The sequence below is a fragment of the Myodes glareolus genome, chromosome 17 (assembly GCF_982192425.1).
Source record: "Myodes glareolus chromosome 17, mMyoGla1.1, whole genome shotgun sequence".
NCBI classification, from domain to species: Eukaryota; Metazoa; Chordata; class Mammalia; order Rodentia; family Cricetidae; genus Myodes; species Myodes glareolus.
The window spans coordinates 16,617,668-17,771,100 of record NC_142042.1 but is presented as its reverse complement, the minus strand read 5'-3'; the positions used below and the strand labels follow the sequence as shown (position 1 = coordinate 17,771,100).

General features: G+C 38.0%; 4 protein-coding genes, 2 long non-coding RNA genes and 1 pseudogene across 21 annotated transcripts in view; 2 read left to right on the top strand and 5 right to left on the bottom strand.

Moving 5' to 3' along the window:
• LOC146891179 (uncharacterized) overlaps window positions 1-4,116 on the bottom strand; it is a 5,578-nt gene extending 1,462 nt beyond the window's left edge. The window contains exons 1-2 of the long non-coding RNA XR_014997788.2: window positions 3,138-4,116; window positions 1,387-1,458 (exon numbers count right to left, since the gene is read on the bottom strand). This is a non-coding gene — a long non-coding RNA (uncharacterized LOC146891179). The remainder of the gene's footprint in view (window positions 1-1,386; window positions 1,459-3,137) is intronic.
• Window positions 4,117-14,200: 10,084 nt separating this feature from the next.
• Pdha2 (pyruvate dehydrogenase E1 subunit alpha 2) lies at window positions 14,201-15,811 on the bottom strand. The gene has a single exon (XM_048456934.3). The coding sequence runs from the start codon at window positions 15,746-15,748 to the stop codon at window positions 14,573-14,575; it is 1,176 nt and encodes a 391-aa protein (XP_048312891.2). The 5' UTR covers window positions 15,749-15,811; the 3' UTR covers window positions 14,201-14,572.
• Window positions 15,812-265,758: 249,947 nt separating this feature from the next.
• Window positions 265,759-605,026, top strand: Unc5c (unc-5 netrin receptor C). Of its 2 annotated transcripts, XM_048456914.3 has the most exons (17): window positions 265,759-266,312; window positions 460,153-460,374; window positions 496,868-497,011; window positions 513,857-513,960; window positions 535,190-535,370; window positions 539,055-539,222; window positions 541,570-541,734; window positions 556,001-556,057; window positions 558,013-558,204; window positions 558,881-559,225; window positions 562,024-562,111; window positions 571,267-571,435; window positions 573,657-573,890; window positions 587,081-587,230; window positions 588,335-588,499; window positions 597,627-597,805; window positions 598,555-605,026. In XM_048456914.3, the coding sequence occupies exons 1-17, from the start codon at window positions 266,189-266,191 to the stop codon at window positions 598,718-598,720; spliced, it is 2,853 nt and encodes a 950-aa protein (XP_048312871.1). In that variant the 5' UTR covers window positions 265,759-266,188; the 3' UTR covers window positions 598,721-605,026. The 2 variants fall into 2 exon arrangements, with proteins under 2 accessions (XP_048312871.1, XP_048312872.1); XM_048456915.3 differs by lacking the exon at window positions 556,001-556,057 and having other exon boundaries at window positions 265,760-266,312.
• Window positions 605,027-607,977: 2,951 nt separating this feature from the next.
• Window positions 607,978-909,470, bottom strand: Bmpr1b (bone morphogenetic protein receptor type 1B). 8 transcript variants are annotated; one of them, XM_085677630.2, is made up of 14 exons: window positions 909,202-909,470; window positions 817,178-817,244; window positions 738,344-738,408; window positions 728,868-728,962; window positions 648,987-649,146; window positions 640,796-640,898; window positions 640,187-640,289; window positions 635,968-636,064; window positions 634,862-635,000; window positions 628,430-628,622; window positions 627,361-627,658; window positions 616,437-616,612; window positions 614,283-614,413; window positions 607,978-611,598 (listed from the first exon to the last, which is right to left on the bottom strand). In XM_085677630.2, exons 5-14 carry the CDS (start codon window positions 649,127-649,129, stop codon window positions 611,473-611,475), a joined length of 1,509 nt encoding a protein of 502 aa, XP_085533756.1. In that variant the 5' UTR covers window positions 649,130-649,146; window positions 728,868-728,962; window positions 738,344-738,408; window positions 817,178-817,244; window positions 909,202-909,470; the 3' UTR covers window positions 607,978-611,472. The 8 variants fall into 8 exon arrangements, with proteins under 8 accessions (XP_085533756.1, XP_085533760.2, XP_085533755.1 ...); XM_085677634.2 differs by having other exon boundaries at window positions 640,796-640,893; window positions 909,207-909,293; XM_085677629.2 differs by having other exon boundaries at window positions 909,207-909,292.
• Window positions 811,641-812,331, top strand: LOC148119334 (large ribosomal subunit protein uL6 pseudogene; annotated as a pseudogene).
• A 75,959-nt stretch (window positions 909,471-985,429) lies between the features above and the next one.
• On the bottom strand, window positions 985,430-1,151,727 carry Pdlim5 (PDZ and LIM domain 5). 8 transcript variants are annotated; one of them, XM_085677620.2, is made up of 15 exons: window positions 1,151,601-1,151,727; window positions 1,148,051-1,148,190; window positions 1,105,051-1,105,202; window positions 1,066,029-1,066,071; window positions 1,063,667-1,064,085; window positions 1,057,700-1,057,714; window positions 1,055,371-1,055,388; window positions 1,054,972-1,055,144; window positions 1,054,604-1,054,640; window positions 1,035,405-1,035,592; window positions 1,007,330-1,007,504; window positions 995,088-995,268; window positions 993,186-993,306; window positions 990,384-990,499; window positions 985,430-988,391 (listed from the first exon to the last, which is right to left on the bottom strand). In XM_085677620.2, the coding sequence occupies exons 2-15, from the start codon at window positions 1,148,144-1,148,146 to the stop codon at window positions 988,302-988,304; spliced, it is 1,824 nt and encodes a 607-aa protein (XP_085533746.1). In that variant the 5' UTR covers window positions 1,148,147-1,148,190; window positions 1,151,601-1,151,727; the 3' UTR covers window positions 985,430-988,301. The 8 variants fall into 8 exon arrangements, with proteins under 8 accessions (XP_085533746.1, XP_085533748.1, XP_085533747.1 ...); XM_085677622.2 differs by having other exon boundaries at window positions 1,063,667-1,063,758; XM_085677621.2 differs by lacking the exons at window positions 1,055,371-1,055,388; window positions 1,057,700-1,057,714.
• LOC148119333 (uncharacterized) lies at window positions 1,037,074-1,040,384 on the bottom strand. The gene is made up of 3 exons (XR_015735298.1): window positions 1,040,203-1,040,384; window positions 1,038,170-1,038,301; window positions 1,037,074-1,037,325 (listed from the first exon to the last, which is right to left on the bottom strand). It is a non-coding gene; the product is annotated as an uncharacterized LOC148119333 (long non-coding RNA).
• Window positions 1,151,728-1,153,433: the final 1,706 nt, after the last annotated feature.

Genomic DNA, 1,153,433 nt, shown 5'->3' with positions numbered 1-1,153,433 from the left:
AAAAGATTTCACACTAGTCAGATTGCTATCGTAAGTATGATGTCCCATACTACGCTTTGACACAATGAAACTCTAAATTAGTGGGAAATGGTGAAGTGCAAAATAAATAGATAATAAGTGTGGATAATAATAAGTAAAGCATGCTACTAACATATTACCTATGTAACATGTATGAAAAACTTTTTAGATCTAGTGTTATTAAAAATTTTTCCCTGATGGCCTGTGTAACAAAATAACTGCAATGCATAATAGATTTGGGGCGTCAATTAAATAGAAAACCATAAAGAATTTATGACAATTGATTCACAATCTAAATGCCATTTGAAAAAGTTAAGGTAAAAAATGCTTCCACTGAGAAAGATACATAAGAAAAAAAAAACAAGGCTTTATCAGATTTTAGGATATGTCAAAAATGGGAGAGGGAATGGAAAGATGGAGCCAGCATTTGAGATCTTTTGTAAGTGTCAAGTGTAAGGGGTTTTATTTGTGTCACTTCCAATCCATAGAGCAGTGTTCCAAGGAAAGCATGACACTATCATTTTACACAGTGCCCAAGAGAAGAAATTGTCACACAAGAATACACAACACAGGCTCAGCTAGATCTGAACCTCAGGTCTAGTTGAGTTTAGTTCTTTATTAATTCTTTATGCTCTGGTCGGAGCTCAAGTGGATTTTATTGGCGGGGGGGAAGGGGGAGATTGTTTTTATTTTGTTTTTCTGAGCATAACCATGTGAAAAAATATAAAAATAGTGAATTGCCTATTCTTTTATACCTCAGAGTTTGATTCTGTAGAACTCTTAATTCTGCCTTTAGCAATGCAGAAAGATAAAAGAAAGCACATGAAGGACGAAGAAGAATATTGAAGAAATGACAGGTGGTTATTGGAGAAAAATATAAATCATAGAAAATACGATAATTACAGCAAAACTGAGTTCACAGTGTTCTCTCAACTAATGGCAAAGATAATGCCTACCATAGGCATTTTTCACAGAAAATGTAAGGGGGTATATTTCTGAAAATGTTAAATATCTAACTTTCAGCAATGCCATAAAGGTGATAGAAACTTTAGGAAAACAGAGGAAGTTGGGTCATTGGAAACATGCCTTTGAACGGAAGCTGAGACTGTTCCTCTCCCAGTCTCGTTGATGATGGATGACCACAAGGTGATCAGCTTCTCCATTATGGTGTAGGGTGTCAGCACAGATTCATAGTAAAAGAACCATATGACCAAAACCTGAAGCTACTGAGAGCACCATAAACTCAGCATTCTTTAAACCTCTATCATCTGTCACTGTGTTGACAAACTTGTAAGAGCCTTAGTTGAGTTTCTCTTACTAACCATGACCAAAAGGCAAGTCGGGGAGGAAATGGTTTCCTTGACTTACACTTCTGTGTTGTTGATCATTGAAGGATTTCAGGACAGGAATTCGATCAGGGCAGGAATCTGGAGGCTGGAGCTGATACAGAGACCATGGAGAGAAGCTGTTATGCACAAGGAATTGATGAGTTACTCTTTAGGCAATTATGTGGGTTACCATGGGGAGAATTCTCTGAGCCCCCTTAACATGTTTCCTTCAGATTCTAATGGAAGCAAATTATATTCTTTCTGAAGTTACAGCATGGCTACAGTCACATTCAGATCAAGTGTGCCACTGAGATCTAATAGCTCTTACGTTCCTGAAAAAAAATCGTAATAATTGTTTCCTCCATTTTCCTTTCTTTTTGTGACAGGGTGATACTTCATGTAGTCCTTGGTTCTGAAAACAAAGTTACTGAGTACAGTCCAGCACAGTAACTATACAGGCACAATTCTCTCCCTTTAATAATTCTAAACTAAGACAGCTTAAATAACACTTCTGCCCGGAAAGCTGACTTTTAATAGAACATTTGTGTATAATTGAACTCCTGCTCATTGTTCAAAAGGTCACGAGGCTTGAATGTTCTTTTTCTTTAGGTAAATTATTCAGCTTAAGTATTTATTGGCCTGTCAAAAGCAAAGTATTGTACAAGCACTCTTTGTTACTCTTCAGTGTTTCCTAATTTGATTGTATTCTTTTCTGTGTATAACCCCACCGGAAAAATCTCCATCTTCTCTCCTCCAATGCCGGTACAGGGACCTCTATATTTGCTCTGTGCACTGCATACTCTGCATATCAGTGTCATGAATCACATAGACAGGAATTTATTCAATGGGAAAAAATTACAATACTGATTGAATAGAGACTTTGATTCTCCTTTCAAGTTTGATCCAGTTTTTTTTAAGTATTTGAGAGCTTTGCATTAAAGGAATCTTCAATAGGAAAAGGGAAGCAAATCTTGAAGACATTACTAGTATTAGATTATCTATGGTTTCCAATATTAGAATAAAATGTGTATCCTCTAGCCCTGTCCAATTAGTATGTATACAATATCTTTGTGATATATGATAAACAGAAGATTGAGCAATCATAGTTCTAAATAAAATTTGGGTGCAAATTAAGGGAACTTATTTTTCCTGCATATTGTCTTGCTACCCAAATATTGTCTATTTAAACCCTTCTGTGTTGACTTCAATTTTCAACAAAGGCTAAGGGAAAAAGAATGCTGAATTTGGAGAAATAAATTGTATGTGCTATTTTTGTTTTTATCTGATAAGAACACACTTTTACTGACCTACCTACATGCAAGATAAGAATTTTGTTTTACTGTTTGTAGATTAAGGCTTTCAAATTTTATTCTTTTTTGACAAGCTATATAAAAAATAAACCAGAAATTTCAATTAATTAATTATACTATGCTACAAGTTACTTAATTTCTTCACTTAAGTTTTACAATACCCATTTGTGTTAACATTCTTACAGAGGAATAAGTGGAGATACACAAGGTGAGGTCAGTTCTCAAGAAATCATCTTTGTTGGCTGCAAAGGTCATGGTATAGACTGATATATAAGTGATATTAGGGTCCGTTCTCTACTTCCAGAGGTGGGACCTAAATACTGGAGAAGGTTCATTGTTTTTAAAGAACAACAATGATATAAGGTGGTGCCTTTAGACTTTATGCAAAAAACATTGACTTCTGTGATGATCCAAAGGACACCTAATGCCAGCTGCACCATTGGTTCTCTTGCCCTTATTTGAAATCACTTATTCAACTTACCTTTTTGTTCTCTAATTTAGAATGTATTTGGCTTTTTGTTGTCTTTTTCTTTCTTCCTTCTTTATTATCTCTTTTTTTTCTTTATTCTTTTCTTTCTTTTGCTAAGGGATAGCAAAAGATCTGGCTTAGTTCTGAATGTCATTCTAGATTTGTTTCTTCTATTTTTTTAATTTTTATTTTTCCATTCAATTATTTACACTTCCTTCCCTCCTCCCAATCCCCTCCAGCTTCCCCACACTCCCTCCTCCCTCTCTGGCCCTGCTTGAGAGTGGGCCCAGAATCCTGGCCTGTGGGAAGTCCAAGTCCCTCCCCCACACATCCAGGCCTAGGGAGCTGTGCATCCTTATAGACTAGTGTCCCAAAAAGCCAGAACATGCCATAAAAACAAGTCCCAGTGCCTTTATCAATGGCTTCTCAGTCAGCCCCCATCATCAGCCACATTCAGAGAGTCCGGTTTGATCACATGCTCATTCAGACCCGGTCCAGCTGGATTTGGTGAGCTCCCATTAGAACAGGCACACTGTCTCACTGGGTGTAACAACCCCTCCTGGTCGTGACTTCCTTACTCATCTTCTCCCTCCTTCTGCCTTTCAACTGGACTTTGGGAACTCAGTCTGTTGCTCTGATGAGGGTCTCTGTCTCTATCTCCATCCATTGCAGGACGAAGATTCTATGGTGATATTCGAGATAATAATCAGCGTGATAGTGGGGCAAGGAGAGTTTAGGCACCCTCTCCTCTGCTATCCTTGGATATCCCTGTGGACAACTGGGATCCCCTCTAGAGCCAAGTCTCTTGTCAACCCTAAAATGACTTCCTTAATGTAGATTGTAGGTACCCAGGTCTTTTTCCCTTTTCTTCCTTGGCATTTCCCAGGGCTGTTTGACCTCTGGCCCCTGGAGATTCTGCACTAGCACTGGCTTGAGGGTAGCTTAGAAAGAACTTGGCTGTCTTTGTTATGGTAATTCCACCTGTAAACAAGGTTGCAGCTCAGCTGCAGGCCCTACAGCCCCCCCCTCCCCCACCTTCCCCCCCCCCCTCCCATAGCTGATTCTGCCTGAGGAGCTGGGAATGTATCAATCTATTCTACTGCTCTTGATGGGAGGGGGCCATGCCCTTTTGAACCCTCTTGCCTCCTGGTATAAATACCCGACTTGAGTTTAATAAAGGGGCTTTTTTACTCTTTGGCAAGCGAGTAGGTCTCTTGTGTTTGTCTGTTTAAACCCTTAGGACAATCGTCCATTCTCGTGGCCCTGGTTCAGGAAAGCGGGCTCCTGGATTAGGCCTGGGTATCCACAGAAGGTGCGGAGGCTTACAGTAGATATCTTCTTCTCTGCTGCTATATCTACCCTTCCTCCATCTCCACCCTCCCACTCCCCAACAAGGTTCATAGCAGCATTATTTGTTGAACACCAAAGACACTCCACTTGGAGTTTGTCTTCTTGGCAAAACTGGCCTCTGGGCAAGGAACTGCCCATACCTTAACTACTGACAAAATACATAGTATCCAAAAATGGATAAGCAGAACTATCAAATCTTGCCAAGACAGGGTAAGACAGTTTTGAAATATTTCTTGCCTTTAAAAATAATCTGTCGGTTATTTGCCTTAGCCAAAGTTGGTTGTGTCAATGCTGCAGACGTGACTTTGGGTGATTGCCCAGGTAGCCAGTTGTCTCTGTGATTTGTTGCATATTTTGGAAGTTGTTTTATGGTACTTCCTAATGACTAAGATAACATTATTTCCCTTCTCAGATCTTCGATGGGGTTGAAGACTAGATAAATGTAGCTACTTCCCTCTCATCACTTGGCCAAGTTATTTATTATACAAGACTTAGGATAGTTAGAATAGGATATTTGTTCTTATTGTACATAATTTTGTAGTAGGTTTAGAACTCTCTTACTTAAACAAAAGGGGGAGGTGCTGCAGGAGCTACTTCTGCTCATAGCCTTTGAGGTACCCAGCCCACTGGGGTGTGGTGTCTTTCGCTTTAAAAATAAGCAGCGGCAGCCCTCTTGCTCTCTTGCTTACTTCGGATTCCGCTTCTGACTATCAGACGCTTTTCCTGTTCCTGCAGGAGGCTGTTGTCTAAGATGGTGATCTGTAAGTTTTTCCTTTTAAATAAATAACCCTTTTATTAATCTTAATTCTGAGTTTGCAAGGGATTGTTTTGTTTTGTGACTTACTCCATCAGCCAAATAACAGGTTAATCCAAAGAAAACCATATATAGATCCTCCTGGAAATTGTAAGCAAACAAGATTGCAGGACAAAAAGCTGTGAGCATGGGGGTGGGTGTAAAGGTGGGGTTAGTTCAGGGGAAGGGGAGAGGGGATGAGGAAAGGGAGAAGGGAAGGACTGGTAAGAGATTTCTTGTGTTCTTTATCCATGATCATTTTGCTATTGTGTTTCTGTTGTACTTGGGTAGACTTATTATAAAACCTGTAAACTTTCAACCTGAGAACACTTCTTCAGAATCCTAAATTCTGCCTTTGATACTAGACCTAACTTTTAATCTAAATAAAGTAATCTGGATTTCATGACAGACTCAGGCTAAAATATTTCCTAGCACATATCATGATATATTCTTTACCTTATTTTACTATAGAACATGAAACTCAGTATTGTGTTTCTGATAATCTAAATCAGTCAGAAATGTTGGACAAGCATACTGAACAATTGTCCTTTTCTCTCCCTCTCTTTACATTACTCTATTTTCCTTTTGGTTATTGTAGATTTTTATAGTCTTTTTCCTGAAAATATTTTTTATACAGCATTATTCTAATTATGATTTCCCTTTTCTCAACCCATCCAATATTTACCCCAGCTCTCCACCCATCCAACTTTGTACCTCCTTTCTCTCTTTAAAAAAAACAAATAGGCAAACAAACAAGCCAAACAAAATGAAAAGGCATAAGAAACAAACATAAAACACCATTGTAAAAACACAATTTTGGGAAATATACTGTACACAAAATACATATATATGTGTGTGGGTGTGTAGCAATATTAGACAAACAGTCTACAGAAATACTACTGAGTTCATTTTGTGCTGGCCATGTACTACTGATCATGGGGCCAATCCTTAAGTGTGGTTAATACATCCAGTAAGAGTCCATTGGAGGAAACTGATTTTTCCTTTGCAAGCAGGTGCTGAGTAGAGACAGACAACTTCCCAGTTGGAGGAGAAAAATGCATGTCTACATCCTACTCTTAGCACTTGGTTTTCATCTAGCTTAGACCTGTTCAAATCCTGTACATGCAGTAAAGTCTCTGTGACTGTAAGTTCATATGTGTGTCAGTCGTGTTGTATCTAGAAGACGTTTTCTTGGTGCCATTCACTTGCTCTGGCACATAGAATCTTTATGCCTCTTCTTCTGTTTAGTGCTCAGATCCAGAGGGGAGAGGTTTGATTAAATAATGATTGTCCCAAAGTTTTTCATTCTCTAAACATTGTCCAATTGTTGACCTCTGTTAATGGACAACTGTTTTTTGTTCCTAGTTTGTCATATGCTTAGAGATCTGTTTGCCCCCTCCAGCTACTCTTGCCTGACAAACCTTAAGACTTTCATATTCTTTCAATGCCTTCGATTAAACTGCTTTCGTTGTTACTTGTTCAATTAGCATGACTGCATTTGACTGATCAGTGTATTTCTAACTTCTGTTCATATCAGACTTTTACTGCTACAAGCCACAGCTTGTAATTCAGTAATTGCTCAGCCACCTTTACATGAGCAACTTACCAAACCCAAGGGCTTCGGTAAAGGTTTTTAAACCCAAAAGCAAGACTTTTTTGGCATTATTGTTTTGTGAGTGAGTAGCTAGCTGTTCTTTGCTGTAAATTTTCTTGATAGCTAACATTCTTTCTGGTACTTATTTGGGAATTAATTACCACAGTTCAGAACTGTTTCCTATGCCTTTGAGCTACCTGAAAAAACAGTTTCCCACTGCCAGACCTCCATTCCCCTCTCCTAGGTAAACATGAAGATCTGCCTTCCTGCGATTATATCTATCTGCAGGCATTTGATCAGTGCTTAGGATCCAGGAATAGAGCATTCCATTTAAGATATTCACAGATCTTCAAGGATATAGAATTACTACCTGACCAAACTGCTGCTCTGATTTTAACTCACTCAAAAGATTCCTAACTGCTTATGCTCACTTTCATCTCAGTTTACTGATGATTTTGGTTCAGGAAAAGGATGGCTTGCGTTTTACTCTCAAGGACGGTAGAAAAGATAAACTTCATCCCAGATAAAGACCCTTAGCAACAATGAACAGAACATCTGATAACAGAATAGCCTGGAACTGATAATTTAGAGACCTAGTTCTCTTCTTGCTTTGAGCAGTAAGTCTAACTCCAGACGTAGGCCCGAAGAAACTGCAGCATCTAGTATATGTGCTATCAGACCAAGAGCTATCAGCTTCCCCCATGACTGGTTATATGGGTTACTTGGTTACCCAATTCTATGCTGGTTGGGAGAAAAGAAGTGGCACACTGATTTAAAACATAATCTGTGCCCTATTCATAATTTTACTAAAAATAAATCTTTTGTTCTTTTATCTACCACCTAATAATGTAACATAGTACACTAATCTTCCCCTCTAGAATTTCCTGATGATGTAATTCCTTTCTTAACTAAATTCCTCCATTAAGGAGCTCACTGAATGTGTCCTAGCCACTCCCACAGATCTGTAAGCCTATGAAAACCTTATCTGATTTCCTCTGGGACAAAAAAATTCTGGCCCTGGAAACTGCTAGGGCTGTAGAATTGCTGGTTTTAAGTGTATATATTACTGATAAAATTCAATGAGAAATGATGGATTGAAAAAAAGAAAAATAAGAAACATGAATAGACAAAACCTGTTGTGAGTTGAATTCCTTACCCTCATATTTTTAGCATTACTTTAGCTCATCCTGGCGACTGTAACTGAACCCTGAACAGAAGCCTTAATGCCTAGAACTTTAAGACTCCCTTAATTTTGTTTTGACTACCTATTGCTAAAAATTAACTGAATGATTGAAATCTTTGAGGCAGTAATTTTTAGTGCATTGAGAATCTGGCCCTGGATGGCAGGTGAGTCTGTCTTTTTACAAAACACTGAGGTCACTGGCTAGTGTCCATGTAGCAGATGAACTTCCAGAAGGTCCAGGATCACTTATCATGTTGCCTTCTCAGGTTATAGTAAGGTAGAGAGCATCTAAGACTGTGATTGAAGTTCCTAGTCATGGCACTTCTAACAGGAGCTTCCTGGTGATATAAGCTTCTTTATTTAATTTATTATTATTAAAAATTTTCACCTCCTCCCCTTCTCACATTTCCCTCCCCTTCTCTCCATTGCCCCTCCCCCTCCCTCTCCAGAACCAAGAAGCTCTAGTTTAATTTTACTCTTTTTTATTAATGTCAACTTTTCACCTATTGCACACTTGAGAATTAGTGGAAGGGGGAGAGTATATTGCAATCCAAAAACTAATTTTCAAAATATAATTTTTCCCATATGGATTTCAACTTCTGCCACTCAAAAATGTGACATCTTGAACATTTTTATGATTTAACATTGTTTTTACAAAAATAGAAGTGTGATACATAATCAGATATAACAAGGGAGTTACATCGATTTTTGCACAGTTTTAGTGCAAAAAATCGATGCTTCAAATGTTATACACAGATAGAATAGCAGCTAACTGTGGTCACTACTATTATTGTATGGTCCTGGACTAGTAGTCAAGTTTCTACAAGCTTGCTGTGGGACAATTATTTTACCCTGTAAAGATTTGTTTATTGTACTTGTTGAATAAAATGTTGATTGGTCAGTAGCCAGACAGGAAGTATAGGCAGGGTGACTAAGCAGGAAGTAGAGGTGGGGCAATGAGAACAGGAGAATTCTGAGAAGAGGAAAGCTCAGTCTGCAGTTGTCAACCGGACACAGAGGAAGAAAGATGAGAATGCCTTGCTGATGAAAGGTACCAAGCCACATGGCTAACACAGGCAAGAATTATTGGTTATATAAGTTATAAGAGTTATAAGAAGTCTTAGCTAAAAGCTAACCAGTTTATAATTAATGTAGTAGACCTCTGTGTATTTCTTCGGGCTGAATGGTTGTGGGACCAGGTGGGACAGTCATCACAAGCCTTCTCTTAGATATAGGTAGAGCTTTAGATTCTTGATAGCTAAGGAATTAGATGACATTTTCTTTTGTTATACTTACTTAAAGTACTGAAAGAAAACATAGCAAAACCACAAAGGTAATAGACTTATGGAAAACTGTAAGGAAGAGTCAAAGCACAGGATTATATATAAATTTTCCATGGTTTAACAGAAGACTCATTATGGCAAATATATCTGTCTTGTAGCCTATAGTCCCAACACTTTGGTTATGGCCAAAGGAGAACCAAGAGCCCAAGAGCATCTTTGACTATATATTAAACTTTAGACTATACTGCTATGTGTCTATGGTCACAGACTTATTTGCATGAGTAACACTACTTGTGCTCAATGAATTATTAATAACAAAAATAAAAATAAAACTAAGGCATGAAGTTGGAAAGCAGACAGGTGGGTTGGGCACTATGAAAATTAGGAATAAATCAGTGGTGGAAAGGTATGATCAATAACATGGTATGAATCTGTGGAACTGTCAAAAATTAACAGTCTTTAAAATTAAAATGAGTTTATCTTGGGATACATAAACTCTAACACACACACAGTGTCTCCTGTACAGGACAGGATCACCGTCCTCATGAGCTCATAGCAGCTGTGATAATATGTAGAAGACTTGCATAAAATCAAACCACTAAGCATTCCAGCAAGAAATGAGATGTGGTTCATTAGGCTTGACCTCTAATTGAGGAGCTGTGGATAGCTGTGGGTAGTTTTCAGGTGAGAGAAAGTGGTCTTTAGGAGTGTTGTGATGACTAAAGTTATGTTTTAAGTTTAAATTACTGTGCTTAAGAGATCTATACAACAAAAATGCCTCTACCCTGTAAGCCCCACTTTTTCAAGGACAAATAACTTCCTGGAATGTTGGGGGCTGTTATTTGTGTAAGATAATCTTTATGTTTCACTTCTGTGATCAAGCTTAGTTGCTATAACTGCACAGGATGTGAGTAGGAGGCGAGGAGGCAAGAAGTAAGGCAGGATGGATGCTTGTCCCTGATTGGATGAAGGCAGAAAGTACATAACCTTTGGGTTTTGCCTTTAAAACCCTGACTAATGTAATGTGTGGTCATACTCTAAGAATATTGGGTATGAACCTAACTATTGTTCATTGTCTTGACCAGTAATTTAACAAAATTTGCTTCAAATTGGGGTCAAAAATCATGGTAGAAGTCTTATTCTTATCCAGTGGAATTAACAGTGTGTCTCCTTGTAGGCTGACCACCGTGTCTAGAAGTATATAGACAGCACAAGTTTTAGCTGATAGATTACTTGAAAAAATACCTAAATAAAAAGGACACAGATACAGTGTTGACTTGAGATGAATCAAGAGGAGGAGCTGAGGTGACTATGATCAGCATTCATTAAATGAACTTCCCAAATAATTTATATATATTTTTATATATTGAATATATATATGTATGTATATACAAACATATATATATTCAAATAGGTAATATATATGCATGAATACACTCAGTTTCAAAGTGCTTCAACATTATCTTGAATTGATTTATTTCAACATATATATTTGAGAGAAAGGTGTGAACTTTCACAATACATGATCCTTTACTATTCATATCCAAAGCAGAAACCAATATTCTACAAACTAAAGGATAAAACAGAATAATATTATTTAACCATGAAAATAATCTAATGTAGTTATAGGACTATAGCATGAATGAAACTTGAAAACACAATAAGAGAAAGCAGAAGGGACAGGATGCTGGAAAGGGCAATTTATATAAAGTATCCAGAACAGAAATAGCAGAAAAGAAAAAACAGATTGTTTTCTGAGGAAATGGGAATGATTGAAAATGGATATTCAGGCTGAAGAGATGGCTCAGCCATTAAAGCCTAGGCTTACAACCAAAAATAAAAATGAATATTCATTTTTTCTTTGCTGTGACTAATATGTCCTGGAATCAGATAAATGTTGATTGTGTAACTACAAAAATACACTAAAACTGCCGCATTGTATATTCTTAGAAGGATCAATTTATTATTTGCAAATTATGCATGAAGAGTAACTCACAAAATTTATCTTTAACTTTTGCTGAACATGTGGCTTGTTATTTGTACACTAGGCAAGCAGATACCCACTTATTCTCAGTAAGTTCTCACATCAGTAGTTCTGTTATACACCTTAACTTTTCAGTCTGTAACTGCAAACATACATAGCCCACCTTTCTAGAATATCATACAGACTAAACTTCTTTTCTCACTTTTTTCTCATGTTAAGGAAATAAAACTATTATTATTCCTAACCTGGATCATTATATCTTATAATATGTAAATAAAATTGAGCAAATATAGAATGGCAATTTAGACAGGAAACAGAAAAAAAACTTCTAGATTTCTACTCATCCTTGGTTTTAAAGCCTAAAATGATTGCTAGGATTAGTTAACAGATAAAACTTGACCTTATCAGTTAAGGTGGAATTTATTTAATGGATAATCACAGAATTATATAACAACCAACAGTAAGATTATCATCCCCGAAGGTATACAAATTCTGAACATCTTCTAATAATGAAACCCCTGCCTAATGAGATTTTCACTGTAGAATGGGACAGAAATACTCTATTCTTCTAACATAGGAAGATTTGAAAATTTGTCTGAAATTCAGTATCCATGTATCTTAATTATTTATGACTTCCTTATCGATAAAATACTTACCTTACTTTTTGATGACCATAAGGAATCCATTATGCAAAATACTTTAAAATTTATTTTATATGATGTTTGTATAATTTTATCAGCTTGCAAACATATGGAAATACTAGAGGATTATGATGAAATGTATTGTTATTAGAAAACTGTATTTATTAACTTGGAAGATTTTTATTAAAATCTTTTTTTCTAACTATAGAGACCTGGTTCTAGTATCTCTGAATAGCTACAGTATTATGACCATATTACATGAGGTAATAATATCACTCACTTATAAATACCATCTTGGGACAGTAAGATGACTCAACAGATAAATGTTCTTGCTACCTAGCTTGATTTCCAGAACATACAAGATGAAATAAACTCCTCCAGGTTGTCTCTGACATTGCATACATGTAACATGTACAGTACAGTAAAACAAAGGAAATAATAAACACATTTGTCTCTGTAAACTTACGATTTTGAGGTTATCTTATTTGCAGAATAGAGACTGTGCCTTTATGTTTGTGTTCAAGGGTTAATAGAGAAGCCCCTGAGCTTTTGGCTCTCCATTGTATTTCTTGGGAACCAGATTCTTATATTAGCATTGGCAATGCAGCAGGATCTAGAGATGGGCTTCTGCACATGCCTGTGAGAAATTATATTAACTGAGATGGGACACACACACCCCCCACCACACACACACATTTTTGGTGGCACCATTTCCTAAGACAAGGGATCCTGGACTATTAAAGAGTGAAGAAAGAGCTGAGCACGAGAAGACCTTCTGTAGGTTTCAGACTGTGAATGTAAAGAGAGCAGATCTCATGAGCCTCCCCTTCAACTCAACTTCCCTACTAACACGAACTATTACTGGAACTGTGGGCTAAGATGGACCTTTTCCCCTTCAAGTTGCTTTTGTCAGAGTGTCACAGTGACAGAAAAGAAACCCACATTTCTGTTTATACGAGCAGATGCTGTGAAATAAAAGGCTTTTGTATGCTCCAGAAAGTGGTACTGAAACCATTAGATTTCACTTCTGGTTTCAATTAAATCTGTCACAGAAGAGTAGCATATACCAGACATCAAGTTTGAGGGGATTTAAGGTCTACATAAATGTAACCAAGGAGTAGTGTTTTCACTATGTTTTGGTATACTAACTGATAAGGTAATGAACTATAAATAACTGAGCCTCTATGATTTGTCAGGATTTTCTTCAGTAAATTTTAGTATGTATATACTTAGATGATCTAGAAGATATCAGTCAACAGCAGCAACTTGCAATATGTACTTTATAGCTACCTTTGAATGGAAAGTAGAGTTGAATTAAGTGCATTAAAGTCATCTCTTTAATTTTACTTTCTCAGCTTTTTCATTTTTATTCTTTTTTAATTTTTTTGCCCCCAGCCCACCCAACCTGCTCCCTCTAGTTCCCATCCTTCCATCCCTCCTAACCCCTACCCTGCCTCCTTTTCCAGTTTATTCAGGAATTTTTTTTCTAGTACTTTCTCAGGGAAACCCATGCATCCCTCTTTGGGCCCACCTTGCTGTCTAGCCACTCTGGGGCTGTGGGTTATAGGATGGTTATCCTAATCTTACTTATAGGACATTCCTCCACAGCTCGTGGGAGTGCAAACTTACACAGGCAGTTCGGAAATCTGTATGGCAATTTCTTAGAAAATGGGGAATCAGTCCACCTCAAGACCCAGCTATACCAATTTTAGGCATATACACAAAGGATGCATGATCATACCACAAGGATTCTTGCTCAACTATGTTCACAGTATTATTCATAATAGCAGAACCTGCAAACTTTCTCAGCTTTGAGGGGTAATGGTGTTTGTTGTTTTTTGTTGAAGAATTCGCCACAGCTTTCAAATCTAGAACACGTGTAGCATCAATGATTGTAAAGCAAATATAACATTAGCATGAATATTAACACAAATAAAAGTCCAAGATTTTGTTTACATTTGCCTAGTTAGTACACTACAAATACTATAAATAAAATGTTATGAAAACAAAAACAAAACATCCTCCTTTTCTTCCCTGTCTTTGCCCTATTAAACTTTTCTGGGAAGTCAGAACAATATCACATATGCATGCCTTCTACGAAAAAACAGTGTGTCCATTACTGGTTAATGTATAGCAGTTGTTGCAAGAGGCTTAGCAGAAGAGGTCCCAGGTGCCTTAAATTCATTCTCCTAACTCGGGATATGACTTTACACAAAGTCATGGCACTGGAAGGAAGAATCAAGTCTATTTCATAAAAGAACAGTATTTATTTCATGACTAAAATGAAATCAAACAATTATGACAAACTGGGGAAGTTAATGATTTTCTTATTTTAGCTTTATAAATTGAGATTATAAATTTAAAATATTCTGAAAGACATTCATATTATTTATGATATAGTGCTTTTTAAAGTTACAACATAAAATGGACCATCCCTTTAAAACAAATGCTTATCTTCTAATCCCCTTAATAAACTATTAATCTATCTTTATGAAGGTTTACAAGACCTTTGTCTTTAATATTTTATTTTTTCCTCCTTAACCAAACTGAGAAGTTTCCTAAAGTTCAACGTAAATTTTTCGCTGAAGAATTCTTAACATATCTATGAGTAATCTCTGTCTAACTGACAGACTTATACTTGATCCATTTATTTGTACCACGAACTTCAAAAGGTGGATTGTGGTAGTAGAGGTGATGAGCTAATTCTTCCAAAGCTGGTTCTGGATCAGTTGTAGCAAACTGGGCTGCTTCCTCAACTTCTTTTCTCACATCTGCATCGATTTCCTTCAACTCTTCAATGTTGCTGAGGTTGTTGTTTATCATTCTCTCTCGGAGAAGCATAATAGGGTCACTCTTACTTCGCATGTTGTGAACTTCTTCTCGTGAACGGTAACTGATCCCTGGGTCACTCATACTGTGTCCATGATAACGGTAGGTCTGCAGTTCCATCAAAATGGGCCCCTTTCCAGATCTGCAGTGATCAGCTGCAAACTTGGTCGCCTCACGGACACAGAGGATATCCATTCCATTCACCCTCAGTCCGGGGATAAAATTGCCTCTCTTGTGGTAATCAGTGCTGGCTGCTGCTCTCTCAGTGGCCGTCCCCATTCCGTAGCGGTTATTCTCACAGATGAAGACACAAGGTAATTTCCACAAGGCCGATATATTATAAGCTTCGGCTACCTGCCCCTGGTTAGCTGCACCGTCGCCATACAGAGCCAGGCAGATCTGATCATTTCCAAAGTATTTACAGGCGAAAGCGACACCAGCTCCCAGGGGTACCTGGGCCCCAACGATGCCATTGCCCCCGTAGAAGTGCTTGCCGTACATGTGCATCGAGCCTCCTTTGCCCTTGGCACAGCCTCCTCGACGTCCAGTCAGCTCGGCGAGAATGGACTTGACCGACAGACCCCGCGTGTAGCACAAGCCATGAGCCCGGTAGGACGTGATGACATGATCCGTGGGATTGATCCCCGCCTCCAGCCCCACGCAGCAGGCTTCTTGCCCGTCACACAGGTGACAGAAACCACGAATGAACTTCTGCTTATACATCTGGTCAGACTTCAGCTCCATGCGCCGAATCACCTGCATGTTCCGGTAGTATTTGAGGGCCTCCTCTCGGGTGAGCACGGTGGAGGTCGGAGGGCCCTCTTCCAGCCGATACAGCTCGCATTTCTTAATGTCGCAGGTGGTGTCGTTGGAGAAGTTAACGGACGCCAGCATCCCTCTCATAGCCGGCTTCTGGGTCACCCCAGAAAACACGTGGGACACCAGAGCGGCCAGCATCTTCCTCATGGAGAAACGCGAGGCCCAAACGGTAGCGGCTCCAACGATCACCCTGTGGCTTCGAAGATGGCGGCCCAGCTTCTCTGATGCAAGAATAGCGCGACCCAATTACAGCGCGCCTGAGTCAGCAAACTAGAAGCCACGCCCATGGGGCGGGTCCTCGGTGCCTTCAGACGGGAAAATGGAGATCTCAGACAGTTCATCTTGGTTAACACCACCATTCTGACCCCACAGTACCTGTCTTTTCCCTGTACAACGCAGTAAGACTCCTGACCGAGTGAGGACAAGGGCTAGCCTACTAGAGACTTTGGGTTCAGTCTCAGCACCCCAAAATTTGGACAGTAGCTGTGGCGTGCATTCCTGTGATCTCAGACACTAGACATGGAAGCTTGCAGGATTCAGACTTCAGTAGTATTCTCAGCCAACCTGATGCCTTTCTGTGCAACATCCCTCCTGCCTCATCCCAAAAACAAAGAAGAGAATTCAGAAGGAGGAAAAAAGGCAAAGGTGGGCAAGACAGAGAAAGGGAGGAAGGAAGGAGATGGGGAGAGGAGGACAGGACAAAGAGAGAGACAGAAAGAAAAGAAAAATGCCTATATGGCATCATTCTTCTTTCTTCTAACTTTATGTTTGTTTTGTTCTTTTGATCCTTTTGTTTTGATTTTTGAGACAGGGTTTCTCTATGTAGCAGTCCTAGCTATCCTAGAACTCACTCTTTTGTAGACCAGTAAGTTGGTTGGCTGGCCTCGAACTTACAGATTCACCTGCCTGGGCCTCATGAGTGCTCAGATTAATGGCACGTGCCACCACTGCCTGGCCTAGCTTTATGTTTTTAAAAGAGAGGAAAAATTATTACTGTCTTCACATAATGACTGAGAAGTATGTTCATATACATTGAGTACATATGTACTCAATCACTCATATACAGCCTGATCATGGCCTGCCACTTGTTCATGGTGCAGTGACAGTCTTACTATTTTCTTTCTAACGATATAAAAATTTTGAATGATATTTTTTTGTGTGTGATTTTTTTTAAAGTCCTAGGAGATAAGTCAAAATATTTCTTCCTGCTCCTATTTCTCTGTTCTTTTGGATCTTTAAAATACAGTTGGTAAGCCTACTCCATTCTATACTATTTTTATTTTAATTAAAAAAATGAAATTGCAAATTATGTGTAGCTTACACTATTTAAATGCTAACTTTTCGAATTAACTTTGCCCCTAAACTGTTTACAAGCTAATACTCTTGAGAAAAACGAGACTTTTCCCCTCAGACTTCTGTTACAGAGCTGAAGTCACCAAACCTTAGCCTGAGGGAGGATATTAAACCTCTGTCGTCTATGGGCACTGGACACAGAGTTGGATTCCACTAGAAAGTTGGCAGTACATCCGGCTCTTTACCATTTGAAAGTAATGCATTCTGCCTGGATTTTTAACATATTCTGGCCATCTTTTTGTTGTCACTAAGGTGAGCACGGTTTTTCCTGGTCTTAAAGTTATCTCCCACAGGTTTCCAAACATGTTTGCTGCTATATTTTGCTTGGAATACATCTACATTTGACTTCTTGGTAAGGGAATATAAAACTATCCCCCCCCCCCCTCTCTCTCTCTCTCTGTGTGTGTGTGTGTGTGTGTGTGTGTGTGTGTGTGATTTTGAGAGAGTAGGGTGTACCGTAGTGCATGTGTGAAGGTGGCAGGACAAATATGTTAGATCCAAAACATTCGCCTTCAAAACAGCAGTGCCAGGGACAGAGTTCTAAACGGAAAGAATTTGTCTGGAGAAACAGAAACCTAAGGTGATTTGTTGTTACAAAAAGCAGATTTCCGAAGGGATGGTTTCTATTTACAAGGAACCACCCTTATTTTTTCCCAAAGGTCAATTACATTTGGCTAAGGCAGCTAGTTCTTAGTCAGTCTGCTTAGCCTATATCAGCTGAAACAAGATTCTTATTCTCCATATTAACTCTGTTTGCTCTCCCATCCCCCTAGCCCTCAGATATGGCCATGGTGGTTTGATCCCCAGTGAACCTTTTCTCAGCTGTGAATCAGTCCAGTTTGATGGTTTCATTCGGCCCTGGCTTACAAAGTTGTAGGGCCAGTTATCTCCTTTCACCATAACTTGGGTTCTGAAGATTGACCTCTGGACAGTAGGTTTAATATTTTTTTCCTAGTAAGTCATTTCACCAGCCCTAGAGGAGCCAAATTCCCATAATGTAACTTCTAATGATGTGTCCATGGTTCATCCTTAGACCCACACCTGACACTGCCTGGAGTGCCGGGATCCAGATTCTGGATAGCCTAGAGAACAGGTTAGAACCAGACATGATTAAAGAAAATAAATGTCAATGTAATGATGCCCACTGCTATACTCATAGTTTGGTGAAGAGCCCAGTAGTCATCAGAGAGGCTTCACCTAGCAGCTGGTGCAAACAGTTGCAAAGATCGTCAGAGGAACATGAGGCTGAGCTCAGCAATCTGACTGAAGAGAGGGAGACATAATTTTAGGAACCAAAAAAGTCAAGATTACCACAAGAAAACCCACAAAAACAACTAACCTGGGTTCATAGGAACACTCAGAGACTGAACCAACAGCCAGGGGGCCTTCGTGGAACCAACCTAGGACCTCTACATCTTTGTAACAGCTGTGTAGCTTGGTCTAGTAGTGGAACTCCTAGGAATGGGAGCACATCCTGTCCCTATTGCTTGGACTGGCTCTTAGGAACCTATTCCTCATGCAGCCTCAATACATGGGAGGTATTTACTCTTACTAAAACTTGTTGTGCAATGTTTTGTTGATTTTCATGGAAGGCCTGCCTTTTTTTCTGAATAGAAATGGAGGAGGAATGGATGGAGGGGTGTAAAAAGAAGGTTGGGGAGGCAATGGAAGGAGAGAAGGAAAGCGAAACTGCAGTTGTGATGTAAAATAAATAAATAGATTTTTTTTTTTTTAAAAAAGGAATGTACCATGGAACAATACGCTAGTTTAAACTGTGATGCTGCCTTCATAATAGACTTCTTTTACTGTGTTTAGAATTCATCTGTTGGAATTTGTGCTCTGGCTGTGTTGTTTGCTCTGTCTTTGATAGTTAGCCCGAATCGGCTGTTCTCTCTCATTCCTGAAGATATCTTCAATCCCCTGGGAGCATTATATTCATAAGAATGAAAAAACTGACACTGCAGGATGGAACAGTAGTGTTAATGGGTCACTGAGTGACAGCTGAGACTTCTCTCAGAGGGATCCGCCGGGCTTGTGCTGCCAGGAACTCAAGAGCTATACAAGTGAAAGTGTGCCAATTTAATCTTGTCACATGTAGCCTGGGCTGCAAAGATAGAGCTCCCCTTAAAAGTCCAGTGTGATAAGGCTGAACCAGAATCATGCCAGAGGAGAACATGTAAGATGGACTCGTTTTACACCAAGATCTGATCAGGATAATTAGACACAAAATATGAAACTTCCAGAAACCCTTTAGACGTGGGCTAGTCTTTCTGTCCCAAATTCAACTTAAAGATGGACAGCTGGAATCTTGTATGCAGAATGCAATGTGCAAGGATAGTAATTGAATTGGTTGATCTCAATGACAAGTTTTCAGACTTTTATTACTGTTTCCTCAAACTCATGCATATTTTCAAAGACAAATTGAAAATTCTAGACATCAATATAACAGTTAAAAACTGCTTGGGGCAGTTGTTGATTTTCAACAGACTCCTTACATGTTCCCAGCTAGACTCCATGCAAATTAGTCATGCACTACAGGGCCAGTGGTAGCATGTTCTTAAGAGGGTTCTTTTTGTCTTGTCATTGTTTAATACCATCTTCTTTGTGAAATAGAACTAAGAAGCCTTTTGCAAGTTCCCTTCTGAAGTGCTTTTGCAATTAAAATCTCCATAAATTCTGTTTTTAATTAATGCTGAATCTCACTTTTAATCCACTTCAAATTAAAGGAAAGCAGATGAATACTTTTATAAGGACACTGGCAGATATTTTGCTTAATTAACAAAAATGCCAAGACAAGAGAAACCAGTGATTGTGGTCGCAGTCCCCCATGCCTTGGTGACAGCTTTCCTTTCATGACCAGTGGATGATCTTACAAAGGCATTTCTGAATTTGTCTTAAAAGCATGATTCTGCTTGCATCAACAGCCAGTGAAATACTTTACTGCAACAGATAAGGGTTTAGGAGAAAAGAACAGTATGAATGTTTACATTTCTCTAGCAATAATTGCACTTTTTCACCAAATGTTAATTGAAAAAGCTGTTAAAAAGTGAATATGTTCTTGATAAATAATATCAGATTCTCATCCTTATAATTAGTGGCAATATACTTTTTCATGGCTCTGATGTTTGGCAATCAAAAGCGATGAGTAAGAACACAGTGCGCAAATGAGAAGTTATATATAACTCAAAGACAATTTCTCCCATTTGTTCTATTATTTTATCTCCCTTGGAGAAGAAGGAAAATATCAGAATCATATATTTTACAAAATAGTGACAATTTAGCAAGGCCCTTTTTCAGTGTTACAAAAGTAAGGCTATTTTAGAACATTGAGAGTTCTGAACAACATTTTCATTTTCTACTTAGCTCAACTATATTTCTGCAATGCCATTAACTCACAGATCAGGAGAAATTGTCATTAAGAGAAGGGGAAGGGGGAAGAATCCTCATTCCTCCAGATGATGACAGTAGAAAAAAAATAATATGGATTAACGTTTTAAGCAACTAAGTAAGCGAACATTATTATTCTCCTAATGACCAGAGTGATATGACTTCTTTCTACAACGTCTCCAAATGATAGAATTTGGGACCTGTAATTCAATATGTCAAAGTGAGATAAGAAATACAATTTTATGTTTATAATTGGCTGACACAATATTCATTCCAAGCATCTCCATTAGTAGCAAATTTATAAAAGAGTCAAGAATTTTAAACTGACTTCTGATTTGTTTTTGGAGTTATTTTGTAAATCCACAATCTTCATTCAAATTAAAATTCATCAATAAAGTAAATGTTCTTGAAAATCAAGGTAATCATGAAAAACTTCAGGTTAGAGCTAAGTCTATTTTTACCTCCTCTAAACGTTTTTGACTCTTACATATTTAAAATGCCACATCTCAAGTTTTTATTTTCTAAAAAAAATTTCTATTTAGAATGTTGAATTTAGTAACTGTATATTAAATTGGAAAGTAAAGCATGAACTCCATATAGTAAATGGTGAAATGAGAGCTTATTTATGTGTGTAACCAGTCTTTTATGATATATTTGACTCATCTAATCTATATGACTACACTAACTTTTTAAAATTTCTTTACCAGTCTTCTACTTATAATAGCTTTGAGTAGGACATTACTACCTAATGTTATTGTGCCCCCCAAAAAGCATGATTTATTAATGTTTATACTTAAAGTTTGTTACTTTGAAGAAGACCTAAGAGACACTAAGGAAAGTTTAAATAGGAAGAATTATTGGAAAAATTTGAGGACACTGCTGCCCCCTAGAAGTAACTATGAGACAAACACTGGATAAGTTCCATCAGATCTGAAGAGAAATTGAACGAGGAGAAAATAAACTGTGTGTACCACCTTACCTCCTTTTGTGGACTGCATCTTTGCTTTCCTTTTCCCTATGCTATGCCTAAGATGGAGTGAGATGTAATCCATCATATTCCAAACTGAGATTCTGGTAAAAATCTATACTTACTGATTTATAGGGATTATCCGTGAATGTGTACAGAAATACAAGTATTTATTGTTACTGGTTTTAAACAATGAATACAAACTTTTGAGTTTGTTGTGGTTTGAAAAAAAGAATGACCCTCAAATGGTACGGCCCTATTAAGAGGTCTGGCGTTGTTGGATTCAGTGTGTTCGTATTGGAGGAAGTGTGTCACAGGGAAGGCGGCTTAGAAGTCTTTTTCTCAAGTTTCACTCAGTGTGTCCCTCAGTGGACGTCCTGCTGCCGGCAAGATGTAACACTCTCAGCTCCAACACCACATCGGTCTTCATGCTAACATGTTTTCTGCCATAATGATAAAGGACTGAACCCCTGAAATTGTAAGCATATCACCCCAACTAAATGTTTTACTTTATAAGAGCGGCTGTGGTTTTGGTGTCTCTTCACATCATTAAAAACCTATGACGAGGTTATCATGTTCATTAATTTGACAACTAAGGTACAGTTGTAAATGTTGTCTAGTCAGGAAACTTACATCTATTTGTTAGAGAAGCAGATAATCCTATTATTATGGGCATTAATTTAAGAATTAAGGTGCAGTTGTAAATGTTGCCCAGTCATGAAACTCACATCTATTTGCCAGAGAAACAGATAATCATATCTGTTTATTTGATTCTCTGAGTTCAGAAAGTCAATGTGTCTTGTTCCTGATTCCCATGTGAGGGAACTAAGGACTATGGAGAGTAGATGAGAGAAAGAAATTACAAATGTATTTGAGGGAAACAAAATATCTATTCTTATCCCATCTTCCTGAAATGTCTTCTCTGTGTCCCCTCTTATTGTTAAGCACTAGAAATGTAGAGAAAGACAAACAACCCTTTTTCTTATTCCAGTTTATATGAAGAAGTAAGACTGTGATATCTCCTAGCTTCTCTGGCATGGTCTAGAGGAAAAAAGAGAGATCAACACTGAATGACAGAGGAAAGGACACATGAGCAGCTGTTATGGAGGCAATATAAGGACTGCATCCCAGGCGCTGGTTACAATGACAGTTTGTCTTATGAGAATTAAAGATGAGTAAATTAAAAATAAAGTACTATAGAGCAACACGCAAACTAGAAAATAAATTTTGTAAAGTTGCATTGTCTCCTTTAATTTGATAATTCAGCAGAGTTGAAAACACACTGGGAAATATGAAAACTTGAATCTTGTAATTACACAATTCATTATGAATATCTTGTTTCAAGTGACCTAAGACAATTCAGTCAGTAGATAGATGCTTTATGCAGCCTTTCTTATGTAAGAATCTTTCTGTTCCATGAACTCACTGTGTTCAGATGGTTGAACTGTATCCATCACTGTGAACCTAAAATGACTCCAAAGGGGAACCTCAATGCTAAATTAGAAGTCCAGAAGATATTGCCCACGTTAGTAAAATAAAAGTATGTACTGGGTTTTTCAGCTCAGATAATAGAGGCAATGATCAGAAGGAGCCTATTGAGTAAGCCACATCATCAGGTATTGCTAAGCAAAAACCACCACAGGCTGGGTAGGCTCTTTCCATCCACTTGATCTCTGAATACTACATGTTGCAATACCTTGTAGTCAATATACTATTTGTAATCCTACATAGCCCTCTTTCTCCCTTACTCCCTGTTAAAAAAAAATTAACATCTATAAGAATGGATTGCATTTTCTTCAATAGATGGTTAAGAGAAACCCATAGAGGTAACAGATCAGTAAGCACTGGGCATGTCCTCAGGGCCTACATTGCTCCTAAGAAGGACCCTGTGCTTCCTACCCACACAGAGACCTCTGCTTCCCAGTCACAGCTGCTTGCTTCCTGTTAAAACTTTCCTTCAGACAGAACTTCCTGCTCATCTCAGCAGAGGAGGAATCTTATCTGGAAATCTAACTCTGGCCTTTGTAATATAACCTTCCAATTTATCATAACGCTGCTCCGCACTCCCACAACCCCACCAGAGCATCATCGATTTTGTCTTCTTTGGATTGCTTTCATGCTCAAATTTCCTTATCCGTAAGTAGATCCCAGAGACCTCGCTGCCTCTTTTAGATTTCAGCTTCTATTATTGCTTTTATCTAGTCAGGCTCCACAGATATGTTGCCTGCACCCACGGTCTCCATTTACTTTCCTCTAATTGCTTCCATATGTTTCTGCAATCTGTGTCATCAACAATGAACTGAGATTTCTCACATCAAGGCCTTGGCTGAATTTAATGACAACTATAGTATGATCAGTCTCTGGAACTCTCCACCTCCTAGCATAACTGGCTCTCTGTGGATAAATCCTTACCCAGACTCAAAATCAAAGAGACATATTTTGAGTCTCATATCACTTACAAGCATACATCATTTCCTAATATGTAAACCAAGGCCCCAAAGTAAATGTGGATCTAAAGCTTAATGATATGTGTGCTCTCATCTTGCCAACTTAAACAATTATCCACGAGGACTCGAATGCCTTATTGCTTGCGTTTCTACCAGAAAGGAGATGCCAGTTCTATTTTCAACATTAGCTTCTATTAAAGATGTATTTTAAACTTTGTGCCCATTTAAACCTGAAAACTTCTAAAAGGAAGGGTTTCTGCCCTTCTTATTTTTTAAAAAATAGCTTTTCAGTTTTCTTGTCATTATCAGAGACATATTAATTCACTGTATCCTTAATTATAGTGTCTTTACTATAGTATATAGTATAGGATAAGGAAAAATCTTATCCTGTCAACATTGGGAAACAAAGACAAAAATCGAAGAGTAATGAATGTTATCAGCTGTCCAGTTTTATTTTTCTTTTCCATTTTTACCTTCTGCTGTGATTAAAGTCACATTTTGAATTGTAATAATTTCTTGAGTTTTTCTTAATATTATTTAATAAGCATTTTGAAAATCACAAAAATTACTTAAAGGATCATTTTCTCCACTGGGAATTATCTCCACTATATGACTATAAGTATAGCATTTCCCTGTGACTGGCCACTTAGGCTACTATAGAGCTTATCTTCGGTGTCAAGCTCTCTATGCATTAGGAAATCATCAATATTTTCAAATTAGTTGCCAAGGATTTCACCAAAAACATTTAAAGTCTTTTCTATACCACTCTCTCCTTCGTTTAGCTTTTTACTTGTATCGTCAGATATTGTGATTAGCTATGTGTTGCTTTTTGTGTGGGTGTGTGATCTTATATTTGAGACATCAGAAATTGCACAATAAGAAGAGGTGACTTTACAATTTTATCTTATCTATTCTCTTCTTTCTTTTTCTGTATAGGAAGTGAAAGAAAAAAAGAAGGGAAGGACAGGTCTAAATTCTTATCCACTCACTCTTCATTTTGGTTATTAAACATTATATAATTATATAAAGTTTATCAGACTAAACCCTTTCTCATTACACTTCTTTTGATAGACTAAGATTTCATGCCCTATATACAATAGATTTTTTGTAATTATTACATTTTTATATTATTAAGATAACAAATAATATAAATTTTGATTATATCAAACACAAATTAGTAAAAATTCCACCTTTAATGTATTTACTACTTCCATATAAGAATATGCATCTCTTACCTTATTAAGAATTTTACACACTGACATTTTGTGATCTTCTTGATAAAAACCCTAGACATTGAAAAGTTTTTTCTCAGACTGGATGATGACTGATAACAGTCAGTTAGTTAAGGAAATGAGTTTGTTTTCATACTGAGCTATTCTGCAAGGAACCTTTACAGAAAGGTTTTGGTGGGTATGCATTTCCTCCATTAGTGAATCACCTAATACATGCCAAGTTATATTGAACCCAAACAGGAATGGAGTAGAATTTAATTAGGCCTCTGATAGACCTGGGCAAGAACATAAGATCCCTTTATTCTCTCTATCCAATCTTCTTCTGAAAAGGCATCCTCTTCCCCCTTTCCTCTTTCCTCTCTTTTTCTGTCCCTCTATCTCTCTCTTTCTCTCTCTCCCACATACCCCATTAACCTTATACCCTCCCAATACCCATTACATAAATTCTATACCCAAGCTCCCACAGCATGGCATATTTGTTTGTCTCCCACCCACCACATCCTCTCCCTTCCACAATGGGACCTGTCAGGGTCACCATGACTCCATAAACCACAGCACCTACTCTATCAGGGTCTGTGCTCCTATGCAAAGATTAGGGCCTTTGAGAGAGAAGAACTGTGATGATCTGCCACCTATGCTATGCTTTCAGGAGTAAGACAAGCCTAACTAGTGACTAATTTTATTTTCCAAGGTCACCATTTAAACGTAATGGTGGGGGAGAAGGGAAGACAGAGGGGAGGAGGAGAGAAGGGGAAGGAGGAGGAGGATATGAGGGAACAAGATATATTAATTTAACCCAATTTTACTAATCTGTGAATTGTCATGTGGCTGTGACTTACCAAGTAAAGTTGTGGCATCTGTCTCCAGCTGGGCTACATGGCTTCTGTCAGACTCGGCCTTTCTTTCTCCCAGCATTCATTTCATTCTCCCCATCCCTCACCTAGCTCTTTCTGCCCTGTCTGCTGTGGGATCAAAGCAGTCCTTTATTTACCAATGGTATTCACAGCATACAGAGTGGATGAGTGATAGTATGAGCAAAAGGGTCAGGACCATGATGAGGATACTCACAGAAACAACTGATCTGAGCTAGGAGGAACTCAATGACTCCAGACTGACAGTGGGGTAACCTGTATAGGACCAAACTAGGCTCTCTGAAAGTGGGTGATAGTTGTATGGCTAGAGTAGTCTGTGGGACCACCAGAGTGGGACTAGGATTTTCCCCTAGCATTTGAACAGACATTTTGGAACTGATTCTTTTGAAGGGATACCTGGCTCAGCCTAGGTATAGTGGGGCGATGGCCTTGGTCTTGCGCCAAAGTGACATGATGGATTTTTTTTTTTGACTTCCCAAGGGAAAGTTTATCTTTTATGAGGAGTGGGTGCTGGGAAGATACAGGAAACAGAAGAAGGGGAGGGAGTGGGAACTAGGATTGGCTTGTAAAATAAGAAAAGATTGTTTTAAAATAAGTTTTTACAAAGTAACTGTCTTTTTTTAAACGACTGACTTAAGATTAAGAAGACTAATTAAGAGGTCCAGACAGTTGCAGAACTCCTTTCTCTCCCTCCCACCTGTTCCACTCTCCTTCCTCCCTCTGGTTCCTCCTGTGCACCTCAGTGAGGTCTGTTCTCTACTGCAAGAAAATGGACCTCCTGTTGCTCCTGTTTCATTGTTCTTGGCTTTTGTTTTGTTTTCTTAGTGGTGACTCATTTCTCAGTGTGGGTGGTGAGTTCTGTGAATTTTTTAGTTGGAACCAGAAAAAGAAAATTAATACTTGGAAATGTTATCCTTCTAAAATGTACACCTAGAAAACATGACAATGATAATTCCTTAAATGAGTCCAAATGTTAATTATAAAATGAGTACAGAGAACATTAGAAGTTTATATCTAAAACAATCATTAAAAATATAGAAAAGGATTTCTCTTATGCTTGATTTAAAAAGTAGTTTGGTAATTTTGGTAAATGTGAGCCTAGAGAAGAAACCTAAAATGCTTAGTGACTGCTATCTAAAATCATGTAGAAGACAAAGTTGCATGAGTATATCAAATTGTAGGTAAGAAGACATTTTAGGTATTTTCGGTGGTGGGGGACATTGTTGTTTGTTTGTTTGTTTGGTTGGTTAGTGGGTTGGTTTCAGTTTTTTGATCATGTTTTGTTTTGATAATTATTTTCTTAAAAAAGTAACATTTTGGAGGAATTATGGAGAAAGAAGTTGGAAAAATTATAGCACACTATAAAATGAACAAAAAATTTCTCTTTTGCTTAAATAGTTGGTCATTTGTTCCATTACTATGACAGCATCTGTACTTCCTTCCTGATGGCATACATTTTGTTATATAAAAAATCCAAATACATAAGCAGTGTGTATACATGTATATGTATATGTTAAGTCTTTAGTCTTTTGTTATATAATGAATCAAAATAATTATGTGGCATTTAAAATATTTTAATATATTTGTAGAAGAATCATAATCTTTTCTACATATACTTTAAAAACATGAATCTGTATTTCCCCTACTATGATTAGCCAAAGTTAGCTCAATATTAATCAAAATATGCAATCAAATCTGATTCTATCCAAACATGTTAGCGGCATCTATTAAGCACACACACACACACAAATACTCTGTTTAAATCTACAGAGATTTTTAATATGAAAAATGTATAACATATAAGGAAAGAAATACAGATGATGAATCATAGTACTGAAGCAAATGATCCACCATATAGGCAAAAATTAGTTAAGAAAATATTTTTACATTTAAGTTGCTATAATATCAAATAAACTTCAGTGTCATTAAAACTTTATTTCAGTTGTTTAAGATGTTGGAGCCTTGGAGATATATGTATGTGAAAAGAAAATGCCTCCATAAAATCTGGGCTTAAGGCATTTTCTTAATTAAAGTTGATGGGGGAAAGCGGGCTCTTCCCATTGTGTGTGGTGTCATCCCTGGGCTAATGATCCTGGATTCTGTAAGAAAGTAGGGTAAGCAAACTATGGGAGTAAGCCAGTAAGCAGCATTCCTTTGAATCAGTTCCTACCTGGGTGCATCCATGCCTACCCTCTATACTTTTGATGATTAACTGTTTCAATGAAACTGTGAAGGAAATAAAGTCTTTCCCCTCCATGTTGCTTTTTTAATGGTGTTTGACTGCAACAATAAAAATCCTAAGTAAGACACTAACTAATCTTGTCTCAAAAATGTAATTGTCATTTCTCAGTAAATCTTCCAAGAGCTAAGATTGCCAGGTTGCAGTGCCCAAATATTAATTAGAGAAAAACATTCTACAAGAAAATGTAGGCGGGCAGTGGAGAAATAAGGTTGATATAAAGCTTAGAAATAACAAAGAAGAAAAGATTTAACTGAATAAGTTTTATTTTAATTAGGGTAAAATGAATGGTAAACTAAATAAAATCTGGAAAGGAGGAAAGAATTTGAAATATATTCAATTATAAGAACTAATAATCAATAAAGAGAATAAAGAAATAATGATCCAGAAGATGAAATTAAATATATGTTATGTATAGAAGAGGGAGCCACGGGTCAGTCTTAGGAAGGATCTAGTGCATAATTACCCTTCTGATAAGATATGAGAATATCTAAAAGGAAAATTACAATATATCAAAATTAGCATGACCAGACTTTCCACAACTTCTGTGAGAATGGCTCATTCTTGAAGCTTTTTCATTTCTTAAAGGAGATGTCTTCCCTTAGAGTTTAGCAGACAACCTTCATTAAGAGAGCTAGCTTAAAGGTAGCTTAAAGTGAGAGCAAACAAGATATTTGGAAGAGATCTGTAAGATGGCTTTTGGAAGAAAACCATGTACAAAGTTTAAGGGCTGCTATAAGTGTCAGGAAATGGTGGACAGTTTCATTACCATGTGATTTAGTCTGCAGTTACCCATGCAATAATGAGCACAGGGAGCTTGGTGCTAGATGAGTCTATAAATGGTACCTGTAAAAAATGTATAGAAGAGCTTCTCAACTAGTCCTTCCATACAGAAAGTTAGAGAGGCATAGTCTTATTTCTTCATACTGTGGGATCTGGCTTCTTGGATTGCCAGTAAATTGAAGGGACATGCCCAATATCTAACAAGATGTATAACCCCAGATACTTCAAAATTTTGTAGGAAAAAAAAATCTGAATCACAGCCACAAAAAGAAGCCAAGTTGGAAAATGGTGTAGGAGGTCCTTCTGTATTTGTGTTGCTTTCATTGATTGAATAAAGAAGCTGCCTTGACCTTTAGATAGGGCAGTCCTTAGGTGGGTGGAGTAGACAGAACAGAATTCTGGGAGAAAGAAGGCAGACAGGGAGAGCCACCATGGAGTCGCCAGAGTCAGACATGCTAAATCTCCCCGGTAAGTCATGACCTTGTGGTAACACACAGATAACTAGATATGAGTTAAAGCAAGATGTGAGAGTTAGCCAATAAGAGGCTAGAATAAGGGCCAGGCAGTGGTTTAATTAATACAATTTCCATGTGGTTATTTCAGTGGTTAAGCTAGCCAGGTGGCTGGATGCAGCCTGCTCTCCTTACAACAGAAAATATTCTAAAAAGATGTGATATGAACTGTCAAAGTACATTTTCTCTTATTTTTCCACGCAAAATCTCACTGTTAGTAATAAGGTTTACAAATGTATTAATCATTATTTCATAAAAGCAAGAAGCAGACACACACACACACACACACAGAGAGAGAGAGAGAGAGAGAGAGAGAGAGAGAGAGAGAGAGAGAGAGAGAGAAAGAGAGACATAAATAGCAGCAAAAGAAAACCTACTTGAAAACACATTTTCCCATTGGTTTTTTCTCCATAGTACTCACAAGTTTAACATTCCTAACCTGTCTTTGAAATCTACTTATTCTATATGAGGGAACTAGCTTGCGTAGGTAACTACTAGTCTTCTATTTATTTCTCTTTGGACTGTGAGGCCTTCTGGGAGTTAAAGGGTTGTTTTTGCTCAAGAAAATATCCCCAGAGTATATTTTCTAATCTATTTCAAATACTAGATGGCTTATATTCACTCATATTTGGGTCTTCTATGCTATTCTACTGAATAAAAACAACTGAGAGGTAAAAGACTTCTACAATAAAAACTTCTACATTGAAAGAGATTAAGAAGGCATGGACAGACCTCTCATATTCATGGATCAGTAAAATTACAAGTGTGAAAATGATCATACTACCAAAAATATTTTTACAAACTGAATGAAATCCCCTTCAAAATTCCCTTGACATATTTAGAGGAATTGAAAAAATCTTAAAGTGCATATGAAACCATAAATGACCTTGAACAAGAAAATTATTCTAAGCCAAAAGAACACTCCTTGAAGGATTATCATACAAGGCTTTAAGCTATATCACTATAGAAGTAAAAACAGTATGGTAATGGCATGAAAATAGAATTTATAATGTTATTAATAAATATATTAGCAATAATTCACTTGTTAATAAATTAATGAAACAGAAAATAATATTCAAACTTTAAGGGTTCATGTAATGGAAACCACCACCTGATACCTAGTTAACATGCAAAAAAATACACAGTGGAAGGAGAAAGCATCTTAAACAAATGATTTTCAGAAAACTTTGACATGTAGAATAATGAAGTCAGACCCATGTCTATCACCAAACTCCCCCCCCCAAAAAAATCAACTCCCAATGCATCAAAAGCCTCCAATCCTTGTACTTTCAGGACAAGCATTTTATCCACACAACTGTCTCCCCAACATCACACTTCTTAACAGAACATGGTGTAGTTTAGTGGAGGAGACTAATGTTCCAGTTACATACTCTCCCTGTTGGGTAAGTAGACATACTGTGATCTGAGAAATGACAGAAAATTTCCCTTAAGGAAATTTCCGTGCCTGAATAAACTACTCAGGTTTTCCAAATTTACAGATCAAATGATTTTCCTGTGGAGCAAAATGAGGGAAAGAAGAGAGAACTTGGAGATATCCCAATGTTTGAAGTCATTTTACATGCAAAGAAGCAGCAGGAATAAAGACCCATGTCCCTACTGTTTTTATTTGCCCTAATAGTAATCAATACAATTATTTCTTTAAATCTATAATAAAATAGACTTCAAAAGCTTACTGTATTTTAAAGAGAGACCTTGATCTAGTCTCTTAGTAGGAAATATTTGCCAAAGGTCAATGCTTCCTATTATGCAATATCTCTCATTGGGAAGCAATCTCCATAGGCAGGATTTCCTAGTAGCTGGTGTTCCTTAATATATTACTTTCATTTTATGGGAGAAAACACTTAAAAGCAAAATATTAACCTCATGGTCTGGATTGGTTGAGCATCCCTCCCCACTGAGCACTGAATGGCTGTAGTGTTCTCTCCCCCATTCATACGAGATATTCTCCTTTTATCATTGGTTTTGTTTTTTACAGTCAACTCTGGTATGGTTCCCAAGAGAAAATTTCTATAAATAATTCACAAATTCAAGAAACTTTAGGGCAATATATTATTTCCTTTATATTAATCTTTGTAGTTGTTAGTCTCTTATGTGTAATTAACAAATTAAATTGCATTATAAGAATGTATTGCTGGACTAATATATTCTGGTATGTTGAACATTTGGAGTCTTGGAATATGTCTCCCATACATGATATAAAAACACAAGCAAATAAAACGAGTGCTCTTAAGAGTTCTTAAGTATTTTCTAAGCGGTGGCAGCTCCTTCAGTTGTTAAAGGGTTCCAGATAACCCAGAAAAGCTCTCAAACTCTCTCTGAATTTTGAAATATTAGAAAAACGATAAATTAGTTGAGAGAGAAAACAACAACAACTGTTTCTGGTCATGGGAAGTATTGTGTTTGAAGAGTGAGAGACAAGGAAGTGCACAGTGTACTAAAAATCTCGCTCATCAGACACTTGCACCTAGAGGACATTCAGTGGGCTGTGTGTTAGCAGACAAGGCTAATGGCACTATTGGCATCAGTAAACTATAAAGTAATTTAATACAAGAAACAGCACATAAAATTTTGGTAAAAGTGAGTATTTCTTATGATTCTCATTGAGGTAAGCTTATGGTCTGATAGTAAATCTAGATATAAATTTGAGCAACTTTGTAAATCATGTGATGTGATGTGGTGTGGTGTGGTGTGTTTTGCGGGAGTGGAGTGTTTTCTTTATTGTTCTTTTGGGAGGATCTTTTTTTCTAAGTAGAATATAAGTGCTTCATAAAAATTGAAAATAGAGCATCCTTTAATTACCCATGCCTTCACTCCCCATTGATTTCCACACCCTGTAACTGCATATAAGATGAAAATAAATCCAAGTGTTCCATGCCACACATACCACACATGCCTCATTCTCACATTGCTTAGTCTTTAAAACTTAAAGAAAGAAAGCTTAAAGATTTGCTGATGAAGGTGTTCAGTTAATTAACAAATAGTAAAGTAAGAAACACTTATTTTAATTACTCTCTTCCACATTTCCTCCCCTGAGGACAGGCCCTTTTCATAAAAGAACTTTGGTACTTTCCAAACAGGGTGGGTGATCACAAAGAACTTGTAACTGCTCTAGAAGGAACATGGAGAAACAGACAGGGCATTGTCTATTTATTAATGTATTACAATTAGTCGAAATGGGAAGTCTATTTTATTTTCAATACAAGAGATAGTGATTAACCAGGTAACGATATATGCATTCATTCAATATGTACAGTGAAGTCCTACTTAATGCTGCTTGTAGAATGAAGTCATTATGTTCAATGAAGGGGCTATAATTTCAATATATGTGGTGTACCAAAGCAAGCTCAAGGTTAATTTCTTTCCCTTCATTTAACTAAATTCATTCTAATACTCTGTAATATTCCATTTGGAGTTTCAGAATTCATCCTTCTACTGATTAGCTACAATAAAGAATTTCCCAAAGTGTACAAAGTTATTTTTAAATAAATACTTGCCGTGACCTTCAGTATTCATTATATTGGAATCTAGGAAGCCAAACATGTAATTATACAGTAAATTTGGAGTCTAAGCTTAAGTTAAAATATTTTAATTTTCACCATATGCTTCCTCTAGTGTAATTATAGAGTACATGGAAAATACACAGCATGTATTTTGGAGTTTGTCTGAGCTTTTAAGATTTATTTATTTCATTTTATGTATATGTGTCTATGCCTACATATCTCTATGTGCACCATGTTCTCACAGGTGCCTGCAGAGACCAGAGAAAGCTGTCAGATGGATGGGAATTAGAGTCACAAGCAACTACATCAGATGAACCTAAGTCCTCTGCAACAGTAGAAAGTATTTGTAACTGCCAAGCAACCTCTCCAGGCCATTTTGAGAACGCTTTTAGGTGATAAAGAAAATATCTATTACACAGATGTCTTAAACCTGCTGATGTAATTTGCTTTTTTAAAAACACTGATGAAAAGCAACAAGGGGAGAAGTGGGTTTATTTGACTTACAGGTTAGAGTGTGTCATCACAGGAACCTAGGTAGGGACTGAAGCAGAGACCATGGAAGAACACTACTTACTGATTTGCTTTCCAAGGCTTTCAATTTATTAATTAATTGAAATTCTGCACCTTTAGGTGACTCTGTTTTGTGAGAAGTTGACAAAAATGTAACCAGTCTACATGCTGACAAATGAGATACAGAATATGAGCAATTATTGTTTTGTCTGAGAAGTACTTGAAAATGTTCAAATTTATACATTGCCTCTGGGGAAATATTAAAAATACAGGATAATCAGAGACTCACAACATGGTGGGGGAACATGCAGAGAATGAGGGACCTCGGAAATTTTTTCCTAAATGGAATGTCTCCATTAAATTTCGCCCCTTAGGGCTCCTGTAGAGAAAGAGAAGGAAGAGGAGGACATAGTGGTGGAAAGATTGTCAGAGTCAGAGTGTATCAGGGACACCAGAGAAACAAACCCTTCTACACACAGCAGCACCAACAGCACAAACATGAACTCACACAGAGTGTAGCAGCATTCACAGGGGCTTCTCTGATCTGGGCTAGATGGGGTCTCAGTGCTGAGAGGGACACGGACACAAGCCCTCATCCCTAACCCTCTACCTCCAACTGATAACCATTAATAAGTGGAAAGTTAGTTTTCTCCAAAGGAGGCTCTCCGGATTTATAAACCACTCTTCCCTTGGGGAAGTGGAGTGGTGAGACAGGGTCTCATTATGGAGCTCTGCCTTTGTAGGACTCTCTATTTAAGCCTGCCTGTCCTCTAACTCAGAGATCCTCCTGCTTGTGCTGCACAAGTGCTGAAATTAAAGATGTGTACCACCATGGCAACCCTACAAACCACTTTTAAAGGCAGGCTCTGTGCTCCACAGTAGATCGCCATCCCAAAATTATCTCAATGGCATTTTCAAAGGTTCTTTGTCTTGTAATGTTTCTTCACCTCCACCTACCACTTTGATGTCTTTTACATATACATTATGGTTTCTGGTTTAGTGTTTTTTACTGGATTTCTCTGTGTGTGTTTGTGTGTGTGTGTCTTCATCAATATATGTTTTTATAATTGTTCTTTGCCATCTTTTCTTATATATTTTTTTGTTTTGTCCTATTTCCATGTCTTTGTTTATATTTTTATCTTATTATATTATTATTTAAGATGACTATTTGTTTTCTAAAGAAAAAGAGAACTAAAGGATATAATTTGTATAGCAAGGGGAGGGGATGTTCTGCAAGAGTTGGATGAAGGGAAACTGTAATCAGAATATACTGCATGAAAAAGAAACATATTTTCAACAGTAGAAAATTGAAAAATCAAAGAAAATACAGTAAAATCAACATTGTATTCATTCAATGATATTTATTAAGAGGTCATTATGAGGAATGAGATGCAATCAGAGAGTCAACAGAACTCACTCATTTGGCAGTATAGTATACAAAGTCTTTGGGTTTTTACTTAAATAAGCTGGACTCATAGAAAGTTTGAAAAGAGAGGTAATAAAAATTTTAAGAAGTATATGTAAATTATACTTTATAATGAACTTTAGATATAACAAGTAAATTAATGCCAGTTGCAAAAGAAGTATAGTAATTACAGATCTGTGTTGAAAATGTGCTGTAAAGTTATAGTTTTTCTGAATTTAAATACAAGCAAAACAATTTTTTAATTTGGCACATTTCTATAATAAAAAATAAAATCCAACTTAGCCTTGACCTGTGTTTTATATAAGAGTGGATTTTTTTCTAAGTTCTTCCCACATTTGCTACTCATTAGAGGTTTTAATCTAAGTTCTTTCTATATGGTCAAGAGCTATGTGAAGTAGAACTTTGCTGAAGATAGTTAGATGTAATTAAAAAGCATTTTGCTAATACTTTATATACAAAAAGGCTTTAGACTGTGCAGACCAGTGGGGTGTCACTGAATATCTTCCCTATGGTTTTGGACTGATTCTGAAGAAATGGAAGAAACCGTTATATTTATCTAGTCATTATATACTCTGTAAAGTGTTTGTGTGTGTGTGTGATGTGTGTGTGTGCGTGCACACACGCTCACGTGCACACATGCATGCACAAATACTCATATCAGTGTATATGGGACTCTAATATTTAATTCCACATAGAAGTGTAGATAGAAAGAACGGTGATAGGAATTTAATGTTCCATTGTGCGTTACATATGAGGATATTTGAACATAAACTCATAAATTAAGAATTAGTTTATAGAATTGGGGTAATCCACATGACATAAACATCAAAGAATAGTATGATATTATTGGCATTTACCAGGGTCATTGTTGCTTACTGTTATTTAGAAATACAAAGTTTTGATATTGAAGAATAGTAAGAAGATTATTCAATCTGGGAGCTAAAGCATCACAAATACTTCAATTATGGCTTTGTGGCAAAGAGCATGGAAACCCAAGTACACTGATGATGATCTTCAAAGATGCAAACGTGCTGAGAGATGCTTGTATGATTGATGTGGATCATGAAGCCAAAAGTAGACATTTCTAGATTATTCACCCAGAAATATCAAAGAACAGTGGAAGATATCTTAAAGAATATAAGGTCAATAAATCTAGAGGTATTGTTTCAGACATATTAAGTGTGAAATGTTATGAAGCCATTTGACTGGTTAGGAGGTAACATGCCTCAGTCAAAAACTGTGAGCTGGATCTGTAGATGTGAGTTCAGCAGCACAAGTACTGGCACTTTATGGAAGGCAAGATAAAATATTGAAAATGTGTGGTATTTAAAAGAAGAAAAGTAAAACACTAGAGCTCTGGGGTCACTAGTTGCAAAACAACATGAAAAGAAAAATATATCCTGAAGAGAAGCATAAAATATGATAAGCATGAAAGAAAACAAGAATCAAAACTCTATAAACCAAAGAAGGTTTTGCTAGGGAAGAAGGAAGTTATCACAGTCACAAAACTGTGGTCAGACAGGTGGGCAGAAGCTTTATTTCATTTCATTACATTTTTGGTCAGAATATTGAATTCACAGATAAATCCTTTGAATGTGAGATAATTGTTTTTGAAGCATTTGTTTTACTACACAGAATATCCAGTGTCACATGTATATAAATAAGTAGTTAATAAAAGCTTTAATACAATCCAGAGTATATCATGTTATTATGGATTGAACTTAGGACCTCACACACACTATGCAAGCTGTCTATCATTGGGCTATAGTCCCAATCCCAATCTGAATCATTTCAGAGCAAAAAGTTCTAGTGTTTAACAGTATATATTTTATATGGTATCATTTTTATTTTCTTTAAATATAAAAATATATTGTGGTGGAAAATGCTAATTACATTTATAAATAATCATGTTTTTTCTATTTGTCATTATTCTTGTTAATGATTTTTTTATTTATAATACATATATTACAATTTAAAAACCTAATTACCCTATTTTCTGATAAAATAAACATTAACATTAACTATAAACTGCCTATGACTTAATCAGACTACTTTGCATATAATCAATGATGACATATCTAATTTATTTATAATTAAAAAATTTAAGAATATCTAATAGAATGTCAGCTAATGAGTGTAAAATTGCACCAGAATTTTTTAAGTAGTTCTATTCTTGGTTATCCAACATTTAAACTTTCAAAACTTGTTGCTCAGAAAAAAAACCCATCATTAATGATTAAAGTGTTAAATTTTTAGGCATACTTTCTTCTCAGTAGTCAGTAGTTTGTGTAAAGATTCAAATTCCTTTTGTATTTATTTTACAAAAATTCAGGGTTCATAATCTCAAATGCTCAACACTGTGGATTTAGTTGGTCCAATTTACCAAGAAGCTTATTAAAGCTAAATCAAGATGCTGTGTCTTGGCTGAAGGCAAGAGTTTTCCCCCATACAATGTTTAAAAAATGTTGTGGATGGAATAGAGTCATTAATGATTACTGTGGAAACAAATATATTTAATTGCTGTGTAATCCATATTTGTATAAAATATCCAGTTCTAAACATGGTTTTGGTTTTTAATATAGCCTGTTACCTCCTATATTTGTGGTAGTCTTCATGACATTTGAAACTAGGATTAAATATGCATTTCCTCATTCTCCTAGAACTTGTAAGAAATTGGACTATATAATTGCAGGTCCCATTTTACTTTCATTGTTTAGATCACTGTTTTAATTGTACATCCCATTATAAGAATTATAGGACTAAACTTGAGATGGTTACCATTACAGTGGCATTTAGGTTAAATATTTAAACATAGGAACATATTTTCCAAGCTTACAGGCATATTTTTCTCATATGTTGGATATCCAAGTATGACAAAATTGCTCTTCTTCTTCTTGATCTGTTGTTATGTTTTTGCTCAAAGTTTTAAAAGGACTAAACAAATTGTATGAGCAGAAAGAAAAAAAGTGAAAATATCAACCTACTATATTTTACTATGTAGAAACATAACCAGGAACACAAGGTCAAATCTGATATACTCATGATGGCTTTAGAATTCCTGCCCTTCATCAAGCTCTCAGCTGATTTTTGTTTGCAGAGCTTTCTCCAGCTTCTCAATGAAAGATGAAGGGCAAAGCTCTCTTCCATTTTGTCTTTTCTCCTTTTGAGTCTCAATTTCAAGTGATGAAGGAAAAATCTGCTCTTTCAGTTGAGTTCTAGATAAAATGAGGAACACCACGGAGAGTCGGTCTCTCCGATCAGAATTATTTTCAAAACTGGACTTAAATACTGGGAAGCTGGGTTTGACTAGGAAAAAGAAAAATAAGTGTTTTCTTGTCCAAGAGAATTTTATAATTCAGTGTTATGAACTAGGCTTTCAGACTTGTAGTCTGGGAGTTGAAGTATAAAGTACAGAAAATATGTCCTTGGATTCTTCCAGCTCTTCCCCAATTCACTTTTTGGTGTATCTACATCTTCTCATCTTTCCTAGAAATGATTAAGATTAGATGATGAAAATTTTCGTTCTTTCAACCTTTTCAAACTCCAACCTCTGGCTTTAATTTTCAGGAAGGGGAAAATAAATAATAATGAATTCTCATTAGGAAATCAAAGAACTACTGAACATGAGAAATAGTTTTAAGGGTACAAACTGACTAAACTTGGCAGGACTTTCTCTGATACACTCAATTTATCCAGTCCTTTCAACAAGGATTATTTGTCTTCTAGGTGAAATCTCAACTTCACCCACTTCATCTCTATCATTCCTCTGTTTCTCTCTCATCCCTTCTTTCCCTCACTATGGTGATATATTTTCTAAGCAAATTTGTATTTTATCACTTGTCTGTCAGGGCTCCTTATTGTACCACTGTCAGTAACTCCAGGTCTGCTTCTAGTAGGATGAGAATTTTTAGGGGAAAAAAGTTTATATTTTTCTATCCAACTTTTAAGTATGAGAAGTAGTCTTGCTCACCAGTAGAATCTTCTCACAAAAGTCTTAGCTCCATCCCAAGACTTGATTGGTGGATCCTAGTATTCTTAGATAGTTGCAATTACACTTTTTTGTCAGTTCTAACTTAATTGGGTCACACCTAATCTCCTCTTGTAGTGTGTTAAGTTCTCCTTCATTAACTCACATGCATCCCTAGCTACGGTTCTATCTCCGACTAATGAGACTTTACCCATCTGTTGGTGCCTGGAGCTTCACTCCATGATTTTGGTTGATGGCAAATAACCATTAGAAAGAGTGACTACTAGAGCTACTAGAGCACGTGAATATATTTCCATGAGCATGAGTCCCTATTAAAGAGAAACGCACTGACATACCCGGTGTAACATTCCAGAGGCCAGCAAGCTGCCCTTAGACATGGGTGTTCAATTAGGATCTTTTTTTGCAAATGTGTTTTCATATTTATTCTTCTCAGTCCCCAGAGAACTTTTCAAGTTTCTTTCTATTGCACATCTGAAATTATTTCATAGTTTCACTTGCTTTGCACAGATAATGTGATACTGGTCTTCTGTCACACACATCTTCTTCTTACACTAAAGCGCCACATATGACTAAGTCTCGTATATTCACTAGTCTCGTATATTCACTAGTATCCACCCAACCCCTTCATATATGATCTCACACTATCTCATGCTGGCCAAGAATTCTCTAGCTATCTCAGTCTGCCCTCAAACTCATAACAATCCTCCTATCTTATGCCACCCATAAGTTCTGAGATTATAGGTATGTGGCACCATAACCTAATGGTACTTATTCCACACTATAAAGGATTTAAGGTATTCTATTTAGAACAGATGAAGTTGCCTTGGTAAATTAACATGAATCAAGAGAAACTGATTAATCAATTCAATTTATTGTATTCTACATTACAAGCAAATTCCTTTTACCTTTTTTTTTTTTACTTTTCCTAGGGAAACATGTTTATCAACTTAGAAGTAAGCATAATGGAAGGAAACTCTCGTTTATATATTATTTAAGATATTAATGAAATTGACATGAGTAGGTACCATGCAAATATTTAATTTTTATCTATGTTATCAATGTTTGCATCTATATTTTTTATCTAGACTCTACATTTATAACTATTTGAGAGTGTCCTTGTACAATTAGTAGTTACTGTCCATTATTATAAATAGCAGTCTTAGCACTCAGTGATCACAGCCAAATTCAGAATTTAAAGGAAAAACCAAAGTAATTAGTTGGTGATCCCAAAGGGTCAACTTCCATTCTGGACTGAATCCAGCTGGAGTGGGTGCCTAGAAACAATTCCTCCTTTGGTCTTCCTTCCTCTATCTTTGGCTTCCTCTCAGTTCTGATCTCTGTATCATAATTCCATCATTCTGCAGTGTCTTGAGATCAAGGCAAAGTGATAAATCCATGGCTACATCCGGATACAATAATAATGAATTCTTATATTCTCCAGATTGAGGAAAAAACACGTAAGAATACTAATATATCAAACAAATGGGACAAGAAGAAAACAAAGCATCCTCAAAACCTGCAACAAAAGAAGTTTCCTCTTGATTCATATTGATCTCCTGCCTCCAAAAGCATTGCATCAACTTGATAAGTGACTGTTATAAAAGACCTTCTTGGTGGGGCTGGTGAAAATTTTGAGAAGAATGCGTAAGGCAAAGGCAATTATTTTGCCCAGTTATGCTCTCCCACACCCCTTCCCTTCATCTTGTTTTCTTTCTCTTGGTACTTACATGTAAGTACATTGAGGAAGCATAATGTGTAAATAGTAATCACATCACATTTTGTTTTGTCTTGCACCACAATTAATAAATACATCCATAAATGCAATCATTCACTTTAACTCCAGAGTCTTTACTAGCTTTATATTCTATTTATGAATCATACCATAGTCCTGGGAAGTCAGGGACAGTCTCGATTTGGAAATAGGATGCTCATTTTATTATATGAATCAAAAATTTGACTCTATGTCACCATTATTCCTCTCTCCGGAATCTCTATTAGCTAATATGTTTTCTCTGTGAAAATTAGAAAGGAGTGCAACATTTTCTGAGGTATTATAAAATCAGTCGAACAAATTCCATCTGGCCAGTAGAACACAGCTGAATTGTAACGGCCTTCCACCAGCACAGTGGATTCAGATAATACAATAAATAGTGTCACAGACATACCTGCACATACATAACCACATAGCATGCCCCGTCTACATACCAATGTGGAAGAGAGCGAGAGCACTATCGGTTGCTTTTCATTCTCTTCAGGATTGCTTTCTGACACCATAAACTTCCTCCTCCACAGACAGTTTAACCTGACATGGTCAAAGGGGTAGAGGAAGAAAACAGAAGGGTAGTTGTACTGGTTTATCAGGACACTGCAATGCCATGGGCTACGCTGCTTTGTGAAAGTATACTCTTCAGTGAGTAATATGTTTTCAAAGCATCTTACAGGTTTTCCATTGAGTTTTCCCGTAAGCTCTCTGAATCTACGATGATACACATCAATCTTCAGTTAGATACCAAGGTCTCCTCAACATACAGACCCATCTTTCTGCTACTGATTCTTGTCTTGTGATGAAGATCTGTGAGTGGAAAATACAATGTGTTCTTTCCCAATACTTCTTTTTTCCAATTGTGTTTAGTATTCCCCAAAACACATGCACTTTTTTTTAGCAGACTCCCAAACTTTGGAGTAAGGATCCCACAGAAGCAAGACTTTTCTTATCAACCACCAGACACTTAAAATTCCCCAGCCTAAAGTTACTTATCGCTACAATTAGAATATATTCAGGCTCTCATCATTTCTGTTTTTGCACCAACAGAAATATTTCATAGCTATCCCATGGGTCTACCTCAAACAAACTTGATTACTATTAGAAGGTAGCTCCCACTCCTACTTCTTCAAAGATATATTACTGGGGGTGTGGGACTTGAGAAATTACAGGAAACTTCTGTATCTAAATAAATTTCTTTAGTAATGAGCTCATAAAATTGTCTATAAAAAGAGGAGGCTTTGCACAAGGCACTTAGTCTCTTGTTTAACTGACCACACAAATTTATCCTCAACTCATACATGAAGCAGTAAAAATTGTGTTCCTTAAAGGCAGTTTAAAAAACACTTGTCATAGGGGAGTAAAAGATCCCCCAAATGTTGGTAGTTTAAATAATATAAGATTTATATGTTGCTATTCTTGTGCTCTTAACAGCAGGGCACATTTCCTAGATGCTCTGTGATGGAGGCCAACAGTCCAACCACCATCTAGAGCAATGATGGATTCAGTGGCAGAAGGAACAGGGCACAGCACAACCCAGTCTGGATTTGATTTACAAGGCTTCACTAGAGTTAAACAGTAAGTCATTGTCTTGAGGGCAGGGATAAGAAATTGCCAAAAATACATACTCTGTTATATACTCTGGTCTCCAAATCTAATGGTCAATGTCCAAGACTTCTTTTCTTTTGCTACCCCACTCTATTAGACACAGACAAGTGATTCCTCCATTTTCAAGACACATTAGAGAATTTAAACCTACTTATGTATCTTAATTTATATTGTTACTCTTCCTTTCAGTGCTGCCTGAGATTCAATGTGGACTTCTATTTATCAACATTCACTCTCTCAGAAGTCTAGGAAGGCCTAGGAATGACACATCTAAAGTATAAATCTTTAGCACTCAATTCTTTCCCGAGTTTCTGATCACTGGATCCACCAAGCCATTTAATATTTGCACTGAGATATGTAGAGTCTCTCACAAGTTCAATACAAGCAACTTTAACTTCTTTTTTTCAAAGTTTATTAAATTATGAAAGTTTCCATTTCCGCCCCTCTTCCCAACACTCTCCCACTCCCCCCTCCCCCTCCTCTTCCCTCTCCATCCCTAAGAGCAGTCAGGGCTTCCAGCCCTGTGTTCCCAGTTCAAGTTCCTCCCCTCTCCCTCCAGGTCCAGGAAGGTGAGTATCCAAACAGACTGGATCCCAAAAATCCAGTATATGCAGAGGAAACAAGTCCCAGTGTCATTTTCAATGGCTTTTCAGAAAGGCTCCGGGCCAGCCACATTCAGAGATTCCGGTCACATTCAGAAAATCTGGTTGGATCACGTGCTCGTTCAGTCCCAGTACAACTGGCTTGGTGAACTCTCATTAGATCAGTCCCCTTGTATCAGTGGGTGATCGCACCCCTCACGGTCCTGAGGATGTGGAGAGAGGGGAACTCTAATCCATTGTTGGTGGGAATGCAAACTTGTGCAGCCACTGTGGAAATCAGTGTGGCGGTTTCTCAGGAAACTGGGAGTCAACCTCCCTCAAGACCCAGCAATTCCATTCTTGGGAATATACCCAAGAGATGCCCTATCATACCACAAAAGCATTTGTTCAACTATATTCATAGCTGCACTATTTGTAATAGCCAGAACCTGGAAACAACCTAGGTGCCCCTCAATAGAAAAATGGTTAAAGAAGGTGTGGAACATATATACACTAGAGTTTTACTCAGCGGTAAAAAACAATGACATCTTGAATTTTGCATGCAAATAGATGGACATAGAAAACGCTTTACTGAGTGAGGTAAGCCAGACCCAAAAAGAGGAATATGGTATGTATTCACTCATAAGTGGATTCTAGCCATAATTAAAGGTCTTTGAGACTATTATTCGAGATCCTAGAGAAGCTAAATAAGAAGGTGAACCTGAAGAAAATCATGTACTTATCCTCCTGGAGATTGGAAATAGACAAGAGTCCCAGGTAACCTTGGGTGCATGGGGGGGGTGAGAGGGTTGTTGGAAGGGTAGAGGGTTAGAGAGAAGGGAGTAGGGGAGGAATGGGGAAAACTCGGGGGACTGGGATGGGGGGAGGGAGGAAGGATGTATATGGGATCAGGGAAGAATATATCTCAACTAGGGGAGTCATTTTAGGGTTTACAAGAGACCTCTCCCAGGTCCAAGGAGAGATCCCCAGATTGTTCTCTGGACAGAGGAGAGGGTGCCTGAACCGGCCTTGGCCTATAACCATACTGATGAAGATTTTGCTTATCACCAAAGATCCTTCATCCGACGATGGATGGCGATACAGACGGAGACCCACATTGGAACACCGACTGAGCCCCCCATGGTCCAAATGAGGAGCAGAAGGAGGAAGAACATGAAAAACTTTAACTTCTTAATTTCCCATCCGAAATCTGCTTACTCTTGGTCTTTCTCACTTTTCAAGTAGACTAAGTCAACCAGGTGTTCTGTGTCATTTCCTACTTTCCTTGTGAGAAAACAGTGAACTGTGTTCTATAGTTCTTACATAACCATCATTAGTGTAAATTGTGAAATACCTATCTTTTAAGTATATCCAGAATATGTTTTCTTATTTCTTTGATAGATGGTGCCTCAAATAAGCCACCTTCATCTTATTTCCCTCAGGCTAGTTAGTGTTAGTGTACTGTTCCAATTTCTAATCTCTGCATCCTTTCCTCCACCCTCCTTCCCCAAAATCTACCTACAAATTCTATTTAAATGAATCTTTAAAATTCTATTACATTTGAAATAGAATTCAAACTGTTACTTGAGAGACCAAAAATAAACCACATTTTAAAATTATAATTTCATTACTCCTTTACTCTCTTGAGCTCCCTGACCTTCCTTATGTAAAACACAGAGAACACAGTCTTAGCCCAGACTCTGTCCTTTGCTCCCTCCTGTTGTGCACAACCTCCCCACAGATACACCTACATTTTTCACTCCCATGTTTCCATAAAGACCTCCTCAAAAAACACCCCATTTACCCATGCATCCCTAATACTCACACTCTGTCTCTCCCTGTCTCTGTCTCTGTCTCTGTCTCTCTCTCACACACACACAAACAAACACACACATTCTACATATATATATATATTGCTTATATATACACAGAGAGAGCATATATAACATACCTATATACATTTATCATCCATGTCCTCCTAACTTGAATATGATTTAATTATCTCAACAACATGTATAACACTACAGTTTTTGTTTTATTACCAATTATCCCTACCAGAATGCAAATCCCAGGAAAACTGGTCATTTTTCTCTTCTCCACTATACTTTGCCATATGTAAACTAGCTTTTGATATATAACATTTTCTAATAAGTCTACTTCTGAGTGAGTAACTAAGTATATGTGTGCATCCTCAAGAGTCCCTTCATTTTGAACTGTTTATCACTGTGTCTATAGAACTGAGTCTTATGACACACAGGGGTGCTCTATACTTATTCAGCAAATGAATACGTGGAACTATGATTGTCATAGAGGAAAATATACATCTATGGCAACGTAAACATAGATCTTGAATTATTCTTCAGCACCAGTGTTCTCTCCAAGCACTGGGCCCAACTCGTAGCACTACAGAAGGAACTGCTGAATGTCCTGAAGAACAAATGAATGTCTAGAACAAACGTTCCTAGAAAGAACAGTCCTCGCCACCCTTCATATATCAGACTGACACTACAGACAAAGTGAAACTAGAGAGATTATATATGTTTACAAGGAAGTGATCAATGATTTCAAAGAAAAAATGTAATAGAATGATCAATACAGAAGTCAGATCACAGAAGAGTAAAAATTTAAAATTATAGTGAGTTAAAATCAGGTAAGGTTTTAAAAAGGTCAGCAGAAAAGCAAAAGCAGAGAAACACATCCAGTGGAGAGGAAAATCAACTGAATTATTTTGCCACCAGGGCTCATGATTCCTCAATGTGTTTCCATGATGAGATTACAGGATTATAATTACAGTCTATGTATTGTGAAATGTTGCTTTCCATTTTTTTTCAGCTATGGGGCATACAAAGCATACCTGATACAGAAAGAGTGACATCTGTGGCACACAGGTTGCATTAATTTTTATAAGACTTCACTGAATACATTAAAAACTATCCCATACAGCATTCCTTTCTAGAAATGGGAAGTATATTAAGTAGTCTGAGATAACAATAGCAGATTAATACTGGCACAGCCTCAGGTAGATATTATAATAAAGGATTTAGTCTGATGCAGTTGCAAAAATACAGAGTCAAGCAAATTTTGTACTAACTTCTACTTGCCACCTAGTGGCTTTAATTAACCTGTCTTGTGAGTCACTGAGCCTTTATGAATTCCATTTATATTGCATTGTGGGGATATGACATTTACTTCTTCACACCATTTTGACTTTTTTCAATTATTGCCATGGAAAAGTATATTGAGCAAATGTCACTGTAAAGGAAGCACTGACCAAGTCATGGAATTCCTCTGGGTGACTGATATTGAGTGCTATAAAGTAGCAATATACAGAAAATGCCTGTGTTTTCTTAATAAGACTGTAAGTCCAGAAGTGGTACCCTGTTCTTGCTAATTAAGTGACTTAAGAAAGATAAGCAACTGCTTGTAATTTGGAAAACATTGAAATGTTTTTTTGTGTGTTTGAATTTTCTAAGAATTACAGAGAGTTATTTTTATCTACGAAATACCAGAATCATACTTTCATGATTTTGATATTCATAGAATAAAAGATGTCAAGCTCTCACTTGATCTCTCTTAGGTGCAATAATATATGTCAGTGACTAGTAAAGTTACTGCATCAAAACCATTTGCATGCTCCCAAATTCCCAAAGCTCCCGAGACAAAGAAGGTTGTACTTTGTAAATACTAACAAGCTTTCAGTAATTAGGGCAAATTTGCACTTGTTTGTGAATGCTGCAAAAAGATAATATTATGAACCACTACCCTCCATTAAGATAATATATCTCTTTTAAAGATATATAAGTAGTAGAAGACTTATTTTAAAGAGAAAATATGGATAAGTCCCAGAGCAATGCATTAAATAAGCATCAGGTGGAATTCAGAGGCTGGAAGAATTGATTATGCTACTTGGTTGCTCTCCTGAGGAGAATAAAGGAAGCAGGGACATGCTCTGTTACTCTTTGCGTGTGGAAGAGAGTCCTGGAAACAATATGCTGACATCTCTGCCATGCAGATACTCCAACCAACAACTCTGCTGAAACAACCATTACCATTTGCAGGCTTTCTGAGTCTACTGATTGACAGCTACACAGCGTGTTGTAATGGCTTCCTCTTCGCTAGCCAATTTAAATGAAAAAGAAGCAAAATTACATAGAACGGAATGAGGATCAAAGGCCAAAATGGAAGATGGGGGGAAATGATGAAATACAAAACATGCTTCACCAAACATCTCATACAACAATAGCAAGTGGATCCTTCTAAGTACTAGTTAGATTATGAACACAGCCTGTGGTGCCTCTGATGTACTCAGACACTTCATCATTTAATTTAACATGCTAGCAGTGTTTCGTTGGCAGCTCCCATTAACAAATTCTTATTTTAGACTCTGTTTTAATGATCCCAACTGTCTCTATTGGTCCTGATATGAAGAGATTGGGCAACCACAAGCTTTCTGGCGTCTCTGTGATTAGCAATTCTCACCACTTATATCAGGAGCAGGTCAGTCAGTGGTTTTATTGGTATTTCACTTCCCATATGACAGCTATTCCAACTGTATATGATCATGAGCTCTCCAAGACACATAATTTCTCTTGTGCATGTTCAACTGTAGGTTCCATGGATATGAAGCACCCACCATACAACAAGTACTATTTAAAAATTTCTGAGGAACATCAAGAATTTATGTATTTAAACCAAGTTCCAGGAATATCAGAAAAGATGTGCCCTCCACAAAGGACTCCTTAAAGAGTTTTTGTTAATCATCATCTCATAACTTAAGTATTAATTTTAGTCAAATTGTGAAGACTTTTAAATGTCTTGACATAAGAAGTGTTACTGGGTTTATTTTAATGATATTCTTTTTTTCTCCAAACTAAAGATGGTATAATGAAGTATGGATAATTATATTAATTTATACTTAATGGTTTCAACAAGTAGTATGTGCAAGAAGCAAATATGTTCTCTATATATTTAGTATCATCATTTATTCTTTAAAGAATTATTAAATATTTACTAAGAAAAATGGTTGGATATTTTGTTCAATAAAGATTTAGACTTCAGTTCCTATATCTTTGTAATTTTCCCCTAATTGTTTATTCAGATCAAATTCACATGAATTAAAATAGAAGACTAGCATTTATCATTATCCACATATCTTAAGAAAGTCAATTAATACCATCTATACCACTCAAAATTGAATTGGGTATCTTAATTTTCCATAAACTCCAAACATGTTATTTTTAAACAACATAAGCAATGTTAATTAATATTAATGTTATTGGAATTATTGATATTCCCTTTTTAAAGATAAGTTATATTTCAACATTTAGATTGTATCCTTAGGCAACAGAAGTCTATTGACTTCTTTGAGGAAACTGACTTCCAAACAACAGAACTGACTAATTATGGCATTCATGAAATTGTTTTCCCAAAATATAGCACCTTAGTGTTTGAGAAAAAATCGTTGAGAGCCAGATTTCCATTGCTATGATAAAATATTCAAAGAAAATGTAAAGTTTATATTCTTTTTGCTTTGTTTGAGAGATTTCAGTTCGAAATCACTTTTCTTGTGTTTGGAAATTGAGTGAAGTAAGACAAGGAAGGGAAGATATGGATCGGGAAAAGAAGCTTACCTTATGGTGGTCAGGAAGCAGAGAAACAGAGAGGAGGGGAGGATAGAATCTCTAAGGAAATATTTCGCAGGAATCTCCACTTTTGAGATTTTTCCCGTCTGCTAAATTTTGAAACCTCTCAATAGCCCATTAAATTGCAAATGCATCACTGGATTACTAAGCAAATGAGATTGTAGCCCTTATATCGTAATCACTTCCTCAAAGCCTGCTCTTGAATATATTTTGTTGGGTACCATGGTTTTCTGTCCCACGCTACCGTCTTGCCAGCAAGAACCATGCGGGACACTAGGATTCTTCTGCAGAAAAGCTTTAATGCGTCCTGAGAGAGAGAGCATAAGCTTCCAAGGCAGAGACCCAGGACTGAGGGAACCCAGCCCTTATATAGGAAACAGTCCTTGCTTCGGACGTGTCATCCTTGGATTGGTCCGCTGTCTATACCCCAGATTATGCCTCGGGAGTAGGCAGGGACGCAGCAGTGGAAAGTTACCAAGCACGTGTGCGTTACCTTGTTTACCTTGCATTGAAACCGGATGCCAGCACCATCTTGTAATGGAGTATGTGGTTGCAGTCCTCTACAGTTTTCACATGGTAGTCTAGATCGAAGCTTTCAGATCCTTTCCACGGAAAGAGCAGAGAAAGAATACACCCTTGTTGTTCTTCCTCACTTGTCCAAAACCCAGTGAAGAGAATGATTCTCTGATGTTCTAAGATCACATACTCTCATTTTACCTAGTTCTCTTCATATACCTATGAAAGGAATAAATAACACAGAGAAGAATCTGAAAAACCCAGCCTTGTTAAGTTCCCTTGATTCTTAGCTGATATTCTTGAGTAATAACCCTATGTGACTGCTCCTTTTCAAACACAAGCATAAAACTGTATTTTTTCCCATTTGAGAGATCTTCATTCTTATAGGCATCTGTGTCAGATGAAACTTACTAAGTAAATTTGTATGTTTTTAATATTAATGTACCTTTTATTATCTCTTTTCCATGAACCCATAGTAAAGATAGCTTAATTTTTCTTATCTATGTCACCCATAGGAGACTGTTAGACTTCAAAAAATTTGTAGAAAAAAACCTTAACTATTACTTTTACTATTTAATGAATTCTATAGCAAGGCACTACAACACTTCTATTATATGTCATGCCAATAACTCCTATGGGGTTCAGCAAGAAAAATCTCTAAGAAACAGTGAGTTCTGGGGAGTGAAGTGATAACAGTAATTAGTTTACATAAGAACCCCCATCATGCTCCCAAAAGAAACAATTAGCAAGAACATGGGTCTCCTGTTCTATTGGTGCTTGAAACTGCATACAGAAACTCAGACCACCAGCCAAGAAAGCCAGCCGTCCATACATATTACCTCAGACCATGCCCTAATGATCCACTACCCAAAGACTGTTGGTTGAATGAATTCCAACAACACTGTATTAATTCTTTGAAAACAAAATATATTTCATATAATTTATTTTGATTGTATCCACCCAATATTTTTCTCTTTAATTCTAACTGACTTCCCTACTTGTACAACTTTATGTCTTTGCTTAAAAATATGTTTAAGAACCCATCCTCTCTAGTTTGTGCTGCCCATATGAGCATGGGGTCATTCACTGGAGTGTAAGTGACCTACCAGGAGACACAGTCTTAAAGCAAAGAAGCCATAAACAGCTCCTCAGTCAGGGGCCAGGCCTTAGGAAGCACTTCTTGTTTCATGCCTGACTGTTGTTTGACTTACTCTTGTCTGCAATTTTAAAGAATATAATAAATATTAAGAGGTTCTTTGATCAGAAAAAGTCTTAAAGGGAAATAGAAAAATCGAACACATGAAAGGTAACGGAATGTTGTGCCATGAATGATTTATAAATTTTCTCCTAACAGGAATTATGAAGCCAATAATTCAAGACAATTATTTTATTTGAGGATAAAATGATTGGTGTAAAAGAAAGGAAATACCTATAAAGAGCCACATTATCCTCCAGCTCATCATTACATGCTACCACAGTTTACTCCTCGTGGGAGACCGGAAAGCCTCATATGGTCTGAAAGAAGCTCTGCAGAGAGGCAGCAAAGAGAACAATTGTTTCTCTTCTCTTACAATTCATTGGTTGAGGACTGAGGTCATGTGTCTCACATCCACATGGGAAACAATAAATAGATGGATCAGTATTGCCTGATGAAACTGGGAGATGAAAAGTAGGATGCAAGCTAGACACTAAAGATATCGTCTACAGAGGCCAAGTAAACAGAGAGTAGAAATACAAATACATCTTTACAAACACTAAGAAGGCTTTGTTTCTAAAGCACATTATCATTTTTTGGACACACAGTGAAGATATACACCAGAGCATAGTGTGATATTTCAGTGCATATATACAATGTGTAAGGATTAGATCCGAGTAATAGGCATATCAGTCGCTTCTAAGATTGATAATTTCTTTTTGATAGGAAGCTCTTTTGAAATACAAAATTAGTTAGTATTAACCACAATTGTCCTACTTTCTCTAAAACAAGAGAAGACATTTCCCCTGCTATACCTCTCTCTTATATCTCTGCTAGGTTCCTGTAACCACTGTTTTATTCTGCAATGTAAAATCAACTTCTTTTGCTTCTTTTTATGATGAAAAAAATCTGATATGTGGTTGACATACTTCACATTACATATTTTTCTATAGTTCCAGCCAGGCTTCAGCAAAGGTAGGATTTTAATCACTGAATTATAGTCTATCATATATATTTATCAGATTTTTTGTTCATTCACCAGTCAATGGGCACCTCTGTTGATTCTGTCCTCAGTCTATGTTGACCATTGCAACAATCTAAGGGTTCATAAGATTCTTTAGCATTTCAAGTCTTTGTATTTTTTACACAGTGATGGCATTACTGGGTCATATCAAACTTCTATTTCTTGTCTATGGAGGTCGATCTATATTGTCATTGATAATGTCTGTACTAATTTACAATTCTATCAACAGAACATGGAAGTCATTTCCTTACATCCATTTGAACATTGGTTGTACATTTTTATAATATGATAATAGGATTATAACTAAGAGGCTATCAATAATTATTGTGGTTCTGATATAAATTTTCCTCAAAGAATGGTGACATTGAATATTATTCCATATCTACAATGGTCATATGTGCATAATTGTATACATGGTATATATATTTTCTTTAATAAATGTTTAGGATGATTTGTCTTTTAATCATTGTTCCTCATATATTCTAAAAATTACTGTTTTGTTGAATGAATAGATTGTGAAAATTGTCATCCACAGGCTCTCTTTCTATTGATTGTGTCTTTTATTATATGATTTTTAGTATATTTTATATACTATATATATGTATTTATATAGATTTTTAGTATAAAATCCTAATTTTGCTGTTTACATTTATTTATTTATTTATTTATTTTACTTTATATCTCTACCTCAGTTTTCTCTCCCTCCTTTCCTCCCTCTTCCTCCCCTCTCCCCTCTTCCATTCCACTCTTCATCTTTTTCTGTTCAGGAAGGGGCAAGCCTCTCATGAATATCAACAAAGCATGTCATATCAAGTTACAATAAGACTAAGCACCTCCCCTTGTATTAAGACTGGGAAAGGCAATCCAGTATGAAGAACAGGTTTCCAAAGGCCAGTCAAAGCATCAGGGTCAGTCCTTGCTTCCAAATTAGGAGTTCCACAAATAGACCAAGCTATGCAACTGTCACATATATGTAGAGGACCTAGGTTGGACCCATTCAGGTTCCATGATTGTTGGTTCAGATTCTGTGAGTTTCTGTGAGTCAAGTCAGTTGTTTCTGTGATATATGATACATTTGACCCTCCTTGCTCCTACAATCCTTTCTCCCTCTTTTTTGAAGGGTTTCCTGAACTTGGTTTAATGTTTGACTGTGGGTCTCTGCATCTGTCTTCATGAGTTACTCCATGAAGGGTATCTGTTGACTATTGGGGTACTCATTAATCTGATTGCATGAGACAGCCAGTTCAGGCTACATATCCACTACTGTGAGTAGTTTTAGCTGGGGTGATCCTTGTAGAATCATGGGAGTTTCTCTTGCATTAGGTGTCCTTTCTTTTTCTTTCTTCCTTCTTTTTTTCCTTCCTTCCTTTCTTCTTCCTTCCTTCCTTTCTCTTTCTTTCTTTCCTTCTTTTTTTTTTGAGAATTACTCTCTTTTTTAATATTTTATTTAAAAGTTTCGTTTTCCACTTTATATCCAACCACAGTTCCCTTTCCCTCTCCTCCTCTGACTCCTACCCCACCTTCCCCTCATCCATTCCTCAGAAAGGGCATCACATCTCTGACCACAAAATACCTCTCTCTGTCAGATTATCTTTTTTAGTAATTTCACCCTTCAACCACCCCCAACCAGAACCCTCAAGGTCCCATCCCCACCTGTCCCCAGGCCACCCAGGAGATCTCTTCAATTTCTTCTTCCCAGAGAGATCTATGCATCCTCACTTGGGCCATTCTTGTTACCTGGCCTCACTGGTTCTGTGGATTGTAACATGCTTATTCTTTACTTTACAGCTAAGATTCACTTATGAGTGAGTACGTACCATATTTTTTTCTTCCTGTGTCTGTTCTTTACTCATTCAGGATGATTTTTTTCTAATGCTATCCATTTGTCTTCAAATTCTTGAACACAATTCAATAATGTCTTCAATTTGAAGACAAAATTCAATTTTGAATTTTGAGTAATGCTCCATTATGCAAATGTACCACATTTTCTTTATCCATTCTTCAGTTGAGGGACATCTAGGTTTTTTTTCTAGGTTCTGAGTGTTAAAAGTAAAGCTGCTTTGAGTATAACTGAGCAAGTGTCATTTGATTTGATGGGGCATTCTTTGTGTATGTGCCCAAGAGTGCTATTGCTGGGTTTTGGTTCCCAATTTTCTGAGAAACCACCATATTGATTTTGAAAGTGGCTGTCCAACTTTTCACTCCCATTAGCAATGAAGGAGAGTTCTTCCTACTCTACATCATCTCCAGCCTGAGCTATCACTTGTGTTTGTGATCCTTGCCATTGTTCCTGGTGTAAGATGAAATCTCAGAGTCATTTTAATTTGCATTTTCCTAATGGTTAAGGATGTTGAACATTTCTTTGAGATTCTTCTGTTGAGAATTCTCTGTTTAGGTCTGCACCCCATTTTAAAATTGGATTATTTGGTTTTGTTGTTGTTGTTGTTGTTGTTGTTGTCTAGTTTCTTGAGTTCTTTATATGTTTTGGAGATCAGCTCTCTATTGAATTTGGGATTGTTAAAGATCTTCTCCCATTCTGCAGACTGCTGTCTTGTACTGTTGAAGATGTCATTTGCCTTACAGAAGTGTTTCAGTTTTATGAGGTCCCATTTATCAATTGTCAATCTTAGTTTCTTTGCTACTGGTATTCTGTTCTGGAAATTGCCTCCTCTGCCAATACCGATTCTAAAACCACCAAACCCACACTGCAATCAAACCCCTCCCACTTCCTCATCCTCCCTGTGGCCTTCTCCAGATCTCCGGCCATCTCCATCATCCCAGGAACAGTCAGTACCAGTCAAAAGAACATACCCAGCAGCTCTACCAGGAAGCCAGGCTGATAGTAGGTACCCCAGAAGACAATGCTGGCTTTACTCAAAGTCAGACCAGACCTAGAACCCTGAAGCACCCCGCAAAACTCAGCAAAGACACCCACTGGACCAGAAGACACACTAATTAACAGAACTATTGGCCACATAGGCCAGAAGACCAGAGAGGAAACAGAAAGCAAGGAAAACAATACCCATCCAAGGATGACAAACAAAGGAATCCACCCCTAGTCCTATAATCATCCCAAATCCAGCTGCCTAAACTTCGGTGCAAGAAGACAGTCAATAACAAAAGGGTAATATGTACCCACCAGAACCAAGCTATCCTAAGACAGCAAAACCTGAATATTCCAAAGCAGCTAAAGCACAAGAAAACTTCCTTTAAAATAACTACTTGAAGATAGAGGTCAGTAAAAAGGAAATGGAAAAAAAATCCCTTGAAGAAATTGAAGAGAAGACAAACAAAAAAAAATGGAAGAAATAAATACATCTCTCAAGTAATGTCAAGAAAATCAAGAAAAAACAAACAAACTGTTCAAGGAAACAAACAAGACTGTTCAAAATCTAAAATGGAAAATATAAGCAATAAAGGAAATACAAACTTGAGGAATTCTAGAAATGAAAAACCAGGATAAGCAAACAAAAACTACAGATGCAAGTATCACCAACAGAATACAAGAGATGGAAGAAAAAATCTCAGGTGTTGAAAATATGGTAGAGGAAATAGATTCATCAGTGGAAGAAAATGTCGAATCTAAAAAAAATTCCTAAAATAAAACATCCAGTAAATGTGTTGGTAAATTTTAAAATCATATCGAGAAAACTTCTCCCAGACCAGTGTCTCTTAACATTTCCTCCAGGTTTGTGTTGAGTACCAAGAAAGGATGGGTATTTTTGATTTCTTGACTAAGTTGAAGTCTATGCAAGGTGAGACATAGTAGTCTAGTTTTATTGTTCTGTGTATGTCTGCCTAAATTTCCAATAAGACGTTTTGTTGTTTTTTTTTTTTTTCTCCAGTGTGGCTCCTTCTTGTCTTTGCCAGAACCCAGTTTGATTTAAATACATAGATTTATTTAAGGAGTCCCTATACTGTGTCAATGATCTATGTCTCTGCTTATAAACCAAAGACATTTGCTGGGATTTAAATCTGAAGTGAAATTATTAGTTACCTGCACCATTTTGGACATATTGTGGCACTGTCTCACAGAAGATGTATGCCTCATTAGAAAACAGAATGCACCATGTTTCATTCCCTCTGGTAAGGAAAATGAGGTCATCAGAGGATCTGAGAGACACAAAATTCTTCAATTCAAATTTCCTGTAATAGCTTGGTGTAGGAAGTGCATATAAAGAATATTTCTATTGAGTGTACAGGTATCTGTAAAAGTTACTTGGGTTCCCAACTTCAAGTTATAGGAGATCAGAAGACTTTAAAAGAAAAAATAAATGCCTATTCTTGGAAGGCCCAGTGGACATCCCACAGTGGGGAAATCCCCCACAGTAGAACAGTTGCATGGGATGTTGAGAGTCAGCATGGTGTGGGGGAGAAAGATTCACACCCCCAATGCAGCATCTGCTCACAGCCTAAAAACAGAGTCACACTTACCCCTTCTGTCCATCTGGCACCCACAACAAGACTTAATTCATCCCCAAATTAAACACACTCAGCTATATTATGGGAACAAATTTTTAAAACTTATTAGTGAAATATAACTTTCTTTACCCTGTTCAGTTTTCTGAGAGACTTTATATGTGGTTCATGACATTTCTGTATTTAAAAAAAATGTTAAAAATAGAATGTCTCTCATTTTACTCAAAAAAAGATACACTGTATTTTTGATAATAATAGCAGTTTCTCAGTTTAATTTGCAAATCATAATCTTTATTTGCGTTAGAAATAATTTAATGAAAAAATAGCCCCATTTCACATTGGCTTTATTTTTCAAGAAACCAAGAGTGAAAAAAAAAGACAGAGAAAACAATTTATTATTTGGGTGTGCCTAGAAGAGAGCTGTCACTGAATTCCACATTCGTTGGATAAATTAAAATACACTGACTGCCATGGTGGGAAATCACAGATTCAGACGCCCAGTCAGTGTGTGTGTGTGTGTGTGTGTGTGTGTGTGTGTGTGTGTGTTCTTTGCTGTTAGAACTTACAACATTAAAAATTACAGTTTCAGACATTAATAATTAGTTATTATCACTTATGATTTCTTTGCTAAGGTAAGAGGGTTCTCAGAACACAATGTGTCCCATTGGTTGAGGATCTAAGCACTTACAAAATGCAAATATTTTCATTCACTTGCATGCCAGATGATGTTGGTTCTGGGACCAGGCTCTCTAGGTGATTTCAGTGATGACTGCTACCTGTGGTCTCTTTGTGTGACCTGGGTGAGAGTGTCATGTAGAAATGAGAAAGAGAAACAAAGGCTGCTGGGAGCTATGTGGCATTTTAAAATCAGCTCTGGAAGTCATGCTGCAGCATCTCTGCTGTTTGTTATTGTTAGAGGAAGAGATTACTAGGGTCTTCCATGGTTAACTGCGGGACATATCAAAAAGTCTACTTAGCAAAAGAGGAGAATCTAGGTCATGCTGAAAGAATAGGAAATGGAATTACACTTAAAATATGCACACATTTTTGAAAAGTGCAATATTTCACTGCATAGTGTAGAATTCACTGACCCTACATCAGAAAGAAACCCTTTCAGCTGGACTGCACCCAGAGTTTATGTTTTCCCAGACTGGATACTGTTTTGAAGGAGTTAGAAAGATTTTGAAAGAATTTTTGGAACTGATTTTTTCTAAAGAGCTGTGAATGAAAAATACAAAGAAAACAAGCATGAAGACAGTAGGATTTTAATTGACTCATGAATGTGACAATATTTTCTCTCTAGACTAGTGGTTCACAACCTGTAGGTCATGATTCCTTGGGAGTCAAGTGGCCTTTTTAAAGGGGCTGCCTAGGACCATCAGAAAACACAAATATTTACATTAAAATTCATAACAACAGCAAAATCACAATTATAAAGAAAGAAAAAAATAATTTTATGTTTGGAAATCAGTACAGCATGACTACCTGTATTAGAGGGTCACAGCATTGGGAAGGTTGGGAATCACTGTTCTAAATAATATTATTTCCAAAAATAATTAATTTTCCAATTAGGATTATTAGAGAATGAAATCCATTGAGAATTGTTAGTATTTCATGCATGATTTATTCTGAGGATAAAATATGTAACTCAAAACATTGAGAAATAAGATTACATTGTGTAAATTCTCAATAAGTAAAAATTAAATCTTCATTTTCTTGTTTTTATTCTTTTTTTTATTCTTCCCTCATATAATACATTCAGACCACAGCCTCCCCTCCTTTTATTCCTCCCATCCCCTCATCTCATGTCCCCTGTCTCCCAATCCACAGCTTTTCCATTTCCCTTCAGAACACAGCAGACCTCCCAGTGATATTAACTAAACACTACATAACAAGATACAATAAAACTAAAGAACAGCAATTTTACCCATACCTCTCACTATGACCTTTAGTTATTTTGATAAATAATTTTTTACTTGTTTCCACTTTAGGACTTTCTAGCCATAAAGCAACTCTCAAGGAATTCAGAATCAGGCTTCTATTAGATTCTGAAGACATACACATACATACACATGCACACATACAAAAAAAAACATACACAAACACTTGAAAGGATTGCTACTATATCTGATCTGCAGTAGATATAAAAACATAGTAGCATATAATTCATGTTATGATTCTTAATAGCGATAATTGATACTAAATGAGATTGCCATGTTTCCAACTCTTCCTAGTTAAAATTTAAAATGATAATTATTAAGTATCAAGGAAACAAGTATCACTCCATAACAGCAGCTTCTCCCAGCATTTCTTACTTCTCACCCTGCACCCATGAATCCCTCCCTCCCAAGGGCAGGTCTCCCATTTCCCTTCCTCTAATCTGATCCCTATATAAAGTAGCCATTTTGGTTAGGTTTCTCTCTTGGCCTCTTGGCGCAGTGACCTTTCTTGGTCTGCAGTTCCTCTTTTGCTCTCCCTGCCCCTCTTTCCTCTCATGGTTGCTTTAGTTGGCCAGCCATATCAGCCTCAACTCTTCTGTCTGCCTGCTTTCTACCTTATATCTAGAATAAAATTTTCCCAATACTTTAGAAGTAGTCATGTCCTTTTCTTTTTCATTTTTTTATTCAATAGTAAATCTTTCCTAAATACAATCAATTTAAGTGTAATAAAATTGCATTTTAAAGACAACTAAATAATGGACCCTATAGAGTGAATTTCTTAAAAACAACCTGTCCTGTTGTTAAGGTATTAAAACAATGCTGTTCTTGATATTCACAGAAATTGTTAATCAAATTATTATTAAGTAAGAAAATGAGAAACAATTAAAACATTTGCAAAAAAGTATTGAAATATAAATTGGATACAAATAAAATGCATTTGTGAGAAACCAAGAAACAATATTTCAGATTCTGAAAAAAAAGGTTTTCAAGACAATTGTCTGAGGTTTTGCTTCTAATCCTATTGCATGATCCTATTTCTAAATGCTCCCTCTGTTTCTGGAGATCCCATACCCAACCTCTCTATATTCTATCTCAAGTGCTACTTACTTCTTATATGAAACTCATTCTGGATGCTTCATGTTTTAATCTCTCACGTCTCAAAGTGAACTGGTCCACCTATTTTGACAAGACATTATTTGGGGAATTGTGCATATTCATTTTCCCCTCTCTTCTCCTTAAGTGAAACTGCCAAACAAGTCTCAGATTATCTCTGTAAACTCCCAAAGGTGACCACTTCCTGCTCTTCTATTCTGAATAAGTTTTAAAATATGGATACATGTGCTGGTCAGGATAAAAGTCAGATCATTCCAAAATGATCAAAAATACACTGTTCAAAAATCCGTGAAGGTTCATAGTTGGGTACAATAGCTGATGACTTTTCCATCCAATAGCGTACATAAAATTTTCTGGTATTGTCAAAGGTATCCAGTACTCCGTGAGTTTTAGAAAAACAGTGCATGAAGTTGGGAGGGCAAGTAACAGAGTGTTATGGAACAAGCTGGATTGGGGGAAGTGGGGTGCTAGATTTGACCAAAACATGTGATATTTATAATTCTTAAATAAGAAATACTTTTATTATAATTTTGTGTAGGCTGTTCACAGTTTACAGGACTTTGGAGGTACATGGAACATTTGGGATGGTTTTCAGAATCTGTCCTTGACCTCTGCTTCCCTCAACACTCAACTTTAATTTCAAGGTCCAAATTGATTATGGTTTCTCTCTTCACCATAACTACATTGCAAACAGAGGCAGTGACAAGAGAGAGAAATAGAGGAAACTTTTTCTTTTTATGGTCTTTTACCAGATGGGTTCACTACGTCTACTGAATAAAAGCTTTTTTTAAAAAAAAAAATTCTTCCTGCCACAATAAATACAGTCAACCTATATGTTCTTCTGAAACTTTAGTTAAAATGAGGTTTCAGAGATTAGATTTTGGTGAACATTGATTCACCTCAGCCAAAATCTTAAAACAGGTATGAAGGCGTAAGTCACAAACAATCCCACACCAGTTTGAAATTATGATTAATAGAATGGTTATTTATTCAAAGGGGAAAAAACTTACAGATTACCGTCCCAGACAACAGCCCCTCTGCACCAACAGGAAAGGAGTCTAGGAGCCGGAAGCAGAGCCAGAAGTCAGAGAGAGAGGACAGCCTCTGCTTTTTTTAAAGAGAGAGAGACCACGCCCCAATGGGCTGGTATCTCAGCGGCTATTGGCTGAAGGAGCAGAAGAAGCTCCCGCAGCACAGGTAGATTTTAGTTTTAATCCTAGGTCTAGAATGTCTCTGCTATTAGGAATCTCAGACATAGAGTATTGAATACTTTGTTTAGACAATAGATGTGCTCAGTAAATGAGAACTCATAGGGATTCAAAGAGCAGAGATAGGCCAGGTGGTGGTAGCACATGCCTTTAATCCCAGCACTTGTGAGAAAGAAGTAGGTGGATATGTATGAATTCAAGGCCAGCCTGGTCAACAGAGTGAGTTCACGGCCAGTTAGGGATACCCAGAGAAACCATGTTTTGAAAAAACAAAGAAACAGTAACAAGAACAAAGCAGAAACAATGATACATAATCCTTGGGGTTTAGAATGGGAATTATGATTGGGGTGTTGAGGTAGAGAATAACATGATGATTTAGGATATCATTGAATATCCCAAGAGCCAAGGAATAGCAATAGAACATGGACTAAATATATTACAACTTCTTTTATTAACTTTTTGTTTACATGTAGTCATATATAACCAGTTTTCAGATATCAAAAACTTTTGTACTTGTAAGTATTAAACCAAGCATTCTGTATTAATCTTGATTTTTCTTATACTGCCTGAATGACATAATTGCCAGCCAAGTTGAGTGAGTTCAGAGAAGAGTCAAAAGGGGGAAGCGTTATTTTCCTCCACTCATTGCTACTACTTTCTGGGGGATAGTGAATGGTTAAACTAAGTTCTCACTAGTACACAACAAGGTAGGTTATGAACATGCAGTATATGTCCAGAGTTAGTAGTTTAAAGGAACCCCCTTGGAGTCCTTATAAAGTAGCCAAGGAAAATGCTAGTTTAAAACAGAAAACCAAGTAGCTAAGGCTATACTCCACTTGAAAATCTAACAATTAGATAATATATATTGAGGTGATCCATTTTTTGGAGGGAAAATGGCTTTTTTCTTTAAAGAAATAATAAATATTTTATATTATAAAATTTGTATTTTAAGTGGTAACTTGAAATCTAACAATCATTTCATATATGTAAATATATACAATATAACATATATATTTTCATATAAGTTTCCTTAAAAAATCCTTTGCCTTCCCCCTTCATGTTTATTCTCTCCAACTCATTCACTTTCTCCTTTGTTCTACTTACTCTGCTTAACGTGTATCATGGTTCATAAGAACTTCAATAATCTTCTTGCGCAATAAAATCAGATGAATGAATATTAACTCTCACTGGTGAGACTTTCTCCTATCAGAGGAATATCATTAATGACCACAATCATTACCAAAATGATTATTATTATGATGTAAGAACTCTGGACTTCAAGATTAAAAAACAAATGCAAAGTCAAAATACTCTCCGTAATTGAATTATCACTGATGTAGCTCAAAAGCTATATCAACACACACACACACACACACACACACACACACACAGGTGTGTGCACACACATACACTCAAACGACCTTTTTTGGCAGAATGTCAAACACTGAGCTTAAGATCTCAATGTTTCTTACAAACCTAGGTGAGATGATATACATGCAAATAATAAATCACAGAGGAAATTTAAGATATTTTTGGTAAGTCCAAGATGTAGTCCACTGTTATTATGAAGTGCAGTTCTTCCACTGATATGGTGTAGTATAGTAAGATTTTTTTTTTTCAAAAGTACAGGTGTGTGCTTGGTGCCAGGATGAACATGCAATAAAATAGCCACGCTTTCACAGATGGCCATATCTATACAGATAATTATGTTTGATAAAACGTTTTCATTCAAAAGGATTCATAAATGTGGGGTCAATACAACTAGGTGCTGAACAGGAAGAATGATTTAGAATTGAAGTCACTTTAGCATCTCTGTGACTAATAAGGTTACCAACACACAAAATATTTCATACTGTCTGTCTTCCCCACTATTCCTTCCAAAAGGATGCCATTTAATACCATTATAAAAGAAAGTCTGGAAGAGGAAGTTATGCCTTTTAGAGCAAAATTTTATTCATTCAGTTCAGATCTAAGCAAGAGAAATTTTAGTTGAGGTTAAAGCACATAAAAATGATAACCGCAAAATAGCAAATTCAATTATTCTTCATAAGAATAGAAATAGGGCTCAGAGTCAAAGCGAAAGCCATCAGGCAGCAAAAGCATGACATTCCACAAACAATCAGTGAATTTCCAAAACGTGGTAGAACGTCAGCAATGCCACCGTTTGATTTGCTGATTCAAAGTGCCTGGCCTTAGGGTTAGAGAAATGTTTCAGTGGCTAAGTGTTGGGACCAATTGAGTCCTGGCCTTCAGCTGCTCTTCCCTGCTAGAGCCTTCTAATTGAAGTTACTAAAAGCTGTGCTTTGTTTAGAGGATCAGAGGATGGGATTTTCACCTGTCGGCCATTGACTGCAGGATTTTTAAGCCTCCATGGTGTTATTAAAGAAGGGCTTTTGTACCAGCGATTGGAGGTCCGTGTTTTGGTCAGTCTCTGCGCGTGTTTCCTCAACCTCCAGCCCCTTGCCCAAAGTTCACGAACTGGATTCTAGCGCATCGAGCACAGACTGGTAGCGTGGTGCACAGCAGTTAAGAGCACCGGTTGCTACAGAGGGCAGAGGTTTTATTCCTAGGACCCACATGGTTACTACAACTGTCAGTAACTCCAGTTCCAACTGCTGTCTTTTGTGGGTAGTGCATGCATGTCGTGCACAGACATACGTCTAGGTAAAGCACCTGTACATGCAATATAACAACATTTTGAAAATCAATCTGCACTGAAGTCAGGAAGATAGAATATCTGGGTTCCTTTATAAATGCTATTTTTTTGAAACTCGATTACTTTATATCGAGGAAAGTCATCTGTTCCTTGTATTCAGTCCTTTCTAGTTAAGTTTGGACAGATCTCCTATACTGAATCCATGAACAACGTTTTTTTGCCCAGCAATGTATGGACAATTTTATACATATTGAAAAAGATGTGATGCAACAATCATAATTGTTATTAAGTACAATTGCAGGTAAATGAGTTTAATTAGAATACAAATACATGCAAAAATAAACCTTTTTACATTTTTTTAAATTTATGCAACAAAACTATAGTAAGATTGAAGTAATCAATACATTATTCCTGATGACTAGTCCTAGTTTAGGCTAGGCAAATTTCAACATTTCTCAAATAATGCCACATCTCAGTCTCAATATCTGAATTTAACCAACATGCATTATTCATGCCCCACTACAAGAATATGTGTGAATCTGAATAAAAGAAAGCAGTAACTTTGTATGCAAAACACAAAGTGAAAATCTGTGTATTTGTAATAAAGAGGGATACCAAACACTTTTTTCTTGTTATCGAGTCCTCTCTCTTGTAGAGAGAACAGGGCAAAATAAAATGCATACACTGTGATTTCTTTTCCTTTATAGAGGGAAACAGATTCCCTTTGTTGCGTTTTCTATCTTCAGCAAGTTTGGTAGCAACTCCTCAAATATTTAATATTAAATCATGTTGAAAAATAGTGTAAGCAGAAGATATCCAGACTTGAAAGACAAAAATGAAGTCTCTATAGTGAGAAAGGAAGCAAACAGCTTAAAGATTACATTTACTAAGGGGTAGTGAATTGTATTTGCTGGAAAGCAAATTCTTGCCTACAGTGACTCCCCCAGTCTTTCCTTCTGTAGGTCATGATACGCTGACTTTGATAGGGTGGGCCAACTGAACAAAATGTCTTCCCCAAACACATGGATTGAATGACATTTAAAGAAGAAGACAGAGATTTTCAGGTTAAAATGCAGAGCATATAGAGATGCTGTTTTCTCAATTTTGGAAACTTAGAAGCACTACTTAACTTACAGCTGGGCCACACAACAAGAAACTATCCTGTGCTTGTTGATTTTGCTGGTGGGATTTTAAGAAGAGAACGATCACCTAACATTTTGGGTTGATTATAAATGACTAAATCATTTATCCAACTATTACAAAACTGTTGTTTTATCTATATTACACCCCCACACATAACTCATACATGCATGAGTGCATACATGCACACACACAAAGTGGGTAGAGGGAGAGAGACATTGACATTTTCCAAACAAACCCTTTTGAATTGAAATCTGGTTCTAGATAACTAAGTTGATTCTCTTCCTTCTTAGATAATTTTAAACAGAGAATTGCTTGTGTAAACATTTGACTCTTTAGAGACACAGGAAGCAGCACCCCTTCACTGTTTATCTGTTTGTTTTTATTTGTTTATTTGTTTATTTTTGTTTTTATTTTTACTCCTTCTTCAGGAAATGATCTCTAGTTCAGAAAAGTCCCCAGATTTGTAAGTAAGTCGATTTTCTTAGAAACCCAATGGCAGCAAGTCATTGGGAAAGTTCTTTCTTTGAGTTTGAGCTTCAGTAGAGATCCTGCGGCCCTGGCATAAAAGAGACAAAGCACCTACCCAATTTTATCAATAGGTTTTGTCTAAAAACTTTCTATTGAGTTTCCCTGAGATGATTAATAACTGCTTCCTGAACAGCTAGCAATGAACTTGGAGTCCCAACATCATCCGACACATGAAAACTTTTCTCAGGCAAAGTAAAGCATTCAAGTATATATTATTATGTTTACACACTTGGAATCTTAGGTCAAAAGTGAGGAAAAAGTGTTGATTGCTTCTCATTGGTAAAACAGACTCTGGTACGGTATAATATACATGTCATAAAGTTCATCTTGTAAAAAATGCATATTTTAAAACTGAGAAAAAGATATACTGCATCTCTTTTCATTTTAGATGATGAATAATAAATAATGACTATCTAACTAGTATTAAAAATTGTTTTAAGAACAACAATACAAAGAAAGAAATAATGCCTTCCTATTTCTCAAGATTGATTATCAGAACTGAGAAAAAATCCTATGGAATGTTCATACCATCCAGTTTTTAACGTTATTTTACTCTCTTCTCTCTCTCTCTCTCTCTCTCTCTCTCTCTCTCTCTCTCTCTCTCTCTTTCCTGTATTATGATTTACATAAATATCTGATTGAATATATGGTCCCAAGGCTGACACAAAGCTTTAGTTATAAAGCACTCTCTAGCTCAGGAGTGTAGTCATTATTACCAACTTGCTGCAGAAAAAAAAAGGTTTACTTATTCTGTTATATTAGGATGAAAAACTTTCAGAGATGTGACTCAAAAAATTATAACAATGTATGCCAGTCAAAAACAACAGTTTCAGGTAGAGGTATGTGTCTGATGTTAATCATTGCATTATCTACATCCTTTTGGTCACTTAAAATAAAAACTCTGCATGATCCAACTTTGTGATGAAAAGAAAAAGCAACAATGGTAAAATAAAATAATAAGTCAAGTGGGCATTGCAAAACAGGCACATGTGCTGATTAGAACTAGGATTCTAACAAGGGACAGTTATCAAGTTTTGAAAGCGGCCCCTGCTCTCACTCTCATGTTATAGTCTGTGTGATAATCAATGAGTAATAAAAATCATAAATATATAATCATAACTTTTGAGAAGAAACAAGCCATGTGCTTACATATGCAATAAAGTACTAAACTTCATTTAATGACATTACAGCACATAACTGTGATGTAATGTGATATATTGAAACAACACATATACCACATATTCTCAGTAAATATGCAGAACACGTAGGTGTTAATATAGTTAAATTTAGCCTACATTAAAGAACAATTGCCTTAAAAAGTAATATGTCAAAACATACATCAGATATTAGTGAAAGTTGTATATGTGAACATATGTGGAAATCCCTATTTATATTGTGGTTGTATTCCTAGTTGTTACAGGCTTATGGTATTGAAATCTTCACTAATACATCTCCTTAATGTTTGCTTTGTACAGAACTATGTAACAATTCTGAATCTCAGATGGTTACCCTTTTAAAGGCTGATCAAGCTGATACTTTTACTTTCTGATTTTCTGTTTCTATAACTGAAACTGTGTGTCCTGTGCGTCATATACATTTTGATATTTATATTAGTCACTTTTTGTACCTTGTACCTTGTCCCTCAGGGATCATAGCTACAGCAGATTCTGGCTGTCCGGATGCTCCTGGGCATTTTAGTATGCCAGGACTTTCCTTTCAAAATAAAGTTTTCCAAAGATTCTGCTCTCTTATTCTTGAGCCAGAGACAGGAATGGGGTCTTGCCAATGTTTACCTGCTTTATCAAAACCCTTCTTGCTGTCCTGATGTAGAGCTCTCAATTTCCTGCAAATAGTATTAGTTTCTTTAGCAATCAGCCCTGGCTCCAACTTGAAATATAATCTCTTGCTGACCACACTTTCTTCAGATGGCATGACTCTGCTTTCGATTTTTGACTTTTACTGTAACTCTGTTAGAATGAGCCAGGCTCAGGCTGTGTTAAAATTACTTGCTCCAGATTAGTAACTAAATTCAGCCCACAAATTCCCCTGACAAGGTTTCAAATGTTGATGAGTACTTCAGCCTAACATGGCACCATGGCCACTAGATGAATCCCCAGAGTGATCTTTTTCGGTTTTACACTCCCATGGACAGTGTATTCTCTGCATGTTATTGGCAGGCTGGTAATCAGAGTTCATGTCAGGTGAGGTCACTAAGATGTACACCAATCTAAACCTTCCTACTCCATTTCTCTAAAGTTGTTGGAATATTGCTTGTAATTTCTTTCCAACGCCTCTGGACTTCATTCTCAAGGATATTACAGCTCTGATTCCACTTCTCAGTATCAGTTTGCTGTAGTAACCACCTTTTTATGATTTTGACAAAACATTCAATGAAAGCAAGGCAAAAAGATTCATTTTGGCTCATTGTCATGGGTGTTTCAACCCATTGTCCCTGTGTTCTATTGTTTTTGGTCTTTGTTGCAGTTGAATATACACACGGACTAGCAAAACAATAAATATGGTCATCTCATAGTAACAAAAATAAAGTAACACAGAATAGATCCAGAAATAAGATATAACCTTTAAAAGCCCCATCTCTACCAACCAACTTCTTCCAAAAAGGACTTACCTCCTAATAGCTGATTCAGGTAAGAACTCATCAATAAGTTAATTCTATTAAAATGACTATGTGTTAAAAGTTTGGTCTCCAGATATTGGCTCATCTGCGAGGTCTTGGTTCATGTTAGGTCTAGATAACCTGCTGAGAAGTTAGAGGCAAGGAGGGAAGTAGAGAAAAATGTAGAGCTCAATAAAATTCAATTAAAAAAAGAAGAAAAGAAGTTAGCTCTCTCAAAAACGTGACAATCCAGTTCCAAACCGTCAAATAATAAGCATTTAGGGAAAAATCTACTATCCATAAAACAAGAATCATCTGCTTCTGTGTGTGCCAACAATCTCTTCTAAATTGGGGTGTTTAATCATTTTATGTTTAATTTAATTATTAAAATGGATAACTGTATGTCTCTCATTTTGTCTTTAAATATATATCTTCTGCTATATGTTACTCTGCTCTCCTTTACTCCTTCTAAAGTTATATAATATCTAACAAAAAAGTGCTAGAAAAAATATGAAAATTCTTTTCTTTTTATTATTTTATTATGTTTCTGCAAACCATTGTGTTGTATACTTTAAAATAGGTGTTTAAAGTTATTGTGCTTTCAAATATATTTTTTAATTTTATTTTTTTAAAAAGAAAACAAACTATCTTTTTTATTAAACATACCAATCCAAGTTACCACTCCCTCCCCTCCTCCCAATCCCTCCAATTACCCTCCCATCTCACCCCCATTCACTTCTCAGAGAGGGTAAGGCACATTGCTTTGGGGAAGGTCCAAGGCCCTCCCTACTATATCTAGGCTGAGAAAGGTATCCTTCCAAAAAAGAATAGGTTCCCAAAAAGCCAGTATAAGAAGTAGGGATAAATCCTGGTGCCATTGCTAGTGGCCCCTCAGTCTGCCCCAGCCATGCAACTGTCAACCCCATTCAGAGGGATTAGTATGATCCTCTGCTTTTTCCTTCCAGTCAGGCTGGTGTTGGTGAGCTCAGGCAGACTGTTTCATTAAGTGTACACATTATGGTCTTGACTTCTTTGATCATATTCTCATTCCTCCCACTCTTCAACTGGACTTTGGGAGTTCAGTCCACTACTCCGATGCAGGTCTCTGCCTCTGCTTCCATCAGTTGCTCTATGAAGGCTCTATGATGATATTTAAGATATTTATCAGTATGACTACAGGCCAGGGCCAGTTAGAGCATCCTCTCCTCTATTGCTTAGGGTCATAGCTGGGGTCATCCTTGTAGATTCCTGGAAATTTCGCTAGAGCCAGTTTTCTGGTTAGTCCCATAATGGCTCCTTCAATCAAGATATCCCTTTTCTTGCTCTCTTCAATGTCCTTTCTCCATCTTGACTATCCCGTTCCTTCAAGTTTTCCTTGTACCTCCCCTTTTCCCCTCTTCACCTTTCAGCCTCCCTTCTATCCCCCCTTCCATATTCCCAATTTTGTCAAGTGATCTTGTCTATTTCAACTTTCTAGATGAATCTATATATGTTTTTCTTTGAGTTCACCTTGTTACTTATCTTCTCTAGGATCATGAACTATATAGGCCCAATATCCTTTGTTCATAGCTAGTATCCACTTATGAATGAGTACATACCATATTCAAGTTTTTGGATCTGGGTTACCTCACTCAGGATCATGTTTTCTAGTTCTATTCATTTGCATGCAAATTTCAAAATGTAATTTTTTTCCCTCTGAGTAGTATTCTAATGTGTAAGTGTGACACATTTTCTTTATCTATTCTTTGGTTGAGGGACATTTAGGTTGCTTCCATCTTATGGGTACTATAAATAATGCTGCTTTAAACATAGTTGCACACATGTCTTTATAATAATATGATTATGCATATCTTGAATTTATGCCCAAAAGTGGTATTGCTGGGTCCTGATGTAGATTGCTTCACAATTTTCTGAGAAATCACCATATTGATTTCCAAAGTGGCTGTACATGTTTGCATTCCCACCGGCAAAGAATGAGTGTTCTCCTTACTCCACATCTTCTCCAGCATAAACTATTTCCCATATTCTTGGATAGGTAACATCAACATAATAAAAACGGCAATCTTACCAGAAGCAATCTATACATTCAATGCAATTCTCTTAAAAATCCCAACACAATTCTTCACAGACTTTGAAAGAACATTAATCAACTTTATATGGAAAAACAAAAAACCCAGGATAGCCAAAACAATTCTGTACAATAAAGGAACATCTGGAGGCATTACCATCCCTGACATCATGCTTTATTACAGAGCTACAGTAATAAAAACAGATTGATATTGGCACAAGACCAGAGAGGTTGACCAATGGAACCAGATATTAATCCACATACCTATAAACACCTGATTTTTGACAAAGAAGCTAAAATTTTACAATGGAAAAAAGAAAGCATCATCAACAAATGGTGCTGGCATAACTGATGCTAACATGTAGAAAAATGAAAATAGGTCTGTATCTATCACCATGCACAAAACCCAAGTCCTAATGGATTAAAGGCCTCAAACATAACTGTAAACAATTTTAGAGAAGAGAGATTAAAAAGAATTATTTTGTCTATTATGGCCATCTACACAAAACATTTAAAAGTATTCACTCCTTTACATAGAACCTAAGTTCTACACAAAGTACTTTAACTTCACTTGAAGTACTTCTTTTGAAACCTTTATAAAACCTCATCTTGTATCAACTATTGTTCAAATTTAAAATTTTGGAAAATATCATTTTTATTTAAGTTTTTGAAATATTATTTAGTAGGACAAATAATTCTTGTTGGATTGTTGTTACAGTTTTTATCTTTAAGCCCTTTCATGTAACCTGTTGTTTTTGACAAATATTATTTATTTTTTTGGGTATCCTTTGTGTGGTGAAATTTGTTTGGGTTCTAACAGATAAAGCTTGCCTGAAGATCAGAGTACAATGCTAGTCATACTAGTTAGCGATAGAGGTCAGGCAGGTTACTGATTTTCTTAAATACGTAGGCTAATTTTTGGTCAAATTTGAAAATTTCCAGCCAATAACTCTTTTTTATGCTTTTGTCTTTCTCTTTTCCTTCTAAAATGATGTATATTGATACACTTAATGGTGTCTAAATACCTTTGATATTCTGTTAAATATCTTCTTGTAATTTTACCCTCTTTTTTATATTCAATAATCACAAATGATCTATTTTCAGCTTTTAATTATTTATTTTACTTGTGACAGTCTACTTTGAATTTCTCCTATTGATTTTTTCATTTGTACACACACACACACACACACACACATAAATGTACACACATGTATATGTACACACACTATCTGGCTTATATGATATTCAGATACTCCATTAAATTTCAATTCCTTTCAAAAGGAATGCTAGCTTGCATTTATTTTTTAGTGTTTTTGATATGGGATTCCTCTCTGTATGCTGTGAATATGATTGGTTAATAAAGAAACTGTCTTTTGACTGTGATAGGGTAGAGCTAGGTGGGGAAAACTAAACTGAATGCTGGAAGAAATGAGGCTGAGAGGAAGAGGCCATGTAGCTCCACCAGAGACAGGTGCAGGTCGCAATCTTGCCAGTGAGCCACAGTCACGTGGCAATACACGGATTACTAGAAATGGGTTAAATTAAGATGTAAGCGTTAGCCAGTAAGAAGTTAGAGTTAATGGGCCAAGCAGTGACTCAATTAATACAGTTTCTATGTGGTTATTTTCATTCTGGTTGGCCAGACAAACAAGTGGCCTCCTACAACATATTTTCAGAATTCTATAGAAGTTATGTCTTCTGCAAGGATAGCCAACCATATAATTACAAATGTGTTATCATGAAGCACAGCTAATGTTGAGTCTAGATAACTTGAACCAATATGGCTTTCAATTGGTTGATAAATGTGAACATTTTTTTAAAACTACATGCAAAGTTGAAGCAGTTTACAAGTGACCCTATGTTTTAACTTTTTTTTTGAAAGGTTTTCTCTGTAGTTTTGGAGCCTGTCCTGGAACTAGTTTGTGTAGACCAGGCTGGCCATTGTACTTTAACTTTATAATAGTGAAGGGTCGCCTGCTCAGTCATAGACTAAGTAGCTATTTTTCTGTGGTCTCTCCCAAGCATATTTCACCTTTCTTATGACCTGGGTATATAGAAACATATAGAGGAATATATCAATTCTTTCTCTCTCTCTCTCAGGTATCTATTTGATATGATGACCTAAGTCATGCCTTAATTGATAATCAGAATAATAATCTAGAAATAGCTTAATTGTTATCATTCTTTGGTTTCTGTCACCAATGTTAAAATTGGTTTTGATAGCACTTACAAGAATCAGTTTTCCCAAGTTCTGTAAGTCACATTCTCTTTCTACTACATTGAGATCACTTATCTTGCAAATCTGCTCTAACAGGAATAAGTCACAGGCTGTTGAGCTTCAAACTATAGCAGTGTATGTACAGGCCTAACTATCTTGCAAATATGTCTACATATTTTGCATGAATTTGCCAAATTTCTCAAAGGAGATGGAAGAGTTTGTTGTTGTTTTGAGGGAAGAAAGTCTTTGTGGCTCTTCATTTATATATTCTCCAAGTTTCATAGTAAAATATTTAACATCAATTTAACCATATAAACATAGAAGACTAGCAAGTTTTTCAATGGTAATCTTTGAAGATAATTTGCCATCCAGTTTTGTCAAAAGCCATTAAAAATCACTATTTCTAGAAACCTATAAAGGTACCCTTGGATTCTTTATTCTTTAACTTCCATCTCACTTTTCATCATCGAATTCTTTGATATTCTCGAATGTAAATATTCAAATTCATGGAGAATCATGAAGAAAGAGTTTTCTCAGCATGAGGGGAAATGACTTTCTAGTGGACTTTTTTTTAATGGATAAAAGTCTAACTTTTTAGAAACTGCAGTGTAAAGACAGAGGCATTAGAAATAAAACATAACATAGTATTTAAGACTAGATCCCATCACATGTAAGTTTGAATCTAGCCCTGGGATATATAAATAAGCTACTTGAGAAACCCTGTATGTTGGCAGTTGATATAAGCTGCATAACAGAGTGTTCTGGTTCCATCTACATTTCTGTAATTAACGTCTTTACACAAAGCAACTTAGGGGAGAGAACATCCATTTTAACTCACAGCTCCACATCATAGTCACTTAATATGATGGTTTTAGATTCATCCGTTTGCCTGCAAATTTCAAGATGTCATTATTCTTTTCTGCTGTTTAGTACTCCATTGTGTAAATATACCGTATTTTCCTCATCCATTCTTCAGTTGAGGGGCATTTTGGTTGTTTACAGGTTCTGGCTATGACAAACAATGCTGCTATGAACATATCTGAGTGCATGTCCTTGTGGTATGATTGAGCCAGGACCTCTGCTGGTCCAGGCTTGAGTTTGGGACCTCCGAGGGAGTAGACTGGAACCAGATACCTTTTCAGGACTGGGCTTAAGCCAGGGATCTCTATAAGAGTGGGCACAGACCAGGGACATTCATGGGAACAATTCTGAGTCAACAACCTAGACTGGGGCAGGCCTGAGAAGGTGAACTCCACAGGAGCAGGTACAAGGGAGCAACCGCTGAGGAAGTAGGCTGGAACCAGAGATGAGTAGGCAAGAACCAGAGACTTCTGAAGGTTCTGGCATAAGTCTGAGACCTCTGAAGTGGTCAGTTCTTTTTCTTTCTTTGCACTAAATTCATATCTACAGAAAATTCTGAAAAAAACTTCATTAATGCAGCAATTTATATCAAACTCCTTATAGTTAATGATGTCCAAGAGCAAGGATTTAGATAAGAATTATCTAAAGCAATTAATAGTTTAACTCTAGTTTATTCAGAGTTATTAATTAACAAATGTTTTATACTTATGAGTAGACATTCACTTAGAATGTTACCTAGCATTTTTTAGGTGCTAAGCACACATATTAGGTGCTGGAACCATAGGATCATACAGTAAGGGAAGCTTATGTCCTAATAGATATTATATTCTTACACTTGAAGTTTTTTCCTAATGCAAAATTTAAATATGTAAAATACACATTTTTGTTCAAAGTTATTAAAACGTTTAAAGGCTAATGACAAATGTGGAAAATCATTTACAGTGATTTTAACTCATAAAAGCAGTGCTTCTAAAATAGAGAACTCACATAGATGTATAAATGCTAATTCTCAAATATAAAAGGTCTATTGTTTATAAGTAACTTGCAAAATTAAAATTACTCATAGTACTTGGCATCATGTTAACAATTATGTAAACACAGCCAAAATAAAGCAGCCATTTTATGTACATAATTTGCAATAACTTTATATAGTATCCTAAATATTAATGATTATGTTCTCAGACTTGTGTCTTAGATTCCATATGAGTAACACTAGTTTAATATCCTGAGAATATCTTTCTTTCTTCTAATCTTAATTTGTAAAACCGAAATTCTCAAAATAAACACATTTAGTAGGCGACTGAAAACAATGTTTAATCAGGAAAAAATTTACATCTCTTTCCCCCTAAACCAGTAGTTGTCAACCTTCCTAGTGCTACGACCCTTTAAAACAGTTTATCATGTTTGAGTGACCCCAACCAAAAGTTATTTGCATTTCTATTTCATAACTTGTAATTTTGTTGCTGTTATGAATTATAATGTGAATATCTGTGTTTTCTGGTGGTCTTAGTCTACCATTGCAAAAGGGTCATTCACCACTCACAAGAAATTCACCACCCATTGCATTAAACTCTTCTATTTATGAGAAACCACAGTAAAATATTCTAATAAACATTTTTTTAGTCAGGGTTTAATAATCTCTAGTTGTTTCTTTCATCCGAGTAAATAACATTTTGTTCTTTTTGGGTGAAAATATAAATATTAATTAGAAATAATTTGTGCAATAATATTAAAAAGTAGAAACAAATTTTATGATTGTAAATGAAGGTAGAGGCAGGAAATGGAGTCAAATAAGAAACCAACACAGGAAATAGAAGTCTGTCTGCATCCAAGGACATGCTCTCAGTCTTCTTTAAGTAGTAAAAATTTATTCAGCCGTAGTTAATAATAATGTATTATTTTACAATTCAGAATCTTGACACTACCAGCCATTTTAGGTTTACCATTAATTGACTTGTATCCCTTTTTCTTTGTGATGTAATGGTTTCAGTGGGTTTATTTTAGTATCTTTTTATTTTTGATTTTATAAAAAAGAAAACAAACTATCCTTTTTTTATTATACACACCAATCCAAGTTCTTACTCTCTCCCCTCCTCCCATTCCTTCCATTTAACTCCCCACTCCACCCAACATCCACTCCTCAGAGAAGGTAAGGCACATTGCTTTGGGAAAGGTCCAAGGTCCTCCCTACTATATCTAGGCTGAGCAAGGTATCCATCCAAAGAGAATACGGTCCCAAAACACCAGAACATGCAATAGGGATAAATCATAGTGCCACTGGCAGTGGCCCCTCAGTCTGCCCCAGCCATGCAACTGTCAACAGGTCTCAGTGTTCTTAAGAGTTGAGATGCTCTGTCATGTCCAGGAAGGCCTTTGTACGGTGACTTGGCAATCCAGGCCTGCCCATTCTCGTAGGAATGGGTCAGTATTTTCAGTTATCCTTTGTGCATTGCGATAGCTTTTATTCTTAGTTTGGTGAACACAGGGGCTTTGCAAATATTATCTCTTTTGATCAACCCATTTCATAAGTATTCAAGCAGAAGCTGAGAATACTCAGAGACAATATTCCAGGTCACATTGGTAATGATGTAGTTCTGGTTTCTATGACACATCTACACTTTGGTAGGGTCATAAAAAAAATTCTCTTAATGACTATATCCTGTGCTTCCTTTTTGGATAGGTTCTATTTTCTTGGAATTATAGCAAACGTTTTATTGTAAATAAGCAAGCCCAATACATTTTTATTAGACCAAATATTTGTAGGAAACTCCAAACAATATGCATCAAGATTCTTAGAAATAGTTCAAGCACCAGAACTTTAGAATAAAGGATGAAAAAAATCTTTTATTGTGTGCATACCTGGGAAAATTAATAAGATCAAGCTACTTATCAATCAGATTAAGATTGCTGGAGATTAATTCTTTATTTATTGAATGTAATCTATTTTTGAAAGAAAAATAACTTCAAACAGAAAGATTACAAGTGAAAAACAAATATGGGCCTTAGTTTAATTGCTGCGACTCTAGGAATAGGGACAGAGAACCAGTGGCGTACTTATTTTCATACAAAGTGACTAAACTTTCATATCTAAAGGATTATATAATTAAAACCCTATTTATTTAAAATGCAGAGTACAATGTTTAGTTCATACAATGTACTATAAAAAGATTTACTGTAAATGTTAATTTAAAAGGCATAACAATTGAGCCTCATACCTTACTACCTTATTTTCTCCCCAAATACATTTTAATTCTAGATTTGGATAGTCAAGACTAATGTGAATAAAGTCTGTGGACACCTTGGTAATAACATATGCTCTTGATTTATAAAGAAAGACGACATCACAGTGGGTGTTGGAATTACCAATGATCCTTGCTACGTATGTGAATTCATGAATTCTCTTGTGGGAATTCTGAGATTCAACATAAGTCGTCTGAGGCTAAGGGACATACAATTTAACTGACGGTTGGATGATTCTGATAAAGATAATCTTAAAGCATATTTTCTAGACCCTTGCTTTATCAAACATTGCCTACCGCGTGAAACATTAACCTAAGTGGTTCTTTCCTTCAGATTTTTACACCCTTGGCAGTCCTTCAATGTCATCGTCATCTTTGCAGTGAGACCTCCATGTAGAGGCTGATTTTTCAATTAAATGCTATTCTACTCAAATTTAAATCACACACATCATTTATCACAGCTGTTAAACCTGCTGATTAAATAACTTTTACATTCCAGTTTAGAAGGGTGTCATTTCAATGATGAATTGAGAGATGCCTATAATGTAGCTCATCTGCTCATTACTAGCTAGCTGTCCTGAGTGTGTGTTTGGATTACGACAGCTTCAGGTGCTGAGGATGAAAAGAGAAATTGGAGAAAAAATGTATCAGGAGAAAAACAACTGACCAGTAGGAGGGTCAGGCAGAGATGCCTTCTGTCAAAGGAGGAGACTGACTGAAACATTGACTTACATCATTTTCTGGCGAAGGAGTTCAGTTTTGTCAGACTAGTTTAACATCACAGTAGAGACACAGAGGTTCTGTAGCGGCAGCCACAGTAACAATTCTCAGTAATAACATGTTTGAGAATGAATCTGTGCAGCATTCGACTGTGCTCCACACTTGAATTTATCAACAATTCTAATTTCAAGACTACTGTCTGAAGTAGGTAATAAGATTTCACAGTATTGCTCAAATAAGAAAAATAGGTTACTCAAATCCCCAAGAATCCAGGGAGGGAACTGGAATGCAAATTTTCCAATGTGCCATGAGAACTGTAACAAGCAAAGTGACCCGAGAGTGTGCTGCTTTCACTGAAAAGAATCTACATGGGAAATAAAATTAATCAGAGCAAGGAGAGTTCATTAGTTGAATGAAACTAATAGTTAATGACATCAGGCTATGATGGCCTAAGGCGTTCATGGGGACGCCTGGGGAAGCACCAACAAATTACTCTTCTCAAACACCCCTTCCTTCATGTTATGGATAGGATGTCTTTAAGAATGTTGATACCATTGATCAACTCAGCTTTCTTTCATATCAAATCCATTCATGTGTTCCCGAGCATAGTCTCCAGTCACTGTGATTAAATGGACTTTTCTCAAATTTCCTCCCAGATAAACTGAGAGACAATTTCACTGAATGACTTAGTATATCAGTTGACTAGTCTGCACTATTTATGGATCCTTACTGATACGTGTATCAGTGATTAAAATATTTTTGTTTTTTTAAAGTCTCTCAGTTGTACTGATCTACTTAAGCCAGGGAAAACTACAACAAAGTAATAAATACCATAATCCACTGGAAAAATAATTTTCAATCCTGCTTTGTGTATATTTCTCCATATATATATATACATATATATATATAGAGAGAGAGAGAGATAAATAGATAGATGGATATATATATATATATATAGAGAGAGAGAGAGAGAGAGAGAGAGAGATTATGTTATATAAGGCAAAGAGCTGAGTGCTCTCTAACTTGCTTTATGCTCTAAGCAACCATCTCTTTTGAGTGTACTGCGCGATGAAAACGTGAAAATGCATTCAGTAATATGTAAGAGAATCAAACACCTTTCTCTAAAAAACAATCAAACAACACTCACAAATAACAGAAAGCAATCTGATATTTTAAAAAAAATGTCCGTCAACATACAATCCTACTTTAGAATTCATAATGACTTTTTCTTGTTTCTTTCAGCTTTTTTCTTTTGAGTAATTTCAGCTTCATAAAAAAATATTGTGATGATTGTACAAAGAACTTTCAAATATGTCTTTCTAGCTATCCTTATTCCCAATTTCTTCTGCTGTTATTTATGAATATTTTGTGGAATATTCTCAACTTGAGTTTTTTCAATGGTTTTCTTTCTTTTCTTTTCCTTTCTTTTTTAAAATTTGTTCTGTTTTTTGGAGTGGGAGTTCAAGACAGGTTTTCTCAGTAGCTCTAGAGCCAGTCCCTGGAACTCGCTCTGTAGACAAGGCTGGCCTCGCTCTCACAGAGATCTGCCTGCCTCTGGCTCCCGGGTGCTCAGATTAAAGGTGTGCACCACCACCACCCAGCCCTTCAGTGATTTTCTTATTCTCAACTGTAATTACAGATTTTTTTAAAAAAAAAGTGTGCAGAGGTGAAGTACTATTTATACACATCACATCAAGGTCATAATATTATTCACACCACTATCCTTGGTCATCTTTCTGGTCAAAATAATATCTTACTCCACTAAAGCCATGTTTGTTGTGTAACTAATTTTCATCCTGGTGTCTTGGGAAGCAAGCATAGTTCATACCATAGCATGAAGGACAAGGAGGAATGGAATAACAGCTTCCACTTCTTGGAGAGATGTATATCTCTTACTAAACTATTTGAATTTTTTTCTATGAGGCATTCATACCTTCTCTCATTTGCATATTTGTTTGAGCATTTAGAGTACTCTAGATATTTTGGAGAGGGGTTATTTTCTGTATTAAGTTATAATCTAATACTCTGTTTGATTTTATTGCTCAAATTGTTCCCTAGCTTTAGTCTTTTCATAAGTCACCATCTTTTTGTTTATCAAATATTTCCTTAATTCCTGGAATGTCTTTGATTCAGTTCAAGTTGTTCCTTTACTTTCAATGAGTCACTTGACCCCAATATGAATAGGCATGACTCTGAAAATTCTGTATCTGTTTCAAACTTGGCTAAGTGATTAAAGAACCTGCCATAGAAATGCAGTTCCTTTAAAAACACAAAGAGGTAAGGTTGTAGAAAAATGAAAAGAAAAAAGTTAGTAAAACAACCATAGCCACGCAATGAATGGGTCTTCTGATTGGTTTCAGAATTATGGACAAGTAAGGTCCAAACACACTATATTTGCAGTTGTTCACATGGGTGTCATTCATATCTTTCAGAACATAATTTAATATATAACCTCTGTTAGATGGAAAGTCAAATTTTCTTCAAAGACTAAACATTCTCTTGTCCAAGCCCTGATGACCCTCATTGCTCTGGTATCTGTAGAAACTGCAGAATTTGGTCTTGATCTGTGCTGCTATCATGGTATTTGTTCACCCAAGGACATGATAAATGGCTTAGGAACAACATAGCTCTTATGCTGTTTTCAGATGTAGTCATGACTATGGGATTAAACTATGCTAAAGTTTAGGACTTGTCCATGTAGTTTCATATATGATAAACTGAAGAATTGTGAGCTTAGAGAAATAATAAAATTAAATTTTCTTGTATAAATGCCATGTTTGTCACGCAGAAGAGAAGGGTGTTATTTATTTATATTTCACACCCTCAAAATTAATATCAATAAAAATAGTTTTTTTTTCTTATGGATGGTGGGATGTTGTTGCACACAGACCTAGGTACAAATCTCTAACTGTTTTGTCTAAATCAAGGAATATCTTTCAGTTTCTTGTTCTCTCATCTGTAAAACTCTTTAAGAGTTTTGTAGGAATAATACAAAATAAATTGAAATGTCCAGCAGTATTTCCAGTGAAGAGTTTAAATTCAGTAATTTGTAGTTGTTCTAATTGCCAATCAAAAAGCATTCACTACTATTATAACAGTTAAGATACACCACCAGGCTATTCTTCATGTTTTCACAGTACAAAATAGAGCATTGTTTGTTCCCAAAATATGCAAATACAGATATAAATTTTTCTGTACCAATGGCATGTTTCTTTCAATCCTATCCAGTTCCAAAACTGTGAATCTCTAAATAGAGTTAGTTCTTACAGTTTATCAGGTCAATCCTATAAGTTACTCAGACCTTCAGTTTGTGACCTATGTTTCTGACCAATAAGCAATAAGTTCTTATGACCTCCTCTTCATGTTCCACAAACTCGCTAGAATAGCTCACAAAAATTAGAGAAACAGTACTTCCATGTTTTATAGCGGATTGCAAAGTACACAGGAATGAGGCATATAATAAAGTGTCAGGGCATGGACACGGATCTCTCATGACCTTTCCTAACATCCTGTTTGTCAAGCACTTCATGTGCCAAGTAATATGAATGCTTTCTGGACCCCTGTTTGGGACTCTTTATGGAGTCCTTTTTACATAAACACACATGATAATTCATTCAGCTTCAAACAACATTCCTTTTACCAGAAGACAGTGGATAAAAAAGAGAGTTCCCAAGACTCTGTACATTGCGGGCTATTAATCACTTCCCAAGATTTCTCAGGTTTTGCCACATCATAACAGAAGATGCTGCTGGCCCTAAAGAAATGCTAAGGGACTAGGAGCACACTGTCAGTCACAGATTTCAGAGACCAAATATTAAACTAAAAGATACACTGAGTTCTCCCTTACCCAGGACATTCTAAATCAACCAGCAACTCTACAAGCAAAAACGTAATATATTTCTAACGTTACAATATCACACTGCCTTGCAAATGCCTAGTTCAGATTTTTCACTCAAATAAACGTTTTTGCTCAGGTGATTGAGCTTAAAAGAGTTCAGTGAAGCAGTATTAAAAGGGATGAACAAAAAATAAAATGCCTCAGAATGTATCTTTTTACATATGTATCCTGTGTGCAATACAACCTTGAAGTATAAACTTGAATTTTCTTGAGAGTCAATTATTTAACTTTTTTCATGCAAAAGCATTTAAGATATTTACTGACCTTTGACCTCCAGAACTAAGTAGCATAAATTATATCCAAGATATATGCCTTTCTGGGGGTTTAGCTTCAAAAGATTATTTTGTATTTTCTCTCACTAATGTTTGACTATTTTGTAATACTTATTACATTTGGTATAGTCACTCTTATAAAATGCTATTTTTCTATAAATCTGTGGGAAACTAAAGTTTTGAAGATAAAAGCAAGCCAAAAGAGATTTATCTATTAGACAATCTATCTTTAGAATGTTATGGATTTCTTGGGAAAATATCTCTGAGATAAAACTTGCTTCAAGAATGTTTGATAGTATATAGGAGCTTCCAGAAAATGTTATCCTTCAATAAGCATAAGCTAACATTTTTACTTCTGAAATAAGCTTGAAACCCCTTCCCATCATGCAGATGGCTTGATATCCCTTACTGAGTTCAATTCTAAGTCATCCTTTCTCATGTTCTAGAGTTCCACGATAGATGTTATTAATAGAATCATCATTTGTATTAAAAATCAGTTAAAATATTAGTCAGGGTTCTCTTTAATAAAAGAACGTAGAGAATCAATCTCTCTAAGGAAATTTATAATGGTTTACAGGTTGCAGCCCAGTTTTTCCAGCAATGACTGACTAGGAACTAAAATTTCAAGGCTCTGTAAGTTGTATGGTTCACAAGGCTGGATTTCTCAGCTGGTCTTCAATATATGCTAGAATCCCAAATTAGTTGCTCTAATGACAGGGAAGAAATGAGCTAGCTAGAAGGTTGGGCAAGCAGGCAAAGAGCAAATGTTTCCTTTTTCTATGTCCTTATATGGGCCTCTAGCAGGTGTGGCACAGATTAAAGGTGTATCTGCCTACGTCAAAGATACAAATTCAAAGTAGATCTACCTACTCCAAACTAAGAAAATAACTTCAGAGGTGTGTCCTCTGTTTTTGGATTTTAGTTAATTACTGATGTAGTCAAGTTGACAACCAAGAATAGCCATTAGTTAGCTAATATTTTGTATATTTGTCTCCCCTAAAGCATTCAGTCAATATTTAGGAATGAAGGAGGAAAGTGAGCATGCTTGTCTCTGAGAAAACACTCAGTTAATATTTTGGAACGGGGGAGGAAAGATAGTGTAGTAAACAAATAATTTTTATAGGCATTCCTGAGAACAACTACCAGTCCATGGATTTAATGTTGAGGTGAGCAACCAAAGGCACATTGGTCTAAGTACTGCCATGTTGACTTCAGACACCATTTTAACTGTAGGGTAAAATAAAATTCAGGTTCCGAAGCCCTAGGGGAACTGAGAGCTTTCAATGGCTGACCAACCTCCTCCCTAAATCATCAAAATACTTGTTAAGATTCTTTAGTTCTCTGGAAGCATTACGGCTGTTCATAACCTCAGAAAGAACAAATGAATCTGATTGGCTGAACAGAAAAGCTTGCATTGAATATCGATTGACAATGATGGAACATTCAAGCAAGCCTCTTATCTCTAAATCCTGATTGGTAGAAATTGTAGCTGTAACTTGACAACAAACATTTGTGATCTTTTTTTGACCTTATAAACACCTCTTCTGTCCCTGGTCGGGGCTGTTGGGAGAAACAAGGCTCCCAATTCTTTGTCCTGCAGCTCTCATACAACAGTGACCCACTCATGTGGTGAGTTATTAAAGTCTTTGGAACCCTTATGTGTTATCTCTCTCCTTCCTCATGGTGCATAAAGGGCCAGGCCTAACGAAGTTACCGTCTTTTCTCTTCATTTCTCCCTTCTCAAGTGGGTCTCAACTAGGAAGGACATATTTGCAAACATATGCACTTAGTATTTACCTCTTTCCTTGTTTCTCTATTAACAGTCAATAGTTGAATTGTTTTTGCTTTTGTTCTATCTATGTTAGAATACTTGCTAATTCATCACTGATAGTTTCCGTGGTGTGTAAGACGTTTTGTTCAAAGAAATTTGAATCTGACAGCTGTTATTGAGTAACTTAGCAAAGTGGGGAGCAGCACTTGGATGCATCCATCAGTTCTGCTCAGCCTCCCTGACAGTGTCGAATCAGTCTCCACTGAGACTGCTGAAAAAAAATCAAAGTCCAGTGTTCCAAAGCTCCTAATAACCTCCTTACTGCCAAAATGCATGACTCTCCAGTTTGTCTTCTTGATTCCTTTCACTCGGTCTCTCTCCCTTCAAACAACCCTGCCTAACTAACCTTGAGAAAAGTAATTATGTCCTCAGTATTGATTAGGAAGGATCCATATTTAATTATGTGTAGCATGTTCTACTATCAAACTTCCAGCCTGGTTCACCAGAGCCTAGCAAGTTTTATTGTTGTAAACGGTATCAGCCATTTGGTTAATGATCTTCCTGATAAATGTTGATGCTTTCCCAGATCCAGCATTTTATGAAGAATCTTGTCATTTCTTAAGGTCATGGCTGGATCTGTCATGAAGGCTGCCTTGAGGAATGTTTCTTTAATGCAAACGGAATTGTTATTAAGCACAGTGGGCCTGTTTTGCAGCCATCCTGGGTGATTCATACTTCGCACTATGTAAAATCCTGAGATCAGAGTTCTTGAAGTTCAAATAATAGTCAGAAGCAATTGCACAGTAACTGATTGCTAAATTGTGAATGCAGTTGGTCTATTCAGAAGAAAACTGCTTCCTGCAAACCACCTTTTGTAAGAAAGCGCTGTGTCTGCCTTTGCTTTCGACAACTGAAATGCAATTTCAGATTTCATTACTTCTAGAATTTTAGTTCTCAATGTTCTCCGTCTTTTTAAATGTCAGTCTCTTTTAAGCTTGTTATGAACTGCTAGGCTAAAACGATTTAGCCACAATTAACAAACAAAATGTTCAAACAGAACAAAATGTCACGATTTTACAGAGTTCCCAAGATACAAAAAGTACCAGATCACTCTACTTTTACCAAATAATGACAAACCGTTAAACTAATAATAAATAATAAATATTGGAAATATATAACAATACTATGTTCAGTTATGTAACATGAGGGGGGCCTGTTTGTTTGTGTTTTTAGTCCTGCCCAGTCCCCCAGCTGTTTAGTCCCAAAGTAAAATCACACAAGAGATCTCTATAAGTTATAATTCCGATTGGCCCATTAGGTCAGGCTTCTTACTGGCTAACTCTCTCATCTTGATTAACCCATTTTTCTGATCTATTTTAGCCATGTGGCTCAGTACCTTTTTCAGTGGGGCAGCTCACATCCTGCGGCTTCGGTGATCTGGGCAAGAGAGGGAGGAATCAACTTCCACCTCCCCAGAATTCTCCTGCTTTCCTTGCATCGTTTCCACTTCCTGTCTGGTTTTCCCACCTACATCTCCTGCCTGGCCAATCAGCATTTATTTAAAACATGATTGACAGAATACAGACAATTCTCCCGCACCACAGTTAGATAGTATACAGCAGATTATAATATTTAAGATAATATACTCATCTGTGATGTTTATTATTCTGAAAATATGCTAAATAATTGGAAGCTATATTGTTATTTATACCTGACATAAAAACAGAAATGAGAATATTGTCAACTAATATATAATTTTTAATAAAACTTCTGTGTTTCAGTAGTATAGTGATTAAATAGAACATATTACAAAGAAAACTTAAACATTATGTGTTCATTCCTACGACAATGTCAGTTGAAGATTAAGGTCTCTTGAAATTTACCTTATGCTTAAGTGTCCTTTAACAAGTCAGACCCTAACAAAACTTACATCTAAAACTACACCAGACAACTGCTTATGCACCTTAAAAAACGCACCTTTTGCTTTCCTGAGAGAGCAAAACATATCATTTCTGTATCAGAAGATTTAAAAGTGATAATTTTTCAAATACTTTCAATGGCTTAGAAAATTTAAGTTTGTGTTAGACACAAACATCATACTAAATACTCTATCTATATTCATCTAAACCACAAGACACTGCTAAACATGTGTCTTCCACAGAAGATGCAGTGAAGTGGTGTTCTCTACCTGAGGAAGTTCGGTTTTTGAAATTACTAGCATACTCTTTAATGTCTTCACTATCAGCTTTCCTGGGAATTTAAAGCTTTGTGCTGCTCTCTTCTAATCATTAGATATTACAGATATCCTTGGGTTCTTTCTCATTCTTTTTGTTGGTACACATTCAGCATTTGCAATGATGCATTTATCACTTGTCTCTGTAGCATGCTCTCTGAGACCTTCATATGTGTATACAGGAGTAGAGCCATTTATATAGCACTAAAAGTTTCAGTGTTTTGAATAATTCCATGCTGATTTTCATAGCTTAAAAAACAAATTTCATTTTCACTATTAGTGTATAAAAGTTCTTTTTTACATCCTTGTCAAAATTTGTTATATTTTGTTATTTTTAATGATAGCTATTTTGACTCAATGAAATCTCAATGTAGTTTAGTTTGTCTTTCCCTAATAGCTAAAGATGTTAAACACTTAATATATATTAGGATGTCAACATATTTATTGAGAATCTAAATTTCATTTTTTGAAAACGAACTGTTGATTTCCGTAAATCGAGCTTTTTGGTTTTTAGATATTAATATTTAAGTTTCTTCATGCAGTGTGAGATACATGCACTTGCAATTTGATAGTTAGAAAAAATTTCTCTGATTCTGTTGGTTATATCTTCACTGAATTGAATTTTTTTCTGATGAAAAGTTTCTTAGGTTCATGTGACCCCATTGGTCAACATGGGTATTATTTCTTTGTTTCCTGTACTCTTTTGTAGAAGTTCAAATGAACACATCTTGACACATATTTCCAATGCTTTCACAAATTCAGTTGTAGATTATCTGTGTTCTACTTTAAATTCATTTCAAACAGGCATAGAAATGTTGTCTAGTTTCATTATTCTATATGTGGAGATTGTTTTCCCAGAACTGATCACTGACAGGCTGTCCTTTCTCCAATGAATATTTTACTATCCCTATAAAAAATGTGGCTGTAGTCATATGAGTAGATATGCATGCAATCCATTCCATCCCATTGACCTCTGTGTCTATTTTTATTTCTTGACTCTGTAGTATAACTTGGAATTGGACCTATGATATCTCCAGCCACTTTGGTTGGGATGGTTTGGATGATCTCAGATATTTTGTACTTATATGTGTTTTAGGATTTTTGCTCCTTTTGCTGTAAAGAATGTCACTAGAATTTTGATGAAATTGCATTAAATCTATAAATCTCTTTTTAGTAATATGGCCATTTTAATTATTTTAACTATCCTAATCAGCAAGGGGGACATTCTATCTTCTTATATCATCTTTACTTTGTCTTTTCAATACTTAGCAATTATGTTGTTAGAGATCTTTTGTTTCCTTAGTTAAATTCATTCATCCTTAAAAATAATTGAGGGTATTTTTAACAGGATTATTTAATATTTTTGTCCTCTACAAATTCATTACTGCTATCTAAAATTGTTGCTGCTTTTTATAATTTGATTTCATTGCATGTTATTTGAAGTGTTCTTTATTTCCATTTTTCAGTATAGACATCAGGGTCTTAGTCCTCTTGTTATTATAGTTTTATTTAACATGGACTTATTCTTTTACCTTCAATTATGAAAGTTAATTCTAATGGGCCCTATGATCTCAACTTGCAAGTTCTTTTTGTCAGTCTTTGAAATACATAATTCCATGCACTCACAGCTTTCATAGATTCTTTTGTGACTCTACTGCGTTTCTGACAGACTTGCTCTTATATATGACTTGCAGCTTCTCTCCCTCAGTTGTCAGTGTTCATACTTTGTTCTGTTTGCTTACCATTCTCACCAGGTGGCATAAGGGGTTCACTCAAAGTAGTGTCTACTTGGCATTGCATACATAGTTTGTGTTTGGATGACCATCCATCTAGTTTCCTAGTTTGGAATTCTTTTCTAAGATTTTATTGAGTCTACTTTTTATTCCATTATCTTGTACTTCTTGACCTTCTTCCAAGTCCATGATCTACAAACTTGAATATACCCTGGTTTCAGAACATATGCTCTGGTAATGTTCTGCTATTATTAGCTACTATTAAATTTCAATATTATTAGTATCTCTAGTCTGATTTCTAAAGCACCCTTTTTTCTTTGGCTCTGAAACTCTTGCTTTTACATTACCACTTACCTCTCAAGGTGGGCTGCTGCCCAACTGTCATGTCTGGCTTGTTCCTCATATATCAGCTCATTTCTGATGCTTTCTTGTCATTTATTCTCAGTGTGTAACTCTATGTGACTTTGATTATTTCCAGTTGTGGCAAATATATAAACTGAAATAGAATTAAATCACTTTCCCCATTCCTTTGTTCCCTTTAGCACCTTTTAGCAATCCTCCCTCAAACCCTTTCTATGACATCTTCCCATTCTCAAGGTGATAGCTGATAGTCATAATGACTGTAGATGTTATAACTCTGAGGGGAAAGGTGCCCTGAAAGTTCGAACCAAGACAAACCATGAAGTCACATCACACAACAAACCTCACACAAGAAATTTATTGGGAAAGAAACCATCCTAGGGTGGCTGCCTCTGCTCAGATGAGGAACAGCAAGGAACTAAGCAAGAGGAAGATAGGCTTTCTATAGGAGTTTTTGAGGGATGGGAACAGAACTTTCCAGGGTGACCTGGAATTGGTGGAATTTTTTTTTACCTGATACTAGCTAGGGAAAGGTCAGGGATTAGGGGTTCCATGGCCTAATCCTGGATTTTTATTTTTAAGATAGAGCTTGTCTGCCTGAATCTTGAGAGGCTGGAAATGACCTTTACAGCCATTAGGGTTGTCTGGAGGAAAGAACTTGATCACCTGCACCTGCACCTTAAGGTGCTAACAGCACCCTCTGCTTCTGTTTACTATTGATGAGCATTCAGCGGTGAGGGATGGAGAAAAGGCATTTTCAGTAGACCATTTCCTGCTGCATGGGAGTGTGGAAGTCTTTGGGGCAAGCTTGATCTCCACCATCAGAGTACAGATGGGAGTTGCAGGCCTCTGGCTCCATAATTAGATACTGGCAATCCAGTAATAGCAAGTGATTAAGTCTGGTTAGAAATCTTTTAGATCTGTTGTTGAAGAACTTTAGACAAAAAGTTTGTGAGACAGAATGAGACTAGTGGGATTAAGCAAAGGAGGAGATGGTGGATTAAGAAGGGTGGTAACCAATTCCATAGTGGACTTTCAATGGTTCGCTGGTCAAAGGCGTTAAACTGCTTATTATATTTTGGGAGAGCAACCTGGAGTGTCAGATTTTGTCTTTAACTATACTTGATGAGTTGACATAAAAGCGGTAATCTTCCGTGAGGAAGAAACAAAGGCTGACAATGGCCATATAACCAAGAGCTGAATATGGCAGTGTCACTGAACATGTTAATGTGGAATGGGAATTTTGTCTTTTTTTAAGTCCCACCCCTAGACAAAGAACTATATACAATTAATGACTTTTGGGAGAAGGAGAATTAGCCTCTCCAAGTGAAAAGCACCTTTATACTTCCTTTACACACTATCATAAACAATCTGACTCAGAAGGATATAAATATAAATATGTTTTTAATTATCTGTGCTTACATACATTCATATATATCTATATAACAATGATAAACAAATGCTCGGTGTTCCACAGTATTGCCACAATCCACAGAAACTGACCATTGTAGTTGAGGTCCCTTGATTTCTCTAGTATCTTTAGGAATACCCATTATTGTTTAGACTTCAAATTCCTGAAAAAAAAATCCAGTTGGCTGACTCTAAGCAACATGCATTTGCTCACTGTTCTACGGAAGAATTGAAAGGAATTATCTATTCCATTCCAACCACAGTACTTAGAGCTGGCTTTCAGAACAACTAATGAATTCCACTTCAACTCTTTAATGTCCTCAAGCCTTTCTTTAGTATTAATTCAAGAATAATCCTAGTAATGCTTATGGGGTTTTCAAGTGTTCAAATAATCTTAAACAAAGCAAGTTTTAAGGTTATGACTTGTCTCCTAATTTCCCTGGTTTATTCTCACCTCTTAATTATTAATTTTAGTTTTCCAAATTGTATATACTTTTATTTCAGTCCTCATGCCCAGAATTCCCGTTGCGTTCAGTTCTGCATACTTTGCTTCCTTTCAGCTTTGAAGCCTCTGTATGGATTTTACGTTTAAAATTTATTTAAATTTAAATCTGCTGATAAGATCCCATTATTTTGAGCAGGTTAATGATTTTGTTCTTTGAAATATCATTTTGATGTAATATGTGTTTTTTTCAGGTTGTCTCATTTTTCAAGCTATCATGTTAATGTATATGATATAACCTTAATATAACAGACATTAATATCACAAAGCAGACTCTTTTCTCTTCTCCTTTATTCACAATGTCATTGTTTAGACTTCAGCATTTAACACACAAGACATCCATTCAGTTTTAACGATATCCTTTGTGTAAATTTTGTATGCTAGGGGGTTCTAAGCAAAGGGAATAAAAAAAATTAACAAGATGAAGTGCTGGTTCCTAGAGAGCTTATTTTTACATGGAAAAGAGATAATACTCAGAGAAGAAAAATTTACCTGATCAGATTTTAACTAATGGCAAGGCATAAGGTGGTTAAAACAGACTCTGAAAGCAAATTTCATTTGATTAGAGGTCAGAAAGAAGGAAACAGGGAGGCATGCTGATAGCTGGAAATAAAGCAAGGCATCTAGAGATAATCACAGATGTCAATGTCTGGGGAAAAGGAAACATTGTGTTGAGCAATAAGAGTACCACTGTCGTTGAGGCAGAATATAAGAAATCTCAGGATGAGTATACTGCTAAGAGAGATATAGGACACAGTTCTTGGCACGGACTTTGGGTTTTATTTTAAGCATGATAGACTCAGGAGGATTTTGAGAAGGACAAATTTTCTGATTTGTATTCCTAAAGATCATTTAGAATAACTAAACAAACATCTTTATATGGAGCAAAAGTAGAGGCAGGGGTGTCAGTCTGAAGATTCATTATTGTCTAGGCAGGATGTGATGCTAGCAGCTCAAGATTGGTAGAGGTTTGTAACTGTATATGTAGTTTAACAAGAGCTTTTTGGAGTGGATGTCATTACTGAAGATGGATAAGAAGTACAGATTTGCTGAGAGTGCTTGGAGGGAGAAAAAGCAGGAAGGAAAGGGATGTGATTCTATTTAAAATATACTTTTACAAATGGATTTCTTTTTTAAAAAAAGAAGTTCATATTTACACCACAGAAGCCCCTTCAAAAATATGAAACATAACAGATTGCCAGTAGGTATCAAAGCAGAAGTATTGATAATTAATTGAGCTTATCAATTTAAAGCAAAAGGAATCAGACAATAGTTGTGGATATGCAGGAACCTTACATAGGGATGATAATTTGGAGTTACTATATCAAGATAAAGGGATCTACATACAAGACAACGGAACACGATTCTGGAGGATCTAGAAAACAAGCCTAGGAAAGACTTGAAAATGCATGTCAAGTGGCCGTCTTTAGGGCAAGAAGAATCAGTGCTTTAGAGTGGGTGGGTGGTCTTCTTTCTCAAATGCTCCTGAGCATTCGGTTGAGAATTGGCAATTTGATAAGCTAAAGATCTTTAGCAGCCTTGACAAGAAAGAGTTTGGAGTTAGATTTGTATTATAGTAAGCAGACTGAGGAACAGGGGCTGGGATTACTGCAATAGACTGTAAAACTATTTCCTTGCACTTTCGACCTTCCTTGTTATGGACAGACAAAAAACCACCAACTCCATGGCTCATTCAAAACAGGCAGTGAAATCTGCTCCTCTGAAATTGAGGATTCATCCTCAAATGTTTGTTTTTGAAAAAGTCAAATTTTCAAACCCTTGCCAATACACATACCTCTCTAGCATTCACTTAAGATTTGTCATTTTGGACCAACTTTCCAGATATCTTTAGTGTGGCTGACTCTTTGAATGGTTGAATATTCCCTGTCTCATTTCCTGCTTTCATCTCTGCCTGATGTTGTAACTTACCTCCGTATTGTTAGAAAGCTCCTATGCCTTCTTCAAACGTCTAGGGGCATTTCCTGTGGTAATGTCCTTGCATTTCCAACCACGGTGCTCAGTAAATAATACTAGACTAATAAAGGGAATATTTACAAGTATTTACCCCTGGCTTTTGTAAACACCACAGGATTTGTAAGTTTTTACCTACCCCAAATATCTCACAAACTGGTAAACTGAATTCCATTTATATGTATGACGTTAGTAAACCTTTCCAAGTGAGTGTCCTTAATATTCTTCACAGGGAAAGATCCGTGATTTTAAATGAGGCAAATTCTAAACAATTCTAAACATTTCCCTGTATATCTGCTGGCAAATCAGTATGCCCTGAGGAGTGCTACTGATCACAGCATCTCATGGCATTGGTGTCAGGAGTGAACCCAGAGACATTCCCTTTGATATTAACCTCTCTTTAGAATTGATTTTCCTCTATTTTCATATCAGCACCAAAAGAGTTAGTCCTGTTCATTAACTCCATCCCGATGTTTCTTTGACCTTGCAATATTTTAAAAGGAGGAAATTAGCTAACTTAGGTTTAGTTTTGCTTACACTGAAGCAAGTATCTTCCTCCTCTTGGCTTCTTTGTGTTGTTATCCTTTAGATCAAAACTTCAAAGAAAAGGGCTGATGGATCAGCCACTCATTTACCGGAGCTAGATTTTCACTTGCCACCAGCTTTTCTACTCAGATGATCCTTTCATTTCGATTCGATCTGCACCTTTGATGTGTTTAGTTCATGCATGGAGAGAGAATTATTGTGTAGTCTTTGCTTAAGAAATGTATTCCATCATGTCCTAACATTGCAGGAAATACGAAGAGTGGCTCCATTTGAACAACCCGAGTGTTCCTAAACAGAAGTTCTGGAAGCAGAAAGTAATGAATGAGACGGTTGTACCCGAATCATTGAACATTTCAGTTGCTAGGCATCAGAATGGATCACATCAATTTTACAAGGATGATTGCTGGCTGAGTACCAACTGCAACATATATTTCCTACATCTCTATTACATGACAATAAACAAGACTATAAGCCAGTAGGTCATGCAGTGTCCAAGAATCTGGGATTTGATAATACGTAGGTCTGATCCCATTTTCTTTCCTGGGATGATGGTAATAGCAGCAGGGCCCATCTTGCATTTGTACTGAGATTGCAAAAGATGAGATATGGAGTACAGCAGTCTTTATCTCATAGTTTTATAAGCAACAACTATCAGAATTATAATTATTAGCAGGTTTAGATTGCTGCAAACTACACCTGTTGCCACAGGCCTCCAGGACATCCACCAGGCCACCATTAGTGTTCGATGGGAGCCATGGAAGTTGTAAGAAAAAGTGGTTGCAGATTTTATTGCGGCTACATAGAGGTAAAAACAAACAGTGTCACTAATATCATATACAAATTATTAATAGAAGATGGTCTTGCTATTCTCAAGCGATTCCTCAACTGTTCTCTGTAGAGTAAACATGGTGTACCTATCACTGAGGGGGTGGTAACAAAGGTTACCAACCTCCACCTAAATATGCACTAACCTGCCAATTTTCAAATTGTAAGAAGAACCTTAGGCAAGACTCAATGCAATAGAGATTAATTCTCCCCTATAAACCAGCTTCGTAGCACAGAGCTTGCGTGAGTCATACATATCTGGACCTTGAACCCACTGGTGCATTCAGAGGAAGCCAAAGATTAATGTTTCATAAAGAGCTGGTCAGCTCTGGCCTTTTTAATTGCTGGGTGGAGGCTGGCTATAATTTGATGCCTTAGGCCCCTGTCGTCTTCCTGAATATTCCACAAAAGAAATCTGTCTTTTCTAAACTGTTCTAGTAATAGAGGATAGATGACTTTATTTTTAACTAAATTAGAAATTATCATCCTATATCATGTTCTGGCACATATTTGTTAATGTTGTTTTTCATATCAAACAGTGGGTTATAAATCTAAGAAATTAACATTTTCTTCTGACTTCAAATAATTAAAAAATACTGAAGCTACATAGCTAATAATACTAAGAATACCTTGCTGTAACTAAAGATATAACACATGCTAGAAATTGAATATCTATTTATTTATTTAATAACATCTCCCCCAATTTGGAGGTAGATGTTGTTAAAAAAAATCCGTATGCCACAAGGAAATCAAACACAGTATTGACTGCTTTGTTTATTGGGAGGTGCTTGGTTTTTTTGTTTGTTTGTTTGGTTGGTTGGTTGGTTGACTGTTTTGGGGCCTAGGTTTTAAGGTTTGACTCAAGATACTTATCTAGGATTTCTCATTCAGAACTTGTTGTCCTAAGATAAGCTGTGAATTAGATCAGTGTTTTAGTAAGTTTTCTTTTGCTTTCTCAACAGTACATGAAACACGGGAACGTAACATAATTTTTAGACTAATGGTTGTTGAGGTTGGAGAGTCCAATGTCACAGTTCTGGCATATGCTCAGCATCTGTTGAGAAAGGCCTGCTGTATCCTAAAGTTGACTTTGTCAGATGGAAAGAGGTAGGGAGCCTGTTAGCATTCTTCTGTCTTTCTTGTCATCAAAGGATTCCATCCCTGAGATGGTACCCCCCTGATGTCATCATCACTGGTGCCCACTATAGTGAGGTGAATGAAAAATGCCCTCGGTAGATTCTGACTCTTGAATGCTTTGTCCTCAGTTGGTAGTGCTGTGGAGAGATGAAGAAGAAATAATCTTGAAGAAGAAACAGGGCTTTGAGAGATTAAAAACCAGCCCTATTTTTAGTTTTCTCTCTCTGTCTTGTAATTACCAACTTTCAGCATTCTGTTTCTGCAGCCATGCCTGCTGCTTTGCTGTCTTGCTTCCTGCCATGATGGACCTTCTAAAACGGTGGTCCCAAATAGGCTACCTTGGTCATTGTGTTTTATCATAGTAACAGAAAATAGCTAATACACTCACAAAGGCAAATACTATTACCCTAAACTTCAGGGGTGACATTTAGAACATTGCAAAATGTGATTACAAGCAAGTTTCACACCACACTTAACCTGTATTTCCTTCCCACAAAATATGGATCATTTTTAGAATCTTCTTTTCTTAGATATCAAGAGATCATTGGACTTTGCCAGAGATTATGTTATGATATTGCAATAGCAGAAATATCATTGAACTACCTTTGGATTTTCAGGTATGACCATAATCCATCTTACACACTTAGTCAGAATCAACTAGGGACTTTACCACATACTAACAAAAAAAAAAACCAGCTGAGTTCCCAAAGAGGACAGTGAGGTAAAGCAGATATCACAAATATAGGTATTGAATACGGCAGCTCCTTCCTGTAATTCTAAGACTCTAGAGGCAATGGCATTAGAATTGTTACAAGTTTGAGGCCAGGTTGGTGTATGATATGTGCTCCAAGTCAGGGGTAGTTACTGACTCAATAAAAAAAAGAAAGAAAGAAAGAAAGAAAGAAAGAAAGAAAGAAAGAAAGAAAGAAAGAAAGAAAGAAAGAAACAAAAATAGGAAAAAGAAACTGTTACCAGAAAGCAGTTTCCTCTGCTTGCTCTAGGAGCTAAGCCATGATGTTTTAGTCAAACAGTGAAGGTAAAAGCTGGAGCTTCCGAAGAGAAGCAAACACTTCAGAAGACCCACCTAAAATAAAAGGGAGGAAGAAAGAAAGAAAGAAAGAAAGAGAGAGAGAGAGAGAGAGAGAGAGAGAGAGAGAAAGAAAGAAAGAAAGAAAGAAAGAAAGAAAGAAAGAAAGAAAGAAAGGGAGAAAGAAAGGGAGAAAGAAAGAAAGAAAGAAAGAAAGAAAGAAAGAAAGAAAGAAAGAAAGAAAGAAAGAAAGAAAGAAAGAAAGAAAGAAAGGCAAGCAGAGCTATGCTCGTCCAACAAGCCTCCTCTGCTTCTCCCTGGAAAACAGAAACCACAAGAGACAGAAACACACATCCTTTACAAGCCAGCTTAGAACAGAAAAGAAAAAAGAAAAAAACTAAAACATGAGGGTTGATCAGAGTGAGAATTCTATAGAAAAACAGTAATAAAATTACAAATAAGCAGTTACCAAGTTTAATGAATAGTCTCTTGTGTTTCTTATCAACCTTTTTTAACTATCTTATGGATTCGTTTTGGTGGGTTACATTGTAATAAAGTAGAAAATTTGATATTTTACAATCAAAATCTGTATACTAATTGACTTAATATATAGTGTGAGACCATTGATATTTTTTCCCAGACAATTCCCAGTTTTAGTATTAAGAACTTTTGTATTTTGTATTTTGTTTTAATTTTTATTAGGTAATGAGAAAAATCAATATATGAAAACAAGTGAAATTTCACCTGCCAACAACTTTTTTGTATGGAACAGAAAGAAAATAGTATTTGAATCTAAAGTAACATAGTCCTGTAATAAATGAAAATGGCTGTATGTCACATAAACTCTTGGTAGAAATCTAAGACTTTATCTTAAATTCTACAGAGACCCACAGTGTATATTTCTAAAATCTTTTCTTGACATTATTAGAGATGCAAACATTCTGTAAACGTATTAAATCTCTGAAGAATCTATGTTATTTTTTCCAACTATTTTAGCTTTATATAGAAAACAAGGAAGTAAATAGTATAGAGGTTTCAGGGTGAAGGGTCTTGGGACATAAGAGCCAGCAAGTCACAGATCTGAATGCGAGCAGTTTACTGGAATATTCTCACCACATCATCACACATGGGTACTGAAACAAGCTAAACTGAATATAAAGGATCTCAGCTGGCTCTGGTTACCATTGACCTTCTGAACTGCTCAACACTGGAATGGGAGAGCTGGTCTTGAAGCTCATCCCTGATCAGTTATTAGAATGTAGGCTTTTCCTCCAAAAGGCATAAATTGGGCTTTGCATCTTTCCTCAACTGAAGCCAGCCTCCAAGGAAGATACAGTCAAATGGTGTCAGGCTCTAACTGCCCTAGAATTACATGGACAGTTCTCAGTATGAGTTTGGGATTTGGGGCATCTTCTACACTAACAACACTCAACATTCAAGGAGTGATATATAGCAGTATAATGATTATACAGATTTATTAGTTGCTATCAATAGTATTTACAACTTCTTTCACCTACATCACACAAAAATGTCATAATATATAATTTATTGTTCAGAATTGACAGTCTTATTTACAATAATTACAACAATTTAGTGATTTTGTGAAAATATATTATTTGATTTCTGAGAATATATGAACAGGAAAGTTGACCAAAAATTTTAATTCTGTTTAAAAAAAGCAACAACAAAAGAAATCCTCTACAACTTTGGCTAATTCATGGGAAGAATGGGGAGATAGAGTTAATCATATGTAAACATAACTTCTAGAAGTTATCTCCACTCCTTTTTAAATACCATGTAAGGATAACATTTAATTCAAATAAGTAAACATAATTTCAACATAGTTCTGCACTTAAGAATTGAGAAAAGAGCTGGGTAGTTATGGCACACACCTTTAATCCCAGCACTTGGGAAGCAGAGGCGGGCAGATCTCAGTGAGTTTGAGGTTTGCCTAGTCTATAGAACAAATTCTAACACTTGCCTCAAAAGTAAACAAAAGAAAAATCAAAACAAATGAACAAACCAAAAAAAAAGAGCTGAAAAAAGAGAAAGAGTAAAAAACCACGTCATAGAACTCTACAGCAGTCTCTCCTATTTCTATTTTCCAGGAGGTTTAATGTGCCCCACAATTTCATCCTCGGCTCTTAACTGCAGTGCTCAAAACTACAGGGGAAAAAAAAAAGCCTTGCTAATATAATGAACATAAGCAAGTATTGTGGACCACCCCCAGAACAACCAATGAAATCATGCCTGATACAAGAGATAATATGAATTGAATTTAACAGAAGAGATAAACTGGTTTGATCTCTAACTGCAAAATTATGTTTGCAGTAGAACTTCTGTGCAAGGACAAGGTTTGATTCAATTCAGATAACTACCCTATGTTTCAGATTTAATTCTGACATTCTTAGAACTCCGAAGTACATAGGCTTCTAAAGTACAGGACCTGAAAGATTTCCAAAATGAAGATCAATTTAAAAGTGCAACAGGTACACAGTTTTGAGTACTGATTGTTTATAATAAAGGGAGCATTGTTACCAAATTGCAAAGCATAACTAATAAACTTAGGGAATGCCTTGAAACAAACCAATAAAAATCTTGATCCATATAATGAACAAAATAATGAGGATATGGAATGTGCCCAGCCTCAGAGTCTCTGCTGGTGAATATGACGAGTGATGGTAGGAACTATGTTAAGGATGAATCATTTCAACCCAACCAGCTTCACACTGAAGAAAAGTTAGGTTGACTTTCTCCAGAGAATTCTACATACTAATATTTCAGCCATTGGCAACTTATTCATGGGCACTGTTTTCGTGACCTGTGGTTGACTTACCTTAAACACAGAATGAAGAAATGATTGATAAATACACCACAGAGAGCAGCTTCCTTCATTAAAGGAATACATTAGATTAATTACTGGTAATTTATGCCATTACTGTTACAATTTTCATATAAAACCATAATGAAGTACTTAATATTAAAAATTTAGAGCTCAATAAAAATCAATAAAAAGGAGAGAAAAAACAAAATAAAAAATATTATGTGTATGTAATGTATACATTACAATGTAAACATATACATATTTTGTTTAATTCATTTTATTATTTAAAATTTAATGACTTATGAAAGAATATTTTTCTTGAAATTAGTATTTCCAGGGAAACAGCTCAAGAATATGGGACTTTTAGTGCTTATTGAATTTTTTTATGAAAGAATTTTTATTTCTTTCCTTATTTTTTTACTTTAATGTAACTAAACCTGTTCAGAAGAGCTCATTTAAGTTACTTCCTTTAGAAGTTTTGTTCCCTTCTGCAAAAAATAACAGCAAATACTTCCAATTTCTATTGCAGTTTTTCTTTAAAAGACTAGATGGCAGAAATAACAGTTTATACTAAGATAAATACAAAGATTCCTGGGGGAAAGTCAAATGAAGCCTCACTTCAGACTTTAGTGAGCAGTGGTCCTTGGTTATGAGACTGTTTCTCTGGTCAGAGCTCAATTCAGCACAAGCCACCGTCTCTGCTAGACCTTGACTCCAGACACTCTATTCTACTACTTCTGTATTTCAAGTCAAATGTCTTTATTTCTTGCACACACAGTGCCAGGGGTGACTTAATTAACACAGACATAGTGGCACATGCTACTCATATCTGTGTCAGAAATGAGTTTACCTTGGGCCTAAAAATGAAGTCTAACTCCTTATAATATAAATATAAAGAATGAATCAAATGCTCATCTTTATTTAACTTAACACTTCCTCTACAAAACAACTGAATAATCACAGCCCAATTATAGCATGTGATAACAGTTGTTTGCCAATTCTAATGAGAAAAATAAAAGACAGAAATATTGTGTGGGGCATTTTAAGTCATCTGTGTCAAGTCTCTACTATACTAATTCATTGTCTGGGTAATTAAATAACTATACATTTACACACAAGGGTTTTTCTGTACAAAAACACACATCCTTAATATATGTATATAGGTCCAGACTAATAATAATACTATTATTACAGTATTCCTTGTGAGAGTTCAGCATGAGCTATCTCTAATATGCCAATCCACTGGAAATGTTACTTCCTTTTCTAACAGCTTGTTCAAATCAAAATTAAGTAGATGCCAAGTTGATGTTTTGTCTTTCAAAGAGTTTACAGTAAAACAATAAAGCACTCTTACCAGCAAGATCCTGCACTGATACTTTTAAAAAATCAAGGTCAGCTGTGCTTGAGCAGCATCTGGGTCCTTATTTCGTAGCTATCAGCAATTAACCGTTGAGATTTATGTTTCCACTCACTTAAGTGTAATTAACCACTTAGGCTCACATAATAACCAGGGATTTTTTTCTTAAAGCTTATGAAGATGTCTAGAAACCAGTATTTTCACCTTGTATCTAATACGTGTCAATTCAGAGAATGGGCATGTATTCTAGACTTCTTTCCCATCCCGTGTTTTGCTGAGGTACTTAACTGCCAATTCCATGAGAAAGAAACACAGAGCCAAGCTTTGCTTTAGAGGACTCGTTGCTGCTCTGAGTTGAGAAGTCTAGAGACACAATGAAGGGGAACATTCTGATAAGGACATTTCTGCCCTGAGTAGAAATGTCAGAAAGAATGAGAGCAGAGGGGAGTGCAGCCAAATGGGCTCAACCCAAGGCAGGGACAGCACTGTTACCATTCCTCCACTCTCTTACTTTTTTTCAGCTCAAGTTCTATACACCCAAACTCAAAGCACACAGTAGGTTATTGTCTAGGATGGGTTCAGGAAATGACAGTAAATTACCTCATGAACCCTTGCATTCCTTCAACCAAGAAATAAGTACAAGCAATGAGGATAGATGCTTAATAACTATTTCATGAAAAAATAATTGTTTCACAGGCATTAATATGCACTACTTAAAGTTGGGATACCCACTGAATAGTTAGTGGAAAGTGTTTGCCAAGACATACTGTGAATGATTCTTCTTATGTTTGACTAGCATCATTTTTCTGTAAAATATTGAAAATCAACCCTCATTACACCTAATTATATATTTAATATATTGCTATAAAGAATGATTGAGATCAATTTTGTTTTTTCTATAGATTACTTATTACAAAAATGTGAGTGCATACACATCAAAAATATGCTAATCCCAAAATGGATAAGCCTGAAAATACATACTTAAGAGCCTGTAAAAATGAATATATATTTATTTATAGGACTGACTCAAGATGTTGGATTCCCCCACCTCCATACATTTTCATTTGAACCATCTGTAATTCTATTTCTAGAGAACTTAATTGCATCTTTATTTGCAAAACCTGAGGGAAATTATTCAGTTATAAAACATGGGATTGTAATAATCCCTGAAGTACATGCTTAATTTATTTACTTTATAGTAATGCCTATCACCACGTTAAAAGCACCTTTAATCCTCAAGACATTAACACCTTTTTGTTATACTTGCCTGAAACCAAATTGCTGAAAATAGAAACTTGAATTAATAAGCTGAGAATTTCAGTCAATCTTTCAGATTCTTTTTACCTGATGCAATGGAAACTGCCATTTGATCACTTCCATGTGTGATAGAGTTGATCAGTCTTACTCCAGGATCTGCCTGGGTACAAAATTTCAATGTATTTGCATTCTTACTTTGAAGGTCAGTAGAGTCAAATAACGAATTCAACCAATGAAAAGTGAGTGAAATGAAGATATTCCACTCTGGTCTTTGTGGAAAAGCTTATATGCAGTGCTCTTTGTAACTGTCCTGGACCAGCTCACTGAGATGATGATAACAGTTCCCAGCCCATGGTAAACATGGAGTCCACCTACTAAGGATGACAAGCAACTGTCAACTGCATTCTGTGTCGTGTATGCACAACAGAGAGAAGAACATTGTCACCCCTAGTCTCCTGTCATTACTTTGCCTGAGAAACAACAAAATGCTTTTTTTTGTGTTAAGGCTTACTATGTTAAGGCTGATCTATTGTCCCAACTTTCCAACATATACCTCTAAATAAGGAGAGTTTTCTTTTGTCTTTAAACTATTTATGTTTCCTTCATTTTCTCTTAAAATTCAGGTTTTCCATCAGTTCTTCAATCATTTGAAGAGTTAGCATGAAACCATGAGAGTGTGTCATGCAGAATTATCCAGGCACTTGGTTAAATTAGAAAAGACCCATCTGGTTTACATTTGGATGTGTATCACCTCATTCAGTTCAAAGACACGCCTCTCACAATTGCTTATACACAGAGTATGACAGGGAAACAAAAGCTGGGCTGCTCATGGAAGACCCCAAATGTCTTTAACCACAAGAGTTTTGGCATACCAAATTCTCTTTATACTGAAGAGTCATATAGGAATTACTGTTCATGCCCCCCTCACTCAGGGCTAGACTAGCAGACTGGTGTGATGGCCTTCCTAGATCTGTACAGCTGGCTCAGATTTAACTGGCCTCTCTCCCTCTGACTCTCTGTGTCTCTGTCTTTCTTTCTCTCTTTCAATATAAATACATCTCAGAAATAAAACAAAACAAACCTTGTACATCATAATTGGCAATTTTCAATGAAACCACAATTATTGCCAAGCTCCATCTCTGAGCAAACAATGTTAGGCATTCATTCTTGGGAAGCTTTCATTTTTATTACTGATTAAACAATAAAAAGTTATTATCCAATAGCCCTGAAAACTAAAAACCAAGGTCAAGGTTTTGAGACTGTGAGAAAGGATTTCTGTGAATCCCTCTGAGTTTAAGGTGATTTGCTAGACATCTTTGCTGTTTCTCACCTGGTATATACTTCATCCTGATCTCGGCTTCTGTATTTAAATGAGTTCTTCCCCTATCTTTGTCCATAAATTTCCTTCCTGGGTGGGAATCAGTTATACTGTATAAGACCATCCTCATCATTTCAAGTTCAACTGGTTACTTCTGTGAAGACCAAATTTCTAAATGAGATCAGCTTCTGTGGTACTGGTTTTTAGAACTTTTTTCTTTCTAATTTTAAATATTTTATTCCCTTTACATTCCAACCACAGTTTCCCCTCACTCACCTCATCCTGTTCTGCTCCCACCTCCTCCCCCAAACCACCACCCATCTACTCCTCAGCATGCGTGAGGTCTCACATGGGGAGTCACCAAAGCCTGGCACATTAATTTGAGGAAGAACCAAACCTCCCACTGCATTTAGGCAACCCACCATAGGGGGCTGTTCATACACCAGGGCTAGATCCTGGTCCCACTGCCAGGGGCCCCTCAGACAGACCAAACTGCATAACTGTCGCCCATAAGATGAGGGCATAGTTAGATCCCATGCAGGGAGTTTTAGAATTTTAACACATCATTTTTAAGAGGGAAGAGTCAGAGTTCAACTGACAGGTTATCCAATAATCAACACATGATAATATTTCCTTTGTGCTTGAAAATCATAGGGGATTTTGTGATGAAGTACTCTTTTATTAACATGACATAATCTATGTAAATCATACATATGAATTTAAAACATCTTTTCTGTTCTGAAAGTCTCATGAAATCCTAGGAGATTATAATTAAATGATGCATCAACCCAGTGAAAATGCCGTAATACAAGAATTTCGACAACACCATCCAAATGATCAATACAATTGTCACACACTCATAAATAGACTGAACTGTTGAAGAAGCACTATGGTGGTTCATTTTATTTTTCTTTTTGAATGGACACAGAGATGGCTAAAAATCTGTTTAAAAGAATATTTCAGAATTTCTGTGTTAGGGGAATAACCCAAAAGATTAGCATTTGAACTGGTGTGCTGAATTAAACAAAAGGCGCTCCCCATGTGCACTGAATTGTCTCATCAAGTTCTTTACCACCTGAATTGGAGAAGGTGAGATACCTTCCCCATTCCTGGCTGTGATCTTGGTTATCATTCTTCTCTTGCTTTAAGTGTTCATTTTCCTAGGCCTCTATTATACTCTTGATGGAATATACATTCATTAACCTCTTGGCATACAGGCCTATAAACCACACAGCTGATTTTTCTAGAGCTGTAGCTTATGGATGGTGGGATATTTGAAGATTCAACCCTAATATTTATGTAAACTGATGCTAGTTTGTATTACATTTCTACATTCATTCATTCTCTCTCTCTCTCTCTCTCTCTCTCTCTCTCTCTCTCTCTCTGGCATTGGTATAGAAACTATAATAAGTTTGAAGAGAGTAGACTGGTGTGCCAAAAGTTTCTTTTCTATAGGCCAGATCCCAGCTCCATACAGATACACACACACACACACACACACACACACACACACACACACTCCCCCCCCCCCACACACACCTGCAGGACTGCAATCACACAACTGGGAAAGTTAAATGCAGTAAGAATATAAGTAGTTGAAATACAGAAGTGAGAAATAATTGGCTCCAGCATAGGCACTCAACTGCCAAAGGCATTCTGGGTCTAGTTATGTTAATGGACTACAGAGTCAAAGCATCATTATGAATACTCTTAAGTTGCAAACCCACACTATTGGCTAGAAACAAACAGATGAAGCCTCCTAATACTTACTAGATCTGCAGGAACGCAAACATTCTAGGTCAAACGTTTACAGATCTAACCATGAACACAAGTAGGAAATCATAATCCTGCAGCAAATGCCCATGTGAGCCATCTGATAGAGACACAATCTTTTGAATGGAGGAAGCTTGGGTGGACTATGTACAATTCCATTCTGCCAGTCTTTTCAGTCATTTGCTTCTAAGAGACCTATGATACTTTACACTTCTGCTAGCTCCTTGTTCTAGGCAAAAGGAAATAATCAGGCAAGAGTGATGGTATATAACTGCAGTTCCACCACCCAGGCGGTGGGAGCAGGGCGATTATTAATTCAAGGCCAGTAGGTGGATACTTAATAAAATTCTGTCTCTAAACTAAACAAAACAAAAATCAGGCAACTCATAGAAAACTGGACATGGTCTCTGAATTGACCCAGATTTCTAAGGCCCAAAACATTGTTATGCTACACCAACCAGTTTTGGAGCTTGAGCCATTGGCAGTCAGGATCAAGCCCAATTCACAGTGCATCCTTGGTATCCTAAATACATCCTAAGGCTAGTCTATCTAGCTCCAGAATCCTTAGTATGGATAAATAATATAATAATCAGCTGACAGAAACCCCACAATGTGGAAAAACCTGCAGTCAAACAGCTGTCACTACCCAGAGAAACAGCAGACCAAAATCAACTTCAGAGTTATGGGATTCCAGTGATGAGTGCTATCATCAAGACCTCAAAATGGAAAAGACCAGGAAGTCTCAACCCTAAAAAGAACTAGAAACAACTAGGAAATGCTCAGAGCAGGAGAAATAATCTTTCACAGGGAATAGCATAGCCATTTGTTATCAGATGCCAAATGGTCAGCACCGAAAACATCCATAAAAAGTCACATTACACGGACTGAGCAGATTATATTTGGAATATATGTGCAGCAATTAATAAAAAAGAGGCTGTGAATTTGACAGTGGGCGAAAGGGGTAGGTATATGGAAGGTTTTGGAAGGAGGACAGGGAGGGGAAATGAAGCATTTACAATCTTAAAAGTAAAAAAAAAGTGAAAAAGGAATTCATAAAATTAATTTTCTTACAAGGAAGAAGAAAAGAGAACTTGAAAGACTGCAGGGCCATGAGTCACCACCACACTTCCCTTCAATGTTTTAACACAGCCTGAGTAGGCTAGCTGCATTAGATCTTTTCTGTGGAGAAAGGTACTATATTTTTCTCACTGAAAAAGTCACTCTAGATAATGATTTTCCCTCCTACACCCATTGTTTTGCCATAATTACCATCCATGGCTGAAATTCTTTATCTACCATAACTATATCTTATGCAACGTTGCTCACATCAGAAAACTGGAGAAAGTAAAAAAGGCAAGAAAGTAAAAAATGCAGCAGTGCATCTGGTCCACAGAAACCATTCATCACTATTGTCTCAATATCCTACACCTCCTGGAAACTTGTATATTGAAATCTAACTCCAGATTGAGGCCTTAAAATTTGAAGACTTACTAAATGAAAGCAAAACTCTTACAAACACCTTTATTGGCTGTCTTAATAACATTTCCTTTTTGTGATAAAATTCATTACTTAAAAAAGAAACTTTATACTTAAAAGCCACCTAAGAGTGAGTATAAGTCAAAGAAAATCAGCCTACAAATCACAATTCCAGAGAACTTAGGCAACAATGAGGACCCTAAGAGAGACATACATGGATCTAATCTACATGGGAAGTAAAAAAACAAGATCTCCTGAGTAAATTGGGAGCATGGGAACCTTGGGGGGAGGGATTAGAGGGGGGAGGGGAAAGGCAGGGCGGGGAGCAGAAAAAAAATGTAGAGCTCAATAAAAATCAAAAAAAGAAAAATTTCATTTTGATCACAGTCCATCATGACAGAGAGTATTGGGGATAGGACCCTGATGCTTGGGATTGCATTTTATTAGCAATCTGGACTCCGAGAGGGATTATCTCTAGTGCTTAGTTCATTTTCTTCCTATGTAATCCACGACACAAGCCCAAGGGACAATGTCACCCACAGTTAGAGTGGGTATTCCCAGTTGAGTCATCAAACTATGACCAGGGACTTATCTACCTTAAATAACTTCTCAAAGATGTATCTGAACACCTTGGTATGCAGGTACTGTTTGGTTTCAGATACTATTGCAAGCACTACCCATCACAGCTTGAGCCCCTGCAAACTTGATGGGTAAGCAGACCACTTTTGTTCCGTAAAAACAAGTGTTTTGTCATCTTAGTTTGACAGCTATTCTATAATAAGACTTTTGCACTCAACTGAATTTCATAAGTACCTATGATCTTAACAAGTTCAACACCATTTAAAGGTTTCATCTAAAACTCAGGGCAATCTCTTGAGTTAACTATGAACTACTATAAAAAAACAAGTTACATGTTTCAGTATACAATGGGACAGATTAAACACTCCTCTTCTAAATGGGTACGCTGGAGTGTAGCAAAGAATAATCCGTCCGAAGGATTACCAAAGACCAGAATGGCACCCACAAAGTCCTGTAGCTCCATTGACAACTCAGACTCACCATGGGATCAGTTAGACCGGGCCCTCCAGACCTGTGGCCTGAAGCACATAAACCTCTCCTTTGAGTCAGTTCCACTCTGGACATGCAGTTCTCCTCTATGGACATCCCACAGCTCTGGTAACCCAAGCATGCTGGAGTCTCCTTTGCATTCTTGGCTTCCCCTTCCCAGCTACGTGCATTGGCCTCCTAGGGACCCCTTACAGAGAATCCAACGCTGCCATACACTGCGTGATCCCAGTAGCTCTCTGAATCCCTGGTGCAGAGCCCCATGGCTTCCCTCAGTCTTACATTTTTGATGCCTACAAAACCACACAGAGTGTGGCAAGATGATGCTGGCTAGCTGTGCTGCCAACTCAGGATGGATCCTGGCTCCTTTGGACCATAACTGCTTCAGTTTCTACACGTTGACCCTGGAGAAACACTTTTCTGGGGATTTGTTCTTAGGAAACATGGAATCCCCAAAGCTGCGTTCTTAGCTCAGGCTCTTCTCTCTTCAAATGAATTCCCAGTTTCATAAATTGGAGGCTCTAATGAGTGAGATCTTGCCTTTGTGGAAGTTGGTTTGTTTTGCAAGTACAAAGCCGATTGTTTCTCTTTGACAGCTACAACCTCTTTTACAACATTTGCCTGTTATTGGGCCAGGTGTTACAAGATACTTTGGCTTCTTTTCCAAAGAACTAAAATAAACGTTTGAGGCAGGCAAAGATCAGATATAGCTTCGCTTGGAACACAGTTTGCTTTTGAGTTTATGCATACCCTCTCTTGTAGTAATGAACTTGGAAATCTACTTCCTTCAACTGCCCATAATGTGGACAAATACCCCTCTTTAAACAACTCATTTAGCAACACCAGCACCCCATCAATTCTCCTACTTTTGGACTTCACATACTCCTAGCTTTGAACATTTACTCTGATATCAATAAAATTTTGACAGTTTATATTCTAGTGTGTTGCCCAAATATCCAAGTATGAAGAATGGAAAGAGGGCTTATTTGAACCAACCTAGAATTGGGTGTGTGTACATTAAGGCAAAACTGTGTTCTCTGTTAGTCTCTTAATAATAATCTACTATTTATCATATTATATCTTTGTAAATTTGGATGTGCACATAATTAAAATCGGGTACATTCTAGGAAGAAAAATGTGAAGTGAAGAAAGGATTACATGGTCTGAGCTAGCAATCAAAATAGAGAACCTCCAAACTACTCCCTTAGTAACTACGCCCTTTTCCTCTTAGACCTTGCTAAAGGAAAGCCCAGGCTGCATCCTGGAACTCCGGAAACCTCTCTTTTATGTGATCTCCTGTGACTATAAACTACCTTGCCTATAGAACCTGTACTATAGCTTTGCTCAAATACTGTTTTATTTATTGATTTTTGTTCAGCTCTTCATTTTTCTCTGCTTCCCTCCTTGCCTCTCCCCTCCCCTTCAACTCTCCCTCAAGTTTCCAATGCTCTCAATTTACTCAGGAGACCTTGTCTTTTTCTACTTACCATGTAGATTAGATCTATGTATGTATTTCTTAGAGTCCTCATTGTTGTCTATGTTCTCGGGGATTGTGATTTGTGGGCTGGTTTTCTTTGCTTTATGTTTAAAAACCACTTATGAGTGAGTACATGTGGTAATTGTCTTTCTGTATCTGGGTTACCTCACTCAAAATGATGTTTTCTATTTTTAAAAAATATTATTTGCTTCTTTTGTAAGTCAGTATGAGGTTTGTTTTCAATTCTTTGAATAAGAATATAGCAATATCTAGTTCAGACCTCGACCACCAATACCAGGCTCATACATATCAAGAAATAGCAATGGAACTTTCTATAAGGTTTGTTTAAAAATATACTGTCAAGATTGACAGTGTACCACATGAGCCAGAGTACTTCAAGGCTTCACTGTTATTTTGAGCTCACTTTTATGGAGTTCAAGAGAAAGAGGAGTTTGATTACTAAAGGTATAATTTGGGTGGCTTCTATTTTGAATCACAGGTTTCAAGTTATACAATCTTTTCTCTATGGTGCATGTCACTTCCCATAATGCACATGATTTTAATCATAAGCATACCTAATTATGCACAGACCCAAAGTGGTAAATAGGGGATTTTTCTCTAAATGCTCACTTTCAAACACAGTTCTTCTTATTGCATGCACCAAAAATCTGTTCTGGTTAGACTGATCCGTGGCACATAGTTCCCAAATGTGTTCTGGATATGTTTGAAAAAATTTAGCATTTGTAAATTACAGATAAGAAGGACAACTTATTTCTAGTGTGTAAAGCAGGCATTGTTGATGCTTCATGCATGTGTGGGGGGGTGGTACTAGTTGGTTGCTAGGCACTATTCTAGCCTATGTTACAATGTCTTAAGCAGTACCAATAGTCTTTTAGGACTGAAAGCTTGCTTCATTCCATCAAGCGAACATGCATGACCATACAGTGTGATTTCACAAGGGAGAGGGAATGTAGTTTGGCTCATGGAAAAAGCAATTTTTGAATATTGTTTATCATTAATGGCTATCAGTATCCTTAGTTATGAATAGAAGATATTCTATTTCTTCGGAAAATCCTGACATAAGCTCTCAACTTTTAATCATATGAACAAACTTCTTTTATCCTTATCATCAAATAAAATGTGTCATGCTTTTTAAATGTTTACTGTCCCCAGAATACGTGATAGATACAGAATTAGAAAAAAAGGTCATAAAATTTGCAAAACTAATTCTTGCTCTGAAGAAGTTCAAAGCAGTTTGAGACAGAAGAAGAAATCAACAAGAGAAACAGTTATAAAAGCTTCAAAACTGATGCATTACCATATCATAAGGATATGGAAATTTAGAACAGAGTGCCATAACTTTGCGAATAATATTTTCACAATAATAGCTTTCCGGGTAAAGTGTGAGCCACTTCAGTGAACAGCAAGTGTGTAGCTTTGTGTCAGGGTAGCCAGAGAGGATTGAGAACAGCCCCATTATTCATAGAAATGACACTGTTTTCTCACATGTGGCTGAAAAGAAAGAGAGTCAAGAGGAGGGAGCGAGAGAGAAAGGAAGAAAGGATGAAGTGGTAAATTGGGAAGAGGGGGAAACCTGGTGTAATTATGGAGCAGACATTAGTGTGGGTTAGCTGGTGCACTGTAGGAGAGGGGCGGGAATCCATGCTGCAACAGAGCAAGGTCTGGTCTAGACCATGAAGTCTTCATATACTATGATAAACTATTAATTTTAAAATTTAATTTAATTAATTTATTTATTCTATTATTTTCACATCAAGTATCTTGATCCCATTAATGCCCCATCCCTTCACATCCACCCTCTCCCATTGTAATCCCCGCCCCAAAAAAACAATTTAAGAAGAAAAAAAGGAAGAAAATAAAATGAGAAAAAATTTAAAAGGAGGGGGGAATTTAAAATCTCATCATGGAAGCTGCAGTGTGACCCAGAAAGTCACACCTTATACCCCTTCATCTCTACACCTCTACTTCCAAGTGTTCATTGCAGAGTCATTGGTCTAGTTCCAGTTTCTTAGTCCCCATTGCAGGTTCGATGTTGGACCCCCATTAGGACCTTCTCTGGACATCCTACTGCCATTCTGTGCTGTGGAGATCCTGCAGCTTAGGGTCTGCGGGTCAGGTCCCTTGAAGTATTCCAGCAGATAATAGATGGGGTGGATGTTTGAGCAGGCCAACAACTTTGGGTTTGGGTCTGGGAAGCTGTAGAGTTGGTCAGTCAGGTTGGAAATGGGAGCAGCTCTCCTGTGGTCATTTTGGGGCTGGCTCACCTACACCTGTGCTAACAGGGTTTGCTCTATTGTGCTGCCCTGGCAAGGTGCAGGCCCTACTTTGAAGCTTATGGGAATCAGGGACAGTTCTTCCACTTTTATGACCACAAGGCCAGTTCTCCCACCTTCCTTGGGCTTTGATGGGTGGGGAGAAGGCTTCTTTTCTTCTACCCGTACCACCACAGGACAGATAAGAAATATGGGCAGCTCTCCCATGCTCACAATTTTGGATCTGGCTCACCCACACATGCACTAACAGGGTTGAACCAATAATGTAGTACAATGGAATGGATGATCTTAGAGTCAGAAAATAATGCTAATATTTTATAAATTTCTTAATTGATATAATAACAGAGTACAGAAGTGGTAAAAGGAGAGCCTAAAAGGGATAGAGAGGGAGAGAGAGGCAAAGGGGAGAGAGAGGGAGAGAAAGTATGAAAGAGAGGGAGAGGTGAGGGGAAGAGAGACTAAGATACTTACATCATAGAATAAAACTGTAGATTAAAAACTGTTAAAAAATATAGAATACATTGAATTTAAAAGCTGACAGAAAATGTGAAGTTGAAGGAGAAAAAATGTTTTTATTTTTTCATGTGGATTTTAACTTGGATATATTATGAAATATCTAGTATAACAAGTCAGAAAATAACCTCCCTTAATGAAATGTTTTACTATCAATTCCATTCACTTTCAGCATTATTTTTATCCCTGAACATAAACTGTGTTATCTGTTCCAAATGACTATCTCATAATGTTTACTTTTTATGTTTTTGCACCGGGATAGGGAAAGACATAACACTTTAATAGAGTTGGTGTATTTGTATATAAGAGAGAAATCCATATTTGTGTAAAGAACATAAGAATCACAAAAAGACAACCATGGTTTCCGTTTTAATTAAAATTTCTCAATGTAAAATTAACTCACAAGTTTCCTTCAACATACCTTTTTCAATCTATCCCAATGTTTTCCAGAGAAATTATTAAAAATACCTATATTGCTGTGAAACTAGAATTAAAATCACAAGATAATTTCTTTTATTTTCTTTGAAAACTAAACACTTTTTTTTCCTGACAAATGTGACTGAGGGAAATATCTAAAATTTTTAGACCCATAAAATCTATAAGCACATTCAAGCTAGTCTATCTAATTCTCAACAGTGAGTTCTTTCAAGGTCCCGTGGAAAGAAAAGGTGGAAGATGGAAGAAGACAGAGAGAAAGAATATAGACAGACAGACAGACAGACAGACAAACAGACAGACATAAAGAAAGAGAGTAGGGGAAAGGAAACAGAGAACCAGTTGTGTTTACACTGCAGAACACTTAATACACTTGGAATATGTGGTATAGTGGTGTCTATTCTATAGCATTTAAGCCGAGGGACTTAACACATGTATTAGTTTTTATCTCTAATACAGAATGTGTAGAATAAGGCCCCTCATAATTGCATAGGGCGATAAGACACTCTAAATGCATAAGAAAAACAAATCCCTCAAACTGTCATTTGGCAAGTGTGATTGAGTGTGCTGCAATGATCACTTTGCATCCGTCTGAATGGGTACACAGGGCCTCCTTTAAAAGCACTAAGTACTTAGTACAGGTAAAGCAGCAAATTCTTCTCCAGAGAGTAGTTCTACACAGGCTGAGTGGTGCTTGTGGTAACTCAGTCTAAATGGTGTCTCCTCAGCTGTTTTCAATTGTCCCTCTATGGCTAAGATGGGCTTCTCAAAAGCCTGTGTAAAGCAGAGAGAGCTGCTTGCTCTATCTATACCTTTCATTTTTATATGCTAGGAGGGAAGATAAGTAGTCTCAGTTTATGTGAACACTACCATCATTGAAGCCTGGGTAAGAAAGAGATAAGCAATAAGATTTGAGATAATGATATGCCATAAATAAGGGTTCCTAAGTGAGAGCTACCTATTGCTCCTAGCACTGGAGGACAATTGGAAGTTACTGAGTCCTGCTTCATATGTAACTGAGCAAACATCTTTATCCTTCTAAGTACTCTACCTTGGTGGAGAAAGATGCTTTCAACTGAATATGTGCTGCTCTTGCAAGTTGCTTGCAAATAAGATGCCTAGGTGCAGGACAGTAGGTCATGCACTCATACGGGTGATCTACAAAGAAAACACCGCTTGCTGCATAACAATGCATAACCAGCAGCTATCCTTACCCATCCAAATTGGGAATCTACTCTAATAAAAAGTAGTACTCAGAATTCTTTTCAATTTCCTTGTCCTGGATAAAGAAATTATAATGTGCCTACTTTTGTAGGTTTCTGTGAAATTTAGAACTTTTATTTGTCATTGAGATTTCTCAACCTCTATGCTATTAGCATTTAGGACTTGCTAGCCAGGCAACCTGGCTGAAGACAACTGTGAGCTCCAAGTTCTGTGAAAAGTTCTGTCTCAAGGGGATTAGTTGGAGGATAATAGATCAAGGCACCCAATGCCCCTCCTGTGGGATCTGCAGGTGTGTACTATGGGAATATACACCCGAGAACATATACAGACACCGTCTATGAGAGCTACCAACTTCCTAGAAAAGCTTCAATAAATTAATATTTATTATTATATATTATAATATATTATTATATCAACAATTACATATCATTTATCCTCTACTATATTATATATACTACAATATTATAATGTTATTTATAATTCACAATAATATAATATTTATATGCATTATAATAATATATTATATGAATATAATGATATATATGAATTATTCATCATATTGTATTTATAACAAATATATGTGTGATGTTATATTCACTACATTATAATATATGATGTTGTATTATAATATTAATGTAAATATAATATACCATCCAATATATTAATATGTAATCAATAAATTAATTATTTTCATTTGTAAGAATTATCAACACACAACTCAACATTAAATCTATTTCTCAGTTTTCTGGACATGACATGATCTTGTTGCACTCTTGATTTCACAGCAATTGTGATTTTGCACATAAGATCTGGGCAGTGTGGAGCCTGTCAACACCCTGCCATCCTCTTCTTGGATTTATCAGCAGAGGATGGCTTATTGGCAGATAGAGACATTTTCTTCATTGTTAAACAATTGATAAAAAAATGCTCCTTTAAGCAAACAATTCCAGGATCCTATAAACAACCTTAATAAATTTTTGTGACACACACACACACACACGTACAATCAAAGACACAACAAAAGCCACAAAAGGTAAAAAATCAGAAATTACATTATTTTGGAAGCAGAAGGTGCTGAGCAGAAGTAGTGGGCCAACAAATGGTAATGGATTAATATGTTCAAAGTACAACATTGTCATAAGGACTCTTATCATTATGTTTAATTAAAATATGCTTATAAAACATCTATTTATTGAAGCATCAAAAAGAGACCAATTTTCGGGAAAAATAGCAGAAGAACAGATGAAATTAAAAACCATAAACATTTTTGAAGGAAATCAAAGATTAAAATAAATGGAAAGTCATCCTAGTCCATAGATTGAAATCCTAAATGCTGGTAAGAGAGCAGTGCTCATAAATTTCTGTATAGATGTAATGCGATTCTCTAAAATATCCACCTTGCCTCATTGCATAAATCAAAAACATATTCCTAAAATGTATGCATAAGTTTAAGAACCTTTACATTGACAGAATTAATCTTGACAGATAAGAAAAATTAGATAGCCCATTCTGTTGAACTTCACACCTCTCTACAAGACTTCAATTGTGAAAACGGTGAGGCTCTGGAAGAAGGTAAGCACTTAAATTAACAGAATAGGTTGCCAGTCTAGAAAGGAACCTTCATAATAGTGATTGTCAGACAAAAGCAACATTTTAAGGAAAAATGAATTCTCATCTCAACAAGTGATATTGGTGTCACTATACCTATATTCTAGAAGATAAATATGACTCCCTTATCAACATATATGAGTCAAACAACAAGAACCATCAGCAATATACACAATATAAATTTATAGAATTTGTGAAAGGAAAATTGCAAGTAAATTTTTGTTAATTTGTGTTATGAAATCCTCTTCAGAAAGGACATAAAGAGAATATTCAGTGAAAGAATATAAATTACATTTAATTAAAGTTTTTTTCTACAAATGTTGGCATATAATATTAATTTTTGTAAAGTTAAGAATGTAGAGTAAGAATGACAGACAGTGGCTGCATGTCTTTAATCCTAGCATTTGAGAGACAAAGGTAGGCAGATCTCTGAGTTTGAGGCCAGACCATTCTACAGAACAACTTCCAGGACAACCAAAGCTACACAGAGAAATTCTGACTTGAAAAACAAATCAAAAACGGGGGGGGGGGAGGGGAGAAGGATGGGAAAGAATAGCAAATATGAAGCTGACAAGAATTATACTAGAAATATAAGAACATTTTAAAAATTAATAAAAATGTAGAACCATTAAAAGTGGATAGAGGATTTGAATAGATATGTCATCCAATAAGATACAAAAATGGTCATTAAAAATTCTGTTAAAGAAAGGTAGATAATCTTTCCTCTCCACACCCACCTCTAAATCTGGTCTCTTAGTCTCATTCCCAGCTCTGTACCTGATTGCCAGCTGTGGCATTTCCTCCCTCTCTTCTGGATTCCTAGGGAATTTAGCAGATCCTGGTGGCATAACCTGCTTGTTGTTCTTCCTCCTCTGAAAGATCTGGGTCCCCTGCCCCTAGCCCATCTCTATCCCTAAGTGTTAGCTCCCAATACCAAGAAACGCATTCTAAGTGAACTGCTCAGTGGCCACATCAGACAGGATCTCAGAATATTTTCTATCAGGCAGTCCATAGCCATCACACTCTCCTGAGAACCAGAAAGGGTGGCAGAAATCAAGGAATGTAACACTCATGGAACAAAGACAAGACCAGATATCAACACTTAGACTTACAATCATCCCAAAGCTAGAAACCTAGATACCAATATATAAACACAGTCAATAACAGTGAAAACAACATGTCTCCATTAAGTTCAGCAACCTACTCTGGTAGGCCCTGAGAAATGCATTGCTATTTTACTAGCATTTAGGTTTCTAGTCAATGAAGTTGGCTGGCATGCCTTTCCACTTACTCAGATATACTGATGCACAAAACAAGGCTTTCAGAATAGTTTTTATGTACATGTTAGAAGTCCTTAAAGAGGAAATATCAAATCCATTAAAAAAGAAATTTATGAAAACCAAGCAAATAGAGGAATAAAAAAAAAACTTTCACAATTCGCAAGTAGAAAGAGATTAAATACAGAAAGTCAAAACTGAAGGAAAACTGAAAATAAAAAGTCAGTAACTGAAACAGGAAAGTAAGAGGCAAGCCACATCAACAGACTACAGGAGAAGGAAGAAGGAATCTCAAGCATTGGAGACAAACAAGAAAAAATAAATACCTTAGTCTAAAAAAGCAAAAACAAAACAAAAAACACATTAACATTAGTTCTAAAATTAATACAGGCCCAAAACATCAAGGAAATCTGGGACACTATGAAAAGACCAAATCTAAGAATAGTAGGAATAGAGGAAGGAGAAGAAACCCAGGTCAAAAGCACAGAAACATATTTTTGACACATCATAGAAGAAAATTCCTTAAGCTAAAGAAGGAGATGCCTACAAAGTTACAACAAGCATGTAGAAAACGAATAGACTGTAGCAGAAAAAAATTTCACTTGTTAAACATAATAATCCAAACACTAACTTTACAGAACAAGGAAAAGATATAGAAAACTGGAAGGGAAAAGCACCAAGTAACGTATAAAGGCAGACCTATTAGAATTGTACTTGAATTCTCACTGGAGACTAAAAACCAAAGGGGCCTGGAAAGACATTCTACAGACTCTATGGGACCACAGATGCCATCCTAGACTATTATACTTAGCAAAACCTTCCATCACAATAGATGTAAAAATAAGACACACCATGATAAAACTGAGTTTAAATGGAATCTAACTACAAATTTAGTCCTAAAGCAAGTACAAGAAAGAAAACTTCAAACTTAAGAAGTTAACCACATCCAAGAAAATGAAAGTAATAATTTCATTCCAGTAGATCAAAAAACAAGAAAACAAATGCCAACCACAACAAAATAGTGGGACAATTGCTGCTCACTGATAACTTTCAGCATCGGTGCTTCCAGTTCTCCAATAAAAAGACACAGACTAACAGTATCAATTTGAAAACAGGATCAATTCTAGTGCTACACCCAAGAAACGGATCTTAACATCAAGGATTGACAGAATGAAAGCTATATTAAGAAAATGGACTTAAAAAGTAAGATGTAGCCATTTTAATATCTGACAAAAAAGACATCAAACCAAAACTAGTCAGAAGAGATAGTGAAGGTCACCTCATATTCATTAAAAGAAAAATCTATCAAGAGGACAGTGCAATTCTTTTTTTCTTTACTTTTTAAATATATCCTGACTAAAATATCTCTTCCTTCTTCTCCTCTTAGTTCCTATTCACTTCCTCTCCTATCTAGATCCACTCTCTCTCTGTCTCTCATTAGAGACAAAAAGGGAGAAATAACTACAAACACTAATGAAATCTAGCAAATCATAAGAACATATTTTTAAAACCTATACACCACCAAATTAGAAAATCTAAAAGAAACAGATAATTCTCTCGATATATACAACCTACCAAACTTAAATCAAAATTAGATAACTAATTTAAATGGACATATAATGCCTAGTAAAATAGATGCAGTAATTAAAAGCCTACCCACTAAAAAGCCTGTGTCCAGATGGTTTTAGTACAGTATTCTACCAGACATTAAAAGGAGACTTAACTCCGATAATTACGCAAATTATTCTGTAAAAAATAGAGACAGAAGGAACAATGCCAAATTCTTTTCATAAGATCACAGTTACTCTGATACCTAAAGCTGATAAAGACCAACAAAGAAATAGAATTATAGACAAAATTCCTTTATGAATATTGATGCAAAAAATTCTCAATAAAATATTTGCAAGCCAAATCCAAGGACACATCAAAAACATCATCCACCATAATCAAGTGGGCTTCATTCCAGAGACACAGGGATGTTACAACATACATTAATAGATAAAAAGCAATCTACCATATAAACAAACTGAAATATAAAAACAACATGTTCACCTCTTAAGATGCAGAAAGATCGTTGACAAAATCCAACACCATTTTATAATAAAAGTCGTGGATACAAGAGTTATAACTCAACATAATAAAAGAAATTTACAGCAAGCCTATACCCAACAGTAATATAAATGAAGATAAACTTGAAGCAATTCCATTAAAATAAGGAAAATGAAAAGATTTTCCACTCTCTTCATACGTTTTCAATGTAGTACTTGAAGTCATGACTATACCAATAAGGCAACTAAAGGAGAACAAACGTATATACACAGTTGACAAAAAAAATCAAAGTATCTTTATTGATATATGACATAATTGTACATGTAAATATTCCTAAATATTCTACCAGGAAACTTCTATAGCTGACACTTTCAGAAAAGTAGACAGATATAGAATTATCATGCAAAATTTAGTAGCTTCCCAATAGACAATTATAAATGTTCTGAGCAAGAAATCGGAAAGTTGAGCAGTGGTGGCACACCTTTAATCCAAGCACTCAGGAAACAGAGGCAGGCAGATCTCTGTGAGTTTGAGGCTAGCATGGTCTACAGAAGCTAGTTCCAGTACAGTTAGGGCTGTTACACACAGAAAGCCTCTCTAGAAAAATAAAGTAAAACAGAAAAGAAATCAGGGAAACACCCTGCACAATAGCTTCAAAAAACAAAATATCTTGGGTAACTCTAATGAAGCTAGTGAAAAACTTGTATGAAAAATATTAAGACAGTTAAGAAAGAAATTTAAAAAGATATTATAAGATAGAAATTGCCGGAGGCCATGAGAATATACAGTATGTGACAAGTAGTGTTCAACAGATTAACCTATAAATGGGTGATTCTTTGTTGGGGAGCCCACTTGGAAAGGTTGTGAAGTTAATGGTTGTAGGTAACTGTTTGTCTCTGCCTATATTTTTTTATCATGTGTCACTGAAAATAGCTATTGATATTATCCTATGGCTTGTGTGTTTACCTTGTGAGAATATTCCATCTCCTGTGCACAGTAAGGAAGATGATTTCTACTTAAACTATATAATTCTCATGAATAAAAATAATACTAAGATATTTTTCATTACTCAGACTGGCATAAGAAAATACTAGTATTCTTAGTCACAATGACAGTTGATTTTAGGCTTCAGAAAAAAAATGTCAAAGCAAATTGGTTGCCCCTGTAAGCACATACCTGGTTGCCCCTACTGACAAATACATTAGATCAATTTTCCAGGTACTTATTGTTGACTCAAGGTTAGAGCTTGAAGCAACTTTAGTATACATAAGTTTCTCAGTAATGGACTTTCTGCTTGAATTCCCAACCTCAAAGTTCATCCAACTAACTGTTTATTATATAAGTCCTGAATTTCAATGTCATTTTCTGTCTGGGAACCCTGATCACTTAGGGCTATATGCATGGTCAAGCATTACTCAGTCTATTCAGTGTGACATTTCTAGCCTGAGAGAAACTGTATGATCAGCTTAGCTCTGTTTCTTACTGATTACTCACGAAATCCTGTGTGACCCTGATAATGTAGTTCATATTAGTCTAGAGGATTTGCTGTAGAGAGAGAAGAAGTACGAGAGAAGTGTGAAGGAGATGTGAGGTGGAGTGTGAAGTGTGATGCAGCTGTATGTAGAGAGATGTAGCTATGTGGGGACAGTGAGATTTTCAGAAACAGAATTTTTTTAAGATGAAGTGAAAGAGAAGGCAACTATTAGAAAGTGTGTGTATTCTTATTGACCCCTCAGATAGAAAAATCTAGCCCTCATCACTTTCACGGATATTTTTGCATACCCTGGAGGTGATCCTGGAGCAGGTTCTCCAAAATAACACTGACAAGAAATATCGCCCATGTAAATGAATTTGTAGGATTAGTATAGATTTTAAAGCCATCCTAACAAAAGCATTTTACATAGTCAATGCGATCCTAATTAAAATTCCAACATAATTGTTCACAAATCTTGAAATGATTCATATGTAATCACAAAGTCTCTAGGATATCTAAAACACTTCTGAATGATAAACAAATCTGCTTGGGATATCATAATCCCCAATCGCAATTTCTGCTGCAGAGCTATAGTAATAAAAACAACATGATATTATCACAAAAATCAGGCACACTTATCAACAGAATAAAATTAAAGACACGAAAGTAAGTCCAAACACCAATAAACATCTAATTTTGATAAAGAATCCACAAATATAAAATAGGGGAAAAGAGAGAATATTCAAGAAATGGTAAAATAATGACATCTTGAAATTTGTGGGCAAATGGATTGTTCTAGAAAAGATCATATTGATTGAGGTAACCAGACCCAGAAAGACAAACATCATATGTACTCACTCATACATGGCTTTTAGATATAAAGCAAAGAAAACCAGTCTGCAATTCACAATCCCAAAGAACCTAGACAGCAAAGAGGACCCTAAGAGAGACATATATGGATCTAATCTACATGGGAAGTAGAAAAAGACAAGATCTCCTGAGTAAATTGGGAACATGGAGACCATGGGAAAGGCTTTAAGGGGAGGGGAGAGAAAAGCAGGGGAGTAGAGAAAAATACATAGCTCAATAAAAACAATTTTTAAAAAGAAAGCAGAATAAGCCATAGGTAGCTTATTATATATTATATTATATATATTATATATTATATCTATTATTATATATTATATAAAATAATACCATAGATAGAAATGCATGATGCCATATGAAAAATAACCTTAATTTACACTAATACACAAAATATCCTAAATAGAAGGAAGAACATATACTCAGTATAACAAAAGTAATCTTATATGTGTATCAGTGTGCAAAAGTATCTTAAATTGAAGTAGGAAGAAATATGAAGTATAACAAAAACAATTTTGAGTTTGTGTCAGTATACAGAAATGTCTAAAACAGAAGTAGCTTATGCTAGAGGGACTGGCAGATCCATGTGTGATCTGATGTGACATATATATATATATATATATATATATATATATATATATATATATATATATATGATGATTCCTGTTCCTGATTATTTCCTGTCATTGTATTAATAGTAAAATTAATTCTGATTTTTCAGGAATAATTTCAATGGTTTCACACATTTCTGCATATTGATAATCATCAACTATTAAGAGGGTCTGTAAAATCCAGTGATACTATGAGAATGGCATATAATTCTGAGTTTTGCACTGATGTATAAGGACTTTGAGCCATTTTACTTAAATTTTCTAATTTATAACCTGCCTTTCCTTATTTACTTGCATCATAATATAATGTACTTGCCTCGGTATATAATGTAAAGCAATTAAGAGTTCACAGTTGATGTCTCATTATTTATACTTTTTGCGATTGGATTTTTTGTAGACCTATTTTATATCCTCAGTAATTGATAAAATCTCTTCCCTGTTTTTTTTTCTGGAGCAATTTATAATCCCCAGCAAAGCAAAACTTTCTTTACTTCTTCAATAGGCACTAGATCCTTTGATTGTTCTAAGGAGGAGTTTTTCTCCAGAGTTACAGGTAATTACTGGACCACATTTGACATGGGTGCCTGATAGATACTCCCCAAGGCACATCCTGATAGTAAATGGTTGTTTTGTTTGTCTCTTGTCAATATGCATTTGTTGGTCCAAGGTCAGCCTGTGCCACACCTATGCATATTCCAGAAGGCAAGGATCTTCTGTTTGGATTAGAAGAAACATTGTTTCTAGGAATGCTCTGTCCAAAATCCCTTTTTAGGTGACCCTGTTTGCCACAGATAAACATTTGACAATTTCCCTTTATGCCTTTGGAAATCACCTCTTCTACCCAAGACTCATCATAGTCAAGAGACTCAGTATTGACCGTTTGTGGGACCCATTCTTCCTTGGGTACTAATCTCATCTTTAATGGTATAATTATCTTGTTGCACTGTAAATTAGCATTTTCCAAAGTCAATGATTGAATTAGTACTCATTAAACTTCTGGATCTGATTTCATTCTATTTATAGCTAAAGTTAATCTTTACAAAAATTCAAGGAAAAGTTTTTTGAGCCCTGTGTACCTTAGTATATGCCTCAATTCTCTTCCCTGATTCTCTTGTCCTAAGAATTTAAGGCTGATGTTCAGCATAGGGACAAGGTGTGTTCATAAAATGTAGCCTGACAATATCAGCATAATGGCCCTCACCAAGTATTTGACATTGGGAAATTTCAAAACCTCTAACCTTACCTTGCAGTTCAAGTCGCTTAGCTTCTTCCCTCAACTGTCTTTTCCATTGTAACAGGACCATATTCTAATACTGTTGTGACTAATTGATTCCTATTGTTTGAGACAATTTTGGTACAAGAGGACCATGTACTCATCATCTGCCTCACATATGATGAATGCAAGTCATAGGAAGCTATTGCTTTCTTATTTTTTAAAATCTATTATGTGTGTAGGTTCCCATTTAAGTTCTGTATATCCTTTGTAATAATAGTCATTTGGTGGCTTTTCATAAACGGTAATAGGACAAATCTTGGTTGGGGTACCAACAACCTTAGGCCATTCATCTCTAATTCTAAGAAACAATTGTGAAATTTGGTTGCCAGGTAATGAGGGAAGGATCTCTGTGATTAAGTCAGGTTTATTAAACATGTACAAAATTTAAAGTACACTCAGAACAAGGCTGCAATGCTGCTGCTGTTTCGGCTGCTTATTGTCTCATTCCCAGGGGCAATCAGGGAGGTCTGACTAAGGTCAACAATCTGCAGTTTCAGCCAGCCCTCCTCAGTTCAAGAGCCCATAACCCTTACCCCTGGGATTTTATCAGGTCACGTATCTCCAGAGAGGACCACACCCATTGGGACAAGCACAAAATCAAATATTATATTAGGTTCAGGGGAATGAAGATAGGGTGATATAAGCTAAAGGTACATAATTTCTTATTAAGATATTGAAATGTTGCCAAATTAGATTGTCATGAGCCTTGTGTAACTCTGTGCTTATAGTGACAACATTTGAATATAGTTGTCTTTAAATAAAATTCATGACAGAGAGGGGAATGTTGAGTAGTCTGAGATGCCACAGCACCTGCAGCATGAGACATTGACAGACCACAGGCAAGAGTGGTGAAGAGAGTCAAGACTTCTCTATCAGAGTCAAGTTCAGTAAACACAGCGAATGTCATTGTATTTGGCTCATTTTGCCCTGTTCACATGGCGACACAGTGTTCCAAATTACACCTGCAAATGAGGGTTGTGTTATGAAAAACGTGTTACAATCTAAAGTATAAGAAACTCTAAACATTCTTTTGTCAAATGTTAAAAATATAAAGGAGTGACTTGATAAACGTTATTTCATCGTTTACTAAAGAGGAAAACAATTTCTCCTCTGATTAGTTGAACTTATGGCTTACTTTTACAAAAATAATTAAATCTTGACCTTCCTCTCTTCCCCCCTTCCCCTGGGGCCACAAGATCTCCCCAGAGATGCTCCCTGGCACTCTGAGCCTGGGTTGTGGGCTCAGTCAGGCAGGGGCAGTTCCTGTGCTTTGAGAGCCTGCCTGACAGGCAGACCCTGAATCACCTCAGCCACATTCCTGGCCAACAAGAGACAGTGATCTTCTAGCAGACATCCATTGGAGGAGGGATGAGTTTGCTCCTGGCCCGAGGTCTTCGACTAGGAGGAATTCAGACTTTCCCCACCCCCCTCGACTTTCTGGTCGCCCTGCAGTGGTGGCTCCACCCTGCAGAGCTCTCTCGAATCCCATCCCAGCCTTCATCCACGTACACCTTCCTCTCTTTCCCCCTTCCCCCTGGGGCCACAAGATCTCCCCAGAGCAGCTCCCTTGCTTGCTGGGCCAGGGCTGTGAGTGCAACCCGGCAGGAGGGAGTGCCTGTGTTTCAATAGACTGCCTGAGGATAGGTAGACATTCTGTCAGTGAAGTCCCTGCCCAACAAGGGAACCTGACCTGGTACCAGAAGATCCAGTATAGAGCAGTTGAAGGAAAAGATGGGCAGATGCCAAGGCAAGAACTCCTCCAACAATCTAAAAAACAACATGAAATCACCAGATCCCAACGACCCTACAATAGAAGGACTTGAACCTCTTAATTCGGAAGAAATGGGAAAAAATGCCATGATGAAAGCAATAGAGTCTCTTAAACAGGATATGAATAAGTCCCTTAAAGAACTGGATGAGAAGTATAACAAAAGGATTGAAGAAATGAGTAAAGAAATGGATGAAAAGTATAACAAAAAGTTTGAAGAAATGAGTAAATCCGTGAATGATACACTGGGAAACCAAGAAAAAACAATCACACAGGTAAAGGAAACAGTTCAAGAATTGAAAACTGAAATGAAGGCAATGAAGAAAACACAAAACAAGGGCAGGATGGATATGGAAAATCTAGGTAAACGAACAGAGACTACAGAATCAAGCATAACCAGTAGGATACAAGACATGGAAGAACGAATCTCAGAGTCTGAAGATACCATAGAGAAAATAAATGCTCAGATCAAAGAAAACAGCAAATCCAACAAATTCTCATCACAAAACATTCAAGAAATCTGGGACACAATAAAAAAACCAAATCTAAGAATAATAAGGATTGAAGAAGGAGAAGAACTGCAGATCAAAGACCCAGAAAATATATTCAACAAAATTATAGAAGAAAACTTTCCCAACCTAAAGAATGATATTCCTATGAAGGTTCAAGAAGCATACAGAACAACGAATAGACTTGATCAAAAAAAAAAAATTCCCTCGCCATATAATAATCAAAACACAAAACATACAGATTAAAGAAAGAATATTAAGAGCTGCAAAGGAAAAACGTCAAGTAACTTATAAAGGTAAACCTATCAGACTTACACCAGACTTCTCTATGGAAACCATGAAAGCCAGAAGGTCCTGGATAGAGGTACTGCAGAAACTAAGAGACCATGGATGCAAACCCAGACTACTATACCCAGCCAAGCTATCATTCACTATCAATGGAGAAAACAAAATATTCCAGGATAAGAACAAATTTAAACAATTCGCAGCCACAAACCCAGCCTTACAGAAAGTAATAGAAGGAAAATCACAACCCAAGGAATCCAACATTGCCAACACTGCCTACAATAACTCAGACATCTAGTGACCCTTCACGAGCTTAACTCAAAGAAGGGACACATAGAAACTCTATTAAACAAACAAACAAACAAAAATAGTAACCGGAGTCAACAACCACTGGTCATTAATATCACTTAATATTAATGGACTCAATTCACCTATAAAAAGGCACAGACTAAGAGATTGGATATGAAAACAGGATTCAACATTCTGCTGTTTACAAGAAACACACCTCAAACACAAGACAGACATCTACTCAGAGTAAAGGGTTGGGAAAAGGTTTTTCAAGCAAACGGACCTAAGAAACAAGCAGGTGTAGTCATTCTAATTTCCAACAAAATTGACTTCAAACTAAAATCAATCAGAAGAGATGGAGATGGACATTTCATACTCATAACAGGAACAATTCACCAGGAGGAAGTCTCAATCCTGAATATCTATGCCCCTAATATAAAGCCTCCTACTTATGTAAAAGAAACACTTCTAGATCTCAAGGCAGTCATCAATCCACAGACACTAATAGTAGGAGACTTCAACACTCCTCTCTCACCAATGGACAGGTCAATCAGACAGAAACCTAGCAGAGAATTAAGAGATTTATTGGAGGTATTGAATCAAATGGACTTAACAGATATCTATAGAACATTCCACCCAAATAGGAAAGAATATACCTTCTTCTCTGCAGCTCATGAAACCTTCTCGAAAATTGACCACATACTGGGTAACAAAGCAAACTTCCACAGATACAAAAAAATATTAGTAACCACCTGTGTCTTGTCAGACCACCATGGATTAAAGTTAGAATTCAACAACAGTGCTACCCCCAGGAAGCCAATAAATTCATGGAAGTTGAACAGTCAACTACTGAATCACCCCTGGGTCAAGGAAGAAATAAAGAAAGAAATTAAAGTCTTCCTTGAATTTAATGAAAATAAAGACACAACATACTCAAACCTATGGGACACTATGAAAGCAGTGCTAAGAGGAAAATTCATAGCACTAAGTGCCCAATTAAAGAAAACAGAGAAAGCACACATTGGAGACTTAACAGCACACTTGAAAGCTCTAGAAAAAAAAGAAGCTGATACACCCAGGAGGTCTAGAAGACTGGAAATAATCAAACTGAGGGCTGAAATCAACAAAATAGAAACAGAGAAAACAATCCAAAGAATCAATGAATCAAAAAGCTGGTTCTTGGAGAAAATCAACAAGATTGACAAACACCTATCCAAATTAATCAAACGGCAGAGAAAGAACATACAAATTAATAAGATCAGAAATGAAAAGGGGGACATAACCACAGACACAGAGGAAATTCAGAGAATCGTTAGATCTTACTACGAAAATTTATATGCCACAAAGTTGGAAAACGTAAAAGAAATGGACATTTTTTTAGATAAGTACCATATACCAAAGTTGAACCAAGACCAGGTGAACAATCTAAATAGACCTGTCAGTCGTGAAGAATTAGAAGCTGTTATCAAAAATCTCCCTACCAAAAAAAGTCCTGGACCAGATGGTTTCAATGCAGAATTCTACCAGAACTTCCAGGAAGAGCTAATACCTATACTCCTTAATGTATTTCACAATATAGAAACAGAAGAATCATTGCCAAACTCTTTTTATGAAGCTACGGTTACTCTGATACCAAAACCACACAAAGACACAACCAAGAAAGAGAATTACAGACCAATCTCACTCATGAACATTGACGCAAAAATACTCAATAAAATACTGGCAAACCGAATCCAAGAATACATTAGAAAAATCATCCATTATGATCAAGTGGGCTTCATCCCAGAGATGCAGGGTTGGTTCAACATATGCAAATCTATCAATGTAATCCATCATATAAATAAACTGAAAGAAAAGAACCATATGATCATTTCATTGGATGCTGAAAAAGCATTTGACAAACTTCAACACCCCTTTATAATAAGGGTGTTTGAGAGATTGGGTTTACGAGGATCATACCTAACTATAATAAAAGCTATTTACAGCAAGCCGACAGCTAACATCAAATTGAATGGAGAGAAACTCAAAGCCATTCCACTAAAATCAGGAACACGACAAGGCTGTCCACTCTCTCCATACCTCTTCAATATAGTGCTTGAAGTTCTAGCAATAGAAATAAGACAACATAAGGGGATCAAGGGGATTAGAATTGAAAAGGATGAAGTTAAACTTTCGTTATTTGCAGACGATATGATTGTGTACATAAGTGACCCCAAAAACTCTACCAAAGAACTCCTACACTTGATAAACACCTTTAGTAATGTGGCAGGATACAAGATCAACTCCAAAAAATCGGTTGCCCTCCTATACACAAAGGACAAAGAAGCAGAGAGGGAAATCAGAGAAACATCACCTTTCATGATAGCCACAAAGAGCATAAAATATCTTGGGATTACTCTAACCAAGGAAGTGAAAGACCTGTTTGACAAGAACTTTAAGTCCTTGAAGAAAGAAATTGAGGAGGATACCAGAAAATGGAAAGACCTCCCCTGCTCTTGGATTGGGAGAATCAACATAGTAAAAATGGCAATTCTACCAAAAGGAATCTATAGATTCAATGCAATCCCCATCAAAATCCCATCAAACTTCTTCACAGACCTTGAGAGAACAATAATCAAGTTTATATGGCAAAACAAAAAACCCAGGATAGCCAAAACAATCTTATACAATAAAGGAACTTCTGGAGGCATTACCATCCCTGACTTCAAACTCTATTACAGAGCAGCAGTGTTGAAAACAGCTTGGTATTAGCATAAGAACAGAGAAGTCGACCTATGGAATCCAATAGAAGACCCGGGTATTAACCCACAAACTTATGAACACCTGATTTTTGACAAGGGAGCTAAAGGTATACAATGGAAGAAGGATAGCATCTTTAACAAATGGTGCTGGCATAACTGGATGTCAACCTGTAGAAAAATGAAAATAGATCCATATCTATCACCATGAACAAAACTCAGGTCCAAATGGATTAAAGACATCAACATTAATCCGACTACTTTGAACCTGATAGAAGAGAAAGTGGGAAGTAGTCTACAAGATATAGGCACAGGAGACCACTTCCTAAGCAGAACCCCAGGAGTGCAGACAATAAGAGAAACAATGAATAAATGGAACCTCCTGAAACTGAGAAGCTTCTGTAAAGCAAAGGACACTGTCAGTAAGACAAAATGGCTGCCTTCGGACTGGGAGAAGATCTTCACCAACCCCTCATCAGATAAAGGTCTGATCTCCAAAATATACAAAGAACTGAAGAAACTAGACAATAAAACCCTAATTAACCCAATTAAAAAATGGGGTACTGATCTGAACAGAGAATTCACAACAGATGAACTTCGAATGGCCAAAAGGCACTTAAGATCATGCTCAACCTCCTTAGCGATCAGGGAAATGCAAATCAAAACAACTTTGAGATATCATCTTACACCTGTCAGAATAGCCAAACTCAAAAACACCACTGATACCCTATGCTGGAGAGAATGTGGAATGAGGGGAACACTCATCCATTGTTGGTGGGAATGCAAACTTGTGCAGCCACTGTGGAAATCAGTGTGGCGGTTTCTCAGGAAACTGGGAGTCAACCTCCCTCAGGACCCAGCAATTCCACTCTTTGGAATATACCCTAGAGATTCCCTAACATACTACAAAAGCATTTGTTCAACTATGTTCACAGCAGCACTATTTGTAATAGCCAGAACCTGGAAGCAGCCTAGGTGCCCCTCAATAGAAGAATGGTTTAAAAAGGTGTGGAACATATACACATTAGAGTTTTACTCAGCGGTAAAAAACAATGACATCTTGAAATTTGCATGCAAATGGATGGACATAGAAAACGCTTTACTGAGTGAGGTAAGCCAGACCCAAAAAGAGGAACACGGTATGTATTCACTCATAAGTGGATTCTAACCATAATTAAAGGTCTTTGAGCCTATTATTCATGATCCTAGAGAAGCTAAATAAGAAGATGAACCTGATGAAGATTATTTAGCTATCCACCAGGAGGTAGGAAATAGACAAGAGTCCCAGGTAACCTCGGGTGCATGGGGGGGGTGGGAGGGTCGATGGAGGGGGAGAGGGCTAGAGAGAAGGGAGTAGGGGAGGAACGGGGAAAGCTTGGTGGCCGGGGATGGGGGGGGAGGGAGGTAGGATGAATATGGGATCAGGGAACAATATATTTCAACTAAGGGAGCCATTTTAGGGTTTACAGGAGACTTGATTATATATGGGATCCCAGGTCCAAGGAGAAATCCCCCAGATTGCTCTCTGGACAGAGGAGAGGGTGCCTGAATTGGCCGTGGCCCATGACCATACTGATGTATATTTTGCTTATCACCATAGATCCTTCGTCTGGCGAAGGACGGCTATGCAGTCGGAGGCCCACATTGGAGCAAAGGATTGAGCCCCCCGAGGTCCGGAGGGGGAGCGGAAGGAGGAGGAACATGAAAGACGAAATCAGTACTGCGAGGGATGCTATCACCCACTGATACAAGGGAACGGATCTGATGAGAATTTACCAGGGCCAGTCGGACTGGGACTGAACGAGGACGTGATCTAGCCAGATTCTCGGAATTTGGCCGGATTCTCTGACTGTGGCTGGCCTGGGGTCTTTCTGAAAAGCCATTGACTATGACACTGGGACCTGTTTCCTCTGCATATGCTGGATTTTGGGGATCCAGTCTGTTTGGACGCTCGCCTTCCTGGACCTGGAGGGAGGGGGAGGGAGCTGGAGCTTCCCACAGGGCAGGAAACCCTGACTGCCCTGGGGGACTGAGGGGAAGGAGGGGGGGAGTGGGGGGAGTGGGAGGGTGTTGGGAGAGGGGGCGGAAATGGAAACTTTTATAATTTAATAAAATTTACTAAAAAAAAAAAAAACTGAGTCTGGAGATAGACTAAAAGGAAAAGGCTAATACTATGCTTTCTTTGAAGTGATATTTTAGGCAAATGAGCAGGCAAGCTTGAAGGATGCTATGTAGAGCTGTGAAAGTCTGGAAGTGTGTGCGTGTGTGCGTGCGTGTGTGCGTGTGTGTGTGTGTGTGTGTGTGTGTGGTAGTAGTAGTAGTAGTAGTAGTAGTAGTAAATAGATGACAGACATGCTTTACAGTGTTTTGCTCATGATAATCTTGGGAATGCCTGATGTACTGTACTGACTGAGAGCTTGGGGAAGCTGACTGTCTATAGCTCTTGGAAGGTACATCGGAAGTACTTGGTAGGTACTACTTGGGAGGTACTGTGTGTGCTTTTCCTGGGCATTCACACCCTCTTAGCTTTAAAACACGGATCAGGTTCTAATACCCCTGCCCCTGACTTTATCTTCAAGTTCAGACTTCTTAGTTATCCTTTTATCCTTTCCTTATGTCAAAAGCTTATTTCTAAAGTACGAATGGTTATTAATAGTAATATCTCACTACTCACTCATATAGAAAAGGCATATTTAAAGTGAAGTTTATCTTGCAATACTTATCTGGCTTTTTATTTCATACCCTACTTGGGAACCTAGTTAACATTCTACTGACCATTAAAAAGTATAAAACCAGAGATAAATCAATTACATTCTTCCATTGTCTGTAAATATGACAAAGATAGTCTATTCTTGCTTAGTGTGCTAACTAGTGCCTCTGCCAAAACAAAAGAATTTTGATAACAAGGGAAGCAAAGTGTTACTGGAATAAGTGGAATAATGAGACTTTCTGATATGCACCCTTAATTTGTAAATTGCAACATTTCTTCATTTTGACATGTAGAATATTTTAAGGCTAATCTACCTTATCTGCAACAAGCACGCTTGGGTTTGCCTTATGTATGTAAGTGGGCATAGGCATTTTTCTCAAAGATCTGATTCCAGTTAATGCAGTTATATGACTCACTGTATGTTATTCCCTAAAAAGACATTTTCAAAACCTGACCCAATGAGGGAGTTAAATGCCTATCCAACCAACTATACTTGAAGAAGGGTTGTTTCTTTATTTCTTTTTGTTTATTATTTACTTATTTTTGTTTGTTGATTTCAGTCTCACTCTGAAGTCAGGCTGGCCTTGAACTAGCTGTGGTCCAAATAGACCAACCTCCATAGTACTGAAATTATAGACACATGTCACCATGTCTGGTCAAACAAGTCTATGCTTATTTTAAGTAAATTATTTAATTCCACTTTTATTAGAAGAGCTTCATTTTGTATACAACAAAAGTGAAAAATTGAAAATGTGGTCATAGGCCATGAATGAATCAAGGAGAGCCCACTATCCAGCAGCGCTGAATTGTTCTCCTTGTAATAACTGGTAATTATTTGAGTCTCCTTCACATTAATAACAGAAAACATTCTTCACTTCCACGAGTCAGAGCGTAGACAATATTGTTTCTAGTTCTGGAGGAGAGCAGTTAGATATGTGTGTTCTATGTTACCATCCCTTCTCTGTAGTAGCTCCCTGGATGCATTTTAGAAGTGGGAGTACAGGGGCAGCTCCATGGACCATGGTACTTCTTATCCAATGGTAATCACCAAGCCTGTCAGCTACTTTCTAACACATAGAGGCAAGAAAACACAAATCAGTACTCCCCAGGGGCCCTTGCAGTTAGGAATTTGATGGTAATTTTGGTTGTAGCAATCAGGGCAGACACAGCAGGCTTTCAAATTATGAAGAATGTGAAGACTATATAGATCCTCCTTATGATGGCATATATTTCCCATACTAATTAGAGGTTTTTCAATCAGTCATGGTCCCGGGCATCTTTCTCCTCTAGCAGCTACATGACATCTCTTTGATGCTTCTTACTCTCTCTCTCTGTTTATCTATGTTCAGTATTTCCACCTGGGTTTACTCTGCTAAGCCATTGGCCAAAACAGCTTTATTCATTATCCAATAAAAGCAACACATATACAGAAGGACATCCCACATCATCATGAGATGAGGAATGCTGTGGGAGAACCTTCTGCTCCTTCAGCCAATAGTCGCTGAAATACCAGCCCATTGGGGTGTGGTATATTTCTCTTTAAAAAAAGAGCAGCAAGCCTCAGCTCGGCCTCTTGATTCCGGCTCCTGCTCCAGCGACTAGGCTCCTTTCCTGATGGTTTATGTGTATGTAAGTTTACCTCCCAAAATAAATACCCCTTTAAAACCTAACTGGTGTGGGATTGATTTGCCATTAGAGGAATGTACATAATTTGTTTTTGGTAAGTATGTCATAATGTAAGCATATACATATCATTATGTTGAATAGCATAAATGAGTAAGTTTTTTGTAAAACACAAAAGCATAGCATATCTATATTGTGTGTATGTGAACATTTGAATGTATTAGGACATTTTTCTCATGAAATCTAAAATTTTTGCAAGAAAATATTTAAAAGTGGAACAAAATTTTTCCTCAAAGATTGAGGTCCCCAACGTATGGGATTAAAAATGGGTGCGACCACATACTCATCTTAATAATACTTTGTAAAGTCTAATAGCAACCCATAGGATGTGATTTCAGCTGTCATATCTATCAACCTACTTTGTGCATTGAAATAATCAAGTGGGAAACTCCTAAGTTCACCACTGTGATGCCCTAAGACAATTGGGGTTTAAAATACTTTGGTAGATTTCTTAAATGTTGAATTGCTTTATACATTTATAACCCTTTAATTGCAAAAGTTGTGTTTGCATAAATGTTCATGGTATGCTAATAAGGATTTTTGCCAAAGCAGGGTGAAGAAAAACACTGTGGCCACACCCTTGCACAGACATTATCTTTTGCACTATTCCCCTTCCTGTTTTGGTGACTCCATCCCATGCATTATTGTTTACACGACTATTTAATTAAAGCAATTATCAGAAAATGATCCCAATTTCTTCATTACAATCCTTCCCTTTTCTTAGTAGTGCTCAAAATTTACATCCTTTTGACAATTAGAGCTTCCAAACAGTTACTAAAGCGTTTTATATCTGGGTTTCATTAGTTCATATTAAACGATTCATTGGCTTGGTTTTCACTTCAGTGAACCCTCTCATAAAATCTGTGTCGACATCTTGGTGATATAGCATGTGAAAGGAAATGAATTAATACATCAGCAAAAACACTGCCAAGATGACTATCTTAACACATTTTATTATCCCATGGATAAACTTGTCATTCATAAGAGAGCTCTATCATGATGAAAAGAGTGAGAACTCAAGGCAGTTCTAAGGTTGAAGGGATGAAATGAACACGGGCTCTGCTTTCATTTATGGAAGCAGGTGTGTAGTCAGCAAGTCTCTCTGGAGAGGCATTATTCAGCGAGCAGTTTCCCAGGATTATACAAGTTCCCATTAATGCCTCTGCAATTAAGGGTTTTATGGCATTTTACTATTTGGAGTCATAATTTTAGACTGGTGCATAGATTGCATGCATCTGCGAAAGGAGCAAGAGTGAAAGAGGCTTGACTTGTACAAAGCACGAAGTGCAAATTAAGCTTCAGTGTGGTCCAAGATGATGGCCTACATTGCACTCTGCACGTCACTTACAGAAATGTGCATGTCTGTATTTTGATATCTGAAAGCACAAACTTGAAAAATAAAAACACTTAATAATTTAAAGGATACATTTTTCTAAGGTTTATTCTTAAAATCTTAAATAATGTTCTAAAGAGTTAATACAGAAAAATGTAAATATATGCTTGCAAAGCACATCATTTATAAATGAAGAAAGTAATTATATACAATTATATGTAATATACAGACATATTTTATATATACATATACATATATATATATATTTACATCTTATTGAGAATAAGAACTTCAAAACAGTTCCTAAAATCTTTTATATCTGAGTCTCATTAGGTCATATTAAACAGTTCATTGGCTTGGTTTTCATAGCAGTGTATCCTCTCATAGAATCTGCTTAGACACGCAAACACGCACACACACGTGTGTGTGATTTAAGTGCTTTGACTAGTTATTGACCATATTTAACAGTACACTGAGAAAGAGTTAAAGACATAGAAAAATGGGCCTCAAACTCAAAACTTTGAAAAACAGCTACACCCATTCCCCTCAAAATTTACAAAATAAAATAAAATTTTGTTTAGGGAAAACTAGGTCCCCAAGCTATCAAAAATAAATAACTAGACAAAGTTACATGTCCTAAGAGATAAATATGCCTCTTTAGAAACTCTAAAAAGGTATAAACATTTATAAGAATATGGTTATGATGCCAGGGGCTACACCAACTGACCAAAGGTAAATTGCTTTCACGTTTTCTGATCAAGAGACTGGCTTTTCTGTCTGTAAATTGAATTTGTCACAGGAACAAAAATAAAAATAAAACTTCCTTTTATAGCAATGGGAACTTACACCTCTGACTCTGCAACCAAGAGAAAATGAAGGTCTGAATACTTTGGAATCAAGGCGACCATTTGTTCAAAATGTTAGAAATTCTTTAGCCTGTCTAATATTTTGAAACCATAAAATTTTTGATGGAAAAAATACTTGTCCGTGTATAAATTCTTGACCCACAAATGACAGGTGTTTCTTAACTTGCTCAGTGGGCATTTGGATGTCTCCTCTTTTTTCACACCCTACTCTTTGACATAGGAAAAGAACACGGCTATTCTTTTAGAATGTGTTGTTGCCTTTTTCTCTAGTCTCTCACTAACTGTCCATTGTTCTGTCTGCCTCACACTTCGGTGTAGATATGGATCTGAATGAAACAACTCCACTCCATGTTCCCATTTTTGTACCTATTACCTGAATGCTTCAATTTTGTGGTTTTCATTCATTTGAAATTCTATAGGTCCTTAAAGAATGATAAATAAGGAGCGAAAAATTTAGGATTAAGCACTGAACTTGCTAGCTACAACTTCCCTGAAACTAAATAATATTTGAGTCTCAAATGTTTTGCTTCCTCATCTTTAGAGAGTAAAGAGGAAATGAGAAAAATAACACTATGCATTTCTGGCAATAACAGAGTATGTGTGCTGTGAGCACTAAGAGAGCGCTGCCAAGGTCTTCATTATTTCTATGACAAACCTGGGCCATTTTCCCCATGTTTTTCCTGTGCAAGTGTGAAATACCCCATACAGGGTCACATGTTCGAACACCTGTTTCTAGGCCAGGGATCAGTGGTACTGACTTGAAATGTTGTAGGTCTTGGCAATTGAATGTGATTCCCTGGGAACAGGACTTTGAGGGTTCTAGATTGGTCCTGCTTCTATTTGTCCTAAATTTAAGCCTATAGACACCATTTCATATTACATTGTTAAATTTGTTTCCATGAGTTAGTTTCTTCTTTCAATTTTTTTATGAAGTCTTTCTATCACTTGGAATACAAACCTTTGCCAGAAATTCATATCGTCTTTTTCTTTATGTTCCTTTTTTTTCTAATTGAAAATAGACTTTTTTTAATATACTATAATCTTATACATACCCCTTCAATATTTCCCCTACTCTCCTCATATCTGGCCCTTTCTGCTTTTACTTAGAAAATAAAACAAGCATCCAAGGAATAAGAATAAAATAAAATTAATAAATAAATTAAAACAACAACAACAAAACTAAATCAGAATAGGACAAAACAAAGTTAGAAAGGGGGCAAAGACCCACATTGGAGCACTGGACTTACCTCCCTAGGTCCAAATGAGGAGTAGGAGGGAGAGCGTGAGCAAGGAAGTCAGGATCACGAGGGATGCGTCCACCCACTGAGATGGTGGGACTGATCGGAGCTCACCAAGGCCAGCTGGACTGGGAATGATGGAGCATGTGATCAAAATGGACACTCTGAACATGGCTGGCAATGAAGGCTGACTGAGAAGCCAAGGACAGTGGCACTGGGTTTTTTATTCTACTGCATGGACTGACTTTGTGGGAGTTTGTTTGGATGCTCACCTTTATAGACCTGTATGGAGGGAGGAGGACCTTGGACTTCCCATGGGGCAGGGAACCCTGACTGCTCTTAAGACTAGGAAGGGAGGGGGAGGTGGGGAGGGGGAAGTGGGGAGGGGAAGGTGGGAAGGAGAAGGTGGGGAGGGGGAGGGAAAAAAGAAAAAAAAAGAAAGGGGGCAAAAGAAAAGCCACAAGAAATGTACATAGACTGAGAGGCACAAACATTTACACACACGGTGGACCCATAAAAACACAAAACCAGAAGACATAACAGATGTGAACCTTTAGGTACAAAAAAGAAAAAAGGGAAAAGAAAAAGACATAAATCTCTGACTAATCGTTATGAACAAAGAACATCCAAATGTGCCATTGAGCTCCATGGTGTTGGCCATCCATCCACTGCTGAGCATGAACTCCTACCCTTTAAAGAGTTTGTTTCCCCAGTGAGAAGTCCTTGGAGAAATGTAGCATGAATAATAAAAACTCAGAAACAAAAATTGGGGTTCAACTCGAAAACCAGAAAAGCTAAGCAGCCAGGCCAATAGAGAAGTCTTACCTCTGCCAAGGCTGGGCCACCTCAGACTAAAGAGACTAAGTCTCTCTCTCCTCCCATTATATGTTTCCTCTAGTGCTGGGATTAAAGGCCTGTGAATCCATAGGACTAGGATTCAAGGTGTGAGCCATCACCACCTGGCTTTCTTTCTTTCTTTCTTTCTTTCTTTCTTTCTTTCTTTCTTTCTTTCTTTCTTTCTTTTTCTTTCTTTCTTTCTCTCTTTCTTTCTCCCCCCCCAGGGTGACTTTGAACTCCATCTGACCCTGTCTCCCAAATCCTGGGATTAAAGTTAAAGGTATGTGTCACCATTGTCTGACATCTAGTGGGTTTTGCTTTGCCTATGGTCTTTAGGCAAGATTTATTTATCAAACTACAAATAACATATGCTACAGAGAAAACTAAATTTTCATTTGCAAAAGGCTATCAATTGATTAGAGCTAGTTTCTGGGTTAAGGATGGGGGCTTGTGTGCACTTCTTTAATTTCTAGGACCTCAACTTGTGCAGACCCTTGCAGGCACTATCCATGCTTCCACAGTCTCTGTGAGTTTATGTGTGTGCCATCCCTTCTGTGTCTTGAAGGCATTACTCCTTCATGACCACTAATCCCTCTGGCCCTTCTATTCATTGCATCTTTACTTCTTCAGAATTCCTTGAGCCCAGAAAAGATGGATTTGATGGAGTCACCTCTTTTTTGGCTGAGTGTTCCAGTGTCTTCCATTCTCTGCATATTTTATGGCTGTGGGTCTCTGCATTTGTTCCCATCTACTGTAGAAGGAAGCTTCTCTGGTGATAGCTAAGTAAAGCAGAAATCTCTGATCATAAAAGAATGTCATTAGGAGTCATTGTTGCTATGTTCCGTTAGCAGAGTTGTATTTCACTGTTTCTCAAGCCCCTGGCCTATCAAGTGTCAAGTCCTTGGCAGCATTGGGTACGGGTTCCATTTCAAGGAGTGGGCCTTACCCCAAACCAGATATTATTCAGTTACTCCCGCAAGGTTTGTATCACGATTGCACCAGTGTATCTTGTAGGCAAGATACGGAAGGGTATGTGATTGGGTTGATGTTTACCTTTCCATTTTGATAGCATGCAGAGTACTGTCTAGTACCATGAATACTAATCCATAGGGGTGAAGGATCAAGGTAGGCACCAACTCATATTTACTAGCTTCAATGATTTGTGTAAGGGTCTTTAACAATAGTGCCTTGCTGTCAGTTTGTGGAGAGATGCCAATAGCCTGTACAGTAGCCTTGGTTGTCTAGGGTTTCCCATGGGAGCCCTTTCACTAATGACTTAATTAGATGTAACCCAATCCTGGGACTGGAAGTTTAATTTGGTAAAGAGTAATACCCAGTTGGGATTCTGCCTCCTTGTTATTTGGTGATTTAGATCACCTTCTTATATATTATTGGAAGTTTCTACTGCATTAGGTTTTCAAATGACCCCTCAAATGATCTGTAGTTTTAGTTGTCTATTCCAAAATTCTCTCCTTTACCCTGCTTCTGACCTCCTCCTCCCTGTTTAATCTTTCCATTCCAACACTCCTCCCAAAATGTCCATCCATAACTGCCTATTCTATTTCTCTTTCCTAAGGATATGACTCCCTGTAATTCCTGTGTTCTGTAACTAACTTCTATGGTTCTATGGATTGCAGCTTGCTTATCAGTGAATAACTCAACAGTTAATACCGACACAAAAATGATATCATACCACATGCTCAGGATAATAATTTTTCTAGTTCTATCCATTTACCTGTGAATTTCATGATTTAATTTTTAATGGTTGAGTAATATTCTAATTTGTAAATGAACCATATTTTCTTTATCTACTTATGAAATAACAGGTCATATTGGTTGTTATTTTACTGTTCTAGGCTATTCTGACTGGAGTAAGATAAAATCTCATAGAAGTTTTTACCTATATTTCCATATCTAAGGATGTTGAACATTCTTTGAGTGTTTCTTAACCATTTGAGTTTCCTCTTTTGAGAATTCTCCATTTAGACCTGTATCTAATCTCTAAATTTGTTAATTGTTTTGATAGCTATATTTTTCGTTCTTTATGTGTTTTTTAGTACCGTTCTACTGAATGCGTAGCTGCTAAAATTTTTCTTCCCATTCTGTTACCTGCCACTTTGAAGGATAGTGCCCTTTGCCATACAGATGCTTCATGATATCCCATTCATTGTTAATCTTTGTGTCTGCACTATTGTTCTTCTGTTCAGAACTTCTTTTCCTGTGTAAATTGGTTTAATATTATTTCTTACTTTCTCTTCTGTCAATTTCAGTGTATGCAGTTATATATTGAGGTCTTTGATCCATTTGGATTTAAGTTTTGTGCAGGGTGATAATTGCTCTATATGCATTCTCCGACATGCAGTCATCCAGTTTGACCAGCACCATTTGTTGAACATGCTGTCTGTTTTTTTCCAGTGTGTATTTCAGGCTTCTTTATTAAAAACTCTGATGAATATACTTATGTGGACTTACTTCTAGATCTTCAATTTTATTCCCTTGTTCATTGCGTCAGTTTCTTGTCCCAGTACCGTGTTCTTTTGTTACTGTAGCTCTGAGTGCAATTTGAGATTGGGGATGCTAATATGACCATCAGTCCATTTATCATTTAGAAGCGTTTGCTAGTCTGGAATCTTTTATTTTCCACTGAACTTTGAAATTATCAAATTAAGTTTTCTTGAAGAATTATGCTGGTATTCTCATGGATATTACATTGAATCTGCCGATTGCTTTTGATAAGATGGTTATTTTTCTACATTGATCCTACAGATCCATGAACATGGCTGATCTTTCTATTTTCTAATTCTCTTCCAATTTCTTTCTTTCAGTATATTAAAGTTTTGTTTAAATCATAGAAGTCTTTCATTTCCTTGATTAGAATGAACTCCAAGATATCTTATATTATGGGGGCTATTGTGAGATATGTTGTTTCCCTGATTTCTTTTTCTTTTTTTTTTCTCCATACTGAAGAAAGATTTAATTTGGAATTTTAAAGAAGAAATCTTACATGCTAGCAATATGTTTCTGATCCCCAATTATACAAGAACTCTATAGATATTCATAGAGCTTTTTAACACATACACACGATGTTTAATAGGAGAAGAAAAGGACAATGGGATATGTTCTCTTGTGTTGCTTGCCAAAGAATCAACAGTCTGTGACAAACAATTTTTAGAACAACCTTCCAAGTCTTTCACAGGAACACACTCAATGGAAACTTTTCCCTTTTGGAAATCTATAAAGTGTGAGCAAAGAGGGCCTGGGGAAATAGCAAAGAGGCTGAGAGCTTGCATTGCTCTTTCATAGTATGAGAATTTTGGTCCCAGTACAAACTTCAGGGCATCTGATGCTTCTGGTATCCATGGACACTGATGTTCAGGTGTCTTTATCCACACAGGCACACAAACATATAAACAGAATTTAAAATCAGTAATAATTCCTGGTAATGAAATGTTACTTGTCTGTTACCTAGTTTTCAGAAGAAATATTGCTAAAACAAATCTGAGGTTTTAAAAATGGTATGTGTATGTGTCTGTGTGTGTGTGTGTGCGTGTATTAAATGTGTTCAGGTGTTCACAGAGGCCAGAAGTGGGCATTGGACGCCTTTGAGCTCCATAGGTGGTTCTGAGCTACCTGATGTGAGGCTGGTCATAGAATTATTATCTTCTGAATGACGAGGAAGCATTCTTTTCCATTTAGCCATTTTTCCAGAAACCAAACTAAGGCCTGTCTAACCGTGGGAGTGAGTCTTAGGAAGCCAATCCAGAGCAAATGCTAAGTCAATCATGATGTCTTAGAGGTAAGGTTTTTTTTTTTTATCTTTTGTGAAATTTTTTTTCAAAGTTTATTAAATTATGAAAGTTTCCATTTCTGCCCCTCCTCCCAACACCCTCCCACTCCCCCCTCCCCCTCCTCCTCCCTCTCCATCCCTAAGAGCAGTCAGGGCTTCCAGCCCTGTGGGATATTCAAGTTTTTCCCCCCTCCCTCCAGGTCCAGGCAGGTGAGTATCCAAACAGACTGGATCCCAAAAATCCAGTATATGCAGAGGAAACAAGTCCCAGTGTCATTGTCAATGGCTTTTCAGAAAGGCACCGGGCCAGCCACATTCAGAGAATCCGGCCACACTCAAAAAATCTGGTTGGATCACATGCTCGTTCAGTCCCAGTCCAACTGGCCTTGGTGAACTCTCATTAGATCAGTCCCCTTGTATCAGTGGGTGATCGCACCCCTCGCGGTCCTGAGTTTTTTTTCATGTTCTTACTCCTTCTGCCCCTCATTTGGACAAGAGGGGACTCAGTCCGGTGCTCCAATGTGGGTCTCCGTCTGTATCGCCATCCATCATCGGATGAAGGATCTATGGTGATAAGCAAAATCTTCATCAGTATGGTTATAGGCCAAGGCCGGTTCAGGCACCCTCTCCTCTGTCCAGAGAACAATCTGGGGATCTCTTCTTGGACCTGGGATCCCATTTATAATCAAGTCTCTTGTAAACCCTAAAATGACTCTCTTAGTTGAGATATATTCTTCCCTGATCCCATATCCATCCTTCCTCCCTCCCCCCATCTCAGTCCCCCAAGTTTTCCCCATTCCTCCAGTACTCCCTTCTCCCCTTCCAACAACCCTCTCACTCCCCCCCAAGCACCCGAGGTTACCTGGGACTCTTGTCTATTTCCTACCTCCTGGCGGATAGCTAAATAATCTTCATCAGGTTCATCTTCTTATTTAGCTTCTCTAGGATCTCGAATAATAGGCTCAAAGACCTTTAATTATGGTTAGAATCCACTTATGAGTGAATATATACCATATTCCTCTTTTTGGGTCTGGCTTACCTCACTCAGTAAAGCGTTTTCTATGTCCATCCATTTGCATGCAAAATTCAAGATGTCATTGTTTTTTACCGCTGAGTAAAACTCTAGTGTATATATGTTCCACACCTTCTTTAACCATTCTTCTATTGAGGAGCACCTAGGTTGTTTCCAGGTTCTGGCTATTACAAATAGTGCTGCTATGAACATAGTTGAACAAATGCTTTTGTGGTATGATAGGGCATCTCTTTGGTATATTCCAAAGAGTGGAATTGCTGGGTCTTGAGGAAGGTTGACTCCCAGTTTCCTGAGAAACCGCCACACTGATTTCTACAGTGGCTGTACAAGTTTGCATTCCCACCAACAATGGATGAGAGTTCCCCTCTCTCCACATCCTCTCCAGCATAGGCTATCATTGGTGTTTTTGACTTTAGCTAATCTGACCGGTGTAAAATGGTATCTCATAGTTGTTTTGATTTGCATTTCCCTGATCGCTAAGGATGTTGAGCATGACCTTAAGTGTCTTATGGCCATTCGGAGTTCTTCTGTTGAGAATTCTCTGTTCAGATCAGCACCCCATTTTTTAATTGGGTTAATGAGAGTTGTAGTGTCTAGTTTCTTGAGTTCTTTGTATATTTTGGAGATCAGGCCTTTATCTGATGAGGGGTTGGTGAAGATCTTCTCCCAGTCAGAAGGTAGCCTTTTTGTCTTACTGACTGTGTCCTTTGCTTTACAGAAGCTTCTCAGTTTCAGGAGGTCCCATTTATTCATTGATTCTCTTATTGGCTGTGCTACTGGGGTTCTACCTAGGAAGTGGTCTCCTGTGCCTATGTCTTGTAGACTACTTCCCACTTTCTCTTCTACCTGGTTCAAAGTGGTCAGATTAATGTTGAGGTCTTTAATCAATTTGGACTTGATTTTTGTGCATGGTGATAGATATGGATCTACTTTCATTCTTCTACAGGTTGACATCCAGTTATGCCAGCACCATTTGTTAAAGATGCTTTCCTTCTTCCATTGCATACCTTTAACCCCCTTGTTGAAAATCAAGTGTTCATAGGTTTGTGGGTTAATATCTGGGTCTTCTATTCGTTTCCATAGGTCGATTTCTCTGTTCTTATGAGCAGAGGGCCATCGGAGGGGTGAGTTTGCTTCGGGCCCGTGGCAGGGTCCCGGTGAGGAGAAGCTTGGGCTTTCCCCAATCCCATAGACTCCCAGGTCACTCTGCAGTGCTGGCTCCCCCCTCCCACCTGCCTTCCCAGCTCCCATCCAGGTACAAAGTCCTATATTTCTCCCTTCCCCCTGGGGCCATAAAATTTCCCCAGCTCAGTTGCCTTGCGAGCTGGGCCTGGGCTGTAGGCGCTTCCCAACAGGAGGCAGTTCCTGGGTCTTAAAGGCCTCCCTGAGGACAGGTGGACCAGGTGCCAGATCAGCGACATTCCTGACCAGCAGGGGCCCTGACTTCTAGCAGAGGGCCACTGGAGGGGTGAGTTTGCTTCGGGCCTGTGGCAGGGGCCCGGTGAGGAGGAGCTAGGGCTTTCATACCTAAATATAATAAAAGCAATATATAGTAAGCCGACAGCTAACATCAAATTGAACGGAGAGAAACTCAAAGCCATTCCATTGAAATCAGGAACAAGACAAGGCTGTCCACTCTCCCCATACTTCTTCAATATAGTGCTAGAAGTTCTAGCAATAGCAATACGACAACATAAGGGGATCAAGGGGATTCGAATTGGAAAGGAAGAAGTTAAACCCTCGTTATTTGCAGACAATATGATAGTATACATGAGCGACCCCAAAAACTCTACCAAAGAACTCCTACAGCTGATAAACACCTTTAGTAATGTGGCAGGATACAAGATCAACTCCAAAAAATCAGTTGCCCTCCTATACACAAAGGATGAAGAAGCAGGGAGGGAAACCAGAGAAACTTCACCTTTCACGATAGCCTCAAATAGCATAAAATATCTTGCGATAACTCTGACCAAGGAAGTGAAAGACCTATTTGACAAGAACTTTAAGTCTTTGAAGAAAGAAATTGAGGAGGATCCCTGATTTCTTCTCAGTACATTTGTCATTGTATATAGGAAGGATACTGATTTTTATGTGTTAAATTTGTATCCTGCTACATTGTTGAAAGTATTTATCAGCTTTTGGCGTTTACTGGTGCCATTTTTAAGTCATTTTTTATAAACTATCATATCACATTTTCCAATAAAGAAGCTTTAATTTCTTTCTATCTTATTTGTATCCCTTTTATTTCCTTCAGTTCTCTTATTGGTAATAATAAGTACTATATTAAATAGGTATGGGGAGAGTGGGCAAATTTGTCTCATTTCTGATTTCTGTGGCAATGTGTACTGGATAGTTTTATGTCAACTTGACATAAACTAAAGTCATCTGAGGGGAGAGAATAACAATTAAGAAAATGTTTCAATAAGATCAAGCTGTAGGCAAGCTTGTAGGGTATTTTCTTAATTAATGATTGATCAGAAGGACCTAGCCCATTGTGCATGGTTACAACCCCTTGCAGTTGGTCCTGGGGTTTATAAGAAAGCATACCAAGCAAATCCTGAGAAACAAGCCAATATGACCTCTTTATCACTTCCTGCCTCCTGGTCAGTGCCCTGTTTGTCTTCCAATCCTGACTTCTTTTAGTGATGAACTACTATATGGAAGGATAACCCTTTCCTCCCCAAGTTGCTTTAGTCATGGTGTTTCATCACAATAGTAACCGTAATTGATACAAAATGCTTTGGGTTTCTCCCCATTGAAATTGATTTTGGATATGGTCTTGCTCTAAATTGTCTTTATTATATTGAAGCATGAAACTTTTATCCACAATATCTCCAGGAGTTTTATCATGGTGTATTGAATTATTTCAAAAGCCTTTTCTACATCTGACGAGCATGTGTGTTTTTGTCTTTATCTCTCTTTATTATGATGTATTACATATATCAATGTGTATGTGTGTTGAACCATCTCTGCATTTCTGGGGTGAGGTTTACATGATATTCCTTTGATGTGTTCTTGGAATCTGTTTGTAAATATTTTATTGAGTGTTTTTAGTGAAATATTTATTTTTATTACATTTTAAAAAAATACCAATCCAAATTCCCACACCCTCCCCTCCTCCTATTCCCTCCACACATCCTCTTACCCCAACTCTCTCCAATTTTAAGAGAGGGCAAGACACCTTGCCCTGTGGAAGGTCCAAGGTCCTCCCCATTAGATCTAGGCTGAGCAAGGTATATATTCAAAGAGAATAGGACTCCAAAAAGCCAGTACATTCAGCAAAGACAAATCCCAGTGCTACTGCCAGTGGCTCCTCAGTCTTTCCCAGTCATACAACTGTCAATCATATTCAGAGGGACTAGGTTGGTCCTATGATTGTTCCTTCCCAGTCCTGCTGGAGTCGGTGAGCTCCCATTAACTCAAGTAAATTGCTTCAGTGGATAAACCTCTCATTGTATTGACCTCTTTGCTCACATTCTCATTCCTTCTACTCTTCAACTGGACCTTGGGAGCTCAGTCCAGTGCTCCGATATGGGACTCTGCTTTTGTTTCAATCTGTTGCTGGACGAAGGTTCTAGGATGATATTTAAGATAATCATCAATCCGAGATAATTAGGCATGAAGGAGATTTCCTAAACAACGAAAATACTATTTGCTTATTTATTATTAGATAGCAATCTATTTTTAAAATTGCAGGGTTAAAAAATCACAGAAACTAATTATGATTCTTTAGTGAGGTGGTTTAGTAACAACTTCCCTTCAACTCCCTTTCTTCATGAGAGTCAGAAAAGCCCAATTAAAGTATTTCATTTAATCCCTTGAGTAGTAGAAAAATATTTGAGTTTTTTTTTTCTGGATGACCTCTTCAAAAGCTTGCTTGGCCTTCCTTTATATCAGAGTATCTGGGATTTAAGAACATTTTAATGCCTGCTGGTGATATTGTATTAGTCAGAACTGGACTATCACTATGTGCATGTCTGACACAGGAGTGAATGTATGCACATGTACTTGACTATGAAGAAATATGGATCACATGAATGGTGTGAGCATCAAGTTCTGCCTCAAACACACTAGAATGCTGTTCATTAGAATTAGCTTCCCCTGACTTTGTCTTTCCCAACTTTATTAAGCTTTAATTATTTTGACAAACATAGTCATAGCACAAACTGTAAAATTCTATAATGGTACAATATGAAAGAATTAACAAAAATAAAATAAAATAACTAGTTTCCTAAAATAATAGGAAGACTATTATACAGAAATTACTGGGAAAAGTGATAGCACATTTATTCTTTTAATGTTCATATCTCATGCCTTTTCTTCTCTCCAGCACTTCCCAGGTACCCTTCCTCAAAACCCTCCCATGCCTCCCCACTTTTAAGTTGTGCCCTTTATCAACTATGACTGTATTTGTTACATACATCTATGTATTTATGTATTTAAATACAACTTGATAAGTCTTTTAGTTGTTTGTGTGTATGTGGCTTCTTTTTAAAATTATTTCAGATGCTTTTTTTACTTGCTCAGTTGGTAGGGCATAAGACTCTTAACCTACGGGCTCTGTGTTCATGCCCCAGGTTGAACACCAATATGTTGGACAAAGGCCACTAGTTAGTTCCTGGCTGCTCAGCCTGAAATAATCACACAGAAACTATATTAATTAAAACACTTTTGGGCCTATTAGCTCTAGCTTCTTATTTGCTAATTCTTACATCTTAATTTAACCCATCTCCATTAATCTGTGCATCACCATGAGTTCGTGGCCTACCAGCAAAGTTTCAGCATGTCTGTCTTCAGTGGCAGCTCCATGGCTTCTCTCTGACTCCACCCCTCTTTCTCCCAGAATTCCCTTTAGTTTTGCCCACCTAGCTCTGTTCCTCTATAGCTCTGTTGTCGGCCCAAAGCAGGTCCTTTATTAGCCAATGATGTTCACAACATACAGAAGGGAATCCTACATCAATTTTTAATTTTAAAGCTGAGTACTCTGCATTGGACAACCAATAAGGATAAGATTTTGAACAAAATTTTTGAAAGATGATATTTCCTTACAAAATACTAAATTAGAGATTTAAAGTATTATCGTAAAAACTTATTAAATTATATTATCATTTTTCATTATACAATTTTACAGTATTATGTTTTAACTATTACAACTCTCAGTCAAGAGAGTTTTAACTGAATAATACTGACTTAATGTGTTTATAGTAAGCCACACTTTTGTCAAATACTTATGCATTTTTGTCATATATGGAGAACAACCTCACAGTGAACCAAATTATAGATGCATTGAGGAAAAATTTTGGCAAATCACCTAAATACTCAAAACTTTAGTCTAAGTATGGGAAAGCTGTATTAGTAGAGAAATTCTCTGTACACTTGGGTGTTCAGATTTAATGATAAAAGAAACCCCTGGGCTCTCTTCTGTGTTAAAATATATCTTAAGGAAGAAAGAAAAAAACATTAATTGATTCATGTTTGTCTCAAGTCACACCAAACTCGTTTAATAGTCATGATTCTCTGGGACTTGTCTCTTTTACTATGAAAAGAGAAATGCTTTTAGCTCCAAAAGATTGTTTCCTTGGGATCTTGATTGATGTTTGATTTAAAATGTAGCAACAACATTTGTTGCTGAACAAAAGACTTTAAATTGATCTTGTGATATAGTATAGAAGATATCTCTAAACACAAGATTCATGTGGGGAAAAACATACAAGTCATGTCTACATTATTGATAAGATAGGGACTCAAGTCTTCTAGGCATTGAAATATATCGCCCAATATCAGTTGAAATGGAACTAAGGTTGGAAATAAGGTGAGACTGAATTTAATTTTTTAGCAGCTCTGAAGGATGTTATTTCCCTGGAACTCAAAAACCAATGTCTTAATGTCTGGATGATGTCTATACATGCTAATTTGAAAAGCATTAGAAATCAAGCGCCATGAGTATAATATTGACAATGAAATTGGCTCTGTAAGTGATCTTGGTGAAATACTGAGAAGACAAGGCAGAGAACTTCACATATTATATGTTCTATGCTAGCAATGGATTAGGTTTGTATATCGCCCCCACTGTTACTATAGACACTAAACTATGTCACTCATCAATTACATAATAATTGTAAATATTCATCAGCCTTCTGAAGAATATTTCATGTAGAGAAAATGTATTTCTCTATCCTCTAGGAAATTAGATTTCTCAATATAATTTCTCATATTTAAAGTGTCTACTTCTAAGTCGTAATGTATCAGGGGCTACATCTCAGATTATTAATGAAAAATATTCATACACTATAGTCCTTCTCTTGCAACTTTAAGAATAACTCAAAAGATTTTCCATAAGTCCTTCATGAAACTGCGTAGGGAACAGAGGTTAATGACTACAATCTTACACTAACTCTTCTAGCCTTATACCTTTAACTTTCTTACTGATTTTACTAATTTAAAAATATTTGTTTTTAATAATATATACATTAGAATTAGAACTCTATATGTAAGCAGTAAAAATTAAAATAATATTTTTTAAATTTTATATGCAAACAAAACTTAATCAATTCATTCTATATGATGCCTAAGGAACTGTAAGTAGTCTTAATTTATTGAGCGTGTTTTGATATTTATTCTGGATTGATACCAAAAAATGTAAAAATATAACATTGCTGTCTGAAACATATCAATATATAACAACTAATTTTAACACTCTATGTTTACTAGTAAAACTTATCTACTGGAATATGAAATAAATTTCAAGAGAGTACATAATTGTATGTCCATCTGTTCTAAATACACAAAGGAAAGCTTAGTACTTCTTTTATAATTCCATGACCAATTTCTCAAGATACACAACAAGTCGTCAAATATATAAGTACATTTTTGATTATCTATCAAAGGGCTCAAATAACTGCAAAAATCAGTATGAAAGTGTTTGGAGGATCAAGCCAAAACTCTCTGATAAACCAATCAATTCACTCAGTATGCAACTATAACTCTAGTATAACTTGTTTAAATAAAATTAGATCCTCTTATGGCATAATCCCCAAATAATCCTCCAGTGTCATTCCTTTCAAATCGTTAAAGCATTTGAAAGATTAAATATTATAACGGATTGCTTTCAAGTTTAATCTTAATCTTGGTATTAATTCTTAGCATATTATTGGCAAGCCAAACAAATGAAAACAAGCCATTCTTTGTCGCAGAAAGACAGTTATCACGTAGGTAACTGGAGTTATACTGTGAAGGGAACTGTTTATGAGTTAATTGTGATTCCGGAATAAAATATGCAACTATGTATAATGAATGAAGATATAACATTTATGAATGTTAATATATTTGTGAATTGTTTCTGATTGAGTTTCTTATCTCTAATAGCATCAATTAAGGTAAAATTAGCTTAAGAGGTAAGAGGTTCAGCTTTAGACATAAGGAAATAAACTCTATCTTTGTTCTTTCACGATGGCTAAGTAAAATTCTAGACATGAACAGGAGACAAAGTCTGAAGAATTTTATGAGCAGAAGAAAGGCTGGGATTTGATGAATAGAATGGTACCAGGATTATCCTTCTGTTTCTCATACATTGTGGAATAGATTCTGGAGAACTTTGACACTGGCAACGTCAGTAGGTATAGGCAAAACCGACCTGACAAATGCCTCCTTCTCTCATGGAGCTAGGATGAGAGTGGTCTAAAAAATAACCTCTTTCCTTACTAAGAAACCCAGAAAAGGATGGTTTTATTTTTTTTTAAAGTTTATTAAATTATGAAAGTTTCCATTTCTGCCCCTCCTCCCAACACCCTCCCACTCTCCCCCTCCCCCTCCTCCTCCCTCTCCATCCCTAAGAGCAGTCAGGGCTTCAAGCCCTGTGGGAAGTTCAAGTTCTTCCCTGCTCCCTCCAGGTCCAGGAAGGTGAGAATCCAAACAGACTGGATCCCAAAAATCCAGTATATGCAGAGGAAACAAGTCCCAGTGTCACTGTCAATGGCTTTTCAGAAAGGCACCGGGCCAGCCACATTCAGAGAATCCGGCCACACTCAAAAAATCTGGTTGGATCACATGCTCGTTCAGTCCCAGTCCAACTGGCCTTGGTGAACTCTCATTAGATCAGTCCCCTTGTATCAGTGGGTGATCGCACCCCTCGCGGTCCTGAGTTTTTTTTCATGTTCTTACTCCTTCTGCCCCTCATTTGGACAAGAGGGGACTCAGTCCGGTGCTCCAATGTGGGTCTCCGTCTGTATCGCCATCCATCATCGGATGAAGGATCTATGGTGATAAGCAAAATCTTCATCAGTATGGTTATAGGCCAAGGCCGGTTCAGGCACCCTCTCCTCTGTCCAGAGAACAATCTGGGGATCTCTCCTTGAACCTGGGATCAAAGGACACCGTCAGTAAGACAAAAAGGCTACCTTCTGACTGGGAGAAGATCTTCACCAACCCCTCATCAGATAAAGGCCTGATCTCCAAAATTTACACAGAACTCAAGAAACTAGACACTACAACTCTCATTAACCCAATTAAAAAATGGGGTGCTGATCTGAACAGAGAATTCTCAACAGAAGAACTCCGAATGGCCATAAGACACTTAAGGTCATGCTCAACATCCTTAGCGATCAGGGAAATGCAAATCAAAACAACTATGAGATACCATTTTACACCGGTCAGATTAGCTAAAGTCAAAAACACCAATGATAGCCTATGCTGGAGAGGATGTGGAGAGAGGGGAACACTCATCCATTGTTGGTGGGAATCAAACTTGTACAGCCACTGTGGAAATCAGTGTGGCGGTTTCTCAGGAAACTGGGAGTCAACCTCCCTCAGGACCCAGCAATTCCACTCTTGGGAATATACCCTAGAGATTCCCTAACATACTACAAAAGCATTTGTTCAACTATGTTCATAGCAGCACTATTTGTAATAGTCAGAACCTGGAAACAACCTAGGTGCTCCTCAATAGAAGAATGGTTAAAGAAGGTGTGGAACATATATACACTAGAGTTTTACTCAGCGGTAAAAAACAATGACATCTTGAATTTTGCATGCAAATGGATGGACATAGAAAACGCTTTACTGAGTGAGGTAAGCCAGACCCAAAAAGAGGAATATGGTATATATTCACTCATAAGTGGATTCTAGCCATAATTAAAAGTCTTTGAGCCTATTATTTGAGATCCTAGAGAAGCTAAATAGGAAGGTGAACCTGAAGAAAATCATGTAGTTATCCTCCTGGAGATTGGAAATAGACAAGAGTCCCAGGTAACCTCGGGTGCATGGGGGGGTGGGTGGGAGGGTTGTTGGAAGGGGAGAGGGTTAGAGAGAAGGGAGTAGGGGAGGAATGGGGAAAACTTGGGGGACTGAGATGGGGGAGGGAGGAAGGATGGATATGGGATCAGGGAAGAATATATCTCAACTAAGGGAGTCATTTTAGGGTTTACAAGAGACTTGAATATAAAAGGATGGTTTCAACATTGCACCACTGCCATTTCCTCTCCCCCAAACCCCCTGGGTATTAGGTATTAGCTGAGACCAGATGGAAGGCCCACCTTTCATTGCCAATGGGAAGAAATGGGAGCGTTCTATTTTACCAGGTGCTTTAGTGAACAGTCTTGCCTTACAGCCTTACTTAGTTTCATTCAATAACCGCCTAACTCAGGTGGCATTCAATAACCCCAGCTTTGCTGTTGTTACTGATGGGTCACTGGGGAGATTGGATGTTTCTCTGTGCAGACAAAAGAAATTTAGAGATTTCATTCCTCCCATCATAAAAAAAAATAGTTTGTAGAATGAGCCTATAAAGGTCATTCTTCAAATCTTTGTATGCCTGGGTACCTGAGCATGCCACAGAGAAACTCATCATGTTTAACAGGTAACAGAATTGAAAGTTAAACTGCAGCATAGAGAAAGAGATCCTTTGCCTCAGGCTAAATCACAGGAAAGAACAGCAGAACGGCAGCAAGAAGACAGGAAACTGCATTGTCACCAGAGTCAAAAAAGGAGTCCAGAACTTATATATTAGTCCTGAGCAACATTAAAATCAAAGGTATAAATTGGATACACAGCCTCATAATATAACTTCAAAAGGTGCTTAGGATAGATTAAAAATTACTTCCATCTCAAAAAGAAGGACAAGTGTCCTGGATTAAGAAAATATGATTACGAGGCACCCAACACATAGAGAGTTAACTGTCAAGGACTTTCACAGATCTAGCTAAAGACATTTCAATGTGAAATTATACCACTTTTTTTTTCAAAGATTTATTTATTTATTATGTATACAGTATTCTCAGGATTCTGTCTGCTTGTATGCCTGCAGGCCAGAAGAGGGCACCAGATCCATTACAGATGGGTGTGAGCCACCATGTGGTTGCTGGGAATTGGACTCAGGACCTTTGGAAGAGCAGGCAGTGCTCTTAACCACTGAGCCATCTCTCCAGCCCCAAGTTATACCACTTTTGAAATAAGAGGAAACATAAAAAAATTAAAAAAATAGAAGGAAAGGAAAATAAAGAATCAATTGAAAATTATATCATACAAAAAAAAAGAACAAGAATAAATATCCCTGTGGGGATGTGCAATAGCAGGAGAGAAATCAAAGACAAGACCATCAGTGACTATGAAGACAATTCAACAAAAACACCAATGAGAACAGAGGGGGGAAATACACTGAAAGCTAACAGATCTTCAGAAAAAAACATCTTAATTTTGTGTCAGATGACACAAAAGTCTGTATCAGGAAGAAGAGGAGAAAGGGTATCAGCATGAAAAAGTATTTGATGAAGCAAAGTCTAGATTTGTCAAGAGGAGTGAGTTTACATATTAAAGAATATGAATAAATCCCAAGTCGAATAAATGCATAGCAGTCTTCTCTCAGGCATACCACAATTGTCCTTTGAGAAGCAGCAGACTATCAAGAAAACATCTAAAGCAATCTGACACCACATTTATGTCAACAAGGATATAACAATGAGGACACTAAGAGAGACTTGCATAGATCTAACCTACATGGAAAGTAGAAAAAGACAAGATCTCTTGAGTAAATTGGGAGCATGGGGACCTTGGGAGAGGACTGAAGTGGAGAGGGGAGAGGCAGGCAGGGAAGCAGAGAAAAATGTAGAGCTCAATAAAAATCAATAAGAAAGAAACAAAACCAACGAGTATTCAACAAAAGACGAGTTTGCATCTGAAACCACGAAGGGCACTGTGCAGCTTAACATGCACCCACACAGTTACAAATGCAAGTTATCAAATCAAATTATTTTCCTTATTAAATTGAAAAAAGCCAGATTAGAATTATGAAAAGTGGACTTAGTTAAACAGTATTGACAAAAAAGAAAACTTTACCCAAGCTTAACATTTACAATTTTGACTGAAAGTTAAATAAACTCCAGAATTAGCTGTCTCTTAGCACGGGGACAAATTTAGACAGCATTTCTGCTACCTAGTCAGAAGTTTTACATAAGAAACCAAAGTGGGACAAAAATGCCCATTTCTCAGATACAGCCCAGCCACTTCATTTGAATCACTTGGCAATCTGTTATCAACTAAATCCCAGCTACACCTGTCTCCTACCTGTTTAGCCTGCTGGGTCAAGTGTAAGGGCCTACGACAAAATTAAGGGTCTCCTACAAATGCTATTTAGGAATACTGATGCGAGCATAAACTATTACATCCCGTTAGAGAAGAGTATTGGTCAAAGTATATTCATTATGTATGACATATTATACAAACCAAATCTATATGGATGCCTATATAACATGATTAAATAATTGACACTATATTTATTTCATTAAATAGTATGTAGCTGTTAAAATATTTTCAAAAATATGGGCTAAAAAGAGTCCTTAAAATTAAATAATTGAATACGATGATATATTATTGAACTGCCAAATTATAAAGAAAACTATGCTATTATATACTAAGTATTTGTAACTTTTATAAGGTGGTTTAATAAAACATTGAAGAAGAAAATTTATTTGAGTGTTACTAGGGACCAAGAAAACAGGCAATGTGTTCCAAAATAAAAGGTAAGATTATCATGTAGACTTCACAAAAGGAGATCATGTCAAACAATTGTTTCAGTTCCTTTTATCCACATAATAGGAAAGCAGAAAAGATCCTTGCCTGGAGTTGTTGGTGTATGCTAGTGTGCAATAGTTCACCTTCTTCCTCAAGGCAAAATGGTGAAACATTTCCAGCTTCTTCAAAGAGATAGGACAAACACCATCGAGAGCTCTTCTTGTGGGTCACTGGGAGATGGTGCAGCAGTGAATTTGGATCAAAATGTTCTTGAGCACTTGGGGAAGAATTACTCCAGGACATATTGTCAATCTTTCCTGTTATCATTCTGTTCCAAGATCATCTCGAAAGAGGTGGTGGAAATATTTCCAGGTGAGAAGCTGTAGATCTTGAGTAAGAGATGGTGTGGGGTGATTACATTGAATCTTTATTACCACAGAGCAGAAAGATACATTAGGATTATCTAGGGATAGAAAAGGGAAGAATAGAAAGCAAGAGGGTAAGGTCCTTACCTGGTCAAGGGAACTACATGGTGAGTAGACCTTGAGGAATAGGGGCAGTGTAGAGCAAACTCCAAAGAACCCTCGAGGATATACCTAGAAGAAAGGTTAGTTAAAAAATATTATTGTTGATTTGACCTTGTTCACCTTCTACCTCCCCACACATCTCTCAGTAGTGTCTTTTAAGTTTTGAGCCACTAAGATTAATGAAGGCTATTTCTTTGTTTTATTATTATTGCATTGTAATTTATTTTTCTCTTAAACAGTGTATCCGAACTGCAGCTTTGCCTTCGTCCATTCCTCCTATCCCCCCCGCTTTTCTCCCAGAGAAGAGAAGACCTCCAAGGGACACAAACCGAACATGTCACATAACCAGTTAAGACCATGCACAAATCCTCTCATCAAGGCTGGACGAGGGAACCCAATAGGAGGAAAGGGGTCTGAAGAGCAGTCGAAATAGTCAGAGACATTCCCACTGTTAGGGGTCAAACCAAGCATGTTTGCAGAAAACTTAGCTCAGCATTATGCAGGCTCTACAATTGTCACCTCATTCTCTGTGAGCCCACATGAGTCTTGCTTAGTTGCCTATCAACTCTGCATGGCATGACACATGTCTAATCCTTTTCATTCTCTCCTCCACCCACAACTCTATTTAGACATCTAAAGCTTTGACTGAAAAGATGAAAGAGGAACAACATGCAATACAGAGCAAAGGGAGAAAGAGGTCCCATCTCCTAGTGCTACCGCATAGTCTATAGTAGGCAACTGCTTAAGAAATGGAGAACACCCAGTGCTTTGAATAAAGATGAAATGTTAAATATTACAATAAAATAAAAGTATTAATATCTGACTGGAGATTTCCTTATCCAAAGTTATTTAGGCAAGCCTGGGGACTTGTCCTAAATTCCATTCTTGTAAAGAACTAGGACTAAAAGTTAGTCAACAGAATAAATGTAAGGAGACAGGAACAGATGAGAATAAATATACTTAGTGATCATGTCCCACAAGACAAGCTCCATCTACATGGCAACTGTATTGGTAAGAAAAAAAAAAGATGTTGGGACAGTTTCTTACATAACATTACATTTGAAGGGAAATGATGGGTTTGCAAAAGCCTTACATTTTCCTTTTCTCTCATTTTGATTTTCTTTTACAAGATCAGTGATATGTGCTTTAGTTATTAATCAAAATAGGATTTGTAGATTCTTAGATTTCTTGGGAACCAATGTCATTATGCAATACATTTTTGAAGTTAAATATATAAAAGACTTTTAGATAAATTCTTGCCCCAAAATAGCATTTGCACTGACAGAAAAACAGTGACATGTATATGAAAATGATGGTTAACTGTCTAACTTTCCAACCAAAGCATTAAGTATCACCTTAACATCATAATTTTGAAGATGTTTTAGTTTCAATAATCCAATTAGTGAATGATTTTGCTTGTGTGCTTATGGTCCTATATCTGAGTCACTGGGAAAGGGGAACATACCTTTCATGCTTACAGACTTCTCTTGATGACTTTCTACACACATGCACACACATACCATATTACATAACTCTTTATCCGTAATAATATAACTTATTTATTAAACTATTCTTGTAGGTATAATCTATAATTCATTTATTTTATCATCAATAAAATGTTTCCAATCAATTTTCCTGTAAGTAATCTTTTCTATTTTAATTGTTCTTTTATATAGTTAAGGGTATTTCACCCTGGACAATCTGAATAACTTGGTTTTAACCATTGTTTTAATTTTCTCATTTGTTCAAATATTCAGTCTTTTTTGGAAGGGTATGGGCATGTAATCAGTCATTTGACTCTTTAAGAGCATAAAGTGCTACATCAGACTGAAGAGAGGATGTTTCTACTACAGTTTCTTCTTTCTTCAAAGTACAGAACTGAGTATAAATTTTAGATAAAGTGAAAGTGTCTTATATTGTACATAAATATTAAAAATAAATCAGCTGAGATGCTAGTGTCAATGGTTCTGTGATGTGGGAAATATGGCTGTGCAACCAAGCCTCATATGAGAATTGGAGCATGGAGAGATTATCTTTTTTATGTTGATTAATGAACCGGATGAGATCTGCTCCTGAAAGCAAAAAAAAAAAAATGACTAAAATAATAAAAAAATTTAAGAAGTCAATTATCATTGAAGACTGACTTTACACTAAAAAAATATTAAAATACACATGTGCAGGATAAGGTGTGCATTCATGTACTTGGGACAGCGTAAGAAGTGTTGATTCTCGATCCATGAGCACTCACATTTGTGTGTACTGCTTTTAAACGAGGATAGACCACATAAATATGGAAGGACAATCACCCCTAGACTGAGCTACATCATATCAACAGTGATATGGCAGACTGAAGAGGCTCATTCTCTTGCTGACTTTGAAGAAGGAAGTCAGGTGGCAAAGACTATTATAGGGAGCAGTGCCTAAGAAATAATATTATCAGAGTCAGGTGACAAAAGGGAGCAGTGCCTAAGAACTAATGTTATCATTAGAGCTGGGCTGAATCTATAAGCTCATCGGAGGTCCCTTTATTTCTCATCTTCAGAAACCACTCTTACCAGTCTTCAAAGCAAGGATCTTATGACATAAATCAATTCATCACTTTCACATTTGAAATTTCTGTCATTACACCTGGAAACTTCACTGTTTTATGGTCAGATGAGTTGCAATTGAAATTCCATCTGATACTTTAATATCTCTTTGCCATGTCATATTTAGCTATTCTAGAGATTATGGTGGAAGTATCCTTGTGGGAGTAATTTTCTAGCAAAACCCCCAGCCCAAGTGGCCATGAGCACAACAAAAACATGTTAAGACAGGAATTTCAGTTTTAGATGGTAATTCTAAAATACGAATTTCATTACCAGAAAATTTTAAGCTATTATACTATAGAGCAAAAGTTTGTTTATGTCAGCTCTTCTATGCATATATTTTTCTAAATAAGACAATATTATGAATAAGAATGTATCTAATATAACTATATACTTTAGTAAGGACACTAAGTGAATTTAAGACACAGCTGGTATTTATTTTACATGATTTTTATAGCCTAGACAGTGATATCACTGACTAATTTTTAATGAGAAAATGAAATTCTTATGAAAACACAGGGCTGTCAATATGCTCGAATTCAATAGCTGAAGTCGGAGTCCTCCAGATAGACCAATGACTCGTGGCAATGAACACTTGCAAGTAAAGGTGGATGGACTAAACGGTAAACTGTGTAACACAAAGGGTCACACTACAACTTCCATGACAATATTTCTCTCTCTCTCACTTCTCTGGGTTTTTTTTTGTTTGTTTCTCTTTTGTTTTGTTTCTTTGTTGTATTTGAATTTTGGCTTTTCTTTTAAATTTGATTTTGTTTGTGAGGGCAGGTTTCAAGGTCAAAGGTATGTGTAAGGAGCTGGGAAGATAAGTGGGACCAGAATGCATGATGTGAAATCCCCAGAGAATCAATAATAGTTTTAAAAAATGTTATCACTTAGCTATCTGATTGAAAAGTTAAAACAATATGTTTTTTGAGGCAAAATAAAAAGAAAACAGAGAAACTGTATGATCTATCTTTATTTACCCAAGCATACCTTACAGAAAATGCAAATCAGTTCTTCATAGAATTAACAGTGATAACAGCCATTATTTACAAAACTATAAATCCATTGTTTCTAGAATTTGAAGAACAATTCCCATTGTGTTTCTTTTACTGAATATATATTCATGATCTCTTAAAACAACTGTTTTCTCTGTCCATCAATTTATACTCAAAGACAAATTCCTTTCTGGTTCAAAGTATATTCTATAATAATTATGTATACAAATTAAATAAGAATAAATTTTACTATAGAATGGTTTTGTTGTAAAAATGGGGAAGTAAGTTCCATGCCAAGGAACAGCTATAAAGGTAAAGATATTGAAATATATAGTTACATACATATGATGGAATAACCTTAAACTTTAAGCTTATATTTTCATATTTACAACGTCTGTGAAACCAGAGTACATTTTAGGAAGTTAAATAAGTCAGACATTGGAACAACAAAAATCTGCATTATCTCAGTCATATGTAAAATCTAAAACTACATAGAAACAGAGAGTAGGAAAGACAGTAAATACAAACAAAAAGAATGAGAAGATGCCAGGCATGGTAGCACACACCTTTAAAACTTCCAACACTTATGAGGCAGAGGCAGGCAGTTCTCTAAGTTCAAGGCCAGCCTGGTCTATAGAATTTGTTCCAGAACAGACAGAACTACACAGAGAAACTCTGACTTTAAAAATAAAATTAATGAAAAGACACAGGTAAAAAGATAGGATGCTGTACTTACATTGTATGAACAAAACCAAGGACCCAATGTATGATATGAGGATTATAGTTAACACATAGTGTTTTATATCAATAATTTGACAAAAAAATAGCACAGGAAAGATTATTTGGCAACAGTAATCATTGCAGCATTTGTGTGTGAGTGAAGGAGTAAAATGTTGCAGATTTTAAATATATGTAATAAAATTGGTTACTTGAATTTAGAAAAAAAAAACCTCTGGGACAGATACTATATAAAATTGTCCCTTGCATTGTATCTCTCATTTATTAGAGAAGAATGAGTAAAATGTAAAATAGAATGAGACTCTATTTTGTCTCAAGAGTTTCTTAAGAAATTTAAGTCATAGAAACTTGTATAATTATTTGGATATCATTATATAAATTTGGGATTTACAGAGAAATAGAGTGAAATTCTGGATTTCAAGATAATCTGTGTTATCAAGATCTTGAAGATTCTAACAGATCATATTTGTCAATACTCTTGTGTTGTAGAATGTATACAATTTCATCCAGAGGCCTTCTGATCTGCAAATTTAGCCAAGCAGTTGTCTAGTACTATAAACTAAGCCTATAATGGTTGTATCTGTGATAAACAAAGATTAACATATTTGTATCATCTCCTTAAGTTTGAAAGAATATAACTATCATAGTTTTTACACTGCACTGAGTCAAAGTAATCTAAACATAACTTTTAATGACACTGGACAAGTCTTGCAGGTTGTATTTGAGTTTTACAACATTTTGGTGAGTGATGTATCTGTGACAGTCTTAGATAAATGTCTCCATTGTAGAACTGGGCTGTTCAATATGTTAGCCACAAGACAAGAAATCACTATGACAAATATATTAAATAAATAAATATATTAAAGAAAAATTTTGTTGCACTAGGTGCATTTCATGAGCTAAATAGCCACATATAACTTGTTCTCCATTTCAGGAGTCTATATTCAGGGCATAACTCTGGGCAGTTCATTTGTTGGCTCCATGCATTTCTGTATTCTGAGTTCATGAAGCAGAGCTTCTCAGACATATTAAATGTAATGCACATGAGTAAAATGATGGTAATGAAACCTGTGTGTCGACTTTAAGAAACCAAGAGAACATCTGAAGAAAATCTTAAGCCAGTATTAAGTCCAGAGAACTCAGAGCAGTAGATACAATTAAGTGCCTTTTCAAAATACATTCTGGAAATAAGGCAAGAATAGATTAATATCTGCTTTTTATTCAGACATGTAATTTGCTTTTATTCTAATGGGCCAACATTCATGTCAGAGCCCTAGATGATTCGGATACTAAACAGTGCAAATGTGATAAAAATCTACACATGTTCAGTAATTGCATTGACTTGTGCTAACAATGCAGAGTTGTATTAACAAAGGACAATTGAAAGGCACCAGTTCACTAAAGCTCTTTTGAAATTGGATGCAATCAGAGCACATTTTGATTCAGAAGATAAACATGAAATTCAATATTTCATGATGGAGATTATGCTAATGATCAGATCATCAGATTTAGGTTTTAAGAGCCCTGAAGATCAAGGTTACCGCAGGAGCATCCAATGTTTGTGACAACATCCAGCACAGGCACCAAAACTTCATGCTGCTGTGCTTTTCAGGTGTTTAGAAGTCCATAGCCTCTAAGTCTCGTTCATTGACCCACCCAAAGATTCTGTGAGCCCGCTTGAAATCTTGTAGTAAGTCATATTTCTTCTTGAGTTGGTCAGAGCAAATTTTTGTTCATTTCAATAAGGATCTTTGACTGACACTGTGCATTTAAATAGTCATTATATTTTTAATTATCTCTTTGTGAATTAATCTATTTGTGGTTATTTGTATGAGGTCAGAAGCAGATTTCAGATCCCCGTGGAAATGGAGTTATCGTCAGGTGTGAACTATCTAACATAGGTGCTAGGAAACTGGGGTCCTCTACAAAAGCATCACATACTCCAGTCTTTAATTTAGCGTTCCTATAAACAGAGGACTCAGCACTTATAACAAATGCTAAACAGAAGCATTGATTCACAAAAGGAAGAACTAGAAGTAAAGCAAAATAAACATTTTGTCTTAAAAACATGTCTAACCCTGCAATTAAATTTTAAGTAGGAAGCTAATATTTGGAAGAGATCTTTATAGATATAATAATAAATTAGAATAAATTTTTTTGGTCTGGAAGCCATATTTATTTTTTTCAAATGCCTTTACTCTTTAATTACATAAAAATTAGAAATGTGAATAATTTTATATAACATTCACAGACGTATTAACCATTAAACATTTGCCCATTTTTTTTGTTTTTTTGGGGAGGTAGAAACTATGTTTATCTTTTTTAAAAAGGGATAATAATAGTGGGTAATAGAGTGATTATTTGTGAGCCATTATTTATGGATAATTTACACTGGTATATTTTTTATATTGATACAAGTTCAAATTATATTTGTTATTTCTGTTTACAATTTTTGTGCACCTATGCAAAGTAATTCTGCCAGATTTTATACATGCCTGTTTCTACTTCTGTTTAGGACACATTGTATATTGATACAACCTTTAGGATATCTTTTTGTTTATACAGTATTCTTACCTCTAAACAGGATACTTATATATTATTTCCATTTAGCTTAGATTTTAATCTGTGTATAACTCAAAGAACTATCAATAGTAGGAACACAAGATATAAATAAATAATACTCAAAATTTTATAGGACAATTAAAGGGAAATGGAGGAGATTCTTATCTTTATATTTTCAGTCATTTCTATGTGAGCTTCTATCGATAAGAAGGATTGACATTTCAAACTTAAAGATATATTATCAGGTTCTGCGATGGTACTGGCAGAAAAAAAAGGAAAGACACACAGAACAATGGAATAAAATAGAGTACCAAAACATGAGTACTTATAACTACAAGCATTCGATATTTGATGGAGGTAAAAAATATACTAGAGGAAAGACAGTGTCTTCAATAAATGGTCCTGGGAAAATAGGATGACCTCATCCTAATTCAGAAAAATTAAATCAGACCCACATCCATCACTATGCACAAAAATTGCCTCCAAGTAGATAAAAATCTCAATTTTGGGAAAAAAACCCTCAATTTGAAACTTGAAATGCTAAAACTGATCAAAAAACTCTGCAAGATGCAGTCATAGCAGTAAAAGACTTTTTGAACAGGATTCCATTAGTCAAAGAACAATGGACAACAATTGACATGCAGAGGCCTTCACAGCTACAGAAACAAGCAAATGAAGAAGAAACCTACAAAATGAGAGAGAATTTTTTGCCAATTATGCATATGACAGATGATTAATATCTATAATATCCAAAGAACTCAGAAAATGAGTCTTAAAAACTTTTGATGATCACTTTTTCCAATTTAAAAGGCCATTGAAGGCCTAAATAAAAGTAACTGGGAAATTTTGTTTTCTTGAGCTGGGCTATCCACCATCTCTCCCCTTAAACTTGTTGCCCTTATCTATTTGAACTCAGATAGACTATCACTGGTTTCTGGGTTCTCCAGAATTTTGATGGACGTTTGTGGCCTTAATTACATGAGCCAATGTCCCTAAGAATTCTCTCAGTAGATATCTTTCTACATAGCTATGCTATTGATTGTGTTTCTCTGAAGTATCCAAAGGTCTTCTCAGAACACGTGTGTTTATGCTTATGACTTCATAATTGTCACTGGGCTAACATGTAGTGCTATTCCACAATTATTTCCCCATCATTCTGTAGAGAAGACATCTCACCAGACATTCCAAGTGTGGTTCAGAGAAACTTATGTGTTTCCTCACGATCCAGGTCACCCATATAGGAGATTCCCAACATAAAGATACGTCACCATAAACCACAAGAAAAAGTTCACACCTGGGTGATTGTATGATATTAACTTTCCTTCTATGAATCCACAACCAATCCTACGCAGTTAGATTCTGAATACTATTTTACCTTGACCTAGCACAAACTAAAAGACACTCCACTCTGCCTCAGAGAATAATGAAAAGAAGGAAGCAAAGTTCATTTTCGAAAGTACTAGTGCTTCAGTTAATGGTTGAAATATTCTTGAAATCTTTAGCATGATGTTCAGGAGGATGGCATATGGGATTTAAGGAGTTGGATGTAAGGAAGAAAAGTGGCAGGGAGCAGAACAAAAGACCGTGATGGTAGCTGAAATTGTGGGGGAAGGTCTCCTCTGAAAGTTTTCCTCATTATCTCAAGCAACGTGACTCCTGACTGAGGAGTACAAGGTCATCCTATGAATTTCTGTTTGAGCTTCTGGAAAGGGGAAAGAGTGCCAGTTTGCTTTTGTCTAGTATTCAGATAGAGGTTTCTCAGCGTGTGCTAATATAACAGGCTAGAAATATCTCTTGTATCAGAAGGAGGCATAAGCAGAAAACTAGGAACAACTGTCCTGATGATGTAGATTGGGAACCAGGGGTGCTGCCTTGGTGGCAAGAGGCATGGGGGGATGCCAGGGACCAATCAGTAGTTCACACATTCAACAAATTTTCATAATCAGGAATCAAAAATCAGTCATGACCTCATTAGTGGGAAGTACCGGCATCAGCAAGAGTTCATTGTTGTTTTGATATTTTTCTCTCCTTAGTCTTGTTAAAATTCTGCAAGATTTACTGTACTGTAATAATACATACATGTGACTCTTTCAAAATTCCGCATATCTAAATACTGTCTTTCCTGGTACCAGGAGTTTTGGATGAAAGGATTACACTCACTTTTCTTTTATGGGGCTGATCAATATGTAGTCCTGGAGAGCAGACTATGCAAAGGTTAAATTGTGATATGTAGATGACCCCAGGAGTTTGAGGACTTGCAAGTGATCGTGCTCCATCTAGAGCAATAAAGGTCATGTCAACTGGAGTATTTTTAAAGACCCTGTTACCATGCAGTTGTTTCCTAATGGTCTCAGATAGCCTCTGGCGACCACTGAGCACCAACAGAAGGATGTCATTTATCACCTCCTACTTCAAACCATAATTCATGTTTTTAGTCCTGTACCCTCTTCTCCAGCTCATCTCCTTGTACAAAGGGCTTCTCCCCTTGGGGCCATTCCTCCCATGATCCCTGCCACATTACATAGGTCACTCTGTAATCAATCATATCAATAACGAAGTCACACATCGCTATCGCTCCATGTTTCTTCTCCTGATTGTTCATGGAAGTTTTGTGTCTGTTGAAGATTTTAAAGGTCATTACTAATGATTTGATCTTTGCAAGGATGTATAGCCACTTTATATGGCAAAATCTGGCAACCCCTCCTTTCAATCATCAATCACACCATAGTGATTACAAAGGAGCATAGTCAGAGAAGCCCTTGACCCCAGGCACGCTGCTGTTGTGAGATCAGGGCTCTATCATTAAAATCTTTAACTCCCCTCACAACCATTGCTTTTATATTCATTCGAGAAAGATGTTTATATTTGTCTCTATAGATCCATTCATGCATTAAGTTCATCTCAAATATTCTTCCATTTACTCCTACTAAATACGTGGAATAGCAATGATCTTTAAAATATTTCCTATGTGATCCTGAGTTAAGTCTGCAAGGTTATATTGGAAGAAAATAGCCTTAAAATCTATCAGATCTTGTTTAAGTACTTATTCTACCAGTTACTAACCACATGGCTATAGACAAAAAAAGTAACCATCCTGATTTCAGATTTTATTAATGTAGAAGTCATTCTCAACTTCCATGGTGGTGAGATATTTCTAAGACATGTGTATAAAGTACATTTATTTACTTTAAAACTAAAACTATTTTCATCATTTGTGAATACTAGTCTGAAGCATCAAAGTCCCTAGACTTAATGCCCGTGAAGAGCCTGTATAAGATAGTAAGACAGAGAACACCTATGCAGAGATATGTTCTAATTTTAGCAATCTCAGGTGGATAAAATTTGATAATTGGACAAATCTAACACATCCTACTGGCTAAGGTGCAATAATTAGTTTTAGAGATACTGCACACTTTGAAATGACAAATAATCAGATTGCATTGCTTTTCTCAAGAAAGCATATATTACTGATGACGGCAGGAAATTCAAAGTATTTCATTGTAATATTAAAGTGGGGCATAATAATATGACAAGAGTTTAAGAATAACTTTTTAATCTCTCTAAATTCTCTATAAAAACAGAACATTTAAAATAGTAAGGTCTAGAACAAATCAAAAATCTTAGAATCAAATAAAATAAAAGAGAATAAATCCATGAAACAGAAAAGAAACTGGGAAAAAAAAACAACAAATCACAAAATTGGCTCCCTAAAAAGAGTGATATTATTTAACCAGGTTGATAAGGTAATTATCAGTACCTGAGAATGGGGACAGATGTAAATGTAGAATTAAATTAGTGTGATTGCTACTAGGTTCCTTTAAAATAGTGATGAAATTTATTCTCAAATGGATGGTGATATTGTTGTACAACTCAGTACACATGCCAAAATCCATCAAACTGCATTTTAAATGAGTAAATTGAATGGTATGTGAAAATACCCACAGGCAGCTTCTGCTTCAAAATCAATTTCAGCATATCCCCTGCTTGTGAAAATAGCATAGTGGTCAAAGCCTTATGCTATAGTAGTAACATGCAGTCAGTGGAAAGAAGAGCCTTCAGTGGTCCTGAGTTAGTCAACAAGTGTCCATTCTCCAACACAGAAGCCCCGCATTGCAAAGTTCAGAGGTAAATGAGAGCTGAGAAGTAGATACACACACTCCAGTCAACAGGTGAAGGAGGCGTTGGAAGGGCGATCATGTGGCAGCCTGGGCTCTGAATGCTGGAGAAACCAACCAGTCAACTCTAGCTGACTTTCTGGGCATCTTTGAAAAGAAGCCATTCAAAATAAAGATTCTACTGCGGAGTAAAATATGGTGAAGCAAGGAAAATCTGAGTGAAAATGAGGGAGACTCAGGCACCCCAGAGCCTGGAGTATAGGCTTCTTTGTTACTGAGTGTCAGGTGTTAACCACTGGTTAAGAAGTTCTAGACACTAAACTTGACAAACATCCTTTATGTTTTAATTTCTCTGCTAAACAACAGAAACAGCAGTGGAAGCACTAACTTTTACTTATCAGCTTTCCTCAATTAATCTATGCTTTTGCATTCTATTTTGGGATGCTTTAGCGGAGACTTGAAACACTTTACCAACTGCCACCCTGATAGGTCCTGTCAATAGGATGAAGAACTAAATTGCTTGTTCATGTAGTCACATTCTATTCTCCACCCACCTGAAGATAAAACCTAACATTCAATTGTACAGTTTAGGAAAGTGTAGTAGGCAGTGTTTTCTACCAATTTACCCACTGAACCTCAAAGCCTTGGCCGGGATCCTGAGTCTTGAACTGAGAACTATGAATGAAGTATCCATAACCCTTTGATGTTTCTGAGCTTTTGTTCCATGTAGGGCTAGAGACCCAAGTTCCATTCCCAGATCATACACCGAGGCTCCAAACAGCTGTGTTCTGAATTTGCTGACTACAACATGTTCATCAGAAGACATTTCTCAACTTGTCTAAAGTACTGACATTCTTCATGTGATGGTTCTGCAGCAAACCTGTCTCTACTTGGAAGATGGTAAGGAAATCGGGTGGATCTTGAGACAAAGCCAATCCTGCTGCTATTGCCTCTGAGACAGTGTTTAGCTTCTGCTCTTAATTGACTTGGGGGAAACAAGTGTGAAAGCAAATGAAGGACAATTACTTTGTAGCACAAAGTAACTGCCATGTGTTGTTTATTTCTAGCCTCCCAATTCTTGGGGAGATGTGTGTGAAGACAAATTCTAAAAATTCATCCACACATTCATGGAGGGGAGGTCAAAACATAACTCTTGATCATGACAAATTATTAAGATGGATTCTTTCATCAGAGGCTTTGGATTCATTTGCTGACTCCAGCTGTTAGTTACAAGCAGTTTGCTTTCAACTAAAACACAGAGAGGGACGTGGATTACAGTTGATGCTCTAGAAATTTTTTGTTGTTTGTTTTGTTTTGATTTAGAGATAGGGTTTCTCTGTGTAATAGCCTTGGCTGTCTTTAACTCACTCTGTAGTGCAAGCTAGTCCCAAATCACGGAGATCCATCTGCCTCTGGGTAGCAGAGAGAGATGAAAGTTTAGGCAGGCACAGATGTGGGGGTAGATTTTTATATGTAATGTAAATGTTTGATTTAATTCTTTGAGAAGACTCAGAAGATGAATGAACCTTTCATGAGGTATTGAGAAATCCATCACACCGGGTAGAAGTTTCTCCCAGGGCAACAGGAAGGACCAATACTGAAGTCACCATGACCTAAACTCAGAAATACACATCATAGCATCTGTGCTATGTAACTAGTTATGCTGTAAAAGGTCATAGATGTCACAATACATAGATATTTGAGGTCATAATGTTAAAAAATGAAGATATTAATGCTTTGAAATATAGGCACTATGTGTATGTGGATTTGAGTTGAATGAAAAGAATATAATGATAAAATTAAAATATAAATTGTATAATAGACATATTTTAAAATAAAAAGCTCCTGCTTTTTTTTTACACATTCCAATTAGTTATCGGTTACCATAGCCAAAGAGAATAACTGGTTCTAATAGGTAAATCCAAATTTAAACTGAATGTCCATGTCTATGTGCTCCCTGCACAAAAGAAATTGACAAAAATGTTTGAAAAGCTTCTTGAGTGTAATGATGGTGGCTGTACAGCAGAGCTGCTCTTCAACAATTCTATGTATATTTTATTTATAATAAAGCAAATTCGTGTTTATATTGCTATTATTGGGAACCTGGATTTTCAGCAATGGATGAGAGGACATGCAGATAAGGAAGTCATGATGTTATGTATAAGTTGCAATTTAGTGAAGACTGTATGCATGCCTTACATCTTCTGAGGAGAGGCCTACAAGTTACAAATGAACTGTCTCACCTGATCCCACTAATATCAATATTATACTCTATTTGAAGAACTAAGGGCTTACTGTAAAGTTATTTTGGATTGGGAAATGAAAATAAGGGGAATCTGAGACACTTTGCCAACTAGATAAAAAAGAATCTATTAAAGGCCATCAGCATTAATTAAATATAATGACCAGGCAATGAGTTTAAATATATCAAATATTACCAACTATCTGGACCTTTAATATTTCCTGAAAAAACAAAAAGCCATAGATGAAAAGAAAGAAAAATGAAGACAATTCACCATCCACTTTTGGAAGATGTCATTGATAACTTATTATTCATTGTTTTGAATGCTGGATAATATTGAAAAGAATAATTATATGTGTATCTGTTTATTCCTGCACCTTGAGAAATGTCTTCTGATGAACAGGTTGTAGTCAACAAATTCAGAACACAGCTGTTTGGAACCTCAGTGTATGATCTGGGAATGGAACTTGGGTCTCTAGTCCTACATGCAATATTCTTTACTTACTAGGCCATCTTGCCAGCTTTAAGAAGTTATTTTATAGGGTAATAATAAAATCAAAAATTTTTCATAAAATAGACTTTAATTTTAGGTATATCAACAATGTTCATCTAGATGAGAAATAAATACATACATCTATATACTCCAAAAGATTAGTGATAGAAGTGCTGAATATTTACAGAATAAACTATTTGATAACTAGAATTTGCTATAAAATTAAATTTAGGAAGTTACTATATCACAGGCAACAGAAATTGATCATGAGTAAATTAAGACTGGTTTTATGATCTTTATTTTTAAATATGCCTGAAATTTTTGAGAATGAAATTCTTAAATTAAAATATGAATCTTACATGTTTTCTAATGTTTGCTATAAGGCCACTGAAACTGTCCTTTATTATTGATGTTTGTCTCATTGCATGGTAAGAAGTCTCATAACAATATTAATTACATGCTTGTCAATTTCTATAAGTAAAGTATCTTTTATCTGTTTTGTTGCTGGCACTTTGGGCATCAACAACCTATGGATTGCTGTATGGCTCCATGCCCAGGCTCAGAGACATGAAGCCAGAGCTAACAATGAAAGCAATGACTAAGTACGGTCTATTATTTACCTTCAGTCAGATGCTTAAAGGCTTCAAATTCAACAATTAAGCAAATTACACTTGGCTTCCGATAGTCACTTAGTTTTATAACCTATTGACTTTGATAGTCGTGGAGAGCATAGGCGGTAGTGAAACTTGACTTACATAGGGATAAAGTGATTGTGTCTGTATCTTATTATTCTTGCACTGCCAGCTCTTTGCATACTGCCTGACACACAGCAAGTAATAAATAAATTTTGATTTATCTTGAAAGGAAAAGAGAAAATCATTCAAGGAAAGAGAGATAGGGAATGGGAGGGAGAGTCGTGGAATGAGGCTGTTCCACTTATCTATTGATGCAAGGAGGCTGCAGGAGGAAAATTCGCAAAACTTGACTGGCTCACCAAAATGCCTGTTTTCAGTGCCCATGCTTCTGGGATGCCTGCTAAATGGAACTGTTGAACGTGGCTGCACTTGTTTAGCGGTGAGCTTATCTAGGCAGGGCTCAGGTGACACACCTAGACTGATTTGGCTCTGCTCTGTCTCCTATACTCTGGCATACTAGAGGAAGCATGTTCTCTGAGTAATTGCAATAGCTCAAGAGAGAGAGGGTAAGTCTGATGCATCAAGAACATTCCCAGCTTCTGGCCTTTCATGCTTAAGGCACTCAAATGACCCAGTTCAGATAAATGACAACTCTCATACACTGTTCAGATAGATAACAATGAGTGTTAGTACACAGAGCAATGAAGTTTGGGGCTTTTTAAAAGATACATAAGACAAAGGAAATAATGAAAAGTGTTGAAAGAATATTTCTCCTTTTTCTCCTCTCTTGACACTTGTGCCATTGGGGTACAGGCACTCACCCTTTCATTACTTCATCAAGTGCCTAGTGAACTGTACCTCATAGCCAATACCTGAATAGAGCATTGCCACATGGGAACTATTTGAAAAACAATTTTGATTGAAGTCTTTGCCTACATAGCCCCTATCTGAGGAGTAGTTGGGGTTTGGATTGGGGGGCAGAGGGTCATGGAGATGGGAGGGAAGAAGAACTGGGGCTAATATCTAACAAAATCGACTTCAAACTAAAATCAATCAGAAGAGTTGGAGATGGACATTTCATACTCATAACAGGAACAATTCATCAGGAAGAAGTCTCAATCTTGAATATCTATGCCCCTAATATAAAGGCACCCACATATGTAAAAGAAACTCTTCTAGAACTCAAGGCAGTCATCAAACCACACACACTAATAGTAGGAGACTTCAACACTCCTCTTTCACCAATGGACAGGTCAATCAGACAGAAACCTAACAGAGAAATAAGAGATTTACTGGAGGTACTGAATCAAATGGACTTAACAGACATCTATAGAACACTCCACCCAAATAGGAAAGAATATACCTTCTTCTCTGCAGCTCATGGAACCTTCTCGAAAATTGACCACATACTTGGTAACAAAGCAAACTTCCACAGATACAAAAAAATATTAGTGACCACCTGTGTCTTGTCAGATCACCATGGATTAAAATTAGAATTCAACAACAATGGTACCCCCATGAAGCCAACAAACTCATGGAAGTTGAACAGTCAACTACTAAATCACCCCTGGGTCAAGGAAGAAATAAAGAAAGAAATTAAAGTCTTCCTTGAATATAATGAAAACAAAGACACAACGTATTCAAACCTATGGGACACAATGAAAGCAGTGCTAAGAGGAAAGTTCATAGCACTAAGTGCCCACCTAAAGAAAACAGAGAAAGCACACATTGGAGACTTAACAACACACTTGAAAGCTCTAGAAAAAAAAGAAGCTGATTTACCCAGGAGGAGTAGAAGACTGGAAATAATCAAACTGAGGGCTGAAATCAACAAAATAGAAACACAGAAAACAATTCAAAGAATCAATGAAGCAAAAAGCTGGTTCTTGGAGAAAATTAACAAGATTGACAAACCCCTATCCAAACTAATCAAACGGCACAGAGAGAACTTGCAAATTAATAGGATCAGAAATGAAAAGGGGGACATAACCACAGACACAGAGGAAATACAGAGAATCATTAGATCTTACTACGAAAGTTTATATGCCACAAAGTTGGAAAATGTAAAAGAAATGGACATTTTTTTAGATAAGTACCATATACCAAAGTTGAACCAAGACCAGGTGAACAATCTAAATAGACCTGTTAGTCGTGAAGAACTAGAAGCTGTTATCAAAAATCTCCCTACCAAAAAAAGTCCAGGACCAGATGGTTTCAATGCAGAATTCTACCAGAACTTCCAGGAAGAGCTAATACCTATACTCCTTAATGTATTCCACAATATAGAAAAAGAAAAGTCACTGCCAAACTCCTTTTATGAAGCTACAGTCACCCTAATACCAAAACCACACAAAGACACAACCAAGAAAGAGAATTACAGGCCAATCTCACTCATGAACATCGATGCAAAAATTCTCAATAAAATACTGGCAAACCGAATCCAAGAACACATTAGAAAAATCATCCATTATGATCAAGTAGGCTTCATCCCAGAGATGCAGGGATGGTTCAACATACGCAAATCTATCAATGTAATCCATCATATAAATAAACGGAAAGAAAAAAATCATATGATCATTTCATTGGATGCTGAAAAAGCGTTTGACAAAATTCAACACCCTTTTATGATAAAGGTGTTGGAGAGACTGGGGATACAAGGATCATACCTAAATATAATAAAAGCAATATACAGCAAGCCGACAGCTAACATCAAATTGAATGGAGAGAAACTCAAAGCCTTTCCACTAAAATCAGGAACTCGACAAGGCTGTCCACTCTCTCCATACCTCTTCAATATAGTGCTTGAAGTTCTAGCAATAGCAATAAGACAACATAAGGGGATCAAGGGGATTCGAATTGGAAAGGATGAAGTGAAACTTTTGTTATTTGCAGACGATATGATAGTGTACATAAGCGACCCCAAAAACTCTACCAAAGAACTCCTACAGCTGATAAATACCTTTAGTAACGTGGCAGGATACAAGATCAACTCCAAAAAATCAGTGGCACTCCTATACACAAAGGATAAAGAAACGGAGAGGGAAATCAGAGAAACATCACCTTTCACGATAGCCACAAACACCATAAAATATCTTGGGGTTACTCTAACCAAGGATGTGAAAGACCTATTTGACAAGAACTTAAAGCCTTTGAAAAGAGAAATTGAGGAGGATATCAGAAAATGGAAAGACCTCCCCTGCTCTTGGATTGGGAGAATCAACATAGTAAAAATGGCAATTCTACCAAAAGCAATCTACAGATTCAATGCAATCCCCATCAAAATCCCATCAAACTTCTTCACAGACCTTGAGAGAACAATAATTAAGTTTATATGGAAAAACAAAAAACCCAGGATAGCCAAAACAATCTTATACAATAAAGGAACTTCTGGAGGCATTACTATCCCTGACTTCAAACTCTATTACAGAGCTACAGTATTGAAAACAGCTTGGTATTGGCATAAGAACAGAGAAGTCGACCTATGGAATCGAATAGAAGACCCAGATACTAACCCTCAAACCTACGAACACCTAATTTTTGACAAGGGAGCTAAAGGTATACAATGGAAGAAGGAAAGCGTCTTTAACAAATGGTGCTGGCATAACTGGATGTCAACCTGTAGAAGAATGAAAATAGATCCATATCTATCACCTTGCACAAAACTCAAGTCCAAATGGATTAAAGACATCAACATCAATCTGTAAAATGAATACAAAATTTAGAATTAAATTTTTTAAAAAAGAAAAAGAAAATAAAGGTCACATGCCTTCATATATGAGCTTCCTAGTCATTGTATGAATTCAAAATTTCTGGGTGACACTTTCTACCACATTCTGGCCCAGAACTTTTACATAGAAAATATATTTTATTTGTCTCTCTCTGCCATCAAACCACCACCAACAAGTCATATTATTCTATAGTAATGCATCGTAGTTGTTATTGGAATGTGATAAATATGTAGATCTGATGTAACTACAAGAGAGAATTTTACTCATACAGAAGCCATGGTGTCCATCAAAGTCTTCCAGGATAGCCATGCATACACAGTGCCAAACACTCAATGATCATAAAAATCAGAATGAATAAGCTTATTTATAAAATTATTAATTACAGTATTCTTTGAAGCTTGCAAACTGGCAATCTTTCTTTGTACTTCTCCTTTAGTTACAAGCTTCATCCACAGAGCTTAATTCAAAGTCACTTTCAGACTGGAAATTTCAATAACTTCCATTTCCAATAACACACTTCTTTTTATTTCCCAGGTGATCTACTAACTTCAGTTTGTATAATGTATTTTATAGAAGTATTTTCCCAAACCAGTTGTATAAACTATATCAGAAATAAAAGATCACCATCAAACCTTGCACATAAATATTCTGGATATAAATATTTAAAGTGTTATGAACCTTGCCTGATGATTGAAATGTAAACAGTGGTTCAGTTCTGTGATTCAATACAATTTGACTGTATTTGCTAAACACTGACATTTAAACTTTCTTAAACCACCAGAAAAGGATTTCAATGTTTTCTAAAGGTTTTGTTTCTACATACTCATTATTTGTTACTTTATTTTTATATTGTTTATTACTGGGTATATATGTATGTGTGCTGTATGTTGTTGTTGTGTGAGTGCAGGGGCACATGTGAATGTCAGAGGGCAAATTTCAGGAGCAGGTTCTCTTCAAACAGTGTGCAATCCAGAAATTAATTCAGGACTTTTTCTCAGGCAAGTGATTTTACCCATCTCACTGGCCCTACATTGTTATTATAGTTGAGGTCAATGATTACTAATCTCATCCTGTATGGACTGAATAATAAGGAGTACTAAAGTGAATTAAATGTTATTCATTAGTTAATTTTTACCTCTCCCTGGCCTGCTGAACCATTTATAATAAGCAAAGGCTGAAAATAAAGTTGATATCTAGCTTACGTCTCATTTCACAACTTTCACAACTGTCTGTGTAGAAAGAGTTTATTTTTTCTTGTTCAAAAAAGTGTTTTGGTAGAGTTCGTTTCTGATTTGAAATTGAAATGACGCTTTCTTCAGAATTGTGAGGATGCTGTTAGTCACCCGTGTACTGTTTTATTTCTAATATGACCTTTGTTTTCAAATGAAAGCTTCCTTCCTCTTCAAAAGCTAGTGGATTCTAGGATGGGGAGAAGCTGCTATTCTGTGAAAGACCACTTTTTTGCTGGAGTTCACATTTCAATATTTCTGATGAAAAAGCTGATACAGCTAAAGTAATTTCTCTAGCTTTGTTGCATCAGTTTGCCATTTTAGAAATGCAGTAGCCACGGGAATTTAATGGGAAGTGTGCCTTTCAGTGCAATTTTAACATGCCTCTTAATTCAAACATACTGAAAGATAAGGAAACATCAGACCAAAGCAGAATTAAAAGCAAGGCAATAGGCCTCCATAGCTGTGTTTCTGGCTCAGCACCTACAGGGTTATCCACAGTATTGTAGTGCATTTGTTTCCTCTCATGTCCTTTACAGTAGAAAAAGAATGATGTCTTTGATTAAAATGATTTCAGCAAAGAATGAAGCAGAATGTAGTCTATCATAGTTAAAACCAGTTTCAAAGACGCATTCCAATCCAACATGTAACTATCTGGTACCTACATATAAGTACTGCCTTGCACTGCTGTTCAGATTAAAACCTTCATACACCACAAAGGAATAAATTCATTCATTCTGTGAAATAACACTCTTTCATCCTGCCTAGGAAACCTTGATGTTGGCAATCATAACTGTGGATTTACATTAGCAGTTGGTTTTGCTCATAGAAAATTATATTTATAGATTGAAGATTTAAGATTATAATCAGCAATGATCTAAGACTGCTCTCTTTTTCGATTTGTAGTTTCTAAAATAAAATGCTCAGCTGTCCCCACTGCTTGGACTAGCTTTTTGGAACCCATCCTCTTTGGATGGATACCTTGTTTAGCCTAGATATAGTAGGGAAGGCCTTGGTCCTTCTTCAAACAATGTGCCTTACCCTTCTCTGAGGAGTAGATGGAGGTGGGGTGGAGGAAAAAGTGTAGGGAATGAGAAGAGGGGAACAGAAACTTGGATGTGATATGAAAAAATGATAGTTTGTTTTTCTCTTTAAAAAAATAAAATAAAAATATAAAATGCTTAGATTACTTCTTCAACACAGATAATTTAAAAGATATACATAAATATAAAAATTTTGGTAAAGATTTTTAATTTGGTGTATGTGCGTGTGCACATAGGTATATATACACATATATATTTTACTAACTTCACTAATCGAAACTGCAAAACAGGAGTGGAGAGATTACTCATTGGTTAAGAACATGTACTGCTCTTTCAGAGACCTCAGGTTCTGAGCACCCAGGTTGAGTGACTCACAACTGCCTCAACTCCAGCTGACCAGAAACCTTCTTGTGGAGTCTGTGAGTGCAGGTTCTCATGTGCACATACCCTCTCTCTCTCTCTCTCTCTCTCTCTCTCTCTCTCTCTCTCTCTCTCTCTCCTCTCTCTCTCTCTCTCTCTCCTCCTCTCTCTCTCTCTCTCTCTCTCTCTCTCTCTCTCTCACACACACACACACACACACGAATGCATAATTAACAATAAGTAAAGTAATTCTTAGAAAAAACTTGCAAAACAAAACTTACTTTCAAATTTGCCTTTTTAAAAGTGTGGTGAGCTTTTATTTTTATTTATTTTTTTTAATTTATTAAAAATTTCCACCTCCTCTCCCCTCCCATTTCCCTCCCCCTCCCCCCACTCCCCATCCTCCTCTCTCTCCAATCCTAAGAGCAGTCAGGGTTTCCTACTTTGTGGGAAGTCCAAGGTCCTCCCCCCCTCCTTCCAGTTCTAGGAAGGTGTGCATCCAAACAGACTAGGCTCCCACAAAGCCAGTTCATGAAGTAGAATCAAAGCCCCGTGCCATTGTCCTTGGCTTCGCAGTCAGCCCTCATTGTCAGCCACATTCAGAGAGTCCGGTTTAATCACATGCTCCATCAGTCCTAGTCCAGCTGGCCTTGGTGAGCTCCCATTAGATCAGTCCCACCATCTAAGTGGGTGGACGCACGCCTCGCGGTCCTGACTTCCTTGCTCATGTTTTCCCTCCTTCTGCTCTTCATTTGGACCTTGGGAGCTCAGTCCAGTCCGCCAATGTGGGTCTCTGTCTCTATCTCCACTCAATGCTGGATGAAGGTTCTATGGTGATATGCAAGATATTCATCAGTGTGGCTATGGGATAAGGCACCCTCTTTTCTGCTGCCCAAGGAACAAGCTGGGGACATCTCCTTGGACACCTGGGAACCTCTCTAGAGTCAAGTCTCTTGCCAACCCTAAAATCGTTCCCTTCATTAAGATATCTACTTCCCTGCTCCCATATCCACCCTTCCTCCATCTCAACCATCCCAATCCTCCAAGCTCTCCCCAATCCTCCCCTTCTCCCTTCTCTCTCACCATCTCCCCTTACCCCCACCCTACCCCTCCTCCCAACTTTTGCCTGGCAATCTTGTCTACTTCCAATATCCAGGAGGATAACTATATGCTTTTCTTTGGGTTCGTCTTCTTGTTTAGCTTTTCTAGGATCACGAATTATAGGCTCAATGTCCTTTATTTATGGCTAGAATCCACTTATGAGTGAGTACATACCATATTCCTCTTTTTGGGTCTGGGTTATCTCACTCAGTAAAGTGTTCTCTATTTCCATCCATTTGCATGCGAAATGCAAGATGTCATTGTTTTTTGCCGCTGAGTAAAATTCTAAAGTGTATATGTGCCACACCTTCTTTATCCATTCTTCTATTGAGGGGCACCTAGGTTGTTTCCAGGTTCTGGGTATTACAAATAGTGCTGCTATGAACATAGCAGAACAAATGTTTTTGTAATATGATAGGACATCTCTTGGGTATATTCCCAAGAGTGGAATTGCTGGGCCCTGAGGTAGGTTGACTCTCAGTTTCCTGAGAAACCTCCACCCTGATTTCCAAAGTGGTTGCCCAAGTTTTCATTCCCACCAACAATGGATAAGTGTTCCTTTTACTCCACATCCTCTCCAGCATAGGCTATCATTGGTGTTTTTGATTTTAGCTATTCTGACAGGTATAAGATGGTATCTCAAAGTTGCTTTGATTTGCATTTCCCTGATCGCTAAGGAGGTTGAGCATGACCTTAAGTGTCTTTTGATCATTTGCACTTCTTCTGTTGAGAATTCTCTGTTCAGTTCAGTGCCCCATTTTTTAACTGGGTTAATTAGAGTTTTAATGTCTAGTTTCTTGAGTTCTTTATATATTTTAGAGATCAGACATTTGTCTGATGCGGGATTGGTGAAGATTTTCTCCCAATCAGTAGGGTGCCTTTCTGTCTTACTGACAGTGTCCTTTGCTTTACAGAAGCTTCTCAGTTTCAGGAGGTCCCATTTATTCACTGTTGCTCTTATTGTCTAATTATATATCATTATTTCTGTTGGATAGATGTTTTGTCTTTATGTATGTCTGTTTGCCTTCCTTGTAAGGTCAAAAGGGGGGGCATCACATGCTCTAAAACAGAAGATCTGGTATTGGTGAAACATTGTGAGTACTGGGAAGAGAATCCAGGTCCTGTGCAGGAGCATCTAGTTCTCTTAAACTCTGAGTCATTTTTGAACTCTGATGAAACACAGTTAAGAAAAACTTTCATCCACACTCTGGCAGTTGGGGTACTGGGTGCTGTGATCTGACCAGTCTAGACACACTGCCTCTCTAGCATAAGATAAAGCCTGGTACAACTGTTTAAATTCATCTAAATTCTCATCTTTTATGTCTTCTCACAAACTTAATTCTTCTTGTCCTTATAGATTCCAACAGAAACTCCAGCAGTACAGAGGAACATCCTAATGTTTGGTAGTATTAAACAATTACTCCAAATTGTTTCAAGTGGTAGAAAATGAATCTGGGCTTCTATTTTGACATTGTATCTTAGGCAACTCCTTAATCACTTTGTGTTTTCACTATTTCTACTACTGAATTCCACACTCAACATGTGTAGACAGTGTTTACAAATTTTTTGCTCTTAGGCATGTTTCGTAGAGCAGACAGTCCGTTTTTATCACCAGGTAGCTGCCTATGCGTAATTGTTTAAAAATAGTAATAAAAGTACCTTGTAGAGTCACAACTTCTGATATTTACTAAGTATCTTATGCCCAATAACTCTATAAGCAGTTTCAGTTTTAAATGCTTTTTTGTCAGTAGACTTATTCTAAAAATCCTCTTCAAAATTGTAGTTCTGCCGTTTTCCAACCCAGTTTTCTCTCAGATTGAACCCCACTTAGTTTTCTTTCTATTGGGAACCATTTGATATGTGATACATGCATATTTGCTGACACCCCTCTTTCGCTGACCTAAGGTCTATGAAGTAAGGTGTTTGGTTTGCTTTATTCTCACCTGGACCAAAATAATACCTGAAATATTGTAGAAATTTTGTAAATAATTATTAGAACAACTAATTATTGAGTGGCATAATATGAAACAACTATCACAGAAAAATTATAAAAATCAAGATGTTCACTATAATGACTAAGATGATGGTAGTGAGAAAGAAGAAATCAAACTAAAGCTAAAAACACTTACAGGATAAACAAGGGTCAACTAGACAGCTTAAGTGGTATACACATGTTGTAAGAGGCTGAAACTCTGGTTACAGTCCTCAGGACCCACACTCAGAAAAAAAAGCAACATTCATAGGTCGTCTTTGGACCTCCACATGCACATCACAGTGCATGTGACCTCCCCCACATATAATAAGTAAATAAATATGTTTAGAGAAGAGATAATCAAGATAGATCTTGCATAACTAACTAGACAAACAGTAGAAAAGTCTCTTTTACATTTGCAAAGATTTAAAAGATTGCAATTGGTTTCTCATAACTGAGATGTAAAAAACTTACATTGTAGTATATTATTTCCTTAATGTGCAAAGAAACTGCTTATCTGACTTGTGAAATGGCAACTACAATGTATATCAGGCCCCACATTCTTTCCACAAGACATGATTGTTTGTCAGATAACATCAAACAGATTTATAAAGCAGTGTTGTCAATGTGAAACTTTTGTTAGCTTTGGCATCTATGGAAGCCATTTATGAACTAATGGTTCTTTCTGAGTATTACATACTACTAGCTTTTCAATTTTTTCTGTCAAATTTAATACCGATATGATGTATATAAACTATCGAGTAGCAAGGTTTAACCTTGAACAACATTCATAGTGGGTAATGAGAAAATATAATGATAAGCTATAAAACACAGGGACATGCCATATCAAGGGTTTGATGAGTTTAAGCCTGTTGTATTTGTAATCTATCTATTAAATGTTAAAATTGATCTTTAGAGCTATCATAGTATAAAGGTTTCTCTAGCACTTAGGAATATACAAGGGGGAAAATCTGACTTTCTAAACATTGTAAATGAAATAGAAAGGTCATTTAAGAATATAAGTTTGAAGCTTCACAGAGCAGAAAGACTAGCTTTCAAGAATACCCTCTTACTCGGAAATTTAAGTTTGAAAGAATATCTGCAATAGCATGCTATTTCAGTTCCCAGCGCTATCCTTTATTAAAGGCCAAAATGATGACAAATATGTCTCAACACACTATTTGTAAATAAAGTCAAGCCTTCATTAAATTTCAACACCCGTGCCTTAAGAAAATTATCAATCATCAAATAAATAGGAATAACAATTAGCTGCCCTTTGATGTGTCTTTTGTAATTTTATGAGACGCTTGGAAAATGATTGGCATGAGTTCCAAGGAAATGCCTAAATTAACTCTGAATAGACTGACTGTTAACCCAATTAAAGAATGAGAGCAAATGAGAGGACTATGATATTATACTTTCACCCAATTATTTTTGTGCAAGAAATTTGTTGTTTCATTTATAAAGAATGTAAGGCTTGAAATCTAATGAATTTCTCATAGTTTATTTTTTTGTTGTTGTTTGCTTTTGGTTTTGTTTTTCAAGACAGGGTTTCTCTGCAGCTTTGGAGCCTGTCCTGGAACTAGCTGTTGTAGACCAGGTTGGCCTCGAACGCATGGAGATCCACCTGCCTTTGCCTCCCAAGTGTTGGAATTAAAGGCATGCACTACCATGGCCTGGTTACTTGGTCTTTTGAAATTGGCATAGATGTTATTTTACGTTGCCACATTAGTGTTAATATTTTCCAGCTCACATCTAGCTCATCCTGGGTTTCTCATAACTAAAACCTGACTTTTAATGGAAATCTTATCCACTGTCTTATGTTTAGTAACTTTAACCTTCTAGTAGTCTATACATCTTTATGTGAGCATCGTCTCATCAGTTTCTATAATTAATTGGTCTCTTTCCTGATCTGGTCCCAGCTCCTAGTCTCACTGTTTTCTAATCACATTGACTCCTCAGTCACATGTTGGTCTTCCCTTCACATTTTACTGAGAAAACAGAAGTGCCTATAAAGTTTCCAACATTTCTTATCCTAGTTCTACATCTTTTGTGAAAGATTTACGTTACACCAACTTATCAAATGTCAATACCTGTAACCTTCTGAAGGGGATTGGGAATTCAAATAAACCATCCTAGACACTACTACCTTTCTCTACTGCTTTTTGAAACCATCCTTTCCTTCCCCAATAGCATACAAATGTATTCAAGTTTAAACCTTTGAAAACTATTTCCCCGGAAGCTATACATTTTCAAGTCATCCAATTACTTTTATGTCTACTTATTGTATTCTGTAAAATGTAATTTGTGAGAATCCTTAGTTCTGCAGCGTCTCCTATGTTCCTGCCTGAACATATACCACCACTAAGGTTCCCCCCAAAATGTCACTGATCAATGAATAGGGTATTTATTTGGGTCTGCAAGAGCACCATTTAACAGAACTGGTCATGTCTTCCTAAGCATACACTCCTCATGTGGTTTCTAAGCCCTACCTCTCCTTCGACTGTCCCTGAACTTTTCTGAATGTTCATTTCAATCTTCCCTGTTTGCCTTACCACATCATCTACTTCTAGAACACAGAATTTTGGTCCCAGTCATTGTTTTTTCAAAATTCCTTGGGGCTCTTATTTCATCTCACACCTTTGCAAAGTTATAAAATAACAACTCCAAGTCTCAGCCTGCAGCCTTAACCTCCCTCTTGCTTGTAAACCTATCTGCCACATTTAAGTCTTTACTGGGCTATCTAATAGTTAGGTGAAAATTACCAACTCCTACAGCCAGCTTCTAGTTCATTTCCACCAAATCTACACTTCTTTCTCACGTTTTCCTCCACTAAATTGATTGTTTCATACAAATTATAGACTCTCTTTTATTCTTCCTTTGTCTTATTTTGTACATAATGCAACAGAATACAGTACAACACAACACAGCAGTTTCAAGATACAAGTACATTCTTTAAATAATTGCTTATTACACTATTGTCATCACTACGTTGTTCCTGACCATTATCATTTTCAAAGTTTCTGAAATGTTTCTCAAACTGAATTGCCAGGGCTTTCCTCTGTCCTCCATCCTCATCTACACAGAGAGAAGTAAACTGTAATTTTGGGTACAGAATTGCAATTCTGTGCTCAAAGTCCCTAGCAGCCCTACTTCATTCATAATAAAAGACAACATCCTAAGCATCTCTTAGATCTGATGCCCAGAGGAAATTTTGAGCTTGTTTCTCCACTTCACTTCTTTCCTTACCTCTAGTACTGGCCTTAATATCTTTGCAAGAAGTGTTAATGCTTCAGATGCTATAATTTCTAAATTTTGAAAACTGTGTGTCTTTAGTGTGCATACATGTCTGCATACAGACACATTGGTGTGTGGGTGCTAATGTACATTGGCTCATATATATATGTATGTGTGTGTATGTTTGTGTGTGTATAAATAGTTAGCTGACATCAAATATTCTCTCCAATAGTTCCCCACATAATTTTTTAAGGGAGAGTATCTTACTGTACTTGAATTCATTGTTTCCTGATGTATGTAGGTGGATCTTCTGTATTACACAGCCCACTGCTCCTTCTTTTACAGTTTTCATATCAACTGACTAGCCAACGTGCTCCACAAATCCCTTGTCTACATCTTTGGAGTGCTGCAATTGCAGGTGATCACCACACATTCTTGGGTTTAAGTGATATATCTTCTCCATGAAATGTTGTTCCTAACACTAAAGTTTCATGCTATCTCTGCTCTATTTTTATTAGGTCATTCAAGATACAGTTAGTTCTTGCTCAATAGAGAAACACATCCATTCAACATATCCTATTTCTTTTATTTAGTGATATGTATTTCCATAGCATGCATCACCATCTGATATATAATTTATAATATATTTCGACCTCATCAAAATAAGAATAAGTCCAAGTAAAAATAACATTTTGTTTATTACTTCATCTCTGATAGTAACAAGTTCTGGGTCAATGGCAAGATTCCCATGTCTTGATAAATAGTACATTGTCAGCAGATATTTACTGTGTCAGTATGGTTTATTCCCTTTCACAGCCGAAACCACCTTTGCACTCCTAACTTAAAGATAACCGGAGACACACATATTTATTTTCAATAGATGTCTTTTCAAATTTTTTCCACTGGTATGGGCATCCCTTTCCATTTTCACCTTGGTCTAGTTATCACTGACAGCCTGTAATTTAAAACTGACCAGAGTGTTGTTCCTTGCATGCACGAACTTTTAGATACCCCACCACTGCTGTAGGTGGGCCTTCTGTCTGTGTGTTATTTTCATTGGTTAATAAAGAGACTGCCTTGGCCCTCTGATAGGACAAAAAATTAGGTAGGCAGAGTATACAGAACAGAATGCTGGGAAGAGGGCAATGAGGCAGACGCCATGGAGCCAGCCACCAGGTCAGACTTGCTGAATCTTTCCCGGTAAGCCACCACCTCGTGGTGCTACACAGATTATTAGAAATGGGTTAATCAAGATGTGAGAGTTAGCCAGTAACTAACTCTCTAGAGATAATGGGCTAGGCAGTGTTTAAATGAATACAATTTGTGTGCTGTTATTTCCGGGGCTAAGCTAGCCGTGCGGGAGCCGGGTGGGATGAAAAGCAGGCCTGCCTGCAGCACCTCACTACACACCACTAAAAGTGTTGGTAATAGTTGACCCTAGGATCTAAGATTTAGAAAATAAAGGAAAATGGGCGGGACCCTTGAGCTAAAATGACGCCATCCACTCTGCTTCAGATAAAAGAGAATAAAACTGTAACAATGCCTGCTTAGTATTTGAAACAGCTAGGAAAAATTTGTCCCAAGATTTATGCAAGAAGTCACCTTAAAAAGCTTAAGCTCCTGATAAGGAAGTCAAATACAGGAGGGCTCATTTCATCAAAAATCAAGTAAATGCCTTTCTCTGAGGAGAGTAGTCATCTTTAAATACTTATTTAGTTAGGTAGTTATGTATTTTACATACCAACCACAGTTTCCCCTCCCTCCTATCACCCCAGTCCCTCCTCCAACTTCCCTCTACAACCCCCACATCCACTCCTCCGTCTTCTCCATTCAGAAGGGGTAAGGCCTCTCATGGGAGTTAACAATGCTTCGCATATTAAGTTGAGGCAGGAACAAACTTCTGCCTACTGCATTAAGGCTGGGCAAGGCATTCCACCATAGGAAATGCGTTCTAAAGAGCCAGCTCATGTATCAGGGACAGGTTCTAGTCCTACTGGTAGATACCCCACAGAAGACCCAGCTACACAACTGTCACACAGATGCAAATGGCCTAGGATGGTCCCATGCTGTCTCCACAGATGTCTGTCCAGAGCCAGTGAGCTCCCACAAGCTCAGTTCATCTGACTTTGTGGGTTTCCCTACATGATCTTGTAACTCTTTCCCTTGCTCACATAATCCCTCTTGCCTATCTTCAGCTGGACTCTTGGAGCTCTGCTGTGGATCTCTGCATCTGCTCCTATCAGTTACTAGATGAAGGCTCTATGATAACAATTAGGGTAGTCTTATTACAGGGAAAGGCCAGTTCAGGGACATTCTTCATTGTTGCTAGGAGTCTTAGCTGGGATCATCCTTGCGGGTTCCTGGCACCTTGCCCAACTATGATTATGGAAGGAAGCATTATTCATAATAACTAGAACCTAGAAGCAACCCAGATGTCCCTCAGCTGAAGAATGGATAAAGAAAATGTGGTACCTTCTGCAACTCAACAGGAAAAAAAAATGATATCATGGAATCTGAAGGTAAACAGAACTATAAAAAATCATCCTGAGTGAGGTAACCCAGACCCAGAAACAAAAATATATCACTCACTCATAAGTGACTACTAGATCCAAAGCAAAGGATAGCCTGGCTACAATCCTCAGTCCCAGAGAAGCTAGGTAACAAGGAGGACCTAAAAGTGAATCATGGATCTCCCTGCAAAGAGGAAATAGATGAGATGTCCTGGGTAAACTGGGGGAAGGAGGTATAGAGTAAAGGGGATGCGGGGATGGGGATGTGAGGGATCACGGTGGTCATGTTGGGAGTGGGATGAAGGGGAAGTGATGAAAGAGATATCTTGATAGAGGGGGCCATTATGGGGTTACGTAGTCATTTCACTACACTGTTTCTACTGATAACAAGTGATTTTCCAAGTTCTGATTGGATGGAAGCTAGCTAGATATACTTTGAAACAGAATCCAACAGTAGTTTCTCAGAAAGAACCACAAAGCAAATATTTCTGGTTTATTGGCCATGTTCCATCCCTGTCATATATTATTTTTTAACCACCTTTAAAAAATGTAAAACCATTGTAGTTCTGGGAATTCAGAAAAACAAAATTCATACTAGATTTGTCCAAGTGGTCCCAATTTTTAAGCTTCTGTTTTTGAGTTTAACATCTTTTGTAATAAGAAAAGTAGGTCAACTGTAAGATTCCAGGAACCCAAGAGAGGAAAAAAATGAGATATTTAGTAGGAGAATCAAAGGTTAATGCTAAAGAATGGACTAGCTAAGTAGCAATCAGCATCAGGAAAGAAAAAATAGAAATGATGAACATCAGCCACAGTTGGTTATATGATATATATATATATATATATATATATATATATATATATACATATATAGAGATATAGATATATATCAAGCACCAGTGCCTGAGTACTGGCAGACTGAGGCATATGAGTGGATGCAGACACAGTATAAAGGAGATTCAATAGCAGGTAATAGAAGATCTGAAAGCTAAAACTAAAGGCATGAATCCTATTCACGTCCTGTAGAAAGCAAGGTGTCTGTTGATTTTCTCATGGGAACTATCCAGATCAAGAAGCTTAGCAGATTTCTAGCATATTTTTAATGTGTTTATAATTTTATTAAAGAAATAATATATACAGTTTTTCTTCCAAGTACTGCAACTGGAGAAAGGGAGAGAGAAGACAAGTGTCCAGGAACCACTGTCATTTAAGTCAGAAAATTGCAACAATTAACTGGCTTTATACATACATATATATATATATATATATATATATATATATATATATATATATATGACAAATCTAATCAGGGGTCATTGCAGTGGTAATTATTAAAGAAAGTAGCTAAACCAAATGTGGGAGTTAAGATATTCATCTCCTACCAATAGTACAAAAAATATATGCCACTGTGCCCCCACTAACTGGCACATGACGGCTGAAATTCAGATTAAATAATCATCTCATCTCTGAGGGTACACCTCTTATGGTCCCTGCCTTATCATGAATGCATATGCAAAGATCAAAGACAAGAAGACAGAAAAAAGTTATTGAACCCATGTATGTGCTCAGCCAGATCTCTAATAGATAAGGCCTTCGAATTGAGGTTTCTGGGAAAGGTATACAAACATGCTAATGGATACAGGAGCACGTACTATCAAGACATGGGTTGGATGTGATGAGCCCTTGACTACATCTCTTTCAATATAGTCACAAAGCTGCCATGGAATGCAATGGGTTGTGGTGTATGAAGGACATGCTTCACATTCACCTGACTCCTGTACATATATAGACATAAGACCTTTTAGGCAGTCTTTGATTTGGCCTGAGAAAGGATATACAGAATCTGCATATGGAACAGGACTCCACTTTGAGGGAAGTTGTCTGCTTGTGATGGTGAGGTGCAGTGCTAAGCTGACTCCAAGAGACAGAGAAATCTTGGTGGTGTTGAGCTAGTATCCTGACAATAAGAAGGGCAACATGAAATGATGCAGCTGTAAGAAACTAAGACTTGCAAGGACCAGAAGGAAGCTATATGTGGAGTACCATAGACAAAGGATAGGCTGTTTTGAGCAGACATCTCATCTCCCAAGCGCCTGTCATGTCGCAGGTATTTTGCTGGAAGTGATAGATACTGCCTTAAATAACCAGATTGACCACCATGGTGTTCCAATATACACTCAGGTGGCATCATTACAATAATAATGAGAATGTCCTGAGTTCCCATGTCAGAGAGAGACTGTGGCAAGACCATCATAAGAAGGAGTTCTCAAAGCACCTTTGTAGAGTTATAGTAATACTTTAATAGAGAAGTCAAACCGATCTCAGAGAAATTGAGAAAATTATTAAGTACAAATTGGGTATCCATTATACAAAATAATCAAACCTAAAATTGTTGCAATTTTTATAATTTTTCCATATTTTGGAGTAGCTTTATAAACATGATAAGATACCTTGGGACCCACGATGGGACACAAACTAAATTTAAAATTCATATGATTCACATATACTATATAAACACAACCCAAAAGCAATTCTGCACAACATTTTAAATGGGTTTGTTCAGGAAACAAAATTTTATGGCTCTGAATTTTTATTTTAGTGCAATGCACCTCCTCAAATCTTTCATTCTGTTTTTGAACCAGGGTGCTCTGTCTTTACAGCCACTTCACAAAAGCTCAGCTAAGCCCCATGTCCTCATCTCAATACTGCAAGTCATTAAGAGCTCGGGCTCAGGATTATCATATCCTAGTGCCAACAGTTGCAGAGATCAGCAAGTGGAACACCATTCAGTGGGCATCACATTTTAGGGTCATATGTGGTATGTTCTGCCATGACTAAGTTTTCTGTCCATGGTGCCTCAGAATCACTGTTCTTATATCTTAAACACAGTCCTTGTGAAGCACTTATGACTTATTAAAATGAATAAACAATAGAGCTTAACAGAATTAGCAGAATCTCAAGACTTGATGAACCCAAACTTCTTACTCATGATCAGAGACAAACTACTGTATGTTCTCTGTTTGTTTTATTCCCTTTTCCATTCAAGTTTAGGTATATATTACTAAGTGTTAATATGTCAACTCACATCAAAAAGAAATGTGCCTGGTAATATTGCTACATTTGAAGCAGGGATAGCGTTTGCACACATTACAGAGGTGAAGTGGTAGAAGGACTTACATCTTGTATAAATACAGAAGATTCTAATGCTATAGTAATTACACAGCCATTCTCCTAGCCTGAATATTTTCCCCACTGCATAAATCATTTTCTAAGGCTCATATGGAATGTGCTTATTATCCCCTGTGCTTTTCAGAATGTTTTGTCACTTGTGAGCCATCTTGAAGGTCTACAAAGAGAATGATTAATATTTTAGTTCAGAAGTGCCAGCCTGCTGCTATAGGCTGTCATTCCAGCAGGGCATTTGAATGTGATTGTGGGATGTGACTGGCGTGGAGACCTCAGGTTAATATCTACTGTCTTTCACTTTCAATTTAAAGCATAGATTAAGGATGATTTGCTCTTTTTGAACATGACAGAGACCTTTGGAGATGAAATGTCTTTAAGCCAATTTGGTTGCTGAAGTTGTTGGGCTGAGTCCCTGAGGGTAAACATTATGGTGACTGCTGAGAAGTGGCTCTCAAGTTCCCAGAAATGACTGCTTTTTCAAAACAGCAGTGACAGACAAGAATATCAACACAGTGCTCAGCAGCATTCCTATCCTTTACTAACCGATCGACTCATACCCAGAGAAGATTTTTCTAAGCAAATGAGACAAGAATTTTCCCCATTCACTATACGTGTGTGTGTGTGTGTGTGTGTGTGTGTGTGTGTGTGCACATGAGAGCACACATAATTTCTTTTTATTGATTGGCATGCCGTCCACCCATATCCACCATAGTTTTAAACTAAAGCCTTCATAGTTTTTAGTAAACCCTTAGTTTGTCTTTGGCTCAGCTGACAAACGGTCTGATGTATGCTTATAAAAGCAACTCTTTCAATTCTTCCAGTATGGAGACACAACATAAACTCAACAACAACTAAAGCATGATGCAATGAAGTAAATATAGTCTGAACAAAAATAAATAAACAAACAGATAGCTAAATGAATGAATGAATGGATAAATAAAGCCTACCCATTAATATGCACATTGATTTTTTTTTCTACTGATTCAGAGCTTTGCATACACTAAACGCTCAAGATATGATTGCTTTGGTTACATTTTATTTGTATTTTTCTTTGAATCACACGAATGAATGATACAATTTTTCAACCTTCCTCCCTGGATAAGGTTTAATAAATTGAAGCATACACATTTCCCTGAAAGGGTGGCTGGTTTCTAGGTATTACAGGCATAATCTATTCAGTGACTGAACAACATACGAATATTTCGTCATCCAAATCCTCTTGAAACTTCGAGTTTCAGCACAATCTCAATACAGCAGAATCTTGAAATAAAAATGCTGGTTTAAAGCAGTAGGAAAAAAATTAGAGCAACTCTAAAGATATGACAATGAAAAGGCAAAGCCTGCCCTGTAGGGCTTATAGGACCGCACTGGTCTAGGCTGGTTTTCTCCAAGCAAGGAAATGGGCATGGGAAAGGTCAGCAGGAGAGAGGTCAGGGGAGCCTGACTGTAAAAATTTCACTAAGGAAAAACAAATACAATTGTGTCAGGTATTTTCATTCCGACCTAATTTCTTCCGTGGCTTGTGCAATACCTCAGGTTAATTGAATCACAAACATGCCTGGGGTGAGTTTCATAACTCTTTTACGTTGGTTCCAATGTTATGTTTCAAGGGTAACCCACCCCTTTTGAACACAAGGCTTTACACATGCTAGAGAAAGCAGTCCACCCTCTAGCTGCAACCCTAGCCTAAAGGGATAAATCATTTTAAAGAGTTAAACGTGCATAGAGAGCTCCTAAGAGGGAAACCTAGACTCTGAAAAGTAGTAAGTGTTTTCAATGAAATCCTACTGCTTTAAATCAACACATAACATTATTTTTCATACCTGAATTGTGATTAGATATACATCATTGGCCTCTCCTGCTCTAGTCTCAAGATGTACCAAGGGCAGCGTCTGAAAAGCCATTGTGTTGTGTAGGGCCTCCTTCATGTGGAATGTGTATAGGGTTACTTCTTGACTAACTCTGGCAGGGACACTCCACCTCCCAGCGTTTCACTGTGATACAGTGAGGTTAGAGACACTGATCTCCAGTTTCCTATGGTGATAATGATAGATAGGCCAGAACAATGATCTCCAAAGCCCAAAATGCGATACTTAACTCCATCTGACTGTTAAAGAAGCAAACGATCATTTAAATTGCAATACTGTATATCATAATTTATATTGTGACTTCAACTTAGTAAAAAGGAATCTCTAAGGTTTTTAAGCTCGGACTCTCTCTCCCACATTCATTTCCTCTCCTCTCCCTCTCTTCCTCACTGTCCACTTGAAGGATTTCCTGAAGCATGTAGCAAGCATACACAACTGGACCTAAAGGAGTTGCATGTATACATGAGTTATGTGTGTTACACTGTTTACACTGGCATGTGGGAGGAAGAGATTTTTGTTGCCTGATAAAAAGCAAGAATAGCAGCCGAATGGGATCTGAGAATAATAAACGTTGAGCTTCAATAACTGACATTTAACATGTTTACAAACCACAAAATTTCCATTAACATAAGCAGTGTTATCATAAAGCAATAAGGCACAACATAAAGAGACACACATACACAAACAATTTCTGTGTGTCTCTTGTATCATTACTGATGACACTAGCTACCCTTTGGGAGTCTTGGAGGCTGTTTCTACTTAGTCCTCCTAGTCCTTAGAATGGTGACTGGTAGAGGTCAGAAAAGCACATAAACCGTGAGGGTCTTTTTCTTTTAAGTGTGTAACTAAATTTCCCTGTAAAATATTGTGCTTCAGGACTTCTTATTAGCAGAGTCAATTCCTGCAAAATGTCTTATATAGTAAACTGTGAGGCTCTAAAGACACGTTTAAACTCTTTTCTTAGTTCTCAACAAAATATATTAGTTTTTAAATACATCTTAAACATATTTAAAAATCAAGATCCCTTGATTTTTCTAAGTATCTTTGCTAATCTGTAAACTTTGTACTTTGAGGTGGACCTTCTAGTAATTCGTGTCAATTAGGAAGGCCCTCCTTTACACCAGATGGAACTGAGGGAACAGAACAAAGCATGGGAATAAAATGTGTTTCTGAACCCTTCCTACACAGCACTTTAAACAAAGCTGTGATTTTTTTTTAAATGCTAAGAATTGAGAACATAACACCTTGGAGTTAACATACTTAAACTCAAGCAACTCACAGTAAAAGAATTCACTAATGAATCCCTTACCAGAAGCATTGAGTTCCTGTCCCCATGAAATAAATAGGGCAGTCCTTGGTTGTGCTGTCTTTTAAGCCTCTGTCATTTGCAAATGAAGAATTTGCAAATCTTGATTTCTTTGTGTCCCCTTGGAACTAGCTTGTAAGACAGCAAGCAAAAAAATGTCAATGCTCACCTCTTTGAAAAGTCCTAGTGTCTCACTAACTGAGATCTCCCCTTTAGTATGAGGAAAGTATTGGTCATCATTGAGATGTCTGCCTTGGCACCCAGAAGGTTGCCAGTGGGGGAATGGTGAGTGAATGAAAGATCATCACCTGTGCTGTGAGCCACAATGGTTCTGCATCCTTTAATAATCCCCTGTTCTTATGATCTTACATTGGGTTCCTTCTAGGAGACAGACTGAAGAAAATGAATTGAGTGTAATAGTTTTTGGAAAGTGTCCAGAAAGTGTAAGTAGACAGTGAAGGAAGGCAAAGAAGGACTTTCTCCAAGTATGTTGATGAGCAGATTGCCAAGATAATTGGCATAGTCTGTTGATAGCTCAGCTGGGCTGTGGACTTAGGAGAAAGCTCATAAAGGAAGCTGCAAACTCATCTCACCCCAGGAGCGAGGAAACAATTGATCTGCTGACTGAAGGTTGTACATCCATGGTTCAAGTCTCCTCTTGAAATTAACCATTCGATGTGTCTAACTCACCCCTCTAACTCACCCTTCAGAAGACTGAGAAAGACAGCCACAGGGATTTACAGCTGAAATCCACTGGTGTGTACAAGATGGCAGATGCAGAGGACACATAGGAAGGTTCCTTCCTACAAAACAATAGACTTTGTTAAGTCAAATTTTATATGGCAAAACAAAGACAGACTGAAATGTGTCAAGATAAGCCAGTGATGTTGACTGTAAAATTGAGACAGAATACCCTACATGGTATGTGTTTGTACTCAGATAGATGAACCATCCTTTATATGCTGCTGAGCAAATACTTATAATCGTGTGATCCTGACTTTCCCCATTTTGTTCAACTGAATCAAGACCAACTATCATAAAACACTATTTAAAAATGATCTTTCATTTCTGCCATCAGCCTGATCAAAATGTATATAAGTAGTATAGAGAAACAAGATAGCTCATAGCATCTTCTTAAATAAGGTAACTGCCACATGCTTGTCCAGCATTGAAAACACTTTCTTATTTTTATATTTTTTATTATTGTCAACTCAGATATTTTCAGCCAATTTTTAATAACCATGTTCCTAAACCAACTCAAGTTGAAAACATTTTATTAGTATTCAAAAGTAAGATGATAATTCCACCTTGGCACATGAAAGGCTCTAGAACTTTCTGTGCTCATCAACACTGTTTGTGAGAACAGCATCTTCAACAACTTGCTGTTTCCCAGAGGTGTCCCACATATCCTTGTGTTTAATCTTCCTATGGGGAAAGTTCAGAGCTCTCAGTATGAAATGATTTAGATGCTGGGGTTTGAAGGAGGAGCATGCACTGAGTAGGAGGTTTTGGATGGAAGAAATTATCTGAGATGGTTTATTAGTACATGATTATCCTTGAAGTCCACAGGCCCATATGGCCCCAGCCATCTGTGTCTGCCCACATAGGAACTCCTGAAGTGCTTCTGAATACATTCAAATGTTCCCTGAGGCACACACAGCTTTTAGGGCATTTCTTAAAGTCCAAATATTCAAATCCTCACAGGAGGGCTTGTTAGCAAATCTACCAGAAGGGATTAATAGTTTTTCCAAATTTCTCGTTCTTGGTTTGATTCTGGTAGGCTCGATTGGGTTGGGTTTCTGAGACAGGGTCTCACTATTTAGACCACATTGGGCTAGAAATTTCCACATAATATAAACAGGATGCAAGTTTTTGGCAACCCTCCTAGACAGTGCTGAGAATACAGGGGTGAGTAATATACCCAGTTCACTTCGCTGAACTGCAGAGACATACTGAGTGTCACTGCTTTAAAGTCCTCTCCACCAACAGCTATCAAGGTGTTTTAATAAACTTTCATTTTAATGATTTCTAGTTTCTACTCACTAGTCAAGATGTGTGGGTCATCTTTTCCCACACTCTATTCCCAACTGGAACATTGTGTTGGATACTAGGGGAAAAAAACTAAATTTTAAAATTATAACCAAGTACAACCAAGTTTTCCCAAGACACAGATTCAGTTACTGTCAGAACCAACACACCTTTGTTCAACTAGTTCCAGAACATAAGCCTGGTCACCTATTATATATCAGGAATGACACTGTGGCAGTTCTCATACAGACAGGGTTGTGGTGGAAATTAAAAAAATATATATGAACAAATAGATTAAAAATTATCTTACTCATTTTTCATGATTATTTATTGATTTTCTAGGTCTTCGGCTTTTAGTAATCACTAAAATCATATGAAAGAATCTGATGAATACTATGAACGGTCTACACAGAAAAATGTATAAAATTTCAGAATGTTCATAGGCACTTTGACACACTGTTTTGTATCCACAGGGGTTCATAGACCTCCAAGTGAAAACAGGCTAATGCAATTGCTGACCCACTGTGCCTAGAAAAATCAAACACATATCTGGTTCTTCTAGCTCTATCTTAGGGTACTTGAAATTTTATGCCCTCCGACAAGATGTTTAATGTCTGTGAAATTTGTTTCTCTTCGATGGTTGTTGAAGTGATCACCAGACATTTTAAACCACAACACATGCTATGTCCTTAATGTCTACTTCTGAAAATACTTCACCATCAATTGTTATTTGGTTTATAATTTTCAGCTTCTGTCTGGGAAGGGAAGTTAAACAGAAATTTCTAAGTTTGACTAAAAAGAAATATAAGAACACTGATTTAAAATTTTTTGCATACTATACATGATATTTTATAAGAGGAGAATATTGTTTAATTACAATAAGGTGTAATTACATACAAAATAGTAACTGATATTCCAAAATCTTTAACAGTTTAAAATTATGTTCAGTGAGGAAAACACATTTATATGGGTGAAATTTTGAATGGACACATTTAACTTTGGTAGAATTACTTCCACATTTAAAAGATTACACAGTGACAAAAGGCTTAGCAGAAAGAAAGAAACATTCCCCAAACAATTTTCACAGCATCTAGGGGTATGCTAAATAACATCTGAATAAAGATAGCTGGCCTTGCGTGGCCCCCACTGAGATGTTTATATGTTTGGATTGATTTACGAGAAAGATAGAGTCGGTGTTTATATATTTGGATATATTTGTTTTAAATATTTACATTATATTAACTGCTTAAGCATTTAGAGCATGTCAGTGGATTCCTCTTGAAGTTTTGGTGGAAATGAAACTTGCTGGATGAGAAGCCCTTGCTGAGCAGAAAGGAGCTTATGTTGTGAGGGTGAGGTGAAGACAGTGTGTGGGTAGAGCTATCCATTCTAACTAAGCTCACTTTACTCACTCATAACATAAAGTACAACAGGGCTTCCCTAATCTGGGCAAGAGTCTCAGCCTTTTCAAAAGATGCCTGTATTTCCTTTAGCCACTCCATTTTCATTGCAGCCACTCTATACAGAAACTTGAAAATTTCCAAGCGTGTATTTGTAGTTTCCTTTGTCGATTATAGAACTTCACTCAGAGCTGAAAAGCCTGCTCCCAGCCCTTTTGGAGATAGATATGGCCACTTCATCTTTAATTGACACAACAGAAGGACAAGTATCTAGTGGAAATTGTGACAAATCTCCTCAATGGCAGGATATACTCTTGGTCTCACAACTGATTTCTCTACTCGGGGGGAAAAAAATACGTTGGGGGAAGTTGTGTGCCTGTCTTAATTTATCAGTTAGAAGATAGTGATCTTCTAAAGAAACAGAACAATAATGTACAGGTCACCTAGGAGGCTACCTAGCTGCCAGGCTTCTGCACAGGGTTAATTCCACCTTCCTGCAAGCTGAATGACAACCACCTATGGGGTCATGTGATCCAATGTGGGGATTAATAATAATTTGGGCACAGAAAATGTTTCTGAACACACAGTGAATAAAACTTAGCTTCAAACCATATGCTTAATGAACCAATGGTATTTCCAGCCAAACCTACATTTCAGCCCAGGTGTCCACTGTAGGGGCAGCTTGCACACTTTGTACTATTCCTGCCTTTGTGTTGTACAAAGACAATGCCTGCTTCCTGAAACAAACACATGGAGTGAAATTCAATAGTGTTCTGTGTTATTCTATCATTTTTGCTGTACAAACAAAATATTCTGCCTTTCTAGAAATAGAATGGGTAATTATACAAAAGAGACATTTAATATTTCCTTGCCTTAATTCCTCAGCATATTAGAATCAGATTAGAATACCTCTGGATTCTATTATTTTAGGATGTTTTGCTTTATAAATTACCATTTGAGTCATGAAAAGGAATCACTAAATGAATTTTGGCTTGGCATAAGGGCAGAATTTACTACAATTCCTAAAATGATTTTAAACTTACTTTTTATGTTTTCTACTACATAGTTCTGTAAATAAATCCGCATTCTCAGAATTAACAATTATAAAACCAAGCTATTCCTCTATTCCAAAAAACATTGAAGATGGTCCACACTCATCAAGTGGTATCAAATGCTCAGCCAAATGTTCATGTGAAAATAAACAAGCACATCCACCAAGTCAGCATGGCATTTGCTTTCATCTTTCAAAGTTAGTGATAATATGTGTGTCGGGGCCAGTGCGATGGCTCAGCAGGTAACAGCACTTGCTATCAAGACTAAGACTTGAGCTTGCTCTCTGGAACTCACACACACAAACACAGTAATAAAAATGTAGTAAAAACTATAGGTGCAGCAAAGTATTCTTTTACAGTGTATTTCTTTATGTGTTATCATCAGTAAACTTTTGGTTTGTATAACTGCTTTATAAACTTGCCTAGATAGCTTTGGAATTATAGAGAAAAGAAATTTCAGATACCACCAAAAATTATAGGCTTCTGTCAATTCTACTGGTTTCCTTCCAGAGCTTGATGGTATTGCCCTTTTGCTGAATATGCCACACACTTGAGTCAAAGAACATGGAGAAATCAATTTGGTACTCACCTGGAAGCTTCATCCCTACTGGTTAGCGTTTATAATGTTAAAAGATAATATATACAGTACCAGAGAAGTAAAGGAATCACCAATATTACCTACCTGTGAACCCTGCAAGCTACGGTGATTGATCTTTAGAGACAGACCCACTAGTGCAATAGTGGTTCTAATATCATAGGAATAAATAAATACTTTCTTATTGGTTTTAATGCATGATTAACAAATTGGAGCTCATACCTAGGTTGTAAACCTGTGGCTAGACAGATCATAGGCCTTAGGGACAATATAACATTTTTACCATACTAAGTGGATACTGTATTAAACATCCTCCTAGTGATTCCTTATTATATCCGTTTATTAGTGAATAGGGCTACCCTTGTCAGAGAAGCTTCTTTATAGAGATTGTAGAGAGTAATACAGAGACCCATGACTGGTCAAAGTGCAGAGAATAAACTACTATGGAATGCTTACAACAAAACTTGATATGTAATAGGAGAAACAGGTTGCATCCCGCCGCCCGGCTAGCTTACACCTGAAATAACCACACAGAAACTGTATTAATTAAATTACTGCCTGGCTCATTATCTCTAGCCTCTTATTGGCTAACTCTCACATCTTGATCTAGCCCATTTCTAATAATCTGTGTATCACCACGAGTTCGTGGCTTATCAGGAAAGATTCAGCATGTCTAACCTGGAGGCTCCATGGTGGCTCTCTCTCTGTCCTGTTCTCTTTCTCCTAGATTGAGTTCTCTTTTCCACACCTACCTAAGTTCTTCCATATCAAAAGGCCAAGGCAGTTTATTCAACCAATGAAAACAACACATATACAGAAAGACCTCCTTTACCATTGATATCTATATCACACCTTTCCTTTCATGTCTCAGGAATCATAGTAGAAGAGGAAGCAGAAAGATTGTAAGAACCATAGGCAGTGGATGGTTAGACTACAAGGTCTATAAACCAGTCACATACATGAAATTTCAGCAGTTGAACTAGCATACAGATGATCTTCCCCATCTCAGTCATGCCAGACAAAATGCCAGTGTGGAGATGGGAGGTGGACACAGAGTTCGCTAGGTAAATAGTGAACAACCGCTAGGAAAGAAGAGTAGGCATTTGAGGGGGTGATTCTCCAGGATCTAGGACACCTTCCACAGAAGACCCCCCCATGAAAGAGTATAACGGAAGGACAAGTTGTACTTAATCAGTCTTAAAAGTTTTAAAGAATAAAAAATTGGATGGGTAGAGATGGATCTCATGTGTGGAAAGAGTCAAGGGGGATATGGGTATGAACCAATGTATTATATGGAATTTTCAAGGAACTATGAAGAGTAAGAAAAATATAGTAAAACAAGAGGATAGGATGAAAATCAGTCATTCTGGGAAAGTTCTAGAAGTCATACTCCAGACCATGCACCCAGAATACAAAAGCACTAAACTTGTGTATTTGATTTTTTATGGAATCTTTGAATGCAACAACTCCGACTTTCAGTGTTTTCACTATTAAGCCTTTAGGCAGATTTCCTAGCCCACAGCCTGACTCTGGCTTTCTGATCATGACCTCAATTTTTTTATTCACTAAGCCAACTATCGCTGAAGAATGCTTGTTATTTTATTTTTATTTTTAAAAAGACATTTTTATGCATTTGAGTCACATTCTCTCTCCTTGCCTATCTACTCCCATATCTTCCACAGCTCCCTACCCTCCCAACTTTAGGCTCCCTCTCTCCCCTCTATTTTTGTCTCAAAAAAGAACTCACAAAATACAAAACAATTATCAAGACAAACAAGCAAAATAACCAATAAAAATCAATAATTAAAATGCTAAAAACCAAATAAAAATCCTACAAAACAACAAGAATAAGGAAAAAACATGGAGTCTTGGGCATTGGCCTGCCCTGTACTGTGCTTGATAAATTCAGTAAACTCTGTTAAAAGAAACAGACTTTCCCTTTCCCAATAGATATCAATTACAAATAGTTTCTTGGTTAGGGGTGGTACCTGATGTCCACTTCCTCTTCCAAGTGCTGGGAACCTGTGCCAGTCTTGTGTATGCTATCACAGTGTCTCTTAGTTCATTTTATGTCAATCTTGTTGTATCTTGAAGATGACATTTCCTTGGAGTGATTTGCAACCTCCAATTCTTACAGTCTTTCTGCATCATCTTCCACATGGACTCCTGAACCTACAGAAGAAAGGTTTTAGGAAGCCATCCCCTTTAGTACTGAATGGTCCAGAAGAAAAATATGCTAGTGCTTATTGCTTAGCTAGCAATTGGTGATGGATCAAGAAACATAAAAGATGTGTTTATGGGGCTTATAGGACATCAGAAGAGACAAGCAATGAATGAACAAATAATATATAAATAGAAACTGGAGGATTTTGTGTAAATGATATGATAACTTTCAATGTAGGATCTTGATTTGGAATTAGCTCAAAAGGAGGATTCTCAAAAATAATGCAGTCATCAAAACCAAACAATACAGTAATCAAAACCAAATAATACAGTAATCAAAACTAAACAATGCACAAAGTTACTAGGAGGAGAGTTTGAGAGGGAGATAATGCGCAAGTAATATTATTTGGAAATTAATTGAATTTCTTGAACTCATCATTGCTAAGGATTAAATCACAAAGTCAGGCAAGATGTAATAGTTTGGTTTTGCTATTTTCCCCCTAGATTGAAGATTGGACATTATGTCTCTGTCTTAGAATTTTATTATGTTAAAGTTGAAACCTTCCTTTTTATATAACAGAAAAGGGGAGGTGATATGGGATTCCCTCTGTATGCTGTTATTACCATTGGTTAATAAAGGAACTGTTTTGGGCCAAAAAACAAAAACAAACAAACAAACAAACAAAAACAAAGCAAAAAAGCCCACATTGTTAAGAATACACACTTCATTTCACTAGGCCTAAGTGCCTAACCACCTGAGACTCAAAATCCTAGGCTCTAATTTATCAGGAAACCTAGCTCAAATGAGTGAGTATCTTCCTTGAGAATTTGAAACTCAAGTTAGATATTGAAAAAGCTAAACTTTGGCAAATTGTTCATTTATCCTATGGAATTCTTTGCTTGAAGCAATCTGAGCTTTCAAGATATGGGACAGTCACTTGGGAGTTACAGGGTATAAAATGAGGAAATTATCAGGTTCATAAAGATTTCAAAATTTAATTCTACCACAGATTTTAAGAAAAACAAGGAAAGGAAAACAAACAGCACTCATGATACTTACATAGTAGTTTACTCTCTATGGCTCTGCTTAGCTTTGGAGGAGTTTGTCCTTTGATATGATTATGGGGTCTGGAGCTTTTATCAGACAGCCTGGCTTTAAGGACTGCATTCCACTACTTACCAACTGAGAGGCTTCAGGCATTTTAATTAGCTGTCATAAGCTTAAAGGTTTTTATCTGTGATATTAATTGTACCAAAATTAAAACGATGGCTGTGAGGATTAAATTACATAATCCAGATTAAGCATTTATAATGGTGTCATTAAATGCCAATTAGAAGAGCCCAAAACAGGTTAGTTTTACTCAGTGAGTGACCAAAAATAAATAAATAATGGGTTCATCATATAAAGTGTCTAATTGTACACAGTCAGTATATGGGAAGATGAATGTATTTTAAAATGACAAATAAATAAAACTTGCCCATTTTTCTGACTCTGTTAGGTAATCTTGCTTTGCCAGAACAAAACTTCATTTACTTGAGTAATCATAAACTCTGATTGGGCTTGAGTGATTGTACTTATTAGTAACAATGGGGTGGGATCAGAAAATGGGTCAATATGCAAAGTGCTTGTCCTACAAGTGTGAAGACAAGAGTTGGATTCACAGGAACCCACATAAAGCATGTATTTGTAATTCCAGTGCTTCTACAAGTGGATGGATGGCAGAGAGAGAGATTCGAAGGACAGCAAGGCTGATTAACTGGCAGTTAACAACAAACAGACCCTCCTCAAGGAAGAAAGGCAAGGACCGATACCTGAGGTTAAACTTTGCACTCTTCACATATACTGTGGCATGCTTGCACACACTCTCACTCACAAAGATATAGTTAAAACTGCTTAATAAGAGCACCCACCTAAAGGTGTACAAAGAGTTAATTTTGATACTGAGCATTCATAAAGGGAAAATATAGGAAAGTTTCATTACACTAGAACATTAAAATTCTTGAACCATCTCCTTTCTATATATTGATTAGGATGCTGTGTTGAAGACATTTGAGAGAAAATAATAAAGAGCTGTAAAGTATTTAAAAAGGAAGGAAGGAGAGATTGAGGGAAGGAGGGGGAAGAAGGGAAGAAAGGAAAGAAGGAAATATGAACTATATTTCTAATCTGAGCTTCAGAATTAATTTCTCACCCTCTTTAGAAATGAAAATATTTCTTCAAACTCTATTCTTTATTATCCAGATCTAGGAAGGAAACTATCTATGACAAAAACGTTCTCATTTTATGTTAGTTGCAAATTAATGTAGTATATTTTACATCACTTTGTAATAAATCTTATAAGAGGATAGGGCTTCCAATTAGAATTTGAATATATTACAGCAAGATGACATTAAGTAATACTGTTAGTATGTTAACAATATTGCTCAATTTTTTGAAAAAATATTTGTCATAGCTCAGGTTTACCTCAAACATCTAAATATGCTGCTGAGAATAACCTTGAACTCCTAACTTCCTTCCGTCTCCTCTCAAGTGCAGACATATGGCACCACACCTGGCAATGTATTTGATTTTAATTCATGGGACTTAAGTAATTTTTTGGCAACACCGGGTGTTAGACCCAGGGCCTCATATGTATTAGGTAAACTCTCTGCCACTCACTACACACCAGTCACATTTTTAGTTTGTATTTTGATTGGAATCTTACTAAGTCATACTTGCCAGTCCCAAATTCATTCTACAAACCACAGGTATCCTTGACCTTTGACTCACTTTTACCTCATCCTCTCAAGTACCGGAGGAAAAGTCTTACACTGACAGATCAGACTGAAGCAAAATGTTAATGACTGAAAAGCGACAATAATCACTTCTCATTCATTCTGTGTATGTCATTTATTTTCCATGGGAAATTATGTGCTGTGTTTTCATGCTAATGGAAGTAATTTCTTAATATGATAATTTGGTGATACATCCAACAATATCTTACTTGAAGAAGAAAACACGCTAGAAATGAAAATAAGTAGGATCAAATAGATAAGTACAATGTTTCAATAAAAGCAAGGATAGTGGAGTTACAGAAGCAAGATAGAAGACAGAGCTTAAGGGTACCTGTATATAAATATAAATTTATGATTAGTCTGGTGACTGGAATAGAAATAAGTTTTCTCTTCTCAGTGCATGACTATTTTCTGTGAAATAAACGGTAAATTTCAGCTGGTATTGCTTGACATTGGGAGAATGAGTTGACTGGGAATTCAGAGGGCACTGCCCTGAAGTGCTGAGAAAACACTTGAAATTTGACTTAAGCCACTAAAATGTTTCAAATAGAAATAGAAATTATTATTGGAGGAGAAAGTAGATGAAAGAAAATATTATCTTGTAGTCCTAAAATATTGATAAAGTGGGTTTTTATTTTTCACATGATATTGAAAGAAAGCAGAGTTGAAGAGGAGCAAAACACTCAAGTTGACAGTGTTCTTAACAAAAACTCTCTGCTGCACCTTGATTATGTAACTAAGTGAGTCAGGGACAAAGGAGTCCTTCACTGGATATCTCAGACAATTGGTAGGGAAAATCAAATGGCAAAAGCTTCTGTACATGAACCAGAAGCAAGGAAACAAAGTGGATGTTTGAAGTGATCCTGATGTATTAGATACCTGTGGCATGATTACACAGTACCAGAAAAGAAAAACAATAAAAAGTTAAGCCTTTGTTATGGGGCAACTGAACAATATAGTTCTGACATCTGACGAGAATTTTTCAAAAGCAAGATGTAATAAGAGCAGAGTGAACATCTGGGCACAACTAGAAACTGTTTATCCCACGGGAACAACTTTAAAAAAATATTTTTACATCATTGAAGCCATTCTGTCTTAGTAAACATAAGTTCATGTTCAAAAATTATAGGTAACAGCGTTGGATTTGTAGCTCAGTGATAGAGCATTTCCCTAGCATGCAAATTCAATTTCTTGCATTCAATTCCTGGTTCTGGAAAAAAAAGAATAAAAAAAAAATCACAGGAACACCTTTCTACACTTTCTTATTTATAAGATTTTATAAGAAATACAATCTAAAGTCATCTTATTAAAAAAGTAAGTAAAAGAGACTAAACAAACTGTTTTTTTTTTTAATTTGGTGAGCTAGATGTAAACACAAAGCTGAATTTCTGGTTAAAAAAAACTTTGGAAAACCAGAAATATAAATTGTATAAGCCATGATTAATGTACATAGCCACAATTGTATAAATAGTTACTTCCAGAGAAGCAGCGATGACTGGCTATGATACACCCCAACTCTCAGAAAGTTTTCAGAAAAGCAAAAGAGCAATTAGATTAGCTCACATCCATGGCAGGAAAGTTCTAGACATAATTCTATTTTCAGAAATGCAATCTCCTGCAATCAGGGCAGCATTAGTTCTCACTAATCTAGAGAGTTCTTCGGGAAGGACAAATAAATGTTTGGACAAGGAGGAACTGCTGCATAATTGTTTCTGACAGGAGAAATTTCCAAGATGTTATTAAGATTCTGTAACAGAATCAGATTTTGTTATCAGGGCAAGAAAAATGAAGTGCTTGTTTTAAAAATCTATATAAAAGTGGCAGTTGGATCCAAATTTCTAATTTATGTAATGTTTCTTCTTCAGTCAATCTCAGGCAGTTTTCAACGAAAATAAAGATTTTATGTGAAATATATCATTAGGCAGCATTTTCATTCAAAACTGTCTAGGAGACCCTGTGTACTGTGCAACTGTCCTGGAAGATACCTTGGGACTATCCTTATTTTGAAAACACAAGATTTCTAGGCTTGAGCTCTGTGACTTGGAAGCACAATGGCTGCAGTTGAGGGACAGCCGAAGTGCAAACTGGAGCTGCTTCTTTATTTTCATTGCTCACACTGGAAATCCAGATCACTATGTTCTGCAGAGAGATGCCACACCGTCTCACCAAGGGGCAAGATGAGGGACAACTACGTGGAAGAAGGCAGAGTGAGAAGGAAGTCATGGAGCCACCAGCGTCAGACATGCCGAAACTTTGCCAGTAAGACTGCCACATGGCGATATACAGATTAATAGAAATGTGTTAAATTAATATATAAGATTTAGCCAATAAGAAGCTAGAGCTAATGGGCCAAGCAGTGATTTAAATAATATAGTTTCTGTGTGATTATTTGGGGTCAAATTTAGTTGGGTGGAAGGAAACTAACAAGTAGCTCTCTCTTTAAACACAAATAATCTAGTTACTTTGGAACACTGGGAGCCTTATGGACATCAGTGGATAAATAGTATTTGTGAGAAGGAAAATCTGCAAAGGGAAAGAGAAACAGGGAGGAAATTGTGTTAGACATATCAATCTAACTGCCAGCAGCCTAGAATAAACAAGCAAACTAACAAACCCCTTATTTTAATAAGACTTTTAACTTTGAAATCAGGGTACTCCACGTGTCAAGTGCACATTACTGGTCCCATATACTTTTATATGGTATGCAAGGAACAGAAAGAACATCTGATTTATTTCTTCACGGATCAGGAAGAAAACTGATAACTTATGTGTACTTTTTACATTAGATCAGATTCTTGAGCAAGATCCCCTGGACCTACTTCTGGAGTCACCTTATCAGAAAGATAAAATGTCTACACAGCAGGCTAGAAAGGACATTGTGCTGTGTGCTATGATGGTCCATTGGGTTTCTAGATCAGTACTTGTCCTACTTGGACAAGACAGTGAAACAAAACTGAAGAAACAAGCTAAAGCTAAAAGCAAATCATTATAATTCATTTTCTGAAGTAACGAAACTGCCTTATACTTGATAAAAATTTAACTATCAGTTGTGTAATTTTGATATTAATAGCAACAGAATGTGCCAGCATGTAAGGCACCATACCTGCTGACATTTAAACACACAAAATTACCATAGAAACCATCTCTATGTGAAAGGAAAAGGGTATTCATCTAACTTGGTCCCACAATGATGCCAATGAGACTGGCTATATTAAAACAATAATTTGAGAAAATCTTAGTCAATTCTCAGTATCTAAATATTTGTCACAAAATTTCAATTTTCTTGGCTTGTTATTTTCAGATTGTAAAATAGACTAATATGGTAGCAAACTCAAGAAGTGATTAGAGCTGCAAAACGGTAGTTAAGATACACAGCTGGCAATAAATTTAAAAGAAGCATTCCACATTTTCAAAAATAAAGTGTAACACGTCTATTAATAAGACGATATAGATTGCATGTAAGAATTCTTGGAAATTTAAACTTTGTCAACTTCTAAAATTAAGTAAAGTTCAACTGTTTAATTCAAAATAAAGTTTTTGCCCCTGCATTCTATCAGACCACCAAAGATTAAAACTGAATATCAACAATAACATAAACAACAAAAAGTCCACAAACTCATGGAAGCTGAACAGCTTTTTGTTGAATAACTGCTGGGTCAAGTAAGAAATAAAGAAAGAAATAAAAGACTTCATAGAATTCACTGAAACTGAATGCACAGCATATCCAGATTTCTGTGATGTAATGAGAGTAGTGCTAAAAGGAAGGTTCATGGTACTAAGTGCTTGCATGAAGAGATCTCATGCTAGCTACTTATCAGCACATGTAAAAGCTCTAGAAGAAAAAGAAGCAAGTTCGCCCAAGTGTAGATGCAGGAAATAAACAAACTTGTGGCTAAAAATCAATAAGATAGAAATATAAAGAACAATACAAAGTTGCAATGAAAGAAGGAGCAGGTTCTTCGAAAAAATCAACTAGATAGACAAACATTTATTCAAAAAAAGACACAGAGTGAATTTCCAAATTCATACTCCCAGAAACAAAAAGGAGGACATAAAAAAATATACCAAGGAAAACCCATGAAACATTAGGAGATCCTTTAAAAACCTGTACTACACAAATTGGAAAGAAGCAGGCAAATTTCTAGATATATATCATATATCAAAGTAAAATTAAGATCAGATAAGCAATTTAAATAGACTTATAATCCCTAAGGATCTGGAAGAAGTCATCAAAAGTCTCCCAAGCCAAAACATAAATGCAAAAATGCTCAATAAAATACTTGCAAACTGAATCCAAAAACAAATTAAGAAGATCATCCACCATGGTCAAGCAGGCTTCATTTCAGAGATTCAGGGATGATTGATTATACAAAATCAGTCAAAGTAATCCACCATACAAAAAAAATGAAAGAAAAATAAACTAAATGATTGCCTCAATAGATGCTGGAAAAGCTTTAAATAATCTACCACCCCATCATGAGAAAAGTCTTGGAGAGATAGGGATACAAGGGACATACCAAAGCACAATAAAGACAATGTACAGGAAGGCTATAGCCAACATCAAATTAAATGGAGAGAAACTCAAAACAATTCCACTAATATCAGGAAAAAGACAGACTGGTAACTTTTTCTATATCTATTCTATATAGTATTTGAAGTTATAGCTAGAGCAATAGAACAACTAAAGGTGATGTGGGGATACGAATGGGAAATGAAGAAGTCGAGATAATGTTTTTTCAGGTGAAATTATAGTATAGAAAAGCAAGCCCAAAATTTCTGCCAGGAAACTCTATTGGGGCGAGCTCTTTATTCGTCCCTGCCACCTAGAAACAAAACAATGACACAAAAACTGTATTAACTAAAACACTGTCTGGCCCATTAGTTCTAGCATCTTATTTTCTAATTCTTACATCTCAATTGAACCCATTTCTTTTAATCTGTATATCACCACGAGCTCATGGTCTACCAGCAAAGTTTCACTACGTCTATCTCTGGCAGCGGCTTCATGGTGTCTCTCTGATTCCACCCTTCTTTCTCCCAACCTTCAGTTCTGTCTTCTTTGCCTACCTAAGTTCTGCCCTGTTGTAGGTCCAAAGCAGTTTCTTTATTCGTTAACCAATAAAAGCAACACCTAGACAGAAGGACATCCCACAACAGAACTCCTCCAGTTGAAAGCACCATTGGTGAAGTAGGTGGATACAAGATTAAATCAAAAAATCAGGAGCCCTCTTATACAAAAAATGACAAATAAACTGAGAAAAAAATTATGGAAACAACACCTTTCATAATAGTCACTAGTATTATAAAATATCTTGTAGAAATTCCAACCAAGCAAATGGAAGACTTATATGACAAAGTCTTCAAGTCTTTGATGAAAGAAATTGAAGAATATATCAGAAGATGGAAAGATCTCTCAAGCTCATGGATTGGTAGGATCAACATAGCAAAAATGGTCATCCTACCAAAGGCAATCTACAGATTAATGAAATCCCTACCAAAATTTCATCTCTATTCTTTACATATCTTGAGAGAACTCAACTTCAAATGGAAAAAAAAATCACAGAATAGCTCAAACTATCCAGAACAATAAAAGAATTTCTGGAGGTATCACCATCCCATATTTCAAGTTTTACTACAGAGTTACAATATTAAAACTCACATTGTACTGTCAGAAAAACAGTACTGATCAAGGGAATCAAATCAAAGACCAGACATAAATCCACACGCCTATGGACATCTTGTTTTTTTTTTATAAAGAAGTCAGAAATACATGATGGAAAAAAGATAAGGCATCTTCAAAAAATGATTCTGGTCTAACTGGATGTCAGCATGTAGAATAATGCAAATTCATCCATATCCATCACCCTGAACAAAAATCAAGTCCAAGTGGATTAAAGATCTTAACATAAAATCAGATACACTGAACCTAATAGAAGAAAAACTGGGGAATAACCTTAAACTCTCTGCTACAGGAGACAACTTCATAAAAAGAATTTAAATAGCACAGGAACTAAGAGCAACAATCAGTAAATGAGACCTCATGAAACAGAAGCTACTTAAAGCAACAAACATCATCAATAGGACAAAAGGCAGCCTACAGAAATGGAAAAGATTTTCACCAACCCCGTATATGGCAGAGGGCTAATATAGAAAATATATAAAGAACTCAAGAAATGAGAAATCAATAAACCAAATAAACCAATTTAAAAATGTGGTACTCAACTAAACAGAGAATTTTCAGCAGAGAAATCATGAATGTCTGAGAAATGCTAAAAGACATGGTCAACATCCTTAGCCATTAGGGAAATGCAAAACAAAACTTCTTTGAGATTCTATCTTACATCTGTCAGAATGGCTAAGATCAAAAACACAAGTGGCAACTCTTGTTGAAGGGAACAGTCCTCCATTATTGGTGGGAATGCAAATTAGTATAGCCATTATTGAAATCAATGAGCTGGCTCCTCAGAAAATTGGGGATCGATCTCTCTCAAGACTCAACTATCCCGCTCTTGGCATATACCCAAAGGATTCCCCATCCTATCACAAGGGTACTTGCTTTACCAAATCATATTAATTGCAGCTTTATTCATAATTACCAGAAATTGAAAACAATCTATGTGTTCCTCAACTGAAGGATGGGTAATGGAAATTTGGTACTTTTACACAATAGAGTATTACTAAGCTGTTAAAAGCATTGGCAACATGAACCAGCAGCCAAATTGATAGAACAAGAAAAACCATCTTGAATGAGGTAAACATAGTATGTTCTCACTTACAATGTCACAATAAACATTGGCTATTAAGTAAAGGATAATTCACAAATCCAAAGAGGTTAAGTATCAAGGAAGGCTCAAGGAGAGCACATGAATCTTTCCAGAAAGGGGAAAAAGAATCAAATTACGGGTGGACTGGTGACAGGTGTGGATGGAAGCAAAAAGAATCAGGTGGGAGGTTGGTAAAGACAGAAGGAGAGAAGACTTGGAAAATGACAGGAATTGGAGGTAGGCATTTGGGGAGTAATGTAGAAACCTACTTTAGTGAAAACTCCCTGGAATCGAAGAGAGTGATCTTAAAGAAGCCTCCTAGTAATGGGAATATGGATCCTAAGTGGCCATCTTTTATAGCAAGGCAAAGCTCCAAGCAATGCAAATGGTACATCAACCCAGCCACAAAACCTTCTACCTAAAATCTGTTCTGCCTGCAAAGTGTGCTCAGGCAAGGGTAGCACAAAACTTGTGAGAGTGGCCAACCCATGATTGGTTCAACTTGTGGCCCAAGCCAGGAAAGAGAGCCCAAGCTTGACACTGCCTGGATGGCCAGGAACCAGAGGCAGGACAGCTGAGAGACCAATAATAGAATGAAACATGACAGACAAAAACAAAAATATAATGACATGATTCCTAACAATATTCTGCTATACTCATAAATTGGTGCCTTGCCCGACTGCCATCAGAAGGGCATCATTCAGCAATAGAAGGAAGCAGATGCAGACACATATAGCCAAAAACTAGGCATAACCAGGAAAATCTTCAAAAAAAAAAAAGAGGGGGAGAAAAACTGTAGAAGTCAGAGGGTTCAAGAACATCATGAGAACACAGTCCACAGAATTATGTAAACAGGGCTCACAGAAACTAAAGTGACAAACATGGATACCGTATAGGTATGAGCTAGTTCCTCTGTATACACCTTATGGTTGTGTAGCTTGGTGTTCTTGTAGGATTCCCAACAATGGGATTTGGGATGGATGTCTTTGACTCTTTTGCTTGCACTTTGGACCCATTTCCTCCTGCTTGGTTGCCATGTCCAGCATTATATGAGGGTTTATTCAAAGTATTTATGGTATCTTGTTACACTATGTTTGGGTGATACCCTGAGAGGCCTGCATCTTTTCTTTCCTTTTCTTTTCCTTTATGGAAGTAAACAGAGGAAAAGTTGATGTGGGGGAGAGGGAAGAATTAGGTGAGGAACTAGAAGGAGAAGTAGGAAAGGAAACTGTGGTTGGGATGTCAAATGTGAGAGAAGAATTAAAATTTTACAACATGAATTAAAATAAACATTCTGTTTTTCCTTTTTCACGTCTGATTATAAGTACATTTTCCGATGAAGACAAGGTAAACATTAGGATGATGCATAAAGGAATAGTTCTATTCAAGCAGTTCTAAGCAATTATGTAATTCTAATATATTCCTTATCTGTGCCTAATTAATGTCTGTATATTCATGCTGACTTTTTCAGCTTGCTCCAACATACACTCTCTGTTCTTAAACATTCTCTGTTCTCTGTGTCCCATGAGGATAAGATCTGTGGGACATATAAACAAAATCTTCTTTAGGATTTGGCCAATAAAGACATGGTTAGGTGATAATGAATGTCAAGTTATTCATGGGCTACTTCGTCACACCATGGGCTGGTATGAGTTGGTTTCCTTCCAAAGGCAACTTTCCTAGAACTTTGACTTTGTTCATGAGTTGGTGTTTTCTTGTGTGTTCACCCTCTTCAGCCTATGATATTAAAGTTATAAATTAACAAAATACCATAGGAGTGAATAAAACCTGAATGAATGTGAGCTGTTGACATGGGCATTGGTGGGCCAAGAACTCAAAAGCCTCAGCTCCATCACAAACCCCTCAGAGAAATGGCAAGCATGGATGTTGATTGTATATGTAGAAAATGTCCATTATAGCTTTCTATTCCTGGACATTCATGGCCTAAGAATGGTTCCCCTACAGAGACATTGTGTGCTTACATTAGCATGACATGTCTCCTTGTTCAGCTACATTAGATAACTCTGACTTTTGTTCAACTCTATAAAATGAAACAATTAGCTCTTAGGGTGTTGGGGTTTCTCCATAAGACACCCCAATGTGCTCAACTCCAAATTTTTGGCATGTCTGCGTGCTTATTTGTCCTTCATTATCTCCCAACTCTAGTCAGATTCAAGTCTGCAGCCTTGTAAGGGCATGCTGATTGTTTTTATAAGGGTGCTTTTTATTGCATTATTCTCAATTATATTGTTTAAACACTTTACTTGTTGGCTAAAAAGACATTGCGCAACAATATGGACAAGACATACTCACACACATTATATAAGTCTGTTTCTCTAAAAGAACCCAAACTAACAATTCATTAAATAAATGATTGATTACATTTAATATATTCACATTTATTGTGAAAGTATTAGTGACTTGTTTTCTTTTAACACTTTTTGCTTGATCTATATACACAGGGAATAAAAATTTATGAATTAAACACTAGTTTGGCCATCTACAATTTTTCTTCCAGTCTCTTATTGCCATATTCCAACCCATGTAATAACTACATAGAGGAAGAGTAGCACCCTCCTCACCCAAATACTGCATGTGGCCATACAAGCTTTATATAAAAGAACTAAAGCATAACACATACCCTATCTCTTATTCTAATACCCTTTGTCTTCTTCTCCCATGAGCCAGTGAGTGAAGGACAGTCCTATGTCCTGCCATCAACTAATGTCTTTATTCTTCACAGAAACTCCTAAAAGTTCTTCAAATTTCTCAATGTCAAATTCAAAAGTTGGTCTTTTTTCCAGAAAAGGTCTCTTTTCTACATCTTTTGTTGGCATTTAAGAACCTCAAACTCTGCTATGAACTTCAATGTAAAAGCTTTTTTTCCTACAAAATGTAAAATGCCAAAGTGATATTTACAGAACTGTAAATATCTTTCTCATTGAATTTTAGAGCTATCATATAGAAGGTCAAGAAGTCAGTCCTCTGAAGTTCTCAAGGAAGTTAGAACAAAGTCAAATGGGCAAATTTCTTATGCCAGTTCACCCTGCTGGCTGAAAATCTTTACTGTAAAAATTCAAAAGAGAAGCCAACATGTCAGGGCAAGACTCAAGGGATTATAACTCCTTTAGTTTGTGGAAAGTCAGCCTTGACATTAAAATTGAGCAGGATCTTGTATGGGTATAGTTATAAACACCTATATTCAGAAGAATGAGGCAGAGGAATCAATTGAGCACGGGAGTTTCAGGCAAGCATAGTTAACACAGAAAAATCCAATCTCAAAACAGACAAACAAAATGCAATCCAAAAATTGTAAATAGAGTAGTGGTGTGTAACTGTAGTCTCAAGAGAACCATGAATGCATGGCTAGCTTACATAGCAAGTTCCAAGTCAGCCAGAGCTAAATAGACACATCGTTTCTCAGAAAAAACATACCACAGCAACAAAATAGTCAATAACAAAATATGTAAGTGTGAATGAATCCATATCTCTAAATAAAGACTATTCTTTTTATGCATGACTTTAGAAGGCATTATGTCCCCTTCACAGAGCACTTACTGAGTGTTAGTTTTCAGGTCTGGAAAGATGGCTAATCAGTTAAAACTACTGACTATTCTTTCAGAGGACCTAGGTTCAATTCTCACCACCCACATGATGTCTCAGCTCCCTCTATAATTTTAATTCCAGGAGATCTGGTGCCATTCATCTTCTGGCTTCTCTAGGCACAGCATACACACAGCGTATAAAAAAAATTCTTGTAAAACAATCACACATAAAAATTTATAGCAATATCAAATGTTGGTTTTCCACAAAAGTTTAATACAACATATAAAATGTGTCCACATGAGACAAATCAGATTGACTCTGCTGTATGTCATAAATGTTCATAAACTCCTATGAAAATAGAGCAATCCTGCCAAATATTTTAAGTGGTGTTGGGCAATAGGGAAAATAATGAAATAGATTTAGACAATTCTATGATATATTTGAAAAATGAATGAAATTTGTTTAAAAATAGAAATAGTTAGCAATGTTATAAAGTACTTTAAAGAAGAGACTTAGCTTTGTCTGCAGAGTGGATACTCAAGAAGTAACACTTTGACTAGATTTAGGACAGTGGAAGTATCAACCTAGGACTTACCATAGGTACAGTAAATGCTAACTAGAAAATGTGGACCTAAATTTGATAGGCAGTAGGATGCTATTATTGAATGTGTTTGGGTTTATTATTTTATTTTGAAAAGACATGATTAGAGAATGTCTGAGAAAATCTCTTTCTGGAAGTTGTGTATAGACTGAGTTCAAAAGTAAATAACTGATCAGTTCAGGGCTGGTAAGATCGTGTGAGTGAGTATGACATGAACTGGGGTGGCTCCACAAAGATGAAATAGAGAGAAATTGGAGGGGTAAAAGGCAGTTAGAGGCAGTTATAAGGGGGCTCATAATTGACCAGTTGTTATCCTTCAAAAGTGACAAGTAAAAGACACTACACTCAAAGCCAAGATTTTACCAATATCTAACCAAAGGGTGTGTGTGGGGGGGGGGGGGGGGATGAGTTTAAATTCTTACAAAATAAGTTCAGTGATCAAAGACATCAAGGTGGCCATATTCTAAAGTATTATCAGGAAGTTTCACGAAGTACAAAGGATACCAAAGAGATTGTATTACAAATTTAAGAGGCAATAAAGAAGAATGTTTGGAAACACAAATGTAGATATGACTAAAAGAAGAATAAAACATAGGCATGGATTTTTGGAAATGTTTGTAACTAACACAAAAAGTCAATCTAATTAAAAAGAGACACTAAAGACCTTGCAGAAGTGGTTAGAAATTCAGAACTTAGAGTACTGTCGAAGTATTACATGGCGTTTAAGAAGTTAGATAGATGAAAGTTCCACTCTGGCTCTGTTCCTCTTCTGAAAAATGAGAGTAATTGTACTGCACATCCTGTAAAAGTGTGGAAGATGGGATCCAGGAACTCAAGTTAAGTGTGCATTGCCATCAGGACAGAATTACTATGCAGTGCATTTTGTTAATAAACAACTACAAAAGGGTAACTTTTTTTTCTACCAAAATTGAAATGAGAAACAGATGTTGTGTTATTATAATCCCATCTGATTATAATATAATTATAATCCCATTTGATACAGATATCAAAAAGTCAGGAATTGTAAATATTCTTCTCAAAGAGGAATAAAGCTGAATCCTAGTTCTATATGACTCTAGAATACTTAGTACAAAGTGATTATAGACCTTTAATCAAGCGATTTGGAAGCAGATTCTTGGCAAGGATTCTTTTAGAAAGTCTGTTCAAGAGTGTGTTTTTCAGTTTAATTCCTGAAAGTTTGGTTCCATCTAATACAAGGCAGGTTTCCACAGAAGATTTGGAGAAATAATTTAGAAGAGTTGCTGTTGAGCATGAGTATGTGTTGATTATTAATTAATAAAACATTCAATGGGATCTTTTTGCCCAAATATTTTTCCTTGTAAAGGTTTACTACACAATGAAGTTTCTTTTATTGTACTTTCTACAGAGTCTACAAAAAAGTAGTAGAAATCGTGTTATTTTCATTTTGTCAAGAATTTAGTTTCAGAATTTCCATTACGAGATTAAACTGGGAAATGAATGAACTGACCTACTACTACTGGCTCTCTCTTGATTAGATGCCCGCTTCACTAAGATATAAAATATTCTCGACCACATAAAAGAATAAACCATTTTTATTATGTTGACTAAACTCCCTGAACCAATACAGGACAATGATGGAATATTGTATGAGTCAAGGTTCTCCAGAGAAATAAACCAATAGAATGTATATGTAATTGTGATGGGATTTATTAGATTGGTTCTTATGATCAGAAGATGGAGAGTTTTGCAATGGCCAGCTGCAAGCTGGAAAGGTAAGAAAACAGCTTCGTAGTATATGCAGTTCAGAGCTTCAGAACTAGCAGTCAAACCATGCAACTCCTGGGTGAGTCTGTGCAATCTCCCAAAGATTCACCGAGTAAAACAAGCACCTCCTTTGTGAGCACCTGAAAGCTCACCAAAGAGTCATTTGTGTGAGTCTGCATTTAGTGACTGAAAAATTTAGAATCTTATATTTTGGGGAACATCACAAAACACACCTGTTCAATAAATGAATTTAATCACCCATGAACTTCCCTCTTCTGTTTCCTGGTCCAACTAGATCCCCAGCATTTCAAAGGGTGACAAGACATTGAGGTTTCATATGACTTCCTCATTTCGCTGACCTATGTGACAACCATTTACTTACAGAAAAATCCACATGAATACACACTTTCAAGCAATATTGACAATACAAATGATAAGAAAATATTGAAGATAAATACTGGTAAAGCCATATACCTAAATATACAGTAAAAAACTTATTAAACTTTGTCTGTAAATTCTTTAAGAAGGCTGTGTACTTCAAAATTTGAAAAATTGTAATCTAGCATGCTATTTATAAGAAACAAACCAAATCATAAACAATGATATAAAAATAAGATGTCAGCAAGCATTAGTCACTGAATATGATATATGCAATAGGTTTAATAACATCAATTAAGGGAGGCTTCAAATTAAAATGATCAACAAGAAGTATTGATCACTATTAGAAAACAGTAGTTTCAAAGGACCAGGAACCTAGACATACCAACATGTATGTCTTTGGTTACATAGATTGAAAAGTTTAAATCAGTCATCAAAAAGTGGGATTTTTAGTAGATGTCTCTTAGTAGCTGATAGATCAAACAGAAAACAAATGCAGTGAAATTAAAGTTACTTGTGTACACAAGATTGCATTTTGGAAAGATGGGGATGAATAAAAATATGTCCTACAAAATGCAAATCCCTGATTTTCTGGGTACAAGCTGAAGGAGGAAAGGAGTGCCTGCTAATGGCATCAAGCTTAAGAGGAGAAAGCCTGATCCATTCTGATATCAATTATATGGATGATACTAGGTACTATGGTACTCTACAGTTTAACTGCCTTCATTTTAAGATATGTATATTGTATCTCAATAATTTTTTGTTTGGTTTGTTTTTTATTTTTTTAGGATACAATTGCTGGGAGTTTTCTCAGCAGTTAAGAACACTTCTTCCACAAGCACATTAGTTGGAATCTCAAATGCTCACATCAAATGCTGGATATGGCTACACATGCCAGACATCCCAGTATTAGGAGGAAGAGACAGGCAGATCTCATGAGCTAGATGACTAACCAGCCAAGCCCAAATGGTCAGCCTGGTTTAGTGAGCTATCCTGTTCTGTGACTTTGTCATGATTTTAAAATTAAGTTACTCTTTGACAGAACTTCCTGTCTGACTCGTGGAGAAAAGACAGAGTACAGAAGTTTTCCAACTACAGTTTGCCCATGCTCTTCAGTTGCATATTTTAGACTTACAGAATCCCATTTGTTTCTCAGGTCTCTTGATATGGAGTAAAGAGAACAGAAGATTCTACTATTGGCTTGTTTTGATGTGAAAGGCCGAGTAGTGCACAAGCCTAAACTATGAATAGATGACCCATTGCTCTTATTGCTCATTGAGTAAACAGACTCAAGTTTGTACAATGATGAGAGTCAGCTCTTCAATTATCTACAAATGACAATATTTAGCAAATCCTTAAAGTGATCTGTTATTCCAAAGGCCAGTGATAGAGGACATGGAACCCTACAAGAGTCCTTGAGAGGCTAGGGCTCCTAATCAAACCGTTCAATTGCAAGGCAGGCTTTGAAGGAATACATAAATATTCAGAAATGCACATATAGTGGTTTACTAGGTGAACTTTAGAATTGTGACTACTTCAATTGTGTCACATGGGGCTTTGAAAAATGGGTTAATGAAGGAGATGGGGACCAAAATGTAGGTCATGAGATATAATGCACTGATAAGCAAGCAAAAAGTTCTGAGTGGGGAGGATTTCAGTAGTGAACCTGACCAAGCAAGAAAAGGCAAATTAATCTTCTCGTCAAAGCTTTCCTCTCAGATTACATACAGAAAGAATTCCTCATGTAATAAGCCTAAGCCATAGAAGTTCCAAGTAATATATTTTTTTTTTTTTTTTTTTTTTTTTTTTTTTTTACTATTTTCCGCTGGGTGTCAAACACTGACCATGGAGGCTATCTTTTCTGTGGTGTTTACCTGTAGGGCCCTGTCTTCCCTGTTCCTTGAGGCCTAAGCACAGGATGCAAGAATTGTTTACGCTAACCAGCTTAGCTTCCCCTGCTCATTCTGCCAGCTGGAGGGAATTAGTTCAAAGCCTTGTTTCTGTCATTGCTATGATAATTTCACCTGCTAAGGAAGGTCCTCACAGGCGCCCTAAATCTCCTCCCATCTGTCTGTCAGGGTTCCCAGATCGATACCCCCTACATGGAGGCTCCCTCTGCTGGCACCATGAGGTCAACACCCCTCTTCTCACTCCCAGGTGGGAGGGGGCTCTCGTCCTCTTGCCTCCAAGTATATAAGCCTATGTGTGCTGAATAAAGATTGACATTTACCCTTTGGGCAAATGATCAGGTCTCTCTGTGTGTCGTGTGTCTGTTTACAACTCCTAGGATATTGATCCAGACTCGTGGTCCGGTATGGGAAGCGCACCCTATACAGGAGAGTGAGGCTTCACAGATAAGCAAGGGACATTTACCATAGTTGACTTTTATAGCTAAGAAATATTTCACATTATAAAACATTTACATAATATGCATAAGTCTAGGTATACCCATGATTAAATAGACATTGATTATCATAAATGATGACTTATAAAACACACATAATAAGAATATATTTTGAGTTCAGCATTTGAAGATACAAGGGGAAAACCTAAAATTCAATAACATAGAAATACTAAGTGGTGAAGGAACTCCCACTCTGAGCTAGATGAGCAAAAGTTCAAGTCTCTGTTTTCTTTTTTTTTTTTAGTAAATTTTATTAAATTATAAAAGTTTCCATTTCCGCCCCCCCTCCCAACACCCTCCCACTCCCCCCACTCCCCCCCTCCTTCCCCTCCGTCCCCCAGGGCAGTCAGGGTTTCCTGCCCTGTGGGAAGCTCCAGCTCCCTCCCCCTCCCTCCAGGTCCAGGAAGGCGAGTGTCCAAACAGACTGGATCCCCAAAATCCAGCATATGCAGAGGAAACAGGTCCCAGTGTCATAGTCAATGGCAAGTCTCTGTTTTCTAAAACATGAAACCTAGCTGTAAGCTTTCAGACTTGCGTTTTCAAGATGGTGACCTGCCACAAAACGTTGATAGCTCAGGATCTTGGATGAGCTCAGCAAGACTAAGATCTGAGAGAAAGATGTGAACATTTGGCCCTTGTATCTCTGAGAGGACATAATAAGGTCATTTCTGAAACAACAAAGAGAGAGAGAAGGAACAGAAAACAAGAACAATAAACCAGGAAAATGGAATAGCTTTTTCCAGGATAAAGAACCATTGTAAGAGAAACTCTGACAGGAACTGGAAAAGGAATATATATATATATATATATATATATATATATATATATATATATATATATATATATATATGTCTCTTTTCCTTCTGTATGTCTTCCTTTGATACCCTGATTGCAATCATCTAACAGGCAACCAGATAAAGAAGAAATGTGTTTTCCCATGTGTCTCAGCAGAATAGTGTCTGGTAAAGAGTGAACTTTGTATTGACAGCCAAAACATAGACCAGACATCGTGTCTTCTCCAACTCTCTGCATTCTTCTGTACCTTTGAACTTTTGTGCAACTACATTTTTTCTTTAGTATTACAAAATATATATTCTTTCTTGAGTAAAACTGCAATCTCTCACACTTTCTTCTCCCAAAGGTAGGAAACCCATGTGAATAGGCATTATGAGCAGTGTGGGTAGACTCGACTATATTCTGTGAATGATAATCACAGTACACAACTTTGGCAACTATTACCACTCTATTAAAGCCTAAACAACTACACTGGCATAATGAGTAACACAAATCTAAAGTGAAATACTAACAATCTTTTCTGAAAAACAGTAAAAACAGCATGCATATACAGCAAGCTAGGGGAACCGTGCCTTTTATGTTCTCATCCCTGTAACTGGTTGATTTGCTGTAATTTTCCTCATTTCTTTCTTTATTTTTATCTTACTTTCCCCCTCAGCCACAATGTTAGTATTGTGTGTTGTTTTCTTTATTTAACTTGACATGAAGAGTCACAATTCTATCCCCCAAAGGATCTGAAAGAATCTTTTGTGTCTCAAATAGTTCTTTGTCCCTTCTTTTCCTTTTTCTTTCTTCAATCATTACTGTTCTATGAATGTTGTAAGTAAGTACAATCTGATAAGTTCATTTAATGTTGCTCATAGCATATATGTTTTAGTAATGACAACTAAACCATTTAGGGGACTCATTCCAGGACAACAGTTGTTATCACCTCCCTCTTAACAGTCATTAATTGCCTCTATATTCAGGGACAAATCCTAGTCAAATTTTTCCCATCCACATTGGCATGCCAATTGGAAGTTTTATTTTTTACAACTTTAAGTGTTCAATATCATGGCACCAAGGACATTTATATTGCTGCACAAACATTATTTTCCATCTCTCAGATGATATCAACATAATTACCTTTAACTCTGTAGTTGTTAGTCCCTCCCTACTTTCTTCTTTAAAGAAAGAAATGAACTTTTGAGTCACAAATTCAAAATCAAACTATTCTTTTTCTAGTATTATATATTTTATGAGTTATAAGTGATCTCCTAGATCAGTTTTGAACATTGCAATTGAAAATGGTTTAAATTGATGAATAAAAAGGCAGTATCACACAGAATTAATGTGGAAGTAACAAGTAAATAAGAATATATTAGTAATACTATTTATCAAACTAAACACTGCTACATTGGTGTGGTATGTCTCTCTGTACGCTATGAATATGTTTAATTGCCACTAGTTAAAAAAGAAGTTTATTTGGTCAATAGTAAGGCAGAATAGAGCCAGGCAGGAAATTCCAGCAAAGATAAAAATAAAAAAAAAAAGGCAGAATCAGGAAAAGACCAGCAGCCACCAGCGATGTGAGGTAACAAGATATGAGCCTCATAGTAAAATATAGAGTAAAAGATATGGAGTGGTTCATGTTGTAAGAGCTCATTAATAATAAGCCTGAGCTAATAGGCCAAAGAGATTGTAACTAATATTAAGCCTCAGGGTGGTTATTTGGGAACTGGCAGGCAGGAGAGATACTTCTATTTACAATACATTGCATTTGTTCTATGTTATGAGAAATCATATGGACGAATAGTTCTTATAATCTTTGGCCTCACTTCTATGTTTAAGTACCTAGAATAGTGAAAAACTACAATTTTGTAGTATCACTCTTGTATTTTGCGAAACCATATGTATGTAGTCTCTTTTGTAAAATTTCCATCATAGTAACACAACTTATTATTTATTTAGAGTATATATAATTTCCTTTTATAGGTCACCAGAACCTTCATGTTTTATAAATCAAAAGAGAATTTTTATTTGGAAACAAAAAATCCTGATGTTCAAAATTTAAAAGTCATTATCCTCTGCATGTGTAGGTTATCATCCAGCACATGGTCAGGGGCTGTAGGAATCCTCAAGAATGTTTGCATGGACACATGCATTCGCATTTTCTTTTTTCCCTGGGTCAGAGACATGCTTTCTTCAGTTACATCTCCACTGCCTGAGTGCAAAATCTTTGCACCAGTTTTTTGGGGGGATAAAATACTTGGTTTTGAATAATCAAAAGTATTTACCCATATAATTCATTATTTTTTCCCCATTTTAAGTTGGATTCCTCCTATCTGAAAGACGATTTCATTTTGCATGTATGCATTTTCCATTTGTGAGAAACAAAAGATATTTCTTTTAAAATAGGAGTAAAAACTCTCCCCTGTGTTATTTTGGGTGAAGATTTTTTTTCATGTTAGTAGCAATTTCCATTCCATTTTATGGAAAAAGCATGTTAACATAAAATGCATGCTGTAGTGACTGTAGTGACACACTGCCCCAAAGAGGTAGGGCACCAAACTCAGATTAAATACGTTCTAACCAGCCATATACTGTAGAAAGGAGCTGCGGGCAGGCCTGCTTTTCATCCTGCCCAGCTCCCGCACAGCTAGCTTAGCCCCAGAAATAACAACACACAAATTGTATTCATTTAAGCACTGCCTGGCCCATTATCTCTAGAGAGTTAGTTACTGACTAATTCTCATATCTTGATATTAACCCATTTCTAATCATCTCATGGTAGCACCACGAGGTAGTGGCTTACCGGAAAAGATTCAGCATGTCTGACCTGGTGGCTGGCTCCATGGCATCTGCCTCATAGGCCTCTTCCCAGCATTCTGTTCTGATTACTCCGCCTACCTAATTTTCTGTCCTATCAAGGGGCCAAGGCAGTCTCTTTATTGACCAATGAAAATAACACAATATACAGATAACCCTCCTCCATCATTTCCCCTTTTTCTGTTTAAACAAAAAAGAAAGGCGTTCATTTTAACATAGTAAAATTATATATAACAAAACAGTTATCAAGCAAGAAATACAGTCATAATATTTATAACTATATTTTTATCATAATAATGGAGAACTATAACTATGACTATCCATTTTTTAACTCCATCAAAGACTCCAGAAGGATATATTACCTAAGTAAACAAGAAGTAAGCAACTTTCAAAACTCTAGAAATGACAGAGACATCTCGCTGCCTGGACAGTCATCCAAAGTTTCTCTGTATCGTTGGGGCATCTATTTTTGGCATTTAGGCCCATAATATCCAGCAGACATTTTCATGAAGCAGGAAATTTCAAAGGCAGTTTAGTCACTATCTGCTGTGTCCCGTAGAATGTCTCGCAGACTCTTTTATGAATCAGGAACCCCGAAAGATCATCTCACCTTCAGGCAAGTTTAGCAGTCCTCTCTTTGCAGGTTCTCTGTGTCCAGTTTATACAACAGTTCAGGCAAGAGCAGTTTCTTGCCCAAAATGGCTATCAAACTCCATAAGGAGCCTCTTTGATGCCCATCTTCCTCTTGAAGTAGATTGGTGCTGCCAGGAGCAGACGTGTCCCATTGTCATGAAAAGTCCTAAGTTATTAAAACATTAAGTGTCATGCTCTGTAGTCTTTGAAAGATATGAAGAATGCCTATCTGAAATATATCTATGTACATCTAGAAAATCAAACTAACATTACTACAAGCTTGACTATTATCAATGATTATCCATTAACAACCTATATTTTTAATTATACATTATATTTTTAAATGAACTACATAATCACAATACCTCAATCAAGAACAGAAATATATATATATAACAAAATTGACCTTAAAATCCATATCAATGAAATTATTTTTATCTATATCATATCCCCCTTTAAATGTAAAAGAACATTTATAAACAATATTTGGGAATATGGACGTAGTTATTTCTCTCCAAACTTCTTCCTGTTGTATAGGGGCACAGTTAATCAGGTCTTTTATGGTATAACCTGTCTGCCAGGTTCATCTCAGTCGGCAGTTGAGTGAAGAAATTTTTTGAGGGTGTTCACAGAAACCTTTCAGGAGGGCGTGGTCTATCATACCATTTTGGGATAGAAGCAATCCATAGGGTCTCATCCTCTGTGAAAACAAAAGAAGAACCTCCTTTCCAAAGTATCATATCCTTAGATCCAAATTTAGAAGCCAAGGTATTTTCAACATATCTATCTTGGATTAGTTTAGCAGCATTTATAAACAAAAGTCTTTTATCAGCTGTTGCTCCTTCCTCAGCATTTAAACAATTTAAAGAGAGCATAATAGCATACAGTATCAAGATTCTCTGTATATTTTTTATCTTTATTTTAACCTCTATTTCTTCTATTTTTATTTTTACTTTTTGAGACAAGTTCTCTGTATATCTTTGTCCTGGAATAACTCTGTAGACCAGGCTGTCCTTGAACTCATAGAGATCTGTCTGTCTCTGCTCCCCAGTGCTGGGATTAAAGGCGTGTGCTACCACACCTTGAACTCAGAGATCCTTCCATCTCTGCCTCTCAGGCATTGGGATTAAAGGTGTGTGCTACCACACCTTGAAGTCATAGAGGTCAATCTACCTCTACCTCTTGAAGTCACAGAGGTCAATATGCCTCTACCTCCCGGGCATTGGTATTAAAGGTGTGTACCACCACATATAACCATTCTCTTTTTATTTTAAGAACTTTAATTTTTATCCTGTATTTATTTGTAACATACTACAAACTATTTAGAGGTTTTCTTCGTCTTTGAATCTCTCTTTACTGTATATCTCTCCTTTTTTTCTGACCACATGAGCCTAAAACCGTGGCTTTGACGGCTGGATCTAGGCCATTTCTTAGCTTTTCAGCTTCATGGTAGAGGTACCACTGGAGCCTTTTATTGCCACAACTCTATGGCATTTCAAGGTCCCTGCCAGCAAGCAAGCTGGAGTATTCTGCTCATAGACTACATTCAGTCGGACTGCCTACCTGAAAGAGTTAGAGATTGCCCTGGCAGGACAGCCCAGAAAGTCGGCATTTTAAAACAGCACAGCTTTTTTCCTGCTATTGCTGAAAACCGAAAAGCATGCGTTAAGCTTTTGATCAACACCATTTAAGTGTTTTGTGGCAGGACCTCTTAATGAGCTGCAGGCTTTTGCAGCTAAAGCTGAGTCAGGAAGCCTCTCTTAGATGAGAGTGCTTGCTTGTCTCTATCAAGCAGAGCAGACCCGAGAAATTGTTGCTACCAAGAAACCATACACAATGCTGTCATTTTGTTCTAGAATTACTTGCCAAGCTGTCTCAGGCTTTATGTGGATACAGTTGCCCCACGTTGGGCGCCATCTGTAGAAAGGAGCTGCGGGCAGTCCTGCTTTTCATCCTGCCCAACTCCCGCACAGCTAGCTTAGCCCCAGAAATAACAACACACAAATTGTATTCATTTAAGCACTGCCTGACCCATTATCTCTAGAGAGTTAGTTACTGACTAATTCTCATATCTTGATATTAACCCATTTCTAATAATCTCGTGGTAGCACCACGAGGTAGTGGCTTACCGGAAAAGATTCAGCATGTCTGACCTGGTGGCTGGCTCCATGGCATCTGCCTCATAGGCCTCTTCCCAGCATTCTGTTCTGATTATTCCGCCTACCTAATTTTCTGTCCTATCAAGGGGCCAAGGCAGTCTCTTTATTGACCAATGAAAATAACACAATATACAGATAACCCTCCTCCATCAATATACTGCATGTAAATTATTAAGTGAGAGATTTGAGCTCCTGGTTTTCCTCTTGAGGACATTAGTTATTATTCTGAAAGGAAAGAAAAATGATATTTCCATTTTCCTTTTTTTGAGTGCCAAATGTAAAGTTATTTTTAACGTATTATATTCTAAAAGGTTGAAAAATACATGATGCAAAGACTCAAGATCCATATTGATTCCTGAGCACAACATTTTTTGCCTGATTATCTAACCTGAGACAAAGTTTACAGAGTAGAGCACTGAAATAATCAAAGCCTGTCTGCATGCTGCTCACTTTGTGTATCTATTCAAGAAGAAAAGGAGGGGAGGGGAGAGAAGTGGCAGAGGAATGAAGGAAGGGGAGGAAGAAGGGAGTTTGAGGAGTAGGAACCAATAAATTATGTGTAAGAACCTCCCCCGACTAGAGCTCCTTGCGATGGGATTATGATCTTATAATGTGAATATACACTGACGACTTGATTTTCTAAAACTTCCTGACATTCAACACTTATGTGGGAACAAGTTAATGAGAACTTTCTAGATAATTTTTATATTCTTAAAAAATTCTTTAAAAATTGTCTTAGCAATTTTCCCCATGAACGTATTATAATGAGTTTATTCACCTTCTCCAAATGCCTTTAATCTATTAAGAAGGACCAGGGTTAGTGGGGAAAACTCCTGAATGTCAGATTTCTTTGCAACTCGTCCTAAGGCAATGCATCATTTTACACAAAATGAAGGTGGTTTCAGGACCTGTCTTGACTAGTGATATGGGGCACTTAGATGTGAGAAGGAAGCATCTTGTTTCACTTGTCTCTACAGTCAAATCTAACTACTGGTATTTATAGTTTTGGGGTAGGGAAGGGGTGATCTCAGCCACAGACACAGGAGAGATAAGCAGAGTGTTTGCAGCAGAGAACCAGTCTTGAGGTGATACTAAAGAATAGAAGATTTTGAAATGGGAAAAATAAGCATCACTAGATAAAGACAACTCTTATTCTACCAATAAAAATAGAATAAGTTTAGAAAGTGTGTCTCTGCATGTTTTTCTTTGGATTCACCTTCCTATTTAGCATCTCTAGGATCAAGAATTATAGGCCCAATGTCCTTTATTAATGTATAGAATCCACTAATGAGTGAGTACATACCATATTCATCTTTTTGGGTCTGGGTTACCTCACTCAGGATAGTGTTTTCTATGTCCATCCATTTGCATGCAAAATTCAAGATGTCATTATTTTTTACCGCTGAGTAGTACTCGAATGCGTATATATTCCACACTTTCTTTATCAATTCTTCCATTGAGGGGCTTTTAGGTTGTTTCCAGGTTCTAGCTATTACAAATAGTGCTGCTATGAACATAGTTGAACAACTGACAAATGCTTTTGTAGTATGATAGGGCATCTCTTGGGTATATTCCCAAGAGTGGTATTGCTGAATCCTGGGGTAGGTTAATCCCGAATTTCCTGAGAAACCGCCACACTGATTTCCAAAGTGGTTGCACAAGTTTGCATTCCCACCAACAATGGATAAGTGTTCCCCTTACTCCACATCCTCTCCAGCAAAGGCTATCATTGGTGTTTTTGATTTTAACCATTCTGACAGGTATAAGATGGTATCTCAAAGTTGTTTTGATTTGCATTTCCCTGATCGCTAAGGAGGTTGAGCATGACTTTAAGTGTCTTTTGGCCATTTGAACTTCTTCTGTTGAGAATTCTCTGTTCACTTCAGAGCCCCATTTTTTAATTGGATTAATTAGCATTTTAAAGTCTAGTTTCTTGAGTTCTTTATATATTTTTGAGATCAGACCTTTATCTGTTGCAGGGTTGGTGAAGATCTTCTCCCAATCAGTAGGTTGCCTTTTTGTCTTAATGACAGTGTCCTTTGCATTACAGAAGCTTCTCGGTTTTAGGAGGTCCCATTAATTCAATGTTGTCCTTATTTTCTGTGCTACTGGGGCTATACGTAGAAAGTGGTCTCCTGTGCTCATATGTTGTAGACTACTTCCCACATTCTCTTCTATCAGGTTCAGTGTGTTTAGATTGATATTGAGGTCTTTAATCCACATGTAGTTATCCTCCTGGATATTGGAAGTAGACAAGATTGCTGATCAAAAATTGAGAGCCTTGGGGGTGGGAGTGGGGTGGGAGTAAGGGGAGATGGGTTGAGAGAAGTGAAAAGGGGAGGATTGGGAGAGCTTGGGGGAATGGGATGGTTGGGATGGAGGAAGAGTGGATATGGGAGCAGGGAAGTATAGATCTTAATTAAGGGGGCCATTTTAGGGTTGGCAAGAGATTGGACTCCTGAGGGGTCCCCAGGTGTCCAAGGAGATGTCCCCAGATTGTTCCTTGAGCAGTTGAGGAGAGGGCACCTGAACTGGCCCTATCCTATAGCCACATTGATCAATATCTTGCATATCACCATAGAACCCTCATCTGGTGATGGATGGAGATAGAGACAGAGACCCACATTGGAGCACTGGACTGAGCTCCCAAGGTCCTTATGAGGAGCAGAAGGAGAGAGAACATGAGCAAGGAAGTCAGGACCGTGAGGAGTCCACTGTGATGGTGGGGCTGAGCTAATGGGAACTTACCAAGGCCAGCTGGACTGGGACTGATGGAGCATGTGATCAAACCAGACTCTCTGAACATGGCTGACAAGGAGGGCTGACTAAGAAGCCAAGGACAATGGCACTGTGTTTTGATTCTACTGCATGTACTGGCTTTGGGAGAACCTATTCTGTTTGGATGCTCATCTTCCTAGAACTGGATGAGGGGGGAGGTGAACTTTGGACTTCCTACAGGGTAGGGAACCCTGAGTGCTCTTTGGACTGGAGATGGAGGGGAAGGGGGAATGGAGGAAAAAGGAGGAAAATGGGAGGAAGGGAGGAGGTGAAAAATTTTAATAATTATAATAATAATAATAATAATAACCTGAAAAAGAAGAAAGTGGGTCTCTGGCCAGGTGGCGCTGGTGCATGCCTTTAATTCCAACTCTCTGGAGGCAGAGGCAAGCAGATCTCTGTGAGTTCAAGGCCAAGACTCTACAACAGTTCCAGGACTAGAGATGGGTCTTGTGATATTTGGTGATAAACTTGGATAGCTTTTGTCCTTGTCTGAAGAGTTTGCCTGAGGCTAAAGTGAGGATTTTTGGTTAATTCCATTGGTAGAAATTCTTGAAACAGCCTACTATAGATTCTGTTGTGTGAATAGTAGTGGTTATTCTAATGAAGCAAATCAAACTGAGAAAGGAAAAAAAAATGTGTGAAAGGAAAGTGGAACCAGAAAGTAAATGAAGTTAAATCCTCTCTTCAAGAAGATACATGGACTAGGAAATGGAATAAATGGTGTGGTGACTTCAGGACAACATCCTTCACATTTAAGTTTCTAACTTGTGAAAAGTAACAGAAGCAAAGCTTAAATACAGGTATGGAGGGACACACCTTTAATTCAAGAACTGGAAAGGCAGAAACTGGCAGATCTCTGAGTTTGTGGTCAACCTTGTCTACAGAACATGTTTTAGGACAAAGTAGCTAAGATAATAAAAAAACAGAAAGGTGGTGAGATGTAACTTTTTGGAGGAGGCCACTAGTTAGTTCCCGGCTGCCTGGTCCAGAAATAATCACACAGAAACTGTATTAATTAAATCCTGCTTGGCCCATTAACTCTTGCTTCTTATTGGCTAACTCTTACATAGTAATTTAACCCATTTCTATTAATCTGTGTATTGCCACATGGCTCTGGTTTACCAGCATCTGTTTCCAGCCTGGCTTCATTGCTTCTCTCTGACTCTGCCTCCTTTCTCCCATCATTCTGTTTAGTTTTTACCCACCTAGTTAATTTCTTCCCTACCTTAGGTCCAAAGCAGATTCTTTATTTATTAATGGTAATCACAGCATACACAGAGAAATCCCACTTCAGCTCACATTTTCCGTTTAAATAAAAAAAAAAGGTTTTAACTTTAACATAGTAAAATTATATATAACAAAGCAGGTATCAAGCAAGAATTATGGTTACAATATTTATATCTACTGTATCTATTATTATAACTAAGGAAAACTGTAAGTATAAATTCTTCAACTCCTTCAAAGAATCCAGAAGAATATAATATTACCTAAGTAACAGGAAGTGCATTGCAAGCAACTTCCAAAACTCTAAAATTGACAGAGAAATCTCGCTGCCTAAACAGTCACCCAAAGTTCTTCTGTACCATTGGGGCATCCATCTTCAACCTACCTACCCACAGTATCCAGCAGATTTTTCCATGAAGCAAAAAATTTTAAACACAGTTCTGCCTATACTATATGCCAGTATATGTATATACACATATACTGGCATAAGTATATGCTATACAGTATATACTATTTCATAAAGCAAGAACTCTGAAGGATCATCTCACCTTGAGGCAAGTTCAGCAGTCATTTCTCTGTGGGTCCTGCATCTCCAATTCATCAAGCAGTCCAGGCAAGAGTAGTAGTTTCTTGCCCAAATGACCAACCAACTCCATAAGAAGCCTCTTTAATGCCCATCTTTCTCTTGAAGTAGATTGTTGCAGGAGCAGATGTGACTCATTCTCATGCTAAATCCTAAATTCTTAAATCATTAAAATATTTTAAATGCCATATTCTGTAGTCTTTGAAAAGTTTGAAGAATACCTCTCTATCTGACATACTTCTCTGTACATCTAGAAAATCTAACTAACATGGCTACAAACTTGACTATTATAGATGATGATCTATTTACCTATATTTCTTAATTATACATTACATTTTAAAATGAGCTTGACAAACATAATACCTAAATCAAGATCAGAAATGCATATACACAGTGTAACCAAATTGACTATAAATTTGTATCAATAAACCAAGATCCATATCAATGCAAATCTCTATAGCATATCTCCCTTTAAATGTAAACAAGCATTTATAAACAATATTTGGACATTTTGACGTAGTTGCCTAGACTATATCCTGCAGATTGGGGTGCTGTTAATCAGGTCTTTCATAGTGTATCCTGTGTGCTAGGTTCATCTCAGTCAGCAGTTGGGTGAATTGTTTTTTTTTTGGGGGGGGGTGTTCACAGCAATCTTTCAGGGGTCATTGTCAATCAAACCACATTTGCTTGGAATTAATCCATAGGTTCACATCCTCTACGAAAACAAAAGGAGAATTTTTTTCCAAAACAACATACCCTTAGACACAAATTCTGAAATCAAGATGCCTTTTTAATATGCATGCTGGTTTAGTTTTGCAGCCCATACAATAAAATGTTTCTCTGTCTTTAGCTCCTTTGCAGTAAAAAAAATTCAAAGAAAACACAAATATATAATCCAGACTCTCTTTGTATATTCCATCTTTATGTAGCTTTTCTTACTCTATTACTTTTTAATATTTATTTTATTATCTTCCAACACTGTGAACCATTTAGAGATTTTTTTCCATCTGGATTTATCTTTATTGCATATCTGCAGTTATTTTTTGACCATATGTGCTTCTTAAAATGCTAAGCCCTTCTTATGAACTTAAGTGGTGCCATTAATAGGGAAAATACAGTACTGCCTTCTTGACCCACCCAGTCCAGCCTGGCCGAGCTGCTAGCTGCCTCTGAGAGCCACACACATTGCCTTATCTCTAGGCACACAACCAGTCCATGTTGCTACCAAGCAAGTCAAAGGACGTCACTCACAAACACCATTCAAATGCAGAGGTCCAGCGGTCATGTTGGTATTATCTCCTCTGAAAATCTGGTAGAATCTGTGCTAAAACCATCTGGCCCTAGGCTTTCTTTTTGTTTTTAGTTTTTTGTTTTATTTTTGTTTTTGTTTGTTTGTTTGTCTGTTTTAGTTTTCTTGGTTGGGAAATTTTCAATGGTTGCTTCTATTTCCCTAGGAGTTATAGGTTAATTTAAGTTGTTTATTTGATCTTGATTTTACTTTGGTAAGTTTACTTACCTACCAAGAAAATTAACCACTTCTTTTAGATGTTCAATTTTGGTGGAGTACAGGTTTTTCAACTGTCCTTATGAGTGTCTGAGTCTCCTCAATGTCTGCTGCTATGTTTTTGATTTGTTAATTTGGACAGTCTCTCTTTCTGACTTTCAGTTAGTTTAGATAAATGCTTGCCTATCTTGTTAATTTTCTCAAAGAATCATTTCTACTTCATTTAGTCTTTATATTGTTCTCTGTGTTTCTATCTTATTGATTTCAGCCATCAGTTTGAATATCTCTTGACATATACTCCACTTGGGTACAATTATTTCTTTTTGTTCTAGAACTTTCAGGTGTGCTGTTAGTTGCTAGTGTGTGATCTCTCCAAATTTCTTTTATGTAGACATTTAGTGCTATGAACTTTTCTTTTTGCACCACTTTCATTTTGTCTCATAAGCTTGGGTATGTTATGTATTTATTTTAACTGAATTTTAAAAATTCTTTAATTTCTCTATTTTGACTTATTTTTTTATTCAGTAGATAGTTTTCAGGAGTTTTGAAACTTTCTGTTATTGTTGATATCTGACTTTGATCCATTGTGGCCTGATAGGTCCATGCAAATACCAGAAAGAATTTTATGGGAGAGTTAAAGGTAGACTATTGTTCAAGAGAAATAAAAACATAAAAGTAAGAAACCCCAGAGAAGTATAAATTTTACAGCACAGAATATCTAAGTGTGCTAATTTGAGAAACTGTCCCTTCTTTATATATGCCAGTGTCTTAGTTGGGTTGGCTGTAACATGAGGGCCGGCTTGTTGGGGTTTCTGTCCCACCCGGTACCCCACAGCTGGTAAGTCCCAAAGAAATCACAGAGTCTACATTAAGTTATAAACTGATTGGCCCATTAGCTCAGTCTTCTTATTAACTAATTCTTACATCTTATGGTAACCCATAATTCTTGTCTATGTTAGCCATATGGCTTGGTACCTTTTTCAGTTGTCAGCTCACATGTTGCTGCTTCGGTGATCTGCGCAGGAGTGGTGGAGGGATCTTCCTCCTCCCTAGCCTTCTCCTATTCTCATTGCCCCACCTATACTTCCTACCTGGCCAATCAGCGTTTTATTAAAATACATGAGTGACAGAATACAGACAATTCTCCAGCACCAGTTGGCTATGGCTGTGATGAAACACCATCACCGAAGCAACGTAGAGAACAAAGGGTTTATATTACTAACAGTTCTAAATAACAATTCATTATCAAAAGCGGTGAGAGAAGGAACTCAGACAAGGCAGAAACCTGGAAGCTGTAGCTGAAGCAGATGTTATGGAAGAGTGCTACTTACTGACTTGCTCCTCATGGTTTGCATAACCTGCTTGCTTAAGGAACCCGGGACCAAACACCAAGAGGGTAGCATATCAGTAATGGTCAAGGCCCTCCAACATCAATCACTAAGAAAATGTCCTGTAGGCTTACTTATAACTGGACTTTATGGGGGCAGTTTCTCAGTTGAGACTGCCTCCTCTGACGATTTTAGATTGTGTCAAGTTGACTTAAAACTCCCTAGTACTCTGTTATTCTCCTGTTTCCTAAATACAGAGTAGCATACATTAGCCATGATCTCAAGTGTGTAAAATAAACACGAAACTTAATGAGTCATCACGTATTTTTCAAGTTGTAGAGTCGCAATGCAAGTGTTTATCTTACTTATTTATATACTTTCTGTGAGTACACCCATTTCACAGTTCAGACCAATAGATCTTACCCTGTTTGCTGTAAAACAATTTACAGAGCCTTGCTTTCAGGATGAGTCACACAAGGGAAAGGAAATCCAAACAACAAATTAAAAGTCACGAGAATGCAAAGAGGTCCTGAGAGCCTAAGAAAATATAAACTTACTCATGCATATCCTGGAATGACACCACTCTTTACTGAATTTGCTCTAACAGAATGAGTCACAAATGCAGTAAAGTACTAGAAAACAAACATCCTAGTCACATAAACTCAGCATCCTCACATTCCAGATCCGCATTTCATCTTATTGTTTCTCTGTACCATGGGGGAAAAGGATAACACGAGAAGATACCTGAGATGACCACATCGCCTGATCCCACACAATCAGGCTACGGGGCATGGGTATGGATGACATGAAGACCACTCTTTAGCTAAAGGATGGTCATCCAGAAGTGATGGGCCTAGATAAATTCAGCTTGTTTTATTTCAATCACTAGAAAAGTTACTTCTTATCTCTCTGTCACCATGTGAAACTAGGTCTCTAAGCTACTGTAGACTTGGATGACCTGGTTTGTGCGTCTTCACTTTGGCAAGTGTCCTGAGCATCTCCAAATTGAAAAATAAATTACCTTCAGTAAAAGTAATATGCAGTTCACAAAAGCACAATGTTTGCTACAAGTTGCTGGTCATCTAAGATTTCATATTAAATCTTGTTCTTATCGAAATATTAATGCTGCTTGACTGAACAAGCACAGGCTTATTATATAATATCTAAAGAGAAATTTCCTTTTCTTTTTCTCTCCTGGTATACTGCAACAACCCTGTTTTTCTCAATTTTTAATATCATTTTTATCTCATTTTATCATATTGTAGTCTATCTACAATAGATAGACTATCTACAATGGATAGGCTTTGTAGGAATATATTGTTTCTTGTTGTTGGAATAATTAAAAAATATTTTAATAGTTTTCACTATTCTAGAACCTTAACGGAAACATCTATTTAGTTAATATAAACACACAAGAAAAAGCTGAAAAATCAATCTGAATATAGATATATTGCTTCCAAATTATTCAGATCTTTTTGGTTTCATTTTATTTTGAAATAAGGTCTCAATATGCCTGGGTGGCCTGGAGCTCAGCATTAAGCCATGATAGGCATGGAACATGTTGGTTAGCAATTGAGGGTCTGGAATTCACTATGTAGACCAGGCTGGTCTGGAATTCATAGACATCTGCCCACTCTTTATCCAAAATCATAGAATTAAAGGCCTAAACACCTGGGTAGATAGATATATAGATATAGATATATTATTTATAACATTAAAAGTAGGAAAAATAAATATAAATAAAAATGATATTCTGGTATCTAGTCATTTTCCTGTGATTTCTTTTTAAATTTTTAACATAAATAAGAAACTGATAAAGTAAATATATTTTTAAAGATTGACATGTATATTTGCATATATGTATTTGATAAATATATTTATATCTACTAAAGGAACTTAGATGTTGGAATGGCTCAATAGTACTAAATAATTAAAAATCAAAACAATAGAAGATGGGGGCCACCCAGTGTTGTAAGATGTTGCTTGTTTGTTCCTGGCCTCTTAGACCCAAAGTAATCACTTGTTTGGCCATTAGCTTAAGCATCTTTTTAGCTAGCTCATATCTTAAATTAACCCATTTCAATTAATCTGTGTATTGCCACGTGGCTTTGGCTTACTAGTAAATTTGTGTCTGGTGTCTGACTCCACTTTGGCTACATGATGTCTCTGACTCCACCTTCTTTCTTCCAGCATCCAGTTCACTTTTCCCTGCCTACCTCTTCTCTGCCCTGCCAGGCCCAAGACAGATTCTTTATTAACCAATAGTATTCATAGAATACAGAGGAGAATCCTACATTAACCCAGTTTTATTTTATAATTTCAAATATTACAAATCTAAATTGAGTAATAAATTTTTTGAGCTTTATTTACTTAACATGAGCATATTCAGTATTAATTGAACTAAAATATTGGAAAAAATTATGTAACTAAGTATTTCAACAAAACAATAAAGCAGAAATACCTAATTATATCCAATAACTATCTTCCATAATTTAGTGTAAATTGTATTATTGTTTATACTAATTTGACATTAATAAATCAGGAAATTATTTATTTGAATATATTTATTCTAAACAGCCAAAGACACTGATTCTAGTACATTTTGTTCCTTTGCTCAACATTGTTGTTATTATTTAAGCATGAATTTATTTGTTAACACAACCAAAATGATCAAGCATCTTGCTTGAAGTTTCTTCTCATGAACTCATGTTCTTCAAGCACTCATTCACCTTAATCTTGTATTAGACAATTTCATCAGCCTTCCCAGCTCATGCCACTCTTGGATCCATCACATTTGTATCCTAAACCTTGGCGATATACCGTAGGCTATTTCACATTGAGCACAATGAGCTATTTCAAATCAATATATTGTCTAAAGAACTAAACAACTTTGAATCAATCTGTTCCCCAAAGCCATGTTCTGTAAGTCTTTTACTCTCATTTTCATTGCTATTAAACCAATGTGGACATTTTATTTAATTGATCAATATTGCCAACATTTCTTCAAAAAACACTTCTAATGTTAATGGACATAGTTCTTAATATTCTCCTTTTCCTATTCATAACTTCATTGGAATAACTAAGTACAAGAATCATAAATTTGATGTATTAGTTCACTAAGATTTAATTTTCTGTGGCTCTCAGCTTTTACATTTGGTTAAGGTTTAAGAGCTCAAAGTATTATTCTTGACAACATGTTAAATGTTTGAGGTATGGATGTATAATGGAATAAGGCAATAAATGTCTTGTGTCCATATTGATTTTTCCAGATGACTCCGATTCGAAACTCTTGGCACCCAACAGCCCAATATCATTTAACCATGGCAACCTTTGAGTTCCTACAGATAGTGTGACACTTCCCCACTTAGGTATAATCCTCAATAGGTCTTGGTGACAGTGAATTGATCTCCATCCTCTCAAACTTTAAGGTCAGTGTGTTGTCAAGTGCCAAATTTCCAGAGATCCAGGCAGTGTTCTGCCACGTCCTTCCACATCTGATAATATTGTCAGGAAGAAGGTTCTTTTTTATGAATGGATGGACAATCTAGCTCAGAAACAAACAGAGTCGCATCTTCTTGCTAGACATATTAATGTGAAATGTTTGTGGTGTTTTGATGCCCCTCGGAGATTTAGATACACCTCATAAAACACTGAAGGCATAAATAAGTAATGAAATCAACTGAGACACTTATTGTGCTAGGCAGGGTGCTAGAGAAGTCTTGAAATGGCACCATCTAAAGGGGAATGGAGATATCTCATAGGACCATTTGTGTTTATATTCCTATACTTTCCTTGGCATACATACTAATATCTGTTGATGGAGTATTATCTCCTAGAGCCCTTAGACCTGACCAGGACACAGAGCAGATTAATCCCTGAACTGCTTTGATCATCTAAAGTTAAAGGAGGAAGGAAACAGATAGAAAAGGATGAAGGAAAATGAAGTGGATGAAGAAGAACAAATAAGTTCTTACTGATAAAATAAAATTCAAAGATTAAAAGCATGAATTACACAGCTGAAATTGTGGTTCAGCATTTAGAATATTTGTTTGAAGGAGCTATATTTGGTTTTCAGAACCCATGGGGTTGCTTATAATCATCTTTAATATCAGTTCTAGGGATCTGCTACAACTTGTGACTTTCATGAGCACAAGGCACATATGTTGCACACACACATACATACAAGCAAAACAATTACACACATAAAATAAAATAAAGAAACCAAAAAAGCTTCATCAGTTGTACAAGGATGCTATTGGGAAGCAGATCCATCACCACTGGGCTTTGACCTTCTATACATACATTTTCCTACTGAAGAACGTTTTTCTGAATCAAGGAATGAAAAGAAGAATAGTTCACTTTTATTTCTCTCTATTTCTGTGGTTAAGGAGGTATAATGATATTAACTACATTATAGAGTACATTTCAACATATCATCTTCTTTCTTCAAAAGTGCTAATGGAAATTATTAGACAGAATTCAAACAACCTGCATTTGGGTGACCTTGTAAATCCATTCATTCTATCAACTTGGTATGACTAGTTTCATTATCCTGAATTTAATATCACAGATATTCCATCTGAATGCATCCATTGCATAAATCATGTTGCTATTTATTCATTGTTTTGTTAAGATAATAATCCTAATAATCAAAAATAGTTTCTATCTATCTGTCTATCAATCTATCAATCTATTGAAGGGAAGGGATGACATGGAATGCATTTGGAAGTAAGGGGACAATCTGTAAGAGTTGGTCCTTTCTTTGCACACTGTCAGTCACAGAGGTCAGACTTAGGTTCAAAGGCTTAGCAGAAAGCAATTTGGGGATTAGGAAAGCTCATTGGCTCTGGAGATTTCTTAATCATCTGTTAAAAATCATGTATAAAATGCCTCCCATGTACTGAAGGTGTGGTTTCCAGTCAGTGAACCAAGCAGTTGTAATGTTATTGGATAACAAGGGCCCTGATCAATTGATAAATGGAGCCATAATTTGATGGCATTATTGAGAAGCTATAGAAACTTGGAGGTGGAGTCTAGTTATAGGGACTGAGTTTCTGGGAATGTGCCCTATGAAAATGTATCATGTGCCTGGACCTCTTCTCTCTGTCCAAATGACAATGACCAAAACTATACTAACAATCTAAAAATCTCTATGCCCACAGATGTACAGGGTTTTAATCAGTAGTCATCAACTCAACAATGACCTCATGTATTTAAGAAGCTTACTCTGTAGGAGCAGTAATCTAATGAATAACTCTCTGAGGCTGGGGCAATGGCTCAGGAGGAGTTAGTTCGGAGTTAATTCTAACTAACCTGCTAAAATGCTAATATTGGCAATATCTACAGTCTCTAGGTTAACTAAGTGACCTTGCCTCAGTGGAGAATGTGTAAAAATGCATGAAGAATGATTCCTGACATCAAATTTAGGTCTCCGCATACCTATGCACATGTATACACCCATCTCCTTCAAAAAATGTGCATAGAGACACACACTTACACAGAGAGTAAAAATGGAAAAAAAAAGAAAGAAATAACTGTAACTATCCATTCCACAGAAAATCTTTTCAACCCTTTTCAATCATTAGTCACTTAATCACACATTTCTGTTTTTCCTTTAAAACACCATAAATAAATAAGCAATTGAAAAAATAATCCTGGCTCATTTTCCTCAAATAGAAAAAAAATGATTTCATAATCTTCAAAACTTTGTTTCTAATACAAATAAAATTTTCTGGTATGTTCCTAATTTTTCAAGTTGCTGAAATGTCTGTAATGTTAATTGGGACATTTGTCAGTTGTCAGCCTGTTCAGTTTTTCAAATTTAAATTCAGTTCTCAGCATTCATTTTTCATATTATTTAATATTACAGAGTGCACCCTTTTAAACTGTATGCCCTACATACAAAGCATCTGGCATAAATAACAAACCTGAAGAAACATTAAATAATTCAACTAATTGGCCTGTGCTCTTTGAAAACAATCCATAGGCCAACAGCTTCATCTTGAACCAAATAAAAAATTTTCCGGGTACAAACAAAAGCCTTCTCAGAAGCAGTGAATAAATGGTAAGTTTTAAAATTCATATATACCTTTGGTACAGATTTTATTAGATTAAGAGGCATTTCAGAAGAAAAATACATTCTATATCCATTTTATGGTGTTATACAATTGCTAACAGATTTTGAACTACCATGTGAGTCAAGGAAAAAGCATTACACCTTTGAAGGACTTAAAAGCAATTTGGGGAAATGTTATTTGAAGTCTCCAAGGCTGCTAAAGACCCAAACACATGGAAATTTATTCTCAAGTTTTACTGTCCATAGTTTTCTACAGACCATTGACCATCAAATCTTTCTTCTCTTGGGATTTCTTTCATCCATTGCTGTACATTCTCTCTTGGGTCACAGCCAGGCTGGGATGCAGTTATGATGGGAAGTTCTGCCTGGCACTGTTACTCCACTCAGCTGTCAGACATTCTACTGCTGCCCTTGGCCTTCTTGACCATCTCATAGAGCAGCAAAGAAGAAACTCTCATCTTAAATCCTTAAGGCATATAGTCTTCAGGGTGAGGATTTCTAATAATAAAAGAAAGGCAACCCCACCTTTTGCCCCCTGAAGTTTCTAGCAGATTTCTGGTTGTTGTTTCTAGAAGCTTTTAAAGTCAAACAACACGCTAGTTGATTGCTGCTTCATACCAGAAACTGTAGTCTAATTTGTGAATTTTACCTGAGGTAACACTCATGACTGTACTGTTTTGGTCTTGCTGAATAAGGAAGTGAATTGAAAATAATTGGGGTGAGGAAAAGTTTTTCTGTTTCTTCTTTTATGTTCACTTTTTTTTTTTTACTATCTTTGTTTTACTTTGTGGATATATTGCCTCATATTGTTGCATTTATGTTGTCTCTCTAGGTGGACTATAAATTGCTCAGGCCAGTGAAAAGGCTGTTTAATTTACAGGAGACTGCTTCCCAACTCTACACGGAATGAAACATGCTGAATAAGATTCTTTGAAATAAATAACTGGGAAATTCATTAATAGCCACTTGCTTTCAAAGACATATACTTTATAACTGTTACCCATAAATTCATAAATCTAATTTTCATGCTATCAAGATGAAATTGCAACAAATCTGTTAATGTTTTCAAGGAAAAATACTAATTTACATTCTTTCTGGATACCTAATATATGATATACTTGTAGTATTTTATACAACATATATATATATATATGTACACTGATTATATTATACAAAAATGTGCATGTGAATGTATGCATCATGAAACATAACAAGTTACCTGTAAATTGTAATCACGGGGTAGCATGCTTCAATTAAAGTAGTGTCGTCAAATAATCAGGTAATGTTTAAACTTTTATTTCATGGAATCACCCAAATAGAGAAGGGGTCAATAGTTTAGTGTGGAAAGCAAACAGTGTGTGTCAAGTGCCCATTAGAGAAGATCACGAGTAATGCCTTGGTATTAAATACCCTGTGGTATTTAATGTGGTATATAAATACCATAGCTAGCTATAACATGGAAAATGGTGAAGAAGGCTTGAGAGATCTTTGGAGATGTAAATGGATCACACTATAAAAACTCACTCAGGACATATTAAGAACATTGGTCTTTCTTTATAGAGATGTGGGGCGCACTGAGGGTTGTTAGGTAGAGGGCATATACGGTTAGATTTTCATTTAGGGGACATTACACTGGTGTAACTGAGGATATTTGAAGCCCAGATAAAGTAAAAACAAAGCACTTTCTTAGTAGGTATGTGGTGTGCCAGGTAAGGGCTGATGCAAAAGGTATTGAGGACAGCAATGTTTATACTTTCAGTATACATACCTTCTGCAAACTGTTTCTTCCTGCTTGCGGCACCTTTTTTTGTTTGTTTGTTTGTTTAAATGACTATTGAGTGGCACCTGCCACTGCTAGTCTCCCATCCCCAAGCAGATGTCATATTTAATTTGGCTGTTTAACCTAGCAATGCTTAATAGTAGCCTGGCACATAGTAACTACGTCATAAGTATCCATTGAAAATAAGAGTATTCAAAATTAAAACTGTCTTATCATCTTGAATGAAAAATAAGGAGAAAGATACTGTATAGCCTATATTTGAATGCTGGATTTTGAAATTTTTAAAGAAATTTAAGATTTCTATAAAACCTTAGAATTGCAGGAATTCTAGAATTAAATATGCCTTAGAATGGTCTAAAAGAGAGTTGCCTTAAGTAGGTTCATGATTGATAGCCTCATACCTTATAATATTATTTATTCCGTCATTAAAGAACAAGACCTTAAAAGTAATTATTATATAAGACAAAACCCTGTATTTATTTCACATACACCATTAATCTTGAATTCTGGAGCAACAAAAGAAAATCAAATATGCTTATTATTCCAAAGTTATTTAAATATTTAATGTTGTTTCCGCTAACCCTACTCTTTCCAGATGAGATAATCGTCAATGGCTTCCAGAGCATGGGTTTCATGTGTCTTAAGCTCAGGATGTGGTTTTTGGGAAGGCTGTCTCTGGAGACTGTGGTCCCCCAGTGCTCCTCAAATGCACACCTGCGAGTGAGAAGCACCACGTAGTGTGTTGTGTTGTGATTTGTGTGGATGTGTGTGTACACAGAAATCTTCACGTTTTGAATTTATGAGATAATGTCAACACCATGATGCCGGTATAATTTGCTCCTCACTGTGTGCAGTGGGTTTTATTACTTGTTATCATTTGTTCATTATTTTCAAACAGTTTCAAAGCAAAACTGGCATTAGACTTGTCTAGACCGGGCTCTCCTGATTCTTGTACAAGCTTTTGCATCATTTGATTATATGGTCCTCAAGGCCTCTAAAAGCATTGTTTGTAAGTGAATGCATGATTATTGCCGAAATATACTGCCATTATCAGCGAACCTGTATCAGATTTCTGGGAAAGATCCTGAACTATGTAACTGTGAATTTGTTGTACTGAACTAGACTGGTTCCACACAGATGCACAGGTTGCCATTGTAGCCCCAGCTCTCTTTATATAAAACATGAGTCATCCACAGAACAGGCATCTGTTTTCTGAAAAACAATTTCAAATTAAGAACCTTGTCTATTTTAATTAGGATAATGACACAAGCCACCCTGGTATAGTTATTTTCTCTCATCTAATAAACTCCTCTCTAAAGATCTAAAAATGTATTTTAAACACATAAAACAAAATCATAACCAATTATCAAGGGCAGCTGTGTTTTTTCATCTGCTTACAAATTTCAACCCAGATAAACAATTTGTTTTAACCACTGTATCTAATGTCCTAAAGTCTAATACTATAGGATAATTGAATAGGTTTTAGCTATATAATCTCACTGAATCTGACCCACTATCAACCATAATATATCATTAAACAGTTATTGCTATAAATGTTATATTGGAATCATGGAAAACAACTTTTAAAAAGGCAAGAAATTAAATTTTTTAAGTATCTTATTTTAGTATTGTATTACTAAATCATCTAATAATAACAGAGTAGGACTTACAAGAGAATAAATGGATATAAAAACAGAAAAAACAAACATCAGAATAAAATACACAATCACATATCATAAAATTAAAACGTATTTTGCTCTCAAAATCAATTGAGTGTCCGTCCACTCCATGCAATGCATTAACCTAAGAATGTTAATTTAAAAATGAAAGTATTTCGTTGTATAATTTAATCAAAATAATGTGTAAAATACACATGTCTTATATAATATACATTTTCACATGTGCATGAGGTTTTTTTTTTCACCTGTTCTCTTTATTTTTGAGATTGTATTTAATTGCATTTTCTTCCTCTAAACTCCTCCATATAACTCTGCTGGTTCTCATGAAAATTCATGGCCTCTCTTTTCATCAATTGTGATCATTTACATATATGTATTTGTATATGCATATGTATTTGCAAATATAACCTGTTGATCTCATACAATATTGCTTGCACATATGTTTTCAGAGCTGACCGTTTGGCACTAGGCAACCAATTGGTGTGCTCTGCCCCAGAAAGGACCATACCTCCCACTTCCAGGTTCACTGTGCATGTACTGTTCAACTGGAAAAAACTTAGGCAACCACATTCATTTATTTGTTCAGTTACTAAATTTTCACAAACATTACATATAATTAAGTCCAAGTTCATATTCCTGGCATCATTTTTCCATGTTAGAAGTTCAAGTACTAGAACAACAATTATTTCTTGATACAATAAATATTCTTAGGTGGTGCAATTTAAGAAAAATAAGCCATTTTGCTGGTCATATAAGAACTTACTCCAAGGATCAGTTGAGCCAGTTTATTTCACTAATATTAATTTCCAGATTGCAATTTTAGGAGTTCAACAGATTTCCTATTATTGTAGCAAGGAAGAATTCTATGAGGACATCAAATCTATCCCTATGTTTGTAAAATTTTTGCCTTGCTACCATCTCAATAAACTTTGAAATCTAAAAAATTTTCACAGAAATTTTAGTTGACTTTTAATTTTTCATACATCCAAGTACTTGTAAATTATATAAATTTGAACATAGTTATTGACATTTTAAAATAAAAATTTTATATTACTTACAAATATAGCTAGCAGAATTTAAATATGGCATTAATTTTATATTTACATTATCTATGTCTTTAAAATATGGGAAAAATCTCTTCACCAGTTAGAAACATAAAATTGTGACTTTTCTACCCCAGCTTATAAATCCAGTCCACGTATACAATTTTACTTAAATTATTGTTTTAATTTTCTGTCTATCCCTATCAAACTTTTCTGCAATGTGATATGTATATAGATGGACATTTAATTTAAAAAAATTATCCCTCTGATTACATGGCTCTTATATGCTAAAAGTTTCTTACTGATATATAATTACCATGATTAGATGCAATGCAACTTGAATATATTATGTGTTTTGTCATGATTATTACACATAAAAACAACATTTTATATGAAATAAATTTCTTGATGAGATGGATGCAGGTTTTTTTCCTTCATTAATTTGTGTAGTCAAGAATGAATATTATTTATTGCCAGAATAAGATAGGGTTCACTATCAATTCCATTTCATTTGATCTATCATCAAAGAGCAAATCAATTAGATACTCCTTCAATTTTGTAGAAAGCAAAGAATTAGATACCATCTGACTTGCAAATGAATTTGGTATTGTTATTAGACTCTTTATTTCCTTTTGACAGTCACTTACATTTGTAATTGTCATCTTGGGCTTAGAGTAGGGCTTCTGCATCAAGACCATTCGAGCATGGCTGCAGTACAGCCTTAAAAGGTTGTAAACCCTCCACCCTGTGAAGCCAGAGACTGACTTTTGTAAGAGGTAAATGAGGAAGAGACAAGGCTCAGATTCAAGTGTAAGTTTTTGCAATCGTCAATATTATTTGTTGGTACTTATGGGAACAAGAAGACCTTTTCTATTGTTCAGCTTTCTAGTAGCTAAAAATCCATTCTTAAACTACCTGGAGAGATAGCAACATTTATTCCCAGTGCTCTGTGGACATGATAACACAATCAATTTTTCAGGTTCACTTGAGATATTCTCAGTTTGAAGTGGAGGCAGGACTGTGGAGGAAGGGTTCTTACTAACGCTTTTTAGTATTCAAATCCTTGGTTGTTCAGGTCAGAATGAACTATTTCCTCAGTTACTAGAGATTCAAATTCATTAAGAACTGAATTTGTTTCAGTCATACCCTGATTTCAATTATTCTCTTTAGTGGCATAGGGTCACATTTCAGCATCTTGTGTCTACACTCAACCTCATGGAAAAAACAACTCTATATTGATCATGTTTCTTTGGGGTGATCAAGGCATCAACTGTTAAAAAAGAAAAGGTGAAACCCTGATAGAAAGGGCAACTTCAAAAGTTGTTATCAGGGAAGAGTAATGTACATCAAACCAATCACAAGACTGAGAATGTGCCACATGCTAATATAAGCTTCCTAACTGAAAATGGCAGGTTTTCCCCATCTTCTCTCTGGGAAAATCCTTTAACCTTGCCAATTTTCTAGCTTTGTGTTACCTCTACCATTGACATTAAGTCACCAGATATCACAAATTCTATATAACAAGTGTATTGGTCTTTTCTTTGGATTTGTTTTGTCTTTATGTGGACACTGATAATATAACATATTTAAATGTCTCATCAGTTGGCTTACTTTTTAAAAAAATAAGTAGCTGTCTTACCTTCTGGATTATGGAAAAAGATAAAGAAAAAAATGAGAAAAAAATAATTTTATCTAATTTTATCAAATGAAACAGAATGCTTTGCATGTATAATAATTATAAAATTAGAACATTTGCCTTTCATGAACCAGACCAGTAGTACATGTTTATTGGAATATGGCATTTAAAATATTTAATATCACTCACTGAAGCAGAGACTCCAGTATGAATAACCTTTTAAACACTTTTTTTAAGATTCGGGTTTTTTTTAATGTGTGTTTGTCTGTATGTTTGTACGTGCACCGTTTGCACACCTAGCCCTCAGGGGGTCAGAAGTAGGCATTGCATTAGATAGAACTGAAGTAGCAGACAGTCTTGACCTACTATGTGAGTGTTAAGAATCAAGTCCTGGTTTTCTGGAAGAACATCCAGTGTTCTCTACAACTGATCCTTCTCTCTAACCTTTCCAGCATGGATGATAGATATACTTTAACACTACATTCACATGAGCACATAAATCAATAACACATGTTCCAAGACATGTATTCCACTAAGATAGTTATTGTGGGAGCATCAGTTTTCCTAAGAGCATCTTTCATTCTAAAATGATCTTTATCATAACATTATCAGTATGTTTTTTCTAGTCTTAATATTTATAATTATTCCTGAGACTAAAACTGCACTTTAAAAAATATCTCTGGATGGGATATTTTACAACTATATTCACAAAGTAAATATTATTTAACTAAAATAATTTGTATTAAGTGGTAACACCAAATTGCTTTCAATATTAATTGATAATTTGAGGAATGTGTCCTACGTGTGAATTAAATTTTCTACCCAGACTTTTAAAAATAACTTTATTGTGAAGGATGATGTTTCTCTGCTTTCTTTCTCAGCCCATTTATCATCTGTGTAAAGGAGGGCTACTGATTTTTTTTTTAGTTAATCTTGTATTCTTCTATATTATTGAAAGTGTTCATGAGTTGTAGAATTTCTCAACCTAAATGTCCCTTGACTAAAGAATGGATAAGGAAAATGTGATATATTTACATAACAGAGTACTACACAGCAGAAAAAAAATAATGACATCTTGAAATTTGCAGGCAAATGGATGAATCTAGAAAACATCATATTGAGTGGGGTAACCCAGACCCAGAAAGACAAATATGATATGTACTCACTCATAAGTGGCTTTTAAACATAAAGCCAAGGAAACCAGCCTACAATTCACAATCCCAGAGAACTTATACAACAATGAGGACCCTAAGAGAAACTTACATGGCACTCGCCTGGTCACAGAAGATAGGAAGTTTAGGCTATGCATCTGCTATTGCTAGGAGTCTAAAATGGGGTCATCCTTGTAGATTCCTGAGAGATTCCCTTTTTACCTGATTCCGAGGTGTTCCCCATTTCCAGTAATCTCTTTCAGTATTCTAACTCCTGCCCTACCCCAACCTGATGGTTCATGTTTCTATCCCCACCTGCCCTCAGTCAACTCACAAATTGCTTTTATTTCCTCTTCCCAGGGAGATCTGGGTGTTCACCCTGTGAGCCCTCCTTGCTACCTAGCCTCTCTGGGTCTGTGGATAGTCTCATGGCTATCCTCTATTTCAGTCAGTGTCCACTTACGCGTTTGTACAAGCTATGCTTATCGTTTGGTCTCGGTTCCCTCACTCAGGATGATTTTTTTCTAATTCCATTCATTTGTCTTCAAATTTCCTAGTGCCCTTGTTTATAACAGCTGAGTACTCCATTGTGTAAATGTACCACATTTTCTTTATCATTTCCTCAGCCGAGGGACATCTAGGTTGTTTCCAGGTTCCAGCTATTATGAATAATGCTACTATGAACATAGTTGAGCAAGTGTTCTCATGGTATGACTGAGGTTTTTGTGGGTATATGCCCAAGAGTGGTATAGCTTGATCTCGTTGCCCAGATTGTTTTTAAGTGGCATTAATTTAGTCATTCAAGGTGAGTGTTATCACATGTCAGGCTTAGTGAGAGGCAGTGAGAAGTCAGTAGAAAAATGACCTAGGTACAACATAAGAGTAAGTACAATAAAAGGAAAAAAACAGAGAAATGTGATGGAGAGAAGACATGAGGGTAGGAGTCCCCTGATCATTGAAGACCATTTCAGTGACTTGGAGTCAAAACTCAGCATAGAGAATGCAAAGAACAGGGGAAATGGAAGCATCTTTAATACAACAGTGATTCTTTCCAGTGGCACTTTTACAAACTCCCCTTTATGGAGGAGAAAAGCATTTCTTCTTCACTTCCTTCTTATCTCTCACCTTGTTCAAAAGGATCTTAATTTTCATCTTTGAGTTATAAGAACAAATATTAGCAGTCATCTACCTCAGGATTTATCTGGGGAATTTATACAAATACGAATAATGAAAGTCAATACTCTGGCTAACATTACTTATTCTTCTGGGATGGGAATCCTTCCCAGTTAAAGAACAGAGACCACACAAGAAGTGGAAATATTACCATTAATGTGTGTAAGAAAGGACAACTCCAAATTAGCACTATCCACATGTAAAAAAAAAAAAAACAAAGCTATTCATTTTTAAATGTGGTGAACTGGAGACCATGACATTCTAGCCTTGTCTCAATAAATTAGCTACTTCCACACAGATAGTTTCCTGTCTTAATTAATTGTTTAACTTTTTGAGTATATAAAAGTAATGTGTATGCAATAGGAACTATGTACTGTCCAAACAGCCTTCATAGTTTTCATTTTCAGGAAAGTATCTAATAAGCTACATGATAGAGTCAGAACATGGGGGCTATGTTGGGCAATTTTGTTCAAGAGACTAGTGCAAGAGTTATGAGCATGCACATTTAAGTGAGACGAGGCTAAGAGCTACATTACACAGAAGGTGATGTGCAGTGTGTTTTTGACTTACAACATTTTTAGTTTATGAAGAATTCACTGAGACATAAGTTGTTATCGAAAGTCAGTGCTATAGATTTTTGGAAAACTTCTACTCTGGCAGAATCTGTTCAAACATCAAAGGATGGAAAGCCATGGAATTTATTCTTCAAATAATCACACAGAATGCAAACCAATGTGTAAAGGAAAAGAGTGACTGCTCTTTCTTAGAGTTTTCAAAAATTGTTTCATAGAAAATACCTGGGAGATTTAACAAGATAGTAGCCTAAAAGAAAGACCAATAATAAGTAAGCATTGACAAGTACTGTTTTGCCCACGTAAAGTGAAAGGCAGGTTAAACAGTAAATCTGGAATTCACCAAGGGCTGCACTAACTTGAAGACATTCCAAAGAAGACAAGCATCATTGTAATCTATACTCTGGCCATTGGTTATGGAAAACGGAGTTTTGCAGTTAGAGTGTTGCGGGCAGGTGGAGGATAAGAAATTTGCATACGAACTTCTGTACTTAGATTTCATGAGAATGAGTGAATAAGGCACCTCCATACATGATTGGAGCAAAAATTACATGAACCGAAACCACCAGGGGTCTAGAAGAGCACGAAGTCAAACAAGGTGTCTGCAAAGCAGTGTTTCTTAAAGTGAGTAGGAGCCTATATTTCCAATCAAGTTCACATCCCTTCTGTTTGTAGACTTCATTCCTTGGGATATTTCAAAGCTACTTATTGCCTTACCTATTTCAGCGAAAGGGGTTACTGTGCACAATTAGCTCATAATGTCAAACTGGAAAATGATATGGAAGGGATCATATGAAAAACCATGAAAAGGAAGTCTTGAGCTACATCTGGGGCCTTGAAGTATGGTGCAAAATTAAGACTGGTATTAAGAAGGTCCCCAAAGTCAACACTCTGCTTTCTAGTGAGGAATTCTTTTATGAGGACTGACCAAGCCTTAGTATTTTCATCTTTCTTCAAGGGGAATATCAACAGAATCAGAAGAAACCAGAATCCAAGGCATTAGTAGAGAGCCTCCTTCTTCCAAATCCTTCCAAGACAGTCTAACAAGTATGCCATTCAGTGAAAGAGGAAAATAAAGGCATGGGAACACTTGGTCTTTGACATTCATAGTGAGAGAAGCAAGGACTCATATACTCACTCCATCGTTTATGCTTTTCTGTGTTTCATACCTATCCATTGGCTGTCCCCTAAGCTGGATGCATTGTGTTATGTGTTGAGGGCCAGAATAAGGAACAGCATCAGCAATGATTCTGCAAACATAAGAGGAGAGTGTCTGTAGCTCTGGGTTTCTCCAACACTAAGGTATGCAGAGAACTAAGAGCTGCCAGTGTTTGAGCACCCACTGAGAAATTCCGATAGTCAAGGCAGGCAGGAAACTGCTCTATCTTTCGATATGTTGTCAATAAATTTGGAAAAGGTTTTCCTCACCCACTGAAACCTGAACTAATAAAAGTGTAGAGAAAAGTTGCAGTGATACAAAATTAATAATTTTCTGAAGAAACAGGAATAAACCAAAAGAGAAAGTTCAGGGAAATGTGACATCAAAAGAAAGTGCTAGACTTTGGAGCAAAGCCCTGTTTAAATTCCCATTAGAATATTCCATGTACTAGGTGAGGTAACCTTAGAGTGATTCTTCAGACACCTCTGTTTCATTAGATCACTTCCAATTTCAAGACAAGAAAGAAAAGGGGCAGACAGGTTCCAGAAATCAACCTGCCCTCATGTGCACAAAACTTCACTGATGTTCAGCTCTGTTATATAAAATAACTTAATGGTCCCATGTAATATAATCTATACACAACCTCCCATACATGCTTAGTCATCTCTCCAGATTTATATGTGTAAAATGTAGGCACGGTTCTTCATAACATATTTAAAGGATTTTCAAAGGAAATATTGTCTTTATTAATTTTGATGACTCTGTATTTGAAATCTGAGTGACATGTTCCCACTAATAAACTTCTGCGTGTGGTTGCTCAGTTTAAAAAATGCATGTGAGATTTATTATGGTTATAACATATTATAACATATGTATATACATGGAGTCCATCCCAAATAAGAGTTGAGTGACTATGTATGATCTGCCTTTTGGTGATACCACATAATGAAAGTGATTTTGTGTTTGAATTAATCAAAAATTTAAAATGAGCCAATTAAGATAATGTTGGTATGTTCAGACGTAAAAATCATGTTATAGAAAGCAAAACAATATAATCGTACAAACTTCTCAAGGAAAGAATTCATTTTTTACTCTGTAGCCCAAATCAGCACATCCATGACATTTATGTATCTTTAAGTCATAAATCAGCACTACAGAGTGGAGGCAAGCAAGAGGCTTTCAGTTTCACCCAGGAAGCATTTCCCAGTGACACTAGACCTCTTCTAGGCCAAGCCTGCTCCCCTCTACAATTCTACCTGAAATGTGTATCTGAACTTTAGGATACCATCTGCTCACTTACAAATGAACGTTTTTATCTCCAAAAGGGCAGAATTCTGCACATGAGCATTTCACATACATGGCTGGAATGGGGATGAAATATACATCAATGACATAATCTTTCCAATGAATGCTGACCTGTCAAAAAGGCTATCCCTGTAATATCTTCTGAGGGAAGCATTCGGTTTGCTTATCTCCTTATCCTAATGAGATAAATAGTGCTACTTTGAGTACTCATATAGGTCAGAAATCTTTAGAAATGAAGTTTTCTATAAATTTAGCTTGGTTCTGGGAGACTTTCACCACACTAAAGCTTTGCAGAATTAAGAGTCCCTGCTCCAATCAGTTGTGGTTACTGGACTGTGTTGCTGGGTAACACCAACTTTGCTATACTTTCCTCTTATATGTACGGTACTCATTCCTTTTGATCCTGGGAATACATATCACTTTCCCTTGGCTGTTTATCTTTTTAAAAAAAATCTTGAGAAATTAAAGATATTGTTCTGTTTTCCACACAACCAAACTTCTAGGCTTTCTTTGCTGAAAGTCTTATCATGAACTTGTGAACATAAGGTACAAACATAAGTACACACGCTGCTCACATCATGTTATCATCAGATAATTGAATCATTTCACCTAGCATGTTTTTGCCAATTTTTGACTGTGAAATATGTTGAGTGAAATGTATTTCACTAAGTAATCATAGAGTACTCTCCCTTACAATATTTCTATGAGTGGATGCACACTTCAAATTATTAAGGAAATCAAACTAAAAAGTGCTCTACAAATACTTTATATCAAAAGTAGTAAACCTAGAAATGATTTTTGAGTTATCTTTTGTCAATCAATATTTATTTGTTGAAGTATGATGGTATTTTAATAGCTCACACCTAATCACATTTACTTTCCCCTACAACAAGTGAATATTTCGTAGTGATCATTTTGACCAAAATAAGAACTTGATAGTAGACACTCCTAAAATGTAGGCATCACTGTGCCAACCTTCATGTGAGCAAAGAGGGCAAATGATAATGCTAAATCTTTATAGGTCACAGCGTTAGCCAGAGGAAAAGCATCAATTGGAAGTCAGATACTTTTAGTTCAGAGACAATTCTCAGAAAGACCTGAGGACAATGAGAATGCACTAGTAGTTATGGTTTCTTCCTCTGTTTCCATCATCTTAGCCTTACTATATAAGATGCTCACCCATATTCTTGGCCTCTGCCACTGTGAGAATCATGGCAATTACAGTGGCATTCACAGTTGTGCCTGACTGAGTGCACAGCATCTTCATGTCTCTCTAATCCAAAATTACTTTCCAAGGTTCAGGATACAGAAAATATTCTAGTTTTAATTTTTTTCTATCCCGTTGAGGCACATCAACATGTGGCAAAGAAACACTGCTAACTCTTCTTATTCATTTATGGCATTTCCCCTACTGTGACTAGTACTTTCAATATTCTGCTCCTTCATAATTGCATGCCTGGTCAAAGGAAGTATATTTGGAGACAGGTAGATAGGCATCACAGAACATGTGCTGTTCACGACTGAAGAAAATGAGTCTTTTAACTGAATTTTTGAGAAATCAGCATGATGAAACAAATTTCAGATAAAGCAATAATCTTGATAAAAGCAAAGAAACTTGGGTTTTTCTACACCTCAAAAAACGGTTACTCAAAGAGTTTGAGTCTGGAGAGATAGCTTTAACTATATGAAGGACACAGAGTAAAAGGAGAGGTTCCAACATTATATATATATATATATATATATATATATATATATATATGTATATATATACATATATATGTGTGTGTGTGTGTGTGTATACTTCTATAACTTCCTTAAATAACTCATTGTACTAATTGTTGGAATAGTTAAACTTCTTTGATTTTTCAAGTAGGTTTTCTTCATATTATTTCTATCTAGCTTATAATAAGTGTTACTTGTGATCCTTGAATCAAATATTCAAAAGGTGGACTATCAGTTATAAATGGTTGGTGTTGAGTTTTCATGAAAGCAACCTGTCAGCTGACAAACAGATTAATAAGTGATGAAATTCTCCCTCTGGCTTCATTTGTAACAGAAACACAAGGTGAAATTTGTCTTTGAGAATAATCATGATCAATAGACTTCTCCAAGGTCTAAAAAGAATTGAAATTGTACGACACAACAGAAAATAGTACAGATTAGGCCAAGAAGAATATACATTTATAAAATGATTTTCTAATTGATTCATTCAATATGCAATTATTTTGTGGGTCTTTCAAGAGTTAAACAGAGAGGCAAATAATGTTGGAGGTTCATGCATTGTCTTACTTTAGTAAAACTCTACTTCTGAAGTTCCTAGTCCAAAGTGGCAACCCACGTGAATGAATGTGCCAAACTGAAGGTTTCATGGATAAGGGTTCCAAATTTGTAGCCATCTCTTAAACCTTGTTGTACAATGATCGACAATACCAGGTTGTCCTTGACTTTCTAGGGCCATCTTGTGTGCTATATTGGTGACAATCAGAACCAAGTCTTCCTCAACGCTTTTTGAGTTTTGTCTTATACAAATCTTTCAAAATAATATTTGGAACATTCTAATTTGAATTTTTTCACTTCTATCTGTATTTTTCATTTATTTTCCTCAATTATAATAATTCATTTCCCCTTCACATTCATCATTCCTTTTAGTGAAGTCTGCCAATGTATCACAGACAAAATACTTTACTGTAACACTAATGTAAAAAGCTATCCTAAAAACATTTTTTAAATCTTTCTATTTCTAATTGGAACTAATTAATAAATAATATAATGGGGCCTGGGGAGATGGATCCATGAATAAAGTGCTTGAATCATGAGGGCTGGAGTACAGATCACCAGAATCCAAGTTAGAAGACATGGTATCACCCTGTGTCCTGCAAGATAGGATTGAAAACAAGATGATTCTGGAAGTTAGCATCCAACCAGCTAGATACACAATGTGAAAGCCCAGGCCAACGAAGAAGTCCTATTTCAAACAAAGAAGAGTATCTAAGGACTGAGAGCAAAGGTTGTCCTCTGACCCCAAGAAGCACATGGTCAGCTGGTCCTGCACATACACTTACATCCACACATATGAATGCACACACACACACACACACACACACACACACACACACACAAATGTACATACACAGAAAGAAAATATGGAACAAATTCCCTGTGGGAAGTTGTTGGTGATAGCATGAAATGAAAAATCCCCATACAAATTGTTTCCTTCTTCATCTATGTCATAAACACAAAGGTCAAATACTTTCTTTTGTCTGATTTAATCACATTGTGTTCTGATTGGGTTATATGTACCATAATATCATTGTTTTCCATATAATGACTTGTGATTAACAGGGTTGTCTGTTTTGAATTGCAAGCTCTAATTTATGGCATACTTCTGTAACATAAAGCAGAGCACATTTCTAACGAAAATGTGTAAATAAATTCAGGATAAAATTAAATTAAAGATACCAAACACATATAAATGACTTAGGCTGCATCTCATAAAAATTTTAGAAATTACTGCTTTATTATTTTAAAAATATTTATTGGTTACCTATTCTATGCCAGGTATGCTTAATGGCTAGGAAAAGAAAATAACAAGTGTGCTTGTGAGCCTTTACCTTATTACTTGAATACAGCATTTCAGTCCCAATGAATGCCAGTAATCCTAAAAATCTATGTGTCCATTTCACCCCTTAAATCCTATTTTTAATTCTTTAATGCCTTTAATTAAGTTGAGGGTAATTTATTGCTGCAAGTAGCTTAGCAGGGTTACCTAGCTTATTCTTAATTACATTATGAATATTTAATAATACAGTGTTTTTCATCCTATATTCTGGAATAGCAGCCTCCATCTCATTTGGACATCTTGAACATGTTCTCTTTGCTCATTTTCTGTTTATTCCTTCTGACATGTGCTATGTTGCTGTTTCTCATCTGGATTACTAGAGCAGACTTGTTATGTATACTCTGTGATTTTCTTAAAACTTTAATTCAGACTACCCATTTCAGAGATGTCGTTATGACATCACGTCATCTTACAAAACCTTTGATAGCTATCTAGTGTACACATCCTATACAAGAGACTGAAGAGTGAAGCTTTGCCTGAAGCTTCACGAAGAAACTCACGATGTGCACCTCTATGGAGATGCATCCAAGAGTGAATCTCAGTCTGGCACAAATTTAGAATAAGCAAGTGAGTTAACTCTTCTAAGCCTGAGTTCCCAGGCTTAAAATGATAATAATTACTATATAATATTAGTGTGTGTTATCAAACATTCAAGCTCTATCCATCTTGTCTTTCCTTGGTTCCTGCTCTTTCTTCATCCTGGAATACCATATTTTAAAATTCAACAAACAAAGGGGTTTATCGAGCCCTTATTGAAGATCACTGATTCATCAATCTCATGTGGGTTCCTTACCCCTAATCTCCTCTAGTCATGGTATACCTACACCTTTCTTACTGTGTTTCCCAGTCACAGTAGCTGGCTGATCCTGTCTCCTGCTCATTATTATTTCAGGGAGGTAGTAGCATCTTGTTGTTCTTGAGTTTGATGGAGTATATGATGTCTCACAAGGAGAAAAATAGACACTGTCAGCATCAGGCTTCATGAAGCATCACCCTCAAATCTAAAGACGGAACAGTGCAAACATTCTTAATTCTTGATCACAAATATTAGGACTTATTAAATTATCTTTGACCTTGCTTAGTCTCATCTTTGAGGATCCCAGCAGGAGACACTAAATCTCAGGCTCCAGCCCCCAAGTCTTGTTATGTTTCTCCAGAGCTGGATCTGGTGGTGTTGGAGGCTGCTTGTTCATCCTGGCTGCCCAGAATCAGAATAATCACACAGAAACTGTATTAATTAAATCAATGCTTGGCCCATTAGCTCTAGTTTCTTATTGACTAACTCTTACATATTAATTTAACTCATTTCTATTAATCTGTGTATCACCACGTGGCTGTGACTTACCTGCTAAAGTTCTGGCATCTGTCTGTGGCAGGGCTACATGGTTTCTCTCTAACTCCTCCTTCTTTCATGCAGCGTTCCATTTAGTTTTCCCCACCTAGCTCTGTTCCCCTAGAGCTTTGCTATAGACCCAAAGCAGTTGCTTTATTAACCAATGATATTCACAGCATACAGAGGGAAATCCCACAACATGGTGGCTATCTACAGAGTGGACAAAGTACATAGATAACAGAGTTAAATATGGCAACCCTGACACACTATAGCACCTGCTCACTTTCATTGAATAAACTAAGTCTCATGATTAAGTGAGTAATCCACAATTGCAGTTGCTGAGACCACAGAGGTATAGACAAATGGTTGTGTCCTAATTTGATTTGTGTTTCTGTGAGAAAATACTGACCAAAAACAACTGGAGGGAGGAACTAGTTTATTGTATATGCAATTCTGTCATAGTCCATCATTAAATGGTCTGAAAGCAGGAACTAAAGGCAGGAACCCAGAGGCAGGAAGTGAAGTAAAGACTACAGAGTAACGCTTTATACAAGCTTGAACAGTTTGCTTTCTATACAACTCAGAATCACCTGTTTCAGTGCTGGCACTGTGTATAGTGTTCTGGGACCCTCCACGTTTATCAGTAATTAAGAAAGTGAGCCACCCATATAAGCTTTCTTGTCAGACAATCTTTAGACCACCATCCTACAAATAATGACCCAGAGACGTATCAATTAATTATGAAAGCATGGCTCAGCTTAGGTTTTTTTCAGACTAACTGTTTTAACTTAATTAACCCATTTTTTAATCTATATCTGCCTTGTGGCTCAGTTACCTCTCCTTAATATGGCACATCTGACTTGCTGTGAGTCTGCTGATGTAATCATGCTACTAAATTCCTCCTCTCAGTTTCTCTCTGCCCAGAAGTCCCACCTAGTCTCTCCTGGCTAGCTATTGGTCACTCAGCTCTTTCTCAAACCAATCAGAAGGTATCTTAGGCAGAGACATGTCATTCCAGTGTACACAAACATTCCACAACACACAAACATGCCAAGGGGCTCATTGGATAGAGGAAAAGCATCAATTCAAGGTCCCTCTTCCAAGGCAACTCTAGTTTGTGCCAAGTGGACAAAAACTAACTTACCAACACAGTGTGGCTTGGTGATTCTATTAATAAGGAAGGGAATAAAGAATGAGAGATGCAACTGATTACTCTGTGTGTTCTGCAACTAGCTTTGTAAGGATAGGATTCCCTCCTGATAGACTCTGGGAAAGCAAATATAAGACAATGAGAAATTATTTAATGTGTTTTTAATATGGTAAAATGATGCATTTTGCAATCTAGGTCATTCTGGGAGTTGTGGGAGGTAACTGAGAAAGTGAAAATACACACATAACCGGAGAATTGTTAAAAGATTGTTTGGAACCTGCAGTTGTGTGCAGTTGTATGCTAGTGAGGTTAAGAGGGGTGCTACAGACCTGTAAATGGGAAAACCATCTGGTTAGTGGGCGACACAGGGAGAAGAGAGATTAAGTCTAACAGTCAAAAGTTTACTCCACAGTGGTATCATGCACATAGGTAATCTATAGTTATAGATTAAAGGAGACTAAAATCTACTTTCGTTGATGCAGAGGCTTCTCTTTATTCCATTAAATGTCATTTCTTCAGTCTGCAAAGTAAGAAATGCCACCATTTTCCATAAACTGCTGCAGGAGTACCTTCCACTGCTTCAGTCAATAGTCACTGAAGCACGGGCCCACAGTGCTGCAAGAGCGCCTTCTGCTCCATCAGCCAATAGCCACTGAAATACCAGCCCATTGGGTCGTGGTATATTTCTCTTTAAAAGAAGAGCAGCAAGCCTCGGCTCGGCCTCTTGGTTCCAGCGCTTGGTTCCGGCTCCTGCTCCTGGCTCCTGCTCCAGCGACTAGGCTCCTTTCCTGATGGTTTATGGTGTATGTAAGTTTTACCCCCCAAAATAAATACCCCTTTAAAACATAACTGGTGTGGGATTGATCCACCATTATCTGGCGCCCGAACGTGTGGGTTTTTCCCCCCTCGTGGCGTGGGCCAAGCAACCAGAGCCACACACCACTACTGGCTCCCGACTAGTCCCAACCTCGGGCAGATTGGGGAGGGAACTTTTTGGCTTCTGCTACCCCTATCAGGCACTGTCTTCCCTGCCACCCGGCTGAGTCCAACGCTCGACCTGCGCCGGAGCACACGATCTATGAATTTAACCTCTGGATTTGAGTGTATATATTCTAGAGTTTACTTCCTGGATTGACGCCATTGCCACGTGGATTCAGGTGCGCCCCCGCCACCTACTGGCAGGCAGCAGTCATTACAGGTAAGATTTTTCTTTTCGGTTGAAAATAAATAAATACATACATACAACTACAATTTCTTTTGATTGAAAATGTCAGAAAATATTACTATTCAAAAGTTCAATGGTTTTTTAATTGCGTTATAGAGGATATTCTGAAGGATGTCTCTGATATTCCTCTTACTTGGTTATTCCTGGGATCTGTTGCTTTTCCGGTGTTTGGCTATTTTATAAAGATGATACAGTCCTTACAGACTGAATCCACAATGCTGAGGGCAGAGATTAAAACCTTAAGGACAATTCAGACTGACACCAACCTCCTCAAAAGAGATTTTGGAGTTCTCAAGGAGGAGACTAGATCTTTGTCTGATATGACTCGGTCAACTGACCAAAATATCAAGAAGGTATAGTCTGATATTGCTTCTTTAGAAAGGAGCTTCACTGCTCTGGAGGAGGGGACAACCAAAATGACTCATAACCTCCAGTCCATGACTGTAAGTGCTGAAACATTAGCTGAGAGGATTATAACCATTGAATGTGAAAATCAGACTTTATCAAAAGGGTATGATAGATTAATTGACAGGATTTCCATACAAGAAGGCACAGTACATGCCATGAGGATTATGTTCAAGGAAGATATGGTATTTCTAACGGACAAGCTCCATGCCTTAGAATTATCAATGAAGATGATTGTGTCCAAGGAGGAAATGGTGTCTCCGACGGACAAACTCCATGCCTTAGAATCATTAATGAAGGCTTTGGAGCATAATACTGGATAGGAGATTCAGGATTTACAGAAGGCAGTGGTGAGCATATTTACTAAGATTGAGGAAATCATAGAATCTGATGAACAGGAGCAAAAGGTAGAAAGGCAACATTCACCTCAAAAAACTCTCAGTCTACATAGAGTTATACCTGCCTTTCCAGTAATAACATCAGGAAAGATAACCAGCTCCAAAAACCCTAAGGTCATTAAAGAACATACATGGGAGCCTATACGTATGAATGATCTGAAAGAATTTAAACAAGTAATTGTGAATTATGGACTACATTCATCCTTTGTTAGGGAGATGTTAAAATCCTGGGCTCTGAGCAGCAGGGCCACCCCTCAAGATTGGAACCAGCTCACGTCCGCTGTCCTGGAGAATGGACCTTTATGGCATTTCAAATGCCTATTCAAACAAGAGGCCAGACTTTTACAACAATAAGAATCAGCGAAAGGAATTAAGGTTTCTCTAGATCAAATTCTAGGGGAAGGACTTTACTCTGATCCTCAGGAAAAGCTCTTTATGATGAAAACATTTTATCCATATGTGCTACAGCAGCTCTAAGTGCCTGGGACAGAGTTCAAGACTCAGGTCAGAGAGTAGAATCGTATATCAGGGTCAAACAGGGTCAGAGGGAACCCTTTAGTGACTTTTTACAAAGACTAACTAAGGCTGTACAAATAGGGATACCTGATCCAGAAGCAACAAATATAGTAATTGAGTCTTTGGCTTATGAGAATGCCAACATAGAATGCAAAAGGATCCTGCGGCCTTCAAAGATCAGATCAGCGCCTTTGGATGAATGGGTTTTACATACAATGAATGTTGATACATTTGCTTATGGCAATGAAACATGGGTGCAAAAACAATTTCCAAAGATAAAAGGAGACATCAGATTACAAAATGCTTTCATTGTGGCAAAATGGGACACATGAAAAGAGACTGCAGACAATGGAATTCCAGGAATAATGCCTCTTCTAGGAATAACAGGAATAGGAGGACTCAGCCTTCAGGTTTATGCAGGAGATGTGGAAAGGGCAGGCATTGGACGAATGAATGTAGGTCAACAAGAGATAAACAGGGCAAACTCAATGGGGGGCCTAACGCAGACCCCCATGGCAAATGTGGTCCAGTCATTTCTGATAACTGCAGAGAACATGCCTCTTCAGGGAAATTAGAATGCCCCATGCCTGCTGTTAAAAGCGATAACGGCCTGGAGGATGAGTTAAATGTGGTGAATGAATCAAGAAATCTAAGAGGACAAAGTACATTATATTCTGGCAGACTTCTCTAAATGAACAAAGACCACAGCTAAGAGTGTGTGTAAATGGCAAATTTATTACTGGCTTACTGGACACAGGTGCGGATGTAAGTATCATTACTCCAGAATCTTGGCATCCGCGTTGGCCTCTTCAGGAGGTAGATATTCAGTTCTTAGGAATTGGAACCCTATCTCGAGTAAGACAAAGCACGAGATGGATCAATTGTATAGTTCCAGACGGACAAACAGGAAAACTAAGGCCATATGTAGCCAATATTGCAGTGAATTTATGGGGCCGTGACCTATTGCAGCAATGGAATACCCAAATTAACATTCCTGCTGCTTCCAGAGCCTATATTTCTGAGGATAATATAAAAGATATTACAGATGGCAAAAACCAGCCATTAGAGCTATACAAGAACACAACACAATTGATGGCCCTTCAGAGGTACCAACAGCCATGCCTCTACAATGGTTGACTGAGAAACCAATATGGACTAAACAGTGGCCTTTAGCTGAGGAAAAGTTACAGGCTTTAGAACAGCTGGTACAAGAGCAATTAGATGCTGGACATATAGAAGAATCTACCAGTCCTTGGAACTCTCCTGTATTTGTTGTTAAGAAAAAAATCTGGTAAATGGAGAATGGTGACAGATCTTAGAGCTATCAACAAGGTTATTCAACCTATGGGCCCTCTGCAATATGGAATTCCTCTGCCCTCCCTGTTACCAAAGGGATGGCCTCTTATAGTTATTGATCTGAAAGATTGTTTTTTCACTATATCATTACAAGAAAAAGATAGACAAAAGTTTGCCTTCACAGTGCCTACTTATAATAACTCTCAGCCTGCAATGAGGTACCAGTGGACCGTCCTCCCACAGGGCATGTTAAACTCTCCAACTCTGTGCCAATATTTTGTAAGCCAACCGTTGAAAATTATACGCAAACAATTTTCTAAGTCCATAATATACCACTATATGGATATCCTGATATCTGATCAAAACAAAGACACCTTAGAAAGGCTGTTTGAAGAAGTAAAAATAGTATTACCTAAATGGGGTTTGCAAATTGCTCCTGAAAAAATTCAGAGAGGAGATTCTGTTAATTATTTAGGTTAGAAAATAGGTTTACAAAGAATTAAGATTCAAAAGGCACAAATCAGGAGAGTCCAGTTACGAACTCTTAATGACTTTCAAAGATTATTAGGAGACATCTCCAGCCTACGACCAGCTGTTGGGATAACACCTGATGTAATAATTCATTTAAACAAGACCTTGGATGGTGATAAAGTCTTAAACAGTCCCAGAGAATTAACAGCCGAAGCAGAAAAAGAACTGACAATGGTTGAGGAAAAATTACAGGAGGCTAATGTGGATAGGGTAAATCCAAAGCTTAGTTGTATTCTTGTCATATTGCCTTCCAGAATTTCTCCTACAGGAATCTTGATGCAAAGAGATGATATTACCTTGGAATAGATCTTTTTTTACCACACAAACCAAGTAAAAAACTAAAAACTTATGTGGAAAAAGTCTGTGAATTGATTATAAAAGGAAAATTGAGACTTCGTCAATTAGCAGGTATAGACCCAGCAGAAATTATAGTGCCTTTCACTGCTGATGAGATAAAAAAGTTGTGGGAAGACAATGAACCATGGCAAAGAGCTTGTGCTAATTTTTTGGGAGAAATCAATAACAATTACCCCAAAAGCAAGAAACTTAACTTTATAAAGAGAACTTCTTAAATCCTTCCTCAAATTGTCCATGATGCTCCAATAACCAGAGCCCATACATTTTATACTGATGCTAATAAATCAGGGAAAGCAGGTTACAAATCAGAAGAATTGAGTAAAGTGGAACAAAGTCCTTATGATTCTGTCCAGAAGGCAGAATTATATACCATCCTTATGGTGTTTAGGGATTTTAAAGAACCTCTTAATATAATTACTGACTCACAATATGCAGAAAGAGTTATTTTGCATATTGAAACTGATGAATTTATACCTGATGATACAGAACTGACTTCATTGTTTATCCAGGTACAAGACATGATCAGGAACAGGCTCTGCCCTATGTATATAACATATATCCGATCCCATATGGGTCTGCCAGGTCCTCTAGCACAAGGTAATGCAGATATTGATCAATTATTGATTGGTAGTGTGCTGCAGGCATCTGAATTTTATTAAAAAAACATCACGTCAATGCAAAGGCTTGAAAAAAGAGTTTTCTATTACATGGCAACAAGCTAAGGAGATTGTAAAGAAATGCCCTACTTGCTCTTTTAATAACCAAACACCATCACCTGCAGGGACTAATCCAAAGGGTATTTAAAGGAATGAAATTTGGCAGATGGATGTGTTCCACTTTGCAGAATTTGGAAAATTAAAATATGTACATCACACCATTGACACTTATTCAGGCTTTCAGTGGGCAACTGCTTTAAGCTCAGAAAAAGCTGACTCAGTAATCACACATTTATTAGAAGTTATGGCCACTATGGGTATACCTGCACAAATAAAAACAGATAATGGTCCAGCTTATGTATCTAGGAAAATGAAACGGTTTTTTGCTTATTATAATATTAAGCATGTTACAGGTATACCATACAATCCTACAGGTCAAGCAGTTATAGTAGGATCAAATTGAACTATAAAAGATATGTTGAACAAACAGAAAGGGGTGGAAAATACCCCCAGGAATAGGTTACATAATGTCTTATTAACCTTGAATTTTCTTAATGCTAATGAGAAGGGAACAACAGTGGCAGAAAGACATTGGATAATGGAAAAGTCTGCTGAACTAAATCAATCGGTTTATATCAAGGATGTGCTGACCTCTCAATGGAAGCCAGGAGATGTGTTACGTTGGGGAAGGGGTTTTGCTCTTGTTTCCACAGGAGAAGATGTGAATACCATCAAAATTAATAAAGGTTATATCTGAAGAGAAGAAACCTCTTAGAAAGGAGAAATGAGAGCATCTACAATGATGATAACCATACAGGTGGTAAGAAAAACAAAGAATGGGGGCAGGGTTCTGTTCTTATCTCCACAGGAAAAAATTCGTCTTTGAAAAATTCAAAGGACCCTGGATGTTTGAATACTGACAGATGGAAAAATAACTACCCAATGTGAATTATCAAGAAAACTGAATAGGTTCTGTGAGTATGAAGCTCTGGAATATACTAAATCATATTTCTGAATTTATAGAGCTGGTTTTGGAGTTGGACGCTTGGCTCGGTCCCTCTCTAATTCCAAGCCTGTTGTTAGGAGAAAAACCCAGATTTTCTGGAGTTTCTGTCTTATGGCAGGAGCCATGATATGAGACAGAAAGAAATATGAGTTTAGAAAACATCTTTGCTTTTCTTCATATCTATCATACTTTTCATTGAATATGTCTATCATATCTTTCATTGAATATATGTTTGTATATGTCTATATAATTAATGTTTAAGTTTTCCACAATGAACAATGAGTTTTTTCTGCACTGACATTTGAAGTTTCCAGGAAGAAGATGGGACCCCCATAACAACAACTCCACTCAGTTGATATGACGTCATGATACTGATAGTGCTACTACAAGTCCTGTTCCGGGTATCAGCTGCACAGATGATTCCAACTTGGTTAGCTGAAATGGTGCGCTTCTTGTACAACATTCTGGCCAGACCTCCACAAAATACTCAGAGACTGTTTGCAGTTTTAAAAGACATTGATCTTGAAATTTAACCATCATTTTACTTTCACAGGATCCTCCAGAAAGAACCTTACCTCCATGACAGCTGGAAGTAATTCTAGAGGACGATGTCCCCTCTCTCAGCAAAGTTTGTTCTCAGGTTTAGGAACAATATTTAGGGATTGATTATAATTAGTATACGGTTGAGAGTTGGGAAAGGAACTTTATAAGCTCAGGGATCTTTTGAAAAAAAAGGGGGATAATTGGATAGATAATAATGGTATTTGTGAGTTACTGTTTATAGATAATTACATCGGCATATATTGAATATTGTATGTATGCATGCTTCTACCTGTTTAAAACATTTTTATGTATTGATATATATTGTATTGATATATGTATACCATATTGCAGTGTACATTTCTACCTCTGATTAAGATACTCATATATTGTTTATGTATTGATATTTATTGTTTATATTTGGAGGTCACTGTCCTCATTTATTGCATAGTTGTTTATTCTCTTAGTCTTTAAGTTAGATAAACGTTAAGAATTGTAGATCAATAGTCATCTATGTCTGTCATATTTATGGTTAGACTAATCAGGTTCTTTAGATACATAGAGATTATATATAAATAGTCTTCAACCTCTTCGAAGAGCTGTAGAAAATGGCATTTAATTTAATCTTAGAGTTCTGTGTAGTGAGACACAATCACTCCTGGCAACATCGACCTATTCCCGAGAGATTGTTGAGCACCAAAGACACTCCACTTGGAGCTTGTCTTCTTGACAAAACTGGCCTCTGGGCAAGGAACTGCCCATACCTCAACTACTGACAAATGCATGGTATCCGGAAATGGATAAACAGAACTGTCAAATCTTGCCAAGACAGGGTAAGACGGTTTTGAAAAATCTCTTGCCTGTTAAAATCTGGAAATGGATAAAATCCGGAAATGGATAAACAGAAGTGTTAAATCTTGTCAAGACAGGGTAAGATGGTTTTGAAAAATCTCTTGCCTGTTAAAAATAATCTGTCAGTTATTCTAGGCCTTAGTCAAAGTTGGTTGCTTCAACGCTGCAAACAGGTCTTTGGTGATTGCCCAGGTAGCCAGTTGTCTCTGTGATTTGTTGCATGTTTTGGAAGTTCTTTGATTGCACTTCTTAATTACTCGGGTAACATTATTTCCCTTCTCGGATCTTCTATGGTGTTGAAGACGAGATAAATGTAGCTACTTTCCTCTCATGACTTGGCCAAGTTATTTATTATACAAGACTTTAGCTAGTTAGAATAGGATATTTGTACTTATTGTATATAGTTTTGTAGGTTTGTACTTACTGTATATAATTTCATAGTAGGCTTAGAACTCTCTTACTTAAACAAAAGGGGGAGGTGCTGCGGGAGTACCTTCCACTGCTTCAGCCAATAGTCGCTGAAGCAGGAGCCCACAGTGCTGCGGGAGCGCCTTCCGCTCCATCAGCCAATAGCCACTGAAATACCAGCCCATTGGGGCATGGTATATTTCTCTTTAAAAGAAGAGCAGCAAGCCTCGGCTCGGCCTCTTGGTTCCGCCGCTTGGTTCTGGCTCCTGCTCCTGGCTCCTGCTCCAGCGACTAGGCTCCCTTCCTGACGGTTTATGGTGTATGTAAGTTTTACCCCCAGAAATAAATACCCCTTTAAAAGATAACTGGTGTGGGATTGATTCGCCATTAATAAACATTCTTTAAAGTTGCATATTCTATTTTTGTTATATTTTTTGAACTTTTTATTGTTTTTCCAAATACTAGTTACAACACAATACTGATATGCAGAAATCACAGCAACTTTTTGTTATCAATTCATTTATTTTTATCATTTTTCATTTTACCTTTTTGTAAATTTTGAAATTTATTTTCATTTGGTTTACATGTATACATTTGTAAGTGTGTATGTTCTGGACATTTGTGAGGGCTCTTAATAGGGCTGCTGGGGACTAAACCCCGGTCTTCTACAAGAGTCGAAAGTATTCTTAGTCATGAAGCCTTCTCTCCAGCCCCCATCTTTCCCTATTAAATTCTTTTCTTTGCAGCCTTTCATTTCTTTCTTTTCTTCTTCCATCCTTGGTTCTCCTGTTATTATTGCTTTTGTTTCCTTGATTTTTTTCATAAACAGTACCATATCTGCAATCTGACTGTACTCTTCATGAAATTCTGCCACAATGCTACAGATTTCCCAAAAGTTCTTATAATACATCCTAATGGACATAAAGGTGATGCCCTGTCCACCCTTTTGTGTCTTCATTAAAAAAAAACAAACCCACCCATCCATTTCCTCAGCAAATAAGAGAGCTAGCTACTTTCTATCTGTCTTCATATCTCCAAATATCTCCTAGGTCCTATTTTTTCACTCTGTACCTTCCTCTTGTGGTTCCATTCCATTGCCCAACACAACTGCTTCAGCCAGCACCCACAACATTATTCCAAATCTGTAACATTTTAAGGAGTCACTGGTCAAATTGTCAGGACAAGACAATGAAGCTACTTTGGCTCTGGTCTCTGTAAAAGCTGTTTCGAATGAATCTAAGGTTCCTGCACCCTGGAGACCTGTTTCTTCTCCCAACAGGGAAGCACACATGAGGACTAGAGGAGTAAAAGCCATCAGCATCTGTGAGAACAAAGGTCACACATTAGGGGCATCAAGAGCCAAGTCATTTAGAAAAAAACAGAATCGAGTTCCCAGAGCCTCCTTGTCCTGCCCACTCCCAGACTTCTTGCTGTCATAGATAAATAGCCTCATTGTTGGAGCCATGAGCATTGCCTACACAAGTGCCTATGCCTCAGTTCTAGTTGTCATCTTTCTATTATTCCTTCATTGGCATTGTCTAAGATCCCCTATAAAGATATGTTATCTTTATTTATAATTTTTATTCTATATTGTCTATTGATTTCATTCGTTAGTATATTGTGACTATTATCCACGTTATTCTTTAGGGGTCCTAGACAGGAGCTTCCTTATAAGGGTTGATATGATAGTATTCTGAATTGAATTGAATTTGAACCCAGTTCTTCCTGTCAGTTAAATGAGAAAGCACTCTACAAGGGGCTAGTGTTCTTCTCTTCCTAAGTAATGCTTCTTTTGCTACAGTTGTTGAGTTATGAGACAAACTTCAAACTGGTCTTTGAGGACCAGTTATACCATACACGCTACAAAACACAGGCCTGCCATCCTGGTGGTACTCCCTCCATTGTCTTGGCAGTTCTTTTATATTAATTTTTCTTTCCTGTTTTGATGTTTCTTTAGGGAATCCCTTTTCCACATTTTTAGCCCATGTACCCATGTATTCAGTTACCCAAAATGAACACTTTACACAAGGTACACAGATCAATATACTTCAATCCTCTGGTCATAGTGATTGCCTTGGTCAGATAAGACAAGTACATGCTCCCTGGATTTTTTTGTTGGCCAGAATAGGGTTGTTCTTTATGCTGATATTAACAATCCCAAAATTACTATAAATCTGGCACTTCCAAGCTCCTTGCACCTCAACCACAAGTCTCTATGGGAAGCTAAAATAGTAGTGAGCTTACCGAGGTCTGGGATACAGGTATAAGAATCAAAGCTGTTAGTGATATGTAGGTTCTTGGGACTAGAATATGATCCCTGAAATCTGAGTGGCATTAGGAAATATTAACTGTGTTACTTAGGCACTCTGTTTCCTTCTGTATAAAAATATCAACTCTAGGTTTCCCTGTGACCCCAAAGTTCATGTGTTGGACACTTGATCCCTACTGCTGTAGTATTGAGTCATGGATGCCTTCCAGGAGGTAACTGAGTCATGGTGCACTGTCCTCATGAATGCATTAAGTTATCACATAAGTAGGCAGTCTGCGTGGAAATGGGTTCCTTATAAGAGGATGAGAGGCCCATCTTCTCCTGCTCTCTCAAATCTCTCAATGTCTTTACTCATTCATTAGATGACCCAGCAAGAAGAAACCCACAGTTCCCAGTAATGCCATCTTAGATTTCCCAATTGCCTTCACAGAAATAGGGAGGTCCATTTGTGTTTTTCATACATTACCATTTTTAGTATTTTGTTATAGCATTACTAATGGAGTAAGACAATAGTGGGAATTTGTAATTCAATATTCAACGTGATAATTAAGAAGGTAGTAAAAAAGAGCTTAGAGTCATCACCTGGACATAGCAATTAATCCATAAATGTTATCTATTAGGAGCATAGACATTTGCCCCCCATAGCTTTTAAGTTGGATAGAAGAATAAATCATTATTTTTCTCAAGAGGTAGCTTAAGTCACGTTGCTTTCACTTGTGAAGGGTCTTGCTTAATAAAATGAACAAAAAGCATAAAAATTTAGAGTATATGGTTTATGAGAGACTCAGTCTCTCTCTCTGGGCTGAAAATAAGAATGGGGATTGAATCAACTGATTCTGCACCATCTGGCCTCTCTTACTTGAGGTTTATCAGTCACATTACAGGAGGGCTCCATGCCCATCCCCCATTCCTGCTTAAGAAGAGTTTTCCTTACTCTCATCCTGTTTATTCGGTGAAATCCTGCTTCAGTATAGCCAGTTAATAATATCTCCCACTGCAGAAAATTATTTTTAGACCTCCATAAAAGCACAAAATTGTGAAGAATCAAATACAAGGACAGAGATAAAAATGACAGAAACTATTTCTGTTATGAAAATATATGCTCAGTTCATTTTATTTAAGCCTTGTACTGGAAACTTTTTTTCCATAGTGGTTTAGAGTAAATACTATTATTACTAAGCAGCCCACACGCTAAATAGCATACTTTTCTTGGTGTAGATTTCTGGAGGGATATGCAAGGGATTTGCATGCTTAATTCCCATTAGCACCTGTCACTGGGATTTATTATCCCACAGTTAATTCTCCACTTACCGGAGCCAAGAAATAGGAAGCCCTTGCACATGTATTGAAAGGAAGCTTTTTATTTTGTTTTTTTTTTTTTCAAAAATGAGCTTCATTTCATGTTGGTTCCTTAAACACCTGCGGTATCCCAAACCTGAAAGGTCACATTCAGATACACTTTGGGTTCGGTTTTCTTCACACTTAATTTTTATTCAACAGTTAGAAAAGCCTACAGATCATTTAAAAATGAACAGGGTGCTATTCAGAACTTGGCTCAGTTTTCAAATCCACTGGCTCACACTTCTCTATTCAATATCCAAGAAATATTTATTGACTTTGTGCTAGGCTGTGTTCTATATTCTGGGCAGAGAGTGCTGAACATAATAGGAAAAATATCCTCCCCTTAAGATGCATACTTTTTATTGGCAAGTATTTATATTGCACATATTTATAGATGTACATACACATATAGATGTATAAAATAAGCATTCAGAAATGTGGGCAGATATGTAAAATAAGCACTACTTGGAAAATCCAAGCAGGTGAATGGAATAGAAGGTGATAACTTGCTTCTATTTCCCAGAAATTAGTCAGAATCCTGAGTAGGCAGGGATATTTGAGTCCATATCTCAGAGATTTAGTGAGCCTGCACTCAGCAGCCTCTGAAACACTGTTGTTTTCACGAAGAGATAATTGTGACAGTCAGTGACACTAGGCAGAATGCAGATACAAAGGCAGTGTGTGCCAGCCTGCATGCTAGAGCTGCTCTCCTCACGGGGCTTCCCCTGCCCCAGTTCATGTGCTCTGACTCTGCTGTTTCTGCATACCGTTTCTCCAACCCTTCTCCTGCCCTCTTTAGGCTGAATTTCAGTACTGAACCACTTTCTTTTCCTTATCGCTTATTGATAATAATTTTTAAGCAATAATTTCATGACTGTTTAGGGCTTCAAAGACCCAAAGCAAGAGGATGTGACCATTTTAACCTTTCTCACCTGCCCTAAACTTGGAAAATTCTTCCCTTGTGTACTTTCAGCCAACCAAACCTGACTGAATAGCAACTATAGATCAGGCTCTGTGCTAAAGACCCACAAGGCAAGGCATCTGCTTCAAATGAGTCAAGTTCTACTTTGCGGGGCGCGCATCCTGTCCAGCAGGAATGAACCCCACCAAAAACGAGAAATCCTTCTCTGGTCACATCTTTATTTGGAGCATTCCCTTGAGGAAAATTGGGGGAAGGGAAGATAGAGCAGGGACGAGAGAAAGCTTAGAGAGAGAGCGTTGGGCCCCCGAGGCAGCTGCTTTTAAACGGTGGAGCGGCTTGAACGCTGTCCTGATTGGTTAATGCCATTCTGCTGGTCTGAGCATGTGCAGGCAAGGGTGCTCAGCCCCACGTGGCTACCTCCAAACTGCAGGACCACCTGTGCCTCCAGGTGGCTCCCAACACTACTTGGACTTAAAAAGGAATGGTATAAAGAATAAATGAATATTTCTTTGACTTTGTCATTGTTTCAGACAAGTTCTTTCTGTATAGCCCTGGCTATCCTAGAGCTCACTGTGTAGACCAGGCTGACCTCAAACTTACAGAAATTCTTCTGCCTCTGTCTCCTGAGTGCTGGATGAAAACCACACACCACCACACCTAACATTTTACATGTTTGGGATCTTGTTTACACGCACTGAGTTTGCACAGAGATTTCTCTCATGGACTTCAAGCTCTTATCCTTCTTGGAGGAAATGAAAAAGAAAACCACTAGGTTTAATCATAGTCCCTTCTGGTGGTACTATTCATTACGGTGATGGGTTATCACTATCATCCACTCTGTGTGTGTGTATGTGTGTGTGTGTGTGTGTGTGTGTGTGTGTGTAAAATCTCCAGATAGCCATTATGATTCAAATGATTAGTGACATAAAAGTTAAAATTGCCATTTCACAGAAGCCACACTTCCAGTATCCAGATAGGTGTGTGAGCCAATAACTGCAATTTTGGAGAACACAGATACAAGCACACTCTCAACCTTAACTGAAGATAGCATTATGGAACAGAACTGGCTGAAGTAGAAAGATAAGCTGAGGATGTTCTAGATCAAAGAGTAATCAACAATGACTTTATGCCAGGTACTTTACCCACATTTAAACTTCACATAACCTCGCATATCACTCCTTTTAGTAGACCCATTTTACAGATTAGACGAAAAGACACTTGGCCATTTTGGCCAATGTCATCCACCTGGTAAATCAGTGCGAATTGATCCGCCCATCTGGCACAAGCATGTGACCTCTTACCTAAATATCATGATGTGGCCACGTGAGAAAGCTAAAGGAAATTAAGCGTTTTTAAATTGGCAGGCAGAGTCTCCATGGAAATAAAAAGGGGATGGCTAATTTTGTCAGTGTCTCTCCCAAGAGTGACGGTCCCCAGTCAATGAAATTCATCCACAGCGTACATAATGGGTAGAAGTTTCAATGGAACTAGGTAGGCAAAATCATGAGGTATTAGCAAAAATCTAGGAGAAAATTCCAGAAAAAGAAATCAAGGCATGCAAAGGTTACCTGATCTGCTCACCTGAACAGAGTTATGACTATAGTACAAATTAGTCCTGAAATTCTTTTCTCTCCCCCTTCTTCCTTCCTGCTCCCTCCAGTGGTGTGTGTGCATGTGTGTGTGTGCGCGCGCGTGTGTGTTTATAGATGATTCTTTTGCACTGTGATCTTAACTATTACATGATAAAGTATTAATTTTAAAATGCAGTAATCCTAGAAATGGATTTTTCTCACACAGATATCTTGTGGTGCATAACTAGTACGTTCATACGTTTGCCTTCCTTTTGTTTAGACTGGTCTAATTGTACCCGTTTATCTTTACGTTCCTCCTTCACCCTTACATGGGGAATCTACACCCTAACTAATCCTTCCACCCCGCCTCAATTCTTTCGGAATTGCTGCAGATTTTGTCCTCACTCGCTGCTGTTAGGAATTTGGAGGCTGATTCAAAGGCTCCAACATCATTTGAGTATCTATGAATTTTGTTCTGTCTGTTTTCAGGGAGTTTCTCTCAGTATTGCCTCGGCACTCTTTATATGCTGAATATCAGCAGCCACCAAGATGAACAAGCAAAGGAAGCAGTACCGAGGGAGTTTCCATTGATTTTTAGTTTTTGTTCCACTGCAAATAGGTCACAGGCTCGCAGAGCATAAAACAGCCTGACTGGCGCTGACAACCCAAAGATAGTGGGCTGGGGCACCGCAAACGCTCCTTGCCTTCTTTCCCATCTCTGAGAATAAGTTCCAGCCCGCCTCCGGCTTAATCAAGCGCAACTCCCCAAATCCTAGCGCGAGTGCAGTCCTGGGGCGTCTGGCTGAGGCTTGGCCGGCTCGGGGACACTGCCAGGCGGTGGGCTGAGCTCCGCTGGACGGGGCCAAGTGGCCTGAGGCGCGCCCGCAGCGCTGGCGGAGCAGGAGTCTGGCGCCCGGCGGGAGGCTGCGCTGCCCTGGCCGTGCTAGCCTCAGCTTCCAGGTGTCCCTTGTCAGCGCTGGAGCGAGTGATCAAGTGAACCCGGCGGACTCCACCTTCCACGCGGGGCGTGGATCTCACTCCATCCTCGCTTACATAAGGCGGGCGAGCGCGCTCCCGCCGCCGCCTCCCGCCCCCCCCCCCCCACGCGGAGTGGGGCCGCGCCCTCCACTCCTCCTCTGCGAGCGCCTCCCAGGACCCCCTCTCGCCCCACTTCAGGAGGCGACTGTCGCCGGACCGTTGGTGGGCGGGCGGCAGCCGGGGCGTCTCTCTCCTGCACAGGAGCGCCAGGATAGGAGCCAGGAGCGCCTCGCCCGCTCGCATCTCCTCCCACTCTCGCCACCTCCCCTCCACGGCGTCTGTGCGATCCCCGCGGGCGCGGGGACCCGAGAGCAGCGCCCGCTCCGCTGGCGGTGGAACTGCGGGAGCGGCCGTGCTGGCCGCGCTGCGCCTCCCAGCATTTCCCGAGTGGGGGCAGAGCACTCGCAGGCGGGAGACGTCAGTGGCTAGGCGCAGAGGACGAGGGACCTTCAAACTCCTCCTCGGAGGCTCTTCTCCACCCCCTTTGGCCCCTGCCCTTGGAGAAAGTGGAGTGTGGCGCTCGGGTTGCTGTTATTTCTCAGGACTGCCTGGCGGTGGCCGGATTCTGCCTCTTGCCCGGCGGGGCTCTCTGCTGTTCGCGTGTCTCTTGGTGGCTTTCCCCTTCCCCGCACACCTCTGCCGACGATGAGGAAAGGTCTGCGGGCGACAGCGGCCCGCTGCGGACTGGGACTAGGATACTTGCTGCAGATGCTTGTGTTACCTGCCCTGGCCCTGCTCAGCGCCAGTGGCACCGGTTCGGCCGCTCAAGGTAAGGGGGTCCACAGGGCGCGGCGGTCACCTCCCTTTGCTTCTGCCTTGCCTCTTTTCTGCCTCTCCGTCTCCCCGGTGATCCTAGCTTCTTCATCTGCCTGATTGCCCTCAGTGGAAACCACTTTAAATTCCACTTTCCCAACTAGTTATGAAACCTGGTTTTCAGTATTAGCTCCGGATGAGGATGGACCCGGGGTATGAAAGTGTGGCCGCCGCCGCCTCTGTGCCTGTGGGATTCTGGAGTGTCTTTTGCACTTTCAGCCCCACACGCGCACGTTGTTGCATACTGTACACATGGAGGTTTCCAAAGGCACTGGATAGTGGCGGTGTGGTGTGCCAGACATGCGCCCCGATATGCGTGGTGTGCAGAGACTTCCCGCGGTGTGCGGTGACTGGGCTTGCTTGGATCTTCTCCCATCTCAGCTAAGGAAATGTGTCTAGGACCTTTGGGCGCTGGTGCCCTCAGACTGCTGGTGGGGGCGTTATGGAGACGCTCGGTTCGCCCAGAAAGGACAGGCTTCGGATGTAACTGTCTCTCCACTGGCAATCTCTCCGTGTACCCCTCCCGCCAGGCGAACCTTGAAAAACTTCATACCCACAGCCCATGGTGGGGGACTCTAGTTGTTCAAGCCAAGTCTGCAACTCCCTGAAGAAGGGGCACTGCTAACCAGTTTATAGCTGACATTTTAATGCATGTAAGCCTTGAAGTAAGAGTGTGGCGCCCTGAGCAAAGCCGAATTAGGAGGGCAGTTATTCAGAGTTGGAAATGTGTAAAGGCGGAGGGGAGGCACCTAGACTGAGGGTCATCTTTTGGTGTGTGTGGGGGAAAGGGAGCGTCCCTTCTTGCTCAGAGAGTTTGAGTTGGTGCAGTTTCCAGCGTTTCGGTCTGGAAAGTGGGTAAAAGCAAGGCAGAGAGCTTTCTGGCTTATCTCCTGTCACCTAGGCATCTCATCCAAGCCCAGTTCCCACCGGAATCCTTCATCCACTTAAAAAAAAAAAAAGTATTTATTTATTTATTTTATGCCTATAGCCAGGAGGCGATATCACTTTGAAAGAGGCTGCAACTGAAAAGCAGTTCAGAGACCTTCCTGTATACACACACACACACACACACACACACACACACACACACACACGTCTGGTTTGTTCCTCTTCTTTTATGAATTTGGAGAGATGGGGAGGCCAAGTTGTAACCCGGACTCCTCAAGTGATGCTCCTAGACTGGTTTTTCCCAACTGCAGACTTCATCTCCTAAAATCTCAATACCCTGGTGCAGGAAGGGGGTGATGCATGCAGAAGGCAGCCCGGAGGCCAGGCAAGTCTGGTGCTCGCTCCTGAAAGAGGTATCATTAGCAAGGCAGTGTGAATCAGAGACAGCTACTTAAGAAGAATGTGGTTTTTTTTTTTCTCTCTGCTACATTGCTAAGTGGCTATGCTCATAAATCCTTCCTTCCTTTTTGGAATGACTCTCCCATTCTTGAGGGTCAGCTCTGCACACCCCCAGAGCACATCTGACCATTTTTAAGGAACTCTGTGTTGGAAAGCCCGTATTTCTTGAAATTGATCAGAAGTTCTCAGGACACTGGCCAGGAATGCTTAGAAGAGGACCTTAGGAAGCCTAAGTGAGCAACCTGAGGAACAGTTCTGGCAACAGCTATGTGACTCCTGCTGGAAACCCGTGTCATTACTGGGTGCACAAAGGACTAAGCCATTGGGGTTGAGGGGCAGAGTAAGAAATGGTTTGGGAGCAGGCAAGTTAAAGTCCCCAAAGATGCCAAAAGGAGGCAGGATCCCTGCGGAGAGCTTACAACAGTCAAATTAAAAAGACTGGGTAGGAGAAGGATCGATAGAGATAATCAAATGGGGGCCTGTAAGTGGATTAATATTGAAAGAAGGGAGCAGAGCCTAAAAGAAAAGGAACCCCGGATTCTCTTTGCCTCTTGCACGTTTTCTTCCTCTGCTCCAGACAAGGCAAAGACTGAGGATTAATTCTGATCTTAGACAGCAAAAGAAAAGCAGGTTCGGCAGGGTGTGTGTGTTTCTTGGTGTGGTTTTTCTCCATTTACTTTAGTTCAGGGAGAATAACATTTCTCCTTCAAATCACATGGTCTGAGAGGCAGGATTCCTACTTTTATCTTTGTTATCCTCCATGTTCCAGACCACCAGCTCTTCCTGTGTTATCTGTGCTACATCAAAGGAAGTGTAAAGCACAGAAATCTGCTATCAGCTACTGTCCCTGTGGCTGCTACTCATTAGCCAGGCCTGTTTACTACTGACCTGCTGTTAACACTTTCTTCTCAAGTCATTCACTGTAGGACGGTCTGGGAGGCAGGCTCCCATCTCCTCCCCTGTATCCTTTCTCTTTATTTTGCATTAGCGCTCCCACAGATACCCTCAAGGTGCCATTTGCTCGTTCTGATACCTTAATGACCCCAGTGGACTATTTTTATGAATGCAAGCACCAATGCAATTAGAACAGGGACATTCATTAAGTACTTTGCAATGTGAAGGGTTTTAATCTGTTGGAGCAGTACTGTGAAAATGAGAAGCTTTTGAAAATAAATATGTGTCCAGTTGAAAACAGTCTGGGGGGGGGGGAAACAGTGCTTAAGATAGAACAGAGAGAGTATCATTTGTGAGTGAATGAGTTTTGCAATTGTGGTTTAAAGACAGACAGCAGTCATTTTAACCAGGTCCTTGGGAAATTCTCTAAGCTGTAGGCAACAACGTTCCCCTCTCTGCATGGGCTCTAATTGTTTCATTGAAGATTTCTGGGAAACCTTCACTCCAGGGAATTTTCAGGGCTCCTGACTTCCAATAATGAAAGATTTTTACTAGAAAGAGGGGAGAGAGAGAGAGAAAGAGAGAGAGAGAGAGAGAGAGAGAGAGAGAGGTGTTCATGAATTATTGTCTTCTATCACTCCACCCTTACGCATTATAATTCCTCTTTTATCTGCCACCAACTAGCATTATGTGTGCTAACACCTTCAAATTAAGACCAGAAAATTGCCAAGGACAAGACAAAGATAATTCACATTGCATTAATTTATAGTGTGTTCAGAAAACAAGTAACACACTTCTCTTGGAGAGAAGGAAATCATACTTTCAGGACTTTATGTATGTTGCTGTGTTACTGATGAATTTGATTATTATTCTCTCATGTACTGCTCAGTTGGGAGGACAAATTCATGCATTCTCTTTGGGGATCTACAATAAGTGAAAATAGGCAAATTGGCCTTTGTTCGGCAGGTAATCCTGTGCATTCTAACTTAGTGATAAAAAGCCTTCAGAGAACAAACTTTCCAAGTACCTGCTTTAAAAAACAAAACAAGGAGTGTGGTGGTATACTCCTATAAGACTCCTACTGAAGGAGGCTGAGGCATGAGGAACATAAGTTCAAAGCTATTCTGTACAACAAAGCCAGACTTTGTCAATAAAACAAAGAAAAGAAATCATTACATTATAATAAACATCCTAGTTAAGCAGGGAAGGATCATTTAAAGTGTCTATCATTGCACCTTGGGAACAGATCATCATCAGAATTCATACCAATATATGCAAACAACTCTCCTAAGGATATAATGGAGGCATGAGATGTACTAGCCTCACTTTCTTGGCTTATTTATTGTTGAGACGTAAATATAACCATCCTCTAATGCGTGCAGTATACCTCCTATTAGCATGATTGGGGGAGAATGTGCTTCATTAGGCCTTAACTGCAAATAGCACGTTTCTGATTTAGGTCATAGCTTTGCTGGAGCAGCAGAGGGAGTCACTCTCAGGAGAAGCACTGGGGATTTCTGGATTTCTAACCATTTCTGGAAGATGCTGTAGGTAGAAGTTGAGCCTAGACTCCAGTCTTGAGGTTTCAGCCTAGATCACATGTAGTTGACCCTTGTGTCTGAGGCACTTAAAATCAAATCTGTTTCCATTTCCTGCACATTCATTTGAATGGAGTGTGTATTAGAAGTGATTTTCCTAATAAACTACTGTGGTACACTGGTATTATGTCCCAGACTGTGTTTCTTGTTGGAGTCTTAGACTTGAATATACTGTCTTCAACCTCAAGACAGACCTGTCAGCATAGCATATTAATTTCTGAGTTATAACACTGGGTTCAGATATGTTCCTTGCCTCAAAGAGGCCAACTTTCTTCCATTAGTGACAGTGGGGACAAGTCTAACATTTTTATACATAGAGGATTAATGGTAATGATTTGGTTGCCAGTAGCAGGGAGGGGACACTTGAGCCTGTCCAGACATATACTCTCATTCATTCTTCCTCCTCTTTGGCACTGGCTGGTAACTCATGAGCCACACACCTCTGTCCCCACCTGATCCCATCACTGGAATTACAACTGTGCACCACTATGTCTATGTTGGAAGTGGGATTTTCTTCAAGTTTATCAAAAGTATTACTTATATTCAGATCCACCCACTTCTTGATAATGAGGATTGAATCTAGGTCCCTGGACACGTTGTGCTAGGCAAGGGTTATGCCATGAGGCTGTAGCCTCATTCCTATTTACTTGGAGTCAGTGACTTTTTTATGACTTTGGGGAGGTACAGGCCAAGAACTGCTCATGCTGTATGCCTGCTCTTTCTGTTAGCCCAACGCCTCATAAGCTACATGTCCATGCTTAAGTTATTTAACTTTGCAGTGCCTTAGTTTCCTCACATGGAAGATGAGAAAATGTATGCTGTAGTCATACTAGGGTTGAATTAATAAATGTAAACCAACTAGAGTAGTAGATAGCTCTCAGGAAGTATTGTAATCCCTTTTACTAAGCCTTCCAACTTAGTAAAACACCAGAAAAAAGTGAGACAAAATGTCCCAGTACTTCAATTGTAGTGAACATTATAAACAATAAAGTCATTGGTATCTCTTTTCATGTCACTCTCTGACCAACTTTGAAGATAAAGCTAAAGATTTCAAGGGACCTTAATGTTTATTTTACTTATAGTTAAGACAAACTCATTTCTCCTGCAAAACTGTCATTGTGTTTTAAATTATTGATAGTGAAGTTCTGCACTTAACCTCAAATACCTTATCTTCACTCTGTTCTCTCTCTTCCCTCTTTATCTCTCTCTCTCTCTCTTTCAATTACCATCTCTCTCTGTCTCTTAATCAACAACTTCCTGCATCTCTGCTTGGATTCCTTTATTTTTCTGCTTGCTTGTATTTATTGCTGTTTGTATTTGTGAAGGAGGACTCCATGAATCTGAGAACTTTTATATAGAATGTCAGTTCCAGGATATTTTAAATACAAACTCAGTGACAGTTTTGTACTGCTGGGTTGAAGTTCATTTTCACAAGTAATTTTGAAATGCTGCCATATTCTTATTTGTAATTTTTTTAAAAAAACGTAGCCTATATTTTCTCTTGTATTTTGTCTTAAAATTTACAATGTTTTGAAACAAATTATTTTGTGCAAGTATCTCCGTGAACTCACAGAATCAGAAGTAGCGAATGTGTGTATCCACTCTAGCAGTTTGTATATGCCAAAATACTTTTTTACGAAAGTTTAAAATGTGTCTCAAGTGATTATACTCTTTATAATTAGAAAAATTAGAAAATATCAAGCCATAATTTGAGAATTCATTTAAAAGTGTTGGCTTGAATATGAAATGTGGCCTTTCTCCCATTCTGCGCACTACTGCCCCCACAGAATTATACAGTGAAGTTCTGAAATACACAAAAGAATGTACTAGGATTAAGGCACTTAAACAGACCTCCACACAGTACTGAAGCCCTGTGACATCAATTAAACCGAAGTTATAATCTAGAAAGTCAGCTACAACTTTGAAAGTGCCTAACCTGCAGATTTTGTCCTTACATCAGTATACCTTTTATTAGCAATGAACAGTACCTCAAAAGTGCTTTGTGTTGCAAAGTGAAGCATAACATATGAAAACTACAATGTTTGGGGAATACCCTCTGCTAATTAATCCACAGAGCGAGTCTTACTTTCCCATGGAAGAAAAGGGGAACAAGGTGAACCTTCATTATATTGGCATGCCAATTGGAGTTCTTCTTTCAAATACGAGGGATAGCATAATCCTATTAACATATGATATTGATTAACCAAATTTAACTCCAAAGTTCCATGCCTTATTTGTTTTAAATGTTATGAGAATAGGGGGCTTTACTTTCATTAATCATTGTGTCATGCAGCTCCTGTGGCTAGTTTCATTTCTCAGCAATTATGAGAGCAGTAAAAAGGTCTTGGAAGACAAGCACATACTTTTTGTCCAGTTATGGATGCTAAACAGAAACTCCTTCATCACATTTAACAGGCTTATTGATGAGTGTTAGAATTTCTCAGAGTTTTAATTGATTATTTAATTGTGGACAACTCAAACTTAAGTATAATTCATTGTGTTACTATTTTTTCCCTCATTGAAAAGTCTTATATAGGAAAGTTAACTAAAATAAAAAATAGGTTGGTGCTTATATACTAAAAAGTTTCTGAAGTCCACTTATTAAACTATGTCCAGGAACATAAATGTTGGCCTTTGCTTCTCGCAGTTCATTTCTACACAGTGTGTATAGAAATTACAAAAATATTACAAGATAATAATATAAAAGTTTTGAAGTAAAAACCTTGAGATAAAATTATCATGTAAAATTAACAGAAGTTTTATATATTCTGTTAGGCTGTATGACACAACACATTTCTAATCATTAGTAAAGAAAATTCAAAAATAAGATTAAAATTAAAGGAAGGAGTTTTTGATCATTCTACTTCCTATATGTTTACAAGTTTGTTACTTGTACATAAATAATGAATTAATTATTTTTAATGCCATGAACTGAAGGAGTCCTTCTGAAAAACTAACTCCTTTGAAATTAAGCAGATGGTCCATTTATTTTGAAAGAACCTAAAAATGACGGTGACCATAGGACTGCTATCTATTTTGTGGGTTTTGAGATCTCTGTTATCTCTAATCTAAGCCAAACAAACCCCAAATTACCACCTTAACAAAAACTGGAAGATAGGAAAGAGGAGTAAATTCTGATAACTCTGAGATTGTACTCATTTTGGATTTCGGTCAAAAGAAAAGTGATATATTGTATCTCATTGGAGTAAAGACTGCAAAATGTGCACATTGTGGCCACTCAGTGGGAAGTCTCCAGTTTAGCAAGTAGTTATGCTGTATCACTATAAATAAAACAACAACGACATCGCCTCTCCTTTTCTTTGCAATCTTCTTTATTCTGGATCCCTAAAATGATGAGAAACTGTGACTTAAATTGACTTAGAGCCTCAACCCAAGGACTGAAGGAAGCTGACACTTGCCCCCTCTTCACACACAGGGCCTTCACCTTGAAAAACAGAAACTCCACTCTGTGACTGCTTTCAGGAGTGGAGGGGAATCTTTTCGTTTGTTTGTTTTTATGATTCATTATTAGTTCAGTCTGAACTAGAGGCCTAAGTAAGATTGATTTCTCCTCATAATCTAGAAGAAGTTAATGATATAAAGCTTACATACAAATCATGTTGTCTTTCTCCAACTGACAATGGCTTTCCAAAGTGTTTTCAATGGCTGTGTTTGTTAAGAAGTTGTATCTGGATTTTTCATGTACCTTTTTGAGCAAGATGTGCTTGACTGGGAATTAGATGAGTGCTAATCTGAGACCCACCGGTGATTTTTTTTTTTTTTTTGGAAATGCGTCACTTAATCTGGAGCTACCTTGTTAAACATTGCCACTGACAACAATACCCTGTTGTTTCCGAAGACTCACCTGCTTGGAAGAAATCCGATAGCATGATACTCAAATTATATGGAAATTCTTAGGGACAATTGTCCCTAAAAATGACTTTGCTTAAGTGGAACTGACTTAATAGAATTACAGTGCATTTGGAAAGTGTTATCACTGTCTGCCTTTCCATGCTGAATAATATCTTTATTTTTATACCACTACTACACACATGTATCTCTCTATAAATAATAAAAAGGACTATAGTGAAACTGTTACCGTTTCCTTGCAATCACATGATTGAGAAAACTGGAAAGATGGCTGGGAAAATTTTCAGCTGTAGGTTTGCCTTCCCAGTTGCAAATGGGAGGGGTTGTTTTGCTGAATTTATTATAAATCAAATGAAAGACATGTATGCTATTTTTAATGAATTAAATAATTGTAATTTTTCTAGGATGATATTTCCAAACAGAAATTTTAATGAAATGAATAAATTACGAGGAGTAGATAAATACAGTTTGATAATCTCCTATGAACGTGTATGTGTGTGAGAGTGTATGTGTAGCAATATGATGTGTATTGTGTATCTTTAGTATCTTTTGATATTTTAGAAGAAAACATTTATTTTCAAAGAGAAAACAAACCTGTCTAATAGATGCTTTATTTTTACATATAAAGCTCATTTCTGAAGTTGATTATGAACTAGCAACTCAGATTTTATCACAAATTTCCTAATAAAAAAAACACATTTTACTTTGGCTTCCCTTTGCATGACTGAAGCTGTTGAGGCCATCTCTGGAAGAGAAGGAGCTCAGCATCCACAGCCTGGCTCCCAATTGCATGACCGGTTGTGAGGAAGTCAGCTAGGAAATAATGGGGTGCAAAATGTTGCCTTGGCAGATTGCTGAGTCATTTCATTGTGTGGTGCAGAGACATACCTGTCTCATCTGTTAGCCACAAGTTGTCTCCTGATACCAAGTGAGGTCTACTCTCTGTGGCCTATGGCAAACAGATGCAGAACTTCTGATGTTTTCCCCCATAGACTTATGATGGGCTCTCATTCACTGACTACATTTGAATGCTTATGCCCAGTAGAATATCTATTTTCAAGCAGGCAGGGGGAACAACTCTTGCACAGTGCCCTGAATCTTTCTGACTTCTCTAAGAGAGTCAGGGTTGTTCTGGAAGTGCCATCCATGAAGTGATCTTATACATGGGCCCACTGAAGGCAAAGTCAGCTGGGCTGTTATATATATGACAGTATTGAACTGGCATTTAAAAAGTCCACAAATTCTAGAATTCAGATGACTATGTTCAACATTCCATTATGCATACATTCTTCACGGTTGACATGGGGTTTTCAGAGCAAAACATGTAGGATACTGTGAAAAATGACAAAAGAACTATTATTCCTCACAAAGTTTTGTGATTACCAGTCTAAAAGTTAATGGGAAAGGTTGCCTGTTTAATGCTGAATTGCAAATTTAAAACGAGGATCTTAAAGATAACAGACTCCAGAGTCCTTGGGTTTATTTAGCATTCAGTGACAGTCACTAAGTTAGGGAAAGGAATGTTCAAACAACACACTTGAGGAAAAGTGATTTTTATAGGAAGGAACCATTTCTGCTAATAGCCAGTAACTGCACATAACCCCGCTGACATTAAAAGTCCATTAGCTAAGCCCAGTTTAAATACCAGCTGATGCCGTGTCAGCTAAATGTATGCTGGCATGTTTTCATAGAATGCAGTAATAGCAGTTCTGTATTGCCTTTCTAAACCTATGTACATTAAGTAAAACAAATGCCATCTGATAGTAGTAGGGGGACTGCTGTTAAGGAGGCAGAGGTTTGTGATGAAACAAAAGTAGCAGTCTCTGTAACAAGGAGATAATATGTGGCCGTGATGGCTTTAAACTGGAGGCTTTGAAAGAAATCATCTGGAGTAGTTTAAGCTGACATTCTAAAGGAGCTGTTTCCATAGGAGCCTGCGTTCACATAAGGTGCCCTGAGAAGTTCACTTAAAGAGATTTTTTTCCTGCTATTAGCTACAATGTTTATTTTTCCATATACTTTGAAACCACAGGAAGTCCATCCACAAACGGTTGTGTGTGTAAGTGGGGAGGCGAGTGAGGGTCTGGAAGAGAATCGCACGAAAGCACAGGTATAATTTAACACGCTAATATTTATAAATGATCCCTGGGGCAATATTTTAGAAGCTATGCAATATGTATGTGCTGTCTGCAATGAAAGTGAAGGTGGAAATGCTCATTTCAGGCCCCCACCGAATTCCTTAAAGATATTTCTCACTTTTAGAAAATTTTAGGCAAAACTTGGATACGGTTGATTGTTATAGACTCTGCAATCTCTTGTAAGTCGTCTGAGAGTAGGCTGTAAGCCAGTGTTCTGTAAGCGTGACACCATTGTGGTGCTGAACATGGCTGCTCAGTCATCTAGTGTGAGCAGAAACCTGGGCAGTAATTAATCAGCGGCTGTCATGCTCACACCACTCTAAAGCACTAGGAAACCTCCCAAACCTCCTCCCCCTTCCTCATTATCAGGCCATTAGCAAAACCCAGCATAAGTCTAGAGGGCGGAGCCCAAGTCAGCACATGACCCCATCACATGTGCATAAGCTTCCTGAGCATCTTCATAACGCTCATTGAAATTCTTATCATATTTTCTTGCCGTTGGGGTTCTGAGTTCTCTAAGCAAATATTACAACTTTTACTTATTTCTACCTTGAAATTAAGTGAGCATTTTTTAAGCCTTATATGTCCCTGTTTTTCTTGAAAAGAATGATAGCAAAAAAGAAAAAGCCTACTCTTTAACAAAAGCAGAGATTTCTCCTTTTGTGTGAATATATTCTTACACAAGCATCTCTTAATGAAATCAAGAAGTTCCCTTTAGTGTCACTAACTGTTTTAATTCATCCCAGGACACTGTAAATGTTCATTTTGAATGAATTGTGAGCTTCCATGGTCAGAGTTTATGAAATTAAATTACTAACCAAAATCCCATTTACTGACATATTATATGAAGGCCTTGGTGAATAATCTTGTCTTTAGTGCATAACACAGGCATTAATAACAGATGGGAACATGTCTCACTCCAAACAAGTGAACTTTGATTTTTAAATTTCTACCTATTTTTAAAGACTAAAACATCTTTTATAATGGTTATTTCCATACATTTTTTTCTTTTGTAGTGCTTGAAATTTAATTCTATTGTGAAATGAAAAGAGAATGTCATTGTATTTGGCTGCATAATAAATATGTACCCATCTACAAGCTTGTATCATGAAATTAAATTATGTTGAAAATATAACAAGATGATTGTAGATTGATTGAAATTGGACAGTTATTACATTAGTTTAGAGCAATTTTTTTTTGAAAATAATTTTGTGCTCTGTAATAGACTTGCTGTCTTGGGCAGTTTGAAAAGAATGCACCCCTTTTGGTATGACTACATTTTTCAAGGAATGGAGTAAACACATTCCCACTTAAATGTGTTAATTTATGCTTGTAAGGCTTTTCTGAAAATAGTTCATGTCCACTCTGAGACTTATCATGACTGCATTCACATAAGTAGATGGCTTTATTTCTCAAACCCTTTTTTTTCTCTCTCTCTCCTTCTGTCTCTTTTCTTGACTACCAGGAAATTAAAATCATACTGTTCGTATGTCTGTGCACACCTGGGAATGTAGCCTGCATCTGAGTGTTTGGGTCTGATAATTTTCAAGTTGAACAAAACTATAAAACATAACAATTTATTTAAATATTCATATATATGAACAGTGGGTATCCTGTGACAACTGGTATTGGAAACCCTGCCATTATGTCTGTGAGTCCCTTGGCAAAAATGAGTAAAGTGTGCTGAACCTTGTGTCAGGCAATCATGTACCAGTAAAAAATCTTAGTTTCACTTCACATTGGGAGCAAAATATAAGAATAATTGTAGTATCGATGTCGTAGAACTGTAGGGAGGAATGGGGTTATTCAAAGTGAAGAGCTAAGGACAGGTCTTGGCACTAGACAGGCACTTTGTACACTTTGGTCTTTGATATTGCTGTTGCTATTTTATTATCATAAGTATTTACACTATGTAACTGTTTTCATTTGGCATTGGACTGTGTTCAGTTGGGATTAATATCAAATGGAGGGACAGCTTATGGACCAACAGTAATGTTTTATTAAAGATAACATTTTTAAAAGAAATTGTCACATTTTGAAAGTCAAAAGCTATACTAAATTATGATACATTTTATGCTAAAGTACTTTGGAAATTATTATTTGCTTTAGTGTGAGTTTTTAAGAACACCTTATGTATATGAGTGTTTGCTGTGTGTGTGTGTATGTGCCTCTGGAAGCCAGAAGAAGGGATATGATCCCCGGAACTGGCATGCCAGTCATTTGTGCGTCATGTAGGTCCTGGGAGACAAGCCCTAGTCCTCTATAAGAATTAGAAGTGCTCTTATCCATTCAGTTATCTCTCTAGCCCCAGTGACATTTTTTTAATAGCAAATTCTGAATCTAGAACGTTTTTCAGCTAAACTAGCATTTGATAACTTTAGGTGAAAAACACCCTTTATTCTTTTTAAACTATGCATTGAAGTGTTTGTTAAATGGAGGTTAAAGACTAAGAAAAATTAATTATTGAACTCTACTTTTTGTCTAATATTTAAACTCTTTCTAAAGGAATTGAAACAATTAACCTTTTTTCATTATGTCAAAAGTTTTAACATTGCAAAGCATTTACTGATTCTAATATGAAAGCAAAATTTAATTAAGCTAGAATTTCCCAGCAAGGCCAGAGTTCTTCATATGCTCAGGGTATATATTAAGATAAAATCCAAAAAGAGAGAAGAAATTAATTAGTTGCCCAAACTCTTCAATGTACCTGCATGTATAGCGTGTACGTGTATGTGGGTGGGAGGTGTCTAGTTATTATTGGATCTGGTCTGCACTTCATTGAATTAAATATTGTAAATGGATCCAAGGAGAGACCAATGGAGCACTGCAGCTTCTCATAGGCATCCATCCACAATTTGTGTTTTGTAAGAACGAAAAAGAATATTTGCACAGATTATAGTCCTGCTTGCAAAAACATTTCTGGTGTGTGGTTATAAAGGGAAAATTTATGGTTGGTTGAATAATGACTGTATTTTGAGAAGAGTAGGGGCAAAGGAGACGTTTCCCAGTTCCAAAGACTATCCAGTATTGTATTTTATGGTTCACTGTAACATTACTCATACTTTTGTTCTTTTGTTTTATATTTTTTTTCGAAATATGTCCACTTGATAAGTGCATAACCAAAGAGCACAACACAAACTACGGTAGTTCTAGAACCATCAGCAACCACAGTGTGATAGATACATTAAACAATATAGTGAACAAGGGCTCGACATTCACCACATTAGACTCCTCCCTTAGGAGGCAGAGATCTCTTTGGAGTTTGTGTTATGCAAACATAAAATTTAATGTCATTTATTTTTTTAACCCTACTTTGTCCTTCCCCACTTCCCTAAATGATGTTTTAAGAAACATCTACTTTTTGAAAAGGGAAAGTTATAGGGACTCTATATAATCAGAAGTGTCATCTACATATTTAAAAACTCTTATCTTCATAGATCTTATTCTGTTGAAAGAATCCAGCAGAAGCAATCTGGAATGTTTTTGATGATTGATTGGCCTGTTTATCTGCTGTTTATCACTACATATAGCATTTAATTTGTAGTAGTTTTCTTGGAGGATTTTCAGGAGTAAAAAACACAGTGCCTAAGTGATGAGCCTGTACTTTTGATTCCTTCCAGCACGTGTCATCTCCTTAAGGTAAAATCAAGCTTCTCAATGTTGATGTTTTAAACACTAAACTGGTTTACAGATTGTCAGTATGCAATTGCTAAAGGTTTTTGCTTCATTTTTTAATGGATGTAAGCATTACCTATAGTTCCTAGAATAGATGATTTGCTATTATTTTACTGAATGAGTAGAGGAGCCATTCAGAAAGCTATGTTATTGAAACCAGAAATTATTTCTTAAAGTCCCATACAATTAATGTTAGCAAAATTTAAATATACTCAAATATTTAATGCTGTTGTATTAGGAAAGACGTATGTTACTTTAATATGGTCACATATAGCCATTTCACTGAAGTGGAGAAGCAAAGATATTTCTTGGCCACTACCCTCTGACCTGCAGAATGATGTCAGGTAAATGTAGCACCATATGCAGAGCCCTTTCTCTTCAAATGCTTGCCTGTATAAAGATCTAACTTCACATTGCTGGCAGGATAATTTGTTCTTCTATGTCTTACTTAACTCCGACAAGCTACTCTATAACTACAGGGTTATATTCTTCCCTCAGCAGGCACTTGCTTCAGGTTAGACATCTATGGTCCCAGTAGGACAGCACCCATACCTACCTACCCCAGGCTTTGTAGCAAGTTACAAATGGCTTAAAGCCATTCTGTCTTACCCCTTCCTTGGCCATTCATTCCCCGTTCTCCAGGTTTCACACACTGTTCATTTCAGTTTAACTAGGTCAGTAAAATGTCTTCTCACATTTAGCTTTACTGCTCTTCTCTTTCTGCGTTCCCAGCTACACATTAGATGGTCCCTAATCACCCTGTTGTCTTTAGCACATGACACAGGATTTGACACAAGGGTAGTATATAATATCCTTCGTTGAATGGTACTGAATAAATCCATGTTTTTGCATAAATAACAAAAGTGTGGCTTTTTTATTGACTACCCATTTTGGTAGAATTAGCTTCTCTCTTTGCCTCTTGATTTAAGAGTTCCTTGATGAAATGAAGTAACTGGGAATCTCTGGATGAAAACCCAGACAGACCGAAGAGTACGTTTCCACCATACATTAGGTACTAATGATTTTAGTGGGGGATCTCTAGTGTCCAGATACTGAAGACAGATCCCCATCCAGCATTAGTATTGGAAAGTGACAAAATGTTTAAGAGAAAGGACCTATTGAATTACTGGCCATGTGTTCTGGGAATTCTCTTTTCTCTTTTCTGTACTCTTCTCTTCCTGGTCATTATGGGCCATCAGGTCTGACCCACCCCTGCACTTCTAACAACTCTATACTGCCTTGTTAAAGACCACAAAATACCAACATGGCCAACGGACCATTGACTGAAACCTTGGAAACCATGAGTGAAAATAATTTTTCTTCCTTTAGGCTGATTATTTCAGAAATTATACCACAACCACGGAAAGTGAATAAATTAACCAAAAGGTCAGCTTTCTTCACTTTAGAGAGCCATTTCCATTGGATTTTCTATTCTACAGTGAGTTCGCTGATGAATTTTGATTCTATGATATATGAAACAAGCCCTAAATAATGACATACAAAAACATTGAACACAGCTGAACTCAGTGCCCCAATTAGTCTTCTGTAACAGAACAGGGAGCTGTGGAGGTTCACAAATCAGAAGTTCCTGATATTTGCCAGAGACTTTTCGCAGTTCTTCACTTGTTGATATTGATAATAAAAACTAACTTCCCAATTTTTATGCATCATTTATTGCTCTAGGGGATAGTTATTATTTTTCTCTCTGGCAAGATGTGAGAGTGTATATGAAATGCGAAGATGGAATGAGGCTGTCCTGTGGAGATCTATTGGCCCAGAGTCAAGATAACCAATCCATTTGCATCATGAATAATCACTATCCTGTACCTATTTTCTGAAGATATTTTTGTGGGATTATGACCTATTATTTTTATGTTAAATATTTTGATTTTTAGACTGGAAAATTATATAGTAAAAATAATATTACAAAGCATTACTGAATGAATCAAAAGTTCTTACAGATATTGGATTATGCTACTGTGCTATTCACGAAAAAATTCTGACAAGGAGTAACTCCTTTAAGACTACAGAAAACACAGCCCCAACTTGCCCTGGATAATTACTGTGAAGATCTATGTGGGGATTTTTAACTAGTGCTGTTTGTAATCAGGCAATCTGATGCTTGCTTTGCCATAGAGCAGAGGAAGTGGTAAGGAGACAGACCTGTAATTAGCAACATCAGGTGCCCATAATGGAATGCCAAAGAGATGGTCAAAGAGCAAACTCTGCTTCAGTAAAGACAGTCAGTTTAGACTCAAAGACATTTGAAGTTAAAAAAAGAAAGAGTTGAGAGCAGTATTAAAATAATACTTCTTTGTACACAAAGAAAAATGTAATAAACCCTTTAATGGGAGTTAACCTCTTCCCAAACACCTAAATGCTCTGAGGAGAAGGCAGCTAAAGCCAAGATGAAGACTGTTTTTAAAAAGGAATGATTTAACATGAAGCATTTTTGGTTTTAAAATGTTTATTTGTGATTTTAAAATGTTTTGATCTTTGTGTGATTAAGGGTCATTTGAAAGAATTGAATGGAAATGAGATTCCTTTTACAGAGTAATTTTCATGACTTCAAAGACACCAACTCCTGGTTTCATGATCATATAGCCTAAATCTCCTGTCAATTAGCAGTCTACTGTGCTAACGCATTTTACTTTTAAAAAGAGAGAGAAATATTATATTTAGAGGCTCTTAAATGAATAATAAGTTGTGTGGTAAAATATATGCAACAAATCATGTAATTAACTTACAGAAAAAATACATCTAGGTAGTAATTTATATTAACGAACTTCACTTAGTGGGGTTATTTTGATGCAACAACATATTTCACCATTTCAAACTAGAATCTATGGTGATGGTCTCAGTGTTAGCTTTGAGTTGTTGTTTCCACGTTTGTTTCTTGTTGGGCTTTCTGCTAAAATCTGCACTCTGAAGTCTTTTATGTCTCTCCATTATAAACTGAAGTGAAATTTTATATGGAGTTTTTTCCTTCCTTCCTTTCTTCCTTTTTTCCTTCCTTCCTTCCTTCCTTCCTTCCTTCCTTCCTTCCTTCCTTCCTTCCTTCCTTCCTTCCTTCCTCTCTTTCTCTCTGTCTCTGTCTGTCTGTCTCTCTGTCTCTGTCTCTCTCTTTCTCTCTCTCTCTTTTCCTTTCCCCTCCCACTATTCTCTTTTTTCTCTTCCCCTTCCTTGCTCACCTTTCCTCTCCCCTCAAATAAGGTTAAACTTTGGTTGTTTATGTCATGGAAAATGCAGGGAAAGAGGAGAACTCATGCCAGAGAAAAGCATGATGATAATAAGTCTCTTTAACTCCATTCATGCTCAGATGTGTCCAGTATCTACTTCGCAAGGAATATTTGCCTTGCTGCCTGATATGGACTTTATATTGACCACTATGGAAGCAACTGAGGGAGCTAGTCCTTTGCTGCGCTGCCTTTGCCAGGCATACCTTCAACTCCCACTGTACTTTTATGTCAAGCTCTTGCCCTACTTAAAAGGAAGATGTAAAATTTATTCTGGAAATTCGCCAGAACAGACCAGCCAGTCCTCAAAAAATGCAAAGGAGAAATATCTCTGTAGCTAAGTTAAAATAAACTTACCACAGCTGACAAAAGTTATGCTTAGGATAACTCTACCTAAAAAAATGCATCTTCATTACTTAAGGTCTCAGTTTTGTTCAAAGCAAATACCTAATATGGGAGAGTTTCAAGAATGACCTAAAAGAGGGTAGATACAAAATGAGAGGAAATAACGACTGCATGATGTATAACTTATCCATATATTTCACTTATTTGAATTTCTTTTACTTCGGGTTGTTGGATGAATTAGACTATGCCTGACATCAAAGCAGTAGTTAATAAAGTCCTCAACGTGTGTCTCAATAGCTGCCTGAGGACTCAATAGCAGAAATTTAAACTTCTCTAAGGATAAAGTTGTGACTGGGATTTTAGCAATGAAGGGGTCACACTGTGTCCTGGTCTTTTAACTTCTTGTATGTCCTTCAGACCCTAATGATTCAGTTTATATTTACTTATGGAAGGAAGTAAAAAGTCTAGTATAGCTGAAATTAGTTTTGTCCCATAGAGAAAAATGAGATACAACAAAATGAGTGTGTGTTTGTGGGGGGTGGTATGTGCATGTTCATGTGTATGAATGTGTATGCACACATGTGTGCACATGCACGTGTAGATTAGAGGAAAAACCCAAGGATCAGATCTTCAGGAGCCACCTACCCTGTATTAGTTTTGAGGCAGGGTGTCTTTAAAGTCCTGGAAAAAGGAAGGTAGGTAGGCTGGCTGGCTACTGAACCCTAGGGATCCACCTGGCTTCTGCTGAGAGGTAGAGATCTCAGGTCCTCATATTCTCTAGGCACGTACTTTACCAACTGGGTTGTTTTCGCTAAACATGCATTACTTGTCTTTAAGAAGCTCAAAATCTTCTTAGGGAGATTTAAAAGATTCCTTAAATGTTTGTAAAGGTATAAAATGGTAGGTTGGCATGGCTATAATTTAAAAAAAATAGTTTAGGAGAAATAAACACAGAGATCAATTTGGTCTGTTGCTGGAACTTTCTGCTGAGGTAAAAGCTGAGAGCAGCACTGCTCTCACTTACCTTGGAGAGTCCCCTGGAAAGGTCCCGTTAGAGCTTTGCTCTGCTGTGCTCTGCTGTGCACCATGTACACCACTTTCCATTTTGTTCCCCTTTCGGTTTTTCGAGCACCCCCAGGCTTCTCTTTTTAATGGTTTATTATTTATGTTGAAGTGAGGAGTTACAGAGACTTGCTCTCTGGTTTCTCGAGTCCCTTTCTGCTTACTCTCTTGGGGCTACATTCCATTTCAGAGTGCAAAATGAGCCTCCAACCCATATTTAGCTGTTTTATGACATACTCTTTAGCTGAGCCCCTTAGCCCAGACGTGACCACATTCTCAGCAACAGAGTTTGAGTGTGTCAAGTGGTTCAGGTTGGTTGTCTCCTTTTAAATATAGTTTTACATTTTGTAATTACTTGTTTGGATTTTGAGTGATGGTCTCCTTGGTACGCAAATGTTTAGAAAATGATGTAAATCCTGGAGAGGATGGATATGCAGATATTTCCCCATCTCTTTAAAGGTTATATGAGGGGAGGGAGTCTAGTGTATGAATCTTCAAGGGTGGGAAAATTGCCGAGTTAAACATAAATCACCTGTAGAACTACTTCGAAGACAGTAGTGAGAATTTCTACATTTTTTTTTCATGGAACACTCAATTGAAAGGACAAGGGGAATTTCTATGAACAACCTTGAAACTTCAATCTGAATTCAAAGCGTAAGATTAACTGTGTCCAATGTTTCCCAAATAAGCTTTAAAATATAGCTCTGTTTTGGTGTGACCAAGCAGTATTTGCTGTTTTTGTTGTGATGTTTTCATTGTAGCCTCTCCACCGGGGAGCACCTTTAAACTTTCCTTTTCTAGTATTGCTAGAGTAAACAGTGACTAGTATGCCAGCGAATGATTCCAAGACTCTGGCATTTTCCAGTTTTAGAAATGTGAATGTTAAAAACAAAAATGTGTGGAAAATGTGGGTGAAGTGTCTAAAGTGAGTTCATGGGACAGTGTCAGCCTCATGTGAGGGAGCTTAGCGCTAAAGTTGTCTCAATTGAATGAAAATTAAAGGACTTTATTTTATGTTTTATACTTTATTTATGTATGTGTACCTACTCATTGTATGTCTACCATGAGTGGATGTTGCAAGGAGGCTGCTGGCAAGTGCAGGTACCCATGGAGACCAGAAGAGGGCACCAGACTTGGGAACTGTAGTTACAGGTGATTGTGAATTGCCTTATATGGGTGCTGCAAACACAGCCCACATCCTTTGCAAAAGAAGCAAATGATCTTAACCTATGAGCCCTAGCTCATAGCCCACTGAGCCTTCTCTTTAGTCTTGAAATTTGATATTTTAGTGGAATAATGAAGTCACTGTTGAAATTTGAATGTTGGAATGCCCCAACAGCTCCATGCTGAGAATTTATCACCTAGCCTGTGGCCCTGTGTTGAAGGTGATATTACCTTTACAAGGCTATGAGGATGGGTCTATAAGAGATAAGACTTATCCCTAGTTCCTGTCTCTTGCTCTTTTTACTTCCATTCATCAGCCATGTGAAGAAGCCACTGCTTTGTGCTCTTGGCAAAATCCACGGACCTACCCCCCATGTCCTCCCTGTTCTACTGACTGAAATCTTGTGCCAAAATAATCTTTCCTTCTTGAATTATTCATCCAGGAATTCTGCAAGTCACACAAAAGTAACAAGTACTATCATCTCATACTTTCTCGAATGTAATCTATAGCTATTAATTGAAATCAGTTCTTTCACTTAGCACACTAACTACAAAATAAGTAAGTCTGGGATTGGCAGGATGACTCAGTGGTTAAGATCAAGCACTCTTGTGTAGAAACTGAGTTTGCTTCCAGCAGCCATGACTGGCTCATAACCACCTGTAACTCCAGCTCCAGGAACTCTGGCTTTCTGACCAGTCTGTCACTGCACTCATGTGCTCAAACCCACACCCAGACACACACCCAGACACACACACACACACACACACACACACACACACACAAAGGCACAAAATTTGAAAAATAAAGGTAAAACATTTAAAAGATAGGCAATTTTAAAAGCATATGGAAACAGCAGTTAAAGAAGTAATCCTGAATTTTGGTTACATGTTGGTGTTCCTATTGATTTGCAACTAAAAATCTAGGAAGGAAAGAAAAGGAGGCTGAGAATTACTCTGATATTGCAAAAAGTTATGTGTACCTACCAAACAATAACCAGAAGTTTTCTTTGCTGATTCTGTTTGGTAATACTAACTGGAAATTTTGATTTATAGTTATATATTTTTGTGTTTGAAAGTTATAGGCAAGCTGGTATAAAATGAGGTATAAAGATGGTGGTTCCAGACTGGTATCAGTTATACCCTGAGAACCTATCTCAGCAAAGTGTTTTAAATAGATAATGTTAGCTAATTTATTTTCAATAAATACAATGTATTAAAAATGAAGAATAAAATAATATCAACTGTTAAAAGATTTTAGCTTTTATTGTTGTAAAATAATTGCTATGTTAATAAATATTCATGATTAATTTTAAGTGATAGATTTTAATAACAATTTAATGTATATTAAATATTTATTTTTATCATTACTGGTATAATATTTGAAGTTGAAATTCTTATCATTTGAACTGAGTTTATTATAGATTATATATATATCTATCTACTTATAGTTATAAACAATCAAAGTTATATGATATTCAAAATACCAGTTATGGAGCTTTTATTCTTATGAACTTTGCAAATAAGGATAAATTCATGTATATGAAATGTTCTCAAATTTTAAATTTGGCTTTTATAAAAGACCTTATTTGTGTATATGTGTTACCTTACATGAGTATATGTGTATCGTGTGCATTCAGTAGTCCATGGAGTTCAGAAGAGAGTGGACTGACATTCTTGGAACTGACAGCCATTTGGGAACTGTGAATTTTGTCAAAACCTGTCCTTTGTAAGCACATAGAGTGCCCTTACTGCTGAGCCATCTCCCCCCATGTCTTAGTTATTTTTCTACTGTTGGAAGTTGCTTACAACTCTGATGGTGAATCCAAAATCCTGGTTAGGATCATGGCAGCAGTCTAGCCAGCATGGTAGTAGAGCAGTAGCTAAGAGCTTGCATCTCTGCACACAAACTCTGGAGGTATAAACTTCACAGCTCACCTCACTTCCAGCAAGACCACATGGCCTAGTCATTCACAAACAGTACCATCAACTCTGAAACAAACATTTAAATATATGAACCTATGTTCTCCATCACAATACACCAGGATTGATTATAAGTATCTTCACTTAAAGATAGTTTCACTAAAAGGTAGGATTGTGTTTGTATTAAAGGCATTTGGTACATCATATTATTGTCTTTGTAGTGTTATGTTACAACTTGAAATTAAACTGTTGGCTATTTGTATTTTTGAAAGATTAGTGAAAGCAGTCATTTTTTTGTGGTTATATGTTTGTAATGTTGATAAGAGATTTAGACATTTCTAGTCCACAAGTAAGTTTCAAATCGTACAGAGCAAAGCCAACATCGTGAAAATACTATTTTAAATTTTAACTTTAGAAAATGAGAGACCTATTTTGGAGCCATATTCAATTTTTCACTTGAATTAATTCATTATGAAATGATAGGGATATAGTTTGGTGATAATTCTTTTAATGATTGTTTTAATTATACGTTGATTTACTAATTAGAAAGTTTTAGATATTACAAGTAGTGAGTTTGTTCTATTATCAATTTCTATTTACACTTTAATTATTTCAACCTATTTCTGATGATTCTTTCCTTTTAAAATCTTTGTCATTGGCAAACACAAACTTATTGGGGAGCAGGACAAAAGTGTACATATATGTTTATTTATACAACATATGAGCAATCTTCTTAAGCTATTTCCCTTATCAATTTCATTCTTATTATAAAACTTCATGTCAGTCTTCCATCAGTAAGGTCTATAGAGAGCAAGCTGCCTTACTTTGAGTGAGGCATAAAGAGATCACATAGTTAATTGCCTACATTGAGTTACTATGTGCATAAATGGCAAAATTACTGATGACTGCTCCCTTTTAATGGGTGCACCATAAAGAACACAGCTAGATCATGTGTTGCCTTTTTAACCACAGGGGAGAAATAAGGTCTAGTTTATGGTGTTTTTTTAAAATTAAATACATTTTATTCATATCTGAAGAGTTGTCATCTTTCAGAAAGACAATGTTTAACTAAAATGGCTACCTTTCTATCTCTGCCAATGAATAGAAACCTTCCTCTGTGTACCTTTAGCTTTTCATCCATCAGATTTGAGTTTTATATTGTTCAAAGAAAGAAATAAAACAGTCTTCTTCTGATTACAGATGATGCTTGAAAAGTGTAGGAAGCAAAACTTGCTAAACAGACATAGAAACATGGACTATATTTTGACTTCTTTTCTTCCATTCCTGTTAGCTGCCACACACACACACACACACACACACACACACACACACACACACACACACACAGAGAGAGAGAGAGAGAGAGAGAGAGAGAGAGAGAGAGAGAGAGAACTGTTTCCAGATGACTCTTGATTTGAGAATGGTAGCCCCTCTTCCTAATAGCAAAATCTAAACCAGAGAGCCTTGGAAGTAATTTTCTGGATGTTGATTTACTTTTCTTAGTTAATTTCTACTTTAAGAACATATCGTAATTAACTGAATGAGTAAAATAATGCTGCTCTTTTAGACCAAAAGTTAAGACTTTAGAACAAGCTTCTTGAACTTCCGAATTAATTATGTTTATAGCTTGACATGTAAGTATTTCATTATGATCATTGACTTACCATAGTGGGTGTGAACTATGGTGGCCTCATAGGTGATACCACCTGAAAACATCACCGGCATCGTTCCATTTTCAAACCAGGTACAATTGCAGGATGTTCTCACATGAAAAAAAAATTGCTTAAGGATTCATTTCACAACTTGCCTCTTATTAAATCATGAGTGTCTAAGGGTGATTCTGTCTATGATTTAGAAATCATTTCAGGACATTCAATATGAAAATTCATACAGATTTTTAAAATATTTATTTTGGTTAAAATTTTTAGTGACACATTTTAAATTGCATGAATTTCACATTACCGTATTCTGTAAGATTTGCAAAAGCCATTTGATTAAATATTTCTAGATGAGGAGTATGTAAAAATAACAGCAATTGAGTAAATGTGTCAATTGTAAAGTAAGCTCACAGCTTATGGTACACTCACAGTCATAGACGCCATGAAGAAATCCTGTAAAAATAAGACAATATTGAAATGTTGCTCAATTATTTGAATGTAGATCTAATTTGTGTTAGATCCTTGAGCATACACAGGCGTTTGGGAAGAAGAATGAAATAAATATGTGAGAAACAATTCGTTCTCTTTTGTCAGCTACAAATAATTTGCAAAGCCAGCATCACAGGGGAGACCCTTCTTGAAATTGCTGCCCTTGTGTGTATTAAACTTCTTTTCGGCGTCATGTGCAATGTTCCATTTTTTGACAGGGCCATGCAAGACAAGACTTTCTCTAAATCAGCCAGGCTTCAGTGACTCACTAATTATGCATTTTTTAAAGAACACTTAAGAAAGTGAAACCCAAATGTGAAACTGACTTGCCTTGTGCTCTGAAACTTGACCCACCCAGAACATACATTTCGCAGATGAGGAAGCAGAACCCCTTGAGGGCGCAGTTCACACAGGTGTTAATGTGCACGCAGGACTACATCTCAAGCCCCTTGTCACCCAGCTCCAGCTGGTTTCTACCACACTGCACTGCGTCTTCCACTTCTCCAGACCCAGGTTTACATTTCTGGCTTTTGAGTCGTAGGCTCCCTTGACAGAGCCAGCAGTCACAAGCTCCAGTTCCTACCTTGACCACTGACATTGCATGAGTAAGTGGGCTGGGTGTAAGCTGATTGAAACCACTGGGGACCGAGACAAATCAAAAAGCAGAAGTACGTTTAAAATAAAACTTTCCAAGTCTGCCCTGGAGGTGTATAGATCCAATAGGTGGCAGCTTCTAATTATCCACCCCGCCCCAAGCCAGGTCTGTTTTACTTTAAAATTTCTTGTGCAAGGCAGGCCAAAGAAAACATGCGTGCAAGTGGACATTTGCCAGCTGCCTACAGACTGCAGCCTCTGTGTCTCCAGTGCCTGCCCCCTTCTCCCCAGCGCCTGCCCCCTTCTCCCCGGCATCCACAGTAATGATGATCTCCGTTACTTAAAACAGTCAAGGCATAATTTTTGCATTACATGTCTAATCTTTCCAATCGAGAGAAAAATAAAAACGGGAGAAACTGAGGCTCTACCAGGAAAATAATTATTTATTGAGGTTGGTGAATCATGTCTGAACCCACAACTAATATCCTTTAGCCTTGCTGTTGGCTCCACTATTGATCCTTGAATTAAAATTCCTGGTCAATAAAGAGAGTTACCAAGTCCATTTTAATTCAGCATCTTAGACATGGGGTGGGTCACCACAATGTAAAAAGTATTACTATACTCCAGAGGTGAAGAACAACAAAGCTTGGTATTTGGCCCTGTGACTAAGCATATAAACTATAATTACTTTAAGGGAGAGTACCATAATTTTTATAATTTAAAATCACAGTTCTATATTAATATAATTCTAACTGCTTATTTAGTTGGCTCCTGGCTAGGTCGACATGCATGTCTTCTCATTTTATTTCTGGAAAATAATCCCTTTAATAGGCATTAAATTCAGGCTTAAAAACTTTGTAGGTGATTGATACATTAGAGGTTTATTACAACTTGATTTATTATATATTTTGAAGTTATAACTCTGACTAAGTTCATATGTGATTTTTATATTGGTTCATTTTAGTTGTAATTGTAAAATGTGTGTTATCTTCTTCTTCTTTGAAATACAGCAGTATCATTTTAACTTTAGCAGAACTTGTTGAATTTAAACTTTTCAATGGTTATTTTAACGCTTGCTCCACACAAAACTGTGTGTATTCATAAGCTTTACCCTTACACAGTTACCAATTTACACTTCAGTCATTTATCAAAATGCACTATCTACCTGTGGTTTTCTCTCTGCCCTTACATCTGCATGCAGATATGATCAGTTGTGCCTAAAAGTAGGCAATGGAAGATCTCTCAGGAGGAGATGCTGCAAAGGAGGCTGTTTCTTCCTTGTTCTGATCTTCTTTACTGGCCCAGGGATCACAGCATCCTGCTGCTGTGATGTTGGCTGCTAAAGGCTCACAGGTGCCCACTTTCTTCTATAAAGAATAACTTTGGGTAAATCAGGAACAATTTTGCCTAATAATCTTCTTCAGGGTGAGGACTGTGCATGGCCCTTTATATTTTGGGGTTCCCAGAAGATAAGATTGAATCTTGAACTCTTGACTACAGTGGTGGTTAGCTGATCCTCTGCAGTCCTTTGATCCTCCACTGCCTCAGTGGAGGTGGTCCTCTCAGTCTCTTGTGCAGAATCCCTCTACCCAGCTCTCCAGTAAGCAGAGCCTCATGCCTGCACTGTGCTGTACAAAATGGCCTGTCAGCGAGAAGCCTTCCCTATCTTACGCTTCACTCTGGTGCCCAAGATTAAGCAAAGTCAGAAACCAGAAAAGATTTATGGAGTCTTTGGAACTTAGCAGTTATGCCAGGATATGTTTCAGAATATGTTTTTCTCTTCAAAAGTAGCAGATAAAGATAAAAAGTGACTAATACTAGAAAAAGAGATATGGTAGTGATTTCAGTAATTTGTCAGGGGGGCTATGATAGCTCTAAATATAGAGGTTTAATGTGATAACACAACCCTTTGTGATGTTGGAGGTTGATTCTGAAGTGAACATTTAAAGACTAATTGAAAATACAGAACATTTTTCTCTATAGAGCATAAACAAATGGCAATATTCCTGGTGGATTATTTTCAAGTTAGTTCCTTCATAAGGATTAACTTGGTAATATTTAGTGAACCTCTGGGTCATCTCCGTGTCTCCGTCTCCTCTCAGTACATAGTATCATTGTTCTTTTCTCCTACTACCTGTTACGCAATAGTTTTTTTTTAAATCAAACTTGCTTTGTTTTTGTTGAAAGAAATGTTAGTATTTCATATTAAGATGATTATAAGGGGGCTGGAGAAATGGCTCAGTGGTTAAGAGCACTGACTGCTCTTCCAGAGGCCCCGGAGTTCAATTCCCAGCACCCACATTGCAGCTTACAACTGTCTGAAAATCCAGTTCCAGGGGATCTGACACCTTCACACCAATGCACATAAAATAAATCATAAAAATTTTTTTAAAAGATTATTATAAGTCATGGTTATTTATAGCATGCCAATGTATGACCTACCGAGAGTTTTTATAATGTTTTGCATATATAATTTAATATATTAAGTTCAAGTATAAATATTATAAAGCTACATAATGTGCAAACAATGGCTATTTTTAACATGCAGTTGTTCATTCAGATAATTATTTGTGGAGCATCTTGGAAAATTGATTATTACTTAGTATAGACAATAAAATTGATCCAGAGATAAATTACTCGAAGAAATATGATAATTTTTTCCAAAGGATATTTTTGATTTACTTTCAGTTTGAATTTCATGAGGTTAAATTTTAAAATTTGTAACTGCCAGTTTTCTCATTCACCAAGTAAAGAGCCAATTGAAAGACAACATTAAATAGAAAATTAGGGTGACTTTTTCATATTCTATTTGGCCATGTATTTCCTGAACTATAAAATTGAATAAAAACAGTAAAAATATGCTGATTGATTTACAGAGGCCAGATATTTTAATGAGTAGCGTGGAACACATTATGAGAATTTATGACCCTTCCTCACTTTTTTTTTTTCTGTGTATGTTTACTAGGAACTGAATACGTCTTTCCTCCGAGAGTCAGAGGTTGGCATACTGATTCTCCACGGCATGACTTGCGGAAGTGAGACATTGAAGATGAAGTTAGCATCCTATGAACTCAGGAAGTAGAATTCTTAGCATATTTATGTGATTATAAAAAGAGTAAGAGTCAGGCATGTGATGCTTGCCTGCAATTTCATCACTGTGAAAGCTTAGGACGGATGGTTGTAAGTCTTAGGGAAGCCCAGACTACAAACTAAAAACAATTAGGAGACAGTAGAGTTCTTGTGCCAAGGACAGACCATGTAGGGCATACCCAAGAAGCAGGCCCTCACCAAGAACCAACCTCACTACCCTGGATCTCAGATTCCCATTCTCCAATACTATGAAAACAAATGCTTACTATCTGAGTCACGTTGTCTTTGAAAATGTGTTACCAACTGATGTCTTCATCAGTGCTTCTGTGGTGAGTGCTAGCGTAGGAAAATCCTCACAAGGCTTTATAGGAATGAGAGGTACCAAAATTAACAATTAAGAAAATAAACTTAAAAGTGTTCTTTCCATAAAATCATTTCTGATAACTTTATAAATCTGTTTGATGCTCCATTTTTTGATCCTTTATTCAAAGAAATAATGGAAAAACTTTGGATAAAAGCATTCATATCAGAATTCAGATAAAAACTTTCAGTACATTAAAAAACATTTTTACTGTTTTATAACTTTGGAGACACACACAGTAAATGATATAATGTCAAGAAATGGAGTGAGCCAGTGGCTTATATGTTTTCAAATGCCGAGCTTTAATCTTATGTTTAAATTATTTGAGAAACTTTATCACTCTAAAATTAATTAATTTGGAACAATGATAAATCAAAGATGTACCTGTAACTATATTTCATATCCTGTATGAGGTAGGTATGTGGTCCAGAAAATGACCTAGAAATTTCTGTCAAGCTCAGACTTACTGAACTCTATGACTTTGAGAAAGTCATTATAATGCTTTGAAGCTTCAATCTTTTATTTATCTCAAAGAGTTTGGGGGTTGAAAAGAGACTCGAGTGTATGCAGCTTCTTGGAAGCACTAGGAATCATTCTTATCATTTCTCCTTGGATGGTTTTAGATATTTCCCACGGTTTCAACACTTGGTGATGTGTGGGTTAATTGTTCTTCTGGGAGTGGACCTCCTTCACTGTTAAGTCAGCGTGTACTATGACCTTTTAAAAAACAATTCCTATGAAAGATGCAGGTATCTACATTTATGCAAGACAAAAATACTTTTAGTTCTGTGTGTAATCCAGGTTTCACGGTAAGTAGGACAGATATGGGAAGAAATGGGAAATCCATGAAGTTTCTGCTTTTGTTCCCTTATGCACTCAAGATAATTAAAAAGAATTAATGAACACTATCCAATTAATTCCATCTCTTGTATTGATATAGAAAAGTTTGGTTGGAAAGTAGATAGACAAGTAGGTTGATTTTACTTTAATGCAAGACATTCCTGGTAGCATACTACTCAAATCAACATTTAAAGGATGAAATGTTATTTTGGTTTTGTTTGATTTTTTTTTTCTGAATGGCAGGGATTGGGTAGGTGAGAGCATGATAGGTGTGTGCTAGAATTATCTTTTCTGATGATGTTTTCTAAGTAAGGGAACCAATATTTTGGGATCTTGGGCAGAAGTAATGGCGATGGTTTGATAATGAGATAATCAAGCCTATTTTATGGTCTATAAAAGATGAATATCATTTAATCACACTGAAATGATGAGGGTGGTGCATGGCCTGAAGGCAGCTCTCTGTTTTCTCTCTACAAATGGATTTTTAGTCCTCTGGGAGTTTCTAACCTTGCTTTCACATCCGAATACCCATTCTCATTTCTGAAGTGCCTCGTATTAATTACTGGGATTATTTTTTATCCAGTTAGCCATTATAATTCAGCAGGATCTACATAAAAATTGTCCAAGGACTTTCTTTAGTTTTCTTGTTTTTCTGTGTATGACCTAAAGCAAAACTTCCAATCATCAATTTAACCATGGAGGGATATTTTTGAAACGATGGTCCTTGGAAGTTTGGTTTCAAAGATAGGACTGGCCCGTCTCCCCACATTCTTACCCAATTTATATATGACTTTGGGAAATATTACTTTAAATCAGTGCCTTTAATCCTCTAGTATTAATACACCCAAGTCAGTACCCTTGGTTATATCTTTTAAAAAAATATTGTACAAACGTATTGATAAAGTACTGACTTTTAGGAAAGTAACTTCTTTAGTAAATATTATTAATATTTTATTTTATTATACATTGAACACAAGCCACATATAAAGTCAATCTTATTTGATTACTTTCTATAAATTAAATAGAAATATACTTATCAACGATGAAACAGCTAAAAAAAAACATTTCTCTGATATGTTGAAAATGATGACTAAGTCTTTTTCAAGAAAACTACTGAAGGTAGAGTCAGTTTCACTGGCTTTCTTTCATATTTGTAGATTTTAAATCAGACCATACAGTTTTCTTTAAGAGAATGCACATTTGAAGTAATTTTTAATGTAGTTTGGCTGGGTTTACTAGCATCATCACCAAGTTTTTGGGCTTTTGATCTCACTGTTGCATATGGGGTTTTATCTTTAGTGACCTCTATCTACTCTGGTTTTCTATTCATGGATAAATAGACTGTGGCAAGAAGAAAGAAAGAAGGATCTTGTTAAATGTAAATATTGGGGTTGGGGCAGCCTGTGATTTATCTGGAGTGAGAGAATGGGTCTTGTTTCTCGGGCACCATCACCAGTGATGTGTTGGCCAAGTACTAACAAGCATCCTTGCTTCAGTGCTGACATTTGGCTAGGCCAAGCCTCTCTGTCTGAGGCTTTATCAGTTACTGGACAAGTACTGCAGGGTTATGTTGAGCAGCACATTCACTATCTCAGGCTTTATTCCTCATTAAGAAAAAAAAGAAGAAACACCTTCTGCCCTAATGTGATTCCTGATTAGAGTAATGCAGTCTCTAACGTCTCCCAGATGTTTTAAAATCACTCTTGTTGCTTGCAGAGATTATAAACATGATTTTTCTACTGGTTTATTCTTTCTGGAGCAAACATTATCTTCCTGCTTGGAAAAAATGCTAAATCATAGACTCAATGAGTTACTTAACATAATTTACAGTCTGTTTGGAAACAGTGCTGAAATGCGGAGTTTGTGATCAGTGGCACAGTTTCAGAAGGAACACGTTTGCACCCCCTAACAGAATGGGATTCTGCCAAAATGACCAGATGTCTCTTCTTGATGGTGCACTTTCTTTGAAAACTGTGCCCCAACTCTGGCTTTTTATAGCAAAAAGATATTTTGCAATGTAAAATTGGAAAGAATATTAGCCTGCTAGTTTAATTCTTAGAATTGTTGCCTTATCTTGATATTTTGAAGAGCTCTTAATCTGATTATTCTTTGCTTGTTTTATCTCATTTTTGTATTGCTTCAAACTTATGTATTATTTGTGTTTATGATAAAGACTGTTAACAACCTCTTTTGCTTTCAACTATGTGCAGTGGGCACCAGGTCTCACAGTCAGGCAGTTTTAAATACTGGGTTTTTTAAATCATCTAGTTCTCAGGTTTAGACACATAAAGGAAATTTAAAAATGAAGATGCAAACTTCAAAGATCTAAGTATTTGATTTGGAGGAGTTCTCTGAGTTTATTTCAGGAATAATATGATATTGAACTTGAATTCGAGTTAAACATTTTCATAAGAATTGTGATTATTAGTAGTTTTTCTGGGTTCATAATTTATAAAGCAAGATTAATATATTTTGCAATTTAACGTCTACAATTAGCCTATGTTGAAGGTAAAATAGATGTTGTTATCCCTCCACTTAACAGGAAAGAAATGAGTGAGTGATGGAGCCATGAAACGTCCTGAGCCTTCTCATGCCTTGGTGCTGCCTATAATTCTCCATCCTGGAGACTTTGCTTCTCCTTCATCTAGTTCTCCCTGTGTGGCACTAACTGACAGTCATTTAGGGCATGGGAAGTGTCATTCTAAGAAGAGATTTTAAAATGAGTGGTGGAAATGTAGCTGTCTGTTACTTGGCTCTGCTAGAAGATAAACACCAGATGCCAACATTGATGTGACAGCGATTATCTAGGCTAATGAACACAGCGACAGGAGTGGTAGACTTGGGGGCCGTACTTGGGAAGGTTTGGAAACAGTGGGAAAGTCTGCAGCTCCATCACCTCCTCTATTTAGAAGACTCCTGTGCACACCCTGCAGAGAAGAGCCGTTCATGTACACATGCAGGGTCATCCACGAGCTTTCACGAGGTGCTAGCAGGATGTCTCAGAAAACAGGTATTTGATTTTGACTACCCAAAAGTATCAGTTGAACTGCAATTTAGTCATCTCACTTAGACTGATGGCCATGCATGTGTGTATCCCCCAGCTGAACCTCAGAAAATCAAGGATGGTTGAAATTAAAAAGTAACCTGTTCAAGTCAATCATATTTTCCATTTTTTTGCATTTAGAATTTAGAATATTAAAAGAGGAGTGTATACTTAAGACACTTCTGTGAAGAACTATATGTTAGGTCAATTGAAGATATTATATGCTAATGTCGTATTTGTTTTGGTTGTAATTACTTTAGTTTGAGACCGAGTTTCCCTGTGTAAACCTGGATGTTCTAGAACTATCTGTGTAGCACAGGCTAACCCGGAACTCAGAGATCTGCCTGACTCTGCATCCAAAGTGCTGGGATTAAAGGTGTATGCCATAATTTATGCCTGGCTATAATTTGCTTTATTCAAATGAGATAATTGAACACAACCTATTGTAAAGATCCACTCTGAAAATATGAGTAACATTATTTTCATAATATTGAGTTAAAGCAAGTATTTTGTGGGGGAAATGCAGTCCAAAAGCATGTGCAGATAGGTATTTTTGGAGTATAGAGGCACAATTTATGAATGTTAGTATACTAGTTAATAAAACATATCTTGGCACATGTGGTGTCAATACATGTCTGCACATATACTATGAATCAGTTATGGAAGTATTTGGCCAAAGTTAGCACATATTTCTGAGATATCTCTGTGCATCCCCACCTTGATTCTCTCAACTTTCACTTTGGCTAAAGCTACCAATCAACCCTAGAATAAAAAACTGTAATCTCTAAAAGTAAGAACTGCTAGAAATAATTTGGTGTGTGTGTGTGTGTGTGTGTGTGTGTGTGTGTGTGAACTTACCTTTGTTTCAAGGTGCACGATTTCTAATAAAATTCTAGCTGGCTGAGGTAGGTGTTCTTATTTAGATTGCTATCCCAAGCCTTCTGAATGCTAACTATCCACCATAATTACATAATTTAACTGTATTATCCTTGATTAACAGTTGCTTCTCTACTGTGTAGAAAAAAAATTAGATGCTTTAAATGACCCATTGAATTCAGTCTAAAAACAAAAACAGAAAAACAGGGTTACCAAAGAAAACCTGGTTTTAAAGGGAAGTCTACTATATAAGCTTTGTGGATTTTGGATTTTATTGTTGGGATTTCATTAAGACAACATGATTGCTCAGCATCGTCTCCAATAATATTACCTGTCAAATTTGAAAGTGAGGTATAACTAAGCTGCACCTCAATCAAAGATTCTTGTAACGATTTTTTTGAAGACTTGTGAAACAAGCATGTTTCATGACTGTTGTGGCATGATTATGTCATAATTGTTGGGACAGGCATATATTACATGAGAACAAATCTTGAAGAAATTTGGAATTGGGGATTAACATGTTAAATAAATAAAGCAGTTGATTGTGATCTAATATGTATGTCTTACAAAAATATATCTTTATATTTAGATATTAGATATACTTAAGATACTATGACATAGAAATGGAGAAGTAACAAGGAATAAATCACTACTAAAATATTCATCAGTTTACTAAATATTGAGTAGTTATTGTGTGCAGAGCACTGATTTTGTTTATGGAGTCTCATATACCATAAAATATATTAAAATAGTGTTGAGTTGCATAGCATTTTTTAATTCTGTTCACAATAATTATCTTGAAGGACAGAAACAGTAACTAAAATAAATAAAAAATTTTGGATGTTGTCAAGGAAGGTGTTATGCAAAATAAAATACTTGACTTCCAGAATTTTCATAATAATTACCCATGTAGAACATTTTCATCCACTGCTGAGATTTTTCAGAACTATAAAATTTGTAAATTACTCAGGTATTATGACTAATCACCAACTTTTTTAGAGGACTTGGCTTTGTTTTATGATTGCACCTACTGAGAAATATGATTTCCCCTAGTCTTACCTGAATTTTAATCTTATTTTAGTTATAAAATCTAAGCAAATATTTAACAAATATGTACCTTTAGTACATGAGTCATTGTTCAACATATTAAGCTCCTTTGTTGTAGATTTGGTCTTGGGTCATTATATGCCTTTGATAATTTCTGAATCCTGGTCTTGTACAATCACATTATGGGGAAAGAGACCTTGGGAAAATGAGAGCGGTATTACTGGAAAGGATGAAACTGGTATCAGATATCCATGTTCAGAAACAGGAAGTTTATCTGAGCCCAAGTTAACAGATTTGAGATTGACTCTGAAGTGTATCATCTGCCCAAAGCACAGGAGAGCATGTATTTATAGAGCCCCACATTCTATAAGCGATGTGCTTTAAAGTTCAAATTGTCAGGCAAGCAGTTTATCAGTTCTAAAACTAAAAATATAGCGACTGTCCAAACAAGTTAAATACACATTAAGAGGCTTGTCAGGATGGTTAACCATCCACTGCATCCAAGAAAAATATACTTGTTTGAATTTTCAAACTACAGAATATCTAAAAGTGAAGCTGCCCTGAAATTCTTATTTAGCCCCCAACCTTGCTCATCTATCTGCCTTATATTTGGTTCTATTCACTTATCTCTCCATCTATCTATCTGTCTATCCATCTATCTCTCTGTCACCAATCTATCATTTAATAGTATAAATAAAACATTCTAGAATGTGAATTTTCAATATTCTGTTCATATGTCTTGATAATATGTAAAGCTTGAACTTGTGAGGAAATTCATGGGTTAACATGAGATTTTTGTTTAGCGTTTTTCTACTCATGAGAGAAAAAGAAATAATGCTAATGCTTACTAATGCTAGCCATGCTGCATGAGTCTGGTAGATTTTTGTCTGTATCATTGGCTGGTGTAACAGAAGAAAAGTTGATAAGAGAAAATTGCCCTCTGACTCAGCAGGATTACAATATATTTGTTTCCTTAACCATCACCGCCTTATCATGTTATGAATGGAGGCACCACTTAGCACACCAAGCAAGAGTGTGCCTGGCATGCTGAAACGCCATCGAGATAATACCCATATTGCAAGACGTAAATAGATTAAGAAAAATTCAATATTTTCTCCCCTCTCCCACCAGAGCAGCCCGCATTAGTTGTTTCCTGCCATATAATTGCATTACATGCAGGGATGTGATCCACAGTTAATGGCAGTCACACTCAACTGTCACTTTGCTTTTAGCCTTGGTCACTCAGGGTAATTTACATATTTAACATCAGGACAGAAACTAGATTTGTCAAACCACTTGTGGAGATTGCCCCCCTCACCTCACTGAAACAAATAGCTGCTTACGGTTGGAAGTGTGGGTTTCTTTTTTCATTTTCTTTTGTTCCGAGGGGGACACCTTTGCCAAAGGATAAATCATATACAAGACATAACATAGGCATTATAAATTTATTAATTTATCATAGGCTATTGTGTCCATAAAATATTGATGATATTATTAAATCAACACCTCTGGAACTGCTCTTATTGCTTAAAAATTAAGTTTTAATTTTCACTTTTTAAAAATCAAATAAAAATTAATTTTACTAAGTAGTGTCAAATAACATATTTGTTTCCATAACCCTAGAATGAAAATATTGAAAACTTAACCAATCTCAGTTCTTTAGCAAATATCAGTAGAGGTAAGACATCTTTAATTCTCATTGACCTGTGAGAGAAGGCAAACGCTGAGATATCAGTATGTATAGAGAAACAGCAGTTAAGCACACAGGTGAGGAGGGGTTTGTTTCGCACAGGTTTGTATGCATGAAATTTGACATTCTCAACACTTCTTTCATACGAACTTTTTTTTGAACTATAAACTGTCTTTTTCACAGAGTACAATGTGCTGAGAAAGGGAATTAAACAGTCACTAACTATGCGGGAAACATCTCCCTGTTATTTGGTTGAGAAGTTCTTCATCAATAAGCGTAATTGCCTGACAGCAGTCTTCTCTTTACACCTTCATCTCTGTGTGTGTGTGTGCGCATGTGTGTGTGTTCATGCATGCAGTGTGCATGTGTGTAGTCACAGCTATGAAACGGAAAATTTTTTCTTTTTCGTATTTTTCACATACTTGCTTCTGAAGTTTGAGGTTGGACATTTCAGTAGTCAGTCCACTGACACTAACCAAAGAAAGTTCAGCTCCCTGGAGGCAGCATGGGAGCTCTTCCTATTCCAGCCAATGCCGCCTTCTCCAAATCCCCCTTCTCATATTTCTCAATCTAGCTGGTGTCCAGTGCCTGTGCAGTTTTTCCTCCCTCAGCTAATAAGTATTATTTGCTTCCCCTTCATTTTCCTGTCAATACAATAAGATCTTCACATACAACCTTCTTTGAATCTTCTTATACAAACAAGTCCCATCGTCCTTCCTTCTGCTCTCCGATGAAGACATTCACCAGGTTGTTGTATGGTCATTGATATAGATTTCTGCTTTAATTGATTTTCCCAATTGTGTGGTTCTCAATTCTTGTTTTCCTCCATCACATAATAGGAGATACTTCAAGAAGTGTTCCTCTAGTTTGTTGATGTACCTGAGCACTAATTCAGTTCTGCATGAAGTGGAATAGTAGCTCTTCAGGTTTTTTCTGATTGGAAAGATTTATTTAAATATTAGGATAAGAAGCCCTCTGTTATACAGACAAAGATTGTTGTTTGGTGGTGAAACTTCATGAATTTATATATATTTCTAGACTGCTTCCCCTGTTTGTATTTTAACTATGTTGAATACTTATACTTAGAATATTAGCGCTTTACCACTTCTTTTCATAACTTAAAGAGAAAGCTATAATTTTTCTTAATAATTCAGCAGAGCCAGTCTGGGCTATCTAAAATATTATAAACATAGTAAGGTTAAAAAAAAACAAAGTATATTTGATCCTAAAATTTTAGTTTTAGGACTTAAAGTATTCTGTCCTTAGATAATAAGTACCACAGTGTCTCTCTCTCTCTCTCTCTCTCTCTCTCTCTCTCTCTCTCTCTCTCTCTCTCTCTCTCTCTCTCTCTTACACACACACACACACACACACACACACACATACACACACACACACACACACACAGAGAGAGAGAGAGAGAGAGAGAGAGAGAGAGAGAGAGAGAATGCACAAGGATGGTTGACCTCTTTATGGTGCTTGGCTTGACTCCTGCTAATTTGACAGGGCCAGCATCGCCTCTTTCTGCCTTGCAATTATCAAAGGTTGTAGGGCGTTTCTCTTGGATAAATCACAAAATCATTAACTCCTCTATCACTGAAAGTGCTTCCCAGCTATTCTTTCTGTCTTTTCAAATCAATATCCCCAGGGTATCAGTGTCCTTTTCTATTGATCAGAAATTATGAAATCACTTCACCCCTTTCTCAGGGCTTGGGTAATGGAGTCCTGAAAAGGAAACTGATTGTTTCTGACAACTCAGCCACTTGCATGTCTGTGTAAGCATATGGGGCCACCCAGTAAAAAAGGTAGAAATTGCATTAGGAGAAGGTTGAGACAATTTTTTTTTAGACAGTGTTACTGGGTATATTTCATCAACGGTTCCATCCGATAACTTTTTTGTTAGTATTTTTTATGACCAAAGAATATCCCAGGTGGTGAGTCTAAGGAAGTCTAACGTGCACATCTCCAACTTGTATGGCAGCAGCGGATATCTGATTTCATTACAGCACATCCTACTTATAATAACAACTAAATGTGAATTTTTTAAAAAATAAAATCTTCGGAGTATATTAAAAACATTTTCAAATATATGTTTATCATAATATATGTACAATAAAATAAGAATGAGAACCTCGGCTCACAAAAGGCTATTTGACTTTTACCTTATAATAATTGTACTGGCATTCAGTGTGCGATTATGCAAGAGTTTTGCATGAAAGAGTAAAAGAAGGATGGACGAAATGAAGGAAAGATGGAAGGAGGGAAAGGGAGGAAGGAAGGGAGGGAGAGGGAGGGAGGGAAGGAGGAAGGGGGGAACAAAAGAGAGGGTATTTAATAGAACTAGTGGTTTCCAGAGCTATAGTTATTCACAGTTTATGACTGAGCTCAGTGTTGTTTGCCCTCTAGTGGTCTGGTTTAATGAACTTTAATCCTGGCTTCTGAAAGGTAACTATTTACTTGACAATACTAAAATATTTACAGAAAAGCATTAATAAAAGGACAATAAGTGGTTCTACCTTTCATAAATACATATCTAATAAAGTCTTATGAAGTGAAATCTATCAAGGAAGATTTGGGAAACCAACATAAAAGACTCTTATCCTTAGGGAAGTAAGTATTTCATGTGAAATTGATACTTTAAGACTAATATTACGTATTTTAGGGTCCTTTCCACATTCTACTTTCAACAAAATAGGGATAGAAGTTTAAAATTTTTTCTTCTGTGAGTCAAGTGTTTCACAGGTGAAAAAAATCTTCCTCAAAATATTATAATGTATAAAAGTAAAGATAAGTTTGTCCTTCATTTAGAATGTTTTATTACTTAAACATCAACTGACAAGTAAGATACAGGTGCCACTGGGTAATACTTAATTTTATTTTCTGCTATTCATATTATTCATGTTTGGGTATTATAAAATAGTCTTTTTGATTAAAATGACCTGCTATCCTAGCACAAAGTATGACCTAATGGGAATTATATTAAATGAGCAAGCATAAAACAAATATTTCCAGAAAGGATCTCTTCTCAACTCACTAATTATATACTAATTATCTTCAATCTGTATGGTCCTAACTACTTTTTGATTGGATTGGTAGCAGGGTGCTTACATTTTCAATATTCTTGCAAACAGCAGTGGTTCCATTATTTAAGTTACCTGACACCCAAATTGACTGGGTGTCAGTCAGGATTTTTTTAATTAAGTCTCTTTTTATTTGTTTTGTGCCCGCCTGTCCTTTCCTCACTTTGCTTTCGCTTAGAGCATACCTAATCAGAGTAAAGATGAGGTTTCCTTTAGAAACTGAAAAGTGAGGGGAGTGCAGAGTAGCAGAGAATTATAGGCTGATAGCAGGAAATCAGTCTACCTATGGACTTACAGTAAAACTTCATCAGGCCTGGGTTTGACTTATTTTACTTAGTAGTGCAGATATAACAATAATAACTACATTGAAAAGTAAGAGTAGAGAGTATAATAACTTCATTACACTTACTTTTAAAAAGCTCTTAAAACATCTTTTCTCTGGCTGTTTAGAGTTGTCATTGATCTAGCTGCATTAGTTAACTGGGAACGTAAATAAATATTCCTTCTGGGCTGTACTGGGGATCTCACCCCATCTTGCACATGTTAGACCAGTGCTTTAATGCTTAGCAGGACCCGTGTTCTGTAAATATCTTAAGATTTTGTTACTTCATTCATAGAATATTCTGAGCTTCATGTCTGATAGGAAAAAATAATGGTTGTGTGCCAAGAGTTTTTTGATATTTACTTGAATTCATTTTTGCAATTTAGGTTTATGGAGCAAATTTTTCTACAAATTTTAAACTAAAAGAAGATTCAAGATTTTCAGTGGTCTTTTCAACTCTGGAATATTTATTGTTAGTCCTATATTGACTTCTAAAAAGAAATAAAATATCTCTGCTTCAAAAGTACTTGGGATACTATGCTTAAAAGTCTTTAGAGCATTGCAGAGCCCACTAAATATTAATGCACAGTGTTTTATCTCCACGTGGCATAACACAAGATCCATGCAAAGTTTATTTGAGGAATCCTTTAATTTATTTATTTTCTAGAGACATAAAATACTGATTTGTTCTATCTTATTTGGGAACAAATAAAACCTGAGTAAGTCATTAAAATAAGTAATATTTTCAAAATGGAGAGAAAGGAAAACAGGTTGAAGAAGAGAGGAAAATCACAAGTCACCAAAAATAGAAAGCACAATTTCAAATGTTGCTTTGAAACCGCCTCCATCTCTGTCTGGAACAGAGAGTACGTACATTAGTAAATACTGCTAATTAAATGAATGTTTGCATGGGGGAAGACTACGCAGAGAACATGGGATTTGATGAGAGACTTTAGTCTTGTCACCTACCACATATAGAAAGCTGATAACTTTTAATGAAGAAAATGGGAATAGCGATAATGCCAGTGGCTGTCATCTATAGAACACTTATCTTGGGAGCTATTTGTTCACAATGTTTCATAACCTTGTGATATACGAAGGGGAGAGACAACACATGCCAAATAATGAGGTCTAAGACTAGTTCATTGAGTGAATGACGGTGCTGACATGCAAATATTTTACACCAGTGTGGTGACTCCAAACCCCTTGGTCTCCTCAAATTATACTGCATAAAGAAAATGGTATATAGGGCGAATCATCCTGAACCCATCTGAAAAATGGACCCTAGTTGTAAAACAATTTTTAAAGTCAGGATGTGAGGGCACCAGGAATGATGATGACGAAAACATGAGTTAGGGATTCTAGAAAAAAAAAAACAAAAACGCATTAAGCCTCAGTTTGACGTAATTGATTAGCTCACATTGATCCAGGGAAGTGGGGTTCCCTGTATCAGTTTTAGCTGATGGTGGCATTTTGAACATGAAGATAGAGAAATTATAATAACATTGACAAAACTGAAAAGCACATATAGTTGTAGGTAGGATGATTCGTCTGAATTTTAACGGTCTCAAGTTGGAAATGATGTCAGCCTATCGGAATTTTGTGACTGTATTGGGGAAGGAAGAAAAGGCTATAGAGAGCAACTTGGTGTCCTCAGCATCAATGTGATAGCTGACATCAAAGGAGGATGTGAGGTTTCTATGGCAAAGGATAAAACAGGAACAGCTGAGGCCATGGGATCTGCTCAATGGTACAAGTACATGGGGAAGAAAACTCAGAAAAGGAAGTCTTCAGGAAAAAACAACGATAGTGTTATCAACCCTACATAGAAAGATATGTTTTAAATAATAGCCAACCTTGTTGAGCAAGACCAAATGGAAAGAAATCAGGAGGGAGGAGTGGTAGTTAAACCATGTTAAGGGCTAGACTGTCTATCTGTAATAAGAAAGAACTCAGGAAGGCATTGCACGGCTTCCAGCTGTCATTTATCTACTTTAATTGCCTAGTGTGCATCATTAGCTAACTCTTTTTCTTGTAATGTTTGAATAGTTGGTCACTTTTCTATCTGAAAATTACTTCATTAGAAGTTAAAGTGATTTCTCTATAGTCTTTCTTTTTAAACCAACTCTCTGATTTACTGGAGGAAAATCTTAAACTGGAAAAGGCCCCAAGTTCTTTAAGTTTTCAAATACTGACAGCTCTAACTCTTAAACTCACAATAAATTTGCAGTAATTTTTAGTGACTTAGGATGCAACATGCAAGTGTGGTTTTTTTTTATCATTCATACCAACTGTTTACAATATAGTTTTCAGTATACTTAAAACATTACATAGCACAGTATCTGAAAGAAAACTGGACATAATTTTAATTTTTTCATTTTCTTATAAGGAAGAAAGCATTTTGTGTTTTTAATACGGTTAACTTTTTAACATCTCCAGATTGCTTAAGTTGTTACTGTTTGATTTTCCCCCTAGATTTTACATTTGTCTCATGCAACCTCATAGTCTTTTTGCTAGATGTGCTGTCCCTCAGTAGCAATTAGTCTTACACACCATGCTGGAAGTTTTAAATGTAAGTCACCATGTCATATATTTTTAACACACATTCCAATCAAAACAGCAGTTTTGAAACAGGCATGTGGCACAGTAAATGACTACTGAGTATTATGTTTAACTTGCCATCTAGGACCAAACAATGTCAGATAATGTTCATGGGTTGGTGAAATAGTTTAATTAGAGTATGCTGTACTTGGGTATCACTCAAAAACTGTTATTTATTGTCCCGCGCTTCCTCTCGCCAGCAAGAACCACGTGGTACACATAGGATCCTTCTGCAGGAATGGCTTTAATCCTCTTGGGAGCTAGAGCATAAGCCAACATGGCCGGGGACCCAGATAAGATGGAACCCATCCCTTATAAAGGAAACAGACCCCGCTCTGGACGTGTCATTCTTGGATTGGTCAACTGCTCCCAGTCCCAGGTGAAACCTTGGGAGTAGTGGAAAATACCAACACATGTGAGCTTTCTAGCTCACCTGGCGGTGCAGCGCCATCTATGGTGGAGAGTGTGGTTGCGGCCCTCTACAATTTATGATAACTATTATTCTGAACTTCATTAAAACAATATTCTAAATAAAAGTTCTGTAGTTGAAGCCAAGGAGAAGTTCAGTCAAGAAAGGTTCTTCCTTTTCAAGTCTAGTTATCTGAGTTTGGTCCCCACTGAAGCATGCAAAGGGAGAGGAGAATGAGTTCTGCGTAGTTTCCACTGACCAATGCTTGCAATCCACGGCATGTGCATCTACAATAGACATCACGATATACAACAGCAATCAATTTTAAAAGCTGTCAGAACATTATACCTCACATATTGTTCCAGAGTTGAACGTATGGCATTTACCTAGTACTTTTATTTCAAAATTGCTTTTAATTTCTTCATATAACATCTAAGATCCTGTCAAGTCACAAAAGGAAATCACAGGAGAATCTGAATTCCTTTTATCTACTCCTGTACTTGTTCAAAGACAGAGGCAAAATAACAAACAAAACAAAAAAAAAGTGTTGTAGTATTGTTCTGAAAGATGTAATCACCTCTGGTGGAAACTATGGCGTTTGCCATTCCAGTGCCTTCAGAACTTAAATTGGAGCTAGCAGTCTCATTGATCTATGGAAGGTCATACATACTCATATTTTTTTCTGCACTGCAGTCGGTGTCTTCATCAGTAGATTAAGACCCTTTCCAGAATAAAAATGCACTGTGCTCCCGTAACCTAAATGCGGCAAGTGTTAAGTAAGAGCTTTACAAAATCATGGTCAGACCAATTTGCTTTACCTGCTTAAATATCATGCCACCCAATGACTAAACAAAGTGTTTATAAGGCATAGAGTGTAATTAGGAAGTAAATTCCTGAGATATATGGCCAAAGGGGTTGAATAGCACCATTCCTAAAGATGAATAATGGCCTTTGATGAGAGCAGGCTATAACAATGGAGGCTTTGAGAGCCTTGCAAAATCCCAATTAAGTTACTGAAATGTTTCCACAGTTTATTTTTTTAGGATCTTTTCCATGACTACTCACTTGTAAAGACCTGGCTGTGGAAGGAAATTGGGCAGAGACTTTTGAATCAAACTCTTGTTTGCCTAGCTCTATTGACCTGGGCAAGGGGGGGCTACACTTTGGGGGTTGTAAGTTGTAAGTTTTGGGGGTTGTATGTCCTTTGCTACTGTTCTTAATTGAAAAGTTATTCTGCAATACTGAATAATTAAAATCAATTTATGGTAATCAGTTGAGGCAGGGATCACAATTCTGAGGTATTTGCTGATTTTGGTCTCTGATTCCAGTCACATTAAGGATTTTTTGCTTGAATTTTAAAGAGTATAGAGACTATGTAGGTTAATCAGCCTTGGAGATATAGACGAAAGAAATTAAACAGAAAGATGCCTGAGGCCACGAATTGAGAGAGAACAAGGTAAAGGGTCACATGAGAGGCATTGGAGAAAAGAAATAAGAAAGTGTTGTTATTGCAGTTTTATTATATTTTGAATAATTTTAACATATGATAATAGCTTATTTAAGATACTCTAGAAGAGAATATTGTTCAATGCCATCATATCATCAACATTTTAAAATTAATTTGAATGTTTCATATAACACAAATTGTCACTAAAGATTAATATGACTATATGCACATATATATGTACTTAAGCCTTAATGAAGTGGGGAGGATCTTGGTCCTGCCTCAACTTGATATGCCAGGATTCCTTGACTTCCCATGGAAAGCATTACCCTTTTTAAGAAGTGAATTGAGGGGAGATAGGAAGGAGGTAGGAAGGGGGGATGAGAGGGAAAGCTGGTTAATATGTAAAACAAATTTAAAATGAAAAAAATTTTAAAAAGAGTCCAGAGGCATGAATATGAAAGAGAGTTTAGTGAAGAGGCACATGGCAGGTGTCAGAGAAAGGAAAGGGGGAAATATAAAGAAGAAATTAAATATGGGTATTTTCAACCTGTTTGAATATTATACAGTAGGAACGTGAATGAAAACATCATATTGGATTTCATTATGTATATATTTTGTGTTTTTACCTGTGAATAAATAACAAATTTAAAAGTCATTGACCATTTTCAAAAGTTTTAATTTTATTTTCACAAATGAATCTTTTATTACTCCTTGTTATAATGTATCGGCATTGTTTTTGAAGATATAGTTCAACTATGTTTGCAGACTTGAAGATTTTTAAAACATTGACTTGTCTTTAAAAAATAGATAAAATCAGTACACTCTAAGTTTTTGATACAATAATCTTGATTTTAAATCCTAATAACTGACTTTAAAGAGTGATGCTAACTTGTTACGTTACAAAGAAGTGATTTATATCACAAATATGGATGGTTATCACAGGCTTGCATCAAGATGGTTGTCCCACATGGATTACTGTTAATTTGAAAACAGGAAGTTAAAGAAATGCTAACAGCATCTGCTTTCTTTTTCTACCATATTTAAAACGGAGTGGTGGATAATGTTGTTCAGAAAAAAAGAAATGTTTCCTATAGTAACAGGAGAAAAGCCAGGGTTTTCAAAGGCGGGAAAATGGAAAACCTTTTCCAAGGACCAGGGACGGGGAAGGGCTTTGTTCCTGCCAGGCACTGAATGTTCATTATTTCATAGACCATGACACTGAGACTTCAGGAACAGAAGTCTTGTTTTTTAGTGTGATGTAAACGGAGTTTAGAAAAAATCGCACATTGCAAAGCTGTAAGCAATTCTTCTTCAGGACTCTTAGTGCTATTAGGTAGTGGTGATTGACATAAATGTGAAGGTTCTTTTAAGTTTGATGTGGGACAGTGGTGAAAGAGAACAAATTATGTCATCATGTCCTGTATTTCCTTTGTTGTATTTTCTTTGTGTCATTGAGGACACTCCTGGAATTTTCCACTGAATATAACCAAGTTTAGGGGGTGGGGAGAGTAGAGCAGTTGAAATTGTTGATAGTAGTAAAGAATTTGGAGGAAAGGATATGATATTGAAGTTTCTCTACTGAGTTGCTCAGATGGTTTGGCATATTCTTCAAGCAAGAGGATAGAAATATAACACAATATCTTGTGTTGGTGCTTGATTGTTTTAGCTTCTCTTTAAATAGCTAAGTTTGGGGCAACATGTGGTTCAGTAGGTAAAGGCAATTGTTGTCAAGCCTGACAGTCAATTCCAACAAATTGTCCTCTTACCTCCACATTCCTATCATGCATGGTGTTTGGTGTACAACTGCAAGTTTGTGTGTGTGTGTGTGTGTGTGTGTGTGTGTGTGAGTGTGTGTGTGTGTGTGAGTGTGTGTGTGTGTGTGTGTGTGAGAGAGAGAGAGAGAGAGAGAAAGAGAGAGAGAGAGTCTGTGTATGTATGTGTATGTGTGTTTGTGTGCTTTCTGTGGAAGAAATTATCACTCTGAAGATATTTTCAAAGGCAGTATCAACTGTGAAATTCAAAACTACCTGAAACCTTTATCCTGAAGGAGAAATTATAGTTAACAAAGAACCCTGGACCCTGTCTGTTCCTCAGATTTTCTGACTCCCTTTGAGAATATTTGTACTAGTAATAGTTTCATGTTTTTAAAACTATTTTCTTTATAAATTTTTTACCAGTTAATCAATACATAAGTATTAACAAGATCCAATAATTAATTTTACTATATTGATCAACATTTCTATACTTATCAACATAACAATTGTTAGTTGGAAAATTAACGTTGTTCTGAAAAATGAGGAGTTAAACTGGTTGATAGCAAAGTGCACAAATAGAAATATTTAACGTTCTCAGGAAGCAGCGAACTTTCTCTCTTTCCAAATTGCTTATTTAGTAAAATAATATGTAATTATAGCATTTCAAGAATTATTGAATCTTTTTGCTGACAATAGAGCCCTAAGTATATCCTAGTGCAGCTTTCACTTTTGAGCCACTCACGCTCTACCTAAATAGTAATTGGGATGTGTTGGTTATAGTTGTTTGTCATTATAAATAAGGAAAAGTAGTAAATGTATTCTCATAGTGAGACAGAACCATTCTTTTAGACTTAGACAGTGTTAGTTCATACAGACTAGAGTGACAGCTGTACATTTAGGATTAAAAAGTAAAATATAATTGCATTATCACTGATTTCAGGATCCTAACTAGAGAACAGTTTCTAAGGACTGAGCTAGCCACACTGATTTTCACCTCTATTTCAAGTCCAAGTCAGGACTCATAACTTCACGTGTCTGTGGCTGTGTTGTCTCAACTCTGATGGAAATTATGTCAGTGTGAACAATATTTACTAACAGATATGAAGTAGCATTATGCTTGGAATTCCTCTGTAAATGCTCAGATAACTAATATTTGAAGTAGCCATTGAAGTTCAGAGGCTGGGGCATTTACCTTCCCACCTTGGCACATGATTTACACAAAGGAAGTAATATACTGAAGTTGTTCCTAAACCCAATCAAGGTGTTACCAGTGGGCTGAATATTTTTCTCCTTAAATAACCAGTAAGTGAAAATTGTTCTCTGGTACTTCAAAGAAGAATGTACTAAAAAGTATTAGCTAAAAAATCTTTCTGCCTGAGTGCATTAATTTTCTATTCACTTCATTAAAGGGAAAGTCTTGATAGGGCTGATAAATTAAAGTGTGTCCCTGGCAGACTAATGACTTGAGGAAGAACATGTAATGGTTCTCCTTAATCAAAATAAGAGCAAGCTGTTGTTTATCCAGCTAAGAAACCTCACGTTCTTTCTATGCCAAATCAAGAGAAACCCACATTAACATGGCTGATGAGGTATCTATAGAAAGTAAAGGGGATATGTCATTAATATGACTGAAAGTTCGAACTTCATTAGATAACCAGCTTACTTTCAGGCCCATGGCATGGTCTGGTCTTCTATTCTGACACCATGGACATCATAAGGAAAAGTAAGTCCTGGGCTCTGCCTTTGTGGAAGTTGCTATCCCAGAGAACACTAAATGGGCAAATTAAGACTCATAAGAATCCAAACTTTTTTGAAACTGGAGGGCCTTTCACAAAGTTAGCTCATGGATGACAAAGTGCCAAAAATAAAACCAAAGTGGAAACTAAGTGTACTTTTGATCACAGAAATGTGTTATATTTTTTGTAGAGTGTTTGAGAATATCCCCTCCCATAGAAAGTAAGTCTCCACAACTTATACCACTTCTGAGTTACCATGTTAACTGTTGTCATACCTACCTTTATGTCATTAACTGTTGAGCAAGCACTAAAATGGTTAAGTGTTCAAAGTTTGGTGTGATTCATTCTCATCTGCTGTATATTGAAATTCAGAACTATTAATAACCTGGTTTGCACTGCTCTAACCTTTGTGGCATAGAATCCTGTCTTGTTAAACCCCTACAGTGGACAATTACCCTTTTGTTCCTATTTTATGTACCAGTTACCTTGGCCTTCTCTAAATGCACACACAAACAGTTTCACACACACAGATAAGCAAAACACATCACACACAGACATACCAAGCACAAGCATACCACACACAGATGCATGCACACTGACACACACAGAGACACACTACACACACAGATACACATACACATACACACACACAAACTCACACACAAACACGCACATACACACACACACTCTTACACACTACCTCTGACTACACCTTAACATATACTTGCCTTTCTTTCTTGTTTGTTCCCTTTAGATAAGGCCAGGGACTTACTTTACTGTGGTAGGTTTTCTGAGTGGAGATTAAGGAGTCCAGACTTCCTGAGTGACTGCAGGATCTTCTTTTTAGCTTCTCAGGCTTCATCAATGTCAGTTGGTAAGTGAATCAGTACTTCAAAGCTGCTTGCTGGAACTTTCTTCCCGACCAGTTTGCTTGAAACCTGCCCAGAAGAAAGCTTTCAGAGACTAGCATGAGCTCAGTCTTTCACACTTCTATCCTGAGCTTAATCTCTCACAGGTGTATCTCATTTCCTACAGAGACCAAGGATAGTAAAGTAGAAATCGAATAGAACTTGAGAATGCTCTCTAATAAACATGGTAGCATGAAGGATCACTTCAGTGTTCCTCCACAGCCTGTGGAAAATGTTGATAGAGCAGACAAAGCAGTTGACTGGCTTTTGGCCTTCAAACTATCCTAAAGGGAGCCAAGACCAGGTCTCCAGTTGCCTAATAGTATCAAGCCAATTCCTCTCTGTCTACACACTATGTTCTTCCTACCTTGTGCTCTGAAAATCATGGCTTTTTCTAAAGTTGGAAATGATAGATAAGATGTGCCCTGGAATAAAAAGTATGTTTTAGGACTGAATATCTTCAAATATTCCCTTGTGCCTTCATCTTACTGGATGCTTGATAAACGTTTATTTTTCTCCATTTCCATGGTAACAAAGAGGTTCCATTATCCAAAGACTCTAACAGAGGAGGATGTTGTAGCCTTTCATGTGTTTGTTCCCCAAGCACTGAGAAGTACATTTTTATTTGTCTAAGTCAACAAATTAGACACAGCAAAGGAGAGTAAGATGCCAGAAGTTGAAGTAATGGTTCTGTGTATCTTACCCAACCTTTTAACCCTCATGGAATTGTATAAATCACTGTAAATAAATGAACTCAAAAATAATATTTTATAGGCAAAAAATCTGAACTCAGTTATAACGTTACATAGGCTACCAGAAAATATAGTTTCCATCCCACAAATATTTTGGAATAAATAAAATATGCTAGAGGAGATTTTCAGCATTTCTCTTTTTGAATTTGTGGAAATTGACTCTAAGTTCAAGACAGAGATAGTCAATTATTAAAACAACCCTGTAGCTATATCTACAGGATTTATATAGACTGATGTTTGCTCACACTTCCTCTTGGGGAAAGTTACATATAGTCTTTGGTGCTTGTCTTAGTTCTATTGCTTTGAAGAGACACAATGACCGCAACAATTCTTATAAATGCAAACATTTATTTGGGGTGCTAGCTTACAGTTCCAGAGGTTCTGTTGATTACCATGATCAGGAGCATGTTAGTGTGTAGGCAGATGTGGTGCTGGAGCTGAGAGTGCTACATCTTGAGAGTAACAGAAAGCTGGGCAGTGTTCTGAGCATAGGAAACCTCAAAACCCAGCCACACAGAGACATAATTTCTCCTACAAAGTCCCATCCATTCCGACATAGCCACACTTTCTAATAGTGTAACTCCCCATGAGTTTATGGGGCCAGTTACATTCAAACTACTACAGTGCTTATGAATAAGGAGTGTGTTTTTCTTCTTATGGATTTCATCTCACACTACTCTATGTTTTCAGCATATCTGTTTTTGGATTCTTTGCCTATGGCTTACTGGATGATCTTTTCTCCTGTCAGAATAACTAACACAATGTATTTTTTATTTGAAGTTATGCCCTACTTAGCTTTCTATTGTTGTAAACACCAAAGCCAAAACCAAATTGGAGAGAAAGTGTTTATTTGGCTGTCCTGTCATTGTCGCAGTCTATCTCTGAGGGAAGACAGGGCGGGAACTCAGGCAGGAACAGAGGTAGGAATCACAAAGAAAAAATGCTCACTGGCTTGCTCTTGTTTTCTTATGTAATCCAGAACCACATGCCAAGTGGTCACACTGCTGACAGTGAACCAGTCCCTCCTACGTCAGTCATCAAAGAAAATGGCTACATAGTCATGCCCATAGACCAGTCTGATAAAGGCAGTTCCTGTGACTCTAATTTGTGTCAAAATGATAAAAAAAACAAACAAACAAGGAAAAAGCAGAACTAGCTAGAATTTAAAAAAGCAAAGAAAGGATAATTATGAATGGTAGATGCAATTCTGGTTTAAACTTTAAATAGTTATTATTTGTGATTTATTATTTTATAAGTTTCATAATCTAAATCTGCAGTATTTTTGGGAACTATGAATAACAGGACCTTTTAATCCTTCCTGTGTTTCATGTCTGAGGGAGGTACATCATATATAATAGTTTCTAATGATTAAAACACATCAAAGTGTTTGCTATATCTTCATGGATAAGGAAATTGAGCATTGCAGAAATCTGAAGACATTTAAATGTAAAGTCTGGGCTTGGAATTGGGAGCTGGCAACCTTCAAATGATGATGAGGTAGCATCTGTGTACTGAATAGATTATCCATAACTATTTCAAGCACTCATATAAGACCTATACTATGTAGGATGCAGTGCAAAATGCTTACTTGGAAGTGCACAAATTAATCATAATAAAATGGACTAAAAGACTGAAATGTAAAAATAAATGTTATTTTGTTATCCTCTTTATTGACACATTACTTTTATTGAATAAATTATTTTTGACTAAGGATAGGCATATCATAGTCTTTAAAAAATGACCTAAAATTATTTATCCTTATAAATCCTTGAGATCCACAACACTAAAGGTTTAAGTTGGGTCACTTTCAAATATATTCTCAATACTTTTAATTTCTTGTAACCAGACCCTAATATTTACTAATAACTGCTTTAAAGGGGGAATATTTGCTTCCCTTGTACTTAAATCCTAGCTGCTAGTATACAATAACTGTCTCCATTGAAGACCTGTGGAAGTTAAGTTGAGCAGTACATGGCATGATTTAGTGATTAGTGCTGTTGAATGAGAAGACAAGAGAAGCAGCTTATGTCTAGCATGGCTAATACTGTTTCTCTTCAGTGTGTTCCTTTGGTCAACAGATTTTCAATTTTCCAGTGTATAACCTTTGTCATTAAAAATAATTGCCTAACTAGTACTTTAATTAATTGCTTCTGCGTGTAGTCTAAATACGATAATGTATGTAAAATTTCTTGAAAAAATGCAGTTATAGTAAATGAAAGTATTGCTATTTATATTAATTTTATTTTTAAACCATTTCTAATTTTTCTGTATGAATATAAGATTAATTAAAATCTGAATCTTCTGGTTGACATAGATTAACACAAAATATATTAATTAAGATACAAATGTGAGAGTTGATCACTAAAAGATCATTGGTGCTGGATTAAGAAAACGGGATTTTAAAACCCAGATCTTCCATTCTGCCATGTGTATTTGAACTTGAGAACCTATTTAAATTAGTGGATCTTTGGCTTTCTGGTCACAAAACCTGAACTGAAAAACATTTTATTAGCATATGTTAATTATATATAATAATGTGGCATTATACATGTACACAATGTATTTTAATAATATTCCCCACATTACCCTTTCTTGTGCCCTCTCAATGCTAGTCAATCCCTGCACTACCCATCTACCCCATTCTACTTTTATATCTTTGTAAAAGGAGACTGCACATTGGTTTCCTTGCCGCACAGACTGCATAATTCCACAAAAACTATATTAATTACAACACTATTTGGCCAGTAGCTTAGGTATATTTCTAGCTAGTTCTTACATGTTAAATTAGCCCGTTTCTATTCATCTGTATATCACCAAAGATTGTGGCCAATTGGTAATGTTCTGTCTTCATTATCCTTCGGTAGCTACAACTACATGGTTTCTCCCTGTCTCTACCTTCTTTCTTCCTCTATCTCTGCTTAGATTTCGTGCCTTGCCTTATTCTGCCCTGCTATAGGCCAAAGTAGCTTCTTTATTAACCAATGGTAATAAGATATGTTCACAGCATACAGAGGGGATTCCCACATCATGTCTTTTATTTTTTGTATGACTCAATGAGTTTTATTAGAGTTTTTTATAAAAGCATGGGTGAGTTTGCTCCAGTAGAATGTGGGCTTACCAGTGGCTATTCAACTGCACGAAATACTACTCCCTCCTGTGTTAACCTATGTCCTCAGGAGAGGTGGGTACTATGAGCCTTTCCTTCTTCTATGCAGGATGCTGACAGGTCCAATCTTAGAGAGATGTTGTGCAGGTAATCATAATTTCTTTGAGTTCATGAGTCAACAGCCATATCATATCTAGATATCAGTGTTCATGTCTCTAAACCTTTTTCTTCCAGGTGCCCTAGATTCTTCTCACACCCTTTTCAGAATATTCCCTGCATCCTGGAGAGGATGATACACTAACTCATTTATAGCCTGGTATTGGACGCTCATTTGTTCTCGGCACTTTGAACAATCAGGAATCTCTGCATCGCCATTGACAACAGCAAAAGAAGCTTCTCTGAACAAAGTGGACAGCAGATAATTTTTGAGTATGAAGTGTGGTGGTTATTTAGAAGGAAAATTGACAGTCATATTTTTTGTTGTTTGGCTAAGGAAACATGATACGCCCATCAAAGTCTGTCAAAATCTAGACTTTATCCATGTCTCATGTACTCTGTACTCTGATTGCTTTGAATTTCTAATGAGATCATTTCTATGGGATTAACGTAATCATTATGATGTCAGGAAAATATGGATTATTATTATTATTATCATATCTTAATTCCAAAGAACTTCATCATCTTCTTAAGAAATAGCATCAATACCTAAAGGTATAGTGCTTAATTTAGTTTTGAAATGGACAAAAGCTTCCCTCTGGCTATAAAAGCACTAGTTTTGTCAATTATGGGACAACCTTTACAGAGAAGCAGAACCTGACCTCTCTACTCAGTATAACTTATCTGTCTTAAACTAATATAGCTATGGATAGTAAGAACACTGCATTGTATTGTAGAGTGTTGATTTCACTACTGCACAGTTTCTGTGCCTTAATCTACCACTATTTCAGCCAGCATTGTTGACCCTGCAGTTACTAGCCTACTTCCCTAGCAGTGATCTGGCCACTTAGACAGTAACCTGCTGGGATTTCTGTTTCTACAGGTACTAACTCTGTTGCTGCTGCTAAAGGTAGCTTTAACTAAATCTCTATAGTTCGATTTATGAATAAGAGTCATGATTAAAGGGCTTGCATGCAAACCTCCTAGCTCAGAGGGCTGCTGGGCCGTAACTAGCTAACCTTCTTTCCTTGCTGGAATCTCTGAGAAGACCTCTGTGCCTACTCCACCAAGCAAGAAAATGGCACTTCACCCCACATCCCTCCTTCCTACTTCCTCTGTCTCTCTGTCTCATTATCTCTCTAGAATACCCTCCAATTCTCTGATTACTTTATGTGAACTAGTTTCTAACTAAGCCTCCTGGCACAAGGTTAATTTTAGTTAATCAATGCAAGTGCAAATTCAGGGTTCACAATACTATCAAAGATCCCCCAAAAGTTGAGACTCTCTCCAGGAGAAGGTATGTGATATTCTTCATTCGAATCAGGTTAATAAACTGAATATTATGTAGAAACAGAAAAATCATGTACATCTGAAATGAAATAAGGAAATTGAAAATGGATATGAGACATGAGGGGAAAACACATACGCTCTTTCTAACTTAATGACTAGCTTTTTTTCCACTAAAAATAATTAGAAATGCATGCATGATTTACATGTACAACTGCATTTTTTATTTTGACTATACTTGGAGAAGCATCCTATATAAAGCTCATTTTGAAATGGTCTCTATATGTGGTAGCTATAAATATTAATATAAAAGGTCAGTTTATCATAAAAGCACATTTTCTCCAATTAACTTTTTCCAAATAAATCTAAGGGAAAATAGCAATGAGCAACATTAATGAAGATTTCCACCAGTAAGGACCCACTTGTGTGGGTCCCACACTTCAACTGTGAGTACATTATATCATTATATAAGAATTTTCCTTTTAGATTTGGTTAATAAGGAGTTTCAATTTCAGTGTTGCCTCTTACAGAAAGGAGATTCCTCTTCTTCCTTCATTAGATTTGCTATTTCTCACATAAACTTAGCTTTTCAAAAATTGAGAACTTTACATACTGAGTGAAGGACTTTGGACACAGATGTAACTTTGAGATGCATCTCGTGAATGTTTATTCCTAATGACAGTACAAGATTGCCAATTCTACCAAAGGGTATGGAATTTAAAAAATGGCGATTATCCTGAGCAACTTGGAAGCTCTTTGTTTTGATATCAAACACTCCAAATTTTTGCCATTTAAAAATAATTGGAATAACTCATACATAAATAGTATGTATACATCATTTCTACTCCTCCCTCTCCCAATTTCCAACTCCTCCTATGTCATCACCTACTCTTTATCAAACTCAAGGCTTCTTCAATTATCCGTGTATATACACCCATATGGGTCTTTGCGCGTGCATGTACGTGTATGTGTGTGTGTGTGTGTGTGTGTATGTGTACACGGAACCTGATTCGTTGCTGTTCATGTATATTACCTAGGGCTGAGCTTTGGGTTTGGATGATTTATCAGGGAACATATCACTGTAGAAGAAATAATCACCCTCTGGCAGAAGCCATTAATTTCCTGTAGAGTTTCATCTAGATGAAGGATCTCCTAAGATTTCCCTGATCCGTATAGATATGTCGCCTACTGTTATCATTGCAATGGACATTTTTAGGGCAACCACATTGTTGAGATTTTGTTGGTGAAGCTTCTCTGCCATTTATAGAAGACACTTCATCACAAAATGCTCTGGTTTTTTGGTTTTTACAGTCTTCCCTCTCCCTTTCCCCTGATGTTTCCTGAGTCTTAAAAAGTAGAATTTGTGCTGTAGAACTGTTATTGAATTGGATGCTCCATAGTCAGTCTTTCTTGTGTTTTATACAGTTGTGAGTTTTTGTATGGCATTTGTCTAAAGCAGAAAGAGATTGTTTGATGATGTGGGTATACGGTGAATGTTTAGAGTACAGTTAGAGATTATACTGGTTTTGGAAAATGACAAAGCAGATTCACCTGTACAGTGATATCACCAGCCATAGGTAGTTGGCTAGCTTTCCAGGACTGACCATGAATTCCTTCCTGTTGAGTGCAGAGATTTTATCCTCAGCAATTCTCTTTAAAGACCCTGAAATCGCTGAATGAATCAGACGTTGTTGCTATTGTTATGCTATTTGAATATGAATGATAACACGCACACCCTCTCTGGACACTGCCACTGAGAGATAAATGCATTGTTCTTCAGAAAACAAGAGAAGCTGAAAGGCACTTGATTCATGCCTACATCTGCCTAGTAGCACCTCCCTTCAAGTTTGTGCAATATTCTCAGCTATATTCAGTTATATTTCCTTTCCACTTTCTGAACCAGAGGAGTGGTTTTCTTTATTGCCCTTTTCAATCTGGTGCACATTTTAAAGCACAGTACAGTGAGTCAAGATAACTAACTCCTACAGTTTTAATATCTCCTTATTGCATTTTGATATCAGAGTCTTGATTTAATCATGAAATGTACTATATATTTGGCATCCTTGGCAGATTCAAGTTTTTTAAACTAAGAAAAATGGCATTGTAATTGAAATCTAATATTAACTGGAACTGGTACTGCAGATATCCTATCTATCATGGCCTGCTGATTGTTTATTAATGACATACTTAGCCTTTAGGTTGGAATATTGCTGATCAACCAGACATCTTTAACTTTGACCTAGCAAAGTAGTTATTACTTCCAAACCTTTCTGAGTCAAGCAGGAGTCTGCTGCAAGCTTTTGTCAACATTTTAAAATTCCTGACCCATTTACTGGGTACCTTTAAGAGTGAGACAAGTTCTGCCTCGTTGTATATAGCTGTAAACGAATGCCTAAGCACAATTTAAAAATTAAAAGGAAAGATTTATTGGGAACCACAGAGTGTGCTTATTTTTACCATATGTACTATTGTTTATTTCCCATATTAAGAAATGTTGCTGAATTTTAATAAAGCTAACTATGTATTATTTCAATCCAATGACTAAAAAGTGTGTTGTTAGAAAAATATTCAGAAAAAATTCTCTTAAAAGATAGAGTGTACAGTAAAAGCTTAGCTTCAAATTCAGTATTTAAAAGTTCATTTATTTATTTATTTAATATTTATTTATTTGTTTATTTATTTATTTTGCACCCAGACTGCTGTTTCCAATCTTAACCCATAATTTTGGTAGCTGACCTACCATGAATTCTACATTGTGAATACGTTGTTTGTTCCCTAATTTCAGAAGATGTCTAATGCACTCCAACTCCAAAGCAGTTTCTGCCTCATTGCCTATTAGTCCTGTCTTCCTATTTTCCATCCCAAAGTACTCTCAGACTGAAGCCCCTGGAGTGTATTTTCACATTTACCTTAACTTGTTATTGCATACATTGTCTTTATTCTAATTTGGAATTTAACTTGTATTACATTATAATAAGTTTAGTTAGCTATAATAAGTTTATATATAAGTTTTGATACTGTCCTCAGAAGTGTCACATGTTCATTTCTCTAAAACATGTATCCAACGTTCGATCTGTATTGAGCAGATATTTTGATCTATTCTGCAATTGAAGAGAGTTGTTCAGCATCAACCTATAGCAGATTTAGATGCTAACCTAACAGAAATATTATTATCTACATGTATGTATTACCTAGATATCTAATATTAATACTTAGGAATTATTTGACAATTTACATAATTAACACCTAGGAAAGGAAGTTTTAAAAAAGTCTGAAATAGTGTCTAAATTCTCAACAAGTTTGTTCTCTTAAGGTAAACGTTGAATTTGTAAGAATTTACTCTGTTGATCTCATTAGATCTGATATTTTTCTTAGAACAAAAGTAAACTCCTCCCCAGAGCTCTCCAGTAGTAGCTTAATCTCCTTGGAAGGTGAGGTAGAAATTGTCTTTAATAATAATAATGTGTCTGAATTACTAAATATTATCTTTTTAAATCTTACATACAGTTGCAAGTTTAAACACACAAAGTAAACCAAGACCAAACCATGAAGGCACTTGACATGTATTGTAAGAGTGTTACCAGGACAGCAAACGGAAGCTAATCCCTCAGCCTTCAAATGGTGGCAGAGAACAACCATCAATTAGATGGTTTCTGCTAAGTGAATGGGTAAATTTTGACCAAAACCAGAAATGGCAATTTAAAAATGTATACAACAAAGTGCTGCAAAACTGTTATTTTATTCTCTTTGTAAAATTAACCGTAAATGGTAAAAAAGCATGTTAGAGAGAAAATTAAAAGTTACTGAAGGAGTGTCTAAGCTGCTCAATGCAAGGAAAATAATTGGAGTAGCTCAGCTAAACCTGGAAGACCTAATTTCTACCTGCAAATATTCATTGCTTCTTGAGAACATAAATCTGTCATATTAGAATATTTCTGTTTATGGCTTTTAAGTATTTAATAATTTACCACCAGATGGTAATTGTACAAATTAGTGAATTCATTGCAATGTTTCCATAAATATTATAAAGTGATTTTCTCTCTCCTGTCTTTCTTTTATAATGAATAAGCTCTTATTCACACATGTACATGTGCATATACACAAACTTTCTGATAAATTTTATATGATTACTAGTAATTAGATAATTATTATTAGAGTAGATCCAGTCACACTATGTATAATTTTTTTCCTATGGATAGCTAACACTTTGTTAGTTATAGTCTATATAATATGTGGTACTAATACATATATAATAATATATTACATGTTTACTTCTTTAACCTATTTTATCTATTGGCTATGAGACAAGCTATTTTGCCATCTAAATGTTAGCTAAACAAAGTCAATGATGGTATCGTTAATAGTGTTTGAACATATCGGTATTTGAGTAGCTATTTTTGTTGGAGAGTGAAACAGGTAGATGTCTTGGGATTGTCTTGGAAAATGCACTAATAAAATTCTTATTTGGGGCAGAGCTCATGTTGGTGTTTTATAATTGGGAGATAATGTCAGATGCATGATTTCCAGTCTCTGGAAACATTCTTAGAGAATGTCACTTCTAAGCTTAAATGAGTTCACTTATGAGTGAATTAATATAGATTTGAGTCCATGTTTTTTGTGCCAGTCCACTGGGTCTGCTTTAATGCCAAAATTTCAAAGAAAATCTAATGATTTGTCCTAGAAAATCAAGTAGCTTTGCTGGATTATCTATTACTAAACAGCTGTTCTATTTACAGGGATTGAAAATGATTATTACATCTTTGTCTCAGTATCTAACATATAGTGATACTTATTCTAATTTTTTCTCTTTTGTATCAATATGTGACTGTAATTATTTTCTCAAAATAGTGTCCTGTTTTTATTTTTTTTTGTTTGGATCTTTAAAATAGCATTTATGGACTGTAATGGGAATTTTCCAATTTTGTCTATGATTCTTGGTTTATTAACCAATTAAATAATCTACTATATTCATTTTTCTCCTAGTTACATGTAAATACTTGACCTTTATCTACTTTTATAGCTAATCACTGGAAAATATTATGTGTGTGCACCTTTGTATTTACCTGTATGTGTACCTCTGTCTCTGGGAAGGTGGAGATTGAGTGTGTATGTGTGTCTGCCTGTGGGAAGTCCTTCTGTATATGTATTGCTTTTATTGGTTAATGAATAAAGCTCCTGTTGGCCAGTGACTTAACCAAGAAAACCAGGCAGGAAATCCAAACAGAGATGTAGAGAGAGAGTAGGTAGAGTCAGGGAGAAGCCATGTAGCTGCCATAGGAAACAGACACCTCCACTGGAGACCACCGAATCTTTGCCAGTGGGCCACAACCTCGTGCTGATGCACAGATGAATGTAGATGGATTAGTTTAGGATATAAGAACTAGCTAGAAATATTCTCAAGCTAATGGCCAAACAGTATTGCAAATAATACAGTTTCTGTGTGATTATTTTGGGTCTGAATGTCCAGGAACGAATGAACTAACAGCCTCTGACTACATCCATCTCAATCTGTCTGTGAGTTTTTGTATGTTCTGGTGCTAGTAGGATAGCAGAGGACAACCTAAAGTCTCCTTCTCATGGTGTCTTCCAACTTTTTTAAAGTGTATCTTACAGGCCTGGAGCTCTCTCAGTAGCAATGGTAGCTGACACACAGGACCCCCTGTTTCTTCTTTGCAACGTTGGGATCACAACCTCCTCTCACTACCACACCTTACTTGGTAAGGTAGTTTCTGGGGACTTCCTGCAGGCCACCCTTCTGTCAGACAACACTTTGCTGACTCCAAGGCCTGGAAAATGTTCTGTTTAATTTTTTTTCGATTTTGGAAAGGGGGCAATTTCTGTTTACCTTTACCTTTTAATTTATTCTATATGTTAGGTGTTAGCAAATAAAGAAATCTAGCCCCTATCAAAAGATTCTTTTATCTAGCAGAAAAAAATAGCATAAAAATTAAAGAACTTATTTTCCTTGCTTGACCAAGGCCAGTGAAATAATACTGCATGGTTATACAATTTAAGGTTGTTCAACTGAAAACATTTTATATTCATATTATGTTTTATATAATACAAATATAAAGCGTTTGCTCTTTTTTGTGCTAATTAGAAACTTCAGAGAAAGTGCCTTATCTTCAGATGTTCTCATTATCAATATGGTTAAATGGGTAGATATATGTAGAAACAAAAATTACCTTTAGGCAAAAGATTTTAGATAGTCACTGAGTGACCCTTTTTCTTTCACATCTGCATTTTTGCAATCATGCTGTTTTTCCAGGACATTATTGAAGCTCGAAAGTTGCCCTAAAAAGACAAATGATTCTACTTATTTCTTATCTGACAGATAATAGACATGCAGAACCCAAGTCAGTACGAAAATGGTAATTATTTAATGAAGATTAGAATAAGTTAAACATATTTAAAAAGATGCCAGATGGACTCTTAAAATCCACACAGGGTCAGTGGCTCTTCTTCACGTCCTCATCCAGCACTTCCTCTTCATCCTTGAAGTAGAATCAGCACAGTTACTGTGGTCTCTGTGCCTGTCCTGGCTTCCCTCAATATCTTAGATTATACCCTGTTCCATACTCACAATATCTGAGTCGCACTGAATTGCTAGGTTCCTTAAAAGTACATTTCTTTTGTATCTGAGCCTATAACACCTCTGCAGTGAGCTGTATTTTCATACAGAATTCAGCCCTGAATGGTCCTATCATGGTTTTCTAGGTCTTGAAAAGTATATTTCTCATTTTCTTCTTTCCCTTCTTTCACTCATTTTGATTTCCCACATTCTCTCATTTTATTATGTCATTATCCCCCAACAGTCATGGTGTCTAAAACCAATTACCATAACAAAGAGGAGTATCTGCTAAGTCACTGGGTTGCATCAAATCTCTGTGAGTTGTTGTTGCTTTTACTAATTCGTTTTGTTTTAACTGATCTTTTTTGAGGATGCCTCTGGAAGCTGAAGAGCTTATACACTTATGTGAGAGTGAGCTCCCAATTCATCTAATAGTATCTTTATCTAAAGTTATCCAAATATTTGAAAGTTCCTGTGCTAACAACTCATGCCTCCTCCTGAGACTTGGGATAAAATTACTTCCAGATGGTCCTGAAGTCCCAGCATATTGCTATAGTTAACAAAAAGCTTTTGTAAATGGTATATTAACCACTAAGGGGCATGTGCTGCCATTAACTTGTGCTATGAGTTCCTGTTGTTAATGGTAAAATGTGCCTTTGCATGCATTTTTCTCTTTAAATCATATATAATTACAGTATTCAATGCTGAGAATTGCAATATTAAAAAAAAGACATGAAAGTTCTTAAAACATACTAGGCATGCTGTGAACAAGCATCAAAGTTTTAGACACTAAAAGTTAGAATATATGAAGTTGGAGATGATTTTTTCTAAAATCTACTAAAACAAAATAAAAAAGTTAGAATTATTCTTATCATTTGTCTTTTCCATGTTTGCATTATAAAGCTGAATTAATGACAAATCTTCCTTAGAACATTGTATTCTCACTCGTTACTAAGAATAATAGCAGCAGTAGTATATCGCATGACCAGCACTTTGTTTTCAAAGTTCTCTTTTGTTCAACAAACTCACTTGATTAATACGTTCAACATTAAATTTCCTGCTATTTACTCACTGGTTGCTTCCAGAACATTTTTAGGCCAAAGAGTGTTTAAAAGTCCTCTGCCATTATTGTAATTGCTGTAGGAGGCTGGGCTGCTTTGTGGATTGGGCTAGTTTGCTAAGGAGAAAACCGATAAAAGTTATTGCTATCGGTAGAAATAGACAAAATATTAATAAAGTGTTGAAGAAAATGAGATGGGGATTTGCCAAAATCCCGTTCAAACTACAGTTTTCTGAAATGAAAAACAATCCCTAAAACTGTATACCATAGCACAAGAGGAAGGGGTTAACCGCTAACAACTTGAAGGTCATAAAGTATACTTCCCATTAAGCTGTAGTTCCTCTTACATACGGACGACTTCTATAAGGTTAACAAGGTAACTTCCTTCTCTAAAGTATGCTTTATAAAACTTGCATGCTTTCTTTTAATTTAGATGCCAAATTTAAATTCCACTTGGAATGTTTAGGATATGGCATGGGAGAAATCTCTAATAACTCAACATCCATAGTTTTTTGCTTAAAACAAAAACGTTTTTGTTGGCACATATATACTTAAAGTAGACTAAATCAATAGAGAGCATAGCCAACTGGCTTACCAGTCCAGCTAGTCTGGTTCTTTGTTTAAGCCAAATAAATTAAGGAGAAAGCAATGTTTTACTTTGGGTGGCAATTTTATATATGAATATTTAAAAGTATGCCACAGATTTGCCATTTATATAACTATATCTTTCCTACCAAAAATGTACTAGAGATTTATAAGCCTATATTGAAAGGAAAATATGTATTTAGAGAGGCTCACATATATCTCAGTTATCCAATCAAACATGACATTCAGTGTCTTATGTGTTCAACAAGTCCATGCTGGTCCAATAGTGGGGCACATAGTGTATGAGTTACCAGGTATCTCAGAACAAATACTTTCCTCTCTCAGATGACATTGGTGCATCATCACCATAGTACATTTTGATAAGCTCTATAACACTCCAGTGTCAGGGATCGGGTAGAAGAGAATCTCAGTCAGCTCATGAAGCCCAGGATATCTTCTGGTAGCAGCAAAGCATTCGAAATATTTTAAGGCATGGAAAGGGCAACTCTAGGGATCAGATTTGAATTTGGGAATAATTGTAGTGGGGATAGTGTGGAGATTGGCCGGAAGGGATCTGTAGTAGAAATTAGAGTCCCATACACTTGAGAGACAATTGTGTTGTTTATGTAGGAAACAGGACTATGAAGAGGACAGCGGCATTAGGCAGGCTAAGGTGAGAGATCATAGTGAGGGAACATTAGTGGCTGGACTTTTAGAATGTTGGGGATGAGAAGGGACGTTAATTGCAAATGACTGTGGTTTTTAAGTTTGAAAATAAAGTCCCAAACAATGATGCTTGGTCACTGTCTGAAGTTTAGGAGAAGGGGCTAGTCAAACTTTCATCTTGTCTTGGTGAGTACAGAGCTCTTTCAGAAACATTTTTTACCTTAAGGTTAATATAATAAAAAATTCTATGATGCATATAATTTTATTGTATTTTATGTATATCTGACATTTGAACTTGAATATATCAAAAAGTAAAATGATAGCTCTCATAATTTTTTAAAATAAAATCAAACCTGATTGAATCAAGTGAAAACATTTCAGCAAAAGGTCTCCCCTTGAGTAATCTGATATTTTTCAGAATAAAGTATTTTTATGGTTATTTTTCAACATAAATTGATAAAACTATTCCCTTTACTATCCCAAGGCTCTTCCTTTCTACTGGAAATTTACTGGAAGATGGTACATTTATATGAGTGGGTAGATGGTGGGCATTGTTAGTAATTACAAAGGGAATATCTGGGAAAGAAAGGATCGAGTTTACAGAACTCCACCCCAAATCTTGTCCGCTTAAAGCCACAGTTGACACTCAATAGAAAAATTAATCACAGGACAATGCAAGTCCTAAACCAAAATGTTTCTTTCTTCTTTAAAGGTGATCAGTAAATACCAAGGTATGTTACCTTGCCTGGCTTGTGCTAATTTAGGGCCACATTGTAAATATTCATAGAAACATTATTTTTAAAATTATGCATAAAAAGCACAGAACAAAAAGGAAGTATTCCACAAATTGCTTGGAGTGAGGGGAACTCTATTAAAATTTTATCTGTTAACATTCTAGGGTTTTATATGAAGGATTCTATGTAGTTTGTTCTTGAAAATTCTATAAAGTAATTTATTAGGAACAGCAATGACTTTGTAAGCATCAATACTCTTTTTTTTTTAAATTTAACCATGACTAAAAGTGCATAGCACAAGTTCTCACCCAACATTTTTTTCCTATAGCACATATTTGTTGAGTAAATATCTAATGATATTTAAATCTAGGCACAACTTCAGCTCATTTATTACTACAAAAGTAATGAAAGCTGTCATCTTCTCCCTTGGCAGCAGATATTCAGGAACTCACAGTACGGTGCAGAGCACTTAAAAGGATATGTCTTCTCATTTGGCATTTGTCAGAAGAAGCCATTAATGCTATATCAGTTTACATTAGCTGGTTACTTATATTTTTGCAAAAAAAAGGGGGGGTCATACTAAGGAAGGGAAGAAGAAAAAAAATCATCAGATATTCACCACTGCATTCTCTGAGAATATCAACAGAAATTAGGTTACATTAGCTTAAACAAGTTATGTAAACTTGAACGAATCATATTTATCATTTGTTAACCATTTTAACTAAGGATAATTAAAAACATTTTTTTGAATTTTAAATCATTTTCTAGCAAAAATTAAAAACAGGAATTGGCAAATTGTCTGGCCCTATCTTCATCATACATATGGAATCTTCTTTCTACTGATCTAATCTTGGCCTAATCCACTTTCATTTCCAACTGAGTCATTCTAACTGCTTCTTAAAGTAGTTGATTTTTTTGTAACTTTCAACTTTCTTAGCCTCAGTGGCTTAACACCCAAACAGCTGTGTAACTTGTTTGCAAATGTCTACTACAAGTTGCTGAGTGTAAGGGTGTAAAGGAACTGGGCAGGAGTCTTCTTACAGTCAACAGAAAACTGCGGCTGGCAGCTGAAGTCTTCACAAAACCACCTGGGAACACTGAGAAATGAGAACCTTGAGGATTTTTTTCACAGTGAAGTTCATCATTGTTACTCAAATTTCATTGGCCATCTCTAGACCAGTGATCATAGCTATCGTCAAAGCTAGGCAGAAAAGGGAACTGAACGCTACTGAGTAGTGATACCACTTTCTGCTTTCTGTTTGAAAGCTCCAGTTCCCTATTACTGCAGGATCATCTCAACAGACCACATTAAAATCTGTTATCTCAGGGTGTCAGAATCTGCCAGTCTTCTGTGTGAGGTCTTTAAATGACACCAAATCATACTCTGGGGAAACACTAATGTTCTACTCAAAGGCACAGTGCAAACATTTGCACACTCAGTTGGCTAATGCCTTGACTTCTGTTTTATAATGTGCCCTTCTTCATTACCCCATTTGACTCTTCTCTCTAGCACTTGTCATTCTAACCTCTGCACTTGAATTAATTATTGTTGGATTCCTACCAGCTGTAAGCTACAATGAATAAGAGCTCTCTTTAGTTCAGCATTTAACCCCAGGTGCCTAAAATGGTGCTTGATGTCTTCGAATATAGATGGATGAGAAAGATGAATGGATTGACCACAGTAACTATTGGGAATGTGGTTGCGTCTGCATAGTTAGCTTGGCATTTGCTATTTTTCTAGCATATCTTTTCTCTCCCTTCTCCTTCTTCTACTCTATTCCTTGTTTCAGAAAGATATACTAAGATCAACCATATAAGGTCTTACGCAGTTTTTAATGAGATTGAGTTGAAAACAGTTAAAGAGCCGAGACCCAAGCCTGGGGCGCAGCCACCCTAGTGAGAAACTGTGTCAAGTGAAACTGCTGTGGGCTCAAAGAAACCTGATTTAAGGTGACTGCTTAGCATGGTTTGAGTTAAATTGAACTAATGAGAACAGAACATAGAATGATAATTAAATCTGTTCTTAGCTTAGTTGTCTTTGGTTGTGTTCAGTTTTGGAAATGAGACATCTTAGCAAGTTTTCATTTTATGTACTAAACCATGGTCTACAAGCTTAAGATTACAATGTGTTTGAGACTTCTAGTGGGCAGTTGCTCTACTTACATGATAAACAGAGAAGGGTTCGCACATTTAATAATATATACATGTTTTAGATGTAGAGTTACTCTGCATATTTGTAAAATAAAGAGTTAAAAACAGTATGAAAAGTGCTGATTTGACTTTAAGTTGCAAAATACAGAACATTAATATCCTTTCCCTTCACTTGACAGGAGATGAACTGTCAAAGGAAAAAGAGGGGGGAGGCTGTGTGAATTATTTGCTAGTATGAGAGCAATGATTTATTATGCCTGAATAGCACTGGACTTCATTGCCAATGGATGCTCTAATATGCCAGAACCAGAGCACAGCCATTGCATGTTAGCAGGAGGGCTCAGAATCATGGTAGTGATGGGCTGGTGCTTATAAAAGTTGCCTTGTGGGAATGCTAAAACCCCCTGTTGCTATTCCAATGAAGTCCTTTGTTGTCATCTGAAGAGTTTCCCACCCTCTTTGTATCTGACGCATAATAAGTAGGCTGTGTACAATGGCAGAAAACTATCAGTAGGTGGTCCTTAAGAAAACCCTTCACCAGATTTCATCATCCATACACACCAGCGTCTAGTACGTATTACTTGTTTCTGAGAACACAGGGACTAGTGATTTGAAGCCAAAATTGGCTAAAGTAATAAGCATTGTAGAGGAAAAAATTGAAACCTCACATATTAGTCACATTTCTGAAAAGAATATCTATATCTGTATATTTATATGTATACACACATGTATATATATGTATATATATATATATATATATATATATATATATGGAGGCAGGAGATGAACAGGATATTTACACTAGGAATTATGGGTCTAGAAACTCAGAAATCTCAGGATCTGCAGAAAGCCACCTACACAGTCTTGAGTTTTCAAGGCTTAAGAAACATGAGAGCAAATTTCCAGCAAGTCCAAATCTAAGAATAGAAGACCAATATCCCATTTTAAAGTTATTCTGGGAAGAAGAAAATTCATTCTTAGGAAGCTCTTTTGTTTTGTTCAAAACTTTGACAAATTGGGTGAAGCCCCACACTTTGCAAAGGTTGTGAATTTTATTCAACTCAGTGATTCAAATGAAAACCTCATCTAGAGTAATCTGCACACACCAAGAATACGGTTTGGCTAACTATCTGTGCACTTAAAATTAATCACTATAGCCATATGAAGAGAATTACTTTTTTCAGAAGAAGGTTGTTTTTCTGGAAGAAAAACAGTGATGTCTTAGGTATCTCATAAGCAGAGCTCTTCTCTATAAACCTGAGAATCTCAATCTCTGCTAAGGGCAGTTCATTCACCATTTCTAATTTTCTCCAGGTATTGAAGTTGTTAGACTCAGAGCTTCCACAGTATTTTCAATGCTCATCCAGGGAACTGAAAGGAAAATAGTTCCCATTTAGAAGACAAAACATTCTTCTACTTTTTGCTATTATTTATCCTACAAGGTTTTTCTCCTGCCTCTGCATTAATACCACTTGGGGAACATGTTTCTTACTTCTAGCAAAGTCTTTAACCACATATCCAGGAATCTATCTTAATAGTCTGAACTTGTATATTAGGTACCTGAAAGCACACAGAAAGAGTGGTTATAAGTCTTAAGCTAAAAGTAGAAACACAGGACAAAGAAGTGTACCTATAAAGACACTGGGAGAGAATGTTGACGTTTAGGAATGGCCTGGATGGTAAAAGTTCACACAAGTCTGCATTCAAGTCAGCAGAAGAATGAGATAAGTGTGTATACCCTGGTTCCCGAAGGCCATCTGAGTACATTTGGATTTGGAACATAAGAATTTATTTTGTCTACTTTTAGCAAAATTAAGGAATACAATGATATAATGCAAATTGAATGAAGAGAGACACTTCTGCTTGCTAAAAAGGTCTTGGGAAGTGTAGATCGTGTAACTTAGAGCAAGGATGTTCACTAGAAGTGCTCAATAGGTATTAAGATGCTCATTAGCATGATTACCCCTAAGAAAGGGCTGGGGAATGAAAAAATGGAAGCAACTGGGATCACTGAAACAGGTAGAGTGTATAAAACCTCAGTAGCTGATTACATAGAGTAGTGCAAATAACTAAAAAGTGGGAACAACAGATGATCTTAAAGAGGTAATAAGAAACAAGAAAAGTACCAGCCGCTTGTCCTTGTCCTGTGAGGAAGGTTAGTGACAAGCATGCAGAAATGGCCACCTCTACTTGCAAGAGTTCCTAAAAGAAGGGTTAGGGTTAGGAAGAATGCAAACAACAGTGGGAGAAACTTAGAAATCAGAACTTACACGTCAGATAAGGTTGTGAATTCAGAGAGGATTTGGTACACTAAAGAGAGTATGACTGAATTTAAAACACCTGGTGGCAGCATCAATAATAGCCAAACTTAATTGATCACCTGTCATATATGTTACACACTGTTCTAAGCATTTTAGACCATGGAGTGGTGATGTTTATTCATTTCAGAGAAAGTCTGCATAGTTGGAACAGAATTATATGACAAGTAAACACTATAGCCTGAAATTCAATCCCAGAAGTCCTGCTCTGTAGGTTCACTCATATGTATAAGGAAGTGCTCTTAAATATGAAAATAGTTAATGATATCCGTGTTTATATAGCCAATCACATTATTTCTTCCCTTTATAAAAAGAGTTATTCCAAATTCAGAAAAATTTAAACATAAAAGACATTTGAAAGTGTGTGTGAGTGTTGGGGGAAGACTGGGATACTGTTTACCAATTGAACTTTTAACAAACTTAACCAGTGAATGTTGGCTAGAGTAAACCTTTTCAAGAGAATGTTGGTACTGGAGACCACTAACTATGACAGGCTGATATCATTGCTTATAGGAAATTGGGATAGCTCTGTCTAACAATATTTACCTGTCTGTCCTGAGAAGTGATTAAAACACTTCATTAGCTTCAGTTTCTCAAGCCTACTTCCTCCCTTAACTTTTCTTCCATCTCATCTATTTCATATTGATTTCTTAGTTTAGCTTTCATGGTACATACTATTTCCAAAGTATGGTCTATGTATATGACATAAGGAGAACAATATAGCACCATTGGGTGAAAGACCACAAAGAAATCCAGCAGTTGTAGTCAGGAAACAAAATTGCCTCAGAGTTTCTTAGAGTGTTCTCAGTCTCCATATATATATATATATATATATATATATATATATATATATATATATATATATATGTATATATATATATTTTCCTTCTCAGTTATAATAACAATGGAATTTATCACTCTAGAAATAATGTCTCTATACATTTATCGAGTTGTAATCAGTGTTTAGTCTCTTAATCATACATGTGTCTGTGGTGTAGACATGTGTATGTATCATGGGGTGTCAGAATCAGATTCCAGATAAATATCCAGATAAATGAACTGAATGACTTCTTCACCTGAGGAGGAAAGAGGCAGGCAGGCACCGCTGGAAGTCCTGTACTAGTTTAAAAGTTCCCAAATTTCATCTAGCTACAGATGTCTTGTCTGCACCACATGCACAAGAGTAGTAGATATGCCAGGTGGTGGTAGCGTACACCTTTCATCTCAGCACTCCAGAAGCAGAAGCACATTAATCTCTGTGGGTTTGAGACCAGTCTAATCTACAAAAAGAGTTTCAAAACAGTAAGAGCTGGGTACTGAAACCCTGTCTTGAATCCCACCCCCACCAAAAAAAGAAATAAAATAAAAATAAAGATGTTGTGAGGAAAAGAAGTATGGGAAAATTCTTATTGCAGTAGCATATATCCATTGATATAAAAAAAGCCAGAGGTTTTGCTAGTAGAAGTCAAAGGTATAGAAGTGTACCTTTCTATAGTCATACTGATATGTGTGTTTTTTACAAAGGAGACCTAAAACCTTTTATGAGGAACAAATGATAGAAGAGTTCATATTGTTAGACTTTGTTTCAAGACTCTACACACGCACACACACACACACACACACACACACACTTAGACTTTGTTTTAAAGAGTACACACACACACACACACACACACAACTGTGAGAGTTTTATGGTCCTGATTCATTTCTAAATGATGGGAACTTTCATGCTGTGTTGAATCTCTATCTTCTTGCACAAGTTAGTATGCGGAAAACACAGGATCATTAAGCTGTCACTGCATCTTCATGACAAATGACGGTGAAGGGTTACTCAGTCCATGCGTGGGGAGACTCTCTCAGAGGTGAGAAAATGGTCTGTGTTCCCAGAGCTAGCAAGGTTTCTGGATTTGTGATTCTGGTCCAGCCCTCAAGTCCATGTTTTTCTCATTTTTACACAATTCGCTTTCTGCCTGTAGAATTTTTATTTTATATAAGAATTTACTTTTTAAAAAATACTTTATGCGATATGGTTCTTAGTAGCATATAAATATATTGTGATATTTTAGAAAGCTTTAGCAAAATATGACTTCCTTCTACATTTAGAAGGGAAGTGTCCTGTGTAGAAGCTAATAGACACCCTTGTTCTGAAATGCTGTTATCATTAGGCTGTGTGATTATGTGACTTGTGTCATTTTATCCTAATACCTTCTGGGAAGAGAAGATAGCTCACTGGCATACTCAACATGCTCCATTGCTTATGGGACTGCAAAGTCCCCCTGTGCTGCTAGCATTCTTAAGATGTCACAAAAACTGGAGCCCAACTACTTTCAGATGGAACTGTTTCCTGGGAAATTAAACTATGAATCAAATACAGAAGAAACCATGACTAATGCCTGACCCTATGGATGGTCTCATCTGGAGAACCCAGAAATGGACCGTGAGCACATGATGGATCTGAATTAAAAATAGAGATTAGGCCTTGATAATTTATGATTCTTATGGTCTAGGGTAAAACGTCCTTACTTATCTGAGTAATAATGAGAGCTGCTCCTTAATACAATACAGCAACCAAGGTAAGAGCTAACATGTGTCTGGTATAATTACAGGAACATTTAAAGACAGTTTTCCTTCTTAGAGAACTTTAATGGGGACCTTCTGGTTATAATTAGAGACCTTACTGCCTATTTATGGTTAATGACGGAACTGGTAATATTTTGAGTGAGGGTTTGGCAAGAAATAAATTTTTCTAAAAACATTTATTTTCAAAAGATAGGGAAAGCTGCTGTGAGGCACTCATGAGTTCTAAGGCCTCTCTGATGGATAGCTGTTTGCTTTGAGGTGAGAAAGCTAACTTTTAAATCCATTTTGTGAGTTAAAGGTAGAACAGATTTATTTTCTCCAGCTGTATGAAATGTGCTTTAATATCTTCTCATTGGCTGTGATTATTTATACCTTTTTATTAAAACAAATTGAGACCCTATCAGCTGAATATTCATCAGCGTCAGTTGTGTTTTCAAGCCACCATGAGCTTCTCAACACACGTCTTTACATTGAGTGATAATTCCTACCTCCTCTTGTAAATTGTAGCATTGAGGTAAAAGTGAGGCAGAAAATTATTTTCAAGATCCCACATTCTCCCTTTGATCATACAGGTGTAGATGGGCTTCTCAGACATTCATAACATCCATAATAAAGAGGAGAGGATGTACAGTCAACTTTTTTCATTTGGTGCTAAACAGTGACTTCCTCTTTGACAAAGCTTGGGAATCTGACTTAGTCTACAAGAGAACAGGGTGGGAGGTCGAAGTCCGTGGTCACTCAAGGGACTGCAGCTTGTTAGTGCACCGCAGACTCCACTGAAGACAAGAAGCAGAGCTACCTCCCTTAGTGGCTTTCAGAGATGGAATAAAGCAGAGCCAAGGAAGAGAATCCACATACATTTATCTTATGATATTGATAAATTAATATACTTTTAATACCAAGGCATTAGAAAGCAAACAACAAGTACAAATGTCAGAGAAGCGGCATATGGTGTTGAAGCGAAGAAAGCTGGCTATGACAAGAGTGATAGAGGAGCCGGAAGGGATATTTGTGTCTAGGCAATTAGGCAGAGTTTGTGAAATTTCCTGTGTCCTGCATTATGGTCTGTGTGTCTGTCTAAAATACTTATATGCAGCCATTTCTTTATATTTTTAGGTATGATTATAAACCTGTTTCTATATTATCTCGTTCTAAAGAGTTTCTGTTATATCCTTCTGCTTCTACCTTTTAAAGTATTATATATAATAGTGTATAACAATGTGTATACGTGCAAGTGTGCACAGTCACACATATGGTTGGTGATACTTTACTTTGTGTGTGGAATTGATTCTAGGATTTTCCAGAGGTATAGAAACCAGCAGATGTTTTTATGTAAGAAATGTGTATAAAAGGGCTTGTAGACTGCTTATATAATACCCCTGTGTACATCAAATGAACTCTAGATTATTAGTAATACTTAATAGACTACAGAGTCTACACCTATTTTTGTTATATCATATTGTTTGTGAAATAAAAAGAAAGAAAATCTTTAGATGTTGAGTCCACAGGAAAACTTTTCTATTTTTAACCCATGATTTTTAATCGGCAAAAGTAGCAATTGCAAGGCCAAGGTCCATTTATGTCTTTCTCTTTCAGCACACATTGAGTCATCTTGTTTGTGTGGTAGTGAAATGACAGAAGGCAAATATCTACTGAGGAAGGCAAGCAAAGTTTATGAATATAAAAATTGGTGAAAAATAGTAGTAGTGGCTCCTGAATGAAAGAAAACTCTTGAGTATTGAGTCACCGAAGAAAGTATTCACCAGTGAAGGTTAGGTGACATAAGAAAAGAATTGGATTCTGTGAAATATGACTTTTCACAACAGTGAAAATTGAGGTCTGAAGAAAGATGCTCTTCTTTCTTTCTTTTTCTCTTTCTCTCTTTCTCTTTCTTTTCCACTCGTTTATTTTTATAAACAATCTTTTCTCCTTTAGCTTACCAGTCCCAGTTCCCTCTCCCTCCCCACCTCCTACCCACTCCTCAGAGAGGGTAAGGCTTCCCATGGGCAGTCAATGAATTCTACCACATCAAGGGCAGGAACAAGGCCCTATACACTATTATTTAGACTGAGCAAGTTAACCCTTTCAAAGAGAATGAGCTCCAAAAAGCCAATTCAAGCACGAGGGATAAATCGTGGTCCTACTGACAGTGGCCCCACAGACAGCCCCAGTCCCACAACTGTCTTGTCCCTTAAGAGGGCCTAGTTAGGGCCTATACTGGTTCCCCCAGTGTCAGTGCAGAGTCAAGATGCCCTTTCTCATTGTAGCCTACTAGAGTTGAAAGCCTTGGGTTCTGTCCCTCAGGTAGTGGTACCTTGAAATAAAACAGATCCTCACATGGGAACTATTATCCAACAAACACTTCCCTTCTAAAATTATGTCATTATGAGACTCCTCTGGCCCCTCTCCTAATTAAGCCATTTGCAGCTACTGTCTCCCCTGTATAAAAGATTGCAATTCAAGGGATTAGATTTAGGATGTCGCAGAAACTGGAGAGTGTAATGTTCCCTGAGTAAATTCAGCAGGGGTCATAGCCTGTGACAATCTTTCTGTGTGACCATCTCTAGCGGATGTTCATCATCTGATGGCGTTCTTGAAAATGAGCACCTAAGAACGGGTCATTTTAATTTAACATGCGTTATACTTGTAAAAGGTGAACAGGAAAGTACATTAAAGCCACTGTGAACTCTAAGTAAAATTTATGTTAACAACAAATCTAAGGATAAATGTAGGAAGACTTTTCTGCAAAAGAGCAAGTAACATAAGGTTTATTTATAAAATACAAACAAACAATAAGCTTATAAGACAAAGATATTAGCAAACTATACAATGAGAATTTAGCTTTCCATTCATAAATACAAAAGATTAAACAAGGTCCCAAGTTATGTTAGATTGGTATGAGCTAGAAATTTTAAGCAAGTAAACACATCTATATTGAAAATCATTAAACAGATATTTTCTGTGCAATAACCTCAGATCCCAAGTTTCAAGGTAAGCGCTGAAGCCAATTATAAAGAGACAAACATTTAAAACATCAAAACATAAAAGAAGTCCCCATGAATTACCACTGGCTGTGAGGAACACATTAAGAGTTAAACCCAAAGGCTCTACATCACTGCCAACAAGAACGGGAGATCAGAGTAGCAGTTTTATCATTGATCGATTTATAGTTCTTTTATTTCGAGAATCAGAAGAGACAAGATAAAAATTTGTTTTAAACAAATGACCGCTTTGTTGAGTAGTAACATCTTTTAAAAGATTTTTACCACAATAGAATGGGCCAAATATCCTTGTAAATTACGTTAATGAGATAGAAGCTACTTTTAATGGAGGCTCTGTCTTTATGCTCTGCCTTATGCAGATTTGCCAGTTAATAAGGCTGAACAGTGTTTCTGTTCGTGGAAAATGAATCTGAAACAATTGTCAGATGATCTTTTTGGCATGCCTGGCTGGTGTCTGGAATGGCACTTCACTAATGTGCTATTACTCAGTGTCATTAACCCACATGAATGATTGAAAGGTGGAATTGTATCTGTACCGTGGGGCTCTGAAGAGAGAACAAGCTGTCGTGGGGAAATGACGCTACAAAGCATAAACTGAGCCATTCATTTTGGAATCCCATTCTTCCATCTTTATGTGGTCGGTTTAAAGATGTGTGCTATTTAAATATATGGAAAATAATGAGCCAGTACTACTACCTAAAAAAAAAATCGTGCCTTTGTTTTCATTATTGGTCCAAAACTTATATAGTAGGACAATGAGCAAACCATCTATTTTTCATAATCTTTAGACCTGAAAATTCTTGACAAAAAAAGATTTAAAAGGTAGAATAGTTTGATACAATGGGACATAGTTCAGATAATATTTTGAAAATTTTGATTAGGAATTAGAAATTTAAAATGTGAAATTCATGTTCGAAATGTGAAATGAAAATATTCTGTTTCATCTGATAAATTAATTTATATTTATGCAGAGTTATAAACAGTTTAAAAGAGAAAAACTTTTCTTTCATACATTTAAAATTATTATGGTAAGAGTATCAAATAAAATCTAAAAAATATTTTCAGATTTTTGTCTTCAGTGCATTTATTCTTCATTTAGCAAAATTTCAGAGAATACTCATATGGAAGGAAGGAAGGAAGGAAGAAAGGAAGGGAGGGAGGGAAGAAGGGAGGAAGGGAGGAAGGGAGGAAGGAAGGAAGAGAGGGAAGGAGAAAGAAAGAGAGAGAGAGAAAGGAAAGAGAGAGAGAGAGGAAGAAAGAAAGAAAGAAAGAAAAAGGAAAGAAAGAAAGAAAGAAAGAAAGAAAGAGAGAAAGAAAGAAAGAAAGAAAGAAAGAAAGAAAGAGAGAAATTGGGGCTGAAGAGATCGTTCAGTGGTTAAGAGAACTCTTGTAGAAGACCAACATTGGTTGACTTTCCAACAGCACTCGCATGGTTGATGACAACTGGCTGTAATTTCAATTCCATGGGCTCCAATGCCCTCTTATGGCCCACACATGTGCTGTATAGACAAAATATCCATACATACACATAAATTAAAAATAAAGTTCAAAATGCATTTTTAATACATTAAGGATGAGACTCTCACTTTCTGCACTGAAGCAGGTATTTTTACTCGCCAAGCTACCTTGCCAGTCCAAAGTAAAATGTTTTGACAACAGAGGGCAGTTGTTTTCACATACTACCTTCATGAGATCTACAAATAAAATTACCATGAGTACCCCCTAAAGGTATTAAAATAAAACATAAATATTCATGTATGAAAATATTTTGGCACAAAAATATAATAGAGCAAAGCGTCAAGGAAAGAAGTTCACTCTTCCAATAAACAACACAGCTATAAATGAAAGTAACGGTCAAGGTGACATGCCCCCATCCTGGTACACGAGTGGTAAACTGCTGTCAGTGGGACGCAGATTCATGCATAGGCTTCACGTTTTCATGCAAGCTTCCCCTCTGCTCTGAAAAACTATGTTCAATGGCTACTTTCTTCTTATTAAGGAACCTTCTTCCCAAAAAACTTGATGATTCCTAATAATCTTCGAAGTGTTGTCATCCTTCTAGTCATAGCTGATTGTTAAAATTATGTATCAATGTGTTTACATCCATAAAACCTTAGCTGTGCATGCCATTACTATGTTGATAATTTATTTATATTATTTTAATCCATTCAATTTCCAAGTAAAATCAACATTTCCAAGGAATTGCGGGGTTTTTTTTTTTCTACTTTTAATTCCAGCCTCCTTATTTCCAGTTTGCTACTTCCACCACTCCCTTAGAAACAAGGAATTTTTCAAGTTTCATCCAATTTTCCTGTATTTAAAAGTTTTAGAAAGGGTATTTTCAAATTTCCTGACTTAGGTTCATTTCACTTGCATAATGGTTTCTGTCATTGGATATTTTTTCCTCTGTTAAGGATAAAATATTAAAATGACTCTCTTGACGTTCACCATAATTAGAACTTTTTAGCACCATTAATCTATCTTGGAGAGAGATCAAATATTTCATGCCCCCTTTTTTTCTTTCTTTCTTTTTTTTTTAGTGAGGTAAGCCCTTGAAATGTTAAAAGAAAAATATAATAATAATTAGTTGTTTCTGCTGAGCTAAGCAAACAGACCATAAAGTTAATTTGGATTTTCAGGAAAAGTGTGTTCTTCATCACTTTCTTAAAATATTTGTCAAATTGGAGTGTTGTTTGTTTTTTTACTCTAGTCATAAGTGTTCATTAACCATAAAGTTTGATAAATTTCTGACTCAGCTCAATAACTATGACAAAACAGTCTTCCTTGGCGTACTCTCTGCACTTATTATTTATTGCTATCACCGATGGCAATTTATTTCCCTGGGCCTTCTGTGACCTATATCATCCACCACTATCCTTACCTACACTGGAGGTGCTCAAATTGCAGAATCTCTTCAGAAAAGCACACCCCAACCTCTTTTTCAGATATTGAGATTTCTCCTGGCAATGCCCATTTTCTTCAGGAGGCAATCGAAAGTTAACTGATTAATTGATCCATGCTAATTTGCACATTCATTCTTTCCCTGCTGTTTTAATGCTGGGCATCAAAGCCAGGACCTGTACATGCTAAAATGTTTTTCCACTGAGATAGCACTCCTGCCAGTTCCTTCTCTAAAATATTAACATTTCCTTGGAGGCCATTCTTGAAACAGTACATTTCATGCCAACAACTCAGCAGGCACAAGGTCTTGTTTGGCTTTCACACAATTTTGTAACTTTTCAATGCCTAATTTAGAAGGTGTTGTTTAACTGTGGGAAATCCTGCTACAGAATAATGATTCTGTAACAATTTACACTCAGAGACGATAAATATTAGGAGGTTTCTGCATGCTTTTCCTACTTCATTCCATACCTACTCACTTTCTCTAGGTATTTCTTTTTATATTGTAGAGTTAGATGTGGGCATATGTACGTATATGTATATGTTATATATGCATAAATAACATATATATGATATATCATACATTTATCATCATTAGTTTTCTAATTTCTAGAATATATATTCCGGTGCAGTCTAAAATAAACTAGTGAATAATTTTCATTCATTTCTATCATCCTTCTTGTTTCCTGAAATGATGGTACAGATATACACTAAAGACTCCCCGAGTCTGTTCAGAAGACTGGCTTTCTTTCCATGGAAAGAAAGAATATATACAGAGAAGCAGAACATTCTGTGATCCACCCCCCTTCGCTATTAAATTGTGTAACACAATGATCCAAATCACACTTTACTGAGTGTTTAATTTCCTCATATAACATTAGAAATTTAATGCCTCCCTGACTGTGTCAATGTGGCAGGTTTTACAATTGAATCTCTTGTTCCAGCGTTGGAGCTAGGAGGTACCGGTCACAATATAGCTTGAGAGTACACCCCCTGATGGGGATGGGTACAGGAGGGAGGCTCTTCAAACTGACTCCTTCATTTCCCTTCTGCAGTGATTTTAAGCTTTGTGGCTGTTTTAAATTTTTTATTGTTTACTTAGCATAGCCTGCAAGTGACCCGTACAGTTTTCATCTGGAACTTCATGCCTCCAGAAGGCTTTTATGATACCCTGAAGATGTGAGGCAGCAGGCTCAGGGCTCTCCCTGTCGCTGGGGACTCTCATCCAGCCAGATCAACTCTCTATGAAAAGCTTCAAAAGATTTTACTTTTCATTATTTAAGGCCCAATTGTACTGTTTGATTTAAACATTTGGGGCTTTTAAGGTTTGTCACCAAATTAAAATATCATTCTAAGCCCATTCTGCAAACATGTCTGAAAAATAAAGAAAAAAATCTGATTTTTTTTTCTAAACTTAGATAAGGGATGGCTGGGATAACTCTACCAAAGATTCAGGTGGGCACAACAAAAACATTCCTCATGCTCATGGTAAGAAAACAAGACAGTGATTCATAAAAGATATTAATAACTTTCACAAATCATTTCAGCTACAAAAAGATGTGTATTTACTTTAAGAAATGCATCAAAACATTTTGACTTATTGATAAAATGTAACTCTAATTACAACAATGCCAATAATGTATAAGCAAATGTGACTAGGTTCATAGGCTAATGGACTTAACATCACATGATTTTTTAGATTCTCTTGTTTCTTTTTGCTTTCAAAGGTCATTCATGTCCCACTGAGGATACTGTCAAATGACAATTCTAGTGTCTTGAAGTCTAATCAGACTTCCCTTAATGATACCAGGCTCGATACTTGCTGTCTTTAGCTCTTTGACTAATTCTTGTGTCTTAAAGAAAGATGAAATGGCTCTCAAATGCTCAGATTAAAATGCCAAATGCAACCCGTGAATCAATCGTAAATGACAAAATAAGCAGTAACAGTTTTAGTTCTGTCGGAAATAATTCATTGCTGTGCTGTCTGCCGACAATGCCTGTTGGTGCAGCTCCTCCCAGCAACCCCCCCTTATTTTTCACTAAATATGTTTCTTCAAGTAAACCAGTGAGGACTTCCTTAGATAAACTTTAGGTAATGGTTTGGTATCAGTAGTCCCCCCAATACATTTGATTGAATCAATGAAATGATATTTTCTTACAACCATCTGTTCCATATTTTTCTGTGGTGTGATTGGAACAGTGGCACTTTATACATAATGAAATACATATGGCTACACACTCCTAGTCTTTCTGCTTATATAAAAGTATATGTCTTCCTGCATTTCACCTTGGGTTACCAGAGAAGGCTGAATTGCAGTAAGAATTGGCAATTGTTTTATTTAAATGCTTTGCTGTTTCGGCTGAATTGTAGGGTTTATTTTTGTTTTGTTTTGTTTTGTTTTTTTAAAGCCATGGAGATTGATAAGGCTAGGAAAAGAAAGTTGGCTGGTTATTAACTCATTGCTTATTCTCTCCCTGAGTTTCCCCACACAGCTAGACCTGTCTTTTTGTATGAAGGACCCGGTAGGGAGGTTTGTAAATGAGGAGTCAACCAAAGGTCTGTTCAGTTAATGACCAAACTTTAAATGGATCTAGCTGTTGCTGTAAGCCATATATCAAGATTGCTGCTGTTTTGAGGGTTTACTATATCTGGGAATAATAATATCTTGCCATTTTCTGGATAATTTTGCTTTCTCCCTTTATTGGACTAAGCAATGGCAGTGGAGAGGGTCACTCACAATGTTGACTAGAAAGACTTTGCTTTCTCCCCTAGGTCTGCAGGAACAGTCTCTGTTCCACTTTCTACTTTTCTCATACAGTTTTGAGTCCTGGCCCCAGTCTCCTCATTTGTTCTGTGGGCCTCTGCTTCTGCCTCCTTGTATGTTCCCTGCTGATAGCATGTTATTTTCTTAAGCTGCGTCCTTTACTGAGCTCAGCTTTCTCCTGGCATCTGAAACCACCTTGTTTTCATTGTGGTAAAAGGACTCCTCATAGTTAGCAGTTCCCCAGTTCGGGGGGCCATTGGTATCCCTGTGAGCACTGCAGTTAGATCCTATGTCCAGGCTGCCACTAGGAACACAGGCCTATTCATCAGCCTTCTCTTTAGCTCTCTAGGTGGCTGGAAGCCTGGTTTTTCTCCAACATGAAAGACAGGGATTAGCCAGTGGGAGAGAGCCCAGCATGCTTCTGGGGGGCAACAGAGGATGAGTGTCTCCACCAGGAACAGATCAAATGATCATCTGTGATATTTCCAGGTCCCCTTGTTTAAAAGGCAGACAGATCAAAGACACTGTCACCTTCAAAGTTTTGAGGACTAGCAGAGCAGCCAAAAGGCCGTCACCCTGTCATGACCCCTAACTACTGTGGTTGTGAGGACTTGGACTTATGTAGTTTGACGTCTACATTAATCAGAGTCTGCAAACTCAAATACCACTTAAATATGCTTTTCTGAGTGTTAGTAAGAAGAGGACCATTCATCAGTTTTTTTTGAGTATATTTGGGCAAATTTGTCTGCATATATTGTTTTAAATTTCCCATGGAAATTCTGGATCCATGCTAGTGATGGCTGCAGTTTTTATTTTTATGCTTCTTCTCATTTTAAGAAATCCCTGAGTTGTTACAGAGGTGAACTCTCCTTCATTGCTCTCACTTTTCTCTGACTCTCCTGTAAGGCTAAATTACCTCCTCTCTGTTGCATTCCCAAGAACTTATCCTTGAACTTGGAGTTATTCCGAGGCAGTTCAGTTTTATAGTCTGGTTTGACTTGACCGTTCTCTTCACTGGGATGCTTTTAGGCTGATAAGGGCATTTCTGAGCAAGAAATGGTTCCTGTTTATGATCTTATCCCTAAAACCCAACATAGCACCTGGAACGTGTTTATCTCTCAAGTAAACATTTCTTGGATTTATCAGTAAATCCGTACTGTGCTTGGGTCATTGTGCTGTGGCTGGCTTGAAGGTTTATTTTTTGTTTTAGTTTTTGCAGTGCACCTTTATAACCACATATTTACTGTGTGTCCACTTGAGTATGATGTGTGCTCACGTACATCTTTCAGACATAGGCATTTACCTTTACAGAGGGGAAGTAGTTGAGTAATAAAAGAAATAATTTCCACATGCAATAGCACTTAAAAAGTAACAATGATCATTTTTGAATATGGTTCTATTTTGTGATATTTTAGCATAAACTTGTCTCTAAAACTTCAAGCCTTATCACACTGAATATCAGTATCTGTAAACAGGTAAAATGTCGGTATATAGTTCCAACTACCATTAACTAAACCATAAGGTAAACATTAGACAGTGAAAAGAAGCAATGAAATGATTTTGCTTATTTGACTGACCTTCTGCATTTGAAATAACCTATTTGATTGACTGAGAAAACACCCTAACTGTATCAGCCGCCTTAAAAACCCAAGTAACATTGAAGACATATGTGAGCACTGATTGACATCCTTCTGAGTGGCAGGTACTCTGTTTGGTGGGGAATCAAAAGGCACAGTTTGGGCTCCTCACCAGCATGGAGATAGGGGGTTTAACCAAACTACAGACTCAAGAGTTGTTGTCATTGTATTGTATTGTTTGCTTAAACAAACAAAAGCAAAGAAGATATTAGAGGTACTTTGATAGAAACTAACAAGAAACACAAACAAACACACAGACATCGTTTTAGCTACTGTTGTTGATATTGCTTTAGTCTCCTAAGTGCTGGGGTTGATGAGGAGATCATTACACCTGGTTATAGACTGGTCTTTAAAGCACAATTACTAAAAGAGTGTATGCATTTTTAGATTTATTTTATTGTGTTTTTAATTATGTGTTAATGTTATGGGTAAAATACGTGAGTAAAGGTACCTTAGCGTCTAGAGAGACTGTGAGATTCTCTGGAGCTGGAGGTACAAGCATTTGAGAATCGTTCAGCCTGAGTGCATGGAACAGAACATAGGTCCTCTGCAAGGAAGGTCTGTGTTCCAACAGGTAAGCTTTCTCTCCAGCCTCCAAACAGTTTCAGTGGGAAGCCTCTGGTCACTCATTGCCTTTGTGCTTTCTTAAAGTTTTCCTGAATTCAATCTAAGGAAAAGTAGATTTTTATAAGAAGCAAATATATTCTGCATTACAAACCTACCAGTGAATATTTTGAATTATTGACCATGAAGAAAGACATTTGTTACCAATAAAATAATTGCTAAGGTTCTTAACCTTATAACAGCTGTGTTTTGTGTTAGGACTAGCCCATGCATAGATAATAAATGTTTCATATTTGATATGAAGAATATGAAGTTTCATTATGATGACAATTATATAACAAGCAATCCCTGTTAGTTCTGATTATAGTCCGTTAGTGGAATTTCTTAAGGCCATTCTAGAATCATGGCAAGCTCCTAAAACAACACATAGGAGATACATTAACTTTTGAAGATGTTCAACCACAGTGATTGCTCAGCTTCTTGCAATATGACCCTCAGTAAAAATGGGCAGAGTCATTCACAGGGTTGTTAGAATATTTATAACTTAGAAAGAAGTTTATCAAATGAATTTTATTGAACTAGCCTGTAATTACACTCTATTTGTATATATTTATTGCATTTTTGTCCACCCATTTACAATGTGACCTATGCATTTGCAATATTCTCAGTCAATTACATACACATAATCGCTATCGAACCAAAACCAACAGTATAAGATGTAGAGCCAATGTTTTCTGATAGCTTAATGGGGTTTAGAAAGTTTATTCACTGACAGTAATCGCAAATCATCAATCTGAATGACTTTCTACAGTTTGAGACCTATTAATTTAGTCAGTTCTCATCGCAAAAAGGAACAAGGTAGCAACACAATACCTTATGAAAGGACTTGAATTCTAGAGTTACTCTGTTTTGTCTAATTTAGAAATATTTCGTGGTGGCTGGAGAGATGGCTCAGCAGTTATGAGCATTGCCTGCTCTTCTGAAGGTCCTGAGTTCAATTCCCAGAAACCACATGATTGCTCACAAACATCTGTAATAAGGTCTGGTGTTCTCTTCTGGCCTGCAGGAGTACATGCAGACAGAATATTGGATATATAATAAATAAATAATTTTTTTTAAAAAAGAAATATTTCGTGGGTCTGAAAAAATTAAAAAGTTTTAAACTGTGACCTATTAAACTATTTTTGACCCTGAGCAAAGACAATTTAAAATGGAATTCAGGGTTGTTTTCCATTTTATTATTTCATAGTTTAGATTAGGATGAAGACATCACAGGAAAGTTTCTAAGCAGGTGTAGGGGATGCAAATGGAAAGATGACAGAATGCTTTCAGCACTCTGGATCACAGGGTTAAAGGTGCCATGACATTTTTAGAGCACCAAAAGGGAATTATAATGAAGGTTTTTTTTATTGATTCATTAGGACTTAAGACCTAATTCTATGCTGTCAACTTTTCTGCAGGAATATGGGTTTGTGTTGGTCATGATATTGGACACCATTATAGTAAGCAAAATAAACAAGATGCATAAATACTATGTTTTTCCTTATATACAGAGTCAAAATTTAAGTGTTTAAGTGAATGTATGTATGTACATGTATGAGACATGAAAATAGAATGGAGACTGTATAAAAGTGAGGAACAACATAGAGAGGGTGGCAGGGGAACAGGAGAAAGCATTTAGGAAGGAAAGACCAAATAGCACACATTTTTCTCATGTAGAATCTAGATTTTCACACACACACACACACACACACACACACACACACACACACACACAATATAAGACAGCAGAAAAGACAGTATTCAGAGGAGAAAGTGAGAGGCAGGGTGGGGTCCAGGAGGGTAGCAGAGGAGTCAGTATAACCAAAATGCAATTTTATACATATATTATATATACTATTTAAACCACATATATGATATATACACCATACATGTGAGATATAATATATTAAATTGTCATAATGAAATAATTTTAAAGGCTAACTTGTTCAATGACAATGAATGAATCTTTCAGTGTCTCTACAAGCTTTACCTATCAGTTCTAGCTCTCAGGCTTTACCATTCAAAATTCTGTGGCAGAGGACTTAGATTTCAAGACTTAAATCAGTTTGATCCTACTGCTACAGATGCTGAAATACTAACAGCATTGAAGGCATGCACTAGGTAAGGAGTTAAACCAAAATCCTGTCTGCTAAGTGCTATTCTCCTTTGGGGATTTGGAGGAAATCGTTTTGTCCTTTTTTTTTCTCAGATGTGTGGAGGTAACAAAGTAAATAGGAATATTTGATATCATCACCACAGCTAGATATCGAAGACATAGACAGGATCCTTGTTTATATTTGTTTTTCAAGAAATATATTTTTTAAATCCTAAGAATATATGCTATATAAAAAATCATATGCTTTTCCACTTTTCAAGGAATATTTATTTTCTGTCAGTATGCATAACTTCTCTCAAAAATAAATAATAGAAAGTAGGTGAATTTTTAATGCTTCTCAATTCTACTTAAAACAAGTTCAATGTGATCAAATATTTTATGAATTTGTATAAGCATATAAAGACATTAATGGCAATTTCAGATTAGCTTCTTATCTGTTCATCTAAAATTATTTCAGTTGATTCATAATTAATTTAAGGTTATATATTAAGAATTTAAAATGTATAAATTTGGGGGGGACCATTGATGATGAATAGGAAAAGAATTTTTTGCTCAAGTTACTCAATGTATTCAAAATGTCAGCCATTTTTGTTTAGTTATGGTCTTTGAAAATACTCTCAATATTTTCATTTGCTTTAATTTCCTAAACAAATAAATCTCTTCCTCACATTTACATAAGAAAAACATTACTTTACCAGCATTGTTGAAGTTTCATCAGTGAATATGTTCTGCACATTAAATGTGACATACTATATAATTATAGGGTTTTAAAAACCAATCATTTTGCACCTTGTTATAGAACGTCCACATATCTGGCATTTACAATGTTCACATTTTGGATTTGTCTCTGAGTATTTGTAGTTATCCTCAAAATAATAATGGTATTTTTAATTTTCACTTTATCTTTGACTACTGAAATTTATATTTTAAATCAGGCACTTATCTGTTACTTGAAAATCTAATCTGAAAATTATTTATCTTGAGCACCAGAAGCAAATTAATCTCTTGTATATACATATGAAAAAATTTGAATGACAGTCAATAAAAAATGAAGATGAGACCACTGAATTTGCCAAAGCAAAATACTCTGTTTCATTGGAGCTGCAGTTAAATTCCTCCAAGTTCTCCATCTTTACAGAAATGTCTACAGTTTTTACTCAACTTGTTTGCCTTCTTTAGATCTAGAAAATCATGGGAAATTATCAGCATATGTTGTGTGGTTTTACTTGAATGCATTTTATCTCCTGATTTTTCTTATAACTTCTATCAGATACTTGATGGTTTATCTTCATTGTCTTATATTCACAACCATTGTGTTGCAACAGTTGAGTTTAAGATGGAAAGTGTCTTTAGAAGCAGACATTAAATAGTACAGAAGGCTATGTTTTCTACCTTTCCTACTCCTCATCCTTTACCCACAGGACACTAATCACCTCCCATCTAGTTTCTTTTAAACTTGTGGCTTTAGACACTGGTGGATTCATTCCTTTTGCTTAGGAGCTCTATCACGTGCAACGGAAATAATAATTTAAAATAAGAAACAATGTTATCAGTGCTTAAAGAGTTTGTAAGGAATGCAAAGTTATTAATATTCCATGAGGTCTAATATCTATAGTCAAGAATATTAAGGTCTGCAAGAGCAAAACAATTTCATTCTGTAGGCAGATGTTCTTGGATAATGATGGCTGTTAGAAAATCCAAGTAATTTATGAATGATGTTTGATGGATTTCAACCATCAGATGTAGAACACCAAATGAAGCAAAGGTAACAATAGGACGACTTTCATCTTTCTCTGGTTTAAAAGTAACTTTGCAGATGGAATTCACTGCTTGAGGTCCACAAGCCTTAGTTCATTCTCTTCTGAACAAGAGGTGAGAATAATTTGCCCTCTGTGGTCCCCGTTTCGGTGTTATATTGTTCTTGATCAGTATTCCCACTGTGGATTAAGACATATTTTTGTGAATATATGCATTTTTCATACTCTTCAGACTCTGTTATGGTTCTGATAGTTAAACTTTAACATAGCAACACAATTTTGCATTATTTTAGAATCTCATTCTAGACTGCAAATATTGACAAGTGCATATTTCTCATTTTTTATATAAAGTCAACACGTTTTTATTTGAGGAATTTAAAGTGATTCCATTCCTTACCATCAAGGTCACCTTTGTTTCTCTAAAACTTGAGTATTGCTTTATCTTTAGGAGCGCCTTTCTAAAATTCTTTTATTGTGGCTATTTCTTTTTAAATTTGCACTTGAATTGTGGACAATTAAGTTAAATGACAGCATGCAAGCACTACAAGGGAATGTTTGCTAATATTCCTTTCGTAGCTAATTGCAAATGTAGAAGCGTTCTGAAGATATGCTGATGGCTAGTGAGGGTCAGATCACTGGGAAATGAGTTTTAGAGGCATCAACTCTTTAACAATACATGGTATTAACTTCTGTGGCAGCCGTAAAGTGACTAACTTTAATGTCTCATGCCTTCAAGAATGCCTAGTGAAAAACACGCTTCAGCTTGGCAGGTTGAAGAGTGAATCAACTCTACCTCCAGCTAATTACATGGTGCACCCCGTTCTTCTGAAAGGTATCATTTCCCCTCCTCCACAAGTCCCACTTGCTTGTTTCCTTGCAAAGCTGCCAAGAAACTGTGAACAAATTTCATGTCTGAGTAACTGAGTGCTCGCTCAGTGACCTTGAAAAATTACTTGCATCATTAAAAATTCATGGAAAATAAAGTTTTTGAGAATACCCTTCTGACATGCTCTGACATAAAGAACCTTCCGTTGTGTTACTGTACAATCATGTGCACTTAAAAAAAAACAAACTTAAAAACAGCAACCTTGCACTGTCTGTGCAGGTTCTCCCTGATGTTCTTTGCTCAGATAGAATCATACATTTAGACAGTAAGATGCAAGCAGAGAGGAGACCTATTGATTCTCTAAGTCTCTGGAATATGTCAGCAGCACTATTTCAAGCTGTCACAAGATATCAAAGATCTTGCTTGTTTTTCTTTGAGGCAAATCTCATATAGCATAGAGCAGTAATTTTAAAATGCACAGTACATGGCCATTTTGAGCACAGGCAAGGATGAGCAACCAGCAGCTCACTTGAGTCTCAAAACTTCATCGTGTTTTGTGTTTGAAGGCTTGATGTTTCCTCAAAAGAATGGGAGGTGGAAAATAAGACTAAAGGACCTTATTTTTTTATTAATTAAATCCATTTCTTTGCAGGTCCACTCTTGTGTAGAGTACATACTGAGCACTCCCACGTTCTGCCTTCTCATACCCCCTAAGATCTCCATCTCCCCCACAATCATTGAAAATATCTTAATCCTAAAATAATCAATAAAAAATGATGTTACTACTACCATTTTACTTGGTCCATTCTTTTTCCCATTTCTTGCCTTTTACTTTCCTGGTCTTGATGAAATTAGTTTGGTAATTATGAATTTGGTCTACATTGTATTTATGGAATTTAAATGGGCCTGTCTTTGTCTTATCCAACATTTAGCTTTTTTATGCATTAAGTGCTGTTATGTAACATGTGCATATTGTCTAATATATAAACCAACATTTGGTTCCCTGGGTGATGGAATCCAATTTGTTTGTTTCATTCTCATAGTGTCATTTCCTCCTACAGAGGTTCTGACACTAATTTTAGTCACAGAAAATCTATGACAATCTGTGGTTCACTGTGTGACCACTCAGGCACCGTTGGAGGGGTACAACCAGCTAGATACATGTCTATGGCAAAGGCATCCTCCTTTCAAATCTCTCACTTCCTCTCCCATATTTTCCCTTAACTGTGATTCTTTTTGCCTGGGATGAAAGGAATGCGATCATGTGAAAACCCAGTTCCATCCATTCTCTTTCTGACTGTGCGGGTTGTTTCTAGTAACCAACATCCCCTCGGAAACCATGGACAGAAGTTCAGCAGTGGATGGTAAAACTGCTTTCCTCTAGATCTTGTTCCCTTTCTTTCCCCTCCATTTTTGAAAGGTAATTTTACACATGTTGGCTGGTCTGTGTGGTATCTCTAAGAAGTGAAGGGAAATAAGACCCTGTCCACAATACTTTGCGTTTCAATGACCTCTGGTTCCTTTCTGTGCAGTTTTGCAGAGTTGATTCCTTATAGTGACGTAGTTGGGAGCTTGCCTTCTCTTCTCGACCCAGGGTCTTGTGAAGACATGGGTACATATTTCATTTGTAAGGAAGGATGAGTTGTTTATTTTACTGAATTCCTGAGAAAATTGTTTTCTGCTCATTTCCTCTGTCCTCTGGGTAACACATCACATTCTTGCCTGCGGCGATGTCCACAGTTTGCTGCTCGGTGCCATTAACATACATCTGGGCCACCCTTTGTGTGGAGTTGCCCTCCCCGCCCCCAGTGAAACTCTCAGTGGTCTGGGACAGAGAAAGACTGCAATTTGCAGAGTCCATTATCACCTCTGGATGTGTAGAATGATAATGGAAGTGACAGAGGTGCCGCTGAAAATTGGCTCTTAATATTTCATGTGTTCACGCAAGGGATTGGAAATCTCAAGCTGCTCTTTAGGGAAAATCATGCATGCAGAAGGCTTTTTATTACTTATTTATTTATTTTTACCATTGGAAAGTTGTATGTAAAGGGTTGACTGCAAGGTTTCAAAGGAAGTGCTACAGCGTGTTCACCTTGTATTAGTGTACGTCTCAGTAGTGACTTAGAGGCGAATACTCCTGTGTAAAACCTGGTATACAGAGATAAGTCATTATCAGCCGCAAGGTGAAGATTTAGGGTGAAATTTTCTTTAAAAATGCACCACTTACACAGTCTCTTAAAAATGAGTTTTATCTTTGAAACCACAAAGACTCACTTTAAACGATTAGCTTCCAAAGTTTTGGTTGTTTCCCTTCAACTTCATATTCTCTTACGGCTGGTAACTTAAAATACTGTTGCAAAAGTTACACATGTCACAAAATTTTCTTATACAGGAGTACCTTCAGGTTATTTAGTATTTGGGGTATATAGGGTAAGGGAAAATAACTAATTCAGCCTCTGAAAGCCCAGAATTAAACACTTAACACTCACCCTGGCATATTACAATGCTTATAATTGCACTGAAGAAGTGTTTGTCAAAGAATTTTCTCGTGAAAGATTTAGCAGCTGTTTCTTTGCCAAAGCTGGTGTTATTTTTATATTTTATTACTTTTCATCAATCTTGTCTCAGACAAAACCGAAGAAGTAAGATAGGATTCTTTCCTAATAATAAAGGGCTGCCTATGGTTTGTAGTTTAGTAAATATTAAGATCTATCTGTATTTCCACTATGTAAATTTATGAGTAAAATGTCTAATTTATCTGCTTTCCAAGGAATGAGCATCAGTGACATTTGCTACATCACTGTTGACGGTTTTTAACATTTGGGGTGAAAGAGTACATGATGTGAGTTTTTCTGAAAATCAATGGTTCTCTCTGTTGTTGGTGTCAGAGGTTCTTTTGGGGAAAATGAACACCTCTTAGCTACACTGAGGTGGAAAGCAACACATTGTAGAAGCGGATTTTAAAGCTCATTTATATCAGCAATGCCTGCCATTCTGAAGGAGACCTCTATAGTCAGTTCATTTCCATGTGTCATGTCCCTCAGTTGCCGCTGAGGAGGGCAAAGAAACAAGAGTTTGATAGTCTGAGACTTTAGGGAATTCGGAGGTCTACACACACACTGCTAGGAGTGTGCCATGCAAATATCTACTTAAATTTTAAATTTATCATAGTTTCTCATGCAAATACAGTCCTTTTATTTATGAACTCAGTATTAACAGTTTTAAGCTTCATATCTGGGATTTATTGGATCTGCTGTCAAATAAAGTTTTAGACTCTTTTATATATACACTCTATTACATTAGTCTTTGGGACCACTGAACCTGATCATTCTTATGTTCAGCCTAATCCAGTTCTTGGAAAATTATAGGACCTCAGTAATATCTGTTCAATCAACAAAGGTGTTCTTTGGTTTTTATTAAAATGTAATAACAAGGTTATGCATGCATCCATTGACCTGTTTCCTATATACACCTTAGAAAATTCATGGCATATGACTTAAATTTGGTTTACTGTGAGATATGCAGTATATTTTGGGAAGTACATGACAGAATCAGCATTTTGTCATTAAAGCAGCAGTATAGTGAGTATGACATTAGTGGGATGGGGAGATAGCTCAGCAGTTACAGTGCTTGCTGAACTGAAATTTGGAAGCAATAAATGTCTGGTGAGTGTGGCAGGCTCACAATAGGATCTGGAAGGCAGGAATCCAGAGCAAGTTGGTTAAACAGGCTAGGTGTGCTGGGGTCTGATTGAAAGACCTACCCTAAAAAAGAAAAAGGTAGACAACAAACAAGGAAGAACTCAGATTATTAATACTTTGGGAAATAAGTTTGAGCAAGGAAGCTGATAGCTTTCCCTTACACCCCACTGATCAACTCACGAAGTTAACAAATTTCAACATTTTCAGCTGGACTTTAACTACAAATTATATATAACGCAGCAAAAAATTATATATAAGGCTTCCTCTTTCTGCAAATCCTCTGTGAATGTACTACTCAAGACTACCCAAAGTTGTTCACTGAAGAAGAGGATCTTCTTCCCCAAAGTGTGCATCTCATTGGTTTACATTGTCTTCATTAACTGATTCTTTTACTAATTCTCTCCCAGTATGCCTCTGTTAATTTAGAATGAGGTATGCTTAACATTTAATCCCCTCACTTTAACATTGCCCTGACTATGTATCACGGAGCAAGTTAGTTCATTTATTGCCCATTAGCCTTCTTGTTTGTAAATTAGTGCTACTGTGTCTTCCTCTGCATTTGAAGATGAAGAAACAGTTTTGAAACTAAATAAATCAGGGCTGTTATTCAGAATCTCTATTCAAATAAAATGAATGCTCATCTTTGAATCAACCTAAGATACAGAATTTCATTTTGTAATAATATCAGAATCTATATCTAGTTTCTAACTATTAGTGGGCCACCTAGGTTCAGTTTGAATACATTTATCTGGGTGAACTATAACATTATAAGCATAATACAATTTTATCTTGGTCCAATGGCTCAAGGTATTATGAAGAAAAATATAACAAAAAGGGTATGTTATTGATCAGGCTTCATCAAGATCAATATAGAATAAACCTTAAACACAGATAATGGCAACCATTTCAGTCTACTGAGTCCTGTAGAGGGGATAAGAAAAATAAAACAGTTAAAAGCAACAGGCAATTATACGGATAATCAACTCACACAATGGTTTAAGACTCACACCCCACTAAGAGACAGACATTCCTAAGGCCCCATCTTCAGAAAATGAGCTTCTTTTTAAAATGGTAGGTACAATTTGCATAGTCAATTTTACCCCTTTTTATACAATATTATGGGTGTTGACACAAATTCTCTTGGTAAAAGTACCAGGGATGTATAGATAACAAATAAGGTTGAACAATTATCACAGTGAGCCCCTGCACGTGTAATTAAGGAGCCTGTAAAAATCTACTCTCCCTAGCTATACATGCCCTTGAGCTGTTCAGAGCCTCCAGTGCTTACCTTCATGACAACATAACATGCTTGTCCTTACCCTCTGTCCTGTCTGCCAGTACCTACCCTGGTTCCTATTTGCCGGCTGCTCTTACTGCCTATTCTTCTGTAGCTGTCTTAATTCCTAAAATACAACATGAAAATAGTCCTGCCAATGTAGCTTTTCCCCACGGATTTGGGCAACTATTTTTGAATTACTATCTTCTATTTAATAGAATTGTTATCTCTCTTTCTTCATAACTCGCTCTCTGTTTTTATCCTTGCTGCTTTCTGCTGTTCTCTTCTTGATATTTATTAGTATCATAATAAATCAGAATAAGTAGACAATTAGAGGATTGTTTACTTAGAAATAAATAATGTCTGAATGAAGGCCCATGTATTTTAGGCATTATTTTAGAGTATATGTGTCATGGGCCAGGAAGATGGATAAATGAGTAGAGGTACTTGTTAGTAAGCCTACTGACCTAAGTTTGTTCCTAGAAACTCACATGAAAGAACAAGATCAGCTTATCCAAGTTATCTCTGTGGTCCACAGGAGCAGTCAGATGTGAATATCTATCATATATAACCACCCCCGCACACAGAAAAATAAATAAATGTAAAAGTAATTGAGGATATATAAATTTAGCCCATAGATATTTATTTAAATTTATTATTTTTTAATTATTTAAAGACGAAAGGAAACCTCCTCTGGAGGTTCTTGATTGTCTTTCAGGGTCTTAATATTCTTCTTAAGAAACTTTTGGTGGTATTTTCTTACTAATAACATGACATCCCTGCCCAATTTTTGCTCCATTAGTTATACGAATCACTTGTTCTTCCCTGGCTGACTTAGCACTTCCTCCATCTCCTCAAGGCCAGTATCTTGAACTCATACTGCTCAGAAAACTCATTTGTCAGGGATGGTGTGTGTGTGTGTGTGTGTGTGTGTGTGTGTGTGTGTGTGTGTGCACGCGCGCACGCGTGTGTGTGTTTGTGTGTGCGTGTGTGTTTAATGCACGGTAATTTTAAGTACATACTAACAACAAAATTGTCAAGTATGTGCTTCTTCTCTGAAGAGCTCCCTTCACACTAGACATATTATTGCTACACCAATAAATATTTACAGATTAACTGCCTGATTTGATGGTGAGAAGCAGCCTTGCTAAGAGCACCCTTATCTTACTGAATTTGCATATTTGCTGTTGCTGCGTCTATCACAAGGAACTATAAAAAACGCAAAACAGAAGCCTACATTCCTGCTGCTATCACAGAGTGCTAATAAAGGACTTAGCTGAAATCCACCTCAAAGAGAACAAAAGTCTAAGTGCGCCTCAGCTCCACCCCTCCCCATTTCCACCACTAATTTACTTAAGAAAAAAATGAAAGGTTTATTTTCCCAACTGATGTATCTAAAATATAAGAAGGGATAGACGAAGTTGAGCAGAAAAACCTGAGAATGGAAATATACAGTTGCAAGTGAGAGAGAAAATCCCTCGGTATACTAATTTATAAGGTGGTTCCATAAATTTGATATGTATTAGATGGAAATCTTCTCTAGCCTCTGCTTTGCAAAGCTTAGAAAAGCAAAGTACAACTAATAATGAAAATAAGTTGGGTGAGGTGATGGCTTTGTCATCTTTTTAATTGGATTCACCTCTCCTTCCGGACTGACACACTCAATGCTCTGCCTCCACAGCTGTCAGTTCAGTTCCCTCCAACACAATTGAACCTTGCAAGCAAGGCTCCATTAGAAAAAAAAATATCTACTCAGAATGGCTATTTATATGCTTCTCTGTACATTTCTAAATATAGCCGAAAAGTATTTCAATATGATACTTGTTTTTAATGGAAGTAGACTATTCGATTTTGAGATTGCTGAAGACCCCCAAGACAGACACATGATTATCTCAACTCCACCAGGAATTTTGATGCCTTGAGTTGGTGGAAGAAATAATTATTGATTCACTGTTGCAGTTCTGAGCACTACTATCCTTACACCTATGCTGCATTGAATACCCCTTGGCTAATCATTGAACTTCTTAAAAGAATTTAAAGGCAATGCGTTTGAGCAGCCTATTTGTCAGGCAAACAAGCCCTCAGTTTATAAATGGGATGCTAGGGCCCACCATGAACTCCCAAGGCTCCACAATGAGTAAGAGAGGCTAATAAGATGCAGATTGACATCTGCCAATGCTCTTTTCACTGTAAAAAGGGTAACTCCAGTTCCATTCCCAATGTTGTAGAGGGAGAAAGTTCTGTGTTTTTGAAGGAAATTCCATAGACTACAGTATGAACAGAATGGGACTGTTCCAATGGTTGCTCCATACCCAAGACTGAGGAAGTCGTTTTTTCTTTCAGGGCCCTGCGAGGATCTGAGAGACAAGGGATTGAAATGATAACTTATATATAAGAAGTTAATTGCTTAATTAAGAGTTGTATAAGCTTAGCTTGAGTCCATCTTTAGTGAGTAAAAAATGCCATGAGTCAGACCAGAACTGGCAAGACAAATCCCGCCAATACTTAGTTTTAAAAATTAGAGTCCAGACATACATAAATCTAATTTACATGGGGAGTAGAAAAAGACAAGATCTTTTGAGTAAATAGGGAGCATGGGGACCTTGGGAGAGGTCTCAAGGGGAGGGGACAGGCAGGGAGAGGAGCAGCGAAAAATGTAGAGCTCAATACAAATCAATAAAAAATTAAAGTTCAATAAATAAATAATAATAGAAAGAGACAGCAAGTGCAGAACTCAGATAAGGTTTTCTGTACTATTGCTGTGGGTAAAAGTCAGTCTAGAAACATCAATTTTTATTTTATATCTTTAAAGAAAATAGAAACTCAAAAGAAAAGATATAACACTGTAATTTAGCCAAAGGAACACATTATTAAATATAAAATTTTCTGCAAGTTCTAAGTGAAGACATTATTAATTAGGTTTCCAAAGATCCCAGACACTTAAGGACCTTGGTGGGAATGGGATGAAAAATAGTTTTGATCTCATAATATTGAACTCTATTTGAGAGTAGCAGGTACCAAAGGAATCTTAAAAAATAAAATACAGAAGAAATATTATGTTTAGTATACAAACTAACAGTATGAGTAGTAAAAATTGATAGATTCTTTGCACTCCAATTATTTCCAATTGTGGTTGAAAAAGAATGAAAACAAATATCTCCAGGGGGGTATCCTGATCCTTCTGAGAATTCCCAACATGATTCTATACCCTTTAACCTGGCCCCTTCCCATTCTCTCTCATGTTGAAATTACAGTCTTCTCCATAGAAATAGACAAACTGAGCACCAGATAAACTCATTTGCATTAGCTATTCTTTCTGTTAAGATGATTGGGCAGATTTCATATGGCTTCATTATTCTTATCAGTTGATCTTTCTCTGATCAACTTCACTAAACTCCCACTTTAATTTACTAACTCACTGTATCTCCAACAACCATCTCTACATGGTCACTGAACTAGAATGTAGGCAGTTGGGGGTGTGTGTGTTTGTGTGTGTGTGTGTGTAAATGAATGATTTGTTTATCATAATATCCCTGAATTAAGATAATCACAAACTTAAGTTTCTAATATGCTTAATGATTCAGGAAGAAACTATTAAGAATACATTGTTTACAGGAGTGATTGTGTGTGTGTGTGTGTGTGTGTGTGTGTGTGTTCTAAGAAAATTAGTCAAGGGAAACTTTGATACACATTGTTTAACATACAAGTGATGACATTAGCATCTATTACTAAGTGATTCTACATGAGACAGGTGTTATGTCACCTCACTCAAATTCCCAGCTATGAAAACAGAAGCAGAAGATAATATATTATTAAGACTTGGACCTTCAAGCCAACAAATTATATTTCTCTCCACTCATGCTATACTGTGAATGTAGGAGGAAACCCTTAAAGTTCATGAGACTCATGTTCCCGTGTCTTGTATGTAGAACACACATGTCAACAAATAGTTCTCTAAGATGATAGAACCCCATCTTTCCTCTTTCCTCTCTGATGGCTAATGTACAAATCTTTCTTCCTAGGATTCGATATTTTCAGTAGTTGACTGTACTGTTTAACTCCACCTAGGATAGGCACCTATTCTTAAACACTACTTTAGAATGCAGTCTCCTGATACAGACCAAATTTGAGTCCCGACCATATCATTCAACCAATGTACCATCTTAGTGAATTTCATCTTTGTGGCTCATTTAATTCACCTTTAAGAAAGTAATAATATCGTCTGCCTTTTGCTACGTTGAGCAAAATATGTAGTTATGTTATATGGTTCTATACATGTATATATTGGAAATATGCATGTGGATTATGTATCAAAGGATAAAAGCCACACCTATTTAATAATATCTATAAAACATTGATTGTTAGCTGAGATAGAGAAATAACAACCTGCATTAAATAAGTGACAAAACTAATTAACAATTACCTCATTAGTCAAATAATACACGCCAGGTGGTTTTTTCATCAGTAGTCCTAATAAGCTTCTTTACTATGAATTAAAAGTGAAATAAATTCATTGTTATCTTTTGAAGCATTATTTTTGAACACTGCTTTTTCTCAAGGAGAGGAATAAACTAATTCATCCATCAGAGTGATTTTTCTTGTCAGATCTTGAGTTAGCAACACCATCACTTGCTCCCATTAGGGAGGGTAATGATGTAGCCAGACTCCTTATTGGGAAGTAGATGGAACATGGATGCAACTTGAAAGTCCGACTGTTTTAAAAGAAATTATATTTTTACATCAAGTTTTGAACCTCTTTTCTTTATGCTTTTTTTGTTTGTTTATGTTTTTGCTTTGTTTTTGATTGTTGGTTTTTGAAGACAGGGTTTCTCTGTATAACAGCTCTGCTGTTCTGAAACTTGTTTTGTAGGCTAGACTGATCTCAAATTCACAAAGATACACCTGCTTCTGCCTCAGTGCTAGGATTATAGGAATGTGCCACCACTGTGTGGCTTGATCCAGTATCTCATGCATCCCTGGATTGAAGCAATCTTTGTGGAAGAATGCTTTCATGCCTTCAGAACCCAATTAAGAAATCAGAAATTCAAACTGCTAATTGCATATAGATTTTATTTCTAATGTGCACTCTTTGTTTTTTGTTTTCCTTTTGAAATCAGTTGAGAATTGCTTGACCTTAGTCTTTGTGAAATACTTTTTGGCTCCTCAAATAACTCTGTAAAAGTACAAATATATCAATAACCTTGAGAAATATTAATATTCCTTAAAATTTTAAAATTAACTTAATGATAGAAGCTATAGGTTTTATTTTTTAAATATTTTGGATCTATATGTTTTTGATGAACCATTTTAAAATTTCATTTTACCCTTTAACTGAGAGCCTCTTAAATTCCATTATGATGTGACAAATGCTATTCAAGAACAACAGAAGTCTCTTCCCCTCACTTCAGAGGGGTTGTTTTCTGCCCTGTCAAGTCTTAGGTATTTTAATCTTCTCAACTGTCAGCATTTCTACCACCCAATACATATCCTTAAAATTGTGCAGTTAAGATTATTTATGTGCACAATACTATCAAATTTTTATTGTACAGACAAAAGTAAAGTGGTCTCCACAAATGTCTTTATGAAGATCATCACTATACACAAAGTGTATTCAGATATAAAATGTTAAGTAAGAGGCTCAGTGAGATAGTTCAGACACCAAGCATGGTAAACTGAGTTCAGACCCTGTAACCCACCAGAAGAAAGGAAAGAACTGATTCTCACTTATTGTCCTCCAATTTCTACACATGTACCTTGGTGTGTGTACACTTACCCCGTCCCACATGAATATAAACATGCATACAAATAAGTATATGTAATTTTAAAATAGCTTATATTTTCAATTAAATAAAATTCAAAATCAAAGAACAAAATTTATCCCAATATTTGAAATAACTATAAGCCTATGGAACTGAAAAGAAACTAGTATGTCTCTTCATGGTAAATGATATAAACTATTGTTACAAAATTACTACTAATAAAGATTATGAAAAATGGCCTGTTTTTGTTGACTTGCTCATGTTCCCTGAGCAAAGTAGTTTTGAAGATGTGACTAACCTGGAGTGTCTATGTTTTCATTTGCTGTCTAATACTGCAGCTTACGGAAACAAAACACACAAGTTTCTTTCTACTGAGAAAATTATGGTTCCTTTACTCAAACTGCAGTTATGCACCTATATCCGGCATCTTTGTTCATGACGTATAGAAAAAATAGAAACAGCAGAACCCCAGATGGAAAACTGAACTAACAACTGCAGGTAGAATTTATGGTCACTAAGCACAGGTCAGAAATGTTTCCTAGTAAATATCATGTAGGAAGCAAACATGAGTTTCACTTAAATGAGCTCACCACTTGTCTTGTCTGAAGCCTTTCTCCTTGATTCCTTCCAACCTTCCAACCTCTTGAAGTGTTGATAGAAGAACGATACCAGGGAATTTCAAGAACAAGATCAGCCTTCTGTTACTTAGTGCTTGGGGGTTTATGTTTCCCACCCATTTACCAAGTTAAAGTGGGAGTGTCTGTCATTTAAACAGATCTGAGTGACATCAGCCTCTAAATTTCAGCATTCTTTTTCCCCTCAAATACTTAAATAGTCTACATCTGGATCCAACCTTTCACACAACAAATATTAATGAATGTCATTTTAAGTGAAAAAGATTTCAATCATTTGTTCAACCACACAACTACAGGCAAATATGTGATAATGACTTTGGAAGTATATTCTTCACCACTCATGATAAGCTCAATTAAAATTTAGCTTTATTTTGAAAAGTATTTCTCACCTGTTCGAACCGTCACCTCTACATTCAGGATCCTCACCATGTCCAATAAGTAAAAGGGTTGCTTGTCTTACTTTAAGTAGACTTTTTTCTTAAATCATGATAAGAGGGAGAAAATAATGCATCCTTTTCTTTGCCAAATGATTCTAATATTTCATCCTGTGTACAATTAAGAAGGCCTCTGAACTCTTGTTCTCATTGTCCACACCAGGCATCCTTATAAACCTTTTATATTCTAAAAGCCTGGGCTTTTGTATTAATTATCTGAATTTGTTGAGGCTAGCCTTGATGAAGAGGACTGTTCACAATAGACTACTAATTGCTAAGGCCTATAAAAGAAGGAAAATAAGCTGAATTTGGCCTATGAACTTGAATGATGTATGAGGGGGCTAATTTTTCCTGCTACACAACAAAGCTGAAAGAAATAGAGTATTGTTTTAGAGTTTTGGAAGACTTAACAATTAAAAGAAAGTAACCATATATCATCTCATGCATACTTGAGGGAGAAGGAAAGACACTTAGCATTAGGAATGGCCTAGAACTTCCTAATGGACCTCTGATGACTGCCGAGAAGGCTCATTGTTTACAGATAACAGGAAACGGGAAGGTACCTAATGGCTTATACCTGGAAAGCTAAATACCTTCAGAGAAAAGCAATGCTATTCTCAAATTTTGCAAATAAGTTAATCAAAGCAGCAGATGTACTGTTTTGCTTCCTGTTGACAAGCTTAATGGGGCATGGTCTGTAAGGCTCATGAGAGACACAACAGAGCAATTCACAGCATGGTAACCAGAAGACAGAGAGGGGGTGCCTCTGTCCTATTAGGATTTTTCTGTTCTCTCCTTTTATTCCATCCAGACCCACAGACATAGGAATGGTGCTGCTCACGTAGGTACTTCTTCTTTAGTTTGTCCTCCCCAGAACATCTTCACAAACATACCCAGTTTGCAGTTTATTAATCTCCTAGGTAATTCTCCACCCAGTCAATTTAATGATCAAGATGAAACCTTCACAGAGACTATTAAACAAACTGAGCTATAATAACCAATTTATGCCCCAGAACGTCTCAGATTATGTGTGCTTAGTTAGATTCCTCAGTCAGAATGTCAGTAATAATAGTATACCTATCTGTGTTTTAATGATGTTTGAAAGGTCACTGCTTAATTCTGTCATTATTAGTGAAGAATCAATATATATTTCTCAAGGTATATAGTCCCTATCTTTAACCAGAAACATATTTTCTGGTTTACAATATTGTCCTTAAGGTACTTTTGTACTTATTTTATTTGTAGAATATCATCAAGAAATTGGTTTTCACATAGTGAGAGGGGACCTTTTCCCTTGTTCAGCCCCTGGAATTTATTCTCATAATCTTCACTGTAAAATACTGATACAGTTATTTGGGAGCTTTTACTACAAGTAGAGAAGAAATGTGACTTACAGCTCCCATAGATCTTTGATTTTCACTGGTGTTTTTGTTTGAAGTGAGAGAATTGTGTTCAGGTTCCCCGCCATCTTTTTTTTTTTGTGGAGTATCTTATTAAAACAACAATAATTCTTTTTATTGTGCTGATAGCCTTCTGCAGAGCTCTGATCTAGTAGAATGGTACCAACATCCATAAACCCTGGGAGCAAAGGTTCTTTCCATAGTTTTTTTCATGGTTATGTAGGGAGGGATTTCCTCCAGATCATTCTTAAATTTTGAAGCGTGAATGTGATTTCAGCACTGCCTTATCTCTACCACCTCAATACGCTGCCGGTAATGTGGAACTTGTCATTCTGAAATTCTGGGCTCTAAAATGGACTCTGGAATGCCATCTATCCTTCTGTTGACTCTGCAGAAGTATTTAAAAATTTATTCTTAGTTGAGCCTTTTCTTCCATTACAGCCCCAGAAGGCCGATGTTTCATCAAGGTGATAGACCTTTATCCCAATGAGTGAGTCCTGCTGACTCAACTGTTTTTCAAAGCTGTAGGATGGAAAGAAGGCCAGCTATGGTTTGGTCTCCGTTGGGACTTGTGATCTAATTCTATAAAATATGGGAAAGTTATATTCACCCAAGTTTTCAATAGTTTATTGTATAACCTCTTATTCTATCATACTGATACATGATAAAGGGCTAGCTCTTCTACTAAATGTTAAGTAACTTCCCTTATAAAAGTCTGTCTTCTCCTTCTCTTTCGTGGCATTCATTTCATTTGCCATAAATATAGAATGGCTTTTAGTTTCTATGTATATGGTACTATGGTTAATGAATCATCAATCAATAAAACTATTCCTCTTAATAATTTAAAATCTTTTCAATTTTATAATTATTGAGAATCTTAAATTGTACAAAAACGACTATAATAATTTAACAACACTAATTCAACTATACAGGGCCATCTAAATATGAATTTTAATATCTTTTTAATAAAATATGATGACTATATTAAAAATGACATGATACACTTATGTAAATCTCTCAATTAGAGTTGCATAATTTATTTGCATCAATATTAGACTTATATTTGATATTCAGCTATGCTTTTCTTCTCTGTAAAATGGTTTTTGTTCAGCTTAATTGGTTTGGACTTGCTCTGTCAGGTATTTTTCTCTTTATTTCCTGGGGAAAGTTGCAGACCTGCTGTTTTATATTAATTTCCTCTTTTCTTTTACAAGAAAGAAAAGGCAAGCAAAAATTATACAGTATGTCAACAATGGTTTATTCAGAGTTTATGAGCACTTCAACAATATTTCCCACCCTCATCAAAGCCTTAAGAAAATCTCATGATACACAGCGTAGAAAACAGATCCAGAAAATGCATAAACCATGAAATTCTGTCAAATATTATTTCTAAAATAATTCTTTTGCCTGTGCCCTAAAAATATGCAGCATAATAAAGCCTCTTTGATACACTTCTACAATAGTTCACAAGCTTATTCTGTATTTCTATCCATTATAGATCCACTAGCCCCATGGTAATAATATGCACATCCCAGGAAGCAACTATATAAACAGAGTGGTACTGATGGTAGCTTGAAGGTGTTGACTTTGGTTCTGAGTTTCTTCTGGAGTTATTTAAAGAAAAGAACCTTGGGTTCTTGTCATAGGGACATACCTGCAGTTTTAGCAAGATATCTGCCTCAAACCACTGCAGCAAAAATCAACACCCTTCATCCACAGAGGGTCTGTGATTAGCTTTCCTGTGTATCTTTTAGTATAATACGTTACTTGGACAGGCACTTTGGTTACAATTGCTTTTGGTTCATTAATTGTGAAATTATTTCGCTTTTGCTCATGCTGAAGAATATTTTATAGTTTTTCCAAAGGAGTTGTGATGTTTACTTCCAATAAAATACTAGACTTTGGGTACTATTTTGTACTGAAGAATTGTCTTCTTAGGCAACAGTGAACAGAGACAGCAACTCTGACTTTTAACATATCTGGTCCTGCTTGTTCCTGTCAGGGTGCTATTTAGATTTCTGCTTCCACTAGAGAAATTTTAACACCCTTTCCTCTTCATCACTAGTAACACTTCAAATAGGAATCTTTGGACAATTATTAAAATGAAAATGCTTACATTTAAATGTTTAAACTTTTATTACCTTATGTCTGTTATATAAAACACTTGTAAATTAGAGTGAAGACCTTGGAAAAATCACACACATAACAAAAAATGCATTCAGTTCTGCTATAAGACAACATATATGTCACAAAATTCATAGCACAATATCGTGAAGTGAAAATCACAAATTTTATGGAGAAAATGGAGTTGTGGAATAATACTTTAAATTTGAATTATACATTCTAATATTGAGTGAGACAGAACTCAGTTACATAGTTAAAAAGTTTTATATGTATAAATATTTGGAAAAGAAGAAAAACCATAATACTGTATGCTTCGTGTTATAAGTGTCCTGATAATCACTTATCAGTGAGAGTCTTTGAAAGAGCTACAACATGAAGAAAATAATAAAGAAGCAGAGAATGATTTATCTGAAATCTAATAGAAAGCTATAATACTAGATATGACTGACTAGGTCTGTTAAAACGCATAGCAAACTAAAATTACCCATTCATGATTACCCAGTCCGTGAACATGTACTTTGTGTTTTCTCAAATAGTTCAGTTTGGTGGATATAGTCTGATGAGGTCATTTAATGTTCCTAACAATAAATAACCCAAAGCAAAACAGGAAGTTCATGTCATCTTCAAATTATTTCTTGATGGAATAATTCACATTTCTAAAAGAAGATTTAAAGCATACTGACTATACATTTGAGAGATGGACACCTTAATTTTATAATCAATAATGATGACTGTGTTCTTTTGTGAAAAGGGCAGAGCCATTTAATATTATTACTAACATCCTAATGTTAAAGGGTAGTATTTTTATTTTTCTATCCTCTGATACATAAAAGCAATTCCTGCCTCTTTGTCCAGATGGCTACCCTTCAAACGTTGTTTGGTGTAACCCTTAGATGTCTTTCATTTTTCTGATCTCTTACCTTCGGTCTCTGAAAAGTCTGCACCCCTGCAGTCCGTACAAACAACACAGGACTCTATGCTTCTAACAAGGGAATGAATGAATAGAACGTGTGCAAGTGTGAAATGTCGAAAATGTGTTCAGCCTAATCTATTTCCTCTTGCACACTTTTTGGTGAGAACAAAAATCTCCTGTGATGCATTTCTGCTCTCCAAGAGAAACTAACAAATATTGGTAGGGATGGACTTTGACAGACTGCAGTGCTTCTGCGGCCTTGCAGGGCTGTGCTTTCATATTCTGGAGCTAAACTGGACTGCACGGAGTAGAAACATAAAAAGTTCTTTGAGCTTAAACTTCATAGGCACTGTGGGATATTCAAGAAGGAGACCAATGGCGAGAAAGATAATATAGTCATAGCTTTGAACTTTTCCTGGATTTTACTTGCTACAAACCAAGTGAGAGTCATCTGATACTTTATTATTACCAGCTCTTTCTCCATGTAGGGAAACGTGCTCCACCATCAATACTGATAAAAGTGAAAGGGAGTTCACACATAAGAGAGAAGGTGGTCTGAATTCAGTGTGCAAAGGAAGTAGAGTAAGGCTAAGATCTACTCCAAACCTCAGCTTGGAGGCCACTTTCAATGGCAAGATTTCCATTCCTCTATGATTGACGTTTAATGCCCCTGTTGGATTTCTAAAACCCCGTTCAACCTGTACCATATTTATGTGTACCCATTTTTGTAGAGTGAGGAGGACAGAAATATTTGTGTTATATTTTTCCTTAAATATTCCCATATTTAACGCATTTCTTTTTGTGCCAATAGATAAATGAAAAAAAAAGCACTGAAACCCAAAACTTTGCAGAGAGGAACAGAACATTAATATACAGATACATTACAGAATAACATGGTGCTGTTTAGGAAAGAGGAGCCCAAAGGGGGCTGTATGTAATAGGAGGCCACTTCTTTGTTTCTGGCTGCTTAGCCCCAAAATAACCACACAGAAACTATATTAATTAAATCACTTCTTGGTCCATTAGCTCTAGCTTCTTATTGGCTAACTCTTACAACTTAATTTAACCCATTTCTATTAATCTATGTATTGCCACGTGACTGTGGTTTACCAGAAAAGTTGAGACAGAAAATCTGTCTCTGGCAAAGCTACATGGCTTCTCCTGACTCCACCTTCTTTCTCCCAGCATTCAGTATAGTTCCCTCCCCTTTCCTGCCTAGTTATACTCTGCCCTATCAACAGACTAAAGTCAGTTTCTTTATTCATCAACCAATAAAGCAACACATATACCGAAGGACCTCCCACACCAGAGGGCTACTTATTTCCATGAACATTCTTCTACTCTTTGCTTCTAGGTTCCTCTGGATTGGGTAACTAGTGAATTATAAATATATAGTCCATATAATCACGACACTTATTGCACAGCAAGCTATACAGAAGCATTATATATTGTGCAAATTTCAACATAGACAGACATTGAATAGAAACAAGCAAATGTATATCTGAAGTGCTAATAATAGGTAGGAGTGACGTAACTGGGTAGATTCTCTTTATGGGTAGGCAGTTAAGGCTGTCTTAAATAAAACCTTAAAGGAGATAAGGATAAGAGACAAAGGAAGGTTGAAGCTGTGCATAGAGTGTAGGACTAATGAACTCAGTGCTTATCTTGGAGTATTTGATAGTTTAGCTTCTACCTTGTGAGACTGGAAATGAGTGAACTGACTATGATCCATGGATGGGTATTGTGGGTCAGCTAGAGCTTGATCATACTTGAGAGAAGGTGTGGAATTAAACCACGATTGAAATTGTCACAAATCTTGAAATTAAACTCAACATTAATAAGGTATATTGTGCATAATTACTATGTAAAGAGTGAATATTTATTACTGATACGTATGTTTGATGTATGGAAGGAAATACCTTAATTTATATAACCTGCTCTGAAATACATCAAAACAAAGTTGCTAGGTAAAGGAAAAGATATACAGATGTGTGGTAAAAGCAAGTACAGGTACAGCAGCATCATTAATAAAATTTAGGTAGAATAGGTACAGGTGATCACTGTAAACATCTTTCAGACTTGTTGTATGTTTGAAGATGTTCATGATGGAATATTTATAGGACAAAATGCTTTCAAATGAAATTAAGAAAACTATGTAAGAAACATAATCTCTGCAACCAAAAAGAATGAGTACTTTAGTAAACTATGATTGGTATGGTTTTTTCTATGACTTCATGGAATTGATAACAATTTTTAACTAAGGATATCTGATAGCTATTTAAAAAATCAAGTTTGGGGATCATTTTAACATAATTTCACTATCAGATCTTTTGATGGTATATTATTTTAAGGAATATCCAAGAGTAAGGACCAATGTCTTAGGCCAGACCCTCAACCCTCAGTTGTCCAGCCTACCAGCACAGCAGAAAGGAAGAGAACACTGGAGTCTGTTAGTTTGATCAGAAATCTCCATATTAAATATTTTTTTGTGGTTTGCAGTTCACTGAAATGACTTGAAAGAAAGAAACACTGTTTCGTTGAAGTGTACCCAAAAGCCTTGGTGCATTTGGTAGCTTAAATTCGAACCTCTCTGAGTAAAAATGCAAGCAGCCTAGTGTGAAGACTTTTCTTGCATGGGTTGTTACCCTCCCACCAGAACATTCCACTGATAAATGAGTGTATCACAAATGCACATTAGAGACCTCCTTGTGTTTTCAATGAAAACATTTCCCTTTTGTTGATGTTTGTTCTCATTGACCCTTTTAGGTCAGAAGACAGAGTTTCTTTATTAAATCAGTAAATCAAGGGTATTTAATTGGCTCTAGAAACTTCTGAGTGCTCTTGGTCTATTCTAGCCCCAAACAGAATTTTGACCGACCACTGTGAATTCCGCTTTTCTAAGAAGGTAGGGGGTGAGGGATTATAACGGGCTCTCTGTAAAGTCAGTTGCTCATTGCCTTCAAAGCCCTGATTTTCTCGGTGTAGGCAAAATGCCAAAATCAATGTTTATGATTCACATAGAGAAATAATTTAACATTTAGAAAACTATAGGGTTATTTCACATTTTCTTAAAAAAAAAACAAGAGACTTTTAAAAAAATATGTCTTAACCTTTTTACAGAAGAACGTATTTTTATTCTCTAGGTTACACAGAAAAATAATGAGATTATTGTTGGCATTAGCAACTGTGCTCAGATCAATGGTTCTGCAGGAGCTATGAAAGCAGACTTTCATAACGAGGGCGAGTGGTGTGCGTCCATGAAAACTGTCCGGATTCCTGTTAGGGTAGCACTGTTGCTAATTAAAACCTAAGAATCCGCACCAGAAATGCTCAGGAAATATCAGTACTTCTGACAGAGCTGACCTTGAAGGCATTCAATTTCCTAAACTATCTTCATTGAAATTTTGTTGTTTTCTTTCTGTGGGTGCAAAGGGGTGTGTTTGGAGTGGTGTCGTTTTGTTTCTCTTCATTTTCTCTTCGTTCTGTTTCTTTGGGTTCCTTTCTTTTTTTTCTGTTCTTGTGCTTAGCATCATTATTACTTAATATGGGGCTTTGAGAAATGAGGGGAGTTGTTCAGAAATCATGCCTGTGGCAAGTATTCCTAGACCAGGAATGGAGTCTCATTTATCACCATAATTATCACTAAGAGGCTATAGGTCAAAAATGTCTTTCGTCCCCTGTGTTTCAGCATTGTCTACTAAGTTGGGGTTAATTAAAATGTCTCTTTAAATGTTCATTCTTGAACACACACACACACCACTTCTCCTCGAATGGGTTTGAATGCAATTGATACAGGTAAGTTACAATTTCACATTTGTGGTTAGAGCAGGAATTCTTGAGAATTCTAACTTTTCAAGACACAGATGTTCTACCTACATAAAAAGCTATATTCTATTCTAAGCAGTCTCATTTAAAGGACCTCCTTCTTATTCCCTTGATATTGTAGAGATGAAAATGTAGCTGTAACCTGTTTTACCCTTTAGTAGAATATATTTCCCCTCTAGCAGTTCTGAAGTTAGGATACATCTTCACTGCTTGGGAAGTTGATTCCAAGTGATGATTTCCCAACCTTGTTTCTGGAAATTTCTATTCAGTGAGACACCCATGGGACCCAGAAATCTTTCTTTTCACACACCTTTGGAATGCTTCTGGTGTGTGTATTAGATGCAAATATCTGTCTTTTCTTCATTAGTTTAGAGTATTGTTGGGAAGCATAAGGGGTGCCATGAAATATCATGGGAGGAGATCCTACACTGACAGTGTGGTAGTGCTGAGATTGGAGAGCAATGCTGGGGCTATGGAAGAGTTAACTGAAGAACAATTGAGAGTTTGTCAACTGCTATGTTGAGGCCACTCAAGACAGGAATACATTTCAGTGCAAAGGTATAGAAGACAAGGAAAAAGAAATGCTTTATTCATGGGCCACAAATGGAAGAAATGAGAGTGAGTAAAGTTGTTATATGAAGATAACTGTTACTTAATTATTCTCCTCATTAACTTTGTATCTTAAATATTAGGAAAAGAACAACAGCATGGAGGTAGGACAATATCATGTAGCATAGATAAGGTTTATATAACACTGTATGGTCGTGTTTATGCTTTATATCCTGTATGCTTAAGTATTTTTCCATTTTGAAAATTGAAAATAAACTGGACTCTTTAATTATTATTTTGAATACTTTGTATTTTAAGTTTAAATAAGTGAATATTTCTACATGCCCTGAAAAATAATGGGATACTCATTAAACATTGTCAAATATTAATCGTGTGAAGTTATTATGAAGAACTGGAGCTTTTTTAACCTCTTTTTTTAAGAGCAAGTTTTGGATGGCACCACAAGCAAGAAGAGCATTTTAAGGTTACACAGTCACACTCTGCCCCATTCATGTATGACTTCTTACTGTTACCGTATGTCTCTAATCAGTTCTCTCCTTACTTGTTATACAGATACATTATTGTGGCCCAGCACAGAAAGATTTTTATTAAGATATTTCTGCTATCATGCCTTCTATGGTTTTTGACAAAAATACATTTTCTCTTGACATTGCTGTAGAATCACATGCAGCACTGGTGCCATCCTTAAAATCCACCGTATTTTGTTTCTTCATCCATTCCTTCATGATTGATGCTATGAAGTGATAATCTTTATGCAGCTTTCATAGTGTGGCCTTTACAGAATGTCGTGAGTTTTGGTTATGTATCATGACTCTTTCAGAGGTAGGTAAATATGTCAGTCTCCTTGCTTTTAAGACTTGAGAACTCATTTACTATTAAGTTTTTAGTAAGTTATCTGTACTTGGTTTCTTAGTTAAAAATAATATGTGTTAAGTTATATTCTTCAAGAATTTTTGGTTAAGAAATGGCAAGAGACTATATTTGAAAGCAGGGATAATGAGAAAATAACCTGCAGACCAATGGAAGTTGAGCTTGAATGTAACATGTTGACTGAGATTTTGAAAACTTCTGTTCTGATTCTTGTAAACATGTGAACACTAGCTTACAACTTGCTCAGAAGAAGCTATCCCCCTTTTTCTTTTACTCCATTGAACTTGGAAAGAAAGAGCTTTGAATTTTTGATCTGCCCAATAGTTATCAACTTTAAATGACTCGATTTTATTTCTTTCTACTTGAACTAGATTAGTACCTGAACATGAAAAATACTACCATTAAAAAGAGTTTAGGAAACAAGAGAAAACTTTTACCTCCAAAAATTGTATGTATCTCCACATTCTGAAGACCACCCTGTGGTCTGGTACATTCCAGAACAAACTTGAATGTTCCGTTGTTTGCCTTAAAAAAATGCTGTTAATTAAAGTGAAGATGTAGAGTGCTCCAGAAAGTAAATATCAAACCCTAAGACAGTCTTTGGAAAAGGTTTCAGACGTGTCATCAGAATGCTCCCTTACAGTGTTACCTAATGAACTGGAAGGGATCTTGATTAGCAAATTAGCTTGCATTTGGTCTCCAGAGTAGTGAAAAGCTTGTTTGGGGTAGGTTCTGCCTCCTCAAATTGCCCTCCTTAAACAAACAGAGCAAGGGGGAAAAGCTTTTAGATGTATAACATGAAGCCATTACAAGGAGCTGCTAGTCAGCTCATGAAAGGAAGGAACCATTTAGTGGGTTTCCAGTTAAGGATCTGGGTGGTGTGGTAAACAGAATGGTAGATAATAGGCTCCCAGTGATGGCTGTCAGGACACAGAAAGCTGCAACAGCTTTGTGGGAAAACAGAATTGCTGGGTTTGTCCACTTGACCTTTACTCTGAATAGATGGGCTTAAGATCACAAAGGACTTTGCAAGGGGGAAAAGTGATTTGCACAGCTCTTTCCGTGCCTGAAACCCTTTTTAGAATCTGGGCAGTTTTGTTTCTCAGTATCCTCTAAGAGATCCCATGAAATTCCTATTATCATTCTGTAGGTATGTGTTATAAAGGAAGGCATCACTCACTGTATGACCATCATAAGTCTAAGGCTTTGGGAGATTGAATTTTGACAAGAAAGGTTTCCCTAACAGGGCCCCTAGTGTTCATGCACTCTGAACTACTTACTCCTATCAAACGCAGCCATTGATCCCTTTCTAAAATTCTGGATAATAGCATAATCTTATTTAAAAAAGAAACTCAACGACCATTGGAAGACAGCTTCTAAGTCAAATGCATGTACCTTGGTCTGCAGATGAAAGGCTTGCAGATCACCTGCCCACATTTTCAGAAATTTTGACTTGACTAAAGTGATTCATGTGAAAAGGATCTCGGAGATCTAGATAAGCACATGCTGAACAAGTGTCAAGGTAATGATGTGGTAGCCAACAACCAATTTAATAGTAGTTGGACTTGTAGGATACTAATTTTCTGCCTTGTGATGAGTGGAATTCAATTATACATTTTAAAAGTTGTGTTCTGTTGTGAAAAATCGCACTTCTACGGAAAAATCTGCATATTTGAGAGCAGAGATAGGATAAAATTTTAAACCCCCAAAACCAAGCAACATCAAAGCAATAGCAAAAAGTCGTTAATAGAACTAATCATGCTAAATGACAACGCTAAAAACTAATGATTTTAGTGAGCAATAATGAAAACCACAACACATTTCAAACACCAGAAGTACAATTATATAGAAAAACATCATTTCTAAGGGTCTAGAGAATGTATAGTACTCATACCATACATCAGTATAAACAGCAAATGTGTTGCAGAGATAGTTATGAGAAACAATGAGAAAACCATAAAACATGTAGCAGAAGCAACTATTTAGCATATTCTAGGAAGTTATTAATGTAAATGTTGAAATCCATGAGACACAAAATATTTGAATTATTTAAAATTCTTATAACATATTTAAAGTACAAATAAGTATAAATTTTTCAAAACCACATTCAATAATAAAGGTGGTATGGATAAATGTCCAAAAAATAAAGTATCTCTAAATTAAAATTTAATTTTAAAGTTTATATATGTATATACATATAAACTACAAAGAAATTCTTTAAGCAAAGTAATAGTTTTTTTTAATTGTTTTCTTTGCTACTGTATTTTTCAAAAGTTGGCATGTCAATCCTAATCCCTCATGCTTATAGAAAAGTTAATAAAGAATGGTTGTTAAAACAAGTGAATAAAATATTTAGGTCTATGGGTAGATAAAGGTAGCAAAGAATTTATAGTAATTGTACTTTTAATGTCTCATGGATGACCTTAACTATCTCTGTTGTTGGAAAAAATTCATGCAGAAAATGTTGTAGGATTTCTAATTGGTCTTATTAAATAAAAACCAAGAGTCAGATATTAGGGGGTGAAAGTTGAAAGATCAGAGAGGCAGAACAGCCAGCCAATAGAGTTCTTACCTCTCTGAATGATCAGATCAAATAGGCAAGATCCTGTCTGTAGGAAACCTCTGAATCCCAAGCTCCTATCTCCTCCAACCTTAGATTCCTCTCCCCACCCACCCAAAATCCTTCTGTCTCTACCTACCTAGTACTAGGATGAAAGGCCTGTGACTCCCAAGTACTAGGATTAAAGGAGTTAATCACCACTGCCTTGCTCCTTTTTCTCTTTTAGAGTGTAACAATCCTGTGTAGCCCAGGGTGACCTTGAACTCGCAGAGGTCTGTCTCTCTCTGCCTCTTGAGTGCTGGGATTCAATGTGTGTGCCACCACTGCCTGGCCCCTGTGATAAACTAGTGCCTTAGCTCTGCACTCTAATCTTCATGCAAGATATATTTGTTAGATCACAAACCAAATATCACCACAGAATATCAATTTAAAATTTGAAATACTGATATTAGAATTAAAAAAAATAGTGACAAAATGGTGAAAGCTTCAAGCTATACATTTTTAAATGACTTTATCTATGTGTGTGTGCATGCATGTATTTGTGTGCATGCACATATATGTGCATGCAAGTTTCTACAGAAGCAAGAAGAGGGTGTCAGTTTCTTTGGAGTCAGAGTTACAAATGGCTTTATCCCTGCCTGATAGGAGCACAGAAACCAAAATCTAGTCATTTGAAAGATCAACAAGCATTCTTAACAGCTGAACCATCTCAGTCATACCCAAATTGGACATTTTTGAAAATTAAAACTGGAGGTCTAGAGTCATTGTAGTGGGCATGAATGCTGCTGGCTTACAACCCTAGAGCTTGAGGCAGATTGTTGTCATCCTATGGAAACAAACTAGTTTCTTGGCTTAAATTGCCAGAGTTTGGACTGCAGTTTCTTTTGGTTTTGGAACATTTTTGTTCCCTGGTTTATACATCTATAGGAAAAACAAATAAAGGATCTGAAGATCTATTGGCTAAAAAAATATGCTTAATCAAAAATTTATTGTACTTGGGATGATGCCAAGAGCACTGAGCACTTCTGTAGTTCTAAAGCCACTGGTATAGTTCTTGAAATATATGAGGAGTCAGTATGTAAGAATATCCTGTGGAAGAGCTGTGTGTGTGTGTGTGTGTGTGTGTGTGTGTGTGTGTATCAGGAGTTGTTCCATGCTATTTATGTTATTTATCTATTTTAATGCCTTTACGATGTAGGATTCCCCTCTGTATGCTGTGAATACCATTAGTGAATAAAGAAACTGCCTTGGACTGTTGATAGGGCAGAACTTAGGTAGGCGCGGAAAAGTAAACTGAATGCTGGGAGAGAGAAAACAGTCGGTGAGAAGTCATGTAGCTCCGCCTGAGACGGATGCCAGAATTTTAGCTGATAAGCCAAGCCACAGCCACATGGCAATACACAGATTAATGGAGATATGTTAAATTAATATGTGAGAGTTAGCCAATGAGAAGCTAGCGCTAATGGGCCTAGCAGTGATTTAAATAATATGGTTTCTATGTGATTATTTTGGGGCTGAGCAGCCAGAAACCAACAAGCGACCTCCTACAACACCTTTATAGCAGCAAAAGTCATTCAATAGTTTTCTTATCATTTTAATACGAAATAAAATATGTAAATCAGAAGAAGAAAAACTAGAGCTCTGTTTTTTTTTCCTTTTAAAAGTAGCAGCCTTTTGGGATATAGACTGAATATTTTTAGTTCATATTTCATGTTTGTGGAGAGATTAGGATCTACCTACTTAAACTGTAAGTGTATTTCTATTAATTCTAGAAGCAATCATAACTATGCTAAAATGCCTATTTCACTAGTGTTTTCATCCTTAACTACAAGATTATTGAGGTGTTGGAGAATGTTTGTGTAGTGTTTGAAATGCCTGACTCTTATCACACCAGTACAAAGACAGACAGAAGCAGGAACCTTACCGACACGTGCAGCAGCTCACACAGGTGGATTCTGTGTTTTGTTGATAAGCCTGAGACTTTGTATACTTTTGAAGTCTGCTCTGTATTTTTAAGAGACATTTCTCCTAACTCTTTTTTAAAACATAATTTCGAGTTGTTTGACTCCAAATTTCAAAATAAATTAGTTAAAATTTATTAAATTGTATAGATTTGAGTAGAAAACAGTACTTTATTTTACATTGAGAATAAATTTCATTGACAGTGTATTTTAGATCTTGTAGTGGTTCATGAATAGAACCTATTGCATGCAATTCCTTGTCTTTATACTTCCGTGGTTCATGGTGTAAATGTTTACAATATAGCTATATTAAAAACTTGAGTTTAGAGCAGGCAATTTGGCTCTTCTTTTATAGAAACAGCCACTGGAAGATGTGAGAAAATGCAAGTTTGAGAAGGACTGTGTATTCTGGAAAATATGGTCAGACTGATGCTGTCTATATTATCAAGAGATCCCAACTTAACATAGATTAACCTAGAATTCACTGTGCAACCCAGGCAGGGCTCAACTTTGCACCAATCCTACTGTCCCAGCCTCCTGAGTGAGGGTTGGGATTATAGGCATGGCCCAGCATGCCTAAGGCCAAGTGTACTCCCCCCTCCCATTTCCAAAACAAATTCCTTTCAAAACACTCATGTGATTTCTAGTCAAGAAACTCTCTAGTGAAGTTACTATCCTTTCACACAGAGAACTTTACTAATGGAGCTCTTCAGAGGAATAATCAGCCTTAATAAAGTTGTTTTATGGGTTGCTGGAGGGGGATCTATGAGAAGAGAACCCCCCCAACCACCACATGTATATTTAATAATAATCTCTGTCTTGGAGTTTCAAAATCAGCACATTTAAGATTCTTAAACTGATTATTGATAATTGTATACTCTGTATATTTCTACAGCACTCCCTTGGATTCCATTTTCAAAGACTGTTATGCTTCATGCCCTTCCCCAGAGACTTCATCTTTCTTTGTTGCACTTTTTTTGTGTGTGTATCTGGAAAAGAAAACACACCTGACCACACTCACACGTGGAAACACACACAGACACAGCACAGTTATTCAGTGGCGACCACATGTAGAAAACTAATTAAAGGGAGCAGTGCATTAACATGCACACCGGGAAGCAAACTCCATTCTCTCTGGAGTATTTTCTCATAGAGAGACGAGGACTTGTCTTTGGCACAGTGGCTCTGAACTAATTGAGATGTCATTTTAAAAAGTCAGTTAAGGAGGTGGTGGGAGAGGCTTGTTGCTGCAAAGCTGTCAGCTCTCAGGAAGGCATTCTTTAGGGAAACCACAGCCCCTGGTTGTAGATCTAATCACTTGCGAGGTGGGAGAGAGATCAGAGAAATAAAACATCTCTGCAAGAAAAACAGAGAATGAGACCCGAATTGAAATGGGAAGATTTCTCATTTTAGAAAATATTTTCTTAACAGATTGCTCTAGCCGTCTGCCGTGAGGTTTCTGGTTAAATTAATGATGGTAGTGATAAGAATCGCTGGTGATGCTGTTTCCAGAGGGAAATTTTCTACAGATATTCTCTTTTCCTTTCTTCCCCAAATCTCAGGTATGACAATCGAAATGCTAATTGAGGCCAGAACAAGCCAAGGAGATGAACTCAGTATTCTATGCAAATGCAGACTATCCAGGAAATTAATATTTCATGTGTGCGTACCTCAACTAGTAATGTTTCCATTACAGACCTGGTGTCACTCAGCTGGGAGGCTGTTGCTGCAGCTTGTTGTCGTCAGTGAGGTCTTGAACTTCGCTTTTTTCTTGCATGTTGCCTGCTGTCTTGGGACCAGTCAGCATATCTGACATGCACTCAGTTGGCCCTAGCTGTTACCACAGATCTTTTACCACTGCAAATAGATGAGCTTGTTATGATCCAGAGGACATTATCAACTTCATCTCCTGCCTTGGTAGTCAAGTATTAGAGACAAAAGCAGCTAAGTGCCAGATAACAAAGGAATAGAAATATTTCAAGAAAGTTAGTTTTAAAATCCATGATAGTGACGCGGTGAGGACTCTTCCAAGCAGTATAATTAGCTGACTGAGACCTTTGGAAAACACAGCACACTGACACTTTGGGGAGCTAAAATAGTGATTTTAAATTATTCATAAACATTTGTTTGCCAAACATGATTATACTTCAGAGTCTGATGAAAGCTGTATTAACATTTAACGTTTCAGGGTACAGATACAGACTGAAACAATTTGGGGTGTTAATGATTTAGTTTTGGATCAAATACCAAATCATGATGACTAGTTAGAAACATACCAAGGAAACTGACTGGTCTTGTTTTTTTGTTGTTTTTTTTTTTTTATAGTCAACAATAGTACCTTAAATAACAGCAAGCATATAATTATATTTGTAACAAAGATGCTGAATTTAATTTATTTTTAGCTTTATTTACTATAAATGGTGGATGGGAGTGATATACAAGGTAAGACAGGCATATTAGGGAGCTCTTCTCCTTGAGCTATATGTATGACCTTTGATTCTGTTACTATCCTACAAAAATAAAGCAAAAAAACCTCTGAAGTTTAAAAAATGGTACTTAAGAATAAAGAGATGTGTTTACCTGCATTCTGGGATACATATTCAGAAAACTCACATGGAAGGGAGCCTTGTATATTTGAAAAATGCAGGGGATTAAACTGAAAATGAGAAAAGAGGGGTTTTTATGTTGTCAATCAGTATCAAAGAAGCATTGCTGCTTTTTTTTTCCTAGATGGTGTGAAAAGACAGAGAGAGAACATTGTAGGGATTGTGATTTCAGGATGTTGTTTCTTGTCTTATAGCAAGTGACAGAATGAAATTAATTCCAGGGTGGTCTTGATTTTAGGCTCCCTAATTAGAAGAGTTAATTACATGGTTTTATAGAAGTCTATCAAGCTAACTTTTGTTCTAGAATATTCTATTCCCTGTCAAAGGAAGCTCTTTTGTAAATATAACTTAAATTATTTCCATGTTCCCTTTCTGTCCTTCTTTCAATGTTGTCCTCTCTGATAGCATTTTCTACCATTGATGTCTCTCACGATGAGAAAGTAATGCTCTGCTGAAAATCTTAAAAGGAAATCTAATTTAAAAATGGAAAAATGCATGAACTTAGCCCGGGTTATCACTTTAAGGGAATATTTTGTACATTTTAGTATACGCACCAATAAAACAAAGACTTATAAAGTTTCACTGACATCTTTATCAATCCCCCTTTAAAAATAAACCTGTGCAATTGCTAACAGCTAGAACAAATTAGATTTGTAGAATCTTTGGAGTTATGAAAATATTGATTCCGTTGTTGTTCTGCGTCCCCATTGACACAAATACATCTGACATTCTCAATGAAATTGCGTTCAAAATGGGCCAGGGGTCCCTATAGTCTGTATCAGACATCTCAATGAGAAGAATAATGAAAAGAAGGGAAAACTAAAGATGCTGTCACGGTACTTGTTAAATGGTTTTTTTTTTTTTTATATCTGAGAGATGCTTAAACAAATTCTTAATATTTGCAATAAGTCTCATTGTTGATCTGATCATCTTTTTTTCACATGTATAGAAAGTCTAAATTCATTTACCAAATACTCATGAGATCTGATTACTGTGTTCATAGTTCTGACCCCTTGGAGGAAATAGATCAAGCATCTCCTTATCACCCAAGATCCATCAATCTTGGTAATGCTGTGCAGCCTTCAAATTCTCTTTGTATATCAGCTCTGGTGAACAAGGTTCTGCTTCTGTAAAGGCATTTGAGCTATTCTGAGCTTATATTTTAGAAGTTTAGTTACAGAGGGCAAAGGTCTTTCATTTAAGGCACTTTCTGTTATGCAACGTAGTATCAAGAAGTATAAATTGAAATTTTATAAATATTCAAAGGGAACCAGACTAGCAGCACTGTAGGATGAATTCCCTGAGTGCATAAGTTGGAAAGAAGTAGATTCCAATGGTTTGCAAGCTAGGGGCCAGAGACTGCATTACTGCAACACTTCTGTCTACGTACAGTGGCGCTCAATAAATATCTGTTTACTTTAATTGAGTGGGAATAAATAGCATTTACCAGAAACCCTTTGCTAGCAGACAGTTACATTAGGCTGCTGAGAACTGTAGCGTGTTCTCCCCAGAGTAGAAGGGAACATAGCCTCTTTTAGTACCCACCTTTGCTCAAAGAGGACAGTTAAGCTAGATCATCACGTGTGATCACAGTAAAGCAGCTTAATACAAACTAAACATACTGTTATAACAAGGAACCTATAGACAAAAAGGCAGACTGTGCACACCTCTGTTTCCTGGCACTTGGTAAGACAGTTTGCAGTGACTTTCCCATCTTAAGAAATCACTAGTTTCACCGTATAGGTGTGTTTAATAACAAGGCTACATTGTCGCAGTAATTTCCATGGTCTAAAACCTAGTGAGATGAAGAGTCTACTAAGAAACTGGATGGAGAACAACAGCTATAATCTTTCTCCATTAATCATTCATCACATACTCACATCCTAACATTTCAGCTGTTATGATACCAACTTTAACCAACCTATGGAGATATATATTCTGTCTGTCTGTCTCTATGTATGTGTGTGTGTGTGTGTGTGTGTACTTGTGTGTATGTGTACATGGTGACTATATATACCTGTACATGTTTGTGGAGAGGTACACATGGGCATATGGACTCATGAATATAGGTGTCAGAGGTCAAACTTGGGAATTCCTACTCAGTTCTCTTTATTTACCTTGTTGCGTGAGACAGGTTGTCTCATTGGCTGGGGATTGGCAAGTAAGGCAGACGGCCATCTAGTCAGTCTTGGAGATCTGTTGTAGTCACCCTCTCAACACTGGGATTATAAGTACGTGCTGTCATGCTATATGCTTCTTTTACTTTTCTTTTCTCCGTATAGATTCTGAGGATTGAACTCAAGTGTGCACACTCATTGTGCATGCTAACTAGGCTATTCCCAAGCACAGCAATCTGTAGTTTTGTTTATACTATCTCAATCCCTAATATCTGACTGTGGCAAGACAATGATGAAATGCATAAAATGTAAAGAAATTGTGTCTTAAATGGCGGGATGAATTCTTCAGAAATAAGCCAAAGGCATCGATACAGAAAGTCAGTGCACCAAGAGTTCCTAATGGCAGAGCAGAGGCAAGCAGTTGAAAAGTGGAGTTGGGAGGAACCTAGAGTGGCCAATAACTGAACAACGATGAGCGCTCTGTCTTGCTAGCCTCCGTCTGGAGAAAGTCAGACTTCCTCTTTCTTGGTTGCTGTTTGAAATCACCATTTTTTTGCACAATGGCTGGAAGCATTTGAGAACTCTTTTCCTTTATATCAATGACCAAGTGGCAGAGAGATGTTCATAGTTGGTACTGATTCAGGAAATGATGCTGATATTCATGTTATTAAAGTAAAATGCAAGCTTGCAGTTGTGAGCAATTCCCACCACCTGTGGGATCCCAGTTCAAATATGCTCATTTTGGCTCATGGTGTGGTTTCATCTACTGTGTTTTCTTTTCATCATTTCTTTCTTAAATTTGTGATTGTTCAAAATCTTAGCCTGAAAGAGGAAACTGCTCTTAATTTTTTTTATCAACTAAAAATGAAAACTTTTGTCTTGATGTTTCCCGTCAGACTTAAACAGGTTTTGAAATTGAGAACGGTCTGCACAAAAAGCACAGACTGATGTTTTAAAGTAGGATACTGTTATTTATGAAAATTAAGCTATGTAAGACAGGAAGATTACGTCTAACAAACTCCACTTGTCTAAAATCATGGGCCCGAGGGTTGGGTCTTTAGAGATCAGTCGATCCGTCACCTACAATGAAGACTGTGTCTTCTCAGGAGCAACCCATTCTAATCAATTCCCTACTGATTACTTGTTCATTTCTAACCTGTCATGCCTCCATATATGATAATCAAGTTTCTAACTACTCTGTGAGACGAACAATATTCTTTATGTTTTACTAAGTGGTTTTTGTTATTATTGCTGTTGGGTTTTGTTGTAGTTTATAATCCAGAGCAGCTAGTGGCTATCCATCTCTTGGAGGAAGAAGAGAAAACATAAAGAAAAAGAAGCATAGAAAGGCAAATTATACTTGTGGAAATGTTTTGTAGGAAATGATCCCACATGAGGATATAAGTCCATCTTGCCAAAGCTCAGAATTTGGCAATGTTTTAGGAAGGATGGAAATGCTCCCGGATCAAGTGAAATGAGATACCAGGTTTATCAGAAGATTATAGGACTATCTTGAGGAGAGAAAGTTAAAAATAAAAACAGATTCATAAAGCATTTAGCTAAAATCATGAATAAACCATCATTATTTATACTGGGAACATGTCTATGCTTGTCCATAATGTGTTGTGGTTGCTGGCTGGGAAGAGCAAAAGTCACAAAGTTCTTCGCATATGCAGCCTTTTTTCCCCCACTGCCCTCAACATCTTTTGCTTTGCATCCTCTGTACTCATATATAATTGCTATGAATGTGCTAGGTAACAGACATAGACAGAGAGAAGAATTGTTGTCGTCATGACAACACAACAGATGACAGCTATCTCTCTCCTTGTCCTTGAGGCACATGCCCTGGCCTGTGTCACATTCACCTGCTCAACCCCTCAGCTAGTCCCATTCCTGCTTGCTTTGCTCGACTTCATACATAATCATCAGATGAATGATAAAATCCAATGCCGAAATGTTATGTCAATTACGGAGACTTTATAGGAGGCTAATTAGCGTAAGGAAGTAAAAATGCTTTCCTCCTTTTTTCCTCTTAATTAGTTTTAATCAATCTGAACAACATCCCAAGGAAACATTTTCAGAGAGAATTAGAAAATGGTCATCAAGAGTGTGGTTCTTTCTGCTCTCTAAATTCAAAAATCACTATGCAACAAGTGGGAGATACCAAACACTGCGGTTTATTGATAATGAAAATAACCAAATGTGGGTTAAAGGGCTTCATGTGACGGGGAGATACACTTAAAACAAACGATGAAACTGAATGCACACTCAGTTCTCGCAGTGCTATTTATGTCAGATGATTAATTTTCCACTGGGGCAAAAATCTCCATTTGCAAGTCATTTTCTGTGTGCTGATAGAGATGAAATACTTCGTACTGCACAGTCCCTAATGGTGTTTCCTCAGAACTGTCTGAAGAAAAATACACCACGGAAAGAGGAAAGAAAAAAATAGTGTCAGTGAGCTCGGGGTTAACAGTGGGTGAGGGTGCATGGTTTGGATTACAAGGACTTGGGTTTAAAATGTATTTGTGGCACTTGCTTGGGAAGAGTTCTAGGGGTTCAGTTTGTTATCAGTAGCAGTAATGTGGAGAATCTCTTCTGCTAGGCTATTCTAAGAAAAGAGAGAGAAGGTAGATTTGACACTCATTAAATCTCTGGTGTACAAGCCTAAGCTACCCCAGTCAACCCTTTCTGATAACTTCATTCCATGTTTAGTCTGTGGCAGGGTCAACACTCTGCTAGGTGATGGTTCTTTCAAACATCATTGAGTCACACACACTATTAAGTGGCTATTTTTCTAAAAAGCACAGGCTATTTGAATCTGAAAGTCACTTTGTTCAGTTGCCTTGTGACTTGGATATGACATGTGAACATTTTGATGTCGACACTATCGAGTTTTGGAAGTGATTGAACATTTTTTTTTCATCCTGATAAAAGCATTCTCAAATGAACAAGACCATACTTCTTTGCCAAAACCTTCCCAATTTACATTGAATCAAGATGTAACTATTTTTAACTTTTGCACATTCCTCCCTTTCCACTGCCTGGCCGAAAGGAAAAAAAAAAAAAAAGAAAGAAATGTAATACTTGTGTGTGACAGCAAAGAACTTGTGTGTGACAGCAGAGAACGTTCATCATACCAGGACTTCTCCCGTGACTGAACACTGCTTCAACACAGGCTGCCTGATGTCTTCCTTTAATTCTTAAAGAAAACCATGATTCAAGGAGGACCTGGGGAGTGAACTTCCCTTAAACGTACTTCCTGAGGCAGCTTACACTGCAGATCTTCTTTGCAATGGTCTTCCTATTGTAAATATCTGTATTTAGCCAGTAATCTTTCTAAACACCTAGTCTACTTCCTGAACAAATAATTGTTCCCTGGTCTCTGATGGAAAGAGACTCTATTTTATTGTTCTTATTATGTTAGAGATTAAGCTAGAGTTTATGATTGGTAGGTGAGTGTTCGACCACCAAGCTTTGTCTCCGGCTCCAAATGTGAGCATAGTGCCCGTTAATTATTTTTCTGGCTGTTGTTACAAAAATATCTGACAGGAGACAACTTAAGGAAGGATTTGAGGGGGAGGGCGGCTTGGTGGAGGGCTTCCAGTTCAAGGAAATCAGTCCATCTTGGGGACAGCATGGTTGGGAGAGTGCACTGCAGCTAGTCCCGCTGTGCCAGCAGTTCTCAGGAAGCACAGCATGATAAATGTTGGTGCTACTTGACTTTCTCTTTCTTATGCAGTGCAGAACCTCAGCCCATCAGTAATGCCGCCACATTCAGGACGTTAAGGGTTGCTCTGCACATCTCTATGAAACCTCTCTGGAATCACGCTCATAGATAAACTCAGAGCTGTGTTTCTATGCTGATTCTAAATCAAGGCAAGCTGACAGTCTAGATTAACCATCACACAGTGGTTGTTTTGGGTTGAATTGGATTGGGTATGCTCAGTAAGGCCTCTCTGGTTTCCTTAGATAGCTTCCTAAGGGTTGCTTCTTACATGAACCTAACCCTTTATACTCTCTGCTCATTTTGCGGCCCATGGACTTCACAAATAATTTTTCTCTAAGATGCTTTTCCCTCAACAACTTTTGACAATCCTGTTATTAATATGCCCATATCTCTTTTTTATATGATATTATTTGCTTTTAAGTTGGTCATAGACGATAAAGAGACATAAGCATCTCCTAATTTAATAAGAGTTAAAAGAGGATTATTTTAGAGTAGTTTTCAAAAAAACCGAGAAAGCAGTTTTAATATAGGGGTCTCTTGTAGAATGATGGATCACATTTGGGTTGGCCTTTTATCACATACACTTTTGGAACTCCAGCAGTAAATCTACTCCATCCCATTTCTAATTCCACATCATGAGACAACATGGAGGTCTTTTATCTATCAAAGATGTTTCAGAAATGAATTTCATGTATATAACAGATTTTATTTTTAAACTAAGGTTGCCTGAATAAGCATAGCCATCAGAATTAAACTACAGCTCAGCAGCTATTATGAGTATTAGCTAAGGGCTAAAATAAATCAACAAAACAGTAAGTGCAAATTAACTACCACCTGATTAGTATTCTAGTTTGCACCTACTTGATTGTTTTCCTGGTTTGCTTGGTTTTCTAGGACAGTTCAGGTGGGGTTGAGGAGATACAGTGATGTGTGTTCTCAGTTGTTTCCTCCAAGGCTACATTTTAGACTGCCAAACTCAGGCCCAGAATATATAGATTTTGATTTTTCTTTTACTGAGTATTTGAACATCATTCCTGTAATGTATATTGGAATTTTGAAGATTAAAATATCATAACTAGTGTTAAAATGGTCAGTGACAATCCTAGGAAGGCTGGATTCAGAGTTTTGATGAGACTTTGGGGAACGCGGCACTAAGCTCTTTCTTGTAGGGAGGAAAAGAGTGCGTTCCATTGCAACTCTGCATGGGGACATGGGGCATTTTTACGGGAAGGAGTGCTGTGAGGGTTGGTGGGTGGAAAATTACTAAGAGGAACCCCCAGACATAAACAAGATTCTGGCTAAACTAATAGCAGGATTCTTGCTGTAGAGTGACTTGGATGAGAAGACATTGCTGAGAATGTGGGAGGACGAGAGATCTGACCAGATATCACGGATATCTGAAATAATCCGGGGGTGAGGACTGGAAGATTCTGGCTAAACTGACTCAGCAGGGCTCTCTGCTACGACTGGGTTTCCTGAGGAAGTGCACAGATGGGTCCAGCTGAAGATGCTAAGCCGTGACTAAAGTTTGGCTCAGCAAAGAATCTTTGTCAATAAGGAACATAGGGCGTGGAAAAGATGTAGACTTGATAGAGACAGAAATTAAGAGCTAATAAAATCTCTGGAATCCTGGAATTTTAGAAAATTACCTGTTTAGTTTTACAGTCATGGCTGTAGCACTCTTTTGAAAAAGTTAAAGGGGCCTGTGACAGTTCAGGTAAAGTATCAACAAGATAAATCCTCTGATAGCTTGGGACCCAGACAGATTTATAATCAAGGGAGAGGATTAGGGTTATATGAATTTAATATGGTGAGTAAATATTATTGTACTGAAGACTTGACTTTTTCTTATTTCTTTCTTGTAAAAGAAAGGTCACAATAATCTCCAAAATTCTTTTCTTTATCTTTCCAGCATAATTATCTGGAACATTTTCTTTCCCCCACTGCACTGTATAACCTTCTTGAAAATATGTTTAAGTTCAAAGACATTTTATTGAACCGAATAAATTACCTTGAACTCTTGTTATACATTTCTGCCTGCCCATTTGTGTCATGTGGATGAAGTTAGAGGCATTAATATTCTTATATAGAAGGGATTTACCTGTATCTTTATCAGGTACATTTGATTAGGATATAATGTAAGGGTTAGAGGAACCTGACATCCCAAAGTGTTTATAACCATATAGCCACAGAGGAATAAGCTGTATATAATGTTAAGTAAAGAAGGTTCGGGATGTAAATACTTTATATGCTAAGTATTTTCTCCTTATCCCATGTTTGCTGTATCATGTGCCAATAAATTTGGGTAAGAACAAAACTGCAAGTCATATATCCTAACAAAATCCAAACCATCAGCCTCCCCATTGAAACACCAGTTGAATTACCCGCTCACCCTCTGTCTTTGGAAACTGGTAGGCAGCCAAGGAGGGGTGTAGAGCATAGAAGCTGCTTTGGGCCCAGCATCTTTGCCAGTGTGATCCTCCAACTTCCCCGATCATATCTATGTCATTTTGTTAAACTTTTCCTAGACTGTCTACCTGGCCTGTCCTGAGGGTTGGAGGAAGGAAGCCAAGCAAGAAACTTGAGATTACAACGAACAGATAAAGTTCAGGGTTTTGTTTCATTTTTATTTTGTTATATTTTGTTGGTCTGTTTACTCTTTGACCAATATCTTTGTCTGTTTAGTAAATGAACATGGTGTGCTGTTTGGGATGGTGTTAGTCTAATCAAAAGAAGAAGCTATTGGTCTAGTGTGCTTCCTCTAGTTAAAGAAACAGAAAAATGCCGACGAATTTCAGTCTGTATTTGAGTCTGGGTGTGAATTCAGTTACAGTTTTTCTTTGAAGGGAAGGACTTCTCACTTCAGGACCATGCCTGCTGTATTCCAGATATCCAGAGAGCTCACTTATACCTGTGTAGTTGCGGGGGCGGGGGAATCACAGTGGGAAATCTAACGACTGAGGTAGCTGTCTGCTTCCCCATCTATCACATAGACATTCACATATGCTGTGTGGAAAGGTTGTCAACTCTTTGGGAAAAACACGTATTTGGTGAATTGTTATAAAAAGACACAAAAATGAAGTGTGTGACTGCTCAGAAACACTTGCCAAACTTTTATATTTTCATCTCTAGCATTGGGAAGATGAGTTCAGTTGATTGTTCTGCATTGCATTGTTTTTTAAGAAGGGAAAGGTAATGAGGACCTCTATACAACTGTGCCCTAATCAGAATAATTAGATGTTCGATCAGATCTCGCTGATGAGTGGCAATTCTGGAAAGAGGTCCTCTGTGGGACTATGCTGGAAGCTGGGTATCCTAAAGCAGGGTGGCTGAGGAGACATCAGGGAATGTAGGTCAATGTTCCCGTCTCTGCAGAGAGGCAGAGAAAGCCTGCTTGGGTTGCAGTCATGGTGTTATGAGAGGTATTGGAAACAGAGCAGGAGAGGTCACTCCAGAAAGCCGTGCAAGATATGCCTGGGGATTACTAAAGCAAATAATAGCTGTCAAATGTCAAAGTGGCTGTAAGACCCAGAGGCTGGGATACAGGAAGAGCATTCACATATGAGTTTGGGGTATTGAGTATAAGAAAAAAAATGGGCATACCTGAGGGTCTCAAGGGAATCTTATGGTTTAGGGCTGCCCTGTTTCTGGGCATAGATGAGAGGTAAAAGCTGGTACCTGGGACCATGACTGACAGCAATTGATCGCACTTTTTTACTTGCCTCCTTCCTGCCCCTCACACCCTCACCTTCTTTCCCCCTCACCCTCTTGCCACTTACCCTTTCTCACCCATCTTCTCTTGCAAACTTACATCCTCTATTTTCTCTGACAAAGGTGAGGTCAGAAGCCACTGACTCACTGTGCTAGGTCTCATTAGCACTATTTATATATTCATAATTTTATAGGCTAAGGCAATTAAACCATTTATGGAATCGGTCATGAATTTTAGATTTTTGGTCATCAAAATTGGAGGGAGGGGCACTTAACTTCTCACTTTTTGTCAGATTTTACCTAATGCAACTTCTTCTAATTCTACGCACACAATGTACTAATTTACCCAACAAACCTTTATCACATGCTTCCTAATATGTGCCAGGCATAGTTCCCAACACTTGTAAGAACAGTTACAAAGTGAAGGTCAAGTCCTTCAATGGGCTGATACTGTAAAGCACAGAAAAAAAGGCAAGTCCACGGTGCAAGGATGATGGGACAGCTGGAAGTTCATAAAGGGGACTGAGAAGGAAAAAAGGGGAGGGGGAATGAAGTAACAAAGGCTTGAGGCAGCTATAGATGTGAGGCTTGCGGAACTACTGATAAATAGTCCTAACCTGAATGTAGAATATGGGGGAGAAGAGCAGGGGAGAGAAATAAGGCTGAAGAAACCCTTGCAGATGCAAAGCCCATCTGTGAAATGCTAGCATCTGAAGAAATAAGTAAGATTTAAAGTGGAGCAATGACATGGTAAGGCTTGTGTGTTACAAAACTAACCAAAACCGAAACCCAACATTCCACAGCGTTGTGGAGAGAAAGGATGGAACTGAGCAAAGGCAAGAAGCCAGGGGAGGCCAAAAAGGAGACTCCTGGAGCAGTTCCCAGGAAATGCTAATAAAGGCAGAAGCTGCACACAAGCAGGAGGGCACCAGTGGGAGGAAAAATAATGAGTAGGGCAGGATCCCCTGTTGAAACCCCTCATAAAGCTCCAAGTTAATAAACAAGTGTGTCTTCTCAGATACTGCCTAGCCAACTCTGTGGATTGTACAAATAAGGAGGAGAGATAGTGATATAATTTAATTGTGAATTCCTAGCATGCTTAATTTTCTCCAGCGTAATCCAAGTCCATACTGTGACACATGAATTATTTAAAATACATGCACTTTTCCTGTAGTGTACAGATCTACGGTTCGATAGAGAAGGGTCTGATACTAAACATATGTGCACATTAATTTTTGAAAACCAGGAAACTAGAGAATCCGTACTTCCTGCAGCCATTTCTATCAGAAACCAAAAGAAAAAAAGAAGTAATATCACATACCAGAAATCTCAAGGGAATGGATAAAAGTGAATTTCAAGGAACAGAATTGTGGTCACCCAAACCAGATAACTTTCTTATAGTTTTTTCCCTGTGTGCCCCTAATCCAATAGACTGAGTGACTGACAGAGGACTCGTTACACACACCCAAGTTTCTTTTGCCCCCTAGACCCCAAACATAAATCTTGTTTCTCTAATAAAGACATTTAGGGCAGAAAGTTATGATAGTATCGTCAATATCTTAAAGTTAGATGTTCCAAGACATTGGAAGACATCCATCTTCCCTGTCCCTGTGATTCCCCACTTTTCCCAGGGGGGTTGGGGCTTGCGTTTTCCTTGAAATTTTCAATAAAAGATAAGAAAATAATTTCTTTTGGATCATCAGCTTTTCCCGCTGAACTCCTGCTAGGAGGATTGGCAGAGACAATTAAAGCAAGCCTTCACTTGCTTTAGGTAGACATCGTTATTGCCACATTTGTCCCTTTTCTGACAAATTGCATTATGCTTCTGCCCTCAGAGCCATTAGAAGGTCCGGAGGGAGCAGGTGGTGATGAGGAGGGGCTGATCGCACATTTGTCAACCCCGAGGCAAAGCCAGGCAAAGTCTCGAACTCTCTTTGATTTTGTATACTGGCTGGAGGGATGGGGGCTGACCCAGGGTGGGATACTTATTTGACTGCTGTCATTTGCCTCTAAGCAGAAGGCCACAGTCTCTCCTGTTCAGAGGGAAGGCAATGCCCCAGATCTGCCCAATAATTGCCCTGATTTCTGCCTAGGGCTTGACTTTCTTCTAGCTAAACATTGTTTCCCCTAACACTCTCCCCCATCGCTAACAAAGTGCCTCTTTCATTCCACCCTGGGCGGTACAGCATCTTTCACCCCGTGCATCAGCTCTGAGGTTGCTTCAGCATCACAGGCTTCCTTTGTAATCATCTCTGTAGTTCTTGCTCTTCTGTCCCCTCATTCCTCTGAGCTTAAAAAATAGAAGGGGATTTGAGTTAATGCTGAAGCATCTGTTGGACTCTAAAGGATGCTATAATGATTACACAGAAAGAGAAAAAGACAGGTAGTTCTTGGATGGAATCTGTTGGTTTTCTCTCTCTCTCTCATTCTCTTCTAATTCAATATCCTAGTAGATAGAACCCTACAATTAAAATGGTAGAGTGGATGGTTCAGTGAATCCAGGGTATATCAGCCTAGAAAAAAAGAGACAAAATACCTTAGACCAGTTGTTCTCAAATTGTGGGTCATAACCCCTTTGGGGATCAAATAACCCTTTCACAGGGATTGCATATCAGATGTTTATGATTGATAACAGTAGCACCATTACAGTTATAAAGGAGCAATGAAATAATTTTATACCTGGGGATGACTACAACATGAGGAACTATATTAAAGTGTCCCAGTATTAGGAAGGTTGAGAATCAGTGATGTAGAGAATCAATGTATCTGCCAAAGAGAGACAGTAATCTCCACCTAATAGACTGAAGGGTAGGTAAAAAGACTACAATACATAAGTAAGATACTATACTAACTGTGCATCAAGAATCCCAAGAATCTCCATTGGTATTATCATTCTGCCACTTACAAGGGGATCTTATGTTTTACAAGAGCAAAACCCTGAAAGTGCTTGCACCAGACAAAATTTAGATGCAGGCAGGAAACAAAACAGCAATCTTGTTTGGTAAGTGAGGGATGAGGAAAGACCCTCCCACACAAAGGAACAAAAGTATAGGTGTTTGAAGTATTATTAGGTATTGTGAAGAGCTAAATTGTAGTGGTATGTTATTTGTGTTTTGATAAATAAATCTTGCCTGAAGACCGGAGACAAAGCTAAAGTCACTAGAGGTCAGGCAATGGTGTCACACACCTTTAATCCCAGGATTTGGTAGACAGAGTCTTCTGGATCTTGGTGAATCTAGGTCACCCTGGGCTACACAGGATCAATGAAGAAATCCAGGTGGGTGGTGACTCACACCTTTTATTCCAGTACTAGGGAGTCATGCCTTTAATCTCAGCACTAGAGGAAGTATAAAATAAGAAGAGAGACATGGTTTGTTTAGTCCACAGTCACCTAGCCATGGTAGAGGTAAGACTTCTCTAGTGGCTTAACTGCTTTACTTTTCTGGCTTTCAGGTTAAACCCCAATATATAGATATTGGGTTTTTAATATTCATGCTACATTAAATAGCCTTTGGTAGATAATAATAAGAAATGATGGGACATGCTTCATTTTGTTGGCTAGTTAAGGACAGCCTTCTAAAGATCATGGTGTCATATAGCCAAGATCCCCCCATCTAAAATCTCTCTTCATTTTCGTTGATTTGAAAATATACAAAACAAAAAACTATTGGGCATGTAATTATAAACCTTTACAATAGCAATAGCAGCACCCACTTGGAAAATAAAATCACAAATCTGTATATGATATATGTAACTTTGTTACTTTTGTGCAGAAAAGGTTGTTTTTGGTTTCAAGTTAAAAACTGAGACACTGATGGCATGAGTTACGGCTCACACCATAATGTTATTAGTGAGAACGCTGAGGCAGGAAAGTTGTCTTAAATGTCAGAACATCTGAGATTCATTGGAAGTACATTCAGAAATTTTGGAATCTTTGTTTATGCTAGGTCATGAATTGAATGGGAAATGAGAGGATTCTTATTTAGTCCTGTTTGTCCAAAACTTAACTGAGATAGAGACGACAATACTCATGAGTCTGTCACCAAAACAACAGTAGTGATATCTGTCAGCCTCCTAATTAGTGTCTGAGATTCAACTAGTTTGGCAGATAAGAAAGTTCTTGCCAAGCAGAACCTCATAAAAATAAAATATTAATTGTGGTTTGAAATAATGGATCTTGATAAGCTCCGATACAATTGAGTTGTTTGAAAGACACTAATTTACCATGCTACCTACCTCTCCTGTGTTTTCCAGACTAGAGTCGTGACAAATACCTGTGGCATCAGCTATGAGCCTGTGCCCATATCGTTACATAGTGTGAGTGTTAGTCTCAAAGTTAGAGGCTCAAAGTGCAAAAACCTCTCCTGAGCCCTCTGAGCTCCAGAGAGATTCCACTATGGAGCAAGACCCTCAGCAGAGGGCCAAAGAAGAGGATTGCTTTCTCCTCTTAGTAGACAAATTAGAAGTGTTCTTTTCTCTTTTTATATCCTTTATATAGGTACCTGTATATATTCTCTGCCCTCTCATACATAATGCTATCGCAGCAGCATATTGGTATGATATTTTGTATAAAGAATATACCACTGCCCTAAACATTAATATTTTTTGTGATGTTAAATAGCCAAACCCAATTTCTCTTCTTGCAAAACAACTCAGTGTTCAATTAGAATATTTTAAATATTATCTTTGTTGCTTTTTGGTAACAAGTAATTTTATAGAAGGAAGCAAGATCTCTATTAAAAGCTTTCATGAAAGAGATTGGCAATTCTGAAGGATTCTGTAACATGAAGGGCCTGCTTGTTTGTGTTTCTGTCCTGCCCGGCCCCCCAGCTGTTTAGTCCCAGAGAAAAATCACACTGAGATCTCTGTAAGTTATAAAGCTGATTGGCCCATTAGGTCAGGCTTCTTACTAGCTAACTCTCACATCTTGATTAACCCTTTTTTCTGATCTATGTTAGCCATGTGGCTCAGTACCTTTTTCAGTGGAGCAGATCATATCCTGCTGCTTAGGTGATCTGGGCAGGAGTGGGAGGAATCAGCTTCCTCCTTCCCAGAATTCTCCTTCTCTCCTTGCATCATTTCCACTTCCTGTCTGGTTTCCCCCTATACCTCCTGCCTGGCCAATCAACGTTTATTTAAAACATGATTGACAGAATACAGACAATTCTCCTGCACCAGGATTCAGTAGTTCATCCTGTCTTTTAATGTCTTCAATTGAGAGTGGCTGGTTTTAGAAGCAAGAGTACTAATTAAAGCAAGCTGGAAGCATCCACGTGATGCTGAATCAAAAAGGGAGACTATAGGTGGGGATGCATAGCCAAAATTTGGGGATTTCACTCAGTAGTCCAGGAACATTTCATTCTGTGATGTTCCCCAAAGACTTTGACTTCATTAAAAACGTAACATGTTTGATGAATAGGAGAAATCTATGACAAGGAAATGTTTCTGCTGGATTTTATATTTGGTATTATATACTTCATGTGAAGTATTTATGAATATCACTCACAAATTTATCATAAATGTATTTAATAATAAATTAGCAAGTGTATACATTGTCTTTTATTTACAGATTAATTAAATGCATAATGCAATTTGACCATAGCAGCAAAATGTGACTGTTTTAAAGGCCGAGCCATTCCTTAGTTACTAAACTTTAATTCCTGAATCAACCTTTTGAACTCTTAGTTATTTCCTTTTGCTTTACTTATTTCCTTGTTATTACTAATGTTTTCGGTCATCCAAGACTAACCTTCAACCATTACAAATTGCACTTTGTCTTTGGTTTAACTCCCTTCCCTTTGCATGTTCTTTCTCCCTGTTCTTCAATATAACATAGCACCCTGTGGTTAAATTAGGATTAGTCACAACTTTCTGGTTACTAACCATCATTCGCAGGTGAGTCATCTCATCAGAAGTAATTTTTTGTAATTTGTTTATGTTTATTTAAGTTAAGAATTTGACCCTCTGCAATTGTGTCTGCTCTCTTCTACTCTGAATGCTTCTACTGTAGTCTGGGACCTGGGGAATGGGCAAAGGCCACTCTGGTTCTCTAGTTTTGTTTTAAGGCAATCCCTTTGGAGCCCCCAGCCTTATGTTGTAGCTCCAAACTTGTTGCCTGCCCACAAGCTTGTTGTCTTTTGCTTAGCCATCTGCCTTTTGAAACACCACAGGTCTCATTTTATGTTTTACTTTTAGAATGTTGGTAGAGCCCTTGAGTGTCTTCTTCAAAAAGAATGATTATTGAATGTAAAAGTTTGGTGCTCTTATTCGTCACACACACAAATGTGCTTTTCATGCAGCCAATTTTTGCTCTCATTCTCGTGAAGTTCTAGAAAGAGTTTTCTTATCTAAAATCTTAGCTTTAGTAAAACCTTCAGTATTTCATAGTTTTATTTTCCCATTTTTCATAACTTTTACGAATTTTGTCTAGTCTACTCCCCCTTGCTTTTGTTCTAATGTATTTGTAACTTTTCTGCCTCTTTCCTGGAATTTGGTGTTTCAGGAACCTGGTATGACCATTGAAATATAATCAACAAATTATATAATTCTTTACCTCCTTCATAAATCCTGTTTTGCCTATTTGTTATTATATATGTGGTGACTTTGTCAAGTCTAAGAATTAAATTAAGATTTAATACTTTAAAGGCAAGTACAGTTTTGGATGGATATCTTCTAAAGTAATGAATTTGTTAAAAATATAGTTTGAAATTACTCAGCTTTTGAAAAATTATAAATTTTAGTCTACTGTTTACAAGTTTTAATATTTTAATTTTACTTTTATTCTTGGTATTTGAGTTGTTTAAGCTATAAATTATGCTCAGAAATTTAAATGAATAACTAGTGAAGAATAAATGCTTATGAAGTGAGATAATTCAAGAAACTGACAGTTAAAAAAATTAAGGGTTATGGCCTATTTTGTAATGTAGCCTATTTTTTTGCCACATTCTGATAAATTTGGACTTTGCAAGTGATATCTTCCCTTGTTTCATCTTCTATAAGTCATGCCTACATAGTAATTGTTAGGTTTCATTAGAAAGAAGTGAGATCAACTGGCTTAATGAAATCAAACAGTAACATTTCAGTTGATACCAAAGACTTTGAAAATCCCGCCACAGTATCTATGGTTTACAGCACTGTCTCCAAGAACTCATGATATACAATGGGCACATTGAAAACAGGGGAAATTATGCCTCTCCAGACTAACATGAGGCAGTTGTAGTATCCTTTATTGATGAGGACTGACCATAGAAAGTAAGCAAACAAGACATTACTTTTTCATATCAAAATGTATTCAAACTGCCAGTTATTGGGGTTTCAAAAACATTGAAACCACAACTTGGCTCTAGTCCGAAGGTGGGTTTTTTCTGCTCCCAGTCATTTAAATGAAGGCAGTAATCTCCCCTCTGTGGTCCTGTGGAAGAAACTTCATAATGCTTACTTTTCTTTGTTTTAACAGAGACTCGGTATTGGGTCCCAGGACTCTGGGGGCGGGTAACCTATAGTTTTGTGATCATTTTGTATATTTTGTATGATTTTGGCAACCTTCTAAGGTTAACCCTTGATACTCATTTCTAATTCACCATGATGCTATCTATAGTTTGCTCTAGTAGGAAATAAAGTTCAGCAATCCCAAAAAAGAATTACAATAAAATATTAAAAGAATGATAGTAACCGTAGTGAGCAAAAACATCAGAAGTTAGGAACCTGAAAAAATTCTGTGATGAGGCAATCATGAATTTGATGAATCACCTGATGGTAACCTGTCACTGAATCCACTAAGGGTCACGGGCTTGATAGAAAATCACAGTAACTCTGCCCAGAGCTAATGATACCCCATGAGATCATGAAAGGTAATAATGCCTGCCAATGCTCATTTAGTAACTGAGAAAACAGCATCCCATAAAACTTATAAGGCCCAATCATCACATGGTTCAATAATATCTGCCAAGAAATAACTGTGCTCCTTTGACCTTCATATAGAACCTGGAAGGACTGTGTCTTCACATTAACTTATTATGTTTTGTTTGTCTTATTTTTTTATAGTACCATTTTCCTCACTTTATTATGGTTTTGGGAAGAGTTTAGGTTATCATAGATTCCAATATCATTTGCATGCAGTACATTTATAAATGAAACAAAGTTCAGCCAGGTGGGTACTTGAGTCATCAAGAAACTTATTTTCATCAATGCAAGAGGCTAATAACATAAATAGTATTTTTAAATCTAGTAAACTTTTTAAAGTTATCTCTGAAAGTGTGCACTTGATTTTGTTACATCTAAGTAACATGTGAGTTATGGCCAGACTCCTTCCAGAAGATTACCCCTAGTAATATACAGACATTGTATATTACTTAAGAACTGTACACATTTGCATTATTAATGCCTGTTCTCTCACTGATGGTATAACAGTGATTCTTAAAGAAAAATGAGAGAATGTTTATGCGCCCTCTGCTTCCCTCTCCCCCCAGTCCTTAGGAGTTCATCGACTCTTCATCAATTTAATTATTGTGTTATAACTGTCTAATGTACTTGCCACACAGGAGGCTAAGTAGTTTCCTTCCCCTAAGGTCTTTTCTACTGCTGGAAAGCAATCCATCTGTGAGTCATGCTGGTCCTTCAGAAATATCCTCCCATTGATTTCTCTACTGGAAAGATCTTTAAAAGATGATTCAAAAAACATAACATACCTGTGTTACTCTTCTTAAATTTAGATTGCAATGTTCTTTCTTCACATCTTCTGGAACACAGATATAATTTATACCCATTGAGTCCAAAAAATATTTTAAGTACTTTGCATGCATTTTGAAGAGCTGGTATCAACCATGTAAAAGAGCAAATCGCTAAAAATTCACAGTATTTTTTTGTTCATAGAAGAAATGCTTTAAAGTTATTTTAGATTAGTTTGCCAATTTGGAAAGAATCAGAGTGATTTCTTAAGGGTTATTGTCAAGGAACTGGAATTTCCTGTGGATTTGAAAGACGGAGCTAAAGCAAAGGTTTTGGAACAAGAAATTAAAAAGAACCACAGAAGACAGCACTTACAACTTAAAAGAGATGCACCATAGACCAAGAAGAGGTGATCCATAAAAATAGTGGCTAGGTTACATCTGAATCTGAATGGGCAAATTATTTTCTTTCAATAATAAAGAGTGGTGGTTAAAATATCTGCACTGTTTCCCAAAGGGAAGAAAGATTTTTTAATCTTAATAATATTTCTTCTAAAATAAATTTCTTCTTACTAAAGAAGAAAATTCTGTACAAAAAAATAATATTCAAAAAACTTCTCAAGATGACTACACCGTTACTGTAGCATAAATAGCCTGGTAGCATCTCAGTCTATTAAACATTATATTAAATAAAATTAAGGAATGTTTTGTGTATGACACCACCTTCAGAAATATATATGCACATAAATATCAAATATGACCGAGGTAGAATAGTTTTCAAAGCAATTCTTTATTGAGGTGGTTCTAGACAGGTCTGGAGAGATGGCCCAATGGTTAAGAGCACTGACTGCTCTTAAAGAGGACTCAGGTTCAATTCCCAGCATCCACAATACACCTATGTGTAAGTCCAGCTCCAGATGATCCAACACCCTCACACCAATGCAAATAAAGGCATGCACCACCACCACCCAGCTATAATTTATTTAACTTTATTTTATGAGCATCCGGGAGCAAGTTTTTGAAAGGTAGTGGAAGCATAATAAAAATTAGCAAATATTTATAGACTATATTGACTTGCCTGTCCAGGAACTTTCAGTAGCTCCCTAATGTGTGTCAAATTATGTGTGTCCTGCTCACATCCACCTTCACACTGAACTGATTCCAAAGTGTGAGTCTAGACTCTGAAGCTCAGCTGAGTTCTCAGTACCCTGACTTATGAAAAAACACATTTAAAATTGCTCTACTGAAAATTTTTACATTTTTTCTTCCCCAATTTTTCTCCTTCTTGTTGAACTTCTCCCCCAAAGACTTTGCTGTTGAAAATACCATTGGACATCAAAATTTTATTTCAAAGTCTTAATTCAGATATTCCTTGCCACATCCTCCCAAACATATAAATATTTCCAAATGTTATATTTTATTATTTTACTTATTATTTTCATGCATGTGTACATGATGGGTCTTCCTGTTGTGCAAACTTGTGGAAGTCACAAGACATCTTTGTGGAGTTGCTTTTCTCCTTCTGTATTTATGTGGGTTCTTGAGGTCTATCGGCGAATCAATCCCACACCAGTTATGTTTTAAGGGGTTATTTATTTTGGGGGGTAAAACTTACATACACCATAAACTGTCAGGAAGGGAGCCTAGTTGCTGGAGCAGGAGCCGGGAGCAGGAGCCAGGAGCAGGAGCCGGAACCAAGAGCCGGAACCAAGAGGGCCTGATCCGGATCTGCTTCTCTTTTTAAAAGAGAAATATACCACGCCCCAGTGGGCTGGTATTTCAGCAGCTATTGGCTGACGGAGCGGAAGTCGCTCCCCGCTGAACTGTGGGCTGGTATTTCAGCGAGTATTGGTTGAGGCAGCGAAAGTTACTCCCACAACAGAGGTCAAACTCAGATTGAATGGCAAGCACTGCCTGCTGAGACATTTCACTGGTACCCAGATCTTTTACTCTTTTTCAAGATTTTTAATGCCTACCACACAGACTGTCTTATTAATCCACTTAGTAATTATTGCCTGTGCCTGACTCTATCTCTCTCTCCCAAGGATTGATATGTTCTTGAAGTCCTCTGGAACACAGAAATAATTTATGCTCAAGTCTAAAATATATTTTAAATACTATACAGAATAGTTTTAAAAACTTGTATCTTATACAAAAGAGAACAAATAAAATCTCAGACCACCTTGAGCATCTCAGAACAAAAATTTTAGTTATTTTAGGTAGTTTGTCAATTTAGAAAGAAATAGAGCAATCTCTTAAGAGGATTGTTAAAAAATTGCTGTCAACAAACTAGGACTTCCAATGGGTTTAGAAGATCTAGCTAAGAGGAGACATTATTCTCAAGGAGTGGAAAGAACTAATGTGTATAGGAGGGAAATACAGAATCCAATCAAGACATAGAAGTCAGACACTTGTCCCTGCACTTTTGCAGAGTGATGGAGGGTTTGGATAGCTCGTGAATTATGTGTGTGTGTGTGTGTGTGTGTGTGTGTGTGTGTGTCCCCAAACAGCACCCTAAGACACTTGGGTACTATTATTTTTATAGTCTAAGGCTTTCTAGACTGTTGTTCATTTTGTTCCATTGTTTGTGTGATCAGAAACAGGAGGAATCATTAGTCTGTCCTTTGATTCTTCTGAAGAATTAAAGAAGCAAATGAAGAATTGTCTGCCAGTTACACAAAATAAGTCCCAAAGAGAAACAGACTTGATCACAGAGCACAGATTTAAACCAAGGGCTTTGTCGTTCGTGTCCAGAACATTCCCCTCTTAAGTCATAACTTCTAGCATGCCAGGATATCAGGCCCAGGCAGATTACAAAAATCTGAAAATGCACATCTAATGGATGTTATACACAGGGCAATAGCCTTTTAAACATCCAATCTAGTGAAAGGAAGCAAGATGATATCTTTAGGTTGCTTAATAGAATCAATTAGAAAACAGTCTTTTAAAAATTGAAGAAGATATTAGTCGAAATAGATAAAGATAGGATTAGTGGTTCATTGCAGTTCACAAAATGGATAAAATTGTAAAAGATACCTCTTTAGAAACAAGAGCCAGGATAACTCTGTACAAGCTAGGCATGTTCTCTCATCGACACAGGGAATGGCTATTTCTTTATTCTCCCCACCAATAACCATAGGCAGCACCTTTAAATATCGTACGTCTCTCAGGAAGTACCTTTAGCATACTCAAGCATAAACAATGTATCTGCAGGCTCAACTAATGATCAGTAGCTGCTGGTTGACAACAGTGCGTGTGATTAATGTACAGAACAATAAAAATTTTCATGTCCTCTTAGGAGAGGAGAATATATCAGACATCTTTGATTTAGTCTGTCTGGCTGTAACTTCTCAGGCCCTTGGTCCATTTGTTCTGCTCCAGTCACCTTCAAAGCTCTCATCCTCTCTGAGATTGGCACTAGAAAAATAATAATAATGTTATGAAAAGTCCATTAATATGTACATATATAGATGCATGTACATATGCATCATATACATATATGTATATATATATATATATACATCATACATGTCATCAAGTCTGTACTATTTAATTAAACTACTCACTTTGCTTAATACTTTCAACTCCCATAGAAGTTCACCTTAGCCGAGGTACCCTATGATGCACACAGTAGTCACTCTGTCACCAACAACCTGAAGTCGTAAAATCAGAATCATAATGAAAAATTATTTTATATTAATTGTATCTCATAGTAAAATGTATTTATTGTTTTTCCCTGTTTGCCTCTGACTCCTCGAGTGATGGGAATTAAAAGCATGTACAACCATACCCAGCATGAAGTAAAATGTATTTCTTTCAGTGAGAAAATACCTCTTTAAAAAATCAGAAATGAAAAGGCCTTACGATCCAAAAACTTGGTTTTTAAAAATAACAGAAAATAAAATTAGACTGTGAAGAGAGAAGGCATTTCCTGACAACTTGGCTTTGGATGGGAACCAGTTTGGCAGTCATGTTCATTACCCGCTGCTGTACAACAGTTGCCACAGAATTAGCAGCCGAGAGCAGCAGCCATTTGTGCTCTCTCTGCTTGCAAACAGCAGCAGTCTGGGCAGGGTCACTCGCCTCCCTGCTCAGGGTCTCAACAGGCTACACCAGGCATTGGCTAGGGGTGCTTTTTGTCCAGAGGTTCTACCTGGTGATCCACTTAGAGACTGCCTCATGTTCTTGGTGGAATTCAACGCCGTCTTACTGCTGGTCTAGGAAGCACCTTTACTGTTTTGCTCTGTGTTGTGTTATATTTCCAATTAGACTCGTCACAAACTCATGGTCCTTCTGGCTCTATCCAAAGTACAAGTATTACAGGTATGTGCTATTGGCAATATCTGTCCTCAGTCCCACATGCTGCTAACAGTCCCTTGCCATCTCCCACTCAAATAACATGACTTTGTATACCTTCAAAGTCAACAAGAGAAGGCCACGAAGTCTAGATTTCATAGGATTTAACCTACACCCGGGAAAGGTATGATATCACCTTTTCCATCTTTGGTTATTTTTGAGCAAGTTAGGTTTTTGTGCATTCCAGGAGGAGTTTGGGTAACTCATTAAACAACCCCAGTCATGTGCACAGCTTTGTCCACCATAGTCTACATGTATACACGTGCACTTAACTACATAATTTTTACATGTCTATACAGCTATGTAAAAAACTGAGTACCTTTGTATATAGCCATGTTAAGTGTAAAGTGCAATGGCTGAAACAGTAACTGGTACTTCAATAGACACACTTGTAAATACATGTAGGACTGTACGCTCTTGGGTTAAACAATGGATTATGATCCCTATAATTGTGAAGTATACAATCTGTGACCAGGAATAAATTGATTGACAGATAAAAATTCTATTCCTTTATGTAATTTTTAATTAGTTCTAAGACATACAGAGAAGGAAGAGAGCAGAGTTCTAGGAGAAAACTGAATGAGAATGATCTACTTGAGTTAGAGAACAATTAGAGAAAAATACTCTGAATTTGGTGATAAGGGCAAGCTTACTTCAGGAAACATCTTTTGGCCACCCAAACCATGCCTACTAGTTACTCAATAGGAAGAAAAGGAAACTGCCTGTGGTAATACACAGAGACAGGCAAAGCCGAATCCATTACAGCGGCTGGGAGGTGACCAGAATAAATACAAGACACGCCGATGATTAGATAGAAATGAGAATCTGGGAAAGGGCTGCAGATGACAAGGAGGAGGTGACAGAAATCTTAAGTTCAATGGGAAGTGTTTAAAGGGTTTGAACCAGAAGAGAAGAGAATGAGACTTAATTTATTTATGTACATATATATATATATATATATGTATATATATATATATATATATATATATATATATATATAACTAGAGAAAATGGCTCCCCCTTTGCCCACCCCTCCTATTACCTAGAAAGCATCCCTCTGTGAAAAGACCATCATGCTTTTAGGTGGTGTTGTTGAAAAGATTTCCCAGGTGGTCCCTAGGGAACGCCCTGCTCAAATTAAAGTAATTGGTACTTAATCACGTCTGCGATAGCATTTTAAAATGCTGCTATGGGCATGATATTTCCGGCGTTGTAATTTTTTTCTTCTTTTATAATGACTGCATTTTTATTTTAGGGACATAAACATTGTAGGCAATATACTTCTGTTTATATTTGTTCTCCCAATTTTGTCTAAGATTTCATGAAATGTCTGTGATATAAATAGACTCCTTAAAGTAAACTGGCCTGATTTTGAAAGATTTCACTGCAGAGATATGGAACACCACGTCTGCACTTTTTTTCCCGATATTCAGGGAAATCATGGAGTACAATAATATTTTCAAATTTCCTCTCCAGTCATAAATAACATTTATCCTGTGATTTTTTTCCTAATTAGTTCTAAGACAGTGTTTCTATCTAAAGGCTTTCTACAGGAACCCTAGTCCCACACAGAATTTAGTGCTGGCAAACAAAGGACATGTTATTTAATTGGTAGCGAAAAAAATAGCAAGCCCATACCACTGAGAAAGCACAGACTAAACTTTATCTCATTAAAAACGAAGTCCAGATGCCTTGTTTACTTGTGGTTAAAATTCAATGCCCCATTGTCTTCTGGAAATATGTAATCTGAAGCAGAAACATGAAACAGGAGATATATCTTCATCACTGTGTCAAAACAAGTAATTAAAAGGCAAGATTTCTTTATATATTTTTCAAAGGTATTTGTTAGGAAGCCAGCAGTGGTTAAGAATGCTAGCAATAGTCAATATGGAGAATTCTCTGCTATGGTAGGATTTTACCCATGGCCTGGGCTGAGTGAAATCTCAATTGCTGGATGAGAGAGTTGACCGCATCTTGATGAGCAAGCAGTTGAAGTTAAGACCAGTGAACTACACCTCACTAAATTGGGAGACAGTTAGTAGTATCTGGTCACCAAAAGAGGCAAGGCTAGGGTCATGATCGGGGTTTGGGGAGCAGGGATTCTCTTGATTATAACTAACTTTGGTTCAAGGAAAAGGCTGATTCCAATTGTCACCAGTAAGAAATACCTTCCCTGATATTCTGAGGAGCTAGTTTCTTTAGATTATCACAGTGATTTAACGACAGAGATAAGATCTTGATTGTAAATGTGGAATCCTTTGTTTCAATTTGCATATGTTTAGTGATATAAACTTCTTCCCTTTGGGGAGCCAAGAGGCATGTTATAGAATTGAACAAATATACGGCTAGCAGAGGGAAATGGAGAGCTACATTTAGCTATGTCTTATAGTGAAGTTCTATCCCAGGGGTACTATAAAGATGCCAGTTTTGAGGAATGGACGTAGAATTGGACACATTGAATTATGAAGATGGAGCAGAAGACAGACAGTGAATGCTGCCACGGCGCTAAGACATGACAGGGTTCTTAAGACACGCTCTGGGTCGCTGTCTCAGCATTGTCCACTAAAATCATCCTATGGTCTAGTTTACACACTAATTTAAATACGCTTCACTTAATGAAGGTTAAAATTGGAAGAACAGTACAAATCCAAGCATTATATTTTCTGTATGTGTTATGTGTGCATTTTTCAACTATCAGGATTTTAAGAATACTACCGGGCATGCGTGACTATTCAAAATTCATACAAGTTGCACAAGTTTCTGCTTGCAGTTTATTCTGATCAAAATACTTTCCCTATTTTGAAAGAAGGAATTTGTATATATCTTAAAATTAATTATTAGTATATAATACACAGTGAGAAATTAGGAGGGATGTAAAATAAGCTGCACTTTTGCCTGAGGGCTTAATTTAAAAGAATCCTTTAGGAGCTCCTGTGATTTCTTTCTGACTTTTCTCTAATGCTGCTATTTAAAAGTCATTGATGGGAAAAGCTTAGCTCAAGATCAGAAGTGTTCCTAATTGTTTAGTAGAAAGTCTAACAGATTGGTTCAAGTGTGAACGTAGCAGCCCATTAAATGGGGGATTTGTTACACTATCTCCCATTGCTTAAGTACTTGCATTCTTAGAACTGTAAATAGACTCTAGCTTATACCCTTTAGGAAAGCAGATAAAACCCATAGCAAAACATAAAGACTTTCCCCTTCCACTTGTAGCATTTGGCTACATCTTTGAAAGTGACAGTTTGCTCTTAAGCGTTGAGGTCTTTAATTCCTTTATGGCTAAAAGGTATTAGCACCTACTTCATAAAGTAGTTATAAATATTAGATGACCTAAATATAACCTAAATTAGCCCAATGGGAGCATGAAGCATTTAAGCAGTGCCTAGCACATAGCTCCTTCTCATAACCACTATTGATAACCTTAAAAAAATTACACTAACCAAAAGTAGAAATATTCTCTTTTAAAAAAGAAAATGCAAGTCATTTCACTTTTGTCTAGTCTCACAGACTTAGTTTATATTCCATAGACCTTTCAATCAAGTATCAATCAAGAATCCCTATCACTTCCTATCCTTAAATTACTATAAATTACTATAGATCTTATACAAGTATCAATACCGAATCTTATTTTTCTGATACTTAAGGTTTCCTTACTTCTTAGCCTCCTGTAACTTCTGAAAACGCTCTAGACACAGAAACCATTAGAAGCATACTTTGGATGTCTCCAAACACTTCTGAGGGCTCCTGCCACAGCATCTAATAGAAGAAGTTTTTTAAAGATGAATTTAGGGAGACTGGTGCTCTCTGAGAGCCCCGCTGGCACAGGGTAACTCAGGGAAACTCGGAGACAGCAGCATGAATCTTACTGTCCCACCGGAAGGGTCATGGAGCTTAAAAGAGTGTTATGCTTGGTTAAATAGCCTCTGTTATTGTTTATTTGGGTTTTTGATTGTTTGTGGCAGGGAAAAAAATCACATTTTTTTTTGTAATTTTATTAAATTATAAAAGTTTCCATTTCCGCCCCTCCTCCCACCACCCTCCCACTCCCCCCACTCCCTCTCCATCACTAAGAGCAGTCAGGGTTTCCTGCCCTGTGGGAAGTTCAAGTTCCTCCTGCCTCCCTCCAGGTCCAGGAAGGTGAGTGTCCAGACGGACTGGATCTGCAAAATCCAGTATATGCAGAGGAAACAAGTCCCAGTGCCATTATCAATGGCTTTTCAGGAAGACTCCAGGCCAGCCACATTCAGAGAATCCGGCCACATTCAGAGAATCTGGATGGATTGCGTCCTCGTTCAGTCCCAGTCCAACTGGCCTTGGTAAACTCTCATTAGATCCGTCCCCTTGTATCAGTGGGTGATCACATCCCTCACAGTCCTTATTTACTTTTTCATTTTCTTCTCCTTCTGCTTCTCGTTTGGACCAGGGAGTTAAGTCCAGTGTTCCGATGTGGGTCTCTGTCTCTATCTCCATCCATCGCCAGATGAAGGATCTATGGTGATAAGCAAAATATTCATCAGTATGGTTATGGGCCTAGGCCGTTTCAGGCACCCTCTCTTCTTTCCAGAGAACAATCTGGGGATCTTCTTGGACCTGTGATCCCATTTATAATCAAGTCTCCTGTAAACCCTAAGATGACTCCCTTAGTTGAAATATATTTTTCCCTGATCTCATATCCATCCTTCCTCCCTCCCCCCATCTCAGTCCACCTAGCTTTCCCCATTCCTCCCCTACTCCCTTCTCTCTAACCCTCTCCCCTTCCAACAACCATCCCACCCCCCCCCCTGCACCCGAGGTTACCTGGGACTCTTGTCTATTTCCAATCTCCAGGCAGATAGCTACATGATTTTCATCAGGTTCACCTTCTTATTTAGCTTCTCTAGGATTTATCTCACAGTCCTAGAAATGATTTGGTCATTTTCATATAGAAGGAATAATAAATTACTCTGTACCCAAGAAGTTCCCAATCCAGTAGGAAATACTCTGCTCATAACAGTGAAAGACAGGACTATAGCAACCACCACCACCACCTTTAAATCATAAATGAAAATGGCCTTTTCACTGGAGCATGATCTTTAGTTTTGATATAAAAGAGGAAGAGAGAAAACCTGCTGGGAGAAAGTTGTCCCAACAGACACATCCTGGGGAAGAACACGAAGAACTGCAGTCTGGTAGAGACTATTGCCTCTCAAACTAAGTATAAGGGTTCTTTGTAATATTTTTTTTTAAAAAATGAAAGTTTATATATGAGCATAAAGCTACTCACGCTGTGTTAGAGCCTGTACAAAAGACAAATAGCTCCATTGTGATGGTGACCAGCACTTTGACCACCCAGCTACATTAATAGCTCTGCTGGGCAATCGAGGTGACCACAGAAGACCACAGTCATACGTGGATAACTTTTGAGTCAAAGAGCAGTCTTTTTGTGCTGCAGTCTAGGCAATTGTCCAAGCCCCACTTTGACTCTACAGGACATGGCCCTCTTTCATTCTAATGTACACAAAACATGGCCAAATATCCAACCCACCACAGAGGACTTCTCAACACTGTTTACATCCAGGACAGATGAGGGAGCTGCAGAAGGGGGGCTGAGGAGAAATGAGAAGTTCACACTGAACCTTGGCCCTTTGAATTAATTCTAGCTGACCTATTTGAGCAATGATTGAGGAATCTGTTTCCATGTGCTCCAATTTATCCCCTAGTGAGCAGGACCTCATTATTTTTTGATGAAACATTCTTTCCTGCCTTTTGTTTTCAGTGTAATGTTTGGAAGGGAGGGAGCTATTTAGTTAGTTAGTAGTTAGTTACTTAGTTAGCTAGTTATTATTGGTCCTCAGTCCATTTCTGTTCTGTTATCAATCCTCCTAAGCTTCTGAGTTGTGTCTCTCTTTCTCTGGTGCCAAAATGTTCTTTCAAGCAAAGTGTGGTATTACACATACCAAAATAAGAATAAGCCCAGATAATGACAAATGAGAAAAAAAATATAGCAGATGCCACAGGGGTGATTATGAATTATTCTCACCCTTTCTGATCAACGTAAGGACAGATGTCATGACATACCAGTCTCAACAATGAACTTTTCTAGCCCAGTTCTTAGCCTATCTTTAGAAACAAGAGAAGCAACATTTGTACTCTTGCCTGGAAAAATAAAACATGCACCTTCTGGTAGTTTTCATCCTTTGGGTATGAAAATGTGCAGAGGTACATCTTTATTCCACCATGAAGAGTTTTCAGATGAGAAATGCTTTCTTCATAGTATATGAAAGATCTGATGACACAGTTACCTCCCCCAGTTTCTCCCTTCAACATTGTTTCAGAGATGTTAGGGGTGCTTTTAAAAATTGTTCCCAAAGCTTCAGAGGTAGAGGCAAGGCTTGATTTGACTCTTAAATCAAATAGAGTAGCCATATGCAGAGAAGGTGTATTATATAATGTTGATGTGGTAGTCTACTTATTCAAAGTACAACTGAAAGACCAGGCATCAAGTATACTCACTGTAACTCGGTACTTGCATGTAAGACTAGAGAAGGGATCCTGTAATGAGAGGAAGAGATAATAAGCAAGGTGGAAATGGAAGGTGGGAAAGTAGAATACAAATATTTAAAAAGTAGAATGGGACAAAGAGGTGGAAGGAAAGGAATGGGTGGGGTGTTGGCAGAAGTGTAAAATGAATTACAGGTACATATGCTATATGAAACCCATAACTTTGCATGCTAACTTAAAACTCCAATTAAAAAGTAGCTCAATGCAGACTTTCTTTAGGATATACCCAGATATCATTAGAATATACCCAGTTTTATACACACACACACACACACACACACACACACACAGAGAGAGAGAGAGAGAGAGAGAGAGAGAGAGAGAGAGAGAGAGAGAGAGAATTACACATTTTTTTCTTTTTTGTTTCTTTCTTTCTTTCTTTCTTTTATTTTTCTTTTTTTGGTACTCAAGTCTTAGTAAGCCATCCATGGGACACTTTCACTTCAGAGTGCTGCTGCCGTCACAACTTCACTCTTAGTTAAGTTCAAAACTGTCCTCTAGGGTTGATGCCCAAAGGTGAGATTTACAATTTAAAGAGTAAATTATATAGAAATTAATGCTTACATTCTGTTTTTAAAGAAACTTTTCTGTTTGCAATAGCTAGTGATCAGAACACATTTGAAAAGTGCCCATTTATATTTTAAATCTCAAATAAATAACTGGTCACACGGAGAAAATAAATGTATACTAAGTGTTCACCACATAACACTGAAAAAAATCATTATGTCCATAATTCAGAGATGGGATGAGTAATTAGACCACAGGAAAAAAAATGCCCTCATTCAATATTTAGAAGAAACACAAAATTATTTGTAAATGTAAATGGTACTCAGTGGAAAATCCTAATCAAGACCAGAGTGATCATTGGAATTACTTTAACTTAGAAATTTCCTGCAAAAGAATGCTGAAATGTAGTGAGCGTCTTGTGTGATTATTATGCCGGCTCACATGGTGTGTCTTAGAAGCTTTGTCAATTTTTTATTTAAAAAGCTTCCCTTCCATTTCCCCCCTTGATTGTTCCAAAAACACTCTTCCATCAGCTACTATGACCAAACTGTGACAATTCCATCTTAGAAAACTCAATTTACTTCTGTTCCCTCAGAATTTGATGTTTTGTCCTTTGACATCCTTAAGATAATAACTCTGAATATACTGGAAGGGGGAGCACAATTGCACTCAACAGACATGACTTTTAGACTCTTCCTGAACCACCTAATTCTTCCATCTGTCCCATACTCACCTTGCATTTTATCATGAGGTGACACATAATAGGTTGGCCATATAATAAATCATGGCCAATGACTTACTGTGTTTCCTTGAGGGTAGAAATCCCTCGTGTTTCTTTTCTCTTTTATTTCTAGGTTAAAGGGTGCATTTGTGGACATCTCACACCACTCATTCTGTTCTGAAGGAATTTCCCTGAGGGATCAAGAGATGTATATATCTTATTTATATCCTTCTGAGAGAATTTTGCTTTTCAATAGTCACAGGTCAATACAGCTTCAAACCTTTCAAGCAAATAACATATATTTATGGACTTATAAAACATATGGTAATTTAAATTTTCTTAAATTATTTCTTACAATTTTTGGTACTTTTCTATGACTCTATTTGTATAGTAGATGTACGATTAAAAGGGGTATTGGATTATTCAAGAACTTTTCATAATTATTCATCCAAGTGTTTAAATTATGCCCCAAATTTGTGCCATTTTAAATCTAATTAGTAACTAATCAGTTAATTATAAGAATTTCACTGGGCCTAAAAAACATTATTGATTAGTTATTTCCTATTGACTCACAGAAATTGCTAGAAATAACTTTTTAATTTAAAAATAATGAAAGATCCTGGGGTGAAAGAAAACAATCCTTGGAAATTGAATAATGTTTAGAATGGTATATACTTCTGCTTTAAAAAACACTCAATTATTTTTCAACCTACATTTAAAAACCACTGTGATGAACACTTTAAGGGTGTTTTTATTTTCATCAAGTTAACTTGACTCACTATATAGCTTATATAAAATGTGATTCATTCCCCAGCTTGTATAAAAGGACCAGTTGTAACAATTAAGGGATTAGTCACTTTTAAAGTAGTTACAACAATGCCTACTGAAATATTTATATAGAAATTTAATGACATATGCTGATTTTTACGACTGAGTATAATGTAGGTGCTATTGACACGGGAAGAAAAGGAAGATATATTGTGAAGATAATGATAAATATCTAACTGTCTAGCACGTCTCTTATAAATGATTTAATATGTGAAAATAGCTCAGCATAATTTTTATGATTGCCAGAAAGTGACAATCAGCATAATTTACTGGAAAATGATTTAGATTAGTTGCAGACCCAGGATCTTGAGTTTCTAAAAATGTGTTGCTTTGGAGTACATTTAGCCTCTTTGAATCTTTTTGCTCTATAAAAGACTCCCAAGCCTCTCAAGAAGGTCTTGTGAACTAAGTTCATGAAAGTACTATGGGAAATGTAAAACACTGGGTAAGTATTAACTTATTAGAATCCTTCTAGGAGTGCTGACTTCTGACACAGAAGAAGCTTTGATTGGTAGTGAGTCTCCTCAATGTTATTTAGGAATCAAGAGGAAAGGCTCAGAAAGGCGAGAAAGTTTATGCATATCTGAACTGCAGCTCAGGATGCCCGTTATAAAAAGACCTCCAGTCATTCACCTGTGTGTTCATGTGTGGATATTTAATTATGGTTTATCTTAAGTCTAAAGATTGTAACAAACACTGTTAAAGTTGTGTAGAAACAGAGTTGAAGTGTTTTATGAAAAAGCTGTAGGATTTCTTCACTGGTGATGTTTCTGCGTAGAAGTCATAGAGAGCTCTACTGATTCTGAACATGTTGGAAATAGACTGTGCCTTATGTTCATTGTCCTGCTCCTTTCAATCCAAGCACTTTATCAAATACTGACTCTAAGCCACCAGTGCTATTTGGAACAATGGAGTGAGTTAGATAACCCCTAAACTCTCACAGTTTTCTGTTTGACTTTGTGGTTGTTTCTCTCTGTGAATCTTCTTGATAATAAATCAGAATGCAACTTCTGTACTGTATCAGCTCAAGTGAAGATCACGATTGAAAAGCAATAACATTTTAGTACTCTTGAGAAATACTATTGGAGTATTTTAGGACAAGGACTACATTTACAATCTTATATTCCAGAAGAGTCCTGACCAATAAACTAGAATGGGTACTACATTATGAATGTACCTTAAAATTTTCATATGCATACACTGAAAAATAAAAAAGAGGCAGCTAAAATAAGTCTAATATTTTATTTCAGTATATCTGAAATGTCATTTCAACATGTAATCAATATTTTAAAACTATTAATGAAATATTTTACATTTCCCTTTTTAACAGTGTTTTTGAAATTGAATTTGTTATTTTATAATCATTAATTTATATGCTAAATCTTCATTGGAAGCACATGATCTGTATTTAATTTTATAAAATTTGCATTTGAAAAGTAAATTTGCATATCCAAGTTGTTCCAAATGTACTTAAAATTATTCTATCAAGTGAATTATCATTTTTTAATTTAAAAATTAAATCAAAAAGTTTAATTTAAAATCAAACTCACCTGTTATATCAATCAGGTTACAGTATTTCCAGAGATGTATGTCACTATTGGCTATAATTTAAGACGAGAGATTTTCAGAAGATATGTCAAGGTATCAATTGAAGATAGCCCTCTCTATGTGAAAGAGAAAAAAATCCATCTAATAATCTACTTTTTGTATTGTTACTTTGATAAATGCTTAGTAGCTAAATATTGCCACATACATTTCCTGGCACATAAATATTTTTTCTTTTTATACTGAATCATAAAGCCTGTGCTCTCTGGTTTGTTGGGGAAGATAAGACTTGAGAAACCATCTAAACTGTGATTGTTAGTGCAAAAATTGAACAGCTTCCCTTCCTAAAAGCTTTGAGTGGATTGTGGTCTCTATAACCATGTGACCTGATTTATAAATATTTACAGTATACCTATCTTTACTTCATTTGAATGGTCTAGTATAGTTAGGAACAAGTGGTTTTTTTTTTAATAATTTTATCAGCATTTCCTGTGTCTTGCAAAGAGTTTTAGGGGAAAAAATGACCCTTAACTCCAGAATCTCTTCACTGTGTAATAGATGTGTTTATTGATTGCTTTTACTATTAGAGAAGTATTGTTCCGTAGTTATCCAGGGGGTGTATGGCTAGGAAACTGCAAGCTTGACTGTGGAGTCAGATGGGCTGTGTTTGCATTGTGCTAGCTTGATTTTCAAACTGTGTGAATTTGCTCAGTTATTCCTTCCTTACAGTCTTTAGCTTCCTCATTCACAGAAATAAGATTATTCTAGGATTAATTACATTAGAATATGTATATCTGTGGCACAAAGGAAGCACTCTAAATTTGTAGGTGACTACCAAGGCAGCATTGTAAGCATCTTGTCTTGAACCCATCTCCAAAGGTGATAAAGAAAAGAAGCAATTGCTATAACCATGGTGAAGTAAAACTCAAAAGCACAAACCCCTGAAACTTGGCAGCCCAAAGGCCCATGTCCAATTTCTTTGGTGGCTGTTTTCAGTTAGTGAACATTATCTTTCAGGAAGCAAATTGGAATGTTTGTCAGTTTTACTCTGGGATTTTGATTTTCCCACCTGTTCAAAGATGACTAGTTTGCATCTGTTTTGATACACAAATTTATAAGCAAATTCTCTAAGAGCATTCCATGAATAATAGATCAGACTTTTAATCAAGGTATGGCTTTATGTTCCAAAAATTATAGCAAATATAAACATCATGAACTACATTGGCTAGTTTTATGTTGTGTCAGATGGGTAAATTACTGTCCTTTTTTGCAGTCTGATTATTGGTGTTTGTAGGTTTTTTTTTAATTTGTATCATTCTTCATGTTTCTGGATTCCTATTTCTCAGGATCCTTTTCTGTATTATTATTATTAATGTGGCAGGTTTAATGTTTATAGTGTTTGCATAAAAATAGATCATTTTTTGGTAGATACTCTTCAGTGAGTGTTAAAGCAAATGTACTTACCGACTGAATATGAAAAATATCCTGTGGAACAAATGTTGGACTATTCATCTCTTCAACAGAATTATTATAGGTTTTACTTATCTGCTTAACTGTCTTGAAAACTAGCTTGGAAATCATCCCCATGCTTTTGGGAAGCAGTCTATCATTTAGACATTTCCCACTGAAAAGCAAGCTCTTTGAAATAATCAGGTTATTACAAGTGAAAATATTTTAAGAAGGGGATCTGCCAGCTAACATAGAAAACTATACTTAATTGATGTTTAAGGCACATTATCACATGGGAAAACATCTCACTTTGTTCTTTGACAGGGTTGGTGATAGAAAGAAGTTCATAGCTAATACAGCAATGCTAGAAACATGAGGCGTTGTTGTTGTATAAGGCAGTATTTTACAAATCCCTTAGTGTTGAGCTGTAACATTTGAGTATAAATGAAAAAACAAAGTACTTGTTTTTACAGTTTGAAAGTGTTGTGAGGACAAGAGATTGTTGGAATTAATAATGTCAATATGTTTAATTTTGAGATATGTCTGTTTATTCTTAAAGATATTGTATTCAAGCACTAGAGAACCAGTTACATGAGCATGAATAGGTTTTTCCATGTTATTTGCCAGTGACAAAGGGTATATTTTTCCTTCAGAATCTAAGCTACTAGTCTTTAAGCCTCACATTTCCTTTACATAGATAGTAAAAAGGAGCAGTTTCTAGAAGACTGGAGTTTGGAATAGATAGGGTTGCAATAAATACCCAGGACTTTGCTTGAATCTTCATCTTTGTTGACACCTTAAATAGATTTATATTTTCAATCTTTCACATATCAAAAAAAATTCTCCTTGAGCTAGAGACAAAAAGACTTTACTATGTTAAGAGCAAGTGAGGCATAAGACAAGGCCTTTAAGAGGTAAGAGTATCTTCCTTCACAATGTGGCCATGGTGTCTTCCTCCATTGCTGTTGACTTTCCAACCCCAAATGCAAGTCACTGTATGCAAAAGTTTTTCTGACACCTATTAAAGAGACCACACACAAAAACTGAGCTCCCAAAGGAACACAAAGAGTTTTAAAAGAACAGAGGCAGAGACTGGAAACAATGAAAATCATTAATGTCCAAAGCTTGCAGGGAAGTTGAGCATGCTCAGAAGGGCCAGATCAAAGGACCAGTGAGTGCTACAGTGAATAAGGGACATGGCAGAAAACAATGAGGAGACAGGATTCCATAGCTAAGGTAACTGAAAACAGTTCACTGTATTGAGTAAAATGGAAAGAGATGGGAGAAACATGATCAAACCCCAGGAGAGACCCTGAAGGTCATAATGGCTGGCCAGAAATGGGTCAACACAAGTTTCAAATTAGTATCAGCTGTACCCATGGTTCTATTGAGAAACCCTCTGTAGAAAGGAGACAAGGGGTTGTTTGGAAAAGTCTAGAGCTTTGTGATGGCTCAACTTTGTGTGAACCTTAACTCACTCTTAAGTCTCTGACCTAAAAGCAGGTTATAGTCTTTGTGATAGTTTTGAAGCTGAGTCTATCTCTCTTAAAAAACACAAAATTATTTCCTAAGTGGGTTATTTATTAGTTAGTTATTACTAAGCAATGACAATTACCAAAATATAACCAAAGAGGGTAATTCCAAACATACTAGAACACACAAAAAATTTTAAGGCAAAAAGTTGTATTTCTTAGAGAAGGAATATTTGGTAATGAGAGAATATCTAAATAATCTGCCTACTATGAGCATCTGGTGAGGACTGGAGCTTCAGCCAGGAGCAAGCTCTGAGGATAAACTCTGAGTAGTAAACACAGTCCTTCTGTTTTCAGTTGGAAGAGTTTGTAAGAATCCATTCATGGAAGTTTATAAGCAGGGTTGGCTTTTACTTTCTAAACTAAGACAACCACCTACTTGGTATCTGTGGAAGCGTCTGCTGTCTGAAGTTGTGGAAATGTAGAATAACCCCTGAGCTATCAAAGTCCTCCTTCTCAACATTCATGAAGCACCACTGAAAACCATTTAAATTTAGTTGCTCAATAATAAAAAAAATAAATTTGGATTAAAAATCTAACTATTTCCAAAAACAAAATAAATTGAACAATACAACATGACTCATTTTTTTCTGTTTTTACAAATGCAAATATACTGATATTCTAGCTACTGAGAAATGCAGTATAACTGTAGAAACATACACTCATATCTGCATACATGTATGGAAGAAATCATGAGCAGCACAGTTGCACATTTGTTTGCTTTTCTTTATTTGCAAGTATGCCAAGCACTGGAACAGACACTATGTACTGGGGGGGGTCCATCACTGTGACTCTTAGTTTATCTATGTTTGGATACGATCTGACCCTGACTCTAGCTCAGACCAGCTTAGAATTCGTTTTGCACCCCAGGATGGCCTCAGTCTTATGGTGATCCTCCTTTCTTCTCATCCTGAACCATTTTTTTTTTCTTTTGAGGATATTTACCTCACTCTGGAAGTTCTGCCATTGTTACTCCTAAAGCAGGCCTGTCTACTCTGGACATTAACACAGTATCTCCCCCTTTTAAATTCTACCCAGTTCTTAACATCCTCCACCTCTTTTCGGTAGCATGAGGTTGTCAAGGTACAAATTGTATTCTTAGCTAGTCTCTCCCCCGCAGTACCCAGCTCCAACCAGAGATCTGAGTCTTTCAACTTGGCCTTTAAAGATGATGTGAACTTTGTTCTCCATCTTCTCTGAAGTTACTATTTTGTAACAGGCTCCCAAAGCCTCTCACTGTCATTCAATCTCTAAAGAATTAATGACCTCCTGCCAGGAGATCATTCAAATTTCTTTTTTATTAGCATATATTAATTATACATAATAATTATACAAAATAAAATGTCATAATTACTATGACATTTTCATATGTGTGGGTAATATATTTTGAACATGTTCAACTTCCATTATCCTTTCTTATCCCTATCCCACTCCCACTGATCCCTTTTCCTTCCCAACTAATTACCGTTCTACTTTTGTCTTTCTTTTTGGTGACCCAGTAAGTTTGATTAGAATAGCTTATAGAAGCATGGCAACTAATGGTGAATTCTACCACAGTAGAAAGTATATCTATCATTCCCAGCAGCCACAAACTGCCTATATGTCATCAGAGAGCGGTGGGGTATTGTGAGATGTCCCACCATCACTGACAAAATGTTCATGGGCCCACTTTTGGGCAGGTCTCTCATACGTAATCAGAGATGCTTAGAATTAATAATGAAATGGTCATGTCAGCTCAGGAAGATAATATTTTACCCCATCACTCCCTCTGGTGCCTACATTCTTTCTGCCTCCTCTGCAATATTCCTTGAATTGTAGATGTTCCACTTTGACTTGAACTTTCAGAACTCACTTATTCTCTGCATTTCGTTGCCTGCTGCAAAAAGAAACTTCTCTGACTTCAGACAAGAGCAACAGTATTCTTTGAAAATAAACATAAATATTTAGATAAGAAAATTTAATAAGAAAATCATATTCGTTGATCAAAATAACTGTAGTAGTTTCCCAATAGCGTCTGTGACTTCCCTACCCAGAGGTTTTTGACCTGGTTCACACCAACAGACATAGTTTTTTTGTGTGTGTGAGGCTGATAGCATAGTTTGCAGGGTCCCCAACTATATAAGCGAGTTAACAACATTTTTCTTCCAGAAGTCTGCATAGCGTCTTTAGCACTAAGGATCTAATCTGCAGATAAAAAGTTTTTGGTTTAGTGTGCTTCTCTTTACGTTGAAGTCATTGATCCATTTGGACTTGAGTTTTGTGCATGGTGATAGATATGGGTCTATTTTCATTCTTCTACATGTTGATATCCAGTTATGACAGCACCACTTGTTGGATATGCTTTCTTTATCCCATTTTATATTTTTTGCTTCTTTGCCAATCACTTATTTATAGGTATGTGGATTAATATCTGGGTCTTCAATTCAATTTCATTGGTCCAAGCTTGGTTTTGTGCTAATACCAGGCTGTTTTCAATACTGTAGCTTTGTAGTAGAGTTTGAAGTCAGGGATTGTGATGCCTCCAGAAGTTCCTTTATTGTACAGGATAATTTTGACTGTTATGGTTTTTTTTTTCCTTTTTGCCCTTCCATATGAAGTTGAGTACTGTTCTTTTGAGGTCTGTGAAAATTTTGCTGGAATTTTGATGGGCATTACATAGAATCTGTAGATTGCTTTTGGTAAGATTGTCATTTTTACTATGTTAATTCCACCTACCCAAAAACATGAGAGATCTTTCCATTTTCTGGTGTCCTCTTCAATTTCTTTCTTCAAAGAGGTAAAGTTCTTGTCCTACATGTCTACCACTTGTTTGGTTAGAGTGACTCTGATCTAGAAAACATCATATTGAGTGAGGTAACTTAGACCCAAAAAGACAAACATCATATGTACTCACTCATAAGTGGTTTGTAGACATAAAGCAAAGAAAACCAGTCTACAATTCACAACCCAGAGAACCAAGATAACAATGAGAACCCTCAGAGAGGCATACATGGATCTAATCTACATGGGATGTAGAAAAATACAAGGTCTCCTAAGTAAATTACGAGCATGGGGACCACAGGAGAAAGTAGAAGGAGAGGGGAGAGGGATGGAGGGGAGCAGAGAAAAATGTTTAGTTCAATAAAATCAATAAAAAAAAGAAAAGAAAAGAAGTTTTGGGTTTAGTTTTAGCTCGATATTTGTGTCTTGGAAACAAAGCATATGCTGTCTTTTGTAATAGAATCCTACCATCCAGTTCTAGTGGGCAGCCAAGAGCAATGAAAACAACCTGAATGTCTGGATGTCTCAATGCCCCTTTGTGATCAGCAACTCACAAGTTTAATAAAACAACAATTTGGGACCTTTCAAAGGTTCACACCAACTCTCCACTCATTACCTACACTTATTCACACGATGTTTACCCTACAGCATTACAAATGTACAGCATTCCCTTCACATGGACTCCTGCCTAAGCAGGAAATGCTTGACTAATCTGTTTAAACATTATCTTCTCTACCTCTCCACTGTAGTCCTATCAGTTCCTTTTGCTTAACACTTTGTACATTATTGCTGTATTTTTAATCATTTTAATTTCTTCCTGTGATACTATAAGTACTTTGTCTTAGCAAGACCAAGCACAGGACCTACCAGTGATCATTACTATGGAACTCTTCCTCAAATGAATTAGAATTTAAGAAGCAGGTAGAGAGAGGCTTAATGTTACAACAATGTTTAGTTCTCTTAATTGCCTCCTTAATGATACTCTTTGGCAAACTTATATAAATCTTATTTAAATATACACGTGCATATAAAATATGTATGTATATATATATATATATATATTTCTGTATAATAGGATATGTAGAATTAGATTTTGCTCATACTGATTTAATAAATGTTCATTTATGATGAAAGTTAGAGATGCCATTTACAAAAATTTATAATGGACTGAAGAAATAACACATTGAGAACATGTTTTCTTTCTTTTTAAATGAAAGAAACTAGAGAATCCTGGTTGAAACAGAAAGCATGGGGTCTAACTGAAAATTCAGAGGGAAAGTTGCCATGCAGGGAGGGCTATTAGCTGGTATAATGAGAAACTTGTTTCTCCACTAAATACAAAAGGGACATTTATACTAAAACATTATTGTACTTCAATTAAATTGTCAAAGAGAGGCATCAATGATATCATGAATACAATAACAAATCTGATACTCAGTCCTGTCTTGAGTGTGATTATTAAATGAAGATCAGCATTTGACTGCCTCACACTGGATGAGGGATAAATGGCCTGGCATTGCCTTACCACAGAAGTCTCTTTGACTTACTATCCTAGGTATTTATATCAATGTACAGGTAGATAACAGATGCATCGCTACATTGTTGTATAGATTCATAACAGTAATAATTAGTTCTAACATGCAAAATTCAAAACTCAAGAATGCTTTCTATGGGAAGAAATTTCAAGAAGAATGAGACAAATTATGATAAGAAATTTCTTTAGTTCACCACATTGTGGCATTTTACAGGATTCACTTTTAGAATTTCTAATTATGGGAGCCAGGGTGGAAGATGTGAATGAGTGTTTACATGTTTGTGAAGGGGTTCTAATAGATCAGGGGGTCAGATTCCCTGGAGCTAAATTTACAGGTGGTTGTGAGCTGCCCTATGCAGGTGTTGCGAACTGAACCCTAGCCACCAGGAAGCACAGTGTGTGCTCTTAAATGCTGATTCATCTCTCCATCATTTCATTGTTGTATATATTTAGTAGAAGCATTAAATTGAACCCATGTACACATATTTTAGAGGGGTTATTTTTGTAATATGTGACCTACCTCTTTTGATATAATAGCTGTCTAAAATCATATATATATATAGATAGATAGATAGATAGATAGATAGATAGATAGATAGATAGATATAGATATGACATGACCTTTGTTGTAAGAAGTAAAATAGGATTGAATATTGATAATTTAGTTTCTTCCTCTCTTTTTCTTCGTTATTTTCAGACCTGTTTTGGGTTGTGATCATACATCCATCTAGGCAGCACTATGCACCATTTCTCCCAGATATGCTTTTGTACAGGGCCTCTGTTATTGGATCCTGCTAACTGTGTGGTGAATGGCAATCGAGGGAAAGCAACAGTAGGAACTGCTGTGTATCTGCAGTAAGTTAATCAGATTTTGATACCCCAAAACTAACACAGCCCACAAGATTGATAGCCCAATGCTGCAGTAAATTGTTTCTTAGCAGGAATTCTACAGTTGCAGTGTAATTTGGACAATGGTGCATTTGACAGCTAACCCATCAGAAGCAGGGCACCCTGAGGAAGTTGCTCACTCTGCCTTCACATTCAGCCAGGCATTGATAAAGCAGTGGCTAAAAAGGAAATCAATTTAGACTTTAAAACATGGCAAGGCTATTTATCCTATTGCCAAAGGGGTGTATAGGTAGATAGTACATTACCCTGTGCGAGGGGCCTGTACTGCGAACTTACACAAATGAGGTGATAGATCACCTTAACTTCAAGGCAGGTGTAAATGTACTACTAATAGATTCATAAGCTTGATGAGAATTGCTCACAAATGATTGATGCACATAAGGTTACACCAGAGAGTTCTAAATTTTCTCTCTTGCAAAATAGAAGTAATCAAAATATGCAAGATGATGTCCATGGATTCAATGAGAAAGAGAAAGACCTTAGGATGAAATAAACATGATGTTTCCAGGTAGGATGTGCTTGAAAGGTAAAAAGATCTGAAGTCAATGAAGATATTTTCCAAGATTCCAAGAACACTCTAGGAATATGAATTTCTAAGGCTTTTTTTTACAGTGATTTTTATTTAGTACATGTTTGTAGTGATGAGAAAGTATGGAAGGAACATGATTAAAGAAATTTTGACCCCTAATGAGAACCTGTTATGAAAATTCTTTACTTAATTTTCTATATGTGTGTATGTGTGGGGTGCAAGCATAGATGGGTAGAGAGTGAGAAAAAGAGAGAGAGAGAAAGAGATCCCCACTGTACTTTATAACTAACTGTGATGAAAAGCCAGAAATGTGAACACTCAGTGGTCCCATCCCTGTCATCATACATGCTAGGACACTAGGGCCATGTAACTAAGGAAGGTGACTAGCAGACAATGCATAATGCCTACACCATATTGGCTGGCGACAGAAGTAGAAGTGATTAAAGGGGATTACCCAAAGAAGAACAACACTGGAAAATATGTCAAAGACCGGAAAGACAATGGACTGCAAGTTTAAATGACAAATCATGTTTGTAGCTTAGAGAAGTGTGGTAAGTCAGATTGATGCACACTAAATGTAAAGTTTGTATTTGCTTGGAAAACAAGTGAAGCATAAGTAACAAGTTAAGGAAAAAATATACTATGGAAGGAAACCAAGGGGTTAAGATGAAACAATTTACTTTCCTAATCTTGGTGGCCTTTGTCAATATGCAGATTTTTCATTTATGATATATTTGCTCATTCTAAATAAAACATTCAATATATCTAAATTTGTATTTTATTTATATGTAACTTTGAATTCTTCTTAATGAAGAATTTTAAATGTATTAGGCTTCAGGTCATATAAAATATGAATGTGTTCTGAAAGTTAGAAAAAAAAATGGTCCTGGTAAAAGAACTATGTTTGTCAAATGCTCACACCATGCTACTTGTGACATGTGCAAATACATCTACATCTAAGCTAAATTAACAGTTACTACATAGCTTCATCTAGGTGCCTGTCCTTAAGGGTAGATGCTTTGAAGACCCAACTTTTCTCATATAGTGATTTCCTGTCACTAACCAGCTGTCCTTTAGGCACTAACCACATGCATACTTTGTCATATACTCCTTGCCTAAGATCATAAGTAGTCATGTTAGTTAAGTAAGCTCAATGTTTTCAGTTACATGCAAACCTGAAGCTAATGGCTTAATCTTAGAAATTAGCATTGACTATTTCTTTCATTTTTATTGGCTTTTATTTTTTACTTAAAAGGTCACAAAAGTTTTGTCACATATATGGAAAAAGATATGAAAATTAGGCATTCAGGAAAAAATGAGATTAGTTGTCAGGGAATTTTGTGTTTAAAATATCCACTTAATATAAAATTCATTAGATACAATTAAAAATAACATATAATGATATGTAAGTGTACTCAAGGGTTTTAACAATATATTACTTAATCTCTTGCAATTTGACCATGTTAGTAAGACGTAAACTATAGATTGACTTGATTTTCTTTTCAAAATAAATTTAAATATTCTATAGTATTTTAGACAATAATTTCAAGGTATATTTTAAATTCTTTAAATAACTAACTATGAAGGTCTATGAAACAGGTCAGTGGGTAAAGCCTTTGCCATCAAGTCTGACATTCTAAATTTGCTCCTAGAAACTACATGTTGAGAGGAGATAATTTACTCCTATAAATTGTCCTCTGACTTCCACATATATGTAATGGTACACACACAACACACAGCAGGTATATAAATCTTATATATAAATCTATGTGTGTGTGTACGTATATATATACGTACACACACACAACAGGAGAACTAAAACTTAATCTTGAGAAGATATGGCAAAATATGATTATTTTCAACAAAATGGGCAAAATAGAGATTACTTAGTCTAGAGCACATAAAGAGAAAAGAAAAAGAAAAGCAAATTTTCAAAGCAGGAACCTTGAAGGACCCCAGAGCTTCTACAGAAGGAGAAGCTGAGAAGTGAAGCTAATGCTTTGATAATAGCAATGTTCTTACATCATGAGTCATGGGGCTCTCAGTGAGGATTGATGACTCTTATCACATCTGCAGACCCACTGACAGCTCTGTAGAGGTGGTTAACAAAAGACTGTGCCTGGCATATCACCTCCCTAGCTTGGGTCTTCTGCTCTCTGAAACTCCTTATTTTGCCTCAGAAGTAACAATTCCTTATCATTCTGTTGACTGTTGTGTTGGATCTATATCCCTATGAAACTAAATCATGTGAAAACAAACCCAAAATTCCACAAGGAACAGGGTCAACCTATCAGTGAAAATAATAGCCCATTTGAGCAAAGCTCCTTTCTCTAACTGGAAGGCAAGCTTTCCAGTGTCCACTGGGGATATTTCCGAAAACCAATTTGAAAGCTCACACATGTGTGCTGTGATTTTTAGAGAGCAGGATCTTCCCCATGGGGAATGGAGGGCTCTGTAACAGTGGGGAGAAAACGATAAACATGAGAAGACTTCACGAGCATGCTCAGAGACGTTTGTGCGTCATTTAATGTTATGTTTCTAAAACTTAGATAATTGCTTATCAGAGACTTAACAGGTTTATAAAAATAGTGACTGCTCCACTATCGTCACTGAATGCTCAAAATCCATTTTAGCAAACTCCCCAATAGTGCACAGCGTGCATCTGCCACTGAGACAAAAATCAATGTTTATGGATTTAGGAGTGTAATCCTATCACTTGTTTTGTGAGATATGATTTGAAATGTAAAGTACATTGAGACTTAAGTGAACTTGGAAGCACAGAGTCTCTGGGGCTAGTAGCCTATTTATTATTGATCAGCTATTGCTTTATTGTTTGTCTAACTGTCCCTGTTATCCTTCCCTCTTACACCAATAATCTTTAAATTACATGTATCACAATAAATAAAATCCTCGGAATAATTAGCTCCTCACTACAAAGCAGTTAATATGTTTACGCTATTTAAAACAAGAGCCTAACGATTGTCCTATCTAAGTCTTCAAGGAAAATATTGATACTATTATCCTCTGGCTGAAATATTGATACTAGTACCTACTGGTTGAAGTTTCCAAGCTTTCTAAAGGCAGCTCAATTTTTGCTCTGGTTCAGGTCACCCATGTTAGTATGTCAGCTAGTCTAAAGCAACCATAAATAGCCTTAAACCATTACAGTTTATATCATCAATAAACTGCAATGTCAATTTTTTTAGTTTATTTATTTTTAATTTTCTGTACATTGGAGTTTTCCCTGCATGTGTATCTGTGAGAGGGTGTCAGAAACCCTGGAACTGAAGTTATAGACAGTTATGAGCTGCCATGTGGTTGCCGGGAATAAAAATGGGTTCCTTTGGAAGAACAGCCAGTGCTTTTAACCACCAAGCCATCTCTCCAGGTCCGCAATGTCAACTTTTTAAAAACTGATTTTTTTTTCTGATTTAAAAAAAAATTTAAAATGACATGATTGTTCTACTCTCACATTGACTGCGAAAGAATAACTGAATGCAGTTTGAACTGTTTAAAGCTGCCAGCAGTTACTCATTCAAAAGTATCAATTGTTAAAATATGATATGTCAAGTTACTGGAAGATACTTTTAGTCCCCATTCATATATCTAGTTCAATATATCTAGTTTAGCAATAATTCATTAACCTTGTCATGATGCACTCTTACAAAGTAGGTCTTCTATAAGCCACATTAGTTTTGAAATGCAAAATGTTTGACTCATTTTGGCTTCTGAAATGACCATCAGCTAAAATAGCTTCAGGATGTTACAGAAATAGCTCTGGTTATACAGGCTTTCATCAGTTCTTTAATCAGATTTGAGATAAAATTCTGCCCAGTTTAGCAAATGCATTCCCATTAATAGATCATAACATATCTGAGAATCTAATTTTTAGTCCCTACTTTGAAAATCAGTTATGCTTTCCATTTAGTTATGATTCAATGCAAATTAATCCAAATTGTTTAAAGCATATTTGTTGGTAGGGAGAATATGATCTGCCAAAGAAAACTATGGCAGTCTCTATATAAATTCCCAAGTCTTCAATGTCTATTTACCAAGACACTTTTGCATTCATAGATAATAGGAACACAAAGATTATAGGATGCTGTCTAGGGTAAGGCAAGAAGGAAAGTCATTTTAGACATTTCCATCCTGACCCTGGAATTCCAGGAATTATTATGGGAAAGTAATTCCTGGAAGGGGATCTAAAAGGAGTTTTCTCTCAGCAGTGTACACTCTACTTGCTTAGAGGCATATGTATTTGTGTAATCAAGGCAAGCCATTTACTGCTGAAAAGTCCTTCTGAATATTACCTACAAACACTATGGCCAGTGTCCGCTTATGCATGCAGAAGTCTTATTTTGTCTTTAAAAGAGCAGAGTGTGATCTTATGTTACTATTAATCCATCTAAATGTAGGGTGTGAATACAGAACACATCTGCCATCTGTCAGATGAGAATTCCCTGGCCACCACACCCCCCATTCCACCCAAAGTCCTCTTGGGGCTAAGATAACTTAGGAGAGGTTTGCATTTGCTAGCAAGGAACGAGTGCATTTAGACTCATCATTAGAACCCATTACCTAACAAAATACATGTTCTTAAGGAGCGCAGTGATGCTTGCCAATGAGTTAATCAGCAAAAGAGACTATGAGAAGGTGAAATTAGCTGTCTCTGAGAATGATCAGAAGGCTTGGGGATGCCAGAGCATTTCCAGTTGCTATAAATCTTCTTCCAATTAGAGGCATTTTCTGTAAATGTTTCAGAATTCTATCTGGATTTGGTCTCTCTTGCTTTATACTTTGCTGTAGCTGTGGCTAGAAAACACATCAAGGTTTTCCAGGAGCTTGATAGGAGAGTTATCTATTTGAATAATTGATCATTCAATTAGTAAAGCAAATGTTGAACAGTTGGACAGCTCTTTTTATCAAAGCTGAGGGAAAGTAATTGGCTGTAGTTCATTATAAGGCAGAAATTTGAAAAGTGTGTTTTTAAAATAATATTAAATACAACCTCCTCTATCAAATAAGCTTGCTTACCTGCTCTATTGTCATTGTTTGATTTTATTTTCCCTCAGTGTTATTACAATCTACATATAATCAAGTCCCTCATTATGCTCCTTGAATATTACCAAATAGTGATTAGCTTATACATGTTGTATCAAAGTTAAATAATTCTGCAGAGTTTATGCCTACATGTCTTGAGCGATGTTAGTACTTTATGGTCAAGGCAAGGACAGTTGGACAGTTGTCACTGTGCTCTACAGGGACTCATGGTTGTCATCAACAGTAAGAAGAAACTTGGTTTTTGTTTAGTTTTTTTAATTTTCATTTGGTAGCCATAATTTCCTGCTTTGTCTCCACCTTTGGTTCAAACTTAAATTGTGTTTATTTCTGTTAATGTGGAGTGGACATGGACTACATTATTAACAATAATGGAGAAAATAGTGCATGTTATCACTGCAGACTCAATCAAGAGAAAAATAAGTAGAGGGGAAACAGAACCTCTGTCAAAAATTGATATACTCATAAGCCAGTTATGGTTATAACAAAACACTTTACAGAATCACTTAAAAATTTTAGAAGGTTCACAAGTAAGTTAAGGAAAAATTAATAGAAATTTGAGTAACTCCTTAAGGTCTGAGTTGATTGCTAGTCCACAGGTGATCCTGTTGGAAACCTACTTAAATATTGATTTACCAGCATGCCAGAAATGTAGTTCCTTATTCACAGGCAATATAAAAGTATTTTTAACACTTAAAAGGAGTTAACATTCTTTTGATCTTTTAATATTAGAGCAACACTTGTTTCTTAGACTAGAAACTTTGATGTACCACATTGTTCAACAATATAGACTATAGAACTGACAACAAAACATGCATATACATACCTATTTGCATGTACCTAACTATAGTCACACAAACATCAGGTACTTACATTGTTCTCTCTACAAATATAATTAATTATTAGATAACCCAGGGGCAATATTTAAAAGAAATCTATTATATATCTAATATACATTAGAGAGATATCTAATATACATTAGATTACTACAGCTTATATCCTGAATTTCTAACATATTTTTGGAAAAGACAAACCTTACACAAAGAAGTAGTGAGCATCCTTGATTTTTTCTGAACTTAAAGATACTTTCTGAAGAATGTTGCCACCAAAAACATTGCTTTTTACATTGCCACAAGTAATTTGTATTCTTTATAACATTAATTCTAAGGATTTTAAGAATTTTAATTGTTATTAAATACTTCAGTCTCAAGATACTTATGTGGTGCTTCATGTTTCAGGATGTCCTAAGGACATAGATTCTTTGCATGTCGGTTTTTCATGCTGTATTTCATTATTTGTTGCAGGAGAAATATTTGCCTATTTCTTAAAGGTATTTCTTTGAAAATAAGCCCTTCTTTTGATTTTGTCATTTTGAATGCAATGAAAGTATATTTTCTGTGATACTCAAGAATCTTAGAGAAGGTACTTTAATATTGGTTAATACTGGCTCTCTATTTCTGATTATGCTTGAATTTTAATATGAGTCTTTAATTATGCCCTTTATTACCAATTTGATGCATTTCTGTGATGAGTTGCGACACCTTTACATATTGTGGATGTCTTTTTCTCCAATCATTTTTAGTTCTGTTTGTTACTTATGTTACAGAAATGTTTATTGAGTTTGTACTGTAGAACAAGCCACAGTAGATGAAGGAAAGTTATGTTTAGTAAAATACCACTTGTTAGGCTCGCATGTACTTCAAGTATATGGTACACTGTTGTTTTTTAACTATTTCACATTCATTGAAATTCTCTTTAAGATGAATATTTAGTACAACATACTGTATTATTCCGATTTAACAATCACAAGATTTTTAACTTATTGCAAAGTAGTAATATGATATTTTGATATGTTTGCTTACATTTTATGTAATCAATTGTATTTGATTTCCATAGCTTCTTTGCTTTGTCTCTTTTTGTGAAGGAATTTGATTATCACATTGTGCCACATTGAGAACTAAGCTGGTGACTGGTTGCCCTGGGTCTTCTGCTCTAGAAGGTTCTCATTTTGCTCCTTCCCTGACTTTGCCTCCTCCACCCATTTTCTGTTCTAGATTATATTGTGGAACACCAGGACTCTTAGATCTCTACGTTACTGGGTCTAATTGGACCATTTCATATCCTGTGCTATCCCAATGGTAAATCTTACTGTACACTATGTAAATAAATCCAAAGGAGTGTAGAGCAGAAAAAGAGCTATTTTAGTCAGGAGGATGGGGAATGGGCAGAACTACTCTAGACGGGGATATCCATGGAGCTGTGGGTAGGAATACTCATTAAGCTGGGAATATACAGAGAACTGGCCATCTCTTCTCAACTCCAATTGCTTGAAGAATGATGTTTGGAAATTACCCTTGTAAGCAGTTCCTGAAAGGAACATTTGCCAAGACTGTAGGATAACAAATCTTTTATCTAACAGTTTATTAGCTTTGTTTGTAGCCTTGAAATATTCGACCATATGGCATGCATGCATCCATTTATGCTTTTACCCCATTTCCTAAAGAATGCTTATGCTATTTCATTACAAAGCATTTGTTTGCTTCTTGAATTATTTTAAAAATCCATTTAGGATTGATCTTGGAGGGTTACAGCTCTGAGAACCACTTCTTGGCTTTTTAACATTAGAGCAAGTACTTCTCAAGTCTGGATTGAGAAGTTGACTTGCTTATAATACAATTGAAGTGCTCAATCCTAATTCTTATGATGAGAACTGGAGGCCACCTACAGCTTATGTAGGTCTCATCTTCACTGACTGCATTAGATACTGCCATCTAAACAATTGCATCCCATCTAGAACTGCTTAAAAAACTAATATGCTATGGTTTCCTTTCCTCCCCACCCTCATTATTTCCCAGGTGAATTAATGAAGTGTCTTTCATTCTCTATTCAATATTCTAACAGCTGTTTAGCCAAATAGAGACCATTTTTTTTTCAGTATCTGCTTGTTGAATAAGGTCTTGTGCCAGTCACTGTATAAGTGCTGAATGTTTTAAAATGGTGAAAACAAACTTTAAAGACATGAGAGGAGGAAGCGATGCAGGAACATTGGGATGTCATAGTGACCCTTTGTCAATTCTAGGTAAACATAGCTCCGATTAACTCCTATAAACTCATGGGCCGACACATTCTCCCTAGGCTAGTGGTTTTCTGATTCTTGTGTAATGAAGGTGAAGGATAATATTCACTGACCAGAGAGGGTGATCTTTAGAAGAAAATATTTTATTGTAGGGAACTTAAGCTAAAGAAATACTGCAGAGTTCTGTGTCTCATGATACCTTCCAGAAGTGGGTTATCCTTGAGGGACACCATCTTTCCCCATTCTAGGTATCCAGTTGCCTCACAATTTCAGTCACTTTCTGAGAAGGGTTTGCAGACTACCTCGGCTCCTTTTGGGATAAAAGAGAAAAGGAATCCAGACCCTCCTTCTTTCTTGCCTCTGGTCAGAGCAGAACAATATATATTTTGGCTTAAATACTCCTGGTAGCTCAGGTCTCTGTCAAAAAGTAGGCTGCCAAGAGGCCTAAGGATATTTATAGCTTTTTGAAAAATCAAAAGAAAAATAAAAACTTCATTTTGGGCTCTTTTACCCTAAAACTACCTAGCCAATTTCTACCCTATGTTCTTATCCAAACCAGATAAAAATTCTATTAACAAATAAATAAAGTTAGGCAAAAATAAAAGCCACAAAGAGAAGTAGAAAAATAAGTACCAAGACAACTAACTGTCAGGAAGGGAGGGATTCTTTAGACAAGTAACAGTAGGGAGGAAACCTAGATGGGTGGATGTATACCAACTCACACATAGATGCTTTGGAGGGCATGAGAAGGGTCCCCAGTACAGTCAGTGAGCCTAAGTGAAAATGATGGGGAAGGGAATGGGAAGACAATGTCAAATCCTGGTAAAGAAGCCCAAAGCATTTCATGGTGTCAGATGGCATGTGTTTAAGTAGGTTTCAATGAATCTCTCTGGTTGTTAGAAAAAGCAGTGAAAGATGGCCAAGGAGAGATGAGAGATCACTGTGACTTTACACTAAGGGAACAATTAAATTTGAAGATTCATGCGAAAAACAGCATGATCCTACTCTTTGGACGATGGGCTGGCAGAATCTTCTGCTGGGGTCTGGCATCTGAAGCCACTTCCTATACTAGCTTTTCAGGAACCCAGGGAGTACTCTTCTGTCACATATGTATTCCCCTGATCATTATAGAAGACTTTCAAACACCTTTATTCAAAGTACAGTACAAAAAATCTCTATGCTCACAAACCACCATAGTTGGTGTTTTACTTATCTCTGTTATGAACGAATCAGATATAACTTTGAATGCGAAACAAGTATTGATTTAGAAACAAAACAACAATGTTGCATTACCCAAATAAGATGAAAGCTGAAAATCTGAGTGTTATATCCTATGTAATGTTCTTTGTTTTATCTTAGAATTTTTTGTTTGTTTACTTGCTTGTTTTTGTTTTTTCTGTTACTCAGTTTTACAGAATGAGGAAGTAAAAAGGGGGCAGGAATGAAATTACTGAAGCTGAATGTGGTGGCACAGACTTGTAATCTCAGCATTAGGGAGTTTGAGGCAGGAGGATCATGGATGCTTTGAGCTAAGTAAAAAGATCCAAGGAGGGGAGGGAAAGGAGTGATGGAGGAGGGGGAAAGAATGAGGAGAAATTGGAGGAAAAAAGAAAGAAATCCCTTTGCAATTAGCAACACCTAGTAGAATGGCTCTTGCCTGTTTAAAAATTGCTTACCTGATTGTTGGAGGTTGGGGGGGGGATAAGATAGAAGGAAAATATCACAGTACCCGATACTTCCACACTTGTGTCAGTGGGTTCGCCTAATTTAGGTCTCAAATACATGGATTCCAAACCCTTAGAAAGCAGCTGTTCTTCTCAATGTATTAAGCAATTTACTTTAGGTAATGTAGCCTATAAAATTTTAATTTTGTATTAAATAAGCCATATCCTTCAGCAAGCCTATTGCACCTTGATATTCAAAAATGAAATATGGGCATATTTAGAAAATTTCTTCTCAGGATGCTCCACTGGAGAAGGGTCAATAGTTTTTTAATGAAAGTAGTCAATGGCAATTCCTTGCAGGAAGCTCAAAGAAATTAGCATTAAACAACAGACATGGGTGTCTTGGGCTTTAGACAATTATGTGATAGGATTGTTACCTGTTTTAGCAAATAGTTTCAGGAGGCATTGCACTGAAGAGGCAATTCGCAGAAAACAGTGTAATTGCCCTGGCTCTTGTGATACTTGCAATTACAATCCAAAAACTTGGAAGACATGTAGCTAGCAGTCATGTACTAAGAAATGCAGAACATGGTCTTCATAAATAAATTGCTGATGGCTAGTAAGGGTTATTGCATTTTAATGTTGACTTGAAAGGGAACAGATGTTTTACTGGGTGGAAATTTGAATTAAATACCCATTTGATTTATAGCTTCTCAAGTGTTCTTTATGCTGTAAGCTGTGAAGTCTTTAGCTTACTCCTTCTGTGTAAAGTTATTTTGTGTAGTGCACATACACACACACACACAACACACACACACACACATTGGATTCTCAATGTTTTCTGCATATTAACTCATTAAATTTACATGGGTCATTAAATTTTAAATAGGTCTCAAAATTCTACCCATTTCTCACATGAATGCAGGAGATACAGAGAGGTTAAGTAACCCCAAATTCAAATAGGGACTAAAGGGTTAATTAATGTAGGGAATGACTGTGGAGGAAAAGATATGGCTTTAACAGTTGAATCTGCCACATCTTCCTTACGCTTTTTGCTTTGTTTTATTTGTTTATTGTTTGGGTATACTGATATATTTTTTGTGTGTGTTTTAATAAATAAAGCTTTCCTGAAGTTCAGAGAGTAAAACGGCCATACTGATCAGCCTTACAGACCAGACAGCAGTGACACACACCTTAAATCCCAGTAGCCACACTAGTTTGCTGCAGAAACCAGGTGGTAGCAGTGAACGCCACTAATCTCAGCCCTCGAGAGAATTATAAAACTGAAACAGCTCTCACACAGTCTCAACCTGAGATTCCTGGAGGCAGGATCGCCATTTTGGACAGAGGTAGAGCTAAGAGCTAGTGACTGACTATTATGTTTTTCTGACCTTCAGGTTGAACCCCAATTTCTGTCTCTGGGTTTTTATTAATTGTGCTACATTTGGGGGTCAAAGCCAGCCTATGTTGGCCAGGCTAACCTTCAACTCAGGATTCTCTTGCCTCAGCCTCCTAAACACTCGAAATCTAAGTATATTACCTCATGCCAAACTTCCTTTTTTTTAATTAATCAAAAGCTAGGGTCTTTCCCAACTCTAACTTAGATCCCATTTCATTACAGATGATTCCACTCCTCAACAAAAGGTCTTAAAGGCCTTAATTCATTTTTTTACCTTGACTATAGGTATCACAGGTGTTGTCGATCAGTAAGGGGGTCTACCTTATACACAGTGTATTTCTAAGATCTTTTCAAGTAAGTAAGGTTTTCCTCATCTTTTGCTTTCTTTGCTACTTTATGACACTACCGGTGAGACTTAATCAGTGAAAAATGCTACTAAAAATCACAGGAAGGAACTTGTTATATAGCTGGGGGAAGCTGCATATCTGGGAGGTCACTGAGAACAAGGAGGCTTTACATCCATGTTTAAAGGTATTCCCATTAAAAGGAGGAAACTGGTCATAAATATTGTCAAGTAGGTTTATCTGTTCCATCTGCAGCATTTTTATAAATAAAAACTGAAAAGAAAATCAATGTCTGCCTATTTTCTAATGCCAACTCTGGTTTATTTCACTGTCTAATTAACATTTGACATGGTAGGCAGTGTCTCAAGGCACAGAATTCACAGCTGACCTGAAGCAATCCACCCCTGTGATTTTTGTTAGGCCTTTTGAGTTAAGCTATGAAAGACAGTGTGTAGTTGGATTTTTCTTTGTGCCATCAGCTCACAAATAATGACATGGAGACTAATTATTAATATTGAAAGATTGACCTTAGCTTGGATTTTTTTCTCAACTAGCTCTTGTAACTTAAATTAACCACTATTTTTTAATCTACATTCTGCCATGTTATTTGTTACCTTATCTTCATACTGCATGCACTGCTTTCCATGCGTCTTGCTGCTAAATCTGCCTTTCTTCTTCCCAGATTTCTTTATGCCTGGAAGCCCTGCCTATTCTCTACTGCAAAGCTATTGGATGTTCAGCTTTTTATTACACCAAACACAGCAAAACATTTTCACATAGTGTATAAATACATTTCCCCTTTTTGTATAAATAAAAAGGGAAGGTTATAATTCTACAGAGTGAATAAATACAATAGAAAAATTATCAGGTAAGAATTATATTTGCAATGCCCAGTGCATTTGCATTTGGAAAATTTGGAGATATTACTCTATTTTCTACTCTATCTTGAAGGATCCAACATTTTATACCTAATCTACTATTACAAATTGTATTACCATCCTAAAAACATCCTTTTAGATCTTAAACATTTTCTTTTTTTAGCCCCTAAAATCTTTTTTTTTATTTTTTCCATTCAAAAATTTATACTTCCTCCCCTCCTCCCATTTTCTTAAATAAACAACTGAAATAGATTGGACTGCCAGGAACAGACATGTTTCACTGTTACAAAGCATCTTAAATGCCACATTCTGTAGGGCTTTGACGTGTTTGACGGTAACTTATTTATTTAAAATATATATCTGCTTAACCTTTAAAACATACCTAACGTGACTACAAGTTTGATTGTTATAGATGACTAACTACTAACTTACATTTCTTAGTCTAAACCGTTTGCAATAGTAACCTTTAGTAACTAGAATTTTATATTACATTTATATTCAAATGAGCTGCATAGGTACACTACTTTAAATAGGAGTAGAAACGTCTACAGTATATTAATAAAAATCTACTTAAATTTGTATCAATACATAAAAATCCACACCAATGTAAAATATTGAATATTAACAGTTGTTTTTTGCTTTAAAACTAGATTCAATAATTCAATAATTGTACAATTTTTTGGGCACCCAGATCCATATAATAACACAGAAGCTATATCAATTACAACACTGCTTGACCAATCGCTTAGGCATATTTCTAGCTAACTCTTACATCTTAAATTAACCCATTTCTATTCATCTGTGTATCATCATGCAGCTGTGGTTTATCAGTAAGTTTCTGACTGGTGGCTGGCATCTTCTTTGGCAGCTACATGGCATCTCTCTGACTCCACCTACTTTCTCTCCATCTCTCTGTTTGAATTTCCTGCTAGGTTTTATTATACTAAGCATTGGCCAAAAGAGCTTCTGTAATAACCAATAGTAATAAAGCATATTCTTAGCATACAAAGGGGAGTCCCACATCAAATAATATATCCTTTTATGCTATCGTTTCAATACCCCCACTTTTCTCTTTAGAAACAGATCCATGACTCCAACCTTTTTGTTTAGCTGTGTTTTTTGTTTTGTTTTTCCTGACCATGACCAGTAACAATTTGCAACCAATCTCCCCTAAAAAAGAAAAAAATATGGCAAACGTTTACCAAATAACCAGAAGTCACCCACCTAACCTATTGGTAATGTAAGTTTCATGTTATTTAGACTGCTTCCTGTTGTCTGGGGGTAACAGCATCTTTAGGGGACCCTGAGAAAATTGGAAAAATAGTCACATCTTGTGAGAGCTAGATGTACTATTTTTTTTATTTAGTCTCTGTGTATTGTGAAATCGTAGAGCTTATATGAAGTTTTGACTGGAGTAGTCTGAGTCTGAACCATCTCAGCTAGTAGCTTTGAAGTTGTTCTGGATGTATAATCTTGAGAAAACAGCAACAGAGGCATTCTGAGAGGCTAGATCACCTGGGTTACTTGTCTTTATTGGTATCTGGTCCTTCTCTGTAAACACACAAACTTTTAAAGATTTTATATATATATATATATATATATATATATACACATTATATATAATGCAGATATATATCAATGCAGATATATATATATATATATATATAAAATCCTGCATTAAAAGTATGCACAAATTATCGAAAGATGATTTTTTGCTCTTGTTCTATATTTAAGCAGCAGTGAGTTGCAAAAACATCAAGGACTGTTTTAACATTCTAGAAGTCCTGGTTTCAGAGAGAGCACTCGTTTATTTAAATATAATCCAAGATTAACATCAGCTGTTCTAAATTATTACCTGGTAATATGCATCCAAATGTCCTATATTTGGTATAACTTACTGAACATACCTTAAGTTCTATCACGTGCAGAACTTGAGAGATGAGAAGATACGTTGAGCTTAGCATTCATTAATTCAAGGTACAATGGGTAAAACAGGGCGAAGATATAGAATGAGTGTTGATCAGCTACACCCAGGAAAATCCAATCCTTAAAAGGCAGGTAGAGTTCAGATAATGAGCTAGTGGATACTTAGCACTTTTCCCATCTAGTGGATGGGTAAGCAGGCAATGTGTTTTTGTACAGAAGATACAAGGGAAAGCTTCATTCAAAGGGTTTGTTAATTAATACAATGGATGTTTATCGAACAGTTACTAGCCCTTGAAAAGTACTGATCATTTTCAATGGCAAGTATTTTGAGCACCAAATCTGATCTGGTCTAGTGGAGTCTAAGTTGTAGTGAATTAAAATTGACAATGCATAAGAGAAACAAGTGACTTGTCAGAGGGTGCAGAGGATAAATGGGGAAGATAAAGAAACAAACCTCATTCAAGAAAATAAACAGTACTGAATATATAGAGGGTCATAATTTTAAAAGGTGAATTAGGGTCAACAACTAGATTAATGCCAAGAAATAAAGTCGTATTTGATCAAAGTGAGTTAGGAAGATACTTGAGAGCTTGGAGAAGGTGAACTTCAGCCATATTATATGGACTTTGTCTACAAGTAAAACATAGCTTTAATGATACAGATAAAGAATAAGCAGAAAAGGACTTTAAAGAAAGTTGGTAATACAATAAGCTGTATTTGAAATAACACTCAGAAGTATTAGGTGGTGTTTCATTCTAGAGAACTCAGAGGAAGCTATGAGAATTCAATTGAAAGCAGGCAGTTCTAGAAGGAGGATGGGGTTTCAGAGATAAAAATGACAGGACTTGAAAATACAATGGTTGTGGTGGAGCAAGGCAAGGAAATAATTAAATTTTATCCCTAGATTTCTAACTTTGCTGAATAAGGGGAAAAGGTTAGACTTAATTGGTTGTATTTAAGCTAAGCAATAAAGGAAAGGTCTCTGAATTCTTTGGTAATAACTTATGCAAATAAAACTTCTTGCACATGGTAGGTGCATTAAAATATCAGCTTACCTTTTCATATTTCCTTCTTTCTGTGTGGACAGTGGAAGTGAAAAAATGCTACCTCTGTGTTTGTGTGACTGTGTTCAACAAGATGGCAGTTTGTACTTGACCCCTAAAATCTTTGGAAATAACACCCTGAAAGGAATCAGTGCCTACAGAAGGAAGAAATGTTAATAAAATAAAATAAATATTAAGAAACAAACCTTGTACCACACACATCAAGACCCACTCCTTTGGACATCCTTTCTCTTAGAATATTCCTTTACTGTGATTTACATACTAAAGAATTTGGGTAAACAATTCTAAGAGAAAAGGGCATATGTAATTATTCTCCTCAACTGTTTTAGTGAAATGCCTGCAAATAATTTTTTCTTAAAACAAGAGAATGTGTTGTGAGCATTTGAAATATACCTGGATAGTAGATGAGGTGCTGAAGGCATAGTTTACAGAAGCTGCCTATAAACTTCTTGTCTTCAGCAAGATTAACCTTTGGGAAGGTGAGTTCCAGCAGCTGCTTTTCATTTGGGTTATTCCGGCAAACTTACTGACATTTTCAGGAGGCTGCAGTGGAAGGCCCTCCAGTAGGCACACATTCAGTGGTATACTGTAATTTCATGTTTCCTGTTGAAAGTCAGTGTTTGTAAATGTTGTTATTGAATGATGTGTTTTTAACGAGGTTTGACTATTTAATATTGTAAATGGCTCCCTTCATAGACCTGTAGATGTAGATAAACCACAGGGGTTCCATGTACCAGAGAAACTAGATCCTTGTCACAGCGTCAAGCATTATTGGACCAGAATTCCAAAGCCACAGGAAGAATTCCTTTGAGAGTCAAATTCAGTCTGTCCGTGGTTTAGAAACAAACTTCCAGTGTCCCTGGTAGATGCCAGGAAATGTGGACTGTGATCATGCCATGTGATTGGCACCGCAGGAAAATGAGCAAGTGTCTTCGTGGCACTTTGCTTTGGGGAAATGTCTACTGCACCAAGTATAGAGGGCTAAGACCACAATATGACTAATATATGCAGAGAAGGTACAAAGGACCTGATTGCAATGCAACTCCTTGTAAATCATTGGCACTGATGCTCCTAGAAGCCTCTGCAGTATGTGTGTGAAGAAAGTATAAGCAATCTAAATCAAATAATCTTTATTTACTTACTTTATTTTTATTAATTTATTCAAAGTTTGAAACTGTGTCTCATAATACAGCTTAGTATAACCTGGAACTTTGTATAGCCTAGTCTTCCCTAAAATTCACAAATTTTCTTCCTTTACCTCCAAAGTACTAGGAGTGGAGACATGAACCGCCACACTTAAAATTCAGCACAATGCACTATGTGATATTTTTCCTTCTCTCTGGGTGGGTTGGAGTAGAAAGGATGAGCAACCCAATATCCTTTCTCCTTGTACAACAATCTCAGGACCATCAGAACATGGTAACCAGGATAACCTGACAGACAGTTCTATGACAGAGGCTTAAATAAACTGCCCAAACTGTTTGCCTACTAAGAATGGCCATTTTGCTCTGCATGTTCACTTGAATTACATACTCTATGTACAACCTGGTGGTTATTTTATTCATATAATCATTCACAGGCTTTTCTTAAGGTCTTAGTCTCACTGTGATAAACTATAAAACACTGTGCAGTAATTGCAGGGAGTCACCCACAATGGGTGGTGCAGTTTGCTACTTCTGCTGCTGCTAAAGAATGAAAGGCACAAATCAAGCTGCCAAACATAAGTGAGCAAAAGAAGGTTAACAGAGCAAAACAGCAATTAGCTGGAAACGAACACAAATAACCCTTCCTTTATCACAGAGGCCCCGGAGTGCACCCTCACTCTGCTTGCTATAGACAGCCACAGGAAATCACGCCGCATGTCCCTACTGTGGCCAGGAATGTATAGCCTTTTCCTTGAATGTCTTGGTAGAAAAGAGTTCTACATGTGAGTAGCGGAAAGCATACATCCAGGCAGGGCAGCTCGCTGGATCAACTCTGTGATAGATGCAGATAGTCTCTCCATGCAGCGGTAACACAAATGAAACTTGACCACGTAGAAAAGTTTAAACTTCCTTGCAGCTGCATCAAATACAAACAAAAGTTTGGAATGTAATTATAAAAACCATATGTCTCTATAGTATAATAATATGCATTCAGTATTAAAATACATTCAGTCTTTAAAACGTGTGGTTTTTATCTCTGAGTTTTGACTTCCTACCTTTTCAGTGCTTAGCAGCTAAGTGTGGCCAGGGACTAATTTTCTCTGCTCTTATTTCATCCCCTCCCTGTCATTTTATTTTATTTCTTTTCTTGTTTAGAAACAGGTCTCCTATAGTCCAGACTTCCTATACGGATGAAAGTGACCTTGAACTCTATGTTCTCTTACCTCTGGAGGGCTAGCACTACAGACATGAACAACCGTGCCTGGTTTATGTGGTGCTTGGGATGGAATCCAGGATTTCATGCCTGCTGAACAAGAGCTGAGTCCTATCCAGAGCTGGCAGTGTAAAGTTATTCTGCCATTTTTATTTCTAGTTCTTGGTGTGGTTTTGTTCTTCAAATTTTATTAAGATTTTAAATTGATTCATAATTCTTATTAATATCACAATGGAACCTGAATTGTAGTAGTATGTCTCCAGTTTGCTAGCTGTATTTTAAATTAAAGGGTTTTCAAATGTCACTACAAAAATAACAGTTATTTTTACTTAGATGTCAGGGCCATAGGGAAAGAAGACAGTTTCTAGCTTACTGAATTTTCTTCTAAATACCTCAGTGTTCAACTGAAGTTCCCATTTGGCGTATGTTATAATTTCAAACATCAGATAACTACATTTACTGTTATTTTAGACACCCAAATGTTTTTAAATAATGAAAGGGGTATTCAGACTGATGTTAGCAGGCTGTCAGCAAACCCGAGGCTCGTTCAGAAAATGTCTAGGTTCCTATCACAGTCTGCAATGCTTCTGTTAAAGAACCTATTAATTCTACATGTCTATCTGTCATCAGAGGAGATTTTTAGCCATTCCCAAGAAATATCATACACAAATATCTTCCAAGAGGTACAATCTATATTCCATTTCTAACACAATCTGAAAGCATTTTCTTAGAAAAAAACTTCTAAGTATTCCTTATAGCTAAGGAGTTTAGGTTGGTCCTTTATTTAAAACAAAATACTTACCAGAGTAGTGAAAAGTATTAACAGTATAACAAAGAAGATAAGATGATATTATTTAATAATCATTGTCTGGCAACTGATTAGTAGGCAAAGTTGTGTGGGCTCACTGGAAGGATACTGGAAGACCTTTTGTCCCATAAAATGCAAGGGTAAACCACACTTCAAAATCATCTCAAAGGCAGTGTGTTTCATGATTAGAACCCTCTGAAGTCATCTCAATAAGTCAAATCAAGCAACTTAGTAAATAAGTCCTGTCTTATGTAAGGAAGTCAGATTCAAACCAAAGTTCATTCGATGTGTCACTTAGGTTTGTAATGAGGTTATCTAAACCCATCTCACTGAGTCTCTACTGGTAGACTAGATAGACCAGGGCGTATTCACCTACATTTACATGTAAGGACACCACGGCTCTGAAAACAATGTCGTACTCCAGAGTTACATCACTGTCAGAACAGGTCAGATCTAGAAACTGCATCTTAGTACTTCTTCACGAGTTCTTTGTAATATGGTGTTTACACATGTGTGTATTTGATACACATCAAATGTCATATATTCATTTTATAAAATGTAATTATTTTTTCTTTCAAACCTTAATGTCATTTCCCAGGGAACAGAAATACACAATTAAGAATATGTCCCTGATACCTTACTATTTTCTGTCTCCTATCTGTCCTCAATATAACACATTTATGGGTGATATTAGTCAGCTAGAGAGTAGCTCTGCCCTCTGACTCAAAGCAAATGTTATTGTCAATAAAAATATCACACAACATAAGCCCTTCTTTTGGTCAATATTCAACAGATCATTGTAGCCCACAGAACAAGGGCTGGATTTGTGCACATGCTTAGCCTAGTACTGTCACTGAGTGACATGCTCAGCCATGGTCCAGCTTTAGGTGACATGTTGCAATGGGCTATGTTCCTAGGCTATTCTTTGATGTTTTGTTTAAATAGAACATTTTGGGAATATGAAACAACTTCAAGAATTAAAGGAATCTATCTGAAAGCGGCGAGGCATGCCTTTAATGTCAGCACTGAGGGGGCAAAGATGGTTGAAACTCTATGAATGTGATACAGACCTGTGAGGTCCAGGACAGCTAGAGCTATGCAGATAGACGAGCCTCAAAAACAATAAAAATTAGATAAATTAGAGGAACTCGGGAAAAGGATTGGGATTGATTTGTTGTTTTGTTATTGTTGGGTGTGCTGGAAAATCACAATTCATGCAGAAGTTTAGAATAAAGGATCAGTGACTCATCACTTAATAAATTTTGGATCAAACATAAATTGCATGTTGATTAGCATTATCAGCTCCTGTGTATCTTATGAATAGGTGCTAACATTTATCTTTTTTCATATCATATCCTAAACAATATTTGTCCCTTCTCTTTGGGAAGTAGTTCCAAGCTTCTGACATCCCAGAGAGTGAAGTTTTAGTACGTTTGCTCCAGGATACTCTGAAAACAAAATCTGATTTCTCTTCAGATGCGGGTGGGGGAACCCAATACATTCTATTATATCTTATAATTTAGATGGGGAAAATTGCTTTTCAGAAAATTCTTTAAAGTGAAGAAATCCTGGGGGGGACACATCACTCGGTACAGGGTAGCTCAGCCCAGGATAACAAGGAGAATATTGCCTTGTGGGTGAGAGCTCCTGCTCAGCTCCTGAGAGATGCTCAGTCATCCAGACAACCGTTGTCTTAGTGCTGTGCCCCCCTTTATGTTGTTGTCCTTCAATAGCTTTAAACACAGTGATATTTAGTGCATGTCTAAATTTAAATTTACATAGATGAGAGGTTGACCTGTGTTTGAAAAGAGAGAATCATTTACATTTCTTCACAGATATTAAAGAAGAAATTTTTGAACAGGTATTAGCCATTAGAAATAATATTATGGAATTAAATATTAAAGGGACTTAAAATATTCAGTGAGGTATTACTTGTTAGAAAAATTTGAAAAAGTACATCAATTACCATGTTTTATAGGTAGTCATGATGCCATCTTGGAATGATGAAGGAGATTTGAAAATGCTTTAAAATACAAAAATCTTAATGATTAGTAAGAGTCATTGAAGAGTTTGGGACAGTAAAATCAAAAGGGCAGTGATGAGGAAGAATTGGGAATGGTGTGTTTATTCAGCTTGTATTTCATGCCAGGCGCTGTTGTAAATATATACCATACAGAGACTCCTCAGAATAAGCACAGATGATAGAAACATCATATGAAGGAATGAAGAAGAGCAGGAAAAAAAAGGAGAAGAAGGAGGAGGAGGAGGAGGAAAAAAGAGGGATAGAGAGAAGAAATTAAGATTCATGTCCCAAATTGGAGTTAAGGGAAAGAAACATGTTTGAAATAAATCAGTTAGTTTTTGAGATTGCTTTATGGATGATTGAGATTGCCTGCGTGTTCTCCAGGACCATCTGTAGAACAGCATGTCCTTCTTAGACACACACACACACACACACACACACACACACACAGAGAGAGAGAGAGAGAGAGAGAGAGAGAGAGAGAGAGAGAGAGAGAGATTTAAATGTATTTATGTCTGTGACTATGGGTTCTCTTTCAAAATGTCATACCCCATAGACTCACCCCTTTTCCCAGTATAATAGAAAATTCAATACCAATGTGATGAGACATAGTGAAGTAATGACGTCATAAAGGATGGTTTGACTATTGGTATGTCCCACTGAAAACAAGCAAGGCCATACCAGAGTCAACCTGATTACCAAGAGGGCTACAAAGTGATTAGGAGGCATGTAGCATATACTCACAGATGTGGCGGGTAAAGGCATCTCTCATATCCCAGGCTGGACAGAGTGAGCACCTATGAGATTTTATCATGCTACTCAGAAAGGTGTGCAAATTAAAATCCTGACTCATTAACTTCTGAAATTTTCATTAATATGTTTATATTGTAGTTGATCATGAGCAACTCAAATTATAGAAAGAAAATAAGCAAATAAAAGGTGTCATATGTAGAATTATTCTGAATCATGTCCCTATAAACATGTCCCTATAAATAAACATAGCTCTCCAACATATCTATACTTCTGAACACCAGCAATTCAGTACCAATTTTCTGTTTAAAAAGGGGGTCTTCTTTTCACTGTCTCCAGATACTTGTGGCATGGGGAATTCATGACTGGGTCATGTACTTGCACCAGGAAAGAAGGGGTGTGTTTTGGCATACCAATTAAAACCCCCCCATCAGACTCTAGAACTTGTGTGTGTGTGTGTGTGTGTGTGTGTGTGTGTGTGTGTGTGCGCGCGCGCGCGCGTGTGTGTGTGTGTGTGTGTGTGTCCCACTGAGTTTAATTAGTTTCTTGTCCAGATAAGTTTCTTACTCATTGGGAAGGTTGGTAACAGCAAGCAGGGCCAGGAATTATTGAGATGATAATCGCAAGCTTGTTATCGGTTGGTCAATCTTAACATGATGGATCATATGGATGTGGAAATATATTAATTTCTCTTTAAACAAGCCATTTAGCATGGCACAATGTTGGATTTGTGTAACTTCCATGAAGAGTGAACTTCAGCATGGGTACTCCTCTGAAGGAGAGATGACCTGATCTTATGTGGTTTCTCAAGCTTACCCAAGGTATCAAAGGAAGCTGTGGGTGTTATTCCACCAGAGAAGAAATCTGGGCTTCCCTGACTGTTTCATTGCCCTTAAATCTGTTTACTTATGTGTGTTTGATGGTTTTATATGTTTCAGTAATGAAATTTAGATATTTTAATGTTCCACGGCCCTACTTAATCTTACCCTACTACTTCAAAAGTTCCCCTCTTACTTTCAACCATGATGGTGTGTGTGTGTGTGTGTGTGTGTGTGTGTGTGTGTGTATGTGTGTGTGTGTGTCCCACTGAGTTTAATTAGTTTCTTGTCCAGATAAGTTTCTTACTCATTGGATATAGGAAATTTTTATAAGTGGTTATACCATTGAAGAAAATGACAACCTGTCTCCCAAAATCCATAAGCTGCCAGTCGTCTCTCAGTGAGGTGTGTGGCTACAGGGTAGGTCCCTTCTCCACACCCATAATGACATAAATGTTAATGAGTCCCTTCTTGCACGTATCTTAAGCACTACCTCTGCAGTAAGTTCATAAATGTGATGAGGATATTGTATATATAATTTAGAAGTCAAAACTCCATTAAAATATTCCTATTGACAGGTCACTTCGGCCATTCACTTTTAACAATTAGGAACTTCTGTACACATGAAGAAAGCATGGGTTAAGCAGGCTGAAGATGAAAGGGAAACCAAAATTGTCATTTCATACAAGAGCCAAACTCAGTAATGAGGCCACATTGCCTCCAATCCCAGTCAGATTTAGTGACCGAGATGTCAGCCTGTGCACGCTCTTGCCACACTTCTCTACTCCGCAAACTTTCACGCACACTGGCCCTCTCGACCCCACGTTAAGATAACCATCACATTTCCTAACAGTTCAAGCCCACAGCGTTCACCGTCTTCCACTCTATTGGAAGCCCAGGTTTCATCGCATTGTCACAGCCTTCACTCATGCACTCAGCCTGAACTTGTAATTATGGTCAGAAGACAGGAATGCGGTGAGACTAGGGAGGGAGGGAAAGGAAATCTCAGTCGCACGGGCCGAGAAAGTGGCGCACTGGTTATAGCACAAACAAGACGCAGACGATAGGAAAATAAAAGAAGCACGCTTCCCCTAGTCCCCACTTAGCAGACGATGAAAGTGTGGGAGCTCCCAAGAGATGTCTGATTGCTATGTAATAATAAATATTATATTTATTATTAATAAATTAAATTTATTAAATAAATTAAATTTATTAAATAAATAATAAATAAATATAGGGCGCTATTTTCCCCTTACCTCGTCATGCCTGGGAAGAGTCAGATTTGTAGGTAATGGGTGATAGAGAATTCGTTTCCTTGTACTAGATATGTATCATGATTCTCCGAGAATATGGAACGACCAGAAGTGAACAGATAAATTGATAGTGAGCTCCAAGAGAGTATTTTTAGAGTCTTTGACTCAGTGATGTTTAGTTGATTTTCCAATGTATGAAGAACAGAGAGCTTGGTTTGCTTGACAGATCTTACAGGCAGTGTGCTCCCTGAAGGACTGGCAGTGATCTCCAAGACAGGCAAATCCCTATTACTGCCTTCCTTCTTTTGTACTTCCAACTTTTGGAAGGAGAATGTTTTCTTTGATTTGGATGTGGCTCTTTCTGTGGGCGAGCCAAGTGGCTCTCTGACCTGAGGGGCTCTGTGTGCTTCAGAGAGTCATAGGCTTAGGATGTGCAGGAAGACCATGCAGCAGAGGAGACACTTTCAAAGGGGCCATGTGATTCTGTGCCCGCATCTGCACAAGCAGCATATCCTTGAGGAACACAAGCTTAACTTCATTTTGTTTACTTTGTAATTTGGTTTTGTGGCAGTCCATCTTGAAGGTAGAGAGAGGATAATGATTTCACAAGAACTTGAGTTGAACCCAAGCGGAAGAAGAGGGAGTTAAGAGACCTGCCCTGAAATCAACCTGCTCATGTAAATTAGATTTGAAGAAAACCGGAGCATGGAAACAACAAATCAGTCTGACTTCTTTAAAAGGAGTGGATGAAATCATCCCCACAGAAGGAAATGTGTAACCAAATCCAGCCATTTGTCACCTCTTCATGAGACCTTGAAATAGCTCTATGGATTTATATTGTTTCCGAAAGACATGTGAGCCATGCTGGCTTGCCCTGTCCTGCTGCGAACCTTGAAATCAATCCTTTGCTCTTTCAAACTTTGGGGAAATGATATGCTGCTAATGTCGATGAACCTGCTGCACTCACAAATGTGTTTTCGCTCCTCGCGTTTACTGAACTGGAAGACAGGAAGGATATACTTTCCCGAAAAGACGTCTGTTTTCTGGATATGAGTGCCTTTTTGATATAATGCTCCCTTAATATGAAAGGCTGTCCAATCTCCCGCCCCACAAATAGCCAGTTCCTCTGTATTAGCAAAAGTAATCAACTCCTATTTCCTTTTAGAGACTTGAAAAAGGAAAATGGACAGTGTCCAAACACGTCCTCCTCCCACATCACAAAAGGCCAGGACCGGATTCTCAGTGACCCTGTCATGCCACAAATCATCCTCCTCTACCCTAGTTTCCTTTATTTTTTCACATTGTCTCAGTTTGTTAGAATTTATTTGATGGTAATTTTACCAGTGTTAATGCATAATTCTGTGGAACAGCAAATGATTTATGGGTTGCTAGACATTTTGCAGACAATGTCATACTGTTTTTTTCTATTTCATGAACTTGATTTGATTTACTAATTCTTCCATTTAATAGGCACATTACATTTTTATTTTAAAATAAAATTGTGTGTGTGTGTGTGTGTGTGTGTGTGTGTGTGTGTGTGTGTAGGTACACTAGAAGGCCAAAAGAGAGTTGAATCCCCTAGAGCAGGTATTGCAGGCTATATTGTAGTCCATACAACCTGGGTGCTGGGAATTGAACTGTGCTCCTGTAAATGAGGTGCAATCACACAGCTTCAGAACTATCTCACCATCTCCCAAATCAACTTTCATAGGCAATTAAAAGCAGTGTTTGCAAAATTTTCATAAAATTAGAAAGTTACACAAATAAAAAAAACAATAATAACATATTACTGGTATCTCTGAGGAGACCAGGGAACATGGATATTTGGGAGTTTGGTATATTGTTCATTTTTGTCTATATATAATAAATATTTGTTTCTATCTTCACGGACAACTTCAATGAGTGGATGACATATCAGGTAGTCCTCTAAGCCTCTGTACTAACTGATAGTCAGGAGCTATTCCTAGTGTTTATTAGCTGTGTATAATGGCAAGTTAATTCATTTCTCTGCCACTATTTTCATGTTTAGAATGTAGATAATGATGTTACCCATGGTGCCACTATGGGAAATAAATGAAAGAATATATGTAGAATCCATAATGGAGTATCTGGCATTTTGTAAGTGTTTTATGGATGTTTGTTTAGTAGTGCTGATAACATTGCTAAACAGTGTATTACCTGAGGAATTTTCCAGGACATGAAGGGCTAAGTCCTCTGTAACTCAGTCATGTTTACAAAGCCAGAAACATCTACGTTCCTTTCCTACTTCCTCTGTTACAGGTAGAAATTGTCTTGGAGGAATGCACAAATGCTTAATACCTAAGTATATATTCATTTATGGTATTTTAAAAGTTGTATCTCAAAGTATAACTGAGAATGAAACATTTCTTATTGTCAGGCATGATGGTACATACTTGTCAACCCAGCCCTTAAGAGGCTGAAGCAGGAGGATCATGAATTTGAGAGCAGTCTGTGTTACATAGTGAGCTCCAGGGTAGATTGGGCTTTGCCTCTCAGACTATCTCAAAAGCAAAACATAAGAATACTACCTTTACCTGTTCTGAATACAATGTAGCAATCACTAAACTGAGATACAGTTTACTTGGCATCAAGTGACTGAGAATCCTAGGGCTAGTTGCCTGTGATAGCCCTAGGTGTCCTGTGGCCGGCACAAGACTCTCTATGTCTGTTTGTTAAATTGTCAAATAAATACATAATTTTGAAGGATTACTTGTAAAATGTGGAAGTAGGCCGAAAGTACTTGACTACTTTAGAATTTGTTATGTTATGTCTAGCTAGAAAACAATGAATGAGACCATAGTTTGAGAATTAACTCTGTATTTTCTTCATCTCCACTTTTGTCTATTTCTGAATAGAAAATAACATTAATGGTGCTGCTTAATTCTGAGATCTAATATGATTTCCTAAAAAAACTTCCTGAAGATAAGCCCAGCTGTATTAGTTGTGTGTGTGTGTGTGTGTGTGTGTGTGTGTGTGTGTGTGTGTGTGGTTGGTTGATTTTAATTAGATCCCAAATAAAACTGCTGCCAAACAATAAGTCTTAAATTATAAATACCCTAAATAAGATCAGAGTTCTTAGAACTTTTTGTTTATCCATAAATTCTAAAGTTAAGATTTTGTGACTGAATTGTTTGTCAGGTCTTAGATGCTAATGCTTATGTGCAGCATCAAGGTAGATTTAGGTCTTCAAAGAGGTTGTTTTTTTTTTTCTTTTTTTTTTTTAATCTCATAAAAATAGCTCACCTCTTTAAACTTCATGTAAAGAGGGCAGGCTGAACTAAAGTGACAAAAAATTGCCCAGAGGGGAACACCAAATGAAAACTTCGAAGGAAACTATTTTCACCAAAGAGTTATGCAGATTTAATTAGTTATGGAGGTTAAGGGGTGGAGTAAAGGCCAAGGAGCCTGAAGGGACCCTGAAAGCAGAGTGTCCAGGAGAAACCAAGCCTCACGTGGAGAAGGAAGTGTCACTGCTTGAAGCTTTAATAATTTGGTGTCCGGGTGTCAAGCATTCTGATTTCCAGTGGCATTGGAGGTGACATTGAGAGACATTAGCAGTGTGCTGGAGGTGATCCTTACCCTTTCCATCTTCTTCAGTCTCTCGGGCATATTGTCCTTCACATCAGTACATTTTATGCTTCACTCAGTACAAGAATGCCACTGGTTCCATGCACACATATCTGATGCAAAGGCAGTGGTTCACAATCAGCGTTTGCTTCACACTCAATCTTGCTCGTCGGCAGAATTAACTCTTTCCTTTAATTACAGTGCCACCAGCAGAAACACTGTGGCCTAAATATGTCCAAATATATAAATTTATAGTATAAATACCTGGAGCTCAGGATAGCAATGCTGGTGCTAACAGCTGTGATGTGTTTGCTTCTACTATGAAACATCTGTAGAAATTTGAGTGTTGTAGAAACATCACCAAGCCCATAAATGTGTAGCATTGCTTTGTCTTCAACTCTGGAAATGTGAACTTATGTTAAAATTGCAGAACTGTTGTTGGGACATAACAGATTTATAATGTAAACAATTTTCTTGTAAATAATGACTCCAAGGATTCGGAGAGTATTCTGTGTAAATCAGTAACCAAAGCATGGGAGTTTTGTAAAACTCTATTTACAAAAAAAAAAAAAACCTTAATGTAATTTTAATAGTGAAAGAGGAATAACATTAAAAAACAATGATTTTTAAGTACTTATAACACATAATGTTCTTTGTAGTTCTTGAAGTTACAAGCTATAGATGAGTTCACCTCAATACACTCAATACACACATGCAACAATTAATTAATAAAAGACGATTTTGAAGAAGAGCAAGGTTTCAGTCTTTGGTGTTTGGAGGGAGGATCAGGAAGGGGAAATGATGTAATTATATTAATCTCAAAAAGAGACATAAATTTTAAAAATTAAAACACCATGAATAAAACTACCAGATGAATTATCTGCAAGAATCATGTGTAGAATGATAAACCAACAATTGATGATCGTGACTTTTGTATACCATACTGACAGGAAATGAGGGACCACAGTACTTTAAACCAAGGAGTAACAGTCCGACTTGGCATGTCTGCAGGAGGCAAAGGTTACTGCTTGTGAGACTTTGAAATATCCTGGAAAAAAATACTGCAATAGAATCAGACTCACAAAAAGTGTGCGGTCTGTCAATCACATAAGTCACACACAGAGAAATACTAGTTGACGTGTTTATGTAGGAAGTGAAAGAAGAAAAAGGCAAGAGTTAACCTTCAATCTCTGACGTGAGGCAAACCTGTAGTAATCTTTTTTTAAGTTTTGATGTTTTCTTTGCTCATGAATGGCCATGTGGACTTAAAGATGCCTGTTTTGTTTCTATATTAAGTCATTTTACTAGATTGAAAGAATAACTACTTAAAGTTGAGGGAGGGACTAGGAAGGGGGGAAAACTGCAGGCTGGGTGTAATGTATGAGAGAAGAATTTTACAAAATTTTGTAAGGAGAGTTTCAATATATATGGAAAATCTCAGATTTTCATTGTCATATCTTTTAATATGCATGATAAATCACATAGGCATATTTCAATGTGTTAATTTCAAGAGTAACCAGTATATCACATAAACTGAGTACTCTTATTAACCACATATCCCCACCTTTTTCATATTTTCCAATATTACAACATTTTTAATTTGGTGTTGTTTGTCTCTACTATTTTAGCTTAACCTTCTAAACATAGTACCAACATACACATATATGTGCACAAGTAGGCACACACACAAATATGTACATACACACAGAGTTTTGAGAATATTATTAAAATTTCTTGAAGCTAGGTTACAGGTATTTGAAGTTTCCTGGTCTGTGGTGTTGTACAAACATGAAATTTTCTATAGCAGTTAAGGATGTATGCATTATTTATGTTGAGATTGCTGTAGATGACATCAAATGTTGCCTTATAACACATAATGTTCTTTGCAGCTCTTGAAGTCACCAGCTATAGATGAGTTCACTTCAATAGAGAGAAAGTTTTAAAACCTGGGAGATGGTGGCTCTGACCTGAAGTAAAATCTTGACCCATTAAACTACATTATGCTGTTTGCAACTTAGCAACAAGGGATAGTTATTTTTGAGATTAAAAATGAATTTTTTAATGGAATTGAAACAGACATTGAGGAATCAATTCTGAATGTGGATTGTAAGCCATGAGGTATGTGGAAGTCAGAACAAACTCATGATCTCTTTTGGGGGGATATAGAATCCTCAAATTCCAATGTGGAGGGGTGGTGCTAAATTAGCTGGACATTGAATGAGTGTGGAGCCATGTTCTGTGGAACACTCGGATATTCTGGCAGAAGCTGTCGCAATTCCACTTGAATCCTGGAATATTCATACTTTTGTAGTTACAGATTGCTTTCCTGGTGTGGATCTGCAATGCCTCTGCTTTGGCTTGGTCTCAAACGCAGCAGTCTTTGGAGGAGAGAGTGACAGAGCCGTCTTTTCCATTGAGTGTCTCCTGACCCGATGGACTATAAGGAACATGAGAAATTTAGGTGAGACATAGTTGACAGGAATTAGTGCCTGGAAAGCTGTGGTTGGAAGTGGCCTTCCTGTCAGCAGCCCTCTCCTCTCTCAGGCTGTTTGCTTCCTGGTTGCCATGAGATGAACAGAGTCAACTGAGTCCCACGGTGATGGATACAAATGACCGTGCACTAGGTTATATATGTGAGAACTCAAGCCATAAGCTAAAATAAACTTTTTTCCTTCTGACTTGTTTCTTTCTGGCATTTTGTCAACAGTAATGACAAGCTGACTAATAAGAATAGAGTTAGGATTGAGGCTCTTATATAATCCAAATAAAAAGTGAAGGACTCTGTTTTTTAATTTATTTATAATACCTTAATAAGGGACCCTATTTTGACTGTGAAAATAATGTTGTAATTAAAATTGAAAAAAAAACTGATTTTAAAAGTAAGGTGAGTTTTAGGGGAAAGATTGTCCATCTAATGTCAGTGCTGAGGGCACAGTGTTGAGAAAACTGGAAGTTATCGTAATTTGTAGAGCTTGGAGATATATGCAAAGGGGAAAATCGGATTAGTGAACATGTTAATTTGAGATAACAGAAAGTAATAACAATAATAAATAACAGATGATAAGAAGAAATCAGATAGAAATTCCTTCTTAGAAAGGGTCATTTATTTGAATATTTTTGGTCTTGATTCTTTTTTTGCCAAGGAGACAAACTGAGCTGTAACCTTCAAGGCAAGAATGAAAAAAAAAATGCCCTTCAAATAAAGTGAAAGTGCATGAGTGTGTATGAGTGTGGTGTAATAAAGACTTCAGTGCCAGGATGTCTGTCTCCACGTGCTGGCAAGAGGACAGGAGGCTAAGACAGGAGACATTGAGGGCAGAAGCAATCAGATCAGGCAGGTCCTTGTTGGCCTGGATAGATACTGATTTCATTTTCAGTCAATACAAAGGCATGGGGGTTTTAAGGAAAGGGAATGGAGGGGAAGGTTATGTGTGTGACACGATCTGATAATTGAAGCCACTGGTGTGATGAGACACCCGAGGGAGAGACTAAAGGAGAAACTTTGAGAACTATCTGGCTGTATTTAAGAAGCAAAGGAGAAAGTGGAAGGTCAAAGACATAGGACAGGAAACAATCTAGTGTGAGTGCAAAGTCCCCAAGGAAGAAGAGGCTTATAAATGGGAAGAATGATGTAATACTTCAGTGTGTTGCACACACAAGAGATGAAGACAATAAAGTCAGATGTGCTGTAAAATTTCCCACTCACACCATGTTAGACTTAACCTTCAACATTTCATGGAAGAATACACTTAGTCCAAAACTAGGTACAGTTCCTGATAGATGGTATTAAAATTTGGATACAAGATAAGATTTTATACATTGGAATTATATTTGTACTTATAAACACTTGAGTTATGCCTTTGGAAGCTGAGGCTATTAACAGCTCAGTCAGTAAAGTGCCTACAGTTCAAGATTGAAGAACTGAATTCAAATCTCCTGAACACACACCACATGTACACACATACACAGATGTGACGGTAACCCAGAGTTAGCAGCAGCAGAGACTGGCAGATCCCTGAAGCTCAGTAGTTAGCCGACCCCGTCAAATGTATGAGCTTCAGGTTCACTGGAAGATCCTACCTCAAAGCTAGTGGAAGGTGATCAAATATATCCAACATCTTCTGCTTTCTATTCCCACATGTGAATGCACATCCACACGAACATATACATATTAATAAATACATATTTCATGCCTTCAGTGTGTGTACACACACACACCACACATACAGACAGACAGAGATACCTTTTAATACATATATTTCTTACTCCCATGATATTCGTTTATGAAATAATTCCTATACATTTCTGTGTTGTTCTGTGGAATTTCCTTAGGAATAACTACAAATTGAAAGAAGAGGACTTGCCATCTGGTAGGGACTGGTTGTATACAGAGGAGAAGCAATGAGAATGGGAGCCACAATGTGAGCTTAGCCTGGGTGTCACAGTCAGAGGAAGGAATGTCTCACCTGCTGTGAGGAATTAGGCTATTGAAGGGTATCAGCTGGAAGCTGTTGGAGATTTTGATGACTTGAGTTTTGCTAGCCAATATTTTTCAGTTGTACAGGTAAAGACTGATGGAGAACATCTTGGGGCCATCAGTTCTGCCTCAAGGCCTCCCAGTGATTGCTTGAGACAATTCAGATTGTCTGGTGGTGAGGGAGAATTGTCTGTATTCTGTCAATCATGTTTTAAATAAACGCTGATTGGCCAGGCAATAGGTGTAGGTGGGAAAACCAGACAGGAAGTGGAAATGATGCAAGGAGAGCATGAGAATTCTGGGGAGGAGGAAGTTGATTCCTCCCACTCCTGCCCAGATCACCAAAGCAGCAGGATGTGAGCTGCCCCGCTGAAAAAGGTACTGAGCCACATGGCTAACATAGATCAGAAAAAAGGGTTAATCAAGATGTGAGAGTTAGTCAGTAAGAGGCTAGACCTAATGGTCCAATCAGCACTATAACTTATAGAGATCTGTGTGTAATTTTTCTCTGGGGCTAAACAGCTGGGGGGCCGGGCAGGACAGAAATCCAAACAAGCCAGCCCCCATCATGTTACAATCTAGACAATTAATTTTTTTCATTCCATATTACCTATGAGCTTAATCACACCACAAACACACTTATAGGGACACATATGCTAACATGTGATAGCTGAGAATCTGATTTTGGCACACTTGACACAAACCCTGACTACTGCAGACAATTTTCCCGAAAGGACACCAGAATGTGGGATACAACTACCTTAAAACAATGACTACTCACATTGTTGGAAGACTTTTCTATAAATCCTTCTCATTAGTTAAATGGTAACGAAATCAACTCCAAGCTTATATTTCCTTATTTGTCTCTAAATGATTAATAGAGTTTTATAAAATTATTTTTAAACTATTTAAGCACTTTATTTAGTCACTCATTTTTAATTTATTTTATGTTCATGGGTATTGGCCTTCATGTGTGTCTGTACCAGTGAGTTGCTTGGTGACAGTGGAGATCAGAAGAGAACAATGGATCCTATAGAACAGGAGCTAGAGCTGGGTATATGTCACCATGTGGTTGCTTGAACTCCTATGAAGAACAGCCAATAGTCTTAACTGTTGAACAATCTCTCCAGACCCAATTTTTATAAAGTTCTTATTTGTGCTCTTATTTATTTTCAACTGCCTAAATTTCACCATAAAAATGTTGGTCAAGTAGCACTAACAACTAGGAGGAAGTAAGAAAATGGTAGGCATTTCCAATAATTCACTGGAGCTGATCATACACATGTAGCAATTCATTCTGATATGCTACAGTCAAGCATTTAAAGGAGAAAGTAAAGCACTAATGGATTGTTACTTAATTATACATATGATTTTTACTTAACAAAACTAATAAAATACTACTACTATATACTCAGATTACCATAAAATAACTTCTTTCATATGATTTCAATTTCTGTAAGTAAGACGTCATTTAAAGACAAAGTATAGCTTCAGCTACAACAGCTAGAACTGTACATATGGAAAATGATCATCAAATAATGAATTCTTGAACAAAGTAACAAAACAGTAGTAACCTGTTAGTTCAAAGTCAGAGGTCATGGGATGGAGAAATTTGAGGCAGAATTAAGAGAAAATGAAATGAGATTAGAAATAAGTAAATCAAAATTAAATATTTGGGAATACCATAGTCGTCAAATATGGGGTTCAGTGGGGTTGTGAAGTAAGCTTAACGGTGACAGTGATGTTGGTTTTGAAACTTGTGAACTTAAGGAGGCATCCAAACATATTATTCTAGGCTGACCCTATTCTTTTTTTTACATAGAGTTATGCAGTTTATCTCTTAATTTGCACAAAAGCTCAAAAGTCATACCAAATATTTATTTGCACCAACTTTAATGGATTTGATAAGACTTCAAATAAAAGACAAACATTTCCCCATCAACCTTTACACATTTTTCCCAGAAGTAACGACCTCTAATGTCAGCAAATACCAGCTACAAAGTTTTTCCTTATTCATCTTTTGACCTGACAGTAAAATCACCTCCATACACATACACACACTTACATGGATACAAACACCTCCTTTCTGATCACAGATAAAGCATACAAAAATTAGCCAAAATTCTGACTTATTTACTTAGCTCAACATATACAAATCTGAATCCTTATTTTATTAACTAAACAGTATGTCCATGATTAGCTATTTCAGAAACCTATTGAGTAGTGCTTCAGTTAAAGGTTAGTTATGCTCAATCTCATGCAAATAAATTCAAATGCATATGGTGTATATATTGTGTGGGCTTTAAATGAACAATACTCCATACATGTGTATGCAAATTTTTATATTGCTGTATACAATGTTGTTTCAAATGACTAAGACAGCCTATTCAGAAGTATATATTTTAAATCCTTTAGATTCTGATGTCTGTTTGTACTCTTGATATTCTACGTAAATGCACCTTCTTCAACCCCTCATCATTCAAATTTCATAAGTGACGTGCTTAGCAAAAGAATCTTATACTTGATAAATTTTGCGAAGAAGAATAAAAGAGTTCTTTAAATTTTTGTTCAGGTGCACAGTAGAAGAGAGGAGGTAAGTAAGAGAACAAGAGGTATTCATAGAAAGAAACCCAGAGATTAGGAGAACTTACCTGGGGCTTAAGAGAGCCCTTCTGTTCAGAAGTAGCTGAATGTCAAATAGCATGTTAACTTTGTATAATGCCTAGTAATAGAAGGACGTAGTTTGGAAAATATTTCTTTGAAAGTAAAAAGTTTTTCCTTTGAAGTTAGAAATATTCAGTACATCCAAAATATGTAATAGACTCAATGCATTACTGATTCAACTATTTGAATTTAAAGGATGAATCAAATGATATGTTTTTTGATATGTAGACCATAGCCTTTGTCTTCCAAAGGATATTTTAATCTAAATATTAAAAATAGCCTAGAGTCTTATTCAACCAGTTAATTCCAGCTGCTTTTTTGATAATGTATCATACATTATCCCTCTGATGGATGGGTGGCCAAATGCAGATAAAATTAGCTTTCCAGTCATTCATTTTAAATTGCTCTCAAGTTCTTTGGAAGCAAATTCCATTTTAGAAGAATATGCTTCAAGTCTCAGACAAAGAGATAATGGTCCTATATTTTATGCTATGAGCAATAACAGTTTAAGTCTTGTAGTTCAGAAATGTAGAAACTTATGTATTGAGTTGATGAAAATTAGGCCTTGATACAGCAATAAAACCAGCAACCTAAAGCTTCCAAGATTGATGATCAAAGCATAATATTTTCCTGTAAAGAATTAGGAAGAATGAAAGTCTATAAAGAAAATACATGATGCGCAGCTTTCCCCTCCTGTATATAAATGAAGAAGACAAAGCCTTATGAAATAATAGAAGCACAAACGCTAAAATTTACAAAAACAGCGCTGCCGCTGGAATACCATTACTTAGTAATGGTAGAAAGAGGAAAATCAAGTCAAATGTTAGAAAATAAAATAATTATAATGCTGAATCCACAAAAGTCAGGGCTCACTGAACTTACCACATAGAAGGGAAATCACTTTGTTAATATCAATAAACTACTCATAAGACCATATTTAACAATTTCTTTATTCAAGTCATTTTCCACAAATTGGTGCATTGAACTTCAAGTTGAAGTATACATTTTATAAAAAGTAATAATTTAGAATAATTTAAACACATTGCCCACGGTAAGTGGAAGTCTAAAGCTATTCCTCTTGTCACCACGATATCACCTCCAAATCTTTAGCTATGACGTAGTGAGGAAATGGAATTAGTGATCGCTCTGTGGGATGAAAATTTGGGGTCATCTTTTTATAGCTTCAGATTTTATGATCTGACCTTAATAGTAGCTGCAAGCTGTTTTGTTTGTATAGGAAAACCAGCAAGGCTCTAAGAAGTGATATCAGTAAGTAATCTATCAGCTCAGAGCAGAGTTGGCCTGTTGTTCTTGAAGGATTGGCCTCTGTATGGCGTGAATGCTCTTACTAAGGAAAGTCATGTACACAAATTGCACACATCATCAACGGCAAGCAAATTACTAAAGCCTAGGTTTCTCAGTCTAAACTTCCATGTCCTCTAGGAAATACTCAATATACTTTAAAAATATGTGAAATTCTCAATAAATTTGAGCATGAATGTAAACTAGGAATGGTGTCATGTCTGTCCAGACTTTGGGGGGGGCATATTGCCCACTTTATTTCATCTGTAAGTAGGGTTTGATTCTTGATAAATGTGACCTGTAATGCCTCAGTGACCAAGACCTCATTTAATATTCTTCTGCCATTCTCTCAAATCTTCATATATTTTAATTAGTATCCTTGAGTTTTTTTTTTTTTGTTCTGTATTGGGCCACACAAATTATACAGCAGGTCCTCTGTGTGTTCCCAGAACACATGTTAGGCCTCACACAACCACCCGTTACTCCAGTTTCAGGAGCTATGATATCCTCTGGCTACCATAGGTACATACACACATGTGTGCACATAAACTCATGCAGGCACACACACACACACACACACACACACACACACACACACATTTTTTAAAAACTTTCAAAACATGAAAATTAAAATGAACACAATTATAGTCTTCATCTTCTGGTTATTTCCATTCTAGTATTAAAGATTAGCTGTATATTTCAAAATTATTAACAGCTTCTTTAAACTGGGTGGTATAAAACCTAGAACTTCGCACTCAGCCTGTTTCTTTCATCCTATTTAGCCCACTCCATGTAGCTACTAACTCAAAGTCTTAGATTTTCTTAGCCAACTATCATTTCTGTACTTGCACTGAGTATTAGAAATAAGAAAAAATGTTTAATGTGATTTCATTTAGGCTATGAGTTGGAATTTCCAATATGGACACCATAGGAAACATTAAGCTTATAGACTACTGTTTTTTAAGTCAACTCTCTAGAGGGACACTAAGAGATGAATTCTGTGGAAATAATAATTATATGTAATAGAAATACAAGTTTTATCAAATGAAGAAAATGTTATTTCAAATGATGAAAATGACCCCTTATTATATTTCATTTCAAGTGTTAACAAATCAATACTATGCCAAGACATGGGCAAATTTCTTTCACTTGCAATGGTTATATTATGGTAAAACACAAAATTAAGGAAATGCCCAATTAGTTTGTTCATATGTATTCTAGATAGTCATTAAATCATCTCTTTTCCTGCTGGCATTTCACTGAGCTTCTTTTAGCTTGAAAATGTACATGTGATTTTTCTGATCTTCCTTTATTATCCATATTCTCAGTCATTAAAATAATGAGACTAAACAGGTGCATGCTATTGACTAGGTGATATAACTGATTTTTAGTATCTTAGGGATTTTTCTATCGGATAAGAACATACAAATACTTATGCTACATTACTAAATAAAATAGATGTGTATAGTAAGTGAGTACTTTGTCATCAATTCTTTTAAGGGAACAAGCTTCACTTAAAAGAAACAGCTGAACATATTTTATCTTTCACATACTTGAGTCAATGTGTAGTTTTAACTACACTTCCACGTTTATGTGTAAGCAAACACAATCTGAAAGGAAAGTGAAATAGAGTTACTATCTTGTTTGCTTTCATGAATAACAATGAAACAAGAGCTATACTTCAGTAGGATTTGTGTGTGGCATACTGTAGAGCTGTATTGATTACCAGCCTAGTACATCCTCGCATATAAAAGGAAGTGCTCTGGAAAATGACAGAAAGAGTGGGTAGGGCATTCAAGGCATCAGATTTGTGCAGACGGATCCGTCAATAGTTCAGTCCTTTGTCCCTTTGCTTTTCTGGCTCTGTTTATTTGATCAGTCTTGAATGATCTTGCATATTGACAAGTAGAGCTGAAATTGATATAAACAAGGTTATTCTTTAGTAAACTGGCACTGTGTGTCCTTGTGTGTCTACAGTGGAAAAACTAGAAATGATATCAAGAAGTATATCAAGGAGTTGAAAAAGAAAGAATGCCTAGCTACAGCATACATCATTTCCACAATTCAGGAATTGTCTATGGTGAAGCAGTTTAAAAAACAAGTCTTGCCTGTGATTCAAGTAAAGCCAATTTTTACTGCAAAACAGATTGGCAACAAATGGGTGTCATTACTATCTGAAAGCTATTCCATGACCTAGATGCAAAAAGTCGCAGGCCAGATTTCTTAGTGCACAGATGTCCATTTCACCAATGGCTAGCTCCCAAAACTGGGAAAGCAAGTGAATGCATAATATAATGAGTTTCAAGGTAATGTCTGAGCAGCCAGTCTCTAAATACCAATATCATATCATCTGTGTCCTACTGCACTGAGTACTTTCAGAGGTCTTGTAAAGGACATTTTTCACCTTTGACCCATGAATTTTAACATGCAATATTATCGTATTTGTGGACTAACTATACTTTGTTCTTTTCTGTCCATCCTAAAAAGATAAGTGTCATGCATAACAAATAACATAATGGAAAGAATTTTATCTTGTTATAAAGAGTTACTAGGCTTTATTAAAACAAACATGACTTTTCAAGCTTGGAATCATGTGGAATTCAAGTTAAAAAAAATACAGGAAGACTTCAAAATGTAAAAAACTCCCCAATGGTTTTAGATGAGATTTATTCAAAGATGTTGAAAGATCAGAGTGGAGGTAACACATTTGACAATTTTCTAAACTATAAAAATGAGACTTGTTAATGAGGAGGTTAAGCTATTTCCTAGTAGTCACATAATACCACATAACATCTGAAGTACAATTTCAAAATTATAACAGATAATATTTTACCACAGCTACACCAGTATCCAGCTTGATGCTCGTTCACATTTTCAGTGTTTAGACAATTTTAGTCTCAGTGAATATTTTCATCTGAATGTGTCAAATGCATCTTTGAAAGTAATGATCAATTTGAATCTGAACTTTCATTAATATTTTAGTGCCTTTTCCCAAACATTTGCAAAGGCTTTAAAGTTTGCTTCAAGTTTTATACCTCTAATAGAAGTGGTTTCTGTTTGTTTCAGTATTTATTTATTTTTTGGATGGTGTTGTGCTTGCTTGTGTGTCTGTGCACCATGTATGCAGTATGCATCAGAGGCCGGAAGAGGGCATCAGAGTCTCAGGAACTGTAGTTACAGAAGGTTATTAATCACCATGTGGATGCTGAGAATTGAACTGATGTCTTCTGGAAGAGCAGTAATTGCTTTTAGTTACTGATCCATTTCTTCAGTCCCTAGTTTCAGTTCTTAATAGTAACCCCGGGAAATACATAGTACATTGTGAATATTATAGCTTCTGTAGGTGACAAGACACTAAGGTTCATTTCCCAGTTTGCTAACTACCTCTTACAGTATGCCTTATTTTTCCCATGGATGAGTTTATGTCAAATATTTTCTTGAAAACAAATAGCCATTAAAAGTCAAGTTGCTATATTTTGACCTTTTCCACTTTCTGTTCCTTTACCAGATGATGACTTTTTTCATGAACTACCAGAAACCTTTCCATCTGACCCACCTGAGCCATTGCCACACTTCCTCATTGAGCCTGAAGAAGCTTACATTGTGAAAAACAAGCCTGTGAACCTGTACTGTAAAGCAAGCCCTGCCACCCAGATCTACTTCAAGTGTAACAGTGAATGGGTTCATCAGAAGGACCACGTAGTAGATGAGAGGGTAGACGAAACCTCTGGTGAGTTTGGGATTGTGGTACAGGGTTCACTCACTCCACTACACAGTTTTCATAATTCTACTTCAGGTAGCAAAATTGAAAATGCAGTTGTTATACTTTGGCAAAAGGCTTTGAATTAGTTTTAATAATTAATGCTCTCATTCTATATAATGCAAAGGAAGCCATGAAGAATAAATGCTTTATTGTTGTTGGAATACATGACTATTCAGTAAGAAACAAAATGGGGAGCCAATAAAGTGAATTAATACTAAATGACCTAACAAATAATGTCTTTTAATTTTCCTTGAATGGTAGTCAAAGATAAATATCCTGAAATACAGGAGTAAGGTGTAAATGGGAATGTGTTGTGCTTGTTGACATCACTGCCCAATTTGATCCACATATAAATTTGATATTACTTTATGTAACATTTTAATTTAGTCTTTGAAAATTAACGATCAATGAAATGCTTAAGATGTAAATGTTTTATCTCATTCTTACTAATTAAAATGATTGCATAATCTCTTATATTTCTCTTAAATTAGAAGGATAAATACCATTCTTCTGTGGCTTAAGTGTTTTTCATCTCCAGTAGGGAGAATAGCATTTTAAATGTTCAGATCTAGATCCATGGTATTATGATCTTAGCATATATATTGTAGATGTTATGAGTTTATCATCTAACATTTCCAAGCTAAAAGGAAATTAAATGACTGAAATGCAAAACACTTTTTATCTTATCTTTTATAGTGTCTGTATATACATATGTGTGTGTGTTATACATATATGCATGTGTAACAGATTTAGGTATTCAGAAATGTAAATAATTCCCAGTTGTGCCTAAGTTTTGGCTTAAGATGAAAAAACTACAGGCCAGCACATGACCGGTACTCTTTTCAACGTCTCCAGAAATAATATCATTTGAAAAGATAATGATTTAGGATGGAGACGAGGCTATTGAGCAGACTGAGAGGAGGCTACTCTAAAGAATATGTGGAACATAGATTTACAGAAAAAAGAGTGTCAGGAAATCAAGCAGAAGCTCTATATACTTTTTGGTCATTATTTAATCAGTATGGTCACCGACTATAACCTGCTGACTATAGAAACAACCGCTATCTAATCATGTGCAAGACTACATCAGGAAAATGACTCACCTCTCCCTCTAATTGCTGAGAAAATAACTCTACCAGATGTTGAAAAATCCCAAGTGAATTGAATTTTATTGACTTCAGCTCATTTATTTGTAAAGATTTCAAATACAAAGGTTTTTAATTTGTGCACGGTATCACAATGGAAAAAGGAGAATCTCGATGTATTTAGCCCTGTTTTTAGTAATTAAAGAGGAAGATTATAAATAAAAGTAATGCTCTGATATTTGGCACTCCCAATAACTTCTCACTAAGTAGTAGAGAGAGAGAGCAAGAAAGTGAGAGAGACACTTATATAAATACTGTTTTTTCTATGTACTACACACAAAATTAATTTTATGTATATCAATTAAAAAATACCTTTCAAGTAACAAGAAGTTAAAAATGATTACACATTTTCAATCAAATTCAGGATATATACGTGAGTGTAAATGAATGATTTGTGAGTTCAGTACCTATGATCAGAGAGAGAATCAATTGCAATATAATTTTGTTGACTTTTATTTCCAACTGAAACATTACAAGAAAATTAGCAGCCATCTTCATGCTGGCATGCTAGTCACATATAAAGAGGAAAACAGAAACTAGTGAATCTTTCCAACATACTAACAAGTGTTTTAGATAACATAAATCGTTAAGCAACATAAAAGTTATAAAGAAAGCAAAAATTATCATTTATAACATATGACATAATTTTGTACACATGAAAAACAGGCAATTTCAAAGAAAACTTGCAAAGATTGAGAATTCACAAAATTAGCTGGTTAAAATAGTATAATTCACTAATTTTTCTATGTGGATATAAACAATTCAAATTCAAATGCAATGAGGCATGTCGTTTAGAATATCAGCGTAAAAAAGAAATTGTATAGTTATAAAGTTAAGAAATTTTAAGGATTTTTTTGTTTGTTGGTTGTTTTTTGTGATACTGGAGATAGACCCAAGACCTCATGCATGCGGAGCATAAGTTCCACCACTGAGATACACACCAACCTTTTAGAGAAAAATATTTCAAATTCTACTCATTTAAAAATTTTTGTGTGAACAGAATACAAACATGTGTATATATTGTTCTTGAATAAACAGCACAAATATTTTGAGGTACCTAGTATTAATAAGTGATTCTGTAAGATTACCATGATTTAAATTGAATAAATTCTAGAAAAAGCTGGGTGAAATCTGAAATAGAAACACAATCAAAGAATCTTTATAAACATAAAATAAAAGACATTGAAAGGGACTTGATATTCCCAGAAGACAAAACACAGTTTAACAGTTCTAATTTGATAAAAATAAACTACTAAAATACCTAAGGACTATCCGAATGTGATAATGACTGTTTTAACAAGTTAAAAATTAGTTGATCAATACAGGAATTGGAAAAATAAGGAAGGAGGTTGGAAGGGAAAGAAATCAATATACAAAACATGTATTCTATTTCATTATTTAGAATAAGTTCTAGATTTTAGAGCTCAACATCCCCATCACCACCATCATCGTCACCATCATCATCACCATCACCATCATCATCCCCATCACCACCATCATCGTCACCATCATCATCACTATCATCATTTTGGCCATTTTTGGTTGGTTACTAGGGGACAGCCAAGCCATTTACATTAAAACACAAAATTAAAATGCCTTCTAGGAAATTGTTATGAAATTGAATTTAAAAGTATCACAAACAGAGCCAAAGAGAACATTTTTAAAAACTAACTTTTATTAACACTGATGGATATAAGTCAAAGAGATAACTTAGTTACTATGTAAATATCTTTTAAATTACATTTAAGAAAATGCACCAGCACCCAAAAGAAAATGGACCAGTGTTTGATCATGGAAAATATGCAAATTATAAGTAAGCATCTAAGGAGATGTTATCTAGTTGAAAACATGGATTAAAGACTTTTTTACTGGAGCACAAATTGGAATGCCCGTTTGAAGATAGCACCCATATTGAAATACATACACACTGTTCTTGTAAGTAAACGAGTCCTGGGGCTTCCTACCAGTAAAATTCTGAATGTCACAAGGATTTGCTGTTTGCCAGCTGCCCACCATGAGCCCTTGATTATGTTCATTCTTTGAATGAATTACTATAATGTCTTTTTAAAGTGAAGTTTTTCCACATGCGGAGCTGTGCAAAATTCTCTCAGATAAAATTGAACACAAAATCCAAAGCACAGAACACAGTACTCCTGGGGTAGGTATTACCATTGGAAAAAGAAGATACACATGTTTCTTTATAGAAAGTGAAATCTTCTGCATAAATGTACACCAAGAAGTTGACAGCTCAGAATCTAGGATGATGAGGTGAGACTTTTATTGTTTGACTTTTTTCAGTCCCTGTGAATATATTATTTTCATCATAAATAATGAAACCGTCTAAACAGCCCACGCCACTTTATTGCATCTCCTTCCCGCTGTCATAAATCTTCACGCTGGACAAACTGTGTTGAAATGTCTTGGTCTCTTACTACAGTTCTTTGCTTTCCTCCAATACCAAAAACTCCAAGAGTGAAACGGGAATAGAATTCTTTGTGGGTTTTCTTTCTTTGCCTGTGTGTTTCCATAAAAACTGATTCATCTGCAACTTGAGTTCTCAGCTTTAAACTTTAGCAATCTAATATTATTTTGAGGGAATCATGTTAGGTTTTTATAGCAACAAATATTAAAATATACTGTATTGAAATACATTTTAAAACAAGGAAATTTTCTTAGTATCTTTAAAATATTGTTCTTAAATGACAGAACAGACTAAAGACATTGCAAGTACATTCGTTTTTATAGATATCTCCTTAGAATACCATATGAAAATATATTTAGTACTGATCATATTTCCTGGTAACTAAGAATAATTAATTGCATTTAACAAAGTCTTTAGCAAAGATATTTCACATTGAAAAATTAATAAACATTTTTAAAAGTCTCTTTTTAATTTTTAATTTTACAAGTTAGCACCACTTCCCCCTCCCTACCCTTCTCCAGCCCTCCCATCTCCCCCCATTCTGCTCACCAGCCACTTATTAGGGGACATAAGGCCTCTTTTGGGGAATCAACAATGTCTGGTATACCAAGTTGAGACAGAAACAAGCCACTCCTTCCTCCTTCTCTTGTATCAAGGCTGAGCAATATATCCCATCATAGGGAATGGGCTCAAAAAAACCACTTCATGCACCCAGTGTGTGTCCTGGTAACACTGCCAGGCCCCTCCCCCATCGATCAAGCCACATAACTGTCACCCACATTGAGAGGGCCTAGTTTGGTCCCTTGTAGGTTCCCCAGCTTTCAGGCCAGAGTTCATGAGCTCCCGTGAGCTTCGGTCAGCTGTCTCTGTGGTTTTTGCAATAATGATCTTGACCCCACCTCCTTGCTCATATGATCCTTTCTCCCTCTATTCAACTCAGTGCCTTATACCTGCAATCCAGCACTCAGTGCCTTATACCCGAAATACAGCACCAACATGGCTTATATCTGTAATCCAGCATTCAGAAGGCTGAGGCGAGATTTCAATAAGTTCAAAGCAAGTCTGGTATACCTTGTGAGTTCAAGGTCACCCTAGGGTATAGCATAAGACACAATTTCAAACAACATCAAACAAAGTATCTCTTAAATTCTGAAATCATTCTGTGGTCCCTCATCCTCTAAAGTGTGAAGCAAATGATTATTTTCACCCACTTAGAAAAGTCATATCATTGGTCAAAATGAAGTGTACTGATTAAATACCCTCACTATACTTGCTGCTGTTTGCTATTCATCATTTAAACCAAGTTACATTACTTTAATTTGACTAAGAAATCAAAGGGAAGGCAAATGTAGTTTATAGTATTCAATATTCAGAAATTCTTGGCCTGGTGATACAATGATATATTTCTAGATACCCATCAAAATCACTTTGAAATACATATTTATGTTGATTTTATGTGTATGAGTGCTGTCACTGCATGTATAGATGGGCACCACCTGCATGTAATGCCTAGAAACCAGAAAAGAGGATCTGATCCTCTAGAATTGGAGTTACAAATACCTGTGAGCTGCCAGAAGGGTGCCAAGGACCAAACCCAGGTCCTCTGTAAAAACATCAGTGTGCTTAACCTCTGAGCCATTTCTTCAGTCCCCAAATCACATAGAAATGCTGGTCTGATCAAAATTTTATGGTTGGATTTTAAAGAAAAGCTTGGGCTCAGCCGAGTGCTTTCTATTTACTTGAAGTCTTTTCAGCTCTTGTTTCCATGGCACCTAAATCCGCCACGTGAAAGCAAATCGTTTTTTTCCAGGAAGAAACAAAGGAGTTAAGAAAGCCACCATGGCTTTTAAATTTTAATAATCTCTAATATTTTCTTCTTTCATCTTTATTTATTCTCAAATTAACTGAAAACATCTATAAGATCAACATAGCAACAATAAAAGGTACTGCGAACCTTCCACTGGCATGTTGTATGTCTTATGCTCTTTGACTATCCAATAAATCTTATATGATATGGTTTCTGGGGTGTTTGTTTTATGAATAAAGTTTTATGAAAAAACTGAGGCTCAATAGGAGAAAGAAGTTTGATGGGGAACCTTCTTCAGCCAATGGCCTTTGAGAGACTAGATCAGGTTGGGTGTGGCTTGGGCTCTCTCTCTCTCTCTCTCTTTCTCCCTCTTTCTCTTTCTCTCTCTCCCTCTCTCTTCTCACTCTCACAGAAGCAGGATGTCACCACAGGCCTCCTTTTTCTCTTGTCTGAATGGAGCAGTGATTCCAGCAGCATGCCTGGAACTTGGAGGTTCCCTCCAGCTCATGACACTTTGTGTTTGATCCCCAGTGCCATCATGGAATGGCAGCTGTTGTGTGTTCTTCACGCTTCCACCTTCTTTCCTTGCATTACTTTGCTCTTCTGCAAACAGTCCTTTGTGATTCTTCAGTATAATTTATAATAGTGTTAACTTGTACTTGAGATTTGGTTTATTGTTATTTTCAAAGGTATCTATTTGGACAATTAGCAAACACTGAGCATTAACAAGAAAAAAAGAAAGCTAATAGAGAATTTCTACCTGGGTATACATTCAAGTAGCTTGCTTCTATTCCAAAACTCACCTGCAGCCTCAAGCGGACACACTGAGTCCACCTAAGTCCTAAATAGTTCTTTCTCTTCTTGTGGTCTTATTTCTGATGCATGTCAGCTCTTCATCTAGTACCATAACCAGTAATTTTAGCTTCTTCCTTACTTTACCAACAAGATCAATAACTACGTCATTCTCCCCCGAATTAGTCTTCTGGGTCATGTATTTTTTGTGTTTATTTATTTTTGAGAAGGGATCTCTCCAAGTAGTCCATGCTAGCTTAAAACTTAGTATACATTTCTAACTAACCTTGAACTAACGATTTTTTTCTTCCTCTGCCTCACAGTTTCTAGAATTCTGAACCCCCTTCTACTTATTCAAACTCTTTGATCCTTTCAAAACAATACAGGCCTTTATTTAAGGAGAAAAACAGATGATGTTTCTCTATGACTGAAAGCCTGTGATTTTAAATTCTTATTTCTACCCACTGAGTATTAACCTTTATATATCTATTAAATTACTTGAGTGTACACATTTTTAGACTTGTCCTATCTCTTCACCAGTCCAATCACCAGGTCAGTCTAGGTCTTAATCATACTATCAACTGACTGCTCTTTTATAAAAGTCTACAATGTGGGCCAGCAAGATTGCTTCATGAGAAAAGGTATTTGTCATAAAAACTGGCTATATCCATTCTGTCCCTTTAAGCCTCCTAAAAGTGTGTGGATAGAAATGACTACAAAGTTAGTCCTTGACCTCCAAGTGTGTCTTTTGCCACATGTGCCTCCCCACATAGCATGTATACACATGTGTGCATCAATATAGACAAATGCATACACACTCAGTAAATAAAATAAAAATGTAAACAAAATTAAAATCTAGAATGCCTTTCTTTTGTCTATATCATAAATCACGTATTCCTGGAGTGACTTTATAGGCTAACCATTTCCTCACCAAGCTCCCTAGTCTCGACCCAATAGATTCTTTCTAGCACATCTTCTATGTGATAGGACAGCTTGGTGTTTTCTCCTATAGAGGTTCCTTGAATTACCTTAGTAGATGCTACTTTGTAAAATAAATTTAAAAAAAAAAACAGTGCAGTTGAGCATTTTTTCAGTGCTATACTAATTCTATTCCTCTTCAGGGAAAATTATAAAGTTATCTCAGTCAGCTTTATCTGCTATAACAAAACACCATAGTTGGCGTAGTTTATAACAATCAAAGGTTATTTCTCAGAACTAAAATCTAAGAAGTCCAAGATAAAATTATGGAAAGACAGGATGTGTGTTGATTGCCAGGTTTCTCACACGTGGTACCTAAACAAGTTGTCATTTCTAAGGACAGCAGTCTCCTTTCTGAGAGCCACACAGTTGACCTAACCACCTTCTAAATGCCCTCTACCCCACTCTAATCCTTTTCCCTTGGAAATCTGGTTTTAGTGCATACTTTAAGAGGAACTTGAATATGATGTGGTCTGTATAGATTATAGCATATGCATCTCAGCATGTGAAAGTCAAAATGTCCCTTACTGTCACACTGGGAGGTGACAGAGAAATGCTGCTGTGACATTGTCAAAGGGAAGTGAGTGGGGTTGTATGAATTGTAGTAGATTATATGTGCTCTCTTAAATTCCAAATCTATGTCTTAGAATAAGGATTTCAACTTAGGGTAACTGTGGGAGTTGTTTTCTTTAGCTTAGAAAAATTTTTTTAAGCATACTCCAGGCTCATCGTTAAATTGAGTGTAAAAGATTTTCTATCATTTTGACTTCTTGAACTTACTATGTCACATGGAACTTCACAAAGTTAGTCTGGTCAAATTCTATCCTCTGAGTAATTTTTAATGATTGAAAGAAAATACTTGTCTTGTGTATTTTCCCAATTTACCTTTCCTCTTCATCTGGAGTATGCTCCATGAAATCAACAGTAATAGCTGTGATTTTTATTATTGCAGATCCATGGTTACTTGGTGTTAGATATGTAGGATAATAAATATATGTTGAATGATTTATTCTTCAGAACATCTTCCTGCATCCTGAATCTGTCAAAATCCCTCTCATTCTTAAAGAAGGTTATTTAGGGAGTTTACATAGAGGCATCATTTCTCTTGCTTGTACTTATTCCATTTTTATTTGCTCCTGCATCATAATTGTATGAAATATAGCTTATTCTATAAGAAAGCACCAATATTTAACTATTTTGATGCACAAAACATGATTCATCATAAATCTTATTTGTGTAAGAATTATACTTTTTCCAGGTGGTATTGGTACAGCTTTAATTCCAGCACTTGAGAGACAGGCAGAGCTTGAGATCATCCTGGTCTTCAGGGCAATTTCCAGGACTGGCTCCGTAGCTACTGAGAAACCCTGTCTCGAAAAATAAAAAAGTATATTTTTCACATATCTATTTGTCTGTCTGTCTATCTATCTATCTATCTATTTATCATCTGTCTCTTAAGATACATAAGAATGAGATTTTATTGTTCATTATTTGCAAAAGAATTTTCTTCAGAAGTTAGAAGCATAAGGCATCAAATACAAGAAATGTTCAATAAGCATCTGTTTTGGGAGAGTATAGCTACTTATCCTGATAAATTTAGGTCACTGAAATTTGGCAAATGTTCTGATGGTGGATTTTTCTATATTATTTCATGAATAGGTGATTTGACAAATACATTAAACAGCTCAGTCTTCTGTTAGGAGTTTTTGTACATCCTGTGTACACATCATGGTATTTGTTATTCTCCGTAATCGTCTTAAACTCTGCCCTAATTAACAGAGCAAACATTTTAAAATGAATCTATGTGGGTTTTGTTTAACTTTATGTACATGTTGCATAAAAATGGAAAGTGTATTTCAACCCCATTCCATGACTTTTTAAAAATGAGTCATAGATATGTTGCCTATGCAAGCACAGAGTTGCCTGCCAATGAAGATAAATGATTTTGAAATATAAGTCAATTATTCATTTGACTTCCTTCTCAGAGGTACTCATTTCAGTACCAGAAACTAGCAACATTTTATTTTCTTTGTAATATGAAGCTGGCCCAAGGGCTGGGTAAATCAAAATAGAAAATTGATAAGGATCCATGTAGTAGAAGAGGGTTTTCCCAGAATCAATCTGTTAACTTCACAAGAGAAGAGTTGCGATAATCATGAGGAAAAACCAGTTATCCTGAATTAGATGCTTCTGACTACTCTTTGCCCATTACTGTTTCCAGTTGATTAATCTTTATTTCACACTGACTGAAATCAGTCTTCAACACGAGTTAACGTGGCTGCCATGACCTCAGCTGCAATTACAAAGATAAAGTTTAGTCAGAGCTGTAGGACTGGAGCTGCTGATCTTCCCTTTGATCTCACAGATGGGCCCCTGCCAGGCAGGTGATTTGAGCGCCTATGCTGCCTACAAACCTGGCCTCTGCACATATTGTTTACCTAATTCACAAGCAAAAGCGGGTGCCTGTCACTTTTTTACACTTCATGCTGGGATTATTTTTGTTCACTTTTTATAATTCTAATATTTGCAGATATCACTCTGATGCTTTCAACATTATAAGCTCTCTGCATATAATGGCAAATCCCAACGATAGCACATTTGCAGAACTAAAATATTTCTATTGTCTAAATTGCATATTACACAGAAAAATATAATAGCATGTATTTACTGAACAAATATGGCTACAACATTATTGTTAAGGCAAGAAGCCATGGTATGTTTCAGTTCGGTTTTAGAGAGTGGTATTTTATTAGGGAAAAACAAAAATTTTGTAAAATTATGTACAGTGAGTTTTTAAAGCAATAAAACCATTTTCCTCAAATTAGCATTAAGAACAAGGACTTTTGTCATCCAGTGTTTCTCTTTTCCCTAAGTCAAAAGCGTTGATTAATGTGATTTAATAAAATATACATGTATGTCAATATTTAACTGCATACATATTTCTCTCTGTGTGTGTGTGTGTGTGTGCATTTGTCCCTAAATGCAAAGAAAATCCTACCCCTAATGCCCACCCAGATGCTACAATAAGAAACAGGTATCCAAGGGCATCCTTCATCTAGGTTACTTGATACCCAAACAGGGCTTTTTGAGAACAACATTAGAGACTGTGTTGCTATGGCAATGTTGCCATTTGCCCAGTAACCATGCATCCGCTGTGCCTTCCAGTTTAAAAATGCCCACTTCAAAGTGAAAATAATACTAGTGTCAGAAGCTGTAGTTTATTTTTTTTTCCAACGTAACCTTCGGGTGAAATCCGACGTTAAGGAGGCTCTCTTGTACATTCTTTCCACGGGAAAGAGCACGGAACAGATAAAATATTCTGCTTACGGCACTCGCAGAGGAAATAACTGCACCTTAAGAAGTCGGCTTGCTAAAGCTTACAGAATCTTGTCTGCAAATCTAATATTCATTCTTTAGGGACTGGAGAGAAGGTTTCATTTATAAGTTGCTTAACACACAGGCATGAAGACCCTAGTTCAAGCCCCAAGACCCATGTAAAGCAACACCATGCATGATAGTATGTGCTCGTAATGCCAGCCCTGCAGTGGTAGAAGCAGGTCGATCCCTGGGGATCCTCAGGCTAATGGGAAAGGCTCAGGTCAGTGATAGACTTATAAAAATGATACATGTATACCTGGGCATATACAAACATTATCACAGGCTTGAACACGCATAGAAAACGTACGAACCTATTGCTCTTTTTGGTGAATTGCTTACATTCATCCAAGTTTCTATGCCATTAATTCCTAGTACTCACAATTTTCTTGATAATTTGTTCGAAATACTTACAGTAGTTTCTCTTTCTCCATACCTGAGATATCCTGAAACCTTGAAAGAGGGAATAGAAAATGGCTTTAGTTAGAAAATTCTACCCTTAGTGGTTACTGCCACGACTACAGGAGGAAGGCTTGACTAGATCTATATCCTGATCTTTGCCCCTACTTGCCAGCAATCCTGAGTCATCCCTTAGCCAGATAGTTTCCCCATGCCTGTCCAAAGGCCCTCTTGTGCCAGATTCTCTGAAACGTACACTTGGAAATACAAAGGCAGCATGTATAATGGGAGAGCTACAATTTGCCAAGTATCAGCGTATTTGGCATACAAAGCAAACACAGTCTGCAGGGAGTGTAATAGCTAGCAATGAAAAAACGATTCATATTAAAAGTCTTGTGTTCGCTCCTGATTTCACTGAAGGTTTAACCTGATTATAAAAGTATGTTCTGGAAGAGATTTCCCAGAAAGTAAAAGCAAGGGCAAGAAGGCACTAACAGGGCAACTGTTAACCCTTGTTGCTCTTGACAGTCACCAGGCAGAATGTGTTCAGACACCTATGTCCTGAACATGTCCTAATGATATTTACTTGTTTGTTTGTTTGCTTGTTTGCTTATTTATTCCTCTCATACAACACATTCTGAACATAACCTCCTCTCCGTCCGTTCTTCTCATTCCCCCCCACCCCTCTCTCTGAGATCTACTGCTCCTCCATTTTCCTTCAGAAAAGAGAAGACCTCCCAAGGATATCGACTGAACATGGCATAACAAGACGCACTGAGACTAGGCACAAGCCTTCTTGCTAATTATACTATTGGGCATAGAATCAAAAGTTTTCTATGCCTGCTGTCTGTGTTTCTGCCTATTCATCTCAAATTCTCCAATGAAACAGACATACAACCCAGCTCAAAAAATGTCAAACAAGAGACATTAGATTGTAAAAGCTTTACATAAGCAGTGGGCATGGATATAGTATGTTCACAAATCATGAATGAACTGGAAACTTGTCTAGAAACTGAAATTAGAGAAATAACTGAGATTCTGTTAAAGACTCCCCAGTGTAGAGGAAGTCAATAGGTGGGGAAGAAATGAGAAGGAAGAGACAGATTCTAGCATTTTCTTGGGTTTTTCTGCAGTGAGAATAAATGCATTTCTGAAACCTATGGCAGTACTGCATAGAGGTATGAGGGAGACAGCCTCTGCTTTCTTCAATCCCATATCCCTTGTCTCTGCCTAGTAAATGCTGAGACTGATGGACAACAAGCAGCCTTCTTAAGAAGGTGGGGATTCTCAACTTGGAATGAATTAAAGTCTATGTGGAAAAACCCAGGGCAATGTGCTGAGCCTACGGATGGCAGGGGATGAATGCCATGCTTCTTTTCATAGCTACAGCCTGGATATTTCTACACAAAGGTATCCTGTGTGTGCAATGATGTTAAAGACTAAGAAAATGCCTCCTCTTGCCCATTCTGACAGCATTGGTGAAACCAAAAGATCCACTTTTGAGCAGACAATTTGTCCTCAGTTTCTGCTCTGTCAGATTTTTTTTTTTTTGGCTACTTTCTATTTGAAAACAGATGGGGCATCCCTCTAGCTGCCATATTTGCTTAATAGAGTCACGCTCATAAGTTAACGCAGGTGAGGTGAATTCAAGCAACTGAAGTTTCCTTTCTCACAGGATAGAAACATGAATCTTAGCAGATCCACTCTTCCTCCCTCAATGACTCCAGAGAAACATGTGTTCCTTGTCCGATCCAGCTTCCCTGAGCTGGTGATCCCATCTGTGCAGTCTCTGTCTCCGTCTTTACCTTCCCTTCTCTCCTGTGACTGCCTTCTGTGAGGACAGTTGCTATGGACTTTGTGTTCACCAAGATAACCCAGGATAGTCGCAAAAGTCTCCTATGGATGACTTTTGCAAAGGTCACATGCCAAAGTGTGTGGTTCTCAGGGATCCTAGGGATCCCAGCAGAGATGTTTCTTTTTAAAGGAGCACACCCACCATCTAGCATATTTACCGAGTATGTATCAAGCAAATGTCCCAGTGAGTGGGAATGTGGAGCATCAAAATAAAAGTACCTGCCTGCCTTATTTCCCTGCCTTTTTTTTTTCAATTTCTAAGTACAGCTGTAACAGATGGCAACTGTCTTCTAGTGTTTGGTGTCAGATTCCCAAAGCTCCTATGCTCTGCCGTGCTGCACTCTGAGCCAGAGGCAGGAAACGAACTGCTCCTTCTGGCCCTACTTAACTCTCATTTTCCTCATGCCTACAGCATCCGTGCCAACCCTGCCCTGTTCTAGTCCCGGCCTCACCAAGACCTGAAGACTCTCATGATCACATTTTCCCCCATGTAGCTGCCAAAGCCAAATTGATATTCCAGTGCAGTTAAAGATCAATCTTCACTTCCTATTGCCCTCATCCATATGCGCACACACAGGCACGCAATGCCCAGGTTTGTATACACACCCCCTTCACACACACACACACACACACACACACACACACAAACGTGCACCCTTGTGTATGACTAGCAACACAAAAAGAATGCAAACACACTGTGATGTGGTCTTGCTCAGTTGACTTCCCAGATGGCTCCAGTTCAATAGATTTTTTTCCCCCTGATTTCCTCAGCTTCTCCTAGCAAGTCTAAATGGCCATTATGTCTCTTCCTGCACATTGAGATTCATCTGCAGCCACTAAACTGCCTCCAAAGTGTTTCAATTTTGCATGAGCACTAAGCTGGGGACTGGGATACATTACCCAGAGCTGAAGGCCCAGATCATTAGAAAGAGTATGTAAATCCTCTGAACCAGAAATAAAAAGTACAGAGATTTCCTCAGTGAAGTCCCAACTACAGCTTCATGTAAAGCACAAACCATTGAGAGGACTTTGTATGGTCCCCTTTACCTTCTCAACTTTACTCCTGCTTGTTTTAAATTTTGCTTTACTTGTGTTCTTCTTTTTAAGTAGTAGACCATCTATCAGTAACATTTGAAAGAGTAGGCATACTCCAACATTATTGGAGCCCAGGTCTCTTCTGTCTTAATAGGAATGATACTTCAAGGTAATTCTAGGAATTCACCTACCTGATAGATTTTTCACAACAAACTTGAAACCCTGCTGAATAGCAGAAAACATCAATCAGGAATGGATTTATGTAAGATAGATCAAGGGTTATAAATCTTATTTGTGAGGTTATGGAATAATGGGAGCATGAAAATTATCAAGGAGAAAGCAGTGATTATATTCTTATCTAACAGATCCATTCTTGGGCACTGTTCCGTCTTATGTGTTCTTTCCAATGGGCACACACATTTCTTTGTACATGATCTGCACTTTCACCTCTGCTTTCCTCCCTGTCTCCTCATCATATCACTTTGCTGGAGATAAACAGCAGGACCATAGCAAGCTCCAAATTTGCCTTCAATAGGCCAGCAGGGGAAGGCTAGAAACCTAAGAGTCCCAATGATTTGCCTACCTTGGGGGTGAGCCCTCAACACAAGCCCTTGGGTTTACCAGGTAGAGCAATCAGCATAGGAATGTTGATCTCCACCATTGTTTGGCATTTCATTAGCAGTAGAGAATGTTAAAGGGCCATGAACTTTTTGTTGTGTACTGCATATCCCTTCAGAGTCAGAAAGAAGGCTCTCTCACAAGCCTGCTCTGTCATAACTTCTCTAATCACCCTGGATGCATAGACCAAGTGAAGCTGTCTTTCTTTAGGATTCTGAGAGTGAACATGTATGCTGGATGTACACTTATAATTAGATACAGCAGTGTATTATTTATATCTAAGCACATTTCTAGGGACATTTATTAACCACAGTTAATTCAACGGTGCATAAGTAAGTGGAATCTGGCAGTAGTGCCGTTAAATAGGGATATAACAGGATATGAAGTATGCACATGCTATCTTACAGATAAAAAGAAAATAATAGATGAATAATATGCATATAAATGTGCACAGGGATGTGCACAGGTGCACAAATACACTGACTGTGTGATATGTCCCCTTCATGCTGAATCCCAGCTATATTTCCTGCAGTTTATAGATATCCTGCAGACTGATTGTTCCCATGCAGTAATTTCTCCTTACTAAAACACCATAATCCTTCTTGATGTTAGAATCATTAATCATAATTCCATACCTTACAACTGTAACTACATGTATTAAATAGTTTCCATTCATTTTCTTCCTCTAGAGATTGTTTAGCCACTATAGTATGAATGCATCATTTGACAGGAATATATTTGTATGTGTGTGTGTGCGCACACACACACACACACACACATACATGCATACATACATACATTCATACATACATATACACATACACACACATATAAGAGCAGAGAAGAAAACTTTGCCTGGAGATATAAACAAACATATGACTCCAGCTTTCTGTTCCATTGTCAATATCACACAGTCACACAAACATTTCTGGGAATTGAAGTCACAGTGGGAAACTACCACATTTCTTTCATTTTCTATCAAGACATTACAAATTTTAAACAATATCCAATATCAGGTATCACTCTTATATTGTTTCAAATTTAAATTTACTTAACTTTTACAAAAGTATCAAAATGGTTTGCTGTAAAAGAATGATAATGGACACACTGACACAGTGTTTCACAGTTCAGTGTTCACATGGGAAGTGATAGTTTGAATATATTTCATAGTATTTTGAAAATAGCATGGTGTATATAACAAGTGAGTTCTCAATTTTTTTAGTATTTCAAGTATATTGCAATTAAACATTTAGATATTTGATAAGACCTAAAATTACTGTAATTTTTAAAATGTTTAATAATCTGGAGCTAAGTCTTGAATCATGTTCCAAAAGCATTGTGTGATTTTTAGTTCTTCATTCATCTCCTAGAAATTTATTGGGAACTGCTATATACTAATCAGGATGTGTGTTAAATTTCTATTGTCACATTCAGACGTCTCAGCAATATGAAATGGCTCAATCAAATAGAACAAACACCTGTTTCCATGATAGTCTACAGTAGGAGGTCTACATGAGGGTCATGTTGTGCTTCCTAGTTGGGCATGACCTAGGTAGCTTCAGCCTGCTATATCAGTCATCATCTCTCTCTCTCATCTTCTGTAACCAACTACAGAAGGAGAAATAACAGAAGTACTCTATTTTTCTACATGTAGTTGTGTTAGTATAGACTTCATAGTATGGAAAACAATAACCCACATTTCATTTTGATTTGGGGAATAATAATATATCAATTGTGGTTTCTTGAAACTAAATGCATCCCTCCTGTCTAAGAGAGGCTTTATCAGTTACAGCACAGTGGGATCTCTCATCTCAGCCATTTCTAAGTCCCATTCCTGTAACATGAGGGCCTGCTTGTTGGGGTTTCTTTCATGCCCAGTTCCCACAGTCATTAGGTCCCCCCAAAAATCATACAGAGAATCTACATTAGATATAAACTGATTGACCCATTAGCTCAGGTTTCTTATTAACTCTTATAACTTATATTAACCCATTATGTTTAACTATGTGAGCCACATGGTGTGGGACAATTTTGTAGTCCATCAATTATATTTCAAATTAATGCTGATTGGCCAGTAGCCAGGTAGGAAGTATAGGTGGGACAACCAGACAGGAAGTAGAGGTGGGTCAATGAGAACAGGAGTATTCTGGGAAGAAGGAAGCTGTCTCTGCAGTTCTGTCCAGACACCAAAGAAGTAGGATGTGACCTACCCCCACTGAAAAAGGTACCGAGCCAAGTGGCTAACATAGATAAGAATAATGGATTAATATGTTATCTGAGTCAATTCTCATCAATAGTGAAAGACATGATTCTAGTGCCTTGTTGAGAAAATTGGTGGCAACTTTGAACACACTATTCTTCCGTAGAGGCTCTTGGAGTGAGAGGGGGCAAAGCAGAGTTCAAAGAAAACTCTTGTCAGACAACTATTAGATGTCTCGTTATGTTGAAATCAGGGGATGTTTTAGGAAACAATAAAAGTATTCTAGCTTCTGCAATTATATTGGCTAACCCACTAACTTACTCGGCTAAGAATTTTACATACTCAACCTTTCAACAATTCACTGACAGGAATTCTATTCCATTCCTATTGAAGAAAGCTAGGTTAAATAGGTGAAGGACTCTCCCCAATGTTCTACATCCAGTTAACAGAAAAACACAGGTTCAGCCATATCCCTTCCAAACTGCGTACTCTCAAACAATTCACACACAGTAATTAATAAGCTTTACCCAAGAGCAGCACTCCAGAGAATGGGTTCTGCACTTTGCCTGGACAAAACAGTAGAGTGACAGTGAACTGAACCCAAGGGTGTGAGAGCAGGGGAACCGAGCCCGCTCCTTGCTTTCTGCTACATTGGGTTAAGTTAGCCTGGTAGGTGCTGGAGATCTCTCCTGGGTCGTTAGGATGAGGGGAAGCTGGCAGGCTGACAAATTCAGCTTCTTCCCAGGCCAAGAACCAGGTCTACAAGGTAGCCCACCCCATCACCACCTCATCTATGATCTGCTGGAAAATGTGAAGGGTACAAGCCTACAGATCCAAAGTACAGGACCTCCATGACATAAGACAACAACAGGATATCCAAGAAGATCTTCAGTGAGGGACCAGTATTGAGGGTATAGCAGAAGCCAGAGGCCTCGAACCAGACCAATAACTCATTGCCATGAACACTTACAAGTAAAGGTGTATGAACGGAAGTGTCCACTGTGTGACTTACTGTGTCACACTACAGCTTCCATGTGGAGACATTTTTATTGCATTTTTTGTTTGCTTGCTGGCTTGTTTCGTTTTTTTATTAAGACTTTTTTGTTTTGTTTTTTTAATAAGGGAAAAAATATTTTATTTTTTATTACTTAAAAATAATACCAATCCAAATTCTCACTCACTCCCCCCTCCCAGTCCCCTCCCCCTACCCGTTCAACCCTAAGGGAATGCCATGTACCTCACCCTGTAAAAAGTTCAAGGCCCTCACTACTACATCTAGGTTGAGCAAGGTTTACATTCAAAGAGAATAAGATCCCATGAAACTGGTATACGCAGTAGAGAACATCCTAGTGTCGCTATCAGTGGCCCCTTTGTCTGCCCCAGCTGTCAATCCCCTTCAGAGGGGCTTGGTTGTTCCCATGCTAATTCACTCCCAGTCCTGTTAGAGTTGGTGAGCTCCCATTAGCTCAAGCAAACTGTCTCAGTGGATGACCCCCTCATGGTCTTGAATTTCTTGCTCATACTCTCACTCCTTCCACTCTTTAACTGGATCTTGGGAGCTCAGTCCAGTGCTCCAATGTGGTCATTGCCATCTGTTGTTGAATGAAGGTTCTATGGTGATATTTAAGATAATCATCAGTCTGACTTCAGGGTAAGGTCAGTTCAGACACCCTTTCCTCTATTGCTTAGGGTCTCAGTTGGTTCATCCAGGTTCATCCCTGTGGGTTCTTGGGCATTTTTCTACAGCCAGGTTTCTTGCTAACTCCATAATGGCTCCCTCAATCAAGATATCTCTTTTCTTGCTCTCATATCATGGATACCCCACTCCCTTCCCTCCTTCTGCTCCCCCATTCCTCTACTTTATTTTTAAATGTTGTTTTCAAGGGAGATTGCAAGGGCAGAAGTGAGGGGTGGGAAGATGAGGGGGATCAGGATGCATGGTGCAAAATCCACAAAGAATCAGCAAATAGTTGGAGTTCAAAAATAATAAGTTTTACCAACAAACCTGCATCAGTATCATCGTCTGTATTTTGACCTTAAAACTTGTTTATCAAAACCTAAGTGTGAAAGACAGAAATAAATGCAATGGGGTCATGAGAACAGCAGAAATGTTTGAGGTATTAATAAAGAAAAAATAAGGTAGTATGTTATACTTGGGGTGGTGTTTTAATCAGCTTTCCATCCAGAATCATTAAAAGACTTTCAGATTATAGTACGATTTTGAAAATATCAGAACATACAGTGATCTCTTACTTGCTGTAAAAAGTGGAATTTCAAAGTTCATGTTACAGATTGAGGTTGTCCTTCTTGAACTTGATGAGTTAAAATTGTGTTGTTTAGTTTTTATGAAGGAAGATGAAAAGAATATTTTCATTATATTACATCTGTATTTTCCCAGCCATTATATAAAAGGATGGAGGCTCTATAAAGCATGAGAACTATGCTGTCCCTTGATTTGGGCGTAAATGCCTACCATATTCAAAGTTTAAGTTACAGGACTTTTTTTCCATCTTCCTGGGAAGACTAAAGTTATAAAACTACTATCATGACTAAACATTTCTTTCCTCTAAAATATAATGGTATATCTCTTATATCAATGTAATAATGTCCTTGGGGAACTTTTTTCATTAATCTGTCTTTTTCTATGAGCCTTTAATATGTTTTAGTCATTATGCTGTACCTGATAGAACATGTAATCTGGGAGTATTTCCCCTGTGGTCCAGCAGAAAAGTGAATAAAGACTCTAGAAGGCAAGACTGACTCACCCATTCATACCTTAATTTAAACATGAAGTTTGTGTATTTTGTCCATAATTATTCAGAACAAGCCTACTTCGAAATTCCAATCCCATGGATAAATGGCCTGCTTTCCACATGTTGTTGGATACAGACATAAGGAACGAAGATGTTGTGGAACGCACTTCCACATACTGCCTGTCTTAAGAGTGAGGCCCCATGGGACTGGTAAAATCCCAGAGAATTTGGCTGAAAACAGAAATCTTAATAGTAACGACAGATATCAAGCTCCAGTTCTAATCCTATTGCCATCTTCTTCTTACAGCCCAGCGTGATTAACATCAATAAACAGAAAAATCTCATGTAATATTGGGAAATCAAGACTTAATAACTTTAAAATTTACAAAAAGGCAGGTGCAAATACTGAACAAGAATAATTTTCTTGCCCATATTTAGCCTGCATTGATAAGAAGTTGTTCGATTGCAGCAATAAAAGCCCCAAATAGGCCAAAATGTTAAAAACTCAGACTTTTCATTTTTAAAGGTTTTATTAGGAATAAGAACAATACTGGCTTAAAGAGGAACAAAACTGCCACCCCCAAAGACAGTACAAGGTATCTGGACTCTTGTGTGTGCCATCACTATGGGGTGACTGTGCTTAATGCATTATTCCAAGGCATTTGGAGGAAGTGCCGAATGAAAGGCCAGCAGTGCAAATTCTTATGCCTAGTGCATGTGTCTGTTTTCCTCCTTTATCAGTGCTCTCACAAGGTCACAAAAAAAGAAAACAGCTCTCAACACTTCTGATAAATGACTTGATGTAAGGTCATAGATCTAAAACAATTTTATAATAATTAAAATCAAAATTATTGAAATCCTCTGCAAATCAAATTACTAGTAAACACAGATTAATCTCCCTAAAGCATATGCCATTTTGAAAATTGTCATTTCACCTACTTATAATTTCAAGTCTTCCTGTTCTACACAGCACACGTTGCAGACTGCCACTCTGGGAGCACTATGACTCAATTCAGGCAGCAGTTACTTCTGTCCGCAGGACCCGTGAGCGCTGCTACTCTAACGGTCTGTGTATTTTCATTTGTTTTTATTTTTTATCATCTGTTCTATTCTCTTTCATGATATTCTTTCTGAATTATCTCTGATCCCCCACTACTTCTTTGTACTCAAACCATGCTTGGTGATAACCACATATGGTACAGTTCTTTTCTTCCCCCAATTTCTGTTTAAATCTAATTCACCATAACTTTCTTCAAAGAGCTTCGAATTTTCTAAACTTTGATTCCCTCTTATTAAATAGATCAATATAGAGGGTAGTACATAGAACTACATTGTTAGCTGTAATGGGAAGACAGACTATGCCTGTGTTAAGCAACTATTAGGTTTTACAGCTTAAATAAATTGGAGAATTAGTATAATCCACACAAGACAGACTTTTGTTCCTTACATAGAAAAAGATTTTTTTTGTCACATAATGTATTCTAATTATGCTTTCCCTTCTTTCAAGTTTTCTACTCTTTCAAGTTTCTTCCCATCTCCCCTACCATCTAGATCCATTTTCTTTCTGACTCTCATTAGAAACCAGACTTTATTTTATTTATAATATAATATAAAATAAGATAAAACAAAATCTAACACATAAGAAAACAAAGCAAGCAGAAGGAAAAAAGTCCAAGGAAAGATACAAGAAACAGAGACACACTCCTTAACACACTCAAGAATCCCAGAAAACACTAGCCTGGAAAGTATGTATGTATATATATATGTATGTATATATATGCTTTCAAAAGACCTGGTGCAGACCCATGCAGGCCCTGTCCATGCTGCCTCAGTGTGTCTATGAACTTCCAGCATGTTGACTCAGAGGGCATTGCTCTCCTGGAATCCTCTGTCCCCTCTGACCCTTACACTCTTTCTGCATCCTCTTCCACAGGGTTCCCTGAGCTCTGAGAAGATGGATTTGATATAGACCTCTTATTTAGGGCTGTTCTGAGATCTCTCATTCTCTGAACAAGATCTAGCTGTGGATCTCTGTATTTGTTCCCATTTACTAAAGGAGGAAGCTTCTCTGATGATAGCACTGATCTATGAGTATATTTCATCAGGAGGCATTTTATTGCTGCATTTGTTCTGTTTTAGAATAGTAATATGTGGTTCTTGGTCACCCAGAGGATGTTGGGTATGAGTTCCATCTCATGAAGTTGACCTGAAGTCAAATCAGATGTTGGTTGGTTGCTCTCACAAGTTTATGCCACCATTGCACTAGCTTAGTCTGAAGGCAAAACATCATTGTAGATCAAAGGGTTTGTGCCTGGGTTGGTGTTTACCTTTCTCTTCTGTAGCATGCAAAATAACATCATGTACCAAAGACCCTAGTAGGTAAGGATGAAGTCTCTACGTAGGCATCTTCTCAACTTCACCATATTCAATCAGTTTTGTAGGTGTTGTCCTCAGCAACCGGGCCTTGCTATCAGTTTGTAGAGTGAAACCTGTGGTATGGCAACAGCCTAGGTTGTTCGCGGATTCCCGTGGGGATCCTTTTGGCTTACAACTCAATTAGATGTAATCCAATCTGCACTGAATTTTTCATTTGATGACAAAGGTTTCATTTGAGATGGCTGATTGGACTCCCCCACTATTTCTCAATTTTAGTAGATCACCTTCATATTTGTATATATTTTTGGCAGCTTCTACTGCATTAGGTTTTTATACTGCCCTCCAAATGGCCCTTAATTTTAATTATCTTTTCTCATATTTCCTCCTACAGACTTTTAAATGGCAGAGCTTATGACTAATGCCTTCAGTGTGGGCAATAAGGAACAGGTTGGGAAACAAAGAAATGCCTGTAGTTATATATAGTTATATTGTGAGAATTACATTGATAATTCTAGTTGTGCTTTTAATTTTTAGGTAAAAATTCCCACTGTTTCTCAGAAAGGCTGTCATAATTTAGGGTTCTACCAATGTATTCAAGAACTTCATTTATTGAACACACTTGTCAACACTTACCTTTCATTCTTTGGAAACAATAGTAATTCTAACCCTGATGAGTGATAATTCTTGTTTTTAATATGCTTTCCATTTAACATCATTTATGCAGTTGAGTTTCTTTTCATGTATTTGGTTGCTATGGGACAATGATCTTGCACCCTGTGAAGATTTGTCTCTTGTACTTGTTTAATAAGATGCTGATTGACCAGTAGCCAAGCAGGAAGTTTAGTCAGGGCGAACAGAATAGGAGAATTCTGGGAAGAGGAAAGGCTCAGTCAGCAGTCATCACCCAGACACAGAGGGCACAAGATGAGAAGGCCTCACTGATAAAAGGTACCAAGCTTCATGGCTAACACAGAAAAAAAAAAGTATGGATTAATATAAGATATAGGATTTAATTAATAAGCGAGCCTGAACTAATCGGCCAATCCGTTTATAATTAATGCAGGCCTCTGTATGTTTCCATGGAAATAAATGGCTGTGGGAGAGGGCAGAAACATTTGGTACTTTTATGTATGTTTTTGAAAATGTCTGTTTATATGTCCTTTGCTCATTTTTTAACCAAGTTACTTTGCAATTGGCATTTTCTTCGTGCTGCCAACCAGCTTCCAAATAAACACAGAGAGAGTTATTATTAATTATGAATGCTTAGTCTTAGCTTTGCTTGTACCTCTAGCTCTCTTAACTTAGTTTAAGCTGTTTTTCCACTTCTGTATTTTGCCTTCTCTCTTTTAACATTTCTTTCATTGCATATGTCCTACTTTCCTGCTTCCTCCATGTCTGACTGACAGTACCCTGGCACCTCTCTGTCATCTTGCTTTGTTTCCCCCCCTCCCAAGCCTATATTCTTCCTTGTACTTACTCTCTCTGCCTGGAAGTTCTGTCTCCCTCTCTATTGCAAGTTCAGCTTTTCATTAGATCAACTGGGTGCCTTAAGTAAGCAAGTTAAACCAGAAATACACCTTTACATAATTAAACAAATGCAACACATCTTTACTTGGTTAAACAAATGCAACACATATTTGCATAGTTAAACAAATATTCCATAACATTACTTTTTCTTGATAGTTGAGTACTTTCTATGTTTAGGATATTAAGCTCTTATAACAAAGCTTTTCACTTGATGAAAACTTATTTCCTATTTTTGCTCTTCTTTGAGTGTCTGTTTTTGTAGCAATACCATTGCCCAAACCAGGGCTGCACACTTTCTGCGGTGCTACAGGTTAGAGCCATGGTTTTAAGTCTTTAATTCTTGCTGAGATATTCTTGCATGTGGTTTCTACATACTATGAGACATAAATGCCTATTCTTAATTCTTTTTCATGTAAGAATTTTACTATCATTAAAAAGATTGTTCACTGACCACTGTATATTTTTGGCATTTTGTTGAAACTCAGTTTGACTGTAAAGATGTGGTTAGTTTCTGTCTTTTTTGTTTTTTTTTCTTTTGGCTCATGTATCTGTATTCTTTCCAAGGCTGTGTTGTTTCTATTACTTAAAGTTGCTGTAGACTTGTAATTGTATATTGCAGTGTCTTCAGTTTCTTTCTATTTCTCAGTACTACATTTGGGTTATCTTATTTGGTTCCATATGAATTACAGGATTCTGGTCTTATTTTGGTTAAAGATAGCATTGCTGTGTTGATGGAGAGTGTATTGAATCTGTAGACTGTTGAGTATGGTAACTTTATCGCTATTACTTTGTCTAATCCATGAATAAAGGATATCTTTCTATTTGTATCATTTATGTTTTTATTAAATTTTTTAAGATGTTATTGTATTGTTTTTTATTCTCATTATTAAATTATTTCTTTGACTTGTTTTATTATAATTGGATTCACTCACTTCACTTTTCTAGGTTGATATTAATATACATGAACAATACTGATTTTTTTCTTTGTGTGTGTTTGTTTTCTATCTTGCAACTTTAATGAATCTGTTGCTTAATTGAGACAGGTTTTTTGGGGGGATTGATGGGTTTCTTTTTGGTGGAATCTAGAAATTTCTACGTGCAAGACAATTTCATTGTCCAAGAGTTAGCAGTATAATTTCCTCCTTTCCTCTCCGGATATAATTTTGTATTACTTTTTTTATTGATTTTATTGAGCTGTAATTTTTTTCTCTGCTCCCTTCCATTTCTTCCTACCCTTTAACCCTCTCCAATGGTCCGCATGCTCCCAATTTACTGAGGAGATCTTTATTTTTTTCACTTCCCATGTACATGTTTCTCTCTCTTATGGTCCTCATTATTGTCGAGGTTCTGTGGGATTATTATTTGTAAGCTGGTTTTCTTTGCTTTATGTTTAAAGTATGACATTATGACATATGATAGTTGTCTTTCTGGGTATGAGTTATCTAACTCAAATTGATGTTTCTAGCTCCATCCATTAGACTGCAAATTTTAAGATGTCATTATATTTTCTGCTGTGTAATGCTCCATTGTGTAAATGTACCACATGTTCCTTTTCTGTTCTTTGGTCAAGGGACATTTAGGTTGTTTCCAGGTTCTGGCTATGACAAACAATGCTGCTATGAATATAGTTGAGCACATGTCCTTGTGGTATGACTGAGCATCTTTGTATATGTGCTTTCTTTCTATATTTTGTCTGATTATTTTGGTAAGAGCTTCCAGTAAGAACTGTGTTAAATGAAAGTGATGAATATGGGTGTCTCCATCTTGCTCCAGGAATTAGAACAAATGCTTTCAGTTCTTCTCGAAAATATGATGTTGTTTGAGGGTTGATCAGATGTAGCCCTTATTTGTATCCCTTATAGGTAGCTACAATAGTCTTTATCAGTATACCATTTATCAAATACATCTTTTATTTATATAAAAAAGATGTAGCCCTGCTTATGTTGCAGTATTGTCATTCTCTGTCTTGAAACCATTGTTTTAACCCATGAATGGATGCTGCCGTTTAAACTACCTTTCTCATATCAAGATGTTCAGAAAGTTCTTTCCTTCATTTTGTTACTATGATATGCCACACCAACTGATTTGTGTATGTAGTGCTATGCAATCCTTTTAATATAATGAAGAATTCAACTTACTTGTATTTGGAGGATTTTCACATCTTTGTTTACCTAGGTCATTGATTTCTCTTTTTCTTTAAGTTTGAGAAGATTTTGAAAAGCACTGTATTTCATTCTTTAAATGTTTGGCATAATTTAGTAATGAAACCACCATTTCCTGTGCTTTCTTGGTGGGAGATAGTTTATTACTGATTCAGTCTCATCACTCATCATTGATAGGCTCAGATTTTCTGTTTCTTCATGACTCAATTTTTTTTAAACTTTATTTAACTTTATTTCATGCGCATTGGTATAATGATGTCAGATTCTCTTGAACTGGAGCTACAGACAGTTGTGAGCTGCCATGTGGGTGCTGGGAATTGAACCCAGGTCCTCTGGAGAAGCAGTCAGTGCTCTTAACCACTGAGCCATCTCACCAGCCCCCATGACTCAATTTTTAAGCTGTTCATTTCTTAAATTCATCTTTATCTCAAAGATAAGTAATGATAAGAAAATTACAGCCATATTAAAACTGATATACCACTATGCATCAATTCTAAATTGTATAATATAATGTTATTTACATTAGTCTACTTACAAATTGAATGTTATATTAAAATTAACATAAAATGTCTCAAAATAGTTAATTGTGTTTGTAATATCCTCCTCCCCTGCTATAGTTTAAAGATTATCAGGTAACTTTGTCTAATATAAACTGATATCTTGACTATAAATTTCTTTCAAGTTATCATATTTTCTTCATTATAGTGTGAGGTAGAGGTTGTTAGAATAAATAACAATGTTTAACATACAACATTCTTTTAAAGAATAACAAGGTGTTCTGTGATTTAATTTACATTAAGATATTTAGAGCTGGCAGGTTTCATATTTCAGATCAAATTAGTGAAGACAAATGGGATTAGGATCTGAATGAGAGCCCAAGACGGAGACTGCACTAATTCAATAAAGTGTTGTATTGCGATCCAAAGCACCACTACCTGCAACTATGAGTATTTCCCACCATCTCATGTCCTCCCTGTGAATGTCCTGGAATGAAATGTGGCAGAGATCTACAGTTCTTTCCCCATTAAAGGGATTGTAAAGAAGTATAAATTAGCAAGCCTGTAGGATACGATGTCCCATAACTCATTTTTGCCATAGGAAAGAGAAAGTCATTTATGAGGAATGAGAACTATAGCTCAGGCACACACATCCCCAAAGACTGTTTGATTGGGATGGGCTTCAGTGAAACACTCAGAATGTACCACAATTACATATAAGATATTTAAGAAAATATAATATGAAAGTGTGTAAATTTAATTAGTGACTTTTATTTGATCATTCAATGTATGTATATAATGTGTTTGAATCAAAATTTTCTCCTTTTCATTCCCCTGCAATTTCTCCCTACATCTTCTTTTCCTGAAAACTTAGTGTACACTTTTTTAAAAAAAACTCACTGACTTCCACTTAGTGCTGCCTGTTTATGAATGGATATAGGACAGCCTAGTAGAATATTTTTAGACTCTCAGGAGCTGTGTCCCTAAAAATAAAACAAAACTCTCTCTTCCTTCCCTAGCACACATCACTTGTCAATAGCTCTCCAGCTAGAGGTTGGGTCTCATAAGACCTCTTCCCCCACCAATGCTTAGACGTTTATTGACTAAATTCACTGCAAGTCTTGTATATGTACTCATAATCTCTACGTGTTCATATGTGAAGTGGTGCTGCCATATCTAACAAGTACCATTTCATTATAGATGTTTACTACCATTACAGTCTTTCTGCATGCTCTTCTATGTGATCCCTGAGTATTGCTATAAGAAGGTGTAATATAAATGTACCATAGTCTTTTATTTACTATACACTGACCAGTTGAGTCTTTGTATCAAAAGCCAGATACTTAAAAAGAACCATCACTAAAGAGAGTTAAGTGATGTAGTGATCTATTATTATAAAGATAATAATAGGATACAGTTTATTACTGTGTTCACTTAGCATAATATTAGTTTTCCCCATAAAATCTAAACAATCACAAGTTATTGGTACTGTAGTGGTGCTAGGTAAGAGTTACGACTTACATGGTTGCCTTTAAATCCAACTAGAATGTGCTTGGTTACTCACTAGCATTCATTTGTACCATTATTTGCTCCAGTGAATATAACAATGCTAGGCCAGATAGTACTGTAGCTTGTAAAGCATTGTAGCTTGAGTGACCAGCTCTTAGGGCTACACACAGGGTTTGAGCACAACATAGTAAGACTGAACTCACACATACTGTTCAAATCATGTCCTTTATTTCTTCTATTTTTCTGTTATAGTTCTAAGTCTACCTCTAAAGCTTCATTTCTATCTAGGTTATAATTTCTATTAGTTTCTAATTCCTTCTAAGTTCTAATTCTTCTCTTCTACATTCTTTCTCTATTTTAAATATGTATTTACAGGAAGCTCTTTGCAATACTAAACAAGTTACAAAGCTACCTCTGAAGGCCATAACACATTTCTTGAGTAAATGATTAGCGCAGAATAATTTACCCAAGAAATGCAAGACTTTAAGATTTCTGGTGTAAGATTGTGAATGGAGGGCAGAGGCACAGTGCCTGGTGAGAACAGTTACAGAGAGCTCTTCAGAGTCAGGTCTTTATCAGTCAGACTTTAGCAAGGGAAGAATTGACATAGTCTCTTAGATTGCTTTGTGATAATAATCTTGCTTAAACACCTGTGACTTTGTCCTTGTGCAGATCTGTAAAATTTTTACCTTCTGATCCAACATTCAGTCTAGTTTGAACTTACTCTGAGATAAAAATGATCTAATTGTGTGTCTTAGGCTGCGGAGATATTGTTTTCTATGTTAGTTTGAGTTAAGTTAAATAAACAAAGCAGGCTTTTAAGTGTCTTGCAAGTCTTTGTGGGACAATAGATCTAGTATATCCTAGTATATTTTCTATATATCAAAATTATAAGTTTAATGAGGAGTCATATTCCTGATTACTGAGAGATATATGTGACCATAAGGTTGAGATGACATCATGAGATTACATATTCACATCACCTGAGATTACACACTACAGTGCAAGTATAGGGAGACATGCTAGCTGTTTTTGTACATGTGAAAATACAGACAGCAGTACTAGTTTCCAGAGTCAGTGGTCCCATAAGCCTTGCTTGAATGGGATTCTCTTCCATCAGAGATTCATTTCTCTGGTGAGTTGACATCTGAACACTAGCTGTTATTGCTGTATACTCCCATGACCTCTGACAGTGGAGGTCCTAGGTGGGTGAGACTACTGTTTAACTTTCTTCCCTAGTACTGTGTTTTTTTTCCAAAGTTTATTAAATTATAAAAGTACTGCGTTTTTAACCTTCTAGCATTATAGCTAATAGGGATGACACTTCCATGTTGGTACTGGCTTGATTTCTTTGTTTTATGACTCAAGTGTAGGGTGTTTTCAGTAATAGGGTACCTGGAGTCTTCAGTACTAGGTTACCATCATCAAGTTCTGGAGGATAGGCAAGAACAATGGCAATAGCCAATCATGTTTTGGGGAGAGATCTGTGGGTCCCCACTGTCCAACAACTCAAAAGGAAGTAACCCATACTTGGTATGTGGCTTTGTATATGGTAATCTATGGTATCTGGGAGACACACTGTCTTCTTATATGGTAGCTCCATTTTAAACATTTTACAGATTTTAAGAGTTTGTTATTTCTCCCTATACTCTGACTATACTGCCCTTTCATTCCCTACCTCACTGAATTCTTTTTGTTCCATTATCCCCTGTCCCCCTTTATTCTATTCTCTCATTCCCTTGAATTTCCCTCATGGACCATTGCTGATTTCCTAACCTCTGTGGGTACTATAGTTCAAACACATATATCTGAAGACTCAAGTCTGGCATTCACATAGAGAGTGTTTATCTGTGTAGAGCCAGTTTATCTTGCTATTAACTTGCTATTAACTTAATTTAATCTGCTTCTCTTTATCTACCTTTTGCCTCAGGGCTTATTACCTTTCTTACTTCTCTTCATCTTATTTCTGCTGCTTCTCTCTCTCTGGCTGGACGGTGTCTGCCTGACTTCTCGCCTCAGGCAGGTCCCTTGTTCTCTCCTCCTCCTTCTCTCATTCTTCCCTTCATTCCGGGATTTCTCCTTCTGTTGATTTTCTCTGCCTGCCAGCATCAGATATTTCTCTGCTGTCTATCTATTGGCCGTTTAGGTTCTTGTTAGACCTATCATGTGCGTTAGGCAGGCAAAGTCAAACAAATACAACACATTTTACATAATTAAGCAAATGCAGCATAAACAAAAGTCATACAGTTTTACACTGTTAAAGTAACATTCTGCAGCAAACACATCTTTACCTGGTTAAAATAAAATCTACAACAGGGTAATATAAAATTTTAAACATTTCATTTCTCTGATGGTTATGGATATTGAGTATTTTTAAAATATTCTTTAGCCACTTTTTCTCTTCTTTTGCAAACTTTAGTTTCATAAACCAATTTATGAACCAGTTTTAAGTTTAATTGTTTGCTTTCTTGGTGTTCCGTTTTAGGGGTGACACCTTGCATATTCTGTACACTAACTGTCTTTCAGATATATAGCAGTCAAAGATTTTTCCTATTCTGCAGGTGGCCTCTTCACTGGAATTATGGTGTCCTTGACTGTAAAGAAACTTTAGAGTCTCATGAAGTTTTGTGTTTCAATTGTTGATCCAAATGCTGATATGACTAGTGTCCTTTTCAAAAGTTCCTTTATCGTGCCTATAAGTTGAAACATATTTCCTTCTCCTCTAACAGATTCAGGATATCATGTCTTATGTTGAGGTCTTTTATCCATTTGTAATTGAGTTTTATACAGGGTGAGAAAAACATATCTAATTTTATTTTCTACATATAGTTATTCAATTTCACTAGAACCATTAGTATAATGTTGACTTTTCTCTAACATGTATTTTTTTCTTTGACAATGTCACCTGTCAATAGAACCCTAATATTTTATCTGGGTCCTCAGTTCTATTCAATCGATTCATTGTTTGTTTCTATGTTAGCTATATGCTGGATTTTTTTATTATACTTGTGGTATAATTTGAAATCATTTATATTGATAACTCCTAAAGTATTATTATCATTTATGATGTTTGGCTATCCTGGGTTATTGGTGGTCCCATGTAAACTTTAATTTTTTTTAAGTTTTGATGAAGAATTTTCTTGGAATATCAATGGGAACTTTATTGAACCTGTAAGTTATTTTTGGTAAGATAAATGGTTTCATGAAATTACTTCTATCAACTCATGAACTTTAGTGCTCTTTCCATCTTCTGATATTTTATTTAACTTTTTAAATTGATTTTTTTATTGAAAATAGATTTTTAGAAGGTATATCCTGGTTGTGATTCCTCTCCCTCAACTTTTTCTAGTTCCTCCTCACTTCTCCATCCACCCAAATCCATATCCTTTCTTACTTTCTCTCATTATAAAATAAGGGGGCATTCAAAAGAAAAAGTAGAAGAAAAACAAACAAATGTAAATGAGACAAAACAAAGAAATGAACAAAAATCAAAGATTCAAAAAAAACCCAAAAAAATCTATATGTGTGTAAATGCAGAAGCACATATGTTTGAAAACATAGAAATCCATAAAAACACAAAATTGGAAACCATAATGTATCAACAAAAGGCCTATAAAGTTAAAATTTTAAAAAGAAAAAAGAAAGGAAAAAAATCCCTGACAAATCATTATGTGACAAGAAAACCTCTAAAATTACCATTGAATTCACTTTGTTTTGGCTACCTACTGCACTACATGGGGCCTGGCCTTAAGAGTGATTTGTATGCCCAGGAAGACTCCATTGGAGAAAACTATTTTTTTTTCATTATAAGTGTTATCAATTGATGATAGCTTCTGTGAGTTAAGGCTATGGGCTTGTGCCTACTTTCCCTCTCAACACTGGGACTCCTGACCTGTGCCCCAGTCTCTGTGACTTCATATGTGCCTTGTTTCCATGGGGTTTTCTACTCCCTCTGGCTCTTACAATATTTTTGCCTCCTCTTCCACAAGGTTCTCTGTGCTATGAGAGGAAAGAATTGATAATCATCCCACTTAGTATCTAGTGCTCCAATGCCTCTCATTCTTTTCACATTGTCCAGCTTTGAGTCTTGATATTTGCTTCCGTCTGCTGCAATGGAAGCTTCTTTGATGACAGCTGAGCAAGACACTGATCTATGATTATAGAAGAGATTCCTCAAAAGTCATTTTGTTATGTTCCTTTTGTGTAACAGTAGCCCCAAAAGTACCTGACCTATATAGTCTCAGAGTCGTAGCCACAGAAGCAGTGTCAGAGATGGGTTTCATCACAAGGAGAGGACCTTAGCCAATCAGAAATTGGTTGGTTCATTACACAAATTTCTTTCTTCAGTGTCTTAAAGTTTTCACTATCCAAGTACAGTTTCTCGATTAGAACTATTTTAGAAAATTTTAATTTGTGGGACCTATCATAAATGTTATTTCTCTGGTACTGGTTTTTGTGTGTTAACTTTGTATCCTACTACTCCGCTGAATGCATTTGTCAGTCTTCTGGTAGAGTCTTTAGGTGATTTTATGTATAGAGATAGATCATCTACAAATAAGGATACTTTAACCTCTTCCCTTTCCATTTGTATTTCCTTTATCTGCTTCTCTTGTCTTATTGCTGTAGTCAAGATCTCAAGTGATTATATTGAACATTAGTAGAGAGAGTGCACACTTCTACATTCTTCACAATTTTAGTGGAAATGCTTTGAAAATTTCTCCATTTAGTATAATGTTGGCTATGGAATTTTTGTATATTACCTTTATTATGTTTATCTAAGTCCCATATATCCATAGACTGTCCATGACTTTTATCATGAAAGGATGTTGAATTTTTTTGAAGACCTTATCTGTATTTAATGAGATCATATGACCTCTGCCCTCAAGTCAATCATTGTGTTGGGTTAAATTTATTAAATTATGTTGTGTGTAGATCCATCCATAGATCTCTGGAATAATTGTAGTGCTTTAGTATATAGCTTTTAAGAATTTATTTATAAAGTAAACCTTTCATATAATAAATTGACAGTTTCGGGCTGGGTGATGTTTTACCTGTGTTCTCAATTATACAACATAACAAAATATCTGACATTAGTGAACTTTTAAAGCATAGTCACTTGACAGGACTAAATATTAGATCACCATGGGAATGTAGTAGTTTAAGAATCAATTATATATGTATTTATGATCAAATTATAGTAATATACATGTTCATTGTTTTATTTATGTAGTCTCACAAGGATGCAATCAGAGAGTTGAACTTCTATCTGGACTTTCATATCCATTTTAACCTCCCTGTTATCAAGTGCTTGTTCATACTCATTGTAAGAGTTCTTGGTATAACAAGCTAATAAATTCCTTGCACTCTGGTTCCCAGAGAACAATGAAAGCTATTATAGACACAAATGACTGCAAACTTCAAACAGCCTGCATCTTTGAGATGCCACTATTAAAGAAAGTAATGGGAAATCTTTGATGTTATCAGATGTGATGGAAACCACTCATTTGTATTTGTATAAATTCTGTAGCACTCCCCTAACCACTAAATAACCTGAAACCAATTTCAAGTTCCCAAGGCTCTTCGAAACAGTCTTCCTTGGAAGTAATGCTGATGGTATTTCAGATTTCGAGACGGCTTGTTTCTTGCATCCCGGGACTTCAAGAAGATCTGAAATCCGTCTTTCAAAGAGAAAAGAGATTACTTATATTTCATTGAAGTCACTAGGCTCTTGCTTGATGAGCAAAATGTCACAAAATAAAATTACCTACAGCAATGAAAAAAAAACTGTGCATAGCTATGTAGCTGCGAGCCTTAATAATCCAGAGGATTTCAGGGAATTCTTAGCTCTAAATATTTAAATACTCCATGCTGCACTCCTTTCCTATTCTGCCACTGACCAAATAGTGGAATGTAAACAGTGTGGGCCATGTAACCATGCAACTGTACACAATTGTAATTAGTTCATGTGATGCTGAATTGGGGCATCTGTAAAGCTGAAGACAGCCCTCTATGTGTGCTGGATTCCAGTGCCCACAGGGAGCCTGGGCTACATAATTCAGAACATTCATAGTGTGCATAGCTCCAGTAGCAGGAGAGTTGGTCTGTGGCTTCTTAAAAGGCTTTGGATTTTGTGGTTAGAAACATTCACAAACCTGTTCAGTCTCAAGGATATAGTGGACCCAGTGACGTTCCACCATCATTTAATTAGGTTGCCAGTAATTACTTCCAGCAAATGGAAAGGGAACGAAACCTGAGGTTGTTATCTCGGGACAAAACAATACATATTTATATGTGGTTTCAATATCCGTAGCTGTTCTGCATTTTTAGAAAGAATCATTCTAGTGAGAAGTAAATGCACACTGCAGGTTTATCAGCCCTTTGGTGACTGTAGATTGCCTGCAGCAACTTTAAAGTAAGAGTTTTCTTTCCAATAACTGGACTTCCATGTAAACGGGGCATGTTTGAGCAGCAAGACAGGTGAAAGCACTAAACATTAGAGGGTAAGGAGAAAAGGCAAGTGGGGTTGAGAATGGAGACTTTCTTTCTTTGACAGCAAAGATGTCTAGATATCAATGAGAAAACTGCAACGAGGGTGGAAACTGGACCCAAGGAAGATCCAGAAAATAGAAACATTTTTGCTTAAAATTCTTGCTATGAAAATTGTTGCATTTTTAGACATTTATGAGTGCAATTCTTTCTGTCTTTTTCACAGCTTGATGAAGGGTTGGACTATGTTATTTACTGGAAATTACCTTTTAAACTGACTATTAAATAAATACAAGAGGGTTAATAATCTTCAAACTTTAAAGTAATATTACAGTATAAATGTTTGACAATTGAGTTGTCCCTTCAGGACCTCGTTCTGCCCTGGATATGCTTTCATAGACTTTAGTATAATTCAGTTATGAGGAGATAAGGGCCTATGACTCAAACCCCATCAGTTCTTGATAGAACTTCATTTCTCTATAGTATGGTCCCTATCTCTGTTGGGTACCAATGAATTTCTCTGATTTCAATGAAATTATTTGAATACATCTTAGGTATTATTTGGGATCCCCCTTTCAAGGTCACCAGAAGCCATACCATTTCCTGAAACCCATTATAAAAATATTTTTAGGCATCATGATACTTCATAGATTTTTAAGCCCTAAACACATGTATAAAAGTATATAGATATTGTCTATCTCACACATGTATCCAATAGACCACTGCCTAAGTCATCTGTGTCAAATACCTCAATGATATACAATTCTTTCAGAAATAAATCCAAATTCTTAAGCATTGAGTACAAGAATTCTCCAATTTAGCATATTCTATTACTTAGCAGGCAGGCTTGTTAAAAGCCCATAGACGGGCAGTCGCTTCTCGAATGATTTCTGATGAATGAGTCTGGAGTAAGGTCTGAGAATTTGCATTTCCCACAGGTTTTCAAGTAATGCCAGGAATGCCATTCTGAGAGTCCCACTTTGGGAACCATTAGAATACAATTGTCCAAACTGGACCCTTTTTTTATCTCTATATATATTTCCTACCTCCATTCTCTATAGCCAGGGTTTGGTGGTCTTTTTGATTGCTAATTTTATGATTTCTTTATTGCTGCTTCCTAAATGTTCGGTACCTCTCACCGTATAGTGTAAACAGAGTAACTCCTTTGTGATCCTTCTTTGTAGACTGAGATTTTTGTTATTTACTTTCATCTCTTTACAACTTATTTGCTGAATTCAACATAATTAATAAGTACATTAATAAATGCACAATTATTAAATATATTAAAATGCTATTGTTCCATTGTTAATACAAGCCTGCTTATATATATATATATATTATATATATCATTGGATATTTATAGTTCATTAAGGTTGGTAACTAACTTATTCATTAGAATTCCACAAGTGCCTAATAAAATACTTTTAATATAACTGATACCTTGTAAAGTATCACTGACCAATGACTGAATTAATGGGCAAAATGTTAATAAACAAAAGCAATTCATTCTGTCATTCTTACTATGTCCAAAAGCTCATGGCTTTTTTTTTCTCCCTGTGGGTGTTGTGCTGTTGCTCTCAATGAACACTTCATTCTGGAAATGTGTGCATTCAATCTCCAAGTGAAGAGGCAGTTGCCCACTTATATCACTCAGTTAATCTCTCCTGGTCAGTGCAAAAAGACATTGCAGAATGAATCTCTGAAATCATCTTAAGACCTCAGATAAAAACCATTGAAATGGTAATCCTTGGTTCAATTTTTGTTACTCAAAATACAAAACTTGGAATTATTTTAACACTGTAGCTGAAGACGCTTCTTTGGGATTTCATCTACATTACAATTACTGATAAACATGTGAGCTTCCAAAGTATTGTACAGGAAAACTTTTTAAAAGTCATGTATTCTTTCATTTCACTGAGAGTATAATGTATTTCAATAAAAAATGATGTGCTATCATATTTAAAACATTACTGTTAAAGTGGTTTTTAAATGATCACCACCAACTTTACAGATTTAGGTTATTTTCTTTCCTTTCTTGAGGGACTAGGAAGACTCCATTGTGTAAAGCTGTTTACAACATCTGGGCATCTTAGTCCTAACCTATATAATTAAAGTAGAATCTTGAGGAAACATGAAAGCCAAGATGATATCATTTTAGTCTTTTAACAAAGAGATCAGCCAGGTAGGAGATGATTATTATTGAGTTAGATAAGAAGAAATGCTATTTTGTGGGGTTATAGATTCACACCACTTTCATCTTCAGATGAATATTGAAGACTTGAAATAGCAAACAAAAACTAAATATGTGGAGTACAGTAACTGTACTCCTTCTCACATGTAGCTTTCCATCTGGAATAGGGTGGAAGGCTGATAGAGCCTATATTACATTGCCACATTTCCTCAGAAAATGATCGGCTGGAGGCAATATCTGGGTGGTGATCGATGGCTTCAAATGGGATCACTTGTTTTCTGTGTTGTTGACAGGTAGGTCCTCTCTTGACTTGAACTTTTGTTTCTCTTGTCAGGTCTCATTGTGAGGGAAGTGAGCATTGAGATTTCACGCCAGCAAGTAGAGGAACTGTTTGGGCCCGAAGATTACTGGTGCCAGTGTGTGGCCTGGAGTTCAGCAGGCACTACGAAGAGTCGGAAGGCATATGTGCGCATTGCCTGTGAGTTTTGCATGTGGACATGCTTGGGTCCAAAATAATGGGAATGGTCTAAAGCTTAGACAGTGGTTGATCTGACATCAAAGAACTGTGGTCAGCATCCCCATTCCAAAACTGTCCATAGAGTTCTGCATTTGAAACATAGTTCCTCTGAAATCACCTCAATTTTTTTTTTCATTCAAAATACTGAGGAACTCATTAGATTTCCACTTGTTTTTAGATCTGGTGGCTGTCAGACTATGAGAAAATCAAGTGTTGTATTTTGTTTGTTTGTTTAATTGTTGAACAGTGTTTCTGTGGAAACTAGAAGTTTCCAGGCCAGGGTTCCATAGTTATGCTGAAGCTGTGCTAGTGCATTGGAACACACTACCAAAACGTTCATTTCTAAAATGTTGCAGTTCAGAAGAGAGGGTAAAGGTGTCTCTCAAACAAGGGTAATCAGTGAAAATTAAGGAATAAGTTTGTTTTACATAGTTACAGAGGTTTCATTTTAAACCTTCTTTGCAGAATTGATGTGCCAGTCTGGAGACTGGGTCCTTCCCTCCACAGAGCCCTTCTCACATGTAGCTTTCCATCTGGAATAGGGTGGAAGGCTGATAGAGCCTATATTACATTGCCACATTGACAGTCTTTCTAACGAATGAAGTAAACACTGAAATCCATGTTTTATTTCTTGTAAAACTGCATTTTACAAAATCATTGTAGCAGGATTAATAAAAAAAAATCAGAGCCAGATATTGGGGTTCAAACTGAAGGTCAGAAAATTAAAACAGCCGGCCACTGACTCTTACCTCTACCTCAGTCTGAAATGGCCATCCTGCCTCCAGGAATCTCAGAATGAGACTGAGACTGAGAGCTGCCTCCTCCCATTTTACATTCTTCTCTAGGGCTGGGATTAAGTGCGTCCACCACTACTGCCTCGTTTCTTGGAAAACTAGTGTGGCTACTGGGATTAAAGACATGTGTCACCACTGCCTGATCTATAAGGCTGACAAGTGGGGCCGTTTTACTCTCTGAAGTTCAGGCAAGCTTTATTTATTAATCCCTACAAATTATATTTTGTGGCAGACGTCAATGTCACACTAATGTGTCACAACATCTCTTCAGTACTGACTGATGTCAACACACTCACATCTGGCCTCCCTCCCTCTTGATCTAGATTGGTGATGCCTCCCAGTGAACTAGCATCCTTCTGTCCCCACTTTGGTCCTCTATGCAATCAGCGCAGCTTTCCTAAAATGCAGGCCTCACTTCACTCCTCAATTGTCAGATAAATGTGAAATTCTGTAGCAAAACAACAGAGACTAGGTGGCATAAAAATCAGATTTTTTTTGGTGTACTTTTGAAGATTAGAGATCCAAGATCAAAGTGTCAGCAGGCTTGATTTCTCCTTGAGCCTTCTCTATACTTTGCACACAGTTGCCTTCTTGTTGAATCCTCAGAGGACTCATGTGATCCTTCCCTGGGTCTCTTTATGTGTCTCATTTCTCTTTCTTAGGAGACGCAAGCCAGTTTAGATTATGACCCATCCAGGAAGCCTTATTTTAAATTAATCCCCTCTTTAAAAGCCTCGTTTTCCAAATGCCATCACATTCTAAGCTACTGAAAGTTGTGATCCAGTATATGAATTGGGCAGGGAGACACAGTTCAGTGTGTAACAACTACATGCGTGGTCCATCTTTGTTACCAAAGCCGCCAGCTGTGATCACTAGGCTCTCTAATGTTATTTGAGTCTGAACTATTTCCGTTTTCTTGCCCTTCAACTGTAATTCCTGCCTTTTTGTTTCAGCCTGTATTTACCTTGGCGATTCTTAAAGGCTAATTTCTTCAGCAAACATCTAATCAAGTTTTTTTTTTTTTCTGTCCTTGGACAGTTTTATACTTTGGGAGTAACCTAGTGAGACAAGGTAAACTCAAGATAAAATAAAGAATGAGCAGGTAGGGACAGGTGATGTGTGCTGTGAACTAAACCAAACAGGGCCAGAGGAGATGATGTGTTTGGGAGAAGGAGGTCATGTAAAACCAAACTCTGACTCCCTGCTCATCCTGGCAGCAGGAGGGAAGGAGTTATGTATAGAGAGCTGCAGCAGACAAGTACAAACACTGATATTCCTGAATGACAAGGGAAAATAAAGGCCTGGGAGTCAGGTGAAAGTGGGAAGGTGAAAAGTTAGGACTTGGTTGGTGTTGGACATTGAGGGTTTAGTATGGTTCAGAATTCCAGTAGAAGTCCACACACATTCGGAATCTCAGTAGAAGTAAACACACACACACACACACACACACACATGCTCCGTTCACAGACTCACTGACTGAACACTAGAGAGAAGCAATGCTGAAGGACATATCTAAAAGTAGGAGTCTTCTACTTGGGTCCTGTGTGGCTCTGACACAGAAGGGAGCAGTGAAGTGGCTGAGATCAGGATTCTACACCAAGTCAAACATAAAAATAATAAAGGCTTCTGTTGAGTGTCTGGATGTGGGTGTGAAAGGACAGATGAAACACTTTTAGTCACAAAATGTGACACTTTTGACAAGGTCTCATCCTTGCCCTCTCTCTGTTTCCAGCCTACTTTGTCTTTGTTGGCTTGTCTTTGTCTTTGTTGGCTTGTTTGTCTTTTTTTTTCCCCCCGCAGTATTCTGTTTCACAATAATGTGAGCCTTGCAGTGAAGAATTCTATTTTACATAACCTTGTGTCTTCAGGGCTTACAACAATGCCTAGGGTATGCTATATGTCTATATGTTTAGTAGATGTGTCTGACTGGAACTCCTGATGAGGAACTCTGTGTGGAGCTCCTGAAAACCCTGAAGATGAATATCCCTCTCTGAGTCTGAGTCTGAGTCTGTATAGGGATTTGTTTTATGTCCTAAGTGTTGTCCCCATTAAACAGCTATAATATGAGACACTCTTAAAGAATAGCTATTAACAACTGCTCTTTGGAACAGCATACAAAGGTTTTTACAGACGTTAGGCTGAGGATTGAATTAATCGGATTGGGCAAAGGGAGAAATTGCACTATTGGCAATACCACAGGAAGGCCTGGAACTGGAATGGCCCTTGAGACAAAGGAAACAAGGCACCTCTGTTTCTCCACATTGACTTGTCAAAGGATATGGATTCCCTCTTCACTTCCTCTTCCCACCAGCTTAGGGCTCTGACTGAAACAGCTTCTTCACCCAGTTCACAAAAAGGAAGGAGGGCTTCATCAGCAACACCACCTACAGATGGGATCAGGCTTGAAAGACACCCTGATGGAACATCCTCACACCCTCCACATGGGATTTAAATTAATTCAAAATTAGCTATTAATTATACTGAAAGGGGAAGTGTGGTGGAAGTTAGTCTTTACCCCACTCTTCTACATACTCGTGAGTACTAAGCACAGTAAATATTGAAAATTGCAGCCTAGACTTGATACTGAATGAATCCATAACTGTTTCAATTAATTATTCCAAAGGCTGCAGAGTTCCACACTATGGATTCTCATCTAGTAAGTTTTGTAGGTCCATAAATGATAAAAAGATTTTGTTTTCAATTTTATATAGAATTGTGGAAATTCTTATTTTTATTTTCTATATCAAAATTAGGTATGTATATGTAAAACCTCTCTTTATTTGCTATAATTTTTAAACCTCACTCTTTAACTCCTTGCTTTTAAAGACTTTGGTATTTTCAAATAATCAGAGGCCAAACTCTTCTCGGAAACTTCTCCTTCTGGTGATAATTCTCAAGAGTGGTTTGCCTATAATTTTGTAATTAATTGAACTCACACGTGTGGTCAAAGTATACCATCTCAATCATGACTATTTATTCACCTAAGTATTGAGCATGATGAAACGCAAAAAAAAGGACTTCACTTTCCCTCTGTCAAGGGTACCCTCTACCCAGATGACCTTTCCCAAGCAGCACATTTGTGGATTCTGAGTCTTCCCCACACCAAATGAGTTTTGAATTCAAATGTGCTTTGACTTGTGATTCTAGGTGGATATTCATAAATATATGAACATGGATATGCATAAATAACAATTCCAGCTTATAGTTGTCACAGTTGAACATCATCATAAGGCAAAGGTTAAATCAGTGTAAACAATAAGCTCTCCCCTGATTATAGTCATCCTTCTCCATCCTCTTTCATTAAAAATCTCTGTTTTAGAAATGTATGAAATGAGTGAACTATTAATGTTTATGACCAACAGTTCACATACCTAAACTCAACCAAATAAAAGCCTACTGACACAATCTGAACAAAGGAAAAATGAGAAATTGAAAAATAAATATTTAGCAAACTAGTTGTGAACATACCTTCCCTGATCATACTCCTTGCTTTATACTAGAGGTGTCAGTTTTCCCTGGTAGAAGTAACTTCCCCTGCAGAGGGAAATGTCCCAGAAAGCATCCAAGAGCATACTCCAGCAACCACCCTAAGGAGATGGTGTTTGTTTCCCACATGTTTCTATTTCAAAGAATAGAGAACCTCAAGTTATAAGTGAGGGAAGGAGAATCCAAGCATGCTCTTGAGCAGTGCTGTCAAGGGAAGATTTAGGATCAATATTGTTGCCGTTATAGATGCTACAGCAGTGGTAGTGATGGTGGTTGTTCTTTATTGTTGTGATTCGGGAAGAAGAGAAAGATGAAAAGAGCAACTATAAATGCAACAGTGAAAGGTACTTTCCTCCAGACTGGGCTGTATTCTCAAATCCTAGTTCCTTCACTGACAAGTAAGACATTGGTCTCATTATTTAACCTATCTGCGCCTTAATTTCATGAACTATGACATGAAAATGATAGTATACCTTGAGATTAAAGGAAATAAATTTTCCAAGCCTGTAGCAGAGTGCCAGGACACAAATCAAGTGCTCTGTGAATGAAAGCAGGTGCCCATTCTACCAGCTCCCACAATTCCAATAGCTCTATTTATTTGTTTTAAAACTTATACATGCAAAGTAAATTTTAAGAATGAAAAAATTCTCTCCTTTCACCACTTGATGTCTGTCTCAGGTGTCAGTCCAGAAGGGTGACATTGTCTCCTGATTCGCACAATGTGGGGCCAAAATTCCTCCCCATGCCTGAGGATAGAAGAGTGAGCCAAGTGGGAACTGCTCTCCTACAAATCTTGTGACAGTAGGATGTGTGTGCAAGGAGAATCCATCTTCCTAGAAAGGCAGAACAGACTACTGGGATTCCTCTTCAGTCACATGCAGTAGCCTCTAAGTCACATCACCTCACAGAGGCTACTGACAGCAGACAGGTGGTGTCAGGCAGTTCTTGGAAAGGATAGAGAAGAACCAAGGTGACCTTTCTGCCTTCTTCCCATAGCTCACTGGGCTTTTCCACGTTGTCAGAATTGTCTTTTGACCCTCTTGGAAGTTTGCACCAACCTTTCTCACATTTGTGGTTCCATAGCATTTAGTGCACTGTCTTCTAGGATACCTGTCTCTAATAGAAATGTGACACCATCTACAGCAGTCACCTAAACTCTACGAGTGTCTATGTTTTCAAAAGTAAATTAAATAAACTTTAATATATTTTGTTTAGTCTTATGTGTACAAGAACATTTCAACCATATAATGTACAGAAACACATATCATTGAAACACTTAACAACTTTTCATACTAATTTTTGGGATCTGTACTGTGCATACTCATAGGACCTCTCAATTAAGATTGCCCTTAGGATATATGGTCTAAAGTTCCACATGGCTAGTCAGGACATATAATCTATAGAATGACCATAATAATATTAATGGAAGTGTTACTAAAGCACTCACTGTGTGTGTATTGACTGTTCAGTCCTTACAAAGACTCTGTGATGAGGGAGATTATTATTCACACTTTATAGGTAAAGAAAACTTCAAGCAGAAAGTAAAAGTTGTACATGAACCAAATTTATGCTTTAATCAATACACTGAAAACAAATAAGAGAGGATGTGACAACATTGTGTTGTTTCTTTTGGTCTTGATTTTAGTTTTGGTCAGGTGGAGGACAGCAAGATTATCTTTTCCATTAGATGAATTCCTGGAAACCTCTTTTATTTACAGTATAAAAATATGAAGGGTCCATGGCTTCCTACATTTCTTCTCATTGTGAGGTACATATAACCACACCCATTTGTTCCCAAAAGGCAATAGCATCATTCTACAGAGAGGCAATTTACACAAGCCTTTCTTTCCCATCTCAAATATTATTCCCCCATTTGAAACCAGCTCTCCTGCTTCTTTCTGTTGTGTTTTTTATTGAAACTGCCTCCTCGCATGGTTCTATCAGGCCCCCAACCCTGCCATTTTAAGCACTTATTTTTCTTTATATGATTTTCTCCTTTCTTATTTACTTTCCTTTGTGTTGATTATCTACCGTAGAAGAATACACCCCCTCCAAAGTTCACGGATTTTTTTGCTTTGGTGTTGTAACCCCAATGCATAAAATCAGTTCCTTGCATGCATATGATTGTGGTAAAAAATGAAGATAACAAACAAATGAAAATTTTTTGCAAACTGATGGTGCAATGCTGTAATTATTTTTATGCACACTTAGTAAAACAAGTTTGGTTTCTAAGGAACTCAAGGATGTCTCTAGGAAAAGATTGCTTCTGTGCTTCCCCATAGGTCCCCATAAGCCCTCTCCTCTTGATTTCTTCCAGCTTTTAGGGACTTCAAGTACACATTTCTTGATTTGTTATATGCCCATAGTTTATATTGTACCCTCTTAGAATGTCAGATCCATGTAAACAAAGACGTGTTATTGTTTAATAATTAACCAAATATATCTAGAACAAAATATACCTGGAACAGTGTAGGTCTCAACACTGTCACAAAGGAGCTAATATATTAGCAGTTCTGTGTTCAGATATCCATACTTAAAGGTACATGTGATGTCATAAGCGGTCATGTTGCTTTGTGTGTTCATAAAAATGATATCTTAGACCCTTTCATGTTACAGACCAATATCCTATTTGCTTGTACTACTTAGCATAAAAAATATTAAACGATTTAACCTAATAATGTACTTCTTTAACTAGGCATTCTAAATGACATGGGCCATACCTTGAACTTAATACCTTCTACTGAACAACTTGGCAGAATATAGCAGATTTATCAATACCAAAATAAATAGCTTATTCACTAATGTGTATTTTTTAGTTTTGGGTCTAGTTCTTTTGGCAATCATTGAGCTCCCAGTGTCCTGTTATAAATGAAAGGGTCCGTATTTTGATTTCAAAGAGATTAACTACATAGTTTAGACATTGTTATATAAGGGAGGGATTTTTTAAACAACGTTAGTCTTGTTTTATTTATAATTCAATAGTTATGTAGCAGTAAACAGTTTACTGTGGTTTATATGGTAAGATTAAAAACTAGAGCCCACGGCTGATATATCTTTACAAATATGTGTGCTTTTGTTTATGGGCAAGAGCTCTCAAGTTTCATGATACCTCACAAATTTGTGGGCATTTATAAGCCACATTTATTATGGGAGACAGACAAGTAACTGATAGAAAGCTGTTTCATAGTTACATTTGGGGGAAAGTCATTCATCCCTGTGTTAGGTGGGGAGTGTAACCCACAGGACTAAAATTTGAAATTAAAGTATATTTTATGCTATATGAAAAGGGAAGTTTATGGCTTAAATGCTTAATTGCCAAAGTATTATGTGCAAGCATTACATTCTTCTTGTATTCAGCAAAGAAAGCTATCATGTTTTGGAATGTCAGGTTCCCCATCCATAAAGGTGGCATGTTTCTTATTATTTATCCCTAAGACATACCTTTAAAAATATTGAGATGACATCTAATCATTTTTTTCTGAAACTAAAGATGCAGTATGAATATAAAAGTATGGCTTGCATGGCTGTTGCTCTCTTCCCCTTCTTTGTAATGGATGTCATTTGGACTTCTAACTCTAAAGCATTTTTTTTTCTAAAACACCCTTAGGTAAGACTATCTGAATACAAATGTATTTGTCCTATAAATGCCTTAAAGTCAAGAAATAAGAAAGAATGGCTGGGGTGGTATAACTTTACTTCAGGGACTATACTCACTTGAGATTCATCAGTTTAAATGATCTCAGTGCAATGAAGGAGAGAGCAGGCCCTGGTACATTAAAGGCATTGCCATCAGGCCCTCCTGCTGATATGCTTACAGATGCTGGCCTAACCTCTATCCTCATGTGTGAATTATGATGTTGGAGAAGTTCTCATGGTCAATTCTTAAGAAGGACCAAAAACTTTAGCTCTGAAACAGCAAAATGAGATAGAGAGAGAGAGAGAGAAAGAGAGAGAGAGAGAGAGAGAGAGAGAGAGAGAGAGAGAGAGAACCTATTACCTTCTGTCATTCGTCTTACAATACTGTGCTGATAACCAATATCACTGCATCCTTACACTGTGTCTAACTGTGTTCTAGTCACTCTGATTCCCCAGGAATCCTATTACACAAACTTGTGGTCACCCATATTTTGTCAATAACAAACTGAAGGAGAAGAAAAATTAGGAAACTAGCCTGAGTGTCCTTTTTACTTGTTGATGGATCCAAAACTTAAGCAAAGTCTTCTTTCTTGCTGCAGTCTGTATCAATGCACACAGCTACAGTCAGATGAACAATTATTGACTTTATAGTCCATGATAGCCAATATGAGTAGTTGATTTTGTCTTCAATTTTCAATGAAATTGTATTTTCAATTATAAGCAATACGAGTTTAATATAGTATTTTTATGATTTTTTTTAAACATCACAGATCCGATAATCTGTTTCTGTGAGAAAAAGCCATGGTGAACTTTTCAGGCCCTAAGATATTAAGTCAGGCATTTTTCACTTTTACTAAGTGCCCAAAGCTCAGAAGATGAATCTAACTCTCCCCACATATGCTCTGTTGCTTGCTTCTCATCAGCTATTTCCTGTTAGCAGTCAAATTTTGTGGTTTAAGCATAAATTCTACTCTACTGGGACAACATGATTAGTCCCTTACATCATCATTGGAGGACAGGTGCTTTCTTTTCCTTGAAGAACACAAGTATTAATGTCTCATGTGACTGCAGAATTATTTTATTTGATAAAGGAGCACTTTGAAACTACAGTAAAACATTTTCTTTAATGAAAAGTGTATTCAGTGCCTCTGTCCATAACACTTGTAAAAGGAATTAGTTGAGGAGTAACACAGTAGAGCTACTGTGTTTAATTAGTGTGTGGTCAGATGTCTGGCAAAATTATTAAAAGTGGTCTGCAGAACATCACTACAATATAAATGTCTATGGAGTTTGGGGTTTATGTTAATCTAGAGCCATTTTGTTGAAATAAGCTTAGTTAGAAAGGTAAGCTAATGTCCGAAGTTCAACTTCTTGGTGAAAGTTAAATGAGTTAATGCTATGGCCATCATTCTGAACACTTATAGCTATACTGACTTGAGGAGGCAAGATAGATGGGTATTTAAGAGACAGCATCTAAGAAGAAATTTATAATGATGAAGAACCAAGAGATCAGAGATTATCACATAGAAGGAGTAAGGGAAAGGGATTTTCATCATTGGACTTAGATGAAAATTCAGAAGCCATTGCAACCACTAACGCAAAAGGAGATGTAGCCGCAAGTCAAAATATGCTCACAGCCACAAGCATCAGTGACAAAACTGTGGCCACTCATTAAAAACATCCGGAAGAATTGTTACCCTGCCAGCTCCTTCCTGATGACCAAATGAAACCTATCGCAAATCTTTGCCCTATAGACCTGTGTGATGTGCTTATGTCAGCATGGAGGGGCTACACCAACAGGAACCCCATCCCCAAATCCACATGTGGTATAACCTACTCAAGTGAATAGCTCGAACAAGTGAATTAACCTCTCAAGATCTCAGACACACAATACATAAAGTCAGTGAACTGTACTGTGGGAGTTGGGAGTTTTATGCCAAAAGAAAAATCCCCTTCCTGTCCTTCACATAAATTTAAAATGATTTGATTCTGATTAAAATATTAGGAACTGAATCATTACAAAATATCCTACCTCCCAAAATATCTTGGCTGTTTTTTGTTTCTGCTTCTAAAATACAAAAGTAGGATAACCATAGAGGAAAGTCTCAGGGGTTTCTGTAAGGCAGGAAGGAGAGCATAAGAAACACTAATTTTCAGCATTTTTAACATTGAATTAATTATAGTAATGATCTCAAAATAGCAGTAGAGGCCTATAGAGGGCCTGTAGAGGCCCTATAGAGGTCACATACAGTTTATCAAATATTAGATTTAACCCTCTAAATAATTTAAACCGCAATTAAATTTAGGGTGTGGTCCTCAGAGACAGCATTCCTTTATGTTTGACGTAACAGAGTTGGGCAGAAAGAGAAAAGGAGTGTTTTTGTTTCGTTTTCCTACTCAAGTCTGTTAATAATTTAGAGAAAAACAAAAGTGGCCCATGTGAATGATAAGTTTCAAGGAAAAGTATCTATGCCCAGTTTTCTGCTACTTGAGTTCTGTTCAAAGTCCTTATAGACATGGAAGATTCAAGTCCTCTGTTAGACATGGTCAGTCACCAGCCAATAAAGAAAGGAGCTCTACTGATGCTATGGAATCGACAGCAAGGGCTTATTTTTAAAGTAATTAGAGCCACTACTCAAAACCATGTCTCCTTCATTACCCTCTGCTTACCATTATAACTGTGGTATTTGGCACTGGGGCACACATGGTAGACCAACCAATTGATCATCAATCTGTGATTCTCAGATGTTCGTTGTTTGCCTATAACCTGACAGGTTTGTCAGAACCAGATTCTCACAGGCCAACCTGAATAGAAGAGGTATATATTATCAGCCATAGTTGGAAATCCTTGGACTTCACCTTGTGAAGTTCCCATCAATCATTAGTGAGTCCATAGTTGTAACAGCCTTGTCTTGCGTCAATCACATTTGAGTAATAGTGACGGTACCAAACGTTCACATACTGTGATAAAATTTTCTAATGTCATAGGAAAAGATGAGGTGTGGTGTTAATGTTTGCATGGGCACTTGGTTATATTCTAATGTGACATTAAGGATTTTATAGGTATCCCTGTAGTTTTTGTAGACCTAAAATAGCTCATTTTTAGAATATTCACATTTGTTCCAGCTGAACAAACTTAGGTAAGGGTCATGTAGTCAAGTGGTAAAGTCAAGACCTAAAACTACATTTGCCTACATAAACCCTGCTCTTCCTCCCAATTGCTTCCAGACCTATTCTACAATGTTCTACAAAAATCTCTCTCTGTTTCATGATCCACTGAGCATATGCTCACCTTCTTGTTATATACTCACATGCAAATACATGTATGTATGTATGTGTACAACATAACATGGTTCATGATGCGTATTGATAAATTCTTTTTATTCAATTTTACATTTTTGGTGCTGGTTTTTATTCCTCTGACAAGAATTTATTCCCGTTCAGAGGGTCATGACAGTGTTTAGTGTCATTATAAGTGTAAATTTCTCTCTAACAAAATACCCAAGTGAATATTAGATTAACTTTAAGTGGACCATCTTCAAGTACTAGTCAAAACCTTTACATTTTGACTATGTAGTACTGAATGTTCATTAATGCACCCCTATCCTACAGATCTATGGTTTCAGCAGTTGATGATATCCCTCTTTTTGTTATAATAGATAAGTAGACATTCAATACAACAGACAATAAGAAATAAACATTCTAGGGATTTACAAATGGAGAAGGAAATAAGTGTCTTAATCCCAAATAAAACTGGATTCCCAGGTAAGGTTTCATGGAAAAAAATAACCAAAAGCATGCAAATTACATGAGGCCTTTTTTGATAAATAAAGGCTGTAATAAAATTTAAAACCCAGCGATAAACGTGAAATTTCACAAGAAAAATATAGAATATTACATACTAGAGTTTATAGGTCATTAACATATGGTAAAACTGTATAAGAAAATGACATTTAAAAACGCACACCTGAGTCATTATATTCTAGGGTTTTCTTTATGTAATGGTTATAATTACATATTATAATATTTTGTGTTTTAAAATCTTCCAAACCATATTGGCATTCAATACATATTTTAATTTTCACATATCCTATGAGGTGTAAATAAAAACAAAGCACAACCAATATCAATAATGTAACATTTTCTTTATGTCTTATTCCATGCAAATTAGAAATCTGTATTCCAACTAGAAAAGTCTACTGAAGAATAAATCATTAGAGAATTTGTCAATTCTCAGAACCAGTCTATCCTAACACCTAAGCTTTGTTTTCTAAAACTATTCTTTCTCTAGTAAATCCTGAAAGACTGGACATTTTTAACAAAGGCAGACTGTTCTTTGAAGCTTGGAATTAAAAAGTATCCTCTGCAAAGGATACTTAGACACCTGCTTAAATATGGAGACCTTTTCACCTGTAGCTCTTCCTCACCCCATTCCGATATCAACAGGACAATCCGTGCATGAATGCTGGTACAGCTTATCATACTCAGAGCTGAGACCTGTCCAGCGTCAACTTTCATATCAGAATCTTTATACATGCACTGTCAGGCAATGGTGCCCGATGGCCATCACTGGGGGAGAGACCTATTGTTCTCTCTCTTATTAATTAAGCCATTGACATGATGAACATTCTTGTATGCTGTTTGAGTATGAATTTCCCATCTGTTATTCTCTAGTTTTGTCAAAGTAATTTGGGGTACACTGAAAATAACCAGAAATTCAATTTTCATCTGCTTTTGTATTGCATATTACTCTTAAAATTTTATATAAGACTGAAAACTTTACTTTTATGATTATAATATAATTACATCATTTCTCCCTTCCCTTTACTCCCTCTATACATTCTATATACTTTTCCTTTCTCTTTCAAATTGATGTCCTCTGTTTTCATTAATTGATGAGGCATGTGTGTGTGTGTGTTTGTGTGTGTGTGTGTGTATACATGTACATTTCTAAATGCAACCTCAGTCTGTGTGATGTTATTTTTATATATGTTTTCATGATGAGCATTTGTCTTGGAACAACCAGTTTGTGTGTTTTTCTCCGAGGAAGCCTATTTCTCCTATTCTCAGCATGCTTTAATAACCTGTAGTTTTCGCTGTGCAATGCTGAGGTCTCCTGGTCTCTCCCTTACCAACTTTAGCACTGTTTTTGTTGTTTTTGTTTTGTTTATGTGTAGCCAGTCATGTTGGTGAGACTTTATCAGTGGAATTTCTGATATTTTCGACACTGAACCCTCGCGAAGCCAGCCTTCTCCTCAGTATCTCTTATCTGTATAGACTGAAGTGTCCAAAATGAAAGACTAGTAAATTTCTATTCCAAGTGTTCAATATTTTTTATAATTATTTATTTATTTATTAAAAATTTCCACCTCTTCCCCACCTCCCTTTTCCCTCCCCCTCCTCTCCTCCCCCTCTCCACCACTCCCTCCCTCTCTAGTCTTAAGAGCAGTCAGGGTTCCCTGCCCCGTGGGAAGTCCAAGGTCCTCCCCTCTCCATACAGGTCTATAAAGGTGAGCATCCAAACAAACCAGGCTCCCACAAAGTCAATCCATGCAGTAGAATAAAAACCCAGTGCCGTTGTCCTTGGCTTCTCAGTCAGCCTTCATTGCCAGCCATGTTCAAAACATTAAGAAGATTTTGTGGGCTTAAAGTAATGTTATTTTAGAAATTAGAGATTTATGAGGAATCTAAACCCAACCATTATGACAAAGTAATTATTTAATAGCTACTGATAATTTAGACACATCTATGGTCTAGGTTTCCTATGCCAACCTTTTTCAATCAAGAAACAATGACCAGGGGCTGGAGAGATGGCTCAGAGGTTAAGAGCATTGCCTGCTCTTCTAAAGGTCCTGAGTTCAATTCCCAGCAACCACATGGTGGCTCACAACCATCTGTAATGGGGTCTGGTTCCCTCTTCTGGCCTGCAGGCATACACACAGACAGAGTATTGTATACATAATAAATAAATAAATAAATATTTTAAAAAAGAAACAATGACCAGAGTCATGTGCACTCATGTGGCAGAAATCTACGACGTCAAACTTTGTACTATATCACAGCAGAAATTACACCATGCTGCACTCAAACGCACTGTTCCATAATCATGAACAATGCAGTAGGTGCTCAGAATGCTCACTTCTCCAGGTATGCATACCTCCCAAACTAATGACTTCTTTTCATAACTTTGCCGCATTTTGCTGATGACATTTTGCCATCTCCGTAAATTTTAGTTACTGTAGTCTCTTCTGTCACCTTCCTCTTTGGGTTTCCTCCCACCTTCTCATTCTCTATGTGTCATTTTTCCTGGGAGTCCTTCTGCTTCAATATTTCTGCCCTGCCTTCTTTAGGCTGTGTTCTGTCCCCTGTCAGAAGCATTGATTTCTAGTGTGTCAGACACTGCTGAGACAGTCAAGCCCACTAAGTGTTTCTCAGGGAAGGAGATGATCACCACAGTGAACATTTGGCATTTTTTACATCCACTTACTTTGACATATCATGAGAGAAAGGTAATCCTAGAATATAGTAAGTAGAGATATGTGGTGACAATGAGCACAGTGCTATATAAAGAACAGTTTCACAAAGAAATGACAAAGTCCCTAAATTTAATAAGCCTGTGGATTATAAACTATAACCGAGACATATGGTATAATTCCGTTTGAGCATCATGTAGAAAGACTAAACTCAGTATGCAACAAGGGAACGTTATCTTCCCCACTTCCTAGTTCAGCTCAACACTTTGGATTTTGATACAATGCAGTAACACCAAATGAAGCAAGTCTTGCCTGCTGATGCTCTCCAAATACCCAAATCTCCTGCAGTATTAATCTATATACATTGAGGAATTTCTCTCCTCTCCTCTCCTCTCCTCTTCTCTCCTCTTCTCTCTTATTGTCAACTATCCACTAAGTCTGTGACCATCTTATCCCCACCACTCTACACAATCTGGTTCTTATCTCTGACTCCTCACTCCTCCTATAATCCATCTGTTATAGTAAGGGTAATATGGCAGATGATCTCAATTATTTGGTCTTGGAGCATTGGCCATTGCTTACATTAATTAACATGCCTCAGCTAATCTTTTAAATCTTGTTTCTGTTTCTGACACATCTTCACCTTAAGCATCAAATTTTACCATAAGCATGTAGTTTTAAATATCAATTATTAGTTCAGGTGAGATAGATCTCTTCAGAGTTATTTTATGCAAATAGGACACACCATATAGAGAATGTTTTATCCTATAAAAGTTATCCGCTACTATTTTTGCCTACCCTCAACCATGCTTACCAAAACCCTCACCTCAGTGCAGATTAAAAAAAAAGCAGTCGTTACTGTAACAAAGAGAATATTTTTATATTATTGTGGGGGCACAAATGTATAAGAAAGGATTAAAAGGAGTGTATGGTGGTGGCAAGATATATAAAAGCATAGGTTAGCACATTCCAATATAGCACCCATTATTTTTCTGTGAGTTTATGGATAACTTAATGAGCATATTATTCATTTGTGAAACAGAAATATAGTTGAGATATCTTTCAAGTAATGATGATCATTTGAATCCTAAATATTCATCTCAGCAATACACTCAATTTTGTGATAATCCTCTCATAGATGCCCCTCTGACAGCACTTCTCTCATCCTTTGGAGAGGCTCTTGTCTTACCTCAGTTCATATCCAGCCATCGTTTTCTTACAACCACTAGAATCTTGGAAGAATATCTTCTGTCAAGAAATGCATCAATATAACAAATATATACATAATTTTTCCCTCAGTGACTTTTTCTAGACAGCAGTTTCTAGAAGGAACTTACAAGAGCACATGTGTAGAGTCTGAATTTCCACCCTGTAATTCAGTAGGCTACCATGGTTTTTTTCAGATTCTTATACATTTTTCAAGGACATAGATGAAAGGACAGAGCATTCTTTTTTTTTATTGAAACCCACTGATTAAAGTTAAAATACTGTTGTATTGTAAAGAATTGAGATGTACTTTACAAAGTAAAATTTGAGAGGTTCTTAAGAAATGGCCTGAATATATTTTGCTTGAGAAAAATAGACAAAATTTATTTAGAGTTTAAAGCCAAACTATTAAAAAGAAAATTATCTCATTCAAGGATGTGTTAGTTACAGCTGTCTCCAACAATATGTACCTGTGATGTCTGTAAGATGATAGGTTGGTTTCTGACATTTTCATCTCTGTGTATTTTCCAAAGCTGCTTCATCTTGCTATAATAGCTCTAACCGTACAAGCACATAATTAGGTACTTGGCATGTTTGAGAAGAAATGAATACTTAATCTTCTCATTGAAAATGGCTACATGATTAGAAATTAAATTCTTTCTAGACTATTCTCAGTAACTAGCCTTTGTTTTCCCTTGTGTTTTTTTAAGACATTTCCAGAAGTCATATGCCATATTTATGGATCCTCAAAGGGTCCCATTTTCTAACCTCAGCAGAAACTCACTTTTGATATATGAATAAAAATATCTTGAAGTTACTATAACCATAATAACATCAATTGTAAGAAAAAAAATATATGTATATATGGAATTCTGTCTTTAAGATTCAAGACATTACGGTTCTTTAAATTAAAATTGTGACCATCACAGTAGGTAAACAAGAAATAGTAAAACACAGTCAACGGATCTAAGTAGTTAATAAAATGATCTATAAAATATTTTTATTGTTGCTTAAATTCAGTACAGTTAAAAGCCTTTAACTTTCATTATTTCTTCCACATAGAATATTACTTCTCAGATTTTGGTATAATATCAACAAATGGATAAGCTATAAAGATGTAAAATAATAAATTGGGTAAAGTTTTGGCACTTTCTGTAAGAAGATTACTGTTATTTAGTTTTGACATATACTTTATTGCCTGAACCTTCTAGATCTACGGAAGACATTTGAGCAGGAACCCTTGGGAAAGGAAGTGTCTCTGGACCAGGAAGTCTTGCTCCAGTGTCGGCCACCTGAAGGGATCCCAGTGGCTGAGGTAACAAAAATGCATTGCATTTAGCAGTTGGCACTTAGTTATTCTAACAGAGTCCTAATCCATGGCTAATGGTGTAGTGAATTAGGGCATGGCATGATGAATGGTTGGTAATGGAGTCCTAACTGCCTGCTGCTGGCAAAACAGATTGATTAGGAACTGATTAATGACTTGGGAGTCAATTAGAATGCCCCACTGGACAAAAGTACAGGCAGCATGGTTTAATTTTATCATTTCCTTTCAGAACAATCAGAAATAGTGTTTTACTTTATCTGGCACCTATAGAAGGAGATGCTATGACTAAATGTGCCATCACTTGGATGATTCAGATGATGTTAAAAAAAAGATTAGTGTAAGGAAGTAAGAAAGATATGTGTCTGTCTGAGCTGCATTGCACATGCAAGTTTCTCAGGTTCTTATGTCATCATGGAGAACAGAAGAGCATATCCACTGTTATAGACATGATCACTTCCATCCAGTAATATTTCTATTAGCTTATGCATTCCTTTGGTTCCTCTTAAATGAAACTTATGGATGGCTAATGAAGTTGTGTGGGTTTTTTTGGGGGGGGTTGACTTTTTATTAGCAGCAATGTGTTGCTCTTTGAAAGGGGCTGTATTTGAGAAATTACCTTGCATGATCCAGAGGAAAATGCATGCTCCCCTGGGGACACTCACCATAATGTTATAGCATCCTGTTGAAGGAAACTAATACTGTATCTTTTATTTGTTAACAAAAAGCTTCAACCTCTAAAAAAAAAAAAGGTTCCCATTACATGATTAATAGACAACTACCTTATAGTGCCTAACATGATTTGTTACAGAGTTCTACAAATCCAAAACACTTTCATTTGAAAAATAACATAGCTGTTTATTTGTTAAGAGTCCTTGTTAACCTCAAAGAATCATGAAGTCATTTGAAAGTTTACTCTATATTGCATATGTGAAAAGAGACATATACCAGTTGCCATTCAGATCTAAATAAGGATTCAGTGGACATGCTTCGACTCATTTTTCATACAATAAAATCCTGAAATTCTCCCTCTCCAAGAAATAAAAAACCAATGTGAAACTTTTTAGAGATTAATTAAAAATCATTCATTTACTGCTGGATTTTCATAGTTTTTCTGTCTTGAAGATTGGTACAAAGTAGGAATCAGCTAAGGTATCCAGGCTCACAATAGCAAACAGAGCATCTGTTTCTTCTGAGTTAATATTGGAAACAAATTATTTGAAAATACACACAAAAAGGACTCCATTTTCCTGCCATAATATTTATCTCTGTTTCTAAATTACAAAACCACATATTTCCTTTTCACATATTTGCTTTTTACTCTGAAAAATGGAAACTATTTTCCCTTATAATGGGCATCTCAGGAATCATCTGCATCATATCAGAAATTGCATGATTATCACTCACTATCACACAATACTATATCAACATCCTGCTTCCCCAAAACACAGGCTGATTTAGTGTGGCTGAATGAAGGACACTCTTCTCTATCCAACATTTCATTTTAGTTATGCAATAGTACATCTGTTGCCTCACTTGTAGTTCTGAGGCAAACCTCCCCCAAAAGCCACTGTACGTTCTAAACATCCTAAGAGCAGCATGGACATCCATAATTTGACTTCTCTAACCATTCAATGGCAGCATAGGCACCCATAGCTTTGCTTCTACTCAAGACAGCTTAAAAGCAGAAGATCCTCAGAAACCAACTCTTGCAAAGTCTTACAGAGAAATCATGCTCCTCATGCTTCTCTTTTTTTTCCATCTCAACAAAGTAGTTCACTTTGTCAAGGAGTGAAGATTCATGACTTCAAACTAATTGGCTATGAATTTTATGTGCATCATCACTGGGGAAGAGTCTAATTAACATTTGGCAAGCTCAAAAATCATATACCCATTTGACATTCAGAGAACTATATTTAATACATATTACTTTTTCTTTCTATTTTTTTCATTCGGAAGAGAGATCAAACGTACATGCTTAAAAGCCGGCTAATAAATTCCTGTGTAGATTCTTTTTAACACCATTAAAATCACCAAGATCAGAAAGCCAGTGGATGTCTTAACATGACACTTTCCAGCAGCTGTGTGCTCAAGAGCAAGAGAAAAAATGTAAAAATAATGGGATGAAAGATAGCTTGGGAGCTAAAAGATTATTTGATCATTTTAGTTCTGGTAAAGATGCATTCAGTATTTTATTTTCATTTATTTGTTTAAGGGTTTTGAAGGCATAAATGTGGCATAAAATAAGTTGCTGATCTTAATATAAAACCAGCAGGTAAAATGTCTGTGTTTTATGATCATTAGATGAGCCCTAAGGTGGTATCCTAGATACCTGAGTGCTTTGCTTTGTTGCCATTCAAAGCCACTGCTTCTGAGAAAAAATCAGACAGTGACTGTTCAGTGAACACTTGGCTGGTCAAGTCAGGTGATCTTTGGTTTACATGCATGTGGATAGCTTCATGAAGGAAGGCACATTCTTTGCAGGTTATTAGGAAGGTGTAATTTTATTTTAGCTCTCTAAACCACACATCTTTATAAGAGTCTAGCCTCAGTTATGAACACACTGCATTCATGCATATGATGTCATAGGTGTTGCTCCAGTGACAAGAGTGGGTTTCCTCCATTTGGGCATCCTGTAGTCTGTTCTATGAATCAGCAACTGATTTCCTTGCAAAAGTCCAGGTTTGAATCCAAGCATGATCATGGTTTACCCTCTCACTTTAGGCATGATATTTAAACCTTTTGATCCAGAGCTTTCAGTCATGTAAGAAAGATAATACTATTTATACACTATGTGTTTGTGATATTTAATAACAGTGCATGAAAACTACTTAAACCTATTTAAAGCCATAGAGAACTATCAACCATTATTTATATTAGTATAATGTGTTATTAACTCCTGGAAGATTGAACTCAATATTATAGTCACTAAACTTTGCTCACGCTAAGCACTCTGGGATACATGGAGGAAGAACTTTTACTGGAGAATCTCCATGATACCCTCTATTTTCTAAAGTCATTGGTTTGCTTGAAAACCATTAGTGCTACAGATATATATAATTTAAAACAGGACTTTGCCTTTTGCTAATGCTAATCAAGTCACCGGCTGCTCACAATTTAAGGAAATACAGTCAAATACAATGGGGAAGGCATTTCAGCAGAAGCAGGAGACAGTGATTCGCATTGAAGCTACAGTCAGAAGAAAGAACAGGAAGTCAAGTGGGGATTACAAACCCCAGTGCCCATCCACTCCACGAACGGCAAACCCTACACCTCTGCCCCAGTCACCCACTTCCTCCAGCGAGCCTCCACCTCTGAAAAGTACCATGACATTTCAAAATAGAACTGTCAGTGTGTGGGTGGGGGGCAAGTACTCAAACACATGAGCCTATAGGGAACGTCTCACATTCAAACCATGGTACTGGAAATGTCATGGAGTTCTGCTGTCCTCACTTCACTCTAGCATTAGTTACTGTCTTTCATCTGGTCCTCTTGGTCCAACAATCCAACAACCCTTGGATTTTCTCCCAAGGAGGAAATTTGAGCAGAGGTCACTCTTCTTCTTAAGTCTCTCTCTCTCTCTCTCTCTCTCTCTCTCTCTCTCTCTCTCTCTCTCTCTCTCCCTCTCTTTTATTTTTTTTTCTTATTTTTTTTTTTTTAGAACCCAAGGGGGAAAAATGTAAGTCTCAAGTAAAGGAAGGATCAGCCAACGCTTACTTATAGTTCATTCACCCAGGAGGGGACAATGACTTTGAGTGCCTTCTGGTACTGATCCCTAAATCGTTAAATAAGTAAGATGTTTCAATCCCAGGAACAAAACACTGGGGTTTCAGAACTCTAGACCTAAACATTTCTTCCTCTAATCTCCTTTCTACACTCTTCCTTTCAACATTCTGCCTGTTTAACTAGGGGTGTTTTAAAAAATATTTAATAACTGCACAGCTTCCTTAGCATAGGCACAGAGTCCCAAGAACCTTGGACTGTATTGGACATAATACCATCAGCTGCTAATGCATGGTGAGAATGAATGGCTAAGGGACACTCAGCTATTTGGCAACATATTCAGAGCTGATTTAGCATTTAACACGTGGTGTGAGTAAAGGTGTGGCTGGATAAATGGCAGTTTCCACATACTCCGGTTTTATAATTGTGTGGAAATTCATCTATTTACTCTTCTATCTTATTATACTATGAAGAGATAAGGAGTACAATCTTTGGTGCTTATTTTATCTCTAATGACAGCTAATTAGAGGTCACAATAGATTCTCAAAGTAAATAAAACCTAATTTTAAGAAAAAGAAGGCATATTGAATATAATAAAGAGGTACCTTTCAGGAAATAGAAATTTCTAGAAGAATGATACCTTTTACCAATGGAGATATAACCCCATTTAGAGAACTCCTTGTGAGGTGATGTGATCCTTTAATCTGAACCATCAGAGCAGGATTCGAACTCACCAGGACCTGGATACTTAAAGCAAAAGACCACAGGAGATACTCATAATAATCTCACTGCAATGATGAAATAGACAAATTGAAAGAAAGAAAAAACAATACCAGAAATACTGTTGGGTATTTTCATATTTCATGAAACATTGTGTGGTATTTTCATAGCCCGTTGCTAGGATCAATCCAGAAATGATTCTTTCTTCCACTTTCTGATGGTATTAGACTCCATTTCAATAACAAATCTCTCTCTTATCTCTCTAAAGAAGCAGGAAAATTAATATGCTATAGAGTTGGTGCTGGGCTGTTCCCAAGGCATAATAGCAGCTCTCTATGAAACTAATCCCTCTCTGCTCGTTTAAGCTCATGCCTAGAAAATGTTGCTATCACACAGCAAGCCTGAGGTGCTTTGTCTCATCACATGATTCCTTCTGGGATCATTGCTTCAAACCATCAATGGATACAAGGCTTTTTGGCATGGTAGAAGGGACAAACCAGAAAATTTCACTAAAACCTGTGATTTGTTTCACCTTTAACAAGGGGATAATTGCTTCCCTAATTATAATTGAGCTATTTCTCATAGGAACTTAATTGGAGGAATGGGGCAGAGTGTTCAACTTATTGACCTCGTTGAGCTCAAAAATTGTCTTCTTATTTATCAACATTTTCATCTCTAATTAGCGGTGAGAAAATATGGGGTGAGGTGTGAAAGAATGCATTGTTTTGCCGAGTTTCATCATGATAAATAGGAAGCAGATTTTTTTTTGTAAGTAGATACTGACAAGACCAAAACCTACTAACAGCTAAAAGAGCTACCAAAGTGCATCATCAGGTGGCTTTCAGTCTAATTGCTTCTTAATACAGCCATTGAGGAATACCTCATGAACCATGCTACCTCTCAGAATTCATGGCAATGAATTTTCTGCCAGGTGCATTGTTTACCAAGAAATGTGTCACGTTCTTTGCAGGTAAGAGAGGCTCTGAGAGTTCTCGTTTGACCAGGAACCTTGCTCCAGTACCTTTAATGTTTGGTGGAATTTTTTCCTCTGTTGTATATTACAGCATGGAGAATTAGAAACAGGTTTTCAAAAGTCTTATATCTTCCTACTGGTCATTTAAGCCTTGCATTGCTCCAAGGACATTTTCTGCTGTTACACCTTTATGGTATTTTTCTCCTAATCTGTGTCTAATACTTAATACACTGAGCTCAACACAAGCCTGTGTAAATGTAAATTAATGACAAAATTAACATTCAACACATCAATTTACACAACAAGTGTAAGCTATAAAAGACATTGTCTTACCAGCTACAGATTTCAGGTTCAATTTGCAAACATGCATAGTGGTTCCTTAGAGGCTATAGATGAAAAATGCATATGATATCTTCTATCATCGATCTGTTGATTCAAAAAATATTTCCTGTAGACTCACTGTGCATCCAGTATTCTTATGATTGTTCTGAAGAGGGAAATCAAGAAGAAGGCATTTCCAGGTAACGACAGCTTTAGCTGTTTAGGGTAATAAGGCAAGGTCAGCTGTGTGAGAGAGGAAACCAAAACACAAGGTCCAATGAGGTGTTTACAGGGGGTTGAGAGGGTTCAAGAAAAGTTTCTCTGAAGAGAAAAATTTGCACTAAGATATAGGAGACAGGAAGGAGCCAGTCTTTAAAAGAATTGGGTCAGAAAGCTCCAGGCAGCAGAGGCAGTGGCATAAATACCCTCAGGAGCTGACGTTTTCAAAAGAAGGATGCTCTCATCTGAGAGTCAGCAACAGGAAGACATTCGGTGTCAGGGAAAGAGTTCAGGGACTCTGGTCATGACAAGTCACTCAGAACCACCTTTCCCTGTGTGGGACATCACCAAGGATTTTAAATGAGACATTTTCACAACCTGATACGTGACTTTAAAAGGTCAGTCTTACTACTACCTGGAAAATAGCTTTTCAGAGTATAAGAATAGGGGCGAGAACACTACCTAGGGTTCATGCTTGGCTCTCATCAATGTCCAAACAAAAGAGCATAGCTGCTTATTCTAAAGTGAAAGTAAAAGATAAGAAGAAAAGTGTGAAAACCAGAACATATATTTTTCCGAGCATGCCATTTAAATATGACTTTCCAAAATGAAGAAAATGTGTAAATTACTTGTTCTGTCTTGAGAAGATGAAATCTTCAATGCCCACCTTCAGCAGACCTTTTAGAAGGAGCTCCTTGTAGACGACCTGTAACAAGTGGTCACTAGAATCTGTGTCTACACCAAATACCGTCAGTGCCAAGAGCCAAGCCCTGAAGAGACTCAATAATAACAGGGCAGAGGGGCCTTTTATTTTAAAGACCCTTACTTGTTGAAAATGAAGTTAGCTTGTTTTCTTTGATCACTCCCCTGCTTTGGGATTTCAGAGACACTCCATATGCCTACAGTCTGTACTTACCTCAGTGTGGATGGGAAAAGACATCTCTAGAGAACAGAAGGTTTGCATTTCCTGATGATGGTCAAACAGCATAGTCTTGAATACTTTCCATTGGTTAAAAAATAAAGAAAAGAAAGGATAGGAATTGCTTATCCAGAAGTCAAACCCTTAGAAAAAGTAGTAATAGACTAGTAGTTCATCAATGGGTTTGTCTATTTATAGCCCTTTTATTGTCAAAAATTCAGCCTTTCAAACACAATTTAGGGCTTATTTGTTCTCTTGTGTTGTGGTGTCATACATAGTCATTCAGCTTAGGGACATTTTTCTGGTTTTTAATTTTATTTCTCAATTAAACTTTATTACTTTAAGTTCTTTGTCCATTTGCTTTTATCTCCTTGCTTTAACTTCAGTTTTAGAAGTTTACAGAATTGAAGGCTAGCTCGCCTCCACAATATGGTCTGTGTACGTTCAGCTCTCAAAAGCAATGAGCCAGACATATGTGCAATTAAGGGAGGAAAACAAATTCCCGTTCTTGGCAAATTCCTTCATACTGCAGAAGTTACAATAACTGAGCAAAATGTCACTGTAGTTTCCTTTTGAATTTTTTAATTCTTTGCCCATTTTATTTTTACAATTGCCTAAAGATAGAATTTCAGCTCGCTTGAACACTAACATTTCTGAGAACACAGAAAACACCTTTGTTTTCACAGCCCTGCTAAAAGGCATAAAGAATATTGAATAATGGCCATCAAGAAAGAAGCAGATGAATGTTTATTTTATTGCAGATCTGAGAAGCATATAACTGAATAACTAATTTGACCTACTACTGTTGAAATGCTTTCTTGGTTATTTGAGATATTCAAAAGGGACAGTAAGATATCTATTGCCAATGGAGCAAGCAAAAAAAGAAATAAAAGAATCCTGCAACTTCAAACCTGTGTGCAGGTGGAGCCAAACACCACTTAAGGGGCTATACAGTATGTTAGTTCCCTAGAGATGTCTTTTAGAATTGTCAAGGCTTCTTCCTCAGGATGCAGTGGATAGCTGTTCCATGTGGACACAGTCTTAGAGTTTCTTAGGTAGAATTTTAGGCACTCCCACCCTATACAGAACTACTTCATCAGCATCTGCATTTTGAGCAGTCTGCAAGTATGGCTCAAACTGAAGCCTTTCCCTGAGAAATATCTGGAAAAGCTGACAGCAATGTCCAACCCTTAAATACTGACTTAACAAGTTCTGTATACATTGTGATTACTATAACTTGTAAAAACTTCTCACATTTTCTAAAATCTATCATATTCTAAGGTGAAACAATCTAATGAATTAATAATAATAAGAAGAAGAATACTTCAGACTTGTCACTTGTAAACCAGTAGTGAAACTTGGCAGACTCCCAGAGGCTCTCAAATGCACCTTTGAGAAGCTTAGCTTGGCTGAGTGTGCATTTGATAATTGCCCAATAATTGCTTTTCCCATTTGTTTGATTAATGTACCTATATACGATTCTCTACCAAATCCCCACTCTCATTGATGTACACACGCTTCAGAGTTCTGTTGTGCTGTTTTCTAGTGCAGTGTTCTGGCACAGTGGTCCCCAATTTGCTATTAACAATATAACCTTTCTGATAGATGTGAATTTTTCTACATAATGGTTGCTGGAGTCACTTTTTCATCTTGGATGACATGTGGCAGTTTCTGTGGTTAATTAGGACAAATGTGCCAATTATGTTAATGTTTCTCCCGATACCAATCAGTGAATAATTAGACACAACACATCTGTCTTTCACAGGACAGGAAAATAGAAAAGTATAAGGTGCTTGGCTTCTTCTATTGACATATATGATTAATCAATCTCAGGGTCAGCAAGTTTTGTGTTAAAAGGGTACAAGGTGTCACTGGCCATTGAGGTTCTGAATACCTTCCAAAAAATGAGAAGGGCCTCTACACAGAATTTAAGTCATCTTTTCATTACAAATAATCACATTCCCCATTGGTAAAAAATGTAGTTATGTTATATATTTATCTCTAATATATCAAAATAAATACATTTTGTATAGAGGTATTTAAAACTCTCAAAAAGCAATTTAGCTTCATTGAAATAAAAGAATGTACTAATTCAGCCTTGGTACCTGAGTGAAAGGATTTTGAATATTCACAAACTACCTTGATATTCCAGCTTGGTAAAATCTCTGTTTATCTCTTTCTATGAAAGTAAACTTCAAAGACTTCTGGTTAGTGGAAAATTAAGGTTATTTCCATTCCAATTGTATTGGCATTCACAGTCCACATTTTGTAAGACTGTAGAGAAAGAAGTTGTATCCAAGTTATTTAGTACTATAAGCAATGTCTCCATTCTTGGGTTGGCACTGCACATATAAAGAAAAGACTTATGAAATCCACTTATTTTCTTTTCACACGGTCACAGAATGTACTAAAGTAAAGCTTGTGGATTTGTTTACAATTCAAAGTTTATATTTCCTAGTAAATATGATTTATATATTTATATATTCAACATTCAACAGTATTATACTATGTAAAATTATCATCTAAAAAATCTCATCGGGTACAATTCTGGAGAATGTATTATTGAGGTTTTACAATATATTATCCCACTTGGATTTTTCTGTAATTTTTATTTTACTTTTATCCACTTTTTTTTATACTTTTTTTGCTATAGAGGCTGATGCTTTAAAATTTAAGTTCCACACACTTAAATGCACTCATTATAATTAAACAAAACAAAAATCTCAATTTCTGTATTGTGAATCAAAAAACTCCATAAAAGATCATATGTGAATCATGCTGACATATTTCCTTTTTGCTCAGGGAATTGAGAAGAATAAAAAACTAAGGAAGAGATTTTGCTGATTTCGCTAATTTTTTTTTCGAAACCTACAAATATTTGAGTTTGATTATTCAGTGGTAAAACATGACATAGTTATATTTGTAGTAGAAGTTTTAACATAAAATCATGAAACACTATTAGGAATAATGTTTGAATGACAATCATACTTAAATAACTCCCCATTTTATACACACCCAGCTTCAGCTTTAAGAACATTATTTGGGGTCAGTATTAGATAGTATAACTACTGTGATATTTGGTTAGGAAAATGAGGGGGTGACTGAAAGTGGACAAATGAGTTGTCAATCATAATTTATCCTACAGAAGTTATAAGCTCTAAAAAGTTAAGTTATTGAAAATCATATAGATTTTTCTGTCTTTGTCCATGGTATAACTTTAAAAAATCAAATATAAAGTATTTAGGGAGATGGTAATAGACAATGTTTAAAATTTGAGGGTTATAAAATGGTGGAGTGGCCTCCCAAAAACCAACAGAAGCCTGGACCACTGAACAGTGTAGTTTAGTACAAAATCTTGCTTCCTCTAACAATACAGCCAGAACTACTGACCTTTATGAAATACCAGTAATCATTAAACTATAAAACCATGCATCTAAAAACCACAAATGTTGTTTCTCAAATCAAACCATACAATTTAAGTTGGCAGTTTTATACATCTTTGCTAGGAACACACAAGGGGGATAGTATGCCTTAATCTTGGATTGCATAATCAAGTTGAGGATCACTTATCTTCATTCCTAAAATCATTTTAGTGTTTGGAGAATTCCATGGCAAATCTATTGAACTGGGTGATGACAGTACCGGGGAAATTCTTAAGCATATGATCCTCCTACAGTAAGACCTGGGAACTTACCCTTATGCACAAATGCTAGAATTGCAACATCTCTTCTGGACAAATGCTGCAAGAAATTGTGGCTGTGAACTATGGACATGTCCATCACCAGGACAGATGACTAACAGAAGATTTTCAAGTTACATTTATTTATTTGGTTTGGGGCATGCCCAGGAGCAGTCTGTGGGTGGAGATCTGAGGACAATTTTCAGTCCTCAACTCTCTTTTTCCAACATGTGGGTCCCAGAGATCAAACTCATCATTGGGTGTGAAGAAAAGCTCCCTTAACTACTGAACCATCTCACTGACCTTCAGTGTGAGGATTTGGAAGCCAGTATTCATGGAATTTCCTACAATGGTAAAGTAAAAGCCATATATTTCCAAAATGTTTACTTTCCTGATAATGTATTAAAAAATTTAAAGATACATTATTTATTTATTTATTTATTTATTTATTTTGGTTTTTAGAGAAAAGGTTTAGAGCCTATCCTGGAAGTAGCACTTGTAAAATAGGCTGGCCTCAAACTTACAGAGATCCACTTGCCTCTGCTTCCCGAGTGCTGGGATTAAAGGCATGCACTACTATCACCCAGCTAAAGATACATAATTTTTAACAAAAACACTTAAAATACCCTATTTTGACTGTAGCCTCTGAGTTGAGTTTAGTACCAGAGGAAAAGCCATTAAGACTGTTGACTAGCTCCTGATTCCATATACATTCACTCTGTTATCTTAATAAATGTTCCTGCAACCTCTAAGTAGTCCTTCATTTTATAGAAGTAAAGATTACTGGCCAGTCTGTTTGATTCTTGCATTTTGTTCCCCTCATAAGAAAATAATTTCGTTTTGAAATTTGACTGCTTAAAATTGCGCAAATTCTATGTGGCCTTATTTGACTGATTCCCATAAGCAAATCAGATCAAATCTAGACAAAAGAATTTCTTGGGAAAATTTATTTGAAAGGTGTTGAATTGTTTTACTGGGTTTTTAAAAGTATAGTGAGGGTATTTTATGGCACTGCATATAATTACTATCTGCAGATATTTTCCTAAATAAGGAAAAATCTTAGAATGTAGAAGTCTACTCCTGAGTCCATTATTTTAAAACAAACAGCTATCAAGTTGAAAGAGAGATCAATGTGAAAAGAGATTGTGATTGATCCTGTATTTGTTATGCTTTTCATATTTGTTGAACATCTAGATGGGATTATCTAGAATTGGAAATATAGACATAACTTAACAAAACTTGGAGCTGCTGCTGATGGCTTGGAAATTACAAGCCATAAATGAAGTAAGGATATAGTCATCCAGTGCACAGAAGCCTTCGGGTCTCAGGCACAGTTGCAGTGGGGTGTCTGTGGAGATTTGAGAGTCCTCAAAACAGTAAAATCAGAGTCTTTTCAGAGGCTCTAGGCACAAAGATACTATAAAAGGCTCTTGTACAATTCTGGAGCACAAAGTTCAGAACCACTGATGTAAAAGAGAGAGGGGATAAAACGGGACCATGAAATGGATGCCTAGCAACATGTAAAACTTAAGAGGCCGCATTTTCCAAGGCACACCTAGGGCAGTTACTTGCCATAGCAAGGTCAATAAGAGAAGTTTCCTCTGCATTGAACTTAGGACCACTGGTTGTCCTTGAAAGAAAAATCTGAGTAGAACGATGGACATTACTCCAGAGAGCTGGCATCTGAAGATTGTGTGAACAAGTGAATAGATGGGGACCAACAGTATTGTAACTTTTATAAGATTAAAGGGGCTGATGCATGACTGTTGAACAGGAAAGACACATCAGATTAAGTGGAGAGCTATAGAAATATTGAATGCCTTGCTGGTGATGGAGAGGCTCAGAAGGTCTAAGCAGGAAAATAATATGAATCACCAGTGGCTACAGTTTCTGGGGGGTAAAATCTTAGCAACCTGGAATTGCAGATGGATTTTGGATGGTACATAAACCTTCAGGTTATTTCTCTGGATAAATGTCTTCTCTTCCCTATTTGCTGATGTTTTCAGCTAGAACTGTAGGAGCGTAATTTTGTTTGCTGTTCTTTGATTGAATGTTGAAACGGGATTCACAATGTAAGATTTTTCTTTGCAGAACTGTATCATGTTCTCACTCAGCATACTTGCCGCAGAGCAAGAATATCACAAACCACAGGATGTCCAGATCTAACATTATGAATTTCAGTTCCTGTGTGTGTGTGTGTGTGCAAAGAGGCAGTTTTCTTAGGATAGATCATAACGGGATGACGCTTGACTTTTTTTTTTAAATGTACCCATTGAAAATATTTTTAACCGTCTTTCATCTGGAAGTGACTAGAAGAAAATTTCATCCCTGAAGTCTGAATTAAAGTGATAGAGATCCTGAGATAAGTGTCATTCCATTGGAGATAGGGTAAGGAGAGTGATGTCACAAAGAACAAGTGTTGAGGAACAATTCGAAATACATACAATGACAAATAACTCATATATATGTATATGTCTGAGTGTTTATATTTATCATGTTTCTTATGTTTATTACCAAAGTAGAAATAAACATCAGATTTAATATTGATAAAGTATCAATTAAAAATACATTCTACATATGCTTTTAGAAAATGATGCAATGATGGCATCTTGTAACAGGAATAGAAAGCATTTATACAAGTTAATTTAATGCTGCATTTTAACATATGCCAAACATCTATTTGTCTATTCACTGCTTACTTAGTGTTAGATTATCATTTAAGATGCAATGAGTGGAGGTGACTTGAAAGAGGATAAATCTCACGGAAGGATAAAAGAACTCAGGAGTTAACATGTCTCAAGCATTTCAGATTAATATTATTTCGTTATTTTGAGTTCTTTACTTTTGTCTCATTCTCACCTCCTTTAGTGTATTCTTAATTAAATATTAATGATAATTTTAAAGTATGCATTATATGTTAGGCATAGAGTATTTGACCCCCAAATCCTTGTAAATTTAGTGTGACCTACAATTATTCTCATTTTATATATAAGCACCAAAAGTTGTATAGTTGAGAAACCAACCCAGAGTAGATACACATGACCTAAAATGACCAAGTTGAGCTTTGAACTCAATCAGTTAAATCCTGGTCTTTGAGACTTTAGGAAATGCCTTTTAAAGGAAGATTCTCGACTACACGGGGGATGATTCAAATCAAACATAACAGCAGAACATGCAAACACAACATTCTGTTATTGCTTTCTAGCTATTCAATTCACCTTTAATAAAACTCCACACTTTTTAAACCCTCGAGAAAATGACATCAAATATGTCTCTAGATGACAGCAAAGACTGCACTTATTGAACCCAAGAACAAAAGCCGAAGGGTGGGGGGCATCACTGCAGCCATGCCAAGTTACAGTTGATGGCAGAAACCTTTTATTGCTTTCTGAACATAAACCTATTTTTCTGTCTTCTTGAGTGTTTAATACACAGTTAAAGATAACTACAAACTCAGAAAGAGCTCACTGTTGTATAAATCATTTGACCAAGTGGAAGAGGTGGAATATAAAAGAAAAAAATTGTTGGAATAACCAAAATATGAAAAGAATTAGAAGCCAGAGCAGGTATTGAAATTTGACTAACCAAGATTGTATTATGAATAAATAACATTGGAAAATATAATTAATTACCATTCAATATGATAAAAATCTAGCACAATGAAAGCTCCTGGGACTTTTAAATAATTTTATTTATAATATATTCAAGGAATTACTTTAAAATGGAGGAGTCATTTTCTCTGGCACTGCTGATTCTTGAGCTAGCACATGATGCATATTTTTTAAAATTAGATGTTATAGCTCTTGCATATTGATTTCTCTTGCTGACTCAGATAGTCATTTTAAATGATACATAGAACTACTTTCATGTATTTTTCTCTATATACATTTAAGATTTTATGATTGCTATAACTTTATGTCTAAGCCAAAAATAATAATTAAATATTATTTCAGCCCACTTGCCCTGTAAATATCTTTTTAAATCAATATCTTCTACTTTAATGTTAAGATAAAGCTGACCCAAGAAAATTCCATCAGGATTTAAGTGTTTCAAACTCACTGTTTACAAAAAAAGAAAAGGAATGGAATTTTGAGTAATTAAACCGTTACTAGCACCATGCTCTCCTGCATGGATTCTTCATGAGATTGGATCAACCACAACTCACTATTTTGGCCCTCAGATTGTTTCTGTCTTCCATAACACTTTTCTGTGCACAGATCCCCAAATTAGAAACCGCAGAGTCCATTTCATACTCTTCTTTCCACGTACCATCAACTAAAGTTCTACAGCCTGTATCCAAGCATGTGCTCTTCCTCACCTACCCCCATCACTGTAATGCCCTTTACCTCTCAGTAATTGAAATCCCATCATCAAAAGCAAGTGAAGATGTCCACGCAACACCCCAAGGTTCCTCCTCCATATTTTTTTGCCTTGACCTCCCTTCATCTTAAAACGTGCCCTATTATAATTGGGCTATACCACCTTCCCTTCTATAGAGAACTCTCAGCAGGCTCTTGCATATCTATTGTTCTTCAGCACTTGATACAGTGCCTACACAGTCTATACTCAGAGTTTTTAAGATGAGTTAAAACCAAGATTGATCTTATTTTCCTCTATGGGACAGTTTTGTGTGTCTCAGAGACTGAGAACTTACCATCTAGCCTCAGATGACTTTGAACATCAGCTCCAACGCCCAAGGACTTCCCTTGCAGGTCACTCAGTTTATATAGGCAGGGTGATCAAACTTAGGGCTTAGTGCATGCTGGATACACATACTACCAACTCAAACACATACTTAGCCCTCCTTTTGTTTGTTTACTTGTTGTTGTTTTTAAATTTTACCAGGGTAGAGACTGAGTCCTGGTTGTCATTCATGCTAGACAATCACTCTACCACTAAACCACAGGCCCAGTATCTTAGGAAGCTATTTTGCAGCAGATTTTATTCCTAGATAAGTTTATAGAAGTTACTCAATCAACACCCCCCTTTATTAAAAATTCTCCAGCAGTTACACAGATTTAACATGTACTGCATAGACATCTCACTTTTGAAGAAAAACTCACTGACTGTAGAAAAGATAGACATAGATTCAGATAGGAACAGTGTACTGAAAGTCTCCCAGAGAAACTGGATCTCATCTTCTATCTCATGTAGCTCTTCTAAGGTCACATAGAGGTAAGACAACTATCCTCAAGGGCGCTGGGAATTTGAATTCTCATTCTCCAGCAGAAAAATAACCATAGCTAAATCTACTTAATTAAAATCATATTTAAGGGTCTGGTCCTCACTAAAAGTAAGTAGTCTTAATTCTGACAATAAAACACTCACAGGAACCTAAAAGTGTGTGTAACAGATTTCACTCCACAATATGTCCTGTTTTCATTCATATGTAAGGAAATCCTGGCTAAGTATTGACAATAGACCAGCTTCAGAGCATAAGAGAAAGAGACAGCAGTGATACCAAGAAAAAACAGAGCTTGGCATGGTAGCCCATGCCTTTAATTATAGCACTAAAAGTGCTCATATAAGAGGATCATGTATTCAAGGCCAGCTTAGGCTACATAGCAACCAAAAACTAGATCAAAAATCCATGCAGCTTATATTCTAGAGAAACAGAATGAGTAAAAATTTTGTAAAGTAGATGAAGAAAATAAAGAAGGTGGGAGGTTGAGGGTATAGGAATAAATGGTGGCTGAAGGTTCAAAGGCTGACCAGGAGCTGACAGACTGAAAATGTGATGCCTGAAGAGGGTCATGAGTTAGGTGAGGACAATAGAGCATTTGGGTATTTCAGGAAAGGCTGACTCACACAGATGAAGTGGCACCAGTTTATTTGGTATGTTGCCACCAAGAGCATTGGTTTTCATGGAAACCTCTGCAGCAGAGCCTACATACCAAGAGATAAGGCCATGGGAAGAGTCAAAGTCAAGCTCTGAAAGGCCAGTGGTTTTGGCAACATAAGGCTCCGCAGTAGTTCATTGTAAGGATTGGAGTTGACATTGAATTAACTATAGAGTCACTGGAAGTCAGGAAACATGGTATAGCATAGTTTGGTAGATTCCTGTGCCTCCCAAAATCTTGAGAAGAAAGAGGAAACTTAGAAAGTAAGATGCAAGATTCTTCCTGCCATCTAGGAGAAAAATGGTGATTTGGATTTGGAAGGGAGCAGGAAGAAGTGGAGGAGAAGAAGTCAGAATACTGTCGTAGTGCTCGACAGTGAATGGTTGGAGAGAGAGAGAAAATGCAAAAGACACCCAGAGAGTATTTTCAGCTAGCTGCAGATTGAACATGGCCTTGCCTGGATAACTGAAATAGCAGAAAGGGCAGGTTTAAAATGTCTGTTCACAGGAGCACTATCAGACAACTGAGTGTATGATAATACAGCAGATATATGAGGCCAAAGATCATGACTGGAATCTGGATTGAAAATAAGTTTGAGAATGATCTGCACCAGATGGCATGAGCTCATCAAGTGAATCTTGAGTACAAAAGAGAAACAAAGGAGAGATCAAGACCATGGTGGTACAAATCTGATCAAGAAAGTTGAGGTGAATGAGTGAGCTAGGACAGATCCTGGAATGTGCTGTGTCCAGAGAAAACAAATAGAAAGGAGATAAGGATTAACATGGCTAAGTGTGGCTGCCAAGCAAGTATGGTACACCCAAAGCGCTATCCACGTAGTATCAAAGTCACTCACAATGGAGGACAGTCTCAATGAAAGCGAACATGGAGAGAATTATGATGGGTTCAGAAGAACTAACGGCGTCAATCTTGTGGGAATTCCTAGAAGACCCGCAGAGGTGTGAGGCTGAAGAGAGGGGGTAATAGGTAGGCAGGGTTTTGTTTGGAGTTGTGAAAATAACAATATGTTTGTCTGTTTGTGGAAATTTTTCCAGAGAGACAAATAATTAAGCCATTTAAGAGAAAGGGAATTTCTGTGATTTACTCTTGAATAAGAGCATGATAAAGGGATAGAAAGCACCAATCAAGGCTGCCTTGTAAGAGTCCAGAGAGCTCCCTCAGATAAGTGAGCCATAGGAGTAGATAGGCTGACTGGTAACTTAGAAGCTATCTCCTGATTGCTTGTTCTCTATGTGATGTTAGATTATATAAGGGCATACAAGGAAGGATGAAGGACAAGCAAGAAACAGTCATCTAAAACAGTGGAGTCACAGATAAAACTAGAGTGTAATTCAGCAAAACTAAAGGTCCTTGTTCTGCTTCCAAAAGGTGGAGAAAGTGATACAGAAGAATGAAAGATAAAATGTAAGGTAAAACAGATGGGAAGGCCTGATGAAGAACTATTGAGCAAGGACTCCTACGGAAAAGAGACATGGAAGACAGAAAATGGCAAAAGGAGAGGGGAATTGGACATTGCATCCACAGTTGGGTGACTTGTACTGATATGGACCAAAGTTACTGATATGGACTGATGCTTCCAGAATGTCACTGTACACAAAGGTGCTCTGGAGCTCGTGTTTGCACGCCTGACTTGGGTCAGTGTGGGCGGTGGGCATCTTGATCCTAGGGTGATAACAGTACTGTCAGTCCAGAGATCACATTTTGAAAGTCGGTAATCTAACAGTAACTTATAACCCTTAGGAGAGATTAAATAACAGTGAGGGTAAAACTCTTCAGTCAGAGAATCCTTATTGGGGGGGGAGGGGTAAGATTTTCTTTCTGTGTCACATTTTGAACTGATGTATAAGAAACATAAACAAATGTGAAGCCAAAGTTGAAAACCTCTACAAAGAATGTGTGACCTAAGAGGACAATATTGTTGCAGGTAGATCTGGTATTGGGAGGAGGCAGGCAAGAAATCAGATGTCTCCTCTTTATCAGTATTAATATAATTAGAACTGTGCTGGATAAACTGACTATAACTCTGATACCTATAGATTACTACGAAAATAATGTAGGTATCAGATGATACCTGATGGCCTGATATTAAAAGCAAGATAGATGAGATAAATTGATCTGGACCAACAGTGTAAAATAGAAGCACTTACCCAAACACAGGTTCAAGGGTTCGTTCCACTTAGGAAACCAAATAATACCTTCCACTTAAGAAGACTCCAGGGGAAACACTGATATCAAAAGGCATGAACTTTAGATGGGGAACAGAAAAAGTCAACATTCTAACAAGATGGCGTTCTGGAGGATTTTGTTGCCTGGTTCCACGGCAGAAGAACAGTGACCTGTCTACACAGGACAGTCTGATCTTAGAACAGAGGGTGTAACACATCAGGGTACAGAAATGCAGGGTGGTGAGAGCCTTTACCAGTGTGTTCCTCTTCTTTTCTGTGTTGTTTTCCAATACTATAACCCACCATTCCTTAAAAGGCTGATATATAAGCCAAGTGGGAAACTGCTCAAAACAGAACTTCTGTGATCAAATCAGTCAGTAGGGGAGAAAGGGAGTGCCCTTTCTGAAGTACCCCAGGGCATCACTTCAAAACAGGGGCTTCTCAGGTCCTAGATGCTCTACCTCATGGAGACAATGGAATAAAAAGTGACTAAATGCATGAAAAAAAAACTATACACCAAACAATCAGGTTAGACTCTCAAAATCTCCTGTCAACTGTGTAAACAGAATTTTTTCTTCCATGTAATAAACTCTTAAAATAAGGTAGGGGTTTGTAATATCCCCTGGGATCTCTTTATGCCAATTGTGATTAGGGTAGGTGTGATTAGGGTGTAATCCCTGTTGTTACACAGATTATCAGTCTACATAGAGAAACTAGAAGCAAGATGTGGGCCGAAGGACTGAATAGAATCGTTCTTTAAGGAGGTGCTCCAAGAAAAATGAGCAGGAAAAACATGAGAAAGTAGAAAAAAAAGACAAGGAGATTGAAAATTCAAATATTATAATCTCAGGATCAAGGTTCCACATGATCCCATGCGAGAACCTCAGAGAATTGTACCGCAGGACTTATTCAGCTAGTACTTAAGAGTCTATGTATGCACAGAACTGTAACAGACAGGGAAGTTTTAGAAGAACATGTAAACTCACAGACACAGCCAAGAAAAAGAGAATCCCTATGTCTGAAGACTATCATTCAAGGAGGGGAAGCAGAATAAACTCTTGAGGCAAGACTTATTCTGAGTACAAAAATCAGCAATCCCACTTTAGCGAGCAAGAATGTTTTCTTTATCATAGGACAGATACTCAAGGACAAAACTAGAACAAGAAATAATGAAATCAACTATTAGTATTGTAAAGTAGATTTCCAATAGTTTGTTTTGAGACCTTACATACACACATATAAATATATTGCAGTTCGTTACTGGCATCCTGTGTGGTGTGCATCTAAAAAAAATTCATATTTAAAAATCTAGTCTTAAATGGATTCCAATCTCTTTCTCCCTACCATAAGTGCAAATATCAAGAATGTTTAACTGCTTGCAAATTTACATGATTACAAATAGTGACTCTTGTCTGTACCCCCATCCACTTCCTGTTTCTCAGGGGTATTGTTGTTTTTTTGTTTTTCCCTCTTAATGCTGGCTTCTTGCCTGTGGATTAGAGAAGTATAATAGCCCTTGCCTTCCAGAAGTAACTTACAATCGTGCTGTGTCGAGTTCACGGACAGATTTAGAGATTAATTTCTAGACTTCTTACGGTGTTGAAGAAGCTCTTTAAGGTTTTGAAAATGGCAACAATATTGACTCCCTCCCACTAAAGGTTACCTGTGTCCACATCCACTCTAATACAAGAGAGAAGTTTAGCTGTGGTAAATATCAATGTTGTTTTCCTTTATGGAAAAACTGGTTCACAGGGAAACAAATCTTGCCAGGATAAAAAATAGTTTATCCTCCAGAAGGACAGTTTGCATGAGAATATTTCTCTTCTTTTATTCAGAAAGGAGAGCATCACTGTTGTTAAATCAATAATATTTGCATAGCAAAACAATCGTTGCATAGTGTTGAATAGGCAGTCACATCTTAGGTCAGCTTGCCAAAAGAAAACTAAGAGCCACGATTTGAATACTGGAAGTACTTATTCAAAAAGAGATTTGAGTGTGATTTAGAAACTGTTTGGATTGCATTGAAGGTTGGTAGGGAAATTTCCCTTCCCCCCAAATCTTTGGGCTCATTGGCATCTCCAAATATGTCTTTGGCTGCATTTTAAGGTCTGTGCGTTTTCGGAGAAATTTAATCCATATGTTGCAGCGTAACACATCTGCAGGTAAATCATCTGAATGTTGCTTTATTAGAGCTCCATGACGCCTGAAAAGCCTTCTGAGCTTTTTTATGGCCTTACATTCTTTTCTGTAAGGCAGCAGCAGGTAAGTTGCCAAGAGTAAACAAATCAAATCGCAAAAGGTTTGGGTTAGGTTTGAAATGCTTTGCCTGTTATTTTTGATTGGGTTCTGTGCTTGGCAGTGCTCATTCTCCATCCTGCCTGCAGGGCAAAGTAAAAACAATTTGAGCACTGTATTTCCCAACTGGTTCATTGACATTTGAGAATAATGCAATACAGACAGAATCAACATGTTTGGCAGGTGAGTGATACTTAATATGACCTCAGAAAGCTACTTTCTTATGCTCGATGGTGGTTCATAGCATGAAACAATGTTGTACACACTACAAAACCCAGGTCAGGACCAGCAGCCATTCAGGGGTCCAGGTTGGGGATTTATCAAATTTTTCTCATGGATCTTTAGGTGGAGTGGCTAAAGAACGAAGACATCATTGATCCTGAAGAAGATCGGAATTTTTATATTACTATCGATCACAACCTGATCATCAAGCAGGCCCGGCTCTCCGATACAGCAAATTATACCTGTGTTGCCAAAAATATTGTTGCCAAGAGGAAAAGCACCACAGCCACTGTTATCGTGTATGGTATGTGAGCTTTCATGGCATGATCCAGCACGTGTCAAGCCATTCTATCTGGTTCATAATATTATTTTGTTTTAGAATCTCCATCTACCAGTCTCTCTTAGACTCTCTCTACTGTTCCTTCTAACCTTGTGCATGGTCAGTAACGTATACTAACTTCCAGAAGGATCCCAAGAGTGGTGAAGTCGTAAGCCTTAGTAACCTGCTGAACAGTCTGATGCTTCTTGGACATTTTATTTCACAAGGAGGATGAATACCAACAAGACCTGACTAAGTTTGGGACAAAACAAAGCACAAGACAGACCAATGATACTTCCGTTGAATCTTGGGTCAGGTCCACAATAACAGAAACATGGGAAGGATGAAACAAACATATTTCACAAGCACACTCATTGTCCCCCACCCCTGAACTTGCTTTCTTGCCTCCATCAAAGAACTATAGAGTCATAACAAAGACAACTGGGACAAAGGGACACAACATGGAAGACTCCATTCTCTGGCCCCTTTCACCTTGCTCATCTCTTAATCTATTGATTCTCTTTAAGTGCCAAACAATTCTACCCCTCATTTTGGTGTGACATCAACGCTTTTCCCTCCTTATGCGGTTGGTACTCCACTATCCCCTAGCTATTTCAGAAGGTGAGTTATTCCCCAGTTAAACTGTCAGCTGTTTGTACCCAAAAGTTTAGGCCATGCAGGTACATAATTCTCAGAACGTTAGTTATATTGACATATTATCACAGGGAAAACTAAACACCCAGTATTTAAGGTGAGGCTTCCTCTTGAACACGGAACCCGAGCTTGGCCTCTGCTCAGAAAATAGTGAAACTGTCCTTCCCTACTTCTGTGGTCAGTCATATGCCTGGATTCTGATGAACTATGAAGGAGGTACGTTCACTGGGCATATCCTGACAATTACATCAGAGAGTCCTACAGGAGATAGATTAAGATAACATATGGACTCAAAGAATATACCATTGCAGCTTTTTGACCATTTTCTTAATTTGGAGGCAATTTAATAAGAACAGATCAGAAGAGAGCACCCCAAATTTCCTCTTTAGCATATATCCAAGAGAAGTTCTAAGGAGAATTACTTCTCATAGACTAAAAGAAAATAAAATTCTTATCACTGAGAACAGAAAGCGGGAAGGGCTAGGGTTCTGTACAGATCTTACTCAGTTAACTCCTAGTAACCTTTTCAAAACCTACCACTCTTGGGTCCTCTTCCATACACACGTTTTGTTCTCATGGCACGTGTGGCTTTTTACATCTTTAGGATGTGCTCATGATGCATAAACATGTGTTGTATCTCTTTATGTGTATTTTTTTTACCTGTTGATCTATCTTATGTCAGTTTCTCATATCAAACAAAAAAGAAACCTCTATGCTTTCGATAGATAGATGATAGATAGACAGATAGATAGATAAAGAAAGATAGAGAGATACAGACAGACAGACAAGCAGAGATTAATTTGTTCCCTCTCCGACAAAACCATTGTGTGGCCATGTTACTGACAAGACGAGGAGCCACAAGAACAGAAATCACCATGATGTTCCAGAAGCTATACAGAGATAGTTTAACACTGCCATTTTAATTACAGAACAGAAGCATTTCAATTTTTTTTTAATCCTTTGATTACTCTGGAGTTTAATTTCCTAGTCCAGATAATGGCTATGTTGAATTGTAAGCAATTGTATTCCTTAAATCACACAAAATTGTTTTGTACTTTTCATCTTAATCGAAGCCGCCTGAAACACTTGATTAACAACATTTAAAATGCAAAGAAGCATTTGGGCCCAATCATCGAATGTGCCAATTGCAAATAACTAATGAAGGCATACTATAAAAGATGCCTTCTATAGGTATTTAATATAGATGCAAATCTATTTCTAGGTATAGCATGAGTTCAATACCAGCAAATGTAATAAGACCTTTGTTATTAAGAAGGATCACACATAAATAACAAACACTTTCAGAAAAGGGTCAGGACCAAAGATGAAGCAGCTAGGCCTTGATCACCAACTACTCAGCTTTTTAACCTATATTTTTTCAACCTATAGTCCTTTTCTCTTTCTCTGTAAAATAAAGGATGTGTCTAATATCTGAAAAATATGTCTAAAAGATACTGATTTTTAACCAGACATTAGGATGTCAACAGACTGGTAATTGTATATGTAACTCAGAATCTCACTCTCTCATGTTAGTAAGCATCATACATGAAAGCATTGTGGCATCTGAGAATGTAAAAAGCTTAGCGGGGAAGTTGATTTGGGAACCCCTATCTGTCAACTGCTCCAGATTTTCATGGCTTCATAAATTGTGTTGTACAAGGCACATAAGTTGGGTTCTTCGGTCCACAGAAACCTATGTAATCACCATTTCTTATTCTGAATCTGTTTTATGTCCTCTTTTTCATTACTGTCTCTTTTGGCTTATAAATGTGTAGCCATTAGAGAAAATTTGAAAAACACAGAAAAGACCAAAGAAGTTGTCTTTTATCCTATCATCTACAGACTGTATGTTTGAAGTCAATATGGTGTCACTGGTATTTTGTATGCATTGGTAATACATTAAGATAAGAGCTACACATATGTTACTTTTATTTAGTGTACAATGCTAACATTCATTTTTATTAGATAACCTCTTTTATCATTTTACTGGCTTGAAAATATACAACTTAACATTTTTCTATATTTAACATCATAGGTACTTCCAATTATTAATCACTGCATTTAAAATCTGTTATGGAGATATTTTTGTTCGTGTCTGTAAATACAGTCATGTTTATTTTCAGATTAATAGATTTCCTAGAAAATATAATTTGGAGCAAAATATTTTGCAAATGTAAAATCTGTGTTTCTTCAGTAGCTAATCTTCTTTACCTCAGCAAGCAAATTCATAAACTTTTTCCATAATGATTTAACTACCAGCAAATAATATGTTTAAATTTGCTTTGTTAAGAAAATTATATAAACACAAATTATTGAACTACTTTTTTAAAACATCGTGATATTTATAGAGACAAATGTGTGAGTAGTGTGGAAGTTTTGTTTTGTAATCACATATATGACCCCTCCAAAACATATCATAGTTAGTTTTTCTGCACAAGTTGAGTATCCATTTCAGAAGCACCAATCAAATTGCCAATTTATTTAAAAGTAGGATGCTGTAAATTTAACTCTGTATTTGGGTTCACATGTGAGTTTGTGAAACTGAATAAATTTCCTTTAAAAGCTGTGAAGTTTGAAAATGCTGATGAAAAATAAATTAATCATTTATTTTTAAAAGACTTTTATGATTTTATTTAGTTTCCATGCTTTGGCTCACAGCCTTGGCATCTGGATGTAAATATTTATTATGCGAGAAAAACTGTCAAAAGTATTATTTGGAGTTTAACTAGGTAAGGGGATTTTTTTTCAAAGGATATTAGTCAAGGAAAAGAGACACAGTCTTATTTATGTTTATAAATGAGCAACTCATGGAAAATAATGTCCTATATCTCAATTTAGATTCTTCAGTCATACAACAAAACTCTGAAATGATATCTGTGGCCTTTTGTAGCATTGAAATCTCGTTCTTTTTATTGTTACATGGGGAATGCCTCCAGTCTGTATTCTGTGTGTAGTTTGTATTCTGTACATTCCCACATGTTTAACCTACCCTTTGTGGTTTGTCTCATTGTAAAGTTAACGGTGGCTGGTCTACTTGGACAGAATGGTCTGTGTGTAACAGCCGTTGTGGACGAGGATATCAGAAACGTACGAGAACCTGCACCAACCCAGCCCCACTCAATGGTGGAGCCTTCTGTGAGGGGCAGAGTGTGCAGAAATTAGCATGTACTACGTTGTGCCCAGGTAAATACACAGTCATCTCTTCCCAAATAATTTCCACCATTCTAAATGTGTGTACTAGAACCAGATGACAAAGACATAATCTTAACTTATGTGTGATAAACATTATTTAAATCCATTCTGCATTTACCTTGCTGAGAAGTCACACGTTCCTCCAAAAGAGTCTGTAACTTTATCACCTAACCATGCAAAATGCTTTAAGAGAACAAATAACCATGAATATAATCCTGTGTTTCTCAGTATAACTGCTAGAGGCAAGATTATACATTCTGTAATTCAAATGATTTTAACAACATTGAAAACCACATAACGTTAGAAATAATAACCCTTGATCTCCAGCAAAACATGAAAATTAATTGGAACGGAAGTTTAGAAAATATTTTATCCTGGAATAGTTGATACATAGTGTCAGTTTCTAGGCAGCGGCAAATAAAATATCTGGAATGAATTAAAAGAAAGGCTAAGGTTTGTGACACATGAGATAATGGATTTGGAAAATACAACATAGCCACCTCTTTATTATCTGAACCTCTTGGTCATCTGTCTTATAAATTATTTGCAGTGGCCCCTACGCCAAGATTGCATCCCTCGGCCACTTGGCATCATCTTATAGTCTTTCATATTTCTACCAGCTCTTGACTCCAGGTAAATCCCAGTTAATAGCTACCCAAATCCAAATCAAATTCCAAATATACTAAAATGCCTACTCTTATAATATCTTAACACCAGAAGTTAAGATAAAACTGTTTTGAAATAGTCCATAAATTCAGTATACTCAATGATTAGAAATTCTGTTATCAATTTTGGGTGTTTGAATACAGAGCCTTAGTTCTCTTTGCTTTTCCCAGCTTTTTACTGCTCATCCTTTAATAGAACATTTTTCACAAGTGGGCAGGGAGAAAAATGTAATCTACAGATTACATTTTCAAGTATTGATTCCAAGTACCAAAATGTGTCCCTGTTCTGAACCTTTGAAGGCTCTTATTTATCGAACATATTTTTACTCATAGGTAAGTGTAGAAATTCATCTGATATCATACGTTGTCCCTTATTTCACCTACATTCTGACTCGTAATTCAGAGTCCATTCAATTTGAGTTGAAAGAACAATGTGACTGCACACATGCATAACACACACACACACACACACACACACACACACACACCACATATAAACACACGCACATATGCTAGTGTTTTAAGTAATAGGCACATATTATTTCATTGCTCTGGGTAATTGGGAGTTGAAGTATAGACAACTGTATTATGGAAAAAGTAATGTGTTCCTTAATGTTGCACATATGCATATTCATATCCCAGTACACATTGTGTAGTATATTTACTCAGTAATAAGACAGAATTGACTAATACTGTAAGCTACTGAAATTTATATTGTTTTCCCAGTGTTGAGAATTGAGTAGTTTAAAGATTCAATAAATGATGTTTGGCATTGTTTGGCGTAGAATTCTAGGTAATCATAAACATTTATGTATTTAAGAGGAAGAAAATCTAGTACTTTTTAATCTTGTTTTAACATTTTAATCCTACTTCCTTAATATTCTTAGAAGGATTTGTTTTGAAGTGTGACAGTTTACTCTGTTTTTCAAATTGATATCAAGTTGTATGTCCTCAAAATAGAGATATCCCAGCTCATTGTTACTGAACTTTCTTACAAGTAGTCTACCAAAATCAGGATGAAATTGGGTCCTTTTTTGCCAAAATGAGGGATTTACTTAAATATTGTTTCAGCATCAACAGAAATTGTACACTATCAAATAATGGAATGAACTCATAAAATCAGCTACAAATAATATTATCTTTACAGAAAGGTGTGGCAAAGGTTTCAGCCAAATCAAGTGACCTGTATGACAAAAAGAAAATAAAAAGAGTATAGAAGTCAAAAGACGGGGGAGGGGAGGAGACAGAGAGAAGAGAATGAATGAGTTCCTTGATCACTACAATTCCTTTGCTTCCAACCTTCATACATTTTTGCTCTCATTGTTTACATGACACTATAAATGAGGGAATCTTTGATTAAAAAGGAAACCCTCTGATCTTCCATACAATATCCAAAAGCCTCACCTTTCATGAATCAAGAACGGGAAGTGTGTTTATATGCTTGTGTAGCTCTTGATGTGTCCCAGAAAATTTCCTGGACCCTTGACTAGAGAGGAAAAATGCACAGAACTTCCACAGGTAGAGCATAACTCATTCACCAGAGGCTTAACTGAGTGCCAGGCTTCTCACTGAGTTATCTTCTTCCATTCTTGTTTTGTTGGAATCGAGTTGTGCTTCTTTTACCCTTTAAGTAATTACTTGTTCTGACCTCATGCTGGCTTCCCTCATGGCAGTGGATGGCAGGTGGACATCATGGAGCAAATGGTCAACCTGTGGGACTGAATGCACCCATTGGCGCAGGAGAGAGTGTACAGCACCCGCTCCCAAGAATGGGGGCAAGGACTGCGATGGCCTGGTCCTGCAATCCAAGAACTGCACTGATGGGCTGTGCATGCAGGGTAAGTCAAACTGAAGAAATGCAGGTGCCAAGGGGCCTGAGGCCAAGCCATTGGGACATCTTGAAGGAATATTGTTAATTGAGGATACTGAACAAGAAAAATGTGATGATACAATTCTATCTCAGCTTTCTTTCATAATTGGGAAAAACTAATCTCTCAGGAACCAGAATAAATAGTAATTGTCTGGTTAACAAATGATGCACATTGTATTGCTCTCACACAAGAAAAAAAATGAACAACAAGAACGAAACAATTCAGTCGTTTCCATGAAGAGGCTGTCATTCTTTCCAACCCAGAAAACTGTTAACACAGTTGTATTACCTTGCATATAAGAGTTCCTTAAACTTACCGTAGAAGCAAAGGATGTTTTTCAATAAGTGAGATATTTATTTGTAATTCATATTTGGCACTGAGTCAACATACTTGAAATTTAAAATATACAGGGTTAATAAATATTTCTGCAGGTAGTTTGATAAATATATAATAAATATAAGAACATCTTCCTAACCTCTTGAAAGTGCTAGATTTGTGTTAGAAATTACATCATGGGTATAATTTAGCTTATTTGAAGAAAGAATTAATGATAAAACAATATTTAATGAGCATGGAAGTTGGCTCAGGTGATATAATATATGCAATGAGCGATATTACATTTCTCATACCCTATGCATGGAATTTTGTCAATGAAATATGACTTGCGTTTACTACTTGAAAACTCCTAACCATTTGTTGAAGAACTCTTAGATGTTCAGAAATTACCATCTCTACTCCTGACAATGAATTAAGTGCATAGAATTGTTCAAGCAAATGGATTAAACAATGTGCCATAGTGAATCTGAACTAATGGTAGCCAAATGTTGACATTTCTCATGCAAGTTGCATGTATAATGAGACATATTCACAGAGGACTATTGTGTTTGTCATTTAAGAACAAGTACTTTGTTTTCATCACACAATGCAACTTTGTTTACTCTTCAGAACCTATATACACAAGGACCTTTAAAAAGAAAACTTAAAGTACAAATATATAATAATATTGCTCACATTGAATGAAAATCCAGGCACCTCTCAATTGCATTGCCAAGCATTGCCATATTCCTAAGCTTCTGATGATTGGGGAGAGCTACCATGTATCTCACTGTTAATGCTTAAAATAAATGTGAAAATAAAGAGAAGACAGCTGTTTATTCATCATCTGTCTAGAGATATAGTTTTCATAACCAGGAACAAGTTTTATTTGAGGACCAAATGTAAAAACGTGAATATGCCATGTTTTTTATTGTTTCATATTCTTCTTTACTATGGAACAAATTGATTGATGTAATTGAGATAGTTTGGGATGTTTTTCTCTAGTACTTTCATCCTTTCTCAATATAAAAACAACATTGATTGATGCAGTATCACTGGTTTTTGTTCCTTGTATTTAAATTCTCAGCAGGATAGTTTCCAAGGAATATATTGCTACTTGCTGGGACACTCGACTTTCTACAAAATTCTTTGTAAACTGTGACATTTGTCAAACATAAGACATTCAAACTAAGAACTCATGACTATTAGTTCCTCAATATCTGTTCACCTCACACAACCATAATAAAAATTTTTCCTCATTATTGAATATTTGCCAACAATAATAGCTGGCAGTGAGTGTACTTAGATTTTAAAAGACAGTTTTGGACATAGGCGATGGTTTTGTTTGTTTATTTGTACATTTTCTTTCTTTTTAAAAAACATCAAGTTTCTTATTGGACAAATACATTTTTAAAGTTTGGATTGAAGTCGTTCAGGTAAAAAGCCATCTTTTCCTGCTGCTGTGATTTCTTATGCTAGTAGTTCCTACTAAGTCAATAAACTTTCTCACTGTCCTCCTAGATCTAGCAGAGAATTGTAGTCTATACCACTATTGATTTCCTGGGTGATAAAACCACAGCAGAGAAATAGCTTTGCTGTATAATTACAGTGTTTTACAGTTAGAGCTTCTAGTCTCTGTTTCCCACTAAGCTTGGAATTTCTGGAGAAGTATTGCTGCCAAAGTCTTACAAAGAAATAATATTACCTTGGCTTGGAAAACAAAAGCCTTCTTAACAACAAAACTACAAAGCTTGAAAGAGAGACAATGTTCATGATAAGAAAAAGGAATGGACTAGAACACACAGAGAGTAGCAATTGCCAATGAGGAATCTGCCATCTAATATGCCTTTGCTTTGGGATAATTCATATCTTGAATATGTCATTTAACAATATAATAATATTATCTAAAACAAAGCTGTCCTACTCAATATCAGACCAAGTATGAAATAAAATAATTATACTAAAAATTATATATAATCAATCCCATTATTAATGTTGATATATTGCTTGGTAAAAGAAGCTCAGAGTTCCTGATAGATTTAAGTAGGATTCAAGAGTTGCCTAGATACCATAGTAATTCATTATTTTTCAATCAGCTAAATTGGCATTTAAGGTCTGTGAAAGGTGAAATTAATAGAAAATGCTGTTGTCAAGATTTTTTCATTACTTTCCTCAAAACAACAAAATTATGACACATTTATTTCTTTACCACCTAACAATAATATGAGCACCTTTGCTTCAAAATATGTTGACAATTTAGATAAAATGTTACAGACTTGAATATCACTATATAGAGAGGAGTGGGGGAGAGAGAGGGGGAGAAGAAGGAGGAGGAGTGGAGGGGAGAGCAGGAGAAGGGAGTGGGGAGAGGAGAGGAGAGGGGAGGGGAGGGGAGAGGAAGAGGGAGAGGATCTACAAGTACCAGAAAGGTAAAGGGAGAGTTGGCTGTGTGGCAGACACCAGAATAGCCAGAGCCAAAGTGGGTATGATTTGGGTCTTAGAGTGTGTGAGAGTCCGGATTTGCATTGGGGTCAGAGGCTTAGTGAAAGAATTGGGCTGAGACTTTGAGCAAGAACTTACTAAAGCTGCAATTCATTCATTACTACCCACCATGAAAAACAAGTAGAATTTTTTTTTGCCAACTATCCCAAAGAAACCACAAGAAAATCATAGCAGGGAAAGGAAAAGGAGGTATTCGTTTAAGTAAAATCTGTACTAAAACCACAATGCTATACCCAGCTGTGGTATGGAGCTTCAGATACACTACAGAGAGTAAAAATGGAAAGACTTGTAATTAGCATCCTTGGAGCAGCTTCTGAGGAAGCACAGCAGAACGTAAACCACTAGGCAGGTCCCTTCTGCAACCCTAGTGCATGGGTCTATAACAAAAAATTTTTTTAAAAAAGTCCACTCTTGAAAATTGCATGAAAATTGCATTAAAATGTGTAACACACACACACATATACACCCAAGCACATCCGCATGATTTTGTGAATCAGTTATAAAAGTGTCTAATATTTTGAATAGGTAATTATGCTAAATGTTGGTGCATTTGTAGTAGAAATTTATGATTTACTAGTAAATATTAAGATCTTCATAATTATTTCCAGAAAAAAATTAAAAATTATAATATGCTTGAACCTACCAAATCTACTTGAATGAATAGATTTCAATTAATTAATATAAACACTACATATATATGTACATGTGAACTGAAGCTATAAATTTTTATTTGTTTATATTATTTTTATTGTAAAGCCCGTTTTTTGTTCTTTGACTATTTCATGTCTATACAAAATATCCTGATCTTATTCTTCCTCTAACTCCTCTCACCACCTCACTCTGAACTTTCTGTGTGTGTGTGTGTGTGTGTGTGTGTGTGTGTGTGTGTGTGTGTGTGTGTGTCTAAAACCATCAAGTCCAATTAGTGCTACTCATACATGTGTGTGGGAACATTCACTGTGATCAAAGTGGCAAAATCCAGTAGCCACAAAAGAAGAAAAGTATCTCTCACTTCCCCAGCAGCTATGAACTGCAAAGAACTCTTAAACCAGGAGTTGGGCCTCTGGATTCCCTTCTCTCTGGAACTGTGAACTGGTTTGAATGTGTGTCGGTCTTATTCAGGCAACACCGCAGCTGCTGTGAGCACACTGCACACTTCATGGTGCACCCCATACTCTGGCTCTTAGCTTGCTCTTTCTTGGAGGCCTGACAATTGAAACACATGTCTCACCAAGGCTGAGCGCTCACAGTCATAAAGACTTTTTTTTAAATGTTAAAAAATGGTTAAGAAATGTATAATCACAAGGTGGTGGATAATGTACACACATTTAATCCCAGCACTCAGGAGGCAGAGGCAAGCACATCTCTGAGTTGGAAGCAAACATGGTCTATAGAACTAGTTCCAGGACAGCCAAAGATGCACAAAGAAACCTTCTCTTGAAAATAAAATAGAAAAAGAGAAATAAAAGAAAAAATACATAATGATGCACACACTAAAATATTTCCATGATCCAAAGCCAGAAAAGCCAGATTGGGATTTATACATGCATTTTTTTCTATAACTATATGAAAGTAAGCTTAGGAAATTATTGTTGAAAATTATTCTGTCTCTGGGCTTATGATATTATAAGTAGTTTTTTTTCTTTTTCTTTATGACTCGTGTTCTGCATATTCATTGTACTTGTCATTCCATTATGCCTCTATTTATAAACAACATGTTCAAAATGAAATGTGGAGGGGAGGATAGTGTCCCAGCATGCTCTGACAGTGGGCCCTCTGAATTTGAGATATACGAATATTCCTGCTTTATCTTAAGCTCTTGGTCATGTTGATTCAAATTTGATCATTAATAACCGTATTTAATAAAATACAAGCAGAAAATCTAGTAGAAAACCCAAGCTGACAAGAGATACGAAAAGCCAGTAAATCAGGTATTTCAAAGGCATGGGAATTTGGAACTGAATTATGGTTTTCCATTATTTCCTAGTTGCCTGTCATACACATATCACCCAGAGCTTGCAACAAGCCTTATTCTTAGAATGTTTGCTGTATCAGATTCATTGTGCAATGCTGTGAAATGACATTTGTACAACAGAATCCAAATAGTGAAGATATTGCCAAAGTTTCTCTAAATTTAGGCAATCCACACATAACAGTTCCTTTTAAGAATTTACAGAGAGAAACAGAGAGGAACAGAGAGACAGAGACAGAGAGGACATAACTTTTTTCACCTAAAACAAAACAATCAGTTGCTACTTAAACACAACACATTATAATTAAAATTTTGAGGAATTAGTGTGAGTGTACTAAAATACATTGGCAATGGTACTTGAAGGCATCAGAGTCTCTAAATCACCTCCAAAGAAATTGGACATTTTGTAGCCACACTATTAGTTTTTTAAAGGAATGCAATCATTTCAAACACTGGATCATTTTGATACATTGACCAACATGGATTACGTCAAACAAACAAACAAAATAATAAAGACACAATTTTTACTACTGAAAGTAAAAAAAAAGCATGTGTCTTGTTCTGATATGAGAAAGAAATAAGCCACATAATAAATTTCCATGTTTTTTATGTAATAATGCCTATTCAGGAGACAGTGCTGTAGGGGATACTGTACTGATTGTCTACTAACATATTTTAGTTTCTTTGTTATCCTGAAAATTATATGACAGAAGTTACTGCCTGTGTTTAAAGTGTAACTTTGAAATAGGATTGCATGAGATGATCTGATAACAGAGCAAGAGAGAGAAACAAAGGACATACACACACACACACACACACACACACAGAGAGAGAGAGAGAGAGAGAGAGAGAGAGAGAGAGAGAGAACAAGAGAATAGCAAAGCCCCGAAAAAGTCTTTAAATAATGCTAAGCCAATAAATAAACTGATTTTATGATGAAATACATTGGGATTTTTAAAAGCAGGTAATGCTTTATAATAGTTTAATCCATGTTTCTTTTCCTTTGGAAACTTTGGAAAAGAGTTATTCAAAGACTAAATGGTTCATGAGTATGTACTGATGAGTTCAATTGGTACATTCCTGCAAACATTCCTGTGGATTTTAGCTTTCAATCACATAGAGTTCAAATGTGAACTTAGAATTACTTCTTACCAAAGAGAGTTTATGCTATAGAAGACCTTAGATGTTGCAATTTCCAAACGAGGACTGCCTGGAATTGTGTCTGCATCAGTAAGCCCCCTGACTCTGGGAAATGAAAATGGTATGCATTGTGCAAATTCGCCTGTCACGCAGCTCTTCCATTATTTCTCACCAGAGGAAGTAGCAGAACTCTCTGCGTATAAATTTCAGTGTGGACACACTGCATACCAGGGCTCCTGCAGCCCCAGGTTCTCACAACATGGGGAAATCATTTACCTATCAAATCATCATTCCCCTAGCTTCAGAATAATGTGATTAGTACTGCCTGCGGTGGGCACTTGCTAAGGTGCTAGTCACTATCTAGCAAAAGTCTTGTCAACACAGCAGTTTGGTAGGAAAGCGTAGCTGTGAGTGCTAGACTGTGAACACTTTTATCCGCAGTTAAAAGTTGATGCCGTAGCCGTGTTTTCTATAATTCTCCATGTGCACAGTGTCCCAGATGGCAAATAAATATTCTGTCCATGGACTTCCTGTCCAGCACAGTCCTCGGCAGTCTCCAGCATAATCAGTGCGGTCTGCCTTTCTCCTTTCTGGTAAAACCTTTTCCTGCTTTTGAAAGCAAGGATGTGGTCGGAAATGTGGGACCACAGAAAACTGCTGAACACCTTTGGAGCCCAAAGAGACAGTGTGAGAAGACAAAAAGCTTTCACCTCAAGGGACATCTCTGGCGGGGGAGGGGGGCTCAGGAAAGATGTCACTATTAGGTGGCCCCAACAAGCAGAGCAAAATCGGTTTAGGGCAAGGCTGTTAGATTGATTCTTTTCTTTTATCATGAAAGTTAACAGAGCGACTATTTAGTGTTAAGTCACCTTTTTCAAAATTCCACATTATTGTTTTTTTCTGTCTAAGGTCTTTGTATGATATTATGTATGAGTGTTACCCCTCCACTTAATAATGTTATATTCTTTTTTGAAAATTTTGATGGTTTTGGATTCTCCATCATAAATGCACTTGGGCAATTGATGCTTAAGCTGGATTGTGAACTGAGATGAATTTCAAGCATTTCTGCTGCATCCACTGTGAGACCTGAGATAAGTCCTTTGCCCTGAGGGGTTGTTATAGATCTGTTACCTGTTTTTAGAAGGTATGCTTGGTGACTGTTACAAACAAGGCGATGAACCATCTTGGTGTGGCCAGTGTCCTCCAAAAGATGGAGTAACAGATAGCCATGGCAATCTCAGATGGCTGGCATCATGATAAGAACATGTTCTTTCCTATTTTTGTTATAACGTCTTGAATTTTACATATTCATTTACCTGGGATTCTGTAAACCCCACCAATAATAAACCCTCAGAAGAGTGGGTAAGGATAATAAACGACCTTGTGTGCTTTTAACAAAGTTGACCTTTGACATCATTAGTGCTCCGATGGGTTTATAAAATAAGCTCAGACTTGGGAAGGGGAGAAAAAGAACCTGGGCATGTTGATTTTTGAGTCACTCTTGAGGTTTAGCAAGAATGTTTGCATTAGAAAACATGTGATCAAGATGTGAATATCCCACATGTTAGGTTGGTCTGCAAACACTTGGCAAACAGACCAGGCAGCCAGGTCAAGGAAAAGGGCAAGTCTACCTGGAACAGATTCTTCTAATGATCAGATCTTAAATGAAACCAGGTCTTAGGAAGTTTTTTAGTGAGTGTATGTCAAATAGATAAATAAAACAGAAACTAACTAAAAATTTGGTGGTTTGAAAACATTAGTTTGAGCCAGGTGTGGTGGCTCATGCCTAAACTCTCAGCTCACAGGAGTTTAAGGCAAGAAAATGAATGTGAGCTGAGGCTATCTATTAAGTTCCAGACCAGAATGCACCACACAGTAATAGCCCTATCACAAACAAAAAACAAATCAAAACAAAATCAAACAAAAGAACCCCAAACTTACAAAGAACACAGTTAACACACTTGTGAACTGATGAATTGTGATGTCTAACTGTTGAGTTCCGGTGTCACCATCATCTCCGAATAGGATTGGTCTTCTTTTCTAAAGGTCTTACAGCTTCCTCCAGTCTATTTATATGCACATTAAGAGCATACGAATAGCGTGATATAAGACAGCAATGAGTAAACCATGAAAGCACGCAAAATCCTTACAAAGCCATAGTGTCTCCATTCTCCCTTAGCTTGGTTCCAATTTTAAAGAGCTGTAATTACAACAGCGTCTATGTGCATGCTTCTCTTTTAGATATTTGCTAAGTCTAGGTCAGGAATTTTCAAATTTTAGAGGGCATAAAATTATCGTATATTTTTTTATAGTTAAAGGAATTTGTTTTAATTTTAATTCTATTCTGTTTTCACCTAATGATACCCTGTTAGACTGTAGCTTAAATTGTTCCCGACTGTACCTCTCAATGTCAGACATGGCTAAATGGAGTCAAAAATTACTTGAGTTCAATTTAATTAATACTCAAAAGTTAGGAAAATAACCTCATAGATGGGTCTTTTGACTATCACTAGTAATTATTCTATTATGCAAAGTAAAAAACTGAAACATTGACTAGAAACTACTGACCCACCTGAGGCCCACAGATAAATGTAGGCGCCACTATACAAACTGAATCTTTCTCATTTTTACTCCCGTTACTATATCAGCCCTTTTGCCTGCTCTTACTGCTTTATCATTTTATTTGTTCTTTTTTTGGAGGGAGGGCTGGGAGTATACTGCATAGGCCTGATAACCTGGGTGCTGATCCTCAATACCCACACAGTAGCACATGCCTGTGGTCCCAGAGCTGGGGAAATGGAGACTGGTCTGGGTATCTGAATCAATAACTCCAGGGTGTGAGTAGAATGTTACTACCCATATTAAGAGTGAGTCTCCCGAGCTAAATTTCCTTTATCTAAAGTATCCGTCCCAGATATACCCAGAGGTTTGTTTCCATGGTGACTCTAAATCCTGTCAAGTTGGCAATCAAAATTATCCATTATAATAATTTTGGTATGAAAATATTAATTACAAAATAAAAGTAGTTAACATTAAATGACTTTAATCATAAAGCTAAGATAATTTTTCTATCAGCTTATATTCATACTTCACTGAAAGCAAACCTTATTTTTAAAAAAAAAACAAGAAAAATAAAAATATAGTTGCTACATTTAGGGAAAGTGGAGAATCTGGCACTATTCTCGATAATGCCCAAATGAAACACCATACAAAACGGGCTACATTCAGGCATGTGACCATACAGATACCAAACACTGGCCATGATCAAAAAGATATGTTGTTATTAAGATATGAAACCAAGGAAATGTCTCTTTCCATTTTAAGGTAGTTGGACATAGACTTTGATTTTTAAACAGTTGGACATCAGTTGGAAAATATAGGTAGTCCCATCCCTAGACTAATAGATGACCTTGAGTAAAATAGGAGTCACTTCTTTCTGGTCTCACTTTTCGGCCAGCAACCAGAAAATGGGTAGAGTGACAGCAGCAGTCCAAGTCTAGAGTCAACACAAATGGGAATGGGACACCCTGGGGTTAGACAAGGCAAAACTTGAATAGCAACATGATTGACAAGAATGTCTGAAATCAAATTTCCTTTGGTTGAATCTAAACTGGGATACTATTGGAATTATTCTTTCTAGCCTTTGACACATAGTCTCATTGACTGGGAGAGCTTAGACAACGTGATCTCTTGAAATGATGTTATAAGCAACCACAATATGCTTTTAAAGTCAAAGGGGCATTGCACTAACCGCTCAAGAGAGCTGCTCTTGTTTTTAAGTTGTTTGAAGTTCTTAGAAAGCTTTTCTCCATGATGAGGGCCAATAAGATGGCCCAGCAGCTGACAATCTGACTCCAACACCCAGATCATGTGGTAGGAGAAAAGAACTGTCTCCTGAAAGCTACACTGTGACCTCCATACATGTCCTGTGGCACCTCAGCAACAACTCTTACACACACGCACACACACACACACACACACACACACACACACACACACATATATACGCATATAGTATTAATATTTTTTTCTTCATAATGAAACCTCCATTCTCTAGTGCTCCACGTTAGGAAAACTTCATCTTTGAAAAGTAAAATTTCTTTAAGTATTCAAAGTTCTATTTTTTTTTAAGATATTGAAGGGTAAATGTAGCTCCTTTTTAGCCTTTGCTGGAATTGGCTCCATCTGGCCCAGATGCTAAGGCTACTGCATCCTGCCCTGGAATCCTGCCTAGGACAGAGAAAATACCAATCTGAGTGTTGTGACTTACGTGTTGAGTTTATGGAGTGCATTTTATTCCCATGAATGTTCATCTAATTTCAGGGCATGTAGTGTCCTTGGACCTCAGTGAAAAAAGGACAAAAGAAGCCCCCAAACATTGTGAGAATCCAAAGAATAAAAGCCAGTGCCTCTGCCCCCTTTCAAATTCCTCGCTGAGAAATGGACACTCCCATTTGAGAAATCAGGCCAGCATCAATTTTCACTCTGCTTCTGGAAACTTGCTCCTAAAGCATGTCACTGTATGGTTGCCAGAAACCAAAAAGGCCAAGCACAAACCCCTTTCAACGTAGACAGTAAAGAATATATAGTACTTAAAAGAGGACATTATCCATGGCTTCTCAGAGAAATTGGGCTCCTTGGCTCTGCAGTAAACAGGGAGCTGAAATTCAGGCAAGTTCTCTGAGGTCACTCATTAACTAGGTCACACTCATGGTACAAAACAATGTTCCTTTAGAACCCAGCACATCAGTGTAGTTTAACACTGTGCTTCATAATATATTGTTGTAACTGTTTGTCAGTTATTGATCAATTATAAGCGTTTTGTAAAACAAATTTCTCCCTTCTACAGCTATGGAAACCAGGATCTATAATATCCTATGTGGATCAGAAAACCGAAACTTGAGGGAAGATATCATTTGTCCAGCTTCTCACCATTTAAGAAATGGTAGAGCTGGACAAACAGAAGTCTGCCAGGCTGACGAATTCAAAACCAGGAACTCAAGTTGACTACCTTGTCCAGCAAGCATCCCTGGTGTTCTTTCATTTGTCTTCACTTTAAATATCAGAGAAGTTAAGTGGAATCCCTATGATATGAACTAGGTTCACAAGCGACAAAACAATCACTTGGTGCTGTGTTGTGCCGGACTTGTTATTTTTCATTATTGCTAGGACGACACTCAGCAGGGCCCCTTCATTAACTGAAAAAATGTTCTCTGTTGCTTCAGGGATGAGGCAGATGGAAAAGCATAAGAACAAGTTCTAGAAAAGGCTCCTCTGTTCTCCCATTTACAGGGTGAAGCAGTCATTCCAGCCTCCTAAGTGGCACTTTTCCTTAGGTAGCAGCAAAGTGTTTAGAAGGGATGGAAGTGGTTTCAGAGTTGCCTTCAACAACTCTTTGTCACTGTTTCCATAACACAGTAAATTGGGACTTTGAGCATACCTAATATTGGTCTGATTTTGGTTTTTCATGTAGGAAACTGTCAGTTTGCCTGGATTGATCCTAATTAGCTGTGAGAAATAACTAATAGTGAGTGAGACATTTAGTTTTTTACTACTTTGTTTTTCCAAAAGCAAATTCAAATAGTAAAAGCTATCTCCCAGCTGGGTGTTAAACTGAAATACTGTGGCTTTGCTCCTTCTGCAGTTCGTTTTTCGTAGAGAACCCTAAGTGACTTGTTTCATGTTTCAAACGCATAGTTTTCATTTCTTTTGTAATAACATTAAAACTTCTTTGTGGACCAGCCATCCTATATGATCTGCTGCTGTATATATCTATAATCAGACCACATTTTCTTTCTATATTATGAATAGTGATGATGATGATGATGATGATGATGATGATGACAATGAAGATAATAATGTTTTGAGACAGGTCTTAGGGAACCCAGGCTGATCTTGAATTTTTTATGTAGCTGATAACTTTGAACTTCTGATCTCCCTGCTTCTACTGCCCGAGAACAGAGGTTACTAGTAGACATCGCTACTCCTGATGCTGTGTACATGTTCAGTGCTGGGGCTCAAACTCAGGGACATGCATGTCATAGCCAAGCCTTTGATGACTGTATGCCTAATTTTTAATTCACACTTTCAATATTTAAAATAATCTTGTTTATGGTGTCATTTGCTTCTTATATGCCAGAAGGAAAACTCTGGGAAGTAGGAAAGTCTCTCACACCATTGAATTAGAACTCAGAATATTGTAGAATTCAAGAGTAGCCACTGAATGAATGGTTGAGTGAATGAATGAATGAGTGAATTCTTAATCCTTTGCCTAGAGTTAAATATAAGTCTCATAATCAATGCATACGATGGCAATTTAGTATTGAATGGTCTAGATCTAAATCAATACAAGATATTAGAAAATAAAGTAAGAACTATTAATTTCAATTAGTCTTTGTTTTGTCTGCCAAGAACAAGAATCTAAGGGAAGTGGGAATATAAGCCTTCAGGGACAACCAGGACCTGCTTTGTGGAGGATATACTTCAGAGCATGTCATTTGTCTCTGGGTTGAAGCTTTCCTTTCATGAGTTTTGGGCTTCCTGCATACCCAAGCAGGACCCTATAAGTGTTTACCAATATTTTCCAGGTCACCATCAGAACATTTCCAAGTTTGTTTTACACTCATGTCCTTGTCTTGAAGCATGTAAAAAAATAAGTTTCTTAGCATTTCTCTGTGCAGCATCCTTAATTCCAAAAGAAGGGCTTCATCCTCGGCTCTGCATCCATAGCAATAAACCAGGTTTGCCCTGAGTCCTTGGGTTTCTAAAGTCTCCATTTGTCCCAGTTGTCCTTTTATTGAGTTCACAGACTACACATGGAAAACAGCTATTACCAGACAGAGATGTTTAAAAATGAAAACCAAGCTAATACATGGACTCCGACAACTGGAATAAGGAATATAATATTTATAAAACCAAGTAGGAGGTTGCAATCATTGCTCTAAAAGAAAGCATTAAATATTAATTCAGAGCAAACCTATCTGTGCTCTGGCAAGCCTCACTTTCATTAAAGTAGCATTGTGTGTTTCCCCGGAATTAAATCCCAAATAGGTAAATAGCTGATGAGAAGTGAGCGCTCCGCTGGCTGCAGGAGAGCTACCTGCAGTCTGATTTAGAGTTGCCCTTACCATTCAAACCTTCCAGACCTTCACTTTGAACTAATTAATTGTGATTCTTCTGGTTCCTCTCTAGCTTTTTGCCCTTGAGTATTACTAGAAATGTTTAATTCACATGCTCATGTTCATCTTCATTTGATTAATCCAAATGGCGCTACGTTATTTGATTAATTCACACGCTGCAGAATATTAAATCTTAGGAAACACTGGGTGCCAGTTATAAGTTGGACTTACAGTTCTTTCCACAGCTTTCTCGTTGAGAACCTTTATGTCCTCATTTTTCCCGTTTTGTGCCTATTTCCCTCCACTTTGCATTGACATTTTTAGTGTTACTTTGCTATTCTCATTGGTTCCCTATGCAGAATGCATTCAAAAGAAAAAGGGGTCCTTACCATGCTACTTCTGCATTTTTAGTGGGGCGAGGTAACTAGTTGTTATCTGGCCAATGTAAAACATCCCTCCTAAGACCTAATAAATTTATTATCTCTTAGTCCAATTGATTTTCAAATGATTTCAAATAAAAACACCCAGTTGTCCTTGTATTGACACTCTATACAGTACCCAGACAGTCTCGATTGGATTCCTATTAAATGAAAGGGACAAGCAATGACCAAGAATCTAAAAAGTGAACCTAAGATGTTGGCGAGGTGAGCGCTGCTGAGCGCTGCTCGGCTAGGTAAATGGGTATTTAGCCTCTGACCAGTGACGACAGACCTGCTTTAGTTCTGTGAGACCAAAAGCAAGCTGTTATGATTAAATGAAAAAGAAAAAGAAAACTGTTCAGACTCTTCTGGGCATGTCCTGGGAATTAAGGCATATGGCAGGGATAAGGAAAAAAAGATTTTCCTTATGCTAATGACCCTCGATGTCTGAAATAAATTAGATCCATTAGAGTTTATGCTCAATAAAAGAAAGACTTTAAGCACTCCAAACTTAGTGAGTCAAGATCAGTTTTTACTCTGAAATTCAATCTGTCTACTTATTGATTCTTAGTGAGGCTCCAGAGCAAACAGGGGGCACAAAATCATAATTCCATACTCTGCCAGAATTTTAAAGGACCACAGGTTTCTTTTCCTTTTTTCTTTAATTAAACTATTTTTTTCATGCTTCCTATTTTGTTTTCCTTCATTAATTTGATTTTGTTTCCATTTCTGTTTCATCGTTTGTATGTTTTTTGTTTCTTTTCAAGGATTCATTTACCCCATTTCAACTGAACACAGAACCCAGAATGAATATGGATTTTCTTGTAAGTTTGATGTTTGGGTTTTATGCTGGGAAATAGTCCTCTAACATTATTGCCCCTGTTCAAGTTTGCCTTGCGTTGGCTCGCAGATGTGCACACAGGAAATAGGAGCCTAATGTATTCTAACATGAAAAGCAAATTAGATTTTCAATGCTGAAGAGAAGAAAGGGTCATTTCAAGTCGCTGCCAGCTTTCAAAGCTATCAGTCTACCATTGGCAGCGCGAGTCCCCATCACTGAGAAAACACATCGTGAAATTGGCTGGCATACATAAAGGGCAGAGTTCAAATACTAAAAAGGAAAGGTTGACGAAATGCAGATCTGTTGTGCCATAAATCATGAATAAGTAAAGTCAAGCATTAAGGATTAGATATACTATTCTGGTCCGAGTCAAAATTTCTTCCTCAGGGTCGCCAATAAAACCCCACGGCAAAGTAGAGTCAGCATTTTGAAAGCAGTGTTCACAGAATGAAGATGATCGGGGTGCTGGAGGGGTGCTGCTGATACTGGCTTGATTGAGGGGAAAGTTGAAATACTGGGAAGGGTGATGGTTTGGTTTTGAAAGGGGGCCCTTTCCAACAGTAGATTCATATAAACTGCCGGTGTAATTAAAGACACTGGGGCACAAGCATTGAGTAATTGCTGGGAGCCCCTGGCAGATTAAAATGATGAGTTATTTCCACACATAAACCTTGTAGCTCTGTGTCTTCGGAGAGTGAAATGGTTTCCCAAATTTTAGAACACAAAACATAGAGATTTGAAAGTCCTCTCCAGCTCACAATCAGATGTACATGTATATAAATTGGCCAGGAAGTTTTTGGTGGTTTTTGACTACCTACAGCATCAACAAATGACCTCTTTTACAATGAGGAGACCGCAGGTTTGTTTGGTTTGCTGGATATTTCTCCTGGGTCTAAAACAAAGACTTAACAGTGTCAAATTGATTAAATAAAACTTTCATTTATTTTTATGTTTTGTTTTTGTAATCAGGTTCTGTTACCTCCTCCAGTTCTAGCCAAGCATGTTTCATGCTACCAAAACACCAGACAGCACCTATAAGAATTCTCTCTTTTGCTTTACCTAGAAACAGTCCCCTGAGGACGGCACCTTGTGTTGGTCACGTGCTTACCTGCCTCTGGCAGTAGCCTGACCTGCCAGATCATTGACCAAGACCTTTTACTCTTCAACATCTCACAGAGTTATAGTTTATTCCAGTAATGAGAAGCTTACATGGGAAGCTCTGACATGGGCCCAAGAGAAGCTCAGGGTCCTGGGAGATAATACTGAGTCTGCATCATAAATTAGAACTCACGTTAGCTTCTGCCCCAGATCTGGGCTTCTGAAAACACATGTTCCTAACCCACCATGTTCTCTCCTCACACTTGCTTGGATGTATTGCCCAGTTCCAAAATTCCCATCCATTCTTGCGCTAATTTAAGCAGAAGAGAGAAGAGCATATAGGAAGTAATTTTATGACTGGTGTCAAGTTAGAAAAACATCTTGGTTCAATCCACATAAGATTAAAATCATACCAGATGTATCTGACAGTGTTTATTGGTTGTTTTGTTTTGTTGGTTTTTTTTAAAAAAAAAACTGTAAGTGAATTCAAAATTCCTCCTAAACTTTTTCACCTGAAAGGAGTAATAAACATTTTATTTCCTGTAGTTTGGGATAGCTTGGGATCCAGCTTCTTTAAATGCCTACCAATAAATAGTCTGTTATGCTGCCCAATTACAAGACAGATTAGTGGGTGGATTGACGTAGCGTGAGAAGGAAAAAGAAATCAGTGATAATTTCCCACTGAAAAACCATAGCCATTTTATATAGCTTTTGAAATAGACTTGAAATTAACCCATAAAAAAATGGCAATAAATGTCTGAAAAAATTACTGCAATACATATGTGTTCTGTGGGAAGTCTCTCGAAGCAGTTGGTCGGATGTTTCATTCTCTCTTTCCAGCTGCTCCTGACTCAGATGATGTGGCGCTGTACGTCGGGATTGTGATAGCTGTCACCGTTTGTCTGGCGATCACTGTTGTGGTGGCCCTGTTCGTCTACCGGAAGAACCACCGTGACTTTGAGTCTGACATCATTGATTCCTCAGCACTCAATGGCGGCTTTCAGCCTGTGAACATCAAGGCTGCCAGACAAGGTCAGTGAGTTTTCCGCCCTCTGAGTTATGCCCAGGGGGAGCAGAGTGACCGCGTAGCTTCAAATTCGGTTGCATCTCCGTCATCCAGTCGAGCTAGAGCATAAGTTGAGTAAAGGCGGAGATTTTGGTTGGCTTTGCTCATTATAGGAATGAAAACATTGATACAGCAAATCAGAGTTGATGAGACACACAGATCATTTCTGGTTTGTTTGTCTGATACGTACCTCTATCCTGCTTCTTAACTTGTATTTGAAAGAACTATTACACTGATTCATTGATTTTTTTTCTAGTGTCTTTTCCCTTTCTTATAATGCATTTAATACAGTGGTGTACATGTGAATCCAAAGTTAGCATAGGTAAGCAAAACCATTACCTGATAGTGACTGAGTAGCGCTTATTGTTCTTTCTAAACTGTTGAAATGGCCAAATGCCCTAAGTGTCATCATTAAACCTCAAGGAAGCATATCAGAGAAGCAAGGTTACCCATGAATGGACAATGACAAGATGGATACTGACGCTGTACTTGTCCTGTTTCCCAGCACCTTTGATGTCTCTTTCTGCACTGTTAGCAGAGCAGCTTTGCTTTGGCTTAAAGGTGTGAAGTGGTTTCTCACTAATCTAGCTTGGTTCGAACAGAGAAAGCAAATGGAATAATTCTTTGCTCTTTCTGACTCAGATCTCCTGGCAGTGCCCCCGGACCTCACGTCAGCTGCAGCCATGTACAGGGGACCTGTCTATGCTCTGCACGATGTCTCAGACAAAATCCCAATGACCAATTCTCCAATTCTCGACCCACTGCCCAACTTGAAAATCAAAGTATATAACACCTCGGGTGCCGTCACTCCTCAGGATGACCTCTCTGAGTTCACCTCCAAGCTGTCGCCCCAGATGACCCAATCCTTGCTAGAGAACGAGGCTCTTAACCTGAAGAATCAGAGTCTTGCGAGACAGACTGACCCATCCTGCACAGCGTTTGGTACCTTCAACTCACTTGGGGGTCACCTCATCATTCCTAACTCAGGTAATTCTTTACGTTTTTAATGACAAAGATGCAGCTTGAAATTCTACCTCTGTGTGTTTTTACTGAACCTGAAATGTTGTATGTAGTCTAAGTCAAATTTCCATTTAGTAGATCTCAAGTATTACTTCATGCAAAATCTACAAAACCATGTATCTTCATCCAAGCAATTCTAAATTCCATTCCTCTTGAAAGAACTTTTTGCTGAGGTGTAGTTCAGAACTGGCACCTACCACCTTGAAGGTATAACCAACCCAGGAACCCTCACTGGAGTCCCTATAGTTCAAAACATGCTATTAGAATGCAAAGAGTTGGTTTGGGCCAATTTTCTCAAGGAAACTATATTTCAGAAAATTACGTTCTAAATGATTGGAAATATTGCATAATAACACAAAATCTTTGTAGTAATTATTCAGAGCATCATTCAATCAGAAAATATCTGTAAGGTATTGATTTCAGTCTTTGATATATTGTTGACAATCTCAGGTTCAACCAGTGTACTTTTGTAGTTTTATTTATTTCAAATGTATTAAATAGTTTAGCAATGTCTAAAGAATACAAAACACAATCATCTTCCACAGAGCACTCAAGTCAGTGGCTGCCAGTGTTGAAACTGGTAATACTGATGGACTTCCACTACAGGATGTTAGACAGCAAATGACTACTTTAAAAGCACAGCTTAACTTTTTTTGACAAGTTTGTGAATATGTTCAATAAAATAACACAAATAACACTGACTTATTGTATTAATATCATAAAATTGTATAATATATTACATGTATATTATAAATGTATATGGTATGTTGTATATATGATACATGTGATATATCTTTTATTCTATTTATATATGTGTTATATATACTTATTGCTAATAAATAGATACATGGGATATATAATACATATAATATTATTACATTTATACATATATATGAGCAAGTGCAAAACCACGGGACTCTATAACCTGAATGTGAAGTTATCTTTGGTTTTTCCTTTTCATTTCCTACTTCAGTGCCTTGATAGCCTTTTACCCTATCCCGTTAAATAGGTCTTGTAATAAAGTTACAATTATTTGACAGAATATCATTTTCCCTTTTCCTGTATTTGTACATAACTGATATAATGTTATATATGAATTTTAACCTCATTAATTCTCATGCTATTTGTATGCTCTTAAAACAATCACGATGTTTATATAATAGTTTATTAAATACCCAGTCAAACATATCCTATTATTTAAAATTTACATTTTAAATATTATTTAAAAATTTAAAAATATTATTTAAAAATTACATTTATCCAAAAGATAGTGCTTTCTCCCATAATGCTCATTGAACTCTGTTTTTCTACCGGTTTCTTCACCCATCACTTTCCAATATGTGAATTATAACAAAGTCTTCTTTAAATGGAAGGGAAGAAGCTAGCATATTATAAATAAACTTTATATTATTTCCTTCAATAGAATACAGTTGTTTCCTAACTATTCTTTTACCTTTGTATTTATAATTTTTCATCCTCATAACAAAAATTGAGATGCACTGTATCATTTAATTGGAAAATAAATTCTGAGTCTAACCTGTCTCATACACAGCCTTCCTGTTCCAGTCTAATGCTCTCCAGAAGCCATGCTTACATTATCACCACATTCCACTTCCCTAGCACCTTAGCTGCCCTCTCCATCTCAAGAACACCCTGGTTCAACACCTTCACAGATAAGGTTTTGCCAAGACATTTGAATAACTGTACCCCTAACCCTTGGTATTTAAAACTTCTTAGTCAAGTTTTCTTGCTGCCTTGTCTCATTAGGCACATTCTACTTCATGTCAAGTCATTACATGTTACTCAGGGAGACTCACTTTCTTTCTTGACATCAAAAAAAATTGCCAGACACTGTCCTCACAAAGAAAGTCTATGCATTTTTTACTGCACTTAATCAATGTGCATTTCATGGGAATGAAAAGACAAAGCCAAGTATCTTCAGCCAAGTCACTCTCTGCAGTGCTGGCCTGTATTACTGGACTGGGGTTATGAGAGGGTAGACCTCAGATCACCAATGCGGACATCATCTGAAAACTTGTTCAAACTGGATAAAGGAAAAATTTTCACTAGGTTTTTGGAGCCAGGATCTCCAGGAGATCCTGACACCATCTCAAATTGTCTCAACGTCGTCCAAAGTATAGTTCTCACACAGTTCATACCAATAATCCTTCTCCTGGGTGCCAATCATCAACAAATGAGAAGTTCTCTGACTTTCTGCAGCTATGTGAGATGTTGTTGATCATTTTCTAGACTTGCAAATAATAAAGTAAATTCTTCCCATCTCTTTCTCTGCTGTGGAATAACACTGGTGCTCACCAGTTATTTCAGGGGGAAAAAAATGTTTTCTGATATGGCTGAGGTTAGCATTTCCCTGACTTTGAATTTCATGGGGAACTTTTTTTAAAATCAAAAACAATGCATCATTGCAGCTGTTTAAAATTTTAATAGCAGTTTTTGGTTTCTCCACAATTTACAAGAAAAATAACAGTGGAACCATCTGTCTATTCCTTAAATAAAACACGAACTTTTAAAATGACATCACTCTCCTAAGTAATCCCATAACAGTTCAGAGGGAGTTATGGTAAGAAGCAAGACCAGCAAGAAGGGGTGGGGAGCTTTGGACCTTTGCATGGTTTTAGGAAAAGTGCAAAGACTAGTGCTACAAGGATGCAAAATTGCATTCCCTTTTGCTTGCTGCAAAGGAGTTCTAGAAGTTTCCTTTGGTTCACAGGTCTTATAAAATATTCCTTTCCTTTGCTATTCAGGAGTAAGCTTGCTGATTCCCGCTGGGGCCATTCCCCAAGGGAGAGTCTACGAAATGTATGTAACTGTACACAGGAAAGAAAATATGAGGTAAATATTTTTTCTGTTGCATTTGACTTTATCAATGTTTCACTTGGGGAAGAATTGTACAATAGAAATGATAGATCCAATATATTTTTGTCTGAGGTGACATACATTTGACTCTACACCTATAAAAAAATTCAATCTTACTTCTCATTCTTGTTGAAGCTTCAGGCATTGCATATTATAAGTGTGGATAGAATGCTAGAGTTCTTTTCTGTGAATAGACACATAGTTCTTTAGCAGAAAAATACAGAGAAAAACATGATTCACAGATTGTCCAAAGAAATGCATGGATTTAGATAGATATGCTGACTTACTGTGATCTGGGTCAAGAATCAAGCCACAGTAGAGATAAAGATCACAAAAGTGGATACACCTTAGCTTCTGACATTCCCATTCTCAGCCAAGCACAACCCCTGATATGCCCCTCCCACCTCAGCCTAGCAGAGCCCCTGATATGCCCCTCCCACCTCAGCCTAGCAGGACACTATGCTCATTCTTCTCTTTCCGTTCTTAACTCTCCTCCAGCTTAAGAATCATCAGCCTTCTTTTATAATTAGACCTTCCAAAATGAGCCTAGTGTTGATTAAAACCATACCGAATCCAAAGGTTCGATTTTGACTGTGTCATATTGATCAACATGTAGCTATTTTAAGTGATAAAAATAACAGGTCAGATGTCCTAAATTCAGTTTTTAGTTTAGAAAAGATGGTCTCTCTTGAGTAATTCCCACATAAAAGGTGTTCTTAGTGTGAATGCGCGCACGTGTGTGTGTGTGTGTGTGTGTGTGTGTGTGTGTGTGTGTGTGTGTGTCTGTGTGTGTATTCATGTGTGTGTGTGAAGGGCGTGCACTAGAAGCCTGGGTGATTAAGGTTTTCAAAGACACACTGAGATCTTAAAACAAAAGACGTTTTGAAAATGGAGATACTCATTGTATAAGGATCACTGTTGGTCCCAGGAAGAAGCATCCATAGGTCTGGCTCTGAGCGGAGTCTGCATGACAGATGCAGAGTAGGTGATCATCCCCCTGCACTCTCTTCCCCACTCTCATCCTCGAGCCAGCTCTTTTTAGTCCCTGCTTTGGTAACCGAAAGCTTCTTTGTTCTGCACCCAGGTGGAGACACAGTTATTTATAGCAGTATGACCCAGAACATTCCCCCTCTGGTAGTATCCTTCCTGCTCTTCCACCTCCACAAACAACAGCCAGACCAAGAAGATGAAAAACAAACAAAAAACAAAAGACAAAATCCCCTCAAATCGTCGCACATTATTCCTGCCTTAAATTTGAGCCACAGAAAATCATTAAAAGTTTTGTATTTACTTAATATCAATTTTTTTTCATTCCTACTGCAGAGAAACATTCACCTATCCTTAGGGGTCCCTGTTTGGGGAGCAAGAAAAGCAATTAACAAACTCCAAGGCGGATTTATTTCATTTTATTTTCTCTTGTCCTAAGCCAAGGTGAGCATTATACAGATGCTGCCTCCCATGCCTTTGATGTTGTGGGCGGCACCTCTGACAGACCTGAGAACTAAAGAAGGCATGCAGTGTTCATGGATTCCTTTATTCACCCTGTAACTGTCATCTGCAGCTAAAGCCCAAGTCATATTGGGCTACTGCCACAGCATGGTGTGCCCTCTTCACTCTCCCCTACTTTTCCTTTCCATCCCTTCAGGATTTTCTGCTCAGAGTAGTGATTATACAATTTGGAAGAAGATGAGGGACTAGAATATTGATAATGCCAAACACCAGTTCTTTAAGATTCCACTGCCTTGGACTTTAGGTAATGAAGGGGGAATTGCTCTATTGAATTTAGTTTGCATCAAGAAAGTTGTGTGTGTGGAGAAAGTTCAGGATCTCAGAACAAACCATACAGGAGGTAGGGTAGGGAAATGACTTAGAGTGTAAGGTGTATGCCAAAAAAGCAAGAAGGCCCAAGGATGATACCTAGCACCCACAGATAGGCATGATGGCACACACCCATAATCCTAGCACTGGTGAAGTAGAAACAAGAAAACTCAAGGGCTTATCAGCAAGTCAATCTGGGTGGACTGACTAACTTCAGTTTCAGTAAGAGATTCTGTTCCAGAACAATAAGGTAGACACCAAAAGCCCACTGTTAGCCTCCACACATGAATACATACACCCCAAAAAGAATATACCTACCAGAGATCATGAATCAAGGATAGAACATGAGGAGATGCTCTGTCAGATAAATGGGAAGACCTCACACCACTAATTTTCTAACATGACACAGACGTACTTTCCCTGTAACAGCACCGTGAAAGCGAATGTGTAGCAAAACTAAGTCATTCTTCGGGCACTTCTACATGTTCCTGTCTTAGCGAAAACCTGTACATTGTGATGAACCCCACTTTAGAGGTGAGAAAACCGATGCCTGGGAAGTCAAGTCTCCTTAGTGATTGAGGAGAGCTAAGTACAACTTAAGTTCTCCTGACTGCAGAGCTCTTCGCTTTCCAAGATGACATCCCTCCTGCATACACCTTAGATCACCCTCCACCTTCTCATTAGCTTACACTTTGAATCCACTTTGCTCAGTGAAGATCTTTCTCATCATCACATAATCCAGAGGAAACTTTTCTGAGAAGTCAGGGTGGGGACATCAAGTGCCACTTGAAGGCATTTGCAGCAGCACTGTGAGCATTATTTTTCTCCTCTTTTCTTTTTTTCTCCGACTCCTTTCATTACATCCAGAACTGGGTGTGTTTCCAGCTGGATGGTACCCAGCTGGTCATCAGCTGATGTGAGTTGTCTAGAGGGAGGCGTGAACTTAATTACATGTGGCAGGCTGAATGTGACAAATGGGGCCTTATCATTACTGAATGTGCTCTCTGCAAAGCACAGACTGGCAGATGTGTGTCCTAAATGGGCCAGGGATGGGACAAGCCTCATCTGACCAGAGAAGGTGAGGAGTTGCAAGGGCCAGGGTATCTTTCTCTCCTACTTCCTAGAGCTCTCAATAGAACACAGAGCCTCCATTACCCCATGAATACAATGTGTGTGGCTTATGTAGAAATGTGGCCCCTTGCATCCTGTTTCTAGAAGGAATTTTAAAAAAAAAAAAAAGAAAGAAAGAAAGAAAGAAAGAAAGAAAGAAAGAAAAGTAAATCTTATTGAAACCAAACCATCATTATTTATCAATTCTTATGGACAAAAATGGTTTGAGATCTGAAAGGCACGTTTTCCCTTTTCTCTGTCTCCAATGCTGGCCTGGTGGTTCCTTCAATCAGCCAGCCAAAAGGAGCAATTGGTTCATAGATCCTGAATGTGAGAGTGAACAGGATTCTATTTGTAAAGTGTGGAGAGCGACAGGAAGTTTATGATCAGCTCAAGGACACAGGATTAGCACTTCTTTTTAAAGAGCGATGTGGTAACTTGTGATGTGATGTGATGTGCTGGGAGAAGGAACAGTACATCTTCGTGAAGTGAAGGTTCTGGTCTGGGTTGGGCCGATGAGAGGTGAGGATGGAGTATGCCAGGCTTGAAGACAGAGGAGAAAACAGTGAAAGGTACTGCAGAGCAGAAAGCAGTTCTTAACTGGCCAGAGTGCTGGAGAGAAATACATAGGGTGTGTTTAAGGCACAAGGCCTGGGTGCTGAAATCGAAGACGGGCTGAAACAGCCACTGGCCGGAGGGGAGAAGCTCGGTTCCTGAAGGAGATGGGCTCTGATGTAAATAGGATATGATCTCAGGCATGGACAGAGAAATGAATTCTCAGCAGGAAATGGATTTTCAGGGTAAAAAGAAATGGGGTGTAGGGGGCAGTGGAAAACATTCTAGTTCTGGTAATTTTGTAATGAAGCTAAACATGAAAGGATAAGGGGAGCACACAGTTTGTATCTGGCACGGGGTCACTGAGTACTTTTTAACTAAAGCATGAATATATATGTAAGGATAAATAAGCCATGATGTAAGAGAACTTTAAAAATCACAGGTAAAGAGGTTTCCCAAATCAAGCAGGTAAACTGACAGTGATTGAAATGTAAATAATAAGGGAGAACCATTTTAAAAAACTACTGGGTTTGTTAACTATACGTTATTGGTGGTCTTTGGCATTCTTTCATTGGTGAAATCCCTTATAGAACTAGTCCAAGGTGTGGGATAGCAATGAGGCCATGAAATAACAGTGATGTATAAAGTCAGGTGGGGCAGTAGGAAGGTCAAATAGTGGCGTAATGAAGCATCCTTCCTGAGAGTAGATAATGAATTGGCTATTTAATAGCTTCCAGGGGGAAAGGTAGCCACAGGCAGTGGTATGTCCAGAACTCTAGCACTCACAAGGCTGAGACAGGAAATTCCAGAGTTCAAGGCCAGCACTGTCTACAGAAAGACTTTGTCTCAAAAAAAGCAGGGAGGAAAGGGGAGAAAAGGAAAGAAAGACTTCGCTAAGGTTTAAGATCCACATGAACAATATTCCTAGGAGGAGCCTGGTTCCTTCCTCTCTGCTTCCTCATAAGGAATATACTTTGAGTCACAAAGCTCCTAAGATATAAGGAGCAGTGAGCTTAAAGACTATTTGTATTAATGATCGTCAAGGGAAGTAGATTGTGAGGGCCCAAAGTATACGCTCAGATAAATAATTCCATAAGGATTCAGCTCAGAGCACAATGTTTAGTCATTCTGACTTAATCTAGAGATGGTCTACCTGTCTGGGAAAAGATAACTTGCCTTTCAGAGTGGCTTTCGTGTGTGTGTGTGTGTGTGTTCTCAAATAAGCTTTTGATTGGGAGAAAATTGGATATTCCCTGTCAGAAGCATGAAGTGCAAATATTGCAGGTTGCCCATTCTGTGGGATGGTGGGTGCTTTAGAAGGCTGCTGAGGCTCGGGTGAGATTGTCACCCTGAAGGAAGTGACAGAAAGGTGTGTATTCACAGAAGGCACCTTAAGTCCACACAGAGGTTGATGGTGGCAGATCTTTTTCTAAAGTTCCTAAGCTTGTGAAAAGCCACCCCATACACACTGGTGTTAACGCAGCAAAATGATTTGCATGTGCAATCCCATGGTGCTAATCATTAGCCCTGTGTCTTCAGGCAAGTGCGTTAGGAGCTCTGGATTCCTCCTCCGGAGAGGGTCACATGAACACCTCGCCTTACAGGTGTGCCTAGGCAGCTAATTCTTTGCTCGCACGAAGGTGATCCACGATGCTGTTCTGTGTACACAGTCTTATCGCGGACAGGCAGTGGAGGCTGAAAGCAAACTTCTGTGACAAAAAAACACCTTCTCCTCCTCATGAACTTTGTCCTAGGGCCACGGAGACCTGTCCAGTTCTTAACGTGATTTGATCCTTGTTAGATTTTTGTTTGCATGCTTTTGGAACACTCTACGAATTCTGATTATTGAATTTTGCTGGGTTCCTACTTAATTGCTGCTTCTGAGCTCATTTTTGTTCTGTGTGCACATCCCAGTCATCTGCAGTAAAGATGTCCAGACTGTTTGCTTCAGTAACTCAGATGGCTCCTAGGATATAATTAGATTGGAGCCCTTCTCTACAAAGTCATAAATGAGGTCTACCTGTAGTTTCTACTATTTGGTTCCATATATTTTTTGATCCCTCCCTTTATGTAAGTAATGGTTATAGGAATTTAGACACTTCTGACCTTTGGTTTAATATAGCTAACTTTTACCTAAGTTTCCCCTTCCAGATATGGTGGCAACTGCCTTCGGTTTCTACCACTTCCTTCATCTCAGAAGCATAAGAGTCTTAACTCCTTTATTGTTCATCCCATTATGAATTCGACTTCATCACTTTCCTATTCATTACATTTTTGCACCTCACTGAGTTAATAAATTCTTTTGACACACACAGCCCCTCCTCTTCCCACTGCTCATTTGGTTTCCCTCCTCCAAGAGCAGTGCCCATCAATACAGCATGCCAGAAGTGTGTTCAGTGTCCAACTGACGGCTGCTCAACCCAGCAGGGGCTCTCCTCTTCTCCCTTATGTTCCTGGTCAGTGAGAGGAAGCCCCCTCCTTGCCTTCTCCAAGCACAGGCTGCTGAGACCAGCCTGACAGATTTTTTTTTCCGAACATCAGCTCTTCAATAGGGGCCACTTGAAATGGATCCACTTGAGGTCCCTCCTGGTAAATTTTACTGCTTACCTCTCAAGGTACTCTTGTAACTAAAAGGTAGGTGTAGGCCTCAGGAAAGCATAACCATTGTAGGTTTATTTCTCTCCTCGTAGGAAAAGTGATATTAGGCAGCAATAAAGTCACTGCCAAAGGCAGATAGTGTAATATTAATCATGTGAAAGCAACGTTTCACTTACGTTGTAAAGGAGGGAAATTAGACAAAGAGAAGACAAACTGTGTTACGAGAAAATGAAAACCAAAGTGGTAGGGGGCAGAGTATTGAAGTCTCAAGCGAGTGCCATAAACCTTGTGATTCTAAATATAAGTATATCCCCCAGGTGCCTAGAAAACTATAGATTTAATAACAGAAACATGCTATGCAGGATATTAAAGCACTGGAAGTCAGAAAAGCTCATTTGAGCCTTCCACACGGGAGGAGAGAAGGAAGGGAGAGAAGTCAGTGAGGCCCTGGTACAACCTCAAGGGAAGGAGGAAGCAGCAGAGTCGGAGATTCTTGAGGGGAATAAAAATCAAACTGCAGGCTTTACAGAAGGTGATGACTGGCGGCTGTGAAGGCTTTCATGTTTGCCTTCGCTTACAACAGAGCCATCGTGTTAGCTGTCATTGTTGTGTCAGGACTGATAGAAGGCGCAAATTTTTAGGTCGGAAACTTCATCAGTCATCACAGTTGCATGTTCTAGACCATCATCAGTTCTGTGCTAGTGTTCTGAGCTAAAGTTCCCAGAGTATTTCAAGGAGGGTCAGGTGATACCTACACAGTTTTAGTAAAGGGCCACTAAATAGGGGGAAACTGAGTTGTTCTTGATGAGAGGCAGTTCTACCTGTCATTTCCTGCAGATTTAGACATCTTTATCTTCCAAGACAACTGTAGACAAGCATCCTTGAAAACAGCTAAGCACATCGATTATCATAATAAATATATGAAGAGTTATCTTCTGACAATGTTAAAATAATAATAGCTGACATTATTCATTTATCTGTTCATTTATTTAGCATTAGGTGAGGGTAGGACATAGATATTTAGTAGCTTCTAGATGATGTGATAAATAATACATAAATTATAGGTAACAGCAAGAGACAAATCAATTTCAGGTAGCCACTGCAATTATGGGCGAATTTGAGATGTCTTTTTAAATGTCTACATGAATAAGACAGAAGGATGTCACTGAGATGTACATTTTAATGGATTTATATTTGGTTGAGCTGGATAACTCGAAGGTATTGATGTTTGATGAGAAAAGGCTTCAAGTGGTGACCTTGGAAAGGTCTTATCCTTGTCTTATTCTTGTGCTACAATGTTGCCAGTGATTATAACGAACACAAAAATAGCAGAAATATCCATTTTATGATGGATAGGAGACTATGGGAGATAAACAACATTTGGAGGAATGACATAGCATTAAGAACTGTATATTGAATCTAATAAAGCAAGATAAAAATATAAATATGTCCATGTTCAAAAGTCCTCTAAAAAACACAGAACTATATAGACTTGATGTAACCTAAGAACACTTACATTAGGAATCTTTGTGTGCTTATAGTGGTGTTCATCACCTACTTTTATGAAGGCAATGTTTTAATAACAGTATCTCCATCCTCCCCTCTTAACTAGAGATGGACACTTAATATTTATGTTATTATCTGAGAATAATCCAATGCAATGATTTGTAATGTGTGACTATATCTATATAATCTCAGTTAAAGAAATTAGCAGTACACTTAAGTTTTAGGTTAATTAAAGGATGCCCAATATAATGAGACAGCAAATTTCTGAAAAATTCCTCATGAACTTGAAGAAAGAAACATAAGGAGAGAAGTGGAATCCTTACTTATCAGAAAACACTGGAAAAGTTGAGAAAGTTCTGTAAGGACAAAGATATCAAAATAATGTCCAAATACATGATATAAAGTGAGCTAGTTAGTAGGTCAAGGATATATGGAGAGAATTGTCTAGAAGGCAGATTGTGTTCATTCTAATTGATCAGAATGTAAGTTGACAATAAATGAATGTTACTCCAGTAACCATGGATTATAAATTTGGATATGTCTAAGGTATATGACACAAACCATACATCAGCTGTATTGTCATAGGCCATTGTTCTGGGGAAGCGGGTGTTTGAAGACCCTCCTACAATTTCATGGTCCCGTGGCCCCCGTAGCCATCCTCTTCTGCCAGTCAATGTGAGAACTCTTAGGAAACATGCCTTTAGTCCAATCGCAAAACAGTCATTGTTAGTTGTGAGATACAGGCGCAACCTCGGGAACTTTGAAATGACTTCCTCACATACTAATTGGCAGCCTGGACTAATTAGTCCATTTGCTTGTTGTTTAGTAATGTAAATCAAACAGACTGACAGAGTTTAGAAAAGGAAGGAGGGAGGGAGGGAAAGAGGAAGGGAGAGGGAGGGAGAGAGAAACAGTTTGTATCTTTGAGTCCCTTTTGACCAGATTTTTTGCATATGAAATACATAAGTGATGTGATTTCATTTTAACTTGCTATAGAAATGCCATCCTATATTCTTTCTGCTCCCATTTGAAAGAATGAATCTGCTATACTATCCTGAATTATGCCTGAAAGTCATTTGGACTAAGTTTAGCTCTAGGGTGTCCTCATTCTGAAGCGAGTTTTTGAAGTATTTTTCAAGTTAGGCCCTGAAAACACTAAAGTATTTAAAACACTGTGAGACCACTGGTGAGCGTTATCAGAAAAGCTGCTTATGTAACTTCATCAGGAGTCTGTTCTCTCTCATTCCATCCTGAAAGCATCAGAGCACAGGGTCAGAGGAAACTATCCAGGCAGCCTCATGTCTGAGAACCAGGATCAAAGAGATGCTGGCAAATGCCCTGCTGTCAGAAAGACCTCCAGTCTTCCAAGATGAAAGCCAATCTATAGAGAACACGGCTTCCATTTATTTCTGTCTTACCCACTCCCCCCCCCAAGTGTTATAAGGATGTGATTCGAACTGTTTATTCACTGTAGATCTCAGTGACTTCACAGGGCAGTAATACTATGGAAATGTCACAGGTATGGTTCTCTGCACTCCCTGCAGGCCCCCCATGGAGGACTCTCAGACCCTACTGACCCCTGTGGTGAGCTGTGGGCCTTCAGGAGCTCTGTTGACCCGCCCCGTCATCCTCACTCTGCATCACTGTGCAGACCCCAACACTGAAGACTGGAAGATCCAGCTCAAGACCCAGGCAGTGCAGGGGCAATGGGAGGTGAGTGAGTGTCTGTGGGAGACACATGGTGCCCATGTCCATCATTGGTGCGTGTTGGGAGATCTTTATTTCTAAAGTAGCGTGACAGCCTTTTGGTTTACACTTTAAACAAGAGACAGAAGACTGAATCTTCTGACTGATGAGCGAAAGGAAGGGGGTGTTCAAAATCAGCTCACAGGAAAAGGATAGTCAGACATCCCAGGTAATTTGCTGTTAGACAAACAGGAACCACATGATGGGGAGGGTGTGGGGGGACCATCAGAACCTAGATCACTTAGCATCTGTCTCTCAAGAATATCTTTATCAAATACATATGTAAATGTTAGTATAAATGTATATTTATACAAAAATTTACATATGCAAAATGTGAAGTTACTTTATAATTACTTTTGGTATTTTTAGCAAAAAAATTATAAAGATACATATGAAAGTTTAAGACTGTAGTATATTAGGGAAACTGATTTAGCAGTGAAGCATGATATTCTGGGATTAGCTAGATTTTTCCTTTCTATGAACATTGACTACACTTGACCATATAAGGGAATCATTCCTTATCAGAGCCCCTTGCGTGTAGGGTTGTGCTTGAGATTATCCTTTAAATAGACTTACGTGGGCCTCACTTTAATTTCATTTAAGCTTTAAACTATCAAAAAATATCTAAAACCCTATCTTAGGTGCTGGCACGATTCTCTGCTTAATGCCTTTTCCATTTCTGGGGCTGAATGATGCTAATGGTGATAGAGCAATGAACTCAAGAGTCCAGAATAGAACAAAGAACATTCTCATGTAAACCCTTACAAAGCAGGCCTGGACCATGGTGCCTACTGCTGGCCACACCTTTCAGGCTTTCTGAACCATTCCCCCCAGGTCCTTCTTTGTCCAGTGTCCTGGAGCCTAGAATAAACTTAGAGGCCTTGAGCTGCTTTTCTCAGCAGTGTAAGATTCCTGAAAATACACTTCAAAATATTAACTCACTGATGCTGTTAAAATACAGCTCATAACATCTCAGATGATGTCATAAGGTCAAACCAAGAAGCCATCACCTGAGGTGGCTGCTCCATTCATGTCTTTACCCAGACCTAGAGACCAAGTTTTATTCCTTCATTTTTTTTTTTTTTTTTGGTAGTCAGCACTTGTCATGAGTCAGACGCACTGGGATACAGGAGAAAGCACTGAGGAAATGACTCCTGCTGGGGGATGGGTGATTGGTACCCTTATTCAGAAACTGAGTTGCATTCATGCATGTATTTTACTGCCCACTTTCCCACTCATGAAATTTTCTTCTCAATCTGAATTACTTTAAAGTAGGGAGAACATATAAAAAAATCACAATGTGCACTCGTCTGTGGTAAATCATGGCTCTGATGGCCCTGGGCTTGCCATCCCATTGGCTGAGCTCAGGGGCCACTGCACTCTTAACCCAGTCACAGACTCTACTTGCCCAGTCCCCAGCACTTCTTATCACCTTCCACCCTGCCTACTGCCGCGGGAGCATGTGAAATGCTGATCCTTGGCTTAATGACCTGACCCTCTCTCTTTGTTAGTATATAACTTAAGCCATTTGAATAAATCAAAAACCGGTTGAATTGGCAATTACTTTTACAAAAATCACCACTTCCACTTATTTCTTATGAAATATTTTTAGTCTACAGTAATGAACTGTTTAATGATTACATGAGAAAAACAGCAGAGAAGAATGTAGAAGGCACTAAGTGCTTCCCACAGCTCCCCTTCTGGAGAACCTGAGAGCTGAGATTGCTTAGGGAAAAGTATACTATTCTGAAAAATTAACTGTAGTCTGAGTTTCGAAAGAGAAAGTACAATAGTGTTATATAATGTCTTAATTCCTCTGATTATTTTTTAAATATGGATTCTTGCAAAAAGTTGATATCCGAGAGTGGCACCTCAATACTTTGTACTTTTCAATTAAATAATATATTGAAAGATTAAAACAACAAAATCTCAGAAGCAGGTAGTAAACCTGAGTACACTGAACTCAAAGGGACAATTTGCTATTGTCTTTTGGATTTTCATGTAGATACCAGGACATTTATGCAAATAATCACATCAATATCTAGACAAAGAAAGAGCGCTGATGATGGAGAATGAAAACAGGTACCACAGAGTTAAGAAAGACGAACCAGAACTCAGGAACAGACGCCTGCTTTATCAACCACCGTCCATGGTAGCTTAACCATGTTCCCTTCCCTCTCATTCCCAGGATGTGGTGGTGGTGGGAGAAGAAAACTTCACAACTCCCTGCTACATTCAGCTGGATGCAGAGGCTTGCCACATCCTCACAGAGAACCTCAGCACCTATGCCCTGGTTGGTCAGTCCACCACCAAAGCAGCAGCCAAGCGCCTGAAACTGGCCATCTTTGGCCCCCTCTGCTGTTCTTCCCTGGAGTACAGCATTAGAGTTTACTGTCTGGATGACACACAGGACGCCCTAAAGGTAAGTGTCTCCCCACTCGCCTGTCCTCTTCACCCTCACCTAGAAGCTAAGGTTTTGATGTAACCTTACACACCTGGAGATGACTCTGGGCAGGCATGCGAACACGAGCCATGGGTCCAGAGGAAGCAGTTACAACAAACAGATAGATCTCAGTGGCCATGCTGATAGAGAAGCTGTTTACTCTGTGCTGATTCCTCCCAAGGGCTACTTTTTGTTTACCTTACTTGAGCTCTTTTAATGAAAAATGTAGACGAATTTGGCAACGAAACCCGTGGATGGTAAATAATCTGGTTCCAGGTTTATCTCAGCTGCATTCTTCCTATAAAAGAAATTGGCATAATTGCTCACGTTGTATGTTCCTCTTGTGTGCTACTTCATTTATATGCTTTCCCATTCTTTTTACGAGGGCTGTGAGGGAGAGGGTGAGCATTTGACAACAGGCTGCTGCTTTGCAGAATAAATGTGCTTAATTCCTGGTGTGATTATTGCCATTCGTTTTATCCCAATTGAAGCTTTAAGGGATATAATAAGTGCCTTTGAAGAAGTTATGATCTAGAAAGAGGAAGATAAAAAGTATGCCAGGGTTGAGGAGATAAGCCAGAATCTAATGTATGTCACGGCTGATACATCCTGTGAGAGTTCGGGGAGGCAACCTACATAGTATTTTAAGGAAATCTGAACAAGAGCTAACATTTGAGACTTGTCATTATGAAAGGTAAGGTTTTAAGCAGCACTGATAGGAAAAAACATTCAAGATGTTTAGATACAGGGACCAGGGTGAAGGCACACAAAAGTGAATAGCAATTGACGCCTTTATGCAGATGTATTTTACCCAGAAGTCGAAAAGATAGATCTTAGCTGACAGAGGGAGTCTATGATGTTAAACAGAACATGATTGGAAATATGCATTAGACCCCTGACTCTGACTTCAGTGGACAGATTCAAGTTATTAAGGAGATTGTGGCAGAGCTGTTGTGGTGCCAGAGGAGTAAGAGGAAGGAAACAGAGATACAAGTCCCTGAGCAAGTTGCATGGTGACTACCACTCATGTAGTGGAACAGAAAACTGAACTTCTACCTCTGATAATGGCAAAGTCTAGGGCAAGTGACTTTGTTACTTTTGGCAGTTCAGGCTACTATGACAAATACTATGGATTAGGTGACCTAAATGTAGACATATTTCCTCATCGTGCTGGAGATGGGAAGCCAAATGTTAAGTTTGTCAGCACAGTTGTGTTCTGATAAAGACTCCTTCAAGGTTTCAGACAACTGTTATCTAGCTGTGTCTTCATGTAGTAGATGAAGGCTGGAAAGGGCTGTGGACTCTGATCTGTAATGACATTTATTTCATTTAGAAGATCCTTGCCCTCATCATCTAATTACCTTCCAGTGGTGCAATTTCTTAAAACTCAGACTCTGTGGATTAGGATTATCAACCACTAATTTTGGATGACGCAAAAATTTGCTGGCAATAATGCTTTTCCTTATGGACTACTGACTTTGGGGTATAAATCTGTCATCAAAAGATATGCAAGGGGCAATCAGATATATGTTTGTGGTTTTATCTCAAGCTTTGTTTCCCTCTCTCCTTTGACCCTTCTTAGCGTTTGGTATCTATTATTCCATTGGAATTCCATTCCATTCTATAAAATCAACTTCAAAATATGCTCAAAAGTCAACATTTATCAGATTATTCAGTATTTATCTCATTCTTTGACAATGTACTGTACCCCAAAAATATGTAGGGTTTTATTTTCTAAACAGACAACAAATCCCAATGTAGAGATTCAGGCATCAATGATGCCACGTTGATATTTTTCAACCAAGATTAGAAAGGAAAATATCCAAAGAGAACAGTGGAAAAATAAAAATAATGACTATTACTGAGTACTTCTATCTACCAGGCAAAATTCTACATATTTTATTAACTCATTCAGTCTTTACAATAACTCCATAAGGTATCACTATTTCTACTTGACAGATGAGGACTCCAAAGCTCAGTAAAGTTTAAGTGGCTCTAGGTCACACAACAATGGTATAGAGAAGAAAGCCTCAAGTATGGGAAGTTAGCTACAGTTAATCTATGGAACTAATGACTAAAGAGCCAGACAGAGAACGTGGCTGCCATGATGTGCTAGCAGGAAGGGCAGCCAAAGACTATTAGAGTAGCTGAGGAGGGAAATGAGATGCAAAGAGTCAAGGAAGCCAAGGGAAAAACATTTTCTGCCTTTCAAAGTATTTCTTTCTGTGATTTCTGTCAAGAGAATAATTCTGGATTGTGAAAACTGGAGGTTACAGGTCAGGGTTTCTAGGAAGCAATCTCAAAAGATGATGGTAAGGTACTTGGTTAGAAGTAAGAAGCCAGGGCTGGAGAGAGGGCTCAGAGGTTAAGAGCACTGAATGCTCTTCCAGAGGTCCTGGGTTCAATTCCCAGCAACCACATGCTGACTCACAACCATCTATAATGAGGTCTGGTGCCCTCTTCTGGCATGTAGGCTACATAGAAGGAATGTTGTATACATAATAAATAAATAAACCTTAAAAAAAAGAAGTAAGAAGCCATACCCAACTGTGCAGTCCTTGTGGTAGATGTGACCAGCAAGATGTGCAGGAAGAGGGGGGACTTTGTTGGTCATTATATATATATATATTCTTAATGATCCAATTTGTTGGATCTTTCTGGTTGTGGAACTAAGTGATGTGAACATAGCTTTGTGTAAGGCTTCAGGGTGTTTCTTTTATCCTCCTTGCTGATTTGTGTGACATTTCTAAGGCTCTATCAGAATGCAAATATAGCTGGGTTTAAATTCTTCTTGGGAAGAACAGTATTTGTTGGAGAGTCATGGGGTCTGATTAAGGCAGATCTTCTGAACAGTTCCTTGAAAAATTATTGCAAGAAGTGCACAGTCAAAGATATTGATGGTACCTGAAATGCTTTATGCAGATAATTTATATTCTGACATAGCATTGCTCGGGATCTCCTGAACTGTCTTCCTGATAGACACACAAAGATCTATGCAAAAATGCAATACTTTGCAAAACCCACATTGGAGTTTGTTAATTATAGAACAGGGATGGAAATGGTCAATGCAAAGAAAGACCAGTAGATTGCTTTCAGCAGTGAAAACAACCCAAGTGCAGTGTATATCATGGTCAATGCTTTCCAGACAGACATTTATAAATTCTCAGCATCTGGGGATCCAGCACTTAGCTGGAAAGAGGTGTGAATAATGGATGAGACATTCTTGCACCTCTTGGCCTTTTAATAATGCAGGAATACCAAAATCCTAGTAATAAGTAAATGGTCTATCCAAGACTCTGAAGAGACAATTAGTTCAGCCATGTCTGCACTGCTTCACTCATACTTGAATTGGAACCTGGAGGCTGATTAGCTCAAAAGGGCCTTCTAGAACCAAAGGCCTACCTTCTTGGTACACCCCCTGCTGTTTCTCATTGCTGGTCTGCCGTTTCCTTGCTAGTCCTGTAGTTCTTGCATTTCCAAACTCTTTAGACTTACCTTTCCCAGTCCTTCCTTCTCTCTTTCTTGCCTGCTTCTTTCTCAATCTCTTCTTCATTTAGTAATTCATTTATCACCGTGCATGTAAAAATCCATGGGGGTTTTGGAGACTTGTTCAAAAGGGTCCTTCTACAAAGGCTATCATCTACATTGGCTCTATTGGAGTTATATCTTGATGTTGCCTGCATGCTTTTCTGTCAGTTAAGGACTATTATCTTAAACATGTTCACACATCTTTTTGTGGGAATGATTCCATTAAGAGCAAACATCCCGCATCCACAAATCCACGTTTCTCCCATTGCCTCCCTACTCATCTCAGTCACTACTGAACCTTCCAGATAGTTCTTCATTCCTTCCAGTGCCTGTAGTGAACCACCCTTCTTTTAATTCACTGCAAGACAGAAGGAAAAAAACAAAACTCTACTCATTCTTACACTGGGACACATAGCTATTCTGGGATGTCTCTATACTTGTGGGCTGGATTTTTCTCATTTTGTTCATTACCCACAGCATTTCCTTAAGTGTAGACCACTGCTCAGACCAACCCAAGAAAAACCTGTCTTATGATCTTGCCTTCAACCTATTTTAGCCCAAGTATTCTCTCAAACTCAATGTTACCCCCAGAATTGTTCTGAATATAATTGCTTAGTCTTTCTATCCACTCCCATCACTCATCCATCCATGCAGATGTACGCATCTTCTGCTCTCCGCAGAACTTCACTTATGTCAAGATCTCCAATCTGAACACGTCTCCCAGTGTCATAGCTAAAACCTCATGAGTTTCCATCTCTGTCCACAATGAAGCTGCCACTTGTTCTTGGAAAAGCTTCCTCAACTTTCCCTGGTTTCCTGATCCATAAATCCTCTTCTGCATTTATCCATTTCCAGATAGAAATCATCTGAAACATATTCCCACATTGAGTTGAAGCTGGCTGCACCAATTCCCATTGAGAACAGTGCCCAAAAATTGACAGATTTTCTACTTTTTGTTCAGGCTCATTTCCAATTAGGCCCATTACCATCCCAAAATAACTAATCTAAACAGTGCCTGCTCTGCATCCCTTGTCCTCTTATTGATCTCTTCCTGATGCATTGTATTTCACATGACCGTTGTTTGGAACTTCTTCTATGTTTCCCAAAGCTCCTGATCACATCACATCATCTTTATGCCTAACAATAATCTCCCCTCTCCATGGATACACTATTAACCCTGCCTTTGTGCCTCCATATCATTGATACAATCTCTTATCTCTAAATTCGGGCCCTAGAGGAAGGAGGTCTGCTTCCAGGCTTATGCTTTAAGCTAACTCCTTACGAGTAACACTGGGAGCTCAGTGTTGTGTCTGCAAGGGCTTGACATTTTCATAAAGTTAGAGCTGGATGTCGGGAGTCTTTCTGAACTGTGGAAAACAGAAACATGAGACTATGTGGGAGGTCCAGAGAAGTATTCATTTTTAATATACACTGCTAAATAGGTCCTTATAAGTTAATAGGGAAGATGGTGGCCTGAATATACAAATAACATTAATTGTTGCTTTTTATCACATATAACTATATTAAAAAGTTATATTTTTAAAATCTCGTTGTATTATTATGTGTATGGCTAGATGAAGAAAAGGAGTCCTCCCTATGAGCCAGGCTCAAGAAACTCCAGTGCATTTTTTTTTCATCTTTCTTCCTTCCTCTTTGAGTTGGGCAATTTTTGTAACAATCTTCCTGGATTTTGTTAAGCCCTGAAGCAAAAATGGTCACCTGAAACTTAAAAGCTGCACTTAGTAATTTGGAATCACTGATGTAGAATCAGAATGCCAGCAGTGACTGCTGGGGTAGAAGTCAAGGCCGATGGGAGACAGTGGGAATCTTTTATATGCTTTACAGAACGGTTTCTCCCTGTGCAGAGGGATGAAGGACCAGTGGGAGCAAAGCTGAGGCTGGGTTTACACAAAGAGATAAAGATGCTGAAAACTGTGAGAATAGTTTGGAATGAACTCAAATAGAGAGGTCAAGCATATTGAAAAGATGGTGTTTGGATTATAAGTGAGTTTCTTTTTCTCTCCTCCTCCTTGGGTGATTAAAGTAATAAAAATGATATTTTCCTTTCATTATTTGCAAAGACTTAAATCCTAGTGTAAATAGACCAGAAATTAACAGAGAACAAGGCTGTATTTGGAATAAGTTTTAAAAAAAATCCAGAGAGAAAAATACATCTATGCAGAAATACATAATTTCTGCTCCATTATCAAAGATGTCTCCTCATAATAAAGTTCCTTAATACATGCAGACATCTAAAACTTGAAAGGGGTTGTTTTCATTCCCTCTGGATAGTGTGTGATGCTTACTGAGTTTCTGACAGATGTATTTGTGACCCAGACCAAATAATGTACATCACCACAATCTGGTTTCCCTATGGGGTGCCTGGGCACAGAGAAACCCTTCCTTAGATTCATCTAGTTCTCAAATACCCTATGTTCCAGGAGAGTACAATAACTCTGAGAGAGAGAGAAAGAGAGAGAGAGGCAAAACACTGAAAAGTAGAGAAAATGAAATGTTAAAATGGTTTGGATGCATCTCAGTTGTTAAGGATCTGGCATCTCCTGGACTGTGCTTGCTAGGCAGCCTGTTACGCACAATAGGTGGCTTTACTTCCATCTTGCCACCTGTTGCCATCCCACTATTATCCATCTGCTGCCTCCCCTGAGGGAAGCAGCAGGTGACCTCAAAACTAACCTGACCTGGGTATTGGGTAATAGACTCTCAGGGTCCTGGTTTCTGACACTAATGTATCCATGCATATGACTCATCTACCAGATAAAAGCCATGAAAATATGCTAAAAGTTCCAATGATTGTGTCTCCATCCAGGACCCCTGGAAGATTCAAGGACAAAGTTATTAAATCTGGCACAAAATAAGGACTGAATCCTATTAATTATCACTACATGGGGCATTGAGACTATTGCCACATTTGGAAGGTGATAAATCACCAAAGATGTTAAATTTAATAGTAGTCTAGTTTCAACACAGTTCTTGGGTGGCAATTCAGCTGGTCAGATGTTGTCACAAGGATCTTTGTATGGTGTCTTCTCATTATCATCTCCTCATAAAATTTGTATTAGCCCTATCCTATACTACTAACTATTCACTACTACTATATTGCCAACAGTCTACTTGATGAATTTACTTTTGTAGGGCACACATAGAGGAGGAAAGAACTTTTGCTAAGTATAATAAAGATTCTTTGAAAATACCTGAACATTGCTGTTCTGAACATGGCAGTGGATAAATATCTTCCACAGCACAGGGACTTTGATCTGATAAGTAAATCCCCCTTGATGGGGTGGGTATAAAATAATGACGTGTGTTTTGTAAAGTAAAGAATGTTTCTCACCTGCGGTCAGTATGTCTTACAGTCATGAAAGGACATATGTTCCATTGTTGGATTTGAAGACAGAGGAAGGGAATCATGAGATAGGCAAGGTGAGTAGCCTGGAGAAGCTGGGAAAGGAGAAAGAGCTTAGTTCCCCCTCTCTGAAAGTCTCCAGAAGGGAAGGCTGCCCTTGTGAACCTTAACTGCAGATACTAATGCTGTCTTGGGCTGATGGCCTATACAGCACAGGAGAGTAAGTTTGTATTGTCCTAAAACTGTTCTAATTGCTTATGGAATACTCATATGGAATTTGAACAGTACATGTTGAAGGTTAAACAGACGTTCAAGAGGACCTCACAAGTACTAGAGTGATCTAAAAGTCCCTGCACCAAAATACAATGTGAGACATCCTACTTTCATTAGAAGTATGCCCAGGGAAGACCAGTGGCATGGGCACTCTGTTGAGTAGGACCCTTTGGCACACTGCTTTGAAAGCATCGCAAACTTCCTTGACCAGGCAGGCTGAAAGTGGCAGCTCAGCCCAAGCATCTGTGGCAGCAGCAGCTGCTGGAACAGCAGGCAGAGCCCGGGAAATGAAGGGGCTTGACGGGGAAGGTTTGCACATGGTCACTGGCGTCCAGCCTTATTAAGGATGAAGGCAGGCAGACAGACTTGGGGGCAGGGCAGAGCACCCCAGTGTGAATGCAGGAAGGGAAAATAGCACCATGAGGTGACATTGACCTGAGCAGGTGGAAGAGGCTGGCTGAGAGTCAGCTGTTCCCCATTGCCCAGCTCAGCAGCCCAAGGCCTGAAGGCCAGAGGCGGAGACAGCAGACACAGGACTGAGAGTCGCCTGCTGGAGAGCTGGCAGGGAAGAGGAGAGGAGAACGGCTGCTCTTTTTGGCCCCTGCTTTAGTAGAGTATAGGCACACTGCTGTGACAGGGGCAGCAGTGACAGCCACAGTGGCAGAGAGAAACTTCCCATTCCCAGATGACCAGGGCAGGTTTCATCCTAGGAATAAAGACTGGATAAAAACAGGGCAGGTCTCACTAAATCTGACAGCAGATGTGACTCTTTGTACATACAGTACAATCAGTGAGGGTTGATCTGAGGTTTAATGTGCATGGTGTGTTGAACATGTGCCAGGTTGTTCTCACATACTGGGGGTGAGGGGATTCCCTAGCAGGACCCTGCACTGTGTCAGCACCATGGACAGAGTTAAAAAAGAAGAAGAAGAAGAAGAAGAAGAAGAAGGTCCTAGCTCCATAAGCTAAGGCAAACACAAAGTTCTGGAGGGCAAGACTGGTTGCTATGGCCTCTGTATCTTTGGGATTCCTTTGGGGCTTCACAGTAGCTCCCTCTACCTGCTACTGAGTCTGGTACTGATGATTCAGCTCCTTGGCAGAAATAGAAAAAGTCCATCCATGTCTCTGTGTTTCTACTGGGAATAGAACACACAGAATTTTAAGTCCAGAAACAATACCAAGAATGAAACTGGACTAGTGAAGCAAAGTGGTGGTTTCATCTCTTTCCTTCCCTCTCTTCAGTGATCTCTCAACTATAAGAAACTGAAGTCTAATCAGGAAGCCTAATTGTGAGCCTGTCCCTATCCCTGGAGGGAGGCTTGCCAATGTTTGGAAGGACCAGGAGGAGAAAAGGAGAGCAGGGAGCACATGGGTGGCAAATCTGGCATGACTTTACCACCAGAAATTCTCACTCTTCAGGATTGTTAGAGAAATAACATAATAGTCATGGATTCCCGGGTATGCCTCCAATTCCCTCTCTCTGTTGGGCCCAACATGGACAGATCCTACTCTCTGGGAGCCTGTGAGAACAGCAAGCACGGACCAGAGCTGCTTTATTTTTCCACATAGACCTTTAAAAGAGCTTAGATTTATTATGTCTTTAAAGTGGCCCCGGCTAATGGCTCGGCATGGATAATGCCCTGGTTTAATTGTTTACTGTGCAAGCTGCTTGTTTCTACAGTGGAATCCCCTGTTGCTACCTTAGCTGCAGTCTTTCATAGGCTACTAGAATCAATTCGGTCCTCATTCACATCTCTGCTGGAAGCATTTGCTGTGCCATGGAGTTGCTCAGATCCCAGGGACATTTCCTCCTGAGAATACTCTAGGATTCGTGTGTGTGTGTGTGTGGTAGACATGTATGTTATCATGAAAAGATGGGATAGAGATCTGTTGTCAGTCACACTCTGGAGTCACTCTTGAGATTCTTTTCAAAGTAAGAGGCAGAGATAGTTTATCAGGGTATCCAGAAAGTTCACCCAAGACTCTCACCTGTCATGGAAGTGAAAGTATTCACTAATAGGAAAGACAACCTCAACCAAGGAAAGTGACCTTTATATTTCTAAGTACAAACATCCTCGATGATCCTAATGTTTAGTATGACATTTCTTTCCAAGGTCACGATATTTTGTCAAATCTCCCTAAAGCTTTTGATCTCCAGTATATTTGGTTCTTATTCTCCATTAAGGTGTATGAAATAACCTAACCTTCATGACAAAAAAAAAAATAAAGTTTGTCAAGACATTGTTTTAGAGTGGAACTCATTTCAGCCTGGTTGAAGGTTCACGTTGTCTCTATACCACACAGAACAGAAGCTGTGGGCCAAGTCAAACCCTCCCTGACATAACTCACACATGATGCTAGGTGACTATTTCCAAGTTGTCTAGCTGTAAAGTCGTCTAACTGTAAAGTCATGTTTCATTGAGGAGCATGTCTATTATTTTATTTTATCCTTGTATCCACATCACATATATATTGAGCAGGGTTTCATGCAGAAAAAAAATCTAGAAAACCAACTTTGTTAAGCAAAAGTCACAGTGTATTTTTAAGTACAAATGGTGAACGCATATCTCAGAGCACTGATCACTACCAATATGAAAACAAAGCCTGATTAGTCTATCATATGGGTTGACCCCTTGAGTCTTCTGACACAAAAACTTACAGGGGCCAGCCACTGAGCATGACTAGTAATTTTGCCTCGTAGGTGAATTTACATGATTTTTGTTGCCAAAGAGTTCTACTTATTAAAATATCTTTTATTTGTGCTTTAGTTCATTCTCTCTCTCTCTCTCTCTCTCTCTCTCTCTCTCTCTCTCTCTCTCATCTATTGTCTATCTCTCTTTCCAGGGTCTGGCGATGTAGTTCTAGCTATCCTGGAACTTACCAGGCTGGCCTTGAACTCACAGAGATTTGCCTGCTTCTGCCTCCTGAAAGTACTTGGATTAAATGTGTGTGCCACCATGCCAGTCACTGCTGTCATTCTTGTCTCCCAGATTTTTTTGAGTATAATATCCTAACTATAGTAACAGTAGTAACATTCCTAATGCTGATACCTTTTAATACTGTTCCCTCATGTTGTGATGACCCCGCCATAAAATTATTTTCATTGCTACTTCATAACTGTAATTTTGCTACTGTTGTAAATTGCAATATAAAGATCTGTGTTTTTGATTGTCTTAGCTGACCCTGGTGAAAGGATAGTTTGACTCCTCTCCCAGAAGGGTCATGAACCACTGATCTAGTCACTATTTTGGAGGAAAAAAATACGTTAAATTTGACATAGAAATTCTGTTTATTACTGAGATATTTATTCCTGAGCTAATTTCTCACTCAGATCTTGATGTGAGGACAGTTGCTCACAACAACTGTCTCTAAGGTAGAGATTAACTTCACACTCCCCAGGCCAATTGCCTCATGGGCCAACAAAAGATAATATTAGTGCTTCTGTGTTTAGTGATCTCAGCTTATAACATTTTCCTGATGACATTGGTATATCAATGTTTAAATATGGGTTTATAGTTTATAAAGAAATTAATACAACATGCACAGTTTTTGATTGGTAGATGATACAACTATTATCTTACTGATAGGACTGTGCAAGAGGTCGTGTTCCAGCTCTGCACAGCAGCTTACTATAGGCCCCCTGGTTGATGGAGAATGGAGAACAAAATAATATCAGAGACGGAGTCCTTTGGTACTTTGTTCATTTTATCTATATATGAACGTTTCACCAAGCCACTACAGACCCACTCCTCACAAGGGAGAATGCCCTAGCATGACTTCTGAGAAACGAAATACTGAACCTTATTCTTGGGCTGACTCCAACCCAGGCTTTGCATTCAAAGTGTGGCATTAGATTTCTTGACTGCAAGGTCATGGCCAACAGGCTAAGATTCTGTTAGGTGGTTCATCCTGCCAAGAAAACTGATAATGATAAGGTGCTGTCTTCTAGCATTCTATGTTGATTGTAGGGATGAGGTATGCATTCTACATTGTTGGGTACAATTACCTCCCAGAATACAATGCATCTTCTTTCAGACATCCCAGGGAGATAATTTGGATGTAATGAAGATCTATAGTAATCAGATAATTACTATCGATTGCTCTTTAGATGTCTTGATGAGGTAATTAGGGCATACTGGAAAGAAGCTAGAACTGATTGATTGGCATGACTGTAATCTCAAAGATTTCTAATTATGTTTCTTTTCTTCTAATGGCTTATAAACAAACATCATTTTAGCTTTAGAATTTGTCAGGTGCCAGGTTCACTGGGAACATCAGCTTTCTCTATTATGCTAACTAGACACTGAACATGATCAACATAAGCTCATTATGTGTTCCTGCTGAAGCAGAAGCAACTGCAATTAACCCTCACTTCTCTTCCCCATTCCACAGATTGTCAAAGGATTCTTGTCAGAGAATGGGATGTGCAGTGTCAGGGAAGGTATACTGGGAGAGCAGCTATGTGTAATTGTGGGCTGACTAGGTCCAGAGGACTTACTGGGGTTCTGGGGGGTCTGTTATAGTAACCACAGCAGACTCAGGACACAGGATCATGGCTTTTGTGTCAGGGCGGCTAGCTGACTGCTCAGCTCCTGTCAAAAGTAATAGCTACTCATCTCCAGCCATGGAAAAGAGTAGGTCAATACTGTCAGACAGCTGGACCACACACTTCTCTGTGCCAGAGGGGTCTTGCCTCATGGCTTCCATTAGACACTAATTAGAGAACTCCCAATCTGAGACCATGTTCCCCATTATCCTGGTATTTCCTATGCCTCAAAGGACCTTTCAGGAGTTGGTGATGCAAGCTAAGAACTCAGGAAGCCACAGTTTCATTGAATTATTTGCATCTTACCCGGGACTTTGGTGAGTTCAGTAGTGATGAGATGGCCAGAGAGTGGTTCAGCATTCATTTGACAAAGGCAAAGCGCATGCATCTCTGGGGATCTAGCAACATGGATCCAACTTGTGCACCGTGGTTCTCTGTATTTCAAACCTTGGTTGTTCTCCAGTACTTGTAGATGGCATTATGAATACCTGTATTCTTGAAATCCCTCTTATTTACTGAAATATCACAAAAGACAGCCACGTAGATGGCATTATGAATAACTGTATTCTTGAAATCCCTCTTATTTGCTGAAATATCACAAAAGACAGCCATAATTTGCCTTATATTATGTACAAATATCATTATTTTCCTGTATCCCCACTTTTAAAAGGTCATAAATTACACGATCTTCTAATCATCAAAACTCTGGTAGCAAGAGAGGAGTGAAGTACAAGAGTGGTTCACTTTGCGCATTGATATTGATAACTTATGGTGCACTGCTGTTTGGATAATTTCAGCTGTAGTTGGAAATGCTTCATTAAGTCCCATTAAGTAGCTTGAAGGATGGAAGTGGATATAAATTTTGTCTTCCTCTTACATCTTTATACTGTAGAATGGAGTAGGTTTCTTCACCTAAAATTTTGAGAGATGAGGTATTCTTTTTTAAACTTTTAAACTTTAATCTGGGTAACTGTTTAGCTCAGAATCTGTTGCTTAAAATCTTTACTATCTGTATCCAAATGTTTTTCTGTAACAGAAGACGTAGATAACATATGTACTGTATATATACATATACATATACATGTGTGTGCCCTTTCTCTCAGATTTTAATGTAAAGCTCTCTTACTTGCACTTTTATCATTATTTTTTTGTATAACATGTCTTCCCATCTTCAATATCGGTCTTATTCCTGCCAACAGCAAACAAACAAACAAAATCTACTTAGTTTTCTCCCATACAGTGTGATGCAAATTCCACAGGCTACTTATCAGTGGGGCCTGTTCCCATGCAAGATGACCGTAGCTTCATAGTGAGAGTCTGCAGGTGATTGTATTCATGGCCTTGCCTAAGTGACAATACACTATCGGAAAGACATGGTAGAGGAACATATTTACCTGCTGAGAGGTCTGATGGAAATTGGGCAGATCAACCGATAACATTCCTTGGTTTATGCTGTAGGAAGTTCTACAGCTGGAGAGGCAGATGGGAGGACAGCTCCTAGAAGAACCCAAGGCTCTTCATTTTAAAGGCAGCATCCACAACCTGCGCCTGTCGATTCATGACATCGCCCATTCCCTATGGAAGAGCAAGTTGCTGGCTAAGTATCAGGTGAGGCTACCAAGAGGCACTAGCTGCACGGATACAGCTTCAAGGCAGATGACTCAGATGTATAGTCTTAGGATATCTCCCTTCTTAGAATTACTCCCATGTCAACACTTATTTCTCCAAAACCGTACGTTGCCAGCATTCTTGAAAAATGCCTAATAAGCACATTTAAAGGAATGGGTTCTAAAGTATTCCTCTTAAAATAATTTTACTGTTATTTTAGTTTTAGTAAATTTATGTTCAATGTAAACATTCACTATATTAATAGGAACAGCCTCAAATGCATCCATAGGAGGAAATGGGACACTGATACCCTATCTGACGACCATTGGCTTCCTTCCACCTTGCTAGCTAGCAGAACACCTGCCCCCTGCAGGAGCCAGAGATTGGGGGGCGGTACTTCAGTGGAATGTCACACTGCCACTCACTGGTTCTGGATTTGCACCAGAACCTCAGTCTACACACTGGCTTCTTTTATGAGTCTTCTCCTTGGCTTAATTGTTACAAAAGTATAGTAGGATTGGCTCTGTAAAGTAGTTCAGATGATTACAAGTGAGTATCTAATATTGGCTTGGTGCTTTTTAGGCCAAGGACTTCTCTGTGGTGTCCGATTTCCAACTGGAGCGAGCCTTAGCTGCCCCTGCCCTGGGCAAAGGGAGGCTAGAGGCATGAAAAGATGTGGAATCAGCCGTGCACCCTGTGGCTAGCTTTGCTGTGCTCCAAAATGTCACACCAGGGATTCCTTTTAATGAGAGATGATGGAGTGTGAAGGATTTATTTTAGGAACTTTCTAAGCTTTTTTAAAATTTAGGAACTTTCTAGGCTTTTTAAAACTCTCATCTACAATGGCTGTTTTTCTAAATGAGAGGCAGGCAGCCTGGTTAGTTGTTGATTCTAGAGCTTGCTTACATGGTTTCCAGGCTCAACACATCCACTTCCTCACTGTTCCACACTGACTGTTACTTAACCTCTCAGTCCTTGTGTTTTCTTATGTGAACAGAGGTGAGGCCATATTTGTAGGTAATGAGATAGGATGGGAGAAGAAACGGTGTTTGATGGAAACTTCCAGCATTTCTTATTTGTGGTTACCATCCCCACATCTTCCAGGAAATTCCATTTTACCACATCTGGAGTGGCTCACAAAGAAACCTCCACTGCACCTTCACCCTGGAAAGACTCAGCCTGAACACAGTGGAGCTGGTTTGCAAACTCTGTGTGAGGCAGGTGGAAGGAGAAGGGCAGATCTTCCAGCTCAACTGCACTGTGTCAGAGGTAAGCCATTCTTGGAATCATGGGCAGGGCTTGAGGGAAAAGAATGCCAGGGGCTTGGGGAGACTGGCAAATGCTTTCTCTGTGGAAACGACGTGGAGAACTTCCCTAGTGTTTAATGCAACTGGGAGAGGAATTGCTTTCCAAAACAAAGTTTTCTTTACTACCCATTTAAGAGTCATCGTATAACTTACGATGCCTGAGAATAAGGCATGACAGCAAATTCCTGTAATCCCCAGCACTCCTGAGATTTGCTTCAAATTCAAAGCCAGCTTGGCCTAAATAGTGGGTTGCAAGCCCACCATGGTCACATAGTGAGACCACCTTTTAAAACACTAAGAGACAAACACGATGAGGTCTGAACTTCAAAGGCAAGGTTTTAGTGGCATATGCAGGGCACTTTCTGCCAGCTTCTGTCAACCGCTCCTCCTTTCTCTCATAGAGACTTCTGATTTTGTCCTAGCCCTGTCCTACTGGGTGGGGTGAAGGAAAAGAGCAGCGTATGTTCCCCCAATTTTCTCCACACGGAAAGGAGAGAGCTTTTGGTCTCTTTTCTTTTTCTCACCTCAGTCTCCAAATATCAGAGAAGTCCTTTCTCTCAGGGTGGAGAAGATACTCCAGGAATAGAAGACAATCCATACCCTTCCTTGCTGTCACTTTTGCCTTTCTCTGCTATGATTTTTCACACACTCAGCTGGGCATTTTTATACATTCATATTCCAGCCGTAACAATAGTTGCTGTTATTTCAAAACTCCCTGTAAGGAAAGAGGAGGTACCCCTGACCTTCTCTGTGCCCTTGGATGCAAAGACTATGGTTTGAAAAGCGGTAAGCCTTCATGTTGGAGGAACAAAGGATGAAGAATAAACCAAATGGTCAGAAAGCTGCCCCTCGTGGCCCCTTGGAGCTCAGCTCCATGCTGCTGCCTGAGCCACAAAGCCCAGGATAACTACAGCCAACAGTGTATGATTTAAAATACTTTTTTGTCTTGTGCATAGTGATGACTGCAATGTCAGTCTGTTCAGCCTGTCTTGCGCCACATGTCCTATTTAAAGATGATCTTCCTTAGCAAATGAGGCGGGGGTGGTGGGGGGAGGCCTGTGAGCTCACTGAAGCTCCAATCTTCTTTCCCACAGCCTGTGAGGTGCAGTCATCCTCTGCTCCTGTAGTTTCATGAGACTTTTGACTCATAAACAACTTTAGTCACAGACCTCAGTGACATTCATAAGGAATGATCTCTGTGTCAGGGTGCCATGGCAACCGCCGGGCCTTTGGATGCACAGCCCTATCTCCCAGGCACACAGCACCACCCCTGCTGGCTTCGGAGGGTGTTTTCACTTTCCTGGCCCAGCAGGTCTGCAAAGTTCAATAACCACCCAGCTCCAGTGACAACAAAGACGGCGGAATTTTGGAGGGGGTTGAGGAGTCTGGCCCTTTGATGCCTGCTTTCTGTTCAGCATGAACATTTGCTGTGCACTGAAAAGGTGGATCAGATGCAGCCACAAAGAAACGAGAGCTGCTCTGAGTTCTCCCCCACCAAGCTGCTAGCTCCTCACACACAGAAAGGGCAGTTTTGCAAAGTGTGATCACAACTTAAGGACTTCTTTCTGGTGCCAACACGGAGAAAAGATTATTGGTTTTGCAACTTGGCAGACGGCTCAGAGGCCAGCCCTGTAGTCACGCGCCAGGCATTTGCCCATGTGTGACAGACAAGCAAAGTTACTGAGGATGGAAGAAGTGACCAGACTGGGGAAGATGTTGGGGATTAAGGGGCACTCTACTGCTTGTCCTTCTGGGTCACTGAGTTCCACCGTTGTGGTTTGCAGTTGAATGCAGGTTGGGTTTTTGGAGGAGGAAGTAGGGATCTGGTACTGATGTTTGAGCAATATGAGGCTCTATATGGATGAACAAATTGCTCTGGGGAGTCCAGTGACCCAAGTGCTCATCAGAAACTGAGATGACGTCACAAGCTGTAACACATGGAGAAAAGGCTTCATCTGTGGTTACTTTCCTCTGAGCCTTGCTCCTTCTATTATAAGGCAAGGGGAAAGGTTTTAAGGAGTCCTATCTCCAACATCATAACCCCCAGAGTGATCTGTCTTCTTAGGAATATGCTACCTTTCCCCACTAGCCACCTACTAATGAGGTCATTCACCAGCAGTCATTTATAAAACCACATAATTTGGGGTCTCTCGAGCCTGGGGCAGAACCTTTTGCCCACCACAGAGACCCGGCTGTACGGAGAACACACCATGGTTTTCTCAGGAGCTTCCTATGTCCCCTTTACAGATGATCCTCCAAGGCCTCTAGCTGCGAGAGGAGGTTTAAGAAGGAAAATGCCTAAAAACCTAAAATACTGGTGTGAGTGAATGTCAAGATGAAAATAATTATGAAAGATATTTCACTTTTGTTTCTTTAGACATGGATGGGGTGACAATATTGCCCAAAGTGAAAATATGGTACAGAGAAGGAAGAAACTCCTAGAATTTTGCTGTGCTTTGATGGCATTTTAGCTGTACACAAAGGCCCATCAGATTAAATTCCCAAGTAGACAGTCCAGTAGGAAGGTACCCAAATATCTTCTCCTTTATCATTTCCTGATGCTGAACCAGGCACACCATTGCTCATTAGTGTTGTTGAGAAAATTCAATATGTGGATTTTAAGAAGTGTCATAAACATAACTTGCTACATGACACATGATCATATCCACCATTCTTGTTATTGGAATAGCTGACTTTAGTAGGCATTGCCCCTCTCTAATCTGTGGGATACACTGGCAGCGTAGGTATCAGATGCCCTTTTCTCAAAATACAAGATGCAACTCAGATTGCAGAGATCGTTCAGTGGCTAAGAGCATTTGCTGCTCTTGCCAAAGATCTGTGTGCAAGTCCAGTACCCATAATGCAGTTCAGGACTATCTGTAACTCCAGTTTCAGGAAATCTAATGTTCTTTTTTATACTCTTGGACCTCTGTGTACAAAATGGTGCACACACATACATGTAGGCAAAACACCCATATACATTAAATAGAAATAAAAAATAAATTCTAAAATGTAAAGGAGTTTCATGGCTGCCATGGTCTAGATGAAGAAAACCACCATCCACCTGAGGCTGTAACAGTATATGCAGTCCTGTAGTAGAGCACATGTGTGATGCATGGAATGTGTGTGATCATCCGGAACAGATGTCTTGTTAATGCTGAAAAATCGTATGTTTAACTAAGAGAATTATAACATCAAAAGCAGATGGTACCAATATCATAAAAGATTATTGTAATAAACATTCTGTGAGAGTAAGCTCTACTTTTACCTGTAAAGTAAAGTAAAAGCTAATAACAACTAAAATTACTATGTGAAATTTAGATATAAATGTATGCATGTATTTTTCTGATTCCCTTAAAGGTATGATATAAGTATACTATCAGTATAAGAGTAGTACAAAGCATGTTTCATAGACACAGAAAGCCATAGGCAGAGTAGCCAGGTTAGGTGTTAGGGCAATGTCTACATAAAATAGTGTTGGCCCGTTACTCCACACAATGAGCTGAGATCATGGTCCTGAGATCCATGCCTACTTTAGATCATGACCTTTCTTGTCTTTAAGGTTTACCAATGGGAAGTATCAAGACCTGATTCGTAGTTAGTTGGGAAGAAGAACAACACTACAATCTACAGGTGGAGCTCAGGAATGGGTTTCATTGTCCCCCTACCATGGAAAAAGCATTCCATTCCACTTCAGCAAACAGTAATCGAGTAACTTCAATGTACAAGACACAGTGTGAGTTCATCACCATAGGGGAACCTGTTTACAAAACAACAAATAAAGTATTCTGCCTGCCGAAAGATTTAAGAGACCAAAGGAAGTCATAGTCCATCCAGTCTGGGATGGGATCAGATTGTGGAGTGAGGGAAGCAGAATTGTAGCAGTTCACTGCTCTAAGAAGAATTAGGGTTCAGTTTCCACCTTCTCCTCCAGGAGTCCATGTAGCCTTAGGCAGGGGGTGTACATATCCTTCACTGCTTAATCAGAACTAGTGAGTAAACTTTCAAAGAAATGTTAAAGGAAGGCTGCTAGTTATTTCCCAGCTGCTCGGCAGCTCAGACCCGAAATAATCACACAGAAACTGTATTAATTAAATCACTGTTTGGCCCATTATCTCTAGCTTCTTATTGACTAACTCTTACATCTTAATTTAACCCATCTGCTTTAATCTGTGCATCACCATGAGGTCGTGGCCAACCAGCCAAGTTTCAGCACGTCTGTCTCCAGCCGCAGCTCCATGGCTTCTGACTCTGCCCTTTTTTCCTCCCAGCATTCACTGTAGTTTTCCCTGACTAGTTCTGTTCCCCTATAGCTATTCTCTAGGCCCAATCCAATGATAGTCACAGCATACAGAGGGGAATCCCATATATATGGGATATATATATATATATATATATATATACTAATGCCAATACTTCTCAAACTATTCCACAGTTTTCAATAGAGGGTACTTTTGTAAGCTGATTCTATGGCACCAGCATTGCCATGTAAGACAATTAGATATACACATAACTATGGACCACTACCTATGATAAAATTGACACAAAAATTCTCAACAAAATGCTGATCAAGAGGATTTATCTCAGAGATGAAAGGATGACTTAGTACTTGCAAACTATATATCATTTCTCAAATAAATAGAATGAAGGATGTAAATTATGCAACCATCTCAGATATAGGAAAGGCATAACACAATTCAACAACTCTACATATTAAAAAAAGAACCTTGAACAAGTTATATATGGAAGGAGCATACCTGAGCATAAACAATTATGTACGGTAAACCCATAATTGTATCATACTGATTAGGGAAAAGCTGAAGGCATTTCTTCTAATACCGGACAAATATATGGATAGCTACTTTTACATTACTTACCTAGCATAATACAAGAAGTTTGTCCAGAGTAATTTGGCAAGAGGAAAGGTAGAAAAGGCAAACATATAGGAAAGGAAAATTTAAAGTCTCCCTTATACTTGTGGTACAATTTTATCCACAGAAAAACAGACTCCAGGGAGTATTATAATTGATAATTTCAGTAGTCAGATACAAAACTTACAAAAATCAATTGCTTATCAATGATGATGATGAACTTCAGAGAGAAATCATGACTGCATTTGGTTTACAGTAGCCACAGAAGGAAAAAAATACATTGGGATAAACTTAATGGAGGCAGTAAAACCTCCAACAATAAAAAAAAGCACAAGGCATTAATGAAAGATAATGAACAACACACACACATACAAGATGAATAAAACTCCCGTGTCCATGTATCAGAAAAATTAATGTTCTTAAAATGACAAAACTACCCAGAGTAGTCTTCAGGTTCAAGACAACCCTAAAATTCATAAGGATTAAAACATAAATATTTAACGTACCTAAAGAGGTGCTGAGTAAAGAGAGCAAAACTGGAGGCATCACAACCCCTGATTTTAACATATACTGTGAAGCCATAGAAGATCAAAGAATACAATATCAGACACATAAACCAGTCAAACACATTGCATCTCAGAAATACATCCATGAATTTACACCCAGATACTTTTCAATAGAGGCACCAAAGATGCACATTGGACTGACAACAACCTTTTCAATAAATGGTGTTGCAAACAAACCAAATTGGGACAAAACCTAAGTGTTTGAAACCTTGAAACTGCTGAGAGAAAACAGCTCAAAATCTTGGTAAAGGTGCTGATTTTTCTGGATAGGAAGCCAAAATTACAGGAAATGGGGCAAAAATTGACAGCTAGGATCACCTCCAACTACAAGGCTTTGGCACAGCAAAGGAAATGATCACCAGATGAAGGGATGGCTGCAGGATGGGAGAAAACACATGCCAGCTTTAATCTGACAGGTCCTTACCCAGAAGATATCAGAAACCAAAGAAATTATTTTAAATTTTAAAAGGAGCAAATTCTGACAAAGACACTTCTGAAGGTCATGAACAGTGAACACACAAGTGGAAAAAGTGCTAGGTTGGCCATCAGGGCATACAACTCAAACCCACTGTGTGACATCATTCACCCCAGTTAGTAGGGCTATGAGCAAAGTGACAAACAATAAATGCTAATGAGAATGTGAAGAAAAGGGACTCTCACATTGTTGATGGGAATGTCAGTTAGCACAGTCATTAAGAAGGGGCCTGCAAGTACTGTATGATCCAACTGTCCTACTTATAAGTATATATAGCTAGAGGAAATTAAATCAGCATGGCCAATCAAACATGTCTATATACCTTTGTACATTACAGCACAATTCAAAAGAGTTAAGTCCCAGATTCAGCCTAGGCAAGCCCTCAGCAAAATAAAGTAAATATGTGATGTATAAAAAAAAGTATTACTCAGCCATAAAGAATAATGGAATCCTGTATTTGCCATGAAATGACTAGAACTGGACGGAGGTCATTAAGTAAAATAAGCCAAACACAGTACAGCAAATCTGTGTGTGTGTGTGTGTGTGTGTGTGTGTGTGTGTGTGTGTGATCCCCTTTCTCTTTTTCAAACACACAACAACAAAACACTGAACAGAAAGTGGAATAATGAGAAGTGGAGATTGGAACAAGTGGGGTTTGGAAAGTATGATGAGATTTGATTACCTCACCCTTTCTGCTTGTATGAAAGTAGAACAGGAAACATATACAGTTAAACATCTCAAAATATTAGACTGGGGATGTGCCTCAATTAATAAAGTGCAAGGATCTGATTTTGACCTCTAGAACTGATTAAAAAAAAAAAACCAGACGTGCTACACCATGCATCAACAATGCCAATACTGCGGAGGGGAAAAGTCAGAATTCCCGGGATCCCTTGTGCTAAATAGACAGGCATCTGGACTAATGAAAGACCCTGTCTCAAAACTAAAGACAATACCCAAGGAATGATGCCCAGAGTTGTCTCGTCTCTACATAAAGGCACACACACACCTATGCACCCACAAGGATACATACATATGCATTCACATGGGGGCAAAATTTGAAGATTGGAACTTCATGTGCGATAAAGGACATTAAACACTTACCTCAGTGAAGGAATGTGGGGAGGGGAATAGGACACACGAGTGAGCACTGTAGGAGAGGACAGCATGACTGGCGTACACGGTGGCAAGCAGGCAAACAGGAGGAAGATAATGTCTGCAACAATGATAAGGAGACTCTTTGGGGACAAGAGTCAGTGCTATGTAAGCCAATTGTCCCCATATGCAGACATTTACCTACCTCCCGTGTCACCCAAGGACAATCAGGTACTTGAGGGGCTGGTAGATTTCCCTTCCAGACCTAAAGAGTAGTCATGACTGTAATTTTGCATAAAGTAAGCGGACTTGGACCTGGGTGAGGTCTCTAAACTGGAACAATAATGTGCGACTCCTCTAATTTACCCATGCATACTGCTGTGTCCAATATATGGGTTGCAATGCTTGAATTCTAACATCTCAAACATGAATCCACTAGTAAGCGTTGCTACATGCCCCCAGTGACACTCTGCTTGCCTTTCTGAAGCTCTGTGACCCTGGAAGTTATGAACTCATGCTTCTTGGCAGAGCTCTGTGCCTGCGGGGAAAGAGCTGCAGGTTGTGAGTCTCATCCGAGCTGTCTAATCCTGCTGGATGCTTCTGAGCTTCAGCCCACAGTCTAGCCACGGAGCCAAAGCTAACACAGAGGAGCCAGTGACATCTGTTTGCCAAGCTATGGATTTTGAGCCCTGATATGTTGATCACAGCCAACACTATTGTGTATATTATGTGATTTAAAAAAAAAAAAGAAAAAGAAATGTTCCCGAACTCCTCAACAGGCCCTATCCAGAAGAGAACTATAGGAGTTGAAAAATCAGTACTGGCTGCTGATCCCAAAAAAAAAAAAAAGCAGACCACACTGTTGCCCACACTTAGGAGACTGCCAGCTAAGACTCCACCTGCCCCTCAAAGCCCCAGCACTGACAAGTCTGCAGAGACATCAGAATCAAGGCAGGGTATGGGGGCTCAGACAGCAGTGGCGTTCATCCCTAGGCTGAGCACTTAGCCGGATATCACAGACTTACTGATGGCCAGACCTCTGGGGTTAGTGTATCCTCCAGCAACTAGATGTGCACACCAAGGAGTTACCTGCTCTAAAGGGGGGAGGGGAGGAGTAAAAGAGAGGGGGTGGACATTTAAAGCAGAATTAGGAGATTTCCTGCTACAGCTTTAATGGCTCCCAGGCAGCATTTCCTCTTGCTTTCAGACCAGCAGAAATGATCAGAAAATGATTAGAGTTTCTCTTGCCAATGAAATTTAAGATTTTTGCATTTGTGCTGTTTTATGAGCTGAAACTCTTCTAAGAGACAATTTATGGTTTTCGCTACTAAAATTGGATTAAAAAAATAAGCAAGCAAGTTCGGCAATTAGAGGACACCATTAGTGGCTTGCCTGAAAGCAATATTCTGTTTACCATTTTTTTTAAAAAAAAAAGTTTGTCTTAATTTGATATCTCTTAGCCTTGTCCCATTTTATCAAGCAAGAACCGAAGGGAGTCAGCTTCACAGGGCTTGATGGAGTTTTCTGAGTGTTCACCTAGGGATGCCTTTAGGGTTAGATGGTTTCCAGAAGTTCTTCCTCATCTCAGATGTATTTATTCATTTAGAAATAACTTCCCCTTTGAATATTTCCAACATCTAAACCTTCTGGAGCACAGACATCCCCCTTTCTTCTCTCCTGGGAAATCTTATTAGAGGAACTAGCATGGAATCTCACAGAGCTTTCTGTTCTGCCTAGTCCTGACCAATGACCCCTGAACACAACAGGTTATGCAAAACTACCTCCAAATGCCCCTCTACTTCTGTTTCCCAACTGACAATAGTAACCCACTACTTCCAGGCCAGGAAGAAACTGTCCTCCCTGAAGAGAACAGAACTCATTCTCTCTCTCTCTCTCTCTCTCTCTCTCTCTCTCTCTCTCTCTCTCTCTCTTTCTCTCTCTCATATATATATATATATATATGTGTGTGTGTGTGTGTGTGTGTGTGTGTGTGTGTCAGTTTACTGAGAGTCAGGCATTATGTTGATTGATTCAACAGGGACTGCATTGTCTTCTGAAAATCAAGTTGTGCTGTTCCTACAGGAACCTACTGGCATCGATTTGCCTCTGCTGGATCCTGCAAGCACCATCACCACTGTCACAGGACCAAGTGCTTTCAGCATCCCTCTCCCTATCCGGCAGAAGCTGTGCAGCAGCCTGGATGCCCCCCAGACAAGAGGCCATGACTGGAGGATGCTGGCCCATAAACTCAACCTGGACAGGTGAGTGTGTCCAGGCTTCTGGACCTGTTGCTTTTATTTAGCAAAGGTCTCCAGTACTGAAAACAGATAGATAAGAGGCAGCATTCTGTTTCTTTTTCTTCCCACTACATATCTGTTTACATTTTCATTCTTAAAACATGCATTAAGTTCCTTTACACCTTGGAACTGTTGGGAAGCACATGGTTCAAGAGAAGTTCTGGATTATATAGCATTTATCATAATCTATGTGTCTAGTTCATATGTTAAGTACTCCTACATATCATACCTATTCAATAATTATTGTTCATCGCCAGTTGAACAATTCGTAATGTGTGCTGAATAATTTACATGCTCACACAACACTTGTATTAACTTATGAAGAGACCCCAAGAGCATCTACTTTGCTGAATGTAGCTGTCACCTCCGAACAAGAGATGTGGCATGACCTGTCAAAGATCATCAAAGCTTGAGCTGAACAGAAAACATAAGCCTCTTGATTTCCTGTTTAGGACAAAACCCACAGACACATTGTCTCTTAAATTATCTTATTCAGAGTTGAGGTTAACAAAGTTAAACAGCACGTGCCCTGTCTGGGGCTGATCTAATTAAGTATAGAGCAATCATTTAGCGAGGTTCACTACAATCCACAGTAGGACTGAAATACTTACTTCAAGTAAGACAGGTTTGGCCCAGAAGCAGAGGAGAAAACCATACTGTAAACAGCCCTGTAAATCACATCCTTTAGCATATTTTTCCATTTCGAATTGCAGGTACTTGAATTACTTTGCCACCAAATCAAGCCCAACTGGTGTGATCCTGGATCTCTGGGAAGCACAAAACTTCCCAGACGGAAACCTGAGCATGCTGGCAGCTGTCCTGGAAGAAATGGGAAGACATGAAACAGTAGTGTCCTTAGCAGCAGAAGGGCAGTATTGACCAGCCATACTGGAATTGAGGGACAAAATTACACACAGGGAGTCTGTGTCCAGGGGAACCACAGCTGAGGAGGAAATCCAGATGGGACTAAGGCACTTTTCAGGCAAGATGACAGCAGGAAAGGTGGGGGACAGACACAACCACCAAGGTACACGCCCACTTCATTCGGACAGCACCACCACGGGAGTTAAGAAAAATTGTGTAAATTTGTACCTTGAATTTAGAAGTCAATCTAATTTTCTCTTCGTTGGGCTGTATGCTGTATGGTACAGGATCTTACAGTTTCCTAGGAAACGCTTTTTATTGCTATCCAGATGTATGGATAAACTTTCTTAACAAACCCAGTTTCTACAAACGTTGTTTACATCAAATTGGACAGGGATGCAGACACTGTCCATGGCTTGTTCTATTTTTGTTCCAATCATTTGAAGTTGAAGCTGTGGACGGTTTGTTGAGTCTATTTCAGATTAGTAATTACAGAGAAATCACAGACTTTTGCTACAAATCGTGTACACCAAGTGTCTCAGATAACCCCCCCATCAGTGTTCTGTTTCTGAAACTTGTCAGACCAGTGTTGGAATTTGTATCAGGGAAGAGGAGAATCTAAAAGGAGAAATGACTAAGATTCCTTATGGCATAGGGTAACCCAATTGGCTTCCTTTGGGAACAGAGCTGTAGCATTGCAGGGAAGAGAGTGAGCATGTTCCTCCTCGCAAACATCAGTACCACATGTGTTTGTAATATGCAATTTCAAGTGTTTTTTTTAAAATATTATCATTATTATTGATGATTATTACAAATATTCTAGTAAAAAGTTTTTCTTTTGTTTTAGTTAGCAGTACTGTTAGTATTTGGTATTGACTAGACCTGTCTCCCTTTCTTGCTTAAAGAGGTGGGCGTGGTCACCAGTTTAGTTCAATAGGCTTTGCTTCCTTGACCTTTGATACAGAGACTGAAATGTTCGCTGGCTGTCTGCTTTTGCAGCGTGTTCAGGCAGTCTTTCCATTCTGAGTCTTATCGTGAGGAGGGTTCTCTATGTAAAGCTCATTTAATCTTGCGGCTGTCTATTATCTGAGAGACAGTGTGGTTTGTGGGCAATAGTTTCTGAACTAGGAATCAGGAAACCAATTATCATTCTGGAATTGGTCACTGTCTGACTGTGTGACCTTGGGGAAAACATTAGAACTCACCGTAGCTCATTATTTAACTGTAAACCATGGGGTGAGATCTGATCATCTCAAGATTCCAGAATGCTAAACTCCCATTGTGATGTCATCAATCTTATTCATCAGTTTGAAGATTATTAGAAATTCTGGCTTGGACCATTCATTTCCCCCCAGCCTTTTGCTGGAATACATTGCATCTTCAGACAGTATTAACTTGAGAGGGGATTACTTCAACCTGCATATATTTGGTTCTTTGTATCATGGTTGCATGTTGCTGTTCACTGAGAGATGGCATCCTTTTATTATCATTGTCTTGTGCTCTGGAGGAAGGAGAGCTACACCTAACCTTCCAAATATTTGTGAATCTACTTCACTCATTTATTGACCTCTGGATCTCAAGGCCATTTCTACAAAGCACCCATGCAGCTGAAGGAATTGGTACAGTTTCTCTTCCATCATTGATCTTTAATAATATTCAGTTGTATAGAGTTTAATTAGCTCTTTTATCCTCAGACAGTTAGTTGTACAAACTATGAGTTTTCCTTGGAACCATCATGAACTTCATTTGGCAGATGGAGATTGAAAACTTAGCAGCCCCAGTCACAGTTAGCCAAACAGGGAGCACCCATGTCCTTAAATCAGAGCCTCCAAAATATGGCTATGGCTTGCTTTGGGGCTGGAAGTATCTAATATGCAAAATGGAATCCAGTTAGAACTCATTTTGCCCATTTCCTCTCCTATTTCTGTTACTTCTTGATATTCTCTGACTCTTCCGTCTTAGTTATTAAAAATCTGTGGATACGGTTGTGGAGGCTCTTTCATTCATGCTTTTTATCCTCTCTTTTGGATATGCATTCTACATTCTCATTCTTTAACCATTAAAATATTTATATGTACAAATACTGGTTCAAGGGGAATACTGTGCTCCTAAGCAAGCTCACTGACTGATGTCTATAGCAATGAGCTGGTTCTAACTTTTAAGAATTTAGACAGATACGCTTAAAAAACAAGATGAAAGAGCTGAGCACCGCTGCCACTTGAAACAAATGTGAAGATTCCTCTTTAGTATTGGGATTTGGGAATCATGATAGAAATCAAAACCTACAGGTGTGTTCTGGATGTTTTGTATAACGGCAAAGCTTTAGTAAGAAATGGAGAGGAGCGAATGTGTTACTCTTCTGGTTAATCTATCCTAAAAACTGCTAAGTCACCAAGAGAAATATTAAATACGACCAGAGTGGCACTGTGGAAGCGTTTGAGGGTCCTCCTGTTTAAGCATCTGGAGATACTTGTATTTTTATTCTATCTCCCCCAACAGGAATAGGAAGAATGAGTGATCTCTTAATGAGGTACTCATTTGTTATAAAACTACTTTCTGTCATGTGAATGACAGTTTCCAAACTAGAAAATACCACATCAAATATGTACACTATTTTCCTTTGGAGGAAAGTAATGGTTGTCACATCACTGCTCTCCAGCACACAAGGTTCACCTGCCACAGTTCATCTCAGAAGGAACATGATCATCACCTCTATGGCATGCCGGCTTCCACACAGCCTTGAAGAAAGCTGTGCTTGATGATTGTGGGTAGAAAAACTAATCCTTTGTGTATGGTGCCATCTAGTGGCCCACAGCATAGTTACTCAGTTTTACATACAGCATACTAAAAGTTAACAGAGAGTAAGTACCTCTTTGAGTTTGGCAAAAGATTCGTGACAAATAGACATAGGGAATTTTTCCTTTCAAGTGTGTAACTTCTTCATTCAATATCCATTCAGTTAAATCACCCATTTCAAAATTTTATGAGTACAGAACATCATCTACTTGCTCATATACATCTTAAGTTAATTTCCTGTAATATATTCAAAATCTATATGAGTTTTTGAACATTGTTTTTTATTTAAGAATCCCATTGAGCTTTTTGTATTTAAAATCTTTTAATTCCAAAATACTAACTTTTAGAAGTATGAACTGTGTTCATTGAGGAGATGCCCCCACCCCACAGCTACACACATATACTCAAACACATGGCATCTCCTTGGGAGTTTTGTTGATTTATTATTTTGAGATATAGTCTCACTAGGCATCCCAGGATATCCTCAAATCCATGATACTATTTTCATAGGTAATCTTTTAAGCATCTACCATTGCACCCTTTTAAAAATCTTAAAAAGAAGAATGATCATGCTGATCTCTTCTGAGATCAGGAATGTAACATGAGAGGCTTCATGTTCTCATACTTTCCTTCTCACAACATTAGCTCCAGTTGACTTGAGAGCTGCATACATGGTGATGATAAGCATGTGTCAAGGAACTCACAGCCACACATCTTCAAAGCAGACACATGATCTCTGCTATCCAAAGAATCCATCATCACCTGAGCAAATTAATCTCTTCAAGGAAAGAATACTTTGTGGGATGAGAGGTCCAGGACCAAACTGTACTATTAGCTATTTTCATATATGCTATAATTCTATAGTTTTTAATCATTCTACTATAAAAGAGTGGAGACTTTTTTTTAGGGAAAGTCACAATGACTACATTTAGGCCCCTCTAGATTTCTAGAGTCCAGATGCTAGACATTCAATGGTTTTAAAGACATTGTTCTAAAATAAGTTGAAAAAGGAACATTCGGAGGTGGGATCTAGACATGTCACTTCTGGAGAAAAGCAGGCAGGCTCTTGTCTTACATCTTGGCGTGTCTCTGTTGGACCTGGCAGCTGTGCTCGTGGGCCCCTCACACCTCCACAGTCACAGGACGAAGGGGACTTACAAGGACAATGTCCTGTCCCTGAATCCACACGTCCACACAGTCCATGCTCTGGGGCTAATCAATGTAGAAACCAAGAAGGATGTTGGAGAGTATGTGATGAAAATAGGAAAGGTTTACTTGTTCCAAGTCAAGATGAACACAAATTTGACCTGAGCAATCGCTCCAGACAAGCAATCCATTTAGAAGGCAATGTCGGTGTAAGTCCAAGGCCAGTGGAGGACTACAGAAACATGATGGGGGCGGAACTAGGTTTGAGACATCTTTTTTGAAAAGCTTGGCAAATCTTCTAGAACATCACTGTTCAAACCAGTCATTTGTAATGATGACAACAACCAATGAGCATCTTATTTTATAGATCCAAAAGGAAAACTATTTTTATTATTATCTCGTTAATAAAACTGGTTTTGCCTTCCGAGTGCCTCGTGGGACCAACTACGTTATTCCTTTGGTTTTGTATTGCTTTTGTATTTTTAAAGCATACTGAGCTGACATTGACTGAAACTCTTCTAACTTCCCTTCTGTGCAATGAAATGCTGTTTCTCTGCCCCCAAGAGATGCGTTTGTGTCACCTCTGCTTACACTGATCACTTGACAGTTCCCCAGCAATTATTTTTTTTTTATGAAATTGGGACTATGGGGAATATACACATCATAACCAATACTAATTGGTTAAGTTCATGTTCATATAGGCTAAATAAGCCACATGAAGTCATAACTGTTTCCAAAAAGCTGACAGCTAGGCTCACTGCTTTGTAAGAGTGGAGACAGCCTGCATGTGCCTGGGTGGAGTATCTCTTCAGATAATGCAGCTATGGATCCTTTGGTATTATTGGCCACTGCCCTTGTTTCTGAAAACTTACTGCCATAGTCTTCAGAACGTTCATTGGGCTTGACGGCTTTCTTTATTGAGCTGTGGTGGGATAGTAATGGGCTCCTTCAACCAATAGTATTTTCTGTCAGAGGCCTATTTAAGTGTGATTGGGGAAGTATCCTCAGGACAAACAAACACAGTCCATAAACATAAAAGCAGGCAAACCCAATGAGAGGCTACCTGCAATTCTTCAGTCTAGTCAAGTGTATATACTAAAGCGAACTGTCCCAAGACCATCCAGAATCCTAAACTGGAAGTACTTGCCATATATCAGTACAGTCATGGCCCAACCCACTAGTTGTTCAATGGAAAACCAGGGAGTGTATGAAATACAATCAACTGTCCACCAGTCATGCTGTTTGCTATGGTATACCAGCTTTTTTTTTATATGATTTGAGAAGTTTTGCTATGGCAGAATCATAAATTGCCCGCAACAGTGCTGTTGGGCCATTTTACATTAGCCTAAACCATGTGTCATCTTTCTATATCAAAGGCCTAATGCCATGGAGCCTGATGACACCCAGCAGTGGTGACTGTGAACTGTGGGCTGGTTGTACTGATCAGCAGCCTAAGGGTGATGAGCTCTTGGCCTTTGATCTTCACTCAGCACTATGAAGCCGCAACATCAAAGCATCATGATGAGCTGTATGTTAAACCAGTTTTAAGGCAGCATACAAAACAAGAAATCCACAGCCAGTAGAAAGAAAACGCCTTTGCTGGTTTTGTGTTTCTGCAGTCATTATTAGGACCTGTAACTGTATACATATGGACTTTCATATTTTCCTTCAGATCTTGGAAAAGAAAGAGGAGCCAGTTGAACACAAGACTTGTATGTCTTCTTTCACTTTTTCCTAGATCTACTATGGGTAGCAATGCTCTCAACCTCCAGTCAATGTGTTTAGCCAAGTTGCAGGGAACATCATCACTGTGTGTGTGTGCATTTTGTGTGTGTTGGGTATCACAGTGTTGTATGTATTGAGCTTAATGTTGAGCTGGAGGGAACCAGTAACCTTCCTCTTTGTTCTAAAGATGAAAACCAATATTCATCAGAAAACAATCCCCAGCTCTCTGATAAAGACAGTAGGGTCACCTACTGTCTTCTTTCAACCAGCTCAACTCCATAAGTATCAGGTTAAAAGTTTATGCTTTGTCTGTTTTTTCCTTTTTTAGCAAAAACAACACAACCTTGGCTTCTCAGATATGGAACATTTCTTTGTTATAGAATTCTGTCTTGCTGTATCTTCTATGCAATTCCTTTTCTAATGACCCCTGGTGGCAAAGGAGTGCTCTCCAGCATTCCGCTCATCGCCTTGCTGTGCGGTGGAGGTGAGGGATACCAGCGTTGGGTGTGCCTCTTTTCTCTCCCCAGTTGCCTCACCCAATTTTCCTGCAGTCCCCTTGGTTTGTAAATTGCCTGCATTTATTCTGTCAGCCAACATGTACAAAATGTAAGAAAGAATTTTTAAACAGGTAATAAATTATATTTATAAGCAACAGGAATGCCTGCTCTGATTCTTCATAACATGAAATACTTGGTGTTGGGAATTATCAAGTATGAAAGACCTTGGGTCCTGCTTCAGTGAGAGTCATAACCTTCCTCCTTGACAAGGTGAAGTTCTAGAAGGATGCTTCTCTGGTACCATTACACACCGCAATCTCTGGGCCAATGCCTCCAACCTACCTTTAGAGACTCTGGTTTCCTTGGTCTGAGTGCAGCTTGAACAAAGAGTGTGAGAAAGCTTGCAGCTGATGCCAGCTTTAATACAGCTAGCATCTTCCAGCACCTGCATCAATATTTTCTGGAGCAGATTATAAACATGGTCATGATCTACACTCAAAGGTCCACTTAGGAGTGGAGTTTGTAAATAACCACAATAACAGGAAAGTAAAGGCAAACCACATGGCCCAGCACTGAGCTATTGTGAATCCCAGAATATAGCACAGGACCCCAGTTACTCCAATGAGAAAGTAGAAAGTTTGCAGGTTGGCGGTAAAAAAAAAAAAAAAAAAAAACAATTAAGCCTCTGAGGAGGAAGAGCAGAGTCGGCTCATTCCTCAGTGATAGACTGATTTGGAGAAGTACAATAGATTGACTGTCGTCTACCCCTTGCCCTTTTCTCCTACCCGGGTTAGCGGATAAAGGTAAGCCACTGTGCTAGAGATGAGAATGTTAACCTCCAGGAGCTACACAATGGTGACAAACTCTTGTATTTGTTCAAGGGATAAAGAAGTAATGAAAAACCTGTAAAGGGACCTTGCACAAACTGGATAGGATGTCTGTGGATAAAAGAATGAGAACTTGATAAAGAAGCAAATAAAAGCAGTTCGTCACAGGAAAATACAACACATGTCCCATAATATAGGTCAGCCTTTGCCCCTCCTTTGAGTTTCAGTAGTTGGAAGCTGCCCTGACAGTTTGGAGAATATGCAAATGTTTATCAAGGTCAAACCTGTGAGCTCTCATTGCCTGCCTATAAGGTCATTAGAGTCCTGAGACTGACCTGGCTCTGAATCCATCTTCAGTGTCAATGTAAGGTAGCAGGTAAAGAATCATTCTCAGCCCCTGAGATCCTCTGACTGGGTAAATATCAGAAGCTTGAGGAGGAATTGCAAAGCCCAGATAGTTCTCCAGAATGAGGGAACTTCTGTACTTTGCTGCTATTTCAGATGAGAAACCAGACCTGCCACATATAAAGTAACCCGCAGAGAAAAGAAGAAACCATTTTACTCAGCCCAGTTTTGATACTTGCCTTTGAGTCCTGTGAGGTGCTTGGCTTGAACCACTACATGTAGAAGTTGGAGGATCAGAAGGGTGGGTTCCAAAAGCAAGCCTCCTCGGGCTCTGAACTGCTGTTAGCTGTACATCCATCAAAACTGTCAGAAAAGAGGCTGGATTGATGACCAACTACAATGCCCCAATCATGATCAGCTATGTACTTTATATATTCACCCTATTTTTTAATAAGGGACCCCAGAGAGCATTTTTATTTCAAGGTACAGGTAAAAAATACCAGGTCTCACAGATTACAAATCTCTGAAGAACCATGAAAGTAAAATTGCGGGAATAAAGCTAAGTTAATTTGAACCCCAAATGTCGGGGTATACTCTCTTGGCATAAGTACAGTAGGCCCAAAATGCCAAACAAACCTGAGGCCTATCGATCCCTGGTTACCAAGTCACAAACCTTTCTTACTGTCCAACCCAAACAGTTCTATATCTCTTCCTCTCTCTTTTCAATCTCAACTAGACGCCCTCCGAAACAAGCTTCCCATCCTTTCTTCCTCTCACACTTAATGAAAGAGCAAAGTTGGCCTCTCCCTTTGCAGAGGACTTTCTGCTTCCATGATGGTGCTTTTGAGTCAAAAACAGGGGTCTCATTCCCACACAGAAAAAGCCAGTCTCACGTCATTCTGAAGCTTCCTTACTGTCATCCCAAAGCCTTGCCCTTCAGATCCTTACGTCCTTCAAGTCCATCTCTAGATCTAATCGGTTTCCCCATTGGCTTCCTACTCATTATCTCACAGCCCTAGGAGAATTTTATCTCTTCTTGAAGCTGCCACTATCCTGATGATTTCTAAGTCCACAAGAACAAATCGAAAAGTGTAGCCCCTGGGCTTTCACCACCACCAATCACATCCACGAACACCTCTACCTGTCCTCATTCTTGCTCTTCAAAATCTGGATTTTAATCCTACCCCTTCTCAGGAACCACTAACACATCACACAGGCTCAGTCAGATGCAGTTTCTTTCTCTGTAGTCTTGTATGCTCTGCTCCGGAGGCCCCAGACACACAGCCATTTGGCTATATTTTTTCTTTTCCTTGAAACACTAATTAAACCCTAAGATGTTGTCTCTGTACCTATATCTGGAGTGAGATTTAAAAAAAAATCACAAGCAATAAGAACTAGGTGCACAGTGAGCCTGTACTAAGAACTGATAGACATCTGGGTGCTTACTTACCATAGGCTGAGCACACTCTTTATTTCATCTTCAGAAACACTCTATGCAATAGATGTTGCTCTTGGTCTCAACTTCAAGGAGAAGAAATAGAGTTTAGAAGTTCAAACTGAACCCTATCATCACAGCACTGATGTAAGAGTGAGCTTTGGTCCTCATGCAGCTCTGGGATCTGCTGCCCCACATTTAGTATTAACAACCTCTACTGGTCCTCAGCATTACCCACAGCCAACTGCCACTTTCCCTGGGAAACTGTCATTTTCCATACTGAAATTTTAGACTTTCTTCATTTCTCTCGAACCTCCAACTCCTCACCAGATGGCTGTGTTTCCTAAAGAGAGAAAGTGGAAAGCCCCGGTCCCCTCGCCCTCCTGACACACAGTGCACATATTTACCTGCTCTGACTTCCTCACTGAAACCTTTCCACTTGCTGTCAGGAGGTCATTTCAAAGACAAAGAAAAGACACACCTATGAGATAACAATCACAGTTCTTATATGGGGAAAATGACACCATTTATTGAAGGAAATATGAAAACAGGTCATACACAATTTGTAACAAATACAATTGTTTGTCCCCTAACCCTGAATAATTACAGTATATACAAATTCCATAAGGCACTGGTTCTCCCTAAAGAACACAAATGAGTCTTGTTTTGGAACAGACAGAATAAAATATCCCCCACATATGGCCACCTTTTCTCTTTAAAAATATGGCATTAGTTTGTGCAACAATTAGCTATAATTGTTAGATTGCATTAGTTTTGGTGCTGCCCCTTTCATTTCCACTGTTTATGGGACTGGGGGATGCAGAGGTGGTATAACCACCAGAACATATTCAAAGTTTTTTTTAAAAAAATTATTTTTCTCACGACCTTTCCATCCACAATAAGAATGAGAACAGGTGAACAATATAAAACTCCTGACGACTATGCATGACCCTAGGAACATTAAAGTCAAGTCATGATTAAGTACTTGTTATCCTTAAGTCCACACCAATTGAAATGTGTCAGAGGATTCCCTGTAAATAACACCCCAGCATGTCATCTAAGAAGCTCTCTGTTTTAGGAATATAAAGAGTGGTCAGTAGTGACTTCAGAGAAAGCTGTCCAAGAGGTCAGACAGAGTGCTTACTGCTCTTCATTTGTGATTAACCATGTACATGCTTTCATAAATAAATACTATGCTTCATTTAGGACTTTATCATCCATAATATTTTACTTTCTAATCCACATACTAGAGTTGTACCAGACTCCAGAATGAAATATTTACATATAGATCTATATTTATATACTATATACACACATACATTAATCATAAACTTGAACATACAAAGTGTACCTAACAATAATTTAGGATTCCTTTGGGGGAGAGGAATTAGGAGAAAATCTTACTCTTTGAAAAAGTCTCAAAGGTAAGCAGCAGTCAATTATATTACTGATTTGCAAGAAGCCAAAGAAAAGATAAAATAACCTTTACTTCTGATATGCTAGAAGTTTAAAAGTTATCACAGACTATTGGGAAATGAACAGGTAGTCCTTAACCACAACTCAGATTTAGGAAGCGCATTTTTATAAGACAGACATTATATTCATAAATAAATTATAAATTCTTATTTCATTGAAAATTGGTAATAATTGAGTGGATCTTTTAAAGTATTCAATAATTTCAAGATTTTCCTCCTGAATAAATTAGGATAATAATTAGAAAGTAAGCAACAAAATGAATAATGTGGATGAAATCTGGGCACCCTTAAGTTTCTCCCTATTCGTCCCTGGAACCCTAGAAATCTAGTCAACTTTACATCATCAACAGCCTCATCACAAACATTCTGATTTGAAGTTATCCACGTTTTAAAATCTACTGATAAGAAAACATAGCTTGACCTAAGAGGTCCCCACAATCTCACTTATACCCAAGGAAAACCAAGAAAAAAAATCCAAACATACCCAGTTAACTAGCAAAATGCTTACTTAGGTGTTTGTGGATGAACCTGTCTAGGCACTTAGTTTTCTTTCTCCCAGTCTCAGATGACTGCCACACTAAATTTACAAATGTAAGGGAAAACTGTCTGTAGCAGATAAAGTTTAACAGAGAAAGACTCCTCAGAGACTCAGCTTATACTGGCCTCAGTAAAAACAAAATCTAATTGCTATTAAATTAACAACACGTTTTTACTTTTTCAACTTCGAGAACTAAGAAATTCTACTTTCTTAGTGAAAAACAAAACATGGTTCTGCATACCAGGCAGTGAATTAGAACAGAAGGGGAGACCCCTCTATGGTTTTCCCAAACTCCGAGTACTGCTCAAAGACACTGTAGCTCCAGGATCTTTTCCAGATGAACAGCCTACCAGCTGAACGTCTACTCCGTAAGAGAGTGAAACATTTCCTCATTTTTCATGCAGTTGACAATTTTTCCTAAAGTCTCCATCTTTCAAGCACCCGGTGGTGATATGTGTAAGAAAACACTGCCCCCTGGAGTATTCTGGAAGGAATGTCATTTTGTAAGGAAAAGAACTTCAACATTCCTTAATAACCAGTAAGTAATTTCTAATCATTAAGGAGGAAACACAGCAAGGAAAGAACTGGATAAAGTCGCAAGGGTCGTGTGGTAATTTCCACTATACTCTGGTCCTGATTCTAAGGAATATTGACTTATCAGTGATTTTGCTCAGATAATCAAAAATTAAACTGCACAGAACTGAATCAGAAGATGCTTTGTACATTTGCCATGATGGATAAACAGAATAAGTTAATAGTGAAATTCACATTAGAATAAAGGAGTCATACTTAAGGTGTGAAATAATCACTTAAGAGGTCCATACCAGATCCATATCTATTCTAGAATAAACCACAGCAGCCATGATGTTTGATGACCTTCATTAATATCCCTCTGCTCAACCACCTGAAGCTCATTTCTAAATTGAAGTTTATTGACATTAACCTCACAGGTGATACCTTTCTGTCTCTTAAATCTGAGGTTTAGAAAAGACAACAACATTAAACCATCTGTATCTACACAAACTAGGATGTGTGAACCTCTTCCCTGTGTTTCTGTGATGGGCTTTTATGCAGGTATAAGAAACAAACCATCTGTCTACACCTTCAACGTCTGCCCTGCCTTACTGGCATTTTTTTCATGTAACACAAAAGCAAAGCATTTCTAGTTTAAAGTACTTTGTCTCTACCACACTTGAGCTGATCTTCTGATGGATGCGAACAAAAGCATGCCCATGCCAATGCTCTGCAGAAGAGGAAGGTTTGGCTTGTTTTTAATGACAAGGAGAGGCTCTACCTGAAAGATCTGCCCAATACAACCAGAAACAGGCGTGGTTTTGAAGAACACCCACCAACACATACTTCGATGAGTGACAGAAAACCTTCATTTGTTCCACGCTGGCTGAAGCTGCAAGAGATCCACCTGCAGGATTCCAAGCTCTGGTCCCAGGCAGGAAGGACTCGTATGCACGTACATTCACACTGAACTGGCAGCCCACAGATGGGCTGGCCCAAACTGTCTGAGGTGATTGGGGCAATGAAGCAGGGAAACTGGATTCTAATTTATATCCTCAGACTGATTGGGTTTGTAGAGTGCAAGAGTATTTTGCCAATGGAAAACATTTTGACTTCTAGGAAATTTTCTAGAAAGAAATTTTGTTATTATTTAAACTAGGGTTTTATAAACCTTAAATCATCTACAATATTTGTTTTATTATGGTAAAATTAAAGTATCTTTTTTTTAAAAAAATGGCAATCACAAAATACAGGGCTTTCTTAGAAAGCAATATGAATCATGTCTTGAACGAATTACCCGAATGGTTTCCCCTCCTCAGAAAGCCATCTGTGTCTCTGGGGCCTTCTATGTCTCTCCAGCTTGCTCCCTGAGAAGGGAGGTCTGAACCCACTGGGCAGTAGAACAATGTTCAAGGCTTGGACTATGGATGATTCTGGAAAATCTCCTGCTCGGTCCACAAGTGTCCAACGTCAGAGCTTAATGTCCTGGGATTCTGACATTTTGGCAAGTGTCTTCTTAACTCGCAAAGCGGTCAGCCTGGAGGCAGGATTGTGGGCCCAGCACTCAGTCATAAGCTTCCCCATCTGCCTGAGACACTGAAGGAGAAACAAACATTGGCATGATATCAGAAGAATATCCCTCGATAACGCACTCAGTATTTGGATCTTAGTAGGTGTTCATGAAGTCCGAATATATTTTTAAGGCACTAGGAAAATATGAGCACAAAATTTCCCTCAAACTTTGTGTGTGTGTGTGTGTGTGTGTGTGTGTGTGTGTGTGAAAGGATCATGACTCACACAGATTATCATATCTCTCTGTGACAAGAAGCTTTACAGATATAGAATGATGACTTCAAAGACAGTTTTAGGCAAATATGATACCCAGAAAATCTGAGGATATGGAAGGATGACTCCAAAGACAGCATTAAGCAAACATGATACCCAGTAAGTCTGAATTCTGTGCCATAGTCCCAGATTGTTTACAACACATAATATGTTTCAATATTTTATCTAATTCTGTACTTCTCAAATAAACACAGCTATTCCTACATCACCACAGTCTGATCTAGCGGTGGCACAATGTTGTAGCATTTAGCAAGATTAAGGACCGGTGCATAGCTTTGCTAAAACTTTCTCCTGGATTTGCCTGTGGTCTATCAATTGTTCTTACTGCAAAGCACAAATTCCTTTCATTAGAAATCAGCAGTGAAGAGCTTTCAAATGATACCAGCACCCACAGTCTCCTTCAGAAGACAATAATTCCAGCACCCCATGATGCTCTCTGCATAGTTTATTAGAAAGCATATACTAAGTAGCAATGCAATGAACCAATTATTTTAAGTGAATTTACGTGGACACTTCATGAACAGTGCTCTACACACCTCTCAGTACAAGTTTGACAAGAGTCTTGAATTTTCCAACCTGCTAGAGACTCAGTTGTGGGTGAGCAAAGGCAGAAAGGTGGGTGGAGAGACACTGGAGCAGAAAACAAGGACAGAGTCCAGGTCTTGTCCACTCGCTTAATCCAAGCCTAGCAGAGTCTTCCACGCATATGTGGAGTTCACATTGAAACACAGGCAGTAAGCAGATTACCTCAAATAACCCCTTGGGTTTCAATTTAATACACACACACACACACACACACACACACAAACTACTGAAAAATAAATTTAGGGGCTCTTCCTTGAGAAAGACTATTTTTCCAGCTATCATCATGGTCAGTCCTAAAATCATAGACATCCAAGTACTTTATATACCCTAAGCAGGTTATATTTATATGGTTAGGAATACATGTATTGTGTGTGTGTGTGTGTGTGTGTGTGTAAAACTATAATTAAAGAAATGGAGGCTATGAACTTGAAAGAAAGCAAGGGGGTACACAGGGAGAGTTGGAGAACGAAGAGAAGGGGAAAACAATGAAATCATACTTCAATTTCAAAAAGAAATTTTTTTTGTACCCATTACCCATGTCCTATGGCAGCATGGGTGGGAGGGGGAGAGTTACCCTCCTTCCACCTCTCCACCCCCCAGCCCTACCCATTAACACCTGAGACAGAGGGAAGAACTTACCCTGAGCTCACAAAGTGGGAGAGCAGTACCTGCCCCCAACCGACGGCAACTCTTGGGAAAGTAGGCTCTGCCCCTCCCTGGGTTAACATAATAGAGCTAACCCTGTTGCCCAAGGTGAGCCAGCCCCGAAGTTGTAAGTGTTAGAGAGCTTCCCCACTACTAGGCTGTCATATGGCAGTGTGTGTGTGGGGAGAGATTCCCCGCCTTACTCCTTGCCTGCTTACCACCTGCAACAGATGAGAGAGCTGGCCCTCCCCCTTACCATCTGAAACAGTTAGAAAATCAGGCCCTGCTCCTCGCCTAGACAGCAGATCCAGCAGAGCTGGCCAGGTGGTTGGAGGTAAGGGTGACCCAGCCCTGAGGTTGTGAGCAAAGGAGAACTGTCCGCATTATTCATCTGACATGTGGCAGCATGGGCAGAGGACAATACTACCCCACGCCTCACTCATCAATGCCTGAGATAGGTAGAGGAATGTGCCATGGTTATAAAAGCAGAACTGTCCCTGACCCTCACCAGCTGTAGCACTTTGGAGTGTGGTCCCTGTACCTCCTCATAGGGGCAACACAATCGAACTGGTCCTGATGGTGTAGGATTCTGCAAGGGGCGAATTAGGCCTGGACAATGCTGGAGCACTCACTCTGGTGGTGAGGATAGGAAAGATCTAGCAGGCAGACCAACCCTACAGCAGCCCAGGCCCAGTTACCACTTACCCACCCCAGCATCTATTCCGTCTATGATCTGCTGGAGCACATAAAGGAGCCTGACCTGCAGACCCAAAACGGCAGGATCTCCACAACACAGGGCAAGAATAGGAAATTCAAAAAGAGGCCCAGTGAGTTCCCAGCATCAATAGTGCAATAGAAACCAGAGCCCTCTCAAACCAGATCAATGACTCTCTGCAATGAACACTTACAACTAAAGATATACAAAGAGGTCTACTGTGTGACTCACTGTGTCACACTGCAGCTTACATGATATTTTTAATCCCCCCCTTTTCTTTTTCCTTTCTTCTCTTAAATTTTGTTTTATTTGGAGTGGGAGTTTCAGAGGCAGAGGGAGGAAGCAAAGGAATATGGAAAAGAATGTGATAAAGATATATGATATAAAAGACACATAGGATAAATAAACATGGAAAGAGAAAAAAAGAATTTTCGCAAAACAGAAGTGCATTTAGACATCAGCCATATCTTCCCCCAAAACCTGGCCTTACCTCATCACTACTCCACCGATTGGGGAATGAAGGCCGTAACTTCTTAATGCACACAATTTCTCTCATGTCCTCATAAGAAGGGTCACTGGGCACCAGGTCATGGTAGGGAAGTTGGTATTCTTCTACTATACCTAAAGACATGGTTTTTTTGTCAATATTATTTCCTACTAACTGGTAAAAAAATTAGCCTAACACAACTTTCCTCAATTAAAAAAATAAGCTATCATATAAAAAACAGGCTCAGGTTAACAATGAAGTAAATCTTTAAAAGCACCGAAATGATAATTTAATTCGCAAAAAAAATAATAGGAAACCCAAAAATACATATAGGTCCTCAAGTCTATCCCCAAGCCAATGGCTAACTTCCAAAAGCTGAGTGAAGCAAATATCTACAATTTGCACGAACAAGTTATATTTTAAGTTTATATTAAGTCTCAATGTAAACTTAGAAGAGGCATCTTGAATCAAAGCCATATCACATGTAGCTGCTTCTATTATTGGCATACAAGAACATCATAAGTTTGGAAGAGTATCCTAGTTAAACAAATGTCAGACTCATTTATTTGTGTTTAATCATGAACAGTTTTGCACACTCAATATTGAAAACTTTTATATCCAAAAATACCATCCATGATTCATCTCAGGTTTGAAACTTATTGGTTTTCATTTTCTTCTTAAATTTTCTCTCTTATTTATCTCATCCTGTCTAATGTCTAATTTTACTTTGTAAAATTTTTTTGCCCTGTCCTTTAAGAAGGTAGGCTATTTTAACATGTTCTTTTTCAACTTTATCTTCATGGTAATTCTCAATAACCCCTGTCCTCTAATGTTTGAGAGGGTTTCTGAACAACCTCCCAGATTCGTTCCTAAGCCACTTTTGGTAGAAATGCTGTCACTGTTTACCTGACCAGAATGAAACCATCAAGGTCTAAGATTATCTACCACAGCATTCAATTCATTAGGATGACAGCATATACCTATCAGTCCCAGGGAACCTGAGGCAGAGAGTTTACAGGTCTGAGCTCAAAGGTAGAGAGGACTACAGAGAAAGTGCCAGCTTAGCCTTGATTCCATGCCAACCTAGACTACACTGAGATTCTGTCTCAGAAAACAAATAACAATAATAAATTTCACTGGGGATTTATTCAGGCAAAATTTGAGGTATACGTTATATTCTTTTTTGTAAATTCAAACTGAAACACAATATAAGGGATCCAAAGAGTCAAAACTTTTTTCAAGCAATTCAAACTTGCCTGTTTGAATTGCTGTGAGCACATGGTGTTATCACATTACAACTATGTTTCTTATTCTTCTGTTTGATTCATCGTAATCTCAGCACACAGGGTAATGAAATACTGGACCCAACTCAGAGGAGACATCACTTCATCTGAGCACTTTCTAACTCTAGAGACACTGACCTAAAAACATCTTGTGGGTGAAGGCTGTATCTACTTAATGCATTACATAGATGGATTGATGGATGGTAAGGTAGGTATACAAACTACACAGACAGAACCAGGGACTGAAGAGATGAATCAATGGTTAAGAGAACTTGCTGCCATTTCAGAGGACCAGAGTTTGGTTCCCAGAACTCATTACTGGTGTTTTTAGTAATTCTTACACTTGCGGGGAAATTTTCATGAACAATAACAATATGTTCCTTTACTTTTCTTTTGACAAAGAAATAATATTCAGGAATGGGTGTCTCACTCGCCAATGTCTCTGAGCTATCTCAGCAGAGGAAGCACAGAGAATGCACCAGTGGGGTTGGAAATGATGTTCAGCACGTAGGCAAAGAGAAGCTGAACAGGGTAGGAAAGATTGTTGACTTGCTGGAGTAACTGCTGGAGAAAGTCTAAGAGAGAAGTGAAATGGCAGAAAGAGAAGCAGAGGGTGATGTGTGACAAGCCAGGGGAAGCCGGCAGCGAGTCTAGAACAGGACATTCACTGGCCAGGGAAGGGTAGGAGACAGCCACCCAAAGATGGCTCTAATAGATATTCCCTGGGAGGGTTGTGAAGCATCAACATGAATAAAGGGGATAGGGAAAGAAAATCTGAGACTCTGCACTACACCAACGTTAACCCTTTCAGATCAGAAAGGTTTTGTAAACTTTTCCTGGGGGTAGTAGCTTTTCAAAGATGTTTCTTTCTTACCTCCAGAAACACATCTCCTCGCAATCTCCCAGAGGATGAGTCCAAAACTGTACATGTCAGCCATGATGTAAGACTGGAAATGATTTCTGTTCAAGCTTTCATCCAGCACTTCTGGAGGCATATAGCGCTTGGTGCCCACCCGTGTGTTTGGTGGAATGTCAACCTCATTTGTGTCACTGAGGGAAAGCAAAACGAGGCATTGTCAGCACTGGAGAGGCTGCTGTGGCTCTCTGGAAGAGCACGTTAGTGGCAATGCAGAGAGAAAAACTTTCAGTAAACAAAACATTTCCTCAAATAATATTTCTCGCTAAAAATTAAACATTGACAGATTAAATATCCAGACCACATGTGACTAAATGAAAATGAAGTCCCAACATACAAGATTATATTACTATAAAATTAAATTGTTAACTATTACTAAATATCTAACAAAAGCTGTGCACAGTAGTTTACACATGTAATCCAAATCCCTGGAATGCAAAGCAGGAGAATCAGGAGTTCAAGGCTGGCCTCAACTGTATGATGAATTTGAAGTCAATCTGACTTACATAAAACCTGCCTCAAAAAAAAATAAAATAAATACTGGCAAATAAATACCTAAAATGTACCTTTCTTCTCTGCCAACTTTAATCAATTTGCTCTTATACCATCTATCAACTTGGCTTAAACATCTTGGTAATAGTGTATGAGGGAGGAAAATAGAGTGGGCATAGGCTTAAAAAGAAGCCAGAGTAATGTCAGATGGGAAAGCATCACCCAACACACTATATGAAATGGGCAGCTCTCAAAGAATTAATAAAGTTTCTCTTCTGCTACACCTGCTGGTAATGACTATGTGAGTACAAAGGGGTTATTTCATTGACATGATGAGTGTATGTGCTACAGTATGTCATTTTTAACCATCAGAAGAATGTGATGGTGGTCCCAATTATGAAATTTTAAGGTTTTAAACAAAAGAAGAATACAGAAAAAAGGATAGCTAAGGTTGTAATTGCATTCAAGGATATATACTGAGACAAGAAAACAAGAATCATCTGAGGGTAGGACACCAACCACAATTGTATCAGGGAAGCTGGAGAGATTCTGGCCCAAGAGAATGAAGATTTTTGATAGCTCCATTATTATAGCTCCTTTATGTCTATTTGGATCTAGGAGGACAGGCATTGGTTGGAGAATGTGTGGTAAAGATACATCTCTGCTGGAGAGCTGAAAGGTAACTACTACCAAATAAAACCAGTAAAAGCTGTCTCTAGATGCTTCCCCCTTCATCTTCAACTCTTCCCCATTAACTACACCAACAGAAAATGATCTAAGTTCTCCAGATCCATCACCTACAAAGACAGCAGTTCCTCCCATGTGCTCACGGTGGCCGTTCCTTCTCCCTTCCCTTTGTCACCTATGTCTCCCAATAGCATTTGAAAGCATCAAACTGTTGCCATACAAAGGAGTTTCACACTAACCCAGAATGGAATATAAGTGAGGTGGGATTCCCCTCTATATGTTGTGATTACCATTAATGAATAAAGGAACTGCTTTGAGCCTACAGTAGAGCTGTAGGGGAACAGAGCTAGGTGGGGAAAACTAAACAGAATGCTGGGAGAAAGGAGGCAGAGTCAGAGAGAAGCCACATAGACCTACTTAAGCCAGATGGATTTTTAGCAGTAAGCCACAGCCATGTTGTAATACACAGATTAATAGAAATGAGTTAAATTAATATATAAGTCATCCAATAAGAAGCTAGAACTAATGGGCCAAGCAGTGATTTTATTAATGTGGGTTTTGGGTGAATATTTCATTTTTCGGTGGCCAGGACAAACAAGTGTCCTCCTTCCTACATATAACAAAGGTTTATTTATTGGGGGGTAAACTCACAGAGTACTGATTCACAGTCCTTTGCATGCACTGGGAACTGGAACTGAATCCAGCAGCAAAGGGGCCCACACATGCTTTACATCTGCATTCATAGTACATAAGACCACGCCAAAAGTGGGCCAGTATCTTAAAGGCTATTGGCTGAAGAAGTTCCCACAACACCTCCCCCTTTTGTATAAATAGAAGAGGTCTAAGCATAATATAAAACTATATACAATAGGAACAAATATCAAGTATAAAAATTAGAATTACAACCAGCATGGAAAACAACAAGAAAGAAACATATGCTAAATGTTTAGCAGAAAATGTCTTCTCTAGAAGTATTTGAATAAGTACTATAAAGACTTTAAGTTTCTATAAGCCTTGAATTTCTGCCATAGTCATTTGGTATGGCCCTGAAACTGAATGTTCCAATTCATCTTCACTCATCACACAGCTTGCACACAGTAGGAAAAAAATGAACTGGGAAGAATGAAAATGCCTGCTAACAGTAATCTCTGCTGTGGATAATTTAAAGAGAAATGTAACATTGTTATAGAAAAAACACACACACAAAAATGGAAGCAATATTCAGAAAGATAAATGGAATTTTATTGGGCAAATTGATTTTGTGAAAGACTACTATTAATTTAATGATAAATGCACTCATCACCACATTTAAACAGCAAACATATGAATTATAGGCAACTCCTTCCAAATACTATCAAATTTCATCTTCTCTAAGTTAGAGTTCTACCTCTTCCATTGGTCATGTATCTAATGTCAGAATGTACAAAGGATCAGACACTTTTCTGTGAGACTGTATCTCATGATAACTTCGGAAGCTATACATCAAGCATGAGCTGAACAAGGATGACACCAATGAACATGCTAAACTGGGTGGGGGAATCCCATGGAGCCACGAACCATACCCAAAGAAGTACAGGCAACTGAGTAAAGCTGAGAGCAGGAAAGGTGGCGCTTCCCAGGGTAGAGTACTCCGATTGATAGTCCAGTTCAAACTGTCCATTGTGAAAACACACAATAACATGATATGGACTCAATAGGCTATATTTAGGAATAAGTAAGCATAAACAAATATGCACATGCAATATCAGTGGGGAAAGAGGATCAATATGTTAGAGAAGAGTAGATAGAGTGTATAGAAGAATTGGAGAGAGGAAAGAGATGAGGGAAATGTTATAATTACATTATAATCTCAAAAATAAACAAGAGAAAGAAAGTATTTAAGGAATACTTCTTTGACTTTCAGTAGGATTATACCTATTCTGCAGTAATAGCAGAGGGGAAAAAAGAGCTTCTATTAATCTTTAAGACAAAAAAACAGAAATTAAATTGAATACTGGAATACCAAGAATAAAGGAAGAAAAAAGAAAGTGGATTCATAAGCTGACATGTATATGTGAAGAGGGTAGAGAGAGGGTCATGGGAAAAGGTCAGAGAGAAAAAAGGGAGAAGACAGGTCAGGGGCCAGCAGCTTATCCTAACCTCCTTTCCCATGGAGAGTGCACAGTTGTAAGAAACAAAGTCAGGGGAAAAAAGATGCACATTATTACAACAGGTGCAGGGGTGGGGAGAAGGGGAGAATAACTCCAGCCCACAGAGTAACTACAGGTTCTACAGTAGTTGTACATGTGAGTTGTCAAATCATAAGACTGTACACAGGAAATATAAACAAGATACTGGTTGTTTCTAGGGGACATAAAAAGAACAAACACAGAAGGGAACAAGGTTAAGGTTATAGTCAACATTTGTTTCTGTTGAAAAGCCTAGAGAAGATGAAGCAAGCTGTTATCATTTGTTAATATTCAACTGTAACACAATTAGCCTTCAAAATGCCTTATATAAGTGTATAATATACCATAAATATAAATATGCATTATTAAATATACTATAAGTATATTTAATATAACCAAGCAGGATCAGTGGCTAGAAATGGTATATTTCAAGGACTAAGGTGCATATGGCATAAGACCCTGAAATTCAAACGTGATTAATTGGATGAAATTAGCTAAGAAAATGGATTTCTGCTAAGAAACAGAAATACTCTGTCATAAATGTGGGTCCTGTATTAAATATCAAGGAAAGAGGAGCTCTTTATCTTTCCCATGGAGAAAGGTGGGAGGTTCTCTTTACCTTTCCTGTGGAGAACAGTGGGGTTAATCCCAGAGGCGGTGATGGAGGCAGAGGCTTTAGAGAATTACAGGAACAGACTGTTTCAGTTATAATTTCATAATTAATATTCCCACTAGACCCAACCAAGCTTTTGTTCTTCTTAATGTGTGTACCAAGGGGTTATAAAACTTAAGCAGAGTTAGAAAATAAATGTAATTTGAACATTAATAATGTCAATGCGAAAGCCACGGCTCTCATCTTAAAGGGAACAAGGGGAAATTTATTTTTGACTGACAATAACCCAGGAACAAAGAATTAGGTTACTCCAAAGTCTACGTTCCAGCATGGAAGTGGTTTCGCAAGTGTTACAGTTTTGCAGAATAAAGAAAGGCATAAATCAAGGCAGTTTAAACTGCATTAGGCTCATTAGTAGGTATGTCAGAGAGGGAGTTACTGCAAGATGGGAGAAGTTCTTTCAGTGTGTGGGAAATGCACAGAGGGTATGTCACAGAGGAAACGGGAAGTAAAGATGTAGGATTAAGGGTGTCCTGTATGACTGACTCACTGGGTCACACTGCAGCTCCCATGATGAAATTTCTTTTAAATTATTTTATTTTATTTTATTTTCAGGGCTGGGGAGCTTGAAGCGGCAGAGGGAGATGCGAGGGGGGGGGGTAAATGGGATTGGGACACGTGATGCAAAATTCCCAAAGAATCAACAAAAAGTTTAAAGATAAAAATAAGAATGCAGAGGATAAAGACTCATTTTTTTGATTTAAACAGAAAAGGAGATATATGCAAAGTGGCCACATTGGAAAAAAGAACAAAGGGATCCAGAAAGTCCCCCAAGCCCTTCCTAAAGTAAGCCCTAGCGTAAATAGAAGGCCAAGGATGTGTGCACCTAAGAGTGTTCAAGGTGTGGTACCACCCACCGCTGACCCACCGTCACCTCAGCTTCATTCCTTCAAGTTGTTAGAATCTGAGAGTTCTTCCTGGAGGCCAAATTCCCCTCTGCCTGTGGCCCTTTCCTCACCCAGTGTGAGATTCCTGAGTAACTTCTCTTTTCTTTGGAGACCATTGTTTCAGTATTCTGACAGTCAGGTTTAGAGACAAAAATTTCTCTTTAGAAGAGCTTCATATCTGCCAGGCCCTTTACAGTTCCTCCCTTTCTTCTTTAACACTTCTCTCTCCTCTCTCTCTCCTCTCTCTCTCTCTCTCTCTCTCTCTCTCTCTGTGTGTGTGTGTGTGTGTGTGTGTGTGTGTGTATGTGTGTGTGTGTGTGTGTGTGTGTGTGTAAAACAGTGGCCAACAGTGAATGACACTGGCCAGCACTGAATGACACTGGCTAGCAGTATTATGACAACAAAAACAATTGGAGATTCACAGGGATAACAAAGCGCTTCCTGAGTGTCTGAGATCAAGTGACCCTTCTAGGCCAGAATGATGAAGAGTAAATGTTAATTCTCCCGGCTACTGCTCCTAGGAGGGAGGGAGGCAAGGGAGGAAAAACTTGGTAGACACAGAGAAAGACGGGTAATGCTGAGATATGAGCAATACAGTGAGGCACCAGGCAGGACTCTGCCAGGAGGATCAGGAGAATCAAAAACACAGCTGGGAAATGTGTGCTACCCACCGGCTTCATTTAGAGTGCTGTCACTTGGGAAAAATAAAGACTGAAACCTTAACTGGCTCCATTCTCTCAGAGCAGGCGGAGCACGCTTATCCGGACTGACTCAACCCCAGCCACACCACCTGCAGGGCATTCTTGAACACCTACAGGCCCAGTGATTAGTTCCTGTCTTATGTGCTCAGTACACTGCTTAAGGTCAGGTAAAAAGTTTGAAAGTGGAGAATAAAGGGGTTTTAAGTAATATCTCTGATAGCCTTAATATACATTCAATATCTCTTGTATTAATTAAGCTTCTCAATCACAAGTCTGTACCAGGAATTCTGGCAAGAACAGTTAGTAATAGAAAGTTCTGCTATGTAGCTCACCACAGTACACATTCTCTAAGGAGACAAATTCTGGACATGTGTTTTCTGAAGGGCATGAGCAGAACCCACCGTGGCAAAGAGAGACAGGCAGGAATGGAATGGTAAACCAGCAGGGGCTCTACTTCCTGCCCTTATACCTGGGGGTGGCCTCCAGCAGGAAAACAACCTGCATAACACAAGAAAAGAGGGAGAGAAGACCACGGGAGAGGAAGAGCTAAAGGACAGAGAATGACAGTAAGTAAACACTGAAAATCTTGAATAATCCAGAAAGCTCCTAAAAACTAAGTGTTGCGCTTTGAAAGAGCACGTAAAAGTGTGATGAAAAGATGCGTGAAAGATGCACTGGTTAGCACAACACAGCTAATGCTTGAAACCACAGACAACACACATGAGGGAATCTCCGGTCACATCAGATCTATTGCAAGTGTGTGATATGCAAGGCTTACACAGAATTCTGCACACACTCTTTATGTCTCCTGTATCATTTTCCCAGTGGCTGTGGAAGTAATTTACTCAGCTGACCCCAGCACATCCCTAAACTCTCTGAGCGTGGAACATTTTCTGCAGTACCTTTCCCTGGAGCTCAGTGCTTGCGGTTAAAAATGATTGACAAAGTAACAGAATCTAGCATTACCCCGAAGACAAAACACTGGGCACATCTGTGAGAAATTTTCTAGACTGGGTTGGTTAAGGTGAGATGACCCACACATACTACGTGTGGGCTGCACAATTCTATGGGCTGGAGTCCCGGACTGAGTAAAAAGGAGGCAGCATTCCTCTCTCCCAGCTTCCTGACAGTGAGTGGAAGGTGACCAGCTCCTCACCTCCTTACTGCTCTGGCTTCCCTGTCATGTAGACAAACCTCCAAAGAGGAAGCCCAATAGAGCTATAAGTTTCTTTCTGTCAGGTATTGTTCTGCATTCACAACAACAACAAATGGAACTAAAACAATGTTTCAAACAACCAATTTCTAAAAATCTCCATGTATTTTAGAACTTCAGAACTAAAACTCCATCAAAGGTGGGGACATTTGCAAGACAATTACTGAAAGTGTTGACATGACATCACCACTTAGGTCTATGAATCTGATGTATTTAAAAAGCTACAGTAAACACACACACACACACACACACACACACACACACACACACACCAAAAGCAGCACAGAAAATGATACCAGAAGTGTTCAGGAAATTCAGTCTCTGCTATATAGAATCAATCTTTTTCTGTATTTGGACAACTCATAACCATCAGTGAGGAGATCTATAAAACAGTCCAATCACTCAACACTGGGGATTTTCTGTTTAAGATTCAACACCTGAGATCCCCTGATCAGAATTTATTTCTCCTATAAGAAATGTTTTATTTGGACAGTGAAGTACTAGAAAGCACACAGAGCGGTGTGCATTCCTCCAAGGCCTTTCCTGTGGCATCATTTTCCCTTCCTTAGGGACATCAGAAATCTTCTAACATCGCCTGGATTAAATCTCCTTTGAGCAGGAAATGTACCAGCAAAAGACGAAAACTAGAGCAAAAGTGTTGTGCGAATAGAAAGCCCCTAAGGCACCAACAGAGCTCTCTGTGATTCTCAGGTTCCCTGGGAACCTTCCAAAAATTACCAAAAAGCCTAAGGGACCACTTACTGCCTGAGCAGAAATAAGAATGAAGATTAAGTTCTCACAGGAAATTCACGTAGGAACATGGGTTAGCGATGGCTGCAACTGAAATATAACACTCTAAATAGCTGCATGTGCACAGACACACAACGCAAATCACCATGAAGGGTAAAACTCAGAGAAATAAGTAAAGCAAGGCTTAAACCCTGCCCTAAGAATGGAAGATGTCAAAACTCTGACACAGGAAATAAAAATAAAAATGTCTGAGATCATCCAACATAACATTGTTCATCAAAGATATCTCAATTTAGCCCCTACGAGCCTGATCCTCTCCCTAGAAATCTGAGAGATCATTTAATTCATTCCCCTCAATGAAAGAAAAAATTAGGAATAAAAGCTCAGTTTACTTTAAGTTTCACAATGGTGTTGCCTCAATTAGAAAAAAAAAATGTTCCTACATTTGCTGATTTAAAACAGTAGCAGTATTTGTAATTCTGTCATGTCTAAAGGGAAATCCATGGTTGATTTGACATGCCTTTGACTCTCAAGGTAGCAATGAGTAGTAGGAGAGATGAGGCATATCTCTGCATAATAAAACTGTAGGCAGACACAGTCCAGAAAATTCAGAAGGTGGTATCTTTCCTCTTAGGTATAGATGGGTATGCAGACTAAGAGGCATATCAGATACTGGGGAAGTATACATGGAAAGACAGAATACTCCACATTAGGGACTCTAGCAGCAAAAGCAAATCACCAGGCAGCTTGGGCTATGCAAAGAGAAAACACAGAGATTCAACATTGCAAAAGAAAGACAAATCAGAGTATGGGTAAAATATACAATACTGAAGGGCACAGTCAAGAATGTGCAGATTCTCTGAAGCTAGCATAACATGGTTTTCTTATCTGCAAAGTCCATCCTCAATTACCTAGTATGCAAAACTTAAAATACCTCCATAGTCATGGTGAAGACCCTGGCCTGGGGATAGAATTTTGACAGATGCTTGCACTGTTTACATTCTACCAGGAGGCAAACATAAGAAGCCAGCAATCACTGCAGCCTATGAGAAATGCCTTGACACTTTGTATAGAGCTGCTTATGAGTAACAACAGATGTCCATGCAGTCAGTCTAAAGTTCAGCAGCAGGAAAACATAGAAGTGATGTAAGTTATACAGATAGTAAGAAGAAAACCACTTGAGGGTGTGAGAAGTAGAATGTGTTCAAAATTGATAGGAAAAGGTAAGCAGTACGGTAGGAATAAATCTCAAGAGAAGCCCAAAGTCAGAAAAGAGTTCACCACAGCAAGGGACGTAACTACATTTTAACCCAAGGCCACAGAAAGCTATGAAATTATGATGACGTCCAAAGAGCCCTTCAAGAAAATAAATTCTGCAGTCTGAAGAAAACACTGGAAGGCAGAAAGAGAGAAAGGAAGTAACTGTATAATGCTTTACCCAAGGATCCAGATGAAACAGTATAGTGAGGTTAACCATCATACTAAAGGTAAAACATGAGTTTCATGAAGATAGAACTCATTCAACTGCACAAAAAAAAAAAAAAAAACCAGACACTTCGAGTTTTAAAATGATTCAGCCAAACTCAGAGCTAGAGCTAGAAGAAAGGTCAGATACAGCCGGAAATCTCACACAGAGAACTATTTAAAGGTGAAAGATGAGTAGAATCAGTGTCAGGAGAAAGGGGAGCCTGAAGCGCACAGCGACATATTGTGTAGTGATGCTGAGAGCACTGGGCACCAGGGACCATGGTGTCACCATGAGTGAGGGCTTCTGGTGCACACAGAGATGGTTCCTCAATAAAGCAGGCAGGGAGGGGAGGGGATAGCAGAAGACAGATGGGAAGGATGAGAAAGGCTATCACCTCTGGAACTGCTTTGGAGAAATGTAACTAGGAGCTGGTAAGTAGAGGCACACCAGAAGAATTACTTATGTACGGATGTCTGGTTGTTGTAGAGTAGATTTGAAAAGGGTTGCCTTTCACAAAAATGAATTTTGAAGAGAAACTTGATTTAATACTGGATTTAAAATATTAAATGGTGTGAGATTTATGTCTCCGACTTAAATTTATACCACAATTCACTTTCTTTAACTTTTTGTCAGATATGTGAAACCCTCCACATATCTGAAGTCATTATTAAATCCCATCTCAGATTTTATGTTCAGGACAAAATGGAAACCCATTAGTTCTTTCTTGTAATCATCTTCCCAGCTCTTTCTTCTGTCCTTCTTTATGCTATGTAGAATCTTCCTTGGAAAACATTCATAAGCAGGGCAACAGATATACTAAGAGGGCAGCCTGGACTGAGTATTCTAAGGGAGTTATGTATTAGTTTCCTTCACCACTAGCTCCCAAATAAACCTTGCTTTCTTTTCAAACTAGAGGAGCCATTTTCTCTAAATCAACTCCACCTGTTATATCCAACCTTTCCCTATTGCATGAAGACTTTATAATCTACAAAGTTCAGACTGAAGAATTTTGTAATTGTGTTGCAAAAGCAAAATTGCAACAATAACAACAAAAATGTTCTAGGTTTGTGATTTTGTACTCGGGTACATGGTTGGACATAGGTTCTAGCTTCAAGAGAAAAAGAAAATAGTCCCAGACTCCTTAGTGTGAAACCGTCCCTACTGTGCAGGGGCTGTCAATATACCAAAGAGCCTGCAGGGTCTGCACACTACCACAGTGAGTCCGAATGTGCCTGTCCAGGTGCTACGTTCTCCATTTAAGCTACTTTAAAACAGTGCTGAATATCAGTTGCTTTGTTCCTTGGTTTATAGTACTTCTTTCAAACCTTTACGAAGTAATCCTGACTGTCCGACACACAAATAAAATATGGCCTTTTCTTCTATAGCTGCTGATTCTTCCTAAAACCTCTCCATAATTACAAATGTTATGCAGAACTCTGGCAATAGCTTCTCAGGCATCATCGTAGGGTCTTTATGAAAGTCAAAAAACATCATTGACCAAAATCAACTTGATGAAGAAAGAGTTTGTTCCACCTTACAGTGGAATGTAATTTTTAATTACATTCAGAAAAGCCAGGACAGGAAGTCAAGGTAAGAATTTGGAGGTAGTAACTGAAGCGGAAACCTTGGAGGACAACTGCTTACTGGCTTGCACTCCATGGCTTATTTACCCTGCTTTCTCATGGTACCTAGGACTGACCCCAAAACACCTTGTTACAAAGAAAATGGTAATATTCTTATCTCCAACAGAGTTGAAGTCTATGATATTCCTCAACCATTGAATTATCTTAGGACAGGAGCACTCAGAAAGAATCTTAAAATGGGTGTTGACTTGGATACTAACCTGATAAACTTGACAGCCAAGCCCAGGTCTGCGATGCAGCAAGTCCCATTTTTCTTCACCAGGATGTTCTTACTTTTTAGGTCTCTGTGGGCGATTGCTGGTTTGCCTTGAGTACTGAAGATTTCCGTGTGTAAGTGGCATAGGCCGCTGACAGAAGAGTAGGCTAACCTCAGCATGGACTTTGCGTCTAGGGTGGTGGATTTCAGATAGTCATAAAGAGAACCATTTTCATGATAGTCTGTGATGAGGTATAACTGTGTCCAGGACCCAGTTCCTTTAATATCTGCAGCAATAAACCCTAAAAGGCAAAAGAGTAAAGAGGACTAGATGTGTTTCCTGGACAGAATGAGGAATAATTCATATGCTTAAATATTCTTCCCCTCCAGATGTCTTTGGATTAGTACCTTGCTCAGTTTTCTGACTATGCCTATGATGGTGTTAAAGTACTAATATCAAGCTGATGTGATCAAAATTGGAGGGAGGAAGAAAAACTAAGACTTTGGATCTGAAATCACTCTCTGACCAGTAGTATAGAAATTCCTTTATGGTACTGAAGTTACATATAAGGCATGTTGCATGAAAGGCTTAAATCAGGCCTTCTACTTCACTGACTGGATCCTCTCCTACTGACTTGACCCATGTAGATCACATCTAACCTGAGGAAAGGAAAAGGGAATCAATTCTGAACATAAACACTTGCTACAAATAAATGCTGCAAATAAAAATACCTAAAACTTTTTAGAACATTGAAACCCAAATATGGTCCTTCAAATCCCTAATAAACCTTAAGGAATTCTTGTATTTCATTTGTGCTTCCTGTTTCTGAAGAAAAAGATAAATCACTGGTGAGTATTGCATTTCCAGTCCACCACCCATCCACAGAAGCATGATAGTCATGCCTCTTGTGACGTCTTTTGTGAGAAACTTATGGGCTCTGGGCTCAATCCAGAAAGAAAGAATCTGTAAGTTTCATAATAGGTCTAGACAGATGAGTTCATATGCAGATGTGGAGAGAAAGACAGAAGAATGTGACAAAACCCCAACTATCGCTGTGTAGACTGTGACTCACCCAGAATGTTTTCATGCCTCATCAGGACCGTCTGATAAATCTCTGTCTCTCGGAACCAGCTGGCTTCCTCCGTGGTAAAGAACACTTTCACAGCTACCTTTTCTCCACGCCACTTTCCCATCCACACTTCCCCATAGCGACCTTTTCCAATTTGCTTCACCATCTGAATTTGCTTAGCTATTGTCCTTTGGACCTGGCAAAGCCCAAAACATGTTATTAATATATTTACAGCACTATACATCTGGTTAAACTTTTCTCCATGTGCGGAGTGGGAGAAAAATGACTAAGTGTAAAAAATGTGTAGTCAACATTACTCTCTATACACATGAGTTCTTTATATTTACTACTTTATGCTGTTCTCTCAAGTGCATTTCAGATGGATGCTTGCTAATTTTAAATAGTCAAATACTGCTTCCAAATAATTAGACATTCCATTCTCCAATTCTACTTATTGCAATTTTCATAGAGAATAAAGCAAGACAAATGGTTTCACAGTAATTCATACCTGACAGATTAAGGCATTCTACTGTTATAATGATTTATTGAATAGTCTGAAGAATTCTTGCCACCACAGAACAAACCATGGATCCATTAAATAAGACAAAAAAAATATTGGACGCACAAGGAAATTTATCAAAATTTCTAAATTGGGGAAGAGCAGAGAAAACAAACGACAAACAAATTGAAGGGATGAAGTGGGAAAGGAGAGCTGAGTAGAAACAAAACAAACAGGAAACTCCACTGCAAATGCGACTGAGCACTCCCGCCTGACAGTCTTGAATACCTTCTTCCAATTATATAGTGGGATTTTTAGTTACAGAATGCCAAACAGCTCCAGAAAAATGTTTAAGAAAAAGAAACTAAATAAAGACTAGGCAAGTGAGGTGAGACGGTAGAAAATTGTACATTTGAAATAAAGATACTTGTTGCCGTGAAAAATACAGAACGGGGACACAAAACAGTAGTCCATACAGGAAAACAGGCAACAGAAAGTTAACAAGTTGGAGACAATCTTTGTTTAATAATCTACAAAACAGAGCTGAAGAATTACAAAGGGGGGGGCATTGAGTTAAGTGGCATTGGAATGAAATGACTGTCTTCATGGTGTTTACATCATCTGTACTTAACAATGGTGTCGTGGCTGAAAGGAAGAACTACTGGAGGCAGTTTACATAATCTGGAAAGTCGACAGAAAGAATGAACAGCCAGGTCTGGGGGCACACACCCATAGTCTCAGGACTCAGGAGGCCAAGTAGATAGACTGTGTGGTGAAGGGCAACCCGATCTACATAGGAAAATGTCTCAAAAAATAAGCAAGTCAGCCAGCATAAAATACTAGCAAAATCTTACCATAATAAAGACAAAGTCCTTTTTCTATACATTAGGTAAAAGCTTAAGGTTTTTCTTTATATTTCTGAATTTTTAGGATCATTAAATTGTGATAACTAATTCTCTCACTGCCAGGTTCCAAGGATTAGCAGCCTAACCCCCCACCACCCCACCCAACCCCCGCCAGACAGTATAACAGATTCTAAGGCTTTGGATATGGACATTATTCTGCAGATTACTTCCTCAGAGGTCCTGAGTTTATTCTTAAAACTGTTCCTGACATTGACCAAAAAAAATTAAATCTTGTTACAAAAGAAAACTTTTTTCTAAAGTTAAGATTTTAAAAATCAAAGGACTGCGAGGATTCTAGAAAACACAAAGTGAGGCAGAAATAAGCAGACCAGTAGATGCATAAAGCAACTCTCCCTCACAGAGTTAGGCATTCTGGATCAGGCGACCGTTGGTATACTTTATGTCCACTGCCCCTGACAAGATGACGGAAGCATCAGGAGAGACAGATAGGGAGCAGTTAGAGCATCCACCTGGTAGGGGACTTACTATAGTTATTAAAGCTAGCACATTCCCCTAACAGATGCACAGGCATTGCTCTGTGAATCTAAGGAATCCTGCCTAACAAACAGCTCTGCTTCTTGTCCACCAATGAGATGTCTTCTCTAGTGAACGTACTGATAGCAATCGCAATGTTAATAGGATAGAAACCACAGACCTCTAAGGCACGCTGTCATTAACTTAGACTTAGAAACGAAATCTTATTCACACTTTAAGATTATGTCATCAAAGAACTTGAACATATGCTTGAAATTTAAAAACTGACTTCAGTTTTTTTATTTCACCAAAGCTCCTTCTCTTTCTGCACATGAATTTTTTATTCAAATCCGGTTTCAACATTTTTTATTAAAGTTGATGTTTGCAATCTCCAGCTGGGGGAGTTCCATTTTAGCCCTCAGCATGCCCAGTATCAGTGTCCTGGAGCTGCCCTTCCAGACCCCCTCCCTGAGAAAGTCCTCATGGTAGTTCGACCCCTCCCAAACCTGACCCCACGCCTACAGGTTATTTTAGGCAAGGCCTCCCAACCTGCCACATGGTTCTCTCTTGTGGGTTTCTCTTCTTCCCCTAGGGCCACACTGGAATGCTTTCCTCAGATAAATTTGGACTTATTAATTTTTAATTGGCTCAATTTGATTGACTGTGTCAGCGGAGAGGCTTAATATCCAGGTACAGAAAACTTTCAGTTGAGTACGCAAATAAAATTTATGGTAATTTGCTATAATTTTTACCTTAAGTGTCACCCAAAGGTCTGTGTGTTCAGAGTTTGCTCTCCCACTTAGTTCAAGGATGAGCAAGAGGGAACGTTAAGACATGGGGTCTGATAGGAGCTCTTTAGGTCACAGGGAATGTGGACACAAACGGAACTTTAGGTCTCTCAATTTCCTGTTTCACTTCCCTGTCATGAGATAAGTAGTTCTGTTCCATCATGTGTTTTCACCTGAGTGTGCAACCACAGCCAAAACCCAGAGGACAAACAACCACACACAACCCCCTAGCCTTATGGGCCCAAACAAAGATTTCTCTATATTAGCTGGCTATCTTGGCTATCTGCCATAAAAAAAAAAGACCAGCATATATCTGTGATATTAAACTACCATAACTAAAATTTCCCACTGTATTAAAAAAGTAACCAATCAGGTGAGAAAGCCATTCCCTTAACGATACTGACTACTCTCTTCTCAATCTTTATCTCAAAGCTCACATCTTAAGACTAGATAGTACAGCCATGACGCTGAGATGATATTACTTTTTCATGGATCTAGGTCTCCTGGGAGCCTCTTTTTTAGGCTGCTACCCATACAATTTTCTTACGCAACTAATATTTCACATGTTAAGAGTGTCAATAACATGGACTATAGAGGCTCAGTCTGAATTAGAATCTGGCTTCTCCGTATACTAACTGATTGACTTAACTGGGACTATATCCCTAAATTAATGCAAAAATATATTAATATATTTCTCATGCAGCCAAGTGATACATATTGGGTTTTTTGGTGGATCATAATCTGTATAAACAATGATTGTCTTAGAAGACTAAATTTCCTGGTGGTAATAGAGCTATATTACATTGTGTGAAAACATGCTTTAATGTTCACACGACAATACGATTGTCTAGAGATGCATTTCTTAGACTCTATCTCCATCATTAATGATCACATGGCTTTCTTATCTCATGGGGCTACTATAAATAGTCAACAGGAACATATTTTCAAAGGACAATCTCTGGCTTGGACAAACCAGCCAATGTAGCAAGAGAATCTATACTGTTAACAGTTCTAGAACAACATCAGAAGAAAGGCAATGATCAGTAATGACTAGCTACAAACCCTGTAAACTACAGCAGTGACTTGCCTGCAAGATACCTTGATACAAAAGGTGCAATGAGTGTCATCAACAACGTTCTGATTGAATTTAAGGCCCATTCCATGAGACTGACCCCACATCTGACATCACTGAAGTGGCCACGGATCTCAGACTTGATAAATCATGGGCCTAGGGGAAAACCTACAACTATTATTTTGCAACAGGAAAATCTTAAAAAAATGATTCCTAATGCCATATTGCTATGATTACAGATGAGTGCATCACTCCACTCTCATCAGAGAAGCTTTTTTTCTTGCAGTAGATGGAAATTAACACAGAGACCCACAACTGGACAGTATGCAGAGAGAAACTTTGGAGCACTCAATCCTAAATGGGATATCTTCAACAAACCCCTCTACTCAAGGTTCAGAGATCCATGTGGAAAAGAAGACAGAATGATGGTAAGAGCCAAAGTTGGTGAATGGCTCCAAAGAAACAGTGTCTTCAAGACACAACAGGACTGATGCACATATAAAGTCACAGGAACTATAACAGCATGCACAAGTTCAAGCCAGACCAAATCCTAGCATTAGAAGTAGAAAGTGGACACAGGGTCCCACCCCAACCAAGAAGCTTTTTGCGACTAATTCCTACTGGCAAAGGGAAAATCAGTTTGCTCCAATGGAGTGTCACTGGGTGTATCAACCACAGTCCAGGGCAGATCCTATGCCTAAGAGTAGTTGGCCAGCAAAAAAAAAATCATACACCATGAATTTTTTAATGGGCTTTTATTTTGCTTTGTGCTTTTTTTGTTGTTCTGTTGCGCTTTGTTTTGTGTTCTGAGCAAGACAGAACATGAAGTTGAGTGGGCAGGAAATTAGGATCACGGAGGAGGTGGGGAGGGTAAAACATGATGACAACACTGTGTATGAAAAAATAAATAAAAATTAAGAATTACCCCTTGAATTTGTTTTTCTCAAGTATTTTGCTGCAGCAGTGAAGAGCAGATGAAGAGAGAAGCCAAACACTGGTAGTGGGCTGGGATCTAGAGTATAGACTCAGGATCCCTGAGGATGGTAAAACTCTAGAGCTAAAAGCTCTTCAAAACAAATAACTGAGCATCCTGCTTAATGGATTGGAGAGACTCTGGAAAGGATAGGAAGAGAATACAATAGGGTATATCTAACCCTCAAGTGAGGCCTGCCAATTAAACTGCAACATTAGTATAAAAGGATTATGTAATGACAAAAGGTACCTAGGCTCCAGGCTGAGATTACTGAGAAGTGTTGAGAGGTAAAATGAAGGAGGTCTTGAGCCATAAACTAGAGAAATGTTCCACAAAGTGATTACATTTGAAAACATAGGGACCTGGGTTTTGTTTGGAGAACAGCTGCTCAGGGGTATTGCTGGCGGTCAGGCTGCAGGCAGGAGAGCAGGAAGAAAGCAGGAGTCAGGTGGTGCTTAAATGCTGTCCATATGAAGCCGAGAAAAGAAGATCTACAGACTAGGGGAGGTGTTAGACTATTGTATCTGGGAAAAGTGAAAAGCAGGATTCAAGGAGTATAGAAAGGCAACGACACCTTAATAAGATGAGTTAGGAGACACTAAACTCAAACCAGTTAGAACTCCAAGAGCAGAAGCAACTAATTCATTAGTACCAATTGGGTTTCACTATTTGTACTTTAAAAAAAATACAGTGCTAAAGAGTTAAAAACACTGTAATTAGAATTGCTACAAATGAATTAATGAAATTAATGAATTAATAATCATAAAAATCAAAAACAATTTCATCATCAGAACCTGGGCAATTTTTAAAGCTCTAAGTACTACCATTCTGCTTATCAAGACTAACATGACTGCCCATGCACAAGCATGTGATCTCTAAATGTCCATAAAAGTAAATACAAAGTTGTCAGATGAAACAATCCTGGAAGACATGCAAGTCAGAATCAGGACCTGAAGCCTGACAGTCAATCTTCAGAGTTTCTAAGGGGCCAGCGAGATGGCTCAGTGAGGGAAGGCACTTGCCACTGAGACTGAATTCAGTCCATAACTGAACAGTGAAGGACCAGTTTCTCCAAGTTGCCTCTGATCATTGCACGTACATACCCACACATATTCATATACACCTCACCTCTCTCTAAAATAATAATGCTCATTAAGGAAATTAGTTTTTATTAAAAACATCTTTCCTTAATTTCAACAACCTTACTCAGTGGTCTATAAAAGAATGAAACACTTCTCTCGGCCAAGTCATGTGACTTGGATGTGGAATGAATCGGTTGGATTTGAAGATGTTCTTGTCAGAGTTGACAGTCCTGACTCTCAGAAATTTAACTTCTCCAGAATGGAGGGCTCAGAGTCAACCTGAAAGCTCACTCTGCAGCTGAAATCCAGCCGCTTTTCTTCGCAGATGCTGGTGGTAATACTTTTGCCTTCAATAGCCATATCAAAGTACAGTAATGCTATTCTTCCAGAAAACGTCTAATGTTTGTCTAGCTCACTCTTGATCAGGATGTGTGAGGGTCTGGTCTGTAACCAGACACTTATGTTAAAGAACAATAACCTCACCCTCAGTATGTCAAGTGTTATCAGGAAGCCCCACATCGAAGATCGGAGGCCTAATGGGTACAGAGTATGCTCAGAGTCTACTGCTCTGTAAGCAAGGTGAAACTGACATTTCCCCTCAGAACACATTTCCTCGGAATTCGTGTTATATTCTTCTCCTACCAGCAGAGGGAGACCCGATCCACTTCCCGAGCTCTGAGACTGCTCAATCAAGTCTCTCAGGGACTCTCCAGGAGGAATATAAGTCTCATCTTGCTCTAGCCCAATACTGTATCGAGGCCTGGCTTCTTGTCTTTTATACCTACGTATGGATGAGAGAGATAGTATTAAGACCCGGAATGCAATGGCAGATATAAAACATCACACACAAACGTTAATCATGGAATTTAGTAAAACATAAGATCAAATGCTATTTGCTACCCTTGGAATGCTTTGAGATGAAAATTTTATCTGCTTTTCATTCAATCATGGACAATTTTTTTCTTTTCTATGCCTTTCAATTGCTATACAGCAGACTGTATTCTGTTAACATTTCCAAGTAGCTCCAATATCCACTTCCTAGATGCATTTAAATTCCCCAGTTAATTAAATATACAAATTTTTCATTTACAAAAGTATGCACAGAGACTCTTTCACATAAGAAAATATATAAGGCCATTCAATAACCATGACATAAAGCTAAAGCTTACAACATGCTATTGCAAGTCTTCAAAAATTTATCTCAGTCAACTAATTTATGTATTCATAGAATGTTATGGGTGAATATTAGGATGCTCAAATGATATGGACATTTAAAACCTTTATATTTCACAAAGTAGAAAATAAGTTCTTGATGAAAAAACTTTTATACAACTAAACTTAGCTTATTTTAATGTTTGCTCAATAAATGCTCTAATACTCAAGGAATTTTGTAGTCGGGAAAGAAGGAATTACTGAAAGCACGCAGACTCCCATACGGTTGCTTCTTTGCTTAGTCTTAAATCCAAGTCATAACTAATCACTAAATTTTCCATTTATCCCTGTTTCCTTAGGGATGAAAACTTTATCTGAGAGGTTGTGATGTCTGAAATGAGACAGGCCTCTATTTATAGCTTCACTGCGGTAAGTCTTTGTCAATGGTAATAGATCTTCTCAGATAAACCTAAGATCTGGGGGGGGGGGGGGGTGGGCAAGAAAGCTGTGATGCAAAACCCTGACATCAAAGCAGTAAAAAATAAAAGTGTAGGGATCTCAGTCTGAGTGCACAACTCCATGTGTCTATTACTCACCTGAAGTAACAGAATAAAATAATGAGGACCAAAAGGAAGCTACAGACAGTCACAGAGATGAGTAAGGCCTTGTGGTGTATCGGTCCATCAACAAAATCTGAAAAGGAAAGCCACAAAACAGCACACGTTTTTACTTAAAAGGAATAAACTCTTTTGCAAAGTTTCATTAAAACATGATAAGCAAAATACAAGGGGAAAAAAACAACTTTAACATGCTGTGAGAAGAAACACATATGTACTCAAAACTGCATGCTTAGCTATGATGAATCCACTCAGCTAGATGTGTATTTCAACAGCACGGGACTCTGCTATGGAAGAAACTGACCTGACACAGAATTAAAACCACAGGAGAAATATGAGGAATAAATGTGTCCCTGAGCCTAACGGCCAAGCAGGAGCTCACATGTATTCCAGAGTTAGGTGGTGGGTTTCTACGATCTTCTCACCTGGCATCTGGAATATTCTTTGAATAGGAAACAAAAACAAATCTATATTCATTATACCCAAAGCTGCTTTCTGATAAGTGTAAAGCATAAGACCTCCTCAAATGCGGTAAATTATATATATCACACATATATATGATACAAAAATACTGTCTAAAAGCCTACCACAAACAGGAGTAAAACTCAGCACATACACTGTTCAGAACACATTGCTTAATATATGTTAAAAAATTTATAGGTCCTTAAAAGTAAATGGTCTACAATTGCATTTTTTTCTTTCTTCTATGTTCTGTATATAAATGTCAAGTCTGGAATCTTTGCTTATACTGAAAAACACAGCTTACGTTATCTTTCTAATTTTAAGGACAACTCTACATTTTTAGGAATCCAAGAGAATATTTCTCTAATAAAATTAAATCTAACCACAAGGTCACAGTTAATTTTCAGTACGTAAACCCAGAATTTTTTCACTCTGATGCTATAATTTTGCTAAAACTCAGATTCCCTTTACCTTTTTACAGATGTCGAGCACAGACTACACTGTGAACTGCCAAGCATGTGTTTATTACTCATTACATTTCTGACTTATGACAGGAACAAAACCACAAGGACCGAAGGAAGTCCTTCTTCACCAGTAAGCACTATACTTAAAGGTAGCATTCATCTGTATTTTCCTTTTCCCCAGTAACCGTCTCTTGCCGTCAAGTCGACTGTCTACTTTTTGGCTTATGAACAATTGATCCTTATCAATGAACCTCTGCTTCCATGGCCATGCTAGTCTCACGCTACTCTGTCACTGTCTGCACTTGGAGTATTAACATAAATATTCCTGGAAGAAAACCCTTCCAGACATCCATGAAGAAAAGGGAATCACCTGGGGCCCTTCCGGGATAGCACATTTCTACCTCTGCTGTCCCTGCAACTTCTCAGGGAGTAGAACCAACTGAGAACTCGGCAGGCCAGTGGGGATCCCTCTAAGAGACAGCTGTTTCATAACAAGACTGAATTCTGTTACACGTTTATACTGAAATTTTTCATCTTTAAATGGGAATATCCACCCCAAATGCCCCATGGAGTTGTAGAACTCAAACGGGTTAATGGAATACTTGGTATAATACCTGGCTGACATTAGTCATTCTAATTTTTATTTAATATTTTGTCTCACCCATTTAGTAAATTCCTGTTCATCCTTGATTCTTGTCCAGGGGTCACTTCTTTGAGGCTGTTGTGCTATCCTGCCGTTTGACACCGAGCTACCTCTATTATGTCCAGCCTCACAATCCTGCAGTGATGCTTTCTACACCATAAGGAACTGTGTGTATTCGCATGTCAAAATAAGGTATTTCTCTGCAAAGCTCCCTTTTGTCAGGATAGTCTACATCGTAACAGAAAAGGATCCAATACAGAAATTGGTGACAGAAAGGTAGATTTGCTTCCGCAGCGAACTTGGCGAAGATGTTTTTCAGAGGGATGTGGAAGACTTCAGAACCTCAGACAGGAAAGTACTGTGGGCAGCGCTGAGGGGGCCATTTCTGTGAATGCTTGGAAAACAGAGTGTTGAGAGCAGCCTGAAACACTGGAGGAACATCTCTAGAGGATTCAGAGGGGAGCAAGGATTCAAAAGGCTAGTGGCCATTCATGTAAGTTATCGGCAAATAATCAGCTGCATTCTACTTGTGTGCTAGGAATTTATGTAAGGCTGAATTCAAAAGAATGGACTAATATCTGTGGCAGGCAAAGTTTCAGGCAGCATAGCGTGGAGTCTATAGCATGGTTATTCTTAATTACTCTTATGCTTGTCTACAATGGAAAAACAAAACAAATGGGACAAAAGAAATTTTAAAACCTGCAGTTTGGGGGAGAAAGGGGGTACTAAGGAACTTAAGGTTTCAGCCAAGCCATGTGCTGAAAAGTCCATCACTGTTCATGAGTGCATCATCATTGATAGCAACTCCGCTCTGCTGCATTGGAACACCAGGAGAGGTGCCCTGGAGACAAGGTTCTACTAGGTTAGAGCCCCAGTTTCTGAAAGGAGAGAGCATGAGGGGTTTCCTACTTCAAAAAAGCAAAATCTAGGGGCACTTTTCAGGGGCTTTACATCATACTTAGTTTCCTCAGCTGGTGGCACTGTTCGGCAATGCTAATGAGCCTTTATGAGGTAAAGCATTGCTGGAAGAAGTGCTTCACTGAGGGTGGACTTTGAGTTTTGATAGCCCGAATTCAGTTTCTTTTCTGTTTCACTGTCTTTGTCTCCCCTGACTCCCCAGCCCCGATCTCTCTGGTATTTTAAATTAAATCATTTTTTTCAAAGTTTCTTTCTGTCAGGGCATTTTATTACAGCAACCGAAAAGATACTAAGCTATAATTAATATGAACTGTAATCTATCTCTATTAGTGAGATACTCCTGACCAAATGTAAGTTAATTTTTATATGTTAATTTTTATACCTTAGTATAAGCAAGCAATAGTTTTGTAAGCAATATTTTCTTCATCCATTTCTGTATTCCTAAAACTTCAGATACTGTTTGAAAAAGTAATAAGGAAAATGGTGAGCTTCTTATGTGAATTCCTGGAAATTAATCTAAAAAACTTCAAAACTTAAGTGGGAATATATTTATGAAAAGTTATCAAAAATACAAAGTACTACTATGTTTTGTAGGTAATATGTTCTCAGGAAATAAAGCCAATCGTGAAGCATCATTTTGGCTTATGTATATAAGACTTAGGACTACAGCATTTACAAGTTATATTTTGGGATTAGTACAAGGAAGAAAAAGGAAATCTAGAAGCTGTTGTCGATATCAGTGCCAAAAAGTTGCATATGCAACAGTCGTCATTTTATAAGTATATAAACTTTGAAATTAAAACTTTAAAACAATCCCCCATTTTGGAAATATACGATTAATTTAAGAAATTCAGTCTGTTATGAAAATTAAAAAATGTGGTAGACCAAACAATCTTTATTTGGTCTTGTATAAGGTCTTTGTTTTTGAATGGGTACAATGGCATAATAGATTTAGTTAAATCCCAATTCTGAATAACTTCAAGAAGTGAGTGTGCAGTCCTATGTTCTCTACCTCCTGGCTGCACAGTGTAAGCACTCCAAACAGGAGTTTTCTGGGGAGAGGTGGAGAGAAGCAGAATGATAAGGATCCTAAGTAAAAATGAAGCTATACACAGCCACTAAGCAAGGATCTGCTTGTATAATTGTTTAATGACATTAATGATGTCATGTTGCCTCAGCCCTCTGCTCCTGTAGTATACATTGAATAAACAAATAATGCAGCCTCAGTTTAAGCAACAGATAATCAGGACTTTAAAGATGGCCTAATTGGAAACTAAGTATGATATTAATAGCTCATTTAAAAAAATAGTTTGAAAATGAAGAGAGAACTGACCAATGAGAATTTTCAATTATTCTACAAACTATTAAACATGGAATAGCCATAACAAAAGAATTAGTTAATTTTCTTTGGATATGTTTGAAAATTAGCCATTCTAAATTACAAATTAAATTCAAGTTATCTTCCTTACACGACACTGAAAATCTGACCCTTCAAGTCCTAGACATCCAGAGGTGACCACAGTCTTTCCAGAGTCATCTTCTTCTATCATTGTAAAGCAGTACCCGTCTGTGCTGATGACCAAACAGGTGCAGCGGGAAAGTGAGAAAATAAACTGAAGGCAAGAATGGTCAAGGTGCCAATGAATTTGGCAAGGAGAAGAAGTCCGGGGCTCATCCTCAGTAATATGAAGCGCCCCCTCACCCGTCTTACCTCTGTTCTTCAGCGGAGGCAGAGTAGGGTGTAGGTCTTTATTACATTCATTCCTTTCCGTGCAGCATTCGATTGATCGTCTTTGATGAGGAATGGGAGTGTCCTAAAATGGAACGCAAATAGCTATTAGTGGGTTGCCTCTAAATTTCAATGTAATATCATTTAAAATTTAACAGATTATCACTAGATAATATATTTAAAATTTGAATAATTTTGCTCAAAATCTTGAAAATGCTACTTTCCATTGGGAAATATATTTCAAATTATGATGTACCATTGCAATATTTCTATTTCAATAAAATATTATTGTACTTGTAGTAACCAGCGTACATTGAATAAACAAATAATGTAGACTCAGTTTAAGCAATAGATAATCAGGATTTTTTAAAAGGTCAAATTGGAAACTAAGTATGATGTTAATAGCTCATTTTAAAAAATAAAAAAAATAGTTTGAAAATGAAGAGAGAATTGGCCAATGAGAATTTTCAATTATTTTACAAACTATTAAACATGGAATAGCCATAACAAAAAGATTAGTTAATTTTCTTTGAATAGTTTTGAAAACTAGACAACATAAGTTACAAAGTAAATTCAAGTTATCTTCCTTACGCGACACTGAAAATCTGACCCTTCAAGTCCTAGACATCCAGAGGTGACCACAGGCGTTCCAGAGTCGTCTTCTTCTATCATTGTAAAGCAGTACCCATCTGTGCTGAAGATCAAACAGGTACAGCGAGAAGGTGAGAAAAAAAGAACACATGACTTAGGAAAAGAAAATGAACCTAATACCACTGGCTTCATCAAAATAGGAAAAAGTTATTGGAATTCTTGTTTTTTTTTAAGACTGAAAACTATTGAGAACATCTCAATATTTGAATCTATGAAAGTAAATGTACCAATCATTTAAAACATATGGTTTCTCCTTCACTCAGAAACTCAGGGAAGAGAAAGATCTAAGTTTCCATGTGTCACTAATTACCATTAAAAGGCATTTACACTCTTAGTAAACTTATCTTGGCCCTATCACCTTTCCAGACAGACAACCTGAGGAAGACAGTACTATTCTCATCTTTCTGTGAGGAGACTAAGGGTCAGAGCATGTTAGTAATTTTCTAAATGTCACTTGGGGGGTGGTGGTAAGCCAAGGCTGAAACCTATGCCAGTGCATGCAGGGGCTGGGCTCTCTTAGCAGGCGCAGTGAAATACACCCCTCTAAAGCATGGTGTTGAGGACAGGCAAGAGTGAGCTTAGCCCCTCCTGACAGTCAGTGCAGTGAAGGTATAGTACCTAGTAATTTGCTTTGGGAGTGGTCAGGGCACAACCAAAAATTAAGCCGGGCAGCAAATGCTTTTGGACTTGGATGAGAATGACAATAGAAAGAAAGGCTTTGCATAACTAAACTTGAATGTTTCTCCAAATAAAAATCATGTTCAACTGTTTGATGATATTTAATTTTCTTACCAATAATTAGAAGAAAATACTATTCCCATTTTACAAATGGGAGAACTGACTTGATGAGAAAAACACCACTACTTAAGGTTGAATAGAAATAGTTACAGCATCAGGCCTTGAGTGGAGGGTCTCTTAATTCATCCCCACTTGTTATCTGCTATCCTGGGACTAAACCAAAGACAGCAACTGGTATCTACGGGACTGCATGCAAACCGCTACATTCTTTTCATAAATCAGCACTTATATTGTGGATTCTCAATAGAAGTCACAAATTGCCATCTGAGTCCTTAGAAATAAAGTATAAAGCCACATCTCTCATCCTCTTCTCATCCATATGCATGTGCAGTGTCCAAGACAAATATGACAATGGAGATCTCAAAGGTCATGGGAACCAAGCTGCAAGAACAGTATTAGCCATGATTTGTAGGTCTGTCTACTCGCATTAGCGGTAGCCGCATGCTGCCATGCATTAGCCCTTCAGTTATCATCAACATCCTTACAATTGTTTACTTAGTTCCTAAGTCTCAAGTGACCTGACATGTCTCAGTTTATAAAAACTAGAAGGGCAGAGTTGAAACATACTAAAGAATGGCTAGGAAGGGCCAGTGATAAATCTGTGTTAGATTAAAGTCAAATGTGTGAATATTGTGGTAGAAGAAAAACTGCCTCTGAACAATCCATGCTCAAATTCTTGGGAACTTCTTAGTCAACTCACTGAAACCTCATTGAGAATAGAAACCATACAATACTGAAGGCAATAAATAAGACGAACCTTCACTCCAAACAATGTGAGTAAATATGACTCATGTGGGATTCTGATGCTTTTTCTACTTATTTAGACTATTTATTTGTGTAAAGTATTTGGAATTCTTGGACAGTAGCACAATCATACATTTATGTATAGTAGCACAACATAATATTATATCTGAGATGATTTAATGCATTGCAAAAAATCAAAGCGTATAAAAATGAATATCAAGGCAATTTATAAATAAAGAAAGAAGGAAGGAAGAGAGAGAGAAAGAGAGAGAGAGAGAGTAAATTTTCTGGGAACTTACAATACAAACACTAGGAAGAGTAACTCAAGCTTTAAGAATATACAAGCCTGTTTGCAGATCTGAGAGCTAGAAATACAAAGAATTGTGTGTGTGGAGGGGATAACGATATTGCTCAGCAGTCAAGAGCAGCTAGTTTTCTTCCAGAAGACCTGAGTCTAATTCCTCGCACCCACATGGCAACTTCAGCTCCAAACATCTAGAACCCTCTTCTTGCTTGTCTTAGCACTGTATGCAATTGTACACATACATACATACGGCAAAATACCTATACACATAAAATAAAAATAAATCTAATGTACGTACGTGTGTGTGTGTGTGTGTGTGTGTGTGTGTGTGTGTGTGTGTGCACGCACACGCACATGTGTATATATTAGGGATAAAGAGGAAGCTAGAAGCATCCTGGAGAAAAGAATCACTATACCACAAGTCATAAATTCACATAAAAATCAAACAAGTGGAGATTAAGAAAGGAGGGGAGACACATTACACTTTCATCACCAGCAACACAGCAAATGTAGTTTCTAAACTTTATAGACGTCATACTAGATCTTCTGTCTAGTACAGGGCATTAACTGGACACCTATGTACTACGCAAGAGGCTTTAACTCTGTAGCAAGCACGAAGGGAAACAAGCAGATCTTGAGTCCAAGATGGCCAACTCTGCCCATCACCGAAGCCGCTATTAGGTGCCATAAAGGACAATTATCCTCTGCCATCAGGGTTTATATTTTATAAATAGTCTTCTTTCTGGGTGTTAAGGGCTGTGTCATCATTCCCTTCATGAAGGAAGTGGTAAGATTAAGAATCATGAAGGAAGTCAAAGTAGGAATATTTGTAAGAAGTGAAGTTCATAGATGAATGCAGGATGAATCATTTGGTTACAGTAAGGATTATGGATGAGGGGGCGGTGGCACAGAGTCCATGAATAGAACTGTCAATGCAAAGGAATGTTTGAAACATCTAGAAGGTGGGCCGGAGACACTGCTTTAGATATTCAGTGTCACCTAGTAAATTCACACTGGTCAAGAAGGGGATACACCTGCTTTGAAGCACTGAAGGAGGGTGATCCTGTTTGCTTCTATGCATCTAGAAACTGCAAAGATTTTAACTGCTCTCATTTCTGTTCTAAATGGGTTTAGCACAGTCTCCCAGAACCCAGTTCCTTAGTGAGTTATTGTTGAGGGAGAGAAAGAAATTTTATATGTCATCTAAAATGACATAGACAATGTCTTTGCTTAAAGTGAAAAAAACAAGGCCAGTAAGATAGCTCAGAGCAGTTATGAGCTCATACCTCCAAGTATTAAGCTTTCCTCACTGATCAATACATATCTCTGCACATTTTCAAAGCTTTACTAAATTCTTAAGTTCCTGAATTTCCTTTGAGTTTAAATCTCAATCACAATCCATTTTAAAAGGATGGCTGAGAACACCCTGTCTTTGAAAATGCCTATTTCACATTCAAGCGAACAAAGTTTTCAAAATTTCCAGCACAGGTAATCTTATGGAACACACAGTTTGTACAGTTGCTGTTTAATCTTGTAGATTTTTCTCAAGTGGCCAATGCCACCTGCAGCTTTGTTCAGGGCAGTTTTTATTTTTGGCTCTCATTCAAGCATCAGGGACCAAAGGAGGCAGCCTGAGGAAGAGGCAGAATTAGTTTGAGAAGCACACGGACTACACAGATTCTGACTCTACAGGAAAGAAAATCATCAGCTTCAGGCAGCAGGGATAGAAATCAGAAGCCACCTAGTGTTTTTCAACTGATGGGGCAAGAGCAAGGAAGGATGAACAGTGGCAGTTTCCGAAGTTGCGAATTCCTAAGGGTTTTAGTGATCCCCTCTCCAGCCTCTGAGATGAGCTGATTCCCACAGAGTTAGAATGAAAGAGACTACTAATACAGTGCCCTTCTCTGTCCTTTCCTATGGGGGCAATCACTGTAGAGGGGTGTGAAGTTAACAGCATTGATGACAAAGTCTCTGTATGAGCACTCCCTTTGATGCTGTCCTTAAAAACAACGTCTCTCTCTAGACAGCATCCTTTTCTGGCACTTAGACTGATGATTTAGGGATGAGCTTATTGTTCTACGCAGCACACATTTTTAACACTGTCCCCGTTGTACATCCATTAAGTATCTCACTACCCTGTGCAGACCCCATCATCTCTAAGAAGGAATCCTCTCTCCTGTCTCTTGACTTGGACAATCTGTATACTAATATTACTGTCTGAGAGATACGACATTTCTCTTCTTGGTCCTATAGTCCTCAGTAGACAACCTGAAGAAGTCCAACAAAACAATAAAAACAGACAACAAATTTGTCCCATTAAGTCTCAATTCTGATAAAATGTACAAAAATAGTTATTCCGTAAAAAAGTTTTCATCATTGTCTTTAAAATATCAGAGTAATGACTAAATCACAGGTTATAGAGGAGTCAACATTCTCTTAATTAAAATTGAAATCAACAGCTCCTACTTTCTAGAAAAGATAAACTCAACAAATATCCGTGTTTAATTTGACTGGTCACCACTGGAAAAACTGAATGGTTCTAGTGACATTTAACATCGCCATTAGCTTTCCCTTTCATCCATATGCTTCTTAATATACATTTAGCAAACAATTGGGAAACAGAAGTAAGTGGATCTCTGTCAGTTCAAGGACAGGCTGATCTATAAAGTGAGTCCTAAGTCAGTGAGGGCTCCATAATGAGAAATTGTATCAAATAAGGAGGAGGAGGAGGAGCAAGAGGAGAAGAGTAATGGAGAGAAGGAGGGAAGGGGGCAAAGAAAAGATGACAGTAATCAAAAAGACAACAAACGGAAATATATCTACTTCCTCTTTTAAGCAGCTCGTGTCATCTGTATATTCTTTATATGAATAAACATACCAACTTATTATATCTGAAAATTGCCGTGTAGAATTTCTAACTGGAAATAAATAGTATAATGAGGAAGTATTAAAACCATCTCTGAAAGATGAATCAACAGTATCTATTATAAATGGATAGACATGTGTAATTGATTAAAAGAACTAGAAGATGGTCATGAGGTAAGAAATAAAAATGACTACCAAAGACTATATAAGAGGATAAGAAGGGATTAAACCAGATGAAAATATGTACAGAAAAAATATAAGCAAGTATGAGACAACACTTGCTAGAATGGGAAAATGACACAGAACATGACATGGTGAAGCACATTTAGAAGACAGACATCACCTTAAGGGAGAAGTCTTAATGGCTTTATGCCCAACAGATACAAACAATGCATTCATACTAACGTTATAATCAGCCATGCTTCTTTTTTCTTTTTTTTTGTTATACAGGCCGGGTTGATCTTGAATTTGGAACATCCCTTTGAATTTATTTTTCTAATGCTGGGATTAAAGGTGTTCAGCACCCACATAACTCAATAACTACACACACACAGAGACACACATATCCTCTAGTATGTTTGCCATAAGCAAAGGAAATGACATGAATTTTGGTAGGAGATATATCCCTACTTTCGACCTTGTCACTGGCTGGTAAAATAACCAAGAACACTGAAGAATTTACAAATCTCTAAAACTCCACCTACGTTTTCTGACAGCCTATGAGATCTCACCATGTCTATAAGTATTGGTTCTTGTTCCCCTTTTGGATTGCTTTCTCCAAGGAATGGAAGAGATATTGACTAAGAAACCTACGTGAGACATTCAGCTGGATGGAAGGAGAAATTTTCACTCGGTACAAAGCCTCAGGGTAGATAACATATACCAGATTTTATCTAACTCATGAGAAAGCACATCCTTGTACTTAAAGCTATTTTGTCTAGGAGTGAAGAGTCAGGACAGCAAACTGCTCCCTGCAGGGCTGTGAAGAGATAAAGCAGAAATGGAAACTCATATAGCAACATGATATGATAAATCCATGTCTGTTAAAACTTACTAAAAAATTAAAAAGGACAAATACTTTAGAAGCTTTTAAGTGAATGGCTTTAATAATTAATCTTCAGTGTACTTGAGGCAAGTACTCATGCATAACCTTGTGTGTGTGTAGGGAGTATCTTTTAACAGAGAGAGCTTGAGAACTAATCCTTTGGAGGGAAAGAGTAGAGTGTGGCCTCATAGAACTGAGACAAAGTAATGTGCTTTTCCCAGGTCTTAGACAAAGAACAAAGGCAGTCCCTGTGATGCACACATGAGAAAATTCAACTGGAGCCTGCTCCTCACTAGCGAAATGAGTATCAAACTCAAGAATTAATGTCCTCAGAGAACCCGGTAGGGTTGGCTGCTGACCAAGAATTCATACATAACTTGGAGTCTTGGCCAATTTTTTATCATATCATCACACTGACTAAAGATAACTTAACCTTTCAGAACTTCACATTTCTTACCTGGGAATAAATAGAAAATGCAGTGTCCTTCACAAGAATTTTGTGATGATTAGATAGGTGAAGTAAACATGTGTTCATTTCAGTAAGTACGAGTTTTCTGTTGACTTCTACAAGTCAACGCATCAATACTGACTGCAATGGTAAACTCATATTCTTTTGAGGGATTCTCTTATTATTATGGGATTTATTTCTGCTTTCCTTTGCTATGCTCAATCTCGGGTTGACAACCACACAATTAAAATCCCATATCAATCTGGTTTCCTTTCCTACTACCTTTAATATCTGTACATTACTCTGATTAAAGTTATCAGTTCTGATTCTCACTTCCAGTCCTTGTCACAATTGACTTCTTCCTGCATCCAATGCAGGTTATCTAACTATCTCCCTCTCTAACATTAGTTTCCAAGACACTTACTTCTGTTTTCCCCTAGGATGTTCTCCTGGACCCAACTTTACAGTTTCTCAAGGCATTGCCCTACTCTGCTAGACAGTGTTTTATTACAGGCTCTTGTCCATAGGTATGGTTTCTCTTTGACTCCAGCCTCACTCTACCACTTGATCTGGTTAATGAACTATCAGGCTTTAGGAGGCTACTCATTTATGCACATAATAGAAAGTGTGTCCTGCATAGCAGCTGTCCCCAAAGAAAGGAGAGATGTATGGCAATTCTGAGTCCAACAATCACCCTCAAGCCAAGGTCAACCAACCAAGCAGAGCTTAACAGCTCTAAGTGAAGAACAAACAATTCGTTTTTAGGCCTTTGCATTTGAAAGGCAGCATGTTCCCTAGCCAGCACTGGCCACTGCTCTATTTTGTTTTTCTTTTATATTTTTACAATATTTATATATTCTTAATGCAATACCTTGGGAACAGGGCGTATGACTAACCATGAAGTTTATTTATACCTTATATATCTTATGCAAACACAGCGGAGGCTTAATTTTACACAATATTTTTAGTGTGCCTGCATTCTGGCTGTGACCCATTACATGAAGTCAGGTGGGGAAATTTCCACTAGCAGCATAACATCCATGCTTTCAGAACATTTTAAATTTGTCACTTTTAGACTAGTAAAAAACCTGTAGTAGAATCCCTATCGTGATAAGCATTATACAAGGTCTTTGCCATAGCAAGAGCCATCAGCTCAGTCTGAGATGTCTTCCTGGCTGATGATAGTCTGAGCAGTAACCTCGATTTTCATGCTGGACTCCAAAACTAGCAGTCCTTTCCCCATTGGAGTCCATGGCCACTCCTCAGGCATGCACACTCTGCTCCTCTGACAGTCAGTCTCCGGAGTCACAATGTATGGGCCACTGAGCCTTCCTCTCCTGTCTTACTTAAGTCTCAAGAGGCTATGGCTACTGAAATACTCTTCCCCTACCCTAGAGAACAGCTACCTAACCAGAAAAAATGGATGTAGATGCATAAAGATGAGTACAGAGTAAAATGCTTCACATTATTTGAAACTGAACTCTTTTCTTTTATAAAACATGTTCTGTAAATTCCAATTTCATCGCTGTAGTACTGTGACAATGTTCTCCTAACATCTGTTGGATTCACATAAACCTTATCACAAAACTGCTTTCCAGAGAATGCTCGTTAATCTGTTAGTGCCAATACTGACAGCATCAGGATGATGAGTGGTTAAAACAAGACCAGCAGACCTGCATGAACTCTAGTTAAGTGAATATGGAAAAGAAAGGCACAGCAGTTTCTGTTCAGTGGCAAAGAGCCTGAAACCTGTGTTCTGCTTTTATGTTTAAGTAAAAGGGATGTCTCAAAGACCCTTTAAAGGTAAAATAAGATTAGATATTCTGTAAATCCAGCACCATCCTCCAGATCGTATTCTTGGGAACATTGTTCAAAATGGCATGTGACGACTTAGAAAAGTGAAGTTTGGAGCATTTCCATCTCCAACCTGCAGATATTGTTGACTGAGTCTTCTGGACAGTGGTGGTGGCATTTACAGCGAAGGACTTTGGGGCGAGGAGTGGGGGCTGTACTCTCGCCGTCCTCTTTCTTGGTGCCCACATTTAATTTTCCTGAGCTTCGTAAGAGCATGTTATCAACGAACTTCTCTGTAAAAGAATAAAGAGCAATGATTAGGACAGTCATCCTGCGTTCTGTCCAAGAGATAAAAAGACATTAAATTAACACGAAAGCACTTATGACAGAGTTCAAACAAAAGACAGGTATTTTGAAATTTTCATAACAGTTTATTTATATTTAATAAGACAACTACTTATGTCTCATAGAGAGTAATAGATACAAATAATACTTTCAGAATATAATTTCATTCATTAAATTAGAATAATTGTATTTAGTTGAGCAAAAAATCCCAATGAAACAGGACTGTAATGATTGCTCTATATATTGATATTAAGGATGAATGATGTCAGTCTCATTTTTCAGATAATAAATTCAAGACTTAAATTTTAGCTAATTAATCTGCCACACAGTCAAATAATGGAGCCAGCATTTTAAACCCAGATTGTATGAAACCTAGGACTATCCTTTTTTTCTTATCACAATATTGATTTGAGGTCTATCATTGTATTAAATTGCTTTCTATTGTGATGAAACACTGACCAAAACCAACTTGGAGAGGAAAGGTTTCATTTCATCTTATAACTTCTGGATCCCCATCTCTAACTGAGGAAAATCAGGGCAGAAATACACAAGCAGAAACTGAAACAATCATGGAGACACAATTGTTTCTGGTTTCTTCCTCTGGCTTGCTCAGCCATGTTTCTTGCACAGTCCAGGCCTACCTGCGCAGGAACAGAACCATCCACAGTGGTCCAGAACCTCCTGCATCAATTAGCAGCTAAGATAATGTTTCACAGACATGGTCACAGGACAACTTGATGGAGATAATTCCACAGTTTAGGTTCTGGATTCCCTAATGACTCTAGCTTGTGCCAAGTTGACAAAAACGAATTTAAAAACAGTTTAAATTCATCCTCATTTAAACTGTAAAGTGTGTGTAGAAAAATAAAAAAAATAGAAACTACATATTTCAAAATGTGCCTCTTCTTCATCAGCTTTTACATGGCTGCTTCTACCATCCTTGATGGGAGACTACTGACGCAGGAAAGATCTCCCAGGGGCAGATTTTCTGGGTTTAAACACAGGTATTCCTATCTTCCCTATAGTTGCCTTGGATAACTTTATAATACTCTGCAATACATTCTATTATTCTTAAGGTAATGATTGTAGATACTATCTCTAATGTCAAAAATTGGTGTGTGCATGTTATATAAGAAGAACACATGTTAGTTAATATCTCTTATGCTTCTGGCACTGTGACCAGAACTCTTACAAACCTGTCACTGAGTAAACTATCTTCTTACCAATGTAAAATTTACATTGTTTAAATTTAAAAATTACATTACAATGCTTAAAAATTTCTTTCAAACCACATCAGCATGGACTGTAATTGTACCAAATTTCAATAAAATGTTAAATTATAAATGGTTTGGTTAAGAAAAACTAATGTCACAATCAGAAGTAATGAATGGAATGTGGCAAATACTGTAGAGTACATTTGCTATATATTTTACATATGACTATAGTCATGAATTGAATCAGGAAATGAATTTAGGAAAAATAGCTGTGATAACCTTCCCTAGACCTTTTGTGCTTTATGCTAATTAGCCAAAATTTCATGAATAATTTGTGTAAAAAGCATTAAGATATGTCAAACCAGGTGGTATGGGTAGATGGCTGAGTCAGCACAGTGCTCACCGGGCAAGCCTGAACACCTAAAATTCATCCCAAGCGCCTATAATAAATAGGTGGTCACAGTTGTGCCTATAATGTCAGTGATAGGGAGGCAGAGGTAGGAAGACTCCCAGGGCATGCTGGCCGGGGCTATTGTAATCCAACCATATACTAGATTTCAGTATGTTCACACTCTTCTATATGATAAAGTACTCGCCTGCAAATCAAACTCCGAAATACAGAGAAATTGAACAGTCTTTCTTAACACCTTGTCTTGCAAACCATTTGTTAAGAATTTGTTCATAGAAGAATGTGAAGACCTGGTTAAAGCAGTACGTGTGGGTACCTTAGCAAATCGCCCTGCCATTGTGAACTTATTCTTTGTAAATCAGGCTAAAATCATACTAACTTGATCATCTGAGTTGCCTCTAGGGACAGTATGATGAAAGAGAGCCTGCAAAAATATTACTTCCTGCTTTCTCCCATAGCACACCCTTATTTTTTTGAAGTTTAAAAACAAAACAATAAATATTCACTTATTATGCAGATGCCCTATAGTTGAAGGAAACTGGGAAGGTAAATCCTATGCTTATAGCACTAGATATGTTATTTTTTATTTCTTCCCTTCAAGTCAGGGACTTGAAAAACAAAGCACAAAGAAGGCGGAGGTACTATTTCCAGTATACAGTAGACACTGAATCCTTCCTGCCATCTTTTCCCACCAGGCTTTGCCTTCTTCACTGGAGAATTGAAGCAGGTCAAGGGCAAGTCAAAGGCTAAAGAAAGAAATAACAGAAGCGCTCTCCTCCCATATTATCCCACAAGCGAAGGATATTAGTGAAGACTTCTATCTGGAAGCCTCCAGTCAGCATGTTTAGTATGTCATGCTCCCGTGCCTGAGTCACTAGTTCGAGGCCAGGAGAGCCTCAAACCTTAGGAGCTGAACACAAAACAAATTTATGGAAAAATAACTAGGAAGAAATTGATTAGTGTATAACAGCAAGAAGTTGTAAAAACTCTGCAAACTTGTGCAGCCACTGTGGAAATCAGTGTGGCGGTTTCTCAGGAAACTGGGAGTCAACCTCCCTCAAGACCCAGCAATTCCACTCTTGGGAATATACCCAAGAGATGCCCTATCATACCACAAAAGCATTTGTTCAACTATGTTCATAGCAGCACTATTTGTAATAGCCAGAACCTGGAAACAACCTAGGTGCCCCTCAATAGAAGAATGGTTAAAAAAGCTGTGGAACATATATACATTAGAGTTTTACTCAGTGGTAAAAAACAATGACATCTTGAATTTTGCATGCAAATGGATGGAAATAGAAAACGCTTTACTGAGTGAGGTAAGCCAGACCCAAAAAGAGGAATATGGTATGTATTCACTCATAAGTGGATTCTAGCCATAATTAAAGGTCTTCGAGCCTATTATTCGTGATCCTAGAGAAGCTAAATAAGAAGGTGAACCTGAAGAAAATCATGTAGTTATCCTCCTGGAGATTGGAAGTAGACAAGATTGCCAGGCAACCTCGGGTGCATGGGGGGGGGGGGGGTTGTTGGAAGGGGAGAGGGTTAGAGAGAAGGGAGTAGGGGAGGAATGGGGAAAGCTCGGGGGATTGGGATGGGGGGAGAGGGAAGGATGGATATGGGAGCAGGGAAGTATATATCTCAACTAAGGGAGTCATTTTAGGGTTTACAAGAGGCTTGATTATAAAGGGGATCCCAGGTCCAAGGAGAGATCCCCAGATTGTTCTCTGGACAGAGGAGAGGGTGCCTGAACCGGCCTTGGCCCATAACCATACTGATGAATATTTTGCATATCACCATAGAACCTTCATCTGGTGATGGATGGAGATAGAGACAGACACCCACATTGGAACACTGGACTTAACTCCCTAGGTCCAAATGAGAAGCAGAAGGAAAGAGAACGTGAGCAAAGAAGGCAAGACCAGAGGGAACCTTCATCCGTTGATGGATGGAGATTGAGACAGAGACCCACACTGGAGCACTGGACTGAGCCCCCAAGGTTTAAATGAGAAGCAGAAGGAGGGAGAACATGAACAAGAAAGGCAGGACCGTGAGGAGTGCGTTCACCCACTGATACAAGGGGACTAATCTAATGAGAGTTCACCAAGGCCAGTTGGACTGGGACTGAATGAGCACGTGATCCAACCAGATTCTCTGAATGTGGCCAGATTCTCTGAATGTGGCTGGCACGGGGTCTTTCTGAAAAGCCATTGACAATGACACTGGGACTTGTTTCCTCTGCATATACTGGATTTTGGGGATCCAGTCTGTTTGGATGCTCACCTTCCTGGACCTGGAGGGAGGGGGAAGGAACTTGAACTTCCCACAGGGCAGGAAACCCTGACTGCTCTTAGGGATGGAGAGGGAGGAGGAGAGGGAGTGGGGGGAGTGGGAGGATGTTGGGAGGAGGGGCGGAAATGGAAACTTTTATAAATTAATAAACTTTTATAAATTAAAAAAAAACTCTGCAGAAGAGCAGGTTGAAAGAATGTCCTTTATGTACATATTGTGGATTCTATTTTAAAATTTTTATGGTATTCTTGAGAGTGCAAATGAGTGGGACTCTGTTTCTTTATTTCTCTTGGGTACTTTTCCTTTTGTTTATTTTGTCAAATTATAATGTGTTAGTTTTGTTTTATCTTACTATATTTTATTCTAGTTTCTTGTGACTTCTCCTAGGTACTCCTTCTGTTTATTTTGTTCAAGTACAATGTGTTAATTTTTGCTTTACCATTATATTTGATTACATATATTATATTACCTTAGAAACTGTTTGTTTTCTAAAGAAACAAGAAAAGGGTGGGTCTGGATGTATGGGGAGGAACTAGGCTGAATAAAGTGAGAGCAAACCAGATTGACTCCTTCATTTTCCATTTGTGCTGATTGAAAATTTGAACATGAATGTATGATAGGAACAAGAGACAATATAGGAATTGAATGTATGATAGGAACAAAGAGACAAATAGCACACACGAGTAGACAAAAGTATGTGCGTAGACAGTTGTAGTGCAGGCGGTAAGTGAGAACGCAATTGCCCTTGTCATTATGGAAAGGTAGTGGTCCAAACTGTTGATTTCCTGATACCAAGGAAACGTTTTAAAGAAAGAGTGAAAAGAGGCATACACATCATTGCTAATAGAAAGAACTGAAAAACACTATTTAAAATACATCTCTACACTATATTAAAACAAGCATGTGGGAGACAAGGATGATCTCGCACCATTATGCAGATATAGGTGAAGTATATAAAGTGTGTGACTTGCTACAGATTCTCTGTGAAGGAAGAATTTCCTATCATGAAATTTTCTGTTTGCATCCAAATGGGCTGTTCCACCTGTTTTCTCATCTGAACTTATCAGTGGGGTAGCAAATCAGACCTGATAATATTTAAGAACTATTTAAGTGAATTTGAATACTGCTTTTCTATCCAAAACAGGAAATTGTTTTTACATCCTGATATGGAATAACAAAGATTCACAAAAAGCAAACCCCAAACCAAAACCTTCAAATTCAGGAAGATCATGTTCCTAGTTCATCTTCACTTCTGGGAGTCACTGCTGAGTCACTGTGAATGCTTTCTTGGCAGGGACACTAAGGGCACTAGTTGTTTTAGACCATGCTTTGCTTCATTTTTCTTTCTTTTCTTTCAAGATAACGTCTCATTATATAGCTCAAGCTGGCCTTGAATTCACTCTGTAGCCAAAACTGTCTTCAGCTTGTGAAACTCTTGCCTCACACAAAGAGAGTAAACTCCAAAAAAGCTAGTACAAGCAGTAGGGATACGTCCTGATGCCACTGCTAGTGGCCCCGCAGTATGCCCCAGCCATACAACTGTCACCCACATTCAGAGGGACTAGTTTGTTTCCTTCTCAGTCCGGCTGGAGTTAGTGAGCTCCCATTAGCTCAGGTCAACTGTTTAGGGAGAGCCTTGGATCATCCCCAAAGCAATGTGCCTTACCCTCTCTGAGGAGTGGATGGGGGGATGGTATGGGGGAGATAGGTGGAGGGAAGGGGAGGAGAGAAGGGAGTGGGAACTGGGATTGGTATGTAAAATGAAAAAGGATTGTTTGTTTTCTTTTTTAAATAAATAATAAAACTCCTGCCCCAGCCTTCTAAGTGCTGAGATTACAAGCACGGGGCAGTCCTTCCCAGTTGGCTGACCACACTTTTGTGTGCTATGTGAATACTCTCCAAAGTTTTTGGAAAACAAGTATACTTCATTCAATCTTGTTGATTATCAGCAATCTATTTATTATAGGTTAAACATTCCTGAACACCCCAAATCTAAAACATCTGCAAACCCAACATCTTTCCAGTGTTTAAACGCTGCCACACAATTTGATATCTATAAACTTTCATGCAAAGTTATTTTAAAATATTTCTAAATTTACTTTGAGGCATTTGTACAGTGTGTATATGACTTAATGATGCATTTAGAATTGCATTTAGATGTGAGTCCCACCCCAAAGGTATCTTGTTATACAGAAGCAAATATTCCAAAATTAAAATAAATAATAATAAAAACAATGAGACCTCATATACTTCTGTACTCAAATATCTTAAATAATGAACACTCAGTTGTAGTGTTTTACAGACAATCTTAGGTTAGCCACTTCAGCTACAAATGTCAAATACCCAAGTCTATTGACTCCAAGCATCCTTTTAGACCAAAAACTGGATTAAAAACACTGGGGGAAAAAATCAAGTAAAAGGTAGCCTTCACATAAAGATGATGAAGATGGATTATTGCTTTTAATAGTTATGCAGACAGAATGCAGGCTATTTTAAACCAGAAAGACAGTAACAAGACCAGAAGATATATTACTATCACTACCTCATAACAGAGACAATAAAGACTTGTTTAAATATAGGTAGCAATAACCATCCTGAGTGAATGAACATTCAAGGTGGTTTTCACACAATGTCAACTAAGTAAATGGAAGAAGTGAGATTTAAAAAAATCACTGCTTCTGATTCAATTTACCATTAAACAAATGGTAAGCCGACAATCTGACAGAACTGGGGAGAAATTTCTTGTTTCTATCAAAATAATGATGTCAAGGAAGCAATTTATATACACGTATGCAATTGCTATTTATTATTCAATATATTGTTAATTCTCCAGGAATGAAAATCATTATATCACAGCTCACAGCCATCAGAAAACAATGGACAAATCGAGTAAAATCAGAAGGCAATAATAACCAGCTCAGAAGAGTGCAGATTCAAGGGTTTAAAGCATTAACACAATGAATGGACCAGCCAGCCCCTTCTCGTGGTAAGTGTGCTCAAGAAAGGCTGCACAGAGGTGCAAAAAGGCCTATTAGAAACTGCCTTTAAGGCCTTTAAGTTTTAATTGTGGGAAGGAATTTATGAAAGGGTTAATTTCATATATTTTACACTAAACTCAAGCAAAATCCAGCCTCACAGATAAAAGCCAGGCACTTGGAATCATAAACAAAACAGTACACATCAGCTAAAGCCTGAAAGGGGTAATTGATTAGATGCATATACAAATAATAATAATTTTATTTAAAATGCAATAATTTTGTTAGCAATGTTTCAATGCTGAAATAAGAAACAGAAGATTAACGATGTCAATAGTCAGATGAACACATTAGGAATAATTAAAATGCATTCCAAATATCAGATGTTTCATTAAAAGAACATCTCAGCGATCTTCAGTTGCCTGTAGTTCTCTGACTCACGGCTGAACTCTGAAATATTCCCCTGCCTATATTAGACTGCTGTCATTGTTCAGGTCTTGAAATATTGACTGTCTTCACTATTCTACAAGGTCTACACTAGAGGGCAGGCAGGAGCAAGAAAAGAAGTGGAAATCAAAAGTTTGCACATTCTCATGGGTAAAGGAGTCATTGGAAGAAAAAGTTAAAGTACTGAATTGATGGACTTCGATAACAATCCTCATTCCTCTCAAATATTCAATAATAATAATGTCAATAAATTTCCATTATTTTTTCAATCGGTAATTGAAATACCTGTTTATTTCTTTGAACAGTGATTTTCTAAAATTCAAAATGGAATTTTGGTTCCAAAACGCTTGAGGAAAACTGAGTATTGGGAAAAGCTAGAAGTTTGCGTCTCAAAACCCAGAGTCAAATGGAAAGACATTGGTTCCTGGGGGAAGCTACTGCTGGGGGAGTGTCAAGTGACAGGTGTGGTCACTGACCAGCAAAGCATGACCACCCTCTCTCAGCTACCTCCTTACTAACTGGCTTTAGTGACTAACTGAGCCTCTTTAAAGAACGTGGCAAACGGCAGTAGTCATTGGCTAGAGCTCTAAGGGATGTGCTGGTGTCATTATCATTAAATACCTATGCGTGTCCTTATTCCTTAACAATTGTGTTTTCCCCATAAGCTCATACCCACATTACCACACCACTCAGGCTGTGCTGGATGATCGAAATGCCAATGTTATAAACCACCTAAAAACCTACGGGAGACCCTAACACACTGATGAAAAAATTAAATAAATAAAGCTCTGGTCATTTGTTTGTAATGTCTGATTATAATTTAAAGTAAATCATAATTATGGTTAAATATTCAATAAATGTTAACTTGCATTTGCACTTACTTGTTTTCTTTTATGTAACTAATGCAGAATTATCAGTCCACCCAGCACAAAAGGTATGAGAGAAACTTGAAGGTATTTTAGTCATCACTCTTGTAAAGTTTAAACAGTCACCAGGCCTTCGTGCAGTGCTTATGAATTAACAGAAATTCAATCAAAACATTGATTTCAATAAAAAATATGCAAAATACTTCAGGACATTAATTATAAGCATTTGGATAAAATTTTCAACAGGCAGCCAGAAAGCCACCATGATGTTCATAGGTATCATACAACACACTGAGTCCATATATATGCACAATCACTGAGGAAGATTAAAAACTTTTATATATCTCTTAAATTAAAATATTTAATATGTCAATTCAGGTCAATAGTGTTGGAAAAGAAACAGAACTGTGGTCTCTCTGATAATGATTCCAAAGAATCACCTTCCTAGAGATCTGGGCAGATCCCTAAGCCAGGAGCTGCGGTTCTATATATTTTTATTTGTGCTCTGCTTCTCAGTTATAAGGCTATAAAGGTGGATGTTCAACTTGCCACTGCACCATGTCTTACTCTGTGGTGCTGCCAAACGTGCCAAGGACATCTTCACATAAAACAACAGTTTGAACAGGCTCTGTGTGTGTGTGTGTGTGCGTGTGTGTGTGTGTGTGTAGCCAGAAAAATAAGATGTTTGCCTGCATCATGCCAGATATATATTTTCTCCATACAATCAAAGCCCTAAGAAAGCATTTAAGACTTTTCAGTTTCTAATCTTTAATTGGATAATTTCTAAAGGACACTTTAGTTACAGTGCATAATGGCCAAAATACAGAAATATATTAATAATTCACATATCTAAAGATATATAGTATAAAGTTGGTACATGTATGTATATACATAAACTAATCTTAGAATTCAACTACAAATTACAATCATTACCAGTGCATTTAGCAGATAATATATGATGAAAAAATTGATCAAAACAAAATTAGAATATTTAAATCCTATTACATGGTTTTAAGAAAACTCTGTAAAAACAGTTTAGATATTACATGGCTAAGAATAAAGCTTTGTTGCCGGGTTTTTGCTGTTGTTATTTATTTACACATTATACATTAGAAAAAACTTTTGTAGAAACTAAACCAAAAATGGTGTAAATTACTGAAATACACTTATTTTTGTTATTCCAAGGGTATACATTTTCTTATTAAATAAGTTATAACCATTTAGATAAAAATGGATAAATTATTTTTTCAAAATCTTTATTTTAGAATAATATCTAAGTCATTAAATCCATATTCTTAAAATTTGTCTTTTAAAACTCTATTTGAAGGCTGGGAATGCAGCTCAGTTGGTAGAGGATTTTTCTGGCATTCATAAAGCCGAAGCATCAGACATAAATGGGCATTGAAGTCCATGCCTATGATCCCAGTCCTCGGAAGGTAGAAGCAGGAGAAAGAGGTATTCAAAGTTGATGTTGGCTATATAGAAGAAAGAAAGGGGGAGGGAGAGGGAGAGAGGGAGAGGGAGAGAGGGAGATAGGGGAGTGAGGGAGAAATGGAGGGGAAGGGTAGGGAAAGGAAAGAAGAAAGAAGGGAGGGAAAGAATGAAAGGAAGAAAGAAAGAAAGAAAGAAAGAAAGAAAGAAAGAGAGAGAGAGAGAGAGAGAGAGAGAAAGAAGTAAGGAAGGAAAGAAGAAAAAGAAAGAAAGAAAGAAAGAAAGAAAGAAAGAAAGAAAGAAAGAAAGAAAGAAAGAAAGGAGAAAGTGAGAGACTTGAAAGAATATAATTCTGATGTTTATAATCTATAAATTGAGAACTGAATGTAAAAGAACTTAGAATTTCAAAAGCTATAATAAATGATACCACAAGGAATTTACACAACTATAACACTTGACTTGAAATATCTTTGGATAATGCTGGGATAATGGTAGTGTCAGGCCAATACTTTCAATATGAAAGTTGAAATAATGTATATATAATTCAACTGTCATAAAGTAGAATAAGTTATATTTTGGAGCAAAATTGCTCTTTTCTGTCATTTGGATTTTGTACATCAGATTTTGAGTCGCCTTTTATGACAAGAAAGAAAAGTGTGTGTGTGTGTGTATGCGTACGCGCGTATGTGTGTGCATGTGTGCATGTGTGTTCATTTATGCACATGTGCCAGGACTGCCTTTGTGGGTGTTTGCTACATTTCTTGGAGAAGGATTCAAGCTCCCAAGATCCAGTTAAGAGTGGAAGGAGTGAGAGTATGAGCAAGGAATTCAAGACCATGAGGGGATCATCCACTGAGACAGTTTGCTTGAGCTAATGGGAGCTCACCAACTCCAAATGGGAGTGAACAGGCATGGGAACAACCAAGCCCCTCTGAAGGGGGTTGACAGCTGGGGCAGACTGAGGGGCCACTGATAGTGACACTGGGATGTGTCTCTACTGCGTATACCGGCTTCATGGGGTCCTATTCTCGTTGGATGTAAACCTTGCTCAACCGAGATGTAGTTGGACTTTCCACAGGGTTGGGTGCATGACACTCCCTTAGGGTTGGAGAGGTGGAGGGAGGGTTTGTGGAGGGAGAGGGAGGGGATTGAGAGGAGGGGAGGGATTGGGAATTTGGTTTGGTATTTTTTTTTAAGTAATAATAATATAAAAAAGAAAGTTAAACTCGTACCTAACACAAGGCTGTATGCAACAGGACAATCAAATTGATTATTAAACTATATGAAGCCTCTCCATAACAGTAACAAAAAAAGAAGCTGTGAAATAGAACACTTCTCTGCCTACTCACTTTTGATTTCTGCATGCTTGCTATAAGGTTGCTGAATTTCCTGGACTGACAGACATGAAAAGGAGGCCCAGAATCGCTAGGGTTCCCACTCAAAAGCCCAGCACCGTGGCAACACTAATCCTGCACCTGTGATGTGTTATTCAGCCGTTAAGAAATGTGTCCCAGTCTGTGGTTGCCTAATGCAGCTCAGCTGTTTCCCTCAGTCCTCTCTTTGATTATGAGCTGGCCAGGAAGATTACTCCAGTCAGGCGTTGAGCTATGTTCAGGATCCACAGCATATGACAGGGTAAGGTGAAAGAGAAAAGAAAACTCCCAAATAAAAAAAGAAAGAAAGAAGAAAGAGAGGAAGGGATGGAGGGAGGGAAGGAGAGAGGGAGGGAGGAAGGAAGGAGGCAGGCAGGCAATGACCACAAAATATTATTATACCTCATTTGCAGATTCCCAGATAGTTAAAAGCTTTCTCTAACTTTACACAAGTCAGAAAATAATTTTAAACTTGTTATTTAAATATCTAGAGCTCCACTTTAATAATACCATTCTCTAGGAAAGTATAACAGCACACTATGTCTCCAGAATAGCTCCAGCACAATTTCTCATATAGAAACCCTTCCTCAACAAACTTAACCTTTATAAGTCCCTTCCGTAATTCCAAACCATTCATGCTGCTGGGAAGTCAGAAGATGGGACAACAATCACCACGGTCCTTATACTTTTAAAAATCAAATATATTGTATCATTTGTTTTGACCCAGTTGGAGGTTTCAGGTATAAAAATTACATTTCAGATTCAATTACGCTGCTGTCATAATAAAGGTGTGATAGAGTCAGAATACTGTAAACATCACAGGAATTCTGAAAAAGTCAAGTCCATTCGGAGGTATCTATCATGCAAAACCCATAAGAAAGTACTGCAGACTTGAAGAGAGGAAGGAGACATAACCACTCACTGAGCTCACGAAGCCTTAAGATCCAACTGGAGAGCAGTGTACTTGTATCCATTTCTGCTACTTTCCCATTGTCCTGCTTATGCTCCCTCACACCAATACTTTCCTGGTATTCTTTTGTATTCTGCACAAATTCCACACCATGTTTCTGAGGCCACCATGTTTCTGTGCCACTATAACACATTTAAGACTTAATCTAGATACCGTGTATCTTTTCCCAATACCAGTGGGCTAGAAAAAAAATGTAGGCACAGTAAAAGCCTGAAGAAAATATTATCATCTCCAAAATGTAAGTACAATTTATATGTATATTTAAAAGGAATTTTTGTTAATTTCTGTTTTGTTTAGAAACTAATTTTGTTGTCAGATACAAGTATTTTTTTCATTAAAGAAGACCTATGTGTATGCATAGCATGTTTATAGGAGAACAATAAGATGGAAGTTATTTTCCACAAGGACATTCTTTGTCATCAGCATTAGACAAGTCTCAGTGGTTTTCTCTTACAGGCAGAAGCACTATTAGAATACGGCATCATAATTCCCAAGCAACCTCAAAGGATGTCCTGTGATGCAAATGTTAGTTTTCTCCTTACTTTTCCCAGTTATCCATGGTGAATGTATAAAGTAAAATAAGAAAGCTGGATAATGTTATAAATATGTAAGACTAGAATACATGGCTTCACAAACTCAGAGAGAACCAAAACAACACTGTTAGTCCCCACTAATCAGATTGAATTGGCTACAGAAGAGGTTCCCAAACTGTACCCCACCACCTCTACCTTATTTGTGGGAAGAAGACTGCCAAGGAGCAGTGGTGCTGCAGTCTAGGCAGAAGCAATTAGGAACGATCTCAAGTGAAGTTATGTTATTATAAACACTGTGCTATCTTCCATCTGTGGAAGGCACACACTGGGACGTTCTGGCCAGTGGCTGCTCAGGCTGTCCTTCTTTTGATAAAAATGATTTTGGTTTTTGAAACATTTTCCAAAGTCTTTTCAGTTTTGTTTTGTTGGTTGTATAACACTCGGTGCCTCGGTGGTTTTGTCTTTGAATGTCTCCCCAACTTTTCTTTCCATTTCCTTTCCTCAGGCATTGTTTATTTTTAGAGGCAAGATTTCTTGCTGCAGTCTAGGCTGGCTTGAAACGTACTGTGTAGCCAAGACTGACTTCAAAGCTGAGGCAATTCTCCTGCTTCGGATTCTTAAATGCTGAAATTACAGGAGCGAGTTACCATACTTGGCTTTTATTTATTTTTTTATTCAATTCCCACACTTACATTTATGCCAATAATATTTTAACACATTTTACTCTAAATTAAAGATGTTTCCTTCCTTCTTTTCAAAACTATCATCAATATTTGGGTTATTATAATATATAAGCCACCAAAACCCAAAAAGATTGACTGTAAAAACACTCACACCAACAAAAGGCAGGTAACTTATTTGTTGTATTGCTTCACCCTAATTATATTAATAAATTGAGTATATAACCTCAAATTTCAAATGGAGGAAGATAGGAAATATGCACTTAGCATACTTTACATGAATAATGAAAGTAGATGCTTCTAAACCATGATCATTCTAATACAGAAATAAAAGACTAGCTGTCTCAACAACCACCACAGCCAGAAACTCTTCCACAGCCATAAAACCATGGGATTAAGCAAAATTTTTGACAAAAGGTATTAGCATATGTTTCAGCTATTAAGCACCAGTCATTTTATTTACCTACAACTTTTCTCTGCAAAAATCCAGCAAAACAGGGCTGGAACAATGATCGATTCAGGAGAGAGCTTGTATTACAAGCATAGAGACCTGAGTTCAGTCCCCTAGAACCTTCACCAAAAAAAGGAAAGGCAAGCAAGAAGCCAAGTACATTCAAACCTGAGTGCTGAGGCCTTCTGATGTCTATAGCTCACTGACCAATCATGCTACTGTGGAGCTCCAGCACAATAAAAGACTCTCAAAACACAAGGCACCGGAAGAATAGTAGCCAAGGTCATCATCTGACCTCCACACACTTCCCGTGCACCTGTGTGCTTCTTGACACGTGTGCACGTGCAGACACAAATTAGTGAACTAAAAAGAGGTTGGTGAAGTCTATCAGCTCTATCTGCTATGCAAGCTGGGTTTGTTGATTAAAAAAAAAAACACAGAAGTAGCTTGTTTAGAAGTAGCTTGTTTAGAAGTAGCTTTGTTTCTCTATAGAAAGCCTATGTTGGCCTTTCCGAGTAAATAGATCCCTTAATAAGTGATAAGCTCACAACTAAATCTATTTTCTTTCTGTCTTCCATAAAAGGGAAAACATTTACTTTCATCATTAAAACCATAATAGCTATAGTGTGATGCTTTCTCTCCAGCAGAGAGACAGGAGCAGAGAGATCTTTAGTTAGTTATGGCATGAAGACTCTAGCTGATAATCGTGACTCTTAGGGAGGCACTCCACTATAAACCACATGCTGAAAGGCCTTTATCTGAGTATTAGAATAAACATCAGAAACTACTGATTTAAACAGATTGCAAGAAATCGACTGCTGGTGCTGAGACAAAGGCAGCTTGATTTTGAAAGAAGAATCTGTAAATTTAGTAAAATAGAGCAGGACGCTTAAATTAAAAAAAAAAGTCAGTATACTGTAACATAATAATACATGCAAAATGCCTGTCATAGTTCAAAAGGGTCACTAATTCAGTTATGAAAATTATTGCAGAGTATTGCCTCATATTCAAAATATATTTACTGAAGTTTGATGATCTCTTTTACACAACAACAATTTATGGTAATAGAGATGATGATCAAATGTATATCATCAAGCAAAGCTTTCCCTATCCATATGTAAAATGTTAATTTAATTGGGTCAGCATTCTTTATCACCACTATTTCTACAGCAAACTATTAAGAAGAGAACTTTGAAAAAGGCCCCATCAAAAATAAAACAACAACAATAACAACAACAAAAATTCAGGCTCTTTTATCCTTACTATAAATATATCGATATGCATTTATCTATCAGTAGCATGTTCATTCAGGGCTTCAAGAGAACACTACACAGTTAAGCAGAGCCTACCTCAGGACACTTGAGGTTCGATTCTGCACATGATTTAGCAGAGCATGTGGCAGACGAGGGACCTTATCGGAAGTAGCACTTACAGGACAATGTGAACTTGTCCTGTCAGAAGACAAACAGAAATCTGCTTTTTCCACATGTCAGATGTCAGGAGCTCTTCAAAACAATTCTGAGATCAGAGAGGAGAACACACAGGTGTGTATTATGTCAACGAAAGAACCTGAAGGTGAGGGTGCAATCCGATCCCTGTTCCAGCACATTCTTGTGGGCATTTTAAACACTCTTCAAAAGAACAGGACACTAATGCTAACTTTTTAAAAACATCCCATATGTCATGAGAACCATTTGATAGCAATACTGTTCAAGGCACCTCTGTCTCCCACATCAGAATTGCAGTCGACTTCATACAAATCTATCTTATGTTTTCCAATGTCACCACCATGAACAATGAAATGGTATTAGCACATACATTTTGGTTATATCACAAGAACTACAAAACCCCACAGGATCGAGTAACAAATGCTTGAGAGCCAGTTCACATCAATGGCTGTTGGTCCTGGGAAAGGCATACTGCTCTATGGCTGGCATCATAAGCCTGGTGTAGCAGGATGGCAGCCAGGGCTTGCTAACGTGTTATTCCCGGACTCCATACATAAAACAGCTGTCCGTCACCTTTCACTCAGCAGCAGCAACCTCAGAAGCCTCCACTAATCTGTGCTGCATATCGGACATGGGGTAGAGGGGGAACGTTTCTTATTCTCTTATTCAGTACATTTGAAGAATGTTCATTTTTTTTCCTTTTTAATTTAGTTATTTTTGTATTCCCCTTTCTTACACCTTGTCTCACAACTCCAAATTGATGATTCCTCCAAAGTTAATATTCATAACAAAAAAATAAAAGCGGGGCAATGGTGGCACAGGCCTTTAATCCCAGCACTCGGGAAGCAGAGGCAGGAGGATCTCTGTGAGTTCGAGGCCAGCCTGGTCTACAAGTGCTAGTTCCAGGACAAGCTATAAAACTACAGAAAAACCCTGTCTCGGAAAAACAAAACAAAAACTTAATTTTCTTGAAAATTCAGGCTAGACACCCTCTCCCTCTCACTTGGTCTCAGAGCCTAGGAAACACCAGAAACAAAATGCTCTCCGAATGCTCCCTTGCCCCATTCACTCCTCCCTGTGAGCTGCCTTTGATTTTCATAGGCCGGCTCAGGAGTTGCCCCACCTGTGTGCTGGATCTCTCACTCCCAGATGGCTGGCTAGGTATCCCCTCCTGGGTGACAACAAAAGAGGCACTGGCCCAGTCTCAGGTCAGCTGAGCAAAGGCTTCAAGACAAAGAGACTGTGAGTTCACTGGGAAGAAACAGCAAGTGAGCTGAGAATCTGAGTGGTTTCGCTTACAGCTTTATAGCAGAACGTAGAAACTTACATACAAAACACGAAACCGGGCACCTCCTCTTACAAAAGACCAAGTCACACGTATAACAGGGTAACTGAACCCCAAACAGGTGTAAGAATCATGATTCCTAGCCTCAGCTATGTTACTGAGTTGGGAATCTGCAGTGCGCCTTTTTGAGGCAGGGGAAGTCAGCACAACAAAAAACGCTGACCATATAAGGCCCAGGTGGCAAGCACAGCAAGCATCTCAGGAAACAAGGGAAGATTTCCTTGGCTAAACACACCTGCCGAGATTAGCATTTTGGTCTGCAGGAAATGGCTATGACTTAGCTGATAACCCCCTTCCCTGGATGGGCAAACAGTGGGTGCTAATGGATGTGTCTAAAGAAAGGAACTACATGGATAGAATAAGAGCTGTCCTGCTAACTTCCTTCTATCCACTGACACCCACGACACAGTACACCTCCACTTCCAGCTCTACGCTTCCCAAGCCAGGATCTGGGGAAAGAACACGTAAGTCTTCTAATATCTAAAATCACAACAAATGAAAACAGATCCAAGCCTGCCGGGCCCAGAGCACAGGCAAGCACTTCTATTACACATTTGAGATCCTGTGATATATACAGGGTTCTTAATATATATTGATATAGATGTATGTGTGTGCCACTTGCTTGGCCCACCAAATTCAAGCCAATTTTAAGGTTGTGGTCTACATTTACATACTGACAGGATATTACGCACATTTCAAATTAGTTATGATTGTGAGTTTGCATTAATAAACGTACTCAGACAGGGATTAAATGAACTGAATGATTTTTGCTAGAAAAAGGGAGGTGGGAGGCAGTACATACAGCCATATTAGAGTGGCCTAGAAATAAGGGGTTTGAGATTATTTATGATAAGTGTATTTAAATAAAAGTCATATTTTATTTATATATATAGACTCAGTTGATAGTGTTTTTCTACTTGGTAACTGAACAGACTATGGGGCAACACAAAAAGAGGAAAATACTACAGTGTGGCAAACCAAATCCTTAACTTCACCTCGCACTAGGAGCTTTGGATTGTTGGCGAAGACAAAAAGTCTTAATATACAGAGATAATAGCATGCCCTAATATTTAGGGCTGTTTCCCAAAATTTTATTAGCCTTTACTGGAAGAAAAAAAAGAAAGGTTGTCTGATCCTAATTATGATATGCACTTTTCTATTCTAAACACTTCCAGTTCGTTTTGCTTTCAAATTACAGTATTAGGACTTGCAATCCACTCCCATTTTAGCTCATGTTAAGCTTCTAAGACTTACAAAGTTTCTAAGGGTTGAACAGTAAAGAACCGAAGCAATACACATCGGTGAGCGGTCTCAGAAGGCTACGATTATCTGCTCTTGGCTATTTACCACAACCTTCTGCACGCACGGCACTTTGGCTTTTTGTGCCATTTTTATGCACATCTGTTTGTGATGGGTAAGTAGAGTCCTTGCCAGTGATTTCTGAGTGATTGTGGTCAACTATTTGGTGGGAGGAAGGCAAGAAAAAGACCAATTACATTCAACAAGCTGTGGGTCAGGCTGGAGGAAGAGCTCGGTAGTAGAGTATTTTCCTTTCACATGCAAAGCCCTAGGTAAAATCCAGAGCGATATAGTGTGGGGTTGTAGGGGTTCTTCCAAGTCCCAGGGTTTTGATAATATCTGGTTCACTGTGGGATGCAGATGAGTCCTATGAAAGCTAGCTTCTCACAATCCTAATTCGGGTGGGGGTGGGGCGTTCCGTGCACATGCATCTGGAAGAAGAGGTCGATATTGTGTACCTTCGTCAATGGTTCTCTCTATTTTTGAGACAGAGCCTCTCACTAATTAGACTACACTAGCTGGTCAGCAAGCCCCAGGATTCTTCAGTTTCATGTCCTCCTTGCTGGAATGACAGGTGTATTTGCCATGTCTGACTTTCCAGGTTCGGAGGATCTGGATTTAGGTTGTCAGGTGAGCATCAAACACTTTATGGACTGAATCATCACTACCATCCTCAAATTCCATCTCGTCATTGGCAAGCAGTCATGTTGTTTTTCCTGAAGAGACAGGATTACTCAATTCATTTTGAAGGATTCATCTACAACTACTAATCAGTATAACCACAGTGCATTGGTCATTCTTCCTGGAAACAGTTCTTTCCATCAAAGCAGTCTCAAGCAAACCTCTTGCGGATTCCTGGGAATTTCTCGAGAGCCAGGTTTCTTGCAAACCCCATAATGTCTCCCTCAATCAAGATATCTCTTTCCTTGCTCTCATCACTGTAGTCAAATGGATTAATATCTTAAATATCACATTGAACCTTCATGCAGCAACTGATGGAAACAGAGGCAGAGACACACATTGGAGCCCTGGACTGAGCTCCCAAAGTCCAGTTGAAGAGTGGGAGGAATGAAAATAAGAGCAAAGAGGTTAAGACCATGATGGGCACACCCATTGAAACAGTCTACTTGAGCTAATGGGTGCTCACCCACTCCAGGCGGACTGGAAAGGAATAAGCATAGGACCAAACTAGTCCCTCTGAATGGGGTTGACAGTTGCATGGCTGTGGCAGACTGAGGGACCACTGACAGTGGAACCAGGATTAATCCCTATTGCTTTGTATTGACTTTTTGGGAACCTATTCTCTTTGGATGTATACCTTGCTACTTTGGACCTTCCCCAAAGCAATGTGCCTTACCTTTTCTGAGGAGTGGATTGGGGGTGGAGTGAGGGATATATGGAGTGAATGAGAGGAGGAGAGAGAGTGGGAACTGATTGGTATGTATAATGAAAAAAGATCATTTGTTTTCTTTTTAAAAAAGAAAAAGAAACAAACATTGCTGAACATAAAAAAAATAGAAAGTAAAAAAGTGGAGGAGCAAATGATAATTTTATTGAATATCCACTGGAGTGAATGTTACCTTCTTCTGTCAGTCAGTAGTGGTGTAGAACATGGATGATAAAATCCTTGAGTGTATTAAGGTCAGGGGTTTGTTTTCTTTTCTTTTTTTCTTTCTTTCTTTCTTTCCTTTCATTCTTTTTTACTTTCTATTTTTTATGTTCAGCAATGTTTGTTTTCTTTCCTTCACCATGCATGTTATAATTCTGAATCAGCTGTATGCTTTGGTTTTAGTGTTTCCATGAAACTTTATCATGATTTATACTTAACATTTTAAAAGTTGGATATATTTTTTTCTGGTATGTGTCTCTCTTATTGAAGTTACTATATTTATTTACATGAGTTACGCAAGTCGCTATTAATTTGAATTAAATGTTTGATTGTTGTAAACAAGTTATTTAGTCACATTGAATATTCATGCCTCCATGTATAAATGAGGATGAAATAATCCTTATTTACATATATAGAAAGCTCACATTAGCATGGATGCTGTTTGCTCCATAAAAGTTACAGCAGTTCATATAATATTATTAGGGGCAGTATATGAACAAAGAGTTTTCATTTTGAAAGTTAACTAGCCCAGTTAAGGATTCAATGATGATTTAAATCTCTCCAACGCTTTTAAGACATTAACACTTGTAAGTATAAAAAGCTTTAAGGAAGTTTTACATTAGCAATCTATCTACTACCCTAGTGGACGAAAAGCCAACCTAACTATAGCATAAAACCATTAAAGAGCATTTGAAATGGATTCTGCAGGGTACAAAATAACCTGATCTCTCCAACAAATTCAGCAGTTTACCCCTAGAATTTTACTGTATATAAAGGGTTGCAAATTACGGTAGGACTTTAGAGAAGAGATGGGCTTGCTAATTGCTGTTTTCCAGTTCTACATACACTTTAAAAACTCTTTTTGAGTGCTTCCTAAACATTTTAAAATTTACACTAAATGTTGCATCAGCCTATGCATCTTTTCTTCACCTCCCTTTATACTGCAACAACTCAGATCTTTTAGCTGTTGGTATTGATAACTAAATCAGAGTAGACATCAACTTGTAATAGTGACTGTATAAAAGAGGAGAGCAGTGGAACACTCTGAATTAGCAAGGAGAAGTCTTAATATAACACAAAGCCAAAAGCAAAAAGCCAAAGACTGATACTGTTAATGTATTTGAAGTGGTTTGAAACAAAAGGGCCTCCAAAGGCAGTGGCACTATTAGGAAGTATGGCCTTGTTGGAGTAGGTGTATGCTTTTTGGAGTAAGTATGTCACTGTGGGATTGGGCTTTGAGGTCTCCTTTGCTGATGCTACAGACCATATCATGTTGGCTGTAGGTCAAGATTTATGACTCTCAGCTCCTTTTCCAGCATCATGTCTTCCTGAACTCAACCATGTTGTACTCACCATGATGATAATGGACTAAACCTCTGAAAATGTAAGCCAACTCCAACTAAATGTTTATCCTTGTAAGAGCTGCTATGGTTGTGGTATCTCTTCACAGCAGTAGAAACCCTAACTAAGATAGGACTTGAATACTTACTTAGAAAATGTGTTAGAAATTGATCATGTTCTCTATTATCTTTCCACCTTAAATAAATAAATAGGTGATAAGAAATATAAAGCAAACTTAGTCATAGTCAACAAGTGAGTGAATATCCAACACAGTTAAATGATGAAAGATTTATATCCTGAGCTGTCATCAGGGTCATGTACATAAAACACTAACATAATTATAACAAAGGCTTGCTGAAATGCATCCAAAATAGTGCTATCTAAATCATAGAAAAGTAGTATAAGTGCTTGGAAACCCATAACTAGACTCTCACTCCTAATAACCATTAAAAAGATATGTTTACTTAGTTCCTGTGAAACAGGTCCAATAATTTGTATAGAAACTCAGGGGAGTAGATGGTGAAAACAATGAAAATTCCAATAGAAATCACGATTGTTCTTAATGTTTGGGGCGTTAGCCTAAAAATGAGGTTTGAGTTCAGTAACAGCTTCTTGGCACTTCACAAGTATACTCTCACAACCCCATCTTGTGTAATGTAGAATGGTCTGTCACTTAAGATAAATAGAATAATGTCTAAGGAAATATGTTTAACAACAGAATAACAATGTGCTGGTGCCAAGGCCATGATTATTTATACCAATGTAAAGCTTCATGGAAAAAGAAATACGTAAATGAAGACTCCATCATTTCTTCATTCATGCTAATGCACACTTGTAATTCATAATTATTTCTAAATAAGTAAGAAGGCATATAACTGTAAGGCCACCATCTGATCATGCCCATGCATTTCTTTATTTCTATTACCAAATAAGTGATTGTCAGGCAATACAGAAACACAACTAGCCAACTACCATGGCTTCAACACACTTTGCATTATGTGAAGGAGTGTGGCTTTCACAGCATCTCAATAATATATTTAGGCATTCCTATGCTATACATGTAAATTTTGACCCATAAGAAATTCTGCAGTCCAGGATATCTGAAAGCATAATGGGAACAAAAACTGGACAAAAAGAATGAAATGAAGGAGATTAAGATGTTACCTTATAAGATGTCCTCAGATATGAGGATTCATTACACACCCCCTCGCAACACTTCAGAAAGAGGAAAGTAAGATTGTGAATGGCTGCAGTGTGGATAGCTTGTCAAAGAGTTTAAAGCGGGAGGAAAGTTTTCTCAGGACAGAGATGCAGATGTGTCCGTTATCATTCTTAGTTCTGCTCATGGGCTGATGGAGATGACTCTGCCGAGGAGATTGTGGTTATGCCCACTACTCTCTCTACATCGCCATGCAGGAGCTGCTCTAATAAGGAGGAGCTAAAGGTCACAGAGTTAGAAGGAGGAGAAACTGAGGTTTAAACACAGAGAGTCTAACTCCAAAACCTGACCCAGCATTGAGATGCGCCTTCCACCAGGAGTCATTCCTCCCAGTGCATCTGCAGAGTGTTTCTGACCCATGTCCAATGAAAAGGAATTTGAGCTCCTACTTGCATCTGCATTATTCTTTGGTCTTAAAAGTGTTTTTAATCTCTTCCTTTGAAGTGAATTTTAATGAGCCTTTAATTGTCAAAGGACTGCATAAATATTCATTAGACATTAAGAGCAGCTCTTTCTGCGGCCTGAAAGCCGGGAGACAAAGCAGTCAGGCTCCCAGGCAGAGCAGATGTGAAGTAGGACCGTGAGCATTCAGTTTTAAAGTCAATGTTTGCCTCAATGACTCGTATTATCAGAACACTTAATGATGCTCAATAAAAACACTCTGACTTTTGACTTTATAAGTTGTTCTCAAGAAATGTTGACCATTTATTTTATCTCTCATCCAGTCGTGAATGATCCAAAATATTTCACCAGCTTTTTCTAAAGCCCTTTGTACCAGTGACTAGTACAAAGGTCATGATGTTGGGGGTAGAGGGGGAACATGTTTGACCTAAGACAACAAGGCAAGTCTTGGTACCATGAAAGTCTCACAACCTTTTCCACATTAGATCTGGGTCTCTAAAGAAATTATTGCATGTTTCATAAACCAAACACAGCAGTCAGAAGCCAGCTTCTCTCTCTAGTTTGGAGTCATGACCCTGGTTACTCCTGGCTGTCAAAGTTTAGCTGATGCTCATTAGGGATTTGGGCAATGCCAGGCTTCCTGAGGTCAAAGTATGAATCAGCTGCATTCACTCACTCAAACAAAGCTCTCTGAAATCACCTCCTGTGATTCACCATTGAAAGCAACCTGGAAAAGAGAAAGCCATGGCTGTGCCTTCCAGCGGGACCGCAGTGACAACCACTGAATTATTATTTTGTTTCCCTGACCATGAAACACTGTAGATAGGAGTCTATAATGTGTATTCTAAAAACAGACAGAATTTGAAAGGAACTAGGTCATCATTAACATATAACCAGAAATGACAAATAAGATTTAGATTTAAGATTTGAGATTTTTCAACACTAAATAAATTAAGAGTATAACTATGTTGTTTTAAATGGGTCCCCACTTTTATATATATAATCATTTCCATTAAAAACCAAACATAGATTACTTTAATCTGATGTGGCTTTGAACACTTAATTTAAATAAAGTTGTTAACCAAATATTTTTAATTTTGTCTTTCATTCTAAAATGATTAGAATCAACCAAATACAGTTTACATTTTGCTGTCTGTATATTTTTTATTTCCATAAGTATAGGTGGGATTTCGGGACAAAGAACCAGAAGTATGCCAGCAAAGATAATTTAGCAAGGTGAAATAATTACATTCACAAGGGTTGTTCTCAGTGCTATCGTCTTTTCTCTCTTCCTTCTTCATGCCAGTCCCTTTCCTCCTTCCCTTCCCTTCCCTGTCCTTTCATTTCCCTTCATTCTCCTATGCAACATCTCTTACCCCAGCCTCCTGAGTGCTGGTATTACAGAAAAGCACCACCATGCACAGCCCGTGCTGTCAAATAAAAAATAAAATCGAACTTCGCTTGCCAATCACAACTAATAAATATTTTATAACACTTCAAGGTCATCTGCTATAGAGCAAGCTCAAGGCCATCCTGGGCTACATAAAGCCTTGTCTCAGAGAAAGAGAAAGAGAGAGGATAAGGGGACAAAGGAGGGAGGGAAAGGGAGAGAGATGAATGAATGAATGAGTAAAAAATCTGGGCACAAATTGCTATAGTAATATTTTTTCTAGAAGCCAATACCTGATACTGAATTCATCAACCCCAGGTTCTTTTCTTTACCAGTATATGGTATTATGTTGGATCAACATAAAATAAAGACAGAACAAGCCTTTGTTGGTTCATTGTTTCATGATTAATATTTGCTACTATATAAACAAACCAGGGAGGCTATTAAAGTATATACTTTTCATCTTGGCAATTTAAGAGTTTAAAATTCAGATTAAACTTAATTTTTATGACAGATATTAAGCTTCTCTACACAATGATCTCTATGGTATTTTTGCTTTTCAATGGAGTGGCAACATGTCCATGCAGCCATTTAAATCTTCACTTTTAGTACAGTATTCAGTTAATTATGAGACACTCAGTACTTAGAGGGGCTTTGTGTTAGATGATTTTGTCTGATGTGAGGTCTCCAAGCATGCTGAACACAGGCTAAGTCCAGATGTTTGGTAGGAAAAGCACATTTTCAATTTATGATGGACTTAGAATGTAACGTCCTCATAAATTGAGGAACATGTACATGTGAAAAAGTCTTGATACACCCACATAAATCTTTCCTTTAAAAAAACTATATTAAGGGGTTCCCAACATTTATCTTCTATTTCTTTCTATATACATGAATATAATTAGTTTATGTGTGTGTGCACATGTGTAAGTGATGGAGCATACATGTGTGTCTCTGGAGGCTACAAGTAAACATCAAGCATCTTCCTCAGTTGGTGTCCATCTTATATTTTCTATTTACATGTATGTGTATGCAGGTGCCTATACAGAAGTGTACACCAGCATGTGGCAGCTCAAGGTTTCTGCTGGGGAGTCTTCCTCCCCAACTCTCCTCCCTTATTCTTTCACGTTCAATCAAACGCAAAGCTCACCCACATTGGTAGTCTTCCTAGAGAGCTTGCTCTGTGGATTCCATCTTTGTCTTTCAAGACTGGAATCATAGGCACCTGTCATATCCACAAAGTTGTACATGGATTCTGGGGATCTGAACTCTTGTTCTCTTGCTTACCCCACAATCACTTTAACCACTGAGTCACCTCCTTGCCCTCTACATTATAGTTAAGGCAGGATCTCTTACTGAAGCTGGAGTTTGCCAAGGGATTAACTAAGCTGGATCACAAGCGTATGACACCACATCCTGCTTTATTGCGATGCTAGGGATACACACTCCAGTCTGCATGCTTGCATGACAAACTCTTCACTGATTGAAACCATCTCCCTAGCCACTTCCGCTTCTTTAGAATGTCCAATATGCCCTGTCTCTGTGGAATCTAGAGATTCCTGCCCAGAACATTTTCTGACTACATAAATTTGAGGGCATTTTAAGTAGGTTATTTAGGGCCAGCAAGATGACTCAGTGTATAAAAGTGCTTGTTGCCAAGTCTGGGGACCTGAATTCAATTCCTTGAAGTCATATGGTATTAGAAAAAAACTGATTGTCTCAGCTTGTCCTCTCATTTCTGTGTGCACACAAAAACACCAAATAAATGCAATAGGACTTTTAAAATAGGTTATTTTGAAAATTAATTTTATGGTTCAACTTAACTGGGGGCAGGAGTAAAAAGACAGACCTTTAAAATTATTAAATTATTTGGAAGCATTGATGCCAGAAAATTAATTCCATTATTTTAATTCAATTCAATTATTCAATCAAAAATTAAAATAAATGCAGGTCCATGCACTGAAAATTACCAGTAAATTCAGGAGCAAATAGGAAAAGATTACCAATGTAGTTTCATAGATGTCTACCACCATTCACCAAATGACATAAAAGTGTGATTGGACCAATGAAAGAGGGTTGAAACATTTGAAAAGAAGATGGCAGGTGGGGAAATACTCTTTCAAGGATGCCAAGATCTCAGATTAACTAAGAGCCAGAGATATGGTTGGTATTATCAATGTCATCTCCATATGGAAAATTGAGCCGAGAAAGTATTATATTACTATACTTGCTACCTAAGGATATAGAGACTTTGTCAAAAAACATGAGCATAGAAACAATCTAGGTTGGCTATACTATCCTGATTGCTGTTGTTCTTATTAATGTAAAGTAAAACAAATAAGCCCACACGAGCCATGTTTCTCTTGATTATAAATGGGGTATGAAAATAAATAGTTCATGTAAACAAAGTGGATTATATTGATCTACCCTATAACCTGAAGTGATATGAAGAATTCATCAAGGAATTTACTACATACATTAAAATTAGCAACCATCAACATAGCTAAGACTACAACATTCTGGCTGGAATGGTGGCAGCATGTTGGAGCCACATAGTAACATCCTCAGCTCCAAACGTGAAGTCACATAAATATTGCAATGACCACAAACTACTCTCTGTGAACCTCTGACTTGTGTTCTATTATCTCACCAAACTGATGAGTTCTTGTGTCATCTGTAAAACTGTTAGTATTGGTGTGGCTTTTACAATCTGAGTGGAGACCAGAGTTCTCCAACATAACATGGTAGTCACCTTGCTCTACTCGATATCTCAAGTTAAAAGTTGATTGAAGTGTACCATAAAATATGGAGTCAAACTCTTCTTGGGGATCTCATGGGCTTCAATGTTAATAGCACATCTTTCTAAACTAATTTATTAAAGCAAGGCGCATCACTGCTCAAATGTGTATTCTGGACCATCGAGGGAAAACTGATGCTGGCGATGTCCCTGAACTGGATTATCATAGAGCTATTGCTCCATGGGAGTTTGCTGAGATCAACTAAAATACTGTCGTGTGTTCTAGAAACAAGCCGAGATGTCCAGCTTCTTCCAACCTGTGAAGCTGGCCGTGATAATATGACTATACCAATGTATTGAGATGTGCTCTAGTTATCCTCTCCTGGATCACTTTGTAGTCCATGACATGAGACCATTCCTGGGAATATCTCTGAAGCAGTAGACAAAAGACTGCCAGAGTTGCAAGGTCACTAGGCTGACCCAGAGAGATATAAAGGCTAAAACATGAGCATTATCCCTACCACCTGCCACTCTGGTCTCTGGGAGTGGCGGAAAACAGCTTGTCACCACTGGGCATTGACATTTAATATTAACTAATGGGCTCATGATAATAATGCAACACAAAATCTTAAAGGAAAATTCCTGTGGGTCATTTGTGTGGCAAGTTGTTAACTAGTTTTTAAAAATGAGTACTTTGTAAAGGAAGCAAGTTGATCAAAAATCTGTCACAGTATTTTGAGACCCATTAAGAGAAATTTAATAAAGGGGCAGGGATTCAGAGCATTTCTGTGGGGTGTTACGCTTTTTGTGTATGTGTGTGACTTGTGTAAAGGTAAGAGATCAACATCCATTGTCTTCTAAATTCACTCTTCACATTATTGTTAAGATAGGGTCTCTCATTGAACCAGAAACTCACCAGTTTGGCTCTATTGTCTGGCCGCCACACTCGTAGATCTGTTTATCTCTACTTTCCCACACCAGCAGTGGGGTTACAGGCAGGTTACAGGCAGGCATCACTACACCCATATTTACATCGTGCTAGGATCTAAACTCAAGGTTTTGTGTCTTTACTGCAAAACACTAGGCTATAATACAGGTGCTCTCTGAGGGTGTTCATATTGGAATAAGTAGAAGCAAAGCCTTCACACTTTAATGAAGACAGGTATACTCAGAACAGTAGCTTTCAAAATCATACTGCAGGGCACTGACAGGTTGAAGGTATTCGCAGCATAAGCCAGGCAACCTGAGTTTGAACACTAGAACCCAGGTAAAGGTAGAAGAAGAGCACCAACTTCAAAGGATTGTCCTGAGATCTCCACATGCAAGGGTGAAATTTCCACCCTTATATAGATGAGCATACAACTATATCTCTCTCACACACACATATGCACACATTAAAAATAATAGGAAATTTTAAAGCAATACTTTTTTTTTAAAGTCAAACTGAAGACTTGCTTTCCTGATTCTGGTCCAGAGCCTGCTGGTCTCTGATATAAAACACAGTATCAGGCTTTCTGAGTCTCTACTTTATCATTCACAGATACTGGGACTTTAATCATGTGACACAATTCCTTACAATCTGTTTATAGAGATACACACACACACAATTATATGTGTCTCAGAGAACTCACAGAAATCCAATTATTCTAAAGTTTATGAAGTGTGTTAAATAGCCAGGTGCTTTGAATTTTAATTAAATCCAAGCTATGTTGGATCTTTGAATTATGATTCTCACAATTCCTCCCAACATGAAAGCAAATAACTGTGATTTCCCTGCTAGTAATAAACCAGAATCATGCCCTCCTGATGGCAATCCAGGCAATATGGCCTCTGTGGCTTCCAAACCCCACTGAGTCTTCAATGAGAGCTAAGAACTAGAGAGCACCAACATCAGAGCTTACTGCAAAGTGGGGGCAGGAGCTGACGACGGAAGGGTTCTGATCAGCTATCAGGTAAAGGATGTCACCCACAACTTAGATGAACATTGATTAGATTGGGTAATTTTGTCTTCCTTTCTACAAATTTTCATAAATTTTCTGTCTCTATTCTGGCCCAGCAATCTGTATCAAGTAGCCTTTCCACCAGCATGGTTCCTTTGCGAAATCAAATCGTTTAATAAATTACTAGACTGAAGACCATTTCAAGATGCCTAACTCTCCCCTACTAAATAAGGTAACAAAATCACCAGAGGGATGAGGGCTATTGGCAAAAATCTCAACTTCAAAATACATAAAAATGTGCTTGTGAAGAACAAACTATTAATAACTGTGTGTTGTTTCATGCATACATGCCAAGAGTCTTATTTGAACACATTTAAACCTTTAAAAATTTGCATGTATTCTGAATGTTTTTGCTAAAGGAATTACTCATTCCAGTGACTAAAGGAAAAATGTACTTCAACATGTTTTCAATAAAAGATAGTGATTATAAAAGCAAAACACAGAGTCTCAGTTTAGCCAGACAAGGCAAAGGTAAATTTTATGTACTCTAATGGTACTTAGATTTGCATCTTCTTATTTCAATGATGACCCAAGAAAAACTAACCAAGGAAAAAATACTAACAGAGAAATACAATGTCTTATGGCTTACCACCATGACCATGGCAACTCTTAAGAAGAAAATATCTAATTGAGGGACTTGCTTACAGTTTCAGAGGTTCAGTCCATTACTATCATGGTGGGGAGCATGGTGACATGCAGGCAGATGAGGTGCTAGAACGTAGACAGCTACAACAGTAAGTCACGTGAGTCACTGGGCGGTATCCTGAGAATATTAAACCTCATAGTCCATCCCCACTGTGACACACTTCCTCCAGACGGTGTGGCCCAGATTAAAGGTGTACTCTCCAGTCTCAAGGTCTGGATTAAAGGTGTATTATCCACCCTTGTCCAACAAGACCACACTTCCTCCAACAAGGTCACATGTCCTAATATTGCCACTCCCTATAAGATTATGGGTGCCAAATAATTCAAACTACCACATACAGGAATTTGTTTTCTCTCTTCCTATAATATTTCTCTTATTACTACTTTTAAATATAGGATAAGCATATGTAAAAATGCCAATGATTGGAAACCCTTGCTCTGGCATAGGAAAATGTGCTATGAGGCCACTGGCTTACTCAAGGCTACCTGACAGTACTCCTGGACTCAAGACGAATGTGTATTCAACTAATCATTTAACACTCAGAAAACTCAACTATACATAAAACTAACAGTATATCTGAAACAATTCCACCTGTTTCCTAATGTCTCTTATCTATCTATCTATCTATCTATCTATCTATCTATCTATCAATCAATCTATCTATCTATCTATCATCGATCTATCTCTTTTTTAAAAAGAGAAGTCTTGGGGTTTCATTAAGTTATCCATACTAATACCAAATTAACAATTATCCTACCGCAACTCTGCAAAATGCTGGGATTATAGATACACACTACCATGCGCCACTTAATCTACTTTCTTTAGTATTCTCTGATGCAAAACACCATCATTTATCCAGTTTCCAGTGTCTCAAACAATCACAGTCACAGACAACTCCATGGTCATTTTCACTAAATTGTCCAGAACATAATAATTTCATGTTAATCCTTTATGTATTTCTGTCATTCTTCCTTGCATCTCTGTTGACCCCACCGAAAGGTGTTAAACAAGGTCCTCATCATTTCTGCTCTGAAGATCATCACTAACATTTCAGCATCTCTTCTCTAGTCCTACCTTCCCTATCTTTATACTACAACTAGAATTATATTTCCTAAAATGTGCCCTGCTTCAATCACTAGGCAATAATTTACTGAGCTCTTCACAGGTTCCAGACTCTGACCACACACTGTCCTAATCCAAGAACAATGGAAAGGAACCAATACAATTCTTTGCCAACAGAGAGCTTTCCATCATTTCGGGGGGGAGAAACAGAGACAGAATAACATGAACAGATGTAAATCTTTGTAAGTGCTGTGGGGAGAAAATGGAGAAAACAGACAAGGCATGTTGGAAACTGTTATTTCAGAGGATGGCTAGAATTTCCTCACTATTAAGTCATCTTTGCAAAGAAAGATAAGAAGGACAGTGATCCATAAAGAAAAGTAAGTGTTCTGGACAGAGAGAATAGCAAGCTGAATCCTTGAGACACACATGTGTTATAAGGAAGCAGCTGGGCTTAACTTGTTCAACAAGAGAAGGAGTGAAAACAGAGAAGAAATGGAGGAGACCTGATGGAAGGCTGGTTGGAAACATTCACTCTGACTGCTGAGATAATTTCTCGGTACCTCCATCTATGACTACCGTTCATCTCCTCTTACTCCCACCAATCAAACTGCACCAGGACCATTTTCGGTCACTCCTTGCAGGAGGTATTTGACCATGGTATGGAGGGAAAATGGTCCAGTCTAACCTTCAAACAGCTGGCCACTGCCCTCACAGGATGCTTGCCTCTGTCAAAGGGCAACAAAGAACAGTGCCTGAAGACCCAATTTGGGACTGTTAAAATAATTTTCTAATGAATTACATATATTGCGTAAGAGATGAAGAAAGGTTAGGATGACGCAAAGGGGTCTTTCTTAATCCATTAAAAGGGTGGAGCGGCTATTAACTTAAAGAGGGAGACAATGAGAACTAGAATTCTGTTATTTTGTCTATAACTTATTACATGGATCTATGTGACCTACAAGAAAAGCACATGCTTCCGTATCTGAGTGGCCACACACCTTCTCATCATCCATCCCTGCTTGCTACCTCAGGTCACCTGCCCCGTCTACAGCACTGACATCAACTGTTCGGTTCTCCCCTTGCCACAACTATAAGATCTCTGAACTCCTGTTTGTGTGAATCTCCCCACATGAAATACATTTAATTTTGCTCTTTTTCAAGATAGGCACTCATCAGCCCTTAGCTCTCAATTGGGTTGATACTTTCTTTCCAGTCATTTACATTCTGCTCTTTTCTCAAACTATTCTCTGTATCCATACACTATTAACTACACAATGTGGCCCCATTGTGGGCTATCTTTCTTGAATGCAGAGCATACAACATGAGAAATTTGCCTGTGTTGTAGTGGTGTGATAAATGAAAAAAAGTGCTTCTTGTGTTTTAAAGACGTAGTAACACTGCCCACAACTAACTTTTTATATGAAACATTTCAGTATTTTATCTCAACTAGTAAAGGATTTTAACAGTGATAGTCAAACACAAGTAAGTACTTAGCACCAGAGAGCAAACATAAAATCCATATTTTCTTATTCCCATCAAAAACAAAAAGGTTTTTTTCCCCAAATAGATAGCTCTTAGACGAGAGCTAGGTGTAATACACTCTAAGGCATTTTGTAAGGTTAGGTAGATCAAGAAGGAACTTTCTATGGAAACACAATGTCATGGCCTTCTGGTGGTAAACAAAATTCATTCCAATTATGATCAAAACTACTTTGAAAGTGGGAGTTTAATAACTGGATTTTTGTGAAGCCAAACCCACCTCAGCCCTACAGATAAAAGACCTCTTACTTTTCTGCACTTGTGATGATGCAGCATCTTTGTGCCATATTAGATGCTCCAGAAGTTGTGGGAGAACTATTTGATCATCTAAGTTTAAGATCATCTTAGGCAATATATAAGAACTCCACAAAAGAAATAATCCCTTTTCACACACCATCTCTTATTTATTTTGATATATCTTGGTAATATTTACCTAATGCTGTGCATTCAATATTGACATTCACTTTGATGAAAACCGTGACCATTAATTTTAGATTAAGCATAGGTTTCTGTTGGGTAAACTTCTTGGCTGACTAGGTTTTCTGAGTCTAGCCATTTGCATTTGGAACAAATGTGTTATTCCAGAAAATGCCAACACGTCATGTGTTCTTGATATGTAATAAGATTACCAGAGAAATGAAAATATCTAAAATGCAAAACATACTTGGGAAAAAATTACACAGTAAAATAACCTAAGGAATGTGCTTAGCTATTTTTTAAGACTATTAGGGTTTCCTGAGGATTTAATAGCAAGATTAGGTCTAAAAAAGATACATAAAATACTTTACATTTAATAAATATAATAGTGCACATAGTAAAGTACCTTTAATCATAGTTTAATCATAGTCAATAAAAATTATTCCTCTGAAACTTCCAAATACTTACATAGTTATACAAGAACCATTTAATCAAAAGAAACTACAAGCCAAAATGCTTTTTAAAGTATATGAATTAATCAGATAACAGATATTATAACATTTTTATTCATACTTAAACAGCAATCTCTTTACTAGAAAAACATGGTGGAAGACTCTCCTGAACTCTATACAACCCCCCTGAAGCATTCTACAGCTGATCACCAATGCTCCCTCAATTCCCCCACCTGTGGGATGAAGTACAGTCATTGCACCTGACACCCAGTACCCCAGCATCATCTAGAAAGGTGCTCCTCAAACTTTACTGTGTGCCAAAATTACCTGTCCGCCCATTAACATGCATTTCTCTGAGGCTTTTGAGACTCAATAGATCTAAGTTAGGAACTCCAAATTTCTTTTATTAACAGGTTTCCACATAGTGCTAACAGTAGGGCATGATTTAAACAGTGTTGTTTCTTTGCAGTCTTGTTTTGGTGACTTCCAGTTCCCCTTACCACACAGAGCCTTAGCTTCTCACATTCTCACTGTTTAGCTTTTGCTCACATGCTTCAACCACTCTGTCTACAGTTGCTATAGTTAGAAGGAAAGCACTTTCCTCGATCTCCACTGTGGAGGGTAAGTACATTTCCAAATGTACTACAGAATGAACTGCATTTCTGTATATTAATGCTGCCACTCTTGTGTGTCAACCCATTCTGAGACAGCTTCAGCACACGGTGTGAATTCTGATACATAAACTTGAAAACCCGAGGTTGATCTCCATTTCTACCCATGCCCATGAAAGAGAAAAGGATAAAAAATAATAATCCATAAAAATATGTTTTTGTTATGACTATGAGATCCTCCTACTTCAGACAGACTTGTTATTGTGAATGAGGTCTCAACCAGGCACTATTCTGTGTTCAACTACATCACTAACAGCAAAGAAATGAACACTTAATCTCAGGAATGAGCCTTCTCTCAGATAGCTACTTCAGTGTGGGTTTAAGAAGCCGTGTTAAAGGCTGATGGGCAAGTTAAATGGCTAGGCTCTCAGTTACACATGGCAGCTGTCTAGTGAGATACTGTTTCCCTCAACCTGAGCAAGACAGAACAATTGCAGGTGGACTCCTCCTGGTATGTTAGCAAAGGAAAACGAACCCAATCGAAACCAAGACTAACAACTTAATCACGGTCTTTTATATAAACTAAGTAATAAAATGATAAACTATCTCACTAAATTTCAGGCTTTAAATACAAAACAATTAACATCATGAAAAGCAAACAGTAGTCAAGATAGGAGCCCTAAGTTAATATTTTAATTGTAGACAATATTTGCTAGAACAAAGCCTTCAAATAACAGAAAGAAAAAAGAGAAAAACCCAAGTTTTCTGGCTGACACAGAGTAGGAGGCAAACTGACTTGACTTTATTTCTAACTTCTTCTGTTTTATAAGATTCTGCAAATGTACAAAAAACAAAAGCCTGTAATTATGCAGTCTGTTCACCATGTGATGAATATTAGTGTTGTCTACACTTTGCAGCTCTTTAGAATAATACTGTGAACATTCATGTGCCTGTCTGAACATACATTCATATAGCAAACCACTTGATCACTTGTTAACTGCATTTTTTTTATTACAATCATCCTAGCAGTTGTACTTTTAAACGCCATTGTCTTCAGATTCCTTACTTGGATTATGACCATTCTACACAATTTTGATATCTGGGAATGACTGGTCACTCTTCAAACTTGGAAGAAAATTTGTAACTAACAGCAGTTGAGGGTTTCTGTTCCTTCCCAACTTGCCAAACCTTGGCAATTTCAAACTGTTAATTACTTTGTCAGATGGCTTACTGGAGCTTTGTATTTCCTATTACTTAAGCTTATAATTCTTCTATTTAGCTCCTTGTCATATCTGCATTCAACTCCTGTGAATAGCTTGCTCATGACTTTTGATGTTTACACTTCTTTGCTTCCCATTTCTGTCCTTTTAAAGACATAGACAGCTGACAGCAACCCTGTTTCATAAGCTATGCAGCACATTTTCCAAGAGTGAGGACAACCTTACTTTTTGTGGTTTGCTTCCCGGAACTACTAACTTGACTAGTATACGATCCTAAAAATTTATGTTTTATATTTTTTTACATTTTCTTTTAACTTGGAATCATATAAACATTTTTTTCTTTAACACATATTTACAGTGTAGATAACAGAATCAACATAGTAAGTAGTCAGGGCATCTTAACCTAGGTACCACCTTGTATTAACTTTATGACCCATCATGTTATTTAAGTCCTTTGAGCCTGCTTCATGATTTATATAGTAAGATAATAAAGCACCAATGTTTTATCTTAATCCATAATCACATTATGTTACTTAGTAAATCTATAAAAAAAGCAAAATTAGCATAAGTTTTTATATCTCAAGGGAAAATATTCTTAGCTTTTCTTATGCCTAACCTCTAAAAATAACAAACATTGTCGTATTAAAAGAAACTGATGACATGTGTATCCTTAAGTTGCAAAAGTACCAATGAATTTTTCAGTTATTGCCTATTACATTATTAATATTTAATATAGCCATAAGTATGCTTTATTTTTTTACTCTCAAACTCTTAATTATTTTGCAGATAGTAAGGTAATGATTCATTTAAGCATGAGAATAATAAAATAATCTGTAGACTAAGAAGTAAAGCCTTATAGAACTTCTAGGGCATAATTTTGCCCATGTGCCTTATAAAATAAAAATAGATGATATGATATCTTCAACGGACCTTTAAAACCCTTCTGGAGCAGATGGAAGAATCAAAACAAGCCACAGAACAAAGGACGAGTGTTCTCATTCTGCTTTCAAAACCAGAGCGTACGCTTACACTCACAGGATAAATAATCAGTGGAGAGGTAGAAAAATAGGATAAGTACTACAGCAACATCACCAAGTAAAAACAGTAGAACAATTTCCCCCAAACCTTCTGCCCCAGAACTTCTACCAGCTGCCAATGCCAGACAGGACATTGTGTGAATTTAGAGGGTCACAGTACACGGTATGTCCAGCAATGGGAAGGAACAATGATCACATAATTCTAGCAGTAGAGGTGTGAAAAACTCACTCTCCAGGAGTGAAGCCAGAGATCGGATACCTCCTCTGCAGGCAGGGATATTGGAGATAATGTGCAAATTGCTTCAACAGATGAGAAGCAAAGGGAAAGTTGCTCTATTCTTCCAGGTGGTGTATAGATTTTCCCCTAGAATTCAAATATGATCTTTAATTTTTTCTAATTATAGATAACTGAATAGGAACAGAAAAATCAAACAAACAGAAAAGTGATTTGTCATGATCTCAAGCACTCTGAATGAAGTTGAATGTAATGAAATAAAGAAGATAGGCAAAACCCAAGTCCCTGGCCCTGTTTTGTTCAGACATTCAAATTGATCCTCTGATGTGGTGATATTTGTGCTGTGACCCATTTGTTTGATGTTCATGTGACAAATACTTGCTTCAGATTTCTGCTCTGCCTCAGCTGTAGTCCTCAATGGAACATGTAAACTCCAAGGAACTAACATTCTGAGGTTCCAACTCTTCTCTACCTCTACGACCTACACCAAAAATATACACACCATTGATTGACTCTACCGAAGACAAAGGCATAGAAGCAGATCATGACAGTCTACAAGGACTCTACCTAATAAGCACATAGTTACCTCTAACACACCTTGCTACTGTTTTTTCTTCTTTTTTTCATATGTGAGGATGTTTTCCTCACATAAGAGCACTTTTCTCTTAAAGAAAACCTTGCACTCCATCATCCCACACACAGACTATATCCATTCTTACTGGAAAGGAAATTCCTTTCAAGGTTCACAGTGCATTAGAGACAGCTGCATTGCTCAGCTTCCTGCAGAAACTTCAGAACACTGCAGATGTGGTTCATGCAAGACATGGATCAGGAAAGGAGACAATCCCAAGCATTCAGTGCCCCTTCTCTTCCCCTCTTTTAATTTGTTATGTAAAGTAAGCCTAGGGACTGTCTGAGTAGTACAGTATGTGCTGAATACATGCGCCCTGAAGGAATACCAAATTCTGAATGCCTGAATGCTAATTTATAAAGCAAGATAAGGTTAAAAGGAGTCCATTTCCAGTTAATGACATTTCAACGACATTCACTACCAATTAACTTCAAAGAGACAAACCTCACATCCACACACACTCCCCGGCTGTGTTTCCATATTACCCTGGAACTCAGAAGTGTTTGTCTGGAAAACTCAACCCTGGACTCAGAACCAGCAAAACAATACTCAGCTAAGGTAGTAGGAATTCCAGCACAGGACTTTTCCAGTAGAAGAAAGTTACGACTTGGTGCCTTCCCAGAACAGTCCTCAGCACTGCTAGACAGTGACAAACACATAAATCATTTTCATTGGGAACATGTTTAATGTGACTAGGGTGGGCACAGGGCTGGAGGCATCAACAATTTGGTGCTTTCTGAAGTTAGTTCAACCCTGAAGACAGCTCCCCAAGCCAAAGAAGTGTTTGATGATTATCAGAAGAAAGAAACTAATTTTATATACTTATATATGTGTCTATATCTATATAGATATACATGAACCTATGACTTTATACACACACACACACACACACACACACACACACACACACAGAGAGAGAGAGAGAGAGAGAGAGAGAGAGAGAGAGCAAGAACTCTTGGATTCCCATTCGATTTTACTATCTCAGAAATCCCTCAGAGCATAAAGAATTTTTTCAAAGAAACTGTAAGCCTTTCTGCCTACACCTTCATCACAAAGGATAATATTTCAATGACTGTGAAGAGCTGCTTTTTTTAATCAAACAATAGGTAATACTTATATTTTATAAAAATCACTGTTACCGGGTAAGTAAGTTGCTTTTCAAATAAATTTTATTCCTTTCAAATACATGTAAACAAAACAGTTACTTCTCTTGGAAATGGGGTGGGGAAACATCTAGAGATTATTTGGGCCACAAAGAATGAACAAAATCTCATTATAGTGTGTGTGAAATCCTGAGAGAGGTTATTTATTACATTGGTGCTGTCCAGAGCTAGCTCTCAGATATTTCCTTCGTAGATTTGAGATGGAGTGCTAGCGCCTATATCTTGATGATCTATGGTGATTCTGAGGCAAGAAACAAATAATCCTGCTGTGAGGGCCCACAGTCTGTGCTCCTAGTTACTCAGCTGGCCGCCCAAGGTTCAGCGCTGATTCCTTCTCCATAGCCACTGTAGGAAGCCTTTGCCAGGAGACAATGGAACAAGACAATCCCAGGCATTCACTGCCAGTTCTCTTCCCTCTTTAAACAGATATATGTGCATCCATACATATATACACATGCACACACACACACACACACACACACACACACACACACACACACTGAGATGTGTCTATCTATTTCAAGTGCTAGTGCACAGTTCCTGAGGAAACATAGAGTCACCTGAGAAAGCTTCACCTTCCCCTAGTTAGGGCAGAAAGGGGCAGAAAATCACCTGCTTCTGAACTCAGGGCTCCTCTGCCAGTTTTAACAAAGCTGCCACAAAGAAAATACACTGGCCAACTGTTGTATTATTGTTGGCAAGTCCCAAAATTTGCTTAAAACCTTTACAAATGAAATCCAGCTGCTTAAGCTCAATACCAGATGTCCTCAACAATGTGTGGCTTTGATAGATTAAATTGAGCATAAGAGGGAGATGAAATATATGAAAATCTAATTTGCAAGATGTTTGTCATTAAGTCTATTTTTAAGAAACACAGAAAATTACATTTTTCACTGGAAAGGCTAAGTAGTATAGATTAACAACACACATAATTGCCAGTAAATTGCTTGTGCTAGGAATAAACTGCTTCGTATATACTCACAAAATCCAAGCCAAAAACAATTGAAGGCATGCCATATATCTGTGAAGAAATTGTGATTTATGCTCTTTTTTCTTTCCATCCAGACCTCATAGCATGTTTTCACTCAGGGCATAGGAAATTAAGTAGGAACTATTTACTGATATTGTCTGATTTCAATAAACTCCAGCAATCCTATAAAAACATATGTATAAGAAACACGTGTATGGATATGTATAACACATAGAACAAAGAGTGTGATATTAAAAGGCAATTTGTCCAGAAGCCCCAACTAAGTGCCACATGGCCTACTTTGTGACGGTGTCACATGGAGCTCCTCTCAGGAAGTGTCCAGGTCACCGTTCACCTGAATTCAACAGCAAGGGACATCTAGAACCACTCAAACATTCCTACAAAGAGCTGCAAAAATAGCCCCTAATATTGAATGAGTAAATACAAGTTTTACACATATAACATCAGTTTTGTGGGTTTTTCATTTTATAACAGACACATAAGAAGACTGTTGCTTTGCAATGGAATAAAAATCCAAGCAAATTAACTTTACCCACGGTAAATGTGCTGCTTAGCATGTGCTCCACAAACTTGGGTAATCACTAAAGTGAAATGTAACCACACATCAGCAAGTTCTTATGCTTTCGACTTGAAGAAAGTATTCATTTAAAATATTGATCAAAATTTACACTTTGGATGAAAAAGTAATCTGTTAGAGAAAAGTCAAAGGTTATCACTAGAGAGAATATGTTAATATTATTCAATTTTACAATTGAATAATTCTATAAACATAGAAAAAGGTAATTTTTCAGCTTGCAAAAACCTTGTCTTACTTTATATTGAAAGTTGACAGAAATAAAACATATTTATTTATTCTGCCATACTCTGTTGTCTCACTTGTGGCTAATACTCCCTGTTAATCATATTCCCATATTGTTGAGGTTCCATGGTTAATACAAGCGTAGTCTATGTCATAATTTCTGCACACATAAATCTTCCACTTAAATATTTAAAAATATCAAGATGATTATGGGATACTGTGTGGAATAAACACTTAAAGAGAAGAATTAATATGGAGGAAAATCATTTCAACGCACACTTAGAAGGTTTGTAGTAAGGGTATTAGACACATGCTAATTTTCACCTGGACCAAAGGTGGTAAGGGAAGCAGTTTCAGGTACTACATGCTCAGAGTCTGCTCAGATGAGGGATATGCAAGGCCAGTCTCAGAGCCTGTTCAGGGATTACAATTGCCAAGCATTTAATGTGTTTCCTGAGACAAGTGTGTAACTACTGCTTTAATCGAGGACTAAATTTGGATCTACCAACCTGACAGAACCACTGTTTCTCACAGCCACCTCACTGCTGTGCTCATGGGCCATTCTTTCCACCACCTTGGCATCTAGAATTTCATCTTTTCTTAAGAACAAAAAAATTAACATTCTATACATTTGTCAAGACAATTCTGTAGAAACCACTGAATTGTGATAGCATTAACTATTAGTCCTTTTCTAATTAAATTCTAGAAAGAACTATAAATATTTTAAAATATACTTAATAATTACACTACTTAGTAGCTAACAGCAATCTACCATCAACAGGGGGATTCTGGGAACATTCACAGTGTTATTAGTGACAATGACACTTATGTTAAATAATATTTTCTGAAATGCTGGTGATGGCCCCTAGGGATTACAGCATGCTAAACACGAGATCTTCCACTGAACTACACTCTAAACCCTAAATATTTCTGATTTTAAGTTAAAACTAAAGCCTCTTTCACAACTGTATCTGTCCACAGTGCCAGTTACTGTCAGATCATCTTGGCATTGGGTGATAAATATTCGATCTGAGTTCATTTGACTATTCTAAGGTCAGTAGATTAACAAATTTCTCTCTCCAGATGTTAAAAATATAAGACATTGAAATATTTATTACTTTACTCTGCAGATACAAGTTTCCCTCACCCCAAAATATCTTGCAATACCAATGCCGCTCAACAATGTAAGCCACATGAGAAATAGGACATACACCATGCATGTAGATGCTATGCACTAAGGAGACAGCAATGATGCAGGACATAGCTTTTCCACTGAGGTGTAAACTTCCACCAAGTGAATCATATGGAATGATAAATCATATGTTAAAAGAAAATAGAAACCTACAGCGACAGACAATATGAAAGGACTCATTAAAAATTTTGACGGTGAAGAAAAATTTTAACAAGATGACAGTTAAGCAAACAGGAATAGGCAGAGCAGAAATGAAAAGAACTTTCCAGGTTATGGAAACAGTATTCCAGAAATATTTGAGTCAGAAAGGGGTCTGGATTTTTAGTATTTGGTGAACAGGTAGACAATGGAAAGTCTATGAGTCCAATGCCCAGCTGGTAAAAACAGCTACAGTCTAAAGATGAATTGTGGGCCTTCTGGTCTACCTGCAGACCTCTGAACTCCCTTTAGGTGTTACCCATGTCGACATTCAACTTTTCTTCTCTACTAAAATATTTGTTTTTTATAACCAAAAAATAACACAAATAATGTGGTAAGTGCATGTATATATGTGTGAATGTGTGTTTTTAAGTATACAAGTGAACTTAGGGGTATGTGCAAGTATGTTTTTACATGTGCAAGACAGATGTCAATCTCAGACTTCTCCCACAAGCACTGTCTTTTGAGACAATCTGTATCATTGTCATTCAGTAGACAAAGCTAGCTGGTCAGGAAGCCCTATGACCCTATCTCTTCCTCCCCTGCGCTGTGGTCATAAACCTGAGCAATCATGTTCAGCTTTTATGTGGGTTCTGAGGTGTCAGTTAGATGCCACTTTGCACTCACTGACTTCTAGAGGATAAAATGGTGCTCTAAAGTACCTAATGCTATTAGTTTCCCAAAGGCCTTCACATGGTTGTGACTTAAAGTTTAAGATTATGGATGCCCAGACATGCATACACATGTAAAACATGTATGGTCGTCAGCCCTTTTTAAAGACCACATTTTCATGGAAAGATAAAATTAGATCACTTGAATCTGTATCTAACAGTTGTTTAACCAATCCATGCTGGACAGTTGAAGTTGAAAACTCTAGTTTGGTCACTTTCCTCCCAGGTAAATTACCACAGAGATCATGTTACACCCATCTGTGATTTTCACCACAACCCACAGTTCCTGCCAATTAATAGCTCCAGATTAATCTCTGGAAATGCCACTTAATAGCTCCAGTAGAGAACACTTTAAACACATGCATGTATGTGACAGCTGTGTCGGTCTAACAGTTCAAATTTTGCACCGTATTTCGCCATATGGTAACAAGGATCATTTTTCACTTAAAATATTACCAAAACTTGGCCCCCAACAGCATTATATCCTAGTCTGAGACCACATGGGCACGGCCATTGTCATTGCCTTCCTAGTAATAGATGCTCTATTTCCCCCAAGTTTGCTTATATTTTTCATAATAGATTTTCAGACTATACCCAAATGTCAGCAAGGTCAGCTACAAATATGTTACACTAGGAAAACTGTGTAAGAAACAGGATGTAGAATCTGGGTAATATAAAGTTATAGGGACCTTGGAGACCAAGATCTATTTTTGCTCATTAGGTTTGGGAATATTTTGTATTAAAAAAATTTAATTCCTACTTCCTATCTTGACTCTATTTTTTTTAACATAAACATTCTCTGGAATTAAATATAAATACCACTGTTGCTATAATTTTACTGATATATAACCACATCATGATTGTATAGGGGACAAGCTATCAGAATTCTTATGTATCCGTTAAACAATGGATTTCAGTGATGATTTTACCTTGCTATATGTTCAAACATGAGCCCAAACCTTGTCAAGAAGGGCACATTGTTTCCCTCTATGTGTGAAGAACAATAAACAGTCCACTGTTAGGTTTTAGGTCAATGAGGCTAACTTCTGACTGACATCATTTAAGGCCTTCAGCACAACTTTTACAGTGTTAGAGGCCAAAATAAAATTTTAATACTGTCTATATGCTGTAGCATTCCTTATGGTGTCAAGGGTCCTCTAGTGTGTTTTCACAACTAATGTCAAGGTGTGTGTGTGTGTGTGTGTGTGTGTGTGTGTGTGTGTGTGTGTGTGTTTTCCACTTTAAATCTGTTTGAAGAATTAATGAACATTACAGATTTTCCCATTAAGGGTCATATCTCCACTCTTAAGGAAGTATATCACAACACCTACTAGCTTTCAAAATTTCACTTCTAAAACTGTTAATATCCCAATGTAAAAGCCATGGCGTTCAAACTCTCCACCAAGAACTCTTCTTGTTTCACTTTTTCTAAACCTCTGTCAGCTCAAGTGGAATAGCTGAGATAAGATTTAGGTAGTGGAAAGATTCAAGTTGGTCAGTTACCTTACACATGGGCCACCCACACCACTGTCCTAAGTACAGAGGAGTTCTCCCTTTTGCTTACTTTGACTTTACACAATTTGGGATACTCTGAGTAAAGCAGCAATGCTGTACACATCTTTTAGGGCTCACACTTTTCAGATATCACTTGCCATCCTTCTGAAACACTGTAAACGAGGTTTTAAGATTCAGCATATTTCATTTTGGCTTTGCTGCTGGCTTCAGAGTCATGACCACCACTTCACGGATCTGTGCTTCACAGTGGTTTGTGTGAGAGAGATGTCTTTATTATCAAACTACTGCACAGTTAATTACTACAAAATATTTAAGTTGTCAATAAATTTTGAAATTTAGCAGTCAAAGTTTGGTAGTTTCTCAATGGTTAAATTTACAACCCTTATCTCAATCTATATTCATCAAGGCAAAACCATTAGTAAAATGAAGCTTATTTTATATAATGTTATTAACAGGAAATTCATCATAAGAAGTTAAAGCTAATTGATGATGAATCTGAGAACATCAGTCAGAATTTGGCATGTCACACTAAGATTCTTCATAATTTGATCTTTACAATTTTAAATTTTTCACATTTCCAACTTAACTCCCTATTCTTATATAAACTAATTACTAATGATGAATTTGATAATTATAAAACTCTTGGTACTACTATACCTTGAGTATTACTCTAAATGATTGCACATGCCCATTTAGTAATTAAACCAATCGTGTGGAAAATGTAATTATTAGCCCCACTTTCAGGCAGAGAAAACTGAGACATCATAGTTCGCTATTTGATACAGTCATATCCAGGATGTGGTAGAGCTAAATTTCAAAGTGAGGCATGCTAGACCTATACCCTCAGTTACTGTGCTGCAAGGTAAATGAGTAGAAGCTCAAATACACATGTACACAGATACATACTAATCCAAATAGACATGCACAAACTCGAAACACACACTGTCACTGCCACAGGTAAGTATCTCATATTCCTCAAGTTGCCTTCCTTCTAACTTTAAAAAAAATACTTTATTCACTCTTAAAATTAGGATTCTTTTATTCAAACAATTAAAACGTTTTTTAAAAAATTAATATGTTTTAGTCACCTTGATGTAAGAACAGTTTTGGTTCTTACATCAGAAAAAAATATTTCACACATTCACAAACTGTAACTTTAAATTGTAAAGTTAAAGATTTGCTTAATGCATCCACACAAAAATTATTCTGGCCTTCAAGTAGAATACATCAATCTACAAATTCTCACAGAATTCAAATTGTAATGTCAAAACAAGGTTTATTAATGCTGTCACAGTCTTAACTTCTTCATATACAGAATTTCATAGTTTGCTGAAAATTAGCCTCCATACTCAAGTTCCAAACTGAACGGAGATTAATTATTGTTAGGAAAAAAGAGAAATTTTAAATCACTTTACAGTTATCCTAATAAATTATTCTAGAGAGTTATGTCAGAGAGAGAAAGTAGTAGAAACACGGAGCAGTTGGAGGATGGGAATGAGAAGTTTTGGCCACTGAACTTCTCTCCTTCAGTGTGATAAAGCCCTGAAATCACACATGAACTCAGCCCCAGCCAGCACCGCAGTGCAAGACAACGATCTTACCCTCCTGGGCAAAGGCTGTAGAATGATCAAGGAACCGAGCAGCTGCCTGTCTAGATCTGGGAGCCAGCCCACTGCAGGAGAGCAGCCACTGCGACCTGCGTGCTCTGCCTGCGGCTTCTTGACTGGCCTCTGAGATGCTAGGTGTCCCTGCAAGCCCGCTAGTAAGCCGAGACAGACCCAAAGACAAGCCTGTTACAAACTGGTTTTGTCACCACAGACTTTCTGCATCACCTCCTGGAGAGGACAACAAAGGCCGAAAGGACCCCTCCCCGATAGTTTTCTAAAGAAAAGAGTTTGACCCAGACGCCCACACAGGGCCAGTGCACAAGAGGCTCCACCCTGCCCAGGCAGCACCGGAGTCCCCGGCTCAGGCAACAAGGAGAGAGAAGCCATGGCGGCCATACCAACTTTTTTGCTGTCACAAAAAAAGTTTGCTGCTCAGCCAGACTTTTTTTTTTCTAACTAAGAAGTGTCACATTTGAAAATAAAAAATGTGAAGACAAGAGGAAATAATAGTGTTCTTTTCTTGGATGAAATGGCAGAGATAGTTGAACACATCAAAGTGACACTTTCCCTCGGTTTTCTCACAGTGCATCAACATTTAAATAGTAGAGCAAACCCACAAATATAAACAGGGTCCCATAGGAAGGATATCTTAGCCAATACTGCCATACTCTAGCTACCTACTTCTTTGTCAATTTTCTCTACTTGGCTGTTGTTTCATTATATTACCAAGCTTATGTACAAAAGTTAAATCTGTTAATTATTTATTTTTCTTTTTCATTTTAACTGCAGAACATTATGTTTTTATAAATACTCATTTTTCTAGGAGGCTGAATAAACTTCCCACAGAGAGGTTTAGAGAAAGAAAAAGAAGAGAGAGAAAGAGAGGGAGAGAGGAAGAGAGAGAAAGAGAGAAAAAGACTTGTTTTCTTTTGTTCTGGAACTGTTAATAATACCAAGATTTATACAGGAACTGTCAGAGCCCTGGAGTCTGCAATGTTACTGCAGGTAAGTACACCAGAGTGCTTACTAAATCCTCATCACTTTACCTGACTGGGATTTATAAGAAGAGCTGGGAAATTGTCCCCTGGGTAAGAATTTTACTCACTGCCCTGTGAGTAAAAGGAAGTGAGTTCAAATCCGCCCAGCCAAATAAAAGCCAGGCTTGGTCACAGCTACCTATGGTCTAGCACTTAGGCAGAGGCTGGAAGAGAGATCGAACCCCTGGTTTCTCTGACCAGCTGGGCTGGCTAACCTCAGTTCAGTGAGAGACCCTGTCTGAAATAGGAATATGAAGAGGGACATATAGGGATGCTTGGCATCCTCTGATATCATGAAGACACCCAACATCAGCCTCCGATCACCACACCACACAGAGGATGGACGAGTGAACAAACTTCAACCGATCATCTAAGACGCCACCGTAATATGTTTCTTTGATACTTTATGAAAAAAGTTGAGAACAAAAACTGACATCTTTCCAGTCCCCTCCTGAGACCTCACCACTGTAGCTGGAGGAGGGGTGTCATTTTCTTTAAGCATGTGGCCGCTGGAGGACTAGGTGGGAAGTTTGTGGTAAAAGGAAGAAGTACGAGAGGGTCACACAGAGTGAATAAAACCACAATATATCACATACATGTATAATGAACATGCAAATGAACGAAGATAATCAGGAAAGAAGGGAAAAGCAGACAACACACATATATACACACACACACAGTGGGATCTCTTCAAACCTTCTCTGTTGGGCTCAGAGCCACATTGCCCTGTGGGTCTGCTGCCAGTTTGGAGCCTAGCCTAAGGTCTGGGCAGTGACTGAATGGCTGAAATGTGGGACAGCTCCACTGTCACAGTCCCCCCAAAAAAGGTCAAAGAGGACTTCTTCAGAGCACAAACACTTCCCCCACCCCCACAGCCAGGACCCCACTTGTGAATTAAAACCAACTTATACCAGCAGCTTAGTCTGACTTAGAATTAAATGCGAGCTGAAGTAGATACATTAATGAAGCACTCAACACCACGGGAAAATAAGATCTATGGTAAGAAAGTCAGGGGAAATGTGAAGCATTTTAAGACAATCCCCTTCCCCCCCCCCACCAACACACTAACATTCATAGAAATTCAGAGTAGAGGATGGACTAGGGTTAAGATTAGTGAGCTAGATACTGATGGATGTACAGGGGGTATGCAGAAGCGGAGCAGCTGTAGAGGGAGAAATTAAGTGAGCGAGACTCGAGTTAAGAATAGCATTTCATTTGTGAAGCAGTACGGGCACAAACCTTACAGGAACGGGCAGCTCCTATTCAAAAGTGGTTGGAGAAAAAGCCAGACAGAGTGGAACCAGAATGAGCAGGCCTTTGAATGAGGGTTACAAAGTTGAGTCTATATATGAACGGCTCCTGAGCAGTTGAGTGGCTTGATGAAGGGAATAAAAAGGTCGGGATTCTGGGTGTAGGAAACCCTCAGTTTCTGTGTTGGGAGAAATGATATTCAGATTTAAAAAGTGAAGGTTCTACTTCATCAAGATTTTATTACTGTGGATTTCACATTGAAATACTAAAAAAAAAAAACAAATAAAAACCCTCACACTAAATCTACCCATCTACGTAGTTTTACATGTGTTGCGTGTCAACAAGGATGTACTTTAACAAACACAATCAGGCCCTAGACTAAGAGGAGCAAAGAAAAATCTAATGATTCACCCACGTTTCTCAAGAAATCTGGCCCAGCAAAACCTTTAGACTTTTATACAATTTAACCCATTCTCCCCCATTTCCTCAGAGTTCACATTTTAGTTTGCAAAGTTCAATAGATTAAGCATTTTCTATACCAGTCTTTCCATGGCTAACGCTGGATTCACCCTCTTCTCTAATGGTGGTGCTGACAGCCATTGGCAGCGTGCAGTTGACGACTTCTCTGAAAACTTTCTTACGAAGCTATCACAACAACCATTATGGCGTCTGTGTTAGATGTTCTTCAACTTCTACTAAACAAAAAGTGACTTTACTCTGTAGCTAATTTATACAATAAGGTTTTGATAAACACTCCAGAAGGAAAGATTATGGGGTTAGCACTGCCACCATGAGGGGGTGTCATCTGACACATCTGCAGAATCCCTACACAGAAGGACACACTAAACATATGGCATCCCTGCACTCTAACAGGGCAAGTATGGCTGTGCTATCTGCGCACCCCAGAGGAACTATTTAAATACACAGGAGCAGTGAGCCTGCGGGTCAGCTATGACAACTGTTACAAACAGCGAGCCAGTGCATTAGGACACATTCTCAAGTCCAGTGTGAACACAGGAAGACATCAAGGCTGATCGGTACTGTCCTGAGAACTCTCACAAATCACTCTCCTGCCTGCTGATGTGAGAACTTTCATTACCCTCCTTGAATAGAGCAAAGCACAAAGTTGCACCAGACACACTATTCTTGTGACAACTAAGGTCATTGTTAACAGCACAAAATATGTCTTATTTTAAAATCAAGCTTTATAACAATTCCAATTATACATGGGAGAGCTCCTCCTTTATTTCAGTTTAGTCCATTAAATAACCATAGGCTTGAAGCGGAAGAGTATTCATAAATTCAGATTACCTTATTACCAATTTCAATTTGTGGTTTATTTTCACCTGGAAATCCTATCTTCCTGATTATGTTACATATATGATGTAATGTGAGATCTCATATTTTGCTGGGGAGTTTTATCTGTGTGTGTGTGTGTTGGGGGATATGCCTTTGCCTAGTTGTTAGGAGAATACAAAGAGGCAATACTTGCCTTCAGGAAAGAGCTAGCCTTATCCTCTAATGGGAGGAGGAGACATCAACAAGAGCTATGCAACACAAACTCATGGTGCCTGAGGACAGGACTGTGCTTACAAAAGACAGACTTTAGAACTAGGTCTCCAGGGACTGGGAAGTTGGTGAACTGCCTGTATCACAACACAAGCAAGAGGCCCCGAGTTCTGATCCTCAACTCCACACAGTAGCATGCATCTATCTGCAATTCTAAAGCTAGGGGCAGAGGAGGCAGAGACGGCTGAAATCTAAAACCCACCGACAGACAGAAGTGGACGAAGGCAGCTGACGCTGATCTCCACATGCAGGAACACGCACATGTGCACACACACCACACTTGCACATAAATATACCTAAATGAATGAATGCACACACATACACAAATAAGGTAAAGTTAAAAAAACAAAACAAAACTACATCTTCACATATATTTCCAGTGCAAAGGATCCTTGATCAGAGAAAATCAACATCACATACGTTTATGTCATGTTTGAAGGAGGCATGAGAAACTGAGTAAGTCCAAAGTTCCAGAGATTGGAGGGGGGGGAGTGGCAGCTAAGAGGCTGGAAAAGAAGCTAGAAGCTAGGAAGGGCCTTGCTTGTATCCTAAAGTAGAAGTTTCGGTTACATCCTATATTTTTGGAGAAGGAATGTCTGCGTAACTGCAGGCAGCACTGTGGCCCCTTCTATGTTTCTCTGATGCACAACTGGCAGCAACTACTACATCTTGTAGCTGATTATCTTTTGAAGCAAACCACAAAAGATTTGGAAATAAGATGAATAACATTTTCTTTTATCTACAAGAACGCTAACAAAATCTTTCATTATACTTAGCAGAAACAATAGGGTACATGCTACTGTAATTATTTTCTGAACATCTATACTAAGGTTACTTGTAATGTGATTCACTTAACTGTAACTACCAGTGCACAGGGGGCATCAGAGCCATAGTAATGTCTACCTTCCTTTTAGAAGCTAGAACGTTTTTGAAACCTACAATTCCATAAAGTTTTGTATAACAATATTTTTTTTAACTTGTATATGTGCTACCTTCAGGTCTGTACTGGTAACACATTGCATTATTCTGTTTTTTAACTGATCATTTAATTGACATTTTAAAAAGAAAACTATTAATATCCTACCATGAGAGGGAATAGAAAGCAACTCCAGGTACAAAAAAAAACCATTTTCCCTGAGTTTGGAGTTTGTAAAGAACACATTTCTGGCTGTCTCTCAGGCCTCCCGCCTCCCTGCCCTGTCCTAATTTGCAGCATTCCACACCACTAGTCACAAACAACCCAGAGCTGCCTTCGGCTGGTCAATGAAAGACCGCCCATCACATCATGACAAATAGACAATCCCTTCCTCCCTCGCAAGAGTGGCATTATTCTGAGCACGTCCTCGCTCCGCTTTCATTGCGCTGCCAAGGTCCCCCTGAGTGGGAAGGGGTAAAAAGAAGAGAGCAAAAGATCCCACAAGTTGTCTAAGCTGTACAGGGATGATTTGTGCCCTTAGTTACAGGATCAGACTGTCACTGCAGATCTGCGTTCAGGCCTCCATTGCATGTGATAAGAGCTGACCTTCTTTACGTATTCACATATTATGAACTCATGGAGAGCAGGCAGGACACAAAAGTCCCTCAGATGTTCTGGACATCAATCAAACTCACAGCATGGAGCCTGGAAACTTTTCTTCCATTTACTCAAGGAGAGGAAGAGGGACAAGGCAGACTTAACACAGTTTAAAGCTATTCCACACTACATTTGGGAAGACTATTGTTATTAAAGGCTACTGTTTAAAATAATTCTCTATAGTAACCATTAGCAACAATAAAAACCCCACACATAAATATAAACAGACAACCGGATTTTGCCCCGTCTTTAAAAATCTCAAAACTCTCACTGCAAACTAACTCTCAACAGCCTTATCAGATGTTTTTCCTCCCTTAAGACATTTCACTAAGAATGCATTTCAAAAACAAAGGGGAAATTTTCGTTTAGAAAAACTATACCTAAAAGGTCTCTAAGACATTCACACAGGTAATAGAAAAAACACACTTTCAGGAAACACTGAGAACATATTAATATAAACTGAGCCAGCAGTGCATGGTCTGAATTGTTTTCCATTTAGTACAAACACTGCGGTGAACATTCGAAAGCTCTAGTGGTACGGACCGCTTACGATACACTCTGATACAGACTGAACTATTGTTCTTCTCTCATTGTACCCATCCCCACACATACATGCATAACTCACTCACAGGATGTGAGGGAAATTCTGAAGAGAAAAAAATGAGCCCCAGATTGTGTTCTGCAATATATAGATACTGCCAGTCAATAATTTCATCAGCAGTACAAGCAAACTCATCAAGGCAAGATGCCTCAGAGAAGTCAGTAACAGAATGATATCTCAAACCAAAATCACTTACCTAGAGAGCATAAACTACTTTTTGAAAACTAATGTCATGCTATGAATATGCATGACCTGTGAACCCCACTTCAACACACACACACACACACGGTTTAAACACACACACACACACACACACACACACATATATATATATATATGAGTGTGTGTGTGTATATATATATATATATATATATATATATATATAAACAAAACAATGGACATTTGAAAAATGGAAAGAAACTTAAAGACAACTAAGATGATACAACAACCAAGTACAATTACTTGAACTAACTTGCTAAGGAAAATGCTACACAGAAGAAGCAGCAGCCAGCCTCCGGGATGTTTCCACTATGCACAGTCCATGTGTGGACATTTAATCTACCATCTCCCTTCAGAGTTAATCTGCAAACAGACTATGAGGGTAATTTTGCACCCCAATCACAGAGAATCGAGTGAGAGATGCTATCTGAGATCATTCTTACATTAATTGCTTAGAATAAAATTCTCCTCTAGTAAGGGCAAGAGCCTAGAAACAGAAAACCCAGGGAAGACAAATTTTCAATTTCCCAATCAATGTAATGCATGGAGGACCATGGTGCAATGGTTGTGGTGTATTTTATGGTGAGCTCCAGCAATTTGTCAGGCCCCATAGTCTATCCCTAATAGACTTTCACGTCTAGTCCTCACCTTGTGTGGTAGGCAACCACGCTTTCATTTACAAATGAGAATATTGGGATTAAACAAACAGGGTCTGCAAATGAGTAACAGACTCAGGCACCCATGATTCATAGGTAAGGACCACTACACTTTTGTTCTCCAAACGTATCTGAAGCAGAAATAGTCTCTTCAGTATGTGGAGGCCTCGGACACTCTGAGAGGCTGGGGAGATCCAATAATGCAGCATCACTGATAGAACTTCTAAGATCTGGAGAAAAGGAAGGTTAGGCGATTGTATGGATCGGGAGGTTGACACCAAATCCCCTGGAACTCACAGTGGTGAAGCAACGGGTCAGAGGAGTCAGATTCATTTAGAGCTGGAACTCTTCTCTATAGCATGTGAGTTATTTTACAAAATAATCCGAATGAAATGTTTGTATTAACTTTAACCTGGAGACATCTTCTGTAAATAATCCTTCCCACTTTCTCTTTAGCCATTCAATCAATCTCAGTTTTCAAAGGAGCATGAGGTACACAGGATTTGGGGAGCATGCTCTTTTCTTCCTTGAGATAAGATTTGTGTGATGGGAGGTAGGGGGCAGCAGTGCAGGATTGGGGGAAAAACAAGATGAAGCAAATGGTAAAACAAAATCCTTGCATTATGTAACTAAGGAAAAGGAAATCTATGGAAAATGACATCAGATACAAGAGATAAGCCATCACGAAATTCAATCTTTAATTGTCTTAGGGAAAGACAAGAAACTGAAGCCCCATTCCTGTCTTGTAAGAAGCCCACTGCATAGTCATTTCCTCATCAAATCAGCTTGCTCTAGCTTTCACTGCAGTCGGGATTCCAGGCAGCTCAGACTCTGAAGGCCAAATACCCAGTCAGAAAGCAAAAACTTTGCCATGCAGTGAGTTAGCCTAAGAATTTTGCCAAATGTAACATTCAGATTCAACCTTAACCAAAATGAGTAAGTCTTGTATTTATCCAGATGATTTAAGGCCTATTAAGACAGTCACGTGATCTAAACCATGGCCATCACTTCTACCCGGAGGTCTCTCAGAGGTTTATGGTGGAAACTCTTCACGGTGCTCAGCACATCTCATGAGCACCTCCTCCACGGATGTGTAAAGAAACAAGAACACAGAGGCAGTCCAGCAGGGCTAGCTGCTCAGCATTCACTCACTTAAACATATAGTTCCTTTTCGATGGGATGAAATGTACAGGGGTAGAAACTGACACCAGAACAAGAACATCTACTTTGCTCTATGAACATAGGTCACAGCCCTTGACCTTGTTTTCTAGCTGCCATACAATACCATCTCTTTGGGCCGATGAAATCTGCAGCCTTTCTAATTTGTTTATTTACGTTAACTTCATGTTGTGCTGCAGACAACATCAGAGAGGTGAGATCCTACCACAACTACTTACGACGACCTTGTAAAGTCTTCTGCTGCCTGCCACAGTGAAGGCTGCTCCCCTGCTCACTTCTTCCTCTCATCAAATGCATCCCTCAAAGCTCTGTGATGTCGAATTCCTCAGCCTAAAACTGTTTCCAGAGTTTTCCTCTCATCTCTGCCACATGTTGATTTCAATATGACCTTTGCCCTGAAGCCTACCATTCTACCACCATGTTTCACTATAACCATTCTCTACCCAGACTTTAAACCCCCTTCCCTGCTTTAGTGTTGTTTTCCATAGCATAAAACATCTAATCACTATGCAATGTATTTATGGTATTTTTTTGTTGTTTCAAATACACCTCCACCCAACCTCAATGGAAGATAAGAATGCCAAAAGCATTCAGACACAGTACTATAGCAAGTGCTTGATAGGTCTCTGACATTCCTTTGTCAAATCCCAAGCCTTTGTGTCAGTAATTATTCATATCTCAATTACTTTTCCCTAGCAAGTCCTACTTGTCCTCCGGTTTCTTCCTTTGCAAGTCTAATGAATCGCCTCTTTATAAGATTCGGGGTTCACCTTTTCTGAGTTTTCATGCTTTTCAAACAAGTCAAAGCTGTGTACAATGGTTACTCCCCTCCTCAAGATTCTCAGTCATTTGAAAGTAAATTGAACACCATCCAAGCCTTCTAGATATCTCCTATAAGGCTTTCCTTGGGATTTTCATGGTGAAGACCTACTTATCCAAACTTCTACTTCCATTTACCACAAAACAAGTGATCCTGTTTCTTTCCCAAAAATCTCTTCACTTAAAAGTATATATACTATCTGAATCTATCTATCCTTATACTATCTGGAAATAAGTTTATATCACATTAACTACTGAGCTAAAGCTTTTCCTGAATGAACTCTCCCTGTTTTCAAATACAGCTGTAGATATAAATATTCCTATTTTTCTTACATCAGTTCAAATCTGAACTCTGCCAGGAAGTAGTTCCTGCCATTTCTTACAGCTTCCTTCTGAATGTTGGATACATTTTGCTTAGTGAAGGGGAACTCTGAAAACATGAAGGCTAAAAATGCCAGGAACTCATTGTACGCACTTCTGTATGTAGAACAGGACTGAAACCCTCTGAGTGACGTGTATCTGTCCTAGGTGTTGGAACACACTCACAAGGACCTCAGTATATTCACTGTGACTGGTGATTGTAGAAGCAGTGACCACACTTGGTGTCTAGAGAACAAAGACACCAGTTCCCAGAATGACAAAAAAGCATGAAGTGAAAGCAACATCAATTGAAATGTCCAAGGAAAGTTCTAGAAACTGTGACATTACTAAAGGAAAGGACTTTAATTATTCCTCTTGGGTTTATCTCTCCCAAGCTTGGTTCTCTTATCTTTATGGAGAGTCTATGACCTAGCAATTATTCTCTGAAAGAGCTTCATTTCTACTTAATTCAAGCATGATTGATTTCTGTCACTTTCAACTGAAAAGCATTAAAAGAAATACACACAATACATTTTAAAAAGGAAAAGGGGTACAGTGACTTTCCTTGACAATGAAGATCAGCAGTAATTTGATAGCAGAGGGTGAAAATGCAGAGGCTCCTGTTTTAGTCCATCTGCCACTATAAACGTAGATAACACTGCCACTTTCCCGTTTCATAATTAAAGCCTCTCTTTTCACTTAGTGTAAACACAATTCCAGCCACAGGAGACGCGAATGACCAGTTCAAGTTCAATGGTTCACTGCACATGGAGATCCATAAATACCCCTTGACAGTCTTGGTAGTATAATGAACCTTGCAATTCCTCAGCAGGCCATCACCACAGTACATGAACACAAGGCTTCCAACCTCAAAAAGAAACTATACAAATGACACCAACTAACTGCTAAAGTTCGCGGACAGCTTTGGGAAGTTAATGAAATTGCAGCAGTTCCTCCTAGACACGTATATGCTCTCAGGCAATTTCCCCTTATGCAGCTATATGTATGGGAAATAATTAATAAAGAAAGGTGTTGGCATTATATACAGTCTGGAGATTCCAATTAGCAGACCACTCCTTCAAAATGACACCAGTTAATTCCTGCATGGGCTCTCAGAGGGGAAGGGCCTTCTGCCTTGTCTTTAGGAATGTCTCCTACCATTCTGTTTGGCCTCCCAGGGAAATGCCCTGGGCCTTCTGTTGCCTCTGCACTAACGAGATCTTCATTAGGTGTAGTCATGTAAATAATAGTCTGCTTTCTTTAACTCTGCGGCAGAGCTACCTCTGCCACACTTTGTGATGTAGTTGAAGTTATCCAGTAAAAAATAATGGGCAGATCAAAGACCATGAACACCAACGCCAAGAAAAAGAGAAGAACACTGCAAACATTTCATGTGTGAATCTATAGACAAAGACATTCCTCCCACTAATTTATATCTGTGTGGGGGTAAGTGTAAGACAGACAGTGAAAAGAAATATATTCTAAATATAAATTTAAGATTATTTATTTCCCAGTTGATAAGTTAAAGACAACCCAAGTGCCAAGGACACTAGGCTGTGTTTAACAAGGGAACCTGCATTATTGCATCTAAAGAGTTACCCTGTGCTATCTACATCACCAGGACTTTCCTAGGTTCCTCAGGAGGGCTTGACATTTATCTTCCAGTTCAGAAAGAGAACTGAATAACAAAGCTAGGAGAGTTCTCCCCTGCAAATCTCACCCTAGAGAAAAGCATTCAGCACGCTGTGATGAGATACGAACAAACTTTCATTTCTCCACCACACCTTAATCAGATAGTGGGTTTGACATTTCAAACTCCAAGAAAGGAACTCATAAAATGATTAGTATTTCTACTTCTCACCAACACTTGATTTCCTTTAAAAATGGTATTTACTTGACTATTTTTAAAATTAAATGTTTTTCTGATAATTTCGGACATGAGAATACTATATTGACATTAATTCCGCCCCCTGCTCCCCAATTCCTTATATGCTCCCCTATGTCAAATTCACAGCCTCTTATTATTAGTACATTCTCACATGCATACATACACACATTTAGTATTTCCTATATGTATATATGTTTAGGAGTAATCACATAGTATTGGATAACCTATCAGGGAATTCATCACTGGAGAAAACTGACTCTTTGTCTTGGCAGCCATTCCTTAATTTTAGTTCTTCATCCATGTCAGCACATCAATTGATATCACCATTTTTCAGTTTCTGTTTAGGCAGTCATATTGTTGAGATTTTATGATTGCGATTACCCTGTCAAGTCTAACAGACACTATATACCCTATCCTCTGGCTTTTACAATCATTCTATAACCTTTCTGCAATGCTTCCTAAGTCTTAGGTATAAGGGGTTCTACTGTAGATCTATCAGTTGGGACTGGTCTCTCAACCAACACTTAGTCTCTGCATTTTAACAAGTTACTGACGTCTATTAGATTCCCCATTTTCTATGAAAAATAAACTTTCTTGGTGAGGGATGAAAGCTACACTAATTGTGGGAATGAAAATAAGTATTTGGAAAATGTTAAAATCTATACTACTTTAGAAAAATGCAGTAGTGGTTTTCCTCTGAGGTCTTATGACCTCTCTAGTCATGAGTAGTTGGTTATGTTTACAGTACCAGGCATGAATTCCCTCCTAGGGATTTGGCCTTAGGTCCAACTAGACAGCTCTTGGTTACCCCAAGATGACAGTGCCACTATTGAACTACTGAGGAGAACTTGTAAGGCCAATCACCGCTGTGGTTTGTAGGCTTTAGAGCTGGGTAGGCCCATAGAATTCTTTACTCTCTTGATAGCTTGAATAGCGCCGTCTGCTATAGGAGAGCGAATCCACGGAGGATCCGAGTCAGTTCCAGGCCCATTGCTTCAATAATATTATGGTCAAAGTATGTGATTTCTTGAGCAATAGGGCCTCACCTTCAAGTTCTGAGAGGTAGCCAAGCAGTGGCAATAATCTATATTTCTTCTGGAGTCTCTTGAAAATCCCTGACCAACAATATTTGAAATGTTTTGGGGGTAGTTGTTTTATTTTTTTCATCTATGGCTCTCAGGGCACCATTATACCCCATGTGGTATAACATCATTACAAATATAAATACACACACATATGCATTATCACATATGCATTTTTAAGCTTATAAAATAATGTTTTTCTGTGGACTTTTCAAATATCCTGAGTGTTATTTCTCTCTCTCTCCTTTTCTGCCCACCTTCAATTTTCCTTTCATAACACCAGTATCCTAATATCCCCTCTAGTTTTGATGTTTAATAACAAAAACTCTGAAGAAAAATAGGAAACATTATTCTAGGTTTGTAAATAATTCTTCTTATCATGTTCTACATACAAGGTTATTTGGGTTTCTGATCTGAAAGGAGTACAATTTCTTAAAGGGAAGTCATAGAAAAAAACTAATTGAAATACAGGCAACTTCAAACATTAATGATATAGTAAAAACATATCAATATTAAATTTATACAGTGTTATGGTTTGGAGATGAAATATACCTGTGGGTATTGGTTGAGGACTTTGTACCCATTACATACATAACTATATATGGCATTACATAGTTAGGGCAGTCCTGGATACCTTAGGAGTTGGGGCATAGGCAGAGGAAGTAGCACATTAAGGGTGGGCCCCTGAAGGTGTCTTGTCCCCTGTGCCTTCAAGGCTGCTTCCCTGATGTAGATGTGCAGTGATCTGCTCTATAACTTCCCCATCATGATAGACTGATAACTTTGAAATCATGAACCAATAAATGATCCCTCCTACTAAGTTGTTTCTGTCAGGTAAAAGAAATAATTACTACAGTTTAGGAAACTCTAGCTTTTTAAAATAAAAAGTATAGACTTAAAAAATAACTATAGCACATTTAACAATAAGGAAATCATGATTAGAGATAATTCTCATAATTCTCATAATTACCAACTTTGGTCCAAATCAATGCGAACATGGTAAAAAGACTGGAAGTCTCAAAAATCTGGTAATATTAAAGGAAAGTTTTCCTCAAGAGAATAAATCATACTAGTGATAATATTGATAACATAGGAGACCAAATGAAGCCAATAAGATTCACGTCTAATATGAACAGTCCGTAAGGAAACAAAGGTGTTTTGTAAGAAGCAAAGATTTACAAGTGCATTCTGAGACTTCAGCTTTCTATAATTGGAGTATTAATATGAATGCTGTAATTTAAGATTGAATCATACATATGACTTAATATAAAAATTAAGAGATTATGATCTTCCATATAAGACAATAAAATTGTGTTCCAAGTTCTACACAAAGAACAGAGACACGTTGTGCACATGGATTCCAGAAGCAGCGCTGGCATGACGACAAGTTTGTGTATCACAGAAGTGCAATAAAACCTATGCAAATTTGAAACACGTTGAATATCTTCCATCTTGGCATTACTAAAATCATGCAAGTCCTTCAAATTCACATTAAAATAGGAGCCACGTTCTTATTTTGATAAAGGGTTCTGTTATAAATGGACAATTAGAAAAACATTCCATGAAATGAGACTGATCTAAGCTCTATCACAAATACTAATAAAAGAAAGTGACACCTGAACCTAATGAAGACAGTAACGTGTTGGAAAATCACTGTAAGATTTAAATGTTGACTCTAAACTTCTTTTTCTCATTATCCTGACTGGTTCTGAAACATAGTGAGGGAGTAATTGCTCAGAACTCAATAGCTAGGTTAAACAAGAGATTGTTTTTTCTCTCACGAGTCTCCAAGGGCTTTCTTTTTTTTTTAAGTTTATTAAAATATAAAAGTTTCCATTTTCGCCCCTCCTCCCAACACCCTCCCACTCCCCCCACTCCCTCTCCTCTTCCCTCTCCATCCCTAAGAGCAGTCAGGGTTTCCTGCCCAGTGGGTAGTTCAAGTTCCTCCCCGCTCCCTCCAGGACCAGGAAGGTGAGTATCCAATCAGACTGAATCCCCGAAAATCCAGAATATGCAGAGGAAACAAGTCCCAGAGTCATTGTAAATGGCTTTTTAAGAAAGACTTCGGGCCAGCCACATTCAGAGAATCCAGCCTCCTCCAGAGAATCTAGTTGGATCAAGCGCTCCTTCAGTCCCAGTCAACTGGCCTTGGTGAACTCTCATTAGATCAGAGGGCTTTCTTGAGAACTTAACTTTTTCTCAGGTCTCATAACCAAGCTCATAAACATATCAAGATCTATTAGCTCTACATCCAAGTAAATTCCACATTTAATCAACAATGCAAAGACCCCAGATCAAATCATCATCAGGCCGAAAATGTTCTCGCAAAGCATGGAGAGATAGTTACTTGATCCTCCAGTACACACGGTATACAGTTGTAAATACAGACTAAATATATTAGCTGCTAGAATCATCACTGTTCAGGCAGGTAATTATTTGAGCCTCTGGAGCAAAGTCACAGAATCAGTACTCCTAAAATCCACAAAACTATCATGAAGGGGTATCACTCTACTAGATTTTAATATATACCTGATGTGGCCTACTGGAAAGTGTCACTGACTTGTGGTCATAGAACCAAATTCTACTGAAATTCTGAGTAGGCCATTTAATCCCCCTAAACATAAATTTTTGCCATAAAACCAAACTCCCCTTATGATGTGCAATACTTCCACACTGAACAAGTGAGTTCTAGTTATAATTTGTTTGATGTCACATAAAATTGAAGTCCACACATTAAAACTTACACACTAACTCACATATGTATAAACTTTCATATATTAAAATACCTTTGGTACAAGAAGTTTCATGTGTGAACACATGCTTCTAAACCACATCCTCAAACTATGTTACACAATATATAAAAACACATTTCAAAAGAAGTAAGTCATGAAGCCCAGTTATCACTGCGTCAAGATCTGAGTCAAGTTTAAGATTCTGTGACGTAAGAATTGGAAAGAACATACTAATATAAAACATTTTACCACACTAGAAGTTTTTTTTTTTTGTCAGGCACGTGCTTGTAGGAGAAGGCAGAAGTGTAGGGAAGGGTGGAAAATTATGGAGAAAAGCTATGGACTGGATGCCTGTTGAAGTGGGAAAGATGTAAGTTTATGTTTATTTTGAGACCTATGAGGTTCGTGTTACCAATGAGAAATATTCTCACATTAAGAAGAATTAAACTGGGGAAAAAATTTAATATGATGCATAAATAAAATCACAAGACTCTCAGCTTGCATTTTAAGGTTTTCAGATGAAAATTCCAAACCAAAAATGTTACAAAATCAAACATTTTTTGAGGCCTGACATGACACTACAAGTGGAAAATTCCACACGTGAAATTCTATGATGGTCTGCAGTCAAAACGCAGGTGTGCAAGAAACACTGTATAAAATTACCTTCAGGCTACATGCATGAGGTATGCATGAAGCATAAATAAAATTTCAAGTTGGGACATGATTCTAATGCTCAAAAGATGTCCTTATCTATATGCAGATATTCCAAAATCTAAAAGAATTCTGAAACATCTCTGGTCATGGGCATTTGGATAAGAAATAGCTTGTTCTGAATTTCAGGAATAAAGGGATCATTAGTAATTTTTTTTAGCATGTGGCCTGGATGACTGAGTGCTCGTCATCCTTTTCCTCTAATGTGAACTTCCACAAAGGATTGGTAGTCTCTAACACAGCCTTCTAAACTTTTCTCATTTGAAATGCCTTTATACTGGCGAAACGTTTACAGGACCCACGTATATAGAGAGAAAAATATAAGACAGGTACACAAAGCAAATATTTACTAAGGAGAAATTATAAAGAATTTTACTTTGAGACAATTCTTTGGTATACATATTTTGCCACCGATCAACAGAATATTAGTAAATATTAACAGAAAATTGTTTACTAATGAGTTAAGTATACTTAAATATATTTGCATAAGAAATTAAATATTGGTTGAATAGTTGATACTGCAGGATATGGAGTCAGCATGTTCAATTTTTTCAAAATTGGTTAGTATTTTAATTATATAATTGTAATGCTGAGAAGTTAGATTCATAAACACATAGAACAAGGTGCTAGAGGTATACAAGAATTGATTTAGAAAGTGTTACTTTGTAACTTACTTTGATTAATTCTGTTTGGTTGATATTTAAATGAAATTAGGAAATACTGAAACTTTTTCTTATTAAATTCCATTTCCATAGGAGAATAAACTTTGTTTGTACATGAAAATTCTGCACATGAAAGTATTGCGTTTGAGTTCTGCTGTTGAAGGCGTGCCTGCTGTCACTCCCACATGACAGCGGACATACTGCTGTGTGCACATGGCCTGTTTCAGCTTCAGTGAAGTCAGGAGAAACAGCAGTGGTAGACTCCGAAAGAGATACCTTGAAGACTTGTAATGAACATGTCTGCTTTTGAACTCATTTTGAGCCGGGCACAGTCAAAACTCTTTTACTATTACCAATGTTTCATGACCCCTACATTCAGTGACATCACCATTCCCACGTTCAAGATTCAGTGAGAGAAGCTTGCATGGCTTGCAAGTTTTTCTTCCAACCAAACAGACAGAGTAAAGTGTTTGATATTACATCATTCTCAGTCACTTAAACTAACAGAAGTTTCAAGACATATACTATTTTAACATCACTTAAATAAAGCTTTAATTAAAAACTTCACTATCATAGTCTTTTTCTAAACTCAAATTTCAGGGACTACATTAATGTAACGGATTCTTGGTACATGAATTTGTAAATGTCATAGAAATACAAACATTTTTCCCATCATGTAACATAACATTAATATTATGGACTAGGCATGTTCTGTGAACTTTTTATAGAAGTGAATGCAGGGCTGGAGAGAAGCACATGGTTAAACAGTTACTACCCTAGCCAAGAACCCAAGCTGGCATCTCAACATCCACTTCAGGCTGCTCACAACTGCCAGTCACTCCAGCTCCAGTGGATCCAACCCCTTCCTCTAGCTTCTGCAAGCATGATACACGTGTCCACAAGCCAACACCAGCCACACAGGCATAAACATAATTAAGAGTAAATCTTCTTCAAAGAATTAACACATAAAAACCAAAGGCCACATAGAAGTCAATTTCACGTCTTGTGTTTCATACCTAAACATCTTCCAAAATCTAGTGGAGGAGGGGTTATCTGTGCCAAATGATTGTAAGTGCCCTCCACAACCGTTCAAAGAGAAGCACGCTCTGATAGCACTATAAGAACTAATAATAGAGCCAAGTAGTTACTTATTTACTATGTTCAGAAAATTCCTGATTTGGAACATTCACCTAACTCTGGTGCCCCAAAGACATTTTCTAAAAGCTAATACTAAGCCTTGTGTCCAAATGAGGGTTTTCATATTTTCTTTCCCATTAAACAAAGTGTTCCTTTAAAAAACATATGGCCCTGTGCTCTAAAAGAAGTTTCAATCAGCATCTATTTTTAGACACAGGTTTCCTTATAAAATGTACCACAGCCAGAGAGCTGAATGAGCCTCCGTGTTCCCATGAACAAAGCCTCTTGCCATCCAAGTTCTCTGGGGCGCCCCTAGCCAGGAGCATGTCTGATTTCTTCTCTCCCAGGGATCACACATGAAAACACACTAAGCTGTTTTCTGACATGTTATTCTTCATTACCTAGCAAGCTATTTTCAGAAATATATATGTGAGAGGAGCCCTTCCCATCACTCATACGGGTCCTTAAAAATAGCATGCACCTGAGAAGGGGCCCAGCGCAAGAACAAACATCTGTGACTTTTTCAGCCAAGACTCACAGTAAGACTGGGGTCCATTCTACAGTCTCACATATTATAGACTCAGAAATATTTTTATAATCTCTAATGGACATGTCATATATAGAGTATACATAAAATACTACACACTTTGGTTTTTTTTTGGTTACAACTTTTATAGCATTTCTGTCTATTATATTAGTTGCCAGGTTTAAACTCCTCTTAAAAGTTCTGAACATATAGCTACTTTATAGCAATTAAATGATGGAAAGCCTGATTCAACACACAAAGGCCGCAACAGGACATAACGCTGCACATACACTGTACTCTTCCCAAACAAAGCCAGTGCTGTGCTTCCTCCCATTGTGTATATAAAAGTAGTGGGAAATGAAAAAATCCCTATAAAGGAATTGTAACTGCTATTTCCATGATATCTGAGATTTTCCCTTTCCACGGATCACTTTTTTTTTTCTAAATACAACTTTGCAAGAAAAAAAAAGTATTAGGAATGTGTTCTTGTTAATGACTACACACAGCCCAACAGGTGCTCACGTATGACCTTCTCTTCATAGACAACACTTCTTCAGGCCATGTTTTCACCAACCAGCGATCACAAGTACAACATTGTTTTATCAGAAGGGAGAATCACTTAAAGAGGTCTGTCCCTGCAGAGCAGGATAACTTTTGGAAAGGGGACAGGGTTTAGAACTCCTGCCCTCCTTCAGCAGATTTCAGCAGAGTTGCTCCTCAACAGTAAAAATAAGAAATATCATCAGACAATGCCAAACATCCCTCACATGGCAAAGCTACTCCTGGACTCAGAACCACAGACTTGGGGTAATGGATTTCCATTTTAATTATAAATGTAAATCAATACATACCAAGAGTCACTGCTTCATTTCAAACACCACCACGTTCCATTATCATGTAATAAATGGCAAAGAGCATAGCATCTAAGGTTGTATAATATTTTCTTAATCATTGGTTTTAAAAGAATTTTATTAAAGTATCAAAAGAAGAAGCAACTATTTTTGAAATCCAAAAATATTACCTAATTAAATTGTTGCTCTTTCCTATTTGAGAAGATTTGCTTTGGGTTTAATCTGGCCCAAATGGAATAAGCACAGGAAGTTTGATCTGAAAAGTCAACACAAACCGAGTCTTAGAAATGGGTCCTCGTGCAATTTCCTATCACAGCTTCTGTTTGCGTATGCTGGAATTCGTATAAATGGAGTGTTATTTCCTTTCTACTAAGTTTCAAAGTATTAACAGCCAAGGAGGGTTTTGTTTTGTTTTTGTTTTTATTCCTCCCCCCTTTCCTCTCATTCTCCACAAAGAAATAATTCATTGTATGGGTCATGATTTTAAGACTATTTAGTAAACTTCACAACTATTAATATCATGAACTTGTTTTACCTAATTCTATTCTTACACTTGAAAATATAGTAATCTCTTTAAAGTGGAAATGAGGAAAATGTGCACGTTCTGGTAGGCACCCACATTCAATAAGAATCATTTATCTGGTCATTTCACAGCTCGGTCCTGAAAATTCTTAAGCAAAGCAGTTCCATTTATTTTGACCTCCTGCCCAGGTGCTTTCTTCCAGAGAAAACATTATTCTAATATTTTCATCCATTAAGGATTCTTAAGTTTAAATATCTCTATATAAACAAAAATTCTCATTTGCACTCAGGAAAAAAAAAACAACTGTAGCAATATAGTTTCATTGTCTGGGTTGAGAGGCAGGTGTCTACCTTCTTTTTGTTTTCTTGTTTTAAACAACCACAAGATTCACCCATTAGTCACTTGTAAACTTAGTATCGGCAGTGGCTAAAAAGGAGAAGAAAGAGAAAAGAAAGGCTGACTTTTCATGCAATGTGTAGCAGGATCTGGGAGTTGCAAAACTGTCCTTAACCAGTGAAATTTCCGTGAAAAAACCTGCAGGCAGTTCACGTTCCCCAACTGCACTTCTCATTGTAATTAAACAAGAAGATTACACAGGTCTTGCTGACGAGGATTACCAAGATAGAATGGGGCCACCTGCCCCTTACTATTCTATTAATTAGCTTCGAATCTGAGGTGCCAATTAACAAACAATCAGCCACACAAAGGACCAGCAAACAGGACACCAGCTGAATCTGAAGATTAACTCCAGTTCAGGATGCCTTTCTTCCCTCCATAAATATTGATTTTTTTTTCTGTGTAACCCACAACTGCACTGTAGACTGGCTTCTTTTTGGCAGTTTTGACAAACAGAAGTTCTGTATCTTTAGGAGGCTTTTCAGCTATATGTAATATTTTGGCATTATAAATTAGAAACCTAAATTGGTTCATATGAACTCGAGGGAACAACTAGAGCATTGTGTAGCTAGCATTAACAACTGCCCCTGCCTCCTGGATACTAAACAGAATTTTATGGACTTAGCAGCACACTTTTTAAGAAGTGAGTAAGTGGCTTTATTATTTGTTTCTTGCAACTATTATTAGTGACTTTTAAATCTGACCATTCAATCTTTTTAACAATTAATTTTGAAAACAATGTAAGTACTGCTATACAATTCCTAGTTTGATCCATTCTGTTACAGAGATAGAATTCTAGTCTCAGATGATATTTCTTAAAGAAAAACACTAAAAATGTAAATTATTAGAAAAATCACAAAGTGGATGTCCTAACATTGTTATATGCACAAAAATACTTACATTCTTTAATAATTATTTCCTACTTCATTAGTAAGTTTCACTTTTATAATAGCATTTAATTTACTAGATGGGAAGTGATTTCATTGAAAAGATTGTGTTTAAATCAAAGCTGAGAAAGGATTTCCCTCCACAGAGAGCATCACCCACTTGTCAGGAGAGTAGTATTTTTATGCTAGTATATGAGCATTACTCAAGAGAGGCACACGGTACACAAGGTTCCCACACTGTAGGACAGGTGTCTCCCAGTAACACTATGTGCAAATCTTGATGGATAGGACATAGAACTTTGATTTTAGGGGAAAATTATCCCAGGCCCATCTCCAAACCACAATTCCCTACATGCGCTATAATATGCACTCTGAAAACTGGGACTATCAAAATCAAAGTAGTAATGAGTTTAGAGTACACATTTTAAAGGATATGTTAAAGGGCACACTGAAATTTGGGTGTTAAATAGAAAGATTCATATGCTTCAAAACTCCTCCAAAAATGACCTGTGATTGACAGCATCTTTAACTAACTTGGTAATGCAATGCTTTCTAAGCAAGAATCTGGGGATGGGAGGAGTCCAAGAACTTGAATTTTTAATAATCACAGTTGATGGTTCTCATACTGCAGAGATTCTATTTCATCCAAACCGATACTGGCCTTAGTTATAGTCAAACAAGGTCTCTATGTTGAGGTATGAATTTTGGAGATAATGACTTTAACCCTCTTTGATTAAATATTCCACCAACTTCCAGGTCCATGGACTCAAAGACTATACCACTCTTGACTCTATCTGTTTTCTATTCAAAGGCTCTATTCGGGCCTGAAAGATTAGATCCTCTTAATAAAAAAACTGATAGCCACAATCATAGTCCAAAACATGTCAAGGAAAACTTATTGGTGACCATCTGAGAAAGAGGTGTCCACCTCCATGCAAAAAGAGTTCTTTGTGGCTCAGTAACAAGTCAACAGAAATAAAGATACAGGGCACTGGACCATGGCCCTGAAATACCAGTAGTAACTTCTCTCATTCCAATCTGGATGCTGTGTATGCTTGTAAGGGTTTAAATAATGAAGAAATCCCTACTCCAGAAGACAGACGGTGGTAACCAAACAATATTTTAATAGTGTGTCAGGTAATAAGGATCCCCTTCAATACTACTACAAAATTCATCAAGTTCTAGTTTATTAAAATCTGTTTTAGGGTGTAAATCCGAAGCACACCAGTGACTATTGATAGTCTGTTACATCACAATCTTTTCAACTGTTTTACACTTTGAATGGATCCGTAATCTGTACCTACTGTTGTAATGTCATGGTTTGATCATCTGGAAAATATCAGCTCCTGAGTCAAGAGCTTCAAAGCAGAAACACATTTCCTTATGCAACAACAACAACAACAAAAAGTCATATCAGGTAATGCCAGCATCGATACCATCAAAATGATTTAAATATCTGAGTGCTCTCAAGGTTTTTATAGCAGATTTATGAACAAGTCCCAAAGACAGGGATTCTATTTTAAACCTCACAATTTTTTAACAGCAGAAACATCACCATTTATTTCTCTTTTGTAGCTTTCCCTTCTAGCTCATTTTCAGAAAATATTTACACAACATCAAAGTCAGAACTGCCATAGTCTGTCTGCCATATTTTCAACTTAATGATTTGGATTGAGAAGGAACGAGTTTAGCAAGAATGGTCTGAGTAAAAGCATTGCTCTTCAAGGAGTAGCACAGAGACAATGCCTATTTCCACCTAATCACATGGAATATTAAAAGGGCATGACAATAAATTGGATGTTATTACTTTATAAGGACATGTTCAGTTAAAAGGCCATTTTCTGACATCTGTTCTTATTTTAAATGGCAGAATACCACGGCATTGTGTGGATTGGTGCCAAGACTTTGGTCAGTGCTGAGATGCCAGTACTGGAACTTAGTGCTACTCTTGAACTACTGAAGCAAGTAATAAAAGAATGAAAAATTAAATATCATTGAGGTTTTTATCTAAAAAAAAATCCCCAAACCCCCAAAAATCAGTCTCAAAACTTAAAAAGATCCCTAAAACATTTCGAGACACCCCTCACACACCCCAGAGGCATTGATCTACATGCCTTTCCCCCCAAGACACTAAGGATCTCAGGGGAACAAATCGGTCTGCAGAATACATAAATGTGCTGCTCTTAGTAGGATGTCTTCTGCAGTGTTTGATGGAAAGGCAACAGGAAATGACATTGTTTTAAAAGCACCAGCACTGACATCAGGAACCTGGTGGTAGCTATCCCTATGACAGCAATCTACAAATCTAACTTCATTTCTAAGAATTAATCTTCCTTATAACAACACGACAGAGACATAACAATTCAGATATACCAGCATTGAAATCAGTAACTCAGGCGTATATTATACCTCGTAATAATAACCTACAATTTAACTTCATTTCTAAGAATTAGTCATCCTTATGACAAACAGAAAGGAGGCAGTATGCCTTCATTTGAATTCTGATGACAAAAATTCATAGTATATCCCTACCTAATGCAGAAAAATAAATCATACCCAAACATTACTTTACAGCAATGCTATGGACTCTTGTGTTGTATAGCCTACAATATAAACTGAAGAGGAATTCTGACAAGCTTTTGTTAGTTTAATATTAGTGAGATTTTGGCATAATATTGTCATAAACCCATCAATTTAAATAAGTGAATTTTTAAAATTATTTCTTAAACAATGGTGACTGAATTCCAGGAAAGCTTATCTTTCTCAAACTAGTTTTCCTTAATAGCTTTGAGGCTGGATGTTTTGTGTGGAATTAACCACCTGTAAGAGAGCCTAGCTCCTGAATTTGTGGACAGATTAATGAATCAACCAATCACAGAATTCAAATGTATGAGGCACTATAGCACTGATTGGAGACTTGGATGACCCATAAGCCGGAGGCTTCTTTGTATCCTCAGATGGTGTAGAATATTTTACTCATTTTTCAAAAAAAGAATTATTTACTATTTACAATTTGCCAGGCAGCACTCTGAGGTTCAGACATATGGTTAAAATCAAGACACTCCCTGTCTAATTAGTTCATTACCATAGCCTTTCTAACAACGCAAACCTGGCAGCAAAATTCTCAAAACACTACACCAACAAGCCATTACTTATCAAATATATCACCTAGACCTGGTGTGACATCTCCATCTGAAGCTTGGGAAGTATATATGGTATCCAAGGCTTAAGTCAAAGACAGCAGTTTCCACAAAGGCAGAAAACTAAGCACACACATGGAGTACAAGATATATTAATCTTACAACATAAAATAAATACAATGAACATCTCAGCTTGGATGCAGCGAAGGACGCCAAACAGAATCTTCTACCTCACTACGTCTTTGTCCCTTTTTACTTCTTCTAGTCTACATACCAACTGTACCACTGTAGAAGTGAGCAGTCTCTAATCTCTCCTTACCATCTTCAAGAACAGTGTGTCCCTATAAAAAGTGTGTGTAAGACCTGAGAACCAGGGCTGTCTCAGTACCTGTTTCCTCATGCAACTTAGCACAAAGCTGGCCTGGGAGGCTTCTCTGCATGGGGTGGGCTCTCATCTGTGAAGCTTATTCATGTGGGTCTCTCAGTACTCACCAGTACCTGTAAGTCAGCCAAGGAAGCAAATGTCCATGTTTTCTCAAAGGAAAATCAGATAAAAATGATTTTATCCAAAATAAGATCAGCTGGAGGAAATACACTGGGAATTGGCCTCCCAGCGCTCAAAAAAAAATTAACTATAAAAACAAAAGTCTTCTTTTACATACTCAGACTGGACAGATATACAGTCTCTGTTTCGGGGAAAAAAATAACCTTTGAAATTTGCAGTCAGTAAGTCTGTTCCTCTACCTTGTGTATCATCCTAACTCACTGTGAACACCATACAAAGCTTTATTTATCTGACAACGTTCCATAAATCAGCACAAGACAATGACATTTTTAAAATATCAATAATTTTGAGTATACTAAAATATTACTTTTAAGACCTTTGAAATCGTTTTAAACTGCCTCCCAAGAGTTTTGTCAAAACCACTTTCTCCTTCTATCTGAAAGGTACCTATTTCTTTCCACGGGAGAAAGGGTTACTAACCCAAACTATGTTAATTATTAAGAAACTCCTCTCAAAGATTTTAGTTCTTCCTCCAAGTAGAATTTCATTATAGCATTTTTATACAAATGCTTATAACCCTGTCTGAGTTATAAAAGTCTATATTTAAGATATAGCAAATGAAAGACAGATGTGTAAAGCATTGGGTTCACAAAGAAGTTGTAAATACTGCTAGCACTATAAATTTTGTGATTCAATTTAGTCTATTTATGCAATAAGGGTATTTACACAGCTGGCAATGCACCAAAAATAACTGTCACTATGCCAATATTAATTCCAAATCATTATTAATTATAAGCAGCATAGGTACTGTTATATCAAAGTTCATAAAGGCTAGATGAAGTATGCATACTTAGGATGAAAAAAATGACTCATTCAAACACATGCCAAGTCATTCTTTCCTGGATTAGTCACACTATGACTTACTGATATAATTCAGAATATTCACCTGGAACTTGGACAAATTACTACCTCACTTTCTCAGTTTGTGTAAGACATATACATCCCTGACATCCTAAATTTGGGGGTATTTTTGTACGTTCTGACACAGACTTCTTTCACTGATTGCTTAGTTCATCTGTCAAAGATATTCGGGAGAACAGATATTCAAACCTCGTCATAGGACAATTTATGTTAATTCAATGTGTTAAGAAGAAGAAAGACAGAAATGACTTAAAAATATATTTCAATGGTTAGGATGAAGAATCAACACATGAATGTCATGGCTAAATGATCCTCACCATTTTTCTGACTTATCTATGAAATATTTCTATCACTCCCCTTTGCATAAAAGATGATGCAGAGCAACAGAGTGGTGACCCATCATCCTTATCCCTGGAAACCTTAATCTGCTCTTTCAGAGTTGTTAAGATCATAGTGTGGAGGCTGAAAGATGGCTCAGTGATTAAGAGCACTGGCTGCTATTCTAGAAGACCTGAGCTCAATACCCAGTACCCACCTGGCAGATCACAGTTCTCTGTGCCTCCAGTTCTAGCGGATCTAATACCCTAATAGAGACATACATGCAGGCAAAACACCAATGCATGTTTAATTAAATAATTTTTTTTAAAAAAAGTTGAATACAAGAGAAAAAATCATAATGTGGCTAATTGCCTAAAAACTGACCACTGAAATGGAAGAAAAGCTGAGTTCAGAAATATCATACCGCTGTTTGGTAGGAAGGTGGGAAGGAATGAGAGGAAGAGACCAGGTCCCTGTTGCTGGTGGAACAGTCGAATAACCCATGACCTCTACCCTTGACTCTATAAAGGAAACAAGCTTCTATTTTATCCTAAGATCACTTCCACTTTGGGTTGCTCTGATCTAAATGTAAATTCCTACATAACAGGATGTACATTTGCATGAAATTAAAAGTCAAAAATGTACAGTATGTCCCAATGTTTCATGAGAGTGACCTGAAAATTCCTAATGTGGGAATCTCTTAAGTAATTTGATTTGTGTGGAAATCAGAAATCCTCTTGGAACAAGTCTTTCTTGGCTACTATCAAACACTGAATGGAATTCTTTAAGCAAGTCTCACCAATGCTCTGAATTAAAGGATGACTGAACCCTGGTTTCCCAACAATGTTCCTCCCAATTACTGTAGCTTCAAGAGCTATTTTAAGAAACGAGACAAACAAGCTTCAGATGAAACAAATCACCTCCCAAGGAGTAGGGGCTCTTCACTCCCTTTAAAGTTCAACCAGTACTATTTTTTTAAGTCTATATGAATGATTCCCAGTACAAAAGACATCAAAATATTAAAGGAAGGGAAAGTGAACCCAAACAAGACTGTCAGAGGGCACTTAAGTATACATACCTTGTTGCATTGTTACTTATGAATAAACCCATATTTTATTTTTAAGAGAGGCAATCTTGACAGCCTTTACTGAGTCACAGTCACACCCACACGAGGCCATTTCAGTTGAAGACGGAAGGCACAGAGATGGTGATCATCCGGACCAGTTCCAGCCCTTAAGGAAAGCAAACTTACACTGTGCAAATGCACTCAGTCATGCTTGCACACTGGCAAGTCACCCATCGGTGCACTTCTGAAAACACACCCCATCATTAAGTGACCATGCCTGTAGCACACTTGTTGACATAGAAATTGTGTTTTATCAACATAACAACACTGAGCAAGGTGAGCTTGGGTCCGTCACGGTGTCCAGGTTTAGCGCAAACTTGCATCTAATTGGAAAGGTATCTACCTGTTCTGGCCACCGCTGAGAAAAGCAAGTCAGTTGTGTTATCAACAGTCATTACTTGGGAGGCCTACACATTAACACTACCTTCTAGATGACTAGTGGGCAATCAGATTTATTTAATTCTCATAATAAGTGGACTTTATTTCTTGAGAGACAAAAGAAAATTACTTTCTTATTCCCATATCTTAAAGTGCTTTCCCTATTGTTTTCAGATGTTCAGGTTATATCAAGGCAATTTATCCATTTGGATTAATTTCTGTGTATGGGGAGAGATAAGGGTATCCAGTCTCGATAGTACCATTTACTGAAATGGTACTTCTTCCTCCATTGTATATTTTTGACATCTTTGTTGAAAATTGAGTGGATTTAGTTGTATGGATTTTTGTCTGCTTCTTGTATCCTATTGATCTAGTTGGGTTTTGATGTTTTTGCTTTGATGTGTTTTGGTTTTGGTTTGTGTCAGTAACATGTTGTTTTCTGTTACTAAGGTCCTGTTGTATAGCTTGAAATCTGGTATGCTGATATCGCCAGCTTTACTATTTTGCCCAGGATTGCTTTGTTGAGCCAGGGTCTTCTATCCTTCCATATAAAGTTTAAGGGTTTGTTTATTTGTTTTCTATTTGTGTGAAGAACATCATAGAGATTTCAAAGGAGACCTCATTAAAGCTATAGATTGCTTTCATAAATTAGTCATTTTAAAATAGAATACATAAACATGAGGGAATTTCTGTCTTCTAGTAACTTCTTGAAATTCTTTAGTGCTTTAGAGATTGCATTATACAGGACTTATTCATCTTTTGGTTAGGTTTATTTTCTAGTATTTTATTTTATTTGAGACGACTGTGAATAGCATTGCTTTCCTGGTTTATTTCTCAGAATGTTTGTTATCAGTTTACAGAAAAGATACTGATCTTTGCACAATAATTTTCTGTCTCACCATTTTCCTGAAGGAGTTAATCAGAACTGAGATTTTCTGGAAAAGACTCCAGGGTTTCTTATTTACAAAACTGTATCATCTGCAAATAAGAGTACATTGACTTCTCCCTTTCCTATTCACATTCTTTTTTATATTACTGTGCTCCATATTTATATCCTTTCCTACATTACTGTTATAACTAAGACTCTAAAACATTAAACTGAAAAAAAATGAGAAACTAGACATCTTTGACTCGTTTCTGACATCACTGGAAATTCTCTGAGTTGTTCCCCATTTAGAATAATATTGACTATAGCTTTGCATATATAGCCATTAATATGTTGAGATCTGTTCCTTTCACTCTCATCAGGGCTTTATAATCATGAAATGATGTTGGAGTGTGTCAAAATCTTCTCTTTCATTAAGATGATCACATGCTATCTATCCTTGAGTTCACTGATGGGAAGTTTTGCCATTTGCTGATCTACGTCTGTAAAACTGCCCCCTGAAATTATGAGGGGAAGCCAACTTGACCATGCTAAACGATGGTTGTTGATGTGTTCTCAAATCCTGTTTTCAACTGTTTTGCTGGGATTTTCAACCAATGTTCATTATAGAGATGGACCTCTAAGTTTCTTTTCTGTTATTGTTACTTATATTCATTTGTCTTTGGTTTCAGGGAGATTGAACAACACAGTATTGAATGATGACTGGATCATCAAAGAGATTATGAAAAAATTTTAAATTTAGAAATTCTAGAAACAAGTGAAAATGAAAACACATCCAAAACCTCCCAAAAATGCAGGGAAGGTTCATCATAAATAAATCAACAAATATAATACTTCCCATGAAAGAACTCAAGGATTGGTAGGATAATTGACCATTTAAGTAAATTTAGAAAAGGTTTTGACATTTTTCAACATCCTTAAAACTAAAGCATATAGCTTCCACTGACTACATTAGAATATTAGATAGATCATAAATAAATCATATAACATAATACCTTTGAGTCTTGGAAAAACAAGAAAAATCCAAACCACAAATCACTGACAGAGATGAATAATTAATAACAGGACAGAAATAAATGAAACAGAAACAAAACAAACAAAAAATTTACTAAGAATCAATGAAAGAGTTGGTTCTTTTAAAGATAAACAAGGTTGACAAATCCTTAGCCAAACTAATCAAAAAAGACCACCCAAAGTAATAAATTTAGAAATGAAAAGAATTACAAGACATATCAAATCAACATAATTCAGAAAAAGTTTGAACACAACTTTCAAACATATTTCACAAACTTGGAAAAGAAAATGAAATTGATGCCTTTCTCAATGCATAGGATCCCATAAAGTTAAGCCAAGATGAGAACATTTAAATAAATCTATAACAATCAACTATAATGAAACATTTTTCAATATGTCTTATTTAAAAGTACAGGCCCAATGGATTCACAGGTGACTCTACCAGTCCCTTGAAGAATTAATAGCAATAATTCTCAACTATTTCATGAAATAGAAAAGGAATGCTGTTTCACTCATTGATGAAGGCAGAAATTTTTTAAGAAAAGTTTCTTTCAAATTCTAGATAGAATTCAGTTTAATATAGAAAATATGTTTATTTTTATTTTATTCAAATCTTCTACCTGCTGAACATTCAAAGAAATCAACTTCAAGACAAAATTATAAATAACTTAGCTATTCACTCTCTTTTAGATTTCCTAAGCTATAATCAAAATATATAATTTTAATTACTTTTGTTTTAAGTTTAGTCTTCATATTTTCATGTTGCAAGAAAAATGATTGTAGGGTGTAAACAAGACTGTACTACCAAGATAAATAGGAAAACCAGAAAAGAAAGTAAGAGAATATCATTCAAAAAATATTTTAAGGTTATTATGATTGGAAAAGTACTTTAGCTCATGTGAGGACAGAAACTGAAAGATTCAACTTTCAGAACTTAAGAAATAACACGAAGGAGTCTAATATAGTATAAAACAGACATAAACAAATAAATCTTAAAATATAATATATGGAATAAATATGGAATGAGTAAATCAAACCAATAAAGGTCATATACTGCCTTTAACCTTAAAAATATCTTTCCTTTGTGAATTACTTTTTAATTATATACTTTAAAACGATGTTTGTCAAGTTTTGTTACCCATTGCTCATACATTTGCCCATCTCTAACATAAAAGAATTCCATTTAAAAGTTAATATATTCTTCGTTTCTTATCGCATGCCATGCATACTTACTGGAAAACAATCACTGGCAAGGAAACTGCTAAAGAAATGAAGTAGTAAAGCAGACTACCAATTGAGTAAGAACCCTCGTGCCACATTTCAAGCACAAAGTTCTCTGAACTCTTCTCAGAGGAAGAGGAGCAGTACTGGGATTTGGTCTTGGATAACCGTTGAGATTATACTGAATCAGGCTCGTGTTTCTGTCCTTGCTGGATAATGGGAAGTAGGTCCATGTCTACGCCCATGACCAAAGAAACCTCTATTGTCCCAGGTGTCTCATATCATTTGATATGTGAGAAAGATCTCCAAAATTTGTATTAGTAAACTTTCTGAAATGGCACCTGTTCCAATTCAAATTAACCACAGGACAGTTATGTGGAAAAAAAATACATCTAAAATATTTCATGCTGACTATGGTCTGTTTTAAGCAATTAAAAAGTCACTACATTTTCCTATGAAAATACCAATATTGTTTTCATTCCTCAGACAGATACAAGTCAAGGTTAAGCAAACAAGAGTCATACTCAATGTCTGGTAGAGGTTTTTAAGCCCTAAATAGGAGTGAACACAGTGGCAGAACACACCAAAGAGTAAAACCACTCTGAACAGGAAAACCCAATGCTCTAAATAGTCCACGAAACTTTGTTTGTCAGTGGTATAGGAAATAGCTCAGATAACAAGCACTTTATGTATTCTGCATAAACAAAACAAAATTAAAAATGAAATAATTTTTATTTTTATTGAATTTTAGAGCTTAAAGAAACAGCTGTTATTTCTCAACATTCTTAAACACTGACTTCCTTTTCTTTCAACATTTCTATTTTGAGAAGAGAATTCTCCTTTGGACTTAAACAGAGTATCACCTTTCATGGTTGGGAATTCTTCAGCCATGCTTTTGTGTCTTTTCCTCAAGTCTTTTACTGTCTCTGCAAGAGTAACTATGACTGAAGGAATGCCTTTACTGGGCTCACTGGGAGCAACTCCATTCTGCAATTCTAATTTTCTGACTCATAAAGACAGACCTATTCCCCTGAAGCTTTCTCTGGCCTTTGGGAGATGAGACACTGTTCACAGAGGTGATCAGTTACTGTACCACAGCATTCAATGCTGCGGCAGCAATTTATTGATTATATTGACAGATTTGGTCAGAACGACTGAGCAAATATTGGGTGCATATTCTTGATTTATATTTGGTAGCCAATGTAATTTTGTACTTTTGTTCAATAAATACCTACTTGCTTGGTAAACCCCTATAAATGATCATATATGATCATTATTCTCTCTCCCACGTGTAATTGATGCCAGAAAAAAGTACAGTGTTGTTACTGCCTTTAAAGTATTTATTCCTTCTTGAAAATCTTTCTGTCAGTTCAACTAATCAATGTTTTTTAATGTATTAATATAAGAGGCCTATATAAAAACAACTGTGTAAAATAAATACATTTCATTTTTCCTCTAATTGTGATATATTTGTTATATTACTAGCATTGGAAAAGTATGTAAGAATAAATTTTAAATCCCAGACACATTCATTTAGTCTCATTGTAGACACAAACATTTTAATCTAAGGTTCTTTAAGTGTGGGACCAAGATTGATATGGAATCAATGCTAAGGTGACCCCATGAGATTCCCAGAAAGGTATGCTGCTGCTGAGACTAAAACCTGGGAAAGGACTTTCATGATGGAGTGGTAGTCCAAGCAATTCTTGAGAGAAATAACACAAGGTAGACCATTTAAAAAAAAAAAAACACAAGACTTGTTGCTGGAACAAAAAACAGTAACATTCCAGAAGGAATGGCAGAAAGTGAGCGTAGAACAAAAGTGTTAGCAAGATCAGAAAAACTTACAATTCTAAGAATTGTATCTTTTCCTAGGACATCAGAAGGCCAGGGATGGGAGGAGTTTTGCTGGAATGTGCTGTGTTTATCAAAGTGAGGACTAATGCTTCCAAGGGTAGCGTGACAGAGGGGTGTCCAGTACAGAAAACAAGACTAGGGGAGCTAGGGTCATTAAGAACTATCTATTAACATGTGTGCTTAGTTCATTATTGCTTTAATAGATGCAATAATGAACTATTATTATTCATTATAATACAATAGGCAGCACAATACAATAGGCCTCAGATGTTTTTATGTGTTATAATATGCCTATATAAAGATTGCATTTAGAAACATGATAAATCATACTTAGAAATATGATAAGCATGATTGGTTAAAATAATATTGAGAATATCTCTCATATTTTAAAATACCCAACTAGTCTTCAACAGAAATATATCCCACTTTCGGCATTATCAATCAATATTATAATTTCTATTCTTTTCTCTTAAACTGAAAAAAAAAAACCTCTCTGCCTTATTTTTGCTGCAGTGTCTTATTTGCCCTGTTTTCTTTCAATAAAGATTCAACAGGGCACTTCAGAAACAAAGCTCTAAGGAAGAATGAAAAGAACATTTATAAGAAAGGGATTGAAACAAAGATGCATTCATGGAATATAAAAACAAAGCAGGATAATGAATAAAGAAGAAATTATAATATTCATCATACAGCAAAGAAAAATGTATTGATGGACTTAATCAGCTAGTTTTAATTAGTCTATTCTAGACCAACCACTATGCATTTTCAAACGGAACAGTGTTAAAAGCATAAAAAAAAACCTAGTTATAAGCTGAAAGGCAAATTTTCAAACAAATACAAAAAGTTTGATTATAAGGATATAACAAACATTAAATGTTAACATGAAATTTAGGACCAAATATCAGCCTTATAATTAATAAAGGATTATTCAGCTGGGTCCTGATAGTGTAGGCATTAACAGTTGACAATCGACAAACATAATCTCATGAAACTAAAGAGCTTCTGCAGAGCAAAGGATACCATCATTCAAGAGGCGGCCTAGAGAATGGGAAAAATCCTTTACCAGTGATAATTCTGACAGAGGGTTAGTGTCTAAAACATACAAAAAAAAAAATCTAAACACCGCAGAGGGAATAGACCTTAACAGAGAGTTCTCAAAAGAATAAACATAAATAGCTAAGAAATATTGTAAATGTTCATCCTTACCAATCAGGAAAAAGCAAATTAAAAAAATTTGAGATTTCACCTTCCTCCAGTCTGAATGGTTAAGAGAAAGGAAGAAAATAAAGAAAGAAAAAGGAAAGAAAGAAAGAAAGAAAGGAAGAAAGAAAGAAAGAAAGAAAGGGAGAAAGAAAGAAAGGAAAGGAAAAGAAAAGAAAAACAGTGGGTAGATATGGGGAAAGGGAACACCTATTCACTGTTAGCATTGATCCAAACTGGTACAGCCATGGCAGAAATCAGTGAAGAGGTTCCTCAAAGAGCAAGGAAGACGTCTGTCACATGATATCAGGTTCACCACTCCTGGGTATGTTCCCAACAGACCCTGTGTTCTCCTATAGAGACATCTGCTCATTCATCTTTCAGAGCTGCTTCCAACACAATATGTAGAATATGGAAATAGCCTCTATGTCTCCCAACTGATGCTTTTGAAACCTTTTAAAAATTATGTATGTGGCCAGGTGATGATGGCACAAGCCTTTAATCCCAGAAGTCACTTGAGAGGCAGAAGCAGGCAGATTTCTGAGCTGGAGGCCAGCCTGATCTACAGAGCAAGTTCCAGGGCAGCCAAGGCTACACAGTTCTCTAGTAAAACAGAACAAAACCCAACACTACGCATCCTCTAGAGGCCATAATGACTGACACCTGCAATCTCCCCTAGGAAGCTGAGATGGACATCAGTGCAGCATGAACAACCGCAGTGAAGACTACATACAAAAACCCAGTCCCAGTAACACTCCCCCAAAGTCTATCCATCTATCAAGCAAAGCGATTCTCCGTAAATTCTGACCTCATTCGAAGATGTTTATGTTTCATTTAGAACAATTCTGGCTGCTGTTTTGATATGGCCCATCACATTTCAAAAGGAGTTGCTTCCTGTATAAATCTGTGTCACATATTAGCTCTTCCTTGTATCTTTACTGACACATCATTTAAACCCTAACTTGTTTCAACGCTAATATCTACAACATTAGTACAGAACACTCACTGGAACTCAAACCATCACCTATAGCATAGCCTACAAAGTTTAAATAGCATGCAATGATTTGTAGCTCTACAATCTAAAGCTCAAACCAGTAACCTTGCACTGTATCCACTATCTTGCTAAGTAATTTTCACACACTTAATGCCATAGTTCTAGTGAAACAGAATACTGACTCTCCAAACCACCATACAATAGATTAAAACATAAAACTATACACATTTCAAGAATGTTCTAAACAGGAAAGTGCGCAGAAATTGGTTTCTGTGCTTTTCAGCGTTGTTGCTTTTAGTACGATCAGAGATAAGCATAACCCAGCGTACCAGAGCGATACATGCACACGGAAGTCGTTAACCCGCTACCTGCAGTAGCAGGAAAACACCAAGCAATGCATAGCTGTTGGATAGCTGATGGATGTCATATTAAGAAAGGGAACACAGCTCATAAAAATCCAACAGCAAGTCCTTGGGCAAGCAGGGTTTATCTCCTAACTGCTTGTCTTTAATACTTTGCATAATGTTGCTTCAGATTCATCCCTTCCAAAGGTAATAGTAACTGTTTCCGTGGACTGCCCAGTGAAGTCAGTGTTGTTTTGTCAAAAGACCCTATGTTGCCCACATTCCGTGCTTCCACATTCTGTACTGTCTAGTAAGAACATCTCTATGAGCTCACAGGCATTTTCTATATTCCATCTTTAGACCACAAAACATAACTAAGACTAAAAATGCCTTAATATTATATAAAGTTAAATAGAAAGCTACCAACTGGCAAACTTCAGTCTGATAGAAATGAGAAAGCATGAAATCAGTGTTCAAGTGTGGCTGCCGCCACCCACACTAAGAAGGTCCAGGCATTCTCAGCAGGAATACAAACCTACACTGCCTCCAAGAACATTCATAAGAGCAGGCAGCCCCCCCTCACAGGCTGTCTCAAGCCCCACAGCCCTTTGCCCACTGACGCGTAGCAGCTAACAGGAAGGTGGGCTTTACAAGTAAAAGTCAGCCTAAACTGGTTAATTTCTTACCTCTTCACGTATGGCCCGGTTGCTCCTTTAACTTTTTGTTTCCTCTCTTGTCATAGCTCAGCGCCAAATGGTTGTGATTCAGCAGAAGTTTGAACCTGAGAGAAAGAAATGTTTTTTTCAGAACAGACATTCAAAATTAAGTTCCTTCCACTGTTGTCTTTCTTGCCTGTCTCTGGGTGTGTGTGTGTGTGTGTGTGTGTGTGTGTGTGTGTTTCTCCTTGTCCCTGTGCAAGGCAGCTACGTCGTGGTCTATAAATATTGACCCTCACACTTGCTCCAAGCTCTCTTTGCTCATGGCACAGGTCTGTGTTACTGAACACCGTGGTAATACTCCGGCGAGGTTCTCAGCTGCTAGGACAAAGCAGAGGATTGGCTCACTACCCAGCAGCCCTGTGCTTGCCTGGAAATACCATGTCGCTGCCAGCTTTACAGATGCTACGGGCCTTTCCTGAGCCCCAAATCAAGCACAGAGGGGCAATTATGAGGCTTGTCTGAAGAAATACAGCTTTCCTAAAGCAGGTGGAGAGAAGAGGTCCAGGAGGAGGGGAGGACAAGGAAGCAAATACTGCCTTTGTTCTGTCTAAACACCACCATCACAAACCTTTATAAAATTCCTTCCTAAATGCCATTCAATTAAACTTTGCAAAACTTGGCTATACATATTATGAATGACCTAAATCATAGAAAAGTAGTTTTATAATTGTTTTAATATTGCTTCTTATTTTTTTAAAAAAATGCTGCAGGGAATGAGTAATTGGCCACAGAGAGATTTTTAAGACATATGTTCATTTGCAGAATGATAGAAATGCATTGGAATGCTTAATATTAAACAGATAAATTATGTACTGGTGAAAGAAACTAAAATGTAATCTAAACATTATGTGAATCAACATGCTAAGTTAACTTGTAGATTTACAATCCTGTCAATTTGACTTATTTTATTTTGGGGTCTTAGATTAAAGATAATCCCAATACATCCCAATATGTAGATTGTAGGTAACATAAATTTCCTATTATCTATATTCTATAGCATTCACATTACAAATGATTAGAAAATATATCATTCCAGATTTTTCTGCTTTTACTAATGATAATAACTTGTGTTTCTTATTAAATTGTATCTCTTGATTAAATCAAAGATGAAGGAATCTTTGGAAACAATCTGGTCCTGAATCTTCGAGGTCCATCTCATCTAGGCTGTTAGTTTACTCAGGGTCATGAGGCAACATGGGAGCAGAGAGCCAAACCACAGACCTTCCTTCTTACTCAGATGCTGGGCAATGTCCGCCGGGATAGTGATTCTCAAAACTCATCTTCAGTTTCATCTTCCTGAAAGCCTTACCCATCAGAAAATAGAATCACAGTCAGGTGTGGTGGCACACCCCTTTAGTCCCAGCACTCAGGAGACAGAAGAAGACTCTGTGAGTCTGAGGCCAGCTTGACGTAAATAATGAGTTCCAGGACAGCTAAAGCTACAAATTGAGATACTGTTTCCAAACAACAATCAAAACAAAAATTCATAGGCACAAAATTAGTGTGAAATAGAAAATTTGTTATAAGTAAAATGCCTAAAATTGTTACATACGATTAAGTTTCAAACAACTAAAATCAAATCCTCCATGCTTAATTCATTAGTTAGTATTTTTGCTACGTTAACTCTTTGCTGGGAAAGGCGTACAGCTAGATGCTGAAGAAGCAACATTCCCACTCTCAAAGACCTTATAATCTAAGTTAGAGTGTTTAATTGCTAGACAGTGCATTACCTAGAAAACGAGGAGAGTACTAAGGAAAAAGGAGCAAGCAGAACTCCAGCTAGCACTGCCTACAACAGACAGCTTGTCATGTGATACTCCAGGCAACTTTACTGAGGCACAGACAGGGTGACAAGGTAGAGAAGAACAGAAAAGGGATGGCACACATATGCAACTGCAAACAGGTCTTTCTGGTTGGGGTGCACACAGATAAGACCACGTGTTTGGGGACAATATGCAGCAGAGAAGGAGGTATGGACTGTGAAAATCATGTTAAGAAACTTGGGATTTCTATTTAAAGTAGGCTACAAGCTTCAGCTACTTGTCACACACACACACACACACACACACACACACACACACAAAAATTGAAACTTATGTAATCCTCATGCAATCAACAAGTTTATATGTTTAATTTTTAGCAGTAATATCAGGAGTATTTGCAAAGAACTGATTTTCTACTCTTCTAGAAATAACATTTTAAAAATAAAATTAAGCAATAATACATACACAATCCATTGTAATTTAAAATAATCATTATCTCTCTATAAATAAAAGGAAAGGCATTCATTTAATGGTTGAAAATTTTGTTTAATATTTTATTTCATTGACATTTTAATCACCTCATTTCTTCATAGAATTTTTGTAAAATACACATAGTATTTTTAATATCATAGATCTCTTCCATAAGATTTAATGTATTGAAGTTTTAGTTATTAACTATCCTATGACTGTGCACACACAATGACAACATAGTATGATTTAGGATGGATAAGGGTAAAAGAAATGTGTAAAACAAATGCTGCCATTAATAAAGCATTGCTTTTAGCAAGATCAATATTCACAGAGTACAAGGAGATGTTGAGAAGGTAGATGCCCCAGTGAAACTATCCATCCAGCTGCTAAGTGAAAAGAACCAGTTTTGAAAGGCTCGACAGCTTGAGGTTCCAGCCATTTGGGAACAGGAAACCGTTCCAGGGGTTCGAGGCTTTCCGGGTGAGGGACAAAGGGCACCAAGGAGGAAACTACTCCTGGAAGCACATCCACTTTGAGTGATGTAATGGCAGCATGAGGCCAAGCATGTGGCAAATATACAGAATTGTTCAGCCCAGAATGAAGCCCTGCGCTGTAGAGATGGCTCAACCCTTGCTATTCTTGCAGACAACCAGACTTTGCACCACAAAACCCATTTCTGGTGGCTTATACTCACCGATAACTCCAGTTCCAGAGGGACCCAATATTGTTGGCCTTTAGAAGTGTTAGTACTCATGTGTACATACCCACATAAACACACACACACAAACATTTTAAAGTACTCATTTTTGAAAAATTAACCATGTAAAATATGAAGCTATGTAAAGTTTAAAAGACAAGCTCTCATGAGTAAATTGGGAGCATGGGGAATATGGGAGAGTGGATGGGGGAGAGAGGGAGAAGAGAGAGGAGCAAAGAAAAATGTATAGCTCAATGAAAACAATTTAAAAAGGGAAAGTATGAAAGAATGAAACCTTTTCCGTGTCGTCTTGAAGTACATGGCCTAAAGGTGATATTGTTTACTGAGCAATCTTTGTCTAACAGGAGATTTAGAAATAATCTAACACTAAAAGCAGACCTGAGTCCTTTTGGTGTTCTATGATAAAGAAAATAAAGCTAAGTTATTAAGTGGCTTGACAAAAGTCATGTAACAAATCAGTCATATAACTGGGATTGAACCCCAGTCTATGACCGGACTATAGTACAGCATCCCGCCTGATATCAATTGTTTAACAAAGAATTGATGCCACTCTGGTTAGGAAAAGCAAGGGGCAGGCCAGGAAGGACCAAATGTGCCTTCTGAGCTTCTCTCAGAGAACAAAGAGAATTTTAATATTGAGTACTGAAAAGTAGCAAAAAGAAGGACCTAGCAAGTGAAAGGTTGGCACAAAAGAGCTCAAGGCCTTTTCTTCAACTTGGCAAATGGGTAAAGAGCCTCTGAAAAGTCAAGGCTGGCTCTTCTTTGGGCAGCTAGGGCTTTGCTAACCTAGGTTACAGGAAAAGGAACAAGTTCACAATATGGTGCTGGGAAAAGGGGGTAGTTTTAGTTTTAGACACAATAACTTGGTATGTGTTGAATCTCAGTGAACATGTTCAGTAGATGTTCAAATATGCTGGTCTATGAGAGAGGAAAGCATCTATTCTTTTGCAATTCAAATGCCATTAGCATATAGTCTCCATCAGAAGTCATAAAAGTTGCACCCAGATCATATATTTATCATCTGGGAAATATCTGTACTGTTTCCTCTTTTTACTCAGTAGAAGCAATAGTCTAAATCTGTTTGTTCTTCTCCATCAGTGTGCCTTAGACAGTAGCAACTACAACACCCCTCTGTCTAGGCAGCAACTTACTTATCCTCTGGATTTTCCTTACACACCTGTCCCTTAATAAAATTTCCTTTGATAAATTTCTATTTGCATTCCCCTTTTTGTGTACCTTCTCAGCAAAGCCCATTCCCATAAAATGGGAAACTCTTTCTCTACCCAATACGAAACAATTCCAATAATTGCTGGACACATGGCTCAAAAGACAAGGGTCAGCTATATGCTAACATGGTCACGAGAGCTCTTAGTGTCGTGATGCACAAGGAGAGTCAGTCTAAATTGGTATCTTAAGGAGACCTCTACACATTGAAAACCTGAGAACGAGAAAGGGACTCATGATTGGAGTGATCGATCAGGAGGATGATCTTAGACATCCACTGCATTTCAGGAAATACAGACCAAATGGGTGTATTTTTTTGTGCCTCCACAACATTGACCTTACATAGGTATCACCACTCACTTGTTAACTATATAAATTAGAAAACACACCAAAGATTCAATAATTAGAATTTTTATTTTTGCATCATTGTGCAGTTTTTAAATGAAATTTAAATTTATTCACAGTTGCAATGGATTATTTTGTAAAGAACAAAAGGGAATTGAATCTTACATTGTCATGCTTACATGCTAATAAAAAATTTTAATAGAAAAAGTTGTGATAAAGATGTATTTTTTTATTTATTTGTAAGTCATTTTTTACAATAAAGTTTATGTACATTTATAAGGACTGTGAAAAAGAAAACAAATATAGAGAAAATGAGCTAATTACCCCTCCAGGATTGTAACCACCTACATGGGCATATTTGATTTGCTAATATACTAAAAGATAACGTTAGGAAATAGGTACTCTGGTTATACTAATGCTTAAATTTAATGTTTCCTTGAAGTTAGAAACTAAGAAAACAAAAAGCTAAGCCGTGAATAATTTTGAACTATTTTGTTGACAAACTTAATCGGAAATGAACTATACAAAGTTTCCTACCCTGTGTAGGAATGAAACATATCTCAGGGGCCCACAGCTACAAGCAAAACATTAGTAATCTAAGCTTGTACTCATTTTACACCCGAGAGTCTGTGACTTTCAGTATAAATGACAGGAAGAAGAAAATGCACCAGACACCCAGTTAGAAGTAAGCCGCGGACTATGCTTTCCTTATTCTTTCCTTTGGGGACCTATTATTCGTCATATCATGTGCACCGTGACTTACCTTCAACTCTAAGGGTCTTTGTTCTCACGTAATAAATACTTTGTGCTCCCAGGACCCCACAGGAAAATCACACATAAGTCTACTAACCTTTACGGCTGCCCTTTATCTGAGCACTTATCCATTATGAGTTTTAGAAATACTGACTGCACAATTTGTAAATAGGCCATTTGTTCTTTTCAAGTGGAACAATGTCATTCATAAGCAGAGATGAAAGAATACCCTAAATATGCGAGCCATAGCAAAGAATGTGTGCCCATTTTAATTATCATTTGACAGCACACCAAACTAATGCCAAACCAAAATAAAGCACCTTGTCATTAACAAATAGAACATGTTCCATAGTGGAGAGAACATAACCAGAACCAAAACATGCTCAGTTGCACTTAGTTTTGCAAATCTAAAGAGAATCAGGAACATAGCTATTGTCACGTTACAGTTGTTACTTCTCGGTTGTGGGGCCAATTTCTGTTCTTGCCTATTAATCAAGCCTAAATTTCAAACTGAAGTAATTTTCTGGTTTTGATATATGAATTTACAGAATAAAAATGACTAATAAGGAGGATGATCACAAAATGTGTTGTTTAACATAGTAAGCACTTATCTGCAATATAATTCCGAGTAGTTCTTATTTTAAAAATCTGTAATTATTAAAATAATGTAACTTAAAGGAAGCATTTCATAACAAATCATTAAAATTATTCCACTCTAATTTAACTTTGTCTACAACCATTACAAAATACAAATTAGATTCATGTGACAATAAGGTTCTAGGAAGAGTTTTAATTTCCAGATGGTGACTGTGACCTGGCCTATTGGGAAACCATTTCTTTTTCTTATAAAGGTACACTTCAACTCTTATATATGTTTCTTTTTTTCCTTAAGATTATTTTTTTTATTTTTAATTTTGTGTGTGTGTGAGAGAAAGAGAAACAGAGAGAGAGAGAAACAGAGAGAGAGAGAAACAGAGAGAGAGAGAGAGAGAGAGAGAGAGAGAGAGATTGTGTGTGTGTGCACGCATACATAAGTGCATGTACCAGTGGAGAACAAAAGACCCCCAACTCTTGAGTTATAGGTGGCTGTGAGTTGCCTGACATGGATGCAGGGAACTGAGCTCAGGTCCTCTACAAAAACAGTATTCATTCTTAACCATTGAGTCATCTTTTTAAACCTGATGCCTGTTTCTTTTGACTCATATGAAGGTCCTTTCATGTATCTATACATAACCATCATTAAGAATGTACCGTTAACCTGTCTTTTATTTAAAATATGTAAATTTTGATTATAATCTTTCCCTCCCCAAACTTCTCCGAGATATTTTTCACCTCCTTAACATTCATTGACTTAATGGAATACTATTTTTAGAAAAATACAAAACCTGCACTTTATAAGGAACTGCAAGCAAACGCAGGAGAAGCACAGGTGTCCTTTTCTCCAGCAGGGAGGTCACAGAGGTCATCCTGAAACCACCCATAGAAAAAGGATCTGTACCAGCTAAAGTAGAAAAACAAAGCAGAGGTTTTCCCTAAGCCAAGCCACCAGCCCTCCCTCCTCCAGCCAGGAGAAAGCAAAGACACCAGCTCAGCCAGGAAGGCCTGTCTACCAAATTTATGCTGACTTTAAAAAGAATATTTATTAATCATCTGGCAGTACCTCATAAAAACATCACTGGATTATTAAGTTCAACTAGGCAATGAAAGTAGCAATGTAAATGAAGTCTAATAATTCATGAACAAAAATAAAACAAAAACAACACTGTTTTATTTTGCTACTTCATAATAAGCATGTTTTCATGTGGTGGGATTGAAAACTGCAAAATGGAGACTCACCATCATCCTCTTTAAGGCCAGCTTTCTCTAATCAAAATATATTTCAAAAACAAGAAGAGGAAAAAAAAGAGAAAACCTATAGTGATATTTTATTTGTAATCTAACAAATAAAGCTTGCCTGAAGATCAGAGTGCAGAGTTAGCCACACTAGTTAGTCATAGAGGCCAGGTAGTGGTGGCACACACCTTTAATCCCAGCACTTGAGAAACAGAGGCAAAGGGACCTCTGTTGAGTTCAAAATCACCCTGGGCTATACTAGATTGATTCAGTCTAAAAGAGAAACAGAGCCAGGTGGTGGTGGCTCAAAACTTTAATCCTAGTACCAGGAAGGTAGATACAGGAAGTGATATGGCTGGGAAGAGGGAAGAATATAAAGTGACAGAAGACAAGGGTGCAGATTCCATCTGAAGATGTATTCTGAGGATTCTTGGAGACAGTATTGCCCTTTTGATATGAACATTGGTAGAGGTAAGAACTCTCTAGTGGCTGACTGTTCTGCTTCCCTGATTCTACAAGCTTTATTTGTTAGAACACAAACAAAATATCACTACAAAAACAAATTTTAATATGAAATGAACGAGTCACCTCTTACTCCTTTGGTTCATATACAACTGTAATATATATATTTAAAAAGATAGATAGATAGATAGATAGATAGATAGATAGATAGATAGATAGATATCGCGGATGTTCTGGTGGACAGAGCTGAAAACATCTTATAGGTAGACAAAAATGGCAGGCAAATAAGGAAAAGATTAAAGACAGAGATTCCATCTTATAGATTCATTAGAGCTTAAAGCTCTTATATATAATATTGCTGGGTATAATACAATTACAAAAAACAATTAGGTTTTGAGGTAAATTGTATTGATCTTTTCATTTTTCAAGACAATTTTGGAAGTGTTCATAATGCAATAGAGGCAGATAAATGTGATGGAGAAATACACTCTGGCCTTTTTCCTGATCTTATGATCTCATTGTGAGGGTCAGCTTTATCCAACAAGAACAGTAGAGATCCTTGAATGAAGGAAGATGGCTACAGTAGAACATGATTTTGGGTCTAGTTGGGTTATGGCATATGTATAATCATGCTCTTCATTCTTACACATTATCTTAGGTTAATGAATAATAACTTTTCAGTTACTCACCAGCTCCAAGTGGTGTAAAATCTAGTAACTCACAACTATATAGTCCCTTACATGTTTAAAGAATGTAGTTCCTCTATATCATTTCATTTTATGTTCAGAACAAGCATGGTTGCACATATTTCTACTTCATACACAGAGAAACTAAAGTTCAAATGTGGGATAATGCTCTTATACACTGTAAAGACTTGTCACTCATATTAGTCTAATAAAATGCTGATTTGGCCAGTAGCCAGAAAGAAAGAATAGGTGGGGTGACCAGACTAAGAATTCTGGGAAGAGGAAAGGCAGAGAGACGCACCAGACGCAGAGGAAGCAAGAGGAGAATGCCTCACCAAGAAAAGAATCAAGCCATGTAGCTAAACAGACAAGAATTATGGGTTAATTTAAGTGATAAGAGCTAGTTAATAATAAGCCTGAGCTAATAGACCAAACAGTTTATAATTAATGTAAGTCTCTGTGTGTTTCTTTGGGACTGAATGGCTGCAGAACCTGGTAGTACAGAAACTTCCATCTATATTCAAAGAATTAGGTACACTAATAAATTATGGTGTAAAAGATTGAAAGACAATCACAACTCAGGCAATCTCACAAAACTCATGTAAATCTTCTAATACAGGAAAACGTCTCAGTAGGAATGTTTTTCCAGTGATGGATATAATATGAATTCTTCAGTGACAAAACAAAATCTTACTGAGCTTGAAGTTGGCAACACACAGGCTCATATATCCACTGTCCCCTCTTTTCAGTGAGAAACCAGTCAAATCTCAGACTTCATTGCCACATAATTGTCACAACTGAAACAATCCCAGGCTAGTCCCTCTGTTACCACTTCACTTCCTCCACCAATCTTCTGTTCTGTCACCAAGCCGCCTCTTGCTGACAAAAGGGTCAAACTTCTCAACATGGAATGTGGGTCTCTCCCTGGCCACAAATGGGTCTGACTCTTTCAGCTTCATTTCCTCTATGTCCACAACAGAAAACCCATGTTACACCCAAACACTCCACACTAGGTGTTCACTTGAAATGACCTGTACAGCACTTCCATACTTCTGTGCCTCTTCATAGAGTAGCCCCTTCTTTATGTCCCTTCACAGGGGCTGCGTTTTAAAGTAGACCCAAGGCTAGGTCCAAATATATGTTAGTGCAGGTGCAAATTAGAAGAAAAAGTTTCGTGAATGCTCTTACCAAGGTTTCTCCTGTTCCTCTGAGGAATGCGGCAAACTGCTTGGCTTGAAGTGGTGTATTTTATCCTGCAAAATCAAAGGAAAAAATAAAAGTTCATACATCTCACAAGCTCCCAGGAGCAAAATTCTCACACTGCTGTGCCTTTCAGTATGACTTTGTGGGACCTAACAGTATAAAAAGTAAGGCAATAAAAAATATGATTATTTTAACTGTATGGAAGTTTCTGAGAAATATTAACATAAAAGTTAAGCATACAATACTTCTGAGCTTTTGAAACAGAAGATCAACTGTTAAGGTGATTCTAAGAGGTATTTAAATGCCCAAAGCTTTACAATTATACCTATGAAACCAAGAAGTTTCATCGAGAATTTAAAGCATGTATGTGTCCAAAGATTGCTGCCTTTTGGGGGGAGATGGTGATAGAACAATGAAGTTCAGAGTACAGTGCTGAAAGCAATCATCAGCTTATGAGCAATCAATAGCAATTAAAAGCTGCATTTTAAAGCATGTGTCAGGTGTTACTGGAAAAGGCATCTGTCTGAATAGCAGCTATTGAGAAGTTTATCAAAAATAGTAAATAATGTATTAAAAAGTCCCAAGTGGGTAGTGAAACCTTATTCAGATGACAAGCTGTTTATCAGTTGGAAGCCAGTACTCAGACTCATTGTCTCCAATACTGTTTTCATAATTTCCTAAGAGTACATAACACCACACTTCACTCTTTGGCTTAGGAAAGCTTACTTATGCACTATACTATTAAAAACTACTTTGACTTACTTATACTCCCAACAAATACATTTTTGCAATCTTAATTACCACTTCTAATGTTACTTTTTAAATTTTTATTAGTTTTCTGAGAATTTCTTGCACTGTATTTTAATCATAGGCACCCTCCCCAACTCCTCCCAGCCCCTCCAACCCCAAGCCTTGTGTCCTCTTTTCTTTTCTTTATAGACAAGAAGGATAAGTCGTGCAAAGCCCATAACCTTAGAAGTAAGGCCTTCAACTGGAGTGCAGTCAAGGAATAGGTCTTAAGAGAATGTTTGAATTTACTAAATGCTTTCATTCAGTTAACATTTCTGAGGACATGTAATGGGGGTGTCCACACAGACACAGTCTTCTGATTTCAGTGTGTTTAATGAGGGAGACAGATAGTGAGCCAATTCCGAAAACCATGATAATACAAGCAATAGATGCAGCGATGTAGCACAGAGAGGATCAGAGTGCTGGAGAGAGAGCTCAGAGGTGACTTTTTGAAAGAGAAAATAGTTCTGAAAACAGCATCAGTTAACCAGAAAGCCAAGGAAACTTTGAAACATTAAACATGTTACAGGTGATAGAAAGACTACGAATGTGGCCACTGGAGAGAGGAATTCTGGAGGCAGTAATTAATACAATCATCATCACTGCCCTTAGGCTTCCAATATTGGAATATTCATATTTTCTGGGTTTTACTCCTCTCTGCCTGTTCTCATTTCCATTCATTTTATTCTAGATCTTAACATTTAAAGTATGATCACATGTAGCTTTTCGGAGGAGTAAAAATATAATTCTTCATGTGACCACTATGGCTTCTGTATCAGAATTAATAGTTACCTATTCAGAAGTATTTACTGACAACAGGCTTTGTTTTAAGACCTCGGAAAAAAAGACCGAGCTGATCGTCTCACTGAGTTTGTTCTGCAGGAAGAAGAGAGACTCAAAAAAATATGATAATATCTCCCAGCGAAACATAAAACAATGAAAGCAAAGCACAATACTGTGTTTTGAAAAACTTCCTCTTAAGCTGAATCCATAGAGGTCCAGCTATGTGATGATATCAAGAAAGGATGTTCCAGACAGACAGAACTGCCCACGGAAAGTTACTTGGGAAAGAATCCTCTCTATAAGAAAAAAGTAGTAAGTGGAACAGCATATGAAGTCTAATACTTGGGACTGACAATGACATTTCCAACTAGTGGTTCCTACATGTGCAGCACATTAAAACCACCTGAAAGTTTTTCCCAAACGCAAATATCTGAGTCATATCCATAAACGAGCAGGCCCAGGGTCACTACAGTGATCCCAGATGCCAGCATTCCCTGTAGCTTTCCAGGGCATCCAGAGAGATGGCCCAGCTGAGCCATACTAATTTAAGTCAAAATGAGACATTCAAATTTTAGTCCAATGACATAACATTCCATTGAAGGCCAAATTTCACTTAAAATTTATTATGCACCAAATTATTTAAATTCCACCTAGACATTTGGTTAAAAGAAGCATGATACCTTAGGAATTTGTTTCTTTCTAAACCAAATTACCACCCAGAATGAAAATGACAGAAAGCATTGACCACTTTTCTGAATAATCAAATATTTTTGGTGAAAATAGTTCCTTTGGAATGCTCAGTGTAGTAACTCATTACTTTTATATAACGTTTTTGTAGACTACTAGAATACACTGCCTTGTAAATAGCATCATATCTGTTGAGAGGGATACACACAAAAATATAAGAAACATTTTTCTTCCTATGGCTTTCTTTCTCACGGGTGGTATCTCACTATGCTGTCCAGGCTAGCCCTTAGGTCCTTGGCTCAAGCAATCCTGTTGTCTCAATTTCTCAAATATCCATAAGCACAGGTACACACCTCAGTACCATGACTGCTCTTTTTGATCATTCCTAAGTGCTAGAGTAAATCTGCCATTGTGAGTTAGGAATATCGAGTACAGGTCACATCCCAAGAAAGAGCCCTACCAACTAAAATCTACTTTCACTACTGCAAGTTCCCAGAACAGTAGCTGCTAGATCTCATACTATTACAGTAAAATATATTAACTACTTAAGCAAACTTAATAAAAAATTCACTCACTCAGTGCGAGACAAAACTATCATATACTTTAGCTGCGCACCCATAATACATTTTACTCAAATTGCCTATAAGCTTGAAGATAATTCAAAGGTCTTAAAAATCCTTTTGGAATTAATAAACAATCCACACCTGCAGGCCCACTTATTCATATTACATTTACTAATTCATAGGTTTCACCTTGCATCACAGAGCATGAACAGTTGAGGCAGGTTACATCCATGACCCCTGGACTGAACAATCAAATTAGATCCTAACTTGCTGTACTAGATCATGCATCGCTACTACTTTAGAATGTCTTAAAACTATAGCTGATAACCTGGGCTTCCCTAGATACACTGATTCATTTCTGTGATGGCTGACTTTTCATTGTTAGTAGCCATACCTATAGCCAAGATTTGTGACTTCTTTCATAAAATAATTATGGTGAACTAAGATAATTTACTCTGGTTTTCCATTAATTTCTGTCACTTTTGATTCATTGTAAAGGGCTCCACTGAATACGGCCTCTTGAAAGCCCCGAGAAGTTACGTACACAATTCACAAGCCTAGCCATTTTCAGGATCTTGGATCTTAAATGCTGTTATGTTCTGGCGGTCTCTCAAAAGCAAGCTGGGTGATGCTATTGCTGAGGGTGGAAAGGAATCCAAGTCAATAAGATGAAGTGAAAGGGTCCAACCTGTGTAGACTAAACATCTAAAATAGCCCCAAATTTGCCAAAACACACGCAGCCCACATACCCCTAGGGATAGAAGACAAGCTAGGCTCGTGTGGCCAAGTGCAAAGAAAGGCATGCAGTTACAACCTCATCAGCTAAATGAAGTTTTTGTGGCTCATATTCATTAAATTCAGTCACATACCTATTGCTACTTTACACGGTTAATTTTAAAAATCACTGGGACCTACCACAAAATAGCAATGCACATGTAGACGTTAGGAAGAAAAATAATTTCTCTTCTTTTGAGTGACATTTCCCCTCTCCTCTTAAGTATTTTGAGTAGTCCGCCAAATAAAACTATTGCCATTCATAAATTCTACGTGGCTAAGAGCTTAATATAACTTAAAACATGTGCCACCCACAATCCTTATTTTGACTTTGGCAAAAGAAAAACATAAAGTTAGGATGCCATCAGAGGCTATAAATAGAAATTGAATGTGTAAACAAATAGATTTGATTGTGAAAAGCAAAGATTTTAAAGTTTTTCTTTTAATACAAAATTAAATATATCAGCATTCTACAAACTTGAGTTAATTTGTAAAGTGGATAGAAAGAAGTGTGGCAGATTTTTTTTTGCATTCTTACTCTTTGTGAATTTCATTGAATGTATTTTGATCACACCCATTCTCCTTTCTCCTACCTCCTTCCAGATCAAACCCCACTTCCATACCCCTTAACCTTATCTCCTCATTTGTTTAAGCCTATCACTGTAGCAGAATTTTTTAAAACATGACTGAAATGATCTCTTCCACCCAGAACATTCATTCTTGCAGCATGTCTTAAAGGCTCCTCCCACAGAAGGGGGCTGTCAGCCCCTTCTCATTCAATCTGGCAATTTATTACCATGGCAAGTGTGATAGTCTATGACTTCCAAGGCTGGATCATAAAATTTGATTGATGTCACACCTTACTGAACAGAACACAGCTCTGGAAAGTGTTAGCTACCATGTGAACAGCAACCCACCCCAGAGGATACTGTGGTTACAAAGACCAACCATGCTACCAATGTGCAGAGAACAACCACCATGAGTCATGGTGTGACTGGACAGTTCCTTGCTGCTTCAAGCTCTCGTGGTTCTGCCTGCAGACTATGTCACTAGAAGGTGAAGGGTTTTCTTGAGTGGAAGCAATTTAGTAGTAATTACAGCCCGGTGACATTTGATATAGAATATGTACCTAATCAGCTCTAGGTATCCGCTGAGGAGATGCTGAAGCAGAATCTGAGAATGTCTGACATCTTTAGTTAAGTCATGGATAGAGCTGAGTAAAGTTTTTAAAAAAAAAGCTGTATAGTTTTCAAGAAGAGGAACTATTTAAATAAAGACAGGGTGTGCTGGTTTAAAAACAGCACTCTTCTGCACCTTCTAACACAACAGAGACAAAAATGGCATCAAGTACCAGACTCGATGGAGCTAGGCTTTGACAAAAGACAAATAAAGGTAGATGGTAGCTAAAAAGAGTGTTTATTACATGGAGGAATAAGAGAGTCGAGACGCCAGTGCTATAATGCAGTTTAAAGGTCTCCTATGACTCTTAAAGGCACAAGAGCTGATTTTCTCTACTAAACAGGGCTACTCAGAATCCTAAGGTGCTGTAAAGTCAGCATCCTCAAATCAAACGTCCCTGATAAACAAATCAAACACCCCTGTCTGTCTAGCTTCTGCTAGCACAGTGGGTTATTAATATGGTGATTTATAAATTGATATATAATACCCAGAGATTGTTAAAGAATCCTATTATTTGGAACTGAAAGACAGAGGAGGAAATGGAGTCATCGGTGGTCAACACAGGCTACACCTTCTGGGGGAAAAAAAAACTGATAACCCAAAGGATGGAATCCAGCGCACGGAGTTAAGAGCCAACAGTTGCCAGAACAATTTGCAGGAAGGACAGAGCCTCGATAAGCAAATGGCAATATGGCCAACAGGATGGCTATGGTTCCTTTCTCCTATGAACAGGTAGAACAATGGGGATTTCCCACAGCGGTTCAGCACTGAATGCATGTGAAAGACAAGAAACTTTTCTTGTCAGGTGCTCAAAGGTGCTCACAAGACCCTTCAGTTCAAAGTTTTCAGTACACAAAGGCATTCACCCCTGCCTGCACTTTCATTTGCCTTAAAGTCCAAGACCTTGGCCTGCAAATGCATCTAATTGGAGAATGAGACTAAGATTCTGAAAGCAGAAACAGTGATGCTTTGTCTACAGGAGAATGGTAAGTGGCCATGATCAGAGGACAGAAGATCATGCTTCCAAAGATGACCACACTAATACCACCACCTTATGACATGCCAGGTACTGCTGTACCACATGCGCTCCTCAGCCTGGAGTTTTTGACTGGAGGTCAAGAACTAAGTAGGTGGAGTTCTCTGATTTCGTGAAACAAAGCATAAAAGGCAAGGAGTTCTCACCTTGTTCATCTTAATGTTCTCCCTCAATCACTCAGCTACTGCATTAGCTGCTGATGCCCACGCTATGAAGAAACCCAGATTAGCACAGTGGATAACACCAGGTTCTATGGAGAAAGAGATTCCTAATTAGTCCCCTCCCCCGATACACACACACACACACACACACACACACACACACACACAGCCTCACCTGCTCCTTCCAGCGCTGACCAAATGCATGGGAAACCCTAACCAGATGCAACAGCCCAACTCTCCACCATTTCCTAGCCCACAGAAACTGAGACCACCAAATAGCTATAGTTCCATACTGCAGTGGATTGCAGCGATCTGTTACGTAGCTAAAATAATAGACGGACAAAGCAAGAGAGAACCTACTGCTTTGGGAACATAAGAGAAATGTCACAGAAATTGCTAAAATAAATATTCTGATGGAAAGTATTGAAAGATAAAACATTATATTGACATTATTGTGATGGCTGTTGTAGAGAGACAGCTTGACAGGAGACGAGCTTATGTGCATGCTTCTCAGGCGTTATCTATAGTAGGTTAAATGAGGGGACAAAACACACCTTAATTGCCACACTCACACAAAGCGAGAAGAAGCTAAGCAGTGGCACTCCTCTCTGTCTGCTTCCTGGCTGCACACACAATGTGACCAACTGCCGTAAACTTTTGCCACCACCACTTCCTGCCAGCATGGCCTGTCAGTCAAAATGGACCCTTCCTTTCTGAGGTCACTTTTGTCATAGCAACGAGGTGATTAACTCTCTATCAGTCTTTAAGTTAAACCACTAAGAAATACAAAATGAGATCATATGAGGTCATGTATTGAATCATGTGGTATTAGAGAAACGTGGGCCTGCATACCTTAATAACTTCTATGCACTATTACCATCAATAACATTTCTACTTGAGAAGTCAATTGAAGGATTTCAAATGGGATCTCCCAGCCTGATCTTGACATTTACAGTTTTTTTTTAAATTTAAAGTACAACTAGAAAAACAAACTGAAGACTTAGACATAGCTGCAAGGTCTGTAATTCCAGAACACAGGGACCTGAGACAAGGGTATTATAAGTCCTAGGCCAGTCTGGCATTCTCACTGGGAAACTCCCCAAAACGGACACAACAAATGACCACACTGATAAAACCCAAAATATTTGCTCCAAATCATCCACAGAATAGATGCTGAGAGCAGGAACGAAGAAATCCTGGAGTCTAAGTCTAAAAATGCTGGCAATCAATGCAGTAAACAATAAGATTCCATAGGGGGAAGAATTTTAAAAAATGCTTCTATAAACCTTTTAATAATAAAATTAATTCAAAACTACGAAATTACTTGTAGTTATTAGCAGGATAAATATATTAAGAAAGTATATATAATGGCGAGAAAAAATACTTCATAAGCAAAAAGCATGAGATTGACAACGAAGACCAACAAACACGACACTCATCTTAATTTCAATGAAGGTAAAAAAAATGACAAAGCAAAGGTCACCCGAGTTTGAGTTGAAAGAATCAATGTAAGTTTTAGTAGTGATCAGTTCTGGAAAGGGATGGGAACGAAATGTTCAGTTTACACAGGAATTCTGGCTAAAAACGTGGGTGTATGGCTGGAGTATTTATGAGGTCAGTATTTTGAAGAACTTTTTCTCAGTGATTATATTTGTGAAACTTTATCGAGATTAAGAGTCATAATTTCAGACTTTAAATTATGTATCCATAAGTTATCCATATGCAAAGGGTAAACATAACCAATTGCTACCATGACACTGGCATTTATTTAGAATTTACTGAGTTCTTTGAAGATGCTGTTACAATTTCTAATGTATAAATACTTCAAAGTCACTATCTTCTCTATTCTTTAACAATAGAGAATTTATAAACTAGAAAATCCCCTCTAAAAACATACCTATGATGGAATTCTTCATCAGTCTCACCCAACATTTCTGCCCTGTGCAGTATGTTTTTATTTCCATACAGACACTGTATGTATCTGTAAGCATTCCTGGACAGCATGGGAGACCTATTTCAATGAAGCCCTACTTCAAAAAACCAAAACTAGAGTACACAAATAGATCAGAGACTTTAAAACTCTTGAATTTTGTTAACAGGCAATTAAGAGTGTCCTAATCGTGCTAAATGTTGAAAGTAATAAATGTGCCATAAGTGTGAACAGCATTGGAGCTGATTCTTCTGTCACTACAGTCGCGGGGACGAGGAACAACGCAGAGAGGGTGATGTCACTGTCTGCAGCTGATATTAGATTCACTTTCTTTTTTTTAAATCTCTTTACAAATTGTTCCTTTTATTTATCAAATTTCACATTCCAACAGGTAGACCATTAAAAAAATAAATAACTCAGGCCTCATTCATGGGTCACCTCTGGCCTGTGTCTCTACTATAAAATCTTTCTGCACATCTGTGCCTTGCGGAGTCACAGCCTCTTTAAATATAGTTTCTCAATCTTAAAAATTGAGGTTTTCTTTTCATTTGGAGCATGATGTTTTAATTGATTTTATTGAGCTATACATTTCTCTCTAATCCCATCCCTTCCTCTCCCTTCCCCTTCAAATCTCTCCCATGGTCCCCATGCTCCCAATATACTCAGGAGATGCTCTTTCTTCTTCCCATGTAGATTAGATCCATGTATGTCTCTCTTAGGGTTCTCATTGTTGTCTAGGTTCTCTGGGATTGTGATTTTGTAGGCTGGTTTTCTTTGCTTTATGTCTAAAAGCCACTTATGATGAGTACATGTGATAACTGTCATTCAGAGTCTGGATTACCTCACTCAAGATGATATTTTCTAGATCTATCCATTTGCCTACAAATTTTAAGATGTCATTATATGTTTTCTGCTGTGTAGTACTCCATTGTATTAATTACCACATTTTCCTTATCTATTCTTTAGTCGAGGGGCATTTGGAATGTTTCCAGGTTCTGGCTATGACAAATAATGCTGCTATGATCATAGCTGAGCACATGTCCTTGTGGTACAATTGAGCATCCTTTGGGAATATACCCAAAAGTGGTATTTCTGGGTCTTGAGGAAAGTTGTTTCCTAATTTTCTGAGAAATTGCCACACTGACATCCAAGGGGCTGTACCTGCTTGCACTCCCACCAGCAATGCAGGAGTGTTCCCTTTACCCCATATCCTTTGCAGCGTAAGTTGTCATCAGTGTTTTTGATCTTCATCACTATTACAGGTGTAAGATGGAATCTCAGAGTTGTTTTCATTTGCATTTCTCTGATGGTTAAGGATGTTGAGCATTTCCTTAAGTGTCCTTCAGGCATTTTAGATTCCTCTGTTGAGAGTTCTCTGTTTAGGTCTGTACCCCATTTTTACTGGATTATTTTGTTCTTTTGATGACCAATTTTTTGAGTTCTTTGTATATTTTGGAGATAAGCCCTTTTTCCAATGTAGTATTGGTGTAGATCTTTTCCCATTCTGTAGGCTGTTGTTTTGTCTTATTGACTGTGTCCTTTGTTTTATGGAAGCTTTTCAATTTCAGGAAGTCCCATTTATTAATTGTTGCTCTCAGTGTCTTTGCTACTGGGCTTATATTTAGGAAGTGGTCTCTTGTGAAAACGTATTCAAGTGTACTTCCCACTTCTCTTCTATGAGGTTCAGTGTGCCTGGCTTTATGTTAAGGTCTTAGATCCATTTGGACTTAAATTTTGTGCATGGCAATAGATGTGGATCTATTTTCATTCTTCTACATGTTGACATCCAGTTATGCTAGCACCATTTGTTGAATATGCTTTCTTTTATCAATTTTATAGTTTTGGCTTTTTTTTCAAAAATCAGGAGTTCGTAGGTGTATGGATTAATATCTGGATCTTTCATTCGGGTCCATTGATCATCCTGTCTGTTCTCATGCCAATTCTAGGATGTTTTTCAGTACTGTAACTCTGTAGTAAAGTTTGAAGTCAGGGACTGTGATGCCTCCAGAAGTTCCTTTTTTGTATAGGATTGTTTGGGTTATCCTGCGCTGTCATTGACTTAGCCAGAATTAACTGAGCTCTAAACACCAGCAGCCCACAGATTGTATACAGCCAGTTACCCACCCCATGAACTACTGTCAAGTTTCAACACAATGATTCGAGCTACCACTGAATGGAGAATAGAAATATCATTGGTCCATGCTAATAATTCTATGTAAAAAAATGTATACATTTTCTAAGTGGCAATCACATGCTTGATGAAGAATCCTTAATTTTTAAACAATAAAAATTGTTCAGAACTCAATATATTATTGTCGTTCTTAACCTGACATTTTATTCCTTATAAAAGCCACTGCACTGTAGATGTTGAGGCAGAGCCTTACAATCTTCTCCCAGTTAGAGGCGCAGTTTCATCCTCTCAAGGAGAGGAAGGGGAACATGGGACAGGGTATTGTCACCACTGCCAGCAACTTCTAGTCATTTCCATTGTTACTTTATTCGCTGTCTAAGCAAAGATGGCAAAATAAACCACAGAAATATAATTAAGTGGGTGACTGGAAGGGTTCCAAAAGGTCTGAAGGAGAAAAGAAAGCTCCCTGAATGAAAGGCCAGACATTTGGTTTATCCACGTGCAACTATGAATGCTGAAGAATGAGAACTACCAGCATGCTAACACCGCCTTTTGTTGGTACCTTCAAGTAACACACGCAAAAATAGTGATTAAGAACAACCTCATGTGCTCTAAGCTATGCTCACAACAGTTTGTACATTCTGATTTAAGAGCAGGTCAGTAGAAAAATCCCTTGCTATACAAAATCCATTCCAATTACCAACAGTAACTTTATGCAAACCATACTAATGACCATTATCTGTAATCAGAGGGCTTAGTTTGCTGCACTCTCTGACTTCTGTACTGTTCTCTGCAGCCTTCTCTATTTCAATATTTGTTCTCATTACTCCAAGATGTCACCAGTGCTTCTATTTCTATTTATCCGACTTCAAATGTACATGATGTGTCTTAAAAGGCTTAGTGTTGGTGAAAAACATAAGCAGGGACCACCATTTAGTGAACCTCCCTCAAAATTTACAAGACTTTTTTGAGCTATGTTGTCATGCATCCCTAACTCTCTCCAATGAAGATACACAAATGCAGTACAGATACTCAAGGCCTCTTGGCTCCTCTTGTCACCTATCCAGATAAAATAATTTTTCAATTACAGGCGGACTAATACTTCAACAAGGTCCCTCTCTCCCTTCACAGAACTTCAACAGTCAGCTATTTTACTCCCCTATACTATCTCTTTGGGAACAGCTGGCTCAGTTCATGAAAATTTTCCAATATAAATCTGCCATTTGAAAGAGTTGCAGCAACTGGAAATAACAAAGTTAGTCATCAGACTTTTAGGTTTTCAAGTTTTATGTCCACTTTAAATTCAACTAATAAAATGTAATACTTTTTCTTGCATGAACGTCAAGCCATAAATCCTCCTGAAGATACCTATGGCTCATATACATAGCACGGGAAGGCTCTGAAATTACTTAAGTCCTGAGAGATTTTCTACATCATCCCATGAAGATTTCACTACTCAAAAATTATCCACTGTACAAATGATTATCCATTGAAAACATAACATTATGACCAACTTAGAATTGAATTTTGTCTAAAATTTAAATATGATATCATTTGTTTTTCATGCTGCGTGTATTTTATGACTGTTTATGTGCTGCATTTTCTTATAAAATTTAAATGTCGTATGTCACAATCACTCCTAGTGTTATTTTTTCTATGATTGCAGCTTTTCAGAAAAGAAAAACGACACAAATCTCTATATTTAAATACAATTTTAAAATCTAAACAATTATAAGTCAGAAATATCAGATGTCTTAGATAAGCTTTGGTAACTTTAGCTCCAACATGTGTCATCATATGTGATGTTTGCCCCAAACAAGAAAAGTTACCAGGGTTGAAAGTCAGGAGAAACATGGTACTAGTTAGCCAAAACAGTGGCCGTGTTGCCACTTAGCATGTGGTAGGAAAGATTCTGAAACATGGCACAGATCAAATTTTGTCCTATTTCAAAAGTCAATGTTTAAACTAAAGAAGTGCAATGCCAAGATCCAAGATTTTGTGTTGAGAGGCTGTTGTGGTTTGTTTGTTTGTTTTTATCCCCCTGTGGCTGTATGTTGCAGGTCCTTCTCTAAGTGCTCTCCTGGCTGATGCTTTCCCCAAGTGCCAAGGAACACGCTTCCCAATGCCCCTTTGTTGTACCACAGCGCTGTTGCTCTATGTTCTGATCAGAGCTGTTGAGTGCTGGAAGATGTGTTTGCCATATCAATACTCCGGTGCGTATATATAAACATGCAAACAGACACGCACAGTTTGTTCTTTCAGCCTAAAGAGTAAGTCAGAATGAGTATGTTTGCTTTGAAACACATTCAACAAGAAGAACACTTTCGCCAGTGTATCACTAGATGAATCCAGAACAGCCAGCCTTGCACAGCTGTACCAGCGTTAACCACAGTTACTATAGCTTTCTTTTCAGTGTCTTTCGATATTTGGAGTTAAGAGAAAATCTGTAGGATTAGAAAGGAGTATCTGGCAACTTTTGTAAATTCAATTCAAAATATCTTGCTTAACTCAGGTCAGAACATATAAATGGGTTCCTATGGACTGGGAATATCTACATTAGATACTGTCTATCACCACTCTAGCTTAAGGAATGTAACACGGATTTCTTGTGTTTTAAGAAATAGCATAAAACAATTGACTTTGGTGGAGTTTGTAGAATAAGTTGGGTATGTAATGCACATTAGCTCAACTGATCTTCACAATAATTTTGAGAAAGAGGACACTATCCCCATTTTAAAACGAAGATTTTCCTGTGAGACTGAGGCAGAAGGCTCCCAAGTTAAGAGGTAGCGAAAACTACAAGCATTAACTTGTCTGGAAAATTAATAATAACAAAAATAAAGTCTAAACCTGAACCTGGCTCGCACCCATAACCCCAGGCACAGTAAGAAGGTGTGCCTAGGTTACAGAGCAAGCACGCCTGTTACAAGGTGAGTGGGTGTGTGGGGGTGAGGGGCATGACTAAGGGATGTGAGCCTAGGTTAGTTACAGAGCAAGCACGCCTGTTACAAGGTGAGTGGGTGTGTGGGGGCGGGGAGTATAAATAAACATCTTCAGATCTCCTTCTGACTCACATTTGGACATTCAGAGGTCTGACTGCCAAGGCATGGCTCTCTCCCGCTCCCACAGAAGGTGGACAGAGAAAAGGCTGGGATTGTTGGCCTTATGGGAACTGATTTGAACTGCTATCTTGTCACAAATGCCAAAAGCATGCTTCTCTCTCCTTTATATAACTTGAGCAACTAAAATGGTGTTTAACTTTCAACTGATCAATCAACGAGTGAACAGCCAAGGAGAGGAAGTAGATAGGAAAACAAGAATAGGACTCTGTGATTAAACAGGTAAAACCATCAATAAAAGACCTTAACATGGTATTACAGTAGAACACAAATACCTATCAGAAGGTCAGTAATAACCATATGAGAGAACATACTTCAATATTTTGAAATAAAATTAGGAGCTTACACAGTATTCAAAATTGTATGGGATGAGATTTTCTCAGTTGCTTAGTAAAATGTGCACTACTAAGGGATTTGGGGAAGCTTTGACACCAGGGTATAATTTACATCCTGAGGACAATGACCATGCATGCTAAGAACAATAAACCCAGGCACAAAAGAAGTCTTGGTAAGGTAGAAATTGGCTTGGTCTCAGGAAATATTTTAGTACTAGAAGAAGCAGAGGCAAGGCCCTGCTGGTGATAAAAATGTGTAGCCTCACTTCAATAACAAGGCTCGGAGAAACTGGAAACACTTAGGTACATTTTCATAATTAGAAAGAAGCATTGAGAATGAATCTCTCATTCCAAAGATAAGAAAAAAAAAACAAATTTCAATGTTGCTAACTGGTTTACCCAAACTCCAACAGCAAAGGTCGAGCGTATGGCACCTGCCACAGCAGCCAGTTGTTTCTACTGTGATATTCCATACACTCCTAGTCTCAGGGGGTCAGCGGTTCTCTGAGTCATCACAAGAGCTTTGTGGGCAGCTGGGGCATAGATGTTCTGCTATGGCATTTCTGTTCTAGTCACTCTATGCACTGAACTTCTGACAGCACTTATTAAAGAAAAGAATATTTTCATATTAAAAATAAACACTTCCTGATTACATTAATTATGATCAAAATTACTGACAACAGAAAAAGAAAGCCTTTGCCCTTGAAAAATTAATTAATTACTTCAACTAGTGAATAACAAATGTTCAGCATAAATAGTACATGTCAAAAACCCAGCTATGCACTGGGTGAGTAAAAATTGTCAGTCTATTCAAGGGTTAGATGGAGGTGAACTAGAAAGTCAAAATCATTAATCAGCTATTAACATACACACACACAAACACACACGCATGTGGGCATGTGCATGCACACACACAGTGACTGGCAGGACGGGCAGTTACAAAACCCAGAAAACATATGGTATGAAGATGTCAGTCTAGTGGAGCTAAAGTGACTACAAGAAGCAAAACCCCCAAAATAATAATAATAATTAAAAGTTAGTGCCCAACAACAAAGCTGGAGCCATACAGCAGAGTCCATTAAGAACTAAGTGAGAGAGGCAGGGTCATCTCACAGTAAAAGAAGCGTGTGAATCTATCTAGAAAGGCTCCCTAAGACACATTATTATGGCAGAAAAGGTTTGACAGGAATAGTGTGATTCAGGGAGAAGGCTATTTCAAGCAAGAAATATGCTGAAAAGAAAAAATCCTAGGTAGAAATTCCCGAAATGGTGAGGTCTATCAAGGACAGAGTACAAAGTGACTGATTCACAAAAGAAATAGTGTTACAGGGGTTTGCCACATCACACAACAGCTTTATATAGTGTGCCAATAAATTGATATCAATCCTCATGATCTATAGAGTTGAAGACTGGGAGTCACTGAAGTTACAGTCAGTCATAGCATGATGGCCCTGTCTTCACAGAACAGAAATGGGAAGACAGGTCACAAAGTGACCACTCAGAGGCTACCAGTGTGCAGACAAAAGTGTTATATTTTCTAACACATACTGGGATTAAAAGGTATTTTAAGTAAGCTTATAAGACTAAGAGAAAATCACGCTGACATGCTAGTGTAGGGCAGAAATACTAATGAGGATTTGTGAAACAGTCCGCTCAGCAAACAGAGGCACTGGCCATATGGGCCTGTGGAGCTGAGTTCAGTGCTGGGAAGTCAAAGGAAGGTTGGGGGAAACCTGATTCCACAAAGCCGGCCTTTGCGCCCCACTTCATATTGTAACAAGCATGCACATGAAAGCATACGCATGAACACACACACACACACACACGCACAAGCACATAATGTTTACTCAATATGGCTAATTTTAAAAGATACTAAAACTACTGAGAATGATAAAGGCAAGCGAAGCCATACTGTGACCTGATGATGTAGGAATAAGGAAATCACTTGAGTTTATAAGTTAGAGGTGACATCTTCTGAACGCTGCTTGAGAGAGTTGAACATAATGTAATCTTTCAAATCAAATGGTAATAACGTGAATGATTTAGGAAAGTTTTTAATAAAGCAACTTGAGTATTTTAGGTATGAAACAACACATATTCAAAAGAAAACAAAATTTTAAAAGGCATTTTCAAGGAAAATAAGTGAATTCCCTAGGTGACCACTCTAGGAACAAGGAAAAATTTGCATAAGTCTGTAATGGCAACCAAACAGAAGTTCATCTTTCTCTCCGTCTAGACAAAAACCACAGGTAACACACTGGTTTGCTATGACACCTCCTCAACCCTGAAAAGGCCCACACTCCTCTGTCACCACTGATTTGTGAGACTTCTGGCCACTGGAGGAGGCTCTCTCTTAACCTTCCACCAAGCCAGGAATATTGGTCAGGAATAAGGCAAAACTCTCTTCAAGGAAAACTCCAACGCACAAAACCTTCCCACAGGCTTAGCTGTCGGCTGCCACATAAAACCCAGAAAAGCCCATACTTGTTAAAAACGAGAACGCCTCTGTATCTCCAGGTTTTATCACCCATTCTAATGACAGAGAGGGATGTTTCTCATGCCTCTTTATTGTCAGCCTGGATAGCTCTTCCCACTGACTGAGGGCTCCTTCATAACCTGGCCCTCCCGGCTGTAGTAATAAAACTATGCAACACTATAAACATTTTCCATGTTTAACTCCAAGATGTGTGGCTTTCTGGCTACAAATAGTAGAGCTTTTGTTTTTTTTTTTTTTAAATTAGAGCAGACCCTGAAGCCTAATTTATCTCAAAATGCCAAATATTTTCTCTTGTTATGCTCTAACGTGACTATCTCATATTCCAAAAACGTGTGGCTGTGTAAGATATAGCACTATCTCTAAGCTAGAAATGGTTCCTTGACTTAAAAAATAAGATTAACTATTATGCCAAATTATAAAGACTTTAAAAATAAAGTTCAGTCCAGAGGCTATATATGCACCAAAGTAATGTCTACAAAAGCAAAGCTGAAGTACTTTACCTCTCAAGAGGAGATATTGCACTAAGAACTAGGAAATGCCCCTATAATGTTTACTTCTATTGAGTCATAATTTGACTTTCAAAAAAAATGACATAAAGAGCTAGAGAGACAGGCAACTGGTTAAGAGACTATATTATGCCATCATAAAGATGAACATTCATACCCCAGCACCTACAAAGCAAGCCAGGCATTCAGTATTTCGGTAACCCCTATGGATTGCTGTGGCATAATGGCTTCCAGTCTAATTGGGGGAGAAAGCCCATGACTCTCAGGTTCAGAAAGAGACCTTGCCTCAAAATGAATGGGCAGAGGGTAATGGGGGGGGCACCTGAAACCCTCTTCTGACCTCTGTGTGCATATACATACACAGGTATGCCCACTGGCACACATGCACATATATTCTCACACGGCAACACACAGAGTAGTAATAGTAGGAGCAGTATCTAGTTACAGGACTAGACCCGCCATTTGTGTTTGTTAGTGTTGTTGTGTTCGGCTGTATGAGGTTTACTTGTGTGAGATAAGGTTTCTCTAGGTAGCACGAAACTTACATTCCCTTGGTCTCAGCCTCACAAATCACTCAGCACCCTACCCAGCCCAAAACTGACTTCTTAAAGATTTGCCTCACTTCTAATCCTTCATATTTGCAAAAGAAAATACAAATTTAGCATTCCAGACCATTTTAATGAGGTAAAAGAGGTTATTGGATTTTATAACCATGCAATAATTCAACACGTAGACACTAACCCTCCAGTTAACACTACTTCAAAGACTATTAAGCTTTCGACAGGGAAAGCACTCTGACAATTCAATTAACATTTAATCTTTGAAAATTAATTTTTAAATTATCTCTCATTTTGACCTTTTCATGTTTTTTAACTTTTAAGAAGACTTCAAAAATAATAAATTCACAAAACTTTTCCAAGTTGAAACTAAACCCATACTCTCTCCTCTAGATTTTATTGCAGATGGGTCTCAACTCACATAATATTTTTATTACTTGACATTTTAATCAAAGATCAAAAACTTCACTGGCCAAAACATTTCCAAGACTCTGTGAAGTAAATTAACTTTATGAAATGGAACCCAAGTACATATTTTCTAATGAAATTTTATATTACATTTCAAGAAAGAATGCTGTCCCTTATAAAGATAGCCAATGTGGATCGGACAATAATAATGACAAAAATATTTAAGAGAAATGTGAGAAGTAAGAACTGTTTTTAGGATGCCAAATGACAACATCAGGAGGTTCCATCAACTGTTTTATAGAGTCTCTCAAGAGTCAGTGGGGTACAACATGACAGGGTCGGGAAGTGTCCTCAGATCCTATGTTGTCACTGAGTGTAGCAATGAACTGGGTGATGACCTAAGCGACTCCTAATAGCATAAATACCTGTTAGCATGAATTTCCAACAAGATCATGTCAAATGTGGTGAATGTAGAATGTGTATGTCAACCACGCAGAACTGTGACTTCCTCAAATTGCTTGCTAGTTCATAATTGTCAGTAGGTGTTTGCTAAGACGAGAAAACCCCAGCCTAAGTTATAAAACATTCTAAATCAAATATCCTTTATTTTATAGGTACTTAAACTCTCAAGATGTGAAAATTTGAAGCTTCTTTCCAGCCAAATTGGCTCCCTCATATCTTACAGCCAGCCTACACTCACCCCACATTATTTTAAACACTTTGTTTCTATGCCAAACTTACTGTTTACTTCATGTGAGCACCATAATAAGTGAACTCCCCTGATGTGACCTTGTAGCCCCAGCTTTTTTTTTTTTCAGGAAACTGTGGTGTTCGTTACATACATTACTTGTTTTGACACCAAAATCACTAGTGTGTTTTCATATTAAGCAATAAACGCGTTTTAAAAGATAGCTAACACGATCTATAGAAATGATCCATGTTGACACCCCCTTTCTGTGTCAGACTGCATACTCTACTTTTGCAAGATGCTCCAATGGGGAAAAGCTGGGTGAAGGACACATGGGGCCTTATTTCTTACAAGGGTGTGCAAATCTACGCATCTCAAAATAAAGCTTCATTAAGAACGAGGCAAACAAAAACAGATAGCTAACACTGTGGACCTGTGGACCTGATGTTATGAGCTGAATTCCCTAACATTCTTATGCTGAAATCCTCAGTGTCTCGGAATGTAATTGGGTTTGGAGGAGGAACATTTTAAAGGTAATCAGGTAAGATGTCAGTGGGGCTCCTGTCAATGACTGCTATCTTTAGAAAAAGAGATCTCAGTGGGGATGCTAGAGAGATCAAATGCAAAGCTCACAGAGGACCACTCATCTGAAGAGGCAGCAAAGGAGCTTCCTTTTCCATGGTCAGAAGATGCCCCTACTGACAATACAATACTGGATTCCCACCAGGTCACCTTAAAGGTACTTTATACTTCATCTCAAATATCAATGTGACCATGCAGTAGCAGAATCTAGTTAAGTTTGTGTAAGTTACCAGAATTTACTGATGGAAAAAAATCTTCACTTTTGTACATTTTACCATCTTTTGAAAAGAGGTATCTTATAATTATTAACACTGGCTATGATCGTAGAAAAACTCTAAGACATCTTCAGTAGAGTTTATGAAAATTTAATTCACTAAGTTACATGCTATCGTGTAGATTTAAGTGAACATAAGTGATCACAGTTCACCTACGAAGCATACGTACGATGAGTGAAAGAATATGAAATGGGGAGGGCAAGATACAGAAAAATCAGAGAGCAAAATCAAAGAGGGGGCACAAGAGTAAATGCAGTCTTCACGAGGAGCCAGAACCCCAAGTTCTCTAAGAAATCAGACAAGAAGAGCAAGCCACAAAGAAATCTTCTACACACTCTTGCACATGCACAGTGAAATAGGAGCGCACCTCTCTGAAGACAGACGTCATACAGTATGTCCATAAAGTGGACTCAGTCTCACACTTCACAGCACACCTCATATACCGCCGTGGAAGGCAGGCCTCCTGGGTGAGGCATCGTGTTTCACATCTACACCAAATACAAGATTGTTAACACTAATCCACGGAAAGATCTGCGAATGAGCAGGGAAAATGATAGGCAAACACTCACGAGCAAAAAGGCCTCAATTAGAGAACTCACATTTGCCTTGATGATTGTCTGATGTGCTGTGAAACAAATACTACAGTAAAAATCAGAGCATGCTGTGTGTTTGAACACGGAAAGCTATAAATTAAAAGCATGAGAGTCAATATTCATCTTTAGTTACTTTTTAAATAACTTTATTTCTACCAAAACTGGTGATTTTCTTTGATTCCACGAAAAGTACACTGTATAGCTCATGAGAAAAAGAGTTCCTAAAGGGTCAGACAGATGGCTCAGCAGTTATGAGCACTGGCTACCCTTCCAGAGGACCCAGGTTCAAGTCTCAGCACCTACCTAGCAGCTGACAATTGTCTGTAACTCTAGTTCCTGGGGACCCAACACCCTCACAGAGACATGTGTGCAGGTAAAAACACTAGTACACACAAAATAACAAATTAGAACAAAATAATTTCTTCATACAAACTCAATTGAAACTGATAAAGTCCCTTTGAAGAGTAAAAAACTCATCAGTAACTATTTTGTGATTCTTATATTTTTTTCATTTTAGTAGCAAGAATGTTTAGAGAAAATGGGTTTTGTTGTCACATGTAGACAATACACTTTGATTATCTTCAGCTACTACTCTCTGACCCCCATCTCATTTCTCTTCCTCTATCTCCAAGCGCTCCTTCCAATTTCATCCATTATTTCTATGAAACAACAAATACACACACATAAACATGTATTTTATCAAGTGGCTGCTCCCAAAATATTCAGATATGCCACAAACTACAGTTGATATGCAAAATGTCTGACAGGATCACATCACACATTATAAAGCAAATCCAGATCTGTTACTGTCACCCAAAAAGACAGAAAGGAATTCGATAATGCTATCATATAAATATCTTGTGAGCTTATTATTTTGTCATTTTGAATCTAGAGATGAGTTTTTCAAGCTGTTTTTAGTCATACAAGTAAGAAACCATTAAAGTCTAACACACCAACCTAGGTTATGCGAAAGAAAAAGCATCCCCACATTTCAAATCATGGGAACCTTTTATGTTTTAGTGCTAGATAATCACATTATACATTTATGGGAAGAAGTTCAGCATTAAAACTTTGTTTCAAAAGGAATCTATAAGACTGTCTAGAAATAAATATGGAAAATTACAAGGCATTATTGGTTAAAAATAAAGTGAAATATTGTTTAACAGAATCTAAGGAATTACAAGATTGTAATAAAGTTGTAAAAGACTTGAAAGTCTTAATTAAGTGATATTTATTAGAAAGAGGAGATATTTTCATTTATAAAATGGAGAGAATAGTAAATAGACTTAATGTGAGAAATCAAACATGTTAAAATGTGGAAAGCACCAAGATTATTATTTAGTATCCTGTCTATCTATCCTGTTAGCACGTGATCTATTTAGACTAACATTTAGCACTGACATTACCAGAGGGTCTGAAGACACAGTTCACCACCATCTGTTCATACAAAATATCATGTGCACTTCATGGCCCTGAAAGTCATCACCTCGGCTCTCGGGCACAATGAGAGTTCAGTTCCTGCCTCCTGACAGTCTGCCCACACACCCCAGAAAAGCATTTCTGTATGGCAAATGTTCTGTACGTTAATCTGAAAAAAAGTGAGTTATATAATTGACTTCACATATTCTCCTCTCTTAGTTCTTAAACACAAGTCCCTGAAAGTGGCAGCTTCCTCCAGAGCACACCATACTGGCCATGTCCAGCGAATGACGGACAATCAGGAGATACAATGAGAGGCACAGAAAACCAGCACCTATCCTTCTTTGCCTGATTCAATATGACCTGTTTCAATTATTCCATGTAAAGCAGCCACCCAATAAGATGAAGTCACTTTGTTTGAGAAAAGCATGTTCATGTCTAGCATCTGGTAGACTCACAATTAACATCACTGAATGAACTAAAGAATAAATGAAACCTCAAGAAGGACCAATACCCACAGACAACAGAGATGACTGAATCTTACCATACAAGCACTGGCTACTCTCCTGGGTTCAGTCAAACAAAGTTATATGACTAGTCCAAAACCCTGGCAGCTCAGCAAACACACTGTTCAATTAACATATAAAGACCTAATCTCGGGGAGTTATGAATACAAAGGTAATTGAACTCTCAAAATCCTTCAGTAGATAAGATTGGCACACAAATGGCAGCCTCTGAAAAGCTCAAAGGAGCTGGCATCTGATGGAAGGGTACTGACTGTGTTTTGAGGATGCTGTTCCATACAACCCTCCTAAGAACGTATACCATCATATACATTCCTTAGTCAATTTCCTAGTTACCACTGCTGTGATAAGCTTGTAAACAGCATCAAGATAACGTGGTATTAAAAGAAGTCACTGTCGGTTGTACTTGGAATTTCTTTCCAGATTTACCCAGTATATGTGTCTTAGTTAAGGTTTCTATTGTTGTGAAGAGATACCATGATCACAGCAACTCTCAGAAAAAAAAATATTCAATTCAGAGTGTTTGCTTAGCATTTCGGAAGTTCAGTCCGCTATCATCACAGCAAGGAGCATAGTGGCATGTAGGCAGATATGGTGCAGGCTACATCTTGATCAGAAAGCAACAGGGAAAGGTTCTCAGACACTGGGAAGTATCCTGAGCATAAGGAAACTCAAGGCCTGCCCCCAGAGTGACACACTACTCCAACAAAACCACACCTAACCGTACCACTCCCTATGAGATTATGGGGATGCATTACATTCAAACTATCATACAATGTATCATTAAGTCTCTAATTTCCACTGATGACCACCCAAATTTTAATCACAAAGGCACATAAGTCATGCCTTTGTACCTTGTTCCCCTGAATCTGTCCCTTTGAATATAACGGCAAAACTATAAATTCTAATCTCAAAATAAATCATTTGAAAATGAGCTTTTGTTTCCCAGTGTATGCTTTTACTTGATTGAATTAACTAAGTTAGTAACGGATGCTGAAAATTATAAAACTGAATTAAGGCCTGCCTAGACCTCTGGTGGGTAGACACCACTATGATAAATGATGTGCAGTAGAGAAACGGGACAGAAGAAAAGCATCACTGTGGTGAGGGGTGAAACTGAAGACGTGGAGGTGGTGAGTGACAGGCTGATATGGGTGGCTACACTGCCGCTTCGGGCCACGTGATGTCCAGGTCTGTACTGCTGTGAGGCTATACTGAGGTTGTGGTCCTACCGTAGCTGGGGTAGATGTTGATGCCCATGGCCTGTGATAACACCAAAGGCCGTGCAGATGCCTGGGATCTGGACTGCTACCTGAGACCGTGTTGGTGTCTGAGGGACATCCTGTTGCTGATGGTGTGCCAATCTGAGTGCTCTGCTCTACCACCCAGTATCCAAGTTCCTACTGAAGCCAGAGTCTGTGTCCAGGTCTACTGTCTATGTTACTACCTGCAGCCCTGGGAGAGCTGACCCTGGTGGCCTGAGCACCTGAGAACTGGCCTCATGCCTCTCGTTGGCCACCTCAGTTGCCCCTCCATTCCTGGGAGAACTGCCCAATGGTGTGGGCGTGAGAAGATGGCCCAGATCTTCAACAGCCCTGAGAGAACTGCTTCCTGACTGCCACAACGGGAGAGCTGGTCCCAACTGTCACCTTGTGCATGGCAGAGCTGGCTGGAATGACTGGAGCTAAGGAAAGCTGGCCCTGACTCACACCTGAGGGGGCAGTACCAGTGGAGAACCAGACTGATCAACTCAGCTACCTTCCAGGCCTACATCCCAGCCCTGAATTGGCCCACCCCAACATTTATCTCATCTATGACCTGCAGGAGTACATGAAGGGAACAGTCCAGTGGAACCACAGCTGTAGGATTTCCATGACTGGAGCAACAGAAGGATATCAGAGAGAAGTTTCAGTGAAGGTCCAGCATCGATGGTGTACCAGAAGCCAGAGGCTTTGAACCAGACCAACGACTCATTGCAATGAGCATTTGGAGGTAAAGCTGTTTGGGTAAAAGTGCAGACTGTATGACAGACACATCACAGCTCCTAACGTTGCTACAGCAAATGAAATTGGGATGGAGAGGCAGGAAAGTTACAGAAGCAAAATATTTTTCCTTTTGTTAAAAATTATCATTTTGAAAGGACGGCTACAAGGGTGAAGGGTGGACAGGGATGGACTAGGAAATGAGTGGGGTTGGGGTGCATGTTGGAAAATTTCCAAGGAATCAATAAAAAAATATGTTAATAAAAAAATTAGAAAAATAAAACTGAATTAAAAATCTTAAGCTAAATTCTAAGCAATCAATACTGTATGGTTTATTTAAAATATGACATAGTATCTTCTTTCTTTAAAAAATACTTTTTCTGGAGTAACATTTTTCCTCTGTTTTAGATGTCTCACCTGTAATATCTTTTTTTAATGTTTATTTATTATATATACAATATTCTTTCTGCGTGTATACCTGCAGGCCAGAAGAGGGCACCAGACCTCATTACAGATGGTTGTGAACCACCATGTGGTTGCTGGGAATTGAACTCAGGACCTTTGGAAGAGCAGGCAATGCTCTTAACCGCTGAGCCATCTCTCCAGCCCCCACCTGTAATATCTTTACTTCAAATCAAGTGACACACACTGAACAACTTATACAAGTGTAGACCCCACTCTTCTCTAACACGTTTAAGATTTGCCAGCCTCAGCCTTATGATCCTCTTGTGTCTGACTCCCAAGTACACCAACTAAGATATTTAAAAAAGAAAAATATGCATTTTATATCCTTGAAAGTTGTCAAACAAAAAGTAATCCTCACCTAACAAAAGCAGTGACAATAGTCAACCAGAATTGATTGAGAAAGATTGATTACAGCCAATGATGTGTGTACTCAGCTAACATTCCATAGGAACACTCACAAAATGATTGGTGAAATCATTCTTACTCCAAGAGTCTAAATTTATAATTCAATTGGGAATTACAAAAAGGATTCCTCTAAAAACTTTTCCATAGGGTTCAGCCTAGAGACAAGCCAAAAAAAAAAATACTTCAGATTATAGGTTTTCATATTAGAGATGATTAACCTCATATCGAGGTTATTCTTGGAATGGAGAAATAGATTGGCCTTAATTTTTTACTTTAAAGAAAAGGCCAAAAGTTAATAGTGGAAATTTGACTATTGAGGATAACGTAGTACCTTTGCACCACTCATACGAAAAAGCAATTCTGCAAAATAAACGTACACACACACACACACACACACACACACACCACATACAGAGAAGAGCTGAGATAGTTCCCTGGGTCCTAAACTGTTATATTCTGTGCACAAAGTGCAAATATCTCTGAAACTCTCAAATCAAACCTTAAGTATCTGACTGGTTATACTCTAGGTTTTGCATGCAATTCTAACACAACATTGTTTAACATGTGATCCTCACTTAGGGTTATAAAATCAGAATTCTGTGCAATTCAAGAAGGTAACAGTGATAGTTAACCCACCGTGGAATGATATTTAAACATGGCATCTCTTACCATGTTTGACTATATAACCACAGTTTTACAATGGAATGTTTCAAGTGTGCTTATTTATAGCTGACGGTAAACCCCTTTTTGCCAGCATTAGAAACAACTTCTATTTTGTTCCAACTGAGAATCGGTCTGTTGATTAATTACAAGCAAACAAAATTTTATCTCAGTCACTGGAATCATAAATATCCAGACGTTCTGACGTATGCTCTAAAACGGTGACAAAAGAATGATACATTCGTAACATTTCCTGCCTTCTCCCAATCATTCACGATTATTAACCATATAACTTTGCAGGCAGAAAATGCACTGCCAGCTTATTTCATCGAAGTTAGAAAGCAGAAGAAATCTTTATTCCAATTTAATAGACCATATACCTCTAAATTTCTGAGAGTTCAAGCTGTCTTTCATTGTGCCTTCATGCAGCTGTGAAAATAAAATTGTTCTGACTCCATTTAAATTACTCCTTGACACAGCATAAACACGCCTGCCAGAATACACGTTTTTTTAAAATCCATTTATCAGGACCAGCACTGCACACAAAGCACTCTCGGCACCTCTGCTTCCTGCTTCTGCAGAAGCACTGAAAATGCTCACATAAAGCTCAAGTTGGACGCACTCTTCTGTACTTGGGGCCTTTGCCTTGTGTGTAAGAACTCCTGCCATGAAGAACCACAGTAAAAGGCCGGTATGAAACAGACTCCAAGCCACTGGAAATATATGGACAGGGCTGGCACTGACACATGAGATATAGCGATTATGACACAAAATTCTAGATGGGCATGTGAACACGACTTTCCCTGCACTTACAGGGTTAAAATTTTTATGAAAATGACTAATTAAAAACAGATTAGGATTAGGTTTGAATTTTATTTTTCTTTTTGAAAACACAAAGCCACCCATTAAAAAGAAGACCTGAGGGGCTGGAGGGATGAGTCAGAAGTCAAGATCACTGGTTCTCTGCTCTTCTAGAGGTCCTGAGTTCAACTCCCAGCAAACACATGGTGACTTACAGCCATCTATAATAGGATCCGATGATACCTTCTTCTGATGTGCAGGCTCAAAATACTCATGCACATAAAATACATAAACCTTTTTTAAAAAGAAAACAACTGAGACCTGAGAAACAAATCACTAGCAATTCAGCAATCCCCCTCACGTTTTTTAAAAAAGTTCCTGTAAGACACCAGCAGTCAGACTAACATTGAAGGGGGAAGCTTAGTAAGCTCAACCCTAGACAGAGAGTTACAAACAATAAGGAATGCAGAGAGCGGGAGAAAGTCTTCCACGGGGAAGAGCACACCAAATGGTTTTCCAGTATCAGTGCTGAGCCCTGAAAACATGTACCTACAACTAACATTATACAGAGAGAAAAATTTGCATTTATGTATTGAAGAATGCACATACAGATACAAATTCATACATAGGTAACATGCTCATCTATTTAATAAATATTAAAGAAAGAGAGGTCATGAGTTTGATAGATATCAGGGGATAGAGGGTACATGGGAGAGTTTCGAGGAGGAAAGAGAAGGGGGAGATGATGAAATTATATTATAAGCTAAAATAATAAATTTAAAGTACCATAAAAAGTCGTTCTCTTTGTATTTGATAATATTGCCTGTACAACCTACTACTCTCCTATAATAACTTTCCTAATTCTGAACATCTAAATATATTTCAAAAATAAAAAAGGAAACTAAATATGAAGGAAATACTAATTTTAACTCAATAGTCTTTCACTTTCTAGTACCTATGTACTCCAAGTAAGTACACATGTGCTTGGCACTTTTTTTGTCTCTTCATTCCCTATAGGAGAGCAAATGCTGGCTGTACAGCCTAAGAACACACAGTCCACAGACAACGGACCTCAAGGGTTAAACATAACTTCACATCAAATCAAAAAAATGAACTAGGACATCTCAGTAATGTATCCAACTTTCTGTCTCTGGGAACTCAATTCTAACCACTCAAAAAGCATTTAGTTCATCCTTATAATCTTCTATTACCACTTACTTTAACATTCAGTTCAATTTTCCTGCCAGAGAAAGTAGATACAAAAAGAACAAAACAAAACAAAAATAAACAAACAAAACAGAAGTGGAGGAAGCTGTCATAGATTCAGCTGAACATGGAAGGCAGGCACAAATCCAGAGCTTAGTGCATTGCTGGAGACAGATAAAGAAACACTGAACTGGAAAACAAGCAGCTTAACAGCAATCCAGACATTTCATACGAGCACAACCCACTCAGTGAGCATCTCGTACTTTCAAGTTCAACAACTCTCACGTGGACACAAGCTTCAAGATCATAAGGCTATAGCTAGACGGAAGAGAACTGTACAGCCAACAGCTGCAACATTTGGAAAATTCCTGAAGCAATACTGAAAAAATACGTAATTTCTGAGTATGTCAGATGAGACACCAACTAACCAAAAAGCATCTAACTGGATTCTGGCAGTTCCTGTTTTGTTGGTTAACAATAATATAACATTTGATTTCTACAGCATAATCACCACCACTAAGGTGTTGCTAGTTCATAGATAAAGGGGGAGGGCATAGAATAAGATTAATATAATTAAGATTATTAATATTAATAAGATTATAACCTCTATCATTAAAATATGGAGTATAATAAATGAAGCCTACTTAACTGTAGATTCCTAAATTATATTAGTGACATGCAACAATGACATTATTTCATAAAGGTTTTAACAGAAAATAATAATAAAGCTACAACAGGACATCACATAGTAATCTCCATCAGTTATTTTGGACCTTTAACGAGTTTATGTAATTTGTAATCATGACACATCAAACACAAACTGGCACAAATTTAAAACTCTACCCACACAATAGGCTCTGATAACTTTCTTCAAACTGTAGACTTAGGTGTCACAGTAGCCTGCTGTCAAAACCATTGCGCAGCAGAGTTTAGTTATTATTACAAATTTATCCCCTAGCTCTGGACTGCTACTTAGCTACAGGAACTGCAAATTAGTTCTAGAAAATCAAAAACTGTGGCTATGCCTCTCTTTGAATCACAAAAGTTTCTGAAGCATCTAGATCCATCCCTGGTTTCCACAATATGTTGGTGGAAGCTGGGGAATCTCAGTTGGAATGACAGAATCATAAAAATAAATAATGGATTTGCTAAATGGCATCAAGGACACACAACTCACCATTCCAATTAGGGAATCAGAAAATTCAAGACTACAATTCTCCAAGGAGAGACAGCTCTGCTTCCTTAAGGTACCCATGCCAACTCCCTGGAGGCTTTTCTTACAGCACTTCAGAAACCCAATAGATGTGGCTTCTGTTTGTTTGCTTGACTTCTGCTGTCTCTCCATTTTCTCTAGAGAGCAAATGATGTGCCAGCCATGGCACTTTTGATCTCAATAAAGAGCTCACAGCTATTGCTTAGGAAACAGCCGAAAAGAAATCTGGCCATCATACAACGCTCTTCTAACGGCCACCTATTCCATTTCCTGTTTAGAACTTTTCTTCAGCACTTAGCCATTTATCACTGTGAGTTAATCTCTTTCTAACACATAGTATGAACTCTGTTCACATCTCATTTCATAGTGCCACGTGCGACCTTAGTTCCCCCATCTCTCACAGAAACACTGCCTACTCCACAAGGCCTATTTGCCATTCCCCACCCACCCACATCAGGTGTGTGTTTGTGTGTATAAATGTCCACATAAAATTTCAGGTTTCAAACGACTTACTTGTACATACTGTGCTGTATTTTGTGATTGTACGTTACATCATGTGCTTCAGTCACAGGTGCTAAACAAAAACACAGCTTTATTGAGCACAGGAATCAACTCAGATTCTTATGGTTGTTCTTCATACTACAAACTGGGTTATGCTAATCATACAGAGCAGAGGGATTATTTATTCAGTGCATGGTGATTAACTGCCCACCATCAATGTGCTGAGAGCTAGAGGAGAGGAAGAAAAGAGAAGGCAACATCTGATAAAGGGTTTGGGAAGGCAGGATGAAAACACTGGGAGCAACTTCCAACAGGATTCTGGATAGAAAGTCAAATCCATTCTTAGGTCAGGAATCATTGCTTTTTTCTCTCTCTTTAAAATGGTGCTTCTCAACATGTAAACAAGAAACTGGTCAAGATTAATATTTCAAGACCTAACCTGAAAAGCATTTATCTACCTACAGATCTTGGAATGTCTTTTAAACCTATCCAGAGACAAGAGAATCCCATCTCCCTGATCCCTCTCTTCTCCCAAAACCCTGCCCAAGCAAAAAGGGTAGAAACACACTCAATGATCACATTTTCTTTGAAGAACAGGAACAAAAATTTCATCTGAAAGCAGAAAGAGAAAATCTAACTTGGCCATTCTGCTTCTGTAGCATTTAAACTTTTTGCCTTCTCTTGGATTTACTTAACCCCAGAGGTCAAATTGCTGTTTTAACACCTTACCTAACTTTTATGAACAAATTTCCACAGATAACATGCAAAATAGCTTCATGACTTTCTATTCATGTGAATGAGTCAGCATCATTGAGGTACATTCTCAGAGCAATGATTTAGATTATCAACCAGATCAATACTCTGATATCTGTAGCATAATATGGTGTAGAAAAAATAGTCTTTTCTTAGTTTATCCAAGTGACGGTGACACTAGGAACAAACCATACTTGTCTACACTTTGAGTCTTATATGTTAAATAACTGATGCTCAGTGGAGCGAGAGTCAAATGGGATACCTACACTGCATTTTAAAAAGAATAAGAAAATCTGTATGTGAAGCTCATGTCTTTCTATGAAATACTGAAAGCAAGAAAGAACCTTCAGAAAGGCAGTGTTTTTAAGTCAGATGTCCATAATTATCAATTATGTTCAGCCTACATTGAGAAACATGTGAAGTCTTACATACTTCAAGTAAAGTTACCACCAGTAACTGCATGAGATCTCCATGTATCCAGAGGCTACTGTCTCATGTATGAAACCTCAGATATGTTTGACCACTTAGTTTGACACCCATATCACTCTCACACACCAGTCACTGTCTGCGTCTTGTGCTTCATTATTACGTGTGTGTGTGTGTGTGTGTGTGTGTGTGTGTGTGTGTGTGTGGCTTCCGGTATGCACTACTCAGCATATCAGGAAATGTCAATCTTCACCAACATGTCAACTGTACATGAAAGAGTGTTGGTATGCACTCAGCAAACATCTGTGGATTAGTGGGCATTTCTAAACCCAAACGCTGCTGAAATACTGAAAGTACTGTTCTAAACAAAACTCTACCAGAAAGGATCTAGTCAATACAGGGAGATAGAGGTTCCATAAGATGGCAGACTGATTTGAATAGATTTGTTCCATTTAGCTGCCATCCAGAGACATAAATTACACGGCAGTCAAACGTCAACCAACTTGAACTATATTTAAAGTATTTCTAAGATGGAGGAATGAGGGGAAGAACATGAAAGGGAACAAAACCAATCTCCTAGCTAGGAGAAGCATGAATTCTGTAATGCCTTAGGGAGAAATTATAACACAGACACTTTCAACAGTGTCTGTCAATGAAGCTTTGCTCTTAGTTACAGGGGTGCTGATAAGAACCTATCCTCTCAGAATAGATGACAAAGGAACCATGATATTCTGATAATTTTGCACCCCCAGGGGTCAGCACCTTATCCATAAATGTATCAGAAACATGGCAGTATTATTTTTTAATACAGTAATCAGTAAAAAATAAGAAAACTGAAGCATCAACAAGAAAATTCACACAGCATCTTATAACACAGTACTTTCAAAAGCATGTAATGGAGTAAGGTTCCTTAAGAACAATTTTCTAAAAAGAGCACAGCTTTCACTGTGGGTTGGTAAAGAAAGAACACAAAAGTTGCATTTTCTCTGCTCTCGTTCCCAGGCTCCGGGTTCCACAGGTAGAGCCTCTTGTGCAAGTCCCAGGTCAGGGTGCAGCAGACAAATTAATTAGTCTATTAAGTCTCGTTCATATCCTGGCACTGATGTTTAGGTTAGCACCTTCAGCTACACGTTCCTAATGCTTAACTGTGCTGCCATTTGTTCCTGAGAGAAATTGGGAATGAAGGGAAAAAGAAAACATGGCTGGGACCAGTTCCCACTGACATAAAGGCAGAAACACGCATGTGAGTCAGAAGCAGATTGGTGTGTGCATAAAATGGAGAAAAACTCCAGTTGATAAGTTGGTGCTATTTTAAGCGATTAGGGGAAAATAAATGGCTTCATATCCAAAGAAGATTTAAAGCGTACTTAACACTCTATGAAATCAATCTGAAAAGGATGATATAATTTGCTGTGAATTAGCACTAAAGAGAATGAATGATGTCATATGACAAACTCTGAAGCATTTTGTGGAAATATATACTTGACTAAAACATTTGTGGATGCTACAAATGATTAAAATGAACCAAATCACATGTTTATAAAATATTCATATACACCTAAGCCTACACAAACACACCATAGACATGTTCGCACAAACATATATACACACACACAGAAACAGAGAGACAGAGAGACAGAGAGAAATACACACACACACACACACACACACACACACACACAATCAGGGAGGGAGGGGACTCAGTATCACCTATCCTACCAGTCACCGCTTACTGTACAGTATATCTAAAAAAAACACATACCACACATAGTTCAAAAGTCAAGAAATGCAATGTTTGTTCAAAAGTCAAGAACTGCAATGTTTGTTGACTATCACACCATACAACACCTTTGCTTCAGCAGGTGTTTTCTCTTAAATTCTTTACTTCTTTTTTGTTGAGTGAGGTTATGGTATAGTGAAATGTTTCCCCCATATCACTGACCCAGAAGTCAGTGATCCGATGTTCATAGTCAGTTGATGCACATGAAAACAGGCTGCTCAAGGATTCTTGAATACCTCTGAAAGAAGCAGCGAGAAACAAAACCAGAATAAACAGTAACTCAGATTACAATGGCACTATCTCTCTCTCTCTTTCAACAAATACCTGTTACACAATGTGAGCACATACTACAAAATTATCCCAAAGTCTGAACCACTTGGAATCCACCCAACATGTGCGATCATACACCCAAGTTGAGGTTGCTAAAAGTCAGTTGTGAACATTACAACTCAAGCTTTCTCCTGAACAACCCTGTGTTCAAAAGCTTGAACTTAACTAATGTTCCATAAATTTAGGTCCATTACCTTGAAGATTGTTAAAACATGATTTTTTAAGTTTCTCTTTTTCATATTAACCATTAGAAAAACAAAATAAAAGTAGAATTGTGAGGATATTTTGCACTTGAAGCATCAAAAAATTAAAGTTTGCATTCTTCTAAGTGTTCTTCACGATATAAATTGCAGGGTGCTAAACATAGAAAGCAGACACTTCGTTTATTCAATCATGATTCACTCTCTATCAATTAATGTGCTGAGAGTTGAGATGGAGAGAAAAACAGAAGGCAGTGTCTCTCCATGAAGAGTTTAGAAAGCACTGCCAGAGAGCAATGTAGCCAATACACTAAAACATTTATTGAAAAAGTGGAGCTGTATTATAGGAATCATGAAAAAAACAGAGGAAGTGTCTAACTTTGCCAGTGAAGACATCACAGAGAAAGAGGCATGTTCCTGTAAACAGAATTGTGGAAGGAAGGAAGGAAGGAAGGAGGGAGGGAGGGAGGGAGGGAGGGAAGGAGGAAGGTTGTCTTTGCCAGGGAAACAAAGGAAGTGATAGAAGTGGCATTTAAGAGGAACAGCAACTATGAAGTCGATGAGCTTGCAGACACTTCTCAAAAGTGTGGCATTTATAATTACTTTAATATTCTAGCTCATAATAAATACTGTAATATTCATTGTACTTTTGAGAAATACTTAAAAGAGATATTTTAAAAATTTACCTTAGATTATGCCAGGCACACAAAGAACTGGTAAATGGAAGCAACAAAAATATAGTTTATAAACTATACACACAGCTTGATTCCAATTTTAACACATATGTGTACAATATAAAGAAAACTCTTTATATATAATATGAGCACTCATACGAAATAGAGAGAGAAAATTTATCCCAATTTGACACATATGCTATCTGCACATAGCTAAAGCAGTGACTTATCTTTTATTATAAGGCCAACATGTGTACCAGTTTGGACCAAATGCAGCTACGATCACTGGAGACAGGGTTTCCCACGGAATCAGTGACAAGATAAAGGGTGCCTTTTCACCAACTGCTAGCTAAGGCTTTTAACTTTAACCAAATCCAGCAAGTTTTCAAAATTCCCAGGAAAACAAACATACCTTCCCCAGTTATTATTAATCTCTGTCCTAAAACTACAGTTTCTTAATAATATACATATTAATGCATTACCTTCTTACATATAAAATATGTTATTAAAATGTCAATATTTCATTATTATGTCTAAGAAGCTGACCATTTTCCCCGAGGTCAAAAAATAAGTGTGTGTGTGTGTGTGTGTGTGTGTGTTTGACAAACTCATTTATTTATGATAAATTGCCCTAAACCTGTTTCACATATGGCCATGGGTACTTGTACAAGCTCTGTTGAACAGAATCCCATCCTTCAAATTGACAGTTATAGTTTCCCTAAAAAATGTCATTTTGAAAGTTGGTTTTTAAATAGCATTTTGAATCAACACCACCAACTTTCAAAACTGTTTCAAAGGATGCATTACACTCCTGGGATCAAGAAGTATTGTTACCTGTGCTTTTAGGATCCAAACTGTTTCGTGAGCGCAGGTCATTCCTGTCTATTTCTAAAGACACACTTCGGAACCTTTGTCTCTGCTCCCTGTCTGTTTCCCCATTTTTTCCCATCCTGAAGAAACCAGAGCAAACCGCTCTTCTCTGAGCTCTATTTCTGGGGTTGCTACGGCAGTGACCCAAATTTTGCCTCTGGGATAAGCCTAGTTAAGAGTCGGAGAGAGAAGTAAGGTCCTAAAGAACGCAAGAGGATATTAGGTCAAGGGTCAGAACTTTTAAATGTTTATTTCTCAACTGAAACAGTTTTTGGCCAAAATCTACAGAACTCTGAGCCACACATTGGTCACCTACTTTTCGAACGAACCTCTATGCTACATATTCTTGTGTATCTTTTTATCTCAAGTCTGTCAAAGCACACCCCCAAAGGCTCTCCAGAAAACTGAGTACCAAGTAACTACTCTTCTCCCCTCCTGATAGATTAAGGGAATATCCTCAGGATGGTTGTTTAAGACCCATTACAAGGTAGTGTCTTTATGTGTGAAAAGCCTACACTTCCAGAGCGTATCTCTCCCACCTCTGCCTCTGACCTCGGTAACAGTATCCATGCCATTTCTGCCCTTGTTCTAGCCCATCTCACCCACAGACTCTCTGATCTCTCAAACCTCAAAATTTTGTCCCTTCGCAATCTCAGACATTGATTCCTGTCTTAGAATATTATTTTAAGATGTGTTACAATTTTTTTATGCTGTGGAACACTTGTTTTAATGGTGCAAAAATGTGTTGCGTTCTTCTATGTTGTATTTGTTTAACTCTGTGAAACTGTGATTCTTTGCCTGTCTTAAAACATTTGGTTGGTTTAATAAAGAACTGAACAGTCAATAGCAAGGTAGGAGAAAGGGTAGTAGGGGGCTGGCAGATAGAGAGAATGACTAGGAGGAGAAATCTGGGAGGAGAGGAGGAGTGGGAGAGGAGGAGGATGTTAGGGGACAACCACCCAACCACACAACCAGCCATAGAGTAAGAGAAAGCTAAGATATATAAAAGTAAGAATAGGAATCCCAGAGGCAAAAGGTATATGGGACAATTTAAGTTAAGAAAAGCTGGCTAGAAACAAGCCAAGCTAAGGCCAGGCATTTGTAAGAAAAAAAAAAAAAGACTCTATGTGTGATTTATTTGAGAGTTGGATGGCTTCCCCCCCAAAAAAAAAAATCCAAAAGAGTAAAACAATAACATTTTGACATATCAATGTGAGACTAGATTAAAAGAAAATCCAACTACAGATTTCTTCATGATTTTATTTTTCCTCTACTATCTCAAGCCCTGCACATCCAAATCCTCACAGTCTGTGCTTCATATGGTTCCTGTGTTATGTCTTGAATATTGCTTATTTTTGCTATGGCCGCATGTATTAGTAATCTTGTAGCTCCACCAGGAGTAAAAATATGCCATAGGTATTTTTCATCTCAAGGTGTGCTAGGATTTGATCATAGCAAACAGTCAGTGTTTGTTGAATTACACTAAAATGTTAATAAGTTCATACAGTTTTACAGTCCAGTTGATTCACCAGTGACCACTAGGAATGAAGAAACTGCTCTGTCCACAAGAACGGTAACTGTCCCCTCCATACTGTAAGACTGGGATGTGTACTTGTGTCTAGATCATCTGAGTTCAGGAATTACTGTTGATGTAACTCAAGAATTTGGGGAAAGTTGACTATATATAAATAGCTTTTGCCCTTGGAAAAGAAATACATTTTTAAAGTAACTCTTACAATGCTGTCAAAGGTGAAAAACATCCTTTAATTTTCAAAGTTAAGTGAAACAGGTTAAATTGCACTTCAAAAATAAATAAATAAAGGATCAGAACATAAGTTATAAGTTAATTTGAAATAATCTGTCTTCTCAATGTTATCTACTGGATTTTCACCTATGCACACCATTCAAAGGAACTATTTTTCACTATGTTTTTTAAACTACAAAAAGCAAAGGTAGCCATTTATAATTCACATGCACACATAAACAGAGAAACATAATAAATCAATATAACACCAAAAGATTCAATGAAAGCAGTGACAGCTTTAAATATGCAACCTAATATATAGCCGAATAACTCACAAAACTCAGCATGCATTGCTGACTTTGGACGTGATCACCGAATTTAACAAGGTGTTCTTGAGAGAAACAAAATAAGGCAGGTCCCTGGAGCATGCATTCAAGATGGCAGATGCATCTGAACTCGAGGGCAAACTCTTCGAGGCTAATATTGTGCTTGGCACTAAATAAAAATTGTAAAATTTAAATATCTTATTTAAGTAATACTCCAGAATTGAAAAAAAAAAACTTCTCAAAACACCGGGCATCAAACATAAAGGAAAAAATTAAAGGAATCTAATGCCCAGAGGTGATCATACAATTGCTATGCGTAAGAAAAAGTAGAATAAAACTTGCAGACCTATAAAAGATCTACTAGATTAAAAACTACGAAATAGCCTGTAATGAACCTGGAGGACTACACTTATCTTTCATCAATGGTATTTCCCAAGCATTCATCACTGAGCCATACTTATCAAAGATGTAATTTCAGAAACACAGATGGGCGGCAGGGAGGAATTTGTGCCTCGCAGGTAATCTCTGTTGCAAGAAATCAAACTGCCGTCAGCTACATCCACTGAATCATTATGAAGTCCTGAACACTGCCAATCAACACCTGCAGCAAGTGAGAAAAGCTATTTTCCACCAACAACCATCACTATCACATACAGTCACCTTTAAAAATCTTGTGGGTTTTTTTTTCCTGTATCTTTGTGAACAGAGGGATAGAGTTCTTATTAGCACACAAACTCCCATTAAGGCATCCCCCGTACAATGACCAAATTCTAAGACACTGCTGTAATTCTCTTTACATTTGAAATTGATATGGTTTAGGATTTTTAAAGCATCAGTTCTGACTTGTTCTGACACTGAGTGAAAGACTGGGTTGGTCTGTGAAAGTATTCCCAAACAGTCTTGTTAAATGCGCAGCACAGGATATAACTGGCTAATGTCAGGAAACTGGTATACAGTCAACAGAAAAAAACAGTGAAGCCTCGCAAAATGGCTCAGCCAGCAAAGGCGCCTGCTGCCTGACCTGAGTTTACTCTCTGGAGCTCACGTGGCGGAAGGGAGAACAGACTCCCTCGGACTGTCTTCTGCCCTCCACATGTAAGCCATGGCAAATGCATGCCTGAACACAAGAATAAGTGTAAAAGAAACCAGGGGGTGAATTAACCAAGATAAATGCTTATCTTCAATATCATTTATATTTGTGCCTGATTTCTGGTCATACGTCAATGGGAGAATGACTAATCTTCATTCCTGCGCCTCCCCTTTTCAAAACATCTATCACTAGAAATCATATTTCTCCAGGCTGGGGTTATGGCTCAGTGAATAAGGTGTTTGCTGCATAAGAATGCAGACCTGAGTTCAGATAATAATTCTTATATAAAAATCGGGTGTGGTCGCAATCATATGTAATCCCAGGACTATGGGGGACAAAGACAGGCTGACCCCACAGCTCTATAGTTATCCAATCTAGCTAAAACAGTGTCCCAAGTTCAGTGAGATGTTTGTTTCAAAAAAAATCAGAATGGAAAAGGTAACTGAGGAAGACATCACAGCCATCAACCTCTAGCCTCTACACAGGACCAAGAGAGTGAATGTGGTACATGCACATGTGTACACATTCAATCGTGTGCCTATTATATTTCTAGAGTCAAGGAATCAAAAAGGAAAATGTAGACAGACTGTAAAACATTCTAAGTGTATCTGACTCCTATGCTGTTGGTACAGGAAGGAAGACACCCCTAAGTTCACCAGAGTCTGATTGATAGCAATGTAGAGAGAAAAAAGTACAGTACATTTCTGATCTAATAGATGTGACGGGCTTGCAGTTTTTGGAATCATAGTAGAAAACAGTGAATTGTTCTTCCAAGAGTACGCAGTAGACTCTGTGTCTTCCTTTAGGTTCTCCACTCTTTACAGTCTCTTGGAGATATTAATGCTGAGAAAATATAATACAAACACCTTGTTATAAATACTGGTTTTATCCAGCATAAGAATAAGATCTGCCTAGAATTCTAGGTGGAAGAAGTTACTATCTAAGGCACAATTCAGTTAAAGTTCTAATTTACCCCGTGTATCTCATGGAAAAATAAAATAAAACGATTACAGTTGCCAAATAGGAGTGATCCACATACATTAAATAAATGTTTTGAGTGCCTAAGGGCAGAGAGAAAGAGAAAAACCATTCTCGGAAAGGCCATGGATTTCTTCCAAAACTGAAAGCAAACACCAAAATCCCCAAAACAACATATGCTAGTCAAGACATAACAACCCTAAACTGGATTCCATAATAATAGATAGCAACTCAGAGTCAAAGGCTGCCCTCTGGGGCAGTCTACTTGTTCTTATACTAACTTCCATTCTATAGATTTTCCCAAGACCAATTCTGAGCATGAGCCAGACCTTTACAAGATTACTAAAATCTAGTACCTGAATTATCTTTGAGCTGAGTGATAATCTAATCGAGGACATTTCAGACTGTGCTAGGGGATGTAACTGGAGACACCCTCTTCTACTTTCCCAGCTCAAGGACAACATATCTGATTTTATCTATTATGTAAGCATAGCTTCTAGAAATGACTTCATCTGAACAGCTTTGTGACTAAAAGAATAATTAAACTAAACTCATGATTATTCAGTTGGAAAACAAGTCAAGAAGGTGCACTCATCCAGTGAAACATCATAACTTGAACTCAAGGCCATATAGTTCATTCAACAATTATTTTATTAACCACCTAGTATTAGCAGGTACCACCTAGAGTGGGCTCTGAAGACACCAATTACCAGCAAGCTCAGCATCTAAATAATGTCTTCAATTTACATATTTCCTCGCAGGCTGGAGAACAGATTCAGCAGTTAAGAACATGTACTGTCCCTTCAGAGGACACAGGCTCTGTTCCCGGCACTCACATGGTAGCTCACAGCCACCTATAACTCTCCTGACTTGACATTTGATTGCAATACAGGTATCCAACTCTCTTAAAACTCAGACTTCCTATTTACAAATAGGAAGAGCATATGTTACCCCTACAATACTAATAGAGATAGCAGTATATATAAAATAAATTCATGAAGTTACCATATGTATACTGGCATTGTATGCATTGCTGAAATCATATTATCTTCTAATTGATAATTTTAATTGAAGACCTTCATGCATTCAGTTACTAAAGATGCAAAATTTTTATATGTCTTAAAACGTCACCATCATGTTCGTACAAAAACACAGAAATCCAGCCAATGTTTATGAATCCAAGTAAATAAAGATTACTTATACAGAAAACTTATAGAGTGACTATAAGAGTCCCATCTTAGGAAATGGCTCAATAACAAAGCATTTCTGATTGAATCTTATCTAGTTATAGGGACCAAAGAGAAACACAGGTGCATCACTGACTGTGCTCTTCAATATGCCCTTCAGAATCCAAAATAGAGGGGAAATTTTAACACAGGCTAAAGAAGACGCATTGACAATGCTTAGAGCAAGGCATAAGTGGGTTTGGTACTTAGCAATTTGAGCTCATAGAAGTCAGAAAGGTAGCTTAATGTTTATTCTAATAGAGACCAGTAAATTTTATTTTACGGGCCAAATAAAGATATATCAAGGAACCATTCAGAGATAAAGAGCTGGCTTCCAGGGCTTGTTTACTAAACAGTGAAGAAGAGTATGCTGTCTAAATATCAGAGTTTATGTTGCATAATATAACTGAGATGAAAATCTCCTTACAGCATGGTGATGCATAAATCATCACTATGATTTCCCCCCAGTTCAGATTCTGCAATGTTACAATGTTATAACCAGCTTTGGAAGGACAAAATGATACTTAGGATAATAAAACATTAACAGACTATTTAAATTCATTCTAAAGTCTGAAGAATCAAACTTATTTAGTTCTTCACATATATTGTATTTTACACATCACTCAAAGCTGTTGAGTTAGTTGTGTAACAGAATAGTAGACAGGCAAATCACCAACACACAACACTGCACATATCCCAGAAAAAAATATATATGAATTATATGGAAACAAGATGTCAATGGTAAGTGTTTTTCATAAGTAGTTGGTAATCCATGATTTGAAATTTTAGAATTTTTTAAGATTAGCCTATATCAACTACTTTAGAAAGTGCACTTTTTCTCCTTTACCAATTTCCTCATATAATATGCCAAACTTTGCAAAAGCATCAACATGTAATTTTGTTTAAATGCTAGCATTCTATAAGGAGACTGGATGTATTTCTACGCCTCTGAGGATACAGCACTATGATTCCAGTGCTACTGAGGTGTAACACTCATATTCTGGTCACCTTTCAACATTAACCAAGCCAACAACATGTTGCGACATCATTCACCATCTAGAGAATACCTGTCCTCAGTCAATAGAGGATAGGCAGGTTCAAAATGGCAACTAGATGCCACAAGAGCCAAAGAAAAGCAATGACCAGCTGGGTCAAGGAGTAGAAATTTCAATTTGATCATAACAAGTGTGTCTTAAGTTCAAGAAAGTTACTTTTAATATAGATTGTGGAAAGGAATAGTTAATAAGAACTCAAAAATACGTTTCCTTAACCTTCTCAGAAGGAAAAGATAAGGAAAGCACGCGTATTTGAACACATTGTACCAGGACTAAATATTCACAGATAACCACAATGAGTTCTCCCTCCTTGAAGGAACACATAGAAATATTTAGTTAGTTGCATTTTTCAGCTGCTTGGAAAGTGGTAACTTGCCAGCGCTAAGTACACGTTACAGTGCGATTTTTTATTTCCCCCAAAATGTTGTCCAGGGCATCTACTCTGAAAGTGGAGTGGCTGTTTAAAATCAGGTAACATCTGGCATGTTTGGTGGGTCTGCTTTCACTCTTGGCAATAACACTAGAGCTCCCTAGGATTCTCTAGAACTTTCTCTCTCAGTGTTCCCCATATCCTCACTCCCCCAGCCTCTGACATGGGGCTTCCCTCGCCAGGGATGCCGATCCCACATGGAGCCCGTAAAACAATGAGTGGGAGGCCTTGGCACTGCATTCAAAGATCTTCATAAAATAACATAGCGCACTGTGGGAAATGTGACATGCAGGGAGCCCCTGTAAAACTCTTAAATGGAAACCCAAGGCTTCTACTGGAAAAGGCTAAGAAACCAGGCACTAGTGTGACAATAACTGTGGCTACTTAACAAGAGACAGTAAGCATTTAAAATAATCAGAGAGCAATAAAACCCTTAAGAGCTCTAGGCAAGTAAGTTAATGTTTGTAAAAGACAACGAATAGCAAGCTACTCATTGTAAAATGAAGATTTCCTTGTATATTGAGCAGAAGTAGGGTTGCTTTTTGCTTCTATTCAGATGTGTCAGAATACCATACAAGTCACACAGAAAAAGAATATGCTTCTCCTTCCTCTACATCCATCACATCTGTTTTAAACTTCACATTAGATAGTAATTGAATAAGCTGCCCAGTATAAACAGTGAAAACATGAGGCTGCATGTTTTCTCCACTAGGGGCGCCCATAATCCACCACAGTGCTACAGAAATGTGTGAAACTATGTTAATATTTTAAAACAAAAGACTAGTGGTGTCAAAGAATTACACTAACAAATCACAACACTGTCTCTATTTTTATTAACTAACTATTTGACAGACTTGAAAAAATTGAATCAGGAAATTTCATTACAGTAACACAAATCTTAACCTTTATCAGGTAGCAATTTCAGAAAACTAAATACTTTTATATCACACGCTCTCAACCCCCATTCCCAAGGGCTTGATGTTTGCATCACATAGTTTATTGAAAGAAAAGATAGCATATTAAACACTGTTCATCCTTGTGGAGAAAGGAAGGCCAGGCGTGCAAGAAAGAAAGTAGCCATACGAACTTAAGAAGGAAAGATGGATAAGGAGGTCAAATTTAAGTGACCCTACAAAGTCCTCCTGCCAAAGTTGCACCTTTGTAGGGACTAGAAGACTGCCTCTGAAAGATATCTAGTTTTCTTCAAATTTCTTAAAAAATAAAATAAAATAAAACAGAAATTTGTGCTGAAAAAGCAAGGGTGAGTCTGTGTATAATTTATTTCTGTTAGGCTTGTGTGCAAGGCTACCATGATGTAACCAGAAGTGCTTTAACATTGGTAATCATTTCTAAAACTAACCTAATAAAAGACTGAGTGTCAGCACAATTCCTTCCCTATAGGACAGGGAATGCTAATGTTGTTTGGAAGAGGGAAGTGACAGAGTATCTCATACAGCTCATCTGAAGGCTGATGGGTGTGGCTTTAAAGGATTTAGAATATCTCCTGTGGCCTCCTAGAATATAAAACCAAGAGAAAGCTGTCAGGTCCCAGAGCCCAAGAGCCAGAGAAGAGCTACATTTTTTTTTTCAGGTTTTAAAATGACAGACAAATAGCTAAGAATATGGACTTCAGTATTGTACCCTTTATGGTGATCTCAGAGACCAGAAAGGTCCAGCTTCACTTCAGCAGGCATACCTAAACTCCCATTAAGACAGGTTCCCAGTAGCAAGGAACCACAATGAAATGGACACCCAAAGGACACACTGCAACACAAGTTCCCTCGGTGCAGATGCTAGAGTACAAAGTGACATGAGAAATACTAAGAGAAAATACAGAATGAGCATTTTGCGCCTAAGAAAATTAGCTACACAAAGATAGCTTAATCCTAAAAGTACTAAGATATTTAACCTGTAAAGTTACAATGTTAATAACTAATTGTTCAACAAAGTGAGCTTGAGGGAAGAAAGACACATTAGCATAGAAGTCTCAGTTCTTTATGTGAAATAATGAATGAAATTACTCTTGTGACTTTTGCCATTTAAGATGAGCCTATATGTGAGAATAAAGAACTTATTATCTTATTATTAGTATGATGCAAGTATATTTCTACGGTTTTTATAAAATTGCTTCCAGACTTCAGACAACAGGAACTGACATTCTATAATAATTTACTTGGAAATCCTGTTGCTACTCCTATTTGTTTGTTACTAAGAGAGTAATCGCTTGTGATTACATAGAGACAAAAACAAGTCACAACTGTCAAGAACTAGACTTTCTAACCAGTCATACCTGGGAGTTGGGTTTTTAATTTGTATCATTCCTTTACTTATCTTCCTGCTGTCAAGTAAATGTCTTGACTTTATAAGTGACCTTTTAAGGAGAGGATATAGCATTTGCTAAACTGAGTAACTGTACTCAATTTTAGAATAAATATTGAAACTTGTCCTAAAAATCAAAGGTCAGTCTGAACATACTTTTATGTACTGTGGAGGAAGGGATAAGAGTTAGTTAACAACGACTCAAAAGGATTGTGATAGCTATCTATTTCCCTGCAGGTATTAAATTTTCAGTGTCTTTTTCAGAACAAGAATCAAGTAACGTGTGTTCTTTCCAGGTTATGGTTTTAATTAATTATAAAATGAAGAAGGAATAATGGCAGCTAGAAATAGTCAATGATCAGGAAGGATGGATGATCAAATGCACTCTTTTAAAGATGTCAAAGCATGGCAGGTGATCTCAATTCTAGGATGGCTTGGAAGTGAATAATGCAAAAGTCAAGACATTTCATGATGTAAACTTATCGAGGTCAAGAGGTCACATACATTTTTAAATGTATGAGTTTATTATCATCAATGATCTTTAAATGACTTTCTAAGACAGATCTTCCAGTTTTGAAATATTAAAATCTTCCTAAGAGATATCATGTGGTCATGAGTTTTACTATGCACCATAAAAAGGGTTTTGTATAATGTATGATAACATAAATATATTTGCACTATGAAAGGCATTTAACACAATTCTAACAGGACACATAGGCTTTTCTCAATTACCTTTTACCTAAAAATATGATTAAATATATTTCCACTTTAAATATTCTATGTTGTCTTGGTCCCTAATCTTCATACTGTACTCTCAACTTAACTTGGTCACTCATTCTCATAATCAGATCTAAATTGCATCATCCACCCCAATATTCCATAATTTACATGAGACAAATTAACTTATTTCAATATATTAGAGAAACCATCATGTCCCCCAATCACAGCCCACTCATCCAACTGTATTCACTAAGCCTATCCGTTGCCCATATTGGAATCTTGGGTTTAATCCACCCTGACTCTCACTGCACCCATAATCTTTCTCCTTCCATGTAGACTTCTCCATCATTAAGCACCAGAATTCTTTAGCTCATTACCAGGACCTCTGATCAATGAAAGCTAAGTAAGTATATCATTGCTAACAGCTTCAGTTACCTAGAGCCTATGCCTGGCCAAAATTTGCCTCCTGAATATTGGGCCAACATTCCAAACCAACGTGAAAAGACCTAAGTCATATGATCTATTTGTAAGCCGGGTCCTTTTTCAGTTTTCTCAGCCCCCTAGTTCCACCTCATTTTTAAATGACTGTTATCTTATATTTTAATGCCCCTTTATCCTCTAAACAGTAATTCACTTCCATCTCTATCATTCTAAGCCTTTAATGATGACCTACCCATTAAAACCCTACAGGCACACAAACACTGCATATATAACCTCCTCATTAATACTTGAAACTTTACATTTCTACAATGTAGTTATTTTCCAATTAGATCTGTACTATCACATAAGATTTCCACCAACCACATATAGCTATTCAAATTAAATTAAGTAAAACAGCTGGCTATTGTGGCTTGGGCCTATAATCCCAGCACCTGGGAGACTAAAACAGGAAGACAAATTAAAGAACAGGATTGGTTATTAAAGAACAGGAAAGTATTCAACAGACTTCCATTCCTTCATGGGTGCATCCGAAGTACCAAAGCAAGGGGTAAACAGCACTGTCACCTGAGATACATAGTGTAGTTTATCACAAAGGGAAAACACTATAGACAAGAATATAAAATGAGACATACTTTAGAGGAGAAAAAAAAACTTTAAATGAGGCCCAAAGGCTCTCAGGGTATAGATAGACAAGCCTTTGTTTTTGCTTACCTCAGGTTTCCTTGAAATAAACTCACCTTAATGTTTATTGTAAAGCATACAAACTAAAGCAATTTCAAAATGCTTAGTGTAGAAAAGCCACTGAAGACTCCAATGCGAAGACCCAGATGCTGACTTAAGAAAAGGTTTACAAACACATGCAGCTTTGTAAAGGCTTTTAAAAATTACAAGGAATCTTTAAATACAGGGCACTAGTGAATGAGAATGTGATTCAAGGACTGGGGTCAGAAATTCATTTTTCAAGTCACAGAAGTAGCTTGAAGGAAAATATGAAAATTAGCTATGATCCCAAGATTCTGGGGTACCCATAGTCACCAGGAGTCACAATGGTCCCCACACTCTATAAACATGTCATTATGCAAAATTTCTGACAGGATATACAGGGCATGTGCTCCACACCTATGTGCTCCTTGCAGTTCTCACTCGTGGACACAGTGAGAAAAAGAAGGACCCGAATATATAAAGTCAAAAGAGGAACAAGAAGAGATGAGTATGGACAAAGTTTTCAAACATCCTCATGAGCCTAGTAAGCAAACAGAATGTGTGTGAGGGCAGATGACATCTAGAAGATGTCGCTTTGGAGACTTCATGTCATGCACAGAACACACATGAAGTTCTTGACATTGTTTTAAATAGATGGGTTCCCTAACTATAGGAAGCTGCAGCATAGACTTATAAGTAACTCATCCTAGGCTACACCTACACACACACACACACACACACACACACACACACACACACACATCAGAATCTGGCATTTGTTTTCTTCAGATTTTTTTAATTGATTTTATTGAGCTCTACATTTTTCTCTGCTTCCCTTTTTGCCTCTTCCCTCCCCTTCAACCCTCTCCCATGGTCCCCATGCTCCCAATGTACTTGGGAGACCTTGTCTTTTTCTACTTCCCATGTAGATTAGATCCATGTATGTCTCTCTTCGGGTCCTTATTGTTGTCTCGGTTCTCTTTGGGTATATATCCAAAGGATGCTCAATGGTGCCACAAGGACATGTGCTCAATTATGTTCATAGAAGCATTGTTTGTTATAACCAGAGCCTGGAAAGAACCTAAATGCCCCTCAACCAAAGAATGGATAATGAAAATGTGGTACATTTACTCAATGGAGTACTACACAGCAAAAAAAATAATGACATCTTGAAATTTGCATGCAAATGGATGGAGCTAGAAAACATGTTGAGTGAGGTAACCCAGACTCAGAAAGAAAATTATCAATGTACTCACTCATAGGTGGTTTTTAAATATAAAACAAAAAACAAAACAAAACAAAAAACCAGCCTACAATTCACAATTCCTTCAGATTTTACACTGGTTATCCATGATATCTGTCTCACATGGAGGACACTTTGGGAAACACTAACTTAGAAAGTATAGTAGATTAATGACCCCCAAAAGTTTATGTCTACCCAGGACAATAGAAACATGGAGTCTGCAGATATAATTATCTCCGATGAGGTCATACTGCATAACGTGAGCCTTCAATTTTTCTTCTGAGGAAAGTGAACACACAGGCAGAGACTGGCCTCAAGCACAAGGCAAGAAAAGCCAAGGAGAACTGAGAGTCACCGAAGACAGAAAAGGCATGAAGGTGGTCTACCTTAGGGTCTTCACAGGAAGAGTGGCCCTGAGGATACTCGGGCTGCATACGTTCAGACTCCAAGACTATACGAATGTCTGCCGTAAGCCCCATGTTATGGTAATTTCACACTGAACTCTGTGACTGTAATATAGAGGAAGGTCATGAGGAGCAGATAAGAACTATGAACAGTGTTCAACTGATAAAGCAAAGAATATGAGGCTTTCATAATACTTCGCAGAGAATTTTGAGAGGAACGTACTAATGAGGCACCACTGAAAGTGATGAAAAGACCCACATTCAGCCACAGAGATCTGTCAGTCACCTTTACTCCTGTCCAGGCTGTTTGAAATGAATCACTACCTGTAATCAAAAGACAGAGCTGGAGATGAAACGCCAGGATCAGTGGTGCGTGGATGGCACAGAGGCCCTAAAAGGGTGATGCTATTAAAGATAATACTACAGACAAGGAGGAGAGGTTGATCTTAATACAACCCTAAGAGTTTATATTAAGGTTCTTTTTTAATGTTGAGGAGCACACAAAGGAGGGAGGGACTGGTTGTCAGCTTAGTGGAAGAGAAGAAAGCCCCAGATGTTTGAGTAAAGCAGGTCAAACGCAACAAGGTTCACCGAAGAACTTGGTAAGGGACTTTAAATGCAGTGTATAAAACATCCCACACACATGCTAGGGAGTAGGTAACCTCATTCTAATGAATCTGGACAAATTATGTCAGTTGGGAAAATGTAATTCTTACAAAACGTGTCTTGTTTATTGTTAAAGAACACTGAGATGTCTATGAGTTATTTCAAGATGACATTTCCACAAACCTTTTTACCTTTCAACCTGGGATGACTCAAACATGCGGTGAGGTCCATCTGTATATGTGTTGTTTTCATTGGTTAATGAATAGAGCTGTTTTGGCAAGTAACTTGGCAGAATTATGCTAGGCTGGAAAATTAAACTGAATGCTGGGAGAAAGAAGGCAGAGTTAAGAGGCGCTATGGATCCGCCGGAGGGGAAAGATGCAAGCTGCAAACTGGAACCTTGCCAGAAGGCCACAAGCCTCATGGTAAAATATAAAATAATGGAAATAGGTTAATTCTAGATGTAAGTGCAAGCTAGGAATATACTGGAGCTATTTGCCAAACAGTATTGCAAATAACATAGTTTCTGTGTGGTTATTTTGCATCTGGGCAGCCAGGAATGAACAAGTGGCCTTTGACTATAGGCATGCATTCCCATTAAGTATAATTAGAAAGGTTCTACTACACAGATGATAGGGATAATGGTGACCCATGCTAGTAGGTAAGCCACTAATTTCTCTCTGACTGAGTTCATAAGATTACTGAGAGCCAAAAGAGCAAGCCATCACAAATATATGCATCATACCTGACACACAGATGACATCAGTAAGCTATAAATTCCAGAGTATAATAAAAGTAACCTTTAATTTGACCTAGGTATTCCAATACGCCATAACTGAGACAGATATCACTGTCCAACTTACATTGTAATAAATGAGTTAGGAAAAGAAGGTATGGAAGATAGAGAAGGGAGGAAGGGGGAGAGTGAGATAGAGAAGGGGGCATGCACAGGTAATCACCTTGTAAGTAGCCTGAGCGCTCCTGACACATAACTGGCACCCACTTGGGTAAGTGAATGATTGACAAATAGTTTAATTTTCTGTTATCATAGTGTGGTTCTCTTTTCCTACTCTGTGCAATGCCACTCAGAGTCAGAAACCACCAAAGGAGCTCCCGTCTCATTTCGGATAGGTGTACTACCAATGACATCAGTCCACTTATGGTACATTCAAGAGATATAATCAGTGTGCATTTGTTAAGGTGAATGACAGCAGATACTGAACTCTTTCAAGCTAACCCTGATCCCACCTCCTCGGCTCTCAAGCAGCCCGTCTAGGCAGAACCACAGGCATGAGCATTCAGGAAAGCCTTCCTACATGACAGATTACAAACCCCAGAGGCAGTGAGAAGCAACTGAGTATAAACACTGCTCCAAGAGGTCTTCGAACAGGACAACTTTGAAACAGTCTGAGCTACTCACCTGGAGATACAGAAGAAGCTCGGCAGAGAGGAAAAACCTGAGAGCTGCTCTGTAAAATCCACAAAACTGACCAGGTTACAGCAGGAAATACAAATGCTCTTTTGTAACTGAGTATACAATGAAGGTTGTATGACTTCACAGTGGTTAGTAGACCAGAGAGAAGGAAGATGAAAGGAGACATCTTTCTTCTAAAAAGTGTAAGGTGTGTGTACGGTCATAAATTATAAAATACTTTTATATGAGTTTGCTGCCTCTAATATGAATATTTGTGTGAGTTTTTACGATATAAGACATAGACAAATATCTGGTCTAAAATGTATCAGTATTTGGAATGGCCTATTTTATTTAACAAACATCAAACAAGACAGGTTTTAATTTTAATTTGTTCTTCAAGAGTATTGTCAAAGCTTTTGCAAGGCATTTGGGCTCTTAAGTCAAGCACACTTAACCATAAAGTGATTGATTTATCAAAACAGCAACACAAAGAATATACCAATAGAAGGGATTATTTACTTTTTCAGCCAGGAAAAGTGGAGTCACCAGAAAGGATGTGAACTACATCCAAACACTATTCAGCAGAGAAAAATCTTGGCTGAACAGAAACTGAGATCCAAGACAGGAGCAAACCTCAACTGTGAACCTCCACTTTAAAACTCATCAACACCATCTTCTTTTCTTATTATCTATCAAACATTCCTTTGCGATAGAGATCTCCTCAAAAGAGAAATAAATACCTGTCACTAATACAGAAAAAAATAAATAGCAGAAGAGATCATGTTTCTCTTAGTAAATATAAAACTACCAAAGCTAAAACCAAGATAGAGCAAATACCCATAGCGACTGAACGGGTGTGCTCCGCCTGCTGGTGATAACAGTGAGCTGTAAGGGTGGATGCCCATCACGGCAGGATTCCTGGACTTCTGTTGGATAGCCCTCAGCAGTGCACCTGAGGGCAAAGGATTGCAGAATCCCCAACTTCACCACAGTGACTACCATTAGGATAAGGAAAGAACAAAGAGGGGAAACTCAAGGAAAGATACTGTAGGTGTAGCACTCACGGGTCAAAGGAAAGTGGTTTTCATAAAACTCAAACCAACAGAGAATAGAGGTAATTGTTTGCTAATTAGGTGTGAAATAACATGGACAATTACCACAAAATTGAGACTATCAGATGACTATAAAACTGATGAATATTTTGCTTATCACCATAGATCCCTCACCTGGCGTTGGATGACGATACAGATGGAGGCCCGCGTTGGAGCACCGAACTGAGCCCCCCAAGTTCCAAACGAGGAGCAAAAGGAGGAAGAAAATGACAAAGGACTGCGAGGGATACTATCACCCACTGATACAAGGGGTCGGATCTAATGAGAGTTTACCAAGGCCAGATGGACCGTGACTGAAAGAGCATGTGATCCAACCAGATTCTCTGAATGTGGTTGGATTTTCTGAATGTGGCTGGCCTGCAGTCTTTCCAAGAAGCCATTGACAATGACACTGGGACTGGTTTCCTCTGCATATACTGGATTTTTGGGATCCAGTCTGTTTGGATGCTCACCTTCCTGGACCTGGAGTGAGGGGGGAGGAACTTGGACTTCCCACAGGGCAGGAGACCCTGACTTCCCTTGGGGACAAAGAGGGAGGAGGAGAGGGAGGGGGGGAGTGGGAGGGCGTTGGGAGGAGGGGCGTAAATGGAAACTTTTTATAATTTAATAAAATTACTAAAAGAAAAAAAAAACTACTTTTCAAACTATCATAAGCTATTCCACATTAGTAATCATTTGTTATTATTGCAGAAGCAGCAATAAATGAAGTCTACAGATCATAAATACAATTGAAAATTAGCAATTCGTTGTCAGTCCAAAGCAGTACAATGAAAAAGAAAAGATCACTTGTCATTTAATAAAGAATCAAAACAGTCATTTATTTTATCCTGTGCTAATCTCGGGTAAGGAATTCATAGAGACAAATATGCTCACCTTAGACTAAAGAAAACATCACCGTCTCTGAACAATGTGTGTAAAGGGAGTCACAAACATAGCGTGACTCAAGAGAAGAAATCTGTTCCAAAATAATTTATCCAAAATAATTCATATGGTGCCTGCCAAAATATGAACTAAAAATTCCAAGGCTTTTGAAGCTGAGAGCTATTAAAAATAAACTATTTTAAACTTAGACCAGAATGTGTCATACAAAATACTGTTTTTATTTCTCTTTTAGCATTGACCCATAGAATTGTGTGTGGGGGGGCATTGTATACATATGGAGGCCAGAGTAGTATACATATGGACTGCTTCCATCTTTCTCCATCTTATTGCTGTGAAGCAGGGTACCTTACTCAACCAGAAGCTTGCCATCTGTTTTGACTGGGCTGGCTGTCCAGAAAGCTCACATGATTCTTTTGTCTCTCCTTTTCAACACTCAGTCTGTAGGCATCTATTGCCATGCCCAGATTTTAGATGGGTTCCAGGGATTCAAACTTCTATAGCAAGCTCTCTAACCCACTGAACCACCTTCTTCCATCCCATAGAGCTGGGGGGGTGGGGTGCTGTCAGGTAAAAGAATGTAATAATCCAGGTACCATTTCCTTGATATTCACTATGTAGAAAAATAAAGCAAGTCAATGCTAAGAAATCATTTCAAAATCAACCTTTTGCCATGCCTATTTTTTTTCATGATTTACTCACTTTAAGACACCACAGTAACCATCTCCATATTCACTGCCAGAGAAAACGTTTTGCAGCGTGATCCATTTTGAAATAAGCTAAAGTATCTATGATAACATCAGATTTTCCCTAGAAATTTACTAGGGAGACAATGCAATGAATTGGAAGAGCAACTCAAGCAAGGGCAGAAACTGAAACAGCTTTGTTTTTCTAAGTCACTGCTATTTTTAATAAATACTGCTCTCTACTTCTTAAAGTATTAAGTTTAACTGAAGGGACAAGGTGCTGAAAAGAAAGGGGCTTGAAATCATCACCATATGCACAATTGCTATGAAACTACATTGCCATGAGCTATATTGCTGCATACTCTGGGAATTCCCATGAACTGCAGCCATTTTCATGCAAATCATCACAGTCAGATTGTGATCATATATGATACATGATGATTATGCAAGATATAGGGGACTCATTAATGTAAAGAATTGCTATACAGAATATACATCTACAACTTCTTCATTTCCTTTATGTGCAGTCTATATTTCCAAAAGACATAAATGACAGACTGGTATATACTAAGGTTTTTAACACATTGGTAGGATTTTTCATAGAAAACAATGTTCCTGTGAAGTTGCCTACTTCTCTTAAAATACACACACACACACACACACACACACACACACAATCACTTACAATGCCCCTTAAGCTGAAGAGTTTTAACATAATTCAGTTAAGAGTTGTCTAAAACAAACACATTTGGAAGAAAATGATTTGCCTTCCTAATTTTTTCATAAAAATTTTCAAGATAGTTCACAAGATTATGAAATATATTGATAAAAAAGAAAGGCACCAAGAACAAAACCAAACAGAAATCAGAAGTTAAGTCCCAGACAACGTAGAGACAGACATATACAACCCATCTCGCTGCATGTGAATAGGTCCTAAATATAGCTAGGAATCCAATGACAACTGAGATATGGCAAAGGAAGGGGGCAAGAGGAGAAAATGGAGCTCCAAACTTTAAAATTCAGGGAGCTGACAAATTAGTCCACAGTCCTCAGTCCAGCAGCATTCTAGGAGGTAGGTAAGAACAAAATGACACAGCAGCTTCTCATATTTTCAGATATGAGACCTGATATGACCCAGTAATGCTATGGACGCACTACTAAGCGATGAGAAAACACAAACTGCTAAAGGCGTGATCCTATATCCATCCATGTACTCCGTCAACACAGCTAAACTCTATTATGTGCCAAGAATTTATTATTCAACACACTCGTGAAATAAAAAGATCAGTTCCCTGTCCTCAGAGAACTTCAATTGTACATTGAAAATACATAAAGTCAATTAAGTAGTCTGCCGACTGACACTGAAAATAGCAAAAAAAATACAAAAGGATCTCAAGTTACACATTTTACCATTTCACCACAGAAATACAACAGTTTATAAAAGAGATCTGCAAGTATTATCATCATAATTGACAAATTTTATTCCTTCACTCAAATATTAAATATTACTAAATGTATCCAAAGAGATATATGCAAATCACACCAAAGCTGTTGATTTTAACAATGATTAAACGTGTCTTCTTTTCTGCAAACAGAAATTGATGACATTTTAAGTTCATTAATATTTCAAACAAAAAAAATATTTTTAAAGCTATAAACCACATATTTGATAAAATTATAACAGAAAACTTCTCCAAACTAGAGAAAGACAAAACCAGTCCAGGGGTGGAACACTATAGGGACATGACCATGAGGGAACCTCCCAACATGTTATAATTTAAACACTAAACACAGAGAACAAAGAAAAGTCAAACAAAAATTCTTAATGAACAGCACCATATGGCATGAAGCAGTATATACTATATCAGTATTTAATATGTCTGACTTCACTGTGTGATAAAGTGTGCAAGAGTTACTCATTTCTCAATGTCAACTGCTTCTTGAAAACTCACACAATATGTAAAGCCCTCCAACATTCTACTGTCAAATCAGGGGGGAAAAAGTTCAGACATGTACACATGGATTTTCATATGTCCCATAGGTGCTATGTTCCATTTTATGTATAATATACAGAATGGGAGGGGAAGTTGAATGCCCTTGTTCAAGTACCCTTTAGTGCAAGCAGAAGAGCTCCTCCATGGCAGATGAAGACAAACAGTCATGGACATCCTGGGTCTCAGACCACACAAAGTTTCTCTACTTTCCCAGAAACTTTCAGAATGTTTTCTAAGAGGAGAATATTCCATATTCCAGACCCAGTTGTAGATATAAGGTATATTTTTACAGATCTAATAAATGGATATTTTGATGCTATTTTCATCTCTATTTGTTGTATTATGGACAACTTTTGTAGCCAGCTGACTCAGTAATTTTAGGGAACTGAATAGCTGGTCAAGTATAAAATAGGAATCTCTCAGTCTTGGGGGTCCGTGTTCTCAGGCTTCAAGACTTTCTCTAGATGCTTCTAGCATATTCATTCATAGTAAGAAAAACAGCCATGTGGTAGCTAACCCCTTCAAAGATCCAAACATAAAGGCCTGGTGTCCATGAGGCACTGCGTCCAAAGTAATGAGCCAGTTTCAAAATATTTCAAAGCATGATTCATATTATAAAAGATCTTTAAAAAATAACACCTGTAGGCCCGTATTTCTACATTGAATGGCAACCAGAATCCCAGGCCATAGTTTGCATCTGCCACACGGTAGGTGATCACCTCCCTAACAAAGGGTCAAGATATGCTAATGTCATTCTGCTCCTTCTTCATAATTTGGAGGATGCCTGAAAAGAGATAGTATTTCAGCCTATGTGACAGAGATGGCTTACAGAGCAGGAAGATAGAAAGACATGATGGAGCAGGCATAGGTAGATGTGTGGACATGACCACAGTCATTTACCTGGTTACCTAGGAAACAGAATGCTAATGAATTTCCCCCTCGGTTATGTTTTGGTATATAAGGCTGTTTGGAGAATAAACGCAGAGGAATTTTCAGTTCAGGATGTGAGCCGAGGGTTTTATGAGGGATCACTGAAAATCTCCCTCTGAATAAAGTCACTGACTTTTGTCTTCATTCCCACGCCCCCTCTCTGGTCCAGAGAGATAAATTAGGGCCTGGTGCTGATAAACACCTCCACCCTTGATGGAGGACACCAAGACAACATGACCCACTGAATCAACTAAGCAGAGCTCACCTGAGCTCAAAGAGACTGAAACAAAACCATGGAGCCTGCATGAGTCTGTGTCAGGTTCTCTGCATATTTGTTATGACTATTAGCTTGGTGTTTTTGTGGGACTTCTAACAGCAGAAATGGGTGCATCTCTGAGTCTTTGACTTGCTCCTGAGCCTCTTTTCCTTCTTATAGACTGCCTTGGCCAGCCTTGATGTGAGAATTTTTGCCTTGTCTTACTGTATCTTGCTTTGTCCTGTTTGGCGATAGTCTTAGACTACAGGCCCGCTCTTTTCTGAAGGGGAATCAGAGGGGGAGTGGATCTGGAGGAGAGGAAAGTCGGGGGTGGTTAGGTTAAGCAGAGGGAAGGGAAAGTGTGGTTGGGAGGTATTGTATGAGAGAAGAATCTGTTTTCAATTTAAAAAATTAAGAAAAACTAATCCCCCTTATATATGCTACTGTTGTGTTCTATTTTAATTTGCTTTCATGTCATTGCAAATGAAACCCGTTAGATGAACTCTAAGGTGCAAGTAAAGAGTCTCCTTCCAACATTGAAAACACTGGCTCTTTCTTGATGTGAGATGTCCTTCTTTATATGTGTTGTTTTTATTGGTTGGTAAATAAAGCTTTGGTGGCCAATGGCTTAGCAGAGTAAAGCCAGGTGGAAAATCCGAACAGAGATTAGAGAGAGAACAGGAAGACTCAAGCAGAAGCCATATAGCTGTCGAAGGAGAAAGATGCCAGAACCTTACCAGTACGCCACAGCCTCATGGTGGTATGTGGATTAATAGAAATGGGTTAACTTAAGATGTAAGCGCTAGTCAATAAGAAGCCTGAGCCATGGGCCAGTGTTGTAATTAATACAGTTTCTGTGTGATGATTCGGGTCTGGGAGGTCGGGAAACTAAAGCACAGTCTCCAATTACAGTCTCTTATTCTCAGTTCTCAGGAAGGGCAGAGCTCTTCTGAGAATTGTCACATAGCTGACATCCCTACCTAGAATATGATGGCAATGTACCTAAAACGTCAGCTACCTAAGGCCTCCGGGCTTTCAGTCTACTTTTCTCTGGAATACACAAAGCAAAAGTTCATAGAAAACAAACTTCTTGAGAATTTTTAAGGGCTATTATAGGTCATAGGTAGGTTTTATCTTTTTTAGCTTTGTTAATGGAAAATAAAAATCCTACTCCAAAAGTGAACGAACCAGGAGCATATTTTTAATCTCCCAAGAAGCATACCCTGTTTTTTAAGATATTTGAATTCCCAAAATTTTCTGGAACAACATTTTTACTTCTCCTGAAAAATAATAAAATGTCACATTACTTGATGTTCCTGTCATTCAAATCATGAGATTTCAGTGCTTCCGAAATAGTGCATTAACTTCTGCAGATGGGTTTAGGCTATTGTCCACTTTAAATTGTTTTTGTTAATTTTTCTCTTCTGAGACATCTGCCTTTGCTTTTTAATCACATTTCTATTATATTTAGTTGACTTTGACCATTGAAAGTAGGTGACATCATCATAATTAGATATATATTTCTTTACATTTATAAATAAATACTGAGCATTCCAGTCAATACATGCCAGAGTTCTATGACATCTCTGCGGTTCTGTTTTTCACTAGTTGTTTCGTCCTTTCTTTCCATTTTACTGGGTCCAATATAAAAACATACAAGCCAGGCAATTGACGTCTGAAGTTCAAGTCAGACACAAAGCCAGCACTGAAGTAGATCTGGGGACCTGGGGCGCTGCACTGTGGTGTCTTTCTGGAAGTGTGCAGCACTCAGCATGGAATGTTATGATTGGATGAGTTACAGATTGCTAAATTAAAAAAGTAACACAGTTTTCATTCTGATCTTGTTTATGTAAAGTTTCTCAAGGTTAGGGCTTTCATGTTGTTCCTCCCCATTTCCTGAGTTCCTCTTCACATTGTACATCCAGAAGTGACAACCTGCTATTATCTCCACCGACACAGTAGCCAGTCCAAAAGTAAGCTCCGGGTCTGATAGAGACTGTCAGGAAAATATACACGAAATTCTACCTGTACCAAGTGTGGACAAGCAGGGAACACGGAAGAACACATCCTCATGTTAATTGCAATAAGGAATTCCCAAGTGTAAAGGGCAAAGATGATATTTTACTTAATGGGAGAAAACCTATGTTTCTATATTCTATGTGAGTTTAAATTAGAACATTTCACATTTCTCATAAAATATTTGTAAACACATAAGACAAACTATGGGGCTCTCCTTTGGTTGTATCTCTAGCAAACTACATTTTTTATGTTGATCCAGTTCTGGGCTTCTCACATGCTAGGGGCATGGTTTAACACTGAGCTGCACCTCAAGACTCTATATATACAACCTTTAATTGTGGTGATATTTCGTTTCTGTTTTAACAAATAAAGCTTGCCTGAAGGCCAGAGTGCAGAGCTAAGTCACCAGAGGACAGGCAGTGGTGACTCACACCTTTAATCCCATTGCTCATGAGACAGTGGCAGATGAAACTCTGAGTTCAAAGCCACCCTGGGATACACTAGATTGATCCAGTCTCAAAGATAAATAGAGCAGAGCCAGGCAATGGAGGCCAACACCTTTAGTCCCAGAACCAGGGAGGTAAAGATGGGAAGCGATATGGCTGGGTGGAGAGAGGATAGAAGGTGAAAGGCGGCAGGAACTCAGTACAGTTCGAGGTTTGGTGGACACAGGTTCAGTCTGTGGATTTGTAGACAGGATCACCCCTTTGGTCTGAGCATTAGTAGAGGCAAGAACTCTCTAGTGGCTGCCTACACTGCTTCTCTGATCCTTCATCCCCTAATGTCTGACTCTGGGTTTTTATTATTAATACCAATTAGAATTTGCTTAATACATTTAATAGAATATCACATAATATTTATAAGACTTAATAAGAGATAGGAGGTCTTTATGTTCCTATAATTCCATCTTCAATTGGTTATTTTACTCTAGTGGATAAGATTTAAAGGAAAGAAATGATTATTTGGAGTAATTTAATTACTATCATGAACTGTTATAGCAACCTACCTACAAAGACCCTGACCCTGGATTCTGTAAGTTTAACCTGACCTTTAAAGATGTTTGCACTGGTGTGATCGGGGGAAAAGGAGACACATGAAGCATTACAGACTGCATTTGCTTACAATTCTTTGGGTAGTGTTCTAAGATATACGAGTGACTTTGGGCAGGGGTGGGAGGATGCTGTAAAAGTGACAGTTGGCAGGTATAAAAGTTTTCTCAGTGTCTCAAAGACATAAGAACGACATCTTACTGTCCCAGACTCCCAGCTGTCTCCAAATGTGGTACCATTATAGATACCACCATTACCTACAGTGACTTTGTATGTCCATGACCACACAGAAAGATATTACCATCATTAATTTACAAGTAGGAGCTCCCAAAATACTTCAGATCACTTTACATAAGCAGGAAGAATGGGGGGGGGGCATAATCCAAAAAAAAAAAAAAAGATTCCAGCCTGGAAGTTCAATGCCACCCTCATGGTAGTGAGGTAACTCCAGAGCCCAGTGGAACCATGGGCCATGTTTACTTCTTATCTACAAGCTTTGGAGAGCAATGATATGGCCTGAAACGCACTATGACCAGCTAATACTTAAGTCTGCAAAGCCAACCAAGTTAAATGTCTCCACCTTCCTTCTCATACTTCAAGATTCATGATAAGACCAAGGTACTGACTAAATCAGACTTTCATAAATACTGTCTACTATATAAACACACTCAAGATCATCTTTAAAATCAGTGTGCCTTATTGATCTCACTCCTCTTCACTCAGCAGACAGCTGGTACTAACTAATACTAACTACATTAAAAATATGGTTTTAGCTTGGGCAACGAATTGTTTCACAAAATGGTCTAATATTCTAAAAGTCAGCAATTTTCTGCAAACACATGCTTAAGGCTACAAGTTCCCTTATAAGGGCAAAAGAAAAGAATAACTCCTGCAAAGCTCTAGTAACTTAAAATCTACAAAACCTTTTCACACTTACGTTTATACCAATTCATGAGAAGTCTATATGTGCAAACTTATCCCAGGAAGCAATTTTGCACCTGAGAAGTTTCTAGTGTGAGTCTAATCAAAGAAAGTATACAAGTTATTTCATGAAGGAAAGTCATGGCCAAATTAGGACTAATCTTTTAGCTTTCACATTTAAACAGAACAAATTAGAGACATCAAAGGATTGGATACATGAAATCATCTCTCAAGTGTGAGATGAAAAAATTTCCACTACCAAAATAGTCCTCTGTTCCAAAACAGATATTTTCTGCACCAGATAGTCTGATAGTCAAGTCTTGATTTAATTGCTCAAAATAGTGAGAACTCATGGGCTACACATGCACAATTAAGTCTTACTAATTTGATATGTTACATCAATTTCAATAAGTGTAATAAGAGAATTAACATTTATAAACATTTGAGAAACACCAAGGAAAATGTGCTATTCACTTTATCCACTGAGCTGGAAACAACAAATATGTTTTTATAAATCCCCAAAGAGCTTTTACCTATGAGCGCATGACTGAATGTAAAGAAAATTCTTAAGTGAAGATTTTTTTGTGACTGTTGTCCTTGATAGAGAATTGCTACTTAGAGAATTGCTACTCCCAGTTATACTGGTGAACACAGTCACAAAAAGCATTTTGAGAAGTATATTTGCATCACCAAAACATGCAATTCATGTGTTAGTAAGTAGCTTCCAGAGGTATCCCACAAATAGCCACAGTGCATTTGCTAACCTTATATGATTTACATGCTGGTGTAACATTTTAATATTGAAGCACATAGTGTAACCAATTTTGTATATTTTAGAATGCTCACAGGATGGCTTAAAAATTGCTTTGAAGTAGCATATGTTCAAATTGCACTAATGAACTATGTCTAAGATTTCAAAAATTAAAATAGTTTCCCTTGATCCAACCCCCGCCCCATGGATCAACTCCTAAAGAATCTGAACATATAATTTAACAACAGAGCTGACTTGCTAGAAACTAAATTTCATAAATTGATTTTTAGAAATGGGTATGTTTGTCTGAAATCTTCGTATTTGTTTAAAAACTACAGACCAAGCATTTAAATTCTCTCATAGATTATAAATCAAAGAAAATTGAAGGCAGCTATATAAACAGAACACTGCCTGCATCTGTTGTATAGACACAATGATCTCTAATGTGCAGCATTTAGCCTGTTCACCTCTCAGCTGCCATCTTTGAATAAACATGTCTTAAAGCACCATCAATCTAAGCAATGTGGGGCATTTCTCTTCCAAGAACAAAGACATTTTCAACTTTGGATTAGATGTACAACTGTAAAACCAAGCAGAAAAAGGAATCTTGTGATACAGGTTTATGGTAAATGTTGAACATGATACTACCAAGCTTTTCCAAGGAGAAGATGCCTCCAAGAACTTGGGATATTCATCTTAACTCTTTTTTTCTCCCACTGTTAACTACTGTGTATCATGGTATTTGCAGGATAGCTTTCTGCCTGGTACTTAGAGAAGTTGTAGGAACATTGCGAATTTTAAAAAAGTCCAGTTATTATCAAAGGAGCAAATTTTGTTTATACAACTAATTTAAATGTAGAAAGGACAAAAATAAAAATCATTAATCTGGAAAAATTGGTTCTTTCAGAATCTGATGACCAAGATTACCATATTGGATTATTGATGGCTAAAAATTAAAATAAGGATTTAAAGATACAGAAAAATGCATGTTTATTTTTATGAAGACTTTTGGACTGTTCTACTAGGGCCAATAAGTAAAACAGGTACGGTCAAAAGGAAAATCTTAGGAGAATCAATAGTTAAAAAAGAAAATGAGGGATCACGTTGACCAGGAGGAGAACCACATTTCCAGGGACGATGGAAATTTCCACATACAATTGTAACCAGGCTCTCACTCCTCACCCGCACTTCCTCATGGCACTGTATGGCATAATGGCTGTTTGTTGAGGGAAAACAGGGTGGTGAAACAGGTTATAAATGCTTACGACTGAAGAAAAGCTGCTCTGTGCCAGTACATTGGAAAACTGTTTCACAACAGTGGGTTTATGTGAAAATGTTAACCCCTGACATGTTGCCAAGGCCACAGAGACCAGGGTAATGCCACACACAATGAGTGTCACCTGAGTGTTTGTAAAGAGAATGTATGGGGAGGGCTATGTTTACATAAGACATCTCACTGTGAATAAGGAAAAGAAAATGCAAAGTAGGTTGTTTTTTGTTTTCTTTCTGTTTTTGACACGATGACTTTTTTTCAAGATCCTTTTCATGAGTGCCTGCTTATGAATGTATGTGATTCCTTCTAGGTAGGGCCTGGCAGCACAGTCTTTAGGTGAAATTTGAGAATAACATGACCACTTCCAAATTCAATCTCAGTAACTACATTATCACAGCGTTCTCAGGAATCGCCAAAGACGACAAATGGGACCTGTTTACGCTGAGTGGCACATTTCTGTCACCCTGCTCAGAAGGCTGCAAGGCGGTGGGCTCTTGTCAGCACTCTGTTTCCCTCAGTGCCTCCCATGCACCTTCCACATTTACTGTGGTTTCTCACTGTGCCATTTTACAAGAATGGAAACGCATCAAGGAATTTTTCTTGAAGTGAGACTTTAGCTATAAAGCAACTGAACCCATTTCCTGAGACCTGAAAAAAGAACATGTCTTTCTCACTGATTAGAGAACTCCAGTTTCAACCTGTTTATGTCAGACTTGGCACTCATTTTTTAGCATCAGACCGAAATGTGGTTCTTGGACTTAGGAAATCACAACAACAAAATAAGATGCCACATTTTCTCAAGTAGCAAGTGCACTGGTTTCTTTATGCGAAGCCCACACAGAACCTGGTGAAGACTTAACTTATCACAAGTTCCCTACTCAAATATAAAAGACATTGGGCTGAAGTCTCATTAAGGATGGAAATGACCCATTACTACAGACAGAGGGAGTCATCTTGGGATTGATGTAAACTTGGTGCAAAGTCTAGGCAAAAAGAGTGATCCATTTGCAAATTTTCCCCTTTTAAGAAACTAAAAATATTTTTTTCAGTCTGGACATGATAACATTACTTTTTCTTTTCTAGCCCTTTAAGCTTTAGATTCATCAAAGAGAAAGATTTTTTGTTTTAAGCATGAGTTATATTGCCCTATTTTCCTTTTGCTAACTTAGAATAATATATCAAAAAAGTTAATTTGTTCTTACAATCAATAATAACCTTTTTGGAGTTTATTGTGGTGCCTTCAGTGTTCATGCCATCATACTTTGCATGATAAATATCCCCACATTTCAGATGAAGAAAGCAAGGTTTAGAACAGAAAACCACACATACTGAATTCCACATGTAAGGAAAAAAATACTTACATACGGTCAACAGAATAAACCCAAGTTTCCACACCTTTATTTAGGGATTTACCTAATCATTTAGGCTTCCAATGAGCTATTTCTAGTAATTTATCTACTCAAATCTGGCAGACAGGTAAAACTGAGGAGATAAATCTAAGCTATTTACTCCCTTCAGCTCTGATTAAACCCTTCCGGACCTTTCAGGGGCTGGTTGAAAACTAATGTCTTCTTTTCCCGCTGTTATAAATTCTGCTTCACTGGGCGGTAGAATTTGCGTAAATATTACTTGTGACTAAAGATTATGTTTCTCAACTTCCAGGATGGTTTTTGCTACATAGCTCATAAATGCTTATGTTCAATAAATGCTTGTTAAAATAATACATACACAAAACATCTCAACTGTGACAGCAGGCATACCAGACAATTGTGAATAAATCCAATTATGAATACAATCCAAAACTAATAGATAAGCTTCTCTAACCTCAACATGTCTCTGAATCATGTAGAAATCTTTTAAACTCAGTTACCGTGGGGTGGGAACTGAGACTCTAATTAAAACAGGGGCATTGGTTCCCAGTCTGTCTTCTCGCTGGCAGTTGCAACCTACAGGGACACAAGAAGTCTCGTGACTGTTTAGAAACTCGTGTGTTTTTGGATATTAACCTTCATTCATATCTGAACCAAACCTGAAGTTGTTATACTTACTAAGTAAGGATAAGTATGTGTTTATGTAAATTTCCCCAACATTAGAGTTGTTTCAAAAGAAAAGACCATTTTCAAGTTAGTCCTTTAGTCCCAAAGGGCAAAAAAAAAAGTAGGGGGGGGCTCATTTTAATATTAACTAAATTTAAAATTAAGCATCAACTCTTGCTATTACCACTGGTCATAGTGCGCCCCCCCACCCCAGCACAGGAAAGCTGGAGTAAATAAAAATGGATTGAAGAAGCAAGCAAGCAAATTATTCTTCTGGAAGGCATCAGGGTTCTGCCCACTCTGATTAGTGCCAATTTCTGGCTTAAGATTAGAATTCTACCAGATCTGACGAGCCCTGCAGATGTTAACGAGTATGCAACGGTGTAGAGGACATACATGACCTCTTAGCCACTCTATTTTTGAATGTTACCTTTTTCTCCCCTCTAATATTAAATACTTTCATCCCAGTGTTTCCTTTGTGTTGTGCCAGGACTGGAATTTGTGGCTACTACTGTTCAGTCTTAAGTGCAGGAATATTGCCATTGCAAAACCACGAGTAACAGAAATACTGTGCTAACCAAATGATGGAAGCCACTTGAATAATTCACCCTTCCAGGTTACTATTTAAGGGCAAGGGAAAATGAGCTTTCTGTACACAGGAAAATAGCTGACTATTTTCTGAGCAGACATCACTGAAAATCTGCATTTATTTCCTTAATGGATCTTGTTAACAAGTTATTATTACCAAAACCCAAGCATCTATCAGCAGAAAAATGCACACCAAATGAGGACACACTGTTTCATCGAACCGAGCATTTCTGCTTTTTCCCTGCACACGTCAGTGATATGTTACAAGCTGCATGTAGACTGAGGAAGTGCTGAAAACATTCAAGTCACCAAGCATTCGATCAAAACACAGTTGATGATCAGAATGAGTACTTGGCACCTACAAAAAACAATGTGTGTGCCGAATATTCTAATAAATTTCTAAAAAAACAGACAATAAAGTAGTAGTAAAAAACTATTATTCAACCTCTACCCTTAATTTGAAAATGAATAAAAAGGTCTCTAGGAAAAAGCACTGGGTGTAAAAAGATGCAACAATCGTCTGTTAAATACCCCTGCTATAACATGAGTTAGGGTTCTAACCATCATGTGATAGTACTTGCCCGAGGAGCCTTTCAGAGGGAAATGGGTTTAGATGAGACCTTGACAGTGGGGCCCTTGGGACAGTGTGAGTGCCCTTCTCAGAATAAACACTGCAGAGCATTCTCTGTCTCTCTCAGCTGTGTGAGCACACAGGGATTAGTGACTATCCAAAGACAGCCACACCACAACTCAGCCAGTTTGGCATTCTGTTCTTGGACTTCCAGCTTTCCGAACTGTGAGAAAATACAGTTCCATTCTTTAAACTACCCCACCTATTTTATTTTAGCAGCCTAAGGCAAACGTTACAAATTCTGCGATCACTGCCTTTATCTCTATATAAGAATCATTCTAGACCATAATATGCTCATAGAGTTTTAACTCTATGTTTTTATGAAACAGTAAGAGTGCTAGAAGTAGTTGGTAAGTATTCAGTTTTTTTTTCAACTGCCAGTTGTTGACAAAAACACAAAAGAGAAAGAGAGAAAAACTCCACAGCTATTTTAACAAGTAACTTGGAAAAGCACTCTGGGGCGGGGGCTGCCTCATTAGCACTAAGTGCAGACATGCAGACATTCCCCACACAAAACCTCTTTCAGCAGCATCAGAAAGAGAATGCTTTCTGCCTGTGTCACTTCTCAGGTCCAGGCCTCTAGCACGCTTCGTGTTATATGCAATTAGCCCCGTACCAAGATTTAGTACGTTTCATAATAAATCCCTTGACCGCATTGACTGTAGGCTTGGCAAACGTGGAAAGGCCCTTATTCAAGCAAGCAGAACACAAGCCACAAACTTATCCCACAGCAAAATGTACTTGCTGGATGCCAACACACAACACATTTCAACAGTTTGCCTTGCCCTCCTCCGTTCATCCCTCCCGGTCCACGTGAGGTGGAGGAGGAGACAGGAAAATGCAACCTGCCTTGTGACTGTAATTAAAGAACAAACAAAGCAAGACCCTTGACTTCCTTCTTCCTCTCTGCGTCATCTTGCCACTGGCTCTTTCTCTGGCTTGAACCCTCCAGACTCAGTCCCTCACCCCCACCCAGAACCTAAAGTCACTTCACAGATGAGAGGCAGCGTTTACCCTCATTTAAACAGTAACCATCTGTTGCTGGCAGGACGACTATGGCTCCTTCTCAGGTTTCCAGCTTTGGAACATGAAGGCTGTGATGCATTATGGTGACTGTGTGGGAAACCGTCTCTGCACAGAACTAATGAATGCTTCCTCTCTTCATGCCAGCAGAGAATCAAACCTTTTAGTCATTTCAGTGATTGCTGTTAGCAGGAATCATCAAAACAATAGCTGTGTTTGGAAGGAGAGGTGTTGCACAAAGCTCAATTTCAATCCTTTTTTTTTTTTTTTTTTTTTTTTTTTGGTTAGTTAGAAACTCTATTCTTTATCTGGGAAATGCCTTGAGAAGGTTAAAGATCATTAATTTTAGGTACCTTAGATTATGATATGCTGACCTCGATAATGAATATTTTAATCACAAGTAACTTACAATGAATATAAAAGGAAAGGGGTAACACATCTTTTATTAAAACTCTACTAAGTCTTTTTTGCATAATACATTTCAAATACTACCACTGTGTTATTTACAATAAAGATGTCTTAGGTCATTTCTCTCAGATCGCCTGCAAGAGACTTCTGTTATTGGCACACCTAAAAGATTAATATTATGCATCTTTTCCCAATATCTGATAAGTACCTACATCAAGAATGAAAAGATTCCTAAAACCTGTGTTTTACTCTCTTTAAAAGCTATTCCCCAAAAAAATGGAGAAAAAAAGAGGGTAGGAGCAGCAATATGGTTAAGGACCTGACACCGGACTTTGATCCCCAAAACACACAAAGGAGGCTGGAGAGAATTGAACCCACAAAGTTGGTGGGTGTACAGGTCTACCTGCTTAGCTCCAAGGAAATGTCTGTCTTTAGTTTTACAGAATCCTAAAATTAGCCCCACACCCTGTATCCTTTACTGTCTGCTAGTCTGGTTTCTGATACTCTAACACATATCTGAGATCATTCACTGAACAGAAAGGGAAAGTTTGAGAGGTTTGCTTTCATGGCTGTAGGGTTGAGGATGAGGAAATTCAGTTGCAGAGAATGCGGAGAACAAGTTTTAGCCCTCCTGGCACTCGAAAAGCAGAAAGGAAAGAGAATTGGGGGCTAGGGTCCCACAGTTCCCTTTGCGGAACCGGGCCCAAGACCTTAATCTCCCTCAAGGTCCTGTTACTCCACACAGCACCAACCTGGGCAAGAAGCCTTTAACTCAGGGGCCCTTATGGAACATTGTGAATTAACCCTGTCCAAGTGCCAAGATTTCCCCTTTCCTTCTTTCTCTTTCTTCGTTCTCTCCTGGGAAGCTATTATAAGGCTAGCATGGTAAATTGTTGGCCTGGTTCTTAATCAGACCTGAAATGCTTCCTCAGGGTCTGATCCCCATCTCCCATCTGCTCAGTTTCCTTCCAGTGTTTTCTGAGTGTGGTCACATGACCTGGGTTGGGATTACTACAGGTCTTCGTTATATGCTGGCCTGTCTCTCCTCTCCACCATTTTCCAGTATGTGTATCCAGCATGATGGGAGGGTACAAAGGGTACTGTAATAATGAGATTGTACTGTGGTAAGAGAGCTTTTAAATTAAAATGTTTTCAAGGTAATATTCTATTAAATCATTTGCAGAAAAATATTACTTGATATAAACTCGGCACTAGCATTATTTGTGGGGAAAGTATGTACTTATATTTCAAAAACAATAACTATGACTTTGTGTACTCAGCAATGTAGTTGGATAATATAGAGCACAAAGCATTGCATCTAAAAGCTGTAGCTCAAATTCCCAACATGTTTGCTGATATTGGTCAATCAACAACAGACAATCTTGTTCAAAACCACTGTAAGCTCCATTTAACTTTCACCTTGTAACTCAACTAAATTTAACTTTATTTTAAAATTTTAAACTAGGCTTTGGAGTACATAAAACTTAGAATTTTTATATCTCAGAATATTTAAACCCCTTACCAAATTGCAGTGCCTTTTTTTTTTTTTTTCCAAATCTCTGATGGGGGAATTCAGCCAATCACATTCTGTCCGTGGGGCGTGTTGCCCTAAGGCAAAAATTTACCTATAAACCTGGCAGGTGCACTTCCTCTCGCTCTCTCGCTTGGGCCCTGCATTCTTGGATGGACCGTTGGGACTCTGGTGTAAGTCTTCCTTCTGTTTATTAAAGCTGTATTTTTATATTAAGCTAGTCTGGTTGATCTTTAATTACTCATCGACCTCGCCCCCTTCAAATCTCTAGATCTTTTTTTTTTTTTAAATCTTTGACAAATGGTCTGGTAATTTTTTTCTTTTTAAGCACTTGAGGACTTACACTTTATGCACTGGACATATGAACATCATATACCAGTGATTTTTCTTGATGAGGTGCAACAATATTTGTCTTTGAACCAAAATGCACACTACTTTTATGTTTACTGGAATGCTACATATATTTAAGTCCATTTACAATATCATGCTCTGTACTCATCCCTTAAACTTGACTCAGCCTCTTCTGTACGAAAAGCACTGTTTCGTGTCCAACCTTCCCTGTTGAAGACTTTTCCAGGCTGTGTCACCAAAACTCAGTCAGTACAGATTCTCTGACTTTTTTTTCTGGACTGGTCATTTTTTTTATATATATTTGACCTCTAAACATTTTCCTAGCTGTCTTTTCAGCTCAGTTACATTTAAAATTACATTTAATATTAATATGGCCTTTTGCTTTATATGTTTTCAATCCTAGAAAGCATTTTTAGAACTCATTCTACATAAGGTAAAAAATTTAAGCAGTCTTCTTTTGTGCATGTGTGTGTATGTATGTATGTATGTATGAATGTATGTATGTATAAATTGGACAATTCCCTCAAATGCTATGAAACAGTCTGGCTCTTTCCCTGGTTATAAATGCTATCTACCTCTAAAAACAAACATATACTGCCTCCCTTCATTATGATACTTAAAAAAATTTAGAGTAGAAAAATATTCAATCTCTACTATTTTATGTAGTTGTTGGGAATGAAGAACTAGTTAAATGCTTGTAAACATCACTAATTACGAGTTTCAAAATACAGTAATAGCTTCAATTTGATGTCTTTACTGAGTTCTTTTAGAGACCGAATGGAAAAAGCCACATCAGCTGGGTGTCATCTCAGTTCTCAGCTGGGTTCATTCAAGCTTGCTCCGTGAAGTACAGGCTGCTGAGTCAGCCAAACTGCGCCAGGGCCTCTGAGATGATTTTGGGTCAGCCTGCTGGTAGCTACTCCATTAAGCCTGACCTTGGATGGGTGAACTTGACTCTGCTCCTCCAGGTGACTCACCTGATATCAGGCTATCCTGTCCTTGATCTTACTCGTGACAGTGGAAGAGTTTTGAAAGGAGCGGGAGCAATAGACGTTCTAGACGTCTAGAAACTAGACGACATCACTTCTGCTGGTCTACTGGCTAAATTAAGCCACAAGTTCAACATACGTTTAAGTGTTAGGAAAAAACTCCCCACCGTAATAGAGATCCAAGTAATGCTGCAAACTGTTTCAACTGAAGGCTGAGCAGCTTTTCCAAGGCCACAATATGCGTGTATGAAGTATCTTCAGTATTGTTTCACAAAATATCACCGTCTTTATATTTGAAAATTCTAAACACTTAAATATCATTAGGTAGCATATCAGAAATGCTACTGGAGTGATGGTAACTCTTGAAGGAGTTGCTACAATTAAGTATCTTGAAGTCAGTTTCTTACAACCAAGAACAGTAAGATGTCATCCCAAGGGTAAGTTAGCCTATCAAGGCTTTAACTAAGTAGCTTCATTTCAAATGCATCCAATGTGTTGACATTATCTTTAGTCTTACATGGAACAGAGGTATGTATCTGATGTGGGATTCCCCTCTGTATGCTGTGAATATCATTGGTAAATAAACTCTTTTAGACCTATAGCAAGACAAAACTTAGGTAGGCAGAGAAAACTAAAGTAAATGCTAAAAAAAAAAATGAACAAAATAAAGAAGAGCCATGTAGCCCTACTGGAGACAGACACCAAAATTTTAGTCGGTAAGCCACAGCCATGTGGCAATACACAGATTAATAAAAATGGTTAAAATATGTAAGAGTTAGTCAATAAAAAGCTAGAACTAATGGGCCAAGCAGTTATTTAATGAGTACAGCTTCTGTGTGATTATTTCGGGTTCTGGACAGTCAGGAAACCAGGATTAAGAGTCCCATGCAACATATATCAGTCTTTTCCCATGTTTGGTAAGCTACAATGTGTGTGTAATTCCAACTAACTCCTATCATTACCCTAAATGCTCTATTACATCAGTGTGAGTAGTTAGAAGTTTGCAGATTTAAATTTTTAATCACCAAATTTTAGAAGAAATCACACAAAATCTTGTTATAATCATGACAATGAGGCAAAAATACTTTAAACAAAAAATCCACATAAATACATTCTGTATTCTGTACCGTACATTTTTCTGTATTTTAAATGTATTGAGCAAACCAAATAAGAATATTTATATCTATCTTTTATACATCTTCCAGTAACATAATATGCTTATGAAATGCAAAAAGATTACACGAAGTATAAGAGGTGCCTACCTATAATGTACTTATATAATTATATTACATCTCATAACATTATGACATATGTATTAAGGAATATATTAAATATTGCAATCACCATTACAGTAACAGATTTATATTATGTATTCATTAGTACATGTGTTATGAAATATATTACTTATGGATAAAACTAACATTAATAAACTGATCTCTGTGCATGAACAGTCTTTGTAAAAACAGAGGAACTATGTACACAAGAAACAAATAAGCAGTATGTCAATGATACATCAGAGACCCTTGGGGAATAACTTATCTCTGCGGCACTGATTGACATCAGAGATAGAAAATAAATGATGAAAATGCCTGAAGGTGTGATGGGGAACAAAACACTCTGTCCTATCATGTTTTAACAGACTCCTCACAGACTTGGAAAAAGTCAGGAACTAGAAAATCCATACATGCAAAATACAGTCTGTGATTTCACAGCCAACTACCACCCTGTGCCAAAAATCTAGCAAAGATGCACAATCACCTTTTTGCATTGAAATCCAGATGATAATCTTCTCTTAGTTGGAAGAGATACTTTCAATAATTCTGCAGTTTTTCACCAAAAGGGAAAGAGAAGGAAGATGATCAGAAAACTAAATACTGGGGACATGCTCAAAATACAGTGTGACCCAGACACTGTGGCAGGGAACAATCCCACTGTCTTTCATAATCCTGCCAAGAGAAAGTTCAGACCTTAGCTGTAGGTATCCCCAAAGGTACATTATCCAATTAATTTGTACTGGACACCAAAATACAAAGAACCATCATCTTATATTTATCACTATAATATCTGGTAAATGCTCTTTAGAAACCCAGTTATTTTTACCTTTGCCTCAAGACCCTTAAGGAAGTCTGAAGAATCCCATGTAAAAGGTGTACACAGTTTTGATTGCCTGCTGTTCTGCTGCTGTGATATATATACAGCATGACCAAAGGCAACTAGAAAGATGAAGGTCCATTTTAGCTTACAGGTTACAGTCTATCATCGAGGGAAGCCAGACAGAGTTCAAACAGGAACTATAGCAGAAACCACCAGAGGAACACTGCTTTCTGGCTCACTCTTTGGCTTTCTGATCATCTAGCATTTATATGACCCAGGACCACTGGATAGGAATGGTGTTGCCTACAGTTGGCTAAGTCCTTCTACAACAATCATTAATCAAGATAATAACCACATAAACATGACCATAGGCTAATCTGCTGTGAGCAATCTCCCAGTTAAGCTTGCTCAAATGAATCCAAGCTGTATCAAGTTGAGAGCTGTAGCTGAGACAACTTTTAAGCTTTTACAACTACTTTTGAGTCAGCAATGAAAGCCCAGTTAAAATATCTACCCTACCTTTTCTAGATTTAGTATCCTGGATCAGGCATACAAATCCTGATATAGTCTCATTTCTCTCATCTTTAAGATCAGGGCTATAAAATCATACTCCTGGAGAGCATTCTAGAAGATGGCTGAAACAGTAAATTAAGTGTTGAGTACAGCACCGGACACGTGCAAGGCCTCAGAAACAAGCAACAACGACAGAGTGCAAAGGCCGAGGGCGATTTGCCAGTCATTTCTATTGCCAATTCTCTGAGGAAGAAAGTGAAGCTTCTTGTTTAAAGCACGCATATGTCTGTTTTCATATGGAAACCTCAAATATATTTGGTGAAAGAACAGTCTATACATCCTGAAGTTAAAAAGAAATACAGAATTCTACCAAGTTTCGACATCATGCTATTAGACATATCTTGTCCTCTGTGGAAAGGGAAACAAAGTCATTTTGAAATTTAATTGATGAAAAAAATATTATTTCTCCAAATCTTCCTTGGCCAGAAAACAGTGGAGGACAGCAAGAAAGGACCCTTTTTTCACCACTATCCAAACCTGAGCATCCATTAAATTCACTACACAGCTTCTTGGCAATCGACAGCCTGGAGCTGAGCCCTGAAGAAGGAAATATGCTTTTCAAAGTCTCACAGATTCAGTCATCTGAGCAGGCAGGCTTAAGCTACTGACTTATCCTTTAGAGTAAGACATTTATTTTCTTCTCACTTTCTTACCCCAGATCATATATCAGCCTGTTTTACGAAGATTACTTCTAGAGCTGGAATCTCCTGAAGCTGGCGTTCAAGGTATCACCTGCTGTCTCATTTCACTCCTGAAGTAAGGGTCAAAACTTGGCCAGGCCTGGACATTGCACGCAGCTTTTCTCACTACCCAATCCTCATGTGGCATTCTTTCCATCTTTGAATGACTAAAGTGAGGTTCGGCCATCTCTAACAGTGGGTTTCAAGACTATTTTAATTCTTCGTTTTGAAGACAAATTGTTCTTTCTTAAGTTTACACAGCACCGATGTGTTATTCTGATATTCTACAAGCTCTTGAATAAAAATTTCACTCTAACATTTCACTAATTAATGTGGCCCTGCCCATAAGCGCAAAGACTTTAAAATATACTTTGAGCTAAGGTTAGGCAAAAGGACTTTCCCAAAATGTTGGCCTCAGCCTGTAATAATGGAAACATCTGTCTGTAGATCTTCTGACCAATAATCAGATAAATATGATCACTGAGTAATGGGGAAATCAACATTATTTAATTGATTAAACCAAATTTAAAAACACTGAATTCATCCGATGCTTGCCATGATGCTTTCCATTGATAACGTTTGTATTGAAGGCATCTTTTAAATTCTCTACTCTGAGGAAGTACGGGGCAGTGGCGAGTGGCATAGGAATGGTTCAAATGCCAGCTCTTACTTTATTACCCTAGCTAAGCCTCCTAACTTCTTTGTGCCACAATTTTCACATCTAGGAGTAGCAACTACTCTCTAGAGTGTTAAAAACTGTGAATGACAAGTTAGGTCCAGAAACAAATCATCAGTATCTGTTATACATAATTACCATCAAGATTCTAATCAGGGTATTTAAACACCAGAAGAAATTACACAGAAACTTTGATGAGATCTGAAGATGTAATATGGAAGTTCTGTGCTTTAGTAAGGTTATTAAAGCAAAATCAGCAGGGAAGTATTGAAATACTCAGCTGAGAGGCAAAGAGCTGGTAGCTTTAGCTCCATAAAGGCTGCATGCAAACTGATAACAGGCTAAAACTGTAACAAATAAACTAAGAAACACATGGTGGGGAGCTTACACATTACGTACAAACGTTTAGAAAGCATACCAGAAGTAAAATAAATAAATAAATAGAGCCAATTAAATTAAAGTCTGAGAGTGGACCAGATCAAACAAGGATGGAGCAGCCAGTCCTAGTTGCTGCATGATAAAGCCCGTGATAAAGCTGCATGATAAAGTCACATGAAAAAGGCCAACTTCGAAAAAAAATCACTTTTTCCAGAACCAAATAGCAAATGAAAGCAAAGAGAGAAGAAGCCTATCTATGTACCTTCACCTCCATGGTAACGAATCCTGTGTTCCAACCCCAGGAGGAAAGTAACTCTCAATGGCCAATCCACAGATGTTGAGTTTTTACTTTCTTGATCCATCTAAAAGCCATAAAACAAAACTTCCTATGTTCAGCTCATTGTCAATGACACGGCTTCCCACATTTTTGGAAAGGCTGCCAAATTCATGAATATTAATTAAAATAAAATCAAATCTTTTAAGTAAATTTGTTGAAATTTTCTGAAGGAATCAAAGCGTAATAATGCAATGGAATACTACTACCACATGAAAACAATGGGATACAAATCTTCCAGTAAATCTAATGAGGAGAGATTTTTATAACACTGCTATTCCTTGAAAGCAGCCTTGCCTGTGCTCCAGAAATAAAAACAAGACATGCAGCATTTCAGAAGGTCTCTTTGCAGTATGTTTAAAGAGCTTTAAGGTTTAAGGCCAGCCCCAGCTACAAAAGGATTTTTGAAGCTAGCCTTAGTTAAGTAATGAAATTTTGTCCCAAAACTACAAAAGAGCTCTAAAATAGTCTCAAATTGAGTATGACAAAGCATGCCTAGAATTCCAATATTCAAGTGGCTGAGGCAGGAGAATCACAAGTTTTAGACTAGACCAGGGTGTTAGCCCCAGACCCTATCTCAAAAAGAAAATAATAAAATAAGATACTCCCACAAGGTCTTTGCACCATCTACTGCGAGAATGAAGACCATTCTCAGCAATCAGACGGTCGACATCCCAGAAAATGTGGACATAACTCTGAAGGGGCGCACAGTCATTGTGAAGGGCCCCAGAGGAACCCTCCGGAGGGACTTCAATCACATCAATGTAGAGTTGAGCCTTCTTGGGAAGAAGAAGAAGAGGCTCCAGGTTGACAAATGGTGGGGCAACAGGAAGGAACTGGCCACCGTCAGAACCATCTGCAGCCACGTTCAAAACATGATCAAGTGTTACACTGGGCTTCCGCTACAAGATGAGGTCTGTGTATGCTCACTTCCCCATCAACGTCGTTATTCAGGAGAATGGGTCTTTGGTTGAAATCCGAAACTTCTTGGGTGAAAAATACATCCGCAGGGTTCGGATGAGGACAGGCGTTGCTTGTTCTGTCTCTCAAGCCCAGAAGGATGAATTAATCCTTGAAGGAAATGATATTGAGCTTGTTTCAAACTCGGCGGCTTTGATACAGCAAGCCACGACAGTTAAAAACAAGGATATCAGAAAGTTTTTGGATGGTATCTATGTGTCTGAAAAGGGAACAGTGCAGCAGGCTGATGAGTAAGACCTAAGTTACCAGCTCCAGAAACAAGATCCTGAATTTTAATGCGATTTGGGGTGTATTTTGGGACAATAAAAGACTTGTATTGAAAAAAAAAAAGATACTCCCACAAATATATGGAAATGCTATCATGGATCTAGTGATTTTATCTTGTTACCAAATGTCTTATTTTAAGAACACTGTTAAATATTATTGCTGGATAATATAGGCAGTACAATTGAATTATTTTGATTACTGCTATTCCTGGAAAAATTAGGTGTAATTACAGCCTCTATATTCCTTCATCTCATTGTTCAATGACATAGTTACACATTTACCTCCCAAGCTGAGCCACTCCCATTGTCCTAGTATATACTGGTACTCAAAATATCTTTAGTGCCATCCCTCGAGGGAGGATTCTATAGGCAACCTCTAACTATAGAGCCTAGTTTACAAGGTGAGGCTTCCTCTGCTTTTCTGAGTTATCCAAATCAGTGACTAGAAATCTCCCTCTGAAGTCTGCTAATGTGACTGGGCTCTAGCCTTACCCCACATCTGGTACAGGGCCCTTTTCCTGTGGGAATGAACTAGGAGCACATCGGCAGCTGCACTAAAGCCACAGTTCTCCAGAAGGGCGGAAGCATAGAATGCATATGCAATTCCAAAGGGAGAGTTGGTCATATGATCACATGGTCCAACAGTGGTTGTGGACATATCAAAAAGGCTGAGAACTGTGAAGCTGCTGTTTCCATGAGCCATGTAAGTATAAATTGAAAGACCTAGAAGCATCATGTGTGTCCCTGCTAAGAGTCCTACTGAACTGCTAAAGAAGGTGGAGTCTGGTAGGTAGTAGAGCCCTTCAATAGGAATGCTTCTTAGATGCTGGTTTTAGCTTTTTCTGCTTTTCCTTCTTTAGGTCCCCAGTATATTGAATTACGCTACCCACATTCAAGGCAGATCTGTCCCAGTTAATTACTCTCTCACATATCAATCCTCCCTATAAATGTCCTCAGAGCACACCCAGAGGAATTCTTCACTAATTCCCGAGGCATCAATCAACCCTGTAAATATGACCATCAAGATTAATCATCAACAATTGGAAACATGTTCCCAAAATGGATAAAACATTTTCCAAACACTTCACCCTGGTCTTCAGAAGGCTAACAATGCTCTGCCCCATACCCAAAGTGCTAATGTTTGCAGTGACCACAAGCTATTGGTCTCTTATCTTCCCAGTCATTTCCCCTCATAAAGGAACCCCATGCTTCTGATAAACAAGTATGGCAGTCAACATTGTGTACAATGATAATAAAATCTATGCCAGTATTACTTTACAAAGGGGAGCTTGCTTTTGACCCACAGAGGTTCCATGCAAAGTTGCATGGCAAACTCTGAGCCTCTGGGGAGGGACGCACACCACAGTTAGTGTATGAAGTAGAAGAAATCACTTACATTGTGAATAGAATGCAAAAAGAGAGGAGCACTTAGATTCCACAATCCCTTTTTTTTTTTTTTTATTTTTTTCGAGACAGGGTTTCACTGTAGTTTTTGGTGCCTGTCCTGGAACTAGCTCTTGTAGACCAGGCTGGCCTCGAACTCACAGGGATTCGCCTGCCTCTGCCTCCTGAGTGCTGGGATTAAAGGCGTGTGCCACCACCGCCCGGCTTTCCACAATCCCTTTTAAGGGTTTAATGCCAGGTATCCAAAGATAAGATCCACAGCCTTTTCCCCCACAGCCTGAATGATTCCCATCTTCTATCTACACATTCACAGCCCTCTCAACACGACAGTGATGGACACCAACCTTTACCTCAGGGATGTTTGCAACCACGCAGACAGCACCAGAGGTATGTAATACAGTTCTCCAAATAAAATTCTTCATACTGAAAATTTCAATTTTGAAACAATGATTGAGGTGGTGGGTGTGTTAATTTACCGTGACCTAAGCATTAGGTATTTCATATATGTAAATTATTATACCTTGATTAATTATTTGAAAATATTTTTAAAGACCAAAAGTAAATTTAACGTTAAAATACTTGACCAATGGAAATAACTTAAAATTATATATCCAGAAGCTAGAAAGATGGATCAGCTGTTAGAACCACTTGCTGCTCTTGTAGAGGACCTGGGTTCAGTTCCTAGCACCCACATGGAGTGTATTAACTCCAATTACAGGAAATATAATGCACTCTTCTGGACTCCTCAGGGACCAGGAATGTATGTGGTGCACATGCGGACATGTAGACTAGCACTCATACACATAAAATAGTCATTTTTATTTAAAAAGTATATAACCAGGGAGCTAGATTTAGCAATTAAGAGCACTGATTGCTCTTCCAACCAGAAGACCCAAGTTCAATTCCTAGCACCCACTTGACAATTACTAACCATTTATAACTTCAGTTCTAGAAGACACACCACCCTCTTTTGGACTCCGTGGGCACTGCACACACGGTACACAAACACAGATCCACCACCTATATACATAAATAAACATTTTTAAATATATGTAATCAACATTTCTTGCAATAATCTTAAGAAATAAATAAAAGCTTTGATAAATATACACAAGTATTACTTTAAAACTTTACTGGGTATATTTACTATGATTTAAAGACTTTAAAAAATGAATCCAGCTGGGTGGTGGTGGCACACACCTTTATTCTGAGGAGTTGGGAGGCAGAGGCGGGCCAATCTCTGTGAGTTCGAGGCCTGCCTGCCTGGTCTATAGAGTTAGTTCTAGGGCAGCCAACGCTACACAAAGAAACCCTGTCTCAAAACAAAATGAAACAAAACAAAAACAAACAAACAAACAAAAAGAATCCCAATGAGAAAAGGTACATTAAAATGCATAGTTTTTGCCAGACATGGTGGCTCATGCCTTTAATCCCAGCACACTGGATAAAGAGGCAAGTGGATCTCTGAGTTTGAGACTAGACTGATCTAAACAGTGAGTTCCAGGACAGCCAGGGCTACAGAAAGAAACCTTGCCTCATGATAGATAGATAGATAGATAGATAGATAGATAGATAGATAGATAGATAGATAGATAGATAGATAGACAGACAGATATATAAATAAGTAAAACAATTAAAATGCATAGTTTTAATTCTTCTTGTACTTCCATATTTCTTGTTGGTACAGATGTTAAAAAACAAGTACATTTTTTATATCATTGTTATGAGCCAGTTCAGCCTGCAACACTCAAACAAACAGGCATCCATCACATCACTCGGCATACTCCTGACCTCTTCTCCTTGCTTATACTCCCCTTAATGAAATATAAACCGGTTTAATCTCACTAAATCACCTAGTAAACTTTTTCTATTAAGTTTTGTCATATTTAGTTTTCACTTATCCTCTATCTTCCCCCCCAAAAATAAAGCACCCCTCTAAGTTGACTTACAAAATCTGGCATCCGGATTCTTAAATATTTTTGAGTTACCTGCAATGTTCTTTTACTGTGTTGCCTTATATATACTTGTTCACCTGTGATATAGTTGCTTGAAAACTCTAAGAATTATGTCTGAAGCCTTCTAGAGCCTTTTATTTCCTTTCTCTACTAGGGCTATGACTTAGGGAGTTGTCCCCCGGGGCAAATTGTTCTTTGTTACCAAAAGAACAAGGGACAATGGTTACAATTGTCAACTCTATTTAATTTTACTTTTTTATTGTTTTATTATCTAATATGTATGGACATTTTGCCTGTGTGTGTGCCTAGGGCCTAGAAGAGGGAGTCAGAGCCCCTGGAACTGGAGTTAAACAGTCATGAGGTACCATGTGGGTGCTGGAAGTTGAATGTAGGCCCATATTTCTACATGTATGGCAGCCAGGCTATCCAGCCATAGGTCCCACCTGAAGTGGTCAGGTAACCTTCCACACAGGCTGTTGCTACCTAACAAAAAGGTCAGGATGTTGTTTTGCTCCCTTCTTTGTCATTTGAATGCTGCCTGATAGAGATGCTGATTCACGCCTACTGACAGCTAGCACACACAGTGGGTAGGTAGATGTGGATGTGCTAAAAGCCATTCACCTGGTTACCTAGGAAACAGAATGCTAATGTATTTCCCCTTGGTTAAATTTTGGTATAAAGACTATTTGGGGAATAAAGCTAGAGGAATTCTTAAGGATGTGAACTCAGGACTTCATGAGAGACCACTGAGAATCTCCCTCCCAATAAAACCATGTGAGTTGTGTATTTATTCCCGTGTCTCCACGCCAGTCCAGAGAGAGATAGTTTATGATGGGGTCTGGTCAAAAGCAATAATTTATGGTCTGAGCTAGGACTGGACCCCGACATAATGGTGCCCAGATGTGGGGCTGATCCCCGGACCAGGACAGTTGAACCCAAGTCCTCTCAAGGAGCAGCAAGTGTTCTCAACCACTAAGGCATCTCCTCAGCCCTTTTGAAATGTGTTGGTCAAGCTGTGCTCAAATTCATTCTCCTCCTGCCTCCACCTCTTCAGCACATCCTACTGGTGACATCACAGCCAGCATGTACCACCCACCTCACATCTCCTCCTAAAATCAGGGAAGCCACTGCAACCATTAGCCCGAAAAGAGTGGTGGAATAAGTTTGCTTGGAAGCAGAATAATTTTGCAACCTAGTTTGTACAAACCTGAAAAATGTTATCATAATGAAGTCATCAATACTGGAGAAAAGGTCATCACTGAGTGTGTAAATGTTTGAGGAACAGACTAAGTGTGTAAGCCAAGATTACAAGTGAAAGAAATGAGCTTCTTGCTCCTTCCAGAACAAACCCACATCCACTCTGTCATGTTGATTTATAACAGTTCACCTTATCTTGTGTACTTTTGGTGATAATTAGAGGAACAACCACACATTCCACTCTTTGTATAAATTATATCTTTCTCTTGATTTCAGCAGACCGTAAAGTCAATATGAAAAAACTATGTCACCTATCAAGTGTCCCAAAGTCCTGAATAATTACCATGACTTTACCTTTATCAGCAAGGCATTGAATGATCTTCACTTCCTTTCACATCTAACAAATACTTTGAACTCCAACCTGTCAAATAAAGGATTAATAAATTAAGTTTCTATTTGTTTTAATCTGTTGACTTGCAGATAGTCATTTACCAATACATCTGCAGAAGAAGCAGAAAAGCAGTCTAAGTGGACTTTCAGTTTCTGGATGCTTTAGTACAATGTATTGTATAAATGAAATTATACAGATCTGGAAATAGGTATATAAACTATACTTTTGTCCACAATAATTTCCTAGCCTAATTTCTTTAAGCTTAAATATTTGATTAAATAAACATATTAAATAATTTGAATTATATATAAATGTATATAGTATATATGCTAAACAAATATAAATAGGCATGCAATATAAGAATATGTGTGTGTATCATATTTTCATAGGCTTTGAGTATTCACATCAAATTAATGCCTTTTCTAATAAAATATATAAACCACAATTAGATCTTGATTGGATAAGAACTATGTTTTTCCATATTCATATAATCCATGTTTTTCTATATTTTAAAACTTAATAAAATAAAATAAATATAATAAACTAAATAATAAATATGTTAAATATTAATTAAATATAATAAATATAAATTAACTTTAATAATAAACCAAAAAATAAGATAAAACTGAGTAAAGCAGCCTGAATGCAGTAAAACTATGTGTCAAAGTAAGGTTAAAAAAAAAAACACAAGATAACACTTTTCACTCTATTGCTGACAGATCAAGTTGTCAAGGGGTTATCTGGATTAAACCGCCAAAGGATATGACTCCCCATTATTGAAATGAAACTCCCATAATTCCTAAGTAAACTAAAAACCACATTATAATTCAAAATTAACCCTAAGATTTTGTCAGATACAACAGTCTTTAACCAAAAACAGAGGAATAACTGAGTAACAACACATAGCATTTCAATGGCTTGAAAACAATGGTCTAGACTTTGATGTGAAATATGAAATTAGGTAAAGCAAATTACAAATTTTAAGAAGTTGGCTCAATGGGCAGGAAGGCTTACCTCATGAAGGCATGAGTTAGGATCCCTAGCACCCTTAAACACTAAGCATGGCTGCGTGTATCTGTAACCCCACAGTTGGAGCAAGGAGAAAGTGAGCAAGGAGATGGATTTCTTGGGCTTGCGGGCAGGCCAGTCTAGTCTACAAACAGTAAGCTCCAAGTTCAGTGAATCTGTCTCAAGGGACTAAAGCGGGGCATAATAGAACAGAATACCTGACATCCTTCACATGCATGTACACACACACACACAAACACACACCCCCACCACCACCACCATAAACAACAACACCATGTATTAGATGCCTTAATACACAGTACAACTACCATAAGCTAAAGCACTCTGCAGGACAATCAAATTGATACATCCTTACATGGCAGTTCTGCCTGATGCTAACATGAGACTGTGTTTCACTGAGAGCATCAACTTGATGTATCCTGACTAATTAAGGAGAAATAATCAAAAAATTGGGAATCATTGTATCGATAACTGTATCCCATCCCATCCTAGAGGAGTTATTGACCCTCCTCAATGGTTTATTGCCCTCCTCTTAAAACAATGTAATATATTGAAATGGCCCTAACATTCAGTGAGACCTTGATGTTACAGGAAGTATTAGTGCAACGCGTATTAAGAAAATTTTAAAGTATGGTTTATAAACAAAATTTTATTTCGTTACAGAAAATATAAATATTGAGCATCCACTCCATGTGAGGAATTTTCATTCTGAATAGGACATCCAGCCTTGTAAATGGAGAAGTAGAAAGTTGTACCTTTCAAAAAAGCAGACTGTGGAACCAGAAAGGTAGCTCAGTGTGTAAAGGCCCTTACTGTCATGACTGGCTCTCAGAGACTGAACCCTGGGTGCCACGTGATAAAAGAAGAGAGCTGATTCCCACCAGTGGTCTCATACTTCCACATGCACTCAAATATACATGCACAAATATAGGTAGGTAAGTAGTAGACAGAAGACAGAGCTTTCAAGCAAGATAGTGATTTTTACTTGCTATCCTTTCAAAACCCTTTTATCTAACAAGGATAATGCATGACTCTCAAAAATCACAAATATATATTCAGTGTGTGCAAACCATGGAGCCATCACAAATATGACATATATAACAATGTAAGGTTTTATACCCACTTCTCAAAGAACGGAAAATGTATCCTTCCCAAATGGAGGGATGTGAGAGGTAGCTTAGAGCAGGACCATGGGTCTTCTCCAGACATCATCTCATAGACTTAAAACTCCCTACAGAACAGAAGTTTTATACTCCAGAAAAAAAATCTAAAGTAAAATTAAGGGCAGAAGGGTTGATAAAATGGTATTGTTATGGTGAAGCCTGAGTGCTTGACCTCAGGAATCTTTTCAGGTGACTCAATCTGTTTCATGACAGCTCTCAGATTTCAGAGATGAAAATTTACTAACAAATTTTACTCAACCCAGCAAAAGAATAGTTCACAGCAGAGAACTGGGTCAGGCTCCCAGAGTCCAGTGGAAGAGAGGGAGGAGCGATAATGTGAGCGAAGGAGCCAAGACCATGGTGAGGATACTCACAAAAACAACTGAACTAAGCTACTTAGTCAGTGGGAGCTCACTGACTCTGGAGCTCACTGACTCTGGACTGACAGCAGGGGGACCAGTATAGGACCAAAGGAGACCCTCTGAATGCAGGTGACAGTTGTATGGCTGGAGCACTCTGTAGGGCCACTGGCAGTGGGGACATGATTTATCCCTAACTGCTTGTACTGGCTTTTTGAAGCCCATTCTCTCTGGAGGGATACCTTGTTCAGCCTAAACATTGGGGGGGGGGGCTTGGTTCTGCCTCAAAGTGATGTACTAGACTTTGTTGACTCCCCATGGGAAGCCTTACCCTTTCTAAGGAGAGGATGGTGGAGGTAGCAGGAGGAGGATAGGGAGCAGGAACTGAGATTGGTACATAAAATAAGAAAAGAATGTTTTTTTTAAAAAAATGAAATTTAAATTTAAAGAAAAAAGACTAGACTCACAACAAAAAAAGAAAGGAAAGAAGGAAGGAAGGAAGGAAGGAAGGAAGGAAGGAAGGAAGGAAGGAAGGAAGGAAGGAAAGTTCAGAGTAGTTCATAACTCAAGGACTAACAGTATGACAAGGGAGAGAATGTGGAAGGATCACACCATGAAAGGAAATGTCCAGTGGGCAGCATGCTGATGCACTTTTAGGAACTTTATAAAAGAATTCAGATAACTTCTTGATGAAATGCACTCTGTGCACAGACTTTGAAGATCAAGTGCACACCTGACTCTCTCATCAGAAACTCCAATGTTAAATTATGTTTGAATATGAAAATTTCCTCCTTCTTTAGAGTGCTAGACCACACTAAGGTGAAACCCTGGCACATTGTGTATGCTTCCTTGCCCTGAACAGACCTTTGGTAAAGGCAGGAAGGCTTTTGAATATGCTGCCCTTCCTTTACAAAGGCTACATTATAGATTTAAAACAAACAACAAAAACAGGGTTTCTCTGTGTTGCTCTGGATGTCCTGGAACATTTTCTGTAGAACAGGTTAGCTTAAACTCAGAAATCCCCTTACCTCTACTTCCCTGGTGCTTGGATTAAAGGCATGTACCTCCAATACCTAGCAAAATTATGAATTTTCAAAAAAAAATCAGCTACCTAAATAAGGGGCTGATGTTTAAAATAAGTGGTTAAGCAGTCCTAACACACAACTCACAAAAACTCTACAATAATTCAATTTTTATCTTGTAAAATACATATCATTGCTGGTACTTGCTTATCTTTTAGTAAATGCTCATTCTCACAAAGATCTGCCTGCCTCTGCCTCACAAGTGCTGGGATTAAAGGCCTGAGTTTTTATTATTAATACGAATTAGAATTCACGCTACACCCCACTTGTCTCTTCACCCCTAACTTATGGTACTTGTGGTTGCTTCTGCCATGTATGCCACCATGAGGTGCTGCATTGCCAAAAAACACAAGTAAAGGAACCAACTGAACATGTGCACAAATATGTAAAACTGTGAGGCAGACATTTTCTTTTTATAAGCTAATTAGTAGTAACATTTTGTCATAATGATAGAAAATGCTAATTATTAGAGCAATACAAAGCTATGAGATGTCACCTCACATCTAGTTACAATGTCCACTATCAAATTCTGGAATTCTGGGGTAGAGTTCAGGGAAAGAGTGTACATTTAGCATTGCAAACCTCTTAGTTTGATTGCTGGCAGGGGATGGGAAATACAGAAAAATTAAAACACATATGCACTCTTGGGAGAAGTGCAATATGATACAGTCAGTATAGAAAAGAAGATAGTGGTTTCTCAAGAAGTCGATAATAGAATTATCAGGCCATTTAGATTTTGAATATTTATCCTGGACATAAAAAAAATGTCCAAGTCGGGCAGTGGTGGTGCACACCTTTAATCCCATCAGTTGGGAGACAGAGGCAGGCAGATCTTTGTGAGTTCAAGTCACCCTGATCAATAAGAGCTAGTTCCAGGACAGCTGGAACTGTTACATAAGAGAAACCCTGTCTCAAAAAAACAAAAAAAGAAAAAAAATGCTCAAGAATTTAAAGAATGACCACAAAGAGATGTTTATACAATGCTCAATCAGAGCAATAGCAATATCATCCAAAATAGTCAAGGTGTGGAAGCAACCCAAATATTCACTCAAGTGTGCACAAATAAACAAAATGTGGAATATACAGAGAATGAAATACTACTCAGTCTTTAAAAAGAAGAAGAATGCTACCACCTGGGACCTTGAGGACATTATGATGATGAAATAAGCCCATCCCCAAAAGATAAATAGTGGGTATCTAAAGTAGTCAAAAATATAAGAAGGGAAAACTGAAAAGTGATTGTCAGGAGCAGGGGCTGCAGGAATTGGAAGCAATGGTATAATGTAATAGCTTCAGGTGTGCAAGAGGAGACATTGCACAGCAGTGTGGATAGTGCTAATACTCTAAAGCACAATCATGAAAGTGGTTATGATGGTAAATTTCAGCCGATGGCTCTTTTCATATTCTATCACCAACAAGGCATAAGCAACAAGCTAAATGCAGGAAGCTGCAAGACAAGCATGCATAACCCTGGCATGGGAATGAGATGTAGACAAAGGAGAGTGGAGAACCTAAGTAGAAAATTCAACTAAAACGTCAGCTGCATACAAGAAGAACCCTCAGCTAACAGAGGACTGAGAGCCCAGGTGGAGCCAGAACAGGATGTGGAGCATCACCATATATGGTGGTCAATCAGTCCTCAAGGGAGAGTCTCCAAATGGCTGAACACACAGAGCCCTGACCGTAAGTGAGGAGTGAGGGAAGAAACTGGGGTGTCTGCTACCAGATCACTCAGCACTGACCCTGGAAGTCAGAACAAGTGTGGGAAGAATTCAGGTGGAGAGTTTCTCAATATGCCAGGTACATACGATGTGGTCTGGGGACTGTAACATGAGGGCCGGCTTGTTGGGGTTTCTGTCCCGCCCGGTACCCCACAGCCGGCATATGCCAAAGAAAATCAATCACACAGAGATCTCTATAAGTTATAAAGCTGATTGGCCCATTAGGTCAGGCTTCTTATTAGTCCTTGTAACTTATATTAATCCATTATCATCATCTATGTTAGCCACACGGCTCAGTACCTTTCTCAGTGTGACAGCTCACATGTTGCTGCTTTGATGGTCTGCATAGGAATGGCAGAGGGAGCTTCCTGCTTCCCAGAATATTCCCAGTCCCTTTGCTCCACCTCTACTTCCTGTCTGGCTTTCCCGCCTATATTGCCTGCCTGGCCAATCGGCGTTTTATTAAAATATGATTGGACAGAATATAGACAATTCTCCTGCATCAAGGGACCCCACAGACAATCCCATGATCTGGATCCTTAACTGGAGACCTCGATACCTTACCAAATCCCATATCTACCTGTGCTATGTGTGAGCCACACCCCAGTGAATTTTCCTGCTTGGAAGTCTCTGAGCCGACTGTGCCTAAGTACACCCACCTGAGGCTCACATTAACACTCCCAGGGTGCGTTATACATGTAGTTTTATATGACCTATTGTTACCTTTCATTGGTTTATGTTTTTTTATGCATCCCCCCAAATAGATTCAACTTATATACGCCATTTATGAAAGATGAAGGAAAAATTCAAATTTCTCATCTACAAAAATTAACGCACGCACATACTTTGAAAATAAAGACAGAATTTGAAATTTTATGTTTCAAACAAATATCAGCAACTAGCTCTGGATGAAACTGGTAGGGAAATTTTAAAGTACTGTTTGCATTTCAGAGCTATGTCTCCAAAGGTTCACACTCTCTTTTATACTTAAATTACCACTTCTGAAACGCCAAGCCACATTGTAGGTCTTCCCCAGTAATGGTAAGAGAAGCTGAAATATTATAAAACTACCCTGTGAGGTCACAGAGGCTGCCACCAGCCAGTAAAAGAAAACAGACCTCACCGCCAGGATGTCAATTACCCAGACCTGGGCACTGGCTCACAGAAAGCCGCAGCTTAAAATCATTATAAAGATAGCATTAAGACAATTAAACAAATTACTGGGGATCAGGAGCCCTTAAAATCTCTTCCTAACTCAAAAAAAAAAAAAAAGAACCAGAGGACCACCTCAGAATTTGAGGTGAATTACAGAAAAGTGCTACAGCATGAGTAAGTGCTCATTTATTTTCCTCTTGCAATTTAAAGTTTTTCCAAGCATTTTAAAATCAGGCTTTGGGGTATTTCAGCAATGCACAGAAATTAAACAAGTTGGTTAAGTATTTCAACAATATGCTCGCTTTCAAAATTACCAGCACACAAAGGAGGTCAACTAGGCTTATGATTTTTTTTTATGACCATTCTAAATATCTTCTTTCTGAGGCAGGGCCTCACCTAGCCCAGGCTAGCCTGGAACTTCCTTAATAGCCTCATGAACAACCATAAATCCCCACCCTCCTGCCTGTCTTCCCAAATGCCAGAATTATAGGCATCCATCTCTGTCTACAGCTCCATTCAACACCCTTACCGAAGCAATCAATCCTCCTCTATGTGTGTCAACATTCTATTAACCCTTTAAAGTAACTTTAGAATCTTAAAGATCCTACTCTCCTTAATATAATTATAATTATTGGACTCTGGAGTTCAGAGAATCTGCAAAGAGATCCTGGTCAATTTACTACGTTCTTTATTTTTCAAACAAGAATTAATGACATTATAGGGGAGGGCACAATACAGAGTTCCTTCCCTCTGGGTTAAGATTTGAAAATTAAAATAACATTTTATAAATCAAGAAGCATGACTTTGATGAAATACTAACAATACTGAACGTACAAAGTATTGATATAAAAAATTATGAAGCAAATGTCAATCCTAACATAAAAGGATTAATAACAGTTCCAAGCTCCAGGACATATTTTTATCATATCAAGAGCACTAATAGCCCACTATACAAAGGATGTACATATCCGTCTCTTCAATCTTGTCATGAGCACACAGCACTTGACACATAGCAAAAGCCCCGAGCAGTGAAGAGCCAAGCCTTTGAGCCCAACAAACCCTGGGTACTACTATAGTTGCAACTACTACTCCGAAGAGCTTGAGCAAGCTGTTGAACTGATAACAGCCTTGGATTCGTCTTCTGTAAAATGGGATAGAGCCTAATGCACATTTATTGTAAAGACTAAGCGAGGTGATATGCATGGAACACATGCCAGAATTCCTCTCACCAAAGAGAGAAAAGGACTTGTGTCTGAATCCTACAGTTACAGACAGTACTTGAGACCCCAGGCAGTCCAGCTTCTCATCTGAGGCTGCCTCAAACTCCAGAGTTCCGGAATGGCTCTCAAGGGTTTACTACAAACCTCATGGAGCTGTTGGAAATCCCAAATATTACCTAGTGTTATCTTTCTTCATATCATTTTAGCTTCTAAACCAAGACCAGAAGTCAATGTGAGACTTTCAATAATGCTGGGGCAACTGGCACTTGTTGCTGTTAACAGAGGCCACTATGCTGGGCATCAACCACATGAAATAAAAAACGGAGAAGCCTCATGGTACCCAAGCTTTCAACCTAACTCCACTATAGTCAAGCGAAAGATGGAATACTACCCCATGTCCTTCGTTCCTAATCCTCAGTTTCCCAACATGGTGAAGGGGGCTAAAAGTTCAAAGATGACAAAGTCTACAATGGTAGCAACCCTCTCACAATCACACAACAAGAACATAACCAATAAAGTGCATGTTCCATAAACACTAAAAATATAGATGCCTTTCTATTGAAGTGTTACAATAGCTCTTGGCCTGAAATAGAGAGAAAGGGAAGACACAGAGCAAGTCATCAGCAAGACACCCCACAGACACAGGTAAAGAACTACTGTGTGGTTGAAGTGGCCTGAGAGAGGTCCAAAAGATCACATTGCAAGGTGAGTGCAGGAAATATCACCAAACACTAAGTTCTCACGGTTACACAGGCCACGTGATGTGAATTGTCATCCCAGTACCGTTTAAGAGCAAAGTTCGGTTCAGATAGATCATAGTTTATAAAAGCAGAAATGCAAAGGCTGTTTAAGACACCAAGACTTAAATTCCCTCAAGGGTTCACAGACCAGTGGTTTCAATTTGCCCTAGGGGAAAAATACATATCTCAGTGAAGATATATATGCTTCTACTAAGTTAAATAATTTGAAATGAGGAAAAGGGAAAAACTAAAAAGCAAAGTCAGACAAACCTAGAGAGGCAGGGAGAGTAAACTAAGGCTCTTTCAGATAAAAATTGGAGCAGTGCAAAACTAAAGCTCTTAGATGTAATAAAACAAATGAAGGATTTAGAACCAGTCATCATTCTGAGATTTCTATTTTAATAAAATATCTTTGTACCATGGGATGTCAAAACGTAAATGTCCCTCAAAAGTAATAGGGTAAAAGGATCAAGTTTTATATGTCTAATGAGAAGTTTAAAATTGGATACAAACAGGTGGGAAACACACAAGAATGCATAGCTTCTTCATAAGCATCAAGACAAGATGAAAAACCTGCTACATACATGTCTTTTAAAGTTAAGCCTGTAAGCAGTATGTGTCTACCCAGAGATGAGTCAACCCTGCTAGAATGGCAAAGGGGATCCTCAGAGCCTCAGTTAACAAAAATTTAAGAGTTTTATAAAAGTCAATGAAAGAGTCAAGGGAAAAGAAAAACCATAAAAATACAAAACAATAATCATGCAAGTATAAAATGTCATCCACTCAAATAACATTTATTCTGTATTCACTATGGGGACCTCCAGAATACAGTGACATGAGGCCTGAATCAAGTGCCCAAAAAGACTGGGCAAGTTGATTATGACTGCTAAATGATGAAAGCATTTCTAGGCACACCACAGCAACATAAAGAACAAGTGCCAGGGATCAGAAGCTATGGTCGTTTGTTTTTCAGAAGACCTTGGAACAGGTCTAAAGGCTGACACTGGGCCAGGAAACGATTTTGCTAACAGATATTTTTCAAGGAGTCAGCAAAAAAACAAGGGAGGGGTAAGGAATTCTGAAGAGAGGGTAAAAAGAGGCATGACTGAATGCTAGTATACTTCAAGGAAGGTAGTCCTTACCCTGCCTTGGAGGACAGGAAGGCGATGAGAATACATGAGAATGCAGGGACTCCCTCTGCAGTTCAGGAGGCTCATAGTCCACATCTTCCTAGTTAGAGAAGGAATTGTCTACCCTCTGAAAATGGACATGGAAATGCTAGTGTAGAGAAATTGAGAATATGGGTGGTAACATGGTGTATAACAACAAATAGTCTTATAAAATCATAGTAAGCATTTCAAGGCTCCTAATAAAAATCAGAAAACAAAAACCACATGCTTAATTAGATAATTACCAAACTCTGTGACTACCCCTAGAGGTTTGCAATAGTCTATCATACAGTGCATATTCCTAAAGTGGGAATAAATGAAAAACACAAGGAACTGCACTGGCATTGTTCACCTCTCCTTGAAGGTAAATTGAAGTCTCCTAAATAGAAAATACAATGAACAAGTTCACATTCAGGCTTCTGTACTATAGTCTTGAGTTCAGTTTTAACAAATAGCTAAATCTGTTGCTTTTCTTAATCAATCTAGAGTAAGTCCATAAAGTTTCAAAGTGATTAGAATCCAAAAACGACTGCATTTTAATGAACATTTGAAAGTATAAAAGAAGCTATCTACCTCTAAACACTAAAACCTTTTACCCATGTGTATCATGCATATATCTCTTACAGAAAAGAACGAGCTGAAGATATCCTCCATGCAGGCCTTATTTGCCCTCTGAAATCTGATTAAACCTAACTGAAAGGCAAACAAGAGTCTGACACTTTGTTGACTTTCAGCCTCTAAACCTAATAGTTCCACACCCAGCAGGCACCTTGAGCTTTTCCCTTTATCAGCCGTGATGACCTATGCTAAGTCACATTAATCTCCACTCATGAAGTCCTACAAAATGACCTCCTTAAATACAAATTCCAAGGCCCTTCATATAGCACTGGACCTTATCAAAGGAGATATTTATTTTTAAAAAAATAGAAAAATGGCAAACATCCTAACCATGGGATTCAGGTCACCTTGACACTCAAGCTGAGCTCAAGGTCCTCTGTTTGTCCTGTCCTCCCCCACCTCAGCACTATGAACATTACATGGGTACTAACTATTTAATACTTGGAGTGGAAGTTTTAGTCCTGGTCTTTAGCCTGCCTTTCCTCCTGGTGCCACCAATTGCCCCATTTGCCATGGAGTACATACAAAATCTGAGTGATTAAGATCCACTAGGGCCCCAGCATAGGCTCCATCTTTGAAGACTAGAGTGCAGCAGTTCACCATAGTGGGTGCTCAAGCTACAGACCACACCACTTCTCTGCCTTCATAGTCCCCAAATCCTGCTTATCAAAAATCCTGATAGCTGGGGTAACAGGATTGAGGAGCATCCTTTTTTTTTTTTTCTATTTTGCTCTGTAAATACCAATGAGAAATCACTAAAGCCTACAAAATCTAAACTCTAGTTATTAAAGAAATAAGTATTTATTTCACCGTGTGTGTTGCGTTCAGTCTTCCATTGCCTTTAATCTCATGACCAGACACTAGTTACCAGACACTAGTTACTCATGCACTTTTAGTAGGAAGTCATACAGCCCTGTACGAAGCTATATTTAATTAAATAAAAAAAGTACTGCATTAGAATATGATGTGATTATTTATATATGGTTTGAGGAATAAACCCAGGAGCAACTCTTGAAACACATAGATGAATCAAGAAGATATGCGCCTCTTTTATTTGTATAATTAACACTATTTCTGAATAGTTTCGAGCCTGGTTCCCATCACAAGTGATTCACGTAAATAAAACACAGCCACATTGTCGCCTAGAACTTAGGAAAAGGCATATCATAAAATGTTATCCACGGGAAAAGTCCTTTCTAAAACATACGGTGTCAAAATGAAACATTGGAGAAAATATGCAACCAAAATTAGAAACCAAAGCGCGACTGCCAGCCAAACACAGAGAGCCATGATTTTGTCCACCGTCTACTTTGAACAGCCTGGAGGTTTCACAGAGAACTTCAGCCTAGAACAAGTTTCCATTTCTGTTTCTAACCTCTCTGAGCTGCCAGGGTCACATGTGACCAACCCTAACTAGTGTCCTCAGGATCCACACAGGGTCTGCGGAACACTGCAGAAGCACTCATATATCAAGTACAAACTCTAAGAATTAAAATCATTAAATAAGAAAAGTCCTTCCACAATTATATTTGAGCTTCCCAAACCCCTACAATCCCTTTTCCCACTCCACTTTTTAAGGCCTTCCCATCAAGATTATGCATTGGTACTTAGGTCCTGCTTGGATTATAGTAAGTACTGTGCCGTCTCCGCCATTATTACTCCCATTGAAATGGACAGTTTCCTGCGGAATAAACTTAAAAATAAGTCAGTACATATCATGTGCCACCCAGATACAGTCTGACTTTAGGTTGATCCCATTTCTATTCAGTGTTCAGGGAATTCCCAATGTGACCCTACCTCTGAGAGTTTGTAATCCTTTAATTACAGTTGGAACAATTCTGCTCTGACCTGTATCACCCTATCCCTCATAAACTTCTTCTTTGGAGAAAATGAATTAGCAGCAAGTGTAACTTTACACTCAGCCTGTTTCTTGCACATTTTTCCCCTTAGCTCTGTGATAAAGAATGGCTAGCTAGGTAGTATAAAGTGACCGAATACCATGGCTTTCCTTTGATAAGAAGAAAAGGGTGAACGAGGAGACCTCAGCCTGGACTCTCATAAATGGTCTGGCAGCTGAAGCAGAGTACAGTGTGTTCTGAGAACTCACTGTAGAGTACAGGAATGTATACCAAGGGACAGTCTATAACTAGGCCGAACAGAAACACAAACATTTACCAGATCAGCAAACCCCTTGGGGAAAACAGGCAGTATCAGGTCTCATCAGCTTGCAAGCCTCACAGGGGAGTTTACACAGGCACCAACACTGCTCTGAGCACTTGGCGCATGGACCGCATGTGAGGCTCACGACACTCGGAAAAGTAAACTGTGTTATCACCCCAATCGCGCACTTCGAGAAACAGAGACACGGCAGGATTTAACCATTTGTTCAACTCACATTCACTGACTAGAACTGGAGTTTGAATCCTGCTTAGCTGCAACATGGTTGCATATCACTACCATCTCCCAAAACACCGCAAGAGGCACAAACCTTATCTCTGAAGGAATAAGGAATGGAACTGAAGGAAATGAGATTCTGTGGCATATAAATGCCAACTTTTAACCCAGCCCAAGAACTCCTTGAAGGATGGAATGACATCAGGAATACCTAGAATCAAGACACCCCAGGTCTGCCCTGCCATAGAATTTGATTTCATACTATAAAGCAGTAATGAGGCTGGAGAGACTAAGGCAATGATGACAGCACTTAAAACAGGGAAGAAGACCAAACTGCAGATCCCAGAACCCAGGAGAACTCATGCTGGGTGGGTGTGGTACCTCGCCTGTAATTCTAGCCTTTAGCCTGGGAAAGTGGAGACCTGAGATCCAGCCTAGAGCAGGTGGGCTAAACAAACTAATCATGTGGGTGAGATCTGGGTTCGAATCAGAGGCCTTGCCTCCAAGAATAATGTGGAAAGAGTGATTAAAGAGGATGTGTAGCATCGGCCTTAGGCTTCCACATGCCCTGGTACGCGTGTAAACATGCATACACATATGCAGGCACGCACAACAAGAAGACAAGTAAATTAAACATTTTAAATCAGTATTTTCTGTATTATAACCTCAATACTTATTAATGGAGTAAAGCAATTTGAAAGATCCCTTTTTAAAAGGAGTATTTTTAAGTAGCAAATGGGCCTTAAAGAATAATAAAAGAATATACTGAGCTACAGAGAATGGGAGAAAAGAATCTTTGACGCTGGAGAAAGAAACCAGCCTTACTCTATGTCCCAAAGTGTACAGCAGAGTAACACAACCTTCCCCCTGACATTACTCAGCAGGTAAGACATCAATCAGCTCAGAAGACCTTGTCAAGCTTACTTATTTCCAGAACAGTCCAAGACAGAAAGTGCTGGAATCCTCACATGGGCAACTCCTGAATTCTTGATTTATTGTGTGCTTTGATCAGTGCACTGTGGCAGCTCTGAAGCCAGATCTCTGACCAGGTGGTACAAAGATGATGGGTATTTCTTACAGCAAGAGGGCACATTGGCAAAGCCGCCCTTAAAGGAACTCACATGCGGTTATAACTCAGTGTAAGCCTGTGAAATTCAGGAAGGTAAGAAATAGAATATTCTTTAATTTGGCATGATTGTGAGCAAATTACTTAATTGGGTACCAATGGCAAAGGAGTAATGAGGTTAGGATTTCAAAGATAAAACATTTTCACTCCATTGAAAAGCCTGCCTCCCCCTGCGTCTCCAGGAGTCTGGTAAATCGTTCTCAATGTGATCAGAATCATTTTGGTGAATTTCATCTGTAACTAATTAAAACTCGGTGATCCAATTTGAAATTCCACCTCCCAGTGAAACGCTCTCGCTGGACTAAGAGAAGCAAGCATTTCTGCTGCATTCCTCTGAGGAGTCCTCTCTGAAACACTGCCCCAAAACCCACAGAGGAAAAGAACTTCAATTAACAGAGTTGCTACTTTATTTTGTGCCCAGATTTTTTTAACTAACAGAAACTTTTTTGTCTCTTTCCAGAATCTGACTAAGGGGGAAAACTAAAGCCAGAAAATAGGATCTCAGATGTTACAAAATGGCAAAACAAAAGCGTGTACTAGAAACATTAGCAAATCCAAAGTCTCAGCTTCTTCAGCTCCGAAGAAGCCCTTGAGAGGATTAATGATGTGAGCCTGGGGTCTTCCATTAAAATTTTTTTAAAAAAAAATTAAAAAATAATTTGAATATTCTACTACTAGAAAGCTTCTTTTAAAGGAATTATTAATTATAACACACATCCCTACTTCAATATGCAAAGCAGTCAAATAGCATAAGTAGCTTCTTGAAGTTTAATTTCCAACTTCCAATCTCACTTGCCGTTCGTCTGATGGGACCTTAGTTCAAATTCTTCTAAAAGGCCAAAATATAAATTACTTCCAGATCTGCCTGGTAGTCTAATATTCTTTCATTAACACTGTGCTGATGCGCTGAGCTATTAACATAGCTGCAAAAAGAAGACAGTCACCTCCAAAGAAATGGAAAACTTAAGACAACGTGAACAAAACCCTCTTTTGTACTTAATCTCATCTGTGAATAATTAGAATTTAAATTGATCTGGAAGGCATAGTGAAAAACCGAGATAGGGTTACACTATCTTTCACTTTGATGTAGTAAAAAACAAAGAAAATGAAGATGCTCCAAAGCCCCGGTAAACATGTACACACACCCACAGCCCTCAGCCTTCTACGGTGTCAGCCGAGACAGAGCCATTCCTACAGCGAGGGACCACGCAGTAAGTAAAGGTGCATGTGTTTCTTTGACAAGTGCGAAACAAACAGAAACTGTTTTCATTTGGCTGTAGCTCATGGCAAATCAGTCTCAAGCTCATGAGTTTGAGTTTGTCATTCAGGAGAGGTTGAGCAGAACTAACTCCATGTGTTACTGCCAAAGATCTGATCTGCATAACACCCTGTTTTAAAGCTAACTGCTGATCCGCAATTCTGCAGCAGCAAAGCTTCGTGACATGGAGTTCAAAAACAGGACACGCATGTTTACATCCTCCAAAGACAGCAAGGATTTCAGCAGTTCTCCAAACCATGCATACATTTACAATAGTTTCATGGAACTACTGCATTCTTCTTTAAATATTCTTCATTGGAAAACTCAAGTTATACACTGTAATCAACACTATCCAGAGACAATTCTAAATTATTTAGTGAATGAACTTCAATTCTCATCTGTGTTTTTCAGTTAACACATTGCTTCTCCAACAGGTCAAATCTGGGAGATACTGACACCATACTAACACCTGTTCTACTAAAAACTGTGCTCTGGAATATGAAAAAGTATAAAACAAGGTTAAAGCAAGGAGTCCACATGTCATTTTGAGGGGTTTCCAGAGTCCTCACTGTATTGCCATTTTATGGTGTTTTTAAATAATAAATGCCTGGGGAAGCAACTCATAATAAGTCAGGTAGCAAACAGCTTCCCAGACCATTTTGTCCCTAATGTCATCCTTTTCAAACTTTAGCATCCAGTCTGAAACACATAGGAACCAGTAGTTATTCACTTAGGGTGTAGCATTGTCTTCTTAAAGAAAATATCACCCAATTATCTAAAACCATACCATTAGCAGGTATTGTTAATGAATTTGTGTAAAGTATGTTGTCATTTGCTTAGTATTAATTTGCCTCACAGAAACTATACATATTCATAGGATATTTCCCTTTCAAAGGTATTTTCCAAACCATAATTACATGCAAGTGCCTCTGTTTTAAAAAGGTAATTTATAGGGGGGATAAAGCTGCACTTTCTCAATGTGGATTACCATTCTCTCAATTTAATATTAGTTAATTTAGCTCATCATTTTCATCTACTGGTTCTTCTTGAAAATCTACCTCAAGTGTGTTTATGCCACTGATTTGGTTTTCTGAAATGTGAATTCTTCAACTGCCTCCCCTCCCCCACAACACACACACACACACGCACACGCACACACACACACGCGCACACGTGCACACACACACACACACGACTGAAGGCCATGGTCTCAATGTTCCTGGTCGTCTTCTCTGACCTTCGATGACAGAGTTTGTGCTCTCCCATTCATGGATCCCGTTCCAGTGGCACAGACCCCACACCTTCTCCCTCCTGCTGTGTTGAACTGCTTTTGAGGGAAATACTGGTTATTTTGCTAATATTCCTAAAATTACTTTTCTCTTGCATTGTATCTCCAGGCTGACAGGTCTCCGCTCTGAAATAGCTTTTAATAGCTCCTGAGTTGTTTGGAGACTTTCTGTGCACCATGCATAAGATTTAACCTGACTCACTCGGTCCTGGATAAAGAGATCCCCTTTCAACACTGTAGCAGGAATGTAAGTTGGTATGAAATCAGGTTCTCAGGATCTGGGAGGTAAAAGAGTTTGTTTGTCTTCTTGAATGCAAAGGGAACTTCTCCTTACGTAAGCCACTCTCACATAAAAAAGATCACCTAAATCGAAAATGCCCACCACCCAGTCCTCTGTCCCCACCACAGCCCGATACCTGCCCAGGCCTTTTCCCGTTAGGACACAGCAAGCAGATGTTGCATGTGGACAGCCAGCCAGATGTGGGCCGCCCTCTAGAAAGTGCAGCTCCTAGATGCACGCAGCAGAGAGAGGTGAGGTCACAACAGCGGCTCAGGCTGTTCCTCAGAAAGACAGGTCTCTATGACAGCTATTTAAAATCCACAGTATCCATTTGTAAAGAAAACTGCATTTCCTTCGTGGAACCCCCTGAGGTAATGCTATAGGTCTATCTATTTATCAGTGGTTCTCAACCTTCCCAATGCTGCGACTTTTTAATACAGTTCCTCATGTTGTGGTGACCCCCAACCACAAAATTATTTCACTACCATTTCATAACTGTAATTTTGCTGCTGTCATGACTCTCAATGTAAATACCTGTGGTGACCCCCAACCACAAAAGTATTTTGATGCTACTTCATAACTTTGTTACTTTTGTGAATCGTAATATAATATCTGACATGCAGCCCTTGAGAAAGAGTCACAGCCCACAGATTGAGAACCACTGACTTAGGTAATTCATTTTCCCCAGCCCAACTCCTCAGTTGCAAAGACATCAAAGTTTGTATTAACTAAGTAAGTGTTGATCTTTATCCCCTATTACCTGAGCATGAGTGGTTTGGTTTGGTTTTGTTTTCTTCATGGCGAATGTCAATCTTTTGGCATAAAACATGAGCAGCTATGTCTGTAACTCTAACAAAATCCTATTTTTATTTATTTTAGATGGAAAATAGTGACTATTGATAGGGTACAATATGATGTTTCAATATACACATACAATATAGAACAATCATGTAAGGCCTCTCTGTTATAAGTTTTTTTCTGATTATTTCATTGTTAAGCACAGATGATTTTCTATCCCAATAATGTAGCTTATTTATTATCCTGTGTGGGAGGCAGGGTTTCTCAATGAACCTGGGTCACTCACTGAGTTGCTGAGAAAGCAAGCCAAAAGATCCAACTATCTCTGCTTCCCCAGCCCCAGGATTGCAAATATATGCCATATGCCCAGAATTTCATGAGTGTTTTGAGGATCAAATTCAGGTCATGCTTTGTAACAAGTACCAAGTGAGCTATCTTTCCAGCCCCATTTTTTTAAACTTTCTATTTATTCTTTGTGTTTTTCACATCATGAATCTCCATCCCATTCATTTCCCCATCCCTTTGTATTCTGCCCTCTACCCTTGCAACCTTGCCCCCAAAATAAAATAAAATAAACTTTAAGAGAAAAAAAAATGAAAAGGAAAAATCATTCTCATCATGGAAGCTGTAGTGTGACACAGTGAATTATGAAGTAATCATTTATTCACATATCTTTATTCACAAGTGTTTATTGCAGATTCATTGGTCTGGTTTGAGGACTCTGGTGTCTGCTACACTATAGATGCTGGGCCCTCACTGGAACTCTCTTGCTTACCCTGCTGTTGTCCTGGGTCCTGGTGATCCTACAGCTTTGGATCTGTAGGAAGGAACGTCATGTGCTCCAGCAGATCACAGATGGGTTGCAGCAGTTGCAGAGTTGGTCAGCGTGCCAGCCTTCCTTTGTCCTTACGATCAGGGTGGGCTCTTCTGCATTGCCCTGGCTATTTCTACCCTTGCAGGATGAACAAAGGGCAGGGACAGTTCTGTTTTTATTTCCTCGGGGTCAGTTCTCCCACACCTACAGCTTCAGGGCCAGCTCCACTGTGTTACCCAGGCACGATGAAAGGGCCACTCTCCTGAGTGCTGCAGTTGCTGTGGGTCAGAGATGTTAGTCAGCTCTCCCACCTGCCTCAGGCGTTGATGGGTAAGGGTGAGGGAGGGCATCTCTCCCCTCCCCCCCCACGCCTTGCCATGCCGCCACATGACAGATTAGTAATAGGGACAAGTCTCCCATGCTCACAACTTAAGCGTTGGCTCGCCCACACCTCCACCAACAGAACTGCCAGCCCCATTTTTAATTTATTTTTAAAACAAGTCTGCTGATGCTATGCAGAACACACAGGAGACTGATAGTGTTCCCCTCAAAACCACAAACATCACTCCTATAAGAGCAAACTCCTTTTCTCCAGTGGTCGGTGGCATCAGAGATGAGATGTCAACTTTCTCAGTCAATGTGGGAACGCAGTTAGCAAAACTTAAGCGCTAGTGTCTGCCTTCGGAGTTTTGCTATTCAGGGTTTGTTAAGACCGTGGCAATGTTTTCTTATTCCCTAGACACCAGACCACACAGACCGACTCAGTCCACTTGTTTATCACTGACAAGCCTCACAACACTGGGCAGGTTCAAAGTATCCAGCCCCCTCAACGTCGCTTTGATAAGACCAGGCAGACTCCCTGTGCATAATTCACCTTTCTACCAGATATACTCCTAGGCAGACTGACTCAAAAGAAGGGAAAATAAAGAGGAATTATGAAAGGGTGTTCTATGAGGAGAGGCGTAGGGAGATCTTCTGAAGGCCTGTCCTAGCCTATCCACCTTTGAAGAATCTCTGGACACCACTGTAATTCAGAGTCACTGTAGCTCTCACCAAAGTGACTTGTGTAACATGAGGGGGTCGGCTTGTTGGGGTTTCCGTCCCGCCCGGTACCCCCAGCTGGCAAATCAAAAAGAGAAATCACACACAGGACTCCATAAGGTTATAAACTGATTGGCCCATTAGGTCAGGCTACTTATTAGTTCTTATAACTTATGTTACCCCATTATCCTTAACTACGTTAGCCACACGGCTCAGTACCTTTCTCAGCTGGGCAGCTTACATCTTTCCTCTCCAGTGGTATGGGCAGAACTGGGGAGGGAGCTTCGTGCTTTCCAGAATACTCCCAGTCTCTTTGCCCCGCCTCTACTTCCTGTCTGGTCGACCTGCCTATACTTCCTGCCTGGCCAATCAACGTTTTATTAAAATACACACTTGACAGAATACGGACAATTCTCCCACACCAGACTTGTAAATCCTGAGTAAGGAAATTAGCCTCCCATGTTTGTTGTTTTGAAAAATAACAATGCCTATCTCATCAGAATAGCTATCACACCTGGAAACTGGGAGGTGAGACAACCAACATGGTGTCAAGCACACGCTCCGTGATTGCTTTGTTCTTGTTTCTCCACACATCTTACAAGAAGACACTTATCTCAACATGAACCAGAATTCCCCCTAGAAGCGAAAGCAGCCCTCTGGTAATCCACCATGGTTTACTGATAACGTACCTACAAACTCACTTTCCCATCTAGATTAACTCTGCCATGCACAGTGGGTGGTAGGCACATTCTAAGATTAAGGAATGTGACTCACTTTTAACCAATCATATTTAAATGTAATATGGAAAAACATGGGTAATAGAGGTAGGAGTTGGGTGCTCTATGTTTGAAATCTTCCCCTGGAGAAAAAGTTCCCCATGAAACACTCACAAAAGTGAAAAATGTTTATAATTATCTATTCCAGACTTTAACTCCATTTTATATCTAAACACATAATTATCAAAGATTTTCAGATTACACCAAACATCCAGGGCACCAGCTATGCCAGCCAAGGAGTTTGCCTTCTCATCATGTAGCGTGCTTCCCTCCATAATCCTAGTACAACCCGTCTCTGAGTCACAGACACAACCCACCCTATGGAGTCAGCTTCAGTCTCTGTGCTTGCCGTAGTCACAACATAGAAGCCCAAGAACCAAACCACATTATTCTTGGCCACACATCTCCATTTTAAGTTCTAGATTTGAAATTGTATTAAAGGTTTTTATTTTAAAAAGTAAATGATTTTGTATATAATCAAAAGGAACCACACAAGCCAGGGAAGTGAAAAAAAGGGCCATGTGACAGGGGAGTGTGGGGCTCTAGAGAGGAGCCCTTCCACAGCATATGAGACTTCCTAAATAGACGGCTGGTACCGTACACAAATGTATGCAATATCACAATAAATGCAGCTTTGTTTTACAGAAATGTCATTAAACCATTTCTCATCAAAAAATGTAATATACAATATAATACATGTTTATATCTAAATATATGTATAAATGTTTATTATTATGTAAAATATAATAATAATAATAGTTTAATATGAAAAAGTAGTTCAAGCCTCAATATTCTGTGTGAAGTAAACTCCGAGTCAGTGGTTTGTATCTTTGGCTTTACAAGAGAGAACAGTAGTTCAGTAATACAGACCTCCAAAAGCGGCAGACTCTCTTATCTGAAGGCTGCGGTTCAGATTTCAATCTGTTATGAAAATTTAGGAAAACAAAACAAAGCTCCCTTTTCAAGTAAAAAAAAAAAAGTTCATTTGCAATAATCAAAACCATACTACTTCAAATCATGACTTCTGACCACGACTGTATAATCAATGATAGCAACCTGGGTCTGCAGGTCCCGGGGAGTCTGGAACCTCCAAACTGAGGACTATAAATCCACACTGAATTAGCTTCTGAAAACATAAAACAAGCCCATTAAGAGGAAACCAGTTTTTCGCAAATGAACTTTCAATTTTAAATCACCTAATATTTCTTTGTCTAAATCCCAGAATTTTTCCTTAGCTGAAATTCCACACATGGTCTCCATATCCCCTAAAGAAATGCCCTTTCCAGATGAGTTCCTGAGAACAGACCCATGTTTCTTCGAAGTCAGCAAGCTATTTATAACATCTACAGTAGCCCTCAAGGGAAGATCAATTGGCAAGTATAAAATTACTTTATATATAGTCCAGTAATTACTCTGCCTTTTCTTACACAGGAGAAGACAATGATAATCAGAAAATAAGGTACGTGAAATGTGATCATGCTAATGTGGGTGCCTGCCATTCCAACAAGAAAATGCTACTAATTAGTTTTCATGACCCTATAAAATATCTAAATGCCCCTCCCGAACCAGCAAGGATACAAATGTAAGAACTAGTATGCTTTCGTTGCCACACTGCAACACTCCAGCTGGGTGTAGTAGTATATACCTTTAGTCCAAGCGCTAGGGAGGCAAAGGCAAGCAGCTCTCTGTGAGTTCAAGGCCAGCCTACTCTACCTAGTTGAGTCCAGGGCTACTAAGCAAACAAACAAACAAAAATTTAAATATTACTTTCAGAGATATGAAAATAAACTCAGCAATATCTTTAAGATATATGGTCCATAAATGACATTTGTTGAATGGATACTACATCATTAAAAAGTGGCATTAGTTGGCATGAGGAGAAGATGCAGTAAAACACACTTGAGAGGATCTGAGTTTGACTCTTCAGAATCCATGCAAACTGGGTGTGTCCCGCTGTTCCTACCGGGAGATGGGAAGTGGACAGAACAATCCCCAGACATTCCTAGGCCAGCTAGCCCAGCTGATGCAGCATGAACATCAGGTAAAAAGACTTGTTTCAAACAAAGCAGAAACGTGAGAACCAATGCCAGAGATTGTCCTCTGACCTCCACACATGCACCATTGCATCATCACTCTCTCTCTCTCTCACACACACACACATACACACACCAGAAACATATACAAGCATCATACTCATATACACATATCATACACCAAAAGATTTTGACAAATTGTTGCAATACTTTTCCACATGTATATGTACTTTTTTTCCTACCTATGCAGTTTTATTAAGGTTTTTTTTCAGATATCCATTTAAACCCATAGGTTCCACTGAAAAGGTTCAACCATTGTGACCTGTGGTGATAATAACCAAGGTGGACATACTTGTTTCCACCAGTTAAGCACCTCTCTGCCCCAACAAGTTCGTAAGCACATGCAGTTTATATTTGTCACAAATATTGATCACACAGAGTAAAAATAGGTAATAGCAACCAGGATGCTCATCTTTAGCATGAGTGGCCTCCGTGGTCTTTCTCCATCTGTTTGTACTTTCCGTAACCACTGCCCCTCGGGAGTGTTCATCCATCTAACACTCATCTATTAACATGCATATGCATAAAGCTGCACATTATATCCCAGACCCTGGGAATAAGGACACATACAGGACAATCAAATGTGAACTCCAATGAAAGAGACTCAAAACACAGCCTTTGTTTCTGACTTGTTGTTTTATCTGCACAGTGCTCGTATATTCCACTCACAAATCTAACTACTTACAATACTTCCATTACTCGTTTAGATTTGTGTTCAACACATAAAAATAAAGGGCCATTCAATAATTGATCAATGGGAAAGAATAATAAGTATATATTGTGACTGGTTAAACAAATTAGATGATTTGCACAAAAATACTTGTTACTAGATTATTAGAACAACAAATTAACCTGAGGACTATGACAGAATGAGAATAGTTTTAACTATTACGCCAGGAATAAAGGCATGAGTTACAGGAACGTTTCCTGGAAAGAAGTGAGCAAATATGTACTCACCCAGAGAGCATACCAACAATAGACCAACTTTGAATAATTCTTCCAAGGTTCAATTTGGTCAACCAACGACCCTTTTGGGCTTCCTTAAAAAGAATGGGTAAGGAATTGCAGAAGTATGGAGAACCCTCAAAAGGTTGCATTCCTTACAACTTTCACACCAGCACAGATGACAACTTCACCACAGGTACAGAGAGGAGGCCTCCTTCAGTCAACTTTGCAGAGTCTGTGAACTCTAGCACCTCCTATGACCACAATATCACATGCAGCTGGGGCAAATTAGAGTCAGCCAGTAGAGAGGACCAGAGGTTGTAGTTACGACATCAAGTGAGGGTCTCATGGCCTTCTCAGTCCCTCCTGCATAAAAGATCAACAGGGTCTTCTGTGAGTAGGTGTAGTTTGTCTGATGAAAATGTAATGGCTGCTCTCCTGGGAAGATAGCTTCCAGCAACACATCCCAACACTAATAAGGAATATGTTTCCCCAAACGCTGTGCTACTGTCATAGAACTTACACATTTAAGGTATGCTGTGTCAGCATTAGTGTGTTACAGCATTTAAGTCAGAAGTAGGGTTTTAGAAACCTGTCAAGGAAATTTGAGTTCAATATCATATTTTAATTATGAATTTCAACCATTTATAAACCATTAAAAGTTAGCTTCTTCATTATTGGTTTGGCAGAGTCAACTTTAACTTTTCCAATCATAGTTACTGAAATTTAGAAATTTGGCTTTATGAGAGTGTTAGCCTCCATGAATTGACTGATGAAATTATATATACTCTGCTGGGTTAATCGGGGCTTACATGTGCTCATTAATCCTATGAAGATCTTGCCTTTACCAGCAGGAAGACATTCATAACATCCTGTAAACTACACAGAAGTCTATAAACATTCACTGGAAATAGAAGCATCTATTTATCTAATAAACATGTAGTGAGCACCTTGCGCCAGCAAGACACATTTATAGAGCACTGTCAGGCACTCTAGCAGCCACATCAAACAATAAGGCTATTTACTGTGCTCAGGGGGAAATGTAACATAGAGTAAATGCAGGCATAGTGTAGGAAAGAAAGGAAGGGTTCCCTGAGGAGATTTAAGGAATCCAAGCACTTTTGGCTATCTGTTTTGAGTAAGTGGGTTAGGGCTGGGGTAGAGATCAGATTAGCCCTAGACAGCTCTGAACCAGGAAGTGTCTCTGAAATGGGTCAGAAACTATGGGCTATAGTTGTCCAATAGATTCATTTACAAAATGAAGAGAAGACTTTTGCCAGAGAAAAGATTTGTCTTGGTGTTGACAAATATATGAAAAACTTAACATTTCCTTTATGAATATAGAGACATATCAGAGTGTGCTGCCCAGCGTTTCCATGTTTTAACTCAGCTGCTGGATATCTTGTTTACGAACTACTTTAAAATCAAGGTGTTCCTATCACCTACTTATTTTTTAAAACATAATAAAGACGTATACATTATCATTGCACTACAACTGTGCCTCTTATTTTTAAGAGCTTTATTTCATTGACTGGTTTCTTTAGTAATAAGTCTTTTTTTATTATTTTACTCAAGAATAATCTCACAGAAATAATCCCCCCAGGAGTTCCTCAGCTGCCAAGGGGATCAGCAAAAGAGGAAGCCACCATGCTCTGAAGTGTAAGAGGTGGGTGTGAAAGGCTAAGGGAGTAAGGATTATGTTTAAGTCTGCTTCCACAGTCTCCATCTTGATCAGAGTCAACTGCACAGGGGCCCTTTGTTCGCACGTTCTAACAAACCAGAGGAATGGCATCAACAAGGATCAAGATGGAGGGAAGAAAGCCATTCGTGGGTTGGATTTGTGTGACTGGTTTTGACTGAAGGGTCGGAACGAATCAAGAAGACAATAAGTCTGAGAGGAGACAGCAGCTGTTTAAAACCCCATGGCCACTAGCCTTTCACTTTATTTGGAAGAGTGCCTTCCCTCCCCTGCTTCCCTTTCAGCTCATTCCCATACCCTTTACTCTTCTGTCTAGGGACAGCTCGCACAAACAAAACAGCACACTGTTGCAAGAATTCCTTCCCCGGGGAGATATGTACAACATCTATGTTCTTTTATGGCCCGAGCTATAAATTGAAGAATGATTCCGCCAGTGTCCAACCTAGGGAACCAATGAGCTTATTGGTCTGTCTGCACAACAGGGGTGAAGGACTACTTACAGAAGCATGGGGAAGGCCAAAGAAGCTGCTTCATACAGCTTGGATGGTAACCTCCCCAGAGTCACACAGATGGAGTCACCTTGCAATGAGATTCCTCAAACCTTCACTCTTGCCTCTCAGAGTCCCCCAAGGTCACATGCAATCACAGCAGAATTGTTTTTCAAATGGCTTGGGAGGCCTGACTGACTCTCCAGTGAGGGTCTAGGACCCTCTCTACTCTCCCGCCAGGGTTCAACAAGCCTGATCATGTTGCTCTCTTTTCAGCAGGCACAGCTGATTTAATGAAGAAGCCAATTGTTTATAAGATGATTCTCTCTCTCTCTCTCTCTCTCTCTCTCTGACTCTCTCTCTCTCTCTACACACACACACACACACACACACACACACACACACACACACTCCTACTTTAATATGTCCTCTACACCTAATTCTTAGTCTACATGTATGGCCATCTGCTTTATTTGCCGTCTACCCTACGTAAACCATCTGCTCTATACAGACATGTCATCTTGCCATTGTTCTACATCTTATTTCCTCTGCCCAACACAGGACAGCACACAGCAGCTCCCCTACCCTGCCCCTACTAGATCACTCCCATGCTATATTTACTTTCTTTTATGAAAACAAAACCAAAGTCAAAACCAGTTTTATCTCTTGACTTCATTTCCAGATCCAACTACCATATTTATCTCAAATCATTTTTCCCCAGAAGAACTGTCATATACTTGTTCCCTACAATCCCTTCCCTTCTCTCCTTCTCCAAAAATCAGTCAGGCTTCAACACAACTACTCCTGCCTGTTTGTGTAAAGGTCTCCCGTGGGCCTCCATTGCTGCACTTTAAACAGAAGCTAACCGAGGTTACCAATTTTTCTCTTTTAAACGATTCATCCAGCGGGTGCTAGGAGGTGTGCAGATGTCTGCAGGAATAGACAGTCACACACACCTCATTTCTTTCTTATCTCACTCTCATCCTTCTCTTTAACTGACTCCTTTTCCTTTTTCCAACTTCCAAGTTCAAGCCATGGAGTACTCTGGGCTCGATCTTCATATTGCTTTCCTGTCTAGACTCTGCTCCTGTATTACCTCTGTATTCATGTAGTAGAAGACCTGACAGGAGAAAAAAAATAAATGAAGGAAAGATTTGTTTTGGCTCACAGTTTGAAAGAGTTTTAGTCCACCATGGCAGGGAAGGTGTGATGGAACAGTTCAAAGCAAAGCAATGGAAGGGTGTGGTAGAAGCTGTTCATATCACAGGGGATCGAGAAGCGGAGAACAAGAAGCAGGCACCTGGTGTAACTTTCAATGCCCCATCCACAGTGACTCACCTCTGCCAGCCAAACCCCACGTCACAAAGCTTCTGACCAAAGGAGTGTCACCAGCTATGGACCAACTATTCAAATCACAAACCTGTGAGGAACATTTCAAATTCAAACCTTAAGAGTCTCAGAATGGCTTTATTTAGTCTAATAACTTTAGATAAACTAAACACTAACAAAGTCCACATTTTTACTCCACTCTGAACTCTAGCAAACAGATTCACCTAGCAAACAGACATCTATGTGTCCAAAAATGAACCTACATTTTCATATCTCATTCTCTTTGGCCCCCCAAAATAGTAACTGCATCCTTTGATCTGGAAAAATCCTTGGAACTTTTTTCTTTGATGTCCCCCCTGTTCGTTCTCCACATTCAATTTAAATCGTTGCCTTAAAATACATCTTTAATTTTACCTCTTCTTATCAACCTATCCCACCTGTAATTTTCTCCAATAGAAATTACAAAAGAACTAGAACTCTCCAAGAGAAATCTTCAGGAGAGTTCTTCTAGCGTGCCTCTCTATGAAGCCGATGACAGCTCACGTTACACATTTGATGGAAACATTCCAATAACTTTCCATATCACTAAAAATAAAAGTGAACTCCAGACTGCCTACAAGACCAAGCATGATCTAGGTACATTTTGCCTCTCAGAATTCTTTTTGCTTTCATACTGAGTCATATACATCTCCAGGAATATCGGCCTCCTTGATTACGCTCAAGTACACCAGCCACAACCTACTCTGAATCTCCCAGAAAAGTCTAGCAAAATGTGAAATAAATTGTGCCTCATTCCTATACCATGATAATAACTATCATAATGAATTCTTTCATCATCTTTCTTCCTTTTCTCTGTTCTGGGAAAGAAAAGATCCCAGGAGAACATGCTGGGGAATTAACTAGGAAGCGCTACCACATATAAAAGCCTTATGAATGTTAGTTCTCTACCTAAACGTGGCCTTCAGAGTCCTTGAAAAAGTGTGACAAAAATGTAGTTCCTCCTTCAACTTCCTAACTGACACCTAAGGGTTTAACAGTCTGGACTGGCATTCACTCACCAACGCTTCACCTATGCAAAACAAGTATTTTTAATGCTTACTCTACTTGCAAGACACTTTTAAAAATTATTCTTTATTTACCTCTTTTTCTGTTTGTGGTATGCATGTGCATATATATGGAGACACATTCATCTTACTCACTGAGGCAAGGTCTCTCAGTAAAATCCACAGTCTGTGGTATAGTGGTATAGCTAGTGTTGCTTGCCAGCCTGCTCTGGAGATGGCCTGTCTCTGTTACCTAAGGCTAGAGTTATAGGCTTCCCAGCATGCACACCCACTATGTGCATAGCTTCTGGAAATCCACACTCTAGTCCTCACACTTGGCAGCAAGCATTTTAACAGCTGAGCACTGAGAAATCTCTCCAGTTCCTTGCTAGACACTGAATGTTTTTGATAAGGTAACAAAGATTAATGTAGTACCCTGGGATGGGGATTCTTCCGAATTTGTCCCTTTTATATATCCTGATCCTAATAATAGCCACACTTACCTATTTGTTCTAAAGGATTAAAGCAACCTATATACTAATATTTATATGTATTCAGAACTCTCATTAAAAACTTCTTTTTCTGGGATTAAAAGGTGGCTCAGCAGTTAAGAGTGACAGCGACTCTTCCAGGGGACCCAGGGTCAACTCTCAGCACCCAAGTGGAGGTTCACAATTGTCTGTAACTCCACTTCCAGGGACATGGCACCTTCTTCTGACACCTACGGGAACAGGTGTATACATGGTAGGCATATATAACTCATGGCAAAACATTCACACACACAAAAATAAATGAATATTTTAATTCAACTACTTTTGCAAAGTTTCAGTGGGGAAAAATGCTCAGGGGAAAACTTCCTATTATGACTGAGAGACACATGAGGAGACCCAGTAGCAACAGACTAGTCGTTATCAGGGGCTACAATTTTGGAGAAGGAAGATAAATTCAAGATCCCTAAGGAATAGCATGATGCCTCTCCTCATATATGAACTAGAATTTTTTTGAGTAAATACTGAGTTCTTGATACCCCAACCCCCACTACAGTTTTACAAAAGCCATAACTTTGCTGTGGTTTGATTTGGAGGCCAGATATAGGTGTTTGTTTTGATGGGGACACTTTCTATTTTTTTATTTTCATTTCGTTTGCTTGGGCTCATACAGTCAATCAATTCTCCAGCTTCAATCCTGAGTTCTGGGATCGTAGCTTGGTACCACCACTTCTGGCATGTGAACCTTCTTAGGAATTTCTTTCATCTCACCTTCTCCAAGCTAACCATTTATTCTGAACTGTCTAAAAATTCAACAACCCTCACACTGAAACGAAATTAATTGAAGTAATACAAGCTTAACCGAGAAAAAAAAGTCCTCTCGTGTCTTCCCCAATTACTGTTTAAAGCATAAATCAAGTTCATGACAGACTATGTCGTCGGTTGTATATTCCTTCATAACATTCCAATCCCCAGCATCCTGGGAGTCTCGTCTCATCCTTGGGCTACCTTTCTGTTTTCCTCCACTTTTGTTGACATCAGAGACTTCTTAGGAGAAGCTGGCCCACCCAGCCCCCACCTGCACTCGCTGACCCACCCTTCTTCTTGGTTCTTGGAGCTTGCCGAAGGACACAGGTGGAAACTCAAGGCAGCTACGCTCAGACCCAGCGTCACCCTCTCAGTCATTCAACCTCATTCATTCCTGCTACTGATTAGTGCAAAGCAGAATCCCAAGCATTCCCTCAGTTCCTAGCACTAGGAACCTGCTTTGAAACCAGAACCACCACCACATTTTTTAAAGCATGTCTTTCTTCCCCAGAGCAAAACCCAATTCAAATGAGATCACCAGTGTTACAAGGTCTATAGGAAACGCAGAGGAAGACAAACAGGACAGCAGGGGGACGCCCACTGCTTACCTCACCTGAACTCCATCCTCCAACACGCCCCAGAGGCAGGCCCGGTGGACACTGACTCCAGCTTTCCCACACATCTCCCAGGACAGACCACACAATCTTGAGAGGAGGACAGTGGAAGGGAAGAGGAGGACAATCACCTGCAGGAGCTGGTACCCAGCAGAGCAGGCAACTGGCTCCAGTCCTTAAGCCTCTTTGTCCAACTTCCCCTTTGAAACACTGAATCCTCCCAGTGAGGCCACTTCCCTTAAGATCAGTTTTTGTTCAGCGTGAACTAGAACTGGGGAGGCCCAAAAGAGCAAGTCACAAACAGCCCAAGTAGATGATCTGGACGCAAAGCAAGACTCAAAAAAGGTTATGCTTGAGTTGTTCTACAGGAGCAGGATAACAAAAACTCCTAATGTTTGCACAACAAATTTCAGATACACAGATTAACTATAGTCACCATGCTACTCATTAGATCTGAAGAACTCAGCTAAGGCTGTTCCCGTTGACCAACAGCAACCCGTTTCTCTTACATTCTGAACCCTGCTGACAACGAGTGTTCTTTATTTCTCTAAGGTTCATTTCAAAAAGTTAAGTTTTCTACCTAACATCTCTTTCAAGTTTCTGGCTTAGGGCGGGAGCCATCAATATGTTTCATTCATCCCAAAAGTTGGAGTATACTGTCCAGAGGTGAAAGCGGCTTGGGTGTCAGTGATGGGAGGGATGTCTCTAAAGACTCTCACCTGCCGTTGCTCGCCGAGACCTGAACAAATCCACCTGCCACACCTCTACCTTAAAGGGCAGTTGCGTTTGGGGGACCATTTCTTGAAGCTGTCCATTGAAGCAGGCATTGCATATTTACAAACAAAATAACCAGAAGTCTATCTTAGAAACTCACTATCCCAATGAGCTAAAATTGAAACTACCCTGAAAAGCAGCACTTCATGGCCCACATGACAAGGATTAAAGAACACAATTTCCATTATGTTACTGCTGAGGAATGGAGCCATTACCATTCATTTGAAGTTGGATACCTGAATGGAACCTCGGAGGAAGCACATCAAAGGTGCAGCCAGTGAAGCATGACTTCAAAAGGTACAGCATGAACAGGGGTTTCTGGGAAAGAGCCTGCCGATGCCAGACCCAACCGTGGTGGCCTGACCACGTCACCATGAGCAGTGTCACCCCCAGGTCTGCTGAGAGCAAACGTCCACAGACTCACCTGGCAATGTTACATTTTACTAATCTGACCAATGTGGTTCCCACAGTATGAAGTGAATCACTGAGCTCAGAGTCAGGCTGTCCAATCCCCCAGCAGACTTCTCAGCCTCATGGCCTTGTACGAGCTGTTTAATCATTCTGGATCTTGGATTCTTTTTAAGAGATGAACATAGAGATTAAATGTGATTATACTTAAACGTTAAAACAATACATGGATGGTAGTAATCCCAAGTTCTACTTGAAAATAACTGTTTATTTAAAATGGATGTGTCATGTGACCACTGAATATGGAAACAAATGAAAAGCGTCCTCCTTAAAAGAAATACATATACATGCATACATGTACTGTGTGAGATGGACCACTACATTCAAAAGGTACTAAACATGACTGTGAAAAATATTTACCAATGAAGATAAATTGATTTATTTTCTCTCAGCTGTTTCTCATCCTGCAATTACCTCAGAAGAAACCTGGGGTTAAGAGTTCAATTCTAGTTTTTAAATTATCCTGCACCACAATTATGGCTGCTAAACATATTTGCAGACCAAACTTAATGACCTACAAAGCGTGGTTTTTTTCTTTTTAAAAAAAGTATCCTCAGATGTTTTTACTATGACTATTAATATCTAAAACTAGCTAACTGTAAAGATAACATGTATATTTCTGTGAATAAAAATTAATTGAGGATAGCCAATCCTAAAAATGGATGCTATTGTATAAAAAACATGATTTTTCAAGAAACTAAAATGAAGATGTTGTAGTTATAAAATATTTTTCTATTTCTATTTACTTTTTTGTTTAATTTTGTCATTTTGAGATAGAATCAGTCTTATCATGTAGCCCTGAGTGACCTAGAACTCACTATATAGTTCAGGCTATTTCAACTATGTAGCAACCTTCAGCCTCTCCTCCTAATTACCAGAAGTACAGACAAAAGTACAGACACATCACAGGACAGCTGGGGATGTCCTATTTACTTTACACATCAAAGATACAAATATATGAAAGAATCAATATAGATGAATATTATAGATGAGTATAATTTAGCGACCCCTTCTTTCCTCCTGGTACACCAAGAGATGTCATGAACATTAGATTTGAACCATTCAATTTATTCAAATAATTGAAAGGATTAAGAATTTGATTTATGACATTGTCTAGAATACAACACGAAATGATGGTTAATATTAAAACAGACAAAGCAATAAAACAAAGAGGGTTTCCTCATGATACTTGTTCAAGGACCTGGTGTATGTCTACTCTCCACCCCAACCCGCGGGTATTGGGGAAATTCTGCTATGTACCGTCTGTGTCTTCTTATCGCCCTCTTCTCTCAGCTAGTGACTCAGGCTTTCCAGAGATCCTAACTCCATCCCAGACTCAACAAGGAGTCTGCAATCCAGCTACAAACCAATCAGCCTTTGGACCCTCACTAGCATTGTGGACAAATACATTTGGTGCTTGCTCTAGGTGACACAGTATGCGGCTAAGGCAGCCAGAATCTCCCACCTGAAAGAGACACAAACCTGGGACCACAGAAAGCGTGAGGGCACCCTGAGCCTCTGATCCAAGCCTTCTCTAGACAGGTATCCCTGAACTTAACTTTTGTGAGGCAGGACACTTCTGTTTAAGGAAAGTTTGAGAGGCATTTTCTGTAATGTATTACAGAGCATTTTGAGATAAAGTTTCATAAAATGTTTGACTTGAAGTAAGGGAGCAAGATGTCTTATCTACTGACTCCCGTGAAGGCATCTTTCTCTCCACATGTGTTACCCTTCCTGCCCCTCACACAGGATGCCTTTGTGCTTGGCATCAGGTATCACTGTCCACCGCCATGGATTTCTTTAAGTATTAGCTTACAACTTCTAATATTTTTCCCCCATGGTAAAGTCAGTCTTGGATCCTTTTAACAAAATCTCAACTAAGTGCTTTGGTTCTCTACTTTCTGTGGTCCTTTAGTAAGAATCAATGTTGCTACCAAAAGAGAAAGGTGCACTCATACAATAGAGGACTACAGCCTCATGAATAGTCAAGATTCCTAAGAAGTTTCGTGTCTCTTTATGAAAAGCTATGCATCAGAATACACTTTTCACTTTCCCTCACTTCCAAAACCTATACCAAGTCATTACCTTTTTTTATCATCAGCTGTTAAAATTTTCTACTTGGCTAAAATAAATTATTAAAATTAACATCATTGCTTTTGCTCTTACTTTCTGCAGTGTGGCTGCTAGAAACTTTTATATACAGCTATAGTTTGTATTATGCATTCACTACTCCATCCCATGGGGGGAGTACACTCCACTGTGGGCCAATACACACACACTCAGACCTGCAGTGTATCTCCAGTGCCATTGTCAAAACTGCTGCTGCTTCCCTTTAGCTCCAGCTTTAGCTCAGGTGCCATTTCAGACGGACACGTTATGCCATCAGCTTTTCCATCTACTCCTCCGTCTTTAAGACAATGTACAATCTGTGGATTTTTTCTCGTAGCACTCATAAAACTTGAGGGCAGACAAGTGTTTAGGTTGCATTTTTAAAAGAGCAACTTCTTTTAAATTCCAGGTGTGTAAATGTGCAGTATTTTGTAACAATATTCTTTATATGTAAGACAAAACATGTGTATTCATAAGAGGTCTTAGTCGATAAAGGCCCAGCCAGGAAAAGACCACGGCAATTGGCCCGACACTGACATTTTCCCTTCTCTTCAAAATCAAGATGTTCCTGTGTTGTTATTAGCCTTAGGATCTGTCATGTCCAGAACATTCTTAAAATTGACTGACTCTTAAACTACACCTAAAACCCAACCATTTTTCAGACAGAAAACGATAATCCAAACATTCAGTTCCTTCCATGCCCACTGTGCCTGGCCCCAGGTAGAAAGACTGGAATACAAAGTGCTTTACTATCCAGAGAGCAAATGGTTTTCAGGTTTACTCTGGAGTGGTAAGTCCATTTCTTTATTTGACAAAGAAAACTAAAATAGAAATCTGCTAAGCGTGTTATCAGGTGGCCCATGTCAGGAAGAAAAGAGCCCATGAATTAGAATTAAAATGGAAAACCAGTATTCTACATTGTCATTTTTAAGTGAAACAGATTAGGTAGCAGAACACTGTGCTCAGGGGTCTACTGGTGACCCATCCAGCTTTGACACTGTGTAGTCAGGGATCTACTGGCGATCCATTCAGCTTTAAAACTGTATAATTCGGGATCTACTGACGACCCATCCAGCTTGGACACTGTGACCCTTACCTCTCTCGTCACGATTTTTTCTTTTTCCTCTTTTGAGTGAGGAGGCCAAGGAGGAAAACAGGATCTTGGCATAGAGCCCAGGCTAGTATTGAACTCACTACATAGTTTAGACTGGTCTCCAACTGAGGATCCTCTTGTCTCTGTCCCCAACTTCTGGGGTTACAGTCATGTGACAATATATTTGGGTAATTTTAAGTGTTAAATTATGATAATAAAGGGTCTCAAGGAATACTCAGCACAAGTGAGAGGGTGAAATACCACAAAAATAAAGTCACAAAGCAAGTCAAAACAAGATCTGATTGAAATAGTTTCAAATTATCGCACGTCAACATTTTCCCTAATATAGAAGATTCTTAAGAGGAAGAAAAAAAGAATAATTTATAAGAAACAAAAATCAACAGGAAGAAATATTTCACAAAAAAAATGCATATAGTTTTAGGTAAATGAACCGATAGTGAACCTCTTTCTTGATGAGGAAAACACGGAGTAAAATCTCAGTGAGGTGATATGATCCTTTCTCCTGAGAGCTCTATAGCAGCTTGTGACATTCAATATGCAGTGGTGAGCATGGGGGGTGTCAGAGCCTCCCTGTATGTGTGGATATGAGAATGTACAAGCCTTGTGATATCCAACATTGCATATGCTCTGGGGAACATTCCACAAACACACATGTATCCACCAACACCAAAGGACTGGAGATGCCAAGGGCATCTGCCTGTATCCTCACTGTTAACGATATGCAATGTTTAAAAGATAGGTGCGATTTTGTGCATATCAGGATGGAGTGGTTAAGACTGGCTTGTGTTTAAAGAAGTATTTTGATACATCTCACCTATCTCTGAGCATATAACCAAATCCAGACATCAGCACTTTTCTCTAAGAACAGGAGAAGCGCTCCCTCCATAGGTTTCCAGTTTTCTACCATATACCTATGAACCTATTTACTCAGGGAGCTAATTTAATTTTTAAAAACCTAACCACTTAGGCAGGAGTGGTGCACACCTTTAATCCCAGCACTTGGGAGGCAGAGGCAGGCAGATCTCTCTGAGTTGAGACCAGCCTGATCTAAAGAGCTAGTTCCAGGACAGGCTCTACAGCTACACAAATCTCGAAAAAACTACCCTATCTGGAAACACTCTCGCTACCAAAAATAAAGCAAACAAACAAAAAGAACAACAACAACAAAAAAAAAAACCCTGACCACTTTTTCTTCTGTTGGATAGAGATCATCACATAGCATGTTTCATACTTAAGAGCCCAATGAAGGTGAGTTATTAAAATAAGGCTCCTTGGTTTGTCCAGCAGTCATTTTCTTTAAGCAGTTCACAAGAGAAGTTTTTCCATAAGATTAGAATATATGTCAAAACTATAACTGAAAACTGTCATGTACTGATAGTTCCCTCACTGCCATTAGGAAACATGATGACTCCTAAGAAAAAAATTAAGCTATGCGGGCTGGAGAGATACTCAGTGATTAAGATCACTCTCATTAACTATCCATAACTCTAGGTCCAGGGGATTTGACGCCCACTCCTGGATTCCACAGGTGATGCAAAGAGGTGGTACATGCAAGCAAAGGCTTTACAAAATATTATTCAGTATACATTTTATAAACTTCTACTATTTAAAACTTTCTATAACTGAGACCCACACTCTGATTTTTACCTAAAATACATTACTGTATTTCAAGTGACATTTGTCTATTGTTGAAGAGATTATCACTTCAATTGTATGAAATGTTTTGCCAATTAGTATAATCTATAGCAATTGCTATTGATTATTATATGGTAATATAGAATTATATTAATTATTTAATAATGTGATAATATAATCTTTCCATAGTATCAATTTAAAAAAGATTTTTTTTAACTTTGAAAACTTAAAGAGGTTTCAAACCCTGGAAATGATCCAGTCAATAAAGGAATTGACTAATACAGGCAAGGGGAACTAAGTCCTAATGCCCTGAACACTGTAATCCCAGTGATGGTGAAGGAGGGGGGAGTCAGACAGCCCCTGGAGCCCACTAGATGGCTGTCTACTTGGTAAAGTTCCAGGCTAATGAGACACCCTGTCTCAAACAAATTATTAAAAAGCATCTGAGGGAAAATGCCTGAAGTTGTTCTGACTTCCACACATGCTTACAGATAGGCACTCACCCATACAAACACATATACACCTAAATTCATATTATATGGAAAAAGAGAGACTAATCTACATGGGAAAAAGACAAGATCTCTTGAGTAAACTGGGAGCATGGGGACCTTGAAAGAGGATTGAAGGGGAGGGGAGAAGCAGGGAAGGGAGCAGAGAAAAATGTAGATATCAATAAAAATCAATAAAAAATAAAAAGAAAATTTTTAGAAAATGATGAGCTATGTAAGAAATGAATGCATATGGTTGGAGATTTGGGTGCTGTTTCCCTTACTTAGATACCATAGAGTGACTGCTGTACAGGTTGGTGGTGCAGAACCTGCTTTGCTGGATGACCAGCCATCCAGAACATGTAAAACACTCCCATTCTTGTGAAGCATTTTATTGGTTCTGGTTCATAAGAATCTAACTATAGAGTTTTATTTTCTATGCCAAGCCTTAATATTCTACTGGAACAGAGCTTAAAGCCTGTGAATGGGTTTCAGGATTTGAAATTGGCTTTTGCTCCCTATGTCAAAGATATGGAAGTCTTCAAACAAAGACACAAAAACTATTAGAGTTTATATCAAAAATACACCTCCCCAAGCTTTTAAAACTGAACAGGAGTTATGGGGGAAGAAAATAAAACATTTTAAGTATGCAAATCTGGAAGAGAAGGGCAGGGATTTGAAAAGTAGAATAAATACAAGAAAATACACATGAGGAAAAAAAAAGAAATGACTGTTAGGACACCATGAAAATAGAACCTTCTGGAACTAATCTTTGATTTCCTACAGACAACAGCCTCGGGGTGTCCACTTGCTGGTGGGCTTTTGGAGCACATCCGTGCTTCCTAGAGCCCCAAATCAGCCTGGGAAACCTGTTCACGCTGAAGCTATGTAAATTCTCAGGCACAATGAGAAATCACTGGTAAGGTTCACACTGTGGTTAGCATACTTCAAGCACAATAAATCTGCTAATCTGTTTAACAGTATTTACAAATACAAAGAAAATCAGGCATTGACTCAACAAAACTAAACATTACACCTGAGTAGTTCCCCAGCACTCCTGAATACAGTGGGGCATTTACCTTCTCAGCTTTCAAGAACAACAACAAAAATGTCTATTCTCATGTAGCAGGATTATCTGGCACTTGTGTTTCAAATTCCTAAATATGAATAATACCCAGGTGTGCATAGGGCACTTGTTCATTCATACTTCTCTTTCTCCTTTACATACCAGACATGTATTCTGCACCTTCTATGAGCTAAGGACAGTCTTGGTCCATAAACCACCCTGATGTCAAGGACAAATGATTGAATAATTGCATGCCAATGTCTGCAATGAACAGATTTGATGACACAGGAACAGCATCTAGGGTAGGGGGAGACCGTTAAGACCTGATAAGAGCAGGAAAAGTTAGATTAAGGATCTGAATTCGAGCTTGAATATGAAGCCTGAAAAAAATGATCTGCCAGTCAAGCCATGAGGCAAACGGTACAGCAGGAGAGATAGTGAGGAGTCGTTAAAGTCTCCAAAGACTCGGGGCTGGAGAGATGGCTCAGAGGTTAAGAGCATTGTCTGCTCTTCCAAAGGTCCTGAGTTCAATTCCCAGCAACCACATGGTGGCTCACAACCATCTGTAATGGGGTCTGGTGCCCTCTTCTGGCCTGCAGGCATACAGAGAGAATATTGTATACATAATAAATAAATATTAAAAAAAAAGTCTCCAAAGACTGAAGCATCCTTAAGTTTAGGAAAAAGGAGACAAAGTTTGAGTACTGGCCAGATGATAGGGCTCTTCTAAAGGCCCTATTGAGGAGATGGCCTGTACCTTAAGAATAATGAAAAGCAGTTGATGAAAAATGATTATTAATATGTAGACATCATCATCATCTGTTACATGCCAAAAGATTATGCTAGGCACTTTGTAAAACCTGATCATCTTAATCCTCACGACAGCTTTACAAAGTTGTTAACATTTAAAATTGAATTTTATAGATGAAACTAAAATGTACAGAAAACTTCAAATATTTGTTGAGTTTACCAAGGCTCAGGATTTGTCCCCAAGCAGTATGGATTTTAGCATCCCTTCTCAAGCCTATGCAAATTAACCTCCTCTCAGAGACCAACATGGCAGTCTAAGGAAATGAGCTGTTCTGTGCTGCAAACATCAACCCTGGGGACTCCAGGTAAAACAGTAATGGTAGTTCTGGAATAGTAGATAATATACCCTTACTACATCCATTGCAAGTAATGGATGCATAATTGTTTCATATATTTTACTTACAGATACCTCTATTCCAGAAACTACAGAAATACATAGTAGAAAAATTTTTCAAAGGCAACCCAGTAATACAAACCCTTAAAGAACTTAAAGAGGTGGAGGAAAGAAGAACCTAATTATTCACTAAAATTATTCTACTTATAATGCTGGTAGCTGACAGGAAATTAATGGAAGGTAGTTACTCAAAAACACCTTAAGCATTGAAAGAAAAAAATAAAAATTAATTTTACTGGTACAATATTAATGACATATTTCTGTATATGTGATGCTTTTATTGGTTGTTGAATAAAGAAGCTGCTGTGGCCTGTGATAGGGCAGAATAGAGCTAGGCAGGAAAACTAAACTGAATGCTGGGAGAAAGAAGGCAGAGTCAGTGAGAAGCCATTTAGCCACAGGAGGAGACAGATGCTGGAACCTTGCCAGTAGGTCATAACCTCATGGAGATGCACAGATTAACAGAAATGGGTTAATTTAAGATGTAAGAGCTAGTTAGAAATTCACAAGCTAATAGGCCAAGCAGTGGTACAATTAATATAATTTTGGTGTAGTTATTTTGGGTCTGAGCAGTCGGGAATGAATGAGCAGTCTCGTCAACAATATTAATTGTAGGAGCCAGAGGGGTTGATGACACCAGGAGAATGTGGCCCACAGAATCAACTAAGCAGGGCTCACATGGGCTCAGAGACCAAAGCAGCAAGCAAGGAGTCTGCATGGGTTTGCACCAGGTCCTCTGCATATATGTTGGAGTTGTGAGCTTGACAGTTTTGTGGGACCCCTAAGAGGGGGAGTGGAGGTATCTCTTGACTCTTTCACCTGTCCTTGGGAAGCTTTTCCTCCTACTGGGTTGCCTCCACCCAGCCCTGATACGAGAGTTTGTGGTTAGTGTTATTGTAACTTGTCATGGCATGTTCAGTTGATATCCCTGGGAGACCTGCTCCTTTCTGAATGGAAACAGAAGAGGAGCAGCTCTTGGGGAGTGGGGGTGGTGGGAGGAGTGAGGTTGGGGAAACTGAGATCAGAATGTACTGTAGGAGACAAGATTCAAATTTAGAAAGAAAACCTGGTGTACTTATCTCACAGAACTATATTTAAAAGTATAAAAATAGGAAAGCACTAAATGTAAACACAGATATGAACAGAGTCCTGTAATTTCTCATGCTGATAATTTTGAAATTAAAAAATTTAACACTAACAACTTCTAGTATTTTTTTTCTATTTGAAAACCTTTGAAACTGTCCAAATAAATAAGATTCTGCTGATAGTCACAATGACTATAACTGGGCCCTAATGTCTTCCTGGGGGTGGGTGGAAAGGTGTGGTGTCAACGGCCCAGGCACTGGGAATCAGGTAGAAGTCATGCAGCAAACTCATTTATTTAACAACAATGGTGAGGAGAGAAACTTATATAGCCTCCCATCACCCAGGCATTTCAATCCATGGTTCCATCACATGGTCGATGCTCATTGACCAGGCTCAATCAGAGCCTCTTACAGTGCCTGTTGCTAGGCCTTCAAGAAGCATCTTATGGTTACCCCTCATTGGTGAGGCACCATCGGGACCTCTGACAGTACCTGGCAGACTCCAGTTTGGCTCCTCTTGACCTGGGAGGCTTTAACTTCCTATACATGACAAGTATATTCAATTATTTAGTATTACTATTCCTTCCCACAATGGTGCAAATGCACTGTCAGAATTGAACTGAATGGCTAGCCCTAGTATTTATTTATTAAATTACATTTCCAAATTTTTAAATACAGAAATATTGTTTAATTTTTCTAAAACCCTATCTTTAAGAGATTGATGCAGGAAACTCCAAACCCTCCTTGATGGGCTTCCCATGAACCAGAGATGCTTTCCAACTAAGCACTAGTTTGATTCTCTAATGTGCAAATATAATCATTCTTACACTATTTGGCAAGCCAGTCATTGTACAATATAATAAACTGTCTCTTTGTTTTATTCTAGATTTCCTATGAGAAATCTTCTAGAACCCAAGATCTACATAGGTACATTCCTTTTCAAAACCCTAGATGTTGGGGTTCCTTTCCTGAGTGCCCCCTTCAGGAAGTGCCTATTTCCTGGTCTCTATTTTCCAGCACATGGTGTTGCTGAGTTATGTGTCTGTGTTTGTGTATGTGTGTGTGCGTGCACACTCTTATATTTATCACTATGTGTTCAGCACCTACCAAGACCTAGTAGCCCCTGCTAAGCACAAACAAATGAGAGTAATGTCAAAGAAATAAATTTAGAATGTCAAGGATCTTCAAAGACGTAAGTGTGTATTTTTATGAAATTTCGCCTCCTGAGGAATTTTACTATCTAAAATCCATCATGTTCCAGTATCTCTTCCTTAAGATAGGGAAGTACAAATCTGAAGTTCAGTCAGGATGTGGTCTCTGCGGTCAGAAACATAATTGCAAACTAACGCAATTCCACTTCTATAAATCCTGAATCATAAGCTTTCAACACCTTTTTCATCCTCCCACGCCTATTCTGCTTGTCAAGGTGCATTTTCTTGTTCTTTGACAGTTCACACACACCCCATACCTCAAGCATAAAAACTGTATTTATAGTATCACTACTCGGGACAGAGTGACTTTCTTTAAAGGCATCTATTTTAAATGTCTTATATCTTCATTTCTCAAACCATGTTTCAGGAAACCCTGTGCATTCATTCCCACACATATCAGAGTCTCTCACCTGGAGGCTTGAACAGACATAGGCTAGGGGCTAAACCCTCTGAGGCTCTAATTCAGTACCTGGGGCAGGGCCCAAGTGGTGGCTTTTCTCCAGAGGGCATATCTACTGTGGTGAGAACAGATCTGTGTGGTAATCAGTGGGGGAGAGAAGAATCTACTCTCAGTGTTTGAAAAGACCACATGTTCTGTATACACTCTTACAACTTTACTATACCCATTATCGTATTAGAAACTTTGTAAAGTTCTGTAGTAAATTAACCTGTTTTACATTGTTTACCAACCAAAATTATTTGACCTTGGAATGCTCAGATCAAAGAGCAACAAACACCCTCTGGCCGTGCCCTGTAGAATGTATTTTGAAGGGAGAGGGGAAAAGTCTATACTTAACCGTTTAAAACTGTTTTCCTTAGAACATATTTCAGCAGAAAGTGATTCCATCATTGGAAATAAATCCAACTTCTTAGCACATATGACTCCTGTCCAAACATAACAATAGGACCTCAACTTCAGATCAAGCTTTTCATGTAATCACGTATAATAATTACATTGCATTAAATCTCTCTCTCTCTCTCTCTCTCTCTCTCTCTCTCTCTCTCTCTCTCTCTCTCTCGTGTATGAGGGTGGGATGGGTGCAACATAAATATCAAGATCACACAACATTCTAATTAGTAACACGATTAATTAGAAATTGTGCATAATTTTACACCATTTTCATCCGTTTCTGGAAGCTTCAAATCCCTTTCGTTTGCTGGTATTTACTAATAAAGTACCGGAGGCCATGGAATGAAATACATAGTATGTTCAGGCCAAGCGTTTCCTGACAAAAGATCTTATCTGAGGTCTCCAAACGCCCGCTCTGAAGCACAGGCAAGCATTTCCCTAACTGCAGACTGAGTCACCAGCTACCTGGAACCTGGCGAAGGCATGTCTCTTGCTCACATTCCAGTCTCCGTGTCAAGGAATGCCAGGACCACAGCTCCATCCTCACAGGGTGCATTTTAGCAAGGCTCTTTTTCCTCCTTTTCACACGCAGAGCTTTCGTGCAAAGCTCTTCCACAGCAAAATCCTTTCAAGTTAGTGCTTCCCGTCAGAAGCTGACTCCTGCAGGCTTCCGTAGGAACAGGATAGAGGGGATAAAAGGCGGGGTGAGTGGGAGCAAAGACACTAGCTAGTAGTTAAGGGACCTTAGTCAAGAAGTTGTCTGAGAGATTTGTAAATTCAAGTGCCTAACCTCGTGCCTGGAGCACTCTACCCATCTCTTTCTTGTTGGGTCTGGGAAGAATAAATGAAAGGCAATAATTTGAAATCACAAACACAGATACATACGAAAAGGAGAGCTTGTCCTTTACATACACTTTATTTTTACAGGATTTTTTTTTAGATATCCAAAGAGCAAATTGCCTTTTTTTTTTACAATTATAAATAATGTACAGACAGAGAAATGACCACATTAAACTCACACCCTGCAAAGGAAGGTGCTTGGTTAGTCAAGCCTCGGCTAATTAAACCAGAGAGGCACAGGGATGGTGAGGAATATGGGAGGGAGGTCTGTTACACAGCACCATTTTAGCAACAGTGAGCTTTAATAAACCAAGTTAAATCACATTTCATACTGGAAAAATCAAAAACACTTCCTGTTAACTTAAAGAGAATTTTGCTTTGGTTTGTGTTTGCTTTAGAATTCAGTACTTGGGAGTTTATTTGTTGAAGAATCATCTTTAAAGTAATAGTATGCTACGATTTTAATCATAAACAATTTAATGTACATCTCCTTGGCAGTGGCTTTAATTCCTATATATTATAGGTAAAATTGTTACTCTTTGAAATATAAGATTTTTAAGTCACTATGACCAGAGGAAAACTACTGATTTCAGCTTCAACTATTTAATATTATAAGTATATATCTATTTTTCTTGGGTAAAGGCAGAAGGCGAGTTTTCCTAAATTACTAATATCAGATTTTTGACAGGAGGTAGGACAGCAATTATGCATCTGTTTCCATTTTTTATTATTATGCAGAAGTTTCCAGAGGTATTTCATCTACTGGTAATCTGCAGATAATACACCTACTACATTCTTTTTATAAACACTTCAGAATGGTAACAACTAATAGAACATAAAGGGGTATTTATCAGAACCCCAATGATCCCATGTTTTTATGAAGAGAAAATCTGGAACAAACAAGCTGCCCTGAAATGGCTCTAAGCAGTGAGGGCAAGGATGTGGTGGGAAGGCCTAGAGGAGGTGTCACCTAGAGGAAGGGGTGACACCGAAAGCAGTAAGGTCCCCAGTCCCTACTCTCCAGGTGACAAGATGACCCCATGGCTGTGGGTGCAAAGACTGCATCAGACAGGAAAACAACTTCAGCACTGTCTCTTCAGGCCTCAGTGAACCTGAGCATGAGTGGGCCATCCGTTCTCCACCACGGCACACCAGCCAAGCACCACACAAGGCCATATTCAAGGAAATAATGCCCACTTATGCTTCACAAATAGGCCTTCAAAGACCAAAATCCTACATTTGGTAATGTTCCATCAATTCATTTATCTTTTGGATAGAAATTATTAAAGAAAGAAAAAGGTAAATTCATGTTCTTCCTGTAAAATTATTTTTACAAGTAAAAATAAACTTCCATATCCTATTCCAATATTCAATGCCATGAGGAATTACTATCCTTAATACAAAAGCCTAAAAAAATGTATTGCATGCCTGGACCCAACACTTAGATACCTTGAAAAATAGATTTCATATTGAGTATTTTTAATTCTTTATAACTGTAAAGAGCATTTATGGAGTTTTTTATTTTGTTTTGTTTTAAACTTTCTTCTAAAAGTGTTTTGATTCATATGCAATGAGATTCATTTTGTTACCACACCTTAACAACCATGGTGTAGGCTTGCCTGGTCTGCCAGCATCCCTTGCTAACTATTTCCAAACCAAAGAAAACCTAAGTCAATCATTCTTCTTTTTCTTTCTTCTCAATGATGTGTTGAGGAAAACTGACCCAAGTTTTGCAGAAGAAAAGGTAAGTCCACTGTGGGGCCCCTATGGAAACTTCTGAGGTCTCAGCCAGTGTGTGTGTGTGTGTGTGTGTGTGTGTGTGTGTCTGGCACTGACACCAGAAGATGGAGCCAACACAGAATGGCAGAGATTAGATATAAACTGTTCCCTTCCCTCTCCACTAGCCATTTTGGGGTTGCTAATTTGGGATGGGCATAGTTCCAGAGTCTGCAATGATATTCTGAGCCTCTCTGGCACCCATACAACTTGGACAGCCACTCAAAGGAGATGTTATACCACTCAAAGGAGATGCTATATCCCTTGTTTCCAAATCACCCTACGTGATACAATATAAAACACCTGACTGAAGGCTTTTCAGTTACATCCAAAAGTACAACTTTTAATCACTGAAATTGATAGAAATAGAAACTGGAAAATAAATGTGAATATTATATGTAATTTTGTTGTATTCACAGACCAAAATAAAAAATTTACTAACAAAAATTATTTAACTGAAAATAATGCCAACTTCCACATTTAACAAAAATATAACAGTTTTGTTTCTGTTTATTATCATTTTCTGTTTGCTTTTTTTTAGTTTGCAGTGTGTGTGTATGTGTGTGAGTGTGTGTGCCCATGTGTGTGTATATGTGTATATATAAACTCAATATTCTAAGGTTTTGTCTCATTTCATAATTAAAAGTTCTCAATTTATAAATCAGAACTAATTGATACATGCCATAATACAGTAAAATTATCTTATAATTTAGTTATTCTATTAAAACTCTAAGTAACTAGCATGTTTTAAAACATGTCAGTTTGAATAGTGTTGGAGGATCTACTACTTTATTGTCTGCACTTTAGGCTAAACAGTGAGGTTGTTAGTTATAGTGGTTAATCGTCAGCTAAGACACTGTTTCTGTTCAAACAAGGTCCAGGAAGAAATGAAAGGGCTAGGAATGTACTAAAATAAAACAGCAAAATTTGAACAAATCACCTTATGTTTTTGACTACAGAATGAGCAGCCCAATCAAACCCTTTAACATCTACATCACTGTAACTTGGAAGGAAATTTAAATACCAAATGAGGCAAGGTTTTTGTTGCTTATTTCCTTTTTAAAATTTTAAATACATTGTGAGTATGTGTGTGTGTGTGTGTGTGTGTGTGTGTGCATACGTGTATGGAGATCAAAAGAAAACTACTCTTGTTTCACCAGGGATTGAATTTGGGTCATCTATCTTAGTAACAAATATCTTTACTCATTGAGTCAACTTGCCAGCCTCTGTTTTTGTTTTCTCTTCTGAGAGAGAAACTCATAGGTCAGGCTAGTCTTAAGCTTGCTATGTTGCAGAAAATAGCCCTGAACTTCTGGTTCCCCTGTCTCTACCTCTTGGGTGCTGAAATTATAGGTGTGCGCTTGTACACTTGGTTGCATGTGGTCAGAAGGATCAAAGCCTTTCAGCGGGTTAGATAAGCACTCTACTAACTGACCTATGGCCCCAATGGAGTTTGAAGTGAAAGGACTACAAAGTTAAGGGAATCTATTCAACCTATGGGTTGCTCAGATAGACACATGTAATCTTTGCTCTATTAAATCTTGGAGAGAAAACAGACCTGAGAAGTAAATACAACACAGGTGCTCTGTCAGAGAGAGGGCATTGCCAGCAGTGTACACTCCTACTTAATTCATAAACTCTGATTATTAATTCCTCTTCCTTGGTGACTTGTTTTCTGAGAAACACTTCCTTGTCAAGAGTTGTCCAGGTTGGAATGAGGGGCTCCCCAAAGCACAGTTCCAAACATCAGACTTTCCTCCAACTTAAATCTGCCCATAAATGGCATCTGAAAGCCCACCAGGAGAGGAGTGGGTATGGGAAGAGAACCAAAGCTAATTTTCCATTAAGCCAGTTCTTCCACTAATCCCCAACAACTAAAGGATCCCATCCCTTGGGCTTGTCAACCACAGGGTTAAGTAAACTTTTGAAAACTAACCAGCTGCATCTCAGAATTCCTTAAGCACTTCTGCTGTTCTTTGGGGTTACTAATTTGGGATGGGAACTCAGAAAGAACACCATAGTCTCAATAATAAATTATTTTGAAAGTATTTCAACAAAGCATTTTAAGAAATTTCTGCTTAAGAGGAAGACTTGTACTTTGGAATAAACAATGGTTGCCTGTGGAAAAGTTTGCCTAGCATTGGTACCAAAAATTAATTTGTAACCATGAATCAAAAATATAACTCTTTCTAAAACACGCTTTAGAAATATCACTTCCCATTCAAGCATAATCATCATTTATAGCTCAGTCAGCGAAAATGTTACACTACAGAAGAACAGGAGTTTGAATACTAAAGCAACTTCGCACTCCGTGACCTTTGCACTCAGCAGCCATGAGGAAGGCACGTTTCTGTAGAGACCATGTAGAACAGAATCATAGGAAGATTCGTTGCCAAGGAACCAAGGCTATGGCAGTGATATTTGACTAGCCTTGCAAACCCATCTCAGGCCAAAGCAATCATTTTCACAGACATCACTGCTAGATCCATGCAGATGAGAGTAAAAGATGACATCCCCACAGGCCAAGGAACTGATGTCCTATCTCACATGAAGAAGAGTGGAAAGAGGGGCGGCTGGTCCTCTCCTTGCCACCCTTTCCCTTCAGCCCTATCTTCCTTCCTCCTCATTCTTTCTTCTCCGATTTCCACATGCCCCTTTTCCTATAATGTTATCAGTCTATAGATATCCGACCACATTTACCTATGCCTGATGTGTTGGGAACTTTGTATTGCAAAAATAGAAGTGCTTTCTGCTTTCTAGTTCTTGATCCAAGTAAAAATCCTAGTTTAAAGAGTGCTAGCACCGGGAATAGCTCTCCCCTCCAACATGCATGCTGGAATTTGGTTGCCATTATGATGATGTTGGAAGATGGGGCATTTGGAAGTTGCTTAATGCAACAAAAGGATGATTCAGCACTTCTGTTTCATATAAATTTGGCATTCTGCTATGTGATGACAACGCCAGAAAGCCCCCAACAGTTGTGGGCACATCCCATCCTCCAAAACTGTAGGCCTTTAAATCCATGTTCTAGATAAATTACCTAGCTGGCTACTGTAGCATAATCAGAGTTAAGACAATAGACAATGATCCCCACAGTAAGTGTGACCCAGCAGCTACAGGCCAGAACCCAGAACTACCTCTTTATCGAAGGAGGAGTAGAAAAGACTCCTCACCACGCCTAGTTGTTTATTTTTTAAGATCCTCTAACTGCAGTAACCACTTGGAACAGTATCTCAAGTCAAACTTTAACTCATTTGCATGTAGTATGCTTTGTATTACAAAAGAAGTAAAAATAATAATAATTTATATGAAAAACATACACGTATATCCTAGACAAGTTTTAACTAAAATTGCTTTCTGAAAAAGTTTGCAATTATTAAATCTTCTTTTATTAAACTTAAAAACAACTAAATAAAGCCTACCTCTGAAGTGTTTACTAATATGTATGAGCTTCAGAATACATGTTTTAAATTAGTAAACTGTAACACCTTTGGGCTTTATTTTTGCCACAGTTTTCAGAGGCAATAAACTTAATTTCAAAGAAAGTCAGTGTGGATTATGGAGTTGAGGGCAACTGTATGCCACACAAATAAGTCTGAGGAAGCTTGAGAGCATATTAAAGAGAGTTGTGAAATACATGAGTAAACCTGAAATTCTAAAGTGCTAATCCAGCAACACTTAAGTATGGACTCCAGTTTATAAACAGAGGCTTTGAAAGTTTCTAGAAAATGGAAGGAACCATTGTGGCGTGCCCTGTCACAGCTGGTAAGAGTTAAAACACATTGTGAAGGCTAATGACCTCTCTTAGACTCTATTATTCTAATTATTGTGAGTTCCTTATTTCTGAGAAGTGGAAATGAAGCAACACATGTTATGTTGTTGAAGTTAGTGCTAAAACTAAAACGAGTTTTTAATTCATGAGTTTCTGAATAGCCAGTCAATTTGCTATCTGTGTGATCTGGCTAACACCTACACAGGAGAACTGAAAACGTGTCTGTGTAGCCCACATTGTTATTTTATAACCTGAAGTACAATTTTCCTTTAAGACATGTGACCTTAAGAGTTATCATCTCATTAAGACCTTGGCTAACAGGCTTCTGTTATAAATTGTTACCATATTTCTATGAGCAAAGCGTGTTCAGTCATAAGGCACTGAGTAGTTAAAAACCCTTCAAGATTGTTTTGGCTATCCTGGGTTTTTTTTTCTTTTCCATATGAATTTGAGTATTGTTCTTCTGAAGTTTGTGAAGAATTTTGCTGGGACTTTGATGGGCATTGCATTGAATCTGTAGATTGCTTTTGGTAAGATTGCCATTTTTACTATGTTAATTCTACCTACCCAAGAGCATGGGAGATCTTTCCATTTTCTGGTGTCTTTTTCAATTTCTTTCTTCAAAGATTTAAAGTTCTTGTCATACAAGTCTTCCACTTGTTTGGTTAGAGTTACTCCGAGATATTTTATGTTATTTGTGGCTATTGTGAAGGGTGATATTTCTCTGATTTCTTTCTCAGCCCTTTCATCATCTATGTACAGGAGGGCTACTGAATTTTTTTTGAGTTAATCTTGTGTCCTGCTATTTTATTGTATTATTGAAAATGTTTATGAGTTATAGAAGTTCCTTGGTGGAATTTTTGGGGCCGCTTATGTAAACTATCATATCATCAGCAAATAGTAAGAGTTTGACTTCTTCTTTTTGAATTTTTACCCCCTTGATATTTTTTTGGTGTCTTATTTTGGATTTGTACACCTTCAAACACCTGAATTTTGACAAGCAAAAAATATCAAATGGAAAAAGGAAAGCATATTTAAGAAATGGTGCTGGCATAACTGAATATCAACATGTAAAAGAATGAAAATAGACCCATATCTATCACCACGCACAAAACTTAAGTACAAATGGTCAAAGACCTCAATATAAAGCCATCCACACTGACCCTCATAGAAGAAAAAGTGAGAAGTACACTTGAACGCATTAGCACAGGAGATTACCTTCTAAATATAACCTCAGTAGCACAGACACTGAGAGAAACAATTAATAAATGGGACTTCCTGAAACTGAAAAGCTTCTGTAAAGCAAAGGACACAGTCAACATGTCAAAATCACAGCCTACAAAATGGACCACATCAGACAGAGGTCTGATCTCCAAAATATACAAAGAACTCAACAAATTGGTCATCAAAAGAACAAATAATACAATAAAAAAAAAATGGAGTACAGACCTAAACAGAGAACTCTCAACAGATGAATCTAAAATGGCTGAAAGGCACTTAAGGAAATATTCAACATCCTTAGTCATTAGGGAAATGCAAATCAGAACAACTCTGAGATTCCATCTTACACTTGTCAGAATGGCCAAGATCAAAAACACTGATGACAACTTATGCTGGAGAGTTGTGGGGTAAAGGAAACACTCCTGTATTACTGGCAGGAATGCAAGCAGGTAGAGCCCCTTTGGATGTCAGTGTGGCGATTTCTCAGAAAATTAGGAAACAACTTTTCTCAAGATCCAGTAATACCACTTTTGGGTATATATCCAAAGGATGCTCAATCATGCCGCAAAGACATGTGCTCAATTATGTTCACAGCAGCATTTTTTGTCATAGACAGAATCTAGAAACAACCTAAATGCCCTTCAACCAAAGAATGGATAAGAAAAATTTACACAATGGAGTACTACACAGCAGTAAAAAATAATGACATCTTGAATTTTGTAGGGAAATCAATGGAGCTAGAAAACATCATTTTGAGTGAGGTAACCCAGACCCAGAAAGACAATTATCACATGTCCTCACTCATAAGTGGTTTTTAAACATAAATCAAAGAAAAACGATCCTACAAATCACAATCCCAGAGAACCTAGACAACAAACTAAGAGAGACATACATGGATTTAATCTTCATGGGTAATAGAAAAAGGTAAGATCTCCTGAGTAAATTGGGAGCGTGGGGCCCTTGGGAGAGGGCTGAAGGGGAGGCTGAAGGGGAGGGGGAAAGCAGGGATGGGAGCAGAGAAAATGTAGAGCTCAATAAAAATCAATTTTAAAAAAAGAGGAAAAAACCTTTCCCATGGAACACACAGCATGGTTCTGAGAGTAAACAATAAACAAAGTAAATAAACAAAATATTCCTCCCTTGGTGATCTTAGAGCCAAGGAGCATGTGGGATCCAAAGAGAGACACACAGCAGGGGGTCAGTCATTCAAGTGCCCAATTTCTGGGAATTTGGAGCTGTGTGCGGTTTTCCAAGGAAACAACAGGGATTTTGTGGAACACTTGTTCTGGCTTTTAAAATCTATCTACTAGCAACAGATTGGGGTGGGGGTAAATCACAGCCTTTGAAACTTGACCACAGAATCTGAATTCCTCATCCCCACAGTCAAGATGTAGTACCCTTGGTGAATCATGATGCCCTTTCCACCAGTGTATGATGGGAGTTTGGATGACCCTCATGGAGGGCGGTTTAGGAAGAACACACTGAAGAAGATGCACTCCCAAGCTTCAAGGGTCTTAGCTTTGTGGCTAAAACTGATAGTAAATCTGCACAAATAGATGTATAGAGATGCTCCCTAATCAGGAGGTTAAGGGCTAACGAGCATGGTAAATGCAGAAGAATGGCAATGTTTTAGGAACGGTTCATTTTGGCAGGGACCATTCCCTTCTAAGCGGAACTGAGTAAAATGCTCCAGACCAACATTTTTTTTAACGTGTTAGGCGAATTTCTTCCACTGTGAAGGGACTGCCAACCGTGTCCAAGAGCCCTGGCGAGCCATCGCTAAAAGGTTTGCTCCTTGTCCTCAAGCAGACACTTACATAGTCTCACACTATCCCTGTCAGCATGTGCTTGAAAAATCTCAAGAGGGTCCAGATTAGAGGGAAAGGTCACAGCCAGTGCTATATTTGTGAAGGGCTGAATAAGGGTCTCCAATTCAAATCCTCAGGGAGGAGGGGGGAGCTTGTTTACACACGGTCAGAGTAAACAGCTGTTCAAATGGTGTGACTGGAAAGGGTGCTGAAAGGACCCAGGGCTAAAAATACTTCTACTGGCTGTGACCTGGTGCCTCAAACTTCCAAAGACTCCTCATTTGGAGTGCACGCTGACGCTCCTGCTACAACACACCTGGCATCAGAGTAGGTAGCTCGCTATGCTGTTAGGAAGAGTTTACGCTCAAATCACAAAAGCTTAGTGCACCGGCTACTTGTACAGCTTAGCAGGTCTCTCAGAAACGGATGCCAAGGAAAGAAACTGCAAGCGTGGATGTAGAGTAAAAGCATCCGAGAACTTGAGTTTTTCCACGTTAGGAAAAAAAAGAAGAGGGAACACATTTGACCCAGTCGCCCTAAGGCTAAGGAAGCTCTGACTATAAGACCGTAGTCTGACGCAAAGCTAAACCTATATAAGACTAAATAGGCTTGAGAAAAATCTATATAATAAATATGGAATTCTTTTCTGAGAAGACTCCTAATTTACCTCTACACAAAATCAGTACAGATGAGCATTTTCTCAAGAAAGGATATTTTAATTGTTCACAATTCTCAGCCGTGACACAGGATGAACAACAGCGCAGTGATAAGATATTTACGAAGACATGTGATCTTGACTAAGATCTGAGAGCATTTTAATGTTCTTAGAACTTGTACGAGGATGTACGATCTGCAGGAGATCCTCTCCTCTTTCCTCTGGTGACTTCCTTATTGCCAGCACCTGGAACAGCCTCTGGCACAGCAGGTGCTCCTTGGCTAAGCAATGTAACCTGGAAGCTAAAAACTGAGTGGACACCAGCAAGGCACAGCTCCACCTCATAGCCCTGCCTAGCCTTCAGCAAGCGTATTTCATTTCCCGTATGAGTAAAACAGGGAGATGGTAATACCTAGCCCTTCTAGTGATTATGACAGCTAAGTAAGGAACTGTTCTCAAAGGACTAAAACATGTATTAAGATAGAATTTTAGGTCACTGGCAGTATGTTGTCCTTGCCCATTTTCTATTCCATGCAATGCTTACTTGTCTTCATGATGTCAAAAGCATTTGCCAAACGCTAATAGGAATGTAGCTGTTCTACCCTAAGTTCCCCAAAACAATGAACTCATAGGTTCTACAACAGCTGGAATATGTCTTTCCTGCCTCATCTCTGCCAGGTATTTGGTGACAACCATGCAAAAGTAACTAATACAACAATGGAGATTTGTTTTGCTCAGTTCTATGGTGCGGGAGAGTTGTCTGTATTCTGTCAATCATATTTTAAATAAATGCTGATTGGCCAGGCAGGAGGTGTAGATGGGAAAAGGAGACAAGAAGAGGAAATGATGCAAGGAGAGCAGGAGGAATTCTAGAGAGGAGGAAGTTGATTCCTCCCACTCCTGCCCAGACCACCAAAGCAGCAGGATGTGAGCTGCCCCACTGAAAAAGGTACTGAGCCACATGGCTAACATAGATCAGAAAAATGGGTTAATCAAGATGTGAGAGTTAGCTAGTAAGAAGCCTGACCTAACGGGCCAATCAGCTTTATAACTTACAGAGATCTGTTTGGTTGATTTTGTCTGGGACTTGTGGCAGTGGGGAACCAGGTAGGACAGATACCCAAATAAGCCTAGCCCCTCATGTTACAGTTCTAGATGTGGAGGAATCTAAGACAGAGGAACAACAAGGCAGTGTCTTGGAAAGGCTCCTCTCCACTTCCAGCATCTTGTTGGTGACTTACCAAACAAAAGGAATACTATTTATGGTCAGCCACACAGTCATCAAGAGCCAACAATCTATACAGATTACGGGCTTTAAAGTATTGGGTTTTTAGGAGAGAGATCTCACGTGTATTCTCAATTCATATTTTGATTCATGATGACAATTCACATCATACATATACTAGCACAAAGCCCGATGATTTGTTAAATATGTGAAGAAGTGAAGGTGGCTCAAGTAGAAGAAATAAAAACACAAGAAAACATCAAACTTGATTTTAAAAAAAACGTAACTCTAGCTTGCTAAAACACTGATGTGCAGATGGAAGCTGTCAGATGTCATGTTCTTATAAAATATGAGGAACTGCGCTATTTTTACTCATCTCTTTCCTCCTTTCATTTTAGTTTTCCCATTTAAGTTCTGGGGACAGAACCCAGGGGTTACACATGTGAGACTAGCACTCTATAAGCAAGCCAAAGGCCTAGCCCTCCCTCATTCCTTACAACCAGAGCCTGCCTGTGATGAGTCACAGTCTCTGGGTCAGATGAAGAAGTCAGTGCTTAGAGTAACCAAGACAGTCTCCCAAGATGCTGGCATCAATTGCCAATGGGTAAGATTCAGTCAATCAAATTCCAGCATCCGTGTTCCTCACACTGTCTCAAACCAGTGAAATAAAAACTGGTATGATTGTTGATATCCCAAAGACTCTCACCGTTAGCAAAATTAAAGTATCACCAATGCTAAGAGGGTAGGCTGCTATTTTCAAAGAACTGTGATAAAATGATGCTGATGAAGACGCACACAGAACCTGCACGGCGGTCCCACCGTCGAGCGGGTATGACACGGGAAAGTAAGTACAAAGGGAAAGCTGCTTGCCGGAAAATGTGCGTCATTCACAACAGCACCACTGACGGTTAAAATACTTCCAAGGCCCATCGGCAGACATATGTCAGAGTCATTTCTGTCACCTTAAAAATTAGAGAATCACTATCACCACACTGCAGGATGGATGACAACAGGGTAACTATTCGGGCGAGCAGGACCAAGAAGGGTACAGAAATGAAGGAGAAAACCCATTAATTTGAGGTGGCTGAGCTTTCATGACTGACTTTTAAATTCAGTTTCCCATTTGTGCCATTATTTTGTGTGACAAATTCATTTTACCCTGAAAATGAAGTTTAAAATCCTCCAATACAATAACATCTGCAGAGTGCCTTGACTGTTTTGACGTACTGTAAACAACAGATAGTAACATTTATATCCTTACTCTGTACCCAGTGTGACACCAGGCATTTTAAATCCTTTAACTCACTTAGTTCTTACAACTTTCATGTACTAGGCATTGTCTCTGGTTTACTAATTGGAAGACAAGACAGAGGAATAGTAAGTTATTTGCGTAAGTTCATCCAACTATAAATTGAGAGGTCTGTCTACTATGCATTCCACAGCCTACTCTAACAACTAAGCAATTTGGCTCTTTGGCATTCATATGTGGCCCTGTCAAAAACTCATGCTTAGCAGTAAACATCCTAAGTGTGATGTTTATTTCGACTGTAGTCACACCACGGACTTAGGAAAGCTTACTTCCTAAACTCAAATTAAACAGGAGCCATCTCTTAAATACTCCTTGCCATTTATGAAAATAGCAGTCTGTAAACAATTTTAAGAGACTGTGAATAAAACATGAAAGTCTCTGAGAAATACACACTGATACAAGAAATCTACTTTTCTTGTCCTTGTATCTCAATCTGTGTTTAATGCTATAATTCTTTAAGTGTTTGAGTAATTTGAAATTTCCTGCTATCAGTTTTACATTAATGCTATTCTCCAAATACAATCATAACGTAGCCAGCTTTCTCCCTTGACCTCCAGACTGGTATATACAGCTGCCTACTTGGCAACTCTATCCACATAGCTTCTAGACACAGCAATTTAAGATGGCCAGAATGGATTGCTTATGCCTCCAAACACATTCTTGCATTCCCTATCTTGACATGTTAAGACTATTCTTTTGTCCAGAAAACAAGAGCCTAGTGTCATCTCCAATCCCTCACACCACGCCAGACCTGTCAAATGGAGTAGGATCGGCTCATCACCTCCACTAGCAGCCTGTCTTCTCCACCATTCTCTCTCTTTTAACTGCATTGCTAAGGTAGCCTCTTCATTGCCTCCCACCTTAGATCGCTGCAGTCTACTTTTGACATGTGCGCTAAAACTATCACTGCCAAACTGAGACGATGTCACACCGCTACTTAAAACTCTTCAACCTATTTAATCCACAGAAAATGCTAAGATCTTGATGATAGCAGGACTCCATTATTGTGTCTTCCATTTCCCTCAGAGGCATTATCTCCTTCCACAACCCCCGTGTCATTCTTGTCCCGGCACACCACCATGACTACTAACCAGTACTCATCGGTCTTGACCCTTGGCATTCAATACCTCTGGGACAAGTTCACACAGTTTCTGCCTCACTATTTCCAGGGCTCTCTTCAGAGGTCACCTTTTCTGAGTGACATACTTCAAATGGTTCTCTCTAAAACAGCAAACCCCTCACCTAGAACATGCCCCTTTCTGTGCATGTCTCCGTAACTCTTATCACATCCTGCCACTATGGACATTTTCACATTTATCTGATAAACTGTCATCCTTGACAGAGTAGCAACTCCATGATAATAGTGATTTTATCCTCTTGCTTTATAACATAGATCATTTTCAAACATACATTGATGCCTTATAAATGTTTCAATTAATAATTTAATTAACAGAATTAGAATAGTGGATAAAATTCTTAAACGAAGTAAATTCTTAAAAGTGAAATACCAAATGCTCTCGGAGTAAAAAACAGCAAAAGTTTTGTCAGTCTTCTTATATATTTTAACTTACTTTCTTTCCTTGATGATGCAATAGATAGATTACATTTAAAATAAAATCATAGCTTGGGTAAAATATATTACCCAGTGGTACATCTTGATATCTTTTTGATTCTCATCTTGCTGTCTTTCAGTTCTCTGCCAAGCCTCTCATAACATGCCCCCAAAGCACCCAACAGTGTTCCATGTCCAAAATACAGATCTTCTTATCTCATGGCACAAAGGAAAACCTCTAAGTTTCACAGTTCCAACAAGAGAAAGGAATCGCAATTTTTCAGTGCAGGCCGTCAAACTAGCCCAACCTACTGGAACATAAACATATCCCATGCTTCCTCCCTAACCCGCCAGAGAAATTCCACCTTCACAGAATCCCATGGTTCCCATCACGTCTGACTTCATCACAGCTTTTGCTCTCTGGGTGCTACTCTTCTTTGCTTTGTGTATTCTCATGGGTTCACATTGAGAGCAAAGTCCTATTGGCCCAGAGCTGCTACCCTTCTTCCTGACAACTGCGCAGCTTTCCAAGCATTGGTCTCTCCTTTTGCCGCTTTCTCCCTGTGAGCAGGAGCTAAGTGTTTGTTACAGTCTCAGTCCAGGGGCTTCTGAGTCCTCGCCCGCTGATGCTCTGGGGGAGCTGGGACTAAGTGTGAGTGAATCACACAGTACATAGCTGGTGGTCAATAATGAGAAAATAAAGCAATGTCTTTAGATATTCTTATAACCTGAAAAAGTTAGGAAGTCACTTTGATAAAATTTCTAGCATTTCCGCATCATAAATCTTTGATCAAATATCAAAGTTAAATATTTTCAAGTTTTTAAACAGAACAAAGACTATGAGAACCCTTTACATCAGAACCTATAAACTCTATGAAAGAAATAAATATTCACACTTCTGAATATGGTAAAATTCTGTTTATATGGAAACACTGACACTCTTTTTGGCACTTGCTCACAGAGCATAATAAATCATTTCCTTCTACATATTAATGTTGCTGTGGGTGGGCCTTTATATAAAGAAAATATTGGCCTCTAAGGCTCCCTCCTAGCCACATGGCATGTACAGAAGATCAGAAGCCCACAGTTTCAAGCTTGGAGATTTATATGAAGCATTGAATATAAGCCTAATTTTTTTAAAAGAGCCATTAATTCAAGTTTTCAGTTTAGATCCCAGTGTGATGATCACTCTCTTCTAGTTATCACTCTATTGCTGTGACAGATACCATGACCCAAAGCAATGGAGACAAAAGGTTTTATTTGGCTTTATTTTCAGGTCAAGGTTGACCACTGAGAGAAGCCTAGGCAGGAACGCAAACAGAATAAACCACAGAAGAAGCCTGTCTGGGGTTCCCTCCCAGGTTTGTTCTTGCCTAGCTTTATCATATAGCCCAGGACCACCTTCCCAGAGAAAAGTCAGCCCACTGTGAGCCAGGCTCTAATGGATAACTATCAAGAATTCCTCCACAGGCATGATCCCAGGCCAATCTGATCTGCGCAATCCTGCAACGGAGCCTGCCTTCTCAGATGACTCTATGCTGTGTCAAATTGACCTTTAAAGCTAACTAGGACACATATTAAGACTGCTTTATCCACAGAGAGTGGCTACTAACTGGGAAAACACTGGTTATCTACAGTCTAGCATTCAGCAAGCCTGAAGTTCTTATTCTTTGGAGTTCATCAAGGACCTCTGTCTGGGTTCCAGCCCATGAGATGTAAAAAAGCATCTTCAGGCTTAAGACTATGGGATCCAGAAGTGCCCAGCGTCCTTGCCTTACCCTTACCCTTAAGAAAAGTTAAATGCAAATCATAACTACCACAGATACACACCAAGGATGACTGAACCTTGATGTGTGATTGACCTTCACCTCTGACTCACACACTAACCAGAGGATCAGTTGCTGAAAACCTACTCTGTAATTTATGTGAAGCAGAATTAGATTTCTTCTTTGGCCTAATGGTTGAACATGACATTATTTTGAGACATCCTTGTTCTGCAACAGGCTATATTATGACAAATACACTCATTGATTCTGAGAGGTAGTAACTTGAAAATTCTTATTATTCATTGCACTATCTTTTGCACGATTGAGCTATGTTTTACTCCATCATATTTCATAGGAACTGGAATTTTTCTTACAACCAGGAACTTTTCTAACACTGCATTGCAATATACCACAAATACAAATATGTGGGCATATGTACATTATATAGAACTATTGAAGATAACTGACAACAGATTGAAATCATCATTCCAAACTAAGGGGTTAAGGCAATGACTCTATGGGTAAACTTTGCACTGTTTCCTGAGCATGTATGAAAAACTGAACTTGGACACCCAGCACCCACACAAACGCCAGGTCGACCTACAATCCCAGCATTCAGGGAAACAGGGATCAGGAATCCCTAGGACAAATTGGCTAGCAAGACTAGCCAAGTCAGTAAGTTTCAGCTTCAGCAAGAGAACCTGTGTTGATATATAAGAGAGAGAGCAATCAAAGACATTGAGTATCAACTATTGGCCTCTACACACACAGACCCACACACGTGAACATTCATAAACATATTCAAGGATATGACACATACACACACAAAAGCAATCAACAAACAAAAATGAGTCAGAGCAAATTAATCCAATCCAACTAATCAGTTAATTCCTCACTTTGTGCCTGACACTAAAGCAGCCACTCAGCAAACAGAATGCAAACCCCACATTCTGGACCCACCATAGAGAAACTCACTGTCAATACTACCAGAATATATTGAATATTACACAGGCCTGCTTTCCTCCGTCTCAGTCTAATATTAACACACATGGTTTTACATACAGCTTGACATAGTAAAGAAGAACAATGCCATGGTCAGATTTAAGAAAAAGAGATCAGTTTTCAGCAATCAAAGTAAAATGAACTATACTTACAAATCATTTCACAACATGCACTGTTTGGAAAATTATTTGTTGACTTGCAATAGATTTCAAAATAAAGGACTAACTATTAATATCTAGGCTATGAGACTATCAGACAAATTGTGTTATATTATAAGTGGGAGCTTCTAGGTTATCTGGAAAATATTCTTCTGTTCCATGATTATTATGGCTAAAGCTTTTTAGATATGTAGTCATCTATTCATTTTACTCATTCTATATATATGTGTGAGGATATGGATATTTCAAAACTTAAAAAGCCTGGGACAAAGGAGAAAAGAAAGATCCACGCCTGGGTTAAAAGCCCGGACTTTTCCCACTCTTCAGCTATATGCCCCCCCTTTCCTTGAGTTATTCTCCAGTCTCGATCAGAAGTGACGGTCAGAGCGATAGCCCATGTCAGCCTTAGCGAACAGTAGTATAGTACGAGTGGTAACTGTAATATAGACTCGCTTCCCTATGGCTGGCAGACTTCAACCCCGGCTATGGGGAGGAAGGGTCACCCACACCGAAGCTCAAACTCGCAGATATTTTCATTTTAAAAAAATAAATCCCTATTTCCCAGCAAGTGAGAAGGCAAGGCTGTTTCCTTCACGTATTTGCACATTTTGCAAATTCGCGTTCTTTCAGTGACCAAAATACACCTCATTAGAGGCAATGCACAATTTCATGAAAATAATGTTGAACTTAAGAAATTTTTCTTAAAAAACTGAATTCCTTAAGGGTCAGTATTATACTTTATCCTAGAGAAAAGTTACCTAAATGCTCTTGTTCAGCTTACCAATAAAGACTAACTGATATTTATTCTAATGCTCATTATGGAGCACTAAAATTGTGAGTTAATTTCTTTGGTCTCATTTTCTGCTCCCATATATGACATATAAAGGCCAAGTCTCAATTTCTTCTAGAACTAATATTCTGTATTTAATTGGACTTCTAAGTCTTCCTATCTCCCTTTTACAGATACAACACATTTCATTTGGTAAATCACAGAACTCACAAATCCACAAACCAATACTAATAATAAATTACTTCATAAATGTACATATCCTAGCTCTTTCTGTACACAATTAAATAATTATGCAAATATAAATATTATTAATATTTTACTCTCCATCTGCAGAGAGCTGACACAAAAGAGGTCCTAAGTAAATCCATTTGCCTGAAGCCAAGGGAAACATTTTCCTCTCATATTTAATCGGAAGAAAAAATGTTAGCTGGATCTAACAAAAGGCTCACCATTTAGGTGTGTGCTCCACAAAATACTTTCCACATCACATAAACGGCATTACCAAAACGTAGTTCCCAAAGAAAATGATTTCTGCCTTGAGTTCAGTTCAAAGTAAACATTAGTGAATGGATTTGAACTATACTTTGAAAGTAATTTCATATGGTCTGGTAACATTTCTTGGAGACATACATACACAGAGAAAGAGAGAGAGAGAGAGAGAGAGAGAGAGAGAGAGAGAGAGAGAGAGAGAGAGAGAAATATAGAAACATATATAATATATTATATAATCTTTCAAATCTTTGATTTCTCCTTAGTTTTAGGCTCTAACTGGCCCAGCCATGACCCCACCATGAATGTTAACTATGGTTAAAGCTACAAAACTATTTCCAACCATAATCCATAGATATGTATTTTCTGTTTCTAAAGAAATCTTTCTGGTAAAGATTTAAAACTTTTTATATTTTACTGCAGGACTTTCCAGATCTTTAGTTAATCAATATTGTTGTGACTCTCCAAAGACCGATATACTCTCTGGCCATAAATTCATTTGGAAGGAATTGGTGTAAACTTCCCCTCAGTCACACTTAAGAGAAAACAGTTTGGAAAAATCTGGTTCAATTGTGAGTGTCACTTTTTTACTCCAGAAGGAATCATGGGTGCTATCGTGGCTTTACCTGGTTACTTGTTAAGCACATGGCCTTTTCCCACACCTGGCCCAATCTTCCACCTTGGAACAACTAATATTTATCAGAGAAGAGACATTAAGCAAGGAAAAATAAATATTCAACTTCTGACACTCATAAAATGTAAGGCAAGAGTTTTGCAAATCAAATTATTATCTTCAGATTACAAAAAGTCCTTTATTCTCCTGCCTTAGGTGAACTTAGGAGTCCTGTCTTGTAAACGGACTTTACTCCAGAAGGGAAAAGAGGGCATGAAGTTGAGAGGCAAGGGAAGAACAGGAGGTGGATCTGGGAGGAATTAGGAGAAAAGGTGTGTATGGGGGGGGGGGAATAATAGGATTGAAATACACTATATCCATGAATAAAATACTTAAAGAATGTATAAGATTATATTTTTAAAAAGAAAAGAAGTTCTGTCTATGTCCAATAGTGCAAGAAAGAAAGGGGGGAGAAAGGGAAGGAGGGAGGGGAAAGGGGAGAAGGGAGAGGAAAGAAGATAGGAAGGAGGGAGGGAGGGAGAGAAGGAGGGAGAGAGAGAAGAAGGAAGGAAGGAAGGAAGGAAGAGAAAAGGTTAGAATAAGTAGATGAACTGACATCCTCTACTGACCCACTCTGTTCACAAACCCCTAGAAGACTCTGAGGCTACCCCAGTCCGTCTAGGAGAGTCATATCAAAGTGATGGAGACACCAAAGTCCAGCTCTTCTGACCATGCTACTGTGCTCCATAGGACAAACTGAACTTAGATTTACCAATAAGTGAGAGGGAGATCACTAACATTAAGACTCTACACTGTGGTCTACAGGGTGGTTCACAGCCAAACGTCCAAGAGTCCAAGGGTCTAGCAAGAGTTAAAGAGGAGCCGACAGGCGGCCAAAGGAGACTCCGAGAGAACTGAAAAGAGACTGCTGAGTTCATCAGTGGCCAACATAAGCACTGACACTCAACACGGCAGACAGCAACTAGAGAAAAGATAAAATCCCCCAGTACAAAGACAAGGGACAGAGGGCTACCTCCTCCATCGTACCCATATATGGCTCCCTATCTTGGAGCAGTGAGAGACTCAGGTGAGGTACCTAAGGAATGAGTAATGTTTTCAAGACAACAGAGTCAATCACCTCTTAATCCAAGTTGTCTTACTGGTGGATTACTTTTTCCTTTGCTAAGCAATGAGTAATGAAGCCTTATTAGACAGCCCAGTGTGCTGCGTATGGTGCTACACACCTGCAATCACACACAGGCAGTTAAGTCAAGGGGCAAAGCCAGCCAGGGCTGCATTCCAAGATCATGTTTCAATAAGCAATCCAACAAAACATTGAAATCTTGGATCAATTATATATAAACTCCAGTATACATTTCTCCATGTATCCAACTTATTACATAACTGAATTTTGTGATCCCACAAAACATTCTCCTCTAGTCCTACCCAAATTTCCATTAAACCCCTCCCTATGGTATCAGCTCTCAGCCTTTCCCAGTTCCTCTGCTGCAAATATTAAGTAAACCCTACGGGCACTCACAGTTCAGCACAATGCCAGCTCTATGTTGCCCCACTCACCTCTGTCTTCATTGACCTCCACGAACAAAGATAACTTTAGGCTATAACTAAACTATTAGGGACGAAAATAACAAAATACAGCTACCATGGGGTTTTTAAGAGGCCCTACAGTTTTACTTGATTCTGGGATACATCCAATCTCCCCGGGACCTCTCTGCAGCAGGCTGCCTCTCACTGCTTGCTGTGGTCACAGCCCTAGGCCACAAATGCTTGGGGTTAAGGAAGAAGCAATGACCTAAGAAAGCAGCAAGCCAAAAATCCAGTAAGTTTAACATTGGCAGCCACTCTCATGGTAGGTAAATACTATGCCTATAAGGAAAGCATACCTCCCAAATAAAATAATTTTATAGTAATTTACCAGTTTGCTTGGTTATATATGTAATTCATTTTTAAACAAAAATGAAATCATAGAGTGATATAATCAAAATAAAAAAATTGACTCAGTACAAAGTCTAAAAATGAAACAAGAATTCTTAATAACCTTACCCCATTAACATTCAACTCACAGCTCCTGCCAACATAATTACCCTCCATTTACAAACCCCAGCACAATTCCAGGGGAGACGTAATGGTGGGCATTTCCAGATTATTTTTATTTTTTCTTTCATATTTATATGAAAATCAAAACTTCTTCAAATCAATAATCTAAGTTTTCTCTTCCACATCTCTACTATTCAGAAAAACAGTTGCAGAAATTTAGTTCAAATCCAAACACTAATTAAGGCTAACAGTCCTTGAACAAATTAAATTTTCAGTGTCTCAGGAAAGAAAACGGCATTGCCTACAGAAAAGGGGGGGTGATCTAATTCATGAAGCTCTTTCATTCATAAAAAGAAATGACACACAGACCTTGTAGAGGTCTCAACTGAAACCCAGACACAACCACCTGAGTCTGGTCCTTGGGGTCCATATGGTAGAAGAAGGGGAATGATCACATGCAAAAGCTATCCTCTGACCTCCGTGAATGCTATATAACATACATGAGCACATGGACATACACATATGCCCTCACATGCACACAAGCACATGTATAAATGTTTTAAAAATGAAAGAAACAATACATTTAAATCACGTAACACCATCTCTAGCAGCACTCAACGCTAAGTGTAATAAGCAAGGACGCTCTAGCAAGAGGGCCCTAGTCTAAAGGGCACAGTGTTCCTCAGATTCTCTGGCCTCTCCTACGACCATGGCCCCTCTTTGCTCTACGCGCAGGTCTCTTCACATCCTCTCTCCCATACACACTTGAACCTCCAGGTCAAATCCTGCAGGCTCCTCCAGCTGCCTCTGAAAAGGCGCCTATCTCCACCTCTCCTTTTCCTGAGCTGCTAGCAGTGACTTTGGAGAAGAGCTGCCACTGGGTGCATCCTAGTTTTCGCTGCTCGTTAAATATGTTTTCATATAAACCTTTTTCATTTCATAAAGCAAATCCTTGAAGGAGAGGGATTATTTTCAGAAAAAAAGAGAGGAATATTACAATCAACTAACTCTAGGCTTTTCGATCTCAAAACCACCCAGAAAAGGTAACATGTTAGAGATTTTCCTTTGACAGAGAGTATGCTCAAGGCCAAAGGTGGTGAAGAACTAGAGTGAAGTCACACCAATAATAACTGAAGAGGTAAGCCAGACAGTGCTGGCATCCACGTCCTCTCTGCCACTACTGCCCACTTACTTTACAAGAGTAGTTGGCTCAAATTAAGGGCTTAATAGACTCTGTCTTAGTCACCTACCAGCCATTTGCTAACCAAAGAAAATAATAAAACAAGGGAAAGACCTTAAAATAGATTTGGTTCCCACCACAAGTAAATATCTAAATACTTCTTAAAGTAAACTTCTGTGATTAGATTATTTACCAGGCCTGAAACAGCATAAAACATCTCCTATATACTCTTCAAAACAAGCTCTAAACTAAAACAAAACTTCATGTCTGAACTGAAAAGTTCTGCCTGCAAAATGATTTCTGACTATAAATCTGTGAATCTACAAAAGAGCTTAGTCTAGCCAATGAGGTCCTGTAAATAGTCTGGTAGACACAGCCACGAAAGGACGACTTCTACAGAAGACATAATTGAAGAACAGAAGAAAAGCCCAGGGCCACTCTGCCGTTTCACCTAACCAGATCAGTCCAACCAAATTCCATTTTAGAATGCAATCCTGAAGTCAATGAAATGCACACAGAACAAGAAGGGACCCGAAATTTAAAGTCTAAAATCAGTTTCATTTTCAGGAAAATCATTTTTTTTTCCTAGAAATTTTCTTTAAAACATGATGTCTACGTTCTCTTCTGGAATTTCTTGATTTTCTTCTCTGGAGACTGAGACATGAGTTGGCATTGTGATCCAACACCGTCCCTGCCCATCTTTTCAACTCCGCAGAGTGGATGGAATGGTGCTTTAGCCATCAGGAGAAGCAGCAGGCACTCCTCACCTGTGTGAACGAAAGGCCGTCTGCACTAGAGAACTGCATTCTCCGTATGTGCTCCGTTAGACTTGGAAAGCAGAAAGATAGGTTGTCAGAGAAAGACACTAAACATCCCCATGGCTGAAGTGTTGTCACTTCAACACCATGAGGACTCACATGAGTCGAGCATCTCTGAGAGACACAGCTCCTCTGGATTGCTCTCTGCACGGTGCTTGCTAGGGAGTAATGTGGATGCCAGTTCTCAAGATGGAGGTTCATTAATCTGCTTTCAAACACACGGTGTGAATGGATTTGCTTTGGTCTCTTCAGTCACACGGGCTCAAGAGCATATCATGCTCTGCAACTCTTAAACTCTCCCACAGTCACCTTAGGTTATCAGCTCCTCAACTAAACACTCCAAGGCCTTGACTGACTGACTGACACCTGTCACCAGAAAAGTTATCACTTAGGACAGAGGTGTCAGAACCTGTCAAAGGTCTGTGGTGAGCAAAGACTTGGGGAGGGTGCAGCGTCATGCCTTCAGAGCAACAAGAAAAGGTCAGGGAAGTGATAGAATTAAACATTTTGGGTGGTGATGATAGAATTGTTTAGAATGCAACTATTAACTATATTTCTGGGAATCCATAACTAAAGAAGACAGTACAGACTCCTTTTCTTATGCTTTTGAACACTGGGGGACCCATTTAGTTTGAAATGGTAGCAATTCCTTCATGAAACCACTAACACCTTTGTACCATAACTGCTTTCTACTGCGAAATAATTAAAACAGCAACAGTAGGGATATTTATATCAAATAACCTTGGGATTATAAACTCTCAAAGAAGTTGAACCAAAGCATATGTTTTCGTTAGTAATAATTACTTGAGCTTGGGAAGATGGTTCAATGGGTCAAGTGCTTGCTACACAAGCATGAGAATCTGAGCTTAGATTAGCAGAGGCCACAGGAAAGCTGGGGTCAGTAGCATGCCTCTGTAACCCCAGCACTAGCAGTGGGGGACAGAGACAAACAGATCCCAGGGTTTGCTTACTTGCCAGCCTGTATAGCTGAAATGAAAAGCTACAGATTTGGTGAGAAATCCAGTCATAGAAATAATAAGGCTGAGAATGATAGAGGGAGGACTCTAACATCTGCTTCTGGTCTACCAGCTGCACATGCATGCGCATGCACACACACACGCACGCAGGCATGCATGCACACATTTACTCTACAAAACAATGCCTAGATTTAAATATGACCTTTAGCATTCATTAAATTCGATCCTTGTTAAATCACAATTTGGATTCCCCATCTCTACGAAAGATTAAAATCGGGAGACGTCTGTAAGGCAACAGTTACAATGCTATGTGATAAGTGCAATGCCTGGAATATATTAAACACTAAATGCTAACCACTGCAATGAAGACACCATGCAGTTACATAATGAGCTAATTCCCAGCATCATTATTACAAACCCAGGTAACAGTAATGGCAAAGGGTCTGCATCCAACGTCACAAGTGCTCGTTGATGGATGCAGCTGATATTTTTGCCATCTGATGCTATTTGCCAGTCAGACTATTTAACCCATCTGAATGTTGGCCAAACATGCCTTTTAGTAAACATTCACAGTATGTAAGACAAATATAAATGCGTGAGTTCCACACAATCCTACTCTTCAGAAGAGACCTGGAAATGTATCTTAGAGACATGGGCACAGGCAGATATTTGCACATGCCGCTCCTTAGAGACATTGCTACTGGGCAAATTCAGAAAAGGACCACACAGTCCCAGTCCCAGACATCGAATCCATTGTACCCTTAATTGTCAAGCCCAAATATGGTCATGGTTTTTAAACCAGTGTCCAAATAACTTCTGAACATTTAATGAAATTGTTTTCTTTGTAAAACACAGCTGTTATCACACCTCTACGGCTCGCAGAACAGATCAGAAATACATACACTCATGCACACACATAAATGTATGTGTGTAGACGTGAGTCTACATACAGAGGACAGAGGTCAATGTTGAGTGTCTTCTATTGCTCTCCACCTCATATTTAAAGACAGGGTCATAATTGAGTCCATTTAATTTTCATATACTTGACTGTGTACCACTGCATGTTTTGAGTGAAATAAATAACAAATTTAAAGTAGCAAATATTTTTGCATGTTAGAAAAATCAAAGAATTCATAAAAAGATATTACACCTTCCTGAGAAATAGAACTTTTTTTTAACATATCTAAATAGCGCAGATATATTTTGTGTTTGTTTGTAAAAAGTAAAAACACGCTGCCAGCACATGAAGTAATAGCTGTCTTGGACTCTTGAAAATAAAAAGCCCAGATTTACCCAAAGCAACAGAACTGTGGTAACTCATAATTTGGGAAAATGAAAAGCAAAATGTCTTGTTCCTTGGCAAACTGTAGGGAGACAGACCACAAACTCTAGCTAACTACGGAAGGCAGGAACCTGCGTGAGGAAAGCAGAAAACCACAGCTTGCCCAGACTCCTCTTTATAAACTCAGCTGCAAAAGTCCCAGGCCTGGGAGTGCAGAGAAAATCGGAGAACACACTAAAGATGCACGGTCTTAAAAAGTCAGGCGTCTAATTGGTCTTCTACTTCTAGGAATTTAAAACCCTCGCCAGCACTCAAAAGAACTGAACATTTAACAGAAACGTCTCTTTGGAAGACCATTAACTAATATTAACCCAGCTGTATCACAATAGTAGCGATTCAACTTGTTCACCATACAATATACCAAATATCACATAGCCTTCCCTTCAGTCAAAAGAAAAAAAAAAAAAAAACCATGGACACCCCCCCACACACACACAATATCACAACTATGAAATTTATTTCTTCTTATAATTGGTACTATATATTACTAGTTAGTCCATGCTAAAACCTGTATTTCATTGTTTTTACTCTTTGCCTTTACTCTTTTGGCTCCTTGCTCCTTTGGGGTCCAACCACCAAGCTCCGAAATAATTACACATGGAGGCTTATTCTTTCTTATGAATGCCCGGCCTTAGCTTGGCTTATTTCTTGCCAGCTTCTCTTAACTTAAATTGTTTCATCTGTGGGCTTTTATCTTTATCTTATATGCCTTTCTTTACAACTTACTCTGTGGTTGGCTGTGTAGCTGGATGACTGGCTGCTGGAGTCCTCCTCCTCCATTTACTACTAGATCCTCTGTTCCCAGAAGTCTCCTCCTATTTATTCTCTCTGCCTGCCAGGCCTGCCTATCCTTTCTCCTGCCTTGCTATTGGCCATTCAACTCTTTATTAGACCAATCAGGTATTTCAGACAGACATAGTAACACAGCTTCACAGAGTTAAACAAATGTAAAGGAATGTAACACATCTTTGCATCATTAAACAAATGTTCCACAGCATAAACAAATGTAACACATCTTGAAGTAATATCCCACAACAGGAACCCTATTCAGTCTAATCACCAATGGAAAAAATGAGAAGCAAGATAAAGAAACCAGGAGTAGAAGAAACAGCGTTATCCTACAACACACAAACTCCAGGTGAAGTCACTGCATAAGATCCAAAGAAGGGAGGTCTTTGGTTCTATTTGTTAATCTGTTTTCTCTTTGACTAAGATAAATGAAGAGATTTGGATGCTTGGTCCTTCAAGTACACCCAACAAAATGTCCAGGTCTCAGAGTCCTGCCGTTACTCTACAAAGCTCTGTTTTTGACATAAGTGACTTACCAAAATTCTGAATCAAATTTTTTAGTTTAACCATTGGTTTTATCTTAGTCCTAACTTCACTGTGGATGTAGAAATGAAATCTATCTGAAAATAATTACAGAGAGTCCCCCCTGACTTTCACAGAATGTCTTAATTGTCTAGTAACTGCCCTGGGACTATCTCTTTTTCACGTCCGAGGCCAAGATGCTGCAAACCCAAAAATCTTTACAGCTACCTCTGATTATTAATCATGCAGGTGAAGCTATCACACACTTTGCCTTTCCCACATATGTCACACCAGCTCACCAACAATCAAAGCTACAGTCATTGTGATTTCAATACACGCCAGGGGCTATTGTCAGTGAACGTACAACCAGTGATCCCTATTGGCTTTAAAGGAAAAACAACCCACATACAGAAGACCCTATCCAAAACATGTTTTCTAGACATATTGCTAGTTAAGACTAGTTTTGCTTCAGTTTGCTAGAAATCAGTCTGAGGAAAATCTGGTACATCAAGGATTTTCTACGGAAAGGACGCAGCATAACTACCAGGAAGAGTGAGGGTAAAGAGGGGGTGGGGCAGGGTGGGAGGGAAAACAAACTGTCTACACCTCACATAGAACCTTGGTTGGCTACGAGTCACCTCAGCAGAGGCTCAATGGAAGGGATTGTCGTCCTACTCGCTCCTGTCTCCCTACTCACTGGTCAAAATACCTGTGGTCTTCTGAGAATCCACTACGTGACCTCCGTAAGCTGATGTTTGGGAAAGTTAAGGCCCTGAAAAGTTCAGTGGAACAAAACATTCCCGTGGATTTGTTGTGGTTTCTACACCAGAGATCACATGAAGGCTGCTCCAAAATAAGCATGAGGAGATTAAGGTGACTTACCGCACTAAAAATGAGACCACACTGAGAATGCAGAGAGCTTAAGTCCCACAAGGCCCTGAACTACTCTAAAAACTGAAAGCATGCAATCAAGGCCTGAGCGTGAAGCTAAATGCGTCATGGGAGGGAGACAAGTGGGCCCAGTGTACATGTATGCCTTATAAGAAGAATTCTGGGGAAAAAAACTGCAAATTTGAAAGAGGGAAAGATCTGAAAAGCATAGTAACAGATCCAATCAATAGTTTCCAATTAATCCCAAAGACTCGGATAATTTAACAAAGTCCTACCAAAGTTTCCAAGGATATTCTGATCTTATAGAAATATATCTAAAACACAAAAAGTAAATTACATTTCTATACATTCCATTTGGTTTGTACTTCTTGATCCTTAATTCTCCCAGAGATGGTAAAAAAGAAGAAAATTGAAAGCTGACCTCATAGATTCCGATTCTGCACAGGGCAGAAGCACTTCAGATCTACAGCCAAAACCACCATCATAGTCTGAATTCAAAGTTGATATTTTTAAGCATGTGGAAATGAACATAAGGAGGCAGGAGTTAACTGTCCATAGGTAGTAAAGGGAAGAACATCCGTGCTGAAATGACCGTGGGGCCACACACACATGAACAAAGAAAGCACAGTTTAACCAACAGCCAAGGTTGGAAATCAGAAACATCCAACATTGAAGCTTATCACCGGAGATGGTCAGCAACCAGCATATGAGCAAGGACAAGTCAAAAGATGTTCAGACACAGGCTTCATTGCATGACCATCCCCTTAATGAAACAGGCAACACGTGAACACCATGTGATTGTGGGCCAGTGAAGAGTATGCATCCCTGAATGATCAGCTTATGATATCCCAAGACATAACTGACCTCAACACAATTACTGTGTCCAGTTGCTTCCCTAAGCCCTATAAGAATTTCTAGATGAACAGACCTTGGGTTCCCTCCTACTGCAAGAATCTTCTTAATCCTTCTTGTTCTTCTTTAATAAATGTTGATGTATTTGTTTTATTTACAACTGTGTGTCCATGTCTCCAATCATCGTCAGTATGCAACAATGAGTCCAAGAGCCAGTGTCTCAAGTTGACTTTTAACAACCATTGGGTGTCCATCACCTGGGTCCTTGAGTCATGAAAAGGACCCCATCACTCTCAGAGATCTTCATCAATAAGATAATAAAGCAAGTCAAGAAACATTCATTAATGAAAATACATTAATATTGACAGGAAAATGAGAGTCCGTGACTTTTGACACACAGCCCATGCATGTTTTCCCTATCCCAAGCTTAGCCTGAGGGAAGCTTCATTCTCCATTGAGGTGGCCAAGAAAATGAAGCTTCCTCTTCCCTCAGTACTCCTAGTCAAGGAATACACTCTTCCCAGGAGAGGGGAGTCTCCAGCACTTCTCAAATCTCTAGTTCTATATGGCATTAGCTAACCTCCCAGTAAGCATGACCAGGACAACTGAGCACACATACCAAATGGGACCCCCAGAACAGGGAATGTAAAAGAGCAAGACCAGTTTCTGGAATAAGGAAGAATTGATACACATCCAATTTGATGAAATACTAATTTAAAAACAGTAATCCACGACGCTCAGCAAACTCCAAGCAAAATAAACACAGAAAGAATACACACCCAGACACATCATGCTAAAAACACTGAAGGACAAGAAAGAGAGCATTTTAAAAAGTGGAAAAACAAGAATGACTTGTCACATATGAGGAAATGTCATTAACAGTTAACTTCTCAGCGGAAACAATTCCGGCTACAAGGCATTGAGTTTGCAATTGTCAAAGGGGGGGGGGACAAATTTCGATCATAAATCTCACATCCATCAAAGCTGTGTTTCAAAACTAAACATGAAAAATAGATATAAGTATTAATTATCATGTGTTAAGCAATGGACTGTTAGTATGCTATGTGATGGCTCAATTTAGCTGTCAATATGACTGAACAGAGAGTTATCTAGAAAATCAGTAAACAACACTTCTGGGTGTGTCTCTAATGGTGTTTCAGGGTGAAGGTATGTGAGTCAGTGAACTGAGTGAGAAAGACCTGTGGTGAACATGAATGGCAACTATCTCATAGGCTAGCGACCCCAACACAGCTGAAGGGAAGGAAGCAGAAAGCTCATGGCCCCTCATGAGTGACTGTATTCTTTTAACCACTGCAACTGCCCATGAACATCAGACTCCAGATTCATCCTTTCAACCTGCACTGGTGCCAGCAACTGTCTAGGAGGCTTGCAGTCCTTCAGCCTTGAGCTGGTCCTATCACTGATATGAGGCCAGCAGCACTTTTGGCCTGAGTTTCCTCAGCTCTCCAACCTACAGGTGTCCATTGGGAAGCCATTCAGTCCCTGATCCTGTGAGTCAGTCTAATAAATCTATGTGTATATTTTCTATTAGTTCTCTTGCCAGAGAACATGTTAGTCGTATTAATATAATATCGATGTGTAGTATAAAAATAGACATGCTGAACATGAATACCAAGAGAACGGAAAATGTGTATGTCTCCGGCTTACATCTGCAATCCCAGCACTTGGAAGACCAAGCCAGGAGGACTATCAAGAGTTTGAAGCAATTGAGGGCTATACAGTGGAGCTGCAGGTTATCCAGAGCTAAAGAGTGAGCCATCTCAAAGGGAAAGAGAAAAGGAAAGAAGAGAGGGTGGGTGAGTGAGAGCCCCCCACCCCAATATATGTGTCTGACATGGGCGTGTATTCACCATCTATGAAAATACACAATTGCCAAGTAAAAATAACACACTTGTTTATAGGCAGGAAGATCTGAATAGGTATCCCTCTGACTCAGAATGTAGGTCATTTGTAATAACCAATAGCACACCAACAGATACCTGACATAATTATTCACCAGGAAGATATAAATCAATTATCAAAAGAAATTACTTTCCGTTTACTAGCATGGCTGCCGTCAAAACAGAGTTGTCTCACTGTGTCTGCGAGGAACTGGTTTCAGGACACTCTCTGCACTCTCAAAGTGAGGCCAGGGCTCCACTGAATTTTATAAAGGGCTAAGTGTTTGTGTTGCTGTAGACTTTCAGTGACTTCTAGATTACTTCAGTCCCTAGCAGAAGATAAGTGTTTTATATATATAGTTATTTTTTGACAGACAGGGAATTTCAAGAAAAAGAATGTAAGTACACAAGATAAGTAATTTAAAAAACAGTTTCAATCTTCTGTTGGTAGATTCTGATGATGTGGAAGATGCAAGCACAAGGGGCCAATTGTCTTCAGAAAAAGTTGGTAGGATACGGAATAATTGGAAACCTTGTATATTGCTGGTGGAAATGTAAACTGCTGTAACCAATTTAGCAAATACTGCAATTGTTCTTCCTAGTATTAAACACAGAATGACCACATGGCTCAGAAGGGTCACTTCCAGGTATACTGCCAGGAAACAGGAAAACACATGTGTGCATAATCGTTTGTGCATACACTGAATAACACCACCATCACCCTAACTATAAACAGCCCAAATGTCCACCTACTAACAAACGAATAAACATGCTGTCTATCTGCACAATGGAATTACAAAATCAAAATCGTCCTGACCATGAAAATTAAGCACTAGCTCATGCTATAATACAAGTGAAGTTTGCAAACATTAAACTAAGTGAAAAAAAAGCCAATTACAAGAGATAATACATAACTTGATTCTATTTATATAGACCACCTAAGACAGACAAATAGAGAATTTAGATTGTTGTTTAGTGGTTGTAGACAATAAAAAATTATTTTTAAAGCAGGATTTTTACATGTATGTTCAAAAATAAGATTAGTAAAAGCACTAATCTTTTACAGGTAAAAATCCTAAATGAGATTAACAAACCCAACTGTAGCCGTGTACGGCTAACTGCAGATTGTGATGAAATGAAACTACCTAGGAATGCGCCAGCACTTTAACACAGAGAATAAATGTTCTATCTCAAAAAGAAAAAAGAAGAAAAACTGTAATGATCTCAAAGATACCCACACTAATTGAGTAAAACACCCACTTATGATGAATCAAAAATAAAATTATATATTATCAACAGAAGGAAAATACTTAACATTAGAAATGTCCAAAACAGAGACATCGTTAGACTCTGTCTCAAAATCTGTAACAAATGTTCTTTTATTCACACATTAAAATTCTCCTCTATAAGAAATAAAAACCACAGGCACATTTCCTATTTCTACCCTGAATTATCTTATGGTTAAAGTCCAAACCTTAGGGTAAGGAGAGGAAATTGTAAGGACTCAAAAAGACATAAAAGTTAGATTCACAAATAAGAAATGCTCTCATAGAAAGTGTCTCTGAAGCTAAAAGCTGTAACCAAAATCCCACCAGTGGCAGGACACAGGACCACATAAGGAACAAATGATTTGTTATTCAAAAAGTTAGAAAACTATTTAAAGTTATATTATTCACAAGAACAAAAAGATAAAATATCTAGGCACAATTATAACACAGTATGTGCCAAGTTTCTTTGAAGAATATTTCATAAGAAGTGAAATTTTTTTGAGCATATCAAAAGTTGCAAAATATGCCACATCTCTTGGTTTAAAAAAAAACCTGACACCATAAAGAGGACAATTGTCCCAAAAGTCACGTTTCAGGTCAATGTAATTTTAACAACAGAAATTTGTAAAACTTATTAGGGAACCTACTAGAAAGAAGAAAGGGTCAGCAGCCTAGACTTCAAAACAAAACAAAACAACAAAGAAATGAAGGACCCGCCCAGCCAAGGAGCAGAACTCTGTCTAACTTATGGAGACAGTGAAAAATAGCAGACCAATCAGAGTCTCCTGTACAATCACTGGGGAAAGGGATATTCAGAAGCTTCATTTGGAGAGTAGGTCACATAGAGAAACAGAGAATAACCCTTCACTCACACTTCACAACCAAAATCCAACTGCAAATGGACTTAGATCATAAGCAAATTTTATTATGACCATGGTGTGAGCAAGGATGACTTAAAGAAGGCGCAAGAACACAAACTGTAAGGAAATGAGTCTCTTCCCTACTCTTTTATATGGTTTCATTTTATATGATTACATTCACTAGTAATCTGGCACTGAAGAACTAAGACATAGCAACATAGCAAAAAGTGGTAAATTCTGCATTTGACAGAATCAATGGGTATGCTTTCAATCATTTACATAAGCATGGTCTAATAAAAACATAAATGCCAATACTTTGTGATCTAGACAGCATAAATAATTCTGAGTAAAGGATGAGGTTTCTTTTCAGAATGAGAAATAAACAGAAATCTGTCTAAAAGGCTACGTTCCCTGAGGACTGTTTTAGTATCACTGACACAAAGGAAAATGATGTGACCATGTTTATTAAGCGAGCAGAATAAGGAAGACATTTACCTAGAGTTTGTCACCACTCACAGAGGGAAAGGAGGAAAAGCCAAGAAGGAGCGAGCCTGAGAGCAGAAGGCGCAGTGGCCCCCAACATGAAACAGCCGCAGTAATTTTGGTGCATTACTACAGATTTGATTTGAACATAAAACGAAGGAGTCTTGCTTTATTATTCTTCAATAAAATACTCCCAAAGACTGCCCTGCTTTTATTTTACATAATTATATAAATTACTAAAAATTATTTTTTTAATAATCTATGCCTCAACGGCAGAAGGAATCATAAGAAAAGGCCAATGAAGGCTTCCAAAGGGAAATGCTCAGATCCAAAGGGCTATTAATTTCTAGCTGTAGTAATAATATTTGAAACAGATGTCTATCTACTTCCAAACTGGATCATGGTTTACACAGTTTAATAAAAGTTTAATTAAGGCTCTGCAACAATGTAAACTTGATCATGTCCTGCAACTAAACACTTGTTTAATATTAATGTCTTCAAGCATCAGTGACGCTAAAGCTAACCAGACTTTCCATAACTCACCCGAGAGAAAATGTCATTCACACACAAAAAAATATATACAATTGATGTGATTGTTTAGAAGCAAGCATTTGAAATTAAAATGGAAGGATCCCAAATTGAGTAATAAGGGAATAATCTAAGTTTGTCTCTGCAAGGTTTCTATTTCTAATTAAACACTTACATGTTTAATATGACTATCTTGACCTAAAGATATCTGCAGCTGGAAGCATTTTATAAGAAAATACTTCCTCATTAAAGCTAGCTTTGCAAATTTACCTCATTCTATTTTATAAAGGCAATGACATCCAGTCACCAGTAAGGCCGGCTATCGAATGTCCCATAAAGAGTTGGGATAAAGGGCAAGAGGACGCATTTATTAGACACTCGGTAGATGCTAGGGAAAAGCTGTGTTGCATCTAACTTCCTCAGCCTCCTCAATCAATAAATACTCTCTGGTTTTATTTTTTACTTCAATATTTATTTTATTAGGAATATATTTCCTCAAGATTTTGAAAAATATTCGCATAAAAGAAAGTGATTTTTCTCTTTAAAAATTGTGCATTTATCTTTTTTTCATGCAATATATTTCGATCATATTCTTTCCCCTCCCGAACTCCTCCCAGATCTCCCCTCCTTTCCTAACCACCCAACTTCATATTCTCTCCCTCCCTCCAACCTCCCCAACAACAAACAAAACAGAAAATAAAAATGAACAAACAAATAACAAAAAAAAACCACAAACAAAAAAAACCTAGGGAGGCTGTTTTGTATTGGCCAGCTACTCCCGCACGTGTGGGCTGCCCTGCAGTGTGATGGATACACCCCATGTTGCTCCACTGGAGAAAACTGATGTTCTCTCTCCCAGCAGGAATCAATTACAAATAGTTTCTTGGTTAGGGGTGAGACTATATCCACTTCCCTCTCTCTGAGCTGAGACTTTGTCTGAAGTGATGTTCTTATTCCCATTTTATAGGACAGAACACAGAGTAAAAGAGCCTATCCACCAACCCAGAGGTCCACCTCCAAAACTGTAAGACTAGAAATACATTATCAATTCTAAAAATTAGAAAATACAAATTAGTATAGTTCAAAGTAATAAAAAAGAGATAAAACTACAACAAACGAAAAGGGAGATGCTGAGTCGATTGCAGTGTGATCGACATAGTGTTTTCTAAGAGTGGATTACAATGCGGCAAACATGGTATGTATATACATACACATAGAGCAGAGTCTCAGCCATGAAGAATGAAATTATGTCATTTGTAGGAAAATGGATGGAACTGGAAGTAATCCTATTAGGTGAAATAAGCCAGGCCCACAGATAAACATCACATCTTCTCACATATAGGGAACCTAGAAGGCATGATAACATAAAAGGGACAAGTTGAGGGAAAGACGGTGGCTATGTGGGAGTAACTAGGGGACAGGACCGAGAGGGGGTGGATGTGGACAGTAACTGGCCTGCTTGAAAGAGAATGCCTCTGTGACATCCACCATTCTACCAGGAGCATAATGCTGATATTTCTACAGTGAATCATGAACTGTAGGGAAGAACAGTAGCAATATGGAAACTCATGAATAAAACTATACATATGCGGCATACATGTGGGGATGATTTTGTTCATTTGTAATCTATCTTCTAAGAAATGAGTGAATATACAGAGGGAATTAGCTTACTTGTTTTACATTCTTTCTCATTTCTGATTCAAGGGTTTCAGTATCATGAACCTTAATCCATTTGCCATGGGGGGAATAAAACATTCTTACCATTTCTTCAGAACTCCAATTTCCCCCTTATCTTATTAAGACAAAAAAATGCAAAACAAGTAAGTCCATAGGCTTGGGGGGAGCATCCCTTTTCCGTACTAACAGAAAATACATCATGATGAACAGTGAAGGACTTTGGCAATTTGTCTTCTCAATTACATTTCAGTTAGATTGATAAGTGTAATTTTCCTGTTAGCACATGTTGACATTCTATAAAAGCATAGAGGCATGCTGGGATTAAAAATTTAATATGGTGAATATAGGAAATACCACTGAAATGTAGCCCATATAAAAATAATAGAGTTTGCTAAATAAAAATATAATCTCTTAAAAAGAAATTGCTGATCAACTTGAAGATAACAAAATGCATCAAGTGTCCTGGACATTTAAAGAAATCTATTTATCAATCCCAGAACAATACAAATAGTTAGAATTTTAGGAAAAGAATACAATGGGTGCTAACTTTTAAAAAAAGAAAATAATTTAGCTATACAACACTCAAATCTAGTTAAATATTCATAATTCTTTTTTAAAAGAGAAAACATTATTGAAAGCTATAAAACTAAAATTAATCAAGAAGGCTGTGGGGGAATTCCATGTTAGTGATTAAAATAATGATCAAAGAAATTAATTTATTGGATATCCTAGCAAGTTCTTTGTATTTTGCCTTGCAAATTAGCCATTATAATGTTATATATTATAAGCAAATACAAAGATAAATCTGGATCTAAACAAATCTTCTGAACAATTGCTTTAAAATTCTTTAAAAAAATAACTCCATAGAATTAATTATGGCAAAATTATTGTTCACTGACCAAAATCATTTGCTACCCTCAAGTAAAATGTTCCTAAGAATATAATTGGAAATGACAAAATGATAAGTTTATCATACAATAAGTGTAAAATCTTAACTCTGATAGGATTTAGACAATAAACACTCTCTCACTTTGATCTCTGAAATTTCAAAACACTCCAGAAAGACAAAGACAAGCTAAAGCGTTTAATAGCGACTTGCACCAAGGAAACTGCCAATCTATACTATTTAGCCAAAGTGATAGAAGAAGAGCATTTCAGACCTAGTGAGGTGGCCAATCTCATCTTCATCCATCAACCTGAGAGCCCAGAACCAATCCCCACTTTGCCTGCCTCCCAGTCAAGTTCCCTTTCAACATGATCCTTGGCTTCCTCCCGGAAAGAGAGAACAGAAGTGAAAAGCTAAAATAAGAACAATAAATATAGAAACATATGATGCTCCCTCATCTGTTACTGTGAGGAGAAATTGAAAAAGCTCATTATTTGACCTGAAAAATGAGAAGACAAAGAAGACTTGAATTATATGAGATTACAAAAGTTAAAGTAAAAAATAATCAACTAGCCCTTCCTTATTTTATGGTTTCATAATAAAATTATGAAGGGTCACTCAATGCTTTAAATGGCAGGTAAAATTAAAATAAATAAAAGGAAATGCCCCTGACAAGCATTACAAGCCTCCAGAATACACAAGGTCGCAGAGCAGAGGTTACATCGTTAGATCCAGTAACGTGATTTTAGCATAAGCTGGATCATTAGCAAAGCAAATATCAGATTATTTATGCTCAACATAAAGTGATTTTCCATAATGGAAAAATTGTATTTTGGAATCTAAGGAGTCAGTAAGAAAGGTCCCTATCTGTTGGAAATTACATCGTGATTTCATACATTTTTACAATATCTACACTTCTTTGTAAAGTCGAATGGTGATTATCTAACTAGCAAAATGTTCTGATTTGACAGAGATCCTTTAATATTTTAAATATTATGCATTATAAAGCAAAATCACCATTTTATTTTAAACCTGGAATTCATTTTAACCCTTTTTTCCATATAGCAAGACAACACATTTAATCTGATTATTTTGGAATCTAAAGATTTTTAAAACATGGATTCCACTGCCATAGTCAATATGCCAAAAAAATATTGTGTTTAAATCAAAGAGGAGGTTTCTTTCTGGAGAAATCCTGTGAAGATAGCTATGAAGCAAAGGGGAAGGGCAGATAATAGTTCAGGCAGTGTTCAATCAGCTAAGCATGTGGTCCTGTTTAATCCCATGACCTTAAGGCATTCTGGGAGCAGATCACAAAGGACAACGCACCATTATCTGCAAAGAGAGAAAATGTATTTATAAGGTTTGGGGTGAAAAACTGTTTTTATAGGTCTTTGTTATATTTTTAATGCACATTTTCTATTCCTCAAAATTCAATGTGAGCCCCTTTTCAAGGCAAGCAATTGGGTATATGTAGAGTATGTCCTCCAAACTGAAGTTTAAAATGGCATTTCAGATAAACTGGCCAATTTTTAAATCATTGTCTCTTTCTGCAATGTCCTTTTATAAACAAGTTACCTGAACTGTCAGGTTTCCAAACGTAAACATTATTATACTGAATCCACGTTGACTGCCTACGTCCCTCCACAAAACTACAGCATTCCCACACCGCATGGATGCAATAGGAGTGAGCTGTTGTAAAGAGGTGATGCCTTCACACTAGAGAGCTGCTACTGATGGCACCGAGAAATGTCACACAAGGAAAACGGGCTTGCGTCATTCAACTTCAAAAACATTCCTTCAAACATTTCGAGCACTTCCTTTACTATTTGTGGTATTCGGGATCAAACCCTGGGCTTCCCACAAACCACAAACTAGGTGGGAGCTCTGCTACTGAGCCCCATCAACAGCACAGTATTCTCGCTCCCATCATTGTTCTCAGGAAGCAATTACTAACCCAAACCCTTCTGAAACATTCTTTAAATACTCATCTGCCATGGTACTGTATCAGCGCCTTCCACATGCAGTTACCACTTCATGCACTGTGAAACAGAACCTCTAACTCACCTCCCGGGCCTTTTTAGATTAAACTTCCAAGCCCCCAAGTGCCAGTAATCATTGTATCGTCAAACTAAGCAACATGTGGGCTCCATGTGAACCTGACTTTAGCAGCGGAGACTGACGTAAGAATCCAGAGCCTACACCTGCCAAAAGGAACTGCAGAGATCAGTTCTTCTGTTGACTGAGAAGCTAGCAGCCCAGTCTTCAACGGGATGGTGACACACAACTACGGTGGCATCCTTTTTTTTTTCCTACTTCTGTACAACTTCATTTTGACCATCGAGCATTGAATTTCACCTCTCTCAACCAAAGTTCTTCACGTTTCGCTACTCCATGTTAGAATTACCTCCTCGTCAATCTGGCAAGCCTGTGAGATCGTATATGCTAACGCATAAGGTCACTGAAGAATGTGGTCAACATTATGGGGGAAGACTGGCTTTGATTTTGTTATGGAGAAATCATTTCTAGTAAATTAAAAATCATGAAGTGCCCAAATGGAAAAATGAATCGATATAATCCACTCAACATATTTTTAAAATCCCAAAGTTCTACCACAAAAGTTATTAAAAAGAACTTAGTCATCAAGTATTAAATGAGCATCCATTGGAGAAGAAAGACTGAAAGAATGTATTACTTAGACATGAGTACTGCAAGCAGGGAAGGGGCTGGAAGTGGTCTTAAGCAAAGGTCTTAGCAAATGATGTACAAGAGGAAATATAGATTAAATTTTCCAGCTCTGCAAAAGATGCTAAGGTTTTCCAGCAGGTGAAGTGCCAAGTCAGTGGGACAACCAATAAGATTTCCAAATCTTTCAAGGACACTAGGGGGAAGATGCCAAGACTCAAACTGGAACACTACAGTGTGATTGTACTTCCTCGGGACAAACTGGAGCAGTATAGTGTGATTGTACATTACAGGCTCAAACTGGAACGCTATAGTGTGGTCGTACTTTCCAGGATAATAAACCTTGGTTGTCATAAAAGAGAAGCCTAAAAGTAACTTCTGAGATGCTACAGTACTATGTTCTCATATCCCCCAAAGCACATGGATGTCGCTTCACAGCACAAACATGGTTCCCCTCTTATAAAAAGACAGAGTTCCAGTCTGAGTCATAGCATGAAGGTATAACACTTGTCTAGCATGCAGGAGACTCTGAATTTCCTCCCCTGCACACCAAGTAACACCAAGCAGTTAGCAAGATGGAAATTTTGTCAGTCTGCAATGCTGAGTGCAGCTCTATTCTAGCACAGCCTCCTACTCCAAACTTAGCTGAATAAAAAAAAAAATTATCCAGAAACAAACAAAAAAAAAGCAGGTGAGTGAAATAATTCACTAGACCAAAGGAGAGTCATAGAAATAAAACAAGAAAGATCTTTACGTCTATAGAGGTAGAGGCTACAAGGAAACACAGTAGATGTGAAGACTACAAAGTGTAGGATGATCAAAGTCAGAACAAGGCAAAGCCAAAGCTAAGGAATCATTGCCCCCTTCAGAAGACTTACCAGACTGTCTATTTTGATTGAAGACTAAAATACAAATCTAAGAAATGAGATAAGGTGAACAGTTCCAACCAGTTCCAAGAGCACACACATGGTTTCTTTAACACTAGACCACAGTCTTTTAGGTTGAGGGAAACTAAGACATTTGTAGACAATATTAATTTTCAGAAGTGAAATCATGGAGCTGAGCATGGTGGCTCACACCTGTGACAATGAAAGTCGGGCATAGGAAAATACACCTGTAACTAGGAAAGCCGGGCATAGGGGAACACACCTGTAACTACAGAACAGGGAAATGGATAAAAGAGGATCAGGAGTTCAAGGCCACCTGGGTTACATGAAACCCTATTTCAGATAAAGTTGAAACTGAACTGGGGAGATGATTCAGTGGGCATTGCTTACCACATACATAAGGCTCTGTGTTTGGATGCCCAGAGTCCACAAAAAGCCTGATGAGGTAACACAAATCTATAATCTCAGAACACCTATGGTCAAGGTGGGAGAATCCATAGAATCTCAAGAGCCAGTTAGCCTCTCATACACAGCTGTGAAAGAAAAAAAAAAAGAGCCTGTCTCAAATTAGGTGGAAGGTTAGGACATTCAAGGTTGTCTCTTGACTTGCATATGTGCACCATGTTACACCACAACACACACAACACACACACACACACACACCTGCACAAAGATTTTTTTTTTGCAAAACACCAATCCTAACCATCTCTAACATATCCCCTGATGGCATCACCTAAAGATGAAATAATGAACTAAATCAATTTCACACTTTATCGGTGTTCTCAACAATGTCTCATTTTGCCTTCCATATACAGTCTATTTATTTTCTGTGCAATTTTTTGGTAATCTATAATCTGAAAATTTAAACATATCTCCTGTTCAAAGCAAGACTCAATTCTCTTTCACACTCTTTGATTTACAATACATGACATCAAGTTCATTCATATTGCATAAATATTTAATTCAATTTGTGATGAAGGCATTATTCACAAACTGAAGATATAAAATATTATTGTTAAACTGCATTATACCTTCCAGATTTTGGAGAAGTGAGCCAAAAAAGAAATTTATAGACTCATGCTAAGCCAGGGTAAATGCTAGTAAGTTTAAAGAAAATGTGTAAGAATGCATAATCATAGTTTTTATATCACAAGTTTAAATGCTTGAAATTTCAAATAAAATGGGAGATTGAAAAGATTTAATGAAATTTGTATGAAATAATTTATGTAAATATTTATATACCAATAAGCTTATGCAAGAGAAAAGAGTATATTTAGTTCTTTACAAAATACAATGAATGCATTTGTCATTGCTAGCCCCGACCTGAGAACAAGTTTCTGTGAATGCTTAAAATACAGCTATTTCATGTGAAAATTCTGAGTAAAATTCATAATCAAGTGATTTCATAAAAAAGGAAACATATCATTCACTATTAGTTCACATCATTATAGTATTAAGAATATGCCTACTAAATATCAAAACACTGATCAGTTAAAGAGTGGTGTAGCAAGACAAAAATATCCGAGTATTCTGAGTAAAAGTTAGTGTTTTAATTCTATGACTAGGAGAAAAGGTTTTGATGGAAAATTGTGCTCTTAAGCACAAAAGAAGACAAGATGGGGGGAGAAGGAATAAAAGAGTCAAACTGGGGGCTGTGCACAGGGGGAGAAAAGTATGGCTCATATATTCTAGGATTTAGGAAAAAGATTGTCATTCTAAAATTCCAACTGTAGCACATAAAACTGATACTTTGTTTTTAAAGGTTAATTTTACTCTTAAGCTGCTAAATCTGAAGTAGTCACAAGAGGAAGACATTGCTAGAGTCTTTATACCAGGCACACAAAACATATCCTATCACTGAGAAGAACCTTGACAAGAAAAAATGGAAATCTGGGGTTTAAAATCAATTTTCAATTTTCCTTTCATGGTTTTATAAAATAGTAATTAAAAGAGAATGTAAAAAAATGTAGCAACCCAATATTTGATGGCCCTGAAACATGCATTGTCTTAAGGCAATATATCTACAGGAAGTTTTAGATTAGCTGCCTTTTTTTAACAAATAAAAATCCCTTGCTTTTCTCTAGAATTTACATCTGTAAAGCAGGTTTGGGGGAAGTTAAGTTGGATATACGGTCCTTTGGGCTTTAACATCTTGCACAGGATGCTCAGATGATAAAATTCAGTCTATTTTAGAATTAAGAATGCCTTAAACCTCTCCATTTAAGGAGGACGTGCATATTATTTCATAAATATGCATAATCGTGATGTAGGAAATGCCTAATTTGCCTACAAAAATCTCTAGGGTTTGATGGCTGAGTCAAAGAGTGAATCAGGTCCATGGAGAATTACTAAGAAAAACATAATCAAACTTAAATGCTACAGAATAAAGATCATTTTCCAAATTGATTCCAGAAACAACTCCTAGGTAAATGTCCCTGAAAAGCTAATTTAATTCAATTAAACAATGTAGCATGGTTTTTCTCTACAGTGAGAGTTAAAATATTTTTATGTGGCACAGATGTTAAAGATAAGTATTTAAAGGAGTGAGAGATGAAGGTTCGAAGCTGTTGACTGAGGACCTGCGACCGAAAATGGTTTAGTTAGCAGGTATGTTTCAGCTGTTACAACATCCATCATTTGTTTGCTGTGCAAAGTAAAAACCATATTGTTTCATATATGGAGGGCTTTTATTAGGAACTGTCATATAAGTAAATTCAGTATTATTTATAAATCCTGTATTATTTCCTAAGATTATAGGATAAGCTCAAAGGTTTATGTTGCTAGAATTCTCCTTCAAATATGTAGCAAAGAGAACAGATTTATCATCTAAAAATTAAGTGCAAGAACAAGGCCTGAGACTGATCCTCAGAAACCCATGAAAAAAGAAAAAAAAAAATTGGGTGTGGCAGCTCGTGCCTGTAACTTCAGTGCTGGCCGAGACAAGAGGCACCGTGGGGCTTGCTGGCCAGCCAGTCTAGTCAAACAGGCCAGCTCCCAGGTTATGTAAAATACCATGTCTCATAGTAATAATAACAATAATACTAATAATGTGTAGAGCAATTAAGGAAAATATTTGATGTCAACCTCTAACCTCCACACAATGTGCACATACATACGTGAACATCCACATGCTTACAAGCACACATACATACATACACACACACACACACACACACAAAGTAGCAGCAACATTTATTTTGGAATAATATGAGGTTCCCTACTAAGTTGTCTTAGCTAATCTCATTATATAAGTTGACTAGCAGACACTCAGGATGAGTAAGCAATGCCTTCGTAGCAGTCTGGCCATGGGTTCTTTCTAGTCCATCTGGCTTTTGGCTTCAGCAGCCAAATGACTCACAAAAAAAGATGAAGCAACCTGAGGTCACCTACTCCAGGTCCTTTAAACAGAGCAGCCAACTCCTCGCGGGGTGGTTCCAATTTCCGAGAACACTTAAAATGAGGGAGAAACTTACTCTAGATACACCGTCCTAATCCAGATTGTCTCTGGTTTCAGAACTGGGTAAGGAAGGAAGGAAGAAAGGAAGGAAGGAAGCTCTTTTGAAATGTAGATTCCCAGGCACATCGAGTCCAGAAAGCCCACGTCTTGAGATGGAAATGTATAAACAGATTCAAGTGAGAAAAGATAGGGAAGAAACAAAAGTCCATTAGACTCCCGATTCTGTAAAGGCCCAAAATGTTAAAAGTGGCTCTTTCTGTACAGCAACAGACATGATTCAAAGGAATTTTGATAAAATAAAAGATCTATATGATTTATATAATTAATTCCTTCACTCTCACATGCAAAAGTCTCTGCATTTCCAGAAGTTTCTATGTGGTGGGCATCATTACCTACTTTAATTTTCTTTTCTGTGCATATTAAGATTTCCAAACAATCCTCATTTTAAAAAATCACTAGGTAAATGAACAATATTGTGAGTTAATTTTCAGATTATATATTAAGTATGTTTCAGAACACCTATATTGATATAGAATGGTGTTGCCATCGTACACTTAATTTAAAAACACAAGCAAAAGCACATGGTCTGGCATGGTGGAACACACCTTCAATCCCAGCACTGCGAAAGCAGAGGCAGGAGGATCTCTGAGTTTGAGACCAGCGTGATCTGTAGAGTAAGTTCGAGGACAGCCAGGGCTACACAAAAAAAATCTTGTCTTGAAAAACAAAAACAAAACAAACAAAACAAACAAAACAAAACACAGAAGAGAAAAAGGAGGAGAAAAATACAATCAAAAAATGATTACATAGTCTTTGTTTAAAGATGGATAATGCATTAGAAAAAACTTAAGGGAAACATATACATAAATAAAATTTTTAATTTTAGGTAGTCATATAAAAAATTTATTTTTCTTTCTTCCCTTTTCTTTTTTTTTCTTTTTTCCTTCCTTTCTTTTTTAAGACAGGGTCTCACAATATAGCCATGGCTGGCCCCAGAACTCAGGTATTTGCCTTCCTCTGCTTCCTCAGTGTCGGAATTAAAACTGCGAGCCACCACACCAGGCAAGAAGTTTATTTTCTTAAAGATGATCTGTAACTTCTGACTTTCCTGTATAGAATACTTATCATATGTGTCATTAGGAAAAGCTTCTACCATCTGCTTCCATCAAGTCTGCCTCATAGATGCCCCTGCTTTTGGCTTCCTTCTGTGCTCACACAAATGACACCACCCACCCGGCTTCTCTCAGCCACTGTAGCATTATTTCATTCACCCTAATAGCAAACCAAACTTTCCTTGTACTCAGTTGTTTATCACCAGCCCCCTCCCCAGTGGACATTCAAACAAAAGTCAAAGGTTACCTTTTGTGTATCCACATTGCCTAACCCAGTGTCTGGCCCTAAGCAATGACTCTATAAATATGCACTGTATTCCCGAACGAGAAATGAGAAGAAGCAACATACATGCATAAAAGGAACATGGACTATTAAGTAAAAAGTTGAAACCAGTAAAAAGATTGACAGTTATCTGCTGTGGGACAATGGTCTTTTATCCTGTCACGTGTATTTTTTTTTAATATAATGCTGATTGGCCAGTAGCCAGTCAGGAAGGAGAGGCAGGGCAACCAGAACAGGAGACTTCCAGGAAGAAGAAAGCTCAGTCTGCAGTCATCACCCAGACAGAGAGGAAGTAAGATGAGAATGCCTTGCTGATGAAAGGTACCAAGCCATGTGACCAACACAGACAAGAGTCATGGGTTATTGTAAAATGCAAGAATTAGTAAATAAGAAGCCTGAGCTACTAGGCCAACCAGTAATTAACCAATTAATTAATTATAATTAACTTATAAATAATGTAGACCTCTATGTGTTTTCTTTGGGACTGAATGACTGCAGGACCAGGTGGGACAGAAACCTCGGTCAACAGTTACCTATAAAATAACATGCTCATGAGCCAGTGTGGCAAGGATAACCTGACAATGTGGGAGAGAAAGCAGCTGCCCGCCAGAGGTAAGGGAGGCCAACTGCTCTCCTCGATCCAAGAAGATTCCTAGAGAAAGAGGCAGCAGAACCCAAGTGAATAGAAAACATAACCATCCCTCATACAGCTTCTCATAGACTGAGGAGGCTATGCTTGTAAACTACAACCTAATAAACAGTGATTGACAGGGCCAAGGACAGCAGAGCAAAGCAAAGTGCTCAAGGAGACCAGAATCTAAAGCCCAAGGAGAACAGTGACCTTCAGTAAGGCAGCCCAAGATAATGGAGCAGAGAAGGAACCAAGGAAACTCATGATTTCACTTTCTACCCCTCCCGGCCCTGCATTCTCTAGCTGAACTTCCCACCTAAAATCAGGGTGCCTCAGCCAGGTTATCTTCTTGAGCCATGAAGTAGAAGGGCTGAGTGGCCCTGGACAGGCAGAGGGGACACTTGACATAGAAGACAATGGGAAAATACACAGACATTCGGCAAAGCTGGGGAAGACAGAAAGGAGACCAGACAGGTACAGAACGGACAGATGGCCGAATGGAAATGATCAGAATCAGTGGAGAAAGAGGCTCATATACAAAAGAACGAGGTAAAACCACATTGAAATTGCCAATGAGTCCTCTACTGCATTCTATAATGAGAGAAATAGCTTCAGGGTAAGCCAATTGTACGATGCTAAAGTGTGTTGGGCAGTGGCAGGAGGGCGGCTTCTTCCAAAGAGCCGACAATTTAGTGCCTTTTCTAGGCAGTTGTAAAGTGTATTAGTTAGATAAAACACACCGATTCCTACTCAGAGATTAATTTAGACAAAGCCATGATCATTACTAGCTTCCTTGAAGTCACTCTAGAGTCATTAATCATCAAATTAACTAGTGACAGATGTTTCTGTACTTATTCAAATCCCTATCTATCTAACTGGTATAAAAATGACCAAAATGTTTATCTCAATATAGCCAAGCAAGAAATGTTACAGGCATACATATATTGAATTGTACCTTTCTTTTCCTTTAGCCAACAAGCAAATGCAGTCTTCATGGGGAAAACAATCCCAACACTACTTTGTATCTCCTAAAGCTGCAGTCCCAGACCGTCCTTTATTTACTGTTTGAAAAAGAGGGAAAGTAAAAATCAGATGAATTTAATCCACAACCTTATTTCAACTGTCACTGCCTGCCTACTTACTATCAGAGCTCTGCAGAGGGCTGAGATTCAATGGTGGCTGAAGTCCAAATCTCACAACTCAAGCAATCCTTCAGGAAGCACCCCAACTTTTCAAAGGTGCCAGAAAGCAATGCCTCTCAGACCCGACTGGAGGATTTCTGCCTTGCTTTCCTTCCTCTGCAGCCTACCTTACTGCAAATGAAGTGAACATGCAAAGGTTTCTTCCCCTGCACCCCTTCCCAGAAGAGCATGGCCTGATAACTGTCCTGGCAACATCCATAGCTCTGAGAACACGCCATACTTCCCAGGGTGCACTGTGGTTCCCCCAAACACCAAGCGTGCAACCAAGAGCCATCTGGAGGAAGATAAGGAGGTTATGTCTGGAGATTGTGAGAAGGGACTGAAGTCTGACCTTTGAAAGTCATGTCTGGCTGGTGGGTGGCGCTTAGCACTGGGCACTGCCTAATGTGCTCAAGGTAATAGGTTCCTTCCCCAACACTAGGAAAAAAAAATAATGAATGAACAATGATGAATTAGCCCAATGATCCTCCTATTTGGGGACAAGGGTGCTTGATCAATGGCTCCTGGGTCCATCCTTTGCCAGACTCTCGGCTGTATCACCACATAGTCTCCCACATCGCCTCACTGCAGACACTCTTCTCCACACTAGACAGATGTGCTACATCCTATTTACCCAGCTCACTAACAACTGCCCTCTAAACTCAACCCCTTTGTTTCCTATGGTCTGGCCACATTTTTCTCCTGAATCCTCAGGGTTGGCTTTCTTGTGACCAGAAATGTGCTTGGACCACCTAATTCTAGGTAGGTTGCCCCCCCCATTCCTGTCATGTGTCCTTGACTTTCCTAAAGGCAACTTTCACTACTGGAAATGACTTGTGCATATGTAATCCACTCTCTTCCATCTCTAGAGCACAGTTCAATGACAAGGACTGTGTTTATCTTACACCTACAACATCTCCACAGTGTAACGGTGAGACATACAGAGCAGGCACATAGATATCTACGTGAAAACAAAGGCAATCAAGACATTGGTACCCCCCACATATATACATATGTATACATACATGTATATATATGAAAAAATATATGAGCATATAAGTAGATGGATACTATAAAAATGTAAAAACAAACTGCCTTGTGCAAATGATACATAATCCTTTTCATCTCACTATAGATGAATAGAAAAATTCTCAAAGTAACATCATAAATAGCCCTCTATCTACTCCTGAGCTTCCATATACTTCTTTCCAATTATTTGGAAGGTTGTTTGGGTTTTTTGTTGTTAAGACAGGATCTGGCTGTGTAACCCTGGGTAGCCTGAAATTCATTATGTAGACCAGGGTGGCCTCAAATCCTCCTGTCTCTACTTCCTGAGTGCTAGGAGTATAGGCATGCACCACCACCCCCAGCTGGGATACCTGTTTCTCAACCCTAATTTCCCAGGTAAGTTATACGTGAAACAGATGAAATTTATGGGAGTCAAATGGACGGCCTCTGGTTGAAAAAACAAACCTCAAACGTGGCCACGAAAATGAACCAACCCTTTATTCTCTCACTTCTCCCGCATCACCCTATCCGCTTTCAACACGAATACAGAAGAAAAAATGTAACCATGGGAGGGATAATACAATGCACATCCTGCAAGTTTAAATATTCTTTGCAGGGAGAGAAAACAATAATTCTCCTGCCCAATATGGCACTGTTAGCAGCATGCAGAATAATGCATAGCACATAAAATCAACTGAGAAGCCAATGTTCTATAGCACAAATGATCCTCAATTATTATAACTTGTTAACTTTCACTTATGACTTTAATTAGTTGGCATGAAAAGAAACCCTTAGAATTACAGACTGATAAACCTGTCTGCGCAAGGAATCAAGGTAAGATTGATGAAAATGTGTATGGCATAGTTTCAGCACTACATGGAGTCCCCGCCCCAGACAATAGGGTACACTACCTGCTTATCAAGATCCCAAGGTCTCATTGTCTTCCTCTTTAATACTGATATATGATGATGAGATTCTCCAAAACCACTTATTCATAAATCGCTGGTCTGCTGTTCTACCCTAACCTACTTCCACTGAATCTACCAGGAGACAAAATGAAAGAGAACCAAGTGTTCTTCACGGGGTATCAGGCACTGTACTGGGCACCTAAAAATCCCGAAAATCCACCCACAATGAAATAACCGCATCACAAGGGAAAGCTAAGCAAACAGTTACAGCAGAGAAGTGGCCATTCGGAGAGATGCAGCAAGAAACCCGAGAAATGAGAAAAGCAGAAAAGCTCTTGCTGAGTTTGAGTGGGTAACACAAAATTCAGGAGGTAAATATTAATCCAGTGCTTAGGAAGAGCATGGAGGGACGTCCTATGCCTACCAAGCGATAAGTATGATTTCAAACTGCCCCTACTTTCAAGTAAATAACAAAACCAACATTTGCTATAATGAAAATACTTCAGCGGTTGTCTCATAGTGTTCAGAGTTTATGGGGAAATCTTAAAGTTAATTCCTTTTAATAAATAATGTTCAACAGCTGGAACGTTTGAGAGACTTTTTGAGCAGGCCATGAGCTGCTCGAACGGAGGTAAAACGTTACTTGGGGACAATCATAATCTAACGGGGCTTCTGACGACCCAGCCTGACTACACACTGGTAGCACCTGGAGAACAAGGTGGCAAAGGCGCTATAAACAGTGATGACTCACGAGCATGACATAAATCAAGATTTTTAACTCGCCAAACACCAACATTCTGATTTCAGTTAGCAACTCCGTGCTACTAAACTTCCCCAGCAGCCCCTCACCCACGTGTAATGAGATCATATCACCTTGCCTCCTGTGACCACAAGGAAAAGGTGGTTTTCTAAACGGCAATTCAGATTGGACAAATAACACACTGTACCCAGTTCTGTAGCCCTGGGCCATATTTTTGTTAAAAACAAAGGTACACTATGCAGGACTAAAGAAAACTGAGAATGGGAGCAATTAGCTCCAAGCTAACTTTTCCCTAAAAAGCATCACTGCTATGATTTGTTTGCAACACAGGCTTTTTTTTTTTTTGGTGTCGCACAATGATCCAAGTGTGTCACAACTCACACATTTTTCACTAACATGTAATATCCTCGACAAGATCCTTGTAACGAGAAGTCTCCAAAGAAATTATTGATCCCTGAAATGTCTCATGTTTTTTAAATTACTGACAAGTCCTTTCCTATTTTCTTTGCAGTTGGACATAATTCCCCTTGATCAGCAGAGTGTAAAGAGGTATAAAAGTATAAAGATGAAATTATTTTTTTAAATATAAATGTCCCCATTGACATACAGCATTTCCCTTAAACGTCCGCAAAACAAGAATTAGAGAAGTTGTGACCAAGATCCCGAAAACATACATAAGAAAACTGAAGACCTGGCCTCAAGTTAAATCAGCAAGAGGTTTCCACACCAAGAGCTTTTTCAAATTATTTGCAAATGCTCCTCAGCTGAACTCCCTCCTAACTGGTGAAGCCTTTTGTTTTTCCAGAATTCAGGAACGTTCTCTCAGGTGGTTCCGCTTCCCTGCAGATATGTCTGGAACCTTCTGTTACCCCACTCTCTTCTGTTTTGTTTCACTGGCACCTTTGTGGCTGCTCACCGTCACTGACCTCACCTTGGTAGAAGGTGACTAAGAAAAGAGCAGTCCCTAATAACTCAAGGGAGCGACAAGGTCCCCATTCAGAACACAGAGCACTCCAGTCTCCTTGGAGAGGCTCAAAGAAACAAGATACCTGCCGCCCCCCCCCCAACTTCCGGAGGGTCTTTCTCCGATGTCAGAAGCCCTTACCCTGCAGGGGACCGATGGGAATAGCGTGGAGCGACTCGGGACGGGAGGAAAGGAGTGCCGGGGCAAGGGAAGAAAGTCAGCGGCTGAGTGAGGGACCGCGTTGGAGAGATTCCGGAGGAGAGGGGGAGCCGGGAGGACGGAGGGGATGGAGTGACCGCGGGCTAGGAAGAACGTGAGGGGACTGGAGGCTGCGGCTGTCCCCTGAGCAGGGTGGCTCTCCGGGCGGGTCGCGGGAGCGGACAAGGCAGGTGGCTGCTCGGGAGCTGGGCGCCCTGCGGTGTCCCCAGCATTCGCAGCCCCGACGCGTCCCGCTGTCCAGGTGCCCCGCTCCCCGAAGAGCACGTGTCCCGCCCCGATCGCCGCACAAAGCGCGGGCTGCGCCGAGGACCCCCAGCCTGCCCCCAACACCCCCGGAGCGCACCTTACCCGTCGCCGCGCCCGGAGCTCGAGTCCACCGAGCCCAGACTCCGCGCACCACGCCGGCAACTTCTGCCGCCGCCGCCGCCGCCGCAGTCGCAGTGGCCGCAGCTCCTTTCCCTCCTCCCGCTCCGCCGCCGCCGCTGGAATTTTTCTCACTCTCCCTCTCCAGCTCCCACTAGTGACTGCAGACTGCGAGCCAAGCACTTAGCGCAGGGATTACGCGGCCCGGCGCCTGGAGCGGCCCCAACCACCTCCAGACCCGTCCTCCTCAGAGCATCCCCGGCGCTGCCGCCCGACAAACGTCCCTGGCTGGTCCAAAAGCCTGGCCACACGCCCCCTTCAGCTTTGAGAAACAAAGCGCGTGCAAGCTGTGCAGAACGGTGCGAGCTGGGAAGGACTCCAGGAGGCACAGTGCAGTGAACTTCAACTTCTTCGGGGCCAGCGACACTTTGGAGAAGTTATGGAAACGTTGGTCACACACCTCATAAAGGGGCGGAGAGGGGGAGCACATCATATTAGATCCGTGGTCTCGGGTGGGGGCTTAGAAATCTTGAAGCATACCATTGGGCTTCCAGGGAAAATGAAATTTTTCCTTGATACAGTTATTTTGAAACTGTAAACAATGAAAAGTAACCAAAAAAATTCCATTTTCCTTTGATGAAATTTTACGGTTTGGCTTGGGAAAAGCATTTAACATCTTTACTTTGTGCTCTCCTGGCTAAGTCTGTGTTTCAACACTTCGAAAAATAAATATAAAGTAAGGTGATTCAGTTTCTCCGAAGATTTGGGGAGCATAGCTAACCTCTTTCAAATCAGCCATTTGCCAACTGTTTCCCAGGGCGATATCTCATGGATTCCAAGTATCTTTTCTTTCTCCCGCCTTTCAGATGCCCATTTTCCACCATACTTTTTCCCCTCGTTTTGTAATTTTTTTATTCCAAATATATTACACACCCCCTTTAGCCCTCGTCAGCAGTGTTGTTAAGTATTACATTATGTCACTCTAAAGTGGGCTTCTTATAATTTTCATATTACTATCTATTTAATTCTCACCGTTTGATTTCACCCCTTTTGTTCTGAAGTTGTTCCCACGAAATCAGATATTAAATAAAACATCTTGTCACCTATAAAATAAGACAACAAATTCGAGTGACTCCAAATTGACTTTATACAGGTTCCTCTTAGGAGCAGGTGGGATTTCTGGTGTTAATTAGTTGGTGAATTGTGGGCACGTGTCTCCTGCAATGACAGTGTTAGGGGACAGGGGCCGGGGGAAGAGGAATCTGCCTGACAAAGTTAGGGGACCAGGGGAGTCTGCCTGGCTATCATGTATCTATGCTATAGTTCCTGAAGCCAGACTACAAAAAGAAAGTTGAATGGGAAATTTTTTAATTGATTTTTATTGAGCTCTACATTTTTCTCTGCTCCCCTCCCTGCCACTCCCCTCCCCTTCAGCCATCTTGCAAGGTCCCCATGTTCCCAATTTACTCAGGGGATCTTGTCTTTTTCTACTTTCTGTGAAGATTAGATCCATGTACATCTCTCTTAGAGTCCTCATTGTTTTCTAAGTTGCCTGGGATTGTGATTTATAGGTTGGTTTTTTTTTTTTTTTTTTGCTTTACGTTTAAAACCACCTATGAGTAAGTACATATGATAATTGCATTTCTGGGTCTGGGTTACCTCACTCAAAATTATGTTTTCTAGCTCCATCCACCTGCCTGAAAATTTTAAGATGTCTTTATTTTTTTCTGCTGTGTAGTACTCCATTGTTATTTCCGGGTTCTGGCTATGGCAAACAATGCTGCTATGAACATAGTTGAGCACATGTCCTTGTGGCACAGTTGAGCATCCTTTGGATATATACCCAAAAGTGGTATTGCTGGCTCTTGAGGAAGGTTGTTTCCTAATTTTCTGAGAAATTGCCACACTGACATCCAAAGGGGCAGTACCAGGTTGCCCTCCCACCAGCAATGCAGGAGTGTCCCCTTTACTCCAAATTTTCTCCAGCATAAGTTGTCATCAGTGTTTTTTGATCTTGACCATTCTTACAGGTATAAGATGGAATCTTAAGTTGTTTTGATTTGCATTTCTCTGATGACTAAGGATGTTGAGCATTTCCTTAAGGGCCTTTCAGCCATTTTAGATTCATCTGTTGAGAGTTCTCTGTTTAGGTCTGTACTCCATTTTTTTTATTGGATTATTTGTTCTTTTGGTGATCAATTTGAGTCCTTTGTATATTTTGGAGATCAGATCTCTGTCTGATGTGGGGTTGGTGAAGATCTTTTTCCCATTCTGTAGGCTTTCGTTTTGTCTTGTTGACTATGTCCTTTGCTTAACAGAAGCTTCTCAGTTTCAGGATGTCCCATTTATTGTTTCTCTCAGTATCTGTGATACTGGGGTTCTATTTAGGAAGTGGTTCCCTGTGCCAATGCGTTCAAGTGTACTTCCCACTTTCTCTTCTGTGAGGTTCAGTGTGGCTGGCTTTATGTTGAGGTCTTTGATCCATTTGGGCTTGAGTTTTGTGCATGGCAATAGATATGAATCTATTTCATTCTTTTACATGTTGATATCCAGTTATGCCAGCACCATTTCTTTAATCTGCTTTTTTCCATTTGATATTTTTTTGCTTTTTTGTCAAAAATCAGGTGTTCGTAGGTGTATGAATTAATATCCGAGTAATCGATTCGGTTCCATTGGTACTCCTGTCTGTCCATATGCCAGTACCAGGCTGTTTTCAATACTGTAGCTCTATAGTAGAGTTTGAAGTCAGGGATTGTGATGCCTTCAGAAGTTCTTTTACTGTAAGGGATTGTTTTGGTTATCCTGAGTTTTTTGTTTTTCCATAGGAAATTGAGTCCCATTCTTTCAAGATCTGTGAAGAATTCTGCTGGAATTTGAATGGACATTGCATTGAATCTGTAGATTGCTTTTGGTAAAATTGCCATTTTTACTATGTTGATTCTGTCCAGCCAAGAGCAGGGAGATCTTTCCACTTTCTGGTGTCTTCTTCAATTTCTTTCTTCAAAGATTTAAAGCTCTTGTGCTACAAGTCTTCCACTTATTTGGTTAGAGTCACTTTGAGATATTTTATGCTGTTTGTGACTATTGTGAAGGGTAAGTGATGTTTCTTTGATTTCTCTCTCAGCCCATTTATCATCGGTGTACAGGAGGGCTACTGACTTTTTTTTTTAAGTTAATCTTGTATCCTGCTACATTACTGAAAGTATTTATGAGTTGTAAAAGTTCCTTGGTAGAATTTTTGGGATTGCTTATGTAAACTATTATATCATCAGCAATTCTCTCTCTGTCTTTTGGTTAGTTTGGATAAAGGTTTGTCTATTTTGTTGATTTTCTCGAAGAACCAACTCTTTGTTTCATTGATTCTTTATATTGTTTTCTTAGTTTCTATTTTGTTCATATCAGCTCTCAATTTGATTATTTCCTGCTGTCTAGTTCTCTTGGGTGAGTTTGATTCTTTTTGTTCTAAAGTTTTCAAATATTCATTTAATCACGAGTGTGGAATTTTTCCAGTTTCTTTATGTAGGCATTTAGTGTTATGAACTTTCCTCTTAACACTGCTTTCATATTGTCCCATAAATTTGGGCATTTGTATGGTCATTTTCATTGAATTTTAGGAAGTCTTTAATTTCTCTCTTCATTTTTTCCTTGACTCATTGATGCTTCAGGTGAACATTGTTTAATTTCCATGTGTTTGTGGACTATCTGGAATTAGTATTACTGTTGAATTTTAATTTTAAGCTGTGGTGATCTGATAAGATACATGGGGTTATTCAATTTTTTTGTATCTGTTGAGGTTTGTTTTGTTGCTGGGTATGTGGTTAATTTTTAAGAAGGTTCTGTGAGGTGTTGAGAAGAAAGTATATTCTCTTATGTTCGGATGGAATATTCTATAGATGTCTGTTAAGTCCATTTGAGTCATAACATCTGTTAGATCCCTTATTTCTCTGTTAATTTTTTGTCTGACTGCCCTGTCCAGTGATGAGAGTGGAGTGTTGAAGTCTCCCACTATTAGTGTGTGTGGTTTAATGGATGATTTAAGCTTTAGAAGTGTTTCTTTTGCATATGAGGGTGCCCTTGTATTTGAAGCATAGATGTTAAGGCTTTGATCTTCTTCCTCCGAGGTGCCAGACTTGGATGTGCCAGTACCCGCAGAGGACCTGGCTCAGGCCTACTCCCTCAGAGGTCCCAGACTCAAGCCTGGACTGCAGAGGTTTCTGGTTCCTGCCTACTCCCTCAAAGGTCCCAGATGATAGCCTCACTTTGCCCCTTCTGCCTCTTTCCTTTCCAAACTGGAAGTGTCTAACCATTGAATTTGCTTCTGCCTGATCTTCAGTCCGATCTGTCATCAATTCCATTTCTTGATATTAGTTTTAATGAGGAAAGAAACTTGACTGAATCTACCCTCTGTGATGTGGGAATCACTAGAGAACTTCACTTGATGGATGCATAGTTCTTTAGAAATTCTGTCCTTACCTGGTTTGTTTAGGTGCTTACCTTTATAGACCTGGATGGAGGGGGGAAGACCTTGGACTTCCCACGGGGCATGGAAACCTGACTGCTCTTAGGACTAGATAGGGAGGGGGAGGTGGGGAGGGGGAGAGGAAAGGGAGGTGGGGAGGAGGTGGAAATTTTTAATAAATGAATAAATAAATAAATAAATAAAAAGAAATTCTGTCCTTATAAACCATTCGACATTATGGGGAAGGTACTTGGAAATTCCGAATCAGAAGGAAACCCTCTGTAGGTCTTCAGACCAAGAAGGAGTCCTTTAAAAAAAAAAAGTCTCTGAAGAGAAGAAAAGGAGAGAGCTCCATAAACCATGTTCAAGGAAGATCTTAAAATATAGTCCTTCCTGAGGCAGCAATAGGGCGCTCACAAAGCAAACCATTTAGTGAGCTACATCAAGTGACCATGGCAAGCCAGGTACTGGTGTTTGAGATTTAACGGCACCCTTCCTTCTTCAGACTCCTAAAAAGACAAGATTGAAAAACAGAACATTAGAAATAAAGCATGTAGAGAATGCACACACAGCTTTTAGTGCACAGAAAGGCTCTCGGGGTGTGGCAAGAACAAGTGTGGTGTGTGATAGGAAGGGAATGACCTTGGATAGGCTGATGAGATGCGGTTTCCCTTTCCTGATAAAGATGCAGAATGGAGTGGTGTTAGGCTGTGAGGTTAAAGAGCAAATGGGGATTTTTTTTTCTTGGCAATCATTAGAGGTACCTGGAGAGGGAGAAGCAGAAGGCATGATTTATCAAGAAGGTTGTACAAAGAATGAAGATCTGGTCAGGTCAATGGCAGGCTACAAAACCTTAAAGGATTCATCCAACGAGAGATAGTGATCCTCTGCAATGCTCTCAAAAGCAGTAGAGAGCACTGAAGAGAGGAGAGGGGGGTCTTCATTTGGTTACAGGAAAGTTTTCAGCCAAGTCAAGATTTCCTTTTGCCCTTCAGTTATAAACGAAGACAACAAGACATCACCGGCAAAGGCTGTCAAAGTATTTGCAGTTATATTTCTTACTAAGGAAAACATTTTTTTCCAGGAAGACTGAAATCAAGTATTCTAAGAAATCACATACAGGAAAACTGGACAGGCCTAATGTAGGATGACATAAAAATCCATACTCTCAGCTCTCCTGTATCCTACAACTTTTCCTTCTTAGTTCCTCCTTCCAAGATTATAAATGCCTTTCCCAATTAATATCAACCCGAGATACTGTGTTAGTAACATTATAAAGTACATCCTTTTCCAAGAATTATTTTGGTCTTTAATTATTCGTATGCCTGTGTGTCTGTGTGTGGCCGTAAGCACATGAGTGCATGTGCCTGCAAAGACCATTAGATTCTCCAACTCTGGAATTACAGGCAACCTAATGTGGATGCTGGGAGTCCAAGTCAGGTCCTCTGCACGAGTAGGACGCCCTTAGCCCTCCAGCAGTTCCTCTTACCCTTGTGTTTTGAACTATTCTATTTCTAGCCATGGAATGAGAGTGTGAGTTTTGTTTTAGCAATCAAAGGAAGGAACTATTTCAAAAGAAGTAAGAAACCTTTTTCTTGGCTCGTCGGTTCTCTTTTGATAGTCTAGAAGTCCATTACTGTGTGTTGCCTTTATACAACATAACAAGACAAGCCTCACAACGCTATGTTCTAATTCCTTGCTCATTCCTACCAGACTGTGTGTCTATGCGATGTATGGATAGCTTCTGTAACAAGCAAAGTTTATAGCTCATTCAAGGCACTCCACTAAGTAGATCAGATTCACCAGCAAACTGAAGCCTCACGACAAGTCAGCGTTATTTTTATTCCACTTTACAAATGAGAGAAACAAGGCAGAGAGAAGCTTGATACCACACCCAAGGCCAGGCTAGAGTGTAGAAAAGGGAGAGTTAGAGACCAGACAGTCTGGCTGCAACACCTCAGTCTCAATCAATGCTATTACCGCCTCAGGGACAGTGGGGACATTTTTCAAGTATCAAGTGACCACACACGAACGGAAAAAGGTAAAAATTGTAAAAATCAAGACAACACATGAGCTTGATCTGACAAGGGATGGAAAACAAGTTACGGGCTTCCCCTGGGATCATCAGGGAGCGATACTAGCTGGGGATTAGGCAACGTGTGAGGAACTTCAGAGTTCCCTCTGGGGCGATATTTAAACTTCTCTGGTAGGTCTTCTGCCCAGCTTCCTGAGGATTCTTTTCCCATTTTGCACCATTCTTTTCTGGTGTTTTATTCAAAATCTTTTGTGCCCTCTAAAATAGGGTTGTTTTTTTTTTTTTAGCTCAAAATTAGATTATTTTCTGAAACAATTGCACGATAAAGCAGAGGGAATCCAAGCTCAGAACTACTACTGATTAGTTCTGCTACAGAGAACTCCAGTGGTGAGAAAGACAGTTCAAAAGAACTCCAAGTCCCCTTATTTTATGATTGGGTCCTCCACATAAATAGTATGAAATATTTTAAACAAAAACATCAATTAAATTAAATTTGGCATTTTATATGTAATACATAAAAGCTAATGTTAATTATAAATGGTTATTATTATCTGATACATATTGGTTTGGATTGGTATACTTTTGTAATTCACTCTGACAAATATATCAATGACTGTCTTAAAATACTCACCTAATATGCTCTTGTTCTTTGGCATGTATTCTGTATTTTTCCTCATTTCTATAAAATCACTACGAAAATAAATAAATACATAAACCATCATCCAATTACTGTTGTATTCTAAAAATCTTTGGCATTTTCTTCTGATCTTATTTGATTTTGTATAAAGTAACCTCAATTACACACTAATAAATAGCATAGAATTTATAGTCCTATAACAAATTAATTCATCTTGAAGGAAAGCAGAATTCTGCCTTTTAAAAAGAAGTAAACCATGAACTATGAAAAACTGGGAAATAAAAATAGGAAAGTAATTTCATTTTCTTTGAAATCACATTTGGATAAAATGTCATTTCTCTAGTACTATTTTTAAAGCCCCGCTCCCTTTTCCTTTCTGTTTTTTAGTTTGAGGTGAGGTTGCCCAGGCTGAGCTCGAACCCACTGTCTTCTACCCCTGCCTCCTGGGACTGCAGGCATTTACCACCACACCCGTCCCTTTCGTCTTTTTCAGTTTCTAAAAGTCAGCTTGGTGTGTGTGTGTGTGTGTGTGTGTGTGTGTGTGTGTGTGTGTGTGTGTATGTATGTATGTATGTGTGTATGTGTGTCTGTGTGTGTATGGATGCATGTATGTGTGTATGTATATGTATATGTGTGTATGTGTGTGTATATGTGTATGTGTGTATATATGTGTGTATGTGTGTCTGTGTGTGTTTTTCCTGGACCATGCTGATCCGTACACCTACATAATTCCTAAAAGTGGAGAATTAGGAAAAATTCTGTAACAAAACTTATAAAAAGTCATTCTTACATCTGTTTCTTTTGAGTCTCATGTCCCTGATGACTTTTTCCTTCTGCAGTGATTGCCAGTTTGGATTCTCCCTGACTCACAGTATATTTACCGTGTGCTCCTCAGGAAGAAGTACACAGAGCAGTTTCCTCATGGACTGGAAAATAGAAGCACAGAAGCATGAGAAGGGACAGCAGCTTTCTTCTTAAGCCGCTGGAAAAGGATGGGGTTTGAATCGTACTAACTGAAACCCGTTCTTTCTACCAAATATTTCTAAATTAATGAAAGTATTTGAAAGTTGGGGAATTCTGTCTTTGTTTCAGAGATTGTGCTGGACATAAATTTAAAATGCTTTAAAAGCTGAACCTGTGACACAAGCCTGTAATCCTAGCTATTCCAAACCCTGAGACCTGTATCAATATGGGGAAAAGAGAAAAGGTTTGGGTTAGAACTCAGTAGTAGAGCCCTGGTCTAATAAGTTACAAGACCCTGTGTTCAAGCCCTGATATTGAAATAGAAAAAAAAGGGGGGGACTTAACATAGTGCCAGCCTTAGGGAATGATTGTTGTGGAATTATCTTTTTGTGCATTGTGAAGATGCACAATGATTGGTTTAATAAAATGTCTGAACGACCAATAGCTAGGAGGAATTTCCAGGCACAGGATGGTGGGAAGAAGAGTAAAGTCACAAGGAGATGCAGAGGAAGCATGAGAAGTAGGAGATGAGGTAACAAGTCCCGAATCACATGACAGTGCGTAAATTAATAGAAATGGGTTAATTTAAGTGATAAGAGCTAGTTAGAAACTAACTTAAGCTATCGGCTAAGCTTTTATAATTCATAATAAATCTTCATGTCGTGATTTGGTAGCTGGCTGGTAGGACAGAGAAAGACTCGCTACAAACAATAGTGAATAAAACTGTGTCAATGGCAAGAAGGCGTTGTTAGGAATGCTGCTGATATTTGCATCCCCTTTTCTTTCTGTTCCTGTGATAAATACTATGACCAACAGTAGCTTGGTTTACAGGGAGGGAAGCCAAGGCAGAAACCTGGAGACTGGAACAAAGCAGAGACCGCAGAGCACAGCTTCTTACTAGGTTCCTTCAGACTCACATTCAGCTACCTTTCCTATGTAGTTCAGACCTATCCGCCCAGGGATATCATTCCCCACAAGGGGCAGGACCCTTGAATGTTGGAGACATTCAAGATCATTCAAGACAATGTCCCACAGATATGTTCACGGGCCAGTTCAATAGAGGAAATTCCTTAGTTGAAGTTCCCTCTTTCCAGATGTGTCAAGCTGACAACTGAAGTTGACTCGAAGGACGTCCCAATCCTAAGTTTACTCTATGTACTGAAATGATACAGTTTGCAAGTGTTGATATTTAAGTGTTGACATCTGTGTAGGCTTCCATGCCATAAAGTCACTAACGTGATGACATTTAGGGATAATGCAGAAGAAAATATAAGTACTCCTTGAATTTTAGAATCTTTATGTTAGACTTTATGCTACTCTCATAAAAATGAATATTAAAGAACCAAAGTCAAAGGGAAAAGGAACCAAATGAGAGACAATGTTTTCCATAAAACTAAAGAAAAACAGAGAAATAAACAAATGAACAAACAACCCCACAGAAATGAAGGCAGGAATGATAGGAGCAGGTCACACCCTAAATACATTTTCTCTTTGAGACAGAATTGTTTCAAACACACAGGTCAGGTTTGTAATTTTGTTCGGTAGCTCTGTTCCATTAAGCTGAAGTAAATACTTACATACTGAGCTAAAATGGCATGAAGTGTCAGAGATCAAATTGCAGCTCACCAAGTGAGAAAAAAATATTGACTTTCTTCTATGCCTCATGGTAACCCCATGCATCTCAGGAGGACCTTGAGGGCTCATCCTCCTCTGGTGTCCACATCTCTTCTCAAAGACAGCAAGGCTGCAGTCTGCTGGTGAAGCATCTCTCAGTACCCCATCATTCCCCTTGGCTTCAGTCTGCTGGTAAGGCATCTCTCAGTACCCCACCATTCCTCTTGGCTGCAGTCTACTGGTAAGGCATCTCTCCATACCCCACCATTCCCCGTGGCTGCTCTGCCACCCACGTGGACCCTGCCTGCTGCTCCTTCATCATCCAACACTCTTCCTAAAGGCCCCAACCAAATCTTTCCTGTCATCCAATGCTCTCCATTCCCCTTAGTTTATTTTCACTTTATTATATTTACATATTTTGTGCCTTTTAATCATCTCATCATTTAGTATTGCTCCTGGCACATGAAAATCCTGCAGCCTATCTTGGCAATGAAGTGACCATAGATCTTCACAGAGCCAGATTTTACTGGTCTAATTCCCGCCTGGTACAGCTACTGTTCAAAGGGCTGCTTTGAAACAATTAAAGTCTTACAATCTGGATGTGTAGGCAGTAAGATATTCAGTTTTATTCTAGATTTATATAAATTAAAAATAATTTTAAAGACAGGAGCGAACACAAGTTTTTTACCTCAAGATTAAGGGGGGAAAATGGCATAGCTCTGATGGCATGAACCATCCTGACTGGTGATTTGGTTGGCGTAGGATGGATAGAGCCCAGAAATGGTATGTTTATTCAAGTGTAGATAGTTCTGTAGGAGCAGAAAGGGATGTTGTAAAATTTCCTTATTTTTAACTCAAGAATTCAAGAATTATTATCTGCATGTGGTGGAAGTTAGCTATCAAAACATGCAATGCTAAGAAAGCAGTCATGTACACAAAACATTCTTATTTATCTGAACATAGACTTACAGTGTGTGTGTGGTGTGTACACGTATGTGCATGTATGTGCATGTGTGTTCATCTCGGTGCTCATGTGTAGGTGGATACAAATATGTGTGGAAGCCTGAGGATAACCTCATATTATTCCTCATTCAGGGTGTAGCTTTTTAATTTTGAAAAATGGGGTCTCTCCTTTACTGGGTCTCCAAGTAGGCTAGGCTGGTTGGCCAGTGACACACTGGCCACTTCTCCACTTCTTTCCTACTTCTTTCCAGCATTGGAATTAAAAACACAAACCATCATATGCAGCTTTTTTTTTAGAAAGTAATTTTATTAAATTATAAAAGTTTCCATTTCCGCCCCTCCTCCCAACACCCTCCCACTCCCCCCACTCCCTCTCCTCCTCCCTCTTCGACCCTAAGGGCAGTCAGGGTTTCCTGCCCTGTGGGAAGTTCAAGTTCCTCCCCCCTCCCTCCAGGTCCAGGCAGGTGAGTATCCAAACAGACTGGATCCCCAAAATCCACTATATGCAGAGGAAACAAGTCCCAGTGTCATTGTCAATGGCTTTTCAGAAAGACTCCAGGCCAGCCACATTCAGAGAATCCGGCCATATGCAGCTTTTTTTTATGTGGGTTTGAGTTCAAATCTTCATGCGCTTCACTAACTTCCTGAATGAGCTTTCTCTCCAGACCCAAAATGATGCTGTGTGTGTGATCATACATACATTATGTGTATATGTATATGTATATGTATATGTATATGTATATGTATATGTACATGTACGTGTACGTGTACGTGTACGTGTATGTGTACGTGTACGTGTGCGCGTACGCGTACATGTACATGTGTGTATTCAAATGAGTGCTCTGGTGGTTGGAATACAAAATTAGTAATCTGGCACCTTGGAATAGAGCATAGACATGCTAACATAAAGAAATGGTAATAATATAAAGTAACCAACTGTATCAATTCTAGCATTACTATTGCATCTATCAAGTTCTCTTGAAACAAACAGATTTGTTTTCTCAAACACACTTCTATTGCATATCAAACAAACAAAAAATTAACATTAGCTATAGTGTGTGTGTTTTGTTCATACTTACCATCTGTGGAGCAAGTACGGCAGCCTGCCAGAAATCCTAGGACAAACTGGTCAGCTACATGGATGGTCTGTGAGTACAAATGAGAGACCCTAACACAACATATAATTGATAAGCAATTACGGAAAACAACCCATCCCAACACCAACCTCTTATGCTCTCCACAAACACATATATGCACATAAACACACACATGATGAACATTATACATTAAGCCACTCATGTGTAGCTGTAATCAGACACCACTGTACTCAGTCATATTCCATAAAGACTATCTATGTCTAAAAGGAGTACAGCTGGAATCCCGGATATCAGAATCTGACTCCTTTATAAAAGGCAGATAAAGAGTATGTCAATGTAAAGGAAACAGACTTAGAAATGGAAGAAGACTAGAACAGTTGCATTCCCCCATAACCATCTGTGTCATTCTCGAGGTGTAGAAAATTCTGTGAATAGCCAGTCATGCGACTTTGTCATACTTCTCACTGTCCCCCACACCAGACATGCACACACACCCTGTTTGCTTGTGAAGCTTGATCTTACAAAATCCTTTAGCTCAGATCTGGTTTGCGGATGTCATATGGGTTTTACTGTGATGGTGGAAAAAATAACAATCACAGGGGAACAACTGGATGTATTGTGAATCGCAACCCTGTTTACACTTCTACTTTGACCATAACTGTTTGTTTAACAAAGCCCTCTCCATTTGAATTTCCACACTTGTGTACATATCATAAGCATCTTGGGTTTCATGGCAGCCTGGCCAGCACTTGTTTGGATTGACACGCCTACCTAGGGTATAAAATCTTACATTATAATTATCCTTCACAAGCAAATGCAAACAACCCATATTCATAAACTTTCCAATGAACACTTCCTCGTTTATTTCTCAAAGACTTACCCCTCCTACTGCTTTAGGTGTTTTAGTGATAGAACACTGTGATTCTATCCGTCATCATGGTTTATTTGCCTCGCCTGTAGATGCCAACACAGCCATCACACAATATTACAGAGTGTTTTATTGATCACAATGCAGTTTGTGTCGTTTACACCTTCATTATTTTCTCATGGATGGACTTAGAAGATTTAGAATTCACTTTAAGGCTTGGCATAGTCTTTCACTTTTCAGTTTCCATACTGAATCCAAGGTGAAACCAGAGGACCACACCTGATACTACATCTCTGTTATCTCTGCCCTGCAGGCTCCTTGTGCACGAACTCTGCAAAGAGTTCATCCTCTGGAATTTATCTGATCTTGCATACCATATGACTGATGAACACGCTCTCCCAATGGTAATGACCAGCAAGAATTGGCAGGAGTCACACTCTGCCCCCGCCCCTAGCAACTACGGTTCATTCACATTGATATGGCAGGGTTATCGCTGAATCCTTTAAGAAACCACACTTACTGTGATGTCACCATGATCAGAGAAAGAAAAACCAAATAAAGAATTTCATAGCACGACTTTACCTTAGTAACTGCCTGAAAAGAGAAACAAAGATGGTGGTGAGTCTAATGATCTAAGCTTAGGAATATTGAAGCACTACAAATCAATTTAGATGAGTACTTTCTTTCTCTTTGTCCTTTGTCAACCACATACAAAACATATTTAATTGTCTGGACTTTGGCCCTCATTAATTCAACAAATGTTATATCCCTTAGATACCAAGGCTACATAAAACAAGACAAAAATTCTTCCCTTGGGTTCATAGTCCACAAAAGCAGTTGAATGAATTAATAAATAATCACTAAAGAATGTGTTTCATTACTTGTAATTTAAGTTAAAAGTATAGATACGGTATTAGGTGATGTGTATGTACAGCGAGCAGACAAACAGACCTCTGTCCTCACAAGGGCTCTGTGCTGAGTCTTAAGGAGCCATGCACATTGTTATGTTATCACGTGAGAAGCATTTAAACCAAACAGCTTAGCTGAGGGGAAAAAAAAAGTCAACAGCACCAGTGTGTACAAAGCATAACATCTAACACAGGAATGCCACGGGGCTGAGCATCAGAAGTGCATCCCAGAGTCAGATCCCCACAGATCCTGGAGGCTAACAGAGAGGTTGGAATACACAAACTTGTAGAAACTCAAATAGGCAAAGTCCTCCAGATGCAGAATGTGAAGCCACAAATTTTAGGCAGTGATGCAATCGTCGGGGGCCTGGGTGCCTGGGTTCAGGTCCTGGCCAGACTCCTCACAAGCCGCGTCTTGAAGATTTGAGGAGAGCTGATTCATTCCTAACCTGGCTAACCTGGGAGTCAGATTTCACATTCATTCTCTTTCCTTGAAGAGTTCTGTTACATTGACCAAATAAGGAGCTGCACACGACTGAAGAGATGGAAAGGGGAAAGCAGCCATTGCCCTCCCAAATCCTCACAGCCATGAAGAGCGCAGGGCCTGCCGTCAGGGGCACTGGACGGCCCCAACTTCTCACTCAAATCCATTCTGCTTTCAGCTCTTCTCAGCTCAAGTTTCCCTGGCCAGGAGCAGCCCTGTAGTCATCACCAGAGGCCACATGCAGACCCACCCACCGCAACGCTTTCCACAGACTGTCCAGACAATACTTCCCAGTCCATGTGGGGTCCACGTGTGCTCGTGTTTTCCCACTAACTGGTGCCTCGCCCACCCTATCTTCCACTTCCCTTTCAGACCCTCCTTCCCTGAAAATTCATAACACTGAATGTGTGCATACAGTAACAGATCCTTTATTGCACAATGCACTGTGGATCTATTGTCCTGACAGATAAATCAGACACACTGCCTAACGTTCCTGTGTCTTGATTTGTCTTAGACAGGGATCGTGGAAGCTGCTGATGTAGCTGAGTCAGTAAAGCACTTGCCGTGTGAACTTGAAAACCCGAGTTTGATGCCCAGAGCAAAAACCCGGGTACGGTGACCGACATGCTTGCAGATCCCAGCACAGAGGACGTGGAAACGAACAGATTCCAGAAGCTCACGGCTGCTACGAAACAAAAAATGACAGAGCGTGGCAACATAATTATTCAATATAGAAACAGAAGAAGTGGCATGAAAATTTGCTTTTGTATTCCGGCTTTTTAAAATAAACTGTTAAATGCACTTTGGGGTATTATTTTCTGGGAGAAACAAGAAGCTGTTTGAGAGAAAATAGTGGAATTTCTTGTTTGACATGAAGAGCCTGAGGCATCCTTGAGAATCTGGTGGGAGGTGTTTCCAGGACATTACATACACTGGGCACTGGAGGGGAGCATCAGACATGGGCTTTGACCTTTATTCCGCCACTGCACATTACATACGTGCTAAGAAACTGGCTAAGAAGTGATATTATCTTTTTTCCCCTTTCTTTTATTTTTAAAATTTTTAGGCATTTTTTTAACCTGTCTCAACATTTTTGAAACTTTCTGGTCTCAGAAAAGCTTACTTGCTTAAAAATTTTAAAGGCCTACATAAATTTTGTCCATATACATACGAGTTTAAATTGACAGATTAATAATATGTTCATTAATTTTAAAGTAATAATGCATCTTTCTATAGTGACACAAAGTTTCAAGAAAAACAACACTTTTTAAAACGAAAATATCCAGCCACATAGGAGACCGCTGCTTTTCTTGTATCTGCTATTGAGTCACTTTTTGTTGACACCTCAGATCCCCAAAGCACTCTTTAGAAACCAGTTCCTTGAGAGCATGAAGCCATGGGAATGATATTTGGTACTAGGGTGGGGGAAGAACCTCTGGCCTGTATATAACTATGCAAGAGATACAGCCAGACGGTGACCAAAAGCAGGCATCATGCAGCTGGATCATCATGGCTCCTAAGAATGAGGAATTGAAGAGGAGAAAACTAACAGGTGTTCTTGAAGCAGCTTTGGAAATTTGCGAGCCATTTGAATCACATCTGCACCCCGGTTGGACAGTGACTGGGAAGGGGCAGCATTTCCATAAGAGACTATTGCAGAGCTAACAGGCTCTAGAAAAGCCAGGATTTGGCTACAAGTCTCAGAAGCATGCATGCGTTAATGAAGTTAGGCAATTTGGTGCTATGTACCAAAAGTATTATTAGTTTCCTGAAAATATTTATTCCTTAGGGATGAAACAAACAAACAAAGCATGCTTGACTGAACACACCGCCACCCAAGCCAGACCCTGTATGTGTCAGCCTCGTTCACAGGTGAGTGTTGTTGTGAATTCATTTCCGGTCAATGACAGGAAAGTCAAAGTTGAGAGGTTTCTAGAAAGACTTCCTAAAAGCAGCAGGCTGGATTTGAAGAAGTCTTAGTTTTGTCTTCACTGTCTTCCTCCTAACTGCTGTCTGAAGTGTGTGTGTGTCTGTGTGTGTGTGTGTGTGTGTGTGTGAGAGAGAGAGAGAGAGAGAGAGAATGTGTATATAAATGTGATCTAATTAACATATGAGGCACTCTCCATATAACAAAAGTCACATGAACATAGTTTTCAAGCAAATAAGAAACATAGTGACCCCCCTGGGCATGCTATACAAGCATAAATGATTGCCATGATTTTTTTTTCATATAAACTTGTATTCATAGTACGCTGTTGGTGAAACAAACACAGGAGTTTTCAAGCCTTTCTGCAAAGATTGTCTCTGTTCTGGATTGGCTGTGCTCCTGAAGGAGACCCTGGTCCTGGAACAGGAAAACAGGCACCCTTCCTTGATTCCTAGTATACTATTCGATGCTACAGAGAAGACAGATATAAGAAGTTCTGGGGGTTCAGGAAAGAGTTAGGTACAGCCTAAGAAGATTAAATTCATGAAAGGATACTAGATCAAGTAATCCAAAAGGAATCAGGAAGAAAGAACAAGGCTTTCCTGACTAAATAACACAAATACGTACGGATTTTGTTAGTGTGCAGATTTAGGAGTTGTGGGACTGGAGATTCTTTATTTCTAAAGAGCCCAAGACTTTTGATTCTGCTAGTCCTGGACATTGTTTTGAGGAAACAAAACGGGGGGGGGGGGTGCTGAATCTCTGGCTTTCATATAAGCCATGAAGTTTAAAGTGTAGCTATCAACCTTCTCCCCAGCTTCTCCCTTGCTTTAAGTTTTCTATTCAATGAATATTTGAGGGATTCCAGGTATGTTAGACTCTGGACAAGACAACGGACAGGTTCACTACCCCTTTCGGTACTTGTTAGATAACCCAGCCATCAACAACTGACACACATACATATCTACTTGTAAAGCATGTACTCCTACAAAAGCATCAGACACACGGTGATTCCTCAATGAACACTTCAGTCATCTCGGAAGAGCAAAGTCTGGGAATTCCTACAATGTGGGGCCTTTGAAGGTTTATCTGATGCAGTGATGTTTAAGTAGATATCTGTAAATTTGAAACATATAGACGTTCTGAAGAGGTGGAAGAGGTGGGAGGTAGGAATGTGGAAAACAAGGAGAAGAGCACTCAGGTAAAGAAAGAGAAGAAGTCTTTGTTGTCTTGAGGTAGGAAAGGTGAGTATAATGAGGAATTTTAAACATAATGATGACATTCTTATATTCATTATTTAAGATTGCATTAAGTAAACAAATATTTCAGTCAAGTGAATTTCCTTAGAACAGAAGAATGGATTTAAAGTTTTAATGTTACTTCCTAAGTTCAGAAAAGAAAATGTAAAAAGGTTTTGTGGTTTCTGAGATAGCTATATGTTTGATCACTGTATTCTCTTCAGAAAGTGACTGCAGAACAAATGAGTTGGGAAATTCTAAAGTAGTTAGATGATACTTAGGTTATAGACCTCCCAGAGCAATGCCCTAAATTTCAAACATTCCAATGAATGGTAACACAGTTTTCATACTCTTAAGTGGCCCAAGCTGAGTATAGTTTCGCATAGCAAGAAAAAGCAAGCAAAGGGGTATTAATTAAATAGAAAAATGCGATTATCCAGAGGTGCTGTGATTATCCATCGAACCTTCAGACAATCGTTAGTACAGTTAGTAAAGCTGCTAAACACTCGTAAATAGATAAGGCCAATAGTCTTTACATATACCTGCATAAACCAAGAAAACATAATGTCTAATAGGCGCCATCTATAATGCCATCAAAAATACAAAGTACCAGGAGGTCACCCGGAAGTAAATCTTTCAAGGACCTGCTCAGAATTACAGGGTTTGTTGTAATGACTCCAGAGAAGATGGATTCAGAGAGAAGGTGGATTAGTGTCTTCAGCTGTGAACCCCTGGGGAGCCTTTAGTCTAGCATTTCACTGCTGTTAGCATGATAACCTATTATGTTGATAGAATAAGCACAAATTGTTGTGTTCATATCATTATCACTGGCCCTAGGTAATAAAGACTAAAATTCTGTCTAAGAAGTGATTGACTCCCCTACACTTCTGTTCTAGAGACTGCACTGTGCCGTAAGTAGATGCTCATATTTTAAATATGGAGACTCTGAGCTCTCCCTCCCTACCTCTCCATCCCCCCGTGTGTATATACATGTGTGTGTATACATATATACATACATACATACATACACACATGGAAGCCAGATTTTGGATATCTTCCACTAACAAACAGTCTCCATATTACCTTTAGAAACAGCGTCTTTCACTGAACCAGGCACTCACCAGTTGGCTGGGCTGACTGGCCAGTTAGTCTAGGGACCCACCTGTCTCTGACACTCAACACTATGTTCACAGATATGTGCAAGCATGCCAATCGTTTTTACGTGAGTACTAGGGACTTGAACTCAGGTCTTTATGCTTGCATAGGAGGTACTTTAATCAATGAGCCATCTTCCTAGCCCTCAACACCCTGTCATCTCCCCACCCCCAGATTCCCAGTGCTGACTTTGCAACTCGAATCCTTTGGGTAGGTCACTGAGGGGGCTGCATGGTTTTGTTGATTTACCTAGTCTCACAAATATAAATGTTGATAATTGAAGTTATTTAAAGAGTTTGAATTACTTTCATGAGTGTTAGTAGAGTGCCTATAGTGTGAATTGGCTGAATAAGTTATTTTAAAAAAATTCCTTTCTGCTAATACTTTCGTAACAAAGGTAAAATGTCACAATGACTCCATATACATTCTTTTCCTCACACTCAGGTTGTGAAGCAATGTTTGTGTGCTGTTGGCTATGTTCTCTCCAATATTTAGGATTGTGTCTGACATTAGCCAAAATGTAGTAAAAATATTTTAATATGAGTGAGTAAAAGCCTGCTGGGTAAATAAGAACACATGAAGACAGTTTCTTGCCGTTGAAGGACAAATGAGCTTGAATTCTGAGTCCTAAGTTCTTTATCTTCCTTTGCTTCTCAGTGCTGAATAGATCACCAACGTCTCTGTGCACGGAGCTTCGCTTTCTAGTAGGTGGACTTGCACTGAGCTGTCTGCGGTCTCCTCAGGGTTTCCCTATAGACAGGCCAGCCCCTTCTGCTCCCGTTCAGTCGGTGAGCAAGTTCTCACTAAATGTTGGCGCTGTAGTAAGGCTGGGAGGACAAGGATGGACAGCACAAAGCTCTGTTAGGGTTTGGAGGGAGAGAAGTGAAGGGAAAAATGATGCAATTATAGAATAAGCCCTCAAAATAAAGAAAATACTTCCGTAAAAATAGAAAAATGTGAGAGGTAAAAGAAAAACATCATTAGATAAATCATTGCCTTATACAGGTTTAGCAAAATAATATCTATGATACTATTGCTATTAATTTTTGAAAGACCAGAGACAGCACATTATCTTCTTAGGATGAGAAACAATTTGTTCTAGAAAATCAAGTCAACAGGTTGGAGAGATAGCTCATCAGTTAACAATTCATACTGACCTTGCAGATTTTAGGAGCTTGGTTCACAAGCCCCTAACTACAGCTCCAGGGTACATCAAAGCCCTCTTATGACCCCTAGGGGCACCAACACTCACATGTACATATACATAATTAAAAATAAATTTAACAACAACAAAAAACAAGGTAAGTTCTCTCATAGAATACTTTCAAAATAAATTTAACAAAAGGAAAGCAACTCAAGTTCTCTTGTGAAATATTTTCGATATTTATTCTAATAGTTGATTTTATCATTGTTGTGGGTCCTTAGGCTCTTGGGATGTTACCGATGCTGGCTTTGAACTCATTGGCTCAAAAAATTCTCCTGCGTCAGACTCCCAAGTAGCTTGGATTATAGGTGTACACTCCCGGGCCTAGTTTCATCATTGAATTTTGATTGTTTGTTTGCTGTTTGTTTGTTTTTGAGACCGGGTTTCTCTGTAGCTTTGGGGCCTGTCCTGGAACTAGTTATTGTAGACCAGGTTGGCCTTTAATTCACAGAGATCTGCCTGCCTCTGCCTCCTGAGTGCTGGGATTAAAGGCGTGTGCCACCACCACCTGGCTTTCATCCTTGATTTTTAACTAGATATAATTTTGTTTTCTCAAACAGAACGGCATAACTTCAAATATTATGTGTAATCAAAACGCAGAGTAAATTTTAGAGTTTAACAATTTACAAATAAACATCGAAATTTACTTATTAAAATCACATTACTTTCAACCCCCAGAAAAATGAGAGGTATCAAAACAAACAAAAAAAAGGAAAAGGAAAAAAAAAGAAAATGAGAGTTATCAAAGGCCTCTTCTTTATTCCAGACTTCATATAACAGTGAAGTCTGTGTTATGGCTGACAGTTTGTTCTATGTGCACATTTGGAACTACAAAACAGGATGCTATCTTCTGCCTACTGACTTTTATGGATATGATCAGTATGCCTTTGCTCTCAAGGCATATCAATTTCCTAGAAAATCTAATGTCATGATTAATATTAAAATTAAACATAACTCACAGTATTCTCTGAGTAATAGAAGCAGCTGAGAGGAACCAATAAACCAATTAAAGAAGCATCTAGCTTGAGTTGTTACATGATCTCGTTTGCACCAGAAATGTAATCTTTCTGTGAAGAATGACCTAATTAGTAACTAGAGTCCCTTTCTTGTAATAGAAAATTCTTGTCTGTCTGCTTAGTTCAGTGGACTACAGAGTCTTGTTTATTTTTTTCTCTAAGTTGAAACTATTTTAGCCAACTTTACTGAGAACTGATTATCATACAGTAAAATTTAATTCATTTAAATACATAAAAAGTCAATACATTTTGACAAATGTATGTGTGCCCTCTCGTGCCTGACCTCCACCAGAGTCAACAGGCAAGGAAGGCTCACCCACCCACCCACACCAGACCTCTATGGGAGTCAGAAGGAAAGGAAGGCCTGTCCTGCTCTACCTCTGCCATAGCCAGGAGGCAAAGAAGGTCCGCAGGTATGTGCCCAACCTTTGCTCTGCTGGCAAGATACATCTCTCATGGCCCTGACTCCACCACGAGGAGCAACCAACTGAGCCTAGGATTCACTGGTGCCTGGTTGAGTGACCACCGGAGACACAACCCCAACTACACCAAGTGGGTAGACAACAAGGTAAGAACACACTGAACAACACAAAGAGCAACAGGGCACAACCAAAAACCAGTGGCTTGACAAATGCATGTGCCTGTCCATGATTACCATTCTATTTACTAAGTGAATATATTGAGAATATTTTGCACCTACACATGCAATACTTGAATATAGCTCATGAATAAAACATATGGAATTGGCCTCAAGTGCTCATGGTATGACTTCACCACAGGTGTCAAGGCTCTTAGGAAGCATCATGGAAGAGGAGACAGGACGTTCAGTAAAGCCTCGAGACAGAAGGTCCCTCTCTAGACAGTTCTAGAAATCTGCCCAAGGGGAAACCAGGAAAGTTGTATCTGCTGAGCGCCTACTGTGTGTTATTCTACATACACAAGTTCTTCTAATAAAATGCTTCATTTAAAGAAACGAAACCATAAACAACAATCAAAGGCTAAAACCACAAAGAGGACTATGGAAGCCTGAGTCCCTAACCCTGGCACAGTGATTGTTGAGATCTTGGACAAGGTATCCCACATCTCCAAGCTTGGTTTGACGTACCTAACAGGAATCCCCCTCTCATAAAGCCAGTACACGTGAGTGAGTTTGTACAGGTGAAGCCCAAAGGAAAGCCCCTTGCACGTCTGAAAACTCAGTATTGCCTATAGCGGATCTCTAATCACAAGCAGCCCCAGTGAACGCTTCCCAGCCTCCCCTCACAGACTCTACACCAGGGACGGGTTTGACGACCTTGTCTAAAGTCGCACAGCTAGCATCTTTCGGGCTCTTATCTGAAAGCAGGTCCCTCGGATTCCAAAGCTCCTTCTATATTCTGGTTGAACTGGGAAGTAGCAGTGAGCTGGGGAAAGGGGCAGAAAACTGCATGAACATATCCATATTTTTTTTTCCTTAAAACCTTCTTGGTCCCCCTCCTCTCCCAGCACCTGTAAACAATGATATCAGAGGCCACCCCCAGGTCACCTCTTAGGAGCAGCAGCTCCTTCCTTCTCCCTGGAAGACATAAATAATAACAACTTGACTGTCCACAGCTCTCAGCTACAGCCTTCTCTGGGAATTACTTTGGACCAAAAGTAGATCACCACCCAAGGTCGTGTCCCATTTTTAAGGGCTGCTTGTATCTTACTCACTGGTTACCATGGCGCTCCAGGGTCTCCAGGCTCCTTACTTTAAATGAACACCTGTGGAGGGCCATCCACTTGCAAAGCCACCACCATGGGATCTACCATGATATCTTCTGCTGCCAAGTTCTCTTCGCAATGTTCTTTTCTCAATTCTGGATAGGTGCTACTCTGGGAATGCACCCAAATGAACTGGCTACGTGTAATCTCCACAGAGGGATTTGCCTCCAGGAAACTCAGCCCAGGACGTGGGAATGAGAAATGGACTGGGAACCCCTCTCCAGTGGGACTTTGGAAGGGGCTTACCTAAGTGCAGTCTTGATAGTAGTAGGCAGGCTGTAACAGGGTTACTGTTTAGAAGAGCTAACGATGGGCTCTGGGTTACTGGACCATGAAGAAGCATTTATGAAGTGTAGAGGAAGTAGTTACAAAGATCATGGAATTAAATGGTTTCTGCTAGGTATTATTGGTGCTTTAAAAAAAGCTATGAAGATAGCGGTAATTAATCACCAGATTTAAAAGTACAAGTCAGAGTCTGCCCTTGGCAATACATGAAGATCTTCATCTGTAGGAAATAGAAAAAACTGCAGATTAGACACTGGAGTAAGAAAGCAAATGACGTCTAGAACCTGTCTGCTCAAGTTTGACACCTCTGTTTGAGTCCAGGACCATGAGGGGAAAGGACACATGAGTCAGAGTAGTCACACGGAAGATTCAGATGCTGATGAACCCATGGGCCTGCAAAAAGGACCCATGGCACTTGGTGAAAGACCAGTAGGAAGAAAGCCTCTTAACTTTCTTTTTTTTATTTTAAATCTTTTTTTTAAGTTTATTAAATTATAAAAGTTTCCATTTCCGCCCCTCCTCCCAACACCCTCCCATTTCCCCCACTGCCTCTCCTCCTCCCTCTCCATCCCTAAGAGTAGTCAGGGTTTCCTGCCCTGTGGGAAGTTCAAGTTCCTCCCCCCTCCCTCCAGGTCCAGGAAGGTGAGTATCCAAACAGACTGGATCCCAAAAATCCAGTATATGCCTCTTAACTTTCCTTGAAGATGAAACCTTGCAGGAAGTCTACACAGCCTTGGATGAGTGGTGATTCCCTGCAAATGTCCAGAGTCTGCAGCATCAGCAGCAATTTTACACATAAGTAAAAATATTCTCTCTAGAATAATGATGGATGTCCCTCATATCTTCTGCCACTAAGAGAGACAATGTTTTATAGACTTTTGTAGAGTTTGAGAGAGCTTACAAACACCCCAGTCGTAATGAATTCCCAGCACTGGGAGGTAGAAAGAGGAGGATTCCATGAACTCACTGCTCAGCCTGCCTAACAAGATTGATGAACAGTGCTTTCAGGGAGGAACATGGCCTCAAAAACTAACACAGAGAGTAATGGAGGAATACACCTGCTGTTGACTCCTGGACTCTGCAGGTAGACATACACATATTTTTTTAAAAACATACGTGTTCTTTCATTACTGGGCACTAAATGTCAATAGCATTTCAACCATCAGAATAGAAAAAACAAACAAACATGTGAGGCCAGCCTCTGCTGATGAGACCCACAGCTCTACCATGTTGGCATTTCTTGGTCCTTTGACTGTTCATCATATGCTAGCTCCCAAGGAAACCTGCTGTCTGCCACAACCCCGCATCTATATCTGTAGAGTGTATAGCTTCTTAATCTTGAGAGTTGCACCTACGATTTTATGAAGGACATACAGCCTGAATGCTCCACTAAACCTCCAATGCTGCTGTTTCAAGTGACTTTGTTAACACTTTATAATTATTTCCGTTGACTTCAACTGCAGAGCTACTGTAGGCTCACCCCTGCGGGTTAGCATTCTGAGAGTCATCTTAGTCTTCCTCTCCTATCAACTCAATCACTAAGGCCTTTGATGTTACCCTGTAGCATCCACAGGCTAGGACAATGGCATATGGGATATAAAATTTATTTCAGCACCTTGATGGAAAAGTTAAAGAGGAGCTAGGTCTTTCAGCAGAACAAAGGGATGCGTCTGGAACAAAAAGGAATGCTAGGAAAGTCAAATGAAGGTACGATAGTTGGGTCCCCACTGGACTAGTAGACACAGCCTCTCCTCGGAGCCAAATGTCTGAGTCATGGGTGTTCTCTCCGAAGTGCTGATAAACACCCGTGGTGACAGATAGGACAGGATATTCGCCTGAGGTCCAGCCACAGCAGGCTAGGACAAGAGCATTTGTCCTCTGAACAGCATTCTTTAACCTCACAGAAGCACACTACAAGTTGCACCATATACCTGGTGACATCACCAGCTTGCTAACTTGCTTTGTCTTGTATGACAAGAATTCCAAAGAACAGTTGCCTCCGCCCATATGAAGGGTGGGGGGCAGGTTATCTCCATGAATAATGGGAGTGTTTGTAGTCAAACCTTCATCTCACCTGGACATTCTCACTTTGACCCACTAGCCCATTTCCCTTGATTCTTTTCCTTTGAGCCTTGGGAGGAGCAGATCAGAGACGCAGCAATTGCTGCCAATGCTCTATTTTTCTCAGGAATAGCTCACGCCTACTTTTATAACCACTGTCCAAAGTTAGGCCCTTGTCATATAAAAAATGATTATCTAGAAACTGAAGTGAAACAGATCAATTTAAGTGTGGTTTATCCTGTTGATGTAAGCACATACTCTTTCTGCGATCTTAACACCCAAAAGTATTTATGTGCTGAGCTGGGCATTTGGCTCAGTGAGGAAGTGCATTTGCTCTGCAAGCATAAGGACTTGAGTTCAAATCTGCAGCTCCACATAAAAAAGTCATCATTGGCTGTGCATGTCTGTAATCACAGCATTGGAGGACAAGTGGATCCCAAGAGGATCCCAAGAGTTCGCTGATTAGCTGGCCTTCGCCCAAAGAGCAAGCTTCCATTTCATGAGAGTCACTGTCTCAAGGCAATGAGACAGAAAATAATAGAAGTCACAGAAAAGTCTTGGCTGTAGCCACACAAGGCCTCTCTCTCTCTCTCTCTCTCTCTCTCTCTCTCTCTCTGTCTCTCTCTCTCTCTCTCTGTCTCTCTCTCTCTCTCTCACACACACACACACACACACACACAAGTTTATATATATTGTGCTCTACTGATTTCTATATTCTTAGTGCATAGGACAACCTGGGCACAATCATAGACCTGCCAATAAGTATTTGATTAATGAATCAAATATCCACAGGAAAAAATGACATTGGCAGATAATTCGGTGAGTGTAGTAGGAATAATTCAGTTTCAACAGTGCCCCTAGTCCAATGGGAGAAATGGTCTGAGATGCTCATTGCATAGGTACTTCAAGACACAGCACCAAACTTTGGATATATAATATTTTTCTTGTGGCAAAGTTTGTATTATAAATGAAATGTGTAAGAAATTGATAATAAAATGAAACAAATATAGCAACAACATATCATAATTAAATGTATTTTAAAATTATGAAATATTTGCTTCAGGGATTTCCAATTTAACATTTTTGACTGCAGTTGACCATACATAACTGAGACCAGAAGTTAAAGCTACATAGAAGGGACAGCAGATATAGACCTGGACACTGATCATGTATAATGGCCATGAAAGTGTAGGTCATTCTTTGAAATTATTTCAGGATAAGATAGCTAAATAAAGTTAAGGTAGTCCTGTTGTTTAATGAGCAATATGTGAGAAGGTTGGTTTGAACATCTAATGTACTAATTTTCTCATTTGAACAAAGAGACGGATTTAAAATAAAAATTAAAAAAAATCAAAACTTCCTGTAATTATAATCTGCACCAGAGGGAAGCAGGTTGCCTGACAGCCTTTCTGCAATTTATTTGGCAATAATCATTAACTCTTGACCACAGACCGTGTTCTAGAAAATGGAAAGAGTGCATCTATGTGGCAGGTGTATCATGGGAGCAACAGTTCCCGTGCACGGTAACAAGTGTCACAATGCAGCCAAACACAGAGCACTGGGTGCATTGGAAGGGCTGTGGTGGATATGCCTTTGAGGGAGGCCGGGACCAGGCTTCTTAAAGTGACACTTGAATATGACTGAGTGACTCTATCCACGTCAATGAACTTACGCCAGAGTAGCAAACACATCCGGGCTCTGTTGATTTCGAGCATGCACAGAAATTTGTTCCTCGTTCACATTCCCTGTCTAATTCTGCTTGGCAAAGACCTACTTCTGAGTGTAGCCACTGAAAGCTTGGGTGGCAGACGCCATCTCCACAGGAACTCTCAGGATAGCTGGCACAGAGGACAACCTTGTCAATTCTCACCTCTCTTAAAAGTTCTGTCAGAAAATGATGGCCTGATGCATTGCACATCTGCTTACAACATCTTGGAAAATGTGAGTCACGTAACCAGCTACTTTAAAAGAGATGTCAGAGAAACAGCCTTTCAAGGATCTGACAGTAGGAGAAAATGATCCCTCGTAAGTAGCCCTGAGCATCTGCGGTTACTAAGGATGCAGGAGACCATGCTTTGTAAAGGGGAAAGGAGAATATTTGACACAGAAGGATGAGTGGATGGTGTCCCTGGAGGGCCACATCTGATGGTATGTACTGTGACATACACACCAGATTGAGGCATGTGACGGGGAGCCCTGGACATTAGAAACACTTGGAAAAGTAGAGTGGAGCCTCATCAGTAAGGACTTCTTTAGCAAGCTGGAGTTTAGACTCTATCAGTAATAGAAAGGCCAGCTTCAAACCTTTCGACAGAGTCTGCACTTTTTAGAGGCAGGGCTGTGAGCTGAACAGGCGCGGGAATGCAGATTGCACTGGCTGGAGGCGCTGAGAAGTTACAGCTCACGGAAATAACAGGAGCCCTAGCGCTCTTCCACCCTGACTAGAAAAACCACAATTCTCTCTGTGGCTTGAGGGTGACAGGGGATTTGTCTTCAAATTAAAAGCAAATTACTGGCGTTAAAGGGACTCTAGGGAACATTAGATATCTCATTATCCCATTATTATTTTAAAGGGAACCAAGTAGAACCAAAGATTATTAGAATTCCTCTGGAGAATTTGTTGGGCCATCTTCTATGGTCCATTCAAAGTCTTGCTTATTAGAAACTTTTGAGAGGCTCGAGAGCAAACTCAAGGCTTTCTTGATTCTCTATTCAGTGACCAGAAGGAGTAGAGGTTTTCTGTAAAAATAGAAAACAGAGTAATACTTAGCTTGTCTTTCCAACAGATAGTGATGAAGGATCTCAAATGCAAACTCACTATGGCAACTGATAACACAGGCTTGATCTGTTATTCTCTATTATGTCAAGATTATATATAAAGATATACACCTGGCTACCCAAATTTACTCTTCATATACTTATTCACCCACTCAGCCTTAAAAAAGTTTCTCAAAACACAAGTCAAATGCTCCAAGAAAATCTCCAACATTTCTTAAGAACATGGAGTTGGGGTCAGAGCAAGGCAGAGGGACGGCACCCGGCCCTTCCTCGATCTCTGTCCCACTCCGGTTGTGACCTTACTGGCAGGTTGTCTCCAGAGCTTCAAGCTGAGGTTTTCAGGAGAGAGAAAATGCAAAGCAAAGCCTGGCGGGGAAGGAAAAGACATATCCCCCTTTCTGTCCTAGCATACAAAACAGTAGCCTTACACGCAGCCCTGTTGGCCTCCCTGTATGAGCAGAAGGCTGCAATGCCTAGGGAAAACCTTCCCAGAGCTGGGCTGCACCCTCAAATAGTTTCCAAGTGACCAGAAGTTATAACTGGCCTTGGAACTAGGACTCTTCCTTTCAAAAGCCTGGAGGTAACTATGTGAGGCACTACTGGGGCCTGAAGGTCTCACAGGTGCAGAGATAAGTCAGGTTTATTGCTCTTCGTGTGGCAGCTGGGGTGCTTAAAGAAATTTCTACTGTAATTTACTGAAATGCATTTATTGAGCACCAAACGTCCCAGACTATAATGCACACATTTTAAAGGCACTTTCGAGAAATAAACAGAATGTCAAAAGGCCTTTACTCTGGAAGCTTTGCCTATAATCATGGCTTTCCTGCGGGTGGTGTTAGCCTGTGCGTCTTTCATTATGAGCAGCCGTTTCTGGGGACACAGAGACACACCAGGTTTTCCTTGCTCTACTCATATTCCCTCTGGCACAGAAGTAAATACTAAAATGCCCATGGGTGCTGTTTTCCCCAGACTCTACATCGAGCATAAGTGATATAACAGAAAAGCTTTCCTCACATTGTTCCAAATTCCAAGTAGTGTTTTTTAAAAAAGGTTTCAATAAAATCGGTGTTGTGGCCAGTTTTCGTGGCAATGCAACCGTTCCTGCTGCATTCCAGTAACGTTACCCACCTGTCGTGACCTCTGCCCACTGAATGTCACTACCCAAAAGTGATGTGGAGAAACACAGGGTGTGTCCACATACCGGCTGCCCTGAAACACTTGAGGTGAGGTCACCTGACACAAGTGGTACCTCATCCAAGGCTCGTACGCCCTAGGACTTAGGTCTTTTTCTGATAGTAACCAAACCTCTGGAAAGGTCTCCTAAAACCTACTTTCCACATCTGTAAAAATCGCCACCTCCTCTTGAAGAGCAAATAGCTTCAGTTCCACAAACCAACAGCAGCAGAAAAACAAAAAGGGAAAAAAAATATCAGGAAACCGCCAGCAAAATCAACTTCTTGGGTCAGGATTCAAATATTCCAGTTTCACGATAAAACATAAAACTTGTTATTGCACTGCATTGGGAAAGCTGTTTCCAGTGGCCCATCCATCTCTTTCGTTTTAGTGTGTATATAATCTTAATACTCCGGGGTCATGGCTGACCCCCGCCCCCAGTTCTCACCACAGGTGCGCAGCTACCAAGTTCCACATGATGCCTTTTTATGGCAGGAAAGAAGCTTAGCTTACTCCTTCACAAAACAAGTCTATTTCCTCACATAGTTTAAAGTTGGAAGACAGGCCTTCCATATCCAGCCTTCTCCCCCTGCACCCCCATCCCATCAAACTAATGTTTAGGGTGCAGGAATCTGGTACTAAGACAAAAGTTACACTGAAAGCCCTTTGATCGGCCTGTCTTTGGAGGTGAGAGGCGAATAAGCACTTCGGCAGCAGATAATTGCAGCGAAACTCTTGACTCCCCGCAAACTTTCCCCAGCATCGTCCTCTGGACTGATGTAAAGTCCAGGTTGACAAATAAGAAACACAGTCGGATTTCAGAAGCCAAAAATCCTTTCATAGGCTCTAATAAAAATATGATTTGGAGATGGATATTTCCATTCAAATTAAAACACTGCTACACATTTGTGTCAACGGTGAGCTACATACACACAGTGGTCCTCTTGGGTTTTAGTGAAGTGTAGGGGTGCCGTAGACTATGAGCTAATGGGTCTGCATTAGCTCACATAGGATGTCCACATAACGACCAAATGGCCCAGTAGGGCATGTGTCTGAGTGTATCCTGTCCTTAACCTATTGATGTCGAGTTTCATGAGGGACTATTTCAGAATGGGCCATGCTACACTTTCTATTTGACTGTTATTAGAATCCGTTCACTCTTATGACAATTATCTAACTTGTGTATTTATTTAGGGGTGCTTAACTCATTTTTAACAAATAAAGTTGTATGCTTTTGAGAAAAAAATTCATTTCTTAACTTTTCAAAAATACATATTTTGATAAATTACTGTTGTTTTTACTTCTTCCTTTTCTTAAACTCAATGTTTATTTCTTCATTCATACATTCATTTTGTTTGTTTTGTTTTATTTTGAGACAGGCTATCACCAGGTATCCCTGACTGGCTGGCCTGATCTGGAACTCACTAAGTACACCATGCTGGCCTCAAACTCACAGAGATCTACTTGTCTCTGTCTCTTAAGTGCTGGGATTAAAGGCCTGTTCCTAAATTCAGTTTATTTGAGACCTGCAAGGGTGATCTCTCTGCCTTAAATTTTCTGACAGAAAAGCAATCATATTTTAAACAATGTTTCAATTATTTCCTCAGGCTTTGTGAAAACAGAGCTCCTGCTGCTGCACACTCTCAGGAAAAGGTTAAGTAAGAACTGAGGGTGAAGGCATCACACCCAGATCTTAGCAGCTGGGAACCAACACCAAGGCGCCCACTCACCCAGTCACATGACCCCGCTGTTTATCGCTGATCAGAGCCACAGGCCAAACAGCCACTGCGGCCACAGCAGCTAAAGCAGTCAAATCCTTCACCTTATCGAGCAGATTTTTATTAGTGAAGGATCCCCAAACTTTAACTATAAAATATTCATTTTACCAATTAATCACAATTGTTAAACCTTGGAACCCTGAACCTGCGGTGATTGAACCATTTTGTTCTTTTTTGCTGTACTTCAACAAGACTGATCAAGAAAAATTTTTGCATGTGTACAATGCATCTTGATGATATCCACCACCCTCCCATGCCTCACTTTCAACTCCCCTCTCCCAAGGTCTCTCTACTAACATGCCTCTCTCCCAAATCCATGCCTTTTCTATTTTTCTTTCTTACCTTTTGTATTCCTCTAAGTCCACACTTTTAGCAGTGGAATCTATCAGGAAATTGACTTGGTGGATAGGAACAAACAGACCTAAGTCACAAGGGATAATAATTACAGTCTGATTTAGATAATAGAGAAGACCAGTTTAGAGCAGTTGGAGAGATATTTCAGTGGTTAAGAGCTCTTGATGCTCTTCCAGAGGACCCAGGTACAATTTCCAGCACCTACATGGTAGTTCACAAACATCTGTAACTTCAGTCTCAGGGACTCCAATACCATCTTCTGGCATCTTCAAATACTGTATGCATGTGGTGCACTTAAATACACATGCAGGCAAAACATACCACACACACACACACACACACACACACACACATGCAATAAAATAAAAAGACATTAAAATTGTAATTTATATATTTATCTCAACATCAAGTAATTTTATATAATATTTGTGTACAGGTCATAACATTTATAAAATAAAACAATTTAAATATTTATTTTAGCAGAAAACATGTACAGGCTGCTGGACTCTTAGGTTAGCTGGCATAGATGTGCTTGTTGTATTTTATGAAATATAAATTGTAAGTTCAAGCAGTAAGAGTCCCAGTCAGCTCTGCGGTTATCCTCCCTCCCCTGACAGGAAATGAAAATGGTACAACTGAGGAAGGCAGAAGCTGTAAATATGATCCAGGTCACCAGTGCTTCTCAGTACGGACGATGATCCAGGCCAGTGTCTCGCAATCTTGCTTGTATCGTCACAAATGGAAGACTCACTTGACAGATAATTTTGTTATAATTTAATAACACGGCTCTGTCCTTATTTAGGAAGTGGCTCGAGTCAAGACAAATAGGCATTCAAAGCCCAGGCAAGCTTATTTTTATTACTGTCAGGTATTCTTAATCACAATTTTAAACCTGAAAACTAGGCAGGGTAGTTCTTTAGTGACGAATAAGAGAAGGAAACCAAATTTCCTTGAATGGTTCAAAATGAAAAAAGACAGCAATGAGAATCCCAACTCTTCCAAGATGACCGCCAAGCACAAAGGACAATGAGGTTGTTGGTCTGCAGCCTGTACACTGGGGTCCTAGACCCAGGAAGTTGGGGTGGGGTAGCAACATCACAGTTCCTGCCTGGGGCCTATATCTGCCTGGAGAAGGCAATCGCATCCTCTAATATCACAAAGTCCCTCCTCTGAAAGGACTGCCTGGGGGACTCTGGGAAATAAAACCAGCAGATAGGAGGGCAAGGTGATGTGAGTCTCCTCCAGAGGGCAGGTCAGAAACGGGAAGAGAAATCTTCACAGGCCACAGACCTCGATGATTGAGTCTCATCTTCAGGAAATGATTTTAGGATTGCTTATTCCGCTGATTTTAAAAGTATATCTCGGGTATTTTCAGTGCTCCTTCTTCTTCCCCCTGCATCTTGAACTTGGAGCAGACACAACACAGACTTGCTAACAGACCCGGTATGAAAGCACCAATGTATGACTGTCAGGGCTAAGTCACAGACAGTGTACAGGGAGCCTCAGATCACTCCCTGTAGAGAGAAGCCTACTGCCATGCCATGTGATAGCCAGCGTGGCCTGTGAATGGGCCACATGAGAGGAGTTAAAGCTTCTGCAGAATGCGAGGCAGGATAGTCAAGCTGTTTGCCTGAACAGACACCAGATGATACACCCCTCAATCTCACAAGATCTCCCCACATCATACCTCCACCCCCACCCCGCCACCACAAGGGCCAACTAGTGTGTGGACTACAAACTTACAGGAGAATGTGCCTTCCTCTCACGCCCACCTCAGAAAATATAGAAATATATTGTTGTAAGTCATTAAATGTGGAGCATTTTGTTAAGAAAAAAATGGACAATTAATACAGATGCATATAAAATCTTGACTTGGGGATACTGTTGTAATGTGTTTTATAATACCAGACTAAAAACATTAAGCATTCAATACCAGTGATTAAAGTATTATCATGTTGCTATTCAAACCATGAAGAGTAAGAAGTAAAATGATGTGCTCAATAAGAGTAGGAACTTACAGTACTAAATGAAAGAACAATTAGGAGTAACAATCCTAACCTATGAAAAATATGTCTAAAATCTACATGTCCCATAAAAGAGAAAAAAAATGTAGGAGCTGTTTTCTGTTGATGACATGATATTTTAAATTTTCATTATTGGCCTGTAGTTTCCCAGTACTGCACAATAATATTCTTGGATCAAGACTAAAAAAAAATTGTCAAGATGAAAAGCTGAGAGGGGAAAGTTCAACAGTTAGGGCAGTGGAGGTATTCTCTGATCCTGGCCTTCCTTTCTCATGGTTACCACGCCACCCTCAGTGGGCTGGAGACATACCATTCCCCCCAATAACCTCTTCTTAGACTGAAAACTGTTCCTTACATGAGCTGGGCCTATTGTAGCACAGAATAGGGCAAGGTGGGAATTCCATGCAGATAGAGGAGGAGAATAGGCGGAGTCAAAGAGATACCATGTTGCTGCCGAAGGACACAGATGCCGGAACTTTATCTGATAAGCCACAACCATGTGGTGATACACAGATTAATAGAAATGGGTTAATTTAAGATATAAGAGTTAGCCAGGATTATGCCTAAGCTAATAGGCCAACAATGTTTTAATTAATACAGTTTCTGTGTGATTGACTGGGTGGCTGGGAAATGAACAAGCAGCCTATGTCTACAGATAAACAAATACATTAAAAATTGAATGAGCTATCAAACCTTTCTTAGAAGAGTATAAATAATCTAGTAAGTTAATTAACATTCACCAGTGGCTTCTATGTATACCATGTATGGTTCGCTTTTTTAATAAACTCCTCTAAGTCATGGGCTTTTCCACTGTTTTTGTTTCATTTTGCTTTTTAAAATTGGACAAGATAAAGTGAGAATAATGAATGTATTTGCCTGCTATGAAAGAGGTTGTAAATCATTTGAGCCAATAATAGTATCTCAGAGGAACTCATCTTGCTTTTTGGTCTGGTTATAGATGAATCATGGATTTAAAAAGATTAGAAAGCATTACCCTAAAGATAGAATAAAAAGTTTCTGGTTTAAGGTGTGAGGTTGAAAAGAATTTCCTACTGTTTACCTTATGAGGGCATGTTCAAAAGCATTATGTGAATTAAATGATTTAATCTGAATAATGGCCCTCTCATTAAGGTACTTGGCAGACTGGAAAGTTAACATCATAGGTGTTAAATATGTTAGTGCTGGTCTCCTGTGCAACGGGGGATGGGTTGAAAACCAGCAAGCATGGCTTGTTATATGATCCTCTATAGTGACCCACCAAAAATCTTAAAGTTGTAAAAACCAGCTAAAAGACCATCTTCAAAAGCCACATAAAGAAAGATGTCATCTTCCACCAGGAAAGGTAGTTGGTTCTGGAATGAAGCAATGAAGTTTGGCTCAGGACCCAGTTGTCAGCTTTCCCAGCAACCATGGTGGTGGGCTAACAAAAATCTGAGACCTCTCATAAAAGCTCCCAATAGAGAAGAAAGGAAGCAGTCAGCTTTATTACCCTAGTCATCTTCTGAGAGACAAGTAGTGAAAAGGGATCAACAGGAGAAGTCGTCAGATCTGAGAACAATGCCAAGGCCAAGGGCACTCCCCATCACTGTGAATGCTTAAGAGTACAATCAAAACTCAGGACATGGGAACCAGAACATGGAAAAGGCAGAGGGCAGAGGCAAAACTGAGTAATATATTCAGATTTACTAAGATCAAAAATGTGTTCTATAGGGCGAGAGTAGACTGAGAGGTCCTTGGTAAACCCCAGAATCACCAACAGAGAGCAACAGACAAGCAGAATGTAAGCATTGTTAAGCAGGATTAAAACCATGGTACAGTGGCTGGAGCACAGCTCAGTTAGTAAAATGCTGGCTGCATAAGCACGAGGACCTGTGTTCAGATCTCCAGCACCCTTGTCAATGACAGGAACAGAGGCATATGCTTGTAATCCCAGACCGGGGACATACTGGCCAGCCAGCCTAACCATACCAATGAGTTCATGACTAATGAGAGACCTTGTGTCAAAGCATAAGGTGAAGAGAGATTGAAGAAGATAGCAGACACCAATATTTGGCATCCACACCCACGTGTGCATACACACCTGCACACACATACGTGTTCACATAACCACACAAACGCAAAGCAAACAGTAAGGTGATGAGATCAATAACACAGTCAGGATATGAAGAGAAAAAAGAGGTGCTGTGAAGGAAAGTGCTGGTGTCCAACTTTCCATAGCAAAGGACCAAACCTACTGTTTGCAAGGATCTTATTTTAAAAATCTCATGGTTCTGCCAATTTCTAACAAAAAAATATTATTTGTTACATTTGTTTAGTGTGTTTGTGTGTGTGTGTGTGTGTGTGTGTGTGTGTGTGTGTGGTATGCTTTCTCCTGTGCAGTACACGCAGAGACCAAAGGACAACTTGTAGTTCGCTCTCTCCTTCCGCCATGTGAGTCCCAGGGATCCAATTCAGGTTTGCAAGCTTGGCAACAAGCACCTTTACATGCTGAACTTCTCACATATCACCGTGATATGGTTTTTTTTAAAGCTATTTTTTAAAAACTGACTATTAATGAAAAATTTTAAGATTGTATTTCCCGAGATATACACCTGAACTATAAATACATATAACTATATATATATTCAGCTATTTTCTTCCACTTCGGCTTTTCTTTTTCCAAGCAGTCAAACTTAAATTTGATGCCTTTATAATAACACAACCGACTGTGGTGTTGCTGCAATGAAAGAACTTAATGTCTATTTGCTTCCAGATATTTGTCAATTTCAGCCAATCCTCATCTGTTGGTTGTATGGAGATAGGAGATTCAAGCTCTTGTTTTATTTATACCTACATTTTCTGCATTGATTTTTTATCAAAGGAAATAAATACACATCACTTGTATATTTATTTATTTCTATTTCATGTGTATGAGTGGTCTTGGTTCTTGTATTTATGTGTACCATGTGCATGCTTGGCACTATGAGGCCAAAAGAGGGCATTATAGCCACTAAAATTGGAATTGCAGGTATTTGTGAGTCACCAGGTGGGTGCTTGGAACCTCAGTCACGTCCCCTGAAAAAGCAGTCAATGCGCTTAACTGCTGAGGAATCTTTCCAGCCTCAATGTGCCATCGTTTTTAAAAAAGCAAAAGGGTGATTAACTGGAGGACATGGAGAAGGAGAAGAGGGAGGGAGGAGTCAAAGCAGGAGAGGCAGGCATTAAACCTGGCTTTGCTAGTACAAGAAATGTGAAACGACATGCTCTTCTTTAAAGGGAGACGTGAGAAGAAAGGATCATTGAAATATGGGTTTACTGAGCAATGACAGATGCTAGCCAGAAAATGACCAAGTCCTGGGACATGTTCCCACAGTTACCAGCCAGCAGGGCTAGACAGCAGTTGGAAACAGATCCAGCAGAACTAGACCGAGAGCATTTTTATAATGAAGATTCCAGGAAAGAGGCAGAGACTCCATTGGCTATAGGTGAGAAGGGTGGAACAGTGTAAAGCTGCGGATCTGGGAACTAGAGACTGGTCCAGAGGCTGGGGATTTAAGCAGAATGCAATGACCCTTGGCAGTCCATCATTCGGCTTCCAGTCTGGGGTTTTTGGCTGTTGTTTGATTGATGGGCTTTTGGTTTTTGGAGAGAAGGTCTCACTGTCTAGCCCAGATTAGTTCTGAACTCACCACCTACCTGTCTCAGCTTCCTGGGTGCTAGGATTACAGGAATGTGCCACCACAATGACCAGCCTGACTCAGTTTTAACAAACATTTAGGAAGATTGAATAATTTTGGCTTTGTCAATAAAGTTAATTGGATCACCATCAAGTTCCTCCTCCTTTGCCCTGGTTCTTGCAGTTAGATTTAGGGCATCTTGGGATTTAGCTCTCATCACTTTTCTGTGTGCTTTTATACACTTAAAGGCCCATTCTATGAAAAATACGAGAGGAACAGCAAGATATAAATAAAACTGAAATCCTTTCCCTCCTTAAATCGGGTAATATGTAAAACTCACACATGGTTGGGATGATCTATGATATTCTAGAATGTTAAGGGCTTCAGACCTTCTATCTAAACTCCATGCTCCATTCCATGCACTCTTACTGTGTGTAAGTTATATTGTCTGCTTCTCTAACTACCCCTTACCTCTGGGACTACCATCAACACCGCCAACAAGTTCTGAAACTTGAGCCTAAAGAATTCTTCGCTTCCAGAATACCAAGAATGAAATAAAACAATGGAATCCTGGGTTCCCTTGCGGTTTGTGCTGAGTTGACAGAACAATGAAAACTAGCAAGAACATGTTTCAATCTGTGTATTAACAAACAACACGTACATAAGCCAGCTATCCAAACAGGAACAGGAGTCTCAGGGGTGCTCCTCCTTCCCCAGTCTAGCTATGCTTGGGAGTCATAAGCTGTACTGAGCAGGTCATGTGGTTTCTTGTAGCGTGCTGGTGAAATGATTTTTTTAAAAAAGTCTTTAGGAGAATCTTGGAAAGATTCAGCAAACAGAGTGAAAATCTCAAAACTAATGATTAATATCACAGAGTCAGAATACAGATGGAGTGAAATGCTCCTAGCTTCCTGAACGTTCTTTCTTTTTTAGGGTCTGTTGTATCGTGCCCTGGCCTTTCCACAAGACGACTGAGGCTTTAACCTCTGTGTTGTGCAGTTACTTAAAAAACCATAGAGCCAGGACAGTGGTCATGACAGAATTTACTTGGTTTTTCAAAACTCTTAGTAATAAAGCCATACTTTTATTTGCTGTTGAATTTACTTTCAAGTAAAAACTATTTTTGCTTACCAAAAAAAAAAAACAAACAAACAAAAAAAAACCCTGATCATCAGGTACATGGATTTCTCTGATACTGGTTATGACATTACCAGAGGGGGAACTTGGACAAGAAAGTTGTTTGTTACATCCTAACACCTGCATTTGCCATTTTCATACAACATTTCTCTTTGTTTGCTTCCTAGCTTCCCTGACACCAGAATTATAAGCATGTGTCAACACTCCTGCCTTTTTCATGTGGGTCCTGGGGATCAAACCCGTGTCCTTGTCCTTGTCTGTGTGCAGTAACAACTCTACTGACTGAATTATCTTCCAGCTGGCCATTGGTACTTTTCAAGATTCTAACAGGAACTTCAAAATGTAGTGAAGCTTGGACACTCTGTCTTACGTCAATTACAGATACCCTCTTCTTCCTTTTGCTAGTAACTAGTCTATGGTAGGAATGGGAACCAATTAACCAATAGTTCTGAACCCAACTGTAGCTAAGGGAGATAAAGAAAGCCCCTTGTTTCTAGAAACCAAACCTACTTCCCAGGTGTAGATCTTGTGCTCCACTTAGCAATGGTGTCTTTCTCCTGATCTGTCTTCCTACTGTGAACTCTTGAGTGAGAAACACCAGCTGCCAGACTTTTACCAGGAAGCAACACCTAGGTCTCAAGAGAGGGAAGAATACGAAAAGAGAAATAGCCAGCATCCAGGGCTATGTTTCCACGAAACCTAGAACCAGCTTTCTGTCTTTCCTAATCTTGTGGAGGGAAACAGTTGAATGGTGCTATTGCGTAAGGCACAGTCTGGGTATTCTGTTGTTGCCTCCTGAGTTTTCCAAGCAAATAACTACCTGATCACACTTAAGAAATAAGTGTTGTATTGACCAAGTCTTAGAAATCCGGAGTTCCCAGATAAAATACTCATACAGATCATATATTTACAACACAGAGAAGGCAGGGAGGAGAAAAGAGTGAGGAAGGCATGTGACATGCAGTCCCCGAAACTGAGAAGGGACTCACTGCCCTGTGAGGATGGGCCCAGTAAAGCAGCACTCCTCTGGTACTTGCTCTTACATGGACGACTTTCTTATCACCACAGGTTGGTGCCCATTTCTTTTCCTTCCCTCTAAGAGAATCCAGATTTGAAGAGGACTATCGGAATTAAGAAAACTGAGCACAAATCTTCCCATCTCTCCAAGCTAAGAGGTCAATGCCCTTTGGTCAGTTCTCCATCCCTATATTCTTCCCATTCAGGACAATTCTACTGCTTTGATTTCATTTTCATTTTCATTTTCCAACCTTACTGAAATAAAATTCCAAAAACAAACCTATGAACAAAAACAAAAATACTAACTTCTTATTTATCTTTTCATTCCTTGTACACCGTGTACTCCTGGATTTCTGTCTGGGTTTTCCCATCTGAATTGTCCTCCCTTTGCTTATTGAAATCACATGACTAGAGTCTTCTCAGAACCTCTCCAAACAATTTCTGATGCTCTACTCAGGGTCACAGACCACTTTTATCCTGTGGCCTTGTTTTGGTTTTACGTCTCCTCCTATGGATGAACTACTGTTTCTTTTCCTCTAACCAAGGTCTGTTTTGTCCTATTTATGAGGAATGTTTGCTTTTTAAATTTTTCTGTACTTCCAAGAACCATTTTACATTATATGCTATTGGCTGTTTACTTCACACACTATTTTATTGTATTTTATTTTTTATCTACTTTGAGTCAATAGAAATTCTAAACTTCTGGTTAAGAATGGAAAGTAGCTGGAGAGATGTTTTAGCACTCAAGAGCATGCTATGGCTCTTGCAGAGGGCCTGGGTTCGATTTCCAGCACCCACAGGGTGTTCTATAATCATCTGTTACTATAGTTCCAAGAGATCTGATACCATCATCTGGTCTCTGAGGGCACCAACTGTCCAAATGGTACACATAATACATGCAGGCTGTGTTAGTTAGGATTGTCATTGCTGCAATAAAACACCATGACAAAAAGAAACTTGTGGAGGAAAATATTTCTTTTGGCTTTCAACTCTCAGGTAAGCCTATTGTTGAGGAATTACTAACTAACAGGGAGACAAAGCCTTAACTAGACATCTCTCACCACCAAATGAAACCTCTAATGCCAGGAATGAATTACATCTAATCAAGTTGTTGCCCAAGGGGCCCCATGGGAACTTCCAAACAACCCAGGGTAAAGGCTATCACAACTGATGGGAAGGTCCTATTGCTACATAGAACATTTAACATAATTCATTGAACACCCGTAAAGTCAAACTGGTACCCATCTAGAGACTTTATCCCTAATGACTAGTGTTCATGGTATTGGAAGGGACTCCGAATACTTCCAGAAAAGAAAGAGAAACACCAAACCAGATATAAATCCTCCAAGCTCCAATGGTGGCCTGCCTGAATGATATACAGTGAAATTGTAGCACAAACATTGTAGGAGTAACCAATCATTATCTGATTGGATTTAAGGCCCACTCTATGAGATGAAATCCACACCTAACAGTGCTTGGGTGACCAAGAAACTGGGACTATATAGGCCATGGAGCTCGGCAAAACAGATATTAATAACCTTCTACTAAAGGAAGATAGAAATAAAATGACTCCTTGATATTCTGCTACCTTTATAGATTTGTATCTTTCTCAGCCATCATCAGAGAAGCTTCCCCCTACAGTAGATGGTAACAAATACAGAGATCTGTGTCTTAGTTAAGGTTTCTGTTGCTGTGAGGAGACACCGTGGCCACAGCAACTCTTATAAAGAAAAACATTTAACTGGGCGGCTTACACTTCAGAAGTTCAGTCCATTATCACCATGGCGGGATATGGAAGCATAGAGGCAGACATGGTGCTGGAGAAGGAGCTGAGAATTCTATACTTTCATTCTGCAGGCAACACGAAATATATTGCTCTAAGCATAGCTTGAGCATCAGAGATTTCAAAGCCACCCCCACAGCGACACAGTTTCTCCGACAGGGCCGCACTGACTTCAACAAGGCCACACCTCCTAATAGTGCCACTCTCTATGAACTTGCGAGGGCCAATTGCATTCAAACTACCACAAGGACTCATGTTTCATCTTTTCTTCGTGAGGGGCGGGGGGAAGCCCATCACTAAGCATTCCACTCTGGTTTTATTTCCATTCCTTACGTCCATGCTTTTGGTCAAACTCTTCTCTTGCTAAGAATTGCTTCCTGCTTGATTAGCCTCTTATAATTCTCTGTGGGTCAGGTTTACAATCTTCCCTAAGATTCAGCCTTATTCATTCAGAGAGAAATAACCCATTTTTAGCGATTCAATTTTAATAGTTTGTTTTCATGATCATGTCAAAACAGCCTCATTGAATTCAGGACATTTTTTCATTTCCCTTAACATTTCTGGATCCTAGGATAACACCTACTACAAAACTAGTGCTTAATAAATAAATATTCATTTACTATATAAATATTATATAAAGGCAGTCAAGCCAGCCTTTAAAAATTTTCTGTGTTTCTCTTTCTCTTTAAATTCACCACCTAAGGCAATGTGGCTAAAACATTTTGTGTTAAAAGGCATTTTAGAATTCAATAATGCATGTGTTTATGAGTATAAGAAAATAAGGACTAAAATGGTTAAGAGTAAAACTACATGAAAACTCAAAGCATGTTTGTCGTGGAAATCAATACTGATGTATTCATGTCTTACCAAATGATAGCCAAATGTCATCCATTTGTCTCATTTCTTCCGTGACTTTATAGATGGACCGTTTGCTTCATTTTATACAGTGTTTTATCAGTTATCCCAACCAGAGCGTGAGATCTTAAATGATGCCCAAGGTTTAAGTTATTTTGGACCTTTTCATGGTCCCTGACACCTTCTCCTTCAGCCAGATCCTGGCTGCCATGCAAGGGAAAGGATTTTATTGCCTCCTTAACACCTTCTGGTTACTCTAGGCTCTTAATTTGTTCCCCCTAGGGCAGTTCCTGAGTGAAGGCTGGACCTCAGAGCCTCCAAGTACTTTCTGCATTTATCAATGGGGCAAATCATTTTGTAAAGCTTCCCCTACCTTTGACAGTGGCCTCTCCTGAGGGGGAAAATCCCCATCTTTGCCACAACCATTTACTAAAGAAACCATGCCCCTTTAAACATATTTCTTCCCACATCACGTCAATCAAGATTGGAAAATTGACTTAAGCAAGCACCATTTGATGAGAATCAAGATGCCTTTGGTCATAACGGTTTTCTACTGGGGAGGCTTTTCCCCTAATTATACCAATTACCCTGACTTTCCAGGTCTTTTAATTGTTGCAAAATAGCTTCTCATTTCCCAAGATTCTATATGACTTTTTAATGGAATCTCATATGGCTAAAAGAGTTAGAAACATTTAGGATTATTGAATTAGACAGTCATTGGGAGAAATTAGCTGCAGAAAGCCTTAATAATTCAAACTGAACTTCAATAATTGAACTTTTGTTGTTTCAGTGGGTTTCATTTTCTGTAGCGTGAGTATCATTATTAAGAAATAAAGGAATTCTTCACTTGATCTTAACCAAGAGGCCAAGAAATGAGAAAAACCATGAAATTCTTAATAAATACAAAAGGAATTAGAAAAATATGAAATCACCTTTAGTCAAATATTGTTTTAAGAAACATCAATAGATGTCAAAACGAAAGGGCAAAAATACAAAGAGAAACAACAGATCTGTATTATCTCGTAGTTTCTCCTTCCCAGATACTATCAAAACAGTAAAAATCACAAGTTTACAATAAAGAAGTCTGGCAGGCATAAATCACAATAACCAAGTGAGCAAAGTTGGTAGCAGGATAAAGGGAAACTGCTTATGTCCTCTGAATTCTGATGCCTTGAGAAGGCTCCAACATCCCTTGCCGGATGCGCCCACCTAAAGGGAAACATTTCAGTCTCTGACCCCACACAGGGTTAGGTGAGTCCATGGGCAGTTCATCAAATGACTGACTTTTCAAGAGTGTAGAGGTCATAAAAGGACCATCACCGAGGAGAGGAGACCAAACACTCGTAACAAGTCATGCAATATGGCAGCCTGGAGTGGTATCTGGGTGAGCGCAGGAACCTTTGTGAACAAGGATGTGGCTGAGGTACTGTCACCAAAAGTGTCTTGGCTCTTGCAATGGCCATGTGGTTACAGAAGATGCTAATTTCCCTGGCAGGTGGGGAAGAGGCTCACAGCAACTTTCTCTACTAGTCGGGCAACTCTCTGTTAAGTTTAAGTTATCCCAGAATGAAAAGATGAATGGAAAAGAGATCACAGAATTCCAGGCAATTAAATCTTTAGGCAGTCATTCTTTTTCAGGGAAAGAGGAAGTGGCAGGTTGAAAGGCACCAGCGTGAACGCATTTGTGACCTATCTGCAGCAGGTGATGTAACTAGATAAAATGGCTCCTGCCTTGGTTGACCAGAGCTTCACCTTTGACACCTGCTCAGGTGCTCTCAGTTCCTACCCATGCCCGTGCCCAGTCAGCACTCAGTCCCGTCTATGTCTACTTTCCTCACCAGACTAAGAGTTTGATTTTGATGTATCCAGATAGCCAGTGCATAGCATAGACAGGAATCCTAACTAATATCGTATTTCTGAACAGTCATCTTTATCTTTAATTTCCTTTTACTTTACTCTTAATCTCTCTTTAGTTTTCTTTAGCAAAATACATACATATATATATATATATATATATATATAATTATGGTGCAGGTTGAAACCTAATCTGAAAATTCAAACTCTGGAGCCTAGGAACGTAGTTCAATTGGTAAACTGCTTGTCTGGTATAATAGATAAACCCCTGGTTTTGGTCCCCAACACCCCCACAAGCCTAACAAGGTAACACACACCTATAACCCCAACACTCAAGGAGTAGAAGAAAGAGGAGCAGAATTTCAAGGCCACCCTCAGATATGTAGTGAGTTAGTTGGTGAGTTAGCTAGGCCATTTGAGATACTATCTCAAATAAAATAAAAAGTTCAAGGGAGGGGACTGGAGAGATGGCTCAGCAGTTAAGGGCACTGACTGTCCTTCCAGAGGTCCTGAGCTCAATTCTCAGCAACCCACATGGTGGCTCACAACCATCTGTCATGAGATTTGGTGCCCTCTCCTGGGGTGCAGGTATACATGCAGGCAGAGCATAATAAATAAATCTTTAAAATAAATAAATAATAAAATAAAAAGTTCCAAACTGCAAAACACATTGAACACCACAACTGGCCTCATATGACATGTCACAGTAAAAACACAAACACAGAACATACTGTAGAAAACTGTTTTGGGGCTGTATGTATAAGGTCCTTATGAAAGGTATGCAAATTTTAGGCTTGCATCCTGCCTCCAAGATATCTCATTTATTCATATGCAAATATTCAAAAATCTCCATATACCTGAAATTGGAAAGATTTCTAGTTCCAGGCACAGTAAATGAAGGATACTTCATCTCTCACTTCCCTCTTCCTATGTCTCTCTTAAATTTCTAAGTATATCTAATTGTTACAGCTGACAGTTCACAATGACAATTGGAATATCTTCTTGTGTCTCTTTTGCTTGTTAATCTTTGAGGCCGGGTCTTGCACAGAGAGATGACTATCCTCAAACTAACTCTGCTTCTCAGCCCCCTGACCTGAAACTGCAGATGTGTGCCACCATAGTGGGTCAATTTCTGCATTTAAAAGAACATTTGGAGGGGCTGTGTATGGAGCATTGGAGCTCTTTCAAGCATGCACATGACTCTTGATTGGATCCTTAGGCCTGAAGGGGAAAAAGCAAAGAGGCATGCTCATCGGTGTTTTTGCTTGACTCTATGAAGTAGGTGAGCCCTGTATTCAAACAAGAAAATCAAGTTCCTGAGATGTTGACTGATGAGGCAAAGAAGCAAAACAGAAGTGGGGGCTCCTGAGTGCTGAGACTCTGTTGGGAGAGCCTAAAAGCTCCACAGGAGGGCAGTGCTTCAGGTCTCATGAGCACCAAGGAGCACCCAGTGCCCTGTGTGGTGTCAGTGTAGGGTACAGACCTGAGTAGACCCAGATGAAGAATCTCTGCTTGGCTTCTCCCAGGTCTGGTGAGCACCATGAGAGACTCAAGTGTGGGGAAACCTAGCATTGTGGGCCATAGAAATGGGTACCCGTGTTTTTGCCTTCCTAATAGAGAAGTACAACTCATTGCCTTCCTCACAAGACCTTTTCTCCGAGACAGAAAATTCTCACAAGTGTCAGAGACCCTATTTTTTTCAAAATATAAAAATAAAGGGAAAGGTTTCTGTTATTCCAATGCATTTGCTCTCAAAATACACAGCGATTAGAGTGAGCTATGGTGCTTGGCAGGGCCTCCAGACCACCCTTAGGTTTTGTCTGTTCCATTCTTAAAGGCCCTGGGAATTCTTGGCGCTCAACTCTCTGTTTTCACAGCTTTGCCCCGGCACCTGTTCCAAAAGCAATTGGAAGGGCTTGACTGGAGCCTTAATTTTCAGCTCCCAAGCAAGAATGTTTAGGATTTAAGGTATAATGCTATATTTTACAGTGCAAGACCTGAAGCTTTTACGTGGAATTATACCATAAACCACATTTTGGGCTTTAGTGAAAACACTATATTTCAAGGGGATTTTTGTCCTCTCTGCAAGAAGACAAACACAAGCATGGATGATAACCACACAGGAAGGGAAAAGTACATATTTGTTGGGTTTTTTTTTTATCGTTTTGACCCCCTTCATTAGATTGTAAGCCTCTCCCTGTAGAGTAAATAATAAATGTTTCAAAGAACCGATTAAGGATGTGCTCAGGATGCTCACGCTTGCCCACCTTCACGAGCCAAACTCCTTTCCGCTTGCCCACTGTACATGAATTATTCATTAATCGTCAATAATAAAATTATTACATGCTAATTAATTCAGCATGTACATGAAATAGAACCCCAAACTGTTAATGGAGTACTGATTAAATTCTTTCGGGGAAGATTTACGCCAAAATGGCCAAGGAAAAGGGAGCCTTTTATAAGTTTGGAGCTTATTAGCATGCCAGCCTGGAACTGAGTTTGGTGGTGACTCTGTCTTCACTCCTAGAATTTAAAATGTGAATTCCAACCTGCATGTAAGAATCTACTAAAAAGAGAAGGAAAGACAGTAATTAGTGAATGTGGATGATTGAGGACAACTGGGCAAGCTAAAGCCTGGATTACAGCGAGGTGAGAATGCACTCACCTGCTGAGTATCACAGTGTAGGAGGAGAGGATCCACCTCCAGTGAGAAGCTGGCATCAAAGCTTCCAATAACAGCGCTCAGGAAAAGGGGCACCGCAGACCGTAGCAGTGCGAAATGGGTAGAAGGCAGGGCCAGGGCCTGGGAATGACTGTGTTGTGGTCCATGGGGTGCCAGGGAGCAGGAGTGAGCATTGGCCACAGCTCCTTTCCAGAGAGTGGGGACAAGAAGATGAAACACATAGTCACAGTCTTGTTGTTTTTTTTCTGACACTGGGTTCTGAATTATGTACCTGAGAATGAAAAGTGCTGGCAAGAAGTTGCGTCTGCAGAGGCTGGCGGCTCAGATGCTCAGTACTGTGGAGAGATTGGAATGTTACAGGTCTGGAGGCTAATTACCTTATTATGGGCAAGCTTTCCGTGCCCCACCCCCAACAGTCATTACTTGGCCACCTCTGTGTTGGGGAAAAAAAATCCTGTTACTAATAGATAAAAACCTTTGGAATCTATTGACTTAGCAGATTTCTACTTACTAAAGCTGAGAATGTCATCAGATAGCATCCAAAGCCTGTAAGAAAGTCTCCCCCAGCTCCCTGTAATCACCTCTTCGAGGTACCCACCCACCAACGTATTTGAAAAGAAGGCGTGGCTGTGCACGAAATGAAAAGTTGTTTTTTTTTTAAAAAGTAATCTATCTGCAGATATTGTTTACAAGTTGCCTACTTAACTTGTAAATCAAATATCAGGAAGGGCAAACCAGTTCCATTGCGCAAATGACGGCCCCTTTCTAGGCCTCATCGCTGCTCATTTGCTTCATCAAATGAACCACATCGGCTTAGAATGACCAAGAAACTTAATAAAAATAACCCATTCCACCATTTCAGTAAATGTGTTCTGATTTTCACCTGCTCATATGTTGCTTAAACATGGCTGATTACTATTAAATATTTCAGGAAATTCTGTCATAACCCAGGGTTACAGGCCATGTAGATGACAATTTTCCAACTCTTCCCCCCTTCTCCTTCCAGTTATATTTTCATCAGAACACGCTTTGGCAAACAAAAAAAAAATGTGATCAAATAGATGTTGACCCTTAAAATTTTTATAATAATACAAGTTGACCACCCTCAGTTTATTACGATAAGCAGCAACCTAAAAGAAGACTGCAATATCTACAGTCTCATTTAGTCAATAGAGAGAACACAGTCTGACTTGTAATACTGATCCAAACATAACCTACAGGAGCCATGCCAGGCTGTAGAGAAACTCCCACTTAATTCCTGGAAAGTAGAGACTTACGGATGGGTAGCACACACTACAACCCCAGCAGAGGGATGGTGCCAGGCCCATAAAACTCAAAACCACAAGTTTTCAGTTTTATACTAAAAATATAAAAAGTAAACAAATAAGAACACATTAAGAAATTATGCAGAAAGCCCATTAAATGTTTAAGGGACAATAAAACTGCCACCAACTCATTAACTATTCTCTTGGAAGTATTAGATCCACAGCCAAAGTTCCAAAGGTCCCCCAATTATAGAGGGAGTGAGAGAAGGAGAGAGAGAATTCTAGAGGACAGAATTATTGAAAAATGGATGAAAATAAATCTATTTAATTTTCTACACATTACACCTGTTTTAGTATTGTGCGACATACAGAAAACAAATCCCTTGAGATGATGAAAGTAGAGTCGGTTAATACGCGGGATGAATGTAAGTCCTTGGAAAGACTTCAGATTCCCTGTAAGAAGCTGAAGGATGCTGAAGACTGAGGGGAAAGGAGAGCACGTGCTGCGTTCTTAATGAGGTTCATCGCCATTGCTGCTCCTGGGTGATTTGTCCATGCGGCCTGCAGCGTAGATAGATGTGTTCTGCACACTCGCAAGAGCATTGGTTTAGATGTCATGATTGCGTGCTGTGGAAACCCACACTGCACTTCCTTTCAGCATTGACTGGGAACATGAAGGGTGTAGCATTTCAATGAAGACTCTAAGAGGCCTTTGCCCGTAGGAAGAAGGGGAACCTCAGTGTTCTAACAGGGTCCAGACATGACACAGTGTGCAGAAACATAGTCAGGCCCTAGCATATGGAGGGGGAGACCTTGCTTTCATCAGCCTTTCTCTGTGTCCCTCCACTTAGGTAGGCTCTGGAGTCAAGCTCTCTGGTTTTGTATCCTGAGCTATCATGCTAGTCACGTATATTATTTTTAACTCAAATGTTTGGAAAATATAACATTTAAGCATATTCATTAAATGTCTACTTTTCTTATAACTTCTTTCAAGTAAAATCTATAATTTATCTAATTATCAAATAAATTGCCTCAACTTTTGCACACTTATGAGTCATATGATAGATGCTTCTTCCTTCAAGAATTTCCCAACTGTTACTGGGTGTGGTGCACAGGCCTTGAATTCCAGCACTTAAGAGGGAGAGGCAGGTAGATCTCTGAGTTCCAAGCTAGCCTGGTCTAAAGAACGAGTTCCAAGACAGTCAGGCTATTCAGAGAAACCCTGTCTCAAAAAACAAAAACAAAACAAAACAAAAAAGAGTCAACGTTTGCCTGAATGGCTTTGCTGGATAAAGCGGGGAAGGGATCAGAAGCCTGGAGACATACTGGATGAAAAGTCTCACACATATATTCAATATACACACACACACACACAACACACACACACGTGTAACACATGCAAACACATAAATACCCATGCACACATACAAATATATGTATATGCACATGTATACACACATACATATACAAACATGTGCACATGCACATACCCCACAAGTATCTCCATTCATAAGAAACTGAGATGATAATAGTAAAGTCAGGCTTCTGTGGATTTGTTCAGATCACCTTGGGTTATCTGGGGAAATTATATTAGCAGTTGATCAAGCTATTATCACAATTGCACATTAAGGCGAAAATTCAGTAAAAGTGTAGGAAGTAACTTAATGATGACAAAACATACATATTTAACTCTTCAAAAATATATAGGAGTTTAAAATTGTATGTGCTTAATAATGTAGTTTTAAGGAATAAGACCAAATTACAAAATTAAAAGAAACAACAGAGAGTTTATAAGTAATTAGTAGCTTTGAAACATAGGCGACCTGATTAACAAACTTGGCACAAAGGATACATACATACAAACAATGGAAGATATGCAAATACAGGCATTCATATAGAGAAATAACTATGAGAATGAAACAACTCCGGATCTCTTTCAAGCATCCATAACAGACTGAGAACTGGCAAGCATGATTAACTCTCAAGTGAATCTTATATCAGTGAATTGAAATTCAATACAGAGAGGGTTCACAAACCGTAACCCCTAGAATTAAGTTAGTTATACATATCAAGGAGATAACGAGGGCTCTACAGATTTGGGAAATGACTTCTAGATGATTTAAAGATCAGAGAAGAAATCAACTGTGAAAATACCTTGAATGGAAAAATACTTCAAACAAGCTGTATGAAAACGAACAGGCAGAAGAAGAACCTTAGGGCCTCAGAGTCACATATTACAAAAAAATAAAAGCTAGAAGCAAAACAGCTTACTACTCATCTCAAGACAAAAATCCAAAGTAAAGCAGAACAAATTCAAACAAGGTAACAAAGGAAATTTAAAATATCAAAAATGAATGAATTAGAACAAGTGCATGATACAGGTTTAAGACACATATAGGCTGGCTCCTTACAAGAATGATATTGGTATTGGAGGACATTTGGTGAAGTTGTTATCAAAGACAACAAGAAATACAATACAATTTTCAGACTGAGAAATGGAAGAGAAACAGTATTGCATATGAAACCAACATGAAAATTTACGATATTACAAATAGCTTCTTACCAATAATTTAAACATAGAAATGATATAATGTAATTATCAAAAACTTTTCATCTGTCCAAGCTTACTCAGAACGAATTAAGTCTTCTGAAACATTGTAAGGAGATGAGAAGTTTTAATTGTTAAAACTCATTACTAAAACAATATTTATGCAAAACCTCTGCGCACCAGAAACATCTAACAAACATTTAATACCAAACGATCACCCTATCACATTCAAACATACTAAGCATAGAAAAAGAGGATCTACTTATTAATTTATCTTTCAACCATTTTTCACTAGCAAAACAGTAGTTGTAAAATACAACGTTAAGTTATAAAATACTTATAAAAATGTGCCCTAAAAATAAAAGCAACAAAAGTTACATAGAGATTTTATGTAGAAAGCTGTAAAACTTTACTGAAAGACTTTTAAAGGGATCTAAATAAATGAAGGCGTATACTGTGTTTACAGGCTGGGCTCTGTTTCCTTAGAGAGGAGGAGAGGAGAAAGCCACTGTAGACTGAGTGCTTGTGTTCCATATGTATCCCTAAGACCTAGTAAGGGAAGAACGGGAGCTTAATCCTTGCAGCTGAGTGCCATCACAAGTATCTTTAATATTACTTCTACTTCTATAACTTGGAGTCCAGACAGCTCCCAAATGCCCACAGGAGATTTGAATCTGGGAGCCAGAGCGGAAGAGAACGGCACAAACACAGTGAGTTCACTAGGATCGCAGAAAATACCAACTGTTCTTCCAGTCAAATGTTAGTCGGGGCCTCCCAAATCAAGCCAAAACTTACGGATTCTGCTGTTGATAGATAGGTGCAGTACTAGACATTTTAAAAGAGAGAAAGTCAGCTTTAATCGTGTTTCTATTAAAATTACAGATAACAATAATTATGCTTTCCATGTTTTAATCATCATGAACTTCACTGTTCTTCCTCCCGGCAACAGTAGGTTCAAACCCAAGGCCTTGGGCTTGTCTGTAAGCACTCTACTGGTGATCTACACCCTGAGCTCTCAATGTGGATGGGGCAGTCCAGAGAGCACCATTTATGTTATCCCTTAGAAAACAGGATCGAGGTCATCAGAGAACTGTGGGTTCAGAGAGGAAGAAATCCTTGGTGGATGAGGGCTAGGCTGTGCCCATTTTGTTTCTTCCAAGAGTCATTAACTCCTAAATCGAATATGTAGTTTGCCCCAGTAGAAAATGCAAGAAAACGATAATTACTACTATCTATAGTAGATAGATAGAACAGAAGGGATGTTCGTGCAAACAAACCAAGGGTCAGGAGCCTTTTCGGTGCCATTGCTCAACCCTTAAGTTAGGTTCTGTCTCCATAGGACAATTGTCATGTCTCGTAAGTCAGAGGACTTATCAGGAGCAATCTATGGCTGCTTGAGAACATCCAACAATCCTGGGTGAAGTAGGCCTTCAGGTAGTGCCTCTTTTCGCCTAGCTTGGATTCCTATCAGTAGTGTAGCCACAGACATGACCTGCTAGGACATGCAGGTGGCCAGATTAAGCCCTGATCATGAATTAACCCTGGAGGATGAGAAGTACATGGCAATTTCTTCATGCTTTACCTAGGGCATCTTGGAAATGAGCCCCTTAAAATGCCCAGGATTACAAAGAGCTCAGCAGAACCCTCACATGGAGAAGTCTGGGAGGAGAATCTATTAGCCTTTGAGCTAATCTCTGAGACTAATTTAGAGAAGTGAATTAAAGCAGGAACTTCAACTTATTATCTTAGTCAGAAAGTGTGGTTGCTACAGGCTTTTCTTTTCCTTTTAAATTGGGAATATTCCAAGGTATTTTAGGGTCCACCCGGAGCTATGCAAGGAAGATGACGTCAAGTTTGCCGAACAAACGCACTTGAGACAGCACCATGGTTGATCTCTTGTTTTTAGTTCAACTAACAATGCCAGAGAGAAGGGAACTGAGAGTGTCTGTGTTTCCTGAACCAAAACTCCTCTTTGGAATGACACTCACTAGGCGGTAAGAGAAGGAATGTGTGTGTATGCACACATGTCTGTGTGTCCATGTATCAAGTACAAGCACAATAACAAGGGCATAGGAAGTGATTTAAATTGCTGCTAAAGTGAACTATTATTAATTAAAATTAATGATTAATTTTAGTTTTAAGAGTCCTATGTCAGTGTTACTCAGCTATAACTTCAGCAGTTCCAGGAAAGACGAGAGGAAGGCTGTGCAACCAGCAGCGACCTGTATCCACATGGGCAAGCAAGAATTAGGAAGTTCGTTTGTGCTCATTGCCTGGTAGTTAATCTGAGCTACCTCTCCATTTTAAATGCTTCCCATATTTTAAATGCATTTGTTTCTTGTGAACTGAAGCATACTAACAACACTGAGAAATAGTTTAATTTACTCACATGTCTATTTTCAGAAAAATTTAAAATCTATATCCCCCTTTAAAGATGTTTTCCTGGAAAACTGCATTTCTACACACCACAGGCAAATTCTCTTCTGTTATATAAGTTTACATACAAAACCCTGTAACTGGATTTGTCTGTTTATACTTTGTATCTTCCCTGGACACCGGCTTTTCACTTTTTAAGAATGGTGAAAACTTCATCTTAACTTGAATGACAATGACTTGTACCACATCTTGCTTTGTGTGTAAGAGAGACACTGAAAGGCTCTTATGCTTCCTTCTTCTATACTTCTTCTATACTTCCTTCTAATGTGTTTTATATATTTACATCTCTATAATCCCAAAGTTTCTATGTGTAATGTAAATTTTTTTCACCCAATTTTTCCCAGTCATCCAAAGGCTACAGTTCTTTTTTTTTCTATTTTACTTTTGTGTATATGTGAGCGCATATGCATGCATGTCTGTGTGTGTATTTATGTCTTGTTTGCATGTGTGTGAGTACATGTGGTCTGTTGTGCATATGTGTGTGCAAATGCATGTATGTATGTACACACATGTCTGTGTGCATATGTGTGAGTATATGTGAATACAAGTGTATGTGAGTACACATGAGTGAATGTAAACATGTCTGTGTGTATGTATTTGTACATTTAAGTGCTTGTATGTCTATCTTCATGTGTGTGAGTACATGTGAATGCATGTGTATGTCTTTGGTTGTTTTATCTGGACCTCCTATTTATCCCTATTGGTCAGTTTGTCTAATTCTATGTCAACAACTTCTTATATTTCTGCTTTAAGTCATCTTAGTTACAGAAAGATATCTAACCCAAGGACTCTAACATATAACAAAGAATACTTCAGAGATTTCCTATCCTGTAGAAGCATAAAATTATATTTGCTATACACTCATACAAGCTTAGAGTTGACTCACGGTTGGCAATTCTGATCAATTAACAGACACGTGATCATTAGGAGTAGATTTTCTGGCACACTCAATACATGTTGTCTTTATTATTAAGATGGTCTGTGACAACAGTTTTGCAGAATGTAGAATCACCTGACAGATGGGTCATCTAGGCTTGCCTATAGGAGATTATTTTGATTGCTATAATTGATATGAGAAAAATCTTAATTGTGAATAGGGTCATTCCTTGGGCAAGGAATTCTGGACTGTGTAAGACAGAGAAGGCAATCTGGGAAAGAACAAAGAAGCATTCTCTGCACTTTGTTTCTTGATTGTTGATGTCATGCAGTGATATTTCATTTGTATTTTAATAAATAAAGCTTTCCTGAAGATCACAAAGTAAAACAGCCTCCTTGGCTAGCATTCCGTGGTGACACACATCTTTAATCCCAGTAGTCACACTAGTTTGCATTAGAAACCGGGCCATAGTGGTGCACATTCTGAGGATTCTTGGAGGCAGGATCACCTTTTCAGACTGAGATAAAGGTAAGAGTCAGTGACTGGCTGCTTTGCTTTTCTGACCTTCAGGTTTGAACCTCAATATCAGTCTCTGGACTTTTATTAATTGCGCTACATTTGGCTTCCAATGTGGGGCTTGAACCCACAACCCTGAGATTAAGAGTCTCATGCTCTACCAACTGAGTTATGTGAACAGCTGTTTCAAGTACTGCTGCATTGCCTTGCCTGACATAATAGAATGTACAATGGACTGTGAACAGACATGAACAGTTTCTCCTTTAAGATACTTTTGTCAAGGTACCTTATAACAGCAGCAGGGAAAGAAATCAAGACCTTAGACTACTGACACACCAGACAAAAACCATGTGAACTGAGAACAGTGAAATTCTGAGTGTCTATCAATGACCTTACTGATTTCATCATTCTATAGTAGCTCACATGAAGGTGTCAAGGGATTCTTACATCCATGAGTAAATCTGTGTGTACATATGCAAATGTATATATTTGTACAGTGAAAGCATAGGAAAGGATGTAAACACATTTATTTTTAAATTATGCTGCTTTTCTAGTTTTTCAGAATACACACAAAGACAGAATGTGTGGATCTCTTGAGGCTCACTACCTGTTGTCAAGTGTGCAGGGCTTCCTGCAGCAGGTGGGCTGGCTCCCAGACCTTGATAAAGGAGGTGAAATAATAGCCTGGAACCCTTGCTCTTGGTTCAAGTTTAGGCTTCTGCTAAGGGCTGTATACAAATTTTTACGGCAAATTCCATCTTAAATTTCAAATCAAAATTTTTGAGCTTTTGGGAATTTGATCACTGGAAAGCCCAGAAGTAGAAAATTACTCTTGTGTGGGAACTCAGCTTGATACAGTTATTAGGACATGCAGTCTAACTCATAATGCCAGCTCTAGGTACACCAGTGTCTTGAAGGTGAGATTTCAGAAAAAGGTTTGGCTAATGTTCAAAAGGGAGAGAGAAATAGCATCCAATACAGACTTCCATCACAAGCCCTGAGATTGGTGGAATCCCAAACCCATGGGGCTGGAAATGCACTTTAAAACATGTCTAAGAGCTCACTTGCCCTAAATTAAATACAGTTCTTGGAAAAGAAGACTTGTTTTGAATATTTGCATAGCTCTCTGTGAATAGATTGAACTCAGAGTCAACTGTAGCATCCTTTTATGGAAACTGCAACTTTCAAGTCATTATCTGTAGTAGGAGAGCAGGCTGGGGCCCCTTTTGTTCCATCCCGCCCGGCTAGTTTAGTCCTGAAATAATCACACAGAAACTGTATTAATTAGAGTACTGCCTGGCCCATTAGTTCTAGCCTCTTATTGGCTCTCACATATTAGTTTAAGCCATCTCCATTAATGTGTATCACCGCTGGACTGTGGCTTACCAGCATGAGTTTAACCAGCATCTGTTTCGGGCAGGAGAGCCATGGCATCTGTTTTTCTGCCCTTCTTCCCAGCTTCCAGTTCTGTCTACTTTGCCTATCTAAGTTCTGCCCTATCAAAAGGCCATGGAAGTTTCTTTATTCAACCAATGAAAGCAACACAAACACAGAAGGACCTCCTCCACCAATTATCAAAATCTTTGTGAAGAAAAAAAAAGATACAGGAAACCTCTGAAAACTTTCCTGACCCCAAAGAGCTCAAGCTTTTTTCGGGGCTTCCTGCTCAAGGTGAAGGCATGAACAATGATAATATCTAATGTCTGAAATGTTTTACTAGGTACAAGTGGTGACATATTGCTGTCTATAAACTTCAAAACTCCATGACAAATGTAATAGTATTTTTGTCCTTCAACAGATCATAAAACTGAGACTTCAATACATCAACTTTGCTAAAGATGTATTTTTCAGTAAGAGCACATGAGACTGGAATTGGTTCTGATTTGATTCCAAAGGACACACTATTTTTAAAATATAAATGGGGCATACACCCTGTAAGGCAGCTGGTGTAGGCAACCATGATTTTCACGATGTCTTCTTCCAGATAACCACAATCTTGAATGGAATATTGACCTAAAAATGGACTTTGATGATATGATTACAGTGTGAATCTTTTTAAGTTCTAGTTTGGTTTGTTTGTGTTTTTGAGTCTGGTTTTCATATTTCTCAGGCTAGTCTCAAACTCACTGTATAACCACAGATAACTTTGAGCTACTGACTTTGCCTACAGCTCCCCAGCACTGGGATTACAGACTGTGCCTGACTACACTAAGGCTCTTGTAACAGATCGAGTCTCCTAACTTCTCAGAATGGCCCATATCATCACATGGCCATGAAAGGGGGAGTCATAAAAAAGTCATAAAAGAATGATGTTCTCATTGGAAAGAAGAGGTCAGGAGCCAGGGAATGGGGCCCTGGTGGCTGAGCTGGAGAAGTCAAGCACCAAATCCTCCCTGGAAGAAGCATAATGGAGTCCGGCCAACACCTTGGTTCTAGTGATGAAAGTTCTCTTTAGACTTGTGATCACTAGGGATATAATATAAACTATATTGTGCTGTCTTAACACACTACAGTTGTGATAATTTTTTCGACAGAAATAAAACGTTCAAATAATAACTAAAGAGAATGACTGCCTAAAGTTTAGAATCCAATTTAATGCCTCCAAGTACAAACACTTAACAAATGTCTGTTGAATTGAATTGACAGGATATGACCAATACATAATCAGTTCTTAAATCAGAACATGAACTGCAAAGGGGCTTACATATATTCTGGGTTTATGAAGGTGAAGCAGTATGTGTGCTCTGATAAGCTGAGAGAGATGCTCTCTGTGTGTGTGTGTGTGTGTGTGTGTGTGTGTGTGTGTGTGTGCACTACTCTGTCAAAAAAGACAAACCATATCTTTCAGGGGCAGGCAAGGGCCTCCAGTAATACCCACTTTATTTACCATATGGTCACCAGTGAGCCATGACTCTTGGGAACAGGTTACACACAATGCACCTGTTGACATGCGGAGTCAGTGACCTCTGGCTCCAGGTACCATACAGTTACATGGGGCATTCACCTATTTACTTAGATTTTGGAAGGGGAACACTAAAAATAGACCCCAGGGCCTCTGCACACTGGGTAAGTCGTTTGCCCTTGGGTTATAACCAAAGCCCAGAAAATACTTATTAAATATTTACTAGGCCTGAACAAGACAAACTAGGCTTCTGTCCTCTGAGTTTATAGACAGACAGGGGAGCCAGCAAGCAAATCAATCATTTCAAAGGAATAAGTAGCCAATGAGATTTCTGTTAACAATGTAGGAAGGAGGAGGATGGGGGGTGGGTTGAATCTGGCTGGACACAGAGTCAGTCATTAATCCTTTTGTGGAAAATTAAAAAATATTTTTGAAAATGGCTTACAAATTATTAAAACCATGATCATTTGTGTGACTTGACTATAACGTCCAAATAAAGTTTAAAGTTGTATGAAAATGTGATTGTATGAGCAATATAATTATTGTTTTAGAAAACGCACAGGCACTGAGAAAAACAATGAATAAATGGGACCTCCTGAAACTGAAAAGCTTCTGTAAAGCAAAGAACACAGTCAACAAGACAAAATGGCAACCTACAGAATGGGAAAAGATCTTCACCAACCTCACATTGGACATAAGTCTGATCTCCAAAATACATAAAGAACTCAAGAAATTGATCATCAAAAGAACAAATAATCCAGTAAAAATAAAATGGAGTACAGACCTAAACAGAGAACTCTCCACAGAGGAATCTAAAATGACCGAAAGACACTTAAGAAAATGTTCAACATTCTTAGCCATCAGAGAAATGCAAATCAAAACAACTCTGAGATCCCATCTTACACCTGTAAGAATGGCCAAGATCAAAACCACTGATGACAACTTATGCTGGAGAGGTTGTGGGGTAAAGGGAACACTCCTGCATTGCTGGTAGGAGTGCAAACTGGTACAGCCCCTTTGAATGTCAGTGTGGCAATTTCTCAGAAAATTAGAAAACAACCTTCTTCAAGACCCAGCAATACCACAAAGACATGTGCTCAACTATGTCCATTCTTTCCTTAGGTATCTGTCTATCCGTGTGTCTGTCTGTCTGTCTGTCTCTCTGTCTGTTTCTCTGTCTGTCTGTCTCTGTGTGTGTACATGCATGAATATGCATGCATACATGCCACAGTATGCATGTGGAGGTCAGAGGACCAGTTGTAGGTATAGTTTCTTTCTTTCCACCATGTGAGCTGAGCTCCAGGATTAAACTCAGTCAATGTCTTGGCAGCATATGACCTGATCCACTGAAGCACATCACCTGCCTACTTTTTTCTTACTGTACATTTTCCTCTGTATCCATAATGATGTCATAACCACCATCCCCTGACTATGTACACAGAGAGTTTTTCACCTCTCTAAGTGTTATGACCAGGGTACCTTTTTTCATTTGATTAAAATATAATTATACCACCTCCCTTTTTCTCCATCCTACTTATCGTATCCGCCTTATGGCCTTTTTTCTTTAATTACTATCATTCTATATATTTGCATATATATGCCCATATATATGTATATGCATATGTGTGTGCATGTGTGTATACATATAATATATATGTGCAAATAAATATGTAACTACTACCTGCTGAGTTTATTTGGTGTTGTTGTGTTAAATGTTTTTAGGGCTGACCTCTTGGTATTGGATAACCATGTAGGGAGCTCATCCCTGGGGAAAGACTAGTTCTTTTTTTGCATTAGTCAATTGCCTTGTAGTTCTTTATCTAGGGACATGTTCCACAAAACTTCTCCTATTCACTTTGTCTTGTCAACTGGCATTGCCTTTGTTCAGGACAGGCTAGCCAAACCCTACCAGACTTGGCCTCTGTGTGAGTTACCTACCTCTCACTGAGTGAGTTTTCCTAGCCAGTATATACACCTCACAAGGATCTTCTGAAGTTGGCACATTAGACCCATACAGACTGCACATAAAAACACTTGAACCCAGGAGTAGTTCTGAGTGTAAAGCATTCAGGACCACACAACACCATTTTGTCTCTCAGAAAGCAATATGCCTTAAGAACCATGTCTGAGCCTCCCAGGAGGCGCCAGGAGTCCCAGAGATGCCTTTTTTGCAGGACTGTTCTGCTTCCACGCTGAGTCTCTCCATTCATACTGGGTCTTTGTGCATTATGCCCTTCTAAGGCATGCTTGTAAAACTGCAGGATGCTGATTTCCTTGCACATAATATAATTCTCACAATGGATATTTAAAATTTATGGTCAAATCTCCCACATGAAGGTGGTCTGGCAGGCATAATTTTTTCCTTCTGTACATAAATGACTATTAACGTGTTGGCATTTTGCAGACAGGTTTTGGTGAACTATGATATTTTGCTTAAAATCCTTCCAAGAATAATGTCAGACTTCATAATTGCCTTACCCATGATTATAGGCACAAGTCACTTCCACTCATGCTAAACAGAATTCACAGTGGCCACAGGCAGGACCATGAGCATAAAGCTCAGGCCAGGCAATTTCTTTCTGCAAAACTTTGGGAATGGGCTTAAAAGTGAACAGATCAGACTATAAATATCTCAAGTTGATTTGTGCACACCTAGAAAATTGCTGTGAGAATGGCTTTCAAAGTATCCTACAGATTTGGAACAACTTGGTAGAAACTTTAATATGAAAACAAAGCAGCAATCAAAGATCAAGGAAATAATAAAAAAAATGCACCAGTTTGTGTTTGGGGGCTGTTTAGAGCACAGGTAGCCAAATCTAAACTGTTAAAATCTTCCCTGCAGTCAGTACAAAGTCAGACACATCTGTAGAGTTTATACTTGCACAAACAAATACACGCATGTCCTGGCTTGGATGCCAACCATCCCTCCTGAGGAAACTTCATTATTCTGAGATAATGAAGATTATCTTCATTAGGAAATAATGATGTATTTCCTGATGCTTTCCTTGTGTGTATAAGCATGACAGATGCATGTGATTGGAGGTACATATATGTAGCCATTCGTGTGTGCAGAAGCCAGAGGAGGATGTCATGTGTCTTGCTTTATCATTCCCCAGCTAATTCCCTTGAGACACTGAGCCTGGAGCAAACTCTTGTGGTGTAGAAGGGTCTTCTTTCTATGTGTTGCTTTCATTGGTCAAATAAAGAAACTGCCTTAGCCTTTTGATAGGGCAGAACTTAGATAGGCGGGGAAGACAGGACTGGATGCTGGGAGGAAGAAGGCAGTGAGGCAGACGCCATAATTCTCTGGCCTGAGAAGGATGTAAGTTAGAATCTTCTCGGTAAGCCATGACCCTGTGGTGATACACAGATTACTAGATATGGGTTAAAGCAAGATGTGAGAGTTAGCCAAAAAGAAGCAAGATATAATGGGCCAGGTAGTGTTTAAATGAATACAGCTTCTATGTAATTATTTCAGGGGTTAAGCTAGTCAGGTGGCAGGATGCAGTCCACTCCTCCTCCTACTACACTCTTGCTTCTGCCTCCTACATCATACTGGAGTTAAAGGTACACACAGCCCCAGGCAGCATTTAGCATGAGTCCTGAGGATGCAATCATCCTTGTGCTTGCCCAACAAGCACTCTTATCCCTAAGCAATCTCCCCAGACCCAACATGTCTTTTCTTTATGCAATGATTCCCACAGAAATAACTGCTAGTAAACTGTGGGATACTTCGAATTGCTCAACCTTTGAGGGTGGAGGTGTAGTGCAGTGGAAGGACACATGCCACACAGATGTGGGGTCTTGGGCTGGAGCCCCATTACTACAAAAACTTTGTAAACCTCTTGATCAAAAAAAGAAAAAACGGTTGTTTGTTCTAAGCCACTGGTTTGCCTTCCCATCTACTAACCTTCCAAGGAGCAGGAAAAGTAGTTCAGGGAGGAGAAAACTCAGATGTGTTTGCTCCCAACTCCATTGCTCATTCAGTGCAAATGAGCAGGTTTATGTAGAGAACTGCAGACCAGTTGTTGTCAACTCAAGAATCTGGGGTGAAAATAGAGCAAGAGAGGGAGGGAGAGAAAGAAGGAGGGAGTGGGAGACAGACAAACAGAGATACAGAGAGATAGAGAATCAACCACTGGGTTTATCATGCAATTCACAGTTCTGCTAAGAGTTTTATCCCAAGTTTTCCTGTTGCCAGTAAGTCTTGGGTACCAACACACAGAGATGATTTCTGACACATAATTAACAGAGAACATACTTCCAGTCCTGCAACTTTGAGTAAAAACACTTTTCCTAGATGGGTTTTCTGTCTTCAACTATAAAAACAAGTGTTGGACTGAGCTGCTGAAGTACCGCCCAACACTAACATTACATACTTACTGACTGCTTTGGCTTACAAGGAATATGTTGCTCCCTAGAACAGCTTGGTAAGTGAGAAAACTTGCAAGGAAGTTGGTGGACACCAAGGATATCCAGTCATTGCCTGACATGTCATATGTACCAGGTGTGAGGTCTGTTTCCATTATTGTTCGTCTTTCTCTTGCTTCTCAAAGCTCATCTTTCGTTCCATTCCTTTCTGGTACTCCTCAGTACCAACACACATATATGTACAACACACAATACTTAGGCACACATATACACACACAATACACAGGCATACATACACACACATACACGCACTCAACACACAAGCATATAATACAATACACAGAGATGCACACCACACACACACACATTTTCACCATGAAGGTAAGATCCTGGCAAGCTAACATTTACCTTAAACCCAGACTAGGCAAGTGATTGTAGCCTGAATCTGAGAGTGGCAACTTCAGGGACCTAGGGACAGTTACCACCCACAAATAGGCAGAGTGAGGTGTCAGCCTTTGCCCCCCAAAGCCAACCACAAAAGTTCAAAGTTGTTAAGGCTGCTTTTCCTCAGACAAGACTTCACCCTGATCTTTGAAGTGTTTAGTCTTTAGATGCAGGTATTCCCGTTCAGGCAGCTTCAATGCGCAAGCCACAGGAACTCACAACATGCAGGTGAGTTGTGAGAATACTCGGGATAATGTTTGTTCGTTTTGGACTCCAGGTACATCAGGTAGACGTGTGCTTTTGTGTGGCTAGCTTTTATGAACCCTGGAAGGTGAACAGTTGGCTGGTTGTCATTTCTGAGATGATGTATTAATATTCTGAAAACAAGGCACTGTATGTATAGAGACCTGACTTACTTGGGATCTCACATCACACATTCTTTTTCATTACTTTCCCGGAGTCAGCAGCAGAGTCAGACAATGCTCTCATAGAGGAGATATGACATGGGTTTGCAAGTCAAATCTCGATAGGCCCCAGTTCTGCCCTTTGCTACTTTCAAAAGATCTGACGATTTTGGACCTTCATCTTTCCAGTATGAAAAAAGAAATTCTTCCCTATGTGTAATCAAGGTCTTCTCCCGTTTCCAGGCTGGAGGCCCCAGGCTCACACTTTTGACTCTTACCTTCACTGTGCTCTGGTCCTCTCTGTGCAGCCTTCCAGTACCTTCCCCACATCCCAAACCCACTGCTGTAGGAAATCTTACAGTTTGTGGTTACCCGCCTACTGGGGTGTGGCCTCTCAGACCATGTATGCTGAAGGAAGGCCTGCTTCTTCCCCTTCTTCCCTGGCTGCTTTTTTGGGTTGCTGAATTGCTGGATTCAATCTCTGTTCTCCATTTAAGCAGAGAATTCTGATTTGTGAGCTTACCCCTATATAAATAGCCATCTATTTCTCAATTCTGAGCTAGTGTGGGATTTCTTTTAAGCGTCTGTTCCACATCCCACTCCTGCTCTCCCTCCCCCACCCCGAGCTTTGCCCTCAAGGGTCACATCTTTAACTGATTCTCTCCAGTAGCATTCATTTTCGTCATCATCCAAACTCCTTTCACCTGTAACTCCTCCGTGTCATCCTGCACTGCAAGTGATCACCTGTTCTCACCAGAGCCTAATGTGAGTTGGAAGGAGTGAGATTATTCAAGGAGAACTCTCTGAAAAACTGTGTATATTTCTAGTTTTGCTTGGGTCGCAGATCATCCCATACATAAAACCATACAATCTCCCTGCGTTGAGATCAAATATTCATGCAAAACAATTCAAATTTTGAAAAGAATATACTTTTGATGGTCACCAATTTCAACATCCACAACCAGGAATCTCTTCTACTCTGCAGCTTAAATAACGACAGCTTCAAGAATTAAGATATTGCGAGCATGACATGTCACTGCCGCTTCCTCTTGTACCCAAAATGTGGCCCCAGCTCCAACTGCTAATTAGATTCTGCTCCAACTCTGCTTCGGGCGACATCTAGACTTGATTTTTGAGGCACATGGATTCACTAAGGTACACAGAGGGCCCAGGAGTGTTTCTTGTCAAAGCTTGTTTGAGTGATAAAGCCAGCTCTTGGAGCAGATAAGGAATGCCCTTCTGGGGCAATCCATTTCAATATCTGTCCAGCATGGGCTTCTGTGGAGATTTATTTGTGTTGAGTTCCCATGATGTCACTTAAAGGTGGTGATCTGGAAAGAGAATTGGAGAGAAGTGTTTGGGGAAATTAGCCTGACAAATGATTGGTCAGGGGGCGGGGGAGGTATGTGAGGGACATAGCTCTGGCCATCCTTTCTTGCATGGCCTGTATGACCAATCACCAATTGCTTATAACCTTTCAGGGTTCATAAAAACTAGACACACAAAGGCACAAGTGTACCTGATGTACCTGGAGTCCAAAAAGAACAAACATTATCCCGAGTATAAAACATCTTTGTGTGTACTTAAGGAGCTCTATCTGTAAAGCTTCAAAAACTTTGTGATGTGGCCAGAAATTAGTTTGAAGAACAACACGAATGTTGTCTGGCTGGACAGTAACTTGAGAAGACAAGCAAAGGGCAGGATGCAGGAGATGCGCAAAGGAAGCCATTTTGAGGTCGAGTCAAACAAGGCCCAAGAATCTCAGTTACCCTGTCGGTCCACAGTCCTCATCTCCCTCAGGTATGATGGCAAAGCCAAGGGAAAACCTTTCAAGTGCTCACTCTTATCTCCAACGTATTCGAGACACCACTTTGCCTTGAAACTGTTTTGAAGAGTTGTTTTCTAAAATAAGAATGGTTGAGATGGGAATTACGGTGTGACTTCCCCCAAAGCTTTGTAGATCTCTGCAACAGGTGAGAACGGCTTTAAAATACCAAAGCAAATCAAACAGACAGAACACATGATTTAGCTTCACAATGGTTTTCTGGTAGGCAGCTCCAGACAAAGACCAAGGCCATTCCCTTCCGCTGCAGGCCTTCTGCCTATGCCATCTCCTGTGGGTCCCTTCATCTGTGCCCTCACCTTCCAACCTTTCCCCCTTCACCAAGGGGTGCCTCTTCCCACTGCTCAAGAGCTGAATTCAGTAAGGAGTCACCTCAAGACCCATTTAGTAGCACTGCCCTCCCTGGGAGAAATAGCTTCCTCCCAGCAGAGAAACAGCAGGAAACAAGGGAAGGAAAATTAAAGACTACTAAAATTTATATTACGGAAACTATGGAGAGTCCAGACTTGTGAAATTTCAACAAGATGAGAACTACATAATTTTTCTTACGAGTCAAAAATAGAGTGTTCAGGAAGCCCTGCCCTGTGAGCGAATCACAGTAAAAGGCAGAGATGGTTAGAAATGTTACCGACACTCAGGCCTTCGTTCCTTCAGACATTGGAATGTGCTCTCCAGAGGCCAAAGACCTGCCCCAAAAATGAAGGGGAGAAACAGGCAGTATGAACAACGTATACCAACCTTACTGTTTATCATCAGAGTCGAAGTCAAAGTCTGTAACTATCGCTCAGAGGCCTCCCTAGTCCTTCCCTTCCCCAGTCTCTCCTCCTCTTGCTGCTTCCAGCTACCTTGGCTTTAGCTGGTCCTTGAACACGCCAGCCTTTCTTCTTTGCGTGGAACAAACTTCTCCCAAACTCCTGATGGCTCACCTCCTCTGGCTCTCCCAGGCTTCCAGTCTCTGCCCCACACCCTTACAAAATTGCAAACCACTTACACCTGGCATTCTTTGGATTCGAGTGCTTTTTATTTTTTTAAATTGTTTTTTTAACTATCTATTTTTTTCTCTGCTCCCCTTTGTTCCTCCTCCACTCCTTTTAGCCTCTACCATGATCCCCATCCTCCCAATTTACTCAGGAGATCTTAGTTTTTTTGTTTGTATGTTTGTTTTTTGTTTTGTTTTGTTTTGTTTTTACTTACCATGTATATTAGATCCAGGTATGCCTTTCTTAGGGTCCTCTTTGTTGTCTAGGTTCTCTGTGATTGTGAATTGTAGGCTGGTTTTTCTTTGTGTTTTGTCTAAAAGCCACTTATGAGTGATTATTTATTGTATTTGTCTTTCTGGGTTTGGGTTACCTCACTCAATATGATGTTTTCTAGATTCATCCATTTGCCCACAAATTTCAAGATGTCGGGGTTTTATTGTTTTGTTTTTTTGCTATGTGGTGCTTCATTATGTAAATGTACCAAATTTTCTTTATCCATTCTTTGGTCAAGGGCCTTTTAGCAATTAGGTGGTTTCCAGGTTCTGACTATGACAAACAATGCTGCTATAGTTGAGCACATGTTCTTGGATGATTGAGCATCCTTTGGGTACATACCCCAAAAATGGTAGAATGGCCAGGATTTGGGTGTTTTTCGTGTTCTTTCCATCAGAATGCTAGCTGCAGGAACTCAGAGAGGACTGCTGTCTGCTGCTGCGTTCAGAGTGATTGAAGTGGAGCATGGTTGTTTTACTGCTCAAAATTCAGTTGTTTAGCAGAGGAGCTTGTGACAGGTTGACCGAAGCCGTCTGGATGGATCACGGTCCTTCTCTGCCTCTTGCCGAAATGCATTCTGGGATATGAACTGGGGACTTTATGCAAATGAGGCCCTCTCCTACATGCTCTTGAGTGTGAAATCAATTGGGGAGGTTCCATTACCAGATGTTGCTCATGCAGGATCAATGCAGTTCTTACAGGATCGCAGGGCTTGGAGATTTCTCTAGAGGAACAATTATACACTGTGTCTTAAAGTGACTGCAGGACATAGAACACTCTTCTCTCAGCCACCTGGGAAACAATGCCACTCTGGTTCCCTAACTATGGCAAACAAGTACCTGTGGGCAAATGCGGAAGAGAGTTCTGGCGAAAATGAACTGTGTTAAACTTGCTAATTATGCTGGGATTCAGAAGTGTACATGTGTTCTCCATGTCTTTAACATGCTATAGGAATTAGATGCAATTCCTCTTTACCATTTTCTAGAAAATCTTTTAGGCCTTAAAATTGCTTTGAGTCCTCAAGAATGTGAATGGAACTCAGAAACAGGTGCAGATATCATTACACTGGAAGAAACTAAAGGGACAGTCACCTCCCAGAATGTGGGCACTCAGAGAGAGACATGGGAAATTAAGAAAGACAAGCATTAGATTTGAGATAGAAGCAATTTTGTACTCTGAGACTCAGAACTAAACGGCATCCTGGAATCTCCATCACCCTGTTGAATGCAGCATTCAAGCTGGCTTCCATCCAAGCAGGTTTAGTGGGAAAAGTATTAACGCCTGCAAGGTGGTCCCACAGCAAGGTCCCCGAGGACAGAGGCTCCAGTATAGCTGGGGACTGCAGGAGGAACAGGGTTGATTCAAACGTGCCAGAGCTTGCTGGTTAGTGACAAGGCACTATATCACATAACAAGCTGCTGCTTTAGAATGGGACACGGTGCAGCAATGATTCAAACCCAAAGGTCCCACAGATGGCCATGGAACAAGTGAGCAGGGCTGTCCTTGGAGAACATAATCTACATACCAGAACAGGCATGGGTTTGTTTGGGTTTAAGCCCATGGCAACAAAGTTTTAGCTTTGCAGCTCTCAGAACAGCTGTATTGAAGGGGCCTTGAGGAAGGGAGGTCATGGGGTTCCCCGACACCCAACTCTGAGCTCTGTTGCATTACATCTTCAAACAGTGCCTAAGTGTTAAACCTTCAGTTCATTTGCAAAAGACAGCTAAGAAAACAAAACAACCCCCAGGACCTCCCCACTACCTTTCCCCTGCCCTCCACCACACACACACACACACACACACACACACACACACACTAAGGCTGTGGTCAGTGTTTCATTTTACCAGGAGAAAAGCAAGTTTCAACAGTTTGGAGGTGAAAGTGGAGGAAATCAGCTTGTTAGCATTGAGGCAGGGAAAGACCAAAGATAAAGATTATAATTCAGAACAGAAACCAACCTGTTCTTAAAGAGAAGCCAGTGTCATTGCGGGAATTTGAGTGGCTGTGTATCATACAGCACAGGTTCATGGTGCTTTTCATGTTAGCATAGGAGACATTCACAAGACCTTCCAGCAACGTGGGCGACCAAAGTTGGCGTTCCTTTCCTTGTTTGCCAAGTTAAAACTACCTTTCTCTAAAAGATCAAGAAGCCCACGACAGGTCCTCTCTGCCCCTTTGCTCAGATGTTAGATTCTGAATAGGATATACCAAGAATTGCTAATCAGTGTGGAGACCACCGAGGGAGCTTACAAAGAAGTGCTTTTGTTAGGGGAGCTATTCCTGTGATAAAACACCATGACCAAAAGCAACTTGCAGAAGAAAGCTTATTTTAGCGTCCGGTTTCATATCACAGTCCATCCGGAGGCCATGATGGAAAGCTACTTAATGCTTGCTTCTCCTGGCTTGCTCAGTCTTTTCTATAGAGTTCAGGTATACCAGCTCAGGGATGGGACCAATCACAGCAAGCTAGATCCTCCCACATCAGTCATTGATCCAGAAAATTCATCACAGGTTTGACAACAAGGCAATCTAATGGGGAGCATTTTCTCTGTTGAAATCTCCTCTTCCAAAACGTCTCTGATTTATGTAAAGTTAACATAAAAATAGCCCGTACAAGAAGAAAGCACTGGTCAGAGCTGCTAAAATACCACGTTTAGAGCAAGAAAAATACCTGGCAGCCTGCAGAATTCATCACTGTGCCTTTCACTGAAGATGCCTATGTCCTGATGCATGAAGTTTAAGGATAGGGATGGTCATAAAAGGTTGGGAGGCTACAGTACTAAAAATGGTAGGGGAAACAATGCCATTTGCGATTGAACCAAATTTCAAACTCTTCTTTGGGTTCATGACCATAGCAGGCATTTGGAGTTCTGGTTCGGGCAAATCTGCCAACTCTTTCATTCTTCACCCCCACACTGCCATAAAACTCTGCAAAGAAAAGCACAGGGGGAGAAACCTTGTGAAATTCCCAATGTAGATTGTATTTTTCTAAGCCTCTAACTTTCAGAAGTCTAAGTGTGAATTCTCTGATTTTAGCAGACACAAAGGGGAAAGATATTAATCACCACCAGCAGGTTAGGAAGGGCTTCATTGTGTTGTTTCAGGATGCCCAAGCCCTCCGTGGTGTCAGAGCAGGTCACCTGGGCCTTGTTAGAAATGCAATTATATGCACCCTGATCCTCATCTCACTTACTAAATAAAGCTGTTTGGAGAAGTATCCCAGCTTCTCATGGAAAAAGAACTCCAAGGCATTCGTTCTGGCAAGAAGCGGTGGTATAGATTGTTGAAGGGCTTCTTAGGGGGCTGGTTCAGCTGCTGAGTGGCAGAATATGCTTCACCAGTAAAGAGGCATATTCTGTTCTGCTCCAGACCTACTACTTCAGAAGGTCTGGGGTTAAAGCCAGCAATGCAGTGCATGCAAAACACCCTCCAGCAGCTTTGAGTACACTCTACACTGGTCTAAAACAAACAAACAAACAAACAACAATAAAAAAACAGGCATGGCAAGGAACAGATACCCTACAAGAAAGGAAGAATAAACCCCCTTTCCAAACTGCATTATGTAGAAAAGGTATTCTTGAAGTTGTGTGGTGGCTCAGATAACAAAGAAACAATTTAGGCAGGACTTACAACCTGAGTGATATTCAGATTCTCATATCTACAAGGTGGCAGGAGAGAAAGAACTCCAGAGAGTTGTATTTTGATCTTGGACTGTGGTGTGTACATATGCACGCACACACACACACACACACACACACACACACACACACACAACTAATTAAAGGAAAAGAAGAAGAGGTGTCCATCATGTAAAGTCCTGATAGGTCAAATGTCTTTGGAAAATCTGTATTGCAACTACTAATTATTTTAAATTAGGGGCAAAACTATGCAGCTAACGTGCACATTATGAATCTCCAAGGTAGATGGTTGATGTAACCTGAAATTTATGCAGGGATCACTAAACTCAGTTTTTACATATTCCATAAGATTCTTTCCTGAACACAGGATTAGATCTTTTGTTTTATGTATAATGCCTCTTTGTTTTCTAGTAGACAGGGATGCGTGGGTTTCTTGGTGTTTTAGAGACACGCTACCTCACATAAACGTTGAACCTTTGTTGAACACTGGTACTCACTCCTCCAAGAGGGTCAGGGGACTTGAGTAAGGGAATGCAAGTTCAACCAGCTCTTCCACTTTCCCAAGGTCCCAAGTTTCCTAAACATGAGAAGATCAATTTAAAACAAAACTAAACAAAATACACTTCAATCAACTGGCACAAATCCTTGGGAAGTCTCAAACATCACTCTGGAAATGCTAGAGAGCAGAAATGATGATTAGTCACTAGATGAGTCTAGGTTGAGAATTTTATGTGTTTGAACTGGAGACACTGGTAAGCAGTTTGGTTGGGGTTGCCATTCCAAGGGCTGTGCTGAGGGCAGAACAGAGCCAGGGGACAACAGCCTTTGGAGAGTCCCATCTCTGCCGGCAGTTTTCTTTCATCATGACCTTTCTCTTCTTTCTCTGTTCCCAAAGTGCTCAGCGTCTCTGTTGTGTACAATTTGACTGATATTTTTTTTTAAAAAAACAACAGTATTGGTTTGCATATGATTCAAATTGTTGGCCTAGCCTATAGGAGACTTATGCCTAAATTCCTCCAAGTGAAGTAAACATACAAATGCCAAGGCCTCTCCTGTGTTCTTGTAAATAACATCTTCTCCACTCAGCATATGATTTGCATATTTAGGCATGATTCCTGTACTGGTTATAGATTCCAGTTTGACATCAGTGTAAGCCAGTCTTGATCATGTTCTGGTGGTTCTTCATCATACTGCTATATGAGATTTATTAGTTGAATGACTAAATTTTATTACCACCCTTTCAAGAGACTCTTCAGTGATTCTTTCGTATAAAAAGGGAAGGGTGTAAGATATGGCACGAGAGAGATTTTGGTGGGTTCCATGGCAAGTGAGGAACACGGGTGGGAAACAGAATACATCATGCAAAGAGAGCTTGAGTATGGAGTTTTATTTAGGAAGAGGGTATTAGGAGGGTAGTGTGGAGAAAGGGAGAGATAGAGAGAGAGAGTTAAAGAGACAGGGTACCATCTGCTATACAGACCTGCAGAGGGCATAATGTCCTGTGCCAGGGTATGCCTGAAAACGAACAAAGGAGAAATGATAGTTCACAATGGTGTAGCTACTGAGAAGTTGTCCTTGTGTCCTTATTCAAGTGAATAAAGCCACCTAGTATCTTGTAGCAGCCTGAACTAAATGCAGTGGTCCATGAACACACGTACATGACATGAAAGGAAGAGGGAGTCATGGCAGAAAGGAAGGGAAAGGATTGAGAAGAGAACGGGGAATGTTATCAAAATACAGTGTGTGTGTGTGTGTGTGTGTGTGTGTGTGTGTGTGTGTAATTGTGAGAAAATAATTTACAAAACAATTCATCAGGGCATGGGCGGTGTACAGCTATGATCTCAGAACTCAGGATGGAGAGACTGTAGAGACAAGAGGATCAGAAATTCAAGGCCATTTCTGGCTTTGGATATATAGCAAGTCTGAGGTTGGCTGGCGTTATGCAAGTTCCTGTCTCAAAAATCAAACTGAAAAAAAAAATATTTCGGAGTAAGTAATTAACCCGGTTGCTCATCCCTGGAGCTCAAGCAGACACTCTGAGTTGTCGATGCCAACAGGAGCAGTTAAGGCTTCTAAAGCATAATGGATACAATAGAATCCAAACCACCAATTCCGCCAGTGTTATTTTAGCTTCAGTCAGATTAAGAGCCTAAACACTTAGGATTTAAGTCATAGCAGCCCGTTCACATATTTCACAATGTCTCATTTTCTGAACAAAGGATTAACAAGTTGAATGTAAGAAGCAGGTGTGAGCATACTCAATAGGTCAAATCCTTAACACCATCCAGACAAGTCTATAATTTCTGGGCACAGGACATAACATGCGTGAATTTTGTTTCGATGTCTTCCAGAGTGATAGTTTAGAAAGTCGCAGAGTCATATCCTACCCAGACATCCACTCCTATGGCAGAAGTGTCAGCTGATGATTGAGGGCTCATGCAAAACAGATGTGGAGGCAGCTGGGTTTTCCAGCTTTGCTTCGGCGGACTTAGCACTGGTGTGAGCCATTATGAAGCAGCAGAGCTTTCATTTTGATTGAATAAAACCAGGATCTATGCAACCTTGTCAGTAGAGTCTGCAGCTTTGCTCCCTCTGCTGTTCCCATCTTTCAGTCTCGTACTGGCATCTAAATTCCTCGCACAGGTAAGGTAACATTACTGGGTGTCAACCATGCTGACTTCTTTTCTACCATCTTATACCCAGCATCGTGGACTTCGGTGTGAGGAGGCAATATTAATTGCATTTATTTCCTGCAGTTTTCTAATTAGTTAACGAGCGCGTTTGGTGTTATGCACACTTCAAGCCATCCCTCTCTCATGAGTCCTGTGGCTTTTTAGCTCCACAGCATGTGGACTGTGAAATGTAGCAAAAACACAAAGGACAGCAAATGGCACATTGCAGAGAGGACTCTCGCATCACAAATACCCTTGAAGAACAGATGGTCCAATGAAAGACTCCCAAATATTGACATCTGTGCAGCAGGCAACTGCACGTCGGGCAGATACAGCATTCAGGGCTGCGTGTTCCATCAAAGCCGTGCCTTTCTTGACACCGGCATGACTATTAATGTATATACAGCTCTTATTCGTAAGAGGGACTCCAAGTAAACGTATTTCTCCCTAGTCTAGTAAAAAGTCTGACTCTCAGATTTTCCAGGTAGTAGGTGTATATTCTTAGAAAAGAACTTCTCAGGGTTATTTCATTTCCTAATTTCTAATAAGAATGAAAAATACATGAGTATCAATGTTTGGGACAATAATTTAAACTGGCCTTCAGAGAAACTGTATTTCGATCGTATTCTATAGGTTCACCATCATATTGATATGAGGATGAAATTTATTGGTAAAAAGAGTAAACTTTATTACAGGTCATGAGTGCTTTGAATCACTAGTGTTTCTCAAATAACAGGTAAGACACCACCTAAACTACAACATGTCCACAACGAATCAAATCCTGATTAGACAAGTCTTGATTTACCCTCTCACCTTTTCTTAGAGAGGGGACAGGACTGTGCAAGTGATTAATGTGGATATGGAATGTGAACAGATGTTCACGCTGAATACTCCAGGACACTGAAGTCATTATTAGGTAACAAATGCTTCAACCCTTCCCACACATGGAAACCAATGCGTGCAAACACTTCTTAGGTCATGTCCTAGTACACATCTAACTAGTTTCTTCAGTAATCAGAACTACCCAGTTATACTAGACATCTGAAGGGTAGACTGAAAAATACTTTAGTGCAATGTGGCCACTTCTTTGTATATTGAAAGCACGTTATCAAAGGATTTCTGGCAATAAAGAACAAGGTAGGTTTTGTTGTTGTTGTTTGCTCCTTCCCTTTGTCTTTCCCTTCCCTTCTTCTGTTCCCTTCCCATCCCTTCCTTTCTTCCCTTCTCTTTCCTTTCCTTCCTTTCCCTTCCCTTCCATAATCCAGACTGGTCTTGGTTCTCTATGGAAGACAAAAGACACCTTCAGCCTTTGAGCCTCCTGATTTTCTACCTCCCCAGTACTGGGATTATAGGCACGTACCACTATGCTTGAGCTCAAATCTAGGGCTTCATGAAATTCTAGGAAAGGATTCTACCAATTGAGCCACATCTCTATCCCCTTCTTTCTTTTTAAAATTTTTAAAATAAGGTCTTACTTCAAAGTAGCCCAGGTTGGCCTAGAATAAGGTCACAATGTCCTTAAAATCATGGCAATTCTCCCAGTCTCCTGAGTACCAGGATTCCAGGTGTGAGCTCCCACACCGGGCTAGGATTTCTTGTGCAACTGTGTTTCTGTGATGTTAAACCCAGGCCTTTGGTGTGCTAGGGAAGTGAGCTCCAGCCTCAGCTTGTTTGGCTTTACAGTTCATCAATATGCACAATGTTCGGTGTTATGGACATCAGTGTAGTGGAGAATTTTGTTTTCCTTTGAGTCCAGGGTCAGTGACTAACTTTATTGACTTCCAGTTCCACGTTACTTTTGGTGTTTGCTCCAGGACACTGAACTGGTCTCAAAGCAGTTTTCTGTTGCAGTCATGGGGTTAACCTTTGTCATATTAAGGAGCATGCTGCTGCAGCAAGGAGCAGCTCTTCCACTTGGGGTGCTGCACTTTGCTTTTCTGTGTGGTCCAGTGTGCTGCATGTGTGAGCGGATGTCTGACGGTGCACTGCCCAGCCCCGAGTCCAGATTGCAGATATCAAGATCTCACGTCCTGCAGTGGCCTCTTGCCACTTTCTATTCTAGGCCTGGGCTCAAAGGAGCACCCCAGCTCCTAATGCATCCGACCCACTTGGTGCTTAGAACTTTGAGGTTGAGCTCCAGCTTCAGGAACCTAGAGAACACCTCTGTCATTTGGTGGACTGAAACCACTGTCTCCAACAAGGTGTGAGCCCTCGCCATAGAGACAGGACTTCCTTCTCAAGCTGCCCTCCTTCTCAGTCTCAAGCTACCCACTATTTATTTGTTTGTTTATTATTGTGTATGTCTATTATATTCCTGGGTGCATGATTTGAGACAGGGTCTCCCACTGGCCTGGAACTCATAGATTAAACCAGGCTGGCTGGCCAGCTTGCTTCAGAAATTTATCTTTCTCCTCAGTGTTGAGTTATAGTTGTGTGCCTCCACTGTATTTTTCTACATGGTGCTGGGGACTGAACTTGGATCTTCCTTTCTGTGCCAAGGGCTTATTGAGCTGTCTCTCCAGCCCTTTGTTATCCTTTTGCCTGGCTTTAATTTAGACCATTATAATCTATGTTGACTTGGTTAACAGTATCAAAGTTGGCAAGATCAGGAATAAGCAGGCTATGACAGATGTGTATGGGTTAGAAAACTTTCTCAAGAGCAAAGCAACTCTCAACCTGCTGATAGATTCATTTTTTTATTCAAAATATTTAAAATGGCACCAGGAAAAAACTTTACAGAGTAGCACAGTAATTTAACAGAGCGGAATGAATGACAAGCGTCAAGTCAACAGAATCAATTCAACACAGCGAAGTTCATACTTGGAAAGTTCCATGTTTTCCACTCTCTACTTCATTCAGGGTGGGCACTGATAGCACTCTCGAGCAAACAAGGACAAAGCATCCGGAGTCAGAACAACATCAACATAGGTTTCACAAAAGAAACTTTTATTTATGCCCAGACTCATAAGCTATGATGTCACTGGAGCGCCATCCACTTTCCCACTGATCTGGAGAAGTTAGGTTATTAGTGATACACTAGTGTCAGAAGCACAAGGTGCGTTGTAAGGTATTAGAGCAAATTATACCTGAAACAAGGAGACTTTTAAGCAGATTATAAGGGCACTAGCTGTGTGAGGGGACAAGCAAAGATGAAATGGTGGGGGCAGAAAGGAGAGAAGAAGAAAAAAATAAACCAAATTGTATTTGAAATCTTAGGGGGAAATGTGAGAGTTTAGAATATGAAAATGAAAAACTAACTTAGAATCCAATTAAAACACTTTGGACACAGAGACTTTTGAAACACGAACGCCCTGTGTCAATTGTCTGTGTCTGTCCTATCTGGGCCTGGCACAGAAGTTGCATTCTTTGGGAACCGCATTCACCATAACTGAGAAATTGAAGAATTAGACCCTCTGTGAATTCTAAGTCATTCGAGTTTCCTCCCTGAGGTCAGTGATCAGCGGTTTTCTGACATGGAAATGTTTTATTCTCCTAAACAACAGCCCCAAGCTTTATTGCGCGTAATTACAAGCAGTTAGAGACAGGAAAGAAATTGATTTCTTGACAAGCTGTAATTTAGGAGGGCTCCCCAGTGCTCTGCCATTAGTGCCAATCATTAGATGCATCTCATCCTCCTCCCATCCACACTCAAGGGTAGAAGCCACACCTTTCTTATTAAACAGCACTTGTGTGATCCTGCCACCTATACAGACAGGCTGCAAATCATGGAATCAAGAATCAGAATTCAATGACATACCACAGACTACATAGTGAACACCAAATTCTTTTTATAAAATGAAGCTGAGGAAGCAGATACTTTGCCATATTAAAAATAGTTAATATGCATGAGTTTGGCATTCTGGTGTAAGCAGGGCATCCCAGGACTCAGGAGATCGAGGAAGAAGGAGGATTTCAAATTTCAAGCCAGCCTAGGCTACACAGTGAGATCTGGTCAGAAAACAAAATGTATAACCTTTTGTTTATACTCTGGGGCTCGGCACTTACTGAGTTAAGCCCTTTCATTCATACAGCCCAATGCCCCCGCAGCCTGCTATTCTGTTAGGTAGCCATGTGTCCGGTTCCTTTCCTCTGTTAAATTTTAAGTACTGCACAGGAACCATTTTCCCTGTGAGGCTCCCACACTCGGGATGCAACTTTCTCTGCAGAATTTTGGCACCCTATTAATTAGTGGTTATGAGTGGGAGCTGCTCTCTCTCAGCAACTCCTATTCTGCCATCAGTCAAGTGTGATTCTGTAATAAATTTCCACAAGGCAAACTATTTCTGGTAATTCTCCCTAATTAACACCAGGCCTGCTAATAATACATAGTGCCTATGTGTTTCTGATATAACCAAGATCTTGTCTGGGAGAGTGCTCAGAAAGGGAAACTGCCAAGCTAAATTAAGCTTTTGCTGGCAAAAGGATTTTTATATGTAGTTCAGTCAGAAAACCTTTGATAATCTTATATTGGGGACAAGTGAGTAGAAAACACTGACTGGCAGGGAGTCTTGCTCTGGTTTCAGCACCGAAGGGGGGGTTTATTGTGAACACACAGTTGAGACGTAAGCCTATAAATCTCGTACTGGATTACTGTTTCTTAACGAAGGAATGACAGATCTCTTATTCTGTCGGTGCATTTTAATGTGCAATGACGTGATTGACAGAAACCAAACAGCAGCTATTAAAATGTCAGATGCAGACTCGATGCCCTTAAAAGTTTGGCTTCTGGAGTTTAATATACTGTGGGCAAAATAGACTTGAGTTTCTCTCCCATTCCCAATGTACAGCCTGAAACGCAGACATCCCTTAATTTATACAGTTAGGAAAAAATATCCCCCTCCAGCCACTAAACAAATGAGTAAGAGGTGAGTGAGCCTACCTAGCAATGACCAGTCAGCTAATGAGATTGAGCTGAGCTGTACATAGCCTGGCTCAGCCAAATGGAAAGAGCAGGGAATTTGTTCTCTGCCTACGATCCATGACATAACAAGGCATGATACTAGGTCATTCCAATTAATCATTTTGGCAACAAACGTATTTAAAGACAGCTTATCTACTAACTTATAAATATAAAACATTATACATGCAAAGCACAAAAGGTGAATAATACAGTAAATGCAGTATTTTCAAATGTCCTGTTTCTGGGTCATTGGGATTGGCCAATACCATGGCAGAGGCTCTTCGGGGGGGCTATGACATCTTCACATCCTATGAGGAAGGAACGTGACTTTCTCCCCATGTTCACTTAAGTGAAATCACATACCACCCAGAGAGAAAAACCAGGCGTGTGTGTCATCATTGCAGGTGTTTATTGAGTACGTGCTCATTAAGGTATCACTATACAGATTATATTTCTAGTGTGATTGTATTAATTAGAAAACATACCCAAAAGCAAAAGAGTAACTACATACAAACTTAAAAATGCAAGGGAACAAAAGACAATGATTGACGGGTATGGCAAATTACACATTAAGTATCTAGCGTTCCTTGAAAAGAATACATTTTGTTGTAGAGAATTTTAAATACGGTTTTGTATCAATATTTGAAAGATAAATGATCACTTTTAATACTGTGGCCAAATAATTTGGCTTTAGTTTTACACGGAGAAGGTAACCCTACTAACAGGAAACACGGAGTGGCTATGAACATAAGCAGAGGTTCCTATTTCAATAGGCAACAGCCGTCCAGAACAATTAGAGAAACAGTATCAATCTTGGCCCCTCGAAGTCTCAAAAATGAGAAATCGAATAATGGACACGAAGAATTATGCACTACTGTTTTCATCTGGAGCTTATCGAGCAAACTTTCAAAATAAACACTTAGCATGAGAAAAACTCAGTGTTCTATGTTGAAAATGTAATAATGAAAAAATGCTACTGACACAGAAGATTTATACGAGATACTCAGTGAGCCTGCCAGAAGGGTAAAGTGCTGTGCCAGGTACTAAAGGATCCATGCTAGTACATGGAGCATGCCGATCCTCAATGCAGAAGACTCTTCTGGTTATGGTGAGAACTTATCTCCCGGGAGCCACTGTTTTAGGAACTGAAACAAAACTTGCCGTACAACATGATAGGCAAAGAATAAAGACACAACGCCAAATTAGCAAGCCACACTACCATTATAGAGATTAAATTTAGAGAAATACGGCATTATAAAATGCAGTATTATATTTCACAAGTAACAGAGAAATAAGGTTTAATAAAAGTGAAAACCTTAAGGAAAGGTAACTTTATAGTAAATCCAAGTCAAAGAAAATTATTTGAATATGCAACTGCCAATGAGTTGTGATTATCATGGCATTATCATGGCATAGCATATAAAAGACAAAAAAACCCCATTCTTTTGTAGTATAAAGCCAAAGCCTGACATTCAGATGAGAAATAATGCACCTGAGCCAGTGAGTCTGCAGCAAAATGATCTAATGTGAGCAAAACGTTCCAGCACTGACTCCTACAAGCACAGGTGAGGAGGCCGTCTGGGCTGCTACTGGAGACACTTCCGGTTTACATGTGCCACCCTTCCTGTTCATTTATCCCCCAGTTTGTTATTATCTGCATATAATATAAATTTACTAGTCCATAAATTAGCAGCTTTCAGGACAGATACCTTGAAAGTTCTGGGGGATGATTAAACAAATACTGTAGCCTATGGTCTCCTCCACGCGCGCGCGCACACACACACACACACGCACAGGTGCTCTTTAAAGATGGGGCAGCAAGAACTGGGTGCTCTATCTGAATTTTGAAAGCCCCGTGCTCCCAACAGATTTAGTCACAACTCAGCAGGATCAGGGGCTTTCATTCATTGTAGAAAAAAAAAATATCAAATGCCATAATTTGTTTTCTCACTGGGCAGTGAGCCACGCTGCATGGCTTTCTCATAGCTACTTTCCTGACTACAATGCTCTGCCCAATCAAGGAGAACACACGACAGGACAATGTGAGCAATGGATCATGGTTCCCTGTCCTTCCAAACGGCAGAGAATAAAAGTTGCCTAACTCCATGATCACACAATGAGAGGGAATTTACTTCCTTCTGATAGGAAAAAATCCCAGTCAAACAAACAAAATTCCAGAACAACCCCAAATAAGCAAAAACAAAACAAACAAACAAAAAAACAAAAAACAAAACCGAAAAGCAAACAAACAAACAGTAACAACAATAACTTGTGTTTTATCCTAATCCTCAATTGAAAAAATTACCAGGCAAAGAGTTTCCACATTGTCATTCAGTCAGTGACACAACTGTAAACACTAATCAGTTCATTATCTGAAAGGAGCAAGTGATTCTTTTTTACTTCTCAATTGCTTTATTTTCCCAATTTCTAGCTCCTTTATCTTCTACCTATTCTCGTTAAAAAGAGAGAGAAAACTATTAGTCTAAGCACTACTGAATTCTCTTCACGTCAGCATAAGAGAGGAGAAACACTGCAGCCTAGCCCAGGTGATGAGCCACCCACAGTGCAATCAAACTGCCCTATCTGAAGAGATCAGCATCTGTGACCTGTAAGCAACATGCAACATGGCAGCCTTAGGAAGAACACAGGAGAACACAGCATCTCTTATTGCATAACAAACTACGATCAATTGGGCTGTCTTACTAAGAGGACCAATGATAAGACCAAAGCATGCACACAGACTAAAAAAAAAAAAAAAAATTAAAAAAATTTTAAAAAAAGATAGCATGGTCCTACTCATAAAGTTTATTTAAACTCCTACTTACTATTTTAAAGATAAAATGAGTTTATTAAAACAATTATTCTTATTAATAAAGTCTAAGGCACTTATATTGCCCTCTGGGGATTCTCATAGCTACAAGGAAAGAAAGTATCACTTCAGCATAGAGGCTAGAGTTTTTAATTCTAAAATGTAATCCTTTGCTAATTTATTCCAAGATGAGTTTGGTAGTCAGGAAATTGATTTTTATAAAGGCTACTTCATGGGCAGAAAATACAGGCTAGTCATAATAAACCCCAAACTGTCTGTGACTTTCTGAAGCCAAACATTTTCTCACAGACTGGGTTTTTAATGTTGGAGTTTATCCATTCAGAGTTATTATTATTTTAGAACTCCATATAAATATTAAAACTAAAAATTAAATGATAATTTTAATTTCCCCCCTTTTCTTCAGATTTCTTCTCTTTCTGGAACTGTTGATTTTCAAAAATTCACAGAATGGGCATGTTTTTTGCAAAGAGGCTTGTCCTTCTTGGAGAAAAATGTCTGACCTTCCAAACTTTCACAACACACCTGCAAAAAAGAAGAGTTACTTAAAAAGACTATCATTATTTAAATCAAATCTCCCAAAGTGAGATTTGTCCCTCTGTGGATAGCTGTGTCAGACATCCTGATACATCATGATTACCATGACATATTAGTCATCTTGGAAAAGCAGAGTGATTTTTTTCTTCTGGAACATAGTCTGGTTTATTTAAAACACTGATGACTGCTCTTCTTTACCAAGAAGGAAGCATTTAGTCCTAATGAAAACTTTAATACATCAAAGAGTCACACTAAGTATACAAATTCTAATCAATCTTTTAAATGTTTCCTCTTATAAAAAAAATTAACGAATTAAAAAAGAAACAGTTCAATAGCTTTGCTAAGCATGACCAAACCCAATGTCAGTCTGTTCTCTTATATACTGGCCATAGATTATTTTTATCTTTTACTTGATTTTTTTTATTATGTGTATGAGTCTGAGTATGGTATGTGTATGTGAGTGGAGGTGCTGTGGGAAATGAGATGCACTGAGAGCCCTGGTTGGGGGTTGCCTGATCTGAGTGTTGGGAACCAAACTCGGGTCCTCTGCAAGAGCAGCAAGAGTTCTTAATCACTTAGCCATCTTTCCAGTCCCCATAGGTTGACTTTCATTTACTTTCTGGATAAAGCTATTCATTTGTGAAAGAACTGATTTAACTTGACTCTACAGTGAACACCTTGGGCAGTATCTGCCAGCGCGGTGGTTTTGTGGTCAGACCACCCCCACTTTTCCCTTCATGCCGTTTCTGCTCTCTCGCAAATGGCGACGTTCATGAGAAGGCTTTCCTGAGAAGGTTAATATGTAAAAGTTGCTTTTTATAAGCTTTATGAAGTCTAAATGATGAATGAAGTAAAAACAAGAAGTGTTCAAAGAAAATGTTTGGAGAAATAATTTGATTTCACTATTATCTATTCTTTTATACAATGGGTATCAAACACTGTTAGATATATTACATCTAACAGCAGTAACAGATATCAAATACTAGAATGTAGCATCTTTACTGAATATGAGCTTTATATATCAAAATTATCTTAGGGTCAATGTTAATCTTTTGATCTGTCTGAATTATTAAAAATAAAACTCAGAAGGCCAGGTATAGTGATTCACACCTTTAGTTGCAGAACTCAGGAGGCAGAGGCAGGTGAATCTCTATGAATTTAAGGGCAGCCTCATCATCATTGACATAGGGAGTTCCAGGTCTGCTGGAGCTACACAGTGAGACCAAGTCTCCAGTCTCCACAAAGAGCTGGTGGGGATAGCTCCATCAATAAAGCACTTGAGTTTGAGCCCCCAAAACCATGAACAAATACTGGGTGTCATGGTACATGCATGCTTGTAATCCCAAGGCTGGAAAAGTGAAGAAAAGAGGGCCAGCCCATTTAGCCCAATTGGCAGGTTCTAGGCCCATGAGAAACTCTGTCTCAAAGGAGGGGCCAGGGTTCTGAAGGTGACACTTGAGGCCGTCCTTCAGTCTCCATAATAACGTAAACACATGAACACACACATACACATACAAACACCAAAAACAAATAAAATCAAAACCAAGAACATTAAAGTAGCAAATGAAATAGGTAAAATTCTTTTGCATGTTCATTACCGTTTCAAAAAGAAAAGAAAATTCATGAGCTATTTCTGAGTCAGGAAAAAAAAATTGAGACATCTTGCTGGCTATCTGTTTTTTTTAGAATTTGTTTTCTATTTAAGAAATACCCAATATGTCAAAAGTAACTTAAATTGTTTAATAAAGAAATTTAAGAAAAGAACTCATATTTTTAAAAAAAGGGCAAAAATGTTCTTAGAGATAAGAATGCATTAAAAGTCATATTTTCTTTGGGGTAAGATCTTATTATATGCCAAATAATGTCAAATACAACTTTTAAGAACATCAAAAAACTGTTCATTTCTTCTGAGGAAAGGAAAGACCCAAGTGCTGTTACTTCCCGAGCACTAAGCTCTGACCAGGATAGCAGCTGACTTACCGAGCATACAAAGCAAGTATCATGCCAGGTGTAGCCCAGAGCTTCAAGGAACATGTCGCCAGCTTCTATGGGGAATTCGCATCCACGGCATATGGTTCCAAATAGAGCATAATAATCTGTATCAGGTTAGGAGAGATGCAATTTGTACACGGTGAGGCTTTGGAACGGCAGGTCACAGAAAACAGTGGTAAGATGGGAGTTAAATGAGATAAGGCAAGGACTGAGGTGGAACTGAGGAATACAATACCCACTGGGGGTGGGGCAGCTTGGTGGGGATTTCCTCACTGGGCTGGAGGGGAAACAGGACAGTTTCTGCAGAGGAACCACTACCTTGCTTGGGATGTACATCCAGCATGGCAAACACTACAGTGAAATTTAGTTTTTTATTGTATATCCTGTGTTCCATGTCTCTCTGTTTAAATGTCAGATGCATGAACAGGAGATCGCTGTCCTGTGCAGTTTTCAGTGCACTTGGACATGCCGAGGAACAGTAAAGGACTCTCAATCAGTTGCAACAATGAGCCTAGTTAATATACGAGAGCAAACATGGCAAACCCTACTGGTTAACATTCAAGTACAGGCTTCAGGACACTTTCCCAAATGAATTCCTAGCTGGACTATGCCAATAAAACCAGCCATACTTTCTTTCATTATATCTTCCTGCCAGTTTTATGACTCCATACAGGAAATCTTTAGTCAGAGAACACAAATAACTTGACGGATTAGTTCTAAAATACTAACAGGATTCCCTTCTGATGAAAGTGGCCTTGTCCCTTTTCTATTGTTAAATAGGAGTGCTGTCACATTGTTATTCTCCTATACTCAACTTCACTACTTTGCTGACCTATGACCAACTTTTGGCCTTTAATAATGTCAATCCACCTGACATTGGAGGGGAGAGATCATGTAACATGCAGCTTGAGACAAATATTCTGTAGCACCACATGCGGACTACACCTCCATACACTCCATGAGGCAGTGCTCCTGGCACCACAGAGGTAAAAAGGACAGGCGTGGATGCTCGTCACATGAGGCTTCGGTTAAGATTGTGATAAGTACAATGAAGCCAAACCCAGTGCTATGATACAGAACAGGTAGGGGCACAGGTACATACTACATTATAGGAGAGTGAGAAAAACCTTCTCTGGTACATAGCAGTCATGATGAGACTCAAAGAACAAGGAGGAATCACACTGAAAATATTCTAGTTAGAAGAAGCTGTTAAGTATGAAGGCCCTGGAGGAGCCAGAAATAAAATCTTAGTCATGTTCAGAAATAATAAAGGGATAAGATATGGGTTAAATCTAGTGTCAGAATGTAAAGAGGCAGAAGATAAATCTGGCAAAGCAGCAAGGAGGACGGTTCTCATTCTAGTAGATGCCATTTACAGGATACAAGCACAATCTGCTATTGTTGTCATTGCCCCAATTACTCTGCACCTGCTTTTGGGAAGTCCAGGCAAAGAGTGAGAGCAAGCTGGGCACACTGGAGAGGGAAGGAGATGCTTATCTAACGTGCACTGGATGTGGAATTGCCAGAATTACTTGGTAGATTCTGTTTTGGAAGAACAGAGAGAGGAATCCTAGGTGTTGAGACAGTGGACAATGCAGCCATCTACTGAGATGGGAACACTACTAAGAACTAGTTGAAGATTAAGGGAAAAGAATAAAATTTAGACCATGATTCCCCTCTGCTAGCAATGCATTAGTTTTACGTCATGATTTCCTAGAAGACATTAAGCATCCTAGCCTAGATAGATGTTTATGCTTTTCAGTTAATCATAATGTCTTACAAAGTTGCTAAAATTCACAGACCAGCCAATCAACCAAACAAAACCCAAGTCTCTCTTCAGAAAAAATAAGCTGTAGAACACGAGATACTCTGAAGACGGTAGGAACTTTCCAGTCAACTTATACTGCTAACAACACATGGGGTATTTTATTGGAGGTTCCGGGGCTTCCTGGTGAGCAATCTGGAACAGAGCCAAACTCTTCCTAACTAAGGGGCTAAGGGCAACGTGAAAACCAGAGTACTGAGCAAAGAGTTAAGTGATGCTGAACCAGCTGCAGACAAAGGCCGATAGTCTCTTTAACTGCACCACTGGGCAATAATCCCTTCTTCTAGGACCACATTTTGAATTTCAATCTAAAATAAGATTAAAACTCAACAGTGGGAATTCAGTTACTGGTAGTTAGTAGAGGCAAAATAAAGGAAAGCATGCTTCATATTTTGAAATATGCATTGTGCAAGCAATATCTGAATGAGGAGTAAATGGTAAGAACGTTCTCTTGCAAATGTGGCAAAGGAAAAGGAAGTGCTGGGGGTTCAGGTAGAAGCTAAATCATTAAGAATATCTTTACTAGAGAGCAATCTTAGCCAAGATTACGTTCCTATTCAGTAAAGGTAGCAAATGACTTCACTTTTTTTTTCCCGAATGTTAAACATTTCTCATGTTTATTTATAACCACGAGGTATTCATTACCACAACAAGTAGCTTTAAGCTACATTTTGGGTAGAATTTATATCTATAATGATTGGAGATTCGAACATATTTTTCCTACTAAGTAATGTTAGTGTTCTTAATGTTCATGATGTTAATGATGAAGTTGGAAATGTTTATGTTGACAAGGTCATGAATAGTTTTTATTATTTTGTTTTGCTATCTATTGAGTAATATGTAATGTGTAATGCCTCAAAAATAATAAGGAAACGTCATTGGCCTACACTTCTCTTTCAGTTTTACAGAAATATAAGTGATTTAGCTTTATACTTAATTAAGGCTCTAAAGGTTTATTATCTCACCAGTCTCACAGTATGGCTCTCCATCTTCCAAGTGGAAAACATTGTTTCGAATGGGTTTTCCACAGGCCACACACACAAAACAGGACACGTGCCAGGTTTGTTTCAAAGCATTGATGACTTCCTGTTATAGAAAGGCAGATGGATTTTTAAAAAAGATGACAATAAACACACCAATACCTACACTTACTGTTGTACTACGCTAGCTTAACGTAGGCATAGTATTTCATCTTTGTCTTGAACTTTTCATCAAAGAAATGAGAAACTTAGTGATAGATTCACACATCACTGAAAACTATTTAATGTGTCTGCTTTCCATAAATACAAATCCATAAACAAAATAATCACTATTACTAAGCCTTCACATGCAGTGACTAAGGGAAGGATCACATAAATGCTCGCTACAACACATTCTGCTTTCTTTCAAAGGGTTGGCCTGGATGCATTAACCTGAAAAACTTTCATGGCATTATCTTGAAAATGTCATGAAGGAAGGGAAAGCATTTAAAAACTAAAACAAACCTAAACTCCAGTGCATTATGGAAGCAATAATGTAATCAGTATAATCCAATTAGCTCATTGAGTGTTTAGCTTTTTGGAATCAGCTGTGGCTGCACTGTGCACTTACTCCATCGAGTAAAGTGTGAACCATAAAAGCAAGGATCCTAGCTCACAATGTCCTCCTGGTTAAATACTCCAAGGCGCAAGGCTAGGAAGAGATTTTAATCAGTAAAAGGTTTGGGTTGCTAGTTTTTCAAGAATTATTTCAACGGATTTGATTGAGAAGATGTAAAGCAATTGAAAAACAATTTCTGAAGAATATTTAATAACATGGAAATTCTTTCACTTCCTATAGTCTAACAGCTTTTACAATTCTTACATAATTAATTTTATTAATTATGCTCTAATCCACAGAATACGTTTACTCACTAAATAGTACTTTAATATACAGCTTACTAACTGATTATCTGTCAGCACTTACGAGGAACAGGCTAGCCATTATATTCCTTTATTACCAACACATTGGACAAATTAATAGCATAGAAATCGATCAGGTGGCATATTTATAACTATAACTATTTTTAAAGCTACTTAAGCATGTTCTCCATAATTCAAATTTTCTATAGTTTCATTATTGTATTTTGAGATTAAGAGTAGTAGGCAGAATTCAGCAAAGCCATTCCAACTTGTATATGTTAAAGCCATGAACACTGGTTTCTTCTAAAATCAAATTCCCCCCACTACTGGTCACCTATAGTAGACACTGGACTCTTACTAAAATTGGATGTTATATGACATGAAGTGCATCTACTCATCATTATTTCTTTCTTTTGCCAAAACAGTATAGCTTGAAATGTTTTTCCTATCATATGTGCACTTCTATAACTGAAATCACAGTTTTAAACATTATAGTTATTCAAATAAAAATATTATAAGCTTCATATTTTACAAATTTTATATATTTTATGAGATCAGTGTCCTATGCTTGAACTCTGACAAGTAGGGAAAGGCTGCTCTTATAAAAGCTATGGAATTTAATTTACACCAGCGAAGGTGTCAGTCCTGAAAGCTCCTGTGTGTGGTCCTGGACGGCCTCTTCATCCTGAGCAAACAGGGTCCTGCTGAGGTAGCACACCCACAGTAAATTATTTTTCCCATGGTGGCTAGACTTTCACCAGACAAGCCAGACCTCAGTAAGGGAAAACCAAAGACAACTAACCCCAGGAGTCTGATATACTTCCTTAGAGGTCTGTTTAGTTTTGTTTTATAATAAACACAACTAAAGAAAGCAGAAAGGGTTGATAAAACAAGAAGAAAATAAAAAGTAAAAATAATGAAAAGATTTATTATAAGAATCGGCATAGCTTTGGGATACAGCAAAACAGAGCAGTTTCAAGCACTCACCCCGAGGATCTTCCTCTGGCACCGGCCACATTCAGGAGCAAAGAACTTCTCGTAACAAAGCTCGCAATACAGTGCTCCCTTCTCCTCAACAAACCCAATGTAGGCCATCGTGTTTTTGCAGTGAGCACAGTTAAATTCTTCTGGGTGCCAAGACTTCCCCAGAGCCACAAGGAAAGGACCCCTGCCAAGGAAAGAGATCAACTTGACCCAAAGATGAAAGCTTTTGATGATGGCCTGGGGAGAATCTCTTCTTACATATGTCTAGTTAACTGTCTGCTTGATTCCCTTCTTCAGCACTGAGCATGGCAGAACTGACAACCTGCACAGAGACTGTGTGTGATGACAAAGGGGAAGAGAAACAGGAGTGCTCGGCAGATCCTCCTAGCGAAGTTACCTCCTCCTCTTTCCCATTTGCTTGGGATTTGGGGCACCTCTGACTGCGCTACAGCGAGTCATTTTGTATACATCATTGTGACTGAGAATGAGAATGCTGAGATGGAGAAGCTGCATCAGAACAACAGGAGCAAAGCTGAAAAAAAATCTCAACTTGGTGATGTTTATCCTTAAGAATAATGATTTCCTGAGAGGCTTCAGACTTTCTTCCCTACATATAATGTCATGCTTATTTCTCAACTTTAGTAAATGTTTCAAATTCAGCTTCTAAATTAATCACAGAATCTGAGTTGTGCCTTATCAGTTGTTTGCAGCTAGTTGGAAAGCTTTTATTTCATTCAAATATGACTAATTAAAATTTTATTTGCATTAAGAGCATTTAATATGAGATCTACCCTCAAAATGTATTTAGCTATGTATGATAATGCTACCAAACATCGGCTGATGTTCTACAGTAACCTCTAGAGGTCATTCATCTTGCATGATTGAAGTTTTAAATCCAACATTTACCAATCCCTCCTTCCCCTTCTCTAAATATGACAGAGCTGGGAGTGGGGGAGGGTCAAGATCTTACTTTGTAGCCTAAACTGGCCTAAAACTGAATAGGTAACCTTGGGTAGCTTCAAATTCATGATCCTCCTGCCTCAGCCTCCCAAGCACTTAGGATTATAGATATGAACTACACCATGGCCAGTTAAGACTGATTTTAATGTGTATTTTTACGAAGGTAACAAACATTTATATAGCGATCTTTCCCCTTAAATACTATAGTCAGAAACTGGTAAGATGTGCTGGGTTCACTAACAGGAACCCATTACGAAGCCTTATCTGGGTAGAAGCCTTCGGAGATGAAGCAGATTAGCCTCTGTAACACACTTTTCGGTAGCTACACCACACTGACTTTTTATGGAATGGCTTTACCTCCAAGGCACTTTTACACTTATTTAATTTGTTCATACAACATTCTTGTGAGATAGACCAGGGCATTATTATGAACTCAGTTCAACAGATGGAGTGGCAAGGCCTAAGAGTATTCAAAAGATATGCCAAACATAATAACATTACTGACTGAGCCAAAGCTAAGGGCTGACGCTTCTACTTCCCAGTGTATTACTCGAGTCCACCGAGACTCTGCTTTCTATCTCACTACTGTCAACCGGTATCACAGGTCAACCGCAGGCAATTACAATTGTTAGCAAGCATGGAGCACTGGACGTCTAGGCAGAGTACTAGCAGGATGCTATGACAATGAACATCATGCAGATCAGCTTCTACTCTGTGAAAACACAAATCTGCATTTAATGGCTATCTCATAGGGTATGGCTTCATGAGCCTGTAACTACAGATTTGGGATAGCGAACAGGAGGAATCTGAGCGCTCCATGGCTGCCTGTCCTTGTCAGGAAGGTGAGGTTCTGGTTCAGTGAGAGAGACCTTGCCTCAGTGAATGGCAGAGCACATCCAGTGTCTTTCTCTGGCTTCTGCATACCCATACATGAGTACATGCACCCACATACTCATGTACACTCTATGCACATACACACACGCATGCATGCATGCACCCCAATAAAAAGAAAAAAAAAACAACCATTTGGTAATTGGTAATTGCTCCCTATCACCAAGTCTGGTACCAACATATCCAATTCCACATACTAATTTTCTTCACAAAATCACTAGTGTTAACTCAGATCCAGCCCTCAGTTCTACAAGAGTCAGGCAGTATTGCTGTAAATTCAACTTATTTTTTTCTGTGAAACATAAGAAAGTGTTCTCTAGTTTAATTTTTTTCTTAGCCTGCTTATTAGGAATGTGATACTCTTTTGTACACGGGCTGGCAATAGTTGAAGTAATTAGTTTACTATTATTAAAACTTCAGGGTGACCAGGGGAGTACTTCAGGTCCCCTTCAGTACTTCAGGTACTATGGTTTTGCATGACTAGTAAGGAAGGCATCTGTTCATTATTTCTAAAAGAAAAGAAATGGCTGTGTGTCATCTATTGCAAACAAATATGTGACCCCCAGTAAGCTATCCCTCCATTTGTGACTGCTTTATAAATACTGTCACTCCACAAACTCAATCAAGAAGTCACATTCTCAAAGGTGAATAAAATTTTCTAAGTGCTCTAAGGTTTCCCAAGAGTTAGGTATCTGGGCTGTGTAGATCAAAGAAACTTCCAGGATAAACTTATTGTGACTATAATGTAGGGTAAAGTAGGACTTTGCGGTTTATGTCACATTCTGTATGGATATTAAAACACATTCAAATATTTAAAAATGTTAGCCTGAGTTTTTCATTAGGAAACATCTTCACCTCATCTCAGGCTCAACGGCCTTAAGGCCTGGATCCTTATTGGTTACTCAGTTTTTAAAAGAAGTCAGTTCAACCTCAGACTGTGCATTCTTCCGAAATGTAAATACTGATGTGGGCTTGGATTAAAAATGAAAGCTTTGACACTGGAGCACATCTACTAATCCCAAATAGCTGAGGAGGCTTCCCTGGGGTGGGGGTGGGGGGCAGGCGGATGGGACACAGACATATAAAAACTGGGTAAGGAACATACTATCTGTTTCCTAGATTTTCTTAAGTATGTGTTATGACCAAATCAGAACCCAAGAGAATTGGATCTATGAATCACAGCACTTGACCAGATCTAGCCCTCAGAGAATCATTCTTTTATGAGCAATGTTTGGTGTGATACATTAGCTGGTATAAACTATTGCTATAGGAAACGGCCTCATAATGTTCATCCCTGTTCTTCTGGAAGCTAATGAGAGGGTCCTCTTAGAGCACACGAGGTTCACATGAGCTCCGTAAAAAAAATTTCCTACCAGATTTCTTCAACAAGCAGTTTGGACTCCCTTGAGTAATCATTTTATTTTTTAATCACATTAAGCAGCAGGTTGCAAAAAACGAAACGAAACCAAACCAAACCAAAGAGAAATCAAATGGGTAGGCTGATTACAGGTAAGTCTGTGGGTGTTTATGGTAACCGTGTCTATCTAAACACGTGTTTCACTCTGAATGGCCCTACCCGTGATTTCACTCCTGTCTGTACCCCTTTGCAATTCAGATAACATTTCATGTCCTCCTTTTTGGTGCTCTGTGTTCTCGTGTGTTTTGATGCAGCTATGTGCAGTATATGCATACTATACATATGCATGCATGTGTGTTCAGAAGCATAAGTCTGGCGTCAGCTTTCTTTTTTGAGCACTATCCTCACTGCTCATCTCTTTCTGAATTCCAAGAATGCCAATCCCAGCTAGCCTCGCTGGTTAGCTTGCCCTGGGGATCCCGGCTTTTTCCTGGTTCTGAGTCCTGAATTTAGTAGTTAGCCTGCCCTGGGGATCCCAGCATTATCCTGGTTCTGGGCCCTGAATTTAGTAGTTAGTTTGCCCTGGGGATCCTGCGCTTTTCTGTGGTTGGGGATCTTAACTCAGGTCATCATGGTTTTGCACCAACTGCTTTATCCATCAAGCCATCTCTTCCTCACCACACTGCATATATATGCATGGGCTTTTCAAGACAAGGTTTTTCTGTAGCTTTGGTGCACTGTACTTATTGTATATAATTTTGTAGGTTTGTGCTTACTGTATATAATTTCGTAGTAGGCTTAGAACTCTCTTACTTAAACAAAAGGGGGAGGTGCTGCAGGAGTACCTTCTGCTCCTTCAACCAATAGTCGCCGAAGTACGAGCCCACGGTGTTGCGGGAGTGTATTCAGCTCCTTCAGTGCTCCTGGGGCACCGTGGGCTCGTACTTCAGCGACTATTGGCTGAAGGAATGGAAGGTACTCCCGCAGCAGTCCTGGACTAGCTCTTTGTAGACCAAGCTGGTCTACAAGACCTGAACTCACAGAGATCTACCTGCCTCTGCCTCCCAAGTACTGGGATTAAAGGAATGCACCACTGCCACCACCGCCACCACCACCCAGCCATTGCATATATTCTTAAAAAGTTATGTAAAAAAATACCTTTTTGGCACAGAGCTTAACAATCAAAAATATAGTCTAGTCTATTGAAAGAAGAACTTTTAAATGTCTCATTTTTTTTTCAAACATGAGCAGTAAAGAAAACACTCAGCAGGAGAGGACATGACTCTGTACCTTTAAAATATGAGCAGACAGTGGGTCTTGCTTTTATCAGAGCTCTTTCCTCTAAGCCAGAACAAGAGGGGAAAAGCCAGTCTAACTGGATCCTCCTTGCTCCAGTGAAAGACCGCTTCCCTCCACTGCCCACGGGGTTCTGTGTAGATTAAACAGCAGGCCCTCTTATGTAGAAGGAAACACTTCCTTCTGTGTGTCAGCAAACACCAATTTAACAAATTCATTAACAGCGGATTAACACTAAAGAAGTTCTTGCTCCAGATGCGATTAGGTTTCCACCTGTGAACTGGAATGACAAGCTTGGATAACTGCAAGGTGGAATTAAATATTCATCTCCCCTTAAAGTACTCCGCCCTCAGCCCTTACTAAAGACACAGTGGCTGACAAAAGAAAGGAAGGGAAGAGTCAAGGCATCTACACTGGCTGAGAGGAATGGCTAAATTTACTCTGTTACCCTGGGTGAGAAATGATATTGTCTTGGATTAGGACTGCAGTAGGAACAGTGAGAAGTGAACAAGGAGAATAATTCAGACTGGACACACATGCACACACACACTCACATACACGGTACATATATCTGTACCAAACAGACATGCAGACAGATCACATGAAGTCTGAGCAACGGTGAGCAGGGATATTACTAACCAAGCTGGAGAAGCCTGACATATGTATACATGCCTGGAATAAATGCTCCCATTAGATGTTAAATAAGACACTGCTACTATCATTAGATTATATAATCTGGACAAAGGATTCCTTTACTTGTCGACACTGAGCAAATCAAAAAATATATGATCCTAGAATGGCCTGACCTAATCAGGGAGCTCTGTAGGAAAGTAAAGAAGGGCAGCAGATGCTGAGACGCTGGTGCTAAGGAAGAGGGGAATAGTCACATCAGCTGCCTAGGGTGACAGCAGCTTCTAGGGGGTGAGCAACTCAGCCCTTCAGCTTTAGATACTGAATTTTGCAGTAGTCACACTCCAAAGGAGCTTGGAAGAAGAGCCAGATCACCAGGTAACTGAACCTTAATGAATTCTCACCAGAGACTCAGCTGAACCATATCTACCACTCCTCCCAACTCACAGAAACTGTAGAAACATGTGGGTTGCTCTCAAAATTCTGAATTCTATTATTTCTCATAAAACAATCTTGAACTGAAAAGAAAAATTATTAAGTTAAAAGGCTTTTTTATTTATTAATGAATCAATTTTTTGTTTCACTGGTTTTTTTTCTGTTTTAATTCTCTTTCCGTTACTTTCTTTTTTAATTTTTTTTTTATTTTATGGGTATGAATGTTTTGCCTGCACGTATGTATGTAAACTAAGTGCATGAATGGTACCCATGGAGGTTAGAAAACGGTATCAGATACCTAGAAACTGGACTAATGGACAATTGTGAGCTACCTTATGACTGCTGGAAATCAAACCCAGGTCCTCTGCAAGAGTAACAAGTGCTCTTAACCCCTGAACCATCTCCAACCCTTCATTAATTTCTGCTTCAATCCTTGTTTCTCTTTTCTTCTGCTTAGTCTTCTGTTTAGTATTCACTTTTTCTAATAACTCAGGATGGAAAGTTATATGCCAGTCAATTTGAACTCTTTAAATATTAAAAATTCACATAAACACTTAACAATGTTTATTTTTACATAAAAATACTGATTTGATACAATCACCAAATTGAACTTTAGTGCTTTCCCTTTTTAACCAAATAAAATATATTAATCTGTTGAAATTAGATAATCTTTACTTATCTCTGCTCTAATACAATACTAGATGATCTCTCCTTGGAATTAACACATTTATTTGATTTTTTTTTATTTGCTAGCTGGCCTGCATGTGTGTGTGTGTGTGTGTGTGTGTGTGTGTGTGTGTGTGTGTGTATGTGTGTTTACTACAGTGTAACTTAGTTCACTAGTATTGCCTTAACATATTACCAAAGTAGTTTTCTTCTGTTTTCAGGCTACAGTCCCAAGCTCAGCAGGGAGGAGAGTTGGTTCCTAATAAGGCCCCGGTATGTAAATGCTCATATTTGTATCGTCATATCCAATCGTGTTGGTATTTTCCTCTTCTCAGAGAATGACCATAGTCATACTGAATTAAGCCCGGTCTAATAACTGACTTTACCTCCTTAAAGACTGGTGCTCCAATGATAGTCACACTCTAAGGAGACTGAGAGTTACTACTTCAATATGTGTATTTTGTGGAACACAGTTCATAACAGTAAAGTTATCTTCTTTGGGGAAGGGAGTATGTCACCCATTCTTATGTCAGTGGTGTCTGAAATTGGATGTTTCCTTACAGAATAAACACAGTCCAACGTTAGATAAGAACATGGAAAATGAGACTCTGGATCACTTTTGAATTTAGGAATGCATGCAGACTACACAAAGTCTTTTTAGAGGGGTGGTTAAGAATGTTTCACTACTCAACATAGTTGCTATCTACTCCTTTATTATTTATCTCTATGTTCAATGTACGGATGAAATATACTACTATTCCTATCAGGGTAAGTCATTTCCTTAAGCGATTTATCTCCTGATGATAAGTAAGATACAAAATTCAATGTTTATCTATTTAGAACATACATGTGTAATAGATTAAAATTTTCAGAATGTTGTACAGAAGAACCTAAACATCACACTGGCTCAAATGATTTAGGAATTATAACTGTAAACTTTGGGTATGGTGCCTTTTGGTTTTCTGGTAAGGTGATCTGTAATATGTCCTATTACTATGCTATTTTCAGAAAATAAAAGCAGTAGTTAATTTAATCAATCAATCAATCAATCAATCAATGTATTTCATAACTAAACAGATATGGAGTCTAGTTCTGGCACTAACACTTAATCAACTTTGTGAGTTTTTCTATATTAATCTTAGTCCCAGTTTCCTTCTCTAAAAAGTCTAAAGATACATTTCATGGGGCAACTCTGAAGACACAGTAGAGTAAGACCAATAGCTCTTGAGCAGTATCAACATTCAATAAACAGCTGTATGGCGATATTTTATTTGTAATCTAACAAATAAAGTGTGCCTGAAAATCAGAATGCAGAGCTCAGCCACTAGTCAGTCATAGAGGCCAGGTAGTGGTGGCACACACCTTGAATCCCAGTACCTGGGAGACAGAGGCAGACAGTTCTCTGAGAGTTGAAGGTTACCCTGGGCTATATGAGATTGAGCCAATCTAAAAGAGAAACAGTTCCTGGTGGTGGTAGCTCAGACGTTTAATCCTAGTACTGGGGAGTTAACAAACCTTTAGTCCCAGTACCAGAGAGGTAGAGACAGGAAGAGATATGGCTGGCCAGAGAGCGAATAAAACAGGAAAAGACAGGAGCTCAAGGCATTCAGTCTGAGGATTCCTAGAGACAGGCTCGCTCATTTTGCTTGAGGATTTGTGGAGACTGGATCTTTCTTGGCCATTTTGGTCTGAGTATTTCGTAGAGGTAAGAACCCTAGTGGCTGACCACTCTGCTTCTCTGATCTTCAGACAAGCTTTGTTTGTTACAGCACAAACAAAATATCATCCCACACCTGACTTTATTATTACCTTGCCTAACTTTGTTTGATCCTTATTTTATAGTTCTAAACTTTTGTTGCGTGTGTAAGCATTTTCCTAGACAGTGGTTGTTACAGACATGAAGAAAATGGAGTTAGGTAAATATGAACTAAAACTTGGACAATATTATTACAATCTAAGCAATTTTGACAAATGTGTGAGTTGTCTGTGCTTCAGTCTCCTCACGTGGGATACACAGTATCAGTAGAAAATGTAATCACTAGCTGGTAACGAACATTCAGGTAAAATACTTTGCACAACCTCTGGAATATTTAAGAACTCACTAAGCACTGCCATCCAAACAGGATCTTAATGGTGACATTGTATTGCAAATATAGATGCTAGACTCTTCCTTTCTTTTCATTTTTCTTCTATATAGTGAACAATAAAATCTTGGTTTATATCTTGTCTATAAATCTTGGTCAATGTTTTCAATTGTTTTCTTAAATTTAGCAGCTGATACATTAAGCCAGGAAACCTTTTATTTTCAAATAAAATCTGAACCAGAAGGAACAATAAAAAAGACCTATAAATAAAGGAGTTGAAAAGAGTTCAGAGATTAAAATGGATGGTGCAGCAGACAAAAAGCTCTCTGTATGAACGTGCTTGAAAATTACTGTGTAAAACATCTCAGTCGAACAAAAATTCCTTTTCTCTACAGAATAAACAAGGAGTTGCTTGAATGTGGTTCTGATGCTGTGGTGCAGGAAAGATGGAATAACAGTAACACAACTACCATTCAATACTAACACTCTCTACCTGGTATAGGACAAACTCCCAGCATCACGTATTTCTGTGTCTTTCAAAAAGTTTGTTAAGACACTAAACATGAGCAGCTCCGTTAACCCTGTGCAGTACAAACAGCAACTTATTTTAATGATGCAATAGTTACATTCAGGAAGTAAGCTGGGTCCTTCATACGCCTTTTGCTCCAACAGGAAACAGATCCTGGCCTGGCCTACACTAGTCACCTTCTGTATGTGTTGCTATTGTACTCAGTCAATATATTCACAAGCATGAGAGGTGAAAAACTGTTAGTTCCATCCTAGTTGAATTTGAAATGTTCTATCACAAAATGAAAGCTTCAGAAAACTTTCTAAATATAATATCTTATGCATTTGTAATTAGTCAAAGTATATGCCTTTAAATATGAGTTAGAGGTAACACCCATAAACTTCTCAAGATTCAAATAAACACAAAAAACTTAAATATTAAAGCAAAATGAAAAATCAAGAATTGGTAAGTATGCGTTACGAAGACAATCACTTCAGTTGCTAACGTCAGATCTTTTACATTTTCTGAAAGCAGCTAACTCTTGTAAAAAATATCTAATGGAAAACAAACAACATAAACTCAGCTTTACACTTCCCAGTTTGCCAGGGTATAATTTTCTGTGGAAAGTAGTATGCCTACAACTGCAGCTCATTTTAAGAACAGGTGTCCCAGATAATGTCACTTGATCCAACACCTTCTTGCTTTGGTAAGTAATACTGACACCGAGGGCAAGAACTGGATTTATGCTTTGACCAAGGCCTCTGAGCCGACTGCAGGGTATGCAGGCTGCTGTAGCACTTGAGCCCCAGGCAAATGTGCTATGTTAATTATTGTTACATGATCTTGGCATGAGCTAATCCCCATCCCTGTTCACTTCCTTAGTAATTGAAGCTCCAATGCTTAAATGATAACAAGAGCTAAATAATATAGAACAATGTAAAATTGAGCAGATGAGGGAACGGTTAGTGATGGCCATTCATCTCATTGGCTGAATACATATTTATTTCATAGAACAGAATGTCTGTACATCAAAGCATCTCGGTCTACCACTAAATCTGGAACTAAAGCAAGGAGGAATGGTGCCTGGCGCTTCTGCTTTGAGTGTCCTATTTTTGCCATGTTAAAAAGAGACACTAAAAGTTGGGTTATAGGAGAGGACTGAAGTTGATAATCAGACACAAATTAGCAACTGCCAAGCTTTGACACTCTAGTTTATTACGCAGCAGCTTACAGCAGCACACAAAAAACAGCGATTTTGACTTCCACAAAGGATGTTATAATTCAGAATACCACATCATTTAGTGCCAGTATGGGTAACCACAGTAAGGTAACTTGCAGAACCACGCTTCATGTCAGCGTTTGTATTTATTAACATTAAATCTAAAAATTTAAATAAGTGCAAGTGGTAATTAAAATCACTGTTTTACTAATTAGAATAAAGCAGTGTTACACTAGATTTTATATAGATTCTTTCTGTAAAATAGAAACTCCAAAGAAACTTGCAGAAAAATGACTAACCAATTAAAACCAAGTTGACTGAATTCTGAGTCATGTCCCAGTTCATTAAATACTTAACTTACTCAATGCCTTCTGCTCAGTGTATGCTGCCCTAGACTGGAGACCTCCACTGCTCTGGACCTTTTCTTCAGATTTATTATTACTACCACTGTGGCTATTTGATAATTCGCTTTACAAAAAAACTAATTAAAATACTATTAATTACATTATTTATTCCCTTTCCTTTCCTCCCTCTTCCCTCTCCTATGTGCTATTCCTCTCATCTTCTCACAAATTCATGACCTCTTTTTACACACACACACACACACACACACACACACACACACACACACAGAGAGTCTGTTTAGTGTTGCTTATATGTATATGATTTCAGGGGTTGACCATTTGGTATTGGATAACCAATTAGGGGGTCATCTCTACGAACTTAAGAACTAATTCCCCTTCTTTCAGCCATCATGACTTAGCTACAATTCTCTGTCTAGGACTGGAGCTTGTGAAATTTTCCTCTTCCATGTTAGCGTGTCTGCTGGTGTTGTTATTGTTCAAATGTTGTTTAGTAGTCATATTTGTATGAAGAAGATATAATTATAGTTTACATGAAAAACAATTAAAAATCTATTCCATTTCTGTAAGACTTGTTTTGTGTGTGTGTGTGTGTGTGCGCGCGCGCATGTTTTAAAAGTTTAAACTAGGCTGGGCAAGGTGGTTCACAAGTAGAATCGTACCTCGTCAGAGTCTGAGTTTAGAGGACATGATAAGCTCTGGGCTGGGGTGAAGCCCTGTGCTAGAACTGCTCCTTGCCTTTCCCCAGGAATCTATAAGCTAGAAGACTAGTAGTGGTTATCTTGGGTTTACTTTTGGGCTTTTCCTTCCTGTTTTTTGTAATTTTTAAATTGTCACACATGAACATCTTTAAAATAGAAGTATGAATCTATTTTAACCTTGAGTTATGTACTGAGTTCTTGACATGGTATCCAATTACTGAAAGGGTAAGAGGAATATTTATTTATACTTTGTGTTTAAATCACTGGAGCATCCTACCTTCCATATTAAAAGTGACCTAGAAATATAATGCTAGACAATATTAACGTAACAGGAAATGGGAAAATGTCAGTCTTAAGCTCCTTTGCCTTTATAGGCCCCACTGTTTCAACTGTTTCAGAACAGGACAGTTTAAAAAGAAGAGAATGTAAGCAATAATTTCAAGCATCTACTTTTACTGCCAACAAGGCAACTCACAAAGAGGTAACAGGGTCTTTCTGGTGAGATGTCTGCACCGGCATTCACATCCACACCTCATAACATTTTAAAAGCCACTCATAAGAATGCTGAGATTTAATAAGCTCCGGTACAATATGATTAAAAGATCTCTGGGCATTTCCCTCTTTTTGGAATTTAAGAGACAATAAAATAGATTTGGAAGGAAGTACTTGAAAGATGGAGTTACTAACCCATTCTAATACTTATGGTGCCTGTGAAGAGATACAAAGGTCTACAATCAGCAATTCTTCTTCAGGTCTCAAAGTTCTTTCTTTCGTGTTACAAGTCATTTTCCAAGTCAATGAAAGTCTTCATTTGTATAATTTGTAGAATAATAAGGTTGAGATAAACAATCTCAGAGTCCCTTCAAGCCTTACAATTTTAATATTTCTGAAAGGCTATTATATTAATGACTATTGTTCTAGACCAGGTAGAAATGAATAACTGACACAATCAATATTTTAGTTTTATTTTTAGGGAGCCTGGGGTTACTTTTCATTAAAATTGATATGGTTATACACTTTAATCCTATCAGAGTTTTAGCAAACATTTTTTACTAATAAAATTATACACATTAAGGATCATTAAAAACAAGTATTTGGTATTAAGTATTTTGAAGAAAACTTCAAAACTGACTGACCTGATGACTTGATTGCAGTGGGCACACATGGGAGTTCGCTTCCCTGCTGGAATGTGCTCGGCTCGCTGCACCAGTGTGTCTTGGTCACTTGGCTGGGGCGGCCCTGCAGCTGAATTCGCAGGTACCCCGGTACTTGAAGAAGTCACACTGTTTGTAATTCTTGCTGTAGAAGGTGCTAGAAGTTAAACGCAAGAAAACCAGAATGTGAACAAGCCAAGTATGAACTTTTCCATAATAACAAAATTACTGGCTATCCACTGACGTCGTAGTTAACCAGGTGAACAGAGAATATAAAGGCAAGGGTTAGCACACAATATGAGTGACAGCCATGATGGGATTCTACTTCTTTCTTACTTTCACAGGAGATATGGTTAGGTGACAATCATAGGTGACAAATTTCTTTCCACTTAGTTATCTCTGCTCACCTGAAGTAATTAAGCTTACTTCAAAATATATCACAGGCATATAAGAAACTTTAGTGTGTTGAAGATAGAGAGCTCACTCTACTCTCTTCCAGTGTGTATTTCCCAAGAAGGTCACATCATCCGTTAGCAGGCATGTCAGCTAGTCACCCAGGATCATCCCCAGCCTTCCTGAGCAGTTCTGGTAAGAACAGTTGCAGATTTCATTAACTTTGCCTCCCCTTCTCTGTTCCTACAGTGCTTCCTGTTGAGGTCCCAAATGTTTTTTGTTGTTTTTTTTTTCTGGAGCAGCTGCCAAAATGACTCATCTCCCTTATATTCATTTTCCCAATGACCACTGAAGATCGTAATGCTGGAAACCACAACTATGTAAAGGGCTGCAGGAGTCTCCCTGCTCTCTGACCAGTGAATGTAGCTCATGTCTCCCTGTACTGTATACAAGTCCTTCCCTGTGACATCCTCCTCAATGTCATTTTTCACCACTCTGCCTTCACCAAGTGCTACAGCAATACTAAGCTGCTTCGCTTTTTCTTTCACATATGATCATCTATGCACAGGCTGTCTTTGCTTCCAGGAATGCCATTATTTTCTATCCTTCTCCTTGTTTGCATTGCAACTACCATATATGATTTAAGGCTCAACTCCTTGGTGAACTACTTCAGACCCTCTTACTGGTCCACATCTACCATGGTTCCTTCCACATAACAGATCAAATGTTTGTCTCCTAGGATCCCATAATTTTCCATGAATGCCTTAATTATTCTACTAAAACGTCTGTGTATCTTCTTCAACATAGCACATTCCCAAGAACTCTTAATCCTATTCTCCACAAATACAATCTCTGAAATGAATGAATAAATCAATCAATGCATGAATGAGTTAGCCCAAATAGGTCTGAAACCAATGGAGAGGCCTTCTCTTCACCTACAAGCAATTAAAGTCTAATGGACTAAAAAACACACACATTTAACTATGGTTTAAAGGGAACAACTTAAACGAAAAGCATGTGCATATAATACAAAACCAATATTGTGATATATATATTCATCTATGCCCACACAAGTAGACAATACCTATTAAAGGTGTGACTAGAACTGTGTAAAGTTAAGTAAGACAGCTATAAGGATGCTTTTCCTTTGCCGGAATAAAAGCTGTTTGCAGGGATTTGCAATTACAGACGCAGAAGCCCTGCACTTCGACGGTACTGTGTGCATTGCTTGCTCTATGAAACAGAGCTTTCAACACGAGGGAGCTTGACAGGGTTGGGAATGAGTTTCCACTCTTTGGCTTACATACTCTCTTAAAAAATGGGACATTCCTGTCATATGCATTCACATATCTTCTTCCTTGGTACTTCAATTACTCTCACAGTACACTGCTACCTCGCCTCTATGGCTCCTCAGTTTCTGTGTGCAGGTTTGTTATCACTCGAAACTCTAGGAAGCGTTTTCCATGCTCAACCTGAAAGTTTTTACATTTAAAGCATGTAAATGGGTCTCCTCTTGGGCACGTTACAGCTTTTCCTGAGAACCTCCATTTTTAAAATCTCCCACGTAGGCAGGCACAGAGGGCAGGCATTTTGCCTCCCGTGCTCCTAATGTGTCATGCTCAGACTCTAGGGACTGTTTCACAGTAACTGTTTTCGAGCCAATCCATCTGCCCCCCTTATTGAAACTGCACCCTAACATTTGAATTTTGGTTTTGAATTCCTTAAGTCTAATCAAGCTTTGTCACCAGTGGCAATCTGTGACTTCTTCCATTTCCCCAATTCTTGTGACACATGCTCAGTCTCACACACACACACACACACACACACACACACACACACACACACACACAGAGTTCAGGTTCCTTTCAGAAAACCATATTGGACCCCACTTCTGTAACCTTCAGCCAATGAAATGTCCAGTTACACATTTGCTCTCTTCTCCAAAGTCCCCACTGACCACTGTAGGAGAAGTACTCTCGTTCTCTTTAACATCTACCACACCCAGCCTGGAGAATTCACAAACTATTTGTCAGACTCCTGTTACTATCTTCTCTTCTCCGAGACAATTAGTTCTTAAAATGGGTACAAAATATATGTTCTTTTTTTTTTTGACAATAGAAAATTGCCTCAAGGATAGAAAGTGAAAAGACAATTAAATAGAAGAGAGAAGGTCACAGCTCACTTTGTTGTTTCTGCCCTTAAACTATACAGAAAGCTATTTCTCCAGTGTGGGTTAGGGTTAGGGTTTCAAATGGGGAAGTTACTAATTGGAAAATCTGGAAATCAGACCTCAAAGAGAATGAAACCCTTTCATCTACTGTATCACATTATCTATGCATAAGCCCTAAAGTACTGAGTCATCTGAACACTTTAAAGCAATAAATGAGTACAAAAATTCTCAAACAGCCACTGTAGAATGGGACATAATCCACCTGGCACAGGCCTCAAGAAGGCACTAACGTATTTATATGAGAAGCATTTTTAGTCACAAACCATGTGGCTGTATCTTAAATACAAATAAGAAGGCTCCAAGTCCTACTGCTTTCTGTTAGTCTCATGTACACCACCTTGGTGTGCAGGAAATTCTCACACCGGTTGGCTGCTGTGTGCTAGCACACTGGCTGGCTATGTAGTCTCTGCTAATAACCAAGCCCTGAGAAGTTCCAAGGCAGACTTGCTTACAATATGTACAAAATACTGTTTCTCCAGACTGAGTCTCACACTCTCTAGGACAGGAGCAGCTGACATCTGAGCAAGGACGAGCCATCCTATGGTTCGAGTCACTTAGCAGGATGAGGTGTAAGAGCATGAGGCACTGGATGACGGAGACTGTAAAAAGTGAGTCTTACTCCCGTGGTAATTCCTGCACCATCTCAGAAAAACAGTCTTCCATGGAGACCATGGTTCAAATGTAATGAACCCACCGGAAAAATGAGTTATTTTGATGATAATTTACTTATCTATAACTTTTTTTCTTTCCTTGTACTTTATAGTAAGACCAGCACATAAGAACAGGGAATCAGATCCATTTCACAGTGTGGAAATATCAGCCACAAGTCAGCACAATGCCACAACCAGAACACTGGGAAATGAGCTCTACTCTAGATTAGATTTCTCCTTCGATGTTAATCCTGAACAATTTTCATTAAATTTGGATTCTTTTTGGAAGATCTCTATCTGACTAGAACTTTGTTTGAAATATTTTCCTTTTATAATAAACATATTTCAGCAAAACTCTCAGCTAATCACTGAGAATGTCCCTTTCATGAACTAAAATTGCGACCTGAGGTTTTTAAGGGTTATAAATGATGCAAATCCATATTTGATCTTCCTTTCTGCTTTACAGGACTTGGGGTCTACAGAGACTAACACCAAATGAGTTAGACAGGTACTAGATAATGTATCAGTATACTGGATGGCTCTCAGAATATACAAAAGGGTTTGTTAAATTAGACAAAATACACAGAATGAAAAGTAATTGAATTGATAGTTTTAAAAATATTTGTCATGATGTATCTCTTTTAATCTGTGACTTCTTAAATCTCCCCATTTCTTACCATAAACACTCTTGTACACACACGTATACACACACACGTATACACACACACACACACACCATCCACACATATATGGACTTTTGTTTATGTTGAAAAGTTAAAGGGAACAGAGAAGAACAGGACTGTTCCATCATCACAGTGTCACTTAACCGATCAAGAATGCACAAACAGAAAGGATAGTGATTGCTCAAGGACATGGAATTAAGCGACTGGTCCACGAACTACTCAGCATTGAGCATTCTACTGGGCTTACCAGTATGAACAAGAACTACTTCTGCCTTCATGAAGTTTAAAGGTGGCCATGGATCAGTAAATAACTGATTTTGTTAACAGCAGGAAGCAGTGTAGACAGGAAATGTTTCTCAAAGACACAGGTGATGTGGCTTTGTGTCCCCATTCAAGGTACTATGAGATGGTGGTAGACCCTTTAATAGATGGCGCCTAGTAGGAGTTTGGTAGGAGCATGGTCTCTTGATAATGGCTGTTAGGTGATTGGCCTTCTTCTGCCACATGCTCCTGTCACAATGAGACTTCATCACAGTGAATGCTTTGATTCACTGACAAATGTGATGCTCAGGCATGGCAGAAATCTGGAAGTACTAACTCAGTGAGTGATAAGTTTAGGAAGGACTAATCATAATCAAGTTGATTAATTTCCACTCTTTTAAATTTTACTTTCCTTATGGGACTGTCCTAGTTAGCTTCAGTTGTCCACCAGACAGAGTTTAGGGTCATCTGAAGGCATCTCAATTGAGGGACTCTCAACCAAGGAACTGCCCAGATCAGACTGACCTGTGGCCATATCTGTGAGGGAGTCTTCATTGATGACTGAGGTGAACGGGACCAGCCCACTGTGGGTGGCACCATACCTAGTCAGGTGGCCCTGAGAAAATAAGGGTAAGACAGCCTGAGAGAAAGCGGGAGAACAAGTCAGCAAGCAGCCTTTGCCATGTTTTCTGTCTCAGTTCCTGCCCTACCTCTCTCAATGATGGACTGTGATCTGGAAGTCTAAACCACATAAACCCTTCCCTCCTCAAATCGCTTCTGTTCAGAGTGCTTTATCACGGCAACAGAGATGAAACTAGAAAATGAGCATACTTGGGGAATAATGTATGAAAGCATTATTTTCCCCCTTTTGCTTATAAAACCATTATTCAAAATACAACAAACTTGTGCTAGTGCCTCTAACAGTTTAGGTTATATTTAGATTAAGATAATATTTAGATACTTAGATGATTATATTTATTAAGACATTAGCATATTCTGTAATAGGCTATCTTATATTCCACAATGATAGTTTTTTCTTTCTGTAAACATGACTACATATTCTTTAAGTCATTAAAGCTAACAGATGCAAAATTCTTTAAATAAAGCATATGTATGTAAGGCTGGGTACCTTATGTTAAAAAAATTTAAAGGGATTATGTATTTGTGTTTGTATATTTATGAATAAATAAGCAAAATAAATTTATGATAATTAACCTATAAATAACCATAAAAACTGTAGTTCCTTATAAAAATTGTGTAATATTTTATTTTCACTGTCAGAAGAATGAGGCTGATATTGAAAATATTAATGAATATGAATGTTTCCAGATAGGAAAAAAGACAGGTATCCACTGCTCCAACAAAACATATATGAGTTATGATGTGAAAAACAATTGTTTGAACGACAAGGGCTATTCTTACTAGGAATGCGGAGGCTAATCAGGGCTCATATAAATAACTGGTCCTTACTGAAGTGACACTCTTCCACTCCTGGGGAGAGAAAGACTTGTAATTCAACAGTGGAGTATGTTCTCAAAGATATGCTAGAAACTTTACACATAGAAATTGAGTCGCACTATGGGAACAACGTGCATGTAATTGTGGACAGCGAGTCTCACTCCTCTGCCCCTTCTCCAACATCTTAAACAGATGGTGGCCAAGGGAAAATGCACAGGGTCTGTGCATTTTTTTTCTATCAAGCTCCTTATGTTGAAAGCATAAATAGCAGTCTACTTTTCATAATCCAGGCATGAAATCATATCCAGCAAAAATGCAAAACGTTAAGCTAAAGATCTAAGATCAGAGGACATTCTGAGGTTTGTGTAATTTTTATTAAATGGAATAGAGGACTTGCTTAATTCAATGATTAGAAGCTAAATTGGACAGATTACACTATTATCATCTATCTCAGCAGGAGAGAATGCTGGCATGTATGCCATGAAGAATTGAAACAGGTGCACAAAAGGCTAAGTATCAAGTGTCCGCAGCTCCATGAGGACAGGTTCTTCCATTAGCACCACCCTTTCAACTCTAAGAACCCAGATTAAACTGGATCTAGAAAGTCATAATTAAAGTGAATATAGAGACTTGGATTAGGTACCACTCTCTTTTAATTTTTTTTATTTTGCATGTAACCAAATATCAGTCAGTACATAGATGACTGTTTTTCTCTATTGAGTTTACAAAAAAGTTTTATTTGAGTCAGTTACAATTACATAGCAGTTAAAAACATAAGCCATAAACGCAGAGGGTTTTAGTACCATTAGCTAAAGTCAACAAATAACTCATTTATCATAATATGCACAGCATTTTCTGAATAATTTAATTATCATTGCTGTGTGACACATGGTGGGAAGACAAGTTCATGCTTTAACTGTGAGGAGCCAGTGCTATTCATAAAAAAATGATAAATAAGAGCAAAGAAAAGAACCAAAAAAGAACCCAGATAAAATATTCATTTTTTTAAATCAAGAAAACTTATTTAGCGTGTGTCTGTATGTGTGTGTGCGCCACGGCATGCATGAGGAGGTAAGATTAAAGCCGCAGGAGTCAGTTCTCTTGTTCCACCATGTGGGTTCCTAGGTAACAAAGGAAGCTCCGCTGGGTTGATGGCAGCACCATTAACTGCTTAGCAATCTTACCAGCATAAACATTACCTTAAAAAGCAAAACCAAAGTGTAACCTACAGCCTCAAGAATATTAAAAAGGATTGCTAAACTTATCTGATGGCTGGGGACACAGCTCAGTTCCTAAAGCACTTGCCATACAAGCATGAGGATTCAAGTTTGGATGCCCTGCACCCACATAAAAGCCAGGCAGGGCGACAAATGCCTCCAATCCTAGCCCTGGGGAAGCAAAGATATTCCTAGGGCTTGCTGGCTAGCCAGTCTAGATAGCCAGTGTGGAGACCCTGTGTGACAGCTATTCTTGGCTGCCAACTTGACTATTGGAATGAACTAAAATCCACATGGCTGGGTATACCCAGAGGGATCTTTTTTCTTTTCTTTTTTCCTAATTTAACTTTTACCGATTCTTTGTGTATCTCACATCATATATCTTGATATCTCAATTATGCTCATCCCCTCATCCTTTCACATTCACTATCTGCACTTTAACCTCCCCTAAAAGATAAAATAAAATCTGAAAGAAAAGGAAAAGAAAAATATCATCGTGGAAGCTGTAGAGTGACACGGTGCGTCAGGGAGTTTATCCTTTAGTCCATATATCTTTACTTGCAAGTGTTCACTGCAGAGAGTCATTGGTCTGGTTCTTCCGGATTCTACCACACTATCTCTACTGGGCCCTCACTGGGACTCCTCTTGGATACCCTGTTGTTGTCCTGTGTCACAGATAGCCTTTAGCTTTGGATCCGCAGGACTGGCACCTTCATGTGCTCCAGCAGTTCAGAAATGGGGTGAATGTTGGAGTGGACCAACTCAGCCCCAGTTCTGGGCCTGAGGGGTAGCTGGGTTGATTAGCCCGATTAAATCATTTGAAGTGGGAAGATCCACCTTTAATCGGGGCCACACCTTCTGGTAGCAGCCTATATAATGGACATGAAAGAAGGAAGCTCTCTCTCTCTCTGTCTCTGTCTCTCTGTCTCTGTCTCTCTCTCTCTCTCTCTCTGTCTCTGTCTCTCTCTCTCCTTCCCTCCCTCCTTCTTCCTCTCCCTCCCTCCCTACTTCTACTCACTCTTGCTGGCAAATCTATTCGTTCATTGCTTTTAGAGCCTATTTCTTTGAGATTCTGGAGTATACTGAAGAACAGTTGAGACATTCAGCCTAGTGGAAGGAACAACTACAGGATTCTTGGACCATCTGCTTGTAGACAGTCATTGTTGGACTAGTTGAACTACAACCTGTAAGCCATTTGAAGAAATTCCCCATATATATATAAGCACACACACATATTCTATAAGTTATAAGTTCTGTTTATGTAGAGAACCCTAATACACCCCATTTTAAAAAACAAAATGGGCAGCTACTGAGGAAAACATGGCATTGACCTCCATCCTCAATACATACAAACATGTGTGCACACATGTACACATACAAATGGATATTAAATTTCTAACTGGGTATGGTGGTTCTTTCCTGCAAGCTTACCATTGGGAATTTGAGGCAGAAGGATCATGAGTTCAAGGTTAACTTTAGCTACACAGTGAGTTTGAGACAGACCAGACAACATAAGACTTGGTTTCAAATGACTATAAAAAATAATTGTATAATTTGTCTCATATTTGGATAAGAACACATGTAAGTATATACATTAAGACAATTTCATTATTTCCAAAGATGCTATAAAAATAATTTTACCATTTTCTCAACAAAACAAAACAGCCTAATCTGAAAGAAAAGGAAAGAAGAGAAGTAGGACTCATGTTACCATTATACACAGTGTCCTCATTAGGTAGACAAAAGGATTGATGAAAAAAAAAGAAGAAAATACAAGATTTTATCATGTTAAATGATACTGTTTTCTAGGATGAAGCATCAGAAAAGCCATCACCTGAGCTCAGTTTCCCAATCTGGAAGAGATTAACTACCACAAAATGTGAAAAAATAAAGTGAAGCCTTGTGAACAAAGCATTGACCACATTACAGAATGTGCACAGAAACTCTGACAAGGGACTTCAGAGTTAACTCAGCCATTCATTCAACCACTACCAGGAGGCCAGACCCAGTATCTATACCAAGAACTCTACTAGAAAGAGATAACCAGCGATAAGCACCTGCCTCCGAACATCTTCTGGAGGTTGATCCTTACTTATAATCACATGTGAAATAGAGCTAGTGCTGTAAAAGGTGCTTCCAGCTCCCTGGAAAGTTTGGATCCACTGAGCAGAATTAAGAAGCATAGCATTTTCCTCATACAGATGGTTTGAATCCAGAGTTGGGGCTTTTCTATAAAGAACCATCAAGTTACTAGTTCAGATTTTGTGTGACTATTGACTCTTTTGCAAATGTGATGGTGTGAATAAAAATGGCCCCCATAGGCTCACAGGAAGAGGCACTGTTAGTGGCACTTGGAATAAGTATATTACTGGGGCTGGGCTTTGAGGTTTCAGATGCTCAAGTCAGGGCCAGTGTCACTCTTACCAGTGCCTGCTGATATGGATGTAGAACTCTCAGCAACCTATCCACCACCATGTCTGCCTGCTTGCCACCATGTTTCCTGCTGTGATAATGAACTAACCCTCTAAAACATAAGCTAGCCCCAATTAAACGTTTTCTTTTATAAGAGTTGCCATAGTTATGGTGTCTCTTGACAGAAATAAAACCCAACTGAGACAGTAAATATTCGACTATGCCACTGAAGCCTGAAAAGAGCCATGGATGGTATGTAAAGAAGTGAGCATGGCTTTTCTTTAATAAAACTTTGTTTACAAAAATAGACGGCAGGTGAGCTAGATGTGATCAAGGAAACTTGAATAACATACGTGAAATAATAAGAGTAGCAACTCTTTAGGAAAACTTTTATAACTGAATCTAGGTATTTTGTCTTAAAACAGATTAATATGCTATCATGAAATAAAAATGGGAAGAAAGGAGGGCTATACAAGGATAGCCAGCACATTCTCTGCATAACGTCCTAATTCTGACAGAAGTGGACAACTTCACTCAGGCCTTTGTGACAAGTGAACTATTTAATGACGCAGAAATGTAGAGAGCAATAAAACATTATTAGAAGAGATGAAATTCATGCAACTGATAGCAGCTTACTTACTCATACAAAATTTAAAAATAGAACCAATAAATCTATCCATCTTAGCTAAGCAAATCTGGTTATCTCGATTTATTAGTGTAGCACAAAGCCTAAAATGAAATTTGGGGTGGTTGTAGCAGCAGTAACTTCCTTTCTCACCCATATCTACTTTAGCTTTCAAATGAAGATAGAATTTATATCCACTTACAGCTGAGATGAACATTATTCAGTCTTTGATCTAATCAAATCTCACAAATAAATGAGTCTTTCTTGGAGAGAAAAATAACATATCAAATCAAATCCAAGCTCTATCTACCCATAATAAAGTAAAAAGCTGTATTTTATTTCTAAAATGTACCCCATAGCACAAGCATCATATGGAAATGGGGGTGAACTAACTAGAATCATAGCTAAATCATCTGAATTTAAAACATGAAGTTTAGATACAAAGAATATGCTCCTCAAAGTGAATTTCCGCAGTTGCCAGGCACATAGTTAATTCTATCTGTCCTAAAAAGAATTCCTTCTATGCTAGCTCTGCAGGATCTAGTCCTTCTTAAGTAATCACCGATGTTCTCCTGACACAAGAAATGTGCTATCTAGGGTCAAAGTAAGAGTTTGTCATATTATAAATTGGATAGTTCCTTTTATTTTTCTGAGCCTGTTAATTATGTAAATGTAATGACTTCAAGTGTAGTCTTGATAGATAATTTTTGAAATGGAAAATACTGTTAAAATGATTATCGCTAACGATCAAGGATAGCTACCATTTTACTGTTAGCTGATGCAGTTTGTTTATTTTAGGCTGCCACTGCATTCAAGTAGGACAATGAGTTCTCCTTCAGCAAAGTGAGAGGAACGTTTTTTTCATTTTCCTTTGACATCTGACTGTACCAAATATACTATTTCCTAAAATATTTCTAAGTGATAACACTCTTATATTACATAATATAAACCAGCTTCTTTGTTTGCCAAAACTACAACTTATATTCTTTAGAAAGCACTGATTTTTATACTTTCACAATACAACCACCATCATTTAAGATCCCTTGCTTTTACTGCATATAAAAGCCTTTTGGTATTATAACAAGAAAAGCAAGCCAATGGCTGGGGAGATAACGTAGTAAAGTGTTCCCTGTGCAAGCAGCAAGCAAGAGCTCGGCACAAATGTAACGAAAAACAGACAAGTGGACCGCGGGCTGGGGCAGGCGGTGAGTGCAAAGGGACGGGAGTCCCTTTGTTCTGATAGCCGGCCTGCAGCAAGCTAAGACCACAGGCAGGGAGTCTTCTGACCAGCAAGGGGCTCTGATCCTGTGGAGGGGTAAGTGTGTTGACCGCCATACAAGTCCGGTTAGGGAACACACAATATTCCCGCCATCCTGTCTCCCTGGCTACTCCAAAGGGGCAGCTTTCCCCAGCTAATCCCTCTCTCCTGCTACGCCATCCCAGCTTTCGGCCTCGAACCCCTCCCCTCCTCTCTCCCTTTTTCGGGGCTTAAATTCCTCCATCTCAGCCGGGGTGGGCACCGCGGGCAGGGGCAGGCGGTGAGTGCAAAGGGACGGGAGTCCCTTTGTTCTGATAGCCGGCCTGCAGCAAGCTAAGACCGCAGGCAGGGAGTCTTCTGACAAGCAAGGGGCTCTGATCCTGTGGAGGGGTAAGTGTGTTGACCACCATACAAGTCCGGTTAGGGAACACACAATATTCCCGCCATCCTTATCTCCCTGGCTACTCCAAAGGGGCAGCTTCCCCCAGCTAATCCCTCTCTCCTGCTACGCCATCCCAGCTTTCGGCCTCGAACCCCTCCCCTCCTCTCTCCCTTTTTCGGGGCTTAAATTCTTCCATCTCAGCCGGGGTGGGCACCGCGGGTCAGGACAGGTGGTGAGTGCAAAGGGAAGGAAGTCCCTTTGTTCTGATAGCCTGCAGGCAAAGTGATTCCTGGATAGCAAGGGGCACTAATCCAGTAGAAGAAGACCCAGCGGAGGGAAGAGCCATTGGAGAGCATCTGAAGGAAGAGATGGGCAGGCGCCAAGGCAAGAATTCCTCCAACAATCTGAAAAACAACATGAAAACACCAGATCCCAGTGATCTTACAACAGAAGGACTTGAACGCGCTATTCCGGAAGAAGTGGAAAACAGTGTCATTATGAAAGCAATAGAGTCTCTTAAACAGGATATGAATAACTCACTTAAAGAAATAGAAGACAAATATAACAAAAAGATGGAAGAAATGAGTAAAGAAATGGAAGACAAATATAACAAAAAGTTTGAAGAAATGAGTAAATTCGTAAATGATACCCTGGGAAACCAAGAAAAAGCAATTAAACAGGTAATGGAATCAGTTCAAGAATTGAAAACTGAAATGGAGGCAGTGAAGAAAACACAAACCGAGGGCCGGCTGGATATGGAAAATCTAGGTAAACAAACGGAGACTACAGAATCAAGCTTAACCAATAGAATACAAGAGATAGAAGAACGAATCTCAGATTATGAAGACACCATAGAGAAAATAAATGCCCTGACCAAAGAAAACAGCAAATCCAACAAATTCTCATCACAAAACATTCAGGAAATATGGGACATAATAAAAAAACCAAATCTAAGAATAATAGGAGTAGAAGAAGGAGAAGAATTGCAGATCAAAGGTCCAGAAAATATATTCAACAAAATTATAGAAGAAAACTTTCCCATCCTAAAGAGGGATATTCCTATGAAGGTGCAAGAAGCATACAGAACACCGAATAGACTGGATCAGAAAAAAACATCCCCTCGCCATATAATAATCAAAACACAAAGCAGCCAGATTAAAGAAAGGATATTAAGAGCTGCAAAGGAAAAAGGTCAAGTAACTTATAAAGGTAAACCTATCAGACTTACACCAGACTTCACTATAGAAACCATGAAAGCCAGAAGGTCCTGGATAGAGGTACTGCAGAAATTAAGGGACCATGGATGCAAGCCCAGACTACTTTACCCAGCCAAGCTTTCGTTCACTATCAACGGAGAAAACAAAATATTCCAGGATAAAAACAAATTTAAACAATACGTAACTACTAATCCAGCCTTACAGAGAATACTAGAAGGAAAATTACATCCCAAGGAATCCAACATTGCCAAAACTGACTACAATAATTCAGACATCTAGCGACCCTTCACTAGCACAATTCAAAGAAGGAAAACACATACACTCTATTACCCCCCCCAAAAAATGACTGGAGTCAACAACCAATGGTCATTAATATCTCTTAATATCAATGGACTCAATTCACCTATAAAGAGGCACAGACTTAGAGATTGGATACGAAAACAGGATCCAACATTCTGCTGTTTACAAGAAACACACCTCAACCACAAAGACAGACACCTACTCAGAGTAAAGGGTTGGGAAAAGGTTTTCCAAGCAAATGGACCTAAGAAACAAGCGGGTGTGGCCATTCTAATATCTAACAAAATCGACTTCAAACTAAAATCAATCAGAAGAGATGGAGATGGACATTTCATACTCATAACAGGAACAACTCATCAGGAAGAAGTCTCAATCCTGAATATCTATGCCCCTAATGTAAAGGCACACACATATGTAAAAGAAACTCTTCTAGAACTCAAGGCAGTCATCAAACCACACACGCTAATAGTAGGAGACTTCAACACTCCTCTCTCACCAATGGACAGGTCAATCAGACAGAAACCAAACAGAGAATTAAGAGATTTATTGGAGGTATTGAATCAAATGGACTTAACAGACATCTATAGAACACTCCACCCAAATAGGAAAGAATATACCTTCTTCTCTGCAGTTCATGGAACCTTCTCGAAGATTGACCACATACTCGGTAACAAAGCAAACTCCCACAGATACAAAAAAATATTAGTAACCACCTGTGTCTTGTCAGACCACCATGGATTAAAATTAGAATTCAACAACAATGCTACCCCCAGGAAGTCAACAAACTCATGGAAGTTGAACAGTCAACTACTAAATCACCCCTGGGTCAAGGACGAAATTAAGAAAGAAATTAAAGTCTTCCTTGAATTTAATGAAAACAAAGACACAACATACTCAAACCTATGGGACACTATGAAAGCAGTGCTAAGAGGAAAGTTCATAGCAATAGGTGCCCAACTAAAGAAAACGGAGAAAGCACACATTGGAGACCTAACAGCACACTTGAAAGCTCTAGAAAAAAAAGAAGCTGATTCACCCAGGAGGAGTAGAAGACTGGAAATAATCAAACTGAGGGCTGAAATCAACAAAATAGAAACAGAGAAAACAATCCAAAGAATCAATGAATCAAAAAGCTGGTTCTTGGAGAAAATCAACAAGATTGACAAACCCCTATCCAAACTAATCAAACGGCAGAGAGAGCACATGCAAATTAATAGGATCAGAAATGAAAAGGGGGATATAACCACAGACACAGAGGAAATTCAGAGAATCATTAGATCTTACTACGAAAGTTTATATGCCACAAAGTTGGAAAATGTAAAAGAAATGGACATTTTTTTAGATAAGTACCATATACCAAAGTTGAACCAAGAACAGGTGAACAATCTAAATAGACTTGTTAGTCGTGAAGAATTAGAAGCTGTTATCAGAAATCTCCCTGCCAAAAAAAGCCCAGGACCAGATGGTTTCAATGCAGAATTCTACGAGAACTTCCAGGAAGAGCTAATTCCTATACTCCTTAATGTATTCCATAATATAGAAACAGAAGAGTCATTGCCTAACTCCTTTTATGAAGCTACAGTTACCTTAATACCAAAACCACATAAAGACACAACCAAGAAAGAGAATTACAGGCCAATCTCACTCATGAACATCGACGCGAAAATTCTCAATAAAATACTGGCAAACCGAATCCAGGAACACATTAGAAAAATTATCCATTATGATCAAGTAGGCTTCATCCCAGAGATGCAGGGCTGGTTCAACATATGCAAATCTATCAATGTAATCAATCATATAAATAAGCTGAAAGAAAAAAACCATATGATCATTTCATTGGATGCTGAAAAAGTATTTGACAAAATTCAACACCCATTTATGATAAAGGTGTTGGAGAGACTGGGGATACAAGGATCATACCTAAATATAATAAAAGCAATATACATCAAGCCGACAGCTAACATCAAATTGAATGGAGAGAAACTCAAAGCCTTTCCACTAAAATCAGGAACACGACAAGGCTGTCCACTCTCTCCATACCTCTTCAATATAGTGCTTGAAGTTCTAGCAATAGCAATAAGACAACATAAGGAGATCAAGGGGATTCGAATTGGAAAGGATGAAGTTAAACTTTCATTATTTGCTGACGATATGATAGTGTACATAAGTGACCCCAAAAACTCTACCAAAGAACTCCTACAGCTGATAAACACCTTTAGTAACGTGGCAGGATACAAGATCAACTCCAAAAAATCAGTGGCCCTCCTATACACAAAGGATAAAGAAGCAGAGAGGGAAATCAGAGAAACATCACCTTTCACGATAGCCACAAATAGCATAAAATATCTTGGGGTTACTCTAACCAAGGAAGTGAAAGATCTATTTGACAAGAACTTTAAGTCTTTGAAGAAAGAAATTGAGGAGGATACCAGAAAATGGAAAGATCTCCCTTGTTCTTGGATTGGGAGGATCAACATAGTAAAAATGGCAATTCTACCAAAAGCAATCTATAGATTCAATGCCATCCCCATCAAAATCCCATCAAACTTCTTCACAGACCTTGAGAAAACAATAATCAAGTTTATATGGCAAAACAAAAAACCCAGGATAGCCAAAACAATATTATACAATAAAGGAACTTCTGGAGGCATTACCATCCCTGACTTCAAACTCTATTACAGAGCTACAGTATTGAAAACAGCTTGGTATTGGCATAAGAACAGAGAAGTCGACCTTTGGAATCGAATAGAAGACCCGGATATTAACCCACAAACCTATGAGCACCTAATTTTTGAAAAGGGAGCTAAAGGTATACAATGGAAGAAGGAAAGCATCTTTAACAAATGGTGCTGGCATAACTGGATGTCAACCTGTAGAAGGATGAAAGTAGATCCATACCTATCACCATGCACAAAACTCAGGTCCAAATGGATTAAAGACATCAACATTAATCCGTCCACTTTGAACCTGATAGAAGAGAAAGTGGGAAATAGTCTACAAGATATAGGCACAGGAGGCCTCTTCCTAAGCAGGACCCCAGCAGCACAGACAATAAGAGAAACAATGAATAAATGGGATCTACTGAAACTGAGAAGCTTCTGTAAAGCAAAGGACACTGTCAGTAAGACAAAAAGGCTGCCTTCTGACTGGGAGAAGATCTTCACCAACCCCTCATCAGACAAAGGTCTGATCTCCAAAATATACAAAGAACTCAAGAAACTAGGCACTAAAACTCTAATTAACCCAATTAAAAAATGGGGTACTGAACTGAACAGAGAATTCACAACAGATGAACTTCGAATGGCCAGAAGACACTTAAGGTCATGCTCAACCTCCTTAGCGATCAGGGAAATGCAAATCAAAACCACTTTGAGATACCATCTTACACCTGTCAGAATAGCTAAAGTCAAAAACACCAATGATAGCCTATGCTGGAGAGGATGTGGGGTGAGGGGAACACTCATCCATTGTTGGTGGGAATGGAAACTTGTGCAGCCACTGTGGAAATCAGTGTGGCGGTTTCTCAGGAAACTGGGAGTCAACCTCCCTCAGGACCCAGCAATTCCACTCTTGGGAATATACCCTAAAGATTCCCTAGCATACTACAAGAGCATTTGTTCAACTATGTTCATAGCAGCACTATTTGTAATAGCCAGAACCTGGAAACAGCCTAGGTGCCCCTCAATAGAAGAATGGTTAAAAAAGGTGTGGAACATATACACATTAGAGTTTTACTCAGCGGTAAAAAATAATGACATCTTGAATTTTGCATGCAAATGGATGGACATAGAAAACACTTTACTGAGTGAGGTAAGCCAGACCCAAAAAGAGGAACACGGTATGTATTCACTCATAAGTGGATTCTAACCATAATTTAAAGGTCTTTGAGCCTATTATTCGTGATCCTAGAGAAGCAAAATAAGAAGACGAACCTGATGAAGATTATTTAGCTATCCGCCAGGAGGTAGGAAATAGTCAAGAGTCCCAGGTAACCTTGGGTGCATGGGGGGGGGAGGGTTGTTGGAAGGGGAGAGGGTTAGAGAGAAGGGAGTAGGGGAGGAATGGAGAAAGCTCGGTTGACCGGGATGGGGGGAAGGGAGGAAGGATGAATATGGGATCAGGGAAGAATATATTTCAACTTAGGGAGTCATTTTAGGGTTTTTAGGAAACTTGATTATATATGGGATCCCAGGTCCAAGGAGAGATCCCCAGATTGTTCTCTGGACAGAGGAGAGGGTGCATGAACCGGCCTTGGCCCATAACCATACTGATGAATATTTTGCTTATCACCATAGATCCTTCATCTGGCGATGGATGGCATACAGACGGAGACCCACATTGGAGCACCGGACTGAGCCCCCCAAGGTCCAAATGAGGAGCAGAAGGACGAAGAAAATGACGAAGGACTGCGAGGGATGCTATCACCCACTGATACAAGGGGTCGGATCTAATGAGAGTTTACCAAGGGCAGTTGGACTGCGACTGAACGAGCACGGGATCCAACCAGATTCTCTGAATGTGGCTGGCCCGGAGTCTTTCTGAGAAGCCATTGACAATGACACTGGGACTAGTTTCCTCTGCATATACTGGATTTTTGGGATCCAGTCTGTTTGGATACTCACCTTCCTGGACCTGGAGGGAGGGGGGACGAACTTGAACTTCCCACAGGGCTGGAAACCCTGACTGCCCTTAGGGACAAAGAGGGAGGAGGAGGGGGGAGAGGGGAAGGGTGTTGGGAAGAGGGGCGTAAATGGAAACTTTTATAATTTAATAAAATTACTTTAAAAAAAAACAAAAAAAAACCAGACAAGTTGAATGCTTCTGTAACCCCAGCAATGGGGAGAAGTGAGGACACAATCACAATCTAGTTAAAATTGTGGTTTCAGGTTCAGTAAGAGACCCTGTCACAAACACATAAAATAGAGAATAGGAAGAAGACACTGAACGCCAACCTCTGTCCTCCACAGGGGCATGATAGACAAGCCAACCCACACAAGTGCTTACACACTCATGTTCCACATATACTCACGCATTAAAAAAAAAAGAAAACAAAGCAAACGATTAATTAAAACTGTGTCACCAGATTGATATAAAGAGAATAATCACTTAAAAGGAAGGTTGGGAAAGCTGGATGTCCAGGCCCCTGTCTGTAATCTCAGCACCTGGGAGGACAGGAATAAGGTTAATTTGAGGCCAAATTTGAGGCCAAGTCTACAGAGCAAGTCTCTACTTAAAACATCATGGACATTGATGTTTCTTCAATATGCACTATCAGAAGTTAGGAATGCTGAACAGTAAACAACACATGGCCACCATGTTTGAGCTAGATGCCTTTGTTTTTTTCTGAATAGCTATACCTGCATAGATGCATTTAATAATAAAAGCTTTTTTTTTTAAAAAAAAGGCATCCATTCATTTCTTGCCACAGTCAGCAGACATGAAAGTAAACAAGGCTCAACTCGGAGTTGTGTGTACACACAATTAAAAAAGCATGCAGGTGATGCTGTCCTAACATGTAAGAACTGCTAATGAAAACAGAAAACTGAAAAGTTTCAGAAAAGCCAACATTACTGTGAGAGAAAATGTGTTGGACTGTTTTATGTCAACTTGGCACAAGCTAAAATCATCTGAGAGGAGGGAACTTCAAATAAGAAAATGCCTCCATAAGACAGGACTGTAGGCAAGCCTGTAGGACATTTTCTTCATTAGTAACTGATGGGAAGGGCCCAGCCCATTGTGGGAGGTGCCATTCCTAGGTTGGTGGTCCTGGCTTCTTTCAGAAAGCAGGCTCAGCAAGCCATGTTGAGCAAGCCAGTAAGCAGCATAGTCTCTACATTAGTTCCTGCCTCCAGGATCCTGCCCTGTTTGAGTTCCTGTCCTGACTTCCTTCAGTGATGAACTGCTTTGGAAGTGTAAACCAAATAAGCCGTTTCCCCACCCCAAGTTGCTTTAGTCATAGTGTTTTATGCAGCAACAAAAACATCGGTCTGGAAAATAACAAAATATTTCATGTTCAATGACTCTTTTATCTAAAAAAAAATTACAAACAAAAAATCTTAATTGAGTATTAATACATATATAGTTCAATGATTTGGGGGAAGGAATTCTAACGAATTTATCAAGGATATATAATGCTAATAAACTTACTGAGTATCCCCTACAGATCCCATCAAAGATTCTGAAAACGAGGAAGAAGGAAATATATCAGGAGAAATAAATGCAAATGCAAAAGATAAAGCTGCATAAATCAGGCCGTCTTAAAAGTAAACCAGTTTATTTTGACTGAAGTACAACATGCAGCCAATCCAGATTTATATGTTGTAACCTGGTACATTACATTAAAACCCAAATACATAGTCAGCCAATTGTCTATGCCATGGTCTCAGTTGCTAAGAACCAATCGTAACCAGTTAGTGTCTGTGGTAGTTTGAATACAATCAAAGTATTCCCGGAGTCTCATAGGGGGTGGCACTATCAGGAGGTGTGGTTTTGATGGAGTGGGGATGCCTTTCTTGGAGGAAGTGTGTCACTGTGGGGCCGGGAGCTGAGGTTTCCTATGCACTGGATACCATCCAGTGTCTCAGTCGATTTCGGTTGCCTACAAGATGTAGGACTCTCAGCTACTGCTCCAGCCCACATCTGCCTCCACCCTATCATGCTCCCTGCCATGATGATAATAAACTGAACCTCAAAAACTAAACAAGCACCCCAATTAGCTGTTTTCTTCATAAGAGTTGCCATGGTCATGGTGTCTTTTCACAGCAATGGACCACGGGAGATCTGTTTTAGAACCCCCGTAGATACTCAAATCTTCAGACACACGAGCTCCTCATATAACAGGCATTGTACTTTAAACTATCTCAGATCCTTAGAGATGCTGCAAATGCCATGCAAATAGTTGTTCTGCTGTACTGTTAAGGGAATGATATTTTCAGTTCAGATACATTTTTCTTCCTGATTCCTGGATACAGGAGTGAGATGGGGATAAGCTGAACGTCTTGTTTCTCTAAGCTACACATGCTCACTCTGCCAGTGTTTCAGGATATGATGCATAAGCACTGTGTCACAGTATTTTCCCTGGGAAAACAGGGTTAAGGCTGCATCAGAGTCAGGTAAAGATGCTAAGGTCGCAGGTCTGTGCACCCTGGAACTCTTTCCATTCCTATTGCCGGTGCCTAGGGTGACTGATATCCATCATCAAACCTCTATCTGTGCTGGAGCACCTAAATAACTTCTAACCCAGGGTTCTGGACTCCATTCTTAGTCACTACAGAGAAATCAGTGTGGTCTGTAAGCACATTAAAGCTATACTGATCTGTCAATAGAGCAAATCTGACTCCACTAATACAGATTACAGATCTTGTAAAAGCTTCCTTCCAGAAGCAAGCCCACACTGATATCTCCAAGTACTTTCTGGCCAGGTCCCCCATTAATCCATTAACCCTACTTTCTCTCTTGCCACTAAAACACGCTGAACAACTTGCACTTCCTTTAAGAAATCAAACTCTTGAGTTTTTTGCTTTTGTTTTGTGTGTGTATGCACGATATTCCTGAGTAAAATAAAATTTCACCATAAGCGAATGTATTGTTCAACTCCAAACTGTATTCTTTATTCAAGTCATTTCTACTCCCTTTCACACAGACTTCTGTGTCTTCTGACCCAGGCCCTATAATCAGACTTAACTTTTCTGTGTATATATGTTGCCCATTTCTATGCAATATAGTGGTGCTTTGCATCCAAATTTACTGTTCAAAGTAAGGTGAGCCCACATCCTTAATATTTCCATTGCATTCCATTGCTGGGCTCCTTGGATACAATGAATTCCTTACTTTTTTAAGAGAAAGAAAATTGTTGTGGGGTATTTGTACCCTGTGTGAAGATGTATTGCTGTAATTGGTGTAATAAAAACCTGAACGGCCAATAGCCAGGCAGGAGCAATAGGTGAGATTTCTGAACACAGACGGAGAAAGAAACCGGGAGGAAAAACCTAGGTGATGACTTTACCAGCAGACTTGAACCAAATAGGATATAGGATTTGTCATACTAAGAAGAGATAAGCAAGACATGTGGCAGAAGTAGATTTTATATGTATATACATATATAAATATACATATATATGCTAATTAAGCTACAAGAGCTAATTGGGGGAAAACCCTAAGCTAAGACCAAACTTTCATTATATATAAGTCTCTAGGCCATTATTTTCAGGCTAGTGGTTCAAAGGTAATCGAACAAGAAAGTCTGCTATAGGAAATCTGGTCATGGTTACAGAATTGCTAATATTTTGAATTATTGGACATAGAAGACAGCACCAATTACAGCTTTAATTTAATGCTTCATGAGACTAGCATGCTCTTGTTCTTAGTTCTTTGGTGTTTTTAAATTGTTTCTTGGTCAGATACTGCTTTTGTCTTTGTTCAGTAACCCTTAAAAGAATTCCAAGCCCAAAAGGAAGACTGAACAATATCACCAAAAATGAATGCTCTATCCCCAAAATAAATAAGACAATTTTGTCTGTGCACTCACTCACTGACATTTACCAAAGGAACTGCCACGCATTGGGAAGGTGCTCTAAAGCAAGGAGTGGTAAGCCTTGGCCTGGCCCTTCAAGGGCTATATAAACAGTGGTAGAAGACACGCACAAACAATTAAAATGAGTGTGACAAATTCAATGATAAAGACATTACCAAAGCTGTATAGGAGAAAGACTAAGTGCCCAGACAGAGGGCTCAATGGCATTGTACAAATTGTTTTGAACAGAAGAGCTCGAGAGTAGGGGGCCAGGCGAAGTCTTTCACACAAGAGTAGCCTGTATAAGGCATGGGGGTTTATGAATAAAGAATGTTAGGAACCTTAGCAGGATGGAGCTACATGAAACAACCTTACAAAATGAGGCTGCAGAAGACAGTGGAGGCGAGTAGGGAACTGACTGAAGGGCCCACAAAAAGTCACACTGTCTGCAGCAAGAAGCTCAAAGACATCTGCAGATACGGAAGTTATGTGGCATCTGTTTTGCTGGCTTATAACAGTGTAAATAATGGGTACTGTTAAGAAAGGATCAAAGGGTGGAATCCAAACCCTTCTTGCCCTGTCTTTTACACACCAAGCATGTCAATACATCAGATCATCTGTTCAAACAGTGCTACAAAGGTACTTTAAGATCCTTATTTTAACAAAGAAATTGTAGACTCTAAAGTGTTAGGCTCAGAGCCAGGCACAGTGGTACAAACCTATAATCATAACTGCTATGGAAGTGTCGGTAGAGGAATCTCCATACAATGAGACCCTGCTTGAAAACCAGAAACATAAAACTGAAAAAGCTAGACTTCTAAAACTCATGTGCCATGGACACACATCATACACACCAGAGCCAAAATCGCCACAAAACTGAGTTCAATGAACAATGGAGCCTGGCCTAGTAAGGTACTGCTTGTATTCTAGTAAATTCATTCTCTGTTTGATGAAGCTAATTAATGTATGCTAACACAAAATGGCCCTTTGTGCCTTCTTGAAAATATGTTTTACTATATTTGGTAAGACAGTAATATTTTTATACATGTATTTGCATCTAGTGAGTTAAGTCTACCTAATCTGGTAATCATAACTTACTAGGAATCTAGAAAAAGCATTACATAGCAAATTAGGTCACCTACAAAAACACAGAAATATATTTTTAAACTCTTACTATTAAATCTACAAAGGTTTAAAAATATTCATCTAACCATTTATTTATATGCAATATGAAGCATTCATGAATAAAAACTTAATAGATATATAAATACTGAAGGATATAGTTCAGTGGTATAGCAGATGCCTAGCACGTGCAAGACCCTGGGTATAACCTGGGATCTGCAAACAAATAAAAGTGAATTCAATATAAGTTTTTAAAAAACTACATCTACAGTCATAATACGTATGCTATAGTATAAGATTTCAGAATGTTGAAAATGCTTGATGCCTCCCTCATTATACTATGTTGCATTAAAAAATTGATTATGGTGCTATCAAATTGCTGAAAGAATTTTGAAAAGTTACCTCAAAACTAAATTATAGTCATTCATGTGTTTGATTTTTTTTTAAATTTTTTACCTTTCTTAATTGTCAGATTAAGATTTGAAAATAACTATGGGAGATGGCCATAATTATCTCTAGAAAACTATCATTCTAGCTGTAGGTTTTAAAATTAAGCTTTTAGGTATTAGAAGCTTTTTTAAAGTATAAAATTAAGATATAAACAGATCATATGTAAATCATTCCTAAAGCACAAAAATGAATTGCCTTGATGTACATATATAATATTAAAACGCTTACTCCAGTTTACTTTCAAAATGGCTTTAAGGTTAAAGAGTAGATGTGATAGCCCTGCATGCATTTTCTTGCACATGTAATGTGAAACATTTCAAATTCGTTGTTGTTTTAATAGCTGTGTTGGTTTCAGTCTTAAAAGTGAATCTATATATAGCCTATAACTTTATATAGGGTATTCACTGGTCCTGTCCACCAGTTAGTGAAAAAGTATATCAATGTAATTAAAATTTGAAATTATCTTTTATGTTCCATTTTTACCATTGTTGTTAGATTTAGTTAAATGTATAGGATCATCAATGTTTGTCAGAAATATATAGATAAAAGATGTTTAATTTTGTTAAAAGCAAAAAAAAAAAACCCAGAAATCTCAATTCTGACAATCAACAAGAAAAAAAAAATCACATTTTAAAGCACTTCTCTAGAGTCGTCACCATTTCTAAAAAGATCATTCCATGTTATTCATGAAAGTCATTTCACAGAGATGAGCAGGCAGATGGTAGTAATGCTGCTGACTTAACGCAGAACTCGACTTGGATTCTTACTTCTTTTGTTTCTTAATATTTTCATCTAGACTATAAACTTTTAAACACTTTGCATCCTAAAATACTTAGCTCTTTGTGACTGGCTTTACAGTTTAATGATGAAATGAGGCAGCAATGATGATGGGATGTACATTACACTATACGAACAACCCGACTTACACTACAATGCTGCCGCTCGCACACTGTGCTGGCCTAGTGTTACTGTGGCTCTGACAGGGGTCTGACTACAAACCACCACCACCACACGAAAAGCATATGAGATTTAAAGACAGAACTTCAGGAGACTTAGAGGAGCAAAGCAAAAGTTCAGAATTCATCAGAAGGTCTCAATATTTCCATGAATCTTTGTAATGAAGTCCTTCTTTGGATTTGATTTTTTTAACCTTTTCATTTAAAAGTACATGATCAATTCAATAAAAAGGCACAACTGAGATACATTTTTTTTTAAAAAAATCAGAGTTTTTCAAACTACTTTTTAAAACTGTAATGCAAAGTTAAGGAACACTTCCTCACCATTTAACACAAAATGTATCTGTTTGTGCTAGCCTGTGAATATATACCCATTTTCTTACATAGGTATGTGTGTATCAAGAGCACGCTTGTAAAATGGCAATTACTCATAGTATTTTAATAGCACATCAAAATACTCTGGTATCTTCTGCACCATTCCATTTCATTTTGGGGACATGCTGGCTACAACACAAGAGTACAAAATTCCAAAACAATAAAATGATGGATTTTTTAAGAAATGGAAGTGCTTATTAGTGATTTGATCATCAAACACTGTATACATGTGCCAAATTATCAGAATGTACCCCATAAACATGTACAAATATGTCCCAACAAACATAAAGCCAAAGTAAATGCTATCTCTGAAATATTAAACTGATTTTCGAATCAACTGAGCTGACCCGACTGGAACTCAGTGACTTTGATCCTCTCTCCGAGACAACTGTTGGATTATTTTAAAATAATTCACTTGGTAGCAGGATAAGAACAAATCTGTTTTTCTTTCCTCGCTAGAAACTAGAGCAAAGCTATGACTGAACTAGAAGAACAGGCATGAAGCTCTTAGTGTGGTGGCAGCCACGTCACCGGCTTTAATGCTGTGCACCACACGGCCCAGTGACCTGCACAGTCAGGTTCTGCAGCTCTTTGACCTGCATTGGTGCTTTCACAGGTGAAGTAAAGAACCACTAGCCACATCCTAATTCCAAAGGACTTTCAAATCTTCATTAGGAATCTCTTACAACTGTCAAATACAGTAGATTCTAAAGCAGTTTCTTTTTGTGTTTTTTTTTTCAATGACGTACTTTCAGGTACAATATATTAAAAACGTAAGAGCCTGGGAATTAGATTTTTTTTAACTCTACAACATAATGTAAACTAATTAGCATTCATCAGTAAAAAAAAAATACTAAGTGCTTATTTTTAGGTCCTTGGACTAAGGTAACAGAATTATCTCAAAAGTATTTTCTAATTTGAGCTAAGGGTCTGATGTAATTCAATTACAATTTCACAACAGAAAAATATTTGGTAATACTGTTTTATGTTATATGATACTTACCAGGTTACAATATTTCTCATATTAAATTACCTATGGTTTTTACAAAAATATTAAGTTTTAAATACTAAGCATACGCGTCATGATTACAGTTGCTTGTTGTTGCCTGATTTGATTATGCGCTAATAAGACTCATGGAGAAGGATTCTATCGCCCTCTTGTGGTCATTTTCATGTACTGTTTCCTCCAGAGATTCTTACTTGAACTACCATAACCATTGTCTATGTTTTCTATCTGCACTTCAGTTTCGACCTCAGGAATTTAGTGCTTTTTCTTTTATAAGGCAACGTCCTGTCACCTTCCAATTAGATCAAAGTCATGTCTTTCTTAAAATTGCTTTTGACATTAAATGCACATATATAGTAGCTACAGTGAGTCCCTGTCATCAGACAAGGTCTGAAATAAATGGAAATAGCACAGTATGGCTCTGCTTTATCACATTTTCCTCCCAAAGGAACAGGTTCTGCCATCTCCATGGCCCACAAGTATCAGCAGCCAGCATTAGCCTGAGCATTTTGTTTTTAGAAACAATACAGCAGTCTAACTTCTTTTAAAGAAGTCTGTATCACATGCAAGCGCCTATCCTCTTTCCATCACAACCCAGATACAGCCAGCTCTCCGTCCTGAAGTTCCTATATTGGCAAGTTCAGCCAACAATGGATAGAAAATGTCTGTGGAGAAAAAGAAGCATGTACTAACCAACTACACCATATTTTCTAAACAATACAGTGCGGCAGTGTTAACGCATTACTCACACTACATTAAGTAGAGTAGGTAACCGAGGACCAGTCCAAAGCAGAAGGATATATGTACACTTTGGGGGCTCACTGAGTTTCAAAGGATGAAAGCATGAACATGGTGGAGGACTGCTTACTGCACTACGGCCAACTTAATTAGTGGCTACACCACTAACAACTATGGATAGTGTGCCCATCCACAGCAACTCACTAAGTGTGACCAGCTTCCCAGGAAGGGGTAGGTGGGGCCTCATGAGCCTCCTTCCACCAGTCCAGAATAGGGAGGGGCCCAATCTCGTGTCAGTCTTGTGCATGTAACTCTGAAACTACTCTTGATTAATGGGAAAAGCAGGGAAGACATTAAAGATCTGGAACAGGTAAGGAGTTTCGGAATAGGACTCTGGCTGCTTAGAAACTAAGGCCAACAATTGACAAATGGAATTCTGTGAAATTAAAAGGCTTTTTTACATTAAAGGAAATGGTCAATCAAGTAAAGGGGCCCCTACAGAACAAGAAGACACTTTCAGGGGGATAAATCTAATAGAAGGCCGATATCTTGAGCAGACAAAAAACTAAAAAAAACTAAACATCAATTAAAGAAGTAACCCATCCTCCAAATTGGCATTCGAACTGAAAAGAGTTCTTTGCCAGAAGAAATACAAATGGCTAACAGGGTGTTCAACATCTTTGGCCATCAGGGAATGCAAATGTTTGTATCTTCTCCACAGAATCAGCAGCATGTTACAAAGTACATAAGTGGTAACACAATGGTGAGGGTCTGAGACATAGCAACAGCTCTCATGGCAAAAGAGAAAAAATGCTTGCTAGAAAAAATAGTAGAACGGACAGCCAGCTCCTATTAGTTACTGTGAGAGTTAGGAGTGGGAGCCAAAGTTCACAATATGCCGCTGCTGATTGAATGGATGTGCCATTCCCCAAGGTAGGACATCACACCTTCAGACACACTGCATTTGAAATGTTATCATAGCACAGCAAACATGTCAATGGTCTTAGGATCCTGGAGATCATCAGATGAAGATTGTAAATAATGGCCAGGTAGTAAAAAGAACTTATGTGACACCATTATCCAGGAGAAGGGAAAAACCAAGAAGGTGTGAAGCTGAATTGGGGCTGGCAACGTTTCTGTGTAGTTTCACCCTTCATTTAACAGAAGGAGAGAGAGAGAGAGAGAGAGACTTGCTGAGGAGGCCAGGTGGGCAGACTGGCAGGTGTCAGGGACCTTCCTGTTTCAGTTCCCTGATCCTGGCATTACAAGCACACACAACTATGCAAGTTTTGTCTACATGAGTTCTGGATCAGGTCTTCAGGCGGATGCGGTAAGGACCTGAGTAAGTTACCTCCTTACTCCTAATAGAGCTACTTCTGCGATATAACCATAAAGGCTGCTTATGTTGGAGAAACAGTAAGTGGTTTAGACTTCCTGCATTTTATGTATGAGAAGACCAAGGGTCAGAGAGGTGGGCGATTTCAGAATTCTGACTGAGAACTGAGCTTTCCTCACTGAGTCTAAGGTGCTGGGTGCTAAGTATGTAATTGCCCCATTTTTAGTGTTTTGTCTTTGTGCTCTCTATACTTCTCCAGAACAAGCAAAGGGCAACTGTAGGAGGCACAGAGTATGACAGCGAGGCACTCTGAAGAGCAAAGCAACCAATGACTTTCTTTATAGTTCTTCTAAACCTTGCCTGGTTGAGAATGGTTTTCACTAGGAAAGTGTATTGTACATGCTAGACCACATTTTCATAATTTCAAAGAAAAGCCATAAGTAAGACTTTTTTTGTTTTTTTTTTTTTTTGAATACCTGCTTGGTTTGAACGCTGCCAGCTTGGTGACTTGACAGCGCTGGTGGATCCTACAGGCTTGAAGGCAGCCGCCGTCTTGAGGCCAGCCACGCCCGGCCTGCTTGAACCTGGGCTCTCTAGGCTCCCAGACTTGCTCAGAGGTGAAGCTCCAGGTGCCGCTGACTGCTGAGAAGGCTCCGGAGTGCTACTGTAGGGAAGGGAAGGACACAGCTGTGGTGAGGGGCAACAATCTAATTTAGCAACGACTCTTTTTTTTTTTTCCAGATTTACTAGAGCTTTAAGAAAAACAAAATACAGATGGGTTTTCATTTTTAAAAAAGAGAAAATTCACCCTGAAAGTGAATGGAACACACGTGATGATAAAGTGGAGAGGGAACACTGGCAGTGGGAAGTGTCAGTGGGGAAACAGAAAAGAGCAGAGAGGGAAACCGACAAAAGCTGCGGCTAAATGAAAATATGACAAGGAATCCTGGTACTTTATATGCAACTAACACAAAAATAATTTCCTTGTCAAGAAGGAAAAGAAGCAGGTAACATTTGTTCTAAATGTTGGAAATTTTTAACAAGTATACAACAAGAAATTGTACTACTGAAAATTATATAAGCAATCCTTGCAGTAGTAGATTCCCCTCTATTCCTATCAACACCTTAGTTCAGAGGATCATGTAGCTTTTATTACCAAACCATTTGATATTTATAATCATACATGTATATTCAGAGTAATAATTTAAAGAGCCCAAAACTATAAAATCCAAGCTTTAGAATCACACAGTAACATCAAAGTGGTTATTTTTCTAGACTGTGGCATATAATAATAGCAATAAAAATAATAATAAACTTCCTATTTTCTTATACATGACTATTTTTATACATTATACGTTTTAAGACAGACAGCTTAAATAATACTATGTACAGACATTTAATTTTTTCAATAACTGAAATAAACAGCTAGAGGAAGAGATTACCAAAAATAAGATTCTTTATAAATGACTTCAGTAAAATACATTACACAATGTATGATTACTTCAGTTACATTTCAGATTCACTGCTCACTCCATTATCACATGATTGAGAGTACCTACTTCCCTAAAGCCTCTTGAACCTCAGTTAACTTTTAGCATGAGAGATATGTGACTGCCTAGCCTAGCAGATGATGGAAACACTGAAGTGGGCATGGTCATTAACAGAGTGGAGAGCTGAGTTACAATTCAGCATGTTGGTCAAAGTCTGTAAGACTCAGCTATAATTTATATGCCTACATCAGCCCTCCTGCTGCTGTGTTACAGAAACTATGGACTCTGGATAGTCTTATTCTCTGTACTACATTTACTTCTTCCCCAGCCAGATTTGTACAATAGGTACCCCTCTCCACCTTCTTTAGCAAGCACCCAAATTCTACATCTAGTTAACAGAAGGAATAATATCCACCTAGCACTGGGCTCTATGGCAAGTGGCTATAATATAGTATTTTATATTTAACCAATCAAACTTCTAGAAGAAGTACTACAACTACAGTCATGTGATAAAAGTCAGGATTCTACTACAGTTCAAACATTCATAACTTCACACCAAACATCAAATGTGTTGGTAAAAGATATCACAAAGGTGAGTTGATAAACAAACAAAATAGCATGCATGTACATTAAAATGTGTTACACTGAAATTGCAGCTAACTCAAATTGGATAAACAGTTCCACGATTTTCTCATACGGCCTGTTACCATAGCTAATAGGTTATTAGAGGAAGCAAACCTCCACACGCCATGCGCCATGTTCCTTCCCATAGTACCTGCTTTTCTTAACATGGATAGAGCCACTTGACGTTTTGGAGGACTGAAGACAGGAAAAAGCTAGAGGCTTGGGAACAGTGCTGATGCAAAGTGCATTCATTAGGGACTGGGAGTTCTCAGGGTCGGAGAGCCTGGCAAGCATTCAGAGAAGGACTTCAGAGAAAACAGGCAGTATCCGCAGAAGAAAGTGGTTTTTCACTTTATGACCTGAAATATTTCCTTTAAGATTATGTGAGAGAAAGATGGGGAGGAGGAAGAGGAGAGAAAGAAAATGCAAAGCAGTGGAGAAGGATGAATAGAAACATTATGAATTCATTATATTATTTCACTCGTTGATACAAAATTGATGAAATTTGGCTGGCATGGTGGTGGCTCACACCTTTAATCCCAGTACTTAAGAGGTAGAGTCAAATGGATCTCTGTGAGTTTGAGGCCATCTGGTAGACATAGTTGAGTTTCAGGATGGCTAGGACTATAAAGAGAGATCTTGTCTTAAAAAAAAAAATGTTGAAATTTTCATTACAGTCACGCAAGGCTGACTTTTAAAAGCACTTAAAACAATAAATGTGATAGGAGTACATAGAAACAAAGGTTACAGAAGGGCTGTTTCGGAGAGCAATTAGGCTTCAGTTTACCAGTGCTGTGGACTAAGATAGCCTCAACAGATACTTGATTTCTTTCTGAGTCCGCCTCAACCACAACTGAAAGCTATACAACTCTAAAGTCTGTAAGACTTTCCATAGCGTGGGCACACCTGAAAGATACACGTAAGTGGTAGCTGTGCAAAGAGAGACAGGGAGCAACTAAAGAACATTCTCCAGTCCCATGGATTTACCCACAACCTGTATGAAATGCTCACCACCCAAGGGGGAGCTCATTACAGGATCCTACATCTGGATGGGTCAGGTCTGTTCTCTCCTGCCAGACACTGGAGGTTGCTGGGACCACAGACAGACACAACACTCACAATTCTACCTGGTTTTTGCAGCAAGAGCAGCAGACACAGTGGCAGCCGCACCACTGACAACTGCAGCACTGTATCTAGCAGGAGGGGAGAAGGCAGAAAAGGTTCCAGAACCTTCTAGAGTCCTTGTAGAGCTGCTTACACTGATAAGGAAAGAAAGACAGAGGAAGAGGAAATGAAAGTAAGAAAAGGCAGCAGAATAAACACAAGTCAGCATCCACTCTAGATTAGTATTAGACATAAAGGTGAGCCATTCATTTAAAGGTGTGACGGGTGTTCAGGCACTTACTCATTGTGTCCCCAATTCCAGACATTTAAACTAAGTGTGTGAGCCTACTGAAGACAGACTATTTTTCACCAAGCACTCTAAAATGTCAGCTATGCTCCCTCCTATGACAAGTGCATCGATATTATATCACACATATGGGAAGAGTGACACATATACAACAACATAGAAAGTGAATCTGAAAACAAAGACAGGGTTTCCACAAGCAGGGATAAGGAGATTTTCCTAAACAGGCTTTACATGAGAAGTGTTGTCTCGGAGTAGATGGGCATCAAGGACATGGCATTTTAATGAGATGCCTACATATTCAGAAGCAGCAACATTTATTAACATGAACAAGATATAACTTTAAAATAATCTAAGTTGAATTATTCTGGATGGTAAGAATCTTTTCAAAAATAAACAGTAATTACAAGACTATAAATAACATTATACAATAATACAAATAATATAAATTACAAGAAAGTAAATAACAAAACATCACCTTCTTTGCAAGGTTCTCCATTTCTACTTTGAGTTAGCGCTGTAACATTTTTAAATGAGATAAAATTTCATATTCAGAAGAATCCTTATGACTTAAAGTATTTATTTTTTTTCAAACAATAAAATATATGGTCAGGTATTTACATTCCAGCAATTGGAATGTACTCCTAAAATTGGTTATCAAATTTTAATTAAGTTTTTTTTCATTTTAAACTAAACAAGATAGTCTAAAAAAACATGATGTGGGATTTCCCTCTTATCTTCCTCTTTGGGTGTAAGTTACTAATAACATCACTGGGACACTATAACTACTTTTGTTTTACAAGTTTGTGACACGATGGCCACCTCCAACACATCATGAGCCAAATTCAACACAGGTTACAGTTGTAGGAAACTGTGAGGGAGGGCCTGAATCTACAATGTCTTCTAAAGAGTTTGGTAAGCACCCAACTCCACAGACATAACTTTATAAATCACTGCAAAAAAAGTGAATAAACTACAAGAAGTTAGTTTAACATATAACATAGAAATGTGATGTACACATTTGTAAGTAATCCATGAAATGGAACTGTGTGGCTAAGTTTGAACAACTTCTTTGAATAGTTAGAAAAAGAAGAATGGGGCCAGGAGAGAGAAAATAAAGATGCTTTTTATGCAGAATGAGAAAGCGTGCTAAGATGAACAGTTACCTACTGATTTAATGTTTGTTTGGGTTTCTGAATCACTCTTTCTTAGAGTCAGCAGTTGCCACTGGGGAAAAGTGATGGTGAGTAATAAATAGGAACATGGTATAAAATAGTCAGCTAAAAATACATCAGCTAACCCATCCCGTAGTTGGGAGAAGAGGAAACTAATGAAGTTCCTCTATCCAATGATAAAAGGAATAATATGAAAGAATTATCAACGTCTTACAGGTAGCATCTTTCACCTCTATACTCTGAGAACATGTCTGGGATGTTTGAAACATGTCTCTCTTCTTTCAGAGGTGCACAATTGAATTTAAGAACAAACTTAAGCCAAACTCAGTTCATTTAGCAAATGACAAAGTGAATAAACAAGACACAGATTTTCTCATTCTATATTAGAAGTTAAAAACCAAACCAAAGCACACAAAGAATGTCAAAGTAGTGTAAAGCAGTGTTTTGAGGCTGAATATGTCTATCCATAATGACATCGGCTCCTTAATCCATATCATGCGCTCATTTTCAGTGAGTTTACTATTTAGGTTTATCGCCAGCATTGAAATGGAGACAACTGAGAAGAAAAAAACTCTACCTAGAGTAAGTGGCTGTTACTTTAGAAAGTGTGGCTATTTGATTACGAATATTTAACACCTGGGGAGTTGCAGGTGGGTGAGGTTCGCTCTTAAGTAGGTCTTCCAGAGAACTGTCAAACCTAGGTTTTCAGAAGTGAAAAAGGACAAGGCAAAGGAAAGATTAACAAAAAGTTGAGACCATGTTCACCATGTCTATCGTTATTTAAATGTCAGTAATTCATATCTGGGATACTCCAGCTCAGTGGTTCTTAACCTGTGGGCCGTGACCTCCTTGGTCCTCTAACAACATGTTACAGTCCAGAGCTAGTCAAATGTTACTGCCCAGGGAAGGATACATGATCAAAGAAATGACTAGGATTTGAAAACCATGCACATAGAATGTATTCTATACTATAATAAGCCCTTCAATTTTAGGAGACCTATAACTAACTCTCATTATTTATATGCCAACTAACAAAAAGAGTTTACTTTTTGAAGAGTGGGTTGAAGAATTCTTCTCCTGCTTCTAGGAGCTATGCTGATGAAATATTTGAGGATTAAAATTTATAAAATATATATGATACTTTTAAAAGCCAGATTTCTGAGGTTATGAACAATGTACTTGGGAAGTTTCCTATCTATTATTTAGCCAGCCTCCATACAAGACTCGTGGGGATTTTTAAATTACTGCACTTAATATGGAGTAGACATGAGCATGTATTCTCTCTCTGACATTCCCTAAAATTCATTCCTCTTAGAGTTGAAACTTCTGATTTATAGCAGACTTAGAGCGGTCTAGCTTTCTGCCTTATCTGCTGCTTAAATGAGTACTGGTTCCCACCAGGGGACTGGTGCTCCTGCCCCAAGACACATCTGCAGGAACAAGCTTGCAGTCTTAGGCCGCTTTTCTCAATTACTTGCAGACTGTGTGTTTCTTTGCAAGCAGGCTTAAGTGTCTCCATTAGCAGCCATGCTAATACTCTATGAGGCAAATTGGTCATGACCACCTTTACCATTCTGGAGACCAAAGGAGAAGAAAGCTTTCCAGCCTCCAGCCTGCACAGCTGTCTAGTAACCTCAGGCTGTGCTCTCCAGCTCCTTCCTTTCTCTCAAGCACAGTCCCTGAACTCTCCTCCTACACCAGGCATCACACATGGCAAAACGCCATGGGGTCTTTGAAAGAAATCATCATCAACAACAAACTACCTTTATCTCCTATTTTCCATGCCCCTTTACAGTCAAGCGAAATAACTGTCTACTCACCACTTGTCACATTTCTGCCCCAATAAAACCATGTTCTTGCCAGGGCCACTAAGGACTTCATTATGGCTGAACTGGATTAACAAGTAGTATTTACCAGGCTGGCTGGTAGTGGCGTACACCTTTCCCAGCACTCGGGAGGCAGAGGTAGGTAAACCTCATTCAAGGCCATCCTCGCCTACAGAGCAAGTCCCAGGACAGCTCGGACTACATAGAGAGACAGTCTTGGGAAAACAAATCAACAAAAAAGTGTATTTATTATGTTTTTATTGTAATTAAAAACTACAAAACATATGTGTGCTATCATCATTTTAATGTATAGTTCACTACTCTTAAATAACATTTATGAAACGACCTCAAAATGTTTTCATTTCGGAAGTCTGCAATGCTAACCCCCTCTATAATTCTAATTTGTTTGCATGAGTTTGGCACTGCTTTTACCTTACACAGGGGAATCATCTATTTACCTAGCCTTGGTATCTGGCCTAACCAATCAGTTCATCTCTTTTGGCTTGCAGTGCCACAACCCATTATTTGCCATATTTCAGTATTTCACTGACTACTCTTACTCCTGAGGTCACGGTAACAGCGGTATAATATGGAGAATGATATTATACCCTTTCATATTTTTAAACAGCAATACAACAGCGTCTCTCTTCTAGTGATCTGTCATCAGCAGTCTATGTTGTGAGTTCACTTTTAAATCATGTACCTGGTATCAAACTTAAATTAACTTTTTCCAAAATAAACTCTTAGGAATTTCCCCAAGTCCTATGTAATTCACCATGACCTCAAGTTCTATTACCATGTCCCTATTATTCTACCTCGAAATTGCATCTTGAATCCATCCTCCACAGCATAGCCATCATCCTTTCCCCATATAGACTAGGCACTTTTATCAGTAGTGGAACAATTATCTAATTTCTTTCTTACTTTACTCTTACCAAATTCTGCTCAATCTAGTCTTGTCTTGGTTTAGTGAAACTGCCTTAAATTTCTTTTCATAACATTCTTGGTATTAAAAACTTCAGTGGACACTTGCTGTACTTAGGACAATATCCAAAAGCCTCTGCAGGCTCTACAATTACCCAAGAGAACTTGGGGATCTCTCTCAAGTATCTTTGTAAACTACCTTTTCCTTTATTTGTTATACTCCATTCACACCACAGCATTTAATGTTCTGGAAGTATTTTTTCCATAATTCATAGTCTTATTTACTTGAAATATGAATTTCATTTCAAAAGACTATTAAGATTTTAGTAAGGCAAGAACATGTTTTCCTCATTATTTCATATGTAGAAGTTGCATAATCCTTCCAGTAAATGTACAATATAAGTCCTAAAATTATTTTTGGAAATTTTCTACACTTATTCATTTAGTATAGTTACTAAATTAATTATAATAAAATCATTCCACTAGTTGTAGTGGATGGAGGAAAGAAAGTAAACTACAGGATGCTAAAGAGCTCCATTAGTAACACGCTAATTTCACACATTCAGACTTTAAGAAATTCTATGCAAATTATGCAAGAATGAATTCCCCACAAAAGCAAACTTTTCTTTTCTTGAGATTATAACCACATCATTTTCACTTCCTCCTCCCAAGCTCTTCCATGTGACCCTCCTTGCTCTTTTGCAAACTCATGGCCTCTCCTTTCATAAACTGTTTTTACATGGACATATGTATATTCATATATATATATATATATATTCGGAAAAGAACATATGTTACATATGTGTAGTATGTTCTAAGGAGTGACCATTAGTGTGCTCGCCCTTGGGGAAGACTATTTCTCCTGCTGTCAGTATTCCTTAGTTGCCTGTAGTTCTTATCTAGGGGTCTGTAGACTCTGTAGTGTGCAGTTGAGGTCTCCTGGGATTTCCCCCATACTTGTTTGCATATCTATTGTTTTTGTCCTTGTTCAATTCATGCTTATTAAGTCATGTTGGTAAAACTTCTGGTTGTAGCTTCTGACATTCCTAAAAACCACAATCGTACAGCAAACTCACTGTTCCTAAAAGTACCTATAGTACATGAGGTTGCTGTATCAATAAACATACAAAATCAAAATGAAATTTCTCATCTGAGCTGACAATGCTCCCTCCAAGCATCAAAGACCATCTAACAAAAACTCAAACATCGGGCACAAGAAGCCTTCTTTTGAGTTGTTGGTCAGAGATGTTTGTTCAAGACACTCCCAAACCATTACAGACTATTGCTTTGGGCCTTCACTGCCCCAGAGAGGTAGAAGGTAAGTTCCTACTGCTGATGACATTATGCACTTCAGAAACAGGGTCAAGAGACCACTGAACTGGAAATTGGCCTGAACACTTCTTGCCTGAAGACAAGCTTTCATGTCACCAGAAGGTCCCATGTAAGCTATCAAAGGGGAGAAGCAACCAACTGTTCTATTCAGCTATGATGTCTATGAATCATAACAATGACCAGCATGGCTGGACAGCCCTAAGAGTATAGTAGTGGCACACATACCTTAGTGGTAACTGTTGCATAATATTTTCCTCTGGGATCGAAATAGTCTAGAAGCAGGAAGGTAAACAAATAAAATACAGCTTCAAGAATGCCCTGAAACTGACCAGATTCACTAGGCCCCTCCTTGCCACAGTAAGCAATAAAAGCTGAGAGTCCCTCCTGGACTTGACCTGCCAAGACTCAGACAAGCCGAGCTGCACAGAGGCCTCTCACAGGAGAAGAGCTGCAAAGACTCTGAGAACAGACCAAGTGCCTGGAAGAAATCTACACCAACTGTGGCACCTGAAAAGGACGCTCTCCGTCCTGGTGAGCTGCCTCCAAGCTGTGCTGTGTGCTCCAGGTTTTTAGCTTTTGTGAGTTGTCACCCATGCTGGGGTGAGCTGTGGTGACAGCTGTCTTTGAGTCATTTCTGCTCCTGTAAGTAAACCCTCATCTGTAATCCTGTGAGAAACCCCAATAAAACTCACTGGTTCGCCAAGTTGGACTTTGGAGGTGTCCATACTTTGTTCCGTCGTGGGTTCCCTATCTGGGATGAGTAGAAGAATGTTTCGTCTCACCAGAAAAAGTTCTGTCACACAACAGTAAACAAAACTGTAATTTTGAGAAAGCTACCACAGCATGTTGAGTTCCAGTAACAGTGTCCTTCCACATCTACAACAGGCAAGATTACAGAACACCTGTCCTAAGCTTTCCTAGTCAACATTCTCTGCATCCACCCATTCATTCAACAGCAACTACAACAACAGTATTACATGTATTCTCACCTCATAATATGACTATCAATGCCTATCCTCATGCATTCTAATCTAGGTGGAGTGTACTCTCCTGAAAAGGTCACCCACTAGAGCCTCTTTCCTCCAGTAGGCCTGAAATTCGAGTTCCCCGTGTTTCTCATCTTGCTTATTCTTCACTCCTTTGCGTCGTTCCTAATCTTCCTAACTCCAATCACACAAGACCTCACAAACGCCAAACCATTCTGTTCTAATCTCTATACCTTTGCCACTGTTGTTTGCACCACTCAGTACTGAACATCAAACTTGATGTTTTTAAGACACTCTTGTTGGTTTCCTGGTTGGCCTTGAGCTTACTCTATGACCAGGCAGGACGTGACGTTCTTGACCCTCCGACCTTCAGCTGTGGAGTTAGCTTTTTATTTTAGAAGAGCGGTTGGACTGTAGAAATACTGTGGGAAAGGAGAGTTGGAAATGATGTGCATTTAAGAACAATGCAATTTAGCTCAGTGAAGGCTGGCAGAATAAGGAGGTAAAAGAGCAAGGATGGGAAGAGTGCTTAAAAATCCAGATTTGGGGCATATTACAGGGAAATTTGGAGTGCTTGAGTGTCATATCCTAAGACTAGGGCTTAGTTTTGGTAAAGCATATCCCAGAAAGGAAATAAGGCAAAGAATTTAGTAACCCAGCGCGCTTCAGGGGTTCAACATAGTATCACTGAGGTCACTATAGGAAGACTAGAGTAAGGTAGAGAGGACAGCATTGAGTCAGTCACTAAAGCCAGAGCTAGGGGACCTAGTGATGAGACAGATCAGTTAGGATCTCTAGGAATTTAAAGAAGACAGTGAAGTTTAGTGATGAAAGGGAGAGACAAATAAACTGAGTGAGGGGCACGAAAGTACTACCTAAGCGTTTGCTGGACTTCTTTTTTCTGCCAAGTGAGGCCAAATTTAAACTAGTTTATGGGTAAGAAGTTAACCTTTCCCTTTTGAGAAAGAATATGTCTCTTATTCTATTTTCTTTCCCATTTTTCAGCTTTGGAAAAAAAAAAGGAGACAACACTCCTTAGCAATCTTCTGCAAATCATTGAGAAAACTGTGGCCAGGGAGAACTACTTCCAGTCAGCATATTCATCGGCACCACTTCCTTCCAGAGGTAAGTAAATCAAAACCTTTTCACTATGTGCTTCTGAGTGTGGGTTATTTTTGCTCCTTTATCTCTTCCATTAACACAAATTTCACAATCACATTGAAATATTGAAAGCATCACTTCTGTTTCCGCTTCTTCCTTTACGTAATGCCCCAAATTGGTGTCAGTTGGCAGCTTCACTTTGTTGATTTGGGCAGAAGCATGTGCCTGTTAGCGTTTATCACAACCTGACACAACCACAAACAACCTGGGAAGAGGGAGCCTGGATTAAAGAACTCATGTCTGTGATGATCTGTCTTGATTGAGACTGCTGTGAGAGAGCCCATCCCTGTGTCTGCTGCATCACCCCTGGGCAGGTAGGTCTGGGCTGTGTAAGAACGCTGGCTGAGCATGAACCAGTGCACAGCCAGGAAGCAGGGTTCCTCTGTGGTGTCTGCTTCAACTGCTGCCTTGACTTCCTACCATAGTTCCCTCAGGGATTGGCTGTGCCCTGGGAAGCACAAGTCAAATAAACCTTTTCCTCCCCAAGTTTTATTTGAACATGGTATCTAGCACAGCAACAGAAGGCAAACTAGAACATGGTACATTTTCTTAATATCATGTGATATGCTTCGAATTTCTTTTATATTTGATTCCTTTGATACCCTCGATTTTATCACAGCTGTCTAAACATGTTCCTTTTCTGTATAAAGTTTCAAATTACCCACTGTCTAATCAAGATGTAGAAGCATCTGAAGTTATAAAAATCTTCCAGTTCATTCTCAGTCTCCTTTTTATAAATTTGTAGATTACCATCATAACCATCATAAAGTGCATAAAAAGACGAAGTTACCTCAAAAGTTCCCCATGGTTATCCACCCTTGGCATGTTCTGTGCAAGGAAGTGAATTCAGACTCCCAAAGAACAATTAAGTGCGTCTGTGAGATGAGCACCTGCCACTAAGTGGGGTAGCTTAACAGACAGCTTTTCAATATGTACTAAAGCTGAGAAATGCAAGAGAAGGGACAAGCAACACTGGCTTTAATTTGAAAATCAAGTTAAGGCTGGAGAGATGGCTAAGAGGTTAGGAGCACTGGTTGTTCTTCCAGAAAGTCCTGAGTTCAATTCCCAGCAGTCACATGGTGGCTCACAACCATCAATAATGAGGTCTGGTGCCTTCTTCTGGTGTACAAGCAGGCAGAACACTGTATGCATGAGAAATAAATCTTTTTTTAAAAAAAGAAAGAAAACCAAGTTCTTTAAGGAAAGGAAAATTAAGTTGCTTAAATATCCTTCCCCATCACTTTTACTATGTAATGTACTAGCTTAATTTCTTTTATAAAAAAATCATACTACCAAAAATAACTAAATCATATAAAGGTAAAAGCAGAATAACTAAGTACTCTGAAATGTCGGTGTGGTTGAAATATGTGAAATTAACTAAAAGAAAAAGGGGTCAATTGAAGGTGAAACTGTCTATTACCAATGCTTCTAAGTTGTGGAGCATGTTAGAAAGACTGGAGGAGCTGTACTTGATATTGCAGTTTTGAACAGATACTAACAACATTGTGTTTGCCTCTTTGAAGAGGGAAGGAAAAACTTAACCCAAGCACTATCATAACATACGGGTTACTGCTCTGTAAGCCTGTCCATGTTCTAAGGCAGGGTGCTTGCCATTTTTCTGGACTCTAGACGCGTCAATTCTACATATCACAAATACTTATTTTTATTAATAAGAGCTTTATAAAAGGCAAAGAGTTACTAATATTTTTGCAAAGTCCTAACAGTTTTTAGAACTATACAGAAAGCAATATGTACATGAAAATACAGAGTACTTAGAAACTGTCTCATCTCAAATATTTCTAAAGGACTTCTCTCAGAAGCAACTCAAGTGTAATGACCATGTAGGCTCAGCAGATGGCGACATCTGCATTACAGTCACTAACCCGCTGTTGCTATACCACAGAATAATTTACCAACAGACCATGAAGGCAGATCAAATACAAATACTCTGTATTTTCAGCCCACAAAGACAACTTGTTCATGTGCCCAGTTTTGACCTCTGGTTCTTTTCCAGATTGTCATACATACTGTGTAGGGATGTTTGAGACAGTAGCAGCTGAGGAATTCTAGCTAGGTATTTTCAGAATCGGTTTCTAAAATTAGATCGATGTGGAGGTGTTGACATTCTGTCCTTTGGGTTTAAATGTGATTGTTAACTGATCTCATAAAAATGTATGCAAATATCTGATGGGAAACAATTCTCACTTCCTCTACAGAATAGTAGTTTGGGGTAACAAATATGTTTAACTAGCATGTGGCCTAGTGTGTTTATACTCACACGTATGTGTATACAGGTGTGTGTGTGTGTGTGTGCACTTGTGCATGTGGTAGCCAGAAGTCAGCATGTGGTGTCTTGCTCTATCACTTTCCACCTTAACTTTAGACAGCCTCTCCACGAACCCGGAGCACAGCAATTGATCAAGACTAGCCGGTCAGTAACCCCACACCTTTGTCTCCATCTCACTAGCACACACCACAACGAATTTTTTACCTGTGTTTGGGGGATTAAACTCATGTCCTCGTGTTTGCAAAGTAATACTTTACTGATGGAACCATCGCCCTAGCCCCTGCATGTGTCTAAATATCTTAATATTTAACAAGAGACCAACGTTTCTGAAATAGAATAATGAAGACATGATATTGGCCAGAAAGTTTTTTCCCACCTTTTATGTATGTATGGATGTATTTATTCACTTGTGAAGAAATTAAAAAAAAAAACCACCATTCTTCCAGAAGAAAATCCATTCTGATGGTTATAAGCCAGGAGTTCTATGGATATTACTTAGTGTCACAGGCAGCCCTAAGGAGGATATTCAGACTCATATTTTGAGTGAATGCATATCTGTCAAATGAGTGGAAAGGCCATGGTATAGTTACGGACTGGGCTGTTTTACCATCCTGATTCATATATTAAACTGAGTGTGACTCAATTTAGTCATAAGTTCTTCACATTTGGAATTAAGGGTAAATAGGGCCCAAGTTCAATATAACTAGCGACCTATAAGAGGAAGGGAAAAGTAAAATGCTAACTCTTCTGACCTGCCGTGTTTAATACTACGCTATCCTGTGAGCTTGAACAGAGAAAAGGCTGTATGAAAACACTGAAGAGGTGGCGATCTGCCAGCAAAGAAGACAGGCTTCACTGAAAACCAAGACTGCTGTTATGGTGATCTAGGCATTAATCCAATTGCTTAATCCACTTCATGTGTGCTTCTTGTGCCAGGACTGCCTAATACAGTATCTTTCTGATTAAGAGGTAGACGGAGAGGAATCGTAGATTCTAATCCATCTTCAAGGTGAATCTTTCCAAAGACTTTTTCCTTTACATATATACTCACTGCTGAATGCATTCGGCAGGAAATACTGTACCTATGAGAATGCCTTTTCTTCCAATCTGTATTGTTATATGAAGACTCTTGTCTTCCAGGAACAAGGTAGAAAGTCAGGATATGTAGATAAATACCATAAAAAGAGGTATCAAAAAAGTTAAATTCTGTATAGTAAATTAAGTTAGAAGTGCGTTACTTCCACTGTGGGGTGGATGTGGAGAATGTGAATTATAGAGAATATATAAGTCAAGTTGTGAGATGGAATAAGAAAACTCCGTAGAGGACAGAAGCATTCCAGCCAGCTGTTCTCAGTATCACACCACCGGCACTGAGGGCTGGACACGTCTTCAGTAACTTCCTAGCAGCATCTCCTAGCTGTGTGTACCTGCCCACGACTCATTACCAATAGATATGGAGAGACCAGGAAGTAGAATTAACAATGTACAGAGAAGAAATGTACCCAGAGAAAATTTATTAAAGGGCTCATCAAAAGACAAATACACAGGATTCTAAAATGCTGCACACTTCCATTTACAACATTCAAACAGCAATCCTTTAGACATGCGTTACACGTACTCAATCATTTTCCTTTTAAGAGTTCTTCCTCCACCGCATCACTGACACAGCTCTACCTACAATACCCAGTCATTAAGTCTAGATGGCCTATAATGTAATCAACAAAGAAACACTTTTCATTCAAGGAAAAAAAAAAGTAGATGAATCTTCCTTTTAACTTCCATGCACTGTTACTAATCTTTTACTTCAAAGACGTCTTTAATCTTGTGGCTGTGGTCTGTTGTCAAAGATCAAGGAGGAAGGAAAGTAGACTGAAGAAAAAAGCGATGAGAAAATTAGTAAAAGAACCACGCTGTAGGACCTGTGTAACCAAGTCTGGTGACCAGCTTTCAGGGTTTAGCATGGAAGGTGCTTATTAGGAAACGCTTCTTAAATCAAGAGCTGGGAGAGAGAGGGGCCAGGTAGCAGGACTCAGCAGAGGTGAGCTGCTGTTGTGGAGGAGGGCAGCCCCAGCCAATCTGCCACAGCAGTCCTGGAGACACAACAGCCATTAGAAGCTGTCTCTGGTATGCCAACATGATCAGACTTCGATCTCCTCTTCCCCATATCAACAGCTTGCTGAATGTGAGTGCTGAGGTGAATCAGAGTACGGCTGCCTAGCTTACACACATCACACACGCAGCTATCAGGTCCTCTGCTGAAGTGGAAACTCAGTCAACTACAAATCTGAGTGTATTGATTGTTCTCTTTCTCGCTGTTTCCAATAGCAATTTAAGCTATGATACCTATTTTGCAAAGAATCACCCAGGAAATACTTAATTGCATCATGAAATTTTAATAAATGGGATAAATCAAGCCAGTTTTTTACAGAGAAGCCAGAATCGTTAAACCTACCAACTAAATTATGAGTTCTCTATTACAGTCCAAGTTTTAGACATTCCAACTTTGCTGTCTTATCTGTGTTCCATAGCATATTCTGCTCCTTCCATACCACAAAGACAGTATATGGAAGGAAGTCTTTTTCCCCCTCTACATCTTCATTGAATCGTAATAGAAAAAAAATAATAAATTGACAGTGGTCAGGGCTGGACTACTAGGTATGTACTTTATTTAACAAGCTGGCAAACCCCCTCTCCAATGCTCTGATTCTTCATTTTAAAATTTACTCAAGTGGTTAAATACAGAATAAAAACTGTTTGCTCACATGCTTAAGAATTACTTTTCTATCTGTTTCTCCTACTCATCTCCGCTACACTGTGTTCTCTGATCCAGAGACTTGCCACACTGTTTTCCACCAGTCTCCTTCACCTTGAACACTGCCTGAGATCATCACCCAGCTCAGTTCTTATTCTCCACAGAAAGTCAGCACTAAAGCTGAATTCACAGAGAGCCACACAGTCGACAGCAATCCTGACCTGCCTAAGGCAAATCTGTTTTATATTAACCTACTTTATTATCTGTTAACAAAATGACCTTGGATCATCTTGTTTATATGTTTGCCCATTATTTCCTATGGTATCCACTGCACACAGATTGGTGACTGACAGTCAAATAATTATTCATATGAAAGGATGAAACACAGAATGAATGAATCAATGAGTGGTCATAAATCATATCAAAAATAAAGCAAATGTAAAATTATTTATCTGGATAAATCCAGTTCGAGGGCTGAAGAGACAGCTCGGTGGTTAAGAGCTCTGACTGCTCTTCCAGAGGACCCAGGTTCAGTTCCCAGCTTCCATTTGGCAGCACGCAGCTGTCTGTAATTTCAAGATCTGACACCCTCACAGAGAAATATATGCAGGCAAAAGAGCAATGAACATGAAGTAAAACTTAATAAATTATATCTTTTTTGGTTTTTAGAGATAGGGTTTCTCTGAAAAATTAATAAATTATTTTTATGAATCCAATTCTATACTTTGGAATGAAAAACTGGACTAGCTCTTCTGCATCTATATATCTGAGCTTTCTATACGGGTGCGAGGACAATGAAATGAGCATGACCCTATCACAAGAGTAATATATGTGAGAGGTAACGAAAGAAGATGACTGGGTAAGACACACCCATACTCTGACTAGTAAAACACCATGGAAAAAATATGTTGAGAATTACTGGAGAGGAACTTCTCAATTTCATATTTAAAACAAGCCTGTGATAAAGTACGTAAAAAAAGACACAAACAAGGCATAAATAAATCAGGTATCCTTACAAAATACATTGTGTAAAACTTTTATAGTATCTGGCTAGATTTTTGTGCTAGGCATACACGCTGTCCCAGAAGAGTCACTGGGCTCAGGAACTGCAGTTCTGGCAGGACGAAATGAACATCTTCCCGATGCTGGCCGATTCCCACTCCCATGCAGACGACTTCGGTCATCTGAACTTGTGATGATATATTAGATACACACTATTGGCATTAGACAAGGCACTCAACACTTTTTTTCAACACCATCTATTTCAAATTTAAAAAAAAAAAGTACTACACATATTCTTTGTATTAGGAAAAATGTTTTATTTATCTAAAATTATTCTAAGGGTTCTTTGAACTCTATAGTTACTCAAGAAAACTGGATTTTTGGTGGGAATATACCATCTTTACTCTGATACTTCATTTTTCAGTGACTCTAACTCAGTCTTCTTTCGGATACTGTCTTTTCAAATAATGAATAATTGCTAGGTACAGAAAAACCCGGTAAAAGAAAGAGTTTCTTCCATAGGACAGAGATGTAGTAAACACTGGGTCTAACATCAGGATCAAAAGAGAACAAGTAGGCAAGGCTTTGAATATCTAAGGAAATACTTCAAAAACGGATATCCTTCATATCATGGGGGCGGTGGCAGACACAGCTAAATCCTCGAACTATTTTCAAATGCATCTGACAGGATAACTGTTGCATAATAACAAATCCCTAACTGAAATTTATATTAGTTCCTCAACTTATCCACAATACTTCTAGTCTATATTGACACAGAAGTAGGGAACACTGGGAAAAGTAAAAATTGATCTTTGAATGTAGGCCAGAACCCCAGTAATCACTGTTTTACAAAGAAGGACTCTTGACTTTATCACAGGGAAATGGATTATATATTGTTCACATAAGATGCTGCCTTAAATAACTAACAACTCTGGAGGACAAAAGAGAAGGCTGGGTTTTTGCCCTGTGTTACTTTCACATTTTGGTAACTTGATGAATTGAAAAGTTCTCCAAATGAAAAGACAAGGGAGTTACTCATCCTACTAAAGTAACATTTTAACAAGCCCTGGACAGCAGGTCACTAGCCTCAAAGAAACAAGTACAGAAGCAAGGTACAGACAACTTTATTACAATTCTTTCCAAACTTCAAAATGCATTTATCACTGAAGTTAGACCTACTATATAATATATTATATTACAAGGCAAAAAGCATTTATAATCAGATACTTCATTTCCCTGTACTGCCCAAAATATAGCTTTGTAAGAATAGCAGCAACACACAGTAGTTTAAAACACTAAAATATTTTTCCAAATCAGGAACATTTAAATTGAAACTTATTTTATGCCATTTTCCTCCAACATAAAGAAAAAGCAAAGCTATCTTCTACATGTCTTCCTGTTGACAACTAGAATTTGGATATTCCATGAAAACACCACCAGCTTACATACACTTCCTCAGTAGATGACAGAATCTTTAAAATCAACTGAAGTAAAACAATACTATGTTTCCCCACTGCAAGCAAAGGCAAAATATCTTTTTTTGTAGTCACGTGAACTAGGCTTTTAAAGACACCCAAATCCACAATGAGCTTTAATAGTCTTCTCTGCTCAATCTGCCTCCTCATATTTGCTCTCTTAGAATTTACAATCAGCTGTGAACATCCCCTAATGATAAACTTGCAAGTAAACTTGGGAAATATCACAGCATAAGGGAATCACTTTCCTAATTAGACAAGGACATTGTTTGTTCATCCACCTCTGCTTCAATCGACAAACCAGATGAACCTTACAAAAGGACTTCCTACTCCACACTTCCTTCCCAAACAGCGAAAATAAGTGTAAATATACTGAAAGGGTCTGGTCACTTCCTTTTCTTTCTTTGGTTTTGCATGTGTAAGCTACCAGTTAGGACAAAACATGTTCGTTCTTCTTGTTTTCACAATTGGAAACTGTTAGGATAGTATAGAAACGTTCTAGTTTTCGCAAGACAAATGTGAAGCAGATTCTGCTACGAACTGGAGAAAGAGAAGGCGAGTGAGTGAAAGGCATGGCTGGCTGCTCGGTGGGGAAGCAAGGCTCATAATCACTGAACGTTAAGAGCACGTGCTGAGACTTCATGGTGCCAGTCACGTAATTTTGTGTATTTGGGACTAAAAACGTGAAGGGGTATCTTTTCCCTGTGGAAATAAAAGAGAGTGACAGAAGAGTCATAAAAGGTGAAAGGAAGAGAGTCTATACTAATTCCAACATGCAGAAAACATGCCTTGTAAAAGCTGGATTTCAGACAGCTGTTTTGTTAAAAATAGCAGCATTCAAAAGTATAGAGTTTTTGGAAATACAGAATTAGTCTACAGAGTCCTCTTGGAAAATTTTTTTTTAAGCACCAAATAAAGGGAGTTCAAGACAACACAGGAAACCCATTCACTGAAATTTGTACTGTTAGTGAGACATTCCCCAAATACGCTGTACCCATTCATTATGTCAATATTAAAGAGAATATGTTTTAGACAAAAAAATCCAGACAGTATCAACTAATTTGGAAATCTGTAGGTTGCATGTTTAGGTCACACTAAAGGCACCATGGGTTACATGCTTAGTTTCTATTTACTAAAACAACAAAGCTGTAACATTGTACTTGAAAGTTTGAAAACAACAAATTAAGACCATTCATGAAAAGAAAGCATTCAATTCATTGAAAGAGAACTTACTTTGCCTTCTTTGTATTATCATTTTCAGATTCTTTCACTGCAATGTAAATAAAATACAAAATAAACTTTTAAGTTTTTTTTTTAACTTTAAAATCACTCACATAACTATCTGTGTGAATTAAGGTCAGATGTTGAAACTACACAGAGCAATTAAAATAAATCCATAACATGTTTACACTGGCTATATACCAAGGCTAGTACGCCCTCCCCCTTCTCAATGCAACTCCCTGAACTGAAATCTTGCTATATACAACATAACTTACATGCAATCTTTACCAGGACTGTTTGTCTGCAACTGCTGATAAGCCTAGATGTTCCTATCAGAGCCAAAAACATTCCTCGCCTAAGACCTCTCAAAGTTCACTCACGATGCTCAGTCCCAGTGATCTGGGCAAGGATCCGGAAGGAACGAGACTGGGTGGTTCCAGTCCGCGGGCGCCAGTCTTCAGTGTCCTCAATCAGCCTCTTCTTGCTGGCATCACTGTGGGTAGGGATGTGATAAAACTCCGTGTTGCGCTCCACAATGTGTTTTCTTGGCGGGCTAGAAAAAAGGAAAAAATAATAGTTACAATTTAAACTACACTGATAATAAAAATAGTCTCTGATGAACTATTTATAATTTACACATTTACTTCTCAATATTCCTTTTATGTAAATATACTAAATTAAAATACCCTTCTAAAAAGACATAGTAGTAAAATAATTTTATAGGTTAGTATAAACAACGATAAATGTATAAACAATAAACAACTGAACAGCAAGATTACCGTTTTGGTGGAATTTTCCTTTTAAGTGACAGAAGGAGGCAGCAGAAGAAAGATTCCCAACATGAAGAAAACGAAAGAAGAAGGATAAGGAAAGCAGACAATGAAAGTTTACAGCAGTAAAAATCCAATGACTTGAAATTACTGCGCCATATAAGACAATATGAACTATGACTTAGCCGGTTAAAGATCCTAGAATTTATCCTAGAATTCTTCAAAGGATTGGTTTTTACATCTTAAGTAGAAATTGTAAAAGTTTTGGAAATTTTGAAAAGGACCCTAACAACTTTCTCAATCGTGTTTATAGCATTTTTACTCTTAAACAAAGTGTACTCCAAATGAACACAGTGAAGATCTGTGGTTTCTTTAAGAGACCAAGGTTGAGACCCTGACTCTAGAATTCTTCAAAAGTGTGATTTTGGACAATCTCACTGAGCCTCAGTGTTTTCATTAACAAAGAAAGCACAAAGTAGTGTTCTGAGAATTAAGGTTGATAATATGTGCCAAAGACAGAAATACTAAGATATCCAAATAATGAGTTTGCCAAGAACATTCATACTTTATAGCATAAATGTTAAGGAAATCAAAATATTCATTATCATTTCAGGATAGACCGAACACGATAAATACTTTCGACTTCTCCTGAAATGAGACAAATGAAATATTTCAGAAAATAAACAGGAGCTCAGGCCTTAGCTGGCAGAATGCTGTCCTGCGATCTGAGTAGAGCAAATGTTCTAAATGAGGCCAGATGTGGATGTAAGACCTGCTAGGTTAACATAGCACAGACAACCACCGTGCCATAGGACTGCAGCATCCTAGCAGGCACACCATCAGAGAACCACTCAGCACCGGAGCTCTTCTTACTTAGTGCCACTGGCTTTGGAGTCACGTGGACAGTCTGAAGGGCCTTGTCCCCCACTTCATGTGTTTTACAGAAGTAACCTAACTGCTCTACATCTCAGATCCTCCATTTGAAAAACTTGAGTCTTAAAGGTGGTTCTGAGGAATGAATAAGGGGGATGATGTATGCGAACAGCTTTCCACAGGTCAGGACTCACAGAAGTCATCACACTGCTCTTTCAGAGACTAGGAAATTAACTGCAATGCATGAGGCTGTATGTCACACACACACACACACACACACACACACACACACACACACATATATATATAAGAATCAGTATGTGTGCAGCGAAACAGCAAGACACATAATTTACAGTGATATTTCATGATTATGGAAGTGAACTACCTAATCGACATTTATGAATACCGAGCAATATCTAACCCTTTTAAGAACAGACAAAAATTCCAAAAACTAGAAAAAAAACAGAAGTTATTTATAAAAATATAGCCTTTGGCATATATAAAACAGCTCTTAATTTTATATAAGTACTTGAAAAAATTTGTAGCAGCTAACAAACTTATTACGCTTTAAGCTTCCCTTTAATTAGTCAGTAAGCACTGCTTATTAAGTTATTACCAATTACTAGTGTTATTAGGTTCTCACGCAGTCCAGGCTGATCTGAAAACCTGGTAGGTGGCTCAAACTGGCCTTTAACGTCTGATCCTCCGTTTCCATCTCCCCGGCACTACTAGAACTACAAGGTGTGCAGTCACACTCAGCTTAGGCAGTGATGGGGACCGAACACTGATTTGGTTTAGCCTCTGAGAGGTTTCATCTATGAGATCATAAAACAATGGCTTCAAGCTAAGAATAATAATACAACACTATGGAGTAGTTCACATGACATGTTTATAGAAAATATAGTACATCTTAGACCTTACGGCATTTGCTACCACAGATTCAAATTCTCAGATTAAATAACAGGATTTTTCCAAACATTTATGAAGTGCTTCCTCATTGTGAAAATTTGAATATGATGACTGTGTTAAAAAATATCAATGAATTTTAAGGATTTTAAAAATCTTTGAAAATAGAATAAATTTAACTCAGAAGAGTAAGTAATGTACTTCAAAATACAGACATTCAAAATTATGAAGCTCACCCACACTTATTTTTTAAAACAATACTAAAAAAGGGGATACCTAGATTATATCTCTAACTCTAGTAAATGATGATTGTAACAGTACCCACGCCCCTAAAGTTAGCTTTACTAAAGTTTTCTACTGTAGAGATGTGGGCATTCCAAACATACCACTAATTATTCATATGAAGATTTCTAATGTAAAAAGCCCGTTTTTAAAATGTTCCTTAATATATTTGATAATTATTGTAGTGAAACAATACTAAGATTTGCTGGGGTGAAAACTGAAAAGTTAGAGACAGAATGATAGAAATTACAAGACAAACCATTAGTTTAGTACTTACACAGTGCCAGGGTTACTGAAGGAGAAATAATTCACACAGGAAAGATATGATAGAGGAGACATGGAAGTTCCCAGAATGATGGAAAACAGAGACAGCAGAGAGGGGGAGCAAAAAAGGAGGAGAAGAAGGATTAAAAACGAAAAGAAAGAAACAGAGAATCCAAAGCAATTTACAAGAAGGCACATGAGCACCATGCTTCAAACCAATCCCAGGAACACAGAGAAGTAGGCGGGTGTTAGACAAATCTCTGCTGCATCGCTAATGTGAGACCAGCAGCTTAACAGCCGTGTTTATCCCGCAAAACACTGACAACGACTTTATATATTAATGTTAGTCCTAAGTTCCTGAACACCAAAAAAAGAACCATGTATCCTTTTAATGTCTAGGTTTTTTTTTTAAAAAATTATTTTAGTATGAATCAAACTCTTATTTCCCTATAAGAGGACATGATAAAGTAGAATCTTATATATCACTTAGAAATCGTTTAGAATGTATTTTAAAATCAGAAAAGAAACTGTTCAGTTATCATATTATATTAATATATTAAAAGCAACTATATAATCTCTTCCCATAATTCATTAAATAAGAAAGTGTTACACTGAATTTTCTTCTTAAAATGTAGTGTTTGTTGCAAGGGTAGAAAGCACAGCAGACTGGGAACAGTGAGCTCTCTATGAATGCTCACATTCCTCCCTTCTGCCCATGACCACCACCGTCACTCATAAGGCCAGGAACCTTAGAAGCAGTATGTGGGAACTACATAGTTCTGTATTGTTGGGGATATAATTACTGCTCAGAAAGGTCTATCTGATTTGATATGGTAAAAAAGAACTCATTGAGTAATACCTGAAGAAAGTGAACTTCAAGACACAATTCATTCACACAGCCTAACATGAGCAGAATTATTAAAAAAAATATATCTGTATTCCATTACAGATAGAGAACCAAGTATAAATGCTATATTGCTTTATAAAAGAACATGCTGTTGGTTCTTCGACTCTGCAATTAAACCTAGAGTAGAAATTCATTACAAACAAAGTGAGAAAAACTGCCTAGCAGCTTTAACGTTAAAACTGAATAGAGTTGTGGTACTTTACACGTTGACATCAACATAACACAACGGAGGGCTCAGCTCCACTGAGTGAGGCTGGACACAACAATGAGGGGTTCATCTGTATTGACTCTCCTCACAGCAGAAGCAGTGGTTCTCAACCCTTCCTAGTGCTGTGACCTTTAAAAACAGTGCCTCATGTTGTGGTGACCCCACACAATAAAATTATTTTTGTTGCCATTTTATAGCTGTAATTTTGCTACTTTTATGAATCATAAAGTAAATATTTGTGTTTCCCAATGATCTTAGGAAAAGGTCCTATGACCTGTGAGTTATTAGACCACTAGGTTGAGAAACATTGGCATAAAGCATTTTCTATTCCACTATGCAGGAATATTGCTTTACAACTTAATTTCTTATATACAATTGTAGATGTAATCCAATAGTGTAAAATTGAGGGAAAATATTTGTGTTAACATGAAATTGTGGAGGCAACGTTCTGGGTTGAATGGCATAAGTAGATAGTTGATTTCAACCTAAGGAAATCATTTGAATATAATCAAAAAATATTTTCATATATTTTAGAAAATAATGCTCAAATAGATAAGCTTCATATGTAGCAATGTCACCTTGACAGTCAGATAGCCTGTACTAGCTAAGATGTACATTTCCCATGCCATGGGCAAAGTACATCTCCAAGAGGCTCATATTCTTCAACGGTAAAATGGGTTGCTCATTTCTGTCCTTTAGAATTCTTACAAGGGCTTATATGTAAAAGTATTTGAAAGCTATTCAAATAAGAGTTTGTAGGGTCAAACAGTTCATACTACTCAAGAATAGTGCTTTCCAAGTGCAGCCTATGTATATTAATCACTTGGAGAGTCACAACTTTGAGTCTATAGTCTCTATAAACAGACACCAAATAAAAATGATAGGAAGATATCCAAGAGACAACAGGTGACATAATGAAAGGCACATCCAAATTTGGATCAGGATCAAATCTTAGCTCCCATACCAGAAGCTTGACAAGAAAATACACAGCTGCTCACTCAGCTGGATGAGAACTGGGTTACTGTCATACATTTAGAAACACAAATACCCAGTAACTAAATGGATCTGAATTTTGAGCTTTGAAACTATCTACTTAATAAAAATGTTTCAACTGTTTGGTTTTTTTTTTTTTAATTTCAAGGGGCATGTTTTCCTTTTTTCAAACAAGTTATGTGCTACACTAGAACCTACTAACTGGCCAGTTTTTATATGCAATAAGTTAATTTTAAATAGACAATAACTATGTTGTCTGCATGTTTTACTAATATGTTTGGGTCAATCAACAGATTGCAGTGAATCAGAAGGGTGTTCTAACAACTCAACAGCTAACTCTCTTGAATATGTCCGAAGCAGATATTCCCTTTTTCCAAAGAGACTTCACTGTGGTGTGCAGCTAAAAAACAAAACAAAACAAAAAAACCTTCTGTACATGTTCAGAATAGTCACAGCTCAATTAATAAGAAAAATTGCTAAATTATTGCTAGAATGAGCTTTTAATCTTGTCGTTAAGATCATCATTACTAGTAAGTTTAATGTCGCTATGAATAAAAAAAAACATTAGGTTTTCAACATCTATGTCTACTAAGTGATCCACTTAATAAATTGGTAACTATATCTGTTGAGTAATTTTAAAATATACGGACTTTTCAATATTCACAGAGAAACAAGCACACTACACAAAGACATCTAAATCTGCTAGTAGTATTATCTGAAATAATTCTCCAGGAAATCATATGGGTATTAGGTAATTTAATTTAGAAAATACTGACTTTTAATGTCAATTAGAAATAATTCAGTTTTGTATGTATTTTTTACTACTGGTACAAGTTTTTATGGTTTCTCATCTTTGTCTTGTAACACTCTTAACTAATGAGAATTAAATCCCCCAAGCATTTCCTTTCAGCCAGTGCACAGAAAACCCCACACATCTTTTGATATAACTTAATTAATACTACTTACTAATATAAAGCACTACAACATACCAATGCAAACCAAGCTTATTGAAAACATTTTTAAGTTACAAGTCTTTTGCAAAATTTAATTTAATTTTGCAAAAACTGAGCAGTCATGCTGTTTACTCATATATAAATCGCCATATTTCCTCTCCAGTAATGCAGATACTAACTTTGTCACGTGTGTCTTCTGTGAAGAGAAAAGGATTTTAAACCATTACTTGATTATATCATTAACTTTCTAATCTTTCAAGGCCAGATTCTTCAAACACTACATAACACCCTGTTAGTAGTTGCAGCCAAGAAAGCTGAAATATCGGCTACATGAAACACTTACCTCCTGAGAGCAGTGGCACATTATAATGCAGGGCATGTGGACAGTGGAATGCAAATCAGTTCATCTATTTCATGTAAAAGAGTTTGTCTCCAGTCAGGAATAAAAAGCCTTGCTCTGTTCTTCATGGAGTAAGGAGGTACCAGAGAGAGCGGCATGCCAAGAACAATAATTTATATACAGAAGAGAGACTGAAATTTCTTAAAGGTGCCTTAATCACTACAAGTCACAAAAAAGAATACTTACATAATGTTAAGTTACTTTCAGAACTACCAATACACTAGCCAAACTTCCTACTATACGGGAAATAGCTAGTTTACATCTTATTACTGACACCCAATAAACACTTGTTTGTGTCTCCTGTTTACTGATTCAATACAAATTTGAACGGGATACCTACAAAACTGGCTAATTAGCCAACCACTTCAAATCACTGAAAAGCTAACAGTCCTGGTGTTTGGAGGAAAAGACAACTCAGCCATTTACTTTTGTATCCTTTTGAACTTTAATCCTTTGGTCATTGGTGGGTGTTATTTTAAAAGCAATTAATAAAGAGCAATCACCCTCAACTTTATGAGAGTTTTGTTTTACTGACATCATAAAAATCTGAGAAGCCAAGCAGTCAGAAATCTGACAGGTTGACACCTAACAAGGAGAAAGTGTACATCAGTGCTACAAAACACTAACCCCAAGGAAGGTCCATGGCTGAAGTATGTGACTTTTTACTCCTCCAGTTTGAATGTGTTACAGAAAGAGTACTACAGATTGGCCTTAGAATTTAACAGGCACCAAACTGTGTTCTTACTGTCCTAACATCTGGACAGCATTTGACATCCTGCTATTTTTAAACACTTTCAGTTTGCAAATGCAAAGCAGTAGCTTGCTTGTTAATGATGCAAAACATGTAATAATCCCTTTTATCCTCAATTTTGCACTGTGGTGAGCACAAGGCATGTGCTTGGTGAACACTTGCCGACTCATTAGGAAGCTGTCACTAAGGCCCTGAAACAACAGCGCTGTCATTTTGGCCTGAAATAAGCTCTAAATCATTTCAAGCCTAATTACTAACGGAATGTTTACTACACACAAATTGAAACTTTGTGAACTCAGGACTTTTCCATAACTTCACCTTGTACCTCAAAAAGACTTTATTATAAAATTTCCAGAAGTGTTAAAAGGTTAAGATATGTTAAGTGATAGTTAAGACCTGACTATCTCCAGTGGGCTTTCTATCTACACACACGAGAATTGAAGAAACAGTAAACTTCTGCTTCTGCATTTGATAGGCAAATCATTTTCTTCTGGTTACCTAGTCTGATTACTTCAGTACTATTGTCATAAAATAGACATACAAGAAAAAAAAAAATCAAACATACACATACTCTTTGCCTTTCGAAAGAGGAGACTTAACATTTTGTGAAGGGCACGAATTTATTTCAATGTCTACATTAATACTTTTTTAAAAAGCTACTCTCAACCACAGGGCCAAAGATGCACAACCCAGTAGCTCTCCTTGCTCCCTGAGCAGCAGCCTGGAGCTGTGCCACCTCCTCTTTCAAAGCCCAGGAGCTGCCATGGCAACAATGCTACAGAAAGCACATCCTCTTCATTAAGTAAGTTAACATTCCAGAGGGGTTAGATCTCTCAGAATAGGCCTATCTACACAATTATTTTAATTATAAATTTCCTGGGGACTTGCATCAGTGAAGTTTATCACATGTGCTTAGTATTTCCCTTAAAAAGTACATTTTATCACAACGAATCCTAACAAAATTGCATGTTGATCACTTTACCTTCAAATAACTTCACTGAATTCTGAAAGACCTAAATTAGCCTCCTAAATATAAGGCTTCAAAAACATATGTGTAACCTTAAAACTTGAGTCTTCAAATACTTTAGTGTGTTCAACACATTTTTAAAACTGCAATGCCCAAACACAAAATTGTAACTGAATTTTCAAAAATTGCTACTATTATTTAACATCCTCTATAGTTTAAATGCATTCATCTTTTTAAAAAAAACTATATATTGCTTTTAGTGCTGAATATCACTCAGTTTTTAAAATTACTGATTGCATTTAAAGAATAAATTCCCGATAAAATATACCTAAAAAATGCAAACTATCTGCTCTGGGCTAACAATTTATGCAGAGACGTGAGTCAGAAGTCAACATGTTTTCAGCTTTCTAGACTACATCCTGGAGGAGAGAGATCGCTACAAACTCATGTCCTCTCTCTTTGAGAACAATTACAAACACACTGCTGAAACCTGTGGAGACAAGAAAAATGATGGAAATTTTGAGGCTAGATTTGCCTTGCATTGTAAGTGCCAGCTGCTCAACACTGCAGGAACATGGAGGGAAAAGTAGAAGAGTATGTTGCAGGTTCAGAATACATAAAAATGTATAATTAAGTTCTGATTAACTTCTAACTGCTTTATACAAGTATTTTGTAAATAAACAAAGGACACTGTTAGTGTAGCATGTATAATTTCATCTTTCTTCAAAGAACAGCTGAAGGAAAAGTAGATGGTTTCCTGGAAATTATCTGAAAGAGCAGAAACTACCCTTGTCCACCTACCCATTTTGCTGTTTAATGTCACCCTGGGATCCTCTTCTCTGTCCCTCTGCTAGCTCTTGAGCAGGCTCGGAACACACGCTGGTGACTGTGGGCTGCCGTGGGACATTAACTGCAGATTTACCAGTGTTCAGTGTAGATGAACACTGGTCAGCGCTAAGATTGGCATTAACATGCAGTCCGGATGCAGAGAATGGGGGAGGAGTGACAGCAGCCACAGGTGGAGGGGAAGCATGTGATGAAGTGGTGGCATGGGCTGGGGTGAAGGCTGACGATGGTGATGGGATGGATGTGACTTTTGGTGAAGACACAGAACCAAAGGGCCGAGGAGCTTTATTGTAGGCCGTGTTGGTTGTGGAAGTGACTTTGGATACAGCAGGAGATGTAATGGGCACAGGTTTAACTACTTCTTTAGGTTCACCCTATGCAAAAAAAACATAAACATATACAAAAACACAGCAAATACATGCAAAACACACCGAGTACAAACAAACATGTTGATTTTTAAAAAGACAAACACAATTATGTAAGCAGTGCAAAAACATTTTCAGAAAAAACAAACAGTTGATAAAGCACAGCATGCATGCTAACTGATCTCAACAGCGTAACGAGAATGTACACACTAAACACATTTTCATCTATAAAAATGACAGTTTCAAAATATTTAGGAAATAGAGCAGGAAAACCAGGAGGGGGGAAAAAAACCTGAAGGCCATCATTAAATGTCAACTTAGATATATTTTAAAGGAATAATTTTATTCCACATAAACATAATCCTACTAACTGAAACATCTTATTAAAATACACAAAGACTCAATTATAACTCCATATTTCTAGCATTTTTTCTTTCTCTCCACAGTATAATTACTGAGTCATGAAAATCACCAAGTTTTAAACTCTTCAATTAAAAAAAAGAATGAGGAATTCACCAAACTCAAAGTATGTAATACACACTAAAGAATTTGGAGGGACAAAACATAAAGCAGGTGAACAAAAAACAATTATCCTGCATCTCTCCTATGATCTACTTCTGTTTCCCCTTCTCGGTGAATTAAGATATTATTCAGGGATAAAATTATTTTTCTTTTTGAAAATAAAATATTTATGTCCCATGAAGAAAAACATATTATATATCTCCTCATTGCTAGGAGCAATGTAAGAAAATGTAAGCAAAGTAAGAAGAGCAGTTCCTTCTAAAATTACCAGTGTTGGTAAACCTTTATCTGGACACATTCTAAAAGTCTTCATTAAAATGAGATTAATTTCTACAACACTGGAAAAAAAACCCAAAAACTTTCACTCTACCATCCCAAAGGAAATCAGATCTTTAAGAAATATATATTGGTAGCTCAAATGCTTAATTACAAGGGGGGGAGGCCAACATAAATCTTATAAATTTTCATTAATTGAGAAAAATAAGTTAGGGCTGAAACAAGTAAATTAAATGAAAAACTGAATACACTTCCCCCTCACAAAAAAAGGGAGAAAATCTTCAAAGAGAATAAATCAGATGATTAAAAACACTGGTCTGAGGTAATGTGAGCTACATAATGAACATCAGGAGTTGCCAATAACCTAATTCAAGACCACTAATCTAATCCAACACTAGAATGGCATTTCGTTAACTATTTACTATTGCTTTTTAGAAAATAAATGTGTAAGTATAGGAAACTTAAAAGTAAATATGAAAGGAATTTGGACATGCATTGATGGCACTGTAGGGACTTAGAAATAATGTTTTATAGTATTATTACAAATGGTAACTGTGATGGGTATTCTTGGTTGTCAGACTACATCTAGGATTAACTAAAACTCGAATAGAACTAAACACTTTTAATCCAGATTTTTTGAGGTGGAAAGATTTACCTTTAATGTGGGCCAAGCCTGCTGTTGGTATAAAGAACATTGAAAAAGAAAGCTTTCTCATTTTGCCTGCTTGCTCTTGCCTGGCTAGAAAGTCTATCTCTTCACTGGCATTAGAGCCACTTCTTCTAGATTCCAGCGCACACCAAAGACCAGCTGAGAGGTCTAGCATCATGGATTGAGCGGCTACTGGATTCTTAGACGTACTACTGGTAGACAGCCATTGTTGGACAAGCTGGTCTAGAATTACACTCTGTAAGCCATTTGAATAAACCCACTTTCTGTCCATGTACACTTAGATTTATTCTATAAGTGCTGTTCCTCTGGAGAATCCTGACTAACACAGTAACTTTGTAAGATCTGGGTTCTCCTTTCCTCTTTGTCTTTTAAGTAAGAGAATGAGTAAAACTGAGCTCAGACTAAACTCCACGTTAATATGATCCGAGATAAGAACAGCAGTTCTTGATAGACTGAGTCCAGTGATGGCCAACTATAAACATACCTTCTGAACAGCAACAGGCTCAGGCTTGGCTGCAGCGGATGCTCTGGTGGGGAAAGGAAAAAAAAAACCATGAACCATGAACCTCTGGTACTTTAGAAATATTGTCAACAGAATTTTACTATTTATATATTTTGAGATATTAAATTATATACATATATATAATTCAGTTTCATCATTCACAGTATTCTCATTAGTTCATGTAATTAGAAGTCAAATGTCACAAGACCCAATATTCTCATATCTTTCTAGCCCTATAAGCACAAATAAGGCAAAAAGGCACACTCCTGCTTGCAAATATATCTAAGTTCTCAATTCTTCAGCTAAGGCAATCCCCACATTAAAAGGTAAAGTAGCAGGACCTCCTGATCCTTGGCAGTTCTTCAGTAATCCAGCCCAAATCTTGATTTCCAGAAGTAGTTGCCTTTTCTCCTAACATTCATGAGCATATCTACCACTGCTGGGTCTCTTTCTAAAGGTTAACAACTATATTTAGGTTGAACTAAGTCCCTTATTAAGCAATTTACTTTATATTTATACATTTTTTAAGATTCATTTATTTATTATGTACACAACATTCTGCCTCCATGTATGCACCCACACGCCATAAGAGGGCATCAGATCTCATTACAGATGGCTGTGAGCCACTATGTGGTTGCTGGGAATTGAACTCAGGACCTCTGGAAGAGCAGCCAGTACTCTTAACCACTAAGCCATCTCTCCAGCCCCCTATATTTATATTTTTAAACACTTCAACAAATTGATGCATTTGCTAAACATTGATGTTTAATATCAACTTTCAACTTGACAGAATCTAGAATCCCCTAGGAGCATGTCAGTAAGTGATTATCTAGTTTAGGGTAATGGATGGTGGGAAGTGACACCTTAATTATGGGAAGCATCATCCCATGCACCAAAGTCCTAAACCGAATAAATGAGCCAAGTGCAGGAAAATCATCACCCATTTTTCCTGCTTAGATGCAATGTGACCAGCTGTTTCAAGCTCCTGCCACCAGACCTTCCCACTATGACAAACCATGTACCTTCACGCTGTGAGCTAAAATACACCCTTCTTGAAGTAATTTTTCCAGGATAGTGTGCCACAACAGTGAGAAGAGTAACATTAAAGACTGGATTGAATTAATTCACCAGGTTCCATTCAATGGAAGCAATGACCATGTCCTGCCTTTAATCTATATGTCAGTATAGCACCTGGAAGGTAAGGTGTCATCAGCAATGAATGTGCGAGAAAAATATTAAAGAAAGTTTGACAAAACTCCAGGCATGTGACAGCTATTTATATTTCAAGTGGATTGATATTTTAACCTGTTATTATTTTGCACCATGTGACTTTTGGTATGGTGGGCTAAAGAAGGACAATAAATGGTTTGGAGCAAGTATCTCTTAGGAAATAAAAGTATCACTATCTTCATCTTTCAAAACGGGAGCTTCAAAGTTCAAGTAAATTGCTTAGGATTAGAGCTGAGCCCCACACTGTTATATTTTATAGTATGATAACTGTATTTATTAACAATTGAGAAAGCTACTGATATTTTATAGGGCATTTACTTGATTTGAAAGTGTGATTTTTTCCCTATATTAATAATTGTTGAGAAATTTCTACATGCATATAATGTGTTTTGGTCAAACTGAACCCCCACTCCAATTCCTCCTCTATCTCCCTACTGCAAATTATTTTTTTTAATATACCAGAAGCAATCCTTTCACATTACACCAGCCCAAGGATAAAACATCAAGGTAGAATTCCAAGAATGTAAAAATAGTAGGTAAATACTGATAATTTTACTATATAAAACAGGGGGTTGTTCTATTTAAATAGTTAACAGACTACAAATAACCTAGAACAATGTGCCTATCAATAAACAGATGGGCTGGAGTGATGGCTCTGTGGTTAGGAGCATTGCCTGCTCTTCCAAAGGTCCTGAGTTCAATTCCCAGCAACCACATGGTGGCTCACAACCATCTGTAATGAGATCTGGTGCCCTCTTGAGGAAGAGACCTGGACAGTCGTCCTCATCAACTTAGACCACGAAACCCAATATGGACAAGATCAACAAAACCACCATCTACGGGCTGCCCATGCATGCTTCAGCATTGCCAGGGCATAAATTTCATTTTTTCATCATTCATTCAATAAACATATTCTAATAATGAACTCTGATCAACATTTTAGCAGCAGTTGAATTTTCCAATAACACAAATTTAACTATAACAAGTACCAACTGACTAGTCAGCTGGCGTAAGGAAAGGCCCAGTGGATACTAACACTCAGCTGCTGTAGTACAAGTCATATCCTGTACCGCTGCATAACTTTTCATGGGTTCTCAAACAAGTTCTCTTTAGCTTACAGGGTTATTATAACAAAGGGCAAGTTTAAGGGCAGAACAGTGGAATCTTCCTTTCATTCAAATTTCACAATCCAATTTAATCGCAAAGGATCCAGTCATTAAAACCTCCCAAGACATTACTGAAAGGTTGCCAAGACTGAGAAGCCAATATCCTTTTTCATCTGGATGTCTTAAAATACATGAAACATGTCTATCAATGTAATTTGTAAATAAAGGTCAACTATACAGCTGGTGTGTAGTTCAGCTTGCCCACTATGGGCAACAAAGGCCCTCGATCCAATCCTCAGCAACACATTAAGCAAGCAAAAATCTACGAACAGTCACAAGGCTGCTGCATTCAAGATAAATACAGATATCTTATATGTATGAAAAGAAATCACTTCATTTGTTCTAGTGTTCCCTCTAACTTAAGTAGTGTTAGCAACGACAAAGGCCCAGAACCGTATTTTCACTGTTTTGTTGTCTCAACAACTTATTCTGCTCAGAATGAATGTTAACATAACTGAAAGCTCTATAAACACAGTATTTGAAAAAAAAATTGAATTTACAGAAAAAAATTAAATCTGAACACACCCCATTTGCCTTCTGACAAGGTTTCACAAGAAATAAGATAAGCATTTCAGAAAGAATGGCAATACGCCCACAAAATCCCAGGGTGGGTCATTATACAAATACCCTACTGCATGGAAAAATACATTGGCTTATCATTAAATGTCAAACAAAACAGCTGATGGACCACAAAGTGCAATAAAAATCAGCTCCCTTGCTTTAAACACTAACCATAAAATGAACCATAGAATTATTAAATTTTGAAAGAAAAGGTTTCTTATATCCCATTAGTATCATGTGACATCTCTGAATATTTATTGAAGTTCGAAATTTCAGCAAAAGCTTGAAATATTCTGTTAAGCTGGTTATGTTAATATGTTTTACTTTGCTTTTTGAAGTAAATTTGTAAGTTAGGCCAATCTTTAAAATCCTTCTCAAAAAAATTTTTTCATTTTAGTACTGTATGATACAATGCTTCCTACAATATTACTGATGTACTAGAAAACACCCACATTATTATAAACATTTTAGAAAAGTTTCTCTCTAAATGATACTTATTTCTTCTATTTTGTGTGCCTCTTCCCTGATTTACAGAATCAATATGTACTTTTCAGAATAAGAAAAACTTTTTCAAAGTTTATTTCACAGTAAACTACCTTGTAAAAATCTAAACAACGCATTCTACTATGAAAGCTATGTGGGAAACATGAAGGTCCAAGCGACACATCATCTCAATCACAAGCCTGTGGATACTAAGGAAAATACTATGGATTGTCGACTGTACATATTTGAAAGACAGCTTGTTATTCAGGAATAGTTCTCAAGAGCAGAGTTGAGGGTGGGGCTTGGGAAACATCATTTAAAATAAATATTTAAAGAATGAACAGATCTTTGCAATGTCTGAAATGTTTGCTTAAGTCTCCCAGGAGTAGCAGATAAAATTAAGGGAAAGAAATATTACAATGTATAATCATAAAACTTTACAATGCATAATCTAAAACCTTTTGCTTATACAAATTATCTTTCTTGTCTCTCTGGTACTCTCTTGAATTTTGTGTTTAACAAGATACTCAGAATGACTTTCCTAAAGCATAATTTGACCATATTTAAAGAAGAAAATTCCACTTCTGTTTTATATATATATATATATGAATATATGTATATGTGTGTGTGTATATGAATATATGTATTCAGCATTCTCTGCGGATAAAGCCCTAATATGTGAATATGGAAAAACATTTGCCCAAATTAAATTTGTTATAATTATCTTTAAGTTGGACAAACAGTAAGCACTTTCTCCTTTAGCAATGTCACATATTAAATGAAAACGAGTAAATTTAAGACATTTAAACAAATGAATATTTAAAAACTATGGCATAAGGATTTTTTAAAAAAAAAAATCACAAAATACTGCCTCTCCCATCGGACAGCAGGGAAGGCGAGTCACTCCTGTGCAGGGTGAGTTTCCAGTCTGCTGAGGTCCTGGCAATGGCACAGGGCCATGGCTCAACAATTGGCTTATTGTTCTCTCTCCTTAGTGGGAAGCCCTGACAAGAGTAAGCCTGCATGGTGAGATACCAGTGCCTTAGCTCAGTGCTATCGCCGTAATATGGAATTCAAAGAACAAAGCTGTCCCTGTGGCTGGAATAAGCTTTCAAAGTTGTTAGCTTGTTGTTGTTGTTTTGTTTGTTGGTTTTTGGTATTGCTGTATATAGCTTTAACCAGTTTCAGAGCGTCCAGCTTAACAGCTGAAACGAGTTTGCAGTTATAACAAACCTATCAAAGACTAGAATTGTGATGTCCTAGTTAGAATGAAGAACATAAAAGAACAACCATAAGTTAGCAATAGCTCTATCATGGATTAGATATTAAAAAAAAAATCAGACAAAACTGCAACTCTATACACCCAGGACTTGGAGCTGTACTGAAACCATGTTTGTGTATCTGCTAATACTGCATGACCAAACCATGTACTTTTTATTTAACGAAGCAGGCAGGAAAAACAGAACTATGTGAATAAAAATTAATTTATGTTACTTTTGATAACCAGGAGACTTTTTCAGTCCAATCTAACATTTAACTCATAAATAGCCATGCAGAAAAAAATGAGAGGTCTGGTTCATCTTTTATGAAGTGAGCTCTCAATTTCCCACAGGATGGCCATCTTTCACCTCCTGACCTTAGGACCCACAAACACTAGAGCACATCATTAATCACTTTAATTACAACGATGTCAATTTATAATAACAAAGCAAGTCCAAATGTGAAAGAAAGCAAACAGCAAGAGTGCAGAGGAATGCCTCTTAAAGAATCCTCGGTACTTCACTGTCCAGAGACCCTGCGCATTTTAAACACTTGTGACAACAATTCCCTGGACTTTTCCAAATTACTCAAGAACATGTCCTATAAATAAAAGTATTAAAATAGTTATGTATCAGACATAAAAACATTCAGCTCATCAAAAGCTCCCCTTACATGTACTGCAGGAATGTTTTCTCTCCCGTTCACATCTTCTCTTAACTACAGGAACTAACAAAACACACCTAGATGGAACACAATCTGGATGGCCTATCTAAGCACAGATAAAGAAAATGGAACAGGTGCATGGAAATGCTCTGGCCACGTATCTAGAGCCCTGACCTTGTGCTAGCACAGGGCTGTAAACCAAGTGTGTCTCGGAGATGTCAAGGACAGGAGGGCATCTCCTGGCAACTGCTTCCGTTGAGTGCTTTTGCTGTTACTTTCCTTGTGAGTTGATCAATAGTAGTTGATACAAACTTGAAAAGAAATTTTGACCAACTAACTATAAATCAAGCTAAAGAGCTGAAGGATGGATGGGAGAAAAGAAAGGAGAGAGGGAGAAGAAGGGAGGGAGAAAGGAAGGGGGAAGGAGACAGGCAGGGATGGGGAGGAAGAAAAGTTCAGCTAATCTCTCCAACCTAATAGCTATGCCATTTTCACAGCGGGTTGGGGGGAAGCAGGATTATTGCTGTATCAAGCTAAATTTTAAAAGACTTAAATGCAAGCATGAAGATCAGTTAGAATTACTCTGAGCTCAACAATGAATTCATAACTTTTGAAACACTGTAATACTGAAATTTTCAGAAAGAAAGCCTAAATATATCAAAATAATTTGAAGTAGTGATAGTTTTGTCATCAATATTCCAATATTCTCATTTCCCTGCCCTCTGATATATCAATCTCACAACAAACTCCGGCCCCTAAGCCTTTCTTCCTTTTTGTAAGTGAAGCTCATTTCACTCTATATTGTGAAATTCAAACCAGTTTGCTAATCAATTTAACTAGCTTTGATAACTTGTATGTGTCACTTGATGTCTCTCACTCATTTGCAAACCTATCAAGTGTTTACTGTTTAGAGTTCCAGGATTTTGACATAAGAGGCAACAAGCCAGCTAAACATAGCAACACGTGCCTTTAATCTCAGTACATGTCATGGCTAAGGACAAAAGAATCAAAAATTATAGAGAATAGTGTTGTGGAGGAAGAATCCATTCTAATGTCATTCTACTCAATATGAAGTAATTTAATTAATCAAGACACACCACAAATAGATCTGGTGCTATTTCACAAAAATAGGCTTGGCCAAAGACTAAATATTCTAGAGTATTCTAAAAAAAAGATGGAACAATGAGCTATCGTCATATATATTTATAAAAATTTTACTATGCTTTATCTTTCTTTTAAAAATGGGTTATTTCTGTGTATCTTACGGCTATTTTTAAGTTACATGCAAACTTTCACCATGTTCTACTCTATTTCAAAAGAAGGAAAATTATACTTTATAGTTATTTCAACAATAATATTTTTGAAGAAGAAAGTCTACCTCTCCACTGTATCTTTTATTCACACTAAAATCAACCTCAGGATAACTTAAGGGAAAACTGAACTTTTTCAACAGTGATTTACAAAATGTTTTATGACTAAAGGAGTGTAAGATAGATAGATAGTTCACAGATATGGTAAAGGTTTAATGGAAGGAATTTTAAAATTCACAATAATCCAGACTTACTTTGAAATTTCATTATAGTGAAAGTACCATTTCAAAAAATGGTTTTATATAGAGAATAAAATATATGTCCAATTGAATTGCTACAAAATAGTAAAACTTATTGACAAGGAAAAGGCAGCAAATATTGTAGACTCTGTGGTTTCTAATCAAACTATTTAGTTTTGTCATTGTAGAAAGATAGATACAGATAAAACCTGGACCAATAAGGATGGTTGTATTTCAACAAAACTTTATTCACACAAGTAGAGTGTAACTATACTTGGATTTTAAGGCAAGCTTTCAGTTTCTGTTTAGATCTGCTTTGTTTATTTTTCTGCAGACGGTTTCACAGGCTGGGTTTGAACCCTTAATCCTCAGTTTTCATTCTCTCAAATTCTGGGAAAAAAGATGTGCAACCATAGATGGCTTACTTCAGTTTGGACTTCAACAAACCATCTCAGAGCTAATACTGTAGAACAAAGGCTATTTGGGTTTCTAAGTTCAGTATCATTCTGCAAAATGTAAAATCATTTTAGAAGGTCCAGAAATGAGAAAGTTCCATTATTCTCCTGTTGGCAGACAATACAATCACTTCAATCCTCTTACCAACTCTAGCTCAAACTTTCCCACTACTTGCAAATGAATCTAAATTTCCAAACCGCCTTCAAATAAAATTCACACAACCAGACACAGATTCAAAAAGTTTAGTGAGAGGATAGGTCTGGTTCAAGCCTACTGTCAACAGTGCTGTATCTATCCTGCACCTCAGTTCATTCCTTATGCACTACTATAAACTTCTGTCTTCTGCACCCATGCACTTTTAACTACTGGAAATAGTCTTAAAATATTCTAAAAGAACAAGTGAAAGAAAACACTGCGTTCTTTCGTGAAAATAGTTGACCAATGTAATTCCCATGTTTATCAACCAAATCTATACTTTGTATCAACCACAGGCTAATACCTTTATAGTTTATTAAAAACACAAAATAGAGAAATCTTCTCTTCCAGTCTTAAGGTAGAGAAAAAGTTTTTTTGCCTTCACAGTACCTATGATCTACATGAAAATAACGTGCTTTTTTTTGTTTGTTGTTGATGGTTTAGCTTCTGGTTTTTGGAGACAGAATTTCTTGCTTTGTAGACCAGCTTGGTCTCAAACTTGCAGATACTGGGCTGGGATTAAAGGTATGTGGCACCCCCACCCAGTTAATAATCTGTCTGTAACTAAGAAAGAGTTTAATTTGTACTTCTCCTTCTTCTTCTCTATTGTCATAATGCTACAATGCTCACAAGATTGAGCTGGTTCATGAAATAACAGAAAGCATGAGTAAGAAATAGTCGTAACTATTTTCACAGACTTCAAGTGAGGGAAAAAGTTAACTACTCGGGAAAACCTTGGTAAAAATAGGCGACATAGGCAGTCACAACGAATAACCTGAAGACCAGCTTGTTCTCCGTAAAAAAAAACTCAAGAGTCCCAAAGGGATACCACTATTGCTTTCTCATCTAAACTCTCCCGGAGCAAGGGTAATAATTCTTTGAGAAGCAGGACCAATAACAAATCAAGAGATGCAAGTCTAAGTTAGCAGCAAAGCTCCTGTCCTCTACATTGTTTTTAGGCCTGCCAGTCATCTAGGAGTGGGAAGCTCTCTGGGGTGCCTTTGCATCCTGCCCAGCCCTAAGCTCAGGACTGTCTGCGGTTCACTTTCTCCAGACACAGCCTCTCTGCTATTTCTGTCTAGGCAAAACACATTCATTACAAATTTTTGTAAAGAGGGTATTTTTAGGTAGTTCAGTAAAATTTAAAGGGATAAGCATTCCAGTATTCAGCACAGCCTTATTAGGCATACATCTCCACTAACATATAAGATGAAAACTTTTTATTTATTAGCATCTCATAGCTTAGTTTTTTTCCACTGATTTAACATTCAAAAAATAATGGGTGGGTTCAGTTTTCTTTTTTTTAATCTATATGTTTTGGCACTCAGAATCAGGACCTTTAAAAATTATTGAATATATTGTTTGTAGACACAGATAGGCCAGGCCTATCCTTGCTTAAGTTTCAAGGTCAGTTCTTAATTCTCACTGATTAAGAAATAGAATCTTATCCAGCATTCTCATTACTGAATTTCAAATCAATCCAAGGGATCCTATCTAAATCTAATAAAAGAAAAATAACGTCTGTTGAACTTACAAATACTTTTGAACATTACTATAAGTCCTTTGTGATCTATTCATGTTTCTATGATCACAGAGAAAAGAACATGCACTTATTCTGTTTTCTTTTTACTTATTAGGAAACTTTCTGTTTATAGAAACTGGGCTGTTTGTAAAAGAACACAGCACCACTTATATTTCTGGCTGGTAATTTAAAAGATTTTGTTGCCGGGCGGTGGTGGCGCATGCCTTTAATCCCAGCACTCTGGGAGGCAGAGGCAGGCGGACCTCTGTGAGTTCGAGGCCAGCCTGGGCTACAAGAGCTAGTTCCAGGACAGGCACCAAAAAACTACGGAGAAACCCTGTCTCAAAAAAAAAAAAGAAAAGAAAAAAAAGAAAAAGATTTTGTTGTAAAATTTAGAACAAATCAAAACCCAAAGCTTTTATATATTAACAAAGTATTACATTTTGTCTTCAACAGAGCAACCATATGAAACATAAATTACTTTCTCAACTCTAACTCCTTTCCCACACTATATAGAGAAAATCTGACAACAGCTAATTAACCTCACAGGACACATAATACAATGAATGAGAAGGTCTTCATCCAAATTAACTGCCTCTCTCCATCATTGTCTTTATATTATTTATTAGCAAGCAATCTAGAACAGTGCTCAACAGGACACTGCTTACAACATAAGCATGGAAGCTCTGAACCCAAACTAGCCTATGCCTGTACAGTGGATGATTCCTCTGATCAAACCTGAAAGCCCTAGCAATGTCCAACTATTATGAACAGTCTACATACTATTTCAACTTCTGTATCGACCTCATCGAGAAGAGCAACAAAAAGGTCACAGTGCTACTACTCCAGGGACCTCAAATAATTGAGTAGTTCTGGCCCAAGCAAACAACTATTTCCCAACATTTAATCACAATGTATAATCAGAAATATAGTTAATGTGTCATGATCTACCCAGTGAAAGTATGAACCAATAAAACACACACTTTCATGTAAAAAGGGGCAGTGAGTAGTGCATGGAAATACTGGTCTTGAGCCTATGATAAGCACTAATCTGGATTCAAAGACAGAGAGTTGAGAGAGATCTATAGTCATTTACCAAACAGAAACTGGCTGATAGTACTCACACACTAGTGTTTACGGAGCTGTCCTGAAATAGCAACCTTGTAAAACAAGAGCAAACCAGTTTTAACTTCTGAAGAATACTGTATGTAGCAATATACTCAAATGAACAAAATAAACAGATGTAACAACACCCTTAGCAACAAAAGATTCTCTACAGGACATGTCTTTAATTAAAACTGATCCTTACCAAATCTGCTTCTGACATAACTACTGAGAATACAAACAATGACTGCAGATTCGATGTGTTGTTCCCACAGTGATGTCCTCTACCAGGGACTCATAATTCTTGACTAAACAAATAGAGCTTTCCTGTTTGAAAATGTGGACAAGTCAAGCTAACTTTTACAATGGCTAACTTACGTAGTAGATTCTTTCATGGAAAAGGAGCATTCCCTCTACCGTACTCCCTTCCTAACAGGGTCAGCAATAATCTCTGAAAAGACGTGCAAAAGAATGGGAATAGGAGATTCCAATCAGGTCCATTTCCTCTCTTTGAGCTCTCAAAGGATAGAGAGGAACAAAGCAAACACAATGTACCCTGTCCTCTAATCTCCAAAGAACCATTTACAACAAATCAACATGTTTATTTAACTTCAGCATCAAAGTTCCTTATTTCTCTTATGATAACCATTCTTTATTCAAAATGGTTTTGTTTTCTAATTTTTTTTTTCACTTAAAAATGTTCTTGTTGGGGCAAGACAGATGGCTCGTAAGTTAAGATCACCATCACTGACAGCTCTTCCAGGGGAACCTAAGCTCTACCCCCAGCACGAACCAGGTGACTGGAGGACCCAGGCATGACAAACTAGAGGCCCCAGTCTCAGTAAATTTACCCTCAGGCAATACCAGGTACCAAGAAAGACCACAAAGGAAGACCACCCAGGCACCACCCAGAAACAGACCATCCAAAGGAAATTCCTAACGTTCCAACCATAGAAGTGAAGATAGGATCACCTGCCAGCACACACCCATTGCTTTTCACCAGGAACTGCCTAGACAAATGTCAGTCAATCAGGGATCCTGATCCTTAGAAATCTCTCACCTTAACCTTTGCTATTATAAAAAACCCACAAGTGAGCCCGGGGCTCTCCAATTGAGCCAATGAGTTGGACACACAGAGAGTCCAAGTTCACACTTGAACAAGAATAAAGGCTCTGCTTTTACATACAGGACTTGGTCTCCTAGTTGGTTTTTGGAGGACTCCGTTATCTGGGCATAACAGTGACTAACAATGAGCTGTAACTCCAGCTCCAGGGGATCAGCAGCCCTCTTCTGGCCTCATTAGGGACTCAGACATATATGTGAGACACAGACATACATGCAGACAAAACACCCATGCACATAAAAGATATATTTTAAAATGTTCTTGCCAAACACTAAGAATGAGTTTATAATTCTATGTATACTCTCCACAATGGAGCTGTGTGACTAAAATGGCCATGAAGTAATGATGCCCAGCCAGCCAGCACCAGTATTGCTGCTTAAAGCACAAGTACCTTTTACTTGTTTGGTTGGTTTGGTTTTTTTTTTTTTGTTTTTGTTTTTGTTTTGTTTTGTTTTTGATTTTTTTCGAGACAGGGTTTTGCTACAGTTTTAGAGCCTGTCCTGGAACTAGCTCTTGTAGACCAGGCTGGCCTCGAACTCACAGAGATCCACCTGCCTCTGCCTCCCAAGTGCTGGGATTTAAGGCGTGTGCCACCTGCTGCCCAGCTTGAAAGCACAAGTATCTTTATCACATAGACTGGGCCATATATTTTTTTCTTTTTTTTTTCTTTTTTATTCTGTCAATCTATTTATATTACCTAAATGCTGTATTTTCTAAAGTTATGTACTTCTCATACAGGAGAGGCAGGAAGAACTGAAACAGACTACCAAATAAACCTAACACTTATACTGGCCTCTAAAGATAAGCAGGTATTTTTCATTACCCATCTTTATCTGGTTGATTTGAAAAGCCATTGTCAGAGCCCTAATCTGTCAAGGATAACACCTGGTTTAAAAGCAGACTGCCTAGATTCTAACCCTATGCCTTTCATTTACCGACTGTTCAATCAGAAGAAAATGCTAACAAGGGTTTATCAATTTTACAGGGGTATTTTGAAAACTAAATGCAAAATCACTGTGAAGGGTTAGAGCAGTACTTGCCACATAAGTCGGCTCTATCAGCAATATTTATCAGCCTCCATGATTTGAAACACTGAATACAAATTGCACTTATAATTTTATTCTAGAATCTTGTCTTTTATGAGAGAAGACTTTAACACTAAACAATGCTTGGAGCACCACAGCATGCAGTGATGTGCACTTGCTATCAGAGACAATGCTTCAGTGCAGTGTGGGCTGTGAATGCCTCTAAAAGCAGTTCAGCAATTGAAATTGGAGTCCATATAGGTAAAAAACTGTTCCTCAGGGAAGAGCACACCAATTGGTTATTCAGTAACAAATGGTCAGCCCTGAAAACATACACACAAGTAACATTCTACAGACTAGGTGGGCTGTACTCATGTATTTAGAAATGAGTTTCTGTGTGTATATAGCAGGGGCAACAATCAATGAAATCAGAGGCCATGAATTTGAAAGCAAACAAGGAAAGGTATATATAAGAGTTTGGAGGTAGGAAAGGAAATGGCAAATGATTATATTATCGTCTCAAAATAAAAGAAACAATAAAAAAAAGTTACCACAGGACTTATGAGAAAACACACATGATTCCTAATTCCCATGGGGGAAAAATCCACAATGTTAAAATTTTCTCCAAAAGTGCTTCCAACTATGTAACTTTTATGAACAAAAAATGCATAATAATACAAACAACAAAAGCCAAAAACATCTATGTTTCTGTAAACCCAACATGTCCTTCTCTTTCATTTGCATCCCTAGTTATAACCCAAAGGCCCAGTCATACATAGCAATAAAATGTAATAATTAGAGATCAAAGAGGCAGCTGTGCTCACAGACCACACCCAATGCTGTGGTGAGCTACATACCTAAATTAATGATGGGATCCATATTTACAGAACACTGAACTTGCGTTATAATCTTTGTTCCGTTTTGACATGCACAACATCTAAGAGTCTGGCTGCTTTCACCCGTGGCCTTGTTTTCAGCTGCCTGTCACATAAGATTGCACGCACTTCAGCATCTCGCTGATCTTTTTCCAGGGAAAACTACCCTAAAGCAAACACTGGCATAAGCTTATAATTCTGAGTCTCTATGAAAACAAGATGTAGAATGATTCCCCATGCTTGGTGAACTGAGTGAGTTCTGAAGGAGACTAGTAGTTAACGGTATTAGGATAGTCTTGAAAGTGGCTAAAAGCAACTACTTACTTATAAGAAACATTTACAGAGGTATAGCACGGACAAATAACAGTGGCAGAAGATCTGGTTCTGAACCTATTTTCTCAGAAGCACCCCAAAAGTACATTATCAATATCTTCTGTGGTCTATGTCTGATAAAGTTGGAGAGTAAGACAACTATGACAGCTTCTGAAACCTGAGAAAGTTCTTCAGCAATGGTTAGAGAAGCAGACGAAAAAAGAAAAAAAAAAATGACAAAGACCCTATCAGGCCATCCAGACCTCCTTCACACAGTATAAACATCCAAGTCATGATAAATCATTTTTATTTATTTTTCATATTAGTAAAACCCTGTATCAAGCTATCACAATATACTAATAAAATTAAAATCATAATTTCATAGTATGAATTATTTTCTTTAGTCTACAAAGACAGCAGGCAAATTAAGTCAAACTATTACTGTTACAACTGAAATGTTCCATACCTTGGCTCTCAACCTGTGAGTCACGACCCCTGTTGGGGGTTGAACCACCCTTTCACAGGGGTTGTCTTAAGACCATCTTAGACATCTCTGTTTTCAACACAGATATTTACTGTTTACAACAGTAGCAAAATTACACTTATGAAATAGAAACAAAAATAATTGATGGTTGGAGATGAGCACAGCATGAAGAACTGTATTAAAAGGGCCATAGCATTAGGAAGGTTGAGAACCACTGTGCTAGACAACGAAAACATAATCACAGCTGTTTTGGTAGCAACACCCAAGATCAGCATTCACTTACAATGACTTTTTTTTCTATCCCTCAGAAAATATCAGGTAATTTTATAGAAAACAATAAAAGGGAGAATTAATGTTTTTATAATCTTATCTAGAACAAAATGAAAGCAGCAATCAAACCCAAAAGTTCCATTTTTTAAACTTATTCGACAAAAGGTTACTATTATAATCCTTGGTTGCACTCGAAATAGTTAAAGTTATGCTGTAAAAAGCAGATAAAATCAGAGCATATCTGGGTGATGTACTAGGAAAGGCAGAAAACTCCCCTAGTTCCTGGCAACTCTGTGCTCTGATCCTATAGAACAGTCTGACATGTCAAGGAGTCTTACATAGAGAGAGAAAAATCAAAGTTCAGAAAGAATAGCTTAAAGACTATTTTGTTCCCCCTTTATATTGTATTTGAATGTTAGCACCTTTTTTGGTGTCTTTATTCTAAAATCAAAAACAAACATAATAATTATTTCTCATTCACCCTCTCAAACAACGACTATCAAGAAAATAAGAACTCCTGAGAAGCTAGGTAACAAGGACAGTAAGAGAGCTATGCAAGGACGCCACTAGGAAGGGGAAATGGATAAGATCTCCTGAGTAAATTGGAAGGGAGGGTGGAGGCAGGGGGTTGGGAGGCTGGGGTGAAGTGAAGGAGACAGAACAAGAGGGAACAGGATGCTTGAGTTGGGGGAGGGACAGAGAGGGAGAGCAAGGAAAGAGATTTCTTGATAGACAGAGCCAGCCATTGTGAGGGTTAAGGAGAAAGCTGGTGCTAGGGAAATTCCCAGGAATCAACAAGGATGACCACAGTTAAAAGACTCCTAGCAATAGTGGAGAGGATGACTGAACTGGCCTTTCCTGTAATCAGATGTAAACACCATAATTGTTATCATAGAACCTTCATCCAGTAACCAATGGACGCAGAGGCAGAGACCCACAGCTAAGCACTGGGCCAAGTCCAGTTAAAGAGAGGGGGCGGGATTATATGAGCAAAGGGGTCAAGAACTTGGTGGGGAAACCCAAGGACAGAGACAGCTGACCCAAGCTAGTGGGAGCTCACTGACTGTGAACTAGTAGATGGGGAACTTGCATAGCATCAAACTAGGTCCTCTGAATGTGGGTGACAGTTCTGTGGCTTGGGCAGTGTGTGGGGCCACGGGCAGTCAAACCAGAATTTATCCCCAGGGCATGACCTGACTTTGTGAAGCCCATTCCCTAGGGAAAATACCATGCTCAGCTGTGATATAGGGAGGGAAATTGGTCCTGTCTCAACTTTATATGCCATATGATTTAGACTCCCCATGGAAAGCACTACCCTTTCTGAGGAGTGGATGGGGAATTGGGAAAAGGTGGGAGGGAGGGTTAACTGTGGTAGTATGTAAAATGAATTTTAAAAAAACTTTTAAATAAAAAAAAATTTAAAAATATATAAACTGCATTTGGGGCAAAGCAAGACGTAGAGTTCAATACCATTATTAAAAGAGTCATTACTAATTTCTAGGTTTCCTCTGTAACAAATGTTATTATCATAGAATTAATTATGCACTGCAGAAAATTAAACAAAAAAAATTTAAAGGGCTGAGGATATGACTCAGTTTTTAACAGCACCTGCTTAGCAACCATGAGAACCTAATTCAAGTCCCCGAGCATCTTCATCAAAAGTAGGGCACCTTCATGACAGCCTGGAACTTCTGGTGCTGGGGAACTATGACAGGGACATCCTGATAGTTTGCTGACCTGGGAACCTAGGCAAAAACGACAAGCTTGGTTCAATGAAAGACCCTATTTCAACACAATAACATGGACAGCATCAGAGGAAAACCCCAATGTCCTATTCTGGGCTTCATATGTGTGAGCACAGGTGTGCAAACCTACATGCTCATATACATATAACATATACAGCTACTATATCTAGATCTCTGTGATTTTAGCCAATTTGAAAAACCACTATTTTATAAACAAAATCTAAGATAGAAAGCCCTTTCTTTCATGATTCACTCGCTTACGCATTCTTTCTTGAGGAAAATTTCACATTATTGCTCCATGTTTACATGAGAACTACATATTAATATATTTGCACTTTGAACAGGCAGCGAATTAAGGTATTTTGTATGTATTTTCAGATGATCAAAAAATGTTCCCCTACAGTCATATTAATCATAGTCAGAAGTCAAAAGCAACACTATCTCTTCAGAGTTTAAATGTTAAGTAGATAATATTTGTGAGGCAGAATATTTTTGCTGGGTGAGGTGACAAATGCCTGTAATACTGGAATTTGGGAGGGTAACTGAGACAAAAAGATTAAGAACTCAAACCACCCTTGGTTACCTAGCAGGGCACTTCCTCAAACACAAAAACAAGGAAAAGAGCTGGAATTTAGTCTAATTTAAAGATGTTAAGTCTCAGATATAATCTATTTCACCACAAAGGCTTTTAAACAATACATTCATTCCCTCCCGCCCCCATTTTTCCGACCACAAGAACATTGGCCACGAATGTTCTTTGAACGATTTGAATTCGTTCTTTGAACGAATCTCTCAGTCATTCAATGTGAAGACTGTAGAATTATATTACACCATCAAGAAACAGTATCACCAAATGTAATACATGGCTTATGCTGGAGGAGGAGTTCTCCAAACTCTGAAAATAACTAACTACAGTGTTGTGGGAGTAACTTCCGCTGCCTCAACCAATAATCACTGAAGCAGGAGCCCACAGTGCAGCGGGGAGCGACTTCCGCTCCGTCAGCCAATAGCTGCTGAAATACCAGCCCACTGGGGCGTGGTATATTTCTCTTTTAAAAAGAGAAGCAGTTCCGGATAAGGTCTCTCTTGGTTCCGGCTCTTGGTTCCAGTGCTCGGTCTCGGCTGCTGCTCCCGGCTCCTGCTCCAGCGACTAGGCTCCCTTCCTGACGGTTTATGGTGTATGTAAGTTTTACCCCCCCCCCCCCCCCCCCCCCCCGCCAAATAAATAACCCCTTAAAACATAACTGGTGTGGGATTGATTCGTTAACACTACAGCAACACATAAAAAAAAAAACAGTCATTGAAATGTCTGTTTTACAACTAACGTAGTAAAAACGTGTGTGTGTGTGTGTGTGTGTGTGTGTGTGTGTGTGTGTGTGTGTGTGTCCACAGGTCATCTCAGCTGCAAAAACTCTTGTCAGGAATTAGGTAGCAGTTAAGAACAATGATTAATCTTCAAAACACCTTCTTATCTAAAACTTGACTTTGCAATCTCTTTGACTACTTAACATCTAAATAGCCATTAACGCACATGTAGGAAAAAAATTACTCCTCAGCCTCTTTGAAGGCTGCAGGAAAAAGAAGATTCTTCCAGCTCTGCATTTCTTTCTAGAAAACAACTCAGACTCTGGACACAGGAAGACTTATTTCCCTTTGAGAGCTGACTTCAATCTTTGCTGTGTCTTTCATCACAGTTCATACATGGACAGGTGACCAATTACATAGCCACTGCACTGGTTTAAATTCTCATATTCATGCAGATTTTACCATAACCTGTTTGTCAAAATGTTTCTATATCACGAGAAAGGTAAACAGCTAAGACGTGAGCCTTTTCAAGGATCCTAATATTTCACAACACATGGGACACAGAGTTAGAAGAAAAACTCACTATCTTTGGGATAGATACTAGTCATCGATTTCAAACTTGACAAACTCAATCAAGTTTTGGGTTCTTATTTCGGGAGAGGCTAAAAGTCTATTGATTTGGGGATCATTTGTAAATTCTTACAGTCTGGCTTTGGCATGTTAACCTAAATGGGAATGTTACGGTTGAGACTTCACAAATGGTACATCTAGCAGTCTTCAGGAGACTTGCCTTTCTGTCTGCAGCACTTGCCAACATCATCGACAGGAAGGCATACAGTGAACATACCCAAAGAATGTGAAAACTTAAATAGCTTCACTGAAAAAGAACAACAAAACCCTTTACATTACCCTAACCTACAGAAATCTCTTCTAGCTAAACACAGATGATGTGTGACCACCTGTCGCACATTTCCTTCTCCCCTTAGCCTATATTCTGATCTTTGACAGGCGTCCTTTCTCCTCTCCTTCATCATTTCTAAACTGCTCTTGGGGCTGTGTTTGTTCGTCTCAGGCCTTAAATCAAAATGTAAAATTCAGACTTTCTCTTCTCTTAATGACTTCCTGTTCTTTTAAAAGTTCTTTCTACATGTATTTAATTTTATTCTAACAAATACCTTAGTCTCAGTCTGGGTGATGGTTTTCCAAGAAAAGTTACTTATTAATTTCATGAATTTCTTTGTATCTTGTATATGGAATATACCAAGATATGATGGATTATTTTAGTGAGAAATAGTTAAATCCCTTCACTATTCACTTTTGCGCCATGGGTACAGAGAATTTCTGTTGGACACACTTGCGTTTTACAATTACAGTTTTTAGAATTCAAAACATTCTTAGAGTTCCAAAATAGCTATTTATGGGCCTACATGTCATCAAAGCTTCATCAGTCCATGGTGTCTTAGAGGGATACTTTGAATTGCATCAATTAAGCTAGCATGGCACTGGTGATAATACACCAAAGCTATTCTGAGATGTAATAAGGTCTAGAGACAGTCATAGTGTTTCCTTACATATGTGTGTGATGTGTGGCAACAAAGCCTACAAGCACGTGGCCAGCATTTACTGCACTTCTGATCCACTTAATCTTTATATATAAAATATTTTTGCTTTCTTTAAGTCTACGTGCTGTAACACTTTTATAAAGAGAATTTTGAAAGTAGAAGCATGGTCTTGACATGAGGTATATTTATTTACTAGCAGGAAGACAGAGAAGCAATGAATCAGTAAGTACTCTCCCTCTCCCTCACTACTCTGAGAGCCACTATACAGAACAGAAGAGGTAATGGCTACATTTTAGCAGTTTCAGTAAAAATGGTTCATACACATTCTGATTTTCAAAAAAGAGACAAAAAAAAATGGACTTTTTTCATAACATTTTCCTTAGTAGAAGGTAAAAGAAATGCTTAAAGAGGTGAACTAAGAGACATCAAATAAAAAGTCTCTGTTTATTCTCTACCACTGACTCAGAGTCCACTGCATTAAAAACATGTTAGGAATTCATCTAATCTTCTTCATGGCAGGCACACCCACTTCCCTGTAAGTCATGCACAGTTTACAGATAAACAGGCACTTCTCCGCTCTCCACTTTCCCTATGCAGTTTCCTAGGCATGGTGATTTGATGTCCTTCATCCAGTCAAGCACTCTATTTTGTTTCCATTTCTTCACTATGTAAACCCTCAACTTTCCACTGTCTTGGAAGTGTGTATATGAGCTGAAAAGAGCATCTGAGCTGCTAAGTACCTACATAGTATCAGCCTTACTATCCTTATTCCTATTGGTTACCCCTCTTAGTTTCCTACATTCTTGATTGCTATAAGTTAATATTTGTACAAAGTATCAGTTATGTTCATATTTGCTCTTGGTCAATTTTATGACATTATGTGAATTTAATTGGTCTTCATTTGTACTCTGGGCAACATAATACTTCTAAGCTTCATACTCACAAACAGTGAGGAGGTTTTATATGAGAGTATTTGGCTATTTGCTAAAAAAATCACTATACTTAAAAAAAAAGTATCTTACTTTTCTATGGACATTCCTTATTTACCAGTTTCATTTCTAGAAGCTTATCCATTAGGGATATTCACATAATATGAAAGAGGCTTAGAGTCTTTAGGCATTGCTAGCAGGCAATAAGTGCTTGTCATTTAGATTCAAAGCATATTTGAACTCATATATACACTGTATATATCAGTAAATTTTTATTGATGTTATTGAATGATCCCAAATATAAGCCCAACTTCACATATTAAAGTAAAAAGAGCACCAGCTGCTCTTCCAGTAGATCCAGGTTCAATTCCCATCACCCATATGGCAGATCAGAGGATCTGATGCCCAATTCTGGCCTCCATAGGCACTGCACACACACAGCACACAGACATGCAGAAACCCCATACACATAAAATTAAAAACTTAGTTATATGATTCAAATTTCAAGCAATCAAGCAAAGTACTCACCAAAGTACTCCCAGCCTTTACTTGTTTCCTGTCAAACTAGATTCACTCTGATTGTCTTTTTTGAATTTTATAATAATTCTTTGCAAATTTCATACAATGTATTTTCATCATATTCATACTCCCTCCAACTCCTCCCAGATCCACTCCCCCATTCCCTACCTACCTAATTCTGTCCTGTTTAATTTATGCTGCCCATATAACTCTTGGGTGTGAGGCCATTGGATCATGTTCAAACTACTAGGAGACAAGCCTTAATGAAAACTGACCCTCCTTTTCCCAGAAGCTACCCTCTTCAGCTAGGGGTAAGACTGCATGCCCACCTCCCTGCTTCATACTGGAATTTGTCTGATTTGAGCTTGCACAGGTCTTACGCATGTCGTCATATCCATTGTGAATTCATGTTTAGCTACCCTGTTATGTCTAAATAACACCATTTCCTTATACTTATTTCCTTATTTCCTAAGGCTCTTGTGATCGTTCTAGGCCCCTTTTATGCATTGATTCCTGAGCCTTGGAGAAAGGGAAAATATTGATGTCCTATTTAAGATTGAGTTATCCATAGTTTTAAGTCTGTGTTAACTGCAATCTACTATAAGAAGTTTCCCTCATGAGGGCTGAAAAATGCAGTAATCTATGGGTACAGAGATAAGTCATTAATAGTTGATTTAATAATACGTTTGTTTAATAGAATAGTAGCAGGTTCTACCCTAGGCCTATGGCCACAGGTTCTTGAACCCAATATGGGTACCAGCTATAGATTTAACTTGTGGAGTGAGCTTTAAGTAAAATCAGAAATTTGTCAGTACCAGCATGATTTCTCCATGCTGTATCATCAGTTGAGTATAACATGGGATGCATAATCTTTGCTGTCAACTTGACTATATCTGGATTCAACTAAAACTCAGGATGGGAATGCCTATAGGGGATTTTCTTGATTGGCTCATAAGACCAGAAGACCTACCCTAAGTCTGGGCCACACCTTCTGGTGGCAGCCTACATAAAATGATAAAAAAAATGAAGCTTTTGCTTTTTTGCCTACTTGACTCACTCTCACTGGTAAGTTCATCTACCCTGTTGCTGCGGCATTACTTCACTGATATTTGAACCGACTTCTTCTGGATTCTAATGTAGACTGAAAATCAGAAGGTCTCTAGGAATACCTTGAGAATTCAGCACCAGATTGGGATTGCTAAAAACATTCAATCTGATGACTGAACCACTACAATATTCCTGGCCTTTCTATCAGGAGACAGCATGGCTGGACTAAGACTCCATCTTATAAGCTACTATAATAAATCATTCACATATATGTATACTTCATTTTTATCAGTTCTGTTCCTATATCGGCATCTTCAGTAATAGAATCTTAACATCAAGTTTAAAAGTAGGTTAATGGCCTGGGAAACAGTATTGCAAAAGAGGGTGTTTGTCTATCATGTATGGGGCTTTGAGTTCAGTTTCCATCATTACAAACAAGCCCCATACCCCAAAAGTACTACAAACAAGCCCCATACCCCAAAAGTACTACTAACTGGAGTTTCCCAATTTAAAAGTAAACAAACAAATTCTAAAAACTAGAGAAATCTGTTCATCAGGGCCAAGAAGTTATGAAGCAGGATTAAAGTCTGATGTTTCCGATTAGTTTCACTAAACAAGAAAAACAAGTTTGCTGTTGGCATTGCCTTTTCTCTTGTGAGAGTGTGAGAGGTATTCATGGCATATGTCACAGTTGGCTTCAGTTGTCAATGTGACACAAACCTAGTTACCTGGGAAGAAAGAACCCCAAATGAAGAATTGCCTCCATCAGGCTGACCTACGGGAATATCTGTGAAGCATTTTCTTAATTAATAAATGACACAGGATGGTCCAGCCCACTGTGGGTGGTGCCTTGCCTAGGCAGGAGGACATGAACTGTCTAAGAAAGGTAGCTGAAAAAGCAATGTTTCTTCATGCTGTAATTGCTCCCTCAAAGATCCTCCCTTAAGCTGCTGCCTTGACTTCTCTTGATGATGAACTGTAACTAAGCTGAAGCTAGTTTTAGTAAGCATCAGAGGAACAGAGACAAAAACCAGGAGGAAAGGGAACATTTGTCCTTACATTAAAATATGCACCAATAAATCTTAGGCATGTACGTTCCAAAACAGAAGCGACAGAGTCAGTAACAAAAGCTGAGCAGCTATGCACAATGAGCTCAGGATCACACTGTGGAGATGATGTGGGACAGCTCCTACTCATGTCTGGCCAGTGCCAGGATTTTCTCACTCAATGTCTCCTGTAAAATGAGGACATGACTGTCTAACTTTACACAGTGAATATCTGCTCTACTAAACTGAATATATGTCCTATGACAGACCCAAGTATTAGCTTTCTTTCCAGACTAACTAAATTAAAACTTCTGAATAAGGTTATCCTGGATTATCCACACAGGCCCTAACTAAATTCAAGAACAACTGTCTTTATAAAAGACAAAAGACAGACATTGAAGAGGAAGAGGCAAATAGACCTGAGAGGCAGAAACTGGATTGAGACAACCACAAGGAATGCCAGCATTAAAAGTATTGGCAAGAACACAGAAGAAAGGGATGTGATATACACTGTGAATGGTAAAGCAAGTTAGTGAAATACTTAAGGTGGTTTCTCAAAAATTTTAAAATAAAACTATTAGCTGATCTAACACCTTTACTAGTGAATGAATATATGTGTGTGCATACATGATATGTATATATCCCCAAAGGAAATGATCTAAGTATAGTGACACAATATCTGTATCCCATGTTCATTACACCACTATTTACATGGCCAAGATAGGGAATTAATTAACCTAACTGTTAACCAATGAATGAAAGCATCAAGAAAAAGTAGAACAAAAACATCAAGGACATCCTCATCATCACTTTAGTTGTCGTCATTTTGGTGCTAGAAACTGACCCCAGGACTTCAAGTATTTTGGTAAGCACATACTCTACCACTAAGCTTTAAATATAAACCTCTCTTTTTAAAAATAAAAAAGAGAGAAAAATATAATTTGTACTAATTGAGAGATGCAAAATTGTTTTAGATACACTATAAAAGAAAATATCACTATTCTGACATATAGGCACAGTCCAAAAAGCTGAACTCACAGTAGAAGGTACAAAGATGGTTATCAGGGGGTAGGGAAGATGGAGAGTCTTTCGGGAGGCAACGAACAAAGGGTACAAAATTTCAGAAGAATAAGTTCAAGAGGTCTGTTGTGTAAGATAGTAATTATGGCTAATGACAGTGTATCATGTTCATAAAAACCACTAAAAGTAAAAACATTTTATAACATGGTAATTATAGTTGAGAACAATGTACTGTATTCTTGGAACTGCTTTTTAAAAACAGACCTTCTTATTCATTAGTGCGCTCCATGTGCGGGTGCATGTGCCTGTGGAGAACAGAAGCCCACCACAGGTGTTTCCCTGATACGGTCTCTCAATAAACCTAGAGTATGCGGTTAAGAATAAGCTTGCTGGACAGTAAGCCCCTAAGGCCCACTGCCCTACCAGTGGGTTATAGAAGCACACTGCCATGCCTTTTTATACAGTGCTGCGGACCCAAACTGGCCCTCCAACTCATACAACAAGCACTTTACCCACTGAGACATCTCCCCAACCAAAAAGTCGATTTTAAATGTTTTCACCACAAAAAATGAATATGAGGTCATAAATATGCCAATCAGCTTGATCTGATCATTTCACCACACCTCAAAATGCCATGTTATATAAATTATACAATCTACAAAATATTAAAAGTTCTCTTAGTGGAAGGAGAGGTACCAACACCCACCTGAAGATGAAAGGGTAAGAAAAATGTCTCTTTCTATGGAAATGCAGTGCCCTGATTGCTAATTTCTGGACTCTTGCTTGACATGAGACACAATAAACTTCTGTTGTTTGCAACTTCTCAGCCTCTGGTAACTTATACTGTGGCCACAGGAAAACTACTCTAGCAACCCAAAACTGCTGAAAGGATTTGATGAAATCTCACTGCGTCAAATCATTTCAGTATGGTCAAAGGTCCTAATATATATAGAATAAATATATATAATAAACAGCAGTAACTTACTACTAATGAGTGAACCTATGTAAGAGGCCTGCCAGTTTATGTACAAATATAGTCTCTTGTATTTCTCAGAAGTAGAAAATACGCTTCTTGTTTTTCTATGAAATAAATTTTAAAAATTATACTTCATTTCCCAATAAATACATTTCAAATTAACAAATAGTAATTGTTATATTTTGACATATGATGATAAATAATTCCCTTTCTATGATTTTATTTCTTTTAGTCATTTCCACAATGAGATCTATACTCAGCTCAGCAGACACTCTAGCATACAGTAAGTGTGTAAGGAAGGCGGAGCAAACACTGAAATTGCAGGAAATAACCTTTCCCTCCACAGGAACTAAGTCACAAGGTTTTACAAGATAAGATCCTTTCTTTTCTCCTAAGAATAAGATTCTGGAAAACTGAGGAGGGGTCTTAGGTGCTATGAAGCATTATGTACCTTCATAAGAGAGAAGATTCATGGCACTAAAGAGGGCCAAGGCATAAGACTAACTACCCCGCCTAGCAGTAAAGAAGTCGGAGATAGCCCTGCTCCCACTGTTAAGAGTCCTCACAAGAAGATAAAGCTATACAATTGTAACATATAAGCAGAGGTCAGTCCCATGCAGGCTCCTTGGTTGTCAGTTCAGTCTCTGTGAGGCCCTACAAGCCTAGGTTAGTTGATTCTGAGGGTTTTTCTGTGATGTTTTGTTGTAATCCATGGGAGGCCTGCCCTTTTCTTAATAGAAATGGAGGAGGAGTGGGGGAAGGCAGAGGGGAGGGGCTGGGAAGGAGGAGCAGGAGAGGAACCCAGGTGGAGGAAAGGACCAGGAGGGGCAAATGCTGTTGGGATGTAAATTTCTAACCCTAGGAAAAACAGGCAGCTAGAGAACTCACTAGTTCACATGGATTTATCTCAAATATTTTCTAAGAGTGCAATGGGAAGACAAGCATAACGAAAGAGGAATGGCTCCCCCCAGAAACTGCTGTCATTCACACAGTCTTCTCACACTGACATGGGACAGGGCTTTCAATCACACTTGTCCTTCCCCAGGACACACTCCTGTAAAGCAAGAACAGCTCTTTCCTTCCTCCATATCTGAACAATTAAAGCAGGGCCACACCAAGGACAACTTGGCAAGTATCTGTTAAAGGAGTGTTACTAAGAGAGAAAACCAAAGGAAGGGCAGAGCAGAGTTTTACAGGGAAGATATGCAACAGAAGGAGGTACAGAGACAAAGATCAGCAGAGCTACTCAGCAGCAGAAAGTCACTCAACCTGTTCTGGGCCCAGGAGCCGCCATCTGCAACAACTCTCACTCCACCCTGAGCCAGCCCTTGACAGTTCCTACCTACACTTGTGAAACTGGCCCAGAGCCTTTTCTTTCTCTACCCTGCTCACTGCACCAAGCAGAATGCCTGGGCTTTAAATCCTAGTTGTGTAATATGCAAATTGAGAATTTCTGACTTACTCTGAGTTACCAGTAATAAATACCAATCACCATTACTAAACTTTTATTGACTTCCTTATTTGTCTACTAGGCAGTGAGCCCAGGGCCTTTCTGCAACTCTATTAGATATGTATGGTTAATTCAAATTTCAGACACATATAGTACTGAGAGGACATGTTGGTACCTTAGTGGCCAGCGGTGGAATGTGGACACTCCACAGAAGAAAATTCAGAAAAATGAGCAATCTAAGGAAACACTGGTGCATTGAATAGTCACAGTGTTTCACGATACTAAGGAGACAGCTTTAAAAACACTGTAAGTGAATCACAAAACACATGGAAAAAGCAGCAGATGAAGGTCAATTAGAAGGGATGGCACAAAGGTCAGGTTCACAAGGCTAATACCTGTCTGCTGTTTGCTAATCCTCTGCCTAACTCCAGTTCCATGGCTTGTACTATGACTGAGCTGTCATATAACGAGAAGCGAGTTCAAACTTTTCTTCAAAGTATAAACAGAAAACAGTGATGTGGCTGGTGCTGTTTCTTCCAACTCCAAATGCTCGAAATCTATGAGAACTTTCTACATGGATGTGGTCATGCTTTTTCACTCAACTAAAAAGCTACCTCATAAGAAGAGGGTAATAAAGCTGCTAGACCTCACTCAGCAGTCTATTCACTGGGACTGTTGAGTGAAGAAGGAGGTAATGGTGCTGTCAGAATTTTTTTGTGTGTGGAGCTTGTGAATTTATTTTGTAAGCTTCTAATTAAAAATTTTCAAACAGCATCAACTCCTTGCTAGTATTACCGATGCAACTAAAATTTAGAAAGTCAAATTGCTGCAAAACTTTGTTTCTTTTGAGATATATTTAATATCAAAACTATTTATTGTATAATTTGAAGAACAAGCATCATTTGAAACACCTGTACTTTTCAATTTCTATATTTAAAGAGACAGTTGTTTGGTGGTGATGGAGAACACTTTTAATACCAGCACTTGGGAGGCAGAGACAGGCCAGGTCTCTGAGTTTGAAGCCAGCCTGGTCTACAGAGCGAGTTCCAGGACAGCCAGGGCTACACAGAGAAATCCTGCCTCAAAAAGCCATTTTTAAAAAAAGACAGTGTAGTAATATATAGAAAAATAATTTACATTAGGGAAAGAAAGAGGTTGAATACTGGTTTGTATACATATTAACTATTATAAGGTAGCATCTGTCTTAAATGTTAATCTAAGATTAAATGGCTAATGCATATGATGATCTTAGCTCAGTATCTTAGAAAGACAGCTTACTTCTTTAATATTCCTCCCTTAGTGAATTCTTATGCTACTCTAAAAACAACACAAAGACGGTTTCCAAATATGTTCTTCCTTGTAGTGCAGAAGAAAAATCATAATAAAAGTTCTTAGAAACACAAATATTGTTACAATTAATGTAAACATTCCCAAATGAATAAACAAAAATGAAAGTACTTCTCTATACTATTAAAATAAACAGTAAATATCACACAGCAAGGGAATTTACATTCAAAAATAAAAAACATCACAGCAAAATTCCACAACTAATTTTTGAGGCCTTAGAACAATTCTTTGACAAACTACAGTAAACCAGGCTTCGCATTAGAAAATGAAACGTATGCCAACATTATAGAGTATTTGAAATCTGGAAAAGACCTATTAGTCTTTATTTTAGTACGTCAAAGAGATTTAAATTCTTAAGCAAGTCAGTAAGCTAACTTTATCTTTCAAATACGAAAACTCTTAGATTTTAGAATCAATTTGACAACCAAAAAATATTTTCAGATAACAAAACACATGGGACTAATAAATAATTTATTGTTTCAAAGTCTGGTGTATGTAACGTAATTCCAGTAAAGCAAAAAGGATTTGGAAAGTCCCTTGCGTTCATTGTTACAAGATGAGTTTCCCAGGAAAACAGTGCAAAAAAGCCAAGATAAAGGGAACTTGACTTTAATAGGAGGATTTTAATTCAGAATTATCAACTGAACACCTAATATAACATGAAAACAGACCCTTACTGAATTACCCCCCAAAAAACTAAAGTTCATATTGATTTCAGAGAAAGATTGTTACTGGGGATCATGGGAGGAAACAGTAATTACGAAAAAGAGCCAGAGTCGGTAGGCAATGGGTTATAAAGCTGACTTCTTTTAAAAATGGAGGCAAATTTAGACAAGTTTGACAATATAATACTCTGCCCTACATGTGTTTAAAACAGCCACTCCTTTTCACTCTTCTTCTCCTATAAGCCTGAGCTATTTCAGTCTTTCAAACTATAATAGCAACAGCAGCCACTGGTAAACAGTTGGGAATGGCTTGCATTTCAACCCTTTCAAAGGCTCCTTAAGCTATGGGCAAAGATGTTTATTTAGGACTCAAAGGAGACTGCTGTAGTTAAACACAGAAGAATGGCCAGTCTGTCTCACTACTAACTTCCTATGAAACATTTCTAAACGTATCAGGCAATAGCAGCAAAAATTACTGTATTGTTAAGAGTGGCATTCTCTACAACTCAAGGCAGTAACTACACAGTGAATGTCTTCTGTTTCAACCAGGATGGCAGGCAGGGAACCCTCCTTTCCATACAGTACGAATGGGAGCTGCTCTTTTCACCTGAAATCTCTACTGAGCTTTTTTAATCTCAAATGATAATAAAGACTAGGTTACATTGGTGCAGTCCAGTGTTATGGAGTATCCTTTTAATCTGCTGATAAGTAGATCCAGCCAGGAGAATATTCCCATGTTACTCTCCTCCAGCTGCCCAGGGAACTATATTTTTCTAAGGGAACACTCTTCCCCACCCTCTTGTTACATGAACTTCCTCTCCTCCCCTGACATTCTGACGACCTGAACTAATTTAGCCTGTCATCCCTACATGAATCACAATTGTTTTGTTTACACAAGTATTCATGACTTAAGTCTATTTAAACCACATATATATATTTGAATTTTTAAAATAAATGTAGACACTTGTATCTTATATATTTTGTCTTCCTTTAAAACTGAATCGCAGTATTTATAAAATCTACTGTTAATTAAAACTAGAACTATCTTTATGAGGTGGAAAGAGTTGTCTAAGAAGTCTTTCTTTCATACAAAAAAAAAAGAAAAAAGAAAAGTTCTTAGGTAAAGTTGGAGTCTCCTGAGAGCAAATATGAGAACTGCTTTTCTATGCCCAATGACCAGCACACTAGGGGCTGGACCTCTCTCCACACTGTGATGCCATCATATATTTTATTCAAGTCTCAAATAGTCTGTGGGGACGTTATAGAAAGGCTAACAATCAGATTCTTAAAGATGAATGATAGGTTGGCACGAAAATAGTTTTATTTATTCATTTATTTCTTAATTTGGGTAAAGGGATGGGTGTTGGGTACTTCATCAAAGCACACAGGAGTGAGAGATGCAAATGTATAAGGCGAGGTGGAGAATGCAGTTCTACCACACTGCCCTAGCGGAGTCTATGAGAGATACAAGTGAGAAGCAGATTTAGTAACACAAGGAAGCAGAGACAATACTAAGATGAACAGAGAAGCGAGGGGAAGGAGAATTCACAGCCTAGCCTCAGTCAGGCTATACACTGAGAGACACTCTCTTCTCAGGCCTCCTACCAGACTATGCTATAGCTTATGGAGCTAGTGTCCACAAGTCCTCACTTACTGCCACCCTGTCTGTCTCTGTCCCTGGTTTCTCCTCTTTCCCTTCTCCCAGGTTCTATGGCTAAATACCAGAGCAAACAGTTAACAGTTCTAAGACCCTTCAAAGCCTTCCCTTTGTCTTTATCACTGTGTCCATCCTCCATCTGTCCTGCTGGACATCTGCCATTACCACACTGCATCAGGACACGTTGTTCCGAGGAGCCTTCCTTCAGAACCCGGCCCAGGCATGAGCACCTCCAGGTGGCCTTTCGTCTGAACAGGATCGTGTGCTCCTTGAGCATGTAGCACATTCTATGACTTATCCCAATGAAAACATTTCTGTGTTTCGTAAAGGAAAGAATTACAAATCGCTATCTGTCCTTTAACTGCAAGGCATGAGGTAAAGCTGATGAAAAAGTACATTTTTAAATGAACGCTGACATTTCCCAACTAAATCTTAGTATTAATGGTAGTGTTGACAAACACTAGATCTTAAAACAAAATTATTTCTAAATACTTCATAAAACCACAGTCCAGAAGTTAGAAAGTTACTTGACCTCAATGTTACCTAGGAAAATAAAGAAAATACAAATGAATTTTGTATTCCATAGAAGAGTAAAAAAGATGGGAAAGTGAAAGAACAAACGTCACTCTCTGCTCGTCTCTCCGTCTGGACCGCAGGGAAAAGATCCGTCGCTCTAGCACTCCTCGAAGGAGAACAAGAGGACTCAGCGGAGAAAGCAAGGTGTGTCCTGGCTTCTCTTTGCATCACTATTTTTCCTACCAGATGGGACATAAACCATGGGTGAGGACGACAACATGAACCAAAGCAGCAAGCAAAGTGTTTGCAATCATACACTACTTGGGAAGGTTTCAATTAAAAAGGCCGTCTGTGTGAAAATTAAAGAACCCTATCTTCTAATATTCGCATCTTTCTTTCTCAGAAGTGCCTGCCAGCTAAGTTCTTTCATTTTCTGTTTTCCTCCAGTCACACCCATTGTTTCCAAGAGACAAAACAAACACGACTTCCATGTAACTTTACAGTGGACACCACATTAACACGCCTCAATTTCAGACAGAGAAAAGAGAGAAATACTCGATTTTTTTCCGGCGGCTCTTTCTAGACATTATAATAACTCTGTAAAGCAGGCACTATGTTGCCCCATTTACAAATAAAAAACAAGTAGTTGTTTTTTTTTTAAAAGTTTTTCCAGACTGGGTTTCTCTGTAGCTTTGGAGCCTACTCTGGAACTAGCTTTTGTTAAATGTATTTACTAGGGTTTTCCTCCAGAGGTTAACAATAACATTGAAATTTTTTTCTTCTGAACAATAAATGACAGCATGCTTAAAACAATTGCACACTTTCAAGATGTGAAGTTCATGTTACCAAGTTTGATTATGGTCAGGTGGCTCAGTGGTTAAGAGCACTGCCTGCTCTTCTAAAGGTCCTGAGTTCAATTCCCAGCAACCATATAGTGGCTCACAACCACCTGGAATGTGATCTGGTGCCCTCTTGAGGAAGAGACCTAGCTAGTCTTAGACCATGACACCCAATATGGACAAGTTCAACAGGACCTCCATATATGGGCTGCCCATGCAGGCTTCAGCATTGCCAGAGCATAAATTTCAGTTCATTCACTATTGATAATACAACAATTGAACTACATTGAACTTTCATGTTTATTTCCAACAATCTTTATTACTACTGAATTAAAGAATGAGCATCACAAGCATTTCTGTCTGTCTCACCAATAATAACTATATTAAGCAAATCGTCCTTTAAAAGATACTTTCTAATTCTAGAACACATCTCTACTCATAGTAACATATAAAAAGCCTACTTAAGCAAGGCAGGCAATGGTAACTGGTGCCTTTAATCCCAGAACTAAGGAGGCAAAGCCAAGCGGATCTCTATGAGTTCGAGGCCAGCCTGGTCTACAGAGTTAGTTCCAAGACAGCTAGGGTTGTTACACAGAGAAACCCCGTCTCGGAAAATAAAAAAAATAAAAAATAAAAATTTAAACTTTAATACAGAAATAATAATTTAGCAAAACAGTCAACCAGGGAGAAAAAATAAATATATTCAAATTTAGAATGGGCAACCAAATACACAGAGTCACCACCCAGTACTAATGGCTCACTAGTCTATTTGTCTGTAGAGTCCTTTTAAGCCCAAAGGATGTAACTGGGTTCTAATCTCTACAGAATACTGAACAGTAAGAGAAATGAAAAGTACTCTTTTCAGAGAAAGGCAAGTGTTTTCCGTGAAGGACTCAGCTGTCTCTACTGTGCTTCTGTGCCACCTTTTAAAGTATTCACGAGGAATTCATCTAATCACCAACATCATTGCTACAACAGTAAGTCTTTGCTAGACAGCCGGGCATGGTGTTACAGGTTTGTGATCCCAGCAGGCTAAGGCAGGGGGATCCACAGTTGAAGCCAGGCCTAGACTCCACAGCGAGACCCTGTCTCTTTTTTTTTTTAAAAAAAAAAAAAAAAAAAAGGCAGAGAGGGCTGAGGTATAGCCTTTGAAAGAGCTTTATTAGGCAATTCAGATAAACTCTCTAAACTATGAAAAGTGGGCATGCTAACACAGACCTTGACTGGACTGACTTAAGCATAAAGTGGTGTGCATGAAAAGTCATTCACAAAACAAACAGCCACACAGGCTTACACAGCCTTTCACGTAGTGATGGGGCTAAGGGTGGGGATAGAATCACAAAGTCCCTCTGAAACACAGCCAAGTCAATGTCAAGTTGCAGAACAGGTACCAGGAAGACATGTGAAGTGACAAGAAGAAAACAGGACCTGGCCTAACATTCTTAATCCAAATACTGCAGATACGAGCTGAAAACATTTGATTTTAAAAACAATCCAACTTTGTAACTTTCTAAAATCCTACCTCCATGCTCTTAGTGAAATAAATGTAGAGCTGAACCAGTACAGCTTACAGTAACAGGGTATTAAGCAATCCGGTAAAACAAAACAGAAAATGACTAATAGCTTCAGTCTGGTTCAAGACTACTTTCTCTTTTTTTCTTGTAACTCAATGTGCCTGTTAAATTATTCCAATCTGTCATTCATTAATAGTAGTTACTGGACCTCTGGCAATTTTTTGGGTATTTTTTTTTTTTTAGGATATAGACCAAAGAGGTAGAAAAAGGGTACACCAATATTTTTCAAAATTCAGCTCTTCTAGACCTTTCATTTCCAATCAGATCAAGTTATATGCTAAATGAAATTTGAAGAAGAAAAACAAAAGGCAAAAAAGAACCCTCAGACATGCCACCACTAATGAAAAACAAGAAAGAACAAAAAAGCCATACATAAATTTTTCCATGATTCCAACAGGCCTAATTAAAAAATAACAAATAAGGATGAAAGCGTATGCTCCCCTCTGAAGATGAAGTGCTATCTGCATCTCTATCTGACGCCTTTCACCTCCACGTCACTTTGCTATCCTGGCACAGTGGAAGAGGCTCCAGTGAAGAATGCCCAATTTCCTGATTCTCTCGGCCAAGATAAGCAAGCGCAGTTGGTGTGATCAGTGGAAAGCTCTAGGGCACTTACCCTTTACAGTGGAAAGACCAGAACAAAACCCAGACATTTTACTGCAAAAATGGGATTTTGAAATTATGTATGATCTCATTTTATAGTCAAGAAAATTAAGGACCAGTCTAGTGACGTTCCCCAAATCATACAGTAAGTTAGTAGCAAGTTTATTATTAAAGCCCCATGTGGAGAATTATTGAAATGTGAAGCAGTTTAAAGTCTTACTCAGAATCTAACTTTATTTAGCCAATAGTTACTTAAGAGCACTAGAGTGTAATTTTCTTTACTTGTTAACTGAAATAATGCTATTTTAAAACTGATCTACTTTGACTTAGATAAAAACCATAAACAAATTGAATTTGGTATTTTAAAATAATCACTTCTATTTGTCTGATTATTCTAGTCAGAGAAGTAATTTTGAGTCAAATTTCTCATCATCTAGTGTAGTATTCTTAAATTAGTTTAAGTCACAAACACACAAAAAAATGAATAAATAATTCACCCAATTCTGTGAAAGAAAATTAAAGTCTCTCATCAGTTTATACATTCATATCTACAGTAGAACAAGAGTCAAGTGTGATTCTTCCAGGTTATTACAGAAACACAATGTTTACCTTATTATGTGTTCCAAAACTGGACAAGATATGGAATAACAACTATAGACCAATCCTACCAAATACGAATTCTTTCTTATTCTAAATTTTAAATTTTATTTAATTTCTAAACTTTATTGTATAATAACTGAGTTTTAATTTTGTGATGAAATTACTTTTTAAAAACACACTTCAAAAATTAGTGAATATATAATATTTAAAGCCAAAAAATTTTTAAAAACCAGCACATAAAATTGCTGATAATTTTTTAATTGTGATCTATCTTACTTATACACACACACACACACACACACACACACAGGCATACATGTGTGCACGCATGCTCTGTAGGATCTTGGCTAGACGTCAGAATCTAGCATCAAGGGTCTTTGTCTACAGTTTTTGCACACTGCTAAGAAGAAAAGGCAGTAGTTCACTAGTAAGACGTGAGAGAAGCATGATGTCCTTCCCTCCAGCAGCCTCTCTTTTCATTATCAAAGTCCCTTATCTCTCACACTCGGCTCTAGCAGTTAGAACTTTATAGAAGTTTCTCATGGCTTTTACTCCCATAGAATAAGAAAAATTAACTTATATTTGTAAACATTTAACAACCCCCAAAGCCCTACAGGTTCTAGCTACTTCTGCCCACTTTTTACACTCTGACTTCGCCTTCCTCCTACTGCCTTCATTTACAGTGCTCTGAAGAGCTAATGTCTATCTTGTCCTTCTGCCTCAGTTAACAGGAGCCCCAGGCCCAAAAAGCTAGAACAGCTCTCCTCACCACGGCTTTAAATAACAACCCCTTTGTCTGCACATTCTAAGTCCCCTAAATGCTTTTCCCCCCTTGTTGGTGTTTATTACAATCAAGGTATTATACTCTCAGTTTTCTTGGCTTTAGTCTATTTGCCCACTGACAGTACTATAAGAGAAGAGATTTTTTGGGAGTCTGTTATGTTCACTGCTTTGTTCTCAGCATCTACAATAATACCTGGATTATAGTAAAGTTCAATAAATATTTGTGGAATAAATAAAGAATTCTAAGTTTGGTAAGTAATGCTAACATACCAAATAATGATTCACTGACTGTGTATTTAAAATACTAAATTATACAATATGTTATCATCAAATACAAAGAGTACAAAAAGTATGGTCTTGCTTTCACCAAGTCTAAACAGGGAAGAACTAAAATGCATGGGATAATTAGCCTAACAACAGACAGCACTAGGTGTGACCATTAACTATTTAGGTTTATTTGTAAATGACTCATGAAATTAGCCTGGATAGTTCAGATTGTACCTAGTATACAATTAAATGCAGAAGTGAGTAACATATACCCTTTCCTTCAAGTTCGGGTGTGGGGGGATAGGTTGCAGCAGTAGGAAGATATCACAGACAAGTGTGCTAGTTAGTTTTTAGTCAACTTGACATGCAAACTGGAAAGAAAAATCCCCAATGAAGGAAATGACTCAGTGGTGGTTTGAAAGAAAATGGTCCCCATAGTCTCCTAGAGATGGCATTCATTGAAGTTGAGTCTCTGTGGGAGGCAGTTTGTCAAGGGGTGGGCTTTGAGGTTTCAAATGCTCAAGCCAGGCCCATGTCACTCTCTCTTCCTGCTGCCTGCCAATTTAAATGTAGAACTCTTGGCTTAGCTCCTTTTCCAGTAACATGCCTGCCTGTGTGTTCCCGTCAAGCCAATAATGTACTGAATCTCTGAACTGTAAATCAGCCCCAATTAAATGCTTTCCTTTATGAGAGTTGTCCTGGTAATGGTATCTCTTCAGAGCAAAAAAGTCCTAAGAAAGACGGCCTCCATCGGACTGCTGACAGTGCCACCCTGGCAGGTGGTCCTGTTTGTAGAAGAAAGAGGCTAAGCAGAAAGCCAGCAAGCAGCAGTCCTTCATGGTCTCTGTTTCAGTTCCTGCTTCCAGGCTCTGGCCTTGAGTCTCTGTCCTGACTTCCCCCTGTGATGACTGTAATCTGTGGGCCAAATAAACCCTTCTGTCCTGGAGTTGTTTTTGATCAATGTTTTGTCACAGCAACCGAAAAGCAAGAGATGAAGCTCCAAGCGGGTTTTGTAAACATAATAGCATGTGCATTGGCAGCAAACAGACAAAAAGAATTTGATGAGGCAGCAAAAAGACATGTGAGAAACCTCTGTCAAACAGAATGGGGGGGGGCATTCAGTAATGAGCAATAGTGATCAGAGAACACAGGCCAACCCTACTAAAACGAGAGCATAACCTGAGCAGAGGCCTCAGGTGTGGGCAGAAACCTCACAATAGGCTGCTGCCAGGCCTGTATCCCAGCACACCAAAGCCCGAGAGCTCCCTTCACTGCTCCTAAATATTCACAGCAGCAACTTACTGTGGAACAAAATTAGACTACCTCCTAACCCTCCCTTCCTCTCCTAGCTCCTCCAAGATAGCTACCCACCAAAAACTAACACAGGCAAAACAGGGAAGCAAAGTCCAGTTCCCCAATTCAAGGCAAAAAAAGTAAGCTGCATTTTGTTCCCCAGCTTCCTGCTAGATCCAAGAATGCTGTGGGACAATGGTCATTTATCCTGTCACTTGTATTATTTTTAATAAAATGCTGATTGGCCAGTAACCGGCAGGAAGTATAGGCAGGGCAACCAGGCAGGATGTTGAGGTGGGGCAATGAGAACAGGAGAATTTTGGGAAGAAGGAAACTCAATCTCCAGTTGTGACCCAGCTGCAGAGGAAGCAAGATGTGACTGCCTCGCCAAAAAAGGTACCAAGTCACATGGCCAACATAGACAAAAATTATGGGCTAATATAAGTCATAAGAATTAGTTAATAAGAAGAGACTGCGAGACTGGGCCAATCAGTTTATAATTAATGTAGACCTCTGTGATTCTTTGGGACTGAATGACTGCAGAACCAGGCAGGACAGAAACCTCACACTCTAATTCTAGGAAAATAGGACTAAGGTTAATCTGCACAGAATATTCCATATTCACAAAGAAAACTTTATAAATAGGAGTCCTAATGCAAAAGTATTATTGTGGGTAATTTAAGTATGGAAGAGGAATTCAGAACATCCTGACTGTTCAGAAAAAGCAGTTAATGACAATACTCAAGTTCAGAATATTTGCTGGGATACAAGAAAAAGAACTGAAAAAGAGACGGGCTGTAGTAGGAGAGACTCAATGACAATTTTTCAGTGTTGTATTTTCTCTTTAAAAAGTCAAAGCACTTTTTTCAGTAGAACTGCCAATGTTATGTCATACATTTTGAAAAATATCCATAGTAGGGCTGGAGAGATAGTTTTGTCAACAAAGTGATTGACAGACAAACCAAAGGACCTAGCTGACCCTCCGAACTCATGAAAAAAGCCAGGAGTGATGGCCCATACTTCTAATCCCAGCACTGGGGAGGTAAAAACATGCAGGTTTGTCCCTAGAACTCCCTAACAGAACAGCTAGGTCTAACAAATGAGTACCAAGACAACGAAAACTACAAAGAACAAGGTAGGTGGAACCTGAGAGCCGAGGTGAATCTAACTTACTTACTTACACACACGTACAACAGAGAGAGAGACACACACATGCACACATTAATATCATAAAGGGCTCCTATTATATAATAAGTTCAGAAACATGAAGAAAATTACAATTAATTAAAACAGAAATCTAAAATTCTTATATTCTGAGTCCCTGAATCTCAATGTTGGAAAAAGAAAAATAAGATTCAACAGAACAGAACCCCCAATGTTTATAATATTGAGTTGGTTTTATGTTAGTCAGATTTTGTGCTTCAGTAGCTTTATTAGAGTTAGTAGCAGACGGCTGGAGTTGGAAATGCATCCAAACAGGGTAACATCTGGTTTTCATCTATTCTTATGAGACTCAGTGTTTTCAAAAGAAAATAAAATAGTGAATCCTGGTTTATAAAAATAAGGACTCTAGTGTCTGGATTATAAAATAAAGAGGACAATGTGAAAACAGGAATGCTGGTATTAAAAAAATGATCAAAGCCCACAAAAGAGCTTATGCAGCTATATGGATTCAGTTTTAGGGTGTACGGAGCACCCATCATCATATGTATTTGTTTTATATTCTTGACATCTCAGACAACTACTGTTGTTTCCCTTCAAAATCAAACTTGGCAAAAATGCCTATAAAGAAAAATGTGTATCTTCATTTAATCAGTAATAATGCTTATGTTGCATGCTTCTACAGACAAGCAGTATGGAAACACTAGCATTAGACTGGTTTCATCATTCACCGATCATCTTTCCATGCATTAAAATGTACAGCTATCAAAAATTTATGTATGTATAACTGCTGATTCAGTGGCAGCACTGAAAAAAAAATTCTTCAACTTACAAAAACACAAAGGTTCAGTTGGTTAGACAATCATAACACAACAAACTAGATCTATAAATCTAAGTAACTATAAGTACTAGAAATTTTCCCTGATGCCAGGTGGGAGGGTGGGTCCTGCCTCCCCGAAATGATGGGAGGTGAAGTTGTTTCAGAGGAAGGTATGCTATCAACCACTTAGGGAGGGCTAGGGGGTAAATAATCAAAATATATCGTATGTATGCATGAATTCTCAAAGAATAAAAATACCATCATTTCTTAATAGAAATCATTAAAACCAGGACTTTATGACCTGGTAATAATCAGGCTCCATCCTTATACATAAAGTTCAAAGCTGATTCTCCTTCATGCTAAGCCAGAGATACTGCATTAACTCGCACATTAAATATGTGACAATAACAGGGAGCTCAACTGCATACACCTCTGATCCTCGTATCCACGTCTGATTCAGTGTGGCAACACTGCTTTTAACAAGCACTGTGATACAGTGATTGCAAAGCAGGCCCATTGTTGGGATTCTCAAAACAGTGGCTTATTATCATCAGTAAGAGTACAATTTATTGTTGCGGACAAAAGAATTTAACGACAACAAAAAGTCGTAAATTTAGAAGTCCAGTCTTAATAATAAAGGCAAAAAGACACTAGAGAAAGTCAAACCATATCATAGAAGGCCCTACCCTAATATACTGCTCAGAATAAGAAATATTTATTCCACAGTAAGAATTAACCTGAGCCCTACTGAAAGTTTTTAAGAATTCTTGAATTCTCGAAACCATGCAAGCAATGTTCATGAAGATATGGATGATATGAAAAGTGCCTCAAAGTTTTCATCAATTTACATGCTGCAAGAATATCTAATTTAAGAGCCACTATACTTTTTATTTATTTACCAAAAACAGCAGTATAGAAACTGCTTCTTGCACAGCATGAATCAAACATACAGAAATAGTTTCTCAGGGTTGAGTTCTCCCTCAGCAACAAAATTCATCTTACCTTTGCAGAGTCATATTCAAAGAGCCTGTACAGCCCTTAATCTTGTTCTGGGCTTCAAGATGAGTCATCCCATGTGCACTAATTCCATCAATGCTGAGGACCACATCGCCTATTCTCACATGCGCCTGTGATGCCTTGCCACCATCTTTCAGCTGCAATAAATAAACCCTATTAGAAACATCACTGTTTAAAACACAAGAACACTAATGTAGATAAAATTACACTTTGTGAATACAACAAAAACCTGTATTAATATATTATTAGAGCAACATAAAATTATCTTGCTTGATAAAAAGAAGTTAAATGGAAATGACTGTCAAGCTTTTTCTTAAATTCTTTATTAAAAACCAATATTCTGAAAAATGGTCTCCTATAATTTTGTTATTTTCTACGCAACAGTAGTGTGTGATGGTTAAGAAACAGAAAGAGAAGCAAAGTATCCATGAAAATTTCGTGTTACAGCAAAAGAAAAGGAATAAACTCTAAAACAAAGTATTAATTTTAAACCTCAGTTTTGAAAACTCTTTAAACTGTTGCATTTCTGTTTGCACACACTCATGAAAGGAGGATCTTGGCATCCTCCTTCTCCTGAGTCCAGCTTACATCCGCATCTGCGGATTAACTTCTGTTAGATCACAGGCCCAAATATCTTTTCTACTGGGTGTGCTTCCTGCTCTAGGCATCTAACAGAAAGGAGAGGAAATGCATTGATTTGAGACTGCCAGACTTTTTTGCGTATAACAATCCTTAACATCCAGTGTTTCTTTGGATACTCAATAAAAACATCTGAATGTTTACATCATTTAGTTCGATCTCCTACAAGCTGCAAATATATGTGTTTCACTGCCTCTGGAAAGTAAATATAAAACTACAATATGTAGAAAAACAATGCAGTTTTCATAATAGATGGAAATATGAAACAAATACAAACAAAAGGAACCATTCTAACAATGACAAACTCAGCATTCATTAGCCTAAGCAGATTATTATGATTATTACATTATATAGGTGGCTAAAGATAGATGGACCATATCAAAATCAAAAAGTAAGATGTTTTAGCGATCCTATTTGAGACAATAAAAATTTGCAATAAATAGAAATGACAACTACATAACACTATGAGTACTATTAATACAGCCTAATTGTACACTTGAAAATACTTAAGTAGCTAGCTCTTAAGTTACAAATATTTTCCCATCATCATAGTATATTTTTATTGATTTTTATTGAGCTTTACATTTTTCTCTGCCCTCCTCCCTGCCTCTCCCAAAGTCCCTATGCTCCCAATTTACTCAGGAGATCTTGTCTTTTTCTACTACCCATGTAGATTACATCTATGAATGTCTCTCTTAGAGTCCTCATTGTTGTCTAGGCTTAAAAAGAAATTTTAATAAAAAGATACTAATTAAAACAAAGAAAGAAAACAAAACAAACTCTTAATTTACTAAATTAGAACTGAGTGCAATACTACATAATTTGGGGCAAAGGAATAAATACAGAACATTATGTTCGTTTAGGTTTTCAATATTATCTTCCTTAAGACAGACATATCCCACTATACAAAAGTAATCATTTAGATCTAAAATTCAAGAAAACAGTGCTGAGTAATAAAATGACAAACATGACATTTCATCCCAACCCAGACTTTCAGTAAGCATGCATTCTACTAACATTGATTTCACTGTGCTAAATAATATGCAAGCTAATGTAATGTATTTCCTTTTATTAATTTAAATATAAAAGAAAACATTTACCCAAGAGTAGAAAATATATTAACTGTTCATCTCAACTGCATAAAACTAGATTATAGAAACTGTGAGGCACATTTACACAGGAAACAGTTGCTGAGACCAACCATGCCATTACTTTGTATGTGATTATTTTTAAAAATAATTTGCTTATTTTTATTTTATATACATTGATGTTTTGCCTCGAAGTATGTATGCGGGAACCAGTTTCCCTGGAACTGAAGTTACAGACAGATTTGAGCTGTCATGTGGGTGCTTGAGGATTGAACCTACGTCCTCTCAAAGAGCAGCCAGTGTTCTTAACTGCTGAGCCATTTTCCCCGCTCCTGTGTATGTGATTTGGGGAGGTCAATTCACACATTTAAAGGATTGTTACACGATTACATGATAACAACTCGGTAAATGCTAGTTGTTACTATTCCCTAGACCTCAGATTGCTGTCACGAAAACTGTGGAAATTACATAAATGATGATATGCAACCTACCATTACAAAGTTACAGGTCTCATCACAAAGTAAAAATTAGCCCAAAATACAAAGGGACAGCTAATCCCTATTAAAATAAGCAAATACATTAAAATTCGTAATACAGATAATGAAGGCAACCATACATTAAACAGCTCATCCTATACTTCATTTTGGTCAAGAGGCACAAGCAAACAAGTAAAATAAACAAACAGAAATATATATTCACCTTAATTACCTCAGCATCCTCACATGCAGAAATCTTAAAACATAAGTAGGGAAGCCTGTGGCACTTGTTTTAAATATGGTAAACAGAAACAATTTAAATACTTTCTTTCCAGCACTTATATAAAGGAAAGACATGATGCAGAAAGAATATAATGTCAAAACAGGATCAATAAAAGTTTTATACACCCTGGCTCCATATGCCTACTATTTGTTGAGTTCCTAGCGTAGTCTCAAAATGTTCATAACTAACTTTCCAGCATTCTCTCAGAACTGTCTTTATCTTGCCCTTACCTTTAGGTTATGGAACAGAAAAATCTCATACAGCTTCATGAATTCTGTCTCTTTCTTGAGTACCACACGTAGGAAAATAACTAAATGTGGTCAGTCCTACTCTTTTCCTCTTCTGACCACACCCCAATCATCTTTCACCTCAATCTTACCTATTATCTAGTTACACATTTCCAAAATGGTGGTTGCTGAAGTTTAAATATGGTATGAATGTGCCCCCAAAGATCTATGTGCTGAGATTTAATCTTCATTGTAAAGTACTTAAGAAACTTAATCTGACTATGATGTTAGAAGGTGAGCCCTTTGTGATTAGTATTCAATATGGTCATTAGGATAGGGTTCCCATTATAAAATCCTGGTGACTATAAAATGAACAGAAATGGAGTCTGCCCAGCCACTCCTTCCTTCCCAAGTGACATCCTCTCTGTACACCATGGGGGTTTATTAGAAAGAATGCTATAACCACATGTGGTCCTTTAAAGCTGGACTTCCAGAATGGTAATCCTAAATAAAATTGTTCTTTATATAGCTCACACACTGTCACAGCACTATTGGCAAAAGGAAAATGAACTGGCAAGTTCTGGAGGGAAACTACGAGCGCAGGTAATAATAGCCTGAAATGTTTGGGTGCTCGGGGGGTGTCAAAGGCTAACAACTATTTCTGGGACTGGGTCTTTATTTGTTATCCTCTGTTGTCCCATCCTAATCCTTATAATTCATTTTAATTCTTTATGTACGTGTGCATATATCTTAGGAAGCATCTACAGTAGTAGGTTTTCATATGGCTTCTCTGAAAAGTCTTTAGCATCACTTATCCCTCCCAGTTTCCATCTTCTAACCTACCCTCCCCTCCCCAACCCCAATTTATCCCTCCCTGTCCATAATTTCCGTTTAAGACCTTACACCAGTGCCTTCTCCTTCCCTTCATGACCCCTAGTGATATCCTGACCTCTGGGAGTATTCCAAATGAAAAGCACATACCTAACATTCATAAAAGAAAGAAAACTTACAATGTTTATCTTTCTAGGCCTGGATTATCTCAGTCAGGATTTTCTCCAGGTTCACCTTTTTACGCACTAATTTTACTTTCCTTACTAGCTGAGAAGTAACTGTAAATATGCCATATTTTCATTTTCTATTCACCAGTTAGGGAACAGCTAGGGTCACTCACTATTTATACAGTTCATCTTTTACAACACGTGAAAAAGTCTGAATAGCTACATTTATTTGAAGTAGCAACTATTTCCTGTCACCAGTATACCCTGTGTGTGTTATACAGCAGTCGCCCATCCTCTGTAAAGACAGAATGTGTAGGAATAAACAGCCATCAGAGGTTCCTGAGTCAAGCTCAGTATAAATCAAACTAACGACAGAGAAATGCTTCTCCCTTTACTCTTTCTATACATCCGTCAGCACTATTAGCTGACGGATGTATAGACTTAGTTGTAGCTATGTGTTTCTTTAAAGATTCTTCCCTATCTGGTCTCACTGGGGTTGCTAGCTAATGTGGCTGCACACATTGGGACTAGCTCTGAATTCAATCTTGTTTGCCAACACTGAAAAGGAGACAACGTAGGACACTGTGTGCTAAGAAATCAGTATCTTAGAGGGTAAGGGTCGATCATCACTACACTATAGAAATAGCTGCATTTTAACTCATTATCTGTAATTATGCATTACATTTTCCTCTTAAAAAGAAATGCAGACTTCACTAAGTAGAGAACAGAGACGGCCTGAGGCATGTGAAAAACAGAATGAGAGCCTTGGGCTTCCCCCAGCTCATCTTATTTCACTGGAAATACCCAACAGTAATCCTTCCTCCAGCACTGTAGGAGGTAGTTCATCCAGTCTCGTGTCTTTTACTGTTCTAAGTAAGGAGGGAGTCATAAAGCAAATAGTACTATGTACTGAACATCAACTGTACATCAACTGTGAGAAACTTCAGGACACCCTTCAATATTCTTTATTATCGTCAGGTACTCTTGATCTGTTCTACAGCTGAGAAAAAGAGCTTCCAACTGGTTGAAGGACTTGGTACATTCATACATTATTGAGCACAGGCTTTGAAGAGAGACAATAAAGAGTCCATATTCACACTCTTTGCTGGTTGTGTCACCTGGCCTAACCTCTAAGCTCCAGCTATCTTTGAAAATGATTGAGTAAAATTTTGCATGCCTCATGGAGCCACTTACTGACAATCATAATGCTAATAAATATCAAATCACACAATAAATTTTCTCTATTTTTCTTATAAGTTCATAATGATTAAATCTTATTATTCATATTGGTCAGATCTGCTTTTGTCTTTTCCTTCCCTTCCTAAAAGAAAAGCCAACTATTCCCTTCCTTCACTCATAAGTCTGTTCTGAAATATTCTTTACACTGTGTGAGAATTTGTCACTCTGATTGGTTTAATAAAAAGCGAAACAACCAATAGCTAGGCAAGAGATATAGGCAGGGTTTCTGGACACAGAGAGCTCTGGGAAGAAGGAAGACAGAATCTCTAGCCAAAAGTTAGAGAAACAGGATGGACACTACAGAATAAAGGTAACCAAGCCACGGACAGGAACAGAGATTTAAAAATACAGATTAATTTAAGTCTTAAGAGCTAGTTGGACAAGCCTAAGCTAAGGCCAAGCTGTCATAATTAATAATAAGTCTCTGTGACATTTTTTGTGAGTTGGTGTCCTAATGGAAAAACCTGTCTACAAATGTCTTTCCTGGTCTATTGGAGCATCTTCCTGTCCTGCTTTCTATAACCCAAATTCCATCACCACAGTATGGTGATAACTTATCACGGGCTTCACGTAAGAATTGAGTGCATCAGGGACTGGAGAAATGGCTCAGCGGTTAAGAGCACTGACTGCTCTTCCAAAGGTCCCGGGTTCAGTTCCCAGCACCCACATGGCAGCTCACAACTGTCTGAAAATCCAGTTCCAGGGGATCTGACACCTTGACACCAATGCACATAAAATAAAGATAAATAAATCATAAAAAAGAAAAAAAGAGAATTAAGTGCATCACTGTACCAAGAGGCTAATAGATTCTAAGTGGATGCTGGGGAAGAAGCCTTGAGTAGAAGGTGAGAGAAGGATTAATAGTAAAGCAAAGCATGAAACACTGAGGAGAAAACAAGAGGGTACTTATCACAGAAGGTGAAGAGGGAGCCAGGACAAGGGAAATACACCCAGGGACAGGAAACACACCTAGCCTTGTCTCTCAATATGCATCCACAGACACATATACAAACTATGTAAGTTAAACAGAAGTCCTTCACATCTTGATAGATGCTGGAAAAATAACATGCATGGCTATAATTAGTATAATTTAGAGCCAATGTTTCCACAGCTATATTTATAGCATTAAAGTTACGTAGCTTTTTAATTTATTTATGAATTTTACTTAATTAAAAATTTTACGTAAGAACCTAATTAAAATTAAAAACTGCAAGTACCTAAACTTTAGTTTTCTTACAAACACATGGTTCCAGTAGTGTTTTGTCCACAAACTGTTTAAGGAAAGAGCAAAAAGCAGCACTGCATCTTTTTAAAATTAAAATGAAATAAAACACCTGCGACAGGCAAACTACCAAGACAAGATGGATCTCCCACAGATGCAGGTTAAAAGACTCTCTTACCCCTAAAAAGTTCCTCATGACTTCTGAAGTGACACTGCCCTGTCACCCCTACCCAGCTGGAGCTGCCAACACTGGAGGACACCTTCCTTCCTCACAGAAACAGAGCTTCCCCTTTAAAAACCCTAACAATCCACTCTGAGCTCAGACCATCCAGTCTACCTCCCAAGAGTCCTCTTGACAGTGACCATCTACTCAGCTGCTTAACTGTGCAAGGCCTGGCTACAGTAGAGACTCGGTCTTATAACTCTCTAATAAAATTTACCTTTCCAAATTGAAAGACATGCTCAACAAACAAGTAAAAACCTTTATTCCTTCAACTGGAAACTGAGTAACAGTTTAAAAATCAGAAAATACCAGCACAAATACGATATACTGAAAATATGTAAGCCCAAGTTCACCGTAGAAATCAGCTTTAAAATAGACATAACAGCACTTCGACTTCAGAATTTCAGTAAACACAGCAGTTATTGTTAGTCTGAAGCAAACTTATTTTGGGAAGTGGTCTGTAATGAAGACAGCATGTAGGCTAACAAATGGGAGACATATACCTACATAATGAGACATTACCAAGCCCAAGCTTTCTGCCTTCTGCATATTTTCAACAAATTCGGAATGCTTGGAAACACATGACCCTAGCACCACCAGTATGGCAGGAATGCCAACAACTCAGTAAACGTAAAAAAGGAACAATAAATATGATAGTTCCAGAAAGGAACGCTAGTTTCCCATGTCAAAAAACCATGAGAACCAAACCATGGGAAAATAAAAGCTAGTGTTTTTCTAATGAAATTATGAAAACCATATTTGAGGGGCGAGGGGGAGGTAAAAAGCTCTATCTATCTGATGAATAGAATTTTCTTGAGGCAAAGAAATGGAAAATTCAGTATTTTAAAACTAATTAAAAAGTAAGGTTTAATTTTGTTTTAAAACGTATTTCTCAATATGTACTATATCTCTTACAGAATTTAAAAATTGAATCCAAAAACATGGGTCTACGGTGGAAACTTTCTAGAACATGTCTCCAGTGCATTTCCCAGGGCTATACTATAATGTAGTTTGTTTCATCGACAACTCTCAAAAGCATACAAGAATGTAAAAAGCCATTATTTATACCTGAGAACTTGTTTTCTTGCCAGTGATGAGTGAACGCCACCCTATCATCAATATCACAAATAAAATGCCAGGTGTTTTATTAGCAGTTAGAGGCTAAAAAGCCAAAAAGAAGCAATGTAAAAAGTAAGCGAATAAATAAAAGATCATTAAGTATTTCTTTAAAAAGAATTCACTGAGGTTTTTCTCAGATCCCAACCTGCTTGCTGTCACTCTAATCCTTATTAATCTATCTTACACTATTACAGTAGACTACTTCATGTCCGTCTTATGTTGTTGTATAATGGCAATACATAAAGTAGTCTTCAAACGCTGCTAAAGGATATTTTAAAATGACTGTCACTGGTTTGGAAGCTGTGATGGAGTGGCTGTGGTTTACATACTGGAAGCACTGCTGGCACACTGTCCTCAAAGGGCTTCCTGTGAACCCTCAGATTCCACAAGAACAAGTTTAGAGCAAGGCTGGGCACAGCCACCCCCTTCCCATCTTGTCACATGACTTCCTACTACATACTTACTCAGCCCATGATGCCATCTACCACACGGCTACCCAGACAAGAAGGCCTTCACTAAGAATGGAGCCTAATCCTGAACTTTCATTCTCCAAAACTAATCCAACTCTGCTAATATTGGCTTAGCAAAAGGACTATATTTCCCTTCATTTGTTGAAATAGTTTCTTAATCTATCTACCAACCCCCAAAAAATAGAAGCATGCAAAGGTTCACTTTATTTTATATTCTACAAATTTGGGCTCAAAGATTTAATGTGTTTCAAGACTATGAGCTAAATCAAATTCTTACCTTTATAAAAATACCCCAAACCAAAAATCTTGTTACAGCAATAGAAAGTTGTCTGATTGTATCCCTTTAAAGCTTGAGTTTGCTTTGTATTTGATGCCTTTTTCTTTAAAAAAAAAAAAGTTTTGGCTTTTTATAGGTTGGAGCAGAAGAAAGGCCAAAGCTAACCAAGCAATCCCTGACATCCTCACTGAATTAAAAAAAAAAAAAAATGAGACTCTGACTCATGTAAGCACTTTAACTATGGGTTCTGTCTTTTGGTTTGTGAGTCAAACTGTAAGCAACTTTACCCAAAAGTTAGGGGAAAATACTTTATATGGAAACAGTAAAGAGAATACCTCAAAGTATGTGTCATTATGAATTACAAACCGAACAGAGGTGAGCCAGTGCTTACGTCTCTAGCCTTATGCAGTTCCTGAACCACCTAATTCAAACACAAGACCTATGTATGCTATTACCAGCTCACTAGACACCACTTCTTATTCTATCCCACCACATCCAAATAAAACACAAACGTCTTAAGCTGTGCTTTACTACTGAAATGCCGCATTAATAGTTGTGTTTTATAGCCAATTTGTGCATCTATGCCCAAAGATTTTTGCAATTAGTATGTAAATATCAGTCTACCAAAAATGTAAAGATTTGGTTGTTTGTAAGCAGAATGCATCCACTAACATCTCATAACTAAGTAAACCTGTCACAAATAGAAAAACCAGTGTTCCTATCTGGAATAATTAGAGAAAAGAATTTAAGAAAAATCAAAACCAAAGTCACAACTAACATAACTTAAAAGGTTAAACAGAATTAATAAATCCCAGTTTGCCCTGGAACAGATTAAAAAGAATTAAGACTTCCTCCTTCATCCACCAAGTTCTGTTCACAGGTCATCTGAAAACGCACGCAAGCATATACATATTTTCCAAATAGTGAAACTTTCCCCAAATTCTCAAAGCATGTACAATTCCAAAACTGAAGAACTTATGATTTAATGAAATCTTAGAACAGAGTTTTTCAAAGTGTGGCTCCTAACCACTAGTACCAGCATATTGGTAGAGCAAGGAGAAAATTCCCCATAACCCATAAGCAAACCATCTTCAGATGTCTCAAGATAAAACTCCATTGATGTCAGGAAAATTTAAGAATGCTAAAAGAAGAATAAATATTTATTTTTAACGGTGAAAAAAGATTTTCTCATGAAATAAGAGATAAGCACAGCTTTAAAAATATCTTAAATTTCTAAAACTACAGTCTTAATAACATAAATATCTAATAACTATTCCAATAAAGCTATGCATTCAATCCTGAGAACAAACATTCAAGGACACTGCCCTTTCTCTCACCTGCTGTTTTATACAATCTCAATTTAAACTCAGTCCAGGTAAAGAAAAAACAAACAAAAGATAAACAGATGACAGACAGATAAAAAGAGAAACAGAGCTGGGCAGTTGTGGCTCCTTTAATCCCAGCACTCAGGAAGTAAAGGTAGGGGGATCTCTGTGAGTTCAAGGCCAGCCTGGTCTACAAGAGTGAGTTCCAGGGCAAGTTCCAAAGTTACAGAGAAACCCTGTCTCGAAAAACCAAGAGAGAGCGAGAGCGAGAGCGAGGGGTGGGGGGGAGAGTAAGGAAGGAATGGCGCAAAACAGAATAGAGAAAGGCTACAGAAAGAACTAAGATATTCTAAAATTGAGTCTTTGGGAGCTAGGGAGATGTCTTAATTCTTAATTGGCAAAAAGGGTTGCTGCACAAGTGTGAGAAACTGAGTTCAGATCCCCAGCTCCCAGTGAAAAGCCAGCCATGGTGGCAAGCATCTTAGTAGCAAGTGGGAGGTGGGGGGCCACATAAGCAAATCCCTAAAGTTTGTTAGGCAGGCAGTCTAGCCAAATCAGTGAGCTCCAAGTTCAGTGAGAGACTATTGCAATAATTTAAGGAGTTGGAGTTAGCTGTCAGACATAGGTTTCATTCTTTGAGAAAATGGTTGATGTGAACATTAACCATACCACACTACACAAACTACCTTCATGTACGAGTGTAGCTCTGCAGAAAGAGAAGACTAATATACAGTTACAGTCTTTAAAGTCTGAGTAGGAATAATGGGCAGAAAAAATATATACGTCCCTACCCACTGACTAAATAATCACCAGGCAGTATATTAGATAGTTTTTTACTTCTACACTTTCCATTTCTGCATTAAAGTGACAGGGATCAGATAGAAAAAGGTTTTAAAGAACTCATTTTTAGAATGTTAGTTTACCCTTTTAGTTCACAAATTAACATTATGCTAATATCTCTTTAATAAACATAGAAGGTTAAACATTAAGATTGTATTTCTAAGAAAATACACCCAGTAACCCATTGGTTACTTATTATTCTCAGCTGGTCATTCTCATTAAGTTTATTCCTGGATAAGCAAGACAGAAAGAAGAGAGAATAGCAAACTTTCATTCAAGTTTGGAAACTCACATTCCAGAAGCAGAAGACTGTATTTTATCATTTCTCCAGCTATCTATGCAATATTACAGGACCAAGACACAGACTAACATGCTGAGACATACAGCTTATTACTCAGAAATACTCAGATGGGAAACAGACTCCACAAAATGTTTCTAAGTCAATAGCACATTTTATGGAATAAAAATGGCTCTAGTCCAAAGCCACTAGAATAATAACAAATTTTCACTAACTGTTCTCTAGGGAGATAGGGCAAATTTCAGACTAGGGGAAGGGTGCTACTCTGAGGCACGCTCCACTCCCAGATTTCAGAGGTAGAAAATGGTAGGTTTTGGTTTTTGGGTTTTTTTTTTTTCAAATAAGCATTACATTTCTTGTGTTTTGTTTTCATTGGAACAAATGAAAGAGGAAAGTACTGGGCATCATATTTTCCATTGAAACCATCTGCAAACCAAAGTCATCTCCTTGAATGGATATAAAAACAAAAAGTTGACACCATGGCCCAACCCTAACTCAAATCAATTTTTGATATATTCATCTTTTTTCATTCAAAAGTGTAAAACTATATTGCAATGGTTAAATTGTGTTGATAATTTGACTAAATTAAGATATTATTAACATGTCCTAGATGTCGCCATGAGAGTTCCCAAGACAAAGGATGGGGTTATCTGGAATGAAAAGGGGAAGAAACCAGCAAGTACAGGCAGATTCATTCCTCTGGCCCCTTATTCCTGCTACTACAATGTTCTGCCCCCATCCCTTTCTGCCACCAGGATGTTTTGCCTCACCACAGGCCCAGAAGCAACAAAGTAAAAAAAACTATGTACTGAAATCTCTGAAGCAGTAGGTCAAAATAAACCCCATGTTTAAATATCAAGTATTTGGTCACAGAGATTAAAAAAAAAAGTGGACTAACACATATATTTAGGTATCTAGTCAATCGTATCTTTTCTAAATTCCCACATTGAAAAAATCTACAATCAGAGAAGTCAGTAACACAAATTCAAATTCTTAGAGTTGATTCAACACTGATTTCTAACAATTTCCTTCCAAATCAACTTGGTAAATTTAGAAGGAATGCATATCAACTTACACGGGGGGAAAAAAGGTGTAGAAAAAAATGTGCTGTACTCTGCAACAAAGACCCAAAGTTCTTCACATCTTCAAGATAAAGCAACATATAATAAATGTAAAATACAGTATTTGGATCCAAAAACAAAATATAAATGAAACCTAAATTCAATAAAATTTGATAGGTTTGACAAAGAATCCACAAAGATGAAAATCAAGGAAGTTTCAGAGTTAATGGTATACACAGCTTCTTTTGTTTTTCTTTTCTTAGTAGCACTATCATCTTTAGCTGTAGTTAGTCCTATTCCTAGATGGGAAAATACTATGTTCACTGTACTGTCTGTATATGTTTACATCATGCAAATGCTATGCTCTGAATGTTTACATGCCCCCCAAATTCCTGTGTTGAAGTCTAACCCTGCCATGTGATGTTTAGTGGAGAGGACTTCACCCAAGTAAGATTAGGTTAAAGGGGCCACATCCTTATGAAAAAGATTATAGTGTTCTCACAAAAGAGCCTCTAGAGAGCCATTTGGTCTTCTGCTTTGTAAGACATAGTGATAAAGCACCAATGAGTTTTCATTAGACCCGACTCTGCTGGTGGCTTGACCTAGGACTTCTCAGTCTCCAGAACTCTGAGCTATGAATGTGTGCAGGCTATAAATTTCTACAGCTAAAAAATTTGCTGTAACAGTAAAATGAACTAAGACAAAAACTGCTATTGAGCAATGGGGTGATGCTATAATATATAACTAAAACCGAAGGAAGCAGCTTAAGATACTGATTAGAAGTGTTTGGAGTGCAGCACATGCTAGAAAAAAGCAGACAATGTTGGAAAAGAAGCAATAACTGGCAAGGGTTCAAATGAGTACTACTATAGAACAATGTTCAATCCTCTCAGACATTAGCTAATATTAGTAAACAGAATGCTAGCTAGAGGAGTATAGTAGTCCCCGACCCAAACACTGGGGTTGGGGGAGGAGTATTCCAGAGCCCTCACTAAGACAATGCCTAGGAAACCCATGAGGAAAGGGCTTGGAAAGGGAGAGAACACAGTCATGAAATTTCAGCCTAGGAAAGCTTCAGGTACCAGACTCCAACCATTAGAAAGCTGGAGCACAACCCTTTCCCAATAGACACAGAATAGCTCCCCTGTCACCTGAGCCTTGGAGGCCTTTTGCCCTCCAAGTGGATCTAGAAGAAGGCCATGACAGTGAAAAGATGATTCTCAATCTTAAGATGAAATTTTAGACTTAGTTGGAAAATCATCACTTTTCTCCCTTTGGGGATGGGAATGTCTAGACTATATTTGTTGTACTGTTGTGTTTTGGAAACATTGATTTTAGGGACTCTCATTTGGAAAGCAATTTCCTTCAGGATCACTCACACCTTAAGTCTTGGTCATATTTAATTTAGATAGTAATTTGGAGGTTTGAGTTGATAATGAGCAACTTAAAGAACTCTGGAAGCTATTTAATGCAAGGAATATATTTCATGTGGATCTGGAGGGCCACAGATTTTGGGGGGGGCAAGGATTTTTAAGGTCTGATTATTTCCCTGTTTTCCCCCAGTTCCTATGCTGAAAACTAATCTGAAAATCTGTATTAAAAAGTGAAGTCTTTGCGAATTGATTATGTCATGAGGGTTCCATCCCCATGAGTAAGGATACTGCCTTTCTTTATAAGATGTTTAAAGATGTCTGTTAATCCTTTTATCTTTTCACCATATATGGTGGATACCATCTTTAAGGTTAAGTAAGCCTTCATCTGGCCTTCAGTCTAGCACCTTGATATTGAGGCTTCCAAGTTTCCAAAGCTATAAGGAAAGTTTTAAGTCAGTTGCTCAGATAAAATACCAAGAATGTTACATGTTACAGAAAAATAACCACCATCAGAAAAGTGAAAAAGCCAGAAATACGTAGTATTAAAAATTACTTTTATCTGATATTACCCAAACTGCCTTCTAAATATTATGGTTATGATCAGTGCTGCTCTCATCACTGGTCAGAGAGCTCATTTATGTGGTTAATAGACTCATGAGTGGTTAACTTACCAAGACAAGGATAGTGAGTGCCCATCCCTCCACCCAAGGCTCAGGGAACATCACAAAAGAGGGAGCAGAAAGAAAGCAGCAGTCAGAAGATGGGAAGAAATACTGTAGATGCTATCTTCTCTACATGGCACAGTCATTGCGCAACAATTGGGGTCACCTTCAAAAGACTGACTACAACATCAAGTCAGTTTCATGCTGCAGATATGGGGGAAGGGCTCATTAGGCTTCACACCTAACTGAGAAGCTACTGGTGGATGAGGGCTGCTGGGGGAGGGGCAGTCACTTTTCTTTGGAGGTGTGGCTACTGATAGCACCCACAATCATGCACATATAGTAAGCAGCAATAGTTGGACTATGTAGGTTATTTTTAAAAATAAAAAATGAGAACATGAGGTTGGAGATTTGAGGGATCCTCTGGGAAGAGTTGGAGAAAGCAGGGAATGGATATAACCAAAGCACACTGCATACATGATGTGGGATGTCCTTCTGCATATGTGTTGCTTTTATTGGTTGAAGAATAAAGCTGCTTCAACTAATGGCTTAGCAGAATAAAGTCAGGTAGAAAATCAGAAGAGAGATAAAGAGAGAGTAGGCAGAGTTGGAGAGATGCCATGTAACTGCTGAAGGAGACAGACACCAGAATCTTACTTGATAAGCCACGGCCTCCTGGCGATACACAGATTAATAGAAATGGGTTACTTTAAGATGTAAGAGTTACATAATAAGAAGTCTGAGTTACTAGGCCAAACAGCGCTGTAATTAATAAAGTTTCTGTGTGATTATTTGGGCAAATGAAGTAACATATATGAGATTTTCAAAGAAAGAATTAAAAATGCAAAAAAAATACTTTTAGCAATAGGATAATAAAGTCAAATATTTAACACAATATTTCATAAAGTAGTGATTCTTGCACAATTAAACTGTGATACCATGAGATGGATATTTTGTTCTCATCACTATTTTCTGTCATACAGATTCTAAAATCTAGTTCTTGAAGTTCTAAGTTGGTAGGAATAACTTCTGCCTATCTCTGAGATGACTGATGGTTCAGAGGCCTTAGGCAGCACCAAGATGAGGAGTGCAGAAAGACCAAGGCATGAATAAAGAGCTTAAACATCCTGCCCAACATTCTACTGGAAAGAAAAAGGGCAGAGGGAAGCATTTGAACTGGTCAGCAATAGGCAAAGATCTAATCAATTAGTCATATAAAAAAGGTCTCCATAAAAATGTTACAAAGAACTCTGGATAGCTAAACACATGGTAGTGTCTGGAAAGTGGAACACACAGAGGCAGCATGAATACTGCCCCTCCTATACACCTTGTCATATACTGTAGGAAGCACAGCTTCCAGGAAGCATTGAAGAAACCAGAATTGTCAATCACAGGGCCTGTTTTCTTCAAAGGAAGGAAATGACTCCTTGCCACGTAGAATGCCAAAGTGAAAAGTGGTCAACCTGGTGACTTCTTGTTATTCCATTAAATTTTACAATTCTTGATTATTATTATTATATTATCTTTATTTGGATGGGTGTTTTGTTTTAGTGTGTGTCTGTGCAACACATGTGCACACATGCACACTTGATGCCTGCAGAGGATGTCTGGAACTGGAGTTACAGGTGATTATAAACCACCTTGTGAATACTGGAAATTGAACCTAGGTTCTCTGGAAGAGCAACCAGTGCTCTTAACCACTGAGTCATCTCTCCAGGCCCATAAAATTAGTTTTGTTGCTACTTCATTACTGTAACTTTGCAATTATTATGAATCATAATGTAAATACTTTTGGAGTGAGAGGTTTGCCAAAGAGGTCAGAACGCACAGGTTGAGAACCACTGGTTTAGACCCTAATCCTGAGCTCTGTCTCTCAATGAATACAACCCATCCCCATCAAAGAGGCCCTATGTACTTTGCATCCTCCACCAATAGAATCTATCCTTATCTTCTCACTGGTTCTTCCTCTAGGCCGAGGTCCTGAGCTCTGTTTATCAGTCACTAGAACTCATTGTTGTTGTAGTGGTCACAGGTGCTTTTTTACCTTCCTAGGGAGTTTCGATGTTACTCTGCCTAAAGCTCTATAGTGAGTAATAGCTGTCACTTAGAAACTTCTTGCCAAAGTTTTACCGAGGTTAAATGTATGAGAAGAATAAACACGAGGTCAGACATGGAAGTTTTGACTCAGTGCCTGAAAAGCTGGCACTGACTTGACCTTCATTCTTCACCTGGGGGAACCATCTCCCTGAAGGCAGTCAAGGTATTGGACTTGCATGGTACTGGACAATATACAAGCTTTTCCATCTAGCTGTTCACCTACACTTGTTGTAGTATCTTTTATGGGAAATAAAAGTAAAAGATGCCACTCTACCAAATCAATTAAACCCAAGGAGGGGCATATGGGAACCTCAATACACACCCTGAATGTAAATAACAACCTACTGCTTACAACGGGCATCAGATGGGAACAGTCTGACGGGACTAAGCCCTCCATGTATAGACTATGACATTGTCTACAGGTGTATACAGCATCAGAACTGAAGACTCAGAGGATACCCAGCCATCTTCCCCTGGAAACCCATTGCTTGGTAGATGGAGAAATAGCTCCACATAGCTAGTATCTTTTAACACAAAATGGTTCCTAAGAGTCTGTGTGACTTTACTAGTAATAGAAGAAATCCTGGGGAAAGAGATGGCTCAGCAGTTCGGAGTTCTGGTTATGCGAGCATGAGAGCCTAAACCCAGATCCTCATCACTACGGAAAAGTTAGTGTAACCTGGGTCTTCAGCGCCACAACAAAGCATGCCTGTATCCAGCCTCGCCTAAACCCAAGCTCCAGACTGAATGAGAAAACCTGTCTCAAAGGAACAAGGCAAAATAACAGAACAGCACCATCCTCTGTCCTCCACACACACAGGTGCACATACACTCATAGGCCCACACACCCACATACATGACAAAACTTTCCTGTGGTAGGAGGATCTCCCTTCTGCCTCATGGATATGAAAGCTTCTCTCTGAGGAGGCTACATAAAAGGGAGGGATATAAACATATCATATATCACTGATTAATGAAATAACAAGACAGCTTTCCAACTATCACAGAAGAACTACTCCTTGAAAATCTCCAATATCTTTCAATCTAATGAGTCACACACACACACACGTACGCACGCACAAACACACAAATCCTACATTTTTGTTAGATTTAACCAACAGAATTATGGTAAACTCAAACTGCTACAAAATTTCCATTAAAAATAGCTAAATTTTATTCTTGATATTTGGTGTTATCACATACTGACAATTAATAGACAGCATTCCTATGTTAGCTATCAAAGATTATCTTAGTAGTCTAATAATAAATTTTAAAAAGCTAAAAAAAAGAAATACTTAAGTTAACAGGAATACCAAGAAAAAAAAATAAATCGTTATATTTCGTATATGAAAAGTTTGTGGAAGTGAATATAAAAGCTAAAAATAAAATTTATAAAAGTAAACATGTTCTAATTGTTATGGTTTCATTTTTCACAATGTTCCAGACAATTTCTGTCTCATGTGTACAATGTCTGCATGTGTGTGAGTACGTTTACCTATGCATGTGTCTGTGGAGGCCAAAGGTAGACACTGGGGCATCTCCCTGATTGACACAAAATCGCCAACTGGTTGGAATGACTAGTCAGCAAGCCCCAGGGACCTTCCTGTCTCTGCCTCCCAGCACTGAAACTGCCAGAGTCAGCTCGTTACAGAGTGCTAAAAAAATCTCAACATCGGTCCTCATGACTGCATAACATGTATTCATCCAAATCTGAGCATCAGTCCTCATGACTGCATAGCATGTATTCATCCAAATCTGAACATTGGTCCTCATGACGGTATAGCATGTATTCATGTAAATCTGAGCATCGGTCCTCATGACTGCATAGCATGTATTCATGCAAATCTGAGCATCGGTCCTCATGACTGCATGGCATGATGTCATTGAATGAACCATCTTCCCAGTCTTCTCCTTTTACACTTCGTTTCTGTTTTACTTCCCAGTCTTTGCTCGATCTTCAATTCTCCAGTATTTTAAAATATATGTGTACATAACTCCACAAAAAATTTTCTTGATATTATGAATACAGATCAGCTAGTTTGCAAGCTCTATTAAAATGTTAACAAGATATGCCCACATTCGTTTGGCACCAAATTATTTAAAGAATTCAGATGCTAATAAAGTTCACAGATTTTCAAATACTTTTACAAGGTTTCAGAAACTCTGAAAGCAGCTATTTTTTCAAAAGGCACAGTACCTTATCCAGAAGAAAATCTACTTTTATTTAAGATATGTGTAATAATCACTTTTATGAATTTTGCTTTTACAAAGATCCTATATTATAGCTTTTCCTGAAGGAGGAAATGCGCATAGTTTTAACTTATAGGAAAAGTATCTAAACACTAAGCTACATTTTTTTCATCTATCTAGGGAGCTAAAGTATGAACATGATACACATTACCAAAGTATAGAGAAAAAGACACTCTGATACATTACTGACAGTTTGTCAATATACATTAACATTACAAGTGTTACAAATTTTCCCTTTGGGAATTTACTCTACAAATAATATCTAAAATCATGTGTAATCAATCAATCCTACTATTGATGCAATTTATGTTCTTGTATAGCCATCAGTTCCAGGGGCTGATGCCCACTTCTAAGTTTTGCAGGAACAAGGCAAACATGCAGTGCACATACATACCTGCAGGCTAAACACTCATACACTTCAAATAAATTAATCATTATTAATTGCTACACCACACAAAATCATGCACCAAACCCTACAAACCCTATAAGATTAAAGGCAAAATATTTCGAAATTTTACCTTCAGAAAACACCAAAAGTCTTCACCAGTGAGTTAGTTCAGTGGTTAAGAGGCACCTACCACCCAAGTCACATGACCTGAATTCTACTCTAGAACTCAAAAGAGAAAGAGCAAATGCTCTTGACAACTCTCAAAATTTGTCCACAGGCACATGCATGTACATACACACACACACACATACACACACACACACACACATCTAACACATAAATAAAATTAGATTTAAATCATTCACTCCCAATTAAAAAAAAATAAAAGAAACCTGAAGAATGGAAAAATATACATTTTTAAATCATATGCCTAACAATAGACCTCTACCTAGGATACAGTACAGAAAATTAAAATAAAAAACAACCACTATGTACTATCAAAACAAATACCTCAATTTTAAAATGAGCAGAGGATCTAAATAGATGCCCCCCAAAATATAAAAATATCTAATAAGTACTCACAAGATGCTTCATCAGTATCAGAATGGAAATAAAGCCACAGTCAGAGCTCTTTCTACCCACTAGCAGGACTACAACACAACCATTGTTCTTGTTTAATTTTATTAACAATCTACTTTTACAAATTTATTTCATTTTCTATTTTCTGTGAGTGTTGGCCTGAATAGTATATCTTGTACACATCAGGCCATGCAAGAGGCCAAAGACAGTAATAGATATCCTGTGCCTACAGTTACAGCTAGTTATGAACCACTCTACAAAGGTGCTGGGAACACAACTTGGATTCTCTGAAAGAACAGCAAGTGCTCTTGACAACTGAGCCATCTCTCCAGGCTCCTAAGAATGTGGACAAAATACAACCATCATATCCTGCTGGTGGGAATTAAAACAATGCTGCTACCTGACACAACAGTATCACTGCTTCGTTAGAAGGCTGAGCAGAAGTACAATATGGCCTAATAATTCCTTTCCTAGATGTATACCCAAGAGCAGTGAAAACATGACACACAGGAATATGGCAGCATTCTCAAGAATCCAAAGAGGGAAACAATGCTAGTGACAACCACTTAAAAAAATAAATAAACAAGTGCTTTAGTCACATGATGAGTATTAGTCAATGATAAGGAATGAGGTACCAATACAGATCACTAAATAAACTTCACAAACACTGTATGAACAGAGAAACATATATAAAAGGTGGCTGTGCTGGCTAGGTTTATGTAACCCTGACAGACTAGAGTGAACTGCGAGGAGGGAACCTCAATTCAGAAAATGCCTCCATTACATCCAACTGCTGTGGGTGGGACCATCTCTAGGGTGGTGGTCCTGGGTTCTAAAGAAAGCAGGCTGAGCAAACATGATGAGTACGCCAGTAAGCAGCACTCCTCCATGGCCTCTGCATCAGCTCCTGCCTCCAGGTTCCCGCCCTTCTGAGTTCCTGCCCTTACTTTCTTCAATGACTAACTATGATGTGGAAGTAAAATAAATAAATTCCTTCCTTCCCAACCTACTTTTGGTCATAGTGTTTCATTACACCAATAGCAGCCCTAAGACAATGACATACCATAATTTCATAAACCCATGAACTATAAAGAATATGTAAATTTATAGGCAGATAATGGACTAATACTTGACAAATAGGAGACAGAAATGAGGAGAAACTGCTTCTGGGAAGGAATAGGAGGACTTTCTTCTTAGGTATGAAAATGTGTAGAAACTAGATTACAACACTAAATGTACTGAAATGTCACTAAATTATAGTGGCATTTAAAATCAGTAATTTCATCCTACATGAATTAATATTTTCAAAAGAGCTCATTTCATACTGAAGACCCTAATAAACTAATCAATAAACAGATTGATTTTGATTATAGATAAAAAGCACAATTAAACATGAAGTCAGATCATTACAACACATGATATTAAAATAAAGATGTAGAATATGCTTTAAGAAAGAAAATAAAGATACTAAATCATAACTTTAATGTGATCTATTATTCCTTACCAAATCTGAAGTGGATGGCAAGGGGTAAAAAAAATTCTAAAAATTTAATAAATCCTTCAAATTTAGGTCAATGTCTTAAAGCTAAAAAACAAAACATCACTGGCAACTATGTAAATTACTTTTAAATGATATTTAAAAGTAGTAAGTAGATAATTACTGATCAAAGTATACAAAGTTTCACATAAAAGGTTTATGGTCTGAGATCTACTGAAATGACAGCATAAATGTAATTAAAAATGTATCTATAAAAATGCCTGAGTAAATTGAGTTGTACTACAAAAAACAAAGACAAAAAAGAAAAGAAAAGCTGGCTGTGGTGACATATACCTTAAAACATCATTCTGTAGTCAAAGGCAGGCAGATCGCTGAAAGTTCCAGGCAAGCCTGGTCTACACAGTGTGCTCTTCGACAGCCAGGCCTACATAATGATACCCTGTCTCAAAAAAAAAAAAAAAAAACCCTTCCAAAAAAATAAAAACAAAAACAAACAAACAAAAAAACCCAAGATGATGGATATGTTAGGTTAGATTTCTCAATCCATCAAAACCATATTATGTCCCCTAAGTATACATAATTATGATCTGTAAAATCAGGATAATTAAGACACAGTATTTTAAGGTAGGTTAAATATTTCTCTCATGATAAAAGTGATAATCTGTTGTTGGAAGCCTCTAGTTAGTTTCCGGCTGTGCAGTCCCAAAATAATCACACAGAAACTATATTATTTGCAATACTTTTTGCAACAGCTTTAATGTATTTCTGGCTAACTCATATCTTAAATTAATCCATCTCTATTAATCTGTGTATGCCACGAGGTTGTGGAATACTGGGTAAAAGTCCAGCATCTGTCTCCAGTGGAGCTGCGTGGCTTCTCTCTACTCTGCTTTCTTTCTCCCAGCATTCAGTTTAGTTTTCCCGGCCTAGCTCTACTTTGTCCTATCACAGGCCCAGGATTTCCTACAGCAATAGTCTTTTTATTCTGATGACTGAAGATGATAAAATGGGAATTCATCTCACTGATGTTTTCAATGAAGAACACCTAATATTTCCCAGTCATCATGGTTATAAACCTTGGTTGTTATTGAAAAATATTCCAAGCCGTAAAAGAGAAGCAACATAACATGCCAATGGTGTATTCAACAAGTTAACTGGCACTGAAGAAGCATTCCTAAGAGATTATTTAATATCTAATTTGTTCTTGGTCCAAAAGAAGAAAAGAAAACTGTTCCAAGATTTAAGTAGGAACAAGAAATAGGAAACAGTTCTGTAATGTTATAATGTTAATGCTAAAATATAAGCTTGAGATAGTAAATGTCAGAGTTAGGAAGTGCCCACAGGAAGTGATTTAACCAAACACCCGACTGAATACCGCACAAACTTGGAAGAGCTCTTGTCTCAAGCACTGTCATGGTTTGGAAATGAAACGACCCTTAAATGTTCTGTGTTTGAAACTTGGTCCCCAGCTGGTGGTGCTATTTTGGGAGGTTGTGAAAACAGCAGGAGGCGGGCCTAGCTGAAGGAGGGGGTGGGCCTCTGACAGTTACACCTGACCTCTAGATCCAGCTCTGCTTGCTGACTAGGAAGTTTCTCCCACTCTCCCTCCACTGTAATGTTCTCCTAAGCGCATAGGCCAAGGCACCATTAACCAAACCCTTTAAATTATGAGCCAAAACAAAATGGTACCTTTAGATTGTTGATCTCAGGTATTTGGTTACAGTAATAAAAATAGCAACTAACACCAGCACAAATACTAGAATGCCAGCTACATTGATCCCACAGCAATCATTCAATTCCTGGCTTTTCCTGATCAAAATTAATCACTGCAATGCCTCCAAAAGGCAAAAATGACCACATCTCTAAAAACCTCTTAGAGAACACAAGGAAGGTACACACCTGCAAGTAAAACGTCCCAGTCAGTATAGACACATTGCTTTATAACAAAGAGGAAGATGTGGATGGAGTGGGAGGCCTGTGCTCAGGGATTAGCAGCAGTACTGTAGCTACTCCAGCCACTAGGTAAAGAACTCTCCCTAGGCGCATGCACCATAACCCCTTACAAAAATGCAAGACCCTCCCATCTCTCTCTTTCCTTCCGATCTAGCTCAGAGGGTTGCCTCTGTACTCCCCCCTCCCTCCAATAACCCTCCCATGAGTCCTGTTTATGGTGTTTCTTTGGAAGGCCCCTTGGCTCTAACCCACCAAGGTGGCCTTTCCTCTCGCCTCCATGAAACTAACACACAACCTTGAGTTGGACTTGTTAAATACATAGATAACTAGGAAAGGCATTTGTTTTAATGGGTGCATCTTGTTAATTTTTTTTTCCACAGATTTTCTTTTTGACCACTTTCAAAATAGTAAACTAGAAAGTAGAGTTCCCATACACTTTACTGTGGTTGTTTGAATAAGAAAGGACCACACAAGCTCATATGTCTGAACACATGGCTCCCTGTTGGACACTCAGGGAGGATTTGGGGGTGTGGCCTTGCAGGAGGAAGTATGTCATTGTGGGCGGGCTCTGAGACTTAAAAAGACGTGTGCCATTTTGAACTACTGCTCTGCTTCCTACCTGTGGATTAAGATGAACGCTCTAGGCTATTCCCGCCACCACGCTCTGGTATCATGGAGTCTAACCCTCTGAAACTCTAAAACAGTTAAATGCTTTCTTTTATAAGCTGCCTTGGTCATGGTGTCTATCACAGCAGCAGAAGAGTAAGACATCGCCTGTCCTCAAAATTCTTCTATTAAACATTTTGAAAATGTTTACTTATTTTAAGGAAAATCGCAAATAATACTCACCAGTAAAAGAATGATACTTTGCATCTGATTTTTCTTATTTATACAAACATAAAGGTGTGCGTTTTTGGGGGTTTTTTTGTGTGTGTGTGTGTTATGGAAGGATAAGTAATCATTTTTAAAGCTCGATATAAATAATTACTATGAACACAAATGTTAATACACAAATAGATGCTTATATGTATTACTCTGAAAATAAACCCATGTTATATGTCACATAATAAAGAAAGGTTGCAGACCACACATTTATAGAGGATAGTGGCACAAGTTACAGCACAAAATAAAAAGTAAAACGAGATTTCATCAAAGAAGAGAGAAGGTGAAAGAAGCTAAGAAATCTTTAACTTAGATGTTAATATTTTACAAATTATCAATGTCTAATTTTTAGAATATGCTTCCATGTGTTTGTTTAAAAGATTACAAGATTCCAGTAAATATTCTGAACATTCTGCACCTAATTAGGAAAGATTATACGGTGACCCAAACCATAAAAGAACAAATTCTAAAACTGTTTCAATATACACCCAACTTTACACTCCTATGTAATTCTGTCCAAGGTATGTATCACAGACATGCACATGCATTCCAATGAACTGCATATTGTATAACCTACAGACAGATACTGCCAGGGCCTGTAAAGTTCCCAAACCAGGAACAGAATGTCCCAGACTGATATAGGCCTGATTTATGGTTGCTTGGATAGATGTTTGTCTTGTTAGACTATCTATTCCCTGAAGACCAAAGACAGCCCACAAGTCCAAGAGTGAAGGACTGCCAAATCTTCAAGGTCTATTTATATTTCATCAAGAGAAGAAAAGATACCTTTAGTACCATACCAAAAGGCCATTTTCTGAAATGCCTGACTCCTAATAAGGATGACAAAGTGATTCTTCCTGCAAAATTACTTTCCATAAAAGGAGATGAAGTGTACTGTTTACTTTACCTCCATAAGACTCTTCCTGTATGTTACTCATAGAAAAGTAATTGCCCTAAGGCAGCTCCTTTATAGCATGTGCTTCAGTAAAGAATTAAGCATTTAAGGATGAATAAAAACCTAATCAACAAAGAGGGTGGCGAGTAGGAATGCAAACCACATGCTCAACAAGAAGCCCTCAAAAACATCTCCCAGCAAGACTAAAGAACGTACACAACAGGTGGGAGCATTGCAAAATATGTGCAATGTTTTACTTTACTGTGCACAGTTACACATGTATATAAAGGTGTACTTGCTTATGTGTTTTATTTGGAAGTGAAATTTATATCAGAAAAATAGGAAAAGAAAAGGTGTTTGTTCCATAGCTATCTGTGATATACTTTTAAAGCCAAAAATAGGGTCTAGAAATAATACTATATTTTTAAAAACCACTCAAAATGTAAGTAAGCTATACTGTTTTTAACTAAAAAAAAGAATGTACTTTCATCTGCAAGTGTTGTAGAAAAAGAGTGACTAAAGTTAACACTTATAAATAGGAAGAGAGAGAGAGAGAGAGAGAGGGAGAGAGAGAGAGAGAGAGAGAGAGAGAGAGAGAGAGAGAGAGATTTCCCCCCAATTAAATGAAGGAAATGAGAGTTTCTGGAAAGCCTGAAAATAAATCCTACAAATTGGGCAAGCACCATTAATGGAAAACCAATTCCTTAGCCAACCATAGAAAACCAGGTTGTTTCCATTCAAGAATAATTTCAATTATTCCAAGAAAAATATTTCCCCAAATACTAAGGAGTCACATAAAAACAAGCTAAAAGTTGATTTCATATTACAAAGCCACTATTCAGCAAGCTAGAGTGCACTACTGTCAGTACCAACAGGGAGATACACTTGTCTAAAGAGACAGGCTGATCTGACACTATAATACAGAAGCACAACTTCAAAGGCCTGTGCTAGACCTTCACAATCTACAAGACTAAAAATAATAGTATTTCTTGAACATTTCTGCCCTTACATCACTTATACTGCTAGAACACAGTCTCCCAGAGGCTAATGAGATGGCTTAGATCAGATTCCTAACATCCATGTAAAAACACGCCAGGCACGGCAGTTCATGCCTGTAATCTCAGCACTGAAAGGTGGACACAGGAGGCCTGCAGAGGATCACTGACCAGGAGTCTAGCCAATTACTGACTATCATGTTTAGTAAAAGACCCAGTCTCAGAAAATAAGATGGAGAGCACTGGAGGGGACACCTGACATCAACCTCTGTCCTCCAAATGTGTACCCACCACAGTCAGCACACATGCACATGCATCACACAGAATTATAATATGATAATAAAATGAAAAAGACCCCACACACACACTTCCTGCCATAAATATACAAGTTTACTAAGTGTTGAGTGGGCCACAATTATCTACATTTTTATAAAGAGCTCCTAGTAATTCCAATACTGGCGAGCCAATTCCCAGATACTCTTCTAGACCATCTCAAATTTTGCTCAGACATTTTTCTGTGCAGGGAAGGAGGGGATCGTTGACATGGTATTACTATTGGCCTAGAACTTGAAATTCTTAACCTTCTATGTAATGGATTATGGGCCTCCACCACTATGCCTCACTCCTTTCACATCTTATAAGAAACACAGACAACCCATCAACAAACATTTACACGAAAGCCTAAATATCCCCATCATCACCCAAAATAAAATGATTTTGTGTTATATAAAACAGATAGAACAAATTTGGGATGGTGTGATCCCAAAAGACAACCAAATCTCTATCCTAACGGTTTTCAAAGGGAGCAGAGGCAAGGTGACATCAGAATAAAGCAGTGCGCCGCTCGCCTAGGTCCCACTTGTTTCTAAGACAAGGTCACGTTACAAGACGCAGAAAACCTGAAAACAATACACAGAAATCAAATGAAGAACTTGAGATCTAAACTTTTGGACAGTCTCATGAATATATTTAAATTTTACTAAAAATTTGCTTTTTTAACATAATTTCTTCATCCTAGCAGGTTAAGTTCGTCAATGGCTCCAAGTTCACTGAAAAATCTCCATGGCGGCAGTGTCTAGGGAGGTTAATAACATGTATTATTATATTCGTATATTACGATAATATATGAAGCAATTCTTGTGCAGGAAATTCAGGATAACATTCAGCTACATATGACAGAGAATATTCTGCAGCCATTTCAGAAAGAATGTACTGGATTTTCTTTCTGTAGATAGTAGTGTGAAAACACGTAGTCCAAGATAAGTTTCAAAATGACGTCACTGTGGCAATGGTATGGTGATGCTCACTTTTAATCCCTACACTCAAAAGACAGAGGCTGGCAGATCTCTTTGAGTTCAATGGCAGTTTAGCCTACCTACTGATTACCAGGTCAGCCAAGGCTACACACTGATACACTGTCTCAAACAACTAAATGTTGTCACTGGTCTAAACTCCTTCCTTCTTTCTCTTCAGCTACAGACAGGTTTCAGCTAGTTAATTATCACACAGAGCAAGAAGAAATTCCAAGCACTCTGTCCACTTTTCCAGAGAGAGCAGGAAATCTTACAGGGGAGAAAGGGCACTTGATTTAGCGAAATAGTAAGACTTCCTACCTCATCTTAAAATGCACTGCAAAGCCTCTTCAAGTTAATCTCTTAGGTCAGCATACTGACAGCCAAAAGGAAGAAAATACTTCTACTCATAAGAAGGGATGAAAATACTTAATAGGCAAATGCAGTGTCTGTCAAGCCCCAAACCAAAGTTTCAGGCTTCTTTCTCACCTTCTCAGTCTCATGCATCACTATCTGCTTACAAACGGTCTTCTTTTCATCTCCTAGACTTCAGCCGTACAATGTAAGTGAGTAGACTACTTGCAAAATTTTGCCTGGCCCATCTCAAGCTAAAAGACAAATAGTATTTTAATGCTTGGTCAAGTTTTCAAGTGCAAAAATAAATGTAAAGATTGTTTTAAAGAAAGAATGCTAGTACCAAACTAGGTGGTCCCGGCAAACAGCCTACAGCTATGTTCTACGAAGTTGGGAAGAGCGTGAGAAGCATCTTGATAGAAGAACATAGATGGTAAGGTATTATCTAGGAGATACGAGTGATCTCAAAGAAACACACTGCGCTTCCCTGTTCCTAAAGAAGGCTTTAGGCCACATATCCATTCTTAATCTTCACTCAGGATTAACTGCCCTTTACCCACACAGATGACACCTGATTTCATGTTTGAGTAACTAAAAAGCCCATTGCAAATCAAGCTTTTCATTAAAAACAAGGTTTAAAAACTATACAGAAGTCCTTGGGTTCACTTAACTTAAACCACATGATATTCTAAAATCATGTCCTATGGACCACATGGTGTGTAAATAAATACCTTTCTAGACTATTTTATGAGACAGAGAATGGCACAGGTCCAACACAACAATAACATATATCCCAAGGAAGACATACTGTACGCAAAATCTAGAGAGCTAACATTAGTAAATGGTGACGCCTAAGAGAAATACACTTGAAGGCTAACAGGGTAAGTAAGAGAGACTGACTGTGGCCAAAATCAAATGGAGTCTGTAACTGCATTCATCTTTATAACGATTGCTGCTGCTATTAGCACCAGGTAGCAAGCAGCCAGGCATATATTTGCTGGGGAGTCAGTTCTCTAAACATGAGCTTCTCTTTACCCTTTCCTTCCGGTCCTCTGCACCTCCAGCTGCAGAGTTTAAAAATAAGGGTAACTCCATGAACATAATAACTTTAAATTTTAGTTACAATATGATTACTCTTAAATATAAACATAGTAGTTAAATCCAAAAATCTACATAAGGCGTATCAAAAAATTCCATTTCCCTACAAAGTTCATTCATTATCTTTAAGCAAATGAAAGCTGACTGAAATACCTTCCGCACAATTTTCAGGTTCCTTTTAAATCGCTATTTTTCTTTAATCTTATAATATTCAAATTTGACTTTTCCTATAAACTGAATCCTATTCAGCAGAGCAATGTTTCCAGTCATTGTTTAACTTCATTTATCAATAACAAACTTATGCTCCAATAGCAATCCAAAAGCAGGCTCCTGCTTCTATTCCACCCTCTGCAAAGCTGTTGACATGTCACAGCAATGGAATTTGAACCTGAAAGATAAAAAATGTTGAGCTGGCTAAACCAGGATCTCATAGTGGTACCAAACCTCACTAGCAATAAAACCATTGTACAAAATGTACCTTCTTTCTGGACACATACAGGAAATGTTTCTAAGGTTTCAAATTGGTCCCGCCTAAGGTACCTGATTAGATTTCAACCCAGGAGGTGAGTGGATGGAACGGGAGAAGTCTTAATATTACAGTAGAGTTTCCCAGTGTGTGCTGTTCAAGGTGACTTTAGATAGTAAATGAATAAAAAAATTTATCTTCATAGTTAAGTATTTATGATAAACACATTAAGTGCATGATTCTGCAAATATGAATTAGAGTGACTTCAGAACACGGAGTTTTATTTTAAAAATAGGACAATAATCAGAAAAGTAGACAAATGACAAATCTAGATTGTCAGTAATTATGAGTACAGAAACAAACAACCAATTTATTGACTACTGATATCAAGCAACTCATCTTTTCCATGTTATCCATCAAAGAATGTGTTATTCAATGTTACCTAGTTTAATATAAAATCCCAAGCAATAACTATGAAAAAAACTTACAGGGAAAAAAAATGGACTTAAATTTACAGAATACCAAACTATGAGCCTTACCTGAATCTTGATTCAAATGTTAAAATATATAAATAAAGCCAGGTGAGGTGGCACAAATGACTTTAATCCCAGCACTAGGGGAGGCAGAGGCAGGTGGATCAATAAGTTCAAGGCCAGCCTGGTCTACAGGAACTCGGTCCAGGACAGGTTCCAAAACTACAGAGAAACTCTGTCTCAATGAAACAAAACAAAACAAACTAACAAAATAAAAACACTTTTTTAAAAACTACCTCTCAAAGAAAATATTTCACTTTTTTTTTCCATTTAAAATTGAACCAAACCATACTGGTGAGTGTAACAGAAGCCAAGACAACTGACCTATGGTTACAAGTTCATTAGATAAATTAGCTTCAGGAGATAAATGATGTGGGATTCCCCTCTGTATGCTATTAGCACTGGTATAATAAAGAAGTTTCTTTGGCCTATGGGTGGGCAGAATTGAACAAGGCAGGAAATCCAAGCAGAGATAGAGAAGGAAAGGAGGTAAAGTCGGGGAGACATCATGCAGCTGCTCAAGAAGCAAGGGGTAACAAACCACGAGTTTCACAGTAATGTATAAAGTAAAAGAAGTGGATTAATTTAAGATGTAAGAGTTAACTAGAAATACACCTCTGACACCGGCCAAACAGTATGGTAATCAATATAGCTTCTGTATGATTATTCAGGTTTGGGCACAGGAAAATGAAAGAATAGTCTCTGTTTACAGGCATTTACATTGTTCAGTTGTAGGAAGAGTTACCATGAATGAAACGTGGGATGAGAATAAATGTATTTCATCGATAACTTATGGGATGGTGACTGTACCCTTTTTTCCATTGATAACATCCTAGAACATTAAGATGAAATAATTTTTTTGCCTTTATGAAAGGTTTTTATCTTTTAGACTTAATTTAGCTTGAAAGGGGAAGTTGAAAAATTCTAATATCTATTGAGTACACTCCAAAGAAGTTTACTAGTGTGTACAGTGTCATTGCTGCATTAGCGTCTTCAAGAGGTCATTATTGTCAAGTGCAAATGGAGAAAAACCAAAGCATTCCTTAAAGTAAATTATACAAAAGCAATTTCAAACGGTACGGAACAAATGCCTAAACAATCTAAAACACTATATATTACAGTTTTATTACCAGCTGTCTTTATTGTTTCTTCCTTGAGTCCCTAAATATAGATGTGAGACATCAAGATCTTTGTTTAATTTGTATTATTATGTCATTTCCTAGAATATCTAACATATTATAAATTTAATAAATATTTGTAGAATGAATAAATAATAAGAAGGAGCAACAATTATTTCCATGAACTAGCATGACCAAAGCTCTGACTAGCTGAACTTTGGACTTCATGAACTTCTTGCAGCCTGCAACTAGCATGATCAAATACTAGTCTCCTCATTTTGTCCATAAATGGATTCATATTGGTCAGGCACTCATCCCATATCCAGAAAGCTGGCTGTGGCTCCGACAAGAGATAAGGGACATAGAAAGTTACACACAAAGGCTGTTGATACTGACAGCACTCCTGGAAAGCAATAAGACAAATAGCAGACATTGCTTATCTTCTCTAGACTATACATTTATTTATAACTAAACTTATTCTTTACCACAAATGAAAACTATTCCCTAAAGCAACCGCTTCACATTAGAAATACACTCTATCATGTCACTTTAAAAGGAAAAACAAAAACAAACAAACAAACAAAAACCTACAATGACTGCCAATCACTGTGGATAGCTGTCTATCTAGTTGGATACACCGGGGTATCAGACTTCCTTTCAAATCTCTTTGATGATAGTATATGCCATGACAGATGCAATAAGATAACGAACCACTCTCTTAGCTAGGTTTTCTACTGCTGTGATGAAACACCACAATAAGAAACTTGGAAAAGAAAGGGTTTATTTTGCTTACAATTCCATATTATTGTTCATCACTGAAGGAAGTCAGAGCAGAAATTCAAACAAGACATCAACGCCATGGAGGGGTGCTGATTACTGGCTTGCTCCCCATGACTTGTTCAGCCTTCTTTTTTATAGAACCCAGGACCACCAGTCCAGGGTGTTCACATCCACAATGGGCTGAACCCTCAGTTACCAAACACTAATGAAGAAAATTCCCTATACACTTGCCTGCCTACAACCCAATCAAATGGAAACCTTTTCTCAATTGTGGTTCATTCCCCTCTGATGACTCTAGTTTTGGGTCAGGTTGACATAAAAGCTAACCAACACAACCACTTACTCAACAAATGTATATTATGCACATACTATACAGACAAGCCGTCTTGAAGCTATTCAATTCCAACTGCACAGGTATATGTGTATATATGTGTATGCAGGCATAAGGATTTTAAAGAAAGAGATTTGAAAAAATAGAGATATCTGAAAGAAATTTGATTGGGATAAGTGCTTCTACTTATTCTTTACCTACTCTTCCAAAAAAGAAAACTAGAACTGAATTTCAAAGATGTTAATTGAGAACTATAAAATACTCTTTCAAACTTGTTTTAACTAGATAATTACTAATAAGCACTTGCTCTAGAAGATATATTAGTATTAGGTAGCCTTAACAGTGTTCTTACCAAATGTCCTTATTCTAAGAACTTTACATGGGTTTATTCTCTTCTCTAAGGAATTCAATGATGTAAATACCATTCTTAATCTAATTTAGCAAGTCAGGATCCTGGGGCACAGTTCAGTAATTTGTAGCTGTCCAAATATATGCAGCAAATAAATTATGGATCCAACTTTCATACACACACACACACACATTCTGCTGAGTTGATACTTGTAATAACTATTCATAAAGCCTATGAAATATAGTCCAGCAAAAATATTCTAAGCTTGGCAAGATGACCTGACTAAAGACACTTGCCAAGTCTGAGAACATGAGTTCAATCCCAGGAACCCACATGGTGGAAGAAGAGAACAAACTCCTACAAGTTTTCCTCTAATCTCCACACATACATGAGCACAAACACAACCAAATAAATAAACAAATATGAAAGCAAACAAATTAATGTAACCTAAAACTCCTAATAAGTAGAATTTGGGAAGGAAATACAGATTCTGTAAGAGCTCCATGAAGAAAAATAAGGGAAGAGATAATATTAATAGATTGAAAATGCAGTTTTTAGTGTATCTGTGAAGGTGTTGCTAGAAACAACAGATGTATGGCTTAAGTTTTAATTATTCCCCACAAAATATTGTGGTGAATGTAGGGCTACCTCCTGTTGGTACTGTTTTCGGGCCCAGCAGAAGGAAGCAGTTCCTGGGGCAGATCATTCTGGGTACTTTATTCCTTTCCCTACTGACTCATCTCCATGCTTTCTACCTTCCATGAGGGAAAAAGTTCCCCACCAAGCTTCTTCCATTATGATTTTCTGCAAAATCGCTGCTGTTTTGTAAATAAAATTAAGGTTTTTCCCTTCGCAGGCTTTAGGGCTCCATATGGGATTGTAACACTTCCCTATCTCAAGAACTGAGTCTACTGGATACTCTAGCTCTCCAGTCTGCAGGCAACCAGTACCAGTTCCCAGCCTTCAATCACATAAACCAGTAACATAAGTCACTTTATGCACACATACATACATACATACAAAGAGATTGTGTATGTTTGCTTTGCTTCTCCAGAGAACCCTAATACAATTAGCTGATAACAAAATGCTTACAAATATTTGACTAGTCATTATTATATAATCTGTTATCTTAGATTTTTGTTGAGGATAGTAATTAAGTTGTTTTAAATTATAGGGTAAAATAATTAAGAAGAGTAATATTCTATACATGGCATATTGATCTCACTGCTTAATGTTGATAATTATCAGGTGGCTTTTCTAAACATTATTAAAATACTTAATATTTTAAATATTTTAAAAATACAAAAGATTTTAAAAATCTCAAAACTCATAAGTTTAATATTTCTTTGAACTTATAAAAGCTAACATGAATATAAAATGAGAAGTTATACTATTTACTATTCTATAACATAGGTATTATAGTTTTTTGTTTGGCATTTGGTTTTTTGATGGGGTCTCTCTGTGTAACAGCTCTGACTTTACTGGAACTCTCTCTGTAGGCCTAGAACTCACAGAGATCTGCCTGCCTCTGCCTGCTTGAGTGTTGGGATTAAAGATATGTGCCACCAGTGCCTGCCAACAACTCTTTACATTATTCTGATCAATCAACAGATTAAAAACACTCTATCTAAAAACAGACAGGTTTTAGAGACAGTGTGGTGAAATACAACTGTAATAACCAGCATTTGGGAGGAGGAATGATGGTCCTGAAAATTCAAGCTCACTCTCCTCTACATAGCACATTGAAGGTCAACCTGGGCAACATGAGATCCTGCCTCAAGAAAAAAAAAATAGTACTAATAATAATAATAGACATATTTGAAAACCTTTTTCAATTCAAAAGATATGATGTAGGATAAACAAACTACTTTCCACTGTGTCTAGAGGCATGCACTTAACTGTGCAGCCAAAGAAACTTGTAAACAACTCCTAAATGTGCATGTAGCATTTCTTCTTTATTAGAGTAGAAAAGGTTGTAACATCACAAGGAAGTAAAAACAGAAGCCATCTGGGGGAACAAGTTGCTTCTTACCGCAAAATGTTAAAGCAACAGAAAACATGCAATTAGTGTGCAAGTAACAATAAAAAATTCATGAATGTGTTACAACTATAAATGACATCTCAAAACAAATACATATTAAAATATATTTTTACTTCAAAAACAGTCACCTTGAAAGGATAAAGAGTCTTCATGGCTCAAAAAAAATTCTGAATTCTTCCCGTGGAATTTCTATTAAACGCAACTTACAAATCACACTAGCCTGTAGAAACTTGAGACTACAATTCACAACCTACTCTCCAGTTCAGCTCCAATTCAAAGAACTCAGAATCAGTCTCCAATCTGTGGACTGCCTATCGCCACTCCTAATACCATCCTCATCACCATATGAACCTCTTTATCGCTCATTCTGCTTTAGACACACTGTGCAATCCCCTCTTCTACCTCTGCTTTCCTCTAGTTTACTTCAATCCCACAACACTGAAAAGAAAATCCCTTTCTATTCCTTGGGCATGCTAAGCTATTTGCCCTCTCAAGAAACATAACTCATTGAACTATGTGAAATGCTGGAATATGGGGCCATGAGTATCTTTTGTGCATAGCACTAAAGGGCAGAATTAGAACTGCTGAGTCAAATCCATATAAAATTATTCTGAACTGCACAGAACATCACAGGATTACCATCTAGCCAGAAGCTATCTGGTAAAGAACAAGGGCATACCAGTCCTCCCCATAAGTCCCCAAATGGACCTGTCAGTCAGTAGGTTAGGAAAATCCCCCTTGGGAAAAGCTATCTGTTCTAGAGATTTTAGATACAATAGAAAACTTTCCTAGAATATAGATGGGTACAATGATCTCTGGCCAATGTTTGCTCACAGCTGTCGAGAGTGCTTCAACAATTTATTCTGCAATAAACTCTACCTATTTTCTACACTGGGCAGGATTAGAGGTGTGTGCTAACACGACCAGTAGTACAGTATCTGTTCTTCATGACATGTACACACATACTCAGCTGTCCCTGGTGACAGGGTATAATGATTAAAAGAATTATTACTACAGTTCAGCTGGTTTCAAGTCCTGGGCCTATCTACTTACTAGTATGTAGCTTATGATATAATACTTATTTGGTTATTAGTATATAACTTAGAATATATTACTTAACTTCCATGTTTCTTCACCTATAAATTAAGAGGTTTAAAATGAAGATACTTTCCACTGGAATTGTTAATAGGAATTAATATACTGTTACAAATGAACAAAACACCTGCAATAGGGTGTAGACAAAAACAAGGGCTCATAAATGTCAGCGTATTTCCACCACCATAATTTAATACAGAAAAGGAAGGAGTCCCAAGTAAGGGTGCTTTGTCAGACATTTTAAAGAGCATGCAACAGTTCACAGAAATGAGGGGTTCTTCAATTCAAAACTCTTCATATTTAAGTATTTACAGCAGTACAATAAAGGGTGAATTTATCACATCCCACAATCTGAGCAAGCACCTTATAATGGCCAGCGCCTTGTCAAATCATTAAAGAGAGCTGCAGAAGAGTGGGATTCAAAACCATGCAGTGCACCAGGCAGCAGAGCAACTCCAAAGTAACAACTTTGAAACTCTTAAATATGGGTTGCATAACTGTTCAAACAGCTATAACAGAGCTGTGTCGAAAATTATTCCATAAAGGGGCAGGGGTAGAAAGTGCAGAAACAGCTGTCAGTAGTGTGCTTGCAAAGGCAGCAAGAGGACCTAAGGTTAGCACTCACATTTAAAAAGACAGAAACAAAAAACAGGTAAAACAGCATATGCCTGTAATCCAGGAGCAGCACAGACAAGAGGATCCCTTGGGCTTCCTGACAACCAGCCTAGCCAAATCCATGCACTCCACTTTTAGTGAAAGATCTAGTCTCAAAAAATAAGATGTTAACTGGCTGAGGAAGAATACATCAGTTGTTGACCTCTGGCCTTCACAAGCGCACGCGCGCGCACACACACACACACACAAAATCATCTTTTGTCATGTATTGGGAGAAATATGGTACCAGAGACAAAATCTGCTTTTTTTAAAAAAAAGCAAATGAAAGAATTAACTATTAATAAAGCTTCTAGATGAAGAAAATTTTAAATCCCTAAGAAATCAGCAATTTCATTTTCAAAGACAGAACAGTTTTCTTTCATCTGATTGCAAGTAGAAAATAATGAACCATTTTAAGATGGAGAAACCGTAGTGTATCACTTGTAATTAAACCTGAAAAAGGAAAACAGCTGGAACTTGGCCCATCTGATTGACAAAGATCAAAGTCTGCTGAGACTCACAGCAGCACAGGGATGGGAAACAGCCAGGCTCACATCACAGGTAGGAGTTTCTACAGAGACATTTTGCAATACCAACCAAAATTACAAACGTATTCATGCATTTAACTTGCTGTTCCATTTCTAGGAATTCTTCTAACAAATATGCTGGTGTGCATATAACAAATTTGTATGTGTGCACATTTGCATGCAAAAATTATACCTGCATCAGTAAATACAAAAGACTTAGGACAAACCTAACAGTTCACTGATATAAACTTTCTAACACAAATTATGACATATCCAAACACAGATTTTTTTGTAAAGAAAGATATGCTAACTGATTTTTTTAAAAATATTTATTTATTTATTATGTGTACAATATTCTGCCTGTGTGTATGCCTGCAGGCTAGAAGAGGGCACCAGACCTCTTTACAGATGGTTTGAGCCACCATGTGGTTGCTGGGAATTGAACTCAGGACCTCTGGAAGAACAGGCAATGCTCTTAACCTCTGAGCCATCTCTCCAGCCCCATGCTAACTGATTTTAAAAGAAAAAACAGACTGCCAAACTTTCCTTTATTATAATATTAGTTCTGTGTTATGAGGATATGTGCTCAGTTACATGCTGTACAGATTATCTCCAGAAGTAAATACAAGAAATCACTAAAACTAAATGTTTCAGAAAGAAATGAGTAACAGGGCAAAAGTATTCACATCTTTTAATTCTAAACTATATCAATGTTTTTAAACATTCATAGCAGAAAGGGGTAAAGCATTAAGCAAGATTTCTTAAATACCAAATTTGATTAAGTTTATAGGCTTTCAACTTTCTTTCTCCTTCCACTTTTTTTCTTTTTTATTCTTTCCAGTTAATGATCAATATTCATTTTATGACCCTGAATTTATTTAAGCCTCCCTGGGCCATGTACTGCCCTCACTGAGTACTGAATGCCTGAATGCCAACAAACAGGGTGAACTCTGTCCCAGTAGCTGACAGATAGATAAATGGACAGCAACGTATCTATGGGCTATAAAGGAAACTAGAGTATCTGTTGAAAGTGTAGATTACTCCTCTTACTCAACACGAAAGGTGAAGAAGGATGGGCAACGTGAATACTAAAACTTGACTGGACAGATGGCTCAGCAGTTAAGAACACTTGCTGTTCTTGCAGAGAACCTAGGTTTGACTCCTAGAACCCACATGATGACTTACAACAGACCCTAAGTCCAGTTCCGGGGGAACCCAGTACTTTCTTCTGGCTTCTGTGGGCTCCAGACACACCTGCAGTCGTCCACTTGCATATATGCTCACAAAACACTCATACACATAAAGTAAAAATAAATGCATCGTTAAGGGGAATAAAAAAAGAAAGTCCACTTAAGCAGCATGTACTGCTTTGTCCATTTCATTTATTACCAAAAGAAACACTCTGATTTTCTCTCTTCGTTAGTAGAAATCAAACTGCCTTCTCAGTGTGGCTGGGCGGTGCTCTGCATCTGAAGCAGCTGAGGATCAGTGGAGTGACTGCCCTTTAGTTACTCAATCAATGTTTCCCTTTCATTTCCCCTACTTGTCATTTACTTCTGCACACATCCAAACATTGCTATTTCACATGACAGAGTATCACTTTGTCAAGTTCTTCCACCGCATACTCAATCTCTGTTCCACCTCAGGAACTGAAATAAGGGCCTAGAGTCTCACTTGCCAAAACAGAAGCACAATAAATAATCCCCTGGAAGAAGCCAAAGAAACAAGCTCTTTTTTGTCAAAAACAGTATTAGAATCTAGGTTAATGAATCTTATCAAGATTTCTCCTCCATTCAGTCAGAACTGGGAGAAAGGCTATGACTCAACCCGAGGAAATGGGAACGCAGGCAAGAAGGACCACACGTAGGATGTTAGAAACAAAGGCAGCAAGCTGACCGCATGCTCACATGCACCGGGCCCACAACCACCAAAAAAGGACTCAGAACTAACCAAATAAACCACAGGCTTCAGTCAGCCCTCTCCATTTACGTGTGCAATACTAACTCTTAAGTAATGAAATCCTTCTCTTCTCTACTTAAGGTTATAGCCCTACAGTATTGTTTCTTCCAGGAGATAAAAGAGTCCTTCTTACCCATAAAATTCTCTTCTTAAAAATAACTTCCCTACAAAATCAGTGTTTGGTAAAAAGCAAATAAGCTTAAAGTTCTTTAAAATTACTCATTTTTAATAAAATATATTGATTTTTATTGCTTTACAATAAAAACCCATTTTCAGAATTATCTAAAGGTGGCTGACATTTGTGACCACAAAAGAGAAAACCACATCAGACAAGTCAGGATTCTGAGTCCCTCCTCCTCCCCCACCCCCCAAAAAGCAATTAATATTTTAAAAGCAGAGAGTGAATATACATATGAAATATACATTATGTACTTACATAAACTAAATTAACATTGTAACTGGACACCGTGAGTCAACAGCTTCAAACTAACAATGGACCCATTTATTCAAAGTAAGATAGTTGTCTTCCTTTCAGCTTAAGGGGCCTGCAGGGTGTTTCAGCCTGTTATCCAGGAGAGCAACTGCAGCTGGCCTGTCTGGAGAAGCGTTTCCTGCGTTCACAGCTTAGCTGGGAGTCAAACCATAACACTGTACTGAAAAATGGCAGAAAAACTGGAGGTATTCAAATTCCTTCCCTTGAGGACCACTTCAATTAATGCCTTTTTGAAGAAGCAAATCCCTCTAAATACAAAAGATTTACACCCACTAAACCTGAAAAGCACTGGCCAACATGTTTGTCATTTCATGAAATCCTGTCATGAGATAGGTGTAACACACTATCCGGTACTGCAGGCTGGTGCTTAGTTCTTTACCATATTAATTCTATACTCCCCAGAACTTCATATCTTTTTCAGTGGCTTCTAGGAGGAATGTCCATAACTTCCAAGTATATGAATTCCCAGCTAACTATTTCACAACTGTCTTTCTGTATTCTGTGATATCTCCCCAAACTGAGTTCCATATATGAGAAAATGTCTATTTATTAAACTTTTTAACTCGAAATGAAACTGTGTCTGAACTTACAACAATTTATTCTCCTCTAACCCTTGGGAATCAATGTCAATGGAATATTTTTTAAAAATCTAACCACATTCTAAACTCCTAAAGCAACTTCTAAAGCATGTCTAGTGGAGAACTGGGTGATCAGCGGAGAAATCCAAGTTCTAGTAATGAAGACGCTCTGGGGTCACACAGCAGATAACGACACAGCAGGTACTGCAACTTTGAGATCTTGAATTGAAAAAAAACACTTATATCTAAAAAGTCCTTATAACTCCACCAAGAAGAAAAAAAAAACAGCTTGCCAAAATATAGCCTTGAATTGAGCAACTAGTCTCCTATTTCTTCTTATAAAATATACTGGCAAAGACCAACAAACCCACAGTGCTCCAGAGAAACCCATCCATCCCCACATTCCATGGCTTCAGGGCTATTCCCATAAATACAGGGTCATGAAAAGCGGCCTGCAAACTCCAGCAGCAACCCTCCAGTTTAAAGAGAAAAGTGAAGACAGAGGCATGAACATGCTGTTCTCACAATCTGAGCATCCTTTAGAAAAGTCAGCGGGCACTGCCCAGCCTACCTTAGAAACCTACCAACAAAATGCTGCACAATACAGATGATGAACAGAGAAATGTGAAGTTTACTTTGCATTCTTTATGAACCAGGTCAGTTCAGCATATTAATACACTAAACACTAATATAACAAAATTTCGGGGAAAAAGAATGTTCGAGTCCTTGACAGCGGCTTACTTACCTCAAAGTCAACTTAATACCCCAAAGTTTCAATGTTCTAAGAAATGGAAATGGCCCTTTAGTTCAACACATTCCATCCCAAGAAAAACTGTGTGCTTCTGAATTCTAAAAATAAAGATGTACAAGCTTCTGGGTTTCTTTTTTTTTTCCATTTTCAATTATAATATACCTTAAGTAAAAATATTAACAATATAATAATAACTGCCATATTCCCTAAAACTGAGGGATTTGTTTCACGCTCCTAAATAACTTCCATTTTTATTACACATTATTATAAAAGACATCAACTGAGAGATTTTAATGTATCAAACTTTGCTAAAATTTTCATATGCATCATTACATAAAAGAATCACTAAATTACATATCTTAAGGCACACTGTCAGGTTTTAACTGCTTCTTTAATACTTAATTAATACTATTAATTAAGAACATGGTGATGACAAAAAAATATTTCTGCAAGTCTACATAAAAAAAGCAGAATAAGTGTAATCAGAGGGGTAATTAAAATAAGTAAGGCATTTGTAGCATTAATAATCTTAACACAATATAAATGTTATTAGGCACAAATTTTTCACTAGATATTGTTACTGGGCATGTTTAAAATAAACCATACAAGGGGTTAAAAATAACTACACTAAAAGGCCAAGAGCCTTGCAGCCAAGTTGAGCCAACATTCCCTTCTCTCCTCCCCTCCCCTCCCAATCCTGTCCAGTCCAGAATGAATTGCACGCCCCACTGCACAGGCCCAAAAAGGTCACAGGAGATGGCAGACACTTTTGTAAGAGAACAGAAATAACTCGGCAGCTTTGTTAGCGTGGTCGCTTTTCATCAGTGTGTTCAAAATCCTTTCATTAGCACTCTGTCTACACAGGGAAAGCATTTCTGTGCCAGGGAAAGGCATGGATGTATGTATGTATGCAGTGTTCCCCGTATCAGCATCACAACACGGAGCTAGCACCTCACTGCCTGCCAGGGAACTGAAGCACATGAAAGTCTGTGATGTTGGCACCACACAACAGATATGTATGCTTTACATCTCTATTACCAAACAACAAGGCAATGGTTGAGTTTGCTTCGGTTGGGTACCAATTCATTTCTGGACCTTTTCTCATCAAAGCTTGAAATACTTTAAACTAAGGGAGGGGAGGTGGCTTAGCAGGTAGAAGGCCCCTGAGCTCAGCCCCAGGAAGTCACAGGAGGAAGGAGACAGGAGACTCGTACAAGTTGTCCTCTCACTGTGTACCCCGTACCATAGCATGCTCGTGCACACAAACGAGCACAAGTACTCACATGCATGCACACGCACACTCACACAAGTAAACAATAAGTGCTGTAAGAAGCTTTTAAACAACAGTTTTCTTTAGTAAATTAAAATAGGAAGCGAAAAGTTAATATTAAAAAAGTTTAGATAAAACCATGGTATTTCATCCTCATCACAGATCTTCAGTACCAAAGCACGACCTCACACGACTAAATTAAATCCTAACAACACTTTCACATGGAAACTGCACATTTAAAATTAAACACAAAGTCTTAGAACTTACATATCATTCAAATACACTTTCCTGAAAAATACAATTAACTAAAATCTAGAAAAATATTTGCAACAGTTAAAAATAAGCTATTTGTAAATAAGCAGGGGGCATTAACTTTTCTTAAATAGAAGGAAAAGAAGAAAATAGCAAAGGGAAGGAAAGGAGAGAGGGAGCGAGGGCGGGAAGGAAGGAGGTGGAAAGAAGGAAGGAAGGAAGGAAGGACGGAAGGAAGGAAGGAATGAAGGGAAGGAAGGAAGGAGGAACATAGGGTAAAAAGAAGATGGAGAGAATGGTGACTCTAAGGAAACTTAGAAAAGCAAGGTATGGGAACTATATATAATATACTAATATTTTAACAAATAAAGTTCATATTCAGAAGAATATGCAACAAATCTCTAGAAAGTTATACAAGCAGAAGGCTGGGAAGATGGCTCGGTGGGTAAAGACGCTTGCTGCACAGGCCTCCGACACCCAGATTTAAAAGGCTGTGTCAATGGGCAGACAGGCCAATCCTAAGAAAGCTCACTGACCAACCAGCCTAATGGTGAACTTTCGGTTCAGGGAGTCCCTGTCTCACAGCAGAAAGGCAGACAGTGATGGAGGCAGATACCCAACTTCCTGTCTGGCTTGTCCATGAGCATGCACACCAACATACTCACATACGTACAAACACACACACACACACACACACACACACAAGAAGTTATGCAAAAAAATAATAGTAATAATTCTCTTTTGGTGAGTGAAACTGTGCTTGACACAGTCTCAATAAATAGAAATCTTAATTATTCCTTTCTCAGAATCATCAAGACATTCCAAGCTCAGACACCTCTACTCTCAGCACTCAGGAGTTAGAGTTCAGTGTCTCTCTATGAGTTCAAGGTGAGCCTGGTCTACACAGCAAGCTCCAGGCCATCCAGAGCTACAGTGAGTCTCAACCATTTTCTCCCCTGACTCATTCATTCCTTTTCCTTCTCCCTCTCTCTCCTTCTCTCTCTCTCTTCTTCTTCTTCTTCTTCTTCTTCTTCTTCTTCTTCTTCTTCTTCTTCTCTCTCTCTCTCTCTCTCTCCACACACACACACACACACACACACACACACACACACACACACACACACTGCATTCAGCTAAATCCCAATGAGGTAAAAAGTCGAATCCCAAACAGTCATAGGCTGACAATCTAGCTGGAGATCCACACCCTTCCTTCTCTCCACAGATCTAAGTAGCTTTTTTCCATCTTACTCATGACTATTACCTCCACCAGAATATGGGGTGAAGAAACAATACCAAATCCAGTCATGACAGTATTGGGAACTGAGAGGAGCCACTGAAACTTGATAGTACAATGCCACACAAGTATTTTTGAAGAAACTAAAGCCCAGAGAATTTCCCAAACTAGGAGCAATTCAAAACCTTAGCACTGGCTCCTGGGTTAGAGGTTTTCTATTTGGTTTTGTTAATACCGGAGGAAGCGAAAACAAGCTGAAGAGAAATAAACTTGTCCTTGTTAAGTACCTTCCCTCGTCATCTTTATTAGATAGCCAAACTTGGTGGGAGGAAACAAAGATCCCACAAGTGTAGAAAGTGTAGTACAGGTCATCAGAGACTTGAGCAGAACAGTCCTGAGGGTCCCAGGACCAAACAGTGGATCAATGGAGTAACATCTGAAAAGGGTGCTTACACTAGAGATTGTCAGGGGCATGTTGAAATCCTTGCCCCCTTGGAGACGGAAGCCCCAAGGGGCTGGGCCGACCAACGACACACTGTAGTTGCTCATGGTTCCAAGGTTCGATGTGCAGTTCCAAAAAAAAATGCAAGAAACTACAAAAGAAAATTAGATGGTTAATAAAAATGTTCATTGGAAACTGAATTACAGATATCAACGCACTGTCTGTCAAGCCAACAAAACTATTCAGTATTTTGGGTTGGGATGAAAGGACATACAGATTATAGCTAGCAAACTCTTGATTAATCTCAGCTGAGGAAAAGGAATCCATGAGCTAATCAACATTTATCCAATGCTCATGCCAACTCCCTGTCAGAAAGTACTCTTAGACATCTGTCCAGATTTACAAATCGCAAAAACCAAACTTTGTGGATTCTCACATACGAACTTCAATATCTTGATGGCGGAATTATAGACCCAGAGCAGAATCAGATTTTACTTTGACTGTAGCTTAGTGTGACTGTCCTCCTGCGCATCCTTTTTTACTGTCATCAGCAGGAACACTTTGGATCTCACGTACTGCAGTTACGTGACCACATCAGAGAACGGCAGGTCTGCTGGCTCTGTTTGTGTCTTCTAAATAATTAACTAGTTAAACATGAGATGAGCCCAAACTATCCTAATTAAGGACGGCAACTCATAGCCTCTTCTACAGGAATATGGCATTTCCCATAGTCAAGGGAATTTCATGTGTTGCTTTACTCTCAGTGGGTTCAGATACCTACTTGTGCTTCTGAATTTGGTGTGCTGGGACAAAAGTTTCAGTGGGTTTTAACAGTAGAAAAGTATATTAAGGCAGGAAAGATAAGGCGGTTGATGTTAACGGTTCAGATTTTCTAAGGAAGAATGATGTGTGTCTTAAACTGGGGGTTTTGTGTTGTTCTTCGTTGATTTGTTTCTGGGGTGAGAATTGAACCTAAGACCTTATTGTCTTTTTATAAAAGCAATCCTAGGCTATATTCTAGAACAAGTGGTATTTTAGTCTAAATCTTTGTTTTCTTTTATACTCATATATCATCCAGCAGAGAGTAAGTGTCCTGAGCCAATAAATGAGGCAATACTAACCATAACTGAAATACAAGGTTAACCTTAATGAAACTAAATTGGAGTCTTTGAAAATTACCATGATACTGTCCTTTTTCCCCTGTCTTGCTGTAGTGAGACTCATAATGACTCCAGGGTAGATCTTTCAAAATTTACTTAAGAGTGTCCTATTAGTAATCAGAAGGCATTGGGAAGAATGAAGGTAGTTTCCTCCTTAAAAAGAATATCAAAGATATACAGTTCTTCCATTTAGAAAGTATGGTAGGTAGGATTTCATAACTTTAAAAACACTTGTCAAAACAAGGCTTTAAGGAATGGAAATATAGCTCAAAGGTAGAGTTTGTCAAGCGTCTGTGAGAGCTTAGGACCAATTCCCAGTGCAAAAACAAACAAGCAAACAAAAATATATTTCTGACTTCCATAGAAAATCTGTCCTGTTAAATCAACCACCTTCATATACTATGTTTTAAATCCACTCAGAGGTCTAGCCATGGTATCAAGTCCAGCAGCAGATGTCCCTCTGAGGAGAAGGCAAACAAATTCCTTCCTCTCAAATGGGTAAAAAAGGTACAACACTTTAAAGGAAATCTAGTTTCTAAAGAAAAGTGACGTCAAGGGCAATGTGCACGGTGAAGCTTTTCAGATGGAAAGGTAGTACTGAACTACTACAGAGTGCCCGTACTTTAGTACACACACTCTCCGAGGGAAGCACGGAGCTGGAGGAAGCTCAGCAGAACCTTCACATTCTTCCCTGGGCTCAGGTAAAAGATTCAAAAAGGACAGTAAGCAACGACCATACCCAAAGGACGTCAGAAATCAAACCGCTAAACTGCAGGTGAAAAACGAATGGGAGGGAATTATTAACATGCCACACAAGCTCGCCTTCCCCTTTGAAAAAGATCTCCGCAGGACCAGCGGAGAAAGACCAGCAGAGGCAGTCTTGATAATGACATGCAGTACAAATAAATCTGGAAGCCAACCGATACTTCACAGGCCACTGTCTTTTTGTAATCTTTAACTATGTCAAAGGAAGAACGTGAAAGTTATGTTGAACTTCCTCCAGTTCCACGCTTCCCTAGGAGAGAATGTATTGTATGTATGTATCAACTCGCATCCATGTACCTTCCCTTTTCTTAGGGGCTCCCTTCCCGATTTCTCCCACTTGTTATTAAAATTTCTAGCACTGGCCAGGTCAGCCACACGATAAAACCGGTTGTCTTTTTCTCTAACTTCCCCTTCTGCAGGCTTCACTTGGAATTCATTTGTCTTTAAATACTCTGATCCTTAAGCAATGGCAATATTTTTATTGGTCTTTTCCAAGTCTCCCCCATGTGGTTATTAGTGCCCAAACCCTAAAATACCAACAGAACAGGCAGGAAATGACAGCTTATTCTGCTTTCAAACAAGTAAAAATTTTGAAATTTCTGCGGAGTTCTGGGGTTGGGGGGTGCTATCTAAATTATTCTTACGTCTAGAGCTAGTGAGGAAGGCTGGAGGTGGTTTCCCACACTTCTAGGTCCGCTTCCTTGGTGAGCGAAAAGGGACAAGCCCTTCAATTAAAGGAGACTGTCTAGAGATTCTTTCTCTCCTGCTGAGATAGAATGGTGGGAGGGCTGAAGAACTCAGGCGCAGGAGGAAAGCGGACGAGACGTTTCCCAGCTGAGGTTCACGCCTAGCCCTGTTGGCCAAATAAGGTTCCCCAGCCAGCAGTTTCCGTGGCAGGCGGGTTCAGACGTCCTCGGGTCAAGGAGGAGGACCTGGGATAGGACCCGGCGATCACACCCTAGACCTGCCCTGCCCAGTCCAGTCACGAATTTTCTTTCCAAGTTCTGCCCAGTCCAGACGCCCTTCCTTTTTCCACTCATTGTCAAACGCAGCAGAAGCGCCGTCCGGCAAAAAGCCCCAACAAAATAAACCGGTTTCAAAACCCCGGCGATCGTAACCAATTTGCCAGATGGGCTTTTATTTCTGGGAGCACCGACTTTGCCCCCAGCAGGTTACACAATGGCAAATATCGAACGGAGGGGAAAGAAGCGCTTCTCCGCCGCCTGGGAGCCAGCAAACAAAACAGCGCCGCTCTCCCGTGCGGGCGCACCTTCTCCGCACGCCCGAGCGTCCCGGGGGGCCGAGGTGCTGCCCCGCGCCGCCTGCCCGCGGTCTCAGCGGGCGCCCCCTGGCGCGGCCGGCTCTCCCGAGCGCCAGTCCCCGACAGCCCGGGCTGCGGAGCTCCATCCCGCCCGCCGCGCGCCCGCTCCCGCGCCGCCCTCCCTGCCCGGGGGACCTCGGCCACCTCCGCCACCGCGCGCACCCAGAGCACCTGAGGAGCCGCGGCTCCCCGGGGAAGCGCGCCCGCTCCTCCTCCCGCCCCGTGGTCCCCGGCGTGCAACACCCCGCCACCTCCTTCGCCTCCTCTCCCCGGAACGGACCACGATGCGCTCCTCCGCCGCCCGCCACCGCTCACCTCCGGACCCGCGGCGCGCAGCCTCCGCCTCCGAGCAGCGCTGACAAGTGGCTCCCGGTGCCTGTGCGCCGTCTCAGGCCGGCGGGGAACTTCCGCCTCCGCGCTCGCCCCGCCTCGCCCCGAGGCTGGTCACGCCCCCTCCGCGCCTGGCCACACCCCGAAGCCGGGCTGGGCGGGGCCGCTCCTAGCAGGGTTGAGAAGGCGGCGGCTTCTCCGGGCTGGGTGCCGGGACTTGCTGGGGCTGGCTGCAGCCGCCTCAAAACAATTCCCGTGTGGAGTTTCGGTGGGTGTAGTCTCCGGGAATTTCGAATGGTACCTGGCAGAGAGCTAGGCTTCCGCTTTTCTGTTTTGTGTCTGAGCGCTTTTCACTCTGCAGAAACTTGAATTGACCCGCAGTTGGTCTGGCTAAAAATAGAAAGGGGCTTTGGCTGAATCTCTGGCGACGCAAGTTCAGCGACTACCGCCTGGTTTTGTGAAAGACGTCTGTGTACTCTGAGAAGTGCAAACTCCGAAGTTTGCTTGTCAGCAAGGTGAAAATCACTAACCCTAATAGGCAGAAGTTAAATCTGTCGTCGCGCTAGAAGACAGCCATAGAAAGCAGAGGCCAAAAGTGATTCAGCCACTGTCTCCTCGACTTCTTTTTCTAAGTTCAAATCAACAGCACATTTACGTACTTCTGTGAAGTTGTTTGGTTTTGCCCAGAGAGTTTACTCACAAGCAAACATTAATAATTGTTCAGTGGACACTCCAAAAGAAACTTGCAGTTTTCTCTTACCCTTTGAATTGTCTTTTAAAATGTTAAAAAGACAAGCGTTCGCTAAGTGGTGGATCAAACAAAAATAAAACTCACAGAAGTCCATGATCCTTTAGAGGTGCAAGCAAAATTCTAGAATGGGACCAAAGCTAAAGAAGCAGAAGCCACTGGCCCCAGGTGGCTATTACCATTTGAAATGTGGCTACTGGGATTTCTAGAGTTTGAGTTTAAATCACCTTGAAAATGTTTTATATTATTCTAATGAATCTAAATTTACAAACAGGTAGGATATTATTTCCATTAAATATAACTTTCAGTAGGATGCCATTTCACTATACTGTTGATGCTTAGTGACTAACTTGACACATATGTACTGGGATTTTAAATCTTTTAAATTTAAAAATATGTATGGTGATTACATACCGAAATTATATTATCTGTTTATTTAAAACATTAAAATTAATTTCATCTTTTAAGGTATATACTAGAAATTTTATTATGAGTGTGACTCGAATGTTTTTGTTGGACAGTTGTTGATTGTATTACATTATATATATAAAAAAAACTCATTGGCAAAGAAGGTTTTTCCAGTGGGAGATTTGACTACTGTGTTTTACCATTCAGAGTGCTTTAATATATATTATGTTTCACATCTCATCCAAAAGTAAAACAAATTGTTAAAATAAGTTAACATTTTACAAATATCATGCACTAGGCAAAATAGAAAGTGTTACAGTTGCCTTCATAAGATGAATGTTATCCTTATTTACAATTTTTAAAAACTGAAGTTGCAACAGATTATATAATGTGATGGGCAGTTCCACTTGTGACAAGTCAGTCGTTAGTGTTACCTTGTAAGAGTTCATCTCTTCACCCCCTCATCTGTTTGTGGCTGACTGAGCAAAGTTGAGCCTAGATCAAGGAAATCTCATTAGCATGACAAGCAGTATCAGGAGAGAATAAGCATCTTGAGATGGTGAAGGAATAGCTGAGAGGAAATAGTGTCCCAAATGTAACTGGAATTTTAGTCCTCATTGCAAAGTTGACCCTAAACTCCCCCCCCCACACACACACACACA

Coding starts and splice junctions, on each gene's coding strand:
- Pdha2 (XM_048456934.3), bottom strand. CDS start 15,748: ATGAGGAAGATGCTGGCCGCTCTGGTGTCCCACGTGTTTTCTGGGGTG.
- Unc5c (XM_048456914.3), top strand. CDS start 266,189: ATGAGGAAAGGTCTGCGGGCGACAGCGGCCCGCTGCGGACTGGGACTA. Junction 460,375..496,867: donor GAGGGTAGACGAAACCTCTG/GTGAGTTTGGGA, acceptor TTCTCTTGTCAG/GTCTCATTGTGAGGGAAGTG. Junction 571,436..573,656: donor CAGTGCAGGGGCAATGGGAG/GTGAGTGAGTGT, acceptor TCTCATTCCCAG/GATGTGGTGGTGGTGGGAGA.
- Bmpr1b (XM_085677630.2), bottom strand. CDS start 649,129: ATGCTCTTACGAAGCTCAGGAAAATTAAATGTGGGCACCAAGAAAGAG. Junction 636,065..640,186: donor GCCTCCGCTGAAGAACAGAG/GTAAGACGGGTG, acceptor TTTCCTTTTCAG/ATTTTGTTGATGGACCGATA. Junction 635,001..635,967: donor ATTTTATTCTGTTACTTCAG/GTGAGTAATAGA, acceptor ATCCATACGTAG/GTATAAAAGACAAGAAGCCA.
- Pdlim5 (XM_085677620.2), bottom strand. CDS start 1,148,146: ATGAGCAACTACAGTGTGTCGTTGGTCGGCCCAGCCCCTTGGGGCTTC. Junction 990,500..993,185: donor AGAGCCATACTGTGAGACTG/GTGAGATAATAA, acceptor AACCTGATACAG/ATTATTATGCTCTATTTGGA. Junction 988,392..990,383: donor ATACTTGCTTTGTATGCTCG/GTAAGTCAGCTG, acceptor TCTTTTTTGCAG/GTGTGTTGTGAAAGTTTGGA.